The sequence below is a fragment of the Antedon bifida genome, chromosome 2 (assembly GCF_963402885.1).
Source record: "Antedon bifida chromosome 2, ecAntBifi1.1, whole genome shotgun sequence".
NCBI lineage: Eukaryota > Metazoa > Echinodermata > Crinoidea > Comatulida > Antedonidae > Antedon > Antedon bifida.
This window is the reverse complement of record NC_136227.1, coordinates 10,260,433-11,350,006: the sequence shown is the minus strand read 5'-3', so window position 1 is coordinate 11,350,006 and position 1,089,574 is coordinate 10,260,433. Positions and strand designations below refer to the sequence as shown.

Sequence of the window (1,089,574 nt, the reverse complement as noted above, 5' to 3'; positions counted from 1 at the left end):
TAACCCATAGGTCCAGTGTACACACTTGTGTGCTCTTTAAATAACCTAATACACCTTTCGAGCAGAGTAGGGGGTTACCCCGGTGTACTAGTTCACACACTCAGCCACTGTCACTACTTGGCTTGTTGAAGACGGCAACTTAATAGAAGAAGTAAAACATGGTACAAATCTATGTCATTTAACAACCACCATGGATAAACCCATTGATGCAGTTTTATTTCTCTCTGAAACAAAAATCAAGTTTTTAAAATCAATTTACAAACTCTGAATTTATAGACCTTGGCTACTGTCACCATAACATTTTCTGTATAGGCCTACTTTTTTCCAAACCTTTTATCTATTATTCCATGTGGACTAAAGAAAACAGAATGATTTACATAAGAAATTAGATCAAACATTTCATGTCTCTTGTCATCATGCGCATGGATAATATTGTTACAAAATAAAGCTCTTGAAATGACTATTCAAAACGAGTGCGTGCTGGGACTACGGTAGTCGTGACGTATTCAAGATACCCAGTTAGTCCGAGATGACATAGACCATTGTTTGTATTTGATTAGACCCAGTGATTTGCTGTGTCATGGATAAACCTAACCACTAGCCAATCACTAGGCACTACAATATAAACAAAATCATAACATAACGTTTAATAAATTCCATATTTGGGAATTTATATACAGGAAATAGAGTGTGCATTCCACTTTTTTAAGACTTGCTTTGTCCAAAAACCAAACACTTTTTCTAGCTAACTTTCAAATGTAATGCGTCGGTGCTATTATAATTCTAAATCACTTTATAGCTTCAAAAAATAAAATAATTTGTATATATTTCTTTTATTTCAATCCAAAGGCAAATTACTGAACAAATTACAATGCTGTGGGTATCAGTGGCTGGATCTCTATGGAGATACAAAAAAAAAAGCGAAAAGCTAAATCAAAACGATAAAGTAAAACAGCCAGAAAAGTTAGCAGAGCTTTCGGGCAACACTTGTTTATTTCAAGTAATTTATATGATTTACAAAGAAATGGTTGTATAGGAGAAAACATCAATAATTTAAAAGGCTGAACTAGACTAGAAAATTAATACTTTTGACAAATTCTTGAAAGAAAGCAAACAAAAATACAAAGAAACTGCTTTTCTTTTTGTATTAACAAGTTTATTTAAATGTTGATCTACATTTTATGCACCAAAATAATAAAATGTTGAAAACAGCAAAGTCTTGGAAAAAGAATAAATTTATTATTAACTCGATCGATATATTGAAATCAAGGCAATCAGGATGCTTTAGCTCTGTTAGGTCAAAGGTTTCATCTGTGGTTGTGACATGATCAGTTCCACACTCCTAAACTGATTTTTCCACAAATGTAACTGGTAACTACAACTCGTATGAATGTGTCGCAGCCAGATACGATCAAAGGACTGTTACAAATTCTTATCTTTGCAAGGCGAGCTTAGCATCCTGTTGTTAGATTGCCTTGTTTGAATGGTGTTCTCAATGCTATCGTTGTGTAAACCTGTGATTACTAATACCAGGTGTAAACATTGTAGTAGGCCTACAAGACACTAGCTCGATATTGTTAAATGCCAATAACATACAAATTGTAAACCATCAAATTCTATGCCTGTCATATAATTACTACAGTATAATCATTCCAATTTTAAGCACACACTGTTAGTAAAATAGTAATATTCTCAATAAAATACCATGGCCAAGTATACTGTAGTCCCTGGTTATGAAATTTTGAAAAAATTATACTGAATTGCATTAGAAATGAATTTACCTACGTCTTGTGTCGGATTTTATTATAAATTAAATTAGGGGGTGGGATTATACTCGAGCATTTGATATTTTTTTTCTTTCTTTTTTAAATGTATATTTGTGAATGATCAAGCTTTCTAGATAAATTTGTTCTTGGAGAAACACAGATAATCTTAAACTTTATTTGAGCAAATTTACGAGTTAAATTAGCTCAGAAAGAATGAGTTAGCTGATGTAGTGTGGTTTAACCATGTATAACAACATTAAACAAAACTTGGTCATGTAATTGAGGTGATCACCCAAATATTTTACCAGGATTGTCTTTAAAAGCTGAATAACTCATATAGCTAGCTTTACCACATAAAATTCAGTGTGGCCGAGGCTTAAATTTAGGAATTACAAAGTTCCCCACAGCTACTGTGTGAAATTGGACATAAACACATACGATAACTAATTTTAATTTAATCTTAAAGTTTTACATTCTATGTATTTGTAAATGGGCTATATGTAGAAGGCACTACAGGATAAATTTTTATACAGTATATAATAGTCAAACTTATTATTTCGCATCCTAAAATCCGGTTCCCTGGACCAAACATTACAATAAATCACATCGCAATTACTTCTCATTGCTATGCTTACGAACATTTTCGGCAGGGTCAAACCACATAACTCATAACCACCTAACATCAAATGCCATTCATTTGTGGTAAGCTTATGACGCTAAAACATTATTAGTTTTTTTTTCAATTTCTCAAACCACTCCTCAGCGTTTCCAAAATGTATCGCTGCCCAAATTTGGGCCGCATGCTGGCCATACGTTGTGGAATGTCAGAATAGTCGGTGGGGCATAGAAGAAATTTAGAAAAAGAAAAAAAATAATACATAATGAGGAACTTTAACATACCTACAAAACAACTTCCAGCTAGCAAATGGCTAATAAAAAATTGTTCAAGCACAAGTTAGAATATTCAGTATGCATATACATCACAAATTAAAATATCTATATCATAATAAACTATTTCTGAAAAACTAGACCGGTTGAGGGTGAAAGAGTTGTAAAATTTAGGACTTTTGAGAAAGTTTAGCAACGTTAAAATAACTATTACCAAACACATGATGTTGGGTCAATAGATGGTGCTGTTCGTTTACTGAAGCGGAGAACATGGAATTGGTATCATGATTTTGGAATCCATTTTTCTGATTAGTGGAACTGAAAAAAAAAAAACCACAATCAATTTTTTTTATTATTTCATGAAGTACCACATGCAATAGTACATTTTACATATTTTCACTAAATTATACCCGATTTACACGTACAATACAAATTCAACAAATTGTTACATGACTCCTATAATAATCTTGCCAAGTTACGTTTCACATTCTCGACACAGTGTAATTTAATCACTGTGTAAAATACTCATTAAAAGATACATATATAGCTCTGTCTACACTATCAAACTTTATGTGACAAAAACATGTACTCCTTCGTTTGGACATGACTGTTGGTGGAAATTTAGGATATATTTAAACATTTTTTTACACTTTTTGTTTTCTCATACTGTAGTATTCTAATTGCCATTGCTAATAAAATAAAACCCCAATTGTACCTTTGTTTTTGATTTGTTTATTTTTTTTAATGTATTTTTAGTGCAGATGTTGCTTGGTCCCTTATGTAAGTATGATCGAGAAAGTTGCCAGGGAAATGGAGGTAAATAAACAATTACCTGTGTAAGCCACTAAGTCGTCCCATCCTGGTTTTTGCCAAGCTGATTCACGAATTTGTCGTCTACTTTCAAGATCCTTGTAAGCTAAAACAACAATCGCACTACAATTTTAATACAAATTGATTTAAATAAAATTTTCTATTTCAAAGCAATTGTATTATGTTTGGTAGTCAGAAAACTGTGTAAAACCAATCTTACAACAGGATGCTGAGTGATCGCCTTGATCTTATGTTGGCTGTGACAAATTCATACCAGTTGCGGTTACAGTGCCAAGTACATTATTCTCCAGTTTCTGTTTTTAGGGGCGTGGAACTGATCATCTCACAACCACAGATAAAACCTTTAATCTAACAGAGCTAAGCATCCTGTTGTTAGATTGCCTTGGTAAAACAGTTTGTAGCTGAGAAGTTTGTGATTGGACACAAGACTTTCAATACAGTGCTATAATATAGGAACTTTATGCATCAGGACAGGGCTAGATGACAGCAATTCACAGCCCCGCCTACTTTTACACTATGCATGCCCCAATGTCCTGTCCACAAATTTCTAGGAGTGATAAGTTACATAAACGTCAAGATTACTAGCAAAAAAAAAATTAAAATATACAATTCTAATGTGAATTGAAATTTTGTAACAATTTCAATGTTGGGTTTGCAAAAAGGAACATTCCACTACAATAAAACTGTGATTTCTGAAGGGTAAACATAGGGGTTCGAGATGGCTATTTGCCAATAGGCACGAAGGAATAAAATTCCACGCTCCAATGAACACAGGAGTTCTGTTCATCCTACTTCTTCCTCCGTCCTGATGCGTAAATCCCTATTGCTTCAACCAAAGAACTTTCATTGAACTGAAATTGCAGAGACTCACTTTTGTATAAGATGTCAAGGCTCCCGACAAAATATCATTGGACATTGAGTGAATTATTATATTCGTAGGCAACGGCAAAAGAGATCAGGGAAGTAAGTGGGCCACTTTTTGTTGGGCACTATCGCCTGTATTCTTAAACCGGAATTTAGTCGTAATTCAAGCTAAAACTAATCATTTTAATTCATAAACCGAACTTCAACGTAATCTGTAACTAAATCAAGCCAACCTCGACTATATTGACGCTGATTTTGATTTGAAGTATTTTTAGTCAACAAGGAGGCAGGCTAAATCGCAGACTAAATGTTTTTGTGAACAAGTTTTTTAAAAATGTAACAGTTATTGAGTTATCATATTGGCCAGATATTTACGAACGAAATATCTATTTTTACATTTAGCTTAATTCGATATACATTGCCATTGTATAATAATGCAAGTCATGTTTATTTACAACAATATCTTTGCGGCAAGTCAAACTGCAAACTTTGACTACTTCTTTTATGAATCGAATTAGAATAGCTCGAACTACGACTAAAGTCCGGTTTAATCTTTATTTAATTGTTGCTGTATATATAAGACTTTTTTCAAGGAAGGTGGAGGGGGGAGTGAATACTACTCCGGTACCATATTTTGATAATATTCTGGCATGCCCATGATATTAATAACTATTGTGAATAAAAACATATTTACCCCATAAATGGTGTACAACATATAATTCTCCTATTTGAGCAAACAGACCAGCAATGGCCTCATTTTGTGATTGCCTATATTTAATGCCTCGTGCCCTTCAAAGCGGTAAAAAATTCAAAGAAGGGATGAAACATTAAAAACCTTACAAACAACAACAATATGGATACTCTGAATCTCTGCTTGCTCTTTTTATATCATAAATCTTAGATCATGACAAATATTCAATTAAGTGTGTATATTAACAGATTTTTCTTAAATTGAAGGAGCATATTTTTGTATCCAATTTATATAAAAACATGATTGAACGTTATAATTTGTATGCAGGATAATAAGGTTTATTGCAAATAGCATGAGTGATGCATGATGGGACGGAATTGGGAGCAATAGCGCCACCACCAGTATATAAAGTTTTTATTATACTGGTGGTGCTATTGCTCCAAATTCCTTCCCATCATGCATCGCTCACGCTATTTGCGATAATCCCTATAGAGTTGAGCCTAAACTCTCAGCAAATAGTGTTCATATAGACGCGAAAACAATTTGTAATATGTAATTATAAAAAATCAATGATGACATAAAATATGATTAAAATAATTAGTGGTTTCCAAGAATAATTTGATATTAGTTTAGCTATGAAACAAGGAGAGTATTCAGAGCATACATACTCAATGATCAGATGACAGTATTTAACAACTAACAATCATCTGTTAGTGTTAGATAGATGTCATGTGATAGCCCATTACTATCCTGTATTTGGTCTGTGAATCTGAGATTCCATGAGTTTATAGTTTAGTAACATTTTTTTGCTTTTTGTTGAAAGGTTAGGGCTGAAAAAAAGCAGCTAATATAACTGCCGGTAATACTATAACAGATTTTGCAACTGTCATATATTTGCTACACCTCTACCTGGTACTTTTGATGACGCAGCCAGTCTACTACAAACTTAAAATAATAGCTTTATTGCTTTCATGTGTGGACTACAACAATGCAGGTATCTTTGCAAAGGTTTAAAAGGCCAGCAGTATTACTGTATATTCTTAATCTTTGATTTACGGTGGACGCACATTCACCCACTTTTGATTAATTTAAAATTTCTTAGAAAACTCATTTAATGGGCATTTGATCTTTTTTTTTGCAATTGCCGCAATATAAATGTTTGATAATTACTTTATTAACTATTATAAATATTATTTATTGAATTGGTTATTTGTTAAATATAGCCAGTTTCATATTTGTGTTAACATTAGCTCTCTGTGTGAAGATTTCATCGTAGTCGAGTTAAATTCTGAAATTATGCCCAATTCAAACTATTGTCATTGACTATGCAGTGATTTCTGCCAGAATGCAGACTGGCCGTATCATCAGAACTAAAGATACCTATTAAAGAGTCCTGAAGAGAGGCAAAATATAAAGCTAAGAAAAACAAGAGTGGGTAAACAAAATTATTTATTCTGAAAATAAATAGCTTTCTTCCGTTAAAATATGGTAACACCAATCCATGGAATTGGCCCCAGAATTCACAGCCAAAAGACAGGCGCTTAACTTCACAAACATGTTTCCTACCCCAAATATGGTGGACATGATAGAGGTCACCAACTTGTGTAAAAAGGCCAGTAACAGTCGTACCTTCTCCAATACGCATACGAATTCCACGTGCCCTTATAATGTAAACAGTCATACATGTTATATTGTGTCGGGTGAAACTTTCAATTTGTTTATAATTACGAAGGTAATTAAAGGCCTTGAATATAAATTCCATCTAAATCTATGAAGTGTAACCAGTTTTCAATTGGTTTGTGCCTTCAATGAAACATTACCATAATTGTATTTTTTGTCTTTTATTAAAACATTTTTGCAATAATAGTTTTTGTTCACATATTTAGAGGTGGGTGTATTGCATTGAGTTAAACTTATTGATATTAATAGCAATTTGAAAATGAAAATGGAACATTTCAATTTTCCCAAATTAATTTAAGCATTTTTAAATATTTTTTGTATTCCCATTGTACAGGTATAGTATTTTGATTCATGTTTTATTATCAATTATTATTAAATTTGAACAACTTTGTCAAAAAAAAGTTTTTTTTTAATTGAAATTAAAAAAAAACAATACAGTAACAACATTCTGGAATTGTGATTTTTTGTTATAGAAAGTCGAGTACTGTATGTACATTTAGTTAATAATAAAATGTCTTTTAATTTAATCAAAATAAAATCTACAAAATACTGTACTATTATAATTATTAATTGAGTTATATTCGCTATAAAGTTGTTAATGTTGTAAAAAAAGTTAAGTTTTTAAAACTTCAAAACAACAATAAACGTGTAATTTGAATGAATTATTTCGCCACAACAAAATATTGATAGAAAAAGTTTGCTTGTAAAAAACTGAATCCTAAATCTACAAAGAAATAGAGGGCGACAAATGTCTCCACAAAGCAGTAGTATATCAAAATTGTTTATTGTGACTAGCTCAATTTTTGTAATTGGCATATCAATGGACCTATTACAATGTCGATATAACAGTCAGTTAGCAAGTTTGTGAGCACTTTATAACTTTGTAGTCTAGGTAAAGTTTTAGTGTATTAAAAAGTAAACTAAATTGATAAACACTGCAAATAAGAAAAATAGAACAAAAATGTGAAATTGCTATCGTATCACATGTACAACACCAAATGTATTTCCAATGTAATTCAATAAATAATTGAACATGCAGAGGGAGATGTGAGGGAGCATTTAACCCGTTTTTTGTTCTAAGAATAATAAATAGAGCCTAACTGATGATTGAAGAGTGATTTTATGACCTTCATGAAATGGTCTGTAGTGTACACATGAAATGTTGAAAGTTTAATTTAAGTCATTCAGTTGTTTATACATTTGCTCTGCTTTTGTATCAGGCACGTTTGTTCATGCCTTGTATTAAATTCAACACACGCAGGAAAATAAAGTATGTAAATTTCTTACCAAATAAGGTAAAATGAATAAAAAAGTTTAGAAATGGGTGATAGATTATTGCAAATTACAGAAGAATCTGTTTCAGAACGCATTTTAAATGAGATTTTCAAATGAATGATGCCTCACAATAATCGTTAAAAAATAATTAAAAATTTAAATATTTGTTATATTTCATTTACGAAATAGTAAATTATTGTAATATCAATTTAGTTAAATTCAATTTGAAAATGTGTTTATTAAGGACATTATGTGACAAGAACTTTTTTTATCTTCTAGTTTGACCTTTCACTTTTGACCTTTCTTTAATCTCCTTACTTTTAATATTTCCACACCGAGAAAGTCGCTATCCAACTGGGTTTGAACTACTGTATACCATGAAAGCCCCAGTGGTCTAATGGTTAGGACATCTGCATATCAAGCAGAAGGTTCCGAGTTCGAGTCTCAGTTTGGGCGATTTTTTCTCATTCTCACAGATTTCCTCATCTTATCGTTTCAAATTAATTAATTAAATTTCAGTATATCACCGGGTGGTTTAGAACTAATGTTCTATGCTTAATGTGTTTATATATATATATGTCTGGATACACAAACAAAGCCATCCAAATATAAATCATAACCATGAGATAACATGCATGTGGGCACACAGTAAATGTGGTGACAATGTGAGACCCAGGGCACACAAGTTGTTAGTATAGAAAACATAGTCTTTGCTAGTGGTATAGGAAACATGTTTGTGAAGTTAAATGAAAAACTAAAACACATTCAACAAAAACACACAATAAATATTATATATTCAACATAAACACAAAAAACAAAATTGTTCTATAATGTTATATTACATTTAAAAATTAACATACACAAAAGAAAATCATTGTAGTGTATTTAATAAACAAATTTTAAACTTTTTAAAACTAAAATTTTTATTCTAAATTATTATAAAAACTGACATTAGCAACAAAAACAAATTTAATTTATAACTTACCAGTTATTTCCCCATTCAATCAGTGTGCCAGGCTACAAACAGAAATAGTAGTATTTAAAAAAAAAGATTTTTTAAGGGATACATCTCGGTTTTAAATAATAATAACAATCAACAGTTGAAGTCTTTGGTAGTGCACAGACTGTTAGAACAACTCATTTTAATAACATACAGTATGTAGGCAATATAATCTGTTACATCAAGGCAATCTAACGACAGGACACTGAGCTCGTCTTGCCAAGATAAGAACTCGTAACAGTCCTTTGATCTTATGTCTGGCTGCGACAAATACCAACAGTACTGTACTGTGTACATATTCTCCACGGCACATGGTGTCTGTTAAGGTGCGTGGAACTGATTGTGTCGCAACCACAGATTAACCCTTTGATCTCTGGAGCTCAGCATCCTGTTGTTAAACTGGCTTGGTTACGTCATGCTGTCATGTGGCGAAAGGGAAAAGCTTGAACTGACTATATTGCCGATCTATCCAAATTTAAAGTTTACAGTAATATGTACTGTATACAGTTATCTGTGTATTTGAGTATAGTTGCAGGGGACTGGGTACTTACAGTAGGACTGCATTAACACTCTAAATTAAGTCTAAATTAAGGGATGGGAATATAACCGAGCACGGGATAACAGTAGAACCCCTAACTTGCTATTATTTGTGTTTCTATTGAATTAATCAGTTCTTACCCTTAGATAGTAACTACGTAGTTCATACAGGTTTCCAGGTGAATGTATTTCTGGCTCTGGCCAGAAGTTGAATGGTAATAACAGTTGATTACTTCTATTAATTAACATTGATCCTCTTTGCTTTTTGTAATCTAAATATTCCTATAAAAACAAAATTGATTAAATCAACATTATGTGTATTATTTCCAAAAAAAACTTACTAAGATCCATGGAGTTATACTTTTGTATCGTAAGCAAGGCAATGTATTATAATTACTGTAGCGTCTTAACAGCAAAGTGTTCAGACTCGCTCTTAATAACAAACAGAAGTATCCGGTATGCAGGAGTAAATTTGATTAGTTGGACGTCTTGACGTGTTGATGCTTGACTTTCATAACATGTTGTATACTAATCTTGTACCTAGAGCTTTCGTAACAAATGAAAGGTTAACAGGTGACTTCCTTCCAGATAGGTAGGTTTCGCCAAAACTTAACTTGCTTTGCCATGTTTTTTTTTTAATTCATCTTCTGATTTTCTGTCCAATTGGTCATAAATAAGTTTAACATATTCATGACCTTTTTCAAAAAGATGCAAAAAATACAGCAATCCGTGTCTTGCAAAACGATAGTCGGATGAAGCTTAAAATTTGAATTACTGTATATTTTAGCATAGGATTTTTGCGTACCCAATTTAAGCACACACAATTTGTTTTTTGTTGTATTGCAATGAAATGACCCACTACACTACAGCCTGGAATAAAATGGCTTTATTTTTGTAAATGACAATTTTTACCTCATCTTTCCATAAAAGTTCTGACATTTCTTTCACTGATTTATAACCATCATAGGCCCAAATGTGAACTGAAAAAAACCAATTTTATTTGTGTGAAATAAATTAAATTTATACATAGAGTTGTTTTAAAATTGATTTGTAGTTTTGTTATATTCATAAAGATTGGCATAATAAGTTTCACCTGAAAATAATTTGACATGCATCCCTTACTGTTTCTGTTCATAGCACACCTATATGTATTCTTGCCATTTGATTGGCTAATTATGCATTCCATACCGTTGATGATTTTGCACTATGAACGTCAGCTTTTAGTAAAAATGTTACTTTTTGGCAACATGATGCTGTTGACCCAAAATTGGAGCGCTGCCTTGCCTGAATAATCTAGCTTCCTGGCCTTATTGAAGATGAATTAATTGTAGGTGTGTTATAAAACAAATAATGAATGTTTTATATTTGCCCAATGGAACAAATAATTTAGTTCAGTGAAAGATGGAATGTTCACCTCATGAAATTATTTGTACCATTGCACTCATTTGTTTATTATTGAATGACCCACTGTACGATTACAGGTTGAGTATCGGTGTCACGTTGGTGTCAAGTTTCAAGACAGTAGACACCTATTAAAGGGACACTTTCACAAGAACTAATATACTGTATGTTTTTAACACTATGGCCAACCCACTATCCAGGAGCCATCCCTATTATTGTGACACTTGTTTTGTCCCGAACGTGTCCCTTTAAAGAAGTTAGGTTTATCCAGTTTGTAATAAAACAATATTAAAAAATTAAACCTGCTTGATCTTGTGGACCAAATGCTGTACTCCAGCTTCCGAACAATTTGCAAGGCATGTTGGGATTGTCATGTACTCGCCTTAAATGATGCTCTCTGAAATACAATTAAAATCAATATTAAGCTGATATTGGATAAATGGCATATTATAATAGTAAATGACAGCCAGGAAAAAATTGCAAAGCATCCTCAGTGCAAGAGTACAGACATGATCTGCTTTTTAATTTAAAAGTACTTATCAAAGAAAGTCATACAATAAAGAAAAAAAAAAGGAAATTCTTACGATAATTTGATATAATCTCCCATTCTATCAGGTTTGATGTTGTGTACTGAAAAATATTATAAAGTAAACTTTTCTGTAAAAATGTTATATATTTGTGTTTCATGTGTTTCAACTTGCATTTATAAACTAGAGGGAGTCCCAATGCACAATTAGCAAAATATACCAAGGTGATCTAGTTGGCCAATACAGTAGTTGAAGTCCATCAGATGTGAAATGAGGATGGGACCAGGTACTGTACGTAAGTTCAACATTTACTGTACTTTTTTATTTTTTAGTACCTACCACTCCTCCACTAAAACCCAATATAAAAATCCTGTATTTGCCACTCTTGACAATGTTTTTTATATTTTAAATCATTTTTTTTTTGCATTTCTGTTTAATTTTAAATTATACTGAATTTAATCTATATTCTAAAAGTTAATGTGATACACAGTAATTGGTCGCCGACCACCACTCTCCAATATTCTGTCTGCATGTATTGTATTATTTGTTCCCTTAATGTAAATTCTAAAATTTGGAAGTTATTGAGATACATCCCACGAACCAACCAATCTTGTAGTAGTTTAGTAGTTAGTTAGTTAGGCTAGGCAATATGTATCGGCACCAGGAATGTTGTGGTCGTCAACCACCTCCTCTCTCAACATAATGGCAAGAGGCTCATTCAATCCTTTGTTACCTTGCATTTCATAGACGACTTGCTTGTTGGCAAGAGCTCTTGAGTGTGATTCTGTAGCTGGTTCAACTCTCTTTACGTGCAGTAACTTGCTAAGCCATCCCTCTTTTGGAGATCCATCACTCCCAGATGCAAAGTTTCTATGTTTATTTGAATAAAAAAAAAATACATTAAAATTATATTTCAAACCTATTATTGATTCAAACATATGATCTGTAGTTCAACGTCCAACACTCTAGCTAGGTGCTACTGTAGGCCTAGTAATAATATTTGTTTATTATTATTTTTTTTAATTCCTTTAGCACATGGCCAAGGATTACCAATAGTAAATTAATTACTGTCTTATCAGATAGGTTGTATTCTCACGTGAGACAGGGGCTTTTTGTGAACCAGTTTACCGGGGTAACCCCTACCTTTCTTGAATGATTAACTGGGTTCTTTAAAGTGCATATGAGCAAACTGTACACTGGACATACAGTTTAGTCCTCAAGTGAGAAGACTTGTTCCACCACCAGAATTAGGACCGCTTTAATGTAAAGATATGGTAGCCAGTTTGGCATTTATATCTGGGCTAGCCTCACTTCATTCACCTCTGACTCAAACCATATGTTCAGGTACAAAGTATTTATTATTTAACGATAGGGTAGGATGGTGTGCCTTGTACATTAAATCATAATATAAACATTAAATCTCAATATGTTATGATTCTTTATCTTTTGCATTCATCTTTTTCACAAAACCTGAAGACATTATCTGCTGTGCAGGGAAGCATAATCAACAGAAATAACAGCGTTAATTGTTAATTAAAAAATCGTAAAGAAAAAAAAATTACTGCAAAAAAATGTTCTTTAATAAAATTAAAAAGATTGGTCTAGCCTAGCTAGGCCTACTTTACTGAATGATTAATTAAACCAAATTTGAAAAATGTTGTTGATCGCCTAAAATCCAACGACACAGCTCGCATCTCATCCAGGGCAGTCTCCGTGTTGGCTATAATATACATCCCGCGAACCAACCAATCTTGTAGTAGTTTAGTATTAGGCTAGGTAGTAGTAGTAGTTAGTTAGGCCTACCAAGTACCACAAGTATGCTAGTCGTAAAATCTAGTTCTTAACATTTTAATTTCAGAATCTTCAGTTAAAAAAATTACCTTGATGCAATTATAGAACACGCTGGATTTGTCTTAACAAAGCACGATCTAATTGACCTTATTAAAGCCGAATTTAAAGCCATAGTTTTGCACCTCAAAATCGACTAGCTAAGCCTACCGAAAAAATAATTCGCTCGCTTATTATGAGGTGAAAGGTCACGACCAAACAATTTCTTCCCTATGGAACGCCATCACTGCCTTCGGCAGCAAACACTGTTAGTTTTATCAAAGAACATGTTTTGGTTTTAAAGCTACTCTGTGTCTACATTATCAAACTTAATGTGACAAAACAAAGTTATGTGCCCATGGACATGATGATGTCATATCACTACCATATTTGGGAACATCACACTTTTTTGTCAAACTAGTTTATACATCATCATCTCCATAAAACGGGCATATACATTTTTTTTGTCACATAAAGTTTGACAGTGTGTACAAACATAGCTTTAGAACAAAAACAACAAAAATGACGAAATAATTATATCCATTTATCGTTATTAAATATGACACTTTCTTTGTCTTGAAAGTTTTCATTGGTTAAACGTTGCCTGCTAAATTTTAAATTTCCGAGTCCAGATCAGTATTGGTATTGGTTTTTTTCTGCGAAACCTCTATGAAGAGGACACGTTTTTTAGTGTGTTCCCAGGGGCAGTAGAACCGCTATTAAGGGGACACCTTCAGGACCCAAATAGGTTCTACTGTATTTTTAACGGAGGATATCACAAATCAAATACGTGTTTCCAAGTACAGTACAGTGTTTAAAAACAATTATTTCATTTCAATATTTTTTAAAACAGAAATAGGTCTGTTTTGAATGGTTTTTGTTTTTTATTTGTTCTTTCCCGTGTGTTACTTGGCAATACAGAGATATATTAGAAGGACGTGGGATGGTTGGCCATTGGGAGGACTGGGTGCCACATATCTTTGGGGCGTGGTTGAACTAATAATTAGAAATTACTTTCACTGCACAATGTAGGGGCAGAAATCAAGACAATTTTGGCGGGATATTTGCATTGTCGCCCCTGAAACTTGTTCAACTGAGAATTTGTATTATTTCTGTAGGCCAAACAGTAAACATGATCGGCTTATAATATCTCTATGGGATAATTGATCCTTTATTAATCATTGTTTTTTTTTCTTCCTATTGCCTTAGAAAAAAAAGAAAGCTCGACCATATTTTAGACAGAGATAATAATAAATAATATTGAATCAGAACCATATATATGAAGAGTTATGAAATTGATTGATTAGAATCCATTTTGATACAACCTGCAGATGTTATCACATTCACAGACTCGATCATCATTTCATTTTTGATAATTTACTGTACCTAATTATTTGAATATTGTTCTTACCCTTTTCAGTATAACAAATATATCCATGACACTTATTTTATTTAGTCACCACATTTTGAATTAAAAAATAGTACTAGTAGTAGTAATAGTGATGTTTCGTTCCAAAATCATTCAATAAACTTTATATATAATTAAATTTCAGTATAATCACCGGGCGGTTTAGAATTACAGGTACTGATCTATGCCTAATGTGTTTATGTACTAGCTCGCATGCGCACGCAATTATTCTTTTCCGCAAAATACGCTTTGCACATTGACACATTTGCAATACAATTTTTAAAAACATAAGAAAACGTTGAAAATATTTTGTTGCTCCTACGCTTTGCATAATGAATAGAGAAAGTCTTGGCAAACATGCACAATTCGATCTGTATATTGTATCTGTTTCTAAGCTCAGGAAAGTTTCATGTACAGTATGTAATATTATTATTATTTGACAATAAATTGAATCTTGAATCTTGAATATCAGTACTGTATAATTGAATAAAGAGTTACGGCATTTGCGTTTACGGATTTTATATATAATGGCTATGTATCAATGATATTATAATAATATTAATAGCCGAAGGCCTATTACATCTCTCTGCTCTGTATTGAATAATTTGTAACTAGCGCCCTCTTTATTTGGCCGATCACGTGACGTCGTCATCTTTTTGGACACGCATGGACGCACTTGGAAGATCACACACACATGGCATGTTGCATGGGCTAGCTAGCCTAGGCCTACACGTACTAATATAGTATTTAATAGGCATGTCAGGCCAAAATTTTAAAAATAGAACCTAGTAATATACTTGAATAAAAATAACTACTTTTATTGAAAAATGATGATCACAAATAAGGTAAGCACCTCTTGTACTCTTTTTAATTTAATGTCGTATTAAGGCTCAATAATAAGCTAGCCTGCCTCTCTCTGGTCTGATTGAACATTCATTCGGTCGTACACACGTTAGTTAGGACGATTCGGCCCATTTTTATAATATTTATAATATTGTTGAATATGCATAACATTTTAATGTTTTAAAATTGTTTTCAATAATGTTTAAAGATATATTTTCCCCATAAAACATGAAAAATGAAGATTAATTAAATCAGACTTTGAGTATGTTATTTTGTAGTAGTTTAATTTTTAATAAAGTTAATCACTTCCATAGAAAAAAAAAACGAAAACAAAATCTTTTCACTTATAAAATGACACAATAAATGGTCAATTTCAACCAAAAATCCAGTGGCTGGCAGCCAATTTGACCATTTTTTGCTTTAAATTACATTTTTTTCAGCTAAATACATTTTTTTTCAATCCAATTTTTGGTCAAAGTGGATAACTATTATTAGTATTATGTTACATTAAAATGGAATATTCAACAACAATATTTTTTTTAATAAGATGTTTCAGTTGCTATGCTGCTGCTACTGTACAAATTAACTTTCAGCTTTTACTCTTCTAATTTTAGGAAACAGTTCCAAGATTTTTCAAATGTGGGTGACCCCCCCTGTATCCGCCCCTGAATATGGTGTAGCCCAGACCTTATTTAAAGTGCTTATTCACCATGCAAACCTTAAGCTCTGTCTATACTATCAAACTAGTTTAATAAAAAAAGTTTAATGTACCTAAATATGGTAGTTATATGCCCAAATATGGTAGTGATATGAAATCATCAATGTCATTTGATTGTACATCTAAATTCAAACAATCAAAACTAAAATCAGCTGTGAATACTGCCACCACACCAACTTAGTTCCGTAATAATCAACATGATGATTGTGAGAACTCTTAAATATGTGCATATCACATGTTTTTGTCCGATAAAGTTTGATAGTGTAGACAGAGCTTTACAGAAAAAATCATATTATTACCTACAGTATTTCTCTATCAAAACTTTTCAGACTCAAATATTGATGCGTGTTCATCGTATTTCTTCACTAAATTCAAGTGTCTTCAAATTATCATCGCTGTTGAGGTCTTTCTGCAACCAACCACAGAAGTATGATGTGATTATTGTTGGTGGAGGCCATGCAGGAACCGAAGCAGCGTGTGGTGCTGCCCGCATGGGGGCTAACACGCTGCTACTTACACATAAAATACAAACTATTGGTTAGTATTTCAGTCGCAGCAAATTTTGATATGAATTTCTAATTGGAACTTTAGAGCTACTTTATCACAGATTTTATTTAAAATATACAGTTTTGAATAATATTAATATTTTATTTATTGGAAAAGTCTATATACCTAATCATTTAGGAACTCATTTTTTGTTTATTTAGTAAAATTTTAATATAAAATGGTGTTCTTTCTGTATAAGCATAAGAATTTTTCCACAGGGCCTATTTATACTACGGATGATGAAGAACGACGATAAATAGATAAACATACATTTTTCTTATAGAAAAAAAAATTCAAAAATGTTTATCAGAGAATAAAAATTGATGAAAACAATATTTTTTTAATACAATCAAAATGACGTCATGATCATGAGGAAAAATAAAATCATTGTATCTCCACAATATCATTGCTGTTTCTAATCATGACATCTGATTGAACTATATTTCTATCAAAGACAAAATAAATGGTTGTTATGTAGTTCTAGGATGAAAACCTTTTCCTTGTTAAATGTTAATGTTAAAAATAATCGAGAGGATACACTTAACTGCAGCATTTCATGCTATCCCACATAGTGATGGCGAAATAAGATATTAAATTAAAGTACTTTTTATTTTTGATTATAGGTGAAATGTCATGTAACCCTTCTTTTGGTGGAATTGGTAAAGGTCATTTAGTTAGAGAGGTTGATGCGCTTGATGGATTGTGTGGCCGAATAAGTGGTATTTGAAGTTTTTTTTTAAAGTTAACATAAAATTACGATTTCTATAGGGATTATGTCAAAATAAATTTACTACAGTACTTACAACATGCTTTTACTGCAATAACATGATTGTTTTTAGTTTGTCTCAATGTAAACATTTATTGAGACAGTCACTACAATATTACCCAAAAAAATCAGGTTAAAGAGTAAACAAAATGTAGTTACTGCAGTAACTTCAGTAAACTAATTTTGACATGGTTCTAGTTCATTCTTACTCCAATTAGAGTATTTTTTCAGTCTACCTTTGTAAATTTTTGGATGAGACATTTACCTAAATCTCATTTAACATGATCAAATTAAATTTATTCTCTATCAGTAATAGACAAAAGTTTATTGTAGTCTACATTATACGGTGCTAACCTTTTAATAATACTACCTGTAATTTGATTTTTTATTCTGTTTTTTAACCAAATTGTGATTGGTTGCTTTCACCCCAACCAACTGAATGGGGATTATCATAACCAATCACCAGTATACAGTATTTTCAATGCAGATAACTACAAGTTATATATTTTGTATACAAATTTCATTGTATTTTCTAGATAAATCTGGAATACAGTTCAAGGTGCTTAATAGAAGTAAAGGTCCAGCAGTGTGGGTAAGTTTGCTGTGGATCCAGTGCGGATAGATTGTTAGGGGAGCGGGGGATAAAGGGTGTGGTAGGGTGTAATTCCCAGAGGAGGATTCCTGATTGAATAGATTGTGTGTAACTGTAAAGTTGATTAAAAATTATATGGGGTTTGTGGAGGAGAATCAAACCCCTCCCCTGGCTTATATTTAACTCTCATATCAATTGCATTTTTACAATTTGTATTTTGTATGGGGTTTAAAAGCTCTGTCTACAAGAAAAACAAATGTAATGTGCCCAAATATGGTAATAATATACCCAAATATTGTATAGTGATATGACATCATTATGTCCATATATGGGCACATCACATTTTTTTCTCACATAAAATTTGATAGTGTAGACAGAGCTTTAGACAGGAGAAAATATAAAATAACAATGTACAGTTCTATAGGGTATTAATTCTACCACAAGTTGCATGGCTGGCAGGATGTAAACCATTGCATTTGAATTATGTCACCTTAAAATAAAATTATATACAATTACCACAATTTTGTTTGGACTAACATCTGAGAGGGGAGAAGTTCGAGATCTGTCTATGCCATTTTGCTTGTAGCCTTGGAAAAGACTCTTTTATATACATTACACAGTGTACGTGAAATTGGTAGCCTTTTATAAAAGACTAGGGAATCATCCTCCAGTGTGTTGATCTGGGTAAGCACTGCATAGTGACTTCTGTGGGTCAGTGTTCATGTCAAATTCAACAATTAGGTAGTTTAGAATTGACTTTTTTCTTGTAGGGGTTAAGGGCACAGATTGATAGGGACTTGTACAGAAAGTACATGCAAGAAGAAGTGTTGAATACACCAAACTTAACAGTGGTTGCAAGTCCTGTAGAAGATTTACAAATCAGGCAAGCAAGTCAACCAGATCATCATTGGATGAATCAAGAATGTACAGGTGTAATCTTAGGTAACTACCAATGCAGTATCTTAAATAATACTCCAATAACTAGGGGTTCTAATAATAAGTGGAGGGAGGTGGGAGGATCATCATCATTGATTTGGAATGTACAATAGTTATTTTAGGTACTACCAATGTACCCATGTAATAGTCTTATTGTATTTAAATATTTTGTGGTGGTCGCCACACAATTCTCTCATTGTTAGGTTCAATGGTCACTTTTACTGACAGCTGCCTGCCCAGTAGTTTTGGTAAAACTAACCAATGTACGCGATAACCAGAGATGGTGTTTGTACGTTACGGATACAGATACATTCTGGCTAAAAGTCCAATACGAACGTGTGACTCGGGTAAACACATGACCTTCAGTTTTAATGTCATGATTTTAAATTTTGGTAAAAGCATAGTAAAACCTATGTGCACAATGGTCAAATACATCGATTACCTTAAATTTAACATTTTTCAAGTCCAGTGCAAACAAGTCTTAAATCACAAGTAAGAATCTTCATTGTTACTTCTAGCTGGTGGTAAACAAATAGATGGTAAATCTGTAGTGATTACTGCAGGCACTTTTCTTTGTGGTGAGATTCATCTAGGCCTAGAAGCCAAGCCTGCTGGTAGGCTAGGAGACGAGCCATCAGTGGGATTGGCAAAGACCCTGGAAGATGCTGGCTTTACTGTAGGGAGATTAAAAACTGGTAGGTGAGCTGTGATTCTTATTTTTATAGTTGCAGATATTTCATTCTGTACAGGCATCAGGTGGTTATTTCAGCATAACTGAGTTTTTAATTTTTTCGCAAATTGTACGTTTCTTTACGTTCTAACATAATGGTGCAGATACATGAATCTGGACGGGTGACCTTGAATTTTAAAAATATACATTTTCACGAATCAAAATTAACCACTATAAGAAAAATAAAATTAAAAAAGGCAGCACTCAAATTTTTGAATAGTCACAATTCTCAAGATGTTTACAAAAAGCTAAATATGCAATAGAACAATTAAATTGAAGATTTAACATCCAGTAAACTAATACTAAATTTAAAGACAAAACTGTTGTAAAATACATTTACAGTAAATATATCATATTGATATAATCCTTCTTTTATTTTTCCAGGTACACCTCCACGGGTTGATGGCAAGTCAATCAACTACTCCAAGTTAGTGCAGCAAACAGGAGATCCTGACCCTATCCCGTTTTCTTTCATGAACGAAAGAGTCTCAATTCAGGTACAACTAATACTTTCTTTGGTTGTACATTACAACTTGTTGTTTAATTTCAAATCAACTTGAGAGATAACAATCTCCAATTTGACTAAAGGTGACAATTTATTCATAAGACAAACATACACATAATGAGCTCTAAAGTTCATATATAAATAACCTGACATCCTATGGGATTTGAACCAAGAACTCCGAGATCTGTAGTCGGCACCTTAACCACAAAGCTACAACTTCACCCTTAAAATAGTATTGATTATGTATATACTTTTTTACACTTAGTGGTTCACACTAAAATTTATTTAAAATCAAATAATAAATAGGTTTACTAAACATACAGTACTTTTACCAGAAACACCGAAACAAAAACCACTTGAGTCCTAATTACTATCCTACTAAATTTCACCATGTATTATTGTCATAAATAGTTCATTCATAATTAGTAATTATCACTCGGTTTTGGTTCCTACTAGGTGCAATGCAATAATTTGACCAATCAAAAGCGATGAATTATTCTAATTTTTGCTTGTCATTGGTCAACTTAGTTGCATCTATACAGTATTATATATTGCGTTATACTTTCAGCCAGAAGATCAGGTGATTTGTCACCTGACTCAAACGAATCATGTGATTGATGACATCATCTTATCCAACATGCATCTAAATCGACATGTGGCAGAGGAAACTAATGGACCTAGGTAAGGACAATGTTGAATGAGAGCTGAACAAGACGCTTAGACGAGAACATGTTCAATGCCTTACCAATAGCCAGATTTGTATTGGTCTTGGTACTGTAACTGTTCCAAAAAATGTTATGTCTTTAGGCACCTGTGGCCAAAGTTTACTAATAGTAATTTAATCACTCATATAGGTGGTAATCCCCCGACACAGGGGCTATTTTGTGTAACCAATTCACCGGGGAATCTCCTACTCGTCTGGAATGATGAACTGGGTTCCTTAAAAAAAATGTGTATACTGGACCTACGGTTTATAGTCCTTAATGTTCCACCACCAGAAGGAGCAAGTCGGCCTCAAACACATGCCGATATTATTGCCTTTTAGGTAAGCCCCTGCCTTAAACGCTCAGCCATTTGACTAGATCAAAACAAAATTTTGAAATGAAATCGTCTACAAATACAGAATTCGCACATTGTACTTTATATAGACCACTTTTCACATATTGAATCTTTTTATATTTGTTCATTTCAGATATTGTCCTTCTCTTGAGTCTAAAATTTTAAAATTTCCGAAGAGACCACATCAAGTATGGCTGGAACCAGAAGGTCTGTTTTCAATATTTTAGTAATTGTTCGACTAAAAAAATCAAATGTTGCTTTTCTACTCACTTTTTTACTTTTGACATTTACAAAATAAAAACCGTTCAGATTTGTTTTGGTTATTCTTAGATTTTTTCTTTATTTTTTTCTTTAATGTTTGTATGCATGCTTGATTAAAATTGATCATAATTTTGGAATTTGCTTTGTATATCATGTGTTCCTAAACAGATTATTATTATTTTTTGTTTGGACATGTACAGTATGTTCTTGTGATCTTGTATATGTTGCTATATGTACATAATTTGTTTTGTTTTTTATTAATAACAATAATATGTAGCACCTAACAATGTTTCTAAGCGCTTACAGTACACAAAAATATGATGCTTTTATGTATACAGATACAAATTATATGAATAAATTGTTTTAAGGTATATTTCTGTTTCTTTGATTCAGGATTAAATACAGACATAGTGTATATGCAAGGCTTTTCAATCACGCTACCACCAGACCTTCAAGAGCACTGTATCCACCAAGTTGCAGGGTTAGAGCAGGCTATGATGCTTAAACCAGGTACTGTAAACTGAATTAGTAGGCCTACTATCATTAACTTGAGCTGTTTTATTGATATTACTAATATTATTAATCTACATTGCTTATATTAATATTCATCATTGCATTATGAGTATTGTTTTAATTTATATTCAGTCTACGAATATCTGCCATGTCCTCTCCATGTAGTAACAAAAAATGTAAGTTTTCACACAAATCGTCACAAGAAAAATTCTTTTCCAGAAATTGTATGTGAACAATACTTTTCATACATGACAAAATATAACAAATTACAATGCAGTATGGAATGGGACTCAAAGGAATCTCAAAATGAAGATGTGTGCATGCTGAAAATTTAATGTAGAATATATTAATTGTGGATTGTTTTTTATTTATTTATTATCACAGATCATGAAGGACTTTCGCCTTACTTTGATGGTCTGTTTAAATCTAAGAGTAACAACCATTTGTAATTTTCTTTTAGGTTACGGTGTAGAATATGACTATATGGATCCCAGACAGATTAAACCAACACTTGAAACAAAAAGGATTCAGAATCTGTTTTTTGCTGGTCAGATCAACGGTACTACAGGGTATGAAGAAGCAGCCGCTCAGGTACGAGGAAGATCAAAAGTGTTTAATGCATTAAGATATAGTTAATAAAACATGTTGTCTTCCTGATAAAATTATTTTAAAAACAAATTTAAAAGATAGAAGTGGATAGAATCTGTATTTAATTTGAGCAGGTTTCTGCTCAACTGCTTATCCACTTCGAGTTTTGTGTCATAAGAAATAACATAGATTCTAAATTATTGGTTACCGCTTACCATTACTCGTCTGTGTAAATTGGCCTAACATTATTATTTTTTCCTTCATTGCCATATTTCCTGTCTTTAGGCACTCTACTCATATCTCACTGTACAGCATTAATAGATCAATCATTAATAAATATTATGAAATGTTTAACAATTTTTTGGAAAAATATGGAAATTTCATTTTATTATTCAACATTAAAAAGATGGAAAGGACGGTCAACAAAAAGCTTTTTTTGCTTTTTGTATATTCATTGAAACAGCTGTCTTTTTTTGTTGCTATCAGGGCATCGTAGCAGGAATCAATGCTGCACTCAAAGCATCAAACCGTCCAGAATTCACAATTAGTAGAACAGAAGGGTACATTGGTGTACTTATTGATGACCTGACTACACAAGGAACCAATGAACCGTATCGAATGTTCACCAGTAGGTCAGAGTTCAGGATGAGTTTAAGACCAGACAATGCTGATTTGAGGCTGACATTAAAAGGTATGTGTTGAAAATTTATATTATATAGTCAACCTTTACCTACATATATACATATATATAAAAAAAAAAAATAAAAAAAAAATAGAACTCTTGTATAACCTGATTCTCAGAGCTGTATCTGTACCTATGACAATATTTGTCTAGTATGGAAGGTTGTTTTCAGCAGGCAATAGTCATCAATCTTGAATTATACTATTTTAACAACTGCCTCTTAGAACTTTTTCTGTGCAATACTGAACAGCACGTAATATGAAATTAACCAACCAATGTGTGTATCAGGTGTGTAAATATGAATATAGTCTTGAACAATTTTTTATTCTTTTTAAAGCACTTCCCACAGGGTGTATTAGTGAAGCACGAAAGCAGAAAACTCAGAAGAGCGAAAGAGAACTAAATAAAGGTTTGGATTTGTTAAGGTCTGTTTGTATGTCAAGGCGCCAATGGAAGAAGCTGTTAGAGGCCCAAGCAATACAGGTTCCATTCACAGAGCGATCTCCTACAAAAATGAGGTAATCATCTTAGGGATCATTCAACATTATTATACTGCAGTTACTGCAGCAATATTGTTTTAGTGCAATATTGCTAATTTTAGTTTGTTTGAATAGTATATTTTATGAGGCACTCACTGCAAAAAAAAACCTTACTAAATAACAGGTTAAGAGTACACAAAATTTAGTTAATGCAGTAACTGCAGTAGAATAATCTTAATGGTCCCTTATGTGTTAACATTTTTTATATACAGATTTAAAAATGTCTTCCACCTTTTTATTTCGAGTTATCTCTTTCTTGGGTCTCAAATTGAATATTATTGTTTACCAACAATCTTATCTATCCCTGTGGTTGGTTGGGTTGCAGTGAACTCCTTCCTTTCATTTACAACTGCCCTGCTCAACATAGCTAAGTTGCCAGGTTTTCACGTCAATGTTATTATTCTGTTTGTAACTTTGTTTTATAAATATTTGAAGGCAAAAATTGTAATACTGTAAACTGTAAAATTCTTTTACAGTGCAATAGATGTTTTACAGTATAAAAATGTTACAGTAGAAGATTTAGTTAAGATGCTACCAGATGAACTTTCACAAATACCACATGCAAAACACCTGGTGCAAAGACTCAAGATTTCTGGTAAATTTTAGTTAGTATTAGTACAAACAGAAGATTGTTTTTTAAAGCATGATACACTCTAGAAGGACTAAAGCTTGGTTTTTTCATGCTGGCCACCAGATGGACTGTAACGCATTTAGAGAGCCGGCAGCATGCTTGTCCACATGCTGGCCTCTTGATAGACTATGACATTCTTTTCAGTATGCTGGCCTAGATATTAGAGGTGAATGTAGCTCCCTTGACATACTGACTTCCAACTTATTTTTGTTTCTCGTGTAGAAACACAGATGAAAACTCCATACGCTATTTATGTCATGCACTTTGGGTACAGGAATACAAAGTATACTGTGATTCCTTCCTTGAAAATGCAGCTAAACATGCTATATAAGTATTAGTATACTTGTAGGTCCCTGGTAATATGATGTAAAGAAAAAACCTGTTTATACTGTTGATTGACTATGGGCAGTATATTAAATTAGCATACTTGCATAGTGTAAAAATGTCCTCTTGCTTCTGATTGTTTACAAACGCATCTACACAAATTTAATTTGTCTAAAATCTGTATAATTATTTGGCATTTAGGAATTTATGAGAACCTGTTGCAACAACAGCAATTAGAAATTAAAGAAGTTCAAAAAGATGAACAACTTGTTTTACCAGAGGACATTGATTATTCAAGGTAATGATTGTAATTAGCCTGTGTAAGAGAAGATATGGCATGCATTCTTCCCCGAGTGTATCTTACTTACAAATTAATAAAAGCGTATAGTGTACACATCATCATTATTGCATGATGCCTATTAGCCTGTTATGAATTTTAATTATGAACGTCACCAAGTTTTTGTTTTTGTATTGCTTTAAGAAGTTGATTGGCATACGCACTCATACAAGAAAAAAAGTATGGCCCTACTGATGTGGGTATGGACACACTCTGGGCTGGCCTAGCAGTGGAATAGCACCACATGCACTAGCCATCACAAGGTCACTACGTCATACGTTCACTGGCTCATCAACGTGAATGTCCACTTAATCAAAACGTTTACGTTGTATATAATATATCCATGGACGAGTACCAGTCGACTACTACCCATGTGGACGTGACCTTCGTGCATGTTCACTCAAATTTAAAAAGTCATTAATATTAATAACATTTTGTTATAAATGTTGTTATTGTTATAACTATGACATTTCTGGACCTGAAACTGGTGATTATTCTGGAAATATTTTTGTGAAATAGAATAAAAAAAAAGGAATACTTAGTTTGTTTTAACATTCTGTGTTTTTTCAGAATTGCCATTTCTAATGAGTTAAAAGAAAAGCTGTCGCAAGTTCGACCATCAACTGTAAGTTCTATCACTTGAGTGAATTTTGGTCAAAAGATTACTAATTATTTGTATAAAAGTATAAAAACGATAATCTATTTAATGTAGTTTGCAGTATCCAGTTTATAGTTCAAGGGGCGCTGGAAATTATTATTAGTCAATTATAAGCTATATATATCCTTATACAATGACAGTATTATTGAATTTTCCCAAACAAACTGGTTGTTTAGTACAATGTTCATTATATAGTTGAGAAAGTTTTTTTCAAAATACTTTTCTCTATTTTTGTACATTTGTTTCAACAGGTAAAAAAATAAGTAGAAAAATAATAATAAATTAAACTAGAGGGTACTCCGAGAGTACAAACCTCCGCCTACTGTAAAATTCCCCTACATAAAATGTCTCCGGAAAATATATATATATTTTTTAAAATTTTTTTTATTAGTTCTAAGTGTAAAAAGGCTAACTGCACACTTTGTTGTGGATGAGAGTTTGGTGTAATGGTTATGTATCCAGCCTCTCACAGTTGAGATCGCTGGTTCAAGTCCCGCTGAGGGTTTTTTTTTTATATTTTTTTATTTCTTTTTTTTTTGTGGACCTTGATCTTTGACCCTGACCCTTCAAAATTTAACCAAAAATATATGATAAGTCATTGATCATTGTGGCTAAGTTTGGTGAGAATCGGATAAAAACTGTGGTCGCTAGGCAGTTAAATAGTATTTTGCTGGTTGTGACCTTGACCTATGACCTTTTTCCCTCAAATTCGAACTCGTCCGAGCTTTTGGGGTATAGATCATTGTGGCCAAATTTGGTGAGAATCGGATAAAAACTGTGGCCTCCAGGCTGTTCTCAGACACGCACACAAACACACACACTCACAAACACACACACATACAGGCGTGAAAATATAACCTCCTTGGCGGAGGTAATAATGAAGATGTAATTGTTTTGTACTGTATATGACCATTATGTTTGAGTATATTCTTTTCTTTTACTATTTCTAATTATTTTATTTATAGATTGGTGCTGCAAGCAGAATACAAGGAATGACACCTGCAACTTTGCTTCAACTTCTGTATTTTGTACGAAAGCAAAACAAACAATACAGACGAATAATGATATAATGTCTTAATTCAACAAAACAAGTTTATTTTATTGTGAAGATACATGGCAATGAGGAGAGTAGAGTAGAAATAAGGTTTAACCTAAAAACATATTTTAACAGATTTTGGTAGTATTGGGTGTAAGAGAAAGTAAGTCTCAAGAATTTTGACCTGGACTGCAGTTGATAATAAGTTAAAATGTCTATTTCTGGTAGCTAAATATTCAGACCATACATATTTATATTTGCTCTAATGAAATATTTTGGCCAAAAATTACCGTAAATGCTATTTCTTGCACCTTTGACCTTGGTATGTTGTATCTCGGTAACAACTGACCGTATATATACAAATTATGACTCATACGGAATTGTAGTTTACATTTATTGTAATTTTTTTGTCACAAAATGGTTGGAAGTAAAGGTTATTGACCTTCAACTTTTATCTTTAAAATCTTGCTAGAGATTCAAAATTGAGCTCTAAATACTGAGAAAATACATACATATATTTACTTTAATGAAACAGTTTGACCTTTATATGCTATATCTCGATAACGTAGATATGGCTCAAATTTTTTAGAATACATTTATATTCTGTATAATGAGATTTTTGTCCTAATTTAAGATTAGTAATAGTAACCCACTACTCTAATAGTAACCCTCTTCTAATAGTAACCCACTACTCTAATAGTAACCCTCTTCTAATAGTAACCCACCCTAAAAAATAATCAAAGAATAATAACCCAGGGTTACAATTAGAAGATTTACTGTAGTTGGAAGGTGCTTTTAGTGTAACATGTGGATTGTATTAAAATTGTACTTATAATCGCTTGTTTATGAAATTGTTGGAAATTGTGCGGATTTGTCGTCTAGTGAATTCGGAAATAAAGAAGAGAGGTTGCCACTAGAGAGGCAACGCAACCACATTTGTTAAATCACAAGCTCGTGATGGTAATCAATTACGCTACGCTTCCGTCCTAGCGTTGCATCCCTAATTTGGACGCGTACACACGTCTCACGCAATTGAGTTGACAAATCACAAACGGCAGTTCGGATGAGTCGTCGCGTCTTGATTGGACACATTTCTTGCGCCAATGATTTGCTTCTTTGCTTAGTTCCTACTAGGACGCAAGTGGCTTGTCATTGGTTGCTTACGTCCTTGCGTAGGGAAACAAGCTTTTAGGATGTGCCGCCGCGTGCCACCATGCAATTTTACCGCGTTTACTGTCATGCGAAGGATACGGTGCTTCATAATATTTCTATTTTTGTGTATGACGTCATGGAGCTATGATGTCGTAATTATGCCATTTAAGTCAACCAATATCAACCCAGGAAAATGCCTTGTCCGAATCAGGTCGTTCGGTAAGTACTGTAGAACAATGTGACCCCGCTCCTTATAACTTAAATTATGTTAATGTCTGTGATTAGAAGGGATCACCACATCAGTTAGTATTACACGTGATTAGTATATTTGTTTTGTAAGCGACTAAGTAAGAAACTTACTGCGTCATTAATACTCAGTACACCTAACGCGAAAGTTACAGTTGTCCGTGTGATATACTATAGGCCTATACCAGCATAACTGAATAATCATGTTATGCACATAGGATACTATGTTGTCTAAAATACTAAAATGTTACCTTTTCTAAAAATAAATTAAAGAATATTTTAATGAAAATGATATTTCTATTTTCCTTGATTCAAAATGAAAGTCACACCCATCCTGATGCTGTAAATGTTATGAAGTACAGCAATTAACTTCCGCGTTTGATCTGTCAAAATAACAATGCTGTAGCCTACTTGCATGGAAAATGGTTTACAAAAAAGTTTATTTTTTATGCCTATAATGATTGTTGCTTATCGAAGAACGTAATACAAAAATGGTTCGATAGATTTAATACATAATGGAAAAACCAGGATCGATAGATTTCCGCCCCAGGACAAACAGTATATTTGCTAATAACAATGTTCAACGCGTTGTTTATGGTTGAACGTCATGTGTCAATACTCATTTTCATAATATCGATGATGATATATATCATCTAATTCAATAGTACACACACACACACAACTATAACACATTCACATAATGATATGCTTTTTTCTTTCCATGACAACATTACTTTACCACCATAGAACGCAAGCGTCACCATCATCATCATACTAGTGTAATATTGTTTTGATAACAACACTGTTGTTATAGTTTCGATTGATTGAATCGGTTTGAATAGGAAGTATTGTTCCTGTTACACATGAAAGCACAACATTATGTTTATAGCCATTACACACAATTATCGGAAATACTAAAACCGTACAACACGATACCATCTATTTGGGAGCCTTAATAATATTAGGTTACCACAATTTCTGATAAACGGAATAACAATTTTCTTTTATTATATACCAGCCTCTTTTAAATATCTTAGAGATATTCTATCTGTATGATTATTCATATCTCAAAGCAAATTATTGGTAAAATGTTAGTGTGAATAGATTTCAACATGGATGAATAATTATGCAAATGAGATATAATACAAATTGAACTACGAGGTATATTCATAGTGAAGAAAAACAGTAAAAATATAAGCCTACTGTGGCTGACTTGTTTTGAGACGAAGTCGATGCATTTGATCAAAATGTATTCGGATTACTTCATCATAGTAACCGGGTCACGTTCATTTGTTATTAATTTCGAAATTTCGACTAGAAGTTAAGTAACGCCAACAAAAAGCCATAGTGATACGCGCGCGTACAAAAGTGGATAATAAAAAGATTGTGCGCGCATCAAAGTGTGTTTTTATATATCAGTTTACCAGAATTACAAAAGAATAATATTAAAATAATAATATATAATGTATTATATCTATCCGTTCATGTAGGCCTATCTTAGATAAACTTGTTTATGTGTTATTCTAAAAAAACGGTTTAGGCCTGGACGGTAAAACTTATTATTTTACTCGGCACTTACTCATTCGAGATTGATTAATTCGTTTGTTTGAAATTATCTATAATTTCAATAACAGTTATTGTATAATAGGTTTATTTATTCATCCGTACAGGTTACAATATGACGCTTTAGTAGTCTTCAATATAAATAGAATATATCAAATCAAAGTTAGATTTTGTTATATCTACAAATTATAGGAGTAGATAACGAAAATATTAAAATATACTAATCATATATTTATAATTTGTAATAATGATTCATTATATTTGTTATTCAATATTGTTGCTTGTTTATTATATAATTGTAGATATATTATCCTGCCCTCTATCAATTAAACGTTAGGACCGCACCTAAAATGTTGGTTTTTGTAACTGAACAGAGATGTTCACTGATTTTTTTTAAACTTTACTTGAAGAAGAATTTCTAATTTTTCGTACGTAAAAGAAGAGAAAAAACGGTTTTATATTTAGCTCCCTTTTCTGAGGTTTTTGAAGGACATCATTGCAAAAATAAACGCAAATTTCCTTTGGTTTTGGAAGCTATGTCTTGTGGAATACGATAATGTCTACATACTCGGATTTTAAATTAAGGTGTAATGGGTTGTTGATTTTGATAATGTTTTTGTTAGTTTACAATTGAACTTATGTATTATACAATTGATGTTATGATTCAAGAACTTTGCTGTTATGGTGGTATAATTGTAGTCTAATTGGAATAGACTCAGGCCCGTACCGAAGACTAGTCATCACAGCTGACCTAACAAATCATAACGAAAATGTCTTATTTCGTAAAAAACATCGGCAAGTTTAATCTTAAGAAGTAAGAATTATTATTTATGTATATGACTATTGATGTTAAAATATCTAAAATGTCTCTCTTTTACTCTGAATGATATATCTGAGCTTAGGCCTATTCTATAGAGAGGAAATTATATTTTCAATATGGCGTGTGACTTGATCTCGTAAATTACGTCACGAGATCAAAAAAGTAATATAATTATAATCTTAGTTCTGATGATCGTTTTCAACCTCTTAAATCTGGGAAATATTGTAAACTAGGAAATGTAGAAAAGAATATGTTGGTATATGTTACCAACTGTAAGAGGCTAAGCAATTTTTGTTTCAATAATAAATGTAATTAATAACATTGATCTGTTTTTAAAACACCATGCATCAAATTAAACCTGAGACAACAATCAAACGAACTATTGATTATTTTTTTATTTAATACCATTATAAAAAGTGACAAGACAAATATGTTTCGCATTTCAACAGAAAATGCTCCTTCCTACTCAACTAAATAATTTAGTATCCATCCAACCAAATATTTTTGATAAATAAATCAATGTTAAACACAACACTCCTCCTTGTCTTGAATTCTAACCGAAATAAGACTTTTCTACTGGCGTTTTCTTTATGGAATATTGAATTAACCTTAAAAATATATGAACTTCATTTAGTCCTATTCAAAAATTTAAGACTATGCTATAATGCGTGTTTGAATTATGTTAAAATTTAAAATAATTCAAACACATATTTTAGCATAGGCTTACATTTTTAAACTTTGATATATGATCGAACAACCGTTTTGTGCATTTAACAATCACAATTGAATTACCTTTAATTGTTATAAAATCAATATGTTTAAATTTACTTGTCAACAAATAATAATTCATGTATTTGCTTTAAATCGCATCATTTAGTCCAAGTTTCTGCACATGACATTAGTACTTAATATTTCATTGTAAACTTTTTTTGTATTTTTAGAACAAACTCAATCACTCAATACTCAACTCCAACACGTCATGGGAAGTCTGATGTAAAAGCATTTAAACTAACTGTTTGAATTTGCATCTTTGATGAGCCAAGATAACCCAACCGCCGAAATGTTGAGGAGGAAGTTGATGAATGATACTCACGAAGAACTACAGTATATATATATTCTCTTTAAAATATTTTATATTGTTATTGTATGTATATTTAATACAATGTATGTCGATCGAGACATGGATATAAAAATTAGAAATTGAAAAAGGAAGATCGAATCGTATTAATAAAATGAAAGTAGAAAAATGCATCAAAGCATAGATGAAAGATGGTTTATTATAATGTTACATTATGTATATTAATGTGCCTGTGGACCAAACACCTCTTATAATAAATAAATGTTTCTTGGAGAGAAGGAAGAGAAGAAGAAACATTATTACTGTGTAGTACACCAACTATGACTGCTGCGACAGAGATCGAAATAGTCAACAATCTTAATTATTGTCTAGGGAGGAGTGCTTCTAGAAATGATTTGTTCCTATTATTCACAAGTTAAGGAGATAAAAATGTACACAGACAGACAATATCTTCTGAGAAAAAAAATAATTATAAAGCCGGTGATGCAAAAAAAAAAACGTCGTGAACATAATGGATAAATTTCACACAAAATAAATAAATAAATTTACCTCTCTATAGGTTCTATAGTTAATTCTCTTGAAAAATTAAGAATAATATGCTCTTTAGAGAAACCTAAAAAAATTGTTGAATATGTGTACTGATATAGATATCATCCAAAAGAAAAGTAATTGCATTCCAGATAATAACAATGAAACTTAAAACAACGAAAATTATTGCTCTAGACAAATTAATTAACATTTAAAGATAAGAGAAAACAGGTGAATTTTCGATACCGTAATTTTTTTTTCTGATCAATTTATATCTTAAATTTTATTTCATTTTTATATACTTCTACAGAGGCCTGGTACTTGGATGTTAAAGAACACTTTTCGGCCTCATAGATGTCTCAACGAATAATAGTGATACAGGTGCCCAACTACACGGTAATATAGTTTATATGTATTGTCCCCCCAAAAACATGAACAAGATTAATTAGATCAGACTTTGGATAGGTTATTTTGTAGTTTTAATAAAGTTAATCACCTTCGTAGAAAACAAATATATTTTTCACTTATAAAAATGATAAATTCAACTAAAAACTCACTGGCTGGCAGCCAATTTGATATGTTTTGCTTTAAATGAGAGTTTCTTCAGGTAAATACATTTTTTTTTCTTTCTAATTTTTGGTCAAAATGGAAAAATATTATGTGACATTAAAATGGCATATTCAAAAACATTTCTTTTAAAGAATGATTTTTTCAGGGGTACAAAATCATCTTTAATACAGAGAATGATCTCAGTGGATGATGATTATGACAATGACGACAATGATGACAGATTATTGATCATGATGATAATGAAAATGTATTTAAAAAACAGATTTTTAATGATTAGTGTTACAATGTTGTTAGATAATCTTGTCATAAATCATATTGAATAATTTGATTCTAATTTCAGAAAAAAATAAAATAAAAATTCTGTTGTCGGTCTATTTAAATGTTCATCTATTTGTTTGTGAGAATTAGGGATGAAACCCAAGAAAGACATCATTTTAGAAGAAGTTGGCAGAGTATTTCAATACTCACGTGTCTTCGGGTGTCGACATTAATGACATTTTTTAGGTAGGTCTATGATGATGACACGACGTGACAAAGTTGATGCACGTGAAAGTGATGATGATGCATGTGAAAGTGATGATGATGATGCATGTGAAAATGATGATGATGATGATGATGATGCATGTGAAAGTGATGATGACGATATATGTGAAAGTGATGATGATAATGATGCATGTGGAAGTGATGATGACGGTGATGCATGTGAAAGTGATGATGATTGATGCATGTGATCTGATGCATGTGGAGTGATGATGATGATAATGATATGATTCATGTGGAAGTGATGATGACTGTGATGCATATGAAAGTGATGATCATGATACTTGTGAAAGTGATGATGATGATAATGATGATGCATGTGGATCGAGTGATGATAATGATGATTCTTTAAATGATGATAATATGATTCATGTGGAAGTGATGATGACGGTGATGCATGTGAAAGTGATGATGATGATGCATGTGAAGTGGTGATGATGATGATGATGATGCATGTGAAAGTGATGATGATGATATTAATGAATTGATCATGATAATTTGAATATATGATGAATGATGACGATACTGTATATTATAATATGGCCTACTGAAGACTAGTGTAATCTGTGCTGAAGCCTTTAGTAAAATAGAATAATCGTGATGTTGATGACTTGTTTGATTACGATGATGATAAATAAAATTGTAAATTAAAATACTAACTTTGTATTTTTCTATTGCAGAGAGAACATTCGGGCATAATTTGTACACAAATAGACCTTTTTTTTTTTTGCTTCCCATCCCACCTTCCTACACATACACCGCCCTCTAATACACTGTTTTGGTGCAATTTGGGTCTTATAATTGAGCATAATCTGGCATAATTTGTGCTGCCACCACCCTAGCATAATTTCATTTCGATCGCTGGCCACACTGCCTGCTGGGACAGAATCTGTTCTTCTCTGACCGCCGCCATCGTCCTTATGCTGTAGGTATTGTGCATGTTACCTAATTTAGTAATTAGATTGTATTAGTAGTAATTAGATTGTATTAGTTGTACTTATATTGGTTGTAATCCGTAAACTGAGTAAAGTCGTCAAGATACGATGAGACATCATCATTTCAAAATAGTTTGGTACTCTAGCAGTAGCAGGTTTTCCTAGTCATCATTCGTGATAGCTCGTGTACTTTCACACCACACCCGCCTGTTTTGGTTTTTCCGACATGGATTAGCCTAAACATATACCTCATGATGGATTAAACCATTATATTTCCATGGATTAAACAATAACCATGGAAAACCGATAGAAAAATAGTAGATTTAAAATTAGGGCCTGTAGGTCTAATATATGATTAATAACTGAGCATTTGTTTTGTTTGATTCGTGCATGATTTGTACGAGTGTTGATCATGTGATAGGCCTAGAGACTAGCAAGCTAGGCCTATTATATTATAGGGCCCTCCTAAACCTATCAAGACCTACCAAGACCTGTCAATTTAAAGTGTTAATTTAACGAAATATGGTATATATATAGACTTCTAATAGTATTTCCAACAATAAAACCTCAATTTTAGCGCGATATAGACACCAAAAATGTTAAATAATCGACAAGCTTCGCGTTCGCAAAACGAACTGAGTTGATGCATACATTGCGTCACAAATGTTCGTATTGCGTCAACTAGTATGACCTACCAAGACCTGTCAATTTAAAGTGTTAATTTAACGAAATATGATATATATAGACTTCTAATAGCATTTCCAACAATTAAACCTCAATTTCAGCGCGATATAGACACCAAAAATGTTACTGAAATGTTAAATAATTGACAAGCTTCGCGAAACGAACTGAGTTGTTGATGCATACATTGCACAAATGTCCGTATTGCGTCAACTAGTATGGCTCACTGATACTCGACGCAGCTCTCCTGTCGTAGGCCTACATTTAACATTTTTGGTGTCTATGTCGCGCTAAAATTTAGGTTTTATTGTTGGAAAAGCTATTAGAAGTCTATATATATCATATTTCGTTAAAATAACACTTTAAATTGACAGGTCTTGGTAGTTCTTGGTAGGTCATAAAATTGAGTTGACGAAACGTTACGACTAGTTGTGTTAAATTTTCAAATTGTTAAAGTTGAAAATAAATATTAATGAAAGCGATGATCGAGCCGGACTGCGAATATTTACACATTTTTACGCGATCGTTAATGGTTTCTTGGTTCTTTTGAGTGTTTCTGAGACACATTGGACGTGAAGTTTTGCAAAGGCAAGGCCGGTCATGTGGGAAAATTGAAAAAGTTACGGGTTTTGATGCTTCAACCAAGCCTAGGACATGTTTTCACTGATACCTTAATCTAGGCTTTACACTAAAGACAAATATTAAATTAAATTGTTTTTATATTATAATTAGGTGATCATTTAGAATAAAATGATCACCTATTGTTATTGTATAAAATCTTTATTATTGTTATTATTCATATTATTTATTTCTTTCTGTACAGATTTTGTGTGTCAATTATCTCAAAAAGTTAAATGTCAATAATCACAAAAATTTCAAAATATATTAAAAATAATTTAGTTTACTAAGTCGTAGTTAGTTTTTCAGCGTGATCACTCATCCGTGACGTCATTTATACGCCATTTTGTGAAATCACATCATCCACCATATCTCCATAATTCATTATCGTCAAGATAGTTGACACTATTTTCATTTTGATGACGTCATCACGCGTAAAACCTCGAATAACGTAGATTGTGTAATTTCAACTTCGCCGTGAATTTAAATATCTTACAGCTCTTCAGAATTAAAGGTTACCTTGATTATTATAATTTATTATGAAAGCTGATGAAATGTAGATATGAATTCATATAAAAATCAAGCCTATCGGATGTTGTGACGTTAACATATGGCCAGATGAAGTTAAAAAGTAGTTTTTTCATCTTTTTCGTCAAAGTTATACAAATTTCAAAGAGCTCGCACAGCGCTTCTACGTGCCAGATTCTCTTCCAATTCTTATATTTATTTGCTCAATTCATAATCTTTCGAAATTGCCATCTTCGAATTTATTTTGATAATTCCATCATACCAAAAAATTAGAACATGATATGTGTCCCGTGATTTCACCTATGCTACACTGTATATAGATATACAGTATATACTGTACATATTATATATGGCATATAATAGGCACAACTCAGCACTATAAGCATATAATAGGATGGTATACATCAACCTTTTCTGATCGTATGTTAACGTACGTGCATGTTTAAAAAAATTAATTTCAGTAAAATGATAAAAATGATCGTCAAAGTGACGAATTAAATTCTAGTTTAGTTTTACACTTGTTATTTTGAAATATCAGACTTTAAAATAGTACAAAAAACATTGTTGCATTGTAAAAGTTCAAGAATTGTCAGCACGTACATATTTTTTCACACACTATGATTACGTAATTTATGAACTATTTGATTGGTCAGTCAGTTTTATTGATCGTAACATTGAAGTTTAACTCGGTTCAACGATTTTTAATGTTGATTTGTACCCCTTTTCCTGTAAAATCGTTGATAAGATCGTATCTAATTGGGTGCATAATATACTGTATATATATATTACGAAGGAGGGTGGGGGGGCCCTAAATCCGCGCCGGTTTGGTCAAATAAAATCACTAACATTTCAAAATAAGTCAACTGCTCTCACAGAATTTATCTGGTCAAATAAAATCAGAAATTACACTATAACATTTAATAATAAATAAACTATACAACTACTGTATGTTCACACAATTTTTTTTTTTTTAAATGAAACCATAGAATTTGCTAGTATGGTCATTTTAATAATGCGTTTGTTGTTTGATCATCTAAAATTGTACCCGAAGTATTTATTCAGGCACAATTCAAATGTTACCATTTTTTATTTTCAGGTAATTATTCTTCCGAAAGTCGATTTTAAAATTCGTAGAGTAAAAAAAAAAAGAGTAGAATCATTATATAATAGGGATGTGGCAAGAGAAAAATAAAAACAGAAGTTTTTACTTGATATTACCGTGTACCTATGCTCAAATTGCGATTGGAGTTTAAAGATATATTGTCCCCCTAAAAAAATTCTTTTTTAAAATTTTTTTGTTGAATATGTTATTTTAATGTCACATAATAGTTATTCACTCTCACAAAAAATTGGGTCTAAAAAAAAATGTATTTACCTGAGAAAAATGTAATTTAAAGCAAAAAATGGTCAAATTGTCTGGAAGACAATGAGTTTTTGGGTAATTTAACTGTTTATTTTGTCTTTTTATAGGTGAAATAATTTTTTTTCTTATGGAAGTGAACAACTTCATTAAAACTGCAAAATGGCCTATTCAAAGTCCGATTTTAAAAATCTTTATTTTTCATGATTTTGGGGGACAATGCATCTTTAATCATTCGCAAAACTTAAAAACTCAAACTTCGTCCGCTTAGGCTTCAAATATTAAAGTTTCATGTACACAACGACTTTGCCGGCGTTGCCAGCCTATAATAAGTGACAGAGATGTAGCGTTACTTGCCATCAACAACGTTTTTTTCGCGTCACTTAAATAAATTAAAACAAGTTTTCCGTTAGGAGGCTTATAATATGTACAGACGAGTAGTTGTAAATTGCATTATCTTATCTTACTATTATGCAGTAATTGTAATATTACGAACAAACAAACAAACTGCGCATGTGTATAGATGAAAATATCGCGCAATAACAAACATGCTGCATGGATGGATATTCCGACGTCGTACTTCGATGTGTTACGGTGTTTTCGCGAGTGAATAAAAGAAGCATATAAAACACAAACGAAAACTATTTATTATTTTATATTGTTTGTGATAAAAAACTTTATCCAGGCAGGCTGCATATGCTGATAATTGATAGAGGCCTGACGCCGATCTTACATGAAAATGGACTTAGTCCACAGAGCCTCAATGTTGTTACAGTCCAAGCCAGTTCGCAATATGACGGCAAGGGATGACTTTAAGTATAGGCACACCCCTCCTCCGTTTCTGCTATTTTATAGTCCTGTCCACAATAATCCTCAGTTCAGAATTTTCAGTAGCGATCGGGCATTCAGATGAACAAAATGCATATCCTTTTCCTTTAAAACATCTAAGTTGTTGTCAATAATGTCATTACTTTGGCTAAAAGGTGGGTCGAGATCGATATTGTTTTGGTCGTTGGTATCTGAAACATTACTGAAGAATGATAGGCCATCGGATGAAGGCAAAAAAGCAGCTAGAAATCACTTTTCGTTCCGACCTCTTAAATTATTTCCTAGTTTGGTTTTCCTAGTTTTGGTTTCATTAAAAAAACATTTCTACTACAATCAAAGAAAGACAAATTGTGTGAATATAGTTGCATTCAGTTTTATTCATTTTTAAAGAATTCCGGATTTTATTTGACCAAATAAATTCTATGACAGCTGCTGACTGAGTAACAAAAACGCTATTTATTTTGAAATGTTATACTATAGTGATTTATTTGACCAAATAAATGAATCGGTAGCGCCTCACAGGTTGACCACTGATTACAATAGACACGGATGAACACGTTCACTTCATTGCTATTATGATGATCAAACGCATTTGATTCTGGAATTGCGACGGCGAGAAATTTACTTTTGACTTCAATTTTATCAGTTGCTGAAAGAATTAAGCTTTGAAATTTGTAATATACCACTAATTAACATTTCCAAGCAGGTGGCTGCTCTCTGGTGGTACGATTTTGTCTCTAGTAGGTATCTGGTGGTGTGTAGTAGGATGATTTGGATATGACAAACTATTAATAAAAGAATGGACTTGGTGTCTTTACTGCTGTGTTTCTTTATTTTCAGTAGTAAAAAAACAGCATAAAAGTAAAACGAACAATATAAACAGAACAGAACAAAGTCATTTAACTACACTGTTCACACTCGGTTGATATCATTGATATCATGAAACTAATGTTACATTAGAAACCTAGCTAGGCTAGTAGGCCTTGCAAAATGGTTAGCGAAAACGCAATATAACATGTCACATTAAAGTAATTATATTTATTCATATGGTTAACTTAAGGCTAGCTAATTTAACTCACACGGTCATCCAACAAAAGATGAATTTTTGTCAAATCCAAAATAAAGTAAAGTAACTTCTGTTTATATGAATCAATGTCAACTATTTAACACTGTAAACTTTGTTTCTCGATCTCTACTTCTCTGAATCTCTCTATTGAACTTTGACTTTGTTTTCTAATTCATGACAGGCAAATCATGCCTAAATCTAAACTCCTAATTCCAATTCATAGGATCCATTATATTTTTTTAATGTTACTGAAATCGTATCTTTCGCCCACCATATGTTTGGGATGTAGCTAGGAAAATTTTGAAAAATAGAGTTTCTAGGTCCTTGGAATTTGGGCTAATTATTATACTTCGAAAAATATAAGTATCCAGGACAAGCTCTATGGTTGGGACTGAGCTAAGAAATTTTTGTTTGAAAACTAGAGCTGTGGTCTTCATAATTTATACTTTGAAAATGTCAGGCCCTAAGGCCTTTGAAGGGGACCTTTTTTGCCTTTTTGGGTGTGCGTCAGTGCATACATCCTTATAGCAAGGCTAATCTTTTAGATCGAAATTCATGTATTTAAGCTTTATGAAATCTTAAGGGGTGGGCGGTAGGCCAAAAAACACATTTTTTGTCGGCCTTTTTACATACTGTAATATTAATAATGATTACCGTTAATTTTCTCTTGCCTCTCCTTACGAGGCATCTTGAGAAGCAATGTCTAAAATAGCGCACAAAAACCTTGAAATGTGCCCTCTGCAGTATCGGAAACAATTTCCTAATTTACTCTACCTCATGCTGCTCCTGATTGACCGCCAGAAATTTATATCCGATAGGATTACCCAGGATTGACTCATACTGTACAAATTTCTATTTTTGTTTTTGCCATTGTGTAAAAAAGGGCACCTTGAAAATTTAGTGGACCCCCTCTTGAATCTGCCCTTGTATCATGTTAAAAAATATATGCATTACAGCTATTACAAACATGTATGTATATGCCTCCATGATAATAATATCGTTGTTTTTAAATTTCGGAAATCAAAATAAGGAAGGAGGACAAATAGGAAAATAATAAATACCCAGACTAGAGTGCCGATGAGCCAAAAATTTATGAAATGTTAGTTTTGATTCAATTCCAAGCTCACAAATTCATTCCTATAGTACTGTAGGCCTAGTAAGTAGTAGTAATTGGAAGACATCTTCTATTGATGAAAACAATGCCTTGCAGCTGTGTAACCAACAGAAATAACATAGTGTTTTCAGGGGATTTCAGGACACCATGTTAATTAAAAAATCGTAACTCTTGGACGAAAGATAGAGAAAAAAATGACTGTAAAATGTTCTTAAAAAATTGTCCTACGTCACTCTGTGATTGAAAAACATTAAAAAATATACCACAGTGAATAAGCATTCTGCACAGTGGTGATAAACGCCTATGCTTACATCATGTGTTTATTTCGGTGGATTTTAAGCGGTGGAAAAAAATTAGACCATGTACTGTAGATCTTTACTGATTGATTGGTGTGATACACAGAACTAGGCATTTCAGAAAAATATATTGAAAACGATCACACTGTGGTATTTTGTTATGTTGACACAAGGTGAAACACCCCTGCAATGAACTGATGGTAAATTAAAATTGTTAATACAACTGTTTTCAATTTAAACAATTTATTTCCAAATTTAACATTAATTTCAATCCAATTGATGGTATAATTTGTCAATGGCATCATGACTGTATAGACATTACACATGTGAATAGATTTTGTGTTTTCATGAAGACACTGTTTTCTAGCTCTTTGTGCATTTATTTTACTTTAAATTTAATACAATATTAAAACTACAATACATACATTGTTGAACAAACTTTTTTTTTTGTTTTAAACACAATTTTTCTAAACTGTCCAATGCCTCTCAATAGAGTGCAAGTATAGTTGTTGAAGGCAACATTTCTTTCTTGTAACTACAGGTCATTTGCTTTTTGCAGCCAGGAAAAACTGACCTGAAGAAATGACAGATCTTAACAGCAAGTTTAATGAATTGCTTCTAGAATTTAGCAAAGCATTTGACCGTCAGAATCTCCCCAAGTTGCGGTTCTTGCTATTCGATTTTGTACCTTTGTCTTCGATACAGGAGGCAACAAGTTCATATGAGTTATTCAACAAGCTCTGTGAATCTGGTCACATCACACCTGTTGATGTCAAGCTTCTGCTTGATATTGCTGAAGTGACAAGTTTGAAAAGGGCTGAAGTACTTCAGTATGTAAAAGATACAAATATTCAACATTATGGTAAAAAGTTGTCATTCTATCGAAAGTGTTTGTTTAACACTTTGAGTGCAGTTGATGAGCGTTCTACATTAATAATCAGAATTATTGCTTACTATCAGCTGGCAACATATAGACATGAAACTATTTGGGATATAGTATTTATTCTGGAGAGTGAAAACGTCTTAGCAGATGAGCCAGACAAGATAACAAGGTTTGCTAATCTTCTTGGAAACTATGGACAAGATTTGCTATTATATCTGCGTATGTATTATTATTAATTTTTATTTTAATTGTAGTAGAACTGGTATTTTACTATGAGGAGCATGTTGTTGAATACATTTACTGTTTTAGCTGATACTGTAATTGTAGCAATTTATTTAGAACAAATTCCTTTAACCTGTGGTAAATCCTTTCAAAACCTCTTTCATGATGAGCGAAATATTGTAAATTGATGTGCCTGCTATTGAAAATAACCTGGTTCTAATGAAAAGGGGAACCATATTTTCCGAACTTTACCTTTATTACAAAATACAGGTAGTGATTTTGTGAAGAAGTTTGTGCAACATCTAGTCTACATATTTTCCGAGACGAACATTTTGCTCACAATTGTTTAATTTAAAGACACTAGTCCTGCAATTGTTTACGTTTTGTAAAAATATGATACACTATATATAACTTTAAAAACATTAAACCTGGTCATTTCTTGTCTTAATTAAATGTGCATTAAGGTTAATTATGATAAAAAGAGAAAAACAATGAACTACGTAAAAGTAGCTTGCGTCAAAATTTCTCTCATAGATGTTTCTAGGCCTAGCTTAGTTGGGATTAGTTTTGTAGACCTAGCTGATAAGCGGTAACATATGAACATCATACGCTAGCTATAGGCCTAGCCTGACCTTGTCGCGTTGCTGAAATAATTGTCTTTCCTTTTTTGGCAGAATCCGGTTCTTTTATTGGTTTACCCTTTATGGAATCGATCGAAGTGTGTGCATCACATCACAATATGAAAATATCAATCTGCACGTGATGCATGTTGGGAATCAACTTAATTTTCACATACAATTAAGGGACTAGTGCTGTTCTGCGTTAAAGAGTCGCTATCCAATCGGATTTGAACAATACCATGAAAGCCCCAGTGGTCTAATGGTTAGGACATCTGCACTATCTAGCAGAAGGTTTCCGTGTTCGAATCTCGGTTAGGGGGACTTTTGCTCATTCTCATAGATTTCCGCGCTAAGAAGTCACATGGAGACTTAGTCCTCAAATGACAAATTGGACAGAAACAGGTAGAAAAATCAGAAAATAAAGTGCATTTTAATTGATTCGCTAGGAAAAAAGTTTGGTTGCACTGTCACTTGTGGTTTTTTTAAAGTGTTTGTACATTTTTCATAAAATTTAAATAACAAATTAAAAAAAAATTTTTGTTATTTTTTTTTCAAATTAACCAGAAAATTACCAATATGAACCAGGATATCAACAATCCCTGCCACATGGATATTCACCAATGCCACAAAATCCCCAGTTGGGATATGGTTACCAAGTACCTCATTATCAGCAATCTGGTAGCATAAATCAGCCTCAGCCTGGACTCTACACAAATCCACGATACTATTCTCACCAACAAACATATGTGCAGAATGCTTCTCAATTTTATCATTCTATGCCACATGATCCCTCAGTTAGGTATCAAGGTCTTCAGTCAGAACCAGGAATGCTTTATGAAAGACAGACACACCAACTCCAACAACCCACAGCAATTTCCACAAATCCAGTACAGAGACATGTTTTACATCAATTTCCTTCTACTACCCCTCACAGAACTTCACATTCACCTGTTGGAAACACCCAACAAAGTGCCAAAATATCTCCACAAAAGGGTATTTCTGTTACCACAACATCAGATGAAAAATTCAAAGAAGTTAAAAGCAACTTTTTAGATGGAAGTGGAAATCCTTCCAAGAACCAACCTGTAGTTCATGAAGATGTGACTGATGATCTATCAAAAGACTCTTTAAGTAATAATAAAAATATTACTATCCAAGGTAATGCCAACACAGCTGTACAGTTTGAATCTGCTCATCTTTCTGATAAGGAATCCATTGATCGTCTGAAATCAAATCAAAATGTAAAAACAATACCCAGTGAAACACTACTAGTGCATCCAAGTGATGACAACACATTGTCAAGTGAAGGAACATATGGTCATATTACAATTTCAAAAAGATCAGAAGACAAATCCGTGGATTCTTCTATCAAAAGTAGCTCAAGTAAAGTTTTCAGCGCAGGATTAGGGCATAGAGATAGCAGTGATTATTATTCTGATAACTATAGTACTTCTGCAGCTGCTTTTACATCTATTACCTCAGAAGCTACAACATCTTTAACAGGAAAACCGGTCATTCAAGCGTCTGATAAAGAATCTTCGGTGACCGATGTCATGAATCATGAGTTCAAACCTTTAACCACTGGCGATTTTATGTTGACTCTGAAATGTCGCCAGTTCCAAGAGATTCCAGAAGAAATTTTGAAGGATCAAAGATGTAAACATACTACAAAAGTTAACATATCCAGTAACCGCCTCAAAGAGATCCCAAGGTATCTAGATATTGAGCATTTTCCAAGTATGAAAATTCTAGATGGCTCTAAAAACAAATTGGTAGATCTGCCCACAACTATAACCGAATTCAGAGGAATGGAAAATTTGGATATCTCACATAATCAGTTCCGCATTTTTCCAGAGGCTGTTGGCAGTTTAAAACAACTCAAAATTCTGAAAGTGAATAACAACAGTATTGAGTACATACCAAATGGATTGGGCTTTTATAAAGATTTGGAAATTCTAAGACTTGAAGGAAACAAGCTTTCAAAAATTCCAGAAGACATTAGACGGCTTGAGACTCTTCAATACTTGAACATTTCAGACAATCGGTTGGATGAATTTCCTATAGTTATCTGTCATTTAAAGAAGTTGCAATTTTTCTACATGTCTTCAAATAAGATTAAAGAAGTTCCTTACTATTTGTATATGAATGAGTGTCTTGAAGTTGTACAAGTTGATAAAAATCCAATTGTAAAACCACCACCAGATGTTCTTGCTAGACCAATCCAAGAGATTCGCAGATACTGCAAAGAAATAGCTGCTGGAAGATTCAAAGATGACAGGATTGTTATAATAGTTCAAGGAACTTTTAATTCTGGTAAATCCAGCGTCTGCAGTGCTCTTTGTAGTGATGTAACCAAAAGAGCAGTAAAACCCACTGAAGGAGTTGAAGAGCGGACTGCTGTAATTCGAGACATAAATGTTACAATCCGTGAATTTGCAGGAGATCTGCATTATCGAGGTCTTACAGAAGTTTTCATAGTACCAAATGCTTTGTATGTAGTAACTGTTGATCTGAAGAAGTACAAGAGCAACGTAGGCAATGTTGGTTGGTTTGGTAGTAATGTTTGGCAATACTTAAAGAAGATTGTTGGTAATCAGACAGTGTTCATTGTAGGAACACATGCAGATTTAATTCCATCTGACTCAGTTGAAGATCTACTTTCCAGTTTGTTGAAGAAATCAGAAGCAGCTTTGAGAAATGAGGTACAGTTGTTGTATTAGTTCAGATTTAGATGCAGGTCACAGGTACAAGTCGTGTTTCTTTTTTCACATCACTGATGCATTTGAAACATGTATTTTCTTTATCTATTTAGGACAAGCTTTTACATTTATTGACAGTATATGTAGATGCAACAATTGACAGTTTTGACCAGTTGAAAGATGATGTTACTGGTTGTCTTCTCAACAGAAAACTATTCCCTGAAAGAGGCCAGTACAGACCTGTTAAGTGGAAGGATGCAGAACCAGTCATTACAACCTATAAAAAAGTAAATCAAGCTTTAAATGCGCAGCAGAAAATAGGTAAGATTTCTATGATTGATTTGTTTTTTTGAATTACAATGAGAGAGCAACAATTGTGTTTTTAACAACTTTTGGAAAGTTTTATAATTAATTATGATACAAAGAGAAAAACAATGCACTACCTATGTAGCTCGTGTTAAATGTCATTTCGTGGACGCTCTTTGGCCTAGCCCAGCTAGTTTTGTAGGTCTAGCTGGTAAACAGCGGTAATGTACTAAAATTGTACGCTAGGTATATGCCTAGCCTGATGTCTAGATTTTGCATTAACTGTCTTTCTTTTTTTTGCAAAATCTGTTAATACAAATTGGGGAAGACCCAGGTACTGTATTTTCAATTAAAAGGTTATATATTTCTTCCTTTTGTTTTTCCTTCATCATCGATTGAAAAAGTGCATTACACCATCAAAACGAAAATAATAATCCATGCGCAATGCATGCTGGTATTTATAGCCGACCACTTAAATTAGTAGAATTGACTTATTTTTCACATTTTTACCATTTGAAGACGAACAAAATTATCGCAATAGGTTCATAAGTACATTATTTATTTTATATATAAAATGCGGTTTGTGACCTTAAAATGTTTTAAGGTCATATTTTGTTTGATTGTAAACAAACATGTAGTAATAAAACATAATAATACCGTATTTCACCAAAGAAAACATTGGCAAACCGGAAGGAAATATTAGCCACCATTATGATTTTGAATGATTTCCTATGTACATAGTCGTTGGCTATGAAAACGTTTCGGGAACTGTGACAGCGTGTACTATAAATCACCGCAGGCCTGGAATTTCCATAACCATTTCCAGTTTGGTTGAACTGCAGACAATAATATTAATTAATTAACTACTTGCCATTCTATTCCCTGCCGTAAAATTAAAGTTACGTGGTAGGCCGAATGTAATTAAACTAGGCGTACTATAAAGTACATTCATTTTCAAATAACCTACCAGCTTCTTGATTTCTCGCATCAATAAGATTTGATAGATTCACAAATGTTGCCACGAAATTTTCAGTATTTTTGGGAATATTTCGGTGATTTTCAAGTTTAAAATTTGTTCATACTCGATTTATGATTGTTTTTATGTTTTAATCCTTTAAAAAAAATTTACAATAAATATAAATCTAAGAGGAATAATTTGTATTTTATAAAAGTTATGGCCAAAAAATACCAATCATCCTCTCACAGAGATGCAATGAATTCGTGAATGACGTCATATCGCAAAGGCCCACTGACCTTTGGGTGAACCCAAACATTTTGAGGGAAACCCTCCTAGCATCGCCTAAAACATGGTCATTTTTATATTAAAAAAAATTGAAAATCCATTAAAAAAAATGTAGGGAAAGTGGCTGTAAACTTCTAATTCAATATTTACTAATTCACTCAGGTTTGCTCTCGGTACTCATTTTCATCACTATTTTATTTATATTTATTATAGCTTTGTGGATTCCAATTAAAACTGTTCATGATTTGCTGAATGACTTTGAGAGTGTAGAAGAAATAAAGACTTTCTTAAGATTTCTGAGGTCTGTTGGATCTATTCTTTGGCATGAACGATTGCATCTCCTCAAAAACTTTATCTGTTCAAATCCTGCTCTGTTGATAAAAGCTATCAAGATCATAATGATGAAAGATCATAAGGAGGCTCTTATAAAGGCATATAAACCAAGATGGCGGCTAAATCCTGTTCCAGAGGATGATGTTACATATGTGATAGCAAATCAGATGTATTCCTCTCGTGGATGTATCAATATGGAGTCCATTAGGCGGATCTTGAAGGCAGTTTTAGAGGACAAGGAGGATATTACCATGGTTATGGTAGCTCTTACACACTTTGATGTCTGCAAAGAAGTAAATATCTGCTCTCCTGACATCAAGATTCTTGAAATCCTAGAAGGATTAGAAGCTGGTGTCACTATTCAGGAGGAGAAATGGCCTCAGATAGCCACAGAAGTGCTTCAGCCAAATTCAGCTTTCAATGGTAAATACCTTTAAAAATACTATTAATGAAAAACAAAGTATACCTTGATAGTACATAGCACAAAAATATTTATATTTATATTCTACACTGCATCTGTTTTTAAATAAATACAAATAGATACGTATTAAAGTTGTTATTGTACAAACACTGTATACCATATATTGTTTCATCAATTTTAATTTTTACAATTTATTTACACTACAGATGATGATCTTCCACAAGATCTCTTAAAGGATGTTGCTAGAAACCTTGGTAAAGACTGGGTTGCATTGTCACTGAATTTAGGATTCACCAAGAGAGAAATCAACATTGTATCCGCTCAATTTGCTGGGAAGTCTCAAGAAGCTATTCTAAATATCCTTGAGACTTGGAAGAAAAGATGTATGGATCAAAATATTGATGCTAAGGCACAACTTATGGAGACTGTGAACAAGATTGGAAGATCTGATCTGATGGAAATCATCAAACAGTTTGGTAAAATTTCAGTCAAAAGAATGCATTAGTGTAAAAATTTGTTTGTATTTGATATATAATAATATATTTAATAATATAATATACATAAAAAGAAATTGTAAATTTATTTCAGATCTTCATGACGTTCTTTCACGACAGTTACACATTGTGTTACCTACTTTTAAGAAATTAAAGAGGGAGAAAATTTACTTTTTTCCTGCGTTTTTGAAAAATGGAGAAGCACAAATGTCCACCTTCTGGCAGGTGATTCAAAGGAAGTTCATGAACCATCAGAATTACTCATTTGATCTCGGTACAGATCATGGGCAAACCTTTGATGAGATATTTGTGAAGTTCTATGTAATTCTGGTTGAGACAACACTGACTCACCAGATATGGAAGGATGGCATGCTAACTGAAGGAATTGATGATGCTAAAGATAAAGGTGTTCTCTATTATTTTCAATTCACATGCACAGATGACAATATCCACCTAAATGCCTTCGCTGCTTCTAATAAAGGTTAGCATGTTTTGTTACTTTTACTTTTGTTTGTTTACTGTTAACTTTGTGTATGCAATGGGTCTGGAATTTTACGCCAAAAGTTGTTGATAGATCACGTCACGTCAATCATGTCGTTGATTGACCAGAATCTAAAATTACCGTACAATATTTTGTTAAAAATAGAATTTGTTTCTATTGTAATTTCTATTCAACCACCCATCCGCTCCACGTTCTGTTTAAATGACATGACGTTACTGCTTCTGTGTAAATTGGCCTTTATACTGTAAATTTCTACAATACTCTGTTTAAGTATTGTCAGATGCACTCATAAAAAAAATAATTTAAATATTGCTTGTGTCTAAAAAGCAAAATGCATTTTACATTAGCAACAACAGGACAGAAGACGCTTTGTACAACCATAGCTCTCATGCCGTCTACTTTACATTTACCGTCCCTATGTGAAAGCCCACTATTGCCATATTGGCAACCTTCCCAAACTTTGCTTTATTAAAATATGCAATAGATTATAAACTTCAAGATATATTATGTGCCTTTTCAAAAATTCATTTCTATTTGTTATGTTTTGTTAGATATTTCAAAATACTGTAAAGAAATGCTTGAACAGCTTGTTGAAAAAATGACAGAAATTTAATTGTAAGTATCAATCATACAACATAATAAATAATCATCTGCATTAATAATCATCATTGACAATCATCACCATCATCATTGATAATCATCACCATCATCATTGATAATCATCACCATCATCATTGATAATCATCGCCATCATCATTGATAATCATCACCATCATCATTGATAATCATCACCATCATCATTGATAATCATAACTATCATCATTGATAATCATCACCATCATCATTGATAATCATCACCATCATCATTGATAATCATCACCATCATCATTGATAATCATCACCATCATCATTGATAACCATCACCATCATCATTGATAACCATCACCATCATCATTGAAACCATCACCATCATCATTGATAACCATCAACATCATCATTGATAACCATCAACATCATCATTGATAACCATCATCATCATCATTGTCAATAATCACCGTCATTGAAACCATTACCATCATCATTGAAACCATCACCATCATCATTAAAACCATCACCATCATCATTGATAACTATCACCATTGATAACCATGCATCATCATCATCATTGATAACCATCATCATCATCATTGATAACCATCACCATCATCATTGATAACCATCACCATCATTATTGATAACCATCACCATCATCATTGATAACCATCACCATCATCATTGATAACCATCACCATCATCATTGATAACCATCACCATCATTATTGATAACCATCACCATCATTATTGATAACCATCACCATCATCATTGATAACCATCACCATCATCATTGATAACCATCACCATCATCATTGATAACCATCACCATCATCATTGATAACCATCACCATCATCATTGATAACCATCACCATCATCATTGATAACCATCACCATCATCATTGATAACCATCACCATCATCATTGATAACCATCACCATCATTATTGATAACCATCACCATCATCATTGATAACCATCACCATCATCATTGATAACCATCACCATCATCATTGATAACCATCACCATCATTATTGATAACCATCACCATCATCATTGATAACCATCACCATCATCATTGATAACCATCACCATCATCATTGATAACCATCACCATCATCATTGATAACCATCACCATCATCATTGATAACCATCACCATCATCATTGATAACCATCACCATCATCATTGATAACCATCACCATCATCATTGATAACCATCACCATCATCATTGATAACCATCACCATCATCATTGATAACCATCACCATCATCATTGATAACCATCACCATCATCATTGATAACCATCACCATCATCATTGATAACCATCACCATCATCATTGATAACCATCACCATCATCATCAATCTCCTTAATAACATTACCAGTAACATCTTTTTGGTTTCTATTTGTCTTGTCCTCATTGTTTAAATGTCATCAGTATAAAATGCAAGAAATGTTTATAATTATTGTTATTTTTGCAATTTGTCCCCCCCCATGAAACATGAAGCTTGTTTAAATGTGAGTGCCTATTGGCAATATTCAATACACTTCCATTTATTGTTTTCTTCACCAAAGTGTAAAACTTGAAAATCGGTCCTCTCTTGTTACTGGACAGTCTTTAAGTTGGTTTGTTAAATACAAGTGGATAATTGACAACAATACAACACTCTTCTTTTTTCTTTGTTTCAATATTTAATTTAATTTTTTTTTTATGATTCTGTAGGTACAAAATAGAACGATGATGTAATTGTCTTGGCTTGTTTTACGTTTTGCTGTATATTGCACAGAAACATACATGGTGGTGGTATTGGTTATGAATGAATTGTAGATACAACGTTAACATGTTTTTTGGTCTTGGGAAAGCAACAGGAAGAATGATAGACAACAGCAAAACATGTGACAGCCATGAAATCCACTCCTGTATGAAAGCAGGTCAGGTGACCTTGTTATTGGTTTACACTTGCATATTGAAAATATGAAAAATTGTGATTTTGAAAAAGAATGAAAGAGCAACTAGATCGACGTTTACATTTTTGGAAATACATTACTGTAAGATCATAATGACATTTTGTTAATGTGGATGACAGATGAATTAAGATTTAATATTAAAGCTTTTGTTTAAATGATGAGCTTACATAATAACACATTGTTGCAAAACATTATACTTCATATTAAAAATAGAAATAATATTAATATTAACCATGACTATATATAGGAACCTAAATAAAGTGTGAGGTCAAGAGTGTTTATCAAGCTTTTAAGCTTGACCTATGACCATGTCATTTTTCAAATATAGGTCTAGATAGTTTTTGCTGTGACTTACTGTAAACATTTGTATAGGCCTAATCATGGAGTAAAGGATTGCTCCATGTAATTATTACACCCAATGTGAATGTTCTTTAAATTAACTGAACTTACTAAAAATGTAACAATATCTATAAAGTAAATGATTTTACAATGGAATTTTTTCATAACAAAAACATTTATTTACAGAATGTTGAAACTTTTTAGTAAGTAGTAAAAAAAAAGATTATTCACAATTCCTGTTTTGTGGCGTCCTGTGTTGGTTTTATTTATTGTTGTCAATGTCAATACATACAGTAAGTTACAATGTTCTGGATAGTTAGTGTGAAGTACTAAAGAAACAGTTCACTTTGTCTTAGTCTTAAATCGTATTTCTATTCTTACTATTAAACAAACTTGTTGGAGATCCAAAATTGTAGAATTATAAAAATAGATAGAACCCAAACAATAGAGACAAAAGGATACTGTTTTGTTTATGCATTAATTGTTATTAAATCAATCTTCATCCTTATTTGTAAACTCTCTAGTAACTAAAGATGGATACATTTGCATATTTTTTCCTCAACGACTATATTTTAGTATGGTTATACATTTTACATCAATTTAAAAATATGAAATGTCGTACTGTAGGCCTACTATATAGTTAGAACAGTTTTTAGCTTGCTGCCCTAACATTTTTTTATAAATATATAAAATAAATAGGAATTGTAAAGCTGTAACATGTTTGTTTTTTTAAGATAGCTTTTTCAATTAAAGTTAAATGTTTATATTGGTCTATGTTTGAGGAGAGTAAAACAAAGTGGCATTTTGACATAGAGAATGATTGGTCACTGAAATGGAAAATAAAAATTAAACGTAGTTAAGATAATAAACTTAAACATTTGTATCACTCCTTAAATCCTTTAAATGGAAAATTATTAACACATTTACTTGCCTGAAATGTAGTAGAGAATTTGCACTGAAGAAATGCATTATGAGACTATTGTTACGTTTATACTGTACACAAATTTGGTATCGAAGCAAATTTTCGATATATTGTGATCGGTACAGGAAACATGTATGTCGACCACATTTTCTCTCTTGGATGCCTCTGTATTTACAAACACACATAATAAACAATGTAAAGAAATGGACCTACGGCTCACTCTCCCATCTTTTTATGACGGAAAAATATAATAGCCTGTTAAAATTGTTATATTTATGTAAATCTGATTATGCATATTATGTATTTGTATAAATACACACAGGTTACATAGTATTACTGTTGTGTATGCCTACCGACGTGCGGTTAACATTTGATTTTATATAAAGCATTTTGAAAAAAGAAACATAACGCAATATAAGGTTAACGCATGAGACGCTAAGCAACTAATATAACCATGAGACATAAACTAAACACAGGAGTAAGAAAAAGCATTATTTGTAACATTAAATCTTTCTTTTTCTTTTTGTGTACATATTTTATGAAATAATGTATGCTTTATATATGTATGCGGGTATGTTATGCATTTGTGTGACATACAGTAGGCTATCATACATCTGTAAAAAAGAAATATAAAGTATAAAAAAAAATAATTACATTACCGTAGTAAATGTATTTTCTGCAGTTCATTTTATTATTAAAATTTTGAAAGTGTTAGATTAGATAAAATATAGAAGAGTATTAGAAAATGATGAAGGAATGGTGGATAATAAATAAAAAAAATATAAACAATCCAATTTTACGAACGTACTCATTGACTAAATTGTCGTGATCAAATTGCTATAAAGAGATATATAGAACAAAACCAGAATAACAATGGAATAGGAAGATGTATGGAAATAATGTAGTCCCCTTCTGATCTTTGAAGTACTGTAGTGGTGAACGCCACAGAAGAGAGAAAATAGGATATATTTTGTAGTGAAATACATACAAATATTTTTAGTCGCGTGGACGCGACTCTATAGTTCACTATGTCGGTCGGTCTGTCGGTCTGTCTGTCTGTCGGTCCGGTATCACTATGCGTTTTATCGCTTTCTGACCTTATCTTGATATCAGTTTAATCTAGCTAAGTCAATTTTTCACAGAATATTCCTTATGGCCAGGAATCGATGTGGTTATGTTTTCACGGTGCGCAATAAAAAATTACGCGGTCTACGCACGATTTAACGAAATCACGTTTGTAATCATATCTTAACAACCATGAATCACAATTAAATAAAATTTGGTACTCATAAATTTCAGGGCATAAATCATCATATGGCAATACAATTACGTGCGTAGCGCATGTAACGCATGCGTTCGCGCGCTTAAAATTTTCAAAATTTATTTTCGATGAAATAAGAGTACGTTTCAGGCAATTTTAAGCGTTTACAAAATTGCCATGAGTGCGCAGATTTTTGCGCGCGCACTGCGCGTTAAATGTTATTGCGCACTCTTTTTGCCCGATTTCTGTTTTCTTGACTTACTTTTCAACTCGAAATTACGTTATACGAGCACGTCAAAAGTGACAGGCTACGCACGTGTAAATTAAAAAAATATAAATGTTTTTAAACATTTCAACATTTTTAAACATGTTCAGTAATTTCGGTCAGTATAGTTCACTATGTTGGTCGGTCCGTCTGTCTGTCGGTCTGTCTGTCTGTCGGTCTGTTTGTCTGTCGGTCCGGTATCACTATGCGTTTTATCGCTTTCCTGTACTTTTTGAACTGTTTTGATGTATCGCTTTGTCGTGTGGACGCGACTCTATAGTTCACTATGTCGGTCGGTTGGTCGGTCTGTCTGTCGGTCGGTCTGTCTGTCGGTCCGGTATCACTATGCGTTTTATCGCTTTCCTGTACTTTTTGAACTGTTTTGATGTATCGCTTTTCTAAGGCATTACATTTCTAAGTTATTATATACGGGCTGTTGTGTCATTTAATATTCTACCTAAGCTTCCTAAGAGAAAAGAGTTCACTATGCTTGTTTTTTACAAAAGAAATGTTCGTATGTTAATACACTGTGCTCCAGTGGATCCAATTTGGCGCCAGTGGAGCACAGGGAAATAGTCACATACAAAAACTTCTAGAAAAAATATTTATCGAATTCAAAAATATTTCAAACTTGGTATATAAGTTCAATATCGGTTACTCTATCCGTAATGCAAAAGAAAAATTAGTTTCAAGCCACATCAGTGATTTTAATAACTTGCGTTTGTCTAAGATAAATACTTATGAAAGAACATACAATTCCAACACATTTTTAGTCACTATGTCGGTCGGTCTGTCGGTCTGTCTGTCGGTCCGGTATCACTATGCATAGCACGCGACTTAATGGCTGTTGGCCTTGTTTTTAAAAAGGACAACCCATTATGTCGGCATAAATGTGAGTAATATTTCCTTTATCTTGTTCTTTTTTTGGTGAAGGAGAACAACTCGCCACTCGCCACTAACTTTTGTTGTTATCACACTTTCCTTGATACGTACACATTTTCTTCGCCAAAGGCACGTTATCTACTTAAAATTAAGATGATTTGGCTATTATGGTTTCTTAATTACTTAATATTTGAAGTTCCACGTTTATTTTAATGAATATTCCTATTTATATATTAAATATTTAGTTTAATATTTTGCATTGTCTTATTTTTGTCTACTTTTAAGATATATTGTCAGATCCCCTGAAAAATTAATTTAATGCAAAAAATAGTTAAATTGGCTGCCGCCATTGGGTTTTGGTTGAACGTCCGTTTATTTTGTCAATTTATAAGTGAAATCAATTGTTAAAACTACAAAGAGATCTATTCTAAGACTGATTTTATTAATCATCATTTGTCATGTTTTGGACAATACATCATTTTTAAATAGAGTAGTTTAAAGTGTATAACGTTTGAATGAGCTAAACATATCCACTGATTTAAAATTATTCAATTGTAACAGATAATCATGCAAACAATAGAGGAAATCAACAAAGTTAAAGACACTGTTAAACCAATTTTGCGTTGCCACATTTTTACTTACTGTAAAACAAGTTTGCGTCGCCATAATTGTATTTAAACCAAGCTTGCGTCGCCATAACTAAACTTACTCAAATTAAATTTGCATCGCCATAATTTCACTTAGGCCTATACCAAGTTTGCGTTGCCATAATTTAAACCAAGTTTCTGTTTCCATATTTTTACTTAAACCAACCTTGTTGAGAAATGTTCTACCTTTGTAATCTCTACGTACACCGCAGCCAACATCTTAAAATGTCATAAATTAAAGATGGAAGCAGATACTATAGTATAGTGTGTTATGAAACAAATGATACAAAATACACGTAGGCCTATATCATTGAATAAACATTTTTATTGTTTTCCCCGAGTACCGTAAACAATAATATCACTATAAAAAACAGATTCTGATTAAACACAGAATGGACGGATGACTGGCTTCCTATGTTATTTTTAATTATTAAAAGATTTACCGTGTGAAAAGCCACACGGATAAATGTTGTTGGACATCGTCACAAACAGCAATGGCAGCAACTTTATCCTGTAAGTTGGCCGAGACATTAGCCCCAAGTGACCATTCAAAATGATGTTAACAAGTCAAGAGCTACACGGCAAATTCCTTTTACATTGACCGCAACTTTATGAACCGTGAAATGTGCAAAAAGTCACATTTTTTGCAAATTTGTTATTCAATTTGAAAATGTGAGGATTTTCTTGCGAAAATTGTTTCAAATTACCCAGAAAATGTCGAACAGCTGATGATAAAAGTTGGTGGCATGCCTTTTTCCCATCATGTTAAGGCCAAAAAAAAATATAAATAGTTAGCTAGTTATGTTATTCTATGATAAATAATTACATAGCCTACTAGACCGGAGTTATACAACACACTTCTCATAGGCGTGTTGAATATGCGTGTAATACAGTAGCGTGTTGTATAAACGCACTCCATTTTTAAGTTTTAGCTTGTGGCCGAGGTCAACCGCCCATAAACTTGGCAGTTAGGCCTATACATTAAATCGTAATACAGTACCATGTTATATCGTAGTTCATAATCCTAAGTTGTATTTTCCTCATGTATAGGCCTACTTATATTATTAAGGATTTTAACAAAGAATGATTCGTTTAAAATTTAATTTCTTCAGTTATTGATTTTTTAAATCTGCTTTTGAAATTTGAAGAAAAAAACTTTTTAAAATTAGGATAAAACTATGTTAAATTTTGCCAAATTATGTCAACATTTGATTAGGGTTAATGTTAAATCGGTTTAAATATGCAAAACAAGCATAATTATATACTAAATGTGGGCAAAATTGTCACAGCACATACTTTTACACATTTTTTTGTAGGCCTGTTGATATGCGTGTAATAGCGTGTTGTATAAACGCGCCCATCTATGCTTAAATTCATAATTTATATCGTAATTACACTCATGAATTATTAATCATTTCTGCCTTAACCTGGTTGAAGTACATAATGCGACCAGGTATGTGTATTCAAGTAGTCAGACCCTTGTGAGAAGTGACGTCAATTGTGACGTCAAAAAGTCCTATCTTTTCTTGTTGAATTCTGGAGTTAATAGTAATTATAAAACTAGTAATAAAATAATAGCATAAAACAAAAACTTATACGGACAATTTTAATGTGAAATAATAATAATTTAATAACTGAAAAACAAAAATAAATTGTGGAATCTACGGATTTTTAAAAGTGTTAATAAAGTATTGCTAAATAGGCCTATGAGGCTTATACCTCTTAATTGGATATCTTTTTCGTGTAGATACTGGTCTAGGTTTATGCAATTTTGATCTTGAATGATATCTGTTGTCATATTTTGACATCATTGAAATCATTGCTGCGCGTCTAATTGTTCCTGTAAACTGTTCATCGCTCAATAACATATATCTGCAAGTTTGTCCAGATACTGGGTTCACTTTGTACGTGTATGCTCTGTGATCTACTAGTGGCCTATCGTCTAGCATCGTACAATCACTAAATGTTGAATTTAATTTATCTTCAAATTCCTTTAAATCTTTTTTAAAATCTGGACCGTACTCTGCAACTTTTTGCCAAAATGTTTTGTTGAAAAAATCGTAGAGTATTACGTCTGCGGAATTCCAGTCACGTGATTTTTGTTTCAGATTATCCGAGAGACCGAAACGCAAGTTTGTAACTCTCACTCCTTTAATGATGTATAAAATATCATCCATGTCCCAACACAAAAGCTTTTTAAGCAAAAGTAGAGACTCGTTAAAATATTCCTGTAGAAGAACCAGACTAAATTCCCGTGCTATGGTTTTAATGTGCAACTGTACTTTATCAACATTCGAATGTTCAGAAGGATCGAGACCCAAATCGTACAATAAAGGATTTTTTAAATAGTTTCGCATCGAGAACTTCTGATATTTATCTAAGAAATATTGCGGTTTAGATATAAATTGCTCGAATGGGTTTGCCCGTTGTGACAAATTCAAATGTCGAAAAATTTGGAAGTATCCGAAAATGGATTCCGCTTGCGTTGCCGGATCGCGTAAAATGGTGATGTACTTTGTGTCTGGTTTCATCACGGCATCCATCTCTTTCCGATTGTATCGAACATGGTTCACCAGCATATCGTACTTCTTACGAACGGCAGGACGTTTATATAAGCCTGCACTAATCACATGGCCTTGCCTTGGAAGAACAAAACTTAAATTACGAAGAAATCCAAATCTTTGAAATATAGATGTTATAGTTGAACTTCCAGTTTTGTGCGTCTTTAGAAACACAATGCGCGTAGATGGTTTGCATTTGCTGCTATCTGACGTGTCTCGAATACCGTTTGATGCATTTGTTTGTTTGATACTATTTGTTGAAATGACTTGTTTGTCAATGCGATCCACAACGTTTGGTTTCAGCATTGTAGGCATACCTCTCTTCGAGTTTTTGCTAATCGATGTTACATTGACGAGTTTTGGAGGCGACGGAGTTACTTCTTGGTATCCTGAAACATGTTTCGCAGCTTTACCTGTACTTCCGTTTGTCTTGCCTGTTACAAGAGGATCTTTTGAAGAATTTTGAAGATTAGCAAGCTTTCGTTCATTCTCACTAACAACAACGCCATCGATTTTTACCTTCTCGATTTGAGAACCTATTTTATCAGCTGTCAAAACCTTCGTGTCATTTCCTTTTAAATGACTTGTAGAATTTTCACTTTGATTTCCAGATTGATAGTTTGTTTCTAAACTGTTGACTTGTTTTGAATCTTGATGAGATTCAGTTCTCAATACAGCTGACGTCACAGTTTGATTATCGTTTCTTTTAACATCACTGTCATTGACAACATCATGTGTTTTAAAATGATTGTCATGTGATGGTGTTTTTGGAAAAGTTGTCGTATGCTTTCCTTTATTGTATTCAGCTAATAATCGGTTGTTATTTTGAAGAAACGCAGGCCTACTGCTACTATTGTGACTTTTTTCTTGCTCAAGTCTAAATGAAGATAAACAAAAAATGAAAATGAAAACACGAATCATTAGAAATTTTGGTCTATTGTCGTTTTGAGTGATTGACAACAAGATTTTGCCAATAATATGATTGTGTAGGTACAGGTAGGTACCATGTCATTAGTCACATCTGTCGACAACAGTCAAACACATTACAATGCATGTGCATTTTGTATTCAACTTAAGTAACAATAGATTTAATTAATACATTTAACTGAATGTAATTAGGAAGTAAATGGTAAATTAGCTTGCCATGATGGTTGTATTGTCACACAAGCTGGTACATTATATTAAGGTAATTATAAAATGCGAACTAAATACGACTTTTTGCATAAAGCTTACATCAACGTTTTAATTATGAGGTTCTTCGCATTAATAATCTTTGTTATCAATTTCTGTTTGCCACCGAACCACAATCAATTTTTCTCTTTTTGTAGACACATTTAGTTAGAGACAACGCAAGCGAATTGATTGCTATCGAGAGTTTGGATGACCCATGGCTTATGATTGGTCCTTGCATTGCGTCTCTAGTGTGAATGCTTTACAGTAGGTCGGTTTTATATATGCAAAATCAGTCGGTTTTGGTTCGTTGTGCTTAAAGGAACAAAGTTCGACTATGTGTGACCCCATTCGGCCTAATTATAAGATCTGATTTGTATCTTTAAAATTGCCCAATTTATACAGTAGCCGTTGGGCTTGTATTCTGACATCTGCTAAAATACTCTTAAATTTATCATTTTCGATTTTTGTGACATTTATAAATCAACATAATTGCAAAGCTCTTAAAAATAACAAGGTCATTAACATGGATACGATGATTTTAATTGACAACAAAGTAGACAACTTTCAAGAAAAAAAGAAGAAGAAAAGACTAAGATGCTCGTAGACTAGCGTGTGTTTCAAATGGTGGAACATAAGACATTTGTAAACACATAACACACACTACCGTGCAAAACATACCTTTACACATATATGACGATTATAAATATAATATAATTAAAATAAATAGATAAATAATATGTTAGTACTTCTATCATCACTTCTATTAATTATGGAAACTATTGTATAGAAATGTGATATACATTTTATTAAACGCCCTCTCGAATAAACGCCCTGCCACATGCATTATACACACACTACTGTATTACAACACATATCTTTTTTAGTAGAATTCATTGATTGACATGATCTACAAATTATTAAGAGTTTTGATACAATTTTTTCACTTCTCGATTTTAATTGTGTAGTATTTTTTCATACCCATAGGGGATATCTATATGGTTATAGTCTACATCCCTCAAACAAACTACCCACTAAAAACCCCCCTGAACAATAAACACCACGGGATGTTTATTCGAATAAATACGGTAATTCTTCTATCAATTTCAAGTTTTCAATTTATCTTTATTTCGTCCTCAGTAAAAAAGCAAATAGACAATAAAAAATATATAAAACATTAGGTTAAAACACTTAGGCCTATATAAAACACATTTCATTTAAAATATTAAAACATCAAAATGGTTTACAGATAAAACAGGTGAAATTACAAAATTATACGTCATTTAAAAGTCTGATGGAATATGGTACAAATTAATTAAAATATCTGTTTGTCCGACTATTGTATGATCTCAGCAAGTTAAGTCTTTTTGATTTCATTTTATTATAGGATGATTTAAATCGTCACATGTTTTCGTAGCATTAGTAACTATAATTTTGTTGCATATGTCAACTAAATTAGGGTTAAACTGATCGTTTATACATTTAACGACGTGATGTTTGCACATTTGCGGGTTATGAATTTTTACAGATTTGCACATTTGAAGGTAAAATGTTTGCACAAATGTGGTTGTTTGCACATTTGAAGGTAAAATGTTTGCACAAATGTGGTTGTTTGCACATTTGAGGGTAAAATGTTTGCACAAATGTGGTTGTTTGCACATTTGAAGGTAAAATGTTTGCACAAATGTGGTTGTTTGCACATTTGAAGGTAAAATGTTTGCACAAATGTGGTTGTTTGCACAAATGTGACTTTTTGCACATTTCACGGCTCCACAAGGTATCTTATTAATTATAGGTATCTTATTAATGATTAAAACGTTTTCTGGAAGCTATTGGATTGTAGATACATTTGGTGAGTACAGGCTACATGTTGTTACATATACCGTAAAATGATATAACTGTACATCTACTAAAAACTCACAGGTCTATAAGCTTCATATCTTTTTACATCAGCTGAGTTTTAGCCTATCGTATTTATTGGTACTATTTACTGATCTCTTCAAAAAAACGAACTGTCAAAGCTAGCCCTAATGGCCGCAAACACGAAGGAAACTCCCGCCGCGACGGGCACAACAACAAGACAATCAAAACAAACTTACGGTGGCCTATAAGTGTCACGGCAACTTTCAAAAAATATCACGGCAACTTTCAAAAAAAGCCACGGCAATTTGAAAAAAGCCACGGCAAATTAAAAATAAAATATCACGGCAAATTAAAAATAAAACATCGCGGCAATTTAACAAAAATACCACGGCAACTTAAAAATAAAACACCACGGCAAATTAGTATTGAAACACCACGGCAAATTAGTAATGAAACACCACGGCAAATTACAGAATGCCACGGCGGAAGTGAGTTACCACGGCGGAAGTGAAACCTTTGGAATCTTCGATTTTTTCTGAGGTAAGTAATTATTTGTGCATTGAAGTAAATATTATTATATTAATTTATTTAACTGCAGCATTTACGTGTTTATTGCACTAGGCCTAGCTATGCCCACTACTAGCCTAAGGCCTAAGCCTTAGGCCTACAGTAGTAGCTAGGTCTACTGTAAAAAAAACTTGTTATATAAAAAACAGATTACTGTAAATATATTAAAACATTGTAGAATGTTATAGGGCCTAGGCCTACCTTGTAATAAGGCCTATGGTCTAGCCCGCTAGAAAGTTCAAGAAGAGTGCAATAAACACGTAAACTGCTGCAGTTAAATAAATAAATATAATATTTACATCAATGCACAAATAATTACTTACCTCAGAAAAAATCGAAGATTCCAAAGGTTTCACTTCCGCCGTGGTAACTCACTTCCGCCGTGGCATTCTGTAATTTGCCGTGGTGTTCCATTATTAATTTGCCGTGGTGTTTCAATACTAATTTGCTGTGGTGTTTCATTTTTAAGTTGCCGTGGTATTTTTGTTAAATTGCCGCGATGTTTTATTTTTAATTTGCCGTGATGTTTTATTTTTAATTTGCCGTGGCTTTTTTCAAATTGCCGTGGCTTTTTTCAAATTGCCGTGGCTTTTTTCAAATTGCCGTGGCTTTTTTCAAATTGCCGTGGCTTTTTTTGAAAAAATTGCCGTGATATTTTTTGAAAGTTGCCGTGACACTTATAGGCCACCGTACAAACCCGTCTGTCAATGTCGGAAGTTATGAATAGTCCAGATATGGTTCTATTCATTGAAGATATCATTAAAAAGGCGTTCCAGGGACCAACGATTGCTGATATTATTGGTAAGCTAGTACTGGATTCTTTCTCAAGTAAGAAATTCATGGAGTTATTTAATAGAAGTATCATGGTTACCATGGAAACCACCTTAAACAGAATTGATAAGTTAGAAGGCGATTACTACGATCTTGAAAACAAAATTTCAAATATTGAATCTGAGTCGGAATCTATTAGTTCTTATGTAGACGAAATAAAAACTGTAATACATAAGCAAAATGAATTAATAGATGACCTTGAGCAATACTCTCGACGAAACAGCGTCAGAGTTTTTGGAATTCCAGAAACCGATAAAGAAAGCACTGACGAAATCATATGCAAATTAGCCAGCAGTAAGCTTGGAGTCGATGTAAACAAACTTGACATCGATCGATCACACCGTACTGGACCACGGAACTCAACTTCACGGCGACCTAGACCCATTCTAGTCAAGTTTACCTCATACAGGACCAGGAAGAATGTTTTAATATCACGTAGGAAACTGAAAGGTAGTGGAGTATCTATACAAGAGGATCTGACTCAAGCTAAACGCAATCTACTTGCCCAAGTTAAACAGAACCCTAAATCAAACAACGTTTGGTCAATTGATGGGCGTGTATTTGCATCTGTAAACAAGAATGGCCGTGAAGTGGTGATCAACATATCCTGCCAAGACGACATTAAGAAACTCTAAGTTTTTTTCGTTGTTTGTTTGTTTTTTTTCTCATTAATACACGTATATAAAGTGATGTAATGTATTGTTCCATTAATAATCATTGTTTATATTTATCATACTTTTGGATTTTTGGAGATTATTTATCTACTTCATTTGATTTTATAAAATGAATTCTATGTTTGTATTTTCATATACGAATGAATGTCAGCTTTCGAAAATAATCAATTATGCAAGTAAGCGAATTACAAATAATGCATTAATACATATTTACAGTATAACAATAACAGAAAAAAAAAAAAAATTGTTACTGATTTTTATATTGTTAATTAATCCAAATTGTATAAATTTAAACTTAAATAATCAACTCAATTATTATTGATACAATTTTACCCAACAGCACCATACCATACTGCTGTAACCTATTTCATGTGATATAATGTGTATATATGTATATATAAGGGAAAAGTTGCTATTCTCAAATGTTGTTTTTCAAAGTTACTCACTCCTTAATGTTGATAGTTGATAGACTTGTGAGTAATGTTATGTACTGTAATTCAAGTTCTAAGCTTTTAGTTTTTTATTATTCAAATCTAACTATTTTTATTTGTTTGTTAATAATATGGAAGCACGAAACAATAACCATGACCGACTCTCTAATTTACTTTTTACCCCCTCTACACACAGTAGACAATTCGACGATATAGACCCAGATAATTTTTTTAATGACATAAATATCTCAAATTATTACCTGCCAAATGAATTTAACACTCAGTTTAATGACAAAACCCAATTTAACTTTTCTTGTGTCCATTTTAATGCCAGAAGCCTGCAAAAAAATTTTGATTCTATCTATGATTGCATTCAATCTTTAAACTTTAATTTCAATATTATTTCAATTACAGAAACATGGATGGATCACCCAAGCCCACTTATTCAGATACCCAACTATACATTTCTTTGCAATCCTCGTTCATATAAATGTGGAGGAACTGGAATTTTTGTAAATGATAATACACGCTATTCAACCAGAGATGATTTAACTTCTACTCAATACTTCTGTGAATCACAATTTATTGAAGTGCATACCGACAAAGAATCTATTCTAATAGGTACTATATATAGACCTCACGAAATTAATATGCCTTTTTTTACAGAACAACTTGAACTTCTTTTAAAACAAATATCTAGAGAGAAAAAAAAGGTATTTCTTTTAGGTGATTTTAATGTCGATATTTTAAAATTTGATTCAAATAATAATGTAAATGATTTTGTCCATTGTCTATTTAACAATTCTTTTTATCCTCTTATCCACAGACCCACAAGAATAACTCCCAGTTCTGCCACTCTTCTTGATAACATTTTTTCAAACAGTCTAGACTCTTCAATGAGCGGCATTGTCATTAGTGACGCAACTGATCACCTTCCCGTTTTCACTGTGAACATTATTAATTCAAGTAAGTCTACAGACAAAGAGAAGCGTAAATTTTACCATTGTCGAATATTGACATTGTAGATATCGACTTAACAAATCAGTAGAAGGCGATGTAAATCTATCCATTCAATATGTGTGAAAACGGTTCAAATAAAAGGGTGGTTGTTGCTAATCATTCATAATTTGGTATACGTATTTCACACGTACGTATGTTTATGGGTACATATAGGTCAGTTTACAGAAGCACAGAAAAGTATTAGGCCTATATAACGAAAGCCAATAGTCGATACAATATGGTATAGTGGTAAAATCATTTTCTGTTGTATTGAAAACTGGGCCATCACATATTATTTTGTTAAAGATAATTTAATCTGATTTTAACTGGAATATAATTATTTATATATATATCAACTTTATTCACATCATACATAAATTGTACAATACAATATATATGTGTGAAAAGGAGCCAAAAAATAGCTTTCGCTAAGCGAGGTTTGACTCCTGTCACAAAAATAAATTAGTCATAATGCATAAATTTTGATCTATCAACAATAATTCAATAAGAAAGAAACAGCAACTAATACAAGAAATAAAGTAAACAAGGGCTAACATTAATATTTTTGTAAAAGTAAACATTTAACTTCATTTATGAATTTAAATCTAGAAGAGGTACATTTTATAACTAAGGATAAATATTGTTCCAATAGTGATACACAATATACAATTATGATTGAAGTATAAAACGTTTATTTGAGATATCAATATAGATTGTATATTCACCAGACAGCATCTGCAAGCTAACACTCTTTTTGTCCATTACTAATTGATTGGATTCGATAACTATCCGATAACACTGTCATTTGAACGATAATATAGTTAATGAAGAGGATACTATGCTTTGAATGATCCAACTCTCTTCCGGTACTTTATAGACCGTACACGTTTACACTGTCATTGACAGACTTAAGCATACGTTCACATTAAGCTGTTATTATGGGCAAAAAAAAAAATTCTGTGAAATCCGTGATGTAAAACATATTGCTTGGTTGTCCGTCCGGTGATCATGGCTTCACTAGTACTGTACAATTTATTTTTTTTTGTAATAATCAGTCAGGCCTACTTAATTTAAATTTTCTTTCCAGTATAAATATGGAATAATTTATTTCTGCTTTTCCTTTTCCCATAAAACGAACTGTAAGAAATAATTGTGTTTGAACACTGAATTGATGGTCAACTTTTATCAATAATAGGAGTTATTATTAATAGTAGTACTAGTATTATTCAGGGGATGGACACCTATTTAAGGGAGCACTTTCTCGTAATGAATGGGATCGCTTTAATAAGGATTCTGTACTTAAATCTAAGTATGAACTTACTTGTTCTGTCTAAAGTCTAGGTATCTGTTCTTGAAGTCCAAACGTTGCTGGTAGTAATATAATGACGCTGGAAGCATGACAACAAGCACCACTAATAAATATCGACTATAACGTTTCGACATCTCGTTTGGTAACAAAAATAAATACTGTACTAAAAAATATACAGTTACACCACAACCATCAAGCACCCATGTCTTAATCCCTATGGAGATAATATCACAGCATTTTAATGTATTTCAAACGAAACAATGGTTTAAAATAATTGCATAGAATTGACCAATCAGTGATTCGTATCGTATCAGATACGTCAGAGATCCTCAAATAATTAATACAACACGGTTTACATTAATTGTTTTGATGATCATGACAAATAATTTGTTCATCATCAGGCCTACATTAAAAAAAGACCAAACATGAAAATATGAGAGGGGTTTTAGAGTAGGACGTTTTTGTTTTGTATTTTCAATCTGCCAATAGCGACTGTTCGTTTTCAAGAAGCGACTACGCAGCTATTAAGTCTAATGGTCATTCTGCGCTTTCTCACATGCTTCTGAGCGTGTACAAAATGACTTTACGATGCAGTTTATTGATTATAGTATGTTGTCTTCGCAACAGCGAAACCATCGAGCCACTTAGCAGTTATCTGAAGGTTAAATTTTGACGTAGCTTGTCGCAATGAAATCACAATGAAATCAACAGTCATGAATTATTATTCACCAGGAACACTAATTTCTCTAACCGACTTTGATTTGATTAGGACATAGTGTAGAGCTACGTACAAATATCGAACAATGAATATGTCGCAAATTATAACATCACTACTTAGAAACCAAAGATAGCTAAAAGTGTACAGAGACGTCTCATCGTATCTATTTTTTCAATTCCAATATTATAACATTCATTTCCTTCCTTTTGGATTAAAACAGTAACAGGAATATATAAATATAGTATAAATAGATAATAAAAGAAGGAAATCAAAGATAAAACAACGAAAGAAAACATGACCCCAGGAAGATACAGGATTTTGAGTAGAGTGATCTGCCTTGACAACTGGGTACGAAGTGACAGGGATACCGTACAAACGTAAGGACGTTGACCAATGACAAGCAACAGTTCGAATAATCCATCGCTTGTGATTGGCTAGTATGATCTTAAAAAGATTTATAATCTCAGATGATGAGAAACTAACATTTATGTTGGCCCCTTATAATAGCCACGAAGTGTGGTTGCTTACCAACCAGGAAGATTGGTTGGTGAATTATTATTTTAAAAAAGTACAGAAATAATGTAAATTTGATGATTATTTTTATTACTAACCGGGATGTGAGGTTGATGAATATTTATTAAATATTACCCACCAGGATGTGTGATTAAAGAGGAATTATTAGCCACAACCAGGAAGGTCGATATGTTTTAACATTATTACAGTCTAAACAACTGTATTCGCAACCGCATTTAAGACTATTATTATTTATATACGGCCAAATCCTATTCCAGGCAAATGGTTTCGTCAAACATAAATCTTGTGTAACTCAACTCAATAATGTTACCTATCACTGGTCAAAAATTCTTGACAAACGTGAGCCAGCAATTATTGATACTCTGTTTTTAGACATGAGCAAAGCATTTGATAAAATGCCTTTCGACATCTTATTAACAAAAATTGCTGTAAATTTCAATATTCAAGGTAATATCTGGAAATGGATATCTTCATACTTGACTGATAGGAATCAGAAAGTGTGTTTCAGGGGGGCTACTTCTTCCGTACTTCCAGTCACATCGGGTATACCTCAGGGCAGTTGTCTTGGCCCAATTTTATTCAATATGTTTGTGAACGATGTTAATCATAATGTTTCTTCTGAATGTTTTCTTTTTGCAGATGATATAATAATCTATAGACACAGACAAAATGCCAACGATATTGTTAATTTGCAAAATGATATAAATATTTTATCTAATTGGGCTGATAAGAATCAAATGAAATTCAATGTCAACAAAACTAAATTAATGCATATCACCAGAAAGCGTAACTTTGTTAAGCCGTTGTACTTTCTTAATGGTGAGACAATTGCGGTGGTGGATAGCCATAAACATTTAGGAGTACATATCGATTCTAAACTGAATTGGAACGTTCATATCGATAATCTGATATCTAAAGCTAATCGAATGTTAGGCTTTATTTTTTCTGTAGCCGGAAATTGTTCTCCAGACGCGATTTCGTGTCTGTACAAAACTTTGGTGCTACCTATTCTTGAGTATGGTTTGCCGGCGTGGGGCCCCAGAAATGGAGGACACATAGAACGCCTCGAACAGGTTCAGCGACGGGCCTCTAGACGTATTCTGGGACCCCACTGCGGACCTATATCATACGACGAACGTTTAATAACTTTGGGTTGGTTATCCTTACGTGATAGACGTCTAATGATTTTAATTTCCTTTATATTTCGTTGTTTTTATAATTTAACTTTTTGTAGTACTGTAAACAATAATATTCATATCAATCAACGCCATCCTGAATTACTCACATTTGTCCACCCTTTTGCACGTACCGATACTTTAAAATATTCGTCTATCAACAATTTTCCTGTTATATGGTCATCACTACCCCCCATAATCAAAGATCAAGCAGTTACTCTTCCTTTGAAAAATTTTCTGTCAAAATTGAAAAAATATCTGCTTGATAATCGATAACTTTATTTTAATTGTTTAGGTGTATTTTAAATTGTGTAATATAATCTGTATATTTTTTATTCATTTTTAACTTGTATTAAGTTGTATGTTACAGGGGTTGCGGACACAAATGTGTTATGGCGCTCTGTTGCTGTCGCAACCCCTGGACCGCTTGTGTCGAATAAATAAATGAAATGAAAAATGAAAGGTAAAAACTTAATATAAACACATCGCGTTTCATATGTAGAATACGTGAGGGCCAGACACTCGTGATGTAAAGGCGAATTTACACAGACGAGAGGTAATGGTAAGCGAAAACCACGTAGCTTGTTCCACGTAGAATAATATGTATCTATCCGCAGCGGAAACCGCCTATTCGTTCCACGCTTTGGGTAAATGGTCATAGGAGGAGGGAATAAAATTGATTCTATATTTTTATTACCGTTACCGCTCGTCTGTGTAAATTGGCCTTTATTTAGTAACATAAATTATACACATTTATTTCCCATTTAGACCTATATTTCTTTAAACATTTTTATAACTTAAAAATACGAATAATAAGACATGATATGAAAATGTGAATTTTAATATAATTTATAAATATGGAAAAGCGATAAAATTCATTTTCTACTCATTTATTCATTCAATTATGTAGAAACAGTCCAAAAATATAACAAGCCATTTACATTTAAATAAGTAATTATTACATTAACTGTTTCAGTAACAATAAAACAACTTCTGACATATCATATAACAATATATCACGTTAAACATTAAAGTGATAATCACAATTAGGCCTATTTAAAAAAATTCAATAAACACACATAATTTTACATTTAATTAAAAAATTATTATACAATTATATTCCCTCCCAATGATAGGTAATAATCCTCATCTTTCCAAAAAGTTATAAAAAGGAAACAAAATAATCTCAACAATTACGATTCAATTACAAGATAATCGTCGAACAAGAACCATTTTTGTTTGAAATTCCAAAAATATAACAAGCAATTTACATTTAAATAAGTAATTATAATATTAACTGTTTCAGTAACAATAAAACAACTGCTGACATACAAAAATATATCACGTTAAACATTAAAATAATAATCACAATTAGGTCTATTAAAAAACATTCAATAAACACATAATTTTTTTACATTTAATTAAAAAATAACACAATTATATATTATCTTCCCTCCCAATAATAGGTAATAATCCTCATCTTTACAAAAAGTTATAAAAAGGAAACAAAATAATCTCAACAATTACGTTAGTTACAATGTTTTCTTGGTAAAATCATTCTTTATTATTGGTACATCGATTCTGGAAATGACGGGGAACTGAATAATTATATTTAAAGAAACTGCTAGTTTTTATTGGGGGATTCAATTACAAGGTAATCGTCGAAGAAAAACCATTTTTGTTTGAAATTTTGCAGGTATATTTTAAACACTTTATTAGAGCAGTATCTTTCATAACGGTGATAAAAAGGACACGTCAATCTTAAGGTTTTAGGTATAGGCTCCAAGTGCTTCCAGGACGATTCGGCCCTGAGACGATTCGGCCCGGGACTATTCGGCACACTTTGTGGGCCGAAACGTCTCACTTTAGACCAAATTCATATTCATTTTTGTTGGTATTTATCAAGTTTTTAAAGATGTTTAACAATCCGTATTTTATTGACAATGTTGATATAATATATATGATAAATTACTAAAAAAACGTAATTTTATATTCAATTTATTGAGTAGTACTACCTCATAGTCTCTCTGAAAATAAAGTTTTGGGAAAAAAGCTTATTTTATGCTTGTAAAATGCATATCAAAGCCGATAAATTTGTGTGTGTGCCGAATCGTCTCAGGGCCGAATTGTCCCGGGCCGAATCGTCCTAGGGCCGAATCGTCCCGGGCCGAATCGTCCCGCTACCCTCTAAGTCCTATATGTAAAATTGGAAACTTAAAAAAGGTTAATGATTATTTCAGTTCTCTTCAATGAGAGATTATATTCAGTATACAATACAATACAAGGTTGAACTTTTAAATAGGTACAATTGACGTGATATATATATACGCACATACAATAAATATGGAGAGTGATACTAATGTATTTTTGTCTGATGATCTTATGTAGAACATGTTTGAGGGATGGTGTGGAAGGTATCGATCTCTTTCATTGGTGTTAACTATACGTCATATCAAAATAAAATTATATCTCGACTATTACATACTTAGCATACATGATGTTAATATATTTATTGTTAGTTTAGGTTTATTTAGTTGGCTATATCTACTAACTATTTACACGATCCGTAGTTCTTTATTATATCTTTCTAAACTTAAACGTATGAAAATTCCATCTACTCCTTGTTTCAAATATACATTATTTGGCCCTGAGGCCATTCAAGAAATAAAACGAATAAAATGTCCTTGACAATATTGCATCATAAGAACGAAATTAAACGCATAACGAGTGTGTAATTAAGTTTAATGCTGGCAAATAATTTGATGATGAAGGATGATGTGATGATAATCTGAACAGTGATGACGGTGCTGAACAAAGGCCTACCTATTTTTCATTATTACTTACTTACTGGCTTACTACTCTATCTATAATATTAGTAGTAGGCCTACTGTAGTAGGTTGGAAGGCTTGCTTTACTCACGTTAATATTTTCGGAACGTACACCCACAGCATGGCATGTTAGAGGTTTTTAAAGTTTTATCTAAATTCAAAGGAAGCCTATAGATCCGCGAAAGTCATCACAAATAAAACTGTGAGATACCGATGAATTACCTAAATATTTATAGCTAGGCCTATATAAATTTTAGATATATTATTCCTTACCATCGTAATTTAATTTTCTCTGTGCTCACTACCGACCACATCTTTCCACGCTTTGTCGTTCGAGATAAAGACGTCCCGTCCCGTAGCGTTACGTATTGGTGATCTTATTACACTCCGTATGGAACGCCAATGTTAAGCTTACAATAATTTATATTTGTCGTGATTTAAGCTGGTTCCCGCTACTAGAAACGCAAACTCTGTCACAGAGCAACTAAAACCGACACAACGTAAGAAAGTACTTTTCTATCAATTTCGCAGCCCCCACCCCTACCTATACAAATTAATCGATAAAGTTCCTAACCGATTTCACGCAAAAAATGTAATACCAATGATGACGCGGATAATACGAATTCGCTTGTGATTTGTCAACAGCTTCACTTGCGTCCTTCCTTTAAAATAATTAAGGATGTTGATCATCCCCTTAGCAAATACTTTATTATCAAACGCAATGGTAGAATACATGTTCCAATAACTAAGACAAACAGATCGAGATATGCCTTTGTTGCAAATGCTATTCATATAATTAATTCACGTCACCATCGATAAAATGTAATACAAGACTATGTAAACAATGAAACTTTTAAAACGTAAATTTTTTCAATTTATAAATGTTTTTATATTTTTAATATTTTTAAACGTTTTTAACATTTTTAGCCTATTTGAAATCTTAGCAATTTATAAATTGTAAAGTTTTTAGGAACATTCTAATGGTTTGAATCCTTTTAAAGCTGTTTTTAATCCTTTTAAAGCTGTTATTATTTTAATCTCCTGAATCCTATTCAATTTTAATATAACCTAGTCATTTTTACACCGTGTTTCATAACTTATATTTTTTGTGCAATTATGTGTGTGTACATAATATATTATATTGTATATCTATTTATTATTGTACTAATAATTGTCAATCTTCCAGAAGAATTTCTGTTGTTATTTTATGATGATGATGGACAAATAAAGCATTTCAGTATTAACAGTGCACGTTAAAGAACTTGGTACACTATTCGAAAAGAGTAGGGGATCGTCTACCGGTGTGCTGATCTGGTAGGCGCTGCACTGCTGGCTGTCGTGGGTCCGTGGAGGGCCTAATCCGAATTTCCTCAGTTTCCAGTTAAACTTGAGGACCAGAATGCATTACACTTACATTTTTACATTTACTATGCTGATTTTTTTTTTCAATTATTGAACTATTATTATTATTCTATTGTTTATGTATTTTAAATAATTTGATTTGAAATTTTAAATAATTATACTAATCACAATAAGCACTTTGATTACTTTAATATCTTATATTGGACTATTGTTTTCCAATTCCTAATTTAAATCGACATTTGACGGTATTAAACATTTTTTTAAACTTTTGTTTCCATTCTTACTCTTTATAAATGAATTGTTTATTTTAATTGGTACTGTAATTGAGCAAAATGTTTAAAAAAAAGTTTTATATATAATAATCATATTATCTCGTTGTCATTTTTCAAATTTTAAGGAAATCATGTCTAATCAAGAGAGGGCGCTATAATATTTAGACAAGTACATCAAACCTAAGAGGGCGCTACTCAAATGTTTTATTGGTGTTATAATTATTAGTAAACATGGGTACGGTATGTCAGTTGGTCAGACGTGCCAAAGGTGGAAAATACGATGCCAACTCATAATTTCATTATAATATAAATTAATTATCACAACATAAACATTTTGTGGACCGATATTTTTTAGCATTTTTCTTTCTTTTTTTTCAATTATCTAGTGTAGGCCTAATATTAATAATAATATATTAAATAGAAATTTATATTTTGAGATATTTTTTTGTTTATCCAAAATAGTTTAAATTGCATTTATCGGAAAATGAATCAAAATATTGGGGGAGGCACACTTTTGAACTTATCAAAATATTATTACCAAACAACTCAGCCAACAGAATAAAAATGCGGGATAGCCGATCAATCCGGCCGCCATTCACTCTGCGGCCTTTTATTTTAAACAATATTATTGTTAATGTTGTGCAGACATAGACCTATCCTATCTAGTCGGGCTATGCCTAGGCCCTAGCTAACTAGCCTACCTAGCTAGAGATATTTCCCTATAGGCCTACGACCTATAAATAATATTGCGAGTTTAAATAAGCGTACCACTCTACCATTGCCAGCCTACTTACTTGGCCTATCCTATATATACTAGCTAGGCCTAGATCTAATACTGTCAGCTACATTTCCTGCCTAGTATGGGCCTAGGCCTAGTGTTAGTTAATATAAGGCCTACTGTAGTCTAGTAGGTAGGCCCTGGCTGGCCTAGGGTAGCTAGGCATAGGCTACTCTAGGCCTCTACTAGCCTACATACATAGTCTAGGCCTAGGGCCTAGGCCTAGCGCAGGCTAGCCCAGCCGAAGCTAGGCTAGGGCCCAGGAATTGAGGCATACATAAAAATAATAGGCTAGGCATAGTAATATTCTGGTCGTTTCTTTTTCACTTCAATTACCTGCAAATTATTTGCATTCTCTCTCATTTTCATAATAAATAAACATAGGGCTCGTGGGTGGTGTGGTAGTGTCCGCGTGTTGTCTATAGCATGCATGCAGGGGGGGAGAGACTGGAGGCTAGGATCAAGAGAATCACCCATACGTGCGCGCTATATGTCGCGTATACGACGTCGTCGTGCGCGATGTGTAGCCGGCCCTGGGAAAAACAAAATTACTATAAACAAATCATAATTTTTATTTATTGTTTAAAAATACCATTGATTGATGAGATTTTTATTTAAAAAAAGGGTGGATTGGGGTACAGTTCACGTCAGTTTGTACCTCAAGAAGTTGCGAAGCAGCGATAGTCCAGTGGCAGTAGTCCATGAGTAAAGAGAAGTCAATTTATTTTTGTTTTGTCTGGTAGGTTCAAATGAACATCATACCCAAATTTTACCAAAATCGGACATCGGGAATTGGGTTAATTACCATAAATTCAAAATGGCCGCCATTTGCTATTTTGAGGCCCCCATATCTACTAATTAAAGGTTGGATTTAGACCACCTTAATATATTAACGAGTGTGATATTAAACATTCTAATTAGAATATTTAAATTCCCATATGACGTACACCTATGACTTCATATGGTAGTTGTGACGTCATATATGATGTCACAATAACAATAATTGGCATTATTCTAAGGGAAAAATATAGAAACCGTAGGAAAAGATGTTTTAAATATCATGAAAATACTATGCGAACAATTTAGGAACTGCAGGAAAACAAGCTTCTTAACATTCTCCTTGTTGAAATGAACATCACTCCCAAAGTTTACCAAAATCAGATAATTAGCATAAATTCAAAATGGCCGCTATTTACTATACCGTTTTGAAGCTCCGTATCCTAACGGTTGATTTTAGACCACCTAAGTGCATTGCGAATAGATAAATGTGATTTCCAATTAGCATATTTAAATTATCATATAACGTTAACAAGACGTCATAAGGTAGTTGTGACGTCATATTATGTCACAATAATAATAATTGGCATTATTCTAAGGGAATTGAAAAATCAGGAAAATAGTAGAAAGATATTATTATATATAAAGAAGTTATTCGACCACCCTTCATCATTTTAAACAAAAGCAAGAAAGAAACTGAGTATAGTTTTAATGTGAAATATTGCAAGAGTTTAAATTTGGTATTGCATGATGATTTGGGCAGTCTATGTGTGTGGAGACGGCGTGACTACAGGTCCATAATTCCATTTTCTTACGGTTAATTGAGTGGCGAGAAGACCACTCAATTAACCGCCCCTACCATTGAAATTGGCTCGACCTAAGTGAATTCAAATATATTTTTAAGGTTTTATACAATTGACTCTAAGCTGGAACTTTGATACGATTTTTGCATAACTTACTTTCATAAATTTCTGGCCAACTATAGGTCCATATTTTCAAAATGTCCTAACTCAATCCCAACACGGTGGGGGCTGAGGTTGAGAATTTATCCTAATCGCCAGCTCTTCCACTGAAAACCATCATCTACCAGCGTCGGTGCATTTGAAATTTAATACACATACAATTAATCGTAATTGGTTGGTCCAACCCCATTTAGAGCGAACCCTCCTTAATCGACTGCGAACCCCAATCCCCGACATGCCCAATATCTCACCCTCATCTCTGAAAATTCATTCAAATACCTGCCCCATAATACAAAAGTTAATCGTAAATTGAAAACTTCGTAAACTCGTTCGTGAACACCTCGATGATCACATCTTCTTCCCTGCTGTATGAGCGTACGTCGAGCGATACGTGTCTGTACATTTCTGAGAGTTGCAAATGAATTCCGATTTTCACCTGAAAAATAAATACGAATTGTTGGTCCTTGGATGTAACATAATATTGACGCGTGTATCGTACTCATACATTGAGCTGAGGCACGAACGATTCGTACAAAGGACACCGCCAGACAACCGCGTACCTAGATAACTGGCAGTCACATGCATAAATATGGAACGCTGCGGTTACCTACAGTATTTATGTATCATCATCATACAGGATTATAGTGAATATTACACTATAATATCGATGGTATCATGTACTGTACTTTACATTATAGCATCCGATTCTTTTTTTTCTAGGTAACCAGCTCATTGTAACTGTATCAATATTATTACATTGATATATTTAATTTCGTCACAAGACGTCACAACTACCTTATGACGTCATAGGTACGTCATATGGGATTTTAAATATGCTAATTAGAATGTTTAATATCACATTTGTATCTACTCGTTATGCACTTATACACAATTAAGGAGATATGGGGCTTTAAAATAGCAATAGCAATGAATTTATGCTAATTAATCCTTTTCCCGATGTCCGAATTTGGTAAACTTTGGATATCATGTTCATTTGGGCCATATCAACCAGATAAACAAACATTCTGTTGCAATTTGTTCTATGTTCAACCAGGGGTTCTACGAGGGGAGAAGCATTATTGGATCCAATTCCATGGAAAGGTCGGAACTTCATTTAGATATAATAATTGCCAACTGAAACTTTTCCAGCAGAGGAGGAAACAAGATCGAGGCTCGAATAATAGTCACCTAACTTTTAAAATGGTTCTCACGGCAGTAAAAACAACAATAGATTAATTCCGTTTTTATTATTTCACAATTAATCGAATTAATACAGATTATTATTTAAATTATTAAATTAATTAATAAGATACAAAGCCTGAAAAAAGTTAATTATGTAGTTTTGAAATGTATTATTATGGTGAAGAATTGTTTGTGAGTTTAATATTATAATGTCTGCGCTTGAATATGGCAATTTTGTTTAGTTTAAGGAAAGAGGACTTTTTGCTGTATATTGTGAGAATTTAGTATACAAATGCGAATAGCCCGTTTTTGGAGTTTAAAGAGTTTGTCTAATTTAGAAACTATGTATGGAAGTCCATGGACAAAGAGTTTTAAATAAATTTACGTAAGGGCAACATTCGGTAAATCGCATAACTTTTAGAATTTATTGTACTCAATGTAAGTTGGTAGGCATACTTTCGGTACTGATTTTTAACACCTAATGTAAACCTGTTTACTAATTATAGTACTGTATAGATTTGTTTGGATTGCAATTAGATCTTCTATTGGAGAAAAGTGTTTAAGCCTATATATTCAGTTTTGTTTATATGTTTAGTGATAGTCTATTAAGTTTAAGTCAGATACATATTTTATTACCCTATTAAAGTTTCTAAGGGTGTTATAGTCAAGATAAGAGGAAATGTTTGTATCGTCAAACAGCATCAGCTGTCAGCAAAAATGTTGACATAATGAGAAAATCAAGCATTGATCCTTGAGGAACACTGCATGTTATAGGAAGAATATATGAATAGTACAATTCGAAGGAGGTGGATTGTTGTCTGTTTTTAAAGTCTTTCGAGCATTTGAGAAAAAAAAGGCAAAATAGAGACTTGGATGGCCTGGTATTTTTCAAGGGAGTGAGGCTCATTTTTCGTTATGAATTAGAATTATTACTTCGGCAATAAATTGTAAAGCCGCTGAAGGAAATACACAATTAAAGATATTAGTAGGAAGTCGGAATAAAAGGTATAGTTGGTTTAATATGTATTTATTTCATCTTTTAATTATTCATGCAAATACAAAATATAATAGAAATCAAAACAATAACAAACACGACATTAGGAGATAAGATAACATAGTCAGTAGCTGCAGAAAAGCACAACAGCAGCCGAAGCCACACTTAGGTGTGTACCTCCAACTAAAGGCTACTAAATATAAAGTAATATCATCGAGGCCGGTACATTGGATTAGAAATAATGTTAATGAATTTCTCAACTCAGATGTGGGAAGAAAGAAAATAGAGTTTAATTCCTTATTTCTAGAAGTAGCATGGATTTTAGAAGAAAGTTTGGGTCCTATTTCAATAAGAATGTGATTGGATTTAGTGGCAAATTGAGATTGTTGTACCATTATCTGTAAAATAATTAGGTAGTGTCTTTTTTGTTTTTACAGAGAATTCAAGGTCTAAAATCTGATTTTGAAATTTAAAAGAATACATGTTAATAATAATGAACTTTAATTGTAAAATTGTTATCGTATTGGTACACACAGCAACAGTTTTTGTATTAAATGGGGAAAATCCATCTCTCGGTGGTTCTATGTAAGGAAAGGAGTGCGACTACTGTATAATGTTTACATAGATGATCTGAATGTCTACATTTAGTAGAATATTGTCCTAAATAATTAAAGTTATGCTGATGAAATGACCATTATGGCTCCATCTTTTTATGGATTGAAAAATATGGTTGATAGCAGTATGAACATTATATAACGCAAACAAATCTAGTGGTATCTAATATTATGCTAAATAATGACATATTATCTTACGTCAATGAAGTGACTTATCTAGGACATATTTTACGTAATAATTTAGGCCATTATGATGTCATTATCGCGCCAGTATCGAGCTCTTTGCATTCGAGGTTAGTAATAGTCTTTTTGTACTAATTTATACTGCTATATGTTATGGTGTAACCACACTTTAAAAACTATTAAATCTCTAGAGGTGTGCTATAACAACTCATTGAGAATGTTGCATGCTATGCTTTCCGAAGCACTATAGTGCTAGTAACAAGTTTGCCACGAACGAGGAGAATTTCTTCTTTTTAAAAGTATGGTTTATAATAAAAGTTTTGAATGTAAACATGATCTTGCTAGGTGTACTATACTTCGAACTATCTTTTACGATTTTCAAATCTCGTCACTAAATGTGATAAATCTTATTTTAGTGTGATACTCCGTTTTTTTCAGCAACCGCCGGATGTCCCTATGTAGGAAGTTTGCAACCCAAACCAGTGCGAATGAAATATTCTCGCACTGGTTTCCTCAACCCAATTCCAAGCATCATATGCAACTTCGAAATTAGAAGAGATATGGACATTTTGGTCGTAGCACGAGTAGATTTTCCCATACCATATCTTACCAGTCTTATCAAATAATGCACCAAACTCTCTTATTTTCTCTTGACATCCGGATGTTGATGGGACACCTTTCGCCTAGGTGGTTGAGGGCATTGCCCTGGTTCTTGCGCGCTGCCTTCCATGCGTGGTGGCTCAAGCGTCGAACTTAGGGCGAGTCACTTTTGAAATACTTTTGGTATGTTTTTTCTTGCATTTTTTTCCTTGCAATATTTTTATGTAGGCCTACAGCTTTCGTAACTCATTTCATTTTTACTGTATTTTAACAAATTGTAAATAAGTGCCCCAATTCAAATTTTTGGCCATTTTTTTATATTATATTTTTGATGTTTGTTTATTAATATATATATATTTATATATATAGTTTGTTTATTAATATATATATATATAGAACTCAACGGCTTTTGCTACGATGGATATATATGTGCTATTTCTCAAATGGCCTTTGCTACTTTGCATTTGACCTGTGACGTATATGTTTTCCTATTCAATTACATTGCTCATCGATAGGAGCAAACGGCCAAAAACGTCTTGAGAATTTAAATTTTCAAATTACGATAACTTTTCTAAAAATGATCGAAATTTGATCGGATAACCACATTTATAAAGACATTTTAATAGAGTTTACCCTATCATCAGCTTATATTTTCTTATCACGCACTTTTTGAAATATTGGTTTCTGAATCATGCCTACTTATCGGGTAGTAGTTTTGATAGGCCTGATTTGACAACAACCAACCTTAACCGTCTTGAACTTCTAATTTTTTTTTTACTTATCCGATTTGAAATTTCTTTTTTGTATACGATAGAAGATCATATAAAGAACGTGTATACGAAATTTCATCGATTTATCTTAATTTTAAGTTACTTTAAAAAAATAATTCTATATTGAATTTTTTCGCGAAAAATTGGGATGTCATTTTGCTACGTACCAAAACTCAAATAGTCATTGCGTTTAACGTATTTACTCAATAAATATAATTTTTGTACAATGTGTTCATATATATTGTTGGATTATGTGTGCCAAATTTGGATTTATAAAACTAAAAAAATTCGGAGATATTTAAAAAATATTGCTCATTTTGGCCGTTTGCTACGTATTTTCTTAATTTTTAAAATGCTTTTACAACGTGGTTACTTTACGAACACAAACTATTTTTAGGTATGTTAGTCTATGTTTAACATACTATCGATCTGCTATTTTGATTTTTTGAATTTAAGCGTGTTTATATTTTTAATAAAAACCGATTTTTTTTAGATTTTGTGGTCGCTAGAACTCAAATATAATTGTCTCGTTCACTCAAAGTTTATTAAAAATGTAAAATGACTTATTAAAATACCTTAACTATCATTATATAGCAATTTACATAATGAAAAGCTTTATTTTCATTATTAGTCATCATTTAGTTAGCAAATGATAATTTTAAAAGTAAATATTACAATTTTTCGGAATTTTGTTTTCATTCTAAAATTGTAAAACGTTTCAAATTTAAGGACTTGTGGCAGGTCTTGTATTAAATTACGATTTATTTTGTTTAACATACTAGAAACAAAAATTCCTTTAATATGTGTAATTATTAAAACATTCTGCATCCACTAGACGTTGATTTTATTGATTTATATAGTTTTAAAACTGTTAAATTGGCGATTAAATGTCACGAAATTTTAAAATCCTAAGCATTTTCACTGGAACCCAGCATCCTAGGCCTAACAGCATCAACAGCCTACAGTAAACTATAGAATAAACCAGGTATACCGTAAGTTGTTATTTATTTTTGTTGTAATATAGATTTTTTAAATAGTTATAGTTCAATGTTATATATTTAATGTTGTTATCTGACTCTCTGGCGGTAATCTATGAGAGGTAAATAGGGGCCTAGGCCTTAGGTCTATGATGCACACAAAGTGCCAAACCTTGTGTACGGCCCGGGGGTCTCACACGCTCTGCCCAGGCGGCCTAATTAGGCTTACCGCTTAGGCCTCGTTCTACATTAGGCCTAGGCCCTAGTGTCTGTTTACAGGTTTGTAAGTGCATAAACAGAGTAGGCCTAGACCTAACTTTTCTGGAATCTAGGCATAGGATAGGCACTGACTAGGCCTTTGTCTAGAAATAAGCACGGCCTATTATTTACAACTTTTTAGCCTGGCTTGGGGCCTACTGTAGGAGGCCTACTCCTCTACTAGCCTAGTCTAGCTAGGAGGCATAGCCTATCTTAGGCTAGGCCTAGGTAGTACTCAGTGCTAGAAGCCTGCCTAGGCCTAGATGTAGCCTACATCCTAAAACTAGACTAGGCCTAGGCTAGAACCTCTAGTAAGGCTTTGACAGGTATCTAGGCCCTACCTACATTATGTATGTTAGGGCCTATCTGACTTCTAGCATAGCCTAGGCCTAGCCTAGACATTTACAGAAGGTGTACTGTAGTAGGTTTACCTTCTACATCATTAACAGCTAGCTTAGAACAAGCCCCGCATTAAATCAAGCATCCATCCTAAGTATTTTTAACATAATTTTGTAATACTATTATTCACGAATTAAACATACTATTATGACTTACAAAGCAAATTAATTTTTAGTTTTAGTGTCCGGTTTGGAGTATTCAATCAACTACTCAATTTCTGATGACTCAATAATCAATTTAACTTCAGGTATTTTAAGTCTCAAGCTTATTCAACTTATGTTTAATGTGACTAACAACATATAAAAATACAATTACTTTTAGGTCATAAAAATAACAATTACTCCTTAAAAGTATAAATAAACATTAATTCAATCCAAATAATGGTAGCAAAAGAGATGTTTTAAAATAGTAACTATTAAATACTGTTGTGTTGACTGTATTCAGTTTTTTTTTTCAGTGAAACACATTATGGTACAAATGGAGAAAAATGTATCTAGAAGAGAGGAAAATAACAAGATGAAGGAGCAGGAAAAATATGGTATACTTGTCTGTATGGCAATTTTCATACACATTAGTTCATGTTAAAACAAAATGACTATTGAACTATTTTAAGCCCAATTAAATACAACAAAGCACCCAAGTCAATGACATGAAATGTAATTTAACAGGTGTCTTAAATTAATTCTAAAGCCAATACAAAGCAAATACATTTACAATTAAAATGAAGTGAGAAAAGTGTAATGTAACAGTCAGAATTGTTAGAAATGTAATATAAATAAAATACAAAATTAAAACTTTTATTTTAGACAACTTCTAATGTTTATTAAAATGTGCTTTTTCAATTTTTCAGTTACTGCTGTGGTTTCAAACATCCTCCACTTCACATACAAGTTAATGGCTTATTAATAATTAAGGTAATCAGTAAACTCATTATAAATGTTTTGCTTTAATTTACTAACAATGTTTCATTTATCTACTAACCATACATAAACACACTCACACACCAACATACACAAAACACCTTTTAGAATAGCTTGTATTTAATGTAGGACAAAATTAAACATAACAATGTAGTTGTATACCAAAGTTAAACACAGCAATGCAGTTCAATTAGTTGTTGTAGGACAAAATTAAACACAACAAAAGTTTGATCTAGGCTTATTAGTTGTAGGACAAAATTCAACACCAATAAAGCTTAGTTAGTTGCTTAAAATTAAACGGAGGAATACAGTTCAGTTTAGTTTATATTTACTGTATATAAAAATTAAACAGAGCAATGTAGTTCAGTAGTTGGTTGTAGAACAAATTTACACAGGAGAATGCAGTCCAGTTGAGTTTAGTTATTTACTGTATAGGGAAAAAAAATAACAGAGGAATGAAGTTTAGTTTTAGTTGGTTGTTGGACAAAAATGAACAGTTTGGTTAATTGTTGTATGACAAATGCAGACACAGCAATACAGTTCAGTTTAGTTTTTTACTGTAGGAAAAAATAAACACATAAATATTGCAGTTTGTAGGACAAAATTGGTTTAGAAATCATTTATTGACACAACATTAAACTAGTTAGACATGTGTAGCGGTACATTTATTATAGAACACAATTAAGAGTACATATTTAGAAAATCTGAAAGTATAATTGGTTGAGAAATCATCTATTAAACAAACCAATAATACAGGATATTCAAGTAGTTAGACATGTGTAGTGGTACAGTTATTATAGAACACAATTAAGAGTACATATTTTAGACAATCTGAAAGTGTAATTGGTTGAGAAATCATCTATTAAATCACTCAACAATACAGGACATTCAAGTAGTTAGACATGTGTAGGGGTACAGTTATTATAGAAAACAATTAGGAGTAAATATTTTAGACAATCTGAAAGTATAATTGGTTGAGAAATCATCTATAAAACAACCCAACAATACAGGACATCCAAGTAGTTAAACATGTGTAGGGGTACAGTTATTATAGGACACAATTAGGAGTTTGTTGTAGGACACAATTAAACAAAGCAGTTTAGTTAAGTTAGAACAAGCTTCGCATTAAATCAGTAATCAAGCATCCATCGTAAATATTTTAAACATAATTTTGTAATACTATTTTCACGAATTAAAAATACTATATATGACTTATAATGTAAATTAATTTTTAGTTTTAGTGTCCGGTTTGGAGTATTCAATCAACTAGCCTATTCAATTTCTGATGACTCAATAATCAACTTAACTTCAGGTATTTTAAGTCCCACGCTTAATCAACGTTTTAATGTTACTAACAACATATGAAAATACAATTATTTTTAGGTCATAAAAATAACAATTACTCCTTAAAATTATAAATAAAGTAATAAATAATAATAATTCAATCCAAATAATGGTAGTAGGCCTAGTGGTAACAAAAGAGATTTCTTAAAATAGTAACTATTGAATGCTGTTGGTGTTGACTGTATTCAGTTTTTTTTTCAGTGAAAAACATGATGGTACAAATGGAAAAAAGATCTAGAAGAGAGGAAAATTACAAGATGAAGGAGCAGAAAATATATGGTTGAATATATGACTAAAATCATACCTTACATTAAAACAATCAATTAAATAAACATGAAATCAATGGTAGGACATGTAATGAGGCCAGTCAAACTAATAACATATAGCATTGAAATAGAGTAAATGTAAAATAAAGAGGTAATTTAGGTGGAAAAATGCTAATAAAAAAAACAAAAACTGCTAGTACTACAAGTAAAAATGTTTATTCACATATTTTTTTTATTAATTATATTTTCAGCCTCTGCTATGATTAGTACCAAGTATTGTTAATCAGTCACCACTTCTCATGCTTTCAACAAGTCTTACTTCACAATTTGATGTCTTTTAAAGGTAATTGGTCATCTCAATATTGCTTTATGTTTTAAACCATCAGATAATAGTAATAATTGTAGCAGTACAATTAGAAATTAAATTTACATTACATTTATCAAACAAAATGTCTAATGTGATTAGTTGACAACACAATTACAAAAGACAGTAAAAAAGTAGTTAATTTGAAATGCCCAAATTCAATTTAGCTTTCCCTTCTCCAACAGCTGTTCTTGTTTGGGTACATTGTTAAAAATCACAATATATGGTACACAGAAATACAGTCTGTTTAGGTCATAAAAATGAATAATGCACTACAAATGTTATTAGTTTTATTAGTATACTAATGACTATGAATATAATGGTTTTTTTTTTAAACAGTGATAATGGATAAGAAAGAGGATAATCTAGAAGTGGAAGTGGAAACAAGATGAATAATACATTTAGGAAGAAAAAAGAGGAGATGGTTGAATATAACTAATAGTCTATATTTTCATACACATTAATTCATGTTAAAACAAAATGACCATTAAACAATTTTAAGCCCAATTAAATACAACAAAGCACCCAAGTCAATGACTAGAAATGTAATTTAACAGGTGAAATTAATTCTAAAGCCAATACAAAGCAAATACATTTACAATTAAAAATGAAGTGAGAAAAGTGTAATATAACACATCTGAGAATTGTTAGTAAAGTATTATATTTCAAATCCAAAATTAAAACTTTTTTTTAGACAACTTCTAATGTTTATTAAAATGGGCTTTTTCATTTTTTCAGTTACTGCTGTGGTTTCAAACATCCTCCACTTCACATACAAGTTAATGGCTTATTAATAATTAAGGTAATCAGTAATCTCATTATAAATGTTTTGCTTTAATTTACTAACAATGTTTCATTTATCTACTAACCATACATAAACACACTCACACACCAACATACAGAAAAGACCTTTTAGAATAGCTTGTATTTAATGTAGAACAAATTAAATCTTCTTGTAGACCAAAGTTAAACACAGAAATGCAGTCAGTTTAGTTAATTACTGTAGGGAAAAATTAAAAACAGCAATACAGTTCAGTTAGTTGTTGTAGGACAAAATTAAACTAAGGAATACAGTTTTGTTTAGTTATTTACTGTAGGGAAAAATTAAAAGCAGCAATGTAGTTTAGTTGGTTGTAGAACATATTTAAACAGGGGAATACAGTTCAGTTTAGTTATTTTCTGTATAGGAAAACAATTAAAAACATCAATTCAGTTTAGTATAGTTTAGTTAATTGTACTGTAGGACAAATTTAAACACAGCAATGGAATTTAGTTGGTTGTGAAACAAAAGTGAACATAGTTTAGTTTGGTTAATTGTTGTAGGACAAATGTAGACACAACAATGTAGTTTAGTTTATTTGGTTGTAGGACAAATGCAGACACAGCAGTTCAGTTTAGTTATTTACTGTAGGAACAAATATAAACAAGAATGCAGTTTAGTTTAGTTAGTTGTAGGACTTAATTTATTCATAAATAATATATTGACACAATTAAACACAGCAGTTTAGTTTATTTGGTTGTAAGACAAAATTAAACAGAGCAATTCAGTTTAATTTAGTTGTTTGTAGAACAAAACTAAACAGAACAGTTTAGTTTAATTGGTTATAGGAAACAGGTAAACACAGCAGTTCAGTTTAGTTTAGTTTAGTTGGTTGTAGGACAAAATAAACAGAGCAATTCAGTTTAGTTTAGTTGGTTGTAAGACACAATTAAACAGAGCAATTCAGTTCAGTTTAGCTTAGTTGGTTTTAGAACAAAATTAAACAGAGCAATTCTAATTTAGCTTAGTTGGTTGTAGAACAAAATTAAACAGAGCAGTTCAGTTTATTTTATTTGGTTGTAGAACACAATTAAACAGAGTAATTTAGTTTAGTTTAGTTGGTTGTAGAAAAAAATAAACAGAGAAATTCAGTTTAGTTTAGTTGGTTGTAGGACACAATTTAACAGAGTAATTCAGTTTATTTTATTTGGTTGTAGAACAACATTAAACAGAGCAATTCTAATTTAGCTTAGTTGGTTGTAGAACAAAATTAAACAGAGCAGTTCAGTTTAGTTTAGTTGGTTTTAGGACACAATTAAACACAGCAATTCAGTTTAGTTTAGTTGGTTGTAGAAAAAAATAAACAGAGAAATTCAGTTTAGTTTAGTTGGTTGTAGGACACAATTTAACAGAGTAATTCAGTTTATTTTATTTGGTTGTAGAACAACATTAAACAGAGCAATTCAGTTTACTTTAGTTTAGTTGGTTGTAGAACAAAATAAACAGAGCAATTCAGTTTAGTTTAGTTGGTTGTAAGACACAATTAAACAGAGCAATTCAGTTCAGTTTAGCTTAGTTGGTTTTAGAACAAAATTAAACAGAGCAATTCTAATTTAGCTTAGTTGGTTGTAGAACAAAATTAAACAGAGCAGTTCAGTTTATTTTATTTGGTTGTAGAACACAATTAAACAGAGTAATTTAGTTTAGTTTAGTTGGTTGTAGAAAAAAATAAACAGAGAAATTCAGTTTAGTTTAGTTGGTTGTATAACAACATTAAACAGAGCAATTCTAATTTAGCTTAGTTGGTTGTAGAACAAAATTAAACAGAGCAGTTCAGTTTAGTTTAGTTGGTTTTAGGACACAATTAAACACAGCAATTCAGTTTAGTTTAGTTGGTTGTAGAAAACAATAAACAGAGAAATTCAGTTTAGTTTAGTTGGTTGTAGGACACAATTTAACAGAGTAATTCAGTTTATTTTATTTGGTTGTAGAACAACATTAAACAGAGCAATTCAGTTTACTTTAGTTTATTTGGTTGTAGAACAAAATTAAACAGAGAAATTCAGTTTAGTTTAGTTGGTTGTAGAACAAAATTAAATAGAGAAGTTTAGTTTAGTTGTTTGTAGAACACAATTAAACACAGGATTGCAGTTCAGTTTAGTTGGTTGTAGGTGAAATTTAAACACACCAATACAGTTCAGTTTAGTTAGTTGTTTAGGACAAAATAAAACAGCAAATATAACACTGTTGAGAAATAATCTATTGGACAACACAATAATACAGGACATTCAAGTAGTTAGACATGTGTAGGGGTACAGTTATTATAGAACACAATTAGGAGTACATTGTAGTTTGATCTATTGTTTGTAGGATAAATTTAAACACAGCAATGCAGTTCAGTTTAGTTAGTTGTTTAGGGCAAAATTAAACAGAGGAATGTAGTTCAGTTTAGTTAGTTGTTAAGGGCAAAATTAAACAGAGGAATGCAGTTCAGTTTAGTTAGTTGTTAAGGGCAAAATTAAACAGAGGAATGCAGTTCAGTTTAGTTAGTTGTTAAGGGCAAAATTAAACAGAGGAATGCAGTTCAGTTTAGTTAGTTGTTAAGGGCAAAATTAAACACAGCAATGCAGTTCAGTTTAGTTAGTTGTTAAGGGCAAAATTAAACAGAGGAATGCAGTTCAGTTTAGTTAGTTGTTAAGGGCAAAATTAAACACAGCAATGCAGTTCAGTTTAGTTAGTTGCTTTAGGACAAAATTATTGTTCACCTGATTCAAATAAATTCAATAAATGTTGTTGAGTAATCAGTAATTGTTTGGGTATTTTAAAAACACAACATGTGTAGTTTAATATTTAGGAATGTTTAGTTGATTTGATGATAGTAGATGTAGTTGATAATTAGTTATTGTTCACCTGATTCAAACACAATAAATGTAGTTGATTATTCAGTAATTGTTTGGGTAATTTAAACACAACATGTGTAGTTTAATATTTAGGAATGTTTAGTTGATTTGATGATAGTAGATGTAGTTGATAATTAGTTATTGTTCACCTGATTCAAACACAGTAAATGTAGTTGATTATTCAGTAATTGGTTGGGTAATTTAAACACAACATGTGTTTAATATTCTAGGAATGATCTAGTTGATTTGATGATAGTAGGGGTAGTTGATAATTAGTTATTGTTGAGCTGTAACTATCTATGGAACAACTCAACAATAGGTTGTAGGAAAAACAGGATTACTGTTCAGTTTAGTTAGTTCTGTTCTTATAGAGCATAATTAAAAGTACATTGTAGTTTTATCTATTAGTTGTATGAGTTAGTTGTTAAGGGCAAAATTAAACAGAAGAATGCAGTTCAGTTTAGTTGGTTGTATGAGAAATTTAAACACAGTAATGCAGTTTAATCAGTAATTGTTTGGGTAATTTAAACACAACATGTGTAGTTTAATATTTAGGAATGTTTAGTTGATTTGATGATAGTAGATGTAGTTGATAATTAGTTATTGTTCACCTGATTCAAACACAATAAATGTAGTTGATTATTCAGTAATTGTTTGGGTTATTTAAACACAACATGTGTAGTTTAATATTTAGGAATGATTAGTTGATTTGATGATAGTAGATGTAGTTGATAATTAGTTATTGTTCACCTGATTCAAACACAATAAATGTAGTTGATTATTCAGTAATTGTTTGGGTAATTTAAACACAACATGTGTAGTTTAATATTCAGGATTTCAGGTTATAGGACACAATTAAGAGTAACTATTTTAGACAAATATGAAAGTATAATTGGTTGAGAAATCATCTATTGAACAACCCAATAATACAGGATATTCAAGTAGTTAGAGATGTGTAGGGCTACAGTTATTATAGAACAAAATTAAGAGTACATATTTGACAACTCTAACAATACAATTGGTTGAGAAATCATCTATAGAACAACCCAACAATACAGGACATTCAAGTAGTTAGACATGTGTAGGGGTATAGTTATTATAGAACCCATTTAGGAGTACATATTTGACAACTCTAACAGTATAATTGGTTGAGAAATCATCTATTGAACAACCAAATAGACATTCAAGTAGACATGTGTAAGGGTACAGTTATTATAGAACACAATTAAGAGTACATATTTTAGACAAATTTAACAGAATAATTGGTTGAGAAATCATCTATTAGACAACACAACATTACAGGACATTCAAGTAGTTAGACATGTGTAGGGGTACATTTATTATAGGACAAAATTAAGAGTACATATTTTAGACAAATTTAACAGAATAATTGGTTGAGAAATCATATATTAGACAACACAGAACATTCAAGTAGTTAGACATGTGTAGGGGTACAGTTATTGTAGAGCACAATTAAGAGTACATTGTAGTTTGATCTATTGGTTGTAGGATAAATTTAAACACAGCAATGCAGTTCAGTTTAGTTAGTTGTTAAGGGCAAAATTAAACATAGGAATGCAGTTCAGTTTAGTTGGTTGTATGAGAAATTTAAACACAGCAATGCAGTTTAGTTTAGTTAGTTGCTTTAGGACAAAGTTAAACAAGGAAGTCAGTTTAGTTAGTTACTTACGACAAAATTAAACAGAGGAATGCAGTTATTATAGAACACAATTAAGAGTAAATATTTTAGACAAATCTGAAGTATAATTGGTTGAGAAATCATATATGAAACAACCCAATAATACAGGAAATTCAAGTAGTTAGACATTTGATGATGGGTAGGGGTACAGATATTATGGAACACAATTAAGTACATATTTTAGACAAATCTAAAAGTATAATTGGTTGAGAAATCATCTAATAGACAACAATAATACAAGAAATTCTAGTAGTTAGACATGTATAGGGATACAGTTATTATAGAACACAATTAAGAGTACATATTTTAGACAAATCTAACAGGATAATTGGTTGAGAAACCATCTATTAGACAACCCAATAATACAGGACATTCAAGTAGTTAGACATGTGTAGGGATACAGTTATTATAGAACCCATTTATGAGTACATATTTTAGACAAATCTAACAGAATAAATGGTTGAGAAATCATCTATTAGACAACACAATAATACAGGACATTCAAGTATTCAAGTAGTTAGACATGTGTAGGGGTACAGTTATTATAGAACACAATTAGGATTACATATTTTAGAAAAATCTAACAGTACAATTGGTTGAGACTTTTTTGGTTGTAGGACACAATCACAGCAGTTCAGTTTAGTTTAGTTGGTTGTAGAACAAAATTAAACACAGCAGTTTAGTTTATTTGGTTGTAAGACAAAATTAAACAGAGCAATTCAGTTTAAATTAGTTGTTTGTAGAACAGAATTAAACAGAACAGTTTAGTTTAATTGGTTATAGGAAACAGGTAAACACAGCAGTTCAGTTTAGTTTAGTTGGTTGTAGAACAAAATTAAACAGAGCAATTCAGTTTAGTTTAGTTGGTTGTAGGACACAATTAAACACAGCAGCTCAGTTTAGTCTAGTTGGTTGTAGAACAAAATAATTAAACACAGCAATTCAGTTCAGTTTAGTTGGTTGTAGGACAAAATTAAACACAGCATTTCAAATATAATTGGTTGAGAAATCATTTATTGAACAACTCAACAATACAATACATTCAAGTAGTAAGACATGTGTAGGGATACAGTTATTATAGAGCATAATTAAAAGTACATTGTAGTTTTATCTATTGGTTGTATGAGAAATTTAAACAGAAGAATGCAGTTCAGTTTAGTTGGTTGTATGAGAAATTTAAACACAGTAATGCAGTTTAATCAGTAATTATTTGGGTAATTTAAACACAACATGTGTTTAATATTCTAGGAATGTTTAGTTGATTTGATGATAGTAGATGTAGTTGATAATAATTAGTTATTGTTCACCTGATTCAAACACAATAAATGTAGTTGATTATTCAGTAATTGGTTTGGTAATTTAAACACAACATGTGTAGTTTAATATTTAGGAATGTTTAGTTGATTTGATGATAGTAGATGTAGTTGATAATTAGTTATTGTTCACCTGATTCAAATAAATTCAATAAATGTAGTTGATTATTCAGTAATTGTTTGGGTAATTTAAACACAACATGTGTAGTTTAATATCTAAGAATGTTTAGTTGATTTGATGATAGTAGGGGTAGTTGATAATTAGTTATTGTTCACCTGATTCAAACACAATAAATGTAGTTGATTATTCAGTAATTGGTTGGGTAATTTAAACACAACATGTGTAGTTTAAAATTTAGGAATGATTAGTTGATTTGATGATAGTAGATGTAGTTGATAATTAGTTATTGTTCACCTGATTCAAACACAATAAATGTAGTTGAGTATTCAGTAATTGGTTGGGTAATTTAAACACAACATGTGTAGTTTAAAATTTAGGAATGATTAGTTGATTTGATGATAGTAGATGTAGTTGATAATTAGTTATTGTTCACCTGATTCAAACACCATAAATGTAGTTGATTATTCAGTAATTGTTTGGGTAATTTAAACACAACATGTGTAGTTTAATATTCAGGAATGTTTAGTTGATTTGATGATAGTAGATGTAGTTGATAATTAGTTATTGTTCACCTGATTCAAACACCATAAATGTAGTTGATTATTCAGTAATTGGTTTGGTAATTTAAACACAACATGTGTAGTTTAATATTTAGGAATGTTTAGTTGATTTGATGATAGTAGGTGTAGTTGATAATTAGTTATTGTTCACCTGATTCAAACACCATAAATGTAGTTGATTATTCAGTAATTGTTTGGGTAATTTAAACACAACATGTGTAGTTTAATATTCAGGAATGTTTAGTTGATTTGATGATAGTAGATGTAGTTGATAATTAGTTATTGTTCACCTGAATCAAACACCATAAATGTAGTTGATTATTCAGTAATTGTTTGGGTAATTTAAACACAACATGTGTAGTGTAATATTTAGGAATGATTAGTTGATTTGATGATAGTAGATGTAGTTGATAATTAGTTATTGTTCACCTGATTCAAATAAATTCAATAAATGTAGTTGATTATTCAGTAATTGTTTGGGTAATTTAAACACAACATGTGTAGTTTAATATCTAAAAATGTTTAGTTGATTTGATGATAGTAGGGGTAGTTGATAATAAGTTATTGTTCACCTGATTCAAACACCATAAATGTAGTTGATTATTCAGTAATTGTTTGGGTAATTTAAACACAACATGTGTAGTTTAATATTTAGGAATGTTTAGTTGATTTGATGATAGTAGGTGTAGTTGATAATTAGTTATTGTTCACCTGATTCAAACACCATAAATGTAGTTGATTATTCAGTAATTGTTTGGGTAATTTAAACACAACATGTGTAGTTTAATATTCAGGAATGTTTAGTTGATTTGATGATAGTAGATGTAGTTGATAATTAGTTATTGTTCACCTGAATCAAACACAATAAATGTAGTTGATTATTCAGTAATTGTTTGGGTAATTTAAACACAACATGTGTAGTGTAATATTTAGGAATGATTAGTTGATTTGATGATAGTAGATGTAGTTGATAATTAGTTATTGTTCACCTGAATCAAACACCATAAATGTAGTTGATTATTCAGTAATTGTTTGGGTAATTTAAACACAACATGTGTAGTGTAATATTTAGGAATGATTAGTTGATTTGATGATAGTAGATGTAGTTGATAATTAGTTATTGTTCACCTGATTCAAACACCATAAATGTAGTTGATTATTCAGTAATTGTTTGGGTAATTTAAACACAGGTAGTTGATAATTAGTTATTATTCACCTGATTCAAATAAATTCAATAAATGTAGTTGATTAATGAGTTGGACACAATTAAACAGAGTAATTCAGTTTAGTTTAGTTGGTTTTAGTACACAATTAAACAGAGTAATTCAGTTTAGTTTAGTTGGTTGTAAGACACAATTAAACATAGCAATTCAGTTTAGTTTAGTTGGTTGTAGGACACAATTAAACACAGCAGTTCAGTTCAGTTTAGTTGGTTGTAGGACACAATTAAACATAGCAATTCAGTTTAGTTTAGTTGGTTGTAGAACACAATTAAACAGAGCAATTCAGTTTAGTTTAGTTGGTTGTAGGACAAAATTAAACACAGCAGTTCAGGTTATAGGACACAATTAAGAGTAAATATTTGAGACAAATCTAACAGACTAATTGGTTGAGAAATCTATCTATCTAATCTATTAGACAACGCAATATTATAGCACATTCAAGTAGTTAAACATGTGTAGAGGTAGAGTTCTTATAGAACCCATTTAGGAGTACATATTTTAAACAAATTTAACAGAATAATTGGTTAAGAAATCATCTATTAGACAACACAATAATACAGAGCATTCAAGTAGTTAGACATGTGTAGGGGTACAGTTATTATAGAACACAATTACGAGTACATTGTAGTTTGATCTATTGGCTGTAGGATAAATTTAAACACAGCAATGCAGTTCAGTTTAGTTAGTTGTTTAGGGCAAAATTAAACACAGCAATGCAGTTCAGTTTAGTTAGTTGCTTAAGGACAAAGTTAAACAAAGGAATTCAGTTTAGTTTTGTTAGTTACAACAAAATTAAAGAGAGGAATGCAGTTTAATTTAGTTAGTTGTTTAGAGCAAAATAAAAAACAGCAAATCTAAAACTATAATTGGTTAAGAACTTTTAGACAAAACAATTATACATGGTACAGTTATTATAGAACACAATTAGGAGTAAATATTTTAGACAAATCTAACATTACAACTGGTTGAGAAATCATCTATAGAACAGCTCAATAATACAGGACATTCAAGTAGTTAGACATGTGTAGGGGTACAGTTATTATAGCACACAATTAAGAGTACATAATTTAGACAAATCTGAAGTATAATTAGTTGATAAATCATCTATTGAACAACTCAACAATACAAGACATTCAAGTAGTTAGGTTACAGTTATTATAGAGCACAATTTAGAGTAAATATTTTAGACAAATTTAACAGTACAATTGGTTGAGAAATAATCTATTGAACAACCCAATAATGCACATTTCACATTCAACTAGTTACACGTGTGGTTCTAGAACAAAATTAAACAGAGCAATTTAGTTTAGTTTAGTTGGTTTTAGTACACAATTAAACAGAGTAATTCAGTTTAGTTTAGTTGGTTGTAAGACACAATTAAACATAGCAATTCAGTTTAGTTTAGTTGGTTGTAGGACACAATTAAACATAGCAATTCAGTTTAGTTTAGTTGGTTGTAGGACACAATTAAACATAGCAATTCAGTTTAGTTTAGTTGGTTGTAGAACACAATTAAACAGAGCAATTCAGTTTAGTTTAGTTGGTTGTAGGACAAAATTAAACACAGCAGTTCAGGTTATAGGACACAATTAAGAGTAAATATTTGAGACAAATCTAACAGAATAATTGGTTGAGAAATCTATCTATCTAATCTATTAGACAACGCAATATTATAGCACATTCAAGTAGTTAAACATGTGTAGAGGTAGAGTTCTTATAGAACCCATTTAGGAGTACATATTTTAAACAAATTTAACAATAATTGGTTAAGAAATCATCTATTAGACAACACAATAATACAGAGCATTCAAGTAGTTAGACATGTGTAGGGGTACAGTTATTATAGAACACAATTAAGAGTACATTGTAGTTTGATCTATTGGCTGTAGGATAAATTTAAACACAGCAATGCAGTTCAGTTTAGTTAGTTGTTTAGGGCAAAATTAAACACAGCAATGCAGTTCAGTTTAGTTAGTTGCTTAAGGACAAAGTTAAACAAAGGAATTCAGTTTAGTTTTGTTAGTTACAACAAAATTAAAGAGAGGAATGCAGTTTAATTTAGTTAGTTGTTTAGAGCAAAATAAAAAACAGCAAATCTAAAACTATAATTGGTTAAGAACTTTTAGACAAAACAATTATACATGGTACAGTTATTATAGAACACAATTAGGAGTAAATATTTTAGACAAATCTAACATTACAACTGGTTGAGAAATCATCTATAGAACAGCTCAATAATACAGGACATTCAAGTAGTTAGACATGTGTAGGGGTACAGTTATTATAGCACACAATTAAGAGTACATATTTTAGACAAATCTGAAGTATAATTAGTTGATAAATCATCTATTGAACAACTCAACAATACAAGACATTCAAGTAGTTAGGTTACAGTTATTATAGAGCACAATTTAGAGTAAATATTTTAGACAAATTTAACAGTACAATTGGTTGAGAAATAATCTATTGAACAACCCAATAATGCACATTTCACATTCAACTAGTTACACGTGTGGTTCTAGAACAAAATTAAACAGAGCAATTTAGTTTAGTTTGTTAGAGGACACAATTAAACAGAGAAATTCAGTGTAGTTTAGTTGGTTTTAGGACACAATTAAACATAGCAATTCAGTTTAGTTTAGTTGGTTTTAGGACACAATTAAACAGTGTAATTCAGTTTAGTTTAGTTGGTTGTAAGACACAATTAAACATAGCAATTCAGTTTAGTTTAGTTGGTTGTAGGACAAAATTAAACACAGCAGTTCAGTTCAGTTCAGTTTAGTTGGTTGTAAGACACAATTAAACATAGCAATTCAGTTTAGTTTAGTTGGTTGTAGGACAAAATTAAACACAGCAGTTCAGTTCAGTTTAGTTGTTTGTAGAACAAAATGAAACAGAGAAATTCAGTTTAGTTTAGTTGGTTTTAGGACACAATTAAACAGAGTAATTCAGTTTAGTTTAGTTGGTTGTAGGACACAATTAAACATAGCAATTCAGTTTAGTTTAGTTGGTTTTAGGACACAATTAAACAGAGTAATTCAGTTTAGTTTAGTTGGTTGTAAGACACAATTAAACATAGCAATTCAGTTTAGTTTAGTTGGTTGTAGGACAGAATTAAACACAGCAGTTCAGTTCAGTTTAGTTGTTTGTAGAACAAAATGAAACAGAGAAATTCAGTTTAGTTTAGTTGGTTGTAGGACACAATTAAACAGAGCAATTCAGTTTAGTTTAGTTGGTTGTAGGACACAATTAAACACAGCAGTTTACTTTAGTCTTGTTTGTTGTAGAACAAAATAAACAGAGAAATTCAATTTACTTTAGTTTGTTGGAGGACACAATTAAACACAGCAGTTCAGTTTAGTCTATTTGGTTGTAGAACAAAATTAAACCGAGCAATTCAGTTTAGATTAGTTGGTTGTAGGACATAATTAAACACAGCAGTTCAGTTTAGTTAAGTTGGTTGTAGAACACAATTAAACACAGCAATTCATATTTAGACAAATCTAAAAGTATAATTAGTTGAGAATTCATCTATTAGCCAAAACAATAATACAGAGCATTCGAATATTTAGACATATGTAGGGGTACAGTTATTGTAGACAACAATTAAGATAATATATTTTAGACAAATTTAAAAGTATAATTGGTTGGGAAATTATCTAGTAGACAACAAAACAATACAGAACATTCAAATATTTAGACATGTGTAGGGGTACAGTTATTATAGAACACCATTAAGTGTACATATTTTAGACAAATCTAAAAGTATAATTGGTTAAGAAATTATCTAGTAGACAACACAATAATACAGAACATTCAAATATTTAGACAAGTGCAATTCAGTTTAGTTTAGTTGGTTGTAAGACACAATTAAACATAGCAATTTAGTTTAGTTTAGTTGGTTGTAAGACAAAATTAAATAGAGAAGTTTAGTTAAGTTGGTTGTAAAACAAAATTAAACAGAGCAATTCAGTTTAGTTTAGTTGGTTGTAGGACAAAATTAAACACAGCAGTTCAGGTTATAGGACACAATTAAGAGTAAATATTTGAGACAAATCTAACAGAATAATTGGTTGAGAAATCTATCTATCTAATCTATTAGACAACACAATATTATAGCACATTCAAGTAGTTAAACATGTGTAGAGGTAGAGTTCTTATAGAACCCATTTAGGAGTACATATTTTAAACAAATTTAACAGAATAATTGGTTAAGAAATCATCTATTAGACAACATAATAATACAGAGCATTCAAGTAGTTAGACATGTGTAGGGGTACAGTTATTATAGAACACAAATAAGAGTACATTGTAGTTTGATCTATTGGCTGTAGGATAAATTTAAACACAGCAATGCAGTTCAGTTTAGTTAGTTGTTTAGGGCAAAATTAAACACAGCAATGCAGTTCAGTTTAGTTAGTTGCGTAAGGACAAAGTTAAACAAAGGAATTCAGTTTAGTTTTGTTAGTTGTTTAGAGCAAAATAAAAAACAGCAAATCTAAAACTATAATTGGTTAAGAACTTTTAGACAAAACAATTATACATGGTACAGTTATTATAGAACACAATTAGGAGTAAATATTTTAGACAAATCTAACATTACAACTGGTTGAGAAATCATCTATAGAACAACTCAATAATACAGGACATTCAAGTAGTTAGACATGTGTAGGGGTACAGTTATTATAGCACACAATTAAGAGTACATATTTTAGACAAATCTGAAGTATAATTAGTTGATAAATCATCTATTGAACAACTCAACAATACAAGACATTCAAGTAGTTAGGTTACAGTTATTATAGAGCACAATTTAGAGTAAATATTTTAGACAAATTTAACAGTACAATTGGTTGAGAAATAATCTATTGAACAACCCAATAATGCACATTTCACATTCAACTAGTTACACGTGTGGTTCTAGAACAAAATTAAACAGAGCAATTTAGTTTAGTTTGTTAGAGGACACAATTAAACAGAGAAATTTAGTTTAGTTGGTTTTAGGACACAATTAAACAGAGCAATTCAGTGTAGTTTAGTTGTTGTAGGACACAATTAAACATAGCAATTCAGTTTAGTTTAGTTGGTTTTAGGACACAATTAAACAGAGTAAAATTCAGTTTAGTTTAGTTGGTTGTAAGACACAATTAAACATAGCAATTCAGTTTAGTTTAGTTGGTTGTAGGACAGAATTAAACACAGCAGTTCAGTTCAGTTTAGTTGTTTGTAGAACAAAATGAAACAGAGAAATTCAGTTTAGTTTAGTTGGTTGTAGGACACAATTAAACAGAGCAATTCAGTTTAGTTTAGTTGGTTGTAGGACACAATTAAACACAGCAGTTTACTTTAGTCTTGTTTGTTGTAGAACAAAATAAACAGAGAAATTCAATTTAGTTTAGTTTGTTGGAGGACACAATTAAACACAGCAGTTCAGTTTAGTCTATTTGGTTGTAGAACAAAATTAAACCGAGCAATTCAGTTTAGATTAGTTGGTTGTAGGACATAATTAAACACAGCAGTTCAGTTTAGTTAAGTTGGTTTTAGAACACAATTAAACACAGCAATTCATATTTAGACAAATCTAAAAGTATAATTGGTAGTTAAACATGTGTAGGGGTAGAGTTCTTATAGAACCCATTTAGGAGTACATATTTTAAACAAATTTAACAGAATAATTGGTTAAGAAATTATCTATTAGACAACACAATAATACAGAGCATTCAAGTAGTTAGACATGTGTAGGGGTACAGTTATTATAGAACACAATTAAGAGTACATTGTAGTTTGATCTATTGGTTGTAGGATAAATTTAAACACAGCAATGCAGTTCAGTTTAGTTAGTTGTTTAGGGCAAAATTAAACACAGCAATGCAGTTCAGTTTAGTTAGTTGCTTAAGGACAAAGTTAAACAAAGGAATTCAGTTTAGTTTTGTTAGTTACTTACAACAAAATTAAAGAGAGGAATGCAGTTTAATTTAGTTAGTTGTTTAGAGCAAAATAAAAAACAGCAAATCTAACACTATAATTGGTTAAGAACTTTTAGACAAAACAATTATACATGGTACAGTTATTATAGAACACAATTAGGAGTAAATATTTTGGACAAATCTGAAGTATAATTAGTTGAGAAATTCTATATGAAACAACCCAATAATACAGGACATTCAAGTTGTTAGACATGTGTAGGGGTACAGTTATTATAGAGCACAATCAAGAGTACATATTTTAGACAAGTCTAACAGTATAATTTGGTTGAGAAGTCATCTAATAGACAGGAAATTCTAGTAGTTCAAATTTGTAGGGAGGGGTACAGATATTATAGAACACAACTAGGAGTACATATTTTAGACAAATCTAACATTACAACTGGTTGAGAAATCATCTATAGAACAACTCAATAATACAGAACATTCAAGTAGTTAGACATGTGTAGGGGTACAGTTATTATAGCACCCAATTAAGAATACATATTTTAGACAAATCTGAAGTATAATTAGTTGATAAATCATCTATTGAACAACTCAACAATACAAGACATTCAAGTAGTTAGGTTACAGTTATTATAGAGCACAATTTAGAGTAAATATTTTAGACAAATTTAACAGTACAATTGGTTGAGAAATAATCTATTGAACAACCCAATATGCACATTTCACATTCAACTAGTTACACGTGTGGTTCTAGAACAAAATTAAACAGAGCAATTTAGTTTAGTTTGTTAGAGGACACAATTAAACAGAGAAATTTAGTGTAGTTGGTTTTAGGACACAATTAAACATAGCAATTTAGTTTAGTTGGTTATAGGACACAATTAAACACAGCAGCTTAGTTTAGTTTAGTTGGTTGTAGGACAAAATTAAACACAGCAGCTTAGTTTAGTTGGTTGTAGGACCAATTTAACACAGCAGCACAGTTTAGTTTAGTAATTAAACAGAGAAATTTAGTTTAGTTGGTTTTAGGACACAATTAAACACAGCAGTTCAGTTTAGTTTAGTTGGTTGTAGAACAAAATAAACAGAGAAATTCAGTTTAGTTTAGTTGGTTGTAGGACACAATTAAACAGAGTAATTCAGTTTAGTTTAATTGGTTGTAAGACACAATTAAACATAGCAATTCATTTTAGTTTAGTTGGTTGTAAGACACAATTAAACATAGCAATTCAGTTTTGTTTAGTTGGTTGTAGGACACAATTAAACACAGCAGTTCAGTTCAGTTTAGTTGGTTGTAGGACAAAATTAAACAGTGCAATTCAGTTTAGTTTAGTTGGTTGTAGGACACAATTAAACAGTGCAATTCAGGTTAGTTTAGTTGGTTGTAGGACAAAATTGGACACAGCAGTTTACTTTAGTCTAGTTTGTTGTAGAACAAAATAAACAGAGAAATTCAATTTAGTTTAGTTTGTTGGAGGACACAATTAAACACAGCAGTTCAGTTTAGTTTAGTTTGTTGTAGAACAAAATTAAACACAGCAGTTTACTTTAGTCTAGTTTGTTGTAGAACAAAATAAACAGAGAAATTCAATTTAGTTTAGTTTGTTGGAGGACACAATTAAACACAGCAGTTCAGTTTAGTCTAGTTGGTTGTAGAACAAAATTAAACCGAGCAATTCAGTTTAGATTATTTGGTTGTAGGACATAATTAAACACAGCAGTTCAGTTTAGTTAAGTTGGTTGTAGAACACAATTAAACATAGCAATTCAGTTTTGTTTAGTTGGTTGTAGGACACAATTAAACACAGCAGTTCAGTTCAGTTTAGTTGGTTGTAGGACAAAATTAAACAGTGCAATTCAGTTTAGTTTAGTTGGTTGTAGGACACAATTAAACAGTGCAATTCAGGTTAGTTTAGTTGGTTGTAGGACAAAATTGGACACAGCAGTTTACTTTAGTCTAGTTTGTTGTAGAACAAAATAAACAGAGAAATTCAATTTAGTTTAGTTTGTTGGAGGACACAATTAAACACAGCAGTTCAGTTTAGTTTAGTTTGTTGTAGAACAAAATTAAACACAGCAGTTTACTTTAGTCTAGTTTGTTGTAGAACAAAATAAACAGAGAAATTCAATTTAGTTTAGTTTGTTGGAGGACACAATTAAACACAGCAGTTCAGTTTAGTCTAGTTGGTTGTAGAACAAAATTAAACCGAGCAATTCAGTTTAGATTATTTGGTTGTAGGACATAATTAAACACAGCAGTTCAGTTTAGTTAAGTTGGTTGTAGAACACAATTAAACACAGCAATTCATATTTAGACAAATCTAAAAGTATAATTAGTTGAGAATTCATCTATTAGCCAAAACAATAATACAGAGCATTCAAATATTTAGACATATGTAGGGGTACAGTTATTGTAGACAACAATTAAGATAATAAATTTTAGACAAATTTAAAAGTATAATTGGTTGGGAAATTATCTAGTAGACAACAAAACAATACAGAACATTCAAATATTTAGACATGTGTAGGGGTACAGTTATTATAGAACACCATTAAGTGTACATATTTTAGACAAATCTAAAAGTATAATTGGTTAAGAAATTATCTAGTAGACAACACAATAATACAGAACATTCAAATATTTAGACAAGTGCAATTCAGTTTAGTTGGTTGTAAGACACAATTAAACATAGCAATTTAGTTTAGTTTAGTTGGTTGTTAGACAAAATTAAATAGAGAAGTTTAGTTAAGTTGGTTGTAAAACAAAATTAAACAGAGCAATTCAGTTTAGTTTAGTTGGTTGTTGAACACAAATAAACAGAGCAATTCAGTTTAGTTTAGTTGGTTGTAGGACAAAATTAAACACAGCAGTTCAGGTTATAGGACACAATTAAGAGTAAATATTTGAGACAAATCTAACAGAATAATTGGTTGAGAAATCTATCTATCTAATCTATTAGACAACACAATATTATAGCACATTCAAGTAGTTAAACATGTGTAGAGGTAGAGTTCTTATAGAACCCATTTAGGAGTACATATTTTAAACAAATTTAACAGAATAATTGGTTAAGAAATCATCTATTAGACAACATAATAATACAGAGCATTTAAGTAGTTAGACATGTGTAGGGGTACAGTTATTATAGAACACAAATAAGAGTACATTGTAGTTTGATCTATTGGCTGTAGGATAAATTTAAACACAGCAATGCAGTTCAGTTTAGTTAGTTGTTTAGGGCAAAATTAAACACAGCAATGCAGTTCAGTTTAGTTAGTTGCGTAAGGACAAAGTTAAACAAAGGAATTCAGTTTAGTTTTGTTAGTTACTTACAACAAAATTAAAGAGAGGAATGCAGTTTAATTTAGTTAGTTGTTTAGAGCAAAATAAAAAACAGCAAATCTAAAACTATAATTGGTTAAGAACTTTTAGACAAAACAATTATACATGGTACAGTTATTATAGAACACAATTAGGAGTAAATATTTTAGACAAATCTGACGTATAATTAGTTGAGAAATTCTATATGAAACAACCCAATAATACAGGACATTCAAGTTGTTAGACATGTGTAGGGGTACAGTTATTATAGAGTACAATCAAGAGTACATATTTTAGACAAGTCTAACAGTATAATTTGGTTGAGAAGTCATCTAATAGACAGGAAATTCTAGTAGTTCAAATTTGTAGGGAGGGGTACAGATATTATAGAACACAATTAGGAGTACATATTTTAGACAAATGTAACATTACAACTGGTTGAGAAATCATCTATAGAACAACTCAATAATACAGGACATTCAAGTAGTTAGACATGTGTAGGGATACAGTTATTATAGAGCACGATTAAGAGTACAGCTGTATTTTAGACAATTCTAACAGAATAATTTGTTTAGAAATCATCTGGTAAACAACACATCAGTACAGAACATTTAAGTAGTTAGACATCTGTAGGGGTACAGTTATTATAAAACATATATACTAGACAAATCTACCAATACAACTGTTTGAAAAATCATTTATTAGACAATAAAACAATACAGGACACTTAACTAATTTCTTAGAAAAAAACAATTACAAATTTAATTATACACCCAAATGCAAAAACCAAAAGTAACTATTGTTAAACAACTGTACTTTTAGTAGTATTACTGATACAATTTTAATGTTTGCAGTCAATTAAATGAACACTTTACATGCTTATTGTGAAATCTGGTTAAATCCTGCAATATTCTTCTACCCACAGTGTGTTGCTGTTTGGACTGTCATTGAAGGAGCATTTTCATAGAATGAGCATACTGAAGTAGAAGTCTAAATGTATTCACCTATTCATTTGAAACTCATCAACATTATACAGCAGCAGCTCCATAGTGTTTGGTTGCATGAATGATTGGCCAGGACTTGTATTCAATGACATTTTTTAACAAACGTTAAAAGCATAGATGCTTACATAGGCCTTAATTCTTTAGCCTTTCCAGGTTAAACTATTGAATTTGTTACCTTTTATAAGAAATAATTATTTTGAATTAATTTAAGCTCTTCCCTTACAGTTTGTTTTTTAGTATTTTGTAAGTTTTATTTTAATTTGTTATTAAATTAAATCAAAGATGAAATAAAGTTATAAAAGTTGTCTTCAATTCTGTGTGCACCTGCTTTTATCTAATACATACAGCTACATATGAAGATTTAACTATTTAAAAAGCTCATCATCCTAAAGTTAAATGACTTAATTAATTGTATTAATCTTCAGTGTTCATGTTTTTGGAAGACAGTACATCTTTAAGTCAATGCGATTGGTTTTTTTAAACTGGTTATATATACTTGTTAAACCTTATTTCTGATTTACTTTAAACTGAAACCTTTTGTTTTGCTGAAAAGGGTCAAGTCATGACAAGTGCTTTTGCACTTCTGGACTTCAACCTGACTGCCATAATTATGAGGTTTACTACAATAAACATGAATTAAAAATGAATTATGAGAACCCTAGCACATGATGATGTTTATGGATGGAGTTGTTGATTTTCTTGTCCATAATTCTTGTAACATCCAAAGTTGTATAACACCGCATCAGTGTTGTCCACAGCGTAGGTCTATTAGTGTCTGTCAACATATGGTTTTTATTATATAAAATGTTATCAACTACATGTTATTAACATGCTCAAATGTTATTTTCTACCAAAAACAAGTTAAAAAAACAATCTTGTATAGTCAATGTATTCAATTATAATCTCTATTCATCCATTTAAAAAGAAATATAACATCATGTTTGCATATACTTGATAACATTTTGTCATACAAACTTACTTGGTGTAGATTACTGTAGAAGCTTACTAAACTTAATCTAGGTACTTGGAAATAGTAACCCACCCCACACTCAGCTTTGTACGTCACTAATTTATTGAGAAAAATACAAAACTACAGTAAAGTAAACACATTAGTTTTTATTAATGAATTTGACACCTTTTTTCAAGTTAAACACAGGCCTACTACTATCATATGCTATTTATTACTGTATTTTGTATTCTCATCATCATCTTTTATTATTAGTATTTCTGCACAGCGTCAGCTACATATCTTCATTGATTCCAGACAAGACAAATGTTCTTCCACCAACATTATTAGTTGGTTATTATTATCAACTAACTTTTAGGATGGGCTTTAAAACTTTCACATCTTTTTATATTAATTTATTATAATATCACAACCTGAAAGAAATAAAATAATTATTTAACAATTTAAATAACACATTTAGAAATAAAATTAAACACAGGTATTATAGTTATTACCAAAAGGTACTGTAACACATAATACAGCATAAAAAAGCCTTGCATAAGGCCTAGTAGGTTAGGCCTAAGCCTAGGTCCTCTATTAAGCTAGGCCTACTTAGGCCTAGTAGCCTACTACTACTAGGCCTATAGGCCTAGGCTAGGCTTGCCTATGATGAGCCCTAGCTAGGCCTAGGCCGGGCCTAGGCTATATTCAAATGATTTATTTGATTTGAAAAGACTTCGAGTCTGACAACAAAGCCCCGATATGGGTAAAAACCCTACCTGCCTAGGCTCCTAGCCTATGTTTGGTACAAAATACACAAAATTACGTACATTAATTATTTTTTATAAATAAATAAAGTTGTTGGAAAGCCTGAAATCCGTCGCAAATGGCAAATCATAATTTCATCGCACATCACATTTCCTTTCAATTTTCGAAGAAGAAATAACGGAAGTGACGTCAAATGGGCAATGAAAACTCCAACGTAGCAAACGTCCATAGCCAACGTAGCAAAATGACAGTAGCAAACGGCCAATGAGTCTTGAATTCGTAGCAATCGGCCATTTGAGTTCTTCAGAACGTAGCAATCGGCCATTTGAGTTCTTCAGAACGTAGCAATCGGCCAACAAGATCTGGATATATTTATATTATATAGATATATTTTATATTTATATGGATTATTCTGAAATAAAGTGATCAATCAATCAATTGCTTCATATATTTTTGGCCTCAAGTTTGATATAATTGTATATTAATTAACGAGAAAACTACCTTGATAGATATTGAAAATTATCTATAACATATGGTCAAATGGACTGCTATATTGAGATTCACATTTTACTTGGCAACAATCAATAACAATTTTTAATTTACAACATTTATTACATTTGTCGAGTTTGAACCTAATTTATTAAGATAAAAGTAAGGGATTTTTTGCAGCCATTTGATTCTAAAATGTATAAAAACTTGAATTACAGTTTAAAATATTAACACCACCTTTATAATATTTGATGAAGAGTTTTTCTGTTTTTTTTTATCAGATTACCATATTTTAATATTAAGTATGCCAATTATTTACCGAACAATTGAGTAACACATTGACTATAGGTATTTTGTATTCTATATTAGTAATGTCGTGGTTCGGGAATCCCTCAATATATTGATTTGGTTAATGTGTACCATTAGGGTTTTGTGTAGGTGGGCGTAGCATTTATTCGAAGGAGACGTTTATTCAAATGTTTAAAAGAGTCGGTAACTATGTTATAATTGTTTAAATAATTGTATTGAAGAGGAGCTTTGAACAAAATAGGGGAGTGAATTCCATAATTGAATTCTTGTTATTAAGAAGGTTGACCTGTTGTGAGTTCTTATGACTGGAATTTGGATCGAAATGCTGTCTCTGGATTGTGATTGTGTCGATGTCTCGTCAGGGTAATTGTATCCAGGTAACCACTTTTATTCATTATTTTATACATAATAGCTTCCTCTCCTGTACTCTTAGGTCAACTGGCAACCAATTTAAGTTGTAATGTAATTGTTAAATTTAAACTTTTCATAAGCCTACAATTTTATATATTAGGAAACCAACATGTGCCAAGACATTTCTTTATAAAATTGTTTATCCATCTTATAATTTCCTAGTTGGGTGTATGAAATTAAAAAAAAGATAATTTTAATTAACTTTTTTAACCAGTCTTAAGAGACAGATATTTACACAAGCGATCTTTCCACCATCCGTCAACGAAGAAATCAGTTTGTAAAACTCTTATCAAAAGAGCGCACACCATCAGCGACAAAAAGTGTCTCCGACAAGAAATACATCATGTCAACAAAGCAGTGGAACTCAATGGAAGGACTTCAAGTCATCGTCAACCAACAACAGCGATCCTGTAGAGTTTAGAAAGTCTGTATGTTACCATATTTGGAACAGCTTTCTCATCGTATCCAGCAAGTACTACAAAACGCCGACATAAAAGTATTTCATAGTGCAGTCAACAAATTGTCACAGTGTCTTCAAACACACAAGGACAAACCATCTAAACACAGCCAACCTGGTGTATACTGCATTCCATGTGAATGTGGAAAGGTATACATTTGGGAAACTGGACGTGACCTTCAAACCAGGCTTAAAGAACATCAAGGCCATGCCAGAAGAGGAGAGCAAGACAAATCATCAATAGTTATGCATTCTCACAAACAATAACACCGAGTTAATTGGAAAGATGCTGAACTAATTGCTACCGTTCTTTCTTGGCATTCCCGACGAACCAGGGACGCTATTGAAATCTACAAACACAACACTGTTCATCAAGATATTGGATTTGTTATTAGTGACATCTGGCTCTCTTTATTCAACAAGAATCTTCATCGACAGTAAACCATGCCATAGTTTTTGGCCAGTTTACATTTCACAACCCAGTCTGGACACATGGTCTTGTTTGGCCAGTCCACACCCAACTTTGAGACAATGCTATTGTTTTTAGCTTGTCTCACCTTGCTTTCACACCTATCAGAAACAATGCTCTTCTATAGCAAGTTTTCATTCACTATTGTTCGTGAGAAACAATGCTCTGCTATAGCTAGTTTCGATCCCTCCCACTGTGTGAACTTGCCATTGTTTCTGGCTTTCACACCAGTCCCACCCTTTCCACTTATATTCCAAGTTTCCTGGACTTTCTGCATTCTCACTCCTGAGGACGATCAAAGCATATTGATCGAAACGTCGAGAAACTCAACAGTTCTTTTCAACTAATATACGTGGTGTACCGCAAACTTTATATCAACATAAGTGTCTAAATATTGGGCGGGAGGGAGGGAAAATTGTCTTCAACTTAATGTGATCGTGTTAACAGAGAGGGTGCTTGATCAAAGAGGTCGAAAACCCACCCTCTCCGTTCTCAAAATAGAATTGTGTTCCCAACCAAATACTTGATTTTTGCTACTCGGAGACTGCGGCAATTAACAAACTCATAGAATAATAAATAAAGAAGCATACAACATAAATTCAACATAATATTAGGCGCTACTGCAGTTTTGCACCAAATACAATTATTATATCTTCGATCTCTCACCTAAACTTTCCTTTTTCACATTCACAACATAATATTATGTAACCTGTTTATACGATTCGACCACTTACGAAGTGATTTTTTAAAAATAAGAATACCTTTCAAAACATTTTAAACGATACTGAACTCGCTGTCAACATACTGCAAAATGTTCGCCATCTTATATTTAATAATTAATTGCCAGAATGTATGCTTCATTTTCCCCCAAAATGTAAAACTATAGAGGGCAGTGTTAATAATTATAATTTGATTTATTAATATGATATACTGTAATAATATTAGGATTTAGGCTATATTATTTTTTATGTATTTGTTTTATTCTTATAAATATAATGAATTTCCATTTTAAGTGGACCAATACAATTTCTTGAATCTAGACTCTTGGAAAAAAAAGTTTTTAATTTTAAAGATATACTCTCCCCCTGAAAAAAAAAACTATTTTTGTAAACATTTTATTGTTGAAAAATGTTATTTTAATGTCACATAATAGTTATTCACTTTGACCAAAAATTTGATTGGCAAAAAAACTATTTAACGGAAAAAACTATAATTTAAAGTAACAAATAGTCAAATTTTCTGACAGGCAATGGGTTTTGGTTAGATTTAACTGTTTATTTTGTTTTTTTTAATAATTGAAATCATTTTTTTTTAATTGAGTAACTTCATTAAAACCCCAAAATGACCTATTATTAAAAGTCTGAAATCTTTATTTTTCATGATTGGAAATAACAAATCTTGAACTTAAAATTTCCATCAGCCTACAATATAAATATTAATTTAATAATATTAATTTAGAAAGTATGAAAAACATACACTGTGCATAAGAATTCCTACTGTACATAATCATTTTAAATTCAAAAGTATTAATACATGGCATAGGCATACACAAGTTTGACTAGGCTAGCTACAATACCTCTCTTTCGTGACAAAAGGTCGTTTAACTTCAACAAATAATATCTGATATGGCCTACTATTGGGTCGTAGACCTAGGCCTAAATATCTTTAAAATTCTACTGGGTTCTTAATGTAAGTAGGCCTAGTATTTAATAATTAATATGTCAATCAAATTTCGTATTAGTGTAGATTCATAGGAGTATGGTCTGATTCATAATACTGTTGTGATAGCCTTTTTCTGTGTTTGTGAAGTAAGCTCGCGGTTTGTGTTATGTTGTCACGCATCGGTGAGCTGACTTACCGAATACCGAAGAGAGTCGATTGAGGCCGAAACGAACCGATGGAGGGACTATCGTACAAAAAAAAATCGCTAGATGAGTACAAACAAAGTTACGCTTCAGTAGTTCTATCTGTACTATATTAGTGCATAAGCTGTTTGGCTCACCAGCATATCCATCATTATTGTCAATCATCTCGGACGTCTTTGGAAAGAAGAATCATGAAGTATTTGCTAGCCGTTTTTGCATTTGCTATTTTTGTAGCAGGATGTAAGTTTTGTTTTGTAATGAATCTTCAATTTGTTTTGATAACGAATGTTTTTTAAAGCAAAATTCGATTTTAGTTCAAATCTGGTTAATGTTTGCAATAGATGTTATTGATTTGAAAACACAAGTTATACATGTATGCTGCTGTTGTTATCCTGTATAAATAGTTTGTTAAATAAGTAAATAAACTGATATTAAATATGTTTATTTCGCACAACCTTTTTAAATTTTTTTTCAAAATAAATGTCTAGTATCCCATGTGCTAATTAGCTACGGCATTTGTTTTTAAATGTAACTACTCTCCATAATTTAATAAGACACGAAGTTATTTCAACAGCAGTAGGAACCGAACAATACAATCTAAAATGAACAAAACGAAAACATATTGTTGTTAAAGGACAGTGGACTTTATATCAAAAAATAATGTATTGTTAATCGCATTGACATTAATAGTTTTTTGGTAATATCTAGCATTTTTATGCGAGGCTCTCTAAACGCAGACGTAGTGCGTGACTGTGTATCGAATGGTTGATCTCAGCCGCCATATTATGTGGCTCCCTCTCTGCGATAACATTAGAGTCTATAACTTATAGTAGGCCTATATCTAGTATATCTAGGAAATACTCTAAGTTTGATAGTAATAACTTTCAACCTAAATGAGAGATTTAATACTGTACGTCTTTTTTTGTGCGTATATATATATAAATTTACGTAAAAAATTCGGTAAATCGCGCGTTATTTATAGAATGTTTACTCGATGGTATATAAAGTTGGTTCGTACTTTCGGAACTGATTTTAACCACCTGATGTAAACCTAGTTAGATAATTAGTTATTGGCAATTAAAACGAATTTAGGTTCAACGATTTACCCCAAATAGGGGTGTTTTCTGATCGTGGTACACACTGTCAATGGATGTCCATCTGGAAAAATACCCGCACATAATAATACAAGGATGCTTCGCATTTACCTATCTCCTCCTACGATAACTGTTTTTAATAGCTGAAAACCGGTTTAACAGTTCGAGTACAGCATCATAATGTTGAAGACAGACCGATTTTCTTAAAAAAATATTATTTTGATTTAAAAAGAGATTTAAAATACGTTATACAAATGTATTGATTTGCGATGAATGGAACATTCCAATAAAATTATTTGGTTTAGCTAACACAATTACATGTAGGTAAATTTATGGGCCTTTGGGGAATAAACTTTAGATATTGTATTGCAATAATTGGACAATATACAAATACACTTTATTACTAACATTTGCTTCTCAACGTTTGTATAAATAAATAATTTAAAAAAATATAAACGTCGTAGTGGTGTATCGTTACATGTACTTTACTATTTCAATCTACTATGACAGTGAAAGTATTAAATCGCAAATGTTTTACTGTGTTTAGTGGTATATTATTATAGGAATATAAAACAGAAATGAAAATATTTCGTTACTGAGTGGATAAAGAATTTATTAAAAAAATGTTCCTCTTTGTACCCATCCTCTTCCTCATCCCTCAACATTAATGTTACATACATACAAACACACGCTGAAATTGCTGTGTATTTAAGAACCATCTAGTGATTCATAATTACATTTATTTTTGTAATTGTACAACTACTTCACAATTGTTTTCTTTTTTTCTATGAATTTATTATGAGAATGTGTATGGTAGGCCTATTCCAAAAAAAAATTGAATGAATGATGAAGTTCCAATATTTATATTTTAGCTGGTGCTATCAACTGTTACAGTTGTGTAGACTGTGATAAACCAAAAGATAGTATCGACTGCACAGTTTTGCTTGACACATGTGCCTTGATAGTTACAGATGGAAGTGAGTACTAAACCTTTCAGATACAATTTCATTCTAAATAAATTTCTATAAAAATCTTAAGTAAATTTTAGACAAAAACTTTATAATTATGTGATCAATAGTTTGATTTTCATTTTTGTCTTTTTGTATTTAATACCTTGAAATTTACAGGTTTTAAATTTAATATAAAACATTAAATACAGTGGTAGGCCTAAAGCAATGCATATTGTTTTGAGTAAGCGTCTATAATGTTGGTTACCCACATCCGAATCGTGTACATTGATACAACTTTTGCTTTTATAGAAAAGACCCGATCCTGCCTTACTAAAACTACATGTGATCTTCTGACACCAAAATGTGACGATAAAACGCAGGATAACTGCTCTACATGTTGTGATACAGATAACTGCAACTCAGCTGGAATTGTAGGGATCAACTTCCTCACTGTAGTCAGTGTTGTGTTGATCAGTTTGTTCTTTACACAACAGTAGGATACAGGCCAAACGAATGTATCGATTAAAAAATGCTTTTTTCATATATTTCGCTGTCGCATCGTATAAGGCGTGGTTTTTTTTATTCTTCACTGTATGTAGTCAGTGTTGTGTTGATCAGTTTATTCTGTACACAACTGTAGTCTACAGATCAAATGGACAACGAATGCATCGATTAGACTAAAAAACACTTTTATTTTGCATTTTGTGGCACCGTATAAGGTTCTATTACTTATTGATGAACAATTGATTTAATGAATTATTATTGTTATTATGATATCCGGAGTAGTTTTAGGCATTACAATAATTTTACTAAAGTAAAGTAAGTTGGTTAGGTTTACTATTTTTGCAATTCTGGTTGCTAAATTTACAATATCGAATTTCTATCAACTTCGAAATTTAAATAATTATAATAATAACATTCATTAATGAAATAGGGAAGTGCACACGTCAGCTTTTCCAATAAAGATTTTGATTTATACCATCAATAATTTTTTAGTCAACTGTTTACATAATGTTCAATTTCAATTAAAATGCTCATGCAAGTACATATCAGTACAGTACATTGAAATTAAAATGCACTGTAAAATGCAATAACAGTTTCAAGGAGTGTTACACACATCATATTTTATAGAATATCTGTACATATATAGTTAGCTCTGCTACCTTTTCAGCACTTGCCAGCTCTTATACTATGACGTTATCCAAATTCCTTCACTTGCACTTATGAAGGGCTAGTGTTGCCCGAAAGCACTGCTATCTTTTCTGGCTGTTTACTTTATCGTTTTGATTTAGCTTTTCGATTTTTTTTTGTATCTCCATTGAGATCCAGCCACTGATACCCACAGCATTGTCATTTTTTTCAGTAATTTGCCCTTGGATTTATATATATATATATATATGTATGTATATATTCCGCCGTACCACGCCGAGAATGTTAAAGAGTCGCTATCCAATTAAGTTTTAACAATACCATGAAAGCCACAGTGGTCTAATGGTTAGGACAGCTGCATATCAAGCAAAATGTCCGGGTTCGAGTCTCGGTTGAGGCGTCTTTTTCTCATTCTCACAGATTTCCTCATCCTATCGTTTCAAATTAATTAATTAAATGTCAGTATATCACCGGGCGGTTTAGAATTAATGTTGTGTTTATATATCTCATTCTCACAGATTTTCTCATCTTTATCGTTTTAAAAATTAATTAAATAATTTTCAGTGTGTCACCGGGCGGTTTTAAATTTATTTCTATGTGTGGTATATTATATATATATATATAAATCCAAAGGCAAATTACTGAAAAAAATGACAATGCTGTGGGTATCAGTGGCTGGATCTCAATGGAGATACAAAAAAAAAAGCCTAAAAGTAAACAGCCAGAAAAGTTAGCAGAGCTTTCGGGCAACACTAGCCCTTCATCAGTGCAAGTGAGGGAATTTGGATAAAGTCATAGCATATGAGTTGGCAAGTGCTGCCTGGGTGGACAGGAATAAAAGAAATATAATATATGACGTTGATAAATGGACTAGTTATTGAATAGTCATGTGACCAAAATCATCAAATCAAATTACAATATCATACTCATCGTACTGTTATAAGCCTAATATGAGATATTTTGAATGTTTTAATTATAAAAAAAAAACCATACAACAGAACAAATAAATCTATAAACCATTGATCTTCACATGGCTGTGAATTGAAAATAATTAGTATAGGCTACAGTTGCTCATTATTTTTATATTTTAAATACATATAAATACGGCTTTACCACGTTGAAACACCGGTTCTCGTCAGGTCACTGAAGTTAAGCAACGTTGGGCCTGGTTAGAACTTGGATGGGAGACCATCTGGGAATATTGTATGTGGAGCTGGGGTCCCGTTAGGCATTGCTGACTCTTCTGTCAGCCCCTGCATCTAGTATCTGCCTCAGACGTATTGGCTAATGCCTTTCCTCTGGTCAAGGTGGACACTGGACGAGAAAAGCCCTTGATCAATGTTAGGACCAATCAAGGTGCTTTAAACAGTCCTGGATTTGTCTGTATCAAACCTGTTAGTGGCGGTAATTATCGCTGTTGGCTTCGATGGAATAAAATAAATAAAAAATAATAAATAAATAAATATTCCAAAATTGCAATAAACTTGTACAACAGTGGCATTCTTTTTCGACATCCGGTAAAGTAAATAGAAAATCCCTCACAGTAAATTAGCCTAATAGATTGCAATTGCAAACCGACTGTAACCATAATCATATTGAAATACAAACAAACAAAAACAAAAACTATTAATCAAAGTAACACGAATAAATGGGCTCGCTCGAATCACTCGCTCGAATTTTATACACTTTTAAATTGTATAACAATTATGTGCTAGTTGATCAGCCCTCATTCTGAGCATATTAGTAGCGGTATCGACATGTTTGCTATAAAGGTGCAACTATTTAAAGTATGATTCAACAGTTGGATAGTACAACAACAAAGTGGTTCAACTATGCAAATACAAATTTGCTCTCGATATTAAGTCATGTATTTATTAAATGTGTGTTATACAAAAAAGCGAGTTATGGACTATAAATAAAGCTGCGAAAGAAAAAAACAAAAAAAAAACCATTTCAACAAAAATTTCTACTAGGAAACTAACCATTATTAAATGATAAATACGTGTTTAGCATTACCTGCATTGAATAAAAAGTGAAACAAAGAGAAAAGGAAATTGTTGAGTTGATGGTTAGGCCATAGGTTTTATAACGGGGATGTCCCTGTCTTTTAGTATGGAACGTTTTGCAAAATGATAATGTTTTAAAATAACAATGTTATAACAGGTATATTTGATCTATTTAGGTATCAGTATTTAGACCCAATAATACTCTTTACATGCAGATCCATACTTTTAAAACTGGGGGATGCTTGGTTTGTTTCTTTACCGCCTCTACCAAATTGACTATAAATGGATGTTATCGATTTATATAGATTTATTTCATAAAACAACTTTCTTATTTAATTTATTATGTTACTACATGTATTTTACTAATAGCAGTTTTCTAGGTGCAAGGTTGTTTGTTTTAAATAGACCGATGACTGATCTTATAAAACAATTTATTTTTATTTTACTATGTTATACACTATATCTAATTTGTTCGATAAAAGCATATGTCAAAATAATATGCAATATTCATTGTTGTTGTAAAAATATGTTAAACAAAATGTACAAGACTCATTCGGTACTGGGTGAGTGCAATCTAATAAAGTATACTGGTATAGGCCTACTGGTATAATAATAAATTTGTCATATAAACACTCACTTTTATTAATCATTCATTCATTCGTTCATTTATTTAGTCAGGTTCCTAATGCATGAAAATAGGGGTTCCGTAGGATTTTAATGCCCAAAGTGAGATTTCACTTGATTTTACTTTATTATGATGCTAGGATACCAAAAATGCTAGGTAACAAATTTTTACGATCCCGTAACCATGGTAACAGCCCCAAGTTCAAAATGGCTACGGTACTAAACAAGGCCAACAGCCATTAAGTCGCGTGCTGCAATGCATAGTGATACCGGACCGACAGACAGACCGACAGACAGACAGACAGACAGACAGACCGACAGACAGACCGACAGACCGACAGACAGACCGACCGACATAGTGAATTATAGAGTCGCGTCCACGCGACTAAAAATGGCCATATCTCCATAACCCTTTGGTCTATTGACAAGATATTGGTATCAAAATACTCAGAATATATATATTCGTTTTAATAGAACATTTTTACTAATTGCAACCGGAAATGCTATTTTTCTGTACTATTGACCTTTGACCTTGACTTGTACTGTATCTTAAAAACGGCTGGTCATAGAAATTTAAAAATGGTCTGAAATTGCTCAGCCATATATATTTATATTTATTGTAATGCAATATTTTGTTAAAAAATGACCGAAAGCAAAGTTATTGACTTTTGACATAGATAATAGAAACAGATAGATAGCTTACAAGGATTTTCCTTAAGTTGTCTCTGGTCATATATCCATAACCTTTTTGTCTATTGACAAGATATTGATATAAAATACTCTGAATATTTAAATCTATATTCGTTGTAATAGACCATTTTGACTAAATGTAACCAGAAATGCTATTTTTCTTTACTAGTGACCCTTGACCTTGACACGCACTGTATATAAAAAACGGCTGGTCATAGAAATTTAAAAAGTGTCTAAAATTGCTCTGATCAGACATATTTATATTTATTGTAATGCACTATTTTGTTACAAAAAATATTATTATTATTATTAATTCTCTATTATAAACGTAGTTATAACATAATAATGTATGTTACAGCCTGAATGATGCATGCACCTTTTTTTAAATCGGATACGTGTTTAACATTACCTGCATTGAATAAAAAGTGAAACAAAGAGAAAAGGAAATTGTTGAGTTGATAGGCAATGTAACGGGGATTTTTCTGTCTTTTTGTATGGAACGTTTGATACTGTTTTAAAATAACAATGTAATAACAGGTATATTTGATCTATTTAGGTATCAGTATTCAGACCCAATAATACTACTTTAAATGCAGATCCATAATTTTAAAACTGGGGGGATGCTTGGTTTGTTTCTTTACTGCCTCTACTAAATTAACTTTAAATGGATGTTATAGATTTATATAGATTTATTTCATTAAACAACTTTCTTATTTAATTTATTATGCTACCACATGTATTTTACTAATAGCAGTTTTCTAGGTGCAAGGTTGTTTGTTTTAAAAAGACCAATGACTGATTTTATAAATCAATTTATTTTTATTTTACTATGTTATACACTATATCTAATTTGTGTCTGTTGATCAATGGTAAAGAGGTAGAAAGTGTTAAAGATCATAAATATCTTGGCAATTATATTGACAATAGACTAAATTGGAATGTTAACACGGATAACCTCGTTACCAAATGTAATAAAAGAATGTACTTTCTACGTAGAATGAGAAAATTTAATGTTAAGTCCAATATTTTACATATGTTTTACGTTTCTGTTGTACAATCTGCTCTTTCACTTTATATCATTATAATAATGGTTAAATGAACTGAACTTAAATAGTAAGAAAAAATTAAATTCGATTATTAAGCAAGCGGGTAAGATTATAGGCACCGATGTTAAATTGTTAGAAAACTTATGTAATGAAATGATGTCTAAAAAACTTTGTATTATGTCTGATGTTACTCACCCTGTCCTTGATACCCTTGTTACCTGCAGATCAGGTAGATTACTCCACCCCAAAGTCAAAACAAACAGATTTAGAAACACATATATTCCATCAGCTGTCAGGTTGTTCAATAGAGATTGTTACATTTCTCTGTTTATTATTTATTTTAGTCTTGTAATTTATGTTATATTCATACTAACTCGAGTGTACCTAAGGAACCATATCTCATAACTGTATATTTTTGCCGTTGTGACAATAAAGTTTTATCGTATCGTATCGTATCGTAAAAGCATGTTTTCTCGATTCTGCTTTTTTCGCCTCTGTTTATCAAAATATGCAATATTCATTATTCCAGTAGTTTTATTTAGTTCAAGATTGTTTGTTGTAAAATATGTTAAACAAAATGTACAAGACTCATTTGGTACTCTGGGTGAGTACAATCTAACAAAGTATACTGGTATAAAATAAATTTTTCATAATTATAAACACTCACTTTTATTAATTAATTAATTCATATCATTCGTTCATTTATTTAGTCAGGTTCCTCATGTATGAAAATAGGGGTTCCGTAGGATTTTAATGCCCAAAGTGAGATTTCACTTGATTTTAATTTATTATGGTGCTAGGATACCACAAATGCTAGGTAATAAATTTTCATGATCCCGTTACCATGGTAACAACCCCAAGTTCAAAATGGCGACCAAATGGCCATATCTCCATAACCCTTTGGTCTATTGACAAGATATTGGTATCAAAATACTCAGAATATATATATATATATATATATATATATATATATATATATATATATATATATATATATATTTATATTTGTTGTAATAGAAAATTTTTACTAAATGCAACCGGAAATGCTATTTTCTGTACTATTGAGGCAAAGCACGAATATACAGGTAGGCCTATTCGATAGAGTAAACAGTTTTAAATCTATTTTTAGTGACATTGTTTGATTTGACAGAGTTTTATTGTGAGTTCCGTACAAGAGGTCATCAGTTCAAAATAAAATGATCGAGATAGAAGAGTGGAATCCAGGTTTGTTGGCATTTGTATTTTAAAAAAAAAGTCAACCGAGGTCATAATCAATATTTAGGCCTGACTGACAAAGACTGTACTATACTTTTTACACAACTACTCCACTCCAATAGTTTTGTTTCATTATTATTACCTTCCCCTCTTTAAAGTAAAGCAGATGAAAATATCCAGAAAACAGCCTTCCACCTGGATATCTAGAGGGGTGGATCCAGTTTTCTTTAAACCAAACCAGACAACCCAACTTGGAATTTGTCCTTAGCACGTGATTGGCAATGGTACTGTATTCTTATTGTTATAAATTCGAACCTCTACGAAATTGTGTTCCTCTGTTACAAAAGAGTGTACCAATACATTATTAATATTATTATAACTCTCAGGTGTATAATAAACAATAAACTTGAAAATTTTTGTAACTAGAGGGTTCGCTCGCACACCCTCTAGTGGGTGTACTCGAATGGTTCTCGAAAACATGACAAACTCCTCTAGAAATTGAAGCCCGGGTGACACCTATGCATATGACTGATAAGTAATACATGTTTATTTTGTGATGTTTCATGGTGGTCCATAAATTAGGTACGCCAAAAATATTGCTTCCAGGGTAATATAGCAAATTAGATATATTGTGGTAGGGCAAGTTATAAGGTAACGTGGGTTTTCTATGCGGGACTGTTGTGTGAATGCAAACTTATCGGTTTCGTACTTTGCATGTCCTTCGTTGTCTTCGGTAGTAGACGTGAAACGTAGTTGATTTTTTCTTTATCTTGGGCATAGTGTAATCAGTAAAATTGAAAAAATGTACGAATAGAGAACAATATACGGCTAATTATTATATTCGGTCTTCTGCCGAATGAGTGTGTGAGATTTGAACCTGTACTGAAAATAAGTTTAGTAAGATGCGAAATGTATGCCAATTATGATTGATTATGTCCCCTGTCAGTAATGATATATGGACACTTGACAGCAATCGGTGGTTATAGGAATGTCACAAAGGGGAAAAATTACTCAATAGATTTAATTATTTGTAAACAAAATGTACATTAATTCTCCTGTAATGATGTAAAAACTTCACAACAATTGGTATTACAACAATTGGTATTAATGCAAATAATATAATTGTAAAGAACAGTATACGTATAATAGGCCTATACATATTATATTATTATAAATCCAAAAGCAAATTACTGAAAAAATGAGAATGCTGTGGGTATCAGTAGCTGGATCTCAATGGAGATACAAAAAAAAAAAGCGAAAAGCTAAATCAAAACGATAAGTAAAGCAGCCAGAAAAGTTAGCAGAGCTAGCTTTCCGGCAACACTAGCCCTTCATCAGTGCAAGTGTTATATTATTATATATATTTTCTGAAGGTTACACACGGGAGAAAACCGTTAATAGGGGTCATCAATCACTGAAACAGTATCTAACGTAACCGTACCAAGAGACCAAAATAGTTTATCAAAGTGGGTGACAGTGAGCGGTGCTTTAACATTTGTATCATAACAGCATCTTGTTAATTTTGGAACAAAATGATCAAATAACAACTTTCGTAGCCAACTTATATATCGGTCGTAGTAGACACCATTTATAGTTATAAATAGGGCAAGCAACAGAAATAATCGATAATATAAACAGTAAAGGTAGTATTGATTTTGATCTTCCTGTGCTGTTTTTAACGTTATCGTACACTGACTGATCTTTTATGGCGGGAAGTATGAATGGTATTTTTCTGGCGCTGTCGCTATATGTTATGGTGTTGAAAAGATGACACCATCATCTTGAACATGAACAAGTCATTTATAAGTTATGCCCTTCTTCAATTTATCTGGATAACCGTACATCGAAAGATTTCAAGAATGTAGTCGGTGAGTGTTATACGTACTTATTTACATCAACCAAAAAATTCTCGCATTATGATTATAATTTTCATCGGAACCCCAGACAGCTTCCATGTAGAACTTTAATTATCTGTTTACTATGGTGTGGTGACATCGAATCCAACCCTGGACCAGCGAATGTACCCGTATCAAACAATTGTTGTGGTAAATGTCAACGGCGCGTCACTACCAGAAGCAGAGCCATATCGTGTGATGAGTGTACTGATGGTTTCATGACGCCCAAAAGATACAAGTACATTGTAAACAACAATACTGAATTTGATTATGTATGCGTGGAATGCAGCTGGAAACATCTCCCATTTGATTCCTGTGGAAATCATAACGATGACATAGGATTAGGAACGCCACCCCCATTATTTAATTATAACGTCGCTCCTGAAGACTTCACGCGGTTTAAACAGAAAGGAATACACATTCTACACTTAAATACAAGATCAATGATCCCCAAACTACCGGAACTGCGCGATATTGCATATAAAAGTAAAGCTGGTATTATCTCCATTAGCGAAACACGGGTTGATGATTCGGTATCCGACAACGAAATTGAAGGTTATTCAGTTCTACGAGGAGATCGCGACCGCAAAGGCGGTGGCGTATGTACGTATATAAGGGATGACATCGCGTTTAACCGGCGTTCAGATTTTGAATCCGACGAAGCTGAAGTACTTTGGATTGAACTGAACCTGCCTAAAACCAAACCCATTATAATTGGAACATGTTACAGACCACCAAAGCAAACGAACTTTCTAACTCTGTTTGAAAATATGTTATCTAAAATTGGAATGGACAGTGAATTAATTGTTGTAGGCGATTTTAATATATGTACTTTAACAAAGTCATCTTTATTGAATAGCTATAATCAAATTCTAAATATGTTTAGTTTAAGTAATAAAGTAACTGAACCAACTAGGATATGCCCTACAGTAGCTTCATGCCTCGATCATATATTATGTAATAATGAGAATAAGATAAGCCAATCGGGTACAATCGCAACAGGTCTAAGCGATCACTTAATGACATTTTGTACACGGAAATCTATTAAACTTAAGTTCAATGGACATAAAAATGTATATATCAGATCACTAAAAAACTATACCGTTGATAAATTTAGAAACATACTAATAGATATCGATTGGTCAGTAGTTACCTCTATCGGAGATGTAAATGAAGCTCTGTATAAATTTAATGCATTACTTTTGGCTGCTATTGATTCCATTGCCCCCCTTAAAAACATTAGGATGAAACATAGAACGGAACCATGGTTAACTAGAGAAATATTACAAGACATTGAAACCAGAGATAAATTATTAAATATGTATAATAAAAACAAGAATAATACCGACTTATTAATACAATTTCGCAAACTAAGAAATAAATACAGCGTGGTATAAATTTGTTTATCAAGGCTAAAGAAAATATAAATAACCCTAAAAAATTATGGAAAATGTTTAAAGGTCTAGGCTATAGTAATAAATCTAAGGATAGTGCTAAAACGGTTATTGACCTGCCCAATGGTACAAAATGTTTCGACCCAGCCAAAATTGCTTCTTGCTTCAACGAATATTTTACTACTATTGCAGCCAATTTGGTCAGTAAACTTCCATCCCCTAAGAATGTGTATGACTGTACGTCGTCCAAACTTAAGGATTTCTATAGAACCGTTAGTGGCAATAACTTTATGCTCAACTCAGAAGACTTTATATATAGTGAATTAAACAAACTTAATGCGACAAAAAGCACGGGTGTCGATAAGATACCTCCCCGCTTCATAAAAGATGGGGCTGAAATTCTAAAAGTTCCCATTACCAACATAATTAATTTATCAATTAGTACCAGTACAGTCCCAGAAGACATGAAAAAGGCCAAGGTCATACCTCTTTATAAAAAAGGTAGTAGAACCGATATTGGAAACTATCGCCCTATAAGTATACTCAGTGCAATGTCTACAATTTTAGAGAAGGCTGTTTTTATTCAAATCGAAAAATACCTTACTGAAAACAACGTATTGTATAAATATCAATCTGGATTTCGAGCTGCCTTCTCTACTGACACATGTTTGATAGACTTAGTTGATTCCCTTAAAACCCAAACTTCTAAGGGAAATTTCTCGGGTATGGTGTTGGTCGATTTAAAGAAGGCTTTTGACACTGTGGATCATGACATTTTATGTAATAAGCTTAAATTAATGGGTATTGGATCTATTGAATGGTTCAAATCTTACTTGTCAATAAGAAAGCAAATAGTAACTGTTGATGATCATTGCTCTCAATCGTGTACTGTTACATGCGGGGTTCCTCAAGGAAGTATCCTTGGACCCCTTTTGTTCTTATGTTTTGTTAATGACATGGTAACTTGTATTGATCCTGATTGTAAACTCCTTCTATACGCTGATGACAGTGCAATTGTGTATTCACACAGAAATCCAGATATTATTTCTAAGAAGCTAGGGTCAACACTAGACTCCTTGTGTGATTGGCTTGTGGACAATAAATTAACAATTAACCTGGATAAAACTGAATGTATACTATTTGGTTCTAAGAGAAAAACTAAAAATGTTAACAATTTTAATGTCTCAACAAACGGTAACAATATCAACACTAGTAATTGTGTCAAGTATCTGGGTATTGAAATAGATCAAAATTTAACGTGTTCTGAATATGCATGTAAAACCATTAAGAAAATAAATAATAGGCTTAAGTTTATGTACCGCCAACGTAAGATACTAAGTTGTAAGAATCGTAAACTATTATGCTCTGCTCTCATCCAATGTGTTTTTGATTATGCTGCATCTTCTTGGTTCTGTGGAACCAGTAAAGCTATCCAAAGAAAACTGCAAATTGCTCAAAACAAAATGGTTAGACTCATAAAAGGAGTTGAACCCAGAAGACATATAGGTGCTGATCAATTAGACGATTATGGATTGTTAAATGTAAAATATCGAGTAAAGTTCTTGCAAATTAGCCAAGTTCATAAGATATTTATGGGCAGAAATGAAAACTTTCGTAGAGTTAATAACTTACATGGTCACTTCACTCGTGGTAGTAAATTCAATTTCATTGTACCTAAAGTCCAAGGCATAGAATGCAATACAAGATAGATAAGGTAGGTCTCCAAGGCGGGGATTTATACCGAAGTTTTTCCATTGTGCTCGCCTATGTCAGAATTAACCATAATTTATATATAGATAACAAACGAGCTAGTACAATAAAACGCTTGCTGATAATCTGAAAAATAGACAATTGATTTAATAATAGGGCCATTGCATCGTTAAGGCTAATCGATAATCGACTTAATAAAGCGTAATAATATTGATCGATCGTACGTAAAACTCCAGTGCTCAATAGAATTGGTAGAGGTAGATATAAACCACTAAAAATATAATTGAGCTTGCTTCATACCTAAATGAAAACTTTCGTAGAGTTAATAACTTACATGGTTACTTCACTCGTGGTAGTAAATTCAATTTCATTGTACCTAAAGTCCAAGGCATAGAATGCAATACATTCTATTTTAATGCAATCAGAGAATGGAATAACCTTCCTGACTATATTAAACAAATTTCCAACACATCTAAATTTAAAACTGAATTGAAACAATATTTCAAAATTAAACATAGATAAATTATTATTGTGCCATTATATTAGATGTTTTGCTATTATATTTATGAACCCCGTCTCATAATGTTTGTTTTGTTAAAATTATAATTACTATCTTTTTTGGGACCACATTGGAATTAAGCTGTTTTACTTTAAACGACTTTATGTGTTTTCCCGTGCATCGTCAGACTTCATTAATCCCGCCATTTTTATTTGCTTTTTTGATGTATTTTAATATTTAAGGTGATTGATTGATTGATGTATTTTATAATGTTATGTATTGAGATGCCAAATAAATGAATGAATGAATGAATGAAAAGGTGTTTCCCTGGTAGGCCTCCCATGCCTCCTGTAGTAACATTAAATAGCACCTAAATTTGATTAAATGATTAATAAATAGCATAAATAATTAGTTAAATTAATACAGTAAAACAAATTGTATTTCACGTAAAGTAAAGGGCTTTATAATTGATTAGTTGAATATCTAAAACAAATAAATTGTAGTTCACGTTTCAGTTGAATCACTAAAATCACATTGTAGTTCACGTAAAAGTAAAGGCCTTCAATAATAATTAAATTACTAAAATAAATTGTAGTTGACGTAAAGTAATGCCTTTAATCAATATAATTGATTAGTTGAATATCTAAAACAAATTAATTGCAGTAGGCCTAGTTCACGATACGTTGAACTACTAAAATATTTTGTATTTAATATTGAATGTCACCACCAACGGCCATTTTGCCGGAAGTGACGGACCCGGAAGCCAGTTGAACAGCAGCGCGAGTGTGTAAAAATAACCCTGTGATAACCACAAATTTCGATAGGTAACGCTAAATTTTGTCGTTGTAAAAGACAAAAATGGAACAATAGCGTAGTACTGAAAACTAATTTTATCAAATCTACGTTTCGCGGTACATCTAAGATAGATAAGGTAGGTCTCCAAGGCGGAGATTTATACCGAAGTTTTTCCATTGTGCTCGCCTATGTCAGAATTAACCATAATTTATATATAGATAACAAACGAGCTAGTACAATAAAACGCTTGTTGATAATCTGAAAAATAGACAATTGATTTAATAATAGGGCCATTGCATCGTTAAGGCTAATCGATAATCGACTTAATAAAGCGTAATAATATTGATCGATCGTACGTAAAACTCCAGTGCTCAATAGAATTGGTAGAGGTAGATATAAACCACTAAAAATATAATTGAGCTTGCTTAGGTTACTTCAGGTATCTTTATTTGACTACAAAGTTGTTATTGAGAATTAAAGACATGTTAGAAAAGTGTAAAAAAGTAAATTGTCCATAGAAGGAAGATAAACAGAATAATTATTATAATCAGTAAAAAAAAAACGTTAAAAAAAGATCTGACAATTACATCAATAAATCATATAATTGAGAAGAATTTTTGTTCTTTTAAAGTGAAGATCATAAGTTAAAAAAACAATAAAACAAGTTAATCTCCTATAATTGTCTATATATGGTAAAAAATAAATAAATGAGAGATATGTAAATGTAATTTTGTTAAAACAGATTTCTTATTAAAGAAAGGCTAATGTTTATAGAATTAGGATCAAAGGTCAGTAATTTTGTATTACTATGTGTCGAATAGATGAATGCTATACTACAAAATATCTGCTGGAAACAAGAGCTATTCTGCTATTGACCTTTGCTTTCAAAACATTACTAGATTAATAGAGCCTTTAGTACTGCACACTATCGATTCTAAGATACTACTAAACCAGACCACTGAGAAGTTTAGATAATGCAGGTTTCTATAATTGATCAATTATCAGAAACTCCAAAAAAATTAGTAAAGTGGAAAAAGGAAGAAAGTTATTGATTCTAGGCGATTTCAATGCTACGTCAACAATAACAACCAGCAAAACATGCTTTGAAGGTTTTTCTTATCCAGATAAAAGAAATGACTGGTCCTATGAAAACGGACAGATGCTCCTGGACTTCTGTTCTATACACAGATTATCCATCCTAAATACTCGGTTTGATCCTCCATTAAAACACAGAATAACATGGCACAGCAATGACGGACGAACAAAAAAAGTCATTGACTACAGTATAATGTCCTGGAATACAAGAATATTTCAAAGATCACTTTAACCCAGACCAATCCACACTCAAGATGCTGATAGAAATAAAAGATCCACCAACATATTTAAAAAAACTTAAAAACCAAACCATGGTAATAAACAACGAAATGCCAACAGTAGTCCAGGAAATTATAACTGCTATAAGGCGCCTATCAAATACAGAGGTATATCGATTGGTTCCACATTGACTAAGATTGCTATGAACATCATACTTGATCGTCTATCACCATTCTACGAGGAACAACTCATGCACACTTAGTTTGGCTTCCGATCAGGAAAAGAATGCAGTGACGGCATTATATGTGTGTAGACAACTTTAAGAAATCGCACATAGAACACAGCGAAAATTGTTTTCATGCTTTATCGATCTCACAGCAGCATATGACCAGGTTAACAGACAATTTCTGTTCCAGAGCTGAAAAAACAGAATACATTATACAGCCAACTACTAATGTAAACATATTGGAGTCCCTGTATAGATGCACACAATCATACCTAGCTGAAGAAGGCCCAGACTCACAATTTACAACATCAGCAGGTGTACGACAAGGTGGTAACGAGAGTCCCAACCTGTTCAACCTCTACATGGATTATGCCCTTAGAGTGTTTACTCATCGGTACCAGCAAGATGCTACTACCAGAGGTTTAGAAATCAAATACCGTGTTGCAATTGTAGCAACCAACTGGGAAAAAAAAAGAACATCAATCATGTGTGGCACATATACAGATCTTGTTGCTGGATATGCTGATGATCTAGTACTTAACAGCTGGTCATTAGAACATTTGCAATCTATGATAAATCTTATACATCTGGTCTTCAACAAATATGGTCTCCATATAAAACGGAGACCATGATGTATAACTGGCAAAGAGATGATGGAGAATATCCAACCTCTATTATCAACATCAATGGCACAAATCTGCATAATGTAAACACATTTAAATACCTAGGAGTCTGGATGACCTATGATAACATCAACATAGGAAAATAGGAAATTCATCATAGAATAATAGGTGCTAAGGCTGCCTTTGCTGAACATAAGAAACTCCTGACAAATCAAATCATTAACCTTAGAACAAGAATCAAATTCCTGAATTGGTTAGAAGCAGATTGATGTACTGTTGTCATGCGTGGAGACCAACAAACACTGAAATCGGACTAATAACAACAACGTACAACATATTCCTCAGGAGGATGATTAGAAATGGCTTCAGACGCGTCAACCCACCATACGAACATACACAATCAGACGATGAGAAAGAAATAGAGTCTGAGGTAGAAGAACAACAACAAGAAACTGATTGGCGGTACGTTGTCAATAACCAGAGGCTCTACGCAATAACCACCACGATATCAGTATTTGAATTCTTCCAACAACAGCAATCTAGCTGGATTTCACATTGTATTGGGAGACAGAACTAAGATCCCTGCAAAGTTCTAACATTGTATGACCAAAAAAGTAAATTAATAGGAAGACCGAGCCCAAGTATACTCCAGAGAACTATAAACGCTAGTCAACTAGACCGAGAAGATTATATAAGGAAGTGCTTCCAGCATCTTCTATAGAAGGCAATGACTACCATGTCCAGTAGTCATGAAGTTAATTAATTATTTGATATGTCTTGGTGTTTAATTTTAATGTAAATAGGCTTTGTAATCATCAGGAATAGTCCTGAACAGGGAGATGAGCGCCCCTGCCCACCGATGAGTTTCCCTTTGACCCGGAGGGAGAGTACCTGTCAGGGTCCCTACCTAGGGTTACAGGTCTTAGGTTTTTAGTTTTTAATTAATTAGTGTTCTAAATTAGTGTTTTATTGCCATCGACATATTTTAACTAATTGTATTTTTAAAAATGTATATGAATGTAAATGTGGTTTCTTTTTAACATCAAAATAATCTTAGCCTATGTATATACAGTTTAAAAGATATGTATTTTTTTAGCAACGTACCTTATAAATAAGAGAAATATATAAATGTGCATATATATATATTATTATATTTATAACTGTCAGAGAACTATAATAAAAGTAGGACGAACCCACACAAGACAAAAAAAAAATTAATTAGTGTTCCATGACCTTCTCATCAAAATTAATGTCTCTCATTGTTGTGCTATGTCAAACATAATGTCAATGACGGCGAAATGTCCCCAATTTTATTTATTTATTTATGTTTATTTATAAACATATTTCCACTGGATAACAATATCAACGTTGTTCCACAAAAGGGACATTGTTGTTTTTCAAAAGGTCCAGCATAAAACATTACAACAAACATATATAATACATAGTTTCTTAAAAATAGTAAATAATGTTAAAATTAAACAGTCTAAAAAAATACTAAAATGTGAGAACCAATGGGGATAGCTATGCAAACAAGTAACAAGTAATTGGGGAAAAATCAAACTTGACCCAATGTTCCCGGATCCACCGGTAAGTGGCGCTGTACACGACTAAATCTTTTACGGAATGCACTCAATACTTTCGTAGGGAGAAATCAGGTAATGACCTAAAATGCCCCAGATATGTATGTTGTAGCCAACATTGTATCGGATGGAACGCCTTAGAATGGTTTCAAGAAAGTTTGAAATGCTGAAAACAAACGAAACAATATATATCTGAGCCAAAAGGTGAATTTTATGATTTTATTTAAATAACCTGTGACGTCAAAAAAGAACGTCATCTTAATCTTCGGCATTTCTTCGGAAGCAACGTCTTCGGAAGCATTGGGATGCTCGAAAAAAACAAAGTTAGAAGTTCAAGAAAAGATGTCAACCCTGTTCACTGATTGGTCGGTTAAAATGCTTACGTATAATGTATGTTTTATTCATTCATATACAAAGTTGCTGGATCGATTCTCTACTTGACAATTTTTAAAATATTTTTTTTTTAGTTTGAGAGAGATTATTAGAGGGTTATAGGTTTTTAATATTTAGGATGAGTTTTATTAGGGAGGTTTCGCAACCTTACGAATACGATAACGAAAACGGATACGTCACGCATTTGTAAAACTTTTGAGCTGATCCCCATTTCATATTCGTAAAGCGTATTCGTGTTGACGAATATCACCAGTCATATTCGTAACTACAAAACGAGTATAGTTTTTGATCTATTTTGCACATTTTGCATTTGAATCAGGAATGATTCATGATTATAATATAATTATAGATTTATTGAAAGTAATTTACTAAAGTAATTTACTAAAATGCCAGGTCAATTTTGATAAATAGCAGTTTTTAAAGTCCTCACTCGCATTGATGTTACGCTAGGCCTAGGCAGCCAAGCACCAAGCAACACGTACCTGCGCTTCGCTCAAATTTACCGCGGTCATATTTCGGACGGCGCCCTCAATATTTCATTTCCATGCGAAACAGATTTTTACCGGCTTACGAAAACGAATACATGCGCGTGACGTATCCGTTTTCGTTATCGTATTCGTAAGATTGCGAAACCTCTCTATTATGTTTTTCATCAAGACAAATTCATAGTTAATAAAATTAAGCCGTCATACAGATAGATGCACTAATAGACTAAACAACGATGCCACATACATGACCAATGTGAGTACAGACACTATTCCAACATTCACTTCCAACATCAATATCAGTAGGTGAGAGGATACATTCCCCGTATGGGTAATGCATCCTCTGACCACCAGAATCCTTCATCAACTACAGTGATCCTCCAAGCACAGGAACATAGCACAAAAGTATATCAAAACAGTTCAAGACATGTACCAGTAGATTGAAATCCCTTCAACAAGCACTGCATGTGACCAAAGTAATTGCACCTGGTCACCTTCATCTTTTAATTCTTGTACAGCGGCACAACATCTATAAAATGTATAGGTAGCCTTTTTCAGACGCAACACATGGCATCTATCTCTAGTTTCGAAAAACTCTGGGTCAATAATATTATTCATAGAGTGTTTAGAGTTAAAGTTCACAGGACACACAATTCCTCTGACTTGGTTTATGTTCTATTGAGCACAACATAATTATCTAGTTTTTATTGTATTCAATATGATTACGGTTAGTCTTTACGTTTACAGTTAATATAAATAAATGACTATTCATTCATAGGATGATTATAGAATGAAACCGGACGCACTATTTTTTCCCTATTAGGTTAAGGCAGAAACTATAGAGGGCGTGAATGTTTTATGAAATATTCATGATGCATGCCTGAGCTCATGACGTCATACTCGCAAACACATTGTCACTGTCTGATGATCGGCATTACTGTACTCTTTTTCTCTTATATCTCGATGTTTCTCTGGACCTGCAATTTTTGACGTTTCGTAAAAATAATGCATATAACCTTAAAAACATTAAACCAGGTCATTTCTTGTCTTAAATGTGCGTTCTATTAAGGTTAATAATGATAAAAATAGAAAACAATTCACTACCTAAATAGCTCGCGTCGAAAGTTCTCGTTGGGCTGGTTGGGCTTAGTTTTTTAGGCCTATAGCTGGTAAAGAGCGGTAGCGTACGAACATCGTACGCTAGCTATAGGTCTAGTCTGACGTCGCATTGCTGATTTAATTGTCCTTTCTTTTGGCAGAATCCGTTAATATGTAGGCATAGCTATGATATACCTAAACCTGTATAATCACAATTTATTCTTAACTTATGTGTGAGTTTAATTAATTAATTTGATATGTACATAATAGTTGGATGTCAAAAAAATAAATATTTCAACATATATATTAGAACGTTTTTATTTTTATTTTTGTTGTTTTTGCATTAGCAGTTCCAAAGATTTTTCCATGTATAGGTCTATATAAGGAATAATTCATTTCATTCATTCATTTGCGATTACCGCGTGAAAAATATTTTCCAGGGTTTCTGTCAACATCATGAATATTTATGTGTGGATTTTAGTTTAGGTTCTTTGTAACGTCAAAAACATTTAGTCTATAATTTAGTCCGATAAAACTTAACTTAAACATTTCTAAATATTTATATTTGTGGTTGTTGTGTATAGAAGTGAGTACAACACCTTTAATAGCCTCTAGCTAATTTCAAAGTGTATAGTATACAAATAATGAATGTTTATGAGTGTAATGGTACAAATAATGACATGAGGTGAATGATGTAAGGTTATATATCAACGATATTCAATTTAACCTTTCATCATTCACCAAATGCCATTATTTGTACCATTACACGAATTACATACATTCAATATTTGTTTTATATAACATCTAAATAGATTCCTGTCATTTGAATCAAATAAAAGGTAGGCCTAGCCAAGTCCTAAATTTAATTCACAATGATTAAAACAGTAACATTTGGTTTTTATTAATATTAAATTAAATGTTATATTTATATTGATTTTATAAACACACCTATTTTAGTGTTAATTATTTCAACAAATGACAAAACAATCCTAGGCATAGCAAGGCTAAAACGACTAGGCTAGGCCTAGCCTAATAGTAACAGGCCTAGGCCTATATAGGCTAAACCTAGTACTAGCTTGGCTGAAAGGCAAAACTTTGACACACAATTTGAACTTATCATGGTTTTTCTAACGTTTTTACGTCTTTTAGAGATGTTCCCATTAATTAATAAAAATCTTACACACTATCTAAAGCTAATTTAAATGCCTTTTTGATCTAAATTAGTACATATATCTCTCCAGAAATGTACTTCAGTCATCATAACATTCAATCGCCGCGAAAGTACAAATAGGTGGCGCTGTTGTAGTTCAAAAGCAGTATAAAACAAAATATTTTCCAATCGCAAAAATTTTTTTTTTCGTACACGAAAAAAAGAACTAATAATCGATCATTTAATAGTGCGTACTATTGCACGCCATGTGACCCACATTCGTCCAATCGTCATCATAACATTCAATCGCCGCGAAAGTACAAATAGGTGGCGCTGTTGTAGTTCAAAAGCAGTATAAAACAAAATATTTTCCAATCGCGAAAATTTTTTTTTTCGTACACGAAAAAAAGAACTAATATTCGATCATTTAATAGTGCGTACTATTGCACGCCATGTGACCCACATTCGTCCAATCAAATGACATGAATTTATTTAGGTGTTATATATATAGTTTCTATCTGAGTTTACTCAGATACAATATTTATGTGAGTAGAACGCCGGCAATATTTATACATTTTGTGTGTAGGCCTACTTATTATAATTAATTTCATTTAATTTGAAAAAAACAACCTGCATGAGTAAACCAGGTGATAACCTAGAGCCAAAATGTTCTATTTTCACCTCATGAAATGATTTGTACAATAATTGCACTCATACACATTAATTATTTGTATAATAGCTAATTTTGGCAATATCTGACGTTAAAATGTCCTGGATTGCTATGAACATAAGTATCACGCTCCGAGAGTCGATCCCATAATAACCTCCTGGTGAATTAGTTATTTTTGCGACCGATAAACAAAGAATAATAATGATAATAACAATACGCTATCGGTTAAACATGTTTTAATATAAAAGAAAATAAATCGAAATAACAATACATTTTAATGTTACTGATATTTACTTGCATAAGATCATGTAAATTAGGTGAAAAAGTTGATATAAAAACAATCAAGATTCTTGATTGGGAAAAGCTGACGTGTGCCTACCGTACATGTTCCTATTTTAGTACTATTAATATTATTAGTAGTTTATAAAAACTAAAAATTTTGCAACCACTTCCTGGTTTTAATAAATGCTTTAAATGTTCTAAACTAAAGTAGATACCATAATAAAATAATGTATACATGTATATTTATTAAATACACATACTAAAACCACACCTTATACGATGCGACAGCGAAATATATGAAGTAAAAGCATTAATATTTTGTTTTAATCGATACATTCGTTTGGCCTGTATCCTACTGTTGCGTAAAGAACAAACTGATCAACACAACACTGACTACAGCGAAGAAGTTGATCCCTACAATTCCAGCTGAGTTGCAGTTATCTGTATCGCAACATGTAGAGCAGTTATCTTGTGTTTCATCGTCACATTTTGGTGTCAGAAGATCACATAAATCTTCAGTAGAGCAGGTACGGGTTTTTTCTATAAAAAAAAGTGGTATAAATTTCACGCTTCGGCCTGTGTGTATAGAATGAGTAACCAACATCATAGACGCTTATTCAATAATAATATTATCTACTGATTTACAACTGTATTTAACACAACAAATAATAAATCTTCTATAGGGTGGTTACACAATTGTTGTCCCTATACAAAAAAAAAACGTAAAAGAAAAAATCTGGAAAATCCTAAATTATCACACGATCACATAATTATCCAGTTTTTTCAAATAGAAATATATTTGGAATACAATTGTATCTAAAAGGTGTAGCACTCACGTCCATTTACAACGGTCAAGATACACGTGTCAAACAAAGATGTGCAGTCGATACTGTCTTTTGGTTTATCACAATCTACACAGTTATAACAGTTGATAGCACCAGCTAAAAATATAAGTATCGTAATAGACGTAAACAATCTCTCATATACCGGGAGGAAGTTATTACTACACAATTATGAGCTACGTTAAAAAAAAAATAGTCATAAAAAAGTCGTAGCTAATTTTCACTTGGGATGCCCGATACTGTATTAAAAAGGTTGTCAGAAATATAATTATTATATAACTATCAGTTATAGTCCATATATTTAGTATTCATTTCATGCTAGTTTATTTTATTAAAGCTGGTAAAAACAAAAAAATATATATAGAAAATATAGGCCTAATAATAAATAACAATAAATAATAGCATTTACGCAGAAACAAATAGCGTATAAGCCTCCTAGATTTGAGCTCGTTACTGCGTACGAGTTAGGTTATTCGCGAAAATTCACATACACGAATGAGAAACCTTAAAAAAATGTAAGTGGGCATATGAACATATGAATTTTATATACATTCATATCTACAACTCATCAGCTTAAATCATATATTTTAAACATTAGGTGTCACAATCCATCCATCCCGAGGAGCTAGACCTATAATAGATTGAAAATATGCTTATTTTTACTCAAAATGTCTCTTTAGCGCGCGTGTACGCGTAACATACAAAATAAAAACATCAGGTATAGGTGTAGCAGGAGTAAATGGGCAATATGGTTTAAATATTGTTCATACGAAAAGAATAAACATACTTTTTTAATATGTTAATTAGTGAGGATTTATTTTTTGAAATAATTTTTTTCATAATTTGAAATTTGAATAATTATTTATTCAGTTTATGTAGTGGTCGGATGGACTTTTATAACCAAGTACGATACGCTCTGGTTTTGTTTTGTGAACAACGTAGAAACACGTATATTCCATCAGCTACTTGTGCACCAGATTGATTTAATAGATTTTTTTATGTTTTTAATTAAGCCAAACAATAAGAATTGTTCATTTCAATAATTTGTTTTATAACACCAATATGCAAGTTTTAGGCCCTTACTGTTCAATGATTTGTTTTAATGCAAGCAAGCACGTTAAACGCCATTGCTCGCTGAACTACGTTTTTATGCAAATGAGTAGAATGTTAAGTACAACTTATGACTAAAAAGATTGCTTAAAAAATTGTTATTCATTACAATATTCGTTAACATACCTCCTGCAGTAAAAATTGCAACTGCAAAAACGGCTAGCAAATACTTCATGATCCTTCTTTCCAAAGACGTCCGAGATAATTGATTGATTGATGACACCGATGGATATGCTGGTGATCCAAGCAGGTTGGCCACTTATATAGTATAGCTAGAACTACTAAAGCGTAGATTTGTTTCAGGTCACAATGCACAATTAGCCAACTGAAAAGTACTAGACAAAAGGCGTGCTTTTAGGAGAGTAATGGGAATTATTATTCAGCAAGAGAGGTGGTTTTGCTACTTGGATTTATATCTCTCTTGCAAAAATCAGAGATTGTGGGCAGGTTTCCAAGGAAATACATATATACAAATATTAAAAACAAATATGTTACAGTATGTCAATGTTATATATAAATTTACGTAAGGGCTAAATTCGGTAAAGTCAAGCACTTGACTTTGACTATGGTATATTGATCGAATAATACTGAAATGATACTGAGCTGAAGCTTGGCATGTCCAAGCCTGTTGCGTAATTTGATCTTTTGATGTTGTCATCCTTTTGGTATGTAGGCCCCTAATATGTATGATCCCAATTACCTAAGGACTTGAAAGTACTAAACAAAGAGATGTTTCGAAAATGCACGAAGTATGCCTAGGGACAAACAATAGAAACAATATTGACCAACCTATAATTTTTATTATAAAAAAAAACATATCATAGACGTTAGGTCATCATTTCTCTTCAATTAATTTTGTAGTACCAAAAAACATATCTTTATGCGCGAAAGAAACGTGACCATGTCACCAGACCCCTACCCAACCCCCTTAATCGACAGCGAACATTTACGCGGTACACCAATGGTTATTCGTAAATTGAAACAATTCGTAAACTCAACCGTGAGAACATAAATCGTACCTTTATCCTTGTATAAATGTACGTCGATGCGTAGTTGCAAATGAAGTTACGATTTTCGCCTGGAATCTAGAAAATCCACATTTTGGTCCCTGGATGTAATACGATACAGCCCAGATATATCGACGCGTATACCGCAGTGAGCCGGCCGGGCCATGCATGAATGATTCGTACAAAGAGACACCGCCAGACAAATGCGTACCACATACTGTTTACTTCGCTGTCAGTCAGCATGCATAAAGTGTATAACCCTCCGACGTACGTCAAAAATGGAATGCCGCAGTTACTTAAAATATATTGTAGTACACTTAATATGGTTTTATTTTCTTTTCAGCTTTCCCCGACCGGGGGGGGGGGGGGGAGGGGGTGAGAGGTGGTTTTCATACTTTTATTTATACCTCTCTTGCAAAAATCAGAGATTGTGGGCAGGTTTCCAAGGAAATACATATATACAAATATTAAAAACAAATATGTTACAGTATGTCAATGTTATATATAAATTTGACTTTGACTATGGTATATTGATCGAAAAACTAAAGGCAATTGGGATTGGACCAATAGATTGGTTCAAATCATATCTCAAGAATAGGCAACAATTAGTATATACAAATAGGGTAGAATTTAAGCAACTTGAAATTTCTCCTGGTGTGCCTCTTGGAAGTATATTGTGGCCTCTATTATTTCTATGGTATGTTAACGATATGGAAATAAGTGTAAATTGTAAGTTGATTTAATGCGCTGACGACAGCGTTCTTTTAGTATCCGGAAACAACCCATGTGTAATAGCCTCTAGATTAAGGTCAGAATTGTCAGCCTGTAATAAATGGCTCTTTGACAACAAGTTGTCCTTCCATATGGGAAAAACTGAGGCCATGTTATTTGGAACCAAATATAAAATGAAAATGGTCGGGGATTTTAAAGTTCTCTATAGACAAGCATCTTTTCTTAGAGAAAACAAACGAAAAATTCTTCAAAACCACTTTGACTATGCATGTTCATCGTGGTACACTGCAGCACTAAAAACACTAAAAAATAAACTGCAGATTATGCAAAACAAATTTGTGAGATTTATCCTTAATGAAGGTCCTCGATTTCATGTAGGACAAAAAGAACTAGATAGCTTAGGGATAATTGTGTGTTGAGGATAGGGTGACTCAAATAAAATTAAACACTATGCACAAAATGCAGTATAGAAATGTAGCATCTTATCTTGGTAATAATTTTATAAAGGCTGGGAACCAAAATGCACATGGTACACGATTTACCGACATAAACTAAGATTAATATCCTATCTACTATGTGTTTGGTACCACATGGTAGCTACTTCAATTATCAACCCAATGATATCAAATATATCACATTTACATGTGATTAAAGAATGTTTTTGCAGTAAAAACTGTATTTTTAACACTTTTTTGGAAAAAATAATAATTTAGGAGAGAATATCTCAACTGTTATAGGTTAATTTGACTAAACAGAGATCTCTACTAAAAATTCTTCTTAATATTGTATTCTATATTGGGTCTCTGTTTTGGGTTTTGGAAAAAGTTCACAATAATTTATTATGTTCAAGAGAGTGGTGTTACTGTGAAATTATGAAAAGAGAGACTCCTACTAAACATTTTCAATATTGTGTTGTAGATGGAGCCTTTTGTTTTCAATATTACTTAAAAACATAGACCCCAATAAACTTTCAATAGTATGTCAGAAATTTAGTACAGTACGAGGAACAGGCTGGTTTCTCCCAGAGACATTTTTCCTTCCACATTTTTCCATCGACATTTTCCACAGTTAATGATTCACCTGGACATCTACTACTGGTTTTTCTCCCCAGACATTTTCTCTGGGGTCAAAAGGGGAAACCAGCATAGACCCTACAGTAGAATACTGTAGTCTGTCTCTTAAGATTTCTTGAAGGCAAAGACGCCATTAATATTTTCTAGTGTGTTCTAGAGGGAGAGGTCTCGTCTTTGCCTGCTATAAATTGTAAAAGCCCTACACAATATTGTATTGTAAATGGTGGTCTCTGTTTTTTTTTATAAATCTTGAATTGAAATGGAGACCTCCAACTAACAATTCTCAACATTGTGTTAGCTAGGTGGACCCCTCATGTTTTCGAAATTTGTCTCGATTTGTCTCACTATAACTTATCAATAATTAGTTATAATACTAATAGGGTGGTCATGTTATCATGTTATCAAGGTTTCTTGAACAGATTAGACTGACCCTACTACAAATTCTCAATATTTTAAACATTTTTCGATATTTATGTTCAATGGGTTAGTTTCTTCGATAATCCTAAATAAATGCTACCTTTATTAAGAAATGTTAGTCGCTTTTTTATATTCATGAATATGGTGGCCATTTTGGAATTTGGCAGCCATTTTGGATTTTGAGTCTCATGCTAATTTTAAGATGACATGACTGAGGATGACATAACCATCTTAAAATTTTAGAAATGCAATTTAATAGACAAAATAATTAAAATTAAAAAATTAAAGTCACTTTAGCAGCTATTTTAAATGTTGGTGGCCATCTTGAATTTTTTAGGACATTTGAACTCACATTTTAATTAAAAGATACATGTTGAGGATGGCATATCCACTTCAAAAAGTGGGGAAAGAACATTTCCTAGCCATTATGAATACATTTTATATAAATTTTGGCAGCCAAAGATTTTGAAAATAAAGTGTCCTATTCGGTAGGTACTGAATCAGATAAAAAAAAGTTTGAAAACTATTGCAATTGGTTTTGGGTTACCCCCTTTTTTGTTCATAAGTTGCCTGGACTAATGCTATGCTTGGGCAATTAAAGAATGGAACAAATTACCAAGTACGATAAAAAGTACTGAGAGTGTAAATGTATTTAGAAAATCAGTTAAAAACAATCTCGCATCGAAACGGCATAGCATCTAAACTTATTTTTAACTTCTTTTTAAAACTTTTTTTTACCTCTAGGACTCCAATGGAAATAAACCTGAGTTATTGGTTTTCTTGGACGATCCTGATCGAAATTACTTCTCTAAACTTTGTTTTTATACGGTTAGATATTTTAAAATATACATGTTATCATTGTTTTATATGTTGTTTTTAATACTGTTTTATTTATGAACCTTTTTACTTGTTTTATAAAATTTTGATCAAATAAATAAATGAATGAATGAAATTAAGATACTTTCTTTAATAATACGACAGGCCTTATTAATAATTGCTGGAATTTTCCCACATCCGTGTTTTTCTTAAACTACTAAACCATACAATAGAACAAAAAGGATCGCACTTTTAACAACGGAAGAATAAAAAAACTTCTGATCATTGGATCAACATGGAAATGATTAAGCCTTCTAAGGAAATACAGTCGTGTAAGACCTTTAGCAACAAGCCCTTTTATTTATAGTGTTACCTAGACACTTATAACTATAGATATGGTTTGGGCGAAACCCCACTTTACAGTGAACCACCCTTAACCGACTGCGAACCCACATCCCCGACATCTTCAATACCTTACCCTCATCTCTAAAAATCCTCCAAATACGCGCCCCACAGTACAAAAGGTTATTGCTAAATTGACAAATTCGTAAACTCGTTCGTGAATAACTCATACCTTATTTCCTGTATGACCGTAGGCTACGCCTAGCCATACGTGTCTGTAAATTTCTAAGAGTTACACATGAATTGGTTGCCGATTTTCACCTGAAAAATAATACGAATTTTTGGTCCCAGGATGTAACATGACATTGACGTGTGTATCGTGAGCTTGGGCACGAACGAATCGTACAAAGGACACCGCTAGACAACCGCGTACCTATTGTTTAGATCACTGGTAGTCAGCATGCATAAAGTATTATACATAGCCTTCCGACGTACATCAAAAAATGGAACGCTGCGGTTACTTACAATATTTATGTGTGGCTATGAAGTATAGCGTGTATAGAGGATTATAGTGTATTTAATATATTACAAAACTATAATATCTATGGTATCATGTACTGTAGTAATTCACATTATAGCATTCGATTATTTTTAGTCGCGTGGAAGCGACTCTATAATCCACTATGTCGGTCGGTCGGTCTGTCGGTCTGACGGTCTGTCTGTCGGTCTGTCGGTCTGTCTGTCGGTCTATCGGTCTGTTTGTCGGTCCGGTATCACTATGCATTGTAGCACGCGACTTAATGGCTGTTGGCCTTGTTTCTATACCACCAGCCGATACGTAGACCTACTCAACTATATCAATACCGTCTATTTACATTGATACATTTAGTTTCCTCAACAAATTGCTGTAAATAAATATAGATAAAGCTATCAGGGGCGGTCGAGTATTTGAGGAAGCAAAGTGTTAAATGACACCCCTAGATGGCCGCAAATTGTACTCTCGCACGTAAAATTCATGATAAATACCCCAATGAAGGTACAAATAACTGAATTAATAAGTTATACAAACAATATGAAACTGTTGCTATAAATATATTGAGCAAAACGTCAAATTGTATTATTTTGAATTTTATGCTAAATAAATTCAGATGGTAAAACCACAATTTCCAAAAAAATCATTTTTATTTATCCACTATAAACACTTTACAAAAGTGTTGTTTTAAATCCAAAAATAAAACAAAGAAAATAATGATAGGACATTTGCAGAAAGAAGCAAACTTTGCTCTGCTACCGGTATAACACGGTTCAAATTTCGGAACGTCCATAAATTACTACGGAAATAATTCGGCCTAATATTTACGGACGTACGGAAATGAAAACAAATGTACGACACGCATCGGAAATACAAAACTATACGCACAAGTATGATTTGGCCTAAAAATTGGCCTTAGATTATGGAAAACCCCGGCAAATTATTATTATTATTATTATTAGCCTTGCCAATATGCCTAATATTTAAAAGGAATGAATATAGGGTATATTTCGTTTGTCGATGAATTTTTAAATTCATGTGTGAATGCTTGATCCATTAGAGGTAATCTGTGATGGCTCTATAGTAACACTGGTATTCGTGGGTAATTTGTGACTGACGTAGTAGGCTACATACACGTGCCTAGATAGGGAAGATCTGTACTGCCGTTCATTGCGAGAGGAGGGGGAAGTCCGGTAATGTGTCATGAAATGAAATAAAATCAAGAATGCATTAATTTATCTGATTGTCGTTTTTTAGTCGTCTTCAGAAGTTTATCGACCGACATATATTTCTCATGTGTAGTAGAGCTTTTCTTTGATTGCATAATTTTGTTTGTATTATAACACAAGTTCATTTTGGATTTTCAGTAAATTACCAATGGTTTATTCAAAGTCAATACTGTAACTAATCCCGCACTATTAAAATGTTATTATTATACTACTATATTGTTGAAAAATGGATTGCGTGATACGAAAATGGATTGATAGTAAAACGTAACAAAGATACGTTCTTGTCTGGTTATTAGGTATTCATGCACTGATGAAGCAGAGGATTATTTTTTAGCGTTCCATTTTAAATAGATGTTGTTACAAAGAAATATTTTGGTTGTGAAGGTCGTTAAATTCGTTGGCGTCAGCATTATATTACTTCTTTTACCAATTTTAACAATTAAGCTATAAACATTCATCAATGATAAAATGCCCTAAAACTCTGTAACTACTTTATGACTAAGCCTATCAAGTTCCGGGTCCGGATGTATATTGTATACGATGAAATGGAACTCAATTTTAATTTAGTGGCAGATACGACATTTAGTATGAGATTAAGGGTGTTGCCCGGGCCACTAGGGAAACACCCCTGGGTCCGCCCCTGGCTATAATAAGCATTGAATTTGCCTTCTCACCCAAGTGTGCATTTTTTCGGGGCTTGTGACTTAACGCAAAACAAAATACCGAGTGAATGATCAAACAATTGGCGGTGGTTCCGCACACAGAGCACGCGCATCTAACATACGGCAACAAGTGTCATCGCTCTTTAATTAGTTCACGGTGTCAGGAGGACGAAAAAGTACGATCGTTTGGCTCATTGGTAGCAGATAAGTTACTAGCTAACAAAGGTGAGGTTGAATTTGCTAAGATCAGATTCTCAACAAACCGATTTCCATGTTTTGAAATACGGTATATGGTTTTAATTGATGTAAATTATTTTGATTTATAATATTACCTTCCAGTTATTCTAAATAATGTAAAAAAAGAATGTCAAACAAAAAAAGCAATTTGCGAAGTGATATAATTGAAAATAAAAATTGCATTGGGACATTGATTTTTGCCATTGCCATAGGTAGCGGGTTGGAATTTTCTTTCATTAACGCCGATACAAATCTTTGTCGTTAATATATATTATCTAATTTTTAATTTTGGGCCTATTTTTTTCTAAATGATATATGTTGGTTAATTTTCCTTTTAGCGTCATTCAATTTAGAAAGATATTACCCGAGATCTAAAACCAAACATTTTTAGACTACCTTGACAGTAATTGGCGCACGTGGTTTTTCTTTTTAATTTTTTTTCCCCAAATGAACTAAATGTATCTACCTCTTTTATTACCTTTCTTGGCACCTGTAAAAGGCTTAAATTAGGCCTAAATCTAATTTTTAGAGTGATTTACAACAGTAATTCTTCCAAATATTGTGAGTTGTCTTTCCTCCCATGTTTTTAGGGTATTTTTTAATGCATCAACCTTTTCTTTTCAATCCTTTTGATAGTAAAATAAAAATAATTATTATAATTTAAATTCTGCGGAACTATTCAAATTACATTTCCAACGTCAAAATAAAAAAACAGAAAAGCAAAATATCTACTATTCTAAAATATTACATTGTAGAGTACCGGTATGCCTTGAACAATTCGTTAAAAAATGTATGTGGTTATTTTGTTTTTAAATGTGTGGTTTTATTTTATTTCATTTCGTCAAATTATGTTAAAACAGTATATAATATATATTGATAATATAACAAATTTGAAATTTCTATGGAGAAAAAATGAATTATTTTTTGGAGTTTTTTATTAGCATTGTAGAAACCTACTTGTGCCTGGCCCTTCATTGATTGTGATTGAAAATAGTTTACCAGTTGTCTGATTTGCAACAATTCAATTGTGAATGATGAATGATGAAAAATAGTATAACGATAATTATCTATCTATTAATACTGAACAACCTACGCATGTTTGTTTAACACAATGTTTTTGTGAACAGAGAAACGTGCGGTATCGAATACAATGCTAACGCATCCCTTGTTGAACCCACAAATGTGAAAACGCCCCCAAATGTGAAAACGCCCAAAAATGTGAAAACGCACCACCCACAAATGTGAAAACAACCACAAATGTGAAAATGTATCACCCACAAATTTGAAAACAACCACAAATGTAAAAACGCATCACCCACAAATGTGAAAACAGCGCCCACAAATGTGAAAACGATCATCGCCCACAAATGTGATAACGCCCACAAATGTAAAAAAAGAGAGACTTTTTCGCCCACAAATGTAAACAAGAAATATTTCTTACTAAAAACGCTGCTCGCTTATTAAAAAATATTTTTTATTTCAAATTTTTTTGAATGTGTCATTTTTTTTTACATAATAGCTATTTTACCTGAAAAAATGTAATTTAAAGCAACAAGTACTTAAATTGTCTGTCAGACAATGTTTTTTGGGCTTCTTTTCTCTTTTTATATGTGAATAAATATTATTTTTTTGTTACAGAAGTGAATACTCAATTTCTGTCACTTTAGTTAATTTTATTGCTAAGGTCAAGTCTAGGGGTCACTTCATCACCCTAGATATTTCAAGTGTGAAGTATCCTATTAAAAACACAAACTTTAATGGACTGTTTAGATAATAATTCAATGAATAACTGACAGTGAATATACCAGCTGGAACAATAAATTATAGTGGAGTTTCCATTTTCGCAAAACTGTCGTCCATAGAACTATAACTGCTGCTTGCTTTAGCTTCTGATTGAGTAGTCCTAATGGGACGTAGCGGGCTAGAGCAGCAGCGTAAAAAAATTCAAATCAAATTTATTGCTAGACCCAAACAAATTGGATCAAGTGAATGGTAATGTATTTATATAGTACATTGTATTGAGTTGTTTCAATAATTGTTGTATTCACGATACGACTGTTACGGTCGTCGTTAACGCGTTGGATTATTACCATTTGCTGCTCGTGCGCGCGATATTTGCATGTAACTCGTTGGTTTAAATGTACGTAATAGTTCAAGACGATATCTGTTATTTGCTGCGCGCGTGCACGATACTCCAAGATCAAGGCCATAGTATATCATTGTTGCTTGTTGTGTGAAGTTGTTAACTCGTTGGCTTACTATTACGTACGTATAGTTCCAAGTCGATGTTCGATGTTTTCTGCGCGCGCACACGATACTACAAGGTTAAATATACCATTGCTACTTGTAGTGTTTGGTTGTTAACTCGTTGGCTTACTGTAATATGTACGTATAGTTCCAATAAGTGTAGGCTGGTATGTCGTTTATATAAATGTCGTGTATATTTTTTGTTAAAAGCAAACTTTGACTTTATTTCTTATCTTGATAACATAAGGAATGAAAAAAAATATGTTGCCATTTTTTCAAAAGACATTTAAAGGACCAAATTCAAGATGGCCGCCAACATTCAAATAACCCTATTAAAAATCAGAATATCACCAATAATACAAATTATGAATGTGGAACAAGTCCGTTTTGATGGTATTACTGTACCCATTATACAATCTTAACTATGTAAAGCGATAATCTGTCGGCCATCTTGGATTTCAAAATGGCCGCCACTAAAAATTAAATTCTTTAAATAATTTTTTTTAAATATGTGTGCATAAATTGTTGTTTGTACACAATGTTCTAAAATTGTCACTTCTCACAGGATTGTCTAAATATAAGGCTGTCTAAAGTTGTCAATGTTCTCTATATAACAGATATAATATAATACCCCACTATGACTCTTAAATTAACTAATCGTTCAAAGTTGGAGTTGCAAAAGTATGGAACAACTTACCAATTTATATCAAATATTCAACACCAATTACGTCTAACTAGAGGGTGGGCTAGGAGTGTAAACGATGGTTCTCGGAATGATAATGACTCGGGTAAAAAGGTTTTAGAATGACGTTCTCTTTGTACGTTTTCTGTCGGTTACCATTATTGAAAATGCTTGACATTCGAAAAACTAAACCTACTCTGTTTCACAGTGTCTTAGATGATTAATAACATTTTAAAGTATAGTGTTTATTGTTTTGTAGGGCCCTTATAGGGCGGAGGCAAAGTTCATTTGAGGGAGATGCTTATTCGAGGGATTTTTAGTTTTAATAATATCGTAACATTTATAATCAAATAAAATCTTCTAATAGATATGAAAAGTGGTAAAAAATAATAACAAATGCTTGGTAAATTGTAGTTAATGGTGTGATGAGTTCTATTACAAATAGTATAATTGTGTACGGTAGTTGCAAGGTGAACCTGTGAACTCATCGTGAACCCGGAAATTACTTTGACCGCGTACAATTGAAATTGAGTTGAAAATCTACCGATGAAATCAGAAACTTAAAACTCTTTATAATATATTCCTAAAATAGAAATATGGAACAATATCGTAATAGTGAAAACTGTTATCAAATTTACATTTCGCGGTACATCTGAGATAGTTCAGGTAGGTATCCAAGGCAGAGATTTGTTCCAAAGTTTTTCCATTGTGCTCGCCTATGTCAGAATTAACCATCATTTATATATAGATTCTAAATTACAGATCTCATTTCTTTTCATGAAACTGAAACTTGACAGGAGACAGGACCACAATATAAAACAAGTGCATTTATACCTTATTGTGAAATCCTGTATAAATATGATGTTAAATAATAAATGCGTTATTGCTATGTAATTCAATGTCTGAACCTTCAGGGTCATAGTCACCAGTATGGTTGGTAAGTTTTCAACCTGTCAACTTTTGGCAGGTGATGACTCTTGCCCGAGATGAGTGGAGGTGGACAGAGATGACATCAAGAAGCAATTATTATGTCGACCCGGTGAACTATATGGCTTTTGGACATGTAGCATTGTGAAAATAGTGTTGAGGCCCTTGCTTCTGTTGAAACTGAACTTGTATTACCTATACAACCAGTGACACAAATATCTTAGAGATGATATCCCGATTAATGAAGAATGCTGCAATTCGCACAAAGGTGTTTGTTGGCCATGGCATGATGAAATTGGACAGAAAATGTTTGAGGCATTAGTAAAAGTCTTGTAGAAGGCAAACTGTCTATATGGGATCCTAAGAAAAAGATGAATATTGGCAAAAAATATATATGACGGTGAATACAGGTGACAAACTTATCAAAGTAAAAGAGGACTCTTATAGAGATTATTTGGCGGTGAAATGAGGTATTGCAGTACTTTTGCCAATTTGTTTCTGAACAAGCTTGTTTGGATCGCAGATCAGTCTGTGGAAGTTTGATGGATACAGTAGTAGAAAACGAAGGAAGGACAGAAGCACACTAATTCTGCTTGAGGATGGCATATCCACTTCAAAAAGTGGGGAAAGAACATTTCCTAGCCATTATGAATACATTTTATATACATTTTGGCAGCCAAAGATTTTGAAAATAAAGTGTCCTATTCGGTAGGTACTGAATCAGATAAAAAAAAGTTTGAAAACTATTGCAATTGGTTTTGGGTTACCCCCTTTTTTGTTCATAGGTTGCCTGGACTAATGCTATGCTTGAGCAATTAAAGAATGGAACAAACTAAGTAGAGGGCGCTTCATGGTGGTTGGACGTGTTTCTGAAGTTGTAAAAGTTTTGAATCTTGTTTGCTGGTTTTGTATAGTTTTTTCACGATTTTTACTTACATAAAGTCTCCATCACTCTTCTTATTGCTACAAATGTAGCTTAAGCTCTTGTTTTATTCGATTTATCTTTCGATTGGAGAGATTTTTTGAGATTGCCTTGCTAGGCCTGGGTTTGTGGTTGGACGAATTTCTGTAATCGGAAAGTCTTTGAATCTTGTTTGCTTGTTTTGTATAGATTTGGTGTCTCTTAAATAATATAAAACTCCCTTTACTCTTCTTTTGATTCAATTTTACTTGCCTTAGCTGTAGATTATTCCAGGCTTCTGCCTGGGCACCATACGCTAAGAAATAGGCTAGGCCTAGGCCCCCTAGTTTGTTGTGCGCTCTTTACGGTGTGGGACGTGTTTCTGAAGTTGGAAATTTCTTTATTTTTACTGGCGGAGTTGGTAAAGTTTTTTACGATCTTTTACTTTCATATCATTCCTAATATTATTGATTCAAATTTTGACTTGAACTCTTAGTGTTTCTTGGACTGGTGAGATTTTTCTTTTTTATTGGATTGTCTTTGCTAGGCCTCTGCCTAGGCTCCATTCGATAAGAAATAAGCTAGGCCTAGGCCCCCTAGTTTATTGTGCGCTCTTTACGGTAGTGGGACGTGTTTCTGAAGTTGGAAATTTCTTTATTTTTACTGGCGGAGTTGGTAAAGTTTTTTTACGATCTTTTACTTTCATATCATTCCTATATTATTGATTCAAATTTTGACTGGAACTCTTAGTGTTTCTAGGACTGGTGAGATTTTTCTTTTTTTGGATTGTCTTTGCTAGGCCTCTGCCTAGGCTCCATTCGCTAAGAAATAAGCTAGGCCTAGGCTAGACTATAAAAAGGCTTTTGATAGTGTGCCACACCAAAGGCTTCTAGTCAAATTGAAAGGTTTTGGTATTACGGGAAATCTACTAGGTTGGTTCTCTAATTATTTGTCAAATAGAACGCAACGAGTTAGTGTCAATGGTCAATTATCATCACAGGCTCCAGTATTAAGTGGAATTCCACAGGGTAGCGTTGTGGGCCCAATCTTATTTTCAATCTTCATTAACGATTTACCTGATGTTGTCGAATCTAGTATACGTTTATTTGCAGACGACACTAAGTTGTATAGAGTGGTCAATAACATTGATGATGCGGATTTATTTCAGAGAGACATTGACAGTGCTTCCCATTGGTCTAATGTTTGGCAATTGCCATTTAATGACACTAAGTGTAAGGTATTTCATTATGGTCGTGATAATCTTAAGTTCTTGTATTCAATGGCTGGTAATTTACTACATGAGGTAAAGCAGGAGAAAGATCTGGGTGTTACCTTTGATCCTAGTTTAATCTTTAATTTGCATGTAGCGGATATCTGTAAAAGGGCTAATAAGAAACTAGGAATGATTTATAGATCTTTTAAATTCTTGAATAAAGATGGATTTTTGAAGCTGTATAAGTCTATTGTCAGGCCAACGCTTGAATATTGTAACACTGTTTATAATCCTATTAGAAAACGAGATCAGGATGAAATAGAGAAGGTCCAGCAAAGAGCAACAAGATTGATTCCTAGGTACCGAAATATCCCTTATGAACAACGTTTGAGAATTCTTGGTCTTCCTACTATGAGATATCGAAGGCAGAGAGCGGATATTATCCAAGTTTTTAGGATTGTTAAGGGTTTCGATCGTATCTCGATCAACACATTTTTTGAATTTGATCTAGAATCTCGGACCCGTGGACACACATATAAACTCAAGTTTAAAAGCTCTCGTCTTAATATTAGGAGGGACACCTTCTCCAGGAGAGTTATTCTCTTATGGAATGTTCTGCCTACGGATGTAGTTTCATGTGCTACGGTGAACTCGTTCAAAGCAAAACTTAACGTCGCATGGTCTAACCACCCGCTGAAGTTTTCACCCTATATTGAATATGATTTTATTGCTAAGAGGGGCTTTTAAGCACTGAGTGCTTCGCCTCGATCCCGTAGACGAAAGTGTACGGGAAACAAGTAAACAAGTAAATTACCAAGTACGATAAAAAGTACTGAGAGTGTAAATGTATTTAGAAAATCAGTTAAAAACAATCTCGCATCGAAACGGCATAGCATCTAAACTTATTTTTAACTTCTTTTTAAAACTTTTTTTTACCTCTAGGACTCCAATGGAATTAAACCTGAGTTATTGGTTTTCTTGGACGATCCTGATCGAAATTACTTCTTTAAACTTTGTTTTTATACGGTTAGATATTTTAAAATATACATGTTATCATTGTTTTATATGTTGTTTTTAATACTGTTTTATTTATGAACCTTTTTACTTGTTTTATGAAATTTTGATCAAATAAATAAATGAATGAATGAAATTAAGATACTTTCTTTAATAATACGACAGGCCTTATTAATAATTGCTGGAATTTTCCCACATCCGTGTTTTTCTTAAACTACTAAACCATACAATAGAACAAAACGGATCGCACTTTTAACAACGGAAGAATAAAAAAACTTCTGATCATTGGATCAACATGGAAATGATTAAGCCTTCTAAGGAAATACAGTCGTGTAAGACCTTTAGCAACAAGCCCTTTTATTTATAGTGTTACCTAGACACTTATAACTATAGATATGGTTTGGGCGAAACCCCACTTTACAGTGAACCACCCTTAACCGACTGCAAACCCACATCCCCGACATCTTCAATACCTTACCCTCATCTCTAAAAATCCTCCAAATACGCGCCCCACAGTACAAAAGGTTATTGCTAAATTGACAAATTCGTAAACTCGTTCGTGAATAACTCATACCTTATTTCCTGTATGACCGTAGGCTACGCCTAGCCATACGTGTCTGTAAATTTCTAAGAGTTACACATGAATTGGTTGCCGATTTTCACCTGAAAAATAATACGAATTTTTGGTCCCAGGATGTAACATGACATTGACGTGTGTATCGTGAGCTTGGGCACGAACGAATCGTACAAAGGACACCGCTAGACAACCGCGTACCTATTGTTTAGATCACTGGTAGTCAGCATGCATAAAGTATGATACATAGCCTTCCGACGTACATCAAAAAATGGAACGCTGCGGTTACTTACAATATTTATGTGTGGCTATGAAGTATAGTGTGTATAGAGGATTATAGTGTATTTAATATATTACAAAACTATAATATCTATGGTATCATGTACTGTAGTAATTCACATTATAGCATTCGATTATTTTTAGTCGCGTGGAAGCGACTCTATAGTTCACTATGTCGGTCGGTCGGTCGGTCTGTCGGTCTGTCTGTCGGTCTGTCTGTCGGTCTGTCGGTCTGTCTGTCTGTCGGTCTATCGGTCTGTTTGTCGGTCCGGTATCACTATGCATTGTAGCACGCGACTTAATGGCTGTTGGCCTTGTTTCTATACCACCAGCCGATACGTAGACCTACTCAACTATATCAATACCGTCTATTTACATTGATACATTTAGTTTCCTCAACAAATTGCTGTAAATAAATATAGATAAAGCTATCAGGGGCGGTCGAGTATTTGAGGAAGCAAAGTGTTAAATGACACCCCTAGATGGCCGCAAATTGTACTCTCGCACGTAAAATTCATGATAAATACCCCAATGAAGGTACAAATAACTGAATTAATAAGTTATACAAACAATATGAAACTGTTGCTATAAATATATTGAGCAAAACGTCAAATTGTATTATTTTGAATTTTATGCTAAATAAATTCAGATGGTAAAACCACAATTTCCAAAAAAATCATTTTTATTTATCCACTATAAACACTTTACAAAAGTGTTGTTTTAAATCCAAAAATAAAACAAAGAAAATAATGATAGGACATTTGCAGAAAGAAGCAAACTTTGCTCTGCTACCGGTATAACACGGTTCAAATTTCGGAACGTCCATAAATTACTACGGAAATAATTCGGCCTAATATTTACGGACGTACGGAAATGAAAACAAATGTACGACACGCATCGGAAATACAAAACTATACGCACAAGTATGATTTGGCCTAAAAATTGGCCTTAGATTATGGAAAACCCCGGCAAATTATTATTATTATTATTATTAGCCTTGCCAATATGCCTAATATTTAAAAGGAATGAATATAGGGTATATTTCGTTTGTCGATGAATTTTTAAATTCATGTGTGAATGCTTGATCCATTAGAGGTAATCTGTGATGGCTCTATAGTAACACTGGTATTCGTGGGTAATTTGTGACTGACGTAGTAGGCTACATACACGTGCCTAGATAGGGAAGATCTGTACTGCCGTTCATTGCGAGAGAAGGGGGAAGTCCGGTAATGTGTCATGAAATGAAATAAAATCAAGAATGCATTAATTTATCTGATTGTCGTTTTTTAGTCGTCTTCAGAAGTTTATCGACCGACATATATTTCTCATGTGTAGTAGAGCTTTTCTTTGATTGCATAATTTTGTTTGTATTATAACACAAGTTCATTTTGGATTTTCAGTAAATTACCAATGGTTTATTCAAAGTCAATACTGTAACTAATCCCGCACTATTAAAATGTTATTATTATACTACTATATTGTTGAAAAATGGATTGCGTGATACGAAAATGGATTGATAGTAAAACGTAACAAAGATACGTTCTTGTCTGGTTATTAGGTATTCATGCACTGATGAAGCAGAGGATTATTTTTTAGCGTTCCATTTTAAATAGATGTTGTTACAAAGAAATATTTTGGTTGTGAAGGTCGTTAAATTCGTTGGCGTCAGCATTATATTACTTCTTTTACCAATTTTAACAATTAAGCTATAAACATTCATCAATGATAAAATGCCCTAAAACTCTGTAACTACTTTATGACTAAGCCTATCAAGTTCCGGGTCCGGATGTATATTGTATACGATGAAATGGAACTCAATTTTAATTTAGTGGCAGATACGACATTTAGTATGAGATTAAGGGTGTTGCCCGGGCCACTAGGGAAACACCCCTGGGTCCGCCCCTGGCTATAATAAGCATTGAATTTGCCTTCTCACCCAAAGTGTGCATTTTTTCGGGGCTTGTGACTTAACGCAAAACAAAATACCGAGTGAATGATCAAACAATTGGCGGTGGTTCCGCACACAGAGCACGCGCATCTAACATACGGCAACAAGTGTCATCGCTCTTTAATTAGTTCACGTGTGTCAGGAGGACGAAAAAGTACGATCGTTTGGCTCATTGGTAGCAGATAAGTTACTAGCTAACAAAGGTGAGGTTGAATTTGCTAAGATCAGATTCTCAACAAACCGATTTCCATGTTTTGAAATACGGTATATGGTTTTAATTGATGTAAATTATTTTGATTTATAATATTACCTTCCAGTTATTCTAAATAATGTAAAAAAAGAATGTCAAACAAAAAAAGCAATTTGCGAAGTGATATAATTGAAAATAAAAATTGCATTGGGACATTGATTTTTGCCATTGCCATAGGTAGCGGGTTGGAATTTTCTTTCATTAACGCCGATACAAATCTTTGTCATTAATATATATTATCTAATTTTTAATTTTGGGCCTATTTTTTTCTAAATGATATATGTTGGTTAATTTTCCTTTTAGCGTCATTCAATTTGGAAAGATATTACCCGAGATCTAAAACCAAACATTTTTAGACTACCTTGACAGTAATTGGCGCACGTGGTTTTTCTTTTTAATTTTTTTTCCCCAAATGAACTAAATGTATCTACCTCTTTTATTACCTTTCTTGGCACCTGTAAAAGGCTTAAATTAGGCCTAAATCTAATTTTTAGAGTGATTTACAACAGTAATTCTTCCAAATATTGTGAGTTGTCTTTCCTCCCATGTTTTTAGGGTATTTTTTAATGCATCAACCTTTTCTTTTCAATCCTTTTGATAGTAAAATAAAAATAATTATTATAATTTAAATTCTGCGGAACTATTCAAATTACATTTCCAACGTCAAAATAAAAAACAGAAAAGCAAAATATCTACTATTCTAAAATATTACATTGTAGAGTACCGGTATGCCTTGAACAATTCGTTAAAAAATGTATGTGGTTATTTTGTTTTTAAATGTGTGGTTTTATTTTATTTCATTTCGTCAAATTATGTTAAAACAGTATATAATAATTATATATTGATAATATAACAAATTTGAAATTTGTTTTCTATGGAGAAAAAATGAATTATTTTTTGGAGTTCTCAAATTTATTAGCATTGTAGAAACCTACTTGTGCCTGGCCCTTCATTGATTGTGATTGAAAATAGTTTACCAGTTGTCTGATTTGCAACAATTCAATTGTGAATGATGAATGATGAAAAATAGTATAACGATAATTATCTATCTATTAATACTGAACAACCTACGCATGTTTGTTTAACACAATGTTTTTGTGAACAGAGAAACGTGCGGTATCGAATACAATGCTAACGCATCCCTTGTTGAACCCACAAATGTGAAAACGCCCCCAAATGTGAAAACGCCCAAAAATGTGAAAACGCACCACCCACAAATGTGAAAACAACCACAAATGTGAAAATGTATCACCCACAAATTTGAAAACAACCACAAATGTAAAAACGCATCACCCACAAATGTGAAAACAGCGCCCACAAATGTGAAAACGATCATCGCCCACAAATGTGATAACGCCCACAAATGTAAAAAAAGAGAGACTTTTTCGCCCACAAATGTAAACAAGAAATATTTCTTACTAAAAACGCTGCTCGCTTATTAAAAAATATTTTTTATTTCAAATTTTTTTGAATGTGTCATTTTTTTTTACATAATAGCTATTTTACCTGAAAAAATGTAATTTAAAGCAACAAGTACTTAAATTGTCTGTCAGACAATGGTTTTTGGGCTTCTTTTCTCTTTTTATATGTGAATAAATATTATTTTTTTGTTACAGAAGTGAATACTCAATTTCTGTCACTTTAGTTAATTTTATTGCTAAGGTCAAGTCTAGGGGTCACTTCATCACCCTAGATATTTCAAGTGTGAAGTATCCTATTACAAACACAAACTTTAATGGACTGTTTAGATAATAATTCAATGAATATCTGACAGTGAATATACCAGCTGGAACAATAAATTATAGTGGAGTTTCCATTTTCGCAAAACTGTCGTCCATAGAACTATAACTGCTGCTTGCTTTAGCTTCTGATTGAGTAGTCCTAATGGGACGTAGCGGGCTAGAGCAGCAGCGTAAAAAAATTCAAATCAAATTTATTGCTAGACCCAAACAAATTGGATCAAGTGAATGGTAATGTATTTATATAGTACATTGTATTGAGTTGTTTCAATAATTGTTGTATTCACGATACGACTGTTACGGTAGTAGTTAACGCGTTGGATTATTACCATTTGCTGCTCGTGCGCGCGATATTTGCATGTAACTCGTTGGTTTAATGTACGTAATAGTTCAAGACGATATCTGTTATTTGCTGCGCGCGTGCACGATACTCCAAAATCAAGGCCATAGTATATCATTGTTGCTTGTAGTGTGAAGTTGTTAACTCGTTGGCTTACTATTACGTACGTATAGTTCCAAGTCGATGTTCGATGTTTTCTGCGCGCGCACACGATACTACAAGGTTAAATATACCATTGCTACTTGTAGTGTTTGGTTGTTAACTCGTTGGCTTACTGTAATATGTACGTATAGTTCCAATAAGTGTAGGCTGGTATGTCGTTTATATGAATGTCGTGTATATTTTTTGTTAAAAGCAAACTTTGACTTTATTTCTTATCTTGATAACATAAGGAATGAAAAAAAATATGTTGCCATTTTTTCAAAAGACATTTAAAGGACCAAATTCAAGATGGCCGCCAACATTCAAATAACCCTATTAAAAATCAAAATATCACCAATAATACAAATTATGAATGTGGAACAAGTCTGTTTTGATGGTATTACTGTACCCATTATACAATCTTAACTATGTAAAGCGATAATCTGTCGGCCGTCTTGGATTTCAAAATGGCCGCCACTAAAAATTAAATTCTTTAAATATTTTTTTTTAAATATGTGTGCATAAATTGTTGTTTGTACACAATTTTCTAAAATTGTCACTTCTCACAGGATTGTCTAAATATAAGGCTGTCTAAAGTTGTCAATGTTCTCAACGAAGTTCACAATTATAACACCCGCAACTCTAATAAATATATCCCAATCAATAACCATTCCACAGCAAGAAACTCAATTAAATCCACTGGCCCTATTTTATGGAATTCTTTTCACACCTCCCTAACTAACCGCTCTTTCGAATCCTTCAAGTTTAGCTACAAATCATCGTTGGTATCAAAGTATTCAATCGATCTCCCCTAAGAATTCAGTCGTTATCCTCTAACCCAGTTTTTTAACTCTTGTCCAGCGTCTTCGTCCCTTCTGTCCTCGTTCTGTCACGTGTTTTTGTCCTGTGTCTTGTTGTGCTTGTGTATGTAGCTTAAATTGTTTATTATTTTTTCTTTATTCTTGTTATTTATTTATTCATATTTTATTTTCATTTATTTATTTATTGACTACTTCTGAAACATTTATTATATATACTTTTTGAATTATTTTTTTTTTCTGGTGGAACTAGCCTTAAAGCCCTCCGGGCTTATTTATGTTTCTCCAGCATAAGTGCATTCTAATTATAAAAAAAAACAAAAAAACACTGTAATATTATTTCACAATGATGTATCTTATGAAAATAAATTGAATTGAATTGAATTGAATATATAACAGATATAATATAATACCCCACTATGACTCTTAAATTAACTAATCGTTCAAAGTTGGAGTTGCAAAAGTATGGAACAACTTACCAATTTATATCAAATATTCAACACCAATTACGTCTAACTAGAGGGTGGGCTAGGAGTGTAAACGATGGTTCTCGGAATGATAATGACTCGGGTAAAAAGGTTTTAGAATGACGTTCTCTTTGTACGTTTTCTGTCGGTTACCATTATTGAAAATGCTTGACATTCGAAAAACTAAACCTACTCTGTTTCACAGTGTCTTAGATGATTAATAACATTTTAAAGTATAGTGTTTATTGTTTTGTAGGGCCCTTATAGGGCGGAGGCAAAGTTCATTTGAGGGAGATGCTTATTCGAGGGATTTTTAGTTTTAATAATATCGTAACATTTATAATCAAATAAAATCTTCTAATAGATATGAAAAGTGGTAAAAAATAATAACAAATGCTTGGTAAATTGTAGTTAAGGGTGTGATGAGTTCTATTACAAATAGTATAATTGTGTACGGTAGTTGCAAGGTGAACCTGTGAACTCATCGTGAACCCGGAAATTACTTTGACCGCGTACAATTGAAATTGAGTTGATAATATATTCCTAAAATAGAAATATGGAACAATATCGTAATAGTGAAAACTGTTATCAAATTTACATTTCGCGGTACATCTGAGATAGTTCAGGTAGGTATCCAAGGCAGAGATTTGTTCCAAAGTTTTTCCATTGTGCTCGCCTATGTCAGAATTAACCATCATTTATATATACTTAAGTTTAGTTTTATGGTTTATAAGTTTATTTATATGGATGATATTTCCGAAATAAAATGAAATTGAATTGAATTGAATATAGATTCTAAATTACAGATCTCATTTCTTTTCATGAAACTGAAACTTGACAGGAGACAGGACCACAATATAAAACAAATGCATTTATACCTTATTGTGAAATCCTGTATAAATATGATGTTAAATAATAAATGCGTTATTGCTATGTAATTCAATGTCTGAACCTTCAGGGTCATAGTCACCAGTATGGTTGGTAAGTTTTCAACCTGTCAACTTTTGGCAGGTGATGACTCTTGCCCGAGATGAGTGGAGGTGGACAGAGATGACATCAAGAAGCAATTATTATGTCGACCCGGTGAACTATATGGCTTTTGGACATGTAGCATTGTGAAAATAGTGTTGAGGCCCAGTGTAAAATTGAATTGCACTGTTATAAAATTCACCTTTAAACCAACTTGACCAATATAGGCTAGAGTTCAAAATACACTTAGGCCTACCCTAAAAATATTCATTGTAGAATATTAGAACCAATTAATTCCCCAAAAGAACAAAGTGTATTTAACCCCTGTACCCTTTTCAACGTAAAACAATTAATCAATGACAGTTTCGAGCAGAAATCAGCCAGCCATCAATCGTTAATCAATCTTAAGAAGAAGGCCTACCTGCTGGAAAAATAGGATTTATAATTAAGCTTACAAATAGGGTGGTCATTTAAAAGAGGTGGTCACTTACGGGAGGTGTGGTCGTTAAGAGAGATAGTCGCTTACAAGAGGAGGTCGATTATGAAAAGCAGTCCCTTATGAGAGGAGGTGATCACTTCCGAGAGGTGGTCGATTACGATAAATGGTCCCTTAAAAGAGACGGTGGTCGTTCAATAGAGGTGGTCACTTACCAGAGGTCGTTGTGACAGATTCACCCAACCCTTTATATTAGCTCTTGCTCCTTCTACAAATTCAGAACAGTACTTTGTTATTTGTGATCACTGTGCTATCGACGAGTATTATTCAGAACTTTTGATATATTTGACGTTAATGATTTTGGACCTATGTTATCTAAATAATAATATGTTGGTCAATATTTCCATTTGGCGTAACCAATGTCATACAGACGCCTGTACCATTTAATTTAGAAAGATATTAAACGTGATCTGAAACTACTATTTTTAGACCACCTTGACCGTAATTGATGCACATGGTTTTTCTTTATATAATTTCTTTTTTATTTTTAAAAATCAATTAAAAAATTAATTTATCTACCTTCCTTTATTACCTTTTAGGTACCTTTAAAATGCTGAAATAACTAATTTTTGAAATCGCTAATATTTTACAATAGTAATTTATACAAATAGTGTGAGGTGTCTTTTCTCCCATTTTCTAGGGTATGATGTTTTAATGCGTCAACTTTTTCTTTCCTATTCTTTTGATAACAAAATAAAATTATTTAAATATTTAAATCCTGCAGTTTACCTATAACTAGTATCTAAATTACATTTCCAACGTCAAAAGAAATTATACCATTCCAACATAATTTCTTTGTATAGTATCGGTAATACTTATAAACAATTCATAAAAAAAATGTATGTGGTTATTTTTTTAAAATTTTGGTTTTACTTTATTTTATTTTATTTCGTCATATTATGTTAAAACAGTATATAATAATATCAAATTTGAAATTTGTTTTCCATAGAGAAAAAAATGAATGTTTGGAGTTAATTTGCACTTAGTATTAGCATTTCAGAAACCTACTTTTTGTGCCTGGGATTGATTTTGATTGAAAATGAAAATAGCGAACCAGTTTGTCTGATTTGCAAAAATTGAATTGTGAATATTGGTTTTGTTTAAAAAATATAGTATAACGATAACCATCTATCTATTGATATTGAACAACCTACGCATGTTTGTTTTGAGCAATGCTTTTGTGTGAACAGGAGAAACGTGTGGTATCGAATACAATGCTAACGCATTCCTCTGCACCCGACTGTGTAATTTGGGTTGTGGGTCGACTGAGGAAAATGAATTAATACATCATAGCCTAATGGTGCATATATATTTTAGATATGTTTCCGCATACTTTAGAAAATACCAAATGCATATTTACCTAATGAAAGCCATTGTCAAAGTAAAACATTCATCCTCTACCACAAAGGACAAGTTCTATCCTTAATTGTACATGTTTACTTACAATTTGGGTCACACATAGTTTATATCGATATCAGAGAAGTAGCTCATACTGACGGAGTTTGCCTATTTGATTAAGACGAGTAGAGTTTGTAGCATTGGCAGAAAGAAAGAAACAGCATTTGGCTGACTGGGAATTGAAAAAAGTTGACATAGGACTGGTTAGCATAGGACCTAATAGTTGGCGTGACCGAGTTGACTGGAACGATTTGTTTACGACCGAGTTTGGTAGTATTCGTTAATAATGCGTCTACAGAATGTTAGAATTATCTTGTTTTATTAATCTTGCTTATATTCAAATATATAAATACTTTTGGTTAAGCTAATAAAAACAACAACAAAAAACTTATATATGTGTATGTTCTTAGGGTAATACTGCAGTCCACTTTGCACGTTCGAACACCAGAGGGCAGCAAGTTTTGTCATAAGATGAAAATGTTGGAATTATTTCATGCATGAATGAACACAGTGTTACGATTATATTTTGCCTTATCATGTCATGTTTTACAACAATAACAATATTTATCAAATAAGTCCTCCTTAGGATGAAGAAATGAAAATGTAAAGAAATGACTTAAATTAGGAGAATCTATCAACAGTACGCTGAGCTCGGTCAGATCAAAGGATTTTACCTCTAGTTTCGAAACGATCAGTCTCCGCCCCTAAACGCTTGACTGATTTTCGATTGGCCAATTAGTTTCCTCAAATGTTTTGTAGCAGACACCAGTGGGTACCAAAATGGTACCATCCATAGTCCATACACTTATTGCGTATCCGGACGCGTAATTTTTTTTTCCAGGACGAACGTGGGCAGAAATCATGAATAATTCATGAATAATTATGACATAATAGGGAACATTATAGAGGGCGCTATATAACTACATCTACCCCCTGGACAATTACCACCCGGACAACTACCACCCGGACAATAACCCCCATAAGACAACTACCACCCGGACATTTACCCTCTAGGATAACTACCCTCTAGGACAACTACCCCCTTAGGACAACTACCACCCGGACAATTACGCCCTAGGACAACTACCCTCTAGGACAACTACCCCCTTAGGACAACTACCACCCGGACAACTACCCCTAGGACAACTACCACCCGGACAACTACCCTTTATGACAACTACCCTCTAGGACAACTACCCTCTAGGAGAACTTCTATTTTATTTAGATTCCCTCGGATCTGGGACTTAATTCTTCAGATGTCCAGGACATGTGCGTAGACCTACTTGATGTTAAAATGTTTTCTATTAAACTTAAACAGTGTTTTCTACGAAAGAAAATGTTAGTGTTAGTGTTGCTTATCTTTTATTTTATATTATTCAGTTATCAATCAATCAATCAATCAGATTTATATAGCGCCAGTATCCATAATAATGTTCAAGTGCGCTTGACAAAGTTTAAGCAGGAAATGCCTCTGTGTAAAAATGGGTTTTTAGTCGTGTTTTAAAAGTGTTGATGTTTTCAGATGTCTTTATGTCGATTGGCAGTTTATTCCACAAAATGGGTGCTGCACAGGGAAATGCACGATGGCCATATGTCTGAAGTTTCCATTTAGGAACATGAAGGAGAAGTTTATTAGATGAACGCAGTGAACGAGACGAAGTGTAAAGAACAAGAAGATCAGCAACATACTGAGGTGCAAGTCCATTTAGAGCTTTGTATGTAATGAGAAGAAGTTTGAATTTAATACGGAATTGAACGGGCAGCCAATGCAAGTTCCGAAGTACTGGTGTGATGTGTTCATGTTTTCTAGTACGAGTTATGTATCTATCGTGGATCTTATATGAGTTTGAAATAACCAATGTTTGGTCTTAACCATTCTATTTATTTATATTAAATTTGTAAATTTGGGAAAGCGATGAGTCCCCCAGTAAAATCCGAAATAAATTGAATTGAATATTCCCCTTGGAAAACTACCCCTCTCAACAACACACTATGGACAACTAGAATAACTAATCTCATGACACATACACCTTAGTCTTTTCATTTAATTTCATTTATTTTGCTTTTTTTTATAATAATAAATTGACATGAAGATGCCATATAGAAATCTAGGAACACAGTTTACTAAGTTGCACCAGTCATCGAAAATCATATAAACATTTATTTTAACAGCCCCTTACTATCGATACAATTGACCTGGATTTGTTCATTTTTTTTCTTTTCCATAGACCTAAGAGCTTATGTCATGCTGTTTAATGACATTATGCGTTTACTGCAAGTCCAGTAAATATGGAATATTGGTTTGACTGTTACCTACCCAGGGGTAGTAGTACTAGGGGTAGTTGTCCTAGGGAGTAGCTGTCCTAGAAGGTAGTTAGAATATGGATAGTTGTTCTAGGAGGTAGTTGTTCTAGAGGGTAATTGTCCTAGAGCATAATTGTCCTAGGGGTAGTTGTCCTAGGGGGTAGTTGTCCTAGGGGGTAGTTGTCCTAGGGGGTAGTTGTCCTAGAGGGTAGTTATCCTAGAGGGTTGTTGTCCTAGGGGGTAATTGTCCTAAGAGGGTAGTTGTCCGGGTGGTAGTTGTCCTAGCAGGGTAATTGCCAAGGTGGTAATTGTCCGGGTGGTAGTTGTCCGGGTGGTAGTTGTCCAGGGGGTAGTTGTCCTAGACCCTCTTATTAATAGCCCTACTTTAATCCAAAACCATACCCACCATTAATATAAATTAATCAATGTGTATATTAAGGTACTGTATGTATATGAGAGGCACTTTTTTGGGGAAACATAACAATAAAGTGAGTATAAACATCTTTTGATTTTATGCATTTTAATGTCAACATGAAGGTTAACGGTAAACATAATTTTTAATTCACGGGAAAAAATGAAAAAATAAATTAAATGACTGTTAAATCCGAAATACTGTGTCTACTTCGATCAAAACATTTGCAACATTTAATCTTCATATTCGTAAAAAATCAGACACAGACGTTTTAAAGTACCAACATACAATGAAATAGCAATAAAAACAATTCAACGTAGGCCTATGGCGTATGAATTCGTCAAAGTCTGTTTTGACTGCCTTGAATATACTATATTCTGAAGATACAAGATAAAGTATAACTTATTATAAAACATAATTTAAAACCATTATTATTAGGCCTAGACGCAATATCACGATAGGTGGCGCTGTACACTACTAAAGCCCAGAGCCATATATAGAGAGAGTTACGGCATTGCGTTCACGGATTTTAGAAAGTCACGTGGTGTGCACGCCGGCCATGTTTGTGTCCAACTATGCCTATGTAGCGTATGGAGTCAAGTCATTTGCTTAAAAAATGTATAACATTCACAAGGCTTTAAATATCGAATTTAATATCAAAACAATCAATTTGTTTAAATGTTTTTGTTAAGATAATAACGAAATCATAAAGTTACTGCGAACATGATTTTAAACAACAAAATGTAAAAACAATGCATTAATATAGAGAATCGCTGTACAAACTAAACGCGCACGCGTAGAGCGTGCATGGAGCGCACAACCAGAGCCGTTCCGAAATTGCTATTTTTGTTGTTTTAAATCATGTTCGCAGTAACTTTATAATTATTTTATTATTTTAACAAAAACCTTTAATCAAATTGATTGTTTTGATATTAAATTCGATAATTAAAGCCTTTTGAACGTTATACATTTTCAAAACAAAAGGCTCAACTCCATACGCTACATAGGAATAGTTGGACACAAACACGGCTTCTAATCCATTCAATGGCGTAACTCTCTCTATATATGGCTCTGCTAAAGCCAGAGCCATATATAGAGAGAGTTACGACTTTGCGTTCACGGATTTCAGAAAGTCACGTGGTGTGCACGCCGGCCATGTTTGTGTCCAACTATGCCTATGTAGCGTATGGAGTCGAGTCATTTGCTTAAAAAATGTATAACATTCACAAGGCTTTAAATATCGAATTTAATATCAAAACAATCAATTTGTTTTAAGGTTTTTGTTCGAAATCATAAAGTTACTGCGAACATGATTTTAAACAACAAAATGTAAAAACAATGCATTACTATAGAGAATCGCTGTACAAACTAAACGCGCACGCGTAGAGCGTGCATGGAGCGCACAACCAGAGCCGTTCGGAAATTGCTATTTTTTGTTTTAAATCATGTTCGCAGTAACTTTATAATTTTTTTATTATTTTAACAAAAACCTTTAATCAAATTGATTGTTTTGATATTAAATTCGATATTTAAAGCCTTGTGAATGTTATACATTTTTTAAGCAAATGACTCAACTTCATACGCTACATAGGAATAGTTGGACACAAACACGGCTTCTAATCCATTCAATGCCGTAACTCTCTCTATATATGGCTCTGACTAAAGCTTTCACAGGACACACTTAATACTTTACGAGAAATCAGGTAAATGACCTAAAATGTCCCAGATATGTATGTTGTAGCCAACATTTTGACATTGTATCGCATGGAACGCATTAGAATGATTTCATGAGGGTTAGAAATGCTGAAAAACATACGAAACAGTATATATCTGAGCCAAAATGAATTTTATTAGTTTTTTTAAAGTACCTGTGATGTCACAAAGAACGTCATCTTCGGCATGTCTTCGGAAGCAACGTCTTCGGAAGCATTCGGATGTTCGGAAATATCGCCCAAACAAAGTTCAAAATGATCATGCTGATTGGTCGGTTAAAATGCTTACGTATGTTTTATTCATTTATATACAAAGTAAAACCCGATTGAATCGACGAGCTGGATGGCTCAGTGGGCTTGTATTGACGGTATTGCCCAGGGGGTTGCAATAATTCTAATTCTTTTAATTTCTTTTTTAGTTTGAGAGAGATTATTTAGAGGGTTAGGTTTTTAGGACGAGTTTTATTACTTATGTTTTATCAAGACAAGTTCATAGTTGATAAAACTAAGCCGTCAGACAGATAGATGCACTATTAGACCAAACAACGATGCCAATATCCCAATATTCACTTTTAACATCAAAATCAGTAGGTGACCACCAGAATCCTTCAGCAACAACTGTCATACTCCAAGCACAGGAGGAACATAAAACAAAATGATGTGCAACATAAAAACAGCTCAAGACATGTACACCAGTACATTGGAATCCCTTCACCATGCCATGCCAAAGTAATTGAACCTGGTCATTTTGCTAACACCTTCATCTTTTAATTATTGTGAAGTGGCACAACAAATATACATGTACGGGTAGCCCCTTTCATCTGACCAGACGCAACACATGACATTTATCTCTAGTTCCGAAAAACTCTGGGTATATCGCAAGCCGATTCTTTGATAAGAGAGCCAATCGAGAGCGTCATGTCGTGTGTCTCTTTTGATAGATCTGCACATGGGCGTCCGTTTTCATGATGGAACTGCTCGCGAGACGATTAACGGATCGAGAGCGACCCAAGATATGTGAACGCGGTATTAACTACTTTAACTAATAAACAGATTGTGTTGTCACAACCTGCAGACATCAAACTGCCTCTGTGGTCTATCATACTGGCGTTCTTTATCTTTCCAGTAAACATTATATCTGTCCATAACAACATTTCACACTTAATTCCTGATCCTGATTTTAATGCATATGTATACGACCTATGAAACACTTTCCGCTTTTCGTCTGAAATTATACAATTGTAAAACGTTTCATTCAATTTCCTTTCAAACAAATTTAAATCCTTTTCAAAATCTGAACCGTACTCTGAAACTTTTTTCCAAAATGTTTTATTGAAATAATCGTATAATATTGTGTCTGCGGAGTTCCAGTCACGTGCTTTCTTTTTCAGACGATCTGATTGACTAAAGCGCAATTTGTTTATTCGTACTCCTTTACTAATGTATACAATATCATCCATGTCCCAACACAAAAGCTTTTTAAGTAAGATAAGCGACTCGTTAAAATATTCTTGCAAGAGTACCAGATCAAATTCATGGGATAGATTTTCTATAAAGTACTGAATTTGAGTAAGATTTAAATACTTAGAAGTCTCAAAGCCTAAATCATATAATGTTGGATTTTGTAAATGTTCCCGCATTTTGAAACTCTTGTATTCATTCATATAGTGCTGAGGTCTGTGTAAAAACCTCGCAAAAGGGTTTGAATTTGTTGACATATTAAGATATTTATATATTTTAAAATAACCAAACATTGATTCTGCTTGCGTTGCCGGGTCGCGTAAAATGGTGATGTACTTTGTGTCTGGTTTCATCACGGTATCCATTTCTTTCCGATTGTATCGAACGTGGTTCACCAGCATATCGTACTTCTGATTAGGTTCAGCAAAACTCCTGTTGAATAATTCAGTAATGCTGAACATATGACCATGTCTTGGAATAACAAAACTTAAATTGTGCGAAAATCCAAACCTTTGAAAAATAGATGCCACTGTAGAACTTCCGGTTTTGTGAGTCTTCAAGAAAACAATTCGCGTGGATGTCTTGCATTGTTTGATAGTGTCTCTACCTTCAATAGGATCCTTCAATAAATGTTTCATAACCTGTTTCGAATTGCTATTGCCATCCAGACGTTTTCGGACATTCTTCTGCTCTATATTACTGGAAATGACGTAACTAGTTTTTATCCCGTGACTTCTGCTGAAAATACAAATTCGATATTATACAGATTAAAAGAATCATTAAATATTTACTACCGTATTTATTCGTCGGGCGTTTATTGTGGGAGAGGTTTTTTTAGAAGGGGAGAGGGGTGGGGTTACACACAATTGTGTGTGTATATGCATGTGGAGCGGCATTTATTAAGGAAAATATAAAGACCCGAGGCGTTTGTTTGAAGGGGTGTTTATTGAAAATGATGTTCTATTTTTTGGCGTTTTTTTTCCGAGGGAAGCGTTTATTCAAAGCGGGGTGTTTATTCGAATAAATACGGTAATTGACTAGTTAAATGTACTTGCACAATCCAACCTGCATGAGCGTTGGTGAAAATTGGTATTTTAGATTGTTTTTGTGTAAGATGCTATTGTTAATTTCCTGGTGAAATCTTTTGTTTTGTTTTGTATGTTTTTGTATAATTATGGATGTACTATCCGATTTAAGGGAAATTAATGAATTAATGAATAATTAGTTCACAAAAATATTCTAGGCTACACTTTGTAAGCCTTTTCAATCGAACATTCTTGATCACTGACGGATTTCTTTTATGTTCCACAGAAATGTGAATACGCATGCGCACAAACCAACACTCTGATTCGCGCGATTACAGCATTCGCTCTGTAAATGAAAGGCTTAGTATTGGATTTAGTCATAAACTTTCATTAATTAAAATCTTGCAAAATATGGAAATATAACCTAAAGGTTGATTGAAACACACATTCTATACAGGTCACTCACACTCAAAATTCAAACACTAAACTAATGATATTCATAATACTGTGTCACCGATACAAACATTGCAGCCTCAACTGACAAAAATAGTAATATAATGTCAGTTTCGGGTTATGATGGATACGTCATTGTTGATACAGACAGGAAATAATATTAATACGCTTTAAATTAGAGGATGAAGTGAATGTCGCCGTGATTAGGAAGCCTGGTCGATCACAGTTTGCTTTAGTCATAGTAGGCCTACATCGCGCAATCTTAATTTAGAGAGACAGTGTTATAATATACGCCAAGTTTACCTTAATTATTTACACACATAATTACTTTTTTATATTTTTCATTAAATTGCAAGATTGAAGTGTTGTAGTCATTGTGGTATATTTAATTTAGGTTAGTATGATAACATAATTGTCTATCTTAAAATGTGCCCCACACATGAAACAGCAACTCAAACTAGGTTAATCAATAGCCGTTAGTCTCCCAGTGTATTAATCGCAGGATTTGTTTACATATTCATTTATATGGGCTTTTCTGAATCCTACGAATGCGCAATAAAGTTGGAGTTGTTGTGTTGTGTAATGGAAAGAAGGTATCAGGCTTTGGGCCTAATTAAACTTTCGATGTCGAGACGGTGACAACAGTAATACTGTACAAACATATAAAAAAGTAGGCCTACCTATTGTAAAATAATCTATAATAATATAACAAATCTAATGACTTGTTTTGAATAGTATTATAGAAATTAGTTCGTTACTTACTTTTGTAGATAGTTTGTAATCTCATGTGTGTTTTTACCACTTGGAAATTCGCTGTAATATACAATGCTTTCAAATAGCAAAACCACTAAGATGCACGATATAACTTTCCACAAACGCACTTTTGACATATCTCGTTAGTTTTTGATTACAAAAGCTACTTTTAAATCAGAAGGACTACTTTTTTTGTACCGGTAATCTATTAATTTGAGTTCCTTAAAACGACTCGCGCCCTCGATATAACTTTTAAACCGGATAAATCATTATATAGAGGGCTCACATTCACATTATTATAATCTTCTAGAGTAGCCTATCCTGTAGAATTATCTTTACTCTTTAATTATGAATCCATCTACAAGTACTAATATGGACACTTCTATAGGCCTACACACAGAGTGTATAGAAGTGTCTGAAACTGTTTTCTTTATGTTTCTGTAGGAGGACCGACGTGCAAAGAAACGACAGTTAATTTAAATGCATTCTTACTTTATTTATAACAACAATGGCTTTTACATACGTATGTCGATCCCCTGTACCATGCGACGTCATATTTTACAACGCATTTTATACGTATACGTAATCATTCTTAAAAATTAATCATGCATATCGAAGAATAACTTGCGCCATCATATTTCTCGTTGACATTAAGTATGTATGAACACTGTTATCGTAAAAGGTAGCTGATAGAACTAACTGCCACTTTGTATGCAATGTTAAATATATCAAAATATAAAATACAGTAGAACCCCTCCTAAGGTACCTCTATTCAGTGGGTGGAATTTCATTTAATTTCATACTATTTGTGGTCATGGTCAAACACAGTAATAGTACATGATTATTTTCGTTTGTTCATAAAAATACAAAAATGAGTTAAACACATCAGGGCACTAACCACACCTAAATTGTCCCCTTAATGCGAGTTCTCGCGGAAAAAACAAATCAAATATCCAATAATGATCTGGATTAAAGAAATTGAGATAGAAAATGTAGCAGCCAATGTTTCACCAATTCAAACCTGGATAATCATAATTATTATGATATTCATTTTTGTATTAATAACGATATAAATGAATACAATTATTTGGTATTTTTTGTTTGTTTTGGTGGGAAAAATATTGGGGTTGAATCAACCATTTGGTACACCCAAAAGTGTCCATGTCCGCTTAGTGGGATGTCCCCTGAGTATAGGAAAGTATCCCCTTTAAAGGTGTTTCCCAAAGGCTGGTTGTATGATATATAACTAATTTAAAAGGGAGATGCCCTTGTCTTAACACTATAGACAGAAATGCCTAAACATTACGACAGAGCATCAGGGCTAAATATTACGACAGAGCAGCAGGGCTAACCATTACGACAGAGCAACAGGGTTAAACATTACGACAGAGCAGCAGGGCTAAATATTACGACAGAGCAGCAGGCTAAACATTACGACAGAGCAACAGGGTTAAACATTACGACAGAGCAGCAGGGCTAAATATTACGACAGAGCAGCAGGCTAAACAGTACGACAGAGCAACAGGGCTAAATTATTATGAGAGAACAGCAGGGCTAAACATTACGACAAAGAAGCGCGGCCTCATTATGACAGAGCAGCAGGGTTAAACATTACGACAGAGCAGCAGCGCTAAATATTACGACAGAGCAACAGGGCTAAACATTACGACAGAGCAGCAGGGTTAAACATTACGACAGAGCAGCAGGGCTAAATATTACGACAGAACAGCAGGCTAAACAGTACGACAGAGCAACAGGGCTAAATATTACGACAGAGCAGCAGGGTTAAACATTACGACAGAGCAGCAGGGCTAAACATTACGACAGAGCAGCAGGGTTAAACATTATGACAGAGCAACAGGGCTAAACATTATGACAGAGCAGCAGGGTGAACATTACGACAGAGCAGCAGGGCTAAATATTACGACAGAGCAGCAGGGCTAAACATTACGACAGAGCAGCAGGGCTAAACATTACGACAGAGCAGCAGCGCTAAATATTACGACAGAGCAGCAGGCTAAACAGTACGACAGAGCAGCAGGGCTAAACATTACGACAAAGAAGCGCGGCCTAAACATTATGACAGAGCAACAGGGCTAAACATTATGACAGAGCAGCAGGGTGAACATTACGACAGAGCAGCAGGGCTAAATATTACGACAGAGCAGCAGGGCTAAACATTACGACAGAGCAGCAGGGCTAAACATTATGACAGAGCAACAGGGCTAAACAGTACGACAGAGCAGCAGGGCTAAACATTACGACAGAGAAGCAGGGCTAAATATTACGACAGAGCAGCGCAGGGCTAAACATTACGACAGAGCAGCAGGCCTAAACTGTACGACAGGGCAGCAGGGCTAAACATAACGACAGAGCAGCAGGACTAACCATTACGACAGAGCAACAGGGCTAAACATTACGACAGAGCAGCAGGGCTAAACATTACGAGTAGAGCAGTGCAGGGCTAAACATTACGACAGAGCAGCAGCAGGCCTAAACTGTACGACAGAGCAGCAGGGCTAAACATAACGACAGAGCAGCAGGACTAAACATTACGACAGAGCAATAGGGAGTAAACATTACAACAGAGCAGCAGGGCTAAACATTACGACAAAGAAGCGCGGCCTAAACATTACGACAGAGCAACAGGGCTAAACATTACGACAAAGAAGCGCGGCCTAAACATTATGACAGAACAACAGGGCTAAACATTACGACAGAGCAACAGGGCTAAACATTACGACAGAGCAACAGGGCTAAACATTACGACAGAGCAGCAGGGCTAAACATTACTTAATAATGCTGACAAAATGTGTACTAAAACAAATGTGTAATAAAACAGTGAAGTTTCCCGCTATGCGAAAAATGTGCTATTTCATTAGCTGGTAGACAATGTTTTTTTTTTTAAATTTCCTAATACAATTTAATGCACTGTAACACATATTTTAAGAAATGTTTAAGTTTCTAAACATTCAAATATTTGAAATATAAACGGTATCAAAGTATTCATTTACAAGTTTAGCGCCACCAATTTCAGCTCAACTATAGGTATGGCACGCCATATGTGCCAAAATATTTTTAAGAAACAAACTCAAGTTTCGTACGTTTGAAATACAATAACACAAATGGATTACGGTAACATAGTTTACGTCACAGGTTGGTTTCGTTCTACCGTCGTTTACCCGAACAAATTTATGCTAGACAGACCTAGAATAATACGCCCTGGCTGAATTGTTTTCGAATTAAAAAGGATGTAAGGCATTGTCTATATGATATTTCTTCATTTGTATAGATATTTAGTTGGTTAAGGCAAAGCGATCCAATCCTTATTTAACTATTTAATCTAGTGAGATTAAATTATCCTTTTGAAGTTGTAAGCCTATTATGTATCTATTATTGTTATTCTGCCCTACTTAGAGAAAAGGTCTTACCTATATATGTTATGCAACTTAGTTGCGGATAACCCTTGTTTAATTTAGATTTGTGTCTTATTTGACTCTTGGGGGTATTATTCTATCTCTTGAATTGACCAGTTATCCCAAAATATGTCTATAAATATGACATTTATAATACTTATTGGGCTTACCTACAGACACCCCAAAAATAAGGCCTCAACTAACAATTATTACAGCAATTGTTCGCTTTACTTCCCAATAGCAACGCCATTAATAGACATTGACTAATCAGATATCAACAGTATGATGAATAATGAGGCAGATATTTATGCTCTCAGCAGAAAAGCTTCTTTCATTTATTTTGTACATTTTTTACAACTTACCTGATCTAAATTATTAATTTATATTTTATAATTTAAAAAAGTTACTAAATGTTTTGGCAAATTTTGATAAAAAAAAATCAAACAAAATAACCCAAAAAAACCCAAAATAATAATTGAAAACCATATAGGCCTAAGATATTTTTTTATTATAGTACTTTTAAAATATTTGAAAAATTAAATACTACATGACATTTTGTAATGAACAACAAAATCACGTTTTGGTCAATTAATCAAAAGTAGCTTTTTGTAGAATGAAGCCCCTTTCTCAATGTAGGGCAGTAATATTTTGAAAAACTTTATAGACATGACATGATCTAACTTGTTCTACATTCTCTACTGATCGTACGTTCAATAAATCGAAAACTGAACGCTTCCAATAAACACATTGGCGGTAACACTACCCATGCTTCACCTAACTTGTTATACTGAACATTTTATTCATTCAACACCCCTGCTGAATAATGAACTCTTCTGATAACACTATTATTATTGCGTATACTTTTGTAAAACTTTCATTCAAGGGGTGTGACTAGTGCGTCGAAGAGGCCAAGTTTAAACACTTCTTTCCTTTAGTTGAGTTGTAGGCCAGGTTCAGTAGTCCATTTTACATTGTTTTTGATTGAGTTATTTGTACCAATTTTGTTGTGAATCATGCCGTCGTCAAAGTTTATCAATAAGTTACGACCGAAGAAGAAGAAGGATAAAGATAAGCACAGAGGTAGTATGACGTCACTTGCTGAAACGTAAGTTCTTCATCATGTTTCTTTTAAATAACGAACATCCTTAGTTTCTTCTACGTCTCTATAGAAATAATACTTTCTATCCTACATGCAATATACTGTTAGGCCTACGTAATGGTGGCGTGAGTATGACGGTGATGAAGATGACACGAGAAGTAGTGATGAAAATAAAATTTATTACATTCCAGGTGGTTCCAACATTATGTGGTTGCTGTATTTTCTCCAACGGTTGATGCTCCCTCGCGTTCAACCCTCTCCCCTAACCACCAGCATAACTGTCCCTCCCTGTTCTTAATTATAATTCATTAAAATTACATTACGTAATCTTCTCTGATATTAGGCCCATTTGTTATACATTTGAATTCGTGTAGCTTTTACTCATGCAATGTTAAACTTTTCCTGTCAGCAAATTATTTTTTGTATGCTTTTGAGTTTTACAAATCAGCACAATTTCAATGTGCATTCAACAATGTAACGTATTCGTATAGGCATTAGACTCAGTTATAATAGACCTGACCCTGTTGAGACCCAGTGTAATCGGAACTAGATGATGGGTGGGTAGCGATAGTCTGCAGTAGATTTATATATTAATAGACGGTAGTGTAAACACAGATTTTTAAACCAATTTGACATATTGGTTGCGTCAAATTTCCTTTTTTTCCCATCTGCAACATTTTGATAAAGTTACGTTACATATGACGTCATGTCCAATAGCAAAATTCGCGGCCTTGAAACAACTTATGACAAGTATCGAATATTGCGATGGATTCCATAATATGAAGGCCGTAAATAAAAAGTTAATAACAAAATACCTCCATTTTGACAATTATTATACCACAAAATGTAAAGAATTTAATATGTTTGCCACCTACGTGTTTGTATATTGTTGTTGTTAATCTGTGTTGTGGTTCCATGACCTTAATAGTTGAATTAGGGACAATTCAAGCGTGTTCTTGTAATCTATCATATTATTATAGTAAAAGTTAACTTTCGTTACGGTTTAATCTGACGTTATTTAATATGTGGCGTGCATAAGATTAATTTTCAAAACTATAATCTACATGTAGGTACACGTGGTGAGGAGTGAGACTGATGTCGATGACATGAGTAAGCCTACAACAAAACCATTTAATTCAAACAATTTCAAATTGCATGCTACTTGAAACATGGAGGTATAAAATAATTATTTTATACCTCCATGCTTGAAATAATTAGATTGATTTTGTATGTAACTTTTATTGCTAAAAATGCTGATTTTTGTTAATTTAATTAACTTACAACCCAAACAAGTTACAGTAGTCGTATTTTTTGTACGGCAATTATTAAAAAATTTTTTTTTACTTTAACTAAAATTGGTTTCTTTACCTTTTCATTGTTTTATTAAGTGTGTTTCTATTAAAATTAAACCAATACATTTATATCGATACTTAAGTACTTTACTTTATTTACTATAATATCAGACTTTTCTCTACCCACGGATACCATCATCTTCCTGGTTATTGCGCGGCTCTCCCTTGAGTTCGTTGTTCCGTCATAGACGCATTGGATAATTTTTTTTGATAGATTCGATTTCGATTTCTATTTATAGAATTGTATTAATTAGCCAGGTTTCAAGTTTGGTTATATTTTATCATAATCTTTTGCCAGCACTTATATACTATTAATGATCTAAACAAGTGCAGTAGTGACAGTATGTGGCTGTATTCGAACTGCAGCGTTTATTCGCGCAAAGTAGGCCCTATGAGCGCTTACGCTTATTGGTACTTTTGTAACGAAAGTTATTTGAAACGTTCCACAGCTTTTAAAATATTCATATTAGTATATAATACTAAAGCTCTGTCTCACTATCAAATTTTATATGGTAACAAATGTGATGTTCCCATTGCCATGATGATGTTATGGGCATTTTAGGCACATCGAACTTTTTTTGTTAAACTAGTTTGATAGTGTAGACAGAGCTTTACAAAGGTATTGCCTGCATTGGAATCCTACGAGAGATTTTTCTCTCTTATTTATAAGTTATTTCATTATACTAACTATATTAACCCTTTAAAAATGATGCTACTTTATTATTATTATATTGACAACGTTTGTTCTACCGGGTAGTTTATTGCACCTTCACTTGATTATGGCATATCAATTTGTATGATTATTAGGATTATTTTATTCTAATTAAGGTTTTTTAAAATTAAAGTAACAATAAGGTGTGTAACAAACCAAAATGTAAAACTAAAAATACGGAACGTTTAAAGTAATATCGTTACAGTATTACGTTTCCTAAAAATAAATACATAGTGTTTTTAAACTTGTTAGATATTGTTTTATAAGGTATCGTATGATTAAGTTTATTGCAATTTCCTTGTAAAAACTCATGCGAACTCGTATGCATTACGACTGAATATGGCGAATTGCCAGCACAACAGTTTCCGCTATCGTTTGTCAAACTTGTTATCATAATCTATGGATGTCATGAAAACGTCCGACTTGATATAAGTTCTACAAATGGGTCATATTTTTAATTAAATTAATTCTCTATCATTTCTAACAGCAGTATTATTCGCTTACTCATGTGCTAATTACGCCGTCAGACTATTATACGCGAATGTTACAGTTGGCGGGCGTTAGTAGATTTTTTTCGGATAATATGGTTATATACAGAAGGTCGGATCAGTGATTATGATTTGATTTGTCAAGTTACATGCGTTGCTCGTCGATTTCTTGCTTTAGAACCTACTGTCAATTATCGTAGAGTAGGCTATGTCTGAAGCTATGGGACGAAGTGTGTTGCCTTAACTTGATCTATAATTTTATTATATTATATAATAATTATTATTATAAATTAAATTATTGTAAACCAAAATATATGCATACACTAATGAATGAATAAAGATGAGAGAGACCCATAAAAGATAAGCTATGGGACGAAGGTTATTAGCAGGAGACACGATACTGCGGGATTGTTTATCGCCATCTAAATAATAATTATGATGAGAAAAACGCAGTACGAGTATCGAGTGTGCTTTGCGTTCTAGCTTTATACGAAACTGGGTCACTGCGTCAAGTGAGACAATGAAAACAACGTGCAGCACGTCTGTAATATTAAAATCACGTGATCAATACATTTGATGAATATTATCAATAAATGATAAATCATTATCAGTTTAATTCGGTTCAATGTCATCAATAGATATATTAATATGCTTTAAGTGTACATTCACAACCCCAGTTCCATTTCACGGAACTTAAGACGGTGTCGTTTTGTTATATACTTAAAGAAGAGGGAGTAGGTGATTATTACCACCTGCATAGTTTATACCGTAGCTCTTTTCGCTTATCCTCCTACATAGGCTCTTAGTTTAACAAGGCCATCATACATGGCTGCAGTCGCGTACTCAATTTTGAGTTAGTGTTTACCGACCGACCGACCATCCGACCAACCAACCAAGTGAGCCGTAGAGTCGCGTTGCACGCATGCGACTAAAAATAAGAGAGAATGAGAGCATTATGAAATAGGCCCTTAAGTTTTAGTAGTAGATAAAATCAACAAGAACGGAAGAAGAACATGGTGTCGTCTGCAACAGACCTTAACCTAATGCCACTTGTAACCAGGATATCCGGCATATAGGTCTACATCAGCCAACCTGAACTTTATTGTGATTTTTTAAACTTCCTGTAAAATTTCCAAGACCCTCAAAATATTCACTTACTGTGTAGTGGAATGAATGTTTCCTGTGTATTTTCCAAATTTCCTACTACGATTCTATTATTTTTATTAATTCCATTATTCCTTTTTTCCTACATATACATACAAATACAAGTTCAGTAATCTGTTTTTATGTTTAGACTAAGAGTAGAAATTTCCAAAAACAAATCGTTTGACTTTTGTATGCACACGTTGGTTTCATGAAAGAAGCCAACAAATTAATTTATGCTTCATGTTATTTTTTGTTTATAAAGTACTCTCTGTTATTTTTCGCAAGGGCTTCTTTTTCTGAAGACTGGTCTAAAAATAGATGAATGTTACCCGCCTCCCTCCCGACACTAATCAACCCACAGTATAATATGTTGACCTTCTCATAATTGATTTAAATGAAAAGAAATACACAAAAAGTAGCCGCCTTATTAAGTGTACAAACTGTATGTAATTGTATGTAATTTTAACCCCACACACCTGAGTAGGGTGCCGTTATACTGCTACTTATCTATACTAAGTTATAAAGATTCTCACAAAATATTTAATGAAGCCCTCCCTTAAAACCATTGAACAAGTCTGAAACGATTATTGTAAGATTGACCATTTTCTCTGTCTTTCGTATCAAAAAGAAGGCAATATTGTACGCAAACAGTGTATACGCGCGAAAAACGCACTTTTTAATTCCAATATTGACCATGCCCCGAAAACAAAAATACAGTATTGATAATAAATAAATATACTTATGTACCAATTGGGAAACTCACAAGTAAAATAAACAAAATAAATAAACTCATAACATAATTTTCATTTATTATAAGCTACTTTTATAGCTACTAATAAATATTTTGAAACTAAAAGGGGGTCACCTTCCGATTTCTAAAAATAAGGTTTATGTCTCCCTATAGTTGTTTTTTCTTTAGTCCTATATAATTTTAAATAAATAGTCTGTCACTTTATATTAACATGGATAAATTATTTAAATAATTCATCTAATCATCTGATCTAATAAGGTAGATGAGTTTAGAAATAGAACTTCGTCATTACTTAATAATTGGTAATAATCATAACAATCAAAATAACATTAATTTACAAGTAATTAATTATAACATCACCAAAGCCGTCTTTCGACGACTGGTTAATGCAAGGTCTATTAGATTAAAAAAGAAATGAATTCGGAAATTACATTGTTAAATGACTGATGTCTACTGTTAAGTATCTGTGATTGAAATGTATTCGTTACAATCGGGTTTAGAATTCACCAATTTAACCATGTATTTTATTATTTTACACTCGTAAACAGAAATCTAGCTACAGTAGTCTAGTACTTTCCTATGAAAGAACTTTAGAATACGAATTTCTTGTTCGTTCGTGACTAAGTTGTTGCTGTTGTTCCAAATGTCGTCAAATGTAATAAATAAAATAATTTGTTATACACAATTAAAAAAATATTATCATTAAAATACAAAAAATAACTTATAATTTTGTAAGAGGGTCCTGACCGCTCTAGAGGTACTTGACCTGTTGATTACTTCCCGTAACAGGCTTCTTCGTTATATTTTTGTTGGTTTTTAATTTATGTTTTTGTGCCTTAATCATATTTATATTTATATCTCTTTATATGTTTTTGTTCTGTGCCTACAGTACTTTAATATGGGTTAAAACAAAGACAAAATAGTTATATTTTTATGTTAATAGGCTGGCGCTATTTGACATTGATGATGAGTGCACGGAAGCTCTTTGACGTCTGTTAAATCTACTTCAATTAGTGAATTGTGACACAGAAAAGTATAAAAAAAAAATCTAAAAGATTTTGTTACATATGTATTTTAAGATTGTGACGAATTAATCATCTTAAAAAGTCACATGACCTGTATTGTACGGAGCAATGCCCTTTTAATGAAATAACCCGATGAGTGTTTCATAAATAATGAATCATAAACATTTTTAAGAAAAGAGAAAATTCTTGGAGAACAAATTGAGGCCTTATTACAAAATTTCGTTACATAATGTTTGTTGACACACTATAGTTATTTGCGCACTGTGTGCGCCGCATGTTTCTGGACGGTAACCTGTTGATATCGAGAGGCCTTACCTTTTAGTATCTTATCTAAATTGTAAGGTCTTTTCCAAATTCCTTGATCAAACCTCCTGATCAACTACTATTTGTTGAACGTTTAAACATTGGAATATTTATTACCACTTTCTGCTCCGGTATTTTCCTCTAAGGCCAGTTTAGCGTGGGAAAATTAGGTCATATGTTATAAAGTATTTAATGTAGAGTTCTGGGCATACTTCAGCAGGGGTATGATACAGAGGCGTGTTGTCTTTCAGATAATTTAAAGTGCAATGAATGAGCGCTTCATGGGTCATATTTCTGCATGACATGACCTTCAGGTACTGTATTAATATGAGGCATATTGCATTATATAGTATAACAGGCGCTTTATTACCGTCGTACCTGTCATTTTAACTGATTATTGTTATTATTGTTTTCATAATCTTATCTTTTAAGTAAAAATGTTAAATTCCGTAAAACTTAAACCATTTCAATGAATTAAACGCCTGTTTGGAAACTGTCTATGAATATTGTGATATTATTTTAAATAATTTATAGGTAAAAACTATTAAGGTATTGCTAGGTATATATACTATCTATTTCATTGATCATTTTTTGTTTATTTGAACCAAGGCAATGATAGCCTTGCTTAAATCAAATGGTCCTCCAAATTCACCCTATTTCCAATGCTTTTTTCAGCAATCTTCGTACGTAACCTATATAATTGTTGTCAATTTATATGACGATATTGTCGTCTTCTTAAATAATCTTTGTAATGTAAATAATTACAAAAATGAAGAAGAATGAATCATTCGAAACTTATTATAAGAACCAAACTTTTTGTATAAACTAAATATTTTATTCGTATAATAATTTATTACTGTGGAGTAGCTTTGTATAAAATAGTTGAGTAAAATTGGTCAGATCTATACTCTGGCGTAATTTTGTATTTATACACCTGTTTATACGTAAGTAGGCTAATTCTCGAGTGGGACCTACACCCGGGGAACTACAGATCAATAGCCTGGCGTTTATACCGATTATTTTTTTTTTTTTAAGTTTTTTATGAACTATTATGGGGACACAGGTTGTGTTTGTTATTTCATTTCTTCCCCACGAACCACGCAAGTATACTGGGTCAATTTTCTAGCTCATATAATATGTGCGAATGTTTATGACCCACATTCCGTCATGCATACGATCTTTCCATTAAAACGTCGATCAATGGAATGTGCAGTATTCTCCTGTGAGTATTCGATTGGGGCCCATCCACAGGTGGCTTCTAGACCGCATTAGGTCTAAATAATCATATTAGTTTAGATTTTATTTAGCATTAATTACTTGAGTCCAGAAAACTAGTAAAGTATTTCTCGTCCAATGAATAGATTGCCGATTTTGCATTAAAGTCTTTATTAAGGTAAAGAATTCCTTAACAATAACAAATGTTAAAAAAGCCCTTTCCTCATTATTAATTGTGTGTAATTATCTGCATAATTATTATAGGCCTACCTTTATACCAATGTCATTGCAGTACTTAAATATAAACAGATGAATACAGATCATAATCCGACGCAATTTACAGTAACAAAAATAACATTAATTTAATTAAATACCTTTTTTTTTTAATTGTATTATTTCATTTCCAAAAATACAATCAATAGCTGTGGCAACAATACCAAATAGGTTCTCAAAATGTATCATTGTTCGAATAGCAACAATTTGTGATATCTATCGATACAGTAGCTATCAATTGATAGAACAAACTTTTTACATTCAAACATTGTGGTATAACGTTGTAGCGGATGTATTTCTGAAACACGTGAAGATAGATCGGAGTTTTGACGACATACGAACTCGTTTTGTTTGTAAAATCCGATGTATTGGGACAAACAATGATTTAGTTTGAGCCCCAAATTGGCAATCATCAATCGTTGACTTTCGAGTTCGTAACTGTTAAAAGGTTCTTCTACTGGAACCAAATTACCATGTGACATTGTACTGTTTATAATAATCACTTCTTTTAATGGAATGTTTACTATAGAAATGGAAACAAAAAATTCCAGTATCGATAATCCAACAAATTGTGTAGGTATAACAGTGTGTGTAAGTTCTATTGATTTATGATCCAGTTATGTAGGCGATGATGGGTGGGTGTAGTATTATATTCCTTTGTACTATATTTCCTACGAGTGCCTTTTGACAGTGACTGACCTTGTAAAAATATTCTGGTGAGGAATTTCAAGTATGACAGGGATAGAGATTCTATATAATACGACGTATTAAACGATTATGAAAGTATTCAGCTAATTCAATTGTGTTTATAGTTTATCAATAGATAGTTACAATTTATTGCCTATGCTTTACACGATAATTATTGCCTCAAAGCGATGTTTCTTTTGAAGTTTTAACTGAAGCTATGGCGGGCAAAGTGTGCCTAAAACGATTATGAAATTATTCACCTAGTTAAAATGTGTTTATAGTTTTATCAATAGAGAGTGACAGTTTATTGCCTATCATTAAACCACAATAATTTCCTCAAAGCCATGTTTCACGTTTAAAAGTTTTGACGAAAGGTATGGCATGTAAAGCATTATTATGCCTAAACAAGTAAAGTGGACGATACTACACCATCAACAATAAGTAAATTATGTGTGTTCATTCATCATAACACACATTCAGGATGTGTAGATCATCCATCCTTAATGACCTCACACACTCACCATCGAGCAACATCTTCAAACAAAGGAACACTAGGCGAATTTGTTCGCGCGCGCAAATCCAACGTTTCTTCGCAGAAATAAATATCGCGCAACCCTTTTCCACAACAGCGATTAGCTGCGATTTCAATGTTCATCAAATCAAAATAAACATTTTTTTCCTTGAAAATCAGAAAAGATAGCCTTTAGATTCGCATTCATGAGTGCTCATAAACGCGTCATAGCTCATTTCCTGAGCTCTGATTGGTTGCGCAATTTTCCGCTTCGCAAAAAGTAGAAACAATTTAAAGCGAAAAATTCAAGGACCTAGAATTCGTCGCATAGAGAGGGATTTGGAAGGTGGAAACATGAATACGTATGCGTATATAAGGCGACGCTTTCGATTCACGCAAACAAATTCGCCTAGTGTAAACATTTTGGCACACATTGCGTTTACAGACGAGAATCAAAACGCTGACTGGTGGCGCTCGTAATACTAACAGCATCAAAAAGAGACTTCGGGAAAGTATCGAGTTAGATTAGGACACAGTTTGTGCTTACCATATCCGCCATGACGACCTCGCACACTTTAGAAGAGAAGATAATCAATCATAACTGTCTTCACCTCAGGTCAGGGTGTGTGTGTACCATCCATCACAATGACCTCACACTCTCAGGGTATAGATAAGAAATACCTTACCCATGGGGTAATATATTTAACGTTTAGTAGCAATTCAGTAGTCATTAGTGTTAGCATAAGGGCAATGTATCATCCATAACACAAACACAATGTACACAATTATGCGGAAGGCAAAGACCTACATACTATTTATATAAATCCTGCCTCATGAGGATGTACAGTCATTCTAGGATGTGATTTACTTTACGTTTCCGAAATAAATGATTTCATATAATGATTGATTGACAATACACAAAACATTTTAAAAATACACATCATTCACAAACTAAAAATGATATAATTGAACTATTTGTAACTAAAGTTATTGTTTCAGTTTAGGTTTATGCAGCATACATATATCAACAGTTTGAGGCTAGGTAGCTGCTGGCTTGAGATTTCCAAATTATGACTTTGCCCCTAACCCTCAATAATCATTGTTTCGTGCCGGCCGACAGGGTCAAAACGTCCTGCTGTGAAATTTCCCTAATTCAGTACATACTCGTCAACATTATTGACGTTGTTGTTATCGCCTAGGATTCTGAAGTTTTCAAGTAATTTGAAAAAAAAAACAACAAAAAACTTGAGATTATATTATGAAAAAGCGTCAGATTTTAGGTGTGTAAGAATCACGCCAGATGCGCGGGACTTAACATGTAGGAGTATGTTGTAGAGGACCACTTCAATACAATGCCCTAATTGTTTTGATTCTTATTTAAGTTTACATTTTAAATAGATTATACTTAAGCATTTATATGCAAGAATAAGAATAGTGATATAAATGTGTACAATACTATTCAGTATCATACAGATCTAACAGTCTATTTTAAGTATCCCTCTTATGTGGTGTTTTCCTGATTTCAATTGAATGAAATAAATCAATAACTGATTTCTTGGTATTGAGATTTGTATTTTATTATATTTATGTATTTTTTAGTCCACTCTTATTTAATATAGTCATGGCGTTGACGCCTAAATAAATAAAACGAATGGACCTCGAAATGATATTATAACTACAGTATATTTGAATTGCGCCAAAATAGAGAAATGTTCACTTTACCCTGTTTTTAGAGTTGTCAAAATAGGCATTAGGCTCTAACCGATGTGATCGCTGTTGATGGTAGCCACGTGTAACTGAACAGTTTAGCTTGCGCAGATGACGTTTCACTCGACTCGATGCGTAGTCGATCGAGTGGTGCGCCGTAACATATTTCAATTATTTTTTATCGACCAGTCTTTGACTGAAGAGGTCGCCCAGTATAAAAATAAACAAACAAACAATAAACAAACAATAAGTTCTTGTTATATCTAAGAGACGAAGTCAAGAAAAACTTTTTTCCTATGCCTCATGGTACCACACTAAGAAACCCTCCCACATGAACTCCTACTCTCTTAATGTAAAGGAGTGAAACCCACTCTTTTAGAGTAACTATAGTCACTCTTTTTAAGAGTGATAGTAAAGACCACTATTAAAAGACTGAAACCACTCTTTGAAAAGAGTGAATCGCTCAACTGTTTTCAAAGAGTGGTTTTCACTCTTTCAAAAGTGATTCTAATACCACTCTTTAAAATCATTCAAAAGTTTCACTCTAAACAACGAGTGACATTTTCACCCATTTACAATAAAATAGTATAGCGTGGACCTGTGAAAATGTACACATTTTAACATTTTGCAGTTAATTCAATGACATTCAAATGTACAAATCAAACTAAAGGTATACAAGTAAAACTAACTTCTGAAGAATCAAATTACAGTCATTTTGAAAACATAAAAAGAAACTAGTATTAGAAGTTAACACATATTCTTTCCAAATCACGTGGTAGATCTAATATATCTACCACGTGATTTTGAATGGTCTACTGTAGGCCTATCATCGACAGTAGTCCGAATGTGTAAAGGAAGCATATAGAAAATCTAAATGTCAGTTACTGTTAAAAGGAAATGTTTATCGTGATAGAGTTCATGTGCAGTAATAAAATGTGTTCCTGTAGTTTTATAAATTTAGAGCCGGCCATCTTGTTAAATAGGCCTAGACATCGAATTAAATAATATACATTATATTTTTGCTGGGAAAGCGCTTGATTTGACAGGTCACGACTGTTTTATGTTAACCCCAAAAACGAAATTATGTACAATCGTGTATTGTTGTAGAACAATTCAATTTGAATTTTATATTTATTGTTTTTATAATAAGTGATTTTTAATTGTAATTTTGTTTTAATGTTTTGATTGTATGTTCTACATTTCTGAATGTCTTTTATATTTGTATATTGCATTTTATTTTTCTGAGTGAAACGCTTTTGTTAAACTTCAATCTTTCGTTTGATTGCAATAAAGTTCTATTCGTATTCGTAACTGTTATTTAGGCATACCACTTCGTAATCCCATAACAGTGGTGTAGGCCTTTAAGACGTAACACCCTTTCTCGTCCTGCGAAAGACGTCCTAATATTGATTTGATGTTGAATCGGTTGCGTGATGGAGTGATGTTAGTTTTAATGCAGTAGACGGTAAAGGAAGATAAAAAAGTACAATTATTAATTAAACAACCAATATATCATGTGTATTTAAGAAACGTGAATCGGAACATGCTTATACACAATTTGTATTTATAATTGCTATTTAAATAAGCTTTGAACTTAGACCTACAAGTTAAATAAAAGTTACTATTATTTGTTTTAGGCAAACACAGACCCCATCTGAAGTAGAGACCCGGAAGGAATATATAGAAGCATCCATTCTGAGCAAAGTCAATCTTGATGCTCTAAACGAAAAAGACGATTCCAACACCTTCAAAAGTAACATCGAAAATTACATTGGCACGGTGAAAGTTCCAGTAGGGGCAGTTCAGGTACAAGTTAACGGTAGTCATGCAAATGGAAAATACACAGTCCCATTGGCAACAACAGAAACGTCTTTAGTCGGAACCTGCAACAGAGGATGTCAGTTGATCAATATGTGCGGTGGTGTTGAGTCAGTAGTCATCAAGAAACAAGTCCAGAGTGCGCCGATCTTCCACTTTGAAAGTATTCGTTTAGCTGTGAAGTTTAATGAATGGCTAGGCCTACCAGCCACATTTGAGTCTGTCAAAACCAATGCAATTGCCGTTGTTGAAGAGGCTGTTCTGGTCAAACTCGAACACTCTGTGCATGGCAACTGTGTGTACTCTCGTTGGTACTTCGATACTGGAGAAGCAGTTGGTCAGAATATCTCTACTTATGCTACAAAGGAAGCTATGGAGTCAATCTTAAAAGAAGCACCCGTCCAACCGAGTAGCTGGGACCTTGACGTCGGACTTGCTAGGAACAGACAAGCGGCAACTAGTCTGATGATAGACGGACGTGGTGTATATGTAACTGGAGAAGTCGTTTGCCCAAAGGAGAAGGTAGAAGAGATACTACACGTGTCAGGTAAGTGAAACCAAATAAGTAATTATTTGTTATCCAACATTTCTTACTACGGAATTTTTATATGATTTGTCACTTATTGTGTAGGCCTACATACGTTTGTAACTTTGTGATTACACATATTTATATCATGTACTGCACTAACATTATTTTAGTAAATTAAGAGATTATGATTGTCTTATGTCACCCAAAAGTTACATAAACAAAATGTAATGGTCATTACGCCTATGCATGGTTTATTATAACTTATCATTTTGTATTTGACATTTAAAATAAATGTCAATTAAGTCGACGTTCTATTTCGATTTTGAAATAGAAAACCCATTATTAAGTGTGTTTACTAAAATGGCAACAAGTCTATGAGATTAGTTTTCTTTCTATCAGTTCATATATAATTGCGTAAGAGAAGGTCATCGCTGCATCAGGAAACACTGTAATTTTCATCAATTTAACTTCTGTGAAGAAGTTATAAGCAAATTATATTATTTGCATGGAAGTCGACCCCTGGGAACACTTGTTAGTCCTCGTACTCTGTAATAGTATCTACATTGTGGTTATTGTATAATATATTTATAAATGTTGAGACACCTTCAATACACACTCGATTTCTTTAGTCCTGCACATATGGCATACTTTTGTCCAAATTATGTAATGCAGTGTCACCATGCAGGTCCATATATCAATTGTAATGTTATGCTACGTCTGTAGACTATGATACAGACGTCGCATGTTATGCACTGTTTTACAGAATTTGCTGATGATACTGGACAAAGATATTGCGGTAATTGCGCTCCATGGGCACTGGAAGCTTAGGCATAGACCAAGTTAAACATTTTGAATAGATCTCAACATAGAAAGTTATAAGAGTTAACTAATTATTATTATGCTCTACATGTGTATTGCAATGGGCATTCAAGCTTTGAGGCGCAAATTATTGAAAGTTCGTGCATTTTATTATGAAACTCAAAATGGCTTCCGTTATTGTAAACGATCTTGATTGCGCCATAATCAATTCTAATCAGCAGAATAATTTGGCAGCGTTTAGGTAGCCATTTTTCATCGAAATATAGATTGAATCATTTATACAATTGTTGTTATCTTTACAATTGCAGCCGAGAAGTTGGCGTCTTTTTCAAGAGAGTCGAGGACATGGCAACTAATCTCTCATACCGCAGGTATGTGATTTTCTATAATAATTTCTTTCAAAGAGTTTGATTACTTAATCCGTTTAATTCAAACGTATGCGTAATCGAATCGTATTGGCAAAGATTCTATACTGACAATATAATACATTGGCATTGTCATGCCTTTAGACAACCATTGGCCCATTTCATGTCAAGAATACATCTTTCTTCCCGTGAGTGCATCCGGGTTTTTTTGTTATTCGACTTTTTCTAATAGTGCAGGGGCGTAAATTTAGGCTACTCATTTTAGTATCATAAATAAATAGGTATACAGATATAAGCGAGTGTCTTATCTTGTCATTGGTAGTGGTGGTGGGCTAATGGTATGACTGACGCTTATTTTAACCTCAGAAAGAAATCTATTATTTTATCCAAAGTTCGGCAGTATAAAATAAGCTGTTTACTAAGTATACCGCCCTCTTTAGTTAGCATAATTTCATTGGCTTTTTTATACCGTCAGATTACTAGTTTACTATGGGATCATTATGTTATTAAATCATTGATGCCATTTATTTAATCTAGACTTATCTTTCTTACATGATGACATTATGATCAATGTAGCATGATCTGCAATTTCGCATGCTATCTATTCCGACTTTCTCTTTGTTTTGGTTCCTTTCCTCTTAATTCCCCTGTGGTATGATTTCATTATTACTTAACTGATTTATTACTCATGCACTGTCTATGCACATATTTATAGGCTCAGGAATAATTGATAAAGTTATAAAACACTAATCTCTGTAGAAGATGATCATTGGCCGCCGCGTTGAACCAATTGCCGCGGCGTTGAACCGATTGAAACTTTTAATCCTTCGTCTGGTACAATGAGTCACATGGGTGTATTGCATCGAGAGATATCGATTAAAAATGCTCTGTTTAACAAACCCGAAATTTGTACTATTTATAATGTGACTATACCGCCACATTTAATATAAATCTTGTTAATGGTGTAATGGAGGGGTTTATTTTGTTTACTGGATTGTCCACATGTCTTCCGTCAGAATTAAGACTTTCTGAAGAATAAGGTAGGCCTAGGTACGATATAGTAATGTGCATTATGATAGCCAGTGCACCTACTCGCCCTGCGTTTTAGTACTTAACGTAACACAAGCACCACTCGCACATTCATGTCAATAAATAACACTATGCGTAACAATCTAGATCCAGTATTATCAACATGGCCTTATCTAGGTCCGTCATTGAAAACGTGACCTTATTCAGGTCCGTAATAACGCAATGAACTCATCTAGGTATGTTATCTTAGTAGGATATTAAAATCGATTTACTTATATTATATTAGGATGTCTATTTGAAAAGCGTGATTTTCTTGCAAATCGTGCGTTCTTAATTTTCTCCCTCGGTATTATGACATACAATAACATTTAGTTAACAACAGTTTTCAATTTATTTAGCATTATCCAGAGTAATATGAGTCATTAGTTATACTCGTATCCGATTGTCCCAAATGTTATAACCATCATATTTATGTCAACAAGATGAATAACGATGTTACTATGTGAAAAATGAAAGGTGATTCATACACCTTGACTTTAGATGCTGGGAATACTAACAAATTATATTTGATCTATTTTAGATGATCTAACAGGATAGTACATTTTATTTGCATTGCAATTAATAACTAAAGTTTTGTTTATTGTCAACTTTTATGTTTGCTGCTAATAACAAATCTGAATAAATTTTAAAGTGGCGGATTCCATCCGATATCTAGATTTCGCAGTATTAAAAAAAATATGTAATACAGCATGTAGCCTAGTATCAGAGGCCATAAACTGATCCTTAACCTCACCACATGTGATACACATGAGATACTGTATTACCGAATTGGTCTATGATACAGTAAACATGTTGTCGTATGTAAGATTTGAGAGATAGGCATACATCAGTAGTATTACCTTGTCCCTGATACGTTGGAAGATAAGCAGGCTTTCAAATGGAACACCAATACTTAAACTTAGTTGGCAGCCATTTACATTCAGATCGACTTATTTCAGGGTTAACCATTTTGAATATTATACATCATAGGCCTATCTAAAATTGTAATAGTGCCTTTACAATTCGGAAAAATCAACAATTATCTGTATTTGTCCATTATATCGGGAAATAATGCTACTAATTTAAAAACGGAAATGTAGGAAAATCCGCTTCTTTAATTTATTTTTACAATTTTATTTATTTTGGTGGTTTACGTTTTACTAACATTTTACCGCAAAGCTATTACTAACGTTGGTTCTTAGTTTTGGGCTTCTCATCTTCCAAAGCGCCCTCACATACAGTTTCTTCAAACATTCATCTCGAAGGCTCGACATACCAATCTGCCAGGGTGATCGCAGCAATACTGGTTGCCAGTGGACTGGATGCGGCCGCCGTAGTTGAATCACACGTCGGGATCTCTGATATGAAGCTAACCAAGAACGGTGACCTTCGAGTTATTGTTACTCTGCCATCGCTGATGATTGGGACAACTGGAGGAGGAACCAAGCTACCAAGCCAACAGGTAAAGTGAATACATTTTTAGAAAACCTGTCCATTAATGGGGGCTTCATCTGTACATAATAAGGGCCGTGAGGACACTGTTCCCAAAACATCAACAGGTAAAGTGAAAACCTGTCCATTAATGGGGGCTTCATCTGTACATAATAAGGGCCGTGAGGACACTGTTTCCAAAACCTGTCCATTAATGGGGGCTTCATCTGTACATAATAAGGGCCGTGAGGACACTGTTCCCAAAACATCAATAGACAAAGTGGAAAACATATTGATATCCACGCCTAAGACGCAAAACAATGACGTACACACAACCCAAGTAATTTGGCCAATCACAGGCGACAGTTTGATGATCATTCGTTTGTGATTGGTGGAATTCGTGATACGTACGTTCTGGTATACTAGTGGTACTGTAATACTAAACTTATCTTAACGTGAGAATTCGAGGGCTGCTTTAATGCTGCAAAGAATCCTGTAATACAAAATAATTTTCCACTAGAAAGAATTAATTTATTGAAATGTTTCAACATACAGTGGCCTATATTAAATGTCACGCTATAATCTTGGATCTTCTTTAACTAATGCAAATCATAGATATCATAATCTTTGGCGTTTGAAGTAATTTCCAAGGACAATCAGAAAAGTAGATTCCAGGAAGATAATTAATAACCATCAAGTTATTTATATAGTAAAGATTTAAGACGTTCATATTATATGCATTTCCTGAACTGCTGGAATTGATACTGCTGAGTCATTGGCAAAATATACGATATATAATATACCAGATTCCCTATAGGTTACGAGGTTCATATTTGGACAACATATTTTGAAATAACAGCTATTCGTTGGATTCGATATTTTAGAAATACGGCTAAATCAAACCAATATCAGCAAAGTTAGTAGCGGGGATATAAACTGTTTGCTATCACAGCAATATGCAAAAATGTTAATTTGTGTTTTTCATGACGTGCCACTCGAATACAGTACGCAGCTGTCCAGTTAGAATACCATGTGGGCGCTCAGAAGCATTATGAGCATGCGCAAAATGTATGTTAGACGATTAAATAGCATGGTAGTCGCATGGCATATCGTAAAAACAGGAGGTCGCCACTATCTACTTAACTAGTACCTTCCACTGAATTAACATAACGATTACAAAAAATATTTTTTTATAGGCATGTCTTCAGATTATTGACCTCCCGGAAGAGAAAAGTAGAGAAGCATTTGCAGAGGTCGTCCTGGCTGCAGTGTTAGGTGGTGAAATAGGTATGTGTGCTGCAATGATTAGCCACCATTTTGTAAACAAGAAAAAACGAACTGAGTCAGAAACACCATCTACATCTTTGCCAAACGGAAATTCGGTCATCGAAGAAGATAAAGCTGGTGAAGCTGCCGCCGAAAAGCTCAATGGCGATGCCACGCCGAGTGAACAAGTCAATGGTGACTCGGCACCAGGAGAAGTTAAAGAGGAGACCAAAAAAGAAAATAAAAAAGACCAAAGCAACTGAATAGATACTAGTGAAACAATATGAATGTAAATCAGAAATCTCATTACAATATTTTAAATAACGTTACTGATTTAGTTAATGCTGCATGTTGAAACTTGTACACTCAACCCTCTTCGTTTAGTCATTGGTGGATAAACCGAATAATGCTATGTGTATCAAATTCCAGTTAAAGTAACGTGGGCCAAAGTACGCGCACTATCAAATTACACAGGTAAACCCGTATTAATTTTGTCAATGCAAAAGTGAAATTTATTTCACGTTACAATCCTAAAATATAATCTAATTTGGCACCAGTACAATTTCTTTGTTGGCCTAAATGTAAAAATGAATGAATTTGGCCAACCGACAAAAGTGAAACAAAACGTTGATAAGTGGGCGCTTTCAAAATCAGTACCAATCAAGGCTGAAACGAGAAACTGAAATAACGTAGTTACAAAATAATTATTGGGGGCGCTAGACCAGATAGTTTGTTCGTCAACCAATACAGCAGCTCCCTCTATTTATGAAATGTATAACTTCTCAGGCGGCCCTCAATAGTTTATTAGATAAAACGACAAAACTACGATGGTTGTAAAGTCATTGTGTTTCTCTGAAGTTATCAGTAACCCCTCCATAGGACATCAATATTTACACTACGAATCAAAAAACACAAATTTATCCAAGGTACATCCCTGTTCAGAAGACACTTTCTGTTAAAATGAAAACAAAAGGCAATATACAAATATATAATGTTGTAACACTACAGCCAATCCCTATTCAGGGGACACTTTCATCGTTCCACCGTCTAATACTGTGCAGCAGCAAATAACAAAAAACAAATCTTACCTGCTTAACTTTTTATTAAATTGACGATTGGGTATTATCAATTTGCATGAATTTATAGACCAAATATTGAAACGATTATTGTTATCAAATTGTTAAGTAGGCCTATTAAACGTATTTTTTTTATATAGGCCCAATATAACTATATAAGTTTGTATAATATTATATGTTAATTAGTAGATATTATATCCGTATAGTGGTAACAATATCGGACTTTTACCGATATAAACAATGTATATACAATTATTACAATATAATCTGATGTTAAGTGAATATTTGTTTATGACGCGTCGAAGTATAGTAGTATTCAGGGTAGTTTTTATGAAGTACTAATTCCCAAAATGTACTTTACGTTTTCACAAATCACCATGTGAACACGTAGCTGTCTAGTAAATACATCATTCTGCGCACGCTTAGAAACATATGAACCGCGCATATTTGCCACCACGTAGACGCACGGCGTGTTGTGAAAACGAAAGCTTGCTATTATATTTATAAAAAAAAACTATGATGAACACCTACACGAGTTGACGTGTGCTTGGTGATGAGGTGGTGATTAAAGCTTGGTTCCCAAGTGGACACAACGCAAGACCGTTAGCGCGCGGTATTTGACCAATCACGGCGCGATGGAACATCCAAGCTTGTGATTGGTCAACTCGCTTGCGGTGTGCCCGTATCTTTGGGAAGGCTAAGTGGGAACTAAGCTTAAATAAAGAATTTTTAGAGATGACAAGTATTTGTCACAAATAAAGTATAATACGGGTTTTTTTTCTTGTTGATTTTTGTTATGATTTTTGTATATATTATAAATATATCTTTTATAATAGAGGTCTAAAATTTAAAGCTTGTAAATACAGAATTATTGTAACCGGAATTATGTATTGATAATGCAGACGATTAGCTGAAAGATAGATTAGTAAAATATAGCTTCTACTTGCCCTACTAGTTGCATGATGATTATACCTAAACACTAAACACACACAGAATAGGCATGCCTACTGGATATCAATATATTCACCATGTCATTGACAACATACTGACTACCTATGATAGATTGATTAAACATTGTATCTCTATTGCGAAAATTCGAAATAATTAATAAAATTACACATTTCCCCTGTCAATTAGAGTTTATTATTGTACGCCCTAATGTTACAAATAAATCGCTTGTGATAATTATTAAATTAACCAAACGATAATTCACCTTGAAATTTGACCTTTGAAACTATGTAAATTGAAGTTATGCTGCTTTTTTTGTAAAATACATGTTATAATAAAAAGCTATACACGGAAAATTTGAAAATGTTTTTGTTTATTTGGTATCAAATTTTACACATTGTTTTTTGAAAAAATAACATCTTTTTTATAATAAATAGAAATGTTTATGTTCTGAACATTAACTACATACTCTTGGTCATTTTTGACGAATGCTGCATTAAACTAAATAATGACATAATACAATATACTTATATGATTTACGATATACGATTTTACATCAATATAAACTATTGAATGGAATATGATTCAAAGGTCATTTAAAATCAAACTGTGTTAGAGAGGAATCTGTTATGTTCTTTGAATTAAAAATCAACTGTATATATCTGCTTTCACATCGTGTCCCGAGAAAAATATCGTGGATAATGAGTTCAGTGGTAAAGCATAGGATCGTTCACACCACATTGGTACGATTTGAATCCGTACCTTATTCGGATTCCGAATTGGGAGAAGTCATTGTTTTTTTTCTTTTGTTCAATCAGCAGTGAGCATGCATGACCTCACTTGACAACAGATAACCGAATTCGTGCTCGACGTAAAAGCCAACTCAACGCTCACAATATTTTTCTCAGTGCGCAGGACCGAATTCGGACGCGATTTGAAAATCTAGCTAATAACCAGTAGCTTCAGATGAAGGGCTATGGTGTTTAAACGAAACTGTGCACTCACACGCCGATTTTTCAGTTCAGCAGACCTAGTCTCCTTGTCTTTCAACCTCGAATAATCCATCTCCAATCCAATCAACATCTCCAATTTTACAATAGATGTGTCGAGATTAGCTAATGACATTGTGTAATTCATTTCTTTAGCGAACTGTCTAGGGATTTTTACTTCGAACTTCATTGGATTATGTTAATATTTTTGCAAGGACCGACATTCCTTTTAAAAATATCGGGTTGTTCTGTCTGCGTCGGGTCTTTTGGTTTACCTTTTAATTTAAGTTTATTTCTCTCTTTTCTGTTAATTTTCATTATTTATTTACTTGCACGGCCTTGAGGAAAAACAATGAGTTTTCCGTAAGAAAATTAAGTATTAACTATCATGCCTATTACTATAAAGGCATTGGATTTTTTTTTGTGCATAAGTGTCAGAATTGCGATCAAAATGAACAAAGAGATGGAATGTGGGGCCACGTAACTGTTACGAAAAAAGAGTTTATGTATTGTCCCTTTGACCAATTCCAAAAAAAATTTAAAAAAAAGATTTCGAAAAAAGTGGGTCATTTTGAAGTATCATAATAGTTATTAACTTTCACCAAAAATTAGTCGAAAAAAAACCCATTTAACTGAAATACAGACGTTTTTTTGTTCAAAATAATAGTTTTTGATCAAAACATATCTCATAATGCAGCGCGCTTGTTAGGCTACTCTGTATGCATAATCATAAAACTTCCTCGCGATCTGTGTGAGAACACCTTCTCAACCGTGATGAGTAAACAATCCTAATTAGCATCATGCATAATGCATACTCTTGGTTTGAAATCTTTGTTTACTTTCGTTCGCGACGATTTTCCAAACGAAATGTAATCAAATTAATTTGCCTGTTAATTAAGTAAACGTGTTGTTTTTGGCTCGAATTTTTGACTTAAAGTGAATAACTTTAATATTACTTTGATATGGCCAATTTAAATTTAGAATATTTTGACCTTCATTTTTGTGCTTCAAGGGACAATACATCTTTAACCTAAATTTTACCAGGACATTACTTTAAGAAGCAATTCTCGTTGATCTGTGCCCGGACAAACACATTTAACATCTAAACGCTTTAGTCTTTATTGATAACTTTTAAAGGTTCAATGTATTTAAGAAAATATATTTCGTTCACTTTGTGTATAGGCGTTATGTTTAATTTTCACAAGTGGAAATGTGAGGCAGCATATTGATTTAAACGCGTTCGTTACCCAACAGAATGAGTCCTACTTATTGTAACGAGTACTTTCCAGTAGAAATGTTGCTTATTTCAACGAGTTTGTTTCCTTGTGGAATGAGTGGTGATTCTGCAATGAGTACGTTGTCAAGTTGTGCCATTGCAACGATACGTTAACCAGTGGAATGATTTGGTGGTGCTTAATAAAATAGTGGTCATAGGTCTATGTTAAGAGATACGTTTATTATACGTTGCCAGTGGAATGAGTGGTGTTTAAAATTGAAACGAAGCTTGCAAATTGAAATGTTGCAAATCATCGGAAATTCCAAACAATAAGAATGAGTTTGGTTAGATTATTCCATTTGTCAAAGAACAGAATTAACAAAAATAACAGACCTTCCAACTTGGGATGAAATGAAATATCGGAAAGCATATCCAAGCTATACCATACTTTGAGAAAAGGGCTTTTCTTTCTACAAAAAACTACTTTTGAGTAATTGACCAAAACTTGTTTTATTTTCAAATGAATATAGGCCTACAGGTATTTCAAAAGTACATTATTGAAAAATATCTGACATAATTTTTAATTTATATTAAAAAAATATTTTTTTTTCCGAATTATTTGTACTTAAAAGTGGCGGGAAATACAGGGCACGTTTGCAGTTATTTTGTTTGATTTTTGATCAAAATTTACCAAAACATTTAGTAACTTTAGTTGAAATAAATTATAAATGTAATCTAGATCAGGTAATTTTAAGGACTTTTCTCCTAAAAGCGTTAATCTACCTAATTATATATTCATTATACTGTTATCTGATTAGTCAATTGTTGTAGTTGAGGCCTTTTGTCAAATATAAATTTCATATTTCTAGACATATTTTGGGATAACTGGTCAATTCAAGTGATAGAATAATACAAAGTATTACAAAATAAGACACAAATCTAAATTTCTCAAAGTATGGCAGTATAGATGGCGCCTTAACATTTTAAAAAAATGCATCACACCATAGAAGGCGCTTTTAAAAATAATGATATTGGCATCTATAATATAATAGGAGGAGCACGTAAACGTTAACTTTAACAGATGACGTCAACATTTTACTAATTTGAATAACAGTGTAGTTCAGCCAACAATTTCGCACTTGTTCTTTTTTTTTATTTCGCTTCGACGGGAAGTGTAGAACGCAAAATGCGCGTTGCATGTTGGGAAATAGCGTTAAAGTTTACGTGCTCATGCGAGAACTTCCCAATAGTATGTCATACGTGTACCAAAGGAGGAAAAAGGCTAGATCAACTCATTTCAACTATTAAACTATGGATGGATACATTATAAACATATTTACGAACCGATATTAGTATCTATTTCTATTATCCCTTATCCCTATTTATCTAGAGTAATAGAAATTATAAAATACAGTATTCGTATTTTTTGTTTATGCAAAAAATCGGGAGAAATTGCATTTTAGCGGTAGAGCCTGAGGTGACTTGAGATAGACTTGACCCGTCAATCGAAAGTTGTGAGGTCTGTAAGCATATAAAAATAAGGAATAACAAAGATCTTAAAGATGTGCATTGTCCCAAAAAACATGAAAAATTAAGATTATTAAAATAGACTTTGAATAGGCCATTTTTTGTAGTTTTACGTTTTAATAAAGTTATTCGCTTCTGTAGAAAAAAAAACTGAACAAAAATAAAGGTTTCACTTATATAAAGTAAAATCACATTTTTCAATATAACTAATAAAAGACTATTTTTTGCTTTAAATTACATTTTTTTAGGTTAATAATTTTGTTTTCAATCAAATTGTTTGTTAAAGTTACTATTATATGACATTGAAAAGGCATATTAAAAAAGAAAATTAATATATTTTTGTAGGAAGACAATATATTTAATGAACGGCTATTCATCGAATATAATCATTGGATTAACAATTTTGACAAATCGCATGACCGATCATTTCTGTGAAAACTAAGAAACCTTCACTTTGAGCAAATTAATTAGCATTAGCTAATGTGCGGATTATCACATTCTTAATCATTCGGAAGTTCCACATAAAATGATTTGTATACTTTGTAATCTAAACTCATAATTGTTACTGTGAGCCTTGTTCGTAGTGTGGTTTACTTTCTCGACCTCCCATGGGTATTCTGACTCTTACATTAAAACAACAACATTCAACTAATTGCGGTAGAAAGGGCTTGTTAATGAAACAGGTCTCCTTATTCTAAAGATAACTATCTTTTCTGTTCCAATTTTAACAAAAGCAGTGAAATTCACTCTTCCCTGGATAAAGCAGTCGCTGTTTTGTGATCATTAGACTACAACATGTTAGGTGTCTAGCCTTTTACCTCAAGGCCTCACCTGACCCAACCCACCCTACGTTTTATGTGTCACGAGAGGCTTACAATATAGTGTTTTGCTTGAACTCTGCGTACAGTATTTTAATGTTTTTGTGTTGATGTTTTCCCAGCTTATTATTATACATATTTTATGTAATTTTATATTTAGGTAATCGTTTTAGTGTTAGACCACCACAGCGTCTCGTTTCACAAGAACTTTCTTCTGGCTTCATATACGAGAACGTTGACATTTCGAATTCTTAGCATTCTTGATGGGGTAATCGAGGGTTTCTTATATTTATTATGAATTATTAATAATCATATTTACATACATTTCGTTTTAGCGCGAGTGGCCTAGGGGAAGTGTTTCAAATACAAAGCGACCTACTTTTCAATGCATTTGCACACATTTTGGTACGCAATGTTCCGCATTCAATGCCTGGATCATAATTTTATGCTGAACAGTGCGGAAAAAAAATTCGTGTTAGTGTCACAAAATGTATTTAAATTCAATAAATATATAGCGTCATCACATACTACAACATGTACAGTATTGATTTTTTATCAGGTTACGGGTTAGGTTATAGTAGACATTTTCATCGAATGTTACAATCAGACTTTATTTGAAATAAAATTAGATAAGTAAAGAAGAAACACATTCTCTTTCAATACGTTCCGATTTAGTCCACGAAGCTCCAGATTAATCATTATGTGTAAGACAAAATACTGAGCTGCTCTATAGAATATCATTTATTCCGCCGATAGCTGCAAGAGTTTGCAACTGTATAGGCCTACCTTACTCTTGGAAGATGTGCAGTTTGTACGCGTCCTATTAAATAAAGTGCATTTTTAACATCTTTTAGACTTGATGACGGATTCCTTAGACGATTTACAATGGGTACGGTCTTTAAAGGTATTTTAATACAATATATAAAAACAGAAAGAATTTCTATACCTTTGTGATTCCTGCCAGATTGTGGATAACGTATTTTATTTAATTACAATATGAATTTTAATTTTGAAGCCGCGTTTTTTATCTGAAACCTGGCCATCAGTTTTCTGAATAAAACATAAATCAATGATACGAATCTTTTTGTTTCAACAAAAGAAAGAGTTTTCTTGTAATTATCGAAGATCAGCATGATTGGTTAAGAGTGTGTTTACCTGCACCGGGTGACGGGTCTTGATTCATCCTGTAACGATTCACTATTTCTATTAATCGAAAAGTTAAAGAAAAAACAATTTTTAAAGCTTGGATTTGTACCTATATTGGCACAGTTCAGTATAGTACAGTACTATCGAGTATAAAATGCATTATACTATGTAGCCTACTATACATTAAACTAAATAGGCCAGTTATAGTAGTATCTAGGCCTACACAGTATTTTAAATAAACATGTTTTAAATTTAATATTTTTTCGAGACTCAATTTTGTCTATGTTAATAACGTCTCATGAGTAATTATATGTGGGCCTATGGTTTTCCATCCATAATTTCACAACACAAAAGTATAATTGAAAAGGTATGTAAAAAAACCAAATCATAAACAATTTAATTTGAAAAAATATTCGTGGTTCTTAGAATAAACCAATTGTTTCTAAATTTAGGAGCATCGGCAGAGAGAGAGGGGCTGCGGTAACCATATATATTATGTTGTAACATAAACTGCGGTGGATTTCGTGGAAAAACAATGGTATGAACTTTTGGCGCACTATGATGAGAGAGAAACGAGAGATATATACTCATTTGAATATCTCTTGACAAAGCGTATCACGTGACGATTTTCTAAAAATTACAAGTTAAATATCCTTTGTTATTGATTAATTGATCACTTTATTTCAGAATAAATATTCGATATCAACAACAAATAATACAAAACGGAAAATCACACTAAAATATGATTTTCTCCCATTTAGTGAAGAGATTTGAAGATCGTAACATATAGTTCGTAGTACACCTAACAAGATATATAATAATATATAATAATATTTAATATAATATTTACTTGCTTATCATTGAAAAGCTATTTTCCATTTTTATGTGATAAACATTTATTTTCGTCCGTTCGTTTCGTTCGTTCTTTCATAATACTGGTATGCATAATTGCCTTCTTTGATCGTTGAATACTATTATGGATGTTCATTTCTTTGGGGAACTGCCTATATTATATTGAAGGGGGTGGGGGGGGGGGGGAGATTGTCACTTTCCGAGAGACGAACGATGGCAAATAGTATTATTAATTATTCAATATGTTTAACACGAGGCAAACCCAATTTAGGAGAAGGTACCGAAGAAAAAAAAATGCTCGAAATACCTAATAGTAGGCCTACTAACTCTAGGCTTACATTGTAACTCACACTATATATCAGAAAAAAATAAAGTAGGCTATATTATATATTAAATTATTGTATATATTATTCTAAGATACAGAATTCTCACATATTATATTGTGATAATAAGACCACGTGTCATGATCAGTACACCTGATTTGTAAACATTAGAAAACCCACCACGAAGAAAAATGAAAATATGAGTTGATGATGGTAATACATAATGCGAAGAAACATGGTGTAAAACAGCATACCTGATAGGTTAAACTCATTATAATAGTAAACATCTTCAATATTTGAATTTACTCCTGGTTGGAATCTGGCGTCATTTGACCAACTCGATGTTGTACTTGCGTTTTGCAGCCAATTCTTTAATTGAAATTTCGTTTTTCGTAATACTAGTATACCCCTTTTTCACTGTTACGAGATATTACGTAGTCCGGTCCATCACTTCTCGTACTAATTTTCGCAACAGCTTCTATCCAGCTGCCATTCGGGCACTGAATGCTAGTTAAGAATCCGTACATGAGTGATGCGACATTATATAGTTATAATTGTGTTTTTTTTAAATTTATATCTGTATTTTGTGTCTCAGAGCAAACACAATTTATATGTATATATTTTGTTTTACTGTATATGTAAATGACAATAAAAAGAAATGATGATTTCCACTAATGAAGCTTAGAGGCAATATACTTTTGTAAACTCAAAACACATTTAAATTATCACGTGTCTGTGTAATTACGAAGTGATAATTTTTTGGGGAGCTAGGTTAGGTTGGGGTGGAGGTTTCGTTGAGTATCATCAAATTGATAAAATATGTGATATTAAATATGTAAAATGTACTCCTTTGTTGTAAACGTTTAAATTATCATTTCGTTTCATCTTTTATTGACATTTTTTTTAATTGTAAAAGGGACATTTTACTCTGTAAAAGTGGTTAAAATCTGAAATGATGTGATCGCTCTGTGGAGAGTGAAAATCTAAAGTGACTATCCTTCAATAAGCACACTCCTCAAAAGACCATTCACTGGATTGTCACTCTACTCCTACTCCTACATAATAATACAGAGTACAATGCATACCGTACGACACTGTTTAATAGGCCTAATATAAATTAATGGGTGACAAAACAAATTTAAATAAAAATACGGTAATAAAATAAACTTATATTGTAATAACATATCATATTAAATAAAATTCATAACCCATACAATATCCATACATGGACATATAAATAGTGTTACGTAACAGTGAATGATATGACCTAACATGGCAATGTTAAAAAAAAATCAAACAAAAATCCCAGCAATATTATCTCTTAACAGCGAGGGTATCATGCGTATGGTCATCATGCCAAGATCTGACGTCATGGATTCCTACAAATCGATGGGTACAAAACAAACATAATATTTTTATTTTAAGACTGTAAATGTACTGTTTTGCATATGATAAGCATGTTAGAATGCCATTTATAAATGTATACTGATTAGATAAGCAGATAGGTCTTCATCTAAAGAACCGGAACGTTTAAATAGGCATCTTCCGTACCTCCTTATTTGGAATGTATTGATTTCTCTTTCGTGAGGGAAACCCACTTTTATTTTCAGTTCTTCCGCTTTCTTATTTTGTTTTTATTCATAAATTGTTTTGATTAACAAGTTGTGCTAGTAGAACATTTTGATCTTTTTCTCTATCTTTAAATAAGAACAATAATATAGTTAATCTGGATAACAGCATGAGGTATATAGAAATGATGGAAAACGAAATGAGTTTTTGATTTTAAAGCGCCAGACATTTATTCTTTTTATTTCATAACAGCCTACTTCAGACTCTAATCAATCCGTAACAAACAGGGAAAAGCAAATACCTGAATGATTGAAAACAATTTCACAAATTGAGTTGTGCAAGCCTTATACAAGGTATTATAGTTTCTCCAGCACAAGAACTTTTGTTATAAATATTTTCAAATTGATTTTTCTTGAGAAAATAAATTGTAATTGAAAATTGAACTACAAAGCGTTAACGTTTATATCATTAGGGTCGTTGTATGGGTCATATTATATACGCATCTCAGAAGATGCAATTTTTCCAAATATTGCAGGGTTAAAAATATATTGTCCCCCTAAAAAAATATTTTTTTTAATTTTTTTGTTGAATATGTTATTTTAATGTCACATAATAGTTATTCACTCTCACAAAAAATTGGGTCTGAAAAAAATTTATTTACCTGAGAAAAATGTAATTTAAAGCAAAAAATGGTCAAATTGTCTGGAAGACAATGAGTTTTTGGGTAATTTAACTGTTTATTTTGTCTTTTTATAGGTGAAATAATTTTTTCCCCCGTTTTTTTTCTTATGTAAGTGAACAACTTCATTAAAACTGCAAAATGGCCTATTCAAAGTCCGATTTTAAAAATCTTTATTTTTCATGATTTTGGGGGACAATACATCTTTAAAAAAGTATTAATTAAAAAACTACTGTACAGCAATAAATCAGAATACATTATTATTCAAACCTTGTACTTGTACACAGAATATTTTCATTCGTAATATTCCGACTTATTGCATCGTGCATTTTAATGAAATAATGAGTCGGTTTGCGCCTCTTCCACCTTGGGAGCTAAATGAGGCCAAGGCAATGTTTACTATCATGGTTATTGATTTAATTCATAACACGTTATATCAACATTAGGCACGACGATCTGTTGAAATTATTATACATACGAACTTTCCATCCCTGATCATAATAAAGGCTCTCTGGTATTATGCCTACAATATATATTGCTTTTATATACGCCTAATTCTATATTTTGGAGATACTTTTCTGTTAATACCCCTCTTCAATAAAAGACCAATTTTAAAGAAATAAAATTAGGTTTTTGTCTGCTTTTCAGTGAACCAACGTTTTTTCCGTATTATGTTTTCAGTTAATCCCTTCCTTTGAGACACCTCTATTAGGGTACACCCCTATACACATTTTTTATGTGAAATTAACGAGGAGAATATCATGTTTTACAATACAGGTAACTCCTGTTATACGTCGGAAGACCCTATATCTAGCGGTCGACACATCATACTGACTCCTAGTCTCCTCTAATAAGGGGTAATAATCTATAGTTAAGTTCAACTTCAGTTCTTCTAAAGGGTAATAGTCCAGCTACCTTAACACATAGGCATTATGTTTTTTTTATTGCTAAATAGAATGATTTTTTCTGTTTTGGATGAATATCACTTATTAGCAAAACTAGTACTCTGATATGGTTTAAACATTTCCCCCTCCTACTTCCTACGTGGAAAATAAACAAAATACTGAATCTGCAGACTTTTGTAGGTGTAGACAGAATGACTTTAAGGTAGTTACTAAGAAATGATATTCCGCTTCGGATTTAAAATACCATAATTTACTCAAGAACACCTACATATAAAAGTTAATCATCAGTGAATTAAAACATAACAACACGTAATGTACACGACCAGACGGAAACAATAACCATAAAAAAAAAAAAATCAAGAGCATGCCAATGTATTATAAAATAAATTGAATTTACAGTACAGTATAAGAAATTATAAAATAATATCCTACGATAATAGTTCGTAGTACAGTATTCTATTTTCTGCAGTATCTTTGCTTCCGGTTACTTCAGGCAAACCACCGTATCAAAAACCCGAATGAGTCACGTACTAAACGTCATCAACCAATCAGCGTCGAGACATTGGGATACTCCAATTGGGTCAGCAGTCGTCGGGATACCCTATATATACCCTACAATCGTTTATACTTTTCAAAAGAAATTGTCGAACCTGTCAAAAGAGTATTCGATACATTCCAAATAAAATCATGTTCTTAACTTGTACAACGATGCAGTTAGGTGGTTCTTTCAGGCTCATACGAGTAGTGCAATACGCGATTTTAGTATGCTGTTACGCGCTTTCATCTTCAAAGGCTTTGCCGATATCAGGTACTCTACCTCAGGTAAGTAACTATACGTTAATATTTTAACTTAAATTTTTGTTTTCTTTATGTTTATTTTTCTCAAATTGTAGACGTTTAGTATTATCATTATTAATTTTAATGGACAGTTAAATGACTTTTTGACTCTATGGAGAAATTTTCAAGCTCAAATATCACTACATCGTTTTTTCAAATGCACTTGTTTGCGACATATATTTTTTATATATAATATCAAGTTTTAATTTAAACTTGTTTACACACAATTGACGCTGAAATGTCAATGGAATAGATTTTGTACTGATGGATGCGACCATTTTGACGAGAAGAGAACGTGAAATTAAATTTAACAAATTACGTATTAATTATATTTTAGATTTCTGAAATTTATCGGATTAAACCACAACAATTTGACGTTAATACAATGGATCAATCACCATCATCATCGTCATCATTATCATCATCGTCATTATCATCGATATCTGAAAGTATAGAAGAGTTTGTTAATCCACCTGAATGTGGCAAATCTAAGGACGACACATTACCTGAAGGAGGACGTGAAAAGAGATATATACACGTAGGCGGAAAATGGTCCGGTTCGAAGGTAACCTATAGGTGAGTTTAACCTAAAATTATCAAATTCCCCGGCGGTTAATTCAAAAGAAATTGCTCAGGTGGATGGCCATAAATCCTGTGATTAACATGTCTGACTTACAAATTGCACCTTTAACTGCTGTTTATATTATTCCTTGTAACAACCCTTCTTTGCTGCTACATCGGCATCCGTCAATAGGCTCCTCGTATGGCAGTATAACCGCCCGCGAAGATACCTATTTATTACTATCGTGTACTTGACTTGACTCCGAGTCAGGTGTATAGTCATAAATCGAATGACAACTAGCAGACTCACTGTTTATGATTCTGTAACACATCCTGATATCTGTAAAACATTTGAATTATTCGATTTGTCACAACGAGATGAAATAACAACATTAAGCATTCAGCGCAGGTGTGACGTTAACCGCCGTTTGCCCGATGTCGAAGATCACGTCCAGTAGTCATAAATCCGAATAGACGTAGGCCTATATCATCAGATTAGAAATTAGTTAAAATCATAAAAGTATTCCATAACTTCTTCCGATATAGTCTTAGTTTTTAGCAGCAAACCCGTTGTAAGCTAAATCTAACCAAAGCTAAATCTATCATGTATTACGTAAACTTGTTTTCAATTTGGTTATCATTGATGACGTCAAAAATAGTTATAATAAGCTAAACATGAAACCGAATCGCTCAGTAGGCTTACAATTAAGTTACCTGGCGGTGCATGAAACGTCACATTTTCCCTGAAGTGTTTTCCCATGTATTACACAACTATTACATTTTTATTTTGGAGTTTATTGATCAGCATGCCAATAGGGTATATAATGTACAGAATTTAACTTAACACGTTAGGCAAAACAATACAGCCGGCTAATATAATATATCCAGCCTGTATATTATACATCTACAGTTAGTTTTAGTCAGTGAAGCCATGGAGGGAATAATTGCTACATTGTGAAGCTGACTAACAACACAACAGTGTGTTTCAACTAAACTCTATAGCAAGATCTGTTATAGATAGAGTTACCTATATTGCCAGACAGAGATGACCTAATAACAACTTTAACATAGTTTAGTAGAGTACCAAAGGACACGATCACTGACCATGAAAGATTTAAGAAACTGGGACCACAGCTACAACTTGCACAATGTGTTTAGATCTAAACACCCTAGAGAAGACACCTTTGGGACGCGTCGCTATCCCCATTAATAATAGAGATGGAGCTAAATAGAGATTGGCCGTAGTGTTAAATGATACCTTATGCCAACCCCTCGTTTTTTTCACGGGAAAGTGTCTTTTTAATGGGTGTCCTAAATTAGTGGTTCAGTATAAACATAGTACGTTTAATTGCGTCTATATTATTATTATTTAAGCGTGTGCAACCAATTACAAAAAGTTACAACCACAGAGACCTCCTTGCACAGAGGTAACACTTAATGATAATTAGCCGCTGGCAACAATTTGTGTAAGGTCACTTTTATTGACTGGTCAAACGTCCCCTGGTGCTTTGACATTGTTTTTTTCAACACTAATATAAAAATCACTGGTATACAAACGATACCAATTAGTGTTGCGAGGTTTGACGTTACGCCACATCAAGAATCCAACGCGATGTTAACACATCGATGACGCGAAATGTGTAATCCCGCCAGGCGTCGATGTTGGGCGCTACACTGTTTAATACATATGGACCATTGTTATAAATGAACACCCTGGATCTGATCTCGTAAAACAATTGTGTATATTGACAGATCATAGTTTTACAACAGTGTTTATATGGTTTTCATAAAATCATATAATTTACCTACCGCGCGACTTAACTTCAAATCATTCGGTACACGGTATTAAAAATACTCCACGCATCAATGTGTGTGGGAAAAGGTCTCCAATTCTCAATAATGCATAATAACATATTAAAAAAAACATATGTAAAATAATACAACTCCCTGCTTTTACAGCATAACTTTAGTACAGTGATTCAAACAAACTAGAGGGCGCAACTCACATGATATATGGTGTTTAAGACCGTGTTTCCACAGTCAAAATATACACGCAAGGCAAAATTAACCGATAAAAGGCTCATTCAGATTAGATAAAAAGTTATTAATACGATAATATTTAACCTTTGATATGGAGGTTAAATTGGTGTGACAAATGAAAATTCTCGCATTATGTTAATGATTGGTCATGCGCACTTATTCTTAATTTATTAACGATCTGTACAATAACAACATTGATGTATTTTTTTAATTGCAGAATAATGAATTACCCAAAGCGAGGTAAACCATCTAAAGCCAAGATTCACAAAAACATTGCCCGAGCATTTAGATTGTGGGAGGGCGCAAGTAACTTAAACTTTGAAGAAGTTTACTCAGGAAAAGCAGATATCGTCATATCATTCGCGAAAGGAAAGCATGGCGATAGATACTCATTCGACGGTAAAGGCGGTTGGTTAGCGCATGCGTTCTATCCAAGAAGTGGTCATGGTGACATGAATGGTGATATTCACTTTGACGATTCAGAGAAGTTTACACTAAGACCAGGAAAAGGTACGTAGATAAACAAATTCAGTAAATCATTTTACGAACACACCAGTTTTCGTGTGTTTTGTCATATGAAGTTCAAACTGATGTTAAAATTCGTTGCTTAATTCTACAAACATATTTCGGTTGCTTTTTAAAGCAAATTTGTAGTGCTATGTAATGTCTAACATATATTTTAATTTTTTTTCAGCTGGTTATAATTTCTTCTATGTTGCATCACACGAGATTGGTCACAGTTTAGGGTTGGGACACTCACGGGTAAGAGGAGCTCTCATGGACAGTGCATATCCAGATGACCCGTACAACGTAAAACTCACACAAGATGATATTGACGGCATCCAGGCGCTCTACGGTCCACCAAATACACAATCAAACGATATATTTGATCTCATATGAATCAATGTCAATTTTAATAATGTATATATAATATTTATTTATGACTATTTCTCGGATTTTTGCCGAGTTTGCAATTAATTAATTATTTATTAATGTAATTAAACTACAACATTTTAAATTTTTAAAATGCATTGTCTTCAAATGCACATAAATTATCTATTTTTTTATTTATTTTTTGTTAGTAATTATGTGTTTACGTTTTACACAGTCCATAGTTTTCACTTGAATACAGCGAAGTAGGCAAGCTGACCAATTACAAGCGACTTTCGAATGATTCATCGCATCGTGATTAGTCAAATTGCTTCGGCTGCGTCCAAGTGTGAACCAAGCTCGTATATGTGTATGTGCACACAACAATGTACCAATCAACTTATGATTTTAGCAGTGAATGTAATAATAGCATTTTATTAACATATTTAAATGTTGAAATCTAAAGGTTTTCTAAATTAATGACCACGCAAGTTGATCATAAGTATATCATAAAGGAAGTTTTAATCATTAACTACGAGGATATGTTTACATCAAGACACGTTGTGAATTAAGATAGATTTGTTTTGAAGATTATGATGATAACTATCTTGATTCACGTGTCGTCGTATCGGAACAAATTGCACGGAAGATGTTATCAAATGATAGATAATTGCTGCCATAGGCCTCACGTAGGCTTGCAGATGTTTATTTTATATATGCTGCGCTTGATGAAACTTATATCAATTGTCTAGTGTGATAGTAATCATAAGAGTACATATTATTGTAAATACAATACTTTTTATTTATACTTCAGCTGTACAGTATTTAACTTATTTATTAATTAGCAAAACTGATTTGTATTGTCTTGGAATTGAATTGTTATCATGGATTAAACCATGAAAAATGTTTTGGGCATTAAAGTTAAAACAACGAACCTACTTTAATAGACTGGTGTGTTTTATTTGATTTGTTTTATGCGGTACATTTTATTGGGGTTACGTAAGGGTACGGTATCAAAAGCAATTACGATTGATATTAAAGTACCTAGATCAAACTATCTAAAGGTTGCAGTGTTTACTGTACTTTACTTCAAGCTTTAACTCTAAAAAATGTTTCTGTTCTAATAAAGCGTTTTAGGATCTAATAGTGCACAATGAATATCACTTATTAATAAAACTAATAAAACTACGAACAACAAATCGGCAACATAGGCCTGCTATTATTAAAAAATGATGACCTTACCGGTCATTTTACGTACGTACAACGCAAAATCAGGATTCGTAGAATCAGAGATATGAAAAACCTGTATGGATAAAAACCTTCTTGGATACGTAGGCAACCTTAACTAACATCTGTTCAGGAAATGTAGATGTGTATACGGCGAGGAGCGACGTCAGAACTGTATACACAGTTAGTGTTTCTTTTTATCAATTCCGGTTGTTCAAGATTAACGCCCTCTTGTGATTTATACCCTTACACAACATTCGTTTTTAATGATGGTAAAATAAAATCACTGGTGTGATTTTAGTTATTGAGGTACTGCTGGTTGTTAATAATCTATAATCTATTGGCTATTCAATTTGAAATAAAAGCTATTAATGGAAAAATCCCGAAGCTCAGGGTTTCTACCGTGCATTCAATTCAAACATGTTGAATAAAAATAATATGGTCAAAATACACTAACAAGAATTAAACAATTGAACAGCATTAATAATATCCTGAGAATGCTGTTAGAAATTACAAAATATGTTCACTAATGGTAAGATAGAATTTTACATTACAAAATGATTTGGTTAAAAATTAAAAAAAAAATTAGATAGTTTCCTTACTTTTTCTTTTCATGATGATCATCTTCTTAATTAATGCAATAAGCTGCTTGGGCTGATGTGGCGCAATGGAAAATATCTTAGTCGAGTCAATGTTCTTAAAAATGGCTGCATCAGTAGATTAAGTTTATTTTATAATAGTTTAATCCAGGCCCATCCCCATATCGACATTTTTAATTCCAATCTTTATCTGTTTCGTCGTAATTTGAGTGTTTCTGAGTTGTTGTAATTGTCTTTGTATCTGTTAAACCAAGCTGTAAGTGGCGGATTTGTTTCTGCTGTTGTTTCTGGTTTTAAAAATAAAATAAAATAAAAAATAAAACAAAATTGGCCTAGATTAGGACACCACGACTAGTGTAAAGACAATGCTAGATCTTAACTCTTTGCCATTCTAAAAATAAAATGTACAATGGTGGCAATGAATTAACATAGTGCATATATGTTAATTCTTTAAATGTCTGTAAACTTCCTCATCTCTCGCTGACAGAGCAGCTCACAATCTTAAATTTGCAAAGGGAATATACAAGACTGTCCATTCTTCTGATCTGGTTTGAGAGTCACGGGAGATTTCTCCGCAATAGGAACCAAATATCACAATTATCATCTAGAACTGCACGCTTTGCAACAGCCCAATCCCCTATTTTATCCCACTGCTTTTAATGCCTGATCGCTTTTTATTTTTCATATTTATCTTGTTATGTATTTTATAAATTGATGTTTTTGATCTTTAAGAGCATGTATTAAAAGATTACACGCAATCTGGCCATTGGCCACACGAGTTGTACCGATGCTATATTGTTTTTTTAAATAATATAAGTATATATTAGATTATAAACGAACCAAGGTACGTAATTTGAATTATTAGATTAAATAATATAAAACATAAAGACCTTCCTAAGAAAAAGTTATATCTTGGTCTGTTACTTATTTACCAATCATGTGCAAAATCATGTTACAGTTCTGACGCTATTACGTTGCGTTTTACAGCATGAGTTTCCAGTTCTCTAATTGGCGAGTACATTCTGTACGAAAATAACTATATATAATAACAAAAAAAATAAAAACAAGTACAGCATTACACACACGCGCTAAACTAGATTGTATGAATTTCTTAATGGGGGTGGAACTGGGTCTACTTTCAGGGTTAAAAAAACATTACGTTTAACACCGCAAGCAATAACAAGGTCAAGATCGAGTTAGGCTTATATAATAATTTACTTTTTAATGATTTTAGTTTGTATTCACAAACAAATAAACAATGACCACCGCAATGGACTTTTGCTCGGATTTACTGTAAACCCTTTTCCGGTTACTTTCAACGAACTTTAACCACATCACATTGCTGTTTATTACGTCACCGCGTAAACTTATTCAACCAATCAGTGACGAGCAATTGCAGCGGATCGAGAATGTGTGGTCACCAGGACAACTTATATATATTCGAAAATAATTTGTTTATTTATTAAATGATTAAAAGAGTTGATATTTATCACAGTATAGTTTTTAAAAATTTATTTATTTCCAATAACCTATTTGTACAACCTTTGCAATGCAGTGGTATTATTCAAGACATTTAGTGCAATATACACTTTTTATGTGCTGTTATGTGCTATCATCGTCAAAAGCGTTGCCGATATTAAATGAGGTAAGTAATCCTAAAATAGGCCTACGGTAAGTAAGTCAAACATAAGTTTAATGAATTTTATTAAGGTAAACAGTACGTTGATAAGTATTTTTATTTGTTTTGTCTTATATAGGTTCTTCCCACTTTTGTTGCTTTTGTTGAGGACATATCATCGACGTCATTATCACAAGATAGTATGTTTGATGAGGTTATTATTACACCGTCTGAAGATGAACGTAATTTGAGCGAAAAACAGATATCGGAAACAGATATAACACGTGAAAAGAGGTACACACATAGAGGCGCCAAATGGAATGGTCGAGTAACTTACAGGTGAGTTATAATTTCATTATTTGGAAAGTATTTATTTTATTGTTTTAATGATATTAATTGATATATAATTAAGTTGTTCAAAAGTTACAACAAGAATTTTTACAAGAAATATTTTACAACATACTTAGCCTACTGTTTCTATAGTCAAATTATATATAACTTATCCGCTAGTAACATCTTTAATCAATGTTAAAGGTTATGAGAAAGGCCATTTAAAAAGAAAGCGCTCAAATATTTGGAGATTCACGGAGTAGAACAGTAATTTAGCATTACCTTAATTCAACAGTGGCAGCCTGGCGTTTCATATAATTCTCATTTTTTAAACAAACATCTGAACTGTTTAATATAACCATTAAATATAACTTTTACCGTGCTGTAGAACGTAGAGTTACGACTAATTGCCAGTTCTGAATGAAATGCATTTTTTAGAAAGATATTTTATAGAATAACCCGTAGGCCTATATTTTACAATTAGAAGGTTATTATTAGTATAAAAATAATCAGTGAATATTTATATTGTTGTATTACCAAGTTCTTGCAACTAATGGACTAGTTTATTTGTTTTTGGTTTAGAGTGTATTACGAGGAATGGAATGACCTACTTTAACGATAGTTATTATATTGAATGACCTATGTCACTGGGATTAGAGTTACGAATATAACCTGGGTATTTTGTGGATTAGGAGGTTTAGTATGACGGACCAAGATTACCACATGGTTTTAGAATAGGAAGTTTATTTTGACACGTGACATATATAACTAGGGATTAGTATTCCATATAATTCTTCAAATAAAGTTTCCTTTTTTTTACAAATTTTATTTTAACTTATTTAATGAGGATGACCTTACATAAACACAAATAAAAATGTACAATTGAAAACAATTGAAGGATAAAAAGTCATTGCATTTAATTGCATATTGATTGTAAAGTTTATAAAAAAAAAAATGTTTAGTTAAAGTGTAAGTTTTTAAATTATACTAGTTTTAACTAGTTTTTTAAATTTAAAAATTTAAAAAGTCTAAACTAGTTTCGAAAGCAGCAAGCAGTTATCTATCCGTTATCAGTTATCTATCTCTAATCTTATTATTCCTTAATCAAAATAGTCTATCTCACACTAACGAACATGTTGTGTATTATTTGGACTGTTTACTTGAACGAATGAAATAACAGTAACCTGCTCATAATAATGGTTCTTACGACAGCAAAAGCAGAATACCCTGAATTAGTGTCTTATATGACGTTACGGTAAAGGATGATCACATGGATTTAAATAGGAAGTTATTTATTCAATTAGCACCGTATCTATATTAGGAAGTTTCCTGTCATACACACTTTAAAGGAAAAGTTTAAAGCGACAATGGTTACAGTAGTTTTATCAAATCATTTTGTGACGGATGAAATAATATATAGATATTAAAACGATTTTGTTGAATGGAAGTTGGACAATGTTATTGTTTAGGTAATATTTTATTACAGTTGAACGTCTTTTGATCCATATTTTATGATTAGAAAAAATGCTTACGAGAAAAAAAAATCTTTCTAGGTTAAATCATTCCAACGTTAGAATGCGAGTTATGAAAGAGAGATTTGAACTCGTCACCAGGACAAGATAATTGATATGCGCAAACGTTACGTACACATACGTGCGCGGTATTTCTAGGAAAGGACGGTACTACTGCAAATCATATGATAAAAAAAAATAACTATAAATATATATATATATTGCGCTTTCAGAATACTCAATTACCCCGAGCGTGGATTACCACCAAAAGCCAAGGTCCACAAATACATCGCTCGAGCGTTTAGACTTTGGAGGGCAGTAAGTAACTTGAGAGTAAAGGAAGTATATTCAGGACACGCCGATATTATGATATCGTTCGTTCAACGTAATCACGGAGATGGATTTCCATTTGACGGAAGAGGTGGATCCCTAGCTCACGTGATTCGAGGAGGTGGCAACCTTAATGGTGACATTCACTTTGATGATTCTGATAAGTTTTCGCTGAAACAAGGAACAAGTATGTTGAACATTTACTATGCATTATTGTGATTAGGCCTAACGTCTAATGATTAATCTCATTAACAAAATAATACCTTTCACTGTTTCGGAATTGAGTATTTCTAACTAAAATCTGCTTCTGAAAAGTTGCTGTACTTAGCGTAAAAACTGATTATTTTAACCAGCTTAATCCAGCTAGCCTACCACATTTGTTCATAAAACAGATGTATGAAAGGGACAAATGCTTGCGAACCAATCACAAAATTCAACTGTTTAACCTTTGATAAAACAGCCAATCTTACAACTCATGATGACAATAATCTCATTATGTATAATATTTTATACCAATGTAAGAATAATAACATTTTAATTTCTTAGTCAATATTGCTTTAAGTAATTTTATCAAAGTGTACGTATTTTTTTTTAATCCTTAAGACAAAGTTCGTTTCATGATATATAGAACTGGTTTGATTGCTAAAGCTTCATGTTTTCACTTAAGCACTGCAGCTGAACTAAGCCATTTTACCTTATTTTTCAGCTACATTTAATTTCTTCTACATCGCCGCACATGAGATAGGTCACAGTCTAGGATTGGGACATTCGGAAGTAAAAGGTTCATTGATGTATTACGCCTATCCAAGAAATTCAGAAATAGAATACAATGTGAAGCTTGCTGATGACGATATTAAAGGTATCAAAGCCCTCTACGGATAACTGGATATATTATAGGTGTATCTATAAAATACTGCTAAACTAACTTGACTTTCATTGATGTATTTACGCATAATCAAATCCCTCTACGGATAAATAGATGTTGTATATATATATAAGAAGTTTTTCAAATAACAAAAGGTGTTTACCTTTATTGAGGTTATATTGAAGGCCTACTTTTGTAACCCATACACCGTCCTAAAACAAAACAGCAAGAACCATTCGTAACAAACGAAAGCGTTTTCCGATGAAGCTCTGTGGTGTCTGGCTAGAAATATGTTCCGACTTGTTCTTGTTCGAATCTAGAAACATGATATAACTAGTAGATGGTAAATGGTAGAAATAGATTAGCCTATTAATTAATCAATTGGTCTGATATGTCCTATAACATTAATGTTGAAGCATTTTGATTACCTTTGACACTGATTGTTACTGTCTTCATTTCTATTACACTCTATTAAGATGTTGCGTAGTTCTATAAGTATTTAAACTGTTTAAGTGTGCACATACTATTTATAAAAAATATGAATTAATGCCAAAGATAAATTATGTCCAAATATTTAATAGATAATTTAATGCACTGAGTCACTAATTATGATGCAAAACCAGAGTACCTCCAGAGTACCACTAGATTTCTATAGAATGCTATAACAGATTTTCAAGAGATGTGGGTCTATCTCCAAGAAGTCATTTTGTACAAAATACAGAAAAACACTAGGACGTAATAATATCTTTCGAGTTTACTGCCTTAACGTAAATTGAAAAACGGAAGGTGTGTAGATGTAGACATTTTAGGCCTACTAATAATACTAATAATACAACTATTTATTAATGGAAGTTGTTTTGATAGAAAAGCTTATGCATTTTGTTTGACTATTTATTATGCTGTTCAAACACAGAAATAATTAGAGATGGAAGATTGTTAATTCCAATATTGCATACCAAAGAAAATCTTTATTTATAAATGCTTTAAAGTTTACCTGTTTAAATGTTGACATGTTGTATTGTTGACATGGTTTAATGGTGGTTTTAATTATGATTTGTTAAATTATTGACATGTTTTTATGAATGAAATGCTTGTATTTAAAAACAAAATTAAATTATTGATTGGCTTATTTAATTATTTGTTCATAAACTTTTATTTCGGTCGTAATAACATTGCAGTAAAAACTATGTGACTAAAGTATAAAGGAATAGTTAAAAACACATCGGATGTCATACTGACTGAGACAGACTATGGTATGTTTAAGATTACAGTAGGTTTATGTTCGTCCACTGATGAGGATGTCGAGGGTTAACTCCAACCTTAAAGCCTGTTTCCCACAGGCGAATCGAATACGTCAGCTTAATATACACATGCATTATTCAAAATCCATCTCTGCTAAGCAATCAAAACTCAGGAAATGAGTTATGACGCGTTATGCCCATTTTTCGCTAGACAAAATTTGTTCGCGCGAATCCAACGTTTCACAGAGAAAAAATCCGCACTTATCTTTTCACTACAAGAGAGAATAGCTGCGATTTTTATTGTCATCACGTGTCTGATGAGCTTTTCGATTTGCATGATGTGAGCTCTGATTGGTTGCGGAATGTTTGACTTCGGAAGAAGTAGAAACAATTTTAACGTACTCCTAACTTCGCTGAAGCGAAAAACTAAAGAAACTATCATTCATCGCAGCGAGGGATTTGGAAGATGTACACATGGATATGCTGTGACGCCTTGGATTCGCGCAAACAAATTGCCTAGTGGAAAATAGGCTTCAATGGGCGCTCATGAGAATCGAAACATTTAGCAGACATGTGATGGAAATGAAAATCGCAGCTATTCACTTTTTGTAGTGGAAAGGGTAGCGCGATTTTTTTCTCCGCGAAAACGATGAATTTGCGTGAAAAAATACTTTGTCTCAGTATTTACAAGACCTCACAAACACACTGACCAAAATGTGTCGACTTACATTAATATGCTTCCCAATATAAATAAATATAATTGATCTATACAATATCCTCTTAAGATAACAATTTTCTGCGGAAAACAAAGGCACACACAACTATACTTTTTGTGCATCAGCAGCATGTACATCATGTGCATATATAATTTTAGTTTGTCTTCCCATTGATCTTGACGTTCTTCACCAGTATCGCTTGCTAAAGTCCATTGACAGGAATGAGTTTCTTACGTCATAATATGTTTGGTTTTTCATAGAAAGTGTTCTTATATCTAAAAGCAGGTTCAGCCCATAGCAGAATGAATTAATCCTTTGCATTTGTTATTCCACGGCAGGTTTCATAACGTTCTACAACATTAGGTGCACTGTCAATTAGAATCTTACAGGCAGACAGTGCCAGTGTGTACTTAATTTGTTGTTGAATATGAACAGGCAACCAAACATTTCATCAAACTGGAGAAATTGGACATTTTAGTCAGAAATTGGGACAAGGGTCAATATTGTACTTTTTACATTTCTTTGTAAAATGTATCATTTTAACAAAGCTGAATAGGACTGTAAAAAATCTAATCTCTAGCATTAGTAGTTCGAGATATGGGAACATTGCAATGTCATCAACTTACTTGCATATTTCATGTAACCTGTAGTTTGCATACGTTAAAGGTGCGTGACAAAGGAGTGATTTTGGGAATTGAAAACGGCCATATGCTGCAGCTGGCTATTGGAAACCTGTAGCCGAGTTATTTGAGACCAAACGTCTATACTCGCATTATATATGCAAATATTGAGAAATGTAATTGTAATTTAAACAATTTGCACATAAGCTAATTTGCATACCAACGGGATGAGTGACAAAGGTGTGATGCTCAAATGTTGATCTCATCATAATGTGACAATTTAAAAAAAAATCTCTGTTTTTAATTTTGTTTCCCTTGAAATGCTAGATTGCCTGAATAAATTGTTGCTACTACAATTAAAGTAGACTCGAACTCTTACTCAAACCGTGGTATGTTTACATTTTTCTCAACGTTGTGCGTCACTCTCTTGACCTTTCTCAAACTGAACTGTACTTTTTTTTAAATCAGACATTAAATAAAAGTTACAATAAGGTGGCACAAACTAAACAAAACAACAGCAAACACTCAGCAAATTAAATAAGTGAATACGATCTTAATAAAGTAATAGTAAAAATGTACTATATCAATTGCAATATTGTTTTATGACCAATTGACCCTTGACTTGACCATATCAGTATCTCAGTAACTACTGGTCATAGATACCTCAAACTGGTCTCAATTTGTTCCAAATGTTCATGTTTATATTTACCTTTATAGAACTTATTTTAAAATTAACCAAATTTCATTATTGACCTTTGACCCAATCTAGCGTTAATTTAGGTAAATATTGGTTGCAGACACTTTTAATCAGTCTTAACTTTATTAGAACATCCATATTTTTATTTAATCTAATAGAACTTTCCCTCAAAAGTTAAAAGGAAATATCATTTCTGACAACTGACCTGGTAGGCCTATTATAATTTACCTTACATTCCAGTTCTTCAACAAATACAATAACATTGAACCAACTCTAAACACTATGTAAATTATCATTTATAAAATACAGTAAGGCCTAGTTAGCACCTAACTACAATTCAATCAATTGTAGGGTAAATAACATTTCACGAAGTTTTATTCAACATTAAAACATTAATGTACATTATTTTAAAACTACTTTAAGAGGTAATCTGGTGCAATTGATTCTTTAGAAGAAACTGGTTAAATATTGCAAATCTTATTTCTTCCAAATCTTGACCGTGTGGGAAATAGCGTGAAAGTTTACGTTTACGTGCTCCTGCGAAAACTTCCTATTATTCTAATCTATTGCATACAACTTCCTCTTTTCCTCCTTCCTCCGGATTTTTAGATAATTTGAGATATATTTTGAATAAGTTCATGTTCCTTTAAAATCAATCTATAGATCATTAACAACACGAAAGTGCTTTTCAAAATATGATACAGTTGTTTTTAAGTACAGTAGTTGTGTAAACACAGTGTGCCCGTGAATATCGGTATTTAGACTTGAACCATCTCACGATTATTCATTTTCATTGCCTCACCTAAATTACTAATTATTAGGCCTATCTTTTTCAGGGAATTGAATTTTACCAAGATTTTCCTGCTAGGTTTGGTGAAAACGATCGTGTTGATGATCCAAATGATATTTGTAGCCCTACTGGGGTCACCGGAAGTAGTATTTCAACTATGCCTCCTGGATCGATAATGCTGATAATGCTCTTTTTGGCCAGGACGGTAATCTTGACCATGAAATAAAAATAAAAGTATGAGTGAACGCTAAAATCGTTCGGAAAAGCAAATTGAAAGAAGACAACTCGTAAAAAATACACAGCATAGTTTGTAATGAAAATATTTTACAATAATTTTTATTTACACAGAAAACCTTCTGAAAATGTTCACTTTAATAGAACATATATCAAAAAGATTGCTTACTCCGAAATGTTTGCTGCATTGCAAACACCGTCACAGACTCCAAAATATACTTGATCCGACTTTGTTTCGTTAAATGTTCACCCATCCATAATTAACAAGTTCCACTTCACGTTTTGTTCCTAAAATAGCACATTACTGATCTATTTATTTCTGTCAACAAATACAGCACCTTTGATAAAGGCTATTACAATAATAACCAAAATGTTACCATTTAAAAAAGAGGGGATTGCGAAATAATGATTTACTTTTTTACAACTCATCATTTGAACAATGTTGATTTACATATAGTCTTGGGAAAGGAAATAATAATCATGAAAAGTATTGCCTTGATTGAATTCCTACCCGGACATCTTTGTCTAGTTTTAATATACTGTACTAAATGAATGAGACAATAACACCTTACAATCTTAATGCAAGTCTTCAATTGATAATATTTCATCATAGATGTGGCCCATGAACTTCTATTCCTGTTACGAATCTTTATCTTTTTTTTCCTGTTTTGCAAATTTCATGTAAAAATACTGATAAAATATTAGTATTAAAATATATTGAAGTTTTCATATCATAGGAATCATTTTGCAAACGTTTCGGGTTTACAGTAAGCTGTTATTAACAATAAAAAACGTGTCTGTCGTCATAAGTTCACCTCCTTCTCCTAACTCTTCATTGGAATGCTTGTTCATCGTAATAATTATATTATTCTAATAAACATTTCTAAATTTGTATATGCCTAGGAATAGGTTTCCTTTGTTGTCTATGTTAGTTTCAATTGTGTATACTTTGTAGACCGGTAAAATATCATTTGTGATTGTATAGTTTCACAATAATGTAATTAATTACAGCTCAAATAATACTGTAGCTCAGCAATCGTCATATTTCGCCATTGGGAATAGTACATGCTGTAGTTAACGATACGATTTTACTCACGCCTTCCATTCTTCTTTCGATTTTCGTTCGGTACAATACTTGTAATTTACATTTACATTTTGAACCATCCAGAATACCATGATGAACATGCGTTATTAAAATGTAAAAGGTAGAGGTCTTTATTCTGGTTTTCAAGCTTTAATAACTGGAAACTGAGGAAATTCGGATTAGGTCAGCAGTGTAGCGCCTACCAGATCAGCACATCGGGAGACGATTCCCAACTTTTTTTAAATAGTGTACCAAGTTCTTTAGCGTGCAATATGTACACAGAACCAATGGCTTTACGTCCCATCCAATGGACGAAGGAATGACAGTGGAATTATATTAAAGAAGTTTGTTTTGTAAAACAATACAGCCATATACAAGGAAGTGATTCATTCCGAGTATGAATTCCATATAAGGAAACACCAACACTTGGGAAATGGGTTATATACCGGTACTGTATGTGGGTGGATGGAATGCACAGACCATTAAAAAAACATACAAAGGAAAAATATTTATACAATTGAGTTTTAAACTTGACATATTATTATTTATATCATTATTATTGAAATCATACTAAAGAAAGTACTTTTAGGCCTAACATAAGTAGAATAAAAGAGGAGAAATAAGTAGTTAGTTAATAATATGTTAGTTGTTAACATACACATTGTGCTATGTGTTATACTATTCCAATTTACGGTACAGTTACCGAAAGAATTGTGATTGTGTTAGCGAAAGCATTGTTGTATTTACACGAATGCATAGAAAGTTGTGTTCTCAGTCACACCCTTGAGTTAATAGTGCTTAGAAGGAAGTTATGCTCCAAGTCATATCAGAGATACAACTGAAGCGATTGCTTTATACCTATGTGTTAGGGAGGACGACGAATATCCTTTGTTCGCTATAGCGTAAAATCATATACAGGTAACATATTCGTTTTATTAGTTACACACCGTTGCGCGAAGACGACGACCGGCCCTTCTGAATCGTTTGGCTCTGGTGATACAGCATAGGCCTAGCCTTCCTAGCATAGGTCTAGCCTCCCATTCAAAACACCGCTTTTAACACAGCCATTTTAACCCAATAAAAATGTTATTTCATTGAACAATTAAATTAGAAGTTCAAATATTATTCAGAGTTTTGAAAATTCCACGTTTAAGTGTAATTTAAACTGTATATTTAAGGTTATATGTACATTATTTCTAGTCGTTCTCTGTAAAACGGAAGATGGCAACTTTATCGTTCAAAAAGTTAAGAAGGAGTTAAGGTCCGCCCACTTGTTAAAGCTCATGCATAAATTATTCATGAGCACCGTTCTATGGCTTCCCGTCGTGTTTCGTAAAGTCCCTAATGATGTAAATATGACAAAATACCGTGTTCAAAATCTATGATTCGTGGAATTTCGGAGACAGCAAGGATAGGTGTCCAAGACCGTTATTTCCACAAAAGAATATTTTTATCTATTCTAGAAACAGTTACGTAGTGCTAACGAAAGCGAAAGCATTGTTTATAACAACACACCTCGTACTCGTCGACATCTTCTTTAAATCGGCAACAACGTGATGTTACCGAAAGCAGCAGTTAGTATTTTCCATTATTGAAATTCAATACTATTATTATACTGTATAGTAATAATTATTTTTGTATATTAGTGTTACCGAAAGTGTGTACTCTATCTAACGGATATTGAAAAAAAAATATGAATGATATAAAAAAGACGATGTAATTGCAGGTTATTGAATTGTGAATGCAAACAATAAACTATAGAATTTATAATCCTATTGTTTCAGAAAATGAAAAATAATTTCAAACATCATCTAGAACAACACGGTCCCTCATTGAATCTTTATTTTAAACAATAAAAAACATCGTGTACTAATACTGCTACAACTTAACGAATAGGGATATAACTTGGGTAAAATCACAAATTAGAGCATCTTTTTTCAATGTAGGCCCCCTACTATTAAACAGCTACAACTTAACTTCAGGAATAAGGATATACCTTGAATAAAACCACGAGTAAGCCAACCATAATAAGAAGTACTACAGTAATGATAGCACTGAACGTGTCATCCAAAGCCAATCGGTTGCCTTGGTCGAACGCTATTTTTAACCAAAGCCTTGGAAATCGCGGTAAGGAAATAACAATAAAGTTGTTCTTACTATTGGATTAGTTTTGAAATTACCTAATAATTTCACATGATTATCCTATTCGTTCCTCAAAATAGATATTTGTTTTCGTTATAGATGTAGATAAAGATACACAATGAAATAAGCAAAAAGCTAAATTAAAACTAGAACGTAAAACAGAAAAAAAAATGTGCAGAGCTTATCTTTCGGGCAACACTAGCCCTTCATCCGTGCAAGTGAAACTCTATAATTATTATTATATACATTACATGCACAAAACAAATTCTAAACCGCCCGGCGATATACTAAAAATGATGATTAATTTGAAACGATAAAGATGATGAAATCTGAGAGGGTGAAAAGCGCCTCTCAGTCGAGATTCGAACTCAGAACCTTAAAACAGCAAGTCTATGAAAGCTGACTATTTATCTATTGGTAGGCTATATACAAATTCACCTATGTTGGTGACACCTATTTTAAAACCAATGCATTGAACTTTGCCTGATTCGCTTGTTAATAAAGTTTAGAAGTTACAAAATACGTTACTGAAGATCAAGATGTTATCTCGGTAGTACACCTATTATTCAAGCACTAAGTGTGTTGAAAACTAGAATTACAATTACATGTTTCCAATTTGACCCTTCAGCGCGTTTAATAGTAACTCTGCCTCTGGAAGAAGTTTTTTTGTCTTTATACTTCTTAATGTACATGGAATGGTGGAAAAATATGCCGAGGGAACGAAATAATATTTTGAAGGAACGAATACTACTGTATGTAATTCCCTCGAAAAATAATTATTCTTTCATATCATGCCCTTTTACAGGCTCCCTGTCATTTTAAGGAAATTATACAGTGTACCACACCCTTACCTTATCGTTGACCTTTTTTGTTTTTTTGTAAGAATAATGAGGTAGTAATATCAACAGTCATTTGGTGTCTTATTCAAAGAAACGATGATAAAGATGGTGACTTGCACTAAGTTGAACACAATGACCCATTATATGTGCGAAACGATTTCCAATGCCATTGTAAATGTAAATCTGCATTGTACATTTAGATAAGCAATAACGTATAATTATGTTTCCGGTAATAAGAAACAATTGTTTAAAATACCTAGTTACTGTGTTCTTAAATAAAAGAGAAACGTATTAACTATTTATAATACCAGTAGATATACATGATACAAATAGGGTTGCTAAAGAAACAAAATGTTGATGATTGCATAAATTAACAAAATAAACAATATTTCTTCATTTCCTGATGATAAAAATGATGAAAGATAAATGATGTATCTCCTTTTTGAAACAGTCTGTTACGTGCAATTATACTTGTATTTGGCTTCGTAAACGAGATTCAAGACTTAGCTACTTACTTTCAGTTTAAGAGGTTTAAGGTTGTTATTACTAATGAATTTTTTAAATTATCTAATAATTTCACATGATTATCCTACTTCGTAATTAACAAAACCGTAGACAAGGAAAAAGAAAACATCAAACAAAACCGCTGGACAGGATTCCTAAAAAGCAAACTTAATTACTATCTAGTAGGTCTCCTATTGCACTGATTGTATAAACACATTTAGAATAAAGTTTGTATGAATATTAAACATGTATATAAATATTATATCAGAATAAATTAAAATATATTGCATTATCATTAAAAATCGTCAATACATAGCAAAATCTTACAATAAATGTTAAGCTTATTTATACAATTTATTTAATTTATATATAAGCCTTATATTATATATTATTTTATAAAAACAATAAAAATTGCATGTCATGAAATATGAGTATAATTTACCTGACTAATCAAACCCACATACATGATCGTCATATCACTTGTTACTTTAATGATTTCTATAAAACCGCTATATAATTCGCTTACAGTGTCATCCATTCTTCTTAGCGGTTACGTAACTAAATAGTTGTGGGATATCCTACAGAATAATACAACCTGTACAGTTAAGTGACGCCACCCTATCACTTCCTTGTAAATATATGTACAGGTATATATACAGACCATAAGTTTACATTCAACACATTATTTGCAGAATCGCAGACGATCTGTTAGCAGTTTCAAAATGAAGGTAGTACTGCACATATCGATATTTTTAACTTGTGGGTTAATCACACAAGTGTTCACTCAGCCGCGAATGAAAGATTCAGATGTTGTAAGTAAACAAAAAACTATTATTATTTCATTATTTTGACAAATATTGCCTTCAATTGTAGGCCCTATATATCTGTAGATGCTAAGCTTAAGTGTAAATTTGTAAACATTGAATACTTGTTGGTAAACTTATGCTATGCTAACTTATGAGAAACTTAAGTTAACTAGAATTTAATTGCAGAGTACGAAATACACCAAGCCTACATGTTAAATGTTTTAAAGTGTTATTCAACATAATTTGTTTACGCCTGACAAAATTATCAGTACTAGAAATAAACAAGAGAAGATTCGACATGGTCTGTGGATTGTGTAAAAAAAGCAAAAACTATTCTAATTAAAATGTATTCTATTTATTCGATTTATTTCTTGTGCACTAACAATGACTACAGTGGCCGTATTCACCAATCACACTTAAGTGAGATATTTCCCTTAAATCCTAAGAATTTCCCTTAAATCAAGAAAATATTAAGGGTTTCACTTAAGTGGTATTCACAAAGGGTTTAAGGTTAAGGGAAACCCTTAACTTGGTCTATTTTCCCCTTAACTTTTAAGGGACCTCAGAGGTCCCTTAAAAGTTCCCTTAACTATTCAGTACCTTGGTTGTGCTGACGATTCTGTATGTGCGAGTACTATGCCTACTTGTAGATGGCCCCAGTCTAGGCTAGGTAGAGATGCTAGGCCCCCTGTTGGTCTGCCCACTAACCGGCCTAGGATTCATGTTTGGTTTGAGTAGCGCCTAGGCCTAGACCTTTTTTTGCTGATCCCCACCATACAAATTAGTCTATGCCTATATATTCATTTATTTGTTTTGTTTTGACCGCCATTATTTTCGTGGAAGATGGCTTCTCATTTCGTTGTAATAGAAATTAGCCCCATTCTAGTAGGCTAGGTAGAGATGCTAGGCCCCCTGTTGGTCTGCCCAGTAACCAGCCTAGGATGCATAGGCCTACACAGAATGTTGGTTTGTTAGTAACATCTAGGCTAGACCTATTTTTCTTGATCCTCATACAAATTAGTTTAGGTTTAATATTCATTTACTTGTTTTTGTTTTGACTGCCATTTTCTTTTTATTGATCATCGTCGTCCATACACTTTTCTCTTCATCCTCCCCGTCCCCCCAACCCCTTACTCTTTTTTTAAATATGCAAATTAGTTTTAGAGAGGAAAGTGATTGGACCATAGGGGAATTAAATCCTCTGTGATTGGACAATGGGACAACTCATGAATATTTATGATTATTTTTACCCTTAAGTTTTACCCTTAAATTAAGTGTTTTCCTTAGGTAAGTGAATCCCTTAACTCATTTGTGAATACCCCTTAAGTGTTTCCCTTTGTTAAGGGAATTCTTAAATTTTAAGGGTAAGTATTTCCCTTAGCCTAAGTGAGATTGGTGAATACGGCCACAGGGTCTTTCACATCTGTTCCGACATGGTTACGGTCCGGCGAATCAAACATTAATGTTTCGTTTTCACGACGCTCCACGCGGCTATGCGCCAATCGATATGCGCGTAGCCGCGTGAAAATTAAACATTAATGTTCGATTCCATGCCGGAACAGGTGTGAAAGACCCTTAAAAGAAGAAAAAAACTAACAACTATATTTCTCACATCGTTTTAAAAAAAAGCGCACCAGCTTGTATTTGAAGAAGAGAACCAGAGAACTTATACTGCGTCCTGAAGCGTTAAGCAAAATTTACATTGAAATATGTTCTGAAGTTTGCAATGTTTTTTCAGCAGGTTTAAAAACTCCACGTACTTCTACGGGTCCGAAAACCCCTTATATCCTTAAATATTAACTTAGAACGATGCATGAGAAATATAGTTGTTTTTAGCTGGGATGATGTTTCTGGCACATCTGTCATATCTATAGTTCCGTTTCGTCACTAAACGAAAACGTTGGGTAAAGGCTTTCCTTAGCGTGCCAAGCTTGTGATGACCATAGTACCATCTCGTTGTCGTTTGTAAACGATAACATGACGTTTTAATAATTTTGGAAGTATTCTCTAAAAGTTCTTTTGAACGTTCTCTTCATCACCTACATTATGTACACGTAATTCACGTAAACAATATACATACACGTTTGTTTGATGTTCGAATAAACAAGCCGAATGGACAGATTCACAAAGTTGTATATTTCATATATGGTGGCCATGTTAACTGTAGGTTATTGAATGAAATATTAATCTCATGTGATTTTAGCATTCCTTTACCAATACAGGTGCGTTGGAAAGTCCTTCTTCGCCATCTTGGTGCGTTTGCGGTACATCAATGTGCGCATTCAAACGTAACCGCGCCTATAATATATATATTAATTATTGTTAATTCTGACATAGGCGATCGAGCACAATGGAAAAACCGCGAAACGTAGATTTGATGACATTAGTTTTCAGTACTACGCTATTGTTCCATTTTTGTCTTTTACAACGACAAAATTTAGCGTTACCTATCGAAATTTGTCGATATCACAGGGTAGTATTTTCACACACTCGCGCTGTTGTTCAACTGGCTTCCGGGTCGCGTATTTTTTTTTCCAGGACGAACGTGGGCAGAAATCATGAATAATTCATTACCTTAATTATTTTCTATTATAAAAAATTGCAAGATAGCTGATCTACTTCCTAAATATACTAAACCTAACCCTCTAAATAATCTCTCTCAACTATTAAAAAAAACATGTTCATGAAAGACCTGGAATCGAGGGCTCCAGCGTAATAGGTTAAAGCCTTTACCACTAGACCAAACATTTCGGTTGGCAAACGCTGTTTACACTAATTATTTAATCTCTCTGCATGCTTATATAGCGCCCTCTATAATGATCCCTATTATGTCATAATTATTCATGAATTATTCATGATTTCTGCCCACGTTCATCCTGGAAAAAAAAAATTACGCTTCCGGGTCCGTCACTTCCTGCAAAATGGCCGTTTGTGGCGCCATTCAATATTAAATACAAATATTTTAGTGGTTCAACTGATCGTGAACAGTGAACTACTGCAATTACCTTGTTTTAGATATTCAACTTTAAAGGCATTTACTTTACGTGAACTACCATTTGTTTTAGTAATTTAACTATTATTGAAAGCTTTTACTTTTACGTAAACTACAATGTGATTTTAGTGATTCAACTGAATCGTGAATTTATTTGTTTTAGATATTCAACTAATCAATTATGAAGGCCTTTACTTTACGTGTCAAATTTAGGTGCGATTCAATGTTACTATAGGAGGCTAATTGAACTAATTATTTATGCTATTTATTAATCATTTAATCAAATTTAGGTGCGATTCAATGTTACTATAGGAGGCCTGGTAGGCCTACCAGGGACACACCTTTACTGTTTATAATATCGATTATTTCTGTTGCTTGTTCTATTTATAATTATAAATGATGTCTACGACCGATATATAAGTAGGCTACAAAAGTTGTTAGTTGATCATTTTGTTCCAAAATTAACAAGATGCTGTTGTCATGATATATTGTGATACAAATGTTTCAGTGATTGATTACCCCTATTAACGGTTTCCTCCTCTGTGTAACGTTCAGATAATATATATAATAATATAATATGTATTGTACGTATACACTGTTCTTTACAATATTATTTGCATCTTACGATCTTATGAGTAATACCAATTGTTGTAATACCAATTGTTGTAAAGTTTTTACATCATTACAGGAGAGTTAATGTACATTTTGTTTACAAATAATTCAATCTATTGAGACATTCTTACTACCTCATCAGAACGTTAATGGCATTTCACAACAACAGTCCCACATAGACCCACGTTACCTTATAACTTGCCCTACCACAATATACTTTAATTTGGTATATTACCCTGGAAGCGATATTTCTGGCGTACCTAATGTATGGACCACCATGAAACATCACAAAATAAACATGCATTACTCATCAGTCATATGCATAGGTGTCACCCGGGCTTCAATTTCCAGAAGAGTTGGTCATGTTTTCGAGAACCATTCGGGTACACCCACTAGAGGGTGCGCGAGCGAAGCGAGATAAATTTTAAATTTATCTTAAAACGGCACGCATAGGGACATTTAAATCGCTTGCTATGTGCAATGTCGTGGATTGTCGGAGCCAATGTTGTATTAACGTAAAACTCAAGATTTGTTCGAAATACTAATGTCAAAATTAGCGCGTGAATTTTAATGATTTTATTTTAAAAATACGATTTTTGGCCTATATTTATTTTTACTGCCTAATATGGTTAATAACAGATACAAATTTCATTCAATATAAAATCCATTCTAGAAAAAAAATAACAGCGAATTTATCAAAATTGTTGTTTTTTCTCTTTTAAAGTGAAATTTCATGGTTTTTTCCAGTTTTCATGGTTACAAGACACTATTAAAATTTACTAAATATAACATTATTAGTGGATTTATATAATTTAAGTTGTCTTCCTAATAAAATATTAAAAAGTTTGGATTGCCACATTTACCATTTTGGACTTTTGGCACACTTTGAATTGATTCTGGTCCACTGTGCGTCTGTAACTGTTCTACGCTAAGTTGGAACACTGCTTTTTTGATTGGCCTAGCATTCGTCAATGATTTACTATGGATAAATAATAAAACTAGTTTTTCTTAAAGTAATGAATGTGTTGTATTTGTATCTGTAGAATGGAGAGAATATTTTAAGATGAAAAATGGACTGTTCTATTGTTCAAATCATGAAATATTCCGTGATCTCCATTAATTTCTTAAAATTAAAATATTGCTGCACTTTTTAGATACAAAATCTACACACCCTGTCGAATCTTCTCTTGTTTATTTCAAATACTGAAAATGTTGTACTATATTTCACATATCATTATATTTTTAAAATAGTACAATTTTTTTATTTTGTTTAGTCTAGATGTTTGAGAAAAGTTGTTTTGGTTATATATGATGTTGATGATAAAATTCATATTATTATAAGTCTGGTTAATTAGTTTTGCAAATGTATATTACGTTTTTATGAAATACCTAAGGTCACTTTGAGAAAGGCTAGAGTGGCAAATGAGGTATATGTGATTGGCTATCAATATCCGGTGAATAAGAAATTAATAATCGTGGGAATAATACAAAAAAGGACAATGACATTCCAAAGATGTTGAACGGGATTTTGCTAGCACTGCTTTACCTTTTCGGTATTTCTGCTGGCTTTTTAACACGTTTATGCCTATGACCAGATCTGCTTTCTGCAAACAGTACTTAAGCTGCATACCACAGTGTTTATGCTAATAGCTGCATAACGTACGTGTTTCTACAACATATACGATATGTTTCCGTTAGCTGCATAACGTTTTATACAGTTTGAAATTTCTGCTAGCCGTAAACAATGTTTCTTTTATCTGCATACTCTATTACAATCTATACTTGCTGATAACGTGATTATGCTTGCTAGATACACCACGAGTTTTCATACTCATTGTTTCTGCTAGCTGCATAACGTGTTTCTAGCTGCTAGCTGCATAACGTGTTTCTAGCTGCTAGCTGTATAACGCCTGATTTCAACAATTATTGTGTAAAAACAGTTACATTCGACTCGAGGTAAACACTATATATCCATTACTTCTTGGATAACACGTTTTCCATTATGATTTTTTTTAGAACTATATGGTCAAATATGGTTATATGGAAGCTGTAGAAAAGGGTAAAAAACATACTGATGAGGAGATGCGGCAAGGTCTCATGCGTTTCCAGGAGTTTAATGGAATGGACATGACAGGTAAAATGTCTGAGGACATGACCAGTAAGATGGAGACACCAAGATGTGGTATGAAAGATATGAACTTAGATGTACCATCAGACCATCCCCGAGCTAAACGTTATACAACTGTGGGCAATCGCTGGTACAAGAACGATTTAACATACACGTACGTTTTATTTTCACAATGTTCATTATATAGGCCTAACTGATCAAGAAACATTTAATACTATTCCACAAGATAAATTTCATACTATTCCGCTTGTAGAACAGTCGCAGTGGAAACATCAGGCATCAGTAGATTAGCAACCGAAGTACAGGTAGGCCTACGTGTTGATTGGCTGCCTAGACATGGCCTAAATCTGAGAACAATAAAACTGCTAACTATCCAAATTGACCTCGCATTTTTAGTAAATTACTACATAAATTACTACATAAATGATCTTTGTTTATATTATAATCATTCTTAACTCAATACAAAAAAGTAATAAAATAGATCTAAAAACAACGAATATGAAATGGGGATCAGCTCAAAAGTTTAACAATGTTTTCGTTATCGTAAAGGCCAACTAAGACAACGTCGTACGACGAGGCCCGACGAAATGTCTTGACTCGTCGGTCCTGTCCGAGTTGAATCCCGACGAGACGAGTGTTCGTGACTTAGCGTCGGGCTTTGTATTAGGTCGTCGCGAGAACTGTAAACATGTTTAATTTTCTCCCGACGATCGAGACGACTCGTCGGGCCTCTTCGTACGACGCTGTCTGAGTTGGCATTTAGGTTGTGAAACGTCTCTAATGTTTTACTCTGATTTAATAGCATACTATTGGAGAACCAAGCTCCACAAATAACAAAATAGAATATTCTATCTTTGCATCTTGATTTCTAATATTGTTTAAAAGTTGAATGAAGAGAATAATATTCAAATGAGATAAAATATTGACTGTGACGTCGAATTTTATAAATTCTTTCAAAAAATTAAAATATTCTCCCCATTTAACAAATATAAACATTCTTTGTTTTATAACACAGCTACTGTTCTAGAGGAAACGTATTAAGTGTCGAAGGTAAGCCATGTAAAAATGTGGCCCTCTAATTTTAACCGCAGGGAGTAGATCAGTTATAGATGGTGTACTTTACTTTACTCATCTGTGTTGTTCTTAGTCGCGTGCAACGCGAAGGCCATTGTTTTTTTTATCGCGATTCTACGAGAAGTATTGTTTTTTGATCGCGAACACACGCGCTCCCACGAAAGGTATTGTTTTTTGATCGCGCTCTCACGAAGGTGATTTTTGGGTGAAAATTCTATGAAAGACCCCTTCCCTACAATTTGTGACGTTTTGTAGAAATAATACATATATATTACTTTAAAAACATTAAACCAGGTCATTCCTTGTCTTAAATGTACGTTTTATGGTAAATTATGATAAAAAGTGAGAAACAATGCACGACCTAAGTAGCTCGCGGCGACTGACCTATCGTGGACGTTCTTTAGGCCCAGCCTAGCTAGGCTTAGTTTTGTAGGCCTCCTAGCTGGTAAACATCGGTAACGTACGAACATCATTGCTACATTAATTGTCTTTCTATTTTTGCCAGACTCCGTTGATACAAATTGGGGAAAACCCGGTATTTTCGCTGAAAAGTTAGGAGTCTTCCATTTGTTTTGGCCTCACGATCGATCGAAAAGTGGGTGAATTACAGAAGAAAAAAAATATATAAATCCGCGCGCAATGCATTTTGGGATTTATTATTAGAATGAACTTATTTTGCACATTTTTAACCATTTAAAGACGAAAAAAGTTATTGCAATAGGACCATTAGTATTATTTTTACATTAAATATAGTTAGTGATCTTAAATTAGATCTAAAAACGTAGGAAAGGTGTCTTTAAGGGTGTCATGGTACGGTGTAGATAGTAGTTTAGGTATCCAAAGCAAAGCCACATTCGCTATCGAATTTGGTCGTTAACACGGGTTAGGTTCTATGTTCCTTTTCAGATCTTATTAATTACTAAATAATCTTCTTTTCCCTAGGTATAAAAGTTTCACACCAGATCTGAGCAGAGAAGACGTAAGAAAGGCTTTACAAGATGCATTTGGAGTTTGGAGTGATGTATCACCTTTGACATTTACAGAAGTTGACCCTAACATGCCTGCAGACATTATAATACTATTTCAGGCCGGTGAACATGGTGACGGGAAAAACGCTAGTTTTGATGGACCAAATAAGGTATTGGCACATGCGTACTTTCCAGGGCCTGGTATAGGCGGTGATGCTCACTTCGATGAAGATGAATACTTTACAAAGAACGGCAACAGTAAGACTTATTATTGTTAATAATATGCTAGTATTAGTATTAATATTATGAGAAAGAATATCCTGCTTAATGTATAATAATAGAGTGAGCCCACATATTAATTAATTAATTATTAAGACTGCTCTCTCTAGTTAGTCAAATAAAATACAACACGCCGCTTACTGTATTCTCCTTGACTGTTCGCTAGTGTAGAGGCTCTTTATGTATAATTATTTTGAGTCGTCGCATTTTACTTATTTACTCTGATTGCAAATTTGCTGTGTTTTTTTAGGAGGAATCGATTTATTCCAGGTGGCTGCGCATGAGTTTGGTCATTCCTTGGGTCTCGGTCATTCCAATATTGAGCAGGCATTGATGGCGCCCTACTATGCAGGCTATATTCCAAATTTCGTACTACATCCTGATGACGTTGCGGGAATACAGTCTATATATGGTAAGTGACTTTTCAAAACTGCTACCTTCGTCGCAGTTCGCTAATTTACTTGATATACTTACTTATGTTGTGAGGGCACGTTTTATGTTTGATTAGGCCTATGTCTAGGCCACGATGTTTTTGTTTTTTTTTTATTTGATTTCCGCCTAAATTCACATTATATACACTAAAAGAAGATTTTGCTTTATAATAAATAATGTAAAATCTGAATTTAAAAAAAATATTGAGTAATAAACAATACTATCAACTTGTTGGACTAAACCGTTTATAGATATTATAATAATGACTTTTAAAATGACTGATAAAAATACACATGCGTAATAACGGGTGTCGTTTTGAAACATTTGTAATTATTTGTAAATTTTATCTTCAAGGTGTGAACCGTGGAACCCCTGAAACTCCCGATCCTCAGGAGCCTGTTTACCCCCCAGTTGACCCTGACTTTTGCACATCTAACACCGATGTAGCATTATACGATGGAACTGGAGCTTATTTGTTTCAAGTGAGTAATTATGTTTTATAAACGTTTTCTATGCTATGTCTGACTTATATGACTCAACAAAAAACTGAACTTTAGTTGTATGTATACATGTTTAATATATTGTACACAAATAATAAACTGTAGACTTTTGATGACAGTTAAATATCAAGAAAATATTTTTTCTTTGTAAATGGGTATGATTCCAAGTACACTATTTGTTAGCGAGTGATTTATTTCTTATTGAGAACTGAACCACAACTAAACTTTAGATCTTCTAAAAAACTGCACTGATGAGTTTCGAACGCGGTCGTAATGCCTGAAACTAAACATTTACCTAACCAGTCTAGGTTTGAGACGGAAAGTCGGCTACAGTCTAGTACCTGTACAATTATACATGGGTTGTAATGTCGCATTGTCTTTTTTAGTATTTCTCTACAAATGTCCGTAAATAGTGTATATATGTAGGGCACGCCATGTGTGCCAAAATCTTGTTTTCGATATTAAGCCGAATCGCCACCTTGAACGAATAATGAATCAAACGTACACTGGTGGCGCTCGCAAAGTTAGACTTATAGCATAACAAGAAACATCGTCAGGAAATCAATAAGATTAAGACATAAGCTAGTTATTTTTGTAATTCTAGGGTAAACAAGTTACTTTTATTACGATGCGTGGAACTGTACCCCCTGAAACTGAATACCCAAAATTAATAGCAGAAGAATTCCAAGGCTTACCGGACGATCTAGATGCAGCGTACTACAAATTTCGACGAAATACTTATGTATTTTTTAAAGGTAATTTTACCTATTTTTGACTATATTTTATTTCCAAATTATTTTATTATGAGTGTTAAATTTGTTCTGTGTTTTATCATAACTTAAATCTTAATGTTCTTTTTTATCTTGATGATTTTGAATGAGAGACGTACGTTTAATATAACTAATAGAAAAAAATAGCTTTGATTTCATTTTTCTTTTATTTCTTCCAGGCAACTTGTATTGGCAATACGACCAAAATAAGGTTCTTCAATCCGGATTTCCAAGAAACATTGGAAAATTTGACGTAAATCTCCCAGGAGATTTAGATGCAGCTGTATCGTGGAACTCGGGGTATACATTTTTCTTCAAGGGAGATCGGTATTGGCTATATAACGAATATTATGAAAGTTTTGTTGAGGTCCGACAAAACATCAATAGATGGGGTGGCATCCCAGGTAATCTGAACGCAGCATTACGATGGAAAGATGGTAAGAATTCTTTTAAGATATTGAAAGCACCAAAAGAACGTTTACATTTATAAAAATAGTTTATAAAAGACGTTTGCTAATAACAGTTTCATCATAAAGCTCAATATTGTTTGAATCCTATTCTGCTGTCAAAATGTTGGTAACATTATTCGCAACATCGTCTTGAACACATCGACATTACGAAAGTTGGACAAACTCATGCCAACCTTATTCGATCCGAAACTGACCGTGGTATTACTATGTACAGCGCTTAGAACTTATAACTCACACAATAAGCCGCTTTATAAATCTAAAATATTAGTATTATTATTATTAGTATATATTCGATGAGAAGGTTTGTAGAAAAATATAATCTTGTGATCTCAATAATCTATATGTATTTTTAAAATTTGTCTTGATGCTATATTTGGAATTTTGACTGATCACTGATATGCCAATGGAGATCTATATCTTTTACTTGAAGAGAAATAAAATTATCTAATCTCATAATTGTGTTTGTTATCAAAATCGACCACCGCTATGTTATTGCCGTTTTATTATGTATCCCATTCTGTATGGGATGGGCTAAATGATTTAACTCACATTATTTTAGAATGCACTACCTAATTATATACGATTCGTCTATCTTGAAACAGTCGGTTCTTAAAACCCATTTTTGTATTGCAAGCGTTGTGAGAGGTTTTGCTACTCAAAATATTAAGATTATTATTATATTATTATAAATAAAAATATAATATTTGATAATGGTTTTTAATTTTCTTGCAGGTCATTTATACTTTTTTAAAGATGGTCAGTACTATATGTACTCCACGCTTACTTACAGTGTAGATTTGAATGTATATCCACTGCCTTCTGGAGAAGCATGGTTCAGCTGCCGTCCCGGTTCATACCAGTATTATCCCAGTTCAGCACACGTTCCGGCACTTAATATAGCTGTTCTGATTGTCGCCGTGCTGTCATGCGTTCTACACTTTTAAAACAATTAATAAATATTGTAAATTTGTTTACATCATCATTAGTGTGTGTGCTCCAGACTGTATATTTCCTTCATGGTCAGATCCAGATGTTCTTTGATCCAGACGTTATTTGATCCAGACGTTATTTGAGCCAGACGTTTCCGAGTGATATAAAACATTTTTGGCTTCTATCTCTCTCATACGTGATATATTATAATGTTGTGTATTACAGTATCTTGTAGGCCTATAGACTGTCAATTAAAAAAGACTCAATCAACGTTTGAGTTTGATTCAATGGTTTAATAACATGATAATAATATATATTCCCTTTTTTCTATTTATCATTTCTTGTTTTTTCGCAATACTTTCTTGTTAGATTTTGTAATTTTGTCATAACTCATTTGATTCTTTGAAACTTAGACTAAAAAACATTAGTAATACCGCACAGTTTGTACTTTATATTTATTTATGTGTTAAAACTGAAAAAAACACAACAAAATATAAAGAAATAAAAAACAGTACATTCCACTACATCGTTTGTACTCAATGTAGTAAACAATGCTTAAGTCTATGTCGAATGTAATGTATATAATATGTTTAAAAAATGTAGTCTCATCCTAATCGCAGCCATGAATGATCGCAGTGGGCCTATACTTTACACATTATTTACGTTAACATGAATAAAAAAATTCAGTTTGTACAATTTAACTAATGTTTTGCATACAATAGAGTAATACCTTTTATATTTTAAAATATAGTATTTCCGATCCTTTTCATTAAAAAAATGGTTAATGAATGAATGAATATCTGTCGGTATATTAATTATTATATCGTGGTTTATACAGTAGACCTAATTAATTGGTTTTGCTATTCTATATTTCTTTTATTGGTTTACTGTGTGAATTAGAGTTAAACGTATTAAAACTATGTGTAAATAAACTTTAAAAAATTAAGAACGTATGTACGTTGTTTTTTGTAGTTTCAATCGCATAATATTAAAAAACGTGAAATAGGATGTACGCATGCGTGTGTTACAGAAGTAATGGTAGTAGTTTACTCTGTAATATTATTATTATTTATGTAGAGAGCAACAGAGGGCGTGCTATTTATTATTTTGGCCTATATTGAAAATAGATAACTAGAGATTATGGAATTTGTGAATTTACCTGGTACACCAGCCTGTCCCTGCATTAGACATGCATGCGTCTCCCACAAAAAGGCTGTATACACCAGTCTCGAAATATTCATAAAGATTTCATTGCTATTAAACATGTCAGTGGTCTCTTTTACAACAAGGCCATAAACATGCAGTTGCGTGCTCACATTTGAGTTAGTGTTTACCGACTGAACGAACATCCGACCAACCGACCGACATAGTGAGCTGTAGAGTCGCGTTGCATGCGACTAAAAATGTTGTCTACCTAATACTGTATGTGTCACCTTTACCGAAAACCATATTTTGACAACGCATTAGGGATGTACATTATGATTTCAGAACAATTGCGAGATTTACGATATCGCCACGCGCGCTCGCCATACAAATGTCGCCGTAAATGTCTGTGACGTCAAGTGTGCTTAACAAAATCTACCTCATTATTTTTCACTGTCGTTAACATCGTTAAATATCTTCAGTATCATAGGAATATTTGGTAATCACACGTGTTTCATATACTTAACCAGGGAAGAGTGAAATTATGTAAATGTAATTTCTCTGACCTAACCTTACATGGTACAGGAACCACATGTGATACAAATGACATACTGTATTACCAAATTTTTATGATATTGGCCAAATATTGTGTGAGATACAGCACATTAGCTTAGCAGCATAATTATGAAAAAAATATACCTTAAAAATACGGTAACAATTTGGCAGTAGAAACATGAACAGGCCCATATAGTGCATCACCGAGGAAAAGAATTACTTTCCGCACGTGGCAATTAAATGGGTAGAACTCTCTCAAGTGTGGCCAAGGTAAAGTATAGGCTTTATTTTGCTATTATATAAAATTGTGTTTTGTTGGGTATTAAGATTCTTTTAATAACGACTGAACCGTAGTGGTCAAAATGATACAGAGACACTATAACCAACATCTATTGTCTAAATGCATACCAAAAGCACTTCAAGTGAATAATACCTTAATACACCCGTGTGTGCAATTGTTAATTGTAGCATATTGTTATAGATTTTATCAAATAGAGCGCCATAAAACGTATACTCCAAGGTCTTTAGCCTATCAGTTTTTAAGTCTAGGCATACTGTAGTTTCGATTATTACAGGGAGTAGTAACATGGCAAAGCTAATTGTATACCTGATTCAGGCTTTTATTTGCCTTACAGTTATTTCTAGTACAAGCAGATTATTGTCTAAACGTGAAGAGGTAAGTAGCCTACAGCACCTTATTTTATATAGGCCTAAGAAAACCCTTTTTTTTTCAATCGAATTTTGAACAAAATATGAAAGACTGAAATAGAACAAAAAGTAGAGTAAAGTAGTGTATAATATATATACTATTTCCGAATCAATTTCTACTGCCTACTAATTCCTTCATATAACCGCAAATATCCCCCGTTAGTACCTTTTACTTCTATGTTATTTAAATTGTATCTATTAAAGGATATAGGCCTGTAACCATGTAATTCTAAACAATTCGAACCTTTACTCAATAAACTCTCAAAGGAAAAGAAAAAATGTTTCTTATTGGAGAATTTAACATAGATATTTAAAAATTTGAATCTGATAATAACATTAGAGATTTTGTCCATTGTCTTTTTAATAATTCTAATTAATGTCTCTTATGCATAGACCCACTAGGATAACACCTGATTCTGCTACTCTCTTGGATAATATATTTAATGACATTGAATCATCCTTTAACTGCGGTATATTTTTAACGATTCAACTGATCATCTCCCAATTTTTAATATTAGTTCTATAGCCAAATCGTATTGTCAAGAATAATTATAATAAATGCAAATATAGGAAAATTAATGAATTAATATTCATAATTTTCGAAATGGTCTATCCAACTGTACATGGAATGATGTCATCATTGCCACGAGTCCTAATAGTGCTTACAATACAACAGCTCAAATCTAAACAAAAAAACCATGGCTATGGCTATATAAATATCAATACTTACAAACAAAAACTTTATTCTAAAAGTCTTCGTGTATTTTCGTTTTTGAACATGTCACCAACAAACTTCCTTCTTATTTTTCTTAACTCAGAAATCCACTCTTACAATACTAGGGCCTCACACGCCCTTCATCTTCTTTTGACTAAACTTACTTTAATTCAACACAATGTCCGATATAGTTGCAGTAATTATTTAATGCACTTCCTAATGATATTACATCTACCCCGATTTCAAGGCATTGTTTTTCTGTAAATTTAAAAAACTACCTTTTATCAAATTATTAGTATATTTTAAATGACTAAATGGTACGCTCGCTTCGCTCGCGTACAATCTAGGTCGTGTCCACAGATGGTTCTCGAATACACAGTAATTTCAGCGTAAAAAAACTGGCGATTTCAAATGTACGTACCGCAGGACTATAAATACATTGTCGTTTTCAGAAACGAATAAATAGACACGATGATTAATGTAGTCAACTAAAATTAGCACACTGGGAATTATGCCTACTTCGGAAGGAGAAACTTGTCTTAAAATGAGTCCCAAAAACTAAAACTGTCCCTGTTATAGTCGATTGAAATAGTAAAGTACATGTAACGATACACCACTACGACGTTTATATTTTTTATAATTACTAATTAATACAATAAACAGTAACCACATTCACAGTAAGAAAGTTTCGATTCAAATGGCACACAAAAATGGTTATTACGTACAGTATTTACAATATTGTCGAAGTATTGCAATGCTATGTCTCAGTTTTAAGTTTATTCTCAAAGGGCCCATAAATTTACCTACTTGTGTTAAACCATGGAGGGCTCATAAATTTACCTACAAACTGGGAGTTTGGAATGTTCCATTCATTGCAAATCAATACATTTGTATAAACGTATATTAAATCTATCAAAATAGTATTTTTTAAAGAAACCCGGCCTGTCTTCAACATTATGATACTGTACTCGAGCTGTTCAACCGGTTTTCAGCTATTAAAAACAATTATCGTAGGAGGAGAAAATGCGAAGTATCCTCGTATTATTGTGTGCAGGTATTTTTCATGAGGACATCCATTAGACAGTGTATACCACGATCGGAAAACACCCCTATTTGGGGCAAATCGTTGAACCTAAATTCGTTTTAATTGTCAATAACTAATTATCTAAATAAATTTAATTAGTAAACAGGGTTACATCAGATGGTTAAAATCAGTACCGAGATTCTAACCAACTTTATATACCATCGAGTAAACATTCTAGAAGTAACGCGCGATTTACCGAATTTTGCCCTTACGTAAATTTATATATAGATTATTATTGTCAGCCGTTTTTCGTCTCCTCTGTCCCATATGGCTACCAAATTCCAATAATTACCATTTGTATCGTTAATTGTCTTTAGTGTTTGTTCTGGCTTTATGTTGTTTTTTCATTTCTTCATTTTTTCTTTTATTGTACATGGCTTGCCCGCCACAAGTGTCCATTGGAGTAATCCAATTGATGTATAACTTCTAGGGCTCTTGCCTCTTCTTTTTTTTTTGCATTAAAAAAAAATTTGATATGTTTATTTTGAAGCAAAAGAATATTAATTATTTATTTTCAATACTATTTTTGTCAAATGTTTACGTTTTATTTGAAAGAAGAAATGAATGTTACTTAAAATGAAATGAAATCTTCAATTTCATTCATTTAAAAAACTAATACAAAAGATAATCTCACATCCATTTAGGCTTCAGTATCAAGAATTCGTAATCAGAATTTGCTCAATAATTGCTTACATTGTTCAATTGCAGCCAAACTCTTTTGCCAGGTGTGGGTGTACGATCTAATGTCAGTAAACTGTTGTTAATATCTTGTAAACGTACTGTATACTAGTTCAGTTATAGTTGTATTATAACCATGTACATGTGCATATCTAAAATCAATTGAAAAGATGTCAACAAAATGTCTGTTTTATTTTGATAATAATTTTAGGACTTTCTAGAACAATTTGGTTATTTGAGTCCAAAAAAAGATGGAGAAGAACGTTCAAATGACGAGTTGCGTCAAGGCCTTCTTTCTTTTCAAAAATACTTTTATTTGGAGGAAACTGGTAATATGACAGACGAAACATCTGCTTTGATGGCGAAACCAAGATGTGGCTCCCCGGATAAAGAAATTAACAAGCTGTCAAGATATTTATCGAGTGGTTATAAATGGACAGGCACCTCTTTGACCTACAAGTATGTTTTAATTCAAGTTATGCAGCCACTACATATCGTATGGCAAACTACAAACGATAGTTACCTTCAACTACATTAATTTCTTTTTCTTCAGATTACAATTAAGTCTTATAAAAAGTACAGCTCACTTATGTAGGCCTTCTAAAATATCCCCCTTTCTACGAAAACTCACTCTTTTATGAACATATTTGTTTTCTCTTGTGACAATCCCTTTCCTTTCGTGAAAATCTCATTTTTCTTTCATGCAAGTATCTTACTTTCAATTCGAACATACAATTCTTTTCTAAGCCTGTCAGTTAAGTTTTAAACAGTAACATTTGAGAAATAAGAACGAAGAAGGTGATCCATCCGGATCGCCAACCTTTTTTAACGATCGTTAACATTTCATTAATCGGAAAATCATTTACCTCTTTATCCTCAATAGTTTAATCTTCTTGACTCAACACAACTCAAAGAAACTCGCAGAACAGTTCAGTTATCTCAGCGAATATTTTATTACTCTTAGCAAAAATATCAATCTTTCCTGTAATGTTGGGAATCAACGAATTAATTTATTACGCTGTTTTAAAGTGTTGTCTTGTTATACTAGAAAAGAGACTGAACAAGGTGGTATCATGTGGTTTCTGCAATCGGCCTAGGCTTGTCAAATAATTATATGTTACTTATAAACACTTAGTGTATAAAATACTTAGTGGAGATATTTTAAATGTTGTTACATTTTTTTCTACAATTTTTAAGTTATTTAAACTATTCATCCGACCTGACTGAAAATGAAACGAGACAAACCATTGAAAGTGCTTTAAAAATATGGAGTGACGTCACACCTTTAGAATTCACTGAAGTTTCCGAAGATGGTGATATCAAAATTCTGTTTCAAGGTGGCGATCATGGAGATGATTATCCATTTGATGGCCCTTTTGGTGTACTTGCGCATGCATTTTACCCCACAGGAAGTGGTTTACCTGGAGATGCCCACTTTGATGAAGATGAAGATTTTACAATTAATGGAGAAATAGGTAAAGTGGAATGAAATTTTTAAACAGTGTTAAACAAACATATTCATCCAAAACAATTTTATTAAACACTTTTATGTCGTACTGTCTGCATAATAACCATTTTATCCTATTTTATTATGTTATTGCTAATTCTTGTGTTTTTTTATATTTGTACGTGACAAGACGCCTTTCGATGTAGAGTGGTTGACGAAATAAAAATATAGAATGTGAAAATAGAATTTAAAGAATGAACGCAGTCTGTCAAGACATTTGGGACACAAAACAACTAACTAAAACACATTTTTTTCGTAGGCATTGATTTGTTTCAAGTAGCTGCACATGAATTTGGACACAGTTTAGGTCTTGACCACTCTACAAACGAGACTGCATTAATGTATCCATATTATACTGGGTACATAGCTGACTTCGAACTATCACAAGATGATATTGACGGAATACAATCTATTTACGGTATGTTTAGTTAGTAGGTATTCTATAAAGCTCTGTCTACATTAACACTTTAAGGTACCAACAAATGTAATGTACCCATATACAGTATGGACATGATGACGTTATATCACTACCATATTTGGACACATCAAACTTTTGTTTGTCAAACTAGTTTGATAATAGTTTAGTATACTTAGTATACAAATACGAATTTTGTTATAAGTGGCATGGAAAGAATATTGTTCATGAGTTGAATTATATATGAACATTTTTACTAAATAGGCTTAATAATAGAATCTGCTAATATTTTTTGAATTGATGTTATTATTATTAAATCTCTCTACCCGGGGTAGCTAAAGAGTTAAATCTGGTTTTCACTGGGTACTGCATATATAACGATTGTTATAAACACAGTAGAGACTTTTAAATACGTCAAGCAATTTCGATTTTAAAACGATAACAGAAGAATCACTTCTCAAATCAACGAGCAATTGTTTCCATATTATATTTGTTCCACTAACACAAAAACTCGAGAGGTAACTCTCCTTTATCGCAAAAGGAACCCTAAGTTTCGAAACAATGGACTGTTTTGAAAGTGGTGCGAAGCGAATAGGGTTATCGTGCTTATGAGTGTTAATTTGTTGATACATTTGAAGAGGGTGCCATTTTTTTTATCTCCACTCTTTCGGAAAACGGAAGCCAAGATTACCCTTAGGCATTTATAGCGTATAATTATTACAAATATAGTATTGGCAATAACAACATTAAATTCCACATTGGACATTTTCTTTTTGGATCAAATGAGCTATAGCTTCCATACAATGAGCATAGATTACGATGTGCATTTTTGGTCGTCGCCTGGATATAGGGACAATCAAATTTGCGTTGTTGAGGGGAGCGTGAAACACGTCCCAACAGTGATTAACATCACGTACTTCGGTCGTCGGTCATCGCAAATTGAAAACTATTAATAATTTGTTGCAACCTACCTTAGAAATTATAAATGAGGAATGTATTAAACTGATTTTCTTTTTTAATAACGAAAGTATTAGTTTATAATGAAAAATTGTCAATTTTATGTCATGTATATTTAATTTTGTAAATGTTATATCGAAGGCCTAATAATATTGTCATGTAAAGAAAATAAAAGAATCCATAAAAGCAGGTAAATCTCAAGAGTAAAATCCTGATTTAAAGAAAACTATTGTGATAAATTTACTATTAATAAAGTTAAGTTCGCATTGTTCACTTTTGGGCGTACCGTGAACAAGATTAAAGAGTGTAAAAGAAAGCTTCATGCTTTGCATAAGTTAAATAATGGTGCTATTATTTTTCTATCCAATGAGGCATTTATCCATGCGCGATGTTGAATAGAAAATGCGGTCACCTTATTTATACTAATTCTTCCATGGTTAATAAAACTCTCGTTAACTATGCTTAATACGCCGTGCATTTGTATTACTAAATCCTGGATTATGGGTGAGCAGTTATTATTATTTATTCAGTTATTTATACGAATTTACGAAATACAAAACAAACAAGAAGGAATAAATCCTTTCAATAGCAGCCAGAAAATTAAAAGTACCTTATAAGCCACTGTCACTAAATATATGTGTAGGTACCTACAAACGAGAAAACACAGGTACTTTCAAGAAAAACCACAATAAATCAAATTATTAAGTTGAGATTAATTTTATTGAGCCTAATAATATAGAATATACAAAATAATGTTTATGATTCACTTTATTATTTATTATTTAATTTGATCCGCCTTGTTAAATAGAACTTATATAATATTCTCATCATTCAGCATATACTCTATACATTCAATATTTATTTTATAACACATTTGTCATAATTATGAATTATTCAACATTGGTCTAAACCTAGACTTGTTTGGGTATACGACAAGCTTATTTGCCGCCTGCCTTCCTTCTTAGAAATAGGAACAATCGCGAGAGAAAATTATGTATGAAACTGAACGTGAATTAGGTATATGTATCACTTTTATGTAGAACAAATACAGAATGGCAGGTGATACGTAATTAACCAATCAAATAATAAAAAACAAATACGTATGTGTGTTATAAAAGTGAATGTTTTTTAATCTTCTTTCAATAATTGATTATTTAATTCAAAGTAAGGCGATGACCAATGACAAACAATTGACATGACCTAGCTTATCCTAGGTTTTCGCAAATCGAAATCTTCCTAATAATATATTGGACAAAATAAAATGTTACAATTCACATTGATACATACATACGGACATTACAACTGATGTATGATGCATTAAAGGCCCAATTAAATATCACTGGTTTGGCTAATATTCCATATAAAAGATGAGTTTAAACGATTAATTTGATAATACTATAGATATGTTAAATCTAATCTAGCCTTCATGTTTTTTTGGTTTTGCAACTTTAAATAGTTTTACAATTATTTTTACAGGGGCTGTAACAACAGCAAAGGAAATGACAACACCAAAAGATGTTACAACCGCAGAAGAAATTACAACAGCAATAGAAACTACAACAGAAGAAGAAGAAATGACAACAACTGAAGATGCAACAACACCAAAGCAGATGACAACATCAGGAGACGTGACAACATCAGACGATTTGACAACGGACGATACAATTACAACAGTAGAAGTTGAAACAGAATTTACAACATCTCAAGTATTGACAACAGCAATAGAAATAACAACAAATGAAGAATTTACAACAGCTGGAGTAGTGACAACAGCAATAGAAGCAACAACGGAAGAAGAAATTACAACGTCACAAGTTGTTACAACATCAGAAGAGATGACAACAGCAGGAGTAACAACAGCTGCAGAATTTACAACAGGTGAATTAGTGACAACAGCAATAGAAGTAACAACGGAAGAAGAAATTACAACATCACAGGTTGTAACAACAGCAGAAGAGATGACAACAGCAGAAGAGATGACAACAGCAGGAGTAACAATACCTGCAGAATTTACAACAGCAGGAGTAGTAACAACACCTGCAGAATTTACAACAGGTGGAGTAGTAACAACACCAATAGAGGTAACAACGGAAGAAGAAATTACAACATCGCTGATTGTAACAACAGCAGAAGAGATAACAACAGCTGGAGTAACAACGCCAGTAGAATTTACAACAGCAGGAGTAGTAACAACACCTGCAGCATTTACAACAGCTGGAGTAGTGACAACACCTGCAGAAGAGATGACAACAGCAGAAGTAACAACGGAAAAAGAAGTTACAACATCACAGGTTGTAACAACAGCAGAAGAGATGACAACAGCAGGAGTAACAATGTCAGTAGAATTTACAACAGCAGGAGTAGTAACAACACCTGCAGAATTTACAACAGGTGGAGTAGTAACAACACCTGCAGAATTTACAACAGGTGAAGTAGTGACAACACTTGCAGAATTTACAACAGATGGAGTAGTGACAACAGCAATAGAAGTAACAACGGAAGAAGAAATTACAACATCACAGGTTGTAACAACAGCAGAAGAGATGACAACAGCAGAAGAGATGACAACAGCAGGAGTATCAACACCTGCTGAATATACAACAGCTGGAGTAGTGACAACAGCAGAAGTAACAACGGAAGAAGAAATTACAACATCACAGGTTGTAACAATAGCAAATGAGATGACAACAGCAGAAGAGATGACAACAGCAGGAGTATCAACACCTGCTGAATATACAACATCACAGGTTGTAACAACAGCAGAAGACATTACAACATCACAGGTTGTGACAACAGCAGAAGAGATGACAACAGCAGGAGTAACAACGCAAAGAGAATTTACAACATCTGGAGTAGTGACAACACCTGCAGAATTTACAACAGCTGAAGAGATAACAACAACAGGAGTTACAACGCCAGTAGAATATACAACAGCAGGAGTAGTAACAACACCTGCAGCATTTACCTCAGCTAGAGTAGTGACAACACCTGCAGAAGAGATGACAACAGCAGAAGTAACAACGGAAGAAGAAATTACAACATCACAGGTTGTAACAACAGCAAAAGAGATGACAACAGCAGGAGTAACAACGTCAGTAGAATTTACAACAGCAGGAGTAGTAACAACACCTGCAGCATTTACAACAGCTGGAGTAGTGACAACACCTGCAAAAGAGATGACAACAGCAGGAGTAACAACGCAAGAAGAATTTACAACAGCAGGAGTAGTAACAACACCTGCAGAATTTACAACAGGTGGATTAGTGACAACACCTGCAGAAGAGATGACAACAGCAGGAGTAACAACGCCCGTAGAATTTACAACAGCAGGAGTAGTAACAACACCTGCAGAATTTACAACAGGTGGAGTAGTAACAACACCTGCAGAATTTACAACAGGTGAAGTAGTGACAATACTTGCAGAATTTACAACAGCTGGAGTAGTGACAACAGCAATAGAAGTAACAACGGAAGAAGAAATTACAACATCACAGGTTGTAACAACAGCAGAAGAGATGACAACAGCAGAAGAGATGACAACAGCAGGAGTATCAACACCTGCTGAATATACAACAGCTGGAGTAGTGACAACAGCAGAAGTAACAACGGAAGAAGAAATTACAACATCGCAGGTTGTAACCACAGCAGAAGAGATAACAACAGCAGGAGTAGTAACAACACTGGCAGCATTTACAACAGCTGGAGTAGTAACAACACCTGCAGAAGAGATGACAACAACAGAAGTAACAATGGAAGTAGAAATTACAACATCACAGGTTGTGACAACAGCAGAAGAGATGACAACAGCAGAAGAGATGACAACAGTAGGAGTAACAACGTCAGTAGAATTTACAACAACAGGAGTAGTAACAACACCTGCAGTATTTACGACGGCTGGAGTAGTGACAACACCTGCAGAAGAGATGACAACAGCAGAAGTAACAACGGAAGAAGAAATTACAACATCACAGGTTGTAACAACAGCAGAAGAGATGACAACAGCAGGAGTAACAACGCCAGAAGAATTTACAACAGCAGGAGTAGTAACAACACCTGCAGAATTTACAACAGGTGGATTAGTGACAACACCTGCAGAAGAGATGACAACAGCAGAAGTAACAACGGAAGAAGAAATTACAACATCACAGGTTGTAACAACAGCAGAAGAGATGACAACAGCAGGAGTAACAACGCCCGTAGAATTTACAACAGCACGAGTAGTAACAACACCTGCAGAATTTACAACAGGTGGAGTAGTGACAACACCTGCAGACTTTACAACAGGTGGAGTAGTGACAACACCAATAGAAGTAACAACGGAAGAAGAAATTACAACATCGCAGGTTGTAACCACAGTAGACGAGATAACAACAGCTGGAGTAACAACACCTGTAGAATTTACAACAGCAGGAGTAGTAACAACACTGGCAGCATTTACAACAGCTGGAGTAGTGACAACACCTGCAGAAGAGATGACAACAACAGAAGTAACAACGGAAGTAGAAATTACAACATCACAGGTTGTAACAACAGCAGAAGAGATGACAACAGCAGAAGAGATAACAACAGTAGGAGTAACAACGTCAGTAGAATTTACAACAGCAGGAGGAGTAACAACACCTGCAGTATTTACGACGGCTGGAGTAGTGACAACACCTGCAGAAGAGATGACAACAGCAGAAGTAACAACGGAAGAAGAAATTACAACATCACAGGTTGTAACCACAGCAGAAGAGATAACAACAGCTGGAGTAACAACACCAGTAGAATTTACAACAGCTGGAGCAGTGACAACACCTGCAGAAGAGATGACAACAACAGAAGTAACAACGGAAGAAGAAATTACAACATCACAGGTTGTAACAACAGCAGAAGAGTTGACAACAGCAGGAGTAACAACGTCAGTAGAATTTACAACAGCAGGAGTAGTAACAACACCTGTAGCATTTACAACAGGTGGATTAGTGACAACTCCTGCAGAAGAGATGACAACAGCAGAAGTAACAACGGAAGAAGAAATTACAACATCACAGGTTGTAACAACAGCAGAAGAGATGACAACAGCAGGAGTAACAACGCCCGTAGAATTTACAACAGCACGAGTAGTAACAACACCTGCAGAATTTACAACAGGTGGAGTAGTGACAACACCTGCAGACTTTACAACAGGTGGAGTAGTGACAACACCAATAGAAGTAACAACGGAAGAAGAAATTACAACATCGCAGGTTGTAACCACAGTAGACGAGATAACAACAGCTGGAGTAACAACACCTGTAGAATTTACAACAGCAGGAGTAGTAACAACACTGGCAGCATTTACAACAGCTGGAGTAGTGACAACACCTGCAGAAGAGATGACAACAACAGAAGTAACAACGGAAGTAGAAATTACAACATCACAGGTTGTAACAACAGCAGAAGAGATGACAACAGCAGAAGAGATGACAACAGTAGGAGTAACAACGTCAGTAGAATTTACAACAGCAAGAGAAGTAACAACACCTGCAGTATTTACGACGGCTGGAGTAGTGACAACACCTGCAGAAGAGATGACAACAGCAGAAGTAACAACGGAAGAAGAAATTACAACATCACAGGTTGTAACCACAGCAGAAGAGATAACAACAGCTGGAGTAACAACACCAGTAGAATTTACAACAGCTGGAGCAGTGACAACACCTGCAGAAGAGATGACAACAACAGAAGTAACAACGTCACAGGTTGTAACAACAGCAGAAGAGTTGACAACAGCAGGAGTAACAACGTCAGTAGAATTTACAACAGCAGGAGTAGTAACAACACCTGTAGTATTTACAACAGATGGAGTAGTGACAACATATGCAGAATTTACAACAGGTGGAGTAGTGACAACACCAATAGAAGTAACAACGGAAGAAGAAATTTCAACATCACAGGTTGTAACCACAGCAGAAGAGATAACAACAGCTGGAGTAACAACACCAGGAGAATTTACAACAGCAGAAGTAGTAACAACAACTGCAGCATTTACAACAGCTGGAGTAGTTACAACATCAATAGAAGTAACAACGGAAGACGAAATTACAACATCTCAAGTTGTAATAACACCAGAAGAGATGACAACAGCAGGGGTTACTACACCTGCAGAGTTTACAACAGCTGGAGTTGTGACAACACCTGCAGAATTTACAACAGCTGAAGTAGTGACAACACAAATAGAAGTAACAACGGAAGAAGAAATTACAACATCACAGGTTGTAACAACTGCAGAAGAGATGACAACAGCAGGAGTAACAACGCAAATAGAATTTATAACAGCAAGAGTAGCGACAACACCTTCAGAATTTACAACAGGTGGAGTAGTGACAACACCAATAGAAGTAACAACGGAAGAAGAAATTACAACATCACAGGTTGTAACAACTGCAAGAGTAACAACACCAGCAGTATTTACAACAGCTGGAGTAGTTACAACACCAGCAGAATTTACAACAGGTGGACTACTTACAACATCAATAGAAGTAACAACGGAAGAAGACATTACAACATCACAGGTTGTGACAACTGCAGAAGAGATGACAACAGCAGGGGTAACAACACCAGCAGAATTTACAACAGCTGAAGTAGTATCAACACCTTCAGAATTTACAACAGGTGGACTACTTACAACATCAATAGAAGTAACAACGGAAGAAGACATTACCACATTACAGGTTGTGACAATAGCAGGAGTAACAACGCAAATAGAATTTACAACAGCAAGAGTAGTGACAACACCTTCAGAATTTACAACAGGTGGAGTAGTGACAACATCTGCAGAATTTACAACAGGTGGAGTACTTACAACACCAATAGAATTAACAACGGAAGAAGAAATTACAACATCACAGGTTGTAACAACTGCAGGAGTAACAACACCAGCAGTATTTACAACAGCTGGAGTAGTTACAACACCAGCAGAATTTACAACAGGTGGAGTACTTACAACATCAATAGAAGTAACAACGGAAGAAGACATTACAATATCACAGGTTGTGACAACTGCAGAAGAGATGACAACAGCAGGGGTAACAACGCCAGCAGAATTTACAACAGCTGAAGTAGTGACAACAGCAATAGAAGTAACAACGGAAGACGAAATTAAAACATCACAGGTTGTGACAACAGCAAAAGAGATGACAACAGCAGGAGTATCAACACCTGCAGAAATTACAACATCTGGAGTAGTGACAACAGCAATAGAAGTAACAACGGAAGACGAAATTACAACATCACAGGTTGTGACAACAGCAAAAGAGATGACAACAGCAGGAGTAACAACAGATGTAGAATTTACAACATCTGGAGTAGTGACAACAGCAATAGAAGTAACAACGGAAATAGAAATTACAACATCACAAATTGTAACAACAGCAGAAGATATGACAACGGATACAATTACAACAGTAGAAGTTGAAACAACAGTTGAAGAATTTACAACAACTGGAGTAGTGACAACAGCAAAAGGGATTACAACAGCAGAAGAGATGACAACATCAAATGAAAGAACAACAGCGGATGAGATGACAACAGGAGTTATAACAACAGCAGGAGGTAACGTTGTAACAACAGCTGAAGAAATGACAACAGCAGGTATGTACTATATTTGTTGCAACTGTTTAGCTCTTGAGTTGATTCAAATTCTATTCGTGCCTATGGAATGAAGTGGGTATTTCAATTGTGCAATTAAGTTACAATATGTAAACTGCAAACAATCTTATGGCAATAATAGGCAAACCATATTGTTTTGTTTAGAAATGGTTAAATATTAATTCAGGCAGCACTAGTCCTTAATAAGTCTTTATACATATATACATACACCCACTCCACACGTACACATTTTTTAATAATTCAATTTGTTGTTAGAGAAAGTCATTAGGCCTACAGAGATTCATGATGCGTATTCAAGATCCAAGAAATTGTATTGGTCCACATAAAATGGAAATTCAATTTTAATGGCATAATTTAGACAATAAAAGAAATTAGAACTACACAAAATTAGACCAACATCAAGTTGCACAAACTCTATAGGTCAATGACGATTTAAAACGCCATGAAATGACACTCATTGCGTAATGGTTTGATGCAAAAGGCAGTTAATTGAAGAACAAGTAATTTCAGATTCAATATTTTTTCATTTGCATGCCTGTAAACTTAGAAAATTCAAATGTTGAAGTGAAGTTTCATTTTTTATTAAAATTAATTATTATCTTGTTAATTACATAGTGGGCATATGATAAACCAAAGGTCATTTTCACGTATCACATTTAGTGTAGATTTGTTCCATCAGCTGTCTTTGTGTGAAATAAGTATAATGTGTACAAATATAATGATGTGGATAAAACTCATGTTTTAATAAAGTATGTTGATCGAAACGTCGAGACACTCAAGAGTTTTTTTTTCAGAATTATATACACGTGATGTACCGCAAATTATAAATCAACACATTTTTTTCGTTCAAACAGAGTGTTTATCTGATGAATTCAGATGTCCAAACAATTATTGTATTGGTGAATGTATGGTATGTGACAATTTTGGTCTTGACTGTCCAGACAATGCTGATGAAGATCCTAAATTATGTGATGGTATGTATCAAATCGTGTTTCCGGTCCACTACGATGGACCCCGATTGACCACGAACATGAGTGCAATACTATAACGTATTTAAAAATTCGTGTTCATTCGTGGGTAAAAATTCATGAATGTTGGAAAATTCGGTTGTTGCAATTAGTATTTGAAGCCCATGAAAATAAAAACCGAGCGTGCACTGACAACGAACCATAGGAATACTATCTTCTATACTGACTTTAACCAACATTGGTCAAGCTAATTTTGTCATGTGTCATAACCTCAACCTACTTATCTCAAAGCATGTTCTGCTACTATTTAGTAAAATAATGTCTTATATTAATACATCTACTGATTTTTGTTTCAGAATTATGTACAGTTAGCTCATTAGATATTCCTGATGAGTTAATAATTATTAATGATGGCGGAAAGTGTAATTATGAATCTGGAGAGACCATAGGATTTGAATGTAAACAAGGATATTCATTGGTTGGTTCATCTTCTAGCACATGCGCAAATGGAACAGTTATATTACCTGTATGTTACGGTAGGTGGACATTTTCTATTGTCTTCTTCATCAGTCAGGCATAATTACAATTTTATTATTATAAATACATAATCTAGAATAATATTATTAGGCCTCCTGCACAATAATATTGTTTTTAAACAGAGATTATTAATGTAATTTATATATGTTTAATAGAGTATTTTTTATTCATAAATCAATTTTAATTGGTTCACGTTAAGAAAATGGAATTGCTTAATTTTTTAGCCAATTGTGAAAGCAACATGATTGAAGGTGTAATTGAAAATGGAAGTTTCCTGCATAATACCGTTGTTGGGTTTTCTTGTGAAAATAGTGGTTTTGATCTAATTCCAAGAACGCCTTCAGAAGTAACCTGCTTTAATGGCGGGTATACTGAAGGCATCCCAAGAGGCTGTGAAGGTAAGACAGTCATTAGGGCCTAAACAAATAAAGGCGTAATTACAGAACAATGTGAGGAGAAGAGTTCTATATCCACACCCGTAGAAGCAGTACATGCACCTGTAACTATAAGCGTCACTAGATAGGTCCTAACTGACTCTCGCAAGTCATCAGATAAACACGAGTCTATCTGTGTTAAACACGTTTAATATTGTTATATTACTTGTCAGTAGAATCATATCTAAAGACATGAAATAAATGTTGATGAAGAAATACATTTTTCAGATATTGATGAATGCTCACGGGGTACAGACGAATGTGATTCCATTGCAAATTGTGAGAACACCGAAGGTGCATACAACTGCTTATGTCCCAGTGGATACACATTGGATGCATTTGATTGCAATGGTAACTGAAATCATTATAATTAAACTATAGCCCGGATGGAAGATTGATATTATTCGAAAGCTTGGCAATTTCGTTCTGACTTCTACTTTATCGTTTTATCGCTAAAAATACATATCTAAACTGGCACACTAAATAAATATGATGTTTTGTTGTGTTTAAAGATATAAATGAATGCTTGATAAATCCATGTGCTGATGTCGGATCTAATTGCACGAACATTGACGGAGGTTATACTTGCACGTGTGTGGACGGTTTTTATGGTGACGGCTACACATGCAAAGGTTGGTATAAAATGTAATTTTACAATTTTCAAGGAAGTGTTGTAAGACTACACTAATTAAACATTTGGAAACATCATTTATAACATAATGTGTGCAGTAGTTATTTTCAATTCAATAATAAATTTGTCTCGAATACTTACAAGGTCAGTGATATGTCAGTCCTGTATGACACGGACAATCATGTGACTCAAAATTCAACCTACTATACTCTTAAGACATCCGGTGATGCAGATTTGACGCACATACTGTCATATAATTGCGATGGCGCTATGCATGATTGAAATAATAAAATGACGTATTACATAACGGTAAATACGTGGGTAAACATCGTGCATTGCAAATACTGGTAGACCCGAATAATTATGTTATGCTTTTGTACAGGCCATTTGTTGTAAATACAATTTGAATGTATTTTAACGGTTTGTCGTTACTTTGTACTTGTCGTACGCGAGAACACTGGACGGCATAACATAATTCATAAAAAATGCTGTATTTGTACCGAGCATATTGCTTTTGATTTAAAAATTTGTACTGTATTAATTTTACCCTTAAATACACAACTACAATAAAAGAAGGTCATTGGAAGTTTCGAACAGCATTAAATATAGGTCAAGATTAAAAAAGATGGCTTACATTATATTGTGTGATCCTCCATTTGTTGCATTTGTATTTCATTTGAGGTTTTACGCCTCCTAGATTTTGATGAGAATAGTAGGGTTTTTCGTTACTGTATATTACACAAAATAATTTCTTTAAATCTCGTTATTTTCAGCTGATTTCTTCTTTCACTGGGGACCTGAAAATGGGGATACCAACCTCAGATCTGTGGCAACTAATATTCTAACAGAAATTATCTCGCCAATAATACAGATACCTAACGGGTTTCCATACTTCGGAGAATTTTTCTATAATCTATATGTAAGCAAGTACATTATTTGATTTTAATTACCGTATTATTTCAATCGCCATGTTAAGGCAGCACTATTCAGTAAGGTTTATGAGTCCTCAATACTAAGTGTAAGATCACACGTTTCTGTGTGTTGTCTCAATATTTGAAACCACAGTATCCAGTATGATACCACCATAAGTATATTTACTCACTATTCAGTGTTAGTCCTCAGTATCCAGCGTGAGGCCACATTTTAGTGTGTTAACTCAGTATTTTAAGTGTAAACCAACACTATCCCGTAAGGCTTATGAGTCCTCAATTTGAAGTGTGAGATCATTACAGTGTGTTAACTTAGTATTCAGTGTTAGGCCATAGTATCAAATGTGAGGCCACATTGTTCAGTGTGTTAACTCAGTATCCATTATGAGGACACACTATTTAGTGTGTTAACTTAAGCTAACTTAAGTATTATTATCTATGTAATTGTATTAAATATAGTTAACTGAGAATGGTGTGATCGTTTTGACAAGAGATAATGAAGAGCAATATGGATTTGCTAATGCTCCTGATGGCGGCTTTAATGAGGGTTATGAAAATAAATTAATTTGTCCATTCTGGGCGGATTCAGATTTGTCAGATGACCAAGTAGGCAATGTCTATTATCAGGTATGTATTCGGCAACATTCCTTCACATTTTAGAGACAGTTTAGATTTGAATTACATTTTAAAATTACATTCAATTGCTTTAGTGATAAACTTAATCTAAAACCAGAAACACGTGAAATGAATGGCAACAATAAACTAGTTAATCCTATACTTATATTTCCTTTACAGGTTTATGATACTGAAAATTCAGATATGCTAAGATCAGCATCAAATCGCACCAGATCATTTATAAACGACGACAGTCTTTTGACAGATTTTGAAGCTAAATGGTTGTTATTGGTCACTTGGGATCACGTGCCGCAATTTCCCGTAGAAAGCAATATAGAAAATGTAAGGTGATGAGACGATAGGACCATGTGTCTGTAATTCACTATTCATACTACCTTAACACTTCAAACAATTCCATACTCTTTTGGATACCTTAATCATTAATTGCATATGGATGCGAAATATCTTAAAAGCGTCACTTCGGATGTTACGATTCTTCACATCATGATTATCAAATTGATTAATTGAGTACAAGTGAAGACCAAGCTTTTATGATTGGTGAATACGGCCACATATTCCTTTAATTTACTACTATAAATTAATACCAGAAGTATCATACGCTTTCTTTTAAGCGAATAAATGGCTACAGTAACAACGATTATAACGGGTTCAACTGTAAGTTTTATGAGTACAAAGCTCATTATAACTCTTGGTCTCGTTCCATCAGAAGATGAAAATACAATAATCAGAAAATTATACATAGACGTAGTATAACTGAAACAATTTACCAACATGTGGCCGTAGGAGAAAATTCAGTTTGCTTTTATTTTACGCCATTTACCGTAGGCCTAATCTTCATTTCAGACGGCAACATTTCAAGCTGCACTTATGACAGATGGAATTTACAGTTTTGTCATTTTCAACTACGAAATTGGGGGAATGCAATGGAATCCAAGAATTCTTTCTGAAAAGAATCTGGTAATCGGTTATGGTGTTGGCAAAGGCGGAGAATTGAACAACGTCCAGCTAAATTCAAATTTCTTTCCCACTGAAGATTCTAGATATTACCCTGATATCATCGGTAACACAGGCCTAGAAGGTCAGTGGTTCTACAGGCTAGAGGATAACAACGACCTGACTATCAACTACCGACAGTACTGCACAGATTGGCGAAAGACTGAATATGAAGATTTCAACAGTATTCAAACGTGTCCCTGTAGTATATTTCAGGCATTTTTTGACTTTAGATATGGCTTTTCACATCGTGGATTGCCTGGAAGGTTGGAAGCTGCAAACGATGTAGGAGGTCAGACATTTTCAGACGATCTTATCAATGATATTGAGAATGCTGTTGGTACGTCTACCTAGTTTAGAGTTATCTAAATATTACATTTGTTTCAGAAAATCATCCAACATAAATGCTTACGTACGATGGACATTACAGTATTATTGTTATTGAACCTTTATCTAGTAATGACGTTATCTTACCCTTTTGATGCGGTTATGTAAGCAATTAAATCTTAAAAGAGGCGGCGTCCATAAAAGATATTTTGCGAACGTTTGGAAGGGAAAATATTAAGTTTTACAAGTATGTTTTTTGTTTGCTATTAGGTACACAATTTTGCTTTCAACCAAGATTTGCCTGGTTTGGTAGTACTGTCCGATGTTGTTATCGCAATGATGGGTCGCTTATTGAAGGCTACGGAACTGATGTATTCGCCAGTAGCTTTGTACAAAAATACCAATATATCGAGGGTTTTTTCTTTGACTCTACGGCCTATTATAATTGGTTTTGTAAGTTGTTAGTGTATATTCTATATAAAAGGAAACATTTTTGTACATTTTTGTAATTTTAACACAAATGTTCAAATTTGCTGGTAATTAGTCAATTGATGTAACAACCTTTAAATTGTATTTCAGATTCAGATTTGATTCCGCGATATACCTGCTGTGAGAAATCAAATGATCCATCTTATTGTGATCTTTATACAGAAGTCAGGCCAAAAGCCACATGTACTAACTATCGGCCGCCATTTTTCGGTATGTATACAGTACTATATTATTAGATAACATTAACCGTTATAAAACACGGCAACAATGTTAATGTATGTCTTTAGAATATTCGACGAACAGAAGGCTACCTGGCAGTCACAAAACGTGACTCGATCGGGGCAAATGACCGAATTATTATACCTTCATGAATACAGTATTTATAGTTCATTAGTATAGGAATAGATACATAATTGAAACATATTTGTATAAACATGAAATCAAACGGCCCACATTGTTACAACAAAATAAACAAACCTCTTATAATGTGCATGCACTGTTAGGCTGTTGTCTGCGTCTACTTTGAAAAAGAATCAAATAATTAAAATGATCTAACCACAAAGTGTAAAATTTTAGGATGGATGTTTGGAGATCCCCACATGCGTACGTTGGATGAGTTTGAGTATACTTTCAATGGACTTGGTGAGTTTATTTTAGCGACGATCGATGACGATTTCTTTGTGTTGCAAGGCAGAATGGAGATTCCAAAAAGCGATGATGAATCTGTACAGGCAACAGCATTTACCGCTTTTGCAGCTCAGGAAAATGGCACTTCAAAGGTAACTCACAGGTGTTTTAACTTATTTAGCTTTCATTAAAACTGGTTTTTATCAAAACTTTCTTTCAATATGGGTTGATCCATGGTAGAATGGTTGATCATACATTGTAATGATATAGGGTCAATGATGATTCTATTATTATCTTTCTATTTGGTTACATTTTCCTAACAATTCCAAATCATTCAGTACTTGAATTTGTTGCTTCTTGTCCCGAAGTTTATTTATTTTCTGATTCCTTAAAATGGTTTAAACGTGGTTTTCATTATTATGTTTCTCGTTAGTTGGTTAGTTAGTTCTCAATTTTGGATGTTTCATATTGAATATATGTTATTGTCAAACATCGTCTGTAAATGGGAACTTTGTTAACAAAAATGTTTCATAGTTATCAATGCTTAGTTTTAATCAGTTCTTGCATCATGCTTTATTGAGTATAAAACATACAAATATGTTGTGTCTTCATAGTCTTATGTCATTATGTCCTCCTACACTATTCTCTCTTTTAAACTTCCTATTATATTTTTTTTATTATATTAAAGGTTCAAATGACACTGAACGATAATGCAACAGATTTTGATATACTTATTAACGGAAGTTTTTATTTGAATAAAACCATACTGAATGCTGGTAAAGTACTGTTTGAATTATTTTAATTTTTGCCATATAAGTTTACATAAAGACATAATCCACAATCCAACCTGCATCAGCATTTTTGCAAATTGATATTTTAGGATATTTTAGGTTGTTTTTGTGGAAAGATGATATAGTTAATTTCCTGGTGTTTTTTGTTTGTTTGTATATGGATGTACAGTACTATCGGAAATAAAAGAAATGAATGAATAAAGCAATATTTGTTAATGTTTTCTTTGTCAAACAAACGCTTTAAGGTGACGCGTTGCAGTCTTTTTTATTTGGGTGTTTAATGTAGGCACACTGTTACATACAAGACATATTAAATTAATTAAAAAAAAGTTATTTTTAATAATAGGTGCATATATGCCACCAAACGATCCTGAAATAATCATAAGTCTCCCAAACACTAATTCTACTGGATACCGTGTTCAGGTGACCTGGAGTTCTGGACTTTCTATATCTGTTGGTCTAACATCATCTGTCTTGGATGTAGTGCTCTCAGTACCTGAGGAATATAAGGGGAAAACCAAAGGATTATATGGTAGGTAGAATCGACACACTGTTCTTGATATATTTTATTGTTTGTTTTCTCATTTTACATAGCATAATGAGGTAAACCTATTTTTTTTTGCCCGGAAGTCTGTGGCAAACATTGATAATTCAAGAGATTAATTATTTTATCATTGTTAAACAGTTACAAGATATTGTCCGAATATAAGTGAATGATTTTTGTATGTTACCTGGAAATTGAATAAAATAAAAAAAAATAAAAAATAAAGAACATGACTATCTAAATATTTTTTTAAAACTAAACAATGCCGATGGGATTCGAAACCAGGGCTTCAGGTTCACAACCTGAAATCATACAACAATTTTCATACATAAATGTTCATCCATAAAGTCATGCATATTTGTGTTTATGCCTTAACACGTTAGAAGACAAATAATATAGCCAGAAAACAGTCATAGTACGTCAATTGCAGATATTATTTCTATTAACAGTTTAATAAGCAAAAAAACTAATGTAAATATTTTGTCTTTAAGGTGTTTGGAACGATGATATAAGTGATGACCTTACGTTTCCAAATGGAACTATACTGGAAATACCTAACAACAGTTCGTTGCCAGAAAGTTCTGCTTATGAGTTTGGTCTCACATGTAAGTAGCAAAATAATAAAGTTCTCGTATTGAAATTATAATTTATTTCTAGAAATTGTTTCAATAGCCTGACAATGTTTTTAATTTGCGTACGTTGCGTATACGTCCCTGTGTTGCGTCTCTATTCGAAACGCTTAAAGATGTATTGTCCTATTGTCCTCCTGACAATTTGTTTTGTTGAATATGCAATTTTAATGTTACAATCACAACATATTTAAACAACTACAATTTAAAGCAAAGAAATAGTCAAATTGGCTGCCAACCAATAGGTTTTTAGTTGAACTTATTTTGTATTTTTATAAGTGAAAACATTATTTTTTCTAAACTTGTTTTGTATGAAATTGATTAACTATATTAAAGATGAAAAATTGACCATTAATTAGTCGGATTTATTAAGCTACATTTTTCATGCTTTTAGGGTACAATACATATTTAAGTTACCAGTACACAAACGTGTATACCAAATTGTGAAACGATTCTATTTTGCAAAAAAACTACCGTATAATATAACCATAAATAGAACGGTTATCAATAGGGCCTATATTCTTATCTTTGTCCTGTTTTATTTTCAGGGAGAACAACTAACGAATCAACCTTGTTTGAATACACTGCCGATGAATCATGGGAAACGATCAATAACCGAACATTCAAGCCACTCTTTCTTGATGAGCTGATAGAAAAATACCAAAACACGACAATATATACAGAAGCGTTGGCAGCGTGTGGTGATAATACGGAGTGTCTATTTGATTCGCTAGTAACACGTGACCTTTCGTTTGGACTTAATACATTAGAAACCAGCGACAAAAACAACGAGGACGCTGGAGAATTAGGTAAATTAAAATCAAACAACCTTTATCAAAAGAAGAGTGAACATCTTCCTTGCTTTGCCGTGTAACAACTCATTACCAATGTATTTGTAGACCTTAGAATAATTATATGTGAATGTGAATGCATTAATGATTTATCATACAGATAGTAGCAGGGTTGATACACTAACAATATGATGATTCATATACCCGGTAAATTACATACAAATTCCAGGCAAAACGCCTACTAAAGCTCATTTACGAGAACTGGTCATGTTGATTTTAACCAACAACAATTTTATTTTTGGAAATGACCATTATCTTCAAATTCATGGCACAGCGATGGGCACAAAAATGGCGCCATCTTTTGCAAATTTATTTATGGGACAATTTGAGGCCAATTTTATGTCCCTCCAACCAAATAAACCACTTGTTTGGTTTAGATACATTGACGACATCTTCATGATCTGGACCCATGGTGAAGATAATTTGGAATCTTTTCTTCTCAATATTAATGCAGCCCACCCAACTATCAAATTTACAGCTACCAAATCCACTAGTAGCGTTGATTTTTTGGACACTATAGTGACCATAGAAAATGGTACACTCAAAACTGACCTATTCCGTAAACCCACGGATAAAAATATGTACCTGCTTCCTAGCAGTTGTCACCCCCGACACTGTACTAAAAACATACCGTACAGTCAAGCATTACGTATCAGACGTATCTGTTCTTCAGATTTAGATTTTCAGAATCGTACCGAAGAACTAACCGGACATCTCCGGAATAGAAATTACAAGAAGGAATACATCGAAACTGCTATAAAGAAAGCAAAAGATATTCCTCGATGTCAAACACTGACGTACAAACCACGTCAGCCAAAAAAATCGACCAGAGTGCCATTGGTCACAACCTACCACCCTAGGTTGCCTCCATTACGGGCTATTATTGAGAAACATATGCCCATTCTACAGTCCACAGAACGTCTCAGGACTGTTTTTCCGGAACCACCCATTATTGCATTTCGTAGACCTCCCAACCTTCGTGATATATTAGTCAGATCCAAATTTAAGAGTGAAATTAACTCTCATGACAGCCAAAATTTGGGCAGTCACCTTTGCGGCAAATCTTGCAAAACTTGTTCATTGGTTGATTCTACTGAAAAATTTCAGAGTAACCAAACTGGCCGCATTTTTCGGATAAGACAATCAATTAATTGTCTAACCAAAAACGTCATTTATCTCATATACTGTAATATTTGTGGCAAACAGTACGTCGGAGAAACAAAAAACACTCTCCGTATGAGAATGACACAACATAGATCAGCTATCAAAACATTAAAGCTTGATCAACCTGTAGCCGAACATTTTAATTCAGCTGGTCACTCGATTGCAAATTTCAGAGTTATTGCAATAGACCACGACGTCAAATGGAGCGACAAAACTCGCAAAGACCACGAAAACCACTGGGAATTACTACTTAAAACCACAAAACCTTTTGGACTTAACATTAGGAACATACTCCCAGATCGGTAAAATTATTCCATTGACTACCAAAATTTAAGTTTCAATATTTACCACCATTTTAGCTTTTTTTAGTTCCAGTCCAAAATTGTTTATATCTCTACCAAGCTACCTTCTTTGTTTTCTACTCTTATTCAGTCTCCACCCACTATTCAACACGCTGTTTCTATTGTTATATTTCTTTTATTCCTGTCCACCCAGGCAGCACTTGCCAACTCATATGCTATGACTTTATCCAAATTCCCTCACTTGCACTGATGAAGGGCTAGTGTTGCCCGAAAGCTCTGCTAACTTTTCTGGCTGTTTACTTTATCGTTTTGATTTAGCTTTTCGCTTTTTTATTTGTATCTCCATTGAGATCCAGCCACTGATACCCACAGCATTGTCATTTTTTTTCAGTTATTTGCCTTTGGATTTATATATATATATATATATATATATATATATATATATATATATATATATATATATTTCGATAATAATTTAGGCTACAGCAAACTTTCTACCAAACATAGCCGAATTTGTAGCAATTACCCCATTCAGCTCTGTAGTTAAGTTCAGATTGGTAATCATAAGTGAAAAGTTATACCTGCAAATCTCTGGAAATAAGTCTTTATTTCGACATTAATTCACAGCAAACTTTCCACCAAACATAACAGAAGTTGTAGCAATTAACCCATCCAGCGCTGTAGTCAACTCAAACCAGCTTCATGCTACAGTAGGTACATCGCATATCATTCGAATCAATGCATTTGATCCAAACGGAGATGATATCCAATATGGATTACAGGATACAGTTCCAGGAGCTGGTGTCGATCAAGGTAATGGAAATATAATTATAAATAAAAGTCTAATTTAAACTGTTCTTTATAATCCTAATACGCTAGGTACCAAAAGTCCTTCATTAACCTCAAGTAACACGCTTAGTAGACGTGGAATATTCGTGAGACACGCAATGACCGCATGGTACCGTCAAGGCGTTTATTGAAAATTTACCTCAGGTGTGATGGGTATGCACTGAGATTATGTTTGATATTTTTTTTTGATGTAGATGGAATTTTTACATGGACACCTGAGAACACAAATGCCGTCACTCTCACTTTCACTGTTACTGACAGCAAAGGTTCTGTAGCCGCCTTTCCAGTCGACGTTATCCTGTGTGAATGTCTTAATGATGGTGTTTGTGATTTTGAAAGGCTTGTTGATGGTTCGGACATTCTCAATAATCAATATGCCGTAAGTTCGTTGCTACTTTGGCCGTATTTTGAATTAAAAAGACAAATATTTTGGCACATATATCATTTCAATACTTAAAAAATCACAAATACATAATATTATACCTGTATATAATATTTTCGAAACAAAAAATGGAAATGCCGACAATTCATAACAAGAAAGATAATAATTATAATACTGACTTTGTTAGAGAAGTCTAGTTTGTTGTCTATATGTGCAAAAAATGAGGTTTGTGTGCAATAACCATTACTGGTCGAAACTCTATACATTTTAGAAGTTCGGGTTCATGGTAGAAGAGGGTTATTAACCACAATCAAGTACCACTACTTACCAAATACTTATTTTAAATGTTGAAGCATTCGTTGTGTTTTCGAAAAATTAATGTAATGTAGGCCAAACAATATTACATTTAAATCATATATACAGGTTGCTGAGTGTGACTGTCTACCGGCTTGGTCTGGTACAAATTGTAGTGAAGACTTTGATGCTTGCTCAGGTGAACCATGTTACCCTGGTGTCGTCTGCACCGACGAAGAAGCACCTTCAGCAAATGGCACATGTGGTGACTGCCCGGATGGTTTGATTGGAACTGGTTTTAAGTGTTTTGGTAACTATTAAATGTCTTCAAAGTACATGCATTCCAAAGAAGTCTGAATTATGAGTCTTGAGCTATGTCTACAGTCAAACTTTATGTGACAAAATGTGTGTCAATTAGTTTGATAGTGTAGACAGAGCATAGTTGAAACTTGACTGTAGTCGTTACACAAATTACAAAGATATAAACTAAGCTGGAGACACGTAGCAGCACCTAAGCTCAAACCAGCTTTATATTATACCTGTATGTAATATGTGGACATTATTACTGTACAATAACTACACAATATAGGATTATAAATGAAATTGTTACTCCTTTAAACATAAATATATTAATTTTCATTTAAGATGACAACGAATGCCTATCGGGCGCTGCAAATTGTCAACAAGATTGCACCAACACGTTGTTTTCATATAACTGTAGCTGTTACGAAGGCTTTGAATTGGACGCTGATGACAGCTCCTGTAATGGTAAGAGAAAATAAAAAGTAGTTAAGATTTGATAGAGCATAGTAAGTTTACTAAAACCATTTTCTACATCATAAGAAATAATAGTTGCTACTTTGGGTTAACTAATATCGTAGTGGGTTTATTGAAAAAGGATTATATATGTATTATAACTTTATGGGTATGTATTGTATGCAAGTAACATAATAAAATATACACTTATTTACGATTTGACTCAAACATAACATCTTTTAACTACTGGCTCGTTGTCCTAAATCACCGGACCATAAATGAGTTTCAGTCGAGATGTAGATTTTCATAACCGGTACATTCGTGTTGTGTTTAACAATTGCTAAATTAACAGTGTTTGGTTTACAGATATAAATGAATGTACTCTGATGCTAGACAACTGTAGCCCCAACGCTACGTGTCTAAATACAAACGGATCGTACGTATGTTCTTGCGTCACTGGGTTTAATGGGGATGGAGTAACGTGCACTGGTAAGTACTATTGCATAAGCAATATCGATTTTAATCAGATAATTGTGTCTCCGTCAAATATTGTGGCGTGGGATCATAAACTTTACAGGTGTTATCGAAAAGTCATTTTGCATGGATAAAGAGGAGAAAAAATGTACGTGATGGATACGATTGGACGAAACCAGAGGCTTTGGAATTCGATCGCACTGGACTGGTCAAATAAACATAGTCGTCTGCTAACGTGACGAAGAAAAGTCCAATCCGAACACTGGTTATAAATTACTAAGGGTTAACTTACCAAGTCCAATGGTTACTTTTACTCCCTGACTATTACCATGGTCTCGGTAAAACTTACGACGCTGACTAAACACAATATTATGTGAATCATGGATACATCTTTGTAAAACTATATTAAAAAAATGCGTAAAAATATCGAAGTGATAACAATGGACAAAGTATCCAAAGAAAGTTGATAAAGTTATCGTATTTAAAAGTTTTAAAGATAAGTCCAGTGCAAACAAGGCTTAATGCTAATATGTATTTTACTTTAATTTCAGACACCAATGAATGTGGTTTAACTGACTACCCATGTGATACAAATGCAGTCTGCACCAACACATTTGGGTCATTTACGTGTCAGTGTATCGATGGCTTTAACGGCAACGGCACGTCCTGTGAAGGTAAAATGCAATGCCATTATAGGCCTAATACTATGCTTAGGCTACATTAGTCAATTTTTATTCGCCAAATCAAGCAAAAACGTATTCAAACGTCAGCCATTATAGATCAGATATCAAACTGCTGGGAACTATTTTGCACAAATTAGACCGTGCACTAAATCTTTGTAATTATGTGATACTACCGATTGAGAAAATGATGCTAGATAAGTAGTTTCGACAGGAACCAGTCCTCCAAACAGTTAAATTAAAGCAAAATGTGCTAGGATAGATACAGTTTTGTGAGGATTTTATCATGATTTGAATGCAAATTAAGTGCTCCTTGCGTGGCAATGGAAGACCAACAACTTATTTATTTCCATAATTAATCATATTATATTATCATATTAGATATAAATGAATGCTACACTTTGCTTAATAACTGCGATGAAAATGCTGATTGTGAAAACGCTGGAGGAACTTTTACGTGCACTTGCTTGCCTGGGTGGACCGGAAATGGAACCACTTGTGTGGACGTGAACGAATGCCAGACTGGAAGCCCATGTGGTGTACGGTCGATATGTACCAACACTATTGGAGGCTATAATTGTACATGTCCAAGTGGCTACATGGGAGATGGCATAAACTGTTTTGGTTAGTTGTTTGTTAATTGGTAAAATAACATTCGACGTCTACATGTTTCTTTAATAGTATAGAAAACACTTCTTATCTAGATGCTAGTTACTAAATAACAAGTTATTTAATAACAAGTTACAAAATGCTAAATAAACAAACAAGGGTATATATTCCACATAAAAGCAAATAAACAACGTTTTTTTTTAATAAAACATCTGGTTTTTAGTTGAATTAATTAATTAATTGTTTGACTTATATCATATTCAATCAATTTATTTCTAATTTACAGATATTAATGAGTGCATAAATGGAACCCATAACTGCACTGGAAATTCAGAGTGTTTGAACAGTAATGGTGGTTTTACGTGTCCCTGTTTAGAAGGTTACATTCTTGAGGAAGAAATGTGTGTAGGTACGTAAGTATGATAATAGAGGCATATATAAAAGAGAAAATCAGTTGTTTCTGGTTTTAAAGTAAGAGAACCAAAATAGAGAACTTGCCAGCACGTAAAATTAGATACAAGAATAAATTGCAAAACAACTGAAAATAATTCCTAATATAATAATGTGTGAGGAGAATTAAAAATAAACATAATGTTTTTTAAAGAGTTTTTTTCCAATAATCTATAATTATTGTGGATTGTTCTTTGCGTAGAAATTGAAGCAACTACAAGAATGACGACAGTAGGAGACTCGTCAATTACTAATGCAGTAACAACTGAAAAACATTCAACAGCTGGCGCAGTGACATCAACAGAAAACGAGGTACCCATCACTACTCCAGTATCTACGACTGAAAAACCGGTAACTGCCGCAGTTCCGTCAACGGCAAAACAGGTAACCACTGCCGCAGTTTCGTCAACAACAAAACAGATAACCACTGTCGCTGGTCCATCAACAACAGAACAGACAACCACCGCCGCCGTTCTATCAACAACAGAACAGACAACCACCGCCGCCGTTCCATCAACACCGCAACAGGTAACCACCGCCGCCGGTCCATCAACACCGCAACAGGCAACTACTGCCGCCGGTCCATCAACAACAAAACAGACAACCAGTGCCGCAGTTCCATCAACGGAAAAACAGGCTACAACTGTCACAGCGGCAAGAACAGAAACAGAGGCGATCACTACAACAGTAGGAGGTACACTCATATGTTTGGAAATATTTTCTTTTAGTTAATGTATTAAATTGAAGATTGTTGACAGATACATAATTAAGACCCAAGACTTAAGACAACTTAACTTACAGGTTTCGATTTAGCTTCATATATTTTGTTTGTTGTTATTATGATTTCGTTATGAAATCTTTAAAAAACAATGTTAATGTTTCATTATTTGGCAGAAACAATACGTTTGCATGATTGTATTTCTGTATTTCAGGTGATATATTTAATGTTCAGATAACAATAACTGACTTTGGAAATGTGGAAGCGGTATTCACTGATTCACTGAGCGACACGACAAGTACCTTAAGTGTGACGTATAGAAATACTATCTGTACATCGGTATGTAAACTTTACTATGATAAATATTGATTGTTTATACTATAATATTATACACTATACTAGAATGTATAACCTGATTAACATTAATTATGTACTTTACAGATCACAAGCATCACAAGTCAAAGTGGAGAAATCAACAATCCCCCGTCGACATGTACCGTGGAGCGGTATTCTAGTGGCAGTATCATTGCGGACATTCTACTAACCTTTCCAGACTCTGTTACTACTGCTCAAACTCTACAAACAGAACTCACTAGTGCTATTGACACCAACAATGGTGTTCTACCGGGTACAGATTTTGCAGTTAATGTAGATAATCTTTCTGTTGAACGTAAGTTTCAAGTTTAGCTTAAAAATTGTCTTGGTGACGAGTTAATATCTAGATCTTTACTAATGTACTCATGGTTATTATTATTATTATTATTATTATTATAACATACATTAAATATAATTTCAATGATAGATGAACAAGTGCAAGGTGACATTCCAAAGTACAGTAAACATGTTGCCTGTTCTTTTTTCTGGTATTATACGCGTAATTGTTTTATGTGCAACTAAATCATAAATAAACGTGTGATTTTCTCTTCCCTGTGTCTGCTTTGAATACAATTTCATTTCATAATTAACCAATCATTTCCGTTCTGGACTGTCCTGACATATGATGCAATGCGTCTTATTTTGTTCACAGTTCAGCTAACTTGCGATGGATTTTGCAAAAATAACGGAACCTGTGATGACAGCGGCCAATCACCTGTATGCAAATGCCAAAATGGTTACGATGGAGAAACGTGTCAAAATGAAACCAATAGTAAGTTGATGACGTTGAAACTAGGATAAGATTGATAGACATAGAATCTGTAGCGTAAAAATAACGGTGTGCAATTAGAGATATCTCTCTAATATTTTAGTACTAAAATAGCAATTGAAACCAATGTGGAACTGATTACATTCTTCTGGTTTAATTAGTGTTCATGGCTATGTCAGCAACTGCCATGGTTCATTTAGCAGGCTGAGTGCATGTCAGTATTCCACAGATGATTCGTAGACCCACAGCTAGGTTGCTTTAAAAAAAACATAGATCTATGTGCGCATGCGTATCAGCCCAATTCACATTTATATTAACTAATGGAAATTGTGTGTGAATTTTGCTAGCTATAGATTTTTAAAATAAGGCCATGAGTTTGATAACATTATCACCAATATATTTTTGTTTTTATTTCAGACTATTTAGCTGTATACATAATCATTGGTCTTGCTACCTTAATTGGACTTGTTGTGGTTTTTGCACTTGTGGTGTTGTTCATTATTATCACAAAACGCCGTCAAATTAAAGACATCGATTATTTTAGGTCGGGAATGTCACATATTTACGATAACGATTCCATATCATCGACTTCTGAACAGCTTCATCTTTACAAGAACAGACTGGCTTATACAGCACGTGTAAGTAGGCTTATTGACTTACAGTAAAAGTATGATGGTGCTAGTTACTCTTTTCCATGCATGATTAGGAAAGACCTAACGTATAATATTTAATCAGGCATGAAGGAGAATAACTACCGCCAGCACAAAAAATTTAAGAATCTAATTAACCCAAATAAAAATTGGTCCTATCTTCGCGCTTGAAGTAGGCAGAGACTGCTTTAAATCCATTCAGGGCTGTCAAATTGTATATAAAACATTTATATAATAATCTAAAATATATCGTTTTTCTTAAATATAGGACTATAATAACTACAGAAGAGGCGATGACGAGGTGATACGACCGTATGTTGTTACTGGTAATGAACTGGTGAGTTACTAGATAACATACACATGTAATATAGATTGGGCCTAACAAATTGGCAAACATACTGTTGCAGTAGCACTGGTAATAGTAGGCCTACTAAACTATATATGGGCATACTAATACAATTAGACACTTTCACACTCCATGCCTACACATAATGGTAAAAGCATTACTTAATTGTATGTAAGTGTTCTAGATATGACATCCACCAGTGATACCAGGTAATAATTCTAAAACGAAGAAACATTCTTAATGATTCAGAGAAGATTATGAATAATCTTCAAGGTCCTAAGTTTAGATTTTCAAATCTCCTTAATATGTGCACCTCTTCGTTCCAAACGCCTTTGTAGACGGCAATTGCTTAACGATTTTATTTTGTAATTTTGTTATAGGAATATGACAGGCGTCGCTGGTTAGCGGAAGAAAACATGTATTAATAAAGAATATCGTGTGGAATACCGTAAATTGTAAACCTGGCTTAAACTCAGAAATACTCAAATTAAGCACCTTAAAGAAGCTTTTCTTGTTTACGGTGATGGTGTTACGTTTATTAATTTGTATAGGGTAAACAATATTACAAAACAATTATCAAGATAAAACAGTTTCAAAATGCAATTTTACAATTAAAATAAAGACAATTATTTTCAAAAAAAATATGACACGCCCCTTAACACACACAGCGCGCCGCGGAGAATATAATGTACATATAGCTGTATTGTGGTTTTTGTCGCAGCCAGACATAAAATCAAAGGATTGTTACGAATGTTCTTATCTTGGCAAGGCGAGCTCCATAATTGTGCTCCTTCATAGCGAAACTAATTATATCATCGAATCGTGTTATGGAAATGTTTAATTAAATTAGTAGGCCTAGTAGTAGGTCATATGGGGTTTGTTTACAATAAAGGTTATACATACATTTAAAGACAAGTTAATTTAAGCAGTATTAATTATTATAGTCCGAATTAAATATATTAGCTATGTACAGTTTATAAATAATACTAATGAATTATATTATATATTATATCTATGTATTAAAATGTTTATAAGATGCTATATATATTTTTTATGAACTAAATATTATCCATTTTATTTTTAACATTTTGTTATAAATTGTTTTTTCCTTGTTGACTTTGTAAATTAAAATAAATATTTTTAAAATGTAATAAATAAATCATTAGAAATTATATTTTACCTATGTTTTATTGTTAAATACACAATTTAAGTTTAAGTTTCCTTATTGTGTTTTCAACAACATGGTTTAAAATCAAAGTGAATTGCTGGTTAACGACATAGAGCTGGATGTATTGGAAATTATTCTCATTTACGGAACCAACAAATGGAATAGTACAGTAGTGTTTTTACGAATCGTTTGTTAACTTATAAACCTTTTGAGATTAATTTTATATGGATATTTTCAATAATCTTTAAAATATTAATTGTCACCTTGGCATATTTTCAAATTTGTTGAAAACATTCACAATTACAAATACAATGTAACATAACATTTGCATATCAATTATACGTTATCTAAGTCTAATTGTTTTGTTTTGTTGACTGGAAGAAATCTGGTGCTAACAATTTGTAATATGGCTAAATGTTGTTCAAAGGACAGTACCATACTAAACACATCGCAGGTTAATCAAAGCAGACACCGAAAAACGCCTAAATAAACATTAATACCTCCTGTGCTTATCTCTCAATTTAAATCTAACTTTAAAACGCATCCTGCAAACCAAGGTAGCTAACCGATTGCTCATTTAGACCTCAAATCAGAGACCATTACAGAGGCTATACGAACGAGCATAAACGATTGGAGACGAAGTCAAGTGTTTTCAAGGTTAAGTACAGACGTTTGTATTGATTTAAAATACGTTTTGTTGCGTGATGACATTCTTTTGATAGCAACACGGCCGTGGCTATTAAACAAATTGGTGAATACAGAGCGGAAAAATAATTATACAAAGTATATTGACTTAATACATACCAACCCTTCAACTGCATGATACCTTTATAATTGCATAACTAGGCAGTTGTGTGTGCAATTAAATGTAAACAATTAGTCAAAATATTTGGCCTACTGATTTTATGTTTATTATTTTCTAAATCGAGACCCATAAAACAGCCATATTTTAGTCTATCCATGTTGTATTTTTTATAAGTCTAAGTGTAGTAGTCATACTGGTTTGACATCATGGTAAAACTAATTGTGTATTTGACGCAGGCTTTTGTTTACATTACAGTAGTCTCTAGCAGACGATTGTCAAAGTCTGAAGAGGTAAGTAACGTTTTGTACAATATTATTAGAAACATCATTAAAAAAGGAAGCAAAGCTGTAGTTCTATCATTATTTACTTGTCCAAAGTGAAAATACAGGAAAGAAAATATACAAATATGGAATAAGCAAGAACAAATATTTACGACATTTAAGCATTGAATCTAAATGGTACAGTTTCATTCAATTGCCGAAATAAATCATTAGGTCTATGTTGTTAACAGGTTGTTGACTGTTTTTACGTAATGATTTTTTTTTATGATTGTTCGATTGATATACAGCGATAACAATAGTAGTAGGGTATAAGCTTTATTATCACTTAAATGTATTAAGTAATTTGACCAATCTAAGTTGTGACTGGTTTTCTGTTTTGGCCGAATTGGGAACAGTTGATACAGTAGCGCTGATTTTTAATGGGATTTACTTAATTAAAAGAAAGAGACTAACTTGTCTGATCGACAAAGTTCGACCATGACATTCTATTTTTTGGTATAATGATAATCTTAGGCATATTTGGAACGATTTGGCTATCTAAGGCCAATAACAGACGGGAAAGAACGTTCGGACGGTGACTTGCGTGAAGGCATTCTGTTGTTTCAAACTACATTAGATCTAAGACGAACTGGTACTATGACAGAGGAAACATCTGCTATGATGGTAAAACGAAGATGTGGCTTAAAGGACATAGAAGAACCGAAGTCGTACATGCAGTTAAGATATTCATGGAGTGGGAAAAGGTGGTTAACCACATCCTTAACCTACAGGTATGTCCATCATTTCAGATTGCTTTTTTTTAAATTTTAAATTTAAGCTTTTATTCTTATCCATCGTACGGACACTCATTACAGCTTGGTTTCACTCAGACAAACGATGTAGACCAATCACGACGCGACAGTTCGGATGATCCATCGTGTCACAATTGATAGGAAGGTTTCGCAACCTTACGAATACGATAACGAAAACGGATACGTCACACATTTGTGAAACTTTTGAGCTGATCCCCAATTCATATTCGTAAAGCGTATTCGTGTTGACGAATATCACCAGTCATATTCGTAACTACAAAACGAGTATAGTTTTTGGTCTATTTTGCACATTCTGAATTTGAATCAGGAACGATTCATGATTATAATATAATTATAGATTTATTGAAAGTAATTTACTAAAGTAATTTACTAAAATGCTATGTCAATTTTGATAAATAGCAGTTTTTAAAGTCCTCACTCGCTTTGATGTTACGCTAGGCCTAGGCAGCCAAGCACCAAGCAACACGTACACGTGCTTCGCTCAAATTTACCGCAGTCATATTTTGGACGGCGCCCTCAATATTTCGTTGCCATGCGAAACAGATTTTTACTGGCTTACGAAAACGAATACGTGTTTGTGACGTATCCGTTTTCGTTATCGTATTTGTAAGATTGCGAAACCTCTCTATTATTTGCGTGGCGCTTACGGTTTTGCGTTGTGTGCTTATGATAAAGCGAGCTTAACTTTTTTTTCTTACTTAGTTAATTACATGTTAAAATAAATCACGTTGGCCCTGTTTGTATTGATTTCGTTCAAATTAAAATTTAAATAAACCGACTACATTTTAAACATTAAACGTATTGAAATATATCAATTCATTTTATTATTAGAATAAACATTTTAGGCTATATATACATTAAATTCAAATTCGTACAAGTAAACATGATAAATGGAAATTATGCTATAAATCGTATGCGCAGTTTGATCGCTCAATTGACGTGTATGTGTTGAGGATTTATTAAAGATGCATTGTCCCCCAAAATCATGAAAAATAAAGATTTATAAAATCAGACTTTGAATGTGTAAGCACAAAATCAATTTAATTAGGTAATCCGCACCAAAAAAAAAATTCACTTGTATAAAGTTTTGTTTTTAAACTGTTAAATTTAACCCAAACCAATTGTCTGAGAAAGAATTTCTCTGTTTTTTTGCTTTAAATTACAATTTTTCAGGTAAATACTTTTTCGGCCATCCAAGTTTTGGTCAAAGTGAATAACTATTAACTATGTGACATCAAAATGGCATAGTCAACAACAAAAAATATTTTTTTTAATTCAAGGGAGCAATATATCTTTAACGAAAAATTATAATTATATTGCTGAAAATCAAAATCTGACTCAAGAAAGGTACTGAAAAAACGTTATTTTAAAATTTGAATTAATATATCGTTTTTGAAATGTGTTTTATCATGTATGTCTTTTTCGTATGCAGGGAAATAATTTAGTTTTAATAATAATATATGATTTTAGAATAGTCAGCTTAACGGCGCATGCGCAGCTATGAAGACGCTTATTTATTTTCCAGGATTGTGGGATGTAGCTTACATGAGGTGGCAGAAAGTCATATTCTTTCTCATTTATCAATGCCCCAGCTATTAATATTTTTTAAATAATGTATTGAACCTCATATTTTCAATTCTATCAGTACTCGTCAGTGTCATATTTCATTTTCCTTTCAAACGAACAAAATTGTTGTAAATTGTAGGCCTAGTAGGCCTATGTATTCGTAATTAGTCTTCATATTTTAACATTTCCGATTTTTAAAGTTTCTTGAATTATTCATCCGACCTGACTGAGAATCAAACGAGGGAAACTGTTGAAAGTGCTCTTAAACTCTGGAGTGACGTCACACCGTTAGTATTTACAGAAGTTTCAGAAAATGGTGATATTGAAATTCTGTTTCAAGCTGGAGAGCATGGAGATGATTTTCCATTTGATGGCCCTTCTGGTGTACTTGCGCATGCGTTTTACCCCGATACTGGTTTAGGTGGAGATGTACACTTTGATGAAGACGAGGATTTCACACTTAATGGAGCACCAGGTAGGATTTGTAAATTCGTGTGTACTTTTTCAAGTGTAGGCCTAATTCCATGATTGCATAACGAATGATAATTGGAATTAACTACTTTTGTTGTAGGAATTGATTTGTTTTATGTAGCTGTACACGAGTTTGGACACAGTTTAGGCCTTAACCATTCCACAGACGCAACGGCAGTAATGTATCCATATTACCCAGTGTACAGCCCTAACTTGCAACTATCACAAGATGACATTGATGGCATACAATATGTTTACGGTAAGTGGTTCGGAGGATGAGATAAACTCGTCAATATATTTATCATCATCATAATTATAAACTCATATAATTTACGTATATAATTGAATACATGCCGAAAGGACGTACACATCTGCCAATTTCGTTGTAAAGCCTGTTTTCCAGTAGGCGAAACATTCTGTTCGTGCGAATCGACAGCGTCAGCTTATCGTATGCTTATGCATATTTGATTCTTTTATTTTGCTTTTTGCTTCAGCGAAATTAATAGTATTTTTAGAGTATTTTCTACTTTTCCAATCAGAGCGTAGAAAAAACTCAGCAGATGCAATGGAAATGAATATCAAAGCTATTTACTTTAGTCGTGACTTTTTTTTCTCTCGACTACCTTATAGCCTTTTTCTATTTGATCCAACTGATCATTTTTTGACGCAGACATTTCTTAAATTTCCAAATATCGAAATTTAAAAACCACGAAAGGAAATACCATTGGTAAAATCTTACTTTCAAAACCACATATCGGTTACAAAATCGGCGTGATGTTGTTATATTCTTTAATATAAGAAATTATACTTTGAACAAATTCAAATCTTATACAATTACGCACAATTATAAATCATTGACGTGTAACTAATAATTGTTTAACGAAGTAAACCAACAAAAAATAAATAAATAAATCACAAAACAGTGTATGTTCAGATGTTAATTCCATTCCCTAATGTGATATTTTAGAATCATTATTTCATTAAGAACACAACTAAAGGCCCATAATCATCGTTTTTTTAGGACCAAATCCGGATGTTGCTGCAGATTCCACGACACCAACAGTTCCAGATTCAACAACAATTATTTCTACCGACTCAAATGAAAACGAAGAATGTCTCTGTCGACGGAAGAAAATAATAATTGATTAGCGTACTGTTACGTAACACTGTCAGGTTTACCGCAGTGTTTTCCTTAGCTTTTCTCAATTCCCTATCGTATATATAGCTAACATTTTAACTTACTTTATCGTTATGGCATTGGTATGTAAATCTATAACAAGCTTAAACTATGTTACAATAAGCATACCTAGAATAGTTACGTAATATCATCCATATCTATATTATTCAAGTCATTATTAGTCAAGTTAAATTAAATAATTATGATTTATAGAATTTAATTTATTATTACTGTATTGTTGATAAAGGGCTAGCCCTTTATGAGTGTATTGTATATGAATTACAAAAGAAAGAAGCTTTAGTTAAAAATAATGCCTTCAACCACTGAGAAGTACCATATAATAGGTGTTCGACACCTTCATTTTATTCTTTTCATATTTCTTTCCATTTACATGTTTCTATTCTTGCAAAGGTAGGGAACGGCGGCGTAACGTCTCAGATGAATGGGAAGGAAGCAGAGTTGCATGTTTTTTAAATATTTATTTTAAACAGAATAGCCTATATTGCAATATTTTAAAATAATTATAATAAAAATGATAATTAAAAAAATATATATATGTTTTAAATAATATTTACGCTGGATGTATCAGTAATACTATTACGTTATGAAAACAAAATCCGTTTGAAATAATGTTTACAAAACCAATAGATGCACTGATTATGTTTAAATAACAAAAACTGACGACGAAGTCATGATTCGATGTTTATCTGATCATGATCAGTGATGATCATACTGATGATGATCAAATAAGATCGAAACGTCGAATCATGGCTTCCCTATTGTTATTTTGAGTCAGTTTTATACTTATGGTAATGTTTACAAATGCTGTATCAATAATATTATTACCACGATCTTAAAATAGAGCAAGGCAAAATTGTTATAGGTCCATGGTACAGTATAATAACCAGTTTAGAGAGCGGTCCAATTAGTATAAAGGGCGGTTTAATCCGTAATGACGGTCAAATCAGTATAAAGTGCGGTTCAAACAGTATAAAGGCGATACAATCTGTATATAGGGCGGTCCAATCAGTATAAAGGGCGATCCAATCTGTATAAAGGGCGGTCCAATCAGTATAAAGGGTGGTCCAATCAGTATAAAGAGCGATCCAATCTGTATAGGCCTAAAGGGCGATTCAATCAGTATAAAGGGCGATCCAATCTGTATATAGGGCGGTCCAATCAGTATAAAGGGCGATCCAATCTGTATAAAGGGCGGTCCAATCAGTATAAAGGGCGATCCAATCTGTATATAGGGCGGTCCAATCAGTATAAAGGGCGATCCAATCTGTATAAAGGGCGGTCCAATCAGTATAAAGGGCGGTGCAACAAATATAAGGGACGGTTCAATCAGCAAACAACTCTGTCTTATCGCTTCGATTCATTTTGTGATAGCGACGCAGTATGTTTGTTGTGATTATAAAGCGTGATGGAATGTTTGGTATTAAGAAATTTTGCTTTGTCGGCTTTAATCGGTCTATATTTAGAGTTATATTTATTTATATTGTATAGGCCTATTTTCATAGGGCCTATTGTATCAATAAGAGTATTGTGTTTTTAAAATGTTATTATTCAGGCTTATAGCATGTTTACACTTTGGCTATTGTTTTTTACCCTTATAAATAAACATAAGTTAGTTAATCTGTTTTGCTTAAAAAATTAAACAAAAGTTTCAGTTTGACCTTAATGTATAAACCACTGGAAAATACCAAAGAATCGTACGCTTAATTATAAATGAGTAAATAAGCTTACTGTACATTTAATAGCCGGATTTCTTTCGAACTATTAATCCGTTATTATCCAATACTGCTTATGTTCTTTATCTGTACCTGCTTTTTTTTGGACAATTTAGCGTATAATGTACTAATCCATGACCTAAAAGATAGAAATAGAAAAGTTCACTGCATTTATCATGGAAAGTGATAATTTTATAAACATAATGGGGATTTTCCCGATTTGTAGAGGACCTTATGATATGGACGATCGAACTAGTATCAATCACTCTTAGTTTGGATCCGTACATTTATGGGATTTATGCCTAGGCCTATATTGTGGTTTTTCGGATGTTTTCGATAGGTATCCCATAGCCTGACACAATAAAACAAAGGAACTTGTTTTCAATTTTTTATCTAATATCTTATATATATATTTTTATTACAGTATTTCAACATGTTCTGTTTACAAAGAAGAGCCCATAGTCGTGAATAGTCGGCAGTCGTGAATATTGCGCGAATGAAAACCCACACCTCTCCACGTAGCCCTTTATCGCCGTTGTGCATTACATAGTATTTTAATATTAGTTAGAAGATGGAAAAAGCGGCGAATTATTGAAGTGTCTTTTTATTATACCTCATCATTATAAACATTACATTAATTATGATAGCATACCAGTTATCCAAGATAATATAATATTTGACTGATCATTTCTCCCTATAGAGTAAGTTAGATTTTCCCATTTTGCACTCCAATCAAAATCGGACGGACGCTATTTTTAACTTTCTGAAAAAACAATTCAAGAATTTCATCAAATACATATGTGAAATGGAATGTTCGTCACTATAATGTAAAAACATCCTTTAATTTCTTCTTTATTTCCTAATTATATTCATTGTTCTATTGTGATATTTTTTTAACAAGTGTTATAAGAAGGTTTTAATCTTGTATTTAAAAACAGAAATATATTAAAATATCTCGACATTTTAAACTTCCAGAAAAAAAAGTAGTTCCGTTTTACATATATCGATGATTCAATAGCATAATTAAGATTTAGCAAACTCATTCGATCCGATGTCACTCGACTAATCCAGTGATTGCAGTCGCAGCTGATGACGTAATAATAGTCATAGGACCTTCAATAAACGCTTGTTGGTAGTTTCTGTTTTCGGTAATGTAATAACATGGCTACTATTGATTTCCTATCAGAGGACCAACCTTAGACCAGCTTGATATAACTTCCGTTTACACGGGTATGTATTGTTGCTTTATGCCTATTAAAGGAAGCCGTGCATTTCTACATATGTGTAGTCTGTAATTAGTACTCTAAGGTGTGTAAGCTAGAGGAAATACAATGCAGAGAATTATAATTTTACTAGCGTTCCTGGTATATGCTTCCAGTCAACGAATGAATGAAAAAGAAATAGTAAGTATGCCTACCCGTATATTATTTATACAGTATAGACTAACTTTAAACATTTAAACAGATTGTCATGTCATGCATAATAGAAAAGAGCTATTTCAGCATATGTATACATTTTACAATATGTGTGTTATTTTCTTTACAATTGTGACGAGTAATCTCTTCTTAGTATGTTAAGCTTCACTCCAACCAACACAACCTTTCTTTCAAAACGCTGGATTATTAGAATACGTGTTTGTGAAGTGAAAGTTGGTTTAATTAGTATTGTTATGACTATCATGTAGCGTAAACATAAATAGACTCAACTCAGACTAATGTAAACTTAAAAGCCATGGATTCACTTCACAGTCATTAGAAGATGATTCAGGATAGCTAAGATAAATATGACTGTTGCTGCAGTGGTCACCTATGTAAGCATGGATAACGGTATCATAAATAAACAAAGAGTAACAAAAAAAGGAATGCGTTGTTCACCTGTTACAGGTGTTCGATTCGGTGACACCACACAATTGAACAGAAGAAATACAGCTTGATGTGAACGTTAGATACGGGTGTCGAGAATGACAATTGTCGTTGTTCTTAAGCTCTATCTACACTATTAAACATTATGACAAAAAAAATGTGATGTGCCCATACATGGACATGATGATGTCATATCACTACCATATTTAAGCATATCACTACCATATTTGGGCACATCAAACTAGTTTGATAGTGTAGAGAGAGCTTTATTTTCCGTATTTTGAACTTTACGTGCGTGTGAAATAATAATAAACCGTGTTCAAACTTTCTGCCATATTGAAATACTTCTATTTACATCAACAAAATTACGCAAACAATAGGCCTAATCTTTAAACACGATAACAGAAATAAATGTAAGAGCATAAACTGTTTCTATAATTACAATGTGTATATATGTTTAACGTATGGTAGGATACAGCTCCATGATGTGAGCAAGGAGGAACTACTTAGCATAAATTTACATCATTACCAGTCCATAAGCGAAGTCATTTACTTCCTTATTGCGGCGATGTTTAGGCCTAAGTATTCAGGATGTTAAAGCGAAGGACAAACTGAGGATATAGAAACCAACAAAAGCCGGGCTATCCTCCTCTGGATCCGTTGGTTCTGCAAATGATTCACGATCGATCATATCGCCAGAATTCTTACATGCAAGTCTGGTCTTGGTCTCCTACATAAAATGGTCAATGCGTAGAAAAAAAATATCTTGGTTATAAGTCAATTTTCAAAATTACCTTAAGCAAATATGTTTGTGTATTTTTTTTTTCTTCAATCTCAGATGAGGAAGTCCGGTCTTACGGTTAAAAATAACTAGTTTGGAATTCCCGCGTTATATACCTTGCCTGACAATCCAATATGTGTAGCCAATTCTCAGGGTGGTGGCAGATATAATAATATGTATCATGCAAAACTGCTAAAAAATACAATAACCTAATCAATACAATAATTAAATTAAGTTACAGTACGGAGAATCTAATGGTATTGGGAATCTTGTTTGAAATTGTCCCATCAGTCATCATAATAATATTTCAGCTGATGGTATCTGTCCTAGTGTGTTATTATACAACGGTTTTGTCTAATGTCACTAATATCTAAATGTTGTCTTGTTATTTGTAGATTTGTGCTTGTATATTATGTTATATTGTATGTCTTTCAGCACTGTTTATGGTGACATGGTCACTGTAGGGAGATGATGAAATACAAAATTAAAAAATATTAAAGCTGAGACAAAATCCTCATATATTTATATATAAATTTAATTAAACGCAAAAGAAATCTGGCAGTAATCAAATTAAATACTGACCTAGCTGGATGTGTACAAACTAATGTTTTCTTTTTGGGAATTAATCACTTAGGCGAAAATATATACACTTACGTTTTATTTATTTATCTTATTGATAGTTAACAATCTGTGAAATCTTGCTATAACCGAAAATAATTAGATACTTTTGTAACACTGGTTACTCTATGGCTCATTTAAATTCAACCTTTAAAGAATTCTTGAAATAATTTCAAGTGGATCTAAATATTGATTTAACTGTTAGGTTCTTTAGTTCTTCTTCAAAAAGGAACGCTAATATCGTTTTCTTTTCATTTTGAAAATAATTGAATATTGCTTATACGTCACTGGTGTTACTAGGACTATGGTTTGGACAAACTGAAAATGCAGATTACATTTTTACCCGTATTTCTTTTAATATAGGCTATAATTGATGTAAAAGTTACATTACATATATTACATTTTCAGGACTCCAATTTTGTTCATTGGTTCGTTTTTGTGAGTTTGACTGATTAATTAATGGGAACAACTAAATAAGATGTGGAATCGTTTAAAAAAAAAACAGAATTCGCCTGATCAGTTTTTCATGTGACTGGTAATTTCGTATCGCTAATCTGCCATTCTACCCAAGCCTAGGCCTAGGAATATGTTGACATATTCCATAGTAGGTGTGTTATAAAACAAATAATATATGTTTTATATTCATGCAATGGGCCAAATAATTGAATTCGATGAAAGATGAAAATGTTCTCTTTTCTTAATGAAATTATTTTCGCCATTGCACTAATTAATTGCATATAAATTACAATACTTCTGTTGTAGAACTACATGATGAAATATGGTTATATGGAACCAAAGACACATGGCAGTCAACATACGGATGAAGAAATGAAGGAAGGTATTATGAAATACCAGGAATTTAATGGAATGGAACAATCTGGAAACATGAATACAGACACCATAAAGAAGATGGGAGAGCCACGATGTGGAGTAAAAGATATTTTAAATACCCCAGGATCTGTGCGTGCCAGACGATATGCATTTGCAGGAAGTCGGTGGAGTAGTACTACCTTAACGTATAGGTGAGTTAGACCTTAATCTCTGTCTACACTGTCAAACTTTATGTGACAGTAAATATGATCTGCCCATGGACATGATGATGTCACACTACTACCATATTTGGGTATATCACCACCATATTTTGGCACACAATTTTTTCAAACTAGTGTAGACAGAGCTTAAAACTATGGGAAATAAATAGTATGGTTCCATTGATATTAACCCCACTTATTTAAAGAAAGAAAGAAAGAAATAATGACCAAGACCATGAAAGATTCACTCTAGAAATTTGAAGAACATGTGACGCCGTATCCTGGAAATGACACATTCAGATATCAAGAGTCATGTGACGACAATGATTAATTCGTAATTGTAATATTTATTTATTTAGAACCAATCTGAGAGACAAACAAACAATAATTTCCGAATTAATGTTTAGGCAATACATTTAAAAGTGTTGTAATCTTTATACAATGTATTCTCGTATCATTTTGTACTCGGAAGTTTGGTAGCATAGTGGTATGACTTCGCCCTGTAAAAGATATAAAATAAGCATAATGTATACATGTAATACAGTCACCACATACATTTCATTAAAAAGACAAACAAATATTATTGTTATTCATAGAAAATTTCATATTTTAAACAGGTATTTAAATTATTCTCCTGATTTGACGCAAGCGGAGACCAGATCTGCAATTGAACAAGCTTTCAAAGTTTGGAGCGACGTCACACCGTTACGCTTCCAAGAGGTGACGTCAGGTGACGCAATTATTTTAATACTGTTTCAAGCAGGTGAACATGGTGACGGTAACGATTTTGATGGACCGAGTGGTACTCTTGCACATGCGTACTTTCCTACGGAAATTGCAATTGGTGGAGATGCTCATTTTGATGAAAGTGAAAGATTCTCTGTTAATGGAAATTTAGGTAACTATTGCAAGAAAGTAATTATATCCTACAAAACCTATGCTTATAGTCAACCGCGATTGGAATTATCGTCTGGGTTTTTTTTTCAGGAATCGATTTATTCCAAGTTGCAGCGCACGAGTTTGGTCATAGTATGGGTCTTGCTCATTCAAGCGATCCAAATGCACTGATGGCGCCATACTATGCTGGTTATGTTCCAAATTTTCGACTTCCTCTAGATGATATTAATGGAATACAGGCGTTATATGGTAAGCTGATTATTATTATTTTATTATTATTAGTATTATTATTATTATTATTATTATTATTATTATTATTATTTATTTCTAAATTGTATACAAATTTGTTTCCAAACATGACACATAACCCTCTCAATATCTCAAATTTAAGAATAGAAACAATAAATAGTAGATGATTAGAAGTAACAAGGCTCCAATAAATAAAGCACAGCAGTACAATGTTTTTTTTAAATGATTTGTTTTTAAGGATCAAATCAAGATGGAGGCAATCCCGTGCCAACCAACCCACCCGTCGGTCGTATGACAGAGACACCGCCGCGGAAGCCAATGGTCACACCCTTCCCTACCAATCCTGCTAGGCCGGAATCATGTATTAACAATATCGACGCTATATCTTTTCTAAGGAGAGAACTTTACATATTTCAAGTAAGTTAATTGTCCTTAACATTTAAATATGTATATATAATATAACATAATGCATGTAGGCCTACAATATATAGGCCCTATTATTTGTTGAGGTGGCTTACATAATAATGGCCTGTCCTTGTATATTCATATTTACAACCAGTGCAATAAAATGTTATAAACTGTGCAGTGTTTAGGTCCAATCTGGCAAAATACCATTTAGTGGAAGTAAAATACGAGAGTATATCTTTTCTATTCTTCAAGCCGAACACAGTAGGCATGAATTGACAACAAAACCCACATAATTTTAATTTGATTATAATTGAAAATGGGATACATACGCATGTATAGCCTATCACGTGACTTGTTGTGTATGAAATGAATTACTTGTTTTTAAATGCATGTTTGTCTATGTAGCTAATGTACTAACTACAGTCGTATGTATACACAGGGTGATCAGTTTCTACGTCTTGCTATGCGTGGTAGTGTAATGGAAGGTTATCCTAGTAAAACGTCTGCTTTCTTTAACAATCTGGAAGACAACATAGACGCATCATACGAACGCTTAACTGACGGTTTTTTCATTTTCTTCAAAGGTCTGTTCTTAAGTTGGCAGAAGCGTACGCGCTTCACTATTTCTTCACTAATTCTACGTATAAGTTCCGAAATTCTGTTCATTGACGAAATTATATACCGATTCTTTTAAATCTTCTTATCTGAACACTCTAACAAAAATTAAGAAATAGTAATATGTCATTGCAAGAATCAATGTCGCATTCAGTCTTCATGAATCAGGATCTAGGTCATTTTTTATTATTCCAGTCGCCTAACTAGTAACACAGAAAGTGGTATCCATCTTCAATTGCATCACTTCTACTAACAAAAGTATAAATTACTGAAATAAGATGTTGTTTCCTAACATAGGATTTTCGATTGGTATATATATTTTATCGAATTAACATAACATGTTACCGAAGGAATAATATGAATATAATTTGTGTTAGGCCTACAGAAGAAAATGTACATTTACCAGCTCAAGTATAGAGCTTATTTTATTCTTAATCAATAATGCATTCAATGAATTAACCCCGTCAGTCTATTTTCTTCAGGTAATATGTATTGGGAGTATAATGGAAATAACATGGAACCGGGTTTTCCCTCTCTCATATCAAACCTTGGAGATTTACCAAATGATCTTGATGCAACGTTAAGATGGGGCAGCACCGGTTACACGTACTTCTTTAAGGGTGATCAGTACTGGCGTTACAATGAAGAAAATAGACGCGTAGATGACGGCTACCCTAGAGATATAGCAACAGGCTGGCCTGGTGTCCCGAATAATCTCGATGCAGCGTTTCGATGGCTCGACGGTAAGAATAATTATTTATGAATTTATATGGTAGGCATATTATAAGTGGGATATGGTAGTACCTTACCTTGCCATATTCTGTTTGTTGGTTTTATTCGACAATTACCTGAATTAACAATAACATTGCATTACAATATTCAAGTTAATTCCGTTTCAGAAGTTTCAATGATTTAATATAAGTGCAAATCAAATCTTTAAAACTTTAAAACTTATTTTCCCTCTATCAACAATGCATATCGTTTCAACATGTAGGTTATACGTATTTTGTGAGAGAAGGACAGTACTGGTACTTTAACGAAAATCTGGAGCGAGTGGACGAAAACGTGTACCCTAGAGATTTTGGAGAGGATTGGCTCAGCTGTGACTGTACAAACAAAGCCTTGCTAAAACATTACAGTGTCCATGTCATTGTCTTGGCGTTTGTACTGGCAACATTTGTATAGAACTAGATAATTACATTTTTCTATCATATTCAGAATTTTATATTATATATAGAGAAATTATGCATTAAATTAGGTCTAATGTGTAGCATACCTAACTGGTGTTAGTGAAATCTGCCACACAATCCACAAAATAAATATTTTTTTCTATTTTTAGCAGATACGGATTAAGTTATAGAGTACAACAACAAATACGGTACTTTAGTTGAATTTAGTTGAAACATTCTGTATATATTGCTTATACCACCGCCAAATATTATACTTATACCCGATGTGTTTGTCTGTTTCTCTGACCTCTAGCTTGCTGGATGTTCTTTAATTCTTTTGTAGCAGGTCCATATTGGTCCACGGAATAATCCAATACAATTTAGTCCATGGTTATACGATTCACCCATTACTTATTAATTAAAAAATATATATTTTCTTCTGTATTGCAATATTTAGGTTGAGTTAATGGAGGTTATTTTGTACCGTTATGTTCAATACTATTCTCCAAAACTCTAAATGTGAAATTATGTGTAAAAATAGCATTTTATATAATACTTTTTTTTAAAATAAAATGAAATAAATAAAAAAAAAATCAAGTTGTATTATTATTGAAATTGTGTTTTGTGGATGAGGTTGTTTTACACTGCATTCTGTTTTTACCTTTTGTTGATATGATGTTATATTTATCTGAGATAAAACAATTTAAAAAGAAAAAATGGCAACGTGGCACTAGCACTTTCCATTACAGTATCAATAATGTTTCCTAAATTAGAGGAGAATTCAATTCACCTCACACAAGTTTGTTTGCCGGCAGAACTAAAAAATACCATAGGCCTACAAACCATAAAGTGAGACATATGTTGATATTACGGTACTTACGATACTTTGGGAAATTAATAATTATCCTGCAGCTAGCATGACGATACAGATTTAAATGCTGTTTATTCAATGTTTACCATGAAGTTGTGTAACTTCAAGCAAACAGGATGAAGTAGATCTGCCAACAGCCTAATTGAAATAGAGTTACAATTTATAACCGGCGGCTGGTTCGGATGGCACTATAGTAGTGCACCGCCGACGACATCGTTGAAGATAAGGCCATCGTTGATTTCTTAAGTCCCCCGAAGATAGAGCTAAGGTTAGTATAGTGCAAGATTTTAACATTATATGGAACCTCTTGGTGATTCACTGCTTTCTAATATATTATTCATAATTATTACGAGGGGTGCTACCCCTAAATCGGCTACGAAATAATCAACGTCACTAGTGAAACGCAGTAAAAACGTTTCACGTTTTGCGCGCTTAAAGCTCAGGTACAGGCATGAATTTTAAATATAATATTTGGTTAATTGTATATAAATCAAATATTTGTAACAGAAATCAAGACGAAAAAACATGAATTTCCCTTAATATGGTAAAATACCTAATGTAATAACATGTCTGGTGACTCCCTAGATGGTGAAAAAAGATGGTGGATATACGGTGGATAATTTTTGCTATAGCATGAAAATAAAAATCTGAAGTTGAATAAAAATATCAGAAATGTAATATTCAAGTTATATTACCTATATTTATTCATCTAATAACATTTTTTACCACACCGTTTATTTTTCATAGCTTTTTGAAATGCCTCTCTATTTACAAAATTTGTGTACAAAAGAATAGAGATTTTACTGTGTAATTTGAACTATCCCCCCACTGATTAGAAAGTGCTTATTTTCAACAAGCTCGTGTAACACAAATAAAATCCTAAAAATTATGAAACATAGGGGAAACTATAGATCGATAATTATTAGAATGTATGATCAATAGAAATTTTTTGCCCGCACCTGGCCTTTAAGGAATGACAAATGACAGGAATCTATTTAGATGTTATATAAAACAAATAATGAATGTTTTACATTCGTGTAATGGTACAAATAATGGTATTTGGTGAATGATGAAAGATTATATAGCAACTCGGCTGTCGCCTCGTTGAAATATAACCTTTCATCATTCACCTCATGCCATTATTTTACCATACACTCATAAACATTCATTATTTGTATCTTAACAAACAGTTTGAACAAAACAGAAAATGTTTACAAAAAAGAATCAGTTTAACACAAAGTAGGCAAATATCTTGACTTATCGGAATGACTTTATTATACAAAACGATCGCAAAGTTATGTTCAATTATACTACATATCTATACTGAATTACACAAACGCACGCCAATCTAATATATAAAACACGTTTTATATCGTAGATACATGAGGATATACTCTTTTTATCGAATAGTCCTAATAAAAACAACACATTTACAGATGGCATTGGCTAAATCAATCGTAAGTTTACGACATTTCATTTTTACGTATCACACGAATACACAGCTAGTGAGTCGGAAAGTCATTCTGCACGCGCTCAGAACGATGTTATTAGAATCAAAAGGTGATCTACGCTTACAAACTCACCGTTTATACTTTGTTATAACTGTGATTAAATATTATTATATAATATTTTAATTTTTATGAATGTTTTAAGTTACTTTCTGGTCGTTTAATGATTGCGCAATTCCTCGCCTGCGAGGCAATTTTGATTCGTTCAAAGTTCATACAGAGGTAAACTGTCTTAATATAGTGAACTTTATACAGGAATACTTTTACACTGGTATATAAATGAGATTTGTGTAAGTATTAGTAGGTATAAAATACGTTCCGTAATCGTTGATTTTATTATAAATTATAAATAATCACTAATATTAATTGCAATACAGTAATTAAATAAAAATGCTTGGAATTGATATACCATACATTATAAATAGATACAAATAAATATATACAGACAATACGTATAATGATGGTGGCTAGATCATACAGTAACACAGTTGAAAATAAATAAAAAATACATTAATCATAAAATCCTATAGCCTAAGCCTATGCCATTAAGGTATATCATAAATAGAAAAAAACTGCATAGAATAAGCCTACTGTCCACTGGGTGAATCTCGAACATTTACGAACTATGATTGAAGTTCTAAATTCTACACTACTAGGAAACTTTAATTTGCAAACTTAACCAAACTATGATTTCCAAAGTCTTTTTTTTTTCAAATTTCAACCACTGTGTAGTATTAAATATTTTTGTATTATAATATTTTAAAAGTAGTTTGTCAAAAAAGTGTGATATACCCAAATAGTGTAGTAATGCGACATCATCGTCTCCAAATATGGGCAAATCACATTTTTTGTCACATAAAGTTTGATAGTGTACACAGAGATTATATTAACATCGCAACACTTTCGAATCAGGTAAAATGGAAACACGAACATTTTGTTACTCGAATATAGTTTAATATTAAAAACATTAAACTATACTCGAGTAGCAAAATGTTCGCGTTTCCATAAATGTCACGAAACATAAAATGCTGACTCGTCTTTCTTTGGTTTTAAGCATCCTTACACTTCAACCATTACGATTTGGTATTTAAACTTTTCTTTTCTTTCTATTTATAAACGCAAACAATGCAATTAGTAAATAACAATAAGCTGTTTGCCCTATAGATGACAGGCTACCTAAGAAATCACGTGAATATGTATATACATCATAAATAATAACAACAATGTACAAAAATATAAAAATTAGGAATTTTATACAAAGAAACTACAATTTCAAGAAAGTTGATGAAAGACTTTGTGTAAAAGGAATGTCATTGTAGTAAGAAATACAGCGTTTAGACTTGTATGTTGTACACCAGCATTGTTATTATTTAGTGCCATTGTGTTTGTTTCGTTTCCTTCCGGAAGCATTAAACTTGCACTGCATCCTAGCCACTCTGTACCAAAATATTGTGGATATCCAGGGTCAACTTTACCAGTTCTTTCATTCCAACGCCAAAATCGTCTTCCTTTTGTAAAGTATGTGTAACCTATATAGACAACAAAAATTACGTTATGGCAAAACTTTCTACTACTTTCGCCCCTCTCAAACTTGGTTCTTCCCACCCTATCTCTATCTAAGAATGTACGCGAACGCAAGTAATTTGATCAACAGACAGATTAGATGATATACGCTTAAAGGTTTGCTCCTAGGACGCAACGCAAGGACGTAACCACAACGCAAGCGAGCTGACCAATGATAAACGACAGTTCGAATGATCCATCGCTTGTAATTGGTCAAAATACTTGCGTTTCGCTTACGTCCTAGTGGGAACCAAGCTTAAGAGAATGTTAGTTTGGTTCTGGATATCCTGAATATCTTTATTATTCCCAAAGCTTTAGCCCGGACACTGTTCATCAGTTAGCCCGGTCATTTACTCGATATGCTTGGTTCCCATTCGATTGCACAATGCAATTTATTCGTTGCATACTAGCATAAGGCCAGTAAGTGCGAAAGGTCGTAAGTTTCACTAGCTTTCCACGATGTTTGCGTGCGTTAACGGTCAAATGCGGTGTTTTCACTTTAAAAAGTGACTTTTCTACAAACCTAGCCACATTAACAAAGCTCTTGGCCAATATTATGTTAAAGTTGTTTAAGACATCAACTTACCATCCTTCCACCTAAAAGCAGCATTAAGTGAAGCTGGTACGCCTCCCCAGTTGGATTTTATTGGTTTTGGATAACCTTCGTCAACTTTCTTATCGTATTCATCATATCTCCAATATTCTCTTCCTTTGAAGAAGTACGTTTTTCCAGTGTTTCCCCAACTCAATGCCGCATCAATCTTGGTCGGTAAACTACCAAGTGTACTGATTAGTTTGGGCGAACCCTCGTCGAGGTGGTTTCCAGTGTATTCCCAGAACTTTTTACCTACAAATAATAAGGTAAATATTGATATTTCATAAAAGCCTTGGCAGTATATCTAATTTATATTTATAGTTTTCGTCACTCTGATGGTGGAGCGAATCAATAATAAAAAATGTACAATATTAATAGTATATTCCTTGATAGGTGTGGTTAATTTATTGTCTCAATAACCAAATGGTGTACAGAAAAAAAACCGTCCAGGTTAATACAAATTATGATTACTCTTTGGTATATAGTGCAACTTTACTCTGTTGCCATTCCGGACTCTACCTTAAAAACGTATACGATTTGTAGCCTACTACAAGGGACGTTTATTTAGAAAAAAAAATTCCTCCATGAACTTGTCTGCAACTTAGAAACATCAATCAGTGTAAGTAGGAGGTAGGTAAAATATAATATAACAATCTAACTCGCTAAACTTCTTTCTTCATAGTTGCTAGTCGGCCTGGGCTAGTAGAAAAATATTTATTTATATACCTTTGAAAAATAAAATCTTGCCGTCTGTATCTCTCTCATACGCAGCGTCGATATCACCTGGAAGACCGATGAAAAAAGTATCGTACGGTAGTGGGTAACCCTCAGCTGGATATGCCTGCACATCCATTCTCCAAAATTCAGCTTTCTGTAAGCATAGAATAGTCATTAAACCATATTAGAACAAAAAACAAACAATTATTAGTAGCCTGCATGGTTAGCCTATGCAATAATAACATTGCCCTGGCCTATGCAAGTTTGGAAAATTCTGTACCGTTGGCTTAGAGTCATACTTGCTTTAAGTATCTACGTTTCTTTGCACAACAACGTTCACAATTTGCTACAAATAGCTATTCATTCATCTATTCATTTCTTTTATTTCAGATAGTATATTAAACATATTTTAAAAATAAACACAAAAGTCAACCAGAAAATTAACCAGGAAATCATTAACAATAACTTAAATTATTAATTTGCACCAACGATGATGAAGGTTGAATTGTTGCAACCAATACCTCGTGTATATTGATTTATTAAAGAAAATCGATATATTGGTAAAAGCTAATTGAAATCTCGAGTTATATTATATATCTTCAATATGGACCAAAATATTAAATAGCACGCCCTCTGTCACTTTCTGCAATTTACAAAGTATTAGTTTATTAGCGCGGAATGCATATTAATCTTGGTTTTTTGTTGAAAATATTTCATTTATGGGTGGGACAAGCTGCTACGCGGTTTTCCGTTCGCCTGTGTAAATTGACACTTACCTTAAATAGAAATAGTTCTGACCGAATGTAGCCAATGGCATCGTATCCCTTATTACATGAATCTACATTGACTACTGGCTTCTTTGTGACAGGTTTCGTGGTCGAACGAGCTGGTGGCAGACGCGTTACCGGTTTGCCTGTGTCTGGTCTTTTGGTAGCTGGAGCTGGGGGAGTTTTGGCAGGAGCTTCGGTTTTTGGAGCTGGTGGAATAGGCTTGGATCCTGAATAAAAGAAATGCAAGAACATTTTAAACACACTGAATAATCTTGTATTAATTATAGGCACTACAGTAATTGATACTTGGCTTCCTTAAATTTAACACTAACTTTTTATTGTGACTTTCTTGCAACTGTCACAAAGGGCAAAACGTGTTTTGCTTTGTAGATTAGAGAAATTTGTAAATTAGAGATGGTCTGTCACGGTATTTAAACCGACTACACGGAGCAAATATCTACAAAATATGTAGGCCTATCTTCTGTATACATACGAGGATAGACATATTTATTTGTCTTTTTTATGTTAATCCACCAGCTTTTCAATTTTTGTCTGGAAAGTATGTGCTTGTAAGCTCAAGTATGAAACGCCATATGTGCTAAAATATTTATAAATTAAGTCGAAGAAACATAGACTAATACGTAGCGTTTAAACAATTACTATTGGGATGACGTTAATTATATTTTAACTTTATCGTACCATATAGATACTGTATTCCCAGCTTGTCATCATATGGTAAATTAAAGTCCTTAATATATCCTTGATAAAATGGAGCCATCAACGCTTTCATATCGCTTGAATGTCCCAAACCCAGACTGTGTCCAAATTCGTGTGCAGCAACAATGAATAAATCGGTACCTGGAAAAATTAAAGATAACCAACAATGAATAAATCGGTACATGAAAAAATTAAAGATACCAACAATGAATAAATCGGTACCTGGAGAAATTAAAGATATCAACATTATATTAAATTGGTACCTGGAGAAATTAAACATATTAACATTTTTAATAAATCGGTACCTAGAGAAATTAAAGATATCAACATTTAATAAACCGGTACCTGGAGAAATTAATTATATTAACATTGAATAAATCGGTACGATTAAGGATATCAATATTGAATAAATCGGTACATGAAGAAATTAAAAATCATTGAATTCAATAAATCAATACATGGGAAAACTAAATCTTTGTTAAATAAGTTTATCTGAAGGTATTTTTTTATGCTAATTAGACACATTTGTTTACACAAGGCCTCAATTAACAAGGAAGAAAAATAATAATAATCCTACCTGGATTTCCATAAACCGAAAACGTTTCACTTTCGTCAAAATGAGCATCACCACCTATTCCATGTGAAGGAAAGTAAGCGTGCGCTAATGTACCGCCTGGTCCGTCAAATGGGTAGCTGTCTTCGTGATGATAACTGGCGAACTTGATGTATATATCGGCTGCTCCAGAACCAACTTCACGGAAAGTTATAGGAGTGACGTCACTCCACACTTTAAATGCGTTGTAGATTGCTGTTCGTTGGTCAGATTGACTCAAATCACCAGAGTAGTTGAGGATTCTAATAAATGATAACAGTTAATGGTGTCAATATCAATTATTATTGGCCCTTGTTATGGAAAGGTCATGTCAATTGATGACCAAGGTGATACAGTGCACTTTTTCTGCATACACTCAAAATCATCATTTTTTAAGCCATATCTCCCTGTGGCTCAAAAAATCATACAATACTGGTATCTTGTGTCGTTGCGAGAAATGAATTTAAAAATTATGTTATTTTCATACAAAATTTTAAGTGCATTTTCTAATTCCACTTTAAAAAAAAATGTACATCATAAAGAAATGTAGCACCCTTTGCAGTTTATGCCTTAACATGTTAGAAAAAATAATTTCATAGATAATACAGGTTTCATAGTTTAGCGTTACATACATACCTATATGTCAAGTCGTTTTTATGCCACTTGCTGCCAACATGCACGTAACGCCTTGCACGAATGTTAGATGGTGTCTCGATAAAGTCTTTTAATCCACACCTCGGCCTCTCCATCAGATCGCTGGTTTCTTTCGTCATGGTTCCCGTTACCGTTAATCCATAAAGTTCTTGAAATCTTGTTATCCCTTGTGTTAATTCGCTTTTTGTTCGTAAACGCCCTGCTTCCGCATTCGTAGGAGCTACATATCCAAAATCCTCCAAATATTTCTGAAAAAAAGTTGAATTTCATTTGTTTATTTATTTAACATTAAATTAATTCATGGAATGGCGGATCAGTAAATAGGATAGCGGTAGCTACATGAGAGTGTTGCTATCCTATGGCCATTTTAAACCCTTTGAACACGTAGCCCGTATCCAATACGGGGTAATTTACTGTCCCAGGACGAGAGGCCCGTATATGTACGTGATTTTGGGCCACTAAACTGCACATTTTGAGAATTTAACCTTTGACCTAGGTAAAAAACGCAATTTTTCGGAAGGCAAAACATTTCACATAACAATAAAACCAACAATTGCAGAAAGTTACAGTCATAAAAATGTATTTTGCATTTTTCCTAAACCTATTAAAAACACCTTATTTAGCCTCAGTCACTTGGCCCAAGTCTTCCAAAGGTTAATCGATTTTTTAAATATTCGGTCCTATAATTCTTACCACGCCGCACCATGATAATGAGAGCACCAATTCTTATATTATAATTAAAACTAAGCACGGGAAACTAAGACAGTTCCAATTGTCTCAGATTCAGGAATTCGTACTTACAGTTAGCTGTTGAAAAATAGATATACTGCCCTCAATTTTTATGACAGTTTTGTATTTTTCTTTCTCTAAAATTATTTCATTGTAAAACGGAATACAATTATAGAATATACTACAGGTATATTACTGTAAATTTCCTTTAATTCAAATCATTTTGTTTTTCAATGTTCAGCTTCTAAGAAACAATTGACATGATTGAGATAGGATGTAATTTATTTTATAAAATATTTTATTCAATAAACTTTCAAAAAACAGTACTAACAGGCCTCTACTGTAGGCTACAGTAGTTTTATCACTCCATGGTTTATAAGGCTTTTAAGAATGTTTATTTTTTTCAAGGTAATCAATTAGTGCAATAAACACGGTTCATTCTACAACAAGTTCGTCTAGTGCCCGAATAAAGCTGGCCGCTAACATGAACCGGGCAATTATAATAAACAAACACAAACTGTAGTGGCAACTTTCTCACCCAACATTGCTATAATTTTTGTTGGATGTTGGAGCTTCAATATATTTCTTTCTGATCAAGCCAATATTTCTACTAAAATGTGGAGTTCATTGTACGCACTGAATGATTCATCTTTGCTTTGAGATTAATTCAGACCATGTAAATAAATTATTGCCGACTCAATTACTGTTAACAGGTGATATTGTATGTTGTGGTCTGAACAAATTTGCGGTGATTCAGTCAATGAATGAACTATTTGTTATACTTCGACATTGGTTACAAAAAACAAACATGCTGAACTCGTAAAAGTGTTTGAGTAGGCTACACATCATTCCAGATTTTTGTTGATATTATTTAGGCATATTACTATTAATTATTAGTGCCATGCACTTTGTCCTCGATAGCTAGACAACTGTATTCTTTTACCAGATATGGAGATTTGAGGGATAGGCCTATATTGGTGTTAAATTATAATATCACCGAACTACCAGCAACACATAGCTCATAAGCATAACTGAGACTAGAATTAAGAATGGCTTCCGGTAAGATAGCGTGAGGGTAGAACATTGCTTTCAATTCGTTTCCTATTTACAATTTGCTACACAGACACACCAATATAGATAAGCTGCAGACCTAGTTAAGCCAGGGAGGGATCAATGTATGGAAGCCATTTATATTCAACAAAAACTTGCTCAATCTTATAATTTCGAAGGCAAAATAGTTAAGCCTACTCTGTTAGCAAAATGTCCATTTAAACCCTTAAACTTGGATTCTTAACTGAACTGATAGTAAATTTTCATCTGGCATTTACTGTAGGCCTACCATCTAAATGTATACATTACTGAACTGTAATATAATCATACCGGTCCACATTGATTTACAGTGTTCTGTCAGTTTGACATATTTACGAGGGTCTAGTTGATAACGGAAACGTTTATAAACACATTATTTTACAGAATTCTGACACCAATCTTGAATACAGTCAATTTGCCCACAATTTGCCCATGTTGCCCACTATAGTATTTTTAGTAAGGAATAAATCCCAATGTCCTGAACTTAGTAGAATTTTAAATTATTTATTTTACAAATTTAGAGTAATTTAACTAAATCTTTATTGCTAAAAATGTTAAATATTAAATTTAGAAATTAAAGCATTGTTGAGTATCGTACATGTAGACATTTATTTTACGTAATATGCACCCGGGGTGGGGCGGGAGTCCTCCTCTGTTCCTGTCGATTTTACTATTTTTTCAAAAGAAAAAAGTGCAATGTTTTGCTGTTTACCTACAATAAAATATTAGGTTATGATATGAAAACTATATGCATTTGGATACTCATTAATTTTTTGAAAAGCAAGCTGGTGTTAATGCTTGCTCAACCATGCACTTAATTCGAGATTGCCGAACGATCGAATATTATAATATGACGCCGAATTATAATATTATAATAAATAGTTAGGCTAATATAGATATATTACCAGTAGAATTCAGATGATATCTGAATTCTATATTCAATATTATTGCAATTTATACTGAAATGATATGTACAGTACTTTGAAACGTCAAAACCTGTGACGAACGTGACACAAGCTCCATTGTTGAACACAATCAAAGACTCAGTATTGAAATCTTTCAAACCCACGTAATAAACAAAATTTCTATACATTTTCAATATCGGAATTTACCTTAATTGTTAAAAAATCTCAATTGCGATATCTGTTATCGAACACTGTGTTCGAGATACTAGAGCTTCTTCCGAGAACAGAAACATTTACTCTGCATTTAAAGGCTAGGGTATGTCAAGGAAGAGTGTAATTTTACTCTTCCCTGGTTATGTGATGTCCTCAACCCGAAATATTGTTAATATAAACCCTGTGTATCTTTGATAAATTGCGCATTTGTGACACCATGTTCTACAGCAAAGGCCGTGCAAAATTATACTGTAACTCACAAAGCAGGGAACAGTAGAGGTCACATCCCGGGCAATTATAGATACATGTACATTATTTTGATTGGAATACGCAACATTACAGAAGGCCCCTGATGTATATATAGAATTGAATTGAAGGAAATGCCACTGTATGTCATTATGATAATGAATCATACAGAGGTTTAATATCGATAATATATATAACTGCCTCAGGCATTAAAACGCTAAGCTTAAATTCTCTATTCTGCTGTTGTGTACAGCATATTATTATTATATTGCACTGGGCACTGGGAAAGAAAGTGTTAGTGTTAATAACCAGAAAGTTCTACAATATCTTTCTGATAACTTCTGGATGTTTTACTTGATCGTTGATTTCCTTTATTTGTATAAGGTCCTCAATTGAGATCCAACCACTGATACACACAGCATGTTTTCAGTAATTTGCCTTTTGTCGAATTACATTACTGTATCATAATAATGAAATATTATATAAATACAACCGAAAGTGAGAGAGACACCGTGATTATTTTTCATCCACATGGACGTGGTGAAAACCAAAGGAGGACGGGCTATGTGTATTTAATATTCGACCTCTCTTAATTATAAATAACAAATTATGCATGCGAAAGCTGATAAAATACACATGAGTTGTTACGTAATGCTGATCTATTATATACATTTTAATTAATTATTAACTATTTTAAATTGATTCAACATGAGCACATGTACCAGGATAGGGTACTTCAAATAGGAAGATATGATTCTCCATCAACCTCCTTATATGAGGAGGGAGTTTCCCTCTAACTAAGCAGTTAGGCCTAACTATATAATTGGCCTATAGGTAGTGTGTATGCCAAGTAGAAGGTCACATGAATACAGAATGTTACTTACATATCCAACAGTATCCACATTTCCTAATGTAGACGTAGGTCGTAAAATAGAAAAGAATATTCCTATAGAAATATATACAGTACACCTAAGCATGGTAACAGAAGTAAAACCAATTGCCTATAGATCGTCCGTCCAGCAGCGAATGACAAAAATATTGAATGAATTAAAAGATCACTCCATATCGTTCCGGTTAAGTACATTACGATAGCCAATCAGAGAGCGGTATATATTGGTAATTCAGTACACAAGGAAGCGTATTGTTAAGTACAATAAACCACACATCTGAATTATGACTCATTTTTTAGAATAAGGAATACCTTTCTAAACTTTTAATTTACCTTTTCGCGGTTTATTTTGATACAGCAGAATTGTTTTGATGAGTAATACTGTAATACTGTCAATTTTATTCTAATTTTTATTAAAAAAAAAACTAAATGCAATCAAAACTGTTCGTCGCCCACTTGTTAGTTAGAAATATAATAATTATAAAAAATTAAAAAGCGATATCGTCGGAGGAACGGGGAGCTAGATGATTTTTTTTCATGTCATAAAACACTGATAAAATCGATCAATCAATATTATGATTTTGTTTGATAAATTGCTATATGAACAACTGAATGCAAACAAATTAATTATTACGAGGCCCTACTAAAATAAATTATGAGAAAACAATGAGGAAGGAAAGAAATAGAGGATAGAGAGAGAAAGAGGCCTGAAAAGGGACAGGTTGAACTTTGACAATATTGAAAACAGGACGCATGCGTATTTAATCGAAACATGTCTGCTCGCATACATTACGATATCGTCTAAATGTTTTGTTAACATCTTTGCCTTAAAAACAGATAAAATGTCCGCCACACCTCCTGTTCTTACACGGGCTATATCTAGACCAACTGGACAAGAGTTTGTTCATGATTCACCAGAAGGAGCTGAGTGTTTAGTGGGTAAGAATGTGTGTAGTTTGCTTAAGTAGTAAGTAGCCTAGCTAGGTAGGCAGGCCTGGTGTGCAGGGTAAAACCGTGGTCGGTGTGCATGCAGCATTGTGTATATAGGGTATGCTTAGACTAGAGGAGGCAGGACACCACGGCACGGCGCCTAAAACAATAAAGAATAAGTAGGCCTAGTCTCCTCCTACTACCCTAGGCCAATAAATAATATATAGATACGTATTCAAAGCAACAGTACCATTATACTAAGCTAGGCCTAGCCTACTAACTAGTTGTAAGTTGGTGATCACTACTGATTATGATAATATTGATAACCAAAAATTTACAGATGAGCATTGCATTTCGACGTCGCTAATCATGTTGGTTTCGAATATAAGTTAAGAATGCAGCTTTCACTGTTGTTGGCCTGGTATCGGTTGGTTAATAGTTTATCATGAACTGTTTGGTACATTATCATCAATGTAACATTGAAAATTAGTAACATGACACACATTATGCATTGAATTTTTAGCAATTGATTTTGATGTTTCATATGAAACGGTTCACCGATGGACTAAGATGCCAGACTGTGATGAATTTGTAGGTGCTAGGTAAAAACAGATTTCATTTTTTAATCTTAATTTAAGCCTAGGGGAAAAAGATTGAATGGTTCCCATCTTTGTTTATATATTTGTCTAAGCCTATCCACTGTATAATTATAACCTCAAATCTGGCCAGTTGTCAATTGTATGACCCACTATATAACCCCTGGGAGAGGTGCATCATTGATGTGTCATTTACAAATAATTATTGGAGTTCATCAAAAAACCTAGATAGTACATCACATCAATGAACAATTGTGTGTCAATGTCCGTCACTTTACCACCCACCATATCATAAATAACATGGTCACAGTTTGTCAAAATGTGTGTGTCATTAACACGGGTGCGTCATGGCAGAAATAACACCTCTCCGTGGGTCGTATAGTGGGTCATAAGTGCATTATTATTTTAATCGTACCGTTTCTCATGAAATGAATGAGCAGCAATATATAGTTTTTAACCAACCCCTATTTATTTAGGAGACAAACAAAACCAGGGAGCACTTTATTGAGTCCCCTTAATACTGAGTGGTGCTACTGTAGTTTTATTGTAGCAAATATTAATTATTTTATATGCACTTTTTATATTTCAGGAGAAATAAACACACGGTTGTCTCTTATAAAGGTGCAATTTATGTTTTTGGTGGAGATAATGGGTAAGTTTACACATTTATTTTCTGTGTCTCCAACACCTAAATTTCCAAAAGGGAGACATTTGGAAGAAAGAATTTGGTCCTTAATAGTCTATTTAGAGATTTACCCATTCCCAATGGTTTATATTATTATTTTATCATAATTATTACTAACGCTTTTGTATTTATTAATGTATGCTCTGTATTGTATTGTATGTCATTTGATGAAATAAATGTTGAATTTGAAATTTAGTTAATTTATAATGTATGAGGAACTTTTATCTCATCACAATTTAATATCAAAACTATACCCACAGCATTATCATTTTTTCAGTAATTTAATAGTCCTTATCGAATATCCAAGAAGACTCTCCAGTAGGGAGTAAGCCTTTAACCCTTGCCAATGTTATGGACAGGGCTGTACTGTACGTATTACGGTTCCACTGTTTTAACCTCTCATCAGCCACTCACTGACTCAAGTGTTGCTGATTGTGTTTTTTTTATATTTTTGTCATTCATTGCAGAAAACAAATGTTGAATGATGTTCTACGATTTGATATTAAAGAGGAATCATGGGGAAGGTAGGTCAATACTAGTTGTAAGTACAATAACAAATGAATATATTATAAAATAATAATTGCTAACCACTTAAAATTATATTTTGTTATCTAATTTAATAACAAATAATGTTTAAAGGGCTTTGACAACAAATCATCATCTGACACTTTGCACACACAGATCCTTGAATGTAATATTAAAGTAGATCCTCTATTTAGGTGACACCTTTGGGACCGAACATCGGTGTGTAATGCTTGGTGCATGTGCTCCCCCCTTTTGACGGCTACTAAATTGTTGATAGTGATACTATTATTACTATAAAGTTTGCGGTACACCACATATTAGTTAAAACAACTGTTGAGTTTCATGACGTTTCAATTTCGATTCTATTTCTACTTGATGCAACTGGCACTGTAATTATGCAAATTATTTGTTTCTGACTTGTAAAATGTTTCTAACAGAGCGTTTACAACAGGGAGTCCACCCGCCCCTCGCTACCACCACTCAGCTGTAGTTCACAAGGGCAGAATGTTCATATTTGGTAAGTTTCATATTTATTACAGTATGCTTTTATAAACAAAATTAACATTACTTAATAATAATAATATATTAAATGAACAATAACAATGTATTTATATTTTGTTGTAATGTTGTTAAAAAATAAGATAAGATTGTGCATAGTACCTAAACACAATACGAAGAAGTAATTATTCTTTTCCTATTATCAGATTTAAATATAGTACAATCAATATCAAATCTGTATAAAACACAATTCAAAGAATTATTAAAAGCTGCCTTTTTTATTTTCTATTTTAAAATATAATTATAGTATAAATCTTGTAGTTCATCTGAATTTAAACTGTCTTCAATTCAAAGAAGCACATGTTACAATACTTTGCAAGCTGCCTTTTTTTGTATAGTATCATATCAGTTTAAAAAAAATGTAGTAAATCAATTTAACTTATTATGCAAAGTACTATTTTTTAAATAAATTTTTTTAAACCGATGCATACCACACCAGCTTTATTGCTTTTATCTCTCATCGGCATTGTAAATTTCATGTTCTGTGCCTGTTTTTATATTTATATTCTCTTTTATATTCTGTATATACTGTAGAAGGAATACAAATAGATAAATAGACTATAGTACATTGTTTGAAGCAATAAAATAAAAATTAAACCATGATCCCAAACTCTCCCTCCCTGAGTAGATCCTAATTTTATTTGCCTAAATATCTGTTCATCAAACATTACTGTTCTTTAGTTCATTCCAAATGTACAGTAAATCAAAGTAAATTGAGATGTCTTGAAAGTTGTACATACAGTAGCATGAAAAGATTCTTTATTTCCTACTTGACTTGTACATTAACCCATGTCATGCATTTAAAGTCCTTCTCTATACAAACAAATCCAATCTTTGTTCATTGTATTGTCAAACAATATGGGTCTATCCAGTAGTTTTAATACTTGTAAGAATTATACTTTCTACTTGACTTAATTACATGACCCAATTGTCCATATACTGAATGTAATATTTATGAGTAAGTTAAATAAAGAGAATGTTGTTCAGTGGAACTGTCTAGCAAATAAACATGTCTATACAACATGCAACACAAACTGTTTTGGTTATAAAACTCAACTCAGAACATATTTGATTTCAGTAAAGGTTCTTTCATACCTGCTCCGCACAGTGTTTAAAGCGACATTAAGGCACGACTTTATTTGTTGCGCCATTACAGGAACCACGGGTGAAAAGCCCTTAAGTCCTTTTTTTACCTAACTAGGATATCATACACTACGTAGCCTACTGTAGCTGTTCCCTCCAAAGAGAATTATAATATGGGAACGCTGACTAGAAGATTTGTTTCGTAAAATTTGTGTTGAAACAAATCAAATTTAATAATTATTATTTTGTATTGAAAGCTAAAACCTACACATTATTTATTGGTTGTTTGTAAGTATGAGTATTTTATTATTATTAGAAAAATGCCCTGTTTCTACCCAAAGAATATAGAAGAATGAATGAAATGGTTATTTATTAAATAAAAATATTGTATCTACATTCTTTTGGTGTTACAAAACTATTGTCTATCTATGTGAATTGAAAGTTTATTGATGAGAAGATTTGTTTAATAGTGGAAATATTTGAACTCAAAAATTATCATTAGAAACCAGATGATTTTATTTCAACATATTTGAAACCTGTTTTGACTTTTAAAAAGTAATACCTTGTTTTACTGTCATACAAAATGGCTTTGAAAAAGTATTTAATCACAATACTTTATCTGCCTGGGTAGGCATGTAATAGTGTGTAGAAATTCAATGTACTTCCGATTGTCAATCTTTATGGTGGTATTTTGATTCTAAAAGTATTGTTGAACCACAAACAAATCCCTGTTTTTTCATCAAAGTCTATTAGGAATATAAGCTGTCTCACAGAACCTCTCAAAAGAAAAGAAAATACAGTTAACTTCACTGGGTAATGAAATTAAAGTAAAAGTATCATTTCCTGAAAAAAATGAGATGCCTTTGTGTTTAGAATGTTGTGAAATAAAACTCACTGTTTTCAGATATGTTTTGTTCTTTTCCAAGGTGTTTTGAGTAATTTTAAATAAAACATTCCAATCACCTTTGTCAAGTGTAATTTGGTGATGTAATCTCTGTTTGTCTTGTAATCTTAATCTCTAGGATTAGTCAAAATCAGAACAAGGTCTTTCTCAGATAATTAATTCACTTTCATCAATGCCATAGAGTTAATCATGATAATGTAGTTTTTGTTTTGTAACCCTTCTTGACTTGAAGGCCTATTTTGGTCATTCAATCATTGTCTTTTTTGTTCTTTCATTCATACTGTATCTTTATCCTTGTCTTTATATCAAAACCCGTCTTTATTCTAAATCATGGACAATTTTCCATAATCAGAATCCCTACAGTAAATTATCAACCAAATATCGACTCCCTAAATATGAGGGAATCATTTGTTCATTCATGTGTTTGTGTTTTCATCCATTTGTTTATTGATATTATTTATTCGCTCATCTCCATCTCATTTACCTGAAACTCTTCAAAAACTATCCCAAAACCAGATTCTGTAAACTGGAGGAAACTGTAAAAAATCTATACTCCCTTATTACTGAGAGAGAGAGTATCATTTCCCAAAACTAAACTAGACTACTAGACTGTAAACCCTAAATTCTATTAACATTTTCCAAAACTAGAATGCCTCAATTCTGAAAATCACCTAAACCTGAATCTAAACTCAAAGGAGGGAAAAGTTTCCCAAAACTAGACTTCTTAAATACTGGAAGCTCCCCTAAAACCAGACTCTCTATTACGTCATGGAAATGTTCCCCAAAACTAGACTTCCTAAATACTGCAAACTCTTCCTTTAAATATCTCCAACTCTCTCAAAACTATCCTAAATTTATAAATAAAAAGATCAATTTTACAAAATTCTTTAAAATTGGATTAAACTTTAATCTGAAATCTGGAAAACCAAAAAACATTTTGGTTGAATGATGTCCAGTTTTGTGGGAGTTCACTGTCCTACACTTCCTTCTATTCACATCGGATTTTGTTGACGGTCGTCAATCCACTAGCGTGAATTAGTGTTCTGACGTTTGTAACCCACTAGGGTAAAAATTATCCATTGTTTGAAATCCTTAATATTGTAGGACTGTGCAACTAGGATTTAAAATCAAAATGACAATTTCATATTAGAAAAATTCCCTAAATATTGGTAAAGCTGGTGGTGGGTTTATACAATAAAATATAAAAGGAGATTTACACAAAATCCTCCTAAATTCTTCTTTTGTTTTCTTTATTGTCATCAATTGTCCTTTACGACTCAAATCGTAGGCTTGTGTGTTTTGTGTAAGCAAAGACCAGCTTATGGAATTCCTTATTTGGTCAAAAACCTCCGTTTAATGAATATGAAAATATTTGTTCAATAGAGGTGGTAGGTGGAAAAAAGTTTTGTTTATGTTTTTCATGTGAAAATACTGGAAATGTGCATTCATTTTCATACAGTAGTTCGGCTATAAATGAAGGCCAGATGCCATCTTGTGTGTTGTGATTCTGTTTTCCCCAATTTTATAGCTCCTTCGTCATACTTTTTCCCATCTACCCCAACCATTATTGTAGTTTGTGTTTTAGGTTTTGATTTTTTTTATTTTACAAATGATCCAACAATGGGAGTTAGTAGGGAGCTGTCAATTTGTGATGACCTACATAGGTGAAGTCAATCGATGTGATTGTTGGTTGTCACTAGAAAAAAGAAACCATCAAAACTGTGTCAAGATGGAGGAAACACATCCCAATATCCTCGCATGTGGACATAGAATAAACTTGATGCCTTTTGGTTATTGGTCGTCGTAAATGAAAAGCTATTGGCTGCAGTTAGAAGTCAGAACAGGTTGCTTGTACTAGAGGAACTTTTTTTAATACAGCCTCCACGAAAACCGAATGCCATCACATTAGAATTAAAATGTTTGCGTGAATATAGTATTGATAATGTCGAAAGGAACAGCCTTAAGAGGCTGCCTTGTAACTGTGCTAGGACAACTCCGGCCCCCAAAGTCCCACTGAATCCAGACAAAACATGTTAGGTATTACAGGACGGAATTATTAAAGCAGATCTCCGGAACCTCTAGTTTGTTAACAAACTAATATTAGTGACATTACAGTATATACCCACCAGTATGGATGATAATCTGAGTGATATTTTCACAATTTTAGTGTGAAAAGTACTGTAATGAAATGCAACTAGGAAGATACACAATGAAAATTTCCAAAAAAGTCCTTGTGAAGTGTGGAGAATTTCTAGGATTTACCACAATAAAGTGTAAAGCCTATTTACACAATTGTGTAATTTTAAATTCTTGTTTTGTTTGTTGACAATAATTGTCCTCTACCAATAAATCATAGGTTTGTGTACTTTGTGTAGGCAGGATCCGGTACATTGAACTCCTTATTTGGTAAAAAACGTAGTGCTGTACAGTACTGTAGCTGCACATTCATTTTTTGTTTAAGTTTATCTTATATGATGCGGTACGTACCATTCTATTGATTAAACAAAAAATATTAGTCCAGGAGTATTAGACTTTGAGGTAGAAATAAATATGCTAAAGCTGAATTTTTCAGGATAGGTCCCTAATGTTGTCTGAAACAACATACTAAAAGTCCCCGGGTTTCCCCGTTGTGCTTCTACCCGATTGGGCCATTTTTCAAAATGGCGGCCATCTTAAAATTATTTACCATATGTTAACAACCAGTAGGTGTAAGTAAACAATCTTGGTGTCAAAATACTCAGAAGACCCATATTTACATTCACTGTAATGGAAAAGTTTAACAAAAAATGGTCAGAAATGCCTGTTTTGACCTTTGACCCTAAATTTGGATTATCTCAATATCTCATCAACGACTGGCCGTAGAGACGTCAAAGTTGTCCCAAATTATTCAGAATGCCCAACTTTCTATTCACTTTAATGAAAGAAAAATACCAAATTCCTTTAGAAACCTTCTATTTTGACCTTTGAACTATTGACCTAGACATATTTTAATTTTATAGACATCTTGGTGATCGATAAGAGTACACAAGCGAAATTGGTGTCAAAATACTCAGAAGACCCACATTTATATTCACTGTAATGGAAAAGTTTAACAAAAAATGGTCGGAAATGCCTGTTTTGACCTTTGACCATAAATTTGGATTATCTCAATATCTCATCAACGACTGGCCGTAGGGACTTCAAAGTTGTCCCAAATTATTCAGAATGCCCAACTTTCTATTCACTTTAATGAAAGAAAAATACCAAATTCCTTTAGAAACCTTCTATTTTGACCTTTGAACCATTGATCTGGTCATATTTTATACCAAAATTGTATAGAAATCTTGGTGATCGATAGGAATACATAAGGGAATTTGGTGTCAAAATACTCCAAAACACCCATGTTTCTGTTTACTCTTATAGAAATAATGTACTGAATGCGATTGAAAGTGTTTTGACATTTGACCCTAATAATTACATTTTAATGAGAATTAGTCTATTTCGTGCCTAGCTTACCTGTATAAACCGACAATAGCCCGTGCTCTCCAGAGGGAGGGCTTAAATGCAAAAAGTTAAATTTAAGTTGACATAAAGATAGACAGAATCTAACAATTCATCAGTATGGCCATTGCCATGAGAGGTAAAATTCATTCCAAATTGCTCAGATGCTAAACAGACAAACCAAGCCCCAATTTTAAACTATATATATATGATACATTTTACTGTCTGTTTGGGCTTTAGCCTGTTTTCACTTCTTTTATTCATTAATAGTAACCAAACAAATTTTATTATTTATTTATTATTTAAGGTTAGAAAATTAGTCCTCCAAAAAATGCCACGCCTTCTCTATATGGCTAATGTCCATGTTTAAACTTTGGAGCTACACCAATTCTGAAATGTTTCCTCTTCGGCAGTGTCATTTAATATATAGCAGAGACCACTACTGGTTGATTTGACACACACTTATTGGTAAAATTGGTTTTTTTTTTCAATTGAGCTGCACTATTACATTTCTTTGTGTATATAGGTCTGGAGTACATAATTCATCTTATAACATTTTTTAAATTGTCTAAAACTGCACACTGTACATAGTCACCCACCCAACCATTTATCAAGGTCTCAGTCTAAGTCTCATTTTAGGCTCTAGTCATACCTCCGATTCTTATCTGATATGATGCAATTTAATTTTAAAAGAATTATTGCATTTATCTTTAAGATGTGAACATTTTTCTCTGTTTTTTTCCAATCAAAATTCTCTAAAAATCGAAAATACTTCAGGACTATAATTATGATGGTTAATAAAATAAGGGCATGAAAATCTGTTGAAGACCATAACAACTTTACAGTGACAATTTCTTTATAATTCATCTTGATAGATTTGTAAGAGTTTCATATTGTATTTTATTATTTAGGTGATTTGTCAAATGACACATTGTGACCCTTTGATACCTGAAATTATGGCCTCATATCTATATTGATGAATAGTATTATTCGTCCATCGGACATTTTTTTCTGGGCTGTTTCGGATAAATTTGACATCTCATGGCATGATGAATGGTGTGATATGTCCATCATGCTATTTGGGACTTAAATTATTAAATTATAATGTAGTGATTAAAGTCAAAGGTAAAAAAACATGGGTGTTTAGGAATATTTTGACAACAAATTCGCTTATGTATTCCTATCGATCACCAAGATTTCTATATATTTATGATATAAAATACTGTATTGGCCAGATCAATAGTTCAAATGGCAAAATAGGTGGTTTCTAAAGGCTTTTAGTATTTTTCTTTAACTACAGTGAATAGAGAGTTGGGCACTCTTCTTAATTTAGGACAATTTTGAAGTCTCTACGGCCAGCAGTTGATGCGGTATTGAGATAACCCAAATTTAGGGTCAAAGTTATAAATTTTTAAACCAATTTCGTATCCTATCGATCACCAAGATGTCTATAAAAATAAATATGCCTACGTCAATAGTTCAAAGGTCAAAATAGAAGGTTTCTAAAGGTTTTTAGTATTTTTCTTTCATTAAAGTAAATAGAAAGTTGGGCATTCTGAATAATTTGGGACAACTTTGAAGTCTCTACGGCCAGTCGTTGATGAGATATTGAGATAATCCAAATTTAGGGTCAAAGTTCAAAACATGCATTTCCGGTCATTTTTTTAAAAACTTTTCCATTATAGTGAATATAAATATGGGTCTTCTGAGTATTTTGACACCAATTTCGCTTATGCACTCCTATCGATCACCAAGATGTCTATAAAATTAAAATATGCTTAGGTCAATAGTTCAAAGGTCAGAATAGAAGGTTTCTAAAGGAATTTAGTGTTTTTCTTTCATTAGAGTGAATAGAAAGTTGGGCATTCTGAATAATTTGGGACAATTTTGAACTCTCTACGGCCAGTCGTTGATAAGATATTGAGATAATCCAAATTGATGGTCAAAGGTCAAAACAGGCATTTCCGGTCATTTTTTTAAAAACTTCTCCATTACAGTGAATATAAATATTGGTCTTCTGAGTATTTTGACACCAAAATTGTTTACTTACACCTACTGGTTGTCAAAATATGGTAAATAATTGTTAAGATGGCCGCCATTTTGAAAAATGGCCCAATCAGGTTGAAGCACAACGGGGAAACCCGGGGACTTTTGGTATGTTGTTCCAGACAACATTGGGGACCTATCCTGAAAAATTCAGCTTTAGCATATTTATTTCTACCTTTGGCCCTTTTTTTGTCTAATACTCCTGGACTATATTGTGTCAGGTACTGTAAAAAAAAAGTCTGATTTTCTGTTTAATATTTTGATGTTTAAAAACAAACAATTTATGATATAATTTTATAGAATCAGACATTAAGATTGAAGCCATCACTCTGTTTATATAAGTTTTTGGAATCAACAATTTTTAGCTGTTGTTAACAATTTAACTTGTGTTTGTGGAAATAATTTATAAATAAATCAACAATTTTCATGCTTTAAGCAACTTAGTGTATTCATTTTATGTAATTGACACTTAACACGATTACATAATAAAATTGTATATAGAAATTGAAAAACCTCAAATTAGATAACAACTCATCACCAACCATGCATTTGTGAAGGTCAAGGGGCGTTATGCACTTCCTGAAATAAATTTATTCTAAATATGGTATATTGCTTGCTTCAGTACTTATCCATTCCGCTGAATTTCCAGCAGGAAAAATTACAGATACTAATTTTCCGATCAGGAAACATTAAGGTTAAGATACAATGCCATTCCAGGAGATCTGATGATGCTGCTTAGACCGCGGCTCCATTCATTTCCCAAAAGAATTCTGTGTATATCACGCTTAGTTGCATTCATTATTATGTATGATTAGATGATTAGAGAAGATTAGCTTGCAGAAAAAATAATTTCTTCCTATTATCTTAATAATATGGTAAATTTGTTGACATTATCGGTTAAAACAAACATCACGACTGGCAATATTACCTATTCTTTATTTATATATACCCTTTAAAATTATCACTGAAGCAAAATTTACACATGCTTATCATCTCAGTCAATACTACAGCAGCGATCGATGATGCTTCCATCTCAGTTTCCAAGGAAGGTTTGTGATTCTAAAAATGACAAGATGTAGAAATATTATTGTATTAACTATAGTAGGCCTACTCCTGTAAATGCAAATGACACAGGTCCTATAGACCTTGTTTCCTAGCCCTACAAACAATACAGTAGAATATTGTGGGATGTTCATATGTAACCTACTGTAGGCCTAGTTAAGTACATTTCATATTACACTCTCCTAAACTTGGCCAAGGAAAAGAAAAGACCGTCATCTATGCTTTATTGACCTTTGTATATAAAAGATCTTAATTTAAGCTACAGGTACATTTAGGCGTAGAACTTTTAACTATAGTCACAAGGATCGTGAGCTATGAAGTTGCATTTTGGATGGACTACTGTAGTGTCCATTTATCATAAATGAAACTACCATTTCTGGCCATCTAGGGGTCTGAATAAACAAAATTCCCTATGTAAGTGGTAAAATTCGGTTGTATGATTTTCCCAATGCCAATCCGGGTAGAAGCTGAATTTTTTTCACTTAAGTCGTGTGGTTGTAGGGCATTTTCCAGTCCACAGAGTTGTAGTTCTGGGTGAAACTGTTAGTTGTCCTCAAGGGGTGCAGTATTTAACTGTAGTGTAATTGGTAATTCACATCCAAGATAGTGAATTGTTTTTTTGATGAGGGAATTTACTATATTAGCACAGAAAGTGGCGCACCGGAATGAAAGTGATAGTTTAAAAGTCAGTCCTTGTTTACCTACCTTCAAACACTTTATAAATGTGTTAAATTTTGATGGAAGATTGAATGATTTTTAAACTTTTTTTACTGAATATGACCATTTAAAAAAAATCAAAATACTGAGAAAAAAAAACCCATGCTGTTCCGAAATTTGATAATGGAGGAGCTACAGTAGGTGTATGATCGTGATACTTTTTTATTATGGTCTTATTATGGCTCTCCAAATATTTCCTGAATTGAGCTGTTCTTATTAAAGACCACGTTTTTAGAAGATCTTCAAAAATAGACGTAGTGTAGTTATTACAGCATGAGTAATCAATATTATTAGTGTCTATATTTGTTACTTGGCGTCAGTAATATCGCGTGGTGATCAATACAAGCTGAAAAGTTCCTGGTCAAACTGAACAGTTCCTGGTCAAACTGAACTGTTCTTTTTAATATGATGACTTTCTGTGGTAATGTGGTCATAGAAGTCCTGTGATGCACTGTACTTTATAATCATTAGTCATGCAATGTTACTGGCATGACTTTCCTAATAACACATGATACAACTATATGTTTCAGGATACATTATAGTTACAACATTTTGAATAGTGTACTGTAGATGTAGCTTGTTGGTTAACATGCTTGCCTTCCAATTTGAAGGAAGGTAAGGCGAGCAGTTTAGTTGGGAACTTTTGATTTGTAACGACCTCCAACCATTGTGGGCATGCAGAGATACATTTCAATGTGTGTCCTCGCTCCCCATTACATCATGCCCTTAGTTGCCCTTCAACATTTTGATTCAACTACCGGTAACTGTAGGACTGTTTGACCACCTGAGCCCATTGCATTTTGGGTATTTTAAAAGGCTTTTCATTGATCACCCACAGATTCAAACGTTTTTTTTAGCACGAATTTAGCAGAAATGCAGTCGATATAAACATTTTATGTTTTAATCTATTTTGAAATAAATGATTTGCACTGCAAATTTTAAAAATGTGTAATTGATGGTAACAATCTATAATACATCTTATGTAAAAGTAAATACTATGGGCCTAGTGATGGGCCTTGGGATTAGTTTTTCATCTTTAAACGGTTAAAAATGTGAACAAAAAAAGGTGATTCTAATATTTTAAGTGGCCACTATAAACACCTTGTACAGGTATATTGTTGCTAAAAAAGGAAAACAATCAATTCAGCAATGTTTGTTTGTACAGTATGTTGTTGTTACCAGCAGGCTAGAAGTAGGGCCTCAAAAGCCTAGGCCTAAGTGCGTCTTTACACAAGAACATTCAACGCAAACTATAACGTATTGTTTTTCTCTTTTTATAATAATTAAAACTTACATTTAAGACAAGATGACCAATTTAATGTTTTAAATGTAATATATAAATGCATTGTTTTTGCAAAAAGAGAGATATAGTGTCTTTAAATAATCAGGACTTTTGTAAAGTAATACCCATCACAAAAAAAACCTTTTCTATGCAGTAACGATGTGGCTTACAACAGGGCTGAAATGAAAACTTGTATTTGTTTTTATCCATCCTGAAAAGTAATACTTTGATCTGTTTTAACCTAAACTAGCTTGTGATTTCAAATCCAATGTTTTCATATCAGCTTGAGGCAGTAGTAGGTAGTTTGTTGGGGATCACCTATGTCAACATGAACATTCCAACAGGCTGAGTCATTTCATCTAGGGCTCTTCTCACAGAACCTTCTTATGTTATTTGATCTGTTCATTTCCTCAAAGGTAGATCTTTATGGGATGTTGCCCATTAACCTGTAGATTACATCCAGGGACCAGGGTTCTCCAGTTGAGCTGAAAGTAGGCTGCACTTCTGCTTAGCATACATCCTGAAATTAATTTGAACATTATTTTTATAAATTATTCTTTCCTTCTTCCACTGTTTGTACTATGTTTTAATGTTTGCCTTTCATTTCAATGCCAAGACAATTAGGTCATTTTTGGAAGGGAGCCTTATGAATACCATTATTATATTAGGTTCAATTTTTCAATAGACCTATGTTTCTACAGTAGTTTGACCTTTTTACGGAACTTTCATTAACGTCCTGTTTTTTATGGAGTATTTAGGACCTGTTTCTGCTGCATACCAAATAAGCAGTACTGTATTTGAAAAAAACATAATTTTTAGACATGATCACATTTCTGCTGAATTTGTAATCCCAAATAATCATTTACATTAGTGGTTGATCATTGACGTAAATGCAATGGTGATCAAGCGGTCAAACGTTCAATCTGTCTTATCAAATAACCATTATTTTGCGTTACATTTACATTACAGCTAAAAGTTGCACAGTGATAATCATTTTAACATTGCATCCTAACACTTAATCAATTAATTTACCTTAATTAACCCTTATTTTCAAGCTACCATTTTTAACCGGATTGGATATTAAAAATGTGTCCTGTTTCTGTTGCCAAGAGATTGGGTGGAATTTATTCACAAACGGTTTTTCGCAGCAGAAACAAGATCTTAAGTTATTATTGTACCAAGACAACAAAGTTCTTTTCTTGCATTATATTATTTATGTTCATTATCAGTTGTATATTTACAGTATTATGCTACTCTGTATTTCGCTTTATTATTTGTGGAAATAAATATTATTATTATTATTATTATTATTATTATTATTATCTTTACAAGCAAGGACCAATGTCCTATCAATTTGTATAATATGTCCTGTGTTGGTCTACCAACCAATCACTACACATTATGTGTGTTTGATAAGTAGTGATGTCCTGTACTGAATAACAATGAATCAAATCCCTTTGTTGTGAGTCATAAAGTGAAATGATCTCATTATTTGATATCCCTAGGATGTGGTACTGTATTAGACTAAACCCTGGGAGGACATCAAGTACACAATGGGCCTCCAGCAAATAATGTTAACTGATCTTTATAAATCAAACTAGCAGTTTACTATCCAATGGACATCCACCATCTAACAAATTCATTATAATAACCTCTTTGCAACAATTGATTGTGATAAATTAACAATCTTGTTGAGACTGAGAGGATCTTGCACTTTGTGGATATGTGCGGTTTATAAATCTTATTATCTTATCTTATCTTATCATTGGACTGTTGCAAAGAAATAAATTCTTCAAAACCAACATTGTATTATTTATTTATACTGGGTGACCTCTTCAGTCAAAGACTAGTGGTTGATTAGTGGATGTACTACAGTAGTACTATTACACCAGGGTAACCCCCCTTCATCTAAAAAGATGTACTAGGTTCTTAGTCCACATGAGCTAGATGTACACTGAACCTACTGTACAGTACAGTTTATAGTTCTTATCCGAGACGACTCGTTCTTCCACCTCAACCATGGAGCGACCCTTACACGGTTCCACTGTCTTAACCGCTCCTTTAGGAGGCGATAGAACAATAGGTTACGAAGAGTGTACACAAAATGCAGTTAGTGCAGCAACTATACTGTATTGTACTGCAGCATAATTTTAGCAGGGTACACCTTGCTTGAAAATTGTAATAGCTTTTAAAAGCCAGATTTAAAGTTTCTCATAGTTATTTGAAGGGAGTTGTAAAATAAGTTTACAACTCCCTGGTTATTTGTGGTTAAAAACCAAGATAATAAAGTAAAGTATTTTAAACAAAAGGGAACAATGATAGTGATACAGATGTTGGAAGGAAATGATGTTCTTGTTAAAATGTCATGAACTCCATCTGGGATACCAAGTCTGGACCCTTTTATTGTTCTCATGTGTGCAATTGACCTGTCAAAATGGAAGTAGATTTATTCCTATTCAAGTCACAAGGTTTTTTTTTTTTAAATTTCTGTTAGCTCAGATAACAATCTCTGGTGAAACTTGTGTTAAACATGTCTCCAATATTGCTAAAAGTGTGCTACTGCAGTTAAAATACAGTCTGTTCCTACAGTAGTTCACCAAGCTTCACTTGTGATCCTGGAAGGCACTTAAGACCACCAATAATCTCCCACCCCGCTACACTGTTTCCTCACCCTACTATACACTTATCTTCCTATGCCCTTTCCCAAACCCTTCTCCTCTCCTGCACCTTGCTAGATTACTTTCATTACTTCCATTTTAACCCAATTCATGTTTCTCACTCTGTATGAAAGAAAATTGCAAGTATTCAAAATTGATTTCTTAATTAATAATAACATTCCATTATGATTCAATTCTGAGTTATAACTAATTATTTTTGTTTAATTTATTGATTTTTGCAGGTGGATATACAGGTGATATATATTCAAATTCTAATCTGCGGAATAAGAATGATTTATACGAGTACAAGTTCTCAAATGGACAGTGGGTGGAATGGAAATTTGAAGGAAGGTAAGGCAAGCAGTAATAGTTGGGAACTTTTGATTTGTAACAACCTCCATCCAAAACTATGTAATTGTGCGCATGCAGATACATTTCAACGTGGGTCCTCGCTCCCCACTTTTTAGATCGACGCATCGATTGATTTAACCCAGTTAAGTTGTCGCAACCCGCAAGCTCCCTATTAAAAGGTCTCCTCTCCCCACGATATGCAGTATCGTAATCTACTTATTATTTTGGATGCACAAAATGTACTGTATATCCTGAGTGCTTAAATTTACCATTAGTTCTACTACTACTAGGCATTATTGTTGGTTCTTAAGTGGAAAAATGCTGCAAAGGGCAAAGGGCAACATAGGGTGTGCTATTTAATATTTCAGCCATTGAAGATACAGATCATTGAGTTTTTGTTACATCATCAATATATATATTTTCATGAAAACCAATGGGCAGGTCATACAAAGCAATTGGAAATGTTTTCAAAGTATGATAGGTTAGTGTAAGTAAGGCTTATATAACAAACAGTGAGGCTACAGCCAACTAGTACTAAATGAACACTCAGTTGATTTCTTAAAGGTTACCTGTAATCAGGTCATTTCTGTGACTTCTTGTACCTGTGTACATACAAGTAGAAACATGAAGTGAAATGATTTAGCAAGTTTCCATTACGTCTTATCAATACTTTTATTTTCTCTTTATACCTGCAATTTTAACCCAAGAAACAACTACTACTATTAGTAATTTCCTATTCATGCCATTTAAGGCCTACCTGTGATGCCTATGGCCATACAGACGTACGTACAGCACTGAGTTAAAAGGAAAAGCCAGCGACTATTTTAATTTAATTGACGTCATTACATAAAGGAAACTTATGTCCATCTGTTTTAATTAGAAAGTTTGGAATTTGAAATGTCTGTTATAAATTTCAAAATATATGATAGCATACTGTATGTAGTAACTCATAAATCAATGAGACTAATTAGTAAAATAGCTATAGCTTTTTAAATCCATTATAAGCTTTGCTAGGAATTTATATTGTAATGTTGCATTCTATATTTATACATAAGCTTAGATAAAAATATGTATGTGAATGAAAAGTATTATAATAATGATTTTTTTCTGGTTTCAATGATCTGAATACTGCTATACTTTTTCCACCTTGGATTCTGACAGTGACACCCATACGTTTGCCACATGGATTTCTAATATCTGAAATTCCTACTAGAGACGCAACACAACGACGAAGAAGCAATGCAAGCGAGTTACCCAATCACAAGCGACAGTTCGAATAATCCATCATTTGTGATTGGTCAAATCGCAATACGTTCTGCTTAAAATTTGTTTGCGTTGCATCTCTAGCGGGAAGCATTAGGGTTCGATGGTGATAGTGTGAATCTGTCTTTACTGCATACACATGGCATACAGTATACTTTTATAAATGGTTCATAAACAGTCCTCTCTGTGATTGGGACTGAGGTTGTCAAGCTTTTTTTCAGGACACCTTAGACATTATTATGTCAACAGATTGTGAATCAAATATAAACAAAATAATTACACTAGAAATTGCAAAGTGCAAGTGAGTGCTGCAAGTACAAATGTCTGCAAACAAATATTTTAAGCGGCAGATCTAACCTTCTTAAAGATAGAAGGGAGGGGATAGAATGCAATAACTTAATCCAAGATTCTCTTTGCAGACAGCCTCCTGCTCGCTCAGCACATGGAGCAGCTGTTTACGACGACAAGTTGTGGATATTTGCTGGTTATGATGGCAATGCAAGGTATATATGCAATATCATTAAAAATTAATATAAGAATAAAAAGATAATAAACTCTGTACACACATGCAATTATAAAAATCAGAGCTAAAAAAAACCTTCCATCATAGAGAAGAGAGAGACCCTCAAAATAGCTGCAGCACATCCGTCCAACTGATACACTAATCAAAAATTGTATTCATTTAAACTAGTAAAATCAAAAGTTACAGCCAGTCTGCTGAAACAAAATAATCAATTAATTTCTTGGCAGTAGAAACTGGTAATTGGTTAAATGAATAAGACGTTCTCAAACTAACGGCGGTTTATCCAATCATGTAATTGCTAGAAGTAGAACATTGTTTACCCTGTTATCGTTGTACTGTAGTACATTTTAGCTGCAATGTGAATTGACCACCACTGATCTTGAGTAAAAAAAGCTACTGTATCTTGCAATTTAGGTGATGTTGACTACCCACTTGTTTAAATTATTATTTGGGAGCACCAAAATATCAGATGCAGTTGATATAAAAATTATATTTTTTAATCTGATTTCAGGTTTTTTATGCTAAACAGGCCCTAAACAACGTTTTGAAAGACCACTGCTGTATATGTCGTTAGAGCTTTGCTACTAAAATTGTAGCAAATGCTTTACGCTTTTCTTACATACCATCTGTCAGGAAATGGGAGCAGACATATTGGACAACATTCTCACATATTTAATCAGCTGTTTTATTTATTGCTATGCTTCAAGCGATTTCTATTTTAGAATTTATAACATGAATGAATGATGAATAAATGATATTACTATACAAATAATGAACGTTTTGTGTATTTAATGTACAGAATATTTTCCGGAGTTGAAAGATGTACTGGTCTTTCAGTCAGAAACATCCATTTAATTATTGGTTTTATAAAAACACCTACTGTGAATGTTGTAGGCTAGGAAGGCCTGGAAAGAAATACATTGCTCAGAATAAGGGTGTACAGTACACCCTTTACAGACGGCACACTCGGCAGGTTTTTTGTAAAATGCATGCACAAAATTCTGCAGTCTAATCGATTCTGAGGATCAAAATAATGCATGACACAATAAAAACATTTTTTATTTGGACATTATGTATTATAGAAATTCTCAATAGGATTAAAGTAGTAAGCATTTTACGCTATCCTGGAAAATCTATACTGTATTTCTCTGTAATGCCAGTAATGTTACCACTTTTTATAGTATTTTTTTATAATGATTTTCCAAATTAAAATTTATATTAAATCAATTTTGTTTTATTTAGAAAAAATGTACTGTATCTAAAATTGATTTGAGAATGATATTGTATTTATTGTTTTTCACAGGTTAAATGATATGTGGTGCGTTTCATTAAATGGAGGTGCTAAGGAATGGGAAGAGGTAAGACTACTGTATATTTATGCTGTAATCAGTGACATAACACAAGGGGCTAAGGGTCTGTTTCTGCTGAAAAAATCAAAATAATCGATTTTTTCCAGTCACCGCAAACCACAAAAATAATCGCGTTGCAATTGAAAATTGCTACGACTTTAATCGGTTATTCAGGTAATCGGTTTTTAAAATCACGTCATCATTCCCCCCACAGCGCATTCAAGTTATGAAAGGCCGATGAGAGTTGGTTTGTTTACATCCTATCGCTGCGTTAAACTCTCACATGTAGGATTAAAAATTACTCTTACGTAAAGCTATATTATTTGTAAAACATCTAGGCCTACTACCGTACCACATACAACAGAATAATGATGTTATATTAATAAAGACACGTCGGCGAGAAAAGTTCGTTTCGCCGTTCGTTGGTTCTACCTTCGGCCTGCTATAGGCTATATATTTCTACCGAAACAGACAACAGGCCTACAAAAGGACATGTAAAACATCGTTAGCCTGGACTGGTGGGATGTAAGGGTGTACTTGTAACACAAAATCCTGGAGTCTCTCGGTATAATTCTCCCCCACAAAATAATAAAAATCAAATGTTTAACATTTGATTGTTATTCGGTCTACATCGCGATCGTTGTTTTGCTGATCGTCGTCGTCGATATCGCGCAAATAAACAGCATGCTTTGTGACGTGAATGAGTTTGCCATACTCTAGAGGTCAAAGTGGGGTCAATAATCGCTATTTGTGTTGCAGCTCAAAACTGCTCCGCAATAATCGGTTAAAACAAGAAATAATCGATTAAAACACACAATGGATTGAGTGTTTTTAATCGGTTATTTTTAATCGGTTATTTTATTTTGCGCCGTTTCTGCTGCCCAAAAATAATCGATTAAAAAAATAAACGGTTAATAATCGATTATTTCTGATCAGCAGAAACAGGCCCTAAGGCCCCTGATTTAGCACTTCTAATCTAAGAGGCTTCCAACGCTGAGTAATTACATGGGGCCGCTCATGCTCTGGGCGCTAGCTACTGTATAGGCCGCAAACCATAGCTATACAATTAGCAGATTCAAGGCCCTCCTTACCCATATAGGCAGTACTGTAGAATAATATAGTCTAAAATCTAAATAGAACATCACAGCTATACAGTCTTTTTGAATAATAATAAGAAGCCCTGATGCTTTGACCTGTCTTTCTTAGAGTTTACCTAGAGGCCTACAAATTATGTTTACATTGAGCTTACACATGTAAGTGGTTATACCTTAGGCACCAAACAAAAGATTGTTTATTAGCAACTGTATGTTATATAGTTGTTTAGGGACCCTAGGGGGTATGTATAGTGAGTGAAACTTTTAAACATGTTTGCTGTTTTTTCATTTATTTTCAGAATTCTTTATTTTTTTTTTTTTCAGTTCAGATTCTCTTTTTTTTGCCTTGAAATGTAAATACTGTATAATACTATAACATCTCCTTTGGGACACTTTAGGGGACGGGGACATTTTTCTGTCACCTGAAACAAATAAGGGGAAATAATTTGTAACACAATGGCCATCCATCTTCAGTATTATATAATAAAAACAAAGTATTTTTTCAATCTAATTTAAGGTCAAACTGAATTTTATGTAAAATAAATACCGCATCCAGGACCAATTACGACAATTGATATTTTTGTTTTGCTTCTGTGATGAACCCACTGATTTTTGTGCGAGAGTCGATTGTGAAAAAAAACATTTTAGTGAGAATACATGGTCTTTCCCGATTTGACAATTAGCAACGAGAAAAGGCCAAGCTATTAGCTAGCTATAGCCGATAAAACATAAGCATATGACCTAAACGTGTCCACGAACTGGTTGGATATAAATGTATTGTTTTTCTCTTTTTATTATATTACAGTATTAACCATAGATCCTACGATTTATTTAAGACAAGGATTGACCTGGTTTAATGTTTTTAAAGTAATATATGCATTATTTCTACAAGTCAACAATTGCTGCAGGGATGGTGTCTTTAAACTGTGTAACCTTGGACTAGTTAAATCACCATTGTTGAAAAGATGAAGATGACTGATCACTTGTTATAATAAACATACATGTTTGAAGACATTTTGGGGTCATGACCTTTTAATCTAATCATTTTCATTGAATACTAAAATTACCATAAAACAAAGTATAACAACTGTATGGCCCCTGTGTCACCTGATTTAGCTACTCATTAATGCATTAGTAATATAAACATCCTGCAGATTTACTAGTAAACCAATTCATTATCATAATCATCAATCATAATTATGGTATTTAATTTATTATAGTTTTATAAATTATAAACATATTAAATATTGTATCCTAAAAGTGGATAACACATACTACATTAATCACAAAGTACAATACATAATCTTAAACCTTCTTTGAGTTTACAAGAATATATTTATGAGTCATCCTCTTAAATACATCATAATGCATGTTTCTCACTCAAGATGTGTTCCCTAAAGGATTTTAATAAACTGATTGATTATAATAAATTAAATAATCTGTAATAGTAATACATTCTGACTGGGAGTACCAGCTGTAAACTTTTTATATGCATAAAACATAAGATTTATATATTTCTATATACTAATTCATCTTTAATTGTGTAACCATACTTATAACACCAAAATAAATTCCTGTCATTTGATTGGATGAATGCCAGGGTCACATGGCGTGCAATAGTATGCACTATTAAACAACCTTTTAATAGTACTTTTTTTCATGTACGAACAAAAAAAAAATTCTTTTCGTGTTTGGAAAATATTTTGTTTTATACAGTACTATTGCTTTTGAAATACAACATCGCCACCTATTTTGTACTTTCGCGGTGATTTGAATGTTATGATGACTAGTTTTTCGCGATGGAAGTACATTTCTGGAGAGATATATGTACTAATTTAGATCAAAAAGGCATTTAAATTAACTTTAGAACGTGTGTAGGATTTTGATTAATTAACATCTCTACAAGACGTGGAATCATTGGAAAAACCATTATTAGCCAATTGTCTGTGTAAGTTTTGCCTTTCCGCCAAGCTAGTACTTGCTAGCCCTAAGATTGTTTGGTTGTTTTTTTAACATAATCAACACTAAAGTAAGTGTGTTTATAAAATCCATATAAATATAACATTTAATATAATATTATTACAAACCAAATACTGTTTTTATTAATGTGAATGAAATGTAGGCCTTGGCTAGGGCTACCTTTTATTTGATTCAAATGACAGGAATCTATTTAGATGTTGTATAAAACAAATAATGAATGTTTCATATTCGTGTACAAGTAATGGAATTTGGTAAATGATGAAAGGTTAAATATCAACTTGGCGTTGCCTCGTTGATATATAACCTTTCATCATTCACCTCATGCCATTATTTGTACCATTACACTCATAAACATTCATTATTTGTATAATACTGCATGGTTTTCAAGCATTGTGCCGTAAATACTTATTAAAACTGTAATGTTTAAATAAAAGGTACAATACACTTAATTATTCTGTTATTAAGTGTCTGTAATCATTCCTAAAACAAGGCCATGTATAGCTGGCCCAGTCATGTCAAATTTCAGTTGGTGTTTACCGACCGACATAGTGAGCTATAGAGTCGCATGATACGCGACTAAAAAGAACGCAACATTTCTGGATAAAAAGAATAAAAATGTTGCCATTTCACATTACAGCATTTCTGAATTTTACATTCAAGAAAGTGTAACACACAACAATCGAAAACAAACTGTTTGTTTCAAATATTTTGTTTAATGGAGAACTGTAATCTCCAGAATTGGGGCTGAGCTGAATGTTCTAGATTTTCTTCTTCTTTCAAATTTTTCATGAATAATTTTTGATAAAAGTAAAATATTTTCAAACCAGTTGTATCCAAGAGAAAATTTGCATCCCTTTCTCTGTCTCGCCACTTCTTAAAAATTGACATATGAAATCTCTTAAAGATATACTGTCCCCCTGAATATGTTTTAAAATTTTGAATGAGCCATTTTAATTTCATATATAATAATAATAATAATAATAATGGTAATTCACTTTGGCCAAAAATTATTTACGGTACCTGAAAAACTGTAATTTAAAGCACAAAAAATAGTCAAATTGGCTGCAAGACAGTTACAAGTTTTTTTATTTGTTGAAAAACAAGTTAATGGTGTTCATCGCATAAAAGGTGTAACTGTTGGATAATTTCATTTGTTGTTAGTTTAATTTATCCTAGAATTATAACAGGTTTAAAAGTCAATTTAACAACTTACTTTGCCAGTGATTTAAATTTATGGAGGGGTTATAACAGAAGTATACAATGTAACTTTGTTAGATAGAAATGTACCGAAGAAATGTAATTGTGTGCTGAAGCAGCAATCTTTTCCGCGACACACGGCAGAACAAAAGTTAACAAAGCAGAACCGATACTGCTGTATATAAAGGTAGAGTATAACATGCTTTACAAACATCGCTAAGTGGGTACATCATTGTGAAATAAATATTTTCCCTTACTAATTTAAGGCTATATGGACTGGATGCAATTCTATTGAACACTAATTACAATTTTGAAAAAAATCTCAGAAATTTAGCTGACAATTCGATCTCGTATCAATTGTGTTACAAAGCATTATTAATCACATTTTGTCATCAATGGATCTCTTTAAAAATGTGTACATAGAATTACAACCAACAAAGGGTTAATATTTGTTTCATATGTTTCAAATAAGTAAGGAGCAATTTGGCTACTTTTTGTGTTCCTAAGTACTAGATATTCCAGGAGGCTTATTTTGGAGCTTGACCATGAGTGTAATCTCACTACACTAATACAATTGTGTTCTTATTTTTTGCTCACTCTCCATCTACTCAGGTAAATCTAATTGCCATTCCAAATATCTTTCACGTCCAACACAATTGTTTATCAACCTAGGGTAAATACGATATACAAATGGAACAACCTTGTTTAACTCATTTGTAAAATTTCGAAGACGAAATCCTTCCATATTGAATGCTTTTGTTGAACTTGGAACCGTGTCCCTTAACGTTAAGTCGTCAGTAGTTGCAAGAAACAGAATACGCAAGTAACGAAGAAAAATTTTACTGGTGTCAAAGTAATCATAAAGACAAATTATGTTGCCAAACATATCATGTCGTCCTGTATCTTTGATCATTATAGGTGATAATTCAGTGAATTTTGACCATGTCCGTTCTTTATCCATTAAGTTTGCTTCTGGACAGATGAGTACCCAATTCATTGTTTCTGTAATGAGCACTGCATGTTTGTTTGTTGTGCTCAGAAGAGGGCGCAATGTTGAAAGTAGTGCTTTAATGCCTATGTAGTCTGCAATGTTAGAAGTTGTAATACGATCAAATTTAGGCTCAAAGTTTGGTTCATAATCCTTGTGAAGATCTGTACAGTTTTTAAGCTTTATTATGCATTGTATCCTTCCTGCATGGAGAATTAATGAGGCAGATTTGATAACACTGGAGATGTATCGATGAAATAATGCAACAATGGAATCTTGTTGAAAGCTCTTCTGTACCGGTATGCCATCCCAACCAAGAAATGGTAAAGCATCTGATCGGATACAATAGACAAAATCAAATAAACTTGGTGCGAATTCTTTGTGCAATTGGCTGTCGGCAACTACTCTTGGACGCCCGGTTAGGGTTGGGTTATCAACTTTTGTATTGATTTTATGTACATTTTGATTTTGTGGCAGAAACAGACCATCTCTAAAATACGTTCTTGCTGACTTTCTGTATTTTGGTGAAATGTTAACGATATAATCAGACATACCTTCAGAACTTTGAGGATCTTTTTTGAACATTTCTGCTCTCTGTTGTGATAAATTAATAGAATCTGGTTTTGCAATGTCGCATTCCATTTCTCTCCATTTACCCCAGACCTCTTTTATCGTTTTTATATCATCTTCCTCTAAGATAAGTTGACCACTTGTTTTTTCCTTCAAGGTTGCTTTTGTATGTTTGAGAAGTTCATCAAGGACAGACATAAGAAGCTGATAATCTGTTTTTGGAATTTGTAGTGAATACCAGATATTTGTGATTGATGTTTCAATAGATTCTCTTGATCTTTGAGTTATGATAATGTACAAGAAAAGTACATTTCTTGCCAAAACAAATGGATCGATGTCGTTCAGTGTAAACCGAACATTGCCAGTGAAGTTACTTGGAAGTGATGCCGTTGTCAGTAACAGATTACGTAAATCTCCAACTCCTGCAAGTAAGATGTTGTAATCTCTTGCCAATTCTGAATCTCTACCTTCTGCATCTGGTGCTGCTTCATTGAGGCCTAGTTTCAGTACATCCACAGCTAGAGTGTTGCCGATGTAATGTGGATAATCAACCAATCGTTGCACTTCTTGTGTAAATGCTTGTCTGTACGTATTTGCTCTTTCTATCAACATCTTTCTGATTTGTTTACATTCCTGTTTGTGAGATGGCCAATGCTTCTCTTGACATTCACGTTTGCAGTATGTGGCTTCTTTACAGGCAGTACACTGTAAAAAAGTTAATAATTGTATGTACAAATAAGCTACAATATTGCTAAACCCTGCAAAACCCCCAAAAAAACATAGTACACCCTATCGAACAAACATAGGCCTGAAAGTGATTGAATAATGCAATGTACAACTCGATTGCCTGGGATGTCATTTAAAAAATTTACTAATTGAGAATTATAAATTTTTGTATAACTATGACTTGTTTTTGGAGTAAACCACCACTTTGGTTAAATATAATTGCTAAACCCTGCAAAAAATCATAGCAAATCCCATGAAAACCAAATAAGTTATAATTTATAATTTTTGTTCTAACTTTATTTTTGGAACATATTACTGTAGTTATAGCCAATTTTTTCTGGTGTTTTTTCAGTAGCCTACTTTTATAGCCAAGGTTAACTTTGTTATTAGGCCAGATTAAACATATTGAAAATGCCAGTCGAAACAGCAACATCAATGATGCATGCTCTTCTTCTTTGTTTTAGAGCTGACAAATGTTATAAAACAACACTATTAGGGGTAGCCCAAGCCAATCTCAATCAGGGTGAATTTGATTAAATAAAGAAATGATCAGAAATGTATCTGGTGGCACTTAAAAATAGGAATGTGGGCATAGACCTTCCATTCCAGCATGTATAAGAACATTTTTACTACAATAAATTTCAAATAATAAAGGTACCGATTTGATTGGAAAAGAAGGGAAATTAAAATAAAAATGTTTTACCACTTTGCATTTTGTCTTTGTGTGACAATATGCACACTCCTTGTTTTCATTCATCATATCACATTCTGCTTTATGTCTCAACTTGTCACGTTCCATACACTGATTTCCACAATATTCTCCAATCTTACATTCACTACATTTCTTTGTTGCTTTTTTCTTCTCGCATCGCCAACATAATCCTGGTTCAACATCCATGTTTTTACCTAAATTTTAGTCTCAGCTAATATCTGCAAAGATTGCACAGTATAAAATGCAGTGTGTATGTTCTTTATCTTGTGCCTCGAAGATAGATATTTTAGAATTTTCAGATTGCTAACATTTCGATTTGATAATTGCCTAAAGCCAGTCCTATACTGTAGTTTCCTGTGACAGCTTTACCCAATCACAATGAACAATGCTTCCATGTTGAAATTCATAGTCATAATACTAACAATTTTATAGTATAGAACCTTTTCACACTATACCCAAATTCCATTTATTACAAATTCAATGTATATTCAATGAACAATAAACAGTCACCATGGTAAAATTAAATGTCTGAGTGAATCCATTGATATGGTCGTTTCTATGATGATACATACCAACGAAAAGATTTGTATGCTTCATCAAATTTTGATGTGGCAATAATTTAAGAATCAATCTATTTGTTGCTGTAAAATGTGGTTTTTGCGCCACTCGTTTAATCTGTCGGATTCTATCTGGTGCCCTGGAAAAAATATCGAAAAATGGGTTCATTGGTAAAGCATAGAGCCAAATTCGTACGATTTGAATACGTAGCTGATCATTTGTTTGCTGAAATCATACTATTGTTTTCTTTATTTATTTAATAATTATATACAAATGTATTTTTTTCTTTTGTTTATGGGTCTTGCGTGACAATTATTCTCTTCTTGCAAGATCCTTTATTAATGGTATTTTTTGTATTTTCTCGTTATAGATTATCATTCTTTTTTATTGTATTGTTTTACCATTGATAGAAACTAATAAATGTTGAATTATTATTATTATAACCTTTTGTCCAATCAACATTGAGCATGAAGAACCACACTTCATGATAACCAAATCAGTAGTTATATTCAAGAAAGCAGAAGCATTGAGAAACAGTTACCGTGCGGAAGCTTATTATTTACCATATGGCTGAAAAAATGGGTATTTTGTAACACTTTAACACATTAATAGCAAAGGAATTTTGCCAAGATTTTCTTTTTCACTGCAATTTTCAGTATTTTTTTAAAAAACAACGATTAAAGACAAATTTTGCACAAAGACGGCAGATGAGAGCCATGTTATCTTTTTCACATTGCCTATACACATCTTTCTACAAACTTTTGACAATTTGTTTCATTCCCACCTAACTCCTACAGTACTTCCTTAAAAATGTTTAATTCACTTAGTGTTTTTTTCAATTCAATTAAATTTATTATAGATTTTTAAACAATACAAACAATAACACATACATCACACATGCTAGGGCCAGAGGACTCCAACAGCGAACTGGCTGGAACAGCGTCCCAGCCAGTGTTAAATGATGTATTAAATTTAGGACATGCATATTTGACAAGAAACAAAATTGCTAATTAAATTTCTAACTTTGATTCAATAATCTATGAATATCTATTCTAAGGTTCACATTTTACAAATTTCTATTTCTGCATATCTTATTTATTACAAAGATTATTTATAAACCATTCACTGCTATTTTTTAGAAACTACATGTTTTAAAACAAGGGTATCTTCAAAATCAATACTTGGTCAAATTTTGACATGCTTTTAATATACCCATGCAGTTTAATTTATTGAATATAATAGCACTTGCACAAAATATGTGATTATCATTTTAAAACTTCTCTTTTGGAACTCTTCTCCAAGTAGAGATGTACAGTACATGGTCAAACTTGTACTGTACATGCTTAATTTTGCACACATGTATTTTGATTAGAGGTTTTCACTGAAAGGTCTCATCTAAAGTGTATGCTAACTATATGCTGTTCATTCATCTTTAATTAATAAGAACATTGGTTTTGCTCCTGCCTTTCCTTTTTTGATTGCTCTTTTTCTGATTTGAACAACTTCTGTATTCACTCATAATCTATTTAGGTGACTCTATTAGGACCCTCTATTAGCCACTCCAAATGCCTTTCACGTCCAATACTGGGGTTAGCACGATATACAAATGGAACAACCTTGTTTAACTCTCTTGTGAAATTTAGAACACAAAATCCTTCCATATTGAATGCTTTTGTTGAACTTGGAACCGTGTCCCTTAACGTTACGTCGTCAGTAGTTGCAAGAAACAGAATACGCAAGTAACGAAGGAAAAATGTATTGCTATCAAAGTAATCGTAAAGACACATTATCATGTCGTCTTTAATCATTATAGGTGATAGTTCAATGTTTTTTGGCATATTCCGCTGTTTATCCATTAAATTTGCTTCTGGACAGATGACTATCCAATTAATTGTTTCTGTAATGAACACAGCATGTTTGTTTGTTGTGCTCAGAAGAGGGCGCAATGTTGAAAGTAGTGCTTTAATGTAATGTAATGCTTTTATGTAGTCTGCAATGTTCGAAGTTGTAATACGATCAAATTTAGGCTCAAAGTTTGGTACATAATCCCTGTGAAGATCTGTACAGTTTTTAGGCTTGATTATGCAGTGTATCCTATCCTCCTGTAAAATTGATGCAGCAGATTTGATAACACTTGAGATGTACAGTATCTATGAAATAATTCAACATTGGAATCTTGTTGAAAGTTTTTCTCTACCACTATACTATCCCAACCAACAAATGGCAAAGCATCTGCTCGGATACAATAAGCAAATGTAAATGATCTTGGTGCTGATTGAGTGTACAATTGGCTTAGTCACCTTTGCCTTAACCTCTTGGCCATTTGACCCACTAATTAGGTGATTTTAAAATGTATTACTGTATTATTTTGCTTGTTATTTGTATTTCTTATTGGAAATAAGTTCACCCAGACTTTTATGGGATATCCTGCATCTCAACAGTCTTTAACTTGTTGTTATTTTTTACATTAATATAATTCTCTTTGCTATTTTGTTTTTCATCTCAATGAGATGAATAAAAATAAAATGTAGGTAGAATCTTTTTGCTACACCAATACAGTAGTTTTTATTGTGACAAAACCCAAACAATTTTATTTTTTTCAAATGTTAGTATTTCTTTATTCACTCTTGATCTAGTTGTCATTCCAAAAATATTTTGCATGCAAAACTGCAACAAAAGGTCTTAGTAGCTATAGCTCTATATCTATTAGCCTTATAAGTTATCGCCTTAGATATAGCTCTATTACCTATTAAGCACCTACTAATAAGTAGATTTCAGGTACCCTGTAGATAGTTCTTAATAGGTTTTACCTTATTAGCATAATTCAAACCCCCCACTATAGATTTTTCACTATTTTTAATCTGTGAGTAACACAGTTGTATATGGTTGTATGTATATATCTATCTATTGTCTACTTATAACAGATATACCAAGGGCTACCAGCAACCTATTAATATACATAAACAAACTGATAATAGTCAGTAACTGTTAATAAACTATATATTTTATACAATAGATAGATATGGACTACTAGTACCATATCTACACTACTTATTATAGCTATACAAGGGCTAAATAACCAATCAATAGACTATAAAGAAACTGATAATAGCCAGTTAAATATTAATCAACTATCTATTTTATATAGCTGAGAAGTAGACATTCCATCCTTAGTAGGCGACATAAAAAGGTCTACTAAAAAAGTATTAGGGCTACTAAAAATAGAGCTATTTCTACCTAAGTCTACTTAAATCTACTAATTTTTTTTTTGCAATCCAGGGTTGGTAACCAAAACATGCAAATGATGACCTTAGTTAACTGATTTGTGAAATTTCGAAGACAAAAGCCTTCCATATTGAATACGTTTGTTAATCTTGGAATCATGTCTCTTAATGTTAGGTCATCAATAGTTGCAAGACTTCAAAACTTTATACATCTTTCTACCTTCTTCTGAAAATTTGTTTCATTCCCACCCAACTCCTACTTCCTTTACAATTATTAATTCACTTTGTGTTTAAATGATTCATTCATTTTAGGACATGCATATTTTGACAAGAAACAAACATTCTAATTAAATTTCTAAGTTTGATTCAATAATCTATGAATACCTATTCAAAAGGTTTACTTTTTACAAATTTCTATTTCTGCATATCTTATTTATTACAAAGATTATTTATAAACCATTCACTGCTATTTTCTAGAAACTACATGTTTTCAAACAAGGGACCGGGTAACTTCAAAATCAATACTTGGTCAAATTTTGACATGCTTTGCACCCATGTAGTTTAATTTACTGAATTTTATTCACTTGCACAAAATATGTGATTATCATTTTAAAACTTCTCTTTTGGAACTCTTCTCCAAGTAGATATGTACAGTACATGGTCAAATTTGTACTGTACATACTTAATTTTGCACACATGTATTTTGATTAGAGGTTTTCACTGAAAGGTCTCATCTAAAGTGTATGTTAACTATGCTGTTCATTCATCTTTAAGTAAGAACATTGGTTTTTCCCCTGCCTTTCCTTTTTTGATTGCTCTTTTTCTGATTTGAACAACTTCTTTATTCACTCATAATCTATTGATGTGACTCTAGTAGCCACTCCAAATTCCTTTCACGTCCAATACTGTTGTTTATTAACCTAGGGTTACCACGATATGCAAATGGAACAACCTTGTTTAACTCATTTGTAAAATTTCGAACACGAAATCCTTCCATACTGAATGCTTTTGATAAACTTGGAACAGTATTTCTTAGTATTGTGTCATCAGTAGTTGCAAGAAACAGAATACGCAAGTAACGAAGGAAAAATTTACTGCTATCAAAGTAATCGTAAAGACACATTATGTTGCCAAACATATCATGTCGTCCTGTATCTTTGATCATTATAGCTGACAGTTCCATGTTTTTTGGCATATTCCGCTGTTTATCCATTAAGTTTGCTTCTGGGCAGATTTCTAACCAATTCAATGTTTCTGTAATAAGTACAGCATGTTTGTTTGTTGTGCTCAGAAGAGGGCGCAATGTTGAAAGTATAGCCTTAATACCTGTGTAATCTGCAATGTTAGAAGTTGTAATACGATCAAATTTAGGCTCAAAGTTTGGTTCATAATCTCTATGAAGATCTGTACAGTTTTTAAGCTTGATTATGCATTGTATCCTTCCTGCATGGAAAATTGATGCAGCAGATTTGATAACACTGGAGATGTATCGATGAAATAATTCAACAATAGTATCTTGTTGAAAGCTCTTCTCTACTGCTATGCCATCCCAACAAAGAAATGGCAACGCACTTGATCGAATACAATAGGCAAAACTAACTGAACTTGGTGCCGATTGAGTGTGCAATTTGGTGCCAGTAAGTTCCATTTGACGGCCGGTTAGGGTTGGGTTATCAAAATTGTTTCTACGTTCTTTTTGTGGCAGAAACAGACCATCTCTAAAGTACTTGCTTGCAGAGTTCCTATATCTTATTGGAATCTTCTGGATATATTCTCTCATACCTTCAGAACTTTGAGAATCTCTTTTGAACATTTCTGCTCTCTGTTGTGATAACTTAATCGAATCTGGTTTTGCAGTGTCGCATTCCATTTCTCTCCATTTACCCCAGACCTCTTTCATCGTTTTTAAATCATCTTCCTCTAAAATCAGTTGACCACTTGTCTTGTCCTTCAGTGTTGCTTTTGTATGTTTGAGAAGTTCATCAAGGACTGACGTAAGAAGCTGATAATCTGTTTTTTTAAGTTGTAGTGAGTACCAGATATTTGTGATTGATGTTTCAATAGAATCTCTTGATCTTTGAGTTATGATAATGTACAAGAAGAGTACATTTCTTGCCATAACAAATGGATCAATGTCATTCAGTGTAAACTGAACATTGCCAGTGAAGTTGCTTGGAAGTAATGCTGTTGTCAGTAAAAGATTACGTAAATCTCCAACTCCTGCAAGTAAGATGTTGTAATCTCTTGCCAATTCTGAATCTCTACATTCTGCGTCTGGTGCTGCTTCGTTGAGGCCTAGTTTCAGTACATCCACAGCTAGAGTGTTGCCGATGTATTGTGGATAATCAGCCAATCTTTGCATTCCTTGGTGAAACTGAAATTGTAGTCTATAATTGTTTGCTCTTTCTATCAACATCTTTCTGATTTGTTTACATTCCCGTTTGTGAGATGACCAATGCTTCTCTTGACATTCACGTTTGCAATATGTGGCTTCTTTACAGGCAGTACACTGTAAAGAAAAAGTAACAGTTGTTATGTACAATTATGTAATACTACCACTTATATACAGTATTAACAAACCTCATTTGAACCCCATGAGAAGCATAGTCATAATTCATGCAATTTTTACTGTACATTGGCTGCTGTCGGTATATAAATTAAGCCATACACTCTTATGGTATTGATATTGATTAAAGTTTAGTTGCAATTTGTGGGACCTACAATTTTTTTCAACCCCTGATCATGAATTTGTTTATCTTACACTTGGCTGGTCTCAACAATTTTCATCTGTACAAGATGGCTTCCGTAGTACGAAAGTTTTGTATAACAAGGAGATTTTTTTTTTTTTAATAAAGTAGTCAATTTTGTTTTTAGTTTTTAGTCATGCAGGCAAGTTATCAACATTTACCACTTTGCATTTTGTCTTTGTGTGACAATATGCACACTCCTTGTTTTCATTCAGCATGTCACATTCTGCTTTATGTCTCAACTTGTCTCGTTCCATACACTGATTTCCACAATATTCTCCAATCTTACATTCACTACATTTCTTTGTTGCTTTTTTCTTCTCACATCTCCAACATATTCCAGGTTCAACATCCATGGTTTTAAACTAAATTTTATTCTGATTTAATATCTATCAACGATAGCATATGTGTAGTAAGTGTGTGAGTAAGTTCTTTGTCTTAGTGTTTCTAAATATAAATATTTTGGAATTTCCAGATTGATGACATCATTGAAAAAAAAAATAGTAAAATCATTATTCATTTTGGAAAATGGAATTAGTCATATAGTCATAGTCATAGTCATATATACTTTATTGTCCATTTAAAAAAAACAGAAATGTGATTTGAAAACTGGCAAAATACAAAAATATAAATATAAAATACAATTTACAAAAACACACACAAAAAGTTAAGAGGCTAAAAATTGTTAAAATTAGATAAAAATGATTATGATTTAATTATATTATATGATTTATTATTATATTGCACTAACGATGATTTAAAGTTTATATAAAAGCATTAAAAATACATGCGTGAGCTATAAAAATAAACAAAAGCGGTTACATTTTATCTTTGTACTCTGGAGTTATATAAGTGTATAGCATTAGGTACAAACGAGCACCTAAACCGTTTTGTTTTGGTATTAAGTGCATGTAGTCTTATGCCAGAATTCATGAGGGCAAATTGTTTGTGAAGAGGATGTGTTTCATCATCAATGATACTTTTTACTTTTTTTAACACATTTTCTTTATACAAGGATTCAACATCAGGTAAGTGCTCTCCTACTAGTCAATTGCTCTATTTCCTATTTGATTAAGTTTAATTTTATCTTTTTGCATTGTATTACCATAAAAACAAACATTACAAAAAATTGTTACTTTAAGGGATACAAGTTCAAGACCTGTTTTTTCAAAAACAGGTATAAAATCAAAATTGGTTGCTGGTTATAAAACAGAATATCAATAAAAACATTTAAAACGTTCAAGGCCTATAGAAAACTTATTATTATATAAAAAACATACAAACAACATAAAAAAAATATAAAAAATCAAGTAAAAAACATTCAAATTGTATACAAAAATAACGTTAACATTGTATATTATAAAACTGCTTTAGCATAAAAATCTTTGAAAAAGTTGTATAAATACATCTTTTTTTATGTAAAATTATAATGTTGCATAGTTTGTATGTAATGTATTTATCACTCTTTCTGGACTTATTAGTAGTAGTGTAGGCCTATTTGATAACCCTTATCTTTAAAAGGTTATGAGAGAAGAATGTATTTTTAAAAAATAAAAAAAATATATCTCTTCTAAATTATAGTAACTCAGTTGACATTTGTCTTTTCCATTCAGTTTTTTTATTCTTTTATTCATTCTTATTTAATTTTTTTTTTAAGGCTCGCCTGCCACAAGGCATTTTTTTTTAACTTCCAGGGCATCTGCCTTCAAACTCTGACCTCATATAATTTTGTTATTGTTTTTTATTTTATTATCTTCTTTTATGTCAGAGTATGTAAAATATATGTTATGAAACTTAAACTTAGAGTGCTGGTTGGAAGAAATAGAAGAATTTTTTTTTTAGAAGTCCACACAAAAATTTGATCTTTTTTCAGGAATCTAGATGAATTGATGGAAAGTTTTGAGAATTTTCTTATTGCTTTTATCATGTTTTATTCTGCATTTACATGCCCAGCCACTATGAACAATGTTTTCATCGTATAGTTATTAAATTCAAACATGAATAAGTTTTAATGGTATACCCACCTCTTAAAAATTGCATACATGTTTACATTTTACCGCATCACAATTTTTATGAATAGATGTTTCAATCCTCTTGTAAATGTATTATTATTTGTCCTCAAGCTTAACTGGAATCTGAGGAAATTCAGATTAGGCCCTTCACGGACTTATGGCAGCCTACCAGATCAGCACATTGGGAGACAATCCCCTACTCTTTGTGAATAGTGTACCAAGTTTTAATGTACACTATGTACACAGGACCATCCAAAAGAAGAGGCAATGAGAGTAAAGCATCTTGCCTATAGATATAGTTAGTATGGTACAGATAGGTTCGAACCCATGCCTATCGCGTGCTAGTCCGATATTATCATTATTCCATCACTCTCTGGTATATACAGCACCCGCCGCGATCTCCTGACAGTTTCCCCTCCAGAATTCAACCAGGCCCAACCTTGCAGCTTACTTCGGTGATTTGACGACACTAGAAACAAACAACATTGCAATTCTGTAGCATATCGATTAATATTTATTGACCAAACAATAGAATCATTCAATACAATTTTAACCTTTTCATTGTACAAAAAACAAGCCAATAAATAAATGTAATAACTCGTATTCTTAAACTCTTCAGACGTCATACCTTCTAATTAATACAAGAAACATGTTACTATTCCCCAAATGTATCTCCAAGTGTTAAACCATTGAGTTAGAACAAAGGCATCGAATCCACAATACAACATTATGATGCCACCAATATAGTTATTCCCACAATAGCTTCTTAACAAATTTACATTTTCTTTACAAATTTACATTTTCTCTAAAACCTTACATTTAAAATATCTGTATAATATCTAAATTATTGTTATAATATTTTATATTTGTAATTTTATGTAAATATTATTTGTTTTATGTTGAGGACCCCTTCTGAAACAAGCTTTCGAGCTTAAAGGGTTATCCTCTGATATTCCATATTTTGTAACTTATTTTTCTTGTATTACTGTTGTGCAAATTGTTTGATCTGTCATTTTTTATATTTTTTATATGGATGGCAATAAATATTACAATTACAATTAACCCATGCATACAGTACATTACACTATAGTTTACTAAATAGTAATATTACATTTATGGTAGTTAAACTGTAGTACACCCCTTATCCTCTTACTGCAACTTAATAAATTTTCCTAATACAGTTTTAAAGACTTTGCCTATACTATTTCTATAGTCATTATTTTTGTAAAAAAAGAATGAAAAGTATGCAGTACAATATTATTTATTATTATATATATACTTGCACTGATGAAGGGCTAGTGTTGCCCGAAAGCTCTGCTAACTTTTCTGGCTGTTTACTTTATCGTTTTGATTTAGCTTTTCGCTTTTTTTTTTTTGTATCTCCATTGAGATCCAGCCACTGATACCCACAGCATTGTCATTTTTTTCAGTAATTTGCCTTTGGATTTATTATATATAATATATAAATAATAATTATCTATTCTAAAACCCAAATTACAAATTATTCATCATATTCATAAAGCAAATACACACATCCTATTTTCCTTGTAAATAACTGTATTATTATATAATGATCATTTTATAAATAGAGACCTTGAGAGCGAATCAACTGTATATTAATTAATTCATATTCAGGTTATATATTATGTATTATTGTTTTGCTTTGCACGTTAAATGTATTTTTTCCCCATAGGTTTATGGGATATTATCCTGCATCTCTTAATAGCTTTTTCATCTTAATATAATATTGTTCTTCTAATTCTTATTCCCTAATCTAATAAAACAAATGTGGTAATCTTTCACTGTTACACCTATGTTCTATTGTGACAAACCCGAACAGCAATTTTATTTTTCTTAATTCTGATTTGATTCTGATTTCGTTATTCACTCTAGATCTAGTTGCCATTCCAAATATCTTTCTCGTGCAACACTGTTGTTTATTAACCTAGGGTTACCACGATATAGAAATGGAACAACCTTGTTTAACTCTCTTGTAAAATTTCGAACACGAAATCCTTCCATATTGAATGCTTTTGATAAACTTGGAACCGTGTCCCTTAACGTTAAGTCATCAGTAGTTGCAAGAAACAGAATACGCAAGTAACGAAGGAAAAATTTACTGCTATCAAAGTAATCGTAAAGACACATTATGTTGCAAAACATATCATGTCGTCCTGTATCTTCGATCATTACAGCTGATAGTTCCATGTTTTTTGACATATTTAGATGCTGATTGATCATCAAATTTGCTTCTGGACAGATGGCTATCCAATTCATTGTTTCTGTAATGAGCACAGCGTCTTTGTTTGTTGTGCTCAGAAGAGGGCGCAATGTTGAAAGTAGTGTTTTAATACCTATATAATCTGCAATGTTAGAAGTTGTAATACGATCAAATTTAGGCTCAAAGTTTGGTTCATACTCTCTGTGGAGATCTGTACAATTTTTAAGCTCAATTATGCAGTCTATCCTTCCTGCCTGGAAAATTGATACAGCAGTTTTGATAACACTGGAGATGTATCGATGAAATACATCAACAATAGAATCTTGTTGAAAGTTCTTCTCTACAGGTATGCTATCCCAACCATTAAATGGCAAAGCATCTGATCGGATACAATAGGCAAAAGTAAATGTACTTGGTGCCGCTTGAGTGAGCAGTTGGCTGTCACCAATTACCATTGGACATCCGGTTAGGGTTGGGTTATCAAATTTTAAATGGCTTCTATGTACATTTTGTGGCAGAAACAGGCCATCACTATGATACTTGTTTGCAGAATTCCTGTATTTTGGTGGAATCTTCTGGATATATACAGACATACCTTCCGAACTTTCAGGATCTCTTTTGAACATTTCTGCTCTCTGTTTTGGTAAGTTAATATAATCAGTTTTTTCAATGTCACATTCCATTTCTCGCCATTTACCCCAGACCTCTTTCATCGTTTTTAAATCATCTTCCTCTAAAATAAGTTGACCACTTGTCTTTTCCTTCAGTGTTGCTTTTGTATGTTTGAGAAGTTCATCAAGGACTGACATAAGAAGCTGATAATCTGTTTTTGGAAGTTGTAGTGAGTACCAGATATTTGTGATTGATGTTTCAATAGATTTTCTGAAACTTTGAGTTATGATAATGTACAAGAAGAGTACATTTCTTGCCAAAACAAATGGATCAATGTCGTTCAGTGTAAACCCAACCTTACCAGTGAAGTTGTTTGGAAGTGATGCCGTTGTCAGTAACAGATTACGTAAATCACCAACTCCTGCAAGTAAGATGTTGTAATCTCTTGCCAATTCTGAATCTCTATCTTCTGCATCTGGTGCTGCTTCATTGAGGCCTAGTTTTAGTACATCCACAGCTAGAGTGTTGCCGATGTATTGTGGATAATCAGGCAATCTTTGCATTCCTTGGTGAAACTGAAATTGTAGTCTATAAGCGTTAGCTCTTTCTATCAACATCTTTCTGATTTGTTTGCATTCTCGTTTGTGTGATGACCAATGCTTCTCTTGACATTCACGTTTGCAATATGTGGCTTCTTTACAGGCAGTACACTTTAAGGAAAAAGTAACAGTTTTTATGTACAATTAGGTAATATTGCCACTTAGATTTTTTGTGAGATGGCCAATGCTTCTTTTGACATTCACGTTTGCAGTATGTGGTATCTTTGCAAGCATTAAACTGAAAAAGCGATCAATAGATGATATAAAAATATGACTATTCAACATGTCAGTTTTAGAAGAATTTTGTTTCTTATGAATAATACAAATGTCTGTGCAGTGAGTTTTTAGAAAACCTACAATCCAGCGGAATAAGACATTGTTTCTACTATAGTAAATGAAAAAAACTATACTACATTAATCAGAAAGAGAGAGAAATGTTTTCTTTTCAAATGATAACTTCTTACCACTTTGCATTTTGTCTTTGTGTGACAATATGCACACTCCTTGTTTTCATTCATCATGTCACATTCTGCTTTATGTCTCAACTTGTCACGCGCCATACACTGATTTCCACAATATTCTCCAATCTTACATTCACTGCATTTCTTTGTTGCTTTTTTCTTCTCACATCTCCAACATAATCCAGGTTCAACATCCATGTTTTTAACTAAATTTTATTCTGATTTGCTATCTGCAATTCTAAAGATTGCGTATGTGTAGTAAGTGTGTGGTAAGTTCTTGGTCTTAGTTTTTCTAAATATAAATATCTTGGAATTTCCAGATTGATGACATCATTGAAACAAAAAAAAAAGGAAAACAAGGTCAGTTGATAGCACATTCACCAACTGACTATTATTACAGTAGTTCTTTATTACAGGGAGAGTAAAGGATTTTTTTTTATTAATCTGTGTCACTCAATAGGGTTTGGTTCCACCATGTTACAAGGGATTCTGGTTTTAAAACATTTTACTTTAAAAAGTTAAATCATTATTCATTTTGGAAAATAAAATAGTTACTTAAAACAAACAGGCCTAATGTTTGATGTTATTCATCTTTGTTTTTTATGGTTTGGGGGATACAAGTTTAAGTTCAAGATCTTTATTGTGTTTTTACAAACAGGTATAAAAACAAAATCAGTTGCTGGTTATAAAACAGAATATCAATAAAAACATTTAAAAAGTTCAAGGCCTATAAAAAAAAAATTGTATACAAATATAAAAATGTATATTATAAAAACTGCTTTAGCATAAAAATCTGTGAAAAAGTTATATAAATACATCTTTTTTATGTCAAATTATAATATTGCATAGTAATTGTATGTAATGTATTTATCACTCTTTCTGGACTTATTAGTAGTAGTATAGGCCTATTTGATAGCCCTTATTTTTAAAAGGTTATGAGAGAAATATTTATTTTTAAAAAATAAAAAAAATATATCTTTTTCTAAATTATAGTAACTCAGTTGACTCCATTTGTCTTTTCCATTCAGTTTTTTTTATACTTTTATTCATTCTTATTTAATTTTTTTTTTTTAAGGTTTGCCTGCCCACAAGGCATTTTCCAGGGCATCACCTTCAAATTTCAAATTCTGTAGCATATCCATTAATATTTATTGACCAAACAATAGAATCATTCAATACAATTTTAACCTTAACATTGTAAAAAAAACAACTTAAAGTGCATAAATAAACGAGCCAATAAATAAGGTAATAACTCATATTCTTATACACTTCAGACTTCATCATCTAATTAATATAAGACACAAATGTATCTCCAAGTGTTAAACCATTGAGTTAGATCAAAGCCATCGAATCCACAATACATCATGATACCACCAATATAGTTATTCCCACAATAGCACCATAGCTTCTTAACCCATGCATACAGTACATTACACTATAGTTATATAGTAAACATTTATGGTACTTAAACTGTAGTACTCGCCTTATCCTCTTACTGCAACTTAATACATTTTCCTAATACAGTTTTAAAGACTTTGCCTATACTATTTCTAGTCATTATTTTTGTAAAAAAAGAATGAAATGTATGCAGTACAATATTATTTATATGATTTGATCAATTATCTAATCTAAAACCCAAATTACAAATTATTCATCATATTCATAAAGCAATACACACCTATTTTTCTTGTAAATAACTGTCAGTATAATGTATAATGAGCATTTTATAAATAGAGACCTTGAAAGCGAATCAACTTATCAATTAATTAATTAATATTCAGGTATTATTGTTTTGCTTTGCACGTTATTTGTATTTTTTCCCCATAGGTTCATGGGATATCCTGCATCTTAATAGCTTTTTCATCTTAATATAATATTGTTTACCTTCTAATTTCCTACTCTAATCAAACCAAATGTGGCAATCTTTTGCTACACCAATGTTCTATTGTGACAAATCCGTACAACAATTTTATTTTTCTTAATTCTGATTTGATTCTGATTTCGTTATTCACTCTAGATCTAGTTGCCATTCCAAATATCTTTCTCGTGCAACACTGTTGTTTATTAACCTAGGGTTACCACGATATAGAAATGGAACAACCTTGTTTAACTCATTTGTGAAATTTCGAAGACGAAATCCTTCCATATTGAATGCTTTTGATAAACTTGGAACCGTGTCCCTTAACGTTAAGTCATCAGTAGTTGCAAGAAACAGAATACGCAAGTAACGAAGGAAAAATTTACTGCTATCAAAGTAATCGTAAAGACACATTATGTTCCCAAACATATCATGTCGTCCTGTATCTTTGATCATTATAGCTGACAGTTCCATGTTTTTTGGCATAGTTAGGTGCTGATTGATCATCAAATTTGCTTCTGGACAGATGCCTATCCAATTCATTGTTTCTGTAATGAGCACAGCATGTTTGTTTGTTGTGCTCAGAAGAGGGCGCAATGTTGAAAGTAGTACTTTAATGCCTATGTAGTCTGCAATGTTGGAAGTTGTAATACGATCAAATTTAGGCTCAAAGTTTGGTTCATAATCTCTATGAAGATCTTTACAGTTTTTGAGCTTGATTATGCATTGTATCCTTCCTGCATGGAAAATTGATACAGCAGATTTGATAACACTGGAGATGTATCGATGAAATATTTCAACAATAGAATCTTGTTGAAAGTTCTTCACTACCGGTATGCCATCCCAACCAACAAATGGCATCGCATCTGACCGGATACAATAGACAAAAGTATATGAAATTGGTGATAATACAGTGTGCATTTGGCTGTCTCCAATTACCATTGGACGTCCGGTTAGGGTTGGGTTATCAACTTTTTTGCTTCTGTGTACATTTTGTGGCAGAAACAGACCATCTCTGAAATACTTACTTGCAGAGTTCCTATATCTTATTGGAATCTTCTGCTTATATTCAGACATACCTTCAGAACTTTGAGGATCTCTTTTGAACATTTCTGCTCTCTGTTGTGATAAATTAATCGAATCTGGTTTTGCAGTGTCACATTCCATTTCTCTCCATTTACCCCAGACTTCTTTCATCATTTTGAAATCATCTTCCTCTAAAATAAGTTGACTACTTGTCTTTTCCTTCAGTGTTGCTTTTGTATGTTTGAGAAGTTCATCAAGGATTGACATAAGAAGCTGATAATCTGTTTTTGGAAGTTGTAGTGAGTACCAGATATTTGTGATTGATGTTTCAATAGATTTTTTGGAACTTTGAGTTATGATAATGTACAAGAAGAGTACATTTCTTGCCAAAACAAATGGATCAACGTCATTCAGTGTAAACCCGACCTTACCAGTGAAGTTGCTTGGAAGTGATGCCGTTGTCAGTAAAAGATTACGTAAATCTCCAACTCCTGCAAGTAAGATGTTGTAATCTCTTGCCAATTCTGAATCTCTACCTTCTGCGTCTGGTGCTGCTTCATTGCAGCCTAGTTTCAGTACATCTACAGCTAGAGTGTTGCCGATGTATTGTGGATAATCAACCAATCGTTGCACTTCTTGTGTAAAGTTTTGTCGTACGTACGTATGTACGTATTTGCTCTTTCTATCAACATCTTTCTGATTTGTTTGCATTCTTGTTTGTGAGATGGCCAATGCTTCTCTTGACATTCACGTTTGCAATATGTGGCTTCTTTACAGGCAGTACACTTTAAGAAAAAAGTAACAGTTGTTATGTACAATTATGTATTACTACCACTTATATATTACCAAACCCCATTAATAATTGTATGTAACATATAAGCTACAAAATTGCAAAAAACCGTGCAAACCTCCAAAAAGCATTAATCCCCATCGAACAAACATAAAAGTGATTGAATCGTGCCGTGTACGACTCTCCTTGGATGTCAATTAAATGGGTTTTGTTTAGACAATTTTTTCTAGTACTGTATTTATTGAGTAGCCTATAGCTAAGGGTATCTTTCTTGGGTGACCAGATTTGCGTCTAAAACATGAAAATACAAGAAACATTTCCCTCAGCATCACAGCCGACTTTAATCGAAAGTGACCTTAGCAAAATGTTAATGGTCTTTACCCACTTCAAACTGTTTGGCACGATGATATACTAGCGATCAGCAGATGCCTGTTGTTGCGCCAGGATTTGCCTGATGGAAGGGTCGAAGGCCATACTGGCGCCACCACTGGCAGATGCATGTGCTTTTTTATCAAATTAACTTTGGTTATTTTGTACGGAGCATCATTAACTGACGAATGTTACCACCAAAAAATAACCCTCTAGATTTAGTTGAGTAAAGATGTTGAGTAAAACTAGCCTAAGCCTAGCACTCAATCAAGATGATTTTGATTAAATAAGATATGACTCCATACAAGTACCTAAAAAAAGCAATTCAATTCAACTTAACTTTATTTAACCACAGAGGCCCAGATCAACACATGGTTGTTCTTCCCTTTGATTCCAGCTGGCCTATAATTTGAACATGTTAACTATAATATAAATAATAATCACCGTTGATTGGCAAGGGATAGAAATTAAATAAAAATGTTTTACCACTTTGCATTTTGTCTTTGTGTGACAATATGCACACTCCTTGTTTTCATTCAGCATGTCACATTCTGCTTTATGTCTCAGCTTGTCACGTTCCATACACTGATTTCCACAATATTCTCCAATCTTACATTCACTGCATTTCTTTGTTGCTTTTCCCTTCTCACATCTCCAACATATTCCAGGTTCTACATCCATGTTTTTACCCAAGTTTGATCTGATATCTGCAAAGATTCTATGTATGTAGCCTATACTGTTTACAGTGTGCAATATGGCTATACAGTATTATGTGTATCCAAATATAGATATTTTGGAATTTCCAGGTTTCCATCTGTGATGACATCGTGGACATATAAATTACAAGACTCACAACTGTTTTTTGCTAACTAATTGATCTTTAGCCAATCAGAGACATGTCCATCACTGATATTTAGTATTGTTAAAAATTAATCTCTAATTAACAAAAGTGCAAAATTAACAATTAACAACTAGTTTTCTGGTCTAATAGCAATATTAATTGACCCAAGAATTCAACTTATAAATTATACAAATTTCAATGACGATTATATAGTGAGCTAGACTATTGAAAAACTTAAAGATGTATTGTCTTTAATATCTTTGATATTTTTAGTTTTAAGTTTTAATTTAAGTTTTTATTATGGTATAAAATTTAAAAACCAGCAGCCAAAAAAATTACAATTATACGTATAACAATATAAGTCAAAAATACAAAATATGTAAAAATTAAGCTGATTGGAATTGCCCATATGTATATAATAAAGAACAAAAGTAATTTTTTTTTTAAATTATCATTATAAACATATTAACTTTTCCTTGAGCATACAGTGTTTTAAAGTTTTTTTTCTAGAAAGGTATTCTAGTTTAAAAGGATGTAGACAGGTAATCCACATGTTTTCCTGGTGGATACACGGATACTAGGTTAATCCTACTTTACGTCAAGCCCGGATGATTGTATAATGATACCATGCCGTTCCCATATAAACAGTTCAATGCTCCCGGCTATTAATTCACTCCTTACAAGGTTGTTTGGGGCAAATCGTTGAACCTCAATTCGTCAATATTTAATTATCTCACTCAACTTAATTAGTAAACAGGGTTACAATTAGGTGGCTAAAATCAGTGACGAACATGAACCAACTTTATATACCATCGAGTAAAAATTCCAGAAGAAACTCATGATTTGCCAAATTTTGCACTTACATAAATTTATATATAGATTACTTCAATCATAGATCTTTTACAGTAGTTATATCATTGCGAAATAAGGTTGTATCTATAAAAACATAACAATATATTAACTGAATAAAACCCCAGTAATTTGAGGTACATTAAACCATGGAAAATAATGTCTCCATGCTTAAACCTAGACTTTGTAAAAACTCACTCATTAACAGTATGTGTGCAGCCATTTTCACTTTTTCCCCGGACACTAACAACAGGATCAACCATTAAACTAACTAACCTATGTTTTGTAATTCCAGACCAAATTTTATTATTAATTATACATTTTGATCACCATCATTATATAAACTTTTATACAGTATATAATCAAATAAATATTCTTCTTTTTCTTATTTTTACTTGTTATCTTTTTGGTTGATGTAATTTTGTATATACTGTAATCAGGGAAGAATGAGAATGTAATTTCACTCTTTCCTGCTGCAATGTAAATAATTATGTTATGGTATATATAACATAATTATTTATGTAAAGTAAATAAACAATATACTGTATACTGCATACTTGAATACATTTTTAATTTGTCAAAAAACATAACAAAAGACAAATCAGGTAAAAAATGACGAAGACAAAAAGGAACTCTTCTGAAGCCTAAAAGATATTGTTACATAAAGTAGAGAGGGGCTAAAACTCATATAAAATCACAAAAACCAGTATAATATGTAGTCGAAAGCAGGCTTTAAACAATGGGCTTTATTTTTAAAAAACTCAATATTTTGTTCTTGTAGGTACAACAAAGTGGAGATCATCCACCAACATGCTGTAATTTCCCAGTTGCTGTGTCTGGTGATTCCATGTATGTCTTCTCAGGTCAAAGTGGAGCAAAGATCACAAACAGTCTATATCAGTTCTATTTCAAGGAAAGAAGGTAAATTCATTGTTTTTTTTTTCTTTTTTCTTCTTGATGATGCAACAGAGATAGTTTGTATTGTGAAGTTTGTTTTGGAGGAATGAGTGGTCAAGCATTTAAGACAGTGGAATAGCCTTATTGCAATGTTAATGTATTTATATTGCGCTTTTAACAATCAAACAGATTCATATTGTCCCAAAATGCTTAATTACAAACTAAAAAGATGGGTTTTAAAAGAGTTCAATAGAATGTGCATTTTCAAGTGTTCACACTCTCTCAATGGTTCGGATGGCAGAACTAGCCTGGCATCCATACCTCAAGACCACTTGCGCTGATGGCTACGGTTGGATTTGCAAGTGATTCAGTTCATTTTGGTGTCCCTGCCTCAGTCTTTAGTTTTGTTTTGCTTTTCTTTTTGTTTCATTTATGTTGTGTAATAGTGAAAACATTTTCTTCTGGTTTCGATTAGTATATTTATACTATAGTTCATTGATTGACTTGAAATGTAAGTTAAATTTAATACTTGTTTACAATCAATAAACTACATATCAATATGTTCTGTAATGTTGGTAAATTATGTGATTGGTAAATAATAATTGTTTTTTTTATTTAAGATGGAGGAAAATACCTTCAGACCACATCTTGAAAGGAGCACCAGCTGCACCTCAACGGCGATACGGACACATTATGGTAGCCCACGATAGACACTTGTATGTGTTTGGTGGGGCAGCTGATAACACACAGCCTAGTGAATTGTCCTGGTAAGGTCACTACGTAGGTGACGTAGTTTGGTCTACGGTCGGCGCAAATCAAAAGCTTCCTAATATTTGTCCATATATAGGAAAATTTAATTCAGTTGAAATGTTATATTCTTAGACATCATAGCATAGAGACATAGCATTGCGCTACATAAAACCCATTTGGTAATCCACCCATTTATACAATGCCCAGACATCCTGTCAGCCTCTGTAATGATGGCCTATATAATGCCCATTACAGCAGTCCCAAGGCACCCATGTTAGTGTTCATAATGACAGCTACTCTAATATTATAAGTGCAAATGACAAGATGTGTGACTTCCTGTTTGAAACATTATCATTCAGATACTGTAAAGTCCATTGTATAAGATAAACTAATTAAAACCTGGGTAATTGGGTTAATAGGCAATTAATGGCAACTCAATAGAGTTTAAGATTATCATTAATTAATTATAATCAATATTGTTATGTTCAGTTCATTTGGCTGATCAGAGAAAAGTGAACTTCCCTGGGCAGATATACACATTATTGTAAGCAATGATGTGAATTTTCACTCTTTCCTGATTGTAAGAATTTTTCAGTGGAATTAATATTGATATAAATTAAGTAAAAAGAAGTCAGCAATATATAATCGTTAATGTGTGTGTTTTTTTTTTTATAGTTATGACATGGATTCTGAGACATGGGAGGTTATTACACCATCGTCTGACAGTCAGGTACAGTAACTGTAATTCTCTTTAGAAAGGTGTTCCTTACCTTTTCCTATTCCATATAGTTTTCGATCGTACTTATTTACCTCCGCATGTGTCTGTCTGTTTGTTAGCAGGATTACTCAAAAACTTATTGCAAGATCCGTACCAAAATACAGATAGATATGTGATCAAGGACCACTCCATTAAATTTTGGAGGAAATCCGGACCAGGGTCCCAATTCTGGACCACTTTTTTGTATTATTTTCATACCTGTTACCTGAAAATATTGTTAGTTGAAAGGCTGGTTGCATAACCATTACACCAAATTCGCATACAAATGTTGTAGTGAAATTATCACACACAGCATTAAGACACAAGTTTAATTCGGTGAAATCTTATGTAGGAGCATTTTACAGTAGGTGGAATTATGCACTCTCTGAGTGCCATTCTAGTTTCAAAAGTAATACTTTTATATTTTATTTGTAATGTGTAGAAGCCAAGTGGGCGTGTCTTCCATGCAGCCAGTGTCATATGTAATGCACTGTACGTGTTTGGAGGCACTGTTGATAATAATGTCAGGAGTGCTGAGATGTACAGGTTTCAGGTTTGTTGAATATCTTATAAGTTTTAGTTTGTTTTTACTTTTAAATAATTCACTGCTAGTACAGCCTCTGATACTCTTTATAATGTGGAGTATATCTAGCCTAAATTTTGGTGTAGAGGGTTCTCAACAACCACACAGGCCCAATTATAATACTATTTTGCTAACAAAATCAAATACAGTGCTAATTAATTTTCAAAAATAGAGATAATTTCTTTAAAACTTATGAGCTATAGGGGGCTCACTGTACTAATGTGTGTTTACCTTAACTAGTCTAGCAAATTATCTCCACTGAAAGGCAAATATGAATCTCAATGTGCCCCCCCCCCCAAAAAAAATTACCAGAAAAGTACTGTTAATTTTGCTTTTTTTTCCAGTTTGCTTCACGTCCTAGATGTACATTAAAAGAGGATTTTGGAAAGTTGTTGCTGAGTCAGCAGTTCACTGACATTGAATTCATAGTTGGTGAGGTAAGAATAACAGATTTAATTAACATGCTCACATTTGTAGCACTTATTTTTGTATAATCCTCTTTGCCAGAATACCAAGATGGAACACCCTGTTGAGAAATTAAACAATTTCTTACTACCTAGCCTACCAACCTCACCCATGCTTCTTTTTACTTACTTGTTCAACAGGAAGCCGTCTCTTTTCCAAGCCATGCTGCCATCATTGCTGCTCGTTGTCATTACTTGAAGAATAAAATGGAACAGGCTACAGAAATGCAGAACCAACTAGCAGAGAAGGTACGTGCTACTTATCAATAACAAATCTTTTCTAGTTGTAAAAGTCTGAAGCTCTGTCTACACAATCAAATTAGTTTGACAAAAGAGTGTGATGTGTCAAATATGGTAGTGATATGCCCAAATATGGTAGTGATATGACATCATCACCATATATGGACACAACACATTCTTTTTCTTGTCACATACAGTCTGATGGTGTAGACAGCTTAACAGTAGCCGTTTTTTCAATGTTTAATGTCTCTCTATTGTTATGTCTACAAAAGATGCATGATCAATAGAAATTATAATATCCAGATTTATAAAGGACCCACTAAGCGCTTGACACTTGACATCGGTCATTTCTTGATCAAACACATATGGAAACAACTCCCAGAATGCAGCTAGTACTCCGCGCAAAGTTGTGTCTTACTAGGTACCCATTTGTACACCTGGTTGGAGAGGAGGAAAACATAAGTAAGTGTCTTATTGCCCAAGGATACAGGCAGTGCGACGAGCGTTGGATTCGTACCCACGATCTCGCTATCACACACTGGACCACACGCCTTACGTTTTGCCTGCTTCTGGCCTTTAAACAGAAACAGATTTTTTAAACGGTAAATGTTTGTTTGATGTAGGCTGCAGAAGATGAAGCCGCAGCTGCGCCTACCACTGGAGATGAGAAACAAGAGACTGGTGCCATTAAGAAGGTACCTAAGAAGCTACTACAAGTCACTATTCCAAATGCTAAAGCTGAAGCCTTCAAACTCACCCTCTGGTTCATCTACACAGACAAGGTTGACCGCAAGCCAGAAGGTTTGTTTAAACTTAAACAATTATTGTAATTATCGAGTTGAGTGGCCATGCCATAAAAAAAGAAAGTTCAAAAGTATAAAGCTAAAGTTTTATAGTACATTAGCTACGACTGCAGTTGGTGCAACTTTTCTTACTTCTTTTGATTAATAGAAGACAGATATGTTTGGTCTTGGCAATTGCTATAACTTTTGTCAAATTATGACATTATTTATCTACATTGTATAGTTGGATTAGTTCAATATTAGAAGAAGAATTAGATCAATAAATTAAATAAATTGTGACAGAAAAATTAAGTTATGTTGTAGACTTTAACTTGTAAAATTTCCCAATGAAGGAAGACAATTTGGCACATAAATAAACAAATAATTTGTTTTTAAGGATTTGAAGACAAGCCCACTTTATTTGTTTTACTAATAATGGATGTGTATAAGTTGGCTTTAGAGGTAAGTTTACATTTCCAAGCCCATCTCATAATATGAGGTTTGGGCAACAAGTTTTGCATGGCCTTGCATTTCAACATTTGATTCAAAATGAAGTGAAGTAATAAATAGTAGATCCCCATCCCCAAACTTTAATACACATGTTCGTGGAATGCAAAGTAATTGATATCATGTGAAGGAAAATACAAGTTATTATTGAAGAACAACAGTTTAAAAGAAAAGTGACTTTATATAAAGAAAGGATATGTTTTTGTATTGAAAATCATAGAAATAATAATGCAATTAATAACTTAATACTGATTGTAATTAGCTGACAATTAAGGGTTGTTGTATTGAAGGTGGAAAGAGTTACTATTCTAAGTTATATCATTCATTTCTTACACACTTTCAGTTTAACCTACCAAGACTGGAGCAGATGTGTATACAGTATCTAGAGGTGTCGATAGGCTTAGACAATGTACTGTCTGTCTTACAGTATTCACATCAGTTACAGCTGGACTATATCAAAGTAAGAGAATTGTTTGATGAAGATTGGATATCATTTGAGGGGCAAGAGTTAAAGAATTAAGTGCAATTCTAAGATTTATGTTTCAACCTCTATTTTATTGTCATGTTTCACTATTCAGTCCGTTTCACTATTTACTTAAAAAAACAAAAAACTGAAAATTGAGGAGACCAGGGTCAACCTAAGTGAACTAAATCACTGTAGCTGTACTGGTTGATCCAACATCAAATCAATTTACACCCTAAAACATCCCAGAAACAGTGGAAAAAATTGGTCGAAAAATAAAATGTGACTGTGAATCAAAATAAAACTTATGTTAATGAGAAGGTCTAAAATTAGAGAAGCACCATGTGCAAACACCTGGTACTGGTAATGAAAATCACATCTATTTGCTATTGTAGTGAAAATGAATATAAGGGTAGCACAGATTTTTTCTTTTCGCAAAATATAATCAATAGTTGCATGAATAGATTTGCTTGTGGAAATAGGCTTAATAGACTTTAGGGTAATTTAACATGACACAAATCCCTAAAATACTATAAGATTTGGGCCCTAAGATTGTATCTGGCACTTCAAGATTTGCTCATATTACATATTATATAAACTTCACTAGCTTCCAATTAAACAACAAATTATTTTTAAACTAATGTTGTCACCATCATATATCCAATTTCATTATACGTAGATCTCAGTTTGCAAAAGATCTCTTAGGTCGATCACTAATCCATCTGCACTTTTTGTTCCACCCAGCTACCTTAAGACCTATAGTGATCGAGCTTTTGCAGTTGCAGCTCCTTAAACTGTGGAATCATCTTCCTGATCCTATTAAAAATGCATCCTCTATCATAGTTTTCAAAACACTCTTAAAAACCCATCTTTTTTCTTTGTAATTTCTTTCTGTTTTTTTCTCTCTGCGCTTTGGGACAATTTTTTGATTGTATAAGCGCTATATAAATCGAACAACATTACTGTAGCAGGTTGTCCCACTCCTCAATACATCTAATAGTAATATATCTTTTTTTTTCATTGCAGGAGTTTTGTTTATTTTTTGTTACAAAGGAAAGCAATTACAATTCGATTGTAATGAGTCGTGAGTTTGAACAACTCTCTCAACCAATTATGGTTCTTGTTGTCCGACGCAAACAGCAATCAGTTACTAAGAGGATCCTGGAAAAACAGGAGTTTGACAACAATAGTAAGTCTGTTAATATTTTGGTCAATTAACGTTTTATATTCTCACATATCCTAAGTTGTACACTGTAAATTTGCCAGATACAAATTGAGTGGTAAGATTAAAATCGTTTAAATGCTGAATATGTTCACACCTGACTTGAATCTCGACCATAATGTTTAAGACAGTGGAACTGTAATAATGAATAGCCATGATATTGGCACGGGTTCGAAGCTCACTCGCTCTGGTAGTAGAACGAGTCTTCTGAGATCAAAATGCACGGCAATGTTTCAACATACATGTGGAGCGCCGTGAAAACAAAACATTGACGTTCAATTTGAATTTTGTCGTAACAGATGTGAAAAACCTTAAGTCCACTGCACCATGAGCTACATTAATATTGTTGGAATGGCGCTATACAAATTAAAATCATTAATCCTTCAAAAAAAATCTGAAGGAGCATTGCTTTAAACTGCATTCTGTCTCTGTTGTATAGGTATGAGTTCTATAGCCCATGATATGATGACTTTTATGAAGACCGGTAAAGATTACTGTGACATCACACTGATGCTGGATAATAAGACAGCATTCAAGGCTCACAAGGCAATACTGGCAGCAAGAAGTAGCTTCTTTGAGGCTATGTTTAGGTCATTTATGCCGGAGGATGGTAAGGTCAAGGTAGGTTGTAGGGTTTTCTGTGAATTTTGAGAATTATGTAACAAACATTTGACTTGTCGTAATTGCAAAGTCGCAATATAAAAAAATAAAAAACATTAGTCAAATGAGATATATAATTCATAGCTTTATAACTTATTGTCATTAGTTCATGACTGATTTGTTCGATGATTGTCATAGTGGTAAAACAAGTCACAAGGTCTGCACTTTAAGTCAACTACATCAACCCATTCGTCGTATTTAAAACCAGAAAAAAACAATTCTGACGACTGATGAGGCCTGAGCTCCGATTTCGGGTGCCTTTTATCAAAGAACTTATAACACAAGAATCTCCTGTTCTTCAATTTGCATTCAAAACACAGTATCGGAAGTACAGGGTTGAAAGGTCAAACTGGACGACGCCATTTCACAGCATGGAGCAGCGCTCTCCAAACTAGGAAGTCAAAACTATTAATTCCTATAGAGGGCTTAGTCAACCCTTCTACAGATTTTGACTTTCTAATTTGATGGGGGCATGCTACTCCATGGCTCACAATGGCGCCACCCAATAGGTCTATTCTATCCTACAAAGCCTTTCGAAATTGTTACGCGCTTTGGACGAACAGGAGATTCTTGTGTTATAAGTTCTTTGATCAACCATAAAATATAAATAAACATAGTCGTAGGTTAATTATGCTAAAATGAATTAAATAAATCATATTAATATATTAAAATAATGTATATTTTTCTTTGTAGATGACCATTGGTGAGACAACTCCAACACCACAAGCTCTGGAATCTCTACTGGATTACATCTATCACGGCTGTGTCACAATGCCTCCAGAAAACTCTCTGTATCCTTTCATTCTAATGCCATTACTATCTTATTACATCTTAAGCTTGTTATCCACTAGGCGAATTTGTTTATGCGGATCAAAAGCATCAGCTTATACTCATGCATATTCATAATTTAAACTTCCAAATCCCTGTTTATGATAAATTCTAGTTTTTCACTTCAGCAAAATTATTAGTTTGAATTGTTTCTACTTTTGCAAAGCAAAAAATTGCAGCTATACACTCTTGTTGTGGAAGAGGTAACATGTTTTTTTTCTCTACAAAAACATTGGATTTGCACCACTAAATTTGTCTAGTGGAAAACATGGCTTTGATATGTAATAAATTTAGATAAAGGCAAGAGTTGTGCATGAATGAATGCATTCAACAAACTAAAGCATGTGACACAATTATTGAATAACCCTGAAAATGTGTGCAAGCTAAAATTGTAATTCATTTCATCATTGTTGTAATGTAAAGAGATGATTTAACATTGCATCCTTTTAGAACATTTTCAACAAAAATGTATCTGTGATCAGATATCTAAAATAAAAAACTGACCAATCCGATTTCAAACAGCTTTTAACAATACAATACAAGGTTCAACCCTTTTTGGCATTGTTTCATTATTGTTTTAGTTGTTTATACTGATGAGTCACCACATTATAGTAACTCATTGTTTATAATAATTGCTTCCTTGAAAATATAATTTACAATGCATAGCTAATTGGCCATTCTTGAAGCTTTTGTTTTCTGTATTGTTGTATCTTAACTTAATATCACAAAAATCAAAAGGCAAATTACTGAAAAAATTCTGTGGGTATCAGTGGCTGGATGAAGACATGAATAAAAACAAGCAAAAAGCTAAATCAAAACATTAAAAGTAAAACAGCCAGAAAGAAATTGCAGAAATTGACTAACCTTCCTCAGTGGATTTTCTTTCTTATTTCCCACAATATAATATCTTATTCTTATTACAGATATATTTTGAATCTCGACAATGTTCTAAATTCACTACAGGAAAAAAAAATCAGTTTGTCCATATATGGTTTTCATATTTTGTAGTTACCACCATACTCTTTTTCTTTGTACAAATCAGTGCATCTTAGGTAATGAAATAAAGTATTGATTCCTTAATTCCATTTCACACAGCTATTTGTTTTCAGCTCCATACTACTTTGGATTTACTAACACCCGTTTACAAGCATTCTGCAAGGAGAACTTAGAGATGAACATCTCAGAACTAAATGTCGTTCAAATATTAGAAGCTGCTGATAAAATTGCAGCAAAAGATATGAAAGATCATGCACTAAAACTCATTGTTAGGAACTTTACAAAGGTAAACTGTGTTTCAGATAATTTCTGTCCCACTTGAGAACAACTTGGTCCATTTTTTATAAGTATTGGGTATTAATTTCTATCCACTGAAACTTTTTTCTCCTCCTGAAACAATTTTTTTTAAATAATTCTGAATGCATTCTAAAACGAAAGCTAAGCTGTTTGTGTCCATTCCTGCCCCCTTGAAGCTGTTATAGCTTTAAGGTGAGATACTAAGAAATAATAAGTATTTTACTTAAGTATATTTAAAGAATCTTTAAATTGAACATGTATTTTAGCCTAATACAACCAATGGTGTTTGCATCCATTAATCCATGCTTAAAACTTATTTCTAATATTTCCAGTGTACTACGTATGTTAGGACAGGTACGGTGTGTGAAAATAATTTTGTGAAACTTGTTATTTTAGGTTGCCAAGTCTCCCCGAATGAAGGATCTTAACCGAGCACTACTGCTTGATATCATCGACTCATTAGCTAAGCACATGGACATGATCAAACAAAGTAAAAAGAGTGGTCATGATGGCTTTGGATGGGACTGCGGACGAAGTGACCGCTATGGCAGCTTTCAAGACTACTGACCACTAAGGAGGCTTCTAGAACTGTGGAAAATTGCAACTGAGTGGTCTTGATTTGGCTGGGATATTGAACAATTGACCATTACTGTGTGAAGCACTACTGTCTGTCAGCAGTATTATTTCAGTTTTAATTATGGTGCTTACGACTATAAATGACCACAGTATTGTTTGTGTTCATTGTTATCTTGGCTGGGCAATCATTCTGCTTGCCCACTATACATACATTCTAGAAGCATGTCATTGTGGTCTTCAATGTGCTTGTCCACTCTGTAGAACTACATATCCCAGAACATTAATGTCAATATGTCAGTCAATGAAACAGTGGGCAATATGACTATATACCATGGAAGGTACCTACTATACAGAGATTCAGGTCAATGGTCACTATAGGGCAATCTCAACTGTTATACTTGCCCACTAATACAGGTCTTTTTAGAAGTACATTTTGGAGTGGTTATTATGGCCTAGACAGTTGCCAACTATTGTTTCTAGTAATCGTGTTGGCTTCATTTGGAACAGTGTGGACAAACATACACACTAAAAATGTGTAGAACATCAGTAGAGGTCATCGTCACTTTATACATACTAGAAGTGGAGAGACTCAATGCCAGTTACACTGTAGACAGCTGACCATTCAGTGGATAAAAGGTTCAGATAGCCTGTGTGTTACTTGGACAGTAGATTTTCTGACCAATAAACAGCATGGAACCATTTTTATATGACAACATATCTACTCACTCTATCTATTCCACCAGTATAATAATATTGTCTTGACTTGATTGGTTCTTTATACAATTCTCAAACTAACTAGTGTAACCCTCCCCACAAAGTGTTTCATTCATATCATGTCATTTTAATTTGTAAATATTTTGTAATATTTAATTTCATTGCTTTCAAAATTTGAGAATTGAGCAATTTTATTTTCGCTATAGCCGTGCAATATTATTCAATTTGATTTTTTTTTTTGTAAATTTTTAACTGTTTAAACAAACAACTCAACTGTAACATGTTTTTTAGTATAAATCGGTGTTTAAAAAGCAAAGCAACAAAATGTTTGGTTGAATGAAAAAGCATTCCAATTGCTAATTTATTTTTATGTGATAATGTCAGCCAAATACAGTAACAATAAAGACTGTACTGTACACAACTTTATTTCTGTGAGTCATTCTACTGTTTAACTTTGTGAGGTAATTTCCCGCATGATCGTAATCAAAACGGTACTGGGTTTGGTCTACTAGCGTTCCTGCTCCCAACTCGTCATCCATTCTTATAAGCCTTGATTAAGTAAGCCTACCTGGTGGTGACCATAGAACGGTCCCGAGATAACGACTATACTTCGACTTTAGTCGATAGAAGATTGAAATATTGTTAGAGATAGAGTATATACGATGTTTGATTATGTGTAGATGTGTGATTTGTTCTATTATTCGATGTATCTGTGAGTCATTCTACTGTTTAACTTTTTAGAATCATGCACAGCTAGTTTATGTTCGAGTAATGATACTGTAGCAGCTTTTGGGAGTCGCAAAGCACAGATTAACAATCATACGAATGTTTTGTTGACAAATTACCATTATTAGTGCTTGATTGAATACACGCATGCTCATAGACAGATCCAAGGTGCCCCCCTCCCCCTACAAAAAATGCAATAGATAAAAGTTAATTAGAATGTTTAGGGCTTCATTCCACCCATTTAAAAATCCTGGATCCACCACTGCTTATTTGCTTAAGACTGTAAATTGCTAAAGTTAAAAGAACATAATCTTCTTATTTTTATCAACGTTATTACATCAAACCAAGTCAAATTGTAACCACCTTTGGAGCCAAAACAGGTGCTATTCACATCAACAAATGCTGTTTTTTTAAACAATGCTGTTTTTTTCTAAAACTACATGGCGATTCCAGCTCACGGGAGGTATGACATGCCATGTGTGCCAAAATCATTGTCTAGAATGACTTAATAGACCAGTCATTAAAGAGGTGTGAAAAATAATAGTGTACAGAAACCTTATTTATATAACTATTTTATTACAAATATTTGCATTTAACATCTAAGTTTGGTCTCTTTGATAAATTCAAACCATCATATAAAATATTGCAATTACTTCAGTCAATGACATTTCAGGTATTGTACATTATAGCATTCTTGGAAAGCTATCCCCAAGTCAGTAGTTAATTATTATCTTTTTAAGAATGTTAGTATTCTGGTCAAAAGTATTTTTGTCTTTAAAATAAGGCTGTGTTCGGACGTAAAATCAGTTACATGTGTAACTTTACACGTGTAAACTAACAACAAATACCCAGCAGGGTCATATTTCATGCATCTCTACACTATTAAGGTCAAATTCCTCCTTATCTTGCGGTTAATCAGCTTGCGGTTTAAGGTGTAATTGAAAAATCCACCTCAGGTGGATTTTTGAAACAGCAAGTTTATCTCAAAATTTACACCACACGCGACCATTACACGTGTAAATTTGTTCCATCCAAACAGGCTCTAAGAAATATATGAATAAATATGTATACATGTACAGGCCTACCTTTACTAAGTTTTATAATACTGTATGCTTATAATATGTGTCTAAAAAAATTAATGCATATTATAAGCATACAGTATTATAATACTAGTAAAGTTAAGCCTGCGGTCAGTGGCGTAAGGGCTATGAGTTCTAATTGAACTCAGGGGCCACAGAGCATGTTCAGTCCAATCTTCCAGCATTGGACGGCCCCTTAGCAATGCTAAACTAAGGGCCTTTGCCCACTGTGTTAATTATACAGTACAGTACAGTACAAAAATATATCTTACAACCAACTATTAAATTTCTTGGAAGTGTCCATAACATTTCATTTTCACTATCAGTATTAGCTAGATAAACTTTAAACTATCTTGCATAAACTATATTTTGTATTAATTATATTATTTCCTGATGTTTTGATCAATATACTTTGATCGTCTAATAGATATATTATTTATTATATGAATCAAATGTCAATGCCCAGGCCTTAAGCTGAGGTGTAAAACAGTTAATGAACAGCACACACTAGGGAGTGTGGTTTTCAAAAAGGGCGTCATTCACCGGCCTAGCAACGCAGACAACTCTAAAATGTTATTTACGTATACCAAGATCCTATGTTGTCCAGTCAACTTAGTAAAGCTCTATCTACACTATCAAACTATAATGTGATGTGCCAAAATGGTAGCGATATGTGTCCATATATGGGCACATCACATTTTTTGTCCATAACGTTAGATAGTATAGACAGAGCTTTATAGTAAATCTAATATTTTAAATACCCATATCACTATTTATTTCTTCAATTTAATACTATTCTTAAGTTCTTTCTACACTATCCAACTTTATGTGACAACAAAATGTGATGTTCCCATATTATATGGACACGATGACATCATATCACTGCCATATTTGGGCACATCACACTAGTTTGATAGTGTAGACAGAGCTTTAGACAATCAAATCACTGTTCTACTGTAAACCATTTTACCATAATATTCAATTATTTTATTTTACGGCGTAAATAATCAACATCGTTTTCAGTCCGGGACATTGCTCGACTTGTTCACAAGGATTCGAACCTCTGCTGCTGCCATTTTAGAACCATAATGACCCGCCCAGAACTGCGAGTCTTTTCCTCGGTGTACAAAACGAATGAAGCGAACTCCGTTTCCATAGTTTTTGAATGTATAATTTGCCTTGAAGAAAAAAAAAACAAACATATAATATGGAACTATACATTCTAGAAGAAATATTTTAATGACCTTTATAAACAGTAAACACAAATAAGTATATACAGTAACTTGAATAAATGCAGTAGTTTACCTGTTTCCATTCGTTGTCCGACCACTGTGGAATAAGATCAGATTTAAAGAGGTATTCTTTAATTGGTTCCTTTTCCAACTCTCCTAAAAGTTGCACGTGTAATTCATAGTAACATCCACAATCAAACCGCTCAGTATACCTAGTACAATAAAAACAATTATTTTGAATGACTCCACCGAACTTTTGAGTTAAAATAACGATTGTGAGGCATTTGATAAATAGGCAAACTGCCTTAAAATGTTTTGACATATTCTCATCATCAGAACAGAAAACAACGCCTAGAGTACTTATATACCAATATAGGACAGGTTGTATGTAAATGAGGAAGTAAAATTATTTTTGCAGAAACTACTCAGTTCAGGCAAAATGGGTGCGACATGGTCACACCTAAAGGTAAGTCACATTTTTTGACACATGGGTGCGTCATGGTATTCATAAGGTATGATGCACATCGGACAAATGACGCACCACTCCCAGGGGTCGTATAGTGGGTTATACAATTGAAAAGTGCATTACCATTCCGATACATATATCTCGGGTTGTAATTCGTCAATCAGTTTCGGAGAGCAGCCTTCTTCTTCAAGGTCAATTATCTGCTCCATCTCCCCCCATCCATACGAGGTTGCAAAATTAGCTGTACAATCATTGACAACTTTTAATAACTCATCTGGTTTATCTTTGGCACCAACTGATGTTTTTTCTACTCTCACTCCATTGCCACCGTTACTATTGATTTTCCATTTATGCTTAAGTCCATCTGTAGTGTAAAGAAATTATGTTCTATTATCAATTATCATCCACAGGCCGCAAGATTATGGATAGATAACTGGGTAATTTCATGCACGCCATTCGGGTGTACAAAATTCCCAGGCAGACATAGGTTTAGCGACTTTTCTCTTATTTCGATTTAAAATCTAATAAAAAATGCCTAAATGGTATACTATTGCGGTCTGCTTAAAGTTGTTGTGGAAACCATTGCGATCCGACTTGAGGGTTGGTTCATGAAAATATTAATATTTCAGTTTAAATTTGTCCGGCATCTATTATACAAATATCTTGTGCAGCTATCTATTTTGCACCGCTACAACCATTTAGCCTAGCCTAGCCCAACACATGATATTTGAAGATTTATTAAATATAAATAATAGGCCCTATCTATTAATGTTACCTGCACCGCTTGGGTTGTGAATCAAATTTCTAGAGTACGGTTTCAAATAATATAAAGTCCTCCAGCTGACATGATCTATAGGCAAATACAATGCTGTAACTTCAGATAAAATGGGGAAATCTTTAAAGCATTTCTCCTTCCAGAAGGTGGCCGACGATACTATATTCAACCACCGATGACAAACTAAAATACAGTTTTTGAGGTATTTATCGGGAATTAAAGACAAAATAAAGGTCAACATCTCATCTGGTAGATTATTTATTTCAGTTTCTTCGATATCGATTTCCTCAAGGTTTAAGCCAAGCACAGGTTTTTGCGGAGAATTCATAACGAGGTAGACTTAGCCTAGGCCTAGGCTCTGCTATAGGGGCACATCAGCAAATTGTGATGGGCGATAAATAGGCCAGAGACTGCTGACCTGCCGATGAAATGTGGGTACTGGATGATGAAAGTGTACGTACTGTAGAGGGCGTAATAACAAAAACAAGATACAATTTCTTCACACATAATAATAACAATTCAATCACACACACACATACACACGACGTACGTTCCTGCTAGCTGGAAGGTACAGTAAGCATAGGCCCTACCACCTAGTAGGCTAGGCCTAGCCTAAATTAAATAATAGCCTCATCCCCTACCTAGGCTAGTAGTAGGTAGGGCCTAGTTAGTTACCCCTAGTAATAGGCCCAGCCTCTTTTTTTCTCTTATTTAGTTTAGACTTAAGACTTTATTTACTAATAGGCCTAGTATTACTGGCCTAGTAAGCCTAGGCCTAGGCCTGCCACCTCTCTCTCTCCACATTATAAATAAACGTAATTTGGGCTACTTACTTACTCTAGGCCTAGCCTATAATAACTAGCCTAGTAGGCTAGATACTGTAGGCCTAGCTAGCTAGTAGGCTACTAGTACTAATATATTACCTCCTCCTCCCCCTGCAGCAAACTACTGACTGGGCACAACTTGCACCTCACTCGGTCAACTCTGGTCGGGTGCTAACTCAATTAGTAATACGTTGTAATGCAGTTTATTTCTTATGCAAAAAACAAAACAAATAAATAAAGACTTTTCTATGGAAATGGTGTTGAATTGGACCTCAAGACATCAACAAAGTAATTATTATCAAGGCCTGTGCTGTGAGATTCACAGCAATAGATTGCAGTCATCTATCTAAATTTGACACTCTTGGCAAGATTTACTGATTTGGTCTTGGCTGGTGTGTTTCATGAGGGCCCAGATGAAAATACAAGTCAAATATTCTTGCTTGTAGATGACAACCCTGTCCCCTGCTTCCCTGTAACCATAGCAGGGTTCATGAGAGACTGGTGATTGGAGCTTTTCTCTGCATATTATATTTCTACCCAGCTGCCCGGGTTATTTATTAGATTAACACTAGTGTTAGACCACGTAGGTATCTCTTGGATATCCTGACAGAACGGAGTTACTCGAGTACTGTGTTATGACTTGATGGAGGGGGAATGTCCTGATATGCCAGCATTGCCGAGGTATCTCTATACAGTACAGTACGAGGATGAATCATGGATTGTACGATAATGTATTAGCAGGTTTTATCACCATACACTGATTGTTGATAAGCGTCTGTGTGTGAATGAGTGGTGAATCGGACAGTGTACCTGATTGATAGTCTGGTGTCATAAATGCTTGGCTCACCTGATAGGCCCCTGGCTCAACTTCAGAATGTAGAGAAGGTAATTTTGACTCCTGCCCTAAACCTTGACTGCTGGGTGATCCAAAGTAGCAACTGACTGGAGACTCCAACCTGTACATACACGTTAATAGCTATAGTATAGTGTGTCTAGTTAGTAATGAGTTTCTTGTAATACCATTCAAAATCATCAGTTTAAATAAGCCTGCTCTCTTATGAGTGACACACATGACCTGGGGTCACAAGTGTTGACCCATACTAGAGGAGCATTTCACTATAGTTTTAATTTTATATCTTTTAGGAGCTTGAAAAATGGCTTCTGTGACTGTTTCAAATATAAAGCAACTCTTGAGTGAAGAGGTTGCTGCAGCTACCAAAAAGGTGAGTTTGTACCAATGGACATCCCATTATGAATGGAATGTATTTGTATAAATTTGTTTTAAGATTTATTTGTTGACTATTTTAAATTTTAATAGAACTTAACAGATAAAACCTGATTTGATTTTGTTTTTATTGCAGCTTCAGAGGGATCACATTGGGACGGACAGTGCAATTAGAAGGTGCGTAAGCTGCCAATTTCCAATTTTTACAATGCTACTTTGCAAGACCACATGGAGGACCATTGATACTATTGGAACTGTTTCACACAACCGCTTACATACTTCCTCTGTGCACAACCACTCCTGAAAATTGTTATAAAAATTAAATTAGGGACATTTCAAAGTCATAAAAGCATGACCATCTGAATCTGGGTGACTTTCATTTAATCCTACTCTCAGCATAACCTAGTAATCACTTTTTCTTTAACCTGATTAACAGTGGTGACACAGCTAATCGAATATGTAATGTACTGGAAGCCATATTTCTCCATGAACTTAAGGAGTCCTATGAAGTAAAGGTAAATGACTGATTTCTGTTTTGAATATTTCTTTACTTTTTGTGCTCCCCTTTTGGAAAATTCAAAAACTAGTAATGTTCTATCTACACTATAAAACTTTATGTGACAAAAAAATGTGATTGGCCCATATACAGTATGGACATGATGATGTCATATCACTACTATATTTGGGAATATCACTACCATACTTGGGCACATCACACAAACTTGTTCGATAGTGTAGACAGAGCTTAAGTTGCAATTTGACATAGCAGCTGATCCCACACACATGTTATTTCTTCTACCACTTTAGGCGTTTTGGCCGTTTGTGATCAAGTTTACTCATCGCGATGTTTGTAGGCAGATAGAAGGTTTGTCACAAATCACTACTGAGGTTGGCAGATGTAGGGTATGTATTTGATTGAATACATTATGTGCAATACTGTTGAATAAATGGGTGGAATAAGTGCTTCAGTTTACTAAGTGTCCCAGTTGAATTAACAATACAGTCAAGTAACCTTAAGCTCTAGGGTGTCTTGGGTCCTTGGGTTTAGCCAGTACTTGCTCATAGCTATTATGGCATATGATAATATAATATTGTAACATTTATGATATAGGCATGGATTCGACTTGCATTAAATGACTGTCTGTTTGAGAGTTACATAGATGCTATGCTGAGAGATACCAAAGCCGTCAAACAATTTTATAAAAGAACTGCTTACATCCGAGATGTCGAACATCCAGAAATTTTGAGAAAATGTGTGCAAGGTATTTAATATCGTAATGTTAACGTTAACACATGGCTGCAGTAAAGTCTATTACAGGAAATGCCATTTACATAGAAGCACACGTACAGACAAAAATAATTGGTACCGCATGAAGGCATAACCCTCTAAATCTCAAAAAGGCCCATTTACACCAAGACGATAACGATGATAAATATATGTTTTTCCTACAGAAAGCAAATAAAGTCGAAAAGGTTTTCATCCTACAACATATGATAGCCATTTAAATTGTCTTTGAAGAAAATAATTATTTCACATGTCCATTTAAATGACATCATGGTTAGTAAAATAAAGAGCAATAATATTGTGGTGATAAACAATTTTATTGTTTTTTTTTATCATCATTTCATTTGACATTGGCTTTTTAAAAATATTATTTTCATCAAAGACAGAATAAATTGTTATCCTAGTTCTAGAATGAAAACTTTTCTAATTATGTTTTATGTAAGAAAAATTCATATTTAACCAGTTTTCATCGATCATTATCGTTGTAGTATAATTTGGCCTTAAATGGTTATCTGGAATTAAAACTTCTTTCTGTTAGAAAGATGCATGTTTATCTATTTATCATTATCATCCTAGGGTGTGTATCCTTAACTGTCAAGCATTACAGGACATTTTTTTTATAAACACTTTGTTCTTGTTTTCCAGGTCTTAGTAACTTTTACTTCCAGCTTTCTTTAAACTCTTCAGTCATCAACATGTGGGGATCATCACCCAAAATGCTAACTGGAAGATGGCAGCCACCAGTAGAAATACAACAGACAAGCAGCCCAACATGTAGGTTTTATTCATAGATACGTCTAGACCATCAATTACCTCATGACGTTTTATCCATAGCTAGACAGTCAACTAGGTGACACTGAAGTTATGTGAAGATCTTCTCAAAAATGGCCACTGTATATCCTGTTAACAAATATTAATTATTACATTAAAAAAATAGTATAAATTTATATGTAAGAAATGTAAGATTTTTTTATTGGTTCTTAAGAACCAATAAAAAAAATCTTACATTTTTTTTCAATACAGCTTTTTATGAAATTAACTCTTGTTAATAATGGTAAAAATTAATTGAATTTTCTGGGTAAAAGTCTTCTTTTCTGCATATGAGAATCATTAAAAAATGTCTTGTGTTGGTAATCTAAACATGTTGCAATGCAAGCATAGTTGTGCACTTAGTAATGGGTGCTGCTTTAAACTGGCATATCAAATCACCTGATGTCATGTAGCATACAATCAATGCGGCCTTCATTTTTAGCTGTTGTTGTGTTGAAGTTTACTCTCTAGTAGTGTAATATTATTTCTATAATTGTTTTGTTTTACATACAATTTTTTTTAATGAACTATTAACATTTATTGGTAAAAGACTTCTATTTGCATATGAGAATCATAAAAGAATAAATTCTTATGTTGATAATCTTGCAAAATGCTGCAACGCAGTCATAGTGGTGCTCAGCTGTTGGGTATAGCTTCACTGATTGCATGATGTCTATTTTGAGCTGTTAATGTGTTGGAGTTGACTTTCTATTAGTTTATTCATTTTCATATGTTTTTTTTTTATTTTACTTCAGTTTAAAAGTGTTTGTTGCTAGTTTTGATATGAAGTTGTTTTAATAATGTAACCTTTCTTAAATGTTTTATTTCAGTATCACTGAAAAGCTCAGATGGATCTGAAGATAGTATTTTACCAAATAGTGGTTTCACACCAAAACGCAAACAAAGAAAAGGCAGTAGCACACGCAAAACATCAAGCATCCCTACACCTAATATAGAAGATCCCAATGAATCAGTTGGAGAACATTCAAGCTTCCGTGAATGTGAAATGAGTAGTGGATTGATTCATACCCCCTCTGAAGGAAGCCTGTCAATGGATTCTAACAATGAAAAGAATAGCGGACTTGGTAGTCAAGAAGGGGAGGAAGAACATTCAATGGAATCACATACTGCTGTTGATGGCAATAATGAAACAAATACAGGCTATATTAAATTTGAAGCGAGTGGACAATTAATTGTTAAGAATGATAGTGAACCATTGAATGCTGGTGATGTCATAGAAAGTAAAGAGACTATTGGTGATATTTCAAAAGATGTAGCAGAGGGATTGATGGAAAAATTAGATGTCAGAAAAGCAGAATATGAACCTAAAACCACATCAAAAACAATGGCAGCAGACCCGACAGATGATTCCATTATTTCTGAAGGTGCTTTTATTACTGATGACACAGAAAACCCATATGAAAGTCAGCAACAGTTTAAAGAAGACATTGCTGAAGATGTAGGTGACCCACCGTTTGAGTTTGTGGAAGAATCCAATAAAGATTCTGAACATTGTTTAAATCTAGATGAAGAGAGATGCAAAAAAGAGGAGATTTTTGGAAACAGTTTAGGGGCCCGAGGTGGTTGGTCATCTCAATTTGAGAATTCTAGCTCTTCAAAGACAGTAGTTGGCCCGGAAAATGGTGAGTACTAAATGCACCAGGACATGGTGTATTTCACTATCTCTAATTTATATACTTTACTGGTACGAGGATACGACTGTGTTAAATCTTTATGCTGTACCATGATAAACCTGTGCATTGATATGAGACTTTTGAGGCTATGCCATGCCTAATGTATATGTCTCTCCAGGAATATGAATTTTGATAATAGAGGCTTTTCAATTTGAGTGAGTTTGAAGTTCATACCCACATGGGTAGTAGTCGACTGTTACTCGTCCGCGGATATGTGAATGTTTAAATTCAGTGGACATTCACATTGACGTACCAATGAACGTATAATGTATTACATTGTAGTTCTTGTGTTGCTATTCCACTGCTGGTCCAGTGGTAGTGCAGAGAATTAGGCCATGCTATGTAAGTAGCTTAGGCCTAGCATAAATCAATAATATTTTGAATGATCAGACCAGCGTTTCTCCACATCAGGATTATTTTTATTAAGTGACTATAAATACAGGAAGTAAACTTTAATTATTTTTCATTTTTCTGTGGCCCCAAACAGGTAAGGCAGTACAGCACAAACATAGCACACACGTTTAAGTCACTTTTTTGTTATTTTTTAATCTGTATTAATTTTGTTAGTAGGTGGCAGTTACACATCTCTTCTCAACAACTATGCTGAAAACACAGCTGCCAAGTTGCTTCCTGCTTCAGTGGATACAGAGAAACTTATGGACAAAATTGCACCAAAGGGAGAAGAAAGGGTAATTTGTAATTAAATTTTTCATTCATTTTAGAATTATTCATCCAGATCACTTTTGGCTATTTCGAACCATGCTCTGTCAATATTTGTTTTTACAATTATGAAACAGGATATCAGGTATTCTCATTATTGTTTTAATATAGTGGACAACATCTGCAAATTACCCACATCACATCATCTCACAGAATGTATACATTACAATATTCAAGAAGATGAGCTACTCTTACCTGAAAGAGAAGAGCATCTCTTAACCATTTTGCTTAACTTATTTTTGTACATTGCTCAAAAGTTTGCTAAAAGAAAATAAAAAAGATAATAGTTTATAACTATGGATAAATTACTATTACTATTACTATTATTTTAACCAATCAGATGGCATGAATTTAAGCATGTGATATAGGTTATTATTCAAATATATAATATCTATATTATTATTGTTGTACATTTATATTTTATATATCTTATTCATTTATTCATAACATAATAATTATAATCCTTTTATTGAATTCTATGATGCCCATTGGATAAATTGCTTTGATTTTTATATATGTTGAGTTGGGCTATCTTCAAAGGTAACTCCAGGCTATTTTTATTTTTGTGAAATATATAAACATTATGAATTATAATTATTATAAAACAGTAGTAGAACCACCATACTGTTTCTACTTCAATGAACATTGGGAAAGTCTCAATACTCAGAACTCTGTGAGGCCAATTTGGAAAATAGATTTTCAAATGTATGTTTAAATCTTGATATTGGCAATTAATGTGAATGTGATTGTTCTTCCCAAACGATTGTGGGAATTAATTTTACATATAGTGAGCGACAATTAAATTGTTTAATGCTTTCATTTCTTTACAATGCTTCTTTCACTTCAACACTGTATGAAAATAGTTTGCATTAAAATATGGTTGCAAGTGATTAAATCAAAATTGAACCTGGAGTTACCCTTTAAGTTTAAAAAAGTGGGTTTATATTTGATTCAGTATAATATTTTGTTTTATTCAGACTAGCAATGATTTATGCGATGATTTGTTGGCTGATTATGATATTGTATTACCCATTCCATCATCCGCCTTGTTTTTGTCAGACCCTGTAAGCATAACATACTCATATATTGTTTATAGCATAGACGTATACCATACAGTAAATGATCGAACAAGTTCCACGGTTGAAATAGCACTGCTGAAAGCATAAGCACAGCAGTTGTTTTTAAAAATAAAAGATATTTGGAATACTGTTAAGCAACACTGTACAAGCTACAACAAGATTATTGATATTGTAAAGTTTCAATTGACTGGAACATTTAGAAAGAAATGCCTAATGCAAATTTTCAAATTTATCAAAAATACTTAAATTTGTAAATGGCACATAATTAATAATAGCCCTAAAAGATTACTTGATCGATCATTTAGCTATAAGGTATATAAAATGTTGTGTTGATGTATTGTGGTTAAAGATAGTGTGATGAAAGTTTAGAAAAGCATTGAACATGTCTCCAGTTATTTTATTATTACAGCATAACTTTCAACTCACGCCTTGGTAATAGTGGAATTATGGAATTCTTGTCAAATTGCTTGAAATTTTTCCTTTAGTTATTGTCATCTTATAGTATTTTGTCATCTATAATTGCATTGTTTTTGTCATTTTATTTGTTTATTTGCTTGGTTTTTGCAACTTTCTGTTTCTGTACTTCTTTTCTTTTTGTAGTTTATATAGTACATGAAGCTTTAACATTGTTTGTAATTGTTTTCATTGAATCACTCATGCTTGTTACTACTATATAATTTGTGGGTTTTAAATTTTGCATTTTTTGCATGGTGTTGTGTTTGTTTTTTTTGCTTACAATATAAAGTGATATGTTTTATTATGGGTCTTGTTAGTATATAACACAATGCAAGTAATTTAGACAATCACAATACAACAAGCAACACAATATACTGTAATCTTTATTAGAATAACTATCTCGTGTCAAATGGTGCGTCCAAGAAGTATACAAAACAAAACTTAAAACAACAATAAATCAAAAGTAATTGAAAGGACTAATTATGTAAAGACTGTCACTAATTGTTGTAAAATTAATTGAGTTTCACATTCATCTTTGCATTTCATCCTAATAGGATGAATTACATCACGACACAATTTTGAAAGGTCAAATATATATACTTAACCACTAGAAAATCAACATGAATCCTAGAAAAACTGAGCATAAATCCTATAAATAATTTCTTCCACTCAACTATAAATTCATGCACTGTAGACTAAACAAGCTTTATTATACATTATTTTTATTGATTGTTGTCATTTTATTGGTTAAATTGAGGGTTTCTTTTTTATTTTGTTCATCATATTTTTGTATATGATATAAATTTCCATGACTAACAATTTTCTTGTAAACCTTTTTGCTTGCAATAAAGAAATTTGGAGCCAGATGGTTAAATAAGGTAAATGTTAATGTCAAATTTGGTGTAGATTATTGTCAAGCAAAACGTATTATTGGTAATGTCAACTCTTTTCTTCTTTATCAATCTGGTTATTATGAATGCCGCAGTCAAATACCCAATAAGCAATTAAGAAATTGTTTAATGGCATCTTCACAATTTTTATTAAATATAAAAAAAATAAAATTATTTAATCAAGTGCCCCAGATGAATTAGTGCCCCAGATGAATTAGTGCCCCAGATGAATCAGTGCCCCAGATGAATTAGTGCCTTAGTTGAACAAGTTCTCCAGTTGAATAAGTTCCCCAGTTGAACAAGCTCCCCAGTTGAATAAGTTCGCTAGTTGAAAAAGCGCCCAGTTGAAAAAGCGCCCCAGTTGAAAAAGCTCCCCAGTTGAAAAAGCTCCCCAGTTGAAAAAGCTCCCCAGTTGAAAAAGCACCCAGTTGAAAAAACGCCCCAGTTGAAAAAACGCCCCAGTTGATAAAGCGCCCCAGTTGAACAAGCTCCTCAGTTGAACTATCTTCCCAGTTGAACAAGCTTCCCAGTTGAAGAAGCGCTCCGTTTAAAAATATCGCCCCAGTTCAACAAGCACCCCAGTTGAACAAGCTGCCCAGTTGAACAAGTGCCTTAATATGTGCCATTATTAAGAACAGCTCAATAACACAAGCACCTCAGTCATGCACACAATTATTTGATGTTTTCAGTACTGTTAATTTGAGCAATTTTTAAATTAAATGTTTTAATTTTATCTAGTTTGAAATGATTATTAAAATACTTATCAAATCATTGTTTTTTAAACTTTGTTTTCATTGCAGAAAGTTCAGCAACTGTTAGCAATTGTAACCAAGATATCACGTGAGAAAGGTCTTGATACTCAGAACTACCAATGTAAAGGATGTACAAGGCCAATTGGAATAAGTAAGTAAATGTTTTATATATTGGTCCTTGGTCCCCTACAGTCTGACAAACAAGTGTAATGATTTATTTTCCCCCATTAAAAATAATAAAAATAGGTTATGTTGTAGCCTATTAATAAGTTATTCACTTCTGCAGAAAAATAAAAAATTTTATTTTGTGACATTAAAATGGCGTATTCAACAACAAATTGTTCAGAAAGACAATATATCAATAAGTATAGTAATTTTTAAACTACATAGTTTACATATCAAACAGTACTACTGAGGGAGTTTCAATTCTGTCTCGAGTGGAAGAAATCTTTAACATTTTCACCCACAAGATGGAATGCATACAATAAAAATGTATTGTAGATGAGCATTCCAATGAAACAACATTTTTCTTTAACTTAACGCATCGCTTGTGATTGGTCAAATCTCTTACATTGCATTACGTCCTTGTGTTGCGTCTCTAATGGGAACCAGGACCATAGCCAGAATGAGGCAGACGAGCTGCTCTAAAATGTTTAATTTTCACCACCCACCCAAATTCCTCAGCAGATATCGTCAAATGTTATAATAGTAATTATATTTAAAGCATCTTTGCTCGTCTGTTTTTTACCACTCTGTATAAGAATACCATAAACCTCTTCTTCTTCTTCTTCTTCGTATTTGGAGCCAACTTCATATGTGAAGACTCTGCTCCTCCAACTCTGTTTTGCTAGCTCTACTGTGTTTGGTTGTGTATTATTATTATTAACCTTTATGGTGCTGTACATTTGCATCAAGATTTAATGGGTTTTTTTTTTCACAGTTTATGGAAAGGCTAAAGTATGTAGCTATGATGGTTGTTATTACTGTAATGAGTGTCATATCGATGAGGAATGTGTCATTCCAGCCAAGGTATTGCATAACTGGGACTTTCGTAAGCACAAAGGTAAGCACCCTCTATCACATTTTTATTCATTATTGACCTAGCAATGTCAAGATTTCTTGCAATATAAACTTCACCAAACGATATTTCCAACGTTGACACCAAAAATGAAAGTCGTATGAACAAACCCAAAACTATTACCTTACTCACCAAGATGTTAAGCATGTGTCCATTCTTAGAAATATATTTAAGTAGTAATTGTATAATTTTACAAATCAAGATAAATTTTAAATGCATTTTTTTTCTTGTAGTTGCAAGTTACACCAAAACATTTTTACAACAAGTTGAGAGCTTTCCTCTGATTGATGTTAGCTTCAGTAATCCTTCATTGTATGATGCAATAACAGAAGTACAAGACATAAAGGTGACTTACTCTGAAATATAGTAACTGCCCATTCTATGCACATTTTGAGCTTGCAAGTGTAGTTTTCAGCGACCTATTCCAACGAAAAATGCTTCTTTGAGGAAACTACTGTATAGTGTTATGTCAATTTTAATTTTATGATAAATACTGTATATGAGTTGATAAGAGAAATGGTCATGTTGGCGTCAGTCTTGACTCAAGCAAACTCTTTACCATTTAAGGTGAGGAAGTAGGGGTAGGGTCGGATATCTACTTCTTACTTGTGTTGCTATCTTTTTAACTACCGTATAACTATAATAATACAACTAAGTTTTATATAGTTAATTTGTCAATATGTATTTTTATTACATTTTATTGGAGAATATGTCTGAACCAGATCATTCTCATAAGCTTATTTCACACCAGACACTACACAGCAAATTTCAAATCAACTCATGTGGTTAGCTTCCAACTGACTATTCCAATCAGAGTTTAGGAATGATACAAAATCATTTGCTGCATTTCTGCAGTTCGATTTTAAAACCAACTCCACTCAAATGATGAATGTGTGTGCTGATTTTTTAGTCGCGTTAGTGTGAACCCAATCTTAATAAAATATTAATGTCTATTTTCAGGTGTTAAGAAACCAGCTGAAATACCTAAAAGCTTACCTCTTTACATGCAAGCAGTCAACTGCTGAAGAGCTTAAAAAGAAGGTGTGGCCAAGAGAGTATATGCTAGACCACGCCCATCTTTATTCTGTACAGGTAAATTTATTATGATACGATCGATACAATGATATTTATTGCCATTTAAACACTTAAACAACATGGTAAAAATGAAATTGTGTTTGGTTGAATTTAACATGCAAAACAGACATACAATTGCAATAATATATAAAGCATTGTAATCAGTGATGCTAAAGTTATTTTTTAAATACATGAATACAATTATAAGCAAGAATTTTTATTTAGGGGATGATTGGGATCATGACAAAAAAAAGCTGTGCGAACCAATCTTACCAAAATGGTTTTCCAGAATAAACAACATTTTAGGGCAAGCCTAAAAAGTTATTTGGTTTTGGAAGACTGTTGCTAATTATTTATTTAATATTTTCAGGATTTTCATCAAGTACAATCAGGCCAATTGGCTAAAGATCTTAAGAGAGTCATTAACTGGGCAGCTAAACATGTGTATAACTGCATTCTGTGTGGTCAAAAGGGCTTTATATGTGAACTCTGTGATAGCCCAAAGGTCATCTATCCATTTGATGTTGAACTCACCACAAGGGTAAGGAATTTTACAAAATCAATGTTATAAAATGGAACAGCTCACTATAGCTTTTGATTGATTGCAGCAGAAATTGTTCGATTATTTTTGACAGAAACTAATGCTATATAAAGATAAAGACTCAATTCAAGTATCAGTTTGTCAAATCTTTCACTTTCGCAGATTGTCTCATTTTAATTGGTCACACATTATTAATAGTCTACTTAATGATTATGTTATGTTTGTAAATTAGACGCTTTTATTGCAAAGTTTTCTGTTTCATTTTCAAGTGTGAAATTTGCAAGACTGTTTATCACAAAGCCTGTAGACAAGAACACCAGCCATGCTCAAAATGTACTAGGATAAAACAAAGACGAAGCCAGCTAAGGAATCCTGGGGAACCAGTTGATTTTGCTTCACCCTGGAGTTGATGATTAAACTATGAATCACACTAGAACTGATGAAATCAGACTGTAATAAATTGTGGAATAACCCAATATCTATAAAAAAAAATGGTGTTAAAGTCTAACAATAGGGAATGTTTTATTATGGAATAAAATTATATATATTTGTATATTATAAGAATTATTAGTAATATTTAAATTTATTTTGCAGAAACATTCTTTTATTATTAATTCATTTTGTAAAAAACAATAATGATTATTGTAAAATAAACAGCACTATAAAATACGATTCGTACATACATGCAGTCACTGGCCTGCTCCTTTTTTTCTGAAGTTAGATTTTGTTATATTGAATTACAATAAATATGTCCAATTCAAGAATATGCAGGATTTCTACTACTTTCTAGAAAATTTAGTATTGTTGGAATTCTGAACTGATTCTATGTCGTGGCGGAATGTTACTGATAGACCATGAATGGTTTCATGATCTTGTATTATATCATATATCATTTATTTCGCCAAAGATATAACAACACAAACAGAAATTCCAATCAATCAGGCAGGATCACCTAAATGTTATATAAAAAATAACAGTCGAGATGCAATGTTTATACTATTCATGTAGATAGTGCCGTTGTGGAAGTCTACTTATGTAGATACTATGCCGGGGTCATGGCGGATTTCATATTTAATTCACGGAGGAAATAGTTATTTCCTCCATGCTTATTTAAACTGTGCGTGGCGATATTCTACAAATATTATATTAAAGAGTTTTATGAATCATTGAACAAACGGTTCGAATCCAACCAGTCACTTAAACTACAGAAAAGATTATTACTTATTAGGCAATATTAGTTAAACACCAATATTTACTTGATTCGATAACCCTTAACCATTGTGTCTGCAATGCATGTCTCATGGTGGTATAAAGGTCGTCTTAAATCAATCTAATCATTGGGGCCTATTACATAGAATATTATTTTAGAACAGTACAGTATAATAAGAAAAAGAGTGTAATCAGCATGGATATACGAACAAGTGCAATATTTATTGCACTGTTAGCGTGTTTATTCTACTATGGACCCAAGTTTTCCAAGGAATTACCCGTGGTAGTGGATGGATATACTGCACCTGGGTTCGAATCGTTGCTGGAAGTTATGAGGTAAGGTAAAACAAACATTTTTCTCCACTGATGATTGAGAGTTGATATGAAGAGATGAAGGATGGAAGAGTCATGAACAAATGATGATGGGATTGAATGAGGTTGATTAATATGGGGAGAAGAAATTTATGTTAAACATACAGATTAAAGGAACCAAAATGTCCGTCTATGACAATGAGAAGATTGAGAAAAGTCAATTGTGGATATTTTGTGGTGAGACTACGAAAAAATTGAAAGACGGTAATTGATTACGACGTTACAAGATGGCAACTAATAAATGTGACCATGCCATTTCAAGAAAAACATTTTTTTTTGTTAAACAGAGAAAACTTTGTATCTGGTCCTGAACCAAAAGACAGTGGTTCAGCTTTTGCTGCGTACTATAAAGGAGTCAAAGTGGCACATCTCTGGGGCGGGTATGCAGACTCCGAGTCAAGGTCAGTGTGGAAGGAAGACACAATGACAGCAGCATACTCTTGCACCAAAGGTATTGCCGCAATAAGCGTAGCATATCTTGTGGATAAAGGGTTGCTTGACTATAATGACAAGGTTGTCAAGTACTGGCCGGAGTTTGGCAAAAATGGAAAAGAAAATATAACAGTGGAGATTCTACTCAGTCACCAGGTAAATATTATTTATTTATATCAATAAAATAAACAGTATATTGATTTTAAGAAAGAGAGTGAGCATCTTGTATTTTTTACAGGCTGGAATTCCATTTACTCCAGACGTGATGACGTATGATTTATTTCGGGACCATGATGCTTTGGGAGAAGCTTTAGCTGCTACAACACCTTTATGGCAACCCGGTACTCATGGCTACCACGCGCTAACCATGGGATCTTACTGTAGTCAACTCATTAAAAGAGTTGATCTTAAGAATAGGACACTTGGTAGATTCTTTGCGGAAGAAATAGCTATTCCATTTGGTAAGTGTGGTCGTTCGACAAAACTTTTAGCAACATGTCCATTGTGGGATCTTTGGATGTAATTATATCATTCGATGATACCATATTACAGTAGTAGTTAATATATTGCGGTTCGTTTGAAAGAGAACATTTTTTTGCTGAATTAAAATTTATTCAGCAAAATGCAATACACATTTTTGCAGAATTTTAATTCAAGGGACGTGTACTTTTTCAGTCACATGGTCTGCGTATTGTCAAACTTCATTCTCCATGCTGCGATTCTTCATTTTCTGGTATCATGTCTGATTCAGACCTTGATGACTAATGTTCTCCCAGAGTTTGAAATGAAATTGTTTTTGGTGAGATGAGTGTTATTGATTACAGAGAGATTATGATCGATAAACGTTGACGAACCCGACTTCTTCCTTCTACTTTTCCGCATATTTTATTTCTCCTTTCCTAATTGTGTATCCGAGATATTTTATTTGTCGTCTCTTAATCTCTTTTAGCACACTCCATTGGTAATTGAATATGTGGAAAATCTCTACACTTGAGCTACAATTACAAGCAATATTTATTTAATTCATGTTTGATAAAACGGACATAGTTATTCATTATGAAAGGACACATTTGTCATCATAAAATAAATGCCTTCTTTCTTTATTTTTTACAAACAATAGTTTGGTACTGATGCTGATAAAATCAATGTAGCAACCACTTATTTTAAGGAGTCTTTCTTATTATGTCTTTATGTGCAGATTGTAAACATTGATCTCCGAGAGATACGCTGTGTTTCATGATTTTATTATTACTTGATGATTTTACTAAGAAATGTTTTAATTGCTTGCAGATATTGACTTTCACATAGGACTTCCTTTGAAGGAAAACTATCGAGTAGCCAGACTTTCATTCTTATCTAACAACAATGCTCTGCGAGTATTAAAAGGGATTATGAAAGAAAAAAATCGTAGGATTGCTTATGCATATCTGCAACCTGGCAGTCTTGTGAATAAATTACTGGTCAACGCCGGTGAAGTTGCAGAGGTAACAAGCACGTTAAGCGTTGCATTACTAGATTAACTTGACACTGTATCCCCGTTAAACACTTAAATACAATGTCCTCCATATCACCAAACATATACAATGAACTATAACAGGTACAGGGCTGACATTTTAACAATATTTTGCTTGAAAAGACCTGTAAGTCAAGATACAGTACTTTCCAAAAGAATTTTATTAAAGATACGGACAAAATATTTGTTTCTTTGACAATAAACGTAAGCAAAATCAGTGACCTTAGGGTCTAAGTAAAATCATAAACAACATTGACTTTAAGCTGAGAGGATCAGTTTATAAGAATTACCTGTCGTTTCAATCATTCGGTTTGAAAAGCTGTATGGCCAAAACATATAGACATTATATAATACAATTATTAAGAATACAATTAATGTTTTCTTTCTGTTACAGTTGTGGCATTATAATGACCCGTATGTACGATCTATAGAAATTCCATCAGCGCTAGGAATTGGTACTGCGGAATCTTTAGCTAAAATCTACGGTATACTTGCTAACGGTGGAAGCTTGAACGGTAAAACTCTACTGTCGCCAGGGTTAATTGAGAAGTTAAATTCTGTTGTTGTGCCAGGTGTTGATGCCATATTCAATTATCCATCTCTTATAGGGTTGGGAACCATGATTAAACAACTAAATGTAGGTTTATTTCCAAAATATTTACCACTATTTATAACAACAACAAAAAGAATTTTTATTATTTGATAATTTAAATTTGTCGTTGACTCGTTTCAGTGTTTTTCTTTTATTACAAAGGATAATGATAATATTTTATGATTGATATTACTGTGAAAAACGTGTCTGTGCGGCCAACTTTGTCAAATTATCAGGAATATCCCGAAATTTAGGGAGTCTGGACTTATTTCTTTAGTTTTAGTTTTACATTTGTCACTTCCAGTAGTGTACATTCTACAGCTATCATGTTTTATTTTATGTGTCTTTCTACCACAGGAAACAAATACTTTCGGACATCCAGGTAACGGAGGTCAAATGTCAGCTGCTGATCCCAAGATGCGCCTTGGATACGCTTTTCTATCCCGTCATTCGTCATCGTATGGTTCTGGAAATGACCCTCGATACTTAGTGCTGCGTGAAGAACTTTACAACTGTGTCAGAAAACTGAACAAGAATTAAATAATACTGTGTTATTTTGAAGAGGGCTTGACTAATATGATTAGTTTCATAGCATTATGAGTTGTTATGCCTAATGATGATTAAATATATTAATACTTAATTAATTAATAATTTCCATACATATATTTTGTAAAGCACGGCAAAACCAAAACAAATTCCAGTTTCCAAACATGGTTAACACTATCATAATAATGTAAAGTAGGCCTATTGCTTATAATATGGCTGTATTCAAAGAAGGGTTTGTTTTTCATATAATTTGTTGTCTGTTTTGTATCTTTGGGGTTAAGTTCTGTTCACCAGCCATTGCAATTACTAGAGTATTAAATTAAATACAAAATATTGAGTAAAATGCGTATTGGAGCTGACGTAGCTTGGTGGTTATAATTTCCTTGCAATCATACGGTCCAGGTTACAATCCTGACCTAGTGGCAGGGTATAATTCAAAGACTGTTTCTATAGTTATCTAAACCTCAGACGAGACAATTAGTTGATAAGTATAGGCCTACGATACATTATAGTTTATCCATCCTGTATTGGCGAGTTTTGTTTAGCTATTGGATGCGTATATATAAACAACACATGTTTAGTAATAATCAGCAAAATAACACACGTCCTAAATGGTTAACTTAAATCTCAGTACCAAAATACGCAAGTATTAATTTGTTTGCTTTAGCATCGCTAAGTATCAACAATAAAAATGTCGTCTTGTCTCATGCATATCATTCTTATGATTAAATATCTCGATGTTTTCCACATTGGTCGCTCGTATTATACAAGATTTGATAAGCATATAATTTATCGGTACCAATAAGCTCGTATTATGTCGCAGGACAATTTCGAATTGATTGTGAAGGATTTTTTAATTTGGTAGGCCTACTCAATTTCTGTTTATACAATATTTGTATTGTTAATTCAAATACACTCTGTAATTTACTTGAAGAGTTTACGGTAACTCTTAATGTAAGGCCGTCTGATATAACATTTAATCTGAATTGTAGTTAATTTCTTTATACAATCTTTTGTAATTATTTTTTATTTTACATTTTTGTAGGCCTTCTTATTCTTCTATATAAAAATGAATGCAATAAGAAAGACACTGGGGAAAGAGAGTTGTCGATTATCTGCAAAATGGTGGTGATTTATTTTTCTTTTATTATTGTTCAATGAAAACCGAATCATTCCCCTATCCTCAAGTGATACAATGACAACATATCCCAAGATTATGGTTAGCACTGTATAAAGCTGGTTGATAATTCCTATTCTAACATGGGGTTCAAAGAACTTAATTTAAGTCAATTGCATACATCGTGATCCAATGAAGGTTTTAGCTACACATTATATGCACAATAAGTAGGCTGGTTATTGTGGTTTTTTGAAGCTGATTTATTTTTACAACTCACTAGTACAATGATTTTGTTAAAAAATGTATACATTAATGCTATGCCGCAAAATGTACACAATTATTTCTTAATCACAATTAAATTGTGATTTGAAACATGATTCCGTTGCAATTTTATGCCGTTTTACACTCAAATAAATAGGCCTACTTTCTAATCAAATTGGTTGATATAATACACTATCCGTGTTGAAATGTTGCAAGCTATTAAATGAACAAAAGTGCTCAATACAAATCAAGAGCAAAATAGATCAATAAAAGACTATATTTCAACATTTTAGACTCAAAGTATATGCACCTGATGCTTGAAAAGTGATTTCTATCACCTTTTATGAAACTCCCTGTATTCCTATGTATGCAAATAAAATGTTGAAATTGTAACTGTCTTGAGCCATAATTGTATTAATCTATGCATAAAATATGTATTATAGAATTTGAAAATAGCCGTTAGAATGACCAATGATACATTAAAACGAAAATGAAACCCTTTACCTGACTACATCAATAGGCATATTATAATAGCGATTATAGGTTTTAAGTTTATTCAAATTGCTCGCTTTCACCGTATTCTCAAATGTGAAAATTTAAACCATAAAAGGCGGGTATGACTGACTGACCGACTTATAGTAAACCAATAAAAATCAACCATGTATGATTGTTTACATCAAAGAATTTATATTTACATAGGTCTACACTCAACTGAACTTTGATACACTGCTCTTTGGTATTACGATGAACAGTCTGCTGTATCCTACCGCTTCCAGTGAATCGTTAAAAAATAACATTGAGAAAGTATGGTTGGAATAACGTCTAGTAGTAGGCATAAAGTAAGTATAGCTTTACGATTTTTGTATTTGAGAGAACATGCATGGTATATTTAACAACCCCTGGTATAAGTACCTATAAAGGCCAATAATATACCCAGTACTCTTATTATTAGATAGTAGGCCGGCTCATTTAAAATGAATACAAATAATGGCGATGAATTTTCAATTTGTCCAGTACAGTATTTTATGTTCTAATCTAGTAGATCTATAATACACAGTTATACTGTTCAAAGTAAGTACGGTTTCTGGAAATCCCCTGAAACTGTTACCGGTACGCTTGGCTGGGAACGAATGCCTGACCCACCGCTATACCTTGTCGCCCATTACAATCACCTGAAAAACAAAACCGTCAATCGTTATAGTTTTGTAAGCTATTTATGTAAAATTATATTAAATGTTCATTGCATAAGAATCATTATTATCTTAAGCTCAATTGTTTTTACTGTTATTACGTTTTATGTATTTGTTATTTATTTAATTTTATTTGGATGCACCGGTAATAATGTGTGACCTGTTACAAAATTGTCACTCAATATTATTATTTCACCGATTGAAATACATTAAAACATTTAATTTTCCTGTCTTTGCCCTGGATCCTCTAAATGTTTTGGGGTAGTGCTTTCTACCAATGGCGGCGGCCACAATAGGTCACACTGTTGTTTCTGCTTTATACACATTTTCAGTTTTACCCAGTCCTGAATAATTGTTTTACGGTTATAATTTGTTTGTTCTACAGTATTTATAATATAAAATAGAAATATTTTCTTTTTTGCTTCAGACTTTTGTAGCTGTGTATTTTTTATTAGTAGGCGTCTTACTGGATATTATTAAAAAAGGTTAGTTTTATATATATATATTGCAACATACACATAATCAAATGCTTGTGACCGCATACCTCTCTAGTCCTCACGTATCATCCTATGAATAATAAGGTTATTATTTTTATTCACGAGGCGGGATCTCCGAAGAGATAATTTTATATATATAAACAAATCAAGCAAAGAACATTAATTCTAAACCGCTCGGTGATATACTGAAATTTAATTAATTAATTTGAAACGATAAAGATGAGGACATCTGTGAGAATGAGAAAAAGTCGCCTCAACCGAGACTCGAACTCGGACCGTCTGCTTGATATGCCACTGCCCTAACATTAGACCACTGGGGCTTTCATGGTATTGTTCAATCTCGATTGGATAGCGACTCTAACATTCTCGGCGTGGTACAGCGGAACAGCACTAGTCCTCAATTTTACGCACGCGCAACAGAGATCAAATTGATACGCCCTCATCTTTCAGTATTTGTATTCACGAGGCAGGATCTCCGAAGAGATACTTTTATCTATATATAAATTATGGTTAATTCTGACATAGGCGAGCACAATGCAAAAACTTCGGTACAAATCTCCGCCTTGGATACCTACCTTATCTATCTCAGATGTACCGCGAAACGTAGATTTGATAACATTAATGTGCAGTTCGACGCTATTTTTCCATATTTCTAACTTAGCAAGATATTATAAAGAGTTTTTTAACAACGTTTATGATTTCAACAGTAGATTTTCTACTCAATTTCAATTCTTGGCGGTCAAGTTATTTCCGGGTTTATGATAAGTTCAAGTACCTTGCAGCAACTTGGTTTCAACTATTTTCTCTCTTTTATACACAAGGGAGCAGTTAAAATAATAGATTTGACCCTAAAGGTGACTGGAAACAGGCACTTTCCATCAATCAATACAGTGTCTATTTGGAAGACTAAAAAAAAAATCATATAGGACTGGAGCTTAAGTTGGCCATTAGTCATAGCCATTTTAGTTTTTTGTTTATTTTAGGAACGGACCGCGCGTGTGAAAGGTACAGTAGTTAAAAAATAAAAATTATACTGCAAATTAATAAAGATCAAATTAAATATACGCCATATAGAATCGGAATATATTGTGGGGAATAGTATTATAAAATTACATAGGGAGATTTGATGATAAGACATTAATCGAGTGAAATCCCGATAGCTGGCAGGAATAACTGTAGGCTATCTGTGTCCTGTTAGGACCGAGATGTCTGCCCATGTTGCAAGCCTTAATGTCTTCTTTCTTGTACCCCCCACATTTATAATAACACAATTATACTATTTGTAGTAGAATTCATCGCACTGTTATCTACAATTTACCAAGCATTTGTTATTCTTTTTTACCACTTTTCATATCTATTAGATTAGTTTTACGAATGTCAAGCATTTTCAATAATGGTAACCGACAGAAAACGTAAAAGAAGAACATTATCATTCCGAGAACCATCGTCTACGCTTCCTAGAGGGGGAGCGAGCGAAGCGAGCTCACCCTCTAGTATATATAAACAAATCAGGCAAAAAACATTAATTCTAAACCGCCCGGTGATATACTGAACTTTAATTAATTAATTTGAAACTATAAAGAAAGTTTAACCTATTATCCTAAAATATTCACAGTTTAAAAACTGCATTTCAAACAAAATATAGGATTTGGGGACCAGAATTGTGTATTTATAATTCTTTCACGTCGAGCAATTTGAGTTGTGGTACGCGCCTGATGCTTACCTCTAAATCCGCCCTTGATTAGAAAATTTAAGAGAACTAATTCTTTTTTTAATTTGATTGATTGATTAATTAAAAAGAATAAATAGAGGTAATCAACTCTCTCATCAAACAGTACCACCCATTTATAGTTAATACACTTTGGTTTTGTATTTTGTCTTGGGTAGTGTACATGTACGTAGGCCTAACATCTGAAATTACTAATCGTATTTCAACTTTAAAGGTGTGGGCAATTTTAATAAAAGACCATCAAAAGAACCTGAATAGAATCTGAATTTGTTCTAGAATGTTAATTTTATTAATTTACATTTAATCTAGTTACATCTTTAAATGTATATTTACATAATTATAATATATAATAATAATCTGTAATCGAAATAACAATCATTTGAATTTGATCATTATGATTTGTTGTTCTTTTTGCAGAAGAAGCGCATGGTCAATTGGTGACAACATCAAACCAGGTTGCCAAAGAAGGTGATGCTGAAGTGGTGATACCTTGTGATTATACGCAACTTATTTCTACTACACCTGCTGGTATACAATGGGATGAACTAGATGAAGATGGAGCAATCATTAAACCTGCAGGCTTTGTTAATGATAAGAGGATAAAACATGGTCGTTTTGAATTAATAGCAACACTTGGAAAAGCTGACTTGGTGATCTTAATGCCAAACAGATCTGATTCTCACCGAATATTTGAGTGTCAGATACAGACATCAAGTGGAACCATTGAAAGATCAAATCCTTCTATTCTAACTGTATATCGTGAGTAACATAGCATTTTAATATCATACAACTGTAGAGTTTGAGATAATAAAAATGTGTTTTTTTTTTACTAATTCTTTAAATGTATCAATTATTTCAAGACTAGGCCTACATTGTTTGTTATAGGTACAAATTCCTCAATATCAATTTAATTAAACTTTATACTGTATTAAAAAAGGTATGAGAGTTAATTTTATGTATTGTCATAGTGCCATTTTCTTGTTTTATTTTAGATATCTAAAATGTTAATGAATAGCACAAAAATATTCTCAAGTATAATAGTTAATCTTCAAAAAGTTAAATGCTTAGTGGTTTATATTTTTGTTGCAATAATGTTAAAAATGATATTTTTGCAACAAAATACAGGACAGATATAATATTCATCTTTCTTCAAAGTAAGCAGCATTTTGTAGAAAAATAAAAAAAAAAACATACAAGCTCACTAATGAGCCATGGAGCTATAGTATAATGAATGCGATGAAAATGCAAAATATATACCCAAAATATATTTGACAAGCGCTTCACACGAATTTGCGAAGTATATGCTGTCTGGTGTATAGATCCAATTGTTCATGCAGAATTTGAATATACTTCAGTACACAGTTGCAGAACAAGTAGAGTACATACCGTTTACTGTTTCCGTGTGTTTACAACGGTTATTTTATCATTTTACTATTCTTGTTTCAGACTTAGATAAACCAGTTATTGATGAATTAGCAATGTCTATATACAAAGGTCAATCAGTGACTTTTACATGTATTAAACCCGAAGGCAATCCTGTTCCTCGCATTACTTGGTGTCAAGATGGGCAGACAGTCGACATAAAAAACCCTAGATATGAGATTGCAAATAACAGTACATACTCTGTTCTTATGATTAAATCAGCTACTGAAGAAGATGATGGGAAATATACATGTAAAGCAGAAAGTGATCATTTTAAAGGGGATGATGCCAAAACAAGTGTGGGAAAACAGTTAATAGTATATTGTATGTAAACATTCATTAGAATACCAGTATTTGTATGTAACAATTTTAATTAACATAAAGAATTGTGACATTTTTATCTCCAAAATATTGTGGATTTTTTCAATTTTTTCACATTTATAATTTTGTTAATTTTAATACTGTACTTGAATTTGTTGTTTTTACTAGTTAGGTAATATTGATTGTTAGTACACATGAAGGCCTATCGACTGATGTTGAAAGTGTGTATATATAATAGAGAAAGACCACCCTGTCTCCTTTTGTTGTATTTCTTTTATTCCTGTCCACCCAGGCAGCACTTGCCAGTTCTTATGCTATGACGTTATCCAAATGCCTCCACTTGCACTGATGAAGGGCTAGTGTTGCCCGAAAGCTCTGCTAATTTTTCTGGCTGTTTTACTTTATCGTTTTGATTTAGCTTTTCCCTTTTTTTTATCTCTATTGAGATCCAGCCACTTATACCCACAGAATTGTTATTTTTTCAGTAATTTGCCTTTGGAGTTATAATAGAGGGGGAGAGAGAGAGAGAGGATCATCACAAATACTGAATTCATGAATACAATATCTGTTTATGTATAATACATTTTGACAATAGTTTAAGTCCGTCAGCTAACATTCCAAAATTATTAATTAACACAAAAATAAAAATGATGTGATCGTATATTATGTAAATTAAAAATTGATCTGCATTGATTTTGCCCCTTTTTAGATATTGCTATTACTTTTACACTTGAAGATGGTTTTGCAACCTGTACTGTAAAAGGCTATCCTAAGCCATCATCGGTATCTATATTACAAGATGGAAAAGAAGTGAAGAAAGGAAAAAATACAGCAACTATAGAAATTAATGATGAGATATGCCAATCTAATCTTACATGTTATGCGGAGAATGCAATGCTAAATGAAACAACGTTAGAGAAATGTAGTGCAGGTAATATACAATAATAAACGTTATACGGTAGTTGGATGGGGTGGGGTGATAGTGCGTGTGTAAGCATGAGATGTATGATAATCGTAACTTATATAAATAAAATAATTACAAATGTTCGCCTTTTTTATGCCATTTATCTAGCTGCTTAACACGTTCAACACATTGCTACTCCTACCCTGTGTTGCATGCTTGGTGGGATTTGTTACGCCCTTTCACAAAAAAGATGTGTCTGTCCCTGTTTCCATGTTTTTAAGTTTACATTAATTAGACTCCTTTGCAGATTGCAGCACCATACCTGATCATGAAGTATAAACAAAAGTGGAAATATTTATATTGTGCATACAAAACTAATTAAACACAACTCCAAAGAATCTAAATATTAAGCATACATTGAACAATAGATAAACATCACAAGGTGAAATGTTTCCTTAATGACACTTTCAATTTATGTAGTAGTGTTGCTTTCTACTGGTTTCACTTTTTGATTTGATTAAATATTTTGCAAACAAAAAGAAAATAATCACAACCACGCAGTATTATTATTTAGTGGTGCTTCTTGTTTCCTCTGTACAATTGAATAAAGGAAAATAATTTGTTCAGCAAATTGATTAATGATAATTATCACAAAAGTACCACGGAAAAGCTGCTACGTACTACCAGACGATTTCATCGTGCATGTTAATTTTAACCATAATGAGATTTATAATTATGTTATTGTAAGACATTTTTACATTTGACAAATACAAAAAAACAAATTAACTTTTAGGGCCTATCAGCTAATATGGGTCATTCTGAAGAGTGTAAAGTATTAAAGTAATACATTTTTTTCAAAATTTGTTAAATAAGCAATAATTTAATTGCAAAGAAAGGTTTTGTTTTAGCATATTTTACACTTTGATTTTAATATGGCCTATTATAAAGATGGTGAATTGTTTTTGTAGGTATTGCAGGAGGTTCAGTAACATTGTACATTGTTATGATTGTGATTTGTCTTGGTTTGTTGCTATGGTTACTGCTTCTTGTTTGTAAGTAAGATGTCTTTTCCTTTAATTATTCATTTTTTTTTAATTGCAAGATTTGATATAACATGAACATTAAGATATTCATATTGCTGTGAGCTTGTGAGCACTTGATAATATATCAATTTGTTACAATTAAATTTTATGTATATGAATTGATGATTAAAGAAGACTTTGTCCTTTTTATTGATTAAATGGTAGTAAATTTAAATGATTTATTTTTAAATAATATTTTTAATTTAAATGTTTAGATTTTATGCATTACAAGAATATTGAGTGGAGCGATAAAGATATTGATATAGCCACAGTTGAAGGAGGAAAGCCAGTTATGATGAGTTGGAAATACCGTCCAAGTATTGCAAGATTCAAGACTTTTGAAATAAAAAAAGAAGACAATGTGCTTTGTTCGAATCAGAAGCAATTCAGTAATTGTAAAACGGTCTGCCAGTATGTCTGTTATTGCTGTGTTTACTTTTGTGGATTTTTTTGTGTTGAATACTTTAACAAATCATGTAAGTTATATATCTTTTCTCATAGGTAATTAATTCCAGATTTTCCCCCCATTTTTTTTCAATCCACGTTTCTTATTTTTGCTGTATACAAAGTAGTAAAAGTATAAATAATGTTCATTTAAAATGTATTATGGTAGTAATATTTTTAGTCTAAATAAACTACACTGCATCCATACTCAGACATTATATAAATTGTGCTTATCATGGAGATGGTTAAATATAATGCAACTCCGTTATCAGTGAGTGTTGTATACATTAATTTAAACTCATTTACTATTATTTTGTCCCTATATAAAAAATGTAAAAGATAAAGATAAAACGAAGCATGGAAACAAGTAAGTTTATTTTAAAATATTATAATAATTTATATAGTTATGTTATGTATGATAGTTATTTTAATTTATGGTTATATAAAATTCAAGATTTTTTTATATTTTGGTGTTTTTGTCTTGTTTTAATGGAAATTGCAATTACAACAGTCAATGTGTAGTGATTTTGGTATGCAGCAGCCAATAGTATCATATTTAAACCTAAATTGTTTGGGATAAACGAATTTATATTATTTATTTTTGTATCCAAAAACACACGCACACAGCATTAATAAATAACACCATCAAAAGCAAGATATTCTTTTAAATAACTTTGCCTATTGAAATTCTTGATCCTGGTGTATTTTATTTTAATATATTTTTTTAACTATAAAGCAGAGGTGGTGAAGAGTGTGAGATGATGATTAAAGAAAGAGAAGGTCCTGAAGGTGCAGAGATTCCTGCTGTCAAACCAAGCTCACCTAATCAGACGAAGGATACCGCTGCGCAAGAATCAACAAAGTCTGGACAAACTGAGGTAATTTATGATTAAACTACGGTACTATTTCTTTAATGTTTAGAACTACAAAGAAATAAAGAAACATGTTTACTGATAGTTGGTTGTAGTCCCCGACGAAGGTATTTCCGGTAGGGTAATTCATTCATTTATCTTTTATTCCGGAAAAAAAATTCTCCATAGCTCAATAACAAATTAGTGTACATTATTATAAATATAAAGGAAACAACAGTACAGGTAATTGTGCATTAGAGCTAATACACTATGTAGAACTTTCTCAAAATGCTCTAAAAGCATAAAGTGTTTTTTGTTTAAAACATATTGTAATAACTTCTCTGTGGGCAAATTTTAATGTAAAATCTATGGAAGCACTAAAGTTGTGCTTCAACAATGCCTTACGCCTGCTCCTTAATAAACCTAGGTCATGCAGTGCCAGCACCATGTTTGTAGAAAACCACATCTGCTCGTTCTACGAACTATATCGTAAAGTGGTGTTTGGCATGTTGTGCAGGTTGGAGAGGATGTATATATATATAGATATATATAAAAAAAAAACCTACGCCACATAGTCACGTGGTTAAAACAATAGCTTCATCCATCTACCATGTAGATTGGATGAAGGAAAAGCAAATTCATAAATACATTTTGTGACAATATGGGCCTGTCCTGCTTTTAGAGCATTTTGAGAAAGTTCTACATAGTGTATTAGCTCTAATGCACAATTACCTGTACTGTCGTTTGATATCCGTATCATCTTTCAAATCGGGTGTCAAAGTGTGACCCAAGTAATTATAAAAAACTCTAACAAAGGCAAGTTCCGACTCAAATAAGTACAATTTCCTGACTGTAGGACAGAATAAAATACATACAGATTTGTTCTTGCTATACAATATATCATGCGTTAAATGAGTATTTTTCACACATATGAATTAGATGTTGTAAGGCGGAGGCAGATGGTGCAGGGGCATTCCACAGTATTTGGTCCGTGGGTTTAAAAAATTCATTTACTGATTTTGATGTAACTCTTGAAGTTTATTAAATAACATTTTTTTTATTTTTTTGATATTGATTTTTTAAGTTATTGAATATTAAATAATAAAAAGTCATATTTGGCGTTACGGACGGGACATTTTTAATCCTATTTATTTCATAAACTATGCATCTTATTACTGTTTTTTCAACAGTTACTTTATGTCTCAATAATACATAATCAAGTATTTAATTAAAATTTTGTTGTTTATTAATTTCATACATCCATTTCAAATTCATAAATGTCCCGTCCGCGACGTTTTAGGCGGTTTCTTTACATTTATTTAAAAGTAATGATGCAAAAATCTTGATATTTCATTTTCTCCTCCTGAGGATCTCATTATATTATGAACTAATTTTTTGAAAATTTTAGATTTTGATGAAAATATCATATTTAAAAAATACATTGTTACGGACGGGACATTTTTGTTACGGACGGGACGTATCATTTAAATTCTAATTATTTCACAAACCATGCATCTTTTGAACATTTTTTGCCATATATAGTTACTCTATGTCCCTATTGTACATATTCAAGCATTCTATAACACATATTTTGTTTATTAAATTTCATATACATTTCAAAATTCTTAATTGTCCCATCCGCGACATTTTAATAGTAGTTTTATGGTGTTTTTTACATTTCAGTTAAAAGTATTGATACCACAATTTAATATTTTGTTTTCTCCTTTTAAAACTATATGCAATACATTATAAACAAATATTTTGAAACTTTTGGTGAAAATATCATATTCAAAAATGTATTGACATTTTTCGTAAGCACGGGACAGACATTTTTGTTAAGGACGGGACATATCATTTGAATCCTTTTTATTTCATAATAAAACCATGCATCTTGTTAACATTTTTGCCCATAAATATACTGCAGTTACTTTTTTTTCAAAGTAAGCTCCAATTATTCATAATAAAGTATTTTATTAAAATTGTTTATTAATTTCATACTTGCATTTCAAAATTCATAATTGTTACTTCTGAGACATTTCGATTGGGGGTTTTTCCTCACTTGTGTTTATTGAAGTAATGGCTTTAAAATTGTTTTTTTAATTCCTAATTTTAAATCTTAATTTTCAACTCCTAAGGATATTAAATTGCAATAGATTTAAACAAGTTTTTTAAAACTTGTATTTTTTTATTAAAAAAACATTACTATCAAAATTTATTGAATGTTACGGATGGGACATTTTTTTTATGGATGTGATGACAATATTGTAAGAATTAAAAAGTGTTTTTGTACTGTAGGCTGAGAAGTACTTTACAAAGGTGTTAACTGTTGTTTATTAATCACATAACATTGTGGTCTGTATTTAAAATAACAATCCACAAAAGAACAATACCTAAATCTAAAGCAACATGACCAGTATGAATGGGAGTATTGGGTGACTTTTTTTTTACTTTCATAATAAACATTGGCCATATATGTATACATTTATTCTACTTTGAATCTTGTATTCTTTTTTATTTCTAAGATATGTCTAGTTATATTCTCAATGTCCTGTCCGTAACAAAAAAATACTGTGGAATGCCCCTGCAATAAGTACCATATCATCCGCGTAACTAAGGTTGTTTTATTATTTGGTTGGTATACCAAGACACAAGAACTCTAACTAAACATAAGGGGGTTCCTCTATTAATCAGTTTCTTGTACAGTGTCCAATGATTAATACGATCAAATGCTTTGGAGGCATCTAAAAAACAGGCATAAATACCATTTCTATTATAAAATTCGATTGTCTGTTTGAGAATAAAAATACATGTTTCAGTTGAATGACAATTTTTAAACGCATACTGTCGGTCATTTGATTCGAGTGTATCACCACACATAAATCAAAACAGACTCAAACACTTTAGACATCACGCATGCAAGCGCAATAGGACGGTAGTTGTCTTTACTTGTAATGTCCCCTGTTTTAGATTTCACAATTGGTATGAGCACAACTTTAGATATCTCATTTGTCAATGACCATGAGATATCATGGCATTAAAGCATATACTGAGGACTACAGAAATTCGCTTACTCGCATACCTAATGTGTTCGCCTGTCAAATCATCAAATCCAGGGTATTTACCCATGGGGAGTTTATTAATAAAATCATTAACTTGCATAGAATTAGTACATAAACAGTCGTATGCATGTGTATATAACGTATCATTAACAAACTTTTCATTGGAAACATCAGAGATACAATTAAATAATGATTCAAAATGATTAGCTCATTGTTCACAGATTTCATCTTCACCTTTACCCTGATCAATTGAGTTGGTTTTAGATTTTTTAATCTGTTTCCAGGAAGAGTGATAATCATTTTGAGTAAACGATTGGGCCGTCTGGTACAGGATTATAATTATAAGATGGTATTCTAATGGATCGTTCAACTGCTATGTCATTAATTTTCTTTGCCAAATCGCCTCGTTGATCTGCGGCCTGCATTATATCACCACGCATGGATAATACGTCATATTTAATCTTTCGTATTTCAGTGTATAGTGCAGTAGCATCAATACGGTCTACAGGAACTATCGGCATTTTTGATAGGTCAGCAGCTACGAAGGTTGGAAGTGTTGCTAGGTTACAGTTAACAAAGAATGTCAACATATTATCATTTAACATGATGTCGATCTTTCTGGATCTTTTATGTACATTACATTCTTCATCCTCCACATATATAGAGAGTATTTCTTTGGCCTTTTTGACATCAGCAAGGGAGAAATACCCCATACATATCATATGTAAGGTGTCAAAATACTCCAATGTTATTTACTATAAAGCATAGTAATTCATTCACCACAGCATGCGTGCGTCTGTCATCATGATACATATTACTTTCTTTGGCATTATTTTGATCAATACATACTTGTTGTTGGATTGGACCGTATCTTCAGCATCAGCGGATATTCTCCGTTCATGGTTTACTTCCGACTGATTGGCCATTGATCGCTTATAGCCAGGCAAGATCGAATATTGTGATCAGAATTGCGATCGCCCGTTACCAACCGGATAGCGTCCCTGGTTACCGTTGTCCGGTTGATAGATCGTTTGAGCGCGAAAGGCCTAACTTCGAAATCGTGAATACTCACAATCGCATGAAGTATAATTCATATAATGGCTGTTATAGCATTTGATGACCTTATTCTACCATCAAAATATGACAGAATTGAAAATCCAATAAAATTTTTAGCATTTTAACGACAAGAAACTCAATCCAAAAAAACAGAACGTCCGTTCAATTCAACGCCCTCTATACATTAATATTATTCTAGCAATTATAATCAATTAATACAAAATACTTACTAGGCCTATAAATTAATAATTTAAAAAAGTTAAACAAAACATGTGAAGATGCTGCTATAAATATATTGAGCAAAACTTTGAATTGTATTATTTTGAAATAAATGCTGAGTAAGTCAGCAAAACCATAAATTCCAAATTCATTTGTACAATACATTTGTACATACTGTACAACTGTGTTGCTTAAACCACACTCCAGAAAAGAAAATATGATCGAAATTTGCAGAAAGAAGCAATTAAACACTGTTATTTCAAAGTTCAGAACGTCCGTAATTACTACGGAAATTCGGCCCAATTTTACGGACGTAGGGAAATGAAAAAAAAATAAAAAATCCGTTGACCGCCGTTAAATTGTGCGCGGTTAATTTTACGCTGCAGTCAGTAAATTTACATATAGACTCTTCTAACCCTGGACTTCTATAACGTTAATGGTTAATATATATGATGAAATGGGATCTAAAGTTTAATTTAGTGGCAAAAAAACATTTAGTATGAAATTAAGGGTGTTGTCCTGGCAACTGGGGCAACACCCCTGCGTCCGCTCCTGGGCTAAAAAACATACCGTACGGTACCTACATTCCCGACTCTTATTTGCGCATTTTTTCACGTCGCCATATATAATATTCAATAAAAACTAGTGAAACTTGAAATTTCATTGAATTGAAAAATTCAAAGAACTTAATTATTTGCAGGATGGTATTGGCATAAGCTGGCATTTTCTATTCCCGTAAATATTTATTTTCTTGTGGAAAACAGGATCTAAACTGGATTTATGTGGTAACCTGATCGTAATCAACAGGATAATCAATTTCAACCTAAACTATTTATGAAGGGTTGGAGACTTTGTAAATGTTGATTTCCTATACGATTAATTTTAGTAAAAGAAGCAAAAAAATGTTGTAATATTAGACTACAATTACATAGTTGATGTGATAGCTATTCATTGATTTGACACTGTTTTTTCAAAGACAATTCCTGATGATAATGAAGATAGTAAACTTCTAGCAAGACATCAAGAAGCATCTGGTGAAAGTACAGACGATAAAGGTAAATGCTAATATTGTTTCTTTAGTACTTCTATATATAATTTAAACAAATCAAACATAGTCGTTGCCCGTCCAATATCGTTTATCTTTTAATGATTTTGAGGTTTGGGAATCAAACAGACAGTACAGTATATAGTAAAATGCAAAACCTTAAAAGAAAGAATAAAAAGAATACTAATGAAAACCTCTATCTATTGAGGGGGATATCTTTTATAATTATAATGTACACTCATTTTGTAATTTCTAAATTTCTACTTAACTTGTCCTGAGGTTCCAAAGTTTAGTGGAGAAGTAAAATGTAGTGTAGTATATACATCAGTTTTGATGAGTTGAATGTATTTAGTATTTTCTTACTTCAGGAGGCCTGTTTTTTTAAAGGTTTATTCAGGGAAGGCGTTTATTTTTGTGGGTGTAATGGTAACATGTATAACCAAATCAATACCCCCAGATATATAAAAAAAATACAACACCCACAATTAATATAGTGATAAAATACAGTAACAATATTATGCTTCGTAAATTGTAGGACTGTCTGAGAAATACGTTGTTGTGTTGTATATTAATTTATACATTTATTTTTACAATATTTGAAAGCATGCTCTATAAAAACAATTTATTTCTTGCCACCCGACTTCTTCTTAATTGTTTCTCATTCAATGAGTGAATACTTTTAAATTACCAGGTAATTTTAATAGTTTAAATACAGGATTATTATATCAATATAAAATTATGTGTTTTTTTTAAATAAAGGAAGAGATATCGAAAACAGTCATACAGTAAGCTTTCGTTTTTTCTTTAAAATCTGCAATTTTACCAATATGTGCATACTAATAATATTTTTATTTATTTATTTTATTTATTTATATTTTATTATGAAGTTTTGATTCACATTGTAAAAACACCGTAGAAATTGCTTTAATAGTTTAATGTTTTCTCATATATTAATAATAAAAAAAAATCAAATGACATGTGTCTAAACTTGCTATAAATTTCAGTAGAAATTTGTATTATATAATTACATTCTTATGACATTATAATTCATTATTTTATCTTTATATTTTTATCTCTACATTACAAGAGGCCACACAAAATAACGTCTAATTAAAGTACAGTACTGTAATAATATCGATATGGAAACATTTTCACAGAATGAAGTAGTCAATCCATCTGGTCTTTCGATGCCATTTGAAAAACCTGTCATTTATGCTCAAGTGAAACGTGGCAGAAAATATTCTGGTGATATTTATTAATTATTTATAAAATATTTGAACATTTGAACAATTCCATGATCTAATGGTTGAGACATCTGTATATCAAGCAGAAGAATTCGGTTTCAAATGTCGGTCGAGGCGACTTTTCCTCATAGTCACAGATTTCCTCATCTGTATCGTTTCGAATTAATTAATTCGATTTCAGTATATCACCGGGTAGTTTAGAATTTCTTCTGTGTCTATTAATTTATATAATTTGTTTCCATCATTGTTGCTATTGTCTATCTAAACTTCGTTAATGCGTTTTGTGTAGATTATAGGCCTATCCTTCTAAATTAGGCTACTTATTATGATTGAGTGCAAAACCAAAACCAACTGACCAAATATGCATCAAATAGTCTTTCTCATCATCATGTTTTTTCCACATTACCTTTGTATTGCATTTTGAAAATAATGAAAACAATTTGACAGTGAATCTATTTTACCCAGTTTTTTTTGTATATTCACTTATAATTATTTGCGTATAATAATAGCTATACTTTAATTTGTTGCATAGGTTAGTTCTAATTGATATTTTTTAAATTTTACCAAACTATATTTTAACGTTTTGGAAGGATTTTAGTTTTTGTCAGACATACCTTATGTACCATACACAATGTTTTTTTTGTTATATCAATCCTAAATTCCTATGCGTTCATTGGTTTTAATTTTTTTTATTATTATTATATTTATGCCACTAGGAACATCAGATAGTATAATCAAAGAAGAAAAATGCAAGGTATTAATCATTTTTTAGAAAATGCTTATTTGAAGGGAGATAGGAGGCTGTTCTTATTGAGAAAAGTAAATCCTATTTTGTAATCAAACACGTGAAAGACAACATCTATCAAAGCAATTGTGTTCATTTACTTATTGTATATACTAATTGTGAAACTGAAAGTCGATAAAGTTGTTCCAGTCCATAGATACTTCCTTTGCTTATATGATAAAATATATGTTTTCGTAATTTATTTGGAATATGTCTTAATTAGTTTATGATAAATTATAGAAAGAGATTCAATACGCTGATCTTGATTTACAAGTCAGTACCTCAGGAAGAATAATAGATAATGAGGAGCAAACACCATATATGGAAATGTCACACGGAAAGCTTGTCAGGAAAGGTATTATGGTTGTATTTAAAATTTAAAGACACTGATTTTGTGTTTATTTCAAAATCATAAGAAAAGAAGAATATAATGCTTTGATAAACTGATATTTTTATTGTTTGGATTTCATATTATCAGGAACATTTTTTTTTCTTCTTTTGACTTAGGCTAATTGAATTGTTAGTAGGCCTAACATAGTGCTGCTTTTCAGAATGGCCCATTTACAAGTTAAAGTGAAAAATATTTTAAAAAATATAATTATATATAAAGCTACAGTAAATTTAAACGTATATATATAATATATATATTATAATAGAGATACGAAGTTTACAAGTAAAAGTAAATTGAAATACAAAAAATTGTATTTGTACAGTACATTTTGGCTAACCACTTGAGTTGATAAAATTCTTTTTAAAATTTATAGATATTTTCTATCATTTCTTTTTACTCAGTCCTTATCATTGTTGAATTGCACCAGTATTTTTTTGGAAGATTATTATTTTCTCAAAATGTTTGATTGTAGAAGTAATACAACATACTCTCTTATGACACAAAAATAAATTTGTTAAAAAATGAATATAAATTATGTTTTTAAAAGTCTTCCAACATCCCAAATAGCTTAAAATGAATTGCAAATATTAGGCCTGATAGTGACAACTTAAACAAGTTTAAATTTTAGTTTTACATTTTGTAAAATGAACAGAATACAAAGGAAAAGCCTGACAAATTCGAATACATGAATAACCTTTCTGCCTTTTGAACAAATGTATTTTGTATATAATTATTGCATTGTTTTTAATGGTCAGCTCAATCTTGTGAATAACTACTTCTACACACTTTTGTGTTCAATTAGATATGGCACAGTTTAATCAACCTAACATATTTTATTTTTTATTTTTAAAAACGGAGTGGATTGATTTGTTTGTTTTAATATTTCATGCTCTGATGTATGTATTAACTTTGTGGCATAATTTCTAATTTTATTTTCAAATAATATTGTTTTAGTTTTTAGAACGCATAATTAAAACATATTTATTTTTTTTTAATTGTCAGAATTTATACTTATTAAACTATTTTAAATGCATTTTAAAGCAAATTTAATTTCTAACATAAATGTTGACCATGCACTGAATATATTTAATCCTGCTTTGGCTTTTAATTGATTGGCTTTTTTATGCCGCTATAGGAACAACACAGATTGAACTTGAAGAAGAAAAGTCCAAGGTATTTCTAGTTTTAAAAAATACTCTGTTTAGATGAACGGTTTACAAATACACTTCCCCTACTAGGTATGAAGACTTAAACACACCCTATGTGCTAAAACAAAGCAAACATATTGCCAACACCTTTTCAAGCGATTGTGTTTATATGATCCCTATTGTGTCTTATATCAACAATCGCAAGAATGGTAATGAAAATGATATTGCAATTGAGTCCTTTAGAAACTGAAAGCTGATAAAGTTTATGCAGTACATCCTTAACTACTTTTCTTGTTTATATAATTTATTTCTGGTGCAACGTTTGTGTATATTTGTATGTATATGTTTGTACTTTGTTAAGAATATGTCTTAATTAGTTTATGATAAATCATAGAAAGAGATTCAATACGCTGATCTTGATTTACAAGTCAGTACCTCAGGAAGAATAATAGATAATGAGGAGCAAACACCATATATGGAAATGTCACACGGAAAGCTTGTCAGGAAAGGTATATAGTTGTTGTATCCACAATAATAATTTATTTTTGTTTAATTTTATTGTTGTTTCACTTGATTCAGATATGTTTATTTCCAGAAATTGTTAATTATTATATAATTGTTATTATTTCTTTTCTTTTAATTTGTATGCAATATAAAAATATTATATTTAAATGTTCCACTTATAATCTTGCGAAACAATAACCGATTAATAATTGTGTGAATAATTACCCTTAATTTCTTGGCAGCAGAAACAGGAACAATTGTTAATTTACCGGTTAAATGGCAGCGTAAACAATAATGGTTAAAACACCAAAGGGATAGAACGGCATTTAAACAAACCAAAATAACTTGAAAATTGCATTTTGGGTAATGTTAACCTTTTTGTCAATAACCAACCACTAATTTAAATGATTATTTGGGAGCACACATTTAGCAGAAATGCAGTCAGTTTACATTTTTTAATGCAAAATGCAGCAGAATTTTACACTTATTTATAATTGACTCGGAATCTGAAAAACTGCATTTTAGTTACTTTAAATGTACACAAAGTTCTCACAGCCCAAACATGCACACAAAGATACTCTTTTTAGAGAACACTGTCTATACACCACATAATACATGTTTTCCTTTTTTTAGGTCAATTTTACAAGTTTTTATTATTTTTTTTCAATTTTTTTTTTTAACAATGTCTAAAAAAGAAATTAAATTGATCATATTTTATGCAGCAAAATAATGAATCTTGACACATAATTTCTTTAAACTTGTAATTCTATCAAAATATTTATTTATCATGTCATAGCTATGTTTCAATAATGTACTGTTTATGTTTTGTTTCTTGTTTTCTTTTGTTGTAGGGAAAGACGAACAAAGGTAATGGTTTGTAGATTATAAATCAATTTCCAGCAAATTTTATTTTGTTTAAATTGCTTAATCACATGGTGTCTTTACTCATCAACATTACAATCACTTCAATTGAACCAATGTTTAAAAACATTTATGTTTTTGTTCATGTTTTAAGCTACACGTACATTCATTTTTATGCTGCTATAATGTTCACTATTCTACTTTATTATCACATATGATAATTCTGTTCTTAAAGGGTTCCGTTTATTTATATTTATAGTTAGGTAGTTTAACCAATGTAATCCCATGTCCGGAGAACCCTATAAAATGAAAATAGTGCAATAAAAAAAAGTATGGGTAGGGTATACAATGGATAATGTTTGCTATAGCATGAAAATAAAAATCTGAAGTTGAATAAAAACACCAGAAACGTAGGCTAAAATTCAAATTTTATTACCTATATTTAGTCATCTGATAATATTTTTGTTTGTATCTATCCACCCACTGATAAGAAAATGCTTATTAATTTTTAACATAGTCATGTAGCACAATAACAATTATATATATATATTATATAACAACAACAAAATATATGAAACAGGAGAAATTATAGATCGATAATTATTATAATGTATGGTCGCAACTGGCCGTTAATGACATATTTGATATTATTTTGGAAAAACATCATAACATACATGAAATATTTGATTAATGGTTAATGGTTTTAAATTAGTTGTATAGCGCAAAATACGGTTTACCGTATATCCATCCGTCAGGTTCCTTCAATTGCTCATTTTAAGACGGCTTTGAAATTGGCATTTTTAACTCTAAACTTGATTTTTTATTTCTTTTATCAAAGCACTGCGGCTTTGCAAATTATTATCTATATAATTTTTTCAGTAGCTAGAAGAGATTATAAAATTATTAAACTTGTTTTAACAGGGTACATTTAATATAAGAGGTCTAATAAATACCTTAATGGTTTCACAAGCATAATATAAAAATCATGGCTACTGTTTTAATAAAATTACACCACTGGGTATAAGCATACCCTGTATATTTTACATTTCATTTCAATCGTTCAAATGCAGTTCTTTCTTTAAATATTCTTGTTTCTTATATTTTTGTAGTGTATAAGTTTGCCTGCTTGAATTTGTAATGTTTTTGTACTGGATTTTGTAATCATTAAAATGGGTTGCTTCTTTGTACATGGCTTTTACCTGTTCAGGATCTGTCAGGATATATGATTTCATTTTATTGTGAAAATAACAGTTCATGGAATTGTTGAAACGGTTTTATATACAAAGTAATTCAAAATTAAGTACTTCAACCATAATGCCTAAAAGGTTCATTCGCAACTGCACCTTTTTATCATCCGATAACCATCCAGAAATTAACAAACTTGTATGACATTCTGATATGTGGATGGTATGGATGTACCTAGTCAATCTTATATATTTCCCTGAAAAATATTATTATTACACTTTTTCTTTTTCTTTAGATCTGAAACTTCATATTCAAGTAAGTAACATTAATATACATTCTTTCAATTTTACAGTTATAAATTGATGATGACATTATTGATGATGAGATGATTGATGAGAATTGATCAAGTTTCAAAGCTTATTTATATTATAGTATATACAAGTCAATTTTATTTTTTGCTTAATTAACTTTGAAATAATTAGTTAAATTAAAAGCATATAAAAAAGATGATTGTGACATACCTGTGTATAAATTGTCTTTTAAAGTGTTTACCAATGGTAGAGGAAGAATCAGCCTAAGAGTTCAAAATCCTGTAAAATCTGATTCAGGGGCGTACAGCTGCAACATAGAGGGCAGTAGACAGCAACATCCAGTTCACAGCAGTTTATCTGTTTATTGTGAGTTTTTATAAATTTTATTTTAATTTATTATTTTTCACTCCGAGGTCTGTGTTATTGTTTCTTCTTTTTATTTTTTATTTTATCTATCTTAACAAGTAAATCTTTCTTACAATTTATAAAAATATCCATTTTTCATATTGATGTGATGTTACTAGTTTATTGAATGAATGCATAGTCATACGAAGAGAAGCATAACAAAATGGTTAGGTTTGGGAACAAAATCAGTTTATAAGAAAGATACTGAGCATTATAGGAAATTATTCCGACTTTTTTCGTTTTCTCTCACGAGTGCCAGGAATTTGTTTTAAACGATAGGTCTGTATACTATTGTAGCATTTGCTAATATTGATTTTTTAATTCATGTCTTTGAATGTTTTATTATTTGAATTTTCAGATTTGCCTTTTGCATGTTTTTGTACCAATGTATTGCTTCAATTGTAATATGCCTATTTTTGTTACAAAGAAATCAGTGAGGGAATCAGTTGCAATGCAATGTTGCAGTATAATATGTTAATTGAACACCACCCACCTCCACTTGCTGTGTTTTTAGATTTTTTATTAGTTTTTTAAGCGGTATTTGTACACCAATGTTAATATACTATAAATCTTGAAAGTGTGTACTACTATGTTACACTAGTTGACTAACATTCTTATAATAAATTCCCTATTTCAACGAACTCATTTGCAATAAAGGAGTGATGCTGCTTTTATTTCTTTAAATACACCAGTATATACCCATGTTCCCATTCCTCCTTTTATTGATTTTAAATTTCCATGATAGATTGGTTTTGGTTTATTTTGTATATGGTGACGTGTTTATTTGCAGTAATGTCAAGGGTCAACAACAAGATCTGTTTTAACTTTTTGATTTTCCATTTATATCTATAAAATATACCAAATAAATCTACTATTAATATAAAAACTATCTCATCTATATTTATTTAATCTTTTTGTGTGAAAACGGGTTATGTTATACTCGGTTTCAGTTCATGTATCGTTTAAACCACAATTTATAACAGCAAAATGTATGATTTACATGATATTTTTAAAGGGATACAGATGGTAAACCCAGAGTACTCAGCAACACTTGGTATCAATAATTTTGAAATGAAGTGCATATATGGACCAGCAGATATGCCGTTAACAGGTTACAAGTGGAAGAAAATTAAAGAAGATGAAATCGAGGATTGTTCTAAAAATCCTAATTTTGAAGTTAAATGTTACCAAAATAACATTCTCTCGTTAAAGAAAAAAAACAATGTTATAATTGGTGATACTGGAACGTATCAATGTGAAATTCAACCAATTGAAGGAGAAAAAAATCTGAAAGCTTCTACAAAGCTAGCAGTAGTAGCTAAAGGTAATTTATTTAGATAATTAATTAACACTGTACAGTTACGGATTTGGGAAACAAGGGACGTGGATATGGTGTGTAATACATATGCATTGTAAAACAATGTGCTTAACTCAACCTAATGTTTTATCTTTTGCATTGAAATTTGCTGTAGTATTCCTATTTTAAACATTTATTTTAGATACTAAATTAAAATTTGTTTTGGTATTATTTCGTAATTTTTAAAGTATACTTTAGTGGCCTAAACAGTATGATACAGTAATTGATCAGTTGATTTGTATGCCTAGCTAAACAAATCTAGTACTTGGTTGCAGTCCTGCCAAACACCATGCACATCCTACATCACCACACATCAAACAATACTATGCATAATGTACTGTGTGGTGTTGTGGTATGCGATCTGTTTAGTATGGAAAGTAATACATTTCAATACAATACAGGATCTCTAATTTAACACGTATGCATTTTGGATCTCTTAAAAGGCAAGAACTTGCGCAAGGCCAGCCAGTGGTGTTCCCCAATAGGTTCTTTGGGCTTAACATCAAATGTTCAATTTAAAATCGTCTTGGTCTAGTCTATTTTGCAAATTCAGTTTTCGTACGTGTTTTAATATATATTGTAGAAACAAATCATGGTTTTATTAAAATAGTAAAGTGTTGAAGTACTTACAATAAACAATAAGATATTTATATTTGTTAATTCTTTTTAGAATAATACCATTGATATTTACAGATACTTATACATATTTAACGTACATGGCATTTGTTTGTTGTTTTAGATGCATTATTTACAAGGGAAAAACGTATAATTTGTTTAGCAGAAGACGCTATCATTCCTTTTTATATGTTGTCAAATCCTCCACATATTGATGAAGTTATTTTTGAAAAATTTGAATCCGGGAAATGGAAGAAAGTTGGAAGTTCAAAATGTTCTGGCAGATTGTGTGTACATTTTGATACAGCAACACTGAAAGGCTATCTTACAATTTCAAAAGTTGAACATTCTGATGCTGGTGACTACCGCCTCAAATGTGTGACAGATAAAAAGGATATTGTTTACTTGGCAAACTGCAATTTAAAAGTTGTAGATCTGGGCTGTAAGTATATAATGCCAAGTTAAATAACCTACATGAGCAAATTTACCATGAAAGAGTATTAAGAAATATTAGCAAACATTAGCAACACCTGAACAACAAATTGAAACACTATCCAGTTACATCTTGTGACAAGTTTTGGTTTAATTCAACTATGGAAGTACTTATTTTATATCTCCATGTTTGTTGAATATACCATATTACTGCATTCTTAATTGATGTTAATTATTTTTAGACAAATTGAATGTATGGAATATTATCTTAACGTTGATAAGTGTATTACTCTATAATTTTGCTCCTTCTGTACAACGACAAACATTTAAGTAATGATAAATAGTTTATCCACTTAATCCTGTTATTTTTGCTGCCAAAAAACACCTATTTATAATTACTGTTTTCATAAATTCACCTACATTTTCTAGTAGCATAACAACTAGAAAAATATTTGACCGCCTACTAAGCGCATTGCATATTGGGTATTGTTAACGTTTCTTTCGTTTATTGCCACTCACTGATGATTGAAACACTTTTTTATGAGCACAAATTTAGCAAACATTTTTTAATCTATTTTCAAATCAGCGTTATGCAGCAGAAAACAGGTATTTCGTTTAAAAAAAAATTGAATTTATTACTTTTTAAAGACATGAATGATTGTTTTCTAAAATCTGGAGGAAAGGCTGTTTTAACTTGCAAGTATGAAAGTGAGGATAAAGAGATTGCTGTTAATTGGTATAAAAAGACTTTCGATGTAAAGAAATTTATGTGGTCTTCTGATGAATCAAATATGGCAACAAGAATACAGGGAAGATACAAAGCAACCTTTGACAGTACAAAATCAACTTTAGAGTTTGAAAAGGTAACTTTTGATGATGCAGGAGAGTACATCTGTGAACTGAGTAAGAATATGACATCTGTAGAGGGCAAGATTGAGAAAGTAACGCATGGAATCATAGCAAATTTGTATGTACGAGGTAAGTATAATTTAAAGAGCTTTTGCCTTTTTAACATTAAAACAAGATGCAATTAAACTCTCTTTTTTTAAACAAATCAATTTGTTATTTTCTAATTACACCTGATTATCTATTTGCATACAATGTGTTATACCTACCTATCCTCTTTGGGCCGAGTGTTCCATAAGGCTACAACGTGTTATCTCCAATCAGATCTTTTTCTAGCTTCTGTTTATTTATTTCTTTATTTTTTTTTTATTTATTTTTTTTTAAAACCATATTTAATGAGGGTGATCCATCCAGCTATTGCTGATCATTAGGGACCCTCAGAGGTTCACAAGACAAACATATACACAAGATGCTCTACATAAACAAAGTCTTATTACAAGTCTTTGGGAGTGGAGTAATTAGGTCCTTAGAAAAAATCCTGACATGTGACGGGACTTGAACCCAGGACCCTTGGAGTGGTAGCCAAGCATCATAACCACCAAGCCACAACTCCGCTTCATTACATGATCTCTTTCCAGGTTGTTTTGGGTCGACCCTTCCGGTATCCATGATAATGCGGGCATACAATTAAATTTATTTATTTTATACAATTTATTGTCAGAACATTGCCTATCTAGCTACTTCTACATACATTCTTATTTACACTTCATCACTAATTATTTTAACTTTAGTTTTGCTAATTATTTCTATGTTAAACACAACATCTGATCTTCAAGATTCTTCTTAAAGCATTTGAATTGAAAGATATTCAATTTCCTGTTGTCTCAATTTTCCATTATTCCAGACAAGACAATCAATTTTCTCTTCCACGAGTACTTAGTTATGCTTTGCTTTTGTTATTGCATCTTGTAGCCAAGTACTTCTTTTCCAGTTTCCTTGTATGCAGTTATACTGTTACTCCATTTCTTTCCCCAACGTCTTCCTCACCGACTGTCTGCTCCTCTCAGAATGTTCAAGCTCATTAGTGTCAAACGTAATCCTGTTACTTCTGTGCTAATGCTTACTTTTTAGTTTCAATTGAATTTGCGTACGATTTAGATGGTCACTTGCGATGTCAGCAACTCTCTTATCGATGAACTTTGTTGCTTACTGATTGATTTTTTTATGATCTATTGTGGATGTTTTTCACTCCTCCTGTGTATTTCCAGATGTATTTGTGTATATTTCGATGTGAAAAGATTGTACCAGTTATCACTTTTAAGCTGTTTCGTCCGCAACCGTCGACAAGTTTTTCTTTATTTTCGCTTCTTTCTTCCAATGCCATGTTTCTTCATTACATCTCCATACCCTTCATTTTCATCTCCTATCACAATGAGTAGGTCATGTCTGTGTATGCTATCTATCCATCTTCCAAATGCAAGTACTAATCATATTTAATTTCTTGTCTTTTTGTCCGTTGGTTAAGGGCATCAGACGAGCTACGGGTTTCTTGGATTGTCCCGCTCTTTTGTTTAAAAATACCTAATTATTTGAGGAAAAATAGTTTTTTAGATTCTCCATCTAGTGAAAATGTATGTCTAGTTGAATCTTATATACTGTATAGTATTTCCCACTTTAATCAAGTGTAAGGCTGTTTTTTAAATGAAGTGGAGTAATACAACATTGTTTATTTGCATCTATTCTAATAATTCTACTACATAGCTAACAGTGACTACTTTCCTTGCTATTCTCTCATTTGTTACATATTTTTTCAAAGACATGGATGATTGTTTTACAACACCTGGAGAAAATGCTGTTTTAACGTGCAAATATGAAAGTGATAAAGATATTGTTGTTCGTTGGTATAAGAAGACTGTTGATGGAAAGGAATTGATAAGGTCTTCTAGTGAATCAATGCAGAGGATAAAACAGGTAGAAGAAGCAAACAAAGGAACTATTGGTCTTAATGAAACACGGTTAGAATTTAAGAAGGTAGTTTTAACTGATGCTGGAGTGTACATATGTAATCTGCGTAAGAAGAACATAACTCATGAAATAACAGCAAATCTGTATGCACCATGTAAGTATATTGTTATAGCTTTTTCATTATGATAATAATTTAAATCAAGTTAACACATCCACAAATACTTTCTGACGCTTTTTATTTTACGGACTAAAATACGGTTCTCGGGTTCAAGTCGTGACCCGGTCATCCAGCTATACCATTGACCAACATAATGAAGTAAATATACCTTAGCCACAACCATGGTTTAAGAATATCGTCTATACGTCTCCAAAAATGGCATTTGTATTGTTTTTATTTGGAGGGTAAACATTGCGCTGATTTCCTGACCAATGTGAAATAGGAAATCAGCACAATCTAGCTTTTCTCCTTTATAACGCACATGATATCGTCACTGTGTCGTGTTAGAAACCGTAAGATATTAAATTAAATTGCCATAACTATTAACATATAATGCATGTAATTTCGTTTTCGCCCTTCAATATCATCATGTGTTCGACCAGATAATCTGAATCTAAAAAAATTCATCGTCTCGACACTTCACTGTTTCTTGTAAGCTGCGTTTTACGTTAAAAATAAAGGTACTTATGACATCACTAAAACTTTAACGTTGTTTGTACTTTTCAATTTCTCAAGCTGCGGCCCACAAGCCTATTTTGTAGCCTGTAAGTTGTTGAAGTGTTAGTAAAATATAATGCAATAGAATTACTGAAGAGTAATCATTAGTTATGTGTACCAACTATGCAAATGCCAATTATGCATAGATTGATTGTGTTATACAAATTAAATAACGAGTATTCATGATATCACAATATGCACTAAGTAGTCCAGGTTAGATATAACCAAACACAATTTATACAAGTAGCCGCAATTGACAGATACAAATTGTGTTGTGCATACACAGCCCAACTTCGGGCCGCGACCCATGGTTTACGGAGCTTCGCTTTTCAGTAGTATTGTACGGTACATACGGTATAATTATAAAAAGTTATAAACAGTAAGCATATATTCCTTTTAAAAACTTCAATTAAAAATATAAATACTAGTTACGAAAATGTTTACTAAATGCTAACGTGTAAAGACATTAAAGGTTTTCTTATACATAGATTGAATGTACCTAAAATACGGATGTTCATAATCTTCTTGAAACCAAATATTTCTGGAAAAACTGTTATAAATACCAAATAGTTTCAAGACAATACTTTGTTTGTTTGTTTTGCTTTTTAGAATTAAAATTAAAGAAAACAAAAGTGTCCTGTAATATTAAAAGATATTTTCCTTTGACATTAGGCTCTACAGTACATTATCAAAACAAATCATTTATGGTACAAATAAGAATATTGAACCTATTATAAATATTGTTTTCTTTTTTTTACAGGGAATGTCTTCACTGATATTGAACCAGGAAACATTTACAGGTAAATTTAAATAAAATATCTGTTTAAACTGGTATCATCTTAATAATAGCTTTGAATAAAACTTTAATCATAGTTTTAAAAAAGGAAATGTTAAAATGGAGGTTATCCTTGGGAAGAAAGAAAGATTGTTTATAATACATTTGTCAAGGACACGTTGAATTTGAAATAAATCATTTGTTGTGCTGTTATGATTACATTGCAAAGTACTAGCAATAAATATTCTAAGGATCACAAAAAGGAATAATTATTAACATGAATATATTCGACGTACTGTAAAAGCAACAATTGTAGCTGATTAAGATAACAGCGATGTTTCGCAACATATTGGTCGTGTCCCATTGTTTTAGTCACAAAAACAATTTGATTGGTTGAAAAATAATTTCCCATGCCTATAAATTGCCTCTAAACGTATCTACAAAACTCGGAATAAATTTTTATAATCGTTTTGGAACTGTTTCATGTAGGCAAAGAGCCTGTAGAATATGTAAATAAATCTGATTGTCCATGTTTTGTCAAATGTTGTATTACACTAGTTCAAGGGGCTGCCTGTCAATAAATAATAAGTATTTTATTCATAGTTAAACTTGTTTAGATACTATATTAGTCATTTATTTTATGTTATGACAATTCGGAATTAAACTAGATTCCAGATAGCTAGCATAACCGTTATATTATTTAATTCTCCCTCAATTTCTCAATTTTGTTGAGATTTTACAATCTGCTATCTTTTAAAAATCCCAATAGTTTTGTTTTAATTGTCTATGTAATGTGGGAGATTCATATACAAATTATTAATCTCATAATTTTGTTTTTCAAAACTGTTTTTTTTTTTGGTAAGAAAATGTTCTTGTTTTTCAGGAAACCAGCTGTTATTTATATTAACAATAATTGTCTTGTCTTTTGTGAACAAAACAACTCAGTAGTAATGCGCAGGGGAACACTTATCGACGAGAGTCGGATACAATGGCAACATCCACAAGTGATTGTGAAAGAAGAAGATGCAAGGTATTATAAAGTATTATAGTAAATCAATAAAGTCTGAAATATGTTGACCAACCTGGGCTAATTGACAATTTTTGATAATTATTTATACAGCAATACAAACAAACTGATATTTACAATTATTAACATTTTAATTATATAAACTACCTTTGAGAAATTATTCTAAATTAATAACCTTTATAAAATTACAGTGATGGTTCTTAATACATTTAAAAATAATATATATTTACTATTTACTGCAAAGCATTCCAAATCTAGTACCAATTGTGACAAGTAAGGAAGATGGAATCGCGATTTTAATGTGTATTAGTCAAGATAATAACACCAAGGAGAGGAAGATAATAAGGATGACAACTAATGACAGTGGAAACAGTTGGAAAGGACCATATGATGTAAAAGTTGATTTGACAGGCATTTATAGTCAGTATAATTTGGTTTGTATAACAGTTGTTAGTTCTGCTAGGTAATTTACGAGTATTATGCTTTGTCACAATTAATGATGCAACCAGAACAACTTTCCAACTACAGTGGTACGTGTAATATATTTTACTAATTTCTTCATATATGGTTTATTGTGAAAGATATTGTAAAATGATATTGTTTTACTGAAGTAAATGTATATGCACTAGAAAATAGTAATGCATGCAAAGCAGTATGGTGTAACATTTTTAGCAAATTTTGTACCTAACTATACTATTTTATTTTGTTTTTTAGCGATTAAAAAATGTGTGTGCGTAAATTCGAACGAATTGGTTGTTGCATGTTGGAAACTAGAGAATAATGAAAGTAAGACAACTTGCCAAAGTAAAGTGTCAGTAATGTTAAAGAATGGGAATGATAAAACTGTATTGAAATTGTTATGACAAATTGTTGTTGCAGAAAAGGTATTTGTAATGAAAAGTACTGATGATGGTCGTACCTGGAATATTGTAACTGCTGTTAAATCACTAGATAGTACCTTAGGAAATCACACACAGGTAATAATCATATCATACAAAAAAGTGTGTTCTATTTCATCAAAGATTTGGTGTAAAACCTTGTTTGATATGCAAACACATTATTTCATTAGATTGTTAAATTTGAAATAAAAAACAAAGAAGTCATCTACTTTATCTGCTCATTGAATGACTGTATGCAGTGTATCAGCAATGAAGGATGTGGACAACTTGATGCGAGGAGTGAAGATCCGTCAGAAGCACATCCAAAATGCCAGCTAGGCATACCCAACAATATTCCAGTATGTATTTCTTGTTACAATGTTATTTCTTAAGTAACAAAATCTAGGCCTATCTACTTTTTTGTAATTTAAATATAAACAATAATATCTTTCTTTAATGTCTAGGGTGGCATTGTACGAACAACAAGAACAGATGGTTTCTACCAAATAGCAATGACAAGTCATGGGAATGAAACAACTGAAAAGTGTCTTTCTCTTTACTTAAGTGAAGATGGTTGTAAACACTGGTCTCAGTTTTGCCCACTAGGTCTAGTTAATGCAGAAGAATCGGACCTAGCTTATGCAACAAATTGGATAGAAAAACCTGTGGGAATAGTGTGCGTTTATAGATATGGTTCAAAAACAAAAGGTTATAACATTGGACTACAGATGATTTCTACTTAGAATTTGAACAACAAAAAATGAATATTTTAAAAGCAGAGAAGTGATCCCACCTGGTTCTCATAGCTATAATCTGCTATCTGCACACCATCCTGATTGTGTATGTGCTGTGGCACAATATTTAAGTTTGGTTAAATACAGTAATATTAATGTTTACTTGTTTTAAATATACATAAATGCATTTATAACAAATCTCTAATAATGCTGTAGTTTAAGTAGTATTTTATTTTAAATATCATGGGAAGCATGAATTTATATACATTTAAAAATATATAATATTTGTGAGAAATTGATTTGTTTTTAGCTAGGATGTATTTTTTTTCAATTTGCTGACAGTATATCTACTGTGCCACACTGCATGTTATGTGGTCCGAAGAGTGTATGATAAGTGTCTGTACTTTCACCACTGGGACGGATTATGTAAAGTATAATGCACAGTAGAAGTTGCATGCTTGAACAAATTTATTTCATTTTGCATACGGTGTTTGTCATAACAATAATTTAAATCTTACTTAATGGATGGATGGAGCTTTCGTCAATTGATATGAGGTATGGTCATGGCAAGTTGTCTAGTATATTGATTATCACTTTATACCGTAAAGTACTTGCTACAATTGCTTTAAATGTACCGTATCTTGTATGATACATGAGGTATACGCATTTTATGAATATATATTTTTTCATTTATCTTGCCTACAGTAAGCGCAGTGTTGTGCTATTAATTTACTATAATTAGAATAGTATTTAATGATGTTTGTTTATAGAAATGTCTTTAATGAGTAAAAATGGTATGTTTGATTAAATTTCAGTTTAGGAGAAATTCATGAATATCAACTTTTATTTTTATTTCTAGTACGGAATTTGTTTTAGTTTGATGATGATGATGCGATGACGATCATCATTCAAATGAGTCGGCGCCCTTGATTAAAATAATATGGAAGTATTTAGATCCTATTATTAGAATCTATATGCGATATCTATATTGTTCATTTTCAGAAATTCAAAAATATATTGACTAAATAACAAATTAGATTTTAAGAAGCTAATTGCCTTTGAGTTCAATCAATGAATCAAAGTAACATTTATTTATTCCTTTACAAAATACAGCTATTTTACGGAAAATAATTTATTAGAATACTTTTGACTGATGACAAAAGTATTCTAATACATTATTTTTCGAGAGGAAAAACGTTTCCTAAACACACACCTTATACCGAATAATGCAAGTATAGTAAAATGTACAGTACTCCATGTTGTTTTCAAGCTGCAATTGCTTTATCGGATTTTCCAAACATTTTCTAAATCTTATTTTAATTATGATAACCTAATAAATGTCGAACTAAAAAGACACGTTTTTCTTTTATTCAATTATAAAATTGGTTCATGACGAACCGTGCTACGCAACAGTGTTGAACTCTCATGGTTGAATATTAATATGTTTATGAGATGGGAAAAATTAATAAATAATGCTCTATCCAAAGAGGCGAGATCGCAGAAAAACAATATTTAAAACTAGAAAGCCACTCTACCTCCGCCTACTCTAACATTCTCCTACATAAGATTTCTCCGGCAAACTATAATGTGATTTAGGCTAATTTCACTACAATCATGTATATGCGAATTTGATGTAATGGTTATGTGACCAGCCTTTCAACTACCAATAGTTTCAGTTGACTAACAATAGAAAAGCAATGCCAAAAACGGGTGAATTTGAAAAGAAATAGGGGTTTTTTTTAAACTACCCGTATAAAAAAACCTGTAAATTAAATCAAATTATGTTTTAAAATTACTAATTACAAATTATAACTCTTGCCTCTTGTACAAAAAAAAAAGTTTTTTGGACAAGTTGTTCTCGAGAAAATGCAATTTCAGTTTACTTGTTACCTTAAGACTGCTCGCCAGCTTTTGAAAATTCTGTCCTATCTTTTAACTTTAGCAGGTCTGCAGATAATACTAAAAACTGGTCCAGAATTGGGACCGTGGTCCGGATTGCCTCTAACATTTAATGGAGTGTTCCTTGACCACATATCTATTTGTATTCTCATTTTGGTAAAGATCTAATTGTTTTTTGAGTAATCCTGCTAACAAACAAATAGAAAAACACACACGATCGACTACATATACCTCATTGGCGGATGTAAAAAATGAAAGTGCATTTCAGTATCACAAGCGTTTGTAAATATGTAACGTAGGCCTACAGATACTATCAATTCATACTATTTGTATCTTAAGCCTATTTTCTTTTCGCGTCGACTATGTGTATTATAAGGATGTTTGACTATATAAAACTCTTTATGAGTAACCCGAATGTTCTAGACTGCCTGAACCCCTCCCTCAGCAATCGGGGCACGCGGTCACCGTCGGGGAAATGCTGGTGCCACTACTGGAGTGATAGAAAAGAATAATCGATATCCATGATACAAGGATACACTTTGGTGCATTTTACTTGTTTGTATAAATTAAATAATGTTTGCATAATTCCTTGGTATACACTATGAACACAGGTCCCTGATCGACTCTGTAATCCAAACTTGTATTCTTTGGTAATCGAATGTCAGCAGTGTTTTGGACCATTATCGGAAATCATTTTTTAACACAGTATAAAATAGGTTTATTTAGAAAATATTCTGCCCTATGTTTGGAATAAACAGAACGGCTAGTAGTAGGCATAACCTAAGAATTTCCAGCTTTATGATTTTTGTATATTTTGAGAGGAACATAGAGAGAATATCGAGAAAAAAACAACAACCGAGTGATTTTGGTGGCTTTGCATACGCTACAACTATTAAGTTATAGCCTATAGGGCCTACTACTTTTAGGAGATCACAAAATTAAAAAAGGGTTTCGATTTTGTTTTTGATTATACAATACAGTGGTAGTTCGCCCCAGTCCTATCTTAGCAAAGCTGAGGTTTTTTGTTTTAGTATATTGGCATTTTTTCAGTCTTTTGTAGCTGTATATTTACTAGTAGTATTACTGGATAAAACAGGTTAGTCTTTATGCAATTTAAAGATTTTTTTTCAGTTTATTTTTTCTTATATTAGTGTACTAATTTCCAATTAAAAAATATATTTTAAAATTATACAATATAAATTCTCAAATACTCAATTCAGTCAAAACATGTTTGGTTTAGTATGTTCTTGGGTGAGTTGCAGCAATTGGCTTATCGTCTAAAATTAGGCCTACTCATAGTTTTAGAGCGAAACATTCTTCATAAAAGACCATTCTCATCAGAATAATATCAGTCTTATCTAAATGCATCAACACCTATTTTATTTTTTTGTCGTTCTCCACTTAATTTAACCCCTGATTTAGCAGTCGTCTTGTAAAATATATAATAATGGTATAACGTTGTCTGACAGTACGTTAATACAATTTGTGTGATTTTCAATTCAATTACCCATTGATTATAATATAGGCATACATGTCACATTTCAAATTCATACAGATCATCATACAGTTACACTATTGTATTCAAATGTTGTCTACAGTTAAATGTGAGTATTTTCTATCTAGCATTATGCATACAGAAAACATTATCTAAACTCAAGGTCTACTGGATGTATGGAGATTATGTGATGGATGTTTTTTGTAAACTCCATCATCTGATTACAGAAGCACAGGGTCATTTGGTGACAACTTCAAACCAGGAAGCCACGGAAGGGGATGCTGAAGTAAGGATACCTTGTGACTTTTCACAACTGACTTCTACTACACCTGGTGCATACAATGGGATGAACTAAATGAAAAAGGAGTTATCATAAATACACCTGGCTTTGTAAATGATAACAACACAAAAAGTGGTCTTTTTGAATTTATAAACGAGACATCTGACTTGCTGATGTCACAGTCAAACAGATCTGACTCTCAACGAATATTTCAATGCCAGATACAAAAAGAAATGGAACCACTAAAAGATTAAATACTGCTAATCTAACTGTATATTGTGAGTTATAAAAATCAATAAAAAATCGGTCTTAAGCCCATTTTACTCAATTACATAAACAAACGTGAATTAAAGCACGTTTTAATGTCCGTCAAGTTACCTTTAAAAGCCTCTTTAAAAAACCAATATAATAGGACTAACTCCAAGAAACACACATTTATTTACAGTTATCTTTATTATTTTTATTTCACATAAAATTGTATTATGTATTTAAGCTTTACATAGTAGTAACATACATGCAATTACATCATGCTATTAAATATTAATAATTTAACATTGTTAATAGTATTTATGATTTTGCCACAAAATACAGGAGAAATACTGAAGGACTACATGTTTTCCGACTGGGGAGAATCTTTAGATTCTCAAATTATTAAGTAGGTAGAAAATTGAAATCGGATTTTGTTCGCTTTCCTGAGAGTGTATTCGTGCATTTTATGAAAATTGTCAGACTTAGATAAACCAGTTCTTAATGCTTCATCAAGCACTATCTACAAAGGTCAATCAGTGACATTTAGCTGTAACATACCTAATGGTATATTATGCTATCGATGCGATCAATAGCATTTTTTTTAAAGATATTGCTGTTACGTTTACATCCGAAGATGATTTTGCAACATGTACTGCAAAAGGCTATCCTAAGCCATCATCGCCGGTATTGATAGGGAAAAATGGAGAAGAAATTAAGAATGGAGATCATTTTGAATGCGTCTTTCACATTTCACATTATTTCACTTGACGTACAAGATACCTAAATTGATTAGTTTGCCACTATATGCACTGATTATGTCAGATATTGGAGTAATCCTCATAAAACAGCTTGTAGTGCATTACAATGTTCACGTTGCGTCTTCGTCTGTTTATTTATATATATTGTATATTTATACTGTTTTATTAGTTTGGCTAATCATGTCTTTTTCAATCCGAATATATAAAGTATGTGGTTCTAACTACTGTGGTACAACATATCTTCTATTCTTGATTTTTATCTCCATGCTTTTAGTTAGCTTGTATACTCTTCTATCATGATCTTATCTTTTATTCTACTTTTTCATTTTGGTTATATTTTTTATTTTACATTTATTCTTAACGCTTGTATACTGTACTATTTCCCCATTTTCATTTTAGAGTTTTTCATGGTCTTATACTTTTTTGTCATATTCTCTTATATAAAGCTCGGATCCCTCGTGGACGTAATGCGACGACGTAGGCGTAACGCAAGTGAGTTGACAAATCACAGTAGGGATGACCCATTGTTAGGTCAATACGGGTGCGTACATTATTGTGTTGCATCCAGGAACCAAGCCTTATGTAAAATATGTAATACATACAAATTATGCAAATACTGAAAATGCAACCACCGATTATTCACGCACATCGTTACCTGGCTACGTAAATCATCCATGGACCCTAAACTAAATTATTCTGAAGTCAAATTATCTGCCCTTCCAAACCAGCTCTGACTACCTTTTTGGCTTTACTGATGCAAATTGCCAGCCCATTAATGATGGGAAGCATTTGGAAATTGATTACATTTACAACGTTATAATATTTAAGTGTGAAAGAGTCGTTTTCAACAAGAATTCCTCTCTGGTATAAATTTACATACCATAATCTTAGAACACAGTTTTTGAAACAATTTTCTGACTATTATATACCTACTGTAGCCTACAGAACAATTCCTCGCTGCATGCTATGTAGTAATGCATGACAATTATATTTATATGACAAAAATACATTTTTTAACTGTTTAGAAAACCTGCTTATGACTGTTGGAAACTTCAATGCTAAAGAAAGTATTATTCTTGGAGACTTTAATGTAAATGTTTTAAATTGTAATCGTAACAACTATGAGTCAGTGACTAACTTCTGTAATATTTTCGGTCTTGAACAACTTATCACTGAACCAACTAGGATCAATGATAACAATAGCTCAGCAATAGATTTGATCTTTGCCAGTGATCCTTTAAAAATTAAGGCCAGTGGAGTAATTCCTATTGGACTAAGTGATCACTTTTTAACGTTTTGTAGACGAAAACGGACTAATATCATTTCTGGCATACACAGAACAATTGATGTTAGATCAATGAAAAATTACAGTTCTGATTCACTGACTCATATGCTTGATAGTATAGACTGGTCAGATTGTATTAGTTTAACTTGTGTTCAATCTTCATGGGATACATTTAAAGATAAGTTTCTGCGTATAATTGATTCAATTGCTCCTAAAAAAAAAGTTAGGGTTAAAGTAAAAGATCAACCATGGTTTGACTCCGAATTAAGAGATCTTATTAGGCAAAGAGACAAAATGTTAATTAGATATCGTAGTACAAAGGATGTGATGCATCTCAAGAGTTTTAGAAAACTCCGAAATAGAGTAAATTACAAAATTAAAAAAGCTAAAGTAAATTTTTATTCGGAACAACTTCAAGAAAATAAATACAAACCAAAACAACTATGGAAAGTTCTTAAAGGTTTAGGAACCTCTAAATAAAAAAAATAATGACAAGAAACAGGTTAGTCTTGAGATCAACAATGAATATATTCATGATAAGAAAGAAGTTGCTGAAGAGTTTAATTCGTACTTCACCAACGTTGCTGGAGAGCTAGTAAACAAACTTGACCCTCCTAGTAATACTTATAACTTGGAACATGTAAATGTCTTTTACAGTAGCAAAGGTGTATTTCCTAATGATTTTTCTTTCATAGAATTATCTGAAGATAATGTTCTTAAAGCTTTGACACAATTATCGACGAGTAAAGCTACCGGAATAGATAATTTACCAGCCAAATTCTTCAAAGATGGGGCTTCTGCAATCGCAAAACCATTAACACATATTATTAAGTTATCCTTCACATCAGGTATTGTACCCAAAGAATGGAAATTAGCGAGAGTCATCCCAATTCACAAAAAGGGTAGCAAAACGGTGGTTGGTAACTATCGTCCGGTGTCTATACTCTCGGCTTTTTCTAAAGTTGTTGAAAGACTAGTACATGACCAATTGATGGAATACCTTAATTCTAAATCACTCATCTATGATTTCCAATGTGGGTTCCGAGCAAATTTTTCTACAGATCTTTGTTTAATTCACCTAACTGACCATATTAAAAAGAATTGGGATAAAGGTAATTTAACAGGTATTATAGTCTTAGACCTACAAAAGGCTTTCGATACTGTAGACCATCAGATTTTACTAGGCAAAATGAGAGCATTAGGATTGTCCCAAACAGCAATAGTTTGGTTTAAATCATATTTAACAGATAGATGGCAGGTAGTTGATAATTGTGGTACTCTTTCTTCGTGGAAAAAAATAACTTGTAGGGTCCCTCAGGGGTCAATATTGGGCCCACTGTTGTTCTTAATGTATGTGAATGATATGGAATCTGCATTGAGTAGTAAACTGCTTCTTTATGCCGATGATTCTGCAATAGTTGTATCTGATAAAAGTGTCGCAAATATTCAAAATGTATTGTCAAAAGAATTAAAATCTATTAATTCTTGGTTATTAGATAATAGATTGTCATTGCATCTAGGAAAAACGTATTCAATTCTATTTGGATCTAAACGTAAACTCAGAAATCAACAAGAATTGAAAGTTACTTGTAATGATCATATAATCACAAACAAACCGACAGTAAGTTATCTAGGACTTGAACTAGATAACAATCTAACCGGAGATTATATAGGTAAATCGGTTATAAAGAAAGTAAACTCAAGGGTAAAATTTTTATATAGAAATAGAAAGTACTTAACTTTCAGAGATCTTAAGTTACTAGCAAATAGTTTGGTGTTATGCCTTTATGATTATGCTTGTAGCGTGTGGTACTCTGGATTAAAAAAAAACTTTAAAAGTTAAATTGCAAACTGCACAAAATAAGACAGTCAGATGTATTCTTGGTCTAGAACCAAGGGATCACATTGGGGCTAATGAATTAAACAAACTGAATTGGCTCCCAGTGGATTTAAGAGTTAAACAGATAAAACTTTGTCACATGTATCGTATTATTAATGGATTAAGCCCTACGTTTATGAATGATGGTATTAGTAGAGCAAATGTAATTCACCAGTACAATACTAGATTTGCAACTCAATCAATTTATAGACCATATAATAGGTAACCACTCCCAATCAACCTTTGTTAACACGGCAATAACGTCATGGAATCACCTGCCAAAATTGATACAGTGTTCAGAAAACATAAATCAATTCAAAAGAAATATCAGGAAACATCTCAAAGAGGTTATGCTAGAAAGATTATAATTTATATTTTTATTGTTACTACATGTGTTCTGTTTATATTGTAAATGTTTATTCTTGGTGTTTGTTATCCTTAAGGGCCACAATGGAAATAAGTTTGACCTTTGGTTACTTTTTTGTGTTACCCTGAATTCATTCTTTGTATTTTTTTTTTTTTTATGTTGTGATTTTATGAATTCGAATAAAGAAATAAAATAAAATTGGTTGTACTACCTGGGACGGAAATTATATACAAAGTAGAAATTGCATACTTTATCCAATGTGAATTTGGAAAGGTATACATTGGTGAAACTGGACGTGACCTGCAAACCAGGCTCAAAGAACATCAACGTTAGCCAGAAGAGGAGAGAAAGAAATCATAGATAGTTATGCATTCCCACAAACAACAACACCGAGTTAATTGGAAAGATGCTGAACTAATTGCTATCGTTCCATCTTGGCATTCCAGACGAACCAGAAATCTACAAACACAACACTGTTCATCAAGATATTGGATTTGTTATTAGCGACATTTGGTTATTATCTTTATTCAACAAGAACCTTCATCGACAGTAAACCATACTATGAGTTTCTGGCCAGTTTACATTTCACAATCCTGTCTAGACACATGGTCTTGTTTGGCCAGTCTACACCTAGCTTCAATATAATTCTATTGTTTTTAGCTTGTCTCACTTTTTCACACTTACTTATCAGAAACCATGCTCTTCTACAGCTAGGTTCCGTTCACTATTGTTCATGAGAAACAATGCTCTTTTATAGCTAGTTTCAATCCCTCCCACTGTGTAAACTTGCTATGTTTCTGCTTTTACACCAGTCCCACCCTTTTCCATTTATATTCGAAGTTTCCTGGACTTTCTGCATTCTCACTCCTGAGGACGATCAGAGCATATTGATCGAAACGTCGAGAAACTCAACAGTTCTTTTCAGAACTAACATACGTGGTGTAGAGCAAAATTTATATAAACATTTGATTTCGCCATACAAAACTTCAAACAATATAATATCCGAGAATACTATCAATCAGAATCAGATGGTAAATTTAAACCAGGCAAGAAAGGTATTAATTTAACATTGATGAAGTGGAGAGATCTAACGGAACAAAAGGACATGGTTGATGAAATGATTAAAGAACTGAATGGAGTTGACAATTGTGGATCTGGTATAGACATGAATGACAATGGAAAGCTAGAAACACAACCGACAAACAAAGGCTACACGAAAAACAAGAGAGTAAAACAGTTGCAGTAATTACATTGTACGAAGTTAGTACAACATGGAGCTGGAAACTACCGTAAACAAATGGTACGTTTTTTTCTTCTTTTCTTATACAGTATGTGTTTTTTTTTCAAAACTAAATGTATTATAAATGGGTAAATTATTATTAATTTTTTCTTGTGTTTTAGCCTGGTCGCATTGAATCAGACGAGTAGGAAGAGGATGAGCGTAACATACATAACGTAAATGTTAAAGATTCATGTAGTATAAGGAGGCTAAGAAATAAGTTTATTAAAAATCTAATTTATTTTCTAGTGACCATTTAGTTAGTTTAGTAAGGTTAGAGCAATTTCTCGTTATATATACTTTACCTTTATTTAATAGAATGTTTGAACATGTACTAAATACATTATGACACATGATAGAGTTAGGATAGTAATTATGGCAAACGGATTAGATATTCCGAGAAAATCTAACGGCAGAATTCATTTTTAGCTGAGTTAACCAAAGTCCTTCAATCGCACATGAATATCTTAGTGGGGTAGTTTAACATTCAACATATAGCCATGCCGTTTGGAGGAGGTAGTAGTCAATTAAAAAAAAAGGTATAGATAAAACCAAGAAAGGGTCTAGGTGAATTATTAGAATTCAAAATGAAAACGATGAACACATTTGCTGCCCGAGAGCTATTGTCTTTCTATATTGGAAGTTAACAAAACGAGAGATGGTGTTATTATTTACAAAAAGTAGCGGCTGAAAGTCTTTTATTGAGGTCTGGGGTAGATACAGGTCTTTGTGGGATAACCCAGCTTAAGCGTTTTCAGGATGCGTTATTAAATTATAGTTAAACAATTTCTTGTAACGACAGTTGTCGTTCATATAAAATAAAAAATGTTTCGATAATCATACATTTTCAAATAATAGCAACAACAAAAAACAGTTTGCGACAAAAAAACCAAAGTATAACCAGTGCAATTGGTTTATAAGAGAAACATACATGTAATGAATATACATGTAGAGTATGTAATCTAAAAGTTTAATCAGGTCATCTTTGCTACATGATAACAGTATTCGACAAGAAAGCTAACCAAACTAACGATGTAGATAAGAAATCTGTTGAAAATATTTCTTTTTCGATTTTGAATGTGCCCAGTAAACGGAGACGATGCATGTAATCAATCTCAATTTAATTTGTTTTCTTTTCCGTTAAATTATTATTATGATGTTTTGTAAAGTATATTGCAATAGATTTATGTAATGAAATAAATTATTTATGTTTTGAATTAATTTTATGGCAGTGTAAATTGTAAAGGTACGGTAGTTTTCCAATTTTAATTTATTTGAATTTATTTTTTATTTCCTTTCTATTAAATTATTATTATGTTTTGTAAAATGTATTGCAATAGATTGTGTATTGAAATAAATTTTGTTTTTAACAATAACGAAAATGAAATTTGATCTTTGTGTGTTATTTAACGACTGTATACTGTCGGCCTATTCTGAATGTAATTATACAAAAAGAAAAACACATTTTTGAAACTTCGTTAAACGTAAATGCAAACACCAGTCGATAATAAATGATTTTGATTAGAAATATTGTGTTTACTTCTTTTTATTTTAAACAGTAGGCCTAAGTCTATAATCTAAAGTTATATTTCATTATACAAAAATAAACACAAATAAAGCATAGATTTATTAATTGCGAAACATAATACATTTAAATACAATTTCTTTATTTCAAACATTTTTAATTTTAAATTTTTTAAGAAAGAGAGAGAAACACAACTTTCACACGCGGAGCTGCACAATACGTAGGACTACTGCTTACAAATTTGAGACGCACGATATGTAACGACGCTTTAAATAAGAAGACATAATAATTATAAATGTATTTATAAAAAAATTATAAAGTTAAAGTCTAATGTTGAGAAATATACATTTTATATAAATGATAACACATCTATAATCAATTAGAGAGATCAATACAAAATGATGTTCACAATAATTGTCTAATATTTGTTTTGAAGAACAGAAGAAACATCTGAAGACATTCAACGAAAAACAAGGTTGAACACCCTACCAGTCAGTAAGAATGCTACTGCTCTGAAAAAAAGTTTCCCTTCTTACACAGAAACAGATTCTGAACGAAAAAAAAAAACAAATACAAAATTGGCAAACGAAACACGCGCATTATTTAATTTATAAAATAAGTAATATAAAAATATTTTTTAAAAGACTTAATATTAACGAACAATAAAGAAACATACTAACCAATTCATCATCATTTCGAAGTTCAAATAACGAAAAGTCTTCCTTAAAAAATCTTTTACATTTTCTAACTGCAATTTAGTGTCACATTGTGCAGCAATACATGTACATACAACAAGTCCTGTCACAAGTCTGCCGACGTTTATTTTCTATAGGTCATCATTTGTTCTAATACATAATACAGCGCTTCTGAAGAAATATCTTTACACAAATCTAACAAATTAAAATTATTTTCTAACTCTTTACAAGTACGAATAGTACTCTGAAGGATAGGTGAGTCCAAAACAATTAACCCCGTCAATTTATATTCAATGTATGCTAAAACCACTTTCTCTAAATCAACCATAGCGCTTGAAAAAACAACTGATAGTGTATGGAATTGTTACTTTCTAGTAATCCGAAACACAACACCTTTTGTTTTATACTTTCTTTTGTCAATGTTTCTATTGTGACTATACACTATTCCCTCTACTGTACTTGAGGAATTTTTTCCACCTGCACAATCACGTGACTACAGAGACATGATTTGATTGGCTGACTTTTTGAACCTCAAGCAAGGTTTTCTTTTCTTTCATAATTTGCTAAATTTTATTGTAGCACTACAACCTCAACACATTTGATAGTTCCAGGTCGCTTTTTTGTCATTATTTCGACCGTATGGTATTATGTGTCATCATTAATCGTTATTAATCCTTGATACTGATGATTGTGGCTTTCGACATCCCCTCTTTTCTAGAATAAAGAAACTCATTATTGAATGATGCGTTGTTGAAATTTGTTTTTCTATGCTATTTTATTATTGTACAAGGCTGTAAGATTGACAACATCTGATTGTTTACTTTACTTCTCTAGGTTTGAATACTTACTTGTACATTAATCACAGGCCTAACATATCCATCCTCATCTATATCGACACCAGAGCTTTCTAAAACTTGAAGATTGTGGTACTGAGGATGTTGAAGTTTGGTTTCTTTTACTTCTCTGTGCTATATTATAAATAATTATTTGGTAGAAATACATGTTTAGTTTGATCAATTGTCAAATCTTATATTATTAAACAAAAAAATAACTAAACTATATTTTTATTTTACCTTTAAAGCCAGTTCAGATCTTGAACATTTTATTCTATGCATTTGCCAAGATTCTTCCATCGTGATTTCAACCCGACCCACAATTGCACAAACTAGACAGACGACTAAGTATTTGTTGTGACAGTCCCACTGTCTGTTTGAATCAGATGTCAGATGTTGTAATGAGCAGTGATATTGAAATTCATTTGACATTATTGCTCACTTTGACTATGCATGCGGTGCTATTGACTAATGTACTTTTAATCCATGGCCAGATATCAGTAACTTTTAATTTCTTGATATTGCTTACCTGCATTCGTGTAGGCCTCCTGCTAGATCTAACTGGCGTCCTCGTAAGACCAGTTTCTATCTTAAGATCTTTGTTGTTTATGTCTGTGGTACCGCCAGAATGTGAAGGAAAATGCAAAGCTTGATATTGAAGATTTTGTAGTTTTGAAACGACTTCATTTATGCGTCTTAACTTAAAAGAAACAATGCTATGATTAATGGTAGAAAACATTTGTTAAACAGTTTTTTTGTAATTTATGTTAGCCTAATTTAATGATTCTACAATTCTCAATATCAGATGATACATAATTAAGAATATTCGTAAAATTCTATATAAAACTGTAAAATTGTATGACTTTGAAATACTTACAAAAATATAACGAGTTGTTAAAAACGTCGGAACAGAGCCCAGTATAAGTGCTACTATTGCTGTTATCACTGTACCTATTGCACACGAACTACCTAAAAGTGACGTTAAAATACATTATTAATTAAAACATTTTCTCGGATGTATCATGGAATGCGTAGTTACAAAAAGAACTAAATTAAATATAATATTAAATAGTAAAAGTAGGCTTATTACATAAATCTACGGATTATTTGATTATGCATTGATTGTTTTATAAGTATAGACTGGAAGACGGAAAAAATGACACCATAATAACGCATTATGGTTACCAACATTTCCTGCATCTTAAATTCAATGTAAAGTTACAAAAACACAACGCTATCATCCATGCACTAACGTATTAATCAATCATCTTTTTCCACTCTATTTCATTGCTCAATTGTTATATTGGTACTTTTTTCAATTCCCATATAGTTTAAACTTGTACAATTATATATTAGTTAGTAACGCATTGCCGTTGGCTGATTTTGTGCGTTTTGTTTTATACTGCGATATTTTTAATACGCTGGTGATTTGTTACTTTGCATGGTTGATAATTCGTTATGTGGGTGATAATCAGGCCTAATAGGGCCTATGGAGAACTATTGGAAACACTGTTTATTTTGGCAATCTTATTTAACATGTTTACCTGCGTTGCAGTTCTCTAGTGTCGTTGTAATATTACACTTTTCGTTCTCTGCATAACATGTAAGACTTGACTGGCACATCGTGTCATTAGTTTTTATAGTTACTGTATTTTCGCCTTTTCTAACGACTTCTTTATTTTGTAATATCAATACGGATGGTGGTTTGGGATAGCCCTCTGCTATGCATGTTGCAAATCCAATATCAGGTTTAAATGTTACAATAAGGTCTAAAAAAGATAGAAACTCCTGAAGATACAGTAATTGTTATTGTAAAGAAAAACAAACTTTATAACACTACTTTCTGGAAATTGTAAATAGGTTATCTATTTGTATCAAGCCATACTTTATCGAACTATTGAAAAATGACAGGGTCACCAGTTGATACATTTTGAGTTTCAGGTTTAAATGTTACAATTATATATAAATATACTATACATACTTTATTAACACAACATTGTGGAAATTTAAAACAAGTTATCTAATTTTTCTTTTAATATGTTGTTTTAACTAAGTTAAATAAAATCGTTTTTTTTCACGTACAATATACTATTAACTGTTTTCCCACACTTGTTTTAGCATCATCTCCTTTAAACTGATCACTTTCTGCTTTACATGTATATCTCCCATTATCTTCTTCAGTAGCTGAATTAATTATAAGAACTGTGCCGTTACTTGCAATCCCATATCTAGGATAGTTTTTAGTATTGACTGTCTGTCCATTTTTAAACCATTGAGTAATGTGAGGAACAGGATCACCATCAGGTTTAATACAGGTAAAGGTCACTGTTTGACCTTTGTAGATATAACTTGCAGAGGCAGCAATAACTGGTTTATCCAAGTCTGAAACAAGAATAGTAAATGATAAAATAAACAATCTACAGACCTATACTAGAATACACGTTTTTGGGGGTTTTTTTAGGTTGACTCACATTTATTTCAATTCAAAACATAATTATTTTGATAAATAAACATTTTCATTATGTTTGTGTATTATATATTTATATGTATATATATAAATCATACTGTAAATTATAGAAACAGTGCTCATATTCGGAACATGATCTCATAATCGCGTCGAGCATAGCTCATTGGCGAAAGTTCCGTATTTTTTAGTTGTATGAAAAAATGTCTCTGGCGGGATTCGAACCTGATAGTTGTATTCATAAATATTTAAGTTTCGCCTTATATCTTAAAAATCTCTGCAAGAGATCATTCATGCATTTACATTAGATATAAATTGAAATAATATCAATAAATAATTTAAAAAAACAACTCTATAACTAGTTGCTTGTAGAGTATAGCATTATCAATGCGTTACGTTAACTCTTCTTTTTAGTGTTTTTCCTTTTTTTTCCTTTTCTGTTTTATTTGCACTAGCATACACAGCCAATTAAGACAATCTATTTTGTTTAGGCCTTCAATGATGTTCATGTTCAAAATTATGCATGACAAAATTTCACCACACAGCAACTATCTTTTTAAACTTTTGTGAAGCACTTGACAAATATGTTTTTGTGAATTCATTATACTGTACCTGCATGGCTTATTAGTAAACTTTGATTTTTATAGGATTTTTTTCGGAGAAAGATGAACATTATTTTTTTACAAAAACAGTATCCTTAAAATGGATGCAACAAAATATAAACCACTAATCATATACATTTTTGAAGATTAACTCTTAATTTAGTATGCTATTGAAAAAAAAATCTAATATAAATATCTCAAAAACAGTGATGTGAAATACACAAAATAGTACTATAATTTGTTAATATCTATTATCAGTATAAAGTAAATTTAATATTAATTGTTTAATATTTTGAATTATATTGACAAATTCTGTGCTCACAATATACAGTTACAATAGATGGATTTGATCTTCGAATGGTTCCACTCGATGTTTGTATCTGGCACTGAAATATTCGTTGAGAGTCAGATCTGGTTGGTTGTGACATCACCAAGTCTGCTTTCCCAAGTGTTTCACTTAATTCAAATCGGCCATTTGTTATCTTCTTATCATTAACAATGCCAAGTTGAATTATTTTCTCATCTTCATTTATTTCATCCCATTGAATTGCAACAGGTGTATAAGTAAGTTGCGAATAATCACAAGGTATCCTGATTTCAGCATCACCTTCCTTGGCTTCCTGGTCAGATGTTGTCACCAATTGACAATGTGTTTCTATAAATAAACAAGAAATATTTCTTACAAACGCCACTCGACTTTTTGACATAACAGTTTTAATTATTGTTCTTTTATCATTAAATTATTAAAAAAAATTGATATCATATTTAATAATTTAAGAAATAATGATTTATTATAAATTATTTTTGTAAGTCAGTAGGCCTACTATATAATAAACGCTTAGATATGAATGGCACATTCCAATCTCTCTTCAAAGTGTTAATTTCCTCAGGCTTAATAAATCAGTGGCCAACCAAAAGCAGTACACTTATGAGCATCACCAGTTCGAGTTTACAAATGTCCATTCCTGTCAAGCTATAGTACTATTAGCTTTCGCGTGATACAGTTTCCTAATTCTTCCGTCCTCTTCAATACAACTGCCTAAAAAGGAGCGGCGCGAAAATATCAAATAACTAGATGGCAAAACTACAAAACCTGTAAAACCTGTATATGACATATATACGACAATTTATTATAAATTAGGATACAGTAATTATTTCTTCCTTTAAAAGCAAAGAAATATTTTCGTAAATAAACGAAGTTTGTGTTTGAATATAATAAACATGGCCATTGCTTGTTAATAAAAAGGTAAACATGAATTTATCGTTTTGTTTCTTAAATCAGTATACATTATATACATTTCATATGAAATAAAGATCGTTCTCAACAATGGTTGGATTATAATTAATAAGTTATGTTATCCTTTTTTATGATGGAAATGTGTATACTATATACCATTTTAACGTTTATGAGACAATGTCTTTAATAGGCATCCCTCAACGGCTAAACTTATATTGTTATTTTCTGTATATGCCTACCTAATATATTGTATGAAAAGTGTTTACACTTAATTTGCTTTAAAATAAAAGAAAATTCAACCCCAGATGATTATTAAATAGAATTAAATTACCAAAAATAGAATGTATAACAATTATCATCACCAACCAAGACAGCATATCTAAGGGAAACAAATTAGAATCATCAGAATGACTAAAATATCGTCGTGTCTTAATCTTATTCAGTATCACCATGAATCGGCCGTACATATATTACTGTCGTCGTGTATATTGTCAACAAACATCATCAACATTTCACGTTCTCTCGTAGAGAGTTTATAGTCTTTTTTTATGTTAGTACACCAGTCGGCGTTTTGATTTTTGTCTGTAAAATCTTAATAAGTATAATACGTATAAAACGCGATGTGTTCCAGCATGTTTATCTTTTTACCAGTATAAGTAAAAACTCCGTCTAACACCTAGTTTGTTCTCTCGTTGCCTTTATCATCAACATTATTAATACATCAGCATCATTATTGCCGTTGCTCTTCCATTTATCACATCTCCATTGTCATCGTCAGTCACACCAGTTACTTACAGCACAATCCCTATAATCATGGCAGATATTCTAGTCAAGGTTCTAGACGGCGATTTGACTTCACATTGGTAAAAAGATAAATATTTTGGCACACATGGCGTTTCATACTATTAATCAGAGAAGAGTTAACTTAATTTAACTCTTCCATTGTATAATACGTTTATGCTTTAACAAAAGACGAAACTGTAAAACTAACAAAATAAAACGATAATAAAAAGTACACGATTAGGTGGTAAAAGTTAAAAGCGTTACAAATTTTAAACAGCGTAGATTTCTCATTTTTCTGAGATATTATGTTATTATTTGATAATATGATTTAGATTTAAATTTAATTTAGTATCCCTATATAATACTTAATCTGTGAAAATAAAATTAAAAGAAGCTAATTTCACTTGATTCTGGTAGGCGTGGGTGTCAGCATTTACCACTAAATAGTGAACTCAGTGAGGGGGAGAACGGTCATCAGTTCATCATCAGAATCAAGTTAAATTAGCTTCTTTTAAAATTGTTCACAGATTGGCCTTAAAATTGTTTAATTTTGGGATACTAATTGTTATCATCAATAATAAGAAGGATATGAGGATCAAACATTGCCATTACTAAATTAATAAAAAACTCGCTGTTAGTTTCCATTTTTGGAGTGGAGTTGTGGCTTGGTGGTTATGATGCTTAACTACCAATTCAAGGGTCCTGGGTTCAAGTCCTGTCATATGTCAGCATTTTTTTAATGACAAATTACAACTCCACTCCCAAGAAAGACTTGTAATAAGACTTTGTTTATGTAGAGCATCTTGTGTATATGTCTTGTGAACAGGATTGCCACCTTTGAGATGGAAAGTGAATGAATTCGCTTATGGTTATCCTTGGCAATTTGCCTAAATATATAATAAAATAAAAATAAAAAAAAACATTTTGTGTGTGTTTTTCATTATACTATGATAAACTTCTATATGGTAATCTTAACCATCATTATCACTGTAATCGTTTTGTATAACTATCAATGTATAAATACTACTTACCGCCATTTCTTCTGTGTGCATGCATGTCTGCTTTAAAATAACAGTAGTACACTTTACACTGTACAGTATTACAGTATGTTGTCGTTTCCGATCACGTGAAAAGAAAATCTCTCGTTATGTCTAGTTTCAATTGCGATAGTATAATTTTAACTGATTTGATTTGTATCCAACATGTTAATGCGGAACCTAGAACAAGTTTAAGCCTAATACATTAATGCTAAATACGACTACAATAATTGTTATTTAACATGGCCATTAGTATTAAGCTAATATAATTAATAATAGTATTAAACGAATGTCTGTTACTTCAGCCTTTTCTCAAAAGGGGATTTACATTCTGAGGGGTCATCTCCTCCTCTATAATCAGAGTTTTGTTATTTTACCATAATAACGAATTTCGATTAAAAGTTTATTCAATTCTGATTGTTAAATTTTCTGATTAATAGGTATGTTCTCATTATTATGGTATGGTGTTCAGTATTTTGTGATACTAAGATTATAATTACAACAAAACTAAACAAAACTTATTTAATATGCGAGAGTTTCTTAATGTTTATACTTTTGTATTATTTTGTCAATATCATGATACTGAAACAACTTAATTATTTACATTACCGCAATGTAGGCTTAGTTCTTGAACAAAAATGTACACAGCAACATTCAGAAATACGATATTAGTATATTAAATAGTCTCAGTACAGTGGTAAATAGGAGTACAACATATTCAAATGAAAAACTAATTATAGCATATTTCAAGCATTGGGTTGTTCAACTCGGTTGCAAAGTGTGTGATGTGTATAATTCTTTATTCAAAGTTTTGCTGCTATCACGTCTAGGTAAGATGAATATTAATTTAGCACGTACTTATAATCTCTGCATCCACCCCTCCTCCCCCACGCCAACATTCATGCATCCCTCTCCTATCCTTTTCTATTGGATTGGGGTTTTAAGTAATATATCATAGGCTTAAGCGGTTTATTTATTACCTCTAATATCACGAACAACATTATTCTCGTTGACTCACATTCAGTAGAACAGAACTTAAATCATAGTAATAGTCAAAGATCCGCAACGCACTTCTCCAGATCTATAACTATTTTTATTATTTATTTATTTTATTTCAACAATATTTTATGAGGGTGGTCCATCCAGCGTTTTTTATAACGTAGGGGTCACGCAATTTACAATGAAACGCTTTTGTATGACATTTCAATACAGGCCTGAATTATTAATACATTATTATCATTTACTATAGAGGGCGGACTAAAGGCTATGTGCCTGTATAACAACACATTGATCATGCATTCCTATACAAAATATGTTTATATTCAAATTGTAATATTATAAGATTCATGCCTGTGAACCAGGTTCATGTCTGTAAATAAGCTTTGAAGTAACAATATGTGATACGCAACATTATGAATATACCTATCACCTATAACCTATAAAGTACTGAACTGTCATGTATTTATGCATTATTAAGACATAAAAAAGTTCACAAAGAATTAATTGAAAAAGGTTTGGGGATGGACAACACTAAACGGTAATTTTTATTATTTCTTAGAAGAACCATGAACAATGATTTTGTTTTTGGTAAAACGTACAAATGTATTTCTTAACCGCTAAATTGTGATTTGAGACATAATTCCGCTACAATTTCATGCCGTTTTTTAACTCAAATAAATAGGTATACTTTCTAATTTAATTGGTTGATAAAACAATACACACTGTCCGTATTGAAATGATTCATGCAAGCTACTGTATGAATGAAGAAAAGTGCTCAATGAAAATCTAGAGGGAAATAGATCAATTAAAGACTAAATTTCAACATTTTAGACTCAAAGCATTCTACCTGATGATTGAAAGTGAATTTTATCACATTTATGAAACTCTCTGTATGTATGCCTAGTGTGCAAAATGTTGAATGTGGCGTCTTGAGTCATTTATTTATTCATTTATATGCATATGCCTACAGTGTATTATAGAATGTGCAAATAGTCGTAAGCAAGACCAATGATAAATTAAAACGAAAATGACTACATCAGTGACTACGTGCCTGAACCACTTAATTTTGAAAAGGAAATATGCCTATAATAGCGATTATGTAGGTTTTTAATTTATTCAATTTGCGCGCCTTTGTTGTTGTATTGTCGAATGTGAAAGGTCAAACCATAAAGAAGGCGATTATGCAATTAACGACCAATAAAAATCATTCCAGTTCGGTGGTTATAATTGTTTACATCAAATAATTCATATTTACATAGGCCTGATACTTATACGATCTTTGATACGCTGTTGTTGGTATTCCGATTAACATGTCTGCTGAAGGCCTATCGCTTCCAGTGAATTGTTAAAAAATAGGTTATAATATTAAGAAAGTATGATTAGAATAACTCCTAGTAGGCATAAAGTAAGTACTATGGCTTTACGATTTTGTGTATTTTAAGAATTTGTTGCATAGTATATTTAACAACTCACTTGCATAAGTAATAAAAAAAGGCGAATGATTTCAAGTAGGCCTAGTAACTACAAATAATGGCAACGGATTTTCAATTTGTTACAATTATTACAGTAATTTATGTTCTATAGAATCTAGTATCTACACTATGCAGTGTATCCTTAGTTAGGCCTATTAATGTAAAAATATATTAAATTTACATTACGTAAGATAATAATAATACGTAAGTTGTTTTTTTTTACTGTTCTAACGTGTGCCACTAAGGCGATTTGTTTGCCATTGTCAAATTATATTTTGTGTGGTTGGTTTCTACCAATGGCGGCGGCACTCTGTATGAAAGTTGCTGCTGTATGCAAATTTTCTTTTCTGCTTATAAGGCCCAGATGTTTGTTCCATTCTTATATATTACAGGAGACCTACTGTAAGTAGGCAACGCAATTGTTACTTATGATCTTATCGATTATTCAGTGTTACCCAGTCCTGAATTGGTTTACGCATAGATTAATGTTGTCAGCCCAGGGTCTAGTTGTTTTGTACAGTATTTATAATATAAAGTAGAAATATTGCATTTTTGTTTCAGTCTTTTGTAATTCTGTATTGTTTAGCAGTATGCCTATTACTGGATATTACCATAAAAGGTTAGTCAAACATATACATTTTTATAACAATTATTCACATTTAATCGAGTTACATCTTTACATTTCATCTAAATTGTGCTAGCACATAATGATTCACAGTTCATTCAGTGTTTCTTTGACTTATGCCTACTTAAATTGCATGGTCCCTGAATTTAGCAGTCCTATTCCAGAATCCATAGTAAAGCAAAGTACTCTTCTTTTGTGGGTTCATAAACTTTGTCTGAATTTTAATTTTATTACAATAGAATTACCCGCATTTTATACATTGTTCAAATTCAAACCATACAGATGTCACTTGTACTATTTTTACTGTATGTGGTCAATTGTCAAAACCCAATTGTGTATCATCTACAGTTAATTGATAGAACAGTACAATCACTTTAGCAGTCATGTATAAAATACACAGTCTAAACTCAAGCCTATTGACTAAGATTTACAGGTAATATGTTCACTTTAAAATTGACATATGATGGCTGTTTTCTCTAAACTGATCATTTGGTGTTCTTTTAGCAGAAGCTCATGGTCAATTGGTGACAACATCTGACCAGGAAGTCAAGGAAGGTGAAGCTGAAATGAGGATACCTTGTAACTATTCACAACTTACTTATACACCTGCTGCAATACAATGGGATGAAGTAAATGAAGATGAGAAAATAATTCAACTTGGCTTTGTTAATGATAAGAAGATAACAAATGGCCGATTTGAATTAAGTGAAGCACTTGGGAAAGCAGACTTGGTGATGTCACAACCAACCAGATCTGACTCTCAACGAATATTTCAGTGCCAGATACAAACATCGAGTGGAACCACCCAAAGATCAAATCCATCTATACTAACTGTATATTGTGAGCACAGAATTTTTCAATATCATAAAAACTGCAGAGTTAGAGTGATTGTTTTCTTTAAAATATATATATTTAAAACAATTTTTTTATAAGTAACTTTCCTCAAACAAATACACAAATATCAATTTAATTATTATTAAATTCAATCTACACTCTGATAATACATATAAACAAATGTACAAATAATATAATTATATAAAAAAGATATAATTTACTTTTCTTTTGTTACGTCATAGCACTATTTTATTTATTTGTTTCATTTTATTTAGGATTTAAATCCATAGCACATACATAATCCATCAATTAAATAATAAATTTAAAGTTATGGTTGTGAATTGAAATGGTATGTTTAGTATGTTTGCAACAAAATACATGAGAAATATTGTTCACCATCTCCATAAAAATACTCTTATAAAAACCCAATAAAAGTTCTAATGGAGGACAGTAGACCTATCTATGTACTGTATAACATTTTAATTCAATCACAGGAGTTGAAGTTTGCAAATGCATTTTGTTGTCTGGTGTATAACTGCAATTTTGCATGCAGAATTCCTCAATTGCACACATTATTGAAGGCCTAACAAAACAGAGTGTCTGGGTTGGCTTTGTTTTCTATTTAACCGTGTACATCAGTAGATTATGTTTAAAACAGCTATTTAATAATTTTACAATTATTGTTTCAGACTTAGATAAACCAGTTATTGAAGCCTCAGAAAGTTCTGTCTACAAAGGTCAATCAGTGACCTTTACATGTATTAAACCGGAAAGTAATCGTGTTCCTCGCATTACTTGGTATCAAGATGGACTGACAGTCGACATAAAAAACCCTAGATATGAGATTGCAAATAACAGTACATACTCTGTTTTTATGATTAAATCAGCTACTGAAGAAGATGATGGAAGATATACATGTAAAGCAGAAAGTGATCAGTTTAATGGAGATGATGCTAACACAAGTGTGGGAAAACAGTTAATAGTATATTGTATGTAAACGTTAACTAGGATACCAATAATTAACACCAAATACCTTTTTATTAATTATGTTATTTAACAATTTATCTGCAATGATTTTGTCTCTTTTTTAGATATTGCTATTACTTTTACACTTGAAGATGGTTTTGCAACCTGTACTGCAGAAGGCTATCCCAAGTCATCATCGGTATTTATATTACAAGATGGAGAAGAATTGAAGAAAGGAGAAAATACAGCGACTATAGAAATTAATGATGAAATATGCCAATCTAATCTTACATGTTATGCGGAGAATGCAATGCGTAATAAAACAACATTAGAGAACTGTAGTGCAGGTAATATACAACAATATTAAACGTGATACAGTACCGTAGTTGGATGGGATGGAGTGGTAGTGCGTGTGAGCATGAGATAAATGAAATAATTATAAATGTTCGCCTTTTTTAATGCCATTTATCTAGCTGCTTAAAAAGTTCAAACATCTTTCTTGCTAGGCTCATTCCCTATGCGTTGTTCTTCATGCTTGCTTGAATTTTGTATGCCTTTTCAGACACATTTCCATAATTCCATGGTTTTTTGTTTACCTTGAAGGTAATTTTAATTAGATCCTCATGCAAATCGCAGCACTAAACCTGAAGTATAAAAAAGTGAATATAATTATATTGTGCATCAAAACTAACTATACAAAACTCCAAAGTATTGTTTTGAAGACAATCTAAATGTTAAGCACTTATTGGTAATTTCTATTGAGGTCAATACGTTTTTTAACCGTTACCCTAAATGTCGAATAAACAGATAATGTTGATGAATTTGTTGTAACATTTTCCAATTGATTTGTTTATTCAATATTCAATAAATAAATAAATATTCAATAAATGCTCTCCACACATAATATATTATATTGAAAATACATAAAATAATAATTATACAAATACTTGTGATAATAACCAATAAAAAAACATAGTATGTGTAGAAGGAAACCTATATAAATTTAAAAACTTTACGCCTAGGCTCCCAAAAAAAATTATAAAATAGTTGGGAAAAATACGATATATCCAAATAAAAAGGAAGGAGAAGGAGAAGTGAAAACACCGGGCAGTCGAAGATTCAGGCAAGCTTATTGAAAAAAAAGGTAATTTTCAAAGAATGCTATACCAAAGATGGAGTAAAAAATATAAAAGGTTATCCAAGCAAAAGCAAAAAAAAAAAAAAAAAACAGAAAGAAATTGTTGAAAATTGTAGTCGCCATAGGGCCTATACCGAGATCAGGGCATTTTTAAGTTTGTATCTAAAACTAGAAATTTATAGTTTGTTTGTCAGGAATGATGGATGATTTGGGACTACAAAATAAGATGGAGCGATGTCTAAGATTTGAGGTGGTAGGCAAAGTAGGAATGTATGTTTGGGCAGACCACGTGTTGTGGCTGTGAACAGGTTTAAAAAATAGTGAATTTGAGAGAGTAACAGAGACCGATGTAAACGGAACATAAAAAGGCAAATTTGAAACTTATTTAAATCGTAAATATTAAGTTTAGTATGGGATTTAAAAGAAGTAGAAGCACAAATTCTTTAAGTTTTTTTTAATTCTAATAATAATCAGCACTGTCAAATGTGTAATAAAAGTTGTTCTTAAACTACCACACATATGTTGCCAATTAAATTAAAATAATAGTTTTGATTAATAATTTCACAATTATGTTTAAATTATGAAACGATCACAACCTATTTCAAGTACCATGAAAGACTGCTGCTCCCTTGTGACATAAAAGTATACACACAAAATCCACAAAGTTGTAAAATAACTTAAAAGCAAAGCTTTAATTTCAATCAACTTCAATTATCCAGTAAACACTTTATTAAACAACAGCTTCACAATAACTTTTACAATCTAATATCCAACCTTCTTCAAAATAAATGCTTCCATCAAAAATCCTTCTTCCTCCTTACAATTGTCATACTTCCCCTTATATACAAGATGTTCCTATCCTTCTAGATCATTCCTTAAACTTGTTACTCTATTGGATTTCAGTCTCTATTAATAGTATACTTCTGGAATGTTCCTGATTGTTCTTATATTATTTATACATGGTTTCTTAAATCTAAACATACTCTTATTCTAGAATGTTCATGTAGATACTATGTTACTCTATATGTTAGGAAATGGTAATTTATTAAAGGTATTCACATTCAATTCAAATATATTTTAGCTATCATCGTCGCGGACGCACTTTTTTGCCATTGCTTTTTTAGGCCTCTAGGCCTGACATTTACAAAGTATAAGTCCAATTTCCTGGGACCTAGCAACTCTATTTTTCAAAATTGTCTTAGCTCCACCCCAACCATGGTGGTCTGGTCTTGTAGACTTATAATTTCGTTTTATATATCAATGTCTAATTAACTGCAATTTCCGGGCAGCGCACCTAACAGTCACGCATTTATAATGTTTGCACCCCCAGACAGCAACCAGCCTACGCCTCTGATCGTGCATGTTAAATTTCTAATCAATAACTGATGAGGACAAATGTTACTGCTTTTTACATTATACAAATATATATTATACACATTTAACTTTTACATTGTCAGTCAGTAGGTCATTCCGAAGAGTGTAAGTTTAAGTAATATATTCCAAACTCGTAAAATAAGCATTAAATGAATTGCTAGGTTTTGTTTTAACATATTTTACACTTTGATTTTAATATGGCCTATTATACAGATTGTGAATTGTTTTTGTAGGTATTACAGGAGGTTCAGTAATATTGTACATTGTCTTGATTGTGATTTGTGCTGGTTTGTTGCTATGGTTACTGCTTCTAGTTTGTAAGTAAAGTGTCTTATCCCTTAATATTATTACTTTTCTTCTTAATTGCAAGATTTGATTTAACATGCACATTAAGATATTCATATTGATGCGTGAGCACTTGATAATATCAATTTGTTATTTAAATTATATTTATATGAACTGATAATTACAAAAGACTTTGTCCTTATTATTGATTAAAAGGTAGTAAATTAAAAAAAAATAATATTTTTAATTAAAATTTTCAGATTATATGCATTTCAAGAATATTGAGTGGAGCAATAAGGATATCAATATAACCACAGTTGAAGGAGGCAAACCTGTTACGATGAGTTGGAAATACCGTCCAAGCATTGCAAGGTTTAAGACTTTTAAAATAAAAAAGAACGAAACGGCGCTTGGTACAGATCAAAAGCAATTCAGTAGTTGTAAAACGGTCTGTCAGTTTGTCTGTTACTGCTGTGTGTACTTTTGCGGATTTTTTTGTATTGAATACTCAAACAAATCATGTAAGTTATATGTTTTATCTAGAAAGAAATCATTTTTGGTACTTCCATCAAGTATAATAATGTATGTATGTAAAGACCCCAGATTAAATTAATAAAATTGCATAGTGACGTACAAACCATACAAACTCTCTCTCTCTTTCCCTAAAGATACTGTAAAACTAAAAACAAATATCAGTATTGTGTGTCTATTTTAACTGATAAACATTTTCATTCGTCTATTGTGCTTATCATGGAGATTTTGTTATGATGGAAAACAGTTTTTTATAAATATTTTTTTACGTTTTTTTAGCTGTGCTTAATGGTAGCATTTGCTCTACATCTGTATTTTCTTATTTTATTATTCTAGTATGTTTGCTCTTTTATTTATTGAATAAAAGTGATTGAAAAAAAACTCTTTTACACTTTAGTATTAGTGCTGTATAGATTCATTTACAATTATTCACTTCTAAATATATTTTTTCTTAAATAAAATTCTTATTTTTTTTCATAGTTAAAATCAACAAACAAGATAAAATGAAAAATGGAAAGAAGTAAGTTTAGTTTTAACATTACAATAATTTATATGGTTTATTTATATTACTCATGATCATTATTTGATGTACGGGTATGATTATCTAATTCAAAATATTTTTTGGAGGTTTATTGTGTAAACTGTAGTTGATGTAACCTCATCTTTCTACTGCGGTTTAATTGTTAAGGATATTTAAACTAATTTGATATATATTTGTGTCCAAAACACAATACCTGCCTTAGTAAAAAAAAATTAAAATGTATGTATGACACAAACAAAAGCAAAATATTCTTTCAAAGCCTATGCCCTGATTATGTATTTTAATGTCTTGTATTGTAAAATAACCATGCAGCAGAGGTGGTGAAGAGTATCAGATGATGGTTAAAGAAAGAGAAGGACCTGAAGGTGCAGAGAACAGTGCTGCTGTTGTAATAAAATCAAGTTCACCACCTAGTCAGCCTGCAGAAACTGAAACTGCTACTGCACAAGAATCATCTGTTAAATCTGGACAAAACAAGGTATCTCGTTTCTTATGGAAACCTTGGTTTTCTTAAGTTAAACTACTTTTTTGTGTTTTAGGAATACAAAGATATAGAAAAGATTTCTAAATAAATATATGCTGAAATGTTTGTTTCAATAATATACAGATCATAAAATGACATCATCAATTTTGTTTTTCAATTTCTACCCATTTATCAAATCAATTCACTCCACTCTTGGACATTATTTGAACTTTAACAATAGATGGAGTGAGCAGTATTTTTGTTTGCAAAATATTGTTTATCAAACTTCTTGCTGAATTGACCACAACCTAAAATTGTTTGTTTTCTATTAAGAAAATGTAGTTGTGAGAATTCATCACTCACAGAGAAATATATTGTGCAACCAGGAAAGAGTGAAATTACAAATGTAATTTCACTAATTCCTTGTGCAACGCTTTTATAATTTTTTAAACAAAAATCCTGTTCTGTGATTTGCGGAATATTTTTTACTCTGCGATAAGTAAAAAAATACTTAAACTGAATATGTTGCAGAATGGAATTTGCATAAGCTGGAACTTTCTATTCCGGTGAATACATGTTTTTCTAGTGGAAAACAGGCTTAACAATAATTTGTTCGCTGGGTTTATGTGGTACATGACAAACACTTTTCAAAACGAAACTAGCTACTGCATAATTTATGTAGCGTTTTGTATACGTGGCCATTTTGATTTCTTAACAAGATCAATTTTAGTAAAAGAAGCCAATAAATTGTAATAATAGGCTAAAATTACATTGATGTTGGGATAGCTAGTGTATGGATTTTAGTGTTTAAGATTACATTGGCATTTTTTTTATTTGACACTTCTTTTCAAAGGCAATTCCTGATGATAACGAAGAAAGTAAACTTCTAGCAGAACATCAAGAAACATCTGGTGAAAATACAGAAGGTAAAATTTACTATTGTTTTTTCAATACTATTATTTTAAAGAAATCAAACATATTATAGATGTATTGTCCCTTTGACTAATTCCAAAAAAATAAAAAATAACAGATTTCGAAAAAAGGTGGGTCATTTTGAAGTATCATAATAGTTATTAACTATCACCAAAAATTTGTCGAAAAAAAATCATTTAACTGAAATACAGACGTTTTTAAAAAAAAAAAAAACTCTGACTTCCAGTCAAAGTTTTCCATCAAAACATGCCCCATAATGAAACGCGCTTGTTTGGCTACTCTGTATGCATAATCATAAAACTTCCTCACGATCTGTGTGAAAATACCTTCTCAACCGTGACGAGTTGTAAACAATCCTAATCCTAGCATATGCATAATGCGTACTCGTGGTTTGAAATCTTTGTTTACTTTCGCTCGCGACGATTCTCCAGACGAAATGTAATCAAACTAATTTACTTGTTAATTACGTAAACTTGTTGCTTTTAGCTCGAATTTTCGATTTAAAGTGAATAATTTTAATATTACTTTGATATGGCCAATTTAAATTTAGAATATTTTGACCTTCATTTTTTTGTGTTTCAAGGGACAATTTACTTTAAAGCAGTAACATTTGAAAGGGCATCCATCAAACACTGAATCAGTTATAACAAATTATTTTATGGTTTATTTTGGACAATGGATAACATATTGTCACAACCATTTTACACATGACCATAAAGTATACGAGAGTCAAAATAATAATAATAAATACCTCTATCTATTGAGAAGGATATCTTTTATAATTATTATATACAATCCTTTTGTAATTTCTAAATATCTACTTAACTTGTTCCAGAGACCAAGTTCATTTCTATTTGAGAAATACCATGTAGTATTGTGTGTATTACGTTATTATACCTTGTTTTATTATACTTTTATAATTCTGTACAATCCTGTTTCTTGTTTTCCTACTGTATGTATTCAGATTTTGTAAATAAATGTCTATTGAATTGAAAACTGGCCATTAGCCGGGAAAAATCAATATAAACTCATATGTGTTTTTTTTTTAAATAAAGGAAGAGATATCGAAAACAGTCATACAGTAAGCTTTCGTTTACTTTAAAATCTGCAATTTCACTAATGTGTACATACTAATAAAATTTTTTCCTTTTTTTATTTTTCAATTATGAAGTTTTTATTCACATTGTAAAAACAGCATAGAAATTTCTTTAGCAGTTTAATATTTTCTCAACTATTAATAAAAACAAACAAATGACATTTGTGTTTATATTTGCTATACTGTAGATTTCAGTAGCGATTTGTATTTATTATAATTTCATTTATATTGTACTGTACATTATAATCAATTAGTTTATCTTTATTGGAGATACATTACAAGAAGCCACAACAAATACCGTCTAAATTAAAGTACAGTACTGTAACAATTGATAAGATTCATATGGAAAATTGTTTTCACAGAATGAAGTAGTTTATCCAAATGATGAATCTGGTATTTCTATGTCATTTCAAAAACCTGTCATTTATGCTAAAGCGGAACGAGGCAGAAAGTCTACCGGTGATATTTAGTTATCTATTTATAAAATATTTTTCAAATAATGTTATTGCTTTATTTTGCAAATTACTTATTATTTTAATTATAGAACTATTTGCCCTGTTTTATTTTTTTGGGGCTGTTTACCCATTGTATTTTTGAATATTATTTTGATATTGGTGTTCCTATCCAATCAAATTTGAACAATACCATGAAAGCCCCAGTGATTTTATGGTTAAGATATCTGCATATCAAGCAGAAGGCGGTCGAGGCGGCTTTTGCTCATAGTCACAGATTTCCTTACCTTTATCGTTTGTATAATAATTAGTATATCATTGGGCATTTTAGAATTTCTCCTGTGCATTTTAATTTATATATATTTTCCATCATTGTGGATATTTTCTAAACGTTGTTAATGCGTTGTCTAGATATAAATTTGGGTTTCCCTTTCCATATGGATTTCAAATAGTAAACAACTTTGTTTACAAATTTTGTAAAAAGAAAATTATTGTGTACAAAACATTTTCTGTCAAAAATTTTCTTTATATTGCAATACTTTTGAAAATAGAAATAGACATTGTATCTATTTTAACACACTTTTGTATATTCCTTTATACTGTAATTATTTTAGTATAAATCTTTTGTGTAATTTGTTGCATAGATTAGTTCAAATTGATATTTTTCTTCAATTCTAAAAACTTTAGGAAGGATATTTTAGATTTTGTCAGACCTACCTTGCACATGATTGTTATTTCAATCCTAAATTCCTATGATGTGTGTTTTCATTTATTTGATTTTTATGCAACTATAGGAACATCAGATAATAAATTTATAAGAAAAATGCAAGGTATTAATATTATTCATTTTTAGAAAATGCTACATTTAAGGAAGATAGGAGGCTGGCTGTAAATGGCAAAATCTAACAAAGCAATTGCGTTTATTTACTTATTGTATACACTAATTTTGAAACTGAAAGTCGATAAAGTTATTCGAGTCTATTTTGTATACTTTCCTTGTTTATATGATAAATAGTATATGTTTTTGTAGTTTATTTGGAATATACATTAATTAGTTTATGATAAATTATAGAAAGAGATTCAATACGCTGATCTTGATTTACAAGTCAGTGCATCAGGAAGAGTAATAGATAATGAAGAGCAAACACCATATATGGAAATGTCACACGGAAAGCTTGTCAAGAAAGGTATTGTGGTTGTAATGAAAATTTAAAGAAACTGATCTTTTTATTTAAAAATCACAATCATTCTTTGATAAACTGTTGTTTAATATTTTTATTTCCTCTCAGGAATATTTATATTCTTTTGGCTGAATTGGATTTTTAGTAACATAGCTTTTCAAAATGGCCCATTTATTAACTAGTAAAATTAAAATGAAAAATATAATTATATATAAAGTTAAAGTATATTTAAACATAAAAGAAAATATATATAGAGATATATACAACGTTTACAAGTAAAAGTAAATTTAAGTACAAAAAAAGAACATACATAATATTATTCAGGACATTTTGGCTAGCCATTTGAGTTGATAGAGTTGTTTTAAATGCATAGATATCATTTCTCTTCCTACTCTTCTTATCACTGTTGAATTGCTTCGTATGTTTTGTAAGATTGTATTTTGTCCAAATGTATGTTTTTAAAATGTCCATATCCTCAATGTAGCAAGTAGTGACAACTTTAACAGGTTTAAAGTTTTATATAATATAAAGACTACATTTTGAAGAAGCCTGACCAATGCGAATGCATCAATAACCCTTTATTGTAGTATTATAGTATTGTATATTTTTAAAAGGTCAGCTCAATTTTGTGAGTAACCACTTTTTTTTTGTTAATATAGGTATTGCACAGTTTAATCAACCTAACATATTTATATTATTTTTTTGTAAAAATAGATTGGATTGATTAATATAATATTTTTAATGTTCTGTTTTGTGGCATATATAATTTCTAACTTAATTTTCTAAATATGTTGACAAGCAATTTGTTTTAGTTTTTAGAAAGAGCATACTTAAACCTTGTTTGTTTATTTATAAAGTTTAGTTGAAGTTACAATAATTGTCAGTATATGATACTCACAACTATTTTAAATGCATTAAAAAAGTAAACTTTCAAATCTCATTTTCAATTTTTACAAATGCTGACCATGCTCTAAACTGATTTAATCCTGTTACGGGTTTTAATTGATTTTTCATGCGACTATAGGAACAACACACATTAAACTTGAAGAAGAAAAGTGCAAGGTATTTCTAGTTTTTTTTAAATGGTCTGTTTAAGCTGTTAGAAATTAGTCTTACTACTGTAGATATGAGAATTAAAAACACTCTATTAACAAAGCATACTGTACATAATTTCAGCACTTTTTAAAGCGATTTTGTTTATTTGATCTCTTTGAATCTTACTAATTTTAAAACTTCTATTAAATATTCTCTAGATTTTGGAATTGGGAAGAATAAAGCCATTTCGAAAGTTTTTTGATTACAGTACATCTTTAACTACTTTCTTTGTTTATAACATTTATTTCTAGTGCAACTTTTGTGTATATTTGTATATGTTTTGTAGTTTGTCTTAATTAATTTATGATAAATTATAGAAAGAGATTCAATACGCTGATCTTGATTTACAAGTCAGTACCTCAGGAAGAGTAATAGATAATGAAGAGCAAACACCATATATGGAAATGTCCCAAGGAAAGCTTGTCAAGAAAGGTATAAAGTTGTATGCAAAATTGCAATTTTTAGAATATTAGCTTTTGGTAGTTAGTAAGACTTAATTCATAAGTACACACTTTAATTGTTTCAGATATGTTTATTTTTCAGACATTTTTACTTAATACAGCAATATTCATGTTTGATTAATTATAATTTAGTTATTATTATTTATATAATTTATAAATATATAAATCATACTGTTAAAGTATTAAAACAGTGCTCATATTCGGAACATGATCTCATTATCGCGTCGAGCATAGCTCATTTGTATTTTTAGTTGTATGAACAATGTCTCTGGCGGGATTCGAACCTGTGACCTCGCGAGTATCATGCCACTAGACCACAGAGCTATATATAGTATTATCACAGATTTTCACCCACCAGATACATTCTCCCAAACAAAAAACGTCCTCACAATCAGTGGAGGCTTAACTAGTCAAAATAAATTCCTTTCCCAAAAAACTTTATTACGCAACTTGTATGAAAAAAATGTCTCTGGCGAGATAAATATATATACTTAAATGTTTCTATTTATAGTCCTGTTTATGCTGTAAAAAAATAACCGATTAATAACCATGTTAATAAATTACCCCTAATTTTTTGGCAGCAGAAACGGGACAAATTGTCAATAAACATTATGGCAGCGTAATAATGGTTAAAACACCCAAACAATTGAGGATTTGAATGGCATTTAACCAAACCAAAATAACCTGAAAATTGCATTTTTGGTAGTATTAACATTTTTGTAAATAACCAACCACTAATTGAAATGGTTATTTGGGATTACAAATTTAGCAGAAATGCAGTCGGTCTATAACTTATATTTTTGAAATAAACATTTATTCGGCAGAATGCAGCAGAAATTAACCCTTATTTATAATAGACTCGCAAACTGAAAAACTGCATTTTAGTTACTTTAAATGTTCCCAAAGTCTCAAACAAAGATACACTTTTAAAAGAACCCCGTCTATACATCATATAATACTTTTAGTAGAGCAGTTAACGCCATAAAAATAGCCAAGTTGTGCACTTTATTACCAAAGCATGAAACTTGCCACAAAGTTTCTTTGATGTATATAGATTCAAAATATCGGGGAGTGCCAAGTGTCCAACGTCCGGTATGGCGGCCATCTTGATTTCAAAATGGCCACCATAAAAATAAAAAGTACTCATATCTTGGCAACTATAAACAGTAGAGACTTGATTCTGGTGTTAAATTGTTCACAAACCACATATTTCTATTTGCTCTAATGAAAAGTTTCGTCAAAAAGTGACCGGAAATGACGTTTCTTCCAGTTTGACCTTTGACCTCTTATCTGTATATCTCAGTAACTACTGATCATTTTCAATCGATTTTGGTGTCATTTTGTTCAGAATAGAGACATTTATATTTGTAGTAATGAAACATTTTCACATAAAATGACTTGAAATACAATTTATAACCTTTGACATATATAATTATGTGAATATACTGTATGTGGTTTACATTGGTATAAATGCACCTAATTTTTTTTACCGAAATAAATGACACTTAATGCAAAAATGACCAGGAATTATTATTCTGAATTTTTGACTTTTGATGTGATAGGGTAGGCGTAAAGTATGACAGATCACTGAGAAACAGCAATCACTGAACTCATCTATGCCGACTTGTTTGCTAAACTGTGATGTGTCAATCGTTAAATAAAAGTTTTGGTCCTCTCTCCTTCATCTTTTCTTTTTTTTGTTGTAATGTATTATACCATATGGACAATTGTCTGAAAAAAAAGTTGAATTGAATTGTTAGATGCCATTTAAATATTTTTGATGTAAAGTAGCATTCTTTCGTTGGCCTCTTTGATGTTGCATATGAGACAAGTTCGGAAAGTTCTCATTTTCATGAGTTAAGAGAACACCGTCTTTCAAAGTACTTACTACAAACTTATCCTGCATTTGTGCAGTAGACCTACTTTCATTAGTCAGAAACTCAGATAATTCTTGTTCATTTTCGTTGCATCTAAAAAAATGTACTCCATTTTTATGGTAATGGGCCTTTGCTGTAACCCATCTGAATCCTTTTTCTCTAGTCATCTCAATATAATTATTCAAGTAATCCTAAAATTAGTGACATGGACCTACAATATACTGTTCTGTACAAGACCTTTTTCACTTTGAAGGTCTTGGTCTCCTAATCATACAAGAAACAATGTCTAATTTAATCAATCAAAGCAGTGTGTCCAGACAAAGAAGTGGGTGTAAGACCATCCACAGAAAAAGAAGGGGGTATAAGACCATCCACAGACAAAGAAAGGGGTTCAAGACCATCCACAGACAAAGAAGGGGGTATAGGACCATCCACACACAAAGAAGGGGGTGTAGGACCATCCACAGACAAAGAAGGGTGTGTAGGACCATCCACAGACAAAGAAGGAGGTGTAGGACCATCCACAGACAAAGAAGGGAGTGTAGGACCATCCACAGACAAAGAAGGGGTTCAAGACCATCTACATACAAAGAAAGGGGTGCTTTGTAAGGTCATTAATAATATATTGATATAAACACGATCATCATACTATTCATTGACATTCAAATACAGTCTATCTCGAAAAGAAGCTCATACTATCACCTTTTCGAGGTTTTACGGTATTCCATAACAATTAACATGTATGTTATTTCCTCTGTCAAACTATTAAAACTTTTAGCGAATCAGAAGGTGCCAACATCATTGAACTAATAGTACCACCAAGCACAATGTTTACCAATTTTATGTACTATATACAATTTAAGTCCATTAATCACTTAATATAATTACGCCTATCAGGTCAAAGTTCAAAATTAGGTGCATTTAAGACCAACAAAAACCACATACAGTATATTCACATAAATAAAAATCAATAAATAAATGTCAAAGGTCATAAATTGTATTTCCGGTCATTTTATGTGAAAATGTTTTATTACTACAAATATAAATGTATTTATTCTGAACAAAATGACACCAAAATCGATTGAAAATGACCAGTAGTTACAGAGATATACAAATACGAGGTCAAAGGTCAAACTGAAAGGAACGTCATTTCCGGTCATTTTTGGACGAAAATTTTCATTAGAGCAAATAGAAATATATAGTTTGTGAACAATTTGAGACCAGAATTAAGTCTCTAATGTGTATAGTTGCCAAGATATGAACATTTTTTGTTTTTATGGTGGCCATTTTGAAATCAAGATGGCCGCCATACCGGACGTTGGACACTTGGCACCCCCCGATATTTTGAATCTATATACATTAAAGAAACTTTGTGCCAAGTTTCATGCTTTGGTAATAAAATGCACAGCTCATGTCATTAACTGCTCTACTATTTGTTTTGGTTTTTGGGAGGAGAGGGAGTGTGTGGTGTTTTTGTGTTAGTCTTTGACATTTATAATTTTATTTTATTTCAATAACTTCTAAATAATATGTGTAATTTAATCATATTTTATCCTGCTAGCAAAAACAATGAATCTTGACACAATAGTTAATGTTTCAAGAATTTACTGTTTTAGTCTAGCTTCTTGACTATGTTTTGGCTCAATATTAGTAAAACGATCAAAATGTTCCCACAAAATACTAATGACATTTTATATGTATTCTATGAAACGCTGACTGGTAGACAAACATTAAAAGTACAATATTACTAATACATGTGTTATATTATGTCATTTCTTCTTCTTTTTGTTCTAGCAAAAGACCCAAAAAGGTAATGATTTGTGGTATATATTGATCTTGATTTTTTTTATACTGCCAGCAAATTTTAGTTTGTTTAGATAACAGGGATTCTGTAATCATCAGCATTGCAATCTCATCAATTGAACTAATGTTTTAGGCTTCTCATACTACACACTTTTTTCATGCTGTTGTACTATTCATTATGCTCACCAAATCCTTAATTTCCATTATCACCTATAGGATAACTGTTCTAAATGTGTTCAGTCGATTTACATTTTTTTTTTTTGCATTATATTTTGTTTACATAAATAACAGATCATGAGATTGTTGAAAGAAGTTTAATAAAATTAACTCAAAACTAAGAATTCCGGGAATTTACATTTCCATAATGGTGGAACATTTTAAACTATTCATTTTCCTGCTATCATGTAGGAAATGTACCTTATATCTTATTTATTATATATATTTGCCTCATAAATTATTATTATTTATTTTATTTTTTAGATCTGAACCCTCATACTCCAGTAAGTAACAATACAATTTCTTTCAATTTTACATGTGTTTTGTTATAGTTGCATTTAGGCTAATTTATATTATCATCTGTAATTTAAGAGCCATTGTCTGTAAAAATCAAAGATTTGGTGGCAGATGTAAAAAAATGGATTTCTCTCAAATTTTTACCATGAATAGACATATCAATAAAAAGCATATCTACAACATTCATTTTAATTTTTAGCCTCGGTTGCCATGACAACGGTCAATTATCCAAATGTTGATGTTTTTGCCATTTTTCACAGATTTTCTATAGTGAAAAAGTACAAACTTGTATACTTATTTTAACCAAAAATACTTACAGTATACAGTTTTTGTTTATAGCAGTGTAAACAACATGTATTGAGTTCCATTTAATGTAGAAAAAAAAAAATTTACAAAATGGAGTGTGGTTGATACCATTATTTTAAAAAGGGGTGTTTTAAAAAAAAAATTTTTTTATAAAAGTATACCTCATAAACGTACCTATAACTTCCAAAGTGGTGTTTTTATATCAATGAGGTTTTGTAATTTGATAGTCAATAGGTTTGTCAACAATAATCATGAAAAAAACACTGGGGTAAATTTCGTACATAGGTTTTGTGTTGCCAGGAAAATACGAAAAATACAAAATATCAACAAACAAAACACATCAAACACAATTTAAATATGGCTAATCCAATAATAAAATGTATATGTGGCTTGTCATAATGCTACTAGAGTCATACGAATAGATTAGATAAAATAGGAGAATGTGTTGCCAGGTTTATTTCAATTAATTGCCAGAAAAACAGTATTTTGCATTGAAATATTTAGTTGATAATGTTAAACTTTGAAATAATTGCGTCAATGGTTTTTATACATTTTTACATCTATTTTGTGTAAAGAGATACAGAAAGACCTCCCAAAAAATCTGACCTTGTAAATAGGTCATTTGAGGTCAAAAGGGGTCAGAATGCAAAACAGGACAGGTCCCCACTTTACTACAACTATTAATGTTTGATCAAAATTTACAAGATAGTTCATAAAAATTCTCAACAATTTTCATTTTTTACCTATAGTGTTACCTTAGCAAACATTTCTATGTGTAACTAAGGAAAGTAATTTTTTTTTAAACGTAAAAAATGGCGTTTTTATGAATACAAAGAATTGATTGCATTTGTAATTTTTCTCAATTTTACTTTTACTGCATTATAATAATCTTAAAGTGATGACAAACTTGACCTTGTAAATTCATTCATTTTGAGGTCAAATGAGGTCAACATTTTACCATAGTAACTGTTTCTATGCGAAAATATTTTAAAAATAAGGGGTTTTTCATAAATACAAAACATTTTTTCTACATAGTTTTACATTTCTACTTTTTGCCAAATTTACTTTAAATACTGAATCCTAATAATTTCAGAAAGAAAATCTTGACAAATCTGAATAAAGGTAAACAATTGACCTTTAGAGCTTGTGAAAAGGTCATTTGTTGGGTCAAATTATGTCAAGATGTATTATTTATGTTATCTTAGAACCTGTTTCTATGCGTAACTAAGGATAATTGGTTTTTTTAATTCAGTGGCCACCCTCGGGACCTGGAAAAGTGGCCGCTTACGGGCGGTGACCCCTTACGGGAGGTTCTGCCGATAAAGGGCAAAAATCACGTATTATGGCTATACACGAGCCTCTCAATTTTCTAGCTAATTGTATTATTATTTATAATCAGGTGGTTTAGTATTTGTTAGCATTTTCAGACAAATTTTAAAAGCTTTTATCATATGAAAAATGGTCGGTCAAAATCTGTGTAGTTTTCTCATCTCTTCACAGTAATGTTTTTAAAACCGCTTCGAAATAAAGCTAATATATAAAGAAACATGGACCTCTAATTCATAGGTCCATGCAATAAGTATCATATGTTTCGGGTGGCCGCTTACGGGAGGTCATTTATCATACAAAAAATCTCATTTTTAGTATAAAAAGGTGCCCGCAGCTACTTACGGGAGGTGGCCGCTTACGGTAGGTACCAAATGCACTAATTAGATAGGAAGAACAAACAGGCTTTTCAAAGTGCGTCCGTTAAGGGAGGTGGCCGCTTACGGGAGGTGCCCGCTGTAAATAAAATATGGGGTTTTCATGAATAAAAATAATCACAGAAGAAAGTCCTTACGAATATGACCTTGTAAAACGGTAATTTGAAAATGCAAATAAGGCATGCCTGCTAATAATCTACAAATTTAAATTTGTATAAGATAAGTATGAAAAATCTAAAGAATATCTCAATATTAGTTACCATAGTAACTGTTGCTATGCATAACTAAGAGAAATTAATATAAAATATAAATAAAAATATAATATAAATATAGAATTTAAAACCAATATTTAATATAAAGTGTGATATTTTACATGCTGACCTTAAATGAAATGAAATTTCACATCAGGGCTTCAATATTTGTTATGTAGCATTAACATACCTGAGTATATCATTGACTTTTGATTGGTTCAATTTTGGGGAGGGGAAAGTGGTGGATCCAGGAGCGAGGGTCTAAAAACTTAACTTTATGTTCTATCTTTTGCATTGCAATTTTTAACTTGGGGTAGGTGGGGGCTTGGAGAAAGGGGGAGGGGGTGGGATGGAGGAGTGTGAATCCGTCTATTGGTTGGGGCGATGGTAGCGGCAGTGTGGGTGGTGCTTGAATGCATGCATTTGACACTCTATAGTGGATGATCGACCAAAGTGTTGCAGTTTATCTTTTTGTGGTTATTGTCGGGGTAGGGGGGGGGGGGGGTGGTAGTCGCAAGTGGTGGTGGATGGGCATGTGGGATCTGCTTAGGTTAGCAAATAAAAGAAGTAACAAAATGAAAGAGGAGCTTCAAGAGGAGTAATCTGTTGCAAAGATTAAAATTCACAACGATCTGATAATTTATTCAAATTTCCAGAGGATATAACCTATAAAATGACATTAAAACTGGGAATTACGGAATCTATAAAAATATTTTTTTTTCTCACAACACAACTAGAACTATATAAAACATAAAGAATCCATATCCATTTTTTTATAAAAATGCCTATGTTTCTCGCAACACTGCTTGTAGATTTTTAAATTACCCCAGTATTTTATTTTAGAAATCAATTATTAAACATTAGAACTACCTATTTGTAATAAATCAGCTAAAAAAATACACCATTTTGGGCGTTATGGTGAAGTAAAGTTTAGTTGCATTTAACAATTTAAAAAAAGTGAAAAAACCCCTTTTTAAATAAATGGTATCTCCCAAAGTATGAAATCAAAAATAAAAAAAAAATATGAAACAGGTACACAATGCATTGTTATTATGCATACACTAATTATTTTTTATAATTAAATGAACAAAATAAAAATATCGTTCATCAAAGTAGTACCAATATCCATTTTAAAAAACCTTAAAAAAGGACAAAATTTGTCAAAAACACAAATTTGGCCGCTGTCATGGAAATATACGTGTGAAATAAAAAATACTTCATATTTAATTTCTCTCAACACATATATAGCCATGTACAAAATTTGAAAGAAATCCATTTTTTTGAGTCTGCCACTATTTTTGATATTTCTTTGATTCTTACAGACAATGGCTCTTAAATGCTCTTGTAATGTATTTACTACAAAATATATTAAACTGCACATTATATTTGACATAATTTATGCAGTTAATTTATATATATTTTTAAGTGTTTACAAGTGGTAGAGGGAGAATGAGCCTAACATTTAAAAATCCCGTAAGACATGATGCAGGGACGTACAACTGCAGCATAGAAGACAGTAGACAGCAGGGTTCAGGGGTCAACAATTTATCTGTTTATTGTAAGTACTATTATAATGCAATGTTCACTGCAATAACTATTGCTATTGTTTAGTACATTATGACGATATACTGTATGCCTTAAATATATATATATATATATATATATATATATATATATATATATATATCTCACAGATATATATATATCTCACAGATTTCCTTATCTTTATCGTTTCAAATTAATTAATTAAATTTCAGTATATCACCGGGCGGTTTAGAATTAATGTTCTTTGCCTGATTTGTTTATATATATAAAAGTATCTCTTCGGAGATCCCGCCTCGTGAATAAAAATACTGTAAGATGAGAGCGTATCAATTTGATCTCTGGTGCGCGTGCGTACAACTGAGGACTAGTGCTGTTCCGCCGTACTACGCCGAGAATGTTAAAGAGTCGCTATCCAATCGAGTTCGAACAATACCATGAAAGCCCCAGTGGTCTAATGGTTAGGACATCTGCATATCAAGCAGGCGGTCCGAGTTCGAGTCTCGGTTGGGGCGACTTTTTCTCATTCTCACATATTTCCTTATCTTTATATATATATAAACAAATCAGGCAAAGAACATTAATTCTAAACCACCCGGTGATATACTGAAATTTAATTAATTAATTTGAAACGATAAAGATGAGGAAATCTGTGAGAATGAGAAAAAGTCGCCCCAACCGAGACTCGAACTCGGACCGCCTGCTTGATATGCAGTTGCCCTAACCATTAGACCACTGGGGCTTTCATGGTATTGTTCAAACTCGATTGGATAGCGACTCTTTAACATTCTCGGCGTGGTACGGCGGAACAGCACTAGTCCTCAGTTGTACGCACGCGCACCAGAGATCAAATTGATACGCCCTCATCTTACAGTATTTTTATTCACGAGGTGGGATCTCCGAAGAGATACTTTTATATATATAAACAAATCAGGCAAAGAACATTAATTCTAAACCACCCGGTGATATACTGAAATTTAATTAATTAATTTGAAACGATAAAGATGAGGAAATCTGTGAGAATGAGAAAAAGTCGCCCCAACCGAGACTCGAACTCGGACCGCCTGCTTGATATGCAGTTGCCCTAACCATTAGACCACTGGGGCTTTCATGGTATTGTTCAAACTCGATTGGATAGCGACTCTTTAACATTCTCGGCGTGGTACGGCGGAACAGCACTAGTCCTCAGTTGTACGCACGCGCACCAGAGATCAAATTGATACGCCCTCATCTTACAGTATTTTTATTCACGAGGTGGGATCTCCGAAGAGATACTTTTATATATATAAACAAATCAGGCAAAGAACATTAATTCTAAACCACCCGGTGATATACTGAAATTTAATTAATTAATTTGAAACGATAAAGATGAGGAAATCTGTGAGAATGAGAAAAAGTCGCCCCAACCGAGACTCGAACTCGGACCGCCTGCTTGATATGCAGTTGCCCTAACCATTAGACCACTGGGGCTTTCATGGTATTGTTCAAACTCGATTGGATAGCGACTCTTTAACATTCTCGGCGTGGTACGGCGGAACAGCACTAGTCCTCAGTTGTACGCACGCGCACCAGAGATCAAATTGATACGCCCTCATCTTACAGTATTTTTATTCACGAGGTGGGATCTCCGAAGAGATACTTTTATATATATATAAACAAATCAGGCAAAGAACATTAATTCTAAACCACCCGGTGATATACTGAAATTTAATTAATTAATTTGAAACGATAAAGATGAGGAAATCTGTGAGAATGAGAAAAAGTCGCCCCAACCGAGACTCGAACTCGGACCGCCTGCTTGATATGCAGTTGCCCTAACCATTAGACCACTGGGGCTTTCATGGTATTGTTCAAACTCGATTGGATAGCGACTGTTTAACATTCTCGGCGTGGTACGGCGGAACAGCACTAGTCCTCAGTTGTACGCACGCGCACCAGAGATCAAATTGATACGCCCTCATCTTACAGTATTTTTATTCACGAGGTGGGATCTCCGAAGAGATACTTTTATATATATAAACAAATCAGGCAAAGAACATTAATTCTAAACCACCCGGTGATATACTGAAATTTAATTAATTAATTTGAAACGATAAAGATGAGGAAATCTGTGAGAATGAGAAAAAGTCGCCCCAACCGAGACTCGAACTCGGACCGCCTGCTTGATATGCAGTTGCCCTAACCATTAGACCACTGGGGCTTTCATGGTATTGTTCAAACTCGATTGGATAGCGACTCTTTAACATTCTCGGCGTGGTACGGCGGAACAGCACTAGTCCTCAGTTGTACGCACGCGCACCAGAGATCAAATTGATACGCCCTCATCTTACAGTATTTATATATATATATATATATATATATTCATTGACTTCCGATTTTTATAATTTACCAAGCATTTTTACTTACTGTATTTGATTAATTCTTGTTTTCTGTTTTCTCTAGTTGGAATTTATTTGATTATCACATTACTATAATCACATTAATCAAATAAACGCCCACCTTAAAACCCATTCGAACAATAAACGCTCAGGGGGTTTAGTTAAATAAATATGGTAATTTAATATCAAATGAAAAAGGAAGCAGTGTGAATATTATTTTTGTTAATTTATGGTTTTGTGTTAAATCTGTGTTTGATCTGTATTTAAAACATAAACACAGATTTCAAACAGCAACCTAGAGCAGTTGATATAAAACATTTTGAATACACACATAACATGACTAAAACAAGATTTTCTTTTCTCTTGATAACATTTACTGTGTTTATAACCTTAAACTCCAAATAAAATGTACACAGTCCTAGCTGATTTCTAGCCAGTAATGAATCACCTTAATGTTTACGTCTAATGTAATTACATGTTTAAGTATAAAATCAATTTTAATCAAGTGTAAGTTTGTTTCCATTTAAATGAATTTGAGGGATAGAATGTCCCGTGACATTGTTTATAATACTCTATAATTTATACATTTTGTTTTTTAGCTTTTTCATCTGCATCCTCGTTGTCATCATTTGAGAAAGAATAAGTAATCTTCCTAAACATCCACTTGTTCAATGTTAGCTTAAACGGTGCAACTTAAATTATTGTTATTGTTAAAAATGTGTAAATTCAGTCTCAAGTGTTTTATTAAATTCTTAGACATGGATGATTGTCTTGCAACATCTGGAGGAAAAGCTGTTTTAACTTGCAATTATAAAACAACTGAGAGTGAAGATATTACTGTTAGTTGGTATAGGAAGATTAGTGATAAAAACAATTGATAATATGGTCTTCTGATGTATCAAAGAAGATAACAGAAGTACATAAAAGATGCAAAGCAACTGTTGGTGTTAATGAAACATGCTTAGAGTTTGAGAATGTAGCTTTAAATGATGCTGGAGAGTACATATGTGAACTGAGTAAGAATATGACATCTGTAGATGGCAAGAGGGAGAAAGTAACACATGCAATCACAGCAAATATATATGTAGCATGTAAGTAGATTTTGTTGGAACAATAAACGCCCAGGGAGTTTAGTTAATTAAATATGGTAATTTAATAGCAAATGAAAAAAGGAAGCAGTGTGAATATTATTGTTGTTAATTTATGTTTTGTGTTAAATATGTGTTGGTATTTAACATACACACAGATTTCAAACAGCAGCCTAGAGCAGTTGATATTAAACATAACACATTCAGATATGGATGCCTCCTTGCTGCATGGCCCATTGAGCCAAAAGGGGCTAAACGTTCTAGATTAAACAGAATACCAGCGTTTGACCTTGTTAATTTGTCCAAAATGCTCTGGCTTGCCGGGCTAATAATTTGTTGTACTGTAAGAAGCAAATTCAAAAATTTACAAAACATTTATGTTATAAAGGGATAAAGATGGAAAATCCAGAGTACTCAACGAAACAAGGTTTCAGTAATTTTGAACTGAAGTGCAGATATGGACCGGCAGAGATGCCATTAACAGGTTACACGTGGAAGAAGATTAAGAAAGATGGCACAACAGAGATCGAGGATTGTTCTAAAGATCCTAGATTTGAAGTAACACGTTACAAAAATAGAATGTTGTCTTTGAAGAAAATAAAGAATGTTGTAATTGGTGATGCTGGAAAGTATATATGTGAAGTTCATCCAATTACACGAGACAAATGTTTGAAAGATGCTACAGAGGTGGTAGTAACTACAAGTAATTTTTATAATGTATTTACTATTCCTATACACACACATGTTTTATCAGAGTGATTTTGCAAATTTAATAAAATGTCAGGTTTAGAGTCAAATTCGATTTCCATATGGAAAAAGCTGCTGTATAAGCTATAAATTACATAAAAACTTGGTCAGTGTGTTAATTGCAAATACAAATATTCTGTCTAATTCTCACGATATTTACATATTCAGGGAATAGTAAAATGACACTCCATTTTAATCATTCCCATCGATATTTACAGTACAATACACTTACAGTAAGTTATTAATATACCAGTAAATGATTAGCATGATCTTTTTTGTAATCTAAATCACCTTGTGTAAACTATTTTTTTTTTATTTATTGTGTTCATTGTAGGGCCAGTATTGAAAATGAAAAAGACGGTGTTCTTAGGAGAAGATGCATCAATTATTTTTCGTATGCCACCAATAAAACAACAAATCAAAGAACGTGTTGTTGATAAATTTGAATTTGGAAAATGGAAGAAAGTTGTTGGAAGTTCAAAAAGTTGTGGAAGATTTGAAATACATTCTGGTGCAACAACACAGAAATATTCTCTTAATATTTCAAAAGTTGAACATTCCGATACTGGTGTCTACCGATGGCAATGTGTGACGAATGAAAAGAGAGATGTTGTTGACATGCCAGAATGTAATTTACAAGTTTTAGATCTGGGCTGTAAGTATACTGTAATGATAAGGCCATGTTTGATAAGATTTAAATTAAAAAAATCAGAACTACAAGAGTGACAGAATAATAAAATAATGACAGATACAAGTTCATTTTGCGAGCTTTAATAAAATATCCTGTATGTGTCAATAAATCAGTTAAATTCATCAACAACTTCTAATAAAATATTTGTTTAATTTTTCATTTGTCTTTGTTTCGTCATAATTATATGACTCTTGGTTTTCGACTAATAATCGTTATTAGGACTTCAGATTACTATAGACTTAATTTTCACTTTAAAATTCATTCATTATACACTATGTTTGGTTAACTGTTATTTCTAATAGGCTTAAAGAAGATATAAACCGGAAATGCCATTTCCATCTTAGATAATTCACTTTTCTATGTCTTTATATAATGAGTTTTTAATCAGTTTTGTGCAATTTATAAAATTACACCTTAAACAAAATCAATGAAAACTCATTTTGAATACACACATAAAATGACTAAAACAAGATTTTTTTTCTCTTGATAAGATTTATTATTTAAACTCCAAATAAAATGTACACAGTCCTAGCTGATTTCTAGCCAGTAATGAATCACCCTATCGTTTACGTCTAATGTAATTGCATGTTTAACACGTATAGAATCCATTTTAATCAAGTGTAAGTTTGTTTCTATTTAAATAAATTTGAGGGATAGAATGTCCCGTGACATTGTTTATAATACTCTTTAATTTATACAGTTTAGTTAGCTTTTTCATCTGCATCCTCGTTGTCAACATTTGAGCAAGAATAAGTAATTCTCTTAAATATCCACCTGTTCAATGTTAGCTTAAAAGGTGCAACTTAAATTATTGTTATTGTTAAAATGTGTAAATTCGTTCTTAAGTGTTTTATTAAATTCTTAGACATGGATGATTGTCTTGCAACATCTGGAGGAAAAGCTGTTTTAACTTGCAAATATGAAACAACGGAGAGTGAAGATATTACTGTTAGTTGGTATAGGAAGACTAGTGATAAAAACAAATTGATAATATGGTCTTCTGATGTATCAAAGAAGATAACAGAAGTACATAAAAGATGCAAAGCAACTGTTGGTGCTAGTGAAACATGCTTAGAGTTTGAGAACGCAGTTGTAAATGATGCTGGGGAGTACATATGTGAACTGAGTAAGAATATGACATCTGTAGAGGGAAAGACGGAGAAAGTAACACATGCAATCACAGCAAAGCTGTATGTTGCATGTAAGTATATTTTGTTAATGTACACCAAGAGAGTGTACAATAACACATTTAGATTTTAAAAAGAAAACAGCATATAATATTTAAAATAGAACATTAATAGTTTTAGGCTTTAACATTTCTCCAAAACAGCAATTGATTAACATTTACACAGTTTTAAAACTATTTCTCTCTGAAATTCTCCCTACTTCTCCCTAAAATAGATAGATTAATAAATTAATCATCAGCATTTTCTAATGTATAAACAAGATAGGTTTAAGTGTTTGCAACGCTTGGCTTGTACCTTGTATTTTAACTTGTTTTTACTTTTTTAGACATGGACAATTGTTTTGTGACACCTGGGGAAAGAGCTGTTTTAACCTGCAAAGATGGAATTATTGAAGATAAAGTGACTGTTATCAGTTGGTATAGAAAGGTTTTTGATGGAAAGAAATTGATATGGTCTTCTGACTCCATATTCAGTAAGACAAATGTGCAAAGAGGCAAAGCAACAGTTGGTGTTAATGAAACATGCTTAGAGTTTGAGAAGGTACTTTTAACTGATGCTGGAGAGTACATATGTGAAGTGTGTAAGAATATGGCATACGTAGGGGGAAAGATAGAGAAAGTAACACATACAACCACAGCAAATATATATGTAGCATGTAAGTAGAATTGTACTGTATCCATATGAACAAATAAATTAGTATTATTATATTAAAGTTAAACCATAGTTTATTATAAAACATGAAAGATGTATGTTTTTAGTTGTAACAGAACATGTAGGCCTACTGGACATCATTCAGTGAGTTAGATGGGAGTTGTTTCCACATGACATCATGTTGGTGTATTGCCTGAAAGTAGTACCTTGGTAGATAACAAAGTTCAAAAACTTCCTTGATGTCATCACGAATCCCTGTAGTAATCAGACGCTGGAACAGTAGGATCGATGTACAATTTGTCATTGTCTGTATGTACAGATGACTTTATTGCCAGGATCTTGAAATATATTACAACACCTTCTAAATACCATCCGAAATATTCAATGCTTACCACTAATCAATATTAACCAAGTCACCTGCAGTAACTCATTTGTCAATGCTAAGTCGAGTCGTAACCAAATGGATTGAATTGTCATTGTATCCCTTTTGACGTGTGGCTGTAAGGTCCTTGTTGGTCACTTGTGGAGTAACGCCCTGATACTCTTGCAAGGCATTGCATTCATTTCAAAGCAGATAAATACTTGTTTTGTTACTATTGTAATTTTTTGTGAATAGATTGATTGGACTAAATAAGTCCTACAAGAATATGCCTGAAAGCTACATGACTCCAAAAAATATGTACAACTTTCCTAGTTTACGTTGGGTTATGCGATCTTGGGTTGCATGCTGACAATTTTCCATCTTCGATTGCCAGTAATGACCTCTCTGTGTGACCTGATTGTAAAGAAAATGGCCGAGAAACTAAATATAGCATTTGGCTGTTTAAAAACAAAAAGGTCATAAAAACATATTTTTGGCAAAACAAAACAATCCAATGGTTAAAAGATTAAAGGGTGCGGTTATGCTTGAAATTGTGTGGTTTAGGGAGAGAAGACTATTGTAATATAAATATATTTGTGTCTTTTTGTGAGGGCAGAATTAAAGGAAACTGTTAACTGTGTTAATGTTAATTCATATTTGATATGTTATGTTGTTTAAGTATTGAACGTCATGACATGATTATAGTGTTTTAATTTTTTTTTTCTGCAGGGGATGTTTTCCCTGCATCTAGTAATGATTTGAGTAACATGTACAGGTAAATATTGTGTTTGTTTTCTTATTTTGGTATCATTAATTTTGTAATTTATAATTAATTTATAATTTTGATTAATTTTTTGATTTAAATATTTTCCTGTCTTTATTTCATCACTGTGTCTGTTATATGTTGTCTATATTGTATATCAGTTATAACATTGTAAAGCACAAATCATTCTATCAATCTATACTTTTTATTTAAATTATTTTTGCAAAATCAGTTTTTAATAACAATAATCCTAATTTTAGTTTATAATTCTCGTTGTATGAACAACGTAGTGTGTGTTTTATTGAATTTTCTCTGGCACAATATTCATTTGGTTAAAAAGCATTATAGAGAAGGCTCAAAGAAGTAAGAGACCAAACGGTGTGTGGTGTCTGCCCTTGAAATGGCTATTTTTGGGCTGTTCACCATTATTATGTGAGACATTCAAATAAAATTGTTAATTAACTGTAATGTTTTCTATTTTGTAGGCAACCAGCAGTGATTTCTACAAATTCCCATTTTCTTGTCTTCTGTAAACAAAACGACTCCTCTTTAATTATGCGGGGAGGGGAATTTGGTGGATTTTCTGTAATGGCGAGTAAAATAAAGTGGACAAAATCAAAAGTGATTTTAGAAGACAATGGTGCAAGGTATTGAATGTCGACATCAAAATGTGATAGAAATTAATAGAAAGGTGTTGATAGTACAGGGATAATTGACAATCTTTGTATATTTTGGTAGTAAACATTGAATTAACGATTGTTTCTGCTACAATTTCCATTGCTCATCAAATATATATGGTTATATTATTTAAAAAAGTAAAAAAAAAGCAATTACAATATTACTAAAATAGACTTTCAAATAATGTTTATAGATTGCTGCAATACTTATTTATTCAAAAATGATTGTCACATGCAACATTTGATATTTAATATTTACTGCACAGCTTTCATAATCTAGTACCAATTGTGACTGATAAGAGGGGAAAGATAGTTCTATTGTGTGTTAGACAAGATAATGAAACTAAGGAGAGAAAAATAATAAGGATAAAGACTGATAACAATGGAGACTCATGGAAAGAACCCGATGATGTCCAAGTTGTTTTAACAGGCTTTTATAGTTAGTATACTTTTTTTTTTAATTTTTTAAAATTTATTTTTACAAGATGCCATGCATAATGTTATAATGTACATGTCAAATTGACCAAACATTTTCCAGCAACACATATACTAATTCACTGTAGTAATGACGCATTAAAACAGTAACAAGATAATATTCTTGTAATGTATTATGGAACTATTTTTCTTCTGGTCTACTCTCATTTGGTAAAAAAGGAAACAAATAAGAAAATGTGTAAAACAGTAGATAATAAAATTATTTAATTGCAGTAATGTTAGAGACTATAAAGTTAACACAAACCATACTTCTTTATACATTTTTTAAACAATACTGTATTTTTCAAATATAAGAAGTACATATTTTATTTTTATGCAGGCCTTGGTCAATTTCTATGCTTAAATTCCAAGAAATTAGTTATTGCAGGAGGTTGGAAACTCGAAAATAACGAAAGTAAGAATATAACCTTAAAAAACAATCATACATTATTATACAGGTGATCAGACATTACACATGCACATTAGTAATTATTGTAACACATAACTGCTATTTTTGTAGAAAGAAAAAAAAAGCTTTTTGAATTTATTCTCTTGTCTTTGTAAATTCAAATAAACATTTATTTATCTTCCTTTCAAATACCACAGATAAAATTATTGTCTTGGCAAATTCACATTACATACAGAATGTAAATTAATCATGTTGTGCAATGTATATAAATAAAATAATCTGCTATTGTTTATTATTTAGCACTTTAAGAATTAGTATGATGTAATGGTTTTGAAATTTTGTTGATTTTAAAAGGTTTTTTTACAGACAAACTATTTGTAATAACAAGTGTTGATGATGGTGAAACCTGGACTATTGTAAATGCCGATAAATCCTTAGATAGTGCTTTGGAAGATCACACACACGTAAGATTAAGAATCCTATTTTTAAAATAGTACAAGTACTTTTCTGCCTAGATTCTTATCATATAATGTTATTTTGTAACAGGTTGAAGAATATTTAAAGGACCATGTTTACATCATATTGGAGAATTGTCAGCATTGTTTTTGTATATACAGTCATGATGGATTTAAAACTTTTGATTTTAGAGTTGAGAATCCATTGTCAGAAGCAAATCCAGAATTCCAGGTACTGACGAAATACCACTTTGTATCTGTTGTTTCTGTTTTTCTTTAGATTCATCTGTAATAACACGTTGCTTTGGTATAAAAGCAATTCTTAATAGTGTTGTTTCCAAATAAATCACACATAAATGATTTGCCACTGTGAATTAAACTTTTAAGTTTCATATTCCAAAACATTTGAATATATACACTTTAGAATATACCTGCCTTTGTAATTGTATAATTATACGTACTGCCCCTTGGACCCATAGGAAGAATCTGTTGTAATATTCCAAATCATGTTGCTTTTAATTTCCCTGAGAACATTTATTTTTGTCCTGATTCTGTGATTTTCTCTATGGAAGCAATTGAGCTAATTTTAATGTTATTGAAATATTATTTTAATATCTAGGGTGGTACTGTACGCTTACCAATAAAGACAGATGAGCTCTATCAAATTGCAATGGTAAGTCATGGAAACATGGAAACAAAAGAAGAAAAAGATCTTTCACTTTACTTAAGTAAAGATCGTTGCAAAACCTGGTCTCAGTTTTATACATTGCGTTCAGTGAATGCAGAAGAATCTGACCTATCTTACTACAGTGTAAAAGCAGAGATAGGAAAATCTGAGGGAATAGTGTGTGTGTATAGGTATGGTTCAGAAACAAAAGGTTATAACATTGGATTGCAGATGATTGAACTTAAAAAGTGAGTAGAAAGAAATTGAGAAGTGATTTAACAGGCTTTTTCAACAAGTTTCAATAGCTACTCCTTCATGTACCTACTGTGTGATGATTTAAAAAAAAAATTAAGCAGAAAGTTGTTGTTTGTTATATAACAGTATGTTTAAAGTATGTTTAACATAATACATATATAGGCCTATACCGTTAGGTTTTAATATGTTGTTACTATATTTGTATTAGTATTAATTTTAAAATTGTTTTTTTCTAAAGGGCTGATAATACAGCTGGAAGTGTTACCTTTAATTATACTTTTTAAAGATTACAATATGATGTAGCTACTGTTAAAATAAGACTATATCGAATGTAAATAAGATACTTATTCCAAAGACGCTAACCTTACCGTTTCTTATGATGTAGTATTTGTATGTAAACTAAAGTGGTTTGTAGTGGTATTATGTTCCAGTTGATATCCACAGTACAGTTGACATTGCTGTGCGATTGAGTACGAATTATTATAGGTATCATAATTTAATGTTTTTTTTAAATCAAGTCATCCCGTTGATTGGAAGCATTACCATGAAACCGTCTCTAACGTCTACAAAATGTTCTATACACAATTGTATATTATAGAATTTTCTATAAATCGATCAAATTGTATTGTGTAAGCTTGTAAATTATTCTTGAACATTTAAAGTAAACTGATGATAATATCCATACCATTTCTAAACAAGTTTGTTGCGTGAAACTCGGTCACTTACAGTGACCCCAAAACAATTAGTAGGGTATACATACAATAATAAAATTAAAGACATTATTTTTTATTCAGATAACAAACAAACATGCCAATCCACAAAAACCTTTGTAAAGGCCTGTTCATACTACGACGATAACTATAACTATACACGATAGAAAAAAATCGCTTAAGTTAAAATGAATAGAACCGTTCACACTAGGACGATAACTATACGATTCTATCGTGTAACGATAAAAGATAGTTTTACATACCGCTTGCATGAGCGATATTTTATTTGGACGCGAACGATAAAAATATTTCAACCAATCAGGGAGCTTTATTTATGGCAAGCGCCAAAAAAAAAACGACAGATATCATCGAGAGTCAATCGCGATGGAGTCATCTATGGGCCTAGACGAAACGTTAATCCTCCTTGTACAAGGAAATGAGGTGATGTACAACAAATCAGACGCGAATTACAAAAATGTAATTAAAAAAAGAGATATATGGAATGCAATTGGAGTAGAGATTGGTTTGACAGGTAGGCATAACATAATTTGTTCCCATTTGGATTGGCCACCTACATACTAGGCCTACCTAGGCCTGTAGGAGGCCTCTCTAGGGCTAGGCTAGATACATAGCCTAGGCCTATGCTAGACTAGACCGCCTGTGCTACAATACATAGGCCTAGGCTAGTCTCATATAGTACTAAAGCATAGGCCTAGGCTACTCTTTGCTAGTAGCTAGCTATGCGGACCTAGGGCATAATACTAATAGGGCCTACTAGGCCTAGATTATAGGCATCATCCTAATAATTTAATTATTTCGGCTAAATACTACTAGGGGCCTAGCTAGCCTAGGCCTACTACTCTAGGCTAGATAGAGGCCTAGATGCTAGGCCTACTAGGCTAGTACCTAGCTAGCCTAGGCATACCTTAGCCTAGGCCTAGCTTGGTAGGCCTCCTATGCCTAGTAGTACTACTAGGCCTAGGCTAGTAGGCTAGACCTAGGCTAAGCTAGTCCTAGCCTAGAGGAGGCAGCCTACCCTAGATGCCATCTAGTAAGAGCAATAATATAATAACGATTTTATTGTGTTTATTGATCATGACGTTAATATTTTATTGTATTTTTTAAAATAATATTTTTATCAAAGACAGCATAGGCCTAGATGATTATCCTATAATGCTAGAATGAAAACTTGAAATTTCTTTTGTTTTATGTAAAAGTTATTACTTTATAAATGTTTCGCCATTGTCAGGTAGCGTACTGTAGCAGGATACACATTCAGTGGGGTTTATATTTACCACCTATATGCCTAGGTATTAATAATAATATATATTAGTATTACTGAATGTGTATCCTAGAAGGCCCGGCTACAGTACGCTACCTGACAATGGCGAAACATAACCATTTATAAAGTAATAACTACTACTACTACTACTACTAGGATTTTGTTTTCTTCGCAGGTGATGAAGCCCAACAGAAATGGGGTAATATTAGGGATGCCCTTATGAATAGCAAGCGGAAAAAACAAAAAAGTGGTGATGAGGCCAAACAATCAAAAGCATATAAGTATGCAAACATCCTTGGGTTTTTGGACCCTTTCTTAAAATCTAGGGAGTAAGTTAAAATTTGTTTTCTTTCTGTAACTTTAAGTTAAATGAATAATTTAAAAAAAAAAACAATTATCGTATAATAACAAAATATTCACATGCTGAAGTATATCATGAAATACATATTTTTTAATTCACTGTTTTTTTTTTATCACATTTTACTGTATTCAAGGTATTTAATTCATGTACAGGAAATTTATTTTAGAAACAATAAGTTGTACACCACATGGACAGAAAAAAAAATTGATTTTCTATGTACATTGACTGATTTAATTGTTTATATTACTAGATTGTAACCCACTGTACATACTGAAAGACAATTCTGTACATAAATTAACAAATCGTAATAACAAAATATTCACATGCTGAAATATATCATGAAATACATATTTTTTAATTCACTGGTTTTTTTTATCACATTTTACTGTGTTCAAGGTATTTGAATTCATGTTCAGGAAATTTATTTTAGAAACAATAAGTTGTACACCACATGGACAGAAAAAAATTTTTCTATGTACATTGACTGATTTAATTGTTTATATTACTAGAGTGACTGTAACCCACTGTACATACTGATAGACAGTTCTGTACATAAATGCAAACTATCATCAGTCTACTTTGGATTTACATACTTTACTAATGTATATTTTCATTATCAATTTATATAGAACATCCTCTAATCTTAATGAAGACGTAGAAAGTAAACCATCCAGCAGCAGCACAAAAAGACCACTGAAAACAGATGCTGTTGATGAAGCCATAGTTGAGCTAATTGCTAAGAAGAAAAAAACCGAAAAGAACGAAGTAGATTTATTTTTTTGTGCTATGGCAGAGACAACAAAATCATTCCCCAAACGGCAGCAAATCGAAGTTAAACGTAAAATTCAGCAACTTATATCAGAAATAGAAATTCAGTTACTTGCGGACGAAGAATGAACACTTTAATAATTATCACATTTTGAAATGATTGAAATCTGTCAGCTATTTTAATATTTTAAAGACACAATTCCCCACGTTTTTTAGATCTAATTTAAGATCACAAACTATAATTAATGTAAAAATAATACTATATGGTTCTATTGCGATAACTTTTTTCATCTTTAAATGGTTAAAAATGTGAAAAATAAGTCGTTTCTAATAATTATTAGTGGCCCGCTATAAATCCCAAAATGCATTGCGCGCAGATTGATATTTTTGTTTTTCACAATTTGTATCAACAGAGTCTGGCAAAAATAGAAAGACAAATAATGCAGCAACTATACCGTCCATTCGACGCGAGCTAATAATTAGGTAGTGCATTGTTTCTCACTTTTTATCATAATTTACCATAAAACGTACATTTAAGACAAGGAATGACCTGGTTTAATGTTTTTCAAGTAATATATATGTATTATTTTTACAAAACGTCACAAATTGTAGGGAAGGTGTCTTTAACTATTTAACACACCTAAGCGCCATTTGATTTTTTTAATTTCACTTTACTTTTAAATAACGTTAGTTCAGTTTTTTGTAAAAAGTTTTTCATGTGAGGTTGTTAACTGATCCCAGGCGAAATCAAATTGAAGTAAAATTAAAAACTTAATTTTTATAATGCACATTTATAAGAAAATTGCAGTTTGATATTTTACGGCATGCTGGTCTGTATCTGTGCAGTTCCGAAACAGCTTGATCTCTGCCATGGTACTTGACCTTGCTCTGAATTAAAGTATTCTTTAAACTTGTCTCTAACTACCAATGCATCAATAGATGCCCTGTTTCCAGTTGCCTGTAGATTTTGCAATGCTCCTGCTTCTGGCAGTGTTGGAAATTCTTCACTATGAATTTGAAATGCAGCACTTCCTGTTTGTGTCTTGCGCATGTAGTTGTGAAGCACACATGTAGCTTTTACAACCTGAAATCCAGATAATCAAGACCTTAGTAAAAGGACAATAAATGCCATTTTTAGAATTTGTTCCATAATTTTGATTATTGTTATTATAGGCCCATACCAATATTCTAGTTAGTTTTATTAATTACCTTGTCTACATTGTCAGGTTGCAGCTGAATTTTACGTTGATATATTTGAAATATTGTCGCCATAATACCAAATGTATTTTCTGAAATTCTGCGTGCTCTTGAGTGGCGGTAGTTCATCAAGGTTTTTGCCAGGGAATGGCCGCATTATATTTCTCCTTAATGGAAAGGCTTCATCACCAACAATAACATGGGGTAATGCTTGGTTGATGCCTGGTATTTCATTGTCGGCTGGAATATTTAATGTTCCACTGTCCATAGCTTGTCCAAGCTGACTGTGAGCAAATATTCCTCCATCACTGATAAGTAATAATAACATTAATTTAATCAGTAATTCAGACTTGGGTTTTATCATTGATGTTAAAACACTGAATATATACATCAACTAATCAAGTCAATGACCTAATAAGTCCTCCTGTGCTTATACAATTTAAACAGCACAATAAACATACCTATTTGATCCATAGGCTCCAATATCTACTGCGGTGAAGCAGTAGTTAGCATCTACAAGGGCCAGAAGAACGATCGAAAATGATCCCTTGTAATTGAAGAATAAACTTCCGGAGTTGTTAGGGGCTTTGATGTAAATATGTTTGCCATCAATAGCCCCTAAACAATTTGGATATTGCCATCGGTTGTTGAAGCCCTCTGCAATCAACCTCCATTGATGTTCGATGGGCGATGGCATGTATATAGGATTGAGCCTCCTCCACAGACTGTCGCAAACTTCGTTTATTATGGTTGAAATTGTCGATTTTCCCATACGGAAACTGAATGAAAGGGTTTTGTAGGAGTCTCCGGTTGCCAAGAACCTAAAAAAAATATAAAATCAAACTTGTTAGTATTATATACGATATCATTATATAGGCCTGCAAAGTTACAAACAAAACATAAGTTATTGTTATCCAGTAATTTATCCTTGTATTTTTTATCCTTATATCTTTTATTCAGTAATATTTCTTGCTACCTTATTATCCAAAGTACAGTATTGCAATCTTAATACATTATTTTTATATTCTTGTCTGTTTTTAATATTCTTTGACCAAACTATTACATATTCATGACCAATGCAGCGCAGAAAAGACTGCGCATATCAACACTGTGGGGGGTACTCTCTCTGTTGTGGGCCGGCCGGGCGCATTTGATGAGACTCTCTCGCCGGAACACTTAGTTAGAAGTGTTTGGGTGGTACCTACTGGAATTGTTTTAATATTATTCGATTAAAAAAATCAGAAGAATGCTGAATTGATGTACAGCATCCTACAGCAGTAGGCCTAACTAAATTTAATCCTCCTTATCCTACAGTAGGCCTATAACCAAATGAATTGTAAAGTAGGCCAGGGTCGCAGTCAGATTTTCTTTTTTACGACGAGGAGGCAGTGCTGTAAACTAAATAGGCCTAGGCCTACCTGTGTAACCTAGGCTAGGCCATATGGTTCTATGTTTTGTAAAATATAAATAAAAAGAAATTAAGGTACGTACCTAAGACATATTGCCAGCCTTTGTTCCGCAGATATGCTGATCCTAAATGAAGTATCCTCCTTCTCTATGTCATCTCTTACGATGTCTAAAATGTCATAGAAGCCTTGGGGGTACACCCGGAAATAGCTATGGAATTTATCTTCATAGCACAAAAGCTCCGGGAAAAGGGTATGGAATTCACCAAATGATTCTCGGCCCTGGTTTATTTCGTGAACCCATATGTTTCTTTCCCTTTTTTGATGTTCATTCCGTTTTTTATATAGGAGAAGGGCTAAAAGATAATCATCGTCGTCAGAGTCCGTCATGATTGTAAACAAAGGCGTTCGTCACACGCGTACGTACGTCAGAACGATGAGATCGTTGTAGTATGAACGCTACGCGACGATGCGATGGTTATCGTGTACAATATATAGTTATATTACATAGCCTATGTAAATACGTGAACGTGATTGGTTGAAACTGCGTCACATGACTACCGCTGCGAGGATCGTAAATCGTATATATCCTCGAGAACGATGATATTGACCGATTAATTTTCGCGTAATTATCGTGTCCCCTGTCATTAAACATATACATTCTCGAGTTCGATGATATTGACTGTGTAATTTTCGTGTGGCAACACTCGCGTTTGCCGATAAATAAACAAAAGTCATCTACTGGATTTGAACTCTATGGAAAGCCAAAGCCGCCAAAAATACATAATACATACCATCCACCAATAATTAATTCGTACAAAATTCAAACCATCCAATATTATCTCATGCAGTTCAATGAAAACTTAAACCATTCACCTAGTATCTACACCATCCAATATAATGTGTGACCATCTATCACTAGCCCAAACGACAATACGCCGAACAAACTACCCATAACACAAACCATCTAAAGAATGTTGAGCCCAGGCAGCAATAATTGAATTAATCTAACGTTAATACAAGTATATATTAGTCAACTCATTTATCAACATTTCATGTAGTTCATGAACATTTCAAACAAAGCATCTTAATTATAGTTCATCGAATTCTAATTCTAATACATTGCCTGTTTTATACACCGTTCGTCTGTTCAACAGTTGAAACAACTGTTTTGCACACGATACGCCCGTTCGTGAGTTCAAACCATGATATTTGAACCATCGACTTTCCAAACAGCGATTTTTCGCACCGAACGTATTTTCTTGAGTTAAAGTGGTTGCATTTCAATCACTTACTTTTGATTGGCCAGTATTACACACCGTTCGCTTGTTCGTGATTTCAAACCATGATATTTGAAGCATCGACTTTCCAAACGGCGATTTTTCGCACCGAACGTATTTTCTTGAGTTAAAGTGGTTGCATTTCAATCACCTACTTTCGATTGGCCAGTATTACACACCGTTCGCTTGTTCGTGATTTAATGTGATAACATTTCATTCGACAACTTTTCAAACGTTAGCTTTTGGCTCCGCTTACGTATATATCAGTTGATATACTATTTTTTAATTTTCATACTTTCCATACATCAGTTTTGTACATCATTCGCATTTACGCATGTAAAGTGTATTTATTCCACTCGACAAGTTTTAAAACGGTAGTTTTTGTTTTATTGTTTAATTGTAACTGTTGGCGCCGATTTTATATTGGGGTGGGGGGGGGGGAGGTGTTCGGTACTGAATGTGAACAGTACACATTTTTAAATATGGTACCTCTACATGTCCGGAAATTACACTCTCTCAAAAAAGGGGTTTTTTTTCCGTAGTGTGTAATATTAAATCAACCACAACCACAACCGTAAGATGAGAACATTTTAGGAACAATGGACATGTTATGCCCTGAAATTGTACTCATTAAAAATATTCCAGCTAGAATAAAATGTATAGTCCCCTCTCATATTCCCAAAAGTCTTTAACATGGCGTATGTTCCTATTGCTATTGCTTTGCAAGAAATCTGTCAAACACTTGAACAGTATGTGAATGGTAACATTGATAGAAATCTATTAATGCCACTCCCAATGCGACTGGAGGTTATTATCGAAACGATAATCGGGCATGAAAATATCCGGTTAGAGGTAATCGATAATCTTGTAGCGAGTAAAAGAGCGATAGAAGAAGTCATTGGCCCAGGCCAGGTAGGAGACGAACATCCCACTACGGACTCTGCCATGATTCACACTGGCAGACCAGGACGGGCAAGATTTGTGATCGGGCGTAGTCAGCTGCAGTTCTTTGTGGGTGCGTATTATTTTTAGGCCTCCTAGGTTTTGGGCCTAGGCCTATGTATCATTATCTACTTTAATTATTTCTTGTCTTTGGTAAAGTGGCTACCATCGAAGTAAGTAATTCATTCATTAAATTAAATTCGTGTTACGGAAGCCATCTTCTTCTTGAAGAGAGTGGCAAACAGTCGTAACCAGCCGAGCCTTAAAAACAATTATTTTTTGTTTTTTACGCTCGGCTGATCATGGTTGTTTATCATCTTTGTAAGATAGTAGCACGAACATAGTGTGTTTAATACAAATTTAAAGTAGGCCTAACGACCTTTACTTTTATGTGAAACAAATTTTGTAATTTAAATATTAATATATTGCATGACAAAAGGTAGGTAGGTTGCATGATAGGTAGGCCTACTGTATTATTTTTTTTTAAATTATTATGAGGCTCTTGCAATAATAAGCATGTAGAGTCTTTTTTCTCTCGAAAATATTACCTTACAGTACAGTACTTTGAATTATTTCTTAGAATTTTCTAGCCAATATATTATCCAATTCCCATATAACAATTTAGTATTAATAATGAACAAAATTTGGTGTTTTTGTAAACCTAATATTTTACTTTCCGTTCAGTCTTCTCTCCATAGTCAGTTATTTTCATTTACTTCGTAGACAACAACTTTACTGTTCAGGACATGAGTAAAATGTTTTCTGTAAGTAAAAGAACGATAGAAAGGAGGCTACAAGAATACAACATGACAACAAGAAACTACACAGATATTTCTTCCGAGTTTCTAGACGCGCGTATTGGCATGATAACCATGAATTTTCCAAGATCAGGTAGGTATTTAAAATATACAGAATGGCTTGTTTTGTTACGCGACGGACTTTAGAATAGAAGAAGTACTCCTTCGACATGATAAGCATACAAAATAAGGATTATTTTTTGAAAGGTTGGGTTAGATACGATGATCGCATCATTTATTGATGGGATGGGATTCTTTCTAAATGATAGAGAGTAGTACCACTGTTTGTAGCGGTAGCTATTTGCATAGTTTGCTTATTTGTTTTTCTTTATTCATCATTTCATCTTAACACTAGGACTTAAGTCAATTGAGGCTCATTTGATGAAAGACGGCATACGAGTACGAAGAGAAGCATTGCGAGATTCTGTCAAAAGGGTTGATCCCGTTGGGCGTCATTTGCGGTCTCTGCGTTGCATACGCAGACGAGTTTATTCAGTGCCATCTCCGTTGGCTCTGTGGCACATAGACGGGAATCATAAACTAATAAAGTAGGTCTACACGTTTACGATATGTTATGATCAAAACAGATTCGTAGGCAACCCGACGCAGATATGAAAAATGATAATGTAAATGTAAGAAATTTACATTTTATGATACAATAACATAAAAGTATTTTCAGTTTCCTTTATAATTGTCGTATGTTTGATTCTACAGATGGAGGTGTGTGATTCATGGAGGTATTGATGGTTATAGTAGAGCGATAGTGTACCTAAAACTCAGTACAAATAACAGGGCATGCACGGTTCTAACTTGTTTCCAGGAAGCTGTCAGAAAATGGGGATTGCCGTCGAGGGTGAGAGCGGACAAGGGGATCGAAAATGTTGATGTGGCTCGCTTAATGTTGAACCACCCTTCTAGAGGACCAGGCAGAGGTAGTTTTATTACTGGAAAAAGTGTTCATAACAGCAGGATTGAAAGATTGTGGAGATATGTATTTGAGGCTGTTATATGTTCCTGGCGCACATTCTTTAGCAGTTTGGAAACCATGGGTTGTTTGGACCCAGATAACGAGGCGCATATTTTTATTTTACATTTCATTTATGTACCCATTATTAATAGTATGTTGATGGATTTCCAACTGATGTGGAACAACCACAAACTGCGGACCGAGCACAACAAAACCCCAAATCAATTGTTCATAATGGGTATACAAAATATTGCATCCGATGCAAGCATCATAGCGTCTGAGTACTTTGAAGCCATACCAGAGGTAACGTGGAGTTGTATAAATTAAAGTAATAAATAAAACCTTCATTTTATACGGTATTCTTGGATTTAGAATGTAAGGCGAACGGATGTTCGTATAATTTGTTTGTCGTAACAACTACGTTATTATAAACCTGTAACAAAAACTGTTTTAAAAATAGTCTCCCCGACACACACATTATACGTGAGAAACTACTTGTATAGTTAGCTGTTACCGTACACATTTTAATTCTACCGTGTCTTGTATGATCTACCTAATCTTCTTTCATTATTTTGGCTTATTGTAGGAAAGTGTTCAGCAGTATGGTATAGATCCAAACTCACCCCTTCCAGAAGAAAATGATGGTATAGTTGTCCCTGACACTGCCTGTCCAATGAATGATGAACAACTCTCTTTATTTAAGGATGAAATAGACAATGCGCTAAATAATGCAGTTGATATTTGGGATGCAACTCCTTATTTACGAGGCTTAGATATTGTTTCTGAATTTTGATGAGTAATAATGACTATTGTGAATGTTTAAAATAGAAAATTATCATAATGCATATATTAATAATTTGGTTGGCATTTACACTTTAGTATTGGAAATCACGCTGTGTGAATATCGATTGTTTTGAAAAACAACTTATTCTCAAATGAATGTTAATGTTTTTATTAGTTAATTATATAGGCCTAAAAATAGCTGTGTAGATTGGGGATAGAGAGAGAGAGCATGTTGCACAATTTTACTGATTGGTGTATTTAATGACTGCCTTAATTGTTAATTAACAACAAGTTTCTTTAATTGTTAAAGAAAAACGTTTATTGCCATTAAATTGAAAAGGTTATTATATGTCCTAAAATCAATACCGTAGTCAACATATGATTTGCTTTAACATTTTTTCTACTGATGTGTAAACTAAATATGTTTGTTGAAAATAATGTTGTACTTAATGTTTCAAGAACTGCCGACACTAAAATGTTTAGAATCAAATATTATATTTCATTTATTTAGATCTACCCTGTACAGGGGGTTTAAGAACTGGTATGCCTAATGTTTAAAACGGAAATAATATGAAAACGTATTAGCTCATAACAACCCTTTCAACCATCGCTCATCTTCTTCTGTCATATATCTTTCCGTTATGTAAATACAAATTACCACCACTCTTTCTCAACGGTCACCTCCTCTATCCACTCTCCATGTCCTAAATTGAAGCATTGTGGATTTTGCTCTGTGATTGAACCCACCCATATCTACAGTAGAAAACTTTATTTAAAGTATGTCACTTGCTTTGTTCTGACCCACTTAGGTCTACACATTACCAAAAAACTGTTGAGAAAATGCCAAATCATACATATTGAACAGTGTGTCTTTTGGCGGCAGACTGCATGTTAAACCTGGCCGTGGAAGTTGCATACTGTTAATACACGTGTTGGCAGACGGGAGAAAAGAACCTGCTGTTTCTGTAAATACTATTTGTGGATGGAGAACAAAACCCAACACTGGTTCTTCATCCGTTCCGGTCACAAACTGCAACAGATGACCAAGCGTCAGGTGACCTCTTCTACCACCTATGAAAAAGAGAGGTAAAAGTCAAAACAAATCAAGTCATAACAAAACCCTTTTAGCCATCGCATCAGTAAGTGACTTGGCTTAAATGCTTTGAATAGTTTTAACACTGCATGTTCTGATATGAATTAAAAGTAATGAGGTTTAAGAAAATTTGAAAAATGTCGGAGTAAAGCGAATTTATTTTGGTATGTTACGGTTATTGCTCTTTTTTGCCATTTTAGACACTGTTATTATATGGTTTGCGACGGCAACAACAAATACTTCACTTGTATAGCGGACACATCCACTACAAGTGTGCTCAATGCAATATTCCTTTATTGTTTGTTTATTGTTTTCCACACATAATAAACTTAAAGTTAAATTGTACTAAAAGTGACTTCAGAAATACACATAAATAAAAAAGGGTAAGTGTGTGGAAGCCAAAATAAGCTTGAGAACTTTAGGGCATGGCCACCGGTTAAAATAAGGGTTTAAACAAATAATGGATTGCATTATGCTACAGTAGGGCAGAAAAAGGAAAATATACGAACAGACAGTCTGTGTTTTTCTATAACTTATAACTTACTAGCAACCTCTCTGACGTAGTCCAGAAATTGGGCATATACAGAACTTTCAAATATCTTAGTGTTTGAGCCATCGCTGCCTTTAAAAGATGGCTTCAACAATTCTTTCATCTTTTTTACAGATAATAGTGCTGCAGGGCTGGGTCGAAAAAGATGAACAAATATTGGTATGTGACAACAAAGCTATAGAAAATAATTAGATAAAATGGTAGACAAGTGAATTGAATTTACAATTTTCAGTTGATCATTGAACGCATTACATTATTGTTTCGAGCAGAGATGAAGCATTATAGTGATTGGATCTGACGTATGCATATCATTGTGTTTTAGTTACTTATTTAAAGATATGGATCAGAAGCTTAAACTGGCAGTAACTGGTTTTGCGCTCTGTATATGTATATTGTAGCAGTACTGTACGACATACCTGATATATCCCCAACTTTGCGAGTCCCTTTCTTAAATTGGTTATGCACTCAGAAGGAGCACTGCTGTTGACGAGTTCGTCGATAAGGTCACTGTGCATGAATTGTGGCAATTTGCCATTCTGGACGATACTCATAGCTGTTAAAAGATAACCATTTTTAAATACATTAAATCATTATAACAGTACCGTACTAGTAAAAAGAAACAAAATAAAACATACGGTATAAGGCTATTAGGAACCAATTTGGTGAAAACAATTGTTGCATTTACACGCCACGTCACACGTCAAGGAACCTCAAATAGCACCGTGAATCGCGTGATTTTATTGTAAGTAGACATTGAAAACCTACCCATTATTATGCCGATGTAGTAATATTCCTCGGGAACGTGTTCTTTCATACCGTTATCAAAATAACCATCTTTTATTGCTCTTAAAGCCAACACAAAAAATTCTTTCCTCGGGCCGCCATAATCGGCTGCTCTCTGTGTGTAAGATATGAAATTACTGTATAGCAACACGGTTAACATCTCATTTTAACTAAAATGCTTTGAATATATTCGATTAGTTTTTACAAATTCAATTGTTTTTTTTATTATCATTGTATTTCAAAAGGTTGATTTTATTTATTACAATAAAAATTTATTTAATATACCTCATCATAGAATTGCACTTCCAGTGTTTTGCGGTAGTCGGCCATATCCCTAATTTCCGAAAAAGCAGTTGCAAGCACATCTTCTCTATTAATCATAATAAAATTTGTTTCCCCTTCGATTACCTCTGCTTCATCTTCTATCTCTAGTGGTCTTCCTGAAACAATAGCTTTTTGGTAATAACGTAGCACTTCTACAGGATTCCCATTAATGTTGTGGGTATTGCAGTAATTCACGGTATCTTTGACAATTGTTTCAATAGTAGTAAGAGCAGGTTCTCGTTCGTTACGTTCTGGTTCGTTAACAAACTAAAAATAACAATTATTTTTGTAAATGATGATACTCATCAAAACCGAAAGCTATAGTACATACTCTTGCAATAATACATAACTTCTATTATAACATAGCTAGGTAGCTTATCTTTTTCACTGAAATCGCACTATGTTTAGTTTTTTAGTTCTAAAAGTTGTTTATATAATTATATTTAAATAATGAACTAGGAACTAGCTTCACAGACATTGAATGAGTAGTGCCTACGTACAATGTTTTCAACAATTTCTAAGTCTAAGTTCTGTTCTGTTCTGTTCTGTTCTAAGTTCTCGGAGGCCGGTATTGGTTCGGTGGCCGGTATTGTTTCGGTGGCCGGTACTTCATGTAGTCCCGGTTCCAGGTCACTGTCTGAACTTGAATCTTCGTTCTGGGGTTCAATAAGAGAAGATAATGTACAGTAATATTGCGTGGTCGAGTGAAAAAAAAGTTGTTAGCCTAAATTATGATAGAAATATTCAAATTAAGCATTTTGTTATGTTAAAAATGTATTATACAAATCAAATAAAAAAAGGAGAATATTGATAATATCTGAAAACCGGTAATTACCGGCAAGTCCGTATCGGGAAAATTGATTTTCAATTCTCGTTTCTGAAAACTGAAACTGATTACCAATACTACTTTCTTCTCTTTCACAGGTAATTACCATGCAATATTTGATGTGCACTTTCATGTTCTTCATGGAAATGTCGGCCCTACAATTTAAACATTTTTCTCGGGCTTCCACTAATGGTATTTCTGCCTCCGGTATATCCCGCTGCAATGGGCGAATGTATAATTTTCCAGAACCAAATGTTCTAAGGTCTTGAACTTTACATGGCCCGTAATGGACAACAATCAGTTTTTTGCGATCACCTGTTGTTATCTCAAACCCTCCGCAATTTGCAAGCAACGGAAATGTTCTACAAAAACAAATTAAAAATAAATATGTAGAATTTTGTTCTCATTTGCAAAATGTCATAAGCATCATCATCATAGTTGATTATTTTCTCTTTAACAAACAGTATTTTGGCAAAATCACCACAGAAAACATTTCGATGTGAAAACATTAGAAAAATTATCTTACTTAAATACCAGGTTGCAAAAATCGTCTTGATTGCCTTCCGCTGGAAACACAATTTTCTTCTCGCCATAGCCGTTATCTTTCAGTTTTCGACGTTGGGCTACAGTAGGAACAGTTTCCATTTTGTGTTCCATGAGGCATACTAAAAATCTTGTCAATGTTCTTCCTAACAAAGGATAAAACATCTTATAAAAACCATCTTTTATTAATATTAATAATCATTTCGGTCAATTAAGAAGATAAGACCTCCTTGTATTATTATTAGGCATGTTTTGGATTATTTTTGGTTAAATAGCAAATTTTGTTACATGGGCTAATTGTTGGAGGTTATCAAATATACAGATATGTTAGGAATTACATAACATCGTTATTCTTTTTATTATATGTTTAATAAAACTGTTAACATTTCAACTTTATATAAAAAATATACACCAATAAACCTGATTGGCAGTATTATCCGAACTCAACTATAACATGACGTAATAACTGTACCGACCTAAATACATTACACACGACAGCTTCTAAACTCTCATTGTGAAAATACAATTAAAATTGATGCGATAAAACAATTACCATCGTACCTTTTCCAGATGCTTTACTACTGGTACTGTTGTTGCTATGACCCCTGTTATATGGGGTTTGTCTCTGAAATAATATTATATGTACACAGTGATAAAAACTCGTTCAAAATGTTAATTTTACTTGTAATACAAAAAATATATGATGTTTTACTGAACGGCCAGGTAAGTCTCCAACAAAATTAATAAAAATGTGATGGACAACATGTTAAAATGTGGCACCATTGTATTGAAAATTATTTAAACTGGATTGGTACAGGCTTGGAGCCACTTAATAAGCTATCTATCGGTACAATAGTAAACGATTCGGGTGCCAAGAAGAAGGGGGTTTAGTAACATGATGCAACTTACATAATTTCGATTGAACAGTCGTCTGTGTTCACTCGCAATACTTTGGTCTATGCTAGGCGTACTGCTGGTGCTAGCACTGGAACTCAACGTAGATCTACTACTACTTCTGCTACTACTAGGCCTACTAGTACTAGCAGCATGACTAGTGGTTGTAGTAGTGCTACTAGTAGTACTAAGCTCACTACTACTATTGGAAATGGTAGCAGGCGAAGGAGTGTTTGTGATAGAATTTGCTAACCCCTGCAGCACCTGCAAAACACTACGTAAATCATCTGACATACTGGATGATACCTGAAACGAATGAGTCCATACAACTTGTATTTACACTTTTTCACAATTTCACGTTAATTTATAACATTTTAAGTTTATATACTAGAAAATCAATATTATTCCTAGAGCCTAGGCCTATATGGTTTAGAGCTATTTGGCAAAATAAAAAATAATTGTTCAGTGGTAGGCTTCTGTACTATTTATTATTAATAAATACAACCATTGATTAAAATATCGGTCTACGCACAATCGGAGGTTTATATATAATTTAATATAAGTGTAACCCTATGATTTTTATGAATATATTTTACCATTTATATCTTTCTTATATCTTTCTGTTTGATTTTATTCATTTGAATGTATCTGTTTTTACAATGTATATAAATATAGTTTATAGGTCAGTAGAAAAGAATGCAGCTTAATTGCAACAAAGGTTACCACAAGTGGGTCAAAGTGACCACACTGTTTGGGAAGTAAGGAATGTGTTTTGCCAAGTTGCTAGGCAACTAAGGTGATTATACCTCATTTCTGATGATTATACATCACTTCCACTTGTGCCTGCTCACAAGAAACATCTATACATTTTTAACAACTTTAAAGGCCAGGTGCGGGCAAAAAATTTCTATTGATCATACATTCCAATAATTATCGATCTATAGTTTCCCCTATGTTTCATAATTTTTGGGATTTTATTTGTGTTACATGAGCTTGTTGAAAATAAGCACTTTCTTATCAGTGGGGGGATAGTTCAAATTACACAGTAAAATCTCCATTCTTTTGTACACAAATTTGGTAAATAGAGCGGCATTTTAAAAAGCTATAAAAAATAAACGGTGTGGTAAAAAATGTTACCAGATGACTAAATATAGGTAATATAACTTGAATTTTATATTTCTGGTATTTTTATTCAACTTTAGATTTTTATTTTCATGCTATAGCAAAAATTATCCACCGTATATCCACCATCTTTTTTCACCTTCTAGGGAGTCACCAGACTTGTTATTACATTAGGTTAAACTACCTAACTACTGAAAAAAAGTCTTCCTGGTTTTTATGGCAGAATTTTGCCAACATTTGTATTTGACCATATTAAGGGAAATTCATGTTTTTTCGTCTTGATTTCTGTTACAAATATTTGATTTATGTACAATTAACCAGATATTATATTTAAAATTCATGACTGTACCTGAGCTTTAAAGGAAGTCACTTTTTCATATTTTGGCTCTTTTCTTAGGTAAGAACTATCAATTATATTATTTTATGTTTAACAAATGTGTTAATATAACTTAATTTGAGATTTAAGCTTATGAAGATTAGGTTTATGCATTATGTTTGCATTGGCTCAATGCTTTAGATTAGTTATGTGATACTTAACTTTGATTATATTTTATAACTTTTGTGATACCATTTGCAATTGCGCTTGGTAATTTATGTTACTGTAAAGTAAGGTTCTGCAATCACACATTGTTCTCTCCCGTTTTAAGTTAAAGGGTCTTGAAGTGATTAACTTGCTTTTGCTAATACTTTTAATTTTATGAGTGTATCAGGACGATTCTGGTAAATGTGGGTCATTTACTAGATGGCAGTACACTCTTGGTATTGATTGACCTAGAGACAATTGGAGTGTGATTTTAGAATTGATACTATTGTATTATACACTTATTTTTTGATTTCCGCTTTATATGCGACATTTATTTTTATACATTTAATTACCTTTTAGTTTATAATTTAGTTTATTGAATGGATGCATTAACCATCCTGAGTTTATAATAGTCAGGTTAATATGTTGATAGACACACGTTTGAATAGCTATTGCTATTATCCATTGCGTTGCAATGTAGTTATATTGGTATCAAGTATTAGCATACTTACCAAACGAAGTACCTCTAACTATATAATGTAACTATTGTTTTAATGAGTAGTGTGAATATTAAATCATATACCAATCAGTGTTAATCGAACCTGATGGTATTGACGGATTATATTTTATTTTGTTTAATTGTCTATCATAGCCTAGGTTATTTTGCAAACATTGTGGTATTGTAATTATGTACCAAATGATATTTGATTTAAATTGTTTTATAGTTATATAGTATATGTATATATTTTCTCTTTTCTTAGATGAGAAAACACTACTTTTGAAATTTACGAATCATTATTGCAATTATTACACCATTGGTCGGAACATTTCGTTGATAACATTTACTCTACTGTGGAACCTTTCAAGTCGGAATTGTTTCAACTGAAGACTCAATTTTAATATAAACTTTTAGTTTTGTGGACACTTTAATGTTTTATCTTGAGAACAAATAATATTGGTTTTATGTAAATTCCGACAAGTTGATGTCAAAGGAATAAATCTACATTTTTAATTTATAAGGCGTTTTCCTTGATTTGATTATTTAATACTTCTTGGAAATTTTAGTTTCTTGCTAGAAACTCGGGTTACAAATGTAGGCCTAGGCTAGGCCTATGATGTGTAATAATATTATATTATAGCTGGATAATTCCTATAATTAGTAATTTCAGCTACAAAATCCAGGTTCCAATCCTGGTCACCACTCATGGCACTAATTGTAGCTTTTTATAAAATAATGATAATAATTCCAATATTAATAATTATGGCCTAGCCTAGGGCTAGGCCTATACTATACAGAAAAGTATAACAATAACTTAAACCATCATCAATTTCACCTACAAAATCGATAAAACACAGAATTTAAAATAATAATAATAATAATAATAAAACAGGAAAACACTATTAAACATTATTATATTTATTTATCTACCTATCATCAGTATACGTACGGTACGTACCTTTTTTGGTCTTCCTGAGCTGAATCAATTCAATCAGCATCAATGTGTGAAAAATGACGAACTACGCAGTTGAATAGCCCCCATAACAGCGTTGGGTTATTTAATGCATGATGAATAACAAAATAATTATGATTTAATAACAATACACATGTTTTTATTTAATCCATGATAAATATTCGTAAAATATGTTTATTCGGATATTTATTAATTACGTCTCTACTAAAGTCTATAAAACATAATGAATGTCATTATTTCAAATAAATAGGCCTACCCCGTAAACAAATGGAAGCGTCTCAACAACAGTTAATTTATGCATCATAGAGAACACAGAGCAGAAAATGGCTCTAGGCCGGCCTCATCTAGCAGCCGCCGCACAGGGGGAGAGAGAAGCACGATACCAGCTCTCCCCCCCCCCCTCCCCCACCCCTGTCTCTCCCCCACAGGCGGGTGAGGTGGGTGTTACCCCGGGCCTAGTTGTGGGGCGTAAAATTGTAACAGGCCCACAAGCTAAATTATATTATTTCATTCTGTTTTTTTTTTCATTATGTAAGTTTGTGATAATGTGTGTAACCAGGGAGATGTAAAATAAATTTATAAATTAGTTTACATCTCCCTGTGTGTGTAACGTAGGCCTAGGCCTAAGTAAGTGTCATACAGTCGTAAAGTTGACATTCACCCCCCGCCCCTCAATATTAAATCGGCGCCAACAGTTACAATTTAACAATAAAACAATAAATGTGCGAACAACTACCGTTTAAAACTTGTCGAGTGGAATATCTACACTTTACATGCGTAAATGCGAATGATGTACAAAACTGACTAGGATGGAAAGTATGAAAATTAAAAAATAGTATATCAACTGACATATAGGCCTACGTAAGCAGAGTCAAAAACTAACGTTTGAAAAGTTGTCGAATGAAATGTTATCACATGAAATCACGAACAAGCGAACGGTGTGTAATACTGGCCAATCGAAAGTAGGTGATTGAAATGCAACCACTTTAACTCAAGTAAATACGTTCGGTGCGAAAAATCGCCATTTGGAAAGTCGATGCTTCAAATATCATGGTTTGAAATCACGAACAAGCGAACGGTGTGTAATACTGGCCAATCAAAAGTAAGTGATTGAAATGCAACCACTTTAACTCAAGAAAATACGTTCGGTGCGAAAAATCGCTGTTTGGAAAGTCGATGCTTCAAATATCATGGTTTGAAATCACGAACAAGCGAACGGTGTGTAATACTGGCCAATCAAAAGTAAGTGATTGAAATGCAACCACTTTAACTCAAGAAAATACGTTCGGTGCGAAAAATCGCTGTTTGGAAAGTCGATGCTTCAAATATCATGGTTTGAACTCACGAACGGGCGTATCGTGTGCAAAACAGTTGTTTCAACTGTTGAACAGACGAACGGTGTATAAAACAGGCAATGAATTAGAATTATAATTCGATGAACTAAAATTAAGATGCTTTGTTTGAAATGTTCATGAACTACATGAAATGTTGATAAATGAGTTGGCTAATATATACTTGTATTAACGTTAGATTAATTCAATTATTGCTGCCTGGGCTCAACATTCTTTAGATGGTTTGTGTTATGGGTAGTTTGTTCGGCGTATTGTCGTTTGGGCTAGTGGTAGATGGTCACACATTGTATTGGATGGTGTAGATACAAGGTGAATGGTTTAAGTTTTCATTGAACTGCATGAGATAATATTGGATGGTTTGAATTTTGTACGAATTAATTATTGGTAGATGGTATGTATTATGTATTTTTGGCGGGTTTGGCTTTCCATAGAACTCGGGTGGAATTGTCACTCCATCGCAAGACAACATTCCCACCGTTGCGCCATGCAGCTTGCTTGAAGAAATTATTCATCTAAACTATTTAAACTATGCATACATAGCGCCCTCATTTGTTATTAGTCCTCCCTAAATGTGATGAAACACCGTTTGTGATTGGTCAATACTCACGGTAGTAACCTAGTAACTAGTACGCGCTGAACATCCGGTGATTCGGCTAGCTCCTCGAAGAGAAGACGATGAATTGTTTATTCGGCCTACCTGATTATAATATTATTATTAATAGGCTTATTGATGGAAATTCTTCGTTAATTTAAACGACCTAGGCCTAAGTGAATATTTTATTGCCAAGGAATCATTAATTAGTAATTATCTGTATATTATTCTTCGCAAGGTAAGGTGTCTAGGCAGGAGGCTTGTTTACATACAATACAAATACTAGGCCTATAGAATAGGAGGCCTAGCCTAGCTTCACCCAACCCAGCAGACTTGTTATTGGCTATATAATATAACAGATATCGCCTTTTATATCGGTAAAATATAAGATTTAACATCCCCTCGGGATGATATTATGTTCTCGGGGAATTATATATCCCTCAGCTGCCGCTTCGGGCTATATATATTCCCTCGAACATAAATATCATTCCCTCGGGGATGTCAAATCTTATATTTCACCTCTAAGCAGGCAATATCTGTATAATATTTATCGTCGTAGTATATACAGGCCTTAGTGCTTCGGCGGCATAGCTGGCGCGCGACCGATACACAATGCGCCAAGCCATCGCTCTACGCGCTACTGTGATGCGCGGTGTATGTTATTTCGACAGGTACCATTTTGACAGTCATTCGTAACCAGATTAGTTACTTTCAAATAGTAAAATATTGACGGTCCAGACCGAATATAGTGTCCATATTTATAGTAGGCCTATATACCAATAATTAACCTATCTACCGGATTTCGTAAAAAAAAACGCGAAACACGAAGATCTTCGTATTTGGCAGTCAAGCGTTGTGTTTCCAATCACGAAGATCTTCGTGTTTGGCAGTCAAGGTGTTTAACATCGGCAATGTAGATTATAGGATCTTTTGATTATAGAAATCACTACGGATTCAGATCATTTAACTTTAAAATATGTATGTGTTTATATTATATAAATCCAAAGGCAAATTACTGAAAAAATGACAATGCTGTGGGTATGCCTATCAGTGGCTGGATCTCAAAAGCGAAAAGCTAAATCAAAACGATAGTTTGAATATAAATCTGGTATGTGGGTTGACAATTGAACAGAACGTTGTTGAAACAGTATTTGTTTTTTTTTGTTTCTACAAAGTACAATCATAATATTTAGCATTAATTAGTATGTTTAGTATATTCAATATTAGTTAGTTAATGAAGTATAGAGGGTTCCTGAATACCAGCTGGTATAATAGTGCTCATGTAGCATTAGGGAGCTTTCTCTTTGTACCACTCGACTATGTAATCGTTGAGAAAAACACAATCTGTTCAAATAGCCCTTTTAATTCATTAATTTATTTGACACTACAATATATCGCCTTTTGTATAGTTTAAAATGTATGTGCCATTTCCACATTGGTTCTTATTGCTAGGAATAGGGCCTACGACAGTATTCTTAGCCCAATAATAAATTGAAATTAATTATAGTCAAACGATGATCTGTAGTATACTATAATAATATACCAAAACAGACAAAGTAACACAATTTAAGCGTAAATTTAAGAGCTCTCCTCTCTGCAATGTATTGTTCTAGCCTAAGTGATAGCCGGGAACATTGCGAAATACCAAGAAAGTAGACGTAAACATTATAATAATGTTCTACATAATCAATGTGGTGAATAAAACAGTCATGATATAATGATATCATTAGGTTGATTTATAATTTTTTTTTGGTGGAGTTATTTTTATAACGTGAACGATCTGTTTAGTTTTTGGTAAAGAAGATTTTGATATTTAAACTCCTTTCTCTTCGAAAAAAACCAATAGGAAATTGTTTATTATGAACCGGTTCTAAATCTAATTGTGATTATCAAACAAGATTATCGAATAAGAAGCACAGATTAATAGACTACACAATGATGCATTTTGTTTTTGTTTATTTTTCTACACAAAACATTTACAACTAAAGAAAACAATTAAACTATGAAAAAAGTACAAGAATACAGAAGGAGGTCAACATAACTTTTGAAGGCAAACTTCAGGTCAACCAGAAAATAAATGATAAATAAATATAAAAATATTGGAAGTAGTCCAGTTTACAAGAATAACTAAAAAAATATATAAAAATTATGAAAGCAGAGAAATAATCAAATCAATGTGAATATAAATGGAAGTATAATGGAAGCATAATAAAATAAATGATAAATAAATAGAAAAAAATATTAGAAGTATAGTAGTCTAGTTTACAAGAATAACTAATATTAAGGTCAAACTAAAGCATATTATAAAAGAAACATTGTGATTAGAGACTTCATGCTCAAACAATTTCCCATTGAATTGTAAAATTAAAACTGCTTGGCTGAAGTTCTTTAAAACTGCCGTATATAACTAAAACCATTTTGTCCACCTGCAGAATCACATTACTACAAAGATTTGATTCGATAGACTAAAAACACCAGCAAACTTTGAAAACCTTTCTAATTTTTCTTTCATAATTTGCTCAAGCTAGTAGATGCACTGAAACCTCAACAGAGTTGTGATAGTGCCCGGTCGCATTTGTCGTCATTATTTTGCATGATATTATGTTTGTCTAGGCCTATATTGTTTTAGCTGCAAGAGTACTTTTTTGGTTTTCCTGTACCACCTGTGTCGTTACTAGTAGAGTAATCCTTGATACTGATGGTTTTGGTATTCGACATCCTTCTTTTCCTAGAATAAAGACAATGTGGATACATCATTGAATGATAAGTTGTTGAAATTTGATCTTGATATTATTCCCAGTAGCAGGCTGTACGGGTGGCGATTTTTTTTTCGTACATTAATTGGGGACCCCTCATGAAACGTCACAAAATATACATGAATAATTCATCAGTTAAATTTGTTCCGTGTGCACCCAAGCGTATAGAGTGATTACAACTGCGATACGATTCTAGGCCTATCTCCGCATAAAAGAATAGCGGCGTTTTGTGTGGATTGTCGAAATAAGTACAGCCTTTAGTTTATGGTGTTTTTAATAGAATTTATTACTAAAGAATTACGTGTTCAAATTATAGTTTCTATTAAGCTTGTTTTCCTTTTGCTATCGTTAACAATAATTGTTAAAAGTTCAACGACGATCGTTTGAAACGATCAAGTTGAAATGAAAACGATAGCGAGTACCTTTTCCTGTAAATTGTTAACATTTCAATGTTTACGTAGAAGATCGCCGATTATTGTTAACGATAGCGTCGACTAACGTCGACAGGAAAACAGGCTTTAATAATTAACAGTCTCTAAAGCCCATGCCTATTCTAGTTAGTACTGTGTGGGTGTGTTTGTGTGTGTGTGTGTGCGTGTGTGTGTGTGTTAAGGCTGGTTTCCTGTCGACGTAAGAACATCACTTTTGTTGCGACTACGTCGATTTGTCGTAAGAAATGCGGATTTTACAGGAAACCGATTACGATCGAAAATTTATAAAATCGACGCAACGTAAAAAAAATGGTAACGACAAACGATTTTACAGGAAACCGATGACCTAACAATTGTTGCGTTACGACGTTGTCTTCCGATTTTACAGGAAACCGGGATTTTTGATCTTACGCTTGAATGAACGCCCTTGCGTCACGTTTCTTACGTCTCTTACGAAAGTTGACTTGAAGTCAACTTTCGCAAGAGACGTAAGCGCAATCGTAACAAGCAACCAATGAGCGACAAGAGTTATGACGTAATGTGTATGTCCTTATAGTGAAATAAAGCCGGACAATAACATTTGTATGTGTATTTTTACTACTATAATTTGAGCCCACTTTACGATGTTATACATACTTTACAAATGCACAGTAGTTTCAATATTATAATAATGTTCTAATCAGGGAGTTTACAACTCATATCAAAATATAATACTCTTATTTATGGACGTGCAATAAACAATCAGCATTTCAAAGAAATCCACATTCTTCTGTTCTATTTGTCGGTAGAAACGTCGCGAAAATGAACATTTGCAACAAGATAAGATATAGAAAGCCCCTTTGTAAGCAATAGGCCTATAATATTATTATGTAACTTAAATAAAATTGTTTGCTTGATTTTGTATAATTTATATTGTTTTGTTAAATTTATACTTATTATAGGCTTGTAAATAATGGGTATCTTACTGCGGTAGTACTATCTCATGCTCGATTAGATATGCTTATAGGCCAATGCCTAGCCTAGGGCCTAGGTAGGTCTAATAATAATAGGAATCTCGAAATGATTAGCCTTTTTTTAATTTTGAAACTATTTAAGGCTAGGCCTAGAGGGCCAGGATAATTAATTCATATTTTGATTCATACAAATAATACATAGGCCTATACTAGCCTAGGCTAGTTTGATTATTTGGTCAAATCAATTCCTATTAGTACAGTATTAATTAAGTATTTTACTAATACTAAGGCCTAGTCTATCAACTTAAAATAATATGTTGGTGTGCTGCACTGACACTGCTGCTGAGTAGCTACAGGTACAATAACAACATTCAACATTTCGCGCGAAAAATGATAAAACCAGCTCTAAAAAGAAACACCAATCAGAGATGTTGTTTCAAATACGTCATAAATCTGACCGACGTAAGAGAAAAATTTCAACTTTCGTAACAACACTAAAATCGACGTAAGCATACGACGTGTGTTTCACAGCCAAAATTTCAACTTTCGGGAGCAGCATAACTACAGATGTTTCTCTGCGGCCCGACACGATCTTTTATTTTTGTTTCTTTTATCTTTAGTACGATTTGATCGAAACAACTCGGTCAAATATATATTATATATATATATACTTTATACTTTTGTATGTATTATCCACTTTTTTCATTATTTTCTTTTATTTTAACTTTTCCTTTCTACAATAGGTCTATGTCTTTGTACAAAACACACAAGTGCATATATTCGAGTACATGATTGCACACATGCATACCCACGACAAAGGTATATAAATGAATAAATATTTACAATATATAAAATGCAATACAATTATTATTCTTAATTCTTTTTTTTTTTTTTTTACAATAAGAACATAAATAAAAATATAAAATTCAAATAATTATAGTAAGCTTTAAAAATTCTTTCCTTACTCTTGTGTTTTAGTTTTATGTCTTATGGTTATAATTGTTGCTTACTTATATGTTACGTTTCGTTTTGTTTTTAATATTTATTTCATTTATTTTCATTTTTTTTAAAGTAATTCTATATAAAGATTTAACCACCTATTGTCATTGTACAGCGTTATATAAACCTCTGTAGAATATACCGTATTATAATAGTCGGTTAAGGTATAACCTATTATTTTTTTCTGCCAAAAAGAGGCGAGAAAGTGAACCATAATTCCATTTCTTTACTTTTTTCAAAATATGTGCTTTATAGATACAGAAGCATCCAAGAGAGAACATGTGGTCAACATATCTGTTTCCGGTACCGAGTACAATATTTTGAAAGTTTGCCTCAATTCCAAACTTATATGTGGTATAAACATTAATGTATTTCCATAAATCATTTGCTTCAGTACATTGGTAAAAGAAGTGTTTATCATCTTCTATTACATTGCATTGCAGGCAAGTGTCTGTATTATTAATATTCCATTTAAAGAGCCTTCTATTGGTAGGAATAATACAATGCAATAGTTTGAAATTTAGCTGTTTAAGTTTGTTATCTTTAATATCATTTACTTTTCTTTTCCACGTCAGTGACCAATCGTTCTCTATATTAAAATGTGTTTCCCACTTTGTTTTACTCTTGGTTGGTTCTTTACATTTTTTTTTTATAAAAAAGAGACGAATGTTTTTACAACTCATTTTACTATACTGTATTGATATAACTTCGTTAACTTTTACATTATCAATTTTTGAATAAATTATATCTTTCCATTCTCGTGGTATTGCTTTTAGTAGACATGACAATTCAGCAATCCAATTCGATTTGATATTTAACAAAAATAGTAATTCATTTGTATTAATAAATCTGTTATCAATTATAATATGTTTCATCTTTGTTATACCAGATCTAATCCAATTCCTATAAAGGAGTGAGAAACCATTGTGTGTTATCAAGTTGTTGGCCCATATAGGTTGTTCTATAATTTGTTCATAGGAAAGTGACATTTTGACAGAATATTGATTGAATTCAGCTAAATACTTTAACATTGATTTATATAATAAAGGCATACTACTGTAATGTGTTTCTTTATATTTTACATTTGATATATTTTCAATAACCTCTCTTGGACCTATTTTGTTAAAATACATTTTAGGTAAACACTTCCATTTTGAAGTGTCATCATTGTACAATTTTTTAAGCCATGACATTTGTAGTGCCTTGACTTGAGATCTGAAGTCTGGAGCATTTACTCCACCACTTTTATAATCATTGATTAATGTTAATCTTTTTATCTTTTCTGTTTTATTATTCCAAATAAAATCAAATACAATTTTATCGACTTCATTTAAAACGCATTCAGGGGTATCTATAATACTTGCGTTGTAGATTAACTTTGCTAACCGAAGTGTTTTTAAAATCATAACTTTGCCAAATATCGAGAGGTTTCTTTTGTGCCATGTATCAAGAATTTTTTTAAAAGATTGAATTTTTTCAGACCAGTTTTTAGTAAAACATATTTCTTTGTCATGGCCAACATGTATACCTATAATCTTAAAACTACTGTACACCCAATTGATGTTGAACAAATTTTCGTTCTTCTTTCTGTTTTTCCAACGCCCTAACCACATGGCATTGGTTTTTTCTTTGTTTAGCTTTAAACCTGATACTAGACCAAATTCAACGATTTTATCAATGCTATTCTTTATACTGTTTTCATTTTTTAGAAATAAAACTGTGTCATCTGCTAATTGTGCAATTTTGACTTCAGTTGTATAGTCATCCTTGCCTGGAAGGGCAATCCCTTCGATATTTTGATCACTTTTAATTCTTATAGCCATTATTTCTGCTACTAAAATGAATAGTAAGGCAGAAAGGGGACAGCCTTGTCTGATCCCTCTATGCATTTTGAAGCTTTTTGAACACCAACCGTTATTCATTATTACACATTCTGTATCTGAATACAGTACGTTCACCCATGAAATGAAAGAAGAACCAAAATTAAAAGAACTCAAGGTACTTACAAGAAAATGTCTATTTACAGTGTCGAATGCTTTACTAAAATCTACGCTAACAAGAGCTCCTGTTAACCTGCCGTTATCCATATACTGAATTACATCATTAATTAATCTTACATTGTCGCCACCAAAGCGACCTTTAATGTAACCTTTTTGGTCATTACTAACCATTTTTGATATAACTTTTTGTATTCGTTTTGTTAAAACCAATGCAGCAATTTTATAGTCTACATTCAAGAGAGTTATAGGTCTCCAGTTATTGAGATCATCATGGTCTCCCTTCTTATAAATTAAGTTAATTACCCCTCTTCTTTGTGATATTGATAGTTTCCCATCTTTAAAGCATGTATTAGGAGCATTACAGATTAATGAACCTATTTTAGGCCAGAAAAATTGATAAAATTCAACGGTAAGGCCGTCAGTACCGGGTGCTTTATTACGCTTCATTGACAAAATTGCATCTTTACACTCCAACAGTGTCAGTTCACCCTCACAGGATTGTTTTTCATCATCTGTTAATTTTGTTAAATCTGTTTCTTTTAGATACGTCAAAACTTTATCTTTTGTAATATTTTGATTTTGGTATAGATTTTCACCTCTTCCGAAAGTATGTCATTTGTTTTTTCGGCATAAGATCCATTGGGTCTTTTTATTTTCTTAATTTGTTTTTTTTTACCATTATTTTTTTCCAGACATAGAAAGTATTTACTGTTTGTTTCGCCCTTTTCTGTCCATTTTGTTCTTGAGCGAATTTGGGCGCCTTTTGCTTCAAATTCATAAATATCTTCCAACTCTTTAGTTTTCTTTTTAATTTCTAGTTCTATTGTTTCTTCTCCGTTTGTATCTATTAACTGAACATTTAGTTGATTGATTTCTTTTTGTAAATTTTCTTTTTTTCTATTTTTATAATATGTTTTTGTTTTTCCGTATTTGATTGAGTACTCTTTAATTTTAACTTTAATTAGTTCCCAATTGTCTACAGGATTAAGAGAATGCGACGATTTATCTATTATTTTGTTTACACTGTCAATAAAAATTTGATCAGTTAAAAGGTCTGAATTAAATTTCCATAGACCTCGACCACGTTTCTCTTCAGTTAAGTTAAGTTTAATTGATACTCCTTGGTGATCTGTGAATATAGCAGGTCTGATATCACATGAAGATATATTTCCTGCTTCCTGTAATTTTTTTGATACAAACCAATAGTCTAATCTTTTATAGAGATTTACTGACTTTCTACGCCATGTAAATTGGATTTTATTTTTATTAAGAAATCTCCAAATATCGATTAATTTAAGTTTGTTTAAAAAGTTTTTAACCGTAAATACGGATTTATCAATTTTCATCTTACTGCCTCTTTGGTCGCAAAATTTATCTTGGATGCAGTTCATGTCTCCGGCAATTAAAATATATTCTGTGTCGCAAAAGCTTTGAATCTGTTTCTGAAGGTTTCTAAAGAAAGTGCTCCGTGATTTGCTATCATTTGGAGCATATACATTAATTATTGTGTATTGAACACTCTCTATTTCGATAGTTAACAGGATGAATCTACCACTGACGTCGATATTCTGTTTTATAAATTTGTAATCTAAGCCTTTTCTAATAAGAATGGACACTCCTCTGCTAGCAGAAGTGCCAAAGCTATGAAATGCACATTGCACATTTTTTATAATAATTTTTTATAATAATCTTTCCATCTCTTGTGTAATATACATGCTTTGTAAAGGTTATTCTTTCTTTGGGCTATGTCCAATTACTACTTAGTTGAATGTGTCTTGCCTAGCTGTCGATTAGCCTCAACACATTTTGCAATATTATGAAGTGCTTTGCGTGATGGTAGTGTTTGGCTATTAAGAACGGATTTCTTTTTGGCATCAAAGCTGAACGCTGAAGGTGAACAAACCTCTTATGCAGTAACAGCAGCCATTCTTCTTTTGAACGAACAGCCCGAAGAGCGAGAGAGAGCTAGGCTCTAGCTAAGGCCTAGGAGTAGTATGCACCGCGCGATGGTGGTGTGTGTGAAGAAGAGTGCACGAAGGCAATCACGTGAATTTTGAACAACTAATGAATTATTCATGTTTATTTTGTGACGTTTCATGAGGGGTCCCCAACTTATGTACGAAAAAAAAATCGCGTACGGGTGATTGTTTAATTGAAAAGGTTACCTCTAGTTTTTGAATACTTACTACTACAATAGGCCTAACATATCCATCCTCATCTACATCGACACCAGAGCTTTCTGAAACGTGCAGATTGTGGTATTGAGGATGCTGACGTTCAGTTTCTATTACTTCTCTATGCTATAATAGTATAATAACAATAAAATCTTTATTTTAAAACGGAGGCTCGTTCACAACAAATGTGTTCTTCCACGAGGCCGTATGAAAGAAATAAAACTACAATATCACAATTATCAAACTGATGAACAAACAAGAACATTATACATTAAAAAAGTATATACAATTTATAATAATGAATTAATAGATTTTGTAGTTAGTAGATAAAATTAAAACAGAAAAGCTAAACAATTATAAAACTCACTACAGCAAAACAGGCTTAAATTAAGAAGAAATTAATATTTTAAAATTGTTTAGGGAAAGAGCATTTTTTGTGTTTATATAAATTCGTTCCAATGTTGGCTCCACGGTAAGAAAAACTTTTCATTTTATATTCTGTGTTTGGCTTTACTAGACATATGTCATTTTTAGATCATATCATATGATCTATACATACATATAAATGAGTATAATGTAATGTATTATAGATTTAATAACTAATCTATATTTTAAATTGCCTTTAAAATCAGTAATTTAGAACGTAGAAATTAATTATATGAATTCGTCAGGTTGTTGTCATCTTGATTTCAACCCACAATCGTACAGAAGTATACGGATTCTGACTTGCGACTGGTAAGTATTTTTGTTTAAATTCATCTTGTAGCCAGTAGGCCTACCTTTGAGTAACTTTATAAAATTTAGTAGAACATGTTAATGGACAAACTGAGCAGTTCATTAAATATCAGCATTGTGATTGATTGATTGATTGATTGATTGATTGAATCAGATTACAAATAAATAATAATATTAATTTCTTAATTTTACCTGTATTCTGGTAGGTTTCCTATTGATCGAGCTTTAGTTGGCGTTGTTATCGCCAGAATTGTAAGGAAATTGCAGTGCTTGATATTGTGAGTGTTTACCCTTTGAAACAATTTCCTGTATACGTCTTACCTTAATTAAAAGAGACATTGCTGTTAATGGTGAATAATATCTATGAAAAGTTGTTTATTTTCTTTATTCTACAATATTCTCAATGTCAGAGGTTTCATTAAAAGTGTAATATAAAACAAACAAGCAATTAGGAATTGTTGTTTATTATTGTTGTAAATTCTCAATATTTTATGCAAACTGTGTTGTGTAATTTTGAAATACTTACAAAAATATAACGAGTTGTTAAAAACGTCGGAACAGAGCCCAGAATAAGGGCCAATATTGCTATTATTATTGTACTTATTGCACACGAACAGCTACCTAAAAGTAAGTAAATGTACACTATTGATCAACAGACGCTAAAACGTGCATATTTGTTTACCATGTTCGAGCACCACGCCGCAGTTGAAATAAACAAAACAATTGTCAGACTTTCTAGCATAAAAGTGGAAAATCACAAAGCATTTAAATCAACATGTGACTTGGATAACCATTTGGTTACTTTTTTTATCAATCTTTGTTATACCCAAAGTTATTGCAATATATGTTGGATGGTCATGTTATGTTAGTGGTTTATTATTATGTAAAGTGGCTTAACCTTACAGAGCATACGAAGAACGTTTTTACTAATGAATTGGGCTACAGTTAATTTTCCTTCTCTTATTAAAACTTACCTGGATTACAGTCCTCCAGTGTCGTTGTATTGTTACACTTTTCGTTCTCTGCATAGCATGTAAGACTTGACTGACACATGTTATCATTAGTTCTTACAGTTACTGTATTTTCTCCTTTCTTAACTACCTCATCATGTTGTAATATCAATACTGATGGTGGTTTGGGATAGCCCTCTGCTATGCATGTTGCAAATCCAATAGCAGGTTTAAATGTTACAATAATGTCTAAAAAAAAAGATTATAAAATTCTGAATATACAATTGTTGTTATTGCAAAGAAAAACTTTATAAAGCTACTTGAATTGAAAACAGGTTATCTATTTTGTATCAATCCATACTGTAACTTAAAAAAAACACGTTCGGGTAACCGGTTGATATATTGTGAGTTTCAGGTTTAAATTTTACAATTATATCTTTAAAGAATACACATATTTGATTACACTACATTTTAGAAATTATTTTTTTCTTTTGATATTTTATTTTAAGTTAGCTTAATTAGGCCTAAACTTTAAAACAAGTTTGTCAGGGTCACTATACATTTTGAGTTGTTAAGGACCGAAAAAGACTGTAATGAAATACTGAACTACATAGTAAATACATAATTTTGGATTAATGTAATAAGAATACATAAGAAATACATTTGGCAGTTGTAGTGTTTACGTACAATATACATTCAACTTTTTTCCCGCACTTGTTTTAGCATCATCTCCTTTAAACTGATCACTTTCTGCTTTACATGTATATCTCCCATCATCTTCTTCAGTAGCTGATTTAATCCTAAGAACTGTATTGTTACTTGCAATATCGTATCTAGAATGGTTATTAGGGATTGTCTGTTCATTTTTATACCATTGAGTAATGCGAGGAACAGGGTTACCATCAGGTATACTACATGTAAAGGTCACTGTTTGACCTTTATATATAGCACTTGCCGAGACAATAACTGGTTTATCCAAATCTGAAACAAGAGTAATAAAATGATGAAACATCATAATATACAATATACAATTGTGTCCCTTCAAACTCTGCATAAAAAAGTTATTATTTTACACCTCGGACAGCAACTACACATTCGCAAACTTAAACTCCTGTGAAACACGTGTATGTGTTTGTGTGAATTCTTTATACTGTATATAGCTAATTAGTGAACTATGCATGTTTATTTGGTTTTTATAGGTTTTTTTTCAATTTGCTAGTGCCAAATTTACAGTGGAGAAGGATGGACAGTATTTTGTTGCAAAAAATAACCTTAACAACATTGTTTAAAACAATAAAAAATATAAACCACTAAGCATTTAACTTTTTGAAGATTAACTTTTATTATTGAGTATAATATTTATGTGCTATTGATTCAAAGTTTAGATATCTAAAATAAAATATCAAGTGAAACAAAGAAAATGGTACAATAACAATACAGAAAATTAACACTCATATCTTTATTTAATACAGTAAAATGTGAATTAAATATTAATTAAATTGATATTGAGGAATTTCTACTTATAACAACAACAATACCTAATACATTAAAAGAATTAGAATAAAAACAAACATGTTTATAATCTCAAATTCTACAGTTGTATGATATTGAAATGTATATCTCCCATCATCTTCTTCAGATTAACTGAATCTGTACTTTTGCTTGAAATCACATATCTGGAACTATTTTTTATATTTATTGTTTTTCCATTTTTATACCAAATAATTTGAGGAACAGGGTTACCATCAGGTTTACCACAAGTAAAGTCACTGATTGACCTTTATAGACAGTGATTGCAGTAGCATTAAAAATGGGTTGATTCACGTCTGAAAAAACATACCATAATTATATTGCATATTGTATCCAAATTGTGTAAAAATCATAAAAATTAACGCAAAACGTAGAAATCAACAAAAATCTGCTCAAATGGTAAAATATTGTTTTTAATAAATATGATTTACCACATATGTTAAACCATAAACTTGTGTATTACCCAATCTGAGTTCTGTATCTTTTCTTTCTTTCCAGAAACATTTTAAAATATAATACTAGTAGCATACTACTACCGAATTGCTTCAATGGTTAGTAGGACTGGACGTACAACTTTCCATATAGAGTGTTCACAAGTTGGTTTTACAGGTCAAATCACCTGGTCAAATTGCACTTCGAGAAATTCTTGAACTAAGTTGAAGCTTTTTCTTAAATTACAATATAGGAAAGTAAAATCAAGACTTCTTTTGTTGTAGACATATAGCTCCTCCTTCCCCGCGCATTACTAAAGTTACTTTGACCATACATCTTTGTACACTATGATAGAATTGGTCTTGTATTCATTTTTTAGATCCCTATCTGGTTTTTTAACACAACTTTATGAAATTTGAGATTTTGTTACGAATTCCGGTTCTATGGAACTCAAAAATATATAACACCCATAAGCAATTTAAGTTTTTTTAAATTATTATTTTACGTTCTGCGTTGACTTAACGATTTGTAGCTCTGCAATCCTAAATCGACGCTGCCCAAATTTATTCTGAAGTCAAACCCTCTACATTTCTAAAGCCTCAGCTTCGGCGCCTTGTATAGTACAACTACGTTGTTATCCCGGTTTAGGTTTAACATTCAACTAGGAAGCATTTGAAAACTGTTTTTTTTTTTTTTATTATTTCATATTTATTTTAATTGGTTATCATGTATTTTGTTGTGTAAAATATTCTAGTTTCAACCGGGAATTTTCTTAGAAATAATTTGCGTATCCACTTCTGGTCATTCCTGCACAGCTCACAGCATAATATAATATACTTTAGATACAACGGTGGAGGCGTATGGCCAGCATATTGACTGCATCATCATCAACAAACGGATTATGTAAATATATGTAAAGCTAGAACTACTTTGCATGCTTGATGCTTTCATTTGACATATGTTATGAAGGTAACAGCTATAGCAGGTACAGTATAACTATGCTTACGTTGACTCAATCCTAACATTTAGCGGTTATCTAACCATGGACCGCTTGTCGATTTTTTGACTCTAGGACTTCAATACAAGAACTGAATTAACTATTCTTTACAAATGCATGGTAAGTTGCCTTATGTTGATTACGTTATGTACGTGTCATGTGTTACACTTAATCACATTTTGTGAAGAATTAGAAAAGCTGTTTGATTATGGAGATCACATTTAAGGTGTAAATTACAAGCTTTATTTATAGATTGTATTTATATGCAAAGTACACTTACTGTATTTATTTCTGGAATACATAGTATAAAAGGTACAATAATAATAATTATTCGCTAATAGTTTACACAAAGTCCAAGACCTATATTGAAAGCAAACTCTGAATAAATAGAGGCAGTCATCGTGGTTCAATATTTCGAATTTACATTTGTTCAAGAATGTAATCTGTAAACTGTTTTCATTATTATATTAGAAACTTTAAGAAACAGGACGGGACGCCACATGACGGAGCTTTAACAAAGTGGGCGGAGCTTAGCGTGAAATTCTGTCCTCTTAACTTTTGAGGACGATAAAGTTGCCATTTTCCGTTTACGAAGAACGACTAGAAATAATGTACATATGACCTTAAAGATACAGTTCAAATTACACTTAAACGTGGAATTTTCAAAACTAATATTATTTAAACTAATTTAATTCGTATTGGGTTGGCTATGGTAAAAGGAATACATTTTGCGCGGCGTTTGAATGCGAGGCCCCTAGCTAGTAAGGATAGGCTTGTAAGCCTAGGCTATGCTGTATCACCAGAGACAAGCGATTCAGAATGGCTCTCCGCCCCGCGAGACAGAGGAGGGATGTAGATAAACTGCCGGGAATTTTAGATTTTCATGTTGACTGCTACCCTATTACGTCATTTTATGATATGCGCATGCACTAGGCGACTGGTAGGCCTCAACGACTGTTTCGTAAAGTCCTTAATGTGCTATGAATAATATAGCATTGAATTCAGTTTAATTCAGTTTTCTTATCTGAACTACTATCCGGCACAGTCCATGGTTAAATTCAACCAATTTGATTATTTTTTGCTTGAAATTACAGTTTTTTAGGTAAATATATATTTTTTCAATTCCTTGTTTGTCAAAGTGAATAACTATTAGGTGACATTAAAATCGCAAATTCAACAACAAAAATTGTAAGAATTATTTTATACATCTTTAAATGGAAACAAAAATCTGTAGCGGTGGTAAACAAAATGGCACCTAACTTTTTTGGATCCAGCAACTGAAAAAATTAGCTTACAAATCTATTTTTACACAAATATCGACCTGGAAAACATAACGATCCTTACTTTAAAAAGAGTTAAAATCTCTCTAGCTCTATAGAATTGTTATGATTTAGGCCTATGTTTATGTTACTCACGGTATACTGTTAGAATTGATGGATTTGATCTTCTAATGGTTCCGCTTGATGTTTGTACCTGACACTCAAATATTCGTTGATCTGTTTGGCTGTGACATCAAAGTCAGCTTTCCCAAGGGTTTCGCTTAATTTAAAACCACCAGTCTCCTGAATTGGGTTGGGCAAACATACATTCCCCTTCTATTCGTTAATTTCTCTGGAAGTGTCTCCTTTTAGGGGTGTGTCCTCAGAATAGGTGTGTCCGAAAAGGAAGGGTTCTACTATAATATACCAACACCTACTGATTTATTCAAAGAATCTGAAATCCCCAAAAAATACATGTAAACAAAATGATTAAATCTAGTTTATTTTATGAATTTGATTGGTCCATCATGAATAAACTCCCAAAGCAAACCTTACCTTGTTTTAGTTGTATTAGTTTATATTCGTTTTCAAGAAAGTAAAACAAAATTGAAAATACGTTATTTAGGCTTATAAATATAGATTAAATTTGTAGAATAAGTTTGAAATGTATGAGCAAGACAAAGTTTCATTCATTCATTTATTTGATAGAAATCACATACAACATGTAAAAGATTCATGAATGAAACAGTATTAAACAAAAATATAACAATATTTAAAACCGTATAAAACTATGTTTAAAATAAAAATATTTAAAACTTTCCTCCTTTTAATTGGCATCCCTCAAATAATTTTATATTATTTATTTATTACCTCCGCCAAGGAGGTTATGTTTTCACCCCTGTATGTTTGTGTGTGTGTGTGTGTCTGTCTGTGAACAGCCTGGAGGCCACAGTTTTTATCCGATTCTCACCAAATTTGGCAACAATGATTTATGCCCCAAAAGTTCGAATTTGAGGGGAAAAGGTCATAGGTCAAGGTCACAACTAACAAAAAACTATTTTACTGCCTAGAGACCACAGTTTTTATCCGATTCTCACCAAACTTAGCCACAATGACAATGACACATCATATAATTGTGGTTAAATTTTAAAAGGTCAGGGTCAAAGATCAAGGTCTACAAAAAACAAAAACAAAAAGAAATAAAAAAACAATAAAAAAAAAAAAACCTCAGTGGGACTTTAACCAGCGACCTCAACTGTGAGAGGCTGGATACATAACCATTACACCACACTGTCATCCACAACTTTGTAGTGTGCAGTTAGCATATTTACACTTGGAACTAATAAAAAAAATGTAAAAAAAAAATATTCAGGTGGCATTTTATGTAGGGGAATTTTACGGTAGGCGGAGGTTTGTACTCTCGGAGTACCCTCTAGTTGTCACTGTTTTGTTCAGACAGTACCTATAATAATGTAGCAATATTGATTTAATATTATTTAATGTTATTGCAATTTACTTACCAACTAAAGAATGCATAACAATTAGCATCACCAACCAAAACGCCATGCCTGGGGGAAAAAATATTGTTGAACTTCAAATCAGAATGACTATTGTCGTTATCGTATCTTAATCAGTATCACAGTGAAAACATTGCCGTACACTAATAGTTACTGTACTGTCGTCTCGTATAGTGGCAACATAGTTACTCATAATTTTTCATTCTCTCTTTGATGTCTATATCATCAACGTATTATTACATCATCATCAACGCTGTCCTACGGTTATCACAACTATTACATCGTCATCGCTATCTTTAGTCACGCCAGTAGCTTGATACCTTTATCATAATCGGTCAGATGTTTGTCCTACTCTGACGTAATTTATACTTACATACGTACATTTGAGAATAGTAAGTAAATCGCAAGTAATTATCGGGTGGGATTCGAACCCACGGCCTCCAGATCACTAGCCTGGCGTTCATACCTCTAGACCACCGAGCTTGCGCTGATGGCTAGTGGTTAGATTCAAGCAGGATTGTAATTAGCCACTAGCAAATACTCAACTTCCTGACGCAAAGCTACTCCACAGTAGTTTATTCCAATTTATCATAATTATTTTTTCCAACAGGATTCTGTATAAAATTTAGTTGCATTCTTTGCAAGGATCCAATTGAATTAGCCCAAAAAATACCACCACCACTACGAAAATACTTATATTTGATGTGAAGTTAATTAATTAATTAACAACGTGTGAGGACATAATGGTACATTGGCAAAATATTAATCGTTAATTATCACTCAAATGTGAGTTTGTTATTACTATGATCATGGAGGTATAATTATATAATAAACTTCTTCCTTGTAATCTGTAATCATCAATGTAACTATAATACTACTTACCGCCATTTCTGTTGTGTGCATGCATGTCCAATAGGTGTGGTGAATTTTGTCCAAGATGGGGAAATTTCTGTCCAGAATGGGGAAATATTTTGTCCAGAATAAGGACAAAAGCGATAGGTGGCGCTATAATCGTGTCCAAGATGGGGAAGCTGTCCAATATAGAAAAATCCGATTTGTCCAAAATGGGGAAATTTCTGTCCAAGATGGGGAAGTGGTGGCGCTATATCGTGTCCAAAATGGGGAAATTTCTGTCCAGGATGGGGAAGTGGTGGCGCTATATCGTGTCCAAAATGGGGAAATTTCTGTCCAGGATGGGGAAGTGGTGGCGCTATATCGTGTCCAAAATGGGGAAATTTCTGTCCAGGATGGAGAGGCTTATGCTGTGTTAAAAATTAGGCAAGCTGTCCAATATAGAGAAATCCGATTTGTCCAAAATGGGGAAATTTCTGTCCAGAATGGGGAAGTGCTGTGTCCAAGATGGGGAAGCTGTCCAATATAGAGAAATCCGATTTGTCCAAAATAAAGAAATTTCTGTCCAGAATGGGGAAATACTGTGTCTAAAATAGGGAAGCTGTACAATATAGAGAAGGCAAAACATTAAAACAACATAAGAAACTTTTTTTTGTTTTAAAAACTTTAATAAAGTTCACACTTCTAATCTGAAAACATTACAAAATGTACATAATAATAACAGTACTATGTTAACACTTTACAAGTACATTTGAAGTGGAAAAGTGTTCTATTAATTAAATAATTAACACCGTTATCAGCTATTTTTAAGTATAATAAACATTTAGTGAGGGATGTGGTTCCAATTTACTTCTAAAGTAAATTTTCACTGAATCTATACATTTATCTTAAAAACTACAGTATATTATATTAAATTTCAACCATAAAAACCACAACAGAAAGTAGTACCGGCACCGCCATTATTATACCACATCAAGAAAGAGTACATGATATTTATTAATATAATCAATACAGGTTGTCTTTTTTTTTTTTTATCATCTTTAATTTCTTTTTTTTCCCTTCTCTATCTCTACCTTTTTATCTTTTTTTAACCTTTTTTTCGACCACAGACCACGAGTATTAATCTATCGTCCCACAGGTAAAATTCAGGCTCAAAATAGGCTCTTATCCCCTTAAAATAATTACGGTACTCAGCCTGGAAATAGTTTCAAAGTACAGGTTGGTAAATATGTGACACCTTTATCAGCTATTTTTAAGTATAATGAACATTTAGTGAGTGAAATGGTTCCAATTTACCTCTAAAGTAAATTTTCACTTATTCTATACATTTTTATCTAACGTTAAAAACTACAGTATATTATATTAAATTCCAACCATAAAAACCACAACAGAAAGTAGTACCGGCACCGCCATCATTATACCACATCAAGAAAGAGTACAGGATATGTATTAATATAATTAATACAGGTTGTCGCTTCTTTTCCTTCTTTTTATCCTTTTTCTTTATTTGTTTTTTTTTTTTTTACCACAGACCGCGGGTATTAATCTACCGTCACATGCAGTAATTCCACATGGAATTTCGACCACATGATGGAATCCTTGAGTTATTATAGTAACTCAATGGTTTAAAATCAAACGTACACGCCGAATCATTAATTTCCAGCTATAAACAAAGTGATATCATTGACAAATCGAGCTATATTTGGCCTAATTTTTCTCATTTTACAATAGTATACGAGTGTTTGCATATTAGTAACATAGTATTAATTAGTGCTTTAATTGCGTTATTTCCTACTCCAAATAGGCATAGTTTAGGGCTAATAATTATGTTGATATTAAAATATGATTACAGCCAGTGCTTCGCATTTTCCACCCGATTCTATAGCTGTTAGTACACTCAGTGTGGAAGACTGTCGACAGTCTGCCAGAGACCTGTCTGACTGTATTAAGTACTTTTAATACACGATATCGCTGTCATTAGGTTCCTACCTAGAGACAATTTGTAACGTTATAATAATGTATTCAATATAAAATCCACTCGGCAACCAGAATAGTAGCAGGTTTATCGTATTGCCATGCAAGAATGGATAGGCGTTTTCCTCTGCTTTTTGGCCTTCTAGTCAGTTATTGTTATTGATTATACGAATTACGTAATTAGTTTAGTAGCTCATCTACCTTTTTAGCAGGGCATACTCAATATCGTAGAGGCTAGGCCTACTACACTCAAGTTAAGTATGAGTTGGCATGGTACGAGTCGACCAGGGTACAACCACTAGCGTATTTTTTTTTTCCAGGACGAACGTGGGCAATTTACATAAATGGGCGTGGCTTAACCTCCAAAATACTCTCGCGCATGCGCGTATTGTCTAAGAAAAGTTTTACTTTCTACAGAGAGAGTATATGCAGAGAGAGATAGCGAGTTGTTTAGCTGGGAATGCTTGCCCTGATCTAAAACTCGATACATGTCCTCGATTGCAGGTAAATTTTATCTCATCTTGTTTGAATGATGCATTGTTTTTCATGGAAGCTTATTAAGTTATTTTTTGACCCAAAATGTTCAACGAATTTCACAAAAAATGCAGTAGAATTGGTCTCACACAATCGATCGGTAGCCTAGTTCAGGTAGTGTGTGTAGGCTAGTGTTTGTTGTATACACAATAAATTACATGCGCGTGTACACTGTTACTTGTTGTACAACTACCTATATAGGCCTACTCTAGTTATACTCATACATATAGACGTTGAAATGTTGTGTAAATCTCATGGTATTAAAACAATCACCCCAGTGTGTCATTCGGGCTGCAGCGTGGTCTGTGGCATACTGCTGGATCAAAGGCAATGTGTGTAATGTAAAAAATGGTTCTGAAGCAGAAATAAACAAATGAGAACAGGGTACCATATGTATAATTACATGGTATATGTAGATCTGTCCATAACCTATGACATCTTTCCCAGCCCAGTAGAGCATAGCCCTACATATTAAAAGCAAGTCATTTGCTTTTAAAAAGGACAACGTTTGGCTTGATAATGGGTTAATTACTACAAGTACAACACTTAATTTCGTCATAAACACACCCCTTTTAATATTATTCTTTCTTTAGAGTTTTGGATTGCAACAACAGGGACAAACAAGTAAAATACATACATGTTTGTTTTCGTCATAAGATGTTGGTTGCTCTAGACCTGTATTTTGTTGAATGTTTTGAGGTCTGTCACATCACCAGCATACTGATTAAGGCCATTTTTATGCCATTAAAGCCATCTGATTATAAATTAATTTCTCTTACAGATAATACTTCCAGAATTGCAATCAGGTCACAAGTATAAAATTTGCCACTATGAAGAAAACGGAAATTCAATGCTATGTACCCTAAGGTTACCACTCACCTCTGCTGAAGAAACACTAAGGTGGCTTAAAGAGTTTGAAGGAACTTCTTACTCAACATGGAGGACAAACAAAACATATCCAAATAGCGGACAAAAAAATGTCTTCCGGGTATGTACAGAAATTTGTCTCGTATCGTGTGTGAAAGTTGTGACAGCTGTAAGGATATTATTTTAACTGTTGATAGTTGTCAGTATAAATTACTACTTGGGTTTTGTTTTTGTGTTTTTGTTTTTTTTTTATCTTTTGTGGTTAACCACCACCTTTATTCATTCAATGTTTGTAAACAACAATTACAGAATCTCTAAGAATTTTCTACATTTTTTCGCTATTTTCTTATTTTTATCCTCTTTAATATTAATAATAATTTTAATATTTTGGCTTATACGTAGTACCCAATGTTTTCTTAATGTATATATTTGTTTTGTCTAAAATATATGTTTACATTATTTTCTGCATATTTTTTTATGTTATCTATTACAAAATATATTGCATTAATAAAAGTTGTTTACTTATGAAACGTTTGTTAACTTATTTATCATAATTTGTGTGTCTTTTAGTTTATATAGTTGTGTTGTGTTTCGTTAACAGGAATTTATCACTATCAGCTAATTTCCATAGTTTTGTTTTTGTTTTTATTAGAGGTTTTGAAGAATTATCATGAATTCGATAAAAGTTCACATTGCAGCAAGGAATTTTGTATGGTTTGATTTGGACAGGATAAAGATCTTTAATAAAATAGCTATGATAACAAGTTCTAAATCAGATGGGCACAAATGCTGTTTTAGCAATATTGTACCAAATACTCATCATCTGAAGTCTGCAAACATTACTTTACGTAATAAATATTTTCTACATACAGTATCATCAGTTTGATAATTATTGTCCTGTTTTTAATGGATGGAACCTGTCACCTCCTGATTGACATGATGTATGTTTTTTTATAACAGGTTGACTTGCACTGTCACCATAACACCCATCCACGATCCTCAACAGCTGACCTGAAGAAAGGTTCCAAAAACACCAACTGCCCGAGCACAATGTTTGTCATAGTAAAGAGGACAGCTGACTGTCGTGGTCGAAACAGGTAAGCATGATTGTTTTTAAAGAAATTTAAAAGACATGACGGTATAGAAACAATACATTGACGCAAATTTAAAAAATGTAAATGTTAGGCCTATTAATTTGGCACTGGTTCTAATCCTCCTGAGAAAAAGCTACCATCTGCAAGAAAATTGTGTTAACCACTTCATTTCTTTGAGTTGAAATATGTTGTACCAATTCAAATGACAAGGATTTATGTGTGTCTTAATATCAACACACACAGTTTACTTTTGTTTAAATTGTTTTCCCAAGTTCCTGTACTGTCTGTCTCTGATGATTCATTAAAGCCAATGCATCAGTTACAGCTTAAATTTTTGTTTTAACTGTTCAGGTCTAAAGATAAACACATAGGGCAAGGTTATCCAACAATCATAACCTTGAAGTGGGATCACAACCATGAGGTGGCAAGTGCTGATGCCCTTCGAGAAAGGGATGTAAGTGATGATGCAACGGAGAAGCTTCTTGAGCTCTACAGATCAGGCCATTCACCATCATCTGCTCTGGATACCATCAAATATGATCTTCAAGAAGGCTGTACAGATGTTGAGTACACAAGAGTCTCTGCAGACAGAGCCCATTGCCCTGATTTGCAGTACTGTTACAGGTAACATTCTGTCTATGCTTTTCAAAGTTCTACATTGCTCTTTTCAAAATTGTATACAGTTTGGGAACAGGATGTTTGATTGATCTTCAGGGTCTATAGAAACAAGTAAAAATGCTTGAAGCATTCCAATTTGTCTGGGCTGCTTAGTGGACGAAAACAAAAAACTTTAGCAAGGAATTCAGGACACACTATGGGGACACCGGTGGAGCAAAAATGATGCTATTCCTTGACAAAAAGGTTCAAGATTTTAATGAGAACCACAATGATGAATGTGTAAAGCTAGAGACAACCGGTGATGGCCAGACCGTCATTGCTATTTGCACACCCCTTATGAAGCGAGTACACTCTATGTGGAAAATCAGTAAAGAGATGGTTTTTGTGGACTCCTCTGGCAACATGGATCGCCAGAACTGCAGAGTCTTTTTATTGCTGACGCATAGCCCTGCTGGTGCTCTTCCACTTGGTGTTTTAATAACATCTTCTGAGTCCGAGTCCACTTTAACATCTGCCTTCAAGCTGCTTCATTCAATTTTACCAGAGAGTGCTTTCTTCAATGCAAGTAATGGTCCAAGTATATTTATGACAGATGATTGCACATCACTTCGATTGGCCCTGCATGAAGTTTATCCTAATTCTGTCTTGCTGCTGTGCCATTTCCACTTGCTTCAAGCCATGTGGAGATGGCTGTGGGACAGCAAGCACAAGATTGATAAAAATGATCGACCCCATCTCCTTAACATCTTCAAAGCCATGGTGTATGCTGAGACTGAGGATGACCTACACAGCATGTTCAAAAGAACAACAGAAGCTGATGCTACTTCCCTAAAGTATCCAGGCTTTGTAGCTCATGTGAATGAAATCTATGAGCGCAGAGTGACATGGTCACTAGCCCACAGGAAAGATCTGAGAACAAGGGGCAACAACACTACAGCTTATTGTGAAGCTGCCATGAGAATTCTCAAAGACAAAATCTTCTACAGGCTGAAGGCATTCAATATCTGTCAACTTACTGATTTTGTTCTGACCCGGTTGGAAAATTATAATGTAAGAAAGCTGACAGACATCGCCAACAATCGCCTCAACAGCAACAACTTGATTTCTCGATTCTACCCTTGTCCGAAAGATGTTTCCCCGGATGCTGTCACCAAGCTAGGAAATTGTCAAGAGTACACAGTAAAAAGTGCCAGGGAAAACATTTATTACAATGTGAACATGGACATTGGAATCTGCACATGCCCAATAGGTAGAACAGGTGCTCCATGCAAGCACCAAGCAGCTATTATGCACAAATACAGTATAGAATCAAGCAACTTCCTCCCTGTTCAGTCTGTAGACATGAGAAAGCTTTTCTACACAATTGCTACTGGTGGAGATGCAATTGATGACCATTGGTTTCAGCCACTCAGGAGTGGTATATTGCAGACTGACAACTGCCGAAACATCAGTGTCTCCTCTTCAAAAGATGCCTCATCCACAGAAGAAGCTTCCTCCCTAGAAGGAACCCCCTCACTAGAAGGAACCGCCTCCCTAGAAGGAACCTCCTTTACAGAAGGAATAGCCTCCACAGAAGGAACAGCCTCCACAGAAGGGACGTCCTGTACAGCATATGATGATGCAACCCCAGCTAAAGGTGGTGCACACCATATGGGACAATTACAAGACCCCCAGATCCTCCGCATCCAATCGTTAAGATCACAGGCAACACTGATTAATCAATTTGGCCAACCAAGCAAGCGTGTGCCACAGGTTGAAGAACAGTTAGAGTGTACATTTAATTCAATCCGACAAGAGCTGAGAAACGGGGATCATGAGTTTGAGAAGGCAGTCAAGCATTTCGTCTCAAACTATAACAAGCTCACTACACACAGTCACCTTGTCAGTGCTCTGCATACTTTTGGTAAGTACAGTGGGGCATCATTAGCATCGAGGTGTAAGGTCAAGGCAAGGGGACTTCAAACATCTAGCAAAATTGGAGTGCAGCCCACATCTGTTGCTAGGCGTAAGATGCCACTGGGTGGGAGGAGGCGTTTGACTGTTGGAAGACCATCAAAGGCTGCATTCACCACCGAGCATGGCTATGCTGTTAAACGCAAAACCAACACACCAAATAGCATGCATGACCTTCCAAGGAAGAAGCGATCGGCAGCCCCGCACAACCTTTCATTTTGTGTTTTACAAAATGCATCACTCGGCAAAAGCCACACTTCAAAGTAAATTCTCATAGTACTGCTGTTTCACAGCCCATTTTCATAATGAACATGTTGAGATTATTTAGAGGGTTAGATTTAGTTGATACAGTAGTTGACACTTTTTAGAGTGTTAGGTTTTTGTTGATAGTTGACATTATTTAGAGGATTAGGTTCAGTTCATAGTTGAGGTTATTTAGAGGGTTAGGTTCAGTTCATAGCTGAGGTTATTTAGAGAGTTTGGTTTAGTTGATAGATGAGATTATTTAGAGGGTTAGGTTCAGTTCATAGTTGAGGTTATTTACAGGGTTAGGTACAAAGCCCTTAATAAAATGATATACCAAACCAAATACTCAAGCAAGAGATTATATTTCGTCATATATGATAATATATATATAAATACAAATAGCAGTACTGTATGTACTGTATACATTGAATTCTGTAATGAAACAAAAGATACATTAGAAAATAGTAATCGTAATATTTGTATTGTTTTATTTAACATTTCTCTTTTTCTGATTTATTAAATTATATTTACAATTTCTTTTAAAACAGTTATAATAAAGGATGTGCAATTTGAATTTATGTGTATCTGGTTGAGTTAGTCTATTGCCATTATTAGTTAAGAATAACATAATGCCATTGAAACTACAAACATCACTTTTTAAGGTATCATTAAATAGTCACCTATTTTTCCAATATTTTTTATTTTATACCCATAACACTTTGGCCAGGAACATTAATATTATTCTTGTAAACTGGTGGTTTACAAAACATCACCTAGTTGTAAGTACACATATTGATAAACATGAAGACATTGCAGACAGTGTGACTTTCTTAGATGTCATTAAAATAGGTAGTTATTATTGCTTTGGAACAACGAAAATGAGCATAACATCATGTACGATGACCACGATTATCTTAATACCAACTAATAATAATACCTAACCCTTAAAGATGTATTGTCCCCCAACAACATAAAAAATGAAATGAATAAAATCAGCCTTTGAATAGCTCATTTTGCAGTTTATTAAATTATAGTTATTCACTTCTGTAGAAAAAAAAACCAGCAAAAATAATTATTTTACTTATACATTTTTGACATTCCAGTTCTCGGCAAAATATTTTTAATAAACCATACTGAAAACAATAACATTATTTATCAAAAACAATCAGGCTTTGCAAGGGATTCCGCACACTTAGATAATATTTTCATCCTAAACAGCACAATCCAAAAATATTTAAGTAAAACTTAAAAGAGGGGATCGAGTATTCTGTTGTTTCGTTGATCTGAAACTTCCCTTTGACAGCATAAATCAAAATTGTTTATTAACAAAATTAAGATAAATAGGTTTAAGCAATAATACATTTCACGTAGCAACCACAACTGCTTTTCGAGCTATGTCAGAAATAGCTGCTATTATAGCAGTATTTAACCCTGGCCTTAGACTAAATACTAGCATCAGTAGCATGCTTTTCAAGTAACAGCTATAGTGTAATATAGTGTTATGAGGTTTCTGACTTGTAATGAAGACTCTTACTCGCTTGACTGTCGTAACACATATTGTTTATTCAATAATACTTGATAAGTATATATATTGTTTATTTAATAATACTTGATCTAATAGGCCTAGCAGTAACACTTAACTCTCAGACCTGAGAGCATAACGACAGTCCCACTGTCTATTTTACCAATAATGGCACAACTAGCATTAACTAGCATGGTCATAGCACCAAATTAGTTTAAAAATATGTATGTCTTAACACAGAAAAAAGCAGATACAAACATTTGTTATTTTGTACGCGATTATTTAGATCCGTGAATGGCTTTCTCTGTCGCGCGCCTCACAACTATTTCAGTCCAAGTACGCATGCGCGAGAGTATTTTGGAGGTTAAGCCACGCCCATTTATGTAAATTGCCCACGTTCGTCCTGGAAAAAAAAAATAGCCAACCAGCAGCCTTACTAGAAGAACATAGGCTATAGGTCTGCGGGAATGGGAAATCTGGCCTAGAAGGCATAGGCCTACAGGAATCCAGTCAAGTCGCCCCATCGCAAAGTCGCCCCATACAAAGTCGCCCAATACAAAGTCGCCCCATCGCATTGGGTACGCCCAAAAAAAAGCCATCATATGAGCATTAAAAGGTCTCGTAGAGCCAGCAGTGTTAGCCTACTACGCATCACTACTACTACTGTAATTGAGTGACATTGATTTAACAAAAGTGCAGAAATCATCCCTTATTGGATTCCATGCTTTCACAGGTAACGAAATTGTGTTCTTACAATATAGGTGTACTGTATCTACATATGCATACTGCGTTGAAAAGAAGAATGTTTTATAGTTATTATAGGTTATTTCCAAATATTAAAGGTCTGATATCTAACAGAAACTAAATGTTACCAAACTATGTTTTTGAAAATCTTTATGATATAATAATTATAATAATATGAACATAATATTAAATTATATTGACTATTTTTGATAATCATCATGTCCTTATAAATTCATTTATATTTATTTTGTGGTAATATAGTTCATATATTATGTATTAAATAAATTGGTAAGGCCCTATACTGTTTATATTTAAGGAAAGTTTATAATACACTATTATTTTATGCCTACCAATATTAGTATTAATTGTTTATGTAACTATTTTGTCTAATTCCATTGGATTTTTGTATAGGCCAATGGCATTAATGTTTTTCTCAAAGTAAATTAGCCTAATAATGCCATATTTAGACACATAATTCATTGATTTCTGATATTCTGTACTTGTGTATGCATTACTAAAATAGTAGTTATTTTATTACTTTTATAATGTATGTATAAACATTTATTCATTTTTTTTTTACATTTTTAAATTTAAAAATTATTAAAATACCTATCTACCTTTCTGTTATTGTTACTATTATAATATTTTTTGAGGCAGATTGATTTCAATAAAAAAAATTTAAAACAATTAATTTGACTTATACTGTTCTATGTTAGTTCAGAAGATGAAGTGTGTGTGGGCAGAATCTGGTGTGTTGGAGGTTGGTGATGTGAGGTGTATTTTTGTCACTAAACTAATTTACGTAATTCGTATAATCAATAACAATAACTGACTAGAAGGCCAAAAAGCAGAGGAAAACGCCTATCCATTCTTGCATGGCAATACGATAAACCTGCTACTATTCTGGTTGCCGAGTGGATTTTATATTGAATACATTATTATAACGTTACAAATTGTCTCTAGATAGGAACCTAATGACAGCGATATCGTGTATTAAAAGTACTTAATACAGTCAGACAGGTCTCTGGCAGACTGTCGACAGTCTTCCACACTGAGTGTACTAACAGCTATAGAATCGTACTCGAGTAAAGCGCAGGATTGGTTATTTTGGAGTTTTCAGAGCTTATACTTGTGTTGTAGCATACAGGTTTTTTTTGCTATTTGTTGCTTTAACCATGCTATTTATGCTAATATTGCTATTTCTGCTTATAGCTGGAAAAGCAGTTGTGGTTGCTACTGATATGTTATTGTGCTATTGAATTCTAAGGGCTAAGTGTTTCACTGCTATAGCAGCTATTTCTGCTATAGCTGGAAAAGCAGTTGTGGTTGCTACTGATATGCTGTTGTGCTATTGAAGTCTGAGAGTTAAGTGTTACTGCTATAGCAGCTATTTTTGCTTTCTTTCTTTTCCGCTTTCTTTCGGAAAGGAAAACGTACCTGCTGGAAGCTTCTGGAATAAAAAGCAAAATTTGTTGACACATTCTGCAACCTTGGAGTGTCAGATGTTCCATCAAAAGAGTTGTATGAAGAACTTGGAAGAGTATGTTTCACTATTGTATGGAGTGAAGGGGAAAAGTGTAAATCAAGCAAGACATGATATCTTCAACAGAAAGATTACAGATATATCATTACTGCCACCATGTCAGCAGACCCTTGAGTTTCATATACTTAGAGCAAACTTCATTGCTAAAGAATGGCAATCAGCAGACGTCAATGATTTTGTCAACAACAGTACACACAATGGATGGAATGAACAAATGGAGCCTAAATGGATTGAGACAGTGATGCCCGCGGATGTCCAGGAACTGTTTACACATATTGAATATGAATACTTTTCAGATTGCAGTGATGTGAGCAATCTTGAAGATTAATACACAACATACAGACTGAAACACTAAAGGGAAGCATGTATGTAGTAAAAGAATTAAATTCCTGGCCTAATTGTTATGGCTTATTTATCTCATCTATTCGGATTGCACATGAAAAACTGGTCCAGAAAATAATATGAGAATGTCAACCTCCAATTGGCACAAAATGAATTAATTGACAAGATATTACTAAACATGATCAGATAGGAGAAATGTCTTGCATTTTGGGTCAAAGGTCAGTAACGTTATTTCCGGTCATTTTTACATATAATGTTCTATTAGTTTGAATATAAACATCTATATTCTGGAGAGTTTGACACCAATTACAACTTTCTGTGTCGAGTAGTTACGGAGATATGATATCTGTTAGATATTGGGTCAAAGGTCAATAGAGGTATTTCCGGCCATTTCTGGACAAAATGTTCTATTACATCAAATAGGAACATGTACATTCCGAACAATTTGACACCAAAATCAACTCTCTATGACCAGTGGTTGCCAAGATATCATAGTCTACTGTAACTGGCAGCCATTTTAAAAAAAGCGCCCTCACGCGAAAGTTCTCAGGTTACAGCCCGTTTACCCAATATATTTGGATTCCCCAGAAAAAACTGGTCTAGAAAAGTCATATGAGAATTTCTACCTCTCCGGGTGGCACCTACCTCATTCATAGCCTAGTCTATAGGTTGATAACTAACAAAGAAATTATTGAAATTGTGTTCTTACAATATAGGTGTACTGTATCTACATATGCATACTGCGTTGAAAAGAAGAATGTTTTATAGTTATTATAGGTTATTTCCAAATATTAAAGGTCTGATATCTAACAGAAACTAAATGTTACCAAACTATGTTTTTGAAAATCTTTATGATATAATAATTATAATAATATGAACATAATATTAAACTAGACATGAAACTCGTCACTTTGACGAGTTAGTTATCCGCACAACGACAAACGCCACGTGCACGTCATAATTTGGAATATTGCACACAGATAAAGATTATGGCATTATGACAAGAACTGAAGAATGTGATATGCTGTTAGTGCTGAATTCTGTCAATTTGTGTCATATAGTATATAAATGCAAAGAGTATAATCTGTATACATATTACATACAGTGTAGAATAGGTGAAATTACGGGACCCGCCATTTATTCCAATTTTTAACATGGCGACGGTATCAAAATGAAACACTTAAATAGCAATTTCTGGAGGAAATTATCTCAGGAACAACATATTAACGTGTAGAAGAAATTTGAATACGTAAAATATAGATGCGCACCCTTTTAAATGTGATGAACTATTACGCAAAATATGAAAATACGACTTTTTTTATTCAACTGGCCATATGATGACGTCACAACATCCGATTGGCAAAATGTTTACATGAATTCGTATCTACAATCCAATAGCTTCCAGAAAACGTTTTAATTGTGATTATCACATTTTATTCTTACGAGCTATTACAGATTAAAATTTACTGTAAAGATGAAATTAATGACCCACGTAATTAAAATTTTTAGGCATGATGACGTCATAAAAATTAAAATATTTTTATCTCATGCTAAAGAAAGTTGATTGACCTACACAATATATAAATTTAGGAGAAAAAGGAATACAGATAAGCATGATGCGCTCCATTGAATGTGATGAGCAATAACGAAAGAGACAAAAATCCTATATTTTACATTCGTGTGGCCATACGATGACGTCACAATGTTTTTTTAGCCTTATCGATGCATGATCCGATATCTACAACTCATCAACTTCTAGATTTTGTAATAAAAATAAACGGTTCACGGTTTACTTTAGAAACTATGACTGTTTAAAAAAAGACATAATTTTGACGATTTTTTAAGCTTTTTCATAAAAAACGCGCACGAATTGTCTAATTCAACGTGTTCGTATGGCGTTATTTAAACTGGAAAAGGTCTAAATTGTTTTCAAAATTACTAGGAAAGACTTGAAAAATATAATTCAAGAGAAAAAAATATGTTTTTAACGCTACGTGCGCACCGCGTGCGTAAAAAATTGCGCGCCCGTGGAAATTTTTGACATGCTCAAAATGACAAGAAACGCATAAAAAGTTGATTAGAAATTAATTTTGCGCATTTTGAAATTTTAAATGCGCGTGCGCGCGTAACTTCTTGTGAAACATGCCATTTTTAATCCGTAGAAAGTTTGCCCCTGATATGACTTAAATTTTGTCAAAGTGTCAATACTAAATGACTTTTGGTTTTTAATCTATAATCAATCATTGAAATTCATAAAATTGCGCGTAAGTCACGTTGCGCAACTATGACGTCATTCAAAAATAGGAGGTGCACAACTTCACGTAAATGCCCATATGTTGTCAAAGTTATGAAATGTTATGTTTACACATTTTAGAGAAACGTGACTCACAAAAAGGAAGGAAGGATCCAAGAATAATACAGAAAAAAACTATTGATCCCATACAATAACAAGGAGTTATCCGCTTGGTATACCAAGCGGATAACTAATTATATTGACTATTTTTGATAATCATCATGTCCTTATAAATTCATTTATATTTATTTTGTGGTAATATAGTTCATATATTATGTATTAAATAAATTGGTAAGGCCCTATACTGTTTATATTTAAGGAAAGTTTATAATACACTATTATTTTATGCCTACCAATATTAGTATTAATTGTTTATGTAACTATTTTGTCTAATTCCATTGGATTTTTGTATAGGCCAATGGCATTAATGTTTTTCTCAAAGTAAATTAGCCTAATAATGCCATATTTAGACACATAATTCATTGATTTCTGATATTCTGTACTTGTGTATGCATTACTAAAATAGTAGTTATTTTATTACTTTTATAATGTATGTATAAACATTTATTCATTTTTTTTTTACATTTTTAAATTTAAAAATTATTAAAATACCTATCTACCTTTCTGTTATTGTTACTATTATAATATTTTTTGAGGCAGATTGATTTCAATAAAAAAAATTTAAAACAATTAATTTGACTTATACTGTTCTATGTTAGTTCAGAAGATGAAGTGTGTGTGGGCAGAATCTGGTGTGTTGGAGGTTGGTGATGTGAGGTGTATTTTTGTCACTAAACTAATTTACGTAATTCGTATAATCAATAACAATAACTGACTAGAAGGCCAAAAAGCAGAGGAAAACGCCTATCCATTCTTGCATGGCAATACGATAAACCTGCTACTATTCTGGTTGCCGAGTGGATTTTATATTGAATACATTATTATAACGTTACAAATTGTCTCTAGATAGGAACCTAATGACAGCGATATCGTGTATTAAAAGTACTTAATACAGTCAGACAGGTCTCTGGCAGACTGTCGACAGTCTTCCACACTGAGTGTACTAACAGCTATAGAATCGGAGTAAAGCGCAGGATTGGTTATTTTGGAGTTTTCAGAGCTTATACTTGTGTTGTAGCATACAGGTTTTTTTTGCTATTTGTTGCTTTAACCATGCTATTTATGCTAATATTGCTATTTCTGCTTATAGCTGGAAAAGCAGTTGTGGTTGCTACTGATATGTTATTGTGCTATTGAATTCTAAGGGCTAAGTGTTTCACTGCTATAGCAGCTATTTCTGCTATAGCTGGAAAAGCAGTTGTGGTTGCTACTGATATGCTGTTGTGCTATTGAAGTCTGAGAGTTAAGTGTTACTGCTATAGCAGCTATTTTTGCTATAGCTCGAAAAGCAGTTGTGGTTGCTACTGATATGCTATTATGCTATTGAAGTCCAAGGGTTAAGTGTTACTGCTATAGCAGCTATTTTTGCTATAGCTGGAAAAGCAGTTATGGTTGCTATTGATTTGCTATTATGCTATTGAAGTGTAAGGGTTAAGTGTTTCACCGCTATAGCAGCTATTTCTGCTATAGCAGGAAAAGCAGTTGTGGTTGCTACTGATATGCTATTGTGCTATTGAAGTCTAAGGGTTAAGTGTAACTGCTATAGCAGCTATTTTTGCTATAGCTGGAAAAGCAGTTATGGTTGCTATTGATTTGCTATTATGCTATTGAAGTCCAAGGGTTAAGTGTTACTGCTATAGCAGCTATTTTTGCTATAGCTCGAAAAGCAGATGTGGCTGCTACTGATATGCTATTGTGCTATTGATGTTTAAGGGTTAACTCTGACTGCTATAGCAGCTATTTTTGCTATAGCCGAAAAAGCAGTTGTGGTTGCTACTGATATGCTATTATGCTATTTAAGTCTAAGGGTTAAGTGTTACTGCTATAGCAGCTATTTTTGCTATAGCTGGGAAAGCAGTTGTGGTTGCTACTGATATGCTACTATGCTATTGAAGTGTAAGGGTTAAGTGTTTCACCGCTATAGCAGCTATTTCTGCTATAGCAGGAAAAGCAGTTGTGGTTGCTACTGATATGCTATTATGCTATTGAAGTCCAAGGGTTAAGTGTTACTGCTATAGCAGCTATTTTTGCTATAGCTGGAAAAGCAGTTATGGTTGCTATTGATTTGCTATTATGCTATTGAAGTGTAAGGGTTAAGTGTTTCACCGCTATAGCAGCTATTTCTGCTATAGCAGGAAAAGCAGTTGTGGTTGCTACTGATATGCTATTGTGCTATTGAAGTCTAAGGGTTAAGTGTAACTGCTATAGCAGCTATTTTTGCTATAGCTGGAAAAGCAGTTATGGTTGCTATTGATTTGCTATTATGCTATTGAAGTCCAAGGGTTAAGTGTTACTGCTATAGCAGCTATTTTTGCTATAGCTCGAAAAGCAGATGTGGCTGCTACTGATATGCTATTGTGCTATTGATGTTTAAGGGTTAACTCTGACTGCTATAGCAGCTATTTTTGCTATAGCCGAAAAAGCAGTTGTGGTTGCTACTGATATGCTATTATGCTATTTAAGTCTAAGGGTTAAGTGTTACTGCTATAGCAGCTATTTTTGCTATAGCTGGGAAAGCAGTTGTGGTTGCTACTGATATGCTACTATGCTATTGAAGTGTAAGGGTTAAGTGTTTCACCGCTATAGCAGCTATTTCTGCTATAGCAGGAAAAGCAGTTGTGGTTGCTACTGATATGCTATTGTGCTATTGAAGTCTGAGAGTTAAGTGTTACTGCTATAGCAGCTATTTTTGCTATAGCTCGTAAAGCAGTTGTGGCTGCTACTGATATGCTATTATGCTATTGAAGTGTAAGGGCTAAGTGTTTCACTGCTATAGCAGCTATTTCTGCTATAGCTCGAAAAGCAGATGTGATTGCTAATGATATGCTATTGTGCTATTGAAGTCTAAGGGTTAAGTCTGACTGCTATAGCAGCTATTTTTGCTATAGCCGGAAAAGCAGTTGTGGTTGCTACTGATATGCTATTATGCTATTGAACTCTAACGGTTAAGTGTAACTGCTATAGCAGCTATTTTTGCTATAGCTGGAAAAGCAGTTATGGTTGCTATTGATTTGCTATTATGCTATTGAAGTCCAAGGGTTAAGTGTTACTGCTATAGCAGCTATTTTTGCTATAGCTGGAAAAGCAGTTATGGTTGCTATTGATTTGCTATTATGCTATTGAAGTCTAAGGGTTAAGTGTTACTGCTATAGCAGCTATTTTTGCTATAGCTGGAAAAGCAGTTGTGGTTGCTACTGATACGCTATTATGCTATTGAAGTGTAAGGGTTAAGTGTTTCACCGCTATAGCAGCTATTTCTGCTATAGCAGCAGGAAAAGCAGTTTTGGTTGCTACTGATATGCTATTGTGCTATTGAAGTCTGAGAGTTAAGTCTTACTGCTATAGCAGCTATTTTTGCTATAGCTGGAAAAGCAGTTATGGTTGCTATTGATTTGCTATTATGCTATTGAAGTCTAAGGGTTAAGTGTTACTGCTATAGCAGCTATTTTTGCTATAGCTGAAAAAGCAGTTGTGGTTGCTACTGATATGCTATTATGCTATTGAAGTGTAAGGGTTAAGTGTTTCACTGCTATAGCAGCTATTTCTGCTATAGCTCAAAAAGCAGATGTGGTTGCTACTGATATGCTATTATGCTATTGAAGTCTAAGGGTTAAGTGTTTCACTGCTATAGCAGCTATTTCTGCTATAGCTCGAATAGCAGATGTGGTTGCTACTGATATGCTATTGTGCTATTGATGTCTAAGGGTTAAGTCTGACTGCTATAGCAGCTATTTTTGCTATAGCCGAAAAAGCAGTTGTGGTTGCTACTGATATGCTATTATGCTATTGAAGTCTAAGGGTTATGTGTTACTGCTATAGCAGCTATTTCTGCTATAGCTGGAAAAGCAGTTGGGGTTGCTACTGATATGCTATTGTGCTATTGAAGTATAAGAATTAATTCTTACTGCTATAGCAGCTATTTTTGCTATAGCTCGAAAAGCAGTTGTGGTTGCTACTGATATGCTATTATGTTGTTGAAGTCTAAGGGCTAAGTGTTTCACCGCTATAGCAGCTCGAAAAGCAGATGTGGTTGCTACTGATATGCTATTGTGCTATTGAAGTCTAAGGGTTAAGTCTTACTGCTATAGCAGCTATTTTTGCTATAGCTGGAAAAGCAGTTGTGGTTGCTGTTGATATGTATGTTAGTACTAATTATTGATGAGTTGCTAAGTTGATAATTAAAAAATAGGCTTAATTTATAATATTAAAATAACAAATAAAACCTCGTAATTTTCAATAATCATGGCATTTTTGAATGAAATATACATTATGACTAATTTTGCGCACCATATATTTGTAAGACTGGACCATATTTGGCTGCCAAAAACAGTCCTACTGCCCGGACCGATTTTATCCAGGCTGGACCAGTTTTGGCCCTGGTACAGATGGGTGCAATAATCACCTTTTCCTAACCTTGGAGACATTGATTTGTATAAGGATGGTGGCATGAAGCTATATAGACCCATTGTCTATGTTGTAACTTCATTTATTTATTAAACATATGAAAGCATTTACACATTTAACACAAACAATACTGAACAATTTTACATCTCAAAATTGCAGTGCATATTATGAGAAGAAACAAATAAGCATAAGGTTGCTTATAAATGATGAAGAAATATTAAAATTTTTAGGCATGATGACGTCATAAAAATTAAAATATTTTTATCTCATGCTAAAGAAAGTTGATTGATGACCTACACAATATATAAATGTAGGAGAAAAAGGAATACAGATAAGCGTGATGGGCTCCATTGAATGTGATGACCAATAACGAAAGAGACAAAAATTCTATATTTTACATTCGTGTGGCCATACGATGACGTCACAATGTTTTTTTAGCCTTATCGATGCATGATCCGATATCTACAACTCATCAACTTCTAGATTTTGTAATAAAAATAAACGGTTCACGGTTTACTTTAGAAACTATGACTGTTTTAAAAAAGACTTAATTTTGACGATTTTTTAAGGTTTTTCATAAAAAACGCGCACGAATTGTCTAATTCAACGTGTTCGTATGGCGTCATTTAAACTAGAAAAGGTCTAAATTGTTTTCAAAATTACTAGGAAAGGCTTGAAAAATATAATTCAAGAGAAAAAAATATGTTTTTAATGCTACGTGCGCACCGCGCGCGTAAAAAATTGCGCGCCCGTGGGAATTTTTGACATGCTCAAAATGACAAGAAACGCATAAAAAGTTGATTAGAAATTAATTTTGCGCATTTTGAAATTTTAAATGCGCGTGCGCGCGTAACTTCTTGTGAAACATGCCATTTTTAATCCGTAGAAAGTTTGCCCCTGATATGACTTAAATTTGGTCAATACTAAATGACTTTTGGTTTTTAATCTATGATCAATCATTGAAATTCATAAAATTGCGTGTAAGTCACGTTGCGCAACTATGACGTCATTCAAAAATAGGAGGTGCACAACTTCACGTAAATGCCTATATGTTGTCAAAGTTATGAAATGTTATGTTTACACATTTTAGAGAAACGCGACTCACAAAAAGGAAGGAAGGAAAGAAGAACTAGACATGAAACTCGTCACTTTGACGAGTTAGTTATCTGCACGACAAACGCCACATGCACGTCATACGTTGGAATATTGCACACAGAAAAAGATTATGTCATTATGACCTGAGCTGAAGAATATCATATCTTGTTAGTGCTGAATTCTGTCTATTTTGTGTCATATAGTATATACAGTATAATCTGTATACATATTACATACAGTGTAGAATAGGTGAAATTACGGGACCCACCGTTTATTCCAATTTTTAACATGGCGACGGTATTAAAATTAAACACTAAAGGCAGGCATACACAGTCATACATTTGTCTGTCATACACATCATACAATGTATGATCAGACAAAATCTGATCGTGTATGCCTAAATCAGACTTTGTCTGATTGCCATTTTATGTGTCTGTCAGTGTCTGATGAGAGTAGAACAATGCTCTACTCATATATGTGTTTGAGTCCATTACAAATTTTGCAGGAAACTTTGATCTAGATCCTGACCAAAATTTCTACAACAACTGCACAAACCTTTCTAATTATTTTCTTTGTGATCAATTTGCATGTAAATTTAAAACAGTAGATACTCAAAAAAGTTTTTCTAGTATCCACTTTAATGCAAGAAGTCTCGTAAAAAATTTGGATGCTATCATGGAATTTATTGAAACTCTACATTTTCAGTTTGATATCATTGGTATAAATAAATAAATAATTTATTAGGAAATGACACCTTTGCATCGGTGGCACACACAGAAGTGGTGCATCCAAATTAACATAATACATCAAAACAATACATAATATGACGGATACAGGTTCTTAAACTATTTGCAAAAATATAAAAGAAAAATCATTATCAACATGGTAATACAGGTAGGCCTACTGTATTAAATTGTCCTACAGTATCATAGGTTTGAGTTGATAATTTAAAAAGGTATATAAAAATAAACATAAAATATATAGTAAAGAGTTTACATTACAAACCATTGTGTTTCAACATCAGGTACTGAAGACCTATAGTTGTTATCACAGGTGTATAATATTTACAAATCATATATAAAAGCAACAATACAAAAGAAAAACAATCTATATACTGGGAGATTTAAGTTCTGACCGTTTCTCCCATGCAGCTCTTGTGTATTGTTTACAAAACAAATCAAAAAAGGTCTCAGATTCTTTACAAATCGCGATAGAATCTCCACCTAAAATATACTGTAATTTATCATCAGCACTGGCTGTTGTGTAACGATTCCATGTGTCATAATCATTACAGAGCACAAGATTATTTTGTAGAATGGATAATTCTTTCATTCTAATATTATCAAATGCTTTACAGTTTAATAAAAAATGTTTAATGTCTTCAATTTCACCATTCCCACATAAAGTACAAAGACCGGACACATCATTGGACCATTTATAAGTTTTACAATCTAAAGGTAGAGTGTTAGATCTTAATTTAAATTTCAGACTTGTCTCATAAAAATGTGTTTTATCAAGTAAATATTTTTCTAAATTAGGGAAAGGTTTCAATTTTGAGTATAAATTTAATGAGGTTTTTTGCATTATATTATTTGACCACTCTGATTTATATGATTCTGACACACATCGCTCGACATTGCTGACTGAGAAAGGAACAAGAGTTAAACTATCATTATCAAAAACATTGTTGTAAAAGCCTATATCTGTACATTTTTCAAATATGTCAACACAACTACTAAGAAATTTATATTTTAAACGATCAAAGTCACATTTCAATTGTAGCATAGAATTAAGTACAATATTAGGCCACCTGTGGTCATCCATAGTTATAAAACGATTGAATAATTTAACTCTGGACAGTTTGTGTAACTTGGATAATGGAACCCACCCAAGGTCACCATAAAGTGCCTCTTTTGGAGTATACCGTGGAGCTTTGAGAAGAAAGCGGGCCATTTGCAATTGCACTTTCTCTAGGTCTTCGTTATCCTTCTTGGAATTATTATACCAAATGCTACAAGCATAATTTATTGAAGGAATTGCAATGGTTTTCCACAGTATGTTTCCATAGTACACCCGGTTAAAGTCATCAAGGTTAGCTATGATACCTTTGATATAAGCTATAAGCCGGTTGCCCTTTTGGATAACATGTTCATAATGTGAATGTTCACTCATGTTTGAGGAAATATAGACCCCTAAATATTTATAACTATTTACTTCTTTTATCGATTTTTCACCTAATTTCCACTCTTTATCTTTATTTATGCGTTTTCCAACAACCATGACATTTGATTTTTCATGATTAAAACCAAGTTTCCATTCTTTGGCGAATATATTGGCAATTTCTAACATTTCAGTCATTTCCCTTTCATTATTAGCAATCAATATAACATCATCAGCCCAAAAGAGCCCTCCCATCCAGACACCATTCATTCTTACCCCGAAATTGCTTTCACGAAGAAGTTTAACAAATTCATTAATAAATATAGAAAATAAAATTGGTGAGAGTACACACCCTTGTTTTACTCCTTTGTGGATATTAAACTCATCAGTCATGCTTTCCCCCACTTTTACTTTTGCTTTAACATTGTCATATAGTGAGCTTATTATTTTCCAAATTTTCCCTCTAACTCCCGTATCCCAGGCACATTTTAGGAGACCATCACGCCATACACTATCAAATGCTTTTCGGAAGTCCAGGAAAGCTAGATGTGTAGTTTTACCTTCAATTGAACGACAAGATAAAATACTTTTCAATGTAAAGATGTGATCTTCACAACGGTGATAGGCTCTAAAGCCTCCCTGGACTTCCGAAAGTATATTTTCTTTTTCAACAAAACAAGATATATACATTGAGATTACTCTGTTAAATATTTTGGAAACACAAGATGTTAATGAGATGCCTCTATAATTATTTAGGTCTTTACGATCTCCCTTTTTAAATATTGGTACAACGATACTCATATTCCACTCACTTGGGATTGTTTCTAATTTGATAATTCTATTAAATAAACAAACTAGTGATGCCGCTAAAGCGTCTCCACCATTTTTTAAAAGCTCATTGGTTATTCCATCAACTCCCGGAGCTTTATTATTTTTAGCGATTGCAAGTGCCTCAATGATTATATCAAGGTCTATATTAATGTCACATAGTAAATTTTCGTCATCGTTATCATTACCTAATGTTTTAGAACGCATCTCATCAACCGCCCGCTTTGTTAAATATGTAAAACAATCATAATCGTTATTAGCCTTACCTAAGTTCTCCCAATACTCTTTAACAAAATAAAGTATTTTTCCTTTATCACAAGTAGTTTCATCTGATTCTGGGATTTTTACACAATTAATGCCTGATTTACTACGTTTGTCATTAGACCCTTTTAATATGTTCCAAAAGTCCCTACAAGATGGTCCTCCTTTATTAGCAATCTCTACCGATTTATTTACCCTAGTTTCAGTAATTTTCTTAGATATAAGTTTTTTGGCATGTATCCTTTTTTCTTGATAAGATTGCCACAGATTATCTGTGTGAGCACAATTGGGATCTAATTTAACTGAGCGTCTATGAGCACGAGCAGCCTCTCTTCGTTCTGCTATTGCTTTTTTAACTTCATTATCAAACCAATGTTTACGTTTTTTACTTAATTTCTTAATACCAATACCATCCTTAGCTGAAGAAACAACAATAGATTTCCAGGATTCCCACAAGTTATCAACATTATTGAAGCCATCAGCATCCCAGTTGGAAAAGTTGTTTTCAATATTTTCTTGATACTTAACAAAATCCTGAATACCTGCAGTATTCCATACATGATTAGCATAAGAATGATGATTGACAGGAGTGATTAGGGTAGTATCTAGTTCTAACAAAAGGCTATTGTGATCACTTCCTGTGCCTAGCTTTCTGTCTTCATCAACAATGAACTTTACTACATTATTCAACATATTTTTAGAACAAAGTATGTAATCAATGGTGCTTTTCTGATTACCCTTGCACCAAGTAACCACCCCTTCACATAAAGGACTACAGTTTAAAATAAACATATTTGAATCATCCTTAAATTACCATTACTATTAACCTGTGGATCACCATTAGCAATTTCATGACCAATTCTACCATTAAAGTCCCCCATTATCAGAATGAGAGGCTCATGATTTTCTGCATTATTTTCTAATTGGATAACTTCTGATAATAATTGATTAGTCAATTCATCTGATTTCTCACTGTCAACTCCATTAACAGGATAATATACTACCGATATATACACTGGTGTGTTTGAATCAAAACACACTTTTACCCAAATTCTTTCGTAGTCATCGGATTTACAATTAAAAACATTGTCATCTAAAATAGTGATATCTTTCGCAACAAAGACACCTACACCCCCTCCTCTCTTGTGTTTTCTACATTTACCAAACCAATTATAACCATCTATATTAATATTATTATCATTAGTTAAAAAGGTTTCTGCAACGCCAAAAACCTGAACATTATTCTCTTTGATTAAATGAGCAATCTCATTGAGTCTAACAGACGTTAACCTATTGATATTATTAAATACTATTTTAATATTACTACACTTGCTTGTTTTTGATCTACCATATTTCTTTCCACGTCGTCTGTGTTTTCTTCTTTTTGAATCACTTTCATTATTTGAGCTATAATCAGAGTTTATTGTATCAGTTTCTATCTGTAAGTCAGTTATTGAATTATTAAGTTCATCTGTAAGTCCCCCAAAACTGTTTTTTATAGTTATTCCCGCTGTATTGTTGCTTGCGCGTCCCTATGCTTGACGATCCTGGGCAGGGCTGTAGTCCTGTAAGCCATAGTCGTGTCTGTTGTTGTTGAAACGAGGGTTTCGCTGGTGTTCAAAGTGTCGATGGTGACGAGCATTGTTATGACGTTCATAGTGGCCTCGTGACTGTTTGGTATTTGATCTGGCAGACGCTGGTTTTATGATGGGATGGGTTGCGTTCATGTTGCTGAGGAGTAGTCTCGTTCCTGATCTCGATAGATGTAATCCACCACCATTTAGGTTCCATTGAGCAGCAGATCCATTTCTCAGCAAGAAGGTCTCATCATTATCAACTACTTGAACATTTGTTTTCGTTGCAATTTCCTTAATGCTATTGTTCATTCGAACGACTCTCTCCTGGTGTTCCAGTTTATCAGTACGAGGGCATGTGGTGGACAAAATCACATTTGTTGTTGGTGATTTTGATTTGACGTCATTGATCATCTGTTCATAATCGCTTATCCCTTGGTGTAGATCTTCTTCCGTCGTGCAATTGTTGGTACCAATGTGTACAATGATGGTATCAAATAATTCAGGCTTATCAAGATTGCTCTTAATATCACTCACTTTAGCACCACGACAGCAAGTAACTTGCGTGTTTGCAAGACCTCTTTCACTAATATCCCGTATCATCGAGTCCCCAATTAGAAGGCATTTCTTGTTGACAGCTTTAGTTTCATTAGGTGGTTGAGGTACTTCTTGAATTTCTTTCTTTTGCAGCTCTGTGATTAATGATTTTTGATCCGTTAGTTGTTTCAGAATCACTGTGAAGTCTTCGGCCATCTTAGATAATGTAGCTTGTTGCTGATTGTTTTGGCGAGTGAGCTCCTTTACTAGTCTTGGTAGGGCCTGGCAGTCAACACAAAACCATACTTTGGGGTTAGACTGGGGCTTCTGGTTTAAGCATACTCGATGATACTGTTCATTACATAAAGAACATTCCATCGTCTTCCCATTGCTCGCATTAAAGCTAAGTTTACATCCTACTATGCACTTAATTGTTGACGTAGTGACATTTTGTGAACTCCTAGTAGAAGACCTACGTTCATGAGGTGGAGAAGTAGGCTTATGCGACAACTGATCTTTTCTAGACTTAGGTGGCGAATTCATATCCTTATGTGGGCTAGCTTGGTGAGCCATGGCTTGGTCTGAGCAATGTTATAACAAAGGGCTGCAATGTGCAACAAAAGCCTAGCTTGATAAGCCCAATCACTGGTGTCAATGAATTGTGTTAGCTTGGCTGAGCCTAGCAAAGCACCAAAAACATATCACTGATTAAATAAAATACTACCCTAAAAATGTCCAAAACAAATACTGATTCAGAATCCTTATTACCTTCTCTTCATGATGATACAAAATTTGACAATGTAGTATGAAGGTAGGTTGCAAAATCTTTACATTCTGTGCAGGATATTTTTGCACTTGATGCACTTCCGGACTGTACAATTATACTAATAATTGGTATCTCGGAGACATGGTGTAATGAAAATAGTCCACCGTTAAATATACCTAACTATACATTGTTATCTAAAAATCGAAACGGTAGAGTAGGTGGTGGGGTTGCTTTGTATGTAAGTAACTTAAGATCATATACTCAACGAAATGACATTTCCTTGACAAATATTTCATGTGATTCAATTTTTATTGAAATTAATCAAAATCATGGAAAGAATATTATTGTTGGTGTTGCTTACAAGCCACCAGATGTAAACAGTAACCACTTTGTGGACGATTTTGATAAAATACTCACAACAATAGATAAAGAAAATAAGCCAAACTATATCATGGGTGACTTTAATTTAGACCTTTTACGATATACGAGTATAAACTCAACGCAAGACTTTTTAAATATATTATATAGTAATTTCTATTTACCCTTAATAAATAGACCGACTCGAATCACTAGTAATACTGCTACATTGATTGATAATATTATAACTAATTCACATGATCTACCTGTCACAAGTGGTATATTATACTGTGACATTAGCGATCATCTACCAATTTTTCAAATCACTTCTTTTATAAATGATTCATTTCAAAATGACATCCCTATTCAGTCGTATCGCCTAATAAATCCTCTAAATATTGAAAATTTTAAACAAGATCTGGCTACAAACGGTTGGGATGATGTAATGTCTTTGTCTAACCCTGAAAATGCTTATGATTTGTTTCAATCCAAATTTACAACAGTATACCAAAACAATTTTCCATTGCATACTGTTAAAAACAAAAATAAGAGAAAATTAAAACCATGGATGACTAATGGGATTTTACAGTCTATTAATCATAAAAATAAACTGTATAAAAAGTTTCTTAAATATCCAACAGGCCCAAATGAGTTAAAGTATAAAACCTTTAGAAATAAATTGAATACTCTTGTTAAAACATCTAAATTAGCTTATTATAACGAACAATTTTCCAATACTAAATCGAACATAAAGAAAACATGGGATGTAATAAATAATTTATTAAACAGAAAAGTCAAATGTAAGCAAAATACTAATTTTACTTGTGATGGTCGATCTTTGGATCAACCACAAGATATTGCAAATGCATTTAATGACTTTTTTACAAAAATTGGTCCCTCACTTGATAGAAAAATTCCCTCTGGAAACACTGATTATAATGATTATTTAAAACAACCAAACAACCATTCAATGTACTTTTTTCCAACGACCGAAGAAGAAATATGTGATATAATAAATAATTTTAAAAATAATAAAGCTGCTGGGTTTGACGGTTTATGTCCTAATGTGGTTAAAGCGGTAGCAGCCTTAATTAGCAAACCGCTCTGCCATATTTTTAACGCATCATTAGTTAAGGGTATTTTTCCCAGCCAACTAAAAGTAGCTAAGATTACACCCGTTTACAAATCTGGAGACAAAGGAGACATTAGTAATTATAGACCAATTTCTATTTTATCATGCTTCTCCAAAATTTTAGAACGTATTGCCTTTGTTAGAACTGTTTCTTTTCTAGATAAGTACGATATTCTTCATAATGGTCAATATGGTTTTCGTAGCAAATTTTCTTCTTCAATGGCTCTGGTGGATCTTACAGATAGAATTATAAGTGCTTTTGAGAACAAATCACATGCAATAGGTATTTTTTTGGATCTATCCAAAGCATTTGATACGATAAACCATAACATTTTATTATATAAGTTAAGTTATTATGGAATTCGTGGTGTTGCTTTACAATGGTTCAAAAGTTACCTTGAAAATCGATCCCAGTGTACAAAATATGAATCTTTGCTGTCGGAACTGAAAAATATAACATGTGGAGTACCACAAGGATCGCTACTTGGACCACTATTATTTATTTTATATGTTAATGACATTTTTAAGACATCGGATCTTTTTTCATTTATACTATATGCCGATGATACAAATATATTTTACAGTAATGATGACATCTATGAATTATATCGTACTGCAAACAACCAACTACATTATATTTGTGAATGGTTTAAGGCTAATAGATTATCATTAAATTCAAAGAAATGTAATTATATTATTTTTAGTAATAAGAAAAAGAAGGCTGATGATGTAGATAATTTAAAAATTGTACTTAACAATGATGACATTCAAAGAGTAGAACATACACAATTTCTCGGTGTCTTAATTGATGAGCAGTTGACTTGGAAATACCATATCAACGAATTAATGACTAAAATATCTAAAAGTATAGGAGTAATCAACAGAATTAAACGTTTAGTTCCTGTAAATATCCTCCGTACCTTATATAATTCTCTTGTTCTTCCTTATTTTTCATATTGTAATGTGGTCTGGGGTAATACTTTTCAATCTAATCTTAATAAATTAACATTGCTCCAAAAAAGAATCATACGAATAATTTCAAAATCTTCTTTTACAGCTAATACGGGTCCTCTATTTAAGGAACTTAATATAATGACACTTAAAGATATAAATACTTATCAGCAATATATTTTTGTTCATAACTGTGTTAATCATAATTATCCTCATAGATTTTACGATATGTTTAAATTTAATGTTAATTTCTATAACTACAACACTAGGTCATCCTCTTATATTCATCTCCCAAAACACAGGACTACCATATTTCACCAAAGTATTAGATACTCTGGTGCAAAACTTTGGAATGTTTTGCCTCTTTCGCTACAAAACATACAAAATGTAAATAGTTTCAAAAAGATTGCTAAATATTATTTATTATCAAACAATACTTAGAGGCCATGTTTTTTTGTTTTTTTTTTGTTAATATATTTACCTTTAGCAATAGTAAAAATGCATTAATATGATTTATACTGCAATTGATATGTACCGCTTTTCGTTTTATTGTTATTTTCATTTCTGTGTCTTATTTTATATGTGCTGCTTTTGAATGTTTTGTTTTGGCGTCCCTGACACAAGCTTTTGCTTTTTTGGTGACGCCACCTTTTTGGAAATAAATGTTGATTTTGATTGATTGATTGATTGAATGTCTGAAGACAATTTTAACTATTGACCAATCAGAGCACAGAGATTTTGACAGACTATTATTTTATTTTTGCAAGATCAAGATGGTTGAGCGCGAGGATTTTATTGACACTGACAATTTAATTGATCTCTTTGAAGAGAATCCATGTTTATGGGATGTCAAATCCCATGAATATCACAATAAAACTCTCAAGACGGCAACCTACAGTAAAATTGCTGAACGGTTGGAATCAGAAGGTATGATTAAAGCTAGGCCTAGGCTATACTATAGGCCTAGGCTAGGCCTAGAGGCTAGCCTAGGCTAGAACTCAATTTAAAAGCCTGTCAGAAGTGCTTCAGTCCACTTAAAAGCAAACGAAACCTAAGTGTAAGGCTATCCTAGCCTTGGCCAAAATGCTTATTGTCCTTACCCAATTCAGCCAATATTATTTTTATAAAAATCAGTAGGCCTAGCCTAGACCATGGTGGTTCAAATTAGGCCTAGGCCTAGCCTAGGCCTAGCCTAGGCCTAGATCTTTTTTTTTATGTTTACTAGCCTAGCCTACAACTAAACTAGCCTTAGGCCTAGGCTAGCTAGGCCTAGTTATGCCTATTAGGCTATAATTTAAATATCATGTCATCCATAAATCATCATAATAATAGTATTTAATAATATATGGTCTAGCTAGGCCTCTACTAGTTAAAGGTGAAAAAGGCCTACTACTAGTAGTAGGCTAGTAGGCCAAGGCTAGCCTAGCTAGGCTAGGCCTAACTTAGTTAGTAAATTATAGGAGAAGTAAAAAACAAATTTTACAAAACAAACTAGTATTTTTACTATTTGTATAGGCAATATCTTTATTTTTCTTCTAATGTTTTGCCAAAATATTTATACTGTAATATTAAAAAAAAACTCTAGTACTGTATTACTAAATGCAATTCATACAGTATTTAACAATAAGTCTACATACAATGTAATAATGTATTCATTGCATATTCAGTTTAAAGTATTGAAATCATAAAAAATCATTGTTATTTAAGTAATAATCATTACTTATTTACAGTATTTGACATCATCAAAATTATATAAATTGTTTTTAAATTTTAGTGGACCTAATTAAACGAAAATGGAACAATATAAGAAGCCAATATAGACGAGAAAGAATGAAAGAGAGGGTAAGAAAGAGTGGTAGTGGGACCAGTGAGAGATACAAAAGTCGGTGGAGATTTATGGATAGGCTTGTTTTTTTAAACGATAGCCTGTCCTCAAGAAAAACAATTTGTAATATGGAGGTAAGCTATTGAGTAATATATAACAGGATCCGTTTATCTTAAAATTATAGCCTAATGTCGCCAAACATAAAGCATCTATATCATTTGCCACTGCCATGGTATCTGACCCTCTGAGTTGAAGTAATTGCAGAATCTGTCTCTGACATCTTTGGCATCGTTGCTGTAAAAGTTGCTACCCTGTGGAGCCAAAGGTATCATTTCCCCTGCTTTAGGCTCCTGTCGCCATTGCCCTTCATGCACCTCATGCGTTATCCTGTCCTCCACATCTGTATAGCCATATGGTGTATAAACGTTTCTATTAGCACTTTGACCCCTCAGGAGGTTGTGAAGCGCACAGGCTGCCAGCACAATCTTCTCAACAGATTCTGGTTGTAGATTAACTGGCTTGAGAAAGATTCTGAAACGATTACACAGAATTCCAAAAGCATTCTCCACAATTCTTCGTGCCCTGCTCAAGCGATAATTGAATATCCGCTTTTCTTCAGTAAGGCCTCTTGAGCTGTAGGGTTTCATCAGGTACTTCTTTAATGGGAATGCTTCGTCTGCAACCACAACATATGGCATAGATATACCATCTTCAAAGAGAGGTCTGGCTTCAGGGATATTCAGCAGATTTTTATCTAAAGCATCTGAAAGCGTTGAATTTTTGTACACACCCCCATCAGAAACTCTTCCATTGCACCCAACATCAATATAAGAAAACTTATAATCTGCATCTACCAATGCAAGTAAAACAATGCTGAAGCTGTTCTTGTAGTTGAAATAGTAAGAACCACTATTATTCGGCGCAGATACTACAACATGCTTGCCATCCAAAGCCCCAATGCAATTATCAAAATTCCATCGCGTCGCAAACTCATGACTTATCTTTTGCCACTCATCTTCTGTATTTGGGACCTGCAAGATTAATGAAGTAAAACTTTATAGCCATGAATCAAATATTTTAACTCATATAATAATATCTATTTTTTAGACACCACTTGAAGATGCTGATTGTATGCTTGAGGACATGGAGGAAGAATCAGCAACAGAAGATAAAGAAAATATTGATATTGCAGAAACATCATTCTCTACAAAGCGACCCCTTAAAAAATCAAAATTAAACAAAAAAAGTGAGGTTGATGAGCAGAAGCTTCTGGAAAAGGCCATCACTTGCTTGGATATGGCTACAAACAAACCGGCTGCAAAAGATGATCCAGATATAAATTATGCAAATTACATTGTAGATGAACTGAAAGCGATTAAAGATCCGAAACTAAAATTAATCACCAAACACAAAATAAATTGCCTTTTGTTTGAAGCTCAAAATGATTCACGTACTATGGATATTTTTTTAATAAATTTTTAATCAATCAATCAATATATATCTCACCTTAAGATACTTGTCTGCTAAAACTTCATAAATAGCCTTGCATGTTTCCGGAACAATTTTACCAATTGTCTGGGCAGGAATTCTGTATGTATACTCCAAACTTTTATATGAATCTCCTATAAGAAAAACAGTTTTACAACCTTTATTAATGACAAAGTTTCAATCCAGTACCAATGTGGGCAACATTTTAGTAATTTTCATGCTTGAGAAAATAAATATTTCCACTGTACAAATTTAATCTTTAATATACTTTAAAACATAATAAATATACTATAAAATTAACTAAAATCTAAAAAAATGTCAGATTATAATGATCCCTGGTGATTATCGACTGGTAATATAATATATTGTAGTTTAAAGTAGTATTGGTAAAGATAATTTATATTGCAAATGTAATATATATCATAATCAATTGATTAATAAATATTGAGTGCAATGTTGGCATTGATTGTATTGACTTTTACTAGTCTATATAGGCCTAGAACTCAAGTAGTAGTACTTACTAGGCCTAGTAATCAATTAGTTAATTTATATAAAGTGATTCAACGAAAAAAATAACTAACCGGTTGCCAAGAATCTTAGAGTAACACTAACAGCTAATCTTTCCTTGTGATGAATTGCCTCTCTCATCGTAGTGTTTTGCTTGCTTATCAATGGAGCCACTAAATTTGCAAGCTCATCAAAGGTGGCCTTATCCATGCGCAGGAAGTTTTTAAAATCGTTTTGATTTTCTAAGCACAATTCTTTAACTAACGTATGGTAAGCGCCTAAATTAATGTTGCCTCCTGGCAATCCATGTCCGCACCCATACGTTGCGTTTCCGCCGTCTTTGTTTTCTTTGTTTTCGTAAAATTAAAGAAATTATGAGCCCACAAGCAGACTTTGTCTGATCATACATTGTATGATGTGTATGACAGACAAATGTATGACTGTGTATGCCTGCCTTAAGATAGCAATTTCGGAAGGACATTATCTCACCAACAACATATTAACGTGTAGAAGAAATTTGAATACGTAGAATATGGATGCGTGTTCGTTTAAATGTGATGAACTATGATGCAAAATATGAAAATACGACTTTTTTTATTCAACTGGCCATATGATGACTTCACAACATCTGATTGGCAAAATGTTCACATTAATTCGTATCTACAGTCCAATAGCTTCCAGAAAACGTTTTAATCATAATTATCACTTTTTATTCTTACGAGCTATAACAGATTAAAATTTACTGTAAAGATGAAATTAATAACCCTGTTAATTATAATTTTTAGGCATGATGACGTCATAAAAATTAAAATATTTTTAACTCATGCGTAAGATAGTTGATTGACCTAGACAATATTAAAATCTCGGAGAAAAAAGAATACAGATATGCGTGATGCGCTCCATTGAATATGATGAGCAATAACGAAAGAGACAAAAATCCTATATTTTTCATTCGTGTAGCCATACGATGACGTCACAATGTCCGGTTAGCCATATTGATTCATGATCCGATATCTACAACTCATCAACTTCCAGAATATGTAATTTAAAAAAAGTTCACCTAGTTGTTTAGAATCTATGACTGTTTAAAAAAAGGCATAATTTTGAAAAATTTTGACAAATTTTTTAACTTTTTAATCAAAACTGCACGTAAATTATCCAATTGAACGTGCCCGTATGACGTAATTTTAAGTCGAAATTGTTTAAAAGTTGGTAAAATTACTAGAAAAGGCTGAAAAAACATAAATCACGCAAAAAAAGTTTTCAACGCTATGTTCGCACCATGCGCGTAAAAAAATGCGCGCACGTGGGAATTTTTTACATGCTTAAAATTACATGAAATGCGTAGAAAGTTGATTAGAAATTGATTTTTTTGCATTTTGAAATTTTAAACGCGCGTGCGCGCGTAACTTCGTGTGAAACATGCCATTTTTTCCCCATAGTCAGTTAGCGCAAGATATAACTTAAACTTTTGTCAAGTTTCATATTAAATTGTTATATGGTTTTCAATCTATGTTAAATACGCGAAATTCGTAAAAACGCGCGTAAGTCATGTTGCGTCATTCAAAATAGGAGGTGCACAATTTCACGTAAATGCCCACATGTTGACACAGTTATGAAATGTTATGTTTACATGTTTTTGAGTTACGCGAGACACAAAAATGACAGAAAGAAAGAAGAATACAGAAAAAAAAAATGATGAAACAGGACAGTTACAAGGAGTTATCCGCTCAATGCGGATAACTAATAATACAGAAAAACTAGATTTGAACTCGTCACTTTGACGAGTTCGAGTTATCCGCGCAAACGCAACATGCACATACATTTATATTATATGAACGCCCACAATTATTATGCCATCATATGACATGAAATAAATATGTTTACAGTGCTGAATTGTACCTAATTAACACGATGACGTCATCAAATTGACATATAAACATAACTATTTTAGAAGCTAATTATCTAAATAATTACATTAATACAAATTTCTTTTTTTAAATGACTAGGAAAGACTGTAAAATCATAATTCAAGTGAAAAACACATGATTTTCATGCTCCGTGCGCACCTTACGCGTAATTTTTTTCGCGCGCGTGGGAATTTTTGACATGCTCAAAATGTCATGATCAGCGTAGAAAGTTGATTAGAAATTAATTTTGCGCATTTTGAAATTTTAAATGCGCGTGCGCGCGTAACTTCTTGTGAAACATGCCATTTTTAATCCATAGAAAGTTCGCCCGTAATATGACTTAAATTTTCACCAAGTGTCAATAAAAAATGACTTTTGGTTTATAATCTATGATCAATCATTGAAATTCGTAAAATCGCGCGTAACTTACGCTGCGCGACTCTAACGTCATATAACGAAGTTTCCTGCACATCTACAGCTACAGGTCAATCTTATGACAAAGTTATACAAAGTTATGTCTACAAAAATTTGAGATATAGCTGCAACAAAAATCCGGGAAAGAAAGAAGAATAAAGATGAAAAAAAAAAAAGATATTTACAATCACAAGGGTTATCCGCAACTTTATAAGTTGCGGATAACCAAAAATATTGATCCCATACAATAACAAGGAGTTATCCGCTCTACCAAGCGGATAACTAATTATTAAGGACAAATACACTTGTTCCTTGCTCTCAATAATAGAGAAAAAATCCAATAATTCTCATTACAAAAATATCTGAATATACATGTGGAGTAATTTTTTTTTTAGGATACATGCCAGGGGTTTTAAATGAGGGTGGTTAGGACAATACACATTGAATACACTGTGTATACTAATAAAGGGTTAGGTGTAGTTGACACAGTGGAGGTTATTTAAATGGTTAGGTTCAGTTGGTTAAAGGGTTTGGTTTATTAAGAGGGTGGGGTTCAGATGATAGTTGAGATTATTTAGAGGGTTGGGTTCATTTGATGCTTGAGATTATTTCGACGGTTAGGTTTAGTTGACAGTTTAAAATTTCTTGAAAGGGGGATTCAGTTGATACTTCAGATTCTTTAAGTTTCTGTCCAAAGAAATTTGATGCAACATGTTAATTGCAATTGTGGGTTGCATATATCACAAAACACCGATTTACAAATATAAAAAATTAATTTCATTGCAATGTGTATAAGTATGTGGTTGGAAGATGTTTCTATAATGTTGATGGTAGTTGTTTTTATAACTCAAACAGCTTTAAGTACTGTATTACAGTATTGCCAATAACCTAGCATCCGTCTGTTGCAAGCTGTATATAGGAGTTATCAGTTTGATTGTTCAGTTAATAAGTATGGCTGTAATTGATATAATGTAATGACAAAGTAGTACATTGTGATTTAGGTTTTCTGAACCAAATTAAACACATCGTCATTGCTAACAAATACGAGACATTCGCAATAATTGAATTGCGTTCAGAGCTTGATAATTCAATCAGTGAGAATGAACCATCACGATAAGTTGTAGTTTGTTTTTGCTTGTACTTAATTGTATTTATTTATTTATTTATTTTTTTTTATTTATTTATTTTTTTTTTTTTTACTGTATCTATCAGTTGATGTTTAAATGCCTTGTCATTCTTTTATTTCTTATGTTTAACTTTATAATGTCATTTGTTAATTTTGCAAATCTTAATTTCTGTTCATTGTAGGGGTTTTTTTTTATCATCATTGTAAACGACACTTAACTGCTGTATGGAGACTAAATGAATAAATTTATATTTACTAAACTTTCAAAACACAATTAAATCCAAGATTTAACCACCCTCATGTGAAACGCCTCATGTGAAATGCCTGACGTGTATACCCTTAACAAAACATCACTCCAGATGTAAACTGCCAAGATATAACCACCCTCATGTAAATTGCCTGACGTGTATACCCTTAAAAAAACATCACTCCATATGTAAACTGCCAAGATATAACCACCATCATGTGAAACGCCTGACGTGTATACCCTTAAAAAAACATCACTCCAGATGTAAACCGCCAAGATATCACCACCCTCATGTAAAATGCCTGACGTGTATACCCTTAAAAAAAACCATTAATCCTGACATAAACCGCCAAGATCTAACCACCCTCATGTAAAACGCCTGACGTGTATAACCTTAAAAAAAACATCACTCCAGATGTAAACCGCCAAGATCTAACCACCCTCATGCAAAACGCCTGATGTGTATACCCTTAAAAAAAACTATTATCCTGACATAAACCGCTAAGATCTAACCACCCTCATGTGAAACGCCTGACGTGTATACCCATAAAAAAACATCACTCCAGATGTAAACCGCCAAGATCTTAACACCCTCTTGTAAAACGCCTGACGTGTATAATCTAAAAAAAAAAACATCACTCCAGTGTAAACCGCCAAGATGTAAAACGCTCCTGACATAAACCGCCAAGATCTAACCACCCTCATGTGAAACGCCTGACGTGTATACCCATAAAAAAAACATCACTCCAGATGTAAACCGCCAAGATCTAACCACCCTCATGTAAAACGCCTGACGTGTATAACCTTAAAAAAAACATCACTCCAGATGTAAACCGCCAAGATCTAACCACCCTCATGCAAAACGCCTGATGTGTATACCCTTAAAAAAAACTATTAATCCTGACATAAACCGCTAAGATATAACCACCATCATGTGAAACGCCTGACGTGTATACCCTTAAAAAAACATCACTCCAGATGTAAACCGCCAAGATATCACCACCCTCATGTAAAATGCCTGACGTGTATACCCTTAAAAAAAACCATTAATCCTGACATAAACCGCCAAGATATAACCACCCTCATGTAAAACGCCTGACGTGTATACCTTAAAAAAAACATCACTCCAGATGTAAACTGCCAAGATCTAACCACCCTCATGTGAAACGCCTGACGTGTATACCCATAAAAAAAAAACATCACTCCAGTGTAAACCGCCAAGATTGAACCACCCTCATGTGAAACGCCTGACGTGTATACCCATAAAAAAAAACATCACTCAAGATGTAAACCGCCAAGATCTGACCAAGAAAACCATTAATCGTGACATAAACCGCCAAGATCTAACCACCATCATGTGAAATGCCTGACGTGTATACCCATAAAAAAAACATCACTCCAGATGTAAACCGCCAAGATCTAACCACCATCATGTGAAATGCCTGACGTGTATACCCATAAAAAAAACATCACTCCAGATGTAAACCGCCAAGATCTGACCACCCTAACTGGTTACTTTCAACAAGCTCGTGTAACACAAAGAAAATCCCAAAAATTATGAAACATAGGGGAAACTATAGATCGATGATTATTGGAATGTATGATCAATAGAAATTTCTTGCCCGCACCTGGCCTTTAAGTATACACAGTTTAAGTGTAGCATTGTGTAATTTTTTTATTGTTTGGCTTTAACTATGACTACATTCTGACATGGTATGGTGTAGTTAAAATATAGCAACTATAGCAGCTATAGCTGAGGTTTCAGGCAAGTGACCAATGTGTCACAGTAGGATAGTGATATAACAGCTATCCCAAGGCTATTTGCAGCCTGTTTTGTAGAGTGGTTTTGTATAGGTGGTGTGAAGCAATTGCACAGGTATTTGTTTGCTGTTTATAATACAAAAGCTATCCCAAGGCTATTTTCAGCCTGGCTATATCAATTATAGCAACTGCAAGCTATTTCAACTTGCTATTATTTGCTATTATTGCTGTATGAGGTATAGCAATTATACAGCTATTTGTTTGCTATTATTGCTGTATAAGGTATAGCAATTACACAGCTATCAGGTATAGCAATTATACAGCTATTATTGCTGTATGAGGTATAGCAATTACACAGCTATTTGTTTGCTATTATTTGCTATTGTTGCTGTATCAGGTATAGCAATTATACAGCTATTTGTTTGCTATTATTTGCTATTATTGCTAAGTGACCAATGTGTCACAGTAGGATAGTGATAGAACAGCTATCCCTAGGCTATTTTCAGCCTGTTTTGTATAGCATATACACAGCTATTTGTTTGCTATTACTTGCTATTATTGCTGTATCAGGTATAGCAATTATACAGCTATTTGTTTGCTATTATTGCTGTATCAGGTATAGCAATTCCACAGCTATTTGTTTGCTATTACTTGCTATTATTGCTGTATCAGGTATAGCAATTATACAGCTATTTGTTTGCTATTATTTGCTATTATTGCTGTATCAGGTATAGCAATTACACAGCTATTTGTTTGCTATTATTTGCTATTATTGCTGTATCAGGTATAGCAATTATACAGCTATTTGTTTGCTATTATTGCTGTATCATATATAGCAATTACACAGCTATTTGTTTGCTATTATTGCTGTATCAGGTATAGAAATTACACAGCTATTTGTTTGCTATTATTTGCTATTATTGCTGTATCAGGTATAGCAATTATACAGCTATTTGTTTGCTATTATTTGCTATTATTGCTGTATCAGGTATAGCAATTACACAGCTATTTGTTTGCTATTATTTGCTATTATTGCTGTATCAGGTATAGCAATTACACAGCTATTTGTTTGCTATTATTTACTAGTATTGCTGTATCACAGGTATAGAAATTATACAGCTATTTGTTTGCTATTATTTGCTATTATTGCTGTATCAGGTATAGCAATTACACAGCTATTTGTTTGCTATTATTTGCTATTATTGCTGTATCAGGTATAGCAATTATACAGCTATTTGTTTGCTATTATTTGCTATTATTGCTGTATCAGGTATAGCAATACACAGCTATTTGTTTGCTATTATTTGCTATTATTGCTGTATCAGGTATAGCAATTACACAGCTATTTGTTTGCTATTATTTGCTATTATTGCTGTATCAGCTATAGCAATTATACAGCTATATTGTTTGCTATTATTTGCTATTATTGCTGTATCAGGTATAGCAATTACACAGCTATTTGTTTGCTATTATTTGCTATTATTGCTGTATCAGGTAGAGCAATTACACAGCTATTTGTTTGCTATTATTTGCTATTATTGCTGTATTAGGTATAGCAATTACACAGCTATTTGTTTGCTATTATTTGCTATTATTGCTGTATCAGGTATAGCAATTATACAGCTATTTATTTGCTATTCTATTGCTATGTTTGCTGTATCAAGTATAGCATTTACACAGCTATTTGTTTGCTATTTATTGCTATGACCAATCCTGCGCCTTAGTGTAGAATCGGGTGCGATGTTTGTATCTGGCACTGAAATATTCGTTGAGAATCAAATCTGGTTGGTTGTGACATCACCAAGTCTGCTTTCCCAAGTGCTTCACTTAATTCAAATCGGCCATTTGTTATCTTCTTATCATTAACAAAGCCAAGTTGAATTATTTTCTCATCTTCATTTATTTCATCCCATTGAATTGCAACAGGTGTATAAGTAAGTTGTGAATAATCACAAGTTATCCTCATTTCAGCATCACCTTCCTTGGCTTCCTGGTCAGATGTTGTCACCAATTGACAATGTGTTTCTATAAATAAACAAGAAATATTTCTTACAAACGCCACTCGACTTTTTGACATAACAGTTTTAATTATTGTTCTTTTATCATTAAATTATTTTTAAAAATTGATATCATATTTAATAATTTAAGAAATAATGATTTATTATAAATTATTTTTGTTAGTCAGTAGGCCTAATATATAATAAACGCTTAGATATGAATGGCACATTCCAATCTCTCTTCAAAGTGTTAATTTCCTCAGGCTTAATAAATCAGTGGCCAACCAAAAGCAGTACACTTATGAGCATCACCAGTCCGAGTTTACAAATGTCCATTCCTGTCAAGCTATAGTACTATTAGCTTTCGCGTGATACAGTTTCCTAATTCTTCCTCCCTCTTCAATATAACTGCCTAAAAAGTAGTGGCGCGAAAATAACAAATAACTAGATGGCCAAACTACAAAACCTGTAAAACCTTTATGAGACTTGGTCATGGCTGGTTAATAAAAAGGTAAACATGAATTTATCATGAAATAAATTTATTTATCAAATCAGTATACACTATATACATTGCAAATTAAATAATGGTCGTTGTAAACAATGGTTTGATTATAATTAATAAGTTATGTTATCTTTTTTATGATGAAAATGTGTATACTATATACCATTTTAACGTTTATGAGACAAGGCCTTTAATAGGCATCCTTCAACTGCTAAACTTATATTGTTATTTTCTGTATATGCCTACCTAATATAATGTATTAAAGTGTTTACAGTTAATTTGCTTAATATAAATGAAAATTCAACCCCAGATGAGATTATTTAATTGAAAGTTAATTAAATTACCAAAAATAGAATGTATAACAATTACCATCACCAACCAAGACAGCATATCTAAGGGAGAGAAATTAGAATCATCAGAACGACTAAAATATTGTCGTGTCTTAAATGGTTTCAGTATCACCATGAATCGGCCGTACATATATTACATATATTACTGTCGTCGTGTATATTGTCAACAAACATCATCAACATTTCACGTTATCTCGTAGAGAGTTTATAGTCTTTTTTATGTTAGTACACCAGTCGGCGTTTTGATTTTTGTCTGTAAAAGCTTATTAAGTATTATACGTATAAAACGCAATGTGTTCCAGCATGTTTATCTTTTTACCAGTATTAAGTAAAAACTCCGTCTAGCACCTAGGTATAGCTTGTTCTCTCGTTATCATCAACATTATTAATACATAAGCATTATTATTGTCGTTGCTCTTACATTTATCACAACCATTACATCATCACATCTACATTGTCATCGTCAGTCACGCCAGTGTGCATTGTCCATATAATCATGGGGGATATTCTAGTCAAGGTTCTAAACGGCGAGTTGATATCACATTGGTAAAAACATAAATATTTTGGCACACATGGCGTTTCATACGATTATTCAGGGAAGAGTTAAATTAATTTGACTCTTCCTTTGTATAATACGTTTATGCTTTAAAAAAAAGACGAAACTGTAAAACTAACAAAATAAAACGATAATAAAAAGTACACGATATTAGGGGGTAAAAGTTAAAAGCGTTACAAATTGCAAACAGCGTAGAATTCTCATTATTAGATATTATTTTATTCTTTGATAATATGATTTAGATTTACATTTAATTTAGTATCCCTATATAATACTTAATCTGTGAAAATAAAATTAAAAGAAGCTAATTTCACTTGATTCTTGTAGGCGTGGGTGTCAGCATTTACCACTAAATAGTGAGCTCAGTGAGGGGGGAATGGTCATTGTTTTGGGTTCAATTGTCAGTTACCTCAAATGTCATCGTTGTTGGTCTCAAATGAAAGTAAATTTAATTTTAAACAGGAAGTGGCACTGATTATGCTACTGTAAAATGTTAGTTTCAATTAAAAGACATTAGCAGCACTGTTTATGCGATTTAAATCTATTCAACTTCATACTATATTTTATGTATGGACACTTTATCATCATTTTATTATATTGTCCTCTTCTGCTTGTACGATGAATAAACAATGGCGCAATGTAACAAAAGTTCTAGTAGAGTTACATGTACAAACAGCATTGGTTCAATGGTCATTAGATTCTACCTGTTTCTTATAATCAAATACATAACGTTGAGAATTGATGTATACAAATCAATGTTTTTTTTAGTCGCGTCATCGCGTATAACGCGACTCTACAACTCACTATGTCGGTCGGTTGGTCGGTTGATTGGTTGGTTGGTCGGTCGGTCGGTAAACACTAACTTGAACACGCGACTGCAGCCATGTATATGGCCTTGTTTATACACATTATTATTCAATTTGCAAGAGCCAACCAAGCCCTAGATGTTTTTGGAGTTTTAAGGAGAAGTAGACATTACCAGTTCATCATCAGAATCAAGTGATATTAGCTTCTTTTAACATTTTTCACTGATTGGCCTTAACATTGTTTAATTTTGGAATACTAATTGTTATCATCAATAATAAGGAGGATATGAGGATCAAATATTGCCATTACTAAATTAATAAAACAAACGCCGATAGTTGTCGTTTTGTGTGCGTTTTTCATTACTATGATAAACTTCTACATGGTAATCTTAATCATCATTATCACTGTAATCGTTTTGTATAATCATCAATGTAACTAATACTACTTACCGCCATTTCTTCTGTGTGCATGCATGTCTGCTTTAACAAAATAACGGTAGTACAATATACATAGTACAATATTACAGTATGTTGCCGTTTTCGATCACGCGAAAAGAAAATCTCTCGTTATGCCTAGTTTCAATTGCGGTAATATAATTATAACTGATTTGATTTGCATCCAACATGTTAATGCGGAACCTAGAACAAGTTTAAGCCTAATACATTATTGCTAAATACGACTTCAATACTTGTTATTTAATATGGCAATTAGTATTTAAGATAATATAATTAATAATAGTATTATACAAAAGATGTGTGTGACTTCAGCCTTTTCTCAAAAGGCGATATACATTCTAAGGGGTCATCTCCACCTCTACAATCAGAGTTTTGTTATTTTACCATAATAACGAATTTCAAATAAAAGTTTATTCAATTTTGATTGTTAAATTTTCTGATTAATAGGTATGTTATCATTATTATTATTATTATGGTATGGTGTTCAGTCTTTTGTGATACTAAGATTATGATTACAACAAAACTAAACAAAACTTATTCAATATGAAAGAGTTTCTTAATGTTTATACTTTTGTATTTGTCAATATCATGATACTGAAACAACTTAATTAACTAGATTTAATTCGTTACTATGACGAATTATAGGTTATATGCATTGATTAAAATAAAGATAATTGATTTGTAAAAGATATATTGATTGATTGATTTTCTCAGAATCCTTAATTATTTATAATATATGCTAGGATCTTGCTAACGCAAATACAATAGCCGGTATCGCAATCCGATCAAAGATCCCTCTGCGTATAATGTCATAAACCACATTTGTTACATAATAATAAAGACATAAGTTTCGTTTTATCTAGATTTCATTATAAATCATGTGTATAATCTATACACTAAGAAATAAAATTGAACAAACAATACAAATAATAAAAAAAAATCTTATTTCGTTTCGTTACCCAAGGTGAGGCTCGATCTCGGTACCTTGAATGCTATAGACACGAGCACAGACCACCGAGCCATACACAACTTACTAAAACATGTAGAAAGATTCCTCCGTGTATTTACTATTCAGTAGCCACTTTGGTGCAGATAGATTATTACATACCGCAATGAATTATAATTTATTACTATGATGACATCTTTAAAAATTTTAAAAAATGATGCACTGTCAAACTATATACTTTTAACTTTAATATATGAACTTCTTAAGAAAGAAAGTTAATGTTAAGTTTGTTATTTCGGCCTAAGAAAATGTCAACATTTGTTTGATTGTCGAAATTAATTTCTTTTAATTCAATATGCAATTAATGATAACTTAATCAACTTTTGTTCTCTTAATTTGATAATAAATCATATATATGATACATACACTTCAAGAAAATGAAATAAAAAATAGGTATTCCCCAGCATTCTGACGATATATATTAATTTTAAAATTTAGCATATTTTCACTATTTTGTTAACTTATACGTACGTAGCCTGTCACTTTTGACGTGCTTGTATAACGCAATTTCGAGTTGAAAAGTGAATCAAATATGATGATATTATTAAAGAAAGGTTGTAAAACAGAAATCGGGCAAAAAGAGTGCGCAATAACGTTTAACGCGCAGTGCGCGTGCAAAATTCTGCGCACTCGTGGCAATTTTTTAAACGCTTAAAATTGCCTGAAACGTACTCTAATTTCATCGAAAATTAATTTTGACAATTTTAAAACTTTTAAGCGCGAGTACGCATGCGTTATATGCGCTACGCACGTAATTATATTGCCATATGATGAAATATGACCTGAAATTTATGAGTACCAAATTTTGTTTAAAAGTGATTCATGCTTGTGAAGATATGATTACAAACGTGATTTCATTAAATCGCGCGTAGACCGCGTAATTTATGATTGCGCACCGTGAAAACATAACCACATCGATTCCTGGCCATAAGGAATCTACTCTGAAAAATTGACTTAGCTAGATGAAACTGATGCCAAGATAATTCACGGACAAAATAGTGCTAAGGAAAGAATAAATAAATAAATAAATAAACTAGATCTTAAACTCGTCACTTGAGGACGAGTTTGGTTATCCGCCCGCAACAAAACGTATCTTGCGTATTAAAGTACTTCTCAGTTATGACTTTTCCAAAAAAGTAGCCTATTCAAAATTAAAACTGCCCTTTAAGTGTAATAACCAAATAAATCCTTTTTTGATTGTTTTCCCGTGATGGGATTCGAACCCGGTACCTGTGATACCAAAGTCGGTTGCACTACACATCGAGCCATATCAGCACCTGGTGAAGAAAATCCGAAGAAAGAATCCTCGTTCATTCGGTATGTCGTGAACCCCCTCGATGCAAGTTGATTATTACATATCGAACTTAAATCATAATGTTTACTATGATGAAATCTTCACACATTTTAAACAGTGACATATTATGAAAGTGCATACTTTCAAGTTTAATATATTAACATGTAAAGAAAAAAGATAAACGTTATGTTTATTGTTTTACTCTTTGAATATGTTTATGTTTGTTTGATGATAAATATTTCAAAAATTACATTTAATATGCAAATAATGTAGCCATCAAACACTTTTTAACATTCAAGACTATTATAAATTAGACCTATGATTCATACTCTGCAAGAAAATAAAATAAAAAAATGGGGTAACCTTGCATTCTGATGAACTGTTTCATTTTTAAAAGTAGACATATTTTGGAACATTTTCACAATTTGTTGACGTTTTCGTGCGCAACCTGTCATGTTTAACGTGCTCGTGGAACGCCATTTCAAGTTGAAAAGTGAATAAAATAACGTAAAATTGTTAACCGAAGATTTAAAAACACAAATCGTGTAAAAGAAATGCTCATACGTGTTCCCTGCGCCGTGCGCGCGTAAAAATGTGCGCAACAGTGGCAATTTTTTAAACGCTTAAAATGACCTGAATCGTGCTCTAATTTAATCAGAAATTGATTTGGAGCATTTTAAAATTTCAAACGCCATTTACGCGCGCACTTTCTAACGTTACAAATTGCGGTAGCGTTAAAAAAGTTAACTATTGATGTGAAGCAAACGTGGCTGAAAATGACGTTAAAAAATATTCGTTTGTTTCGAAGTTATAACCAATTTAAGATTTTCAGAAAATCACGCGTAACTTACGCTACGCGGCTCTGACATCGTCAAAAAGCTTGGCTGGACAACTTCAGTAAAATGTCTAAATGCTGAACAAGTTACAACATATTATGTTTACACGTTGAAGAGAAACAGCGTGCACAAAATAAGAAGAGTAAAATATTTCAAACGCAATTTACGCGAAAACTTTCTAGTCTCCAAAAATTTGTTAAACATTCCAAAAGTTAGCCATTGATGTGAAGAAAACGTGGCTGAAAATTTCGTTAAAAAATATTTATCGGTTTCGAAGTTATGACCGATTTAAGATTTTCAGAAAATCGCGCGTGACTTACGCTACGCGGATCTGACAGCGTCCAAAAGCTTGGCTGAACATCTTCAGTTAAATGTCTAAATGTTGACCAAGTTACAACATGTTATGTTAACACGTTGAAGAGAAAACGCGTGCACAAAATCTGAGAAAGAAAGAAGAATAATAAAAAAAAAAAGAAACACGTACAATAACAAAGGTTATCCGCTTGTGGCGGATAACCAATAAACTAGATTTAATTCGTCACTATGACGAATTCTAGGTTATATGCATTGATTAAAATAAAGATAATTGATTTGTAAAAGATATATTGATTGATTGATTGATTTTCTCAGAATCTTTAATTATTTATAATATATGCTAGGATCTTGCTAACGCAAGTACAATAGCCGGTATCGCAATCCGATCAAAGATCCCTCTGCGTATAATGTCATAAACCACATTTGTTACATAATAATAAAGACATAAGTTTCTTTTTATCTAGATTTCATTATAAATCATGTGTATAATCTATACACTAAGAAATAAAATTGAACAAAGAATACAAATAATAAAAAAAAAAATCTTATTTCGTTTCGTTACCCAAGGTGAGGCTCGATCTCGGTACCTTGAATGCTATAGACACGAGCACAGACCACCGAGCCATACACAACTTATTAAAACATGTAGAAAGATTCCTCCTATTCAGTAGCCACTTTGGTGCAGATAGATTATTACATACCGCAATGAATTATAATTTATTACTATGATGACATCTTTAAAAATTTAAAAAAATGATGCACTGTCAAACTATATACTTTTAACTTTAATATATGAAATTCTTAAGAAAGAAAGTTAATGTTAAGTTTGTTATTTCGGCCTAAGAAAATGTCAAAATTTGTTTGATTGTCGAAATTAATTTTTTTTAATTCAATATGCAATTAATGATGACTTAATCAACTTTTGTTCTCTTAATTTGATAATAAATCATACATATGATACATACACTTCAAGAAAATGAAATAAAAAATAGGTGTTCCCCAGCATTCTGACGATATATATTAATTTTAAAATTTAGCATATTTTCACTATTTTGTTAACTTATACGTGCGTAGCCTGTCACTTTTGACGTGCTTGTATAACGCAATTTCGAGTTGAAAAGTGAATCAAATATGATGATATTATTAAAGAAAGGTTGTAAAACAGAAATCGGGCAAAAAGAGTGCGCATTAACGTTTAACGCGCAGTGCGCGTGCAAAATTCTGCGCACTCGTGGCAATTTTTTAAACGCTTAAAATTGCCTGAAACGTACTCTAACTTCATCGAAAATAAATGTTGACAATTTTAAAACTTTTAAGCGCGCGTACGCAGGCGTTATATGCGCTACGCACGTAATTATATTGCCATATGATGAAATATGACCTGAAATTTATGAGTACCAAATTTTGTTTAAAAGTGATTCATGCTTGTGAAGATATGATTACAAACGTGATTTCATTAAATCGCGCGTAGACCGCGTAATTTATGATTGCGCACCGTGAAAACATAACCACATCGATTCCTGGCCATAAGGAATCTACTCTGAAAAATTGACTTAGCTAGATGAAACTGATGCCAAGATAATTCACGGACAAAATAGTGCTAAGGAAAGAATAAATAAACTAGATCTGAACTCGTCACTTGAGGACGAGTTTGGTTATCCGCCCGCAACAAAACGTATCTTGCGTATTAAAGTACTTCTCAGTTATGACTTTTCCAAAAAAGTAGCCTATTCAAAATTAAAACTGCCCTTTCAGTGTAATAACCAAAAAAATCCTTTGAATTAATTGTTTTCCCGTGATGGGATTTGAACCCGGTACCTCTGATACCAAAGTCGGTTGCACTACACATCGAGTCATATGAGCACCTGCTGAAGAAAATCCGAAGAAAGAGTCCTCGTTCATTCGGTATGTCGTGAACCCCCTCGATGCAAGTTGATTATTACATATCGAACTTAAATCATAATTTTTACTATGATGAAATCTTCACAAATTTTAAACAGTTACATATTATGAAAGTGCATACTTTCAAGTTGTATATATTAACATGTAAAGAAAAAAGATAAACGTTATGTTTATTGTTTTGCTCTTTGAATATGTTTATGTTTGTTTGATGATAATTATTTCAAAAATTACATTTAATATGCAAATAATGTAGCCATCAAACACTTTTTAACATTCAAGACTATAATAAATCAGCCCTATGATTCATACACTGCAAGAAAATAAAATAAAAAATGGGGGTAACCTTGCATTCTGATGAACTGTTTCATTTTAAAAATTAGACATATTTTGCAACAATTTCACAATTTGTTGACGTTTTCGTGCGCAACCTGTCATGTTTAACGTGCTCGTAGAACGCCAATTTAAGTTTTCAAAATGAATAAAACAACGTAAAATTGTTAACCGAAGTTTGAAAAACACAATTTATGTAAAAGAAAAGCTTATATGCGTTCCCTGCGCCATGCGCGCGTAAAAATGTGCGCACCGGTGGCAATTTTTTAAACGCTTAAAATGACCTGAAACGTGCTCTAATTTAATCAGAAATTTATTTGAAGCATTTTAAAATTTCAAACGCCGTTTACGCGTGCACTTTCCAATGTTATAAAATTCGGTAGGGATAAAAAAGTTAACAATTGATGTGAAGCAAACGTGGCTGAAAATTACGTTAAAAAATATTTATCTGTTTCAAAGTTATGACCAATTTAATATTTTCAGAAAATCGCGCGTAACTTACGATACGCGCCTCTGACGGCGTCCAAAAGCTTGGCTGCACAATTTCAGTTAAATGTCTATATGTTGACCAAGTAACAACATGTTATGTTAACGCGTTGCAGAGAAACAGCGTGAACAAATTTGGAGCATTTTAAAATTTCAAACGCAATTTACGCGCAAATTTTCTAGTCTCCAAAAATGTTTTAAAGATCGAAAAAGTTAGCCATTGATGTGAAGAAAACGTGGCTGAAAGTTACGTTAAAAAATATTTATCGGTTTCGAAGTTATGATCAATTTAAGATTTTCAGAAAATCGCGCGTAACTTACGCTACGCGGTTCTGCCAGCGTCCAAAAGCTTGGCTGCACATCTTCAGTTAAATGTCTAAAGGTTTACCAAGTTACAACATGTTATGTTAACACGTTGCAGAGAAACGGCGCGAACAAAAGTTGCGGAAAGAAAGAAGAATAATAAAAAAGAAACACTACAATTCCAAGGGCTTATCCGCTTGAGGCGGATAACCAATAAATAAATAAACTAGATCTTAACTCGTCACTTGAGGACGAGTTTGGTTATCCGCCCGCAACAAACGTATCTTGCGCATTCAAGTACTTTTCAATCATGACTTTTCCAAAAAGTAGCCTATTCGAAAAAAAAACTCCCTTTCAGTGTAATAAGCAAATAAATCCTTTTATTTAATTATTTTCCCGTGACGGGATTCGATCCCGGTACCTCTGATACCAAAGTCGGTTGCACTACACATCGAGCCATATGAGCACCTGCTGAAGAAAATCCGAAGAACAATTACTCGTTCATTCGGTATGTCGTGAACCCCTCGATGCAAGTTGATTATTACCTATCAAACTAAATCATAATTTTTACTATAATGAAATCTTCACACATTTTAAACAGTAACATATTATGAAAGTTCATACTTTCAAGTTTTATATATTAAAATGTGAAGTAAAAAGATAAGCGTTATGTTTATTGTTTTGCTCTTTGAAAATGTTAGTGTTTGTTTGATGATCAAAATTTCAAAAATTATATGTAATATGCACATAATGTAGCCATCAAACACGTTTTAGCATTCAAGACTATAATAAATCAGACCTATGATTCATACACTGCAAGAAAATAAAATAAAAAATGGGGGTAACCTTGCATTCTGATGAACTGTATCGTTCTTAAAAGTAGACATATTTTGCAACATTTTCACAATTATTAGACATTTTACGTGCGCAACCAGTCATGTTTAACGTGCTCGTGTAACGCCATTTCCAGTTGAATAGTGAATAAAATAACGCAAAATTGTTAACTGAAGTTTGAAAAACACAGTCTATGCAAAATAAAGGCTCATACGCGTTCCCTGCGCCGTGCGCGCGTGAAAATGTGCGCAGCTGGTGGGAATTTTTTAAACGCTTAAAATGACCTGAAACGTGCGCTAATTTAATCAGAAAATGATTTGAAGCATTTTAAAATTTCAAACGCCGTTTACGCGCGCACTTTCTAATGTTACAAAATTCGGTAGCGATAAAACAGTTTACAATTGATGTGAAGCAACCGTGGCTGAAAATTTCGTTAAAAAATATTTATTTGTTTCGAAGTTATGATCAATTTAAGAATTTCATAAATTCGCGCGTAACTTACGCTACGTGGCTCTGACAGCGTCCAAAAGCTTCGCAGTACAACTTCAGTTAAATGTCTAAATGTTTAGAAAGTTACAAAATGTTATGTTAACACGTTGCAGAGAAACAGCGTGCACAAAATCTGAGAAAGAAAGAAGAATAATAAACTAGATCTAAACTCGTCACTTGAGGACGAGTTTGGTTATCCGCCCGCAACAAACGTATCTTGCGCATTCAAGTACTTTTCAATCATGACTTTTTCAAAAAGTAGCCTATTCAAAATTAAAACTGCCCTTTCAGTGTAATAACAAAACAAATCCTTTTATTTAATTGTTTTCCCGTGATGGGATTCGAACCCGGTACCTCCGATACCAAAGTCGGTTGCATTACACATCGAGCCATATGAGCACCTGCTGATGAGAGTCCGAAGAAAGAGTCCTCGTTCATTCGGTATGTTGTGAACCCCCTCGATGCAAGTTGATTATTACATATCGAACTTAAATCATAATTTTTACTATGATGAAATCTTCACAAATTTTAAACAGTGACATATTATGAAAGTGCATACTTTCAAGTTGTATATATTAACATGTAAAGAAAAAAGATAAACGTTATGTTTATTGTTTTACTCTTTGAATATGTTTATGTTTGTTTGATGATAATTATTTCAAAAATTACATTTAATATGCAAATAATGCAGCCATCAAACACTTTTTAACATTCAAGACTATAATAAATTAGACCTATGATTAATACACTGCAAGAAAATAAAATAAAAATTGGGGGTAACCTTGCATTCTGATGAACTGTTTCATTTTTAAAAGTAGACATATTTTGGAACATTTTCACAATTTGTTGACGTTTTCGTGCGCAACCTGTCATGTTTAACGTGCTCGTAGAACGCCATTTCAAGTTGAAAAGTGAATAAAATAACGTAAAATTGTTAACCGAAGATTTAAAAACACAAATCGTGTAAAAGAAATGCTCATACGTGTTCCCTGCGCCGTGCGCGCGTAAAAATGTGCGCACCAGTGGCAATTTTTTAAACGCTTAAAATGACCTGAATCGTGCTCTAATTTAATCAGAAATTGATTTGAAGCATTTTATAATTTCAAACGCCATTTACGCGCGCACTTTCTAATGTTACAAATTGCGGTAGCGTTAAAAAAGTTAACTATTGATGTGAAGCAAACGTGGCTGAAAATGACGTTAAAAAATATTCGTTTGTTTCGAAGTTATAACCAATTTAAGATTTTCAGAAAATCACGCGTAACTTACGCTACGCGGCTCTGACATCGTCAAAAAGCTTGGCTGGACAACTTCAGTAAAATGTCTAAATGCTGAACAAGTTACAACATATTGTGTTTACACGTTGAAGAGAAACAGCGTGCACAAAATAAGAAGAGTAAAATATTTCAAACGCAATTTACGCGAAAACTTTCTAGTCTCCAAAAATTTGTTAAACATTCCAAAAGTTAGCCATTGATGTGAAGAAAACGTGGCTGAAAATTTCGTTAAAAAATATTTATCGGTTTCGAAGTTATGACCGATTTAAGATTTTCAGAAAATCGCGCGTGACTTACGCTACGCGGATCTGACAGCGTCCAAAAGCTTGGCTGAACATCTTCAGTTAAATGTCTAAATGTTGACCAAGTTACAACATGTTATGTTAACACGTTGAAGAGAAAACGCGTGCACAAAATCTGAGAAAGAAAGAAGAATAATAAAAAAAAAAAAAAGTAACACTACAATAACAAATGCTTATCCGCTTGAGGCGGATAACCAACTAGATCTTAACTCGTCACTTGAGGACGAGTTTGGTTATCCGCCCGCAACAAACGTATCTTGCGCATTCAAGTACTTTTCAATCATGACTTTTCCAAAAAGTAGCCTATTCGAAAATAAAACTCCCTTTCAGTGTAATAAGCAAATAAATCCTTTTATTTAATTATTTTCCCGTGACGGGATTCGATCCCGGTACCTCTGATACCAAAGTCGGTTGCAATACACATCGAGCCATATGAGCACCTGCTGAAGAAAATCCGAAGAACAATTACTCGTTCATTCGGTATGTCGTGAACCCCTCGATGCAAGTTGATTATTACCTATCAAACTAAATCATAATTTTTACTAGGATGAAATCTTCACACATTTGAAACAGTAACATATTATGAAAGTTCATACTTTCAAGTTTTATATATTAAAATGTGAAGAAAAAAGATAAACGTTATGTTTATTGTTTTGCTCTTTGAAAATGTTAGTGTTTGTTTGATGATCAAAATTTCAAAAATTATATTTAATATGCATATAATGTAGCCATCAAACACGTTTTAGCATTCAAGACTATAATAAATCAGACCTATGATTCATACACTGCAAGAAAATAAAATAAAAAATGGGGGTAACCTTGCATTCTGATGAACTGTATCGTTTTTAAAAGTAGACATATTTTGCAACATTTTCACAATTATTAGACATTTTACGTGCGCAACCAGTCATGTTTAACGTGCTCGTGGAACGCCATTTCCAGTTGAATAGTGAATAAAATAACGCAAAATTGTTAACTGAAGTTTGAAAAACACAATCTATGCAAAATAAAGGCTCATACGCGTTCCCTGCGCCGTGCGCGCGTGAAAATGTGCGCATCTGGTGGGAATTTTTTAAACGCTTAAAATGACCTGAAACGTGCGCTAATTTAATCAGAAAATGATTTGAAGCATTTTAAAATTTCAAACTCCGTTTACGCGCGCACTTTCTAATGTTACAAAATTCGGTAGCGATAAAACAGTTTACAATTGATGTGAAGCAACCGTGGCTGAAAATTTCGTTAAAAAATATTTATTTGTTTCAAAGTTATGATCAATTTAAGAATTTCATAAATTCGCGCGTAACTTACGCTACGTGGCTCTGACAGCGTCCAAAAGCTTCGCAGTACAACTTCAGTTAAATGTCTAAATGTTTAGAAAGTCACAACATGTTATGTTAACACGTTGCAGAGAAACAGCGTGCACAAAATCTGAGAAAGAAAGAAGAATAACTAGATCTGAACTCGTCACTTGAGGACGAGTTTGGTTATCCGCCCGCTACAAAACGTATCTTGCGTATTAAAGTACTTCTCAGTTATGACTTTTCCAAAAAAGTAGCCTATTCAAAATTAAAACTGCCCTTTCAGTGTAATAGCCTCACAAATCCTTTTATTTAATTGTTTTCCCGTGACGGGACTCGATCCCGGTACCTCTGTTACCAAAGTCGGTTGCACTACACATCGAGCCATATGAGCACCTGCTGAAGAAAATCCGAAGAAAGATTACTCGTTCGTTCGGTATGTCGTGAACTCCCTCGATGCAAGTTGATTATTACATATCAAACTTAAATCATAAATTTTACTGTGATGAAATCTTCACCAATTTTAAACAGTGACATATTATGAAAGTGCATACTTTCAAGTTTTAAATATTAACATGTGAAGAAAAAAGATAAACGTTATGTTTGTTGTTTTGCTCTTTGAAAATGTTAGTGTTTGTTTGATGATCAATATTTCAAAAATTATATTTAATATGCAAATAATGTAGCCATCAAACACGTTTTAGTATTCAACACTATAATAAATCAGACCTATGATTCATACACTGTAAGAAAAGAAAATAAAAAATAGGGGTAACCTTGCATTTTGATGAACTGTTTCATTTTTAAAAGTAGACATATTTTGCAACATTTTCACAATTTTTTGACGTTTTCGTGCGCAACCTGTCATGTTTAACGTGCTCGTAGAACGCCATTTCAAGTTGAAAAGTGAATAAAATAACGTAAAATTGTTAACCGAAGATTTAAAAACACAAATCGTGTAAAAGAAATGCTCATACGTATTCCCTGCGCCGTGCGCGCGTAAAAATGTGCGCACCAGTGGTAATTATTTAAACGCTTAAATTGACCTGAATCGTGCACTAATTTAATCAGAAATTGATTTGAAGCATTTTAAAATTTCAAACGCCATTTACGCGCGCACTTTCTAATGTTACAAATTGCGGTAGCGTTAAAAAAGTTAACTATTGATGTGAAGCAAATGTGGCTGAAAATGACGTTAAAAAATATTCATTTGTTTCGAAGTTATAACCGATTTAAGGTTTTCAAAAAATCACGCGTAACTTACGCTACGCGGCTCTGACATCGTCAAAAAGCTTGGCTGGACAACTTCAGTAAAATGTCTAAATGCTGAACAAGTTACAACATATTATGTTTACACGTTGAAGAGAAAGAGCGTGCACAAAATAAAAAGAGTAAAATATTTCAAACGCAATTTACGCGAAAACTTTCTAGTCTCCAAAAATTTGTTAAACATTTCTAAAGTTAGCCATTGATGTGAAGAAAACGTGGCTGAAAATTTCGTTAAAAAATATTTATCGGTTTCGAAGTTATGACCGATTTAAGATTTTCAGAAAATCGCGCGTGACTTACGCTACGCGGATCTGACAGCGTCCAAAAGCTTGGCTGAACATCTTCAGTTAAATGTCTAAATGTTGACCAAGTTACAACATGTTATGTTAACACGTTGAAGAGAAAACGCGTGCACAAAATCTGAGAAAGAAAGAAGAATAACTAGATCTGAACTCGTCACTTGAGGACGAGTTTGGTTATCCGCCCGCAACAAAACGTATCTTGCGTATTAAAGTACTTCTCAGTTATGACTTTTCCAAAAAAGTAGCCTATTCAAAATTAAAACTGCCCTTTCAGTGTAATAACCAAAAAAATCCTTTTAATTAATTGTTTTCCCGTGATGGGATTTGAACCCGGTACCTCTGATACCAAAGTCGGTTGCACTACACATCGAGTCATATGAGCACCTGCTGAAATAAATCCGAAGAAAGAGTCCTCGTTCATTCGGTATGTCGTGAACCCCCTCGATGCAAGTTGATTATTACATATCGAACTTAAATCTTAATTTTTACTATGATGAAATCTTCACAAATTTTAAACAGTTACATATTATGAAAGTGCATACTTTCAAGTTTTATATATTAACATGTAAAGAAAAAAGATAAACGTTATGTTTATTGTTTTGCTCTTTGAATATGTTTATGTTTGTTTGATGATAATTATTTCAAAAATTACATTTAATATGCAAATAATGTAGCCATCAAACACTTTTTAACATTCAAGACTATAATAAATCAGACCTATGATTCATACACTGCAAGAAAATAAAATAAAAAATGGGGGTAACCTTGCATTCTGATGAACTGTTTCATTTTTAAAATTAGACATATTTTGCAACAATTTCACAATTTGTTGACGTTTTCGTGCGCAACCTGTCATGTTTAACGTGCTCGTAGAACGCCAATTTAAGTTTTCAAAATGAATAAAACAACGTCAAATTGTTAACCGAAGTTTGAAAAACACAATTTATGTAAAAGAAAAGCTTATACGCGTTCCCTGCGCCATGCGCGCGTAAAAATGTGCGCACCAGTGGCAATTTTTTAAACGCTTAAAATGACCTGAAACGTGCTCTAATTTAATCAGAAATTGATTTGAAGCATTTTAAAATTTCAAACGCCGTTTACGCGCTCACTTTCTAATGTTACAAAATTCGGTAGGGATAAAAAAGTTAACAATTGATGTGAAGCAAACGTGGCTGAAAACTACGTTAAAAAATATTTATCTGTTTCAAAGTTATGATCAATTTAAGATTTTCAGAAAATCGCGCGTAACTTACGATACGCGCCTCTGACAGCGTCCAAAAACTTGGCTGCACAATTTCAGTTAAATGTCTATATGTTGACCAAGTAACAACATGTTATGTTAACGCGTTGCAGAGAAACAGCGTGAACAAATTTGGAGCATTTTAAAATTTCAAACGCAATTTACGCGCAAACTTTCTAGTCTCCAAAAATTTGCTAAAGATCGAAAAAGTTAGCCATTGATGTGAAGAAAACGTGCCTGAAAGTTACGTTAAAAAATATTTATCGGTTTCGAAGTTATGATCAATTTAAGATTTTCAGAAAATCGCGCGTAACTTACGCTACGCGGCTCTGCCAGCGTCCAAAAGCTTGGCTGCACATCTTCAGTTAAATGTCTAAAGGTTTACCAAGTTACAACATGTTATGTTAACACGTTGCAGAGAAACGTCGCGAACAAAAGTGGCGGAAAGAAAGAAGAATAATAAAAAAAAAACTAGATCTGAACTCGTCACTTGAGGACGAGTTTGGTTATCCGCCCGCAACAAAACGTATCTTGCGTGTTAAAGTACTTCTCAGTTATGACTTTTCCAAAAAAGTAGCCTATTCAAAATTAAAACTGCCCTTTCAGTGTAATAACCAAATAAATACTGTTATTTAATTACTTTCCCGTGATGGGATTCGATCCCGGTACCGCTGATACCAAAGTCGGTTGCACTACACATCGAGCCATATGAGCACCTGCTGAAAAGAATCCGAAGAAAGAGTCCTCGTTCATTCGGTATGTCGTGAACCCCCTCGATGCAAGTTGATTATTACATATCGAACTTAAATCATAATTTTTACTATGATGAAATCTTCACAAATTTTAAACAGTTACATATTATGAAATTGCATACTTTTAAGTTTTATATATTAACATGTAAAGAAAAAAGATAAACGTTATGTTTATTGTTTTGCTCTTTGAATATGTTTATGTTTGTTAGATGATAATTATTTCAAAAATTACATTTAATGTGCAAATAATGTAGCCATCAAACAGTTTTTAACATTCAAGACTATAATAAATCACACCTATGATTCATACACTGCAAGAAAATAAAATAAAAAATGGGGGTAACCTTGCATTCTGATGAACTGTTTCATTTTTAAAAGTAGACATATTTTTCAATATTTTCACAATTTGTTGACGTTTTTGTGCGCAACCTGTCATGTTTAACGTGCTCGTAGAATGCCAATTTAAGTTTTGAAAATGAATAAAACAACGTAAAATTGTTAACCGAAGTTTGAAAAACACAAATTATGTAAAAGAAAAGCTTATACGCGTTCCCTGCGCCATGCGCGCGTAAAAATGAGCGCACCAGTGGCAATTTTTGAAACGCTTAAAATGACCTGAAACGTGGTCTAATTTAATCAGAAATTGATTTGAAGCATTTTAAAATTTCAAACGCCGTTTACGCGCGCACTTTCTAATGTTACAAAATTCGGTAGGGTTAAAAAAGTTAACAATTGATGTGAAGCAAACATGGCTGAAAACTACGTTAAAAAATATTTATCTGTTTCAAAGTTATGATCAATTTAAGATTTTCAGAAAAACGCACGTAACTGACGATACGCGCCTCTGACAGCGTTCAAAAGCTTGGCTGCACAATTTCAGTTAAATGTCTATATGTTGACCAAGTTACAACATGTTATGTTAACGCGTTGCAGATAAACAGCGTGAACAAATTTGGAGCATTTTAAAATTTCAAACGCAATTTACGCGCAAACTTTCTAGTCTCCAAAAATTTGCTAAAGATCGAAAAAGTTAGCCATTGATGTGAAGAAAGCGTGGCTGAAAGTTACGTTAAAAAATATTTATCGGTTTCGAAGTTATGATCAATTTAAGATTTTCAGAAAATCGTGCGTAACTTACGCTACGCGCGTCTGAAAGCGTCCAAAAGCTTGGCTGCACATCTTCAGTTAAATGTCTACATGTTTACCAAGTTACAACATGTTATGTTAACACGTTGCAGAGAAACGGCGCGAACAAAAGTGGCGGAAAGAAAGAAGAATAATAAAAAAAAAAAAAAAGAAACGCTACAATTCCAAGGGCTTATCCGCTTGAAGCGGATAACCAAAAAAAGAAACACTACAATTCCAAGGGCTTATCCGCTTGAAGCGGATAACCAATAAAAAAAAAAAGAAACACGTACAATAACAAAGGTTATCCGCTTGTGGCGGATAACCAATAAAAAAAAGTAACACTACAATTCCAAGGGCTTATCCGCTTGAGGCGGATAACCAATAAAAAAAAAAAAAAAAAAACACTACAATTCCAAGGGCTTATCCGCTTGAAGCGGATAACCAACTAGATCTAAACTCGTCACTTGAGGACGAGTTTGGTTATCCGCCCGCAACAAAACGTATCTTGCGTATTAAAGTACTTCTCAGTTATGACTTTTCCAAAAAAGTAGCCTATTCAAAATTAAAACTTCCCTTTCAGTGTAATAACCTAATAAATACTTTTAATTAATTGCTTTCCCGTGATGGGATTCGATCCCGGTACCTCTAATACCAAAGTCGGTTGCACTACACATCGAGCCATATGAGCACCTGCTGAAGAAAATCCGAAGAAAGAGTCCTCGTTCATTCGGTATGTCGTGAACCCCCTCGATGCAAGTTGATTATTACATATCGAACTTAAATCATAATTTTTACTATGATGAAATCTTCACAAATTTTAAACACTGACATATTATGAAAGTGCATACTTTCAAGTTTTATGTATTAACATGTAAAGAAAAAAGATAAACGTTATGTTTATTGTTTTACTCTTTGAATATGTTTATGTTTGTTTGTTGATAATTATTTCAAAAATTACATTTAATATGCAAACAATGTAGCTATCAAACACTTTTTAACATTCAAGACTATAATAAATTAGACCTATGATTAATACACTGCAAGAAAATAAAATAAAAAATGGGGGTAACCTTGCATTCTGATGAACTGTTTCATTTTTAAAAGTAGACATATTTTGCAACATTTTCACAATTTGTTGACGTTTTCGTGCGCAACCTGTCATGTTTAACGTGCTCGTAGAACGCCATTTCAAGTTGAAAAGTGAATAAAATAACGTAAAATTGTTAACCGAAGATTTAAAAACACAAATCGTGTAAAAGAAATGTTCATATGTGTTCCCTGCGCCGTGCGCGCGTAAAAATGTGCGCACCAGTGGCAATTTTTTAAACGCTTAAAATGACCTGAATCGTGCTCTAATTTAATCAGAAATTGATTTGAAGCATTTTAAAATTTCAAACGCCATTTACGCGCGCACTTTCTAATGTTACAAATTGCGGTAGCGTTAAAAAAGTTAACTATTGATGTGAAGCAAACGTGACTGAAAATGAAGTTAAAAAATATTCATTTGTTTCGAAGTTATAACCAATTTAAGATTTTCAGAAAATCACGCGTAACTTACGCTACGCGGCTCTGACATCGTCAAAAGGCTTGGCTGGACAACTTCAGTAAAATGTCTAAATGCTGAACAAGTTACAACATATTATGTTTACACGTTGAAGAGAAACAGCGTGCACAAAATAAGAAGAGTAAAATATTTCAAACGCAATTTACGCGAAAACTTTCTAATCTCCAAAAATTTGTTAAACATTCCAAAAGTTAGCCATTGATGTGAAGAAAACGTGGCAGAAAATTTCGTTAAAAAATATTTATCGGTTTCGAAGTTATGACCGATTTAAGATTTTCAGAAAATCGCGCGTGACTTACGCTACGCGGATCTGACAGCGTCCAAAAGCTTAGCAGAACATCTTCAGTTAAATGTCTAAATGTTGACCAAGTTACAACATGTTATGTTAACACGTTGAAGAGAAAACGCGTGCACAAAATCTGAGAAAGAAAGAAGAATAATAAAAAAAAAAAAGTAACACTACAATAACAAAGGTTATCCGCTTGAGGCGGATAACCAAAAAAGTAACACTACAATTCCAAGGGCTTATCCGCTTGAGGCGGATAACCAAAAAAAGTAACACTACAATTCCAAGGGCTTATCCGCTTGAGGCGGATAACCAATAAATAAACTAGATTTAATTCGTCACTATGACGAATTATAGGTTATATGCATTGATTAAAATAAAGATAATTGATTTGTAAAAGATATATTGATTGATTGATTGATTTTCTCAGAATCTTTAATTATTTATAATATATGCTAGGATCTTGCTAACGCAAGTACAATAGCCGGTATCGCAATCCGATCAAAGATCCCTCTGCGTATAATGTCATAAACCACATTTGTTACATAATAATAAAGACATAAGTTTCTTTTTATCTAGATTTCATTATAAATCATGTGTATAATCTATACACTAAGAAATAAAATTGAACAAAGAATACAAATAATAAAAAAAAAAATCTTATTTCGTTTCGTTACCCAAGGTGAGGCTCGATCTCGGTACCTTGAATGCTATAGACACGAGCACAGACCACCGAGCCATACACAACTTATTAAAACATGTAGAAAGATTCCTCCGTGTATTTACTATTCAGTAGCCACTTTGGTGCAGATAGATTATTACATACCGCAATGAATTATAATTTATTACTATGATGACATCTTTAAAAATTTAAAAAAATGATGCACTGTCAAACTATATACTTTTAACTTTAATATATGAAATTCTTAAGAAAGAAAGTTAATGTTAAGTTTGTTATTTCGGCCTAAGAAAATGTCAAAATTTGTTTGATTGTCGAAATTAATTTTTTTTAATTCAATATGCAATTAATGATGACTTAATCAACTTTTGTTCTCTTAATTTGATAATAAATCATACATATGATACATACACTTCAAGAAAATGAAATAAAAAATAGGTGTTCCCCAGCATTCTGACGATATATATTAATTTTAAAATTTAGCATATTTTCACTATTTTGTTAACTTATACGTGCGTAGCCTGTCACTTTTGACGTGCTTGTATAACGCAATTTCGAGTTGAAAAGTGAATCAAATATGATGATATTATTAAAGAAAGGTTGTAAAACAGAAATCGGGCAAAAAGAGTGCGCATTAACGTTTAACGCGCAGTGCGCGTGCAAAATTCTGCGCACTCGTGGCAATTTTTTAAACGCTTAAAATTGCCTGAAACGTACTCTAACTTCATCGAAAATAAATGTTGACAATTTTAAAACTTTTAAGCGCGCGTACGCAGGCGTTATATGCGCTACGCACGTAATTATATTGCCATATGATGAAATATGACCTGAAATTTATGAGTACCAAATTTTGTTTAAAAGTGATTCATGCTTGTGAAGATATGATTACAAACGTGATTTCATTAAATCGCGCGTAGACCGCGTAATTTATGATTGCGCACCGTGAAAACATAACCACATCGATTCCTGGCCATAAGGAATATACTCTGAAAAATTGACTTAGCTAGATGAAACTGATGCCAAGACAATTCACGGACAAAATAGTGCTAAGGAAAGAATAAATAAACTAGATCTTAACTCGTCACTTGAGGACGAGTTTGGTTATCCGCCCGCAACAAACGTATCTTGCGCATTCAAGTACTTTTCAATCAATTCCAAATTCCAAAAAGTAGCCTATTCGAAAATAAAACTCCCTTTCAGTGTAATAAGCAAATAAATCCTTTTATTTAATTATTTTCCCATGACGGGATTCGATCCCGGTACCTCTGATACCAAAGTCGGTTGCACTACACATCGAGTCATATGAGCACCTGCTGAAGAAAATCCGAAGAACAATTACTCGTTCATTCGGTATGTCGTGAACCCCTCGATGCAAGTTGATTATTACCTATCAAACTAAATCATAATTTTTACTATGATGAAATCTTCACACATTTTAAACAGTAACATATTATGAAAGTTGATACTTTCAAGTTTTATATATTAAAATGTGAAGAAAAAAGATAAACGTTATGTTTATTGTTTTGCTCTTTGAAAATGTTAGTGTTTGTTTGATGATCAAAATTTCAAAACTTATATTTAATATGCACATAATGTAGCCATCAAACACGTTTTAGCATTCAACACTATAATAAATCACACCTATGATTCATACACTGCAAGAAAAAAAAAAAAATGGGGGTAACCTTGCATTTTGATGAACTGTATCATTTTTAAAAGTAGACATATTTTGCAACATTTTCACAATTATTAGACATTTTACGTGCGCAACCAGTCATGTTTAACGTGCTCGTGGAACGCCATTTCAAGTTGAATAGTGAATAAAATAACGCAAAATTGTTAACTGAAGTTTGAAAAACACAATCTATGCAAAAAAAGGCCCATACGCGTTCCCTGCGCCGTGCGCGCGTGAAAATGTGCGCATCTGGTGGGAATTTTTTAAACGCTTAAAATGACCTGAAACGTGCGCTAATTTAATCAGAAAATGATTTGAAGCATTTTAAAATTTCAAACGCCGTTTACGCGCGCACTTTCTAATGTTACAAAATTCGGTAGCGATAAAACAGTTTACAATTGATGTGAAGCAACCGTGGCTGAAAATTTTGTTAAAAAATATATATTTGTTTCGAAGTTATGATCAATTTAAGAATTTCAGAAATTCGCGCGTAACTTACGCTACGTGGCTCTGACAGCGTCCAAAAGCTTCGCAGTACAACTTCAGTTAAATGTCTAAATGTTTACAAAGTTACAACATGTTATGTTAACACGTTGCAGAGAAAAGCTGAACACAACAAGTGGCGGAAATATGGAAGAATAATAAAAAAAAGAAACACTACAATTCCAAGGGCTTATCCGCTTGAGGCGGATAACCAATAAATAAATAAATAAAGATCCTGACAGAATCAAGAGGTATTTTACCGCCTTTTTTTTTCTACATTTTAATTAACATCGTATCTAAAATTTTAAATGAGAAAAATATGGTTAATACTGAATTCTGGCATCTTATTATGTAAATATACCTGTATTTTAACTACTTTAAACACTTACTTTTAATTATCACAAATGTATTTATATGTATATAATATATTCATCAATGAGAATTTAAATAAACGTGAGAAGAACTCACACAAGACAAAAAAGAATCAAGAGGTTATATGCATATAACCTAATAAAGATCCTGACAGAATCAAGAGGTTATATGCATATCATGCATATAACCTAATTACATTACCGCAATGTAGGCTTAGTTCTTGAGCAAAAATGTACACAGCAACACTTAGAAATACGATATTAGTATATCAAATAGTCTCAGTACAGTAGTAAATAAGAGTGCAACATATTCAAATAAAAAATTAATGATAGCATATTTCAAGTATTGGGTTGTTCAACTCATTCGCAATGTGTATACTTCTTTATTCAATGTTTTCCTGCTATCACCTCTAGGTAAGATAGGTAAATTATTATTTATGATGAATATTCGTTTAGCACGTACAATCTATACTCAGCATCACACCTCCTTTCCAACCCCAACATCCATTCATCCCTCCTCTCTCCCTTTCTATTGGACTGGTTTTTTAAGTAATACATCATAGGCTTAAGCGGTTTATTTATTACCTCAAATATCACGAAAAACATTATTTTCGTTGACTCACATTGAGTAGAACAGAACTTAAAGTAAATCATAGTAGATAGTCAAAGATCCGCAACGCACTTCTCCAGATCTATAACCATAATATTATGGATTGTTTTTAGTCGCGACGCGACTCTATAGTTCACTATGTCGGTCGGTCGGTCTGTCGGTCGGTCTGTCGGTCGGTCTGTCTGTCTGTCGGTCTGTCTGTCGGTCTGTCTGTCAGTCCGGTATCACTATGCGTTTTATCGCTTTCTGACCTTATCTTGATATCAGTTTAATCTAGCTAAGTCAATTTTTCACAGTATATTCCTTATGGCCAGGAATCGATGTGGTTATGTTTTCACGGTGCGCAATAAAAAATTACGCGGTCTACGCACGATTTAACGAAATCACGTTTGTAATCATATCTTTACAACCATGAATCACAATTAAATAAAATTTGGTACTCATAAATTTCAGGGCATAAATCATCATATGGCAATACAATTACGTGCGTAGCGCAAGTAATGCATGCGTACGCGCGCTTAAAATTGTCAAAAATTTTTTTCATTGAAATAAGAGTACGTTTCAGGCAATTTTAAGCGTTTACAAAATTGCCATGAGTGCGCACTCTTTTTGCCCGATTTCAGTTTTCTTGACTTACTTTTCAACTAGAAATTACGTTATACGAGCACGTCAAAAGTGACAGGCTACGCACGTGTAAATTAAAAAAATATAAGTGTTTTTAAACATTTCAACATTTTTAAACATCTTCAGTAATTTCGGTCAGTATAGTTCACTATGTCTGTCGGTCTGTCTGTCGGTCTGTCGGTCTGTCTGTCGGTCTGTCTGTCGGTCCGGTATCACTATGCATTGTAGCACGCGACTTAATGGCTGTTGGCCTTGTTATAACTTAGGGGTCACGCAATTTGCAATGAAACGCTTTTGTATGACATTTCAATACAGGCCTACATTATACATTATTATCATTACTATAGAGGGCGGACTAAAGGCTATGTGCGTGTATAACAACACATTGATCATGCATTCCTATACAAAATATGTTTATATTCAAATTGTAATATTATAAGATTCATGCCTGTGAACCAGGTTCATGTCTGTAAATGAGCTTTGAAGTAACAATATGTGATACGCAACATTATGAATATACCTATCACCTATAACCTATAAAGTACTGAACTGTCATGTATTTATGCATTATTAAGACATAGAAAAGGTTCACAAATAATTAATTGAAAAAGGTTTGGGGATGGACAACACTAAACGGTAATTTTTATTATTTCTTAGAAGAACCATGAACAATGATTTTGTTTTTGGTAAAACGTACAAATGTATTTCTTAACCACTAAATTGTGATTTGAGACATGATTCCGCTACAATTTCATGCCGTTTTTTAACTCAAATAAATAGGTATACTTTCTAATTTAATTGGTTGATAATACAATACACACTGTCCGTATTGAAATGATTCATGCAAGCTACTGTATGAATGAAGAAAAGTGCTCAATGCAAATCTAGAGGAAAATATATCAATAAAAGACTAAATTTCAACATTTTAGACTCAAAGCATTCTACCTGACGATTGAAAGTGATTTTTATCACATTTATGAAACTCTCTGTATGTATGCCTAGTGTGCAAAATGTTGAATGTGACGTCTTGAGTCATTTATTTATTACAGTGTATTATAGAATGTGCAAATAGTCGTAAGCAAGACCAATGATAAATTAAAACGAAAATGACTACATCAGTGACTACGTGCCTGAACCACTTAATTTTGAAAAGGAAATATGCCTATAATAGCGATTATGTAGGTTTTTAATGTATTCAATTTGCGCGCCTTCGTTGTTGTATTGTCGAATGTGAAAGGTTAAACCATAAAAAAGCGGTTATGACTGCACAATGAACGACTTCATCAACCAATAAAAATCAATCATGCTCGTTTGGTGGTTATAATTGTTTACATCAAATAATTCATATTTACATAGGCCAGATACTTATACGATCTTTGATACGCTGTTGTTGGTATTCCGATTAACATGTCTGCTGTAGGCCTACCGCTTCCAGTGAATTGTTAAAAAATAGGTTATATTAAGAAAGTATGATTAGAATAGCTCCTAGTAGGCATAAAGTAAGTACTATGGCTTTACGATTGTTGTGTATTTTAAGAGAGAATTTGTTGCATAGTATATTTAACAACTCACTGGCATAAGTATATAAAAAACATGCGAATAATTTCCAGTAGGCCTGGTAACTACAAATAATGGCAACGGATTTTCAATTTACAATTATTACACTAATTTATGTTCTATAGAATCTAGTAGATCTAATATTATGCAGTGTATCCTTAGTTAGGCCTATTAATGTAAAAATATACTAAATTTACATTACGTAAGATAATCTTTATTGAGTTTTTTACTGTTCTAACGTGTGCCACTATAAGGCGATTTGTTTGCCATTGTCAAATTATATTTTGTGTGGTGGTTTCTATCAATGGAGGTGAATCACTCTGTGTGAAAGTTGCTGCTGTATGCAACTTTTCTTTTCTGCTTATAAGGCCCAGCTGATGTTTGTTCCATTCTTATATATTACAGGAGACCTACTGTAAGTAGGCAACACAATTGTTACTTATGATCTTATCGATTATTCAGTGTTACCCAGTCCTGAATTGGTTTACGCATAGATTAATTTTGTCAGCCCAGGGTCTACTTGTTTTGTACAGTATTTATAATATACAATAGAAATATTGCATTTTTGTTTCAGTCTTTTGTAATTCTGTATTGTTTAGCAGTATGCCTATTACTGGATATTACCATAAAGGTTAGTCAGACATACATTTGTTTAATAATTATTCACATTTAATCGATTTGCATCTTTACATTTCAATTAAATTGTGCTAGCACATAATGATTCACAGTTCATTCAGTGTTTCTTTGACTTATGTCTACTTAAGTTGCATGATCCCTGAATTTAACAGTCCTATTCCAGAATCCATAGTAAAGCAAAGAACTCTTCTTTAGTGGGTTCATAAACTTTGTCTGAATTTTAATTTTATTACAATGGAATTACTCGCATTGTATACATTGTTCAAACTCAAACCATATAGATGCCACTTGTACTATTTTTACTGTATGTGGTCAATTATCAAAACCCAATTGTCTATCATCTACAGATAACTGATAGTACAGTACATTCACTTTAGCAGTAATGTATAACACCGTCTAAACTCAAGCCTATTTTCTAAGGTTTACAGGTAATATGTTCACTCTAAAATTGATGGCTGTTTTCTCTAAACTAATCATTTGGTGTTCTTTTAGCAGAAGCCCATGGTCGATTGGTGACAACATCCGACCAAGAAGTCAAGGAAGGTGAAGCTGAAGTGAGGATACCTTGTGATTATTCACAAGTTACTTCTACTACACCTGCTGCAATACAATGGGATGAAATAAATGAAGATTGGAAATTAATTCAACTTGGCATTGTCAATGATAAGAAGATAATAAATGGCCGATTTGAATTAAATGAAACACTTGGGATAGCAGACATGTTTATGTCACTGCCAAACAGATCTGACTCTCAACGAATATTTCAGTGTCAGATACAAACGTCAAGTGGAATCATTAAAAGATCAAATACATCTATACTAACTGTATATTGTGAGCACAGCATTTTTCAATATCATAAAAACTCTGCAGAGTTAAAGTGATTGTTTTCTTTAAAATGTATATATATATATTATTATTTTATCTTTATCGTTTTGATTTAGCTTTTCGCTTTTTTATTTGTATCTCCATTGAGATCCAGCCACTGATACCCACAGCATTGTCATTTTTTTCAGTTATTTGCCTTTGGATTTATATATTATTATTTTATATACATATTATTATTAAATTCAATCTACACTCTGATATATAAACAAATAATATAATTATATTAAAAAGATATAATTTACTTGTCTTTACTAATACGTCGTAGTACTATTTTATTTATTTCATTTTATTTAAGATTTAAATACATAGCACATAAATAATCAGTCAATTAAATAATAAATTTAAAGTTATGTTTATGAATTGAAATGGTATGTTTAATGTGTTTGCAACAAAATACATGAGAAATATTTTTCACCATCTCCACTGTAGTAACAGAATTTGGTAAAAATTGAAGAACAAAAATACTCTTATAAAAAGCAAATAAAAGTTCTAATGAGCCATGTCGGACGGTATACCTATGTACTGTATAACATTTTAATTCAATCACAGGAGTTGAAGTTGTTGGTGTATAACTGCAATTTTGCATGTAGAATTTCTCGATTGCACACAGTACACTATTGGAGGCCTAACAATGTCTGGGTTGGCTTTGTTTACTGTTTAACGGTGTATTTCAGTAGATTTTGTTTACAACAGCTAATTAATACTTTCACAATTCTTGTTTCAGACTTAGATAAACCAGTTATTGAAGCCTCAGCAAGTTCTGTCGATAAAGGTCAATCAGTGACATTTACTTGTATTAAACCTGAAAGTAATCTTTTTCCTCGCATTACTTGGTATCAAGATGGACAGACAATCGACATAAAACACCCTAGATATGATATTGCAAATAACAGTACATACTCTGTTCTTATGATTAAATCAGCTACTGAAGAAGATGATGGGAAATATACATGTAAAGCAGAAAGTGATCAGTTTAAAGGAGATGATGCTAAAACAAGTGTGGGAAAACAGTTAATAGTATATTGTATGTAAACATTAATTAGGATACCAATATTTTGTATTTAATACTTGTAGGGCTAATTACATCAAAATATATTTTTATTAAATATGTTAATTAACAATTTATCTGCAATGATTTTGTCTCTTTTTTAGATATTGCTATTACTTTTACACTTGAAGATGGTTTTGCAACCTGTACTGTAAAGGGCTATCCCAAGCCAGCATCGGTATCTATATTACAAGATGGAGAAGGAGTGAAGAAAGGAGAAAATACAGCAACTATAGAAATTAATAATGAGATATGCCAATCTAATCTTACATGCATATGCGGAGAATGCAAGGCTCAATGAAACAACGTTAGAGAAATGTAGTGCAGGTAATAACAATATTAAACGTGATACAGATTGGCTGGATGGAGTGGGGTGGTAGTTCGTGTGAGTATGAGATAAATAAAATAATTATAGATGTTCTAGCTGCTTAAAAAGTTTCAAAATCTTTTTTCCTAGGCTAATTCCCTGTGCTTGCTGGAATTTTGTATGCCCTTTCACACACATTTCCCTATTTCCATGGTTTTAATTTACCTTGAAGTTAATTTGAATCCTGAAGTATAAAAAAGTGAATATAGTTATATTGTGCATACACAACTAACACATAGGCTAAATACCTAAATTTCGAATAAACAGATAATGTCGATGAACTTGTTGTCACATTTTACACATATATACAATATATACACATTTAACTTTTACATTGTCAGTCAATAGGTCATTCCGAAGATTGTAAGTTTAAGTAATATATTCTAAACTCGTAAAATAAGCAATAATTTAATTGCAAGGTTTTGTTTTTTAACATTTGTTTACACTTTATTTTAATATGGCCTATTATAAAGATTGTGAATTGTTTTTGTAGGTATTGCAGGAGGTTCAGTAATATTGTACATTGTCCTGCTTGTGATTTGTGTTGGTTTGTTGCTATGGTTACTGCTTTTTGTTTGTAAGTAAAGTGTCTTTTCCCTTAATTATTAATTTTCTTCTTAATTGCAAGATTTTACATAACATGACATTAAGATATTCATATTGCTGCGGGAGCGCTTGAAAATATATCAATTTGTTAAAATTACATTTTATTTATATGAATTGATGATTACAAAAAACTTTGTCTTTTTTATTAATTTATTAATTAAATGGTAGTCCATTTAAATGATTTATTTAAAAATAATATTATTTTCAATTTAAATTTTCAGATTTTATGCATTACAAGAATATTGAGTGGAGCGATAAAGATATTGATATAGCCACAGTTGAAGGAGGCAAGCCAGTTACGATGACAACAAGGTGCTTGGTAAAAATCAAAAGCAATTCAGTAGTTGTAAAACGGTCTGTCAGTATGTCTGTTATTGCTGTGTTTACTTTTGTGGATTTTTTTGTGTTGAATACTCTAACAAATCATGTAAGTTATATTTCTTTTTTCGTACTGGGTAATTAATTCCAGATTTTTTCCCCATTTTTTTTTCAATCCATGCTTCTTAAAAGTAGAAAAAGTATAAATAATGTACATTTAAAATGTCTTATGGTAGTAATATTTTTAGGCTTGATAAACTACACTGCATCTACACTGAGACATTATACACATTGAGATTATCATAGAGATGGTTAAATATAATGAAAATCCGTTATCAGTAAGTGTTGTATACATTAATTTAAACTTATTTACTATTATTTTGTCCCTATATAAAAAATGTAAAAGATAAAGATAAAACGAAGCATGGAAACAAGTAAGTTTAGTTTTAAATATTATAATAATTTATATAGTTCTATTATGTATGATAATTATTTTAATGTATGGTTATATAATTCAAGATATATTTTGGTGGTATTGTTTTCATGGAAATTGCAATTACTACTGTACTGAGTTCGGTATGCAGCAGCCAATAGTATCATATTTCTAGTGCAGTTTGGGCCTAAATTATTTGTGATAAACGAATTCATATTATTTATTTTTTTTGTCCAAAACACACACACAGAATTAATAAACACCATCAAAAGTCAGATATTCTTTAAAATAACTATGCCTATTGAAATTCTTGATCCTGATTTATTTTATTTTAATTTTGTTTAAACTATAAAGCAGAGGTGGTGAAGAGTGTGAGATGATGGTTAAAGAAAGAGAAGGTCCTGAAGGTGCAGAGATCCCTGATACCAAACCAAGCTCACCTAAGCATACAGAGGATACCGCTGCACAAGAATCAACAAAGTCTGGACAAAATGAGGTAATTTATGATTTCTATAGAAACCTTATTTTCATTAATTAAACTTAATGGTTAGAACTACAAAGAAATAAATAAACATGTTTACTGATAGTTGGTTGTAGAAATTTTGTTCTTCAATTTTTGTTTTCCTTTTTTAAAGTAGTTTACTTTACATACACGAACCTTTTTGGACATAAGTTAAACTTTAAGAATAGACAGAGTGAGCAAAGGAAAAAACAGCCTCAGATCATCAGTAATGTATCTGTATGCTGAATTGTCAGCTACTGACCACAACCAAAACATGTGCAAATCTTTTATTTTTCACTACGAGAGCGAATAGCTGCGATTTTCATTTTGATCATGTCTCTTAAGCTGTTCAATTCACATGAGCGCTCATACGTCGGTACGTAAATTCCCAAGCTCTGATTTGCGCATTTTTTTTTTGTATTTCTTTGCCGGATGTTATAGGCATAATCTGCCACTTTCTATTCCATTAAATATGTATTTTCTAGTGGAAAACAATATCAACAATGTTTTGTTTATGTTGGTTTATGTGGAACCTGGTCGTAATCAACAGGACAAACCATTTTCAACCTAAACTAGCTAGAATTATGAAGCGTTGTATACTTTGTAAACGTGGCCATTTTGATTTCTTAAAGCGATTAATTTTAGTAAAATAAGCCAATACATATTGTAATAGTAGACTACAATTACATTGTTGATGTGATAGCTATTCATTGATTTGATGCTGTTTTTTTCAAAGATAATTCCTGATGATAATGAAGATAGTACACTTCTAGCAGGACATCAAGAAACATCTGGTGAAACTACAGGTAAATGTTATTATTGTTTTTTTAGTACATCTATATATAATTTTTTAAAATCAAACATACTAGCCGTTGCCTGTACAATATCGTCGGGCACCATCTTATAATGATTTTGAGGTTTGGGAATCAAAAAGACAGTACAGTAATATAGTATGCAGTATACACACCTTAAAAGAAAGAATAACAAGAATATAATGAATACCTCTATCTATTGAGGGCGATATATTTTATGATTATAATGTACACTCATTTTGTTATTTTTTAATTTCTAATTAACTTATCCAGAGGTTCCAAAGTTTATGTCAGATTTAGTGGAGAAGCAAAATGTAGTGGCACGTGTACCGCGTGTGTTTTACATGCTAGGTACTAGGTTCGAGTCTTGTTGATTGTTCATGGTTTAATGTATACTGATAAAAAAAAAATCATATTATAATCAATACAATTAAACACTGTTATTACAGAGAACTTGATAATTCTCAATATTGTCCCTAAAATAGTTTAAAATGGTTATTTTGTAACTCGGAATAATAATAGATAATGAGGAGCAAACACCATATATGGAAATGTCCCAAGGAAAGCTTGTCAAGAAATTGAAAGACACTTATTGTGTGTTTAATTCAAAATCATAAGAAAAGAAGAATATAATGCTTTGATAAGGCCTTCTTCTTTCTAGTACTGCTTAACGATCCTTAAGGATCAAAACAAGCAGGGTTTGTGCGCATGCGGAGTCTTTGATATTTAGTCTCTGATTTCAGGTGATATTTTTTTAAGTGTTCCTTTAATGCTTCCTTGGAAGATTCACTTTCTTTAATGTTCTGTATATTTGGAGGTAGTTCGTTCCAGTCCCTAGTTGTTCTCAGCACATATGAGAACTTGTAGGTATCAGTGCGTGTTTGGTGTTGTATGAATGATTTGCTGGTTGAAGATCGACGGGTTTGCCTTTGAGCCGGCGCCAGATAAGAATGGAGTGGCAGAGCCAGATGCCGCCTCCACCCCCCACCACTTTATGTAAAGTAACAAGACGTGATGTTTTTCGCCTTAAGGAAAGTGGTTCCCAATTCAGATCTTTCATTAGTTCTGTTACGCTCTGTTGCCAATCATAGTTGTTATGGACCATTATGGCTGCTCGCCGTTGAATTTTACCAATTTTGTGTGTGTGTTCAGTGGTGAAGGGGTCCAAACCCGAACAACATTCCTAGGTTGGCCTTACAAGTGCAGTGTATGTAGTTGCTTTAGTGACCTTTTTACAGACATTTCTAAGACTGTATTGTTCGGCAATTGGGTTTTTTGATGCCGCAATTCTGAGGAGAATTGAAGGACATCTGCCATTTTCTCTGCCATATTGACAGAGTGTCGAGATCTTGCTGCAGCAATTTTGAATCATTTTTGGTTTTAATTGTGTTATACAAGACGCAGCCTGGAGTGCTCGCCGCCTACAATTACTCGCTGTGATCGGTTTGTAAGAAATGCGAAATCCAATGATTAAGTTTGCCGCAGATCCCATAATGTGATAATTTAAGAAGTAAACGCTGATGTGCTACTACATCAAACGCCTTTGAGAAGCCATCACTACAACATTTTGGCTATTTTGTGCAAAGGTGAGATCATGTACAGTTTGGATAAGTTGCGTTTCGCACGAATGCTTGCTCCTAAATCCGTGTTGTTGATCGGTAAGAGTATGGTGTTTATCAAAATAGTTCATAATGTTAGAGTGGACTACGTGTTCAAGCAACTTACAGCACACCGAAGTAAGCGATAATGGCCTATAATTGCTTGGTTTAGTTCTCTCCCCCTTTTTGAAAATCGGGGTGATGTTTGCTAATTTCCAGTCCTTGGTGAGCTAGTGTCTAGTGAGCATTGGTAGATTATTGTTAAAATAGGGGCCAGTTCAGTGGCTAATTCCTTTAAAATACGTGGATGTATTCCATCAGGCCCTGGAGCTTTATTTGGTGCGAGTACATTGAGTAATTTTTCAATGCCGTTTGGATAAACAGTAATATCAGGAATAGGTGTGTGTTAAAACTCGCTATTTTCTTTTTTTTTTAACTCACTATTTTCTTCTCAATAATGGCAAACAAGTCGAAAATATATCGCTCGTCGCGAGCAAAAGTAAATGAAGAGTCGTCACGGTTGAGAAGGTGTTTTCATACAGATTGCAAGGAAGTTTTATGATTATGCACACAGAGTAGCCAGACCAGCGCGTTGCATTATGAGAAATGTTTTGATCGAAAACTTTGAATGGAAGTCAAAGTTATTTTTTGAACAAAAAAACGTTAAAAAAAGTTAATATCTATTATGATACATTAGAATGACCCACTTTTTTAAAAAATCTTTTTATTTTTATTTGTTTTGGAATTAGTTAAAGGGACAATACATCTTTAAAAAATATATGGATAAAAATAACGATTAACTTCCTAAATATTGAAACGTTTATTCGAGAAACTACGATGCCGTTTCATCATAAAGAAAAGCGTCAGCCAATCAGAGAACGTAATTTTTCTCTATAGCCAATCACAGTAAAGGATTCACAAATTCTTGTTAGAAATTTCAGCAACCTTACACCTTAATGAAATCAATTTCCATTGGCTAGATTAAAAAAAATCCCTTAGGTTTTTAAAAATGATGGTAGGTATATTTTTCGAACAGATAGGTACCAAACATGACGTGATTCGGGTTAGCGGTTTGTTTACAAAAGCGACGTAAAGAAAGTTTTGAGTGAACAAAAATACATTGGCTATAAGATTTTAAAAATGTCCTAATGATTTTCAATGGAAACGACTTAAATAATTGCAAAATACACATACTTGTACATACTCTTTAAACTTGTAATTTTTAAAAATATAGGCCTATAAAAATAGTTTTTATTTTACTTATCATGCCATAGCTATGTTTCAATAATGTACTGTTTATGTTTTGTTTCTTGTTTTCTTTTGTTGTAGGGAAAGACGAACAAAGGTAATGGTTTGTAGATTATAAATCAACTTCCAGCAAATTTTATTTTGTTTAAATTGTTTACTCACATGGTTTTTTTACTCATCAACATTACAATCACTTCAATTGAACCAATGTCCAAAAACATTTATGTTTTTGTTCAGGTTTTAAGCTACACATTCTTTTTTATGCTGCTATAATGTTCACTATTCTACTTTATTATCACCTATGATAATTCTGTTCTTGAAGGGTTCCGTTTATTTATATGTATAGTTAGGTAGTTTAACCAATGTAATCCCATGTCCGGTGAACCCTATAAAATGAAAACAGTGCAATAAAAACAAGTCTTTGGGTATACAGTGGATAATGTTTGCTATAGCATGAAAATAAAAATCTGAAGTTGAATAAAAACACCAGAAACGTAGGCTAAAATTCAAGTTATATTACCTATATTTAGTCATCTGATAATATTTTTTACCACACCGTTTATTTTTCCAAATTGTTTCTAAATAACGAATCTCTATTTATTTACAACGTTTGTATACAAACGAATGGGAATTTTACTGTGTAATTTGAACTATCCACCCACTGATAAGAAAATACTTATTTTTAACATAATCATGTAGCACAATAACATTTCTATATATATTATATAACAAAAAAAATATATGAAACAGGAGAAATTATAGATCGATAATTATTAGATGACATATTTGATATTATTAGGAAAAAACATCATAACATACATAAAATATATGGTTAATGGTTTACAATTCCTATAGCGCAAAATACGGTTTACCGTATATCCATCCGTCAGATTCATTTAATTGCTCATTTTAAGACGGTTTGAAATTGCATTTTTAACTCTAAATTTGAAATTAATTTTATTTCTTTTATCAAAGCACTGTGGCCTAGCAAAATATTATCTATATAATTCATCCAGTAGCTACAAGAGATTATACAATTATTATGAGCTCTAATAAATACCTTAATGGTTTCACAAGCATAATATAAAAATCATGGCTACTGTTCTATTTATTAAAATTACACCACTGGGTATAAGCATACCCTGTATATTTTACATTTCATTTCAATCGTTCAAATGCAGTTCTTTTTAAATATTCTTGTTTCTTAGATTTTTGTAGTGCATAAGTGTGCCTGCGTAAATTAGTAATGTTTTTGTAGTGGATTTTGTAATCATTAAAATGGGTTGCTTTTTTGTACATTGCTTTTACCTGTTCAGGATCTGTCAGGATATATGATTTCATTTTATTGTGAAAATAACAGTTCATGGAATTGTTTAAACGGTTTTATACAAAGTAATTCAAAATTAAGTACTGTACTCCAACCATAATGCCTAAAAGGTGCATTGGCAACTGCACCTTTTTATCATCCAATAACCATCCAGAAATGAACAAACTTGTATGACATTCTGATATGTGGATGGTATGGATGTACCTAGTCAATCTTATATATTTCCCTGAAAAATATTATTATTACAGTTTTTCTTTTTCTTTAGATCTGAAACTTCATATTCAAGTAAGTAACATTAATATACATTATTTCAATTTTACAGTTATACATTGATGATGAGATTATTGATGATGAGATGATGGATGAGAATTGATCAAGTTTCAAAGCTTATTTATATTATTGTATGTTAGAACAAGTCAATATATAAATATAGATGAAATAATATTATTTGTTGCTTAATTAACTTTGAAATAATTAATTAAATTAAAAGCATATAAAAAAGATGATTGGACATACCTGTGTATAAATTGTCTTTTAAAGTGTTTACTAATGGTAGAGGGAGAATCAGCCTAAGAGTTCAAAATCCTGTAGGATCTGATTCAGGGGCGTACAGCTGCAACATAGAGGGCAGTAGACAGCAACATCCAGTTCGCAACAGTTTATCTGTTTATTGTGAGTTTTTTAATTGTATTTTAATTGATTATTTTTCACTCCGGTATCTATGTTATTGTTTCATCTTTTTATAACAATTTTTTTATGATCGCCATCTTAACAAGTAAATCTTTCATACAATTTATTGAAAATGTCTATTTTTCATATTGATGTGATGTTACTGGTTTATTGAATGAATGCATAGTTATACATATCGTACTACAAGAGAAGCATATCAAAATGGTTAGGTTTGGGGACAAAATAGGCTTATAAGAAAGATACTGAGCACTATAGGAAATTATTTCGACTTTTTTCGTCTTCTCTCACGAGTGCCAGGAATTTGTTTTAAACGATAGGTCTGTATACTATTGTAGCATTTGCTAATATTGATTTTTTAATTCATGTCTTTGAATGCTTTATTATTTGAATTTTCAGATTTGCCTTTTGCATGTTTTTGTACCAATATATTGCTTCAATATTAATATGCCTATTTTTGTTACAAAGAAATCAGTGAGGGAATCAGTTGCAATGCAATGCAGTTGCGGTGTAATATGTTAATTGAACACCACCCACCTCCACTTGCTGTGTTTTTATATTTTTAATTAGATTGATTCACCAATTCCACTAGATATATAAATTAGACATTTAGATATGACCTGTTTTAACTTTTTGATTTTCCATTTATATCCATATAATTACAAAATATGTACAAAATACCAAGTAAATCTACTTTGATATTAAAATAAAAACTATCTCATCTAATATAAGATAATCTTGCTTTGTGTGCAAACGGGTTATGTTATACTCGGTTTCAGTTCATTTATCACTTAAACCACAGTTTGAATTACTTTGTACCTGTTAAATAAAATCTAAAACGGGCAAAATGTATGATTTATATGATATTTTTAAACATTATGTTATGTTTTAAAGGGATAAAGATTGTAAACCCAGAGTACTCAGCAAGACTTGGTATCGATAATTTTGAAATGAAGTGCAGATATGGACCAGCAGATAGGCCGTTAACAGGTTACAAGTGGAAGAAGATTAAAGAAGATGGCACAACAGAAATCGAGGATTGTTCTAAAGATCCTAATTTTGAAGTTAACTGTTACCAAAATAGCATTCTCTCGTTAAAGAAAATAAACAATGTTGTAATTGGTGATACTGGGAAGTATCAATGTGAAATTCATCCAATTGCTGGAGAAAAAAGTCTGAAAGAATCTACAAAGCTGACAGTAGCAGCTATAGGTAATTTTTTTTAAAATAATTTATGAATACTGTACAGTAACGGATTTAGGAAATAAGGCGCGGTGGTATGGTGTGTAGTGCATATGCATTGTAAAACAATGTGCTAAACTCAACCTACTGTTTTATATTTTGCATTGAAATATTAAAATATTTAGAGAAAATCCAGGCCGCCCTTCCCCGTAACCCCTGGATCTGCCTATGCTGTACTATTCCTATTTTAAACATTTATTTTAGATACTAAATTAAAATTTGTTTTGGTAATTCCGTAATTTCCGAAAAAGTCGCCCCAACCGAGACTCGAACTCGGACCGTCTGCTTGATATGCAGTTGCCCTAACCATTAGACCACTGGGGCTTTCATGGTATTGTTCAAACTCGATGTTTAATGTTCTTTGCCTAATGTGTTTATATATATAAAAGTATCTCTTCGGAGATCCCGCCTCGTGAATAAAAATACTGAAAGATGAGGGCGTATCAATTTGATCTCTGTTGCGCGTGCGTACAACTGAGGACTAGTGCTGTTCCGCCGTACCACGCCGAGAGTGTTAAAGAGTCGTTATCCAATCGAGTTCGAACAATACCATGAAAGCCCCAGTGGTCTAATGGTTAGGACATCTGCATATCAAGCAGGCGGTCCGAGTTCGAGTCTCGGTTGGGGCGACTTTTTCTCATTCTCACAGATTTTCCTCATCTTTATCGTTTCAAATTAATTAATTAAATTTCAGTATATCACCGGGCGGTTTAGAATTAATGTTCTTTGCCTCTTGTGTTTATATATATATATATATATATATATATATATATATTCGTTAATTCTTTTTAGAATAATACCATTGGTATTTACAGATAAACACATATTTAACATACATGGCATTTGTTTGTTGTTTTAGATCCAGTATGGACAAAAGAAAAAAGTATAATTTGCTTAGCAGAAGACGCTATCATTAGTTTTTGTATGTTATCAACAATTCCTCAAAAAATTGATGAATTTATTTTTGAAAAATTTGAATCCGGGAAATGGAAGAAAGTTGGAAGTTCAAAATGTTCTGGCAGATTGTGTGTACAATATGATAGAGAAATGCGTGGAGGATATCTTACAATTTCAAAAGTTGAACATTCTGATGCTGGTAACTACCGCTTCAAATTTGTGACAGATAAAAAGGAGATTGTTTACTTTGCAAACTGCAATTTAGAAGTTGTAAATCTGGGCTGTAAGTATATAATGCCAAGTTAAATAACCTACATGAGCAAATTTACCGTGAAAGAGTATTAAGAAATATTAGCAAACATTAGCAACACCTGAACAACAAATTGAAACACTATCCAGTTACATCTTGTGACAAGTTTTGGTTTAATTCAACTATGGAAGTACTTATTTTATATCTCCATGTTTGTTGAATATACTATATTACTGCATTCTTAATTGATGTTAATTATTTTTAGATAAATTGAATGTATGGAATATTATCTTAACGTTGATAAGTGTATTACTCTATAATTTTGCTCCTTCTGTACAACGACAAACATTTAAGTATTGATAAATAGTTTATCCACTTAATCATGTTATTTTTGCTGCCAAAAAACACCTATTTATAATTACTGTTTTCATAAATTCACCTAAATTTTCTAGTAGCATAACAATTGGAAAAATATTTGACCGCCTACTAAGCGCATTGCATATTGAGTATTGTTAACGTTTCTTTCGTTTATTGCCACTCACTGATGATTGAAACACTTTTTTTATGAGCACAAATTTAGCAAAAATTTTTTAATCTATTTTTAAATCAGCGTTATGCAGCAGAAAACAGGTATTTCGTTAAAAAAAAATTGAATTTATTACTTTTTAAAGACATGAATGATTGTTTTCTAAAATCTGGAGGAAAGGCTGTTTTAACTTGCAAGTATGAAAGTGAGGATAAAGAGATTGCTGTTAATTGGTATAAAAAGACTTTCGATGGAAAGAAATTTATGTGGTCTTCTGATGAATCAAATATGGCAACAAGAATACAGGGAAGATACAAAGCAACCTTTGACAGTACAAAATCAATTTTAGAGTTTGAAAAGGTAACTTTTGATGATGCAGGAGAGTACATCTGTGAACTGAGTAAGAATATGACATCTGTAGAGGGCAAGATTGAGAAAGTAACGCATGGAATCACAGCAAATTTGTATGTACAAGGTAAGTATAATTTAAAGAGCTATTGCCTTTTTAACATTAAAACAAGATGCAATTAAACTCTCTTTTTTTAAACAAAGTTATTTTCTAATTACACCTGTAATTATCTATTTGCATACAATGTGTTATACCTACCTATCCTCTTTGGGCCGAGTGTTCCATAAGGCTACAACGTGTTCTCTCCAATCAGATCTTTTTCTAGCTTTTGTTTATTTATTTATTTTTTTAAATTTATTTTTTAAACCATATTTAATGAGGGTGATCCATCCAGCTATTGCTGATCATTAGGGACTCTCAGAGGTTCACAAGACAAACATATACACAAGATGCTCTACATAAACAAAGTCTTATTACTTTGGGAGTGGAGTAATTAGGTCCTTAGAAAAAAATCCTGACATGTGACGGGACTTGAACCCAGGACCCTTGGAGTGGTAGCCAAGCATCATAACCACCAAGCCTCCGCTTCATTACACGATCTCTTTCCAGGCTGTTTTGGGTCGACCCTTCCGGTATCCATGATAATGCGGGCATACAATTAAATTTATTTATTTTATACAATTTATTGTCAGAACATTGCCTATCTAGCTACTTCTACATACATTCTTATTTACACTTCATCACTAATTATGTTAACTTTAGTTTTGCTAATTATTTCTATGTTAAACACAACATCTGATCTTCAAGATTCTTCTTAAAGCATTTGTATTGAAAGATATTCAATTTCCCGTTGTCTCAATTTTCCATTATTCCAGACAAGACAATCAATTTTCTCTTCCACGAGTACTTAGTTATGCTTGGCTTTTGTTATTGCATCTTGTAGCCAAGTACTTCTTTTCCAGTTTCCTTGTATGCAGTTATACTGTTACTGCATTTCTTTCCCCAATGTCTTCCTCACCGACTGTCTGCTCCTCTCAGAATGTTCAAGCTCATTAGTGTCAAACGTAATCCTGCTACTTCTGTGCTGATGCTTACTTGTTAGTTTCAGTTGAATTTGCGTACGATTTAGATGGTCACTTGCGATGTCAGCAACTCTCATAACAGGAATGTCTCTTATGGATGAACTTTGTTGCTTACTGATTTTTTTTATGATCTATTGTGGATGTTTTTCACTCCTGTGTATTTCCAGATGTATTTGTGTATATTTCTATGTGAAAAGATTGTACCAGTTATCACTTTTAAGCTGTTTAGTCCGCAACCGTCGACAAGTTTTTCTTTATTTTCGCTTCTTTTTTCCAATGCCATGTTTCCTCATTAAATCTCCATACCCTTCATTTTCATCTCCTATCACAATGAGTAGGTCATGTCTGTGTATGCTATCTATCCATCTTCCAAATGCATTTACTAATCATATTTAATTTCTTGTCTTTTTGTCCGTTGGTTAAGGGCCTCAGACGAGCTACGGGTTTCTTGGATTGTCCCGCTCTTTCGTTTAAAAATACCTAATTATTTGAGGAAAAATAGTTTTTTAGATTCTCCATCTAGTGAAAATGTATGTCTAGTTGAATCTTATATACTGTATAGTATTTCCCACTTTAATCAAGTGTAAGCCTGTTTTTTAAATGAAGTGGAGTAATACAACATTGTTTATTTGCATCTATTATAATAATTCTACTACATAGCTAACAGTGACTACTTTCCTTGCTATTCTCTCATTTGTTAAATATTTTTTTAAAGACATGGATGATTGTTTTGCAACACCTGGAGAAAATGCTGTTTTAACTTGCAAATATGAAAGTGATAAAGATATTGTTGTTAGTTGGTATAAGAAGACTTTTGATGGAAAGGAACTGATAAGGTCTTCTAGTGAATCAATGCAGAGGATAAAACAGGTAGAAGAAGCAAACAAAGGAACTATTGGTCTTGATGAAACACGGTTAGAATTCAAAAAGGTAGTTTTAACTGATGCTGGAGTGTACATATGTAATCTGCGTAAGAAGAACATAACTCATGAAATCACAGCAAATCTCTATGCACCATGTAAGTATTTTGTTATAGTTTTTTTCATTATGATAATAATTTAAATCAAGTTAACATATCCACAAATACTTTCTGACGATGTAACATTACATACATTATTTACATTTTTATTTTACGGACTAAAATACAGTTCTCGAGACCAAGTCGTGACCCGGCCATCCAGTTATACCATTTACCAACATAATGAAGTAAATATACCTTAGCCCAACCATGGTTGTGGCTGAGGTAAGAACATTTTAAAAATATCGGCTGTACGTCTCCAGAAATTGCATTTGTATTGTTTTTATTTGGAGGGTAAACATTGCGCTGATTTTCAGGCCAATGTAAAACAAGAAACCAGCACAATCTAGTTTTTCTCCTTTATAACGCACATGATATCGTCAGTTTATTGTAATATTGTTTGTGATTTATTGTGACCATCTTAAATAAATGTTATTGAAACACTGAAACACTGTGTCGTGTCAGAAACCGTAAGATTTTATATTAAATTGCCATAACTAATAACGTATGTAATTTTGTTTTTCATTCCGTCAATATCATCTTGTTTTCGACAAGATAATCTGAACCTGAAAGAATTTCATTGTCTCGGCACTTCACTGTTTCTTGTAAGCTGCGTATTACGTTAAAAATAAGGTGCTTATGACATCACTAAAACTTTAACGTTGTTTTTACTTTTCCATTTCTCAAGCTGGGGCCCACAGGCCTATTTTGTAGCCTGTAAGTTGGTGAAGTGATACAATATAATGCAATAGAATTACTGAAGCGTAACCATTAGTTATGTGTACCAAACTTACACATGCGCAATGCCAATTAGGCATAGCTTGCTTGGGTTATACAAATTAATTAACTAATCAATTAAAACAGTACAGTACATCAATGTGTGGCTACCAGCATAACAAACGTAATTCCGCGATTGCAGGATAGTAAGTGTGTTACAAAAGAGTTACACAGCCCAAATTTGAGCCACGGCCCATAGTTTACGGAGCTTCGCTTTTTAGTAGTACTGTAAACTATATACTGTATAATTATGACATAAACATTCATAAACATTAAGCCTATATTCCTTTTAAAATCTTTGATTAAAAATATAAATACCAGTTATGAAAAAAAAATCCTAATGTTTTCCAAATGATAACGTGTAAATACATTAAAGGTTGGCTTTAATGTACTTGGATTTGTTTCGTTTTTGAAAATATGGATGTTCATAATGTTCTTGAAACCAAATGTTTCTAAAAAAAACTGAAGAATTAAAGAAAATAAAGGTGTCTTTTTAATATTGAAAGATTTTTCATTTGACATTACAGTACACAAAACAAATCATTTATGATACAAATAAGAATATTGAACCTATATATATGATTAGTGTTTTTCTTTTTTCTACAGGGGATGTCTTCACTGATAATATTGAATCAGGTAACATTTACAGGTAAATTAAATTATTTGTTTGAACTGGTATCATCTTATTAACATGTTTAGTCAGTATACAGCTCGCTATGTCGGTCGGTTGGTCGGTCGGTCGGTCGGTAAACACTGACTTGAGCACGCGACTGCAGCCATAAATATGGCCTTGTTAACTAAAACTTCAATCATAGTATTAAGAAAGGAAATTTTAAATTGGAGGTTATACTTAAAATGAAATGTTTATAATACATTTTTGAGGGACGTGGAATTTCAAATAAACCATTTGCTGTGCTGTTTAAAATGATTACAGTGCAAAGTACTATTAATATTCTAAAGATCACACAAAGGAAACATCATTTACATGCATAATTATTCGACGTACTGTACAACCACCCAAAAGCAACAGTTATAGCTGCTTAAGTTTACAGCGATGTAAACATATTAGTCGTTTTATTCACGAAACAATTTGATTGGTTGCAAAATAATTTCCCATGCTTATAAATTGCCTATAAACTGATCTACAAAATTCTTATTAAATTGTTTGCAATCTTTTTGGAACTGTTTCATGTAGGCAAAGAGCCTTATGTATGTTGCTAAATAAATCTGATTGTTTTGTTTTGTCAAATGTTTTGTTACACTCGTTCAAAGGGCTGCCCTGTCATGAAAAAAAAATCTATAAATAATAATTATTTTATTCATACTTAAACTTGCATAGTATTCATTTATTTTATTTAAATCGGCTACCAGAGAATTAGCATAACCATAATATTATTTAAATGTCCCTCTTTAATCCTTAATTAATCCATTTTAACATTTGTTTAATGTACGCACTATGTATATCCATTTCTCAATCTACAGAATATGTTGACATTTTACAATCTGCTTTCTTTGAAAAATCCAAATAGTTTTTATTTAATTGTGGGAGATTCATTACAGTATACAACGTTTTTTTAATTAACTTTAGAAACTGGTTTTTTTTTTAGTAAGAAGGAGGTTTTCTTGTTTTTTAGGCAACCAACTGTTATTTATATAAACACTAATGGTCTTGTCTTTTGTGAACAAAACAACTCAGTAGTAATGCGCAGGGGAACACTTATCAACGAGACTCGGATACAATGGCAACATTCACAAGTGATTTTGAAAGAACATGATGCAAGGTAATATAAAGGATTATAGTAAATAAATAAAGTCTGAAATATGTTGACCAGCCTGGGCTAATTGACAATTTTTATTATTTATTAATAAGTAAATTGGAATACAAACAAACTAATATTTACACTTTATTAACAATACTTTAATTATATAAAACTACCTTTGAAAAATGTTAAATTGTTAACATTGAACTCTTTATTCTAAATTAATAACCTTTATAAAATTACAGTGATGGTTCTTAATACATTTAAAAATAATATATATTTACTATTTACTGCACAGCTGCATTCAAAATCTAGTACCAATTGTGACAAATAAGGAAGATGGAATCGCGATTCTAATGTGTATTAGACAAGATAATAAAACCAAGGAGAGGAAGATACTAATGATGATAACTAATGACAGTGGAAACAGTTGGAAAGGACCATATGATGTAAAAGATTTGGCATGCATTTATAGTCAGTATAACTTGGTTTTTATAACAGTTGTTGGTTCTGTTAGGTAATTTCCGAGTATTATGCTTTGTCGCAATTACTGATGCAACAGTGGTACGTCTAATATATTTTAATAATTTCTTCAAATGGTTTATTGTGAAAGTATTGTAAAATTATATTGTTTTACTGAAGTAAATGTATCTGCACTAGAAATGGATGCAAAGAGAATGGTGTAACATTTTTAAAACATACTGTACCTAACTATACTATTTTGTTTTGTTTTTAGCGTTTAAAAAATGTATGTGCTTAAATTCTGAAGAAGTGGTTGTTGCATGTTGGAATCTAGAGAATAATGAAAGTAAGACAACTTACCAAAGTAAAGTGTCAGTAATGTTAAAGAATGGGTATGATAAAACTGTATTGAAATTGTTATTTGCAGAAAAGGTATTTGTAATGAAAAGTACTGATGATGGTCGTACCTGGAATATTGTTACTGGTGTTAAATCACTGGATAGTACCTTAGGAAATCACACACAGGTAAGAATCATATCATAAGAAAACATGTGTTCCATGTTATCTTAGATTTGGTGTAAAACCTTTTTAAAACGCACAAACACATTATTTTATTAGGTTGTTAAATATGAAATGAGAAACAGAAAAATCATCTACTTCATTTGCTCATTGAATGACTGTATGCAGTGTATCAACAATGAAGGGTGTGGACAATCTGATGCGAGGAGTGAGGATCCGCCAGAAGCACATCCAGAATGCCTGCTATGCATACCCAACGATATACAAGTATGTATTTCTTGTTACACTGTTATTTCTTTAGCAACACAATCTAGGCCTATCTACTTTTTTGTAATTTAAATATAAACAATAATTCTTTAATGTTTAGGGTGGCATTGTACGCACGACAGGAAGAGATGGTTTCTACCAAATAGCAATGACAAGTCATAGGAATAAAACAACTGAAAAGTGTCTTTCTCTTTACTTAAGTGAAGATGGTTGTAAAAGCTGGTCTCAGTTTTGCTCACTAGGTCAATTGAATGCAGAAGAATCTGACCTAGCTTATGTAACAAATTTGATGGAAAAACCTGTGGGAATAGTGTGTGTTTATAGAGATCGTTCAAAAACAAAAGGTTATAACATTGGACTACAAATGATTTCTACTTAGATTTTGAACAACAAAATATGAATATTTTAAATTCAGAGAAGTGATCCAGTCTGGTTCTCATAGCTATACTCTGCTATCTGCACACCATACTGATTGTTTATGTGTATGTGTTGTGGCACAATGGTTAAATACAGTAACATTAATGTTTGCTTTTTTTAAATAGAAACACATGTTGTACATATAATACTGTAGTTTAAGTAGTAGTTTAGTTTTAAATATCATGAGAATCATGTATGTATTGTATTATATTAAATTTACAAATATATGATATTTGTGAGAATTTTTTTATTTTTCACCTATAATTTAATTTCCTCATGCATGAATTTATTATATACAATGATCCTAAGACAATCCGACAATTTGCTGACCAACCTACTGTACCTCACTACATGTTATGTGGTCCGATAAATGCATTACAACTGGCTGTACTATCACCGCTGGGATAGATTATGTAAATTATATTCAAATATGCTTGATCAAATTAAGTTCTTTTAGCATACGGTGCTTGTCGTGTACTATACAGTAATATAAATCTTACTTAAAGCATGGAACTTTCTTTAATTGATATAAGACATGATATGTAACATGTATGTATTCAATAGAAATGCATGGTAAACTACTGTATGTTGATTATCAATGCAAGCGTATAAGCTATTGCCGTGTATTCTGTATGATTTAATACATAATGTTTACGCATTTAATGAATGTATATAATATCATATTTTGGTCATTTATCTTAACTAGAGTAAATGCAGTTTTGTGCTATAACTATACTATATTTATCCTTTTTGTGTGGAATTTTATTTAAGTTGTTTGATTAAATGTTTTAGAACGAGAAATACATGCTTATAGTACGAGAAAACCCTTAAGTGTATTAGTTTGATAGGAGAATGATGTTACTAATAGGTCGCAGTGAGTCAGCGCCCTCTCGATTAAAATAATGTGAAAGTGTGTAGGCGCTATTATTAGAATCTATAGACGATATACTGTTTATATTTTCAGAAATGGCAAAATATATTGAGATAATTGATAATTAGACTGAGATTTAAATATGTGATAATAAAGTTTGAGGAGAAAAAAAAAGAAAAGCTTGTTGAGACATTTAAAGTTAAGTGCAATCAAAAGTAATATATAATTTTCTTCCTTAGAAACATCCAGCAAAAAGTATTGTAACAAAATCAAAGTATTTTTCGAAAAGAGACACGTTCCTACTTTTTTTATTTAATTATGAAAACGAGGCGGGAATATTTGGCGCTTTTATCGGGAAAATTTTCTTTTTAAATGAAAAATGCGTTTGAGTACCACAACCGTTGTTAGATATGTGTAACGTAGGCCTACTGACACTATCAAAACGCAGCCTATTTGTAGCTTAAACCTCTATTTTCCTTTTAGCGTTGGCTATGTGTCTAAGCGACTTCAATAACTCCAGAGGGCGCCATATATTTAAAAGGCCAATCGGGACAAAAAAGTTCCATCTAAAATAATATGAAGATTTTATGGTGATGACATGACTATAATGATAAATGTGAATTAAGTGGCATTTTAAACAAGATAATGTAAATTATAAGAAGAATAATAAATCTAAAGTATTTTTTAAATTGAAATTGATATATAAAATGGATTTCTATTAACAAATATTAAAAGAAAATAATGTTAAAATATGTATTACGTGTGTTAAAATATATATGCCTAAAATTACTTAAAGATGTATTGTCCCTTTGACTAATTCCAAACAAATAAAAAAATAAATATTTCGAAAAAAGTGGGTTATTTTGAAGTAACATAATAGTTATTAACTTTCACCAAAAATTTGTCGAAAAAAAATAATTTAACTGAAATACAGACGTTTTTTTGTTCAAAAAATAACTTTGACTTTGATCACAACAAATCGCAAATAATGCAACGCGCTTGTTTGGCTACTCTGTATGCATAATCATAAAACTTCCTCGCGATCTGTTTGAAAATACCTACTCAACCGTGACGAGTTGTAAACAATCCTAATTAACATCTGCATAATGCATACTCGTGGTTTGAAATCTTTGTTTACTTTCGCTAGCGACGATTTTCCAGACGAAATGTAATCAAATTAATTTACCTGTTAATTACGTAAACTTGTTGTTTGGCTCGAATTTTCGACTTAAATTGAATAACTTTAATATTGCTTTAATATGGCCAATTTAAATCTGGAATATTTTTTTTTTCATTTGTTGTGTTTTCAGGGACAATTCATCTTTAAGATACTTTTATATATTACGTAGATCAGAGTTTTTAAAAGCATTTACTGTAAACTGATTTTTAATTAGTTATTAATTACTTATAATTTTGCAGATTTGTACAAGAAAATGTCAAAAATGTATAAACATCGATACATAATAAAAGCAGATAAAGAATTTAACATATAAACTGTGCTATTATAGATTTATTTTAAAAATGAATATTGACCTAATTAAAACTATAATATTACGAGAAATTGATAAATAAATATAAAATGATTATTACTATTGTGATTATGTATGAAAATGATCAGACAACTGTACAACAAATATAATATAAAATATACCTTATATAAAGTACTACAGAAATAAGACATGAAACAATGTTTTTAATATAATATTGTGAAGATAATATAGGCTATATATACTATTGTTAAATATTAAAATTTATAACCGTTATTACCTTCATGCATAAGAAAATCATAAAAAGCAAGAATAATCAAAGTCGAACAAATTGTCTGCACTATAAAAATATGCATTAAGACAATTATAAACATTTCATATGCTACAATTATGTTTTGTTATTCTGAAATAAAAGTGGGTGAAATGCCTACTAAAGAGAAAAAAAGTTAATAATATCACGCGAAAGATCTGTTTAGTTTTTGGTAAAGAAGATTTTGACATTTGATTTTTAAACTCTTTTTTTTTGGAGAAAAAAAATGTTTATTATGATCTGGAGCTAATCTTACTATGATTATCAAATAAAAGCATCTATCAAATAAGCACATATTAAATGACTACGCAATGATACACTGTTTTTAGTCGCGTGCAAACGCGACTCTATAGCTCACTATGTCGCTCGGTCGGTGAACACTAACTCAAATTTGCCCACGCGACTGGGTCAGCCATCCCATGTATATGGCCTTGTTGTCTTCAAACCTAGTCTAATCTAGTATGTCACTGTTTGGCTGAGGTTCTATACCGTCTATGTTACTGGAGGCATTTTTCGACTTGTCGACAATCACGTGACTACAGAGATTTAATTTGATTGATTGGCTGACTTAACGAACCTCAGCAAATTTGAAAACCTGTATTTTCTTTCATAATTTGCTAAAGATATTTGTAGCACTGAAACCTCAACACATTTAATAGTTCCAAGTCGCTTTGTCGTTATTATTTCGCATGTAGGGTATTATGTTTATTTATTTTGATTTGGTGGCAAGAGTACTTTATTTGACGCTCCAGCACTACATGTATCGTTACTAGTAGACCTAGTTAGTAATCCTTGATACTGATGGTTTGGTATTCGACATCCTCTCTTTTCTATAAAAAAGGAAAACGTGGTACATTATTGAATGATGAGTTGTTGAAATTTGGTCTTGATGTTATTTTCAGTACCAGGCTGTACGGGTGATTGTTTAATTGGAAAGGTTTCCTCTAGTTTTTGAATACTTACTACTACAGTAGGCCTAACATATCCATCCTCATCTACATCGGCACCAGAGCTTTCTGAAACGTGTAGATTGCTGTATTGGGAATGTTGACTTTCAGTTTCTCTTACTTCTCTATGCTATATATATAAATGGGTAGGCATAATATTATAGAGATGTATTTATTATAGATTTAATAACTAATCTATATTTTAAATTCAGTAATTCAGAACGTAAAAAGTATTTATATGAATTCCTCAGGTTTTTTTATCTACCCACAATCGTACAGTAAAATACAGATTCTGACTTGCGATTATAGTAACTATTTTTGTTTAAATTCACCCTGTAGGCCGTAGGTCTTCCTTTAAATAACTTTATAAAATTGTGTAGCGTATTTTAATGGACAAACTGAGACGTTAAAATATCAGCATTGCGGTTGATTGAATCAGATCACAAATATACTAATATTGTTTACCTGTATTCTTGTAGGTTTCCTAGATCTCATTTTATTTGCCGTTCTTGTAAAACCAATATCCACTTTGTCTTTGTTTATGTCTTTATTAGCGCCATATTTTGAAGGAAACTGCAATGTTTGATAATGGGGGTTTTGACCTTTGGAAACATTTTCCTGTATACGTCTTACCTTAATTAAAAGAGACATTGCTATTGCTATTATTGGTAGATAATATTTATGAAAAGGCGTTTATTTGTTGACTTACTTTTTTGATTCCACAATTCTCAATATCAATTTATTTATTTTCAGAAATATTCTCAATATTTTATGTAAACTGTGTTGTATAATTTTGAAATACTTACAAAAATATAACGAGTCGTTAAAAATGTTGGAACAGAGCCCAGAATAAGTGCCAATATTGCTGTTATTACTGTACTTATTGCACACGAACAGCTACCTAAAATTAAATAAATGTACACTAATGATCAACAGACGCTAAAACGTGCATATTTGTTTACCATGTTCGATCACCATGCCGCAGTTGAAATAAACAACATAATTGGCAGACTTTCTAGCATAAAAGTGGAAAATCACAAAGCATTTAAATTAACATGTTAGAAACATTTGGTTACCTTTTATATCAATATTTGTTATACCCAAAGTTATTGCAATATCTGTTGGTTAGGTTAATGTTATGTTAGTGGTTTATTATTATGTAAAGTGGCTTAACCTTATACAGAGCATACGGAGAACGTTTTTACTCATGAATTGGGCTACAGTTAACTTTCCCTCTCTTATTACCAAAACTTACCTGGATTACAGTCCTCCAGTGTCGCTGTGTCATTACACATTTCGTTCTCTGCATAGCATTTAAGACTAGTCTGACACATTTTATCGTTAGTTCTTACAGTTACTGTATTTTCTCCTTTCCTAACCACTTCATTATCTTGTAATATCAATACTGATGGTGGTTTGGGATAGCCCTCTGCTATGCATGTTGCAAATCCAATATCAGGTTTAAATGTTACAATAATGTCTAAAAAAAAGATTATAAAATTCTGAATATACAATTGTTGTTATTGCAAAGAAAAACTTTATAAAGCTACTTGAATTGAAAACAGGTTATCTATTTGTATCAATCCATACTGTAACTTTAAAAAAAAACGTTCGGGTACCCGGTTGATATATTGTGAGTTTCAGGTTTAAATTTTACAATTATATCTTTAAAGAATACACATATTTGATTACACTACATTTTAGAAATTAATTTTTTCTTTCGATATTTTATTTTTTTATATTTAAACTTTAAAACAAGTTTGTCAGGGTCACTATAAATTTTGAGTTGTTAAGGACCGAAAAAGACGGTAATGGAAACAAGCAATACTGAACAACATAGTAAATACATAATTTTGGATCAATGTAATAAGAATACATAAGAAATACATTTGGCAGTTGTAGTGTTTACGTACAATATACATTCAACTGTTTTCCCGCACTTGTTTTAGCATCATCTCCTTTAAACTGATCACTTTCTGCTTTACATGTATATCTGCCATCATCTTCTTCAGTAGCTGATTTAATCATAAGAACAGAGTATGTACTGTTATTTGCAATCTCATATCTAGGGTTTTTTATGTCGACTGTCTGCCCATCTTGACACCACGTAATGCGAGGAACAGGATTACCTTCGGGTTTAATACATGTAAAGGTCACTGATTGACCTTTATAGATAGCACTTACAGAGTAATCAATAACTGGTTCATCCAAATCTGAAATAAGAATAATAAAATGATGAAGTATCATAATATAATATATAATTGTGTCCCTTCAAACTCTGATTTAATCATAAGAACAGAGTATGTACTGTTATTTGCAATCTCATATCTAGGGTTTTTTATGTCGACTGTCTGTCCATCTTGATACCAAGTAATGTGAGAAACAGGATTACTTTCAGGTTTAATACATGTAAAGGTCACTGATTGACCTTTATAGACAGTGATTGCAGTAGCATTCACAATTGGTTGATCCACGTCTGAAAAACCATACAATAATTATATTGCATATTGTATCCTAATTGTGCAAAAATCATAAAAATTAAAGCAAAACGTAGAAATCAACTAACATCCGCTCAAATGGTAAAATATTGTTTTCAATGATTTACCACATATGTTAAACCATACACTTGTCTGACCGGGTTCTGTATCTTTTCTTTCTTTCCAGCAACATTTTAAAATATAATACTAGTAGCATACTACTAATTACTACTACTAGTAATTGCTTCAATGGTTAGTAGGACTGGACGTACAACTTCCCATTTAGAGTGTTCAAAATTTAAGTTTGTTTTATTATTATTTTACGTTTTGTGTTGAATTAATGATTTGTAGCTCTGCAATCCTAAACCGACGCTGCCAAAATTTATTCTGAAGTCAAAGCCTCTACATTTCTAAAGCCTCAGCTTTGGCACATTATATAGTACAACTACGTTTTTATCCCGGTTTAGGCTTAACATTCAACTAGAAAGCATTTGAAAACTTTTTTTTTTTATTATTTCATGTTTATTTTAATTGGTTATCATGTATTACCGTATTTTGTGTAAAATAGTCTAGTTTCAACCGGGAATTTTCTTAGAAATAATTTGCGTATCCACTTCTGGTCATTCCTGCACAGCTCACAGCATAATATAATATACTTTAGATACAACGGTGGAGGCGTATGGCCAGCATATTGACTGCACCATCATTAACAAACGGATTATGTAAATATATGTAAAGTTACTACTAACTACTTTGCATGCTTGATGCTTTCATTTGACATATGTTATGAAGGTAACAGCAATAGCAGGTACAATAACTATGCTTACGTTGACTCAATCCTAACATTTAGCGGTTAACTAAAACCATGGACTGATTGTCGATTGTTTGATTGTAGGACTTCAACGCATGAACTGAAATAACTATTCTTTACAAATACATGGTAAGTTGCCTTATGTTGATTATGTTATGTTAGTGTTTTGTGCTATTTGTTATGTTATATATTATGAATTCTTGTGGAGAAGTAGAAAAGTTGTTTGATTTAAGGTGTAAATCACAAGCTTTATTTGTATTTATTTCTGGAATACATAGGATAAAAGGTATAATAATAAAAAATGCTGTATTTTAAAATATTCCATTAGTAAAGAGTTTACACAAATTACAAGACCTATAATGAAAGCAAACTCTGCATAACTAGAGGCAGTCATCGTGGTTCAATACTTCGAATTTAAATTTGTTCAAGAATGTAATTTAAGTGTTTTCACTATTATTATTGTGCTATGAATAATATAGCTATTGAATTGAGTTTAATTCAGTTTCCTTATAATAATGAACTACTATCCAGCACAGTCCACAGATGTGGTGGCTACGGTACGTCTACCATCTGTACAAATGATTCTGAACGTATGTTTACAGATCAGAAAATATTAATATAGTGTTGCTAACATCAGAAACGGCCAACAAATATTTTAGACATATGATGGTATTGAATAAGTTAATTTATGTATGAAAACAATACATTTTTAGGATACGTTTCTTTGGTTGGCAGAATATTTATAATTTGTTTATGGAAATGTTCCTTTTTAATAGAAAGAAAATACACTATACATTGCTGAGCTCTTTTGTGAAAATCATTTATATGAAAAAGATGTGAGTGAGTACATCTGACAATTAAAGTATTCTTTAATTCTGTAATGGCACCAAACTCTTTTGGATTCAGCAACTGAAAAAATAGCTCAAAAAATTGTTTGCACAAATATCGAGTTGGAAAACAACAATAATCCTTACTATAAATTGTGTATTGACTTTTTTCATTAAAAAAAAGTTAAATATCTCTAGCTCTCCAGAATTGTTATTATATATGTTATGTTACTCACAGTATACAGTTAGAATAGAAGGATTTGATCTTGTAATGGTTCCTCTTGATGTTTGTACCTGACACTGAAATATTCTCTGAGAATCAGATCTGGTTGGCAGTGACAGCACCAAGTCAGCTTTTCCCAGTGTTTCGCTAGTTAATTCAAAACGACCATTATGTGTCCTCTTATCATTAACAAAACCAAGTTGAATGATATTCCCATCTTCATTTATTTCATCCCATTGAATTGCAACAGGTGTATAAGTAAGTTGTGAATAATCACAAGGTATCCTCACTTCAGCTTCACCTTCCTTGGCTTCCTGGTCAGATGTTGTCACTAATTGACCATGGGCTTCTAAAAATACAGTAACATTTCTATTAAAGAATAATGTTGTTGACTAAACAAAATGTTCCCATATAGAGGTTTGCCTTAAAGTTTAAACACACAAAGTAAACCCTTGAAGAAGAATATCTTTACCCTAAATAGGGATGGGCTTAGTGTTCAAACATACATTTCCCTTCGTTCAGTTATCCGTGCCTCCTTGCAGGGGTGTGTTCTCAGAATAGGTGTGTCCGAAAAGGAAGGGTTCTAAATTATACGAAAGCTTACTTTTTTATTCAAATAATCTAACAGTGAAATAAGACATTATGAATAAACTTCCAAAACAAACCTTACCTTGTTTTAGTTGTAATAGTTTATATTCGTTTTCAAGAAAGTGAAAAAAAAAAATTATTTAGGATTCTATAGATTACATTTGTAGAATATTTCTAATTTGCATTCCTTAATATTATATAATATTAATTAACGTCACTGTTCTGTGGACAGTACCTAAAATATTGTAGTAATGTTGAGTAATACTATACTTTACCAACTAAAGAATGCATAACAATTAGCATCACCAACCAAAACGCCATATCTGAGGGAAAAATATTGTTGAACTTCAAATCAGAACCAAAACGACTATATTGTCGTTATCGTATCTTAATCAGTATCACAGTGGCAACATCGCTACTCATAATTTATTAATACCATTATTCTCTCTTTAATGTCTTTATCATCAACGTATCATTACATCATCATCGCTGTCTTACGGTTATCACAACTATTACATCGTCATCGCTATCATCAGTCATATCAGTAGCTTGATACCTTTATCATAATAATTTCAAAATAACGTGATCATTTTAACAGGGTTCTGTATCAAATTTAGTTACACTCTTCGCTAGGACATAATTGAATTAGCAACACCAAAATACCCTATTTGATTTAAAGTTAATTTCCGGAAAGTTTATATTGTGTGCCTTATGTGTTATCGTCGTTGTCATCATCCTCAATAACGACAATAAGAGGTGGTACATTGGCACTACATTAATCGTTAATCATCACTCATATGTGGGTTTGCTATTACTATAATCATGTAGGTATATAATAAACTTCTTCCTTATCTAATCATCATAATTCCATAATCATCAATGTAACTAATACTACTTACCGCCATTTCGTTTGTGTGCATGCATGTCCGTTAGGCCTAGTACTAATTTGTACAGTACAGCCTTATATTGTGGTGTTTCCGATCGCGTGAAAGAAAACCTCTCATAATGTTTAGTTTCGATTATGTTATCGTTTCTCAGTTTTTAATAGTTATCATTATTTGATTGGTCTAATTCAATGACATGTATGTATTATAAGAACTTTTATGAAAACTGCAGGTAACATTTTCTAGTTTCAAACAACTTTCATGGGATACACATTTTAGTATAGTCTGTTGCAGAAATCTTTTTTCCCGAAAACCGTGTAGGCATAAGTCGTTTGCAGTTAACGAAAACGGAATGCAATCTCCTCTTCATTTCTGAATATTAGATGTTCTGATTGATAAATAAATATTAATATTTATGGTGTTTATACACATTTTTATCATTTATTTTATGATAAAAAAAAGCTTCTGCAGAAAAGCACGTTATGATTACCGAGGATAATCAAAACTGATTTCATACATAAATACTATTACTTAGAAGGTTCTTAATGACTCTTTGTTTCAATTTTTAGTATATCTCTTGTTTATGTTTATACATTTGTTTTCATCAAACATATGATAGTGAAACAACTTGATTGACAGCACTTAAGTGTAAGAAGTGTACATCTAAAACAGTGCTTATACAAATATTATGCAAAACAACACAATATTAATCTTCTTTCCTAGTCTGAGATGTAGTACAGCGTCTAATATTATTAAACGATATTGTAGTCTATTACGTAGGCCGATTTGGGCATAATTTGTTATTCAAAATGTTAATTATTTAATTAATAGTTTTGTTGGAAGCACTAGTAAAAATGGCCATTGGTTTTAAAACAGGTACACTATTAACATGACTATATTAATTAGCACATACTCGTAAATTTACATCACACATTCAAGCCTCCTTCATGACCCTTCTCTCCCCTTCACACCAACTGACAGGACTGTTTAATTGAAGTTATACATTATAGGCGTATACAATTATCACTTTTCATTATTATACTTTTATCACGATCACTGTTATTATTACGCCTACTTTAGCAGCAGAAGCAGAACTAAAAGTAATAAATTCATGATAACTTTCACAAAATTGAGTCGAAATGCCGTCTGGTCTAGAATATGAATCTGATTAGATCCTTTCCTGCGTAGCAATGACAATGATTTATGGATATTTTTAACAACCTGGTTCATAATTCCAATGAAACGACTTTGTATAAAATTATAACACATGCCTAAATTATTAATAATGAATATTAGAGGGCGGAACATAGAAAAATCCCAACAATTGGAAAAATATAGATCGACTAATTATTAAAATGTATGATGAATAGAAATTGTTTGCCCGCACCTGGCCTTTAAAGATTATCGCTACATTTTGAGTAGGCCTATCACCATACCTATATAATAAAGAACAGTGGATGTTATGTATTTATGACTATTTATTATGACATAGAAAAAAGGTTCACAAAGGATTTATTGGAAGAGTTGGGGCGGTGATTACCACTAAGCGGCCATATTGCAATTTCTTAGAAGAACCACGTAGAAAGTAAAACAGATGTTTCCTTTCTGATAGGCCTAAATAAAACCCCTTACCATTACTGTATCATGCTATTTCAGTTTAATTGCTCTGCGTTAATACTGCACAGTTCATGTAGGCCGATTTTTTGTTTTTATTTCGATAGTAGACTCTCCTAAATGGACTACTATTATGACATGCTTAATTTTCTTTATTTTTAAAATGATTACAAACAATTTCTATCTAAATCCATTGTATTTGTTGATATACTTTACAGTCAAAACAAATATACCTATTTTGTTTATTTTTTATAATAATTACAAACAGATTAAGTTGCTTGCTGGTTGGCAACGCAAGCGAGTTTAAACCAAGTTGCGAGTTGACTAATCACAAACTTTGTATTATTCGAACTTTCGCTTGTCATTGGTCAACACGCTTGCGTTGCGTTACGTCTTTGCGTTTTGTTTCCAGTGGGAACCAAGCTTGAGATGATCTGTCGCATCTGATCTGATTGTGTCATAATATAACGTTTTGGTCACGTGCTTCCGTCCCTCCCTTCGGCAGCTAAAATTACATTATGAACTACTTTGATATCTATTTTGACAGAATATTATTTGTAAAAAAATCCTTGATCGTCAAATTACTCGCAGAGTTTATCTCTATATTTTGGTTGATTTTTTTTTTGATATAAGAAAACAATTTAACTTATATAAATCGTAATACAGATTTACACCTTTATGTAATATGAAACACACAGCTTCATGCTGAGAGGTTTTACATCTCAGATTATGCCGGATAAATCGAAGATAGTTCTTAAGTCGCGGTCATTTAAAGCTCTAAAGATCTCACCAAAGATAGTAGATAGTAATAGTAATGAAATGTATAATGCTTTATACCAATTATTAGGTAAATCAGAAAGAAGTACGCCGACATGTTATTCTAATAATAAGTCCATATGTGACAATTTCACGAAGTACTTTAAAACTAAAATTGAAACTATTAGAAATTATATGGATGACATATCGGTCGATCAGAATGTTGTAGATTGTATTCCAATACTCCCGATTGTGTCATCTCTAGATTCCTTTCCACTCGTTCAAGTCAATGAAATTATCAAAATTATCAAAGAACTACCAAATAAATCGTGCCCACTTGACCCTCTTCCTACCTGGCTCTTAAAAGAATGCTGCAATCAAATTGCCCCAGTCATTACTTGCATTGCCAACTGCTCGTTAATCACGGATTATTCCAAAAATGGTAAACATTTTGTGTTATGTTTCCGCGACCTTCCGTACCTTTGTGTGTAAATATTATTGAAAATTTTTGAAGTTTTTAACATTTTTTAAATTTGTAAACATTTTTAATACTTTTAAATTTTTATCCTGCAGGCCTATGTCTTTAACAATTTGAATTTTATATTTATTGTTTTTATAATAAGTGATTTTTAATTGTAATTTTGTTTTAATTTTTTGATTGTATGTTCTACATTTCTGAATGTCTTTTATATTTGTATATTGCATTTTATTTTTCTGAGTGAAACGCTTTTGTTAAACTTCAATCTTTCGTTTGATTGCAATAAAGTTCTATTCGTATTCGTATTCGTATGCTAATGGAGAGTTTCCACTACATTCAAGGGAGGCTGTAGTTACTCCGATTATTAAAAAAGCCTCTCCTGATGTTGACGTGCTTGGTAATTAACGGTGTCCCATAGGGGTCAACAATTAGCCCGGCACTTGTTACAGCCTAAACTAGACCTATTACCGATAATATAAAGTCTCATAATGTTGGGTATTACCTATATGCTGATGATACTCAACTTTATTCAAGCTTTGATCCTAAAATACCCGTGACTTAGAAGTGTCTATTTTTTAGAACAACCTGTATCAATAAACGCAATAATAAAGAATGTAACGTTAATGTTTCTCATGATAGAACAAAAGTAGAAAGAGCGGAGTATAATAAGCTGAGACAAACATTAATCGCAAGAATAGAAGCTGGTGAAAAGGACTTAGAAATCCGCCGTGGGCGCATATGTAAGAAGTCTCAGTATATTTAACACTGAATCTTACAAAAAGAAGAAATCTGATTTAGAAACTTTTTCGTGCTTTTATACCAACTGTGATTCTTTATATAATAAGAAAGATGAATTAATTGTAAGAATCGATCAAGAGAAACCAGATTTTATTTTTTTGACTGAAATGTTCCCAAAAAATTTTTTATTTGAGATGGACTATAGTAGTTTTTGTTTGGAAGGGTATCAATTGTTTTATCCCAAGTATTCAATCAGAGGAATTGGCATTTTCGTTAAACAAAGTATTTCGGTATCTGAAGCTTTGATAAATGAACAGTTCAAAGAATCTGTTTGGTTAAATTTGAAGCTTGCAAATGATCAGACGGTTTTAATTGGTTGTGTGTATAGAAGTCCCAACAGTACATCTTCGAACAATGAGTTGCTTTTAGAGTTATTAAGGAGAGCAGAAAATTTTCATTCCGATCATATTCTCGTTGTAGGTGATTTTAATTATAAGTCCATAGATTGGTCTTCGATGAATATTCCAGGGGAAAGACTTGCACGAATTTTTTTAGAATGTGTTGAGGATTTGTTTTGGGTTCAACACTGCATTTTGCCTACTAGAATTCGTGAAGGAGATGAACCAAGTGTTCTGGATTTGATTTTTTCTCGAGATGAGTTCTTCATTAAAGATTTAAGTTATAAGCCAGCTCTTGGTCTCAGTGATCATGTTGTTTTTAAAATGGACTGTTTTACGGAAACGGAAGAGGTACCGATAGTGAGAAATTATTACAAGGGTGATTATCAAGCTATGCGAAATCATTTAAAAGACCTCAATTTGGAACAAGCTGCTGTAGACTTATCTCCAAATGACTTAGCTTTGTTGGTTGAAGATTCTCTTCAGGATTGTATCTCTAAGTTCATACCCCTTTCAAAACAAATTAATGGTAAACGGAAACAGTGGATGAATAAGGATGTAGCAGAAATAATTAAACAAAAGCACAAGGCATGGAATGTTTACCAAAATAAAAGAAATGATGCATCTTGGAAGGAGTTTGTGAGAGTTAGAAACAAATCTACTGCGGAGATTCGTAAAGCAAAGGCATCTTTTGAGCGTAAACTGGCATCAGAGGTAAAAGAGAATCCCAAAGCATTTTGGACGTATATTAAAACGAAGTCAAAGATTAAGCATGGTATTCCAGATTTGGTAGATCATAGTGGAGTGTCTGTGTCTTCAAGTAAAATGAAAGCAGAAATTTTTAATGAGGTATTTGTTAAAGTGTATACCAAAGAGGATTTAACCCAACCCCAACATTTTAATTCAGAGGAACGTAAGACAGATAATAGAGTCGATTCAGTTTTATTTGAGGTGGAAGAAGTTGTGAAGCATTTGAAGGGTTTAGATGTAAGTAAATCTCCTGGCCCTGATATGATAAATTCAAGAGTACTTAAAGAAACTGCTGACATTATTGGAGGAGTAATTACTTTATTATTTAACAAATTAATGGCTGTAGGAGAAGTCCCTGACTCTTGGAAGAGAGCTGAAGTAGTACCTCTGTTTAAAAAGGGTAATAAAAGTGAACCATTAAATTATAGACCTGTAAGCCTAACTTCCATATTATGCAAAACAATGGAGATATTTGTGAAAGATAAAATCTATGATCATTTGGAAACTTGTAACCTGCTTAAAGAACAACAGCATGGCTTCCGTTCTGGTAAGTCATGTGTTACTCAGTTAATTGAAGTCATAGATTTGTGGACATCATGGTTGGATAAAGGTCTTTCATTTGATTGCATTTACTTCGATTTTCAGAAGGCGTTTGATAAAGTTCCGCATGGAAGATTGCTGTTAAAATTAAAGTCTTATGGAGTTTCTGGAAATTTATTAGGATGGATCAAAGCTTTTTTGAGTGATCGTAAGCAGAGGGTGGTTGTCAATGGGAAAAAGTCTGAATGGCGTGATGTAATTAGTGGAGTCCCCAAGGCAGTGTCCTGGGACCATTATTATTTGTTATATTTATAAATGACCTTCCAGATGTTATTTCTCATTCTGAAGTCAAGCTTTTTGCCGACGATACAAAATTGTTTAGAGTTATCCAATCTGATTCTGATAGTGCCTTGCTTCAATGTGATGTTTATGCAATGTATAGATGGTCTAAAGACTGGCAGTTGCCATTTAATTTAACAAAATGCAAAGTAATCCATTTTGGATATAGAAATGGTATGTCTCAGTATTTTATTGGAGAAGGTCCTTCCAAAGTGATCATTGAGAGTGTAACACAAGAAACCGATTTGGGGGTTTTAATAGATCATAAATTGAATTTTTCGGCTCATACTACAAAAGTTGCTAGATCTGCAAATATGATGCTGGGGATGATATGTAGGTCCTTCAAATATCTTGATAGCTCTAGTTACATGTATCTGTATAAAGCTATGGTTAGACCCAAGATGGAATATGAAGGTAGCTCTTGGATCCCACTATATCAAAAAGATAAAGACAGACTGGAGAAAGTTCAACAGAGATCAACAAGGCTGGTGTCCGAATTAAGACACAAACCATACGAAGAGAGGTTGAAGGCTTTGGACCTACCTACGTTAGTATTTAGAAAGAAAAGGGCTGATGTATTACAAACATTTAAAATATTTAATAAGTATGAGAAAATAAATGATGAGAAGCTCTTTGCAAAATCTAATTATAAACAAACTAGAGGACACAGTTTCAAAGTCTCTAAACCCAAGATAAATTTAAACGTTAGAAAGAGTGCATACTCGGTAAGAGTGGTAGATTATTGGAACTCATTACCCAGTCATGTAGTAGAGGCACAATCGGTCAAATCGGGCATTGCTAAATATTGGTCTGACCACCACATCAAGTTTCGCCCGTACGTTAATGAAGAGTTTGCAGTTATGACGATGGAGGGACAAATGAGCTAGTTCTCAATGTCCGAAGTTCAAGGTAAATTCTACAGCTCACTATGTTGTCGGTCGGTTGGTCGGTCGGTCGGTAAACACTAACTTGAGCACGCGACTGCAGCCATGTATATGGCCTTGTTAGTTCTTAAATTACAGGCCAAAATGGGCATTTTCGTTGGTGACGATATTAAGAACTATAAATGAAAAGTTTTACTGTGTAAATCAACATTTTTATTATTTAAAAAATATATGCCTACCTACTGTACTACTCGACGAAGAACCAGTACCCGACCTATGTCCCAGAACCTTTGTGCACGTACGTATAAATAAATCACGTAGTATTTTATACGCGAGAGGAACATAAAATAAAGACTATATCTTTCTTTTAAAATTGTTTTTTAAAGGTTTCTTCACTCACCAGTGTTCGTTGGCTTTGCTTCATTGTTTGTTTACCAATTGATTTGATTATAATAATTAGTAATCGAAAAATGTAGAATTGTATCGGTCAGTATTTCATACACAGTTGATGTATCAAGTTGTAGATGATTTGTGTTGATATCGTTGCTATAGCTGTTGTTCTGGATACATAGCGCGCATAATTCCACCGCACAACGATGAACGCACGGTCATGCGCACTGGGCTGCTGGTTCACTCAGTTGCTAAGATTGCGCGATAATGACTTATTCACACCGCCCCCACCTATTAAAGTCATTTTCGCTACCATCATGATCTTCGTTTTAAAAAAGATGTTACAGTTCATAACCAGCAATTAATGTTCGAACTTCGTCCGTTCGAAAAGTCACTCTTGATTTTATTCCTTTTTTCCGCATGCTTACGGAAATGAAGAGTAAAGGATGCCCCTTAGTATAGAGCAGTCGAGTCAGCGTTGTTTTAGTTGTAAATGTTAATCTTGCAACATGAAATTATATATGTTTATGTGTGGAAAGTAAAAAGTGTTGATTATGTCTAGCCTACAATACTAGTAAGCTATTTACTTGTGATAAGACGTACAATTCTATTTTCAAAAGAACACAACTTAAAAATATGTAACAATTAATCCTTAAATTCAAGTTGACAAAACATGAGACATAAATAATATAATATAATTATTGTTTTAAATCATAAAACTGCTATATCGATCCTCAATACAAAATTGATTGTAAAAAATAGTTTATTGTAACTGCACGTTGATTAGTGTTTGTAGCATAAAAACGCTGAGAGGAACTTGCGGCGTGAAGTAGTGGGAACAGGATCAATGGTGTCAACTGAAACTCTGTGTTCATCATCATTGGCTGCAAAATCACTGCCATTGCTAACATTACTTGCATCATTTGCACTGGCATCACTTGCACTGGCATATGCCCATTAATAGTTTCTTTGATTATTTCCGTATGCTCGGCCACTTTAGTGTTATGGCCTCTGGTGTTACGAAAGTGTCGTCGAAGTTTGCGGAAAAAACGTTGGAAAATGTCTATGTAGGCTATACTTGGATGAGATTCAATTGTTATAACTATCTATAAAAGCGCCATTCCAGAAAATAGCATTCAAGGTCAATACACTCATGACTCCGCTTGAGTAAGACGTGCTGAACGAGAGCTCCCGATATTACTTTTCATAATGGCTACAACACGTTCCAAAAAGCCTGACAACGTAAGTTTTGAAGAATTTGTTAAAGAATCTCTTTCCAATATCATGAAATCACAAAATAACCTTGAGAGTAAACTAGCTGAATCTATTAAATTTAACGAAGACAGAATTATTGCTCTGGAAAAGGCTCAGTCGCGATACGAAGCTAGGCATGCGGAACTCGTTGACGATTTGCATACAGCTCGCAACACAATTGCGTCTATGCAAGCTGAGCTGAACAAGGCTGAACGCTTCTCCAGGAGAAATAATATTCGCATTGTGGGAATCGCTAAATCGGATAACGAAAACCCAATCAACATTGTTGAAGATTTCTTAGCCACTCATTTTAAAATTAAACCGACGATTGAGAGAGCCCATCGAGACGGTCTAGGATTCGAAGGCAAGCCGCCCCATATACTCTTTAAAGTGCTTTCATATGTGGACAAAGTAACAATCCTCAAAAACCGACATAAACTCGCTAGTTCAGGTGCCTACATTATAGACTCGGTCCCTTATTATTTTTAACATATATAAACGATCTCCCCAACTGTTCCAAATTACTCAAATTTATACTTTATGCGGATGACACTAATATTATTTATTCTCATAAAAATGATCAAATTTTACTTAATACAATTAATAGTGAATTACGCAAAGTTTCTGATTGGTTCCAAATCAATAAATTATCGCTAAATGAATCCAAATCAAATTATATTATATTTAAACATAAAAACAAAAAATCCATCTCTCAAAACTTAAAAGTTTTAATTAATGACAAGGTAATCACACGTGTTGAGGAAACCAAATTTCTTGGCGTCTCCATTGACTCAAAATTATCTTGGAAACATCATATCAATACAATCTGCAACACAATTGCGAGAAACACTGGTATGATGAACAAATTAAAGTACACACTTCCATCAAACATTTTATTTAATTTATATAATACTTTAATTCTTCCGTACATATCATACTGCAACATTGCCTGGGCCGTTACACCTGGCAAGTTCAGCACTTTATGCCCCTGGACTAGTTTCGAAACTACCAATATTGACCGAATTTTTAAATTGCAAAAACGAGCAATCCGAATCTGTTCAGGGGCATCATTCAGATCTCATTCAAAACACTTATTTTTTAACTTTAAATCTCTCAACGTCTTTGATGTTAATAAACTTCAAACTGCATTATTCATGTACCGACTTACAAATAATCTACTTCCGACCCACATATGTTCACTCTTTACTAAACCTTCTGATACCCATACACATTTTACCCGTTTTTCCAATACTAATGTATACACTGTTAAAAACTGCGACTCGCACATTAGACGTCATTCAATACTTTATACCGGACCTAAACTTTGGGAAAGTCTTTCACATTCACTGATAAAGAAACCTTCACTTTTTAGTTTTAAAATTACATATAAGCAATCTCTAATCCAAGCATATGATGAATAAGGTGTTATGATTATTTTTAATAATGTTAATTTATTGTTATTCTATTTTTTATATATTATAATTTAGTCACAACTATTACTGATATTTGTTATTCTCTAATTTTTACTAGGCATTTTGTACAGCAAATATCAATATTTCATGTGCTGTTTTTTGTCATGTACCGTAACTGCAGTCTTGTTAGGGGGTCAAGCTTAAAGTGTCTTACTTATTTGACCTCCTTTCACACTTCTTTGTTGTACAAGTTTCTCTATATATTTTGTTTAAATTAGTTTGATTACCTTAATGTTTCACATAACTTGTATTATTTTTGAAGTGTGAAAAATTGAATAAAAGAAGAAAAAGAAGAAAGAATGTATTGGCCCCTCAAAAACATAAAAATGAAGATTAATTAAATCAGACTTTGAATAGGTTTGTAGTTTTAATACATTTTATCACTTTCATATAATTATATTAATACTGTTTTCACTTTTAAAATGACAAAATAAATGGTTAAACTTAACCAAAAAAATAACTATATTTTTCTCTATTCAATTTTCTGTCAAAAAGTGGAAATTTTAGTGACATTAAAATGGCATATTCAACAAAACTTGTTCTAAGAATTATTTTTTCAAGGGGAAAAAATATATTTGATGTTAATAGAAAAATCATAATTCATGTTGATTTTTTAAATTATTATAATTTACAATTAACACTGCCCCTTGAAGTGTTCTTTTTTTCTAGATTAAAACTTATTTTAAGTATTTTAAGCAGATAATCTGAGTAAGTGAAGACATAACATCGTTATAAACATAATTTAAATTTCAAATATGTAGCCATAACCACAAACCCTTCCACTAGGTAAATTTATTTGCGCGGATCAAAAGCATTGGCTAATGCATGGGTATTCAGATTTCTTTAGGCCTACACTTTTCATGATGCAGGAAACAAATTTTAAAATATCGAGCATTTTTTTATAGCATTTTTGAAATTAATGAACAATTTAAAAAAGATGCATTTGTTCTCTGTTAAACTAAATGTAGCTTTTGCAACTTTATGCTTTGCACAAAATACTTTTTTAACATTATTATATAAATTCTTTCTATACAATATAATTTAATCTATGTTATATAAAACAAGGTATATTTATTTGGATAAAATATTTTTGTTTGAACTATAATTTTATACTAATTCAATATTTGAATACATTTTAAAGAATGTTTTTTTAATTTAAATAAACATTTTCTAATGTTGTTTATAGAAATTTATAATTTGGCGTTAAAAAATCATTTTTGAAATGATATAAACATCATTTTTATAAAAACAGTTGCAAACACAATTTATTCGCAAATTATAATGAATATTGTTTCATATAATAATGCTTTAAAAAATATATATATACACAGTGTACCGATAGAGGGAAATGGCAAACATGCGTCTACAGTGGGTATAAAATCATATTAAACCACTGGGAGTGATAATTTTTCTTTTTTTTTACATGGAGTGAACTTGGCCTAGTCTCTGTGCATTGTTTCTGCACTTTAGTAGGTAAAGTTGCTGTTTGTTGAGTTTTCAATTGAATTTTAAAATAAATGTGTTCATATTTACCTAAGCTAGCTAGGAAGGAAAGAGGCGTTGTAAAAAGTTTTTTTTCACACATTTTTTAACATGCTTTTAACTCCACCCCATACAAACCCATACAAAAACATTTTAAGATCGACTTAGCTTACAATCTACACCCAAACTTGCCAATTTGTAGCGACGTCATCATGGTTCCCCAATTCCCTCTATTTACTTTTATAATGCTTTGACAACTTCTGATAACAAAGCTGGATAGTTTTGATCGAAGGTCAACGATGGCAGTGACAAGATGTTGTCACCGTCCTTGACAGACACGACAGAGAGTTGCGCAAGAGGCGTCGCCTGTTGGTTGCCTCCCATTTCAAGGGATAAACTCGGCAAAAGACTTTCAACAGATTGCACCATGAATGGGTCATCGCCTAGAAGATTCTTGTTTCTCTCTACTCTATTTACTCGCTTCGGTCTGAAAAATAAAATGATATGAGATGAGTTACAGGATTGTTCCCCAAAAGCATTAAAAATCAGACTTTGAATAAGCCATTTTGTAATTTTAGTCAAGTTACAAACAAAAAATAAAATATATATCAAATAAATGGTTACATTTAAACAAAACCCATTGGCTGGCAGCCAATTTGACCACTTTTTACTTTAAATTGCATAGGTAAATAATTTTTTTTAATCCAGCAAAGTTGTAAATAACTATTTATGTGACATTAACATTTTTTCAAGGGGACAATATATCTTTAACAACGATGTAGGCCATACTGTATATCGTGAAAGGGTGTATTTCTATGCTATACCAATGATAAGATTATGTAACTAACAACAATCAATCCAATTCCAATTCAGTTATGAACTGACTTTAATTACTAGAACTTAAAATCTCTAATAACCGAGTTGTTTTTATGTATTGTTTATTTTGGTGACAGTTACTGTAGGGTAAAGAATAATTTGTTTAAATACATCCATTCAAACTATCCTACAACATTAAATGTCCTGTTCCTGTTATATCAATCTTGCATCTACTGTCCCTATACTTTACCTTCCTCTCTTAATTGTAGCAGGTTTTTTTTCTACTTCGACAACATCAAATAACCGAAAGAGTAAGTCTGTATTTGCTACAGTGGTTTTAATTGTTTTAATGGGGCACCGTGAATGTTTAAGTTCTTTCATTTCTTCTGGCTTTTTCTCCCTTTCTTCTGGTGGCGTTACTGGTCTCACCTCTGTAAATATGAAAATGTATACACTTTTCAACAAGTTTGCTAAAAATAAATTATACCATGTACTAATAAAAAATAACATTTCCGAGGGGCAAGCTTAAAGTATATTTATGATACTTGTTTGGTCACAGAGATTCGTAAGGCATAAATGCTTTTCATAATTACCATATTTACATATTGCAATGTTATACAGTATAAGGAATTACTGCCTCATTGAGCCTAGTTTTTATTGTTGGTCAAATAAATAAATGAATGAAATGAGCTCTGCCTACACTATCAAACTTTATGTGACAAAAAATGTTATGCCCATAATAATATTGACACCATGACATCATATCACTACCATAATTGGGCACATCGCACTCTTTTTGTCAAACTAGTTAGACAGAGCTTAGAGTTCATATTATTTGAATATCCATTGATTGATTCTTTGTTGCATACACACACAATACTGCATGCAATACAGTACTGTAGATGAAAATAACATAAGTTTACCACTTAGATCCTCGTTCGTTTTCTCGTGTTTCCATAGAGGAGGGAGAACTGTGTAGTTAGAACCTGGGGGTAACATAGTAGGATTATTAGGCTGTTGCCAGAAGGATTGTGGTAAAGCACGTCTTCGCATTGGCATCGGTTCTATATAAATGAGAATAAGTTGAAAATTAAAATATTGTAGTTAAAGATTGACCTCCTGAAAAAAAAAATGCACAATCAAAATGTCACATAATAGTCACTTGACCAAACAATTATTTAAATGAAAAAAAAAATAAAATGTTGTTGTAAACTGGAAACTCCCTAAAAGATCTTGTTAAGTTTAACTGTTTCTTGGTTTCATTGAATAACTTTATTAAAACTACAAAATGACCTATATTCAAAGTTTTATTCTATTCATCTTTATTTTTCATGTATTTTTTTTTTGGTTGGGGGAGGGGGGAGAGTTTGGTTGTAATACATGTTTAAATAGGCATTATGATTTCAAGAAATTATGAAATACTGGTAAAAAATTTATAATTTAACCAACTACATGCATTACAAGTGTCAAATGACATAATCTTTGTTATAATAAGATTGCTTTTGTGTTAATACAAGGAAAAGAGGTTTGGTAAGTGTAAATCAATAAATTCATTTTAACAATACTGAGTTAGTCAACAAGACTAGAGATTCAGCTATGTATGCAAACACAATTAAGAGCTATTCTATCATACAGTGAATAGTGTTGAGGTGGATGGAAAGGGAAGATAAGTGGTGAAAATGTGTCTAGATCAGGGGTGGGGCCAACCGTAGACATACAAAAGGGTGCCTGGAAGTAGGGGTTGGAGGGGGGGGGGGGAGAATGTCGGGATGAAGAAATATGAAAATAACGAGTATGTTGACGATAATGTCGATGAAGAAGACAGATGATGAAGATGAAGATGATGTAGATGTTGATGGAGGAGTATGATGTTGATGACGAAGAAGATGTACGTATGATGTTGATGGAAGAATAGATGTTGATGTAGATGATGATGTATGTTGTTGATGATGTTGATGGAAGAGTAGATGTTGATGTATGTTGTTGATATTGATGAAGATCAAGTATGGTGTCGTTGAAAGATGACGATGTATGTTGTTGATGATGATGTTGATGGAAGAGTTGATGTTGTTGATGATGATGATGTATGTTGTTGATGGAAGAGTTGATGTTGTTGATGATGATGATGTATGTTGTTGATGTTGATGAAGATCAAGTATGGTGTCGTTGAAAGATGATGATGTATGTTGTTGATGATGATGTTGATGGAAGAGTATGATGTCATTGAAGCTGATGATGATGTTGTTGATGAAGACGATGTTGTTGATGATGATGTTGATGGAAGAGTATGATGTCGTTGAAGATGATGATGATGTTGTTGATGAAGAGACGATGTTGTTGATGATGATGTTGATGGAGGAGTATGATGTCGTTGAAGATGATGATGTTGTTGATGATGTTGACGATGAAGATGATGATGATATGACGTTATTGGTGATGATGTTGATGGAAGATGATGATTATGATACCAAATTTTCTTGATGAATATGAGATTGATGATGTTGGTAATAATTTCAATGTAGTTGATTGATAATGATGATGTTCCTGTTGATGATACAGTATATGCTGTTTTATGTCAATGATTTTGATGGTCTTGATTTATGATGAAGATGTTCAATGTTGATGATGACAAATATCAGTTTCAAATAATATTTGTTTAAATTGATACTAATTAACATACTAATTTGCTATTAGTTTCAGCGATATTTCATACAGTACCTCTTTTCTGTTTTATCTGTCTGTTAGTCCCATCCTTTTTAATTTCCTCCTTTGAAAGAGAGGCTGTCTGTGCATTGTTATTGTTATCATTTGCTGATAATGACTGCAGCCTTAATTTTTTCTTAGTTTTTAAAACATCTTGCTTTTTTAACTTTATGTCTTTTCCATGGTAGGTAAATCCCGGTGGTCGAACATAGATCGGACCACTCGATGTACTGCTGCTGGGTGATAAGGGGGCTTTGCTATCATGATCGGATGCATCTCCTTCATCAGAACTTATACTGAGAGGTGCGGTTGGTCGCCTTTTGCCACCACTCCCATGCCTCACCTCATCAGAATTTTGATCAGTCATTTCTCAAAAAGAGTCACATTGCATTGAAATTAAAACAATAAAGAAGTAAAATATAATCCTCTGTTTAGCTCTTTACATTTCACATTTTCGTTTGATTTGATTCTTCTGTTTGATCTAATCGAATGTGGCATCGGACAACAATAATGATTGAGGAGAGCAATATTCCTCCGTATTGAAAATTCCGTCTCGTGCACACCAAACACCAGAGTCTAGAGAGGTACTGGCTCATCAATACCAATGACAATTGAGTTATTTGTTATCCATGGGGTCATCACAAAATGAAGTTGCATACATCTATACTATATCACCGTTAGATACACAAAGACAATGTGTTGACAATCCACTGTTCTATAATTTATATATTTTCATCTAATAATATAACAAAGGATACATTTGCAAAAGATGAACAGTACAACGCAGCCATATTTTCATTTTTTCCGCGAGATGAGTGTTGTTGTGTATAAACAATTCAGTTACCAAGTCCTTACTTTCAACTCTATGACCCTTGGCAATTAGATGATCTCAATTCTGATTGGTCAATGATAACGTCATTAAGTTCAGTTGCTGACTTCACGGCTCACTGAACACACAATCCAACCGAGACGAAAAGTTTAACTTCAGCAGTCAGTGAGCTGCTGATGATCCGCTGTGTTATAAAATTATTGTATTCATAATATAAATGTAAAGAAAGGCCAAACAAGAGCACAGAAGAGTTTCCGAGTTTCTGAATTGGTAATATATAAATACATGTAATGCCTAGATTGGTATGGTCGACTGATTATTCAGTTGTCTTTCAATGTTTAAAAACATCGTTTGCAGCCAAGCAATTTAGGCCTGCTGTACGCTGTTTGCGAACGAAAACACCAGCGGTAGAAGCGGCCAGGTTGTCGCCTTGTCTTTCTGCTACTAGTGCTTGTATATTTCAGAAGTTCCAGCCTAGGCCTAGAAGATTTTTTTCTCAAGTATCGTGGAACCTTGATGATTGGGTAGTGAAAATGATGCATGAAGACCACGATGAATGTGACGTGCAAATCTGCAGGTATGATTAGACTAGGCTAGTAGAAGGCTTATTTATTTTCAGTATTGGTCATTTTTTGTTTTGAATCTAGGCCTAGCTAGTTAGGCTTATTGTAATTGTTAACCTGAATCATTGATTTACATTTGTTCTGTCTGTATGTTTGTTTTTGTTTTATATTGCAAAATAATTGGGCTTTTGTCCATGGCTCCACATTTTGTTTATTATGTTGCTTGTTTTGTTGAGCATACATCTAGTCTAGTTTACTGCACTAACTGCGGGTCAGTCTAATTACCGAAAACAACCAAAAATAACCGAAAACAAACCAAAAACAAACTAAAAACAAAATAGAAAAATCTAAATACCGAAAACAAATTTGTATAATATTTTTGTTAATGTCGCCCTCTACTGATGGGTGTTTTTAAAGCTAAGACCATGTAGAGAGAAAACTGCACACGCAAATGCCAAGGAAGATCCTACCAAATGGTATTGTGCACAAAATACAACTCAAAATCGTACAAATTCATTGCGTTTTCGTCACTTACAATAATGCACTTGTCAATTGCATGACCCACTATACCACCCCTGGGAGAGGTGCGTCATTTGTCCGATGTGCGTCATAACTTTTTAATATTATGACGCACCTGTACGTAAAAAATGTGACCTTCTTTTAGGTGACCATGACACACCCATTTTGACGCACTGTAACCATGTTTTTTATGATATTTTTAGTGGTAAAGTGACGGAAATTGACACACCATCGGTTTTTTACGTACCCCTGCATCAGTAATTATTTGTAAATGACCGGGGGTCGTATAGTGGGTCATACAATTGACAAGTGCATAAGTTAATACTGAAGTGCAGATTAAGGAAAAAAGTTATTTTATAACTACGGTAATTTTTACAGATTTTATTGTGAATCCTTTATCGTGAGCTTGTTTTAAGTATACTTTATAGTCCGTAATATTATCAATATTCTTAAAATATCATTTTTGTATTATTATCTTTGAAAATCTAAAGTTGAAAGTTGATCATGATTATCGTACTCACAATTAATGTGAGGAGTACAGTACATGCGTTGGTTTCTGGATCAAAAATTGAAAGACTAAAAATCAAAATATGTAAAGATTCTGTAAGTAAATGCGGTGTTTATCATTGATTGATTGTACGATTTTTAATTGTATTTTATGCACACATACCATTTCGTAAGGTCTTCCTTGGCTTTTGCGCACTCTTCTCTGGCATGGTCTTAGCTCTAGAAACACCCATCAGTAGAGGGTGACATTTAAAACAAATTATACAAATTTGTTTTCGGTATATTAGATTATTTTTTTGTTTGTTTTCGGTTGTTTATGGTTGTTTTCGGTTGTTTTCGGTAATTAGACTGACCGCTAACTGCAACTTGGTGTGGCTCTATTCACTTATCAAACTTAGTGAGCTATTTCCCTTATAAAAAATTGTTTACATTGTTTTAATGCCATTTTAATGTCATTGTCACATTTATAGTTAACTGTCATTTAAAGCAACAAATAGTCAAATTATCTGTCAGGTTTCTGGTTAAATTCAACCGTTTATTTTTTCTACGGAAGTGAATAACTGCATTGATGGCCTACAGTATATAAAGTCTAATTTTATTAATCTTCATTTTTCATGTTTGTTGGAACAATACATCTTTAATAATAAATATTTCACTGAAGTCAAAAGATATCACTTAACCAAAATCTTTTTCTGACAAACAAATTGACTATTTTTTTGCTTTAAGGTAATCCTTATTTGTAAGTTAAGCTGAAATAGAAATTTCTGAAGATGTGAGTCAAATGTTGTATTTTGCAGATTAATGAAACCAGATGATGCAAATATCGCTGGCAATGTGCATGGTGGTATCATCTTGAATATGATTGAAGAAGCAGGAATTATTGCCAGCACAAGACATTGTAACAACCCATCTCACAAGGTATGATGTCATGGACAGACGCATTGGTGTTTCAACTATTGTCACGAGAAACATCTTTCCATTCCTATTAATATTTTTACTTGTTATAAATACAGTTGAAATCAATTTAAAATTTCCAGATCATCTGGATGTGTACAGTATATCCACCAACAAAACCCCTTCACTTTTGTAGAGACCATCCATCCACAATATCCATATGGCCTAAACCATTCGAAAAGGCAGCGCTAACATTTTGAATGCTCAGTATTGTCTTTTGGTATTTGTTTGTTTTAATGTTTTAGGTAGTCGTGCCTCATTGATTTGTTCTGTCTGTATGTTTGTTTTTGTTTTATATGGAAAAATAATTTTTGAATGCCCAGTAGAACAATTATAGATGGCGCACACTACTGTAGGTTGATCAAATGTGATCAGTCAATGACAGCCTAGCTTTGTGTTGTGTGTGGGGTTACTGTCACTGTCTAACAAAAATTTACGCACAAAATTAAACACAAGGGGTTATCTTCCAAGTGCGGATAACCAATAACAAAATTACATGATGCTGATGATGATACATGATGATGTGATAATTAATCTCAACAACAACAATCCTCTAATCAAATGACAAGAATCTATAATTAGCTGTGTTATTCAGACATTTATTTAAACTTTGTTTATGACGTCAGCAATTTTTAAAATTCTATCATAAATTCACAATCAAAAGACATTTTTCAATGAAACTCAACACAAGTATACTTTATGGAGAAACTTCCTTAAAAAATATAACCGATTACTAGTATGTTTAATGCATTACTCCCACATTAATAATGACGAATTTAAAAATGTAAAAATCAGTTAAATCAAGGAAGGGTGAATCTGGTAAAATATGTATTCAATGAAACACCCCACTTTGAATAAACACATCACCACATGCATGCCATATTGTTAATTAACTTGTTTCTATTTGTATAAGAATTCATTGACTTCCATGATTATCTACAATTTACCAAGTATTTTTACTGTATTTCATCACTTCTTGATAATAATTGTTTTGTATTTTATCTATAAAATTTATTTAGGGAATTTATTTGATACATGTTACCATGGCATATTGCACCCAAAATAAGTAATCGCCTGCCTTGAATAAACATGATTGTGGTTTAACAGTACACTTAGAATTGTTCTTATTTTGGGATGGGTTTCTTAGTTTGAATTTACTATAAATATTATAGTTAATTGAATTCTTCATAACCATTTCCAATTAATTCTACAACATCATAATTCAAGTAAAAAATAAACCGGTTATGGGAGCATTTACTGTAACAAACAACTGGTTGTTCAATAAAGAATAGGGATGGGTCCCAACAATCGTGAAACATATGGAAGATTCTTTTTGGATCAATAGGATTTTTTTACCTGCACCCATGGCCTTTAAAATGTAATTTTAAAACCTGTTTTGTTGGAGACTTCTAACTCGCCCAATTCACCTACCACCACCTTTTATATGGTGATTGCGTTGTTTATCTGCCCACTATTTCGTCTGTCTGCAAACCAATATGTATCACATTTATTTTTTTTTCTATTTAAGTTAAATGTTGTTATTTTATATACCTCCACCAAGGAGGTTATATTTTTGTCTGCAAAATTTATTTCTTTGTGTGTTGTCTGAATTGTCAAATTGTAACTTGTTTGGTCATCAACTGAAAACTACATAATTAATGTAACTACCGGTACATCAATTTTACATACCAATAATGATAATATGTTACATTAAACAACTCCTGTATTTTAAACAATAGAAAAATTATTTTTGATTCAGCCTTGGCAGAGGTATTAAATCTAAATGACTAAATAAATGATTAATCTCATTACTATAATAATTTTGTATGAGAGGGAAAAATCTGATATGGAAAAATGGTGTAACAATAAACTTCATGCCACATTGACTGTGTGGCATAAAGTTTGTTTGTTAAACTTTATGTTTTATTTAGGATAAAGCGTTCGAGCCAAGTGCATCAGCTTTAGTACGAGTTGAAACCACCGACTTTCTTCAACCAATGTACATCGGTGAACTTGCAGAACTCCGAGGGATGGTAACATATACGGCACCCCACTCTGTAGAAGTCAAAGTCATAGTAACAGCGGAGAATCTGTTAAAAGGTAAGTATAGAAAGACAGTAAATTAAAATTGTTGATTGGAAGCTATTTGTAATAAAACTACTATTTTCATAATGTGAAATATTTCGATTTTCATATACTTTTTTCCTTAAACATCACAAGCGATGGAATATTCTAACTGTCACTTGTCATTGGTCAACTTGATTGTGTTGCGTCTCTAATGGAACCAAATAAAGAAAATGCCTAAAATTTACATAAATTACACTGAGTTTTGTTAAATCTTATATTAAACGTAAAAAATTCCTGTAGCACCATTTTTTTATTAAAGAAGCTAATTACTTTAGTTTAAGATGTTTGTTCTGCATTACTGCTTTCAAAAAGTAGCTTGGATTATTATAAATGTTGTTGCAAAGGTTTAATTTCTAATAAAAACATAATTTTTAAACCGGGAGCTACCTTTTAACACGTTTGCTGCCGGCGTTGAGATTACTCTTCATATCGGTTTTGTCACAATAATCGTTAACCAGCATATAACGTCATAGAACATCACAATTTCACTGTCTATAGTTCTGGAAAAGATGGACCTAGACGATAATATAAATATAATTTCAGTTTGTTACGTTTATTGTAGAAAGTATTAAAATCATACATGGTGATGGTGATTTCTCTTTCTGGCATATGTGACAGAACCTTAAAAGCGTCTAGCAGCCAATGAGTTAGTACAGGCTATGGAAAATCTGAAAAGTCTTTGAATAATGAATTTTAAAAATTTATGAAAAATACATGGTATGAACTGAATATTGTATACTACTACTACTAGGCTTATTAATCACAAAAATTTACCGTCTCCTTTCATCCTACCATGCCAAAACAAAAGCTTGTTATAAATAAATTAGCATTCACCAAAGTAACCTCATAAAATATAGTTAAAGACCCCTTCCCTGCAATTTTGGACGTTTTTTGGAAAATAATACATATATATCACTTTAAAAACATTAAACCATGTCATTCCTTGTCTTAAATGTAAGTTTTATGGTAAATTATGATAAAAAGTGAGAAACAATGCACTACCTAAGTAGCTCGCGGCGATCGACCTCTCGTGGACGGTCTTAGGCCTAGCCTAGCTAGGCTTAGTTTTGTAGGCCTAGCTGGTAAACATCAGTAACGTACGAACATCGTACGCTAGCTATATACCTAGCATGACGTTGTATAGTTGCTGCATTAATTGTCTTTCTATTTTTGCCAGACTCCGTTGATACAAATTGGGGAAAACCCGGTATTTTCGCTGAAAAGTTAGGAGTCTTCCATTTGTTTTGGCCTCACGATCGATCGAAAAGTGGGCGAATTACAGGTGAAAAACAAAAATATCAATCCGCGCGCAATGCATTTTGGGATTTATAGCGGGCCGCTATAATTATTAGAATCGACTTATTTTTCACATTTTTAACCGTTTAAAGACGAAAAAAGTTATCGCAATAGGACCATATAGTATTATTTTTACATTAAATATAGTTTGTGATCTTAAATTAGATCTAAAAAACGTAGGGAAGGGGGCTTTAATTTTATAAATTTTTTACACTTTTAGGTACAAAGCGTTTAACGAATTATGCAACTCTTTGGTACGTACCAATGAGTGCCGAAGTGGATTCAAAGGTTCTGTCTGTTCCGCCACTAAATTACAAATCTAAGGAGGAAGAAGAAGAAGGTCGACTACGATACGAAGCACAAAAAGCACAACGAAGAAAGATTGGACTTGGCGGTAGACCAAGTCTACTAATCAAGGACGATTATAACAAAAATGGTAGGTTTTTTAGGTTGATGTGTTTCCTGTATGCCAATATCTCCTGCACTCCCGCTAAAGTCTTGATATGTATTGTTCTTAATTTCTGCTACTCGATATGAATTTTTACAAATTTAGTTTAGAAAAAATACTATCAGTCTGTACGGTTATTTGTATAATCAATGAATGCGTTGTTTGATAAGTGAAATAATGAGTTGGCACCGCATTTTCCGACTTTGGCACGCCTGCCATGTTTACTATATATGCCAATATCATTAGGGTTTTTGTCAAAACCCTTTATGGTTTTATACATTGAAGCGCCCTCTTAAGGTCTATACATCATTGCGATATTTAATTTATTCCAAGTTGAGAGGTATATGTTTTTTGGTCTACCTTATTTAACAATGCTGCTAACCATCCAATCAGTGATGAGTATGAATTGCAAGTGTAGTCCATGCCATAACTTGTAGTTGTATATTGACCTCATTCTCTGTACTTTATCTCCACATATGGCATATATAGAGTTATAGGCAAATTCTGTAATACAGTGTCACATATATGTAACACGTGTGGCCCACCTGTATTATGTTTAGGTTCAGCTTATGGCCTATGATACAGGCTTCAAATGTGATATTATACATACAGTATGCAACACTGTATTACAGAATTTACGGAAATTATACACTACTGAGAATTGCATTTCATTCATTTTTTCATTTTCACAACATATGATTTTGAATCTTTCTCACTAGCATTGCAAAAGTACCCTTAGCTGATTGCATCATAGGAATTCTCAGCTTGATAATGTCGTCTTGACATTCAGTGTTCTTGCATGTCATCATTGGAAAACACAAACTGGTGCAAGAAACAAGGCATAACTTTGCTCACTACCGTCATCTAGGTAATATTTCTTTTTATTTTGTTAACAGGTTCACCAGACCAGCTTTCTGTATCTTTCTCAAGCTCCTCTTTGATTCACCTGATTGGTCCATCTGACTGTAACTCATTTGGATATGCTACAGGTGGTGTCACCATGAAACTAATGGATGAAGTAGCGGGCTGTGTTGCAGCGAGGCATTGCAGAACTAATGTTGTCACGGCGTCAATGGATGCTACCAACTTCCATAAACGGGTCAAACTTGGTAAAGTTTTTTTTACTATACCTTGTTTTTTAGGGTTAACCAAAACAGTTTAAAACTGACAACCAAACAAAAATAACATTCAAAAGCACAATTTATCACACGTCACTATTTTCAAAACAAGAAGTAAAATTACACGCACACTATAATGTCCTATTGTTTTAAAAAAATGTTAGAATATAGAAAAAAATAAAAATTATTTTATAAGGATAAAAAAAGGCCATATGAATGTTGAAACATCCTATCTGCCCCTAGATTAATAATTAAAATTTATAATTTATATAAAGGATTATTTTTGTCCTAAGAGGTTAAGGCAGACATGAGGTTAATTATGAGATAAATTAGGACATTATAGGGGGCGCTATATAATCATGGACAATACTTGTATCAACAGTTTCCACCAAGCCGAATGTTTGTTTGAGTGGTATAGGTCTCAGTCTGAAGAACTGGAGCCCTTGGTTCGATTCCCATCAACATCATCTGTAGTTGAGAGATCATTTAGGGTTAGGTTCAGTTATATTAGGTAATAGGTCAGCTATTGTGTAATTCTTAAAAAACAATTAGGTCTGTGCATTTTTCATGATATTGGATTTGGAAAACATTTGGAAACATCCATAAAAAATGTAATTTTCAAAATAGATCATTTAAATAAAAGATTTTGTCCTTCTCCAAGAACACATTTTCATAAAATTGTGGATTATTTTTTTTTCAGGTAGTTTGTGTCACCTGACTGGCAGGGCTACATTTGCAAGTAGTCGCTCCTTAGAAATTGAGGTCATGGTGGACACAGAATATTTAATGGATGGGTCAAAGGTTAAGGAGAGGGCAGTGCATGCGTTTTTTACATACGTGTCGTTAGGCCCAGATGGGAAGACACGACCTATACCACAACTTCAGGTGAGTGTCAAGTAAATCATTTCATTTTCTATAGGAGTAGATTTTTTGTTGACCTTTTTTGACCTCCCTTTTAATATCCAATCATAGATCCACAATCAAATGTCCAACCAGTCAAATTAAATTCAATTTAACCGACCCTGTTATCAATTAATTCTGGGTAGCAACATTTTTTTTTTCATTAACTTTATAATAGTCTTGATAAAATAAAAAAAAAACTACCTACATCAGTCAACAGTAGAGTAGAATTCCACAAATATGATTCGAATGTGATTTCACCTTGCATTTCTAAAAGGTATACTGTTACTACAGAGCCATATTTGGTACCTGGTTTTTAACCCACATACTTTCTTTAACACAACATCAAGCATGACATTTATTATACAGTACATAAAACTACCATGAATATTTGAATATTTTTGAAAACATAATAATTATATCTATTTTTGACAGATTATTAATATAATATGGTAGGGCTTCCCCATTTGAAAAATTCTGGATTTGCCCCTCTATAAGGAAAAGTCTAGTTTAAGCTCTGGATTGGCTTAATATTCATAAATAACAAAATTTTGTCATAGGTGGCGTGTCATAACTATACTTTCACTGAAAGCTATTTTTTTTGTAGGTCTGTGATGACTTTTTGCCATCACTTACCTACGCAGAAATAAAATATAATTTCGAGTTGGAATACAAAAATTAAAAAAGTCAATTAGAAATGTTTTTATTTGTTTCTAAAGGTTCAGTCAGAGGGAGAGAATATTCGCTTTCAACAAGGTAAACTGCGATATGAACAACGAAAACTAAAACGTGCTGCTGCAAACAAAAAGAAGACTTCCACATCATAACTTGAAATTTATTCAATACTTTTAATGCATTTTTAAATGAATTTATTAACTTTTATAGATCAAAAATGTTGTGTTGAGTTGACCTTTGAAAACATTGGAATACCATAATTTATTGAGTACTGCATCAAATAACAAGATCAATCAGAGATACATACTGTACCTCCGGCAAGGGTTGACCTCCACAATTAAAAATGATTAAATCCCATTTTAAAACTTCTATTGTTTAAAATACCCAATTAAAATGTGGGCCACACTCTAATGTATTATTATGTTTATCGTTTTAAAAAAATGTATTAGTTTTCATTTGGTGACCACAAACAAAATCACAATTTAGCAATCATTTTACATCCTAAAAGTAGTCCGGATATTGCCTCTAAAATGTTATTTCTTTATTATTTATTTATATTTTCTTCCAATGGCCACTTATATATCTGTGGTTTATTGAAAGTTGATAAAGATCCGTCTTTTAGTTTTAACAAATCACATTCGCAGACACAATTTTAACCTCCTTGGTTGATGTATATATATCATACTTGACGGAGGTAATAAGATTTGGATACTCGCACATATCCACCAAAGTGAAACTAATCCTTAAATTTTAAAAACTACCTGGGAATCTTAAGACACAAGCACACATAACTGTAACCCACAATTTAAGGTGCACAGACTGGCTAGTTACGCATGTTATGTGGCCATCTAAAACACATTAAAAATAAAAAATAAATATTGCCAAAAGCATCAAAAAGCAGATATTTCATTTTATTATACAGCATAGTTTTTGGGGTTGTGTTAGGTAATAGACATTACTGTCAAAGCATGAAATACTCAAACAATTGAGACATGAAAAATGTAAATTAATTTGAACATTGATACAATTGCCTAAATCCAAACAAGATCCGCTGTCGAATAACCACCGCACAAATTTCGGTTGTGGTAGTTGACCCCTACAATAAGGTACTACAGTATTCTAGCATACAGTATTGAAAACAATTATTTATTATAAACTTAAATTATTAATTGTTTATTTAAGGTAATTTTAAAATGTTATATTCATTCCAACGTTCTATGTGTAACTTGCTCATAGTTCCAATCGCCTTTAATTGTTTCTATTGAATTTTTATTGACAATTTTACCTTTTATGCTGCAAAAAAGTTATGAGAATTATAGAATTCTGATAAAAAAATAGTATTATGCATTATTTATATATTTTTTGTTTATATTTTATTATATTAAATTATTTTTAAAATGTGTCATGAGATGAGATCTCGGCCACTGTTAACCCACAGCATTGTTTTTGTTGTTATAGTTGGCAAACAAATTACTCTAAAGATTTATTGAAAAATGGAGAATAATAAAATCAGACTTTGAATATGCCATTTTTTAGTTTTAATAAAGTTAATAACTTCTGTAGAAAAAAAACTAAAAAATAATGTTTTTACAGTACTTATAAAAAGACAAAATAAACGGTTAAATTCAATAAAAAAAAACATTGACTTCGAGTCAATTTGACTGTTTGATGTTTTAATTTACAAGTTTTTAAGGTAAATATTTTTTGTTTTCGATCCAATTTTAGGTCAAAGTGAATAACTATTATATGACATTAAAATGGCATACTCAACAACAAAAAATGTTTGAGGGGACAATATATATTTAGAAAAAAAAACCACAACAACAATGCGGTGGGTAACGGCCAATAGAAATACGAACAAAATGTCCTATTTCAAAAATGAAACATTAAGTAAACAGTAATTCAATAGTATTGTGTTGACTAATAGTAACATGTTTGTAAAAAATACATTATAATATTTATAGTTAAATTTTACGATATTTGATTTAATTGCAATAAAGTTTTCCACAATCAACATTATTTAGTACTTTTAGTAGTTTTTTTAACATAAGTAATTAACATGGAGGAATCTATCGGAAAATAACGTTTTAGTTAGCATTTACACAGTTTGTAAGTCAGGTAGTTGTAATGCTAATTATTACACTCTTAATTTAAGTTTGCAAGTTTTAACACACCTACATTGTTCTTGTCATTTTATTAGACGATTGTAGGTCAAATACTTACTTCACTCTTCCCTGGTACTACCTAAAGCTTGGTTCCCACGATACGAAGCATGTGATTTAACCAATCACAAGCGATGGATTTTTTAAACTGTCGCTTATCATTGGTCAACTCGCTCCTGGAAACAAAGCTTTACGAAAAGGTAATTTATAATTGCGATAAATAGTTGTTCTTCTTTGCTTTCGGAGGGTTTCATTGTGTAGGTAGAAGTAATATGAGATTTTCAAGTAAAACAAAACACTGTTTACTTTACCTCGATTTTATATATTATTAGACATTTTTGATAAAGCAAGGGAAACCATATTATTCACAATTACCTTAATTAGTTATTATTCATTAAGAAGCATTGATGACGGAAAGAAAGTTGAATAGCAACGTAATTACATACAGCTTCAAAACAATAGGTTTGTCCTGATTGGATATCTTACTTATGAAGTCTCCAATGTGTATCTACGGTAAATAAAATGCATTGTTTTGCGCCGTTGACGCCATTGTGATGTTAGCTTCATCACAGGAAGGTTGAATGTTAGGCAACCCGCTAAAGCTCCAGGCAATTGCCGACGAAGGAACCACGTCAAGCGCTGTATTACCAAACTATAACGTTGGAACCACACGGGATTGGTCAAAAGTAAGTACAATGTTTTATCTATTTAAAACCCCATCAACATACGCTCCGCTGTCGCATAACCACCACAAATGTATAGGCATACATTATTGGATCAATTGCGGTAGTTACTAATTACAATAATCTATTGTATCTACAGTATTAAAACAGTACTGTAACACTAGTATACAGTACTTTAGCACTAGAACAGTAGGCTACTGTAACACTAATCACTAATAAATGAGTTTGATTAAAGATGTATTTTCATGTGAACCGTCGTTGCCGTGAGTGCTGTACCAAACGTGATTATTGTCCCAAGTGTTGCCGTCGAATAAGTACCGCGGCAAAACTTAGGAAGTTTTCTGAATGTATGTCGGCTCATTGTCACAGCGAGTTAGTAATGATTTAAAAGTTTCGCCATCAAATAAATACCGCAGAAAACGTTTTCTAAGCGTCGATGTCGTGTTTATTGCCGCAATGATAATAATGGTTCGGTGTCGCTGTCAATTATACCTAGCTACCGCAGCAAGATTGATGATTGTTTCGAATAAGATTATTTTTAATGTGTTGTGACGTACAGCTGAGTAGACCAATTTATTTAATTCCATCTATCATCCATGAGTCTTCTTGCTCGTCCACATTTCTCTATTTCAGTGCCGTTATTGTTCTAGCATATATATTATCTATTTCTCTTCTTGTTTTATCACCATATCTTCTTCCTATCAAAACTTTCAATAACTCTTCATGTCTAAAAGTTGAAGTCCGTCGTCTTTGCTGCTCATATCAGCTAACTTTTTCATGTTTTGCCTCTCCTATCATATCTTTGTTTGTTTGTTTTTATTGATTTTCCACACAAAATGTGTGGCTGGTGGGCAAATAAGTTTAAGGCTTATCCACCAGAAAAGATACATAAACATAATCAAGTATGACGAGTAAGATATACATAGTAAGAATATAAAATAACAAGTAAAAAGACATAAGTAAAATAAAAAATTTAAAAAGTAAATAAATAAAAAAAAAAAAAATCTTATTCAATATGTTCTCATACCTTCTGTATATTGTATTCTAAACAGTTTTCTCCAGCATGCACCACGTCTCAAACGCTCCGTATTTCTTTTTTTCCATGCTTCCCATCTATACATAGCAACACTCAATATCAATAATGTAACCATCTTTTAATTAGGTAAGAGAAATGTACCAACACAAGAATGGGTGTTTGGATTCTGAACCAGATGGAGGTTCCAGTTCGTATGCATCACTCGACTCCTTATCGCATATACCCAATACCGTTAGGGATCTAATAAGCCAACCTAGCAGGTGTCGGGAAAACCCACTGACAGAAAAAGGAAAGCGCCTACAGATGGCGAAGATGCTACTGCTGACACTGGTTCCCATTGTGTCTCTGGCTGTTCTTGCTGGCTTAGATCTCCATAGCATTTTCTACACAAATAAAATCGATACCGAGATTCGTAATGTGATTGGATTCAGTCGAGATATTGGTGTTCTTCTCAGTCAGCTTCAGAAAGAACGAGATATGTCAGCTCTTTACGTTAGTCGTATTGGCCCAGATGACAAAAATTATCTGACGGAAACGTATCCCCACACAGACCTGGCTCTTGAATATCTCAACAACTGGCCCATAAAAACGAGTGTGTTAAAAGAGCTGCCGTTCTTTCGTAAAAAGCGCGACTTAAAATTACATCTAGCCAATCACCGTCAACATTTACACCGTAGCAACACAACGGTTTACGCTGAAATAGAATTTTACACAGAGCTACTACAGATCTTTATTGACTGGTTGTACGAAAGCATTGGTAACTCAAAGGGACATGGCATGTGGCAGATTCTGGTAGCTTATCAGTTACTGATTGTTAGTAATGTTGATACTGGCATTGAACGAACACTCGGCTCGATCTTCTACACACTCGGTGGGTTTGATGAACACAAAGACTTTGCTTGGTTTATTGATAAGTATAACGTAGGCATTTGGAACTGTAAGGCGTCTATGAGCTACTCTACACTTGTTACTGAATTCTACAATAAGGCAATGCAGAAACTTGACCTCAATGCGATTCAAATTATTGAAGAAATGAGATTAGTTATTCTGACAAACAATGCTGATAAACAGACTCCAAATTTCCAAGAAGCAAAACGCTGGTTCGATCGTATGACAGTGTATATCAACATTCTTGAAAACGTACAGAAAGATATTGCAGAGGAAATCCTCTTCCGACTAAATCGTGAGTTAAGGATGGACCAGAAAGCGATCGCTGTTAGTACGGTCGTCGTTGTTGTAGTCATCGTTTTTTGCCCGCTTATCCTTCGGTCTATCTGGGCTCTAACCACTGATATTCAGAATTATGCGCTTAGTCTAGCGGCCCAGACAAAAGCTTTAAACAACGAGAAGAAACGGTCGAATTGGCTGCTGTACTCAATGTTGCCGAAAACGGTTGTTAACGAACTGATTCTGAATATGGAAGTGAAAGCAGAGTTGTTTGACAACGCAACCGTCTTCTTTTCCGATATCGTCGGGTTCAGTCAGTTGTGTAACCAATCAACACCATTGCAGGTAATTTTGGTCAGTTCTGTTGGTCAGTTAGCCAGTCGTAATATTAAAAAACAAATTATAATTGATATGAACATTTTATTTATTTGCAAAATAATAAGATATTTAATTATAACCTTAAAATACATTTTACAATATTGCAACACTCCTTAAATTGGAACACAGATTTACTTATCGTTTCATTAAGTTTTTCACCTGAGTACTTAAATAATTTCCCTTAAGTTGTATTTGTGGGAGGACTTCACAAATGTTGACCCGATGAGTTTGCATTTCTTTTTATGTTTCGTTTATTTTAGGTGGTTCAAATGCTCAACGGACTTTATTTGATGTTTGATTCGAGGATTGAAAACTATGACGTGTACAAAGTTGAAACGATCAACGAAACGTATATGTTAGCATCCGGTAAGAAGCTAACGTACCTAATGCAAATTAGTTCCTTATACCAAAAAAATAACAGACACGTAGGCCTAGAGTAATTATTACTTCTTTTCACAACAGTTTATTCGTTATTTATTTGAAAAATTACAATAACAGTAGGCTTATACAAGAAAAATGTACGAGACAATATTATTACAAGCAATAGAAATTGTTTAAAAACTTTCAAATAGAAGTTTACAAAAAAATACTGTTAAAAATTAACGCAAAGATTTTGACCAGGATACTTAGCCCAAAAGAAAAAAAAATTAAACATGTTTATTTTCTTTGGGTCCTGGAATTTTTTTTTTATTTATTTTTTTTAGAATAGCTTAATTTCCCATAAGATTTCGTTGCGTAGATAAATTTTCCTAAATATATTATTATTATTTTCAGTGTTTTTAAATTCGTTCAATGTTTATTGTCAATTGTATTGTGCGCGTGCATATTCTTAGTTCCATACTACTGTACTGCTATCTACCTTTTGTTATTTCTAATCTATCTATTTGAATACCGCAGGTGTTCCTGAAAGAAATGGCGAGAATCACATTAGCGAAATAGCCACGGCTGCTCTTGACATTTGCTATCACATAGGCTTTTTGGAAGTACCAGACAAACCGCATAAAAAGTTTAAAATTCGGGTTGGCATACATTCAGGTATTGTACAACTTTTATTATTTTTACAATGATACATTTTCTAATATCATAATTGTATCCATGCCCTACAAAAGAACATTTTAAGAAAAGTGGCTATCCTTACGACAATGAATACGGAAATCAATAGCACATGTCGTAATGATAGCCAGGGTGTTTACGAATAGAAGAAATCAAGACGTTAAGTTCATTGATTGTTTGAGATATTATTTTTACTATTACTATAATTTCAACCATGGCCATCAACCATGTAGCTCTAGGTTTGTTTCAATCAAATATGGCTTTATGTTTATATTTATCATTAGTGTACAGTCTAACGTATCGAAATCTCTGTCTACACTATCAAACTTTATTTTACAAACAAATGTAATGTGCCCATATATGAACATGATGATGTCATATCACTTCCAAATTTGGGCATATTACTACCATATTTAGGAATATCACTTATTTTGTCAAACTAGTTTGATAGTGTAGACAGAGCTTAGGCCTAATTGACGACAACTGAACTCCGTGAATTGTGGTCATTTGCTACTCTCAGTTTGCAATTATAAACATTTATTTTCACATAATATTAATTCACTTTGATCAGAATTTGGATTAAAACAAGTATTTACCCGATAAAACAGTACCGTAATTTAAACAAAAGAAAAATAGTCAACTGGTTTCAGGTTAAAATATAACTATTTATGTTGTCTTTATTAGGTGACCAAAATGTGTTTGGCGAAAATGAATAACTTTAACTTAAAAAGGCATACACAACGTTTAATTTTATGTATCTTTATTTTTCAATTTTTGGGGATAACACTTCAATACCATTAATTTTAATCGTATTACAGGACCAGTAGTGGCAGGTGTAGTGGGTCTCAGAATGCCTCGTTATTGTCTGTTTGGTGATACGGTCAACACCGCTTCAAGAATGAGAACTCATGGCATACGTAAGTCTTATATGCGCATGCGTCATTAAAGCAAACCATAATTTTTGTTTTTGTCTTCTTAATCAATTAACATGTTATATTTTTACTTGACAACAAAGCATTTACAAAGTAAAGGCCCATTTACACTAGGGCGATAACGATCGACGATAAAAAGATAAATATGCATTTTTCATACCCGAAACATAAGAATTTTAAAAAGTTTTCATCCTAGAACTATAGGATTATCATCTATGTTGCCTTTGATGAAAATAATAATATTTCCACACGTCCAATCAAATGACGTCATGATTAGTAAGAGCAATAATATCGTTACAATACAACGATTTTATTGGTTTTATTGATCATGACGTCATTTGATTGGATTTTCAAAAATATTATTTTTTCAAATACAGCATACATGATTATCCTATAGTTCTAGAACGAAAACTGTTCTAAGAAAAATGTATGTTTATCTATTTATCGTCGATCGTTATGGCCCTAGTATAAATGGGCCTTAAGCCTATACTATGTTAAGTAAGTAAGTTTGTTTGCATGAAAACGTCCTGATTGTTTCAGTTTATCAGCTTTTGTTACAACGGCTAATGTAGAAAGCGCCAGCTAATGTCGAAACAACCGTTAATGTAGAACAATCTACCGTTAATGTAGTAAAAACCTCCAGCTAATGTAGAAACACCAACAGCTTATGTAGTAAATACAAAATCAACACCAGAACGGTCAAAAGCTAATGTAGTAACCGAACTTGCCTCACAGCTAATTTAGTTACTATCGCCAGCAATTGTAGAACATGTTTTTACAAACCTATGTCTGAATCTTCCTGATTTTTGTTTTTATTTTCGACAAATAGATATATTGATGATGCCTATTAATAAAAAAAGCGTCACATAACAAACACTGTTATCTCTATTTTCAACACGCCTTCTATACACTGTGTAGCATTTTTATTAGGCTCTGAGTCCTTAAAATATTTATTTATTTTAGCTAGAATATCCATTTTAATAATGATAACATAAAAATCATGATTAAATGAAATATAATCTCTTTTTTTCAGCAAATCGAATCCAGCTTAGTAAGGCATCCCATGATGCTTTGTTAAAAGTAGGTGCGTTTCAAATGTCAAAAAGAGGGGAGGTAGAAATCAAGGTAGGCCTAAGATTATTTTTCTTTATGTTCCGTATTCACTAATTACCGAAGCACTTGCGGTTCTGACGTCTGTGTAATTAGTGTCTTTGAGTCAGTGTCTTGTAAAGCCCTATTATTGTTGCAGTTGAATCACTGTGGAAAATAATGTTGTTTTATTAAAATGACATTCATTAGGCCGCTACATCATCTTTTTATAGACATTAAATTTCGGTCTCACTCTCATTAATATCCATTGAACATTGTAGGCCTATACACAAAATGAGATGTTATATGTTTTATTTGAAACAAATATCGTACGACAAGCAAGATTACATTTAAACATCGTGCAGTGATAACCTACAGTACCATGTAACGTAATCAAACGAGTTGACTAGAACTATACACCACAAAACTAAATTTAGTCAAGATTAATTAGAAATGATAACTTGAAATACGACATGTCTATGCCTAAAACATACACACTCTATATTAATAAACCTTAATCAAGTTCAATCTTACGAGAGATTATGAACGTAGGAAATAAGATTAAGTAAAGCTCTGTCTACACTATCAAACTGTATGTGATGTGTCCATATATGGACATGATGATGTCATATCATATTTGGGCACATCACACTTTTTTTTTCAAAATAGTTTGCTAGTGTAGATAGATCTTCAAGAAACCCAGCAATATCTACACAACTCGACCATGACTAAATAGAGTTCTAAAGTGAACCTGGTTTAATAAAATAACTTACCACGTAAAGAAAAACACAAACATCGGAAAGACTATAATTATGCTGTATTCACCGGCTTGTTCCGTTTCTCGGAAGTCGTTCAATTCTGTATGACTTTCCATTACTTTAACAACACTTATTTCGTTTCACGGAACAGAAGAGAAGAAGTCTCCTGTTCCGTGAAACGAAGTAAGTGTGAACTTAGCTTTAGTGATTATTGAACAATAAATAGAATCAATAATACCCGTTCCACACGTACAACACAGATGTGACAAAATAACAACTCACTCTAGGTTTTATCACAACGTAATGCAATTGCTGTGTAAACTCATTAAAGATACCCGCGTATGCAGATACCGCTGTTTTACGTCAATGTCACGTTAATGTTAACATCGATGTACTGGCCTCTCTGCTGCGAACTTTACACTGAGTCACCAGACAAGCTCGTGGAAAGATAGCAATGTGTTACAATCATATGTTTCATTTAGTAGTAATTAGTGTTTTGTACGTGTGAATCAAGGTTTATGTTTTGTATTATTTCAGGGTAAAGGAAAGATGACGACATTTTGGTTGATTGGTCGCGATAACTTCAATCAACTTGTTTTACCAGACAGTCATTTGCAACCTACAAACACCAACGCTATGGGAATACACGAACACAGATACGAGCATTTATACGACCAAATGTGCACAGGTCGTATTCAGGTTGGAGACACTAGAACAAGTTACTTAGGGATGTCACTGAAACGTTCCACTGACCCAGAACAATTACCTGGTTAATTGACATGTCTTTAAGTCACGCCTATGGCCCGTGCTGACTTAGAGTAATATACCCGGGTAAGTTAGTTCCTGCCCACCAAAGGTAGCCGGTAAACTGAACGAAACGGGCCCTTATATTTTTAATGTCAGTAATGTGCTCCCTTTGAAATAACTATCTTTCCTATTGCTACAACAACTACAGGAGTAATGTGACAGAGAACCAAATAGAATGCTTTCCTAAACTCTGACGTTAAAATGATAGTACTAGGTAAAACAGTACCGTAATGCAAAACAACTATTTTGTTATTGTTCTGTTTCGTAGCAAATTCATTTTTAACAGTTGGATCATATACATTATTTATCGTCTACTCTTAAAAAACAGTTTTGGCATGTTTAACTATACTGTTGCGTCAATTCTACTGTACCCTTTGCTCCTGCCTTGTTTTTGTCTTTTATTCTACCCTTTACTAGAGATCGGCAAAACTCACTAATGTTTAGCAAAGTTATCGTTGTTCATCAACATTTTCCTCTGTACAGTCTGATCCCTTTCTGTTCAGTATTTTTAATTATTAAATGATTTGTTGTAACTCAAATGTTAAATTTAAGTATATTTTCCATCAACAAATCTCGATGAATAGTGTCTGACTGACTACTTTGACATCATCTAGCTAAGGCTAGGCGATGTGAAAGTAAAAATGATGGAATTCAATTTTTTTGACGCGAAGTTTTTGTTTAAGCACTGCGACAAGCAATAATAATCATTTATATAAACAAAGACCAGGGAAAATGATATTAATAACATGTTGTACAAGAACAACAATAAATTACTTTTATTATAAGTTTTTTGTAAAAGAAAATTAACATCAGTAAAACTAATAACTAAAATGCGTAAATTTTTGTTATTGTTGAGATTGTTTGTACAGATAAACTATACTGTACAGCCATTGCATAAGCACTAATCTAACCATTAGATATACATTTATTACATTTATCTAAATGCAGCAATCTTTAAAAACTCTAAATAATTCATTCAAGTCAATAGTGTTGTAGACTCGAGAGATTTGTACGCAGTGTTGAGTGCAGCGTGCCATATTGTTCATTCTTGCTAAATAGTGGCTTTGGTCTAACATTGTAATAATTGTATTAGACACATTCAAATACTGTATTACAGATGTTGATACTACCCAGGATTTCTATGTATTGTGAATACTGAGCTCGTATTCAGACAATAATGTATGCTATATAGATACATGGTACATTTCTTGTTACAACCCATGTGTCCATTGTCTATTGTGCGTCATACCAAATTATTTCTCTCTCAACACCAACTCGGAAGAATTTGCTATAATCTGCAACAATGTAAATGTATGTATTTATAACTTATTATCGTACGTCTTTTTGATTGTAAACTATTGCTTGTAACTGCAGATATTATTGCTCTTGAGGTATAATTGGTTGAAGAATTTCTTTCTAGGTCTGTAGCAAACTATACGCTAATATAGTTTACCACCATATTGTAACCATTTGCGTATCCTGATTGATATGGTTCTTTTTGTACAGTCCTCATTTAGAGATACTTATTATGAGGATGTTGATATTAAAAGTAAGTTGTGAGTCTACACAGCAGCTAGGTACACAGCCCAATTTGCTTCTATCCACAGTTCGCACTAATGCAGTCTTCTCTTGTTGAATATCGTAAGGTGATAAGCAAATAATATCGTCTGAATTAAAATTGTTGTTTATTAAACGTTTACAATGTTTCACAAACTGATTGTTGTAAACTAGTACACGGCCATGTTCGCCATCGACCGTTCGGTTTCATCGAAACACATTTATGTTTAGGTCTTCTATTTGACATGATTGGTTCTTGTGCAGCCCAATCTGAAAACGAAATTATTCATAAATATGACGTTTATAAACCACTAACAAAAGCAATAATTATTTTATTATTATCATTGCAAATAATCCACAGAGTCGCTTTGTGCGAAGTTGATTAATTCATAAACTGAAAGTTAATATTCGAAATATGCTGCATTATTTAATAATCTTGATATAGTGGTCTAATAATATTTCAACTGATTATTGTGTGCATTGTTTTCTCGTTTTTAACGAATGTGGGTTTGGAATTAAATTTCGCATTATATTTATGTGTACGCTGAAGCTGAATTATACCCAGTTACATCTGACGTAAGTACTCGTTTGATCTAATTTCCGTGTTTATTAACTCTCAAATAATTCTGATGTACCTCCGACAGGTTTCAGAATGTCGTTAGACCAGGAAAGACTGAAATGTCACTCTTCCTGGTTAGACAAGCGCTTCCCATTGAGGTTGGTGGGGGTCTGGGGTAGGGTAGACCTATATCGGAACAAATATTTCAAATTACCAAGAAAGGGCCAAGAAAATGATGTAGGACGAAAAGCGTAAAAGACACGTTTTATATTGATATAGTATGTGTATGTTACTTACTTTGGAATGTACTTAAAGCGCCATTTAAGTGAGAGTACCAGCCTCGTTTTCGTCTGCTGTATCTTATATTAAGGAATGAACCACCGCTCGATATGCTTTGCATGTGCTTGTTCTCAGCAATGCTATTACTACTCGCAAGTACGGCTCCCTTGGAATGGCATTCCTTTTGTGAATCTTTAAAGTTTCTTTCTGATTTTACTAAAAAGTAACACCTTCCATCAAACATATGACAATCTGAAAGCAAAAGAGTATAAATAAACATGTAACGGTAAACAAAGTTTTGGCAAATCTTCTCAGTAGAAAGTCTAATTGAAAATTAAAGGATAAAATTAGGGATCAAATTTTGAATGGAGAAAAAAACTTTTAAACTGTAGACTGATATTGACCAAAAGTTACAGATGTCGGAAAACATTTTTCAGTAGATCAGTTAATGAATATAAGTATTAAATAAATAGTTTTTTTTTTCAGAATGCGAGATACTTAATGTAATTTTCGAGCGAAAAAATGTGTTTATTGTAATGGAAATAGGGTTAGGTTTTTATGATTTTGGATCAAATAAAATCCGTCAGTTCACCAATCAATCAATTCTAGAAATGTTCAGGATAGTGTCTGAGTGGCCTTAGGTTTACTCGGAGTGAAATTCCGTGAGGTTTTTTGGTGGTCATTCTGATCATTTTATCTGGAAACTTCAGCCGTAAATCAAGTACCTGTTCATATGTACAGTATATTGGTCTGTCTTTCCACTTGATTATATTAACCATGCCGAGAAGGGATTCCAAATCTTGATGGCTCTCAAATGGCTTTAACAGTCTTTTATGACCAAAGAATCCTACCTTGTACAAAACGAAGGTGGCACGCACGAAGCAATGATAAAAGACAGAAAAGAGTGAGACAACACGCCATAACTTCTCGCCATTTTCCATGTAATCTCACTCTTCCATTATAAAGGGTACTTTTTTCAGTACTGTAGGCCTACCTGTAGCGTAAACTTGAACTTCACACAGTTCAATAGTTCCGTGTTTCTTCTCCAGTTGAATACTAACATATCTACCGAGTCTAGAATGACGACAATTCTGTGTCACTTGATGCTTCGAGTCTAGATCTGATCTGGTAAGACCTACATTGCACTTACGATTTGAGCGAAATGCATTCGACTCGTTCCCAATACGAATAATCGCGCCCACAAGAGGTCCGGCTGAAATCATTAGGAGAGAGAGAAAATAAATAGTTTTTGTATCGATTACCAGTTTTATTTCATTTAGTTTGTATTATTTTCTTGTATTTGTCCTGTACATGCACAGTATATTTATTTATTTTGACAAAATTAATTATTGAATGAATGTTATGCCTATTGTTTAAAAAATAAAATTGAAATTTAAGTGAAATTGTATGCAAAAAGGTATGATAAAAGTTGTACCTAGCACACGAGTATCATTGCTTTTTTAATGGATAGTAGTTAGTGGTAATAATGTAGTTCTACTTACAAAAATAACCTTTCTTTGTAATTGTCAGTTTATTGACAAGTAGTGTTTTTCCTAAATCAACTTTCCACCAAGGCTCCCATTGGTGACCTGCACAAAAACAAGTAAACTATATTTCAATACAGAACTGAAATCTAATAAACTAACGCCACACAGCATTGTGAGAACATACGCCGTGAGTTTAAAAGTAGCCGTCTTTTCGGGATGGATATACAACGGTTTAGTTTCTATCAAGAGTTACTTTATAATAGCAAAGCTTCTCCTGGACGTCTTTGTGCGACTCTTGTATATATACTATATAATATAATTTCATCTGTGGTTGCGACATGATGAATCCCCGCCCACTAAACATTGACTGATTTTCCTCGAATGTTTAGTTAGCAGAGAATTGAGAATATTTACATTTTTAGTACTACTATTTTACCTCCAAATATTATGAAATACTGGTAAATTAAATAAAGTGAGTAATTTGGTACCATCCCCTTTCCTCCATTATTGGAAATACCAAATTTTACGGCTGTATAGGCAACTACTATATTAATTTATCGCAGCCAATCAGAAGATCAAAACACTGTTACGAGTTCCTATCTTGTCCTGTTGTTAGGTTGCCTTGAGCAGTGAATGAAGAATGAGTGTGATCAGTGTAATAGAATTAAACTTTCTAAGCTTACGTGTTCGACTACAGGCTCCTTTTACAAACGTTCTTGCCCAAAAGTTACCATCGACAGCAAGACTAGCATCTGCAAGAGTACTGCTTTGCGTGGCAGGTTTATTAAGAGCTCGAGAACCAGCACATATCTGAAGATTGCAACTGCGCATTTCTACACTGCTTCCGTGGCAAAAACCTGGTAAATTGCACTGACGTGTCCGTTTTTGTGTACCACCATTACACGTCACTGAACAACTCTCCCATTCTTCCCATTTTTGCCAGTTAGCTGTTACAATAATGGTTATTACAAATTAATACTTTGTTTAGGTCTACTTTCTTTGTCTTAAAAAAATAGATGATTATATCTATGGAACAAATAAATAGCTATCTATTGAGAATGCGCATACTTACTGTTAAGGTAAATTTACACAGACGAGCGGTAACACAAATATAGAATCTATGGTATTCAACGGGGGGGGGGGGGGGGTTTCCGCTCAGAATAGATACAGATTATACGTGGGTAGACAAGGTACGCGGTTTTCCGCTTACCGTTACTGTTCGTCTGGTAAATTCGTTTTTTTGGACGCAAAAGTACTGTGTCGTGACAACAAAAGGTGGCTAATATTTGTTCATATTTCACCTACCTTGTACCGTTCTTGAAACGTATGTCTCACATATTGTGGAAATGCCTCGCCTGCTGCATTTTATGTTGTTCCATTTCCCGTAAACACTGACAACAACACATCCTGTATCAAACTTAGTTGGTTGAGTATATTTTGTCCAGCCTTTTTAATAAACACAATTTATAAAAAGAATATTGATATTATTTTATATTTTCTTCATCGAATTCCTCTCCTAGTGTTGTATTTTGAGTGTTATCATAATTATTATCAATATATTGTTTGTAGGTTTGCATGGCGAAATCAAATATTGATATAAAGTTTTCGGTACAGCACGTATATTTAGTTCTGGAAGGAACAGTTGAGTGTCTCAAAAGTTCTTTTCAGAACTAATATACGTGGTGTACCGCAAACTTTATATCAATATATATGTATAATAATTATTTACATGAATGAATGACAACCTAATGACAAACATGTACGAATAGATTCATTATTACTATTACTGTTACGTTATTATTGTAATTAAAATGAATTGAAAATAGTCATCATCAACGTCACTTAGATTTAACAATTACCATTAATAATGCCCATCAATAAATGTATGCTAATATATATATTCTAACTATACTATTATTCAAGTACTAGTTTTATATTCGTAAATTATAATAGTCGTAACAATGTCACGTGTGTAGAATGAAACAAAACAACCAAACTTGAATTTGCATAAATACCATTGAATGACGTATATTCGTTACGAATCCATTGCCACCTATCTCTGTGATTCATATAAGCCATTCCAATCCAAAACAAACGGCCGATTGATCGTTCTCCGAAGCGTAATCTTATGAACTCGTTCTCTTCTGCTGAACTGATGACAGGTAGGTTCCCGCCCATAAGTTGACAGAGATTGTCTGCTTCATGCCAGGCTAGTTGTTTATCAATGAACGTATAACAGCTTCTTCCAAGGCAGTTGGAATAATCGACTAAATAGTAAAAAGGTAGGCCATTAAACATTTTTACAACATAGCGACATTTTAGTGCAAAGGTGTCCCTCTCAAAAAGAATGTCTTGTTACAGTGATTTCCCTCCAACTAATGACCATTTTGGTATGGAAGATTACCTTACATTAAATACCATTTTGGTACATCATCAACGCAAGACAATTTCAATAGAGTTTCTTTCTAATTAAAGATCATTATGACCGATTGTTTTGATGCTGTTAAAACTAAATAAACAATATCATACCAATGGCTGGGTCTTCATCATATATTCTGTATGTAGCTAGGAAACCCGTTGATTGAAATGTATAGTCAGATTTAAACCCAACTAGCATTTTGTTTTTTTCTGAGATGAAATATTTTTGGTACTTAAATCCACACATTCTGTAATAGGACGACAAAACATTAATTTATTTACAATGTAAAAACAATCTACAGTAGGCCTATGGTTTTTAGAATACCTTTGTCTCCTTTTTATTTTAAATTAGGTGTTATTAATTAAAAAACAAAATTACAGAAACAACATTTATTGTAATTGAATATCGATCATAGCATGTCGAATTGGAGGTGTGTGTGGGTGGCAGATTCAACTATAATCGTTTCTAAAATAATAAATGAATTGCAGTATATCAAATTTAGTGTTCTGTGCCTGTGATGATTATAGTTAATAATACATTAATCATAAGTATACTGTTAGCAGTTAAACATTATATTCCGAATTGAATGATTCGTTATTCTTTTTCTTTGAGCGAGTGAGTGGCCGAGCGGTTAAGACAGTGGAACGTAATTATGTAGCCATAACATCGACAAAAAGCTACTCGCTCCATGGTTCTGTTGGTAGAACAAGTATTCTCTGATAAGGATTGTAACCCGTAGGTCCAGTGTACACATCTAGCTTATGCGCACTTTAAAGAACCTAGTACATCTTTCGAGACGAGTAGGTGGTTACCCCGGTGTACCAGTACACACACAGCCACTGATCATAACTGGGCCCTCTGGGAGGAGTCCAGTCTTTGACTGAAGAGGTTACCCAGCATAAATAAATAACAAATTAAATTCAACTTATATTCAAAAAGCTTTTTAAAATGGAGAAAAAAAAAAGAGGATGTTTTTAAATCAAAATCCTATTATATATACGGAAGGATAAAACAAATGCGGCCCTCTCTAGATCCGGCGGCCATAGTCTATTCCAGATCTGTCTGCTGACATGCTATGTTTGCCAAAACGTTTTATTTTTACGACAATTTTTGTATTGATTATATTCCATGAATTAGGCCTATACTAGAAAGATAATAAAAATGAAGGCTATACCTTTCGTGATTATCTTCGTACATGTTTTTAGTTCTAACGCTTACAAAGTCACGTTTGCAATCACGTGAATCCTCTAATGAAAATGTCTTGAAAGACAATCGTATTGTTTGACCAGGTTTTGCCTAAAAGCAATTGACATGTTTAAAGAAACATAATATTTAAAATAAAGCAATTACACAAACAAGATGATTATATTCCGAAGCACGCAACAAACTAGTAACATATAAATCCTTCAGTGCCTGGATCTCAACGGAGATACAAATACAATAGGCAGAAAGCTAATTAAAAACGCTAAAATAACTTAGTCAGAAAGAAAGTGCCAATCTTTAGAAAACATTCAACGGTCAGACGACACAATGTAGTTACAAACATAGTTACAAAAATTATAAGAAATGGCCCAAACGTTGTCTGTAAACATAAAAAAAGCGCAAAAGCGGAATTTAATTAATGCATTATGTTAGGAAAATTATGAGAGAAGTCAAACCTTCTGGCCAATTAATATATATTTACATTCATGTATAATCCTGAACTTTGTAATTATTGGTAAACGCAAGGCAATTAGATTGCATTGGTAAACGTTTGTATCAAATCAAACACAATTATTAGTAATAGGCCTATTAGGAAATTAATTTTTAAAAGAAGTAGCGCAGGCCGTACTGTAAATCTGTTTAAGGAAGGCAATCTAACAACATGACACTGATACCTTGACAGTTTAGTCAATAGAAGACATTTTAAAATTAATTTAGTACTATCAAACCAGTTTAAGAGTTACAATCTATTATAAACAAGCATACCAAAACAATAAGTCACATATCGTTATTTATTTAGTTACTTACCTCAATATACCATAAACAATCGCCATTATTGCTGTATGATTCAGGGTAATTTGGAGATGAAAGTGTTCCAGTCGAATCGGTCAGTTTATACCTACATTCTACAAGTGCAATATTTACAGTTTGAATTGGTTTGATCTCTATGTTTTCTTTGATAATTCACTATGCTATATTTTTAGAAAATGTTAAAATTATTGAGATATCTATCTGATTTCTAGTTAGCAACTCCAGGTTTCAGAGGTTTACTGTGTAAGCCAGTGGCTGTATTCTATTTCCTATCTAAGTGAATACAATATTAATTATTGAGTTAAGTGAAATACTTAATGGAAGTATATCTCACTTGTACTTAAGTGTTATTTGTGAAAACGGCCACTGGTCTACACTCTAGCAAAGTTTGAAAAAACTTTTTGCCAAACTCTGGGTCTGCTTTTCTAGTGAAGACTACAGAGAAGTTAAGGTTATGCACGTGTGCGTAAATCTCTATGAGCAGTAGAGAAGTAAAACATTTCTGAGCATTTGATTGATATGTGTGACTTTACTTATTTTGCATAAAACAATATTGATTGACTCTTACTATTTTCTTGATGAAGCTCTTCAGTTTCTTCGCATAAAAGGCCAGTAAACCCAGGCGGGCAAATGCACGAGCAGTATGGATATGGGCCGACATACCCATTATTCTGACACTCCTTATAGGCACAATCTTCTGCAAAACAAAGCCATTATTGAAAATTAGGTTTGATTGGAACACCGTGGAGCAAGTCCTCCATGGGCACATACATTATAAAGACCGTGTTGTTCAGATTTCAATACAGAGAACCCCTATTAAGAGTACCCCCTCGTGGACCCTCAAAGTGACCATTAATAGCGTTGTGCGCATATCTAATAGGCCTAGGTCCTAAATGGAATTGAATTAATAGTGCATAAAGCTGATGGGAACAGTAATATGCAGTACTTGCAGCAATGGTTTTAAGAAAACAAAATGAAAAAGCATTGCAACTACAGTGAGTTATTATCCCACCAAGGCGAAATCTAGACAAGCGACACTTTATTTAGTCATGTCAAATAAGTTAAATAATGTAATTAATATTATTTTACATTTGACAATAAAGAGATATGTAAATTCGCGAACATTACTGCGAATTTCTTTCTGTAGATTACAAGCGTTCTAGTGCGCCTTGGACCCATTTTGTGGAGAAGTAGAAGAACTAAATTTGTAGTCGACTTCATTATGTTAGTTCAATTGTTTACTAAAGAAGTCATCAAAAGAAATCAGACTTACTATTGCAACTGTACATTCGGTTAACCATCATAGCGTCATAGAACGTAACCCCATTAGTTGGTCCAACATCGTATTGCAGCAGAGGGTCTCGAGATACGACAGTCGGATTCGAGTTTACACTAAAGCTCTAATAAAATAAAATAATATATTATTAATCACTAAATACAAACAGAAAGACAGAAATATTGCAAGGTCTCCAATTTACTTTTCCAATTTTACTATGGATCTTAGTGAGATCAAGGTAATCAAAGCTGAGCTCGCCAATACGTTGTGGAAGCCAACGATTGGCCAATGGCAAGTCACTCAAACTTGTAGGGCAGGCAAAATCGGGCGTCAAACTTCTCCAGTTGATCTAGGAAAGCGTAGTGTCCTGTTGTTTGATTGCCTTGGTGAGATCAGGCCAATAGCAATTTAGAGATTAAAGACCATCATTCGAACACTTTTTCGAACTTTCGGACCAAATAAATTAATACAAATATAGATATATTAGGGCATTGCAAGTAAGGGGCACCAGTCAAAGTTATGCGACACAGAAGATGTAAGAATCACTTCTGTGTCACATAATAACAATGTCCCAAACGGCACCACATACAACGATGAAAGTGTAGTACTTACATTTCTTTTGTAATGCATAATAGAATTGTAGTCGTATGGTGTTGACGTCAATGTCGAGCGCTTGTCGAAATTGTACGCCATGTTTTCTTGAATATTTAGCCATAACACCCGAACATGTTTATCTCTATCTGCTCGTTCCTGCTCGTGGTGTAACCCAATCGCATGGCCGAGTTCGTGAAGCACTGTTAAAACCTAAAATAAATAGAATATATTATAGCTGTGCTTAATTAGGATTCATTTCTGTGACTGACTATGTGCATTGTTGTTTCTGTTATATGCCATTTTAGCTATGCTGATGCCCTCTATCGGAAAACAGTGCTTCAATCGTGTCTGTTGTGACTCCGTTACACAAAACCTATCGGAGTTGTGTCGGAGCCGAGACTGTCGACGGAGGTATATCGGAGTTATATGGGAGTTTACGACACAAAGATACAGCAAAGTTAAGCGATTACACGAACACTTACGGCGTAACTATGTAATTATACTAACATGCATGATTAAATCTAGTGCGTATGAACACATCTTCCTTCTCTTTAGTTAGTGGATCATTATAAACAATTTAGTTACATGTATAAAACATAAAAAAAGAAAAAGGAAACAAAATCAAATGAATAAAAAAATATAAAGCTAGAATCTTTTGAATATTGCATTTAAAACCACGAGAAAAACAACTTCAAATTTATGTAATGTTTTTTAAGTGCATACTGTAAGTTATAAGAATCGCAATTAACTGTAAAATGAGAATTTAAAACAGGAGGAACTTAATGCAGGGAAACTAGTGTCAGTATCACATGACCGCTGTAAATATTTGTACATATTCAAATAGATAAAATAAAGTCCCGTTTTCACTTGACATAAGCAAAACGATTGTGCGAGCACAGGTTGTCAAGTGTGCAGTGGAGGGGTTATTAATCGTTTAAAGTATTCTTTTGTAGCCAGTAAGCTTACATTAGCACATTTTTTACCAATAGAAATAATTTGTTCGCCGTTTCGTTTGGAACCAATTGATGAAGAGCATCTAAAAGATAAAAATAAAAATACTAAACTGTTTAAGAGGCATGGAATAAATTTCGCATGAGTCTCTATTTTTACGGACTCTGTCTGTTATCAGTCATATACCCTTTTCACACTTGCAAAAAGTAACAACTTGTAACCAGGTTTGCAAGGTGTGAATTTTCTGGAGATTCTCCAAAATTATGAAAACAAACCTATGAGAGGCCTGTTTTTGTTACGAGATGTCCTGAGTTGTATCTGCGCACACGTGTATTAAACTGGTAGTAAAACTGACCAATCACACTTATCAAATAGCGCACAACTATGCTTTCTCCCGAGATTTCTAACTGCTCGTATTCGTGTATGAAACGTCTAATAAATCAAGATCAAACCTGGTTACAACTTTGCAAGCGTGAAAAGGGTATTAGTAGTTTGTTTCTCCAAAACAATCAATTAATTGCACAATGAACAGGACCGTTATGGAACGAAATTTCAACTCTAGTAATCTTTGGAAATGCTTTTTTTTTTACTTACCCGTTTCCTGGAACAAATGAAATGCGATGAGAATGACCAAGTGATTTTTCAGTTTCTTCGTTGTAACTAACAAACCTCAAACATGTTTTTACTTCCCATATCTTTAAGCTTTCTAAAATAGAATCTTTTGCTGAAATAAAATAAATTATTATTATTGTTATTTATTATTGAATACCAATACATAATATTCATTATTTTACATTCAGCTCCTGACAGCGGAGCTTTCCGTATTTTTACTGCAGTATGTATTCTACCGTGGTGTTTTTAGTCGTGTGCAACGCGACTCTACAGCTCACTATGTCGGTCGGTCGGTTGGTCGGATGGTCGGTCGGTCGGTAAAAACTAACTAAAATTTGAGCACTCGACTGCAGCCATATATATGGCCTTGTTTCTACAGCAACACTGTATCCAGCTGTTTCACTAGCAACCGAATATTTTTCCCGAGTATGTCCGGAAGTCTAATAACTTCTGCTATGTAAACTTTTGCTACCTGTTCTTCTGTTTTGCCAACTTCACTTGGAGTTGGGTAGTGTTGGCTCCCTCAAACCGTGCTGGCTTCCCCAAACCACCACTTTTAAGAATTAACTATCCAAAAGATGTATTTTATATATTTCATAAATACAAACACTCACAGTTTTGATTTTATTTCAGTAGGCCATGTCCTGAGATTCCAATTGAAAGTAAATTGATCATTAAAACTTAGAACGTAATTGTTATTTCCGAAGAAATAAACACTTAATTACGATGTAACCGCAAGAAAATTTCTAATATAAACGCATTATCTCGGGTCGCATTAGAATAAAATATAAAAGTTTCTTTTGACAGATTAATGCTGTGAGATTGAGTTATAAATCTAAAAACTTACAAACAAGGAAATGCTATTATATATGAACTCTATGTGAACCTAAGGCCAATCCCAAGGAAATAGCTTAAAAAGCTTATACATTTCAAACTGTTTACTTCTCAATAATGTCCAGTTGTTGATATATTAGGCCAGAGGATCATTAGTGTTTAGGGTAAAGTTATTATGGTGTTTGAAATATTAATGATTGTATAAAAAGTGATTTGCAGACTTTATTCATGAAGTCTAGCGTTTTTATTCCCCATTTATTTAAGTTGAACTTTCTTTAATTCCCTCGTTTCCTACAATAGTCGTAAACTTTGGAGGTAATTGTCTGCATAACGCGTTAAGTGGGTTCCTTATTATTGCCACTTGCGTATCAAGTTTGAGATTATTTTTTAATTGAGCAAAGCGTAATCCATGGTTGTTAGTAAGAGATGATATGGCTGTACAGGAAGGCCCCTTCCCCATTGTGCAAGACAATGTATAGGACATTATAAGTAAAGTTAAACACTTAATTAGGCCCTCTGCGCCCATAATTTCAAAATCTGAATCTGCCAAAGGGGTTATTAAAACAAACGGTGTACCTTGTTCTTCTAGATAGCACTGTGATACAGACGTGTTTGCGTAAGGCCAAATTACAAAGAAATTGGTGAGAACATTTTGGAACGATGTTCCTAATAATTAGGCCTATGGTCAATGAACACTGCGTAGCGCTAATTCGACCATCTTACAATACGGATGGGAATGGATCAACACGACACTCTAAATAATACTTAACAGGTCTACTAAATTACAGTAAATAATTCTTCACAGTTCATATAATGCCAAAAAATATGGAAAAGAAGCCCACCGCGAAAAGAATCCCATTTTGGTTTGGAAAATGATCTCGAAAAAAGCCAGCTCATCTCAAATCAAGTCCATTGGAATTCTTTTCGATGTATTTGAATAAATTGAATAAAAATGTATGATCGTGTTAAATAAATATATTAATGATCTTACAATCCTTAATTATCAACCAAGCCTTATATTTTATAGTACTTTGATTGCATTTTCTTCGTGTGCGCTTCTTGGAAAAATTGGCAGAGAATGTCAAAAATCATATATTGCCGTAGCAATTCACAGCATTTATTTTAAAAAGAAGTCCCATCTTCAGTTTGCAAAAGTAATCTCGAAAAGAAGCCCATCTCGGAAGGAAGCCCATCTTGAAAAGAAGTTCACCCAAAGAGTCCTTAGGCTTAAAAAAATAAATATCCCATGGGCTACTTCTCGGGGTTTACAGTATTTTATAGTTAAATATTGTATTTGGGAGCACCCACGCACGTGGGGGGTTTAGGTATTATTCATTGAGAGGTAGCGATTAGCAGAATACATGCCTACTTATCTTACGATTACTTGTATCCCCAGACAATGTCACACTTACTATTTCTCAAAAGCACATTTCCCCACATTTACCCCAGAGTTGTACTTGATATATCCATCAGCTGTTATATCTTATATCGGACAACTTGTCACAATTGATCAGCATTACATTTAATCAAAACTATCTGCGATTGGCTAATACTTTTAACTTGTGTTTATATTAGAAATGATTCCCATTTATTTAGGTCTTTATTGCAGTTGAGTCTACCGATTAAAAGATGAGTTTGCACTTGTTGTTGTGGTTGATTTAGATTTTTTAGATTTTGTTGACGTCATATGTCTGAATATCGTTTTCCATAACCTGAAAAAATGTCTGCGGCTGGCTAATATTAATTTTATTTCAATGTTTATTGTATGCACCTTTAGTGTTTGTATCTACCGTCTGACATATTTATTTATTGCTGATTTTAAAGTGATTCACGTATCATTGTATAGTTATAAGCAAATGTTTAGGTATTCATAACGTTTACGCCTACCGTGCGTATTAAATACATAACTAGACTGTTTGAAGTGAAACCTTATTATTATATTGATCTATCGAACCTTGTTTTGTTTTGCTTTGTTTTTATAGATTCCTAATTGTTATAGTGTGTGTATGGGTCTTGTCAATTGTCCGAATTGTGTAGCATTATAAGTCTTGAAATACAATTGCAAAAATGTTAAATTCTTAAAATTAGCATTAAGTTTATGATTGATTTTATGTGTTTAACTTAATAAAGAATCTAACCATCGCGAAAATATCTTGTATGTACTGTCTCAAAAGGTCATTTCACGTTATTCCAGACACTTACTTCCCGTGTAAAAACGCACCATTTAGGGAAACACTGCCAATCAGCACTTGTTTAGTTATTAGCTACAAATTGCGTAGGCCTAGTAATTAGAGAATGCCTATATCAGTTAGTCCTGTCAGATACACTACACTGCAGTGATTTTATTTTCTGGTACAGGTGTAGGACCATCGATACTACTTTTACGACTAGCAGAATGGTCTAGTTATCTATAATACTTGGTTTTCGTTGTCTTTTTTATCAACATAAGCGTAGGTTAAACATAGTAAAATGATGTGTATTTATTAGGAAAATGCATTTTCTGTTTAAATTGTCCTTTAGAGTACAGTAAAAATCAGGTATGAAATTGTCAGAGATTGACCGCAACGCCATTCTTCCGTAAATTAGTTTCGATCCAGTGAACCCTAAACTATTTACAGAACGAACCTGTTAACAGATTTGATTTCTTTTACCGTGGAGCTTAGGCAACAAAACAACATTTTCAACGCAACGTATTCATTGCTGGTTAATTCTGTCTAATCATAAGAGGAAGTTATCTGTCCTTTTAATGATTATTGGCAGGGGCATTGGTGTGTATTGTGAAGGCTGAATAGTCAAACCCACGTTAAACGTCTACCAATTATATTCAGTACCATCATTTTATCAAATTTGTATAGGCTAAAAACCATACAACTTATCAAATTCCCACTTGGACGCTACGAAACTGAATTGACCAATCACAAGCGACGAATAATACATCGTCTTTGGTAAATTCACAAAAAAGATGCTGTATTAACAAATTATCCTATTTATATTCTATGATACTAGGCAAATATTATGTAGTATGTGGAGATACATAGTTACACAAACATACATTACTGAGAACCATCTTAGCGGAGAAGAAAGTTGTGTCTGTATAAAGTCACGGGATATTCTCCTGCATTCACTTTTTAAATAATGACTTGTTCTTATCTAATGTTCGTCTATTAGTATTAGCCTGCAGTTATTTCTATTAATCTTAATTGCACTGGGTGTATTATCGTGTATCCTAATAATATTGTTATACCTACTTTTACTTGTCTAATTTAAATTCAAATTGGAAATTAAGCTTATTGATACCTATTGGAAGTTATACCCTTTACTTATTACTGGCTTCATTTCATATAAATAGTTAGATGGAGCGGAGGAGCCTTAAGTAAGGGAAAAGCACAAATTTTAATTAATAGGCTCCTAAAATTCAAGCTCTAAACAAAACAACAAACTTCATAAGTTAATAATGTTGTCTAATTTCTAAGATGGTCATCTGAGAGATTGGATGATAGGAGAGCAGCAAGAGAAGATGTTGTTGGTGGCAAAAGACCATTATGAAGCACCGTGACGAATGCCTTACCTGGCTAAAGGACGGAATGTTTTCGATGATGAACACTATATTACTATTTTTATATAGCCATATTTATTACAACTTGCATCAACTCTCTCCATCTGTCACCACTAAACGAGAATTGTCTGTTTTAGCGTATTGCATCAAGTCAGTACAATAACCCTCATATTTTACATTAATGACAAAACACAAGGCGTAATTCAGTTTATTTTGTATAATTGAAACAATTTGGAGAACAGCACGAACCTGAAGGGAGTTCATGCAGCGAATAATAACTCAAAAGTACCGCAAATTGCTCCTAGTTATATATTAATAGCCTTTCATATAACATCCAGTGTTCGTTTAAAATTAGGTATTTAAGAAATAGATGATCAAGACGATATCAAAGTCTTCTGTAGTTCTAGTTCCATGATGATTGGAATAGATTTTGTTAAAATTATTACTATATCCAAACGTTATTTTTTGTTTGTTTTTGCTGGACTAATTATGGAATGTGTAGATATATATATATCTGTTATATGGGCAACCATTCCATTCAGCTATTTTTAAACTTATGATTGCCGTTGATTGCCGAATATCTGAAATCCCGAGATAGAAAGAAAGTTATGACGTCTATACGATTGTAAACGATCTAACATCGCTTGCCACCAGAATGACCGCAAGTTGGAGACGTAATGAACGACTCAATCGTAAATTAATATTTATAAACAGTCTCCTGGTGTTTTTATATAGTTTTGCCATACCCAGATGTTTCAGGAGCATATCATCTTTTCATTTTCAAAGTTAGTATTCAAAAGATAACTATTCCCCTAAAAAAAGATTTTCAAAAAATTCACCAAAAAATCGAAAGTTCGTCATATTGGAAGTAAATGGTTTTATTTTGTATTTATTAATTAAAACTACAAAATGACCTATTAACAGTGTCATTATTATTATTCTTTATTTTTCGCTTTTTCAAGAACAATAAATTGTTTAAACAGAAACGTTGACTTGATATTTTTCCTTGTTCAGGCATTCTTGAAAATGCCTGGAATGTAATAGAACAACTCTCTGAAATATGTCATTAAATTACGATGAAACAAACTAGGCCATTGTTTTGATAGTAAGATTTATAATGTTGACAAGCGAAAGCTGATAAATACTTGAATCCAACAAATTAAAATGATTTACACACAAATTGTACGCGTGCTATAGTACCGATTGTATCTTGTACTTGTAGGTCTATTCCACGTTGTCAACAGCATTTTAGATCAATCACGTGACAAAATACGTATTATACTGGTAAAAGTACATGAGATAACAATAATACTCATGAGACGACCGTATTTGGCAAAAAACACACACACAAAAAAAACAAATAGAACTTAGAATCGTGACAAAAGCGAGAGTGACAAAAACAAAGTTTTGTAACTTAGAAACGTCAGGGCGTATCCGCATTTCCCGACTATTATAATCTCTCCATAATCATACAATCTCTACATAATCATACAATATATAGGCATTATTTTTAATGTTAGGCAAAGTTTTTAAAAGTTACTGTCTTTAAAAATGCCATATACTGTGTGGCCTACACGCGAATGCATGCATTTCAATTAAAACACCAGGAAATCCCCTGATCCATCACTTACAATTAATACTTTATTATACTAAAATTATGATTAAATGATACTCCACTAAACAAAATTATATTGTATTGTAAATAACAAACGTGTTCACTCTCAGTACTGCAAGTGATGATCTCTAGATGAACCCGGAATATTTTAGGTCAGTAAAATGTGTCGTAAAGTATTAATTATGTATTTATAGTCTGTCAAGTTCAAGGTGATGGTCTCCGACGAGATTTCATGGCAATTAAGGAGAGGGTCAATCAAAGTGTGTTGGGACCTACATTCGTATTATAGTTATCTCCAAATTTTGCTTTAGGCCTACCGTGTCGTAATCGAAATTGGAAGGATTATCAATCTATCGTATTTATGACATTCGTCCTACAGGATTATGGACATGTAGGTCATTTCCTCGCAAATACGCGTTTGAGATCAATATATTGTCCTATGCATCATATCATGGTCCAATGAGGACTTCTCTTCTAAGTGAAAAGCGCAGACAATCTTAAATCGAATTGAATGCTTGATTCTCATTAGAGACGCAACATAAGGACGTAACGCAACGTAAGTGATTTGACCAATCACAAGTGATGGTTATTCGCGCTGTCGCTTGTCATTTTCAAACACGCTTGCGTTGCGTCCTAGTGGGAACCAAGCATTAGGCCGCCGACGCCGCCGAACGTCTATGCCTTTTTATCATTTTCAATTAATAAAATGTATACGAAATATAAAATAGCATTTCTTTATTGAAAGTTACAGCTGATATTGTATGGTTTGCGGTACACCATGTAATTCCTTAAAAGGAAGTGGCAGGTAAAATAATTGTGTGTCTCGAGTATTTTCGAGTAGACTAAAACAATTACAACCTACTCCGCAAACCTGACTTTACTGACGTTTCTTCGTCGTGCGAACAATTATACTGATGATAACGTGTCATGATGGCATCTTTATAAGAGCAGACAACACTTTAGTCTAGACGGTGTGGTGATTAGGTATAGGTAGGTGCACATTTGGGCACAAATAGCGTGTCATACACTTTAACTAAAATCAAGATTCAGACAAAACATACTTGGTTCTCGTATATGAATTACTAAGAACATGAAAAGGCAATAGCGAGTGGCAAGTAAAACAAGTACTGTACCCTCCAAGAGCAAACCCAGCAACTGTCGCCCCAGGTGAACACCTATTTGTGCGTTCAGATTAGTTTTAAATTGATAAGTTCAACATTTTAGTTATTAATGTTGTCTTGTATTTTTGTATTTGTTTATATTGTTTATATGACAATTTAAGAAAAGGCAATTAAACAATTAAACTTTACATTGTAAGTCTCTACCCAGGCAAAATACATCTTTGGGTGAACCACACTTAGGCCTATAGGTTTGGTTAACATCAGAACGTCCTTATCCACTTCCCGTCCGTGTGATAAAAAAAGGCCAATAATGTAAATAATTAGTACAAGGAGTTTCGGAAATCCGATCAGAAGTTCTGTCTAGGACAATAGGTTTTAATGCAAAAACACCGATTATTTCAAGAAATTAATTATATCTTTGGTCATTGTTTTATGTAAAGTAGTTAAACCTCGTGGTGGTGTACAACTATAAATCTACGCTAATTTAGAAACGCAAATCACATCTATCTTTCCTATTTCTATGATGCATCAACGATGACCAGATCAAGGGATGGACTCACCGCATCTGATTCACTCTTTGTGCATTCGAGTTATTTATTACGTAAAGTTGGCTTCATCTTAGGTCCAATTAAGTTGAAATTTAAAACTACCTCATTTGCATAATCCTGGGTAGGCCCTATTAAGTACGTCATATAAAGTCAAATCGTCGAGAATGATTTAGTGAATACTTTTGAGAATAATGTGTACATTAAAAGTTGCTCGCAGTGCGGCTTCCACTATCACTATCATCTCCAACATTAAAATACTTTCGAATAGTTTTAGTTTTAAAGTTCGTTAATTTACTACTTTCCTTTAAATCGAATGTTGAAATCTAGGCCAATAATACATACGGCGCTCGGAATTTGACCGCGTAGTAGCCGTAGAAAACGGCGCACACTAGCATGTTGGTTATCAAATGCACAGTTGCCAGTCTCTGAACGTGCAATGTACCGAAATCGTGAGTATAGATCCAAATAATTCACTGCACGTGCTACATAACACACCAATCAATTGGCAGATAAATGTAATGCCTTACCTGCTGGTGCTTGTATGATGTACGGTATAATTCCACCAGGCCAAAGTCTGTCTGGATTCAACGTTGCCTTCCTCGTACTTCTGTGCTTCACTAACAGAGACTCATTCTTAGATATGTCATCTTGTAGGCCTACCTCCTAAATGAATAATTATATTGCATATTTTATTAATATTAAGTACAATGCCTACTCCTTCACGGAAATGATAAATAAAGGCCTTATAGTCACAGAGTAAAATGGCATAGTAGATCCCGTACATCTCATTATCACACCGTTCTTAGTTTGGTTGTCTATGGTTGGTTTTGAGAGTTATTGAAACTTAGAATAATTGTTACCTCTAAATAGAAACCACTTTGTTTTTGGTATCAATACAAGTTGTCGTCTAGTTTAAATATCAAAATTAGAAGTAGCAATTACCATTGTTGTACAACATTGTAGTATTCACGTACCTACCGTTATGTACCTTGTGAATTTCTAAACCCGTGTATAAATAAATTATTGATGTCTGATTACAAGGTCACTGTATAATGTGCTAATTGCCCCACGCCTACAATTCAATTATTAAATAGTTATAGTCGAATAATAAAATCATTCAATTATTTGACATAAATCCAGGGTTGAATAATTCACGACGTGCTTGACACGTTGGTAATTTATATAGGCCTACTACCGTAATACTATAATACTATACATACTGGTACAGTACTGTTTATGTGCAATGGAAAATAGCAAATGAGCTGTAGCCCGACCTATTCCCCACTTTTTCTACACCCACGTATAACTACTGTAAATCAGTAGGGTACTGGATAATTAAACAAGGCCAACAGCCATAAGTCGCGTGCTCTCAGAAAAAAATGAACTTTCAAAAAGTAATATACTTTAAAACTTTTCTGTACATCAAAACAGTTCAAAAAGTACAGAAAAGCGATAAAACGCATATGATACCGGACCGACAGACAGACCGACAGACCGACATAGTGAACTATAGGTATAATTATAAATAAGGTATAATATAGAAAAATCAGTCACACATTTTTCACTCTTGTGCTGTGTCTCCATATACGACAAGTTTAAATAGGACTATTCGGTAATACAGCATACCATGTGTATCACACGGGGTGTCTTTATCATATACCATGATATATGTAAAACGCATGTGATACTGTATTAACGAATATTCATATGATACTGTCCTTACACACATACATTTTTCAGGACTTCAGGACGAAAATGTGAATATGAATGAATGAATGAAAATAAATGTTACATAATGGATTGATTGGCGGGATGAGCACTGCAACAAACAAACAACAAACATGTCATGCTCTACGACAGGAATAACGTGTTCCTACCGTTCAGTAATAAGATGAATACAAATTTATTGAATAGATAGTACTACAGTACAAGCTAATAATTATTTATAGATCTAATTCTTTTTCTTCAACCCTCGAAATACACGTATGATTGACAGAATTCTACTTTCCTCTAATGACGTCACGCTGCGCATCTACTTTGTAAGTATAATACTTCCACTGCGATTTTCACTTTCAAATTTTTGTCGAATTACTTTTAATTTATCCCCGGAATTTCCGTGAAATTGTGCATGTAGGCCTAGATTACAGGAAGACTGTCCTACGACATGGCCTTGGCCAAACATATATTTTGTGTAATGCTAGTAGGCCTAATTAATCAAGTTCTTCTATTTCTTGTCCATAGCTCAGATATGTCATATATATATTTTTTTGTTTTATATTATTTTCTGTCTTTGTAAAATTTGAGTATTTGCACACTTAAGCCATGATTGAGTATTATTTAGACAATTCGTTGATTCGCATAGAAAATGAAGTACGAATCGATAAGATATTAAATAATTGATCACCCATTAATTTGCTTGAAGTTAATACAAACAAACCATCATATTTTGGGTTTAACTTGTCAAATAATCTGTGAAATTGATTGATTTTAAAGTATTACTTGTCAAAGAAATGTCATGTGTTTCTAAACAATGAAATAATAATGTAAAGTTGAGAATGTATCGCGTGTTTGAAAACACATGGTGTGCTGTACCTTACTTTGCTAAGTGTTATCCGCCATGCATGCAAACCTGTAAACATCACTTTACTTATATCTTTCAAAGTGATGATGTTATGTGAGAGAATACTGCTGCTGTTTTAAGTAACGGTTTGTATGTATATTCAACTTTACGAATGTTTTTACAACGCTAGACTAATGGAAGAAAAGTTGCTGTTGAATGTAGTTCACTTCTCTATAATGAACGACGGACGTGATATTTAGAAGTTTAGGCTACCAGATCTGGAAACACGCAAACTGAATTAATCAATAAATTCATATCCAACCTAATGCACTGGTACTTTATACATATACCTGTTGTCGTTAACCATTTAAAAAAAAGGAGAAACACAGTAACGGCAACAAAATATTTTTACAATAAGCATAATGAAGTTGAGGTGTAGTGTTTTCAATTGTACGACATTATGGATAAGAATAAACTATTTTGCATCCGGGAAATTGAATTGAACATTGTATCACAGGTCTACAAATTGAAATTGGCAATGATATATGGCTTTTTTTGTTTTATTCTTATCTTTGAACTTCTGTGTGTCTTTATATATTTGATATCTCATCAATTTTCTGTGTCTGTGAATTATACATGTACACAATTTTTAAAATGCTTGTATTATTTTGTTGACATAATATATTCTTTTTATGCATTATCAATGGATTTTGTCTGATTTGCCAATAAAATTGTAAATCGTTCCAGCATTATATCATAGCTGAAGAATTAGGTCGATAAATGAAATGTCAAAAATATGAAATATGATACATAGAAAAATGATAGCGAAGAAACCCTGTGTGTGGCAGTAAGGGCATGAAGTTATCAACATTGTTAGAACGGGTGTAGATATTGAAATATAAAAATAAACAGCTATATCAACACCGGCTGTAGTGTTGCATAGATTGTATCTTTTGATAATATTTTTTGCATGCAACAGACCAGAAAACCATACTAATATATTCTTTATTTGAAGGAATGAAAGAAAAAATTGAAAAACATTGGAAACTGACGTACAAAATACTAAACTGAAGAAGACATTATTTTAAAATGGTACGCAAATGTATAGGCCTAACATGGTATCATTACGAAATAGATTATTGGTACGGTATCGTGAATAAATCACGAATGAGAAGGGAGCTTATGTAATTTTATGGGAGCTAACTATAAGAAAATATACCAAGCTTAGCTAACAGAAAACATTAGTCATTACTGAATTTACATACAAATTATTTTCCATTTTTGTTGAAACCTTCAATAAGGGAAATTGATAAATTAGGGGACGTTTGATAATGGCCTTGCAGTGAGTGTGGAGTGAGGAAATACACGGCGAAAAAAAATAGTAATTGAGTTCCTATGATGATTTAAAAAAAAAATTCAAATTCATTGTTTTAAACTTGGTGCCCCTCTTAAACACATCGCAATGACGTAGGCATACGGCAAGTGAGTTGACCGATCAGAAGCGGCACTTCTGATGATCCAGCGCATCCTGATTTGTCAGACTTGCGGTGCGGTCATTGGGTTGCGTCAAGTGGGGCTAAGCTTTAATGATCAGTGCTAAACTTCTGTAATATTTCAGTGTTTCTTGTTTTCTTGTTTACTGTATTTTGACAGGAAACGCTACATTTCATGTACAAGTATAACTCCATGCATTATATAGTTGGCACCCCTTACCATGCTATTTAATGCAGTCTCGTATCTTGAGCCAGGTCTACATTAAATACGAGAAGTAGGTCGATGAATGTATTCACCACCAAATTATTCCGACTTTCAAAAGTTGTTTTTATTCAATTCTTAAAGCCTGCATAAAATGGTTTGCATGACATTAATACAATTTTGCCCAATTTATTCTCCTTATTTGACAGATTAGCAGCTGTGAGCAATCGCGTTAAACTGTACGATTATTTTGCATTATTCTTTGTTAGTATAATTGAGTGAAAATAGTCCAATATCCTTGCAACTATTCTTAGTTGCTTGGATCAAGTCATGTGACAGGTACCCATGACCTTACAAAAAAGGATCATACTATTTGGATTAATTTTGTACATTCGTTATTTATTTAAAATTAAAATTAATCCTAATTCATTTGAATAACTGTTACAGGCGGTGTGTAAATTTATAATCGATGGTTAAAAGTAGTTAATTTATTGAATGATTATTTTGTATTATTTGTTGTTATTTTAAACGATTGGGTAGAAATCAATTAATATCCTGGAAAATAAATTATAATGCAAGGTAACACGACACAGGTCTCCTTATAATTCACACAAAGAGAGTCATACCCAAAAAATAAATTGTAATGCAATAATGTGTACATTTAAACAGTGCTCTTGGGGTTTTTAAAAATATTATAGAACATTTGAGATATGTGCTGCGTCATATACGAAAGTCTATATAAAATGATTTTATTTGCAGTGATTACTAATTGTAACATCCCTAAGAGGAAACTGTTGGAGGTTTGGTTGGATTTTATGCTGTCAAACATATTCCTTGACGTTGTAGTTGCGACTTAATTGTTTATTTTGTTGTATTAATATCCGAGTCACTAGTCGCAATTTAAAGGTTCCATAGAAACGTAAATATGCAAATAATATTGACATATATATTAATATAGAATTAACGTAGCAAATTACAAGCTATCCTAATAACACCCTATGAAAGATATCATTTAGGTGTTTTTATTTTTAATTACTGAAAATACCAATTTTTTTAGGTACGAAAATCTAACGTGAAAATACACGTAATATGAATAGAAAATTTCTGAAATTATGTTCGTTTTGTTTGTTTACACGTGCATCATAAGGTTGGCGTAACATACGCCTGTGTGTGTGAACAAGGCAGAGGCGTAGTTATCGTACATCGTGACTATGCATTATGGGCATATGTTGAATCTGTGAATTGTAGCACTGTGCATAACATTCGCCTATCTCGACTTAATTCTACGGCTTTCATTTCGTTAGCTGCTCCAGAGAACATTGATTTATGAGTGTATCACATGAATAAAGTTACATGTATTTAGTAAATCCAAACGACTTGTAGATAATTTATCAAGAATAAGGCACGTTAGTCAATACATTTTGAATTCGCATATTATTATATATTATTTGAAATCTATATTTTAAACATAGCACGTTTCTTTAACAAAATGTAAACAAGAAAGTATGTACAAAAGTAAAATTCGAACTGAAATGTCGCAATAGACTTGCCAATTCAGTAGGCCTATTAAACAATTATTATATTATATTATTTAAAAACAATATATGTAAGTATTTTGTTGATAAAATAACGCCGTGTTATGTAGTTGGCTTACGTACGGTAGATAATAGTTCAGGCCTACATTCCATACAACTTAACTAACCATTTACTTTATTCAGGGTGATGTAATTATCAATGAACCATGTAGAGTGTTTACCATTAAATGTCCAGAATAGGAATGGATACTGTGACAAGACATGGCTGAGTTACAACCGTTCCTAACGCTACTACACAAATATGTTATAGACCTACCTCTATTCCCAAAGGGTCATGCGATCTCTGTTCATCCATTCATGGTTTTTTTTAACATGAAAGGTACCGTTACCAGCTGAAAGGGTAATTTATTCCATACATGATCTCTACCAAAATATGAAACCCCACAAGGTCACGACAAATACGTTAACATTTTGTTTGTTCTTTCCTTCCACGTGATAAGGTAGATTTTTATAGGTTTTTCTTGTATATTGTTATTGATTGATAGTGACAAAAATGAGTAATCAAAGAACGAACGTAGTATAATTTATGCGAGACAGATTTATGAGAATAAGCTACATAACACATTCTATTATCCGCTATTCCTAGACGTTATTGTATTATGTTATGAATCAAAATAATTTTCCCTCGTCAGCATAATATGGTGACTATTAAAAAAAATAAGTTGGAAAATATTTGTTTAAATAAAAGTTGAAGGTAGATTATCAAGTGTTTTTAGAAAGACAATCATCAAAAATACTTTGGTGAAATTGAGTGTTTGTTTTATAGGCTAGATTAATTAAATAGTTGCATTATTTTGAAATTTATTTCTAGTAAAAAGAAGCCGAAAGTAAAAGCTGTGTAAAGAACAACAGAACCATCAAGTTAGCTTTTTTTTCTAAGATTTTTGAAGTTTATTTTATTAGTGTTTTATAAAGGAATGTTTAAATGTATTAAGTAATATCTGGGTTTTAATACAAATAGTGTTACAAACCAGATGAATATTTACAATTAATTTAATTTATGATCAATGCTGATCAGTTCTTACCTTTGGTATTGAAGGAACTACAACCTTGAATCTAACTTCAAGTTCAAAGACATCGAAGTAAAGACCCGTACGATACGCGCGCACGATAAACAACCAAAACCCCCAGTCATTGAATTGCTGCTGATTTCTACATTTCTTCTTACATACCTTTAACTGACGATAGATAAAACTGACAGACGAAAACCCAGTCATTTGGGATTCAGCTCTATTGTTTCCTGTATACTATTAACAGTTGAAAACAACTTGCTACAGATAGTACTTCCATATTTAAGAAGCGAGACATAAATTGTCTGAAAGAATGTGTACTAGACAGATACAATGTGGAACTGGATAACTCATGGTAGATTCTTAATTTTCTCTAATAACGCATAGACACGCTCGTAAAGCAAATACAAGTCCATAATATATTTAATAATTTACCATCATCAAAGGCACAAGGAGGAAATTTGCTATGATGTTTTGTTTTACGGTCCCCTTATCTACTTTCTCCACAACTACCCAACTATGTATTTATTGTTTTAAGTTAAATACTGTTTTAGTAAAATAATTTGGTTTAAAAAAATTCACAAGAATGGGCTAACACTTTTGAAAAATGCAATTAAATTCGAAGTTAGTTAGTTAGACCCTCAACTACTGTACCCTCACTATTTCAAGGTCCTGTATCCACCATTAAATTCCCCTCACCACATTTTAAAATTGTTATCGGCTCTTATTAAAGGTTCACGGATAATTGAGTTTATACGCCTACAGATTTTGTTTTGCAAGTTACAATTGAGAAAAGCCATCCTTTTTACTACTAAGTGTTATATACATTGTAATTTTCTTGACTTTTCAAAATACGTTAATGAAATTAGCCCTGGTGAAAGAATAGTGCTTTCCGATTACTTTATCATAATTTTTCCCTGATAGTTACGTAATTTCCGATATTCTTTATATTTCTCAACGAAGATCAGTCTTATCGTGTTTACAAAGTGCAACGTTGCTGTTTTAAATTACGTTTCGAATTTGTTTATCTTTATCTCTGACAGGTATATCTTAACAGATATATGTAAATATCGAGTTGTGCTTTTATATATTAACATCCCACCGCAAGCAATGATGAATGATGTGTTTGATTACGATTTTACTATATGCTAATGCTTTTTAATGAATGTTAATGCTTTCTGGATTAGATATAAAATAATCCTGTCATATTAACTTACTTATATTTGCACTTTTTATTCACGATATTTATTCCCATAATACCGAATGTGTTAATTTATTATAGTTCAAAATAAACATTAACAAATGTAGTATGAACTCACATTAAGGAGTCATTCAGTTGGTATTCATGAGTTAAGTGCAAATGGTCACATGTATGTGATAATGACAAGACGTGCATGTACATCTATAATTAGCAATGTTTTTATAAAACTGAAGAAGTCAACATCACGACACCAATCGCCCTCATTGCTACACTACGGTAATACCGTATTTATTTGAGTATTATGGCCCTGGTGCGTTTGTTCAGAAGGGTTTTTTTAAGGGGGTTATTCAGGACAGGTGTTTATTTTTTTGGTAATATGGTAACATATACAACACAACTAATGTCAAGAAGTGATAAAATACAGTAAAAATGGTATCAAAATGCTTTAGGTGATATCATTATATTGAATTCTACTACAGATAGAAATTCTGTACGTTGTAATATTGTGTATATACATGTGGCGGGGTATTATTTCGAGCAAATAAATAAACGTACGTGGGTTTATTCAAGGGTGCGGGCGTTTTTTCGGATAAATACGATATTTATGTTGTAACTATTCTATAAATCAATTATTTAAATTTCCATAACACCTAGTAGCTAAATCCAAATGTCATAAACATATACGGTAAATTCTAAATGAAATGAAAATGCTGTTGATACTATTTTTATGTTTAATAATAACACATTATATTCGAACTTCATAATTATGTAAAATATTTGTTGAGGAATATTTTGGCCAAAATCTAAAAAAAAAACAATATATGTCGCGGTAATGTGGTGTAATCAAGATTGTCTGAATGCTATTTTACCAACCATAGCCTTAGGCAGGATCCAGACATTACAATAAATTGAATAGGGCTTACATACAGTACTGCTACACATCATAGTTAGATAGCAGGTAGGCCTATTATCATAATTATTTATCATTGTGTAATAACATTTTGAAATACATTAAACAAACTTGTGTTACATAACAAAAAGTACATCAATTGATCGAATAGTCACTGTGCATTCGTTATTGCATGAAAGTTGAAAACATCCAAGAGTAAGTTGAACTTACCGTTACATCCCGTTCTATATGTTGTGAGAAACTGATTATATTCCCAGAGGAGAAAAACGGCAATATAATAATGTGTAGACACAGCAGTAGGAGGTCCATCATATAATAAGATGCTGAGTTACACCCGCTCCGAGAGTCTTTAGCCGTCCTCCCTCGACCATGGTTTCCACACGACTGGCTGTCAAAAGCTTGCTTCGCAAGTTAAAATATGGTTGCGAACCCGAGAATAACCCTGAATCTGACAACTGCAAAATCCCGGTAGTACAAGAGAGATTAATATCCTGAACAAGTAAATTTCCTATGAATGAAACGCTGGATTTTGGAATGTGACGCGGATCGCGTCTCTGATTGGTTGAAATAATCTAGTAATTGTGTTCGTTATAATGAATGGCTTTTCTGTGTCAAGTTTAGATATGTATCGTATTTGTGTTAATGCTCTATTTAACTTGGACAATATTTAAGGTGTGATGTCAAGTTTAAACCGATTAGGGAGATTTTGAATTTGATTTTGGTTTTAAATGCATACCGTATTCTTTAAAACTGTATTTTTTAAATTGCATTGTTAAGTAAACAAGTGCTATAAAAGACTCCGTATAACCTAGAAATAATGCATTAGGTTAAATAAATAACATTTAAATCTTTTCAGTAGGCCCTATGTATGGGTATTGACTTCTACTGTGTTAAAGAATTGTGCGGAGAGTTCCCCGTTGTCACCAAGGAAGGGGTTGTTCTACCAAATTCTACGGATCCATGGTTTTTTCTTGAATATAACTTCGAACTGAACTTATTTATTTTATAGACACGTCCAAACCAAGCACACTCTTTCATGAACCGTGCTCCGTCTCTTTAGAATAGTTTTTTTTGACATTATATAAACTATGTCAAGAAGGTTACAATATTATTTTGAGTTGAATTGTAGAGCATAGGTTACTGTGATACTATTCGTCTGTAATAGAGTGTTTGTATTAGACAGATTAATTTTTGTTATTTGTCATTACAGTTAGTATGCCTGATATTGAACATACACATTTAAGAACGTTTTCCTAACAATGTAAGCTTATAGTAGACTAGCAAACCTTTGTTTTGCAAACTCTTAATTTGCCACTGTTGATTGACTGATTTCACAAACATCAGCAGCAAAATTGTCGATTATGTTTAGTAACTAGTTTTAAACTTGTCGGTTATGTTTACTAACTCGTTTTAAACGTATTGATTAAATACATACCGGTAACCATCAAGAAAATACACAAAGAAAGGTATAGTAGTAACTATATAGCCTGCAAATGTTCATCTTGAAAACCTTAACCCTCTTAATAAATTGAGTATTGTGTAGGCCTATGTAATTACTAATCATTATCGCCACTGAAATCCAGATTTGATCCTTTTGGCTTCTAATGTATTCCGTTTCCTTTCTTTGCAGCAGCAGTATCATATTTACATGATCAGAGCTAATTTTTATACGGAATGATCATATCTTTAATTATGGTGTCAACTCCCTCAAAAAGAAGGATAACTGCCTGAGCAAAAAGCCCAATACTGCTACTCTCCATGACTAGATTAGTGGGGCGCTATAGCTCCGGCTCATAGAGTTAAGATGGTCTGTTATGAGAGACATGTAGTTACTTTTATTTCAAAAACGAAATTCAGAATTATCTTATGTCCGCAGTAGACAAAATCCCTGACTTATAAGGTAATTACGGTACACACGCTTAATTGCTTAATAAGAGCCTTAACATGCGTGCTGTTCCGGAGGACGACAGTTTAGGGCCTAGGAATCTATCTATTAAATGCATAATTAGAACTGATGAATGAAGTAGATTGGGTTCCATTTTGATATTACTATCTCGACTCTTTTGTAGAATGTAATTTTAACTTTAAAATGTGTAATTACTTTTATTTTGTGTTGCACTGTTGGGTGAAAATACTTGTGCTAATTGCTAGGCGGTCATGAGCATTTTGATAATATTTTCTCTGAAAACTGCAAGAAACTAGTAAATATAGTAATTATTGCATGTCTAGACAAACAAATAATAATTAGAGCAGCCGTAAGATTGTCTGAATTATAAACACAGAGAGTTATGGTTAATGGTCAGACAATAGTTAGACTTGAATGTGGTTTTATATAAAACGTCATTTTGGTCTGTAGTGAAACTTTAATCTTATTTTATAATTTACAATTATGTATTCTTAGGTATTATATTAAAAAATTTTTATTCTGTATTAGTGTTTATTATGATATATGAGATCTGCCATATTCAATGGCGGACGATCCAGGATTTATTTATTTTTGTTAATGGGGTGGAGAGATAATATGAAGAGCTGAACTCTATCGTGCATTGTAGAAGTTTAAAAAAAGAGGGCGGTAACAGATGGAAGTGTATTGGTCAGATGTTTTGATGACGTCATTATGTACTGAATACACAATAGTTTGACCTACGTTCATTAGCGTTCACATTGTAGACGATCTTTTTCGTAGATATTTCAATTTGTAATTATATTTGACCTTTTGACAAAACAGTGACGGGTTTTAGAAAACTCTTAAGGATAAATGAGTGAATTCAGGGTCACTGAATCATCGAAGCTTTTCACGGAAAGTGGTCATTCAGATATAGAATATTCTTTAGAAGTAATAATACTAATCGAACATTAGAGAAGAACTTACTATAAGGGCTAAATACAAGGAATAAAATGAAACACATTACATGAGATTATCAATCAAATTTGCCATCCATATAATATTATTGCATTGTATTGCTAAACCAATATCTTGTAAGTTTAAAAATCCAAAGTTTTAGGAAGTTTAATCCATTAAACGAATGTAAAGTAGGCCCTAAATTAAAGAAAATATTCTAAAATATAATTCAGCTTCAGTTTGTTCTTTTAAATGTAGCTATAAATGTTCCATTTTGTTTATTTTCTTATAACGTTTCGTGAATATAATTTTGTATGTGAATTTGGAACTTCTTGAACTTTTTACGCATTTTTCAGTCAAAAGTTGATAGGATGACAGAATAAGGCATAAGGCAGGCATAATCATCATAATTATCAATAACTATTATAAATAAAACCTAGCACTATTTTATAAAAATGCAATAACTTCAGTTAAGTAGATATATTAATTCCTTTAAAAATTGATTTCTATTTAGGCCAATATTGGGAGTCAGCAACCATTTTAATTATAATAACAATAACTTTTTAATATTATGCAAGATTGTATTTTAAATATCTATTTATTATTGTATATTGTACAAATTACAGTGTATAGTCCTTTTTGTTAATACTATTCTATTCATTTAAATTTTTGACTAGAGTTAAACGATAACCAATGCTAGCTCACCACTTCGCCATTTCTTTTATTCACTGGAATAAAATAAATAAAAAACAATGCATATAATATTTTATGTTTATTTTATATTGCAATCTGATAACGCTGATGTTATTTTAAACACTAATGAGTTATTTTTACACCGTATGCAATATTTTGAAACGAATGTGACTGAACAAGTTCAACATGTAATAAAAGCCTGTATTATAAGATATCAATTTATCCTCACCAAGTAGTAAATGTTCCACTAGTACCTAATTTCTGAATTTTCATAAGATTTATTTTTTAACCTCCTCTAGGCCTCTAGATTAATTAGCTCATCAATGGAGAGGAGCAGTGTAATTGGTAATAGCTTGGCAAACATCCGCACAGAATAGACCTAACCAATCTGACATTTCCTAAATTAATCGTCATATAACATTAACATTGAACACTAAATTTGTGTGATATGAATCATGATATACCACTTAATGCCACGTATCGTTTTCTCAAATACTCACATAAAGTTCATGGTTGATTATCGAATATGTATTAGTGATATTTAGGGTTTGTGAAGACCTATGACCCACGACCTATGGTTTCATATAAGGGTTCAATTCACATACGTTTGGTTTACTCCATTTTTGTCAAATCTTCGGATCTTCTTCTTGTATTCTGCTGATGATGTATCGTCGCGAGAAATGGACGGCGACTTGGGCAAATGATGTACTAATGTATTAATTTACACAAGTTCTGTGTCTATAAGTCGTCGCAACCTCCTTCCTTTATCTATATTATTCATCTGTACTAACGTTTAGTTCCCATACTACTACAAACATGGTTATACGTATTAAATGTGTTACATGTTTCACTTTCAAACAACTTTTGCCTGTATTGCATTAACATTATTACCACTTCGGAGCGACATCTTTAGTGTACTCAATAACTATTTTCCTTTAAACCAACATGGAAACTAATTTAGAGTGATGTGAATCATAATTCATTAATTGATTGTTTCTTATAATAATTATTTTTGTTATCAATCACGATTTTTGTTTTCAATATGTAGGCCTACTTCGTGATTGAACATGATTTTTCAAGTAAGTTTGGGTAAATTTGTCTGAAGTAATGACTTTTATGACGCCAACTTCCAATTATCATTAAAAATGTAACACTTTTTTTTTATAGTTGAGGAGTTGAAACAGAAATTTTGATAATACACGGATACAGGATGGTCTTATTAAATGAAAAAAAAAAAGATTTTTGTTTTTTATAATCAGAAAAAATTCCTGAAATTCAAAAATGGTAATTTTAATCGGAAAATAAACTTTTAAAAAATCGGTAAATTGTCTGAAATCGTCTCTTTGTTGTTGCATGTTTCAGTCCCATCATGTTGTTTTATGCTTAGTTATATTATGAAGTTCGTAAAGTGCATATATTCATTCTAGATAAATTGTGACTCTACAGCTCACTATGTCGGTCGGTCGGTTGGTCGGTCGGTCGGATGGTCAGTCGGTAAACACTAACTCAAATTTTAGCACGCGACTGCAGCCATGTATATGGCCTTGTTGATCATGTTTACGGTTAGTTTGTTACAGCAGTTCATTGGATCTTGTTTTTTGTTCGTTGAAAACAGCATGATTGTTGGTTCGTTACTTTGTTGGTTACTAGATTGTCCATTGGTATTTTGGTTCGTTTAGTTTTTGTAGTCAGTTAGTTTAGTTATAGTGATATCAATGTGTTGTGGTGGTTATTTTGTAGTTAATTTATTTCGTCAATGTGTTAGTAATTCGTTAGTTGGTTCACTGTTTTATTTTTTTTCGTTAGTTTTGAAATTCGTTTGTTGATTAGTTTGTAGTTCGCAGTTAGTTAGATTTAAGTTAAAATTGTTGATTCACTTATCCGCTTAAAAATCATAAATTATTGAAATAATTTACAAAAATGAAGAATTGAGGAAAAAAATATTTTTTTTTTTTTTTTCAATATGATGAAGCAACTGATGTTTACTAATTTCATTTTTTAATTTAATTTTCGTATGATCCACAGATAAAGTGATTCATATGTTGAAAATAAAATATTTAATCCTAATTCATTATTAACATTATAAAAATATAGACCTACTGTCTGTCCTCATTAGAAATATCAATTTCCTTCTGGATCTAAGCACACATGGTACCACGATTGAAGTGACTATTTGGCTAGGAGTAGTAGGCTAGAGCTCATGGCCGTTAAACATTAACATTTTTTTGTAGAAAATACTGATATTAGAAATCGATACGTCCAACAACGATTTTATATGTAGGCCAATTATTAATAATAAGATGGTATATTTTTACATGCCATTTATGGCCTATGAAACATAGTATTTTTAAAAGCAGCGTAGTACCCATTGTTCCGCCGTAGGAAGATGCAAATAAGGCCATTAGAAAATGTGTTATTTCTTCTTGTTGTTCTCATTTAACTTGTAAACATTTAGTTTTGCCTTTTGTTTGTAAACCTGCTCCACAATAGCTCCTCCTTAGTTTTAGTGTTACCACCTAGGTTGAACTGTTGTTTAAATTATATAACAGATAATGAACACTATAAAATATTTACATTTTTGCAAGCTTATTATTGATATTACCTTCTGCGTAAAAATTGAAAATGATTATCATATTTAAATGGACACGGTCGAGCTTCCTATTCCTCCAGTCAAAACAGCTGATGTGTAGGCCTATAACTGGCGCGTAGCCAGATTTCCTTCACTTCAAATACATACTAGGGTTATTAATGACAGTATGAACTTTCATTTATGAAAAATAAAATTTGCTCGAAACCAAAATAACATCATGCATAACTACTCAACAGTGAAAGGTTATTAGTGCGTCGATACTTTTATGTCCACTAACATTAAAGCTAAAGTCTGCGGTTTGGCACGATTTCGTAGCAAATACAATTTTAAGTCACTGTGTAGGCCTATATGCCAAATATTTTATATTATACCGTATTTATTTTTCACACCGTAGATTTTAAGTTAGCTATTATACAGTGCATTGTTTATGTCAACCATTATTTATGATTTGTTGTATGAGTGTTTTAATAATTGATTTATCAACATTCTTTTACGTTTGGATATATGTGAGTAGGCATATATCTGTACTTATGTACTTATTCATTAAAACAACAAAAAAACAAGAAGAAATATATAACATTTAACATCCCTTTGCTTAAGTCAAATAGTTAAGAAGTACAGTGCTTAAGTGAAAAACCGAGTCAGTTTTGTATATCTAAATGAACGTAAAGGAAAAACATATTTTGCTTGATTTATTTTGAAACCTGAAATAGAAATAATTTATGCCAGTTTGCTTAATTATTATATCTAAAAGGACAAGATACAAATGTGTATATGCGGTATGCAGTTGTCCATGACGCAGGATTAAACTGTGAATAAATGTAAAGTATTTAATAAAGGTCACGGGCATCAAAAAGTGTCACTGCAGACGCCATTCTTTCGGGTCCTGTCTGTTATGTAGGGGGTTGACCTAAGGGCTTAGAACGTTGGATGCGCTTCTATTCATTAGGGACTGTCCTACCCTCTTTTTTTTCATTGAATTGTAGATAGATTTCCATAGATTGCACCAGCCTGTGTGGGTTTAAAAGACTTTAGCCCATTAGCGTGAGATGGGTATTGGACTGTTGAATTTCGTAGAATTTCCACGATTAAGTACAATAATACTGGCTAATCTGGTGGTTCATAGCCACAATTTAGCAGATTAATAGTTACTTACTCTATTACAAAGTTACTTTTATAAAGTTACTTTCAGTGGAATGTAAAAGTTTTGTCATCATTCGCCACTTCGATTTGCAATATATTCTAAAAGTGTGTTTGTGTGTGTCTTTCACTGGACCAAATATATCTATTTTTATACTATTGTGATTATTAAAATCTATATTTTTTCAAGGCAATATCTCTTCTTAAGTACACGGTATTATACAAAACACCAATACATTTTTTCCGAATAATTGACAGGTAGTGCGCTATACTTAACAAACAGAACAGAATTGTTTAAAAAATATATGCAACAACCGTATGTACATCATTTGTATATTATTTGTATAGATTTAAAGTCAATTCACATCATATTTGTTTTTCTTTAGTCATGTCAATCTTTATTAAGCTATTTTAGGGCCTACATTATCTGTTTTCCATATCTTGATATAAACGGCAGATTAAAATGCATAGTGAAAAAGGGGCTTTACATCTTAATTGAGTTTAATTTCTGTCAACTGAAGGAATTATGCCAGATCCAAAACATCCACTCCGTAGAGATATTTATTCGGTTCTGCAACGCAATTCAAAAACAAATTGACTTTTTATGTGTAACGTAATAAAACCTGAGAAGAGTTAACAAAAATTAAAACTCTTGCCTAATAAAAATAGAAAATCCTTCTAAAAAATACAGATGATGGCACATAACCGAAATTTGTGGAGGGACCTGGTAAAATGTTCAATTGCGAGCGACCACACCCGATTACGGCACCATGTAAAAGTAACAATGCAGTAAACGATTTTCTGAATTTTTTGTTATCGTTTGTTTAGCATCTACCTTATAAATATATTTTTTTTTTTATATTTTCTTTAATGATTGTTTAAGATTGAGTGATTTCCATTTTTTATTTTAAAAAGTATATCATAAATGAATGGATATTTTACCTAATTTGAAAAAAAAACATTTAACTGTATAGTATTTTATGGTATATTTTATAATTTAACATTTATTTTCTATTTTACAATAATTTCTCTTACTTCTGTCTCCACTGAAACCTTTACTGGTTAATTGGCTGATCCATGAATGCAATAATATTTATTCATACGTTTTATCATGTATTCATTCATATATGTTCTCTATTTTGTTTGTATTATTGTGAATGCATCAATCAATCAATCAATCAATCAAGAAAGCAATAGAAACATGACATGGTACTCGCCTCAAATTCTATCACACAACTTGCAAATTAATGTACAGTAACTTTCATCTGGCAATCTTTTTCTTAAGGAATGCAATATTAAAATTGTTGAGTTTATGTTCATACATTGGTATATTCTCGTTCTACTTATATTGGATTTGATTTTATATTTTCATTGAATTATAACATAACTTGTATGGTATGCTGTTATATTATATAGCTATTTCTAAAAATAAAAAATCGGGTACGATAACTTTGGACGTTATCTTGAAAAAGATGCAAACAAAAATAATACTAAGTACAACTTGGCAATAATTATCATTTTTATGGTAATAAATATGTATTATGTTTACTTTGTTGTCGAGTACAATTATTTAATTGATTTTGAACAATACAATGTACTGTTAATAACGTACTTAAACATGTTTATTAAGTTTTTTTATGGATACACTCGTAAAGGTATATTAGATATTACGACTTCTGTGAAAATAGCCACCACAACCTGATCATAAAGTGTATGACTCATTGGTTTTAACAATAATAACTACTTTAAATGTAAGTCATAATTGCTATGGTTTCTTTTTTAATGGATTTAAAATATGAACGAGTCTAATGACTGCGTTAAAGTCATGTCATAAATTAATAAATAGTCAATAAACTTAAAAGCCACAAGACCACAGCACCCTGTAATGTAAAAATCGTTTCCTCGTGTTACTGTACATTGTGCCATAAAAGTTATGACGTAATCAAACCAGTTTGAAAAAAGTTTGATGTGCCCAAAAATGGTATTAATATGACATTATCATGTCCATTTATTTTTTTGTCACATAACGTTTTATAGTGTAGACAGAGCTTAAGGCAACATCATACACAAATACCCATCATATTGTATGTGCTACCAAATTGTTTCTCTTCAATGTTTTATATTCAGGGACATTCATTGCAAGAAAGAGGAAATGGTATTTTTGTTTACATTATTGGAATGTATTTCAATCAAAACCCGCATATTTTATAATATCAATACTAACGAAATGAGTGTAATTCCTAAAAATCTCTTCTCGATAACAAAAAAAAAACAAACAAAAGAAGTAGGCCTAATTTCTGAAAAAGATTAGCGAGAGAAAAAATAGGTCAATATTTCATCTCTGTTGACCGTTACTCCCAGCTATACAAACAGTTTACAATTTAATTATATTAGAGTTTTATTATTAGATCTAAGTTATTAACTAGGTCATTTGTTAAAATGTTATGTTTAACTGCCTCGGTTTTTAAAATTTGTAACAGCTTAAACAAACTTTGGAATTTCCTAATAAAATAAACAAAACAAAATGTTCGAAACTACGTCTAATAAAGAAAAATTAATTTTCATTTGAGAAAAACCCCAGATAAATCTTATGCCAGTTTCTAGTAATGTGAATGAAGTTTGCAGTTCGAAAAAACACATGAGAAAAAATGCCTATATACTTTTTCGTAGGTAAGCAGCCCGGTAAGCAGTGTAGAAAACATGAATTGTTTATTAGTTATATTCCGCTACCTTATTGAATATGAATTAAGTGTGACGTAATTATCCAGGGTAGCGATAGTTCACGTGCTTCCAATATCAAGTTGTTTACATTGTGCCAAGTACAGTATTCAAACACATATACTACACAATTGAATAATGTTATCAAAGAAATTGATATAGCAGCATGTACTGTAACAGTGCAACGTTCAATCATCTAATTTTCATATTTCTTATCTCAGCGTAGAAACCGCATACAATGTAAGTTCTAAAAATCTCTCCCATATTAAGGTGGTTTTAGTTTTTAAGAGTGTCACTATAACCGTTGTAGTAGCCTAGTATTCCTGTTGTTATCAGCCGAGGTGTTCTTAGTTTATGAATAAAATAATTAAGTCATGCAATTTGATTACCAATACAAAAGTAGGCCTAAATTATTGACTGGGTTTTAGCTTCCAAATTCTCACTCTCTTTCTAACCTTAGATGTGTAGCCTACAATGGTAGTGTAATACTTTTGAACCATTACAATAAGGGCTCTATGACCAAGAGTTCCTTGTTTACACTATATCTCGCCGTTTATCTATTAATAGCTCTGCTTATTAATAGGCCTAACTCGTATTCAGTACTTATTTTGGGTAATAATCTAAGCCAACTAACGTGCATTGTTGCTATCAATATACTTAATTTAACTGTTTTTTTTTAACTTGTACAAATTGGAATTCTATTTTTAGTTGATGATGTCATGCCTTCGCAACTTGTTCGTGTTTTGCACCCTCATCGTTTACAGTCTTTGTGAGATTAAAGTAGACTTGAATGGAGAATGGAAATTAGAAGACGCAAATGAAAGTAAGTACTAAACACTAAATGTCGAAAACACAGTCGTTGTGACATCGTAATTTGGCATGCTTCTTTACCATCGAGCGTTCCAAGCTGGCTATTATAACAATAGTTTAGCTTAAGTCAAGATTTAAGAAGTGCTTAAGTGAAAACTGAGACTTTATAGAGATCTTGTAGGCCAAATTGGCTAATTGAAGGTGATGTGGCTGGAAAATAAATCTTTCATGCCTAAACTATAGCCCTACATATAAATTATAATGTCTACAATAATGATATACATACGTAGACTGTTTTCTTTTAAAAGTGAAATCTACATTGGAAACCATGACTCAATCTTCCGATGATGTATACTGATAAGGAATGTCTGCATAATATAACATTACCAAACTACAGAAATCATGATTAGTTTACCTGTTATGCAAAATAGGTTAACATTTAATATTCACATGCCAAGATTTATTGTAGACCGTATCTACAGTATTCGTCATTTTCATCAACAGAACTGTCGGCAAAAATGTATGTCTCATAGAGACTTTTAGCTTTGAGATTTCTCGTGTTATGAACATTTATCTGGTTTTCGTTTAGTGTAAACAACCCATACTTCCCTCCCACATATGAATACATTAGTTACGCACTAGCAATTCTATTTCAATGAATTGATTGCTGGGACATAAATTTGCACTACGACCCGAGATGGAGCCACAAACAAGGGGCAACAGACTCTTTGCGTTATAGTAATAGTTTTGCTTTAGTTTCCCCTGACCATTGTGCTTTGTTTCTGTTCTGTTCTGTATCTGTTTATTGGTCGAATAAATAAATGAAATGAAAATGAAATTGCCATAGATAAAATAAATAATTCTCTATGTTCTGTTTATCATTCATCATGGACAATTGAATGGGAATGATTTGTATTAATCTAAGATAAAAGGTACATTTTATTATGTATTTTGCCGACGATACAAATCTATATCATTCTATATTATGTGTCGTTCAAATTGAACACGTTTTTTTCTTTGTTTTAATTTTTAAATGTGTTTATTGTTTTAATATTATACTTGTAAATAGTAATTTATGTGTAGTAAATAAACTTACTATTGATTATTTTGACAGCAATATCAACAAGCGTTGTGGTACCTGGTAGTGTCCATACAGCATTGATATCAAATGGAATAATCGGTGACCCTTATTTTAGGTTCAATGACCTTGAGTATAGATGGATTGTATACACAAATTGGACGTTTAGTCGTATTTTTAGTAGTAAGTATCACATTAAATACAGTACTGCAAATTATATATAATGTGAGATTCAGGATCTCGGTATGCGGGGGTCTGCATATAGGCTTATTGTAGGCCTAAGGATTGAACTGGTTTTTAGAAGCTTTCAATGCCTTTGCCTGCATTACTCCGTTCTTCAGATTGGTAGATTAGTCGTTGATCATGACTACGTAAATGAATATCACACACAGTAGGCCTGACACTATTTAGAGAATTGTCTCCCTGTCGGTTGATCATGGCAGGCGTCCTATAGCCCATAGAGGGCCTACTTCGAATTTCCTCTTTCCTGAAAACTCAAGACTAATTACATTTAAACGTTTCTACAGTATTAACAATTTTAGGTATACGTTGGAAAATATATTTTCCGTTTATTGTAACGTGTGGCAGTACTACAATGTAGCCCTAAAGCTATTATTTGATTTTCCATTGATTTCTATAAAAAACAAACCTTACGTGCTATGTAACAAGAGTAGGCCATATTGATTCTTTAAAATGAGGGTTACGACGTTTTTTCTCCCTCTGCTATGGCGACAGAAAGTAAGATTTTCTCAGACTCTGGTCCCAAGGCCTTTAATTTGTACACAAAAATATGTAAATCAAAATTAATTTTCTCAGAGGGTGGGAAGACCTTCAACTTCGATTTCCTTTTAAGTTAAAATTCAATTTTCCTATCCACTGCATCTATTTCTTATAGACTGTCCCCATTGGCTTGGTTACTTTAAAAAAACATATTTATGTTATTATGCATTTATATTAATAGGCTATATATATATAGTTAATGAGTTAGTATCTCTTTTTCAAAAATAAAGACAAGCAGCTAAATACTACAGAATATCCACTTTAATTTTAATGTAATATACTTTATATTTGATTCCATATGAATTTGGCCGAGATATTTGGGAGGAACAAAGTAGCATGACTTGATATTATAATGTCAGTATTTCTAACATTCCATACTTCAATTGAATTCAAATCACAGAGACCCAGATCAACTTCTTTCTTTGGGTGATGCACATACAAAGATACAACCTAATAAAATGTTAACATCTTTAAATGTTATCTACAGAAAGGTTACTAGAGTGTATGTTAAACACACTTGTTCCCACGATCTTTCCTCCTTCCATCTTTAAACGGGCTTCTTTATTTTTTTTCGGAGGAAGGCATGTTTGTTTGTAAGTGTACAACATGTAACAATAAAATTGTCTTTTTGCAGTACCGAGTAATATTACGTCAGTGTCGACTGTACAGTTAGTATGCGATGGTTTGGATACAATTTCGACAGTGTTTATCAATGGCCACCGTGTTGGCAATTCTGTTAACATGTTTCTTAGATACATTTACAACATTGGGAAATTTGTTAATGTAAGTACTGACACCTAGACTTGTATCCAAAAGATTTACAATAGTCAGTTAGATACTATCTAGTGACAGTTATAGATTTGGATAAAGTACAGTACACATACTGTTATATTGTGCAATCAACAGTGATTTAAAAGGTTTACACCGACACATTCGATCTCCATCACTAATTGACTTAGTTTTATTCGGTTATACGAACTAGGTAAAATCTAGTGCAGGCCATGTAAAATTTCTTTTATTCTCTTAGTTGGGAAATATTATTTATTCATAAAGATTCATACTATTTTAGATTTTAGAAAAAAAAGAGAGAATTTTCCTGTTTCAATTCATATAGCTAGCTGTTGTGCAGTTTTTAAAGGGCACTTATCACGACGCCTCCAATTCCCCTTCCCCTTCAAATAAACTATAATACTTCCCTGCTACTTTGTTTCTATTGAAGCATTTACGATATGATTATTCTCAACCTAGCCTGGAGAAAACACAATACGAATTGAGTTCGAATCACCAGTGTCATACGCAGCGAAACAAGCAGCCGCACACAGCCAGTATAATGTACCACCAGCCTGCAATCCCCCTGAATACCAGGGATTCTGTCATCCGAACTACATTCGAAAGGAACAATGTTCGTTTAGTTGGGATTGGGGTCCAGCATTTGCACCAGTAGGAATTTGGTAAGTGTTTGTTTGTTTGCTTGTTTGTAATATTTATTGTATTATCAATAATATCCACAATACAATACATTATAATTTGAAATTAACAAAATCATACAGAAACTAAATAATTATAACTATTATGGTATAGCAGAGGATAACCCTTTAAGCTGGGAAGCTTGCTTTAGAAGGGGTCCACGACAATTATAAAATGAACATAAAAACTTTTGATTAAAAACATTAAAATAAATAATGTTTGTTAAAGCACTGTGTGTGCCTACTTAGCACTTTCACTATGAAATAGGCCTAATCTTTGTTTTTCCTGTTGATATGACCAAAAAAATGCCTTTTAAACAATGCATTAATTTGGCATATAATGTAGACTAAACACTTACCAATGATGTACTTAATTCATCAATATTGCTTAGCATTTTCCCTGAAGCAATAACATAGTTACAAGGGTACCACACGTTAATTATTTCATTTTCGCTTTTTAAAATTCATAATGAAATATATAATTTATAAACGTTTGTTTTTGTACCATATTAAACAAATATGCATGTGTTACCGGTAGATATTATAATACTATTATTATATTAACTAATTAATTCGTAATGGTACTGTTTTCCGTAATAATAATTTTCAAAACGTGGATATATTGTGTTAATGATAATTATGGTACAATTACTCAATTATATATTATGTTAATGTTTTACCAGATAACATATTTACACCTGTTCAAATTTTAAAAATCGTTAAAAAAAAGTATTGTTTTTATTTGAACAGGAGAAACATCAGTGTTGAAATGTTCCAGGCTGCTGCGATACGGGATGTAACGGCAATTCCTATTCTCTCAAGTACGTCTCAGGACTACCCTTGTTTACAACATTTCATGAAGCTTGCATAGTAAATGTGGCTTAGGATAGTAAACTGTTATTTTAATTAAGTGTTTTGTAAACTTCACCTCGTTAATTAATAGACAAATTAACTCTTAGTATCGTTCTTGTGGCATTATTGTGACATGCATCGGCAAGCGGCAAAATATTCCATTTCTGTTTCCTTATTTTATCAAATAGGTTCAAAGGATATAAAATGGTCTCTAAACGTAACAACTTATTTGGAAACAGGATCTGTATCAAAAGCTGAGGGGGAAATTGTTATACGTTTACCACAACTTGGTGTAGTGAACACAACGTCTGTAACACTAAAATCAGGATCAATTTCGACACATAATGCTCATTTTGACGTTCCTATGGTAAATATGATTATTCATGTTCTTCATCAAGATATTTGAACAAATACAATTTTGAACAGTATTCTGTGTATCTACTTTATAACAGTTTCAAGTAGCTAAAATTCATTGGCCATTCGCAATAAACATTAAAGTTTCGTTAAGTTATCTATTAAGAATCTTAATTAGAAATGTTTATTATACCAGTATCCGTAGTTAGTCCACTCGTGTAGTAACATTTGAATTGTTTCAGATCCTATAACTGCACAGATTTTTGGTCATACTGTACTAAAGACCACACTCTTAAAAAAACCAACCACACTATGTTACTAAACAGGGATTTTATCATTACATGATATTCTGTCTACCATTATATGACATCTTTTTCTTACTCTTTTACTGTTTTTGTTTTGATGTTGAAAGTCTCGTCTGTAAAGTTTGTATGAGCAAAGAAAAATCACATTCAATAAACGTTCTTTTTAGGCAAAGACTTGGTGGCCAATTGGTTATGGCAGGCAACCACTGTATGTGGTGTCAATGATGTTCACCAGCTCTTCTGGTGAAGTTTCTGTAAAGAATGTGACGATTGGTTTCCGAACAGTGCAACTTATTCAAGATGCTCTACCAGGAAAAGGTACTGTTGATATTTTTTAATTTAATCTATACATTATTGTGTTTTTCAAATTAATTTTCTAACGTGAATGTGATATATTTTTCTTAGGAAACACGTTCTACTTTAAAATCAATTACCAATACATATTCCTAAAGGGTGCAAATTGGATTCCAGTGGATGCTTTTCAGGAGAGAGTGACAAAAGATCGTCTAAAGAATCTCTTCCAATCGGCAATAGATGCTAATATGAATACTCTTCGGGTTTGGGGAGGGGGAATATATGAAAAGGATGAATTTTACAAACTTGCGGATGAGAGTGGTATATTGATCTGGCAGGATATTATGTTTGCTTGTGCAATGTATCCTACCGGGGAAGATTTCTTGTTGACAGTTGACAGTGAAGTTGAATATCAGGTATGTTACAACAATACTGTTTTTTTCTAAACAGGTTACCTCCTTACAGGTGTTGACCATTGAAGTGTAAGGTAGCATGTTCTACGTTTAACTTAATAAGGAAGAATGCTACGATTTGGGACTACATTTTATTAATTTGTTTCACATCATTCTTTCTGTTTTATTCTTGACACTGGTCTTATTCCGACGTGTCAACCTTTTTTTATAAACGCATTAAGTAATAACTAAGTGTTGTTACTATTGTTAATTAACAGGTTAGGAGGTTAAGCAAGCATCCGTCTGTGATAGCTTGGGGAGCTAACAATGAAAATGAGGGCGCACTAAGAGAAAATTGGTACGTGTTCAACAAAATGTTAAGACAACGTTTACCAATATCAACTTCAGTAGAGGGATTATTGTTTAAACAACATAACATTCAGATATGATAAATTGGAATAAACAATTAGTATTCCTTTCATAAATTTATGTTCTACCATTATGGTTTGATGAATTACTGTGGGTCTATAAATATTATTTCCACTAAAATTGTGGATAAACTTGAGTATATTTATATACAATTATTTTTATAGATAAAAATAATAAGTGCTCACCTAAGTTAGTCAAGTAACCAACATGTTTTATAAAATAATCATTTTGGCAGGTATGGGACAAGATCTAACTTCAGTCTTTACAAAGCAGACTATATTAAATTGTATATATCAACTATACGACAACGTTATTTAGAACAGCACACCAACGTGCCAATTGTAAGCTCAAGTCCATCAAATGGAGTCGAGACGGAGAAGGAGGGATGGGTGGCTAACAACCCAAAAGACCCATTGTATGGGGATGGTAAGTTTTTATTTGTTATTTTAACTGTGATACTTGAATACAAATAATACCATTAATCAACCCCTAAAAAGGTACCTGGACCTACTTAGAACCAATAGGCATGCAAGGTCACAACTTTATGTAATGTCAACATTATGTTAATAAACAGAAAGTGTCGATATACCCAACAGTTGCACCAGGACCCAGACAAACCTTACAGCCCTTCAGGGACATACATCACGCTGATATACCGGTAACCGCATCATAATCCTCTGTTCCTGTCTACATTGATACCGTATTATCGTATTGTATTGTATTGTATTATAAGAAGTACGAGTTTGAATAAAGTATTAATACCAAGCGAGTAGAGTCTCTCATTAGATGATTACAGTAAATTAAGGATAAAAATACTTTCATAGCAATTCACATTCTCCAGTATCGTGCCAGAAATTCGTTATTAATTATATGCACTTGAGTAAGCTACAGTAATTTGTCACACTGTATAAATGTTACTATACCTTACTTTCAGTACATTACTACAACTACGTTGATGATTGTTGGAATGTAAGCATTTATGACACACCCCGATTTGCCAGTGAATATGGCTACCAATCTTTACCGTCATTCTCAGCAATCAAAAGCGTTTCGAATCCAGAAGATTGGAGCTACAACAGTACATTCAGTCTCCATCGGCAACATCATCCCAAAGGTAAATCCCACACCGAATATGTTTAATAAGTGTTTTATTCAGATTTATGATAACGTCATGATGTTCACGTCTGGCTTGTTTGTTTTATTTGCCAAGAATTACAAATAAATATATTAATCACTGTTCTATCAGATACTGGTGGTAATCCCCTGTAAAAGTATCTTTTCGTGAACCAGTTCACCGGGGTAACCCCAACTCGTCTCGAGTGATGAACTTAGTTCTTTAAAGTGCACACACTTTTAAAACACTGGACCTACGGTTTATAGTTCTTATCCGAGAACACTTGTTCCACCACCAGAACTAGGAGCGGAGCCTGGAACCCACCATTTATATATGCCGACATGTTTATACTAAGGATGTATTGTTCCCAAAAAACTTGAAAAATTGATAAATAGTATGTGATATTAAAATGACACACAGGGACAATACATTTACGTTGTCCTTTCCATGATATACAGTTTTATTTTATAACGTTGTTGTTGCAGAAAAATACAAGTGTGGTCGTATCACAGATCTTTGTTTTTGTCGTAAAAGTGTCGCCAAATAATAGAGAATTAATAATTATTTTATTTATGTTTATATTTTACTCATATTTATAATTGTACGGTATCTGTTGTAGGAAATTCTCAAATGATTTCGATGATAAAGAAACATTTCACAATTCCAGAAACTAACGATTCCCTAGCAGATTATAAGAATATGATATATTTAACACAGGTACGTACATTGAATTTCCATTGTTGCCACAGGCGGCTTAAGTTTACACTTACTGTTTTTATTAGGGAGTTTGTGCAAAAATACAGTCTGGTTAAAAAGCCTAAAATACATGAATATGCATGAGGCGATGACGTAAGAAGTGTCTTGATTATAATTTCACGAAAACAGTGTTTTTTTCTGATCCAGTAAATAGCAACTTTTTTCATGTAGTCTGCCTACTACATGAAACAATTTGTTTTATATTTGCTTATTTATTTTATTTTGTATTTATTTATTTTTTTTTGGCCGTGGAAGAGTTATTTGTAGGGTTATGTTCAGCACAGCACAAGCTTTAACTTTAAAAATAATTATGTTTAATGAAACATGTATAGACTCTTTCTACATTTCGCTTTTGCTTATATAGATTCGTTAATGATTTTGGTTTCCGTCATAAAGAGCGATTTTCATTTTCCGACAGCAGCCAAAATAAATCGAAAAAGTGTTTATCTTGGGGAGCTATAATAGGCTAACAATTTAATTTGTCTTTGTCCAATCAGATGACGTTATGATTTGTAAACGATTGTATTGTTCCTATTGATCACGACGTCATTTGATTAGATTATAAAAAAAATAGTTATATTATAATAAAGACAGCTAAAATGGTTATCCTATAATTGGGATGAAACTTTTCTAAATTTAAGAAAATGTATGTTTATCTTTTTATCTTCGTTTTTATCGTCCGTAGTATAAACAGACCACAATAGTGATAACACACCAATAAAAACATTCAATTTAATATGCATATTATTTAACATATCAATAATTTTATTTTAAATCTGAATATGTAATTGAAAATCAAACTACTTAACATATTTACATTACTCAATATAAACACTAACACAATCTAACAGTAAATCAGTAGAATTAAATAAGGTTATTTGGAAATGCTATCTGTTTCCAGGTCTTGATATTTTACAGTAGAGTAGTGGACAAAAGTAGGGTATCTGCATGACTGCTCATTTCTCAGCTTGCGTCATGGAAGCGACCCATAGTCTTCAATGCAATTTGAAAAATAAATACAGTAGTAGCCTAAAGTTATCAATTTATGTTCTTTTCGCTACCCGTTAAAAGTAACTATTGACATAAGAGAAAAATTTAAAATAAATACCAAGTGAAAGAATGTTTGGCTGAGTAATGATGGCTATTATGGTTTAAACCAACCTACTAACGGAAAATAAGTTTGCTATACATTCGTAAATCATATTTTTGTATTTTTTTTCGTAAATGATATTTTTTTTAATACATTAGATTTTATGATTTTGTTTTAGAATAAAGCATTTTGCACTTTAGTAATTAAATATTTTAACATTATTTGTTCCAAAATTTGCCACAGCTAATCTCCTTGGGTTATAGCTTATTACAGTTATTCCACCTGGAGTATCGATGTTATCATTTACGGAATCGATTCGTTTTATAAAGATACCATTCTTATCAAACAATTGTAGTTTATGGTCACTGACAACAATCAGATTTTCATACTTGTCCATTACGATACATTTAGGGTTCCAAACTTTACCATCTTCCTTTCCCCCGCTTACAATTGTTTTCATAAATGCACCATTGGAATTAAACATTTGAATTTTATGAGTCTTCCAATCAGGAACTAATAAATTATCTTCCCTGGTTATAATTACATCATGTGGGGTATCCAGTGTATCCATTGAACCTATCTTTCTAATTAACCTCCCATCATCAATATTAAATTGATAAACATAGTGCTTTTCTCTGTCTGCAACATACAGATTTCTTGTTAAAATATTCAGTGCCAAGCCAACTGGGTATTCTAGTATTCCCTGACCAACTGTATTGATTACTTCAAACTTATTAGTACAAATTACAACATTCTGGTTTTGCCCATCGCTAAAAGCAAAATGACTATTTCCCACTTTATGTATCTTATAGATATTGACACCTGGAATTTGTATGTTGGCAATAAATGAACCTGATTTGTTAAATTTTAACAACTCATTACAATGGCTTGATACTAACATACAGCCATCTTTATCTAATTTCACATCTGTTACTTTGCGTCTGTTGTCTTTTTTAAGTGATTGTATGTCTTCAATGGTACGTACAAGAGTTGGTACAACTGTGATATTCACTGGTGATCCTTTGACGCTAGAAACACCATTTTTAATGTCCATCTTCCATTCACCCTCCTCATTGCATCTTCCTTTTATTTTATACTTTCCACTTCCCATGAATTCTACCTCATCAACAACAATATTGTCACGTGATGGAGTTATCAAAGTAGCAGACAGTGGGCATGTATCGTCACATTCATTCAAGTTTTCTACCTTCACCGAAAATGGTTGCCCCTCTGTAACAGTAATAGTTTTATCATCTTCGATAATGCTGTACCTGTTATCGACACTTTTGATTTTCCCGAGGCCTTTAGAAATTACAGCATTCAGCTCTGTATTTATTGAGAAGTTTGGTGTAAGATTGTTAACATACGAGGAAAACTTGTCTTTCATTTGATTGACATTTTGCTTAACACCTTCAACATCTGATTTGTATTTAGCAAGTACGGTTTTACTTTCCGGTTTGTCCGTCATTTCTGTTACTGATGTCTTCATACTTTGTAACTGCATTTGATGTGATTCGAGTTCATTTACTTGACTTTTATTGAATTCCTCTCTTTGTGTACATACAGTTTTAAGGTCCATCATTAGTTTCTCGCCTTCCTCTTTAACTTTTTTAACAACACCTTCTACATGTTTTACAATCAGCTTGTTTATGTAGTCCACGTGTGACTTGAATTCTCTGTCATCGCTAATTATGGAATTAAAAATAGTTTCTAATTCTTGGTTGACATCTTTAATTGACTTGATAACTTTGGTTACGTTTATGTCAAATTCATCTACTGAATAAGGTTTGGTATCATGCTTTGCTGTATAACACGTCATAAAATGATCACAGTCTTTACATGCACTTTTGGTACACGTTGTACAATACCGTTCTAGTATGTTATCAGGATGATCTTGACATCTTAATTGTACCTCTTGACTCGACATCTGTATATATAATGTATGTATAATATATGATTTTTAGTTTTCAGCAGGTTAACTTTCTAGTGTGTCAAATAAAGAAATATCTTCAATTTGTATTCTTATTGTTCAATAGCTTTATCTAGTGCCTTTTTTTTTTCTTTTAGCTAATTCAACATGATACGAACTTCTTTAATACTTAACTTCCTCGTAGTTCAAATCCTTTGTAGTAGAGTTAGGTTTAGCAATGATTATCATGCAAATACACAGGAAATAGTTCACTATGACCTTTAAACTTGATCGTAGTTAAATTACCTATAATAACAAATTGCCAAAGACACTCACAAGCAATAACACAATAAATATAATATGTAATATTTACAAGGGGAAAAAGAGAGTCGATCCCCATCTCTTTTCGTTTAGTGTACCATTAAGTTCTGTAACGTGCACTGTATATGCACACGGGACCAACGCCTTTATGTCCCATACTAGATGCGAGACTAAGACGTTAATAAGAAAACAAAATCATTTCTGTCAAAATCCAGTGTTTTTGTCGAGTGATATTGATTTGTAGTACCAAACACTAGCATAATACACTGAAAAAACGTCTTGTTGCTTTTGAGATAATCATGTGGCAATTACAGTAGCACAATGTTAATTGTTATCCTTTGGAATAATGAATAATAGTAAAACACCCAATTTACGGCACTTTAGGCTTATATAGATTTCATAGATTTCTCCAGTATCATAGGAATATGTGATAGGCCTAATACAATATCACACGTGTTTCACATGCATCTCCCATTATATACCACAACCTAACCCTTAACCTAACCTTACATGATAAAGCACCACATATGATAGGAATGAGAAGCTGTATTACTAAATATATATACAGCACTGAGAATCGAGTGACCAGACATGCTTTAAAGTTTCCAGCCGCATACTAGCATCTAGTTTACTAAACAAATATAACATAATGTCTACATCTATCAGCTTACTTACGTACGCAACTTACCTTATTTATATTAATATACATATAAGTTCCAGTCTCAACCTTACGTGCCGTTATGTAGTGAGGTTAAAAATTAATATTAACCTGCAAGAATAATGCGGTATGTATATATTCGCGCGCATAATCTTTGTTATTTGGTCACCGATGCGGTACCCACAAACTTGTGTTTTGACAATAGATACTTAGTATATTATATACTTCCTTGGGATTACTGCACCGATGTAGGTGAATTGGATAGTAACATCTGTATACAGTATTGCTGTAGTCCTGCATAATCTTAGTTCATAATTGTGTTCTGTTTAATTTTTTTCACCTTTTTACTCACTTTGTCTCTGGAACAGAACATTACGTTGCATTGTAAATAAAGTAGGCCTACAATTCATATTTTATAATGCAAATGTATATATAAAGTAAACCTGTGTTTTTTTAATGTAAGAAGAAATGTATTTCAAATTTAGCAGCAATGAGTTTAACCACCGGGAAAACATATATTTTAATGGATTATAATAATTTAAAAATATATGTAAAGAATACAGTAAATTATTAATTTGTGAATAACATTTTTAAAATGTCATATTGGCTTAACGTTTTCTTTTAATTGATGCTTGCGGGTGGACGGAGAGAAATATTAAATCTTGACCAAGTACATCTGGATATTTCCATGTTTCGCGTTAACCTCCTATATGTACAAAACATAGAAATAAAAAATGTCAGTCATCAGTCAAATAAAATCAAATATTAGGGGCTTTTAGATTTTCACGTCGATTATGTCGACTGCTACCACTTGTTCAGTGGCATTTTGACGTTCGCTCTTTGACATGAGTACGAGTGAACGTATGACGTCATAACACTGCAAAAGTGTACCAAAATCATGGCCGAAAATGGTCACGATGTTTTTTTGAGAATGTAGTAAAGTGAATTATTGTACTTTTGGTGCAAGTTATACAAAAGCGTTCCACTGTGTTAATAGGATAGTGGTCTTGACATCTGAATTGAAACTCTTGACTCGACATCTGTAAACAATATATATATTATAGAATTATCTCCATACTATCTGTTTCCGAAGTATTATAGTAACATTTGGTTATACAGCATCTCATTTAAATATCACATGTGGTGCCTGTATCATGTAAGGTTAGAATAAGGGTTAGGTTACTAACTAGAAACATGTGAAACACAGGTAATGCTGTATTACCAAATATTCCTATGATACTTCGGAAATAGATACAGTACCGAAAATCGGCTGAATTAATTTAGAACATGTTAACATTATGTATAGTGTATTGAATTTGTTAAAACATGTTTTGGTGTTGATTACCTTAACTCTAAATCTTCACTGTCCAATGTTCTTTTGTTATTATTTTGTTAATTTAGCATGTGACTTATTTTCTTGATATAATTCTGGTACGTAGTTATAACCTTTAGTTTTAATGGAGTACGTTAACAGTGCGATAATAGTATGGTTTAGGCGAGGTAGCGCTGACGTTATCGAAAATACTACTTATTGATAATAGTATCTAAGGACAAGAAACGTACTTTTTTCCGACGGCAGTTTTTTTCTTCTTTTTGTTTTTGTTTTGCTCAATGGCAGAAAGTTTTTTTCTTGAAGTATGTTGATGAGAATATTAATAATATTTTGAGTTGTCTTCAATGGCTGTATGGTAGTTTGTTTCGGTGGTGTAGTGTCATATATTCATTCTACAGCATAATAGAGATGAGGTGAGAAGACGATATGATCAAAATTCTGACCAAAAAAAACATTTTTAAAATGCAGAATAGAGAATCAATCATTTTTATTTCAAATTGTACAGTTTTTAAGTCAATTCTAAATCTAAACTTTAATGTTGTTGTATTCCCTGGCTATAAGTATATTATTTAAATAACATAATAACAGAAAGGCTAAATGCTTAAGTAATCAAGGGACCATAAACATAAAACAAGACTTTATATGCAAGAGTTTTTATAGGCTGCTTAAATGTTATGCCAGATCAATTTATATAATTGTGTATTGTAGTTTGTATCTAACGTCATCTTACCGTCAGAATAGGTCTGTTATAAAATAAGTACTGGTTATTCAAAATTAGATAGTTATTTAAAAAACTGTTTAAGAATAGATTCAGACGTTGTATTCTAAATAATGTTTTCCATGTTTATTGAGCCTTGATTTTAATTTAAACAAACCATTTAGTCTTTTTTTTCTTCTGAACAATTAATAATTAAATATTTTCACATTGTTTGCCACATAATTAGCAACAGCTAATCTCCTTGGATCATTACTGATAACAGTGATTCCAGCAGGAGTATCTATGTTATCATTTACGTCATCTATTCGTTTTATAAAGATACCATTCTTATCAAACAATTGTAGTTTATGGTCACTGGACACTATCATATTTTCCTCCACGTCCATTACTATACTTCTAGGGTTCCATACCTTCCCATCTTCCTTACCTCCGTCTACAATTGTCTTCATGAACATACCATTAGCATTGAACAATTGTATTGTATTGGTACCCTGATCAGGAACAAGTAAATTACGTAGCATCATGTGGTGCAGTTAGTGGAGGCCTACCATTCGAACCTATCTTGCCCAACAGCTTTCCATCATCAATATTAAATTGATATATACAGTGAGCTTCACTGTCTGCAACATACAGAACTCGTGTTTCATTGTTTACTGCCAAACCTTCTGGAAATTCCAATATTCGTTTACCAAATTGAGTGACTACTTTAAATCTATCGTTACACATTACAATACTCTTCATTGCTGCATCAGTAAACATAAAATAACCATTTTCCATTTGATGTATTCTATAGACTATGACACCCGGAACCTGTACATTTTCAATGAATGAACCTGATTGGTTAAATTTCACCAACTCATTACGCCAACTTGATACTAATATACAACCATCGTTGTCTAATTTCACATCGGTTGCATTTCTTGCGTCATCTATTTTAAGGGTTCCTATGTTTTCAATTGTACGTAAAAGGCGTGGTACAACTGTCACATTCACTGGTGAACCTTTGATGCTAGCAACTCCAGCACTGATCTCAATCTTCCACTCACCTTCATCATTGCTTCTGCCGTTTATTCTATACTTCCCACAGTACGTCATCACTACTTCATCACAGCAATGTTGTCACATGATGGCTTGTTCAACGTAGCAGTTAATGCACTTGAGTCACTTTCGTCTACTTTTTCAACATCCACTGTAAACTGCTGTCCCTTTACAACAGTAATAAATTGATCATCTGTATTAATGCTGTACCTTTTATCAACACATGTGATTTTACCAAGGCCTTTCGATATAGCATCATGCATGTCTGCATTTATTGTGAAGTTTGGTGTAAGATTGTTTGCATACGAGTAGAATTTGTCTTTAATTTGTTTGATTTTTTGTTCAATCCCTTCCATGTCCGATTTGAATTTATCTGAGTTTGTTCAGTGTGCAAACCCTAGTGTGCTTGTGAAGACTAGGCTTATAGCTCGGTATACACTATCAAACTAGTTTGTTAAAAAAGTTTTTTAAAAAAAGTTTTAAAAAAAAGTGATGACATAATTTTTTGTCACATAAATTTGATAGATTAGCGGCATCAATTACTTCCTACACTACAACAAATACATCCTAGTATATACACTAGTAATAGGAATTACGATTTGCGTCTCTGCAAAGTAGCTATCCTGATGTAATATTTTCCATCAGTGAGTTTGTGCGCTCATGGGTAGTTTTCTTCGTTGTTTATTGTTTTAGAATTACAGCTTCACATAAGATACGTAAGTTACGATACGTTCAAACAGTCTTGTTTACTGCACAGTAGGAGATTGTGTGAACAGGGAGAAATTCTGACATTTGAACACAAACAAACCAAACTAGCAATTAACAATTAATTTGTTGCTTTTTGTAAATGAAAACTGTTTATTCCAAATAAGATATTATAATCTAACCGTTGTTGTTGATATTATTATGTATGGTAATTTATTTATGAATAGATTAGAGTTAAACATCAATCCTCTGTATATATCTTCTTTCTTCGACGCACAAGGCTTAGTATGTTGTTCGTGGTTTTGCTACTAATAATATGGTTATGACATTGATACCGTATTGGTTGTTGTCTGTTGTTCAATTGAGAATTGTTTGAATTAACCATTTGTGCTGAAATCCAAATTTCAATGAGTTAATGTTAAACATTTTTCTATTTAATAATTAAATATTTTAACATTGTTTGCTCCGAAATTTGCCAAAGCTAATCTCCTTGGTTTATAACTGATTACAGTGATGCCACCAGGAGTGTTAACGTTATCAGTTATGGCATCGATTCGTTTTATAAAGACACCATTCTTATCAAACAATTGTAGTTTATGGTCACTAACAACTATTAGATTCTCATCTTTGTCCATTACTATACATTTAGGGTTCCATACCTTACCGTCTTCCTTACCCCCGTCTATAATTGTTTTCATAAATTCACCATTTGCATTAAACATTTGTATTTTATTAGTTTTCCAATCAGGAACTAATAAATTACTTTCCTTAGTTAAAATTACATCATGTGGGGCAATCAGTTTACTCCATGTATCAGTTATCTTACCTATCAGCTTTCCACTATCAATATTAAACTTATAGACACAGGAAGCTTCTCTGTCTGCAATATACAGAACTCTTGTTTCATTGTTTACTGCCAAACCAACTGGATGTTCTAATATTCCTTTACCAAATTGAGTGATAACTTTAAATCTATCATTGCACATCACAACCTTTCTTTCGGCATCACTAAACATGAAATTACCATTTCTCATTTTATGAATCTTATAGATTGGGATTTTGATTTGTATGTTGGCAATAAATGAACCTGATTTGTTAAATTTTAACAACTCATTTGAACAGCTTGATACTAACATACAGCCATTTTCATCTAATTTCACATCTGTTACCTTGAGTCTATTATCTAACTTGTGTGATCCTATGTTTTCAATGGTGTGTACAAGTGTTGGTACAAATGTGAAACTCACTGGTGAACCTTTGATGCTAGCAACGCCAGCACTGATCTCCATCTTCCAATCGCCTTCCTCATCGCATCTACCTTTTATTCTATACTTTCCCCATCCCGCGTATTCCACCTTATCGATGGCAGTGCTTTTACTTGATGGATTTATCAGAGTAGCATTCAAAACACATGCATCACATTCGTCCACATTTTCAACATTCACTGTAAATGGTTGTCCCTTCGTAACAGTAATATATCTATCAGCTTCACGAACGCTGTACCTTTTATCAACACTTGTGATTTTACCGAGCCCTTTCGATATAGCACCATCTAGTTCTGCATTTATTGTGAAGTTTGGTGTAAGATTGTTAGCATAAGAGAGAAATTTGTGTTTCATTTTATTGATATTTTGTTTGACTTCTTCGATATCCGATTGGCAATTGTCAAGTATGTTTTTATTTTCCGGTTTGTCTGTCATTTCTGTAATTGATGTCTTAAGGCTTTGTAATTCCATTTGGTATGGTTCAAGCTCTATTACTTGACTTTCAATTGATTCTTTCTTTTGTTTACATAAAATATCAAGATTCGTCATTAGCCTCTTGCCTTCCTCTTTTGCTTTTTTAACAACAACTTCTACATGGTTTTCAATCAGTTGTTTAATGTAATCTACTTGTAACTTAAACTCTCTGCCATCGCTAATTATGGAATTAAAGATATCTTCCAATTCCTGTTTTGTATCTGTGACAGACGTTGTAACTTCATTTACCCTTTTGTTAAATTCATCTACAGCAATTATCATAGGTTTGGTATCATGTTTTTCAGTATAACAACTTACAAACTGTCCACAATCCTTACATGCACTTTTGGTACAAGTTGTACAAAACCGTTCCAGTTTATTAGTAGGATGGTCTTGGCATCTGAACTGGACCGATTGACTCGACATCTGTAAATATTTATAGAATTCATTTAGAAACTTTTAAATAATAATCTTGAATTCACATTATTTATAGTTTATAAAACATTTTAATGTTCATTAACATTGGTGTAAATCTTCACTTTCGAATGTTTTCCTGTTGTATTTCTGTTAAGTTACAACTTACCTTATTTTCTGGATTTATTGTAACTTCCTCGTATGTAGTTCTTACGTTTACCATTTATAGTTGGCAGTAATGGAGTGTATACTTCTATACAAATCAGTAACAAATGGGTATATAAAACAACTCATGCATGACATTGGTCACAGTTAAATGATCCTATACAATGTCTTTGATATTAGTAGGCCAAGATATAACAAATATAAATCAAATTCTATAAGCACAATAGATGTTATTTATAGAAGTAATTTCACAACAGAATAAGGTAGTACTACCTAGAATACTTGCCTTGCACTTCCTCTCGGTGCATATAATAGACTTCAGGATCAATCAGTCTTTCTCGCAGTATATGTTTATTCTTGTAAACAGTTTGAAGCTGGTATACACTGGCACACTTTCCTTCCCAATCTCTGAGTTTGTTCAGTGTGCAAACCCAAGTGTGCTTGTGAAGACTAGGCTTATAGCTCGGTATACACTATCAAACTAGTTTCTTAACAAAGTTTTTTTTTAAAAAAAGTAAAAAAAAAAGTGATGACATCATTTTTTGTCACATAAATTTGATAGTGTAGACAGATAAGCGGCATCAATTACTTCCTAGACTACAACAAATACATCCTAGTATATACACTAGTAATAGGAATTACGATTTGCGTCTCTGCAAAGTAGCTATCCTGATGTTATATTTTCCATCAGTGAGTTTGTGCCCTCATAGGTAGTTTTCTTCGTTGTCTATTGTTTTTGGAATCACAGCTTCACATACGCTTCATAGATACGTAAGTTACGATACGTTCAAACAGTCTCGTTTACTGCAGTAGGAGATTGTGGGAACATGGAGAAATTCTGACAAACATTTGAACACAAACAAACCAAACTAGCAACTCACAATGCAGCTAGAATGTTTCTATTTTAACTGGTACAGTGTTTAATTGTAATTGTACACTTTCAAATATAGGTTATACACCATGATGAAATAATAAAAAAAGAGGTTGAAAATACAATTTTAGGAGAAAACAAATATAACTAAAAAATAGTGTAGAGTACTTTCGGCGTCACTAAACATAACATTATCAATTCCTATTGTATGTACTTTATAGACTTGGAAGTTTGGAATTTGTATGTTGGCAATAAAAAAACATGATTGGTTAATTGTCAGAAACTCATTAGAATAGCTTTGTAGTAATAAACAACCGTCTTTAATGCTATAACCTCCGCTTCCTATGTCACCTACCGCCAATCCAATGTTGTCACGTGATGGATTTATCAGAGTAGCAGTCAATGCACAAGTATCGCATTCATCCACATGTTTTACCTTCACTGAAAATGGTTGTCCCATGATAACAGTAACTGATTTATCATTTTTATTAATGATGTACCTTTTATAAACACGTGATTTTACCGATTACATTAGAAGTAGCACCATCCAGCTCTGTATTTATTGTAAAGTTTGGTGTAAGATTATTTGAATAAGAGGAACATTTGTCTTCCATTTCCATTGTATTGATATTTTGTTTAACTTCTTCAATATAATAATAATAATAAGATTTATACAGCGCACAAGGCGCTTAAATATCCGATTTGGAACTATCACGTATGATGGTTTGCAGTTGTATTATGGTTTGCAATTACTAGTATTTCATTTTCTCTGTCACAACTAATTATAACATCTATTTTTTCTTTGCTATCTGTGATTGACGTTGAGATGGTTTTGACATTTGAACGGCATTTCTTGACTCAACGTCTGTAAACATTTTTTTTTATAAAAGTCATTTTTAACTAATATGCATTACCATAAGTGTTTAAATCATGACTTTTGTGTCAATCTACGTAAACATTTTTCTGCTTTGTTTATATAAACGTTTTTTTTTTTATTTGATTCTATAACAAAACAAATGCTTTTTAAAGAATGTATTTCGCCATAGAGTTCTAATAAGATGTATACGTTTATTACTAAATCCTGATTGCTTTCCATACATACTTTAACACTATAACGCTATACAATGTCCCATGTATCAGTGCCACCTAAACCTTCATATTGTTATTTTATACTTTAGTTATAAGTATATTTTACATAAAATGTTAACAGAAAGAATTATAATGATTCAACAATTACGCGTCCATAAACATATAACAAGAATGTTTATGCAGAGCTAGACTACTCATATTTAATACCATTGCGTACATGTAGTTTTTAACTGACGCTATCTTACCCTCCATATAGCTAGCTTTTAAAATGGTTTGGTTTTTGTAAATAAAAAACTGGTTATACCAAATAAGATATCATAATCTAACCGTTATTATTGATATTATTATGTATGATAATTAATTTATGATAGATTAGAGTTAAACATCTATGAAGAAGGATTTTATACAAACTGTTTATATAATTACATATAATTATTTGTAATATAAATTATGGCACCGCATTTTGCCCTCTACATCTTTCTAAAATACATTATTTTATAACATAATAACTTGTTATTCCAAATAAGACATTAAAATCTCTAAAAGCTATTTACAATCTTGCAAGAATAAGTTGTATTTTTAATATCTTCCATTTAAGCCCGGATTTTACTTTTGTTTAAACATTAGTTTATACAGTAGTGACTTCGTGCAGATGTGACGTGAATGTGCTTTCAGAAATTTGTTTAATAATTAAATATTTTAACGTTGTTTGCCCCATAATTAGCAACAGCTAGTCTCCTTGGGTTATTACTGATAACAGTGATTCCTCCAGGAGTATCAATGTTATCATTTACGTCATCTATTCGTTTTATAAAGATACCATTCTTATCAAACAATTGTAGTTTATGGTCACTGGACACTATTATATTTTCCTCCATGTCCATTACTATACTTCTAGGGTTCCAAACTTTGCCATCTTCCTTACCTCCGTCTACAATTGTTTTCATAAATACACCATTAGAATTAAACATTTGTATTGTATTAATACTACAATCAGGTATTAATAAATTACCTTCTTTAGTTGAAATGATGTCATATGGTGTAATCAGATTACCCTTTGAACTTATCTTACCCTTTAGCTTCCCATTATCCTCACTAAATTTATAAACACAGCGGCCCTTTCTGTCTGTAATATACATAATTCGTGTTTCATTATTTACGGCCAAACCACTTGGAAATTTTAATGTTCCTTTACCCAATTGATAAATTTCTTCAAATCTATCATTACATATAACAACACTCCCTCTTTCAGGGTCACTAAACATATACTGACCAATTCCTACATGGAGTACTTTATGAACCTGGACATTTGGAACTTTTATATTGGCAATGAATGAACCTGATTGGTTGAATTTCAACAATTCATTAGAAAGACTTGATACTAACATACAACCGTCACTATCTAATGCTACATCTGTTACGTTGTAAGTGTTATCTTCTTTTAGTGATCCTATGTTGTCAATGGTTTGTACAAGTGTTGGTAAAACCGTGATATTCACTGGTGAACCTTTGATGCTAGCAACGCCGTTGGTGATCTCCATCTTCCACTCACCTTCCTCATTACATCTTCCTTTTATTGTACTCTTTCCATTTTCCATATACTCTACCTTATAAATAGCAATATCTGTATGCGATTGCTTTGTTAATTTAGCAGCTAATGTGCCTGTATCATGTTCGTCCACATTTTCAATTGTCACTGCAAATGGTTGACCCTTTATAGCAGTAATGCATTGGTCATCTTCAGTAATGTTGTACCTTTTGTCAACACTTGTGATTTTACCGAGCCCTTTCGATATGTCACCATCCAGTTCTGCATTTATTGTGAAGTTTGGTGTAAGATTATTTTCATAAGACAGGAATTCGTGTTTCATTTTTTCGATATTTTGTTTAACTTCTTCAATATCCGATTTGTAACTATCAAGTAGGGTTTTAAATTCCGGTTTGTCTGTCATTTCTGTAACTGATGTCTTCAGATTTTGCAATTGCATTTGGTGTGGTTCGAGTTCTTTTACTTGTCTTTCAATGGCTTTCTCCTTTCTTTTGCATACAATGTTAAGATTCATCATTAGTTTCTCTCCTTCGTCTTTAACTTTTTTAACAACAACTTCTACATGGTTTTCAATCAGTTTTTTAATGTAACCTACTTGCAACTTAAACTCCCTGTCATCACTCATTATGGAATTAAAAATGGCTTCTAATTCCTGCTTTGCATCTTTGGCAGACGTTGTAACTTCATTTACCCTTTTGTTAAATGCATCTACAGCATTTATCATAGGTTTGGTATCATGTTGTTCAGTATAACAACTTACAAACTGTTCACAATCCTTACATGCACTTTTGGTACAAGTTGTACAAAACCGTTCCAGTGTATTAGTAGGATGGTCTTGGCATCTGAACTGGACCGATTGACTCGACATCTGTAAATATTTATATAATTCATTTAGAACTTCTAAATAATAATGTTGAATTAACATTATTATAGTGTGTTAAAAGCATTTTACAACAAATATATTGGCGTTCAATTACTTTAGTTATTAAGTATATATTCGAATGTTTTCTGTTGTTTTTTCTGCTAATGTTAATAAGCAACTTACTTACCTTATTTCCTGTATATAATGTAACTTCCTCGTACGTAGTTACGTTTATCTTACAGTTAGCAGTAATGGAGTGCAGTGTGACGTGGTATACTTTTATACAAATCGGTAACAAATGTATTTGAATGGCGTATACTATATGAACTCATGCATAAGCTAAAAACGTGGTCACAGTTAATGATCCTATACAAATTTGTTTGAAATTAATGGCCTAGATATACATCAAATTATATAAGCAAAATGTGTGCATTGTATAGAAATAATCTCGCCACAGAGTAAGATTGTATTCCCGGGAAATTCAGTACAAAGTGCATATTTTTCAGAATTAATCATTAGTCTTTCACGGTGGGTATATTTTTGTAAACAGTCTTACGTAGGTGCACCAGAAAATCATTCCCTAGAATACAAGTACCTCCTAGTCTAGTAGGAATTACGATTTACTACTCTACATCCTCGTGAGGTAATTTTCAATCAGTAAGTTTTTCTTTTGTGGGTTGCGCCCTCATGGGTAGTTTGTATCCGTTGTGTATTGTTTTAGAATCACAGCTTTACATAAGATACGAAATCATGATACGTTTAAACATTCTCGTTTACTGCAGTAAGAGATTGTGTGAACAAAGAGAAATGTTCAGTACATTCAAACCAAACTAGCAATTCACAATGAAGCTAGAATATTTCTATTTCAACTGGTAAAGTGTTCAAGGCAATTGTAAACTTTAAAAAAAATAACAGGGGGATACACCATGATGAAATAATAAAATAATAAGAGAGTAAAAATACAATTTCATAAGAAAACAAATAAGTGTAAAAAAAAGTGGTAAGGTAGTCACTCCGACTGGAATCTATACTGGAACTCTCTTAATCAGAGGCCCGACCATGACATCGCATAATGATTAAATATGCCAGGAAATTACAAATTTAAAGTGTTTTTTTATTCTGAATAAAAAGTTGATGTTTCTCTGTTCTACTGCTATATATTTACATTGTTTCCATTGTACAAACTATATGCTGATATTCCTATTATTATAAAGGATAGATTTTTCAAATACTTTATTCATCTAGTATCTGCCTCAGACGTATGGCTTATGCCTTTCCTCTGGTGAAGGTGGGCACTGGACGAGGGAAGCCCTTGATCAATGTTAGGACCAATCAAGGTGCTTTAAACAGTCCTGGCTTTGTTTGTATCAAACCTATTAGTGGCGGTAATTATCGCTGTTGGTTTCGATTGAATAAAATAAAAATAAAATAAAATAATTTATCGTTTATTGAAAAGCATTATTTCATAAATTAATAATTGTAATATTTATTTGGCGAGTTAAAATTATACAGATTGTACTAGAAGCAAACAACAGGCATAACAAACCGAATAACTGCTCTTAATCTATCAATTTCAAAATATACAAAAATTAATTTTAAAAACAGTTTCTCATACAAAATAATAACACATTAACACAAAGAGAAAAAAAATATACAATACAAAATGATCATGATAGTACTTCAAGATAAATGCTGTGAAAGTATGATGATGTAAACCTGTTGCTCTCATAATCCTAGCAAATAATATAAACAAACGATGAATTAAAAAACTAATGTGTCTTGTCCTACAGTATAAGTATAACAAACTTCCATATAACCTCTCACTTGATCTCGCAAAATTGTTAAAAGATGGAGGAAATAGGACATGCATTATTTATTTCTCTGTATTCATTTACATAGGTACAGCTTTTTACATACGGTATGCAAATTAAAATTGTGTGTGCAGTTGAGAATCTAAAATAACCTGTAAAATATGTCAACATGAGATGGGAACGTTTTAGCATCTCGCTGAAGTCTTTAGTGTCTATATTGTTGTTAAAGAGCAAAACATATTAGTAATTAAATATCTTAACAGTGTTTGTTCCACAATTTGCAACAGCTAATCTCCTTGGCTTAAAGCCGATTACAGTGAGTCCATCTGGAGAATTAATGTCATCATTTATTTCATCTATTCGTTTTATGAATATACCATTCTTATCAAACAGTTGTAGTTTGTGGTCACTGGACACTATTAGATTTTCATCCATGTCCATTACTATACATGTAGGGTTCCAAACTTTGCCATCTTCCTTTCCCCCGTCTACAATTGTTTTCATAAATGTACCATTTGCTGAAAACAATTGTATTTTATTAGTATGCCAATCTGGTACTAATAAATTACCATCCATGGTTAAAGTGACGTCATGTGGTTTAACCAGTGTACATGGTGTTACATCAACTGAACCTGAACCTATCTTGCCCATCAGCTCCCCACTATCAATGTTAAATTGATAAACATATTGAGCCCCTATGTCTGCAATATACAGAACATTTTTATCATTGTTTACCGCCAAACCAACTGGATATTCTAAGATTCCTTGACCGAATTGAGTAATTATTTCAAACTTATCATTACACATTACAACATTCTTACTTTCGGCGTCACTAAACATAAAATTATCAATTCCTATTCTATGTACTTTATAGATTTGTACATTTGGAATTTTTATGTTGGCAATAAATGAACCTGATTGGTTAAATTTCAGCAACTCATTAGAATAGCTTGGTACTAATAAACAACCATCTTTATCTGATGTTACATCTGTCACATTGTATCTGTTATCTATTTTGAATGATCCTATGTTATCAATAGTATGTACAACTGTAGGTAGAACTGTAATATTCACTGGTGAGCCTTTGATGCTAGCAAATCCATTAGTGATCGTCATCTTCCACTCACCGACGTCATTGCATGTACTTTTAATGCTGTGCCCTTTGCTTCCCCTGTCACCGACCTCCAATCCAATGTTGTCACGTGATGGATTTATCAGAGTAACACTCAATGTGCAAGTATCGCATTCATCCACATCTTTTATCTTCACTGCAAATGGTTGTCCCTTGATAACAGTAATGGATTTATCCTCTTCATTAACAATGTACCTTTTATCAACACTTGTGATTTTACCGATTGCATTAGAAATAGCATCATCCAGATCTGCCTTTATCGTGAAGTTTGGTGTAAGATTATTTGGATAAGAGGAAAATTTGTCTTCCATTGTATTTATATTTTGTTTAACTTCTTCAATATCCGATGTGTAACTATCAAGTAGGGTTTTACATTCCGGTTTGTTTGTCATTTCTGTAACTGATGTCTTCAGATTTTGCAATTGCATTTGGTGTTGTTCGAGTTCTTTAACTTGACTTTCAATTGCTTCCTCCTTTTGCTTACATACAATGTCAAGATCCATCATTAGTTTCTCGCCTTCCTCTTTAACTTTTTTCACAACAACTTCTACATGGTTTTCAATCAGTTTTTTAATGTAATCTACTTGTAACTTAAACTCTCTGTCATCGCTAATTATGGAATTAAAAATGGCTTCTAATTCCTGTTTCATATCTGTGGCCTTTGAGATAGCTTCATTTACTATTTTGTTAAATTCATCTGCTGCAATAATCATTGGTTTGGTATCATGCTTCTCTGTATAACAACTCACAAAATGTTCACAATCTTTACATGCACTTTTGGTACACGTTGTACAATACCGTTCCACTATGTTATCAGGATGATATTGGCATCTGAATGGCACCTCTTGACTCGACATCTGTAAACAATATTTCGAAAATTGTTTTCTTTGTTTAACATGCATTTTTAGTGTGTTAAACCTATAAAGCATCATTGATACTAGATTGAAACTCAACTAGTTAGCTGATCTGCGCAAATACAAAGTTAACGTGATGTATGTTTTACTATACTATTTTCTAATTTTTAAGATACATCAAAAAGTGTGAAAGAATACTACTTTAGCAACAACATATGGCATTTGTGAATTATAATTACATTAGTAGCACATTAGAGCAATTAATAATTATACATCATGTTTAGTCAGCAACATGTTTTACACTCTCTTGTATGTACGTACATATTGTGGTTATCTCGCTGGCATAACAATAGGATACAAAGATTATACGCTGAAAATCCTCAAATGCCGAGTAATCTTCATATCCTGGTACCAGTTATATTCTTTGAACTAGGACGAAATCCTTCAGATTTCCTTTGCTTTGTTGTTTTTTCATGTATGTTTTGTTAATTGGTATGCAACTTATCTTGTATTTTTGTTTTTCGACACACTGTAACTCTCGTGGAAATATCTGCTTAAGATTTTCCGTTACGTTTACCATAGAGGAAATATTATATTTCCTCCATGCGTTTACTAAAATTTATTCTGTTGTTAGCAATATAGTGATTATGCATTATTTCTCATAATATGTTAATAATGTTTGAGTTCATTCAAGCCCACACTGTGTGTAACACTGTTCTTTGATTTTATTAGGCAAATAAACGTATTTCTTCAGATTACAAAACAGATACTCATCAGTTATAATTAAAACAAATGGTATACAACAACATAGTTAATCAGTTTCAATAATGTTTTTTAAAACATGGTTTTTGTTTCTTCAACTCAGATATAAACCTTTCGACTAATATCTTATTTTCGGTTCGTTTATTATTTCACATAATACATGTTAATTAAATTCGCATCACAGCATATTAATCTAATAAGTTATGTTATCTTTGAAGATTAGATGTTTATAGTTTTAAACGCAACTTACCTTATTTTCCTGATTCTGGAACTCCCTTGTAGCATTAACCGATATGTTTTCAGTAGTAATATTAGTGGTAGTAATGGTATGGGCTTAACCAATTGTATTCTTTTATAAAACCTACTAACAATGGTGTATGAATGACGTATAGGAAATAATACAACTATGAACTTTAACCTTTGTCACATAAGAAATAGGTCTAAGTTTAAAAACGTCTGATCTGAGTTTTCTATAGATAATAGTAGACCCTACCTAAACATTTGTGTTCGTATATTTGATCATTATAAAAATAATAAACAAAATATTTGGTTTCTGTAAAGAGGAAAACAATACGAAAACATAATTTCCGTTGAGCACCGCTATTGCATAATGGTTTTAGTTTATTAGGTGTTTATTCAGGTAAACCGTACTTATAGACTACCAACACCAAGTTTATATCTAGCCTAACTTAAACCGATAATAGCCAGTAAAGCACTGGGTGAAAAAGTAATGCATAATAGTACAGTACCTACCTATGTGAGATGCTTGGTTTGCGGCTAAATCCGATAGGTAGTACGAAGTAAAAGTAGATTGCGTCCGCCATCATGCCATCCTCAGAATGTCAAGAAGAGAAATCTACAAAAAGTACGGTACCGCTCAAGATGTGGCATTATCACGCACCTGGCGCATATGTGCCGTTGGAGGAATGTCCAAGGATCCAATCTAATTATGGTTGATTTTGGTCAAAAGGGGGACATTAAAATGAATCAATGAAAACCCTGGGAAAGCACATCAAGTCTATTGTGGCTGCCCAGCCACCTCGTTTTAGCTCCAGCAAGATGGACGAAATAATTTTCATCATCAACCGATTATTCAAATTCCTGAGGTTTAAGTCGCAAGTCGTCTGTTTCGCCGATCAATTGTGGAGAACTCTATTTTGTACCCGTGCGTCACAGTAGAGAGAATCACTTTTTTTGTTTAAAGGTATCCCAGACCTATTTATACTGTTTTAAACCATTCTCAAAGTAGGCCTATCCGTCTTCTCCCGGGGAACTGGAAGTCGCAAGGGCGTCACCAACCTCTCGCATTACTATCTCACACTGCCACTGCGTTTCAGTCTCGCGACGAGCTCCCCTCCTTAATCGGCCAAAAAGTCTTCTTGCCGTGAGAATGACCAGAAGTCGAGCGGCGTGCGTATAGGCTAAACGTTGCATATCGTTTCGACGAACTACCTCCTAAGAACAAGAGTACCAATGGAAGGGGTGATATGAAGAGAGGTTATAGGGCCATCTGTTTCGGTAACGCTCTTACCGCTGCCGCGATGTCTCGCAGAGGGAACTGGGAAAGCACATCATGTGTCCGGTCCACAGAGACCGCATCAGGAGCATGCATCGCGAGATTACTGTGATTTTGCATGGTGCCTACTACCTGAAAAAATATAGATACAGTACCGAAGAAGCATTTGAATATCGATCTGCATTGTATGAATTCGTTTGGTTTTTAATGCGTAATACACACTCTTATTACTATATTTCTGCGTGCAATGATGAAAAGTAGACAGACAAGGAGCATTGTTATTATTTGTTTGTCTGTGGCGAAGTCGAGACAAAGAAGAATAAAGAATGATATATTGACAATTGAATCTGATTCAGTAAATCAATTATTTATCATGTTTCTAATGTACCGTACTTTTATAAAGTAACAAAAAGTTTCAATCTATCTTTACAGTTTTATACAAATCATCATTTATTTCGGTCAAACTACGTTTATTCATAATTCTTACTCTCAGAGCGTATGGTTTGAAAATCAACAAACTTACTCTAAGTGCATATTATTTGTCCCATTCAATCCAGAATATTACGTTCGGTACAGAAGCTGTCTATTACTTCCAATGTATACGTTTTGAGTTAAATTCAGAAAGCATATGTTTAAATCTTGAATTTGTACTCAAGATATAGGATATGAGATATATTTTGCCTTAGCCTTACTTCTAGGAATATATTTAGAGTTATATACCGAATGTTCCTGATCAGAAGGTTTCAAGGCATAGAATTCGGGATCAAACATCAACATGTCTTATTACTGTTTAGTCAGATCGTAAATTTAAATATTTTACGGGTTTATGTTTCGAAAACTGCATTTTGCAGTGTACATATCAAAACATTCTGGTTACACGATTAGTCGTTTGTGGACTCATCCCATCGCAATTCAAAAGCATAGAATATAAATTCTCATGATTTTATAATATTGTTTTTTTATAAAAATAAAAACTAGTTTACCTAAACAATAATTACAAATAATTCTAAGAAATAAAGTTTTCTATAAGATATAGCCATAGTAGGTTTAATACAGAATAAGTAAAAAGAAGTTGAATAATCAACGCTGATTGTAGTGAATCTATATTAAGCATGTAATACAAACTTTCTGCTATTTAATAATTAAATATTTTTACATTGTTTGCTCCGTAATTTGCCACAGCTAGTCTCTTTGGGTTATTACTGATTATAGTGATTCCAGCAGGACTATCATTTACGTCATCTATTCGTTTTATAAAGATACCATTCTTATCAAACAATTGTAGTTTATGGTCACTGGCAACTATTAAATTCTCATCCTTATCCATTACTATACATTTAGGTTTCCAAACCTTACCATCTTCTTCCCCACCATCCATAAATGTTTTTATAAATGCACCATTTGCATTAAACATTTGTACTTTATTAGCTATCCAATCAGGAACTAATAGGTTACCTTCACTTGTTAAAATGACATCATGTGGAGCATTTAGTGTATCCATTGAACCAATCTTACATATCAGCTTTCCGCCATCAATATTGAATTGATATAGTGCCCATCTCTGTCTGTAACATACAGACTTCTTGTTGTAAGGTTTCTGCCAATCCAACTGGGTATTCCAGTATTCCCATACCAAATTGAGTGATTACCTCAAACTTATCATCACACCATACAACTTTCTGATTTTGGGCATCGCTAAAAACTAAATGACCAAAATCTACTTCATGTATCTTATAGACATTGACATTTGGAATTTTTATGTTAGCAATAAATGAACCAAATTTTTTAAATTTTAACAACTCATTACAATCATTGGATACTAACATACAACCGTTTTTATCTAATTTCACATCTGTCACTTTGAATCTCAATATCAGTCAATTTTGTATGATTTTATGTTATAAATGGTTTGTACAAGAGATGGTACAACTGTGATATTCACTGGGGAACCTTTGATTCTAGAAACTCCATTAGTGATCTCCATCTTCCAGGCACCTTCCTCATTGCATCTTCTTTTGACTTTATACTTTCCACACGCCCATGAATTCTACCTCATCAACGGCAATATTGTCACGTGATGGAGTTATCAAAGTAGCAGACAGTGTGCATGTATCGTCACATTCATTCACGTTTTCTACCTTCACCGCAAATGGTTGCCCATCTGTACCAGTAATAATTTTATCATCTTCGATAACGCTGTACCTGTTATCGAAACTTTTAATTTCACAGAGGCCCTTTGAAATATAAGCGTTCAGCTCTGTGTTTATTTACGTAGGGCAAGATTCGGTAAATCGCGCGTTACTTCTAGAATGTTTACTCGATGGTATATAAAGTTGTTCATACTTTCGTTACTGATTTTAACCACTGTTTAGTAATTAAATTGAGTTTGATAATTAGTTTTCGACAATTAAAACGAATTTAGGTTCAACGATTTGCCCCAAATAGGGTTTTTTTTCCGATCATGGTATACACTGTCTAATGGATGTCCATCTTGAAAAATACCCGCACACAATAGTACAAGGATGCTTCGCATTTACCTATCTCCTACTACGATAATTGTTTTAATAGCTGAAAACCGGTTGAACAGCTCGAGTACAGCCTCATAATGTTGAATTTCGTTAAAAATTACTATTTTAATAGATTTAATATACGCTTATACAAATGTATTGATTTGCGATAAATCGAACATTCCAATCTCAAAAATCCCAAAATAAAAAAATGTTAGATATACGATTTTTTTTAACAGATAATGAGCTAGCGTTTTCAGGCGCCATGAATTGGCTATAGGATACAATTGAAAAACATTAGGCCTACTAATTAAGTTGAGTTAAACAATTATTTGTTGATGAATTTACGATTTGCCCGAATAGAGGTGTTTTTCACAAATTGTTTTACATTATATAAACACATATACAAATAAACTTTATTACTGACAGTTGCTTCTCAACGTTTGTTATAATTAATACTGTAATTACAAAAACAATATAAACGTCGTAGTGGTGTAACGTTACCTGTACTGTACTATTTCAATCGACTATGACGGTGACATTTTCAACAAAGTATTATATCGCAAATGTGTTTAGTGGTATTATTTGTAAAACATGAAAAAACAATTAATATTTCGTTACTGAATGAATAAAGAATATATTTAAAAATTGCACCCATTCTCTTCCCTATCCCTCAACAAATTAAGTTTGTTTAAATTTGACTCAAACAATTGGTCTCATTTTGTGACAAGTTTCTCTTGCGGAAGTAATTCCCAGAGTGCTAATTTTAGTTGAGTACATAAACCACCGCGTCTATGTATTCGTTCCTGTAAACGAAATGTATTATAGTCCTGTGGTAAAACGACCCGTAGGAAGACCAAGAAATAACTAGATGAACCAAATAAAGAAAGACTTACAAGGACATGTAGACACTAACACAATAACAAACCTTGAAAGAACGTTGAAATTGTGGAATTCAAGAAACCTTACATTGTACGGTAGAGTAACAGTGTTGAAGTCATTGGCGTTAACAAAACTAACTTATGCCGCTAACATTATCTGTGTACCACAATATGTAATTAATAAAGTCAATAGTTTAACATATGCGTTTATATGGAAAAACAATCGCGAGAAAATAAAAAGAAAAACATTAATGGGTGATAATAGCGAAGGTGGGATCAAAATGCCTGACTTTGGTCTACATGTGAAAGCATTAAATGCGTTGTGGATAAAAAGACTGCTAAGTAATGACGAAGGAAAATGGAAAATTATTCCGAAGTTTTTTATTCAGAAAACATGCCAAGAAAATATAATATTTAACATGTCTAGCTTACAATCTACAAACATTGTGTATGATATGCCAATATTTTACTACAATATTTTACAAGCTTGTACGGAATATAACAAATGCAATAAAAACCCTGTGCAAAGTTATGAAGAAATAATGAATGAGCAGTTGTGGGGTAACTCCTTGATACAATTAAAACATAAATCACTATTGTATAAACATTGGATCGACAGTGATATCATCTTAATTAAAGATATCGTCAAGAAGAATAAATGTTTAACTTCAGAAGAATTGAAAATTATATTAAAATGTAAATCCAATTGGCTAAACGAATACTTATGCATAATTAAGGCGATACCTAAAGAATGGAAACGCACTATAAAAATATCAAATAACTGTATCTTCAATATTATAGATGATACTGCTGAAAATCGGTTTGAAGTTATACAAACAAAAACAGTATATTTAAGTTTTGTAAAAGAGGTATTTATTTTACCCCTTGCACAAAAAAAATGGGAACAATATTTCAATGATAATTATATAGATTGGAAATCATGTTGGCTAAATAAAATATGCAAAATGAAAGACAAAAAATTAGCTGAATTTAATTATAAACTATTACATAGAATCTTGGCAACAAACAAAAGGCTTTTTATATGCAAAATAAAGGATACCGTTACCTGTAAAAAATGTGGGGATATTCAAGATGAAAACCATATGTTATTTAGTTGTACATATATTCGAGAATTCTGGATAAAAATTTGTAATATTCTAAGATGTTTGGGGTATGACAATGTATCATTTAGAAACATTGTACTTGGAACAGGAATTAGATTAATAGATTACATCTATTCCTTAACTGCATTTACTATATATAAAGACAAAATATTGTCAGAGTTGCGTAAGTCCATATCTCTATGGAACTCTTTTAAATACAGTATTACATTACGAATAAAAGGTGACATATATATTGATAAAGTAAATGGAAGGAAAAGATGGCAGAAGATACAAAATATTTTCTCGGATATGTAAAGTTAAAGCAAATAATTGTGTATTAACAACAAGTGATACATTATGCATAGTGTGTTTTAGCAGTCATCTAATAATCGTTTAAAATAAAAAAAAAATAATAAGTTATTGTAAAAGAAAATACTACATTGTACTATTATAATTCATGCTGCTCAACTAATACTATATATAACTTCAAATGTTTTATAATTAATTAAAAAAAAAAAAAAAAAAAAGTTAGCTTGGTAGAAATATAAACAATTTTTTTTTTTTTTTTTTTTTTTATGAGATAAAATAATGTTGCAAACAACAAACTATACTAGATAAAACTATGAATTATTATATGAATTTATGTAGAAGATAATGTTACATAAGAAGCAAAGCATGATTAAAGTAGAAATATACATTCATAAAGGAATTATATGTGTATATTAACAATTTATACTTAAATTTAATGTGTATAAAATATATTACCATAAGAAAATTATAATTATGTTCATGTAAAAAGAAAGTGTTAAAGAAATGCTATAAACATGTTTAAAGTATAACATATTGGTAATTGGTATTAATTAAAAATTATAATTATTTTGTTATGGATATTTGAGTTGAAATACTTGTATATAGTTATGAAAATATAATTTTGTTTTATAATTATAATTATTATTATATCTTAATGTATGTATAAGAAAAACTTACATCTGTATTAATTGAGAGTAGAGAAACAAATATTAATAAAAATTGTGCATATTATATAAAGATAAATATTATTTACAAACATATGAATTTTTATAAGAAATAAAAGTGGGTAAAATCCCCACAAAAGAGAAAAAAAAAACACAATAAGAAACCATCCTGCCATAAACAACCAAAAATGGAGACAAATTGTGGAAAGCGTGATGTCGGAAGACGGAAAACGTTGAGAGAGAAATACGTATTTGAAATCGCCAGTTTTTTAACGCTGAAATTACTATGTATTCGAGAACGATCTGTGGGCACGGCCTAGATGTACCGTATAGTCTACAACAATTATAGTAGGATATATTTTTCGTTTAGCGTGCATTTATATAGACAGTACCTGTAGATTAATTTATGTAAACTCGCCATCACGGGATTCGCACAAACACAAAATTAAAATAATTTTGTGGAAATCGGGTGTGCTATAAAAGACAACAACGGAAATGGGTGTAGATTCAGAGCACACTGTGCGAGATATATTTTGGCCTTCTGTCCCAACACAATGTTACTTGTATTCTAGTCAATAAAACATATATGTTCAGATTTACCTGTACTACATTAGGATAGTAAAAGAATTGTAAAAATGGTCTTAAATGCAATTATATACATGATCATTATATTACACACTGTGTACTTACTTGATGAGTTACACATTATACATACCCGACCACATATAAAACATAGCGAGATGGGGTATGTTTACAATTTGTACCCAACTTTTTTTTATTTAGACGGCTATGATAACCCCAAATTAATCAAAACAATAACAAAAGGGTCAAGTTTTCGATGATATGGAACCCCTCAGGATGTAAATTCCTTTGGTACCATACAGAACGATTGTGTTTTTGATTGTATTTTTTTCTTGTTGTATGGTATCAAAATAAATCAAATATAGCGATTTTAAAAAGGCATATCTTATAACAATTTGCATTTACGTGAATATTTCTAAAATCGAAATTACACCAATAAAATAATAATATTTTCAGAAATTGGAATTTAGCTACCCGGTAACCATCTAAAAAATCGTTCACTATATGAACAATCGACCACTGATTTTGAACTTGGTGGAAGCTTACGATAAATGCTTTAGTTAGTTAATATTATTTGGGATATTAGAATAAAAACCTGTCAACCTAATTTACAGATACTTAAATATTTCAAGTTAAAACACATTTGATGAATTAAGGTGTTTCAAGATAATAATAGTTTTGGTATATAGGCCTACATTATGCCTAAAATCAAGTGAAGTAATAATCAAAGTTGATTAGTAGGTATGTAACATGTACTGTTTAGTAATTGAATATTTTAACATTGTTTGCTCCATGATTTGCCACAGCTAATCTCCTTGGCTTATTGCTGATTACAGTAATTCCATCTGGAGTATCAATTTTATCATTTATGGTATCTATTCGTTTTAGAAAAATACCATTCTTATCAAATAATTGTAGTTTATGTTCACTAGAAACTATTACATTTTCATTCTCGTCCATTACTATACATCTAGGGTTCCAAACCTTACCATCTTCCTCTCCTTCATCTACAAATGTTTTTATAAACTTACCATTCGCATTAAACATTTGTACTTTATCAGTACTCCAATCAGGTACTAATATATTACCTTCCTTAGTTAAAGTTACATCATGTGGTGTTATTAGTTTACTGAGACCTATCTTACCTATCAGCGTTTCATCACCAATATTAAATTGATAAACACAATGTGCTTTTCTGTCTGCAACATACACAATTCTTCTCTCATTGTTAACTGCCAAACCAGCTGGACATTTTAGTATTCCTTTACCAAATTTAGTGATTACTTCAAGCTTTTCATTACACATTATAACCTTCTTTTTGTTTGCATCACTAAACATAATACAACCATTTTCCATTTGAAGTATCTTATAGACTTGAACATTTCGAACATTTAACTTGTTACCAACTGAACCTGATTGATTAAATCTCAACAACTCGTTAGCACAGCTTGATACTAAAATACTACCATCTTTATCTGATTCCACGTCAGTCACTTTGCATTTGTTATCTGTTATGAGAAATCCTATGTTTTCAATGGTATGTACAAGAGTTGGTACAACCATAATATTCACTGGTGAACCTTTGATACTAGCAATCCCATTATTGATCTCCATCTTCCAGGCACCTTCCTCATTGCATCTTCCTCTTATTTCATACTTTCCATTCTCCATATATCCTACCTCATCAACAGCAATTTCATCACGTGATGGCTTTATCAGAGTAGCAGTTAATGCGCATGCATCACTTTCATCCACATTTTCTACCCTTACTGCAAATGATTGTCCTTTTGTAACAGTAATGGATGTATCACCTTCAATAACGCTGTATGTTTTATCAATGGTTGTGATTTTACCAAGGCCTTTCAAGATGGCATCGTCCAAGTCTGTATTTGCAGAGAAGTTTGGTGCAAGATTGTTTTCATGAGAGAAACATTTATTTTTCATTGTATTTATACTTTGTTTCATTTGTTTGATATCCAATTTGTAATAGCTAAGCATGATTATATTTTGTGGTTTGTTTTCCATTTCTGCAACTGTTTCCTTCAGACTTTGCAATTCCATCCTGTTTGATTCCAGTTCGTTCAATTGAACACTAAAAGCTTTCTCCTTTTGCTTACATAAAATGTCAAAGGCCACCATTAGTTTTTCGCCTTCCTGCTGTACGTTTCTAACAACAGCTTTTATATGGTTTTCAATCTGCTGTTTTATTTCGTTTGCTTGCAACTTAAACTCCATACCATCTTTAGATAATGAACTAAGGATAGTTTCTAATTCTTCTTTGATGTCTGTAGCTGACGTGATAACTTCAGTTACGATTTTACTAAATGCCGCCGCAGCAGTTTTCATAGGTTTGGTATCATGCTTTGCTGTATAACACGTCATAAAATGTTCACAATCCATACATGCACTTTTGGTACAAGTTGAACAAAACCGGACCAGTATGTTATTAGGATGATCTTGACATCTTAATGGCAGCTCTTGAGTCGACATCTGTAAACGTATACAATTATAGTGTTTAGTTTTGTATCGTTTTAATGAAAGTACAACAAAAACCGTTTAAAAAAAATGGTGTTGTGTTTGTATAAATCTTCCAGCTTAATTTTACAATGATGTGATATTAATTCATACTAAATTACTAATATTTAAACTTACCTTATTTCCTTTGTATACTGTAAGTTTCTCGTTTTAAAACCTTGCGTTTACTAGGTGTTTGATTAGTAAGTGTGTGGGTGTTTTTACAATGATTTTGGTATTCTTTTTAACCATTGATAGTGTGTGAATTCACGCATAATTTCACAGTTATGCAACTCTGTATAAAAGTATAAAATTCTTTCAGAATACACTAGATATTTATTCAAGCGGCAAGTTATTAATATATGTAAACATTACGCATTAGTATATGTTGACATAAAAAAAACGGTAGGCCAGATAAGAAAGTGTAGGCATACACAATCCTCTATAGTCTAGCAGCCAAATGCCTATTTTTCCATAACCTTGCAATGCTTTCTATAGATTTTTTTTTTTTTATGGATTTTGATTCTTGATACCATCAGAATGAAGAATTGTTTTGCTGGACGGCTGTCAGCATTGAGCAATTTGCATAATTAGCATAAACAAAATGGCCGCTATTTTCAGAAAACATGCTATATCTCTGGAAATACTGGACGTTGTGAGATAATTTTGGTGTCAAATTGTTCACAATTCATGTTTTTTTGTAAAATTGACCGGAAACATTTTTTCAGTTATTTGCCTTTGGATTTATAAATATATAAATCAAAAGGCAAATAACTGAAAAAAACGACAATGCTGTGGGTAAAAAAAAAGCGAAAAGCTAAATCAAAACGATAAAGTAAAACAGCCAGAAAAGTTAGCAGAGATTTCGGGCAACACTAGCCCTTCATCAGTGCAAGTGAAGGAATTTGGATAACGTCATAGAATAAGAGCTGGCAAGTGCTGCCTGGGTGAACAGGAATAAAAGAAATACAACAAAAGGAGACCGGGTGGAGTCTGAATGAGAGTAGAAAACAAAGAAGGTGCTTGGTAGAGATATAAACAATTTTGGAATGAAATTTAAAAACAGCTTAAATGGTGGTTAATATTGAAACTTAAATTTTGGTAGTCAATGGAATAATTTTACCGATATTTATATATTTGATCTCTGTTGCGCGTACTGGTACTGGTACTGGTTCAAATAACCGTCTCACAGAGACATCTGGTAGCCATTGACTTAAAGTTGGCATTTGGATGTGTTACTTTTAAATGTAGGCCTACAGTATGAGAGTGACTACTACCAAATTACACAGTCACAAAACAACTTATAAACAGTTCATATATACAGTTAAAACATTGCTGGGAATTATAAATTTCTGTTGAAGCAGGCTCTAATGAAGTTGCATCTAGTAAGTTGACTTTGTTGTACAACTCTATCAAGTATTGATGGTATCTTCCGACCTCTTCGTTTACTTTGGGTTGTGTGAAAAGTAAGAATTTTTGTAGGATCTTCATTTTCTTTTCTAATTACATGTCCGATCCAGTTGAATTGTTGCTTGTAGACATATTCTTCTAGCGGTTGACAGCCAGTAATTTTGTAGAGATCGTCATTATCAATAACGTAACGCCAGTCTATATAGTTTTCATCTGTTTCTTCATCTGAGGATATGTCTACATGGTTTGGTGGGCAGACTCTTTGAAAGCCATTCACTAGCATTCTTCTTAGGAAGGTTTTGTATGTTGTGCTAAGTTTGGACATTTCACTTCCTGTTGCCCTCCAAGCATGGCAACCATAGGTGAGTCTACTCCTAACTAGACCATTAAGAAACATCATTCTTGTTTGTAAGTGGATCGTTCTGTTGGTAAGCAATGCTCTATTCTCTGCAAATGCTCCTTTGGCTGAATTGATTCTGTATTTTACTTCTTGATCTCCAATATGAACATCATTGTAGGTAGCCCATACACCAAGGTATCTAAAGTGTGTTACGTTGTTAATGTGTACGCCGCCAATTTGTATGATGCATCTTGGGTATTCTTCAACTTCCTCTTTCCAGTTCCATATAATGGTTTCTGTTTTGGGGGCACTAATTCTTAGACCAAATTCCAGACAAACTTTATTCAAGATGTTCACAATGGTTTGCAGTTCTTCTTGTGACCAGGAGCTTACAGCAAAGTCATCAGCATAGCCACTTTCAAAGTCGTCATAGATGCCCCTTGATGGTGCTTTACGTCTTTGAGCACGATTTGTAGCTTCAATAGGAATTAGGTATTGTATCATTAGGCCATCCAAACTAGCATCTTTACAGCGTTGTTTGAACACTCTAATAACGTAATCAAAATATTGGTTAAACATGCTGGTACTCTCAATACCACCCTGTCGCACCCCAGAAGATGTTTCGAACTTATCATCACTCGGATCGTCGTCAGCAAGGTATGCTTTCGTTGAGCTGTACAGTGATTGTATAATGTCAATCATAGTAGTAGACTGGTTTAAGTGAAACCTATTACGAACGCTTAGGAAAAGAAGATTACGATTCACATGGTCGAATGCTGCTGTTAAATCAATGAAGCATGTATAGAGTTTGCGATTTGAGCGATACGCAATTTCCTGGATCTGCTTGATTACATATATAGCATCATTGCACCCTCTGTTGGACCTGAATCCAAACTGTGTGCGTAGAAGTTGACTTTCATAAAAGATGGAAAAACGTGAAAGAATGATAACCATAAGTATCTTTGAAAATGTAGACCCAATCGATATTCCTCTATACATTGATGGATCAAGTGGACTGCCTTTTTTTTTCCAAATGGTTGTTAATTTGGACAGTCCCCAATCACTTGGTACTTCTTTCGTTCTCCAAATTTCCTCAAACAGTCTATGTACATGGTCGACGAATACTGGGTTCTCTCGATTGCATCAATAATTTCTTTCTTGGACGGAGGTTCATTGTCTATCTCAAATTCTGGTTGTCTCAGGTTGATAATATATTCTGGAGGTGTGCTAATTTCATCTGGGATTTTAAGGCTAGATTGGTCTGGATTAAAGTGATCTTTAAAGTGTTCACGTAATCCAGGACATTTTATAGGCTTTGGTGCTTTTCTTATAACATCACCGTGCTCCTTAGCTTTTCTCCATAAATCAAATATTTTTCTATTTTGGTGGGCTTCATTTAACTTGCTTGCTTCTTCATACAAATATTCATTCCGTAGTTCCTTAACCCTTATCTTAATTGCTTTCTGCATAGCCTTGATCTCCTCTTCTTTGTAGGTAACTGTGCTTTTGTTAATATTCTTTCTTTCTTTTATAAGCTGTTGTAGTCTTTCATCACCATCCCAGGGATGAGCATTTTGGTTTCTTGTTTTCTTCGGGACTTCTTCAACTGCCTTATTTAGCACTGTCATAAGTGTTGTATAGCGCTCAGTTGATGTAGTGGTTGTTGTCTTTTCAGGAGAAGTAATTTTATTAATTTCTTCTTCTATCTTTGTTTTAACATTATTTCTTACTTCTCGATCTTTAAGTTTACTCATGTTGGCTCTTTTGCTCTGTTTTTTCTTTTTATGCTTCTTCCACCTGGCTGCTTTGTTGGCTGGTGTTGTCATATTACTCACAAGGATTCTATGATCAGACGAAAGATAATAGTTGTTATAGACTCTTGTGTCAGTAACATACTTCCTCAACCAGTGATCACATATGTTGTAATCTAGTGTTTTCTTTGTAACACCATCGTTGCTATGCCAAGTGATCCGATGAACGTTTGAATGGTCAAACCAGGTGTTCAGTATGCATAGCTTGAAGTCAGAGCAGTAGTTGATGAGTCTTGTGCCATTGTCGTTACTAATGTCATCTGTGTCTTGAAATCTATGTAGGTTTCCATCAAAGAGTGATTTTCTGGTTGTTATTGTTGATGTTGCATTAAAGTCTCCCATCAGTAAGAGTTTTGTGTTGTTCTCGACTCTTGTTACTTTGGAGAGTTTTGCATAGAAAATATCCTTTGATGATTCTGAACCGGATTCCGTAGGAGAGTACGCAGACACAATTCTTAATTTACAATTTTTTATTGTGACGTCTATTGCCATTAGACGTTCATATACATTATAAACATTAGACACTTTGATATGGGGTGACTGTTTGATGGCAATAGCAACTCCATACATCTTTTTGATTTTCAGTCCAGTCCAGTATACATTGTAGCCCTCATGTGAGATTGCACCGGTACCAATCCGTCTCACTTCCTGCATACACACGATGTCAAGGTTTGCTGCTTTAATTTGAATGAGGGTTTCATGTAGTAAGAAGTCATCTGAGCAGGTATTAACATTAATCTGTCCTGCTCGCCAATGAAAATATTTTGCAGGCTTTTGTTTCCTAACTGCTTCTTGTACTTTCTTGTTTATGTTTGAAAGGTTTTTAGAATCTATATCTTTATTACTCTTTGTGTGAAATTTTGACTTGCGTCCACCACGGGTACCTCTATAATGGAAAATTCCCAAGTCTTTCAAAACACTTCCAACCGCAGTAGTAATTTTTCCAGCATATTGTCTCAGGTTAAGTAGCTTTGAGTAGCTATAGTTATAGGTCAACATAGTTTACTCGCAGCAATGGTAGATTATAATAATAATATCTCACATACACCGACTCTAGGCCCTGTAAACAAATCTTCTGTGCTATGCTGTCCCAAAGTTCTTAGGCAACAATAGGCTTTGCTTCACTGAACACTGCTAAGACAATAGCATGCACACAGCTAGATAGGGCCTAGCTATAAGCTATAAAAAATCTTTTCTAAATCCAGTTTAGCTGATAAAAATAAGAAAAAAGAATATACAATACAATAGTTGCAAGTGCTGATAACAATATTGGTAGTAAAATCACTCTCAAAATGTGTACTTAAAACCCAAAAAGCAAGATTTTAAAAGCAGAATGGGAGTAACACTGTCAAGCGCCTCTGGCAGCCAACACACCACAACTGCGTACAACTGAGGACAAGTGCTGTTCCGCCGTACCACGCCGAGAGTGTTAAAGAGTCGCTATCCAATCGAGTTCGAACAATACCATGAAAGCCCCAGTGGTCTAATGGTTAGGACATCTGCATATCAAGCAGGCGGTCCGAGTTCGAGTCTCGGTTGGGGCGGCTTTTTCTCATTCTCACAGATTTCCTCATCTTTATCGTTTCAAATTAATTAATTAAATTTCAGTATATCACCGGGCGGTTTAAAATTAATGTTCTTTGCCTGTTGTGTTTATATATTCAGTTTAACATATATTGCTTGAAAATGACCGGAAATGTGGTTATTAACTTAATTTAATAAGGTTATTCTACATAATAACAACATAAATTAATAAATATTTGTCGTAGGGAGTGTCAAATTATTCACAATATATGTTTATACTTGCCATAATGCAACATTTTTTTTCAAACAGTGACTGAATCACCCATTTTTTCTGTGATTTTAACTTTGACCTGTTTTTCTCATCGAAACGACATTTCTAAGCGCAAATTGCTTATAATATATTAGATATTTTTATTCAATCTAATTATTGATTGATTATTGCTTTGAAGTCCCATACATAAGAGCCTATCGGGGTGGATTTTAATTCAAAGTGGCGTAGAAGGGGAATACTATTACTACTACTATACAGTACAATGTCAGAAAAATTGCAAGCAATAGTGAAGCAGAATGGTTATTAGACAACATAATGCAGTGGTAATATGTCTCAATCAAAATTTGGGCTGCAAAATTTATTGACTACTTTTTCCACATGGACCAATGCAAGAGACCCAGAGTTCGATCGATATATATCCGATGCAAGACCCATTTATAGGCCATAGAGTACCCAAAAGGTTCATTTGGGAAAATTGATATGAGTTCCTTAAGAATCGTAGGTTTTTCAGTTTCATCCAGGTATCCATGTATCTCCAATAAACGGCATCTATGGCTCATAGAAAATAAAGAAGTTACCCATGGTTCATTTTGACAAATCCATGTGGGTTCCATAAGGATCGAGGGTGCACAGACAGGCTTTTCCCATGACTTAATCTTGAAACCCACAGTTTTAGTTACCCGATATATTTCTAATACAGGGCCTTATGTAGCCAAATGCATTGATACGATACAGAGGCCACAATGTAGAACTGAACATACAGTAGAGAACTGCTGTGTTTCATTTTAGGCAAAATCCATATGGGTTCCTTAAGGATCGAGAGTGCACATGCAGCTTTATTCCATGGGCATATATGAACCCACAATGTAACCCCTTATATTTCCATTATGGGGCTTATGTCCATCCATTAATTTGGGCAAATCCATAAATGTTCCTCAAGGATAGAGGGTGCATAGGGAGATTTATTCCATAGACATATTTCTATGAATCCACATTTTCACCCCACATACAGTATTTCTAATATAGGGTCTCTTGTAGCCCCACATATAGAAGGATCGGCTCTTGGGTTGATTTGGGAAAATCCATAAATGTTCTTTAAAGGTCAAGGGTGCACATTTAGTTTTATTCCACAGTTCATCTATGAACTATTTACCCCATATTAATTTCTAATACAGGACCTTATGTAGCACAAAAGGGTCATTAGAGGGTTCATTCGGGCAAATCCATATGGGTTATTTTAGAATCATGTGTGTATAAGAAACTTTTTCCTGTATGGGCCAGCCTATTGGGGCCAAATGTTTTACCCATTTCCATTACAGAGCCAGTATGGCCCATAGAGAACATAAAAGATATAATCCCATAAGGATCCCATATATAGGTTCCTTCAAATGTACAATAATTATGTACATAATTATTTTGTGGACTCTTCATACAGTACCAAAGTGTTACAATCAATACCCACTCCATCCCACCGCTTAGAATTAAAATCCATCAATAGGTTCTATATACAGTATTTCAAGATCACTAATCACACACGCTATTTTTCAAACATTATAATCCATTAGATTGAATATAAGTATATAAGATCTTTTATTATAAACAATGTGCGCCTATTTTCAACTCTCTACGCCATGTCGTTATTTAGATGAGAAATGCGGGTCAAATGCTAGTACACAAAAATGCATGTTCCGGTATTTTTAGAGATGTTGCTCTATGACAAGTATAAACATATATTGCGAACAATTTGACACCAAAATTAGCTCCATACGACAAATATTTATCAATTTATGCATGTTATTATAGGGTGTGTAGAAAGCGACGACCTCGAATTGGACGACCCCAACGACCCGGGCGACCTCGAATTGGACGACCTAGAATTGGACGACCCATAACACGAAACCGACGACCCCTATAGCCTAGCCTAGCCTAGGCCTAAGTGTGGTATAACATCCCGAAGGCGAACATAGCCAAAGATCTTTAAACCATACCTTATATAATACTCGCTTGCAATTGCAATTGATTGAAAAAAGAAAAATCAAAACAGAAATATCGCCATTTGATACTGAATGTGTCGACACGAACAAACGAACAGATATGGAACGCCAGGAGTGCATCATTAAAACTGCATTCGACTCGATTAGCACACGAAATATCATAAACATGGTAAACCTTTTTCAGCGGCGGGTAAGTTTTGACCGTATACAATGCATATGTGAAATGTATTGTAAAGCTTTCTTATGGCCCTCCCCATGCACATGTTCGCAACACGCTGCTTGGTAGGCCTATAGTGTTCGTTATAAGAAGACGAGATGTAATTATACGTCCATGGTTTAACCATGTAATGTATAATATTTATTTCTTTTTAATTTATATTTATGTCGAATGCAGTTTTAATGATGCACTCTTGGCGTTCCATATCTGTTCGTTTGTTTGTGTCGACACATTCAGTATCAAATGGCGATATTTCTGTATTTTTTCAATCAATTGCTTGCTTGCGAGTATTATATAAGATGGTTTAAAGATCTTTGGCTATGTTCGGCTTCGGGATGTTATACCACACTTAGGCCTAGGCTAGGCTAGGCTATAGGGGTCGTCGGTTTCGTGTTAATGGGTCGTCCAATTCTAGGTCGTCCAATTCGAGGTCGCCCGGGTCGTTGGGGTCGTCCAATTCGAGGTCGTCGCTTTCTACACACCTGTTATTATAATATAGAATAAACTGATGTCAAAGGTCAATAACCACACTTTCGGTCATTTTCAAGCATTATCATCTGTTAAACTGAATATAAATTTATATCTTGGGAACAATTTTCTCCTAGTTTTAATTCTCTCCGACATGCCATTACTTAGATATAGCGAAAAGAGGTCAAAGGTCAAAATTGCTAAAAATGGAATTTCCGGTAAATTTTACAAAACAATTTCTGTTAGACCTAATATAAACAAATACATTGTAAACAATTTGACACCAAAATTATCTCACTACATCCAGTATTTCCAGAGATGCAGCATATTTTATTAAAATAGCGGCCATTTTATTTTTGCTCAATGCCGACAGCCGTCCAGTAAAAAATTCTTCAATCTGATGGTATCGAGAATCAAAATCCATAAAAAAACTATAGAATATATTGCAAGGTTAAACCCCTTGGCTGCCGGGCTACTACTATAAGAGAACTGTTTATTAGGGACTATGCGAAACAGAACGGGAAGCCACAGAACGGTGCATTATGAAAAATGAATGTATGAGCTTTAACAACGTGGGTGGAGCTTAGGGTGAAATGACGTCTCAACTTTTTGAGGAAGATAAAGTTGGCATTTAACAGCGTTTACGGAGAAAGACTCAAATAGGCCTAACGAAAAAAAATGGGAAGCATTACGACATGAGCTGACGTGCATAAAAGGTTCGCTGAATAAAATCAATATTTGCATCTAATCAGCTTAACCACTGGCAGAAAAAAAAAACAATTCGTCAAGAATGTCTACTACTACCAGACCGTCGGCAAATAAATCAAAACATGGATCTACAAAAACAAGTGATTCTACTAAGCCTGTCACTAACATCAACAAGGTGAGTTAGACCCACCCAGCATACTGCAGCCTGATGACTTGGGTCTAGGCCATGCTTTCGGATACGGCGGTACGATATACAACACTTTCTATCCGACGACAAAGAACTTGTAAACATAGTTGCAGAAAGTCAACATAATCTTGTCATCACCGGTCCTGCTCAACAGTGAAAATGAAACGATCATAACATCGATAAGTAAAACCATAATAGATCGTGTAAGTCAAAATGTTTACGGAAGCGTTACCCATGACAACCAACTTGTAGAGGGCGAGATTTACTCACTTAAAGAAACTAACACAAAACTGAAGCAAGATATAAACTCAATAAATGAAAAGTTAGATGACGTAGAACAATATAGCAGACAGAACTGCCTAATATTACACGGGGTTCCTGAATCTACAAACGAAAACACAGATGTAACTGCATTATACATTATAACATCATTACCAAAAACGTGGAAATAATGGACTTTGATCGTGTTCACCGACTCGGTAGGAAAAAGCTACTACATGACAAGAACAAATCGAAACCTCATCCAATCATAATGAAGTTCTAAGCATACTCTACTCGTGGCGTGTTTCGAGACAAGAAACTATTGAAACAATCTCTATACTCAATAACTGAAAAAGCTAACACAGACGGATGCAGTTTTTGAAAGAGGCGGGATGGATTGACAACGTCGAAGCTGCCTGGTCAATGGATGGAAGAATAAACTGTTTTTAAAAAACAAAAGAAAGTTACCATCAGATAAATTCCGATCTTCATAGGCCTATGGCTGAGTGTATACTGATGTGTATGTATGCATATGGCCCATTTTTCATGCGTACTATACGTATACACAGCTAACAGCTAGTATTATTTTACTTTTTTTTTTTTTTTTTATTAAACCTTATTTAGTGAGGGTGACCCTAAACAGCATAAGCTGACAATCAAGGGGCCCTCATATAGACATTATAAAAAGAACTTATATAGAAAAAAAACCGGATGAACTATGTTTAAAAAAATATAAAAATATATATTATATAATTATGTACTTATTACAAAAATATATTCTACAATAATATACACAACGTTGAGTTTTTTTGGGGGGGATTAAATATTTTTTTAGAGCAGACTTAAAATTATTTATTTTTACCGCAACTCTTAGTTTGGTGGGTAGCAAATTCAGGTATGTTGGTGCTCTATAGATTAAGCTGTTCTTAAAAGTTTCAGTTTTAGGGAAAGGGATGACAAATTTCCTCTCACTGACACTTCGGGTACATCGATTATTTGGAATTCTGGCAAGACGCAAGGTATTCCGGAGCAAGACCATTTGCAGACCTGTAGGCAAGGCAGCCCAGTTGTAGATGTATGCGATCTTGGACTGTATGAAGATTTAAGGTGTTGTAAATGTTAGTTTTTGGTGTGAGAGGATGAGCTTTAAGGATAATGCGAAATGCTCTATTTTGCATGGTCTGTATTCGGTCAATATTCGATCTGGTTCCCCAAACACTACAGCAATAATCAATGTGTGGAAGGATTATAGTGTTATAGAGGAGTATGGATGTGTGTTTATTAATGAAATGACGGGCACGCGATAAGATGGAGATGGACAAGCCCAGTTTGGAACGGAGTTTATTTACATGAAAGGAAAAAGATAAATTTGAATGTATGTGAGGCGGAGGGTTTTGTGTTGTTTGAGTTTTTTATGGGTTCCAATAAGCATTGAGGATGTTTTTTTACAGTTTATAATTAATTTGTTTTGTTTAAGCCAACTTTTAATATTTGAAAGATCAATAATATTTGGTGAAGCTGATGAGTAGTAGATTATAGTATCATCTGCATACATGTCGGTTTTGGAGTGTTTAATTGCATGTGGCAGGTCATTAATAAACAGAGTAAATAGAAGTGGTCCAATAAGAGAGCCTTGAGGAATACCCATAGTGACATTCTGAGATGTAGAAGTATGGGTTTCAATTTTAACACACTGGGTACGATTTGAAAGGGAAGATTTTATTAGTTGAATAGATGTGAGAGATAAGCCAAAGTTTGGAAGTTTTTGAATGAGAACATGATGGTCAACAAGGTCAAAGTCTTTGCGAAGGTCGATGAATACAGCTCCTGTATAGATCTGTCAATATTCGAATACCAGTTATTTAGAGTATTGGTTAGTGCTGTAAGTGTTGAAAACCCAGATCTGAAACCAGACTGACTCGAGCATAGCATGTTATGTGTGGTAAGATGTTGGTAAAGCTGCGAGTGGAGGATTTTTTCAGTGATTTTAGAGATGTTAGATAAAATTGATATAGGTCTATAGTTGTTGAAGTCATGTGTATCACCAGATTTGTGAATTGGTGTAACAAAAGAGTGTTTCCAGATGTCTGGAAATATGTTTGTTGTGATAATGGTATTGATGATGTAGGCAAGTGGTTTTGATATGGTAGGGGCTGCCAGCTTCAGAATCTTACCTCCGATCCCATCCGGTCCGGTGGCCTTTTTAGGGTCAATTTTTAACAGCTCAGTTTCAACAATTTCCCTGGTAACAGTCTTAAAAGTAAATTGGGGGTTATCATGTTGGTTAGTTTTATTTGAATCATTTTCATTAGTGGGCATGTAATTTGTTTCATTTGCAATAAGAGATAGGCCAATATTAGTGAAATAATCATTAAAAGAATTTGCAATTTCTTGTGGATCATTTATTTCAGAGTTAGTAACTAATATAGAGACTTTGGGGCAAATTTGTTTGTTTTAGGAAGGAGATGCCCAATGCCTTCCCACATCCTGCCAGAATCTCCAGCAGAGTCAGCAATTAGATCTAAGTAAAAACTACGTTTAGCACTTCGGCATAGACTAGTTACTTTATTTTTTAATTTTTTGGCGTACCGCCAATCTGATGTATGATTTGTTTGTTTAGCTTTTGTTCGAGCTCTATCACGTGTGTGCATTAAGTCCAAAATGTCCTCTCGTTGGATTAGCCAACCTGGTAGTTTTCCCTTAAAACGCCTAGTTGTAGGAGCATGATGGTTTAGAACATCATTTAAATTTGAATAAAATAAATCAATAAAAGCATCTGGATTACAGTTCCTAATCAAATCATCCCATTTTATCTAATCAAGGAAAAGGCATTTGTTAAAATTTTTGAAAGATCGAAATGTTTTAGTTATATGCCTGTTTTTAAAAATGTTATAAGAAACCTCAGTTAAGACAGCATCATGATCACTCATAGAATGGTCATAAACCTTTGTTTGGAGATGAATTTTTTTGTTTAATGTGATGATCACGTCAATAATTAATTTGGTGTTTTCAGTGGTGCGGGTGGGCTGGTTTACTAGTTGCAGAAGATTACAGTCATCCATAATATTCTGTAGCTTCCTTGTGTTCGCGTTAGGTAATAAAAAATCAGAGTTTAAGTCTCCAATGAGAATATAGTCTCTGTCATGTACACCAGTAAGTTCAAGAAGGTTACTTAGGTCATCAAAGTAGTATGTTTTGTTACACTGACGTTCATCCAATTACTGATAGCATGACCTGCTTTTAGTATATTATTCCAAATTATGTGGTTATAACGTCAGTCCTTTTTTTAAATATGTATTGTGATGAACATAATTAGTCATCTTTAAAAAAAAATTACGCCATTATCTATCAATTAATAAATGCAAATCACGAGTAATTAATACGAACATATTATTCTTTACACTTGTAACCAAACATTTCTTTTCTTTTTTATCTATGTTATGTACTGTAATAAGTGTATTTTAGACGCCCATACCTGCTGTGCAATATGTCACAACACTGCTCTCAGTAATTTATCTTCTAATCCTTACAACCCCTACTACTGTTATAAATGCTTAAGTAATGTACTTCCTTTCAACCACATCGATGACGACAAAGAATTCCAACATGAAATAAGCCAACTTAATCACGATCAATTAATTAATTTAACTCATTCAAACTAAATAGAACAATTAACAACACGGATCTAGAAAAACTCGGATATCAAGATCTGAGTATTCTATTTCCAGATTGGAACTAGAAAACCCAGATTATCAAATAGATACATTATTAATAGAGGGTAGTTTGTTTGAAATACTACAGTATTAGGCCTATACGTTTTCTTACTAATATTAATAATTATTGTAACTTGTAGTAGCAGCCTACGACTTAAATCATAAAGAAATACAGTATACATATTTTAAAATGATATCCAACAAGCCTCAAATTCATTTTCTTATGTTCTTTTTGCCGACGACTCCAATATTTTTGTCACTCATATCATCCCGACCTTAATAAATTAATTTCAACTTTTAATTCCGAAATTCGAAAACCACGTCTCAAACTGGTTCAAAACTAACAAACTCTCATTAAATATTGATAAAACTAACTTTATACATTTCTTAAATAGTAACAAATCTGAATCTCTTGAATTATGAATTTCCAGTTTTCCTAGTAATTTAAAAAAAAGATTGACATCATTTTTAATTAAATGACGTCAAACGAACACGGTGATTTAGACCATTTGCGCCCGCTTTAGTTGCAAAAGTGACAAAATATTGTCAAAATAATGCCTATTTTGAATCTATTATAGATCTTCAGGATTGAAGGAGACCCCAACTTTTTTAACTTATTATGCAAGGGGATATTGTAGATATGAATTCATGCAGAATTTTTACGTCTCGGATGTTATGACGTCATCATATGGCCACACAAATGTAAAGTATAGGATATTTGTCTTTTTCGTTATTGCTAATCACATTCAATAGAGCGCATCTCGCTTATCCAAATTCCATTTCCCCCGTGATTTTAATATTGTCTAGGTCAATCAACTATCGTTCGCATGAGTTAAAAATATTTTAATTTTTATGTCGGCATCATGTTTAAAAATGTAAATAATATGGGTCACTTATTTTCATCTTTACCTTGAATTTCAGTCTGTTATAGCTCGTAAGAATAAAAAGTTATAATCATGATTAAAAGGTTTTCTGGAAGCTATTGGATTGTAGATACGAATTCATGTGAACATTTTGCCAATCACATGTTGTGACGTCATCATATGGCCAGTTGAATAAAAAAAGTCGTATTTTCATATTTTGCGTCATAGTTCATCACATTTAAAAGAGCGCGCACCTATATTTTACGTATTCAAATTTCTTCTACACGTTAATATGTTGTTGCTGAGATAATTTCCTTCCGAAATTGCTATCTTAGTGTTTCATTTTGATACCGTCACCATGTTAAAAATTGGAATAAATGGCGGGTCACGAAATTTCATCTTTTCTACACTGTATGTAATATGTACTGTATACTCTGTATATACTATATGACACATAGACAGAATTCAGTTCTAACAACATGTCATATATTCTTCATTTCAGGTCATAATGCCATAATATTTTTCTGTGTGCAATATTCCAACGTATGATGTGCACGTGGCGTTTGTCGCGCGGATAACCCGAACTCGTCAAAGTGACGAGTTCAAATTTAGTTTTTCTTTATTCTTGTTATTTAGGCCTATTTGTTTATTCATATTTTATTTATTTATAGACTACTTTTGAAACATTTATTAGGCTATCGCTCTCTATGAAGAGACTTAAAAATTGTAAAATGAAGTGCTAATTTTAACATAGGCCTATTTTGGATCTCTCTCTGGATCAGCCTATGAATAATGCAGATTCACCTCTATGCATTATGAACCGGAACATTTCATGGGTGTTGTTTCTTGCTATCCACCTGAAAACATACAGCACATTACAGACCAGGGTGTTCAGCAAAAAGGAAAAGGATCAGTATATTAAGAGACATAACTTTTGATAATTATTCCAGTCAGAGATTGTCCAAACATTGACCTGATAGTGATTTAACCGGCATTTACTCATAACCAGATAAGACCAAGTTACTAAGTTATTTCTTTGTTCAACTGGTCTTCATTAAAGCTGTTAAAATCACTACAACCAAACGTCTTAAACGTGTGAGTGCAATAGGAATCATATGATGTTAAGAATAGATGAGTTCCACTATCTGATAGTTGGCCCTATTATATATGCCATTATGTATATTAACTGTCAAGGCATATTTTGTACAGACAAAGATTTCTGAACACTGACAGATAAGAATCGCTTATCAATGTGAAGTGTTTTCTTTTTGCTTAACCGAAATGTAAGACATAGATTTTGCAAGGTTTTAATTTGTTTAGGTCTCTTAATTTTAGCAGCATTGTACAATTTAAAATGTTAAGCTTCTTTAATTGGATGGAGCAGATAATGTTAAAAGGCCGCAGTGCAGTGGTCTTTTATTGGAGAGATCTTTAATTATGATTCCTCTTGCACTAATTAGTATGGAACCCACCAAATAGAATCGCAAGTTGTTGATTTTAACAGCGTTAATGAAAAGCAGTTCAAGAAATGTTACAGGTATACTTGATAGATTTAGTTTTGCAACTTGTTTTTATACGACATTGTAGAGTAAATTTCAGTTTAATCACTAACGGATTCAGGTCAATGATTGCAACACATCAACTTAGTTACCAGCAAAATTAGGCAAGCCAAGACTGAATATTATGCGAATGTGGATAATAAATATAAAAATAACTAAAAAAAAAACTATGGGAAGAATTGAGTAAGACCATTGGTAAAGATAAAATAGAAATAGTGTCCACACAGACCTAAATTGTGAAGATTGTAATAATTATTTCTCCAATATTGGTAATAAAATTTTACAATCATTCGATATTAATTTGAGCACCGAATGGAAACATCCCGTATGTATCCATGAATTTAAATTCGCAAAGGTAAAATGTGAGGATATTGAAAAAACACTTTCAGGTTTGTCTGAAAATAGTAATTTAGATATTTTGAATTTTGACTCAATAATAATAAATTCTGGTAAAACCAAACATATGTTAATTAGAAATCGTAATGTTCGCCCTCAGTCCTCATTGAATATTCATGTTGGTAGTGAAACCCTTGATGTCGTGAAGAATCGAATATCCGTTATATATGGAATGACCATATTCGGCAATTAAATAAAACTATAGGATACAAAATTAACATCCTAAATAAGTTGTCTGAAACGGTAAGTGAATCTCTTTTAAATATGCTATATATCAGTGTTATCCAGCCATGTATAGACTATGCTATCTCTGTGTGGGGAACTACGTCTCAAAAAAATAAAAATATTCTTTTAAGGTTACAAGAACGTGCCGCTCGAGTTGTAAAAATTAATTTTGACTTCAAAAACTATCGTGGGATTTATATTATTAAACAAAATAAATGAAAATTGCTAGATGAACGTAGAGACTACGCTCTAGCTTATATTATGTACAAATGTATACATGGTATTGCACCTCCCCGTCTGTGCAACGATATTGAAATGGTTTACGACCAACATGGATACTCTACGAGATATTCCCAATCTCTGAATTTTATACCACCTATGGCAAATTGCTTATTAATGAACGGGTCGCTAAAGATTGCAGGAGCAAAAGCTTGGAATAAGATCCCTGTAAAAATTCAAGATAGTTTGTCTGTAAATAGTTTTAAAATTAATTATAAAAAGCATTTCTTAAAAAAATAATTGTATTTCCACACGTTTTATTATTATGTTCTATATTCACTGATTATTATTTTTTTAATTTCATACATTTTTTTTGGAAGTTGTTTCATTGCAGGACCATATTGAAAAAAAGCAATTTTGTGATCTTTTCTTTTCTGAATTATGTTATCCTGCCTAAATATGTTTTAATACAAATAAATAAAAAATAAAATAATAAATAAGTAAGTTTTAATCATCATAATTGCAAGTAACACAAATTGGTTTTCCATATCCCCCATTAGGGTTAGGGTTTGTGTGTTATAGGCATTTGTTTGTGTTTATAGGTCAACATTTAAAAGTGGCGTAAAAACTTGTGCCCTAACCATGGGATGGGAATTTTTTTCTGACATTCAATATGGTATTCCTAACAAAAATTGTCTACTTTTTCCCGCAAAATTTATACTGCACCCAGGCTATAAGCAAAATAATAAGTGCTATTATTTATAGAATTTCGCAACAGAATAAGGTGGTACTACCTGGTACGTACCATCGTAAATCATTAACGAATGCTAGGTCGGGAAGCTAGTGTTCCAACTTCAGACTGACGGCGCGCACAGCAAGTTGAGTTCTGAACGAGATCAGTCAACAACGTTTGCGTGGCAAAAAATTCTCAAATTAATGATGTTTACAAACAACCGAACGTTTATTAAAGCTCGTATCACCATTAGATATCACTTTTACGTGAGCTGGGCTAATTTCAAATGACAGGTGATAAACCAAATCAAATTGTAAGAATATAATCACGTGCGTTATAATACAAATTATCTGCTGATATTTCAATAAAATGTTTCTGTATATACAATTGTTTTCATAAATGTACCATTTGCTGAAAACAATTGCATTGTATTAGTATGCCAATCTGGTACTAATAAATTACAATCCATGGTAAAAGTGACGTCATGTGGTTTAACCAGTGTACCTGGTGTTACATCAACTGAACCTGAGCCTATCTTACTCATCAGCTCCCCACTATCAATGTTAAATTGATAAACATATTGAGCCCTTATGTCTGCAATAAACAAAACATTTGTATCATTGTTGACTGCCAAACCAACTTGATATTGACCGAATTGAGTAATTATTTCAAACTTATCATTACACATTACAACATTCTTACTTTCGGCGTCACTAAACATAAAATTATCAATTCCTATTCTATGTACTTTATAGATTTGGACATTTGAAATGTGTATGTTGGCAATAAATGAACCTGATTTTGTTAAATTTCAGCAACTCATTAGAATAGCTTGGTACTAATAAACAACCATCTTTATCTGATGATACATCTATCACATTGTATCTGTTATCTATTTTGAAAGATCCTATGTTATCAATAGTATGTACAAGTGTAGGTAGAACTTTAATATTCACTGGTGAGCCTTTGATGCTAGCAAATCCATTAGTGATCTTCATTTTCCACTCACCGACGTCATTGCATGTACTTTTAATGCTGTACCCTCCGCTTCCTATGTCAACTACCTCCAATCCAATGTTGTCACGTGATGGATTTATCAGAGTAGCAGTCAATGTGCAAGTATCCCATTCATCCACATGTTTTACCTTCACTGCAAATGGTTGTCCCTTGATAACAGTAATTTATTTATCCTCTTCATTAACAATGTACCTTTTATCAACACTTACATTAGAAATAGCATCATCCAGATCTGCCTTTTTCGTGAAGTTTGGTGTAAGATTATTTGGATAAGAGGACAATTTGTCTTCCATTGTATTTATATTTTGTTTAACTTCTTCAATATCCGATTTGTAACTATCAAGTATGTTTTACATTCCGGTTTGTCTGTCATTTCTATAACTGATGTCTTCAGATTTTGCAATTGAATTTGATGTTGTTCGAGTTCTTTAACTTGTCTTTCAATTGCTTCCTCCTTTTGCTTACATACAATGTCAAGATTCGTCATTAGTTTCTCGCCTTCCTCTTTTACCTTTTTTACAACAACTTCTACATGGTTTTCTATCAATTTTTTAATGTAATCTACTTGTAACTTAAACTCTCTGTCATCGCTAATTATGGAATTAAAAATGACTTCTAATTCCTGTTTCATATCTGTGGCCTTTGAGATAGCTTCATTTACGATTTTGCAATAATCATTGGTTTGGTATCATGCTTCTCTGTATAACAACTCACAAAATGTTCACAATCTTTACATGCACTTTTGGTACACGTTGTACAAAACCGTTCCACTATGTTATCAGGATGATCTTGGCATCTGAATGGCACCTCTTGACTCGACATCTGTAAACAATATTTCGAAAATTGTATTCTTTGTTTAACATGCATTTTTAGTGTGTTAAACCTATAAAGCATTATTGATACTAGATTGAAAATCAACTAGTTAGGTGATCTGCGCAAATACAAAGTTAAAGTGATGTATGTTTTACTATACTATTTTCAAATTTTTAAGATACATCAAAACGTGTGAAAGAATACTATTTTAGCAATAACATATGGCATTTGTGAATTATAATTACATTAGTAACACATTAGAGCAATTAATATGCATCATGTTTAGTCAGCAACATGTTTTACACTCTCTTGTATGTACGTACATATTGTGGTTATCTCGCTAGCATAACAATAGGACACAAAGATAATACGCTGAAAATCCTCAAATGCCGAGTAATCTTCATATCCTGGTACCAGTTATAGTCTTTGAACTAGGACTAAATCCTTCAGATTTCCTTTGCTTTGTTGTTTTTTCATGTATGTTTTGTTAATTGGTATGCAACTTACCTTGTATTTTTGTTTCGACACACTGTGACTTTCGTGGAAATATCTGGTCAAGATTTTCCGTTACGTTTACCCTAGAGGAAATATTATATTTCCTGCATGCGTTTACTATAGCTTATTCTGTTGTTAGCAATATATAGCGATTATGCATTATTTCACATAATATGTTAATAATGTTTGAAGTCATTCAAGCCCAAACTGTGTATAACACTGTGATCTTATTAAGCGATTTCATTAAGCAAATACAAGTCTTCCTTTAGATTACAAAACAGATACTCATTAGTTATGAATAAAAACAATGGTATACAACAACATAGTTAATCAGTTTCAATAATGTTTTTTTAAACATGGTTTTTGTTTCATCAACTCGGGTATAAATATTTCGACTAATATCTCGGTTCGTTTATTATTTCACATAATACATGTTAATTAAATTCGCACAGCATAATCTAATAAGTTGTGTTATCTTTGAAGATTAGATGTTTATAGTTTTAAACGCAACTTACCTTATTTTCCTGATTCTGGAACTCCCTTGTAGCATTAACCGATATGTTTTCAGTAGTAATATTAATGGTAGTAATGGTATGTGCTTAACCAATTGTATTCTTTTATAAAACTTACTAACAATGGTGTATGAATGACGTATAGGAAATAATACAACTATGAACTTTAACCTTTGTCACATAAGAAATAGGTCTAAGTTTAAAAACGTCTGATCTGAGTTTTCTATAGATAATAGTAGATCCTACCTAAACATTTGTGTTCGTATATTCGATCATTATAAAAATAATAAACAAAACATTTGGTTTCTGTAGAGAGGAAAACAATACGAAAACATAAATTCCGTTGAGCACCGCTATTGCATAATGGTTTTAGTTTATTAGGTGTTTATTCAGGTAAACCATACTTATAGACTACCAACATCAAGTTTATATCTAGCCTAGCTTAAACCGATAATAGCCAGTAAAGCACTGGGTGAAAAAGTAATGCATAATAGTACAGTATCTACATATGTGATGTGCTTGGTTTGCGGCTAAATCCGATAGGTAGTACGAAGTAAAAGTAGATTGCGTCCGCCATCATGCCATCTTCAGAATGCCAAGAAGAGAAATCTACAAAAAGTACGGTACCGTTCAAGATGGCAATATCACGCACCTGGCGCATATGTGCCGTTGGAGGAATGTCCAAGGATCTAATCTAATTATGGTTGCTTTTGGTCAAAAGGGGGACATTAAAATGAATCAATGAAAACCCTGGGAAAGCACATCAAGTCTATTTGTGGCCCCAGCAAGACGGACGAAATCATTTTCATCATGAACCGATTATTCAAATTCCTGAGGTTTAAGTCGCAAGTCGTCTGTTTCGCCGATCAATTGTGGAGAACTCTATTTTTACCCGTGCGTCACGGTAGAGAGAATCACTTGTTTTGTTTAAAGATATCCCAGACCTATTTATACTGTTTTAAACCAAACTGGAAGTCGCAAGGGCGTCACCAACCTCTCGCATTACTTTCTCACACTGCCACTGCGTTTCAGTCTCGCGACGAGCTCCCTCCTTAATCGGCCTATAAGTCTTCTTGCCGTGAGAATGACCAGAGGTCGAGCGGCGTGCCTATAGGCTAAACGTTGCATATCGCTTCGACGAACTACCTCCTAAGGACAAGAGTGCCGATAAAAGAGGTGATATGAAGAGAGGTTATATGGGCGTCTGTTTCGGTAACGCACTCACCGCTGCCGCGATGTCTCGCAGAGGGGCCTGGGAAAGCACATCATGTGTCCGATCCACAGAGATCGCATCAGGAGCATGCATCGCGAGATTACTGTGATTTTGCATGATGCCTACTACCTGGAAAAATATAGATATTGTACCGAAGAAGCATTTGAATATCGATCTGCATTTTATGAATTCGTTTGGTTTTTAATGCGTAATACACACTCTTATTACTATATTTCTGCGTGCAATGATGAAAAGTAGACAGACAAGGAGCATTGTTATTATTTGTTTGTCTGAATAAAGAATGATATATTGACAATTGAATCTGATTCAGTAAATCAATTATTTATCATGTTTCCAATGTACCGTACTTTTATAAAGTAACAAAAAGTTTTAATCTATCTTTACAGTTTTATACAAATCATCATTTATTTCGGTCAAACTACATTTATTCATATAGTTATTACTCTCTAAGCGTATGGTTTGAAAATCAACAAACTTACTCTGAGTGCATATTATTTGTCCCATTCAATCCAGAATATTACGTTCGGTACAGAAGCTGTCTATTACTTCCAATGTATACGTTTTGAGTTAAATTCAGAGAGCATATGTTTAAATCTTGAATGTTTACTCAAGATATAGGATATGGAATATATTTTGCCTTAGCCTTACTTCTAGGAATATGTTTTGAGTTATATACCGAATGTTTCAAGGCATAGAATTCGGGATCAAACATAAACATGTCTTATTACTGTTTAGTCAGATCGTAAATTTAAGTATTTTACGGGTTTATGTTTCGAAAACTGCATTTTGCAGTGTACATATCAAAACATTCTGGTTACACGATTAGTCGTTTGTAGGCTCATCCCATCGCAATTCAAGGGAAACATAGAATATAAATTCTCATTATTTCGTAATATTGTTTTTTATAAAAATAAAAACCAGTTTACCTAAATAATAATTACAAATACTTTTATGAAATACAGAATAAGTATAAAGAAGTTGAATAATCAACGCTGATTGTAGTGAATCTATATTACGCATGTAATACAAACTTTCTGCTATTTAATAATTAAATATTTTTACATTGTTTGCTCCGTAATTTGCCACAGCTAATCTCCTTGGGTTATAGCTGATTACAGTGATTCCACCTGGAGTATCAATGTTGTCATTTACGTCATCTATTCGTTTTATAAAGATACCATTCTTATCAAACAATTGTAGTCTATGATCACTGACAACTATTACATTCTCATCTTTATCCATTACTATACATTTAGGTTTCCAAACCTTACCATCTTCCTCCCCACCATCCACAAATGTTTTTATAAATGCACCATTTGCATTAAACATTTGTACTTTATTAGCTTTCCAATCAGGTACTAATAGATTACCTTCACTAGTTAAAATGACATCATGTGGAGCATTTAGTGTGTCCATTGAACCAATCTTACATATCAACTTTCCGCCATCAATATTGAATTGATATACACAGTGCCCATCTCTGTCTGCAACATATAGACTTCTTGTTGTAAGGTTTACAGACAAGCCAACTGGGTATTCCAGTATGCCCTTACCAAATTGAGTAATTACTTGGAACGTATCATCACACCATACAACTTTCTGATTTTGGGCATCGCTAAAAACAAAATGACCAATATCGACGTCATATATCTTATAGACATTGACATTTGGAATTTTTATGTTAGCAACAAATGAACCACATTTGTTAAATTGTAACAACTCATTACAATCACTGGATACTAACATACAGCCGTTTTTATCTAATTTCACATCTGTTACTTTGAATCTGTTGTCTATTTTGTATGATGCTATGTTATAAATGGTTTGTACAAGAGATGGTACAACTGTGATATTCACTGGTGAACCTTTGATGCTAGAAACTCCATTAGTGATCTCCATCTTCCAGGCACCTTCCTCGTTGCATCTTCCTTTTATTTTATACTTTCCACATCCCATGAATTCTACCTCATCAACCACAATATTGTCACGTGATGAAGTTATCAAAGTAGCAGACAGTGTGCATGTATCGTCACATTCATTCACATTTTCTACCTTCACCGCAAATTGTTGCCCCTCTGTAACAGTAATATTTTTATCACCTTCGATAACGCTGTACCGGTAATCGACACTTTTAATTTCACCGAGGCCTTTTGAAATATAAGCGTTCAGCTCTGTGTTTATTGAAAAATGTGGTATAAGGATGTTTGCAAACGAGCAGAATTCGTCTTTCATTTGATTGACATTGTGCTTAACACCTTCAACATCTGATTTGTATTTAGCAAGTATGGTTTTTCTTTCCGGTTTATCTGTCATTTCTGTGACTGATGTCTTCAAACTTTGTAACTGCATTTGATGTGATTCGAGTTCATTTACTTGACTTTTAATGAATTCCTCTCTTTGTGTACATACACTTTTAAGGTCCACCATTAGTTTCTCGCCTTCTTCTTTAACTTTTTTGACAACACCTTCTACATGTTTTACAATCAGCTTGTTTATGTAGTCCACGTGTGACTTGAATTCTCTGTCACCGCTAATTATGGAATTAAAAATAGTTTCTAATTCTTGGTTGACATCTTTAATTGACTTGATCATTTCGGTTACGTTTATGTCAAATTCATCTACTGCATTTATCATAGGTTTGGTATCATGTTTTGCTGTATAACACGTCATAAAATGATCACAGTCCTTACATGCACTTTTGGTACAAGTAGTACAATAACGTTCCAGTATGTTATCAGGATGATCTTGACATCTTAATTGTACATCTTGACTCGACATCTGTAATGTTATTAATAATTTTTAGTTTTAGTTTTCAACAGGTTAACATTCTAGTATTTCAACTATATAATAAATATGACAAAATTATTCGAACCTGCGACCTCTCGCTTACAGGGCGAGTATCATACCACTAAGAGACATTTTTTCATACAACTGAAAATACGGAACTTTTGCCGATGAGCTATGCTCGACGCGATTATAAGTTCATGTTCCGAATATGATCACTGTTTCTATAATTTGACAGTATAATTTATATATAATATACACAGTGCTACGCAACACAATTGATTCACAATTGTTATACAATTGTTTTAGCCTCAATTTATAACTTTTTTGTAGTTTTGTAATTCGTTATGATACAAACCTTATTTTCTTGAATGACTTCCTCGTAGTCCAAACCTTTATGATTTTTTTTCAAAAACATAAGAAATAATAAAATAAAAACTTTAAACTGGGTCACAGTTAAATAACTCTGTGAAAAGTCCATTCTTACACCTCTACGAGGTTAATTGTGTGTGTTAGCATGGTCTTTGCAAAGATGTATATTAGGGGAAAAAATATTAGTATTAAGCATAACATCTAGTTTGCTAAACAAATATAAAGATTTTTAGTTTAAAAAAGTAGTCAAAACCTTAGGAGTGCGGTTAAATTACTTTGTATGATATTAACCGTTATACTATTCCCGCTTTGATCTTGATCACAGCAGGAAGGGTGGTCATAGGTAGAACACACAAACAAACGTATGTTTTGATAATGATTAAAGGGCACTTATAATACTATGTAACTTTACCTTATCTTCTTGATATGTAACTTCCTCGTACGTAGTTCTAATCTTAGGTTTGCACTGAAGTGATTATTAACAGTGACTTGGTACGGTATGCTTTCATACAAATGAGTAACAAAGGAGTATGAATGGCGTAAGTTGGCGTTATCAGTGACTTGGTTAGCTTTCATACAAATCAGTAACAAAAGAATATATATAACAATAATAATGCTTGAAACTTTGTCACAGCATGGAGGAAATACTTTATTATAGTCACAGTAAATTTACCCCATACAAACTTGTTTGACATGGGCCTAGATATAACAAGTACTGTAGTAGTAGTTTCTTTTCATTTGTGGGTCACATGATATTCTATAGAACTCTGCACGTCATCGAAAGTAGAATGTCGTCATATGCGAGTACTGCAATTTCTTTATAGTCTCTTCTTGACTGATCATCTCAATCTGTAGTGTGCGGCGTCTCTTATGTTCTACTCTGATAAGGTTTGGACGCAACCCTACAGTCTTACTAACATGGCAGAAAGTTGTCCTTGAAGTACGATGAGAATAGTTTCCATCAATTTAGTTGTCTTCTTGGACTGTTTTCTCCGGGATGGTGGTATCGGCAGTTGTGCTGTGTCCTATATTCATTCTACAATGTTACTAGAGATGCGAAGACTATGACGTGTTCAAACATTCTTATTTAGCATAACTAAAAGAAATGCAAGTCTGACATACATTTCAAATACATTTAAACCAAAAAATAAATTTATAATGCAGATTGGACAATGCCATGTAAAGCTAACTTTTACGTTGTTCATTTTATTTTATACACTCAACAAAAAGTACGGTACCGCTAAAGATGTGTCAATATCACGCACCTGGCGCATAAGTGCCGTTGTTGATTTTGGTCAAAAGGGGGGGGGGGGACATTAAAATGAATCAATGAACAACTTTGGAAAGCACATCAAGTCCATTGTGGCTGCCCAGCCACCTAGCCCCAGCAAGACGGACGAAATCATTTTCATCATGAACGGATTATTCAAATTCCTGAGGTTTAAGTCGCAAGTCGTCTGCTTCGCCGATCAATTGTGAAGAACTCTATTTTGTACCCGTGCGTCACGGTAGAGGGAACCACTTGTTTTGCTTAGAGGTATCCCAGACCTAATTATACTGTTTTAGGCCATTACTAAAGTAGGCCTATCCGTCTTCTCCAAGGGAACTGGAAGTCGCAAGAGCGTCACCAACCTCTCGCATTACTATCTCACTCTGCCACTTCAGTCTCGCGACGAGCTCCCCTCCTTAATCGGCCTATAAGTCTTCTTTCCGTGAGAATGACCAGAAGTCGAGCGGCGTGCGTATAGGCTAAACGTTGCATAATCGCTTCGACGAACTACCTCCTAAAGACAAGAGTACCGATGGAAGAGAGGTTTAGAGGCATCTGTCTCGGTAACGCTCTCAACGCAGCCGGGATTTCTCGCAGAGGGGCCTGAGAAAGCACACCAAGTGTCCGGTCCACAGAGTCCGCATCAGGAGTATGCATCGCGAGATTACTGTGATTTTGTATGATGCCTACTACCTGGAAAAATATAGTAAATGTACCGAAGAAGCATTTGAATATCGATTTGCATTATATGAATTCGTTTGGTTTTTAATGCGTAATGCACACTCTTATTACTATATTTCTGCGTGCAATGATGAAGAGTAGACAGACAAGGAGCATTATTATTATTTGTTTGTCTGTGTCGAAGTCGAGACAAAGAAGAATAAAGAATGATACATTGCCAATTGAATATGATTCAGTAAACCAATTATTTATCATGTTTCCAATGTACCGTACCTTTGTACAATAACAAAAAGTCTAAATCTATCTTTACAGTTTTATACAAATCATCGTTTATTTCTGTCAAACTACGTTTATTCATAGTCCTTACTCTCAGGGCGTATGGTTTGAAAATCAACAAACTTACTCTGAGTGCATATTATGTGTTATGTCCCATTCAATCCAGAATCTTACGCTCGGTACAGAAGCTGTCTGTTATTTCCAATGTATACGTTTTGGGTTAAATTCAGAGAGCATATATAAGTTTAAATCCTGAATTTTTACTCAAGATATAGGTTATGGGATATATTTTGCCTTAGCCTTACTTCTATGAATATGTTTAGAGTTATACACCGAATGTTCCTGATCAGAAGGCATAGAATTCGGGATCAAACATGTGTCTTATTACTGTTTAGTCAGATCGTAAATTTACAAGTATTTTACAGGTTTATGTTTTGAAAACTGCATTTTGCAGTGTACATATCAAAACATTCTGGTTACACGATTAGTCGTTTGTGGGCTCATCCCATCGCAATTCAAAGGAAACATAGAATATAAATTCTCATGATTTCATAATATTGTTTTTTATAAAAATAAAAACCAGTTTACCTAAATAATAATTACAAATATTTCTATGAAATAAAGTTTTCTATAAGATATAGCCATAGTACAGAATAAGTAAAAAGAAGTTGAATAATAATCAACGCTGATTGTAGTGAATCTGTATTAAGCATGTAATACAAACATTCTGCTATTTAATAATTAAATATTTTTACATTGTTTGCTCCGTAATTTGCCACAGCTAATCTCCTTGGGTTATAGCTGATTACAGTGATTCCACCTGGAGTATCAATGTTGTCATTTACGGTATCTATTCGTTTTATAAAGATACCATTCTTATCAAACAATTGTAGTTTGTGGTCACTGACAACTATTACATTCTCATCCTTATCCATTACTATACATTTAGGTTTCCAAACCTTACCATCTTCCTTCCCACCATCCACAAATGTTTTTATAAATGCACCATTTGCTCTAAACATTTGTACTTTGTTAGCTCTCCAATCAGGTACTAATAGATTACCTTCACTTGTTAAAATGACATCATGTGGAGCATTTAGTGTATCCATTGAACCAACCTTGCCTATCAACTTCCCACTATCAATATTGAATTGATAAACAAAGTGCCCATCTCTGTCTGCAACATACAGAACTCTTGTTTCATTGTTTACTGCCAAGCCCACGGGAAATTCCAATATTCCTTTACCAAATTTAGTGATTACTTTGAATTGATCATTGCACATTACAGCATTCTTTTTCTCGGCATCACTAAACATAAAATGACCATTTCTCATTTGATGTATTTTATAGGCAAGGACATTTGGAACTTTTACAGTGGAAATAAATGAACCTGTATGGCTGAATTTTAACAACTCATTGGATACGCTTGATATTAATATACAACCATCTTTTACTAATTTTGCATCTGTTACTTTGAATCTATTATCTATTTTGAGAGATACTATGTTGTCAATTGTCTGTACAAGAGTTGGTAAAACTGTGATATTCACAGGTGAACATTTGATGCTAGAAACTCCATTAATGACCTCCATCTTCCACTCACCTTCCTCGTTGCATCTGCCTTTTATTCTATACTTTCCACTCCCAGTGTATTCTATCTTATCAATGGCAATGATTTCATGCAATGGCTTTATCAAAGTAGCAGATAATGTACATGGACCTGTATTACATTGCTCCACATTTTCCACAGTTACTACAAATGGTTGTCCTTTTGCAACAGTAATAGATTCATCGCCTTCACTAACGCTGTATCTTTTATCTACACTGGTGATTTTTCCAAGGCCTTTCGACATAGCACCATCAATTTCTGTATTTATTGTGAAGTCTGGTGTAAGATTGTTTCCATAAGAGAGAAATTTATCCCTCATTTTATTGATATTTTGTTTGAATCCTTTGATATCCGATTTGTAATTGTCAACCAAGTTTTTATTTTCCGGTTTGTCTGTCATTTCTGTAACTGCTTCCTTCAGATTTTGCAATTGCATTTGGTGTGGTTCGAGTTCTTTTACTTGATCTTCGATTGCTTCTTCTTTTTGTTTACATACAATTTCAAGATCCATCATTAGCTTCTCACCTTTCTCTCTAACTCTCCTAACAACATCTTCTATATTATTTTCAATTAGTTGTTTAAGGTATTCTACATGCGATTTAAATTCTGTGTCATCGCTAATTATGGAATTAAAGATAGCTTCTAATTCCTGTTTTGTGTCATTGACAGACTTTATAACTTCGGTTACATTTTTGTTAAATGCATTGACAGCAATTAGCATACTTGTGGTATCATGTCCTGCTGTGTAACAACTCACAAAATGTTTACAATCTTTACATGCACTTTTGGTACAAGTTGTACAAAACCGTTCCAGTTTGTTTTTAGGATGATCTTCGCATCTGAATTGAACCTCTTGACTCGACATCTGTAAATATTTTATATAATTGATTTTTAGGATGCTAAAATTCTAGAATATAATATACTGTATTAAAATATATTTTAAATACAGTAGTATTTGTATTTTTATCATTCGCATTTCAACTGTGTTGATAATTTAGTAGGCCTATTATACAAACCTTATTTTCTTGATAACTTCCTCGTAGTCCTGACCTTACGTTAGTCCTAACCAATTTGCTGTGTGATAACGATGTGTGCTTAACAATGATTTGCTCTCATTCATATACACAGGAACTTTAAACTTCACAGTTGAATGAATATGTAACAATGACACGTTTAATACAAAACAAGTATAAAGTACAAACAATACCTAAATACAATATTATAAGTAGGCTAAATTTTACAAAATAGAAAAGAAATAAAAAATAATTAGACTAATAGGATATAATAACTTGTTGAAAATTAAACAAATAAACTTGATATTTAGTTAAGTCACCATTTTGTAGTACCAAACATTAAAATCACACTGAAAATGAGTCATACCCTAGTAGTAATCATTACAACTTCCTCGTAGTCCTGACCTTACGTAACCACTTTGCTGTGTAATAACAATGATGTGCGCTTAAAAATGATTTGCTCTCATTCATATACAAATGAATTAATATTTCACTATGAACTTTAAACTTCTTCACAGTTAAATGAATCTGTAACAATGATGTAATACAAAACAAGTCTGGTACAAAAAATACCTAAATAAAAATATTATAGGCCTAAAAGTAGGCTAAATTTTACAAAATAGAAAATAAATAGAAAATAGTTAGACTAATAGGGTATAATAACATGTTGAGAAGTAAACAAATAAACTTGAGATTTAGTCACCATTTTGTGGTACAAAACAACATTAAAACTAAGTAAAATGAGTCATACCCTAGTAGTAATGAATATAAGATTCAACCTTACACAGAAACATATTCAAAGATGCTTCGATTGCCCTTTTTCAGCATACTAACAATTATAGTCAGATTATTCGGTGTTTTCTTAATATATTGTAAGTTCCTTGTAGCCCCAACTTTAACTTTAACATTGAAGTTTGTAGGCCTAATGCTGTGCGGTTAAGTGAATATTTATTCACGCCAAAGGTTTGATTGTCACTATACAAACTTGTGTTCTGATAATGATAGATCAAAGGACAATATAATAGACACTTACAGCATGGAGGAAAAAATAAATTATTATTTTTTCCTCCATGCTTACAGGTACGTATTATGGCACTTCCGCTTGTGTCCCATGAGTAAATGAAATGAAAGAACATACTTTCTTAAAATTACTAATTCATGTACATTGTTATGTTCTAAAATCAACATTCAATGAAATAATTGTAATGTTGTTTCTGTTAAATTTCATTTTAATTTGTTATTTACTAATTTGGTAAGGCATATATACTGTTGCACATCCTCTGTTAATAATCAAATATTTACTGTTACTGAGTTTTGGTTGTTACTAGTACAAATATTCATTCACAATTGAAACTCTCTAATAATAATATAGAAAGAAGCATGCATTGGTGGCCACTGACTTTAATTCTTTTATTTTACTTTTTATTATTAAACCTTATTTAAAAGTGTAACCCTAAACAGCATATACATATGCAATCAAGGGGCCCTCATATAAAATAAAAATAAATAACAAATATGAAAAAAAACAACTATACAAACATATATTACGTCTTTAAGACATGTCGTCATTCCATTTTTGATTTGTTAGTATGCAGATAACCTCATTTTCTTGAACTGAAAGTTCTTATAGACTATGTAGTCGGAATGGCGTGCAATTGAACAATGGATTGTTATTCCTCGCCTCCATTCAATTATTAACAAAGGCATATGATCAACACATAGCAAATACTTTACGCATGAACTACTAACTCTGTCACAGAAATTACAATAACAATAATACATAATTTGTTGAGTATATAATATAATTATTTTATTGGTATCAAATTCCATGATATGCTGAGCTAAAATTCTATATATATTTGGATTATGCAAATATTGTGCGCGTCAGTCCCTACTCCTCTTCATTATCCTATAAATATTTACAGATAAACATAATAATACAAATAGATTCATTTCAACACTTCATTTACGATGTTTTATGTCAACAAATACCCTTTTTTGACAACTACTCTAGGCTATTCTTTAGTTAATTACTTGGAGCGTAGTTTTATTAAGAGAGGTTGTTTAGTACTGAACTACAGGAACCAATTATCATAAGATGTCCTATAATTATACAGCTTCAATGATACCAGAGAAGAGCAAATCACTTTCCTAATGTGTAGTCACACGTAAATAGACAGAATTATAATAATTACATGGCATTATATGAATACATTAAAAACAAAACAAAACAGTACAAAAATGCAGATTTAAGAATATTTTAAGTTTACTTTATTTCCAATGTAGGCTCTAAATTATTAAAAAGACAGTACTAATGCAGATTTAAGAATATTTTCAGTTTATTTTATTTCCAATAGCAGAACCTTAATAATAATTGTTTAGGTGTGGGTTATGCTAGGTTGAGTTCAGACATATGAAGTTACCAACCTAACCGGCTGGACTCTTCCTAAGGCCTTTTTTCCATTTTCTTTTAACTTCATCTCTTTGTTGTTTTGTATTGTATTGTATATTGTATTTATATTATACCATTTCAATTTATTGAAGGTATACTTTTGGAAGATTCTGTGCTCAAATAATCACACCTTATTTAACGTTACTTAACTATAGTTAAGTAATAAAACTAGCAAAATATTTATTTTAAATGTCATTACAACTGTGACTCAAACTCTTCACGAGAATGGTCTAAAACTAGTGTGTCTACATCTCAAAATGGCCAATCCTGTCAACTGGTATTATAGTACCACCCCTCAATTTTCGTTAACCCTCTCACAATATGTTTAATACCGATAAATAGATTAAAACATTGTATTTCTCAATAAATTAAAAATTAAATTATTTCTTGAAGGTATTTGGAATTAAAATAGTGTTCTGTTTAGTAATTAAATATTTTAACATTGTCCTCTCCAAAATTTGCCACAGCTAATCTCCTTGGATTATAGCTGATTATAGTGATGCCACCAGGAGTATAAATGTTATCAGTTTTGTCATCGATCCGTTTTATAAAGATACCATTCTTATCAAACAATTGTAGTTTATGGTCACTGGCAACTATTAGGTTCTCATCCTTGTCCATTGTTATACATTTAGGGGTCCAAACCTTACCGTCCTCCCTACCCCCATCTACAATTGTTTTCATAAACGTACCATTTGCATTAAACATTTGTACTTTATTATTCCTAACATCAGGTACTAACAAATTACCTTCCCTGGTTAAGATAACATCATGTGGGCCAATCAATGTATCAACTGACCCTATCCTACCCATCAATTTCCCATTATCAATATTAAATTGATATACATATGGTCCTTCTCTGTCTGCAACATACAGAACGTTTGTTTCATTATTTACTGCCAGACCAACTGGAAAGTCCAGTATTCCTTCACCAAATTGAGTGATTACTTCAAATCTATCATTACACATTACAACACCCATTTTTTCGTCGGAATCACTAAACATAAACTGACCATTTCTCATTTGATGTATTTTATAAACAAGGACATTTGGAACTTGTACAGTTGAAATAAATGAACCTGATTTGTTGAATTTTAACAACTCATTGGATACGCTTGATACTAATATAGAGCCATCTTTAATTAACTTTACATCTGTTACTTTGAATCTGTTGTCTATTCTGTATGATTCTATGTTATCAATGGTATGTACAAGTGTTGGTACAACTGTGATATTCACTGGTGAACCTTTGATGCTAGCAACGCCAGCACTTATCTCCATCTTCCAATCGCCTTCCTCATCGCATCTACCTTTTATTCTATAATTTCTATTTACAGTGCATTCTACCTCATCAACGACAGTTTTGTCACCTGATGGTTTTAACAGAGTAGCATTTAGTGTGCATGCATCACTTTTGCCCACATTTTCTACTTTTACTGCAAATGGTTGCCCCTTTGTAACAGTAATGGATTTATGATATTTATCAACGCTGTACCTGTTATCAACACTTGTGATTTTACCGAGGCCTTTACTAATAGCGCAATCTAATTCTGCATTTATTGTGAAGTTTGGTGTAAGATTATTTGCATAAGAAAGGAATTTGTGTTTCATTAAACTCGTATCTTGTTGAACAGATTTGATACTCCATATGTGATATTCAAGAAAATATTTCTTTTCTGGTTTGTCTATCATTTCTGTAGCTGATGTCTTCAGATTTTGCAATTGCATTTGGTGTTGTTCGAGTTCTTTAACTTGACTGCCATTTGCTTCCTCCTTTTGCTTACATACAATTTCAAGGTTCGTCATTAGTTTCTCGCCTTCCTCTTTAACCTTTTTAACTACACCTTCTATGTGGTTTTCAATCAGTTTTCTGATGTATTTCACACGTGACTTAAATTCTCCGTCATCTCTAATAATGGAATTAAATATGGTTTCTAACTCCTGTTTGATATCTGTAGCTGACGTTATAATTTCAGTTACGTTTTTGTTAAATTCATTGACAGCAATTTTTATAGGTTTGGTATCATGTTTACTTTGAGAACAACTCATAAAATGTTCACAATCCTTGCATGAACTTTTGATACAGGTTTTACAGAACCGTTCAAGATTATTATCAGGATGATCTTGGCATCTGAATTTTACTTCTTGATTCGACATCTGTAATATAATTCAATTTAAGTTTTCAGCAATGGTAACCAGAATTTCTAATGTTCCAAACGAAAAAAACAGCAATCTTCCAAAATTCTTTTGTTGTCGATGTATGTCTTAATACAATCTCCATCGTTCACTATTTATATTGCTATAGTTTAGCATGCAACTAACTTTATTTTATTTATTATTAAATTGTAGTCTTAATCGTACGTATACAATTGGATTTTGTAGTATAGAATTTCATGGAAATTATTACCAAAATTGTATTTTAAAATATGGTTTTTGGTTTATTAACCAAGGCCATCAACCATCATGTACTAATAGTTCGACTTCACTTTAACAATTGTTTTTCTGATTAAATTTGCAACTTACCTTCTTGATCGCCTGTAACTTCCTCGTAGTCCTAAACCAATATAGTTTGTAGTATAAATGGAAGTGCGGTTAGCAAACACTATATTAACGGATGTGTATGAATGACGTACATAGAAAGAAATTTAAACCATGAACTTTAAACTTTGTCAGCTTTACAAAGGTGTTTTAATAGATAATAGAACCAGGGACACTTCTTCACATATTATTAATATGTTGATTGAGTTCAATAGAATCCATGATATCCGTTAAAATGCTGTTCCTGATTATATTGTTTATTTTTAGAGAGTGTATGCCTGCAAAGACATCTGCACCGTCCTTCCTTAAAAATTGAATAAATATGTGTTAATCACCGTAGAGGTATCAAACATAATATATATGTTATTGACTATAATATTCTAGTTGTCAACACAATTGAACATGTTGCAATAAATCCTTAGATAGACTTTCGTTGGTGTATGTTTCAGTAAACATCATTATTAAAATTAATAAAAAAAATTAAATGTTCATTCTACACACAAAAAACAAACAGCGGTTCAGTATTTTAAATTCTTTAGTAGATTCTAAGTTATGATTATTTTAGAATCTATATTAGATTATTTTAAGTATTTTAAAACATATGAATGTGTTGTGTTTATGTATGTAATGTACAGTACTATTGATGTTATATTTAGAATACGCAAGCCATGTACATCTTTCGAATCTTCAGAAAACCCAACAAATAATTCACTGACGTACTTTTGCCATTTATACCTCCATTTAAATTCTACCAATCTGCTTGTGACAAAATTGCTGTCCCCAATTTAAATGATCGTCTGTCATCAGTTAGCAACAAATATTTTCTGAATGTAAAACAGAGCAATCATCCCCTCAATTCACTGTTACCTAAATATAATGAACATAAATATAATTTCCGACGTAAACGAGAATTTAATGTACCTAAAGGGAACACAAACCGCTCAAAACATTTTAATCTTAATCACGGTATTTTCGCTGACTGGTAATCACTCATGAGATTTTTTTAATCGAGACTAATTTTAAAATTTGTATATAGGCCTAAATATTGTTTGTCTTGTTTATTTTTAAATTATTGTTATCTAATCTTCTAAGTGAAAATTAACTAAAAGTGTAAATGATAATTGATATTCGTTTTTGTATGTAACTCTGTATGCAATATTTTCTAGGCTTTGAACTTCAATCTGTATTTTATTTTTACGATTGCAATAAATTAATTTCAATTTCATTTATACACATTTGTTATATATAGATATCACAGGCAATGTGTATAAAGATAGAGACAGAGCATTATAGAAGACATCAAAGTGATCTTGACAAGAATAATAGTGGTATGACTAGAGGGGCACTCTACTGGCAATTGAATGATATCTGGCAGGCACCAACATGGGCATCCACAGGTAAACATTCGAATCTATCAATGTCAATGCGTCCTTACATGGACAAATGAACACATGAATATGCATCAGTGGTGAAATCAACGATTATCAAACGCGCTTATCTATGTTAAAGCACTGCTGTCAATCAAACAAACACCCTCTTTAAACAACCCTGTGTCTCTTACCGCGGCCCTCTATAGAAAGTTGCGAATCAACTGTTATTATTTTAAATCAGGATCAACAACAAAACGTGCCCATGTATAAATCGTATGCGCAGTCTCCGGAACGTTAGTCAGTATAGACTCTTAAATGATGCATTTAACCATACTATTCTCCTACATGATATTTATTATAATGGTGCTGCCTGGTTATTGGCTAGTAGTTAAGCCAACTACGACACAGTCAATCGCCCGGCCATTGAATCCAAACCGTGGTCCCTGATTTCGGATAGGACAGTTGCAATAAGTCATTAACCGGCACTCGCGTTCGTTTTGAAAAGCAGACTTCGTTTTTTTGGTAAATTTGTGGGCAGTCCGCGCTCTGTCGGCAAAAGACATGAAACGTTTGCTTTCATACTGATTCGATATCGGTAGTTGTCCATGGTCCTTATTTACAACAATAAATATTTCGAAGATTAATATCGTATTTCGGTTAAATATGACAGATATCATTGAATTGTAATGTAAATAGAGTAGAAAATTGGTAATCTGTGTTTTATGTTTTTGTTGGTTGTTTTTATCAATGTTGCATTTTATTTACACAACTTTTCATTATAAAGTTTATTAACAGGACTAATTTAATTCAGAAATTGAATCTTCGTTTGGTTTTTATAAAAGTCTGTCTCTTAGTTTTTCCTACCAACATCCACCGTTATTTGAAATACTTTTCCTTTCCCCCTAGAAAAATATAAATGGTCCAGTGTACACATCTTGCTCATTAAAGAAACTAGTACATCTTTTGTTTAAGACGAGAAGGGGGGGGGGGGGGGGGGTCACCCCGGCGGCATTATTTTTTTTCCTATGTAATTAAGGCAAAAATCATGAATAATGCATTACCTTAATTATTTTCTATTATAAAGAATTGCAAGATAGCTAATCTACTTCTTAAATATACTAAACCTAACCCTCTAAATAATCTCTCTCAACTAAAAAAAAACATGTTCTTGTTGAAAGACCTCGACGCGACCGGGGGCTCCAGTGTAATAGGTTAAAGCCTTTACCACTAGACCAAACATTTCGATTGGCAAACGCTGTTTACACAAATTATTTAATCACTCCGCATGTTTATATAGCGCCCTCTATAATGTCCCATTCTATGTCGTAATTATTCTAATGTATTATTCATGATTTCTACCTTAATTTCATACAGAAGGAAAAAAAATAATGCACCCCGGCGTACTAGTACACACACAGTCACTCATCTTAGAGAGCCGCACAACTTCCGGGGCGACGGTGGGTTTCCCGAGCCGTCATGCATGCCATCAAGATACCTTTCTTTCCAATCGTTCCATTCTCCAACATACCTGTTATGTTCATAAATTTGTTGGTAAAATTATCGATTTGGTTTTTGTATCATCTGTTTGTACACCATATTGTTTTAAAAAGAACCGTGATTGACGGTAGTCGTGACGAAAGCCAAGAAAATTACAACGATGGAAACAATTATCAAAGTGTAAAACAAAATACTTATTAAATTTCAAGAGCAAAGGAGTTGAGGTTATGACAATGAGGTAGTGATTCTGAATGATGTTATATCTCAAGGATCAATATGTTAACTAACTTAATTACAAAACATACATTTATATTAATGAGACAGGAAGAATAACTATAAAGTGATACCAGATCCTGATCGACGTTCCTTGGAAGACCAACCTCAATATTAAATGTAGTATTCAAATTTAACTAGCCAATGAGGAGAGTAAGTGATGAATCATCTGTGTAAATCATCTGTGTGAATAATAGATTTTGGCCCCAAGGCCATGTTACATCGTCCGAAAGTGTTAACCCTTTTTTTATTTCTAAGAATACGAAGGTAAATGGAAAATGCTACACTACTTTGCCAAGGATTTCTTTGCACCATTGCTAGCATCAGGTTATATTGTGGATGGTAATCTGTATGTTTATGCTATATCGGACTTGACTGACCCATTAATCAATGCTACATTGGTGGTCAAGATCTGGTCCTGGGACAGCTTTACACCACTACTTGTACAAAATTATACATTTAATCTGGTAAGTTATGTTTAAATCATTCCTATTACTTAAAGTGAAAACTTTTTAGAAAAGTATAGGTCCATTATTAGCGTACTATCTATGAAATGGTTTTATCCATTAGGTTAAGTGAAATACAATTTTGGTGCGGGATTTGTGAATTCTGTCCATTATAGAGATTATTTGTTCATTGTAGGTGTTTTTTCTGTCCATTATATGGGTTGAGATCGCTGTTATTCAGCACTTCCTTTTTCTAATTTCTAAGCCCTTACTTATGTGTTCTCACAAAATGTTGAAATCGCAGTTGTCAACAGTTGTTTTATCCATTAGGCCAAACTGGTAGAACTATGCAAGCTACAGGATGATAACCTATGTCTGTGCTCACACTATATAGAGATCATCACAGTCCTATGCAGTGGTTTTATCCACTAGGCTAAACTGGTAGAACTATACAAGCTACAACATGATAACCTTTGTCTGTTCTCAAACAATGTAGAGATCACCAGAATCGTCTCAATGGTTTTATCCATTAGGCCAAACTGGTAGAACTATGCAAGCTACAACATGATAACCTATGTCTGTTCTCAAACAATGTAGAGATCACCACAATCGTCTGCAGTGGTTTTATCCATTAGATGATAACCTAGATGTCTGTTTTCACACAATTATAGAATTCACAGTCATCAACAATGGTTCTAACCGTAACGTCAAGTGAAATACTTAGCAAAGCTGGCTGCAAGTCTCAGAATTCTTGTTTCTTTACATTTGGTGTTGAAGTGAGGGGCTCAAACGAAACCGAAACCAATCCTCTCTATATCTCTTCTTTTTTCGATGCACAAGGCTTAGTACAAGATCCATATTTACAGGTATGTGTTTATTTTGAATTAGGTCAACGCGGTCGTGGCGATAAAAAACTTTATAAGTATGACTCGGCTTCGTCTCGTTGAAATATAACTTTTCATCATTCACCTCATGCCATTATTTGTACCATTTAAACTCATAAACATTGATTATTTGTATATTATTATTTAGGATAGTGGCATAGGCCCTATATTGTATTCAGGTTGGTATTCTGTGAGACTATGGGGTTCTCTATGTAGAACATTTTCCGCAAGAAGTTGTAAAATTATATATGTTTTAGATTAATTACATTTTTTTTTATTTTTGAAGATTACTAATGTCGTTCAGGAAGGCAACATCTTTACAATCGGGGTTAAAAGCTCTGCAATCGCACCCTTTGTGTGGCTAGACGTAGGCGATATTAAAGGAAGATTTTCCCGTAATGGCTTTCTCCAGTTGGAACCAACCGTCACTGTGACGTTTTATGCTTGGGAAGTTGTAAGCTTACAAACGTTAGAAGATGCTTTGACCGTTCAATCACTAACTTCGAGAAAACCAACCAAAGTGCAACCTTACAATTACATGTTTATGTATTTCTTTTATTTGTTTAACTTAGTAACAAATGTTTTATTTTTTACTTAAATGTACATATAAACATGATATTTAACATCTGAACTTGTGCAGTTCAGTTCTATGTTTGCATTTTTTGGCTTAATGAGAAACTTTCCTATTGAAACGGATTTTCTTCGTAGTTGTGGATTAGTTTGTTTTAAGTTTAAGCGGTGTGAAAAATAGTAAAACTGTAATTTACAAAACAAATGTACACATTAGTTTTTTTGTATTATTAATGTACTGTAAAACAGTACTACAGCATGATATATAGGTGTGCCCTGCAAAATACTCAATATTTCTAAAAAACAAAATACAAAAATCATGAAAGTAAAATCGGTACAAAACGTTGCAGCTTTTTATAACGAAACAATACTGGAAATCGTAACAAACCCACTAATTTCGAGATAGGCGGACACAATTCAAAAGCGGTTATGCATAACCGTCTTCGTTACTCACCCTAGCTGATAATAATATTTTATAACGTTTTGTAAGGGTTTTTATCACGGTCTGTCAATTTTGTCGAAATCTGCCTCTGAAAATCAAACACATTGGACTATAAATAAATTATAACATACGAACGTATGTTGTTCGTGGTTTTGCTACTAATAATATGTTTATGACATTGATACCGTATTGGTTGTTGACTGTTGTTCAATTGAGAATTGTTTGAATTAACCATTTGTGCTGAAATCCAAATTTTAATGAGTTAACGTTAACATTTTTCTATTTAATAATTAAATATTTTAACATTGTTTGCTCCGAAATTTGCCAAAGCTAATCTCCTTGGTTTATAACTGATTACAGTGATGCCACCAGGAGTGTTAACGTTATCAGTTATGGCATCGATTCGTTTTAAAAAGACACCATTCTTATCAAACAATTGTAGTTTATGGTCACTGACAACTATTAGATTCTCATCTTTGTCCATTACTATACATTTAGGGTTCCATACCTTACCGTCTTCCTTACCCCCGTCTATAATTGTTTTCATAAATTCACCATTTGCATTAAACATTTGTATTTTATTAGTTTTCCAATCAGGAACTAATAAATTACTTTCCTTAGTTAAAATTACATCATGTGGTGCAATCAGTTTACTCCATGTATCAGTTATCTTACCTATCAGCTTTCCACTATCAATATTAAACTTATAGACACAGGAAGCTTCTCTGTCTGCAATATACAGAACTCTTGTTTCATTGTTGACTGCCAAACCAACTGGAAAGTCTAATATTCCTTTACCAAATTGAGTGATAACTTTAAATCTATCATTGCACATCACAACCTTCCCTTCGGCATCACTAAACATGAAATTACCATTTCTCATTTTATGAATCTTATAGATTGGGATTTTGATTTGTATATTGGCAATAAATGAACCTGATTTGTTAAATTTTAACAACTCATTTAAACAGCTTGATACTAACATACAGCCATTTTCATCTAATTTTACATCTGTTACCTTGAGTCTATTATCTAACTTGTGTGATCCTATGTTTTCAATGGTGTGTACAAGTGTTGGTACAAATGTGAAACTCACTGGTGAACCTTTGATGCTAGCAACGCCAGCACTGATCTCCATCTTCCAATCGCCTTCCTCATCGCAGCTACCTTTTATTCTATACTTTCCCCATCCCGCGTATTCCACCTTATCGAAGGCAGTGCTTTTACTTGATGGATTTATCAGAGTAGCACTCAAAACACATGCATCACATTCGTCCACATGTTCAACATCCACTGTAAATGGTTGTCCCTTCGTAACAGTAATAGATCTATCAGCTTCACGAACGCTGTACCTTTTATCAACACTTGTGATTTTACCGAGCCCTTTCGATATAGCACCATCCAGCTCTGCATTTATTGTGAAGTTTGGTGTAAGATTGTTAGCATAAGAGAGAAATTTGTGTTTCATTTTATTGATATTTTGTTTGACTTCTTCGATATCCGATTGGCAATTGTCAAGTATGTTTTTATTTTCCGGTTTGTCTGTCATTTCTGTAATTGATGTCTTGAGGCTTTGTAATTCCATTTGGTGTGGTTCAAGCTCTATTACTTGACTTTCAATTGATTCTTTCTTTTGTTTACATAAAATATTAAGATTCGTCATTAGCCTCTCGCCTTCCTCTTTTACTTTTTTAACAACAACTTCTACATTGTTTTCAATCAGTTGTTTAATGTAATCTACTTGCAACTTAAACTCTCTGTCATCGCTAATTATGGAATTAAAGATATCTTCCAATTCCTGTTTTGTATCTGTGACAGACGTTGTAACTTCATCTACTCTTTTGTTAAATTCATCTACAGCAATTATCATAGGTTTTGTATCATGTTTTTCAGTATAACAACTTACAAACTGTTCACAATCCTTACATGCACTTTTGGTACAAGTTTTACAAAACCGTTCCAGTGTATTATTAGGATGATCTTGGCATCTGAATGGGACCTCTTTTTTAGACATCTGTAAATATTTATATAAACCATTTTAAGTTTCAAAATATAAAAATATATTTTAAAAAATAAACAATGCTGTATGTCTAAATATTTGAGCTTTGTGCACTTTGTAATGTTTTATGTCGTTATTTTGCAACTGTGTCGTTATGTTATGATAGGTTTCCTGTTTCTATAGGAAGGTGCTTCAGGTTAGTTGTCAAACCAACAGTGTGTTATATATTGGTCGGAAACCTTTTGGAGGAAATGTATATAATAGGCAGACCTCCCAACTTTGAAAAATAGATATCGGAAGGTTGTAAGACAATATAGAGGGCGCTATAATAATACATCAAATCATAGAGGGCGATTTAAAAAAAAACACCTAAAGATATTCATCTATTGTAATGCATGAATTATTATAAACATCTTACGAACTGACGTTAGTATGTTTTTATTCTCTATAATATCTATAGGTAGTAGAAATATTAATTAAGTGACTGTTGTTGCTTTATCCTAAAATATCGGGAGAACATATTTGTATCGGCAGACAGGGAGATGACTCGAAATAGGGAGACTCCCGCAATTATACGATACGATACGAGGAAATGTTACTGCAACTCAAATAGAACATTTAAAATTGAAGTTTAACATATAATATTTATAAACACGGGACATAAAAAAAATAATAAAACGTCAAAATAAAGACTCTTATCAGAAAGGGGCCGCTCGGGTACAAGGATAAACTACCAAGAATTGAAAAGGCAAAATTAGTGATAAATCTTCTCGAGTGTTCGGATTTAACTTTAGAGAGAGGGGACGGGTATTTACCTCTAAGGTTGTACTGAGATTCGTTAATACAGGTTCCCCAAACTGGAACCGCGTATTCTAAAACGGGACGTATAACAACTATAACCAAACCATCAAACCGATTGTCAAACAATTCAAGACAATAGAAAGAGAAGAAAATATAATATCATAGACTTAAAGAACGCATAGACAAAGTACTAGGCCTAATCCTAAGATCAAATTGCATATTAGAAGCGATACTACGCATCTAGAGTAGAAATGATTGTAATGCTCTGCTAAATAATATTGTCACTAGGGCAACATGAAACCAATTCAAATCTGGAATTAACATTTCGTCTAACCACCATTTAAATACCTCCCATATTTTCCGAAGAATGAATCGACAATGACCATGGAGGGACAAGATGAATCAAGGAATATTATCATGAGAAAGAGATATTGTAATACATATAGAATTCAGTTTTAAGAAATAAAATGTCATGTCATTGTTGAATATATTGTATGTTGATTTTAGCCTAGCCTGTAGTACCTGAACATCAGTACGGTTGCATCTCTTGCATTATATGCCAGAGAATGCGTTTATATGTTACATTATCCCATGCCTAGCATTCAACAATACACACCACTACATTACTACAGTCAGTAACTTACCTTATCTTCTTTTACTATTTGTAGTCTTATTATTATCTTTACCAATATACTTGGTAATAATGGGGTGCGGTTAACAAAAGCTTTGTATTCTGTGAATTATTAACAACCTCAATGATAGTGTATATCTTTGACAACTTCTATTAATGACGTAAAGGAAATCATTTAATTTAACCGTGAACTTTGTACTTATTCACTATACAAACTTCCCTTTTGATATTATTAGACCAATGGTATGTTTAGATTATAGTATATATTTTTTTCATTTTCAGCTAGCAGAGTATAGCGCCAACAAAAAAAAATCAGTATAAAAGGAGAAAATAAGATTTAAGATTTTTGAATTAGACATTTAAAATGTAAAACTTCAGTTAAAATTAGAATATTATGTTATTGTAGCTATTCAATTAAAACCTCATATCTCCATTTTGTTTCTGAAATTTACTTTTTTTTGCCCAATAATTACAACATTTTTTACAGAAACAGCCAATCAGAAAGCAGACAATGTTATGTTTTTTGTCTGAACATGTATGTTGTAGTGACATATACGAGGTTTTGAGTGGTACATACAAGATACAGTACTCCTTCCAAAACTGATTTAAATAAGAACCAAATCAAAATGCATATAAAACCAGAATTTTATTTAATTATCATAATGACGTTATAAACAGTGTTTTTAACCGAAAAGGTGTCTTCTTTTGGTTTTTTGTCACAGTATAACATTCCGACCTCTCAATTATTAAATATCATTCTTCACAACTTTCCTAATAATCAATCAAGAAACATTTTCTTCCGAATCCATCTTTTTACTTTTCCAAGTTTTAATTACTAATTGTGTTTCTAATCATAAAGCATCTCAAATTTAAGGAAATATGCTCTCCACAAGAGTATGGAGGTAAATGGAAAATGCTAAACTATTTTCCAAGGATTTCTTTGCACCAGTGCTAGCATCCGGTTATAATTATTACGAATGGTGAATATGCTATATCGGACTGACGACATATTTATAGTACATTAGTTTTTTTGGTATCTTAGTATCTCCTTTGTATCTTTGACAACCTCTTTTATTGACGTAAAAGAATTCATTTAATTTACCAGTGAACTTTGTACTTATTCAGTATACAAACTTCATTTTTGATATTATTAGACCCAGATGTTCGCATCGTAACTAACAGATACCAATTACCAAGCTTCCAAAACCATTTTCTTTTCACTTTTCCAAGTTTTCAACGAAGTTGCCGGATATTCCTTGTGATTGTCAAAGATCGACATCTTCTTCTTCTTTGTCTTCTTTCTTTCTGTAATTTTTGTGTCTCGCCTATCTCTGAAACATTTCGTCACTTTCTCAACATATCGTCATTCACGTGATGTTTTGCAGCTAAGGTTTTCATGACGTTTGCAAGTGCGCAACGTGACTTGCGCGCGATTTTATGAATTTCAAAATTTTAAACGCGCTTTCTGTGAAACATGTCATTTTTTTTACATGACATGTTTCACAGAAAGCGCGTTTAAAATTTTAAAATGCGAAAAATCAATTTCTAATCAACTTTCTACGCGTTTCATGTCATTTTAAGCATGTCAAAAATTCCCACGCGCGCGCAAAAGCGTAAAAACAGATTTTTCGCGAGATTTATGTTTTTTCAGCCTTTTCTCGTAATTTTACCAACTTTTAAACAATTTTGACTTAAAATCACGTCATACGAGCATTGAATAATTTGCGCGCGTTTTTGATGAAAAAGTTCACAAATTCGTCCAAAATTATGCCTTTTTTTAAATAGTCATAGTTTCTAAACTAAACGGTGAAAGTTACTTTTATTACGTATTCTGGAAGATGATGAGTTGTAAATATCGGATAATGCATCAATATGGCTAACTGGAAAATGTGACGTCATCGTATGGCCACTCGAATATAAAATACTGTATAGGATTTTTGTCTCTTTCGTCATAGCTCATCGCCTTTAATAGAGCGCATCTCCACTTATTCGTTTTCCATTTTGCACCTGATTTTGATATTGTCTAGGTCAATCAACTATCTTTCGCATGATTTATTATTTGATGACGTCATCATATTAAAAAGCGTGAATTACTTGGGTCACTTTTTTTCATCATTACAGTAAATTTCAATATGTTATAGCTCCTCAGAATAAAGAGTGATACTCATGATTAAAACGTTTTTCGGAAGCTGTTGAATTGTAGATACGAATTCATGTACACATTTTGCGCATCAGATGTTGTGACGTCATAATATGGCCAGTTGAATTATAAAAGTCGTATTTTCTTATTTTGCGTCATAGTTCATTGCATTTAAAAGAGCGCGCATCCATATTCTACGTATCCAAATTTCTTCAACACGTTAATATGTTGTTGCTCAGATAATTTCCTTCCAAAATTATTATCTAAGTGTTTCATTTTGATGACGTCATCATGTTAGAATTTGGAATAAAAGGAGGGTCCCGTTATTTTCACTTATTCTGCACTGTATTTAGTATGTATAGTGTACTGTATATATATTTAGACACAAAATAGAGAGCGCACACTAACAATTTATTTTCTTCAGGTCACAATGGCATAATCGTTTTTCTGTGCACAATATTTTAACGTATAACGTGCACGTGGCGTTTGCGCGGCGGATAACCTAACTCGTCCATAGTGACGAGTTCAAATCTAGTTAATAATTTTGTTTTTGATCATAAAGAATCTCATATTTTAAAGAAACATGCTTTCCACAAGAGTATGGAGGTAAATGGAAAATGCTGAACTATTTCTTTGCACCAGTGTTATCATCCAGTTATATTACGAATGGAGAATTGATAGAGGTTGTCAAATATAGAAAGATACCAAGATACAAAGAAGAGACCAAATAAATCAATATATGATTACGTTACATTAGTAAATTATAATGTATATATAATATATACTATATCGGACGACCTATTAATGCTACAGTATACAGTATCTGAACGTCTGAACATCCTCACCTTTATTTTTTATTTTCTGTATAAATACTACACTACTATAATATTGTGAAATGATGAGAAATCATTATGATGTCGGTAAGTCACCAACCTTCCCACTTGGGCTCAGTTTTTAAATCTAGACGCCTGCCATGACGACGTACGTGCATTTTAATGGCGCATGCGCTGCTAAGAAGCCTTTGTTTATTTTGTGACAATGTCTTTCCAGCCGATTCTCGGTACTGTATCTATTTCCGAAATATTATAGGAATATTTGGTAATACAACATCACTACCTTAAACTAACCTTTCATGATACATGATAATGAATGAAATCCTTTATTAATAAATATTCCTATGATACCTCGCAAATAGTAGATAGTATGTGGAGATACAGTACTCTGGGAATCGGAAGGTCTTCGTCATGGCCTGTTATGGAGAGAGCGGTTACTCTGCCCTGTAAAAGACATAAAAGATCAGAGTGATTCGAGTCCCTGTGTTCATTTGTCCATGGTAAGAATATGTTATTTATGCACAAACAGTTATGTTCACTATATTCTCTGCCAATTCGCAATGCAAGATATATACAACACATTGAAACTATAGAAACAATTCACAATGCAGATGAAAGGATTACCAATTTTAATTTCAAGTTATATTTGTACAGTGTTTAAAGCTCTGTCTACACTATCTTTGTATGACCAAAATGTGATTTTCCGATATATGGACATGATGACGTCAAATCACTACCATATTATTTTGGGTATATCACTACCATATTTGGGCATATCACACATTTTTTTGTTAAACTAGTTTGATAGTGTAGACAGAGGTTAAGGCAATTTTATGTTCAACTATTCTTTTCTTTACCGTACCAACGTGTTACATATCTACACAGATGCTTCCACAATCAACAGAATGTTTAAAATGATATTTCCGGGTTTGCCGTTATTATAAAAAGCAATCCAGTATCAGAAAATAAAGTGGTTACATTTGCATCTTATACTTGTTTTTAGCACACAGTAGAACACCCCATCCAATCCATTATTTCACAATTTACAATCTTTCAATTTCACATGTACAATCAATATTTAAGAATGTAATGTAGCTATTCTATAACTTTTGCTACTCAACTATTGAGTTTTAATCAAATCTAGTAAATTTGGTAAAGATTCTTATCATCATTTTGTTTTTTTTTTATTAATAATGGAAATGTAATACATTGATGTGTATTATGTAAAACAAATCTAATGAAAAAAGGTTTAGCTGAAGATTCTCATACAAAGACGATTATATTGATTTTATGTAGGAATGAACTGTATTGTTATGTTTAGTAGTTAAATATCTTAACATTGTTTTCTCCACAATTTGCCACAGCTACTCTCCGTGGGTTATTGCTAATTACAGTGATTCCACTTGGAATATCGATGTTATCGTTTATGGCATCGATTCGTTTAATAAATATACCATTCTTATCAAACAATTGTAGTTTATGAATGCTTGCAACTATTATATTTTCATCCCTGTCTATTACTATACATATAGGGTTCCAAACTTTATCATCCTGCTCACCCCCGTCTACAATCGTTTTCATAAACATACCGTTTGCAGAAAACATTTTTATTTTATTAGTACTCCAATCGGGAATTAATAAGTTACCTTCTTTGGTTAAAGTAACATCATGCGGTGAAATCAAACCTATCTTACCTATCAGCTTTCCATCATCAATATTAAATTGATAAACGCAGTGAGCTTCTCTGTCTGCAACATACAGACATTTCGTTTCATTGTTTACTGCCAAACCAACAGGACATTTTAATATTCCTTTACCAAATTGAGTGATAACTTTAAATCTATCATTACACATTACTACATTCTTTCTTTCTGCGTCGCTAAACATAAAATAACCGTTTTCCATTTGATGCATTTTATAAACATGGATATTTGGAACGTGTACAGTGGAAATAAATGAACCTGATTGGCTAAATTTCAGCAATTCATTAGACCGACTTGACACTAACATACAGCCATCTTTATTTAATTTCACATCTGTTACTTTGCTATCTATTTGGAGGGATCCTATGTTGCTAACGGTATGTACAAGTGTTGGTAGAACTGTGATATTCACAGGTGAACCTTTGATGCTAGCAACTCCTGTAGTGATCTCCATCTTCCAATCACCTTCCTCATTGCATTTACTTTTTATTCTATACGTCCCGTTTCCAATGTGTTCTACCTCTTCAATGGCGATGTTTTCACCTGATGGTTTTACCAGTGTAGCAGTCAATACAGCTGCATCACATTTGACCACATTTTTTACCACTACTGTAGATATTTGCCCCTTGATAACAGTAATGAATTCATCATCTTCAGTAATACTGAATCTGTTATCAACACTTGTGATTTTACCAAGCCCTTTCGATATTGCACCGTCCAACTCTGTGTTTATTTTAAAGTTTGGAGTAAGATTGTTTGCATACGAGAGAAATGTTTCTTTCATTTTATCAATATTTTTTTGAATTCCTTCAATATCCGATTTGTAACTGTTAAGTGTGTTTTTATTTTCTGGTTTGTCTGTCATTTCCTCAACTGCTTTCTTCAGACTTTGCAATTGCATTTGATGAGGTTCGAGTTCTTTCACCTGACTTTTTATAGCGTCTTTCTTTTGCTTACACACAGTTTGAAGATCGTTCATTAGTTTCTCGCCTTCCTCTTTAACTTTTTTCACAACAGCAGCTATATGGTTTTCAATCAGTTTGTTTATATAGTCTACTTGAGATGTCAATTCTCCGTCATTGCGAATTATGGAATTGAATATAGTTTCTAATTCCTGTTTGATGTCTTTAGCTGACGTGATAGTTTCAGTTACGTTTTTGTTAAATTCATCGACAGCAACTTTCATGGGCTTGGTATCATGTTTTGCTGTATAACATGTCATAAAATGTTCACAATCCTTGCATGCACTTTTGGTACAAGTTGTACAATAACGCTCCATTATGTTATCAGGATGAACTTGACATCTAAATTTCTCTTGCCCAGACATCTATAACAATTTATGAAATGTATTCTAGATTTTAGCAGGCTAATGTTCTAGTGTGTTATAATAAAATATCTCCTAATAAATATTGTGGTATTAGTTTTAATTAACATTATAACTAAATCTTTTAGCTTTCTCTTGTAAATGTTAGTAGTTTGCTATACTAAGTGTGCCACTAACCTTGTTTTCTAGTGCAACTTCCTCCATTCTAACCTTACTTAGTCACCAATAATAATATAGTTTGTAGTAGGCCTAAATGGGGTGCGGTTAACAAAGAGACGTTTGGCATGGTATGCTCACATCACAATATACAAAAGTGTAAATGACGTAGGCCTATAGGAAATAATTCATACATGACCTTCAACCTGATCACAATACATTGTGTTTTTATACTAAATCCAATTCAAGTTGCAGTCAGTTTCGGAGCGAGGCGCGCTAATTTTGTAAAATGAAGTCGGTGCTGACCTTAAAGATGTATTGTCCCCCTGAAAAATAATTTTTACATTTTTTGTTGTTGAATATGCCATTTTAATGTCACATAATAGTTATCCACTTTGACCAAAAATAGGATCTAAACAATATTTATTTACCTGAAAAAGCTGTAATTTTAAGCAAAACATGGTCAAATTGGCTGCCAGCCAATGGATTTTTGATTGAATTTAACCATTTATTATGTTATTTTACAGGTGAACACATTTTTGTTTTCTACGGAAGTGATTAACTTTATTAAAACTACAAAATAACCTATTCAAAGTCTGATTTAATTAATCTTCATTTTTCATGTTTTTTGGGGACAATACATTTTTAACATGTGCTTTGTCTTTTGCATTGTTAAAATCTGGCAGTCAATTAGAGATCCAACTGATGCAATGGCATCGTCAGTTTCGAAGAAATTGGTCTAAAAATACATTTTGTCGTAATTAAAATATGTCCCAGCTCGAACGCAACAATAGACGTTGAAGAAATAAAAAGTGGGACGACGATCCCCAGAAAAGAAAAAAACATTACTACCATTCATTTAGCAGTGGTTTATTAATGTTATAAATTAAATTACACGTAATAATTTTAATGTTTAGCATTCTACTTTTTATTTAGTCTCATTAGACCTTCGTAGACCCACAGTGACTTAATCTTTACTTGTTCCCGATTTTTTTGATCAAATTTACACTTTATTCACACAATTTTCATTAAAAATGTCATACTTAATATTAAAGTTTTTACATTAGATAAGCAATATTTACAGTTATACTCTGCAACGTAATGCCTCAATATTTGTTATACATGTCTGGTGCTTGGTTTGATAGAAATATTATTTCATAAATAAATTGTAGAGATGGGAATTATGTTTTCAAATAACCTCCTCAGATAATAAAAGTTCACAAATGGCAGGTTGTAGAAAGCATAACAAAGAAATCTTTTGTGCCTTATATAATGCCGATGAAACAAGTTTGGTCTTGCAGTAAAAACGCATGGAGCATATTTTATTAAACAACATGTGAAAGAAACATGTAATGCCAGTACAGTTTTTTTTTGCTAGTTCAATACTGAAAGCTCCTCTTTGTTTGAATGTTATCCAACATTTCCTGCATATCTTCGTCTTCAAATCGGCTTTCCAAGCTTAAAAAAAAAAAAAAGATTTATTACACACAGCAATCATAAATAAATCATTTTGAAGGAGGTTCCGACACGTTTTTAAATTGATATATTATTTTTCACTACTACTTATTGCAAATTCTCCAGAAATATCCTGGAAGATTATGGTAAAAATTTTTTGATTCAAAGAGAAACATATGCCTGAAGCCAGTATGTTGACAGAAAAGGTAATTGTCTTACCTTGGTACCAAAGCTCTGGCCTCTTCTGCAGTGTCTGGACAAAGGTTGGCCAGTGATGCTACTTCAAATTTATGCAGCTGTTTTTGCTTCATTAAACTGAAACATAAAATTAAAGTTTGTGTAAAGAAAAAGTTATTCAGTGTTTAACCAATTAATTACAGTATGATGAGATAATATATATTCATTTATATATTAGACTTTACAAGCCACACATAAACCCAGAGAAGTACTATTGAAGGGAGAAGCTAAAATTGTAATATTTTGATTTAGAAGAATTAAGATGTTTACCTTCGAACATCAGCAATCGTTTCCCGGTTTTTAAAGCGTGAAAATCGTTCTGTGTACTGTAATGTTTTCATGAATACTTCACTTAGCTCTTGTTCATCTTCCTGATTCTCATTTTGTGTCTTACGATGTTCCAACAACATTCTTACTTCTGAAATTAGCAAAGTTTCTGCTTGCTCAAATTCTGTAAAACAAACAACAATAATCACATTTTTAATAAAATGTACTTTTATTTATATTTATACCTGTATACTGTATAGGCTAGTAATGTTTTTGCCGTGGTCAAGATTAAATAAACTGATGATGTAAACAAGGAACTTTAATGCATTTTCATACAGTAGACCTACAGTAGGCCTAGGGTAGGGGGTGCGGTACTCGGACGGATAACACTATAATGTACACAATTGCTAAAATTGTACATTTGGACAAACTTTTAGAATTTTAATAGAAACTTACAAATATAACTGTAATAATAATTTAGTGTCGCCAAAAACAGCAACTAAATTCATATCTAGAAGGGCCCTCGATTACCTAAGCCTTCAAGGATCGGTACTAGGACGCGTTTTTTGGTACTCGGACGCCCTCAATGTTTTGTTTATATTTCACATTTTTTCAATAAAAAAAAATTTTTTTTTTTTTAATATACAAATATAATCATTTTATTCTTTATATTACAAAAAATTATTTATAATATTTGATTTTTATACAGATATTGGATTACTTTAAAAAATGCGATCCACTAATTAATTTTAGTGATTAATTACATGTTTTTATATCTATGCCACCTACTGTCCGACTTCTAAAACAGGGTACCATTTTGGTTCTTGGTATTTGAAGCCCTCTATCAGCCATATCCACGTGTAGCGGCCATTTTTTTTTTTTTAACAACGAAGTAAGAGTTAAGAACCAACTATTAAAATCAAATTTTGGGTTACTTTTACACATTTTAAATAATTTTGGTGTAGATTTTATAGACCTATGACCTTATAAGTTTCTTTAAAAACCCAAAATCACATGTGACCTTGAACTTGACCTCACATAAATTACTGGTTTTAGAAGCGATGTTCATGGAAAATTGTAATTTTTTTTGGTTACCCAGCGACGTGACATCGGTAATGAATAATTCATGAAGAAAATGATTTGATTGGTCAATAATTTTTACATATTCATAAGTAAACAGTATCAAATGTCCGAGTACCAACACTGTCCGGGTAGCGCGCCCTCTATCCTAGTCTCTATTTACCCGGGCCAGAGCCATATATTGAGAGAGTTACGACTTCGAATGGATTAGAAGCCATGTTTGTGTCCAACTATTCCTATGTAGCGTATGGAGCTCTGGTTGTGCGCTCCATGCACGCTCTACGCGTGCGCGTTTAGTTTGTACAGCGATTCTCTATAGTAATGCATTGTTTTTACATTTTCTTGTTTAAAATCATGTTCGCAGTTACTTTATGATTTCATTATTATCTTAACAAAAGCCTTTAAACAAATTGATTGTTTTGATATTAAATTCGATATTTAAAGCCTTGTGAATGTTATACATTTTTAAAGCAAATGACTCGACTCCATACGCTACATAGGCATAGTTGGACACTAACATGGCCGGCGTGCACACCACGTGACTTTCTAAAATCCGTGAACGCAATGACGTAACTCTCTCTATATATGGCTCTGACCCGGGCCTACTAAGCCTGCCCTCTTAACGCTTGCTTATGCTAGGGCCGAATCGTCCCGCTACCGCCTAGGCCTAGCCTTAACCCGACCTAGGCTAGGCCTAGGCTAGCCTAGTTTGTTATGTTAATGAAATGTTGTAGAGCCCCCTTTTTAGGCCTGTTTTCATCCCGAAACATACTGTACCTTTTGGAAATTTTAATTCTGAAGCATCTTCTTCTATTTGCTCTTCAGTCGCCATCGTATTATTAATTAGCTTTCTTTAAAGTCCTGTAAAATTTCTTAAAATGGTTTCTTTCTTTCCTTGTGTTTTCTTCAAAAGCGTTGTGGTCGTGCGTTGCAATGAATTCAATCGTTTGGAATTCGTTTACAATCGTGTATTCTCGTTTCGTTTGTAAAGCAAAGCGAGTTAAATTTATAGATTGCATGATTGTTTTTATTTATTAAGTTATGTTTGTTTTCTTCAAAAACCTTTCGCAAATAAAAGCTGGAAAATAAAAAGGTTTAAATATTAAATTATACATTTTTTTTTTTGTTAAACGCGTCTAAACGTACCTATTATTATTATTAGTAATATTGTGCTGCCCTCTACCATGGGTTAAAGTACAAAATCATCACAACAATTTTTGCGGGGGTCTATTTTACTTTTAATTTGTCCCAAAAATAGAGTTAAATTTTATTTTTAGGATGGCCGACCTGCTAGGAAGTATACTAAATTCAATGGAAAAGCCTCCATCAGTCGGAGAAAAAGAAAAAAAGCTTGCTAAAGGTAAGTTAGTAGTATTACGCCAGCGAGCTAGCTTAGCTAGCACACAGAACAGGACAGCCCTAGGCCTCTTTTTCTAGATTGGCTATAGGCCTAGCCTAGGCCTATAGGTATGTATATGTAGGCCTATGTAGTAGGTAGCTAGCTAGGCATAGAATAGGCCTAGCCGTTACTAAATTTAGTTTAAAAAAAGTTAAAGCCTAATAAATAGGCATAGCCTTAGAGAGAACCTAGCAGACATGAGCTGCCCGAGTGGATTGGAATAAAAAAAGACTAAAATTGTAATAAGACTCGAGTTGTCGAGTATATATATAGGTAGTCAAATACAAGAAGGAAGATGATGATGAAATGTATGATAGAGAATAAACAGGTTTATACAGACTTTTTATCATATACTGAAATTTCTGCGAATAGGCCTATATTATTTGCCCAAGTAAAGCTGCACAATTAAAAAGTGCGCAAATCGTGCAGCATAATTAACATACTTAGTCCTTGTGTATTGATCATGATTGTATATTGATCCAGGCTAGCCCTAGATATAAAGTGATAATATGCTCATCCTTTAGTATTAATTAAAAATCGATAATTCTAAATTTAATTTTCAGAACGAAAAGCTAAACTTGAAAAAATGAAAGAAGATGATCGAAAAAGGAAGAATGCTTTTCGGGAGAAAATAGAAGAAAGAATAAATGCATTCATTAACGACAGTAAAGAGACGAGATTAAAGCTAGAAAATATGGACAAAATGTGTAGAAGTATAGTGTAAGTTGAGGATAAAATGTGTAGAAGTATAGTGTAAGTTGAGGATAAAATGTGTAGAAGTATAGTGTAAGTTGAGGATAAAATGTATAGAAGTATAGTGTAAGTCAAGGACAAAATGTGTAGAAGTATAGTGTAAGTCGTGGATCTTTCACTGGTGGTGACCTTACCAAATCATCAGTGGTTTTGTTTAAGTTTGTGTTATTTGTTTTTCAATGTATTTTTATTGGCAAAATACCAAGTATTTATTGCTTTGTTGTAAGTTGCACAATAACATCCAAAATTTGAGTAAAGTTTTCATCTTGAATTATTTTTCAAGTTCAATCATATAGGCCTATTTCACATTCATAACTTTATAAAATACAGTTCAATACAATAAGCTATAATACATTCCCTTAATAAGGGTGTTCCCTGAATAGGGGTTGGCTGCAACACATTGCCTCTTTCACAAATCAAGGAAAGTGTCCCCTTAATAAGGGTGTTCCCTGAATAGGTGTGCCACAAATTATGGTTCCTGTTCATCAGTCTAAATTGTCATACAATAAAAATACATTGTTCCCCTAAAAAGTTTATTTTTGAATATGCCATTTCAATGTCACATAATAGGTATTCACTTTGACCAAAAACTAGATGGGAAAAAAAAATTATTTACCCGAAAAAAATGTAATTTAAAGCAAAAAATACTTCAATTGTCTGTCAGGCAATGGTTTTTGGTTAAAATTAACCGTTTCTTTTTGTTTTTTTTATAGGTGACTGACATAATTATTTATTTTTATTTTTTTTTAACAGAAGTGAATACTGTAACTTTATTGAAACTGAAAATATGGCCTATTTAAAGTGTGATTTTATTAATATTCATTATTCATTTTTCATGTTTTTGGGGGACAATGCATCTTTAAAATTTTAGCTTTTAGCAATATAATTAATGTAATATAATCTTTATTTTTCAGCCATGATATCGCTGATGTAGCTGGTTTAACATCGTTTTCGTTTGGTCTCACAGATGATGAAAGATATGTTATGCTATTTAAAAAGGTAAGATTCACCTCCATTTAATGACCGCTTGTTGTTGAAGTGAGTGTAAATAAGACATTAATTTTATAAAGCCATGTTATCTATTAAAATCTCATCATAACAAGCAGAAGGGTCATGGTTTGTTTGAATCTTGGTTGGGACAGCCTTCTCTCATTCTCACAGATTTCCCCCTCTTTATCTGGGCAGTTTACCTAGAGCTGCTCCTAATTTACTAATTCTAAATATTTTTCAGGAATATGCTCCTACAGATGATGAGTTGGAAGCCTATAGAAGAGGAGAAGAATGGAATCCTGAAATTGCCAAGGAAAAGGCGAGATTGAAAGTTAGTGAATAAGACATAATAGTTAATTTAAGAGTGCAGGGTTCTATGAAAAATATATAGTATATTTATTCAGTCTCTAATTTGAATGGCCCTATAACAAAACAATAGTGTCCCATATGTTATTCATTGAGTTTCTAGTCTCTATTATAAAACTAAATCATCATTTTTTTTTTAAATTATTATTTTACTAAAATTTAACCCAGCTTTTGACAAATTGTTATGATAATGTAATTAAATTATTATAACAATTAATGTATGCTTACATTTCATTGATGTAAATTACATCTAAATTACTTTCACATAAAAAAAAGATTTAATCGTAAGTAATTAAAATTAACCAGCTGGCTCAATTAATTGAATATTATTTACTTTAAAGTTTATTTGGTATAGGTTACTATTTTACCATGTGTTTTGTAAAATATATTTTTTCATTATATTTCTTTATTTTCAGGAATTGGAAGAAGCTGAATTATCAAGCACCTCAAAGAAGGAAAAGTTTGTGCCAGCTACAAACTACAGAGATAAATATAAAAAACTTATAGGTGAAGAAAGTGCAAAAGAAGCTGCTCATAATTTAACACCCAACAAGCAATTCGGATTCGGTGAGTTTTGAATAATTAAATCAATTGCCGCACCATTATAAATTTAGTAAAAGAATTACTCGCTCCTAACCGGATATCTCTTCTTTACCTCACTTTGATACCTCACTACCCCTGAAAGTTTTTTTTTTTGTGAGAAAAACTGTAATTAATTTCCAACTCTCTGAGCTACAATATGTCTTAGACATTTCTATCGTATGATCATTGGTATTGTGACTTTTAACAGGTTACCTGTCGGGACATAATTTGTGGGTGGCCCTGGGAGGTCGGGTAGGCAATTCCTGTTAAGTACACATGTATTAAAGCATTTGCTTGATTAAATTCCTATTTTTTGTTTTCTTTATTCAAGTTCCAAGTGCAAATAAAAAGGACAAGCGATCTGTTGAAGAAACGTTGAATGAAATCAGAGCAAAGAAGAAGTTGAAACAAACTGCAAATGAAAGCAATAGTGAAGAAGCAACAGTGTCATCAAGTACATCTTGATACAGTTACTAAGCAACAACAACAATGTGTGGTTGCTACGCATAGACACCAGTATGGGAGCGAACACAAATACCATTGATAACCTTATTGTGTATTATTGATAAATAACCAACAAAAACAGCAATACTACTGTATGTAGTTGCTTATCAATTGGTATTTACTTGTTGCTATGATGGCCACCTCTGCTGAAATTACAGGAATGTATTCAGGATGTATGATGAAACATATCAACATTGGTGAAACTAACATTGATTGAATTACTGTACACTCTTCCCTGATTGAATTTGATATTTCATGGTCTGGGAAATTTTGGTTAGAAAGGGTTAATTCACTGCGGTGCACACATTTAATCTTATTTGACAGGAGTGCTTTTTATTTAGACTGAGTTTAAAAGCATCAACTATTTGATACTATAGTAGAAATCTCATATTACAGTATATCGTTATTTCAATTATTAATACAGTTGAATTTTCCTGTGCGGACACCAGTAAACTTGTTCTTCCTATATAATCAGTTAATTTGGTACTCTCTTCAATTCAAATCTATTCAACTAAATAAAATTACTCGTTTTTATATATAAACAATCGTTATCACATCGCTTTTAAATAATAAAAAGCTTTTTGAGCTACAAACACTGTGTTATATCACATCTCCCCGTAGAGTGGCCGCAAATACTTGTTACTACATTCTGATCTTACATGAAGTATAGGTGTATAGTGCCTATAACAATAATTAAATAACCAGTTATGTCAAAAAATAAAAGGGTACAAAAATTACTATAGTACAGATAAATTATTTGATGATATTGCCATGTGTGTGCATAATAACCTTTTTATAGAGCCATAGTAACCAGTTTTTAGAAATAAAATGGTCGAAAATGTCCCTTTTCAATTTTTTTTTATAAACATATCAACTTTTAACAAGCACGAATGTGCGATACTCGGGGTACAGCAAAATAAGCTGTAATGACGTCATAAGACCGAGTGTAACATTACATACACATCAATAACCCCGCTACCAAATACGGCTGTAAAGTAAAGTAAAAATGTATTGCTTTCAGGTAACATGTGTAGACCACATGACACATGACAAACTATTATTTTTAAATAATAAAAGGATTTTCGAAAATTTTCCTGTACTATAGTACAGAATTATTTTCAAAATTTAGCAAGCCTACAGAGATTTTTGGGGAAAAATGAGTAATATCGACTGTTGAGGTGCAAACGAGATTATATGATTCAGCGCATGTCAAATTATGATATATAGTAGGCAGTTATTTAAAAAAATATAAGAATCAAAATTTGGCAATTTCCCTGTTGGTCTACTATAGCAGGGATTTTTTACTATAATCTTGAGGCTTGCTAACGCTGAATACTATTCAGATTTGTATTGGAAACGAACATTATGGAAACAGATATCAGATGTCTTTTGGATCAAATTTAGAAAGAATCCTTTTTTATAGTCTATAATTAGCATTTGGGTCTATAAATTATAGACCCAAGTGCTAATTTGTAGAAGTTTGGACATGTACATTTTTGGCATTTTAATACTTAAAAATAGTTTGCTGAGGTTTGGGAACTTAACGAATTACAGTCTTTGTAGTCCTGCAGGTGGACATGACAACATGATAGCCTCCAGTAACTAGTTTAGACAGGAAGTATATATAAGTTTGCTAGTGTAGAAAAGGCTTAATGTATGAACTAACTTTATATATAACTTTAATATTTTGAAAAATAATGTACATCAAATCATAGAGAGCGCTATTGAAAATGTAAAGGTATTTATTTATATGAATAGTAAACATGGGTATGTCAGACGTACCAAAAGCAGAAAATACGATGCTAGCTCATTATTTCATGTATTAAACAATACATGAATTTATTATAAACATCTTGCAGACCGATATTTAGCATATTTTCTTATTATTCTTTATTTACAGTAATAGAAATTAGAAATATTGGGAGGAAATCGCATTTTATTGGGAGATGATTTAAAATATTGAGAGATCATTATCTGGAGAGTTGGGAGGTCTGGCTTAATGTAAGTATAGTGTAATGGATTTTTAACTATTATATTCCTATCTATATTGCAAGGGATTGTAACCCATCTAAAACTAAAGCATTTTCATCATTATCATTATCATTTGGTGATGATGCCTGTGTCCCTTGTATACGCTGTTTATGCCTCTCTGATTGCCTTTCTTTTTTCTCTATTCTGTTTTGCTTCTTTCGTTGTGCATTTGTTAAACGGGTCTGTAAAAGTTTTAAAAAATAACTTCTTATTAAAGGCCATGTGCAGGCAAAACATATCTATTGATTATACATTTTATATAATCATGTTACTAATAGTTTCACCATGTTTCATATTTTTTGAAATGTTGCTTGTGTGTTTTTTTTTTAAAATGGGCACTTTCTTATCAGGTTTGGGAGTGAAAGTAGTTAAAATAAACAGTAAATCCCTATCTTGTTGTACACTAATTTTAAAAGGGTTATGAAAAATAATGGTGTGGCAAAAATTGTTATCAGATGATTATACAGTTAAAGGTAATGTAACTTTTTACGTTTTTTAGTGTTTTATGATGGCACTAGTTAGATTCTAGACAGCAATTTGGCTTACATGACATTCCATTACTAATACTTGAATGCAAACAAATCAAAACGCTCACTGGAGGTCTACTATACATGAACAAAAACATCCAATGCTACTTGTGTCAAGTTTACACTTCATCATTTACATTGTTGACTTACTTCATTTTTCTTTGATTTTGTTCCTGTATTCTGGCTTTTTCCTTTATGTGGATTTTGTTTATTTTTTACAATGTTTTCATTCGCATCACCAAATATCCTTGACCCTGTTCCATTCGTATCCCACAGTCCTCCACTATCGCTGTTAGATAATGATGATCCATCTAAAATACACAATTAGTATTTCTTTTTATATATCAAACACTGTTCCACAATATCCCACAATCCTTAAAGATATATTTTCCCCATTAATTTTTTTTTTTTACATTTGTTGTGGAATATATGCCATTTAAGGTCACATAGTTATTAACTTTAACCAAAAATTACCCTGTACCTGAACAAATTTTAACTAAAGCAATAGGAAAATTATCAGATGGGTTTTTGGTTCAATTTAACAGTTCATTTTGTCTTTTTATAAGTTAAACCATTGTTTTTGTTCATTTTTTCTACGGAAATGAATAACTTTATTGAAACTACAAAATGGCCTATTTAAAGTCTGATTTTAGTAATCTTCATTTTTAATGTTTTTTGGGGACAATACATCTTTAACAGATTACTTGGATGGCTGGTTTGATTGTACCTTCCTTTATTCTTATGCTGACGGTACATGTGTAAATATTGCTACAGAGCATATTTTTAGTTAACTAAAAATGAGAAAATACAATACCTTCTTGTTGATCTGATGACAACAACAAAGCCATAATGAAGTCTACAGTTGATGGAACATCATAAAAATGTTCTTGTAAAGTTTCTCGTACTAAATTTACATCCTATAAAAAATTAATTGAGTCATAATAATAATTATTTAAGAAATAAAAAGTCTTTGTTTATGTAGAGCATCTTGTGTGTTTGCCACCTTTGAGAAGGATAGTGAATGATTGTGGTTATCCTTGACAATTTTCCTAAAATGAGAATAACAAAATTAATAAATATGTAAATGTTACAGTTGACAGAGAGTGCCCTACAAGCATTTCTTCCATTATTGACTTGACATTCTTTTCTCCACATGTTGTATTTCTGTTAAAACATCTCAGGGCATAAAAAGGGATACACCTTTAAAAAGTTTTACCTGTACAGTAAATATTAACTGAAACATGGCAACTTTTACCAGAACTGTGCACAGTGATAAGTATCAATCAACATATTTTTCTGAAAATTTTTTTTTTCAATAGCCCAATAATTCAAAATTATTCAAATTACCTGGCAACCTGTTAGCTCAATAATTTGCATAATACTCATTTCAATATCGTCTATTTCACCATTGCACAGATCTGAAGGCCCTCCACAAGCACCCTCACGTTTTATATTTTCGGATTTCTTTTTTGACGTTTTCGTTGTTAGAGAACCACAGGAAACACTACTTGCTAACTGTAAATAAAAAATTATATCATTTACTGTATAACTCAGAATGCAAAGAGAAACCATTTATAGAATGTTAGTTTTAAGACAGTTCATTGTGGTTGAATTATAAAAGCAATATTAAAGAGATATAGAAACAAAATAAAGGTTAGGTGTCCAATTGGGAGAAACATTTTCTGTTGGCTGGATGTCCAAAATTTATCACTGTATGTCCTGCACCTACTGTATGCTGCTATATCCATAGTCAGTAGTTTACAGACCTCCCCACTATCCAGATAAACGCTTCACAGTATTTTGAGTGATCTCCCATCACCCGCAATAGATTTTTAATTTCTACAGATTGTTTTGGATATACAATATAAATTTACCATGTTTAGGTTTGGTTAACTAAAGATAAATGCAGAAGAATTGAAGTTGACATGTATTAAAAAGCATGAAAAAAAAAAGGAGAAAACAGAAATTGTTTATAACCATATGAGTGTATACAAATTATATGAACGTGTTTAGATACAGTAGCTATTTCAGAAAAGAAAAAACATATACTTTTATTTTTGTGCTGTGTAATTCTGCATGATCATAACTCTATGTATGATTTATAAAGGTTAAAAATAGAGTGTGTAAAAATTAGAAAATAGCGAAAAAAGGTAGAAAACAGAAGTTTAACATACGAAAATGAAATGTGAATAGACTGTAAAACTTGAATGAATAAAGGTGGTGGTTAACACAGAAGAAAAAAAAACTTAAAGATAAATTTTTGATGCCATAATATGTCAAATGGCCGAGCGGTTAAGGCAGGGGCGCCGTTTACCGTACCTAAAGAGCCAACAACATCGGCAAGGGTTCGAGGCTGACTCACTCCTAGTTCTGGTGGTGGAACAAGTCTTCTCGGATAAGGACTATAAACCGTAGGTCCAGTATACACAGTTATAACCTGTGTGCACTTTAAAGAACCCAGTTCATTATTTAAAAAGAGTAGGGGGTTACCCCGGTGAACTGGTTCACAAAATAGCCCCTGTATCAGGGGATTACCACCTATCTGATAGGACAGTGATTAATTCACTATTAGTAATCATTGGCCACATTGCCTAAAGACATAAAATAAAAAATAAAATAAATATATATTGGCATAATACTATGCTTGCCTCCATGGCATACCATTATAATACAGTAATATTATAAATATTAATGGTAAGATTTTTTTTATAAAATGACCTCTTATGCTTGGATGTGTTATTTGAAAAGTATAGCACCCTTTGATTTGGTCATGCTTTTATATTGTCTCCCGATATTTAATATTTTGTTTTCAAGTTGGGACCTCTGAGTTTATAGTACTGTTGCATTATCAGTAGTATTTTCTACTTGATAACAAATACATACCGAAGGTGTTTTAAAATGTGTTGGTTCATTGGTATTATCACATAGCTTGCGTACGCTTGAATAATGATCTCCATTGTGATAGGATATGTGTAATTCACTAGACCCTGGTGCATCATTACCACTAACCTGAAAATACAAGAAAAACATAAGAGCTTTACAATGGCGTGTGTTGGGTTGTTTGTAGTGTGTATTTAGTTACAGTATGCACAGTGAGTCAAACACAAAAGGCTGACGTATATTAAAGCTATATGTTCAGACTTGTCAAGTTGGTAACGGGACGATTCGGCCCTGGGACGATTCGGCCCGGGACGATTCGGCCCGGGGACGATTCGGCCTGGGACTATTCGGCCCGGGACGATTCGGCCCTGAGACGATTCGGCACACTTACATTTATCGGCTTTGATATGCATTTATAAGCATAAAATAAGCTTTTTTCCCCAAACTTTATTTTCAGAGAGACTATGGGGTAGCACTACTAGGGATAAAGATGCAATAAAGCAAACATTTTGAAAACATTGTCGAAAATAATCATTTTTTAGTAACGCGAACGATGTAAACAAGTTACGCCCTCTGTTGGCCGCTTGGCGAATGCACGAAATAAACAAGGTTTTCGAAGTAATAAATTGAATATAAAATTACGTTTTTTAGTAATTTATTATATATATTATATCAACTTTGTCAATATCAATAAAATACGGATTGTTAAACACCTTTAAAAACTTGATAAATAAAAAAAAAAAATGAATATGAATTTGGTCTAAAGTGAGACGTTTCGGCCCACAAAGTGGGATGTTTCGGCCCAAAAGTGGGCCGAATCGTCCCACCAAAAGTGGGCCGAATAGTCCCGGGCCGAATCGTCTCAGGGCCGAATCGTCCCTGAACCGTCAAGTTATGTACTGTACAATACAGCAATTATCCGGATGAAGCTATCAGCGTGATCAACAGTGTGTTGGGTTGTTTAGAGTGTGTATTTAGCTACAGTATGTACAGTAAGTCAAACACAAAAGGCTGACGTATATTAAGGCTATATGTTCAGACTTGTCAAGTTATGTACTGTACAATACAGCAATTATCCGGATGAAGCTATCAGCGTGATAAACAGTGTGTTGGGTTGCTTGTGTATTTAGCTACAGTATGTACAGTAAGTCGAGCACAATAGGCTGACGTATATTAAAGCTATATGTTCAGACTTGTCAAGTTATGTACTGTACAATACAGCAATTATCCGGATGAAGCTATCAGCGTGATAAACAGTGTGTTGGGTTGCTTGTGTATTTAGCTACAGTATGTACAGTAATTCGAGCACAATAGGCTGATGTATATTAAAGCTATATGTTCAGACTTGTCAAGTTATGTACTGAACAATACAGCAATTATCCGGATGAAGCTATCGACATGATCAACCATGCATTTAATTTAAAGTTTTTCTTAAGCAAGGTTGACATTGCATATAAATTAGTATTTTATATGAGCATGGTTGGCTGTGATTCTTGTCTCCAGGACCAGGAATAGATAGCTAGGTAAGGAAACTAGGCACATAGATGCACTGTCAACAAATGAAAAATAATTAGTTAGATAGTCACTTTCTATTATAGGTAAATCTTTGTATATGATTGTATATACAGACTTTGTTATTGTAACTTAGGGTATACAGTATAAAGTTCAGGATGTTACTTACCCTGAATACTGGAGCATTGAGTTGGTGTATGACAACTGTGAGTTCCTTTAGCCTGGCAAATCCTACAATTGCATCATTGCCAGCGTATGTTCCTGACTTCCGTAGATTAGAAACTGTGAAGAATATCAATCAATTATTAGTTTGGGAGTAACAACATTTAGCTTAAATAAAACAAAAAACAAGATTAATAATATAAAAGTGAGGCAAGCAATTATAAAAATTCTATATTTCTAACATTATTTGTTCATCTTTAGGAATAAAAAAATAATTAACAGTGTGACATCTTTAGGTACCAAGAGTGTTGAGATGGAAGATTAATTAACCAATCATAATTAATAGAATATTTAAATAAATCATGAACCAATAAAAAATAAATACAGCTAATAATTATAAGCCTGGGGGAAAACTTTTAAATAAACAACTAAGTTGGATGACAAAAGCCCTTTGTTGAACAATGGAGCATGTTTTTTTAAGAACATTTAAGTTTTAACAACAATTACATCACTATTAGTATTATTGTAAATTATGTTTGAAATGGCAAAAATCAATATGATAATACAATTTGTGGTACACCACGTATGTAGTTTTTCAACGTTTCGATTAATATGCTTCGATCATTCTCAGGACTGAGAGTGATTGAATTGAACAGTCTTGTCCGAATAAAAAATAATAGTTTTTAGTCGCGTGGGCGCGACTCTATAGTTCACTATGTCGGTCGGTCGGTCGGTCGGTCGGTCTGGTATCACTATGCTTAGCACGCGACTTATGGCTGTTGGCCTTGTTAAACATTAATTTACCATGTCTTTCAAACGGGACATCATCTTCTACAAATGGCTCAAATAATTCACGATGATCTATTATGTATTGTACTGTGTCCTCCCTATGATGCAAATGGTTTCTTCCATGGCCTTCAAATTGGTCACCAAGTGCTCGAAATAAACAGTTACTGGAAAAAGAAATATTGTTAATGTTAAATCAAATACAAATGTTTAAATTAAGAGATTGGGCATAAACCAAGTCCTGATTGGTCGGTTAAGTTTATGCATGCATATTTTTCGCAGAAACATACAAAGTTTAACACCAACTTGTTTGATTTGGCTGGCATCTTGATTGATATTGTTAGGAATTATGGTGAGGTTTGTTGGTTTAACAATTATATTGTCTTTACTCACCATTGTCTTTTATTGGGTACATAGTTAAGCTACAGTACATTCACACTTGAACAGAAGATGGCGCTGTTTGTTAAATAATGGAAAATCATATAAAGAATTAAACTGCACCATCTCTCAAGTGTGAATATAGCTCTACTCTCACCTTGCAAAGAGGAAAATAAATGTGAATGTGATTGACGCCCATTCTAAATACTGTAAAGACTAAACAATATTTCTATAATAGTATTTATATGGAATCTGTGCATACCCATCTCCAGGAATGTCTCGTAATTGTAAACCTAGAGTTTGTAGTTGGGTTGCAAAACCAGCAAAGTTTTCGTCGTCTGCTAAGTATGATTTGTCTTTTCTTTGTTTTCTGTAACCTGACTTAATAGCGCGCTCATCACGTTTTCTTTCTTGTTCGTCTCGTCGTTGACTTTTCGTCTGTTTCCCTTTACCATAATTCCTATTTTGCTGCGTCATTTTTTATCATTCTTCACATATTTTCTGCAAATAAAAAAAAAATACAATGAAAAATTTCTTATAAAATTATGCCTAGGCCTATTCTATCTCAGAGGCTCGTTTTTGGGAGGTGATTATTTGGGAATGAATAATTTCAAATTTCAATTGTAAGTAATACACTAACTAACAATAACATTATGAGGGTCGAAATGACCATAGGCCTAGGCCCTATAGAATATAACATATAATACAACTCTCAGACGGCGACGGGTTGGTTTCATAATCTAGGACTCCTAGCTAGAGTAGTACAGTCAGTAGGGATTAGCCTACAACTACATACTTTGCAGATTGCTAAAACACTAAAAGTAACATAAAAAAGGATACTGCACCTTATAGGTTACTGCAAAGCCATTCCAATCTTAGTTTAGTACATTTATTATTACTCAACACAGTGAAATGACGGAAATGTTGTTTTTATTTGTATTCACAGAGAAACCACCAATAACTAATAACTGGTCGGCTGAGCAGCAGCGGGTGTGTCGAAAGCGAAGACCTCGAAAGCAAAGATCGAAGACCGAAGACCTCGAAAGCGAAGACCCTACGAAATGGTAGTGTACACAAAATTCGACCAAAATCACACAAAATCGATGATAACACCTTGAATTTACAGATTCTAAAAAAATATTTCGATTTTAATCGTTATGTTATCAAAAAACATGACTTTATATATGAACAAGGTCACTTGTTTTCGCCAATATGGAGTTAATATGTGATATGGATTTACGAACAAACACATCACGCTATTTGCAAGGCGACGGACGCACAAGAAGGACATCGCACAGAGCATTGAATTGAATGCAATATTAGGTCACTTGTTCCGATAACTTTGTAGCACACGTCGCCTACAATTTTAAACCATAGCCAATTGTATAAAAGTATAGAAATAAACTACAGTAAGTAAATTGTAAGAAGTAAAGGATGGCGATAGGCCTATTTAGGCTTATTTTAGAGCCTATAAGCCTATAAAAAGTGTCCGTATCATAGATTTTACACTTGTTTTTAAAAATGTTATACGCATGAATACAACTTGGAGATCCATTTTTTTTTTGCATTTAAATATTATTATGTTGATGTATGTTTATTATCTATAATATTTGCCTATTGTCTAAATGTATGAATAAATACAATAATATATTTATTTTCCTTCAGTTATTCTGTATAGTATTTAAAACTTTTACATTTTCCCCATTTTAGTCAGTATTACTGATTTAATTATTCGCCAGTTTAAAAATGTTTTTTCTAATGTATTCATAATGGACAAATAATATTATCAGTATCGGTTAGTGTGGTTGGTGAAGCGACAGTACTATGTAAAGAAAAAAAATGTAAAAAGTAAAATAAATATTTCATTAACCAACGTATGAACTACTAAACGAAAACATCCTGCCGCAACGTATCGTATTGACGCGCGCAACATAAGGTTAAGAAAATACTCTTCTATCTATTTTGCATTCCCTCTTACGATGAGAATCATGATGAACGTAAAGCAGAAACGGTGTTGAACACGTCGGTTCCCACTTGTGATGACACGCAAGTTTGCACTTTGCGTCGATCTGGAAACTAATTCCAGCTCTTAAAATATTTCCCGGGCAAAATTTGACAGAATATATTCAAATTATGATTTGACAAAAAGCTAAAAAGAACGAACGATAGACATCCGCGTTCTGCAAATTTTGGTTATAAATCGATCGTTTCCTGCGACATATCATCAGTTTCACAGCTTCCATAATTCCGAATAACATTTAATTAAGCCATTATGTCAACGTTCACAAAGACAAAAGCCATTCAAATCAAAGATTGAAATACAAAATATTCGTTCCAAAATAAAGTTGCCGATTTTGTTACGGTTGCAATGTGATTAGTGACGATAGTGTATTCACGTTTAATATATTTTTCAAGATTAAAACGGGTGTTTATTCAAATCGGTATTACGTTTACCGACACTGTCAAAAGACATGTTTAATGAAGTCCCAGTTCCGCCAACCACAATTGTCCTCATCATCGAATAAGAATAAGTTTTCAAGCATTGCCCGTGGTGAATACAAAAAGAGATACTCTCTATAAATCTTTATTAAGTGATGGTGAATGTTTATCGGGCTTAACCACTCTAACCCCCAACCTTCTATCTCACAGGCTTGTGGATGAGACGACTATTCAACAGTCTCCCGATTGTCGACGTCCCGCTTCTAAATGTTTGCATCCCTGCCATGAGTCTCCATTAACAAAAGAAAATATAAATTTTAAAAAATTAAAGAAACAGGTTACCGGTTGTGTATAATGACCATTTAAATATAGAATTGACACTACACAAACAAATCTAACAGAATCATACTATTATAACAGGTTAACGATCAAGCAAAATTTTCAGAGGGTGATGTCTATCTATATTTTTGACTTTGACAATACACAGATATAAAATAAAGTTCCGTTAGTTCACGGTAATCTCTTGGGACGAACTGTCATTGGCCCGGGAAATATTTTAAGAGCTGAAATTGGTTTTCAGATCGAAGCAAAGTGCGCCGTAAGGAAATAACCTTGCGTGTCATCACAAGTGGGAACCGATGTGTTCAACACCGTTTCTGCTTTATTACGTTCATCATACGATCGTAAGAGGGGATGCAAAATAGATAGAAGGTGGATAGATAGATTTTCTGTTGCGCGCGTGAACGTTGCGGCAGATTTTTTTTTGTTTAGTGGTGAAATATTTATTTTTCTTTTTACATTTTTCTTTACATAGTACTGTACTGTCGCTTCTCCAACCACACTAAATATTCTGATACTGATATATTATTTGTCTATTATGAATAGGCCTACATTAGAAAACATTTTGAAACTGGCGATTAAGTAAAATAGCAATAGTATACAATATGAATCAAAGATCTTATATACTAAGATATATAAGATCTTTGCTACAATGGGGAAAATGTAAAAGTTTAAATACAATACAGGAAAATGAATATCTTATTGTATTTATTCATACATTTAGATAATAAACAATAGAAATAGGAAAATATTGTAGATAAAAAACACATAGCAACATATTTAAATGCAAAAAAGATCTCTGTAAGTTGTATTCACACGTAACATTTTTAAAAGCAAGTGTAAAATCAAAATACGGATGTAATGCTATGACTTATGGGAATAATGACTTTAATAACGCAATAGACAACTGTGTAAACTTTTATAACTTTTAATGCAGAAACTCCAGAATCAAGATGGCTGTCAAAACCATGTGCACGAATTGTGCGGTGTGGGGGCGCTGTACACATTACGGTTGTGTTCAGGCTTACAATATCATTACATCCCCTTTACTGAAAGATGGAAGACATATGTATCAAAATGTGATTTACTTTTAGACATAATAGATAGCTTGAATAGATGCTGGATATCTTCAGCATGAGTATGAATATGAGAAAACTGAATAAAGACTATTTGTAAAACAAATGTAACTTTTAACTTTGTTTATAACTATCAGTTCAAGAATCAGTGTCTTTGTATCATGTTTATGTATTATTATTAGAGTTATTCGCGAATCTTGCGGGCTTCCTAATATGTCGACTACTTCTTCGTAGGATTGATCCATCGGACATTTCGACGTCATATGATCTCGGTTCAGCGCGTTTGTTTTGAACTGTTCCGGGTTCCCATTTACAATGATTTGCTTCATTCTTATTCACTCTAACGCTTTCCCCCTCTTTTGGGTCTTGCGATTGTTTCGCGTGCTTGTTATAGTAGCGTTTTTGCGTTTCTTGACGATCAGCGAGTGCGTTATCAACTTCGCTATGGCCATCGGCGATTCTTACTGGCATGTTTGATTTGTAAATCCTTTTGTTGAGGATCTCTGCGGGAGATGGTAGTCTACTGTCGATTGGGGTTGATCTGAGTATCAAGAGTGCGCGTTGCGGATCTTCTTTGGACTCGATAGCTTTCTTTAGCGTATTTTTGACAGTTTGTACTTGACGTTCTATGAATCCATTTGATTGACTGTATCTTGGCGATGTTTTGACAAGAGTGATGCACCAATTTTCTGCAAATCGCTCAAACTCCTCGGAGACAAATTGCGGACCGTTGTCACTAACGATTTCGTCTGGGGTACCGTGCTCAGCGAATATTTCTTTTAACACGTTGACGACTGTTTTAGATGTGGTCCCACTGCGTAGATTCTTGACGATTGGGAATTTTGAGTAGTAGTCGCAGATGATGATATAGTTTGAGCCGTTTAGTGCGAACAGGTCTGCTCCTAGTCTTTGCCAAGGTCTAGTAGGTATTTCATGCTGGATTATTGGTTCCTTCTGTTTTCGTCGTGCGTGTTGCTGACAAATTTCGCAGTTTTCAACTTTTGTGCGTATTGCGTCGTTCATGTTCGGCCAAAATACCGCTGTGCGTGCTCGCAATTGGGTTTTTGTGGTGCCAAGATGTGCTTCGTGTAGCTTGTCGAGGATGTCCTGTCTTAAGGACTCAGGGATCAGATAACAAGTGCCTTTGAGGATGATTCCATTTGCTACAGAGAGTTCATCGCGATATGACCAATATTTGCGGATATCTTTACAAACTTCCTTTCGCGTCGTTGGCCACCCTTCAATTATAGTGTCGCGCAGCTTTACAAGTTCGTCATTATCGTCTGTCGCTTCGCGGATGGTGCACTCCTTCGCTGCGGAGAAATGTACGTTATCGACCCTTATGTCTAGCTTGATCTCGTCAGTGTCATCTTTGTTTGGCATTCTGGATAGACCGTCTGCAAGTGGGATCTCTTTCCCTGGTCTGTATTTTATGTTGCAGTTATAGCGTTGGATGCGTAGAAGCATGCGCTGTAGCCTTGGCGGTGAAGCTTTCAGATTTTTCAAACTGATCATTTCCAGCGGCTTATGATCGGATTCAATGATGAATGGCTTTCCGAATACATATGTATGAAATCGCTCACATCCGAAGACGCATGCTAGCATCTCTCGTTCAATATTCGCGTAGCGTCGCTCAGTTGGCGTTAGGCATTTTGAGGCGACCGCGACTGGCTTGCCATCTTGTAGTAGGCAGGCGCCTAGACCGTATGAAGAGGCATCTACCTGAATAACGCTATCTTTGGTTTTGTCAAAATAGTGCAGTTCGTATGAAGCTGTGATTGCGTCCTTTATGCGTTGCATCGCTTGACTATGACTTTGCGTCCACTCGAATATCGCTTCCGATTTAAGTAGGTCTCTGAGTGGTTGGGTTAGGTCGGCTAACCTTGGGACGAATGATCCCATGTATGTAACGATGCCTAGTATAGAGCGGAGTTCAGATATGTTGGTTGGATCGGATAAGTTCGTAATCGCTACAAGTTTCTTGGGGTCTGGTCTGACACCAGTATCGCTGTAGATTTGGCCGAAGAAGCCGATTTGTTTCTGTTTTATCGCGCACTTTTCTGAGTTAAATGTGAGGCCTTCCTCTGCAGCGACTTTCATAAGATTGCGCAGGTTGGCGTCATGACTCGCCTCTGAGTCGCCGTGTACACCGATGTCATCTGCTATGCCAGCAGTACCTGGGCAGCGTTCAAGAATCTGGTCCATTTTTGCTTGGAACACGTCCTGGCTCATTTTCAGCCCGAATGGTAGTCGCTGGAAGCAAAATCTGCCAAAAGGCGAGTTAAATGTGGTAAGCGGTTGCGAGTCTGGGTGCAGTTTGACTGCCCAATAACCATTTTTCGCGTCAAGCTTAGAAAAATGTTTGGAACCTGCGAATTTGTGCGAAGTTTCTTCTAGCGTTGGCGTATGGTGATGCGGACGTTGGATCGCTTTATTCAAGTCTTTGGGGTCGAGGCAAATACGAAGGTGACCGTTAGCTTTGCGTGTGTAGGTGATACTGTTGACCCACTCAGTCGGCTCAGTGACTTTGCGTATTACACCTTCCTTGAGCATTCTGTCGAGCTCTAGCTTTATTTCGTCGTGAATTTGGATTGGGCATTTTCTAGACGAATGGATTACTGGTCTGGTATTAGGATCGAGAACGATCTTGTATTCACCCTTAAAGTTGCCTATTCTATCAAACTGCTTCGGGTAGATTGTTTTCAGTTGGTCTACGGACTCTATGAATGAGTTGCTAACAGTGTCGCATTTAATTGATACTAGATCAAGCCCTCGCAGTGATGGTAGTCCCAATATAACCGGACCATCACATTCAGCAACGTAGAAGTCGGCTTTGTGTTGTACGTTGTTGTGAGTACAATCAATAGTCAGAATACCATGATGCCGGATTTCGCTACTGTTGTATGCAGTGAGCTTCGCGTTTGATTGCTTTAACATGGTGTGCATCCGACGCCTTGGATACATATTACGAAATGTTCTGACAGGAAGAACGTTACCCTGTGCGCCCGTATCTAGCTTGACTTTTAGGGTGGCTGGCGTACCATCGGTAAGAGAAATGTTGAGCGTAGCAAACGCTTCATCGGTGCTAAGCGAATTAATATGAATGCTATCAAATTCTAGTACGCTATCTCCTTCTACGGATGTGGCCTGTAATTCTACGCTTTTGTTGTGCTTTTTTTTCTCACAAACTTTTTCCCAGTGGCCTTTCCTCTGGCAAAAGTTGCATATTGCGTTATACGCTGGGCATTTGCCCTTCTGGTGCTTTTGGCCACAGTATCGGCATGGCTTGCCTGTGTGTTGGGGTTTTGGATTGGGTCTAGGTGGCGCCCTCTTATTATGCCGCTTCATGACGTGCACCTGTTTGTCAGGGTTTAACACTGACATGCTGGCCTTTGTTGCCTCATGTGTTCTGGCTGTGTCTATCGCTTTGTCTAGCGTTAAATCGCTGGAAGCTATAAGCTTCTTTTGGACCTCTGTGGAATTTGTCCCAGTGATTAATTGCTCAATGATTCGTTCATCGAATTCTGAGAGATTATTACTTACGTTTTGCCCGTCGTTGCTTGCGACTGCGTGCGTAAATTTGCACTTCTGTGCTTGCAAACGTAGCCTGGCGACGTAATCGTCCACCTTTTCACCTGATGCTTGTTTGAGCCTACCAAACTCGAATCTCGACAATCTGAAATTTGTCTTGGGTGTGAAATGTTTCTCCAACCTTTCGAGTATTGACTTAGGCGTCTGATCATCCTGGTCCATTCCCCATGAATTAAAAATTCTCAGTCCTTCTTGACCTAGCCAAATCAAAATGTAAGTCACCCGTGACGGATCGTCCTTGCATACCTTGGCGAGAGGACCCTTGAACAGCAGCTCGCAATATTGCTTAAAATTTGCGATTTCTGCAGACATGTTGCTAGCCTGGTAATTGATGCTTGGCTTGGTGATCGAATCCATTTGGCTGCCACCATGTAATGCTATGACTTATGGGAATAATGACTTTAATAACGCAATAGACAACTGTGTAAACTTTTATAACTTTTAATGCAGAAACTCCAGAATCAAGATGGCTGTCAAAACCATGTGCACGAATTGTGCGGTGTGGGGGCGCTGTACACATTACGGTTGTGTTCAGGCTTACAATATCATTACAACGGACACTTTTTATATAGGCTCTAAAATAAGCCTATCGCCATCCTTTACTTTTCTATACAATTGGCTATGGTTTTAAATTGTAGGCGACGTGTGCTACAAAGTTATCGGAACAAGTGACTTAATATTGCATTCAATTCAATGCTCTGTGCGATGTACTTCTTGTGCGTCCGTCGCCTTGCAAATAGCGCGATGTGTTTGTTCGTAAAACCATATCACATATTAGAGAGGTTTCGCAATCTTACGAATACGATAACGAAAACGGATACGTCACGCACACGTATTCGTTTTCGTAAGCCATAAAAAAATCAGTTTCGCATGGCAACGAAATATTGAGGCGCGTCCAAAATATGACTGCGGTAAATTTGAGCGAAGCGCAGGTACGTGTTGCTTGGTGCTTGGCTGCCTAGGCCTAGCGTAACATCAAAGCGAGTGAGGACTTTAAAAACTGCTATTTATCTAAATTGACCTGGCATTTTAGTAAATTACTTTAGTAAATTACTTTCAATAAATCTATAATTATATTATAATCATGAATCATTCCTAATTCAAATGCAAAATGTGCAAAATAGATCAAAAACTATACTCGTTTTGTAGTTACGAATATGACTGGTGATATTCGTCAACACGAATACGCTTTACGAATATGAAATGGGGATCAGCTCAAAAATTTCACAAATGTATGACGTATCCGTTTTCGTTATCGTATTCGTAAGGTTGCGAAACCTCCCTATTAACTCCATTGGCGAAAACGCGTGACCTTGTTCATAGGCCTAGATAAAGACATGATTTTTGATATAAATATAACGATTAAAATCGAAATTTTTTTTCAGGATCTGTAAATTCAAGGTTTTATCACGATTTTGGTCGGATTTTGTGCACACTACCATTTCGTAGGTCTTCGCTTTCGAGGTCTTCAGTCTTCGATCTTCGCTTTCGAGGTCTTCGCTTTCGACACACCCGAGCAGCAGCAGTAAAACGCATGGAACGTCAAACACTGGCAATACAAATTATATAAAGATAAAGCCTCTTATCTTTATTTTTGTGTTAAAGTATTATATTACATTCATTAGAAGTTGGCATAATAGAATAATTATTCTAAATAACTGACAGATAACATATAACTGTAAACATCGCATTGAAATAATGAAGTTTATTTGTAATCCTAATTGCGTCAACTATTTTCCAATAAACGCATATATCACCCAACAAACGCAATGTGACGTACAAAATGACCGACAAAAAAATTGTTAACGAGTTACGTTTTTATCGTCGACGATAAAAATCAGACCACACGAAGGTCAGTTCCAACAAAAAAAGAATACTTTTTACTAAATATGGTGTCTGAATCACAGCATAATATTTAACAGTATGTTCCTATGATATTGAAGTATTTATACGTAGGCCTAATGCAAAATATCGTATATTTAAAATGCTAGGCCTTTTTAGCTAGCTTTATCCCCATCCGCCTCTCTACTCTACTCTACCCGGCCTACCAGCCACCTGTCTAGTAAAGCCTCTACTCTAGAGTCTAGCCTAGGGCCTAGATAGAAAGAAGTCTAGCTATTCTATTGTAATCAGTGAGTATGGCTACTTGGGGTCTAGTAGGTCTAGCCTAATAATGGCCCTATTTCTCATGCATGATTTGGATATTTTTTACGAAATTGAAATTCAGAATTGTGCAAGAATTTCTTTCTTGCACAATTTATTTGTAAATTAAATTTGAAGATTGATTGTGCTGTCTCTGACTCTGTGGTGGGTTGGTTGAGGAAAAATGTATTTGCATTGTGTTTGTGTAAAATGCACTTTTCTCGCACAATTTAAAATTGTATCAAAGTATGCATTTTGATTCATGTGTCTGGCTTAAAACTTGCTGGCCAGTTTACCCAATTGTACTGCTGGAAACATTGTATTAAGTACAGTATTAGGAATTGGTAGATAAGATGGCAAAAACACAAAATATTTTCTTGCATGGAGCCACTAACTCCTAGTCAAATATGTATAATATTTTTGTAGTTGTTTTTTGTAATGGTTTGTTCTTTATCCAAGAACCTGGACCTGAGTTAAGTCAATCTTTAAACAATCTTTTTTATATGACAGGTTTACTTTCCGACACTAAAGATGTTGGAAGGTTTAGCAGCGTGGGTACTCAATACCTATCTTGGAGAATATGTTGAAAACCTTAACCAACATCAACTCTCCATTGGCTTTTTAAGTGGTAAGGTCATTGACATCATTAGCAGCATTGACAATAAAACATTACTAATCCCAACATCATCAAGAAGGTCAATAACCAATAACAATATCATTGTAATCAATATCATCATCTCCATAATCTTCATTATCATCTTCGACACCAACATCATTATCAATATCAGTAGCATCATCAACAGTCATCATTGCATCAGCAATTCTCTTCTTTTCATTTTTTTTTGTTCAATGTATTACATATAATCTTTTGTTTTTCTGTTGGAGAAAAAAAAACATTTAATACAAAGAAAATGTCTTTGTATTCCATACTCATCCAAGAGTATGTGAATAAAATGCCAGTAAATGTAGAATTAATAAATTCATTCATTTCATCATCAGGTGCTGTCGAACTTGAAAATCTTCCACTAAGAAAGGATGCATTGAAAGAACTTGATCTACCCTTAGAGGTCAAAGCTGGTAATGTATTCTATTTATTCAATGATATTTTAAATACATGTTAATTGTAATAACAAACATGGTTTAAAATGATTTACATTAGTTAAAGTTAAAAGGCACAGATAGATTGGAACAAAGTTTAAAATGAACAATGTCTCAAAACAAGATACTCATCAAACTTTTTGCATTTATTAATATTATAAACCCTTTTGTGTTGTAGAACAAAAGAATACACTTTAGTACCTAGTACTTTAGCACACAAATAGAAATTGACAATACTGTTACAAGCCAAAGTTAGTAGATACTGTAGTCTGATCGTGTATTTGGAACCAAAATGAGCTTTTCATTTTTAGAACATTTATTAATTTCAGTAATAGCAAAATAACAATACATACGATTATAATTAAGTCATTTTAATTAAGACCGTTATTGGGTATCACTATAATTATCATGTAAAACAAAGTTTCTTGTCACATGCAGGATCCTAAAAAAATGAAGAACTACAAAGCAACAAAAACATTTCATTATTTCAAAGTGTATTGTTGTGTTATTAGTAATTTTAAATTAATCTTTTAAATTTTTTTTTTCGAAAAAAAAAAAATATGGATTTAGCATAATTCAGTAACTGTAATCAAGTTTATTCTATGTTAATGAACCTTTAAAAGTTAAAAAGCTTATTACAATACAACACTTAAAGATGTATTGTCCCTTTGACGAATTAAAAAAAAATAAAATATTTCGTAAAAAAGTGGGTTATTTTGAATTATCATAATTATTAACTTTCACCAAAAATTAGTCCAAAAAAAAATTTAACTGAAATGCAGATGTTTTTTGTTCAAAAAATAACTTTGACTTCCAGTCAAAGTTTTCGATCAAAACATATCTCATAATGCAACGCGCTTGTTTGGCTACTCTGTATGCATAATCATAAAACTTTCTCGCGATCTGTGTGAAAACACCTTCTCAACCGTGACGAGTTGTAAACAATCCTAATTAGCATCATGCATAATGCATACTCGTGGTTTGAAATCTTTGTTTACTTTCGCTTATGACGATTTTCCAGACGAAATGTAATCAAATTAATTTACCTGTTAATTACGTAAACTTGTTGTTTTTGGCTCGAATTTTCGACTTAAAGTGAATAACTTTAATATTACTTTGATATGGCCAATTTAAATTTAGAATATTTTTTTTTTCATTTTTTGTGTTTCAAGGGACAATACATTTTTAACAATTGTTTTTACGTAATAGGTTACATTGGACGTATCAAGTTACAGATTCCAGTGAGACATCTTAAGAGTGAACCATGGGTCATTTCAATTGATAATCTATACTTAGTAGCTGGTCCAGCAGCTAGGTCAGCTTATAATGCAGAGAAAGAGAAATCATGGCAGAAGGATCACAAAGATAAGCAATTACAAGCATTGGAGAGCCAATGGAAGGTAACAGTGAAACATATATTTATTGTACATCAAAATGGAACATTGCTGATGATAATTCATTAATATAAATTCCAGTATAGGAACAGTGTTTTAATTTCACAGAGGAGTACATATAGGAGATATTTGTACAGCACACCATATAATATCACCACTTCTCCACTGTGATTCCGGGCCTCCACTGGTTCTTTCCCTATTCCCCTTTCTCCCAATAATATGACATTTTTTGTTCTATTGTAGGAGTTTTAACATCACAAAATCTTATGATTTTAATCATACCATTTAAAACACTATAGTGTACTATAGTAAATCAATAATTCTTGGTCCTCTCTTCTTCATCTTTTGTTGATGGTTGTTACAGAATTCAATTTTTTTGTATTATGTGTATCCTATGGACAGTTTGTCTGATATAAAATTTGAATTAAAATAATATTATTAATTATACAGTATTGATATGTTACATTTTTTGTTCTTACTTTTTTTAGGCCAAAATGGAACTAAACCTGCCAAAATCTGGCTCTTCATCGTGGTACACCTATTCAACATCACTTCTCTACAACATTATGGAGAACCTGCAGGTATATTGAATTTCCATTGAGATTTAGTGCATGAAATTGGTATTATGGTAGTGTTCTTACCAACTTTCGTTTTGGGACAAAGGATACAGCAATTTCTACAAAAGATTAATTTGTGACAGATTATTTTTTTTTACATGCGTATAAGTATATGCTGCTCTTTTCATTTTTTCGTCGATTTCACATTCATACTTTGTCTACTGTCTGAAGCTATTTAACACCCTCATACATAGGATACCAATAACACTTTAATAATAACTACTTAAATTTCTCAAAAATTCCTCTAACTTGAATCTGAAAACGGGAACGGATCTAGAAAAAATTGCACCGAATAGAAATAAATGGAGAGATCTTGTAAGGTGTTTCTCCAGATTATTCCAGGCGGGGAAGTATTTGGACCTTTCGGCGACGTAGCTGTAAATACAGAGATAAAAAGGATAATATTTATTATGTACATATGATTTGTTTATTTTGTTATATAATCTATCTTTTAGCTTGTAGTGAAAGATGTGCACATTCGTTATGAGGATTCAACAACAATACCAAATGAAACATTCGCGTTTGGTATCACTATAAACAGCTTGTCTGCTCAGAGTACTAATGAAAACTGGGTAAATTATACACTATCAATATACTTATACATTTAAATTAAGGGGGTATTAACATGTGGGGAGTAACACTGTCACATATGATGATAGTAACATTCTTCTTCTTCATCGTTGTGTGTTCTACAATCAACATATTGTTTATTACGGAACTAGGAGGCCTAGAAAGCCTACTTTAAGTGGCTGTGTGAAATTGGCTGTGTTTGTTACTAACATGTAAACAGGCATGTACCGAATTGTACCATCTCAGTAAATCAGTGCTACGAAACTGACAGGACCTGTTTTCACTTTGAAACTGATCAAATGGCAGTGAATGTTAAATACACAGTTGTATTTATTTCATGAATTATTCATGATTCAAGAGAACATGTGTGCATAATCATCAAGGCAGCTTTGTATCCCATCAGAAATTAGTTTGCCTGGAGCATTAATGCTGTGTGCAGTGTCCCAGGTTCAAGTCTGGCTCAAATGTATCTATTTTTATTGTGTGGAGAAGATATTGACATTTGTATGCTTATATTACTGTAGGTTTTTGATAATAGGAAACTGCGAACTTAATGAGTTAAAAAACAGTGCTTTAAAGTATGTGAAAATAAAAAATGTATAACTGTACGTCTTCTGCATTTAGGACCTACATTTAGAATCTTATTTTTCCTTGTTTATATGTTTTTTGCCATATTACCAATACCTAGCGATTAATATTTTGTCTCCTTCTCTAGGAAACCAACAGTGCTAGTGAAAGTGACAGTAAAATGCGATTCAAGCTGATTGAACTCAAAGATTTTGCTATGTATTGGGATATGGATGCCCAGCTGCTTGGAGATCAAAGCTGGGAAGACTTGGCAGTAAGTAACATTTGCGGATTAATAAAGTCTACAAAACAGACAATTAGATAACCTATAGACAAATAATATATTAAAATTAAATTGAAAATTATCCAAAACCACCTAGTAAGCCAGAATAAATCGCAAAACCAACTGTAAAGGAAAGGCTATCCAGAAAATCCTTTATTTTCCATTGCATTGTGAGCCTGAGATATCCAGTGAGTTGACTGACCATTAAAGATGGGTATGGGATCATCTTCATCCTATTCACAGTACTGTACAGTGTTGCACATGCTACTGTATGTGTGGTATGGTTAATCAAGGGAATCTAACAACAGGACACTGAGCTCGCCTTGCCAAGATAGGAACTCATAACAGTCCTTTGATCTTATATCTGGCTGCGACAAATACCCACAGTATGTACTATGTAAATATTCTTCACAGTGCACGATGTCTCTTAAGGGGTGTGGAATTGATTGTATCGCAGCCACAGATAAACCTTTTGATCTTCAGAGCTCAGCATCCTGTTGTTAGATTGCCTTGGTTTAATCATGTTTTAAAAGGGCTTGAATGCACTATAGATGAATAAGAAGTAAAACTAATAAATATATTTATTTAATCACTCGTTCTAGGCATCACTACAGATTTCTACAGATAAAACTGGAACACAAAATAATGTAAGTGCCATATTACTTATTTTTTATATGCATTAATAGTTCTATCTTATATCTTTGCGATTTAGTTTCATTCATCCGCAAATATGCAATATTTTTTAGAGTAGCTGTGGAAAGCTTAGTTCTTCTCAAAAAGAAAGCATTGGGACAACTTAATAGTACTGATCTTCCATGAATGGCACTAGCAGTATCATACAGATTCTGGAATTGAAGAAGAACATTTTTACTTTTTGTGTCACAACTAAATGATTTTCCTTTTTGCATAATACAAATATTACATGAAAATTACTTCAATTTTGTGTGTTGTTTGAGTCGGTTTTTTATTATTGTATTTCTCCTATGTTGTAGAAACATGAGTATCTATTGGAACCAGTTACCGCCAAAGCTAAACTGAGAAGGAATTGTTCTCCATTTCCACTACGTTCTCGTTTAAAACCTCGCTTCATCGTTGACTTAGAACTCGATAAGATACCACTATCATTGTCACAAAGTCAGTATCGGTCATTGGTTGGTCTTTTAAAGGAATTCGAAAGGCACTCACAGTCACTCAAATTTAGGAAATACAGACCAGAGGTTTCAATAATTAACAAGTGAGTATTGTTTGTAATGTTTACTTTTCTTCAGTTCATTTGCTGTTATGTAGTTTGTGGTGATTGAGATTTATTTTGTAATAGCAGATTTTTCAAGAAGCCTATAATCTCTTTAACCTATTTCAGTCTGTCCCACTATCATCATCTGAGACTATGTCTACCACAGATGTAGCAAACTCTCTATATCTTGTTTGAGTGCAGACATTTTGCTTGAATATCACTGCATTATGCATTTATAACTATATTGAGGGCAGCATAGCTGGAAAACAAATAATCATGAAAGCATCTTGCCTAAATATACAAACAATAGGGACTGTGTGAATTGCTCGTCCACTTAGTAAACTGATACCATATGACATCAATTTTATGATTTGCGCATTGAGAACTTTTTCAGTGGCAAATGTATGTGAGTGAGTAGCCGAGCGGTTAAGACAGTGGAACCGTAATCCATAGCCATAACATCGGCAAGGGTTTGAGGCTCACTCGCTCCATGGTTCAGTGTATGCACATTGCTTGTGTGCACTTTAAAGAGCCTAGTACATCTTTCGAGACGAGTAGGAGGTTACCCCGGTGTACCAGTTCACACACACACTGTCATGGACAGACGTAACAGCGCCGTAGTTGGCTGCCGATGACACGATGTGACCCTTAGGGGAGAAGAATGTTGTTGAAAAGGTGTAACATCTAAGTACACAGCGCTCTGATCTTCATGAAATAGTGCTATATAAATGTCGCATTACATTACATTACATAAGACATTTTTTCAGTGACATTTTGATGTTTTTATTGAATTATGAGTAGAAAATTCTCTAATTTGGCACAGGCATATACATGTTCATATGTTAGTTTATCCTGATTATATCAATGTCCATAATTAATTCCCAGCATTGTTTTTATTCTGTTTGATATTGATTGATACAAATTATGTTAAATTTCAGTGCAAGACAATGGTGGCAGTTTGCAATTACTGGTATAATGGAAAATATAAGAGAACGCAATGAAAAAGGAACTTTAAAATTCATTCAGAAGAGATTGCAAAACAACAAGCAATATATAAGTATTTACTCCAAGATACTGACAGCTGATGTAGAAAATAACAAGGACAAGGTAACTTTTTTATAGATACAATATATAATGATCTAAAAATGATTTTGTTGTTTAAACCAACCATAAATGGTTTTGCTTTAAAATTTATTTTTTAAAAGTGTACTGATGAGATTGTCTCAAATGGTTTATTTTATACTGTACCTTGTATTCACAATGTATATACTTATAATGCCAATATTAATGGGCAGCAAATTAATTTTGTGTATCTTTTTTATTTTAAGGAAGAGTTAGAGAAGCTTGAGGAAGATTTAACATTTGATGAAATTCGTTTACTGAGAGAATTGGTATTTGGCCAATTAGAGAAAAGAATAGATGATGGAGAGGTATGCTATGTATAGTTCAATAATTGTTTTTATAACACACCTGAGTGTATCCTTGCCATTTGATTGGTTAATTTAGCGAAAACCGATAATGGTTCTAATGCATGTTCAACTTTTTGTCAAGAATTTGATCATTTTCTGCCAACTGAGGATGTTGACTAATCGTGTTTGAAAACCAACCAGTATGGTGCTCTGTTTATAACTGTTCTACTCACTCCATGGTTTTGATGGTAGAACAAGTCTTCTCGGGTATTGACTATAAACCATAGGTCCAGTGTACATATCTAGCTCATGTGTACTTTAAAGAACCTAGTACATCTTTAGAGAGGAGTAGGTGGGTTAACCTGGTGTATTAGTACACAGAAGAGCCACTGATCATCACTGGGCCCTCTGGGAGACCAGTCTTTTACTGAAGAGGTTACCCAGTATAAATAAATATCAAAATCAAAAACTCCACATGAAAAATTATTGCCTTTTTCAATGTCATAGTGTCCTATAGCCTTTGACATTGATTCAAGATGGAAGCAGCATATCTATTTAATAAAAACTTACTTTGGAACAGTAGGTGTGATATAAAGTAAATAATTTATGCTTTGTATGTAGTGAGTACAGAGAATATTTAATGAGTTGAAAGAAGCTAAATCTAGCTTGGTGCATCATTGCTTCTTTTCGCGAATTCTCTATGAAAACCTGATTTGGCATTTACCACAAGACTCCAACAATTTCTCACTCATTCATAAGTCTCAGAAAAATTTGATTTTGATACATTTTTTTAAAGGAGCTGTTTAAAAAACCGACAGAAGCACCGTCACAGCAAGGCTATGGGAGCTGGCTTTGGGGATGGGGAGGATCGTCAACTGTTGAAACAGCTGCTACACATGATGAAGGTACAGATTCATCAGTTGATGGACCGTTGTACACTGAGGAATCAGCAAATACATTGTCGTCTTCTCCCCCTGCTTTTGGTGGGTAATTTCTATTATCATTTTGTGTAAATACTTACATTATTATGTCATAAATAGTGCAATTGTGTATCATTGACATTTAATTGCTAAACCACAAACTGTATTTCTATAAAAATAAACCTGTTTTTCTATATCTTTATTACTTTTCAATTTGTAATTTTATGAAATCAGTGATTGATTTGGATCCAATCTGAATTGTTTACATTTATTTATTTTTTTTAGATGAACAAGAACTAATGGACTTTATTGGCGACCCAATGGCTGACAGTACTCTACTGAGACGAGATCAAGTCTTTGTTGTTTTGAACTTTAACCTTAAGGGTGGGTCGTTCATCCTTAGCAACAGCACCTCTGCAGAATCATCAGATCAGCCATCAACTATAGCTGAACTTGAGTTTACAGGTGTAACTATGAACATTGAATCTCGTCTGAGAACCAACTCAACATTATTTGGTGCTAAATTGGGCGCGCTGTATTTAAGAGATCGAATGACTAAAGGATCTTTATTTCCAGTAATTGTTTCACCACAGCTTAAAAAGGTATTAATAAATATCAGTTACCTTTTTACACCACATAATATTATAATAACATTTACAAGATTTAAATACAGAAATATGATTTGAGCATAGATGGGAAAACATGTTTCTAATGTAATCAATCAACGACTATTTTCGAGTGGTTAGGGCACAGGCACTGCAAACTATAGCCATAACATTGGTACAGGTTTAAGGCTCTTCTAGAACTTGTGTGCACCTTGAAGAACACATAAGTGGGGCTTACCCAAGTGTATTTTCCATCTCAAATGTAAAATGACATCTATTTAGCATGTGAGGCAGTAAGTAGACACAGTAAGGAAGGATAAGGATGATGAACTGCAAACTTAAAATTAAAACTGGACAAATTTAAAGTTTGAATTATTTGTTATATAATCATCAAATCAAATTATATTTATAATAAATATTTAACATTTTCTTTCAGGATGAGGTAGTATCACAATCAAGGACTCAGTTTGGGTTGTTTTCTCGGTTAACCAATCCATCGCCTTATCAGAATCAAGCTACTAGCATAAACCGACAAAAGGCTGAAGACGTACTCTTTGAAATGACATATGAATCTAACCCTCCAGGCACAAATGTTGACTGCAAGTATGTATTGGACAATTCCGATCCTTTGTACTGTATCTATAATTTGTACAGTATCATAGGCATTTTTGTGATACAGTGTCACATGTATCACATAATACACCTGTATCAATGCCATGAACATAGCCTAATTGTAACATAATACATGTGATACTTACACTATATATAGAGAATCAGGTGGCCATTTAAAAAATTAAATTATGTCTACGTTTCTTGTAAAATTTGTAAAAAATTTCTTCAAAAAATTACTTGACTCAAAGACCGGGCCGGACCGCTTTGAACCACTAATTACCCATCATTAGTCCAACTTAAAGCTTTGTACAGACACTTTATGAGGGAATACATTATATGTGTTTTGTTCTGTAGTGAGTTTGTAGCGATAATGATTATAGTGAAATGTGTATGTATATTTGCATGTATGGCCGTGTTTCCGCAGCCAAAACAAATTATCGTTTAATTTTTTAACCAATAAAGTGCCAATCACATCACAACAATTTGTCCTTCAAAGGTTAAAAATTATAGCATTTAACTGATAATTATCTGTTTGGATGAGATAATTATTGGTTAATTTTTTTCGAGTGGAATCGTTAAACCCTGTTTCCACAGACAGTTTATCGGTTAATATGGCTGCGGAAACATGGCCTATACTGTAAGTCATTATATAAATATATTTGTATTCATATTTTTGTAGGTTAGAGGTCATAACACATCCATTAGAAATTGTATACAATTCGAAAGCAATGCAGGGCATTACAGATTTCTTCAACACACACACAAAGACTGGCTTGTCATCAAAACCATCGGAACTGAAACTGACGAGAGCAATGAGGGCCAGATATCAAGACTTCAAGAACCAAACAAGGCAGGAGATCATCAACACAATGGATAGAATTATGGAAGGGGAAAATAAGGTACTGTGTACACAAAGTTGGTTTTGGATTGGATGGTGAAGTAGTTGTGATTGTAGATCACAGGTTTCATTGTGGTCCTTTTGTTTACATTTTATTTAAAATTGGGAAAGGTTTGTGGGTTGCCATTTACTTTATTCAAATGAGCATCAGAATTTGGTCTGTTAATATATATTTAGCATTTGAAGGATTATATTTTCTATTTATTTTAATTCTGTAACAATGGGTAATAATTTAGCCTTTTAAACACAATAAAAAAGATAAGTTTATTTTCCTTTAAATGAAAATTTATTTTGTATAATAATTGTATCTTTTTGTACACAGGGTGAGATCACCAGGTGGGATGTACACCTAGACATATCTGCTCCACAGATTATCATACCAGACAGCTTCCATTCTAAAGATGCTACTTTAGTAAGTATCATGCTTCATAATAATTTTAAAAAGGAACAGAATGTCTTATCATCTGCGCAAACATAGCCTATTCTACAATGACAGGGTTGTCGCAAACTATCACAATACCCATTTTCTTGTATAATGAGATATTTTATGCTCTGTTGCTTTATTGTTTTAAGTTTGATAATATCTAAAGATCGATATGAATGTGACCATAAGCATGTCCACTATATGCATACATTTGACTGTGCTGATATGTCAACATAATTAAGAAGCACTGTCAACCAAGGCATTAAATGCACAGTTGACTTTGCCAATAGAAAATACTGAGTTTCTTGCAGGCTTAACTGGGTCAATTGCCTATAGAAAATTTAAATTGACCATCCAGTGAGTTGGTATTCAAAATGACTTATTACTCTATTTTAAGAGTATGGTTTTAATTGTATTTTTACTGTATTAGGTTGTTCTGGATTTTGGACATTTAGATCTGTCAAGTGCTACTGCCAAAGATAATTCCAAAAAAGAAGAACAACCTGAGAAGGTAGATGATGAGGAGGAGGATGAAGATGGTGAGTAATTATTAATAAAATTATTATTATAATTATTGTTACTAAATAATACTCAATACTTACCTGTGTCAGAAAACAGACTAACTACAATAAATATATTATAAAACAAAAAAATGCTTGTTGTTATTATGTTTAATTTTAATTTTCAATCTGTGATTATTCATTTTATATAATGTTAATGTTTGATGTGTTTTTATTCTATGTAATTGATATTGTAATTACATTTTTAAGATTTTGTTAAAATACAATAATTTCAACGCTTTGCTGCTTATGTTTTATTGTATCATCCTTTTTTGAATAAAGATACTGATTTCAGGTGTATTATAAATATCATTCAATTCATTTAATTTTAGGTGACCTTGATGAGGATTTTCAGACGCCTCCTAACGAGCTGGTTGATCCACCTGAAATTGTGGAAACAAGTGTGATGAGTGATGCAACGTACACTACAACAGACAGTAGCCTCCTTACTGAAACTTCTGTTAGAGATCGTATGTATGATAGGTATGTACAGAATAATAAAAAGTCAAACCAAAGCTTATTTGCTAAAAACGACCATGGTTCCCAGTTCCATTTCATTTACCTCACTTTATTTTGTATGTTGGTGTGTGGTTCCCCACTCCTTCTTCACAAATGAGTCTGAAGTACCTTCCCAGTTCATTTTTAAATACTGGGAGCCTGGGTGTGGAGAATTAAGGTTGATAAAGAATCTTGCTCTAAGGACTCAACACTGCAGTGACCTGATCGGAGCTTGAACCCACAACCTCTGGATTGTCCAATGCTCACTGTGCCACACAATCTAAACAATAGTAGTGGGCTCAAATTTAACGATTACCATCCTTCCCATCTAACACACCCATATCCATGCATAATATCATCAATGTTATTTGTGTGCGACACCAACAAATACAATCTAGCTAGCCCAAAGATTCTCTTAGTTTTCTGATGAGGGAACGAAACTGCTTTAATGCTTTGTACAGTACAGTACAGTTTCGTTCCTCCCACTGATGCCAGTCGCATCCAAGAGGCAGTCTTCTCTAGCATCCAAATATATGCTGGGTCCGACTGTTGAAGGGCGTCCTTGACTGGGTTAGCTTCTTAGCTTGACTAGGATCGCACTGAATGAGATTGCTTAATTTGATCATGGTGTCACGATAGTATGGTTTTCGTGCAAAGAGCATTCGTTTTGTTAATGAGTTATTTGGTTCTCGACAGATATGGGCTATGTACTTCAGGTAGTGAACATGTATATAGTCTTTTAGTGGAGTTGCACCGACGATATTTTCAACATCTCTATTTGAGAACAGGAGACTGAAAATTCCATCTTCTGTAGATTGCTCATGAGTAGAGGCTCATATAATACGATAAAAATATACTGCAGTAGGTTCGTCAAAACATGGTGGTCCTCAGCAGACTGAGGTAACAAAGTAGATTTAGAGGATGTTTTTTTACTTACTTTTAGAGTAATTATTATTTTCTTTTTGAATGTAGGTACAACCTAAACCTGTCAGATCTACAGATCATCATTGGTCGATCCAGTGACAACTGGCGGACCGTGTACACCAAACGGTCCAATCTTATGCAAGTTGTTGAGAAGTTCAGCATCTCGATGCTTGTTGAGAGACGATTGGTCAACACAGCTGACCCCCAGTGGCCTAGCATGACATTTTCTGGAAATCTACCATGTTTGTCAATGCATGTTAATGAAAAGAAGGTACATCTTTTGTAAACTTACAATGTGTATTTTGATGATGATACTGAATTACTAGATATATGGAAAAGGGTACCTTAAATTTAGGCCTGACTGTTTGATTTCAATGCAAAACAAAAATTAATGATGACAACAAGAAATATATTAAAACAGGCACTATAACGAAAAAAAGAAGTAACAGGGCCTAATTCTCCCCATTGTGTGTTTATTTTGTCCATTTATTAAACATCTCTGTACCCCACCATTCAATAATTGTGTTTATGATCCCCATTTTGGCCATTAAATGTTTTTTTAATGTTTTATTCGACCCTTCAATTTAAAGTTTGGATTTAATATTTTTAGTCTAATGATTTCATCTTTTAGGCTAATATACTGTGGTACAATAGTGTGATATACATACATGTTTTGTTTGTTATATTAGATACAAGCATTGGCTAATTGTTTTAAGCTGTTAGCTGGGCCAGAACCACAAGGAGGTGCAATCAATATGGATATGTCCGAGCCTGACCTTAGCCAACCAATGATGTCAAGAGATATGAGTAAAAGGTAGGCTTATTATTATTTCTAAATGTTGATTGTCTTAACATTGTGTACGAATAATAAATATAATAAATAAAATAAATAGTGATGTGTTGGTAATTTTTAGTATGTTTTGGTTATTTAACTTTATTCAAAGAGGGTAATTACAGATGTAAGCACCAAATTACATAAAAGTTTACTACATAACAGTTTTTCTGCACATGTAAATAATATGTTTCTGTGGATGCACGGAATGACTTTCATCTTGACAGCTGCAAAGATGCATGGGAATCATAAAAACTGTTATAGTTGTGTTATTATATAAATAATGGACAAGTCAGAGTGCGTTAGTGGAGATGCGGCACTTCCGGGGGTATTTTCAATGTTACGACATGCTTAACATTTCCACTAACGTATGAATTTAGACTTGCATTATTTGTTTTATATTCATGGGTCTATGAACTATACCTTTTTGGGTGAAGACACCTAATAAAATATATGAAAATAATTAATTAATAATTTATTCGTAAAGTGGTAGTATCTTTTCCTCATTTAACGCCTACTGTAATTGTTTTATTCAACTTGGCTCTACCTCTTGAATAGAACAGTTGATCTTTCAACTCGTGAGTATATTTTCTCCATTCAACTCAACATTCATAATTGCTATTGTAAATTCTATCTCCTATTTTATCTCTTTACAGTATATCTGACTTGGAAACAGTTTTTGCTCAAAGAGCTCAATCTTTGATGTTGGAGTCTCGCCTTTTATTGGTGCACTTTTCTGTAGATAAAATGTCTTTGGACATACAGAGCAGTGGTAAGAAAAATATCAACATTCGGCCAGTTTCTAGGATTTACTTTCAATGATAAAGACCACTTTTAAACCATTTTTTGTTGCTGTAGCCAAGTGGTTTACACACTTGACTATCATACAGAAAGACCCAGGTTCAATTTCTTATTTAACTCCCAGTACATTGTAAATCTGTACCTGGTTGAAAAATATTAGGAAGGGTTAGGTGGCGTGGAAAGGAACTGGCCACCCTACCACATATGCCAAGGCTTGAGTAAATAAGCTCTAACAGCTCATTCCCCACATTCAGAGACTCTTTTCTTTATTATTTGGTTTTGATTTTATTTACTTTCTAAAGCTCTGTCTACACTATCGATCTTTATGTGACAAAAAAATGTGGACATAATGATGTCATATCACCACTTTTTTGTGGAGACAGAGCTTTACATCACACACAACATGACTTTGTCGGTTTATGTTTCTTTTTATTGCAGGTCGTTGTATTGTTGAATGTCAAGTATCGGGGGTACGAACCAACCTTACAAAGCGTCCTTTCGACACGTCGCTCTCACTAACAATTCACGGATTACTACTGATAGATGCACTTCAGCAATTTGGACCAGACTTTGAACTTTTGCTGGCCTCTCATAAAGAAGTCAGGTAAGAAAATAACATCGCATTCAAATCATCACAAAGTGAGAGTTTTTTTAATTGAAATAACTTCCCAAATATGTTTTAAAATATTTATATTTTTGTAGTAACTTTTAATTTTTTAATCTATATATATATCTATTTAATATCTTTTAATTATTTACGGCAGAACTTCGATTAAGGAGACACCATTGAAATCCAGCAGCTGTGTTCCCTTAATAGTGGTGTTGTTCTATATGTTAAAACATATGGTGCCCTTCATTGGTTTGGCAGGAAAGTGTTGTCTTATTAGAGGTGACCCCAAATAGTGAATTTATTTTGAAAACACATTGTGTTAAATTTTCTAAAAAAAGATCTCTCTGACATTAGTATTTCTTTTTTTTTTGTTTAGCATGGATGTCCCTAGTGGTAGCATTATGGACAGTACCCCTAATTCACCATTTTCAGCCGCATCACCGGTTTCTGCTCACTCTCCGAATTCCTCTCGGTCTCTGACATCACCAGCAGAGGCTATGATAGCTAGTGCAAGTCAACCACAGTCACTTCTTTCTACTGCTGTTTCGCTTATTTCTAATGAGTTATTAGGTACCGTAATGATTTAATATTTTTATTGTAAATAAAGATATATTTATGTATAAATCCAAAAGCAAATTACTGAAAAAATGACAATGCTGTGGGTATCAGTGGCTGGATCTCAATGGAGATACAAAAAAAAAAAAAGCGAAAAGCTAAATCAAAACGATAAGTAAAACAGCCAGAAAAGTAAACAGAGCTTTCGGGCAACACTAGCCCTTCATCAGTGCAAGTGAAGGAATTTGAATAACGTCATATGTATATATATATATATCTCTGTAAAGGCAAATTACTCCCTCAAATGTGCATGTTGTCCCACACTAAAATGATAAAATCTTCTTCTAGGTCACAATGCAAAGACGTAAATGCAACATAAGCAATTTGACCAATTTGAAGCAACAGGTCATCCAACCCTCACTTGCAATTGGTCAAAGTGCTTGATTTGCCTGTATGTCTTCCACAGATAGTTCAGCTAAAAATGTTTTTATATTATCCATGGAATTCACTACAAAGGCTGTAAAAAAATAATTGGAATTAAATGTTGAAATTTAACAATTATTTGATTACATTATTATTATGTAAATATTTGTTCCTCCTCCAACAGGTACGCTTCCTTCAGAGTCCAGTTCAAGAGACATGTCATCTGATCATGTGACATCTACCAAGAAGTTCCTGCCCCCTATGGGTGAAGACTCAGAAGCATTGATTACTATTGAGTTAGACTTGATCAGTCCAGACTGCCCAACAAACTCATCTGCTGAAGGTGCTAGGCAAATAGCTAATGTGCAGTTCAACAACCTTGATGTCATTGGTATGCCAAACAAGACATTTCTTCAAAAGCTTAAGCTTAAAATAGAACTTTGAACCTTAAGAGTACATGGCACAATTATTAACATTTTCAATTCCTTTTCTAGCTAATCAAGACACAATGATTGAGTTGTTAGCATTTTTTAAACGCGCTCTCCCAGATCAACCACTAACTGATGAAACATCAAAAACAGATCTTAACCAAAGCAGTACTTTACAGGTAAGGGTTGGCTTGGTACTTGGTACTCTATTTAAATTGATGTAATTCCTTTTTATTTATACAATATGGAGCGGATTGCTCTAAAAATGTCTTAACTGATTTTAACTAAAATTAATTGTTAATTGAAAATCAATTTAAAACCATTACATTTACATTAAATCAAATATTACCAATTATTTTGTTTGTGTGATAATACTTACATATACCAATTAAACTATAGCTTATCACAAAACAGAGAAATTTCATATTAGAAAATAACTGAACATCTTATTGTTTAAGATGGTTGCCGAGTCGTCTACTCGTACTGATGTTTCTGCTGATTTTAATTGTTTAAATGTTGTGTTAGTTCGTCGCCATGGCAAAAAAGAGGGAAAGAAAGTTGCTACAGCAACTATAAGTAATTTCCATGTACAGTCCATTTTTGGTAAGTTTGTTTATTTTTGTTAATTTAACCACTTTTTTAACCTTAAGTTTCTTAGTCAATTTTCACCTTTCAAAGGTTTAACAAGGCACAAATGTTTGTGTAATCCTGAAATTCACTAGTAATGAAGCCCAAAATTTATATATAGCCACTGCCGATAACAACCAGTACTAAAAACATTTTTCAATCACAATAATGACATTGTTTGTAACCATCTATATAGTATCCCTATTTTAAGTCTAAAAAGGGCCAATCTGGGAAAAAATTAGAAACAAGTGTTTCTCAACTGATTTGAGTTATATAGGTTCTATATATCCACCAAAAAAAAGTTCCAGCTCATCTGGCCTGGGGAAAGCCGCCATTTTGGATTTTTAAAATGGCCGCCATAAAATACATATTTTTGCTCATATATCAGCTTCCACATCATGTATGGATATGATTTTGGTGGCAAAGTATATGTTTTGAGGGTCAATGAATCCAAATACAGCATTTTGAAGTTTACTGAATGTCCGCCATCTTGTTTTTCAAAATGGCCACAATAAAATACAGATTTGTACTCATCTCAACTTCTACATCGTGTATGAACGTGATTTTAGTGACAAAGTGTAGTTGTGAGTGTCAAGAAATCGAAAAACAGCATTTTTGTAATTCACTCAATGGCCGCCATTTTGTTTTTCAAAATGGCCACTATAAAAATACAGATTTTTGCTCTTATCTCAGCTTCCACATAATGTATGGAAGTGATTTTGGTGGCAATATATATATTTTGAGGGTCAAGGATTTCAATTACAGCATTTTTTTGAAGTTCACTTAATGGCCACCATTTTGTTTTTCAAATGGCCGCCATAAAATACAGGTTTTACTAATTTCGTAGCTCATATACATAATGAAGACATGATTTTGATAACTCAGTCTATGTTTGATTGTTACAGAATAAAAAATCAGCATTCTAAAATACAGAGTCGGAAAGTGATCAGATCTTCTTATTCCATTTAGGACCAAACTTCATAGTTAAAGGCTACTGCTCCACTGGCTCTTTAGATGTTGCTTTTTTTAAATACAGTTTGTTAAATACAGTAATAGTTTTAAAATTCCCAATCAAACTGGCACAACATATAATAATAACAACATTTATGTACAATCCCCTTTGTCTAGTCTCCGAGATCTATCGCTATCACAATCCTCATTATTACTATGTCAACGTCGTGAGTTAATCACAAGATCGAGTTCCATACTGATTACGACCAAAGAGGTACACAAGAAGATACCAGAGAGTGTACTGTAACTATCATTCGCGAGAAGAAACTAATAAACAAGATATTCTAAAGAAGTTACATAATATACATGTAAAGATAGTTTTCAAATAAAAAGAGAAGCATGGCCAACTTGCAGTTAAAAGTACAACTTATAGATAAAGCAAGTAACATATCTTAATGAATACATGGTAATACACTGGAAGATCAACACTAGTCACCCTAAATGGTCTGCATTTATGTTTAAATCTAGCTGCTTATCTGCCATCCTAATAACCTTCGATCAACCAATGTGACGTAAAGTAATGCAAATAGTTAGAGAAAGAAACTGCCATTTGTCGTCAAACTCGAAAGATTCTTAAGAGCTTTCTGGGAAAGTCAAAAAGATATCAAGAACATTTAAGCTGTGGCTGTATCATTAGATGGTATAACTTTTTAGGCACGATTGTACAATTGGGAGCTCCAGGTTCAGATATAGCATCTACAGTATGCTTTCATATTTGCAGCAGCTGGTCATGGCCAAAATGCCAAAAGTGGAAGGCTATATCTGGAAATGCTGAAAGACAAATTTCAAAATACATAAGGTTTTCTCTATTGTGCTCATGTCTGAAAACTGATTCTTCACCATTATAACACGTTGCATGATATCCATTCTTTTGGAACATCTTGTATTGTATGTATATGGAAATTTGTCGTTCAGGCATATTGGCCATCATGGTCAATTGTCCTATACTGTGTCTATATCTGGAGACAAAATGGTACATCCTCATCTCGTGTCATCATTATATGATACATAGCTGCATCCTCTAAGAGCTTTAGAATATACAGCTCTCTTTAAAGTAGGTAATGCACAACTTCAAAACCTCAACCCACCAGTATGTCCAATATAACCAAGAAAGCTCCTGAAAAGATAAACTCCTCCGTGTCTGATTATTATGACTGGTAGATGAGCAGCTAGATATACGTTTTCAGAGTGGCTGTACCATTGTATAAACTGTTGACATGTTAATTGGATAAAAAAGAATGATCGGCATAAACTATCGTCGATTTGTCCAGTTATCGCATTATACCTACATGCATAAATCCAGACCAGTTATGGTGAAGTAGTGTTAGTCCCCAGTGTATTGTATTTTATATTTTTGTATTTTGCCAGTTTTCAAATTACATTTCTGTTTTTTAAATGGACAATAAAGTATATATGACTATGACTATGACTATTAGGTAACCATCCATTCAGTCACATAAGATATGTTGCTTTACTTGCTTTATCTATAATGTATCTGATTGGAATATGCTTAACTAAAGTTGGCAATGCTTCTCTTTAGGATTTGGAAAATATCTTAAAATGTCGTCTAACAAACTTTTTTAGAATATTTTATTTTTAGGTTCTTCACGTGATGATATGATATAATATATTTACAGTACATCGCTGATATCTTCTTGTGTACAGTATCTCCTGGGGTCATAATCATTGTGGTTCCCATATATTATCACCAACATATTGACTTATTCTCGTCATCACTTTCCAACTGTATTTCAAAAGCTGAATTTTGTTTTTATTCTGTAACCTTAAAAACATAGGCTTAGCAAAATCATAATCATAGTAGCTCATAAATTAGCAAAAACCTGTAGCTTATGGTGGCCATTTTGACAATTAAAATGGTGGCCATTGAGTGAACTTCAAAAAGCTGTATTTAGATTTCTTGACCCTCAAAACATAAACATTGCCACCAAAATCATTTCCATGCACGATGTAGAAGCTGAGGTACGAGGACAAATCTGTAAATTTTATGGCAGCCATTTTGAAAAACAAAATGGCGGGCATTAGGTGAACTTTAAAATACTATATTTGAATTCCTTGACCTTCAAAACATATACTTTTCTACCAAAATTACGTTCATATGATGTAGAAGCTGAGATATGAGGAAAAATCTGTAAATTTTATAGCAGCCATTTTGATTTTGACACCAAAATCATGTCTATACATGATGTAGAAGCTGAGATAAGCACAAATCTGTATTTTAAGGCGGCCATTTTGAAAAACAAGATGGCGGTCATTGAGTGAACTTAAAAATGCTGTATTTAGATTCCTTGACCCTCAAAACATACACTTTGCCACCAAAATCATTTCCATGCATGATGTAGAAGAGGAGATATGAGCAAAAACCTGTATTTTATGGCGGCCATTTTGAAAATTCAAAATGGCGGCTTTCCCCAGGCCAGATGAGCTGGAACTTTTTTTTGGTGGATATATAGACCCCATATGACACAAATCAGTTGAGAAACACTTGTTTCTAATTTTTTCCCAGAGAAAGTGTAAAATGGGGATACTAATATTCCAAACTATGGTCATCCTCCGTCTGTTTGGATTCTTTTTAGCCTTTCAACTAAAAGTTTACAGTTAATTTAAAAATTACTTTATTTTAAAATCTGGACATTGCTAAAATATTTTTGGAAAATTTATATTTCATTTTTCCTACAGGAGATGAGATAACAGTAGAAGGATCACTTGGAGGCATGCAGTTGGTTGACTTGACAGCTTCAGGAAAGCATAAGAAAGTCTTCAGTGTTGGGCAGGATCCTATAGCTGAAGACACTGGTTCTTTATCCTCCACAAGTCTTTCAAACAGTCTCAACAGAAGTGGTATTGATGTATATCGTTCTGCAATAGATGCTTCCGTGTTTGCAGTTAGCTTTGAAGATAAGGAATCACAAGCCTTCACTTTTTCTGTGAAAAAAATGACAAGTTCATCATATACACCTACTCCCCATGTTTCAGCTTTCAAAAGCGTAGGAGGAATGCGCACATCTAGTGCGTTAGGAAATGCTCCACGAACTTTCTATGAAGAAGAACAAGAGGAAATATTGGAAGTTTCAATTCATTTAGCATCACTCTGTTACACACATGCTCCTAAATTTTTAAATGAGCTCAGTATGTGTGTTAATGAATTTCAAAGCTCTGCCATGAATGCCGCGAATTCCCTTCAGAAGGTCGCTGCTGAAGCAGCAAAAGATTTTATGCGACAGAAATCAGAATTCGCAAATGTACCATTCACACCAAATGTAACCGACTGTAATGAGTCTCCAATTAAGTTGGGTAGCAAAAGTTACAATACAACGATACATGAAGAAGAACAGTCAGAATCACCAACACGGTTAAAGCTAAGCGTAATAATGGAAACTCCAATAACGGTCTTTCCACGCTCACCTGAAAGTAGCGAAGTTCTTATTGGACACCTCGGAAATATTACAATAAAAAATTATGAAGAATTAAAACATTTTAATGTTGGTGCAGAAAATGAGGATAAAACTGATGGATTTTATATATCAATTAAAGATATTAATTTATTTTCTTTTAATAATGAGGATGCTAAATCACGAAGCGGAAGTATGTCGGAATCAAAAGCAAGAAGCAATAGTTTTAATGATGCACAGAATCGTGCCAGCTCAGTAGCTAGTTACGATTTTACTAGTTCGGAGTATAAAGGCACACCCGTCCTCCACGATACATCTCTTGAACTATCAATTGTGAAGCAGCAACCAGTACTGACAACATTTCTTGATCACAATGATGACTGCCATGTGGATGGCGATTTCATGCAAGAAGCGTTGTTAATAACTGTTGGCGGTAAAATTGTGAAGCCGTTAAAGGTCGCCCTCTCAAAACATGTCTATGAACAAGTGTTTGAAACTTTGGATAACATCACATACCAAGATGTTACAAAGGAGAAAAAAGCAAGTCCGCAGAAATCAATGAATGATTCAGTTTTTGGTCTTGATGGACACTCGCTGCCATCTGACCAATGGTCATCTTCTGACAAAATGGAATCAAGTGAATCTGAAAGTTTCACAAGGCTTCATGCAAACTTTGATATCCCAGAGTTCACTTTAGAACTACAAGGAGATCTTACCGATGGTGCTCAAGGTCTAGTGACTTTATCTTTCCAAAACTTTTCTGTTAGATTTAAGAAGGATAATCGATATATAGCAGAATGTGATGTTTCGTTACAATACCTTGAAATGGTTGATCTATTAGTAGATGCACATTCTAAACATCGATATCTTATGGTATCCAGGAGGAACATCACTAACCCATCACCTGTACCATTGAAGATGGTGCAATCAACCTCTTGTCCAACGATATCTGGACTTTTGGCACCAGTTGCCATGATGCCTGGATCTCTGCCATCAAATCTCAATGTCGAAACAAGCCCAATGATGAAGAAACAATCCACTTCAATACGAATGCCTGCTAGAGCTACTTCTAGTGGTGTTCCATCAACTCCTCCACCTTCTCCTGATGCACATTCAATGTCGCCCTTAAATGAATCACAAACTTCCCAAGATGCGCTTGTGCAAATTAATATGCAGTTGATAGACAAGAACTCTCCAGATTTTGCAACTAAACATAAAAGTGTAAGTACTATTCTGTAAATTATTAATCTAGCTCTGTCTATACTATCAAACTAGTACTAAAAAAGTTTGATGTGCCCCAATATGATAGTGATACGCCCATTATGGTAGTGATATGTCATCATCATGTCCAAATATGGGCACATCACGTTTTTTTTACACATAAAGTTTGATAGTGTAGACATAGCTTAATTCCTTTTTGCATTGATTATGATTATTTGTTTTCTTTCATTATCATTGACTGCTTTTAATGCTAAGAAAGAAATTTTTAATCGTAGTAACATATTTTCCAGTATTTTAATTCTATAGTTAGCAGAAATGTAATTCATCTTGTTCACATAGTTTTGGTCTTAATGAGATGACAATACATTATTTGGAATTTACACAATAATTTTCATAACTCTTATTTGTAATATGTGTTGTAGATCAATCGTTTAATAGATGTAGACTTCAATGCACTGGACACTACCATCAATCTACAAACTCTCGTAGTGTTGCTTGATTTTCTTGGTATGGGGGCTAAACCAGCTCCTGCGTCCTCAATGAGTACATCAATGACCAGTGAACAGTCACAAGAAATGTCAGCACAGGGTACTAGTACTCAAGATGAAACAGGTATCAAATTGTCTGCTTTCAGGTATAGCCAGTGCAATGATCAAGTAAACTTTACTACAGTAGAACCACTTCCTTTGGCATACTCCTATTCTGAGGTGACACTTCTATTAAGGGGACACTTTCCCATGATTCCTATTTACGGAACACTTCTATTAAGGGGACGCTTTCCCATGATTCCTATTTACGGAACACTTCTATTAAGGGGACGCTTTCTCGTGAATTGAAGAGGAATGTTTAAACACTATAGACCATTCCTATTTACGGAACACTTCTATTAAGGGGACACTTTCCCATAAAATGAAGAGGAATGTTTAAGCACTATTTTAGACCATTCCTATTTATGGAACACTTCTATTGAGGGGACACTTTCCCATCCATTGAAAAGGAATGTTTAAACACTATAGACCATTCCTATCTACGGAACACTTCTATTAAGGGGACGCTTTCCCATGAATTGAAGAGGAATGTTTAATCACTATAGACCATTCCTATTTATGGAACACTTCTATTAGGGGGACACTTTCCCATGAATTGAAGAGGAATGTTTAAACACTATTATAGACCATTCCTATTTATGGAACACTTCTATTGAGGGGACACCTTCCCATGGATTGAAAAGAAATGTTTAAACACTATAGCCCATTCTTATTTATGGAACACTTCTATTAAGGGGACACTTTCCCATGAATTGAAGAGGAATGTTTAAACACTATAGACCATTCCTATTTATGGAAAACTTCTATTAAGGGGACATTTGCCCATGCATTGAAAAGGAATGTTTAAACACTATAGACCATTCCTATTTACCGAACACTTCTATTAAGGGGACACTTTCCCATGACATGAAGAAGAGTGTTTAAACACTATACACCATTATTCCTATTTACCAAACACTTCTATTATGGGGACACTTTCCCATGACATGAAGACGAATGTTTAAACACTAAGGACCATACCATTTCTATTTAGGGAACACCCCTATTAAGGGGACTCTTTGCTGGGTCCTGACAGTGTAGGGGTTCTACGAAATTTCATTCCAAATGCATCTTTAATTGAAAACAGCCGAACACTGCATTTTAATCTTCATTGATTATATAGTTAACAAGAGAATAAAGAGAACACTGAATTATGAAACAACTAGACTAAACTAACTCCAAAACTTTTATCAAGAAATTATTATTCATTTTATTGCCATTAACAATATAAATACTAAACTGTATGTATTTGAAAAAAAAATATATGTATTTTTTGCATTCTTGGTAATACAAATTTAGACTATTATTTTTAGTCCCTACCCATTTGGCATTGCTTTGTGGTGTGTGTGTAACTGCTTACATTGTTGTTAATCATCTACTGTATCTGTTGTTCACTGTGTTTCTATCAATCTATGATCAATATATGTTGTTTCTATTTAGTGAGCAACGAAGAAGCAAACACAGAAATCAACATTCGTATCCAGTCACTATCTTTATTGCTAAATAAACCATCGTATGAGCTAGCAAAGGCCAATGTGTCTGGTATAACAACGCATCTGTCGCTCGTTCAGGGCAATGTGGCCATAGAGGGCAGTCTTGGCAGCATGATGCTATTGGATTTAACACCTACTGGTCATACATATCCAGAGAAATTTGTTACCAGAGGGGATGAGGCACTAGGATTCAAGATCTTTAAGTAAATATTGGGTGTTTTTTTATTTATGTAGAAAAGTATTTTAGAATAGAAAGTTCACAATTCTCCCACAATGTAGAAGACAATAGAAGCCTTTATTCATAATTTTGGAAAGATATCAATCTAGTTCACTGGACTTACTTGTTTAGTAAACAGTGACGTTTCATGACCTATCCAGGTTGTATCATCAGGCCAAATGATGGAATTGTGGCGTTTGGTCAGTGACGGGGTCGAGGAGCTGACAAAACACTACAATTCCAGAAAATCCAGTGTACAGGACCACAATATTCACACTTGCAGTCAATCCCCTACTCTATGTACCAAGTTCCTTATTGTGCACATTTGAAAAGTATGTACACAGGTCCAACAGATTTGTGTCTCATCCAAAAAATGACATTAGAGTCTTGCATAAGGACAAAACTATGGCACCAACAGGTCTCAAACCTATACCTCTCGCATGCTAGTTTAATATCCCTTATTATTACCCCATCGTTGGCAATACACTACTAATGGTTAACATTTTTAAAGTTGTTCTTTTTGTATTTTATTCTAGGTATGGGAAGCCAGATCCTGATCTGCAGAGACAATTTGATATCAGTATTAATCTACGCATGTCTTCCGTGTGTTACATACACACACACCGCTTCCAAATGGAACTGCTTGCATTTGCACAACACTTCAATACTCTTCAAGACATGCTGGGCCGTATGAGGGCAGCATCTGATGGTCAACAAGTAAGTGCTTTAAGCTTAGCCATTTTAAAGCTTTTGTTTTTCTGCATCTTCTTTTGTGATTCGATTTAGATAAAATTTGTTTATGTATTGTAAAAAAACATAGGCATTTTTAACATTTTGCATGAACTTTAATTATTTCTATAACCTCAGAGGAATTAGTTTTCCTTCTTTCTGTAATTAAACTCCTACCATTGTACTGGTTTTCTTGTCAGTTGCAAATCATGTCTTTATTCTCAACTGTATGCCTGTCCATCTGATAGCTAGAACTTCGGTTCTGCGAAGTCAATATTAACAAACTGGTCCGCTTTCCATGAAAGCGAAAAGAAAGAAAAACATTTATATGGCGCGCTATCCGCCTTTACTGTTCAATTTTCTTTTCGATGGGTGTCAATTTGTAATGGCATATATAGCATCTATACAGGTAGGTATCTTACTCATCGACTACCAACATTGTAATTTGCAGTACTGTCAGTACTTTCAAATTCGGAGTATAGGTTTAAAATGAAATGGTTAACACCAACTCAATAGTTTTGGATAATACAAATGGCATCTTTAATCTTACTGTGATATTTAATACAGTACTATAGCACTCTTTTGAGACCTATGTGGTAAAGGTTGAGTGATTACTCGCTCCCCACATTGACACAGTTTTAGTGGTTTCAAGGTTCACGACCGACAATGCATTAATTGTTCTCGACATTAGGCCGTCGGTCGTTGCAAATGCTTCCTAATACATGATCCATCAATCATCTATGTGTTGACAGTCGTCTACCAAAAGTGTATGAATCCTATCGTGTCATAAATGTAATCAAAAAACTTTCTTTACTTTTACAAGAAAAAATAAAACACTCCAACCATCACCACCATATTTGTACAATTTATTTTTTTCTTTTTTTAAATTAGAATTAGAATTTTACATGTTTTTAAATTTTACATTAATGTTTACACCTAAAATTTAACTAAAGTATCACATTACATTCAAGTTACTCGTTTGGCTATCGCATCATCGATGGTCATATATAGGAGAAAAGTTGTTTTCGTGCTCCTTTAAACATTCAATATTAGTATTTTGCAAAAAGAAGTTGCTATAGCAACCATGCATGGGTTATATGAAATAATACATAATTGCTTTGGAAACTCAATTTCATTTTTCCCCTGATCAATTCTTTTGATAAAATATCCATCACTACTGAATAGTTGTAGTTTCCCACAACTTGAAATGATGATGTTACCATACCTATCAACTACAATTTCATGTGGTAACCTCACATTACCATCTTCATCTCCTTTATTTATGAACGTTTTCAGTTTCTTGTTCATGTTGTCATAAAATAACACTTGATCATTTCCTAAATCGGCTACAAGTACGTTGCCAGTTCTTGTCAGTGTAACATCAAGATATTGACTAGTTGGTTTATTTTGGTTTTTAATCTTCTCCAACATTTTACCACTACTAATGTCAAACACAAACACACATGCGATGTTAAAAAAATCTGTTACATACATAACATTAGCTGACTCATCTATGTGAATACCCCATGGATTTTCCAATACACCCTTACCAATGAATTTGATCACATGACCATTCATATCACATATTTGAATACATTTATTATTACCACCATCACAGAATGCTATGTGATCATTCTTCATTGTGTACAGTCTTTTAACTTCCACACCTCTTGGTAGTCTAATCTTGTTCAGATATTCTCCTGATTGTTGGTACTTGTGAATTTCATTTGTGCCAAATGAAACCAGCAAGCAATCATCATCACATTTTGCTATTCCACAAGGATTTTCCTCTAGTCTGATAGCAAGTGGTGTAATGTTTCCTATGTTACTTTCTTTCAGTATATCAGTTAAATGTTTGTTTCTGACAAAGTTAATTTGCCTCTTACTGTCGTTTCCCTTGATTTCTTCAGATTTATTAATTTGATCCTTTAGTGTGTTTAATACAATCTTGCTTGATTTCATAGCATTTGATGGTTCACTGTTTAATAATTTGTGTAAGAAATTCAAGTTTGTATTTAATTCAGAATTGATTTTTTCTATATTTTCCATTTGTACACCATAACCTTCCATTTCATTTTTGTAGATTTCTTCAACTTTTTTCTTCATTTCATCTCCTTTTTGCTGGATTGTTTGTACCATTTCTTGAACTGTGTTATCAATAACTGCAAGACTTGTCTTTTTACTATTTTCTAGTTTGCTAACGTTCTCTGTAACTACTTTCAGTACATTTTCCATTTTGTGTATGGATTCATTTGCAGCTTTCTTCAATTCTTCTGATGATTCCTTAAACATTTTGAAGGCTGTTACAATGTTAACTAATTCATGTTTTCCATCTTCTGCTGCATGTTTAGCTTCAGTGCATTCTATGCATATTGGTTCTTTACATTTGGTGCAGTACATTTGTAATGGTTGAGTATGAAAAGGACACAGCAAGGCAGTGCATTCATTTTTATCATTTATTTCATGTTGTTTGACAGTTTCTAAGAGGTTGTTAAGAAGTGTATTTGGTGCAAGTTTTTGAGGACCTCCTTCTGGGATGGGATACGACTTGCGACAAGTAGGGCATGTTAGCTTGCCATGATTGGTTTGAACCCATTCGTCTAAACACTTTAAACAGAAACTGTGATGGCAACTAAGTGATTTTGGATCTTCTAGCCTCCCATTACAGATAGAACATTCTAGGACTTTGTCATCTATCTCTCCAAGTAAGCTTAAATCCTTGCTAGCCATCCTGCAATAGTAATAAATAATAATTTTTTTCATACAACTTAATCTACAAAATTTTTTCAATTAATCAATATCAATCAAATACTGTATATTTTTTGTTTTTATCGTTTCCCTTTAAATCCATGAATGGGCAGTTCAAATGATGGTGTTACTTTACCTCCGCCAAGGAGGTATGTACTCGATTGCGTGTGTCTCTTTGTTTGTTAGTTAGCAGGATTACTCAAAAAGTAATTACAAGAACTTTCCCAAAAATGAAAATACAGATAGATATGTGGTCAAAGACCACTCCATTAAATTTCTGGCCACTTTTTAGAATTATTTTCAGACCTGATAGTGTTAAAAGATAGGACAGAATTTTCAAAAGCTGGCGAGCAGTCTTAAAGTAACAAGTAAACTGAAATTGTATTTTCTCAAGAATTGTCCAAAAAAAAATTTCAAGAGGCAAGAGTTATAATTTGTGATTTGTAATTTTAAAACATAATTAGATTTAATGTAAAAGTTTTTTGATGCGAGTAGTTTTAAAAAACCTATTTCTTTTCAAATTCACCAGTTTGTTTTTTGCGTTGCTGTTCTATTGTTAGTCAACTGAAACTATTGTTAGTTGAAAGGCTGGTTACATAACCATTACACCAAATTCGTATACACATGGTTGTAGTGAAATTAGCCTAATCACACTCAGCCTTGTCACAAAAATAATAAAAATATATATATATTTTTTTTCTCATGAATTCTTATGTAGGAGAATTTTACAGTGGGTGGAGGTATGCACTCTCGGAGTGTCGGCCTAGTTAATAATGATATTTGTCAGAACCAATATTAGTGCTTCAAGTTTGTCACCTTAAACTGTATATATAGTAGACCTATCAATTAAATAACCAATATAAATACTGTTTATATAGTAGGCTAGATCTATCAATTAAATAACCAATAACTAAATATAACTACTGTTTATATAGTAGGCTAGACCTATCAATTAAATAACCAATAACTAAATATAACTACTGTTTATATAGTAGGCTAGACCTATCAATTCAATAACCGATAACTAAATATAACTACTGTTTATATAGTAGGCTAGACCTATCAATTCAATAACCGATAATTAAATATAACTACTGTTTATATAGTATGCATAGACCTATCAAATAAATAACCAATAAAAGTAATTATAACTATAGTAGGCTAGACCTCAATTAAATAACCAATTACTATATATAACTATAAACCAAATAAAATTATTATACATTAAAGCAATTCTATACAATTATTTGTGTTAAATACCTTTTATGCAGCTCAAAAGTTTCTCTCAAAAATGAAAACTGATAGTTTCTAGAAACTGAATAAAGTTGGTTTTTCCACTTTGTAACTTCCTTTTATCACATGACCCGAGCTGTCTACAAATGTCTGTAAAATAGCTGTGACACTTTCAAAATCCGCCATGCGTAACATGACTATTAAACATAAAACAGTTAAACCATTTTTTTTCCAACACATATCCAATAGGAAGAACAATTATTCACCAATTACAGGATGTGAGACCAATTCATGGCTATTAAACTAATTCCTTTTTTAACTACAAACATACACAGTAGGCCTACTTTGACAACTTACTACAAGTTGGAAACATTTTAATCTTTTTTGTTTAAATTTTCACATAGACTTTTACGCTACATTCAGGTGTACTGTGTGATTTTTCAGTTTAATTCAATAGTAATTAAACATGCGCAGGAAACATTTTGGTGTCTTGTGAATTGAAACATCAAGATTCTCCACCATTGCTTTCACACTGCTCAAACATGGTTACAACTTGAATTGAAAATTTGAAATTGAAAAGGTAATGCCGATATGAAAATGATTAATCTCTTCTAACTTTCTTCATTTCTGTGTTTAAGAAGAAAGTTGTCTTCTAAGGAGAATGTCCAACTAACCGAGAAAAATACAAATAATACTACTGCAGTTGCTGATTAGATGCACTATATAAAGTCTATTTACATCAAGCTTTTCAAAAGTGCACAATCTATTCAATATTTACAATTTATTGATTTCTATGTTCAATTAGTTTCAGTTGTTTTGAACCACATTTGTATGTATACAACCAATGTTTACACCAATATAAGAACATTACATAAAACCCAGTTGGTCCCGTCACTGTTTCGATAAATGTGTACAATGTCAAACCTCCATCATATGACCTTTGTAATTGACATTAATTTTCAATAATAATAAAATCCTGGATTTATATAGCGCCTAATGTTGTGAAACCTCTAAGCGTTGAACATTATTACCCCAGTCATTTTTTTGGATCAAACATGTATGGAAACATACTCACATAATGCAGCTAATCAGCGCAAAGTGGTGTCTTGATCTAACACGGTACCCATTTATACACCTGGGTGGAGAGGCAAACTGGCAAACGTACATAAAGTATCTTGCCTACGAATACTAGCAATGCTGCGAGAGTTGGATTTGAACCTCGATCTCACGACACACTGCGACACACTCCCTCACACACAGTATCATGAATATCATTTTTAAAATGTTTTCAAATTTCTAATTCGTGCTCATTTGCAGCCAATTTTAAAAATGTGGACATAAGATAGATTTTACAATATATATATATATCCTTTTAAATACAGTATTATTACTAGATTTTGCACCTACATGGTACGCTCGATTCGCTCGCGTACCATTTAGGTCTTGCCCACAGATGGTTCTCCAATACACAGTAATTTCAGTTTAAAAAAAAACTGGTGATTTCAAATGTACGTACGGCAGCACTATAATACTGTATAAACAAATGAATAAATAGACACGATGATTTATGTAGACAACTAATTAGCACCATGGGAATTAGGCCTACTTCCAAAAGAGAAACTTGTCATAAAATGAGTTCAAATTTTGTATTTGGACTCATTTAAACAAACCCAATTTGTGTTTTGTATGTAACATTAGGGTTGAGGGATGGGGAAGGAGGATAAGTACAAAGAGGAACAATTTAAAAAAATATTCTTTACCACTCAGTAACAAAATATTTTTTCATGTTTTATAGGCCTATAAAAATATACCACTAAATACAGTAAAACATTTGTGATTTAATACTTTGTTAAAACTGTCACTGTCATAGTCGATTGAAATAGTAAAGTACATGTAACGATACACCACTTTATTAATACAAACGTTGAGCAGCAACTGTCAGAAATAAAGTTTATTTGTATATTGTGCATTTATATATCTAACAGTAGGGCCTACCCACACTCACAGTAATAAGTTTATTTGTACATGTGGTTATATATCTAACAGTACCCACACACACAGTAAGAAATTTGCAATTCAAATGGCGACCAAAAATGGTTAATACGTATTTACAGTATTGTCCAAGTATTGCAATACTATATCTAAAAGTTTTAGGTTTATTCCCCAAGGGCTCCTACAGGTACTTGTGTTAAACCAAATAATTATATTGGAATGTTCCATACATTTGGTCCTCGGTCAAGTTGTCCTTTAAGGTAGATGTGGCCATAGACAGAGATGATATTCCTTTTCATAAGATTCAGTTTTTTATTGTTTGCAGAAAAGTTAGTGTGAATCTAGATGACTAGAAATCATTCTTAGCCTGATCAACTGTCATGAACTGTATTTGAAGAAAGGCGAGTTGATGTGTTGCCACATTGAAACAGAACTAATATGAACATAATCTTAGTTGCTGAGTCTCTCACATTTACAAACAAAGATATTTTGAAAAAAGATATTTTATTCAGATAATTTATTCATTCATATTCATTCATTCATCTTTTTATTTCGGAATAGCATGATCAAATAATATATCCATAGCACATAAGCTTAAACTAAGAAATCGTTTTACAAAATTACAGAAAAAACAAATATTAATAATAATAATAATAAACTTTTATAAAGCGCTATTTACTAATGTCTCAGAGTGCTAAAAGACCAACAAGAATTATTTAGAAATGTGAGATTTTAGAAGTTACTTGAATTACTTAAGAGATTTACATTGATGGATACGGAAGCTGGTTCCAAACGTTTGCGCTTGTGCAAAAAAGCGAATTTAATGTGTGTTTTTGGAGTAGATAAAACAAGAGGGTCAATTTTAGAGCAAAGACCTTTTCGTGTTGGAACTTGAAATGAGATTAAATCCTGCAGATAAATTGGCGCAGACCCAGAAACTGATTGATAAACTAGAGTGGATATTTTTAGATTATACGCTGATCAATTTTAAGTGAAGTGAAGTTCTTTAAATAAATGATACACATGATCAAACTTTCGTAAGCTAAAAACTAGCTTGGCTGCCCTATAGTATTAGTAAATGCAAGAAACTATTCCACTGTATATGCATTTTTGACATATTAAGACACATGATCAGAGTATTTAGACTTCCATTCACTCGATTTTTTAAACTAAAAATGAAATAATAGAACATCATTCAAAACAAACATTCATGCATTTCCCTTCCAATTCAGCAACAAACGTAACGATCTCAATGTATCATTAATTGTCATATCTATACACCATAAGGTTGAACAGTACATGCTGACAGTAGTAACTTTTAACTAAATAACATTTATTTGTAGTTGAATAACAATTTCTGTGTTTAATTCAATATTATAGTTTTTTCAACATTTGTATAGAGCCTACACCGTAAATCTTAAAGCAATGTTATTTTTCATCAACCTAATCCTTTTGGATCATTTAAGCTCTCAGTTTTAAAATAAAATTTGCTTTGTACAACTTCAGTAAGTTAATATTTAGATTGTGTTTGCATATTTTTTTTAAATGAGTAACCAATCACAAAATGGCAAAAAATTCAGTCACCATAGATTTTTTTTTTATCTTACTATTTATTCATTTCTGTGTTTACCAGTAGGCCTACACCATAAACAATGAAGCAATTTACACCAAACTAATCATTCATACACCATAAATCTCAAAGAAATTACACCAAACTAATACACTTGGTTGGATCATTTATGCTCTTGTTTATAGAATAGAATTATAGATTTGTATAACTTTAGTAAGTTAATATTTGAATTTTGTACCAGCAAGCTAAAGCAATCATACATGGGTTGTGTGAAATAATACAGAACTGCTTTGGAAAAAAAAGTTCATTTTCTACCTGATCAATTCTTTTGATAAAATCTCCATCACTACTAAATAGTTGTAGTTCTCCACAACTTGAAATGATGATGTTATCATCCTGATCAACTAAAACTTCATATGGTAAAAACTCATTATCATCTTTACATCCTTTGATAAATGCTTTCAGTTTCTCATCCTTAGTATCATATAATAATACTTGATCATTTCCTATATCTGCTACAAGTACTTTTTCAATATTTGTAAGTGTAACATCAAAGTATTGACGAGTTGGTTTATTTGGAATTGCTATGATCCTCTTCAACATCTTTCCACTATTAATGTCAAACATGAACACACATGCAAATCTGTTACATATATAACATTAGCCAATTCATGTATGTGAATACCCGATGGATTTTCCAGTACACATTTACCAATGGATTTTATCAAATGACCATTCATATCACATAGTCGAATACATTTATTATTTCCATTATCACAGAATGCTATGTTGCCATTCATCATTTTGTACATTCTGTTAACTTTCACACATTGTGGTAGTGTAATCTTGCTTACATACTCTCCTGATTGTTTGTACTGGTGAATTTCATTTTTGCCAAATGAAACCAGCAAGCAGTCATCATCACACTTTGTTATTCCACAAGGATTTTCCTCTACTCTGAATGCAAGTGGTGTAATGGTAACATTTCCAATGTCTTTTTCTTTCAGTATATCAGTTAGATGTTTGTTCCTGATAAAGTTAATTAGTCTTGTACTGTCTTTTTCCTTGATTTCCTTAGAATTATTTATTTGATGTTTCAGTGTGTTTAATACAATCTTGCTTGATTTCATAGCATTTGATGGTTCACTCTTTAATAACTCATTTAAGAAACTCAAGTTTGCATTTAATTCAGAATTAATTTTTTGAATTTCTACAAGCCTTTTCTTCATTTCATCTCCTTTTTTCTGGATTGTTTGTACCATTTCCTGAACTGTGTTATCAATATCTGCAAGAGATGTCTTCTTACTTTCTTCTAGTTTGTTAGTGCTCTTTGTAACTGCTGTCAGTAAATTTTCTGTTTTGTGTGTGACATCTTTCTTCAATTCTTCTGACGTTTCCTTAAACATTTTGAATGCTGTTACAATGTCCATTAGTTCATGTTTTCCATCTTCTGCTGCATGTTTCGCTTCAGTACATTCTATGCATATTGGTACTTTACATTTTGTGCAATACATCTTTAGTGGTTGAGTATGAGACAGACACAACGTGGAAGTGCATTCATTCTCATCATTTATTTCATGTTGTTTGACAGTTTCTAAGAGGTTGTTAAGAATTGTATTTGGTGGAAGTTTTTGAGGCCCTCCTTCTGGAATGGGATACGACTTGCAACAAGTAGGGCATGTTAACTTTCCATTGTTGGTGTCGACCCATTCTTCTAAACACTTTAGACAGAAACTATGATGGCAGCTTAGTGATTTGGGATCTTCTAGCCTTCCATTACAGATAGAACATTCTAGGACTTCCTCATCTATATCTCCAAGTAGACTTAAATCCTTGCTAGCCATCCTGCAATAGTAATAAATGAAATTTTTCATATACATCTTAATAATTACCAGATTTTAAATAATTGAGATTCCCACAATATACCAAGAATTTGTATGGCAAGATCTGGCAATTGTATCATAGTTTTATGAAGAACCAAGTACAGTAGTACACCATATTATTTGTCCTTTATTCCATCAATGACAAATATTTAGAATTTCCATTTAAAATTTTCTCTTGTATCTTTGTAAATACTGTATATGTTTTGTTTTATCATTTCTCTTAAATGCATGAATAATAAGCAGTTCAAATTAATAATGATATTTGTCAGCACTAATTGGTGTCTCATGTTTGTCACCTTAAACTGTTTATATAGTATATAGGCTTGACCTATCAATTAAATAACAAATATAAATACTGTTTATATAGTAGGCTAGACTTATCAATTAACGACTACAACGATCGACTACATATACCTCCTTGGCATAGGTAAATAACTAAAAACTGTTGCTATAGTAGGCTAGGTCTATCTATTAAATAACCAATAACTAAATATGACTAATAAAATAAAATTATATATAAATAAAAGCAATTCAATACAATGATTTTGTGTTACATACCTTTTACTTTTGCATCTGAAAAGTTACTTTAAAAATCGAAAAACTTATATTTTCTTGAAAGTTGGTTTTTCCAATTCGTAACTTCCTTTTAACACATGACCAGAGCTGTCTACAATGCATGTAAAATAGATGTGACAATTTCAAAATTGGTGAAGCATAACGTGACTAAACTTAAAACATTTATTTTTCAACACATATCCAATAGAAAGCACAATTACAGGATGGGAAATCACTAATTTCCTTTTAAACTATAATACATGTTACAAACATACAAACTACTGTGACAACTTATTACAAGTTGGAACAATTTTAATTTCTTTTTTGTATACTATCATGTTAAATTCAACAGGCTTTCAATGATTTGTGAGTTTAATTTATGGTTAACCTGCCTACAAAAAAAAACAGGCCTCATGCTACTGTGTTTTTTTATCAAGATTTCAGTTCACCATGTTCCATTGAAGATTTTCCATAAAATTACATTCACACTGCTGAAACCTCATGGTTACAATCTAATAGTAACTTTAGAAAGTTGTGCCAATGTGAAAATGATTACTGGAGCTTAGGCAGTAGTTCCATAACATTATATCAACGCTTTGGTTTAGGAGAGAGAGTAATAATTTTCCTTTACATACCCTGTAGTTCCTTAGGTATGAACCATATCCTTCCCCAGCCCACCTTTGTAGACATTTATATTCAACTTTACAGTGTCTGGTCTAAACAATTTGAGGAGTTTCAAATCAGCCAAATTAAGAGAAATTACCCTATCATTTGTAAGAATTGTTTTTTTTTTAAATTGCCAACCTTGTCTAAATGGAAGACCCTAGGCGATGCCTACTGTCAAATGTAAAAATGATTTTCCTGGGACCCAAAAAATGCTTGTATGCGAAGGTGAACATAAAGTTTGGGTGGGATTATACCTGTGATGGTATGGTATTTCTGTGTTTAACTTTTACAGTCTCCATGGTGGAAATGTCCAGGGAGAAGTTGTCATTATAGGGATAAATGTCCAGGTGGAAGTTTTCTTTTATTGGAGAATGCATACACTGTGATATATTGCAGTTGTTAATCAGCTGCACTATAAAAAGTCTTTTTACATCACCTACAGAATTTTGAAATTTATCACCACAGGTTGTTATATAGACAATTTATTCATTTCTCCGTTTAATTAATGTATAGTTTTATTTATACTACATGCAATATGTACACCAATGTTCACACAAATGTTGAGCGCATAACATCAAACTCAAATAAAACTTCCTTTGGTAAACATCCCATAATTTTTCACCTTTGACGTACATTTAGTTTTTTGTCAATACATCAATAATTTCCTATTTCTACTACAAGTTTCCAGTTTTCGGTGTAGCATTAAGGTAGTTGACTTGTTTGATTAATTTGGTTGATCTTCTTTAATGCCTTGCAAACATTAATGTCAAACAAAAGAAAACTGATTTGTTAAAATAGTAAAACCCAATGCCATCTTCATGTCCCTTGATAACACTGTCAGTTTCTCATTGTTATCATATAATAAAATAACACCTAAACATTTTGTAAATCTTCTACAAGAACTTTCGCAGGTCTTGTAAGTGTAATATCACAATCATAATCAATGTCAAACTCTGGTACATATATAACATTCGTCCCTGCCGGCTATGTGAATACCTGATGGATTTATCAACACACCTTTACCAATAAATTTGATCACATAACCATTCAATCACATACTTGAATGCATCTAATTACCTTTATTATTATTATTCAAAGAATGCTACAGTATTTAGTACAGTCTGTGTAATACACCTGAGGATTCATGACGCTCGGAGACAACACCACACAAATAAATACCACTTCACTAACAGATATAAATTGGTGTAATTTTTCCTATGTTACTTTTTTTCAGTATATTAGGTAGAAGTTTGTTCCTGATAAAGTTAATTTGTCTCCTACTATCGCTGTCTTCAATTTCTTTGAACGTATCGATTTTACCCTGTAGTGACTTTAATACAAATTCACTCGATTTCATAGCATTTGATGGTTCACTCTTTAATAACTCATTTAAGAAATTCAAGTTTTTGTTTAACTCAGAATTGTTTTTTAGCATTTTTTCTATTTGTACCTCATAACATTCCTTTTCATTTTTGTAGATTTCTTCAACCCTTTTCTTCATCTCATCTCCTTTTTGCTGGATTGTTTGTACCATTTGTTGAACTGTGTTATCAATATCTGCGAGACTTTTCCTAACATTTTCTTCTAATTTGCTAACGTTCTCTGCAACTACTTTCAGTACATTTTCCATTTTTTGTATGGATTCATTGGCAGCTTTCGTCAATTCTTCTGACGATTCCTTAAATATTTGAAATGCAGTTCCAATGGTAATTAATTCATGTTTTCCATCATCCAATGACATTATACATTTCATTTGAATATTGTTTTTGTGTATGGGTACTTTACATTTTGTGCAATACATTTCCAATGGTTCAGTATAAGAAGGACACGGCAGGTCCATGCATTCATCATCACTACTTAATGCAGGATCTGTTTCAAGTTCATCAATCATGTCAAAGAGCTTGTTACAATATGTACTTTCATGTCGTTGGATAATTTCTATAAGATTGTTGATAAGTGTATTTGGCGCAAGTTTTTGAAGCCCTCCAACAGGAATGAAATGGGACTCACGACAAGTAGGGCATGTTAGCTCTCCATTGTTGGTATTAACCCATTTCTCTAAACACTTTAGACAGAAACTATGATGGCAGTTAAGTGATTTTGGGTCTTCCAGCCTTTCATTACAGATAGAACATTCTAATACTTTCTCATCTATATTTCCAAGTAGACTTAAATCTTTGCTAGCCATTCTGCAATAGTAATGGGTAACAAGTTATTTTATACCTTAATCTACCAAATTTGACATAATTGGCATTACCACAATATACCAAGAATTGCTAAGATCTGAAAATTGTTTACGTAATTTATGTAGAACCGACATATCATATCATTTATTCTTGATTCCATTTGATCTTTCAATATTCCTCTCTTCTTGATCTTTTCCCTTAATTGTCAAGAGTACTTTGCAACTCAAATGTTGGTGTTAAATAATTAATTAATAATGATTAAATGCTTCAAGTTCTTAAAACATTCCTATAGTAAACCTAATTAATTAATAAATAATATGATATATATTTAATAGAAATTTAATACAATTATTTATATTAAATACCTTGTACTTTGCAGCTCAAAAGTTACTTTAAAACTGATCTTTTTTAGAAATGAAAAAAAGTTGATTTGCCACTTTATTCTTATTCAAGCATTCTTCAATGTCTGTAAACGTGTGACGATTTCAAAATAGTCATGCAGAACATGTTAAACTTAAAACTCTACAGTTTTAGACAATTGACTTTTCAACTTGTAGCCAACAGGAAGCACATGACTATAATTACAGGATGGCAAACCAATTGGCTTTTATGCTTTTACTATTATCACTATATCATAGTATAGCTACCTAAGGCTGGGTTTCAAATGTAGTTTCAAACCTTCCAGTACAATTCCAATCATTTTCATAATACATTACCCTAGACACCACTGTATCCCTATATTCACCAACTTTCCCGGTGGTGATTATAACACTAAAAAATATAAAATAGTATAATAAAAAATATGAATAGTCCACCACCCCCAGCCCTAGCAACAATTTCCCATCCCCCACAACCTCCCGACTCGGGGGTATTAGTTTATTCCTAGTAAAATTGCAGTAATTGTGATTCCCCATATGTATGGTTACGTGGACAAACATTCAAGGTGTGAAAAAGTGGGCATTTTGACCCTATTTTGGCTGATAATTGGATCCAGGATGACAGAAAATGTTGAAACTTCATATAAACATTCCTAGTGCAATTGCGGTCATTTTTTAGTGTATAGATGCAGTAGGAAAAATATGTACAACAAACCCTCTTCCCTCTTAATATAAAATAGATAATTAATACTGTAGCTCTAGATTCTATGACTCTTTTATAACAAGCTTACAAAGGTTATTCTAGTTCTGTAAAACTTGCATTGTATTGTTGATGGGAGACAATATGCATTATATTTGCAAATATACTGTTATACATTCAATCAATTCATCTGTATTGGTCTAATTTGTATACCAATCAGAAACTCTTATTTTTGTTGGTTTATGCACTGCAGACTAGATATTAACATTTATAAAAAGATGATTCAATATTGAAATACAATAACAAATGTATTTATACAAATTATTCTGTACTAGAGGGTTCGCTCGCTTCGCTCGCGCACCCTCTAGTGGGTGTACCCGAATGGTCCTCGAAAACATGACCAACGCCTCTGGAAATTGAAGCCCGGGTGACACCTATGCATTTGACTGATGAGTAATGTATGTTTATTTTTTGATGTTTCATGGTGGTCCATAAATTAGGTACGCCAAAAATATCGCTTCCAGGGTAATATAGCAAATTAGAGTTTAAAAAATGTACGAATAGAGAACAATATAGTCTTATTATTATATTCGGTCTTGTGTGTGTGAGATTTGAACCTGCACTGAAAATAAGTTTGGTAAGATGCGAAATGTATACCAATTATGATTGATTACGTCCTCTGTCAGTAATGATGTATGGACACTTGACAGCAATCGGTGGTTAGGAACGTAAAGGGGAAAAGTTACTCAATATATTTATTTATTTGTAAACAAAATGTACATTAATTCTCCCTGTAATGATGTAAAAACTTTCAACAATTGGTATTACAACAATTGGTATTAATGCAAATAATATAATTGTAAAGAACAGTATACGTATATTATATTATTATATATATTATCTGAACGCACACAGAAGGAAACCGTTAATAGGGGTCATCAATCACTGAAACAGTCTCTAACGTGACCGTACCAAGAGACCAAAAGCATACATCAACGTGGGTGACAGTGAGCGGGGCTTTAACATTTGTATCACAATATATCATGACAACAGCATCTTGTTAATTTTGGAACAAAATGATCAAATAACAACTTCCGTAGCCTACTTATATTTCGGTCATAGTAGACACCATTTATAATTATAAATAGAGCAAGCAACAGAAATAATCGATAAACAGTAAAGGTGTTTCCCTGGTAGGCCTTGCCTCCTATAGTAACATTGAATCGCACCTAAATTTGATAAAATGATTAATAAATAGCATAAATAATTAGTAAAATTACTAAAACAAATTGTATTTCACGTAAAAGTAAAGGCCTTTATAATTGATATTTGAATATCTAAAACAAATAAATTGTAGTTCACGATTCAGTTGAATCACTAAAATCACATTGTAGTTCACATAAAAGTAAAGGCCTTCAATAAAAGTTAAATTACTAAAACAAATTGTAGTTCACGTAAAGTAAATGCCTTTAATCAATATAATTGATTAGTTGAATATCTAAAACAAATTAATTTCAGTAGTTCACGATACGTTAAACCACTAAAATATTTTTTTATTTAATATTGAATGGCGCCACCAACGGCCATTTTGCCGGAAGTGACGTACCCGGAAGCCAGTTGAACAACAGCGCGAGTGTGTGAAAATCCCTGTGATATCCACAAATTTCGATAGGTAACGCTAAATTTTGTCGTTGTAAAAGACAAAATGGAACAATAGCGTAGTACTGAAAACTAATGTTATCCATTCTACGTTTCGCGGTACATCTGAGATAGATAAGGTAGGTATCCAAGTCAGGGGGTTTGTACCGAAGTTTTTGCTTTGTGCTCGCCTATGTCAGAATTAACCATAATTTATATATAGATTAATACAGAGAAAAATTGTTATGGTCCAGATATAAAAATAATCCAGGTGTTCTCTCCTATAGTTATTATCTATCTTTATAAGTAACAATACATTGTAAAACCAATGACTTATTATAACAATATGTACGACTTTGACGGATGTATATTGGATGGAAAAGAAGTGTTCTTTATAAAGCGGGTGAGCAGTTCGAGAGAGTATATGTTTAACCAAAAATTATATAATAATAATAATATATATCTCATGTATGATCCCATTTAATAAATGAGTCTAAACCTTTAAAGGTTAATAATTGTCAATACTGTTATCCTTAAAAAGATAGAGTACATTTCCAGTCATGTTTGATCATTAATGTTTATCAATAAATCTTTAAAACTACTCGCTTTGGCTACAGCATATTCAATTATTAATAATGCAAATAATAAAATATTAAGTTGTCATCAAAAATTTGTATAGCACCAAAACATGAGTCATATGGAATGATAAATGACCAGTCTGAAAAATCTCCCTGATCAATTCTTTTGATAAAATGTCCATCTCTACCAAATAGTTGTAGTTTCCCAATACTTGCAATGATGATGTTATCATCCTGATCAACTAAAACTTCATGTGGAAACCTCACCTTACCATCTTCATCGCCTTTATCAATAATCACTTTAAATTTCCTGTTCTTATCATCATATAATAATAATTGATCATTTCCTAAGTCGGTTATAAGTAAGCTTCCAGTTCTTGTAAGTGTAACATTAAGGTATTGACTAGTTGGTTTATTTTGGTCTTCTATCCTTTTCAACAACTTACCACTGCTAATTTCAAACACAAACACACATGCAAAGTTTAAATCTGTTACATATATAACATTAGCCAACTCATCTATGTGAATACCGAATGGATTTTCCAATACACCTTTACCAATGGATTTTATCACATGACCATTCATATCACATACTTGAATGCAAGAATTACCATCATCACAGAATGCTATGTGGTCATTTTTCATTTTGTACATTCTTTCAACTTTCACACCTTCTGGTAGTGTAATCTTGCTTACATATTCTCCCGATTGTCTGTACTCGTGAATTGCATTTGTCCCAAATGAAACCATTATGTAGTCATCACACTTTGCTATTCCTTGAGGATATCTGTCTATTCTGATAACAAGTGGTGTGATTGTAACATTTCCTATGTTATTTCCTTTTAGTATATCATCAGTTAGATATTTGTTCCTGATAAAGTTAATTTGTCTTGTACTGTCGTTTTCTTCGATTTCTTCAAACTTATCGATTTGATCCCGTAGTGTATTTAATGCAGTCTCACCTGATGTCATAGCAGTTAATGGTTCACTCTTTAATAAGTGATTTAAAAAAGTAAAATTTGTATTTAATTCAGAATTTATTTTAAGCATTTTTTCTATTTGTGCGTCATAACCTTCCTTTTCATTTTTATAGATATTTTCAACTTTTTTCTTCATTTCATCTCCCTTTTGCTGGATTGTTTGTACCATTTCTTGAACTGTGTTATCAATATCTGCAAGACTTCTCTTTTTAGTTTCTTCTAGTTTGTTAGTGTTCTCTGTAACTACTTTCAGTACATTTTCCATTTTGTGTATGGATTCATTGGCAGCTTTCTTCAATTCTTCTGATGATTCCTTAAACATTTTAAATGCTGTTACAATGTCAGTTTGTTCATGTACTTCAAACCATGATGTACATTTTGTTTGAGTACATTCTATGCATACTGGTTCTTTACATTTGTGACAATACATTTGTAATGGTTGAGTGTGAGAAGGGCACAGCACAGCAGTGAATTCATTCTCATCTATTTCATGTTGTTTCATGATTTCTAAGAGGTTGTTAAGGAGTGTATTTGGTGCAAGTTTTTGAAGACCTCCAACTGGAATGGAATTGATCTTGCGACAAGTAGGGCATGTTAGCTTCCCATTGTTGGTGTCAACCCATTTTTTCAAACACTTCAGACAGAAACTGTGATGGCAGCTAAGTAGTTTTGGGTCTTCCAGCCTTCCATTACAGATAGAACATTCTAGAACTTTCTCATCTATATTGCCAAGTAGACTTAAATCTTTGCTAGCCATCCTGCAATAGTAATGAGTAACACATTATGACATGCATCCTAGAAAGAGTGGTGGTGCAAGGATTTGCCTGACAAAGAACGGCGCAGATCCGTTTTTAATAGTAGGGGGACATATCAAAATGAAATACATTAGGCAAGAGGGCCACCAAGGGTCGGAGGCTTCGCTCCCTGGAAGCCCAGCTCGTTGAGTAATTTATAGGTGGTTTCAATCGATTTCTGAGCACATAAAAATTCCGCCCGGAAGAATACAATTATTTTGAGTTATGCACTTTTTAGGCACTGATCCTGATGCACCACTGGTTATATTCACGCAAAATCTATTCTTCTTAGATACTGTATTTTCTGAAATTACACGCATGACGTATCATAGAAGTCTTTCTATTTCATTTTAAACAATTTAATGATTTTGCTGTTGAAAAGTGAGGGGGGACAATATCCCACTAAAAAATATGTGGGGGGGGGGGAATGTCCCCTGTCCCTTCAGGATCTGTGCTGATGCTGACAAATGTATTATAGTCCAGTATGATAAGTTGCATTTTGCTATAGTTGGTAAAATATGTTGTAGAATAGACATCACTGAATCCAAAAATATTTTATACATTTTTTTTTTCATACGCAAGGGAGGTTGGCAGCCATTTCAAATTGGCCACCATTTGGACAAAATTGTTTTTAAAATATTGTAAGTTTATGACATTAAAAGATCTTATCGAGATAGAAATTCAATAATAAATAAATCATTTTTGTAATTGAACAAGCCAAAATGGCCACTATTATGCCCAAAATGGTTGCAATTTTTTCCAATATGGTCGCATTTTTATCTAAAATGGCCACATATCAATCAAATAATTTTTGTTTACTTTTATTTACATATATTTGGTATGTTGTAGAATAGACATCACTGAATCCAAAAAGTATTTGCTCCATTTTTTTGTTCAATTTTAAAATAGCCGCCATTTTTAACAACATTGTTTATGCAAGTAAGTAAATATTGTAAGTAAAAGATGTTATTGAGATAACAAATCACTCACATAAGCAACAATAAGTTTCAAATAATATTTCACATCATTCTTGTAACAGAACAAGCCAAAATGGCCGCCATTTAATCTAAAATGGCCGCCGCCAAGAACAGATATACAGAGAACTCTAAGGCGAGGGTGGATTGCAGGGTATCGCAAATAAACCAGCAACTTTGCTAAGATATTGCCTTGCTGCTGATATATTTATATTTTTGACACCAAAGAGAAGCACGGATTCTCATCACCAGAATCATGAGCCAGAATCAATAAACAAGAGGCAACAGTGAGGGTGATGAAAGAGATACTTGCTCCAATGAAAATATTCAATGATGATAACAGATAAACTACATCATATCTTAGCCAAACAGGAGATGCTCAGGAGAGTATCTTGAATCTTGTTGACAGAGAGGAAACGGCCAAAACTAGCTTTGTCCAAGAGCGTATTTTTGGTGAAAGAAATCTTTGGAATCGGATATCTAAAGTAAAATGTCTAAATTGGGATATGTTAAATAAAAGAAACACTGAAGTGTCATACAAAGAACTTTCAACTCAGAGCTTCAACTAACTTATTCAGCAGGCTTTTGGTAATAGTCAAGTCTGACCTAAATTAGAGTACAAATTTAGATCCTGTACTTATGAAGCCTGAAGTACATTGCACCCTTGTGTTAACAAAAGTCACCTAATCCATGCCTTGGAAGGTCTTGTGGAACCTAAAATTAACAAAGATACCCTACAGCATGCCAATGCATACCAAACTGTTATCAACAGAATTAGAAGGTCGGGAAATCACATTACCTCATCATAGAAGCTTTAGTCAAACTCATCATCAAAGTCAAAGCCATCTTTCAATTTGAAGGCAGGATGCGAGGAGTTTCTGTGCATTCTTCTTGGAACTAAAAGGGAGTCAGCCAAAGCATCAACCCAGAGATGGAAACGGTTCAAAACACTGCCAAATAATCAAGGAGTGGAACAATTTCCACCAACTTCTGGAGCTTTGCACCAGCACATACTACGTGCACATCTCCAGGTCAATATATGGAGTCAAGATTTTCACAAGAGTCACTATTGACCCAATAATTCCCGATCTATGTCAACTAGGCTGGTTTATAGAGAACGGTAAACTAAGACCAGTATTATTATCCGAGAAGCAGGCTACTCCAGAAGCAGTTGTGGAGCTAATACGATGTTCATGCTTAATAAGTACATGCTCCCCTAATACATGCACGTGCGAGAAAAACAATCTACAATGTGCTGAGATATGTAACTGCGAAGCAGACGAGAATAACTGCAACGACATACAACCATTGTTGTCTACATCCAATTCAGATAGTGATGAAAAAAGTGACGACAAATAAGTAAAGTACTGTACAGTAATTAAACACAAATATTATTATGTTGTTATGTTGGTACTGTTAATGTTATATGTATTTAATCAAAGTATAACAAAAATCGAATTTGATTTTGTGGCCATTTCAGATAAAAATGGTGGCCATGTTGGATAAAATGGTGGCCATGTTGGAAAAAATGGCGGCCATTTTGGCTTGTTCTGTTACACAAATGTGAAATATTATTTGAACATTTATTGTTACTTTTATGATTGAATTTCTATCTCGATAACATCTTTTAATGTCATAAACTTACAATATTTTAAACAATTTTGTTCAAAATGGTGGCTATTTTGTAATGTCTGCCAACCCCCCTTGCCAATGAAAAAAAAATGAAGCAAATACTTTTTAGATTCAGTGATGTCTATTCTACAACATATTCAATTTTTACCAAATATATGTAAATCAAAGTTAAACAAAACTATGTGGCCATTTTAGATAAAATGGCAGCCATCTTGGAAAAAATTGCAGCAATATTGGGCATAATGCTGGCCATTTTGGCTTGTTCCGTTACAAAAATGATGAAATATTATTTGAACATTTATTGTTACTTTTATGATTGAATTTCTATCTCGATAACATCTTTTAATGTCATAAACTTACAATATTTTGCGGCCATTTTGAAATGGCTGCCAACCACTCTTGCGTATGAAAAAAATGGAGAAAATACTTTTTGGATTCAGTGATGTCTATTCTACAACATATCCAAATTTTATCAAGTATAGCAAAAATATCCTAGACTATAATACATGGAGGCCCACATGCTTGATGTGAAAAGCCAAAAAAATGTACAGCAACATTGAAATGCTGCTTAGACCTACTGTACATTTCTAAATCTATTTTCTGATCTACTATAATTAAAGTAAATGAACATTAATTTCATGTTACCTTATACTTCGCACCTCAAATGTTATTGGAAGTTAAAACTGATCTTTTCTAAACATTAAATAAGGTTGGTTTTTCCACTTTGTAACTTCCTTTTATCACATGACCAGAACAGCAGGCTTTAATGTTTATAAACTAGTTGTGACGATTTCAAAATTAGTCATTCAGAAAGTGTTTTTGTTCAATACCAGCCAACAGAAAGTACGTCAATTACAAGAAACAACTCATGCCTTTAAATAAATACATATAATTTACACCTTATGTGAAAACGTGTTACATTTATTCTCCTGTCTTGTTCTATTTTTACAATCATGTTTCACTAATTCTGTCAAGTTTTTTAAAAATGTCCATGGCCTTTCATAATCGCTAAATAATGTTATGAGTGAGTAAATAAATAAGTTAAATCAGCAAAATGTGCTTTACTTGTGCTGTATTATTTCTATGAATTAGTGATGCACAAAACTGGGTGCGTTGGGTTACTATTTCCAAGTGCTCAATAATAACTCAAACACAATCACAAGAATTGTAACCCAGGCAGGGTTAATATTAGAAGCTTTACAATATATGGGAGGGGATAGCAAGTTACAATTACAGCTTTTATGCTTTATGATTTTCACTCATTTTTATTCTTAATTCATTTGGTCCAGGGCATACCCAAATTTATCATACAACTTTTTAGTCGCGTTCAAACGCGACTCTACAGCTCACTATATCGGTTGGTCGTTCGGTCAGTAAACACTACTCAAATTTGAGCACACGACTGCAGCCATGTATATGGCCTTGTTTACTTACAGTTTGTAAAAATCATACAAACTACTGTTTATAGAATGTAAAATTAGTCAATATTATATCACTACAGAGTTTTTATTCAGACATTTTATTCTCTTAACATTTTGTTACAACTTGCAATGATATTATCAATATCGTACTTATCTCCTAAACTTCACAGCAATATCTTCATCATCTATGTATAAACCTTTTCAGATTCTTAATTGTCCTTATTATCATAAAATAACACTTGATCATTTCCTAAATCTTCTAATGTGCCGACAGTTAAGGACGTCACCAGTGTATCAACTTGTTTTTTTTTTTTAGTTTTCTATCTTTATCAACTAGATAGCTATCAACTGCTTATTTTAATTTATAGAATTAATGTCGAATATGAATAACATGCATACAACCATATTAATACACCATACATTTGTTCACTACACCTTCAGTGATCACATGAGTGCTATGCTACTACATGTATTGTATTATAAGGCCCAGGGGGGAGGGGGTTTATTCGGGTGACCCCCCCCCCCTTTACAGCGAACCCCCCTTGACAGATCCTGGCTACGGCCCTGATTATTACTTACTAGGTATCATTGTATTTATGCCAGAACTAAGCGAATACAACACTTTGCTATTCCAAAAGGACCATATATTAGCGGTGTGATTGTAACATTTCCAATGTCTTTTTCAGTTAGATGTTTGTTTCTGATGAAGTTAACTTGTCTCACACTGTCCTTTTGCTTGATTTCTTTAGATTTATTAATTTGATCTCTCAATGTAGTTAATACAATCTTGCTTGATTTCATAGCAGTTGATGGTTCGCTGTTTAATAACTCATTTAAGAAAACCACATTTGTAATTAATTCAACCTTGATATCATGAATTTTTCTAATTTGTACTGCATAACCTTTCTTTTCATTTTTATAGATTTCTTCTACTTTTTTCTTCATTTCATTTCCTTTTTGCTGGATTATTTGTACCATTTCTTGAACTGTGTTATCAATATCTGCGAGACTTGTCTTAATACTTTCTTCTAGTTTGCTAATATTCTCTGTAACTATTTTAGGTATATTTTCCATTTGTTTTATGGATTCATTGGCGCTTTTCTTCAATTCTTCTGAAGTTTCCTTAAACATTTTAAATGCTGTTACAATGTTAATGAGTTCATGTTTTCCATTCCCTGCTTCATGTTTCATTTCAGTACATTCTATGCATATTGGTACTTTACATTTTGTGCAATACATTTGTAATGGTTGAGAATGAGAAGGACATGTGGAAAGACTCAGGGCAGTGCATTCATTATCATCCTTCTTTTCATGTTGTTTGATAGTTTCTAAGAGGTTTTTAAGAAGTGTGTTTGGTGGGAGTTTTTGAAGCCCTCCAACCGGAACAGAATCAATCTTGCGACAAGTGGGGCATGTTAGCTTCCCATTGTTGGTGTCAACCCATTTTTTCAAACACTTCAGACAGAAACTGTGATGGCAGCTAAGTAGTTTTGGGTCTTCCAGCCTTCCATTACAGATAGAACATTCTAGAACTTTCTCATCTATATTGCCAAGTAGACTTAAATCTTTGCTAGCCATGCTGCAATAGTAATGAGTAACACATTATTACATGCATCCTAGAAAGAGTGGTGGTGCAAGGATTTGCCTGACAACTGTACCACATGGAGACCCACATGCTTGATGTGAAAAGCAACAAAAAAATGTCCAGCAACGTTGAAATACTGCTTTGATAAACTTATATACAATGTCACACTTATGTAGTATAAATTATGTTAGTGCTCTTCAATGAAATTATTTATTTTTAATTTCAATACTTTTTTCCAGACAACTATGTCAAAGGTTCCGTAGCTTTAATGTTTGATTCAATGTTTCTTCTAAATTAATGAACACTGTAGACTAATTATTATATTTTCACCACTATAAGTTTTGTCATCTTAAATGGTTCATACACTAGACCTAAATTTCAAAATATTATTTCCGATCTACTAGTTATAATTAAAGTAAATGAATAAACATTAATTTCATGTTACCTTATACTTTGAACCTCACATGTTGTTAGAAATGACATCTGATCTTTGAAAGAAAAATATTTAACATTAATTATCTTTGTAAGCAATATATTTTTAAAGTACTGTATCTGTTTTATTATTTCTCCATTTTATGAAACTATTTGTTTCATATGCTGGTGTTCAATAATTAATTATACTTTTCAGCAGTAAGAGGGTGTTTCATCCTGAAATGTTTGTATCTGAGACTTACAATTTCTAAATCAGTTAAACTAAAATAAATATAAATAAACAAAATAAATATTGAATAAACTAAAAGCAATAAATTCTATGCAATTATTTATGCTAAATACCTTATACTTTGCAGCTCAAAAGTTAGTTTTAGAAATGTAAACTGATCTTTTTAAGAAATTAAATAAAGTTGGTTTTTCCACTTTGTAACTTCCTTTTATCACATGACCAGTGCTGCACGCTTTAATGTTTAAAACTAGTTGTGATGATTTCAAAGTGAGTCATTCAGAAAGTGTTCAATACCAGCCAACAGACAGTACATCAATTACAAGAAACAACTCATGCCTTTAAATAAATACATATACTTTACAACTTGTGAAAACGTGTTACATTTATTCTCCTATCATGTTTTATTGTTTTTACATACAAGCATATTTTACTAATCCTGTCACATTTTGTCAAGACCTTTCTTGGCCTCAGTAAGTAAAATAAGTTAAATCAGCAAAATGCACTTGTGCTGTATTATTTCTATGAATTAGTGATGCACAAAACTGAGGGTGGGTGGGTTACTATTTCCAAGTGCTTAGTAATAGTAGCCCACTCTTCTAATCTTAACTCCTACTCTAATAAATAAAACACCCTAAAAAACACAAGCAAATAATAGTAACCTACTGTAGGGTTAATATTAGAAGATTTACGGTATATGGGAGTGGATAGTAGAGCTTTTATGCTGATTTTTACTCATTTTTGGTTAGTTACTTTATTTGTTCCTGGACATGACATCATCCTACAACTTTTTTACTTACAGTTTTTAAATTGCACGAACTACTCATAGAACGTAAAAGTACTCAATCTAATATCACTAAACAGTTTTTATTCAGACATTTTATCATTTTTTTTACAACTTGCAATGATGATATTATCAATTTCATACTTATCTACTAAAACTACATGTGGTAACTTAACAGTACTATCTTCATCGTATATTTATAAACCTTTTCAGATTCTTAATTGTCCTCATCATAAATAATACTTGATCAATTCCTAAATCTGCTACTTTGCCACCAGTTGAGGGCATCATCAGTGTATTGACTTGTGTTTTTTGTTTTTTTTTTAGTTTTCTATCTTCATTAACTGCTTATGAGAATTAATGTCGAATATGAACATGCATGCAACCATATTAATACCGCATGAATTTGTTCAGTGATCAAATGATTATTCATATCACATACTTGAATTCAAGATTTATCATCCTCAAACAGTGTTACGCTACTATCTTGCTAGTTTCTTGCTAATTAATATATTCTCCTGATTGTACAAGTATCAATTGCATTTGTGCCAGATGAAACCACGAGCAGTATCACACTTTGCTTTTCCAAAGGAACCATTTATTTTGATTAGGAAGCGGTGTGATTGTAACATTTCCAATGTCAATTTCAGTTAGATGTTTGTTTCTGATAAAGTTAACTTGTCTCACACTGTCGTTTTCCTTGATTTCTTTAGATTTATTAATTAGATCTCTCAATGTAGTTAATACGCTTGATTTCATAGCAGTTGATGGTTCGCTGTTTAATAACTCATTCAAGGAATCAACATTTGTAGTTAATTCATCCTTGATTTCGTGAATTTGTCTAATTGGTGAATTATAACCTTCTCTTTCATTTGTATAAATTTCTATAACTTTTTTTGTCATTTCATCTCCTTTTTTCTTGATTGTTTGTACCATTTCTTGAACTGTGTTATCAATAACAGTGAGACTTGTCGTCATACTTTCTTCTAATTTGTTAGTATTCTCTGAAACTACTTTCAGTACATTTTCCATTTTTTGTATGGATTCATTGGCGCTTTTCTTTAATTCTTCTGATGTTTCCTTAAACATTTTAAATGCTGTTACAATATTAATGAGTTCATGTTTTCCATTCCCTGCTTCATGTTCCATTTCAGTACATTCTATACATATTGGTACTTTACATTTTGTGCAATACATTTGTAATGGTTGAGAATGAGAAGGACACATGGAAAGACTCATGGCAGTGCATTCATTATCATCCTTATTTTCATGTTGTTTGATAGTTTCTAAGAGGTTGTTAAGAAGTGTATTTGGTAGGAGTTTTTGAAGCCCTCCAACCGGAACAGAATCGAATTTGCGACAAGTGGGGCATGTTAGCTTTCCATTGGTGTCAACCCATTTCTTTAAACACTTTAGACAGAAACTATGATGGCAGCTTAGTGATTTTGGATCTTCTAGCCTTCCATTGCAGATAGAACATTCTAGTAATCTCTCATCAATATATTCTATTAAATCTTTGCTAGCCATCCTGCAATAATAATGAATAACAAATTATTTTGATACATCCTATAAACTTTGACATAATAATTAAGATTCAAATACTAGGAGTATAGGTACAGTAAGATCTGACAAGGTCAAAATAAAACCAACAGATACCATCTGATCTTTGAATGAAAAATTGTTAATGTTAATTATCTTTGTAAACAATCTTTGTTATTTTGAAATATCAAACTTTAAAAGAGTACAAAAAACATCGTAGCGTTGTAAAAAATCAAAAATTGTCAGCGCGTACATATTTTTTCACAAACTATGATGACGTAATTTATGACCTATTTGATTGGTCAGTCAGTTTTACCGATCGTAACGTTGAAGTTGAACTCGGTTGAACTTTTAAAAAAAATTGAAGATTTTAACGATTTTTAATGTTGATTTGTACACCCTTTTCCTGTAAAATCGTTGATAAAATCGTATGTAAATGGGTGCATAATATATATTACAAAAGGGGTAAATCCGCCCCTGACAATATATTTTAAAAGTATCTGTTTGTTTTTGTTATTTTTCTATTTTATGAAACTATTTACTTCATATGCTGGTGTTCAATAATTAATGATACTTTTCTGCAGTAAGAGGGTGTTTCGTCCTGAAATGTTTGTATCTGAGACAATTTCTAAATCAGTTAAACTAATATAAATGTAAATAACCAAATTAAATATTGAATAAATAAAAGCAATTTATAATTGCAATTATTTATGCTAAATACCTTATACTTTGCTGCTCAAAAGTTACTTTTAAAAATGTAAACTGATCTTTCTCAGAAATTGAATAAAGTTGGTTTTTCCACTTTGTAACTTCCTTTTATCACATGACCAGAGCTGGCATGCTTTAATAAGATTTCAAAACCAGTCATGCAGAACATGACTAAATTTAAAACAGTTTTTTTTTTCACCATGTGTAGTATCCAATAGGAAGGACATGATTTATCAATTACAGAATGGAAACCAATTCTTGGCTTTTAAACAAACAACTTTTTTATACAAATTTAATCTTCTGAGATATTTTAGTGTTTTCACAAACTTTTAACACTATCATATATTTTGAGAGAGTAACAATTTACACTTTTACATGCTAAATTTTAGCGAAAGTCCTGTGATTGGTTATTTGAATTCCAGGGTACATATGTGCAGAAAACTAAAAAAAACAAAAGCATTTTTATTTCAGAATTTTAATTCAAAGCGCTCCTGTAAAAACTCGGGAGATTTTTCACAAATTGCATTAAATACCTGAAACCTAATAGAATTTACCTTTAAAAACTCTCATATGAAGTTTTGGCAGTGGCACTGTTATAGTTCCAGTGCAAATAATGAGATTATTATGAATAGTTTATTTAGGAGACAATAGAGAGGATGATAATATATAGGTATAAACAAGGGGAACATGTATGTGTAAAAAATAAATTATTAAAGAGAAAATAATGTGAAAGTTAAGGAGGTGATATTAAATTAGTAATTAAGACTTTTTAAGAACTTTTATTAGATAGTTTTATTATCATATTTGTACTGTACATCAATGTTTACATCATAAATCTTAAAACAATACAACTCCTTTTGGTTACTGCATCATGCATTGTTCTTGTTTTTGTGTGTTTTCCAAATTACTATTCGATACAGTTCAACTTATTGTTTTATGCTAATAAACGACTCTAAATTGTATATAGCATGACATTTCTTGTTACATTTATTTTTTTCTGTTTTTGTGTGAAATCTTTTTACATTTTATTTAAAAGGGTCTTGTCAAAACCAAATTGTGAACTCTTTAGTGCAAGATCCTTTGGCATCAATATACTTATAAACGATGAATAAAGAAATGTGAATAAATTATAAAGTAGAAAAGAATATTTGTCTGTTTGTTTGTTTTATTAAATACAGTTGTACATTCTAATAAAAATAGATTAATTATAAATTAGATTAAGAGAAATTATTATGAGTGTGGATGGAGGTCAAATAATTGAGACATATATTTTTCTGCAGGTCAAAGAGGATCCAGCTCGTAATGGTAGACTTCTGATGGACATCTCAGCAGGTTCACCAGTCATTCTGATTCCTCTGAGTTCCAAGTCAAAGGAGACGCTAGTTGCCAATCTTGGTCGTATTACTCTTAAGAACCAGTTTCTATTTGCTGGAGACCCAGGCACAATATCAGTGAAGAGCGCCGGTAAGAATCTTGTGTTTAGATCAACCAGGGTTATCTGCATAAAATTCTTAAATTTGTTAATACTTTCATTATAACTTCATTCTGTGTCCGTACTGCTGGTGTAGTTAATGATATGGCCATGTTTCCGCAGCCAAAAATTAACCGTTAAATAACTGTTAACAATTAACAGATAAAGTTCCTGTAGAAACAGGGTTTAACCAAACTTGTGTAAACACCCAAATTTCATAGGCTTCAATGTCAATCGTAAAATTAACCCTGATAAATTATCCAAGCGTGAACAATGGTCAAATTTACAGATTGCCTAGGGTAAAGTTACCTTGGTTGAATTTACCAGTCCAGTGCAAACAAGGTGGTAAAGCAAAACTGAGCATGCAATGAGATGAGATTTTGTAGTATAACCAGACTATGTAATGTAATTTGCAATTTCATCAATTAATGAAAATGCAGGCAATTATTGGAATCTCTCAAATCTGAGTCTGTTTTTGTGACTTCTATTTACTTGATAATGTGCAATATATATATATATATATATATCCAATCTGCAGACAGTACTGTTTCGATCTTATTAGATCTCGTCAGTGCAGCTCAGGTTTCGAAATGAAATGTATATTTTATTTCTCTAACAATAGGATTATCCAGTTCCTTGTCACGACAGTCTTCCAGACTCTCTCAACAGGAGTCGGATCCATTAAGTCACATCTGTCTTCTGGATTGCATGAATCTTAGCCTTGAAGATATGGATCTGTTTCTTGGAAACTGCATTGATCATGCAGACTTTGACGCCAGAGATGAGACAGCTATGATCTTTCCGTCTATTGTTGTCTCAAGAAAGGTAAAGAAATAAAAATTAATTTATAAAGTTGAATGGGTAGAATATTTTTATGAGTTGAATAGAACAGTCAAGCAAAATCAACAATCAAAAATAGTATATTTTAATTAACATTATTTCTAAAATCTTAGTCTTATATAAGATTTGTTTAACCATTTGTGTTGTATTCAAACATTGAGAATAGTCTTGGCATCACCATGGCCAATATTCAATTCAATCTTCTTCTTCTTCAATTCTTCAATCTTTTATTTCGGAATCTCTGGTACATAGAATAGAAAGTAACATATACGTATAAATTAACAAAAATAGACTGTTAATTACAATAAGACACTCTCATCTCAGGATGGTATTCCACCAAAGCATCTTTTACTTATATGACATTGAGGCTAAAACATTTTCTACACATTGGGTCATATCGATTTTCTTTAAAATAGTAATAATAATAATGACTAAATTTCAAATTGTGTTTGTACTGTAAGAACAAGCTAGAGTGAGGAAGCATATCGCAACTTCTCTGCATGCGCAAAAGTGAGTTGACATGGCCTACAGTATTTACTGTATGTTATTCATCATTGCAAATCAAACGCTACCTGTTTAGTTAATACAGTATGCTATTAAACATTTTAATTTGAATCTCAAAAATTGAATCTCAAAAATCTCAAAAATCTTTGTTAAGTACTCTTTTTTTTATAGGGTCCACCGCTTCTGAAGCAAACTTGTCTGTTAAAACTACAAGTAGAGAGGAATCTAGATGTTGACATTAGTAGAACAGGTTTGAAGCTTTTAAATCATTAATACAATAAATAGAAGATTTAGAATTCCCATCTTAGTGACTTTTTTCGCAAGCATATTATTTTATTGTAATACTAATTTGTTTTTCTTTAGTGCCTGACATCAGTATCAGTGGAGTGCTATCATCCGTCCACTGCTCAATTGATACGTCTCAGTATCATTTGATCAGAGGCATGCTGGACCATAACCTAGGAGAACATTTAGAAGAATTCCAACCAATACAGCGCCCTCAAGCACCTATTAACCAGGTAAAATAAACTTTCGAGCCGAATGACATGTATTCACTGTTTGATAAGGAAAACACCCTTACAGTTTAACAAATCCCAAATGAATACCACTTTTAACAGAAAATTGACTGATTTAAATGAAATACTTTTATGTAAGAGAAATATCACAATGTGATTGGTGAATGCCAGCAGTTACACTCATAGATACTATAGACCCTTCTAGACATTGTATTGTCAGCTACTCTAACAAGGCTAGTTTGACACAAGTTCATTATCGACTGGCAAAATGAGAAACATGTAAGCCATGTTTTGACAACAAAATCTTCGCATTCACATCTCACAGCAAATCTATAAAACTTTACTTTCAGACTGTTCTAAGTGGGCAAGTCTGGACAAGTTTATCTATGCATATTGATCTAATGAATGTGACCCTTGAACTCTTGGAGTCGCATAGTACAGCTGAACAACAAGAAGGCTCATTAGTAGAAATTAATTTTATCAAATCACGATTCTCGTTTGAAAGTTTCTCTAACGATTCCAAGACGGTTGATTTGGTTTCTCACGCTCTACGTGCTCACGATACAAGACAGAGAGGTAATTTCTTAATAAATAGTTATGATCATAAATTATGCCTACTTTATGAAAATGCTGTCACCTTTACATGTAGATCTGTAAGTAATTAAAATAAATTTTTACAGAATATTATTTCATATTTCATAGGAAAACCTGAATCTTCAGGGGGTAATGTTTTTCACGAAATTCTGACGCCCTCAAAGCATAACCAACAGGCAAGTCAGAATCCCTTACAGATGGAGCTTCACTATGCGTCACGACCCGACCACACACGTGCCACGTTGCTTCTAAACAATATGCGGGTTATGTGTATATTAGATATTTGGCTTGCTGCCAAGGACTTTTTACTTAGTTATAATGCACAGATGGTACTTCCACGTAAGTAAATTTTTGAAGGTTTGAACAATGAATTGACACAATATTAATTAATGCTTTGTCACCATTTTAGGACATTTTTTAAACTTCACTTAATCTTGGAGTGTTAAAATAAATGCTAGAGATTTCATATCAATCCTAGACTCAGGGGTTAATCCTAGGGTCTTCAAATTAATCCAGGGGTCTTCAGATTAATCCTGGGTCTTCAGATTAATCCTGGGTCTTCAGATTAATCCTGGACACTTCAGATTAATCCTGGGTTCTTCAGATTAATCCTGGGTTCTTCAGATTAATCCTGGGTTCTTCAGATTAATCCTGGGGTCTTCAGATTAATCCTGGACACTTCAGATCAATCCTGGACATTTCAGATCAATCCTGGACACTTCAGATTAAAATCCTGAGTTCTTCAGATTAATCCTGGGATCTTCAGATTAATCCTAGGTCTTCAGATTTATCCAGGGGTCTTCATATTAATCCAGGGGTCTTCAGATTATGAATCCTTGGGTCTTCAGATTATAAATCCCAGGGTCTTCAGATTAATCCCAGGGTCTTCAGATTAATGAAGAGACTACAAAATGAATTATCAATCGTGGAAACTTCTGATATTTTCTGAAAACTTAAGATCAATCCTGAAGAGTTCATATAGATCCTGACGACTTTTTAGGTCTTTTAAATAAATGATGCTGATAGTGATAGAGTATTCATAATGAATTTATTTACTTATTCAGCCGAACATAGGTATTTATACCAGCTTCCTACTGTAACAACCGATACAAACTCTGCCGCTGAAGGAAGACCATTTGAAGTAAAGTCTGAATCTAAATCATCAAAACAAAAAAGATCAACAACACCAATCAGTGTGGCATCTGGTATTGCTACTAAAAGAGTGCCACCAATGCATCAGGTATGTACATTGCGTTCAATTCTCTATACAATTTACAATGCCCAAACCTTTGGTGCAGCCTTCATGAGAAGCAGACTGGTGATCATGAAAATGTATTTAACATTAACTTATGCAACCAGTGTCCATTACGTCATCACCGAACTGCACCATAATTTTAAAAATAAGAAAACAAATAATATTATTTATTATTCGTTTTATAACGCTTTGATTCAGGTTGTTCATAAATTCAGGGTAAGCAAAACTGTTATATGTATGAGCTACATAACAGCTGTGCATTTAACCATATACACTGTACTGTATATGTAAGGTGTGACATAAGGCTTAATGTGCTTTTTATATTAACTTTAAGTATACTTTTGTGTAATTATTGTGCTATGTCAATACATTTTTTATATCTTCATATTATTAAATTTTTGAGCTATTATGTGGTGTTAAAAGCTACATTTGCGAAATGGAAAACAGCGTTTCATTAGTTAAAAACATGCGCTGTCTTCCATTCTGTGAATCTAAACAAGTGTCATTGTAGTTTTTAGGGAAATAAATATCAAATATGTACACTTTTCGCCCTATACAAGCATTCAAACGGTAACATATCTTTTCTTATAGAGTGAAAAAACATTTGAACTACGTCTAAACTTTACAGAGACAGAGTTTGTGGTTGTGGAAGATCCATCATTCATTGATACAGATGCTATTATACTGAAGGTAAAATATTTTATTGAGTTTCAGATTTAGAACAATGCTATGGTGCCAGTTTAAACAGAATCAAACACTCTACTCAACAAATTAATTGTAAAGCAAGCAAATGGTCAGAATCACAGTGTTTGCAAGACAAATCGAAGATTGAAGAATTTAATCTTCAATCTTCCATTTCTTGGATTCATGCTTCCTTGTCAAAACGTGCAGTTCAATGTTACATTTGTATATTGAACTGCACGTTTTTGACAACATTAGAAAAGAAGAATTAAGAAACTTAATTTTACATTTAAGAAAATGATTTGAGACCCTCTTAATGATTATGACCTATACGGACATTGTTTTAATACAAAGTTCATTTTCTAGAAAGGCATCTTCCTGACAAATCATAACCATTACAAACAAATATATAAATACAGTATAAGATTCTATTTTGGAGCATTAACTGAAGTTGCATCAGTAGTGTGAGTTCTTCTAGTTCAACTAATTCATTGTTATAAGAATACTTTATGTTCACATTATCCAGGTTGCCTGTGCAGTGACCTCTCTGAAACCAGAGAGCATGTCGCATCCATTTTCGTGCACTTTACAAGAGCTTGAAGTGTTCTCTTGTCGAATGGGCTCTGAGACAAACACCGCCCTCTCTATAATTGATCCGATCACTGTGAATCTTGAATTAAAGGCTAACCATACTCACTTACATGGACGTAGTGGAGGTTTGTTGGATGCAACCCTCGACATGGATGTTCCCACAAGCCTTGAGGTAAGTTAGCACTGTAGTTACACTGGCTGCATATATATGTGATTGATCTATTTTATGTGGAAATCAGTGTATGGATCTCAATACCAAATTCAAAATTATTTTTTCAGGCCTAGAAATTTATGACAAATTTGGTTTATTTTGTATTTTGAAATGTTTAATAAAAATAAAGGAATAGAAATATAGAATCATATTTTTTTTTAACACTACACATTATTTCACTTAATAAGTTTTTTAAAAGTTCTGGAAAGGTCATCAAATTTTGGCTAGAAAGGTCATGGAAATTAAACCTTGAGAAAGTACATAAACCCTATAGCAATCTGCTGAGGTTGACACAATAGGGACTTTTAGATTTTCACGTCGACTATGTTGACTGCTACCATATTACGTCATTTTTATGATATGCGTACACGCTAGGAGACTGGTACGTCGACTGGCAAATTTAAGCACGTAAATGTGCACTTAATCTAAATGGTCATACAGGACGGGAACAGTCGACTACAACCCATGTGGACGTGACCGTCATGTGTATTCACTCAATCTAAAAGTGCCTACTATATAGCTTTCGATATTCGACAACCGAGACCAAACTATGTAATGTTAATGTATTGTGCTCATATTGGGATATGTTTTCACACTCTCCACTTTAACACAGATGTTAAGGTTTCTTGGTCCAGGTGACGAACGATGACACATCAATTGATGTGACCTAGGTAGGTCATCGGTCGTCCCAAATCGAAAGCTCTCTATTTTACGTCGTCAGGTGCTGATTTCAAATTCAGCACCTGTCAACTTTATGTACCAAAATATCATATCTTAATAATGACTGCTTTAAAGACGAATTATTTATGATTATTTTGTTTATAGGTACATTTTCAAGGTGCACTTACTATCCGTGTATCTTACCATGATGTCAATCTATTTCAAAGTCTTTTGAAGTCCCTTCAGACACAAATGGTACAGTCCAAAGAAACAATAGAACTTGCAGATGAGAAGAAGAAAGAGTTATTAGGTATAATAATAATCCACTACTCTTGTAGCATTTATTTTGTCCAAAAAAATTGGAAATTCATTTCCATACACTACTCTATGACATTTAAAATATAAAATGTATAAAACATTAAACAATGTTTACACAGCAATATTCATTAATATGATACCATAATATATTTACATAAATAATTAAAGACATCTACTGTATCTGTTAATGTAGAGAGGAATAATGGTGCAGTGCTGAAATTACTAATTGTGTAATCTTCTTTGGATTTTAGTAAACTCTTTATGCAAAATGACCCACAGAGTATATTTTGTATATTGTATTATTTAAAAAAAATACCTACTTTGGCCATTTTTCGCAAAAAATCCCTGTACTATTTTTTCCAAAAATGGGTAATTTTTTTTAATAAGCTTTTTTGTATTCAGTAATCCAAATGTGGTTAATAGTACATTTTTTTTCTACAGTACCTAAATTACTAGAGCTTGGTTTTGCCTATAAGGATTGTATGAGAGCATTGGAAGAAAGTAACAACTCAATTGATGAAGCTGCCAATTGGCTGCTGGAGAATGCCACGCCCATCAAAGTTGTGGAGAAAAAAGAGAGCAGTGATGAAGAGAAAAAGAAACTAGAAGTTGCAGGAGTTGAGGTCAGTATAGTTTGCGTGGTATGTCTAAATATATGGTAATATCAATTTACCATATATGACCATGTATAATCCCATGTTCGAGTATAATCCCACCCACTAATTTAGGCTAAATTCGGACAGAAGAATCCTACCTCCAAATATATTGCAATTTTATATCCAGGCACCCCCTAGACATATAAATTATAATACAAAAAATTCAATAAAATATATATTATTTTTACACAATACATTTGTTATGGTATAGTCCAATCAGATAGCAAAACCAAAAAATGTTTATTGTTGTCATGGCCATACATGCCCTTACCTTACCTCTCCTCCATCATCTCCGGTCTGATGTAGCCCTCTTCAAGCCTTTGCCATTCCTTTCTGTTTTGTGCTGTCCTAGCCAAAGTTGTACCTGTATAAGTTATGACATCATCCTTCCAACTGAGTTTTTGTCTTCTTGACTTCTTTTGTCGATTCTCGGCTGACATTTTGGTTTATCTGTTGTCTTCTTATCTTGCTATGTGACCTGTCCATGCTATTTGGCTTCTTTTACATTACATTTCATAACAAATATGTATGTTTATATTTTTTTATGTATTGATTTTTAACTAATATAATCACTTTATTTCTGTAAAATTTAGGTGCGTGCAGTATCTATTTCCATTTGTCTAATTGATGACTGTCGTGATATTGACATACCACTAATGGAGCTGTCGATGCAGAACTTGCATTTTTTCCAGAAGTTGTTACCCAGCATTGAGGGGCAGGCTAGTTGTACACTGGTGGGAGAATATTACAACCGCAGCCTATCAGGATGGGAACCTTTTCTAGAACCTTGGAAGTAGGCATTTCAGACTTGTTATTTTTCTACCATACAATTTGAGCTCCATTCCAATGGTTAGGAACAACATTTTGCTAATCACAAAAACAAGGAACGCGTTCAACACAACTCCCACCCTTCCCACATCTTATTTTTAAAAAAACATTTTTGAAGTGAAATCACAGAGTGTTTATCCAGGGAACACAGTAAGAAAAGGGGCATATCTGCCAACATATGAAAAACAATCATAATTAAACCAAAAACATATGATTTAACACAAAGCCTTGTTAAAATGTATTCACTGCAAATAATTTATTTTTAATAAGTGTTATAATACATTATCATTTATTTTAGGTGTAAGGGAGAATGGATCTACCAACAAAAAAGAACTTCATATCCATCGAAGCTATTCATACAAGTAAAAGGTAAAGTTATGTTGTAAATTATCAAGCTATTATTGTAATCATTTGTAATATTATCCAACACTCTGCCATCTAAACCATTAATAAATAGTTTTATCTCTGGGGCATGATAAGCATGACATTTTGTCTAAAGAATGACTAAAAATTAATATTTGTTTACCATTGTTTTTTTTAGGGCGGTATAAAGCCTAGGCTTAAGTCTAAGACCGCGGTTAAGACCTTTATTGCAATCCGCCCCAGGACAATTATACCCACCCATTATGGACTGTACTCTTGTTAAAATATATTCGTTTTTTTGTTTTCTTATAGTGGATGAACGTCTGGATTTGAATGTAACCAGTGCTTTGATAGACCTGATACAAATTACCAAAGAAAACTGGACAGAAGACTACTACAAAATGGCTTCTACAACCAAAGAAAAGTAAATGTTTAATGCCTCCAGTCTTCGGATTATCGTGGGCATTTCCCAATATTTTGAGTGTGCCACTAAAAGTGCAATTTCTTCTTATTGTTTTGGATATACAAAAAACATCTAGGCCCCTTTCCAGGTTTAAAGAAAGTGAAAAATGCATCACTCCTTACTGTTTTTTTCACAATTACCTTGCACTGGCACTGTTTATAATTTTAAACAAAAGCATTTCTTAGGCATTTGTTTCACGAATTAACAGCCTTCTATCAACTGCCAAGCCAAGCACATATGCAACAAATGCGTCAATAAGAGTAGGGTTTTGTTTACTTTTAAATGATTTTTTACATGAAAATGTCAGTGAAACACTTGTTTAGTGAAAACAAGGCCATATACATGGCTGCAGTCGTGTGCTCAAGTTAGTGTTTACCGACCAACCGACCGACATAGTGAGCTGTAGAGTTGCGTTGCACGCGAATAAAAATTTCTACTTTAATAACAAAATAATTTTAGGCCTAGTTGTCTTGGCTTGAACATACACTTTTGTAAAAGTGGCACATAATTTACTAAAAACCACATTACAATGCTATGAAATGTATAACACTAATAATACAAATGTAATAATAAAGAGACAACCAAAGTGTATCCTGCTACATCGTACAACCTCTACAAATCCCCATTTTCTTCAATCAACATAACAATGACATGTGAATTTAAATTAATACAAATAATAGTATAGTAATAATTTAAAAAATATATAGCACGCCCTCTATTGTTTACCCTCATTTTTTCTGTGTACATCAGTATCTGGCATGCCCAATACTAATAGATACAGATGCCCTAGATTTTTTCAAAAAGCATACTCTACGTTTGGATTTTTTAAATAAAAATATATACAGTAGCTCCCTCGGTGGCCACACTTATATAAAGTTTTTCGATATCGCTTGACCTTTGAAATAAAAAGACAATACAATACAAATTTTGACAAACTAAAATGTTATCTTTCATTTTTAGCAAACGTCATCGAAAACCATTTGTACCTTTTGCTCTACGCAACAAGACTGGGTGTTTGCTTTGTTTTGCTACAATGACAACAACACCAACAATGTAAGTCCACAGTCATAAATCAAATAAGATCATAATTCAATATTCATTACTATACTCAAAACTCTCCTCTATAGTGTAAAGGTAAAGGTTTATCTTAGCCCAAGCTGTTGTTGACAGACGAGTGAACTCTGTTTGGTAGCAGCTGGGACAACATGAATTGACCCTTAGGGGATATGAAAATCTGTCTGTGCACAATTCAGACCTGTAGGCTGTGAGTCATCCCATTTATTTGAAACTGTACTATAGCTGTAGCTAAAATTTATCTTGTTTTAGTGTTGCCACGACAACAGGTGAGGTTTCTAACAGTGAGAATGTTAGTTCGTGGATACAGGTCAAACAGGAGGAAGAGGTCACATTTCAGTTTCAGGAGAAAGATAAAATGCGGCATAGGGTAAGATATTCCTTGAAAATTAGCCCAGTGGGTTTAATCTATTAAAGTATTTTCTTTTTTTAAATTCTTTACATTCAGAGGATTTTTTTTTTTACAACAATTTTTTACTAACATGTAAAATGTATGTTAACATTCAGAGTACACGAGAGCCACATATGCACCAAGTTCTTGTTAAGGTTGACGGATGGCATAAGGTATCACCAGTGTCTGTGGATAAAGTTGGAGTGTACTTTAGACAAGCAAATCCACAAAGAAATCAAGCTTCAAATGTTGTAAGTTAACCTTTAAGTAGCATGACACCAACGGTTATGTGAGACACTATCCATGTGAAATTGATTTTGTGACACTAACTAACTAATATTACAATTAAACTACACCTTAATTGTAATAGCTGAATTTACTAACATTACAGACAGATCTCTAAATGACAATTCCATGAAGTTAGATTTATGTGTATTTTTCAGCATACTACGTTGTTGTGAAATGCTGTTTTTATTAGACAGCTATTGTCACTTTGTGTCACAAATTATATGTTAACAGCAAATGGTTGCATGTCTGTAATCAAAGCTGAATTTGTTTTGTTACAGTTCTCCAGCAGTCATCCAGCCAGGCTAGTATTTGAGGTGACCTTAGAAGGAAATGCTAGAAAAGTGATAACAGTGAGGTCAGGTTTAATGGTAGTCAGTAGGCTTAGCATCCCAATGGAGCTCAGGGTTACAAACCCAGAATCAACCTCAGTGGGTGAGTATGTCATGTCATAGTTCCCATCCATAACAGAACCAGGTCCAACTTTGCTTAACTTTGGTCAGATCACCTGAGTTTCCAGTTAAGCTTGAGGACGATAATAAATAAGGTCACCTTTTTTGTCCAAATATATACACAATTTAATATGTTTCTTGAATCATCAATTTTTTGGGTATCAAAATTAAATTATTATTTTTTACTTTTTTAGATTATGAAAACTTAGGAATTCTTGAGCCTAATTGTGAGATACCCATACCGCTCCATAGAATATCATGGCATCTTCATGCAAGACCCAAGAATGGCGGAGTGGAATTCTGTAAACGTGCCTTCCTTTGGCAACGAGTTACAGACTCTGAAACCTTGGTGATGGAATGCAAAACACATGATGAAGAAGAAGAGGAACTCTTCAGGTGAGGTTGTTTATTTAAGGAGGTTTTTATTTTATATCTTTAGGCACATGTGGCCAAGGATTACCAGTAGTAAATTAATCACTTTCTTATAAGGTAGGTGGTAATACCCCTGATACAGGGACTATTTTCTGAACCAGTTCACAGGGGTAACCTCTACTTCTCTTGAATGATGAACTGAGCTGTGCACACAAGTTATAACTGTATACACAAGACCTACGGTTTATAGTCTCTATCCGAGAAGACTTGTTCCACCACTAGAACTAGAAACGAGTCGGTCTTGAACCCTTGCCATGAAAATACCTAACAGCTTTCATTTTGTCCAGCCACCAGCTACCAATTATATTGGTTTCAATTTAAAAGTTGTTTTTTTGTATAGTATTGAAACAAAAACAACACCCCTTTTGATATTAATCCCCTTTTGATGATTTATCCCTGGTGCTATACAAATGATTGTGTTTTTTGTTTGTTCATATCTGTGTTGTCTTTATGTGTGGTGTATCAAAATAAATCAAATCAATTACTACTGAAAATTGGTAGGTTTTGTTGTTGGGTGAAGCGAGAAGCATATCCAGTAGATCCATTAAGCAAGAGACAGCCGTCATCGATGGAGCTTGCACGACGTGTTGAGACCCCACCACAGCCAGGTCATACATTAACACTGCTACCAACTCTGGTAATGACAAACCTGTTGCCATACGAGATTAAATACTTTGTGAAAGGAACAACAATGAAGGGAGAAATTGCTCCGGGCAAAGATCAGCCATTATATGGGGTGAGAGTGCAATTGTTATTTTTATCGCTGTTGGTATTATTATTATCAAAAACAACATCCGCACCATTGTCCAGCTCACCACCATCATAATCATTACCAGCATGATCACCACCATCATCATCATTACCAGCATGATCACCACCGTCATTATTACCATTAACATGAATACCACCATCATTAAAATATGAACACCACAATCATCACCATCATAATCACTATCATCATCAATACCATTACCACTACTAGCATCATTACAACCATCATCATTACCATCATTACCGTCATCAATAATACCAGCATGTCCACCATCATCATCACTACCATCATCATCACCACCATTACACCATTAGATTACCACCATCATTACCAGCATGTCCACCATCATCATCACTACCATCATGTCACCGTCATCATCACTACCATCATCATCACCATCCATCATTACCAGTATACCACCATCATTATCACTATCATTATCACCAGCATCATCACCGCCATCATCACCACCATCATCATCATCACCAGCATCACCATCATTACCACCATCACCACCATAATCATCACTACCATCATCACCGTCATCACTACCATCATCACCGTCATCACTACCATCATCATCACCAACATTACCATCCATCCTCACCACCACCATCATTACCAGTATGACCACCATCATCATCACTATCATCATCACTGTCATCATCACTACCATCATCATCACCAGCATCACTTTCATCATCAATACCATCATCACTACCATCATCATCACCACCATCATGACCAACACCATCATGACCAACATCACCATCACTACAATCATCACCATCGTCATCACTACCATCATCACCATCACTACCATCATCAACCCCAGCATCACCATCCATCATCACTCCCATTACTTTTTAATTACCTCCGCCAAGGAGGTTATGTTTTCACCCCTGTATGTTTGTGTGTGTGTCTGTGAACAGCCTGAAGGCCACAGTTTTTATCCGATTCTCACCAAATTTGGCAACAATGATCTATGCCCCAAAAGCTCGGACGAGTTCGAATTTGAGGGGAAAGGTCATAGGTCAAGGTCACAACTAACAAAAAACTATTTTACTGCCTAGAGACCACAGTTTTTATCCGATTCTCACCAAACTTAGCCACAATGATCAACGACAAATCATATAATTGTGGTTACATTTTGAAGGGTCAGGGTCAAAGATCAAGGTCCACAAAAAACTAAAAAAAAAGAAATAAAAAAATAATAAAAAAAAAAAAACCTCAGTGGGACTTGAACCAGCGATCTCAACTGTGAGAGGCTGGATACATAACCATTACACCACACTGTCATCCACAACTTTGTAGTGTGCAGTTAACATATTTACACTTAGAACTAATAAAAAAAATGTAAAAAAAAAATATTCAGGGGGAATTTTATGTAGGGGAATTTTACAGTAGGCAGAGGTTTGTACTCTCGGAGTACCCTCTAGTTGTATTTATTATCATCACCACCATGAGATTACCACCATCATTACCAACATCATCACTACCATCATCATCACCATCATCACCACCATCATTACCACCATCATTACCAACATTACCACAATCATCATTAACATCATCACCACAATCATTACCATGAGATTACCACCATCATTACCAACATTACCAACATCATCACTACAATCATCATTAACATCATCACCACTGTACAGTAGTAATTGTCATCACATGATATATAGCCGGTGTTATTTTTCAAAATTCAAATTAATTGTGTGAACTCTTTTTCCTTCCAAGGTTGACATCAACCGTGAAGTAAGCTTCAACTTCACCATAGAAAACTTTCCAAAAGGAGCAGCAATAAATCTTCCTGCAGGAATAGTAGATGATATGCGTGGAGATATCCAAATCTTTGACACCAAAAACAGACTTCTAGCATTGCATGCCAAGGTAGAAGTCAGGGCTTCCAGAGCATTAAAGGTAAACAATTCTGATGAATGGTTTGCAATGCAATGCAATGGTTCGAGGCTCACTCTCTCCATGGTTCTGGTGGTATAGTCTTCTCGGATAATAATAATAATAAACCATAGTTCCAGTGTACACAAACTACTTGTGTTAAAGAACATTGTACATTTTGAGATGAGTAGATGGTTACCCAGGTTTTTATATACAGCTACTTCCACACACAGCCATCATAGTCCTGTCCGCTGGGCCCTCTCTAAGAACAGTCTTTGACTGAAGAGGTCACCCACCCAAGAATGTATAATAAAAAATGATGATTACCATAAATACTCAAATACAGCCATTGTTCACACCTATATATCAACAAAATATTGTCCAATATAGATTAATTAACAAATAACATTACAGATTACAGTCCTTTTTTTTTCAATTACTTTTGATACAGTGTCTAATCTCTGCACCTTATTGGCTTATCAACAAGTCAGGACTACCGCTAATCTTTAAGCAACATGAAGGTGATGACGAGTCTGCTGGACAGTTTGAAGAACATGAAGCGGCAAGGAGCATGTCACCACTTCTGTACTCCTTCTCAGATTTTGAGAAGCCATACAAGTAAGTATGATGGTAGTGAATTCAATTTAAACAATGTTTAACAGGACCATGTCTTTAATTCTGTACTCTGTATACTGTAACTATCCTTCATTGTTCCTCTTTTTCTGATAATGATAATGTATACTGCTATACTTATATAGATATACTACTACTTGCCTCCTCTAAGGTCAGGTCATGTCTGTGCAGCCGATTAAGGACCTCTCCTCTGTCCAAAACAGTGACTGTGTTTGAACTCACAGTACCTGTCTAGAAAGATGTACTTGTTCTTAATGAGCACAGTTGTTTGTGTACACAGAACCTACATGTTATAGTCCAGAACAATGGAGTGAGTGGGCCAATAACACTTTACAATATTATAGTTATTTAACAGTTCCTCTGTATTTCATTCTCGGCCACTTACTAGTTTTAAAGTACCCCCAAACTTACTTAAGGTACAGTAGGTAATTAATAAGGTACTTGATAATTCATTTATTTTCTAGATGTCAAATGCGGCTTGGTAAAGGGTTTGCCGGACATGAAGGTCGACCTTATTGGTGTAGTGACTTCTCATTGGATAGAGGTACTGGAGTCCGCTCACTAAGACTCTTGCAAAACAATGGAAGACCACAAAAGTAAGTTGTACTGACAACAATATTGATCTATCATCTATTTTATGCCTGTCTACACTATCAAACTGTATGTGACAAAAAAATGTGATGCGCCCATTATGGAGATGATGTCATATCACTACTATATTTGGGCACGTCACACTTTTTTTGCCAAGCTAGTTTGATAATATAGACAGAGCTTTACACACACATCTCAGTGAATTTTGTCCTATTTTTAGTTTGTTCCATACTAAGAACATCTTCCCTTCAACTGGGTTAGGTTACTTTTTGCTTCCTTAAATTCTTCTCCTTTATTTTATTTCATTGCCTTTATAAACAAAAACAAACACACATAAGAACATACAAAAATGCATTAGTAGTAGTAGGGATACCCTCTAAATCCACAAAATTTACTCATTTTCTCAACAGAGTGTTCCATCTCGGTATTGATGTTGTTTCTGGCAAAGGTCGATATATGTCTACCCACATTGTAACATTTGTACCTCGCTTCCAATTGGTCAACTTTGCAGGATGTAAATTAGCGTTTGCTCAAAGGCATCTTGTCAAAGGCATGGTGAGTATCGTTTATTATACAATTACAGTACTGAAGTACATTTTAAGTTATAATTTTTATGTTACTGTTTTTTTTTACAAATTTGTTTCATTATTAATACTTTTATCAATTTTTGCAGTGGACCAAAGTCCCAGAAGTTCATCTCGTTGTCATGCCAGAATCAAGTGTTGTCTTCCATTGGCCACGAGATGACCTAGACAAATTGCTTTGTGTTCGAATGTCAGAGGTCAAGGATTGTAGATGGTCAGGCGGATTCAGGATAGATCGTCCAGTCTCATTTAATATTAACATGAGGTGATTACATAGACATTACTACAAAACTAATAGAGAGTCAACTAGGTAAGGTGATGCAAACAGGGCTCCTCAAGATGGTTGACGTATATCTGCTAAAAGTATTACAGTTATTATAAATTTTATTATATTCTCGTGTTGCTATGCTCAACTCACTGGAACCCAGGTTTAGTACTGCTTGATTGAATAGTAGGCATGGTTTCAAACTAGCATCTTAAATCCAATAATGCCTCTCCATGTTAGAACGCTTTTTAAATAATTGTGTTAAAGTTAACCCTAGAAGTTTGATATTATGGTTGACTACTTTTATACTACTTGCAATGGAGTAAGGGGACACAACATGCTGAAATAAATTGTCTCAATTATTGTTGGAAGGTTATTTTATTAATCAAGTTTGAAATCAAAAATCAAAATAACATTTATTTCCTTCATTCATAAACAAACATAAGTATAAATTCTTACAATATACATGAAGGAGGCACTGATTTCAAAAAGCAAAGCTTGTGCTAAAAGTGACAATATAAAATGTAATGCTCAAAAGTACAATTTAAAAACAATAATAACATTTATATCTTTAATATTCAAATTCAAATTTATCTTTCACAGAGGCTCTGGTAACAACTCTACACTTCTCCACGTGGAAGTTAGTCTCAGGGGAGCCACCTACTTTGTTGTGTTCACTAATGTTGATAAAATGCCCCCACCGTATAAAATAGACAATAAATCAGATGTAAGTATGATCAACTTCAAATCATTCAACGGAGTTGTAACTTTGTGGTTAAGATGCTTACTGGTTGTCAGGATTGTTTTCCCACGACAATAAAGACTTTCGAAGAATGTAATATTCAGTTTGTCTTATACACATTTATGATTTAAATTTTGAAAACAAAATATAAAATTCTATCTTTTAGGTTGATGTGATATTTCGTCAAGTCGATGTCGCTGATGACTCATTAAATACAACACTGACCTCGCAAGCTTGCGTTGCTTATGCGTGGGATGAACCAGAGCTTCCAAAGGTATTGCAATGTACAGTTAAAGGAGGATCTAGCGCATATTACAAACTTGATCAAATTGGTGAGGGGGAACGCCTCTACTATGAAAATTTTATCTACATTACTATGGCAGCTACTTTTAATGGGTATGTCAATTCTTTTTTTGTGATAATCATCATCTGTAAACCTTTATAGATTTACTGTAACTACTAAATAAAGGTAAAGATATTTATTATCCTCCTCAAGCTTAACTGGAAATTGGGATTACACCCTCTCAAGGCGCCAGCTAGGTAGCTCCTACCAGTTCAGCACACCAATCCGGTACTCTTTTCGAATAGTGTACCAAGTTCTTTAACATGCACTATATGTACATGGGACCAATGGATTTACGTCTCATATAAATGACGAGGCAATGAGAAAAGCATCTTGCCTAAGGATGCAATCCGTATGGTACAGATAGGTTTAAATCCATGCCTATCACATGCTAGTTTGATATTATCAATACACTGTCACCTCCGTTATATACAGCATCCAAAGTGATATTCCCACATGGTAAGGCAGATGTGATACACAGTGGTGATGAAGATGACACATTTAAAAATATTCATCACTAGTAAAAGTTGGTAATAGATTAGAACATCTTGGGCAAAAGTGGTTTGTTTCACTTAAATGCAAATGCTCAACCATTAGACTACAGGACTAACATTTATCAATCATTTTAATCAAACATAGTTTAAAAATACAGTGCTTAAGTGAAAAAGAACTTTATTTTCCAAATGAGTTATTATCAAATTGTGCTTAGGTTAGGAAACTGACTTAAACAAAACTGTTGACTTAAAAGTTAAGATGATTGTTTTTATAATTAAGTTTGATAAATAGACACTTTAATTGTACTGTACAGTAGGTTTTAAACTTGAATATCAACTCTCTTCACACAGTGGAACTCTCCATGTTTTTCCAGCTTTATTGTTGAGTAGAGTTTTTTTTTTACATTTTCAAACGTTTCACTATTTATAGATTTGTTTGTGAATGATTGAATAAATCAGTATACATTTTTTTTCTAGATCAAATTGCAATTTACAATCACTTATCGATGGCAGCCAATCAAGACTACATCGTAATCAACAACTTGTACTTGATGCAGTAGATGGCTATAATGTTGTATTAATGAAAAAGGTAGGAAAAATAATTCGTAAATCTAAAAGGACATAAATAGGCCATATTGACCAAGTCAAAATTCCTATACTTTTGCCTGATCTGAGCTCTCTACATTAGATCCCTTGCTGATATTCGCTCTTTAGGTACGGTAAATGGCCCCCCTGCCTTACCGCTCGACCATATGACTCAGGACTTGGGCTTTAAACCAATTGACAGGTAGCCCTTTCACATCACCTAGCAAACAAAGTTTTACACACTGGAGCGCTACCACTGATGTTTGTTGTGTGCTCTACTATAGTTGATATAAATATTTGTTTATAGGAGCCGGCCAAGCGTAGCCAGCTGTGGAGAATGACAAGTACCGGTATGCTTCAAAACGAAGGATCATGTTCACCACGTAACCCCAACGAAAAACGCAAACGCCCTCTGGAAGGCCTTGTTCTTGATATTGCAGAGATGGCAGCAGATTCTACAAAGCCTGTAAATCTGATCTTACAAAAACCAGAAGATGAAAGGAAGGCAACACAAACATGGTATTTTACAGAGGTACGGTGCTGTCAAAAAGGCATCCTTTTCACACATATACACATGTTCTTTTTCAGTATAGTTGAATACAGTATAATCTGTAAAGGCATCCTGTCCATACACAAATACATATCTATGATTTTCAATCATCATTGGATACTGCCTAAACTGTATACAGCATCACATCCACACATGAACATTTATTTGACTTTCTGTATTGCAGCCTGGGTTTATATATAAATTTCAACTATTCCACCAAACTTTTTACAGTTCTCTTACCTTGCCTACATGTACATGTACTGTTGAATTATTCAATTCAAAACCAGTTTTTTGTTTCTAATTTGCAAAGGGAAATACCAACAACAAAAGCTGTTTTTATTGTTATTATTATTTAACAAGCTGTTTTAGGTTCCATGAGGGTTTCCTTTTTTTCAGTTTTTTAGCAGAATTAATTTTTGGACAAATAAAGAAATGTATATAAGTATGGTCATTAATTTAGAGACAGTTAAATTTGTATATATTTTGAATATTTCAGGACGGTCGCTTGCAATGTAGTCTTGGTGGACTGACAGTTCAATCAAGCCATGGTATTATGGGATTAGAACAAGGTAAGATTTTTTTTTTCTGAATGATTAAAATTGTAAAGTAGAACCATTACTACTGGACCTGGTGCAGAAAGCGAAAAGCAGAGCAGCTAGACAGAGGTCTGTGAAATACAGAATTGCATTTAGGGCGTGTGTTAAGCTCTGTCTATTATTAGTTTGACAAAATATGTCTGATATGTTCCCAAATATGCTGGTGATATGTCCAAATATGTTAGTGTATCATGTCCACATTTTTTTTCACATAAAGTTTGATAGTGTAGGTTTTGGGCTTCTCATTGGAAATCCACTCTCCACCCAGGTGTAGGGTCAAGACTGTGTTACTGCAACATTATGGGAGTACATTTCCATAAGTGTTTGATCCAATGACTGGTGTAATAATGTGAAGCACTTAGAGGTTTTCAGCATTAAGTGCTATATAAGAATGACACATCATTATTATTTAATCCCCATCGCTTTTCGATTTATTTACTTCACGCAAATTCCTGTTGTCCATTTTGTAAATTATGAGTAGACATAGTATAGTATTTAGGTATTGGTGGAAACTTGTAATCTTATTTGCTGTACATATCAAATCTGCAAGTGGTAAATGTATGATGTTGAAAATGTCCCATAATACAAAAGGAAATACAGCAATTACAATCCACTGAACATAACCTCAATCATTTTAGTGCAGTTCGTCATGAACTCCATTGCCGATGCGTCTGCTTGATTATGATGAACACCATAAAAACAAATTTAAAATAGAGCATGGCTGGTTTTCTAGGCTGTATTTATTTATTAACTTCCAAATGACCATAAAATATAAGTTTATATATTTAGTATGTAGTATTATTGATACAGTATACTGTAGGCTATATTAATGAATAGAATGTTGCCTAAATAACCATATACCCATACTTATATACAGTATATATATTATATAATATATGAATATGCACTGAGAAAGGGTTTGTGTTGCCCGAAAGCTCTGCAATTTCTTTCTGACTTTTTTACTTTATCATTTTTATTTAGGTTTTTGCTTATTTTATCTGTATCTCCATATACTGTACATCATTTTTTCAGTGTTTATTTGCACCTCCATTGAGATCCAGCCACTGATACCCACAGCAATGTCATATTTGCAGTAATTTGCCTTTTAATTTATAATATTTGAATAAGTAACATAAACTAACATAATTAAAATAGTGGTTTCATGATTTTAAAACTTACAAATCCAATATACACTTCACTTCACTTCAAAATAAATTTCCCTGAAGTTTTTAAATAATAGCCATTTTGCTTTAGAATATAGCTTCGTAGAAATCCTTGTTCAGAGTATACATTAAGTATTAAAATACTTTTTGTTAAAGTACTCTCACATGACATTATACATCTATTATACATTTATATCCTTTCAATATCATAACAAATGCTTTGTAGTTTTCTGTTTTGCTGTTTGTATAGAGTAATTGTGCTGGTTGGAGGTAGGCAGTGACACCCATCTTTAAATTATTCTACCATATCCTTTTTAATATTATTATAACAAATGCTTTATCTTGTTTGAAGGTTTGCATGGGGAAATCAAATATTGATATAAATTTTGCGGTACACCATGTATGTTACCATATACGTGGTGTACCGCAAAATATGTGGTGTACTGCAAAATCTATATCAAATCTACCCAGCTTAACTTCAACACAGCACCGATTCAAGAATCCTGGACTGAAAATACTGTTTTATTTTTCCACCCACTCTTGTTGAGTTCATTAAACTTTTCTAGATATTACCCCTTTTCCACCCACACTTTTTCCTAAACTTTTCTAGACAATACCCTTTTTTCCACCGACTTCTTTTGACACACATCCGCTATATTTTTGTAGCTAATACCATGTTTAAAATGCTAAATAAAACTTTAGTAATGAAATAGCAAATATGGTGTCAGAAACATATAATTGATAGAAAACATATAGATCTAAAATCTTTATACATTAAAATAGTCAAGAGTCGCTAATTTATGTAATTAATTAAAAACAAAAATGTTTATGTAAATTTTGACTCTGATGCTTCACCTGAACTCAATTTCAATATAGCTTTGTTTGACTTGTATTAGGGGATTCACTGTACCAAGTACCAAGATTCAAAATTTCTAGGAAAAGTAATAACAATGTTGGCAATATAAAAGAAAATGCATTTAATAATAAAGCCAAATTGAGTTTGGTTTCTGGTTTCCTGGTTGAATATACTAGGGGGATAAGACGACTGAAATGAACTGGCCACTCTACCACAAAATTCTGAGGCTTGGTAACAATGAGCTCCTAACAGCTCATTCCCCTATGTTCAGAATGAACATGGGACGCACCTGTACATAAACATCAGATAAGTATTTTCAGAAAGGTAAAGTCAGACCTCTTAACAAAAAACGAAAAAAGGTTTTGCCAACTCCCTTCCAAACACTTATCAAAACAGCTGAATTGCTCACCACATTTAAAAACTCCTTATATTGTTTGACCATATACTTTCATAAAGTTTCCCGCTATACTGTTTCTGCTTTCTGCATAAGATTTCTATGTGTAATTTTGTTGTGATTTTTGTTGTGATAAGTACCAAACAAACTTTTCCTGTGAATATGAATTTGAGTGTCCAATTGTTTTAATTTACTAAATGGCAATGATTCTCTACAAATTGAATGCTTCTGTAATATTATTTCCGCTGCTAATTTTTTAAAAGTCTTATCTCTTTTTGTGCATCTATTTTTAGCTTTGCGTAACCTGTGAGCATTTCCCGAGTTCTCCGCCTCCTCCCTTGAAGAGTTCTCTAAGTGGCTAAAACACATATTTCCATTATTATACATGCCGTTATTATCTTCATCTTCTTGTGAATTTAAATCCGCTACATTCTTCAAATTCACAAATAAAGGTTCTTCAGTAAATATATGTGATCTAAATTCCGGAATGTTATCTTCTTCAACTGTATGATTTATCTCTGGTCTTTGCTCTGACTGGTTATCTTCCTGCTCATCAGGTATAAAATTGTTTCCTTGGGATTGTTCACCTTCCCGACTGTGCCGCTTAGCACGGAATATGCATAAACAAATAAGTGATGTAAAGACAACCGAGATGAAAGCAGTTATGACAGCAAAAACAATGCAACAATGCTTAAAGCAATCTTGAAACATGTCCTATTGAAAAGAGAATAAATTTAAATAATTAACTTCAAAATAAAAATTATTCCAAAAAAATGGACTTTGGTCCTGAAAAATGCATTTGAGTTGTTTATGGTTGACGAAACACATAATTCCTAACTCATGTGACTGATAGCAGGCAGAGAATTCCCCTTTTTTGTGATTTGGTAAATTTCAAATTGTTGACATAACTGCCTGTAAACATAAGTATTAGTATTTTGATGATGCATGCAACATATTGGCAGCTATATGTTCAACACCAAGTGGTGAAAATAATTGTTTGTTTAGAGATATATTAGTCTTTTTGGTTGACATGTCTTTCATTTAGGGAATGCTGCTGGACATACAGGTCATTGACTGTCCTCTGTACTGGATCCTCATAGGTTATATCACTGCTTTTATCTTGGCTGTCAGGGGAAAATTTGAATTTTCATTCAGTTTTGACTTTTGGAAATTCAAATAGGCTACTGTACAATGTAATTTCCAATATTACTTAATATTAATACCAGACAACTATTAATATCAGCATTGGTATTAACATGTTAATTGAAAAACAATATACATAAAACACCAATTCAAAGAAATTGTGGTTTTAAAGTTTTTGATGCTTTAATTAGCTACATTATTAGGAACACAATGTAATGCCCAGTTTGCCAGTAAACCATCTGTATACTGTGTAGTATATAAATCATATTGTCAAATTATAGAAACAGTAGTTTATCAGTATTTAGGAAACAAGAATTCCTGTAAATACCAGTTTCTTTTATGTTATTAGGAAAACAATAAATGCCCAGTCGTCCAGTAAACCAGCTAGGTTTTGTAATTAATATATCAGTATTTAGGAAACACAAATTCCTGTAAACACCAGTTTCTATCTTGTAAGAAAACAATAAAAACAATGTAATGCCCAGTCATCCATAAACCAGCAAGGTACTGCAGTATTTGGAAACAAATCCCCTGTAAGTACCAGCTTATCAGAAATCAAATCAGTATTGAGTTGTATACACACAATCATAAAAGGAAGTATGAAAATATAGAAATGTTGGATCCGAAATGTTTATCTTACCTTCTCTTCAGATGTCAGTGCTGTAATGTTTTGTGTCCAGATGACTATGGCTATTTATAATACTGATTTAGTTTATGATATTTTCCAACCATGTACACGTTGTGTTTCTTTGATTATAAATAAAAACTTGTCAAATTTGTATTGTATTTGTACAGTACTAAACCACTTGCTTTTATCACAGTTTATTAGCCACAATTAACAGCCTGTACACAGATTGTACGAAACCGTTCAGGTGTATCAACAAGTGTGCTGAACTTGTAGACTTCCTGGACATTGTCTGCTATTGCTGTGTTATATTGTTAACCCATGTTTTGTATTCATTTTCAAACAACTTCCTTATATATTATTATTTATTTGGTAAACAAGCACATGACTCAGCAATTACTGAATAGGATATCAACCAATGATTTTTTAAAGGTGAAGTCTCTTATGAGGCATAGTATTGGCACTGTTTTGGGTATAAGAAAAATGCTCCTACACCTGACAGTGCTAGGATTTATACTGAGGACCTTCGAAATGGAAGGCAAGCATGATAACAACCTTTCCTTTAAACGTGAACTTAAAGAATTTATTTCCAGTTAATATTGTTCGTACTATGTATATATATTTTCTGTCATCGATTTTAACTTCTATATGAATTTTATATAATCATTGTAAATTTATAGGCCTATATTATGTCATTTGAATATTTAATATTTTATGTGTTGTACTGTATGTATGTTTCATTGAGGGCCCTAAATGATCAGTTCTATTTGGAACTGGATAGGCTACCCTCAGTAAAGATGGTAATAAATAAATAAATAAATATATAAACAACCAAGCTAGCATTATGCCACTATTGACATGTTAAATGTAGGCCTCTATTAGATGAATTTATTGACATGCCTGGCCATTAAATGTTTAACTCATAATTTAGATTAAACTATTTGTTTGGTTTGGATTTTTAGTAACCATTTATATTCCCATTCATCTGTCTCCAATGACCAGTACAGTAGGGTGACCCCTACTCTACACACAAGCCAGATACACTGGACCTCCAGTTTTAAGTCATTATCCAAGAAAACTTGTTCCACTGCCAGAACCAAGCAGAATCTTTAAAAACCTTACTGATTTTGTGGCTAGATTTGCAGTGACACCCCCTCCCCCCCCCCCCCTTCCCTGCCATCAGGTGTGGGAAGGTTTGATTAAATATGATAATTTTATTTATATTTATACAAACAAAATTAAAATCAAACTGTAAGAAGAAAATCCACTACCAATTCCAATCACCATAAATATTTATTAAATCAAATGAAAAAAGTGTCTTAGAATATGATAAGCAAAATATTTTCAAGTCAGTTAATTGGTTAATTATTGGCAAATTGTGTTTCACATTTCCAGGCCTCACAAGGTTTTGTTGTTACCCTGAGGGGCAGCCAGTGTCTCAGATTTGGTTGCCCTCTCAATATCTTGGTGTCTAAAACTGATGCAAAACATTGTTGTACTCTTTCATTGGATTTAATTTGGTTGTCCATCGGGACTGACCATTTCAATTTCAAGTTGCTCTACATACCCGGGACCGAGGCCAACTGATTCTGCAAGCCCATGTATCATATGTGACACCTGTATAATAGGCCATAAGCCTATGACCATAATACAGGCACACCTGTGATAAATTAGGTATATGTGACATTATTTATAATACTTGATATAATGCCGTATGTTGAGATTCAGTACATAGAGAATCGGGTGCAAAATAATATTCTTACATTACAGAAACATGGTTATATAGAAAAACAATTCTTTTCAAAAGGATAGCACAACACCTTTAATGTTTACCGACTCCGGTGGGTTTTCAATATCAACTTTGCTATTGATAATTCGAAGTTCAGATCCAGTAGGTGTGGGTGACACTGTAAAATAAAACCATTGCATTTGTTATTATATTATCTAGTATTGTAAACGCATTCTTAGTTTTATTCATCATTATCAAGATGGCTCACATTGTCCAATTATGAAATTCATGAAAATCTGTGCCTATTCCTTTATTTTAGAATATCTTTTGGTTTTCTGGTATGAGAAAGTTAAAGCCAGTCTGCTACTTATTTTTTAAACAACCTTCTAAAGCCTTGTCTACACTATGAAACTTATGTGACAAATGCTATGTGCCCATACAGGTATGGACATGATGATATATATTTGATCATATCACTACCATATTTGGGCACATTACAATTTTTTTGCTCGAACTAGTTTGATAGTGTAGATAAAGCTTAATACTGTAATGTCACTTACATTTTGCCTGCTTGCAAGTTCTTTGCAAAATCCCTTGCATCGTTGATAATACCTGTTCACATGCAAACTGAAAATAAATAGGATATAATGAACTAAAAATATAATATCAGCATTATAATCATTGGAGTTTCTAAATCAATGCCTCTGAGATGAATGTCATAATACATCCTGTGGAGCAAGTGTCGCCCTCTATACAGTACTTTGATTTATTAAACTGTTGAGTTATAATTTTATATAATGCATATCCTTGGTTAATGGCCTGAAAGTGTATTTCATGATTCATTCTTTGAACTTTTGAAATAAATATTAAATAATAAATATTCTATTAATCTGCTGCCTACATTCTCAATCAGTAGGCCATTAAAAAAGGCAGCGTGCAGAATTTTGACCGCGCAGTAGAACAGTTTTAGGCAGCGCACATACACTACAGGTTGTTTTTTCGAACGTCACTAATGCTGCAGCATGGCACAACATTTTCAACATTTTTACAACAAACTGAACATGCAATCAGTCATTTAATGGAACCATTATATTTTACTTTTACTTCATGTGATGCAAAATTTTAAAAAAAACAAATGGCAAGGGATATACTGTTCTCATGTTATAATGTAACCAAATGAATTAAAGCAATAACCAGTAATATTAAACCAACCTGAAGGTTGTCTGGATATCTATGACTCCATACAAGTAGAAGAGCAGAGAAGACATCACCAGTTCCTTTAAATGACATCTTTACCTTGGGATACTCAATTTTAAAACCAGTCTTCTTTCCATCTATAGGCAAAAGCACAGTTAAACATGTTTTTCATTGGTTCTTGGAGAAGCTATAAAGTAGATGTCTATATCTCCTTGGGTATCATAAAGACATTTTTTTCATTGGTTCTTGGGTAAAGACATTGAGCTATAACATTTAGAGCAAATCTCTGACCCCTCACTCCGTCACAATCTCAATGGATTTCCTTTTGTGGTGGACACTCCTCAAATGAACCAAATGTTTATAATATACTTCTCACGTTATCCTCATAATTTGCCCACTTAAAACTCTGAAATTTACCAACAAGTGATTTCTGCTACTGTATGTATAATTTGTTGAACTGTAGGCAACTGTAATTTGTTGCATGCAAATATTGTAATATGTATCGTATGCCATAGGCCTATCCTTAACATACAGTAATACAGGCACCACATGTGGTTCATATATGCAACACTACAGAATTGCCTTTGATACTGGATAATTTATGCCCGAATTTGGAGGTACAGAGAATTTGAATCATCATGCAATGGTTATTACCTTTGATCTGTGTTCCAATCAATGTTAGTGTCTTTTCATTGCCTGTTTCATAGCTACTAAGTATAACTGTCTTTACTCCTTTGTCATGTAGAAACTGAGTAGCTTTTAATGCTTCTTCTTCATTGGTTATTTTCATCCCACTTAAAAGCCTAAAATCAACCAAACATGTGAAAGATAACTGTTTTGAACTATCCTATTCTGTGACATACAGGAATTATGAAATAGGGACGAGCGCCCAGTGCCTAAACATTGTTAGCTGCTTAACTTATGTCCTACCCGTTGGCATTGTAATTTTCAAAATTGAGGGTCGGGACCAGCTGAATCTGCCTATTCATACATGCACGATCACATATGAAAGATTTTAAGTACCGTAATCAATATCGTAATTGAGTAGTTACAATCTTTATTTTCCTGGTCACCATAAGTAGGAGCTAATAAAACCTTTGTCAATATGGTAGTTCTTCCATGATTGTTGTCCATAGTTCGAAATGTGTGCTTTTATCATTCTGAACAGATCCAGGATTTTTTAACAGAGGAGCGCTAACTTAGTATGTTAGAAATATATACCAATAATTTCATTTTAGGAGAGAGTGCGCCCCCTGTATCTGTTCATGGGCTTTCCAATGTAAAATTGTACCATAAAGTCAGCTTTTAACTTTGACTTACTCAGCCTCAAACTGATTTGGTGTAATTATGTCTGCCAGTGGTAACAGTTCATCACGATAAATTGGCATCAGTTCTTCTGGGACATAGAAGCAGCCGTTATCGCCCATGACTGGATCACACAGATATATCACATTTGGGTTGGCCTGTTTTGCATCTTTTACCACCTGTACAATCTCACGAAGAAAAGATGGTGAGCCTACACCACCTGTGAATAATGTAATATACTTGTTACAGATTCTTTTGGATTGCAAAGTAATTCATGGCTGGTGGAGTGCTATTTTTAACCTTCTAAACAAAGTATCAGTAGGCTACTGAGACTTACAGCACAAATGCAATTTCATGAGGTGTATATTTAATACAGCGGTACACCCAGTCTAAATTCTGAATTTTCTATATTCATTTTCTATTTACACATAATTTCATTTGTATACCTAATAATAATATAGTCTCGGTTGGAGTGGCTTTTTCTTATTCTCATAGATTTCCTCATCTTTCTCATTTTTAGTTAATTAATATTCGGTATATCATTGACAAAGCAAAACATACTAATACAAAAAAAGAATTGTTATCTTGATATTAACCCACTCACTATGTGAAATTTCCTAAATCAACAATACATATACTCTATAGAAAGAGGATGATTTAATCATCAGCCCCAACTAGTCCCACTAGGACGCAGGGGTGCATAAACAACAAAAATGAAAGCACTCAGAAACTGAGTGAAGTACTTGGCAACAGAGTGGCATGTTAAAAGAAAAAAAAATGTTTTATTTGTGAAATTATTAACTTAAATTTTCTTGAATGTTCATCATGCAAACAAACATACAAAGCAAGTGCTATACTTAGCAAAATTCTATTTCTATTTTCTAAGTAATAAGTAATAATAAAAGCATTTTAATAAACAAGTTAGATTGAAAAACAAATTATAAATAAGATTGAATCTAAAATTAAATCACCACTCAATAACTAGTGCAGTTCAGTGCATACAGTACTTACCAGTTAAAATATGAGAATAAATATTTATGTCATTTTCCTTGATACAATCATAAAGACGTTTGAGATCATTACCATTTAAGATCTGACCATCGTTCCAAACCTTATACGCTATGTTTGTGCATTGCTGCATTGCATTGATAATATCTACTTCATATCCAAGTACCTGAAAAAATGAATTTAAATGTATGCAACAACACCTAGATGTTCAAAAATCTGGTTTCTTTCTCATTTAGTCAGTACAGTATTGGGGCACCATCCAAAATATGACAACTGCAATACATTAGATCTGCACTTTTTTTTCAAACTTTTTCTTGTAATATAACTAAAATCTTTTCTTTTAACGATGCTTTCAATATACTGTATTTTGAAACCAACAAAATGTTTGTTGGTGCCATATATTTATGTTTTGGAAGGCTAGAACATTTATTATAACTTTATTTACATATTATATTATGATTGATAACTTGGTGCTCCATGGTCTTTTTTTATTGTTCAAGTATAATTTGTTGGAGATACTGTGATTTTATTACAAAAATGTAGTTTTGTTTAAAGAGGCATATAGATTCCTTGACCCTTTTTCATTTTATTTTCTTGGTTTCTGGTTTGATCGACGAGGCATTGACAAGGATGCTAGGATTAATATCAAAGTTCAATTGATTCAAGACATTGTAATTTATCAAGCAATTGAACATGCGTGTGATTTTCCTCTTCCATTGTCATATAAATATGTGCTTTTTATCAGCTGGTAATAGTAAACTACAATATGGTATCCACAGCTTGCAAATAATATTTAATAGATTAATGTTACAATATAGTAAACATTTATATTCATAGTCCACACCGCCTAATAATATTTAATAGTTTATAGTAATGTTATATTTGGTCATTCATGTTTTTCATATTGATCTTGCCAATTATGAAGTACGAATACTTATTCATCACAAACATTGAATATAGTAATTGTACAGTGTTTAAATAAAGACATTATGAAAGTACAAGAACCAAAATTGTTTCTTATATTATGACAAACACTTTTGACTCTAAATTATCGAGTCGAGTGGCGCAAACCATAGCTATACAATCGGCACAGGTTCAAGGCACTCCTCGACCATTGTTTTGGTGGTAGAACAAGTCTTTTCGGATAAGGACTTAAAACCGGAGGTCCAGTGTACACATCTAGCTCGTGTGCACTTTAAAGAACCCAGTACATCTTTTGGAAGAGTAGGAAATTACCCCAGTGTACTGTTCCATTCATCCCCTGCCGTTGAGGACAGACGAACAGGCGCCATATGGTGGCAGCACTCGACACGAATGGAGAAGAAGTTTTGTATGTGTAGTCCACATCTGTTCACAATTCAGCCCAGTAGGCTGGAAGTCGCAGGTTATTCCTCCATTTACATTTACATATACAGTAGATATATAAATTTACATACATATATACTGTATATAAATTTGATGGGCAAATAAGAAATTCTAAACTGCCCATAGATATATCATAAATTGATCATATTTTTTAATAGAATATAAACTTTAATATCAAAACATACATGAACAAAAGTTTGTTTTTGGTTTGTTCAATGTGCTGTCTAAACACTGGACAAAAATATCTCTGATAAAAACTTAATAAATTAAATTAAAGTGTAAAGATCTTTTCCTCAGGAGAAGAGAGTGACCCATCTACTACTGTAAATTTGTACCTAGCTGGAACATTATTACCCTCCTCTCCCTCCCTTTTTTTTCGCTAAATAAAATGCACAATATCTAACCTGCATTGGAAACACAGCTGCCTTGTTTCCAATATATCCAGACACAACATGAATTTGTATTGACAAAACACGGCGCTCGTGTACCGACATTTTTGATTGTTAAACAAGAAAATCGACACAAAATATAAACACACTTGTAAGAGCTCCCACGTTAAAGAAAGTGATCAAAGACTTATTTTTATACTGCCATCATCAAACTCATTTTGAAACTTGATCCACCTACCTATTGCATATTCAATGATTTTGATGACATCATCATCATGAAAGTCAGTTTGAGACTTGATTGTCCAAACCTATTGCATATTCAATGATTTTGATGACATCATCATAATAAAGTCAGTCATTTTGATAATGTGCCAATTTGTATCCCTAGATCCCTGGATCTAACTATTTCCTGTATATCCCCTTATTATGTTGTAATTTTCACCATACTGAGGAGATAAAAATTGTCGCAGATTGTCTGTCTCATTCCCCTATTTTATTTTGTGGTGTGGTCCTTGGTGGTAAATTTGTCAGTACACTGAGAGGCGATCGCTTACCCTTTTCAAAGAGTATACTGATAGTTCTTTAACATGCACATGAGCCATGTTCCACACAACAACTTAACCTCCTCCAAAAGACTACTACTGTTTACACACGGAAAATGTTGATGGGATTTGAACTACACCAAAGGAAACTTATAGTATTTCACGGTTCAGCATAAAACACAGTTGACTACCACCACTGTAGCCAACTGTGCTATATGTCACTATCTCATAAATATATTTTAATTTACCAGATGAGGCTAGGCAAATACTGTACATCATACCATCATATTTATTATTTATATTATGGTTAGTAGTTTGATGATGATATAAAATTATTTTTATTATTATTTGATGATTTTTAATGGAGTGGTCCTTGACCGTATATCTATCTGTATTTTTATTTTGGTAAAGATCTTGTAATTACTTTTTGAGTAATCCTGCTAACAAACAAACAAATGAAAGCACTCAGAAACTGAGTGAAGTACTTGGCAATATATCCACTGAGGGAGTATGTTAAATGATACATTTTGTTGCTTTAGGTATTAGCTTTACATGGTTCAAATCCTGCTGTGGTTTATAATTTGTTTAAATAATTTTCAATACAAACAAACTCTGTCATTGCAACAATGACCTTTCTAAAATCAAGATTGACCAGAAGTCGAGGAGTGTCTTGAAGCTGTGCCTTTTGTGGAGCCCCTGCCTTAACCCATAGAGTAAGCTTAACCGCTCGACCAGTCGACTAATATTTTATTCATATCAAAGAACATGTCCATGTTAAAAGAAGACAGAATGCGTGCTATTTAATATATCATACGGAAGATAAGCTTTTGTGACATGACCAATATCAATTTTCCTGAAAATCAATAGGCATGTTCTGTAAGTATACCTATGTACAGAATGAATAAGGAAGGACATGCTGGTACTAACAAAACTAATTATCAACTAACAATAGTTTATTTTGAATAACAATAGAACAGCAAAACTAAAAACAAACGGGTGAATTTGAAGAGAAATAGGTTTTTTAAAACTACTCGTATCAATAAACCTGTACATTAAATCAAATTATGTTTTAAAAATTACAAATCACAATTTATAACTCTTGCCTCTTGTACAAAAATAAAGTTTTTTTGACAAGTAGTTCTCGGGCAAATGCAATTTCAGTACACTTGTTACTTTAAGACTGCTTTTGAATATTGTCTCATATCTTTTAACACTAGCAGGTCTGGAAATAATATCATTTGTGAAATTATTAATAAACCAATTTTCTTGATTTTCAATAGGCATGGTCTGAAAGTATATACCTATCTAGACCAAAAAATTCAGAATGATAACTTGAAAACTGTAGGCGCTATCATGCTAACAAACAAACATACAAACAAAGTAAATACTATACTTGGCAAAATTTTATTTTGCCAAGTAATAAACAAACAAACACACGTGATCGACTACACCTTCATGGTGGAGGTAAATAACAAAAGCAATCAGAGAGTTTTAACCTCCGGCAGGGAGAAAAATGTGAAGACAGATCTAGAATTATGATTCAGATCCTAACCAAAATCTAATAGATTCTACCTTTTACGTACCTTTGCATTCCCTGCGCAAAAATCTGCTCATCCATATGAGAAGTTATGAAACATTCTCTTTTGAGGATAACCGAATTCATGTTTAAACTTCACAATGATTATATGTTCTACTTCCAGGGACTCCAGCTGTGCTCGGACCTATGAGCTCCATTAGTAATGATAAAACACCACCACAAGAGCAGCGTGTAGAACGTCTGAAACATCGGCCTGGCTCAGGAAGCCTTACCTGCAAAGTGATATCAGATGGACCTTCTAAAGTGCTAAGGATAACAGACAGCTTTCCACAGGTATACATTGTACTTTACTGTATTATTAACCCGATTCTCTGTATTGCATCTCACACATGGCATCATTTGTCCAATATCATACAGTAGGCAAATTATGTATACTCTGTCACATATGTATCACATATGTCGCCTGTAACTTAAGGTTATAGGTTTATGGCTTAGCCATCACATGTGGTACACACTATATGTGACACTGTATTAGAGAATTTGCTTATGATACGGAACTGGCTATTAACAATATTATTATCAATTCAATGGATAGGAATCATTCATTTTTTAAGATACTTGTGGAAGTGCTGTGGAACTTTTAATACTCCAATCCTAGTGGTCATTCCAAGCCCCGTAGCCAATGGGTGTTGGGGTTTTAACGGATCAAACGACCTCCTAAACCGGCAATATCAAAATGCAGACCAGCAGCGGAAAAGTGATCGTAACTTATGCAGATTTTTGCCCCTTTTGTAGAACAATTGTCCCCCTGTAAAAATCACTGCTACCCTGATTAGTCACTATTCTCTGCTTCATTGATCCAATAAGAATTCTTCAGACCAAAAAAAAAATATGTACCATACTAAACTATTTATTTATAATAGCAACATTTTTTTGTACAGAAACATTTTCAAGTTTCAAGTGTTGTGAGCAAATCTGGGTTTGTATCAGATTGGGAAGTAGTAAATAGTCAAGAGGTCAAAGGTCAAGAGAAGAAGAAGTCAGCAGACCCTGCTGTAACACCTAGCGATGATGCTGATTCCATGCAAGAACTTGAAGTAAATTTTGTTGTTAAATAACTATACTAATAGAAATGTAATATGCTATAGATGTTTACTGAGCATTTAACATCATTTTTCGTTACTAGATTCCATCCCAGAGCACCCATTATGCCATTTGACAGTGCTCCATAAATTGGCAGTCCATTTGTAGTAAAAATTGACATGCTTCAAATGATGTCATTTTAGTGTTAAATAAACCAGGTCATGCCACCCACAAGCATATTCATATAACATCATTTTTAGGGTATTGTATATGGAAACTAGTAATAGCCAACATCATTGATATAGCGTTTGTAGTTTATCTCAGCATAATTCATTTCTTAATGTAGGTGGCGCTATGGCTGAAGAGTGGGATTGGAGTTTCACTTGTAAACAGTTTGCCAGAGGAGATATTGTACTGCTCACTCAACAACATTGATGTTCATTATCTTGATGCGGTGACTGGCCTATATATTGATGCAAACATAGATGATATTCAGGTATTGTAGTGATAATAAAAACCCCAGACATGCAACTACAAAGGGTTTTTTGACACCATTGGTTTAGAACCAGCACCATTGTTGGTTTAGAACCAGCTTTCATTCAATATCTATCAGTAAAAATCTTTTAAGCAATTCAAGTAACTTCAAGTAATCTTACTGTTTCAGTTGTTGTTAGTCTTTTAGCTCTGGGAGACACCAGTAAACACCGCTTTGTAATGTTTATTTGACTTAGTTATCTAACACGTATGAACTTGCACTTGAATAAAACAATTTTTGTTTTTACTTAGGTTGATAACCAATTAATGAATTCCTTGAAACCAGTGGTTTTGTATAAAAATCAAGAGAACAACAATAAAGCTCCATTACTAGACTTCCACATCATCAAGTTACCGTCAGCTGGACATGATATCAATATTTATAAGGTACTTATAAATACAGTATACTAATACATGGGTCCACTGTGAAATATTCACTCATTCACTTTGTTTTCACTAAAAAAAAATAACAATGGTGAAAAGGTTTAAGACAAAACCAGCTTGTCATAATATTTGTAGGTCCAATCCCATATTCGGATCAGCTTCAAGACACACAAGAGAGCACCATAGAACATTTTGTTGTTGTTTACGTCTACACATATATAATGTATTATAAACACCTGATTGTATTCTTGCCATTCAGTATTAGTTCTACCTAACTGAAAAGTGATATCTAACGATGATAATTAATGGTTCTAATGCATGTTCAGCTTTTTTTAAACACTTTGAGAAATTGTTGCCACGTGTGGTTGTATGACTGCTCCGCGTTCAAAAATCAACCTGTAGTTCATGTAGTCCTGCTTCCAGGCCTAGCCTACAGTATATCAATGATTTAAGTTGGACAAATTGAATGAAAGTTAATATTTTAGGTGTGTTATAAAAAAAATAATGAATGTTTTGTATTCATTGAATGGAGAGAATATTTAATTATTCATTATTTGTATACTAACATTATCTATTTGTTACGTCTACTGTATTTATTTCTAGACTTTGATGATGAACATGCAGAATGTGATACTGCAAATAGAGGAGCTAATGTTGCTGAAGTTGTTTGAATTTTTCAAGTATGGGGATGAGGAATCCAACATTGAAACATCAAATGAAAGCCGTTATGATGTATTCAGGTTAGTGAGTTGGACTAAAGGAGCCTAAGACGCAGTGGCGTAACGGCTATGAATGCTCACTGGCTAAACCCAAGGGATACAGAGCTTAAAGAGCCCTGATTCAGTCTGTTAAAGCCCCTACAGATTTGGTTTAGATTTAAAAATATATATTGCCCTGCACTAAGCACTAAACATGTTGCTTTTTTTATTGGTTAATCAGTTAGGGTATAATACTCTAGTAGTGTAAATAACTCCAGCTTGCCTTTGCCTCATCTTAATGTACTGTACACAATATGTTAATAACGTCAACTGTTTGTTAAGAATATTAATATACTATGTAATCTGCTACCGGCTACTCCCTGCTCAGAAATAATATTGAGTTTACAATACAAATTTCAACATGCTTAAAGACACAGCACCTCACTGGTTTATCATAAATTTAATCAATTTACTTCATTTCAGAACAAATGCTTCATTAAGCCAAGCTAAACGATTTTTCTTTGAAACCATCAAAGTAAGCACAGCAGAGTTTCGCTTGACAGTTTTGAAATCCGTCCAGTTGCCTCCACGATACAAGCAACTCAAATCCAGGATGCAGCTCATGTTGATACAGTTCCAAGATGCACCAGTGACCCTTGACCCCTTCACACGTGTACATGCCTTTGAGACCCAAGAGTTATTGCTTGAAGCGGTTTCTAAACACTATACTGAGGTGAGTACATTGATCATGGTAATACCCTTTTCACACTAATCCAAGGTTTGCATATTGTGAACGCAATTTTGTGGAAAATCTGACTCTATGAAAGACACACTCCAGCAAGGACGAAGACTGTTCTGACTGTCCCGAGTTGTTACTATACAAAATTGCCCTTGTATTTAACTGACCAGTCACAGTACATGCATAATAATAAAAATGGCGCCCAACTATACCTTTTTCCAAGATTTCACAATGTGTGTATGACGATGCATAATAAACCCAGGAGATCAAAGTATGTAACAATTTTAATGCAGATGTCAAAATTGTATACTGTAGGTTTATTGCCATTTTGTATCTCGAGCCATGCATTACTTTCTATTATGACTGTGATATTACAGCACACTCAGTTGTACACATTTGAGAATTTTGTGCAAATTATCCTGTAAAAAACATATTGTAGTGGAGGCTTAAATAATTGTTATTTCACAGGAATTGAAGAGCCAAGCAGTAAAGATCCTTGGAGCTGTGGACTTCCTGGGCAATCCTATAGGATTACTTCAAGACCTCCGTGATGGTGTAAGGGAAGGGTTAGAAGGAAATGTAGCTGGACTGTTAAGAAACGTTACTCATGGCATGTCCAACACAACAGCAAAGGTATGTGAAATATTTATAATTATATTTTACATAGACAAAAATATTTTGAAATTAAATATTATCATACCATTTAATATTTAAAATGTTAATAGTTATTTCTGTTTTTTGTATACAAAAACAAAATAACTTTAAAATAAAATTATTTTAATGATAAAAAAGATTGACGTTTCGAAACCTTCTGATGGTTACAAAATTGTGATTTTTTTCCATCCATAAATTATAGTAAACATCTCTCCAAAATCTAAACAAACATTGCAAAAAATGTTTCGTTGTGTTCCGATAATAAAAAATACATTAAATTCAAAACCATTAAACTTTAATTAATTTCAGATGGCAGGGACGATTTCAGCAGGTATTGGCTTGGTCACTATGGATCGAAAACATCAGGACATACGCCATCAGATCCACAGATCTCACGGTGAATCTGGTGTCGGACATTTTATGGCTGGTGTCAAAGGTCTTGGATTTGGAGTTGTTGGTGGGTTAACCAGCGTCTTTACGCAGTCGTATCAAGGTGCAAGCAAAGATGGCGTTGAAGTAAGTGTACCTTTGAATTGTGTAAATAATATATTGTTTAATATATCAAAATACACTACACATATTTATATTAAGAGAATGGAACATATTATGATTTCTAAATTAAAACTGAAGGATAGAATTAGCACTTTAACACAATATTATATATAATACTGTAGCTACCTTTTTCTATACAGTCGAACATATTTTTATTTTTTTTAAATGTCTCTTTTGAGGGTCGCATAGGCAGGCCCAGTGCTATATACCTTTACATCATATACTGTGTCAACTCCCCTTAGTTCTTAGGGTTCCAAAGTCCTAAACTCTTTTGTAATATAAAATGCATAATAATATAATAATATAACAATTTATATAGCGCACATATCCACTAAAAGTGCTCAAGGCGCTAAAGGGGGAAAAAACATTATGAATCAGAAGAAATCTGATTTGCAACAACTGTTTAAATAACATTATGAAAGAAATATAGTTTATATAGTTGTTATATAGTTTATTGTTAATTTTTCTAAAATAAATTCTTTTTATCAGGGTCTTCTAGCAGGGTTTGGCAAAGGCATTGTTGGCACGTTCACTAAGCCTGTAGCTGGTATGTTTGACCTAGCGTCTGGTACTGCAGCAGCCCTAAGCTACACCACAAGTAGCGCAACCAATCAAATGCCTTCAAAAGTGCGCAAGATACGATGCTGTGTCAATCAGGCTGGCGTTTTACCTCAATACACAACACATGATTCTACGGGACAGGAATATATGAGAAAGATAAGTGAATCCGAAAGCAAAGAAACGTAAGTGAAGTGAAATTGATTTTAGGATTTTAAAATAACTACGACAGCACAATGTTGTTAAAACATTATTAGTAAACTTAAGCTCTGTCTACACTATCAAACTTTATGTGACAACAAAATTTGATGTGCCCATATATGGACACAATGATGTTTTTGTCACAAGTTCGATAGTTTAGTAGTGTAGAGCTTTACTGTAGCAGACATTTAAACAATTTTTGTACTGCCATTCCTCACTAGCATGTGTGTCACATTTAAAAGATAATGTCAATCTTATAGAAAGTTTATTTCAATCCATTGTAAGATTTTAGAGCCATTTTAAAATGTGTTTTTTCAGATATGTAGCATTTGAAACCTTAAGAGATAATGCCACAGAAGGAATGCAAGCCTTAATAACCAGTGAATGTGTACACTTTCTTGCCGATTCGGACCCTCTTAACCCGGTGCTAACGGTCTGGTACTCAGAACTATACCATGCTAATCATCTGAAAGTTGGTGAGTTACTCATCTTAACAACTAATAAGGTCTAGAATAATTGTTTAAAATATTATAGAGGAAATTTAATGTGAGAGCAATTGTGGTGCACGCATCTTCTCTTATTGACATCCTATCGTGCATCTCCCAAGTACCCCAAAAATTGCAAGAGATTCCAGCTAAACTGACAATTTTACTCGACTGTTTTGGATATGCTAGCAATATAGTAGACTCTAGACTCTACTACTAGTTTCTTTTTAATAACTAAAGCATTGGTGATACGTTGTCAAAAATGCACATCATCAGTATATTCCATGCTTTGGAAAGTCTCCAAATACATTTTCCAAGTTAGGATCTGTGCATCTTGTCTTGTGGGTTTGACTACATAATTGCCCAGCTCAGGGGTGTCCAGTATTGTTGATGACTGGGTCTTGCTTGACAAGAAATTTCTTCTTGCAAGTTCCTCTATTAATGGTATTGTTGCATTGTTTAATTATATATAGTACCATTTTGTTTTGTATTGTTGACCATTGATAGAAATAATAAATTTATGTAGAACCAGTACAGTATATCTTTACTAATTCTATCACAGGGCCTAAACATTATGTCGAACTAACAAAACAAGCATATACAGAGGCTGGTGTTAGCCACCCTCATCTAAGTCCAAAAGAAAGGCCAAGAGTAGGATGTGATAATGAGAATATTGCACTCAAGGTACGTAATGAGAAATGTAGTTATAACAATTTTAAGCTTGGTTGCCACTAGGAAGTAACACAAGGATGTAAGCACTATGCAAGAGAGAGAGATTGATTCTTGTATTTTGTGCCGCTAGTGGCATCTAAGCTTTGATGATGTTGCAATAGTACTAGGACAATAATAAACAAAATAATAAATGTTTATGATTAATTGGGGAGATTATTTTTTCCTTGAGAAAATTAACTATTCTATTTAATGGAGCTGAGCCATGTTAAGACCAGTAATAGAACCATTAAATAGAATGTTTACCATGCAGTAGAACTAATAGTGAATGGCACATGATATTCAATTAACCATTTAGAGTAAAAAATTTTCTCAGGTGTAATTTTTATATTAGGCAAAGTAAAAAAAAGTTTCTTATCCAATATGTTGATGTTTGTGGCTTGAATTGTGATGGGAAAGATGGGAAGAAAAATAGAATGCCCGCAAGGAAAAGAAACTACTTTTTTACTATTTTGTTAAATCTTTGTTTTTTTCTTTAGGTTTCTCAGCAGATCAATTATGCTAAAAGTAAATTTGAAGAAATGAACCAGATGGTAGCTACTGGTACACAAGATCCTAGTCTTCTGCTCATTTTATGAAAATAAAAAAGTTTTATTTACCCTTTGCATAAATTAACATCTTTTTGCATCTGAATACAGTACTTTGTATTTTTTTTTACATTAAATCAATGGAAAAAATATTTCTGAAAAAAAAACAATTGACATAATTATTACAAAACTCACACTTTTATATAACAAAATAAGTAGATCCTTGTCATTTGATTGGAGGATTGTGGGTCACATGATATTCAATAAATCGCAGAATGGAAAAAACACAATGGTAATAATATTAAGGGTGTGTTAACACTTACAACTAGTGTGTGAATTAGAGCTCACTTTCTAGATATTAGGGCTGGTACACACAAGAAAAATTTTACTCATGTCATATTACTTTTTAAATTATGCTCTAACGATAACCATAGTGGGGAGAGGTGAACACTCCCAATTGAACAACTCTAAAATATTTTGCAATAACATTATTTAAACGTAGAGCGCTAATGCACATTCTTTTAGGTTAGGGTTAAGTTCGCCAATGCTAACCGGTGGTTTGAAAGTGTATTAGCGATGAGAATTCATCACCCTTGTGATCCAATGAACAGTGCTCTAGTGTGTACCAGCCATCACTGGACTACATATGGTCAATGCTTTTAATTGTTATTCAAGGACTGAATCATTTGAACCTTGTCATATTTATGATATTTATTTTAAAATTAACAATGCAATTGATATTTTTTAAATAAGTGATAGATTAAATTTAGGAAAGTTTAAGACTTTGATCAAAACAATTATAAAGTATTAACTTTTACCATGGATACTGCCATGCTTTCACTAACCAAATACCGTCTTTATCAATTAACAAAATATAGGTAGAATTAACATTTTATTCAATCAAAACCTGTTCAACTGGGTTAAACCTATTTGAACCGATTTATGCCTAAGTATGCTTGAACTAATTTTATATTTATTTAATTTTAGAAATATTACGAATAACCAAAAGACTATTAACCGTCATATTATATTTTTTTCTTAATTTAAAATTATATATTTTATAGTACCTTTTTGCATTTAAATTACTTTTTCTGCTTCTTAATGTGATGCTCGATTTTGTTTACAGTTGCAATATATCCTACTACTATACATTTCCCTTAGCAATGCTAAATGTAGGTCTATATTGAAATAAAAATTAAATTCGCTTTATTTTTTTAGGGTGGGACGTGTTGTATATTTTTTATACTGAATCACAGTATAATGTTACCACTTACTTCATACAAATGTGTAGACACTACGCTCAACACAAATGCATCTAAATTATATATATATTTTTTTCAATTTACCGTTGTCATTCTCCATAATTTTACATGCGAATAATGTAGCAATGAATAGGAATATGTACCTATTGAATTAAAATAAATTATTAATCTGTTTTTAAATTATCATAACGTTTGATATCATAATATCAAGGTTCTCTATATGATCTAGTAGTTATGATGACTGTGCCAATTCGACTAGAAGACGAAACAAAACGAAATTAATTTCCTATTTAGGTACATTATTGTTACCCTTTGTTTTTTATATTACTCCTGGACAATCGTTTTTATAACTTGGGAAAAATTATTTTTATGTGCTATTATTATACATTAAGCTTTAACATTATTATAACGATGTTTTACTTTTTTGCTATGCATCACTTTATTTTTTTTTCTTGGGTTCGAAAACAATTGTATAGGATAAAATATGTAAAGTTTGAAATTTAAAGAGAAATATTAATAAAAAATATATTGTGATTTTATGTATTTTTGTCGATGAATTCTATATTTTCGCATCTTCGTATATTACGTTCGCAGTCTCTCTGGTCCGGAACGCCATTTTGGAACGGGTTAACTTGGTTCCCACTATGACGCAACGCAGGGACGTAGACGCAACGCAAGACTAATCATGAATTATCGATCGCTTGTGATTGGTCAAATTTCTTAGTCCTAGTGGGGTTGCTACTCCCACAAATTATTGACAAGTGGGTACATTATAATTGCGAAACAATTGTTTACAAAACATGAGTAATCTACAGTGGATCCACCAACGTGCCACTTATAGACGTACCTGGGTATCATACGCATGCCACACGCAAAGAAATGGCCAATTATAATGTATTATTGTAGGCCTAATTTTGTTTAACTTGATTGTGAAATACAGTATAACAGCAATTTGTGTTTTATAAGCAAATGAAGATTCCCGTTTGCGCTTTCGATTAATCGACCAAATATATATAATACAGTCCCGATGCGATAATAAACGGAACGTTGTATAGGCTCACACGCAGGCGCAGATTGATATTTTGTATAAATTACAATCTCCTTCGTTTAGCACCTCGAAACGAGCTGATGAAACAAAACAGAATATAAATGTTGTCAGTAACCGACATGTCGTCTGTATCAGTTGTGTATTAGTTTCTATCGATTATAACACTGTAATATGTGCATTGTTATTGTTAAACACACGCACACAGTCTTGTCCTTTTTACTTACCGACAAACCAACGTGTAAATAGCAATTGCACGTACACCTTTATTATGTTTAGCCAATAATTAATTAAAGATCCTTCCGAATGGGTTACTTTGTATAACTTAAAGCTTACTGAAGTGGAATGAAGAAATCGAATCAAATAATATTATAATTTTATATATCGTTTACTATGCAATGTTTGCGAAGCTGTATAGTATGTCGGTGTATTTCTTAGTCTGTTTATCATAGAGGTTGGATTTTAATATTATTGTTTGATACCAGTCGAAATACCTACTGAAGTAAGCAGGTGCATTGAATTGGTAGGTTAATATATTTTGATTTAATTTAATTTTCGATGTATCGTTGTGCAGCTAATGTAGTAATCTAATAAGAGATAAATAAATATTGATATCACAATTAGGTCGAATACAAATAAAAATCAAGTAGCTCTTACACAAATTCGGGACCTGTGAGAGTAAAATTCATCGGGTTGCTGAAAATCGAATGGAATTTACAAACAAAAATCGGTGTTGTTCTGGTTTAAGAATGACAAAAATGTAACATTCTTCATATCATAATTATACTTTTAATGTATGATGACGTAGGCATAACACTTTACAGTACACTTTGAAAATTGAATATCAATTAGGGTAATCTAGATATTATTGACTTAAGTGAAATACTTTGCCTAGACGCCGAAGAGGATAGAAAGTCGGCCTAATAGTTATCTGAACAGTGTGGTCTAACGACTAGCTCTTGATTATAAAGTTGATACTTCCGATGCTTAAACTAATCTGAAAAATATGAAATTTTATTCTAATTTGAATATTTTCTCCACACTTTTACTAAACACGTGGGCCGGGTAATTTTAGGTTAATCCGCGTTCCTAATTCCTTCATGATTATCCAACCAATTAAGATCGTTGGATTATTCTTGAAGAAAGAGACCATGGCTTTAAGATTATTGACGAAAATCTTCAACACAAAGAGAACAATTAAGATAGGTTTATTGTGTATTCCACAGTTCTTGCTGCAATTCGATTATTGATTTCTAACAACAAGATACAATTGACAAACTCGTCTGAATGCGGCGAATGATAGAGACAGTCGGATGTTTATGTTGGATCATAACAAACAGAAGTATGTTGTAAAATTGATTTGTGACAACGAATTTAGTAGCCTACGGTAATGTTAGTGCCTGAAACATGTAGTTTGGAGTATACTCCACGCTGAACAGTTCACTGTGCCTGCAGCTGGTAAAGTACCGTGAAATTTCCGCCTCATTATTTCCAAAGAAAAGCAGCACACGACCATTTTATAGTTGTTATACTACGATAATTGCTGTAATTTCTTGTCAAACGGCGCAGTTTGTGAGATTTTGTAGTACAATTTTCAAATTCTCAAGTTGTTAACAAATAAAGTAAGTAGATTTTTTATTTATGCTTTAACGTTACCTATAGTGTAACCGGTAGTATTGTGATGATGAATTCTTAGCAGTTAAGATACCATTAATTTGGTGCGATAATCAGCCACAAATAAGACTTTCGTCTTAATAACCTACTCATAAAATATAAGCAGCTGCAATGGGCATGTAGAAACACATTTACTAATGTTTGAAGAATGCAATGTTTTACCTATTAATATCAACTGCAGGCGATCCATTTCAAGCTCCCTTAGAATATATATAGTTAAATCCTTTATGACAGTAGAACTTGGGCTACTGTTGTGTCCATCTTAAACCATCACATAGTCCTATATTAGTAAAACCACAGGAAGATGTAAACTATACTATGAGTTACATGTTCTGATGCTTGATAGTTAATACACAGTTGACCGTTCATAAAAGATACTTTCCATGCAATGCAATTTGTTTCCTTTTGTTACATATTAGGCATAGGCCTATCCTCAATTCCTACCACAGATAATTTGGTAAAACTTCATTCTCATTGTTTTTTGCATCTTTGCGGTGAATGAGTTTTTCTTTCTGTTCACATCAATCACGATTTCATCAACAAGAAAGAGGAGAGAAAATATATAGTTTCTGTCGTCTCTTTGCCTACATCGGCGTGGGAGAAATATTTAGGCCTAAAGCCCTACAATATGGATTATATGCCACTGTTTCAGGACTTTTTCATAAAACAGTATACTCACTTTACAATAACTATGAATAAAGGATATATCCTACCGTAAACAATGTATACAACCACGTACGTTCCAATTATCAGATTTAAACAAAATACATTTCCAGCTACTATCCTAACTTTCACTAAATAGTTATTGCTTCCACACACAAAAACATGTGGATTACCGGAACAAAGTCGTCGTTTTAGTTTCAGGCTATATGCCTATAATGTATTATCCCGGCTCAGGTAATATCTTACCCCAATTAGGTAATGCTAATCGGATTGTATAGTTTAAGTAAATTCAAAAGGTAAGCCAGATTTCTATTGCACATGTCTTTACAATTGAACTTACCTGATATATATATAAACTTTATTTAGACACGAGACTGATGTACAGCACAACTCGTTCAATCAACATTGATTGTTTTTACACAAGTTCGTGATACTGTATTACAAAAAAAACCAACACCATATAAATACGAAAGAAACGAAAAAATTGAAATTGAAAAGAAACAAAATTACAGCAGAATTCCCTTCATCTGACACCTCTATTTAGGGTACACCATACCGGTACTTCCCGTGTAAACGGGAACCCTTATCGAAGTGTATAATTTATGGGGATTCTACTGTAATACATAATAAATCTTTTTGATGATGATATTAAGAGAAGGTGTTTTTAGTTTAAAGAATTTTTCTTTATCATGATTTTTACGGTTTATGTGAAAAAAATAACCATGTATATTGTAGGGAATATACGCTCCTGTTAGAACACCTTTCTTCGGATATTAACTTTTATCATGTCATATACTGTGTTTTGAACGACTGTTCCAGCTTTCACCAATACAGTAGGTATTCGGTTGCGACAAACAAAAACATAAACATGCGAAAAAATGTAGATATTTTGTTTTAAAATTAGTTTTAAGACTTCTAATTATTTTTAATATTAATTTGTATAATATTGTGGCGCTACATACGGTACTTGAAACTTGAAACTTGAAATACTGATACATTTTTTTTCAGGAGGCCAGGATGAATTTAACGAATAATGACACAGCAACTTCAGCAATCGGTGCTTCACTTATTCTCATCACAATAATCGCAATCATCGGTAATATCCTCCTTCTGGTGTCCATTAAAAATGTTCGCCGATCTGTACCAGGTATCCTGGTGTTAGTGTTGTCCTTATGTGATCTGTCATTTTCTACACTAGTGTTACCCATATCAGCTGTTGCGTTTTTAATGGATTGGAACATGGAAGACACGCCAAGTGCATGTGGTTTCCAGGGTTCGATGTCATTCGCGCTCAAGTTTACTTCAACATTTACCGTCTGCCTTATTTCTTTAGAACGTTACTTTTACGTTAAACCATCTGAAATATTTTTAAAGAAACGATGTATTGGAAGAATTGTTATTGCGTGTGGTTCGTGTTTGTTGATCTCTCTTTTACTTGGATCTATGCCATTGATTGGTGGAATCGGAATGAAGACGTTTGAAGACTCGTTGAGTTACTGTCACTTTGGTATTACGCCAGATGATGCAATTTCGACAATATTCTCTATCATTATAGTATCAATTGCTTACATAATGTTTCAAATATCAATGTTTAGTTTGTTCTCTGTATTGTGTAATTGGAATTCATATGTCAAAGTTCAACGCAGGTCAAATTGTCACACGAACCAAAATGGGACGCATGCTGAAAGTATTGTTCAAACTTCTTTTAAAGCGAACTCATCTACAGATTTGAACCAACGACTCTCGTTCACTAGGATGCTTCTTGTTATTTGTGTTCTTCATTGGTGCTGTCATCTGCCTTTCTTGGTGAGAAATAACTTAAGGTTTATTAAAAGAGTTTGACCGACTCTAGATATTATTTTATTTTAGTTTTATTAGTCATTCTTTTGGTTTTATTGTTTTAATATAACCAAATATGCTCCATTAATTCCGTAATATTATAAAAACTCGTTCAATTGACATCGTAATGTGCAACATTATACTAAGTACCCATCTATAGAGTTGTAATTTAATTCTGTAAACTAGCTTTATGGATACTTTGTAATTAAAATGTTTTTGAAATTATCTTTGTAACGAAATCATATCGTTTCTGTTTTACAGTTTTTGGTAGCAGTGACACTTATTTCAGGAAGTGTTTCTCAAACTGCAGACTTTGCTACAGTTTACATAATGGCTCTTCAACCTGCTCTAACCCCCATAGCCATATTCTCATTATATCCGCCTTATTTTCGAAATATGAAGTCTCAATTATTTCGAAAAACAAAGAGTAAGACGATAGAAATTATCCAGTAATGCACTGATTATTTATCTTTAGCTTTAGTAATGCAATTTGCTGCACCATTGCTGTTGATTATATTATAGTTGTTACCACTTTTGTTTTCACAGATATGACGACGTTTAACCCCAAAACTTCTGATGAGTCTTCTCGATACCGCGATGCATCACAATTCGGACCTTACCAACGGTAGGACCACGCGAAGCCATTTTTTCAACTGATATTGATATTTATTTAGATTTAGATAAACAAAATAGTGTTGATCACTAATCCTATCCACTAACCAATTTCGTCCAACTATAGATACCATTTTAGCTCTTTTTAAATGTTTTAGTTAATCGTTTATTTTTAACTGGTCTATTTATTTCATTCTAGAAACGTCAGCGACATTCACATTACTTTGGCTGATACATCCAACGAATCATTTTCCAATCATAATCTATCTTATGATGACGTCATCAGAAGGGATAGTTCATACGGAACGGGTTTAACTTACTCACACGATGACGTAATCGGAGTAAACGGTTCTTCTCGCGCGATGAGTGACGTTAAGATCGGACTCCGACGGAATGAACTAAATGGTGACGGTATGATCGGAATCTTCAATGATGGTTATTATGATTCAGATTCTGTATCATGCAGTACGTGCTCTAGGAGTGAATTTAGTTATTGTGACGACACAGAAGGTAGGACACGTTGTAGATATTCGTAAACTTGGTTCCCACTTGAACAAAACGCAAGTGAGTTAGCCAATCACAAGTGACACTGCATATGATCCATCACGTCGTGATTGTTCAAATTGCTGACATTGCGCTAACTTTCTTGCGTTGTGTCCTAGAACCACAAATCAAAGTAATACATTTCATGATTCAGTACTTACCACGTGATGTCTAAATAGGAAGTAAATTGAGACTTGTGTACATTCTCAATTTCCTTGATGCTGAATCCAAGAGACATCCTCAACTTTACTGTGATTCCTTTTCAGAAACACATTTTACCTTTATCTACCATAAAGCTGACTTACTGATTTGTTTTCTCCATGCAAATCTTTAAACAGAAAGTTATGTTGCCGATCATAATGATGATGTTTATAGTTATATTTGGCTTAACTAAAACCAGCTAATCTAGTAGACCAAGTAATAATTTGAATGAAATCATCGCTGATTTGTAATAATTGCTTATGGTAATCTTACGATAATGCGCACATTATTATTATTAGAACGAAAACAAAGAGAGAAGTAAAGGTAGGCTTAATTTTAAATGAGGATGACGTTTTACCCGTATTCGTTCATATTTTTTTTGCAGGATTCGACTCTGATTTTTCTGAGTATTCGTATTCAACAGACGAGGGCCACCGAGGAATTGTATACCTGAATAGAGTATCACGAAAAGTAGTTTTGACAAGAGTAGAATCTGTAATTTCTCACAAAACAGATACATTCTATGGTCAATACTTATCTCCGTGTGACGTCAGCAGAGCTTCATTAAGTGACCGGGAACCAGAACAATTAAAAGTTACTGAACACACTCCGCCAATCAGCAGCACGAATACACATGTTGATGTATGTGATACAGGTAAAACTGAATTTACAAGAATACCTAGAAACATTTACACCGGTAACGGAAACTCTGCTAGTAAACATCAAATTATTGGCAGACGTGAACTTCGGCGTTTTGGAATTAAAACTGGAAGATTAACAGAAACATTTACCCGTGAGAGTATTCCAAAAGAGACGTCACTGTTCAAATCGACGTCCGGTCGTCGACAAAATATTTGTTTGGTATGTCAAGGGCCGTTTGCTAGACGTATTCCTCATGCAAAGCATAAAATTCACCAAGAAGATATGACTACTGTTAAAACTAAATCTAATTGCAAAAAGGAGAGTAGAAGAAGTAAAGATCCAAGTTCGATGAATGTGTTATTTCAGAAGGCTTTGTACGAACATAGTCAAAGTCCAGGCTTACAGTTGAAAGTTGAAGATAGTGCTGGAGCTGATAATGTAGAGAGGTCTAATGGACCTGTGGAACGACGATCATCACGCGAAGATATCCAGTATCGGCAATACATCAGGTTTATTGCTAGCCTACACAATACACGTCCGAAAAAACACGACAGACATAAGCAGAGTGTTGGTAGAAATGAATCACAAAGCAGTGTCTGTAAAAGAGGAGACGATAACCAAAGACATCCAGAAAGACACGAAAAAGAGAAGAAAGAACAGTCATTACCAGGAGTATCTTACGTGGAATCTAATATGGACAATGACATTACAAAAGATCAGGCACATCGAAGAACAATTGATAATTCGTTGCAATGTCAGACATCAACTTCCGATAAGAATTTAGAAAGTCTTGATCATATTGAAACACCAGACGAAAATGGTGCAAAATCAAACAGCATTTTAACTAACAAACATAGAGATTTAAATAAAAAACATCATGATACAGTTGGTGCAGTTAACATTCCTAAAATAGAAATTACAGATTTATCGACAAGTAACAATGAAAGCAGGGAAGTATTAGAAGAAACGTTTAACGAGTTTTTGTCAAAGTTGAGAGATGCCCAGACCAAGCTAAACCCACATACACCAATTCAATGAACTTGAGAGGACTATGTTTTGAAGAAATCTACAGAACATTTGACATCACATTGAATCAAATTTCACAACCAACTACCAGAGACAACTATGCCTAAATTGATTTGAACTTTAAAAAACTTTAACTTTAAAATCTTGATGAAACAAATTCTTGATGATGATCAAATAAAGATTGAAACGTTTAATTTGTTTAAATAGTTAATATCTTTTAATACTCTTTTTAACTATGACTGGTGTACATATGTTGCATATTCAGTATTAAGTACATGGGTGTACCTCCTTTGAAAATAAAATTAAATAAACATTTTGATACTTTTAAACTACTTTAATACATATCTGTACAATTTTCAATTGAATTTATTTATTGATAATAAATATTCATCTCAAATGAACAAAGGAACAAAATCTAATAGTAAAGTAATTTATTAATATCAGAAATAAACAATGCAATTATTGGATATATAGATATTTTATATTCTTTGTACATATTGTTACACCTGCCATTCCTTGAAGAAATCATTGCCTTTATCGTCGACTACAATGAATGCTGGGAAATTTTCTACCTGTACCTTCCACACTGCTTCCATACCAAGTTCTGGGTATTCAAGTTGCTCTACTTTCTTGATACAATTTTTGGCTAAGATGGCAGCAGGGCCTCCTATAGAGCCTAGGTAAAATCCACCATGTGTTTTACATGCTTTTGTTACCTGAAATTAATTCAAGATAAAGGTAAGATTTTTCTATTTGAGCTAAAACTTTCTTAATCAGTGGCATAACGGATATGAGTGCTCACTGGCTAATCTCAGAGCTTATAGGGGCCCCTGAGCAGTACCCAGAGGAAATGTTTTAAAAAATGGCTAAACCCAGGGGCCCCGGAGCTTATAGGGGCCCCTGAGCAGAGCCCAGAGGAAAAACAGGAATTAAAAAAAAACGGCTAAACCCAGGGGCCCTGGAGCTTATAGGGGCCCTGGAGCTTATAGGGGCCCTGGAGCTTATAGGGGCCCCAGAGCTTATAGGGGCCCCTGAGCAGTGCCCAGAGGAAAAAACAGGCATTCAAATATGTCGAAAAAAGCTAAAAATGGCCGAAGCCTCCAGCATTGGAGGGCCACTTAGGGTTCCTAAATCAGGGGCCTTATGTCTCTATGTTGCGCTACAATTCTTAATGTGAACATATTGGTTAAGCTTCGTTTCAAAAACATATGTGAATTCTGAGACTTTAACTGCCTACAGAAGCAGGGGCAACTACTAGGCCCTCAGAATCGAGTAGAAATCAGCGGGCCTAGAAGAAATCTGATGTTAAAACACAAAGCTATGGGTAAGTTAAATTTTCTTTAATTCCAATTAAAATAACCTGTAATGAATTTGTCTTATCTTGACTTATATTGAAGTTTTAGTTTTTTACTGTTGAGTGGGGTGCCCAATTTAAAGCTTGCTTGCTTGCGTGTTCCTTTTCCACTTATATAATTCTTTTCTTGCATTATATTAAGTATGTTCATTATTGGTTGTATATTTATTTTGTTACTCTGTATTTTGCTCTATAATTTGTGGAAGTAAATATTATTTTAAAAATTGCTAATTTTTTAGACCTACCTGTTTACTTCGATTTCCCTTGGCTAACATGACCTTTGACCCTCCAGCTGCTTGAAAACTGTCCACATAAGAATCCATTCTACCAGCAGTGGTGGGACCAAATGATCCGGAAGCATAACCCTATAAGAAGTTATTCATTTATAAACTAAGTTAATTGAAGAGATTGAAGATTCCATTTTTGTAGACAGTTGACAAACATTATTTGACTGAATTCCATTCTATTTCTATAGTATGGTAGTAGCATAGACCTATACATTTAGTTGAATGGTGAGAATATTAATTGCGTTGAAAGACTATAAAACATTCATTATCTGTTTTATAATACACCTACCTAAAACAAACTTTAATTTATCCATCGTAAATCATTGATAAATGCTAGGCCATTAAAGAATGCAGTGATACAACTTTGGTTGTGGAATAGAACAGATGACATGCACTACAGGATGATTTTCGAACGTGGATCAGTCAACTACCTCACATGGCAAAAATTCTCCAAATGTTTACTAAAACCTTAATGTGCATTAGAGCCCATTATCTTCTTAAGATATAACTTTTCTGCTAGGTAGAACTAGCATGTGATGTTTAATTATCAAATAGCAAGAATACAATTAGTTTTAAAGATGTATGAAAAACATGAAAAATGAAAATTAAATAAATCAGACTTTGAATATGTGATTTTGTAGTTTTAATAAAGTTAATTACTTATGTAGAAAAAAAAATTGAAAAAAATAATGTTTTCATGTATAAAATGACAAAATAAATGGTTAAATTCAACCAAAAACCATTGACTGGCAGTCAATTTGACCATTTTTGCTTTAAATTACAGTTTTTTTAGGTAAATACATTTTTTTTTCGATCCAATTTTTGGTCAAAGTGGATAACTATTATGTTACATTAAAATGGCATATTTAAAAAAAATGTTGTTAAGAATTATTTTTTCAGGGGGACAATACATCTTTAACATACTACCATACAATATCAAAATGTAGTGGTTTGGATACCTCTGGTGTCTTGGCTGGCCCTGCATAATAAACTGGATGATCTTTGATGTATTGTGGTAAACCTTCTCCACTGTCAATCCTCTCTTGTAGTTTAGCATGTGCAATGTCTCTTGCTACCACAAGAGTTCCTGTCAGACTAAGCCGTGTTCTGATTGGATACTGGGTTAGGTTACTAAGTATGCTGCTCATTGGTTGATTCAAATCCACCTAATTAACATTTCAAACAGTGTGAAAATCAAGGATATTTTGGTTGTTGGATTGGTGTTTGTTAGAAGTGTTTTTATTGGTCAATGTTGGTTGCGGAAGTGTTTTTAATAGGTCATTGTTTGTTAGGCAGTGTTTTTTTATTTGTCATTGTTTGTTAGGCAATGTTTTTATTGGTCATTGTTGTTAGGCAGTGCTTTTATTGGTCAATGTTTGTTTAGGCAGTGTTTTTATTGGTCAATGTTTGTTTAGGCAGTGTTTTTATTGGTCATTGTTTATTAGGCAGTGTTTTTATTTGTCATTGTCTTTTGTTCTTTATTAACTACTAAAAAAAGTAATGCTATTAGCAGAATTATTTTACACAATATATGTTGTTATAGGAATAATATATTACTGTTTTTATATTATTTTTACTTTAATTCAGTATCAACCTCTTATTCTTTATAAAAGTTAAATATAATCGTAGTACAGTAATATTGTTTTACGGTGTTACCTTAACGACAGTTTCGCTAAGATTGTCCTCCGCTACTTCAGGTAAATACTGACTTGGGTTTTTCTCAAGTTGTTCTAAGAATATACCTTCTTCTGTAATTTTGCCTTTTACCTGTACAAAAAAAGTAATAATAAAACAATTAAAATTAATGTTAAAAAGTAAATTGAAAATTATGTTGAAAAAAATTATATTTTTTCTTGAACGATTATGAGTTTACACTCAGTACAAATAATGGGATTATTGTACAAATCTCTTGTCAAAGATTAACTTTCTACATTTCATTTTGACAGCAATACATAATGTATATTTTAAACATTTTACTATTGTCTTGTAACTGCACTATCAATTGGCAACCTCATTTCGAATTTGATGTAAATGTTGAATCTATCACAACAATCAGTTTGTGAGCATGCGCAAACGTTTGTTTATCATCTGTTGCCTTGTAGTTGATGGTGCTATACCAGTACAAACTCCATAAAATGTTTACTAATTAAAATATTTAAAACAAATTTCATCTTAAAATGCAACTTTTAAATTTCATTATTATTATTAATATATCATTAAGAAAAATTATATATTGCTCATAAAACGTACTTGTCTGTCCGCAGAGCAAGAGACGCCAAGACCAACAGGACAAGAAGCCCCATGGCGTGGTAGACGTACGACCCTAACATCATGACAGAAGTATTTGCCACCAAACTGAGCGCCTATACCCATTTTCTGGCTTAGTTTGTGTACTTGTTCTTCCATTTCTAAATCCCTAAATGCACGTCCAAACTCACCACCTATAATTAGAAAAGTAACCTGTATCATTAGTATTAACACATTCAGTGCACTCTTTTCTCGTATCATAGTTAAAGTGAAATTTGCAATTTTTTTTTTTGCAAATTTTCCCGTAACTCATTGAAATATACTTTATAAACACTAAAAAATAAAGAAAGGAATGCATTGTAGAAAATACTGATTAAAACCAGATGTGGTACTCAATGAATGACCAATCAAATCCAAGCATGGTAAATAGTGAATGTCATTGTCATTGGACGTTGGAATCAAAAACTGATTTTAAATCAATGGGTGACCTTTCGCCCTTGACCTTTATTGTACTGCACTCACCATTCGTAGGAAGATTATCGAGGTACTTTGTTGAAGCTAGTTTGACAGTTTTAAGGGTCATCTCTGCTGATAGACCACCAATGACCAATGCAAGATGATAAGGTGGACAAGCAGCTGTGCCAATGGTCTAAATGAACAAATATAATCAATATTAACTCTAGTTTAGAAACAAAAGGTAAGTGCTTATGTGAAAACTTTTACAAATGGATTTTATACTTTTGCCGATTTCTATGTAGTGTGTAGTAAAACAGGTGGCAACAGATTTGATAGGCATTAAGGCAGCTTGAATTCTCACATTTTATCAGCTGAGATAGAACCAGAAAGTACTTATATGGTTAGCTGATGAAAAGGACCAAAGAGCATATCAAGTAGTTGAATTTGAGGTTTACTGGTCTGGACAAAAAAGATAAGACAGAGTTGGATATATCTCTATACATTTTGTCCTTCATTTTTGGAAATTGGAAAAGTGATGAGAGGCTCCTACCTGGAGTTTTTGCCCTCTGATACCAGTAAAATCTCTCTTTTTTTTTTTACAATTGAAAACAATTTAATTGATTAAATTGTATAGGTTGTACTTAAATATGATTTCAATTACCTTAATTTTCTCGTTTATAAATTGTGCAAGCTTCTCTGGGTTTAGCAATGCTTTGGTTTGTTGATAGAGGAACGTTTTATTAGCTGAGCCACCTCCTTTGGCTATAAATAGAAAGTTATATTCATTGCCAGGTGTGGCGTATATCTCCAACTGGGCAGGTAAATTGGTACCAGTGTTTACTTCCTTGTACATGTCTACAGGTGATACCTATAAAAGAATCTGTTGTTTATTGAATGGTCAAATTACTTTACTATTATAGTGTAACCCTCTATAATATAATGGCACAGACCATAAGGTCGGAGCACATGTACTGTATTGAGGAGGTCTTGCAAATGCTATTCATATAATTTTTACACCGTGTTTCATAACTTATATTTTTTTGTGCAATTATGTGTGTGTAGATAATATATTTTATTGTATATCTATTTATTATTTTACTAATAATTGTCAATCTTCAAGAAGAATTTCTGTTGTTATTTTATGATGATGATGGACAAATAAAGCATTTCAGTATTCAGTATTCAGTTATGAAATATTGATATTTTTTGCTGTATAATTTTATGTATGTTTGACTGCAAGCTCTTATAATTTCTTTGGATTGGATTAAAAAATTATACCAAACACAACAATCAAACGTGTTGACATTTATTTGTATATTGTTGGAGCAGTAATAATATAACCCAATATCATAACATCATAAACAATTACCTGTGAATACCTAAGATTTCTCTGCGTGTATGTATCATAAACTCCTCTTGATATATGCTCCTCATCATTCTCATCTGTCCATACATTTTGACCTCTTTTACCTAGAAAATCAATTTTAAAAGCAAATGGCATATTTCAAAAATGTTGAGCTGGCCTACAATGTCCTGTTAAGTATGTTTATATCATTGCTAAGTTTGTTAACCACTATCCATAAGTATGCTTGAATCTCATCTAGAGATATATTTGTGGCTAGTGGATGCCAGGTCTCAGATTACCATCCGATAATTATTTTCTAAACTGTTTTTCAGTGTCAGTATATTTCATCTTTGGTAAGATCAAAACATTAATAAACAGTTAGCCAACAAGTGGTGTCTGTCAACATTCAATAAACATTTAGTTAATTACAGTACCCATAACAATTACAGTGGTGCCTATCAAACCCATAACAATAGTGGTGAAATTCAACAATAAATACACCATAGTTCAGGCCTTGTCTTTTGAAAATTATAGGTGTGCTACAAATTGCACTCCTCAATACATTCAGTGGTGTGCTGTTTGTATTTTGGAGTGTAGAAGTTTACCAAATTTAGGTATGTTGTAAATCGCACTCCTCAAGGGCAGTTTAGGAGCACTCGCTCGCCTTTTAAAAGACAAGGCCTGATAGTTGTGCCTGTCGACAATAAACAATAGCTAGTTTACCCATAACAATAGCAGTGCCTGTGTCTTGACAACCTGGTAGCACCATGTCTGCAGCAATACAAGCATTCTTGAGTAACTCCAACGCTACAAACCTATCATTACTTGATGCTTCTGGATCATCCAGGATCTTTCTTAATTGCTGTAAAAACAAGTGTAGGTTATAGCCTAAACAATGCTGTTTCATCATACCATCTGATTAGTGTCAGTTAAGATCTGATTATTGGCAGTTAAGATCTGATTAGTGTCAGTTAAGATCTGATTAGTGTCAGTTAAGATCTGATTATTGGCAGTTAAATAGTGTTAGTTAAGATCTGATTAGTGTTAGTTAAGATCTGATTAGTGTCAGTTAAGATCTGATTAGTGTCAGTTAAGATCTGATTATTGGCAGTTAAATAGTGTTAGTTAAGATCTGATTAGTGTTAGTTAAGATCTGATTAGTGTCAGTTAAGATCTGATTAGTGTCAGTTAAGATCTGATTATTGGCAGTTAAATAGTGTTAGTTAAGATCTGATTAGTGTTAGTTAAGATCTGATTAGTGTCAGTTAAGATCTGATTAGTGTCAGTTAAGATCTGATTAGTGTCCGTTAAGATCTGATTATTGGCAGTTAAATAGTGTTAGTTAAGATCTGATTAGTGTTAGTTAAGATCTGATTAGTGTCAGTTAAGATCTGATTAGTGTCAGTTAAGATCTGATTATTGGCAGTTAAATAGTGTTAGTTAAGATCTGATTAGTGTTAGTTAAGATCTGATTAGTGTCAGTTAAGATCTGATTAGTGTCAGTTAAGATCTGATTATTGGCAGTTAAATAGTGTTAGTTAAGATCTGATTAGTGTTAGTTAAGATCTGATTAGTGTCAGTTAAGATCTGATTAGTGTCAGTTAAGATCTGATTATTGGCAGTTAAATAGTGTTAGTTAAGATCTGATTAGTGTTAGTTAAGATCTAATTAGTGTCAGTTAAGATCTGATTAGTGTCAGTTAAGATCTGATTATTGCCATTTAAATAGTGTTAGTTAAGATCTGATTAGTGTTAGTTAAGATCTGATTAGTATTAGTTAAGATCTGATTAGTGTCAGTTAAGATCTGCTAAGTGTCGGTTAAGATTTGATTAGTGTCAGTTAAGATATGATTAATATCTTATTAGTGTTTAGCTAGCATAACTATAATTGGTAATGTCAGATGTTTGGAGAAAATTGATATTTAAAACAAATGATGATAAGCCTCACCCCAAGATGAGCTGGTCGAAGAAGGTGAGCAATATCCACCATTGCTTGTGAGGTCAGCAAGGTCAATGCTTCAGGTTCAACTTTGAGAATCTTTCTCCCTCCAAACTCAGCAGTTGAAACATGTTTATCTGGTTAAAAATAGTAAGTTAATAAGTAGAATTTGTATTTTACTATTGAAGATGTGGAGGGGGTGATGGGAATGTTAATGATGAAGTAATGATAATGTGGCACTACCAAAGGCGCTGGGGGGAACATGCTTGCCACCCCCACACTCTGACAGGTAAATTGAATTTATGAAAGTTACTTTTTTAATCTGTTTTTGACAGACATCAATGATGTTAGCGCTCCACATTTAAAAAAAACCTGGATACACCACTGACTACGGGGAAGTAACAAAGCAACAACAAAAATTGTTGAGGAGATAATGGAAAAGACAATGAAAAAAAACTTTCAATAATCTTCAGACAGACGCCTATCTAAAAGTGAAAAAAATATATGTTTACTCATACTATAATACAGTACGCCGTCTAGTCTCCTAAATTTTGTGTTTCATAATTGTTTGTTTTACATTATTAAATAACTGGTTAGCTGAGAACTTGTTAAATGAACCGGTGAGGCAAAGATGTGTTAATTAATGATAAAGAGTATGAGTTTATGTACTTGTCATTTGTATGACCCACTATACGACCCCCGGCAGAGGTGCATCATGGGTGGATATGGGTCATATATTGACAAGTGCATTAGTACACAGTAGTATGTCATTGTCATTTGTTCACCTGTGAGTTTCCTAAAGGTGGTTTCGTCTACTTTATCCGTCTGCCAAATATCTTGGTAAATGAATGGATTGACAGTACTTGCTGCTCTCTGGCACCACTTTTGCTGCCATAGTGACGACCCACATGGCCGCAACAATCTCAACAATTTTACTTGTTTCTGCATTTTCACTTTGAAAAATAAATAAAAACACTGACTGATAGATAGGAGAAAAATAAAAAAACACTGATAGGACCCTATTATTCTAATCTGCTTACATAACCACAATACAATGGAAATTAAATTTGTGTTTGTTTGACTCTACATGTTCTAGGCTAGGCCTAGTGTTGTAAGTGTACTCAACGCCGTCCAAGTGAGTATTTGTAGTGTCAGATCTCTCGATCAGTTGTCAAAACATCCATCACAGCCAGGCCTAGCCTAAAACATACATGATATTGTATACTACGTGCATCGGTTAGCGTTGTCATTTGTGATGTCAGTTTATTAAGGAAATTAGAATTTATTAAATAATTCGTAAACAATTCTAAATTAAGCAAATTAAGTAAAAACTAAGTTTCACCACTTCACTTACCAACAAACTCGATGAAAGGAGGATGACCGAGTCATTCGCCCTCTATAAATCTACACTAAAAAGCGCAGCCTCTCTCCACCACCCCAACTACAGTATTTTTAGTCGCGTGTGCGGGCAACGCGACTCTACAGCTCCTCACTATGTCGGTCGGTTGGGTCGGTCGGTTGGTCGGTAAACACTAACTTGAGCACGCGATCGACTGCAGCCATGTATATGGCCTTGTTTATTGATAGATTAAGAGGCCTACTTACGATCCTCCTTTCTTCTTTTATTCATTCACAGAATTTTACCAACTCATTTTACAACAAATAACGTTGTTAAATATGATTTTCAAATGATATCTTTAATATGATTTTAATTTGAAATGTTATTATATATTTTTGAAAAATCCCGACCTATGATTCGCTCGAATTTCCTGGTTCCTATTATTTTAATACTATAGTCATTATTTTGATAATAATACATAAATCATTCAAATAACAATATCTGCTGTTAATATCAGTGTTCACACCATTTTCAGTTAGGAATATTGAACAGGCCTTGTGAGAATCATATAATTCAGAGTTATAAAATAATGTACACTAAACTCAATTCCTTAGGCCTCCTATTTATTCCAAATTAAAACCTGAACCAAAAATAGAAAAATATCTTCTTCACAAAACATGTTTGCTATAGCTTAAACAGGATCAAACACTCTAATAACAAATTGATTGTAAAACAAGCAAATGGTCAGAATCACAGTGTTTGCAAGACTAATCGAAGATTGAAGAATTTAATCTTCAATCTTCCATTTCTTGGATTCATGCTTCCTTGTCAAAGCGTGCAGTTCAATGTTACATTTGTATATTGAACTGCATGGTTTTGACAACATTAGAAAAGAAGAATTAAGAAACTTAGAAAATTATTTGAGACCGTCTTTATGATTATGACTTATACGGACATTATTTTAATGCAAATTTCATTTTACTAGGAAAGCATCTTCCTGACAAATCATACATAACAATGCCATTACAAAAAAATATTTAAAGTTCTGCATAGGATCGAGAACGATCTTCTTATACTAACAATGATTGATGTATTGTATTGTTGCTTGTGACGGTTTATTCATGTCGACCCTTACGTTTCATTATGTTCTTTTTACTTGTTGTTGGACTACATTTGAGTCAATCAAAGGTGAATAAAAATAGATATAGTTATCACTTATAAATAATTCATATTCTGTATTCATATTGTCATGAATAGGTCTATTTGAGCTGAAGAGGACCCTCTGCCAACAGCCGAATATGAAATACCTTAAACAATTAATAAAATAACATTGTGTACTTATGAATTTGTTTCCAGTGGCCATATGTAGTAAACCTACAATTATCTATTGCTAATTCGAGATATTATTAGTGTATGTTATTAAATATTGGCATCTACGAATGGACTAGTAAAGTAGCCTATCCTATAGGCTTTAGTTTTAGGGCCTAATAATTAATATTTTTATTAATATTGTAATGTAGAATTTTGTTTTTAGCTTATGAATTTTGCAAAATAAACGTAACCAACTGCCAATTGAATTGTTATCTCTGAGTGAATTTATTGTAGAAAAGAAGAATCATCCTGAAGTGTGGCGTTTGCCGTCTCGTGTGAGTAATCCCACAAAAGGGGACGCCCCCTTATTAAATGACGTCATATTGTACAGTCTTCTGCATAACTTTATTTTACAACCGTATATTTCCTGTTATATTTCAATTAAATAACATTTATTTTAAACAAATAAATTGCATTAAGTAATATAACTATTTTCTTTTAAATCAAGTATTACACAATAATTCCTCAATGTAATTAGATGTTGTAGATAAAAACTATTTTGCAAAATTAAAAGTATAAGAAGTTTACGATTGACGACAGACCGCAGCAGCTCCCTGATTCACTCGCGTAGCATTCTTGGAATTCCGGAGGCTTGAAAGGAGACGATATCTTTAATAAGGGTAAGTATGACTGAAAGTTATCGGTATTACAATCATAAATAGTTTGTTATAATGCTGAATGACATTAAATCGAGTCTTGCCTTTTAGTTTTGTAATTATAGTTATCTAAACGTTAAAGTAATAAAGATTAGCTAGGCCTAGGCTATCCATGTTTTTGTCAAGACGGCCAGCTAACGGTAGACTTAAAATACCGGAAGTCGCTTTTCCTTCCGGTAGAGACTAGGTATCCAGTAATGTAGTCTGACAATACTGGAGGCCTAGACTTAAGTTAAGTAGGGTTGAATAATTTTTCACCGTATTTGACGCCCAGTCAAAGTAGGCGTAGGTCTAAGAGTTTATCTTCATTCATGTAGGCCTAGCTAGAGCGTTAATATTAATAATTATGCATGGACATTTGATTGAAAAGATATATAGAAAGTTTACTCTAAGAATAAATGAATAATGCTATATTTTTTCCTACCTGGTAGTAAATGTTAATTATAATTAATTCATTGTATGTTTTTGTATTGTATTGATATAAATTTAGAATTGGATAATAAGGTACCGTACTAACATTTTTTAGACCTGTTTCTAATTCAGAACATACAACATACTTTGTACCATATTTTGAAAGAATTTAATTTAATTGTTTTTATGTACCCTCACCAAAAAAAACTCATGCACTAAAAGAATACCTCATGGAGGTATACAGTATATCTTCAAAATGGTCCTAAAACCCCCTTTGCTTCTAGTGTCTATGCCAAAACTATTTTAAAATAACGGTCTGAGTCTTTATCCATTAGACCTACACTCACTGAACAGCACAAACAATTGTTTATTCTTTGTGGATAAAGTCATCATGTTATTAACGAACAATGGTCAACATGAGAGAAACTGGTGTATTTTGTATATTGAATAATTCAATTTGACCTTTTATTTTAAAACTAAACTAGACAAGGTAATAAGATGTGATGGCTATGCAAGTTCGTAGCCAGGACATGGTTTCAATGGTTAAAAGGAACCCCCACCTTTTAAAGTACAGACCATTAGCAGAAGTGATGGTAAATAACCCTTTTCACGCACTGCAAAAAGTAAGAACTTGTAACAAGTTGTAACCAGGTTTGCATACAGTGAGTGTAAGAACAATTTTGTAGAAAAAAAACAATGATGAGAGGCCTGTTTTTTGTTCTAACTTGTTACTGTATACAGTGCATGTACTGACCAATCAACTAGCGCGCAAACTATGCTTTTTCCAGAGATTTCTCACCATTTTCATGCCTGAAAAAAAAAGTGTAATAATTACATGTTAATGTAAAAGTAAGTTATTATACAGTGACTGTAACAGTCTGTACAGTATACAGTAGTATTGATGACAGAAATGTCATCTACTGTACTGTACTGTATACTGTACAGTACAAATTTAACTGTACTGTTTTTAATATCAATTATCATTTTGATACTGTAATTTATACTTTAAACAACAAGTATGCTCAGTATTGTTACCCTGTTTTGAACACACCAGGAAACTGGCCTCAAGGTGCATAATACTTTTTTTAGAAAGTCTCCAATTTCAAATCCTTTTAAGGAAGTACTGAATTAAACTACCTTTTATGGATAGGATCCAACAGTTGTCAGGCAACTGAAAATAACTTTCAGTTTAATCATCTTCTTTTGGTCTATGAAGAGGCGGGCTAATAAAATATTGGATGTACTACAGTTTAATTGAAAAATTGGTGATATGATCACAAATTTTAATTTTAGAACAGCAGTTTCATCTTTCTGTAGGGTTGTTTTTTTACGAAAATTGTAAGCAACTGGAACATGCTGCTGACAACAGAAAACCAGAACATCCTCTAATCTAGTCAGTCGTTCACGAAAACTGAACAGCACCGGATAACAATTATCATTTTTGCGCGAATGTACAGTAGTCACTACACAGTATCATACAAATGGTGTCAACTCTGGCCTCCACAGCCTTGATAAATCCAGACGGACAGCCATTAAAAATAGGTTAAGGAATAATTAATTACCCAGGTTTCTGGGGACGTTTCCAAAAAGTTTTGTAAAACGTACCCCTACTGTAGCAACTTTTCAAGGCACACATAACCAGTCTTTTGGTCTGTGTGTAGTTTCAGAAACAATGGATTTTTATGAAAATTCTTCGCAAATAATGGTATAAATGTGAATACTGTAGCTGACTAGATTTAACAACATTTCGGTTCTCCAGTACCAGCAGCTTTTTTCATGTGCTTTTGAAAACACAGCCAAACTGGCATAGTTTTATAAAATATTAGAAATCTACATTCAGTCTCCTTACAGTTCATCCATTTCCGTGTTTTGATGCATTTTAAATAAATTATTGCAAGAATATTAAATGATTTATTAATCTGTCTCAGCCAATCATATCTGGTTTTCAATCATTTCAATTTTTTAGCTGTTGGGAATAATTTGTGCGCATCCCACGTAGCATCATAGGCATGTTATTCTGTGGTGATTTATTATTCATCAGTGTCATTAAAACAAGTTTATCCATGCACATCAGCTACTGTACTGTACCAAGAGAGAATATGTTTCATCTTTCTTGGCTAAGTTAATTTTGGAGCAATTTTTGCTTAATACTGTAAGTTTAAGTGGTTGCTGTGGTTTAAGCTGAAATAAAGAGCTGTACACTGACATACCATGTAAAGTCGGAAATACAGTACATCCTTTACAAGGTTCTTGGGGACCGAATGAATTCAATATAGTACTTTTTACTATGGCAACTGAAATTTCAATTAATAATTACTGTAGTAAAAAAACATAGGCAAAAAGAAAGTACCTTTCTTCTCTATTAGTATAAACAGTGTATCACCTACCACCAGTACCATATCATTGGGGATGGCATATTAACTGATGAAGCCCAGGCCAGCTAACCCTGTGGGTATTGGCATACTCCAAATACCAAACTTAAATTGAATTTCAAATGTTTTCTCATTTGATCAGTTATTGGCTACTACAGTGTTTTGATTACATTAATGGATCATATTCATATTTCAAAACAAAATTTTATGAATATATGATGAGGTATTAAATATTATAAATTATTATAACAGTTATTTATAATGATTCCCAAATTAAAAATGTCATACAGTAGTATTTTCGTTTTAAAGAATGTTGTCCCCCTGTACAGTAAAGTAACTTTTAAACAATGTTGTGTTGATTTTTGCCATTTTAGAGTTGTTCCTTTACCATAAATTACATAAAAAAATCATTTACCTTAAAAAATTATAATTTAAACAATACAGTAGTAGCCAACCAGAATAACTTTTATTTTAAAACTTCATTATCCAAAGTTGGATTTCATTAATCTTTTTAATTATTTTTTTTGAGGGGGTGTGGGGCATTGTATTTATCACTAATAATTATTAATAAATTTAGAACATTGTAATTGGGTGTTTGCGCAAAAGAAGGTGCTTTTCTTTATTAATTTGTGGTAAAAAATATATGCATTAACAAATAAAAGAAAAAATTAATTAATATGCTGAAAAATTAAAAATACAAACAATACAGTTGAGCTTGATTTTATGGTTAATATTTTTAGCACAAAAAAAATCAGAACATACAGTATTTTGCTGAAACTATAGTACAGTACTGTATTGTCTTTGCAAGAATGCATTTTGTTTGTATTGTTGTAATGTACAGGCAGAAGTGGGCAGTGTCACACACCTATATACAGGGGGACACACACCTATGCAGGGAACACACACCTATACAAGTTGACACTGTGTTTGTTTCGTATACAGTACATGTTTATAGTTTTTTTGTTTTAAATTTTAATTTTAATTAGCTTTTTAATTGTATAATTTTTTTAAAAACATTTTTGCCATTTAAACAATACATCAGAAGGTCTCAAGTGTGACTGCATCCTTGCTGTGTTAAACCTTAATGTGTTTTAAATTACTGTACTTGTGTTAAACTCATCCTGAGTGCTATTAAGTACAATCACCTATTCAGTACAAATTGATCTTACATGAAATCCAGAGGGTTTCTATAGACTAATTTTATTGCATAGTGTACAGTAGTAAGCATTTGACCATGGAAGGATTTTGTGAATGACATTGTTGTGACTGACAAATGGTTTCATGGAAAAGATTATTGAGTACAAAGAACAGTTAAGGTTTACAAATTGTACTACAAATGTAGTCGAGAATAATATTCTCAACAAGTACTGTACAGTACTATGCAAATTCAGCTCAATTCTATTAAATGAGAGATAGTGTAAATACAGAGATAATTACATACATGTACTGTCTGTACAATCAAATTCAATCAATCAATCAGACTAATATGGTATCCATAATCTTCAGACAAATCCCACCCCCACCCCCTCCCCACAAAGTTTAACATGAAATGCTTCTGTGCACAAGTGAGTTCAGCATCATGACGGGAAGCGCTGTATTTTCTTGGAGCGATATAAACTGTATATTTGCTGTCGGCTCAAAGCATCAAGACCACTCCTGAAAAAACAACCATTATTCTTAAAATACTGCAATAACATTCTGATTTGAATTGACATTTTCTAAAATTACTGTATATGTCACTATCATAAATCTGGTTTCAGTGCTTAGTGGGATGGTTATTCGTCAGTTTATTCGCCGATCACTAGGCCCAAGGAATAACATTTCATGCTCCAATGAACACAGACGCTCTCGTCCTGATGCGTTAAACTCCTACTATCTATTGGTTTTAGTAATTCCATAAAATTCTGTAGATGCTACGCTCGAAAATGCACAACTCAAGTTTCCATTTAGGAACATGAAGAAGTTGATTATTAACAATTTGGTCTAAATTTATGAGACACCCCAGATAAAACATGAAAATGATGCACAACAACATGTTGATTGGCTAACACAAGGTTTTTCCAGAGTACTTTAACCTCTTCATGGTGAATAATGATTCAATCAAATCTGATGCATTTTCCAAAACATTTTAATAAAATGTACACAACAGGAAGTGATGAGTCATAGGTATGCAATTTATTACATCACTAAACACTTTTAATAATACCAAGTGAGACATACACAACACATACAATTTCACTGTTGAGTAATTTACTCATATAGCAGCACATGTGTACACTGCAACACCACCTAAATATTCCAGTAGTAAGTAAAATGGATTTGATTTTTTTTTTAAAGACGTTTAGTATTTTTATTTCATGAAATAAAAGTTTTAAATTGTATTTCATGTAGACTTTAATAAATAGTGCATATTTTGATTAAATACAGCAGTACAGTACAGTAGTACAGTTATGTTTGTTATGTAGCACTATAGGGTTGTTACTGTATCAAATTTAGTTGTATGTGTAGATATTGTATCATCTACAGTATTATAGTGCTATACAGTAGTTAATTTAAATACAGAAACTGTATACTGACTAACTTCTATTGAACATACTGTACATTAAATCTACATTATTTTTTAACATGTTATGTTTATATTTATACCAGGTGGTTGGTTATAACAGGATGTTTACTAACATCATTCCTATTTGGTTCTATGGTCAATTTAAGGTCAACTCAATGTCCATATTCTCGTTTTAGGTGGAGAACCTCTCGCTCGCTGCCCTATTGCACAATATCTTGCATTGACATGCCCCAATGTATTTCATATTCACATATTTTTCTCAAAATTTAGCTCAGTGACAATCCAAACCATGGTGAAGGTACTGAGGTGGTGGAGACTTTCCTCACACACCACCTCGCTCATCAACTGAAATCTAGCATCTCTCTGGTAGGCAATAAAAAAAACGCAAATAAAATATAACTGTCCTCCAGTATTATTAGTCAATCCGTACATAACCGTATACACTGCATCAATCTGTCCATATTACCCATCTTTGCCTAGTAAATTTGTAGGCGGTAGAATGGGGAAAAATTCAGTAAATCTGCTGAGTTGGCATGACAGTACATGGTAATGTAAATATTGCATTTGATTTATACAATTACACCATCACAATCCTTAAACTAAATGTGGCGTGTCATATTACAAATACCAGATATGAAATCATGTAAAATAAATAGTTCAATACAAATATTTAAAGTACAGTTTCTTGAATGTATTTTGCACACCTATCTGAACATAGATTTTACAATTATCTTACCATAATCAGTGTCGTTTGACTCATCATATGATGTGTTTGTTGATTTTTCTTTAGAGGTATTTAAACAACATCCTAATTATCGATATATCTACGACACTGTATTTAATTACTGAGAATTAACCAATTCAGTGGACCAGTAACTATGCAGTAGCAAACTCTTGTTTGTGTATGCTGGCCTTTGTACTGTAGAGGGGATCATACTTACTGGATACAAATAGTACCGTATTGTAAGGTTTACCGAAAATAACCATCTGTATTTGAAGAGAGGATACATGAAAAGAAGAAATTCTGTTTCACACAACTATCTGAGTATGCGGTCATCCATGTCCAGTGCCGTCTAGTGGGAACCATCTCTTATAACAGCAACATCATTTCTTTTCGTAACACTGTTCTGTGTGTATTGTATGTTCAAGCAGAACTCCCACTAATGTTGGATTGTGTTTACTTTAAAAATAGGGGAAATTGTTTAAATTAAGAATCTTTCTTTCCTCACAGTTACTAGTTAGTACTATACTTGATGATCTGGAATGTTTGTCTCGGAATATAATTCAGCATTCTGATCTAATTTACATTTAATTTTAATATTTTAATTTTCAGAGTGATCACAATGACAACAATGAATAAATTAGAGCAAGAGTTGCAGAAACTAGAAGTGGAACGTAATCGTTTACACGGCCAACCGGGAGAGCAAAGCTACACTTCGTCATCAAATGTTTACTCGCATGCACAACCAAAAAAATATGCACCGGTGACAGCGCCCAAACCGAGACGTAATGCAGATGGGACTCTTCCACCCTCTGGCTCTCGAGGTAACATGCATAATTTAACATTTTGTTAGATAGAATATAATATGGTGCTAAGGCAATGCTGTAATTTTTACTGTAGTGTAGATTAGCCAAAATTCGTAACATGTTCTTTTCATTTCAAGGTAACTTTACTTGTTGCATAATGCTGCAGTGCTGTTTTCCAAACATAGACCCTTAGTTCAAATTTAATTGTTAAAGCCGATTTGTTTATGTTGTGGATATCCATCCAACATATTAAAAAGATTCTTTTCTGTAAAACTTTGAAACTTAGTTTTGCTATCATTCAAATGCAACAGCAACAACAACATATATTTGTTGAAGACCATTTTTTTAAATACTGTGTTGGCACATGTTCTTTCATTCATATTTTGTGTGGACACTACAGTAGGTTAGCAATAGCTAAATGTAACTAACCGTGCTGTATTGAAAACATTCAAATTTATTTAAATTATGAAACCGTCTATTTAACCTATGAAACCGTCTATTTAAACTATGAAACCGTCTATATAACCTCTAGAAATGTAAATAATTTTGACTAGGGAAGAATTGTCTTGTAGAAAATCACATCTACAGTAGATAGTATTTCATTGCTTAATACCTAACTGCCACATGATTTTTGTTTGACTTGTGAGCCAATGTGAGTTTCTGAAATCATAACACAAACTACAGTTTTAGTATGTAGTTTAGTTTAGCTGTAGTACCCCATTTTACAATTCTTATAAAAATGCTTTGAAATAATTTACTGTTCCGCTTTAGCATTAGATAGTGCATGATTAGAAACATGGAATGCGTTTTCTTACAGGATTACCGCCCTCAGCTGTTCCAAAGCCGTACAAAGGTAAGAGGTTAGAGGTGAACTCGCCAACTGCTTTGCACCTGTTACGCACTAACTTGTTTTCTCACAGGCTCTGTCATCTACACTTTGACATTTATTAAAATGTCTTTATAACATATCAGAAATAATTTATTATGGGAAGGTGTGTGTAGTGAAAGATTTCTGTTGAATGAATGTGTATATTTATTTTGTGTTTAGTTTATGCCACTATTTACACAGAAATTGAGGCAATACAGGGCCATATCCACCAGTACGCTTGGTAAGGTTTCAACCTGACCACTTTTCACACTCACAGGGGCCTTCGACAATCCAGTGGCTTGAACAAAGATTATTCCCTTTTCTTGCAAAAAACGGACCACTTTATTTCTCCTGGCATCACTGCAATATTGTGATAAGCAGACTGGCATTACTTTCGGTCTAGACCTCTTCAAACAGAAGATAACACGGTACTTTTACCATTTCGTGTGTTTAAAAAGTCACTCAGCAATAGCCGCAATATTGGTAACGGAAATAACTGTTGACCGAATGTTCCTGTTTTATTATGCTTCACTGCATAATCAGGCATTATACTGTAGAATCAGACCTCTATTAGGATCATCTCCCACTGGAATTTTATGTTTATCCCAGTGTGATAAAATAATCCCACTGATATACAAAAATACCTATTCCTGTGGGATTGTTTACTCATCCTATATAATCTCACTGAGTTAAAGATGTATTGAAACTTGAGGAATTGTCTTGTAGAAAATCACATCTACAGTAGATAGTATTTCATTGCTTAATACCTAACTGCCACATGATTTTTGTTTGACTTGTGAGTCAATGTGAGTTTCTGAAATCATAACACAAACTACAGTTTTAGTATGTAGTTTAGTTTAGCTAAACACAAAAAATGAATGTCAAAATATTCTAAATTTAAATTGACCATATCAAAGTATAATTAAAGTTATTCACTTTAAGTCGAAAATTCGAGCCAAAAACAACAAGTTTACGTAATTAACAGGTGAATTAATTTGATTACATTTCGTCTGGAAAATTGTCACAAGCGAAAGTAAACAAAGATGAAGTATGCATTATGCAGGATGCTAATTAGGATTGTTTACAACTCGTCACGGTTGAGTGGAGGTGTTTTCACACAGATCGTGAGGAAGTTTTATGATTATGCATACAGAGTAGTCAAACAAGCGCGTTGCATTATGAGATATGTTTTTTAACAAAAAAACGTCTGTATTTCAGTTAAATAATTTTTTTTCCGACAAATTTTTGGTGAAAGTTAATAACTATTATGATACTTCAAAATGACCCATTTTTTTCGAAATCTTTTATTTTTATTTTTTTGGAATTAGTCAAAGGGACAATACATCTTTAATATAAAATCCAATGCGATGGATTTATCCCACTAACTTGGGGCAGATTGAGACCATGGCAATTACTGCATTTTGAAATCTGTATCAAGCAGTATAGTGTGGTACAGCGGCACAATATTTTATTTTAACTGTAAATAGGAACAGTGGTGACATAGTGAATTGTGGTGAAATAGTGAATCATCGGTAATGATGGTGCTGATGGTTATTCTAGAAATGTTTGGTTCGTTTTTGGTAAACATGCACATTATTACCTGTACATACTGTACCTGTATATGGTGATGGTATCATTAAACCATTCATATTTGCTGAGTTTTTATACCACTTATATTCACTATTAATTGTTAATTCTACATTTATTTAATTTTGTGTTTTATGCAAACTAATTTAGCTACAATATTTCATATCATTATGTTTTTAAATAATCATTAACCAACTTAGTTTCACTTTCAGCAGCATTGGGTACTGGTTTTCTAAAATGAAATTTCATAAACAATGATTATATTCATACTGTATTCTTTGAATGCAAATTGGATTGTAAGATGGGCTTATAACTGAAAACCGAAATGAATTGAGTTGAGGGTTATACTTTAGGGTGGGCTTATATCTGAGGAGGACCAAAATGAATTTAGTTGTGGGCTTTTGAGGACCAAAATTTGAAGATCACAATGTACTGTAAATTGTTTATGAGATGGAGGGCTATACTCTGGCTTACAGTACAATATTTCTGAGTCTGTATACTACAGCTTGCATTTAGCTCAGTGAACCATTTCACACTTAAATTGGGATGATTTTACACTAAAAATTTTTTATTTCTAAACTTGGGTTTTATTCACAGCTCTAGATATGTATTTTAAATTGACATCAAGATTAAAGATTAGATTCATGTATCTACCACGCACTAATCAGTGTCCATTTTTCTTTTAGCATGTCAAACTTTAAATTATAGATTTACCATTAAGGTCCATTATTTAATATCATTTATTAGATCCACAGTGTAGTTTACATTGTTTTTACATTTTTGTACATTTAATTCATCTTTATTTTAGGTCCTTTATACCCTCCACCTCCTCCAGTTAAAACATCACAACGTCATGATCAGCTTAGATCACGGCCGACTGGGCCAGGTATGAATGAGGTACAAAGTTACCACAAAAACGTGCAACTCGGCATGTTGTGAGCATGATCAGTACTTGTTTATGAAGCATGTATCATTAAAATTTGATTTCATTTAGTTTTCTGATTGTGAAGTACTGTATGTGATTACATGTTTCATTTATTTTATGTTTACTAAAAATGTTTGATACTGTATGTTCATAATTTGAATTATTGTTTTCATTGTTCCATCCTTTGATCATAAAAGATATTTAATGAAAGTTCTACTTTCTTCTAAGAAGCCCCTTTAAAATGCATGTGCATTTGGAGTAAACTCATAAATTTACATCGGACCATAAAGATGGGAGGGTTCCAGTGGTTGGGTCATCGATTGATCATTTTTTTGAAGCAGTACAATTTTTGTTTAAATCATTTTTTGTACTTTGAGTGTGGCAGGAGTGGCAAAAGAGGGGATGACTGTAACTGTCATTAGGGGTGACACACCAAACACTTGATGTTTAAAGATAAGTCAGCACAATCCCAATGTAATTTTTAAAATATTATCGTAGCTGTTATATTTTGAACAGCTGATAGCAATCTGGTACCTCATACAACACACTGAAAGTTAACACAGTGTATAAAGTACATAGTGGTAAAATATACACTTCTGTACTACTGTAATATAGCCACACCTATGTTTCACAGGTTACATAGGCCATAGAAACTGGTTTGAAGTATAGGATTTAAATTCAAAGAACTTGATACCAGGGAAATGATATCATATCATATATACAGATGGTTTCATTTTACACTGTCATAAATCAATGTTCCTGTGTATCATATAATGTGTCGTGGGCTTCCTTCATCCTTCATGTTGGGAAAATGTTCTATTTAAATAGCCATTAAACTAAAAAATAAATTTCGAAATATCAATATTTTACCCAAGAAAATTATGTATGATGGAATCTGAAAAAAAAAAATTATTGGCTATGTTGTGCCTAGCTTACCTGGATGAACCGATAAAAGCAAGATATATCTCACCCCTCCCCCCCCCCCCTCCATAATTGGTACAGTCCACAAACCAAATGTTAAAATGTGATTTTGTAAACGTTGACCGCTCCCTCGTCCACAATTTCTGGTTTTTTAGAAAAAATTATTTGTTTTTTTTATAGTTTTGCTGTTCAAGAAGTTTGGTTTTTGAAGAGTTGTATATAAGTAATAATAATTGTTGCATGAACTCATATTTTTATCAAAAACTGTATTTTTTATACTTCAATTTTATATGATTTTTATAGTTTTCATGGCATGTGTTATTATTAATCAGTTGATTAACATATTTTTTTATTGAACTTTAACATTTTGTTTGTGAGTTGATTTTGTTTATTATTCAAATTCCATTTCACTATGTAAGATATTATGTATTTCATTGGTGTCAAATGTTAATTGCATTTCAAGTTTACTAATTCTATTTTTTTTCATAAAAAACTTACTCTATTGTAATAAATACTATATATTCAATATCAAATACATCAGTAATTGATTTTTCTAAATATTTTTTGTTTTTATGTGTGTAACATATATTTTCATATCATAACATTTAATTAATTTTTTAATTTTCTAGGTTTATCGAGCTATGCACCGGTAGCCTACTCTGTCCCTGACGATGACTTGCCACCACCTCCTCCACCTCCATCAAACTACCAGGGAGGAGGTCAAGTTGATGATCTTCCCCCACCACCACCTCCAGAACCAGGCTACTACAACCCACCTCCACCACCACAAAATGCTCCATACAACGAAAGACACCCTCGCGCACACGTTGGACAAATTCCGCAGTCTGCCCCTGAGCCAACTACTTCCCATGAGCCAGGTCGTCCTCCGTCCCAAACACAGCAGTATGCTCCTCGTAGAGGCCCACAGGTGCCTCGCCCTCAAGAACCAACAGCTCCTGAAGGGGCCCAACGTGCCAAAACATCTGAATGGGCTTACTTCTTGCCACAGCCATCTGATCAGCCAATATCAAATCCAGATAGAACCGGTTCCGAGGCAAAAGTTGATCACCTGACTAACCTGTTGGTTCAGAATATGGACAGTCGACCTGATGAAGGAGAATACTTTGGTTAGTTAGAATTTTCCTCCATTTCTTATTTCTATCCAAATAGAGTACATGAATGCCTTTATGACACTGAACTTAATTTTGTAGGAAAATTAACCATGACGCCGGCTAAATTGACAAAAAAAAAGTTTGCTTGGGTACACTTGGTACACTTGGTCAGTGGAACTTACCATGGTCTCGGTAAAACTAACCATGCTATTGAAATCCAATGCCATTGTTAAATCCTGTAAAGCCATGGTAATACTAACCATGTGAATGAATGGTCAAAAGTACTCATGGCCGTAAAGTTAGTATTGGTAATAATAACATTTTCCACATCCAGTATGGACAATGCTAAAGACTAATATGGTTAAATGATATTAAAGTCAAAGTTTTTAACTTGCTATAATTAATATCAGTTGTCTTGATAAATCATTTCCATAGTTCAGTAAAGAGAAAATTCCAGTGTTTACGCATCATGACAAACAGTCAATCTGCATGTATGCAGTCATTTTTTAGCATGGAAATTATGATTTTCAAACTTGATAGTACAACCGTAAATTGGGATTTTACAATCGTTCCACAGAATTTGGGAAGCCTGTAGGCTGTGGCTACTAATGATTGTAATCAAAAAGCATACATTTCAATCATAAAAATGAAAATTTGTGATGCCATCTGATTTTAATTCCCTTTCATTTACAATTGACCTGAATCACTGGGCACTTAGATATTCCTTATATGTTGCCTTCTTGCAAGTTGAAATTGTCAGACACAAGATCCAAACAGCTCCAAGTGGTTTAATATCTTTATTGAATTTCATAGAAATATGAAACCTGGGCAACTGACCTAACATGTTACCAGAGCATCTAAATATATTTTCTATTCTACATATTTAATTATTTTAATAGTTTTGGGCACAAAAAAGTGTCTAAAAACAAAATAATTAAAAATTCTACCACAATTCCGTACCATATTTAGAAATATCATTAATAACAACAGGCAATGGTTTAAATATTTGTGGATATACTGTAAACATTATATTGCTTTACCAACGTCTAATAAAAGCCATGACAGATGAGCTTTAAACCTCCCAGTAAAATCTTATGGATGCTATGTTAAACTAGTGATTATGGCCAGTAAAATTGAAGTTTTACCAGTAACAAAGTAGATCTAACTGGTCCTATGGTCAGTTGAAAATAACTTTAAGAACAACATACTAGTAATATCAAAATAATGTTATGCTTATAGCAGTAGTGACTGATCAGTGATATATATACAAAGCAATTTACTGAATCTGTAAAGTATTTAATTTAAAGGTCATATGACATTTGTAATGTCAGAAACTGCATTATAGTTTACTGTCAAGTGTTAATATCATAATACTTTAGAGTGTGTGTTTACCATCTTGATATTACAACTGTGTTGTCTCTTCTTAACTGGGCCTGAAGCAGCTGCGAAGCTTACCACCTTAATATTACAACTGTGTCGCCTCTTCTTCACCAGGCCTGCAGCAGCTGCTAAACTCACTTACAGGTTTTCAGTTTCACTTGCCTGAAGCTTTGTTTCCACTTGAAGTTGATTAAATTTAATCACAGGAATAGATCACTAAATTTGTATAATGAGTAAGGAACGCTAGCATATTTTGTGTGTAGTTACCCAGATAAACAAATCCATGCCATTGTTCATGTCACTGATTGTTACTCTTTTTATAATAGTTCTTTCTTCTTTTAAACAGGCCTTTGTTCGAAATGCGGCCTAAAAGTTGTAGGAGAAGATTCCGGATGCACAGCCATGGATCGTGTGTTCCACGTGGCATGCTTTACGTGTGCTACGTGCCAGAAAAAGTTACGAGGACAGCCATTCTATGCCATGGAATCTAAAGCCTTCTGTGAGAACTGTTATGTAGTAAGTACTTATTAGTAATATTCTGGTATCTCCAAGTTTTAAATTTATTGTTAACTTTCCCAAAGCTAAATGAATACCAAAAATTAACGTTCAAAATGTAAAGAAATGATTACCAAATCTTTAAAATGCATTCTGAAACAAAATTGAGTCCCATGGTTTAATGTTTTGTTTTCAGTGTTGATTTTGAACTTTATTTTACTTTATCATGAAAAACTGGTCTAGAATTGACCAGAGAACCAATAAGTGTCTTTTATTAATATGAGAATTATAGTCAGTATCATAAGGAATCGAGAATTATAGTCAGTATCATAAGGAATCAAGAATTAACAATAGTAAATTGAGTTGACTGTTAATAAAATGTATATTTTATTATTCTTCTCTACTTTGTGTTCATATGAAAAATGCATAACATTTCCCATGTAAAAAAAGTATACATTTTATGCATCTCAGTTAGTAAGAAACAACATGTAATACATTTAATACATGTCACAAAGTTTATTTTAGATGGAAAAATAGCTACTCAAACACCCACTTTGTAAACACATATTTTAAGCCTACACATCACACACACACCAGCATTGTGTGTCAAATTAGCATTAAAGCAAAATGTTTGTCATTTAGACCTGTTAAACCAGCCGAAAATGAAAAAGCTATCTCTCTAATATTATGGCTGGGCTCGCACTGGCCGATCGCCAAGTCGCCATGGGCGAAAACGTTTCCAGATTGGCGAAAAATAAAACGGCTACTTTAGCCATTTTGGCTATGACATATGATAAAATAGATAATAAAATAATCATTTTGGCGAAAGCATAAAGTCCAACTAAAAGGTCCATTTGTCGATCTTCAAGCATTTATTTTGTTCGTTATCATGTTGTTTACTTCAAGCTCCATTTTCGTCAACTTGTTTCGTTGAACCAGGCGTCTCTTTGTTATTTCAATATGATGGAGATAGCAGAGGTAGATGCACAGAGAGACAAACGTTACACGACACATGGATGATGGAGTCTACCCAAACTATCACGTGTTGCGCTGCACAAACGATCGACGACTCGACAGCCGACGGTCGGCTATTTACCGGGATTGTCTATTTTTCGATAAGGGTGTTCTTTTCAGATTAAAAAAAACATAGTATCTTCAATGAATGATCTTATCGAAATCAATATTTATGCGTTATGCATTTTAGGCTCCAATAATGTAGTTTCATATTTTACCCTTAATAAAGTTTCCTCGTGCGTACAGTGCGTCAGTAGAGTAAACAAAACAACATTCGGGAAATGGTAGAGTCACACGTGCATTTATTGCGGACTATATAAACAGCAAGGCCGGCCGCCGGCTTCTGTGTTGTTGGGTAATAAATAATCGAGCCGGGATGGCATACATTTCTCCCCCGACAGAAACGCCTTTTTCCTGTGCTTTGGCCTATATTATCTGCACGTTCAACAACGATACGAGTGTTCGTTTGCTAGAAATATTTTTAGCATATAGCCTAGGCCTACGACGTACCGTCGTACATAATTTTGTAGGCCTAGGCCTGCGCTACTGCACTTTCGCACCTCTTGAGCATACCCAATTTAAAAACATTCACCCACTGCGCGGCGGTGGTGACGGCGAGTGACCGTGAAAGTCTTAGGACACGATTTTCGCGTGGTACGGAAGCCACCAGCCAAGCGTCAAAAACAAAAATAACATAGCATTCAGGATTTCAGAAAACTGTAAAATGTTTCTTATTAAATTAATAGCTGTATGATTAAAAACAATTTGAACAATTGTTTTGATCATATAAAATACAACAACAATTATTTTTTTAAATCAAATATACAGTGATTTAGGCATGGCTCTCTTTCCCCAAATGCCTTACAAAAACGTTCAGGGAACAGTGTATAGACCTATTGACATAGATAAATTAACTAAAACGTTTTTACCATTATATTTCAACAATTTTTAATTTTGGCTAATGACCGATTCATTTGGCTAAATAAAAAAATTGGACTTTAGCCATTTTGGCTATAGATAAACTGATTTGACTAAAAAAAATATTTTGACTTTCGCCAAATGGCTAAACAAAATGAAATGTTAGTGCTACCCCAGTATGGTGCCCTTTGAAATTTGTTTTTGAAAAAATTGTCATAAACATATTTAAAGACAAATTAATCTAATTTCTACAAGTTTTCATTAGCAAAATGTTAAGCTGATTCAAGCTGTCACAATATTTAGTATGGCTCAGGCAAAAATCTGACGAAACAACTCTAGTAACAATTATTAGTAATAATTATCTGTTAAAATGTTCAAGTCATTTTTTAATTGATTGTTATACATATATATCTTTTTTTTTTTATTTCAGTCATCCCTTGAGAAGTGCGCTACTTGCTCCAAGCCAATAACAGAGAGGGTAGGTTTATGTTTAGATACATGCTGTACTATATGATAAAGATACACCAAGATTTATAGAGAATGAGCGATTTTCCCATATTAAATACAAGGTGTCTTGTAACAAATATTTCAAATGAATATATGCATATTACTATTAGATAAATCACTATGCTAACAATTAGCAATTGAAAGTATTCGCAACACAAATACTTTTAATTCAACCCCACAAAATAATTGATTTAATTTCTTTCCTCAGATCCTGCGAGCGACCGGCAAACCTTATCACCCTGCTTGCTTCACTTGCGTTGTTTGTGGTGACAGTCTTGATGGTGTCCCATTTACTGTTGATGCAACCAATCAGATACACTGTATCAAAGATTTCCACAAGTAAGTGAAATAAGACACATTTTGATTGACTGGTGGTACTGATTTATAGTATTATGTCATAATGCCATAAATGTATAGTTAATTCAACCTATCAATTTGAAAAAAGACCAAATAATTAAATTGACATTTTTTGTTAAAATTCTATCTAAAATTCTATTAAGTTGTCATTAACGTATCCCTTAAATTAAATGAAGACGCTAGTAAATCTCATTTAAAAAAATCTTAAACCAGGCTATGATCAAATTAATTTCTAAATTTAAAAAAATGTATGTAACAATAATATCTATTTTCTTGGTGGTAGAAATATGGGAGAAATTATAATAACTATATTTAAAAAATAAATAATAATTATTTTGGATTTTATTTAAAATTTAATTGATGTATTTCTGATAACAAACTTGATATAGGTCACATAATGACCTAGATTACAGTATGTCTTTAATTGGGCTGGCTACCAATCTTTTGGTGATTTACATGATAGGTATGCTGGCCTTGTACATACTATATGATATTTGATATGTACAGTATACTATAGCAAATAGTAGATACTAGAAAAGGTATGCAAGAAAAATCCATGATGATTGCAATTAGTTCTGATAATTGGGTCGTTTTGTAACATGAATTTATTTTTACTAGTAATAATTACCATTTTTTACTCAAACATTGCACAATACCTCTTTAATAAACGAAATGCTTGCTATTTTATTACTGTATTTAACAGATGTTTTGTCCAATAGAGGGAAATGACAACCAGATGTCTAAAATATATTGGGTATCAAATCATAACAAACTGTTTGAGGGCGCTAATTTCTCCTTAATTATTATGTTTTATATACAGTGTACATCAATATTATTGTAAATAAGGCTATATATATAATCTTATTTATGACAGTATAATACAAACTTTAAAAAAAAATACTGACCTGACTTGAATAAAAAGTATATAAAAATACAAATCATTAAAATATCATAAAATGGGAAAAGAAACTAACAATAGAAACATTCACCTGGCAAAAGTTAATAACCGTAAGAACAGTCAGTTTGTTTTCATCTAGGAAGGGTGAACCACTGACTTGCTAGCCTAGAATTCAGTTCTCTACCAACAAGCTTTCACTGACGGCAAAGTTATTCAGTTACTTCAAAATAACAACATTTATCTTCCTTTGTTTAGCAACAAACAATTTTATTTTGTTTAAACTTTGTATCTTGTAGGAAATTTGCTCCGCGTTGTTCCGTTTGCTTACAGCCCATAATGCCAGAACAAGGACAAGAAGAGACGGTACGCATTGTTGCTCTGGATCGCAGTTTCCATGTTGGTTGTTACCGCTGTGAAGTAAGTTTTATTTTGCACATGTTTCCAAAATGAAATAAATCATCATTGTTATGCTACTGTACAACTGTCTTTTTTTTGTACAGAAAACCTGACTTTACCTATATTAATCAATTTTATATTTAAATTTACATATACTTTATTTTGAAGGGCTTCTGGCTGTGTCTCTGCAGCCGTAGCCATTTTTGGTTAATATTTTTACCGTAATCAGATAATTACTAAAAAATCAAGTGCGCATTTACTACAATGCAACAATTTGTCTTTCAGGTTAAAGGTGAAAATTATCGCATTTGATATTTGATAATTAGATTATCTCGAGTAGAATCTCCACAGAAACTATTGCCTGCAGAAACAAGGCCTTAGTATGGGGTTTGCCAGGCATGATTTATGAACTCTCTGTATGTCCACTGCATTTTTGTACTCTAAATATTAGTACTATATTATTCAATAGATTGACATTATGATCACATATTTTCATTTTTTTAGGACTGTGGATTACAGCTATCATCAGAGGTTGACGGACAAGGTTGCTATCCATTAGACGATCACGTCTTGTGCCGTGAATGCAACGGAAAGAGAGTACAAAGTCTTACAGCAATGTAAATTTAAAAGAAAAACCTGTGGTGTGTGATCACATGATGTATTTCATTCATGCTGTGATCTTATTATGCAATCTGATCATGTGCTGTGATCGCATCACACAATGTATTGCAATTAATGTCCTGGAATCTTGTGATGTGATCTGTGTGATCACACAGTGTATTTCATTCATGTACTGGGAACACATAATAAGATCTAATGATGCCCTGTGATACAGAACACATGATGTATTCATTTCCAAGAAAAAACTGAGTTGTGTGATCTGTGTGATTACGCTATGCATTCCATTCATATGCTGTGATCATATTATGTGATCTGATCATGCTCTGTGATATAATCATGCTTTGTGATACAATCATGTGATAATACTCACATCTTTGTGACTCTCATCTGAATAACAGACACATACTGTATAAATTGATTATGCCATATGAATAACTAATTATTTGCCACTGGCTAAAATCGCTAAGCATTGTGGGAAATGAAGAAGCATTTTTTTAGAATAACTGACTGTATTTTAAAGTTTTTTAAACTATAACCGCTGCCTATAAAGGTTTAATTTTATTGTCATAATTATTAAAAAAAGGCAGGGTAAATATTTAGTGTTATATTTGGCTGATTTAAAATATAGATATTTTAAAATGGTGCTTACTGTAAATCATGTTGTTTAGCTGTTCTGCAATCCACCCGATTCTCAGTGCTGTATCTCCACATATTTGCCAAGTATCAAGGGAAATTCCATAATACAGCATCTCTTGTGTTTCAGGTTAAGTTAAAGGCTTCACATGTGTTTCTGTATCATGGAATTACCCTATGATGCTGGACAAAATTTGATAGAGTACCTACAATTGGCTGTGCAAACTACTTAATAATTTTAATAAATATAAGTTAATCTTGTAGATGAAATTTTAAATATATATATTATTATAGATGGCAAAATTTTAGACTTGAACAATTGTTAGAATAGGATCGTTTGTCAGTTTTATACAAAGGAGTGAATTACATTTGTGCTTTGCTTAGTAGGGAGCCTTTGATTTCAATACACAACATAGACGTATTCACATGTTAGGAGTTCTGATAAACTACCCCAACTTCCAAATTAATGGTGGCTATAATATTGCTGATTTTATTAAATTAAATAGTTATACTAAAGGTTCCTAATATTTTATTTTATACACTATGGTATTTGTGATAAAATTATTTCTCAGTTAGGTACAGATTGAAAAACTTCATTTGGGTTTTTTTTTACACTTTTTATGATTTTAGTTTAAGTAGGCAAATATGATTTCACTAAAATGTATTTTTCGTTTTTTGTACATTCTTTATAAACATGACACTTTTTAATACTAGTTTTTCAAATTGTGAATTTAAAATAGTAAAATGATCTAAAATGAACAAAACTACAGTGTAATGTTTGTAAAATATACCACCGAAAAAAAAACATTTTTAATTTTCTATGAATCATTTTTTTTTTACATTTTTTTGTTGTCAGTACTAATTAAAAACCATAAAATTATTTTATGTTAATTAAAAAATGACCGATAGCATCAAAGTTTATGTAGATAATTTGTTTAACCGTATTGTACCCCTACCCCCTAAACTGAAGATCTTACCGAATTTTTTTAATTCATTGCAATGTGTACTAAACGTAATACTGTGAAATATTTTTTTACACATTCCACATGAAAAAAAAATGAAATGAAAGGAAACAAAATTAATTATTAATATTGTTTGTCCATCAACAGTTGGGTATGCCATCATGTGAATAATTGTTACTAGAAAATGTTGTTGCACTTTTTATAGAATTAACAAACTGTATATGATATGTTTTTATTTTTGAAAATAGCTAGCTTTAAATTAACAAATAAATGTTACTCACCTTTATTATTGTTTGTTGGTTTTTTTTCTCTTCATTATACCAGTAGAACATTACACAAAACTGAAATGCGTACGTGTGTGTACGGGTGAAACATTTATTGTCATTTATACAACGTAAGAATGAAATTGTAATTGGTTGAATTTAACATGCAATATATAAAGCATCATAACCAGTGATTCTAAAGAAATCTTTCCAACTTTATGTTATGTTATGTAGTATTTGTTGATATTTATGGCATTGATGTTAATATTTTACTAATGTAAATGTTTTATATACAGTAGAATCTCTAATAAAGGGACACCTTCAGAACTAACCCAACAAATTGTCCCCTAATGCTCGTAACTTATAATTACATTTGACAATTCTGATGGACAGTTTTTTAAACAATATACAATTTGTGGTGTAGTACATGGCTATCAGAGCGGGTCCATTCCAGCATCACTGACGGAACCAAGAATTTTGAAGAAAATACTACTTTTATAATTAATGCTGCTTACCGTTCTGGATTCTGCAGATTCCGATTTCAAACTTAAGGTCAAGGAAGCCCTCCACATCTCGTGGAGTAAACCTTCCTTGAACAAACAAATCTACCTTAGGCGTCACACTTGCCATATGATTGGTTGTTGCCTACATTCCTTGTTGTTTTATTATGCTAATTACTTACTTATTTACATACAATATGTCCTATAGGTATAGCACTCTAGGCGTTGTTTACTAACATTTACATTTTAAGGCAATTTGCCTTTTTATTAAGTTATTAATAAAACAAAAACCCATTCACTTCCATTAAATTCGAATATTTTTTGCGTTGACTGTTGATTAACAGTTTTTTTCAAGTAAAATATTTTTTGTTTTCTCTATCCAATTTTTTGCCAAAGTGACATTTTTTTTAGTTGCCTAAATAATAAATTTCAGGGAGACAATAATATTGAAACGGTTGAAGCAGTAAAAGCGGAAACGAAAAAAATATAAATTAAGCCAAATGTACTGTATACTTTATACAGTAGTAGAACCTCTATTGAGGGAACACCTTCGCGTCACCAAAACATACCCGGACCCTCTTACTGTAATATGAGTGTCCCATGAAGTGGTGTCCCATGAAGTGGTGTCCCATAAAGTGGTGTCCCATAAAGTGGTGTCCCATAAAGCGGTGTCCCATAAAGCGGTGTCCCATAAAGCGGTGTCCCATAAAGCGGTGTCCCATAAAGCGGTGTCCCATAAAGCGGTGTCCCATAAAGCGGTGTCCCATAAAGCGGTGTCCCATAAAGCGGTGTCCCATAAAGCGGTGTCCCATAAAGCGGTGTCCCATAAAGCGGTGTCCCATAAAGTGGTGTCCCATAAAGTGGTGTCCCATAAAGTGGTGTCCCAAAGAAGGAGTTTTACTGTAGTTTTAGCGATACGGCATTGTTGCTTCTCATTGATTTAAAAAAAATTAAAGGTTAATAATGTATGGCATTACCTATTACATGCAGTTAGGGATGATAAACTACACAGAAAATCGTCAAGATCATTTGCAATCAACGTTCTATATTAGACAGGATGGATAAAATTGAGAAGAGTCATGGCGAAATTAAACAATCATTAATTCAATGACTTTTTTTAACGAAACTGTAAAATTAACAATATATATATATTATATACATACTATATTCAGTAAATTCAACGTTAATCTTTTTTCAGTTTACCTTCCTGAACCGAAAAAATGTAAAACGAATGAAAAATATTAAACGTTTTCGATCGGCCAATCGCTTTTAATGATATTCAACATCTAACCAGTAACTTATAAGCCAATGAAATGACTGCAACAAGCTGGAAATTCCATTTAAATTTAGATATTAAAATAACGTAACCGCAGCACAATACTGAATATTATAACAAGTAATAATAAATAACCATAATAATCAACTATCTATTAAACTAATATTTAAATAAATAAATAAAATACATAAATACAAAATGTGAAAGAATATAAAATTAATCCAATTTCTACGGTTCAGACAGCAGCCGGAAGTCCAGCTGAAATTAACATTGAAATGTTAGTATGTAATGTATTTAACCTATTTTGTAATAATTAGCATGGAATTCTACAGTTAAATCAAAATAAATCAAATGGGAGTAAGTATATATGCCTACATTATTGGGTCGTCGATAACGTCGTTATTGAATCGAACTCAAAACAACACCTCATTGTATTAACCAATTAAATGGCTGAAAAAGTGGAAATTCCATGGGAATGTACAGTATATATATATATATATATATACTGTATATATATATGATAATATAAGGTGTGGGAAAACGTATACAAAATATCTCATTCAACATTCAAACAGCAACAGCTGGAAGTCTTCGCTACATCTAATTTTCAAGTATTAAAGGTTAGTTTGTATGTCATTCCTACTACACGGTAAAATATTAGAATAAATGAAAAACGGAAGCAATTTTAATATCGGCCTGTATTTGGACGATTTACCGTTTAACGTCCGTCCTTTGTGTTTACGTAGGCCTACCTCGGAAAATAGCAAATTCCGTTTAATGTTTGGTACATATGGCGAGACAAATAGGAATAAGTGACGTCGTCGAATGAATGGAAAATATAAATTCAATATAATTCATTCAAATTCAAACAATTTCCTTATTCAGAGGCAGCAGTCGAAATTCCTCACTGAATTTAGTAATATTAGGCATACATTAAAGGTTAGTAATATAGACTGTCATACAGTTCAACTAGAATATAAAATGGTCAAAATGAATTATCGGGGTCTATAAAGTCGTTCACCTCCGAAAAGAAAACTCATTATAACCAATATGGCTGCAAAGCTGGAAACATGTCATTAGCCCTACATAGACTTAAGGCAGGGCCGAAGCCAGGATCTGTCTGAGTTGGTTCGGACACTAAGTATTCGGGTCACTGGCTATATACTTTATGCATGCTGACGGCCAGTGATCTAAACAATAGGTACGCGGTTGCCTGGCGATGCACTTTGTACCATAGAGATAGTATTGTTCACTATAATATCTCTATGTTTGTACGAATCGTTCATGGCCTAGCTCGCGTATTTATTGGTGAAAATCGGCAATTCATTTGCTACTCTTTAAAATTTACAGATACGTAATGTAAAGGGGGTGGGGGTTCGCTACGGGCCTGTAAGGACTATTAGGTATACTTGAATAAAAAATAATATATATAAAAAATATATGATATGATTATAACATTTCTAATAATGACCTTTGGTCACTAATGTTTCTTATATTGTGCTGTAGGGTGGGTTTATGGTACGGTTTGCTGCTGTAGGTGGATAATTACTAGATCTAGTGAGTTTGGACCACCCGAACAATTACCCCTAGGACAACTACCCCAAAGGACAACTACCCCCTAGGACAATTACCCTCTAGGACAATTACCCTCTAGGACCGTCAACTACCACCTAGGACAACTACCCCCTAGGACAACTACCCCTAGGCAACTACCCTCTAGATTGGCCTACATCACTGTAGGATTAAAACATTCGGAAAAAACACCAGTGTATAAGCATAGACATTTGTCAATACCGTTTTCCGCGGTTTTAGGAGATCTTTGTGATAGAAGATAATAATTTTACCGACATTTAATTAAAAACATAACAAGTAGGCTTACATTTGGACAGAAAGTCGATGCATGCAAAAAAGTGCTGAATTGTGTCTGTTGCCTATAGAATATACGGTAATGAACTGTATACTATATACAGTGTAGCAGCATTGGTGAAATTACGACACCACATGTTTTGGTATGATGACGTAATCAAAATGAGATGAAGATGAACAGTTATGAAGATAATTATCTGAGCTACAAAATATTAACATTTGGAAGAAAATTGGACATGTAGAAGCGCAATGCACGCTCTTTAATTTGAACAACTTTGACGAAAAAATATTTTTAAAGTCAACTGATCACGTCGCAACATCCAATAGGCACATTTGTAACTATATATTATCTATCCTTCGGCTTCGGAAGAGGCGATTACAAGACTTTTCCAAGCACTTCGATCTTGGGCAAGTGAGGCAATTTGTTCAGCTTGTATAATGAATAAGATGTTCGAGGACGTCCAGGCCTTCTTTTGCCATGAGTTGGTATATAGAAAGCGTATGTTCTTGCAGGCTCTTCCTCTGGCAGACGGAGAATGTGCCCAAGGAATCAGCTGACGGTTCCTTACACAGTTTATAAGGGAATCAGAGTTGGTCATGGATGCAATGGTGTTCGAGACACTGTTTCTTCGTTTAATACCAAGCATAATCCTTTAGTAAGATGTAGCAAATGAGTTGATTTTGCTTTCCATGTCTTGAGATAACACCCAGAATTCACAACCATAGAGGAGGATAGTCACACAGGTAGTATTTTTTAGAAGAGATGGGGAGTTGAGAACGTCTCCAAAGATGTTCTAGCTTCCAGAAAGCACTTCATGCTAATGCTCTGCGTCTTTGGAGGTCGCTTGCATCAGATGCCATATTGGAGCCAAGGTATTTAAAGTTGTTACTATTGTAACATGAATTTAAAAATCTGTTATTCTTTATTTCAGACAGACAGGCCACGTTAGAAAAGGTGTATTGGCTCAGAAGAAGAGGTGTTATTCAGTATTCCAGCCAAGATGAGTTCCAATAAAAGTAATGGATTGGTCAGTGTTCCAGCATTGGGAAGGCCATTTAGACTTGGTATGCTGTATGATTGTCGTAATGAGAAACTCATCCCTGGAATCACCTTATGGGATAATGAATTCCTTCAACATCACCTTGTTTCACAACCCAAAGAGTCAGCAAACTTTAAGATACATATTGAAGAGACTATAGCAGACAAAGCTAATGCCCTGGATATCAATGCTAACTTGAAACTGAGTTTTCTTGGTGGTCTTGTTGAGGTGTCTGGTTCAGCTAAGTATCTTGATGATCGAAAGTCATCCAATTACAAGGCCAGAGTATCGATGCAGTATAAGTGTACCACCAAGTTTGAAGAGTTAACAATGGAACACCTAGGAAAGGGAAAGATCAAGCATCCTGATGTGTTTGAACATGGTATAGCTACTCATGTTGTAACTGGTATACAATATGGTGGCCAGGCCTTCTTTGTCTTTGAAAAGCAGTTTTCTAAAGGTGAGACTCACAAGAAAGTACATGGGGATTTACATGTTGCTATTAAAGCTTTACCAGGGATTGTAGTCGATGGTAGTGCTTATGTCGACTTGACAGAAGATCTAAAGGACAAAGTGGATGGTTTTGAGTGCACATTTTATGGAGATTTTATTCCTCCCACCAACCCTACCACCTATTTTGATGCTGTGAAGTTGTATAAGGAGCTTCCAAAACTGATGGATGTAAAAGCAGACAAGTCAGTTCCTGTGCATGTATGGCTTTACCCGCTAGAAAATTTAGATAACAAAGCAGCAAAGTTAGTCAGAGAAATTAGTGTTATTCTAGTTGAAAGAGCAGAAACCACTCTGGAACAGTTACAAAACTTGGAAATAAGGTGCAAAGACTTAGCAGCATCTGATCCATGTCACAAATTTCCTGAAATAAGACAAAAAATAAACAACTTCAAAGGAATGGTGGATGAGTATAGGCTTACTTTTCAGAAGCAATTAATGCGAGTGTTACCTGATATTCGAGGAGGGGGTGAAGTGGAATTAGTTTTAGAAAACCTTTTGGAGAAAAGAAAAACATCCCCTTTTGGCCATAGGCACCTTTCTAAATGGATGGAAGAAGCGGAAGCTCTTGTTCAGGTGGTTGGCACATACGTCAGTAGCATGAATGAAATCCCATTTGCAAACTCATCTGGAGATTTGTCAGCAACCATTTTCAACCCAAGCAACAGGTATGTCCTATGCTTCACAATGCGTTTGGTACAGAAAGAAAAACTATTTACAGCCATGCAGAGATATCTTAGGAGAATAAAAGACGCTGATTACTGTGATGGAGAAAATGTATCTACAGATTCTCTTTATGATGCCAAGGCAGACACAATTGTTCAGAATGCACGCCAATTCAAAGAATTTGCTGCAGCAAATACAGGATCATCGGGAACATGTTTTATCGTTCATGAGGACAAAAAGGAGCTTGAGAACCTAGGAGGTTTCATATTTCTGTATAAAGATGGAAAACTGATGGATCAGAATTTTAAGCCTCCTTCAAAGCCAGGTAGACCTACATGTGTTGACTCAACTCATGATAGCATCCAGTTAGAATGGAAAGTCCCAGATCAAGGTGTCTCGAATATCACTCATTATAAAGTGTCCTATAAGCAACTTATTGATTCTGAAACTGATTGGATCACAGTCTCTACTTCCAACAAAGAATGTTCATTTACTGCAAAAGATTTAAAGATTGCCTCTGTATACTTATTTCAGGTGAAGGCAGTTTGTGAAGCCGGAGTAAGCAGAGCCTGTGTAGTGAGTGAACCAATGACCACTCGACCAACATGTCCTCCTGGTAAACCAGAAGTTCAGCTGCCACCAGGTCTTTTTATTGGTGTTAAATGGAACTCTCCTGATATCATTGCTGAAAATGTGAAGATAAAAGTTTATAATGTTCAATATTGTATGATGGACACCACTGCTGAAACCGGACACATTGAAGTAGATAAAATGATCTGGTGTGATATGATGCCTGTTCTACACAATACACCGGAAGCAGAACACAAGGCTATAAATAACATGATCTACAGGTATCGAGTTCGTGCTGACTGTGGTGATGCTGGACAGAGCAAATACAGCCCAACAAGTGAGCCTATCTCCCTAAATATTTCGCAAGAAGAAATAAAAAAGGAAAATATCTTGCTTAATTCAAAGCTTGTTTACAACGGCTCGCCATCGGTGTATGCACTAAATTTGAAGGAAGTTGTGAGAAGAGAATCAGAAAAAATCCACAAATATGCATTTGGAAATCGTAACAGAAGCACACCAACTATCGAAAAAGTCATTATGGTTGTTGGTGCAACAGGAGCAGGAAAGTCAACTTTTATCAATGGGCTGATCAATTATGTATTTGGTGTAAAATGGGAGGATCGTTATCGCTTCAAACTGGTTCATGAAGATTTCAAAACTTCGCAGACAACTTCCATAACATCCTACACAATCCATCATCAGAATGATTTCCAAGTACCCTATACGCTGACCATCATTGACACCCCTGGATTTGGTGACACATCAGGCATCAGTCGAGACAAACAAATAACCAAACAAATTCACAGCTTCTTCTCGACTAAAGGAATAGGTGGTATCGACCATATAGATGCTATAGGATTTGTGGCTCAAGCTGCATTAGCGAGACTCACACCAATACAGAAATATGTTTTTGACTCAATCTTGTCATTGTTTGGGAAGGATATTGCTGAAAACATCTTTATCCTAGTCACTTTTGCAGATGGACAGAAACCACCACTTATGGTAGGTATCAAAGAAGCTGAACTCCCATATAAAGGATATTTCAAGTTTAACAATTCTGCTTTGTTCGCTCAAAATAGAACTTATGGTAAGGTACCGGAAGATGAAGAGAAAGACGAGGAAGAAGAAGAGGACGGAGGTTTTGATAATATGTTCTGGCAAATGGGAACAAAAAGTTTCAAACTGTTCTGTACCAAGCTGGAAGCCATTGAGCCAAAAAGCTTATTATTGACCAAGGATGTCTTGGATGAGCGCAGTCATCTGGAAACATACATTGTTGGGATACAAAGTGGAATCCAAACTGGGCTAAATAAACTTGAACAACTTAAGAAGGAAGTTGAAGTTCTCCGGCAGCACCAGAAAGATATTGACATGAATAAAGAATTTAAGTACACAGTAGAAGAGGAAAAGGCTGTTTATGAAGAAATTCGAACAGGTACATACATCACCAACTGCATGACATGCAACAGGACATGCCATTACCCTTGTGGTATCCTAGACGATGATTCTAAAAGTAGATGTTCCGCAATGGGTGGTAATTACTGTACGGTATGCGCAAACCAATGTCACTGGAGCATGCATAAAAATATAAAATATCGAATTATGATTGAAAAGTATACTGGCGAGAAAAACTCTGAAGATTTAAAGAAGCGTTACGAGGTCGCAAAAGGTGCAAAAATGTCTGCTCAGCAAATCATGAACCAAATTGCAGAGGAATTTGAAGATGTCCAGTATGATGTTCTGGAATTAACAGAAGATATTCGCAAGAGTTTGAATCGACTTCAGGAGATTGCTCTTCTTCCAAATCCATTGTCATCAGTCGAATATATTGATATTCTGATCCAAAATGCAAAGGATGAAGCAAAGCCTGGATGGATGGAATATGTCCAGCAACTACATGATTTGAGAGAAAATGCTGAATGTTTAGAAAATGTTACAAACGAAAATTATGATCCGTTTCAGCAGTACAAATCTATTGAGCACACACTACCAAAAAGAGAAAAACAAGGTAAAATGAGTAAATTTAAATCGTGGTTAGGATTTTAAGTCAATGTCCTCGTACTGTATACTGCTTTCGTTTTCAAATTGTAATTTTTCCACAAACTGGTCACAATCAGAGGTCGTTAGTCGTTAGTAATTATAAAAAAATTGCATAAAAACTTAATAACTAAATTAAAACCCTAGCATATGAACGACATGCTGCTGTCGAAGCTGCCGTAGCTTTTTTATGGAAAATACGCTGCCTACTAAACGTAAGCTGTTATCAAGTCAATTATCTTAGTTTGTTTAGAAATGTCAATATTTGTACTTATTTGAATTATGTAGGCCTACGTTAATATTACCAGCGCCAAATTGCGATATTTGTGTTTCGTGTATTTGTCTGTTAGCAGAATAACGTCAAAAATGATCTTTACCAAATATTAAAAATATCCTCGACCACAGCTAAAGATATGGGGGAGGAAATCCGCTGAAGGATCCGAATTATGGATCACTTTATTAGTTTACTAATTCTAGAATCTACTGTAGACGGATGTTTACCAAATTTAATCCATTGAAAATTATATAGCTACACATGATCTCATCAGTGACACCTTCATAAACACACAAGTAGGCCTACAAACAAACCGACACAAAATCAATAGAGTGAACCCAAGAACAAAAATGATAAATATAAAACCAAACGATTTGATCTTTGATTTGTCACGGAGATATACAGTAAATTTAAAACTCAATATCGTATGCCACAATTTCAAATTGTTTATTTATGTAATGTAATGAAGAGTGTTTTGTGCTGCCGGTTATAATAAGTCTATTATCTCTGAAACCATGGAAAAAAAGAGATAGATTACATCTGAAATATCCTAATCTGCAATCAAATATTGAATACAGTAATAATAAAAATAATTGTATTGCATGTTTGAAGGAACTATAACCAATTCAGTAGTGTGATTGATTTATGAATATTTAAACTAATGCATATACATTGTAATTGTATACTACTAAATAACTAGTTCTTTGGTTAGTCGTCGTTGTTAAATTGTAAAGGAGGAAATGAAGCATACTGAAAGCGCTTCTGTGATGGTGTTAGTTACTCATTATGCGTAATTAAATAAAGTAATGCATAAACGCTATTATAAAAAGCCAGATATGTTATTATAAAAGGTACGAATGAATTTAGCTGATTCTCATGTTATTAATTACTTGTCGTCAGAAGATTATTGACCGACAAACACTTCTTCCCACAGATGATGTAAATATGAATAGTATAAAGTAAAATAATATTAATGGATAAAGTAAAATAATATTAATGGATAAAGTAAAGCTATTCGGTATTTTGTAGTTAAGAGACGGAATGTATTGTTGTAAAGGCATGTTTACTTACCTGAAAATATTAAGGTGAAATAAACAAAATTCACGTTCAGACAATACGCTTCTCTAAAAAGTAATGACAAAAAGTATGGTTATGGTTGGATTTTGTTACCAAAAATATTTACCTATTATTGCATAAGGAAAACATTAGAATTCAGTTTTACAACTACCGTATTTATTCGGATAAACCAGGTCCCGCTTTGAATAAATGCCTTCCTCGAATAAACGATCCGAGGCATTTATTTATTTCCTCCAAATAAACGCCCCGCCACATGCATATACACAATATTGTATTACAACATATTGTATTTTTATTAGAATTCATTGATTGACATGATCAACAATTTTACCAAGCATTTTTACTCTATTTTATCACTTCTCGATATTAATTGTATTGTATTTTTCTATATTATATAGAGGGTATTTTTTTGATTATACATGTTACCATATTACACCCAACAACAAAAAATAACGCCTCCCCCGAATAATAAACGTCCCTCGAAAGCCCCGGGGCGTTTATTCAAGTAAATACGGTAAATATTAAAATACGACTTCTATTACCATTGTTTATTTAAGTTATAGTAACACTTTAGATTATATCGTACTTTATTTTTTGAATGGGTGAAAATAAAAAATTAATAGTTAATTAATAGAGTGCCTTTGTGATCATTTGAGTTTAAATTACGAAAACCATTTCCTTCTTTAACAGAGAAAGCGAATATCTTGTAGGCCTAATTGACGGCTTTGGAGAAAAAAATAAGCATGTGAATATGGGCTGGATTTTATTGTTTATTGAAATGAAAAAAAAAATGAGTGAAATGAATTAACCCACTCTTGTCGTTAAAGAAAATAATCAAATACAACAATAATAATGGCAAAATTCGAATTCACAAAATGGCGGCCAAGGGTCGGGATAAATTGGCCCCCAATTGCAATACATTCTACTAGTATTATAAAGTAATTATAATGCCTTTAAGTCCTTAGAAATCTGAAATTTAATAATAAGATATAAATGATAAGATTTTAATGGCAGCCATCTTGGAATACAATATAGCACCTACAAACATAATAATAGTGGAGACAAAACTAAAAGATTGCTGTCTCAGATCTGTATCAAATCGATCGGACGAAATGATATAGACCTACTTGTTTGTTGTTTTTTTTAGAGCGTCTGGTGCAGTGTGTTGGTCGTTCTACGTTGGATTACTGATCGTGAGATTGTGGTTCTAATCCAACTCTCGCCACATTGCTTGTATCCTTATGCAATTGAACACTTTACTTACATTTGCCTCTCTCCACCCAGGTGTATAAAAATGGGTACCAGTAAGATACACAACTTTGCAACTTAGCTGTATTATTATGGACGTATGTTATCCGCGTGTTTGATCCAAGATGACCGGCGGTTTATGCAGCGCATTAAGAGCTTGCTTATTGCGCTATAAAATTATGAACTATTATTAATATATTGTTTATGCTGATTTTGGTTGAATTGAATTGATTATACATTTTTTTTAAAATAATAATCGTAAATCATTTCCAATGTTGACTTTCGATACTTACTTTGATCGTCTTCGAGGAAAGTTCTTTACAGAACTATAACTTTTATATCTGTAAACGTATTGTAATAGTTCATAAAATATACACGAGGCGTAGTTGCTAATAATAATATGATTTTTATTGTTCGATGTTCAATGTAAAAGTGAAAGTAACTTAACTAAAAGTATTCTAAACTCATGGTATAAATGATGAGTGATATTCATTGTGGGAGGATACTGTGGTTATCACACAGGGTGGTAATTTCATACCTGTGCTATGAGTACAGATGATACTTAGCAATATCACATCTGTTTACATCCTTCTTTTTGAAAAGTAAAGATATTTACCATTTTAATTTTTTATTGATTTACTACTTTCTTCTATCTACTCAATTTCTGCGGTATATTGTATTATTGTGTTCAATCAAGTAACTTCTAGTTCTGCTGGTACTCATTTATTATTTGGAGTCTTTACTGTTACTTTGTCACCTTTATTTAGTGGTGTAAATTCTATAATTCAGTAATTGCAAATATATATCACCTTTTTTTCCATTATTTGCACTGTTTTTCAGCTTTTCCTTACTTTTTGGGTAGTGAAGTGAAGACGTAACACGTTTAAATCCATATTTTTTAGAAAATTGAAAAACTCCTCACTACGATACTGAGGTCCGTTATCTGATACAAATGTATCTGGGATGCCATATCTAGAAAAATGCTGTTTGCAGTTTTCTATTATTTTGACACTTGACGTGGATGTCAACTTATTTACTTCAACAAAACTAGAATACTAATCAACAATCAACATGTAATCATTACCATTAATATGAAATAAATCTGATCCAACCCTTTTTCCATGGTCTAGTCGGCTTTGGGTGACCAATCATTGGTTCTTTAGTTTGTTGCTTTTGTTTCAATTCACTACAGATAGAAAAATTGTCAACATATTTTGTAATATATCATAAGTTCAAGTTCAAGTTAAAATTTATTGTCAAATACAAAGTAAATGAAATCTGCCTTCCAAGGTTCAAATTACAATAAAAATAACAACAGTCAAAAACATACAATACTATACAATGGATAAGATAATATATAAGAAAATATGCTATGTATAAAACATATTGTAACAGTATAAATATTAAAACACTATATATAGAATGACATATAAAACGTCTCAAGTTATCTTTTAAATTGCTTGTTGTATGGCCTGATTGCACACGGAAGAAATGATTTATTATGACGCTCAGTCTTCTTAATTGAAGGGATCATCCTTCCGGATCTACTGAAATTTATAAAGTTAAAAAGAAGATGGGACTGGTCGTTAATTATACATTTTAGTTTTTTCTCCATAACCTTATCGCATATATCATGGATATAGATAGATTGCACCTATTACCTTCTTAGCAATTTTTATTATTCTCTATAAGACATTCCTATCCAGAATACAACATCATTAGCTAACATTTTAAATTTGTCAACACCTTGATGTGCTCTATGAATTTAAAATATGTAAATATTTCTTAAATTCTTGTGGAATAATTACTTTATTTCCTTTAATTAGAATATCATCTACTATTATTCATGTCTGAATGTCCAATATTATATTCGTTTTTCTACTGTACTACATTTGTTTGGCCAACCTGTTAGTATCTGTTGTCTAAGTACTACAAGTTCATCATCATTGTTGGTTTCTGTTTTTAGCTCAATTAACCTTTCTTTCGTTATGGGCAACGATTCTACCATACATACAGGCATATCGTCATTAGACTCAGGTTCAGATACATCAATATCATTGCTGCTTAATGCATCTGCTACATACAAATATTTACCTTTCACATAATATTTCACCTCTAGATCATAACTTGTAGTTGTAATAACATTTTTTGTAGTCTCCGGTGCAACATTCAATCCCAAAGCTAATCTATTAAATTTATCTATTAAATGTATCTGCCGAATGCTATGTTAAATGTACATAGATCGCTACTTTTGTGATATAATATTACCATCCAATATCCAGAATTTACGGTGGCCCACAACTGTCACGCACACTATAACACAGAATCACACAATTAAAGAAGGAATTACACAATTAAAGAAGGAATCACACAATTAAAGAAGAAATCGCACAATTAAAGAAGAAATTGCTAAAGAAAGCATGAAAATATAAAACGAAATGCACAAATAAAAAAGAAACGCGCAATTAAAGAAGAGCTAAGCACAATTAAAGAAGTCCGCAACAAATTCGAAAGCTCCTCGCACAATTAAAGAAGTCCGCAACAAATTCGAAAGCTATAAACGTCGTAGCGGTGTATCGTTAAATGTACTTTATATTTCAATCGACTATGACTGAGTTTTAACCCCGGTTTTAACAAAGTATTAAATCGCAAATGTTCTACTGTATTTTGTGGTATAATATTTATAGGCCTATAAAACATGAACAAATATTTCGTTGCTGAGTGGATAAAGAATATATTTGAAAATTGTTCCTCTTTGTACCCATCCTTCAACCCTAATGTTACATACAAAACACAAATTGGGTTTGTTTAAATGAGTTCAAATCAAACATTTGGACTGATTTTGTTATACGTTTCTATTTCGGAAGTAATTCCAGGGTGTTAATTTTAGTTGACTACATAAATCATCATTTATTCGTTTCTGTAAATGACAATGTATTATAGTCCTGTGGTACGTACATTTGAAACCGCCAGTGTTTTACGCTGAAATTACTGTGCATTCGAGAACCATCTGTGGGCACGGCCTAGACGGTACGCGAGCGAAGCGAGGTCTAATTACCACTACTACCCAAGTATTTAAACATATCGACAAATCCCTTCCATGTTTCAGACTTTTTAAGACAGCGTCCGCGTTTAAAAACAACAATTTGGGGTTTCAATTATTATACATAACCTCACTACAATACGTTAACTTTCTTTGGTAATCCAAATAATTGTCTTACAAGGTCATTTGAAAATCTGAAGCAACACTCTCCAAGGTATATTTTTGTATCGAAATTGATCAATCTTTCACTTAAGTCTAATAAAAAGTTTTAAAATCATGAGAGAAAACAAACCAAGAAAAGAAAAGACGATTTGAAGGAGAATGCCCAGAGTTCTTGCTGTTGTATCAGCGCCCTCATACATCGTATGTAACAGGACTGTCAAAATATTCCATATACCATTTTCAGCTTGATTACGTAGACCCTTCAATTGATTTTAATTGATATTTTATTGAGATCAAATAAGTTAAGTATACTTGCTTGAGTATTACGATATATATATATATCTAAATTTCAGCACCTTTCATATAAGTTATAAACATTAAGCTCGCCTTTAATTCTGAAGAGCTATGATATCATCATCAAAATTAAAATCGTGGCAACTCATGAAACACTATTGGTTGGGCAAGCACATTAACATTTGAGAGGAAATCGGGTTGGTGAACATCATTCCCAAAACAAGAATTGTGTTCTAAATTACAGCAACTTGAGGGCGCTAAACTATTCCTAAATACAACATACCCTATTGTGTATTTATTCGAATAAATGGGCATATATTGTCCAGGAGGGATTTTAGAGGGGCGTTTATTCGAGGGAGGCGCTTATTCGAAGGAGGCGTTTATTTCTTTGTGTGTAATATGGTAGCATGTATAATCAAATAAATTATCCCTAAATATGAAAAAATACAACACAATTAATATCAAGAAATTATAAAATACAGTAAACATTCTATGGTGGGAGATGATGGTGGGAATATGAATTCTACTACTGTGTACTGTGTGTATATGCATGTGGCGAGGCGTTTATTTGAGGAAAAAATAAAGGCCCGGTGCGTTTATTTGAGGGGGGGGGCCGTTTATTCTATACGGTGTTCTATGGGGAGGAGGGGGTGGTTATTGGAGGGAGACGTTTATTCAAAGAAAGGCGTTTATTCAAATAAATACGGTATGTAAACTTGAGGCCAGGACTATTAATTTTCCAAATTACCGCACCGTCGACGTGGGTTCCTGTTTTGTGTATTTGACTTTTCTCAGAAATGAAACTCGGCGTGCTAAATCAAACGTTATACATACACAAAGGTAATTGTGTTCTATTTGTGTTTAGTATGCTGCTATTGTTATTGTACACACACTGGAATCGGTGACTTATAATAATGGTTCTTTTTAGATTAGTGAATATTAAATCGAGAGAATGACGTGATACGGATGGGCGAATTGATTGTTAATGGAAAGTCGGTGCTCTGATAAGTCTTATTTCCTTCATGATTTTACATAGTATTCTGAATTACAAGTAAGCGGCATGTGAATGTTTTAACATAAAATTAATATACAGTTTAAGAGGATTGATACTAATAATTTGCCTAGTCGGCGCTGTATCTAAATCTATGAGTAAGTATAATCAAGTTATTAGTGGAGGACGCGTAATTAACTGCGTTAAAAATGCTACTTTAGGGCCTATATGCATGCTTGTGTTTTTCACATAGTCGGCGGTGTATTTAAATCTATTTAGTGATTATATATGTAGTTAGGCCTAGGTATCCTATACCCTACATATTAGACTTAAACTATTAAGTTATTATAATTATATAGTAGATTTTGATTTATAAGAATAATTCGTTTTTTTATTAGGCCTATATAGACATAAGTCAATTTTAATATCACTTTGTAAAGATTTTTTCGCAATTTATTTTTTAACTTCTATGCAATTAAGTTAAGTTATGCTTATCTTGATATTGCCTTGATATTATATGCTAATGGCACAGTCGGCTCACATGTATCTGAAATATCTATTAAAAAGCGTTATATGAGTTACCTATAGATACTTCTCTGTCATTGAATGTTTATTCGTTATGTATGACACCGTACATGATCTGCAATAGTTATAAACAAAGTGCAACATTACAGTGTAAATAGTCAAAATATAAGTGGACACTGTATAGAAATGTGATAAATTAAATTAAATGTGGTATTTTAAAATGTTTTTTATAAAAGTAAAAATTGTCAGCCTTTTACCTTTAGAGACAACACTATAATCTGATTACTGATCTCTTTTTTCCAATATACTGGAATTAAATGGATTCTTTTTTTTTCACTAAATAAATTTTCGTTTTCTACTATATTTGTATACCTCTAAAATGCTTATATGAAGCAAAAAAAAAGGCTCTTTCATGTTAGGAAAGTTAACCATATGCTAATCTCAATGTGTTGGTTACTAAAATTCAAATAGCAGTATTCTTAGAATCAGTTGGTCTCGCATGTCACACGAGTATCTCACGTGTTTCACAAAATGAACATAGTGGTATATTATTTTAATAACGGGGTTCGGTATAAAACATGAATAATACTATTATACAGGGTAGATGGGTTGGGGTCGTCATCTGTTTTCTTATAGTACAACATTTAATTATTGCAGAAGTGTTCCGGTTGGTCTTGATCTGAGTTTTGATGAACTATACTACATAACTGTAATGAATATCATTTAAATTATGGAATAGTCATAATCTATTTAAATATGTGATAATTCATGGTTATCATTCACTCATCTTCGGTTATATTTAAAGATTATGGATATCATTTAAATATACTATTTGACTTTTCTCAGAATTGAAACTCAATGCGCTAAGCCAAACGTTATACATACACAAACGTAATTGTGTTCTATTTGTGTTTAGTATGCTGCTATTGTTATTGTACATACACTGGAATCGGTGACTTATAATAATGGTTCTTTTTAGATTAGTGAATATTAAATCGAGAGAATGAAAACGTGATATGGATGGGCGAATTGATTGTTAATGGAAAGTCGGTGCTCTAGTGAGTCTTATTTCCTTCATGATTTTTTGTTTACCTTGTATACAAGTGATTATAGATCTAAATATGATTCTTGCCCAGTTGTACGATTTGCTGACGATACGGCGATGATTGGCTTGATTCAGAAGGACGATTGCACTTCATATTTAAATGAGATTAATAATTTTGTAAAATATAGTAAGCATAACTTTTTAGAATTGAATGTTGAAAAACAAAGGAAATGATTATAGATTTTAGAAAGAAAACGAATAAATGTGATTTAGTTGACAAAATGGGTAGACAAATTCAGAGGGTGGGGGTTGTATTTAACAATAAATTGACGTGGAGTAACCACTTGGATCTCGTTATGAAGAAAGTAAATAATAGAATGTACTGTTTAAGACAACTAAACAAGTTCAGTGTAAATAATAATTATTTTGATTACATTCTATCAGTCTATTATTGTTGGGGTTTGGAAATATTGTATTGCAGGGTGGGGTGGAAATGCTACAGATGGAGATAAGGGTAGAATTGATCGTGTGGTAAGAAGGGTTGAGATTATGTCTGGTTTGTGTCAGCAGTCGGTGGATTCAGTTTATTGTGAGAACCTGGACAGGCTTTTTGGGATTGTGTTGAGGGATGAAAGTCATCCTGTGAATTCCGATTTAGGCAGTCTCAGGAGTGCTCGCAGTGGAAGATTGCGATCCGCGGCTGCTGACACAAACCGATATCTTTTCTCCTTTCTGCCCACAGGTATCAGGAGACATCAGCGGAATTCATCCAGATGAGCACCATGAAATAATATGTAATAATATGTTCTTGTTGTGAGTTTTTAAAATAGGTATTGTTGTATTGTCATGTTATTTTATATATTGTAATTATGATGTATTTTAAGACGAGCAATGTAATTTTCTCCTTGTGGGAACGAATAAAGATTATACTTGATACTTGATACTTGATACATAGTATTCTGAGTTACAAGTAAGGGTCATGTGAATGTTTTATATAAAATTATTATACAGTTTAATATGATTGATACTAATAATTTGCCTAGTCGGCGCTTTATGAGTAAGTATAATCAAGTTATTAGTGGAGGGCGCGTAATTAACTGCGTTAAAAATGCTACGTTAGGGCCTATCTGTATGCTTGTTTTGTTCACTTAGTCGGCGTTGTATTTAAATCTATTCAGTGATTATATATGTAGTTAGGCCTAGGTATCCTATACCTACATATTAGACCTAGACCTTATAAGAATAATTCGTTTTTTTATTAGGCCTCTATAGACATAAGTCAATTTTAATATCACTTTGTAAAGATTTTTTCGCAATTTATTTTTTAACTTCTATGCAATTAAGTTAAGTTATGCTTATCTTGATATTGCCTTGATATTATATGCTAATGGCACAGTCGGCTCACATGTATCTGAAATATCTATTAAAAAGCGTTATATGAGTTACCTATAGATACTTCTCTGTCATTGAATGTTTATTCGTTATGTATGACACCGTACATGATCTGCAATAGTTATAAACAAAGTGCAACATTACAGTGTAAATAGTCAAAATATAAGTGGACACTGTATAGAAATGTGATAAATTAAATTAAATGTGGTATTTTAAAATAGTTTTTATAAAAGTAAAAATGGTCAGCCTTTTACCTTTAGAGACAACACTATAATCTGATTACTGATCTCTTTTTTCCAATATACTGGAATTAAATGGAATTTTTTTTTTTCACTAAATAGGCCTAAATTTTCGTTTTCTACTATATTTGTATACCTCCAAAATGCTTATATGAAGCAAAAAAAAAAGGCTCTTTCATGTTAGGCAAGTTAACCATATGCTAATCTCAATGTGTTGGTTACTAAAATTCAAATAGCAGTATTCTTAGAATCAGTTGGTCTCGCATGTCACACGAGTATCTCACGTGTTTCACAAAATGAACATAGTGGTATATTATTTTAATAACGGGGTTCGGTATAAAACATGAATAATACTATTATATAGGCTTATCACTGAACATGTAACAGGGTGGCAGTGTGTGCTGGGGGATTGAATAACTTGTGCGAGAATTTTATCGAAAATTATATTGCCTACAGTATGATGAATATATTGTATTAAATAGTACAGGGTAGTTGGGTTGGAGGTCGCCATCTATTTTCTCATAGTACAACATTTAATTATTGCAGAAGTGTTCCGGTTGGTCTTCATCTGAGTTTTGATGAACTATACTACATAACTGTAATGAATATCATTTAAATTATGGAATAGTCATAATCTATTTAAATATGTGATAATTCATGGTTATCATTCACTCATCTTTGGTTATATTTAAAGATTATGGAAATCATTTAAATATCTTATTCGGCTTTTCTCAGAATTGAAACTCGGCGTGCTAAATCAAACGTTATACATACACAAAGGTAATTGTGTTCTATTTGTGTTTAGTATGCTGCTATTGTTATTGTATATACTGGAATCGGTGACTTATAACATTGGTTCTTTTTAGATTAGTGAATATTAAATCGAGAGAATGAAAACGTGATATGGATGGGCGAATTGATTGTTAATAGAAAGTCGGTGCTCTAGTGAGTCTTATTTCCTTCATGATTTTACATAGTATTTTGAGTTACAAGTAAGACTCATGTGAATGTTTTAATATAAAATGAATATACAGTTTAAGAGGATTGATACTATTAATTACTAACAAAGTGCAACATTTTATACAAAAATCGTAGATTGTGGTGGCTAACATAAAAAAACGCACGCGGGGCGGGCAAGTTTAGAAGTATACGGCACTCATACTTGTAGATGAGCGACTTGTAGATGAACTACTTGGGGATGAACGACTTATAGATGAATGACCTGGGGATGAATGACTTGTAGATGATTGATTTGAAGACGAACAATTTGGGGATGAATAACTTATAGATGAACGACTTGGGATGAATGACTTGGAGATGAACGACTTGGAGATGAATGACTTGGGTATGAACGATTTGAAGATGAACGACTTGTAGATGAACGACTTGAAGACGAACAATTTGGGGATGAATGACTTATAGATGAACGACTTGTAGATGAACGACTTGGGGATGAACCACTTGGAGATGAACGACTTGTAGATGAACGACTTGGGGATGAACAACTTGAAGATGAACGACTTGGAGATGAACGACTTGAAGATGAACGACTTGGGGATGAACAACTTGGAGATGAACGACTTGTAGATGAACGACTTGGGGATGAACGACTTGTAGATGAAAGACTTGGGGATGAACGACTTGTAGATGAACGACTTGAGATGAACGACTTGAAGATGAACGACTTGGGGATGAACGACTTGAAGATGAACGACTTGGGGATGAACGACTTGGAGATGAACGACTTGTAGATGAACGACTTGGGGATGAACAACTTGAAGATGAACGACTTGGAGATGAACGACTTGAAGATGAACGACTTGGGGATGAACGACTTGGAGATGAACGACTTGTAGATGAACGACTTGGGGATGAACGACTTGTAGATGAAAGACTTGGGGATGAACGACTTGTAGATGAACGACTTGAGATGAACGACTTGAAGATGAACGACTTGTAGATAAACGACTTGTAGATGAACGACTTGTAGATGAACGACTTGGGGACGAACGACTTGTAGATGAACGGCTTTTAGACAAATAACTTGAGAAAGAAATAAAATGTGATGTCCCACAAGGAACCAAACTGGAACAAATATTATTCCTCATCTTAATTAACGATATCTCCACGGGAATCTGCAGGGAATGGAAATATGTAGATGACCTTGCACTTGGCGAATCTGTTAAATATCGGAAACAGAAATCTATGCAATCAAGCCTAGACGTGACTAATTGGTGCCAAGTAAACAATATGATCCCTAATCCAAAGTAATTTAGTATAATGAGGATTAATTTTTTATTAAGGGAGTTACCGCCTTCTAGCTTCTCTCTTAGTGGCACTGAACTCCAGGTTGTGAAGCATATTAAGTTATTAGGAGTTTTGATCAAAGACGACTTGAGGTGGAATTCACATGTTAACGAAATAATTACAAAAGGCTTCCCGTAGGTTATATACACTATGTATTTTACGTATGGCTAATTCCCCAGTTGACGATATAAAATGTATTTATTTGAGTTACATTCGCTCTATATTGGAGCACGCCTTACCTGTATGGCATGGTGCCATTACACAACTTCATACCCAAATTATTGAAAGGGTCCAAAAAGGGCCCTAAAAATTATTCTTGGCCTTAATTAGAATTCATATGAATTAGCTTTAGAATTTTTAAATTTACCTTTGCTAAAAGTCAGGCAGGATAATCTAGTACTGACGTTTGGCAAGAAGCTGTCAAACTCGGAAAAGTTCAGTTATTTGCTCCCCCCTATCCGTAGTATTCCTTGTATGCTCCGAAGCAATGGCAAAATCAAATATCAACAATACAAACCGAGAACCGACAGATTTAAAAATTCACCCATCCCTACAATAATTAATAAGCTAAACAATTATAGTTCATAGAGCCAACGCGACAGAGCGATATTGTTGTACCTTTTATTTCATTTTTATTACATCCTTTTTATTGTTATTTAATTAAATTGTACAGTAATTTTGTAAATGCAACGTTTTTGGCCTTGCGGCTACTTGTAAGTTTTATACCCGAATAAATAAATAAATATACAGTGTAGCATAGGTGAAATTACGGGAAACACATTATGTTTTAATTTTTTGCAATGATGAAATTATCAAAATAAACTTGAAGATGACAATTTCGAAAGATAATGAATTGAGCAAATAAATATAAGATTTGGAAGAAAATTTGGCACGTATACGCGCGGTATAACTTTGACGAAAGAGTTGAAAAAACTACTTTTTAACTTCAACTGTCCATATGATAACGTCATAATAATATAATATATATATAATCATCACGGTAACCTTTAAGTCTGTAGAGCTGTAAGATATTAAAATATACGGCGAAGGTGAAATTACACGACTTACGTTATTCAAGTTTTTACGCGTGATGACGTCATCAAAATGTAAATGGTAGCAACTCATGAGAAAGTCAATTATTTGAAGAGGGGGTTTTTTAAGGTTCAACTTGAAGAAAATTGCAAAATGATTAGAAAGACCAGGATGAATTCTCAAATTACCACTAAAATCCGCCCGGGTAACAACAAGATCCAAACAATGTCCAGCAACATGCATGGTCAATGCACATGTTGATGAAAGGCTGAACGAACCAAGAATATAAAAAAACATGATAGTAGTAGGATTACGAGGATCATCAACATGAATGTTAAGATCGCCACATATAATTACATCAGATGGTAGTAGCTAATACTATCTTTATTATGAAAGATTATACACCGTAGTGAATATTATATTTTGATTAATTTCATCATTCCTCAGTATATATTTTAAATATTATTGAACCCTACTAACCATTATAAGTAATGTATAGTTATGAGTATGCCGACTGTAGGGCGCTCTAGATATCACTATTTAAACTAATTTATTTTTAATGAACCACAAGTTGTAATTCAATATTAAAATTGTAAAGTGCCAATGGCTTAATTTAACGTAAATAATCTTTGTGTCGCCATATTTTGGGAAAATAACTCACTCTCATTGTTTGTACGGTACGTAAATTATCGCATCACCAGAATCTGACAGCCATGTAACCACTCACAATTATCTTGTAGCATGCGATATCAAAAATTAAACGCTGCATTCTGGACTCTATGATTTTATCTCGTATACGATCATGTATTTATGTTGGTCAAATAAATAAACTGACAATAAAATCATTATTTGACAATATCATTGCAAAATACTAACTGTATTCCCCCATGCCAACACTTGACCGACTGGTAGGTATACATTAGTGAAACAAACACCTTCTTTCCCTTTACAATTATCAATCCAATGCTCACTTTTATTATTATAACTTTAGATATACTTCTTTTCTCCCTAAATCATTACAATCTTTTGAAGACTTCTATTTTATAACAATAATCTATGAAGTTTCTCTTTCTATAGCTATTAAATATGCATGTATTTCCTGCTTGGTGTGTTATAACATATGAGATCCTCCAAAAAAGTTATATTTTTCCTAACTAATTTAGCCTACTGATTTTTCAGTATTTTACCAAGTCAACCGTCCAGGCATGCAGACATTCCCCACTTCACACTATTCTTCATAATTTCAAAAAAAATGAAAGTTCAGCACTTTATTTAAAAATGTATAAGCCCATAGATTCTAAATCATCCATTTATCAAGAACTAAAATCGAGAGCCCAGTGATGGAGCTTATCTTCCGTCGTTTTCGTCGCCTAAGGAAACGAGTATTCCAGCCCTGTCGCGTCTTCTTAGGCCTACGTGCACCGCACTTTCGCTCAAAATACACTATATTCAACTCCTTATAGAATTTGTTTGAAAAATACCCCCAAACTTATATTTGGAAATCTTTAAAAATGCATATAAGACTATATTATAGCGTTTTCAGAATTTCATTTAAAAATTGCAAATTAATGTTAGCTATTTTAACAAATTAGTTAGTTTTCACTTTTTTGTTTTCGCCGTATGACTCACTTTGTTTACGTTTACACTTTGCTTACGTTTATCTTAGAATTCGAATAAATTAATTCATAATCAACGGGTATATCTAATAGTGGAACCAGAAAAATGTAGGATAGGCTAATTCTAATTGGCAATTCAGAGTGTTTTAGTTGTTTACTAAGATGCATACCAGCACACTTCATTGTTAAATTAATTAGCCGTTCAATAGTTGTACAAACTTTTCAATCTTCGTGGATATATTACTGTGGATATATACTTTGTGGATATATGTTACTTTGAATCTCAGTACGATCAATTTTCCATATCATAGCCTTTGTTCTATAGTAGGAATCGTTCAACCTTCATCAAAACGTTCACCTTACTTGGATAAGTATTTATACAACTGTTTATTGTATCATTTTTGTGTACTGTGCGTATTTAGTACATTTCAAGCGAATCTGTAATCAATTTATTTGAGACACAATTTCATTTATTATTCTTCAACGGCAGTTTTCATTAATTTTACTGATATTATTAAAATGGCTGCAACAAGAAGCAAACGCTTAACGCCGTATGATAAGGGAGTTTCTAATTGGTCTGTAGCGAAACTAAAAGGAGAACTTGGAATTGTACACCCATCTCAAGCCAAAAAGGCACAAGTTGGTGCGCTTATTCAATGAATCCGCTATTTCTCAGCCAGCAATCGAACCTCAAGTTGCCGAGAGTAGAAATCCTACAAACAGGGTACTGATCGACTTAGTTTCTAAGTTGTCTACAACAGTACAAAATCTGCAACAAAATGTGGCATCATTGACACAAAAAGTGAGTTCGTTGAGCTCTCAACAACAGCCGGCAGTTGGTAGTCCTTCACCAATCAATAATACTTCCACTAGCTCTAGGGCAACGACAAGTGAGGACATCACACTGGAGCCATTCTCCATTCGTTCAGCAGTTGAGGCATTCGAACGGCCTAGTACGTCGGCAACTGTTGTTGAAGAATCCTCACAAAGAGGAACACACATACGTACCAGTTTTGGATACGCTGCGGAATCACTGCCCATGGTGGAAACTATATCACCTGCAATCAACAAATAGTATCAGGTAGGAACATTAATCTTGCTTCTCTATTAATTCTTTTGTTCAATGCTTCGCCCCGAGACAATAAAGATGAAATTAATTCGTTCAAACACGATCCACGGTTGGCAAAATCCCTCAATATTGAAGAATTTATCCAAGCCTTCGGGATTTATAAAAACACCATGTGAACTGCTCACCCCCAGCCGGAGAGAGGAGCTCGACAAATAGGAAAGGGACATTGTAGACATGGCTTATCGATACCCTGGAAATGGTTTTTATGAATATCACAAACAGTTTAGCTTAATTGCGGCATCACATTTGAGATACAACAATGTCCTTGTCGACTGTTCCATACGAAATAACACGCTTTTCTGTAACATTTTTGCCAATAGTCGCCCGAACACATGCAACTATTGCAGCAGCACACTACACAGTGCAGCCTTCTGCGATATATCCGAAAACTTACCTAAGAAAGCTACTAGGAATACGGCCATCCCTAACGCAGACAACGACTGGTATGGTCGACGACGCGTTTTTCATCAAGGCAAAGAAATCTGTAACAATTATAACGGTGATAGAGGGTGTGTAAAGACAAACTGCAATTTAGCTCACATTTTGCTTGTTATGTAAAAGCGGTCACTCACAGTCAGCATGCAGGTGGTCAAAAAACGGACAGGGGCCTCAAGTGATAGGGGCCACTGCATAACGTTAAACGAAACCGCTAACTATGATACAACAATAACCACTCCCCTATAAATATTGAACAGCTACATAAGCATATGGCACTGTGTCCAAACACGTATCTAAAGAACTATTTGTTAGACAGGTTGGTATATGGTTTTCCTACTGGTATCAAATCACTTCCAGAGCAATCTATTGAATGTAAGAACTACTACGAGGCAACCCGATACGATTGCTGAATTGGTAAAAACAGAAGTTACAAAGGATATTTATTAGGCCCATACAATGTTATTCCATACAAACAATATCGCATAAACCCTATTGGCATCACAGAACGTAAATTTTCCAACAAAAAAGAGACTAATCGTTGACTTGTCCGCTCCGCACGATGATATTAACAACCCGAGCTTGAACGAACTTATAGATAAAGATCAGTATTCACTAAAATACGTCAAAATAGACGACGCTATTAGAATTATTAAAAATCAGGGTCCTGGAGCATTATTGATAAAAACAGATATAACCGACGCATTCAAAATAATACCCATCCAACCAGGACTCAGAGGCTACCATGGAATTAAATGGAACGAACAATATTACTTCTTTAAAAAACTTGTTTTTGGCTGTTGTTCAAGTAAAAAAATATTTGACACACTATCCCATATGGAACGCCGTTTACGCAACATTTCGATGATATGAATTTTATGACGCGATATGTGAATGAAATGCATCGATATGAATTGAATGGCGCGATATATGAATGAAATGTTTTGAATTGAATGCTTTGAATTGAATGTTTTGGATGAAATGTTTTGAATGAAATGTTTTGAATAAAATGTTTTGAATAAAATGTTTTGAATGAAATGTTTTGAATGAAATGTTTTGAATGAAATGTTTTGAATGAAATGTTTTGAATGAAATATTTTGAATGAAATGTTTTACCACAAATAATTACCGATACATGCTCAAATAGATAAATGCAGTATAAATCAAGTTCATGTTTATTATGTCAAAGGTCAATAACTTTACTTCCGGTCATTTTCTAACAAAATGTTGCATTACAATAATATAAATATGTATGGCCTCAGCAATTTGAGACCATTTTAAAATTTGTATGACCAGCAAGTCAAGGTTAAGGGTCAATAGTGCAGAACAATAGCATTTCCTACATTTCGTCAAAAATTTTCCATTACAATGAATATAAATATATACGCTCCGAGTATTCTGATACCAATATCTTGTTGATAGACCAAAGGGTTACGGATTGGGCGCCATTTTGATCTTGGAACTGTTACCATGGTTACGGGATTGTGAAAATGTATTACCTAGCAATTTTGGTATCCTAGCACCATAATAAAGTGAAATCAAGTGAAATCTCACTTTGGGCATTAAAATCCTACGGAAATACACGAGGACCCTGACTACTACCTGCTAGTTATATATATTTGTACATATTCACATAATTTCTTTAGTTTTACTGTATACAAGTCTATCTCTCATTAAGGAAGCGTATCAGATAAAGCATAGGGCTATTCGGTTAGCTTTACATAGGGGCTCCAAAAATTCTTTTCCTTTCCTAAGACTAACAGAAAATTAAAGAAACCAATCCTTAAATATCTGAAGCAAATCTAAAATGTTAAAGGAATTGTTGTAGTCTTTATAACCTTTACCCAAAATGATCTTATACGCACGTGTTTGCATGGACTCTAGTCACTGGGTAGTTACGTGATGCCATTTCGACCAATCACGTTCTTGTATTTACATAAGCTATGCAATATCATGTTTTAACAACTCACTTTCGATTGTTCCAAAGATGATGGCGGAACTCTCTTACACATTAAACATTTCATTGTGGACGTTCCAGATTTGGATCATTTTGAACATTGTCTATTGTTTCAATGCTAGATCAAGTAAGTAGACAACACAATCATTTCGTCAATCTTAACTGTAAAGTAAAGATTAAATTCTGAAGAAGAAAATGTGTAAACTTTGGGATTTATTTGTTATAGGCAATATACCTCAGTGGCTGTATCAGCTTGATATTTACAACTTTATTGTATCGTCTAAGTTGACAAGGGCTGGTTAAGTACATCACAAAATGAAAGTTTCAGTACTTTCGATTTTCCGCTACACCCTGTTTATTGTTATGTAGAAAAATTGAAATTAAATAAATGAGAAATCTCTTTAATAAATATTTTTTAAATAAATATTTCAATGTCATTGTTTTGTACTTTACAATTTTACCATATTTTCTTTGTTGTACAGTTGCATATCTTGTGTTGACACCCATTGATCCATATGGATTGGCCGGTTCCACCCTGAACTTTACATGTACGTTACATCAACCAACACGGTACAATGCTTCTGATATTGGATGGTCTCTTGATAATGTACCTATTATTACTGGAAATAATAATGCCGTAATCTCAAGTACAGAAGCAATTCTTACCTTAAGAAACCTACATATAACATATTATGAACAGTGGATTAAATGTTTTTTAAACCGTCAAAAGACAGCATCGGCATTAACAGTTGGTAGTAAGTTTAGTCAATGACACCATAAATAAGAAACAGTTTAAAATATCATCATCCTCATACTGCGTTTCTTGGCGGATGACAGTCATGTTCTAAGTATAAACAGATTTAAGACTTTTTTTACCCGGGTAAGTTGATCCCACCAAAGTTAACATTAAAGCTCAGGTACAGGCATGAATTGTAAAAATAATATTTGGTTAATTGTACATAAATCAAATATTTGTACCAGAAATCAAAACGAAAAAACATGAATTTCCCTTAATATGGTCAAATGCAAAATTTGGCAAAATTCTTCCATAAAAACAAAGAAGACTTTTTTTTCAGTAGTTAGGTAGTTAACCTAATGTAATAACATGTCTGGTGACTCCCTAGACGGTGAAAAAAGATGGTGGATATACGGTGGATAATTTTTGCTATAGCATGAAAATAAAAATCTGAAGTTGAATAAAAATATCAGAAATGTAATATTCAAGTTATATTACCTATATTTAGTCATCTGATAAAATTTGTCACCACACCGTTTATTTTTCATAGCTTTTTAAAATGCCTCTCTTTTAAAAAAATTTTTGTACAAAAGAATAGAGATTTTACTGTGTAATTTGAACTATCCCCCACTGATAAGAAAGTGCTTATTTTCAACAAGCTTGTGTAATACAAATAAAATCCCAAAACTTATGAAACATAGAGGAAACTATAGATCGATGATTATTGGAATGTATGATCAATTTAAATTTTTTGCCCGCACCTGGCCTTTAATTGATTCATGAAACCAACTTACGGGTAAATAAAAAATCCTGAACGAGACCAAAGTTTAACTTGAACGTTACATTTATATGGCAGCGAATGTGTCAATTGGCGTGTTTGGCTGCACCGTCCCAGATTAAATACCCATACAATAATAGACGAAACAAACTATTTAAAATATTTTGTTTTCGTTTTTGTATGGGGTTGGGGACTGAGATAAGATATATTATTATCACTCCACACATGGAGTGGAAGAATCCACATAACAAGTAGATATAGGTTATTTTATTTTATGTAACACCTAAATCAATTCTTGTCATTTTGATTGGACGATTGTGGGTCACATGGAGTGCAATAGTGTACACTATTAAATTGTTTAATAGTACTTTTTAAACATTTTTATGTACAAAAAAAATGCTTTGCATATGAAAAAAAATCTAGTGTAAAAATTACTTTGAAATACAACAGCGTCACGTGTTTTCTTGCCTGTTTTATTTGTAAACACCAATATGCAGCAGCAGATTTTAGTGTACGATTTGGAGATATATATATAAAACATCTTAAATTTAACATAATTAGCCATTATAATAGTTCCAGTTGCCTGGCGAAGTTTCGTATTGCTGTAGGCTGTGTAACCTATCTGGGCCTAGTGAGCATAGGTCTGTTAGAATTAGGCTAGGCCTAGACGTTTTAGCCTTGCTAGGCCTAGGATTGTTTGATCGTTTGATGACATAATTAACAATACAGTAGGTGCGTTTATAAACTCCATAAATAATAATATTTAATACCATTATTAAAAACCAAATGTTGCTAATTTAATCAATGTGAATTCAATGTTGGCCTTGGCTAGGCCTACATTTTATTTGATTCAAATGACAAGAATCTATTTAGATGTTATATAAAACGAATAATGAATGTTTTATATTCGTGTAATGGTACAAATAATGGCATTTGGTGAATTATGAAAGGTTGCAAGGATCGTAAATCGTATATTATATCCTCGAGTAATAATTATAACTAATACATATTCTGTTTTCGTTATTGTATGGGGTTGGGGAATGAGATAAGATATATTATTATCACTCCACACATGTAATAAGAATCCACATAACAAATATATATTGGCTATTTTATTATATTACATAGCCTATGTAAATACGTGAACGTGATTGGTTAAAACTGCATCACATGAATACTACTGCGAGGCTCGTAAATCGTATATTATATCCTTGAGTACGATGATATTGACTGAGTAATTTTCGTGTGGCAACACTCTCGTTTGGCGATAAATAAACAAAAATCATCTACTGAGAACTCACGATGATTTGTACATCATCACGATACAACGTTTTACACGCTGCGCCACGCAACTTGCTTAAAGAAATTAATCAACTAAACTATGCATACATCGCGCCCTCGTTTGTTATTAGCCCTCCCTAGATTTGATGAAAGACCGTTTATGATTGGTTAATACTCACTGTAGTAACCTGGTACGCGCGGCGCGCTAAACATCCGGTGATTCGGCTTCTCGAAGGAGATGAATCATTTTATTCGGCCTAGGCCTATATACATGATAATATAATAATATTATTATTATTATTAATGTAGGCTTATTGATGGAAATTCTTCTGTTAATTTAAACGAACTGGGCCTAAGTGATAGTATTTTACTACCAAGGAATCATTAATTACTAATTATCTGTATTCTTCACTATATAAGGTAAATGCAACGCCTAACTAGGCAGGCTTATTACAGATGAGCTGAGGCCTAGCTACACCCGACACAGTAGTAGATATTCATCCTGTGGTTGGCTATGTAATATAACAAATATCACCTTTGATATCGGTAAAACATATAAGATTTGACAACCACTTGGGAATGATATTTTGTTCGAGGGAATATAATATTTCCCTCGAACAAAATATCATTCCCTCGGTTATATCAAATCTTATATTTAACCTCTAAACATTCAATATCTGTATAGGCCTAGGCTAATACTATAACTACAATATTTTGTCTAACTTTTAGGCGTACCATCGTCTCCAACATTACACTGCAGATCAACAAATATTGTTGATTATTGTTGCACATGGTCAACGGAATTCACCGGAGTTAGAATGAGATATATATTTCAATTTCAGTAAGAGATGTGTTATTATTGATAAATAACAAAATTTACTATGCCGATTAGGCTAGATCATAAGCTATTTTAAAATCGTAAACATTGCTACTGATTGTATTCTCTATAACCAATTTCTTATACATACATTTTCTAACTATAATACAGAGAGCATGACCTTACCTTACCTCGGCTAAACATCCTCTGTCGGATATAGCCGTCCTCACGCCTCTTTCATTCATTTCTGTTCCTGTGCTGTCTTAGCCTAAATTGTACCTGTGTATGATATGATATCATCCTTCCATTTGCGTTTATGTCTTCCCCTACTTCGTTTGCAAATTTTCGGCTGACATTCTGTCAAGCATTTTGTCCATCTGTTGTTCTGTCTTCTTGCTATATGACCTGCTCATCGCCATTTGGCTTCTTTTAGTTTGTCCCTTATTCCTTTGACTTTGGTGAATTTTCTTATCACAGTGTTTCTAATTTTTGTCTCATAATGTGACATCAAACATATTTTGTCTTTCCATCGCTCTTACTGTTTATAGATTTTTAAGTGCTGATTACTGACATTCTTTTAGTATAAAGTATATAAACTGTTTTTTTCTTAGAAACAATTCTAAAGTGTGGATCAACTGTTCTAATAAGCTAAACGGCAGCACATGCAGAGTTTCAGAAAGAGATGGAAATCCGATGAAAGCACATCTAGTGCGAGTAGTTGTTGAAAATGTATTTGGTACTGCTAATACAACATACACATTTGATTCTAAGAAGGAAGGTCTGTATATTTATAGTTAATCTTTTTAATAGTTTAGATATAACTTTTACTAATATCCAAATTAAAGATGTTACCAGTATTCACTTGAGTAGCTCTTATGGCTTTACGTACGATCGAATCGTTTTATTTCGTTGTATTTTCAGCCATACCTTTGCCACCATTAATTGATAGCGTTTCAGTGGATGAATCAAACATCATAGTGTTCTGGAAATTGCAAGAACATTGCACTTTTTGTAACTCGCTATGGGTTCAACTTCGCTACAGACGTTTAAATGAAACATGGAAAGAGGTACGAAGTTACAATCATTTTCTTTATTCGTTTTGCCATATCTTTATTATCAGGGGACAACAATGAATAACTACAATATATTACGAATGCATCAACTGATTTGAATGTAATACAATTGGCAATAGATATATATTTTAAATATGTATGAAATATATATATAGAATATATATTTTTAAATCTTTAAACAACTTATTTGTTCCTTCCAAAAGATTACCTTGTTGTTTAGCTCCACATTGAAACATTCTTCAAAAGATTAAAGCATAATGCAAATTTAAAAAAAATGTTAATTAGTTAGTCATTGTACAGGATTGGAATTGTTTATTTCATTTAATTGTTTTTTTTTTATGTTTTTTAATAATTATTTGTTCCAAACAGGACAATAATGATAATTCAGTCATCGTCTACACACCTGAAGCATTTGACGATCGTGATAATACCGTTTCGGTCGAAGTTGAAAACATTTGTTAGTTCCATTATCCAGGAGTGGAATTTATTTATTTATTTTAACTTTTTTTTAAAATTGTTTTTATTAGTAATATTTGTGATGTTCCAAACAAGACAATACGAATTCAGTCATCGTCTACAAACCTGAAGCATTTGACGATCGTGATCATACAGTTTCGGTGGAAGTTTAACGATTCTTTTAATGTAAAACACAAATGCTCTAAAAAAAAAAGGTCAGGCGGCTCCCAATAATTTGACAAAGTGACTATAATGCGAATTGTTTTATTAGATTGAAGAACAGCGTGAAAAGCAGATAACTATTGAGGAGATTGCAACAGCGGTATCTGAATATGAATTTCAAGTTCGATCAAGGTTTTCAGTAGATAACCAGTTCAGTGACTGGAATTCAGTTGACCCTCTTCCCGGTGAGTTTAACGTTTAAAATAAATTAATAATATAACTGGGTATGTGTTATCATAACTAGCTAATACATATACAGACACGTTATATCTTTTGGTACCGTTCACTTATATTATTTCACTTATTTATTTGACCAACAAACCATAATGTAAAATGTAAAGAGATTATTTGAGCAGAGACTGCTTTAGTAAATAAGAATATTATAACTACAGGAGTCAGCAATCCCATGATCTTTTAACTCAAATAAATTTATAATAAATAATATATTAAAATAAAACCAAATTATTATATGAAATATAATAAAAAAAATAAATTAAATTAAATACGCAAAACAATGCATTGTATATTCTCCAGTTGCATCTATAACATCAATTTACGTAAGGGCAAAATTCGGTAAATCGCGTTATATCTAGAATATTTACTCGATGGTATATAAAGTTGGTGCGTACTTTCGGTACTGATTTTAGCCACCTGATGTTACCCTGTTTACTAATTAAATGCCATCGTGTGACCGACCATAGAAAAGTCTAAGTAATAACTTAAATGACTGAGGAACATCAAATATGGATTATTACTGTTGAAAAGATAGAATATAGTGAGGAATGGTTGAAAATAATTTACACTGCCTTGCGGAGAAGAAAGGGAAAACGAAAGGCTAAGGGTCCAATCCCTGACAGAAAAGGTGCTGTAACATGACAGCAAAGGGCATGACACATACTGTAGTGTAGAATGGCCATCGTGTTACCGACCATAGAAAAGTCTAAGTAATAACTTAAATGACTGAGGAACATCAAATATGGATTATTACTGTTGAAAAGATAGAATATAGTGAGGAATGGTTGAAAATAATTTACGCTGCCTTGTGGAGAAGAAAGGGAAAACGAAAGGCTAAGGGTCCAATCCCTGACAGAAAAGGTGTTGTTGTAACATGACAGCAAAGGGCATGACACATAGTGTAAAATGGCCATCATGTTGTTACCGATCTAGAGATGTCCAAGTTTTAAACTAAAAGACAGCTGCTAGTATACAGCAAGGAAGGCAACGGGAAACCACCTCAATGTTAAATATTCCCTTGAATTATGGCAGTCAATATAGGAGAAATCGATAATGACTTTAACGGAATTCAGGAAGATGTAATACTGAAATTCGCGTCCGGCAAGGTTATAAATGAAGATGACCAGGTCGTCAACCAGCGAAAACCTCATACTAAGATAGGCACATGGAATGTGCGAACACTATTAAGGCATGGGAAGAAAGAAAATGTAAAGATGGAAATGGAAAGGGAGAATCTTAACATATTAGGTCTTTGTGAAACAAGTCTAGCAAAGTATGGAGATATAGATGTTGAAGGTTTTAGACTGATACACTCTGGTGCTGATAAACAAGGACAGCATGGAGTTGGAATTCTCTTAGATAAAGAGTTTGGAAAGAAAGTTATAGAAATTAAATGTATAAATAAAAGACTAATGATGATTAAAATTGAAGCACTTTCTGTGGTTATACAAGTGTATATGACTACAATAAATAGTGAAGAAGAAGAGGTGGATAATATTTATGAAGCAATTGAAAGCTTACTAGATTGTTGTAGGAATGAAAATAATATTCTGATGGAAGACTTCAATGCTGTAGTATTGAGGAAGAAAAAAAGTACTGGAAAATTTGGACTAGGACAACAAAATGATAGAGGATATAAACTCATAACATTTGGAAATAACCACAATTTTGTAATTTGTAACACTCTCTTCAAGCAACTTTTACAACGAAGATACACATGGGTGTCACCAGGAGCAACAGGAAGATACCAACTTGATTACATACTGGTAGGAAAGATATAGAAATGCTGTTAAAAATTGTAATGCTTTTCCGGGAGCTGATTTTGGTTCAGACCATAATCTCTTGTTGCAATTATGATGAAGGATATAAAATTCAAGAAAATAAAAATTGGCAAAGCAAAGAATAGATGGAATCTTCAAGCCTTACAAAATAGCAACAACGTACAGGAACTATTTAGAGATGAAAGAGATATATATATAGTTAATAAAGGAGATGAAAATAGATGATTACAGATAAAGAAAGTGATTATTGACAGTGCAAACAAACAAAATAGAAGGGGGAAAAGACCAAAAAAAAACATGGATCACAGATAAGATTATAATACAAATGGAACAAAGGAGAAAATTGAAAATATAAATACAGAAGAAGGAAGAAATGAATACAGAAGACTAAATAATCAACTAAGAAGAACAACAGGTAAGGCAAAAGAAGAGTGGATTAGTAATAAATGTAAGGAAATAGATAATCTACAGAAGGCTGGACGGAGTGACATATCATATAAAGTAATACAGGAACTATCAGGAATTAACACTAAAAGACGCAAGGGTACACAAGCAGTATTAAATAAAGAAGATAAAGTCTGGGACCAATATTTCTAAGAGATGAAATTACAAAAGGAATTAAAAGACTACATGAAAGAAAAGCTGAAGGCATAGATGGGATACCTGCAGAGATGTTAAAACAGTTAGGATAAGTAGCAACCTTGGAACTTACCAAACTCTTTAACAAAATCTACACACAAGGAAAATGGCCAGCGGATTTCACTAAAGCTGTAGTAATACCCTTGGAGAAGAAAGTAAACACCTAACGATGTGATGAACACCGAACGATAAGTCTCATAACACATACATCTAAAATAACACTTAAGGCATTAAATGACAGATTTGCATCAAAACTTGCAGAGTTTATTGGGAAGGAACAATTTGATTTTGTAAAAGGAAGAAGCACCAGAGGTGCGATTGCTGTGCTGAGAGTGATGGGAGAAAAATCCTTAGAATATGGTAACAAATTGTATATATGCTTTGTGGATTATTAAAAAGCATTCGACAGGATTAATTGGATCAAATTGATGGACATCTTGTATAGAATTGGTGTTACTATCGGGACAGACGGTTAATATGGGAGCTGTATATCAATCAATCTACATCAATTATAATAGATGAAAAATTATCTGAACCAGCACAGATAGGTAGAGGTGTCAGACAAGGAGGAATACTATCATCTAACTTCTACAACATTTATGAAGAATTTCTACTTTCAGAAGCACTTACAGACTGTAGTGATGGAGTAAAAGTTGGTGGTCACAGAATCTCAAATGTACGGTTTGCTGATGATAAGGCTGTGATGGACAACTCTAATGTCGGTCTTCAAAAAATATTAGCGAAAATTAATGAGGCAGGGAAAGAATATGGAATGAAGATAAACACCAGAAAAACTAAAGTAATGTGCATTACAAAAAGAGCAAATGTACAAATAGAAATATATGTTGATGTGGAAATTATTGAACAAGTTGATTCCTTTTGCTACCTGGAGACAAAAATAACAACAGATGGCAGATGTAAGAGTGAGATTCTAAGGAGAATAGGAATGGCAAAGGGAACAAACAGGACATTCTTAACAAGTAAAGCAAGTATTGAAACAAGAAAGGAAATGGTTAAAGCATTAGTATTGAGTGTTGCATTATACGGATGCGAAACATGGACATTAAAAAAAGAGGAAATAAACAGAGGTGTTGGAGAAACACAGAACACAGAAGGACTGATGACATTTTGAATAAAATAAGAGAAGAAAGACAACTAATGAAACGCATTAATGAACAGCAGAAGAAATGGATTGGTCACAGTAATAGAAATGGAGAATTATTGAAAATAGTGATGCTACTGGATAGACCTAAAAATGGAAACAAATATTACCAACTAAAGGACAAGAAAATGACTGTCATGGACCTGCCAATGGGCAGATGACAAGGTAGGTAGACTACAAGTCCAGTAATAATGGAATATTGGTTTTACTGTTACTACTTCATAGAAGAACTAAAATTGATTTGTTTTTACATTTTCTTCCCACTCCTGAGAAAATAGGACAATAAACGTTTTTAGAACCTAAAGAATAATTATATCCATGATATGTTTCTACTTATTTCATTTTTTTTCAATTCGTTTTCTACAGAACAGAACCTCCTAAATTTACTTTAGATTTAAAGAAAAACCTACAATATTAATCAATTGATTACATTAGTCGATTTGAAAATCAATCAATCAAGGAGGTTATTGTCCGGGTGGTCATTGTCCGGGTGGTAGTTGTCCAGGGGATAGTTGTCCTAGACCCGTTTAACTCAAGTAGGTAAATGTATGGACCCTTAGAGAATAATCTTAAAACCTTAAGATATAGTATTGCAATACCATACTGTAAATACCTATTAACAACTTTTGGTCACCATTTGAATCGCAAATTTCTTACTGTGAGTGTTGGTACTGTTAGATATAATATAAACATATATACAAATAAACTGTATTACTGTGATGTGGGAGGCCCTACTGTTAGATTATAAACACATAATATGCAAATAAACTATATAACTGACAGTTGCTTCTCAACGTTTGTATTAATTAATAATTACAAAAAATATAAACGTCGTAGTAGTGTATCGTAACATGTATTTTTACTATATCAATCGACTATGACAGTGACAGTTTTAACAAAGTATTAAATCGCAAATGTTTTACTGTATTTAGTGGTATATTATTTATAAGCCTAAAACATGAAAACAATATTTCGTTGCTGAGTGGATAAAGAATATATTTGTAAAAAAAAATGGTTCCTCTTTGTACCTTCCTTCAACCTTAATGTTACACACAAAACACAAATTGGGTTTGTTTAAATGAGTCCAAAAATAAAAATGTGTTCTCTTTCGGAAGTAATTCCCAGGTGCTAATTTTAGTTGACTACATCATTGTGTCTATTTATTTGTTTCTGAAAATGGCAATGTATTATAGCCCTACGGTACGTACATTTTTTACGCTGGTTACTGTGTGAACGTCCATCTGTGGGCACGATCTAAATGGAACGCGGGCAAAGCGAGCGTACCATCTAGCTATTTTAATTATCTAATTAACTTATAGTAAACATTGGTTTCATTAGGAGGTTAAATCAGAACCAAACGTATGTACCAACTTTCTGCTATAACATTGAGTAAAGTAAGGAAAGCATGTAGATTCTTCTCAAAAGCTAATATTTTGGAACAGTGTTCAACATTTTACTTACTTTACTTTCTTTAATTTATAATCTACATAATCTATTTACTTCATAACATACTTTATAACTAGAGATACACACTTTTAATGATAATTGGTACACGCATCATTTTTACAAAACGTCAACAATTGTAGGGAATGGGGCTTTTAATAACTTGATTATTTATGATTAGTCCTAAATTATATTTATTTTTAAAATGACCATTAATAACAAGAATGTACAGTATGTGGCAATTGGCGTGTTTGGCCGCACGTCCCAGATTAAACACCCATACAATAGCAGATAAAAACACAATATTTGAAATGTCTGTTGTATAGGGTTGGGGACTGGGACGAGATTTATTATTATCGCAAACCGCTCCGCATATTTAATCCACATAACAAATGGTCATAGGCTTACTATATTTTGTCTGTTATATTTTAGTCGTGCCATCACCTCCAACATTACACTGCAGATCAACAAATATTGTTGATTATTGTTGCACATGGTCAACGGAATTCACCGGAGTTAAAACTGTCTATACATTTCAATTTAAGTAAGAAATTTTTATTATTGATAAATAACACAAGTACTATGCCAATTAGATCTTATAAGCTATTTCAAAATTAGAAACATGGCTATTGTTTGTATTTTCTATAACCAATTTATTATCATTTCTAAGAGGGCATGACCTTCCTTACGTCGGCTCCAACATCCCTGTCGGATGTAGCCGACCTCAAGCCTCTGCAATTCCTTTCTGTTTTGTTCTGTCCTAGCCTAAGCTTCCCCTGTATAAGTTATAATGTCGTCCCTCTGCGTTTTTTGTCCCTTCTTCTTTTGCAGATTCTCGGCTGAGATTCTGTGAATCATTTTGTCCTTATGTTGTCCTCTTTTTGCTATAATCGCCATTTGGCTTCTCGTAATGTGACACAAACAATTGTTCTTTCCATCGCTCTTTTATTTAAATACAACTGTTATTTACATAATAAAAATAAATAACAAATGCAACAGGAAACAGTAAAACAAAATAATTTGTACAACATACAAGTTATTTAATTGATGTATGGTGATGAATCACGTTTCATATTTAAAAATGTTATTATTATTATCATTATTTAGATATAAGATGGTACTATCGATAGGCTTATACACTTACAAACGAATGTTTTAACTTTTAATGACATGCATTCAGAAACTTTACTTATAGAATACCAATTTAATTACAGTATAAGGTTAGGTCTAATGTTAATGTGGATGATATTACTGCTATTTTATTTTTTGTATAAAAATGTATGTGTTTAAGTCTATTAATCATTTTACATGTGTGTATAACCTTAACCCTATAAAGAAAGCAAAAGATATTCCCGCTTCCAGACACTGACGTACAAACCACGTCAGTCGAATTCGACCAAAGTGCCATTGGTCACACTCTATCACCCTAGGTTGCCTCCATTACGGGCTATTATTGAGAATTGAGGCTATTATGCCCATTATACAGTCCACAGAACGTCTGTTTTTCCGCATTTTTTTTGCATTTCGTATACCTCCCAACTTTTGTGATATATCAGTTAGATCTAAATTTAAGAGTCAAATTGACTTCCACGATAGACAAAATTTGGGTATTCACCTTCGCGGTCGACTCTACTGAAAAATTAACCAGTATAACCAAGTAACCAAACTGGCCGCATTTTTTTCGGAAAAGACAATCAATTAATTTTCTAACCAAAAACGTAAACAAACTGTAAGTCGAAGAAACAAAAACAAGTGATGTATGAGAATGACACAACACAGAGATCAGCTATCAAAACATTAAAGCTTGAATTTACATTGAATTTACCTTGAATCGCCACAGTCCATCTTCTTTCGATAGAGTGTGGCAGGGTTAAGGGGGCTTTTTGGCCCATTATAAACCCATGATCAACATATAGCCGAGCCGAATTTTAACAACATGTTAAACTCTTGTAAAAAAGAAAATCAGGCATTTGTTGATTATTCTTGTTGAATATATTATTCTTGGTGTAGCCAATAATGTTATTGTTAATGAGTTGTTATCAATTTTTACTTTTTGTAGGCCTATTTACAATTAGGCAAGTTTTTTTTTTTTCGAACAGAAAATAAAATTGTAAATGCATGGTTGTTATTCACTAAAGAAATAAAAATGTTAAGAATTGAATACGCAATTGATAATCTTGCGGCTAGAAAGAAATGGGAAAGATTAGATCATAATCGTCTAGAATATTGTCTAAATTGAAGACAATCAAATATAAAATTATGAAATGATTGAAAAAATAAGGTATGCTATGAGAATAAAACAAAAGATGCATAATGCATATACAGTATGTATATATATTTATATATAAATCCAAAGGCAAATAACTCAAAAAATGACAATGTATATATATTTATATATACACAAATCAGGCAAAGAACATTATATATATATATATATATATACATACTGTATATATGCATTATGTTCAGTTGGTAATTTACTAGCGTCTTTATCATTTATTTATATTTGGCTCTATATTTTTTATCGAGCACTTTCGCTTTCATGATCTGCGATCAAATTGATACGCCTTCATCTTTCAGTATTTTTATTCACGAGGCGGGATCTCTGAAGAGATACTTTTATATATATAAACAATTCAGGCAAAGAACATTAATTCTAAACCGCCCGGTGATATACTGAAATTTAATTAATTAATTTGAAACGATAAAGATATATATATATATATATTTAGGAGTATATTTTCATAGCCAATGTTGTGATATCAGTCAGTGGCTAGGTACAATATTATTAGTTATCCGCTTGGTATACCAAGCGGATAACTCCTTGTAATTGTATGAGATCAATATTTTTGGTTATCCGCAACTTTGTTGCGGATAACCCATGTGATTGTAAATATCTTTTTTTTCATCTTCATCTTCTTTGTTATTCTTCTTTCTTTCCCGGATTTTTGTGCGTCGCATATCCCCTATTGCTTGTGAATATATCTTTTGTATAACTTTGTCATTATATGGACATTTACCTGAAGTTGTGCACCTCCATATTTTTAATGACGTTAGAGTCGCGCAGCGTAAGTTACGCGCGATTTTATGAATTTCAATGATTGATCATAGATTATAAACCAAAAGTCATTCTGTATTGACACTTGGTAAAAATTTAAGTCATATCAAGGGCAAACTTTCTATGGATTAAAAATGGCATGTTTCACAAGAAGTTACACGCGCACGCGCATTTAAAATGCGCAAAAATAATTTCTAATCAACTTTCTACACTGATCATGACATTTTGAACATGTCAAAAATTCCCACGCGCGCGAAAAATTTTACGCGTAAGGTACGCACGGAGCATGAAAATCATGTGTTTTTCTCTTGAATTATGATTTTACAGCCTTTCCTAGTGATTAAAAAAAATATTGACATAATTTCAAATTAAAATGACGTCATACGAACACGTTGATTTATACCATTTGCGCGCGTTTTAGTTGAAAAAGTTACAAAATATTGTCAAAATTATGCCTATTTTGAATCTATTATTGCTCCTCAGAATCAATGGTGACCCCCAATTTTTTTAACTTATTATGTAAGAAGATAAATTGTAGATATGAATTCATGCAGAATATTTACCTCTCGGATGTTATGACGTCATCGTATGGCCACACGAAGGTAAAATATAGGATTTTTGTCTCTTTCGTTTTTGCTCATCACATTAAATAGAGCGCATCTCGCTTATACGTATTCCATTTCCTCAGATATTTTAATACTGTCTAGGTCAATCAACTATCTTTCCCATGAGTTAAAAATATTTTAATTTTTATGACGTCATCGTGTCTAAAAATGTAAATAACGTGGGTCACCTTATTTCATCTTTACAGTAAATTTCAATCTGTTATAGCTCGTCAGAATAAAAAGTGATAATCATGAATAAAACGTTTTCTGGAAGCTATTGGATTGTAGTTACGAATTCATGTGAATATTTTGCCAATTAGATGTTGTGACGTCATCATATGGCCAGTTGAATTCAAAAAGTCATATTTTCATCTCTTGCGTAAAAGTTCATTGCATTTAAACGAGAGCGCATCTCACTTTTACGTGCCCAAAATTCTTCAAATTTGTATTAATGTAATTATTTAGATAATCAGCTTCTAAAATAGTTATGTTTATATTTCAATTTGATGACATCATCGTGTTAATAATTGGATTTAAAAGATGGGTCTCGTAATTTCGTCTATGCTACACTGTATATAACATATACAGTGTATTCTGTAAATACTGTAATATGCTGTATGCTACAAAATAGGTACAATTCAGCACTGTAAACATATTTATTTCATGTCATAGGATGGCATAATAATTGTCGAGGTTCATAGTTTAAAGTATGTGCATGTTGCATTTGCGCGGATAACCCGAACTCGTCAAAGTGATGAGTTCAAATCTAGTTGGTTATCCGCAACTTAGTTGCGGATAACCCATGTGATTGTAAATATCTTTTTTTTCATCTTCTTCTTTGTTATTCTTCTTTCTTTCCCGGATTTTTGTGCGTCGCATATCCCCTATTGCTTGTGAATATATCTTTTGTATAACTTTGTCATTATAATTATATGGACATTTACCTGAAGTTGTGCACCTCCATATTTTGAATGACGTCAGAGTTGCGCAACGTGACTTACGCGCGATTTTATGAATTTCAATGATTGATCATAGGATAAAAAATAAAAGTCATTTTGTATTGACATATGGTGAATATTTAAGTCATATTAAAGGCAAACTTTCTATGGATTAAAAATGGCATGTTTTACAAGAAGTTACGCGCGCACGCGCATTTAAAATTTAAAAATGCGCAAAATTAATTTCTAATCAACTTTCTACGCTGATCATGACATTTTAAACATGTCAAAAATTCCCACGCGCGCGAAAAAAATTACGCGTAAGGTGTGCACGGAGCATGAAAATCATGTGTTTTTTTCTTGAATTATGATTTTAGAGCCTTTCTTAGTCATTTTAAAAAAGATTTACATCATTTCAAATTAAAATGACGTCATACGAACACGTTGATTTAGACCATTTGCGCGCGTTTTAGTTTCAAAAGTGACAGCATATTGTCAAAATTAAGCCTATTTTTAATCTATTATAGCTCCTCAGGATCATCCACGACCCCCAATTTTTTTAATTTAATATGTAAGCAGATATGTTGTAGATATGAATTCATGCAGAACCTTTACCACTAGGATGTTATGACGTCATCGTATGGCCACACGAATGTAAAATATAGGATTTTTTACTCTTTCGTTATTGCTCATCAAATTCAACAAAGCGCTTCTCGGTTATACGTATTCCATTTCCCCCGAAATTTTAATATTGTCTACGTTAATCAACTATCTTTCGCATGAATTAAAAATATTTTAATTTTTATGACGTCATCATGTCTAAAAATGTAAATAATGTGGGTCACTTATTTTCATCTTTACAGTAAATTTCAATCTGTTATAGCTCGTCAGAATAAAAAGTGATAATCATGATTAAAACGTTTTCTGGAAGCTATTGGATTGTAGATACGAATTGATGTGAATATTTTGCCAATCAGATGTTGTGACGTCATCATATGGCCAGTTGAATTCAAAAAGTCATATTTTCATCTCTTGCGTAAAAGTTCATTGCGTTTAAACGAGAGCGCATTTCACTTTTACGTGCCCAAAATTCTTCAAATTTGTATTAATGTAATTATTTAGATAATTAGCTTCTAAAATAGTTATGTTTATATGTCAATTTGATGACGTCATCGTGTTAATAATTAGATTTAAAAGATGGGTCTCGTAATTTCGGCTATGCTACACTGTATATAACATATACAGTGTATTCTGTAAATACTGTAATATGCTGTATGCTACAAAATAGGTACAATTCAGCACTGTAAACAACATTAATTCATGTCATAAGATGGCATAATAATTGTAGGCGTTCATATATTTTAAAAGTATGTGCATGTTGCGTTTGCGCGGATAACCCGAACTCGTCGAAGTGACGAGTTCAAATCTAGTTTTTCTGTATTATTCTTCTTTCCTTCCTTCCTTTTTGTGAGTCGTGTTCCTCTAAAATGTGTAAACATAACATTTCATAACTTTGACAACATATGGGCATTTACGTGAAGTTGTGCACCTCCTATTTTTGAATGACGTCATAGTTGCGCAACGTGACTTATGCGCAATTTTATGAATTTCAATGATTGATCATAGATTAAAAACCAAAAGTCATTTAGTATTGACACTTTGACAAAATTTAAGTCATATCAGGGGCAAACTTTCTACGGATTAAAAATGGCATGTTTGACAAGAAGTTACGCGCGCACGCGCATTTAAAATTTCAAAATGCGCAAAATTAATTTCTAATCAACTTTTTACGTGTTTCTTGTCATTTTGAGCATGTCAAAATTCCCACGGGCGCGCAATTTTTTATGCGCGCGGTGCGCACATAGCGTTAAAAACATATTTTTTTCTCTTGAATTATATTTTTCAAGCCTTTCCCAGTGATTTTGAAAACAATTTAGACCTTTTCCAGTTTAAATAACGCCATACGAACACGTTGAATTAGACAATTCGTGCGCGTTTTTTATGAAAAAGCTTAAAAAATCGTCAAAATTATGTCGTTTTTTAAACAGTCATAGTTTCTAAAGTAAACCGTTAACCGTTTATTTTTATTACAAAATCTAGAAGTTGATGAGTTGTAGATATCGGATCATGCATCAATAAGGCTAAAAAAACATTGTGACTTCATCGTATGGCCACACGAATGTAAAATATAGAGGAGACTCTTTCGTTATTGCTCATCACATTCAATGGAGCGCACCGCGCTTATCTGTATTCCTTTTTCTCCTACATTTATATATTGTGTAGGTCAATCAACTTTCTTTAGCATGAGATAAAAATATTTTAATTTTTATGACGTCATCATGCCTAAAAATTTTAATTACGTGGGTCATTAATTTCATCTTTACAGTAAATTTTAATCTGTAATAACTCGTAAGAATAAAATGTGATAATCACGATTAAAACGTTTTCTGGAAGCTATTGGATTGTAGATACAAATTCATGTAAACATTTTGCCAATCGGATGTTGTGACGTCATCATATGGCCAGTTGAATAAAAAAAGTCGTATTTTCATATTTTGCGTAATAGTTCATCACATTTAAAAGGGTGCGCATCTATATTTTACGTATTCAAATTTCTTCTACACGTTAATATGTTGTTCCTGAGATAATTTCCTTCTGAAATTGCTATCTAAGTGTTTCATTTTGATACCGTCGCCATGTTAAAAATTGGAATAAATGGCGGGTCCCGTAATTTCACCTATTCTACACTGTATGTAATATGTATACAGCTTATACTGTTTGCATGTATATACTATATGACACAAAATTCAGCACTAACAGCATGTCATATTCTTCAGTTCTTGTCATAATGCCATAATCTTTATCTGTGTGCAATATTCCAACGTATGACGTGCACGTGGCGTTTGTCGTGGTGCGGATAACTAACTCGTCAAAGTGACGAGTTTCATGTCTAGTTTATTCTGTAATATAAGTATACAATGTAAATTGTATCTTATGGGTATAGAGTTATCAAAGGATATAGGCTAAACTATAAACTAAAAAAAAAGAAAAGAAAAGGGATTGTATAATAAATAAAGGAGTATTAAACAAGTGTTTATGAAAATATATTTAAAGAGATAAATACTAGTAGTAATACTTAAATTATAAGGAATTTATATATATATAATAGAATAACATGTGTTAAAAAAATAAAATAAAATAAAAACTAAATTTTAGTATATATGTTAACAAATACAAAATATGGGTTTTTTTTTTTAAAATAAGAAATGTTGATAAATTATGTTATGAGTTAACATAAAAGAGAAAACAATACAAGCAGAAAATATGTGTCAATACAAGCAGAAAATATGTGTATGATGATTTTTAAAAGATTATTTTAAAAAATATATGTAAATGCAAAAAAAAATAATAAGGCATGTTAACGAATACAAAATATGTAGGTTTATGGATAACTAAAAAAATAAACATGTAATAGGAGAAGAATACAAGCAAAGATTATATACTGTAGATAATAATGAAAGTTTTAAAAAATAAGATATGTTGATAAATTATCTTATAAGTTAACAAAAAAGTATAAACAATACAAGCAGAAAAATATATGTATGATGATACAAACATAATTTGTTTAAATATTATTTTTAAAAAAATTTAATATAAGTCAAATTATGTTTATGCTATAAAATATATGTAAATGGAATAACATTAGTAGAAATGTATGTTATGTATTTAGTTGAAAAATAAATTATGTATTTAGTTTGTAAATACTCTAAACACAATATGGTTAACTGTAAACAAACAAACAAAAAGTTAAGTGTTAAAAGATAATAATTAAAAAGATGAACTCAAAAAGAACTGTAAAAAATCATTATATTATGTATTTATGGAAAAAAAAGGGGATGAACCCACGTAAGACTGAAAAAAAAAACATGTAGCCAAACATTTTCAAGTCAGCTGGTCGCTCGATTGCAAATTTCAAAGTTATTGCAATATACCACGATGTCAAATGGAGCGACAAAACGTAAAATTATTCCATTGACTACTATGGCAAGCCTCAGCTGTCTGAAGTATTCAAAATATTATATTATTATATCATTTTTTATTATATTATATATTGTATTGTAATGAATTATAGGTTTTGTGTTATATTACTTGGTTTTAGCATTATATTATATCTATTTCTAATATATTATGTGAAAAATGTAACAAATTATTGACTTTTTGTATTATATTATTGGGTTTTAGCATTATATCATGAACATTTACTATTATATTATTAATAAAATACATTATATTATAATATAATTGTATTATATTAAACGCATTTACCTTATTTTATAACATACAACATTATTATATTATACGGATTCGTTAGTTATATTATTATTTTGTATGATGTTATTTATACGTCACGGCTTATTTCACTTCTTCTAACTCTCTCTCTCCCTCCCCCTGTTCACTAGCAATCAGCGGCAGAATCTGAATTGTGTGACTGTTGAAGAATAACTAATTATCTTTACTACGTACTAGGCCTAGGCCTAGGCCTACTAGGGGATCTAGCCTAGACGTAGCTAGTTAGACAAGTGACCAAGGACCACCGGACAGCTATAAATAATACTACAATACAATAATACTACTACAATAACTACTACTGCTACTACCTAGGCCTAGCTAGTAGACTACTAGGTAGCCTACTACTAGCTAGGCTCTAGGGCGTATGTATGATATTAACTACTAGGCCTAGGCCTACTAGTACTAGGCTAGGCCTAGACTTAAGTTGTAGTAGGCTAGGGCCGGGCCTGCTGCCTTAGGCTAGGCTACTACTACTACTACTACTAGGCAGCCAGCCCATGATGGGTACGAGTAAGCCAAAATGTTGGATTTATAAGTAAACCAAAATTTGGGTACGAGCGAGTTGGCATGGCCCGGGTACAGGTTGACCTGTATCCTTCTAGCTAATCGTACTAGGCCTAGTCCTCAAGTAAGTCTACGCTACCCAGTCCGGCTACAATATGGTCTATTTTGTTTTACAGCTTTATTAATAGCTGGGTTCAAATCTGTGTTGGGAAGGCTTTTTCTCATTCTAAAACAGATTTCCTTATAATAAAATAATATATGAATTTGTAATATTGTAATGTATACATAATATAAGTAATTGCCATTGCATTTATTATTATTAATTATAAATTATACGGTTACCCCTTAATTATACTATAGTATAATTTCCTTGTTATATTTTACAATATTTTCTTCATAATTCTACAATTTTGTCTTTCACAGCACAAATTTATCATACCGAATCATCACACACCAAGTCTCATAAATCTCTACTGTATTTGTCCAAGCTACTCCAGCTACATGGTATTGCCTTGAGGCTAAACTACACACAGTATACTAGCACTACCATCATTCCTGGCTCGTCAACCTGGACAACATAAGCACAGTTTCAGTTTATTTACCATTTCAATTTCTGAACATAAGAGATGAACAACTTATATGGATGGATAACCGTAAGAGCGAAGCTCGTTTACCGGTCACCCGTTAGTGCAGTGACATTACAGACAACATAAAGACAGGACAAAGGTGCAATACATAACAAGACATGTGAAAACTTGTGTTTGCAACCCCTTGGATAAAATAATATATTTATATAAAGGAGAAAGTTAGATATTATAATATTTCTTTTCGATTATACAATGATAATTTTAAAATTACTTCCTAAGAAGTCATACTACTGATTCAAAATAGTGACTTACACCCTGTGGTCAAGGCTTTATTTTCTCTTATGCTTATTTCCTCCAACATACAGAGTACATAGGACTTTTTTTATTCATAACTGTTGAATTGCATCCCAATACATAGTACCTATTGGTATTATATCTAAAAATACAAAGGCGGCTAACACAGATAGTTCCATATATACAGTACTCTTTTATAAATAGATGTATCTCTCCAAACTACTCCCAACTACCTAATCTAATAATAGTACTATTAGCATACTACTATACACTTTGTAGACAAGAAATAAGTTGTATACACCTAGAGGACTTATGGTAGTACAGTCGATCGCCATCTCACTGGCTCGGTCAACATAATCTATGCCTAGATTATTACAGTAATTAAAGTACATTATTACAGAGATTTTTTTTTTGCAGAAATCAAAGTTATGTGTATAGAAAGCCGTACTCGTATTAAAAACTAAGCATTTTGCAGGTCTTGAACACAAACTGGCAGGATATTTTTTATTGTTGAAATGAATTGAATCCTAACTTATTTTCTACGAACTGGAGACGAAGACATATTATGACCCTTTTATTTAAATTTATTTGAATAGACCTCCATGTAAAGTCATTAAAGGCATGATTGTTTTATATTTTAATATGTGATAGTAGAAAATCATTGTGTATAATGAGGACTATGAATCTTATATTTACTTGCATTCCCATCTTTTTAAAATATTATTTATAATGCTGGTAATGAGTTTAAAATGTAATTATATTGACTATTTTTGATAATCATCATGTCCTTATAAATTCATTTATATTTCTTTTGTGAAATATATTTCATATATTATGTATTAAATAAATTGGTAAGGCCCTATACTGTTATTATTTAAGAAAAGTTTATATACACTATTATTTAAATGCCTACCAATATTAGTATTAATTTATTTTAGTTTATTTAAATATTTTGTCTAGTTGTCTTGATTTTTTGTATAGGCCAATGGCATCAATGTTTTTCTCAACGCAAATTAGCCTAATAATGCCACATTTAGACACATGATTCATTGATTTCTGATATTCTGTACTTGTGTTTGCATTACTAAAATAGTAGTTAATATATTTTATTTATAATGTATGTATAAACATATATTCATATTTTTTTAAACATTTTTAATACCTATCTACCTTTCTGATATTGTTACTATTATATAATATTTTTTGAGGCAGCAATAAAAAAAAATTAAAACATTTAATTTGACCTATACTGTACTATGTTAGTTCAGGAGATAAAGTGTGTGTGGGCAGAAACTAGTGTGTTGGAAGTTGGTGGTGTGAGGTGTATAGTTGTCACTTTAAGACCTAAATTTGATGTTTTCTGAAGAAAAGAAGTAATCGGATACGCTTTCAAACAACTCCAAGAAGATTCACACAAAAATAATTACTTTCCAATAAAATAGTATAACAGTGTATATTACAGTAGGCCTACATTGAATAAACTCGAGCGGAAAAATAACGCACATAAAAAAACATTCATTTTCTTGTCGAAAAGTGCCCTCTCTAGTTTTCTATTAATTTATTAATAATTATTATTAATTAATGAGTAATATGAACATATTTTTAACATTCAATGCTGGAAGCTGGTTCTACTCCTAACAAAGTTTCATACCTCCAAATTTCATCAACGTATTCAAAGCACTTCAATATTAAATATCACATTTAACATAAAAAATCGGGTTTTGGATAGAATTTTGCTTAAAAAAATATACAAAAAACATCGAAAAAAAATACTTTTCGTATTCAAAAACATTTGATACTTGGTATAAATGTTCACTATATGTTGCTCTATTCACAGAAACAAAATTGCATTCATGAACGTTTTTTTTTGGTTGTTTTTTCAAAATCGTTATTAGGTTGAAAAAAATGAGTTGGAATTGTATGGTCATTTGTACATTTTGTAAAAACGTAAATTAAAAAAATCAGTGATATGGCTTGATAGTTATTTTTTTTGCAATATGGATGGAGCAACCTATATTGAACATTTATACCAAGTATCAAATGTTTTTGAATACGAAAAGTATTTTTTATCGATGTTTTTTGTATATGTTTTTAAGCAAAATTCTATCAAAACCTGAACTTGTAATGTTAAATGTGATATTTATTTAAGTGCTTTGAATACGTTGATGAAATTTGGAGGTATGAAACTTTGTTAGGAGTAGATACAGCTTCCAGCCTTAAATGTAAAAAATATGTTCATATTACTCATTAATTAATAATAATTATTAATAAATTATTAGAAAACTAGAGAGGGCACTTTTCGAAAAGAAAATGAATATTTTTTTATGTGCGTTATTATTCCGCTCGAGTTTATTCAATGTACTGTAATATACACTGTTATATTATTTTATTGGAAAGTAATTATTTTTGTGTGAATCTTCTTGAAGTTGTTTGAAAGCGTATCCTTTTACTTCTTTTCTTCAGAAACATCTAATTTAGGTCTTAAAGTGACAAATATACACCTCACACCAGATTCTGCCCACACACACTTCATCTCCTGAACTAACATAGTACAGTATAAGTCAAAATAATTGTTTAAAATTGTTTTTTATTGAAAACAATCTGCCTCAAAAAAAAATATACAATAGTAACAATATCAGAAAGGTAGGTATTGTAATAATGTTTAAATTTAAAAATGTGAAGAAAAAAAATTGAATGTTTATACATACATTACAAATGAAATATATTAACTACTAGGTTATTTTAGTAATGCATACACAAGTACAGAATATCAGAAATCAATGAATCATGTTTCTAAATGTGGCATTATTAGGCTAATTTGCTTTGAGAAAAACATTGATGCCATTGGCCTATACAAAAAATCAAGGCAATTAGACAAAATATTTATATAAACAATTATACTAATATTGGTAGGCATAAAATAAGTGTATATAAACTTTTCTTAAATAATAACAGTATAGGGCCTTACCAATTTATTTAATACATAATATATGAACTATATTCCACAAAAGAAATATAAATGAATTTATATGGACATAATGATTATCAAAACTAGTCAATATAATTAAATTTTAAACTCATTACCAGCATTATAAATAAAATTTTAAAAAGATGAGAATGCAAGTGAATATCAGATTCTTAGTCCTCATTATACACAATAATTTTCTACTATTAGTATCACATATTAAAATATAAAACAATCATGTAGCCTTTAATGAATTTACATGGAGGTCTATTCAAATTAATTTAAATAAAAGGGTCATAATATGTCTTCGTCTCCAGTTCGTAGAAAATGAAGTTAGGATTCCATTCATTTCAACAATAAAAAATATTCAAAATATCCTGCCAGTTTGCGTTCAAGAGTACAACCTGCTTAGTTTTTAATAAGAGTACTGCTTTCTATACACATAACTTTGATTTCTGCAAAAAAAAAAAAAATCTCTGTAATAATGTACTTTAATTACTGTAATAATCTAGGTATAGATTATGTTGACCGGGCCAGTGAGAGGGCGTTCGACTGTACTACCATAAGTCCTCTAGGTGTATACAACTTACTTCTTGTCTACAAAGTGTATAGTAGTATGCTAATAGTACTATTATTAGATTAGGTAGTTGGGAGTAGATTGGAGAGATACATCTATTTATAAGAGAGTACTGTATATGGAACTATCTGTGTTAGCCGCCTTTGTATTTTTAGATATAATACCAATAGGTACTATGTATTGGGATGCAATTCAACAGTTATGAATAAAAATGTATGTTGGAGGAAATAAGCATAAGAGAAAATAAAGCCTTGACCACAGGGTGTAAGTCACTGTTTTGAATCAGTAGTATGATTTCTTAGGAAATAATTTTAAAATTATCATTGTATGATCGAAAAGAAATATTATAATATCTAACTTTCTCCTTTATATAAATATATTATTTTATCCAAGGGGTTGCAAACACAAGTGTTCACATGTCTTGTTATGTATTGCACCTTTGTCCTGTCTTTATGTTGTCTGTAATGTCACTGTACTAACGGGTGACCGGTAAACGAGCTTCGCTCTTACGGTTATCCATCCATATAAGTTGTTCATCTCTTATGTTCAGAAATTGAAATGGTAAATAAACTGAAACTGAAACTGTGCTTATGTGGTCCAGGTTGACGAGCCAGGGATGATGGTAGTGCCAGTATACCGTGTAGTTTAGCCTCAAGGCAATACCATGTAGCTGGAGTAGCTTGGACAAATACAGTAGAAATTTATGAGACTTGGTGTGTGATGATTCAGTATGATAAATTTGTGCTGTGAAAGACAAAATTGTAGAATTATGAAGAAAATATTGTAAAATATAACAAGGAAATTATACTATAGTATAATTAAGGGGTAACCGTATAATATATAATTAATAATAATAAATGCAATGGCAATTACTTATATTATGTATACATTACAATATTACAAATAAATTCATATATTATTTTATTATGAATAATGATAAGGAAATCTGTTTTAGAATGAGAAAAAGCCATCCCAACCCAGATTTGAACCCAGCTATCAATAAAGCTATAAAACAAAATAAACCATATTGTAGCCGGACTGGGTAGCGTAGACTTACTTGAGGCCTAGGCCTAGTACGATTAGCTAGAAGGATACAGGTCAACCCGTACCCATGCCAACTCGCTCGTACCCAAATTTTGGTTTACTTATCCAAAATTTTGGCTTACTCGTAGCCATCATGGGCTGACTGCCTAGTAGTAGTAGTAGTAGCTTAGCCTAAGGCAGCAGGCCCGGCCCTAGCCTACTACAACTTAAGTCTAGGCCTAGCCTAGTACTAGTAGGCCTAGCCTAGGCCTAGTAGTTAACATCATACATACGCTCTAGAGCCTAGTAGTAGCTACCTAGTACTCTACTAGCTAGGCCTAGGTAGTAGCAGTAGTAGTTATTGTAGTAGTATTATTGTATTGTAGTATTAGTTGTAGCTGTCCGGTGGTCCTTGGTCACTTGTCTAACTAGCTACGTCTAGGCTAGATCCCCTAGTAGGCCTAGGCCTAGTAGTACGTAGTAAAGATAATTAGTTATTCTTCAACAGTCACACAATTCAGATTCTGCCGCTGATTGCTAGTGAACAGGGGGAGGGAGAGAAAGAGTTAGAAGAACTGAAATAAGTCGTGACGTATAATAAACATCATACAAAATAATAATATAACTAACGAATCCGTATAATATAATAATGTTGTATGTTATAAAGTAAGGTAAATGCGTTTAATATAATACAATTATATTATAATATAATGTATTTTATTATTAAAGCCCCCTTCCCTACGTTTTTTAGATCTAATTTAAGATCACAAACTATATTTAATGTAAAAATAATACTATATGGTCCTATTGCGATAACTTTTTTCGTCTTTAAACGGTTAAAAATGTGAAAAATAAGTCGATTCTAATAATTATAGCGGCCCGCTATAAATCCCAAAATGCATTGCGCGCGGATTGATATTTTTGTTTTTCACCTGTAATTCGCCCACTTTTCGATCGATCGTGAGGCCAAAACAAATGGAAGACTCCTAACTTTTCAGCGAAAATACCGGGTTTTCCCCAATTTGTATCAACGGAGTCTGGCAAAAATAGAAAGACACTTAATGCAGCAACTATACAACGTCAGGCTAGGTATATAGCTAGCGTACGATGTTCGTACGTTACCGATGTTTACCAGCTAGGCCTACAAAACTAAGCCTAGCTAGGCTAGGCCTATAGACCGTCCACGAAAGGTCGATCGCCGCGAGCTACTTAGGTAGTGCATTGTTTCTCACTTTTTATCATAATTTACCATAAAACGTACATTTAAGACAAGGAATGACATGGTTTAATGTTTTTAAAGTGATATATATGTATTATTTTCCAAAAAACGTCCAAAATTGCAGGGAAGGGGTCTTTAATATAATAGTAAATGTTCATAATATAATGCCAAAACCGAATAATATAATACAAATAGTCAATAATTTGTTACATTTTTCACATAATATATTAGAAATAGATATAATATAATGCTAAAACTAAGTAATATAATGCAAAACGTATATTTCATTACAATACAATATATAATATAATAAAAAAATGATATAATAATATAATATTTTGAATACTTCAGACAGCTGAGGCTTGCCATAGACTACCTAAATTTAAGTTTCAATATTAACCACATTTGATTTGTTTTTTTAGTTCTATCCCAATATTGTTTATATCTACCAAGCTATCTTTTTTGTTTTCTACTCTTATTCTCTCTACCTCTATTCACCAGTCTGTGCCTCCTTTATTTTTATTTCTTTTATTTCAGTCCACTAAGGCAGCTCTTGTCTGTTTTATACTGTCTACTTTGTCCAATACTTTCACTTACACTGTTGATGAAGGGCTAGTGTTGCCCGAAAGCTTTGCAAATTTTTCTGGCTGTTTTACTTTATCTTTTTGATATTATAGCTTTTTGCTTATTTTATTTTGAGATCCAGCCACTGCTACCCACAGCATTGCCATTATTTTCAGTATTTTTGGATATTTGGATATTTATTTATATATTTGTATAATTACCGATTACAAAATATCGTTTATAGATTTCTGATTATTTTTTTTAGTATAAATTATATCATTGTTTTGTTTTTAGAAACAGTTATAATGTGTGGATAAATTGTTCTAATAAGCTGAACGACAGCACGTGCAAAGTTTCAAAAAATGATGGAAATCCGATGAAAGCACATCTAGTGCGAGTAGTTGCTAACACTATTTTTGGAACTGCTAATACAACATCGACATTTGATTCTAAGAAGGAAGGTCTGTATATTTTTAGTTAATGTTTTTAATCTTTTTTGGTTGAATACAATCTTGGAAAAACTAGATTAATTTCTATCAGTCTTTCATCAAAATACAAAAGCGCCACAGAACATCGAGATCAAAGTCTAACCTTTTTACGAGGCCTGATCATGGATCAATGAGCGTTTGACCACAAACATGAAATAACGACAATCAGCTAAAATGCTTGTACTAGTTTTATTCTAAATAATATCTAAATTGTTTCAAGATTAGCATCACGATTAAACACTAATAAAGTTTGGTTTTCTTTTTGTGTCTCCAAAAAGAAATAATGTTCCTTAACTTTAAAATGTCTCGATAATTCTGTTGTTCAATTCAATTCAATTTATTCCGAATTTTACAATACACACAATAACACATACATCACACATGCTAGACCAGGGGGGGGGGGGGGGGTAGGAAGTGGGGACTCCAATAGCGAACTCAATCGCTTTCAATGGGACGTCCTAGCCAGCATATAACCGTCTTTTGATGTACATCTGAAGTAACTTTTACTCATATCTAAATTAAAGATGTTACCAGTATTCACTGGAGTAACTCTCATGGCTGTACGCACGATCTAATCGTTAAAGATTCACTGATTAAGTAACTCTCATGGCTGTACGCATGATCTAATCGTTAAAGATTCACTTGAGTAACTCTCATGGCTTTACGCAAGATCTAATCGTTAAAGATTCACTGAAGTAACTCTCATGGCTGTACGCACAATCTAATCGTTAAAGATTCACTTGAGTTACTCTCATGGCTGTACGCACAATCTAATCGTTAAAGATTCACCGAAGTAACTCTCATGTCTTTACGCAAGATCTAATCGTTTCATTCATTTCATTCATGTATTTTCAGCCATACCTTTTTTTTTTCTCTTTTGTGAGGTTCACTCACCTTTATTTCATTTCAAAACATAAATAAACAATTTTATTATGTTAGTATATTATCTTTTTAAATATATACTATTTTCATTCATAGACATAAAGTTTCCCCTTACATCTTAAAAAAACTCTGCAAGATATCATTTATACATTTACATTACATATAAACTGAAAACAATATCAATAAATATGGAAAATCAAAAGCAACTCAATAACCAGTTGCTTGTAGAGTATAGCATTTCCCATGCTCTTTTTTTTTCCTCTTCTTTTTATTGTTTTTCCCTTTTTTTCTCTTTTTTCTCTTTTATTTGCACTATTTACATTTTTGTACAAATTACTATATTTACAGTAACCTTCAAAATAAAAAATTAATAAAATACATTCATGGTATACTCTTGTGTAAGTATATTTTTAAACATTATCCTTGAGTTTTTACAGACTGACTTATTTAATTCTGACAATATTTTTATTTTATATATAGAATATAGAGCAATTGAGTATAAATTATTTTTTATGTTGCATTCAGACCCAAAAACAAGTTCTTAAAAAGAACAGTTATACTATTATCTAACTTTTTAAATATTTCATTGATTTTTTTCCATAATAAGACATTGCTTTTACATTTGAAAAACATGTGCTTTTCATTCTCAGTTACATCACATAACTCACATTTTTTGTGTTCTTAATATTCCATTTATATAATTGTAAATTTGTTGGTAAAATTCTACGAAGCAATTTGTAATTAAGTTGTGCATATTTTTTGTTTTTCTCATTTTTTACTTTTCTTGACCAAATATCAAACCAGTTTGTAATTTCAATAATCAATTTTTCCCATTTGAGAATAGTAATAGGAGCAACAAACATACCTTCTATAAAACTTGAATATATCTGTTTTGTTTTCATCTGAAATATCTTATTTATTTTATAATCATCTGAATTTAATTTTTCAGCCATACCTTTGCCACCATTAATTGATAGAGTTTCAGTGGGGGAATCAACCGTCACAGTGTTCTGGAAATTGCAAGACCATTGCCATGATTGTAACTCGCTATGGTTTCAACTTCGTTACAGACGTTTCAATGAAACATGGACGGAAGAGGTACGAAGATACAACCATTTTCTTTATTCGTTTTGCCATATCTTCATAAGTTTGTGTATGAAATATATATATATATATACACTTGCACTGATGAAGGGCTAGTGTTGCCCGAAAGCTCTGCTAACTTTTCTGGCTGTTTACTTTATCGTTTTGATTTAGCTTTTCGCTTTTTTATTTGTATCTCCATTGAGATCCAGCCACTGATACCCACAGCATTGTCATTTTTTTCAGTAATTTGCCTTTGGATTTATATATAATATATATTTGTAAATCTTTAAACAACTTATTGTTCCTTCGAAAAGATTACCTTGTTTTTTGGCTCCACATTAAAACATTCTTCAAAAGATTAAAGCAAAATGCAAATTTAAAAGAAATTTTAGTTCTAATATCCAGGATTGGAATTTATTTTTTATTATTTTTTTAAATCAGTTTCGGTGGAAGTTTAACGATTCTTTCAATGTAAAACACAAATGCTCTAATAAAAAAGGTCAGGCGGCTCCCAATAATTTGACAAAGTGACTATAATGCGAATTGTTTTATTAGATTGAAGAACAGCGTGAAAAGCAGATCACTATTGAGAAGATTGCAACAGCGATATCTGAATATGAATTTCAAGTTCGATCAAGGTTTTCAGTAGATAACCAGTTCAGTGATTGGAATTCAGTTGACCCTCTTCCCAGTGAGTTTAAAGTTTAAAATAAATTAATAATATGACTGGGTATGTGTTATCATAACTAGATAATAAATATCCAGACACGTTATGTCTTTTGGTACCGTTCACTTATATTATTTCATTCCATTTATTTATTTGACCAACAAACCATAATGTAAAATATACAGAGATTAATTGAGCAGAGACTGCTTTAGTAAATAAGAATACTATAAACTACAGGAGTCAGCAGTTCCATGATCTTTTAACTCAAATAAATTTATAATAAACAATAAATTTAAAATAAAACCAAATTGTTATATTATAATAAAAAAGAAATAAAATTAAATACGCAAAACAATGCACTGTATATTCGCCAGTTGCATTTATATATAAATTTACGTAAGGGCAAAATTCGGTAAATCGCGCGTTATTTGACCTGATGTAACCCTGTTTACTAATTAAATTGAGTTCGATAATTAGTATTGATAATTAAAATTAATTAAGGTTCAACGATTTTCCCCAAATAGGGGTGTTTTCCGATCGTGGTATACACTGTCTGATCTTGAAAAATACCTGCACACAATAATACAAGGATACTTCGCATTTTATCTCCTCCTACGAAAAGTGTTTTAATGGCTGAAAACCGGTTGAACAGCTCGAGTACAGCATCATAATGTTAAAGACAGGCCGATTTTCTTTAAAAATACTTCTTGATTGATTTAATATACTTATATAATATATATATACAGAGATTACATTACATTTGGAATGTTCCATTCATCGCAAATCAATACATATATATATATATATGTAAAATACAAAAAAAAACAAAATATATATATAACACAAGTAGGTAAATGTAACCTTAAAACATTAAGATATAGTAGACTAAATATATAAACACAACAGGTATAGAAATAAATTCCAAACCGCCCGGTGATACACTGAAAATTATTTAATTAATTTTTGAAACGATAAAGATGAGGAAATCTGTGAGAATGAGAAAAAGTCGCCCCAACCGAGACTCGAACTCGGACCGTCTGCTTGATATGCAGTTGCCCTAACCATTAGACCACTGAGGCTTTCATGGCATTGTTCTTTAACTCGATCGGATAACGACCCTTTAACATTCTCGGCGTGGTACGGTTGGAACACAACTAGTCCTCAGTTGTACGCACGCGCACCAGAGATCAAATTGATACGCCCTCATCTATAATTCAGTGTATTTATTCACTAAGCGGGATCTCGAGAGATACTTTTATATATATATAAACACAACAGGCATAGAAATAAATTCCAAACCGCCCGGTTTGTATTGATTTGCGATGAATGGAACATTCCAAATTATTTGGTTCAACCATTGAGGTATACCTCCATGGTTTAACACAAGTAGGTAAATGTAACCTTAAAACATTAAGATATAGTATTGCAATACTACTATACAATACTGTAAATACCTATTAACCACTTTTGGTCACCATTTGAATCGCAAATTTCTTACTGTGAGTGTTGGTACTGTTAGATATAATATAAACATATATACAAATAAACTGTATTACTGTGATTGTGGATAGGCTCTACTGTTAGATATATAAACACATAATAATTATACAAATAAATTATATTACTGACAGTTGCTTCTCAACGTTTGTATTAATTAATAATTATTAAAAATATATACGTGGTAGTGGTGTATCGTAACATGTACTTTACTATTTCAATCGACTATGACAGGGGACAGTTTTAGCAAAGTATTAAATCGTAAATGTTTACTGTATTTTGTGGCAACAATATTTCGTTGCTGAGTGGATAAAGAATATATTTGTAAAATAAAGGGTTCCTCTTTGTACCTTCCCTCAACCTTAATGTTACCCACAAAACACAAATTGGGTTTGTTTAAATGAGTTCAAAAATAAAAATGTGTTCTCTTTCGAAAGTAATTCTCATGGTGCTAATTGACTACATGAATCATTGTGTCTATTTATTCGTTTCTGAAAATGTATTTTAGTCCTGGGGTAGGTACATTTTTGCACTGTACTGGTTACTGTGTGAATGTCCATCTGTGGGCACGATCTAGATGGAACGCGAGCAAAGAGAGCGTACCATCTAGCTATTATAATTATCTAATTAACATATAAGTAAACATTGGTTTTATTAGGAGGGTTAAATCAGAACCAAACGTATGTACCAACTTTCTGCTATAACATTGAGTAAAGTAAGGAAAGCATGTAGATTCTTCTCAAAAGCTAATATTTTGGAACAGTGGTCAACATTTTACTTACTTTACTTTCTTTAATTTATAATCTACATAATCTATATTACTTCATAACATACTTTATAACTAGATGATAATAATAATGATAATTGGTACATGCATTATTTTCACAAAACGTCAACAATTGTAGGGGATGAGGGCTTTTAATAGCTTGATTATTTATGATTAGTCCTAGATTATATTATTTTTAAAATAACCATTAATAACAAGAATGTACTGTATGTGGCAATTGGCGTGTTTGGCCAGACGAGCCAGATTAAACACCCATACAATAGCAGATAAAACAAAATATTTGAAACGTTTTGTTTTCGTCTGTTGTTGTATAGGGTTGGGGACTGGGACGAGATTTATTATCGCAAACCGCTCCGCATATTTAATAAAAATCCACATAACAAATGGTCGTAGGCTTACTATATTTTGTCTGCTATCTTTTAGTCGTACCATCGCCTCCAACATTACACTGCAGATCAACAAATATTGTTGATTATTGTTGCACATGGTCAACGGAATTCATCGGAGTTAAAACTGTCTATACATTTCAATTTAGGTAAGAGATTTGTATTATTGATAAATAATAGTACTATGCCGATTAGATCATATAAGCTATTTCAAAATTAGAAACATTGCTATTGTTTGTATTTGCTATAACCAATTTCGTATCATTTCTAAGATGGCATGACCATACCTTACCTCGGCTTCACCATCCCTGTCGGATGTAGCCGTCCTCAAGCCTCTGCAATTCCTTTCTGGTTTGTTATGTCCTAGCCTAAGCTGTTCCTGTATAAGTTATGATGTCGTCCCTCTGCGTTTTTTGTCCCTTCTTCTTTTGAAGATTCTCGGCTGACATTCTGTAAATCATTTTGATATTCATTCATATTGACATTGATAATACCCACAGCAATGTCATTATTTTCAGTAATTTGCCTTTAGATATTATTTATATATTTGTATCATTACCGATTAGAAAATACCGTTTATAGATTTCTGATTACTTTTTTAGTATAAACTATATCATTGTTTTGCTTTTAGAAATAGTTCTAATCTGTGGATCAACTGTTCTAATAAGCTAAACGACAGCACGTGCAAAGTAAGTAAAGAAAATGATGGTAATCCGTTGAAAGCACATCTAGTGCGAGTAGTTGCTAAAACTATGTTTGGTACTTCTAATACAACATCGACATTTGATTCTAAGAAGGAAGGTCTGTATATTTTTAGTTAATGTTTTAATCTTTTTTGTTTGGATTTAATCTTGGAAAAACTAGATTAATTACCATCAAAATCTTTCATAAAAATATAAAAGCGCCACAGAACATCGAGATCAAAGTCTAACCTTTTTACAAGGCCTGATCATGGATCAATGAGCGTTTGACCACAAACATGAAATAACGACAATCAGCTAAAATGCTTGTACCAGTTTTATTCTAAATAATATCTAAATTTTTTCAAGATTAGCATCACGATTAAACACTAATAAAGTTTTGTTTTCTTTTTGTGTCTCCAAAAATAATAATGTTCGGTAACTTTAGATTTTCTCGATGATTCTGTTGATATGCTATAACCCTCTTTTGATGTACGGCCGACGTAACTTTTAGTAATATCTAAATAAAAATGTTACCAGGATTCACTGGAGTAGCTCTTATGGCTTTACGCACGATCGAATCATTTCATTTCGTTGTATTTTCAGCCATACCTTTGCCACCATTAATTGATAGCGTTTCAGTGGATGAATCAAACGTCATAGTGTTCTGGAAATTGCAAGAACATTGCACTTTTTGTAACTCGCTATGGATTCAACTTCGTTACAGACGTTTAAATGAAACATGGAAAGAGGTACGAAGTTACAATGATTTTCTTTATTCGTTTGCCATATCTTTCAGTAATAATCACAGAAAGCCCGCGTGCGTACAAATGAGGGACTAGTGCTGTTCCACCGTACCACGCCGATAATGTTAAATATCCAATCAGGTTTGAACAATACCATGAAATCCCCGTGGTCTAATGATTAGGACATCTGCATATTAAGCAGAAGGTTCTGGGTTCGAATCTCTTCAATTACGTTGTTGTTTAGCTGCATTTTAAACATTCTTCAAACAATTAAAGCATAATGCAGATTTTAAAAAGTAATAACCAGGATTGGAATTTATTTATTTATTTAATTTATTTATTTAAAAAAAAAATCTTTTTATTATTATTTGTGTTAGGATTTTCTATTATCTACCATCTATTGTGATGTTCCAAACATGACAATAATTATTCATTCATTCATTGTCTACAAACCTGTAAACAGTTTCGGTGGAAGTTAACGATTCTTTCAATGTAAAACATAAATGCTCTAAAAAAAAAAGGTCATGCCTTTCAACTATTTGATAAAGTGACTATAACGCGAATTGTTTTATTAGATTGAAGAACAGCGTGAAAAGCAGATCACTATTGAGGAGATTACAACAGCGGTATCTGAATATGAATTTCAAGTTCGATCAAGGTTTTCATTAGATAACCAGTTCAGTTATTGGAGTCCAATTGTCACTCTTCCCAGTGAGTTTAAAGTTTAATTTACAATAATATATATGGGTATGTGTTATCATAACTAGCTAATACATAACCAGGCACGTATACAGAGATGCATTTGTCAGGAACTGCTTTAGTAAATAAGATTACTACACGAGCCAGCAGTCCCATGATCTTAACTAAATCAACTTTATAATACACAATATATTTGGAAGTGTATATACAAAAACAAACCAATTATTATATACAAAATAATTTGAATTAAATACGCAAAACAATACACTGTATATTCGCCAGTTGTATTATTATAACTAAACACTTATAGTAAACATTGGTTTCATTAGGAGGTTAAATCAGAACCAAACGTTTGCACCAACTTTCTGCTATAACATTGAGTAAAGTAAGGAAAGCATGCAGATTCTTCACAAAATCTAATATTTTGAAACAGTGCTCAACATTTGAATTACTTTAATTTAGACACCGTCGTAGGAACTTGAAATTAGTCTCAACTTGTTTGAAATAGACATATTTACATGTAATCCAATAAGAACTTTTGTTAAAAGATGACTAGAAATGCCATTACAGAACAACCTCTACACAAAATTCTTATAGACATAAAATGTATGCAATATTATGAAGTAAATCGTAATACTGATAGAGTTTGAAAATTTAATGTCGATACTTTTATTTAATTCTATTGCATTCCTATAATAATAAAAATATACCTTATTTGAGCTTACTGTATAATGGTAGTAAGTAAACTTACTTTAATATAGTTTTTAACTGATTTGTACACGGCTATATGTCCATTAGTGGATGAGGCAACTGGTCTAGTATTTTGAGTAGGCCTAATAAGGCCACCATCTGTTTCCACTATGCAGATTTTAGGATATACAGTATTACCTAAAGAGTTTATGATCGAGTATGTTTAGAAACTTCTTGCATATAGTTGCTGGCGTACAAAGCACGGAATTTAGAAATGTTTTTGCATTTAGAATAACTGAATTAAACCTCCTTCTCTCTGGGTGCAAGTACAGTCATTGTATACAATTTATCAGAGACAACTATTAATAGACTAATCCATTGTTAACATGAACCATCATTCCGTATGACACTGTTGCATAATATTTTTGAGTGTCACCAGTCCTACAAATTATACATATCACGTCTGTTCCCAGTATTGATAATAAAACAATATATATATTTCTAGAGATTTATTATTAATACCACTAGATACTTTTACATGATATTAATAATTTATATAATAATTTAGGTATTTAATGTATTGCGCCAATATCAACTAAACTAAAGAAAATATCAAAGGCGCTTGCATTAGATGTTTAAAAGATGCGCTTTAAGTTCTTTTTAAAAAATAGCAATAAATAATGATTTATCAATATGTCAAGGGAGAGAATTCCAAATAGAGCAACAGAGAACAAAAAAGACATTTGTCCATAGGATTTGGTCTTTATTCATCAGAAATTAATTTAATGTAATGTTATAGATTATACTACAATACACACTACACAAGTGTGTAGGATGTTTTCTGGACAGCTGGATATAATTATTGTGCAATAGTAATGAAACTATGTATGTCATTCAAAAATATACAAACAGACAGATGATAGAACAAAGATCAATATAAACAATGGGAGGGAGTACAATTAGGTGTCTCATAGTGTCTCACGATAATGATGTTTATATCATTATACTGGCACCTTTAGAGGTTCAGTTACTTTTATTCTAAAAACATTTAAAACATTTCTTTAAAAAAGCATCAAGAGGAAAAAGAATCATATAAAGTACCTTTCAAGAGAGAAACGAATTCTATATCATTATTAAAATTACCGTACTAATTGTCCTCAGAGGGTATTTGTCCGGGTGGTAGTTGTCCTAGCAGGGTAATTGTCCAGGTGGTAATTGTCCGGGTGGTAATTGCCCCGGTGGTAGTTGTTCAGGGGTAGTAGTCCTAGACCCCTTATTCGAATGAACCCCTGCTTTGAATGAATTTTTCCTCCCTCCCGCCCCCTTCCATTCTTCCTCTCTCCCTATCTATTTAAACGCCCCGGGGCGCTTATTTATTCTCTCAAAAAACGCCTAGCCACATGCACATTTACACAATATTGTATCACAATATTTTATTGACTGCCATAATCTATACAATTTACCAAGCATTTTGATACAGTTTTATCACTTTTTGATATTAATTGTGCTGTATTTTTCATATCAAGGGGTTTTTATTTTATTTTATTCAATCAAAACCAACAGCGATAAATAAAACATTAAACAATACAACATTAAAAACGGTTAACAATTAAATATAGATATAAACACATTAGGCAATGAACATTAATTCTAAACCGCCCGGTGATATACTGAAATGTAATTAATTAATTTGAAACGATAAAGATGTGGAAATCTGTGAGAATGAGAAAAAGTCGCCCCAACCGAGACTCGCACTCGGACCGCCTGCTTGATATGCAGATGTCCTAACCATTAGACCACTGGGGCTTTCATGGTATTGTTCAACTCGATTTGATAGCGACTCTTTAACATTCTCGGCGTGGTACGGCGGAACAGCACTAGTCCTCAGTTGTACGCACGCGCACCAGAGATCAAATTGATACGCCCTCATCTTTTAGTATTTTTATTCACGAGGCGGGATCTCCGAAGAGATACTTTATATATATAAACACATTAGGCAATGAACATTAATTCTAAACCGCCTGGTGATATACTGAAATTTAATTAATTAATTTGAAACGATAAAGATGAGGAAATCTGTGAGAATGAGAAAAAGTCGCCCCAACCGATACTCGAACTCAGTGAAAACCCCAGTATTTATATGGGGAAAATGATAACAAGATGCATGGTTTTAAATGAAATGAAAAGGATTTAAATGATATGTCCCATCCTTAACACAAATGTCTGTCCCGTTCCTACGAAAAATGTCATCAATATATTTTTGAATATGATATTAGGAGAAAACAAAATATTAAATATTGGTATCAATACTTTTTAACTGAAATATAAAAAACACCATAAAACTACTATTAAAATGTCGCGGATGGGACAATTATGAATTTTGATATGTATATATGTGTTATAAAATGCTTTACTATGTACAATAGGGACATAAAGTAACTATATCTGGCAAAACAATATTTAAAAGATTCATGGTTTGTGAAATAATTAGGATTTAAATGATATGTCTCGTCCGTAACAAAAATGTTCCGTCCGTAACAATATATTTTTGAAATATGATATTTTCTTTTTTATAAGGAATCCATCTCGTCATTTGATATATTTTTAGCGTTCAGATTAGTAATTATAGCAACTCTATCGCATGCATCATGAAAATGGCATTGCAAGACTGTGATTCCAGGTGTTTTTAACAGTTAGGCCTACATAATCATTATTTCTAAAAATGGTATCTTTTATCTTAACTACAGGCGAGGAGGGGAATTGTGAGTGGGTTTGGTTGGGTTTATTTATTGTAATAGTTAGTTTTAATGGTGAGTGTACAGTATATCCAATAAGGTCTTATCTAGAGTGTCAATCTAAACAAAAATACTATTTTAGGAAATAATCTCGGGGGAAGCAAGTACATAATCTACAACTCTACCACCCTTTTTGTGGCATGTTACTTTACCAATTTCCATATCAACACCGCATCTGCCATTTAAAATGAAAAGTTTAAATTTCTACACATTTGAACGTAACCAGCTTTCGACCATTGTTATTAACTAGGTGGTTGTTATTAAATCTTCTAACTTCAATCACTAGGTCTTCTAATTTTGATTTGGTAGAGAATATGTCATCTTCTTCTGTGTCGATACCAGATACATCTGCGATTTCCTGTTCAATTACAATAAAATCATCCAATACGCCTGTTCGAGAGTTGAAATCTTCCATCATTACTATGGGTGGGTTGTACAGAGTACAATTTATGTGTATGACGTCGTATTCCAGTGAGTCAAATAAATCGTTGTTATGAGAAACTGAGCCTTCGTAAGGAACATACACTGAACCTAGCACAAATTCAAGCCCATATGCCTCTTTATCTACTGTAATCCATAGTGCAGCTTCAGACTTACATCCAGATTAAAGTATTTGGCTATATCTTCTTTTACAAGGATACAAAGACCGTGAAAACCACCAAAACGTTCGCCCTCACTAACCAGTTTCACAAACCAAATTCCTCAATATCATTAGCATTAATTGAATCCGATTTTGTTTCCAAAAGACACACGAAATCTAAATTACATAAATATTGTTCTAACACACCCAGTTGGAGTTTACTTCTCAGACCACACACATTTAAGCTAGTAAAATGAAGACTATTCGATGGACGAGAGCTATAGCCTAAGTGTGGTCCGGTAAAACACTTAAAGGGTCGAGCCTGTCTAATACCCTCTTTTACACCGCCGAGCTTATAACAAACCCGGGTCGTGTCCGGATAAATTTCCATTTCACACCTGATTCATTAACCCGGGAATAACACGGGTTTCGTGTATTTACACTGCAAAATACCAACCCGTGTAAATGTTCTAGATCATTCGAAATATCGCCCTCTCACGCACGAAGAGAGACCCTAGTAACGGTCTGCTCATTTAACCTCCTACAATTTTGTTTTATGGCAATACACACAAAATTGAGTCTACTCGTGAAGAATAATATCTTGAAATAAAAAATGAACAATAAATAACCATAAGTTTTATTTAATAAATAAGCGAATAAACAAAATCAATCTTATCTTAATTCTATGTAAATTAAATACTATAGTGAGCGAGGATAGTAAACAAACGGGTAAAGATACGCTGAGCGTTTTACACCGCAAACACGGGTTCATCCCGGGTGCGTCCCGGGTTGACTTGACGCTGAATACATTCCGCATCACTTACCCGGGTGATTCAGCGACCCGGGTAACTTTTTACGTCGTTTAAACCGGCCTACATTTCCGCATTTTTGCGTCCCGGGTACGACTCGGGTTATACAATTCCGGATCAACTCCGCATTTTTACTGGCGGTGTAAAAGGGGTACTAGTCGATAAATAGGCAAGCTATTTCACTTTATCTTCTTGCCATCCAATCTTAAACAAATCACCCGGTGAATCGATCGACAGTTTTGTTTCCTTACCATTTTCACAATATACACAGCCACCGACAGTCCAAACTTGTTAATTTCCTCATCTCGTTTCAACATACCCACAATCTTACTTCTTAGTGGGGTCAAATCATCTTCAATGTAAACTTTCTTCCTGTTTTGGGTTTCCTTTAATTTCCGTTTATTTAGCATAATGTGTGTTTTTTATTTTACGCTTGACGAATTTTACTATGATAGGTTTGTTAGTTCCCCGACTAGGTAGCCTGTGACTGACGCTAATGTCGTTATGTGTAATGTTTACACCTATTTCAGCCGCTAAAAATGTATAAACTAAGTCGTCCGTGGACTCGAGACGAGTAGTGGGTTACCCCGGTGTATTAGTACATCACAGCCACTGATCACCAACTGGGCCCTCTGGGAGACCAGTCTTTGACTGAAGAGGTTACCCAGTATAAATATATATTTCAATCAATTCAATCAATCATGAATAACTTCTGGTATGCCATATATTTTGATGTTGTCTTTTCGACTATATTGCTCTAATCTATCGAGCGCAAATCTATTTAACTGTACTTCACTTTTAATTCTACTCACAGAGTTCACTGCTACATCCCCTAAGTTGTAGGTCAAAGGTCAGAAAGGGCATTTCCGGTCAGTTTTGGCTAAAATGTCTCATTAGACTGAATATGAATGTATACCTTCTGTGACCAGTGGTTGCCGAGATGACACCTATTGGTGTTTGGTCTTACAACCTTTCACCCTGCCCTTTTGATCTTTCGCAACATTTAAACAAATGTGTAATCCAAGCCAAAATTGATTGTTTGACCACCCTAAACCAATTTCTGAAGTCAAATTCTCTGGACATCAAAGTGCATACGAGAATTGATCTAGCTACTAGAGTAATACACTATTTTACTTCATAAAATACTTTATAACTAGAGACATTATTATTACCAGTATTATATTTACCACTTTAATATTTTTTTTTTCAGAACTCGTAACTGAGCAGCAACAACACACGAGTATGTGAATAAGCCTATTAATAAATGAGTACATTTTAGAATGTTTACATGTTGTATTTAATTGCCATTAATTGGGGGGGGGGGGGAGGGTTTTACAAAATCATGTCAAAACTATAGAGGATGCTATCATATTTTGAAAAAAATCCTCAAACCATAGAGGGCGCTATAGTTAGAAATATCCCAGAGCCATTATATAAAGAGTTTAAATGGATTAGAGGCCATGCTTGTGTCCAACTATTCCAATTTAGAGTATGGAGTTGAGTCCTTTGTTTTGAAATGTATAACATTCAAAAGGATTTAATTATTGAATTTAATATCAAAACAATCAATTTGTTTAAACTTTTTGTTAAAATAATAATAAAATTATAAAGTTACTGCGAACATGATTAACCAAAATAGCTTTAATCTATTGAATTTCGGAACGGCTCTGGCTGTGCGCTCCATGCACACTCTACGCGTGCGCGTTTAGTTTGAACAGCGATTCTCTATAGTAATGCATTGTTTTTACATTTTTTTATTTAAAATCATGGTCGCAGTAACTTTATGATTTCGTTATTATTAAAAACCTTTAAACAAATTGATTGTTTGATATTAAATTCGATAATTAAAGTCTCGGGAATGTTATACCTTTTTTAAGCAAATGACTCGACTCCATACTCCTACATAGGCATAGTTGGACACCAAGATGGTCGGTAATGTACCACGTGACTTTCTAAAATCCGTGAACGCAATGCCGTATTACTCTTTATATATATGGCTCTGAAATATTCTCACTCTTATAGTAAATTTACCAATGCATTAATCCCAGAATAGCGTAATTTCACTCCCTGTGACGAGTTGTTTTCGACAAAACTGTGTCGATGGGTAGTGTCCTAAAACAGGTCCCAATATCCCCACTTGAGCAAAATGTCATACTTTGGTTGTCGGTAGTGTCGCAAATCGAAAGCTTCCCAATATTGTTGAGTGCATTTGTGACCTTAACCAAGTTAAACAGGTGTTAATTTATTTTGTCAAGTCATAATTGCACGTTTTCTCTTCTGTTATAAATATAAATTAATATTTTGTTTGAATGTTTGCATGGCGCAATCAAATGTTGATATAAAGTTTGCGGTACACCACGTATATAGTTTGCCCGACGTTTCGATCAATACACACTGTATTGATCGTCCACAGGAGTGACCAGATATCTGAGTATTATAGGTTAAATCAAGAAAACTCTGGAGGACGATCAAAGTATATTGAAGTTTTTTCAGAACTTTACACGTGATGTACCGCAAACTGTATATCAATATCAATTAAGTTATTATTTAATGATTTTTTGTGCAATTTTCATATTCTCAACAAATCCATCTATGTATGTATCTTGTACTTTCAGATAAATTTATCATTCCGTTTCTTGTCGTGGGAATTGTTGTCTTATTTTGTATATTATTTCTTAGAGCTTTTAATGTAAATATACGCAAGCGAATTTTCATTGAATGGCCTGAACCAAAATTCTATAAAATGGTAACTATTTGTTTTTCTTTATTATTTATTTATTGTTTAACATCTTTAATGAGGATACATGCAGATTCGTCATTGAACATTATTTTAAAGGTTTATCTAGGTAGATGGTGTACTTTAGGTGTATACTTCATGAAATTCAATCCCCATTGCGTGATAATGTAATGAAATGTATCTATTTATATTTAGGAATTTAGTCCTGTTCCTCCTCGATCAGTAGAAAAGGAAGTTTTTGATGACATGAAGCCGAAAAAGTCCGACTTTCATACATCGTACCGTAGTTCAACAAATTCTGATCAAGGATTTAATGAGTTTAGTCTTAATTCTCAGTCAGACGAAGAGAGAAGCATTTACATGGTTGTACCTTCTGTTGACTCAGATTACCAAGTCTCACCAGTTACGAAAAGTGGTTTTATTACATCACCAGTTACAACTGTCAAAATGGCAGTTAAAGAGGGAAGCGTAGCATACTTTCGCTTGCCACAAACAGGTGATGACGATGTACTGCAATTGTCTACATTACACGTGGAAAGCACAAGAAATGAGCAAGACTTGAATCCTTACACGCCAACGACATCAGTTTCCTTATATAAACCACATAAGTCAGGAAAATGTTCTCCAAGGAACGTTACGGATCCTTACTTGACATTAGATGAGGTTCTACGTGTAAAAGTAGACAACGCACACGGTGGTTCGACAACGTTTATTCCAGTCTATACATGCGATTATTACAGCAAAGAGGAGGAACAGGAGGACTTCATTGGAGAAGAAGAAATCGAAAAATTAATGAATAATACAGTAAGCCACAAACAGTTAACACCATAGATTGTTTTCAAGATGGTCATTATATTCTCTATCATTTATTTTATATGTTTGGCATACGGTACTTAATTTACCTTTCATTGATAAAGAAGACGTAAGTCTAGTTCTAAACTGTGTTTCTACTTAATTTTAGTCAATGGTAAAATATTTTGGCACATATTGGGTTTTAAACGTACAATATTTGAGCTTGTATTTTCGATACAAAAAATGAAATACTGACTGCAGGTGGACTAACATAAAGGGACAAATACAGACTTCGGGAAAGTCTAAGAAGTTTGTAAATTACATTTTATTTTAATAACCACACATAGATACAACATTCAAACATTATGAACAGATTATCCTTCCAAAAAAACATCTATCAATTTTGCAATTTCAAAATCTGTACCAACTAGGAAATGTAAAAAATCGAAATCTTTTCCCTGGATAACTCCAGAAATCAAAAAGCTTTGCACAAAGAAAAGAAAGTTGTACAAAATTGCTAAACAAGTAGGAACTGAAGAAAGCATAAATAAATTCAAATCTTGTAGCAGGGAATTAAAAAAGTCAATATATTGTAGCCATCGGGATTATGTTGTAAATATTTCAAACAAAGCTACAACTGATATAAAACAATTCTGGGCGTATATAAGGTCTATAAAAAATGACTCAGATGTTATTAGCTTTAAGATAAATAACACAATGGTATCTGATGCTAAGGTGTTGGCTAATCTTTTCAATACACAATTTGTAAACAACTTTTGCATAGATAATGATCAGCATTGTGATTTGGATACAATAGATTGTCTTACCAACTTTGAATGTGAACCCTTTGTGATGCCTGAGGTATTTTATGCCCTCTCACAGTTAAATGTATCCAAATCACCAGGACCTGATTGTTTGCTTCCAATATTCTTAAAGTCATGTAAGGCACAATTGGCTAATGTTTTATGTACATTCTTTAATTTAACTGTACAAAAAGGTATTTTACCAAAACAATGGAAGGATGCAAATGTTGTACCTATTTTCAAAAGAAATGGAAAACCCAAAGACGAAATGAAAAGCTATCGTCCAGTGTCTTTAACTCCCATAATTTGTAAGATTATTGAGAAATTGCTTTGCTATCGCTTAAGGGAATATCTAGAATATAATAATATCCTTTCAGAAAATCAGTTTGGGTTTAGACAAATGTATAGTACTGAACTTTTACTTTCAAAGGTTTTTCATTCATGGGCACAGAGCTTAGAACTTAAAGGTTGTAAAAATATTGATATTATTTTTCTTGATTTTTCGTCTGCATTTGATAAGGTGTCTCATAAAAGATTAATTAAGAAACTTAATAACTGTGGCATTGGTGGAAACACTAATGCATGGATTACAGATTTTCTTTCAAATAGACGCCAAAGGGTTATTTACAGAGGAGAAAAGTCAGAGTGGGTAAATGTTACTTCAGGGGTACCACAAGGGTCAGTTTTGGGCCCTCTTTTATTTTTGATTTATGTAAGTGATATTGTAAATAATATTTCTTCTTCACTTTTTCAATTTGCTGATGATCACACATTATCACGTCCTATTTATAACAATAATGATTGTAAATTGCTTCAAAAGGATTTAGATTTAATTGCTAAATGGGCAAATGTAAACAAACTTCCCTTAAATCCTGTCAAATGCGCCGTAATGCATGTTACAAGATGTAAAGAGATAGTTAACTGGGATTATACCATAGAATCAGACAATATTCCTAAAGTTACAGAATTCAAATTTCTAGGTGTTTATGTAAATAGTTCGTTGTCTTGTCATACACAAGTTAATTATATATGTTGTAAAGCAAGTAGATTGCTTGGTTTCATTTCAAAATGTAGTAAAAATATGTCCTGGTTAGCTATGTTGAACTTATACAAAGCTCTATTACTTCCAGTGGTTACCTACTGTTGTTCAATGTGGGCACCATTTGAGAAATCATATATTAATAGAATAGAAAGTATACAAAGGAAAGCAACAAGGATAATAATGTTTAGAAAGGAAGGTTCCTGGGACACATCTTATTTTCATAGGTTGAAAGTGCTTGAATTATTATCTATTGATGACTTGTTTAAATTACATAGACTTTCATTAGGATTTAAGGTGTTGAAAGGTTACTGTCCCCATTCTTTCAATGAGTATATTAAAACTAGTGAAAGATGTCCGGGTAGGCTTTTACGTTGGAATTCGAAAGGCAATACTTTTCATAATTCTGTATTTGTTTCCTTTCCTAGACTATGGGAGCAAATACCAAATGACATAAAAGATTCACAAACAATTTCAATATTTAAGGCTGCTCTAACAAAACACTATATTTCATGTTATGTATAATTTATTTGTATTTTTCTTGTATATGGTTTTATCTTTAACTGATTGTATTGTATGGAGTGAGTGCAGAATCTGTTTGGGCTTTAGCCTATTCTCATTCCTGGTTATTTTTACATTGATGACCGAATAAATATTATTATTATTATTATTATTATTATAGTAGCCTAAATTATTTACTTAATGGTCCTAAGGTAAAGCAGCAGTCATTAGTCACATATATACTTTTCGTAGTATACTCAATGCATAGTCTTATAAAACGAAATAATGTTTAGTGGAAATGTTTTTAATACAATCAATAGTATTGTAAAAGAGTTCTAACTAGAAGGTTAAATATTGATAATTGATTTATTAGTGTAGTGTGATATATTTGTATTCAGAATGGATATGTGTTTGCAATAAAATAAGTGTTTTTTTGTACTATATATTATGTATTTTTCTTGATGTATATTATATCTGAATACCAATAGAAAACTTAGATCTCAGATATATCTGAGTTTTCTAGATCTAGAAACTCAAATACAATTTTGAAAAATAGAGCTGCTTGGTAAGCATGAATCGGCACGAGTAATGGTAATATTAGTACACAAAAGGGACTAGCTTACCTTTAAGATAGGGCTGGTCTCCTTGCTTCTAGCCGGGGTATAGGATTATACACAGTCTCAAAGAAGTAGTATATATTAATGTTGCTCCTTTTGCGTTTCATAGAAACAAAATATGCAGAGTATGCAAAATTTACACGGGAAAAACGTCTGTAAAATCATCAATTTCAACTCCAAGATTCTGCGTTACAAGTACACCGTTACATTCCACCAGTCCAGGCTAACGATGTTTTGCATGTCCTTTTTTAGGCCTGTTGTTTCGGTAGAAATATATAGCCTAGCTAGGCCCTACAGTAGAACCAACGCCGAACGGCGAAACGAACTTTTCTCGCCGACGTGCCCTTATTAATATAACATCATTATTCTGTTGTATGTGGTACGGTAGTAGGCCTAGTTTACTAGATGTTTATTTTACAAATAATATAGCTTTACGAGTTCAATTTTTAATCCTACATGTGAGAGTTTTAGGGAGCGATAGGATGTAAACAAACAAACTCTCATTGGCCTTCCATAAACTTGAACTGCGCTGTGGGTATGGATGACGTGATTTTTAAAAAGCGATTACCAGATAACCGATTAACGTCGGAGAACATTTTCAGTTGCAACGCGATCATTTCTGTGGTTTGTGGTACTTAGAAAAAATCGATTATTTTTATTTTTTCAGCAGAAACAGGCCCTTACACTCTCAATATGACACATTTGGAAAGGCTCTCGTATTTTGGGAAAAAGTTTTCCGCCCTCAAGTTGACGTATTTTGGAAAATTACTAGCGGTCCCAAATTGACGTATTTTGGACAAATCGCGTATTTTGGAAAATAAATAGCGCCCTCACATTGACGTAATGGTCAATTCACGTATATTGGATAATTTATAGCGCCCCCAAGTTGACGTATTTTGGAAAATTACAAGCGGTTCCAAATTGACGTATTTTGGACAAATCGCGTATTTTGGAAAATGAATAGCGCCCTCAAGTTGACGTATTTTGGACAATTCGCGTATTTTGGAAAATGAATAGCGCCCTCAATTCGACGTATTTTGGAAAGACTCGCGTATTTTGGATTAGTATAGCGCCCTCAACTTGACGTATTTTGGAAAAAATTCTGCGTATTTTGGACTGATGTTCACCAACCCGACTCACTATTACTGGTCCCGTGATCGGGTGTGGTCATGGGGTCGAAATAATAGTTCAGAACTTTCCCTGTACAATTGCGGCCATTTTGATGATGTATAACAAAATATAATAACAAAAACTCTCTCTCTCCCTATTATAATATAGATAAAATAATTGTTATGATTGTGTTTTGTATTGGGGCCAAAGACCTATGTAATTCAATCCTTAGAAAGAAAGAGGAGAGAATAAGCATTGTTAAATAAAAGAGGAAGTCGGTTACTTTCCTCCATAGTTAGACATTCATATGAATTTTAGGAGTCAACATTCCCCAATGACTTTCTTGTATCAATGTTCATGCCAAGTGAACATTCATAAGGCGGAAGCGGCTCATGACTCATGATGATTGCGAACATGTTTTTGATATTCACATTACATGAATTGGTAGAATCGACGTCATGCCACGCAACATTCCCTAGGCTGAGAGCGTTTAAAATATTACAAACGTAAAAATACATTAGTGTACTGTATTTGACAATTGACAAATTTCTTTCCGGATATAAACTTAAATTTGATTATACGCTGACAAGATCTATTATTATGGTAAATCTTGTATAGTCAACATGTACTAGAAGTTTCTACATGTAATAGAGAATTGAGCGAAAACTGCATAGCACCAACATGAATACATCAAAAAGGTAGGCTTAGTTTGGTATAATAATAAAAAAAAACTTAAATGAGTATGCCTAGCTGCAGGCCTTTGTGTCGGCTAGGCCTACTTTTAGCCAGACAGTTTTCGTTGTCATATATTAGTATCAGGTTGGGTATCCCTTTTATGTTATGGGACTTTACTTTAATACAATCTCTTTTACGTTTCTTTTGCCCATGTTGTCTTTTTTTTATTCATAATGCGTATTTTTTATTTTAACTAACATTTTTTATTTTAATTATTAAATAAAATAATATTTGTATCATTGAATATAAAATACTTTATATGCGGTGACTCGACAGTTGAGTGTTACATTAAATTATTTGTATATTTAATTAATTTCATCTAAACCAAATATTTACAGTCCAATTATTGCACATTAATTAAAGGTAATTTAATCATTAGCAACATTTTCATAAACACGCCTTCAATTTTTTTTCAATTAGTGTTCTGCATGGAACCCCCGCAGTTTAAACGCGGACAAAACCACAGAAGAATAGCTTCTCTTTCTTGAGCTCACTTAATTTCTATTCATCCGTTCATCCGGTAAACTAAAATACAAACAAACAGAGAAACAATTGACACGGCGCCATGAAGCACGTCCCTAACGTATACTACGGCTTATCATACATAATTCGCCGTTAACATGGACATACTATCATATTATGTCTATCAAACCTAATTCATCAGTAAATAATAAATACAAATTATATAATGTAAATACTTGCTAATAGGGCTCACTTATATAAGATTATGTCTCTACACGGAGCATTAAAGGTGTACAACAACGTTAATACAACGTATCGCCTATTGTGCACACTCATACCATGAACAGTGACTACAACAAACCGTGACTAGCCTAATTTACATATCAAGGTATCAAGGTGCGATGTACATACATAACAATTAGTGTTAATTATAAAAGATATGGTCACACCACCACACTACTACTGTAAAAGATAACATTAATTGATGCGTAATGGGGATACTGGGGTATTTTTAATTGCAATTGCACAGCAGATAATTAATTTCTGTGTCCATGCAAGCAATTTGTTAAGCTATAATATTTATTCAAAAGAAAAAAATTCCTAAATAGGCTACATAGCAAATAACTCTAATTATTGTGTATCTATAGAAAATGACCGTGATTGTGGTAGAACATGACGTGACCCTCGCTAGGGAAAATTGTCCTGCATTAAATAAATATGACATACTTAGAGTCAACTCAAAAAATGTAATATTATAATATTATCCTGCTGTATATGTATGTGAATCTTTCCCAAACCATTCTGTTTATTGGTATTATTTGACAAGGTCGCCTAAAATGTAATGTAAAACTGCTGTAGAAAAGCCGCTCCATAATCTCTTTGCTTTTCTTCCTTATTATCTTTACTCTTTATTATAAAATTAATACTAATACATTTTAATAAATTTAATGAAAGTTTATAATTAACAAATAAATTGTTATCTCTGTATACAAAGCTATTTAAGTATAACGTATCTATCATCTAAAAGTCGAAGAAAGTCAGGTCTCGGGTCCATTCTACAGTCGCCACAGATTCTATGAATAAATGACTAGTTGGGTACACGAATGTTATTATTACAAAGATAACATTCTGTCCACAGAATTATTTCAAAGATAATATGTTCACAGCATTTCTTTTAAAAATGGTATCTACACAATGGCTCTATTGTAACATAATTATATATGTGCCAAACGCGCTCCGTATGTTGATCATACCCAGTACCGTAAACGTAACCATATAAATGGGTGCAGTCGCGTGCTCAATTTAGTGTTTACCGACCGGCCAACCGACCAACCGTGTGTATTAAAAATGTGTATTAATTACATTAAGTATGTCACTGTGACCTGATTTGTATATAATAACATTGGTTGGTACATTGGTACTTACATCCTAAATTCAGACAAAATCCACTCGCTAATTCAGACAAAATTCACCCGCTGGTTTCATAGAAGAGTTAAAAATACATAATTATTATTTGACAATCAAATGTAGGCCTCCATACAAATAAAAGATTAACAAATGGATTCCATTGCACCACAACCAAAAGAATAGATTATCCAATAAAACCGTGTAACCTAAAAATGAATTACATTCTTTTTTTATCAAATTCTGTTATTCTTTTTTTCAGGAGACGGTTTAATTTGAATCAGGGAAACATTGGTTCACAAGATAGATGTCAGCCTAACCTAATAGCATGTAATCCAGCTAAGATCAGTTCCATTAAGAATAAGCAACTGATTTGTTTACCAGCTTTGGGAAGGCCATTTAGACTTGGTATGCTGTATGATTGTCGTAATGACAAACTCGTCCCTAGCATCACTCTATGGGATAATGAATTCCTTCAACATCACCTTGTTTCACAACCCCAAGAGTCAGTAAACTTTACGATACACACTGAAGAGTCTATATCAGATAAAGCCAATGCCCTTGATATTAATGCCAGCTTGAAACTGAGTGTTCTTGGTGGTCTTGTTGAGATGTCTGGTTCAGCTAAGTATCTTGATGACCACAAGCCATCCAATTATAAGGCCAGAATATCGATGCAGTACAAGTGTACAGCCAAGTTTGAGGAGTTAACAATGGAACACCTGGCAAAGGGAAAAATCATGCATCCTGATGTGTTTGAACATGGTATTGCTACTCATGTTGTGACTGGTATACAATATGGTGGTCAGGCTTTTTTTGTCCTTGAAAAGCAGTTTTCTGAAAGCGAGACATACAAGAAAGTGCATGGAGATTTGCATGTTGCTATTAAAGCTCTACCAGGGATTGTAGTCGATAGTAGTGCTTATGTGGAATTGACAGAGGATCTGAAGGACAAAGTAGATGGTGTTGAGTGCAAATTTTATGGTGACTTCGTTCCTCCCACCTACCCTACCACCTATCTTGATGTTGTGAAGTTGTATAAGGATCTACCAAAACTGATGAGTGTAAAAGCAGACAACTCAATTCCTGTTCTTGTATGGCTTTACCCGCTGGAAAATTTAGATAATACAAAAGCAGCAAAGTTAGTCAGAGAAATCAGTGTTACTCTGGTTGAAAGTACAGAAAACACTGTAGAACAGTTACGAGACTTGGAAATAAGGTGCAAAGACCTAGCAGGATCTGACCCATGTCAACAGTTTCCTGATATAAAACAGAAAATAAAAAATTTCCAAGAAATGGTAGAAGAATACAAGTTTACTTTTAAGAAGCAAATAATGCAAGTGTTGCCTGATATTCGAGGAGGGAATACAGAAGAAGTAGTTTTAGGAAACATTTTAGAGAGAGGAAAAGCATCCCCCTTTGGCCATAGGCACCTTTCCAAATGGATGGAAGACACAGAAGCTCTCATCCAGGTGGTTGGCACATTAATATGTAGTATGAGTGAAATTGCTTTTGCAGACTCACCTGGAGATTTATCAATAACCGTTATCAATCCAAGCTACAGATATGTCCTATGCTTCACAATGCGCTTGGGACAGAAAGAAAAACTATTAACAGCCATGCAGAGTTATCTTACGACAATCAAGGATGCTGATTACATTTATGATGGAGAAATTGTATCTTCAGATACTCTTTATGTTACCTTGGCAGACTCAATGGTTCACAAGGCACGCCAATTCAAAACATTTGCCACAGCAAATAAAGGATCATTGGGAAAACATTTTATAATCTATGAAGACAAAAATAGACTTGAGAAACCAGGAGGTTTTATATTTTTGTACAAATGTGGAAAAATGGTGGATCAGAATTTTAAACCCCCTTCTGAGCCAGGTAGACCTACATGTGTTGACTCAACTCATCATAGTATCCAGTTAGAATGGAAGGTCCCAGATCACGGTGTCTCAAATATCACTCATTATGAAGTGTCGTATAAACAACTTAGTAATTCAGATTGGATCACAGTCTCTACTTCAGGTAAAGAATGTTCATTTACTGCAGAAGACCTGAAGATTGCTGCATTATACTTATTTCAGGTAAAGGCAGTTTGTGATGCTGGAATCAGCAAATCCAGTCCAGTTAGCGAAGTAATGACAACTCGTCCGACATGTCCTCCCAGTAGACCAGAAGTCCAGCTTCCATCAGGTCTTCATATTTATGTTACTTGGAGCGCCCCTGATATCATTGCTCAAAATGTAAAAATAAAAGCTTACGATGTTCAGTATTGCATGTTGCACACAACAGCTAGACCTTATAATGTAGACAAAATGACCTGGCATAAAATGCTCGTTCTTGGCAAGAAACTAGAGGCAAAACACAAAGCTACAAATAACACTATCTATAGGTATAGAGTCTGTGTGGATTGCGGTGATGCCGGACAGAGCAAATACAGTCCGATAAGTGAAGATATCCGCCTTAATGTTTCACCAGAAGAAATAACAAAGGAAAATATTTTGCTGAATTCAAAGCTTGTTCAAACTGGCTCACCATCAGTATATGAACTAAAGCTGAAGGAAGTTGTGAGAAGAGAATCGGAAAAAATTTACAAATATGAGTTTGGAAATCGTAAAAGAAACACACAAACTATCGACAAAGTTATTATGGTTGTAGGTGCAACAGGAGCTGGAAAGTCTACTTTTATCAATGGGCTGATCAATTATGTATTTGGTGTGAATTGGGAGGATCGTTATCGGTTTAAACTGGTTCATGAACAATTGAAAACTACACAGGCAACTTCACAGACCACTTCCATAACATCCTACACAATCCATCATCAGGATTCTTTCCAGGTACCCTATACCCTGACCATCATTGACACTCCTGGATTTGGTGACACATCTGGCATCAGTCGTGACAAAGAAATAACCAAACAAATTCACAACTTCTTTTTGACTAAAGGAGTAGGTGGTATCGACCATATAGATGCCATAGGATTTGTGGCCCAGGCTGCATTAGCGAGACTCACACCAACACAGAAGTATGTTTTTGACTCAATTTTGTCACTGTTTGGAAAGGATATTGCTGATAACATCTTTATGCTAGTGACCTTTGCAGATGGTCAAAAGCCACCAGTTATGGCAGGTATCAAAGAAGCTGAGCTCCCATATAAAGGATATTTCAAGTTTAACCATTCTGCTTTGTTTGCTCAAAATAGAGTTGATAGTGAGGTGCCGGAAGATGAAGAGAAAAATGATGAAGAAGAAGAGGGCGAAGGATTTAATGACATGTTCTGGCAAATGGGAGAAAAAAGTTTTAAGCGGTTCTTTAACAAGCTGGGAGCAATTGAGACAAAAAGCTTAGTATTGACCAAAGATGTCTTAGATGAGCGTAGTCAACTGGAAACATACATTGTTGGGATACAGAATGGAATCCAAACAGGACTAAATAAACTTGAACAACTGAAGATAGAAGATGAAGTTCTCCGTCAGCACCAGAAAGATATTGACAGGAACAGAAATTTTAAGTACACAGTAGAAGAGGAAAAGGCTACTTTTGAAAAAATTCCAACAGGTACATACATCACCAACTGCATGACATGCAACAGAACATGCCACTACCCATGTAAGATACCAGACGATGATTCTAAAAGTGAATGCTCCGCCATGCGTGGTGGTGATAACTGTGCGGTATGCGCAAACAATTGTCACTGGACGATGCATAAGAATATGACCTATCAAATTGTGATTGAAAAGCATACTGTCGAGAAAAACTCTGAAGATTTGAAGAAGCGTTACGAGGATGCAAAAGGTGCAAAAATGTCTGCCCAGCAAATCATGAACAAAATTGCAGAGGAATTTGATGATGTCCAGTATGATGTTCTGGAATTAACAGAGGATACTCGCAAGAGTTTGAATCGACTTCAGGAGATTGCCCTTCTTCCAAATCCAATGTCGTCAGTTGAATATATTGATATCCTGATCCAAAATGCAAAGGATGAAGCAAAACCTGGATGGCTAGAAAATGTCAAACAACTGCATGATTTAAAAAGAAATGCCGAATTTTTACAAAATGTTAAGAAAGATAATTTTGATCCGTTTGAGCAGTACAAATCGATTGAGCATACACTATCAAGAATAGAAAAACAAGGTAAAATGAGTAGATTAAAATCGTGGTTAGGAGTTTAATTCCATGTTATGAATCCGCGTATACTACTATCGTTTTCCAATGGTCGATTTTCCACAAACCGCTCATGATCAGAGGTATTTAGTAATTAGAAGAAATTGCTTAAAAACTATAACCGAAAGTTTAACACCCTTGCGTATAAACAACATACTGCTGTCAAAGCTGCCTTGTCTTTTGATGGAAAATAAGATACCTACAAAACATAAGCAGTCATCAAGTAAATTAACAAGGACGCAATATCTATTCGTAGGCCTATATAATGTTATCTCTATATTATTCAATCTGAACTAATTTTATGTACGGTATCGTATTATCTTTTTATTAGGCCTCTCTCATATATCGCATTATCTTATTCTTATACTGATGTTTAGAAATGTCAATGTTATACATACTTTGGAATTATGTACGGTATTATCATTATTAAGTTCCTACAATCATTATTATTACTGTACTATTATTATTTTTTTCCTATTTTCTGTATAATCATAATTAACATCGGTGACACGCGCTCATGCAAAAGACCAAAATAATGATCATTTTAAGCCCATCGACTTTATTTCTGTCGTAGCGTAAATCGTAAATTAATAAGATGCAATAAATTTAAAGTAAAGTATTTAACAAATATCACTCAATAATTCATATTATTAGATTTAGTATCTCTGAAACAAGGGAGGAGAAACATTACAACTGAAACATCCTAATCTGCAGTAAAATACATGATATGCTATGTAATGCATGTTTGATTCATTAGTGTGATTGATTTATGAATACGAATTATTTTTTATTCGGCATAGGGGCCTACCTAATATTATTATTATTAATGTATAGGCTTATTGTTGGAAATTCTTATATTAATTTAAAAGACCTAGGCCTAAGTGAATATTTTATTGCCAAGGAATTATTAATTATTATCTGTATATTATTCTTCGCAAGGTAAGGTGACTGCAACGCCTAACTAGGCAGGCTTATTACATAAAGGAAGCCTAGCTACCCGACCCAGTAGATATTCTACTTGTTGTTGGCTAGGATGTAATATAACAGATATCGCCTTTTATATCGGTAAAATATAAGATTTGATATCTCCTCGGGAAATTAATATATTATTATTATTAATTATTATTATGCTGTCAAGAATTATATTTCCCTCAGCTGGTGCTTCTGGGCCGATTTTATTGTTTATTGAAATGAAAAATAAAGATTATTGAAACGGATGAACCCACTCTTGTCATAAAAGAAAATAATAAAATATAGCACTGAAGAATATCAAACAACAATGGGAGAATTCGAATTCCCAAAATGAAAGCCAAAATAGGGTCGGGAAAAATTGACCCCAATCTATATATTAATGCTACTAAATTTTTTGCGTAATTTTACATATCTCCTCCGAAACCACTGAACGGTACGTGCTCACATTTGGCACACTGATGTATATTGAAGGGCCGCACACGATTAGCTATATTACTTAATTTAAATAATAATAATAAAAAACAGTAATTTGACATGTTTCGTGAGTTGTACGTCACGTATCAACAACGCAACCTCCTCTGTTGCGTAACACCGTGGCCGGATCTACAAAATACCATGCCCGGCCGCATTATATTTTTTTCTATCCAATTAAGGCAAAAACTATAGAGGGCGCGTATGCCCTTCATGGATATTCATAATGTGACGGAAAAAGTTTACACGACGCGGTACGTGAAATGTTAAAACCCGTTTTTGCGCGCTGCTATGCGAGCATAGCTTTAGCTGCAAAAACAACACACCACAAGGCACTTGTCGATGCTTAGTCGATCATGCAGGAAAGTAAGAGTACTGCATTATTAATATTCATGAGTGCGGGCATTATTTTTTTCCCTATCCAATTAAGGCAGAAACTATAGAGGGCGTGCATACACTCATGATAATATCGACGTTGTTGATTTATTTGTTGTGGTGCACGATGTTGATATTCGCCCTACTTCAGGCATGGAGCCTCCATGCTTCAGGTATTTTAACATCATTATAATAGCAAAGTAAAATGGCTTATTAGGGCCTAGGCCAGTTTTAAATTTATTGCACTCTATACTGAGTCTATTCATTTTTATTAATAGTATAGGCTAGGCCTGTTATAATAATACTGCTTTAGTATAGCGACCTATATACTGTATAAAGTAATAAGACACCATAGTCATACCATATAGATTAACCAATCACGAGCCACCTTACTGATATCACTTTGTACAGTTCAGTTACAGACTTCTTACAATAAAGACTATCCTTATTATACTTGAGAGTTTCTTCATTTATTATCGATAAACATAACATAACATGGTGACCCCGACCTCAGTTTTCTATCAGAAAAGGAGGTAAATACATGCAGAAACAACAGAGCGGACTTTTGTGAAATTTCTATACCATAGGATTCACTGGGAGCTTTGTTACCTTCAGAATTGTTAATTGGACAAGATACCTGAAATTGGAAATACGTCACATATTACTTGGGAGTACAGTAAACAAAAACAAAAAACTGTGAGTATTCATTTTCATAAGAAGAGGATTATTGTGATACAACTCGAAGCAAAACCAACAGTACCTAGCATAGGATAATATATACTATCTACAAGTTAAGAAAGGAGTAAGACACTCCTAACTCATACTGTACTAAAGTTGATTGATCACCAACAACTTGCTGTCAACAAGGAATTCCATTCTACTTTGTTTTGACCTAAAAAAAAAAACCAGTCAAATAAGGCATCAATCATGGCTGAAGCAGAGCCTACAAATCAACATGTAATAGCCCCTTTAGGACTCCAGGGGGTAACGATGCCCAAAGTGGAATTTGACTCACCAAGTGTACTTGAACAATTTAAACACTTCAAGGAAACAGTTGAAATGGCCTTTGCAGGGCCCCTATCCACAATACAAGAAGAGCAAAAAGTTAGCTATGTCATGTTGTGGATGGGAGAAAAGGCAATGAAAATCCGACGTGGATGGTCTCTTACTGAGCAAGAGAAAAACAACCTCCCGAAACACTGGGAAAAATTTGAAGCGTTTATTCAACCAAAAACAAATTTTAATCTAGCCCGCTGGAACTTTCGAAGCCTTAAACAAAAACAAAAGGAAAGCATAGATGCGTATGTTGCTCGCGTGGAAATCCTATTAAAGGAGTGTGAATACCCCGATGAGCAACACGACCAGCACATTCTTGAAGCAATCAAATTCGGCACAAACTCTGAAGATGTACAGAAAAAGCTCTTCCGTCAAGCGAAGACTTACACACATAGCGACGCTATCAAGTACATTCAGTCCAAAGAAGCGGCCGACAAACAATTTAACGAATTGCAAAGAGTTTCAAAAACTGGCACCAATGTTGAGGAAATAAAACAAAACACCAACTATGGTAAACGCCACAGTCAATTAAAACTGATCAAAAACTGCTCCAACTGCGGTACAGATCATCCGTCCAGACAATGTCCCGCATTTGGAAAAGAATGTAAAAATTGCGGCAAGAGCAATCACTGGGCGAGGAAGTGTAGAGCAAAACAATTCAACAAAACGACCCAGGACCGACAATACAATCAAAAGCGCCCAAACAAAGGGAAACAGTATCGTCGCACGCAGGAGATTACAATAGAAGACTCGGATGACCCAACAAATTACGGGTTCGAAGAAGTCACCATCCGAGAAATTCAATTCAACGATATCGATGGCAAAGACACCCAACTTGCCACAATAAAACTCTCCACACCGAATGGACAAATGCTCCTTCGAGGCAAAGTCGATACAGGTGCGTGGGAAACAGTACACGATCAAGAAAACCAACACAATCCTAACTAGATATGGAGGTAGAAAATTTCAGAACCATGGTGAGATAACGGTTGACACAGAACATAATAGTCACATCGTGAACAAAACTAAATTCCACGTGTCAAGCTACGGGAATAACCTATTCGGACTGAAACTTTGCAAAGCACTGGGAATTGTTAGAATTTTATGCGACGATCAATGCATCGATTGCAATGGACACTTTGATGTTTGCGAGGTGTCGGAAAGAAAAACAGACAAAAAAGAGGAAGTAATCCAACAACACAAAGACATCTTCACAGGCATAGGATGTATGAAAACACCCTATAAAATTAAACTATCAAATGAATCTACACCTGTGGTGAATCCCGTCCGCAAAATGCCGGATGTACTCAAAATACCTCAGAGAAAAGAGCTGGACAGACTGTTAGACTTGGACATTATCAGACAGATGAACGAGCCAACAGAATGGGTAAATTCCATAGTCTTAGTTACAAAACCAGATAAAACACTAAGAATCTGCCTTGACCCAAGAAACCTAAATAAATACATCCAGCGACCTCATCACTACACACAAACCCTCGACGAGGTACTTCCTAGATTAAGTGGATGTCAACATTTCAGTACATTTGATGTACGTAGTGGCTATTGGAATATCCCGCTACATGAAGACAGTCAAGCACTGACGACATTTAACACTATATATGGAAGATTCTGCTTTAAGCGACTAGCATTTGGACTTTCAAGTTCACAAGATCTCTTCCAAAGAGAAATGGATGCACTCTTCCAAAATATTCCAAATGTGTATTGCATCGCAGACGATTTATTGGTAGCAGCCGAAACAAGACAAGAACATGACAAAGCAGTCACAGACATATTTAGAACCTGTCGAACAAGCGGCATCAAGCTAAATTCTGAAAAGTGTCGTTACCTACAAGATAGTGTAAAATTCTTTGGACATATGTTATCCAAAGAGGGCATGCGGCCTGACCCATCAAAGGTTAAGGCAATAAGCAAATTGAAAGCCCCAACCGACAGACAAGAACTGATGTCATTACTAGGACTCATAAATTACTTGTCAAAATTCTTAAAGCTAGCTCCACTTACCGATCCAATCAGAAGGCTTCTCCAGAAAGACACAGTCTTCAAGTGGACAAACACACACGACGATGCACTAACAAAAATAAAAAAGAGAATCCAAGACGCCCCAACACTTGCGTATTTCGATAGCAAAGAGGAGATAACGATCCAATGTGACGCATCTCAAAAGGGACTTGGAGCCGTACTGATGCAAAATGACCGACCAGTACACTATGCATCAAAGTCACTAACAAATGCTGAATCAAATTATAGCAACATCGAGAGGGAACTACTCGCAGTGGTATGGTCTGTGAAGTATTTTAGAACATATGTGTTTGGGAAACACTTCACAATACATACAGACCACCAACCACTGGAAAGCATCCAAAAGAAAGACCTCTCTAAAATGCCAACGCGTCTACAAAGACTAATGCTACAACTACAAGGATATAATGGCAAGATAAAATACGTACCAGGAAAACAAGTACCTATAGCAGACTGTCTATCCAGATGCATCGAGACCAAAGGTGAACCCTTCACTTATCCTGACATGAATGTACAAGTCCATGAAGTCACAAACATGGCACCTTTTGTCATCGACAATATCAGAGAGAAAACTAAAACAGACACTGTCCTATATGTCCTACAGACTCATTCCATATATAGTAGAGGGATGGCCAACGCAAAAGAACCAATGCAACGAATTCACGCACGCATACTGGCAGCATCGATCAGAACTGGCCATATATGATGGAATTGTCATCAAAGGACAAAGAATCGTTATCCCAACATCCATGAGAAAGAAACTCCTTGGAATACTGCATAAGCAGCACCAAGGAATAGAGAAGACCCGCCTCCGTGCGAGACAGAGCTTATATTGGCCTGGATTGAACGCTGATATAGAGCAAATGATAACGGATTGTGACCTCTGTCAGACATACCAGAGAAATCAAAAGAAGCCACCAATAATCCCAATACACGCCAACACGCCAATGCAGCGTATCGGAATCGACTTGTTCGAAATCCAGAACCAAAACTTTCTCATATGTGTCGACTATTACACGGCATACGTCTGGGTTGATAAGCTGAGCAGCACAAATAGCAAGGCAGTATACACAAAACTAGACCAAACATTTTCAATGTTCGGATATCCAGAGACGATGATGTCTGACAATGGGCCACAGCTAGTGAGCAGTGAGTTTGAAGAATATTGCAGACAACATGAAATAATTCATACCACAAGCGCACCATACCACCAATCCGGAAATGGCAGAGCAGAAAGAAACATTGCCACTGTAAAACAACTTCTAAAAAAGAGCACACTTACAGACATGAACGAGATACTATGCGTTCTTAGAGACACACCGATTTCACACCGATTAACAGTTTATTCTGTTTTCGTCAGTCTAAAATATTCGAATTTACATTTATTTAATGTAGTCTCATACACTGAAAATCAAAAAGTTAACGATTGTAAAATGATCAAATAACAACAATGTATCAATTATTTATAATCCGAAAGAACCCAATAATATTGCACATTATAAAAGTACACTTTAAATCATGTCTGCACCATCTACATACAACATTTTGTTTGCCCAATGCATTAACCAAAAGTAGAGCGGACACATGTGGAAGGGTCCTTAGAAACAGTGAAAATCTCAGCGAGTTTTTCTGCAGAACGAAAAGATACAGAAATTCTTGTTTCCCTGCACTTTGCCGCCTAAAGAATAAAAATGAGTGACCTTCTCTCTCGCCCTACTGCCTCTCTGCTACTTGCCGTTTTCCTGGTTGTGATTGGCTTTTACTTTGATTACCGTTTTTGTTTTGTTTTTAGTAGTAATAACGATAATAATAACAATGTGATAATAGTAATAATAATAATAATAATAATAATAATAGAAAAATGAATTTTAACAATTTGAATTAGAACAGTATCACAATTTCTTGTAAATGGCAACGTCCTTTTTTGTGTACAGGTTAATAGTATTTTGCTATGATATTTTGCTTTTATAAGCTTTTTCGACTTGATGTTCTGCATGAGATTTTAATGTTTTAACTGTTTTATTATTGTACAAATGGTATATGTAATTTACTCTCAATCCAATGTTTTATATTGCAATGAGTAGTACGAATAAAACCAGAAATAAGAAATATATGTTCCCGATTAGACTGTTGCATTTAAGCGGATTGTCATTCCAAATTGAACAGTGATTATATGGGTATTAATGCCAATAAGTACATTATTATAACATAATAACAAATAAAGGTGAATAAAGAATATCAGTAGTTCGGATTCAATCGCAGACTTGGTTTGTAAAATAAAACAATTCAATTTATCATGTTTTACTTTTTTTTGCAGTTAATTCAAAACAACAATATTTTTTCTTAAATGCATTTTTATGTTCGTAAATGTTATTAAATTTAATATTTATATTACCGGTTTTTTTTAAATAAGCAACCACGATCAGTGTATGTTAACAGCGACTAGCTCTATTGTTTTCTAAACCATTCATGATTATTGGTCAGAATTTGCTATTGTTTTCTGAAACGTTGATTGGTCAGAACTTCATGACTGCGGCAGTGACATATGGTGTGTTCGTTTTTTACATATTCAAGTGAATTAAAAACAACAAAAGATGGCACCTATATAAGATGATTCAGTGTTTTAAACTCTACCACTTTCAGAAAATTTTCATGAGATAAGACAACATTATTTAATTCGACAAATTGTTAAAATATTCGCTTTTTACACCGCTGAAATGAATACTCGCCACCGAAGTGAACGGAGACCCGTCCAGCCTCCCAAATACCCATGTTTAACTTGTAATAAAGAGGTTACAAGGAAACAACAGGCTTTGGAATGTGATGGCTGTAACAGAAGGTTACATCGTTTATGCTGTCGGGGTAAGCTAATATTTGAATTTATAACATATTTATTATTATTAATGTGTTGGTCGCATGTCGATTAATAAATTGTGATTGAACAAAACACTATATGCCAATATAGGCCCACATAGTGCAAGTAATGACCTGATGCAGATCACATCAATGGGTGCTCTATTATTATATAAGGACAATTTTGTTTTTCATTACTTAGGCTAGCAAATAGCAAAATGTTTTATTTTAAAGCTATTAAAGAGCAACAATATTCCTCTTTGTATCACAAAATCCAACATAACTACTCTTAAGCATCAGTACCTGATGATGACCCATGGTCGAAAGTACTCGTATAATAAATATTTTATTTTGAGGCAGAAACAAGAAATGTGTCTGTTTTATTTTTATACTCTTAAACATACTCTAAAATCATTGTACTTTTTATTTTTCTAAAAACCATTTTTATACAAATTTTACATTTTAAATCTTAGTTTTTTTTTTTTTGCTTTTTGATTTTTAATCTCTTCTTATTTGTTTGACTCTAGTTAATAAAGTAAATCAATCAATCAAAGATAAATACAGTAATAATGCTTTAGTACAAATAATAGTACTGTAATAGTTCCATGCTTTGTTCATGTCGACAAAAACTGTGCCACGCCCACCTGTTTTGGTCGACAAGCACTCTTAATAATATGCATTTAAATATTGAAACGGCTAGAAATTGCTGGCCAAGCTAAGTTTTTAAACTTTTAGAAGTCTGTCATTGGCATTTTGATATGAATTCTTAAAAAGTTCCAGGGTTTAATTCAGAGAAAGCGGAAAAATGTGACATACTGGTGGTGCAGTGTTCGCAGTTGTGCTGTTAGATGCCCGGCAACCGTGGTCCAAAAAGGAAATATATTCAACATTGGTAAATTGCCTCATTCGCATGGAGCCCGACCAGGAAACGGCACGGCCATAGACATTACAACCAAGGTAAGGCACAATGGTCGATTGACGTCTTCTTTTGGTCTTGGATTTTAGAAAAACCACTAATGTATCTTTTGTTTGTATAGGTCAAGCAAATGGCAGTCCAACGCCTGAAAGACTCAGCATTACAAATTGTGGAAGACATCATGACTGACCACTGCGACATAAATAATCCAGAAGGATCGCGTCCCAACGTGCACACGCTTGTGAGAACTGCAAACAGAAAACGGGAGAAATTACGACCGAAAGATCCCCATGATTTGTGTTTTGAGGTAAGGGTACATTAAATAAACGTCATATTTATATGCAAGTCATAACGTTTAAATATTTTGAACGTTATTTCATGTTTCAGTCGTGACTATTGTCATTAAGTTAACATTTTTTTTCCTTTACAGATCAACTATGAATTTTTGCCGGAGGAATTCATCCAGTCGGACGTCTCTATGGATGACGGAAATCGCCACATTTTAATGGCCACACCACATCAGCTGGCGTTATTGGCTAGAGCCAAAGTTTGGTACATGGATGCCACATTTAAGGTATGAATAACGCTGTTTATTTTCAGGTTTTCCAAGCATGATGCGAAACGTATACAACATTTCAATGCGTTCTGTTTATTTTAAGGTTTTCCAGATACGATGCGAAACGTTTAAGCAGTTATTAATGTGTTCTGTTTATTTTCAGGTCGCCAAGGTATGATGTAAACAGTCTGATAATAATTCTAATAACGTGTTATTTCTGTTTGTAGGTTGTTGGTAAACCATTCTGTCAACTGTTTGCGATTCATTCTTTTTTGCGATCTGGTGAGGACACCAAACAAGTTCCACTGGCATTTGTACTAATGTCTAGACGACGTAATCGAGACTACAGGGCTGTAAGTTTCACTTCTGTTATATTAAAGCGTAATCAAGATTTTGCCACTCTGAAACAATAATTCAATAATGTGTTGTTGCATTAATCAGAGTTAAAAATAACTAATATTTATTCTTGTGTTTGTTTAATTGAAATTCCAGAAAATGCGACTGCAGATTCGTATTAATTACTGACCTGTTATAATTTTTTGTTATTATTTCTTTCAGGTGCTCAGAGAACTACTTTCGAAGTTGCCGTCTGTGAAAAAAGCCGTGGTAGACTACGAAGAAGCAATTTGGAGGGCCTGTAACTCCGTGTTACCAGATGTTCATGTCCAAGGGTGTTCGTTTCATTGGACACAGTGTATTTTCAGGAAAGTACAGAGTTTCGGAATGCAGGTTAGTGAGCGAATCTTTTAGCCATTTATTAACGGAATGTCTTTTCAGGTTTTTGTGATGTCCGCAAATTTGCAGATTTCATCAGTAAAAGCATATGTTATCATTTACCTCCTGGTTAAGCGAGTCTCAACATCATCTCCTCATCATGCAAAAACCTGCACGCAAAGAAGTTTTGTTCCGATTTAATCGAATATTTTACTTGTTTTTGCTCATAGGGTTCTTATCAAGACAATAATGCTGTCAATACGTACATCCGCAAGGTGATGGCTCTATGCTATCTTCCCGCTGAAGAGATCAGCAGTGTTTTTGAAAGGTGAGATAATACCATATTTCATTTGAAATCGTAACATTGTTGCGAGGTTTGCGACGCAGGCGAGTTAAGTTTCACTCTCATTTAAGATATTTATGCCGGATGGTATATTCCTTTTTATCTTCTCAGACTATCTCGAAAAGCAAAAACACCACAGTTACAACGACTTACTCAGTACGTTGACCGCCAATGGATTTTCCATGACTTCTAGAACCCAACCAAATGGAGTGTCTATGGCATGGCAACAAGAACAAACAACGACACCGAAGGCTGGCATCGTCGCATTAAGGGAAAGTCAATAGGTATGAAATACTTGAATTATCTTATGTTTCTTAATGCAGCATTCCCGACTTCATAAATATGTTTTAGAATTTATTATTTTGCAGTCAAGTGGAGTACGGTAACTATTCCACTATAAGCATCACACGCGGCGAATTCATGGTTCTTGATTGACATTATTTTTAATCTTGAGGATATTTTTTATTTTATGTGGAAGAAATAAATGTTGATTTGATTTGCCCCTTCATGCGACCTTCATCTCTCTGTTTATTATTGTTTTAAATCTATTTTAACCTCTTTCCGCAGCATGTAGCCTTGGTTTGTACAAACTTGTACCTCTGCTCTATGTGGAAGCGACGGCAGTGCCAATGCAGATGACTTTAATTTCTGAAGGGAAACTTAATCGGCTACGACGAAAACAGGTACGTTGAAACAATTTTTGAGTTGCGTAAAATATTTTAATTGTTTCCCGTCAAGACCTTTTCCGTATCCGATCTATTTCTTTATTGTATACACTATTTTCTTACAGCTCTGGGCCCTTTAATATGTACTTAAATTTGCTATAATTTTCGGCTTTTTGTATTTTACAGACACGATCCCAGCAAGCAAAATTCTGTTCTCTTTGGACAAAGTACGCCGCTGGGCAGCTTTCTGTAAAGCATCTTCTGCGTTCGTGCGAACTCATAACACATCCACGCATATAGTAGGCCGCGACTACGTATTGCAAACATTGGATGTGTACACACATGTACTTTATACAATAGCAATATATATATATATATATATGTTTTTAATTGATTTGTATTTGTGCCGGTAATCATAATTTAAAATATAGCCATATCCTACCAGTAGTAATGCTTTTGTATTTTTCAGTAGTTTTTAGCATTAAATTGTATTTACATAATTCAAATAATGTATTTATACATATATTTGGTATTAAAAATGTTTTTGTATTTTTCTTATTTTTTTAAACATAGCAGCCTATATTAGACAACTGAAAATTATGTTAAATTAAAAGATTAAAAATATCTGAATTTTCGAAAAATGTTTTGTAAGTTTGTTTTCGTTACAGTTCAACATTCGGGCCCTATAAAAATAAATAAATATTAATTCATAAAGTAATATACTGTGAGGCCCTCTATAAAAATAAATAGATATTAATTCATAAAGTAATATACTGTGAGGCCCTATAAAAATAATTAGATATTAATTCATATAGTAATATACTGTGAGGCCCTATAAAAATAAATAGATATTAATTCATATAGTAATATACTGTGAGGCCCTCTATAAAAATAAATAGATATTAATTCATAAAGTAATATACTGTGAGCATGGAGGTATAAAATAAATTTAAAATTTATTTTATACCTCCATGCTGTGAGGCCCTATAAAAATAAATAGATATGATTCATAAAGTAATATACTGTGAGGCCCTATAAAAATAAATAGATATTAATTCATAAAGTAATATACTGTGAGCATGGAGGTATAAAATAAATTTAAAATTTATTTTATACCTCCATGCTGTGAGGCCCTATAAAAATAAATAGATATGATTCATAAAGTACTGTGAGGCCCTCTATAAAAATAAATAGATAATAAATTCATAAAGTAATATATAGTGAGGCCCTATAAAAATAGATAATTCATAAAGTAATATACGAGTAAGCCAAAAAAAAGGTATGAGTAAGCCAAAAAAAAGGTATGAGTAAGACAATAAAGGGTACGAGTAAGCCAAAAAATGGGTACGAGTAAGCCAAAAAAGGGGTACGAGTAAGCCAAATAATGGGTACGAGTAAGCCAAATAATTTGGGTACGAGTTGGCATGGGTACGGGTTGGTTTGGGTACGGGTTAGCCAAAGTGGGTACGAGTTGACCAATTATTTGGGTACGGGTTAGCCAAGTTGGGTACGAGTTGGCATGGGTACGGGTTGGCATGGGTACGGGTTGACCAGCACCTGCCTAGACTACCCTACTACTACTATCTATTTTATTCTTTTATTGGTGAGATTATATTTGATATTTTTGAAACTTTTAACAGATCTATGATTATGAATGATATCTGCATACGAAGTTTCTAACATCAAGCATCAAGCGTGTAGAGCCTACGTAATTGTTTTTAAAGATAGGTCTGAAGTGAAAGTCTGCAAACACTATAATAATATAGGAATTTGGATGTAGCAAACATCAAGGTGGACACCAATTTCAACTAAGCATCAGTTACTGTAATACAACACTGGACATTGGAGACAGTAAGATATACTATTGCCTAAAATTGGAAATGATATACCACAAACACGCTGAAGATTATAAACACAACTGAAATTGTCATTTAATAATTCAGATGTGTCATGATTGTGAGCCACTTTTACATACAGTAGTAAAAGTCACTATGACGAATTATAGGTTAAATGCATTGATTTAAATAAAGATAATTGATTTTTAAAAGATATATTGATTGATTGATTTTCTCAGATTCTTTAATTATTTATAATATATTATAACGCAAATAAAATAGCCGGTTTCACAATCCGATCAAAGATCCCTCTGTGTATAATTTATCCGTCACATTATGAATATTCATGAAGTACGCACCCTCTATAGTTTCTGCCTTAATTGGATAGGACAAAAATAATGCTCCCCGGCTTGCAATGACATTTTAAGGATTCCAAATATCACCAACAAACATAATGATAGTGGAGACAAAAATAAAAGATTGTTGTCTCAGATCTGTACATGTATCAAATCGATCGGAACCTAGAAGACATTGGAGACAGTGACGGACTTGTGTTAGTCTCTTTTCGTCCCTCGCCGACCAAATGATAGACCTATCGTATATAGAGCGTGTGGCACAGTGTGTTGGACGTTGGAATACTGATCGTGAGATCGTGGTTCGAATCCAACTCTCGCCACATCGCACACTTTACTTACATTTTCCTCACTCCACCCAGGTGTATAATGGGTACCGTTTAGATTAAGAGACAACTTTGCGCTGATTACTAGCTGCATTATAGAGTATGTTTCCATACGTGTTTGATCCAAAAGATGCTTGGCGGGTAATTATTATGCAACGCATTGGAAGCTTGCTTATGTGCGCTATATATATTTATTAATATTTTGTTTATGCTGATTTTGATTGAATTAAGTTGTGGACGATTATACTTTTTTCAAAAAACAATAATCGTAAATAAAAATCATTTCCAATGTTGACTTTCTCAACGTTTCGATCAATAAAAGCCTACTTACATTGAACGTCTTCCTGAGGAAAGTTCTTTTCAGAACAAGATATTATTAGTTACACCCTGCTTGTTCACGGAATACGGGAAATATCTACGTTCTGGTTCCATATTCCATGAGACCGAAGGCCGAATGGAATATGGAACCAGAACGTAGATATTTCCCGTATTTCGTAAGAACAAGCAGGGCAACGATTTTATCTCGTGAGGTGGTTTCCCGATTAATCGTACGATCAAAACGGTACTGGGTATGATCAACTAGCGTTCGTGTTCCCACCTAATCATCCATTCATAGAAGTACTGATGAAGATATCAATCTGTGGCGACAATAGAATGGACCCGAGACCTGGCTATCTTCGACTTTTAAATAATAGAAAGTTGTGAAAAATGTTGTTAAGGTAGAAATGTACGTTGTATGATGTGTAGGCCTATGTTTATTGAAAAATGGTTGTAGTTTTCTAAATTAGGCTACATTGTACAAGTTGCGATGAGAAAACTGTTATTTGATTGTTAGTTGACGTCGTGTACATAAAGCAAAAATATAAATAGAATAAAATTCGTTAGTAAAACTTTTAATAAGAGTAAAGATATAAGGAAGAAAAGCAAAGAGATCATGGAGCGGCTGTACCAGAATATACAACAGTCTAAGTATTGTAAAGTTAAAAAATTAAAAAATTTATGCGATCTTGTCATCAACAACGCGCGCGTAGAAACATCAAACAGGTAATTTAATACGGGATATATTACCCTTCTTCTTAACAATTTTTTCAATCTTCTATCAACTAAAAGTCGTAGTTAGTCATGCCTCGGGTCACATTCTATGGTCACCGTACAGGTAGGCTACTACATCAGTACTTCTATGAATGGATGACTAGTCGGTGACAATAACGCTAGTTGGTCATACCCAGTGCCGTTTTGATTTTACGATCATTCGGGAAACCACCTCCTCACGACGTACATATTGACCAATCGGATTACAGAATTCACGTACACTAAGAGATAACACTTTTTATCTGAATTTTACGTGAATTCTGTAATCCGATTATTCAGTATGAGATATAATTCCGTATTACGCCCATTTACTCAGTCAAGCGGATCAGAAGGGTAATATATCCCGTATTACCTGTTTGATGTTTCTACGCGCGCGTTGTTTATGCCGTATTGTATTTTTACCCAAAAAGACCGTTGAAAGGTTGGCAGGGTCAGTCGTGTAATTACTGTAATTACAAAATGTGTTTAATTATGTAATAGTAATATTCCTGTATGATAATTATATACAACAATGTTAACACTTCCCACAAACATGATTATGATCGAAATAAAGATAAGCGCGATAGAGGGCGTGATTTACATAGCTACAAACCAAGATGGCGGCGCCCATAGGTGATAGAGATGGTGGGAAAACGGATGATTTGTATTCAATACTTAACGCAAGAAAAGATGTAGGTGTAATAATACGAAAATCAATTATTGTATTTAAACACATTTTTACATGTAGATTTTGTCAATTTGACTTTAATAAATAAAAAGCTAGCCTAGAGTCGTTTTTTGTGTACACCTGTAAGTGTGTTGTGTATGATGTATGGATGATGGTTTGGTGTGTGTAGAGGCTGCTGGAACTCTCCAGTCAGACCTTCTGACGCTGTAGCCTGTAGGAGGCCTCTAGGCCTAGGTCTCTACTACTATTTAGCTACTAAACCTATAGTGTACTAGCTTAGTCCTAGTTCTCTCCCTTGCTGGGTTGAACTAAGGCCCTACTAGAGGCTAGTCCTGGTGGTTTTGTATTAATTTACACTAAACTGATCATGCAGTCGTAATCAATTCAATAGGGCCTACTTGATGTTTTGTTGCTTAAAATAGGAAGAAGTTTTAGATTCAATTTTTGTGTTATTGTTTACGAATGATTACGCCTTATTCATAGTATAGCATTTTACATGATTTTTACTTATAATAAGGCATATAATTTATTTTAATGCCATTTTATTAGGCATCTGAAGATGAGCTTAAGTCATCTTATCGACGTCTGTGTATGTTATACCATCCCGACAAACACATGAACTCAACAGATAAAGAAGCTGCAGAAGTGATATTCAACAAAGTGCAAAAAGCTTATGCAAGTACGTATTGCATCAGACTACTTTCTTGCTTGAATCTCTCATTATACTGGTTATATACTGTATACAACAATAAAAAACCTATTATGTTTTATGTTATAGAGGCTGGATTCGATATGTATCTTACTTTTTTCTAATCTAGCTCCTTCCTATGTTAATGTCATTTACTATTATTGTTATAATTTTATAATAAAGTATATATATATATAAATGAATATAAGAATTGAATTGAAAATATTTCTTATTTTCTGTCTATTACTGTATTCAGTCTCACAGTACATGTACTGATTCTAAGGTGTTAATCCGAGATATTCATTAAAAACATTAATAATGAAATACAAACATTTAACAACTTAGAATGGTACACTGAAAAAGAAGAAAAGAATGTAATAATAGTATATTTCGTTTTAAAAATACTTTCTTTATAAAGTCTTAGTGCTTACATTTTTGCAAGGATTAAATACGTTCTAGCATTACTCAACAGGCTGCAATGCTGGCAAAGTTGTGAGTGCATAACAGTAGTAGGTATATTAACTTTGAACTGACATACAGTATATCTGATTGGTTGATTTGATACAGCCATATTTAATGGCCCATGCTACATGATGGATTAGGCTGTAATTGTGTTGGAGTTGTCTTTCTAAAAGTAGTATCAGTAGTAATAATTAATTTTTTCCAACCAACCATTTCTATAGTTCTAAATGACCCACAGAAAAGAGCAATTTATGACATATATGGAGAGAAAGGTCTTGAGGCAGAATGGGATGTTGTGCCACGAACAAGGACACCGCAAGAAATAATGGAAGAATTTGAACGATTAGAACGTCAAAGAGAGGAGCGACGATTACAACAAAGCACCAATCCTAGGGTACTTACAAAGTTTGCTTTCACTTGATTTTTAAATTTTAAAGCTCTGTGTGATGTGCCCAAATATGGTAGTAATATGCCCAAATATGGTAATGATATGACATCATCATGTCCGTATAGTGTATGTAGACGGAGCTTAAGAGATTCAAGATATAACAGAGCAACTGTTATCAGTTTTTTAGGGTTCAATATACACCCTTGATACTAAATTAATCTTCCTATCACGTCAATTAATTTGTTTAATCCATGTTTTAAAGCTTGCTTTCCTCTTGTTTGTAATTTTTTTAAATTATTTTGGTGTGGAAACTAAGGATAACATATTAAGTTCTTTAGACTAGTTTCCAGTGGAGTCCTTCTAGTGGTGAATTGGCCAGTACACCGGTACTGCGTTCTTTAACATGCACATGAGCACACAGAACCAACGCCTTAGCGTCTCAACCAAAAGAAGATGCGCTATACTACAAGGAAACTTACATATTTCACTGTCTAGCTCACAACACAGTGACTACACCAGTTTAGCCGACCACATCACTTTATGCTGCTCTCTTGTTGTTTGGTCCTGCGCTTATTTTATAGCCATGATTACTGTTAGGTTGGCAGTATTTCTGAACTAATAAACTAATGTTCTATCGTTGGATCCTTGATCCACCTATACTGTATCATCCTTTGTAGCATTATAATGTTGTGTATTAAATGTTTTTTGTTCAGGGGATAATAAGTGTTGGTGTTGACGCCACTGATGTCTTTGACTATTACCTTGATCCTGAAGAAGAAAGGTAACTTACTCATACAATAGCAACTATTATTTAAAATCTATTTATTAAAAGAAAAATGGAATTGTGAACTTTATTGACCTCATAATACATTTTATGCATGTGATCAAGATAATAGACATTGTATTTGACTGTATCAACCTTCATGCCAGTTTTGGGGTTTTTAGATTTCTTAAACGTTTTACAAAATAATATATGATAAATACTATATTACATTCAATTTTTTGAGAATTTTTTGCAGAGAAGTCGAGAGCATTTTCCACTTAATTCCTTTACGTGAAACATGAGTTTTGTAATTTAATAACCCCTTCACCTATTCAATTTAAAATTAACTCCCCTTATTTCATCTTCAGGCAATGTACCATACTACAAAAGCAACTAGTACTGAAAATATTCTCAGCTCATTGAATGAAATATTAATATTGATCCAAATCCGGGCTAGTCCACCATGAATCTATACAATATTTTTTATTGTTTAATGCAATCATGTACATGAAATGCATTTAATTGAATCAATTCATTTGTTTTTTATAATCATTTAATAAGTTGATAAATTTGATGAATTAAATCTTGAATGTTTATTTCAGGTCATTTCCAAGCATTGAGATAAACAGTATGGCAATAAACCAATCAATAGACTGCCCACTAACGACCTCTGACACAGCAACACTTACAGGAAGCCTGTCCACACGGAATGGCAATGGATCAGGAGAGATATCGACATCATTCCGTAGGGTTCTATCATACCAATCTTGGGGAGAAGTATGTAAACATTTAGTTTTATATTTTCAGTTTAAGATTTCTGAATATTGTACTATTAAAAAGGTATTTCATAATCGATATTATAACACACCTGATTGTATTCTTGCAATTTGATGGGTTAATTACGCATCACATGTCATTTGGAATTATCCCTACCTAATGGAAAAGTGATATCTAATGGTGATAATTAACATGCTCTAATGCACGTTCAGATTTCTGTAAACATGCGCCGTTGTTAACTGATCGCTTGCCATCTGTAACTGTTCTACTCCGCAACTAAATTTAGAACAGTGGCTTTTTTAATGGCCTAGCTTCCCAGCCTAGCAATGCCTTCATCAATGATTTATAATCGATAAATTGAATAAAAGTAGTTGTGTTATAAAACAAAAATGGAGAGAATATTAATTTCAATGAAAATTAACTGCTATATTTTCAACTTGACTCTGCCTTGTTTAAAATAGAATCAGTAAATTTTTCAACTTATGAAATATTTTCACCATCAAACTTATAAACATTCATTGTTTGTATAATAATTTATCTAAAACTTCATGCTATAGATATATTAATAAGAACTACATAGTCAAAGCAAACACAGTCACAGATCGACAAGCAGTCCGTTATGGAAAAGAACCACCAATGTATTTACTATTCTTATCTTCAGGTTCAAGTTACAGGTGGAAATGGTCCTCAAGTTGGTCTTAAAGTCTTCAAAAATTTTAATCGTAGAAGGTTGGTTTGGTTAATCATCATCATAGTTTTCTTAATGAATATTATGATACCTTTTTTTTGGCCTACTGTGTATGAAACAAGGGTATAGACTCCAAAATGTGACAAGATCTTGATCCAGTTCACTATTTTGGATCCATTGTTATACTTTTACTCCCTATAGTTATCATGTCATCATCATCATCTCTCTTTCATATTTTATTTTCTATATTTTTTATATCTTTTTCAAACACATAAAAATTAATAAAATAACATTTTAAATAAGCCATTTTGTAATTTTAATAAAGTTAATCACTTCAGTCTCTATCATGTATGTATTTTATTTTCTATATTTTATAGTTTTGGTACAATGTCTGGAATATGTCAACTTACACCTCATGGCTTTTTAGCTCCAGCACTCGTTACAGGTAAATCATTTATAATTGTATATATATCTGAAAGTTTGACCAAAAATCTTTTCTTTTTTTTTTTACCTTGTCTACATTTGTAGAATTTGATTATATTTGATAACAATTCATATTCATTCTCTGCAAAAAAAATGGTGTAGTAGCTCTGTGGTTTTCATGCTATAGTCGATGGCCAAGCGGTTAAGGCAGCGGCGTCGCAAACCATAGCTATAGAATCGGCACAGGTTCAAGGCCTTTTGTATGATGTGTGTAAACTTCTGAATATTTGTAGGTGATGTTTAATGTATGAAGTGTGTTTTTATATGTTATACAAATAATAAATGGGTTGCGATGTGAAAAGAGTTTTAATATAGAGACGAAAGCTACCATATGTTTTACTATTTTGTAGTTGTAGCCAGGCAGTTAGACAAACATACAATCGGCTACGTAACATGGAAATGGGGAATGCAGTCAGCCATGACGTCTATGTTGATACGTGACACGCCAAACACACGACTTGTCTGTCAGTTACAAGTTAGTATATGGTTTTAGTCCATTTTTTTCTCTATGACATGTTACACACTTGATAAATAGAATATACAGTAGGTGTATTTTATTAAAGACAATATTCCAAAGTAGTCCTTTAAGGGGCATTCCCACCTGTTCCGTTTCGCGGAACAGAAAACGGCGCCGTTCATTTCAACATGACGCGCCCGTTTACCGTTCCGTGAAAAACATTCACACCTGTTCCGTCACGTATTCCGTGACCTCGCATCATGACAACGGTTTATTTTTCTTCTACATATAAACACGGGCTATAATTGGTCAAAAGTAGACCGTGTTTCGTTCCGTTCCGTCTCGATCAAGTCAAGAGCGATCGATCCGTTCCGCTGTTTTTCCACCGGCCGTTCATTTGTCACGGAACGGACTTGGTGTGAACACTTCTATTCTTTTAACGCTTTTCGATTACTTAACAGAACGGCGCCGTCTTCCGTTCCGCAAAACGGAACAGGTGGGAATGCCCCTTAATAGATGGATACATTTATTTAATTTCATTGATGTATTTGTACTACACAAACAGATAAAAATAAAACTGACAAGTCACTATGAATCAAGGAGCTCCATGTTAACATTAAAGATGTATTGTCCCTCAAACACATAAAAAATAATAAAATAACATTTTGAATAGGCCATTTTGTAATTTTAATCACTTCAGTAGAAAAAAAATATATATATTTTCACTCATAAAAAGACAAAATAAATGGTTCAATTCAGCCAAAAAACCTTGAAGCCAATTTGACTATTTTTTTATTGAAATTAAATTTTTTCAGCTAAATATGTTTTTTTCTGATCCGATTTTTGGTCTAATTGAATATTAACTATATTATGTGAAATTAAAATGGCATATTTTCAACAAAAAAAATTTCAACAAATATTGTTTTTTGAGGGATACTATATCTTTAACAATTTACTTAAACATTTATTTTGTTACAGCTTGGTATTCCATCAACATTTGCAAGTGTTAACCTAGTCAAGAAGTTTGAAAGGGATGAGGCGAAATTAAGTGTTTCTGCAAAGTAAGTACAGTCAACTCTCTCAATAACGGACACACTTGGACTATGGTGGAATATGTCTGGTTTTCCAAAACATTCTGGTATTCTGAATGGTTTAAAACAAGAATTTGGGTCAAGATACTGTAGTTTCCAGTTTTTAAAGCTCTCTTTAAAAAAATGTGAACCTTTTATCTGACATCTAATTATTTTGACCATTGCACTCATAAACATTCATTAATTATATACTATTACAATACTGTATGTATGTTTTATTCTTGAAAGGGCTGGAAGTTTTGGTGCTATGTTTGAATATGGTATTGAGAAGAAAATATCGCAACACAGTCGATTAGGGGCAAAGGTCACAGTAGGTGTACCTGTTGGAGTAACAGTTAAAATAAAGTAAGTCACAAAACAATTAAGATTACATTTAGATGGTCACACTCTGTCGCTCTCCAACTAACCAATCATCTTTCACAATAGATTTGCATCAATCCTTGGTACATAGTTATGATTGCAAAAATATATTTTTATACCTGTACCTTTTCCTAACTATTTCTAAATTCTTTCTTTCAGATTAAACCGAGCAAACCAAACGTTTGTTTTTCCAATTCATTTATCTCAGGAAATCGCACCGAATGCCATTTTCTACGGAACTGTTTTACCAATTGCTGTCTATTGGCTTGTAAAAGTCATTATTGTCAATCCATTCTTGGCTAAAATGAAAGAAGAGTAAGTACAGTAAATGTAAATTCACTATTTATGCCAGCACTAACCTCCATTCCAGGAAAGGCATACAGTATTTCCCTTATTGTGAAAAATGTGCAACTATTTATAAATCAATCCATAACACTTTATAAGATAATTTTTAAAGTAGAAAAAATTGTGTAGGAAAATTGACTAAACCAAGAATCGAAAGTTCTCTTGTAGACGTTTCTAGGCATAGCTTAATTAGGAGCGGTAACGTACGAACATCGTACGCTCGCTATAGGCCTAACCTGGCGTTGTCGCGTTGCTGAATTAATTGTCTTTCCTTTTTTGGCAGAATCCGTTAATACAAATTGGGCAAGACCTCGTATTTTAGCTGAAAAGTTATGGTTCTTTTTTTTGTTTACCCTTTCATGCGATCGATTGAAGTGGGTGCATCACATCACAATATGAAAATATCAGTCCGTGCACGATGCGTGTTGAAATTTATAGCGGGCCACTAAAATTATTAGAATCAACTTAATTTTCTCATTTTTACCCATTTAAAGACGAAAAAAATTATCGAAATAAGTTCATATATATATATTTACATAAAATGTAGTGTGTGACCTTAAATTAGGTAAAAAAAAACAAAATTGAGGAAATAATACTTTTATCACTCACCTTTATAAATTATCTGTTATAATAGCACTATCTGAAACGTTGTCTGAAACGTTGTCTTCTATCAATTTATCATAAAACTACACAGAAAAACAGTTATTTGTATAAAATTAGTTTTAGACCAATTTATTTAAGACTGAATTCTGTGTTCAGTAATTCTCTTGCAATCTTGTCACAGAGAGGTCGTCATGATTTCACTTATTAGATGGTGCCTGTCCATTGGACAGGTAAACTGATGGGAATTTTATTTTATTTATTAGTGTTACGATGCACGATCACAAAAATAATTGATGGTTTTATTGATATTTTAGAGATATACAAAAGAAAAGGGAGGAGAATGCTAGTACCTCAAATGAAAAGAAAAAAGAAGCAGAGACTGAGGTAAATTATTATCATTATTTTTTCTTTTTTGCATTTGCAGTGTAAATTGAAACATTTTAATGAACAACAAATTAACAAATTATGAATATCAATTACTATGTTTGAGTATCTCCAAATAAGTTGTAGTCAAATGTAATAAGGTGTAGTCATTCAATATGTCTATTGATAGATAAGTTTGAGTAAGTTCTAATGTCTGTTAATATTACGAATACTCCAAGAATGAGTCACTCCAAAATGTAAATTATTAAGAATAAGTTTGCATCACTCCAAGAAATTCCAAAAAAGGCTTGGTCCAAATGTCTATTGCCTGATTCTACCATTAAAAGTGAAAAACCTACAGTATATATTTCATTTTAAACAGGAAAAATTTACATTTTATAATTTGTCAGGTTCGCTTGATGACTGAAATTGTGAAAAGGATCATAGAAACGGAGCAAGCTGTGGGAGGTCTAATAATTATCCGTGCTTGGTATGGAAAGCTTTTAGTGGAAAATTCTATGACCGCTGGTGGAGAGAATAATGGAGTTAGTAGTGATGTCATTGATGTTACAGTACCTTTGCAAAGCCAGGTGAAAGATTCCAGGTTAATTCTTACAGACGCATCAAAGGTTAGTAGATACATTATGCCATAACCTGATGGTCAAGGCTTATGGAATGTACATTTTCTGATAGGGGTGGAGACAATGTGTAGCTTTTCATTCAAACATGTTACCTCTAAATGTCTCGAAAAGAAATGTGTGTTAGTTGCTCTAAGGTTCTTGGAATGTACCATACCATTGTCTTATAGGGTATTTGAGTTGTAAAACTCTTCACGGAGATTTAAAAATTCAATTTCGGTTTATCCATGTAAGTGGCACCTACTCCAGGATTCTTGGAATTTACCATTGTCTGATAGGAGTGTTGGTGAGTTAATGTGTATTCAAGTTGTAACAATCCTTCACAGAGACAAGTAATTGAATGTTAGTTTATCCATGTAAGCAGCACTCATAGACTACCATCAGCACCACTTCTGGTTTGTGTAGTTTTTGTTTCCGTGTTGTTCCGTGTAATTCTTGTTATCAACTGAACAAACTAAAGCCTTGTCTACACTATCAAACTTTATGTGTCAAAAAAATGTTATGTGCCCATATATGGTAGTGATGTGCCCAAATATGGTAGTGATGTGCCCAAATTAGTGATATGACATCATAGTGTCCATATATGGGCACATCACATTTTTTTGTCACATAAAGTTTGATAGTGTAGACAAGGCTTAACTTGAAAATTTAAGCTTGTAGACATACAATTGTGGAGAACCCGGCCATTAAACTAATTGCCATAGTGCAGTTTTTAGATGCAATGTAAATAACAGTCATTGCGTCCAATACAAGTTAAAACTTCACGTTATTCAACCACATTGTGGTACTATGATGACAATGATAATTTATTTTTGTGTTTTTTATAATAATCATCAGGGTATCAGTTTTTAAGAATGATCTTCAGCAGCAACATACACAAAGACTTTACCCACCAATTCATTCATCGGTCACTCAATTGGGTGTACATAGGAAGTTTATCTTGACATAATATAAGTGTGTTTTTAGCTTGATGTTTTTTTTTTAGTTGAATTCAGTTCAAATAATCATCTATTTTTTATGTTTTTTTATTTTAGGCTAGTTTACCAGGATTTTTCAACCCTTGTTTGGGTGAGGAGTGTAGTCTAAGGGTGCTCTACCGTTTTCATGACGTTCTTCACGAATGCACTATAGCAGACAACGAATCACTCAGGATACCTAAACAATGTAAGCTTATATTTATTGTCTTAAATCAGTGTAACAATTCACATATTGTGCATGTCCAGAAGATTTACCGTATATATTAAAATAAAATAGGGAAAACTAACAGTATGTGTAATACTAATTATACAGACATTAAAAAAACTATATCTGCATTATTAATACCTAAATTGAATCAAACAATTTGCTAATTTTATATACGAAAAGATAATAAAATACAGTACATACATATATAAATAACATAACTAAAATATCAATCGCAGATCTCCACTTTTCTACACTTGCAGTATTCCAGCGGGCACTTTTCAAGCAGAGTGCTTATGGAAACTATAGTTTACTTTGTCTATATATTTCTATTCACTTTCATTTCTTTGATATATAATTAGTTTAGTAATATTTCAATTTGTGAATATTATCTTTTTCAGCTCATCGGTTGGATCCAAGTTGAAAAATGGAGTATACAGCTACAATTGTAACTATCAATATTTCGTTTAAAATATTCAAAAAATGAACAGTTGTATTAAAATTAATAATTTGCAATGTTGACTATAAATAGCATTAATCTAAACCATCTAGGCTCCATCATACTGTACAACAGTTTAATAAAGAAATTTTATTACTAAAATTGTGTGTGTAAAATGAAGAAATATTGCTTTATTAATTTACATAAGTTAAAATACACTCAACTGCCCAGTGATCATTCATAAATAAATAAATATGGAATGGTAAACTGGGCAAAATAGAAAAAATTTCTCAGACTCGGTCTGTACATATCTATTTAAATAATTTTAAATGCAAATATCTTTGCTTTGCTATTTTTTCTAAAACTGTCTGAACTGCAAATACACATACACAGCATGCCAATCAGTTTTTTTTTCATATCTTTTAGTCTTATTCAATGACTTATTCAGCATTTACCGATCTTCTATAATGTCTCCTAAGCGTTGACCTGACCTAGAAAAACAAAATAATTATAATTATACATACAATTATAGTGTTAACCAAAAAATATCTTCATAATATTAACTTCTATTTTTATAATTATTATTTAGTTTGGGCACTTTGTAATTATATTTGATCTTTTTGACCTATTTTATGAGTTTTCATTTACAACAAAGTGTGGTGCAGTGGACTTTCAATCCCGATATTGGGAGTTCTAGTCCAATGCTTGTTGCATTGCGTGTATCCTTTGGAGAGACACTTTACTTATGTTTGGCTCTCTCCACCCCGGTGAAAACAAATGGGTAGCTGGTGAGGTCAAAACACAAATTGGGCTGATCACTAGCTGCAACATTATGGAAGTATGTTTTTACCACTAATAAATGTAAAACGCTTTGAGGCTTTAAAGGCCAGGTGCGGGCAAAAAATTTCTATTGATCATACATTCCAATAATTATTGATCTATAGTTTCCCCTATGTTTCATAATTTTTGGGATTTTATTTGTGTTACACGAGCTTGTTGAAAATAAGCACTTTCTTATCAGTGGGGGGATAGTTCAAATTACACAGTAAAATCTCTATTCTTTTGTACACAAATTTTGTAAATAGAGAGGCATTTTAAAAAGCTATGAAAAATAAATGGTGTGGTAAAAAATGTTATCAGATGACTAAATATATGTAATATAACTTGAATTTTACATTTCTGGTATTTTTATTCAACTTCAGATTTTTATTTTCATGCTATAGCAAAAATTATCCACCGTATATCCACTATCTTTTTTCACCTTCTAGGGAGTCACCAGACATGTTATTACATTAGGTTAAACTACCTAACTACTGAAAAAAAGTCTTCCTGGTTTTTATGGCAGAATTATGCCAAATTTTGTATTTGTCCATATTAAGCGAAATTCATGTTTTTTCGTTTTGATTTCTGTTACAAATATTTGATTTATGTACAATTAACCAGATATTATATTTAAAATTCATGCCTGTACCTGAGCTTTAAACATTAAGTGCTAGGTAAGAACGGCGTATTAAATAGTAGTGTCCTCAATTTTACACCCCTTCTGAATAATACAACCTTTGTCAAACATCCCAATATAAACCAAACCAATTTAAATATAATAGCTGTTGTTGTGAATTAAACTATGTTTACACTTCAGTTTCCCAAAATATAAAGAATTTCGTTCCATGAAACTGTGACTGTTATTCAGAAGCTGAATGTAGTTTTAGAAAATTTGATTTTACCTCGCTACTGAAGAAACACTGAGACAACCAAATAAGGAAACCTTGTGTTGAGTTGAGAGTAACAAAAATATATTCGATGACGTCAGAGAAATAAAGACTCAGAAGAATACCGAACATCCATGGAATTCCGACAACTGGAGCAAGGAGTAAAAGTCGAAAAAACAATGACCTAAGGAAGAAGTTGAATGGCATTGTGTTAATAGTTATTTATTTTAATCATTCATCATTATTATCTTTTATCAAAACAGTAGTAGTATAGTGAGTTTTTTTAATATCTGAGGCCCAATTGTGTATGAAAGTTAGTACAAACTGTTGTATGAGGTACCTGGATAACCACTTGTATTTTAAATATTCATTAGGTCCCTGGATAACCATTCAAGCGTTCATGGGGTACCTGGATAACCACTGTATTGAAAGATTTTATGAAGTACCTACTAGGTGACCAAATGCAGCCTATTGAAAGGTTCTTTGAGGCATCTGGATAAATAGTTGTATTGACAGTTTTTATGAGGTACCTCAATGACCATTGGTATTTTAAATGTATATGAGGTCCCTGGATATCTATTCGACCCTTGTGAGGTACATTGGTAAACCTCGTATTAACTTCATAACAAACCTGATTTGATTTCCATTGCTTAGTTCTTGCTGTGTTTTGTTTGGCGATTGTGATTTCATAAATGCTTCGTATCCGATGATAATTAGTTCCACTAAAACAATCTGTAATGAACGAATATTAACATAATATATTTATGTTATAAATTATACCTGTACTTTTTTTACGTTCTCTTCTTAAAATATTATTTGTATGTTTTTATTTTGTGTATATGGAGTCGTGGGTTTTGTAGGCCTACTACAGTCCGTCTTCATGACTCATTATGAACATTAACATAGATTTAAATAATTAACCATACATTAACGAACGAACAGCGCTTTTAAATCATGTTAGGTTTCTAAAAAGCAGCGCTTTAATTTGACTACCAGCGACCATACCACTGCGTGGCTTAATTGAAAGCGTCGCGATAAAAATTTAAAATATTAAAAAACAAGTTTTCTAAAAATGGCAAAGTTCAAATGAATGCTGCGAGTAGGTCTAGAATATAATGTTTTAATGACGTCACAGGGCCTATCTACTGTATATTAGAACGCTTCTACTAATTTAAATAACAAAATACTTCCCGCGGACTATGCAATGTACAATCGTCGCCTACAATAATGGATTTCAACCGCAGAGAGCGAAAGCCACAAACTTAGGACGTCTTAGGCCATGTTAGGCCAATTGTTTGTAGAAAAACCATAACCTTTCGGGTACAACAAGCATTGAAAGCGTGAAATTGCTGTCGAGAATATTAATTATTATGATTAAGTTAACCTCACATAAATTAAGTTAGTGGACTTATTAAATTTTACTGTAAAGCGTGGTTCCCACTATCGACGCAACACAAGGACGTAACGTAACGCAAATGAATTGACCAATCACAAGCGATGGCTTATTCGCTTGTGATTGCTAACTGTCTATAACTTCGCTTGTCATTGGTTAAAACGCTTGCGTTGCGTTTACGTCCTTGCGTTACGTTCTAATGGGAACCAAGCTTAAGGAAAAATATGGAAAGCCAAAATGGAAATCTTCAATGCCATAGAAACCTTAAGTATATTTATCAAATGTTTCATTTTAAGAAAATAGAAACAATTATTTACCGAAACAATGATGAAAATAAACGCTATTAATGTGTACATGGCTTCAGACTCCGGGTTGATCCAGCAACTGAAATGATGATATGGGATATTTAGAGGTTAAATTCAATATTTCACTAAAAGAGTTAAGCCCCGTTTATACTACATACTATAACCAACGACAACAACTAGATAAATATATATATTTCTCTTAAGCTCTGTCTTCACTATCAAACTAGTTTGATAAAAAAAAGTGTGATGTGCCCAAATATAGTAGTGATATACCCAAATATGGTAATGATATGACATCATCATGTCCATATATGGGCACATCACATTTTTTGTCATATAAAGTTTGATAGTGTAGACAGAACTTTACATAAAACCAAAGAAATTAGAACAGTTTTCATACTAAATCTGTAGGATACTGTCTTCGATGAGATTAATATTTTCAAAAATCCAACAAAATGACGTCATAATATAATAATTAAATCGTTGTATCGTCATGATTTTATTGTTACTTGGTCATGACGCTATCTGATTGGATTGAAACTGTTTTATTTGATCAAAAACAATATAAATGGTTATCCTATAGTTTAGGATGAACACTTTTCTCATTTCTTTTGCTTTCTGTAGGAAATGCATATTTATCTATCGTCGTAGTAGTATGAATGGGCCTTTACAGTATGACTATGTATCCGATTCTTACTGTATCTTTACATATACTACAATATTTGCCCAGTATCATAGGAATATTTGGTAATACAGCATCTCATATCATATATAAAATAATGAGCCTGTATCATGTGAGGTGAAACACATGTGATGTTATATTACGAAATGTGTCTGTGATACTGGAGAAATCTAAATACAGACCGAGAATCGGGTGTATTGTGTCAAAGTGAATTGTAATTACATTTCAGATGCGATGTAGTTGTCGCGTCTGATAATAATAGATATTGTAACGAATACACCGGGTGAAATCCAACCAACATATCGACATGTTCGATATCGCTTATAATGATTTAAAAATGGATGCTTGATCTTCAAGTAAATATCCGTTGAAAATATCAACATCCAAGTAAATGACGTCAGCATTGTGTAGTGTAAATTTCCAGCTAGAAACGTACATATGACCTATAAATAGAACAAAATACAGTCTTCAAAATGCTTTTTAGAAAGATTAAATAGCTGAAGAATTATCGGTTGAGGGATAAACTAGTTTAAAACAATTTGAGGTATTATTATTTAATTGTTTCGCTTGAAAATAATTGAAAAGTGAACCTCAAAAACGGTTTGCGTCTTGTTTTCGAGAAGCATTTTTAGAGAAAACCAGCAAATTCTCCGTCTTTGTATTTACAAGTTTTCCATTATTGAGTCATGTGATACAAAATAAATATGGTTAATGTTTGAAACAATACCTCTAGAAACCTAATTGGAATATTTCTGAAAACTCTTGCTGTTTATCGTGTTTTTCTATAAGTATTTTGGGTGAGAAATCAGTAGATTCTCGGCTTTATATCTATCTATTTTTAGTCGTGTACAAACGCGACTCCACAGCTCACTATGTCGGTCGGTCGAGCGGTCGGTAAACACTAGCTCAAATTTGTGCACGTAACTGCAGCCGTGTATAATATAGCCTTGTTTAGTATACATAGTGATAATACGTGTCTTTCACGCGTGGCATCAAACTTAGCCTAACCTATCCATAAAGCCTGTTTTGATGTCGACGTAACGTCATGGCGAGTTGTGTTGAGTTCACAGGAAAAATGGGTAAAAATCAACGTTAAAAACCGTTGAAATCTGCAATCGTTGAGGTTGAACCGGCTCGATCATCGTTATTGTTATTTTATTTACAACTTTAACGATTCGAAAACTCAAGGAAACTCGCCGTAACGTTACGTCGACATGAAAACAGGCTTAAGTGGCCTTCCCAAGATGAGGGAAGGAGTCGTGCATTTCTTTTTTTATATATTTTGTCAACCCAATAAGACTTACCTTACTACCTGTGTTTATTTCAATAAGTAAGAAAGAAATGTATGCGAACAATAAAGACGTGACTAGATGACGTAATATTTTAAATCGCTCTAAGTTTCTCAATTCCCTGCAAAATTAAATGTTCATAAATCGGTTCATTATAGCAGATTTGTTTGTTGACAAATTATGGGATTTTTTGTTTAAAGCACTGCTAATTTTTAAAACAATTCTATTATTATGTGATAATATTGTTATCTATGAGCGTCTATTGTTCTAACATCATCTAAAGCTCTGTTTACAAAATGTGTCACATAAAGTATGATAGCTGAGCCATAGTCCTGAGCAGTTATGGCGAAAAATTAAACGGTCGAGGAATTTGAGAAAAAAAATTCAAAAATATCTACTTTTAAAAAGTAAATTAAATTTTAAGTTTAATGTCATCTTATTGTGCCATATAATAAGATATGTCGAAATCCCTTTTATTTCTTGAACAAGTTGAAATGCGTAGAATATTTAGCCATTTATTCTGAAAAACAGGGAGCATTTCGAAAATTGGTCAAATTTTGATCCCGGTATTTTTTTTTTGATAAACTGGCGTGGCGCATGTTACCTTAATACATACATTTATTGATATGTAGGATACAGTATTTAGCAATTTTTCGAAAAACAAATCTCTGTACTACAGTACGGAGAAACAGTCCATATTTGGAGATTTTTCTATATAACATAACAACAAAAAATACATACTCAAAACTACATATGATAACGAGTGTAATAGTGAGAAACACAATTGACGTAGAAAGTCCAATATATGTTAGGATAGACAACGCAACCTTCTCATCATCCACCGTCTTCTGATGTATTCCATTACCCCAAAAAACAAAAACAAATATAAACAATTACACTAAAATAAAAGAAAATAGAAATACCATCATTATCATCCGTTTAGCTATTCGTCTTAGATTGACATGTGGCAAATATATAAATACATATACCAAGCCGGTTGAGCAACTGTGTTTATTTGCACGCGAACTTCCTAATAATATGACCTACCTTTTGAATAACCTTACCAGGGACCATCAGAATCGCAAATGACGTCAGGTGAGAACAGGCGCAGACGAAACCGTCCGTAAGAACCTCTCCATTAATTATGGTGACACACCCTTTGGTCGACCAATCACTTAACATTTAAAACACAAAATCTATGATTATGATAAAGAAGATGAAATTGGGAAGACGGTAATGCTTGGTTCCCACTAGAGACGCAAGGACGTAACGCAACGTAAGTGAGTTGGCCAATCTCAAGCGATGGATTTTGTCGCTTGTCATTGGTTAACACTCACACCACATTGAGTTTACGTCCTAGTGGGAACCAAGCTTAAAGTAACATCATAATTTACTACTATTGCAAAAACTATTTTTAAAGTCAATTAACTTACGTGACGTTAATTGAATCATTGTCATCTTTAAAATGGCACACAAAATCTACAGAACTATTTTCGTAAGTGTCGGCTATTGTTTTCGTCATCAAAACAGACTGAAAAAAAAGGTGTACGCTATTACTTGTGGTGATAAAAAATGGTTTCTTATGATGATGTTGATGATAATACATATAATAATAGTTGATTTAGTAGTAGTAACTTTTATACACAGTTGAAAGATGAGGATGTAGGCGGTAAAGGTGAGGAAGATGTTGAGGTTGATAAGAAAAATGAGGGAAAAAACAGGAATAAATTGTGAGAAAAAACTAAAAAAAAAAGAATATGTATGGATACAGTTACAAATTGATAGTGATATCTCAATTTATGTAAAAACAGTAGTATTTCATTAATGGCAATGACTATACCAATGCCTTAAGAGGATGGATGGGAAAAAGAACAAAAAAAAAGATAAAAAATAAACTAAAAAGAATAGTCGAAAAAATAGGAATAAAATAGTAAAAAGGGAACAAACTAGACAAGAAATGAGAAAAGGAAAACAATTTGAAAATAGGAGGAACAATAAAAAATGAAAAGCGGAAATTAAAGATGAAAAATAGAGATAAATATAAAAAAAAAAAAAATTGGAAAATTCAAAGAGAATAAAAAAAGTAGTACAAATGAAAAAAAAGAAAAAGGGGAAAAAATTGTTTAAAAAAAAATTTAAAAATAAAGAAAATAAAAATTTAAAAAAGGAAAAGGGAAAAAAGCGAAAGAAAAAGTCCGAATTGCATTTAGATTATTAATGATTATAAATTAAAAATTTCGTAACACCTCCAAAAGAATCTTGAAAAGAGGTTTGCAAAAGTTACCTAAAAAAAAAGCCTATCCAAGTTTCCTAAAAAAGAAGAATCCCATGGGCTTTCTTCGAGGTTTTACGGTATAATTGTGATTCGATATATGTAGCATAACATTACCTCTGTATACGGGTAAACAATTTCAACATTAGTGCTCAACGAGTTTCTAGAACTATCAAACGCGTAGACGGATACGATGACAGACACACATTGATACTGCCTGCAGATTAAACAGTTTTAAAAATAGTATGAAAACATTTTTACAAAACAAAGAGATGGCCAGAGGGCAGATTTCCTTATTAAACATATATATGTTTACCCTTATGTTTTCTAATTATTGACGATTTGGATTAGTAGATGGAAACCTCTCAAAGACAAGACGTAGGCCTAGCTGCGAGAAAATAATGTGGTCTGAAATGTATTTGCCTAAATATTAAACCAAAACAAATAGGCTCTATGTATTTTCCGTTCGCTTAAAGTATAAGTAGAAAGCATTATACACAATTACCGGTTTAAATATAAATATAACTTTAAAAAAACATAAAACATATTTTAGACGCAATTGAAAATGCAAAATAATGTACGGCAATGTAAGGAATGTCCCGTATTTATTTCTGAACGTAGGGGAATGAGCTGCCGGGAGCTCATTTTACTGAGCCTTGTGTAGTAGGGTGGCCAGTTCCTTTACACGCCGCAGGTACTGATTTACAGCTGAGTAGACTGAAATGAATAGCGTTTAACTTACTTTGAACATTCTTCTTCGCTTGAGATATTTTGAACATAACTAACCAACAAGTATGGTCCCACTGTAAATGTTAAATGAAATGAAAGAAAACTTTATTTTCTGGATTTATTTACTTGAAAAAAAAATCATTACGATAATGTTTACAAACCTGTCGGTATTTTATTCAAATTAGTTGTGGTTTGTTTGTAGACAGATACTTGCTAAGTGTTAAAACGTTGCGTAGATAATGGGAAATTTTGTTTTGCGAAAGTTTGTTTTATTGCAGTAATGCTAAAAAATACGAGCTGCTGTCACAGAAACTTACTACTGTGTAGCTCTTTGGGCAGGACAGCTTACAAACAAACATCCTAAATGCTTCAGTATTTATGGTTTTACGTATAAAAGTGCGTCTGAAATGGAACTAGAATATTGCATAATATACAGGTGTTAGGGTAGAACTTACTCTCGATATCGGCTGCCGCTATTGAAACTAGAACACCATCTTGAACAGACGTTATCGGTACATCGGAGATGTTGAGTGTGTCTACTTTGAATAAAAAGCCATCTGTAAATCAATACAAAAATGTATTACTGTACTTTAGAAACCTAATCTTTTTAATATTATTATTATATCACTTATTTGTATTGTATATTATGGCACCAGTCATTTAAAAACAATAATATACATTTATCAATGCTACAAAATACTGTAGTACAATATCCAAAGTTTTTCAAGTCAACTTACCAACTTCATTTTCATATGCGAAGTATTGTATTTCACCAACATCCAGTAGTTCAAACGGATTGAAATCGTCAATAATGGAGTGTATTCCTTCAAACAGTAAAGTATTTTCTAAGAAAATATCAAAGAAAAATAAACCATGTGTAAATAGTAATAGTTGGAGCAAGTTTCCATGTTTTTATGGACATAGTCGAATATTTAATACGGCTCTTATTCTATATGAATGTCAGATGCTTTACTGTTTCTACATTTTGTGTACTTACCTTGACCTCTTGTGGTTCCGTTTGACCATTCGTAATCAAGTCCTAAGTGTGCAGTTGTATTTAAAGATACGTTATAGATTTCTGAATACATCTCTGTATAGTCCTGTTCTTCATTCTTGGTTATAGTTGAATGTGTTGCATTACACAGATTCTTCTGCATAGGATAATCTTGAGCTGTGTGTGAATCCAGTAAAAATAATAAAACAGGTAAAACTATTTTGACATTTGATGAAGAAAGAATAAACTGATAAACGCAATTCATTTACATGACACATACTGTACACGTGGAGACAATATAGGAACATCTATATAGGTCTATATATCGGTTTCTTTTTCAACTGGGGCATGTATGGAACATTTTACAAAGATGCTTTAGAAAGGTATCAGGCTTATTATATTTTCTCTTCATATTTTGCTGTATTTTTTGTATCTGTATATATGAAAATATTATATTAGGATAATTTAGCTGAACAAACCGATAGGATATAGTGATTGGTTAGTTATTTAAAAATAAGATTTCAATATAACATCATTTACTCTGTTCACAAACATAGAATAATTTATGCATGCAGTCTTGATCTCTCCATCCGATGGTTTTACGAATCACACAGCAATCTGCACTTTCTATGGTATTTTGAGTTTCATCATCTGGTTGTCCGTCATCCCAATCTAAGAAAAGTAAAAAAAAACATAACATTATTTTTTTTTATTAATATAAACTATGTCTTTGAAAACTCAATAGAAATATGCAAAGATTTAATATTTCCATATTATATTCAAAACATACTCGTCAACAATTACCCTATGACGTAAACTAAAAGTGTAACGGAATACTATTAAGTAGATTACCCAAAAAACACGAATTTTCAAATTCTATTGTCCAACGCCATTCGCCCTCTTTCAGTCTGTCGCTATATCCAATCCATATTTGTGTAGGAGAAAATGTATAAATAAAATCGTTTTCTTCGCTCGATGAAATTGTTACTAAAGTAGCGTTATGTTCTATACAACTGTTTAGTGCTTCTGTCCAATTCAATTTGACTTCGAAGTGTTTGTAACAACTGTACTCATAGTGCGTCCAGGTATCTTGACAGATTTCTATTTAAAAAAAAGTAAATAATAACTATTGTGGCTACATAAAAAAAGGTGATGCCTTCAGGAAGATTGGATACTAGACAGCGGTAAAAACGGAAGGATACAATTTCGTCACTTTCTCAAGATAAATAATAAAAAATACGGGAGATTGAGTGAGTGAGTCAAAAGATTTCTTGTATTGTATTTGTCGAAGAAAACAAAGGATGGAAGTGGAGATAGGCCTACTCATTGAGGAGCGAAAGAAAGTTGGCTATAACTAAAAGCTTTCTTTCAAATAAGAATTATTGTGATAAGAATATTAATAAAAATGATAATAATTATAATACTAAAAAGGGGTAGGCCTATCTACTACAACAGTACAGTTGACTAGAAGAGGCCCTTTTAAAAACAACACAAAAATATACAGGCGACATTAAAACATAAAGATAAACTTTAAAGTTCATATAAAAGGACATTGGTACCAACTAGTTCTTATATTATTGATTATCTTTGAGATATCATTTTAACTTAGTTTTAAAATCAGAATATGTTGGATATAAAACTACACATATTCCAACCATATTCTTCATTTCAAGTGAATACAATATAAAGCCGTTTGTTATATTGTTGTTGTACTGGAAGATCTACAATTATTCATATGTAATGTTACTTTTGGACCAGAGATTGAATAAATGAATGAATAAATGAAAAAAAATACTCTTTATGAAAAAATACGCGAATGTATTACTCAAACATAACCACATTTTGTATTATCGTCGCAGGGTTTGTTATTAGACATTTCGATAGAATGGTTAATGCATGATAGCCTAAATTGTGATAGGGCAGAGAAACTTCACTTCAGGATTCCAGTGCCACGATGGACAGGATTTACCACAAACAAGTTTACGATGCTATTTTAAAGCCTTTCTATCATTCGTAGCCAAATTTGTAAGAAAGGTGATAGGGCCTACTGTATCACATAATTGGTCTTATACTGGGCTTAAAAATGGTTGATGTTGTGCTTGCGCTTACAAATTATAGTTCACCCTTCTTTTACACGGTATTACTATTTAGTTTACCAACTTTTTTCACAAACGTATGTCAAATTCAGCGTGCAGAAGTTGTCTCTCCATCCTGGTTGATTATTTGTGTTTATATTGAACAAGGCACAATCTGCATCGTTTACGGCATCAACTTGCCCTTTATCGTATGGTTGACTTCCTATCCAATCTACAAATAGGTAAAACAATATTGTTTCTAAAGTTAACTAACACACAAAACACCATATGAAACTCATACTCAAGTATTGTACGTTCTTTTAGGACCTATTGTTTCTTAGAATGTTGACAGCAGTTGGTAGGTCAGACTAATCTTCCGCATATCTAATCATTTGAGATTCTGGAAAAAGGAATTCGATCTCAAATATTCTGGCCCAAAGCGACATTCTTTCCAATCCTTGGTGGATGCATATTTTACCATTAGAGCTAAATTGTGAAGTCTACCGACGACCTGCAGGTACTGCTTTGGTCTACTTTTAAAAAGTTAAAGAAAAAAAAGCAGGATAATATATTGATAATAATAATCAATTTAACAAGGGCGTATTGAAAAGAGTCACTTATTATTTAATTATGCCTAATTACGAAATGAAAAAATAAAAATTGTTCTTTTGTGTTTGTGTATTTTGTAGTAGTGTGCATCGTATTAATGTGTTGTTGTTGTTAACTTGTAATATTGGATTTTCAAAGATACGTTTAAATGATTCTGTGTTTTTGCCGTTTCCATTTATTATAATTCATGATATTATGATTTGCATTTTGTAATTTCACAAAAAATAATGCAATAACATAATGTGTGCTAATTTTAATTTGAATCGAAAGAAATAAATGCTTTATTGATTATGTCTAATGACGGGAACACGAACATTAATCAGTCCTCGGGGATCTATAACGTTTACAACCCTAGAAACCGTAGTCATGTGATGCCATTTCGACTAATAACCTTCATTTATTTACATAGGCTATATATTATATACAATCTATTACCAACAAAAGCAGAGTTTTCCGATTCTATTGTCCAACGCCAATCACTCTCATTCAGTCTGTCGCTATAGCCAATCCATATTTTATCAGGAAAGTTTGAACGAATAAACTCGTTTTCTTCGCTAGATGAAATTGTTACCAGTGTAGCGTCTTGTTCCTCGCAGCTTGTAAGAGCTTCAATCCAACTCAGTTTAGATTCAAAAAATCTGTAGCAGCTGTGATTATAATAGCTCCACGTGTCTTGGCAAAGTGCTAAAAATAAATATTTATAAACTATAGTGGAGGCTAGAGTTGCCAAGAAGCGCCAAATTGCAGAGAGGAATTACAGAAGGCGTGTTATTTTACATTTCAGTCCACACTGAAGATACAGGCAACTCAAGATATTGTGACGTCATTAGATTTTCATGAAAAATCAATAAACAAACAAAATTAGGAAGTGTGAGTTATTTTTAGCGTTATTGTGCAATAGACACAAACGAACATATACACAAAATAATACACAGAGGCTACATGGTAAATAGTATGCAAATATTTTGAAAATTGATAATTCTTCTTGTTACAGATGGCCCAGGGTGTTCGAACAGCTTACCTAATTAAGGTAACCCAAAAGCGGCGCGATAATTTCTACTAATATCGACGAATATATAAAGAATTGTTAGCAAGAAACTACATTAATAGGATACTTAGCATCGAACTGGAAGAATATGAAAAAGGCAGTTGAAATGCTAACTATGATACTGAATAAAATTGTCATGTGACAATCAAGTGAACATATTGGTTATAAACTGTGATACACAACTATGACTTAGGCCTACCTGCAATATTTCGAATATTGGTTAAAGTTAAAAAAACAACTGATTATAACTTACCAATGGTCAAAGTACTCAAAAAGGGTGAAAGCATGAGAGCCAACGACAAAATTAAAACCCCTTCCATCTTTGAAGCGTACACGTACGATACAAGCAATGTACTTGATATGATGATGTTTTAAAAGTAAGTGAAGTATCAAGTATGCCTTTATCTAATATTTATCGACAATTTATATCAAATTAAAGACATAATTGACAGAAATTTACAATAAATGTTGTCATTTTAGATTATTAAATAATTCAATAAACATATCCATTGACAGTGATGATGCGTAACATAATATGAAATGGCCATTTAATTTTTATCTCGAGATCATTATGAGGGGATGGACTTGATTGCTTCTGTGAATTATTATTTTAGCGACGTTTTTTTCACAATCATTTTATACAAGGCAAAATAATCATTTTTAAATTGTTGTACTTCAGATTCCTCCCACAAAAAATATTTTAATATTTTTTTGGAATCTGAAGTACAACATAATTACACATTTTTTAGGCGGCAATCTGATGTTTAAGAATGCAATGTAAAATCTCAAAATAATAATAATAGGAGTATTTGAAAATTACTGGGAAATTCTAAAAAGAACAATAATGGGAAATTTGAAAATTACTGGAAAATCCTGAAAATAATAATATGGTGATGTTTTTGTGAAATCCGAAAATATTAATATAGGAGAATTTGACAATCATTGGGAAATTCGAAATAAAAAGAATTTGAACATTATTGGAAAATTCGAAAACAATAATACATGAGAATTATAAAAAAATAATGGAATATCCCAAAACAATAATATAAAGTAGTGAAATTTGAACATAATTGGGAAAGCCGAAAATATTGGGTAATTGAATATTACTGGGAAATCTGAAATAATAATCCATATAGAGGAAGTTGAACATAATTGGTAAATCCGAAATAATAATATAGGAGAATTCGAATATTATTAGGAAACCCGAAAGTAATATTGGGTAATTGAATATTACTGGGAAATCCCATAATTTGAGGAGAGAAGGAATTTGAAACCTTTTCCAAATAAAAATAAAATACGAAACTACATATCATAATTAAAACGTACATATTTATTAATATCTTCAAGGGACCATGGTTTAATATTCACAAACTATTTACAACTAAAATTAGCATTTGCATTTTGACACAATTAAGATAGTACAATGCACACACTAAGATTTAAAAATGGTAATTGTTTGAATTTAAATGAGGCTATATAGATGTTTAAAAAATGGGAAAAATATTATTATTACTATCGCCTCAAGTTATTTGAGTTAAAAATAATCTGCCTTAAGAATACATTGATGTATCGCAAAAGTGTTTTGTCTAAAGAAAGTACAGCAAGAAATGAACCTTCGGTGATTCAATTATCAAAAACGGCACTAATTCGATCATTTACGGTACTGTATTAACATAAACAGAAATAACTATAAAGCTTGGTTCTTATTGGGATGCAACGCATAACATAAGCAACGCGCACCGCGAGCAGTTTGACCAATCACGACACAATGGATCATCTGAACTGTCGCTTGCGATTGGTCAACTCGCTTACAATGCGTCCAAGTGGAAACTAATTTTAAGTTTGACTAATACTCATAACTATTATTAATATATTTACAATAACAAAGCAATAGTAATAATACAATATAATAACAATGTAATAATACTACTATAATATATTCGATTGCACATTTTACTTATCTAGTTTATTGCTGTTTTAACGCGTAGAGTGATTTATTCACACTTAAATTAAAACACAAAGTTAATAAAGTAGTTTACGATTTACTCAAACCCTATTTGCATTTTATATACAGTATTGTATGCCAAATTGGCAGATACAAAACATATTTTAGAAAACTATAACAAATCATCCAGCAAGCAGAAATCTACAAATTTCTGCGCATGCCCACACGGGTAGGATTAGAGTTGGTCTAATGGTTACAAAACAATGTATACATATAGCCTGTTTTTTATATTTTTTTGCCAAGTCAAGCCACACTTATAAAATATGTTAATTGATTCAATTCAACTTATAAGCGGTGTTAATACATACATATCTTCACTATGTAAATCTCTAAATGCAAACTATTAAACGATAAACATACATGCTGTAGAACGTGAGTTCAAAAGGTAAAATTAATTTCACTAATTCTTATGTATACCATTGTTAAATACATTTTCTCTATCAATAATTATAAACTAAAATTATACACTACACTGAGTATCAGAAATATTAAACTGCGCGGAAATCAATGCAAAAAACTTTTAAATATTAAGTGAAAAGTAGAGCGATGATGAGTTTTCCAACCCTGTTGGAGTTACGAATGGCATGCTAGTGGATCTGTGTTTTGGTTGTAATGGTTCACTATGACCAGACGAGGGTTTACATTCATTCCATCTATCCCCGTGTTCATAATAGAAAGACGAAGGCCTACTATGCATACCTGCTGGTGAGGGTTTGTCTACTCCATAATGAACTTGAAGAGAAGAAGGCCTAGCCTGTAAAGGTTGTTGGTGTCGGTCTGTGTTTCTTAAGACAACATGGTCTTTAAAAGTTTGAATTAATTCTTCGTTTTTCTTTGATTGCTGATTATTATCAGAGCTTTCAGATCCTTGGCCAGAACTATCATCGTCACTTCTTTTCCCCTTTTTTCTGAAGACGTGTTTCAACCCATTCTTTAGGTTACTAATTCGTATACCTTCTTTTTTATGTGAAATCAGGTCAGTTCTTATGTGTTGACCATCATGGTTTGATTGTTGAATTCCTGTAGCCTTAAATATGTCCCGTACTGGCAAGCTGTTTTGGTAGCCATTTTCTGGTTGTTGATTATGCATTTGTTGTTTATTTGGGATCGCGGTGAATTTACTGTTGAAGTTTCCTGCAGAATAGCGGTGTAGTCGTCGAACACCAGGTAACGTATTCCTTCTTTCGTCCCCGCTCCTTGATGAACAATCTGAATCTGTCCACTTGAATTTATCGTCTGGACTTACGACGTCAAAAGGAGGCGATACCGTCTTTTGTGGATGCCCTTGTTCAGCATCACGTTGCCTGTTGTGACTATACTGCGAGGGTGCGGCGTCTCTTCGTATAACTCCTCTTCTGACGTCATTCCGGTCAAATTCAGTCAGGTATGTGATGTCTGTAGTTGACGATGGTATGCTCATATTGCTTGAGGAAGAACTATGATGTCTGAGATGGTCTTCATTATGAATTGGTTTCCAGAACTCTGACGTTTCCATTTCTCTGTAATTCATTTGGTACCTTGATAACGTATGTATATCGTCTGCTGAAAAACGTGTTCCATTGCTGTTTCTGTTGTCATATTCTGTGTCCCTTGTGATAGGAATATTCCTTTGATCCACATAAGTAGAATTCCCAAACTGTTCTGTCTTGAATTGATTCTTTCGTGTTATTTCATGCGTTCCAATATCGGCATACTCCTTAATCTGGACACCATCTACCATTTCTGTGTATCCATTGTACGAAGTATTTGGAGAAGCATATATCACTGTCTGACGACTCTTCTGTTTATCGTCTTCCAAAGGATTGTGTTGTTCAGCAGGTAACCCACATTCATTCCGCTCAGCCCACTTATCAAGAATTGCCTGATAAGACTGTTTTCCAACCAATCGTTCAATAATACTAAACTGTTCTCCGTTACCATTCGATAGTTCATCCGACGGTAGTGAATCGGAACTTTCTTCACCAGGAACATCAAAACGAACAGACTTTGTCCGCTTCATTCCAGAATGCGATTTAGATCGATACAGCATTATACTAGATCTTGTATTCTCCGGTTGGCTTACACTGCGGACAAGTTGAGGTCTGGGTGGGGTTTCTTCATCATAATCAGAATCATTAAGAAACACTGAATCATTGTCGTCGTTTAAACTCGGCGTTGATGAGTACTGCTTCGTCATACCACGTTTTTCAAGGTGATCTTTATAACTTGGTAAACATTTTGTTACTTCAACGGGTGACGTTCGCATCTGACTATGGTTTGGTGTGGAATTATCCAATGTGACTTCTGATTCGTCATTTTGATGTAGTATTGCTTTATGGACAGCCATATTTTCATTCGTATACCATCGTTTGATACCACAAGTATCAGGTGTAACATGATGTTTTGTAGTGGATGGAGAAATCGTGTGATCATAACTGGCTGTCAGGGATGCAGATAGCTTTATCGATTTCTTTGATGATTGCACTTGACCCGTTATTGTTGTATTCTGATTGTTTTCTTGTTTAGATTGCTGATTCAGCGACGCCATGTTCTCATACAATGACGCCGTATTTTCATTACTCCTTTCAGGTACTTGACTACCGGATTCTGACGAAGTGAAACCCGTGTTCTTAATTTTCTCGGTAGTTAGAGATTCTGATCCAATTGCACTTAAATTCCACTGTCGCATTTCAGACAATACTCGTCTACATGATCTAGTAGGTGTTGACGTCATCTTCATTTCCACACTCAAATCTTGACTGCTCTCGTTACTGACAACTGATGCATCTCTATGTTTCGGCATAAATGAATTACTATCATTTCGCTGTGCATTTACTGGTGTATATGTCCCGTGTTTGTCGACACCGGGACTTGTTGCTTGATCTACCATTTTTGGATTGTGAACATTTACAGCATCAGGTGGTTTAGCGAATGGGTAATCATGAGGATAGAGATTGTCTGTACGTGCATATTCTTTAAAATAATGACGATTACGAGGAAATGCAACATAATCTATGTTGCTCCTTAATGGTTTGTTTTCCAATAAAAACTCTTCAGACTCATTCAACCGTTGACAATGATATTGATACTGCGGAAGTCCTGTGGAATTCAAGTCTTGGCGTGGAAACGATGGAGTATTTTTGCCCATATGTTCTAGCGAACTTTTGACGCGTCTGTTACTATGGTTAACGTGCTGCATATTTGTTACGTGATGTTCATTCCTTGCGTGATCTTGTGTAGGTAGTTGTTCATTGCTAACGCGTTGTGAATTTCTCGACTGCAACCATGTCTTACGATTATGAATTCGAGCATCACTCAATCGAAGCAGAGCTGCCGACTCTCTGTCGTCGTTAGAAGTTGGCATATTTACAGGACGCTTTGATCCAGCACATTTACCTGAATAAGCTAAATCATCACCAAATCTGGCCTTATTGTGTGTTCCGTTAATGTGATCTTCACGAGCCATACCATTATCCAAATTAACCATGTTGTGTTCTTTTCTAACTGCTGTTGGTGAAGTGACATTTGCCATAACATTAATGATTTGTTTACTTCTTTCTCTAAGTGCCAATGCACAGACGTCGTCGGTATTCGTGTCTTTTTCAATTTGATTGTGATAAAAACGGTGAGAAGGAACAGTGAGGTCACTTTTTCCCAATGAACTAAAAATTGGTCTGTTAGTAGACCTATTTCTTGAATCATTTAAGTCGTACATCATACCAGGTTCAAGATTAAGTGATTCCAGAAACATCTTTTCAAGATCAACATCTATAGGTCTAGGTCTGTGAGCTTTAATATTGGTTAACATCATGCTCTGTGTCCTTTGTAACCTTTTCTCTTTCACATCTGGTAGCTCCTCGTAGATATTCTCTAACAGATGGGCAGATTCGATCATTCCTTGTTCTGTATGAGAGTCAAGTCTTATTTCTGAGCCATCAATAAGCGGTAGCCTGTGACCTTGTTTAGTAAACCTCAATGACACATAATCTCCATAGTCGATATTTAAACCTGAAGACTCTTGTGACTTTAGTAATTCACCGAGTTTAAATTCGTGAGAGGAAACCTTTTGTGGTTGTATCATCGATTCATCAACCAACCCCACTATATCACTGTTTTCATATATAGGTTGGTTATCTTCTTCAATTGTGTGATTGGAGAGTAAGTCTGGCATCTGGTGAAGCTGGATATAGTCTGTATCAGGATTATGGTTAATCAATTCTTTTTTGGAAGCATTAGAAATGTTGTTATTTTCAGTACCAGGTATAGAGAGATTTTGGTCATATCGTTCGTTTCCTAGATTCTGTTCAAAATTAACTATTCTTTCTGCTGCTGCATTTAATATACTGTTTTCATTTTCATCTTTTAATAGTGGAACTTCTCTTACAAATGAATGACTATTAACAATATTTTCCTTTGTTGCTTCATCTTGTTCTAACAACTTTTCTAATTCTTTCCGCTTAATCTTATTCTTTGACGTTTTCTTCCCTTTTCTTCTAGCATCATGTTTTCGTTTCTTTTGTGCCTGATGTAACCGGTTAAGAAAGCACTTCTTGTAGAAATTGTATTCTTCTGGGTCAAATATATCTTTAATCTTCAATTCACCTATTTCTATTGTTGCCTCAGAAGAAGCACCCATAGCTTCTGATTTCTTTCCAAAGTCTTCTAAAGTAATATCTAAAATGGTCTTCTCAGAGGAACTGCTAGAGCTACTAGAGTCTAAAGAGTCGTGATCATCATCACTACTTTGCCAAAGGGGATCATCTTTAGTGACATCGATTGATATCATTGGCATTATTGCTACATTTGAGTCTACATTGAATTTTGGTTCTTTATGCTTAATAGAGGATGAACTTATTGGATTGTCACTTTGAGCACAAGGTACTGAATGAATTGGAAAGCTTCCATGTAAGTCATTTTCATCCTTATCAGAAGAGGTGTCATCACTTCCATCACATCCATCATTATTATTACTATTGTTAGAGTTCAAATTTATCACAGGATTTGACTTCTGTACATTGCTGGATAAGTCTTGTTCATCTGACATCATTAGTTCCTCACAAAGAGTTGATGACACTGAACTTGAAAACGGTACTTTAGATGAAGTTATGATACGATCTGACAAAGATCTTCTGAGCTTAACCTTTGGTGGGGTTAATAATTTAATACATGTTTGGTTGGTATCACAGAGAATCTCTGAACTAGCTGATGTCATTGACCTCCCGACCGTATACTCTGGCTGAAGTTTAGAATAATTTCTTGATCGAGAAAGTCTTTGTTTACGCATTGGCACAAATCTCTGCATCATGTATTCTGGAATAGAGTTACTACTTGTGTTTATGGACGTTACATTGTAATGCCCTTCAAAATCAAGATCTCCAGTGATGGCACCTTCACTAAGAGATGCACTTGGTATTGATGATTCTGAAGTGTTCAATTTTATACTATTATCAGAAGATGAATGATCACTGTCATAATCAGAGCCACTGATATCACTAATGACATCATCACATTCCAAAGACATAAAGTCATTTCTAGTTTTAGGGTTTTCTTGCTTTATGCTCTCTAAAGTATCAAATTCTCCATCATTATTGCAAGGTACACTGATACAACTTATAGTATCATCACATTGCTGCGAAAGTCCATCTTTTATACCTGAATTGGGATTTTCTATTATTTTAGCATTGCAAAAACAATCAAGTTTATTTTCAACATTTTTCTGACATGTCAAACTGTGGTCTTGATACACTTCTGAAGATTTTTTACGATTTTGTAACGATATATAAACTTTTGAAAATTCTGATAAATCTTCAAAGACAATGTCATCTGACACAGATTCCATATCACGAATCTTGCTGATGTCATTAGAATCTTTATCTGAAAGAATATCAGGATGTAAATATTGAGATCCTTGACATTCAATTTTATCAGCATTTAGTTCATCTTTTGGATGTTCAATTTGATCTAACAATTCAAAACTATGCGTGTTATCAAAGTACTGCATTCCTTCAGAAAAATTCCAGTCAGATCCTTCAGGATCTTCACGTTGTAAAGACTCAATTCCTTCACTGCAGGTAGTATTAGAACCATAAATGAATGTATCAGATATATCACTAAGAAAAGAGAGTTCACCAAAAGATTCTGATGATGAAGATGATGATGAATCATCATCATTTGACAACATTAAATTGGAAGCAATAGAGTTCCTTTGGTATTGTTCAGACATATCTTGAAGAAGATTGTTCCACCAGGAACGCAAAGATTTCTCATCTGTTCCCGAGATTGGTAGATCCATTGGTCTTTGAAGAGGTACATACTGGTATAAGAGTCTACAAATAGAATCTCCATTGCTGTCATCATTTACAAGAATATTTAAAGTTCCTTCACGAATACAAGTAAGTAGAGTTGACACAGATATTGTTTCAAAGAGACACTGTAGTTGACTAATATCAACGCTTAAACTTCCATCTTCTTCTAATCTCGTTGATAAATCTGATGCAATAATCTGCTCCAAAATGGTGTTGTTTGACACAGCAGTTTCATCATTATCTAACATGACTAAAAAAAAATAAAGAAAATTATATTAAACCAGCAAAGTTAAAGTTACATTTTTATGATGACATCACAATCTCAGCTAAGGAATTTGTAAACAAAAATGCATTAAACACAAATACTTGTTTGAATATAGAATGATTTAATATTTCAGAACTTAAACAGACTTTATTAATAAACTAACAAATAAAAAGTATTCATGCAGGCATTTGATGTATACAACATGCACATCACAAAACAGAACAAAATTGTAACAATAACACAACATTTAAACAAAATATATATAATTTATTTTCAATATATTATTAATAATTCTGTAAATGTAAATAATTATACAACATAAAAATCAAAAATTATACCTCAGAAGATCCTGATAATGAAAGCAGAATTGCGAGAAAAAAAATTAGAGAATCAAACCTTTAAACTATATCCAATAAAAATTAATTGCTAAACAGAAGTTTAGTAGAGAAAGATACAGTTTTTATGGAATTATGTTTTTGTAATTCTCCCATTGTGTTGCACCTTAGTGGAAATCAAGTTGTAGACATTAAAACTGAATAAAGCATTACTAGAAAAAATAAATATAAAAACAATAATAGAATAGAATAGGAATATACCTTCTAAACACTTTGACTCTTTTGACTGGAAATCTTCATCTTGTAAATTATCAAAGGCGCCACCAATTGGTTTTGGACGATTGAAAATAGCGGAGATACTATGGCGTCTTCTGGAGGAGAACATTCGGCCAAGAGATTGTTTTCGAGGTGTAGACAATTGCACTTGAGTCGCAGCGCCCTCAGCCGATTTCGATCGATTATAGAGTTTAGTTTGCATGCTTTTTAGATGTTTAATACTCTGAAATTTAAGAAAATATATTCAATAATTTAATTGTTTTATATATTTGAAAATTAACAAATAACAAGTAAAAATATTTGAAATTGAAAAAAAACCCCAAACTATAATTCTAATAGTATTTTGGCTAATATGCTATGAATAATAAGGTTAGTTTGGAATGGAGAATGCTTGGTGTAACAATAAGACCTGTAATTGCTAAAATAAGTGGAGAGATGGGCAGGCCATGTTGCAAGACTCTAGGACAATAGTTTGGTAACCAAGGATAAGGAAAAGGAAAAGACTGGCAAACTCAGAATGAGTTTGAGAAAATTTCCTCTGGTCTTTTAATGACCCGAGGAAATATAAAAACTATTGTTGAGAATAGCAAGAGAGAGAATCAAATGGAGCGATATGTTCTTCAGTGGACTGCCAAATCCTGAAGAAGGAGGTTTGTTCGGTAACCATGAAATTATGTTGATGCTAGGTTTTTCAAACTTGCTTGGCCAAAAAATCATTATCATTACTTATTTTAAAAGTATATGTACAGTTTCAAAATATTAGGGAAACATTTTTGCATATTTTGTTGTCTTAAATCTAACATGGAAAAGTCAATTATACTATTAATACAGTACATAATGGTTTGGTTCACTTAAGCACTTATTCTTTTGACTTATGCAATCACTTAAGCAAAATAAAGCTAAACAAATGCCAGCTCTGCAATTTTTCCAGTTGGTTATAAATCAGATGAGAAATTATTTAATTATTGGTGTTTGAGAGTCATTGAATGTGTTGTTGATTAAAGAAAATTAAAGCAATTTTTATTAAGATAAAATGAAAACATGTCATTAAAGCAGAATGAGACTTTTCCTAATAATTGCAAAACAAGTTTGCAATATTCCATTGGTTCCAATTAATATTGCTGATTTCCATTCCATTCCATTACTTAAAGCACAAAATATTAAAATCAACTACAAAATGTCATAGTATATTATACATACAAATAAAATGAATAAACACTTGCTTGCATGTTTTTTTGCCAAGTTTTTTTTATTTTAATTTTCACATCAAACACATATCTGCTATATATCACACCCATAGACACTACTAATGAAAATCAAATGTCAAATCTCAAAGGAACACTAAAATAGTATAAATGCAGTTTGTTGCACAGTGGTTCAACAACAATGACATAATAGCGCCCTACTTTACACTTTAATGGTTATTAAGGTGTTTGCCTTCAATAAAACAGCCGAGGTGAGAAGTTCAGATCATGATATGCTCCAAAAAATGTTCCTGTATAAAAGTAACTTCAAAATATCTACAATCATGGTGTCCTACTTTTAGTGGTTTTAAATATGATCAACTTCTATAAAACTTCCAGGATGAGAATTTCAAATCATTTTTCCAAAAAAATAGATGGGCATGAAATGATATATTTTATTTTTCATACTCATATTTTTCTTTTGGAATGTTCAGTTGTCTTATGTATTAATATAACAGTAACAATATCAGATTGGTCTGTAGGCCTATATACTTCCTCGCAAATAATGATTAAAAAAAGGATTAAAAATATGAATATACCACAAAAGTCAATCAACAATTACTGTTAGTGTAATATATTGAAATACATTAATAAGTTTTGTTGGTAAAAAGTCTATTGTAACAATTAGTATTTATTATTATTATATACTTTTCCAATTGGTTAATAATATTGTTAACAAAAGAAAAACTACAAACATTTTATTACCAATTGATACATTTTGTGATCAACTTTTTTTTTGTACTGTACATCATTTTTCACATTTATACCATAAATTACCTTATTTTTGACAACAGCAAAGTTCTCATAAATAATGAGCTAGATAGATAACCAAGCAAGAGAAGTAAGATAAATGAAGATAAGTAATAGTAAATTTAATGATAAAATTAAAAGAAAATAAGTTAAAATAAAATGATAGAAAAAAAAGGATATAGCATTATGTCAAAGACAAGATTTTAATATGTGGAGTTGGTGGATATAATGATATACAGGAATCGCCTTCAGCTGACAGCAGCTGTTGTTTCTAACGATTCCTAAATCAGTCAATATCCTGTATATTTCTCATATTCAGAAAATTTCAGTCAAAACTGCTACCCTATTACGTCATTTTATGATATGTGCATACGCTAGGCGACTGACATGTCGACTGACAAATTTGAGCACTTGTTCAGTGGCATTTTGACGTTCGCTCTATGACATGAGTACAAGTGGACGTATGATGTCATAACAACAAAAAGTTTACCAAAATCATGGCCGAGAATGATTGCGATGATTTTCTGAGAATGTAGTAAAGTGAATTTCAGTCAAATTATATTTCCAAACTGTGAATTATTGATTTGTATTGGTTATTTTAATACAGGTTATGACCTGGGTCTTATCACTAGGACTCCAGCCTTCGTTTAGAAACTTAATGATCAAGGCTAGGCCTGACATAAGCCCCAGGCTAAGCCTGTGTACTTCCACCGGCCCAGCACGGTGGTATAGCACCACGGACGAGTGCTACTATTGTGTCAACCACAATTTTCTCCTGGACAATGTTATCAAGAGTTTAAATATTTTCTTACCCTCTCATCAAAGTCTGTAATGCTAATATTTACAAAGATTGTCGCCTGATCCAGCCCATCTAGGTGAATATGTCTGTAGCCTTGAGTTAGGCTAGACATTGGTAGAGTAGCCTGTCCAATGAAATCCCTGCCAATCGGATCCTCATCCCATACAGCAAACCTTATCAATGCTAAGTCAATTGCTTGGATACCAAATTGCATAGTACTGTTCCAGATTGGTGAAAAACCTAGAAAAACATGAAAAATGAAGATTAATTAAATCAGACTTTGAATATGTTATTTTGTACTTCTAATTAAGTTAATCCCTTCCTGTAAAAAAAAAACGAAAACAAAATTAATGTTTTCTCATATAAGATGACAAAATAAATGGTCAATTCAACCAGAAACCCATTGGCTGGCAGCCAATTTGACTATTTTTGCTTAAAATTACATTTTTTTCAGCTAAACACATTTCTTTTCAATTTTTGTTCAAAGTAGATAACTATTATGTAAAGTTAATCTGCACACTGGCATGGCAACTATTCTCTCAGGGGTAAATTAACGAGAAAATTTGGCTGGAGTATCCATCACAAGCCTTAGGATATTTATGTCCTGTCCAGTTGTTATAGAGATCATCTGTTCAGGCCTATTCCTATTGCTTTTTCTTGGCAAGATTGTGGTTGATATGCTAATTAAATATATTATTATTGTGTACAGCCATTTCTATTTGTTTTCGTAATATTTCCTAATTTTGTTAGTATGCCTAATATAAATTGGCACATAAATTGCAAAATTTCAGAATTATATTTTACCATTATCTTGTATTGTCTTCGTAATCATCTTAGCTGTGTCACATGGAAGGCCAATGACCTCAACCTCAACAAATGGATCAATTATCTATTGAAGAAAAATTATTCCACTTGACCAAAATTTATATTTAAAAAAAACCAATTTTATATATAAAACAAAAGTTCTTGTACCTCACCTCTCAACAAAACTATGCTAAAAATTGTCTTACATCATGCAGGCAACACAAGTGAAATGTAACTTCCCCAAACCTACACTTTCTGAACATTGGAACCTTTTGTAAAAGCAAGAAAATCTAATAACAAGATGTTGAGCTTCATTTAGATCCAAGGTTTTATATTATATGGCTGCAACGTGATCAGTTCCACGATCCTAAACAGAAACCAGGAAATGATTTACTTGCTACTGTAACTGCAACTATGTCGCAGCCAATCCTAAGATCAAAGGAATGGCAAGGCAAGCTTAGCATTCTGTTGTTAGATTGTCTTGGTCTATGTAGAATTTAAATACACCAGGTTGTATTATGTTTTATAGAGAACTATATAAACATAATATTACCTTGCAAAATATAATTATTAATAGGATATCATACCTCACCCCTCTCCCCCAGTAAACTTTGAGGTGGCTTAGGCAGTTGTTGCCCACTTATAACCTGTAACGTTAGTAGCTTCTTTTGCAGGGTCAGATGAGTTCCTTGACAGCTAGGATCAAACTCAGTCTCACCTATATTTTCAATTGAGATAAAGAAATAAATATTGTGGTGATTATGTTCTCTAACCAAGAAAGGAGTTGCTTTACAGTATAGTAAGTTAGAAATGTCCCTTTAAGAATTTTTATTATAGTGACATATTCACTATGGGTGAGTTAAGAAAACTTCTGGGGAAAACTTGGTAATTAATCATCCTTATCTGGATTAAGTGGGCTTTGGAGGTCAAAGTTGACTCTGCAAATTTGCTTTCTTTAAACAAAGGATTCGCGCAACCATTTTAATTTTTATACGGTGCAGTTCTTTTGTTTGAGGATTTTCTGGTTTTCTGGTGCCAGCAGCATGTTCCAGGTGCTTTAAAATTTCATAAAAACGGTTTATAAATTTAATTAATAAATATATATAGACTTCGTTGGGATGGCGTTTTTTACTCTATTTTTTATTTGTTTACAGTTTGTGTATTAAATGTCTTACATATTTGCAATTATTTTTAGTCAACCAATGATGACTGATTCAAATTTGTTTCACAAGGAACTTAATTGAAAACAAATACTTCTTTTCTTTAACAAAAATTTCAATACGTGTATTCATTTTAATTGTTACCAGCAATCTCTTAAATCGTATCAAATAATTTTTAAACTATGTTTATTTATATATAATAAGTAGGTTGAAACACACTTTTAAACAATATATATTTTTAATGATATTTTATTTGATGTCATTAAACATTGATGTGAGCATATAATGAGAAGCTGGATGAAAAGCAAAAAAACACAATGATTTTTTTTTTTTTTTTTTTTTACTACTATTATGAGGCTTAGTGGATAATGTAACAGAGCTGTAGGACCAATAATAATCTGTGATCAAGTAATTTACCTGGCTTGGGAGACTCTATTATTTTAATACATATAATTATGCTAAAGTGTTATTATGAAACATAACCAAGGCTCCTGGGCTTTAGTAAGTGTAAAGAAATGCAGTTTCTTGTGGTAATACGTATTAATCTTTATATCATGGCCTAAATACATCTACTACAGTAGATGCATTAACTACACAATTTAGCTGCACATATCAATGGCAATCAAACTATATAACTCTGACCACAAATCTCAAACTTATCATCTAGACACTTGCTTGCTGTGTGTATTTGTTTGTAGTATTCTGCGTGATAATTTAATGAATATTTTTGCTTACAATTTCTTAAGTCGTCCTTAAAAAAAAATGTCCATAAATTGCGGAACACCGTATTAAACCATGCCTCATCGAGAAACGTATACGATTGATTTTACCACAGGAAGTATGGTTTATCAAAAAACAATGGTTTTATTTTTTTTTTGGCTGCTTGCTTTTTGAATTTGTGGGGCATGCGACCCACCATAAAGAAAATCCTGGAAACTAAATTTAATTTAGGAAAAGAAATGGATAGAAAAACTGGATTCTGACAATGAGCTTTACATAGGGGTAATGCACAGCACCTTTAAGTAGGCACCAATGATGATGCGATATCTAGTAGATTCAAGGACATACCACTAAATTACGGAAGTCGTACAAACTTTAAATAACCACACTGTAACCTACTTTCAAATAGATTAATAAATTATTTATAGTGTCATTTAGATCACATTGCTGTATTAGCAAGTATAAATCAGCGAAATTTTACATTTAAATAGAAATAATAATGAAATAATAACGCAATAACGAGGGCAGAGATGAAAGTATTTTGAGATAGCGTTACTAATAAAATAAATTTCACACACAAACACAACACCTACCGTAACGAACTCTCGTATATAGGTGTTTAGCCTTCACGCTGAATTATGACCAATAAAACACTATGTATGGCAATATGTTGAACTACTATTCTGAGAAATTCTGTTGTTCATAGCCACTCAAATTTAGTTGAATCATGTTCAACAAAAACTCAACTCCCCCATTTTGATCAATTAAAATAAAAATTATTATAAATTTAAATTATCATTTAATCATGACAGCATCAAGAACAGGTAATATTAAATAATATATACATTCATCACACAATCAAGTCCGAATTCAAAATTCCACAGGTAATCCTCATTTCTGAATGCATGCTGGCAACTGGAGAAATTTGGGTATAGGCCCTCCACGGACCCATGGCATCTAGCAGTTCAGTGCCAACCAGCATACCGGTAGACAATCTCCTACTCTTTCAAATAGTGTACCAAGTTCTTTAATGTGCACTATACAGTATGAACATGGAATGAACCAACGGCTTTACATCCCATCTGAAAGGTGAGGCAATGGGAGTAAAGCATCTTGCCTGCCTAAGGATCCAATCAGTATGGTACAGATAGTATGCATAGATGGCATTTTTTATTCACCATGTAAATGTAATCAGTGCAAGTATGTTTGTTCCAATTTTTTCAACAAAACTACATTTTACATTTCCCAAAGGTGGTAACATGACCTCTCATGACCTGATCCCTAAGCATGTGATATTAATATTCTGCTATGAATATTTAGTCAGAAGAGTGATTGTATAATTATCAAAAGGGTTATATAATCAACTTGAGAGTGAAATTCAATTTAATCACAGCTCATCATCACAGTCACCATAGAGAGGGACCACACGATATTTCAACACACCTTATGTTGTATTCTTGTGTTTGTGTATGGTAACATTTAGGTTTTTTTCTGAAGAAATTATTCGTTAACAATAGATTAAAAAAATATAGATGGCAAACATTCTGAGACAAACCAAATTTTCACACACAGGGCTATATACACAAATGCCGAAAACGCACAGAATGGTGAGGACTAGTGTTCAAGAAGAAGTATAGTAGGTCTACAAAATCCACATTATCTTTAGGATATTATGTTAAACTAACTAATATTTTTAAACAAATATGCTGGCCATTTTGAGGAGTTGTGTTTGCATCATTCGCTGTTGCCTCTCTATAGTTAATAATTACCACTTGATATTGATTCTAATAATTAAAACTTACCATCACAAAGGTAATCAGGTTTTAAGACATATCCACACTGACCATTATAACTGAACAGGGCGTTACATAACTGCATTGCTCTTCCTTCTGTTTGATAGTTCAAAGCAACTGTAACCAGAAATAATAATGTTATTAGCATCAATATTCACTTAACTGGACAATGGCTGTAGCCAAGCGGGAAAGCCCATATTGCCCAAGTCACGAATAGTATAGATGTATACATACAGTATAGTCATGTAGGATATTCCACTGTAACTACAGTTACACATACCTTTTTCATATTAAAAGCACAGGTGCAGACAAAATTTGGAATACATGTCTGTAGCTGAGCTTAAGTATTAAATTACATTTAATGATGGAAACAATTGTTGGGAGTACTAATTCCAATTCGACATTGAAAACATAATCTTGAAAGGTGAAGCAAGTATTTCAAAAAAGAATTTTAATGAAGATGATTTTAGAATACCCTTGCTTGGACACTATTCAAAATTGATTGTTTTACAATGAAAATGTAAAAAAACCATTGATTATTGAACCGGACATAAACACTACATTGGTCTTACCTATCTGAATTCCTGCATTCCACATAGGTGTTGGATTATAGTTACTTGAATCAATACGGTACGCAGATGGGTAAACTCTGCATAAATTATTGCGTGTGAATCTTGCAACTTGGGAGGCATGCACCGTGCATAAATTCATCGCCCGCATCTCACCCATCGAAGGAAGCTCCCAAAATGGTGCTGAAAAATAAGATTATAATACTTTAAATAAAATAGAAGAATATTCTTTAAATAACGCTACAAACATTCTTGTAAAAATAAGTCTATTTGGAAAAAGTCAGGATTTGAACTACCATAGAGCCTCTCCCATGAGATTTATAGTGTGGGCCTGATTTAATTTATAAATCCATCTTGTGGCCATAGAAAAGGGAAAATTCCTCCGAAAGAGGAGGACATTAACTTTGCGGGCCAAATTAATGCCTGAACCATCCAGCTTACTAAACTTTTATTACCTGATGTAAAGCCTGAGAAGGATGAAGACTTAGTATAAACAACTAAATCAGATAACATCTTGGACATTATAATTTTCTTTTTGCTGCCACTTCTACTGCGACTCTCGCTTCCCTCGCTGCTTTCCTGCGGTTCATCCCGCGATTTTTCACTCCCAATTCCACTATCAGTACTAGAGAACCTACGATTACTGCGCCTCTGTTAAACAAATTGAAAAGAACTTAAATGTCACAAAAAAAAAATCACTATAAGAAAATAGATGCTATGAAAATGATTTAGTACTTTTGATTGATGTGTTGTGTGTCCAAATGCTAAATTCTCATTTTTTACCTTTTTCTTAGTTGTACGTTGTGGCGTCTTATTGCGACTGGTGCCCTCAGATTCGGCTTGCTCTTCATCTTCATCAGGCTTTGGTCCAACCAATTGACCTTTGACCTATTGTGACAGGTGACATTGATAAATGGAGGAAAAAAATCAGTACTTTGAAATTTCTTAGATGGCACCTGTTCAATTCAATTCAACGTAAACATTTATTTTCTTTCTTTCAATCAAAAATAATAAAACAAATGAATAAGGTATTAAAAAAGTAAGTATGAAAATAATACATTTCATGAATATAATATATAAACACAACAGGCAAAGAACATTAGTTCAAAACAGCCGGTGATATACTGAAATTTTAATTAATTAATTTGAAACGTTTGGTTTGGTTGTTGTATATTTTGTTGGCTTTACAGCATTTCTATTTAAGATACTATAAATCGTCTACTATTTGAAACATTACTTTTAACCTGATAATATGAAGTAAAAGACCTTTATATATTAGGTATGCACAGAATTTTTTTTAAACGTGTATAATTTACATTAAAGTTTGGATCCATCACTAAGATGTATAAATGGAAGGGTGCAGAACAGTTCAAACGCTGTCAATTCAGTCCTTGTATGAATTTTGGATTTATAAAATAGAAAAAATATTTGAAGAATTTCTTTAGCTTCTATATTTATAAAAGATAAGATTTCCTTTTTGAAAGACCTATCAAAAACGGAGGGAGTAAGTACTCTCCATATTTTTAAATAGTTCTTTCAAAAAAGAAAATCTTATCTTTTAGAAAAAACATAATTACCTACTAATAAACAAAAATATCCGAGTTTTAAATGAAACAGAATTGCACATGTTTACCTTTGAGGCGAGAACCTGCCAAGCTTTTCGGCCGGGTGACACTGGCTTCTTTTGCATAAGTGCCAGCTGGGCCATTGCTATACTCTCTAAGTGCTTTGATTGGTTTGAATATTCCAACTGAAAGAAAAAAAAATATATACATTAATTCAAGACTAATTGTATATTCAACAGATTCAAAGAGTACAGAAGGAACCATTCTCCTTCAACAAAACTTTTCCAAAATTGGGCAGGATCCAAAAAGTATGGTTTTCCAAAATATATGGTGTTCGGAATGTATTTTACATATTCTTTGTTGTAGTCAGAATTTTCATTCTATTTAAATAAATTTATGTTATTTTTTAAATATTTTTATGGCATACAGAAAAAAATCTCAGTTTTTTTATGCCTGCTAAAAATAATTAGTTTTGGCGATAGAAACATTATTTAGCAGAAATGGGAATTGCCTGATTAAATGACCTTCATAAAAGCAAATTGTTCAACAGAACAATTTATCATCAAAACATAAATCAAACATTAATAGAAAAAATCTGACATGATGAGAGATTAAGTACTGATGGAATCGACTCTTAATGTCATGTTTCCCAGAGGTATTGTAAATATCCAAATCAAATAAATGTTGAGATTTACTTGTAAGTTTTGTACATATTTAAACACTATCTAGAGACTATACATTTATATTTAATACAGTTTATATGCTGCCCATATATAGACATAATGAATCAAACCATACCAGATGTAGGCACATGACAGAATATAGCTGTCATATGTTTTTAAATAATTACACTCATGCTTTAAGATGTTAAAATTAAATGGGCAGTTGGTTTCCTACTAAAATGTTGCTATCCAAGTTTCTTCCATTAATTTGTTCATTGTTATACAGAACAGGGTAACTTAACTTTTGACCAATAACTCCAATAAATATAACATAAATCATACACATTAATAAAAAAAAATTATTATATAAAAAAAAAGGTACTTCTTCTACATAACATGGCTCCTAGAAACAAAATAGCCAAGAAATCTGTACATGTCACAACACAGGGAAAAGCAGAGACCAACCAAACACAGACAATAATGCATTTTACTTCCAATCCTAGGGTTCAATCTTGACGTATTGCCAGGATTGTAACTCACAACTCTTTCAACTGAAATGAGCATGATAAATTATAATTATAGTTTAATATTGTAAATTGCTGTGTTGCTCGCTGTTGGATGCGTATGAAATATAAAAAAATCATCAAAACTATCAAAGATAAATCTATTTTAGACATCCTAGATAATAAATGAGTATGTACTTTTTGTAGGCCTACATGGTGAATATATATTTATTACTTATCATAATACTGTATGACTCCAGTTGGAACAGGAATGCCAGTGATGATTTTATTTTCAAATTATTCAGAAAATTACATTTTACAACTACCATCTATAAAACCAACCTTGACTCAGAGGTCATGATTTCAAATCATAGCCAAACATTATATTTTCATAATTTAGCATTAGAAAATGCAATAAATTACAAACATAATAACTTTTAATCTTTTGGGAGTTACATATTCACTGAGTAATCACACTCAATGCAGAATCATCACTTTATATCTCTAAGATAGAAAGATAAGTGTCAACTCATTTAATGTTATCCTAGAGGTAGATAAAATGTGTTATGTTATTTAATAATGTCCTTCAGAAGACATATTTATGTCGCCTGGTATGAAACTAAGATTAATATGGTTAAATTTAGTATTTTCATTTTTTTTAAAAGATATTGTCCTTTTAAAAAATAATTTGTAAAAATGTAGTAATAATATATAATAATAATGATAGTTATCCACTTTGAAAAAAAATTGGATCGAAAAAAGATGTATTTTTTAAAAGCTTACAATAGGCTGCCGGCCAATGTGTTTTCAGTTGAATTAACCATTTATTTTGTCATTTTATAATGATTTTTTTTTTATATTTTCTTAATTTATTTTTTCTAAGGAAGTGATTAACTACAAATTAACCTATTCAAAGTCTGATCTAATTTATCTTCATTTTTATGTTTTTAAGGGACAATACATAAATAATATTTCATAAATTATCTTTCTCAAAGGTGGAAACCCTGTTTACAAGACAAACATACACAATGCTCTACATAAAGTCTTTTCAGAGTGGTGGAGTTGCTTTTGTCGTGGGAAAAATCCTGGCACCTGTCAAGATTTGAATCCAGGATCGGTAAGTGAGCATCTTAACCATCAAGCTACTCCAATTTTTATATATTTAATAATAATTTTATAAATTCAAAATATGGTAATTTATTTTTAATAATCATTTATATATAAATATTAAATTATGAGTATAATTAACATAAATAAATAAACCATGGAAGAAAGGCAAGGAGATGTAATAAAAAAATTAAAGGCAAGGTAACAAATTTAGACCATTTTGATTTTTAAAATGATAGAGTATTGGTGAATCTATGTATAAAATGATCGAGTATTGATGACAATCTTACTCTATAATAATAGTATTAGGAAAAGTATTTTTAGACCTATGCCTATAAGCATCGTATGTTTGAATTTGGTAGGTAGATAACTGGCCAATCTTGGGTTGAAGTCCTAGAAGCTAAGTCACCCCAAGCTAAGGCTGAATTATTTTATCGTACAGTCAATAGCGCTATTTACACTCACTTTCCACCAAAAACTTCTAAAATGCATACTAATGACAAACCTTGGATGACCCCTGAAATTAAGATTCTCATTAAAAAGCGACAAGTAGCCTTTTGCCAAAATAAAATGTACCTGTGGCGCTTCCTTAGAAACAAAATCATTTTCCCTATCAAATCAGCAAAAAAATCCTTTTATCAAGACCGCCTTTCAAATTTAAAAAAGAATGATCCATCCAATTGGCATAAAGGAATCAAAATTATGAGCAATAAATTACAATCCCATCCCAACATTTCAGTCCCCGGAGTCCCCCAAAGTGACCACTTTGAAATTTCTAAGGCAATCAATCAGAGTTTTGCCTCAATCTCACATAATAGCCGCCCGATTGAACGACATAAGCAACCAGCCTACCTTCCAACTCTACAATCTCCCCCCCCCCCCCCCCAGATTCAATTCTGGGAAATGTTCAAAATTAATGCCAGAAAAGCCCCTGGACCCGATGGACTTCCTGGAAAATTGATTAAAGAATTTGCATCCCTGTTACTAGTATTCTTAATGCATCCCTTGCCCAAGGTTCCATTCCTCAAATGTGGAAAGACGCCACTATTACCCCTATCCCTAAATCTAAACCTGCTACTGTTTCAAATCTTCGCCCTATATCCCTCAAATCAATTCTAGCAAAAGTCTGTGAGGAGTTGTAACGATGGTGGAATTAAGGAATCCTCAACAACTCATTGTCTGGTTGAGATGTTGGATACTCTTTATAAAGGCTCTGACAAACCAAACACAGTCGGTATGTTAGTTGCGACTGACTTCACCAAGGCTTTTGATTCCGTTAATCATACGCTTGCAATCCAAAAGCTTTTTGATCTTGGTGTGCGAAATGAAATATTGCCCTGGGTAGTTGACTTTCTTACCAACAGATGCCAAAGAGTTCGTTACCATTCCGAACTCTCTGAATGGGTAACGCTCTCTTGTGGCGTCCCTCAGGGCACTAAGTTTGGACCAATTATTTTTAACGTTATAATTAACGATGCTGCCGTAAACGCCCAATCATCTAAATTTAAGTATGTTGACGATATTAGCCTTGTTGAGGTCCGTCGTGCTAGTTATCCCACTTTTGTTTATTCTGACGTTTATGATCTTGATAACTGGGCTAGTCACAACTTTCTCAAACTCAATCCATCAAAATGTAAAGCCTTGCAAGTTTGTTTTAAAAAAACCCCTCCCGATCCTCCAAACTTAGTTATAGGTGGTAAATTGCTGGATTTTGTGCATGAAATAAAAATTCTCGGTATCCCTGTACAAGCAAATTTAGGATGGGATACTCTTGTTAGCAATATGATTTCTAATAGTAGCCGTAGATTATATATGCTTAATCGTCTCAAGCGTTTTGGAGTTTCTGCTTGCGATTTGGTGTCCGTTTATGTGGGGTACGTTCGAATAAATAAATAGAGTAGTATTGATGACAATCTATATACAATAATAGAGTATTGATGACAATCTATGTACAATGATAGAGTAGTATTGGTGACAATCTATGTAAAATGATAGAGTAGTATTGATGACAATCTATGTAAAATGATAGAGACGTAGTATTGATGACAATCTATGTACAATGATAGAGTATTGATGACAATCTATGTACAATGATAGAGTAGTATTGGTGACAATCTATGTAAAATGATAGAGGAGTATTGATGACAATCTATGAACAATGATAGAGTAGTATTTATGACAATCTATGTAAAATGATAGCGTAGTATTTATGACAATCTATGTACAATGATAGAGTAGTATTTATGACAATCTATGTAAAATGATAGAGTAGTATTGATGACAATCTATGTACAATGATAGAGTAGTATTGGTGACAATCTATTTACAATGATAGAGTAGTATTGGTGACAATCTATGTAAAATGATAGAGTAGTATTGATGATAATCTATGTACAATGATAGAGTAGTATTGGTGACAATCTATGTACAATGATAGAGTAGTATTGGTGAGTGACAATCTATGTACAATGATAGAGTAGTATTGGTGAGTGACAATCTATTTACAATGATAGAGTAGTATTTGTGACAATCTATGTACAATGATAGAGTAGTATTTATGACAATCTATGTAATATGATAGAGTATTGATGGCAATCTATGTACAATGATAGAGTAGTATTGATGACAATCTATGTACAATGAGGGAGTAGTATTGATGACACTCTATGTACAATGATAGAGTAGTATTTATGACAATCTATGTACAATGATAGAGTAGTATTTATGACAATCTATGTAAAATGATAGAGTAGTATTTATGACAATCTATGTACAATGATGGAGTAGTATTGATGAAATCTATGTAATATGATAAAGTAGTATTGATGACAATCTATGTACAATGATAGAGTAGTATTGATGACAATCTATGTACAATGATAGAGTAGTATTGATGACAATCTATGTACAATGATAGAGTAGTATTGGTGACAATCTATGTACAATGATAGAGTAGTATTGGTGACAATCTATGTACAATGATAGAGTAGTATTGGTGACAATCTATGTACAATGATAAGAGTAGTATTGATGACAATCTATGTACAATGATAGAGTAGTATTGATGACAATCTATGTACAATGATAGAGTAGTATTTATGACAATCTATGTAAAATGATAGAGTAGTTGATGACAATCTATGTAAAATGATAGAGTAGTATTGATGACAATCTATGTACAATGATAGAGTAGTATTGGTGACAATCTATGTACAATGATAGAGTAGTATTGGTGACAATCTATGTAAAATGATAGAGTAGTATTTATGACAATCTATGTAAAATGATAGAGCATTGATGACAATCTATGTAAAATGATAGAGTAGTAATTGATGACAATCTATGTACAATGATAGAGTAGTATTGGTGACAATCTATGTACAATGATAGAGTAGTATTGGTGACACTCTGTGTAAAATGATAGAGAATTGGTGACAATCTATGTAAAATGATAGAGTAGTATTTATGACAATCTATGTAAAATGATAGAGTAGTATTTATGACAATCTATGTACAATGATAGAGTAGTATTTGTGACAATCTGTGTTAAATGATAGTCTTGGTGACAATATATGTAAAATGATAGAATATTGGTCACAATCTCTGTATGATTGGATATAATTTCTTCTAATAGGTAATCAGGTGAATGCTTATCTGGAATTTGGAAAAACTAAATAGTTACCTTAAAGTTATCTTCCATTTCATCAGCGCTGTCTTCGTCCGTCACTTCCCCTGTGTCTGCATCGCTTGCTACCGCCATTGGAAGTTTTTTTGTCTGAAAAAAATATCAATATTGTAACCTAGAAGCAAGATTGTGTTTGGCATATTTGATTATTTCTCTTTCTATAATCTAATAATCAATATGCATTTATAGAGTAAATTTATAATGTATGCATAATAAATGTTCACCTTAAATAATATTTTTACCTTAATTAAAATTTTTTCCTTGAGGTCTGCTGGTGATGGAAGATGAGTTTGTTTTTCAGATGGTGGAGTTGCATGGAGTTTGTCTAAAATTTAAAGAAAAGAAAAAGAAAAATACGAGTGAAATACATTTACTCACAATGTAGTATAGTTAAACAGATACACCAAATGAGTACTTCACACAACCATTCAACATAACATATGACTATAGCTCTGTATAAACTATCAAACTAGTTTGACAAAGTAAGTATAATGTGCCCATATATGGTAGTGGTGTGCTTAAATATGGTAGTGATATGACATTATCATGTCCATATATTTGGGTACATCACATTTTTTTGTCACAGAAAGTTTGATAGTGTAGAGAGAGCTTTAAAAACAGAACTGTCACTACTGTACATTTTGAATTGAATTATCTACCTTTTAAGATTTCCCCAAGGTAGTACGCCATTTTCTTCTGCTGATCCACGCTGCAGTGGTTTTCAATTGACAGCACAACTGGGTAAGGGTTGTTTAAAAATGCATATTTGTTTATAGTTTCTATGACATCACGAAATAGGATTTTGGTTGTTAAGGTGTAACCATGGTAAATAACTGGTTCACCATCTTTTCCATCCCAGCAGTCAACTGAAAATTAGTTAGAAAATATATTATATAATTATTATTTACTTTTTAAACCTGTTTGTAAAGGTGGTATTGCAAGAGGAAGTTTGATTCTACTGAGTGCAGCCCTCAACATTGATTTATGAAATCAGCAGATTGCAGAATAACATCAGGTGTAGGAACCTGACTGCCCTATTTCTTGTGAAATGTAAACCTTGGCTTGTCAACAACATTCTTTTTATCCAGTATTCCTATTTTTCTGTAATTGTTTGAAAGATAAATTAAGCTATAGGCCACAAATAAAATGGAAAAACTGTATAGCGGTAACAGAAGGAAATTTCAAGTTGTTCTATTGGTGTTAACACAAGCATGTTTACAACATTGTTTTTACAAAAATAAAATATGTGAAAAACAACATAATGTCTGTAAAGTCGGCTGAGGTTGAAAAAGAAATCGCAACAAATTTATATTTATAACATTTCTTCTACGGCATATATATAAATATAGTATCCCTAAAGAATTATGTTACGACTTTACTAGGTCTATTTTAACACAATGCAGTAATATTAACCTTTAATCAAAAAGTTTTACACATGAATGCAAGTAAAGCATCAAACTTGAAAACATACACGCACTATTATTAACACCCAATAAAACAACTTTGAAATCTGAATTCATTTCTCTAAAATTTCAATCCATAATTTATCAGCTGACAGAGCTATACTTAATAATTCAAACAACATTTCATTTTTAATTTTTCTGTAGCCATTTTTAGAACTACAGGATTGGTTTTTCTGACAATCAAATTTGCTCAATTATTTTTCTTTTTTAATTTCAGCATTAACCTATGCACAAAACATTAGTAAAATTAGCTCCGCTCCTAATACTATGTTTCTTCCAGAAGTGTGTGCAACACTTTTTTCTCCAGTTCCGACATGGCAGATAAAATCGCATCTCAATATTTTGTTTGCATAATGCGACAATCGAATAAAAAGCTCACTCTATGTATAGTCATGTTTTTCTGAGCGTGCACAGAATTGTCTCTTTACTCGATAGGCATGTAGCCGTGTGGTGAAAATGGAAGGTCGCTATTGATATGCGCAATGATGCAAAACCAGAGCCAGACCACAGCAAGTGTAAAAGACCCTTTAACCTCAACACAAAATATTAGTTTTTCCCTAATGTGACAATAAAATCAGTTTCATTCATAATTTTGTAGACTAAATATATATAAAAAAAACGTTCTTACGTTCAACACATCTGCATCCTGCTTGCAAAACACAGGCATAGATGTCTACACTGGACTGCGACATTAACTGATCACCAACAAGGTATGTGTTGTGTGAGGCCGCCATATAGTAGTGGGACAAAGGTTGTGTCATATCTTGATGAACTTTCTTGTGGCTCTGATTAAAAGCATTTCCTTCCGGACTCAGCAGGTATTTTGTAAAACCTTCAATTTTAAAAAGTAAAAACAAAAAATGGTTGATGGTGATCCCCATTTTAAACAATCTTTTAGCTTTAATGCTCCACCTATACAGGTTATGTCGCTAAACAAAACTCTCACTGTGTATGGAATGTGCATACATACTATTTGAAACACTTCTTATATGAAATATCAAGCAAAAATGTTTAGGTTCGAATCATACTAAAAGTGTTCAGTTCTATACTCACCGTCAATTCCAAGCCATCTGTTCTCTATGTTTTCTGGTACCGGTTCAAACGTATCAATAATTTCTTCGCACATTGCGATTGTTACTGACGCCAACCTTTGCTCAGTTTGCAAGAACTTTTGAAGTTCTTCAGTTGTCATGTATTGTTTTGATTGGCTATATTGCTGGAGTAGAAAAAGTAGTTCCTTTCGAGTACTTATTAATTTGTAAAACTGCATGAATTCTTCATAGTCTAGTTGACCCTCATGTTGTCCTATTGTGTTTGTATCTGCTTCCTGTCAGTAAAATATTAGAAAATAGATTGTAACCACAATAAACATTAATTGAATTTTATTCATAATACATAGCATACAAGTCCATAGCCAGGATTTTTGCAGGGAAGGGGCAAAAATTGTAGTAACTATTTATCATCATTTCTGCTGCTGATCTTTAGTTTTAAAAGGGCACTTCAGGGGGACTCTGTATCACTATGTACCACTAAAGATTATGAGCTTAAGATTATATAACAACATTCTAGTACATTACATAGAAAATGATTTGTATATAATTATTATATCACTTTATAGATGAGTGAATAACCTCCCTAAAGAAATCTTTAATGTGTTTAAGTACAAATTAGAGAAACCCTCACGGCAGTACAAGCCCTCATCAGCAATAGTTCAATTGTAATCAAAGGTCACAGAAGCTAACAACAATCAAGAAATCAAGTAAGTGCTGACAAATATGTTACCCGTAGGTCACACCAATTCTTAAAAGATTGTTCTACTGTACACCTTTACTGTACGGTATTCTCTTCTTATGAAATACTATGCATTTTACCTAATCATGGCATGGATGCAGTGGGTCTACTTTTTGTCAAATAATTAATATCAACTTATCTGACATTAAAGGCAAATTCAACAAAGTAATTAGTTTTGAAAATTTTTTTCAATATATTGTATCTAAACTACTAAGGTACTGAGATACATTTAAACACTACTCGTGAATTGTTATTGTTATAGTTTAATGTTTTTATTAAAATAGCTTCAAATATAATGAGAACATTTTCCAGAAACATAATTTATTGTATTATGATTGTTTGTCTTCTATAAAAAGATTACCGTATATCCTCATAATCCTTATAATCCCACCTCTGGTCTACAGTAATCCCACCCTCTAATTTATGTCTGTCTGTCTACGTTCATACTAAGCCCAGATTCCGAAATCATGGAAAACAAACATTGTATTTAAGAATTATACATACACTCACAAACATATCTACAGGTATGTAATTGAAAAATGTACCAAGCTGAGGTATTATAATTAATATAAGTATATGAATTTTTTTGTTTTTTTAACAGAAAATGTACCACCGGAGGTTATGAGCTTAAGATTATATAACAACATTCTAGTACATTACATAGAAAATGATTATGGTTTACATATAACATTATAGGTGAGTGAATAATCTCCCAGAAGAAATCTTTAATGTGTTTAAGTACAAATTAGAGAAACACATGAACCCTTACAGCAGTACAAGCCCTCATCAGCAATAGTTCAATTGTAATCAAAGGTCACAGAAGCTTAAACAACAATCAAGAAATCAAGTAAGTAGCGAGTAAAATGGACGAGCAGGGGTGCCGGTTACCTTACCTAAAAGAGCCAACAATATCGGCATGGGTTGGAGGCCGACTCGCTCCTAGTTCTCGTGGTGGAACAAGTCTTCTCGGATAAGGACTATAAACCGTAGGTCCAGTGTACACAGTTATAACCCGTGTTCACTTTAAAGAACTCAGTTCACCATTCAAGACGAGTAGGGGTTACACAGGTAAAATGGTTTACAAAATAGTCCATGTATCAGGTGGATTACCAATTATCTGATAGGACAGTGATTAATTTACTATTGCTAATCTTTGGCCACATGTTCTTAAAGACAAAAAATAAAAATTGCTGAATATGTTGTCCATGGTCACAGCAATTATCAAAGATATTGTTCTACGGTACACCTTTACTATACGGTATTCTCATTTATAAAAGCATATCTTTAAAGCATCCTCAAATAAAAATCTAAAAATACGTACTCTGAAGAGTTTTTTAATTTTGCGTTTACTGAGTTTAAAGTTGAGTTTGTGAAGTAGCTTGATGACCTCATCCATGTCCAGAAGTCCATTCTTACTTTTGTCTGCCGTCTCAAATGTTGTTCTCAACCAGGTAAACAAATGTTAAGGTTTTAAAACAGTATGATTATATCAGTTTTCATCAATATACTCATGGATACTTTCCCATTCTCAGTGCTGTATCTCCACATACAACAATTTTGTCCAGTATCATAGAAATATTCGGTAAACAGCATCTAATGTGTATCTCATGTGGTGTCTGTATCATGCAAGGTAAGGTTAGGTTATAGTCTATGATAGATATAAGGAACACATGCGATGTTGTATTACTGAATATTCATATGAGATACATACTGAGAATAATACTTTTTTTTGTCTTGAGAATCGTACTTACTTGACTGACTGTTAGAGTCCACTGGATGAAGCATATGTGACAAAACTTTTTGTTCCGTTATTTTTTGTACTTTTCATATATAATGAATGTTTGTGCTTGCTGAACATGTGGGGTTGCTTATGTTGTCTGTTTTAGTGTATTAATGTCAATTGTTGAATTATAATTAAATTTTTATAATATTCTATTTTTCATTGATTTGAAGGCATCCAGTAATTGCACTTTAAGATTTTAAATAAAATTTAAAAAATACAATAACAAAATGCGTCAGTGATTGATAACAAAAGTTTTTATATTTAAAGGATATTTATCTCTAAGTCGGTTACTTTTGACCAGCATGTCTTCCATCTGTAAGCCAGCAAGCAAAAAACGCACTCCTTGAATCCAAATACACGCCTCCTGGATTGTATTGGCCACTAAATCAACTGTTTCTAATCCGTTGCCATAAATGATCGAAAAACAGCACGCCGAGTTAACATTCTCATTCACAAGGCTACGCTTGAATGAATCTGTGTTCTGTCCTTCGCGCACCTCTTTGATGGAATCCACAGCGACTAAAATAGTATAAAAAAGTAAATGCAATTAGTGATATTTCATCCTTTCAAAAAGGATGCAATAGCGAAATTACTCTATAGCGTTTTTTATGTGAGAGGTATTACGATCGTTAGAACTAATGACTCCCAACTGTTCATGCTTCTAAGTAAAGAAATTTCAAAGCTAAAATTGGTTTAGCTTAACCGATTTTCACAATAGTAATTCCAAAAACATTGTAAAGATGTTTTTGCAAACACAACAAATCCAAAGGAATGCATGCTATAAATGTATTCTCATATACAGTAGAACACATAGTTATGGGGACACTTTGTTTCGTCCCAAAAGTGTTCCCTTAATAGGGGTTAGTCATTAATGATAATGTTCTGTCTGAACATGCTGACTAATAACATTACCAATCAGTTTAAATGCCTCAGCATTTAATATCAACATAATATATTTCCCCTATACTTATACTAATAGCTTTAACTTCACTATTTGGGTAAATTTCTGTTTCATAATTAACTATAAAAATGTATATGAAATGTATATGCTACTGTACACATACCTTTTTGTAGTGTAGCATCATTGAAAATACAGTAAAGCTACTATTAAGGGAACACCTTTGGGAGTGTCCACTGAATGCTGTTGTAGTAGTAGTGTGTTAAAACCTATGCCTGTTGTTTACATGTATTCTTAATAGGAGGGTTCTACTATAATGTCAAATGGAAAACATTGACTTACTTTTGGCTTTTGTGCCTTTGCGGGTAGGCTTCCATCGTATGCAACTGTTTTGTTCGTCTAAGTAGTATGTTCGGTTTGATTTTGTTCCTTGTGCTTTGACCTTGGTAAGTATTGTTCCTTGCTTCATACAGTAAATACAGACTGACACTGTATGACAAAACATTTAAATGTTATTTACATACATCATTTTCAAGTAAACAAGTGAGGCAAGTATTTTGATTCAATATTTTTTATTGTTGCACATCAAAGGGCGACATAACCTTTTGACCTGTTTTGCCACTCCTTTTGGTACAATCAAAATTTGTTGTTTTGTTTGTACATTGTACATTTACATGTACATTGTACATGTAAATATTTTGACTACTATACTACTACTTCACAAAACAACATATTTACAAAAAAATATTTTTTTTATAAAGTTTCTATAGGTTAGGTTACCAAACAAAATGTTAGCTTACAACTAAAACAAAAGGTTTACAATATGTTTTAAAAAAAAACTATGGTATTATATAAGAAGCAAAAAAAATGGAGGGGTCTGTGGCAGTGGTACCTGCTTCTGATCCTCTTTGAATCTGCCTACACGAAAATCATATTTTTACACAAATTAAAACTGAAAAACAATATTTCATTTTTAAGCACAAAATATATGGCTGAGTAGTTTACATTGTGAAAGTGAATTAAAAGTCTGTGAACCAGTGCATCCTATTTTTATAGGTGCTGTACATACATGGTAAGAAAATCATTATTTTTATACATTGAATTACATTATTTTCAAGCATCATCATTTTTACTTAATTCATATCAGATTCAACCTTAATGAAGCCCCTATTTGGTAAACAATATTATAAAACCAGTAGTGAAAAACAAAGTCTTGATTGCTTTATCTTTTGTTTCTTCATCTTCGTTTCATATTCAAAGATTATCTTCTTTATGTTAAAGCTGCTGATAAAATATTCTGTTAAACCATCAATAGATGGGAGATTTAAAAACTCCTATGGTACGGAATCAAATTATGATCTTGAAAAAACTAAGAACTACTAAACCATGGATCATTGTACCGTTGTCAAAGGTATCCTTTTTGACTCAAAAAATAAATAAAGGATCAAAATGAAAACAAAATCTTGATTGCCTCTTTTCAATTTTAAGGATCATTTTCTTTATGTCAAGCTGCAGATAAAATAATTTAATAAAGCTTCTATGATATCCAATATCCTAACCAATGATGATTGTCTTAAAAAACAAAAATCAATTAAACCAGGGGTAATTGTGCCCGTATCAAAGAGATATTTTTTTAACCCAAAATGGAAGCAAAATCTTGATTCTTTTATCTTTTGCTGCTTATTTTCAAATTAAAATGTTCACTTGAAACCACATTTTACTTGTTGTAATTATCTAATTGATCTAACCCACAATATTTGATATATGTATGGTTAATACGCATTTATATTTTATAATAAAGTAATAATGTATTTTCTTTTGTTTATATTATGAATTCCATCTTATTTACAACACAGATCTGGTGCTATGTTTAAACACAGCAACATTATTATTATATGTTATTTTGTCATTATTCTATTTAAAACTTTGTCCATTAAGTTTTGTTTCTGAAATAAACTTTTTGTACCAATAATTTTCATGCAGATAACATTAAAAGAAACAGTCAATCAGAAAGCAGACAATGTAGGAGCCACTAAAACCTATGTGTTTCGACACAAAACATGTATGTTTTATAGTGGCTCGTATGAGGACATGTTATGTATGTAAATGAAATTTTGAGCTTAGATGTTATCATATTATTCAACTTTCAATGAATATCAATAAGATTAAGAAAAATAAATTGTGAATTCATTGAAAAGATTTTTTTCTTCAATTAAATGAAATTGGTGAAATATTTGATTTTCAATTCTGAATTTAAGATCAAATATTTTATAAATATGCTGTATTTGTCTGTTTCAAAATAAGATGTGTTGAAAAGGTCGCACAAAGGTCAGATATACTTGGCTTTAACTGTAAATGAAATATTGATGCAATTTAGCATTATAGTAAATTTGTCAACCTTATGAAATTTGAAATTTATTTAGAGTTTAATGAATTTTTTTTAATCCAATACACAGGGATGATTGTTTTATTCAATTTTTATTTATAACCTCGTCTGTTGTATAATATTTTAGGGCTCACATGAATGTATTTTAATATAATAAATGTAAGTTTTCTTAAACTATTCTAATCAAAGCAAATGCTTCACAGTTTTAAGTTATTTTAAAAGAAAAAAAATGTATACATAGAATATGCAATACATAACAAAACAATTCATATTTAATGCATAATTGTCAATAATGCATTTATATGCGTCTATAGACATTCAACCTCATTTCAAATTATTGCCTCAAAATGAACTGGGAAGGCAGGAATCAAATGTAGCTGGATGATGTCTAAAAATCGGTAGCTCTATGTTAATAACTCATCGTTGTATAGCCACTAAAACCGTGTAAGGAAGTGCAATGCGCACAATGGATTAACATAACCTAACTTGTTCCTAAGTTGTTAGTAGTTTACAGAAGCCTTTAGACAAAAGTAAACAATACATTGTCCCATGAAAAAATAATTGTTGTTGAATATGCCAATTTAATGTTACATAATAGTTCACTTTGACCAAATATTTCATCACCAAAAAAATGATTTACCTGAAAAAACTGAAATGTAAAGCAAAAAATAGTCAAATTGTCTGACAGACTGTTTCTTTTGTCGTTTTATAAGTGAAGTCATTATTTTTGTTTTTTATTTTGTACTTTTTTTTCTATGGAAGTGAATAACTTCATTAAAACTGCAACATGTCCTATTCAAAGTCTGAATTTATAAATCTATATTTTTCATGATTTTGGGAGACAATACATTTTTAAGGACCATGACATTATCCGACACAAAGAAGAAATAAACAGAAAATTGTCTGGCATCACATGTATTCAATTCATTGCATTGTTGAAAGCCTTATAGGCCACAAAGGTTTGAGAATGTAACTGATACTAATTCTTTTTTGTATCATTTGAAGATTTCAACTTTAAGGCTGCTTAACAACATGAGATACATTTCTTGGAACAAACAAGACTAAACTTGTTTGTTGAAAAGTATATAGCATGATTGAGTATTAAGCTCAACACCATTGACGTTAATTACACTAGATAAATTTATAATCAATTGCAATCCATAAATATGGTAAGTACGTACAATGTAATCTTAATTTTTTTTTGCAGCATTTATCTGATTTTTTATTATACAGTAGAACTCATTGGGACACTTTCCATGAAATAAATATAGAGGAAATATATGTTTTAATACTACAACCAATCCAAACTTTGCCTCCAGATAACCATGCCCATGTTATTGTATAATATAATGATACTATAATTCTATACTAATATATAGAATACTTTATTTGTCCCCCTAGGAGAAATGATTAAAAACCGGACTTTCCGAAATACAGAAAGGGGAATTAAAAAACCAGTTGAAAAGAAACACTAATATAAACATCTTTTTGAATTGTACTAAATTATTGCATTACGTCAATATTTTTGAGAAGTTTAGACAAAATTGAAATCTCTTAGGATCACAATTAAGTGAGATATTTCACCTAGATAAGAGGATTATTCAATATAAGGGTTTAAGTGTTTCCTGAGATCACTTATACAATTGAACAAATTGTTTAATAAAGCATAATAGCTCCATGAGTAAAAGTAAAATACAGTATACAGAAATAACAAAAAATAATTAAAACAAATTGAATAGTTATTGCCCAAAACAACATTAAAAATACATAAATAAAATGATATTTTCCCGATATTTGGCATTTTGAAAGTTAATCATGGAGAGCCTTTTCGATAGTCTAATTATCCACAGGGTGCTGCACTGTTTGAATTAAATACAATAGAATAATTAATTACTATATTGCAGACTATTTAAAGTCTTTCGAGATTTCAATTTATATTTCCAAATTGAATGAGATTAATTTGGAAGGTATATAAATAGTTAAAATAAAGCAAAAAATGGAGGGAAAAAAACAAAAGAGCAATGCTTGTTTTTATGGCTATCTTTATGCATATAAAAATAACAATCTGACAATGACAGGACAATACATAAACAAATATTAGACAAATTACTTACACAACTGTAGGCTAACATTTTGTTTAAAAATAAAGTAACGTACAATACAGATTTTTGTATATATGATAAAAACACAGCATTGCACTTAAGCTAAATATAAAATGAGATAAGATATTGTTTGTATTGATGTTTCAAGATAGTAACACTTTTACTTTTACAGTAAATAAATGAAGCAAGAACCAAATGGTGGTCTGTGGGTCCGATATTGTGGTGTGAAGGTTGGAAATATTAAATATTGTTAAATATTTATGATGTTGTATAATTTCACATGGTATTGACAAAATCAAATTTTTTTAAAACACAGGGAAGACACTGTTTACAATCACAGAAATGTTCATGTAAGGTTGGATAAATTAAATATTGTCTATACTGTATTTTCACATGGTATCAAATAAATCAAATAAAAATATTTTAAAAAACAGAGGGATGAAAATGTCTACAATTTTTTGGTAATTTTCATGTAAGGTTTGACAAATAATAAATATCGTCTCAGATTGTATTGCATATGGTATTAAATAAATCCTCAAATTAAAAAAAAAGATGATAAATAAAATTGTTTACCTTATTGATTTTGGCCCCTCTTTTTTTTAAATGTGCAAAATTGGATCGTAAACACAATTATTTACCTTAAAAAACTGTAAACCAAAAATATTTTTTGGTTAAATACTGTATAATCTTTTATTTTGTCTTAAATGAGAAATCATTTTTGTTCATTTTTTTTCTATGGTAGTGAATAACTGCAAATCACCTATTCAAAGTCTGAATTCATTAATCTCCATGTTTTGTGGGGACAATACATCTTTAAACACTGAATTAAATATAAAGTGGATTGATCTAAATGCAATAAACATTCAATGAGTAGTACACTCCATTACGCCGCTGGCATAAAATATATCTTAGAACAAATTCATTCAATCAATTGTTGTGGACATCTATCAGAGTTGAAATGTTCAAATGATAAACACAAAAAAATAGTAGAATCATACTCTATGGTACATCGCAAAGGCATTATCTTAAATCAAATTATGAATTCAATGATACGCATGTAATATTAAGTATTGCTATATGTGTTAAAGAATCTCATCTCGCTCTCTGTGTGTCCAACTGGCAGGTTGGACATGTAGTACACGGTCTTCCAAATGAGATAGGCCATTGGTTCTGTGTGCAACATGGCTCATGTGCATGTTAAAGAACCCAGTACACTCTTCAAAAAGAGTAGGGATCATTTCCTGGTGTACTGCAAATTTCCCCACCAGAAGGAACCACCTTAGGGGGACGGTTATCCTTGGTGTGCCCACCAACAATTTTCTATTTATTTATCTAGAACTGGAGTAAAATTTGAAATAATTAATTCCCCCAATGGCTTATTGTGATTCCATAGCCAATCCCTTCTTTCGCAGGAGAACATTCCTGTTTGAAATCTATAAATACTAGTAAGAACATTCCATGGTTTTAAATTGTTGCTGACTTTAATGCCGCCAATAACTGGAAGTTTTAAAACACTAGTACCAATTAAATTAAAACCGTTTTACAAGAAATCAGTAACCATATCAAAATTACAACTTGTTTATTAACTAGAATTGCAAATAAAGAACAAAAGAAACATTAATATTATCAAAGTGTTTTAAATCTTTACCATCAAATTCTTGGGAAGACCAGTTCTTTGCCGTTTCTGATGGTATCACTGCCATTCTGTCTTTTCTTCTAGCTGACCTTTTGGCAAGATTTGGAATCTCAATTTGTGATGTCGAAGATGACCTACCATTAAATCTTTTCCTGGAAGTTCCACTACCCTCCTCCCCTTCATCAAAGGGCTGGTAGGTTAGGGAAGATGTACTCATTCTATTAAAACAAAAAAACAACAAATATTAAAATCTGAATTTATCTTATCTTATGAGGTGGTTATAAGTGAAAACCTGAGGCTGTGTATCAGTTCATTTCATGGACTTTGTCATCTAAGGTTTAGATGCTTACTTAAGGATATTGTCACATAATAGTTATTCACTTTGAGCAAAAATTATATTGAATAAAAAATTACCCGAAAAACTGTAATTGAAAGCAAAAAATAGTCAAATTGACTGCCAGACAATTGGTTTTGGTTATAAATTGAACCATTTGTTTTGTGTTTTTTTTCTATTCAAAATGTTTTTAGGGGACAAATATACCTTTGCTAAGCTAAGCATGATTGATAAATTTGACTCCAGTATCATAATTTAGAAGTAGTGAAACTGACAATCCTACTTATTTAGAATAGTGTAGAGATCGTTCATTTGCATTTGGACCAATAGCTAAACGTCCAATCCAGAGAATGAGAACAATGCATCTGGCATTTTTACTCATCTATGACCAGTTGATTTGAAATTCTTAAATTTGTTACTACCTATGTGCTGCCCTCTGTTGTAGCCTACTGTACACTTAAATACATTATGTCAAGTCTCAAGCATCCACTTTTTAACCCAACCTCAAGCTTTCACATCACATACCTAGCTTCAAAGTGTTGTTGTTTATCATGCTTAGAATCACCATCACCTATCCTAGGCCATAAACAACATAACATCAACTTTATGAGGAGTATGATAATAATTAGGGACGTTTTAAACCATGGACGGTTTTCACCCTGAATGTTTTGACCCATTGGCTGGGACTTTCTGCCCTAATTTAGGCATAAACATTTATTTGTTTAGGGTTGGGGACATGACATGCCAGGGTTGTAACTCTTTCTACTCCACGTACTCCCTAAGCCTTAATTGAGGCTTAGTTATAAGTATGATTTATAATTATAAATTATAAATAGATTATCCATCCTGTAATTGCCCGCTGATGGATGAAAAAAAAAAGTTTTATTCGAGGCTTACTGTAGTGGAGAAAACAGTTCAGAAATTAAATGTGTTTTAGAGTCTTACAAAATAACTACTGTAAATGATAAGACTTTATACAGTAATTTTTTATTTTTTATATTATTTTATTTTTAATATTAGATATCAAAATGTAATAATTCACAAATTTTAAGCATTTTTCTGTTTTAGTATCTCATTTTAAAGAAATTAATTAATTTAGAAACGATGAGGAAATCTGTGAGAATGAGAAAAAACATACTGTACTTAAATATGTTTTAAAATAGAGTAGAATGACATACAAACAATAGACATGTAACATATAGGAAATGAAGAACAAGTCAAGGGAACAAGTTATGATATCATCAAGGGAACGCAACAGGTTGTCACAAAACATGTAATTCCACTTTTAACAGGATAAATAGTCTGTGTTCTATAGCAATGATAAAAACATGTTTTGGGGCCAAAATGGTTTAAAACAGTAAATAGCAATGTCAATGTGTAGGCAGTGAGAGTAAGAGAGAGTAATCTTGCCTTCAGGATGCAAATCAATTTGGTGATTGAGTATGTTGAGACATATTTCCCATTGTTTGCTTCAACAGAAATTGTTGTTCTTAATAAGGAGGAAGGGTTATACTGTATACAGTATCTTATTTTATAAAATCATCTATAAACCTATAAAGTTAATTAATAACTCTTTGTTCAACTCATTATATTATATAATAAATATATTGTTATATACTTAAATATTATATTTTATTTCAACATAAGGCATAAAACTAAAAAATTTTGATTTTTAATTGTTTTATTATCAATAAAGATACAGTATGTGCCTGTGTTTTCTAAATAAATATTATGATATTATTATCATTTCAAATTGACAATCTTTCATTTTCGCAAGCTGTCCCGCAGCCCTTCAAAAATGTTTCGCAGCCTAAATTCGGGCCGCAGCCCATAACTTGCAGGAAGTTGTACTACATTGTTTGCAACAGCATTCATTTCAGATGATCTGTAAATTAATAATTAATAAAATTGAAGGTTGAAATTGTGTCAAATCACCGTGAAATGCTTTGTTACATCATGATTTCCTTTTATCATCAAACTTGGATCTCAGATATAGTTAATAAGCAATTCAACTTGCTAATAACTTTGCAAGAACATTATTTGTTATTAGACACATTTGGAGGCCTACGTATCGGATCCCCTACACTTTTTCGAATTGTACCAAGTTTTAATGTGCACTCTTTGTACAATTACGTCCCATCTATACAGTAGGACAAGGCAATAAAAGTAAAGCATCTTGCCTAAACATACATTCAGTATGGCACAGATAGGCTTGGACCGATGCAACTTACATGCCAGTTCAATCCCTTATTCCATTATGCCATCCTCTGAAAGTCACTACAGCACCCAATATACCTAGGTGGTTTCCCATCCAAGACCTGATAAAAACTGTTTGTTTCAACGTGATATTGCCATGGTTGGCCTACGCATAAAAAGTATCATTCATTCATTGGTTTATAATCGAAACTTATTATCAAATACTGTAATCAAATTTCCAATTACATACATATAAGCAGCCTTACTCTAATTATATCAATCACTAATCAAACAACAAATCACTCATCTTTTGGGAATCTCCAATCCATATCATGTACAAAGCAAACAATGCGTTTTACAGATACAAAATTTGTTGCAGAGTGAATTGTACTAGTATACATTTATAATTATCAGAGGCAGATCAAGGATTTTAGGGAAAGGCGACAAACAAGGAGATAGACACCTTTATACTGGCCAAACATGTTGGCAGGTATCATACAAAAGGTTTTCCTTTAAAAAGTGTTAATTTAATATACCTCTATTAAGTCAATCTAAGATCTACGGTGGCCCACAACTGTCACGCACACTATATAAATCATATTCACACAATTAAAAAAGGAATCACACAATAAAAGAAGAAATCACACAATTAAAGAAGGAATCGCATATAAACAAAAGAAAGCATGAAAATATAAAACGAAATGCACAAAAAAGAAGAAACGCGCAAGAGCAAGAGCTAAACACAATTAAAGTCCGCAACAAATTCGAAAGCTCCTCGCACAATTAAAGAAGTTCGCAACAAATTCGAAAGTACCTCGCGCAATTAAAGAAGTTCGCAACAAATTCGAAAGCTCCTCGCACAATTAAAGAAGTCCGCAACAAATTCGAAAGTACCTCGCACAATTAAAGTACAGTAGTCCGTATGGAACGCCATCGCTGCCTCCGGCAGCAAACTTTAATTCTATTCGGCTCTTTTACCATTACGTTTTTTTTTTTTAGCATTTGGCGCATTTCTATTCGGCCCATTTACCATTACGTTCGGCTCTTTCAGCATTCGGCGCATTTCTATTTGGCCCATTTACCATTACGTTCGGCTCTTTCAGCATTCGGCTCTTTTTTATTCGGCCCATTTACCATTACGTTCGGCTCTTTTTGATTCGGCCCTTTTTTATTCGGCTCTTTCTGCATTACGTTGGGCTCTTTTTAAATCGGCATTTTTTTATATGGCGCAATTAAAATCTAACCTTTGACATGGGGTCAAATGGAAGAAAATCAACGACTGGAAATGAGTCTATGAAAAGTTTACAAACATTTCATCATCATGGCGCCAACCATGGATGAGTAGCCAACCGATTAAAGATGTGTTGAATAACCTAAAATTAATTCATCTTTTAACAAATTTTGAGAGAGAAAGGGTAAATTATTATTATTAAATGTTAGGCTGACACTAGGCTAGGCCTAGCTAGCCTAGGCCATAAATCAAACCTTTTCTCTCTCAAATAAGGTGGGACAATTGCAAGTTCTCTAACACATTAATCATGTCAATAAAATTATTAGTCATATTGAAATAGCCTTCAAATTCATTTAATTCAACCAACCAAACACTCTACATGCTGCATCTATATGTTTTGTAAACTTTTCATAGACTCATTTCCAGCCGTTGATTTTCTTCCATTTGACCCCATGTAAAAGGTTAGAATTTAATTGCGCCGTATAAAAAGGGCCAAATCAAAAAAAGCCGAACGTAATGCAGAAAGAGCCGAATAAAAATGGGCCGAATTAAAAAGAGCCGAACGTAATGGTAAATGGGCCGAATAAAAAAGAGCCGAATGCTGAAAGAGCCGAACGTAATGGTAAATGGGCCAAATAGAAATGCGCCGAATGCTGAAAGAGCCGAACGTAATGGTAAATGGGCCGAATAGAAATGCGCCGAATGCTAAAAGAGCCGAACGTAATGGTAAAAGAGGCGAATAGAATTAAAGTTTGCTGCCGGAGGCAGCGATGGCGTTCCATACGGACTACTGTACTTTAATTGTGCGAGGTACTTTCGAATTTGTTGTGGACTTCTTTAATTGTGCGAGGAGCTTTCGAATTTGTTGCGGACTTCTTTAATTGTGCGAGGAGCTTTCGAATTTGTTGCGGACTTCTTTAATTGTGCGAGGAGCTTTCGAATTTGTTGCGGACTTCTTTAATTGTGCTTAGCTCTTCTTTAATTGCGCGTTTCTTCTTTATTTGTGCATTTCGTTTTATATTTTCATGCTTTCCTTTGTTTATATGCGATTTCTTCTTTAATTGTGCGAGTTCTTCTTTAATTGTGTGATTCCTATAAGCAGCCTTACTCTAATTATATCAATCACTAATCAAACAACAAATCACTCATCTTTTGGGAATCTCCAATCCATATCATGTACAAAGCAAACAATGCGTTTTACAGATACAAAATTTGTTGCAGAGTGAATTGTACTAGTATACATTTATAATTATCAGAGGCAGATCAAGGATTTTAGGGAAAGGCGACAAACAAGGAGATAGACACCTTTATACTGGCCAAACATGTTGGCAGGTATCATACAAAAGGTTTTCCTTTAAAAAGTGTTAATTTAATATACCTCTATTAAGTCAATCTAAGATCTACGGTGGCCCACAACTGTCACGCACACTATATAAATCATATAATTCACACAATTAAAAAAGGAATCACACAATAAAAGAAGAAATCACACAATTAAAGAAGGAATCGCATATAAACAAAAGAAAGCATGAAAATATAAAACGAAATGCACAAAAAAGAAGAAACGCGCAAGAGCAAGAGCCGTTGATTTTCTTCCATTTGACCCCATGTAAAAGGTTAGAATTTAATTGCGCCGTATAAAAAGGGCCAAATCAAAAAAAGCCGAACGTAATGCAGAAAGAGCCGAATAAAAATGGGCCGAATTAAAAAGAGCCGAACGTAATGGTAAATGGGCCGAATAAAAAAGAGCCGAATGCTGAAAGAGCCGAACGTAATGGTAAATGGGCCAAATAGAAATGCGCCGAATGCTGAAAGAGCCGAACGTAATGGTAAATGGGCCGAATAGAAATGCGCCGAATGCTAAAAGAGCCGAACGTAATGGTAAAAGAGGCGAATAGAATTAAAGTTTGCTGCCGGAGGCAGCGATGGCGTTCCATACGAAATGTTAATTAAATTAAGATAAACAAATAAACTCACCTAATAAGTTCCTTGTCATTATTAGGATTGTAGAAGTATCAATGTCCAATTGCCTTGTTCTAGCAGGTAGGATATCTGTTAAAATGAATGTGGTACAAATATTGAGTTCCAACACGATCGCAAGAGAATTGCTTGAAAACTCAATTACAATATAATGTTTGACTTCAGTCAGTAGACTACTGGAAAAGTTCAATGTAATTTCTTTGCTGAAAACCATATTTACATGAAAAGATTATTAACATAAATAATTACAATCAAATTCAAACAATACATTGTGACCCAGTGGTCTAATGGTTAGGACATCTGCATATCAAGCAGAAGGTTCCGAGTTCGAATCTCTTTTTCTCATTCTCACAGCTTTCCTCATCTTTATCAGTTCAAATTAATTAATTAAAATTCAGTACATCACCAGGCGGTTTATAATTTGTTCTGTGTCTGTAATGTTTATATATATAATACAGTTATAACTTATTGCATTGATGAAGGATTAGTATTATTCCCAAAAGCTCTGCAATTTCTTTCTGGCTGTTTTTATTTTTGGATTAATATTCTATTTGCATCTCTATTGAGAATGATCCAGCCACTGTACCCAAAGCATTGTCATTTTTTCAGTAATTTGCCTTTTGATTTATAATAATAAATAAAGATACGAGAAATTTTTGTTGCAATACAAACATAATGACATGGCTGCGATACATTACAAAGACAGCAGAATTTCTTTTTCTCAGTTTTTATGTATGTGACTAAACTTTAAAAAAAAATTAAAATGTGTGACTTCTGTACTGCAAAAATATTTGTTAGGGGCAGTTAGAGCTTTATTACAATTTTCATGGTATTTTTGGTAATGGTATGGATGTGTATACCTTTGTTTGATGATGTACTGTATCATGTTATCTTGGACATTTATAGGACTTGTCAACTTGCTGGGAATATATAACATCAAAAAAACAATGGGGAAAAACAGGAAAGGCACTGGGATATGACAATTACCTTTAGATGTTACTATTCCGGTGGGAACGTGCTCTGATACAGTGAAGAATATATTAAGATGTGTTATATTTGCTAGTATTTTATCACTGAAACGTGTGATTTAAAAATGTAAATACATAAAACTGCTATTGCTTGACTAAAATGTGATTTAAAAAAAAAAGAATTCAAACTGCTGGTTTTTGTAATAAAAATATACAAGCATATTGTGCCTCCCTTGGTTTCAGTTTGGTGCTTAAGGAAAGAAACACCTAGTTACTTTTTCAAGTAATAGTGCTTTTGCTGTTATTTAGTCTGTAGTTTCTTCCTTTTTAGCAAGATGTTTATGCAGCCTATAATTTTATATTAAATGATTTTATTTTTCAAATTTAAGGTAACATATATCACGACTATAATCAATTCCATGCCTCAAAACATGGATACAAACGCTATACTCTTCTGATGGATTGTTGGAAGCCAAGTATAATCCCACCCTATAATTGAGGCTATTTAATGGAGTCCCACCCCTAACTTTTACCATTCATACCCTGTGACTACTATGTACACCCACACTCATACTGGAAATAAGCCTATAGAAATTAGTTTTTTGAAGTTTCATATAATGTATGCATAATTGCAGTTCTATCAACCAAGTATATCACATGCAATGCGATATGCCAATATAATCCATAAACACTTCCGCGCTTATGTATTTTATTATGCAGTATAAAAGCCCTTTCTTAATCCCAGAAGATAAAACAACTTAGTGTCTCATACAAAACACATAAAAGGATACAGTTAATTTTATTTTATCGGGGTCTTTAATAGGCTTATTAATTTTTACTACATATTTTTATTATTATTACTTTCTCAAAATATGAGACATTTTTACGAGTTTCAATTAAAAACGGCACTGCAAAACATTTGTTGCCTATGGTTACAATAACATAAAGTGTAACCAATAAAAAGACTACTTTATGAGTTTAGTTGAAAATTAATTTAATTTATCTATTTATGATTTTAGTATAGAGGCTAAATAGGGGAGCAACAATGTTGATACAGTACTAGTAAAATTGTTATTATGAAACATGCAATTTCATTTTTGTATGTAGAATACTAAAAAAAAGTATTTTATATTCATTGCTGTTATTACTTGAATGGGTGAGAGGAGAATGTTGTCTATTTTATTAGATTTACTGTTTTTCTAGGCATACTTACTATCTCTTTTTTTTCGGATAATCATTGTCTTATAAACTTTTAAATTGCAGTAAAAATACAATTGGTTATTGCAGTAACTGGAGTAAAATAATTGTCCTAGGAAGTATGTGCCAACTTTATAACCAAATAAATAAATTTACATGCCTTATATGCAAATGAACCATATTGATTGCATACAAATTTGAAGGAGCTATCCCATGTAGAAAAATGTACAGCCTTACTATAGTCAAATGTAGGTTGGAGCCATAGAGTAAATGAACATTATATATTGGCTATAACATTAAGCTGTATTATGTTATAATGACTTGAACTACATTAGCTAACAAATGATTTGTGTCATTCTTATATTAACATGGGTGAAACTTGCTATTCCATAATAAATCAAACGTTACATGATATTTTGAAGAGGATCAAATATTAAACAATTCATCTTTTTCATACTTCTATTGACAATGATTGCAGTCTATAGAAAAAAATTTAATTGATATGAAATTAGACGTATAGACGCTTCTTTGTGTTTCAGTATTGACGTCTCCAGCTTCTCAATTTTTTTGAATCATATCATACTACCCTTCGATCAATACAACTTGGTAAATGTGGAACGTTGCTAGGTTAAATCAATGGTGTTAGGTCAAAGGTTAATATTTATTTGCCTAATAAGATCATTTTTCAACTTTTCAACTCAACTGATCTTTTAATTATGTTTCTAGGGATGAATATTCTTCTGACAATTCTTTGGGCTCTGTCTACATTATCAAACCAGTTTGACAAAAAAAAGTGTGATGTACTGCCAAAATATGGTAGTGATATAACATCATCGTGTCCATATATGGGCACCTCACATTTTTTTGTCACATGAAGTTTGATAGTGAGACAGATCTTTTGAATCACTTCTATGTGACAATACAAAACTCTTCTAGAAATTGTCCTAAGAATCTGACAGTCATATACTGTACAGATACATATGGATACATGAACCATCACCAAGGACAGCTGACTAGATGTAACAAAAGTATACAAATTTTATTGCCCTAAAGAGTTTCTTCGTGTTGAGTGCTGCCACCAAACAGTGCTCATTCGTCTGAGGCTGAGAAACACATGGCAGTGACGTAGCCACAAGAAAAAAAGTGGTACGGTTGTCACAAAAAAGGGAACAATCTCTGTTCAAGTCATTGGGTTGTCAAAGGCCTCTGTGAAAAAGTGGTCAGGTTGAAATCTTACCAAATGTACTGGTGGCTATGGCCCTGCAGGGGCAGTGATGGACCAGTACACAAGGTACCCCTACTGCTTTAAATAATCTCTAGATTTTCATTAATATTTTTCTTAAAATTACTAAACATAACCAAAACATATATAGTCCATGACCTCTGCCACTGACCAATGTTACATTATCTTCAGATCAACACTTTGCAAGGAATAACTGATTCCTCTGTCTCTGCCAGTATAATGCTTTAGAAGGAATTACCCAATGGGAATCAACATCTATTCCACACAAGTTCATCCAGATAACTTGTATTATTCTTGGTGTCTCTTGGGATCATGTTGATGTCATTACTGTTCATTCAATTAATAAAGTAAATAAAGATGTTGATGAATTGAACAACAACAAATTTCATCTGGAGAACAAAAAGTACTGAGATGTCGACTGTCCAGATAATTTAAATTTATCCAAACATAGATGATATTGATTCGATTCTGAAACATCTTGCTTTAGGCCGAGTATTAAACCATAAAGACAAGACACTAGTACTTTTACAGATTTTTTTAATTTAAAAAGAAAAGACCTTCTATCGCAACAAGAGCACATCAGAATCAGTCAGAAATTAGTACCTTCATCATTAACAAAAATATTTGCATATTAACATATAGCAACACAAAAACATTGTATGCAAAATTATTTATATAATAATTCCTCAATCTAATCTAATTATTTACAGCATCAAAAGTAATATATTAAATATGATTTATTTAATTTTATCCTCCAATCCAATTTACAAATAACTATTTACAGGGTCAAGTAATAATTATATTAAATAATATATGCTCTAAATACATTTAAGATACCAGGAAATTTAAAGCGTATAGGATAGTTGGCAAAAATGAAAGAAAGAAAACCTTCAAGGCTTTTGTTAAATAACCTCCAATCCAATATACAACTAACTATTTAATAGTTAAAAGTAATATATTAAATAATATGATTTTAATACATTTAAGATATACCAAGCAATTTGAAGCATATAGATGAAGCTAAAGTAAAAGCAAAAAATCTCCTATCCAATATATAACTAAATATTTACAGTGTTAAGTAATATATTAAAAATAATATGAATCTTTTAATACATTTAAACTAGTCAGGCAACTTAACCATTTAAACTTAAACCAACTTCAAAAGTAATCTTTCAAATATTTCTGACTTATCCAGAATCAAAATCAATCGGCTGTAAATGTCTGATGACGAGTGTTTTCATGTAATTTAATGGTGACCTAGTTGTCAGCCGGATGACTATAACACAACTTAACCAAATTAGGATGTTCTGTGTCTTGGGGCAGTGTTATGGGACATTCGGCAGGCAATCTGTAAATAGTATGACCTGAATCAAAGCGGTGAATGTCTCTAACGAGAAGCAATATCGACCAAGAAACAAATCTTGGTGAAATTAGACAGGAATATGTATTTAAAGCATATAAAGACAGAAAGATTCGACTGGTTCTAACATCACAGATCAAATGTTTTGTGTTTTGTTAGGCACGTGTCATAATTAACGTGTTTGTGTTGCGTTGCCAAAGCCTGACCAACCCAAGATTTTATTTATTCATGTTTTTAGCAGAAATTTCTATATTTTTTTTATTTTAAATTTCGCCCAGTAGTGGATTTATAGCCAGACCAATTAATTATTTATATCAGTAATAAAAAAAATCAGCAAAAAACAATTTTCCATACGATTTACAAATTTCAGTGTCGAATTTATGTGATTAACTGGCCGCTCAAAACAGGTCAGGTTTAGGGGCCTACTAGGATTTTACTGTCAATTGGCCAGCATGTAATTCGAACGTTGTGAATTCTAAATAACATGTTATTCTATATTAAATTTGTATTGTTTATATTATAACCAAATGTCCATAAAAAGAAAATGTAATTGCTGCTAAAATTCTAGGTCATGTGACCTAAATTTACAGTAGCTGCCTGAATCAATATGTTTACATTTTTAAATGTCTTTAGAATTTAGAAATATAAAAACAATATTTGAATTATTAATTTTGCATTATTTAGAGAAATTATTCTCTGGTATCTTCTCTCTTTCCTTCCACAAGCCATTCGATTTTTAAATCAAAATTTTAAATGTAAATAATGGAACTCTAAATAATCATTTGCATTGTTTAATGGTGTCAATTGAATGGTGTCTTTGAATTTGAATCCCGAACTACAGTATTACAATACTTGCTCTTCAGAATGTCCAGGAGCAAACACGGGTAGATACGACCCTGTAGCTATTGGTGTTGTGAACCTTATAGAATCAGTACACATTACTAGTCTGAAACAGATCTAAAGGTCAAGCCATCTTATGTTCTAGATTTGTGAAACATGCATAAAACAATGTTACAACGATGATGTCACTCACATTTGAAAATTTGTGTAGATTGATTAAATATAAATGAAATAGCCTACATAGTCTTTTATTTGACTGATACTATTGAAACAAAGATCAAGCAAACATACCAAGAAATTGAAGTTTAATTACGAGATGTAATGACATTAGTTTAAAAAAAATACAAATCAATTACAAAATTGTTTATGCATCTGTATTTTAATGAAAATTTATGAAATTACATTTTGAAGATAGCAATTGAGTAGTATTGAAGCTTAAACAAGAGCCTAAAAAACTTATTAGAATGAAAATACACCCCCTCAAACTTGTTTAGGTTTCACAGCCGTGAAAAATTGATGATAAATAGGCTTTAGTCTAGCTCATGATGATTTGCCCCTTTTATGGAAAAACCACTTAAGGCTTGCCAATCCACAGGTAATATCACAGACTGCTCATTTTTTTCTGATATCTATAATCTTGGTTTGAGTTACAAATTACTTCACATGTTGGCACTCAAACACTGGTTCTTGCTATAGAGTGATTCGAACAAAGGGTTGTGTGGCAACAATGGCAGGGCATCTGTCTCCATATCAAAATCCAAATAGTCCAAGTATGAGTATTGATTTGGGCAACTTTCACACATTATTTCAATACTTGATCCTGATGGATCACCCTCATTAAATATGGTTAAAATAAATAAATAAATAAATAGCAATTTTAGAGATTCTCATATTCAACCACATTATAGTTAATCCTGTTTTGTACTTTTATACATTGTAATTTAATGTTCTTATGTACAAATCCTCAGAATTAAGTTCTAAATGTGTGTTCAATCAACACAGTTTATTGAATTTCATAGAAGCGAACAATGAACCCAAACTCTTCTAAAAAAACATCTTTTCTTATACAAACATGTTATGATTTTGTTTGTACAGTAGAGCATAACAGATTAAAAACAGTAAAAATGGTTTCAAGATTAAAACATTTGAGTGTATTCTTACCATTTGCTTGGTTTATTTGTATCATGGGACATTCAGTTATATTGTACAGCAAAATTATAATTAATACATTAGTTCTAGTTAAAGATATATTGTCTCCCTGAAAACATTTTTTTTTACAAATATTTTTTTTTGTCACATAATAATTTACTTTGATCTAAAATTGTAATTTAAAGCAAAATATTGGCTGCCAGCCAATGGGTTTTTGGTTGAATATAACAATCTAATTGTCATTTTATAAGTAAAAACATTATTTTTTCAGGTGCTTTTCCACGAAGTGATTAACTTTGTTAAAACTACAAAATGGCATATTCAAAGTCTGATTTTATTAATCTTCATGTTCATGTTTTTGGGGACAATACATCTTTATGAGTTCTACAATATTACAGTTGCTTTTTATATACAGTTGATTGGTAGATCATGATGTCATTTAAGTGGTTTAAAAAAAATATTAAATTGTTGATTCTTTTGTTTTATGTAAGAAAATGTATGTTTATCAGTAAATTAATATTTATTCTTATAAATAATTAGTAAATTGTTTTTAACAAAAAATGATAGTTTGTCCTATTCAACTCAGGTTTGTTTCAATGAATCAATCTTTCAACACATAAAAACACATTTTCTATTATGTTATTTGTATAATAATATTCATATAAGAACCACTTGATCTAGTGGTTTTAAAAACATAACTATACTTTACTGTCTAAATAATAAAGTCTTTGCGTCAAGCTCTAACATATCAGGATCTGATTTCATGGAACTTTATCAATGTTGAAATAGAAAAGGATATTGAAGATTGGATATCAATCAGATATTGGTTCAATCATCGATAGAATTTAGCACTAATATCATAATCGATGGATCAATTACAGACATAACAGTCTCAATTAGCACTAAAGCCCCTAAGCTAGAACATCTTTTCAATTATGAATTTTATAAATCATTATTTCAATGGATATGAACAGTTCCAAAAAAATTGTTTTCCAAATGACTTCCAAAATCATACAATTTAGCAATAATATCAGATTTTTCTCGGATCGATTGCAAATATAACAATCTCAATTAGCACAAAGCCCCTAAGGTAGAAAATCTTTTTAATTATGAATTTTAAATCATTATTTCAATTAATACAAAAAGTTCTAAAAAAAATAAATAAATAAAAATGTTTCCCAAATGCTTTCAAAATCAAATAATTTAGTAATATCTGATTATTTTTAGATTAATTACAGCTATAACAATCTCAATTTCCTAAAACTCAAAAGAAAAAAAAACTCTTTTCGGTTATAATATTTTAAATCATGTAATGAATATAACATGTAATGAATATAAATGGACAGAAAAAACTGTGCCCAAAAGGCTTTAAAATCATACAATTTAGCAATATTACTAATAATTTAACAAATCTCAATTAGTCATCACCGTGGGTGGGTTGTGCAGTGGGTGATTTTGCCTGTGATTTTAAAAAAATGAAATTTTCTCATGTTCTAATTGTATGTACAGTGGATCAGTTTTCATAAGTTCTAGCAAAAATATTCTCATTTTGTGGTACAATAGTTTACTTTTAAAACTCTAAATGTATATTCATAAATAATATAATCATTCAATCTACTGAATAATATTGAATTCATTTGGAGGTTTTATATTCTATCCACATTAAGGATACAACATTATTATTAAAATATATTTAACTAACAAATTGTAACAATTCTAAAATTCTTTTGTAGAAAACCGATTGGCATCACGAAATGCAAATGTAAATGCATTCTTTAAATTACGCTCTCAAAAATGTCTTTAAAGCAAAATTTAAGGCAGTCAAATAAATGAATAAAGAAATTGATCATAAAATATTTATATGAATCTGAACTATTAATAACTATTGATCGAAATGAGATCTATTAAAGTGAAGTTTTACATTTTAGGATGGAATTTAACATTTCTCTCGTTCGGCTCGCTGTTATGATTTATTACTTTGGTTTATATTTTATCATATTTATATAATAATCATATATTTTATTATGCTTAGGAATAGGAAGAAAATAAAAATCTTGTTATTTTGTAATATTTAATATTGCTATATTTATATAGTCGGCACTCAAATGTTTAGAAAAAAGTAAAAAACAGATTGGATTATATTTATTAATTTTTTTTATTTAATTGTTTATGTAAATTAGGAGTATTAATATTTATGTATACAGGTATACAGGTAAAAGATAATTAAATTATATTGAAAACTAACAACAATACTTGTGTTAAAGTAAATAAAAAATGCAAAATTCTGGTTTTGGTATATTTTATCAAAAGCATAAGAAAATAACATTCTTGTTATATAATATTTTTATAATATTTATGTTTTTTTTTGTTATTTTTATATATCACTTTTAGCAATCACAAAGCACTTAGAAATTTAAAAAATAGATTGAAATTGAACAGATTGAATTACAAAGAACTAAAAAGGTGTGTTTTCTAAAGGATTTTGAAAACTTTGACTGAAGGTGACTCTGAAACAGAATTGGGATTAGTCTGGAAGCTGCAATTAGGTGAAACAAAAGTACTAGTAGTCGACCTTAGAGATCTTGTAAGAGAGATCTACGTTTAACTAAGGTGGAAATATATGAAGGTGACTGGTCATTTAGTGATTTGTATGTTGTAGTTGTAGATTTGTACCAGACCACTAGACTGTGGGTGATATTATTAACTTCTTCTGACAATAAATGTTTGATTTTATCGACCTTACAGTCAACTTTCAATTAGAGATTGGGTAAAAAGAAAAACAAGATTAAAAGTTCTGTTTATTGCAAATCTAGAAATAATCTCAAAAGTATGTCAGTAATATCATAAAATAATTAAAAGCATGTTGTACGTGGTTGCTTTCCCAATAAACATACAAGGGCCATTATATTAACACTCCAACCAGGATGCTTTCCAAATGAATGAGGGGCTAGTATAGGTTTTTAAGGAACCATGACGACTGTAACGGTAAGCGGAAAACTGCGTAGCTTGTCCCACATAGAAACTGTATCTATCCTGAGTGGAAAACGCCGTCCACTTCGCGTTTTGTGTAAATAGTCATAAAAAAACATACATTTTATATTTGTATTATCGTTACCCCTCATCTGTGTAAATGGCCTTTATGTTAGTGCAGTGCTCAGATATCAATAAGAGTGCACGATGCACAAATTGAGATTTTGTAATTTTACTTATTATAAATTTATATGAGCAATGAATTAATAAAGCACATATATTATGAATATGAGTTCAATATAATTGTAGCCTACATCATAAAGGAAATCTATCATATATTTTTAATCAAGTATTTATTATGTATTGTGTGCAATGCAGTAGCATTTTTGGCTTTTGTGAAATACAATAGGCAAGAATACAATAGGCAAGAATGCAAAATAAAAAAAGTTATTATATAATAACAATATAACTAAGAGGGTCAAGGATATTAAATTGCGTGACATAAGCTCAATATGTCATTGAAAATATTTTTTAGCAAATTATAAAAATGTCATGTTATTATTTGAAGAGGAAATATATTATTTACTTTTATTTAAAATTGTTATCAATGTAATATAAAAATCTTCATGTACATATGTGCAAAAATCATGAAACAAAATTTCTATTGTACATATCTATTTTTTTGCATTTCTCTTTTTTCTTTTATTATTATTATTATTTTTAATTTTTATAAATCTGAATATTCGGCTAAAAGGGATTCTAGAATAAAGGAAGATTTGTATTGTTTTTTTAAATTCACCATCTGCAATGATGTAATTTAGATTGGTTACAATCTAAAAACTGGAAAATATGAAGGGAGAATATTTTCACGAGTTGACAGATTGACTGTTCAATTTAACAAGGTGGCGCCAAGTTAAAGAGCAGTCAGGCTTTCCGCTAATGTTCAATGTGTTTAGAAAAAAGTCGAATGCGCAATAGAACCATTTGCTCACCACATTACTTGTATCTTAGGCTACACTTTACTTATGTTTGCCTCTCTCCACCCAGGTGTATATGAAATAAGTAACGTGTAAAGTCGAAACACAATTGCGCTGATTACCAGCTGTATTATGAGAGTATGTTTCCAGTGTTTGCCTGAGTATTATATTATTATTATAAACTACAGTAGACCCCTCCTTTGGGACACCAAACTGTTCATACATCCCTATCTAAAGCAAGTGTTTCTACACGCTTCACAGAAAAAAAAGAAGTATAGTTTTAAAAAAACATTATCCTAAATTAACCAAAATCGAATTGTTGATGATGCAGAGGAACATTCTTCAAATATACAGAACTTTGTGCTTCAAAACTATTTAAAAAAAAACAACTTTTAAACAGGTAACATCCTTTTAAGGCACAATTCCAAAGGCTCTCTTTAAAACCATACGGTGAATTCAGGAAACCATTGAAATTGTAGAGATTATGATCATTTTTAAATGTGTTAAACTGTTATGCAGACATTGATGATACAAATGTTAAATGTACTGTACACAAACAGCTATTATAACCTAATTATAACACAGCAACGTATCCTTGTCATTTGATTTGTTGTTTAGGAACGTTAAGGTGTTTTTGTGCAACTATGAGGCTTGTAACTATAGGGTGCTCCGTCTATATGGCTCCAAGGCACAGCCAATTCAGCCTGGCTGAACTTGGCTGTGATAGAGTATTTTTTTTTATGAAACAGGGCCTAGACATTCACAGTAGGTGTGTTATAAAACCAGGGGTTGATCCAGAGGGTAGCGCTCCTCCTTTTGACAATGAAATTATGAAGTACTTTTTGACTATCAATATCCCTTTAAAAAAAATCCTGGATTCACTGTGAAAAGGATAGAAAATTCACATGCGTCGCAGGGTGGACCGGTTTATATTTTGATAGAAATAATGATAAATTTTATTTGCTAAATCTCTGTCAATGGACTTATCTTTCAGAAAATATTACATCCATTCCACTCATAAGTATTCTTTACTATGTATATATAATTTGTTATTATAATATTTGTATAATATATGATTTGGCATACTTTACTGACTTATAGAAACAAATGGAATGTGCTTAATAGAGGATAAAGTCGTTTACAAGTAAATAACCTCCATAAAAAATATTACTGAAATATAGCAATAACCTGGAGTGTTACATTGTAATGTAATTAAGTGTTGTACAGGGAATTAGGAAGTGTCTGTACTTTCAAACTAGCATCTATATAAAAGTACTATGTAATTATAATACAATGAAACACTCACAAATCTAATATGCAACAATAACTGTGGTTAGATCTCATACAATACAACAAAAAGTACGCAATGAGAAATAGTATGCAAAAGTACAGTACAACCAACCAAATGGCAATTGGTAAACAGGGCCTTTAAGTGCTTTCAACTTATGTCCTATCTTTTGCATTTTATTTGCCAAAATATCAGAGGATTGGGCTGGGTGGATTTGGGCTGGGTGTAGGCTTGGGCTGGGTGTGGGCATTGGATGGGTGGATTTGGGCTGAGTGTGGCCTTAGGCTGGCTGCCTATCAACACAATTCCTAGGACTTATAGTAAAAGTTAATAAATAAAGGTTAGGAAATATTTTACTTGGAAACAATTTTAGCAACATTTTCAGGAAAAGGATCACATTGTATCAAGGGACAAATAGGCAGCATGTTTGTCTACCGGGAGGACAGATTCTTAGCTCTATTACATATGTTGAATAATCAATCTGGAATTTTTTAATGTTTACAGAAAGATGTAGGAGCAATAGAACTTTTGCTGTTCAGTAAATAAAAGTATATTGCCTTTTGTGTTACCTCAATTTGTTTTTTTTTACCCCAAAAATACGTAAATATAATTTGGTTTTTAGAAGTTGACACTACATGATTTAATCAATTTTAGGTTGGTTCAATGAGGTTTGCAATTTATTTTCTTCTCTTTTTTTAGGGTTGCAGGATTTTAGCAGTTATCTAAAAAATGGTGTGTTACCCCCAAAATAAGTAGTTACTAAAAACCTAAGTGAGTCAATGCACAAAATGATTCAATCACTTCTGTTGGTTCGATAGAGTTTGCTATGTTTTTTTGGAGGTTTGCTGGGTTTAGCAATACAAAGAGTAGATACAAAATTAACCAATCAGATAGCATTGATACTCAAGTGTGTTATTGTAAATTACTCACAGATTACTAATGATTACAGTCATTTAAAGTAATATATTTAGGTAAGGTATTTAAATAGATAAAGCATAATTAACTAATTCATAGACCATAGGATAAAGATCACCAATATCAAGCAAATTGCAGATACTGATAGGGACTAATATAATAAATAATTATATATTAATTGGAGTGCAATAATCTGATTGATGGGTAACATATAATGTATTCACATTTTATTATACGTTGAATTTCGTTGAATCTAATTCACCTGCTAATCTAAAGTTAGGTTTACTCAACAATCATTAAAATACTTTAATGGCTTAAATTGTATGATTAACATTCTGTACAAGTACTGATGTATATAATAACACATGCTCCAGGTGTCTTGCACAGACGATTTGAGACTTATGCAAAGACGAATCGTAAAGTGATTTATGATTTCTGTAATATATTTGTACGGGTAATATAAACATATTAACCGTGCATGGATTCAAAACTTGTCGGTAGGAGTATCTTTATTAAACCTAATAGCCATTTATTCCTGTCACAGCTAAGCAAGTTTCAAACACCATTCTAATGGATGTTAAATCATAAAATGTCATCAGAAACGTACAAAGTCGTATTAGATGTTTTGATGTATAGGCTCTACGATTGATTTTATTTAAGTGTTTAAAGACTCTATCCTCATGTTGAATTAACATGACTATACATTTTTTCATTGAGAACATAGTGTCGAAACATCACGAAATACTGATCTTGAAAGAATTAGAACATTCTAGTATCTTATAAGTATGGAGCGGAAACATGGCATTATCAAATACTGTAGTTCAATTCACCAATTCAAGTTCTTGAAACTGTATGATTATGTAGCTGTATTTATGCTTATGGCAAGTGTATTTGTAGCCTTCTCAATATAATGGACTGTACTACCATATCATAAGGTAAAGAGAAAAAATGTTACAGTTTCTTTTGTCTACCATTCCGAATGGAAAGCTCTGCAAAATATGTAAACTAAGTACTGTACATTACAATTTTTACAGTAATGAAAACTGGTAAAAAATATATATTTTAAACAAACAAAAATCTATGAAGGAATATTAAATTAAGTCAATTAATTAATTTAAATTGGAACTATTAAAATTAGAGTTGAGTGGGTGAAGGGAGATTTGGACGGAGACATTTCTGGAGATGTAGGGGTGATACTTTACAGAGTGACTGGAAAATTGACTACAGAGAATTCAGAAGTTAACTAAACAAAGCAAATCTCCTTTGAGTTTAATAGCGTGTGAAACAAATTGAAACAGTGCAATCAAAAACACAATTTTACGAGACAATGGAACAATACCATAGGGACGTTCCACTATAATGTTATCCATCTATAGTACATTTCAGTTAGGTATGTATCCAAGACAGTTATTTTCAAAAAGTATTTGAATTGTGTCTGCCTATCTCAGAATTGAACATAGTTTTTATATAAATAAGAGAATATGAAATTAAAGGAATGCATCTATGAATTATTCATTTAATGAACAACCAAATGAATGATAAACCACAAAAGACCTGCAGACTGACCGACAGGTCTAATGTAAAATCTAATCATCACTTTATCAAATAAAATAAATATATTGCTATGCTATTGGCAAAGCCCATACAACATAATTACTGCTAACATGGAATACATAGAAAAGCTTTTAAGTATACAGTATATTGTTAACATTTAGCATACAAATGTATTATTCCTTTAATATTTGAAATACATATTAGTATTAAGGATAGGCTAACATATTTAAAGTCATGAATAGTTTATGAATTCTAGTAATATAAACATACTATAATTTTAGCTAGATATATAATAATTAAGAAATCTATTTGCCAGAATGTGATTTTGAATTGAATTATTTTGAAAATTGTATTATGTAATTATTTAGAAAGTGAATCAAAAGATCTACTTGTTAGGAAATTAGATTTGATTTTAATATTTTGAAAATCGCTTAGAAATAGAATCACAACATACTGTCACAATACACACACAGTAACAAACAATCACAATACTAAGTTTAATGAAAATATATTTATAGAGGACATTCCAGAATAACTATCTCCTTTTTATAATCTGAAATAAATATATTTCAGAATTATATACTATTAATTAATGATGGTTTACTGTAAAAAGAAAAATCTTACTTTTGATTAGAAAAAATAAATTCCTTGCTCCAATAAAAAATAGTATGTACAGTACCTGTTATGAATTTGAACCTGTTCATTTAAACTGAAACTTTCAAATGATCCTATAGCCCAAAATACACCTGCTGGTCTTAACGGAACCCGCCAACCATTCTACTAGAAAATTTAACGCCTCGTTTGGTAGGCCATAGAACAGGGTTTAATCACCCTGAAACCTGTATATAATAAGTTCTATTGAAGGGGGCTATATGTTTTGTTCTTTGAAAAGTTTTTGTGAAGAATGGAATATTTGAAAATCGAAAATTTGTGATTTAATTTCTCTATTGTTGTACTATTTTTTGAGGTCATTTCAAACATAATCATGCAAAAATAATATAGAGTTTTAACACACAAATTATGATTATGATCATAATTAGCCAGTGCTAATTACATTGTTCTTGTTAATTGAATTAAAACAAGTATATAGTATATTTAAAGTGCAGTGGGTAATTCAAGGGGCCCTTCCATAGGGACTTAACACTATGGCTGAATATAAGGGTTTTGACTTTACGCTTCACTGACCATGATAAGTAGTTTTGATCCTAACTTCAATTGATTGATAGAAAACGTTCAATATTTTCCCATGATATGTTAAACAATAATCCGTCTGGATTAAATAAGATTTGAATCTTCTATGAATAAGATTTTCACCTCGAATATTGGCAAAAACAAGCCAAACTGATATTCTTATCCAATTTTATTTTTCCCAAAAATTCTTTAAAAGAGGGGATTTTATTTGTTTTTATTGTGGATACTTAAAGTGGTGGGTGAGTTGTGGGTATAAAAAGGGGACACTTCTATTAAGGGGACACTTTGTTGCGTGGCCCAATGGTGTCCCCTTAATAGGGATTCTACTGTATTAATATTATTAACAATATTAAATCTATGAAAACATTTGTAAAAACCACTATATCAGTGTATAAAGCAGAAACTGTACAAAGATCTGTTCACACCTACATTTTTTTTTACATATCATCTTTTAATATATTTCCAATTTAACCTGTTATTTCCTATACATATTTTTTCTACATATATTCCTTTCTTTATACATACATTATCATTTAACACAATTTATGTTTAATAATCTATTTATAAACTTAGACTTTTTTTCTCTTTTTAACAATTTTATCATTTTAAATCTCACATGCAAGAAGAATGTGCATATTTACATATATAATACATAAAAGCATTGATAAATACACATTTAACTATCTTATTAATATATAATATATATTAATATTGATATATTAAATATCTTACAAAAAAACACATATAAAATGCAAATTTGTCTGGCTGTATCATTTTGCGATTATTTACACCTACAGTTATAGATTTTATCTCACATGTCATAAACTTAATAGGCCTATACTTAGGAAACAATTAGTGGAAACAACTACAACAACTGACTTGGATACTGTTGTGAAGGCCCAATTGTACAAGAGAGCTATACAAGGGTCTGCACCTACATATTCATAGTGTCTGACATGGCATAAACACCATAGGTCTGAACTAGAAAACAAGTTTGTTTACACATAAAGAGTTAATTAAGTTTACATCTCACAAAAAACCTCATATGTCTGAACTAGGAAAGAATTAGTGGAAACAACCTATGACAACTGACATGGACTCTCAAAAACTAAGTACCACAAACTTTATAAAGGTTTTTCTGACCTAAGGCATTTCCATCACACACAATGCCAGGTCTGAACTAGGAAAGAATTAGTGGAAAGCACCTATGAAACTAACCAAGCCTATGAAAGTTTAGGGTACAAGATACCTGACCTGTTCAGACCTACGGAATTATGGTTATGTATCTCACATGGCATAAACTTTAGATTCTGGTATAAAAGTTCAAGGTACAATACCAAAAAAGAGAGAAAGAAACGACACTGTACAATACAACATCCAATATTCACACTTATCAACTCCACATAAAATGTAAATTAAAATTGATTATTAATAACTTTTACGGATAAAGTTTAACCAGGTAAGATATCGTATCACGCACATATCGACTTATCTATAATTACAGCAAGCATACAAGTGACAAGAATGAACATGGTGAACGTACTGCTGTTACACAGGACATTGAAAAGCGTAATAATCAATCAACTATTTAAACAGAAAAGTAATTTAATCATTAACATATGTAATTTAATATTGTTTGGATACAACACCAATATTTGAATCAATGGCATTGTAATTCACTTAGTAGCTTACAAATCTATAATGTTCTTGACATAATTTCTTGGAGCTGCAAACGACATGGTGTTGAAAAAAAGGGGCTTTGATAGAAAGGCTATAGCAAAACTTTCATAACATTTATAATGAATTATTAAATTTTCACTCTATAATATGGCCACAGATTATATTTTGATCAGTTGATTTTAAATCAGTTTTTATGGTCTACACCAAGTGTGTGAGCAAAAATATTATAGACGAGATGTCAAAAAACAATAAAGTAATAAGAAGTTAATAATATCAATAACAACAATACCAACAATAAAAAACAAAAACAAGAATAAATTACTTTAAGCAAAGTAAGTGAAATATCTTCTAATATCTATAATTTGATTAATGAATGTTTACATACATGTTTAAATAAAAGGATACAAGATGTGAGGTAATAGTTACACAAGTTCTATACTTGTCTCGTACACAGTGGAAGATTTCTTATAAGTATTAAAGAAAACAAATAGGAAGTAATTTTAAATGTTATAAATCTCTTTAGACATTTTGTCAAATAAATAAGTAGACTCATTTGTTAAATGAGTATAAGTTTATGAAATTTTTAATAATTATAGATAAACTATTCCATAACTTAACTCCAGTATAACTGATAGATTTTTTTTCCAATATTTCTAGGGGTATATATATATATATAGAGGTATGAATAAATCATCATTATTGCTAGTAGAATAGATATGTGTATCAATTGCTTTCTTAGGAGAAAAATAAATATGCATATATACCATATTTCAGTTCATGCGTCGGTACCAATACTGATAACAATATCAAGGTAATATTATTAGGTCTGAGCTGATATGAAGCATATACCAGCACCATATTGACAGTGTGACCTTTTTAGATAGAAAACGATGTCGTCGCAATTTATTCAATAATATGGTACCTCTCTGACTGGCATGTTGTACATTTTAATATTCCTCACAGCATATTTATACTAAAAATATGATGACAAAAAAAGGATGGGTGTGGGAGTGGGGAGACATTTAAAACCTATTAGAGCGTACTAAACTATCCTAATTTACGAAAATCGTGACCGAGAATGTCGCGATGAATTTCAGTCAAATTATAGTTGCAAACTGTGAATTATTGATTTGTATTGGTTATTTTAAATAAAGCTTTTAATAATACAGGTTATGGCCTGGGTCTTATCACTAGGACGCCACCATATCTGTCGACGAGTAACAGTCGACTACGACACTCAATCTAAAAGTCCCTAATCTCAAAAACAACCCCATGGTCAAATTTCAAATATAATAAAAGTATTAAATATATTCTGTATTGATTGTGGTATTATTAATATTGAAATATTTAATTCAAATTAGTTCTCTTACAAATCAGTATAAAATGACCTCTGCATAATAATTTAATTCACCATGTGTTTCATAATGCTGATTATTAAATATATACGGTATATATATATGCTAAATTAAATATATATAATTTATATTCTACTTCTTGTTGGTCCAATTTGCATTCTATAGTTCATAAATACATTTATATGGACGGAATAGATTTATTTCAGTAGAGAGTAATCGCAAGCGTTGTTTGAGAGTAATCATGTACGTTGTTAAACCATAATCTATCCACAATTTAGGATCGATTTTAGATAACATGCTTGAATGATAGAATGTGATTAGAATAAAAAATATAAGAATAGTTTCATAAAACAGAAAACAAACTGTTCGTATTTGTATTACTTTTAAACATAAGAAATGAAAAAACTGTAAACTCTAGTAACAGTAGAAACTGTCTTTCCTGTTAAAACAAATGAGGGGTATGTACTACAGCAAACCTCAATTCAGGGGACACTCGTTTCGAGGTGACACTTTATTGGGTCTGGAAAGAGTCACCTTACTGTAATATACTGCTGAATAAATGAATGTGTAAAGTAAAAAATAAGTACACATTAAAACAATTATTGGAATTAAAAACTTTGCAGATGTATTAGTTAATTTAAATTCAATTTGTTTTCAATAATAATAAAATGTTATTATCACAACAGAATTTAAAATAGTTACAATGTAAGCTTTTTTTGTTTGTGAAAATGAAATGTGTAATCTAATGGGGCATCATGGTCAGATTTAATGGTTTATTTATTTAGAAATTCACTTTGATTCAGTGGCACTCCCATTAAAATAAAAAAAGTAGGAAATAAAAACAAGAAACCCAAAAAATCATAAAAACAAGCTTAATGTTATATTTTGCATCCTAAATAATAAGCTTTAGCTTTGCTTTATCCCTTTTTAAAGGAGGCTGCTAGATTATGGGAGAGTCACGTTTTGTCGTTAATTGCAATGTACTATCACAAACCAGTATATTTAAATTATTTTTTTCATTTTTGGTTATTAAAAAAAAATATATATACCATAATTTTATATTCTTGCATCAATCAAACATACAAATCAATAAAAACACAGTAACCTTCCAAAAAAGAGAACAATCTCTGTTGATATTGTTATGTTTGTGTATCTCAAGATCCTAGCATATGTACTTTACTGAATAGAAAACCATAAAACTCATTATCATAATTAATATAAACTATTAAAGTTAAAACTGATGTTAATTCATATCGGCCAATCCATTATACCAGCATGATCCATGACATTAACCAGCATTAAAATTAATATATATAATTGAAATATTAATAAATAATCATAAAAATAATTATTATTCTGCCCTGTGGGTTAATCTAGAAAGCCTACATCTACAAGGATGAGATAAAAACATGCATAAGTGAAAATGGCAAAGGCAGGTTTGAACTAATTCCTCTCAGTCTCATGCTAGACTCCCGTTCTCTCACCATTACGCAACACATTACTGTTCTACACTAGTCTCAGCAAAATATTACCATCTATTATGAGGTATAATAATAGGTATTAATAGTATAATATTCACTTTAAAAAAAAAACAATGAGACTGGATTACCAGGATGTAGAGGATATGTGATGAGTGTTTTGTTAAATGTACTAGTAATAAACTAAATAAAGAACATGACAAAATCCTAAGGCCTATAAAAACCACATTTAAAATCTTGATACACTAGAACCTTTTCGTTGGGACATCAAGGACTCTATCAATTGAAATTAGTTTTTGGGCTAAACTGGGAAATCTTATTAGTGTACTTTTCAGTAAAAGTAATGTTATGATTTTTTAAAGACATTTTCCAAATAAAACTTCCTGTAAAAGAAATGACGAGCAATATATGGTTTAACACAACAGTCAACAACTTTTCAGGAGATTATTAGGAAACAGTTGGGTCACAAAGGTGTCATCCAAAATATCCAGTGCATCTTTCAGAAAAGGAGAGTTACCCCAGTGATCCATTTCAGCCCCCATCATTAATTAATGCATTGAGTTAACCAGTAAACCACAAATGTAGTGGTCCTTATCAAGAACTATATTATTAGTAATACGGCGCTTTCAATTTGTGACGACCAAATGTTATGCTAATTCATTGTGCGCATGCAGGATATTGGAAAACATGTCTTTTGCTCCTCACCTTGACACAGGTTTGATGGTTTAGGTCCAGGCAAATCGACAGATTTCTATTAATAAATGGAATGTCTCTATACCACAAGATCCACTAAATAATTGTAGATAAAATAATAAAAGGAGAACTAAACTTATTGAGATTTATATAATTTCAAAAATCTGATGAGCTTAACTCATTTTGCCATACATACTGGCTGCGAAGACAGGGTCTCAATTTCAGCCAGTTTGAAAACTTTGACAAAAACACTTTAAAAGAACACTGAAATACATATATGACAATAGTACTCAAAAATAGAAAATATTTACTCTTACCAGGTTTTCTGAAATCCTTTTCATCTGATGCTCGTTAATTTCCAAATGAAACTAATTTCTGTAACAAAAAGACACAAATAGCAATGAACTTCAAATCACAACTCCTGAGTAATACAAGTACATTGACGACGACAGGAAATATAAGTGAACTTCCGACTAATTAAGTTAACATGCAAGAATTGCATAACAATTGCACCAACGATACCTTGCAATAACTGTAAATCAATGAGCAAAAATACTGTTGTACTTAGTAATGCAGTATGTAAAGCAGAAATTACAGACTGTTGCTACAGATTGTGATACATATAACTGTTATACAGGTTTGTAGATATATAACATATAATACTTTTCATACCTATATAGCTGCTAAGCCATTGCTGGCTACTGTGCATATAAGCTAAGCAGACAGTTTTACTGAAAGCAATCACTAAACTTAT

The 1,089,574-nt window shown here is 32.8% G+C and overlaps 64 protein-coding genes, 6 long non-coding RNA genes and 1 pseudogene across 96 annotated transcripts; 34 read left to right on the top strand and 37 right to left on the bottom strand.

The window, feature by feature from the left end:
- Window positions 1-1,217: 1,217 nt before the first annotated feature.
- LOC144835163 (protein NipSnap homolog 2-like) lies at window positions 1,218-13,474 on the bottom strand. 2 transcript variants are annotated; one of them, XM_078690222.1, is made up of 10 exons: window positions 13,341-13,474; window positions 12,194-12,330; window positions 11,518-11,563; window positions 11,236-11,330; window positions 10,445-10,512; window positions 9,674-9,814; window positions 8,981-9,012; window positions 6,607-6,701; window positions 3,487-3,570; window positions 1,218-2,972 (listed from the first exon to the last, which is right to left on the bottom strand). In XM_078690222.1, the coding sequence occupies exons 1-10, from the start codon at window positions 13,421-13,423 to the stop codon at window positions 2,908-2,910; spliced, it is 846 nt and encodes a 281-aa protein (XP_078546348.1). In that variant the 5' UTR covers window positions 13,424-13,474; the 3' UTR covers window positions 1,218-2,907. The 2 variants fall into 2 exon arrangements, with proteins under 2 accessions (XP_078546348.1, XP_078546349.1); XM_078690223.1 differs by lacking the exon at window positions 6,607-6,701 and adding an exon at window positions 5,044-5,138.
- A 1,955-nt stretch (window positions 13,475-15,429) lies between these two features.
- Window positions 15,430-27,788, top strand: LOC144835023 (5-taurinomethyluridine-[tRNA] synthase subunit MTO1, mitochondrial-like). Its single transcript, XM_078690032.1, has 17 exons — window positions 15,430-15,540; window positions 16,586-16,793; window positions 17,426-17,521; window positions 18,105-18,160; window positions 18,931-19,102; window positions 19,615-19,791; window positions 20,211-20,323; window positions 20,900-21,012; window positions 21,524-21,597; window positions 22,045-22,161; window positions 22,625-22,755; window positions 23,239-23,443; window positions 23,772-23,952; window positions 24,450-24,568; window positions 25,130-25,226; window positions 25,836-25,890; window positions 26,889-27,788. The coding sequence occupies exons 1-17, from the start codon at window positions 15,523-15,525 to the stop codon at window positions 26,991-26,993; spliced, it is 2,037 nt and encodes a 678-aa protein (XP_078546158.1). The 5' UTR covers window positions 15,430-15,522; the 3' UTR covers window positions 26,994-27,788.
- A 509-nt stretch (window positions 27,789-28,297) lies between these two features.
- On the top strand, window positions 28,298-32,973 carry LOC144858167 (uncharacterized). The gene is made up of 3 exons (XR_013616261.1): window positions 28,298-28,330; window positions 31,682-31,844; window positions 32,657-32,973. It is a non-coding gene; the product is annotated as an uncharacterized LOC144858167 (long non-coding RNA).
- A 1,163-nt stretch (window positions 32,974-34,136) lies between these two features.
- On the top strand, window positions 34,137-53,409 carry LOC144836295 (uncharacterized). Its single transcript, XM_078691555.1, has 9 exons — window positions 34,137-34,385; window positions 41,442-41,984; window positions 43,172-45,309; window positions 45,420-45,627; window positions 47,069-47,611; window positions 47,816-48,085; window positions 48,198-48,584; window positions 49,157-49,220; window positions 50,926-53,409. Exons 2-8 carry the CDS (start codon window positions 41,465-41,467, stop codon window positions 49,216-49,218), a joined length of 4,128 nt encoding a protein of 1,375 aa, XP_078547681.1. The 5' UTR covers window positions 34,137-34,385; window positions 41,442-41,464; the 3' UTR covers window positions 49,219-49,220; window positions 50,926-53,409.
- A 3,681-nt stretch (window positions 53,410-57,090) lies between these two features.
- LOC144858816 (galactose-3-O-sulfotransferase 4-like) lies at window positions 57,091-61,155 on the bottom strand. Its single transcript, XM_078714933.1, has 2 exons — window positions 61,139-61,155; window positions 57,091-58,924 (listed from the first exon to the last, which is right to left on the bottom strand). Exons 1-2 carry the CDS (start codon window positions 61,153-61,155, stop codon window positions 57,181-57,183), a joined length of 1,761 nt encoding a protein of 586 aa, XP_078571059.1. The 3' UTR covers window positions 57,091-57,180.
- Window positions 61,156-80,274: 19,119 nt separating this feature from the next.
- Window positions 80,275-103,290, top strand: LOC144835022 (uncharacterized). Of its 2 annotated transcripts, none has more exons than XR_013611039.1 (9): window positions 80,275-80,632; window positions 81,450-81,521; window positions 81,732-81,812; window positions 82,125-82,188; window positions 83,430-83,506; window positions 83,740-83,883; window positions 84,056-84,147; window positions 84,508-84,970; window positions 102,922-103,290. It is a non-coding gene; the product is annotated as an uncharacterized LOC144835022 (long non-coding RNA). The 2 variants fall into 2 exon arrangements; XR_013611040.1 differs by having other exon boundaries at window positions 80,277-80,632; window positions 83,740-83,817.
- A 928-nt stretch (window positions 103,291-104,218) lies between these two features.
- LOC144835786 (uncharacterized) lies at window positions 104,219-105,069 on the bottom strand. The gene is made up of 2 exons (XR_013611107.1): window positions 104,726-105,069; window positions 104,219-104,380 (listed from the first exon to the last, which is right to left on the bottom strand). It is a non-coding gene; the product is annotated as an uncharacterized LOC144835786 (long non-coding RNA).
- Window positions 105,070-108,872: 3,803 nt separating this feature from the next.
- LOC144835950 (uncharacterized) lies at window positions 108,873-111,669 on the top strand. The gene is made up of 3 exons (XM_078691085.1): window positions 108,873-108,954; window positions 110,681-110,785; window positions 111,068-111,669. The coding sequence occupies exons 1-3, from the start codon at window positions 108,906-108,908 to the stop codon at window positions 111,253-111,255; spliced, it is 342 nt and encodes a 113-aa protein (XP_078547211.1). The 5' UTR covers window positions 108,873-108,905; the 3' UTR covers window positions 111,256-111,669.
- Window positions 111,670-131,651: 19,982 nt separating this feature from the next.
- On the bottom strand, window positions 131,652-138,400 carry LOC144835958 (uncharacterized). 4 transcript variants are annotated; one of them, XM_078691095.1, is made up of 4 exons: window positions 138,375-138,400; window positions 133,681-133,889; window positions 132,439-132,543; window positions 131,652-132,142 (listed from the first exon to the last, which is right to left on the bottom strand). In XM_078691095.1, the coding sequence occupies exons 2-4, from the start codon at window positions 133,727-133,729 to the stop codon at window positions 131,955-131,957; spliced, it is 342 nt and encodes a 113-aa protein (XP_078547221.1). In that variant the 5' UTR covers window positions 133,730-133,889; window positions 138,375-138,400; the 3' UTR covers window positions 131,652-131,954. The 4 variants fall into 4 exon arrangements, with proteins under 4 accessions (XP_078547221.1, XP_078547220.1, XP_078547222.1 ...); XM_078691094.1 differs by lacking the exon at window positions 138,375-138,400 and adding an exon at window positions 134,574-134,699 and having other exon boundaries at window positions 133,681-133,905; XM_078691096.1 differs by lacking the exon at window positions 138,375-138,400 and adding an exon at window positions 134,574-134,602.
- Window positions 138,401-162,421: 24,021 nt separating this feature from the next.
- On the bottom strand, window positions 162,422-163,578 carry LOC144835438 (galactosylceramide sulfotransferase-like). The gene has a single exon (XM_078690523.1). It carries the CDS (start codon window positions 163,529-163,531, stop codon window positions 162,422-162,424), a length of 1,110 nt encoding a protein of 369 aa, XP_078546649.1. The 5' UTR covers window positions 163,532-163,578.
- A 5,850-nt stretch (window positions 163,579-169,428) lies between these two features.
- Window positions 169,429-189,485, top strand: LOC144836293 (3-hydroxy-3-methylglutaryl-coenzyme A reductase 1-like). Of its 3 annotated transcripts, none has more exons than XM_078691552.1 (5): window positions 169,429-169,645; window positions 181,447-182,174; window positions 183,284-183,346; window positions 185,674-185,870; window positions 187,036-189,485. In XM_078691552.1, the coding sequence occupies exons 1-5, from the start codon at window positions 169,554-169,556 to the stop codon at window positions 187,366-187,368; spliced, it is 1,413 nt and encodes a 470-aa protein (XP_078547678.1). In that variant the 5' UTR covers window positions 169,429-169,553; the 3' UTR covers window positions 187,369-189,485. The 3 variants fall into 3 exon arrangements, with proteins under 3 accessions (XP_078547678.1, XP_078547676.1, XP_078547675.1); XM_078691550.1 differs by having other exon boundaries at window positions 185,635-185,870; XM_078691549.1 differs by having other exon boundaries at window positions 185,611-185,870.
- A 10,321-nt stretch (window positions 189,486-199,806) lies between these two features.
- Window positions 199,807-203,637, top strand: LOC144835760 (matrilysin-like). Its single transcript, XM_078690842.1, has 4 exons — window positions 199,807-199,975; window positions 200,328-200,566; window positions 202,809-203,101; window positions 203,286-203,637. The coding sequence occupies exons 1-4, from the start codon at window positions 199,841-199,843 to the stop codon at window positions 203,489-203,491; spliced, it is 873 nt and encodes a 290-aa protein (XP_078546968.1). The 5' UTR covers window positions 199,807-199,840; the 3' UTR covers window positions 203,492-203,637.
- Window positions 203,638-219,504: 15,867 nt separating this feature from the next.
- LOC144835114 (interstitial collagenase-like) lies at window positions 219,505-231,688 on the top strand. The gene is made up of 8 exons (XM_078690155.1): window positions 219,505-219,620; window positions 225,235-225,500; window positions 227,363-227,646; window positions 227,918-228,079; window positions 228,454-228,581; window positions 229,204-229,354; window positions 229,549-229,806; window positions 230,572-231,688. Exons 1-8 carry the CDS (start codon window positions 219,531-219,533, stop codon window positions 230,781-230,783), a joined length of 1,551 nt encoding a protein of 516 aa, XP_078546281.1. The 5' UTR covers window positions 219,505-219,530; the 3' UTR covers window positions 230,784-231,688.
- A 1,365-nt stretch (window positions 231,689-233,053) lies between these two features.
- On the top strand, window positions 233,054-237,591 carry LOC144835437 (interstitial collagenase-like). The gene is made up of 4 exons (XM_078690522.1): window positions 233,054-233,143; window positions 235,864-236,111; window positions 236,850-237,127; window positions 237,419-237,591. Exons 1-4 carry the CDS (start codon window positions 233,054-233,056, stop codon window positions 237,589-237,591), a joined length of 789 nt encoding a protein of 262 aa, XP_078546648.1.
- A 28,879-nt stretch (window positions 237,592-266,470) lies between these two features.
- LOC144835157 (interstitial collagenase-like) lies at window positions 266,471-270,627 on the top strand. The gene is made up of 5 exons (XM_078690216.1): window positions 266,471-266,630; window positions 267,135-267,391; window positions 269,200-269,474; window positions 269,571-269,729; window positions 270,492-270,627. Exons 1-5 carry the CDS (start codon window positions 266,547-266,549, stop codon window positions 270,617-270,619), a joined length of 903 nt encoding a protein of 300 aa, XP_078546342.1. The 5' UTR covers window positions 266,471-266,546; the 3' UTR covers window positions 270,620-270,627.
- Window positions 270,628-273,560: 2,933 nt separating this feature from the next.
- Window positions 273,561-280,586, top strand: LOC144835115 (matrix metalloproteinase-16-like). The gene is made up of 8 exons (XM_078690156.1): window positions 273,561-273,783; window positions 276,404-276,663; window positions 277,290-277,570; window positions 277,660-277,818; window positions 278,057-278,235; window positions 278,666-278,810; window positions 279,324-279,584; window positions 279,836-280,586. Exons 1-8 carry the CDS (start codon window positions 273,712-273,714, stop codon window positions 280,024-280,026), a joined length of 1,548 nt encoding a protein of 515 aa, XP_078546282.1. The 5' UTR covers window positions 273,561-273,711; the 3' UTR covers window positions 280,027-280,586.
- Window positions 280,587-281,938: 1,352 nt separating this feature from the next.
- Window positions 281,939-320,395, bottom strand: LOC144835098 (uncharacterized). Of its 2 annotated transcripts, XR_013611044.1 has the most exons (4): window positions 320,349-320,395; window positions 319,338-320,150; window positions 315,472-318,613; window positions 281,939-282,011 (listed from the first exon to the last, which is right to left on the bottom strand). XR_013611044.1 is itself a non-coding variant. In XM_078690136.1 (3 exons), the coding sequence occupies exons 2-3, from the start codon at window positions 319,530-319,532 to the stop codon at window positions 316,955-316,957; spliced, it is 1,854 nt and encodes a 617-aa protein (XP_078546262.1). In that variant the 5' UTR covers window positions 319,533-320,150; window positions 320,349-320,395; the 3' UTR covers window positions 315,451-316,954. The 2 variants fall into 2 exon arrangements, 1 of the variants encoding a protein (XP_078546262.1); XM_078690136.1 differs by lacking the exon at window positions 281,939-282,011 and having other exon boundaries at window positions 315,451-318,613.
- Window positions 282,134-292,210, bottom strand: LOC144835111 (matrix metalloproteinase-18-like). Its single transcript, XM_078690150.1, has 8 exons — window positions 292,064-292,210; window positions 287,980-288,245; window positions 287,329-287,606; window positions 286,734-286,892; window positions 286,041-286,261; window positions 285,274-285,418; window positions 284,539-284,799; window positions 282,134-283,918 (listed from the first exon to the last, which is right to left on the bottom strand). The coding sequence occupies exons 1-8, from the start codon at window positions 292,154-292,156 to the stop codon at window positions 283,662-283,664; spliced, it is 1,680 nt and encodes a 559-aa protein (XP_078546276.1). The 5' UTR covers window positions 292,157-292,210; the 3' UTR covers window positions 282,134-283,661.
- On the top strand, window positions 292,840-348,675 carry LOC144835077 (leucine-zipper-like transcriptional regulator 1). Its single transcript, XM_078690101.1, has 22 exons — window positions 292,840-293,007; window positions 293,522-293,600; window positions 294,184-294,246; window positions 294,747-294,803; window positions 295,242-295,321; window positions 308,836-308,944; window positions 310,627-310,710; window positions 312,034-312,088; window positions 338,295-338,434; window positions 339,031-339,177; window positions 339,836-339,890; window positions 340,360-340,470; window positions 340,845-340,937; window positions 341,106-341,213; window positions 341,828-342,005; window positions 342,384-342,448; window positions 342,837-342,953; window positions 343,983-344,145; window positions 344,618-344,799; window positions 345,532-345,629; window positions 346,762-346,948; window positions 347,356-348,675. The coding sequence occupies exons 1-22, from the start codon at window positions 292,911-292,913 to the stop codon at window positions 347,524-347,526; spliced, it is 2,439 nt and encodes an 812-aa protein (XP_078546227.1). The 5' UTR covers window positions 292,840-292,910; the 3' UTR covers window positions 347,527-348,675.
- LOC144835103 (uncharacterized) lies at window positions 322,693-326,231 on the bottom strand. Its single transcript, XM_078690143.1, has 2 exons — window positions 326,037-326,231; window positions 322,693-325,637 (listed from the first exon to the last, which is right to left on the bottom strand). Exons 1-2 carry the CDS (start codon window positions 326,229-326,231, stop codon window positions 323,985-323,987), a joined length of 1,848 nt encoding a protein of 615 aa, XP_078546269.1. The 3' UTR covers window positions 322,693-323,984.
- On the bottom strand, window positions 329,566-336,554 carry LOC144835097 (uncharacterized; annotated as a pseudogene). The gene is made up of 3 exons (XR_013611043.1): window positions 336,310-336,554; window positions 334,586-335,449; window positions 329,566-330,568 (listed from the first exon to the last, which is right to left on the bottom strand). The product of XR_013611043.1 is annotated as an uncharacterized LOC144835097 (transcript).
- On the bottom strand, window positions 330,576-332,034 carry LOC144835146 (uncharacterized; the record flags this gene model as incomplete). The annotated part of the gene is made up of 2 exons (XM_078690202.1): window positions 331,784-332,034; window positions 330,576-331,430 (listed from the first exon to the last, which is right to left on the bottom strand). Coding segments are annotated over exons 1-2 (1,050 nt in total), but the record flags the coding sequence as incomplete, so codon positions are not given.
- A 2,220-nt stretch (window positions 348,676-350,895) lies between the features above and the next one.
- LOC144835161 (F-box only protein 6-like) lies at window positions 350,896-352,915 on the bottom strand. The gene is made up of 4 exons (XM_078690221.1): window positions 352,528-352,915; window positions 351,876-352,116; window positions 351,360-351,498; window positions 350,896-351,232 (listed from the first exon to the last, which is right to left on the bottom strand). The coding sequence occupies exons 1-4, from the start codon at window positions 352,853-352,855 to the stop codon at window positions 351,074-351,076; spliced, it is 867 nt and encodes a 288-aa protein (XP_078546347.1). The 5' UTR covers window positions 352,856-352,915; the 3' UTR covers window positions 350,896-351,073.
- Window positions 352,916-352,961: 46 nt separating this feature from the next.
- Window positions 352,962-365,713, top strand: LOC144835080 (pleckstrin homology domain-containing family M member 1-like). 7 transcript variants are annotated; one of them, XM_078690106.1, is made up of 17 exons: window positions 352,962-352,980; window positions 354,495-354,574; window positions 354,713-354,753; window positions 355,013-355,091; window positions 355,384-355,479; window positions 355,688-355,838; window positions 356,507-356,635; window positions 357,502-358,314; window positions 358,933-359,054; window positions 360,063-360,149; window positions 361,472-361,498; window positions 362,311-362,413; window positions 363,203-363,325; window positions 363,574-363,686; window positions 364,301-364,432; window positions 364,785-364,955; window positions 365,225-365,713. In XM_078690106.1, the coding sequence occupies exons 2-17, from the start codon at window positions 354,506-354,508 to the stop codon at window positions 365,363-365,365; spliced, it is 2,397 nt and encodes a 798-aa protein (XP_078546232.1). In that variant the 5' UTR covers window positions 352,962-352,980; window positions 354,495-354,505; the 3' UTR covers window positions 365,366-365,713. The 7 variants fall into 7 exon arrangements, with proteins under 7 accessions (XP_078546232.1, XP_078546233.1, XP_078546230.1 ...); XM_078690107.1 differs by lacking the exon at window positions 352,962-352,980 and adding an exon at window positions 353,051-353,095 and having other exon boundaries at window positions 358,936-359,054; XM_078690104.1 differs by lacking the exon at window positions 352,962-352,980 and adding an exon at window positions 353,051-353,095.
- Window positions 365,714-366,246: 533 nt separating this feature from the next.
- LOC144835020 (beta-lactamase domain-containing protein 2-like) lies at window positions 366,247-369,613 on the top strand. The gene is made up of 6 exons (XM_078690030.1): window positions 366,247-366,500; window positions 366,824-367,124; window positions 367,207-367,429; window positions 368,259-368,452; window positions 368,876-369,118; window positions 369,431-369,613. The coding sequence occupies exons 1-6, from the start codon at window positions 366,361-366,363 to the stop codon at window positions 369,611-369,613; spliced, it is 1,284 nt and encodes a 427-aa protein (XP_078546156.1). The 5' UTR covers window positions 366,247-366,360.
- Window positions 369,614-376,044: 6,431 nt separating this feature from the next.
- On the top strand, window positions 376,045-576,954 carry LOC144835436 (uncharacterized). Its single transcript, XM_078690521.1, has 21 exons — window positions 376,045-376,159; window positions 376,866-377,087; window positions 378,029-378,112; window positions 378,358-378,553; window positions 379,323-379,464; window positions 384,748-384,826; window positions 388,371-388,408; window positions 388,778-388,892; window positions 389,739-389,754; window positions 391,229-391,248; window positions 391,479-391,610; window positions 392,665-392,973; window positions 393,746-394,056; window positions 396,718-397,018; window positions 398,340-398,379; window positions 399,238-399,384; window positions 399,626-399,801; window positions 575,233-575,304; window positions 575,386-575,483; window positions 575,577-575,744; window positions 575,845-576,954. Exons 1-21 carry the CDS (start codon window positions 376,045-376,047, stop codon window positions 576,121-576,123), a joined length of 3,060 nt encoding a protein of 1,019 aa, XP_078546647.1. The 3' UTR covers window positions 576,124-576,954.
- Window positions 455,007-456,503, top strand: LOC144835018 (uncharacterized). Its single transcript, XM_078690028.1, has 2 exons — window positions 455,007-455,225; window positions 455,887-456,503. Exons 1-2 carry the CDS (start codon window positions 455,116-455,118, stop codon window positions 456,152-456,154), a joined length of 378 nt encoding a protein of 125 aa, XP_078546154.1. The 5' UTR covers window positions 455,007-455,115; the 3' UTR covers window positions 456,155-456,503.
- Window positions 456,607-457,316, bottom strand: LOC144835019 (uncharacterized). 2 transcript variants are annotated; one of them, XM_078690029.1, is made up of 2 exons: window positions 457,235-457,316; window positions 456,607-457,109 (listed from the first exon to the last, which is right to left on the bottom strand). In XM_078690029.1, exons 1-2 carry the CDS (start codon window positions 457,295-457,297, stop codon window positions 456,843-456,845), a joined length of 330 nt encoding a protein of 109 aa, XP_078546155.1. In that variant the 5' UTR covers window positions 457,298-457,316; the 3' UTR covers window positions 456,607-456,842. The 2 variants fall into 2 exon arrangements, 1 of the variants encoding a protein (XP_078546155.1); XR_013611038.1 differs by having other exon boundaries at window positions 457,017-457,131; window positions 457,235-457,270.
- LOC144835183 (uncharacterized) lies at window positions 462,644-463,490 on the top strand. Its single transcript, XM_078690242.1, has 2 exons — window positions 462,644-462,917; window positions 463,201-463,490. The coding sequence occupies exons 1-2, from the start codon at window positions 462,693-462,695 to the stop codon at window positions 463,405-463,407; spliced, it is 432 nt and encodes a 143-aa protein (XP_078546368.1). The 5' UTR covers window positions 462,644-462,692; the 3' UTR covers window positions 463,408-463,490.
- LOC144835186 (uncharacterized) lies at window positions 464,151-465,184 on the bottom strand. The gene is made up of 2 exons (XM_078690245.1): window positions 465,035-465,184; window positions 464,151-464,468 (listed from the first exon to the last, which is right to left on the bottom strand). Exons 1-2 carry the CDS (start codon window positions 465,141-465,143, stop codon window positions 464,209-464,211), a joined length of 369 nt encoding a protein of 122 aa, XP_078546371.1. The 5' UTR covers window positions 465,144-465,184; the 3' UTR covers window positions 464,151-464,208.
- LOC144858815 (uncharacterized) lies at window positions 465,320-468,872 on the bottom strand. The gene is made up of 9 exons (XM_078714932.1): window positions 468,426-468,872; window positions 468,078-468,141; window positions 467,500-467,662; window positions 467,080-467,335; window positions 466,648-466,803; window positions 466,109-466,414; window positions 465,806-465,938; window positions 465,457-465,593; window positions 465,320-465,334 (listed from the first exon to the last, which is right to left on the bottom strand). Exons 1-9 carry the CDS (start codon window positions 468,702-468,704, stop codon window positions 465,320-465,322), a joined length of 1,509 nt encoding a protein of 502 aa, XP_078571058.1. The 5' UTR covers window positions 468,705-468,872.
- LOC144835199 (uncharacterized) lies at window positions 469,886-471,074 on the top strand. Its single transcript, XR_013611064.1, has 2 exons — window positions 469,886-469,929; window positions 470,817-471,074. It is a non-coding gene; the product is annotated as an uncharacterized LOC144835199 (long non-coding RNA).
- LOC144858814 (uncharacterized) lies at window positions 493,457-494,885 on the top strand. Its single transcript, XM_078714930.1, has 2 exons — window positions 493,457-493,534; window positions 494,346-494,885. The coding sequence occupies exons 1-2, from the start codon at window positions 493,457-493,459 to the stop codon at window positions 494,616-494,618; spliced, it is 351 nt and encodes a 116-aa protein (XP_078571056.1). The 3' UTR covers window positions 494,619-494,885.
- On the top strand, window positions 495,102-498,680 carry LOC144858813 (uncharacterized). Its single transcript, XM_078714929.1, has 4 exons — window positions 495,102-495,140; window positions 495,392-495,528; window positions 495,877-496,149; window positions 496,320-498,680. Exons 1-4 carry the CDS (start codon window positions 495,102-495,104, stop codon window positions 498,361-498,363), a joined length of 2,493 nt encoding a protein of 830 aa, XP_078571055.1. The 3' UTR covers window positions 498,364-498,680.
- On the top strand, window positions 516,571-519,081 carry LOC144858812 (uncharacterized). The gene is made up of 3 exons (XM_078714928.1): window positions 516,571-516,576; window positions 516,671-518,667; window positions 519,078-519,081. Exons 1-3 carry the CDS (start codon window positions 516,571-516,573, stop codon window positions 519,079-519,081), a joined length of 2,007 nt encoding a protein of 668 aa, XP_078571054.1.
- On the top strand, window positions 519,708-520,980 carry LOC144857879 (uncharacterized). Its single transcript, XM_078714626.1, has 2 exons — window positions 519,708-519,898; window positions 520,746-520,980. Exons 1-2 carry the CDS (start codon window positions 519,745-519,747, stop codon window positions 520,940-520,942), a joined length of 351 nt encoding a protein of 116 aa, XP_078570752.1. The 5' UTR covers window positions 519,708-519,744; the 3' UTR covers window positions 520,943-520,980.
- Window positions 564,641-575,017, top strand: LOC144858810 (contactin-3-like). Its single transcript, XM_078714927.1, has 10 exons — window positions 564,641-564,678; window positions 566,174-566,193; window positions 566,449-566,580; window positions 567,490-567,807; window positions 568,697-569,017; window positions 569,656-569,985; window positions 571,657-571,959; window positions 573,343-573,385; window positions 574,371-574,517; window positions 574,795-575,017. Coding segments are annotated over exons 2-10 (1,818 nt in total). The 5' UTR covers window positions 564,641-564,678; window positions 566,174-566,192.
- A 2,730-nt stretch (window positions 576,955-579,684) lies between the features above and the next one.
- On the bottom strand, window positions 579,685-581,804 carry LOC144835435 (uncharacterized). The gene is made up of 5 exons (XM_078690520.1): window positions 581,690-581,804; window positions 581,032-581,256; window positions 580,583-580,677; window positions 580,242-580,409; window positions 579,685-579,906 (listed from the first exon to the last, which is right to left on the bottom strand). Exons 1-5 carry the CDS (start codon window positions 581,802-581,804, stop codon window positions 579,685-579,687), a joined length of 825 nt encoding a protein of 274 aa, XP_078546646.1.
- A 1,292-nt stretch (window positions 581,805-583,096) lies between these two features.
- On the top strand, window positions 583,097-612,152 carry LOC144835143 (cytosolic acyl coenzyme A thioester hydrolase-like). 3 transcript variants are annotated; one of them, XM_078690198.1, is made up of 8 exons: window positions 583,097-583,193; window positions 601,494-601,606; window positions 603,416-603,536; window positions 605,504-605,672; window positions 607,216-607,431; window positions 608,340-608,552; window positions 609,262-609,446; window positions 610,181-612,152. In XM_078690198.1, exons 1-8 carry the CDS (start codon window positions 583,191-583,193, stop codon window positions 610,286-610,288), a joined length of 1,128 nt encoding a protein of 375 aa, XP_078546324.1. In that variant the 5' UTR covers window positions 583,097-583,190; the 3' UTR covers window positions 610,289-612,152. The 3 variants fall into 3 exon arrangements, with proteins under 3 accessions (XP_078546324.1, XP_078546323.1, XP_078546325.1); XM_078690197.1 differs by lacking the exon at window positions 583,097-583,193 and adding an exon at window positions 593,631-593,715; XM_078690199.1 differs by lacking the exon at window positions 583,097-583,193 and adding an exon at window positions 601,189-601,299.
- LOC144835155 (uncharacterized) lies at window positions 595,505-600,995 on the bottom strand. Its single transcript, XM_078690213.1, has 4 exons — window positions 600,216-600,995; window positions 598,421-598,561; window positions 597,748-597,928; window positions 595,505-597,168 (listed from the first exon to the last, which is right to left on the bottom strand). The coding sequence occupies exons 1-4, from the start codon at window positions 600,565-600,567 to the stop codon at window positions 596,922-596,924; spliced, it is 921 nt and encodes a 306-aa protein (XP_078546339.1). The 5' UTR covers window positions 600,568-600,995; the 3' UTR covers window positions 595,505-596,921.
- Window positions 612,153-612,879: 727 nt separating the features above from the next.
- Window positions 612,880-620,768, top strand: LOC144835434 (uncharacterized). The gene is made up of 7 exons (XM_078690519.1): window positions 612,880-612,984; window positions 614,144-615,529; window positions 615,823-615,928; window positions 616,460-616,597; window positions 617,434-617,532; window positions 618,581-618,672; window positions 619,932-620,768. Exons 1-7 carry the CDS (start codon window positions 612,880-612,882, stop codon window positions 620,166-620,168), a joined length of 2,163 nt encoding a protein of 720 aa, XP_078546645.1. The 3' UTR covers window positions 620,169-620,768.
- Window positions 620,769-620,997: 229 nt separating this feature from the next.
- LOC144835075 (uncharacterized) lies at window positions 620,998-648,968 on the bottom strand. The gene is made up of 17 exons (XM_078690099.1): window positions 648,804-648,968; window positions 640,150-640,285; window positions 631,931-632,060; window positions 631,352-631,421; window positions 630,404-630,595; window positions 629,789-629,915; window positions 629,084-629,212; window positions 628,513-628,610; window positions 627,677-627,798; window positions 626,613-626,749; window positions 626,099-626,350; window positions 625,389-625,529; window positions 624,767-625,030; window positions 624,099-624,185; window positions 623,591-623,809; window positions 622,615-622,848; window positions 620,998-622,028 (listed from the first exon to the last, which is right to left on the bottom strand). The coding sequence occupies exons 1-17, from the start codon at window positions 648,903-648,905 to the stop codon at window positions 621,898-621,900; spliced, it is 2,571 nt and encodes an 856-aa protein (XP_078546225.1). The 5' UTR covers window positions 648,906-648,968; the 3' UTR covers window positions 620,998-621,897.
- Window positions 626,254-735,336, top strand: LOC144835071 (beta-mannosidase-like). Of its 2 annotated transcripts, none has more exons than XM_078690094.1 (17): window positions 626,254-626,365; window positions 659,285-659,399; window positions 660,501-660,647; window positions 661,879-662,027; window positions 662,493-662,695; window positions 663,461-663,531; window positions 663,751-663,929; window positions 664,389-664,539; window positions 664,627-664,931; window positions 665,186-665,265; window positions 665,572-665,762; window positions 666,271-666,450; window positions 667,070-667,167; window positions 731,518-731,665; window positions 733,667-733,875; window positions 734,526-734,720; window positions 735,025-735,336. In XM_078690094.1, exons 2-17 carry the CDS (start codon window positions 659,288-659,290, stop codon window positions 735,334-735,336), a joined length of 2,730 nt encoding a protein of 909 aa, XP_078546220.1. In that variant the 5' UTR covers window positions 626,254-626,365; window positions 659,285-659,287. The 2 variants fall into 2 exon arrangements, with proteins under 2 accessions (XP_078546220.1, XP_078546219.1); XM_078690093.1 differs by lacking the exon at window positions 626,254-626,365 and adding an exon at window positions 658,800-658,816.
- On the bottom strand, window positions 667,750-671,238 carry LOC144835108 (uncharacterized). Its single transcript, XM_078690148.1, has 2 exons — window positions 671,215-671,238; window positions 667,750-670,511 (listed from the first exon to the last, which is right to left on the bottom strand). The coding sequence occupies exon 2, from the start codon at window positions 670,221-670,223 to the stop codon at window positions 668,493-668,495; it is 1,731 nt and encodes a 576-aa protein (XP_078546274.1). The 5' UTR covers window positions 670,224-670,511; window positions 671,215-671,238; the 3' UTR covers window positions 667,750-668,492.
- Window positions 679,216-681,871, bottom strand: LOC144835107 (uncharacterized). The gene is made up of 2 exons (XM_078690147.1): window positions 681,855-681,871; window positions 679,216-681,673 (listed from the first exon to the last, which is right to left on the bottom strand). Exon 2 carries the CDS (start codon window positions 681,671-681,673, stop codon window positions 679,940-679,942), a length of 1,734 nt encoding a protein of 577 aa, XP_078546273.1. The 5' UTR covers window positions 681,855-681,871; the 3' UTR covers window positions 679,216-679,939.
- On the bottom strand, window positions 683,351-686,530 carry LOC144835102 (uncharacterized). The gene is made up of 2 exons (XM_078690141.1): window positions 686,477-686,530; window positions 683,351-685,467 (listed from the first exon to the last, which is right to left on the bottom strand). The coding sequence occupies exon 2, from the start codon at window positions 685,465-685,467 to the stop codon at window positions 683,719-683,721; it is 1,749 nt and encodes a 582-aa protein (XP_078546267.1). The 5' UTR covers window positions 686,477-686,530; the 3' UTR covers window positions 683,351-683,718.
- LOC144835191 (uncharacterized) lies at window positions 713,483-716,096 on the bottom strand. The gene is made up of 2 exons (XR_013611055.1): window positions 716,043-716,096; window positions 713,483-715,041 (listed from the first exon to the last, which is right to left on the bottom strand). It is a non-coding gene; the product is annotated as an uncharacterized LOC144835191 (long non-coding RNA).
- Window positions 716,495-749,313, bottom strand: LOC144835185 (DNA-directed RNA polymerase II subunit RPB4-like). Of its 2 annotated transcripts, XM_078690244.1 has the most exons (5): window positions 749,154-749,313; window positions 747,300-747,480; window positions 747,012-747,107; window positions 746,704-746,795; window positions 716,495-716,505 (listed from the first exon to the last, which is right to left on the bottom strand). In XM_078690244.1, the coding sequence occupies exons 1-4, from the start codon at window positions 749,206-749,208 to the stop codon at window positions 746,717-746,719; spliced, it is 411 nt and encodes a 136-aa protein (XP_078546370.1). In that variant the 5' UTR covers window positions 749,209-749,313; the 3' UTR covers window positions 716,495-716,505; window positions 746,704-746,716. The 2 variants fall into 2 exon arrangements, with proteins under 2 accessions (XP_078546370.1, XP_078546369.1); XM_078690243.1 differs by lacking the exon at window positions 716,495-716,505 and having other exon boundaries at window positions 746,187-746,795.
- LOC144835106 (uncharacterized) lies at window positions 717,682-720,947 on the bottom strand. The gene is made up of 2 exons (XM_078690146.1): window positions 720,842-720,947; window positions 717,682-720,051 (listed from the first exon to the last, which is right to left on the bottom strand). Exon 2 carries the CDS (start codon window positions 720,049-720,051, stop codon window positions 718,315-718,317), a length of 1,737 nt encoding a protein of 578 aa, XP_078546272.1. The 5' UTR covers window positions 720,842-720,947; the 3' UTR covers window positions 717,682-718,314.
- Window positions 722,617-725,462, bottom strand: LOC144835104 (uncharacterized). Its single transcript, XM_078690144.1, has 2 exons — window positions 725,282-725,462; window positions 722,617-725,130 (listed from the first exon to the last, which is right to left on the bottom strand). Exon 2 carries the CDS (start codon window positions 725,128-725,130, stop codon window positions 723,391-723,393), a length of 1,740 nt encoding a protein of 579 aa, XP_078546270.1. The 5' UTR covers window positions 725,282-725,462; the 3' UTR covers window positions 722,617-723,390.
- On the bottom strand, window positions 726,769-730,300 carry LOC144835105 (uncharacterized). The gene is made up of 2 exons (XM_078690145.1): window positions 730,254-730,300; window positions 726,769-729,887 (listed from the first exon to the last, which is right to left on the bottom strand). Exon 2 carries the CDS (start codon window positions 729,885-729,887, stop codon window positions 728,151-728,153), a length of 1,737 nt encoding a protein of 578 aa, XP_078546271.1. The 5' UTR covers window positions 730,254-730,300; the 3' UTR covers window positions 726,769-728,150.
- On the bottom strand, window positions 743,376-745,624 carry LOC144835029 (uncharacterized). The gene is made up of 2 exons (XM_078690040.1): window positions 745,359-745,624; window positions 743,376-745,184 (listed from the first exon to the last, which is right to left on the bottom strand). Exons 1-2 carry the CDS (start codon window positions 745,383-745,385, stop codon window positions 743,472-743,474), a joined length of 1,740 nt encoding a protein of 579 aa, XP_078546166.1. The 5' UTR covers window positions 745,386-745,624; the 3' UTR covers window positions 743,376-743,471.
- A 251-nt stretch (window positions 749,314-749,564) lies between the features above and the next one.
- On the top strand, window positions 749,565-753,707 carry LOC144835167 (sperm-associated antigen 7-like). The gene is made up of 6 exons (XM_078690228.1): window positions 749,565-749,736; window positions 750,339-750,495; window positions 751,443-751,527; window positions 751,760-751,849; window positions 752,301-752,451; window positions 752,798-753,707. Exons 1-6 carry the CDS (start codon window positions 749,655-749,657, stop codon window positions 752,929-752,931), a joined length of 699 nt encoding a protein of 232 aa, XP_078546354.1. The 5' UTR covers window positions 749,565-749,654; the 3' UTR covers window positions 752,932-753,707.
- A 987-nt stretch (window positions 753,708-754,694) lies between these two features.
- LOC144835141 (OTU domain-containing protein 3-like) lies at window positions 754,695-762,272 on the bottom strand. The gene is made up of 9 exons (XM_078690195.1): window positions 762,092-762,272; window positions 761,509-761,747; window positions 760,887-761,035; window positions 760,090-760,202; window positions 758,412-758,537; window positions 756,876-757,043; window positions 756,343-756,445; window positions 755,679-755,839; window positions 754,695-755,183 (listed from the first exon to the last, which is right to left on the bottom strand). Exons 2-9 carry the CDS (start codon window positions 761,721-761,723, stop codon window positions 755,013-755,015), a joined length of 1,206 nt encoding a protein of 401 aa, XP_078546321.1. The 5' UTR covers window positions 761,724-761,747; window positions 762,092-762,272; the 3' UTR covers window positions 754,695-755,012.
- A 9,091-nt stretch (window positions 762,273-771,363) lies between these two features.
- LOC144835054 (intermembrane lipid transfer protein VPS13D-like) lies at window positions 771,364-866,436 on the top strand. Its single transcript, XM_078690070.1, has 71 exons — window positions 771,364-771,461; window positions 771,833-771,910; window positions 773,141-773,331; window positions 773,814-773,906; window positions 774,398-774,514; window positions 775,228-775,353; window positions 775,965-776,009; window positions 776,355-776,596; window positions 777,535-777,703; window positions 777,925-778,026; window positions 778,802-778,988; window positions 779,211-779,527; window positions 779,967-780,133; window positions 780,822-781,041; window positions 781,363-781,452; window positions 781,895-782,003; window positions 782,357-782,507; window positions 783,495-783,717; window positions 784,136-784,260; window positions 784,935-785,050; window positions 785,518-785,683; window positions 786,066-786,259; window positions 786,852-787,058; window positions 787,162-787,274; window positions 787,554-787,698; window positions 791,431-793,364; window positions 793,787-793,976; window positions 795,392-795,647; window positions 796,198-796,378; window positions 824,872-825,055; window positions 825,685-825,887; window positions 826,578-826,656; window positions 826,770-826,924; window positions 827,272-827,497; window positions 827,624-827,854; window positions 828,580-828,755; window positions 829,362-829,460; window positions 829,978-830,214; window positions 831,079-831,223; window positions 831,673-831,854; window positions 832,481-832,680; window positions 833,014-833,084; window positions 833,391-833,502; window positions 834,502-834,594; window positions 834,868-834,985; window positions 835,123-835,257; window positions 835,573-835,726; window positions 835,938-836,139; window positions 836,677-836,911; window positions 838,697-838,879; window positions 839,307-839,473; window positions 839,953-840,084; window positions 840,490-840,634; window positions 840,753-840,928; window positions 841,532-841,655; window positions 841,837-842,066; window positions 842,985-843,096; window positions 843,400-843,624; window positions 844,139-844,211; window positions 857,655-857,824; window positions 858,433-858,588; window positions 858,921-859,070; window positions 859,361-859,495; window positions 860,096-860,232; window positions 860,674-860,923; window positions 861,398-861,562; window positions 861,893-862,099; window positions 862,625-862,878; window positions 863,213-863,370; window positions 863,942-864,063; window positions 864,588-866,436. The coding sequence occupies exons 1-71, from the start codon at window positions 771,365-771,367 to the stop codon at window positions 864,684-864,686; spliced, it is 13,158 nt and encodes a 4,385-aa protein (XP_078546196.1). The 5' UTR covers window position 771,364; the 3' UTR covers window positions 864,687-866,436.
- On the bottom strand, window positions 797,328-799,120 carry LOC144858809 (uncharacterized). Its single transcript, XM_078714926.1, has one exon. It carries the CDS (start codon window positions 799,118-799,120, stop codon window positions 797,426-797,428), a length of 1,695 nt encoding a protein of 564 aa, XP_078571052.1. The 3' UTR covers window positions 797,328-797,425.
- On the bottom strand, window positions 807,661-809,695 carry LOC144835014 (tripartite motif-containing protein 2-like). Its single transcript, XM_078690026.1, has 2 exons — window positions 809,589-809,695; window positions 807,661-809,226 (listed from the first exon to the last, which is right to left on the bottom strand). Exon 2 carries the CDS (start codon window positions 809,223-809,225, stop codon window positions 808,224-808,226), a length of 1,002 nt encoding a protein of 333 aa, XP_078546152.1. The 5' UTR covers window position 809,226; window positions 809,589-809,695; the 3' UTR covers window positions 807,661-808,223.
- On the bottom strand, window positions 812,551-817,626 carry LOC144835013 (uncharacterized). Its single transcript, XM_078690025.1, has 2 exons — window positions 817,542-817,626; window positions 812,551-814,254 (listed from the first exon to the last, which is right to left on the bottom strand). The coding sequence occupies exon 2, from the start codon at window positions 814,251-814,253 to the stop codon at window positions 812,568-812,570; it is 1,686 nt and encodes a 561-aa protein (XP_078546151.1). The 5' UTR covers window position 814,254; window positions 817,542-817,626; the 3' UTR covers window positions 812,551-812,567.
- LOC144858807 (tripartite motif-containing protein 2-like) lies at window positions 818,912-820,384 on the bottom strand. Its single transcript, XM_078714924.1, has 2 exons — window positions 820,348-820,384; window positions 818,912-819,896 (listed from the first exon to the last, which is right to left on the bottom strand). The coding sequence occupies exon 2, from the start codon at window positions 819,893-819,895 to the stop codon at window positions 818,912-818,914; it is 984 nt and encodes a 327-aa protein (XP_078571050.1). The 5' UTR covers window position 819,896; window positions 820,348-820,384.
- Window positions 821,898-822,871, bottom strand: LOC144858806 (tripartite motif-containing protein 2-like). Its single transcript, XM_078714923.1, has one exon. The coding sequence runs from the start codon at window positions 822,869-822,871 to the stop codon at window positions 821,915-821,917; it is 957 nt and encodes a 318-aa protein (XP_078571049.1). The 3' UTR covers window positions 821,898-821,914.
- Window positions 846,096-848,732, bottom strand: LOC144835200 (uncharacterized). Its single transcript, XR_013611065.1, has 2 exons — window positions 848,435-848,732; window positions 846,096-847,365 (listed from the first exon to the last, which is right to left on the bottom strand). It is a non-coding gene; the product is annotated as an uncharacterized LOC144835200 (long non-coding RNA).
- LOC144835158 (pyridoxal kinase-like) lies at window positions 849,735-855,549 on the bottom strand. 2 transcript variants are annotated; one of them, XM_078690217.1, is made up of 7 exons: window positions 855,428-855,549; window positions 853,662-853,824; window positions 852,666-852,870; window positions 852,000-852,148; window positions 851,361-851,482; window positions 850,709-850,775; window positions 849,735-850,326 (listed from the first exon to the last, which is right to left on the bottom strand). In XM_078690217.1, the coding sequence occupies exons 1-7, from the start codon at window positions 855,515-855,517 to the stop codon at window positions 850,220-850,222; spliced, it is 903 nt and encodes a 300-aa protein (XP_078546343.1). In that variant the 5' UTR covers window positions 855,518-855,549; the 3' UTR covers window positions 849,735-850,219. The 2 variants fall into 2 exon arrangements, with proteins under 2 accessions (XP_078546343.1, XP_078546344.1); XM_078690218.1 differs by lacking the exon at window positions 850,709-850,775.
- Window positions 866,437-867,917: 1,481 nt separating the features above from the next.
- Window positions 867,918-874,385, top strand: LOC144836275 (uncharacterized). Its single transcript, XM_078691530.1, has 6 exons — window positions 867,918-868,564; window positions 870,288-871,085; window positions 871,380-871,545; window positions 871,665-871,743; window positions 871,930-872,240; window positions 872,860-874,385. Exons 2-6 carry the CDS (start codon window positions 870,297-870,299, stop codon window positions 874,152-874,154), a joined length of 2,640 nt encoding a protein of 879 aa, XP_078547656.1. The 5' UTR covers window positions 867,918-868,564; window positions 870,288-870,296; the 3' UTR covers window positions 874,155-874,385.
- Window positions 874,361-883,174, bottom strand: LOC144836276 (fumarate hydratase class I, aerobic-like). Of its 2 annotated transcripts, none has more exons than XM_078691533.1 (12): window positions 883,124-883,147; window positions 882,555-882,748; window positions 881,779-881,906; window positions 880,555-880,693; window positions 879,856-879,956; window positions 879,148-879,354; window positions 878,553-878,679; window positions 878,034-878,224; window positions 877,440-877,550; window positions 876,743-876,949; window positions 875,742-875,861; window positions 874,361-874,858 (listed from the first exon to the last, which is right to left on the bottom strand). In XM_078691533.1, exons 2-12 carry the CDS (start codon window positions 882,715-882,717, stop codon window positions 874,643-874,645), a joined length of 1,710 nt encoding a protein of 569 aa, XP_078547659.1. In that variant the 5' UTR covers window positions 882,718-882,748; window positions 883,124-883,147; the 3' UTR covers window positions 874,361-874,642. The 2 variants fall into 2 exon arrangements, with proteins under 2 accessions (XP_078547659.1, XP_078547658.1); XM_078691532.1 differs by having other exon boundaries at window positions 874,362-874,858; window positions 882,555-882,722; window positions 883,124-883,174.
- Window positions 883,175-885,008: 1,834 nt separating this feature from the next.
- On the top strand, window positions 885,009-905,891 carry LOC144835128 (lipoma-preferred partner homolog). Of its 4 annotated transcripts, XM_078690177.1 has the most exons (10): window positions 885,009-885,099; window positions 891,818-892,029; window positions 892,829-892,864; window positions 895,275-895,352; window positions 896,942-897,439; window positions 899,151-899,320; window positions 901,662-901,709; window positions 901,947-902,077; window positions 903,290-903,410; window positions 903,894-905,891. In XM_078690177.1, exons 2-10 carry the CDS (start codon window positions 891,828-891,830, stop codon window positions 904,008-904,010), a joined length of 1,401 nt encoding a protein of 466 aa, XP_078546303.1. In that variant the 5' UTR covers window positions 885,009-885,099; window positions 891,818-891,827; the 3' UTR covers window positions 904,011-905,891. The 4 variants fall into 4 exon arrangements, with proteins under 4 accessions (XP_078546303.1, XP_078546304.1, XP_078546306.1 ...); XM_078690178.1 differs by lacking the exon at window positions 892,829-892,864; XM_078690180.1 differs by lacking the exon at window positions 895,275-895,352.
- A 4,620-nt stretch (window positions 905,892-910,511) lies between these two features.
- On the top strand, window positions 910,512-914,342 carry LOC144835433 (uncharacterized). Its single transcript, XM_078690518.1, has one exon. The coding sequence runs from the start codon at window positions 910,512-910,514 to the stop codon at window positions 914,340-914,342; it is 3,831 nt and encodes a 1,276-aa protein (XP_078546644.1).
- A 22,286-nt stretch (window positions 914,343-936,628) lies between these two features.
- LOC144835275 (uncharacterized) lies at window positions 936,629-954,646 on the top strand. The gene is made up of 7 exons (XM_078690345.1): window positions 936,629-936,735; window positions 937,323-937,489; window positions 937,633-937,778; window positions 938,512-938,647; window positions 944,154-944,265; window positions 953,600-953,902; window positions 954,475-954,646. The coding sequence occupies exons 1-6, from the start codon at window positions 936,713-936,715 to the stop codon at window positions 953,640-953,642; spliced, it is 627 nt and encodes a 208-aa protein (XP_078546471.1). The 5' UTR covers window positions 936,629-936,712; the 3' UTR covers window positions 953,643-953,902; window positions 954,475-954,646.
- Window positions 954,647-960,734: 6,088 nt separating this feature from the next.
- On the top strand, window positions 960,735-976,765 carry LOC144835432 (uncharacterized). The gene is made up of 10 exons (XM_078690516.1): window positions 960,735-960,866; window positions 962,725-962,873; window positions 963,417-963,552; window positions 966,236-966,347; window positions 966,830-966,999; window positions 967,485-967,630; window positions 968,200-968,335; window positions 974,408-974,437; window positions 975,813-975,886; window positions 976,130-976,765. The coding sequence occupies exons 1-10, from the start codon at window positions 960,782-960,784 to the stop codon at window positions 976,763-976,765; spliced, it is 1,674 nt and encodes a 557-aa protein (XP_078546642.1). The 5' UTR covers window positions 960,735-960,781.
- Window positions 976,766-1,002,732: 25,967 nt separating this feature from the next.
- Window positions 1,002,733-1,013,160, top strand: LOC144835109 (dnaJ homolog subfamily C member 11-like). The gene is made up of 15 exons (XM_078690149.1): window positions 1,002,733-1,002,808; window positions 1,003,354-1,003,483; window positions 1,004,176-1,004,348; window positions 1,005,056-1,005,123; window positions 1,005,708-1,005,882; window positions 1,006,544-1,006,611; window positions 1,006,948-1,007,015; window positions 1,007,404-1,007,528; window positions 1,008,489-1,008,571; window positions 1,008,830-1,008,946; window positions 1,009,121-1,009,276; window positions 1,010,224-1,010,293; window positions 1,010,683-1,010,901; window positions 1,011,945-1,012,074; window positions 1,012,494-1,013,160. The coding sequence occupies exons 1-15, from the start codon at window positions 1,002,734-1,002,736 to the stop codon at window positions 1,012,514-1,012,516; spliced, it is 1,680 nt and encodes a 559-aa protein (XP_078546275.1). The 5' UTR covers window position 1,002,733; the 3' UTR covers window positions 1,012,517-1,013,160.
- LOC144835430 (adhesion G-protein coupled receptor D1-like) lies at window positions 1,012,905-1,021,998 on the bottom strand. The gene is made up of 14 exons (XM_078690515.1): window positions 1,021,908-1,021,998; window positions 1,021,648-1,021,755; window positions 1,021,366-1,021,467; window positions 1,020,924-1,020,984; window positions 1,020,299-1,020,398; window positions 1,019,343-1,019,440; window positions 1,018,957-1,019,083; window positions 1,018,651-1,018,757; window positions 1,017,925-1,018,030; window positions 1,016,843-1,017,063; window positions 1,015,951-1,016,017; window positions 1,014,872-1,014,972; window positions 1,014,256-1,014,424; window positions 1,012,905-1,013,022 (listed from the first exon to the last, which is right to left on the bottom strand). Exons 1-14 carry the CDS (start codon window positions 1,021,996-1,021,998, stop codon window positions 1,012,972-1,012,974), a joined length of 1,509 nt encoding a protein of 502 aa, XP_078546641.1. The 3' UTR covers window positions 1,012,905-1,012,971.
- Window positions 1,021,999-1,026,990: 4,992 nt separating this feature from the next.
- Window positions 1,026,991-1,089,195, bottom strand: LOC144835055 (uncharacterized). 2 transcript variants are annotated; one of them, XM_078690071.1, is made up of 21 exons: window positions 1,089,138-1,089,195; window positions 1,067,960-1,068,034; window positions 1,062,234-1,062,439; window positions 1,056,440-1,056,586; window positions 1,055,472-1,055,718; window positions 1,054,738-1,054,867; window positions 1,052,679-1,052,952; window positions 1,052,254-1,052,457; window positions 1,050,822-1,051,028; window positions 1,050,405-1,050,487; window positions 1,050,160-1,050,252; window positions 1,044,274-1,044,390; window positions 1,043,424-1,043,528; window positions 1,043,096-1,043,291; window positions 1,042,644-1,042,823; window positions 1,042,081-1,042,188; window positions 1,038,986-1,039,116; window positions 1,038,399-1,038,483; window positions 1,037,608-1,037,834; window positions 1,034,787-1,035,024; window positions 1,026,991-1,034,175 (listed from the first exon to the last, which is right to left on the bottom strand). In XM_078690071.1, the coding sequence occupies exons 3-21, from the start codon at window positions 1,062,436-1,062,438 to the stop codon at window positions 1,028,162-1,028,164; spliced, it is 8,991 nt and encodes a 2,996-aa protein (XP_078546197.1). In that variant the 5' UTR covers window position 1,062,439; window positions 1,067,960-1,068,034; window positions 1,089,138-1,089,195; the 3' UTR covers window positions 1,026,991-1,028,161. The 2 variants fall into 2 exon arrangements, with proteins under 2 accessions (XP_078546197.1, XP_078546198.1); XM_078690072.1 differs by lacking the exon at window positions 1,089,138-1,089,195 and adding an exon at window positions 1,083,048-1,083,466.
- Window positions 1,089,196-1,089,574: the final 379 nt, after the last annotated feature.

Coding starts and splice junctions, on each gene's coding strand:
- LOC144835055 (XM_078690071.1), bottom strand. CDS start 1,062,438: ATGAGTACATCTTCCCTAACCTACCAGCCCTTTGATGAAGGGGAGGAG. Junction 1,043,529..1,044,273: donor GGCAGGTTCTCGCCTCAAAG/GTAAACATGTGC, acceptor CTGTCACAATAG/GTCAAAGGTCAATTGGTTGG. Junction 1,042,189..1,042,643: donor GAATGCAGGAATTCAGATAG/GTAAGACCAATG, acceptor TTCTGGTTACAG/TTGCTTTGAACTATCAAACA.
- LOC144835434 (XM_078690519.1), top strand. CDS start 612,880: ATGTTAGGCAACCCGCTAAAGCTCCAGGCAATTGCCGACGAAGGAACC. Junction 612,985..614,143: donor CCACACGGGATTGGTCAAAA/GTAAGTACAATG, acceptor TCTTTTAATTAG/GTAAGAGAAATGTACCAACA. Junction 615,530..615,822: donor ACCAATCAACACCATTGCAG/GTAATTTTGGTC, acceptor CGTTTATTTTAG/GTGGTTCAAATGCTCAACGG.
- LOC144835432 (XM_078690516.1), top strand. CDS start 960,782: ATGAAAGCACATCTAGTGCGAGTAGTTGCTAACACTATTTTTGGAACT. Junction 962,874..963,416: donor ATGAAACATGGACGGAAGAG/GTACGAAGATAC, acceptor TTGTTTTATTAG/ATTGAAGAACAGCGTGAAAA. Junction 967,631..968,199: donor TAAATGAAACATGGAAAGAG/GTACGAAGTTAC, acceptor TTGTTTTATTAG/ATTGAAGAACAGCGTGAAAA.
- LOC144835433 (XM_078690518.1), top strand. CDS start 910,512: ATGAGTTCCAATAAAAGTAATGGATTGGTCAGTGTTCCAGCATTGGGA.
- LOC144835141 (XM_078690195.1), bottom strand. CDS start 761,723: ATGACGCAGCAAAATAGGAATTATGGTAAAGGGAAACAGACGAAAAGT. Junction 757,044..758,411: donor CACATTTTAAAACACCTTCG/GTATGTATTTGT, acceptor TTTTATTTACAG/TTAGCAAGTAGTGTTTCCTG. Junction 755,840..756,342: donor GTCATCAGATCAACAAGAAG/GTATTGTATTTT, acceptor TGTGTATTTTAG/ATGGATCATCATTATCTAAC.
- LOC144835071 (XM_078690094.1), top strand. CDS start 659,288: ATGATGTCATGCCTTCGCAACTTGTTCGTGTTTTGCACCCTCATCGTT. Junction 664,932..665,185: donor ACAGTGAAGTTGAATATCAG/GTATGTTACAAC, acceptor GTTAATTAACAG/GTTAGGAGGTTAAGCAAGCA. Junction 734,721..735,024: donor TACAAGATCCATATTTACAG/GTATGTGTTTAT, acceptor TTATTTTTGAAG/ATTACTAATGTCGTTCAGGA.
- LOC144835158 (XM_078690217.1), bottom strand. CDS start 855,517: ATGTCGGTACACGAGCGCCGTGTTTTGTCAATACAAATTCATGTTGTG. Junction 852,149..852,665: donor CCAAATCAGTTTGAGGCTGA/GTAAGTCAAAGT, acceptor GGTTGATTTTAG/GCTTTTAAGTGGGATGAAAA. Junction 850,776..851,360: donor GATATCCAGACAACCTTCAG/GTTGGTTTAATA, acceptor ATTTATTTTCAG/TTTGCATGTGAACAGGTATT.
- LOC144835111 (XM_078690150.1), bottom strand. CDS start 292,156: ATGCTTAGGTGTACTGTATATATTTCTATAGGAATATTCTTTTCTATT. Junction 287,607..287,979: donor AAAAACGACTTGACATATAG/GTATGTATGTAA, acceptor ATCATTTATTAG/AATCCTCAACTACTCTGGTG. Junction 285,419..286,040: donor CAGAACTATTTCTATTTAAG/GTAAGTGTCAAT, acceptor CTATGCTTACAG/AAAGCTGAATTTTGGAGAAT.
- LOC144835167 (XM_078690228.1), top strand. CDS start 749,655: ATGGCCGACCTGCTAGGAAGTATACTAAATTCAATGGAAAAGCCTCCA. Junction 749,737..750,338: donor AGAAAAAAAGCTTGCTAAAG/GTAAGTTAGTAG, acceptor TTTAATTTTCAG/AACGAAAAGCTAAACTTGAA. Junction 750,496..751,442: donor AAAATGTGTAGAAGTATAGT/GTAAGTTGAGGA, acceptor TTTATTTTTCAG/CCATGATATCGCTGATGTAG.
- LOC144858807 (XM_078714924.1), bottom strand. CDS start 819,895: ATGGCTAGCAAAGATTTAAGTCTACTTGGCAATATAGATGAGAAAGTT.
- LOC144858814 (XM_078714930.1), top strand. CDS start 493,457: ATGCAGAGAGAGATAGCGAGTTGTTTAGCTGGGAATGCTTGCCCTGAT. Junction 493,535..494,345: donor ATACATGTCCTCGATTGCAG/GTAAATTTTATC, acceptor TTTCTCTTACAG/ATAATACTTCCAGAATTGCA.
- LOC144836276 (XM_078691532.1), bottom strand. CDS start 882,717: ATGCAGAAACAAGTAAAATTGTTGAGATTGTTGCGGCCATGTGGGTCG. Junction 880,694..881,778: donor TTCGACCAGCTCATCTTGGG/GTGAGGCTTATC, acceptor TTGTTTTTACAG/CAATTAAGAAAGATCCTGGA. Junction 874,859..875,741: donor AGGGAAATCGAAGTAAACAG/GTAGGTCTAAAA, acceptor AATTAATTTCAG/GTAACAAAAGCATGTAAAAC.
- LOC144835157 (XM_078690216.1), top strand. CDS start 266,547: ATGGTAAAACTAATTGTGTATTTGACGCAGGCTTTTGTTTACATTACA. Junction 266,631..267,134: donor GATTGTCAAAGTCTGAAGAG/GTAAGTAACGTT, acceptor TGATAATCTTAG/GCATATTTGGAACGATTTGG. Junction 269,730..270,491: donor TGGCATACAATATGTTTACG/GTAAGTGGTTCG, acceptor TCGTTTTTTTAG/GACCAAATCCGGATGTTGCT.
- LOC144835950 (XM_078691085.1), top strand. CDS start 108,906: ATGAAGTATTTGCTAGCCGTTTTTGCATTTGCTATTTTTGTAGCAGGA. Junction 108,955..110,680: donor TGCTATTTTTGTAGCAGGAT/GTAAGTTTTGTT, acceptor TTTATATTTTAG/CTGGTGCTATCAACTGTTAC. Junction 110,786..111,067: donor CTTGATAGTTACAGATGGAA/GTGAGTACTAAA, acceptor TTGCTTTTATAG/AAAAGACCCGATCCTGCCTT.
- LOC144858809 (XM_078714926.1), bottom strand. CDS start 799,120: ATGGCTAGCAAGGATTTAAGCTTACTTGGAGAGATAGATGACAAAGTC.
- LOC144835106 (XM_078690146.1), bottom strand. CDS start 720,051: ATGTCGAGTCAAGATGTACAATTAAGATGTCAAGATCATCCTGATAAC.
- LOC144835109 (XM_078690149.1), top strand. CDS start 1,002,734: ATGGCGGCGCCCATAGGTGATAGAGATGGTGGGAAAACGGATGATTTG. Junction 1,005,124..1,005,707: donor CTTGATCCTGAAGAAGAAAG/GTAACTTACTCA, acceptor TGTTTATTTCAG/GTCATTTCCAAGCATTGAGA. Junction 1,006,612..1,006,947: donor AAAAATTTTAATCGTAGAAG/GTTGGTTTGGTT, acceptor TATATTTTATAG/TTTTGGTACAATGTCTGGAA.
- LOC144835075 (XM_078690099.1), bottom strand. CDS start 648,905: ATGATGGACCTCCTACTGCTGTGTCTACACATTATTATATTGCCGTTT. Junction 629,213..629,788: donor CCGAATGTACAGTTGCAATA/GTAAGTCTGATT, acceptor TTTGTTTTGCAG/AAGATTGTGCCTATAAGGAG. Junction 626,351..626,612: donor TGATGAAGACCCAGCCATTG/GTATGATATTGT, acceptor TTTACTATTTAG/TCGATTATTCCAACTGCCTT.
- LOC144835115 (XM_078690156.1), top strand. CDS start 273,712: ATGCAGAGAATTATAATTTTACTAGCGTTCCTGGTATATGCTTCCAGT. Junction 277,819..278,056: donor TGGAATACAGGCGTTATATG/GTAAGCTGATTA, acceptor TTTGTTTTTAAG/GATCAAATCAAGATGGAGGC. Junction 278,811..279,323: donor TTTTTTCATTTTCTTCAAAG/GTCTGTTCTTAA, acceptor TATTTTCTTCAG/GTAATATGTATTGGGAGTAT.
- LOC144835018 (XM_078690028.1), top strand. CDS start 455,116: ATGAATAGCAAGCGGAAAAAACAAAAAAGTGGTGATGAGGCCAAACAA. Junction 455,226..455,886: donor CCTTTCTTAAAATCTAGGGA/GTAAGTTAAAAT, acceptor CAATTTATATAG/AACATCCTCTAATCTTAATG.
- LOC144835958 (XM_078691095.1), bottom strand. CDS start 133,729: ATGAAGTATTTGCTAGCCGTTTTTGCAGTTGCAATTTTTACTGCAGGA. Junction 132,544..133,680: donor TGCAATTTTTACTGCAGGAG/GTATGTTAACGA, acceptor TTATATTTTTAG/CTGGTGCTATCAACTGTTAT. Junction 132,143..132,438: donor CTTGACCGTTGTAAATGGAC/GTGAGTGCTACA, acceptor TTTTTTTTATAG/AAAAAACCCGTACCTGCTCT.
- LOC144835020 (XM_078690030.1), top strand. CDS start 366,361: ATGGATATACGAACAAGTGCAATATTTATTGCACTGTTAGCGTGTTTA. Junction 366,501..366,823: donor TCGTTGCTGGAAGTTATGAG/GTAAGGTAAAAC, acceptor TTTGTTAAACAG/AGAAAACTTTGTATCTGGTC. Junction 368,453..368,875: donor ACGCCGGTGAAGTTGCAGAG/GTAACAAGCACG, acceptor TTTCTGTTACAG/TTGTGGCATTATAATGACCC.
- LOC144835186 (XM_078690245.1), bottom strand. CDS start 465,143: ATGAAAGAATTGTTGAAGCCATCTTTTAAAGGCAGCGATGGCTCAAAC. Junction 464,469..465,034: donor CTACGTCAGAGAGGTTGCTA/GTAAGTTATAAG, acceptor TCTTTTTCATAG/GTGGTAGAAGAGGTCACCTG.
- LOC144835185 (XM_078690244.1), bottom strand. CDS start 749,208: ATGGCGACTGAAGAGCAAATAGAAGAAGATGCTTCAGAATTAAAATTT. Junction 747,481..749,153: donor AGAATTAAAATTTCCAAAAG/GTACAGTATGTT, acceptor TTTGTTTTACAG/AATTTGAGCAAGCAGAAACT. Junction 747,108..747,299: donor ACGATTGCTGATGTTCGAAG/GTAAACATCTTA, acceptor TTTATGTTTCAG/TTTAATGAAGCAAAAACAGC.
- LOC144835102 (XM_078690141.1), bottom strand. CDS start 685,467: ATGTCGAGTCAAGAGGTGCCATTCAGATGCCAATATCATCCTGATAAC.
- LOC144835023 (XM_078690032.1), top strand. Junction 19,792..20,210: donor TGTAGGGAGATTAAAAACTG/GTAGGTGAGCTG, acceptor TTATTTTTCCAG/GTACACCTCCACGGGTTGAT. Junction 20,324..20,899: donor ACGAAAGAGTCTCAATTCAG/GTACAACTAATA, acceptor TTATACTTTCAG/CCAGAAGATCAGGTGATTTG.
- LOC144835275 (XM_078690345.1), top strand. CDS start 936,713: ATGAGATATATATTTCAATTTCA. Junction 936,736..937,322: donor AGATATATATTTCAATTTCA/GTAAGAGATGTG, acceptor TTTTTTTCTTAG/AAACAATTCTAAAGTGTGGA. Junction 944,266..953,599: donor GTCTATACATTTCAATTTAA/GTAAGAAATTTT, acceptor TGTCTTTCACAG/CACAAATTTATCATACCGAA.
- LOC144836295 (XM_078691555.1), top strand. CDS start 41,465: ATGACAGATCTTAACAGCAAGTTTAATGAATTGCTTCTAGAATTTAGC. Junction 41,985..43,171: donor AGATTTGCTATTATATCTGC/GTATGTATTATT, acceptor CAAATTAACCAG/AAAATTACCAATATGAACCA. Junction 48,585..49,156: donor CTTCGCTGCTTCTAATAAAG/GTTAGCATGTTT, acceptor ATGTTTTGTTAG/ATATTTCAAAATACTGTAAA.
- LOC144835103 (XM_078690143.1), bottom strand. CDS start 326,231: ATGGATGTTGAACCTGGAATATGTTGGAGATGTGAGAAGAAAAAAGCA. Junction 325,638..326,036: donor CAAAGACAAAATGCAAAGTG/GTAAATGTTGAT, acceptor TTTTCTTTACAG/TGTACTGCCTGTAAAGAAGC.
- LOC144858815 (XM_078714932.1), bottom strand. CDS start 468,704: ATGTCAGATGATTTACGTAGTGTTTTGCAGGTGCTGCAGGGGTTAGCA. Junction 468,142..468,425: donor GACTGTTCAATCGAAATTAT/GTAAGTTGCATC, acceptor ATATTATTTCAG/AGACAAACCCCATATAACAG. Junction 466,415..466,647: donor TAGAAATTGTTGAAAACATT/GTACGTAGGCAC, acceptor TGTTATTTTTAG/TTTGTTAACGAACCAGAACG.
- LOC144835104 (XM_078690144.1), bottom strand. CDS start 725,130: ATGTCGAGTCAAGAGGTTCAATTCAGATGCGAAGATCATCCTAAAAAC.
- LOC144835437 (XM_078690522.1), top strand. CDS start 233,054: ATGGCAAAGCTAATTGTATACCTGATTCAGGCTTTTATTTGCCTTACA. Junction 236,112..236,849: donor GGCACCTCTTTGACCTACAA/GTATGTTTTAAT, acceptor ACAATTTTTAAG/TTATTTAAACTATTCATCCG. Junction 237,128..237,418: donor TACAATTAATGGAGAAATAG/GTAAAGTGGAAT, acceptor TTTTTTTCGTAG/GCATTGATTTGTTTCAAGTA.
- LOC144835163 (XM_078690222.1), bottom strand. CDS start 13,423: ATGGCTTTAAATTCGGCTTTAATAAGGTCAATTAGATCGTGCTTTGTT. Junction 12,331..13,340: donor TGTTCTATAATTGCATCAAG/GTAATTTTTTTA, acceptor AAATAAACATAG/AAACTTTGCATCTGGGAGTG. Junction 11,564..12,193: donor AGTCGTCTATGAAATGCAAG/GTAACAAAGGAT, acceptor AATATTTTTCAG/TACACAACATCAAACCTGAT.
- LOC144835054 (XM_078690070.1), top strand. CDS start 771,365: ATGTTGGAAGGTTTAGCAGCGTGGGTACTCAATACCTATCTTGGAGAA. Junction 784,261..784,934: donor TCAAGAGATATGAGTAAAAG/GTAGGCTTATTA, acceptor ATCTCTTTACAG/TATATCTGACTTGGAAACAG. Junction 785,051..785,517: donor TTTGGACATACAGAGCAGTG/GTAAGAAAAATA, acceptor TTTTTATTGCAG/GTCGTTGTATTGTTGAATGT.
- LOC144836293 (XM_078691549.1), top strand. CDS start 169,554: ATGCCGTCGTCAAAGTTTATCAATAAGTTACGACCGAAGAAGAAGAAG. Junction 182,175..183,283: donor AGAGATACTACACGTGTCAG/GTAAGTGAAACC, acceptor TTACAATTGCAG/CCGAGAAGTTGGCGTCTTTT. Junction 185,871..187,035: donor CCAAGCTACCAAGCCAACAG/GTAAAGTGAATA, acceptor ATTTTTTTATAG/GCATGTCTTCAGATTATTGA.
- LOC144835019 (XM_078690029.1), bottom strand. CDS start 457,297: ATGGCGACAATATTTCAAATATATCAACGTAAAATTCAGCTGCAACCT. Junction 457,110..457,234: donor AACCTGACAATGTAGACAAG/GTAATTAATAAA, acceptor TCTGGATTTCAG/GTTGTAAAAGCTACATGTGT.
- LOC144835108 (XM_078690148.1), bottom strand. CDS start 670,223: ATGTCGAGTCAAGAGGTACAATTAAGATGTCAAGATCATCCTGATAAC.
- LOC144835013 (XM_078690025.1), bottom strand. CDS start 814,253: ATGGCTAGCAAAGATTTAAGTCTACTTGGCAATATAGATGAGAAAGTT.
- LOC144835128 (XM_078690177.1), top strand. CDS start 891,828: ATGACAACAATGAATAAATTAGAGCAAGAGTTGCAGAAACTAGAAGTG. Junction 899,321..901,661: donor TCTGTGAGAACTGTTATGTA/GTAAGTACTTAT, acceptor TTTTTATTTCAG/TCATCCCTTGAGAAGTGCGC. Junction 903,411..903,893: donor TTGGTTGTTACCGCTGTGAA/GTAAGTTTTATT, acceptor TCATTTTTTTAG/GACTGTGGATTACAGCTATC.
- LOC144835114 (XM_078690155.1), top strand. CDS start 219,531: ATGAAGGTAGTACTGCACATATCGATATTTTTAACTTGTGGGTTAATC. Junction 229,355..229,548: donor TACTTATGTATTTTTTAAAG/GTAATTTTACCT, acceptor TATTTCTTCCAG/GCAACTTGTATTGGCAATAC. Junction 229,807..230,571: donor AGCATTACGATGGAAAGATG/GTAAGAATTCTT, acceptor ATTTTCTTGCAG/GTCATTTATACTTTTTTAAA.
- LOC144835029 (XM_078690040.1), bottom strand. CDS start 745,385: ATGGAGGAAGTTGCACTAGAAAACAAG. Junction 745,185..745,358: donor AAGTTGCACTAGAAAACAAG/GTTAGTGGCACA, acceptor AAATTGTTATAG/ATGTCTGGGCAAGAGAAATT.
- LOC144835161 (XM_078690221.1), bottom strand. CDS start 352,855: ATGAATTCTCCGCAAAAACCTGTGCTTGGCTTAAACCTTGAGGAAATC. Junction 352,117..352,527: donor TCACAACCCAAGCGGTGCAG/GTAACATTAATA, acceptor TTTACACTACAG/ATGGACTTAAGCATAAATGG. Junction 351,499..351,875: donor GAGATATATGTATCGGAATG/GTAATGCACTTT, acceptor TTATTGTACTAG/GTATACTGAGCGGTTTGATT.
- LOC144835077 (XM_078690101.1), top strand. CDS start 292,911: ATGTCCGCCACACCTCCTGTTCTTACACGGGCTATATCTAGACCAACT. Junction 295,322..308,835: donor GGGCAGAATGTTCATATTTG/GTAAGTTTCATA, acceptor TGATTTTTGCAG/GTGGATATACAGGTGATATA. Junction 339,178..339,835: donor CAGCCTAGTGAATTGTCCTG/GTAAGGTCACTA, acceptor TTTTTTTTATAG/TTATGACATGGATTCTGAGA.
- LOC144857879 (XM_078714626.1), top strand. CDS start 519,745: ATGGTTGAGCGCGAGGATTTTATTGACACTGACAATTTAATTGATCTC. Junction 519,899..520,745: donor TGAACGGTTGGAATCAGAAG/GTATGATTAAAG, acceptor TTTAAATTTTAG/TGGACCTAATTAAACGAAAA.
- LOC144835014 (XM_078690026.1), bottom strand. CDS start 809,225: ATGGCTAGCAAAGATTTAAGTCTACTTGGAAATATAGATGAGAAAGTA.
- LOC144835435 (XM_078690520.1), bottom strand. CDS start 581,804: ATGATTAAATCAGCTACTGAAGAAGATGATGGCAGATATACATGTAAA. Junction 580,410..580,582: donor TAACGACTCGTTATATTTTT/GTAAGTATTTCA, acceptor CTTTTAATTAAG/GTAAGACGTATACAGGAAAA. Junction 579,907..580,241: donor GGAAACCTACAAGAATACAG/GTAAACAATATT, acceptor TTATATATATAG/CATAGAGAAGTAAGAGAAAC.
- LOC144835143 (XM_078690197.1), top strand. CDS start 593,683: ATGGCTACAACACGTTCCAAAAAGCCTGACAAC. Junction 601,607..603,415: donor TGTGACGTGCAAATCTGCAG/GTATGATTAGAC, acceptor TGTATTTTGCAG/ATTAATGAAACCAGATGATG. Junction 607,432..608,339: donor GGACGATTATAACAAAAATG/GTAGGTTTTTTA, acceptor TTTTGTTAACAG/GTTCACCAGACCAGCTTTCT.
- LOC144858810 (XM_078714927.1), top strand. Junction 569,018..569,655: donor AGAAGTTGTAAATCTGGGCT/GTAAGTATATAA, acceptor TACTTTTTAAAG/ACATGAATGATTGTTTTCTA. Junction 573,386..574,370: donor GAATCAGGTAACATTTACAG/GTAAATTAAATT, acceptor CTTGTTTTTTAG/GCAACCAACTGTTATTTATA.
- LOC144836275 (XM_078691530.1), top strand. CDS start 870,297: ATGAATTTAACGAATAATGACACAGCAACTTCAGCAATCGGTGCTTCA. Junction 871,744..871,929: donor CAATTCGGACCTTACCAACG/GTAGGACCACGC, acceptor ATTTCATTCTAG/AAACGTCAGCGACATTCACA. Junction 872,241..872,859: donor TTATTGTGACGACACAGAAG/GTAGGACACGTT, acceptor TTTTTTTTGCAG/GATTCGACTCTGATTTTTCT.
- LOC144835436 (XM_078690521.1), top strand. CDS start 376,045: ATGATTAAATCAGCTACTGAAGAAGATGATGGGAAATATACATGTAAA. Junction 384,827..388,370: donor TGAAAGTACAGACGATAAAG/GTAAATGCTAAT, acceptor ATGCCGCTATAG/GAACAACACAGATTGAACTT. Junction 391,611..392,664: donor CAGCAGTTTATCTGTTTATT/GTGAGTTTTTAT, acceptor ATATTTTTAAAG/GGATACAGATGGTAAACCCA.
- LOC144835438 (XM_078690523.1), bottom strand. CDS start 163,531: ATGAAACATTTATTGAAGGATCCTATTGAAGGTAGAGACACTATCAAA.
- LOC144835107 (XM_078690147.1), bottom strand. CDS start 681,673: ATGTCGAGTCAATCGGTCCAGTTCAGATGCCAAGACCATCCTACTAAT.
- LOC144835155 (XM_078690213.1), bottom strand. CDS start 600,567: ATGACTGATCAAAATTCTGATGAGGTGAGGCATGGGAGTGGTGGCAAA. Junction 597,929..598,420: donor AACGAACGAGGATCTAAGTG/GTAAACTTATGT, acceptor TCATATTTACAG/AGGTGAGACCAGTAACGCCA. Junction 597,169..597,747: donor GCTACAATTAAGAGAGGAAG/GTAAAGTATAGG, acceptor TTTATTTTTCAG/ACCGAAGCGAGTAAATAGAG.
- LOC144835105 (XM_078690145.1), bottom strand. CDS start 729,887: ATGTCGAATCAAGAAGTAAAATTCAGATGCCAAGATCATCCTGATAAT.
- LOC144835183 (XM_078690242.1), top strand. CDS start 462,693: ATGGGTTGTTTGGACCCAGATAACGAGGCGCATATTTTTATTTTACAT. Junction 462,918..463,200: donor ACTTTGAAGCCATACCAGAG/GTAACGTGGAGT, acceptor GGCTTATTGTAG/GAAAGTGTTCAGCAGTATGG.
- LOC144858806 (XM_078714923.1), bottom strand. CDS start 822,871: ATGGCTAGCAAAGATTTAATAGAATATATTGATGAGAGATTACTAGAA.
- LOC144835430 (XM_078690515.1), bottom strand. CDS start 1,021,998: ATGTATTCAGAAATCTATAACGTATCTTTAAATACAACTGCACACTTA. Junction 1,017,064..1,017,924: donor AAATAAACACAGGTAGTAAG/GTAAGTCTTATT, acceptor TTCTATTTATAG/GTCATATGTACGTTTCTAGC. Junction 1,014,973..1,015,950: donor TTATTTTCATCATTGTTTCG/GTAAATAATTGT, acceptor CGTTCATTACAG/ATTGTTTTAGTGGAACTAAT.
- LOC144858813 (XM_078714929.1), top strand. CDS start 495,102: ATGAATTCGATAAAAGTTCACATTGCAGCAAGGAATTTT. Junction 495,141..495,391: donor ACATTGCAGCAAGGAATTTT/GTATGGTTTGAT, acceptor TTTTTATAACAG/GTTGACTTGCACTGTCACCA. Junction 495,529..495,876: donor GACTGTCGTGGTCGAAACAG/GTAAGCATGATT, acceptor TTAACTGTTCAG/GTCTAAAGATAAACACATAG.
- LOC144835080 (XM_078690106.1), top strand. CDS start 354,506: ATGGCTTCTGTGACTGTTTCAAATATAAAGCAACTCTTGAGTGAAGAG. Junction 360,150..361,471: donor CCTTGTTTTTGTCAGACCCT/GTAAGCATAACA, acceptor CTTGCAATAAAG/AAATTTGGAGCCAGATGGTT. Junction 361,499..362,310: donor GAGCCAGATGGTTAAATAAG/GTAAATGTTAAT, acceptor TTTTCATTGCAG/AAAGTTCAGCAACTGTTAGC.
- LOC144835760 (XM_078690842.1), top strand. CDS start 199,841: ATGTTCTTAACTTGTACAACGATGCAGTTAGGTGGTTCTTTCAGGCTC. Junction 199,976..200,327: donor TATCAGGTACTCTACCTCAG/GTAAGTAACTAT, acceptor ATTATATTTTAG/ATTTCTGAAATTTATCGGAT. Junction 203,102..203,285: donor TACACTAAGACCAGGAAAAG/GTACGTAGATAA, acceptor ATTTTTTTTCAG/CTGGTTATAATTTCTTCTAT.
- LOC144835098 (XM_078690136.1), bottom strand. CDS start 319,532: ATGGATGTTGAACCAGGATTATGTTGGCGATGCGAGAAGAAAAAAGCA. Junction 318,614..319,337: donor CAAAGACAAAATGCAAAGTG/GTAAAACATTTT, acceptor ACTTTTTTACAG/TGTACTGCCTGTAAAGAAGC.